Below are 1,153,433 nucleotides of genomic sequence, written 5' to 3'. Positions count from 1 at the left end.
CAGAAAGGTCCTCTCGTCTAATGGGAACTAGCCCATTCACACTGAAGCAGCTATTTCCCATTAGAGAAACGGCCCTCCGACCTGCAGAGGCAAAAAGGTCCTCTCGTCTAATGGGAACTAGCCCATTCACACTGAAGCAGCTATTTCCCATTAGAGAAGCGGCCCTCCGACCTGCAGAGGCAGAAAGGTCCTCTCGTCTAATGGGAACTAGCCCACTCACACTGAAGCAGCTATTTCCCATTAGAGAAACGGCCCTCTGACCTGGAAAGGCAGAAAGGTCCTCTCGTCTAATGGGAACTAGCCCATTCACACTGAAGCAGCTATTTCCCATTAGAGAAGCGGCCCTCCGACCTGCAGAGGCAGAAAGGTCCTCTCGTCTAATGGGAACTAGCCCACTCAGGCTGAAGCAGCTATTTTCCATTAGAGAAACGGCCCTCTGACCTCGAAAGGCAGAAAGGTCCTCTCGTCTAATGGGAACTAGCCCATTCACACTGAAGCAGCTATTTCCCATTAGAGAAACGGCCCTCTGACCTGCAGAGGCAAAAAGGTCCTCTCGTCTAATGGGAACTAGCCCACTCAGACTGAAGCAGATATTTCCCATTAGAGAAGCGGCCCTCCGACCTGCAGAGGCAGAAAGGTCCTCTTGTCTAATCGGAACTAGCCCACTCCCACTGAAGCAGCTATTTCCCATTAGAGAAGCGGCCCTCTGACCTGGAAAGGCAGAAAGGTCCTCTCGTCTAATGGGAACTAGCCCATTCACACTGAAGCAGCTATTTCCCATTAGAGAAACGGCCCTCCGACCTGCAGAGGCAAAAAGGTCCTCTCGTCTAATGGGAACTAGCCCACTCAGCCTGAAGCAGCTATTTCCCATTAGAGAAGCGGCCCTCCGACCTGCAGAGGCAGAAAGGTCCTCTCGTCTAATGGGAACTAGCCCATTCACACTGAAGCAGCTATTTTCCATTAGAGAAGCGGCCCTCCGACCTGGAAAGGCAGAAAGGTCCTCTCGTCTAATGGGAACTAGCCCATTCACACTGAAGCAGCTATTTCCCATTAGAGAAGCGGCCCTCCGACCTGCAGAGGCAGAAAGGTCCTCTCGGCTAATGGGAACTAGCCCACTCACACTGAAGCAGCTATTTCCCATTAGAGAAACGGCCCTCCGACCTGGAAAGGCAGAAAGGTCCTCTCGTCTAATGGGAACTAGCCAATTCACACTGAAGCAGCTATTTCCCATTAGAGAAACGGCCCTCTGACCTGGAAAGGCAAAAAGGTCCTCTCGTCTAATGGGAACTAGCCCATTCACACTGAAGCAGCTATTTCCCATTAGAGAAGCGGCCCTCCGACCTGCAGAGGCAAAAAGGTGCTCTCGTCTAATGGGAACTAGCCCACTCAGACTGAAGCAGCTATTTCCCATTAGAGAAGCGGCCCTCCGACCTGCAGAGGCAGAAAGGTCCTCTCGTCTAATGGGAACTAGCCCACTCACACTGAAGCAGCTATTTCCCATTAGAGAAACGGCCCTCTGACCTGGAAAGGCAGAAAGGTCCTCTCGTCTAATGGGAACTAGCCCATTCACACTGAAGCAGCTATTTCCCATTAGAGAAGCGGCCCTCCAACCTGCAGAGGCAGAAAGGTCCTCTCGTCTAATGGGAACTAGCCCACTCAGGCTGAAGCAGCTATTTCCCATTAAAGAAACGGCCCTCTGACCTGCAGAGGCAAAAAGGTCCTCTCGTCTAATGGGAACTAGCCCACTCAGACTGAAGCAGCTATTTCCCATTAGAGAAGCGGCCCTCTGACCTGCAGAGGCAGAAAGGTCCTCTCGTCTAATGGGAACTAGCCCACTCAGGCTGAAGCACCTATTTTCCATTAGAGAAACGGCCCTCTGACCTCGAAAGGCAGAAAGGTCCTCTCGTCTAATGGGAACCAGCCCATTCACACTGAAGCAGCTATTTCCCATTAGAGAAACGGACCTCTGACCTGCAGAGGCAAACAGGTCCTCTCGTCTAATGGGAACTAGCCCACTCAAACTGAAGCAGCTATTTCCCATTAGAGAAGCGGCCCTCCGACCTGCAGAGGCAGAAAGGTCCTCTCGTCTAATGGGAACTAGCCCACTCCCACTGAAGCAGCTATTTCCCATTAGAGAAGCGGCCCTCTGACCTGGAAAGGCAGAAAGGTCATCTCGTCTAATGGGAACTAGCCCATTCACACTGAAGCAGCTATTCCCCATTAGAGAAACGGCCCTCCGACCTGCAGAGGCAAAAAGGTCCTCTCGTCTAATGGGAACTAGCCCATTCACACTGAAGCAGCTATTTCCCATTAGAGAAGCGGCCCTCCGACCTGCAGAGGCAGAAAGGTCCTCTCGTCTAATGGGAACTAGCCCACTCACACTGAAGCAGCTATTTCCCATTAGAGAAACGGCCCTCTGACCTGGAACGGCAGAAAGGTCCTCTCGTCTAATGGGAACTAGCCCATTCACACTGAAGCAGCTATTTCCCATTAGAGAAGCGGCCCTCCGACCTGCAGAGGCAGCAAGGTCCTCTCGTCTAATGGGAACTAGCCCACTCAGGCTGAAGCAGCTATTTTCCATTAGAGAAACGGCCCTCTGACCTCGAAAGGCAGAAAGGTCCTCTCGTCTAATGGGAACTAGCCCATTCACACTGAAGCAGCTATTTCCCATTAGAGAAACGGCCCTCCGACCTGCAGAGGCAAAAAGGTCCTCTCGTCTAATGGGAACTAGCCCACTCAGACTGAAGCAGCTATTTCCCATTAGAGAAGCGGCCCTCCGACCTGCAGAGGCAGAAAGCTCCTCTCGTCTAATGGGAACTAGCCCATTCACACTGAAGCAGCTATTTTCCATTAGAGAAGCGGCCCTCCGACCTGGAAAGGCAGAAAGGTCCTCTCGTCTAATGGAAACTAGCCCATTCACACTGAAGCAGCTATTTCCCATTAGAGAAGCGGCCCTCCGACCTGCAGAGGCAGAAAGGTCCTCTCGGCTAATGGGAACTAGCCCACTCACACTGAAGCAGCTATTTCCCATTAGAGAAACGGCCCTCCGACCTGGAAAGGCAGAAAGGTCCTCTCGTCTAATGGGAACTAGCCCATTCACACTGAAGCAGCTATTTCCCATTAGAGAAACGGCCCTCTGACCTGGAAAGGCAAAAAGGTCCTCTCGTCTAATGGGAACTAGCCCATTCACACTGAAGCAGCTATTTCCCATTAGAGAAGCGGCCCTCCGACCTGCAGAGGCAAAAAGGTCCTCTCGTCTAATGGGAACTAGCCCACTCAGACTGAAGCAGCTATTTCCCATTAGAGAAGCGGCCCTCCGACCTGCAGAGGCAGAAAGGTCCTCTCGTCTAATGGGAACTAGCCCACTCACACTGAAGCAGCTATTTCCCATTAGAGAAACGGCCCTCTGACCTGGAAAGGCAGAAAGGTCCTCTCGTCTAATGGGAACTAGCCCATTCACACTGAAGCAGCTATTTCCCATTAGAGAAGCGGCCCTCCAACCTGCAGAGGCAGAAAGGTCCTCTCGTCTAATGGGAACTAGCCCACTCAGGCTGAAGCAGCTATTTTCCATTAGAGAAACGGCCCTCTGACCTCGAAAGGCAGAAAGGTCCTCTCGTCTAATGGGAACTAGCCCATTCACACTGAAGCAGCTATTTCCCATTAGAGAAACGGCCCTCTGACCTGCAGAGGCAAAAAGGTCCTCTTGTCTAATGGGAACTAGCCCACTCAGACTGAAGCAGCTATTTCCCATTAGAGAAGCGGCCCTCCGACCTGCAGAGGCAGAAAGGTCCTCTCGTCTAATGGGAACTAGCCCACTCTCACTGAAGCAGCTATTTCCCATTAGAGAAGCGGCCCTCTGACCTGGAAAGGCAGAAAGGTCCTCTCGTCTAATGGGAACTAGCCCATTCACACTGAAGCAGCTATTTCCCATTAGAGAAACGGCCCTCCGACCTGCAGAGGCAAAAAGGTCCTCTCGTCTAATGGGAACTAGCCCATTCACTCTGAAGCAGCTATTTCCCATTAGAGAAGCGGCCCTCCGACCTGCAGAGGCAGAAAGGTCCTCTCGTCTAATGGGAACTAGCCCACTCACACTGAAGCAGCTATTTCCCATTAGAGAAACGGCCCTCTGACCTGGAAAGGCAGAAAGGTCCTCTCGTCTAATGGGAACTAGCCCACTCAGGCTGAAGCAGCTATTTTCCATTAGAGAAACGGCCCTCTGACCTCGAAAGGCAGAAAGGTCCTCTCGTCTAATGGGAACTAGCCCATTCAGACTGAAGCAGCTATTTCCCATTAGAGAAACGGCCCTCCGACCTGCAGAGGCAAAAAGGTCCTCTCGTCTAATGGGAACTAGCCCACTCAGGCTGAAGCAGCTATTTTCCATTAGAGAAACGGCCCTCTGACCTCGAAAGGCAGAAAGGTCCTCTCGTCTAATGGGAACTAGCCCATTCAGACTGAAGCAGCTATTTCCCATTAGAGAAACGGCCCTCCGACCTGCAGAGGCAAAAAGGTCCTCTCGTCTAATGGGAACTAGCCCACTCAGACTGAAGCAACTATTTCCCATTAGAGAAGCGGCCCTCCGACCTGCAGAGGCAGAAAGGTCCTCTCGTCTAATGGGAACTAGCCCATTCACACTGAAGCAGCTATTTTCCATTAGAGAAGCGTCCCTCCGACCTGGAGAGGCAGAAAGGTCCTCTCGTCTAATGGGAACTAGCCCACTCAGACTGAAGCAGCTATTTTCCATTAGAGAAACGGCCCTCTGACCTCGAAAGGCAGAAAGGTCCTCTCGTCTAATGGGAACTAGCCCATTCACACTGAAGCAGCTATTTCCCATTAGAGAAGCGGCCATCTGACCTGGAAAGGCAGAAAGGTCCTCTTATCTAATGGGAACTAGCCCATTCACACTGAAGCAGCTATTTCCCATTAGAGAAGCGGCCCTCCGACCTGGAAAGGCAGAAAGGTCCTCTCGTCTAATGGGAACTAGCCCATTCACACTGAAGCAGCTATTTCCTATTAGAGAAACGGCCCTCTGACCTGGAAAGGCAAAAAGGTCCTCTCGTCTAATGGGAACTAGCCCATTCACACTGAAGCAGCTATTTCCCATTAGAGAAGCGGCCCTCCGACCTGCAGAGGCAAAAAGGTCCTCTCGTCTAATGGGAACTAGCCCACTCAGACTGAAGCAGCTATTTCCCATTAGAGAAGCGGCCCTCCGACCTGCAGAGGCAAAAAGGTCCTCTCGTCTAATGGGAACTAGCCCATTCACACTGAAGCAGCTATTTCCCATTAGAGAAGCGGCCCTCCGACCTGCAGAGGCAGAAAGGTCCTCTCGTCTAATGGGAACTAGCCCACTCAGGCTGAAGCAGCTATTTTCCATTAGAGAAACGGCCCTCTGACCTCGAAAGGCAGAAAGGTCCTCTCGTCTAATGGGAACTAGCCCATTCACACTGAAGCAGCTATTTCCCATTAGAGAAACGGCCCTCTGACCTGCAGAGGCAAAAAGGTCCTCTCGTCTAATGGGAACTAGCCCACTCAGACTGAAGCAGCTATTTCTCATTAGAGAAGCGGCCCTCCGACCTGCAGAGGCAGAAAGGTCCTCTCGTCTAATGGGAACTAGCCCACTCCCACTGAAGCAGCTATTTCCCATTAGAGAAGCGGCCCTCTGACCTGGAAAGGCAGAAAGGTCCTCTCGTCTAATGGGAACTAGCCCATTCACACTGAAGCAGCTATTTCCCATTAGAGAAACGGCCCTCTGACCTGCAGAGGCAAAAAGGTCCTCTCGTCTAATGGGAACTAGCCCACTCAGACTGAAGCAGCTATTTCCCATTAGAGAAGCGGCCCTCCGACCTGCAGAGGCAGAAAGGTCCTCTCGTCTAATGGGAACTAGCCCATTCACACTGAAGCAGCTATTTTCCATTAGAGAAGCGGCCCTCCGACCTGGAAAGGCAGAAAGGTCCTCTCGTCTAATGGGAACTAGCCCATTCACACTGAAGCAGCTATTTCCCATGAGAGAAGCGGCCCTCCGACCTGCAGAGGCATAAAGGTCCTCTTGGCTAATGGGAACTAGCCCACTCACACTGAAGCAGCTATTTCCCATTAGAGAAACGGCCCTCCGACCTGGAAAGGCAGAAAGGTCCTCTCGTCTAATGGGAACTAGCCCATTCACACTGAAGCAGCTATTTCCCATTAGAGAAACGGCCCTCTGACCTGGAAAGGCAAAAAGGTCCTCTCGTCTAATGGGAACTAGCCCATTCACACTGAAGCAGCTATTTCCCATTAGAGAAGCGGCCCTCCGACCTGCAGAGGCAAAAAGGTCCTCTCGTCTGATGGGAACTAGCCCACTCAGGCTGAAGCAGCTATTTTCCATTAGAGAAACGGCCCTCTGACCTCGAAAGGCAGAAAGGTCCTCTCGTCTAATGGGAACTAGCCCATTCACACTGAAGCAGCTATTTCCCATTAGAGAAACGGCCCTCTGACCGGCAGAGGCAAAAAGGTCCTCTCGTCTAATGGGAACTAGCCCACTCAGACTGAAGCAGCTATTTCCCATTAGAGAAGCGGCCCTCCGACCTGCAGAGGCAGAAAGGTCCTCTCGTCTAATGGGAACTAGCCCACTCCCACTGAAGCAGCTATTTCCCATTAGAGAAGCGGCCCTCTGACCTGGAAAGGCAGAAAGGTCCTCTCGTCTAATGGGAACTAGCCCATTCACACTGAAGCAGCTATTTCCCATTAGAGAGGCCCTCCGACCTGCAAAGGCAAAAAGGTCCTCTCGTCTAATGGGAACTAGCCCATTCACACTGAAGCAGCTATTTCCCATTAGAGAAGCGGCCCTCCGACCTGCAGAGGCGGAAAGGTCCTCTCGTCTAATGGGAACTAGCCCACTCACACTGAAGCAGCTATTTCCCATTAGAGAAACGGCCCTCTGACCTGGAAAGGCAGAAAGGTCCTCTCGTCTAATGGGAACTAGCCCATTCACACTGAAGCAGCTATTTCCCATTAGAGAAGCGGCCCTCCGACCTGCAGAGGCAGAAAGGTCCTCTCGTCTAATGGGAACTAGCCCACTCAGGCTGAAGCAGCTATTTTCCATTAGAGAAACGGCCCTCTGACCTCGAAAGGCAGAAAGGTCCTCTCGTCTAATGGGAACTAGCCCATTCACACTGAAGCAGCTATTTCCCATTAGAGAAACGGCCCTCTGACCTGCAGAGGCAAAAAGGTCCTCTCGTCTAATGGGAACTAGCCCACTCAGACTGAAGCAGGTATTTCCCATTAGAGAAGCGGCCCTCCGACCTGCAGAGGCAGAAAGGTCCTCTTGTCTAATGGGAACTAGCCCACTCCCACTGAAGCAGCTATTTCCCATTAGAGAAGCGGCCCTCTGACCTGGAAAGGCAGAAAGGTCCTCTCGTCTAATGGGAACTAGCCCATTCACACTGAAGCAGCTATTTCCCATTAGAGAAACGGCCCTCCGACCTGCAGAGGCAAAAAGGTCCTCTCGTCTAATGGGAACTAGCCCACTCAGCCTGAAGCAGCTATTTTCCATTAGAGAAGCGGCCCTCCGACCTGGAAAGGCAGAAAGGTCCTCTCGTCTAATGGGAACTAGCCCATTCACACTGAAGCAGCTATTTCCCATTAGAGAAGCGGCCCTCCGACCTGCAGAGGCAGAAAGGTCCTCTCGGCTAATGGGAACTAGCCCACTCACACTGAAGCAGCTATTTCCCATTAGAGAAACGGCCCTCTGACCTGGAACGGCAGAAAGGTCCTCTCGTCTAATGGGAACTAGCCCATTCACACTGAAGCAGCTATTTCCCATTAGAGAAGCGGCCCTCCGACCTGCAGAGGCAGAAAGGTCCTCTCGTCTAATGGGAACTAGCCCACTCAGGCTGAAGCAGCTATTTTCCATTAGAGAAACGGCCCTCTGACCTCGAAAGGCAGAAAGGTCCTCTCGTCTAATGGGAACTAGCCCATTCACACTGAAGCAGCTATTTCCCATTAGAGAAACGGCCCTCTGACCTGCAGAGGCAAAAAGGTCCTCTCGTCTAATGGGAACTAGCCCACTCAGACTGAAGCAGGTATTTCCCATTAGAGAAGCGGCCCTCCGACCTGCAGAGGCAGAAAGGTCCTCTTGTCTAATGGGAACTAGCCCACTCCCACTGAAGCAGCTATTTCCCATTAGAGAAGCGGCCCTCTGACCTGGAAAGGCAGAAAGGTCCTCTCGTCTAATGGGAACTAGCCCATTCACACTGAAGCAGCTATTTCCCATTAGAGAAACGGCCCTCCGACCTGCAGAGGCAAAAAGGTCCTCTCGTCTAATGGGAACTAGCCCACTCAGACTGAAGCAGCTATTTCCCATTAGAGAAGCGGCCCTCCGACCTGCAGAGGCAGAAAGGTCCTCTCGTCTAATGGGAACTAGCCCATTCACACTGAAGCAGCTATTTTCCATTAGAGAAGCGGCCCTCCGACCTGGAAAGGCAGAAAGGTCCTCTCGTCTAATGGGAACTAGCCCATTCACACTGAAGCAGCTATTTCCCATTAGAGAAGCGGCCCTCCGACCTGCAGAGGCAGAAAGGTCCTCTCGGCTAATGGGAACTAGCCCACTCACACTGAAGCAGCTATTTCCCATTAGAGAAACGGCCCTCCGACCTGGAAAGGCAGAAAGGTCCTCTCGTCTAATGGGAACTAGCCCATTCACACTGAAGCAGATATTTCCCATTAGAGAAACGACCCTCTGACCTGGAAAGGCAAAAAGGTCCTCTCGTCTAATGGGAACTAGCCCATTCACACTGAAGCAGCTATTTCCCATTAGAGAAGCGGCCCTCCGACCTGCAGAGGCAAAAAGGTCCTCTCGTCTAATGGGAACTAGCCCACTCAGACTGAAGCAGCTATTTCCCATTAGAGAAGCGGCCCTCCGACCTGCAGAGGCAGAAAGGTCCTCTCGTCTAATGGGAACTAGCCCACTCACACTGAAGCAGCTATTTCCCATTAGAGAAACGGCCCTCCGACCTGGAAAGGCAGAAAGGTCCTCTCGTCTAATGGGAACTAGCCCATTCACACTGAAGCAGCTATTTCCCATTAGAGAAGCGGCCCTCCAACCTGCAGAGGCAGAAAGGTCCTCTCGTCTAATGGGAACTAGCCCACTCACACTGAAGCAGCTATTTCCCATTAGAGAAACGGCCCTCCGACCTGCAGAGGCAGAAAGGTCCTCTTGTCTACTGGGAACTAGCCCACTCCCACTGAAGCAGCTATTTCCCATTAGAGAAGCGGCCCTCTGACCTGGAAAGGCAGAAAGGTCCTCTCGTCTAATGGGAACTAGCCCATTCACACTGAAGCAGCTATTTCCCATTAGAGAAACGGCCCTCCGACCTGCAGAGGCAAAAAGGTCCTCTCGTCTAATGGGAACTAGCCCACTCAGCCTGAAGCAGCTATTTCCCATTAGAGAAGCGGCCCTCTGACCTGGAAAGGCAGAAAGGTCCTCTCGTCTAATGGGAACTAGCCCATTCACACTGAAGCAGCTATTTCCCATTAGAGAAACGGCCCTCCGACCTGCAGAGGCAAAAAGGTCCTCTCGTCTAATGGGAACTAGCCCATTCACTCTGAAGCAGCTATTTCCCATTAGAGAAGCGGCCCTCCGACCTGCAGAGGCAGAAAGGTCCTCTCGTCTAATGGGAACTAGCCCACTCACACTGAAGCAGCTATTTCCCATTAGAGAAACGGCCCTCTGACCTGGAAAGGCAGAAAGGTCCTCTCGTCTAATGGGAACTAGCCCACTCAGGCTGAAGCAGCTATTTTCCATTAGAGAAACGGCCCTCTGACCTCGAAAGGCAGAAAGGTCCTCTCGTCTAATGGGAACTAGCCCATTCAGACTGAAGCAGCTATTTCCCCATTAGAGAAACGGCCCTCCGACCTGCAGAGGCAAAAAGGTCCTCTCGTCTAATGGGAACTAGCCCACTCAGGCTGAAGCAGCTATTTTCCATTAGAGAAACGGCCCTCTGACCTCGAAAGGCAGAAAGGTCCTCTCGTCTAATGGGAACTAGCCCATTCAGACTGAAGCAGCTATTTCCCATTAGAGAAACGGCCCTCCGACCTGCAGAGGCAAAAAGGTCCTCTCGTCTAATGGGAACTAGCCCACTCAGACTGAAGCAACTATTTCCCATTAGAGAAGCGGCCCTCCGACCTGCAGAGGCAGAAAGGTCCTCTCGTCTAATGGGAACTAGCCCATTCACACTGAAGCAGCTATTTTCCATTAGAGAAGCGTCCCTCCGACCTGGAGAGGCAGAAAGGTCCTCTCGTCTAATGGGAACTAGCCCACTCAGACTGAAGCAGCTATTTTCCATTAGAGAAACGGCCCTCTGACCTCGAAAGGCAGAAAGGTCCTCTCGTCTAATGGGAACTAGCCCATTCACACTGAAGCAGCTATTTCCCATTAGAGAAGCGGCCATCTGACCTGGAAAGGCAGAAAGGTCCTCTCATCTAATGGGAACTAGCCCATTCACACTGAAGCAGCTATTTCCCATTAGAGAAGCGGCCCTCCGACCTGGAAAGGCAGAAAGGTCCTCTCGTCTAATGGGAACTAGCCCATTCACACTGAAGCAGCTATTTCCTATTAGAGAAACGGCCCTCTGACCTGGAAAGGCAAAAAGGTCCTCTCGTCTAATGGGAACTAGCCCATTCACACTGAAGCAGCTATTTCCCATTAGAGAAGCGGCCCTCCGACCTGCAGAGGCAAAAAGGTCCTCTCGTTTAATGGGAACTAGCCCACTCAGACTGAAGCAGCTATTTCCCATTAGAGAAGCGGCCCTCCGACCTGCAGAGGCAAAAAGGTCCTCTCGTCTAATGGGAACTAGCCCACTCAGGCTGAAGCAGCTATTTTCCATTAGAGAAACGGCCCTCTGACCTCGAAAGGCAGAAAGGTCCTCTCGTCTAATGGGAACTAGCCCATTCACACTGAAGCAGCTATTTCCCATTAGAGAAACGGCCCTCTGACCTGCAGAGGCAAAAAGGTCCTCTCGTCTAATGGGAACTAGCCCACTCAGACTGAAGCAGATATTTCCCATTAGAGAAGCGGCCCTCCGACCTGCAGAGGCAGAAAGGTCCTCTTGTCTAATCGGAACTAGCCCACTCCCACTGAAGCAGCTATTTCCCATTAGAGAAGCGGCCCTCTGACCTGGAAAGGCAGAAAGGTCCTCTCGTCTAATGGGAACTAGCCCATTCACACTGAAGCAGCTATTTCCCATTAGAGAAACGGCCCTCCGACCTGCAGAGGCAAAAAGGTCCTCTCGTCTAATGGGAACTAGCCCACTCAGCCTGAAGCAGCTATTTCCCATTAGAGAAGCGGCCCTCCGACCTGCAGAGGCAGAAAGGTCCTCTCGTCTAATGGGAACTAGCCCATTCACACTGAAGCAGCTATTTTCCATTAGAGAAGCGGCCCTCCGACCTGGAAAGGCAGAAAGGTCCTCTCGTCTAATGGGAACTAGCCCATTCACACTGAAGCAGCTATTTCCCATTAGAGAAGCGGCCCTCCGACCTGCAGAGGCAGAAAGGTCCTCTCGGCTAATGGGAACTAGCCCACTCACACTGAAGCAGCTATTTCCCATTAGAGAAACGGCCCTCCGACCTGGAAAGGCAGAAAGGTCCTCTCGTCTAATGGGAACTAGCCAATTCACACTGAAGCAGCTATTTCCCATTAGAGAAACGGCCCTCTGACCTGGAAAGGCAAAAAGGTCCTCTCGTCTAATGGGAACTAGCCCATTCACACTGAAGCAGCTATTTCCCATTAGAGAAGCGGCCCTCCGACCTGCAGAGGCAAAAAGGTGCTCTCGTCTAATGGGAACTAGCCCACTCAGACTGAAGCAGCTATTTCCCATTAGAGAAGCGGCCCTCCGACCTGCAGAGGCAGAAAGGTCCTCTCGTCTAATGGGAACTAGCCCACTCACACTGAAGCAGCTATTTCCCATTAGAGAAACGGCCCTCTGACCTGGAAAGGCAGAAAGGTCCTCTCGTCTAATGGGAACTAGCCCATTCACACTGAAGCAGCTATTTCCCATTAGAGAAGCGGCCCTCCAACCTGCAGAGGCAGAAAGGTCCTCTCGTCTAATGGGAACTAGCCCACTCAGGCTGAAGCAGCTATTTCCCATTAGAGAAACGGCCCTCTGACCTGCAGAGGCAAAAAGGTCCTCTCGTCTAATGGGAACTAGCCCACTCAGACTGAAGCAGCTATTTCCCATTAGAGAAGCGGCCCTCTGACCTGCAGAGGCAGAAAGGTCCTCTCGTCTAATGGGAACTAGCCCACTCTCACTGAAGCAGCTATTTCCCATTAGAGAAGCGGCCCTCTGACCTGGAAAGGCAGAAAGGTCCTCTCGTCTAATGGGAACTAGCCCATTCACACTGAAGCAGCTATTTCCCATTAGAGAAACGGCCCTCTGACCTGCAGAGGCAAAAAGGTCCTCTCGTCTAATGGGAACTAGCCCATTCACACTGAAGCAGCTATTTCCCATTAGAGAAACAGCCCTCTGACCTGCAGAGGCAAAAAGGTCCTCTCGTCTAATGGGAACTAGCCCACTCAGACTGAAGCAGGTATTTCCCATTAGAGAAGCAGCCCTCCGACCTGCAGAGGCAGAAAGGTCCTCTTGTCTAATGGGAACTAGCCCACTCAGGCTGAAGCACCTATTTTCCATTAGAGAAACGGCCCTCTGACCTCGAAAGGCAGAAAGGTCCTCTCGTCTAATGGGAACCAGCCCATTCACACTGAAGCAGCTATTTCCCATTAGAGAAACGGCCCTCTGACCTGCAGAGGCAAACAGGTCCTCTCGTCTAATGGGAACTAGCCCACTCAAACTGAAGCAGCTATTTCCCATTAGAGAAGCGGCCCTCCGACCTGCAGAGGCAGAAAGGTCCTCTCGTCTAATGGGAACTAGCCCACTCCCACTGAAGCAGCTATTTCCCATTAGAGAAGCGGCCCTCTGACCTGGAAAGGCAGAAAGGTCATCTCGTCTAATGGGAACTAGCCCATTCACACTGAAGCAGCTATTCCCCATTAGAGAAACGGCCCTCCGACCTGCAGAGGCAAAAGGTCCTCTCGTCTAATGGGAACTAGCCCATTCACACTGAAGCAGCTATTTCCCATTAGAGAAGCGGCCCTCCGACCTGCAGAGGCAGAAAGGTCCTCTCGTCTAATGGGAACTAGCCCACTCACACTGAAGCAGCTATTTCCCATTAGAGAAACGGCCCTCTGACCTGGAACGGCAGAAAGGTCCTCTCGTCTAATGGGAACTAGCCCATTCACACTGAAGCAGCTATTTCCCATTAGAGAAGCGGCCCTCCGACCTGCAGAGGCAGCAAGGTCCTCTCGTCTAATGGGAACTAGCCCACTCAGGCTGAAGCAGCTATTTTCCATTAGAGAAACGGCCCTCTGACCTCGAAAGGCAGAAAGGTCCTCTCGTCTAATGGGAACTAGCCCATTCACACTGAAGCAGCTATTTCCCATTAGAGAAACGGCCCTCCGACCTGCAGAGGCAAAAAGGTCCTCTCGTCTAATGGGAACTAGCCCACTCAGACTGAAGCAGCTATTTCCCATTAGAGAAGCGGCCCTCCGACCTGCAGAGGCAGAAAGCTCCTCTCGTCTAATGGGAACTAGCCCATTCACACTGAAGCAGCTATTTTCCATTAGAGAAGCGGCCCTCCGACCTGGAAAGGCAGAAAGGTCCTCTCGTCTAATGGAAACTAGCCCATTCACACTGAAGCAGCTATTTCCCATTAGAGAAGCGGCCCTCCGACCTGCAGAGGCAGAAAGGTCCTCTCGGCTAATGGGAACTAGCCCACTCACACTGAAGCAGCTATTTCCCATTAGAGAAACGGCCCTCCGACCTGGAAAGGCAGAAAGGTCCTCTCGTCTAATGGGAACTAGCCCATTCACACTGAAGCAGCTATTTCCCATTAGAGAAACGGCCCTCTGACCTGGAAAGGCAAAAAGGTCCTCTCGTCTAATGGGAACTAGCCCATTCACACTGAAGCAGCTATTTCCCATTAGAGAAGCGGCCCTCCGACCTGCAGAGGCAAAAAGGTCCTCTCGTCTAATGGGAACTAGCCCACTCAGACTGAAGCAGCTATTTCCCATTAGAGAAGCGGCCCTCCGACCTGCAGAGGCAGAAAGGTCCTCTCGTCTAATGGGAACTAGCCCACTCACACTGAAGCAGCTATTTCCCATTAGAGAAACGGCCCTCTGACCTGGAAAGGCAGAAAGGTCCTCTCGTCTAATGGGAACTAGCCCATTCACACTGAAGCAGCTATTTCCCATTAGAGAAGCGGCCCTCCAACCTGCAGAGGCAGAAAGGTCCTCTCGTCTAATGGGAACTAGCCCACTCAGGCTGAAGCAGCTATTTTCCATTAGAGAAACGGCCCTCTGACCTCGAAAGGCAGAAAGGTCCTCTCGTCTAATGGGAACTAGCCCATTCACACTGAAGCAGCTATTTCCCATTAGAGAAACGGCCCTCTGACCTGCAGAGGCAAAAAGGTCCTCTTGTCTAATGGGAACTAGCCCACTCAGACTGAAGCAGCTATTTCCCATTAGAGAAGCGGCCCTCCGACCTGCAGAGGCAGAAAGGTCCTCTCGTCTAATGGGAACTAGCCCACTCTCACTGAAGCAGCTATTTCCCATTAGAGAAGCGGCCCTCTGACCTGGAAAGGCAGAAAGGTCCTCTCGTCTAATGGGAACTAGCCCATTCACACTGAAGCAGCTATTTCCCATTAGAGAAACGGCCCTCCGACCTGCAGAGGCAAAAAGGTCCTCTCGTCTAATGGGAACTAGCCCATTCACTCTGAAGCAGCTATTTCCCATTAGAGAAGCGGCCCTCCGACCTGCAGAGGCAGAAAGGTCCTCTCGTCTAATGGGAACTAGCCCACTCACACTGAAGCAGCTATTTCCCATTAGAGAAACGGCCCTCTGACCTGGAAAGGCAGAAAGGTCCTCTCGTCTAATGGGAACTAGCCCACTCAGGCTGAAGCAGCTATTTTCCATTAGAGAAACGGCCCTCTGACCTCGAAAGGCAGAAAGGTCCTCTCGTCTAATGGGAACTAGCCCATTCAGACTGAAGCAGCTATTTCCCATTAGAGAAACGGCCCTCCGACCTGCAGAGGCAAAAAGGTCCTCTCGTCTAATGGGAACTAGCCCACTCAGGCTGAAGCAGCTATTTTCCATTAGAGAAACGGCCCTCTGACCTCGAAAGGCAGAAAGGTCCTCTCGTCTAATGGGAACTAGCCCATTCAGACTGAAGCAGCTATTTCCCATTAGAGAAACGGCCCTCCGACCTGCAGAGGCAAAAAGGTCCTCTCGTCTAATGGGAACTAGCCCACTCAGACTGAAGCAACTATTTCCCATTAGAGAAGCGGCCCTCCGACCTGCAGAGGCAGAAAGGTCCTCTCGTCTAATGGGAACTAGCCCATTCACACTGAAGCAGCTATTTTCCATTAGAGAAGCGTCCCTCCGACCTGGAGAGGCAGAAAGGTCCTCTCGTCTAATGGGAACTAGCCCACTCAGACTGAAGCAGCTATTTTCCATTAGAGAAACGGCCCTCTGACCTCGAAAGGCAGAAAGGTCCTCTCGTCTAATGGGAACTAGCCCATTCACACTGAAGCAGCTATTTCCCATTAGAGAAGCGGCCATCTGACCTGGAAAGGCAGAAAGGTCCTCTTATCTAATGGGAACTAGCCCATTCACACTGAAGCAGCTATTTGCCATTAGAGAAGCGGCCCTCCGACCTGGAAAGGCAGAAAGGTCCTCTCGTCTAATGGGAACTAGCCCATTCACACTGAAGCAGCTATTTCCTATTAGAGAAACGGCCCTCTGACCTGGAAAGGCAAAAAGGTCCTCTCGTCTAATGGGAACTAGCCCATTCACACTGAAGCAGCTATTTCCCATTAGAGAAGCGGCCCTCCGACCTGCAGAGGCAAAAAGGTCCTCTCGTCTAATGGGAACTAGCCCACTCAGACTGAAGCAGCTATTTCCCATTAGAGAAGCGGCCCTCCGACCTGCAGAGGCAAAAAGGTCCTCTCGTCTAATGGGAACTAGCCCATTCACACTGAAGCAGCTATTTCCCATTAGAGAAGCGGCCCTCCGACCTGCAGAGGCAGAAAGGTCCTCTCGTCTAATGGGAACTAGCCCACTCAGGCTGAAGCAGCTATTTTCCATTAGAGAAACGGCCCTCTGACCTCGAAAGGCAGAAAGGTCCTCTCGTCTAATGGGAACTAGCCCATTCACACTGAAGCAGCTATTTCCCATTAGAGAAACGGCCCTCTGACCTGCAGAGGCAAAAAGGTCCTCTCGTCTAATGGGAACTAGCCCACTCAGACTGAAGCAGCTATTTCTCATTAGAGAAGCGGCCCTCCGACCTGCAGAGGCAGAAAGGTCCTCTCGTCTAATGGGAACTAGCCCACTCCCACTGAAGCAGCTATTTCCCATTAGAGAAGCGGCCCTCTGACCTGGAAAGGCAGAAAGGTCCTCTCGTCTAATGGGAACTAGCCCATTCACACTGAAGCAGCTATTTCCCATTAGAGAAACGGCCCTCTGACCTGCAGAGGCAAAAAGGTCCTCTCGTCTAATGGGAACTAGCCCACTCAGACTGAAGCAGCTATTTCCCATTAGAGAAGCGGCCCTCCGACCTGCAGAGGCAGAAAGGTCCTCTCGTCTAATGGGAACTAGCCCATTCACACTGAAGCAGCTATTTTCCATTAGAGAAGCGGCCCTCCGACCTGGAAAGGCAGAAAGGTCCTCTCGTCTAATGGGAACTAGCCCATTCACACTGAAGCAGCTATTTCCCATGAGAGAAGCGGCCCTCCGACCTGCAGAGACATAAAGGTCCTCTTGGCTAATGGGAACTAGCCCACTCACACTGAAGCAGCTATTTCCCATTAGAGAAACGGCCCTCCGACCTGGAAAGGCAGAAAGGTCCTCTCGTCTAATGGGAACTAGCCCATTCACACTGAAGCAGCTATTTCCCATTAGAGAAACGGCCCTCTGACCTGGAAAGGCAAAAAGGTCCTCTCGTCTAATGGGAACTAGCCCATTCACACTGAAGCAGCTATTTCCCATTAGAGAAGCGGCCCTCCGACCTGCAGAGGCAAAAAGGTCCTCTCGTCTGATGGGAACTAGCCCACTCAGACTGAAGCAGCTATTTCCCATTAGAGAAGCGGCCCTCCGACCTGCAGAGGCAGAAAGGTCCTCTCGTCTAATGGAACTAGCCCACTCACACTGAAGCAGCTATTTCCCATTAGAGAAACGGCCCTCTGACCTGGAAAGGCAGAAAGGTCCTCTCGTCTAATGGGAACTAGCCCATTCACACTGAAGCAGCTATTTCCCATTAGAGAAGCGGCCCTCCAACCTGTAGAGGCAGAAAGGTCCTCTCGTCTAATGGGAACTAGCCCACTCAGGCTGAAGCAGCTATTTTCCATTAGAGAAACGGCCCTCTGACCTCGAAAGGCAGAAAGGTCCTCTCGTCTAATGGGAACTAGCCCATTCACACTGAAGCAGCTATTTCCCATTAGAGAAACGGCCCTCTGACCGGCAGAGGCAAAAAGGTCCTCTCGTCTAATGGGAACTAGCCCACTCAGACTGAAGCAGCTATTTCCCATTAGAGAAGCGGCCCTCCGACCTGCAGAGGCAGAAAGGTCCTCTCGTCTAATGGGAACTAGCCCACTCCCACTGAAGCAGCTATTTCCCATTAGAGAAGCGGCCCTCTGACCTGGAAAGGCAGAAAGGTCCTCTCGTCTAATGGGAACTAGCCCATTCACACTGAAGCAGCTATTTCCCATTAGAGAGGCCCTCCGACCTGCAAAGGCAAAAAGGTCCTCTCATCTAATGGGAACTAGCCCATTCACACTGAAGCAGCTATTTCCCATTAGAGAAGCGGCCCTCCGACCTGCAGAGGCAGAAAGGTCCTCTCGTCTAATGGGAACTAGCCCACTCACACTGAAGCAGCTATTTCCCATTAGAGAAACGGCCCTCTGACCTGGAAAGGCAGAAAGGTCCTCTCGTCTAATGGGAACTAGCCCATTCACACTGAAGCAGCTATTTCCCATTAGAGAAGCGGCCCTCCGACCTGCAGAGGCAGAAAGGTCCTCTCGTCTAATGGGAACTAGCCCACTCAGGCTGAAGCAGCTATTTTCCATTAGAGAAACGGCCCTCTGACCTCGAAAGGCAGAAAGGTCCTCTCGTCTAATGGGAACTAGCCCATTCACACTGAAGCAGCTATTTCCCATTAGAGAAACGGCCCTCCGACCTGCAGAGGCAAAAAGGTCCTCTCGTCTAATGGGAACTAGCCCACTCAGACTGAAGCAGCTATTTCCCATTAGAGAAGCGGCCCTCCGACCTGCAGAGGCAGAAAGCTCCTCTCGTCTAATGGGAACTAGCCCATTCACACTGAAGCAGCTATTTTCCATTAGAGAAGCGGCCCTCCGACCTGGAAAGGCAGAAAGGTCCTCTCGTCTAATGGAAACTAGCCCATTCACACTGAAGCAGCTATTTCCCATTAGAGAAGCGGCCCTCCGACCTGCAGAGGCAGAAAGGTCCTCTCGGCTAATGGGAACTAGCCCACTCACACTGAAGCAGCTATTTCCCATTAGAGAAACGGCCCTCCGACCTGGAAAGGCAGAAAGGTCCTCTCGTCTAATGGGAACTAGCCCATTCACACTGAAGCAGCTATTTCCCATTAGAGAAACGGCCCTCTGACCTGGAAAGGCAAAAAGGTCCTCTCGTCTAATGGGAACTAGCCCATTCACACTGAAGCAGCTATTTCCCATTAGAGAAGCGGCCCTCCGACCTGCAGAGGCAAAAAGGTCCTCTCGTCTAATGGGAACTAGCCCACTCAGACTGAAGCAGCTATTTCCCATTAGAGAAGCGGCCCTCCGACCTGCAGAGGCAGAAAGGTCCTCTCGTCTAATGGGAACTAGCCCACTCACACTGAAGCAGCTATTTCCCATTAGAGAAACGGCCCTCTGACCTGGAAAGGCAGAAAGGTCCTCTCGTCTAATGGGAACTAGCCCATTCACACTGAAGCAGCTATTTCCCATTAGAGAAGCGGCCCTCCAACCTGCAGAGGCAGAAAGGTCCTCTCGTCTAATGGGAACTAGCCCACTCAGGCTGAAGCAGCTATTTTCCATTAGAGAAACGGCCCTCTGACCTCGAAAGGCAGAAAGGTCCTCTCGTCTAATGGGAACTAGCCCATTCACACTGAAGCAGCTATTTCCCATTAGAGAAACGGCCCTCTGACCTGCAGAGGCAAAAAGGTCCTCTTGTCTAATGGGAACTAGCCCACTCAGACTGAAGCAGCTATTTCCCATTAGAGAAGCGGCCCTCCGACCTGCAGAGGCAGAAAGGTCCTCTCGTCTAATGGGAACTAGCCCACTCTCACTGAAGCAGCTATTTCCCATTAGAGAAGCGGCCCTCTGACCTGGAAAGGCAGAAAGGTCCTCTCGTCTAATGGGAACTAGCCCATTCACACTGAAGCAGCTATTTCCCATTAGAGAAACGGCCCTCCGACCTGCAGAGGCAAAAAGGTCCTCTCGTCTAATGGGAACTAGCCCATTCACTCTGAAGCAGCTATTTCCCATTAGAGAAGCGGCCCTCCGACCTGCAGAGGCAGAAAGGTCCTCTCGTCTAATGGGAACTAGCCCACTCACACTGAAGCAGCTATTTCCCATTAGAGAAACGGCCCTCTGACCTGGAAAGGCAGAAAGGTCCTCTCGTCTAATGGGAACTAGCCCACTCAGGCTGAAGCAGCTATTTTCCATTAGAGAAACGGCCCTCTGACCTCGAAAGGCAGAAAGGTCCTCTCGTCTAATGGGAACTAGCCCATTCAGACTGAAGCAGCTATTTCCCATTAGAGAAACGGCCCTCCGACCTGCAGAGGCAAAAAGGTCCTCTCGTCTAATGGGAACTAGCCCACTCAGGCTGAAGCAGCTATTTTCCATTAGAGAAACGGCCCTCTGACCTCGAAAGGCAGAAAGGTCCTCTCGTCTAATGGGAACTAGCCCATTCAGACTGAAGCAGCTATTTCCCATTAGAGAAACGGCCCTCCGACCTGCAGAGGCAAAAAGGTCCTCTCGTCTAATGGGAACTAGCCCACTCAGACTGAAGCAACTATTTCCCATTAGAGAAGCGGCCCTCCGACCTGCAGAGGCAGAAAGGTCCTCTCGTCTAATGGGAACTAGCCCATTCACACTGAAGCAGCTATTTTCCATTAGAGAAGCGTCCCTCCGACCTGGAGAGGCAGAAAGGTCCTCTCGTCTAATGGGAACTAGCCCACTCAGACTGAAGCAGCTATTTTCCATTAGAGAAACGGCCCTCTGACCTCGAAAGGCAGAAAGGTCCTCTCGTCTAATGGGAACTAGCCCATTCACACTGAAGCAGCTATTTCCCATTAGAGAAGCGGCCATCTGACCTGGAAAGGCAGAAAGGTCCTCTTATCTAATGGGAACTAGCCCATTCACACTGAAGCAGCTATTTGCCATTAGAGAAGCGGCCCTCCGACCTGGAAAGGCAGAAAGGTCCTCTCGTCTAATGGGAACTAGCCCATTCACACTGAAGCAGCTATTTCCTATTAGAGAAACGGCCCTCTGACCTGGAAAGGCAAAAAGGTCCTCTCGTCTAATGGGAACTAGCCCATTCACACTGAAGCAGCTATTTCCCATTAGAGAAGCGGCCCTCCGACCTGCAGAGGCAAAAAGGTCCTCTCGTCTAATGGGAACTAGCCCACTCAGACTGAAGCAGCTATTTCCCATTAGAGAAGCGGCCCTCCGACCTGCAGAGGCAAAAAGGTCCTCTCGTCTAATGGGAACTAGCCCATTCACACTGAAGCAGCTATTTCCCATTAGAGAAGCGGCCCTCCGACCTGCAGAGGCAGAAAGGTCCTCTCGTCTAATGGGAACTAGCCCACTCAGGCTGAAGCAGCTATTTTCCATTAGAGAAACGGCCCTCTGACCTCGAAAGGCAGAAAGGTCCTCTCGTCTAATGGGAACTAGCCCATTCACACTGAAGCAGCTATTTCCCATTAGAGAAACGGCCCTCTGACCTGCAGAGGCAAAAAGGTCCTCTCGTCTAATGGGAACTAGCCCACTCAGACTGAAGCAGCTATTTCTCATTAGAGAAGCGGCCCTCCGACCTGCAGAGGCAGAAAGGTCCTCTCGTCTAATGGGAACTAGCCCACTCCCACTGAAGCAGCTATTTCCCATTAGAGAAGCGGCCCTCTGACCTGGAAAGGCAGAAAGGTCCTCTCGTCTAATGGGAACTAGCCCATTCACACTGAAGCAGCTATTTCCCATTAGAGAAACGGCCCTCTGACCTGCAGAGGCAAAAAGGTCCTCTCGTCTAATGGGAACTAGCCCACTCAGACTGAAGCAGCTATTTCCCATTAGAGAAGCGGCCCTCCGACCTGCAGAGGCAGAAAGGTCCTCTCGTCTAATGGGAACTAGCCCATTCACACTGAAGCAGCTATTTTCCATTAGAGAAGCGGCCCTCCGACCTGGAAAGGCAGAAAGGTCCTCTCGTCTAATGGGAACTAGCCCATTCACACTGAAGCAGCTATTTCCCATGAGAGAAGCGGCCCTCCGACCTGCAGAGACATAAAGGTCCTCTTGGCTAATGGGAACTAGCCCACTCACACTGAAGCAGCTATTTCCCATTAGAGAAACGGCCCTCCGACCTGGAAAGGCAGAAAGGTCCTCTCGTCTAATGGGAACTAGCCCATTCACACTGAAGCAGCTATTTCCCATTAGAGAAACGGCCCTCTGACCTGGAAAGGCAAAAAGGTCCTCTCGTCTAATGGGAACTAGCCCATTCACACTGAAGCAGCTATTTCCCATTAGAGAAGCGGCCCTCCGACCTGCAGAGGCAAAAAGGTCCTCTCGTCTGATGGGAACTAGCCCACTCAGACTGAAGCAGCTATTTCCCATTAGAGAAGCGGCCCTCCGACCTGCAGAGGCAGAAAGGTCCTCTCGTCTAATGGAACTAGCCCACTCACACTGAAGCAGCTATTTCCCATTAGAGAAACGGCCCTCTGACCTGGAAAGGCAGAAAGGTCCTCTCGTCTAATGGGAACTAGCCCATTCACACTGAAGCAGCTATTTCCCATTAGAGAAGCGGCCCTCCAACCTGTAGAGGCAGAAAGGTCCTCTCGTCTAATGGGAACTAGCCCACTCAGGCTGAAGCAGCTATTTTCCATTAGAGAAACGGCCCTCTGACCTCGAAAGGCAGAAAGGTCCTCTCGTCTAATGGGAACTAGCCCATTCACACTGAAGCAGCTATTTCCCATTAGAGAAACGGCCCTCTGACCGGCAGAGGCAAAAAGGTCCTCTCGTCTAATGGGAACTAGCCCACTCAGACTGAAGCAGCTATTTCCCATTAGAGAAGCGGCCCTCCGACCTGCAGAGGCAGAAAGGTCCTCTCGTCTAATGGGAACTAGCCCACTCCCACTGAAGCAGCTATTTCCCATTAGAGAAGCGGCCCTCTGACCTGGAAAGGCAGAAAGGTCCTCTCGTCTAATGGGAACTAGCCCATTCACACTGAAGCAGCTATTTCCCATTAGAGAGGCCCTCCGACCTGCAAAGGCAAAAAGGTCCTCTCGTCTAATGGGAACTAGCCCATTCACACTGAAGCAGCTATTTCCCATTAGAGAAGCGGCCCTCCGACCTGCAGAGGCAGAAAGGTCCTCTCGTCTAATGGGAACTAGCCCACTCACACTGAAGCAGCTATTTCCCATTAGAGAAACGGCCCTCTGACCTGGAAAGGCAGAAAGGTCCTCTCGTCTAATGGGAACTAGCCCATTCACACTGAAGCAGCTATTTCCCATTAGAGAAGCGGCCCTCCGACCTGCAGAGGCAGAAAGGTCCTCTCGTCTAATGGGAACTAGCCCACTCAGGCTGAAGCAGCTATTTTCCATTAGAGAAACGGCCCTCTGACCTCGAAAGGCAGAAAGGTCCTCTCGTCTAATGGGAACTAGCCCATTCACACTGAAGCAGCTATTTCCCATTAGAGAAACGGCCCTCTGACCTGCAGAGGCAAAAAGGTCCTCTCGTCTAATGGGAACTAGCCCACTCAGACTGAAGCAGGTATTTCCCATTAGAGAAGCGGCCCTCCGACCTGCAGAGGCAGAAAGGTCCTCTTGTCTAATGGGAACTAGCCCACTCCCACTGAAGCAGCTATTTCCCATTAGAGAAGCGGCCCTCTGACCTGGAAAGGCAGAAAGGTCCTCTCATCTAATGGGAACTAGCCCATTCACACTGAAGCAGCTATTTCCCATTAGAGAAACGGCCCTCCGACCTGCAGAGGCAAAAAGGTCCTCTCGTCTAATGGGAACTAGCCCACTCAGCCTGAAGCAGCTATTTTCCATTAGAGAAGCGGCCCTCCGACCTGGAAAGGCAGAAAGGTCCTCTCGTCTAATGGGAACTAGCCCATTCACACTGAAGCAGCTATTTCCCATTAGAGAAGCGGCCCTCCGACCTGCAGAGGCAGAAAGGTCCTCTCGGCTAATGGGAACTAGCCCACTCACACTGAAGCAGCTATTTCCCATTAGAGAAACGGCCCTCCGACCTGGAAAGGCAGAAAGGTCCTCTCGTCTAATGGGAACTAGCCCATTCACACTGAAGCAGCTATTTCCCATTAGAGAAACGGCCCTCTGACCTGGAAAGGCAAAAAGGTCCTCTCGTCTAATGGGAACTAGCCCATTCACACTGAAGCAGCTATTTCCCATTAGAGAAGCGGCCCTCCGACCTGCAGAGGCAAAAAGGTCCTCTCGTCTAATGGGAACTAGCCCACTCAGACTGAAGCAGCTATTTCCCATTAGAGAAGCGGCCCTCCGACCTGCAGAGGCAGAAAGGTCCTCTCGTCTAATGGGAACTAGCCCACTCACACTGAAGCAGCTATTTCCCATTAGAGAAACGGCCCTCTGACCTGGAAAGGCAGAAAGGTCCTCTCGTCTAATGGGAACTAGCGCATTCACACTGAAGCAGCTATTTCCCATTAGAGAAGCGGCCCTCCAACCTGCAGAGGCAGAAAGGTCCTCTCGTCTAATGGGAACTAGCCCACTCAGGCTGAAGCAGCTATTTTCCATTAGAGAAACGGCCCTCTGACCTCGAAAGGCAGAAAGGTCCTCTCGTCTAATGGGAACTAGCCCATTCACACTGAAGCAGCTATTTCCCATTAGAGAAACGGCCCTCTGACCTGCAGAGGCAAAAAGGTCCTCTCGTCTAATGGGAACTAGCCCACTCAGACTGAAGCAGCTATTTCCCATTAGAGAAGCGGCCCTCCGACCTGCAGAGGCAGAAAGGTCCTCTCGTCTAATGGGAACTAGCCCACTCACACTGAAGCAGCTATTTCCCATTAGAGAAACGGCCCTCTGACCTGGAAAGGCAGAAAGGTCCTCTCGTCTAATGGGAACTAGCCCATTCACACTGAAGCAGCTATTTCCCATTAGAGAAGCGGCCCTCCGACCTGCAGAGGCAGAAAGGTCCTCTCGTCTAATGGGAACTAGCCCACTCAGGCTGAAGCAGCTATTTTCCATTAGAGAAACGGCCCTCTGACCTCGAAAGGCAGAAAGGTCCTCTCGTCTAATGGGAACTAGCCCATTCACACTGAAGCAGCTATTTCCCATTAGAGAAACAGCCCTCTGACCTGCAGAGGCAAAAACGTCCTCTCGTCTAATGGGAACTAGCCCACTCAGACTGAAGCAGGTAATTCCCATTAGAGAAGCGGCCCTCCGACCTGCAGAGGCAGAAAGGTCCTCTTGTCTAATGGGAACTAGCCCACTCAGGCTGAAGCAGCTATTTTCCATTAGAGAAACGGCCCTCTGACCTCGAAAGGCAGAACGGTCCTCTCGTCTAATGGGAACTAGCCCATTCACACTGAAGCAGCTATTTCCCATTAGAGAAACGGCCCTCTGACCTGCAGAGGCAAACAGGTCCTCTCGTCTAATGGGAACTAGCCCACTCAGACTGAAGCAGCTATTTCCCATTAGAGAAGCGGCCCTCCGACCTGCAGAGGCAGAAAGGTCCTCTCGTCTAATGGGAACTAGCCCACTCCCACTGAAGCAGCTATTTCCCATTAGAGAAGCGGCCCTCTGACCTGGAAAGGCAGAAAGGTCCTCTCGTCTAATGGGAACTAGCCCATTCACACTGAAGCAGCTATTCCCCATTAGAGAAACGGCCCTCCGACCTGCAGAGGCAAAAAGGTCCTCTCGTCTAATGGGAACTAGCCCATTCACACTGAAGCAGCTATTTCCCATTAGAGAAGCGGCCCTCCGACCTGCAGAGGCAGAAAGGTCCTCTCGTCTAATGGGAACTAGCCCACTCACACTGAAGCAGCTATTTCCCATTAGAGAAACGGCCCTCTGACCTGGAACGGCAGAAAGGTCCTCTCGTCTAATGGGAACTAGCCCATTCACACTGAAGCAGCTATTTCCCATTAGAGAAGCGGCCCTCCGACCTGCAGAGGCAGAAAGGTCCTCTCGTCTAATGGGAACTAGCCCACTCAGGCTGAAGCAGCTATTTTCCATTAGAGAAACGGCCCTCTGACCTCGAAAGGCAGAAAGGTCCTCTCGTCTAATGGGAACTAGCCCATTCACACTGAAGCAGCTATTTCCCATTAGAGAAGCGGCCATCTGACCTGGAAAGGCAGAAAGGTCCTCTTATCTAATGGGAACTAGCCCATTCACACTGAAGCAGCTATTTGCCATTAGAGAAGCGGCCCTCCGACCTGGAAAGGCAGAAAGGTCCTCTCGTCTAATGGGAACTAGCCCATTCACACTGAAGCAGCTATTTCCTATTAGAGAAACGGCCCTCTGACCTGGAAAGGCAAAAAGGTCCTCTCGTCTAATGGGAACTAGCCCATTCACACTGAAGCAGCTATTTCCCATTAGAGAAGCGGCCCTCCGACCTGCAGAGGCAAAAAGGTCCTCTCGTCTAATGGGAACTAGCCCACTCAGACTGAAGCAGCTATTTCCCATTAGAGAAGCGGCCCTCCGACCTGCAGAGGCAAAAAGGTCCTCTCGTCTAATGGGAACTAGCCCATTCACACTGAAGCAGCTATTTCCCATTAGAGAAGCGGCCCTCCGACCTGCAGAGGCAGAAAGGTCCTCTCGTCTAATGGGAACTAGCCCACTCAGGCTGAAGCAGCTATTTTCCATTAGAGAAACGGCCCTCTGACCTCGAAAGGCAGAAAGGTCCTCTCGTCTAATGGGAACTAGCCCATTCACACTGAAGCAGCTATTTCCCATTAGAGAAACGGCCCTCTGACCTGCAGAGGCAAAAAGGTCCTCTCGTCTAATGGGAACTAGCCCACTCAGACTGAAGCAGCTATTTCTCATTAGAGAAGCGGCCCTCCGACCTGCAGAGGCAGAAAGGTCCTCTCGTCTAATGGGAACTAGCCCACTCCCACTGAAGCAGCTATTTCCCATTAGAGAAGCGGCCCTCTGACCTGGAAAGGCAGAAAGGTCCTCTCGTCTAATGGGAACTAGCCCATTCACACTGAAGCAGCTATTTCCCATTAGAGAAACGGCCCTCTGACCTGCAGAGGCAAAAAGGTCCTCTCGTCTAATGGGAACTAGCCCACTCAGACTGAAGCAGCTATTTCCCATTAGAGAAGCGGCCCTCCGACCTGCAGAGGCAGAAAGGTCCTCTCGTCTAATGGGAACTAGCCCATTCACACTGAAGCAGCTATTTTCCATTAGAGAAGCGGCCCTCCGACCTGGAAAGGCAGAAAGGTCCTCTCGTCTAATGGGAACTAGCCCATTCACACTGAAGCAGCTATTTCCCATGAGAGAAGCGGCCCTCCGACCTGCAGAGGCATAAAGGTCCTCTTGGCTAATGGGAACTAGCCCACTCACACTGAAGCAGCTATTTCCCATTAGAGAAACGGCCCTCCGACCTGGAAAGGCAGAAAGGTCCTCTCGTCTAATGGGAACTAGCCCATTCACACTGAAGCAGCTATTTCCCATTAGAGAAACGGCCCTCTGACCTGGAAAGGCAAAAAGGTCCTCTCGTCTAATGGGAACTAGCCCATTCACACTGAAGCAGCTATTTCCCATTAGAGAAGCGGCCCTCCGACCTGCAGAGGCAAAAAGGTCCTCTCGTCTGATGGGAACTAGCCCACTCAGACTGAAGCAGCTATTTCCCATTAGAGAAGCGGCCCTCCGACCTGCAGAGGCAGAAAGGTCCTCTCGTCTAATGGAACTAGCCCACTCACACTGAAGCAGCTATTTCCCATTAGAGAAACGGCCCTCTGACCTGGAAAGGCAGAAAGGTCCTCTCGTCTAATGGGAACTAGCCCATTCACACTGAAGCAGCTATTTCCCATTAGAGAAGCGGCCCTCCAACCTGTAGAGGCAGAAAGGTCCTCTCGTCTAATGGGAACTAGCCCACTCAGGCTGAAGCAGCTATTTTCCATTAGAGAAACGGCCCTCTGACCTCGAAAGGCAGAAAGGTCCTCTCGTCTAATGGGAACTAGCCCATTCACACTGAAGCAGCTATTTCCCATTAGAGAAACGGCCCTCTGACCGGCAGAGGCAAAAAGGTCCTCTCGTCTAATGGGAACTAGCCCACTCAGACTGAAGCAGCTATTTCCCATTAGAGAAGCGGCCCTCCGACCTGCAGAGGCAGAAAGGTCCTCTCGTCTAATGGGAACTAGCCCACTCCCACTGAAGCAGCTATTTCCCATTAGAGAAGCGGCCCTCTGACCTGGAAAGGCAGAAAGGTCCTCTCGTCTAATGGGAACTAGCCCATTCACACTGAAGCAGCTATTTCCCATTAGAGAGGCCCTCCGACCTGCAAAGGCAAAAAGGTCCTCTCGTCTAATGGGAACTAGCCCATTCACACTGAAGCAGCTATTTCCCATTAGAGAAGCGGCCCTCCGACCTGCAGAGGCAGAAAGGTCCTCTCGTCTAATGGGAACTAGCCCACTCACACTGAAGCAGCTATTTCCCATTAGAGAAACGGCCCTCTGACCTGGAAAGGCAGAAAGGTCCTCTCGTCTAATGGGAACTAGCCCATTCACACTGAAGCAGCTATTTCCCATTAGAGAAGCGGCCCTCCGACCTGCAGAGGCAGAAAGGTCCTCTCGTCTAATGGGAACTAGCCCACTCAGGCTGAAGCAGCTATTTTCCATTAGAGAAACGGCCCTCTGACCTCGAAAGGCAGAAAGGTCCTCTCGTCTAATGGGAACTAGCCCATTCACACTGAAGCAGCTATTTCCCATTAGAGAAACGGCCCTCTGACCTGCAGAGGCAAAAAGGTCCTCTCGTCTAATGGGAACTAGCCCACTCAGACTGAAGCAGGTATTTCCCATTAGAGAAGCGGCCCTCCGACCTGCAGAGGCAGAAAGGTCCTCTTGTCTAATGGGAACTAGCCCACTCCCACTGAAGCAGCTATTTCCCATTAGAGAAGCGGCCCTCTGACCTGGAAAGGCAGAAAGGTCCTCTCATCTAATGGGAACTAGCCCATTCACACTGAAGCAGCTATTTCCCATTAGAGAAACGGCCCTCCGACCTGCAGAGGCAAAAAGGTCCTCTCGTCTAATGGGAACTAGCCCACTCAGCCTGAAGCAGCTATTTTCCATTAGAGAAGCGGCCCTCCGACCTGGAAAGGCAGAAAGGTCCTCTCGTCTAATGGGAACTAGCCCATTCACACTGAAGCAGCTATTTCCCATTAGAGAAGCGGCCCTCCGACCTGCAGAGGCAGAAAGGTCCTCTCGGCTAATGGGAACTAGCCCACTCACACTGAAGCAGCTATTTCCCATTAGAGAAACGGCCCTCCGACCTGGAAAGGCAGAAAGGTCCTCTCGTCTAATGGGAACTAGCCCATTCACACTGAAGCAGCTATTTCCCATTAGAGAAACGGCCCTCTGACCTGGAAAGGCAAAAAGGTCCTCTCGTCTAATGGGAACTAGCCCATTCACACTGAAGCAGCTATTTCCCATTAGAGAAGCGGCCCTCCGACCTGCAGAGGCAAAAAGGTCCTCTCGTCTAATGGGAACTAGCCCACTCAGACTGAAGCAGCTATTTCCCATTAGAGAAGCGGCCCTCCGACCTGCAGAGGCAGAAAGGTCCTCTCGTCTAATGGGAACTAGCCCACTCACACTGAAGCAGCTATTTCCCATTAGAGAAACGGCCCTCTGACCTGGAAAGGCAGAAAGGTCCTCTCGTCTAATGGGAACTAGCGCATTCACACTGAAGCAGCTATTTCCCATTAGAGAAGCGGCCCTCCAACCTGCAGAGGCAGAAAGGTCCTCTCGTCTAATGGGAACTAGCCCACTCAGGCTGAAGCAGCTATTTTCCATTAGAGAAACGGCCCTCTGACCTCGAAAGGCAGAAAGGTCCTCTCGTCTAATGGGAACTAGCCCATTCACACTGAAGCAGCTATTTCCCATTAGAGAAACGGCCCTCTGACCTGCAGAGGCAAAAAGGTCCTCTCGTCTAATGGGAACTAGCCCACTCAGACTGAAGCAGCTATTTCCCATTAGAGAAGCGGCCCTCCGACCTGCAGAGGCAGAAAGGTCCTCTCGTCTAATGGGAACTAGCCCACTCACACTGAAGCAGCTATTTCCCATTAGAGAAACGGCCCTCTGACCTGGAAAGGCAGAAAGGTCCTCTCGTCTAATGGGAACTAGCCCATTCACACTGAAGCAGCTATTTCCCATTAGAGAAGCGGCCCTCCGACCTGCAGAGGCAGAAAGGTCCTCTCGTCTAATGGGAACTAGCCCACTCAGGCTGAAGCAGCTATTTTCCATTAGAGAAACGGCCCTCTGACCTCGAAAGGCAGAAAGGTCCTCTCGTCTAATGGGAACTAGCCCATTCACACTGAAGCAGCTATTTCCCATTAGAGAAACAGCCCTCTGACCTGCAGAGGCAAAAACGTCCTCTCGTCTAATGGGAACTAGCCCACTCAGACTGAAGCAGGTAATTCCCATTAGAGAAGCGGCCCTCCGACCTGCAGAGGCAGAAAGGTCCTCTTGTCTAATGGGAACTAGCCCACTCAGGCTGAAGCAGCTATTTTCCATTAGAGAAACGGCCCTCTGACCTCGAAAGGCAGAACGGTCCTCTCGTCTAATGGGAACTAGCCCATTCACACTGAAGCAGCTATTTCCCATTAGAGAAACGGCCCTCTGACCTGCAGAGGCAAACAGGTCCTCTCGTCTAATGGGAACTAGCCCACTCAGACTGAAGCAGCTATTTCCCATTAGAGAAGCGGCCCTCCGACCTGCAGAGGCAGAAAGGTCCTCTCGTCTAATGGGAACTAGCCCACTCCCACTGAAGCAGCTATTTCCCATTAGAGAAGCGGCCCTCTGACCTGGAAAGGCAGAAAGGTCCTCTCGTCTAATGGGAACTAGCCCATTCACACTGAAGCAGCTATTCCCCATTAGAGAAACGGCCCTCCGACCTGCAGAGGCAAAAAGGTCCTCTCGTCTAATGGGAACTAGCCCATTCACACTGAAGCAGCTATTTCCCATTAGAGAAGCGGCCCTCCGACCTGCAGAGGCAGAAAGGTCCTCTCGTCTAATGGGAACTAGCCCACTCACACTGAAGCAGCTATTTCCCATTAGAGAAACGGCCCTCTGACCTGGAACGGCAGAAAGGTCCTCTCGTCTAATGGGAACTAGCCCATTCACACTGAAGCAGCTATTTCCCATTAGAGAAGCGGCCCTCCGACCTGCAGAGGCAGAAAGGTCCTCTCGTCTAATGGGAACTAGCCCACTCAGGCTGAAGCAGCTATTTTCCATTAGAGAAACGGCCCTCTGACCTCGAAAGGCAGAAAGGTCCTCTCGTCTAATGGGAACTAGCCCATTCACACTGAAGCAGCTATTTCCCATTAGAGAAACGGCCCTCTGACCTGCAGAGGCAAAAAGGTCCTCTCGTCTAATGGGAACTAGCCCACTCAGACTGAAGCAGGTATTTCCCATTAGAGAAGCGGCCCTCCGACCTGCAGAGGCAGAAAGGTCCTCTTGTCTAATGGGAACTAGCCCACTCCCACTGAAGCAGCTATTTCCCATTAGAGAAGCGGCCCTCTGACCTGGAAAGGCAGAAAGGTCCTCTCGTCTAATGGGAACTAGCCCATTCACACTGAAGCAGCTATTTCCCATTAGAGAAACGGCCCTCCGACCTGCAGAGGCAAAAAGGTCCTCTCGTCTAATGGGAACTAGCCCACTCAGACTGAAGCAGCTATTTCCCATTAGAGAAGCGGCCCTCCGACCTGCAGAGGCAGAAAGGTCCTCTCGTCTAATGGGAACTAGCCCATTCACACTGAAGCAGCTATTTTCCATTAGAGAAGCGGCCCTCCGACCTGGAAAGGCAGAAAGGTCCTCTCGTCTAATGGGAACTAGCCCATTCACACTGAAGCAGCTATTTCCCATTAGAGAAGCGGCCCTCCGACCTGCAGAGGCAGAAAGGTCCTCTCGGCTAATGGGAACTAGCCCACTCACACTGAAGCAGCTATTTCCCATTAGAGAAACGGCCCTCCGACCTGGAAAGGCAGAAAGGTCCTCTCGTCTAATGGGAACTAGCCCATTCACACTGAAGCAGATATTTCCCATTAGAGAAACGACCCTCTGACCTGGAAAGGCAAAAAGGTCCTCTCGTCTAATGGGAACTAGCCCATTCACACTGAAGCAGCTATTTCCCATTAGAGAAGCGGCCCTCCGACCTGCAGAGGCAAAAAGGTCCTCTCGTCTAATGGGAACTAGCCCACTCAGACTGAAGCAGCTATTTCCCATTAGAGAAGCGGCCCTCCGACCTGCAGAGGCAGAAAGGTCCTCTCGTCTAATGGGAACTAGCCCACTCACACTGAAGCAGCTATTTCCCATTAGAGAAACGGCCCTCCGACCTGGAAAGGCAGAAAGGTCCTCTCGTCTAATGGGAACTAGCCCATTCACACTGAAGCAGCTATTTCCCATTAGAGAAGCGGCCCTCCAACCTGCAGAGGCAGAAAGGTCCTCTCGTCTAATGGGAACTAGCCCACTCACACTGAAGCAGCTATTTCCCATTAGAGAAACGGCCCTCCGACCTGCAGAGGCAGAAAGGTCCTCTTGTCTACTGGGAACTAGCCCACTCCCACTGAAGCAGCTATTTCCCATTAGAGAAGCGGCCCTCTGACCTGGAAAGGCAGAAAGGTCCTCTCGTCTAATGGGAACTAGCCCATTCACACTGAAGCAGCTATTTCCCATTAGAGAAACGGCCCTCCGACCTGCAGAGGCAAAAAGGTCCTCTCGTCTAATGGGAACTAGCCCACTCAGCCTGAAGCAGCTATTTCCCATTAGAGAAGCGGCCCTCTGACCTGGAAAGGCAGAAAGGTCCTCTCGTCTAATGGGAACTAGCCCATTCACACTGAAGCAGCTATTTCCCATTAGAGAAACGGCCCTCCGACCTGCAGAGGCAAAAAGGTCCTCTCGTCTAATGGGAACTAGCCCATTCACTCTGAAGCAGCTATTTCCCATTAGAGAAGCGGCCCTCCGACCTGCAGAGGCAGAAAGGTCCTCTCGTCTAATGGGAACTAGCCCACTCACACTGAAGCAGCTATTTCCCATTAGAGAAACGGCCCTCTGACCTGGAAAGGCAGAAAGGTCCTCTCGTCTAATGGGAACTAGCCCACTCAGGCTGAAGCAGCTATTTTCCATTAGAGAAACGGCCCTCTGACCTCGAAAGGCAGAAAGGTCCTCTCGTCTAATGGGAACTAGCCCACTCACACTGAAGCAGCTATTTCCCATTAGAGAAACGGCCCTCCGACCTGGAAAGGCAGAAAGGTCCTCTCGTCTAATGGGAACTAGCCCATTCACACTGAAGCAGCTATTTCCCATTAGAGAAGCGGCCCTCCGACCTGCAGAGGCAGAAAGGTCCTCTCGGCTAATGGGAACTAGCCCACTCACACTGAAGCAGCTATTTCCCATTAGAGAAACGGCCCTCCGACCTGGAAAGGCAGAAAGGTCCTCTCGTCTAATGGGAACTAGCCAATTCACACTGAAGCAGCTATTTCCCATTAGAGAAACGGCCCTCTGACCTGGAAAGGCAAAAAGGTCCTCTCGTCTAATGGGAACTAGCCCATTCACACTGAAGCAGCTATTTCCCATTAGAGAAGCGGCCCTCCGACCTGCAGAGGCAAAAAGGTGCTCTCGTCTAATGGGAACTAGCCCACTCAGACTGAAGCAGCTATTTCCCATTAGAGAAGCGGCCCTCCGACCTGCAGAGGCAGAAAGGTCCTCTCGTCTAATGGGAACTAGCCCACTCACACTGAAGCAGCTATTTCCCATTAGAGAAACGGCCCTCTGACCTGGAAAGGCAGAAAGGTCCTCTCGTCTAATGGGAACTAGCCCATTCACACTGAAGCAGCTATTTCCCATTAGAGAAGCGGCCCTCCAACCTGCAGAGGCAGAAAGGTCCTCTCGTCTAATGGGAACTAGCCCACTCAGGCTGAAGCAGCTATTTCCCATTAGAGAAACGGCCCTCTGACCTGCAGAGGCAAAAAGGTCCTCTCGTCTAATGGGAACTAGCCCACTCAGACTGAAGCAGCTATTTCCCATTAGAGAAGCGGCCCTCTGACCTGCAGAGGCAGAAAGGTCCTCTCGTCTAATGGGAACTAGCCCACTCTCACTGAAGCAGCTATTTCCCATTAGAGAAGCGGCCCTCTGACCTGGAAAGGCAGAAAGGTCCTCTCGTCTAATGGGAACTAGCCCATTCACACTGAAGCAGCTATTTCCCATTAGAGAAACGGCCCTCTGACCTGCAGAGGCAAAAAGGTCCTCTCGTCTAATGGGAACTAGCCCATTCACACTGAAGCAGCTATTTCCCATTAGAGAAACAGCCCTCTGACCTGCAGAGGCAAAAAGGTCCTCTCGTCTAATGGGAACTAGTCCACTCAGACTGAAGCAGGTATTTCCCATTAGAGAAGCAGCCCTCCGACCTGCAGAGGCAGAAAGGTCCTCTTGTCTAATGGGAACTAGCCCACTCAGGCTGAAGCACCTATTTTCCATTAGAGAAACGGCCCTCTGACCTCGAAAGGCAGAAAGGTCCTCTCGTCTAATGGGAACCAGCCCATTCACACTGAAGCAGCTATTTCCCATTAGAGAAACGGCCCTCTGACCTGCAGAGGCAAACAGGTCCTCTCGTCTAATGGGAACTAGCCCACTCAAACTGAAGCAGCTATTTCCCATTAGAGAAGCGGCCCTCCGACCTGCAGAGGCAGAAAGGTCCTCTCGTCTAATGGGAACTAGCCCACTCCCACTGAAGCAGCTATTTCCCATTAGAGAAGCGGCCCTCTGACCTGGAAAGGCAGAAAGGTCATCTCGTCTAATGGGAACTAGCCCATTCACACTGAAGCAGCTATTCCCCATTAGAGAAACGGCCCTCCGACCTGCAGAGGCAAAAGGTCCTCTCGTCTAATGGGAACTAGCCCATTCACACTGAAGCAGCTATTTCCCATTAGAGAAGCGGCCCTCCGACCTGCAGAGGCAGAAAGGTCCTCTCGTCTAATGGGAACTAGCCCACTCACACTGAGGCAGCTATTTCCCATTAGAGAAACGGCCCTCTGACCTGGAACGGCAGAAAGGTCCTCTCGTCTAATGGGAACTAGCCCATTCACACTGAAGCAGCTATTTCCCATTAGAGAAGCGGCCCTCCGACCTGCAGAGGCAGCAAGGTCCTCTCGTCTAATGGGAACTAGCCCACTCAGGCTGAAGCAGCTATTTTCCATTAGAGAAACGGCCCTCTGACCTCGAAAGGCAGAAAGGTCCTCTCGTCTAATGGGAACTAGCCCATTCACACTGAAGCAGCTATTTCCCATTAGAGAAACGGCCCTCCGACCTGCAGAGGCAAAAAGGTCCTCTCGTCTAATGGGAACTAGCCCACTCAGACTGAAGCAGCTATTTCCCATTAGAGAAGCGGCCCTCCGACCTGCAGAGGCAGAAAGCTCCTCTCGTCTAATGGGAACTAGCCCATTCACACTGAAGCAGCTATTTTCCATTAGAGAAGCGGCCCTCCGACCTGGAAAGGCAGAAAGGTCCTCTCGTCTAATGGAAACTAGCCCATTCACACTGAAGCAGCTATTTCCCATTAGAGAAGCGGCCCTCCGACCTGCAGAGGCAGAAAGGTCCTCTCGGCTAATGGGAACTAGCCCACTCACACTGAAGCAGCTATTTCCCATTAGAGAAACGGCCCTCCGACCTGGAAAGGCAGAAAGGTCCTCTCGTCTAATGGGAACTAGCCCATTCACACTGAAGCAGCTATTTCCCATTAGAGAAACGGCCCTCTGACCTGGAAAGGCAAAAAGGTCCTCTCGTCTAATGGGAACTAGCCCATTCACACTGAAGCAGCTATTTCCCATTAGAGAAGCGGCCCTCCGACCTGCAGAGGCAAAAAGGTCCTCTCGTCTAATGGGAACTAGCCCACTCAGACTGAAGCAGCTATTTCCCATTAGAGAAGCGGCCCTCCGACCTGCAGAGGCAGAAAGGTCCTCTCGTCTAATGGGAACTAGCCCACTCACACTGAAGCAGCTATTTCCCATTAGAGAAACGGCCCTCTGACCTGGAAAGGCAGAAAGGTCCTCTCGTCTAATGGGAACTAGCCCATTCACACTGAAGCAGCTATTTCCCATTAGAGAAGCGGCCCTCCAACCTGCAGAGGCAGAAAGGTCCTCTCGTCTAATGGGAACTAGCCCACTCAGGCTGAAGCAGCTATTTTCCATTAGAGAAACGGCCCTCTGACCTCGAAAGGCAGAAAGGTCCTCTCGTCTAATGGGAACTAGCCCATTCACACTGAAGCAGCTATTTCCCATTAGAGAAACGGCCCTCTGACCTGCAGAGGCAAAAAGGTCCTCTTGTCTAATGGGAACTAGCCCACTCAGACTGAAGCAGCTATTTCCCATTAGAGAAGCGGCCCTCCGACCTGCAGAGGCAGAAAGGTCCTCTCGTCTAATGGGAACTAGCCCACTCTCACTGAAGCAGCTATTTCCCATTAGAGAAGCGGCCCTCTGACCTGGAAAGGCAGAAAGGTCCTCTCGTCTAATGGGAACTAGCCCATTCACACTGAAGCAGCTATTTCCCATTAGAGAAACGGCCCTCCGACCTGCAGAGGCAAAAAGGTCCTCTCGTCTAATGGGAACTAGCCCATTCACTCTGAAGCAGCTATTTCCCATTAGAGAAGCGGCCCTCCGACCTGCAGAGGCAGAAAGGTCCTCTCGTCTAATGGGAACTAGCCCACTCACACTGAAGCAGCTATTTCCCATTAGAGAAACGGCCCTCTGACCTGGAAAGGCAGAAAGGTCCTCTCGTCTAATGGGAACTAGCCCACTCAGGCTGAAGCAGCTATTTTCCATTAGAGAAACGGCCCTCTGACCTCGAAAGGCAGAAAGGTCCTCTCGTCTAATGGGAACTAGCCCATTCAGACTGAAGCAGCTATTTCCCATTAGAGAAACGGCCCTCCGACCTGCAGAGGCAAAAAGGTCCTCTCGTCTAATGGGAACTAGCCCACTCAGGCTGAAGCAGCTATTTTCCATTAGAGAAACGGCCCTCTGACCTCGAAAGGCAGAAAGGTCCTCTCGTCTAATGGGAACTAGCCCATTCAGACTGAAGCAGCTATTTCCCATTAGAGAAACGGCCCTCCGACCTGCAGAGGCAAAAAGGTCCTCTCGTCTAATGGGAACTAGCCCACTCAGACTGAAGCAACTATTTCCCATTAGAGAAGCGGCCCTCCGACCTGCAGAGGCAGAAAGGTCCTCTCGTCTAATGGGAACTAGCCCATTCACACTGAAGCAGCTATTTTCCATTAGAGAAGCGTCCCTCCGACCTGGAGAGGCAGAAAGGTCCTCTCGTCTAATGGGAACTAGCCCACTCAGTCTGAAGCAGCTATTTTCCATTAGAGAAACGGCCCTCTGACCTCGAAAGGCAGAAAGGTCCTCTCGTCTAATGGGAACTAGCCCATTCACACTGAAGCAGCTATTTCCCATTAGAGAAGCGGCCATCTGACCTGGAAAGGCAGAAAGGTCCTCTTATCTAATGGGAACTAGCCCATTCACACTGAAGCAGCTATTTCCCATTAGAGAAGCGGCCCTCCGACCTGGAAAGGCAGAAAGGTCCTCTCGTCTAATGGGAACTAGCCCATTCACACTGAAGCAGCTATTTCCTATTAGAGAAACGGCCCTCTGACCTGGAAAGGCAAAAAGGTCCTCTCGTCTAATGGGAACTAGCCCATTCACACTGAAGCAGCTATTTCCCATTAGAGAAGCGGCCCTCCGACCTGCAGAGGCAAAAAGGTCCTCTCGTCTAATGGGAACTAGCCCACTCAGACTGAAGCAGCTATTTCCCATTAGAGAAGCGGCCCTCCGACCTGCAGAGGCAAAAAGGTCCTCTCGTCTAATGGGAACTAGCCCATTCACACTGAAGCAGCTATTTCCCATTAGAGAAGCGGCCCTCCGACCTGCAGAGGCAGAAAGGTCCTCTCGTCTAATGGGAACTAGCCCACTCAGGCTGAAGCAGCTATTTTCCATTAGAGAAACGGCCCTCTGACCTCGAAAGGCAGAAAGGTCCTCTCGTCTAATGGGAACTAGCCCATTCACACTGAAGCAGCTATTTCCCATTAGAGAAACGGCCCTCTGACCTGCAGAGGCAAAAAGGTCCTCTCGTCTAATGGGAACTAGCCCACTCAGACTGAAGCAGCTATTTCTCATTAGAGAAGCGGCCCTCCGACCTGCAGAGGCAGAAAGGTCCTCTCGTCTAATGGGAACTAGCCCACTCCCACTGAAGCAGCTATTTCCCATTAGAGAAGCGGCCCTCTGACCTGGAAAGGCAGAAAGGTCCTCTCGTCTAATGGGAACTAGCCCATTCACACTGAAGCAGCTATTTCCCATTAGAGAAACGGCCCTCTGACCTGCAGAGGCAAAAAGGTCCTCTCGTCTAATGGGAACTAGCCCACTCAGACTGAAGCAGCTATTTCCCATTAGAGAAGCGGCCCTCCGACCTGCAGAGGCAGAAAGGTCCTCTCGTCTAATGGGAACTAGCCCATTCACACTGAAGCAGCTATTTTCCATTAGAGAAGCGGCCCTCCGACCTGGAAAGGCAGAAAGGTCCTCTCGTCTAATGGGAACTAGCCCATTCACACTGAAGCAGCTATTTCCCATGAGAGAAGCGGCCCTCCGACCTGCAGAGGCATAAAGGTCCTCTTGGCTAATGGGAACTAGCCCACTCACACTGAAGCAGCTATTTCCCATTAGAGAAACGGCCCTCCGACCTGGAAAGGCAGAAAGGTCCTCTCGTCTAATGGGAACTAGCCCATTCACACTGAAGCAGCTATTTCCCATTAGAGAAACGGCCCTCTGACCTGGAAAGGCAAAAAGGTCCTCTCGTCTAATGGGAACTAGCCCATTCACACTGAAGCAGCTATTTCCCATTAGAGAAGCGGCCCTCCGACCTGCAGAGGCAAAAAGGTCCTCTCGTCTGATGGGAACTAGCCCACTCAGACTGAAGCAGCTATTTCCCATTAGAGAAGCGGCCCTCCGACCTGCAGAGGCAGAAAGGTCCTCTCGTCTAATGGAACTAGCCCACTCACACTGAAGCAGCTATTTCCCATTAGAGAAACGGCCCTCTGACCTGGAAAGGCAGAAAGGTCCTCTCGTCTAATGGGAACTAGCCCATTCACACTGAAGCAGCTATTTCCCATTAGAGAAGCGGCCCTCCAACCTGTAGAGGCAGAAAGGTCCTCTCGTCTAATGGGAACTAGCCCACTCAGGCTGAAGCAGCTATTTTCCATTAGAGAAACGGCCCTCTGACCTCGAAAGGCAGAAAGGTCCTCTCGTCTAATGGGAACTAGCCCATTCACACTGAAGCAGCTATTTCCCATTAGAGAAACGGCCCTCTGACCGGCAGAGGCAAAAAGGTCCTCTCGTCTAATGGGAACTAGCCCACTCAGACTGAAGCAGCTATTTCCCATTAGAGAAGCGGCCCTCCGACCTGCAGAGGCAGAAAGGTCCTAACGTCTAATGGGAACTAGCCCACTCCCACTGAAGCAGCTATTTCCGATTAGAGAAGCGGCCCTCTGACCTGGAAAGGCAGAAAGGTCCTCTCGTCTAATGGGAACTAGCCCATTCACACTGAAGCAGCTATTTCCCATTAGAGAGGCCCTCCGACCTGCAAAGGCAAAAAGGTCCTCTCGTCTAATGGGAACTAGCCCATTCACACTGAAGCAGCTATTTCCCATTAGAGAAGCGGCCCTCCGACCTGCAGAGGCAGAAAGGTCCTCTCGTCTAATGGGAACTAGCCCACTCACACTGAAGCAGCTATTTCCCATTAGAGAAACGGCCCTCTGACCTGGAAAGGCAGAAAGGTCCTCTCGTCTAATGGGAACTAGCCCATTCACACTGAAGCAGCTATTTCCCATTAGAGAAGCGGCCCTCCGACCTGCAGAGGCAGAAAGGTCCTCTCGTCTAATGGGAACTAGCCCACTCAGGCTGAAGCAGCTATTTTCCATTAGAGAAACGGCCCTCTGACCTCGAAAGGCAGAAAGGTCCTCTCGTCTAATGGGAACTAGCCCATTCACACTGAAGCAGCTATTTCCCATTAGAGAAACGGCCCTCTGACCTGCAGAGGCAAAAAGGTCCTCTCGTCTAATGGGAACTAGCCCACTCAGACTGAAGCAGGTATTTCCCATTAGAGAAGCGGCCCTCCGACCTGCAGAGGCAGAAAGGTCCTCTTGTCTAATGGGAACTAGCCCACTCCCACTGAAGCAGCTATTTCCCATTAGAGAAGCGGCCCTCTGACCTGGAAAGGCAGAAAGGTCCTCTCGTCTAATGGGAACTAGCCCATTCACACTGAAGCAGCTATTTCCCATTAGAGAAACGGCCCTCCGACCTGCAGAGGCAAAAAGGTCCTCTCGTCTAATGGGAACTAGCCCACTCAGCCTGAAGCAGCTATTTTCCATTAGAGAAGCGGCCCTCCGACCTGGAAAGGCAGAAAGGTCCTCTCGTCTAATGGGAACTAGCCCATTCACACTGAAGCAGCTATTTCCCATTAGAGAAGCGGCCCTCCGACCTGCAGAGGCAGAAAGGTCCTCTCGGCTAATGGGAACTAGCCCACTCACACTGAAGCAGCTATTTCCCATTAGAGAAACGGCCCTCCGACCTGGAAAGGCAGAAAGGTCCTCTCGTCTAATGGGAACTAGCCCATTCACACTGAAGCAGCTATTTCCCATTAGAGAAACGGCCCTCTGACCTGGAAAGGCAAAAAGGTCCTCTCGTCTAATGGGAACTAGCCCATTCACACTGAAGCAGCTATTTCCCATTAGAGAAGCGGCCCTCCGACCTGCAGAGGCAAAAAGGTCCTCTCGTCTAATGGGAACTAGCCCACTCAGACTGAAGCAGCTATTTCCCATTAGAGAAGCGGCCCTCCGACCTGCAGAGGCAGAAAGGTCCTCTCGTCTAATGGGAACTAGGCAACTCACACTGAAGCAGCTATTTCCCATTAGAGAAACGGCCCTCTGACCTGGAAAGGCAGAAAGGTCCTCTCGTCTAATGGGAACTAGCGCATTCACACTGAAGCAGCTATTTCCCATTAGAGAAGCGGCCCTCCAACCTGCAGAGGCAGAAAGGTCCTCTCGTCTAATGGGAACTAGCCCACTCAGGCTGAAGCAGCTATTTTCCATTAGAGAAACGGCCCTCTGACCTCGAAAGGCAGAAAGGTCCTCTCGTCTAATGGGAACTAGCCCATTCACACTGAAGCAGCTATTTCCCATTAGAGAAACGGCCCTCTGACCTGCAGAGGCAAAAAGGTCCTCTCGTCTAATGGGAACTAGCCCACTCAGACTGAAGCAGCTATTTCCCATTAGAGAAGCGGCCCTCCGACCTGCAGAGGCAGAAAGGTCCTCTCGTCTAATGGGAACTAGCCCACTCACACTGAAGCAGCTATTTCCCATTAGAGAAACGGCCCTCTGACCTGGAAAGGCAGAAAGGTCCTCTCGTCTAATGGGAACTAGCCCATTCACACTGAAGCAGCTATTTCCCATTAGAGAAGCGGCCCTCCGACCTGCAGAGGCAGAAAGGTCCTCTCGTCTAATGGGAACTAGCCCACTCAGGCTGAAGCAGCTATTTTCCATTAGAGAAACGGCCCTCTGACCTCGAAAGGCAGAAAGGTCCTCTCGTCTAATGGGAACTAGCCCATTCACACTGAAGCAGCTATTTCCCATTAGAGAAACAGCCCTCTGACCTGCAGAGGCAAAAACGTCCTCTCGTCTAATGGGAACTAGCCCACTCAGACTGAAGCAGGTAATTCCCATTAGAGAAGCGGCCCTCCGACCTGCAGAGGCAGAAAGGTCCTCTTGTCTAATGGGAACTAGCCCACTCAGGCTGAAGCAGCTATTTTCCATTAGAGAAACGGCCCTCTGACCTCGAAAGGCAGAACGGTCCTCTCGTCTAATGGGAACTAGCCCATTCACACTGAAGCAGCTATTTCCCATTAGAGAAACGGCCCTCTGACCTGCAGAGGCAAACAGGTCCTCTCGTCTAATGGGAACTAGCCCACTCAGACTGAAGCAGCTATTTCCCATTAGAGAAGCGGCCCTCCGACCTGCAGAGGCAGAAAGGTCCTCTCGTCTAATGGGAACTAGCCCACTCCCACTGAAGCAGCTATTTCCCATTAGAGAAGCGGCCCTCTGACCTGGAAAGGCAGAAAGGTCCTCTCGTCTAATGGGAACTAGCCCATTCACACTGAAGCAGCTATTCCCCATTAGAGAAACGGCCCTCCGACCTGCAGAGGCAAAAAGGTCCTCTCGTCTAATGGGAACTAGCCCATTCACACTGAAGCAGCTATTTCCCATTAGAGAAGCGGCCCTCCGACCTGCAGAGGCAGAAAGGTCCTCTCGTCTAATGGGAACTAGCCCACTCACACTGAAGCAGCTATTTCCCATTAGAGAAACGGCCCTCTGTCCTGGAACGGCAGAAAGGTCCTCTCGTCTAATGGGAACTAGCCCATTCACACTGAAGCAGCTATTTCCCATTAGAGAAGCGGCCCTCCGACCTGCAGAGGCAGAAAGGTCCTCTCGTCTAATGGGAACTAGCCCACTCAGGCTGAAGCAGCTATTTTCCATTAGAGAAACGGCCCTCTGACCTCGAAAGGCAGAAAGGTCCTCTCGTCTAATGGGAACTAGCCCATTCACACTGAAGCAGCTATTTCCCATTAGAGAAACGGCCCTCTGACCTGCAGAGGCAAAAAGGTCCTCTCGTCTAATGGGAACTAGCCCACTCAGACTGAAGCAGGTATTTCCCATTAGAGAAGCGGCCCTCCGACCTGCAGAGGCAGAAAGGTCCTCTTGTCTAATGGGAACTAGCCCACTCCCACTGAAGCAGCTATTTCCCATTAGAGAAACGACCCTCTGACCTGGAAAGGCAAAAAGGTCCTCTCGTCTAATGGGAACTAGCCCATTCACACTGAAGCAGCTATTTCCCATTAGAGAAGCGGCCCTCCGACCTGCAGAGGCAAAAAGGTCCTCTCGTCTAATGGGAACTAGCCCATTCACACTGAAGCAGCTATTTCCCATTAGAGAAGCGGCCCTCCGACCTGCAGAGGCAAAAAGGTCCTCTCGTCTAATGGGAACTAGCCCACTCAGACTGAAGCAGCTATTTCCCATTAGAGAAGCGGCCCTCCGACCTGCAGAGGCAGAAAGGTCCTCTCGTCTAATGGGAACTAGCCCACTCACACTGAAGCAGCTATTTCCCATTAGAGAAACGGCCCTCCGACCTGGAAAGGCAGAAAGGTCCTCTCGTCTAATGGGAACTAGCCCATTCACACTGAAGCAGCTATTTCCCATTAGAGAAGCGGCCCTCCAACCTGCAGAGGCAGAAAGGTCCTCTCGTCTAATGGGAACTAGCCCACTCACACTGAAGCAGCTATTTCCCATTAGAGAAACGGCCCTCCGACCTGCAGAGGCAGAAAGGTCCTCTTGTCTACTGGGAACTAGCCCACTCCCACTGAAGCAGCTATTTCCCATTAGAGAAGCGGCCCTCTGACCTGGAAAGGCAGAAAAGTCCTCTCGTCTAATGGGAACTAGCCCATTCACACTGAAGCAGCTATTTCCCATTAGAGAAACGGCCCTCCGACCTGCAGAGGCAAAAAGGTCCTCTCGTCTAATGGGAACTAGCCCACTCAGCCTGAAGCAGCTATTTCCCATTAGAGAAGCGGCCCTCTGACCTGGAAAGGCAGAAAGGTCCTCTCGTCTAATGGGAACTAGCCCATTCACACTGAAGCAGCTATTTCCCATTAGAGAAACGGCCCTCCGACCTGCAGAGGCAAAAAGGTCCTCTCGTCTAATGGGAACTAGCCCATTCACTCTGAAGCAGCTATTTCCCATTAGAGAAGCGGCCCTCCGACCTGCAGAGGCAGAAAGGTCCTCTCGTCTAATGGGAACTAGCCCACTCACACTGAAGCAGCTATTTCCCATTAGAGAAACGGCCCTCTGACCTGGAAAGGCAGAAAGGTCCTCTCGTCTAATGGGAACTAGCCCACTCAGGCTGAAGCAGCTATTTTCCATTAGAGAAACGGCCCTCTGACCTCGAAAGGCAGAAAGGTCCTCTCGTCTAATGGGAACTAGCCCATTCAGACTGAAGCAGCTATTTCCCCATTAGAGAAACGGCCCTCCGACCTGCAGAGGCAAAAAGGTCCTCTCGTCTAATGGGAACTAGCCCACTCAGGCTGAAGCAGCTATTTTCCATTAGAGAAACGGCCCTCTGACCTCGAAAGGCAGAAAGGTCCTCTCGTCTAATGGGAACTAGCCCATTCAGACTGAAGCAGCTATTTCCCATTAGAGAAACGGCCCTCCGACCTGCAGAGGCAAAAAGGTCCTCTCGTCTAATGGGAACTAGCCCACTCAGACTGAAGCAACTATTTCCCATTAGAGAAGCGGCCCTCCGACCTGCAGAGGCAGAAAGGTCCTCTCGTCTAATGGGAACTAGCCCATTCACACTGAAGCAGCTATTTTCCATTAGAGAAGCGTCCCTCCGACCTGGAGAGGCAGAAAGGTCCTCTCGTCTAATGGGAACTAGCCCACTCAGACTGAAGCAGCTATTTTCCATTAGAGAAACGGCCCTCTGACCTCGAAAGGCAGAAAGGTCCTCTCGTCTAATGGGAACTAGCCCATTCAATCTGAAGCAGCTATTTCCCATTAGAGAAGCGGCCATCTGACCTGGAAAGGCAGAAAGGTCCTCTCATCTAATGGGAACTAGCCCATTCACACTGAAGCAGCTATTTCCCATTAGAGAAGCGGCCCTCCGACCTGGAAAGGCAGAAAGGTCCTCTCGTCTAATGGGAACTAGCCCATTCACACTGAAGCAGCTATTTCCTATTAGAGAAACGGCCCTCTGACCTGGAAAGGCAAAAAGGTCCTCTCGTCTAATGGGAACTAGCCCATTCACACTGAAGCAGCTATTTCCCATTAGAGAAGCGGCCCTCCGACCTGCAGAGGCAAAAAGGTCCTCTCGTCTAATGGGAACTAGCCCACTCAGACTGAAGCAGCTATTTCCCATTAGAGAAGCGGCCCTCCGACCTGCAGAGGCAAAAAGGTCCTCTCGTCTAATGGGAACTAGCCCATTCACACTGAAGCAGCTATTTCCCATTAGAGAAGCGGCCCTCCGACCTGCAGAGGCAGAAAGGTCCTCTCGTCTAATGGGAACTAGCCCACTCAGGCTGAAGCAGCTATTTTCCATTAGAGAAACGGCCCTCTGACCTCGAAAGGCAGAAAGGTCCTCTCGTCTAATGGGAACTAGCCCATTCACACTGAAGCAGCTATTTCCCATTAGAGAAACGGCCCTCTGACCTGCAGAGGCAAAAAGGTCCTCTCGTCTAATGGGAACTAGCCCACTCAGACTGAAGCAGCTATTTCCCATTAGAGAAGCGGCCCTCCGACCTGCAGAGGCAGAAAGGTCCTCTCGTCTAATGGGAACTAGCCCACTCCCACTGAAGCAGCTATTTCCCATTAGAGAAGCGGCCCTCTGACCTGGAAAGGCAGAAAGGTCCTCTCGTCTAATGGGAACTAGCCCACTCAGACTGAAGCAGCTATTTCCCATTAGAGAAGCGGCCCTCCGACCTGCAGAGGCAGAAAGGTCCTCTCGTCTAATGGGAACTAGCCCATTCACACTGAAGCAGCTATTTTCCATTAGAGAAGCGGCCCTCCGACCTGGAAAGGCAGAAAGGTCCTCTCGTCTAATGGGAACTAGCCCATTCACACTGAAGCAGCTATTTCCCATTAGAGAAGCGGCCCTCCGACCTGCAGAGGCAGAAAGGTCCTCTTGGCTAATGGGAACTAGCCCACTCACACTGAAGCAGCTATTTCCCATTAGAGAAACGGCCCTCCGACCTGGAAAGGCAGAAAGGTCCTCTCGTCTAATGGGAACTAGCCCATTCACACTGAAGCAGCTATTTCCCATTAGAGAAACGGCCCTCTGACCTGGAAAGGCAAAAAGGTCCTCTCGTCTAATGGGAACTAGCCCATTCACACTGAAGCAGCTATTTCCCATTAGAGAAGCAGCCCTCCGACCTGCAGAGGCAAAAAGGTCCTCTCGTCTGATGGGAACTAGCCCACTCAGACTGAAGCAGCTATTTCCCATTAGAGAAGCGGCCCTCCGACCTGCAGAGGCAGAAAGGTCCTCTCGTCTAATGGAACTAGCCCACTCACACTGAAGCAGCTATTTCCCATTAGAGAAACGGCCCTCTGACCTGGAAAGGCAGAAAGGTCCTCTCGTCTAATGGGAACTAGCCCATTCACACTGAAGCAGCTATTTCTCATTAGAGAAGCGGCCCTCCAACCTGTAGAGGCAGAAAGGTCCTCTCGTCTAATGGGAACTAGCCCACTCAGGCTGAAGCAGCTATTTTCCATTAGAGAAACGGCCCTCTGACCTCGAAAGGCAGAAAGGTCCTCTCGTCTAATGGGAACTAGCCCATTCACACTGAAGCAGCTATTTCCCATTAGAGAAACGGCCCTCTGACCTGCAGAGGCAAAAAGGTCCTCTCGTCTAATGGGAACTAGCCCACTCAGACTGAAGCAGCTATTTCCCATTAGAGAAGCGGCCCTCCGACCTGCAGAGGCAGAAAGGTCCTCTCGTCTAATGGGAACTAGCCCACTCCCACTGAAGCAGCTATTTCCCATTAGAGAAGCGGCCCTCTGACCTGGAAAGGCAGAAAGGTCCTCTCGTCTAATGGGAACTAGCCCATTCACACTGAAGCAGCTATTTCCCATTAGAGAAACGGCCCTCCGACCTGCAGAGGCAAAAAGGTCCTCTCGTCTAATGGGAACTAGCCCATTCACACTGAAGCAGCTATTTCCCATTAGAGAAGCGGCCCTCCGACCTGCAGAGGCAGAAAGGTCCTCTCGTCTAATGGGAACTAGCCCACTCACACTGAAGCAGCTATTTCCCATTAGAGAAACGGCCCTCCGACCTGCAGAGGCAGAAAGGTCCTCTTGTCTAATGGGAACTAGCCCACTCCCACTGAAGCAGCTATTTCCCATTAGAGAAGCGGCCCTCTGACCTGGAAAGGCAGAAAGGTCGTCTCGTCTAATGGGAACTAGCCCATTCACACTGAAGCAGCTATTTCCCATTAGAGAAACGGCCCTCCGACCTGCAGAGGCAAAAAGGTCCTCTCGTCTAATGGGAACTAGCCCACTCAGCCTGAAGCAGCTATTTCCCATTAGAGAAGCGGCCCTCCGACCTGCAGAGGCAGAAAGGTCCTCTCGTCTAATGGGAACTAGCCCATTCACACTGAAGCAGCTATTTTCCATTAGAGAAGCGGCCCTCCGACCTGGAAAGGCAGAAAGGTCCTCTCGTCTAATGGGAACTAGCCCATTCACACTGAAGCAGCTATTTCCCATTAGAGAAGCGGCCCTCCGACCTGCAGAGGCAGAAAGGTCCTCTCGGCTAATGGGAACTAGCCCACTCACACTGAAGCAGCTATTTCCCATTAGAGAAACGGCCCTCCGACCTGGAAAGGCAGAAAGGTCCTCTCGTCTAATGGGAACTAGCCCATTCACACTGAAGCAGCTATTTCCCATTAGAGAAACGGCCCTCTGACCTGGAAAGGCAAAAAGGTCCTCTCGTCTAATGGGAACTAGCCCATTCACACTGAAGCAGCTATTTCCCATTAGAGAAGCGGCCCTCCGACCTGCAGAGGCAAAAAGGTCCTCTTGTCTAATGGGAACTAGCCCACTCAGACTGAAGCAGCTATTTCCCATTAGAGAAGCGGCCCTCCGACCTGCAGAGGCAGAAAGGTCCTCTCGTCTAATGGGAACTAGCCCACTCACACTGAAGCAGCTATTTCCCATTAGAGAAACGGCCCTCTGACCTGGAAAGGCAGAAAGGTCCTCTCGTCTAATGGGAACTAGCCCATTCACACTGAAGCAGCTATTTCCCATTAGAGAAGCGGCCCTCCAACCTGCAGAGGCAGAAAGGTCCTCTCGTCTAATGGGAACTAGCCCACTCAGGCTGAAGCAGCTATTTTCCATTAGAGAAACGGCCCTCTGACCTCGAAAGGCAGAAAGGTCCTCTCGTCTAATGGGAACTAGCCCATTCACACTGAAGCAGCTATTTCCCATTAGAGAAACGGCCCTCTGACCTGCAGAGGCAAAAAGGTCCTCTCGTCTAATGGGAACTAGCCCACTCAGACTGAAGCAGCTATTTCCCATTAGAGAAGCGGCCCTCCGACCTGCAGAGGCAGAAAGGTCCTCTCGTCTAATGGGAACTAGCCCACTCACACTGAAGCAGCTATTTCCCATTAGAGAAACGGCCCTCTGACCTGGAAAGGCAGAAAGGTCCTCTCGTCTAATGGGAACTAGCCCACTCAGGCTGAAGCAGCTATTTTCCATTAGAGAAACGGCCCTCTGACCTCGAAAGGCAGAAAGGTCCTCTCGTCTAATGGGAACTAGCCCATTCAGACTGAAGCAGCTATTTCCCCATTAGAGAAACGGCCCTCCGACCTGCAGAGGCAAAAAGGTCCTCTCGTCTAATGGGAACTAGCCCACTCAGGCTGGAGCAGCTATTTTCCATTAGAGAAACGGCCCTCTGACCTCGAAAGGCAGAAAGGTCCTCTCGTCTAATGGGAACTAGCCCATTCAGACTGAAGCAGCTATTTCCCATTAGAGAGACGGCCCTCCGACCTGCAGAGGCAAAAAGGTCCTCTCGTCTAATGGGAACTAGCCCACTCAGACTGAAGCAACTATTTCCCATTAGAGAAGCGGCCCTCCGACCTGCAGAGGCAGAAAGGTCCTCTCGTCTAATGGGAACTAGCCCATTCACACTGAAGCAGCTATTTTCCATTAGAGAAGCGTCCCTCCGACCTGGAGAGGCAGAAAGGTCCTCTCGTCTAATGGGAACTAGCCCACTCAGACTGAAGCAGCTATTTTCCATTAGAGAAACGGCCCTCTGACCTCGAAAGGCAGAAAGGTCCTCTCGTCTAATGGGAACTAGCCCATTCACACTGAAGCAGCTATTTCCCATTAGAGAAGCGGCCATCTGACCTGGAAAGGCAGAAAGGTCCTCTCATCTAATGGGAACTAGCCCATTCACACTGAAGCAGCTATTTCCCATTAGAGAAGCGGCCCTCCGACCTGGAAAGGCAGAAAGGTCCTCTCGTCTAATGGGAACTAGCCCATTCACACTGAAGCAGCTATTTCCTATTAGAGAAACGGCCCTCTGACCTGGAAAGGCAAAAAGGTCCTCTCGTCTAATGGGAACTAGCCCATTCACACTGAAGCAGCTATTTCCCATTAGAGAAGCGGCCCTCCGACCTGCAGAGGCAAAAAGGTCCTCTCGTCTAATGGGAACTAGCCCACTCAGACTGAAGCAGCTATTTCCCATTAGAGAAGCGGCCCTCCGACCTGCAGAGGCAAAAAGGTCCTCTCGTCTAATGGGAACTAGCCCATTCACACTGAAGCAGCTATTTCCCATTAGAGAAGCGGCCCTCCGACCTGCAGAGGCAGAAAGGTCCTCTCGTCTAATGGGAACTAGTCCACTCAGGCTGAAGCAGCTATTTTCCATTAGAGAAACGGCCCTCTGACCTCGAAAGGCAGAAAGGTCCTCTCGTCTAATGGGAACTAGCCCATTCACACTGAAGCAGCTATTTCCCATTAGAGAAACGGCCCTCTGACCTGCAGAGGCAAAAAGGTCCTCTCGTCTAATGGGAACTAGCCCACTCAGACTGAAGCAGCTATTTCCCATTAGAGAAGCGGCCCTCCGACCTGCAGAGGCAGAAAGGTCCTCTCGTCTAATGGGAACTAGCCCACTCCCACTGAAGCAGCTATTTCCCATTAGAGAAGCGGCCCTCTGACCTGGAAAGGCAGAAAGGTCCTCTCGTCTAATGGGAACTAGCCCACTCAGACTGAAGCAGCTATTTCCCATTAGAGAAGCGGCCCTCCGACCTGCAGAGGCAGAAATGTCCTCTCGTCTAATGGGAACTAGCCCATTCACACTGAAGCAGCTATTTTCCATTAGAGAAGCGGCCCTCCGACCTGGAAAGGCAGAAAGGTCCTCTCGTCTAATGGGAACTAGCCCATTCACACTGAAGCAGCTATTTCCCATTAGAGAAACGGCCCTCTGACCTGGAAAGGCAAAAAGGTCCTCTCGTCTAATGGGAACTAGCCCATTCACACTGAAGCAGCTATTTCCCATTAGAGAAGCGGCCCTCCGACCTGCAGAGGCAAAAAGGTCCTCTCGTCTGATGGGAACTAGCCCACTCAGACTGAAGCAGCTATTTCCCATTAGAGAAGCGGCCCTCCGACCTGCAGAGGCAGAAAGGTCCTCTCGTCTAATGGAACTAGCCCACTCACACTGAAGCAGCTATTTCCCGTTAGAGAAACGGCCCTCTGACCTGGAAAGGCAGAAAGGTCCTCTCGTCTAATGGGAACTAGCCCATTCACACTGAAGCAGCTATTTCTCATTAGAGAAGCGGCCCTCCAACCTGTAGAGGCAGAAAGGTCCTCTCGTCTAATGGGAACTAGCCCACTCAGGCTGAAGCAGCTATTTTCCATTAGAGAAACGGCCCTCTGACCTCGAAAGGCAGAAAGGTCCTCTCGTCTAATGGGAACTAGCCCATTCACACTGAAGCAGCTATTTCCCATTAGAGAAACGGCCCTCTGACCTGCAGAGGCAAAAAGGTCCTCTCGTCTAATGGGAACTAGCCCACTCAGACTGAAGCAGCTATTTCCCATTAGAGAAGCGGCCCTCCGACCTGCAGAGGCAGAAAGGTCCTCTCGTCTAATGGGAACTAGCCCACTCCCACTGAAGCAGCTATTTCCCATTAGAGAAGCGGCCCTCTGACCTGGAAAGGCAGAAAGGTCCTCTCGTCTAATGGGAACTAGCCCATTCACACTGAAGCAGCTATTTCCCATTAGAGAAACGGCCCTCCGACCTGCAGAGGCAAAAAGGTCCTCTCGTCTAATGGGAACTAGCCCATTCACACTGAAGCAGCTATTTCCCATTAGAGAAGCGGCCCTCCGACCTGCAGAGGCAGAAAGGTCCTCTCGTCTAATGGGAACTAGCCCACTCACACTGAAGCAGCTATTTCCCATTAGAGAAACGGCCCTCCGACCTGCAGAGGCAGAAAGGTCCTCTTGTCTAATGGGAACTAGCCCACTCCCACTGAAGCAGCTATTTCCCATTAGAGAAGCGGCCCTCTGACCTGGAAAGGCAGAAAGGTCCTCTCGTCTAATGGGAACTAGCCCATTCACACTGAAGCAGCTATTTCCCATTAGAGAAACGGCCCTCCGACCTGCAGAGGCAAAAAGGTCCTCTCGTCTAATGGGAACTAGCCCACTCAGCCTGAAGCAGCTATTTCCCATTAGAGAAGCGGCCCTCCGACCTGCAGAGGCAGAAAGGTCCTCTCGTCTAATGGGAACTAGCCCATTCACACTGAAGCAGCTATTTTCCATTAGAGAAGCGGCCCTCCGACCTGGAAAGGCAGAAAGGTCCTCTCGTCTAATGGGAACTAGCCCATTCACACTGAAGCAGCTATTTCCCATTAGAGAAGCGGCCCTCCGACCTGCAGAGGCAGAAAGGTCCTCTCGGCTAATGGGAACTAGCCCACTCACACTGAAGCAGCTATTTCCCATTAGAGAAACGGCCCTCCGACCTGGAAAGGCAGAAAGGTCCTCTCGTCTAATGGGAACTAGCCCATTCACACTGAAGCAGCTATTTCCCATTAGAGAAACGGCCCTCTGACCTGGAAAGGCAAAAAGGTCCTCTCGTCTAATGGGAACTAGCCCATTCACACTGAAGCAGCTATTTCCCATTAGAGAAGCGGCCCTCCGACCTGCAGAGGCAAAAAGGTCCTCTTGTCTAATGGGAACTAGCCCACTCAGACTGAAGCAGCTATTTCCCATTAGAGAAGCGGCCCTCCGACCTGCAGAGGCAGAAAGGTCCTCTCGTCTAATGGGAACTAGCCCACTCACACTGAAGCAGCTATTTCCCATTAGAGAAACGGCCCTCTGACCTGGAAAGGCAGAAAGGTCCTCTCGTCTAATGGGAACTAGCCCATTCACACTGAAGCAGCTATTTCCCATTAGAGAAGCGGCCCTCCAACCTGCAGAGGCAGAAAGGTCCTCTCGTCTAATGGGAACTAGCCCACTCAGGCTGAAGCAGCTATTTTCCATTAGAGAAACGGCCCTCTGACCTCGAAAGGCAGAAAGGTCCTCTCGTCTAATGGGAACTAGCCCATTCACACTGAAGCAGCTATTTCCCATTAGAGAAACGGCCCTCTGACCTGCAGAGGCAAAAAGGTCCTCTCGTCTAATGGGAACTAGCCCACTCAGACTGAAGCAGCTATTTCCCATTAGAGAAGCGGCCCTCCGACCTGCAGAGGCAGAAAGGTCCTCTCGTCTAATGGGAACTAGCCCACTCTCACTGAAGCAGCTATTTCCCATTAGAGAAGCGGCCCTCTGACCTGCAGAGGCAAAAAGGTCCTCTCGTCTAATGGGAACTAGCCCATTCACACTGAAGCAGCTATTTCCCATTAGAGAAGCGGCCCTCCGACCTGCAGAGGCAGAAAGGTCCTCTCGTCTAATGGGAACTAGCCCACTCACACTGAAGCAGCTATTTCCCATTAGAGAAACGGCCCTCTGACCTGGAAAGGCAGAAAGGTCCTCTCGTCTAATGGGAACTAGCCCATTCACACTGAAGCAGCTATTTCCCATTAGAGAAGCGGCCCTCCGACCTGCAGAGGCAGAAAGGTCCTCTCGTCTAATGGGAACTAGCCCACTCAGGCTGAAGCAGCTATTTTCCATTAGAGAAACGGCCCTCTGACCTCGAAAGGCAGAAAGGTCCTCTCGTCTAATGGGAACTAGCCCATTCACACTGAAGCAGCTATTTCCCATTAGAGAAACAGCCCTCTGACCTGCAGAGGCAAAAAGGTCCTCTCGTCTAATGGGAACTAGCCCACTCAGACTGAAGCAGGTATTTCCCATTAGAGAAGCGGCCCTCCGACCTGCAGAGGCAGAAAGGTCCTCTTGTCTAATGGGAACTAGCCCACTCCCACTGAAGCAGCTATTTCCCATTAGAGAAGCGGCCCTCTGACCTGGAAAGGCAGAAAGGTCCTCTCGTCTAATGGGAACTAGACCATTCACACTGAAGCAGCTATTTCCCATTAGAGAAACGGCCCTCCGACCTGCAGAGGCAAAAAGGTCCTCTCGTCTAATGGGAACTAGCCCACTCAGACTGAAGCAGCTATTTCCCATTAGAGAAGCGGCCCTCCGACCTGCAGAGGCAGAAAGGTCCTCACGTCTAATGGGAACTAGCCCATTCACACTGAAGCAGCTATTTTCCATTAGAGAAGCGGGCCTCCGACCTGGAAAGGCAGAAAGGTCCTCTCGTCTAATGGGAACTAGCCCATTCACACTGAAGCAGCTATTTCCCATTAGAGAAGCGGCCCTCCGACCTGCAGAGGCAGAAAGGTCCTCTCGGCTAATGGGAACTAGCCCACTCACACTGAAGCAGCTATTTCCCATTAGAGAAACGGCCCTCCGACCTGGAAAGGCAGAAAGGTCCTCTCGGCTAATGGGAACTAGCCCACTCAGACTGAAGCAGCTATTTCCCATTAGAGAAGCGGCCCTCCGACCTGCAGAGGCAGAAAGGTCCTCTCGTCTAATGGGAACTAGCCCGCTCACACTGAAGCAGCTATTTCCCATTAGAGAAGCGGCCCTCTGACCTGGAAAGGCAGAAAGGTCCTCTCGTCTAATGGGAACTAGCCCATTCACACTGAAGCAACTATTTCCCATTAGAGAAGCGGCCCTCCGACTTTTCTGCCTCTCCAGGTCAGAGGGCCGTTTCTCTAATGGGAAATAGCTACTTCAGTGTGAGTGGGCTAGTTCCCATTAGACGAGGGGACCAATTGATCTCCTGTTGATCATCAACCTGTCCCGAATGTCCTCTTTCTGATAATGTTCAACACTTTATAGCCAACCCTCACAGTGCTGTAACAAACTCCTCAATGGTCTCACAACATTTCTGTTGTCTGATGGAAAATTGATAACAAGGCAAAATGTTATTCCCCTTCACCTCGTAATGCTTGTCCATCTTGGCTATGCATACATCAAGCTGGTTGCCCATCTTGATGCATTCAGCTAGTTTTTTTTTTTTTTTTAAATATTTATTTTAAACAGGCAGGATAAAACAGTACAAAATATGATCATTCACGACAAATGGCATAAAGGAGATACAGTTGGTTGCTCTTCCCTTCCCTTCCCCGGGTCTTAACTTTCTTCTTCCTGTCCCCTCTGAGAGTCATCGTTCCGTAACGTTCTCCTGGCTAATTGGGGCTTGTATGTCAGGGCTGGATAATTCTGATCAAAGTCTAGGATTGGGCCCCAAATGTTCTCGAAGCGATGTAGGTGGCCTACCCCGGCAGCCGTCACCTTCTCTGCGATTAAGATGTCCCAGATTTTTGCCCACCAAAAAGGCATTAGCGGTCCTTCTGCGGTTTTCCAAGTGCGAGCTATTACGTTTCTGCCCGCCAGTAGGCATTGGGATAGTAGTTTGGCCGTAGGGCCAGATCTAGGGTAGATCCCGGGGACTGGGGCTCCCAGGAGGATGGGTTCGGGCTTCAGGGGAAGTCGCACCTGGGTGATGTCTGTGATTGTTGCTAGGCATTGTTTCCAGAAGGTCTGGGCCCTCGGGCAGGACCACCACATATGACAGAAAGTCCCTACTTGGCCGCATTGCCTCCAGCAGTTCGGGTTGAGTGTGGGGTTCATATGGTGTAGTCTCAGGGGAGAATAATACCATCGAAGGAGGATTTTGTAGGCGCCTTCTCTGTTCGTAATGCAAGATGAAGAAATGTGAGCCCGCGACCAAATGTCGACCCATAGCTGGTCTTCGATTGGGCGGCCTAGGTCCGCCTCCCATTGGGCCATGTACCGGGTTTTAGAGATTAGGAAGTCATTTTGAAGGCGTTTGTATAGGATGGAGATGCTCCCCCTGGCTGGGAGATCATTTAGGGTCAGTTCAATGGCCGTGGGGGGACGGGTGGCGGCTTGACGGGTCTGTGGATGGGAGCACCAGTGGCGCAGCTGAATGTACGTGAATCGGTCCTGTTCCTGAAGTTGGAAGAGTTCTTTACATCGCCTAAAGGTGCAGGGCTGTCCCCCTTCGAAAAGTTGCCCCAGGGTCTCCAGGCCTCCCGCTATCCAGGATCTGAAGTTCCGGGTGGACCAGCCAGGTGAAAAGGCCGGGTTCAGGAACACCGGTGAGGAGGGGCTGAGTCCCACTGGGGTTTTCTTTTGTTTCAGCGCTTTATCCCAGGTAGCAATAGAGTGTTTGGTGGACCTTAGGAGGTTCCGCCACTGGCGGCGCTCAGAGGGATTGATATGCGGGAGAAAACGTAGTGGGAGCGGCAGTTGTGCCTGTTCGAGGTCCACCCATCTCGGGCGGTTGGTAAGTATCTGCCAGGTTCGGATGCAGGCGAGTTGGGCCGCCATCTGATATTTTTGTAGGTCTGGAACTCCGAGGCCACCCAGTCTAGCATTGCCCAGCATCGTGGTCCTAGGGATTCTGGGCTTCCTCCCTTTCCAAATGAACCGTGACATTTTCTTTTGTAGATTTTGAAGGGCCGGTGCCGGGATTGGTACTGGAAGCGAAGAGCAAGCATATAGGTACCTTGGTAGCAAGTTCATTTTACAGGGCGTGATACGACCCATCAGTGAGATTTCTTGCGCCGCCCACCGTTTTAAGTCCGCCTCGAGGTCCGTGAACAGTGGGAGAAAGTTTGCCCGATAGACTTCCCCTGGGTCAGCTGGGATCTGGACACCCAGATAACTGATGCTCTTAGTTGTCCATTGTATCGGACATAGTGGGGCCAGCACCTCCCGGACTTCTCGGGGAAGGGCCACCCCCATGGCAGCTGACTTCCGGAAGTTGATGGCAAAGCCGGTAACCTTTCCATAGCTCTCTATCTCAGCTAGGGCCTGAGGGAAGGAGGTGCGGGGTTCTGTGATGGTTAGTAAGACGTCGTCTGCATATAGGGCCAGTTTATGGTGTGTTGTGTTCGTTTGGAAGCCCTTGATCTCCGGGTTTCGCCTGATCCGTTGGGCGAATGGTTCCATGATTAATGCAAAGAGCAGTGGAGATAGCGGGCAGCCCTGTCTGGTTCCACAGGTTAGGTCAACAGGGGGAGAGAGGATGCCATTGACTCTGAGAAAGGTCTTGGGCGCAGTATAGTTAGCCAGAGTCATGGCGCAGAACTCTGGACCAAAGCCAAAGGCCTCGAGAGTAAGCCTCATGAAGTTCCAGTCCACTTTGTCAAAGGCCTTAACTGCATCCAGGGCCAGAAGCACCAGCTCTCGGGAGTCTCGGGCGGCAAGTTCCACCAGATTCAAAGCTCTACGAATGTTATCAGCGGTAGAGCGGTGTGTGATGAAGCCACTCTGGTCGGCGTCGATTATCTCTGGCAGGATCCGGGACAGGCGGGTTGCTAAAATTTTGGAGTATATGTTGGCATCTATATTGAGCAGAGCAATCGGTCTGTAAGACGCAGGATTCTTCGGGTCGCCGCCAGGTTTGGGCAGCAAGACTGTGATTGATTCTTGCATTGACGGGGTTATAGTGCCTGTGGTTCTGAATGAGTTAAACAGCTGCACCAGGGGTGGGAGGAGTTGGGGTTTGAAAACTTTATAAAATTTCGCCGTGTAGCCATCCGGGCCAGGGGCTCGAGACTTAAGGGATTTTATCGCCTCATCGACTTCCTCGCCGGTGATTGGGGCTTCCAGTGAGTCCCGGGCTGCGTTCTCCAGTCGGGGGAGCACCAGGTATTCCCTCTGTTCTTTGACATTCCGATGCGGGGCGGCCATTACCTGGGCCAGGTGGGACGATGCAATTTGAAGCTTGTCGTGATCTGAGTATTGCGTCTTGCCCTGCTGATCCCGTAGGCCCACGATTGTGTTATTTCTTCTTGGCAAGTTTAGCCACCAGTAGTTTGTTTGCTTTATTATTTTTGGCATAATAGAACTGTTTGGCTTTCGTCATTTGATGGGCGGTATATTCAGCATAGTGGGCTTCAATTTTCTTTTTTGCTATTCGAAGAGCTTGCTGCGTTTTAGGGGTCCATCCCTTCTCCTTATGGATCCTTTCTGCCCTCTCCAGTTCTTCTTCGAGGCCCTGACGAATTTGTTGTTTATGTCTGTGATAGGCTGCCCCTTTGGCAATCAGTTCTCCCCGCACCACTGCCTTCATTGCATCCCAGGTGTTGGCTAGGGAAGTATCTCCGCTAGGGTTTTCCTTAAAGAAGTTGTTGATCGTGGTTGCGATTGCATCTCTGAGTGGCATCTCATTAAGGATGGGGTCGTATAGAATCCATCTGTGTCGCTGGGGATCAGGAGGTCCCTGGACTCGGATTTCCAAGGTTACCGGGGCGTGATCGGATAGGATTCTGGAGCCTATAGTCACCTCCTCAGTGAAGGCGAAGATTTGCGGGGATATTAGAAGAAGATCTATCCTGGAGAATGTCCGGTGAACATAAGAATAGAAGAAGTCTTTTTCAGATGGGTGGAGCACCCTCCATGAGTCCACCACCCCTAGAGTCCTGAATAATCGGAGGAGGGCCAAGGCCGTGGTGAAGTCTCAGGCGGAGGGTGGATGCGATTTGTCTTTTACGGGGTCCGGGACCCCATTAAAGTCCCCACCGATCACTATCTGGCCCTCTAGGAAGGGAGAAAGAGTTGTGGTTAGCGAATCATAGAAGGGCGCTTGGCCCAGGTTCGGCGCGTATACGGAGACCAGGGAGAACAGCTGTCCCGCTAGCAGGCATTTCACTGCTATGTAGCGTCCTTCCGGGCAGCTTATGGTGTCCAGAATCTGGGGATTCAGCCCCCTCGGAACAGGATTGCTGTGCCACCTCGCTTGGAGTTGCCGGATGCGAAGAGTTGCTTTGGAAAGTCGCGAGAGTGTAGACGGCTGAAGTCTGCCGGTAGCAGGTGAGTTTCCTGTAGCATGTCCACAGCGGCGGTATCATTCTGGAGTTTTTGTAGAATTGATTTGCGTTTAGCCGGCGAGTTCAGTCCCCTGACGTTTAGAGAGACAAACTTCCAGGTTTGCTGTTCCGGAGCAGGACCTGGGGTCGCTGAGGAGGCTTGTGGGAGGGGGGGAGCTACTGAGGAATCAGCCATTATGTTGTGGGAGATGTGACCATCTGTTATCCTGCTTCTGAGGTTTTTGCTCGGACCGCCAACGGGAAGTCCAAGATTTAACTGGGGAAGGGGGACCCGTTATGGGGTTGGACCCTCCCCTGGCCAACGGGGCCGTGGAACAGAGAATAGCCAACATGGCTGAAAATGTGAGTGATATGCTCCAAGGACTCATAGGTGGAATGTACCTTGAAGCTGGGCATGGGCCGTGGGGGGGGGGGGGCCCGCTGCATCGGGGATGGAATTCACCGTGTTTTCAAGAGTAGCGGTCGGCTCCGCAGCGCCAGGATTGCTAAACTGGTTCATAGGAGTCGGAAGAGTCCTTTGTGGGGTCGTTCCAGGTTATCTTCTCCTCCTAAATCTCGGAACCTTCGACCATGTGTTTTGTTTGGACCTAGGGGAGGCTATGAGGTCCGAGTCAGTCGCCGCTTCGGTGGCCTGTGGGGGCGAGGAGTTAGCGGGGACCGGATGCAATATACTTCCAGCGTCGTCTAGATGATTGATCCTGCGTATGGTACCCTTATAGGAGAATTGCAAGGCTGTAGGAAAGAGCCATTTGTAGCGAATTTTTTGGGCTTGAAGAAAGGTGGTTAGTGGGCGAAGGACTCGCCTTTTCTGGAGGGTCAGCGGAGATAGGTCTTGATAAATCTGAAGAGGAACCCCTTGGAAGGTGATTTCGTTCTCGGAGCGACTTATTGCTGATATGGCTTCCTTTGTTGTAAAGAAATGCACCCTAGTGATCACATCAGGAGGGTCGTCTGACTCCACTCCACGGCGGGGGTTTAATCTGTGAGTGCGATCCAGTAGCAGTAGTGAGTCCTCCATATCTGGGAGGAGAGATTGAAAGAAGAGGCCCACGTATCCGGCAAGCTCCTGGTCTGGGACTGACATAGGAACCCCCCGGATGCGGAGGTTGTTGCGCCGGGCTCTGTTCTCCAGGTTTTCCTGCTTATACTCCAGGATGTCGCATTTGTCCTGCAAAAGCCCCACGGAGCGCTGGATCTCAGTCAGGGAGGAGGCGTGGTCCTGGGCTTGATCCTCAATCTCTCCCACTCTCTGTTCCATCTCCGAGACCCTTTTATCAGTATTCTCCAGCTTGGCGGTAAGCTCGGACATACATGATCGAAATTCGGTTTTAATGTCAGCCATGAAATCACGGATGTCCTCCTTAGTTGCTAGCGGTCCCTTATTGTCCAGGGATTCTCGTGAGGCGGGGGGAAGAGTGTCCAGTTTCTTTGCTTTGTCGGACGACATTAGCATTGTTGCTATGTCTGAGGACTTGGTGGATTTCGGTTGCCTAGACATAATGTGGCCCAGCAGGAGTGGGTCAAGGGCCACAGGCGGTTCAGGCGCAATAGTGGCGATGACTTGAGGGTAGCCTGAGTCACTCAGGGGGCTGGGATGAGTGTTCCGAAATCCTAATTGCACGCGGGAGATTTCAGTGTGAAGGAGAGGAGAATTGCAGTGTTGTCTCTCTGGTACCAAGTTGGGCAGGGGGGATGGAGAACGTGGGCCGGGGCGCCCCAGGAAGCAAACATGGGGACGAGCGGGGGCAGATTAGGTGCCGGAGCACGCCAGTCCAGGGTGGGCTCTCGGAGTAGAGGGCGCGGATCCAGATCGCCACGGGTGCCAGCAAGATTCCTGGTGGTAGTGGTGGCAGTAGAGGGTTTATTCCTCAGTTAGGAGGGCAGTAGAACGTGGCGCCGCTGACCGGGACCACGAGCTAGGAGATCCGCTCCTGCAGGGGGTGCCGAGTCTGGAGGCGAGGAGGTGTCGCAGTCGCCCCACAGATGGAGGGAGAGTTGGTCCGTGTTGCGCCCTCAAGGACTCTCCGGCCCCAGCCCCCTCTTCTAGATTGGAGGCGGAGGGGCGTAACGGAGGGCGAGAGCAGGGGGACCACAGCTACGTGGTGTGGCGCGCCCCTGGTGCGTTTGGGGCGGCTGCAAGGTCTTCTCCTCCTGGGGGCGTCCGGGACAGGGGCGAAAGCAGAGGGGGCCCGGGGCCCGAAGCACCTACCTTGCTCCCCACCGCCCGGAATATCAGCTGGGTCGCCGGAGTGCGGTCTGGGTCCCTCCGGTCATGTGGGGCGGGAGGCTTCTGGGTCCAGAGCAGCTCAGGAGTCCATAGGAGGAGCTCCGATGGCAAGGCCGCGTCTCGGCTGTCGTCGCTGGGTCCCGTCCGCCATCTTGGATTACGTGGTGGAGGGGCCGTGAGATTCAGGCGGCCCGATTATCTTCGTTTCGGCGAATCTGGGTCCCAGCAGCACAGCGACGGGGCTCCGGACCTTCTTACATCCCCTCACCGAGTTGGGTCCGAAAACGCTGCCTGGGAGCCTTGGAAAGCTGAGATGCAGCGGGCTTCCCACAGAGGCCATCAAGGAGGCGACTGCATAGTCCGCGCTCCAGGCCACGCCCCGGCCATTCAGCTAGTTTTAAGAAATTGTTGTCCAGCCCGACCTCGACAAAGAAACAGTGCCTCTTTCTTTTTACTCAAATAATTAGGACCATATACTGCTAACATATGCTTCTGGAATCTTTCTTTCGATTTAATAACCTAGGAATAACCCAGTGACTGGTATATTTCCCATAATCTTTGAATTCATTTCTGTTGCTTCCCTATTTATGTGCTCTTGGTATTTGTCACCTTGTTCACAGGGACAAATGTCTGTAATCTCCCTTTTAAAGTGCAATGAAAAAACACCTCTCAGAGTAACAGCCAATTGTGCTACGGCATGCTCCCTTCTTTATGTGTGCAAGTGTTTCTTTCGGTCGCTACAGTGCACGTGGGACAGGCACAGCACGGAGCGCAGTGTCCGCAGTGAAGGCCTTCAGCTTGTTACATAGCTAAGCAACAGACATGTCAACTCCTTATCATGTCTAAAATTGCCAGGTAACAACTTGCAACACCGGACAATGCGTCCTTGGATCACGTGTTCTGTCGTCTGCATGCACGGCTATGCTGCTAGGGTGCTCCCTGTGTCCTCATAGGCTCACGCACAGCCCAGATAATCTCCAATACATGCCTGGAGAGTCCCACTGAGCTACCATTTTGACTGTGCAACTAACCCTGTACCTGTTCAGCCAGGGCAACCACACTCAATGGCAAGTGCAGGCTCTTTGTCATTGCCGCAACTCATCACCAGTTAAGGAAGTGAACCAGAACACAGCCAGTATGTGTGACTTAATTTCTTTTAAATTCATTTTTATGCTGTAACAACTCTCTCTGTCCTCCCCCTTACACCAACCACCATACAGCTTGCCTTGCATTCTCTTCTAGTGTTCTCTGTTCACATTCCACACCCATACGATTCCGTCTGCTGACATTCCTAACACTGTAAGGTGTCCCTCTTTCTTCTAGAGGACTTTAATCCCATGGCCACTTTCCGTATTCTAATATTACTCAATTAGAGTTGTATTGCCAAGTGGGAATGCTTCAGTTAGTCCCCCTCTAGTGCTCTATATGAGCATGGGTTGATCCTCCTCGGATTGACAACGCATTGGCCCTATTGGGCATGAAGATTTGTTTGCTCTCCTGGCCAGAAAGACCATTTGTTTGTCCCGGGCTTGAAGATGCGCTGGCACTCCTGGGCTTGAAGACAAAGATAGGCCCTTCCAGGGGCCAGAAACTGATGGTGTGATGCATCGGCAGGGCCAGAAACCGAAGACAGGCCCACTCAGCTTGGTGTTGAGAGTTAAACCACGGTCAAGTTGGTTTACCCAGGGTACTGCACTCCTCCTCATCTTTCCAATACCCCTCTCTACTTTTGATGGGCTAGGTATTAGGTTAAGATGTACAACCAGGCACCAGCTAGCATAATACTTAATGGACACAGGCTTTCGTCCACAGCATTTACCTTATTTTCAGGGTCCACCTTCTGCACTTCTTCCTTCCTCCACCTTCCTTTTCTTCCTCAGTACCTTTCCAAAAATGTTCCTCCATCGGTGGCCCTCTTCCTACACCGATTTTGTCTGTACCTTTTAAACTGTTCTCCAAGTAATTTCTTCCTTTCTCGTGTCTCACCTTCCATCTCTGCTTTTCCCCCATTGCTAGTTTTCCCCTTTTTACGCTGCTCTCCACTTTCCCTTCTTTTGTCCCATCTTCACCTTCCTCTCCCATCCACCTCAAGTCTTACTCTCCTTCAACTCCCTTCGCCTTCCTTCTTCCTCTTTTACTCCGCTCTTTACTGCAACGCTTGTTTCTAAACTCCCATACTAGGCCTTCTACCAAAGCCTCCCTGTATAGTCCTGCCCCTTTTTATACTGGAAAAGGAAAGGTGTTAATTAATGTGCCCAACTCCTTGTGTGTACGTGACAAAGTGATTGGCTCTTCTGAGTAACTTGCCATCTTCAGATCTAGTGATTCTTATCAGTTATAAATTGTCAGCTGCCAACTTGAAGTCAAGCAGCGCTGTCATGGTAGCTGCCTGACCCCACCATGGTGCCTCCTGCAGGCAGCTGCGCAATAACTCTGCCAACCTTGAACCTCCTCATATGCCAACTTCATTGCATACCCAAGCTCAAGTAGGTCTTTTCCACAGTACATCCTGCAGACTGTGTATTCAAATGTACTTTTAGTGGGATCAAAGACGATACCCACAAATCTTTTGACATTCTAATGCAGAGTTGTTCATTCTTCAAAACTCTACCAGGTCTTGAATTACAGACTGGTACCTGGCAAAGGATAAAGTGTATAGGGTATGCGCCTTGGGAATACCTTATATACTGGCTATTATCTTTCTGAAAGTACAGGCCCCTCCAGGGTCTCGTAGCTCCATTCCCATATGTCCACCTAGAAACATGGTCACAGTTCTCTCCTTTTTTATGCTGTCACTCAGTTCATTGTTGTACTTAATATGTAATTCTTTTCATTGACAGTTTCATATTTTAAGTCGTTTATATTCCATGAAAGTATTTATATTGTTAAAGTAGGCCTTATTTTCATTTATGTTATTACTCGAGTTATCAGTTCATGGTTCTTACATATTTATCATATTCAAGATTTATTATAACCATTTAATTGGACCAAAGTGTGAAATATCTTAGCCGTTGGCATAATTATGGATCTATGTGTTTAAATTGAACCTGAAGTAGTTGCATTTTTTCCAAATGATTTGTACCCATTTTTTTAAATATCAGATTTTGGGGTAGGTCGCTCTCACTGCACTTGAGGATGGTGGACTCACATGGGAGACAGATGCCGAAGGCCGGGGACATCACCTCCAGCCGTCCTTGAGTTTTGGCTGGGCTACATTACAGCTTTTCCCTTCGTGGAGGTTTTGGCACACTGCCGGGGCTCCCTGATGGGGGAAAGCTGTAACATAGGCCAGCCAGAGCTCCAAGATGGTTGCAGGTAAAGTGCCCGGCCTTGGGCGGCTGTCTCCCATGTGGGTTGACCATCCCGCAGCCCAGCAGCGGTTCCAGGAAGCACCAGAAGGGTGCCACTCCTTCAGGGTAGGTGACCCTGTCAGTGCTCCCTGGGACAGCCGCTGCACTTGGAGATGGTCACTCCATATGGGAGACAGCTGCCCAAGGCCAGGAACAAACTATCCTGGAGTTCTGGCTGGCCTGTGTTACAGCTTCTCCCTCTGGGAAAGGTCGGGGAACCTGCCGGGGTTCCCTGGGAGTCCTGCTGCACTTGGGGATGGTGGACCCACATGGTAGAGTCATCCAAGGCCGGTGACATCACCGCAGACCATCCTGGAGCTCTGGGTAGGCAGCATTACAGAATTTCCCCTCAGGGAACGGATGGAGACCCTGCTGGTGCTCCTTGGGAGTGCCGTTGGACTTGGGGATGGTTAACACTTTTTCACCCAGGTAGGTACACCCACACGAGGTACTGTTTTCATCCAGACACCTTTGGGAAGGTAGGCCATGTGTTGGCGGTATGTTTCAGTAGTTTCCAGGCTGGAAATGTCTGAAAATTGTGTGTATTTTCCCTAAATTTCAGACTTTACCGGGCTTTTGGGTAATAAATTCTAGGGCAATTGGCACAAGTCAGACCTCTGTGGGTTCCTACGGGAGTCTGCTCTCCTGAAACGCTTGGGTTACCAGTGGTTTAGCCCTTTCCATTTGCACCCAGGTAGTTGCACCGACACATGAGGTACAGTTTTCTTCAGGACATGTGGGTATGTAGGCTAGTAGGACATTTGTTGTTTTCTCTTGGTTTAACATTTTCATACATTTGCTATTGCACTTTGTTACACAACCCTTTAATTTCCCAAATGTGAACTACATGTAGTTGCCGATTTAAGCACTGTATGCTTTTGTAACCTGCTCAAGTCACCTACCCTTCAAAAGGGCTGCCTGTGCTCTTTCAAAAATGGTATGCTTGCCATTCGTCACATTTATTTTCCTTATTTACACATGCTAAGTATGTCTGTTTAGGCAGTCAGCATAAAATTCCTGTGTACTATGGCTCCGTTTTTGGCTTATGGTACATGCGATTTCCTAACTGGAAAAGTCAGGGGAATGTAGCGGGGCACTGCTTTTCTAAATATTCATAGAAGCCATTACCTTATAGGTCCAACCATGTCCAGCACATACCTTTTTTAACTGTAATTTTTCAAATCTTTCCCCAAACTATGGGCATTTTCCCTACATAGATGTTGCCTCACCTGCACAAATCACCCTTTCCTAAACTTGGAATTTTGTCTACTTTTCAGAAATGTATGCCTTGGTCTTCCCTTTCAGCTTTCCTACCCTCCTCTTCCATTCCGTCCCCGCATGGACTATTTGTGGGGGAGGGAGGGTAAACCTGCATAGCTCTCACAAAATTGATGGTAACCTTATTTATTTGGTTTTCACTCAACCTGTTCTTGAAAGCCTGGAAAATGGCAAATTCAGCACAGCAAATCATTTGTTCCTAGCTCTTACAAGGAAACACCCACAGGCTTCTTTGTACATAATTTTATTGGCATTGTCTGAAAAAACACGAAATGTGCTCCGTTTTCGGTTATTTTCTCTCACCACCATACAGCAAACTAAGATTCCTAGGTGGCGTTATGATCACCTACATGTGGGAAGAAAGGGGGCCAAATTTGAGGGAGATATCACATGTAAATAAAGCATTACAAGGGATTGAATGGCGACATACCGAAACCACCAAAAAAGGGCTTGGCGCGCGTGGGGGTGGGAGGCATTGGCAGTTAAGGGGTTAAAACAAATAACACATTAGCTTAAAGAAATAGACAATTGGGTAACTGAAGTGTTTTTATTATGACAAGTGCTTACACTGTAAAGCAACAAATAATACATATACATGTGTAAACCAAAGATCAAATTGGTGGAGCCATATGGAGGGAACCTGCTTTACCTGGGGGATTGGAAGGAAAAAGAAGCCGAATAGTGAAACATTTATGCAAAAACAGTTCTCGTAACTGCACGAGTCGCTGCAAGAATTGGATAAAAGAAAAAGTAAACTTTATTATTGCAAATGTTCACAATCTTTTGTCACAATATTTCCTGTAAGGGCTCAACAGATATTACGACTTCACACCTTCAGCAGGGGAACGATGATACACAGTGCCGGAGGTTTGTGACGCAATTATCGATCTATAAATTATTTGCTGTAGTGTGAATAAGTACAGTAAACTATAGACAACTAAAGGTCTCAGAATATTTGCAAGTAAAAAATGTCACTCGAAATATGGATTTATAGGACAGTGGGCCTCATTACAAGGTGGGCGGAATGGGTTTAACAGCGCCGGTAAACCCAATCCACCCTATTACGAGGTTCCCTTGCGGGACCCCCCTCGGAACGTCTGGTCAGACCAGACGTCCTTTGCGGGTCCCGCAAGGGGACCATTCCCATTGAGCCCTGTGGGGGCTCAAATGGAAATGGGGATGGGTTTTTTGAATGAGTAATTACCGGATCCTCCAAGGTTGGAATGGCCTGGTAATTCCTCATTCAAGGAACCCGGACCAGAGTTTGGAGGCAGCCATGGCGCTAATAGCAGCATGGCTACCTCTAAACTCGTAATGCGGCCCAGTGAGTTAAAATAACATGAAAAGCAACTCACACTGCCTAAAATTAAAAATGCGATTAGAGTGGAAGGAACTCAGAAACACTTGACACGTTTCTCAAGCGCACCTGGCACCTTTTGAATCCGTTATGCTCTTGGCACTTTAGTCAGGCATTTGCAATAGTTAGGATTTGCCTTGAAGTAATATGGCTCTGCTTTGACTTTATGACACATTTGCACACAGCACTTTTATATGGATGTATAATGGATTTATATGTACAAGGCAGTTTGTCAGTATTTAATATCAGGCATTCCAAGCGGAGTTGCCGAGCACGAATGTACAAACAGAATTTAGCCTGTAGACATTCTGCCCCAGTTCCATAAAAGGCATGATGTACTAGACATTAGCCCTTGACCTGAATGGGCTTGGCCATGGGTAGCCAATGAAGATGGTGCACACATGGAGTAATGTGAGCACAACTAGGTGTGTACGTGGCTACTCTGGCTGCAGAGTTCTGCAGGACCTGAAGGTGCCATAAGAAGTAGCCAGTTTGTGCCAGAAATGGGGCGTTGCAGTGTTCCATGGAGGACATAACAAGTAAGGACACCACAGGGGCACGTAACTGAGAAAGGAGTAAACAAAGAACCTTACTATGGGGTTTTCAGTTGAAGATGGCCCCTTTGACATACTAGACTTAGCTTTTCTGTCTGCGGAATCTCAGATGACATATTTACCCCTAAAGATTGCCAAAAAGAGGGGGTCCAAAAGGCAGTAGAGGAAGGAAGGCCCACCACCAACACCTCATTTTTTCCAAGCAGCTGTTACACATCCATGCACCCACAGCTTCGAGACAGGACCTAAATCTGGTCGCTGTCTCGACAAGAGAGAGATCTAAACAGACCAGGATCTGTGTGATCTGTTAAGAATAACAGTGGAAGCCGTGAGAGCAGATAAGCTTGGTAAGAGGTTACATGTACATGTTAAACAAAACCTGGAAGATGGAGGAAACCTGAGGGAATCCACATCTCAAGGAAGACGGTACAGAGTGAAAAGGGGGGGGATGGAAATTGACTGTTCGGTTAGAGGAAAGCAAAGAAAACCAGGAAAGTACGGCACCAGAAAGGCCGGCCCAGACGAGCAAGGCGGCATGGTCAACGGTATCAAAGGCGGCAGATAAGTCTAGTAATAAGCACCGACGCTGCCAGAGTTGTGCATCCAAGCCGCATCATCAGCGTTGGAGACCAGCACCCCCTCTGTGCCACATCCTGGACCAAAAATGGATTGAGAAGTGTGGAAGAAAGATTACTCAAGAAAGGGCAGACGAAGGTTCAAAAAGCTTCATAAGAAGATTCCAAAAGGGCCCCTGCGACCACCCCACCGTGAGGAGCACGCTCCTCCCCGGCCATCCGAAAAAGGAGCAATAAGCGGCGTTACAAGACCCCAGGGCAGCAAAAGCAAAGGGGACGACCCGTGAAGCGAGCGGTCCCCAAGAAAACTTCAACTGCAGCGTTTGGGGGCAGAGTTAGTGGACCTGAGACCGCCAGCAGCGATGCCTGTGTGGGGACTGTCAGTCAAGCCGGAGGAGATCAGAGAACCCGCGCGGGTGGTGCAGAAGACGCAGGGTGCCCATTCAGCCAAGGCAACATAGGCGAGACTGGGGAGTGTGAGCGGACCACCGCGGATCCACTGGCAATACAGCAGAGCCGGCGCAGCCCGGACACCCAGCTACAAATGAGAGGGAGCGGGTAGTATTCCCCTGAAATCCTGCTCCTGCCTCTGCCCCATACAGCAAGCCCGGCTCCACGCAGCGCAGGGCCTCCACGAACCACGCGGCACAGGGCCCCCATGAGCTGTGATGCACCCCAGCTGGCGCAGGGTAAGTAGGCATAATTAAGGGAGTTGGCAGCCATGAAGCAGGCGCACGCAAGACGCTCCTCTCCCAAACAACGGACATGGAGGTTTATGAAAGCATCTGCCCCAGCACACCATAACCTACACTTGGAAGGAGACCCCCCTATGGCAGGAGACCCGCAGCATACCCGGACCCCAGCAAAGGCCCATGTCCATACCATTCAGCAACATCAGAGGCAAACTGCAGTAATAGAAGGGTGACAGCACTAAGTCTCCTGCAGCATCCCCCCCGCTAACGGCCAGGGAAGGAACCCGGGGCGAGGGGTGGAGACGGCACGTGCCCCCAACCCTCAGCATTTGACTCTGGAGGAGAGCGCTGCTTCGCTCCACCACCCACCCTTATGAAAACTAACCCTGCCATGCAAGATTAACCGAGAAGGAACCTCCATGGGTTCAAGAGCATACAGAGGCTCAGGAGTGGTGGGAGCACGGGGGCCCCCCGGGAAGAAATTCAAGAAACTCCTGGGCTCCAGGCCAGTGTGACACTGCGACCATAACCACTTTCACCTTTGAGCGTATTAGCCCCACAGCCCCCAAGGGGCAACCAACCCAGGCTCTAAAGGGGAGCTAGACCCCCGCTGCGCACAGGAGGGAGAGAAAAGCATCCCCTTCCTACAGAACAACTGGCCAATACCCCGGGGTCAAGAGGAACCTCAGAGGCCTGGGAAGAAGCCCCCTACAGTAAGGTGCAGGCAGGCACTCCCCATCAGCAGGCAATGTTGCGCAACAAGGCCAAGGAGGCCAAAAAAGGCCCCTCAAGGACCAAGATCTCAAGAAAACAGAAGGGACCCTCCAAAAGCTATGTAGAAATGAGGGGGAAGCCCCGGAGGAAGAGGATCCATGGGTGACAGAGAGGCAGCAGTTGGAGGAGCCCCCGACGCTACCACAGGGGCAAGAGGTCACGAGCAAGGGGCTGCAACAGTGCTTTAAGGCATTCAGTGACCAAATGACTGCTACCCTTCAGACACAATTAAGCCTAATACGCACAGAACTTGCACAATCCCTGCAGGAAATCAAAGGCGACAGTTGAATTGATACAAATGAAACGCAATTCAAGAACTCACTTAAAACACCCGGAAGATAGATGTATTAGCAAAGCTGCAGGACTTGGAGAACCGCTCGGGAAGGTCCAACATCAGGGTGAAGGGGCTGCCAGAAAGTGTGAGCGATGCCGACCTCAGGGAAACAATGCAGCATGTGTTCAAAGATTTGCTGGGCATGGCTGGGGGAGAAATTCTCAGATAGAAGGTCCGCAGCGAGAAGAACCCGGGGCCAGGCCAAGAGAAGTGGCGATGGCTTTACAGCGATACGACCGAAACAAATGGATCCTCCAAGCGGCAAGGAAAGCAACCCTGATAAAAGTGAACAGCGCCGTCAGAACTTTTCCAGGACCTGGCCAAATCCATACATACATCAATGAGGAGGCAAATGGGCCCGGTGACCAAAGCCCTTACCAAAGCCCAGATAAGATCCAGGTGGACATTCCCCTTTGGAATGGTCTTCAAGTGGGAAGGGTGCCAACACCACATCACTACGTTGGATGAGGGACCCAAGATCCTGAATATTGAAGAAGGGGATGCAGGGGGAGGACCTAATAGGAGGCCAGAACATGAAAGCCACCAAGAGAAGCCATGGGAGTGGAGAAGAGTAGAGAGGTCAGAGCCGAGACACAAACAATTGCAGGGTCCGGGGGGGATAGCAACCGAAGCCCCAGGCTGAATAGGCTGTCCACTTAACAGCAGCAGGGGGGGGGGGGAAATCACGAGACAAGTGTTAAGACCCGGTGGGGTTACACAGGGAATGTCAGCCTAAGGGTCGGCTCCGGGAGACGGGGGGATTAGGGGGTGACGGATCTTGGAAACAGGGGAGAGCAGAGGAATGGCTCTCCCCGCACAGTTATTCTCTGGGATGTGAACAAGATCAAGCAACCTAGGACGACGTTACGGCTTGGGGAAGTTGAGCCGAGTCCAGCCGGAGGGGGATCGTTTCGACATAGTTACTCTCAGAACGTAACGGGGTATGGGTAGGGATCCAAATACTAAAACTCAATGTTAGAGGACTAAACACTAAAGAGACAGAAACTGGAGAACCTCCTCCAGGATACCAAGCCCGACATTGTGACGCTCCAGGGGACCAATATCCGTAAGCAAGACAGATACAGAATGAAGTTGAGGATAACCCCAGGTTCTGCAGGCCAACGACAAGAGCAAAGCTTGAGGGGTCCTCATAGCATTTAGACACCTACCTGACATCGAAATAATAGGCACAAAAGTCGACAAGGAAGGTAGATTCCTCTTCGTCCAGCTACAATGGGGGGTGGCCTCTCACAATCGCCACAGTGTACGCCCCCAACTCAGGGCAGGAAGAATACTTGCAGGGGGTTTTAGAGAAGCTAAACCAGTTAGCAACGAGCCAGCTAATACTGACGGGATTTTAACTTGGCGTGGTGCCCATCCACGGACAGCAGCGCAGACAGGACACCCACATCTGAAGGCCCATCTAGTAAACTACAGGCTAGCATAACAGAATAGCATTAGCAGATACATGGCATGAACTAAAAGGGGACTCCAAGGGGTATACTACTCACATGTGCACCGAACATTCTCAAGAATTGATTACATATTGATTTCGGAGACACTGCTCTGCCAAGTACGGATCATAGAAAGGGAAACCATAGCCCTGCCCGATCACACTCCCCTGCAGCTAGAAATCCAATGGGAGGGGGGGGCCTCTGGAAGTGGCGGTTCCCCTGACATCTGCTGATGCAGTAATTTGCGACGAGATACACAAGTCCATCCGCAACTTCTTTGGGGAAAATAAGACCCCGGAGGTGCAGGAACATGTAGTATGGGACCCCTTTAAGGAAACCATGCGGGGGGGTGCTCATAGCAAAGCAGGCATCTTGAACCAAACAGGAGAAGGCCCGCCAGGTGGACCTAGAACAGGGGTTAACGGAGACAGATAGGGGGGTAATGATCAGGAGGGAGTATAGGCATAACAAAGGGCAAATCAATATCCTTCTAGCTAAACAAGCAGTAAAATCGCTCCGATTCTTGAGGCAGAAGTATTACCTCCAGCAAACAAGACAGGCCGGCTCTTAGCCAGGTAGGTTAAGCAGAAGGAGGCGGCAGGTACAATACGCCACATTCAGATGGTGGAGGGACAGGAAACCACACGTACAGAAGAGATCCTTCTGGCGTTCACAGAGTTCTATACAAGCCTCTACTCTGCGGAGGCACCGGAGAGTGACCTCCAAAAGGCCTTCTTAAAATCTTGCTGGCTAAAAAGTTTAGAACAGAGCCAGCGTGACGCTTTAGAATGGACGATTACCTAAAACGAGGTGCGTGCAGCAATCCAATCGCTACAACCAAATAAAACCCTAGGCCCGGACGGGTACCCCGCCACATTCTATAAAGCATTCCATACCACATTAATGGCATCCCTGTTCAACTCCTTCTCCGATACGGGCCGCATCTCCCAGTCCATGGAGGAGGCCAAGGTAATCCTCTTCCCTAAGCCAAACAAGAAACAAACCCTCTGTAGCCTACCGCCCTACTGCCCTAATAAACCTTGATGCCAAAATCTTTACAAAAAATTCTAACATCTAGAATGGATAAAGTAATCACTGACCTGATCCACCCGGATCAAGCAGGCTTTGTCAAGGGGCGACAAACGTTTGTCAACATTAGGCGAATATCCCACCTGATAGAGAAGTCAAACAGGGCAGTTCTGAGGGCAGGGAGTGTTAGCACTAGATGCAGAGAAGGCATTTGGCCGAGTCAAATGGTCATTCTTGTTTGCTACGATGGTTATGGGGTTTGGCCCGGGACTTGTCCACCTGGTCAAAGTCAACTATGGAGCACCACTTATCAGGCTGGCTATCAATAGGCATGTCTCCCAGGCGATAAGGATCACTAGGGGTACTAAGCAGGGCTGCCCATGTCACCATTCCTGTACGCAAACTTTCTCGAACCCTTCCTAGCTAGAATTAGACAGGAGAGGGGAATAAAAGAGATTACATTCGGTGGGGAAGACCATAAGGCAATGGCCTTTGCCGACGACCTCCTAGTCGTGCTAACAGACATGGACACTTCCCTCGGGAAGTGAACAGCACTCCTAGGGGAATTTGGCAGAGTGGCAGACCTGAAGACCAACAACCAAAAACAACAGTAGATTAATGAAAACATTATTGGCTAATGCTTTCACTTTGGTTCGTCTTGCGCTGGTCCAAGAATGTTACCTCTAGCGGCACAATACGAATGCCCCCGGCCGTCCCTCTTAATCACGGCCCCAGTTCCGAAAAACAACAAAATAGAACCAGTGTCCTATTACATTATTCCTAGCTTAAGTATTCAGGTGACCAGCCTGCTTTGAACACTGTACTTTTTTCAAAGTAAACGCTTCAGACCCCCAGGACGCTCAGGCAGGGGCTGGGACAGGCAGTGGTAGCTCGCCTCACGGCGGACCGCCAGCTCAATCCCAAAATCCAACTACAAGCTTTTTAACTGCAGCAACTTTAATATATGCTATTGGAGCTCGAGTTACCGTGGCTGCTGGCACCAGACTTGCCCTCCAATGGGTACTCGTTAAAGGATTTAAACATTGTACTCATTCCAATTACAGTGCCTCGAAAGAGTCCTGTACTGTTATTTTTCGTCACTAACTCCCGGAGTCGGGATTAGGTAATTTCGGCGCCTGCTGCATTCCTTGATGTGGTAGCCGTTTCTCAGGCTCCCTCTCCAGAATCAAACCCCGATTTCCCCATTGCCCGTGGTCACCAAAGTACCATCGAAAGTTGATCTGAATGCATCGTCACGGTCACATGGATGTGCGATCGGCCTGAGGTTATTTAGAGTCACCAAAGCGGCCGGGCGAGCCCGGATTGGTCTTGGTCTGATAAATGCATGCATCCCGGGAGGTCCGCGCTTGTCGGCACGTATTAGCTCTAGAATTACCAGTTATCCAAGTAACAGATGGCACGATCAATGGAACCATAACTGATTTAATTAGCCATTTGCAGTTTCACTGTACCAGTCGTTTGTACTTACACGTGCATGGCTTAATCTTTCAGACACGCATATGCTACTGGCCGGATCAATGAGGTAGCCGCACCTGATGGAGGGTGGCAACGGGGGGAGCCGCGCGACTGCCTCAGAGCCAACCTGCGCACCCTCTTGGGCTGTCTGCAGGACCCGAGCGCCAAAGAGCATCCCTAGACGTGTGCGTGTCGGGTGGACAGGTTGGTCACGCAGGCGCCGGCGGCCGGGCCTGCTCAGCCATGCCACAGGGTGGGTGGGAGGGAGAGGCCAGGCACAACTTCAACCGGTAGTGGGGTTTGCCAGCACGCTGCCACTGGTATGGCAACGGAGGGGGTCAGCAGCCAACGTGTGTTCCCAACTGCTGGAGAAACGTGCTTGGTGGAGGAGGGGCCGCGTCGTGGCTTGCGAGGGGAACCCGTCTGATCTGACCACTGGGGAGCTGCCAGGCTGCTTAGCCTTCGCTCTAGAGCTGCCCAAACGAGGGGGCCCTCCCCGAGGGAAGCAAACCCTTGACACGGTCCCAAGGCGGGTGGAAGCAAATTGCTTGAAACAGCCGAGGATGCCCAAGCAGTCCAACCCTAGACAGACCAAGTGCACCAAATCGATCCCATGGAGTGCTCGGAAGAGCACCCCCAGCAGGCCAGTCTCTGCTGGGGCATTGCATGGGGCACGCCCCCCGGCTGGCCTGGGTTTTCACCATAGAGCCCGGGTTGGGAAACGAGAACCAAGAAGAGCGCAGACAGGTCCCTCTCACCCAGTCTATAGTAATCCGGAGGAAGGAGACTAAGTTTCGTCATCTGTGTACCCAGAGTGACAGAGCGGGACCTCTCGGCAAAAGCCTTGGGCTCCTTAGAGACCCAACTGCAGAAACATTTTAAACTGACGCCCATCAGAACTTCCAGAGCAGCCAAGCCGCCTGGTCCTTGCAGACATTCCTCTGGCCAATAACCAGATGGCCGGGCTCGGAGAGCGGCCATCTGGTAGGTCAAAGCATTCCAATGGGCCTGGATGGGAAGGGCCTTTGCCCCCCCACCTGACAAAGGAAAGGGCACCGGCAGGTGCCCAAAGGCATAGGCCAGCACCAATCGTCATCCTTGAGCTCTGGCAAGGCCACCTTAGAGTTTTTCTCCCCCCCCTCCACATAAGAGGTTTTTGATCCACCCTGGAGCTTATCCCTCTGGGGAGGGACAGTCGCCCCACATGTGAAACAGGTTCCCAAGGCTGGGTGCTTGGGGAGACCAGCACCCCCCCAGCCATCCTGGAGCTTTAGCAGGGCCCATTTAGAGCTTCCCCTTCCAGTGCTCCCCGCAACTACCGCAAGGCTTGGGGACTCCACCCACACGCACAAGGCTGGCACCCAAGGCCAGTGGGGGCAGCAGCCCCAGCCACCGTGGAGCTCTGGCCCGGGCCCCTTTAGAGCATTTCCCTGTGGGGAGCGATGCGACTACCACTGGGTCCGGGGGCTTTCACCCTGGAGCTCTGGCCTGAGCTGCTCCCACAACATTAGAGCCTTTCCCTCCAGGACTAACCCACAAACACTGTGGAACTCAGGGCCGGCCACTGCGAGAGCATTTACCCCCACGCGGAGGAAAGGGACCCGCTCAGGGCGCCCCTTGACACACGCACCTCGTCTTGGACCTGACCACAACTGGTTGATACTTGCCAGAGGACCGGGAGCAACCCACGAACGCCATTGAACTAAAGCCGGTAATTGCGCCACGGCCGCCCTGAAGGCCGCAAGGTGGCACTTCCATGCCAACCGTAGACAAATGCAGGAGTCAGCCGTGGCAACCACAACTCGGGCCATCTGGGCCTACTCCCCGGGCCAGATGGCCCAGCGGCCGTACCTGCCCCCACCGCCCAGGGGCACAGGCTTAAGGTACCACCCCGCGTGCTCTGGGGTGGGTGGTTAAGCTGCTGCCTCTCTTCCCCGCCCTGGGTTTAAGGCACCAACTCAGCGCTCTCGGGCCGGGGAGACACTTCCACGCCGACTATTAAGCTTACGGGACCCGACCGGAGACAAATGCAGGAGTCAGCCGCAACTCGGGCATCTGGTCCACCAGCCACAACTTGGGCAATCTGGGCCTACTACCAGGCCAGGTGGTCCAGTGGCCAGCTGGGCCTGCCCCAACCCCACTTTCCAGGGGCACAGGCTTTAGCTACAACCCCGTGCCCTGGGGTGGCTGCACCCTCTCTTCCCCTGCCCTGTTCGGGGGCATAAGGCACCACCTCGAAGGCCCGGGCCCAAGGCCATCTGGTCTGCCAGGCTGACCAGGAAAGGTGAGAAGAGTGCTCCCCGCCCAGCCTCCACACCCCCACAGGTGCGCCCCTATGGTGGTTGGTATTTTCCTGTGCACCCCGCATGCCCCAGGAGGAAGGATGGAGAACCTTGGCGGTGCTGCCGCCTTGCAACAAAAGCTTGGCTCAGAGGATGACTTCCAATAGATCGCAGCGACGTAGCTGCTCTGCTACTTACGAAACCCTGAACCAGAATCAGGTTGTCGATGAATGATTTAGCACCAGATTCCCACAAACATGCGGTGCACTATGGATGAGAGAGGTGGCCCCCATTCTGTCCACACTCAAGTCCTGAGGCAAGCGGCTCTACACACCGGCACCAAGGGCGGCTGTCCTAAGCTAACTGATGCTCGACAGCGCTGCAGTATCACGGTCTGGGGTGGAGGGGGGGATTTTGGCAAAGAGGTGTTCAGTCATAATCCCACAGATGGTAGCTTCACCCCATTGGCTCCTCAGCCAAGCATGCACACCAAATGTCTGAACCTGCGGTTCCTCTCGTACTGAACAGGATTACTATTGCAACAACACATCATCAGTAGGGTAAAACTAACCTGTCTCACAACGGTCTAAATCCACCTCACGTTCCCTATTAGTGGGTAAACAATCCGATGCTTGGTGAAATCTGTTTCACAATGATAGGAAGAGTCGACATCGAAGGATCAAAAAGCGACGTCGCTATGAAGGCTTGGCCGCCACAAGCCAGTTATCCCTGTGGTAACTTTTCTGATACCTCCTGCTTGAAACCCAAAAAGTTAGCAGGATCGTGAAGCCCTGCTTTCACGGTCTATATTCATACGGAAAAATCGAGATCAAGCTAGCTTTTGCCCGCCTGCTCCGCGGGAGGTTTCTGTCCTCCTTGAGTTCGCCTTAGGACACCTGCATTATCCTTTGACAGGGTGTGCCACCCCAGTCAAACTCCTCACCTGCCACTGTCCCCGGAGCGGGTCGTGCCCGGCAGGTGCCGGGTGCTTGGAGCCAGAAGCGAGAGCCCCATGGGGCTCGCCCCCGCCTCACCGGGTAAGTGGAAAAACAATAACAGTATTGGTATTTCACCAGCGGCCCGAGGGCCTCCCACTTATCCTACCTCATGTCTCTTCACAGAGCCAGACTAGAGTCACACTCAACCGGGTCTTCTTTCCCCGACGATTCTGCCAAGCTTGTTCCCTTGGCTGTGGTTTTGCTAGATAGTAGATAGGGACAGTGGGAATCTCATTCATCCATTCATGCACATCACTAATTAGATGACGAGACATGTGGCTACCTTAAAGGTCATAGTTACCCCATCTGTTTACCCACGCTTCATTGAATTTCTTCACTTTGACATTAGGAGCACTTGGCAGAAATCACATTGCGTCAACACCCTCCACAGGCCTTCGCAATGCTTTGTTTTAATTAAACAGTCAGATTCCCCTGGTCCGCACCAGTTCCAAGTCAGCTGCTAGGTGTCGGCCGAGGCAGAATGCCGGCCCTGAACCCCCAGAGGAAGAACAAGATTGGCGAACACTGCAGCTGGGGTGATCCCCAGGAAGGGACCGGCTCGCATCCAGAGGCTGACTTCCGTACCTACATTGTTCTGACATGCCAGAGGTTGTCCGTCTTGGAGACATGCTGCGGATTTACAAAATCTCACCCAGATTTTTAAGGACCAGCGGGAGCTCACCGGACGCCGCCGGAACAGCGACGCTTTGCAAAGCTCGGGCCCCTTTCTCGGGGCAAACCCATTCCAGGGAGCCCTGCCCCTCACAAAGAAAAGAAAAGAACTCTCTGTGCGGCTGGGGGCGTGGCTACAGAGCCATGTAGGAGGACGTCTTTCCAAGGCGGCTCCTGATGATCCTGAAATGATCCTATAAAATGTGACACATTGAAACCATCCTCCTCTGAATACATCGCTTGCCCGAGTTCATGAACTAACACTGCCCAACTGGAGCTGGAGATGGTGAGGATCAGCGCTGTGATGCGAGCGAAATCAGCCGGAAGAATTTTGTGGCGGTGCGCTTGTGAGGAATCTAAAATGGCGATCCGCCAACAACAAAGAGATGTGGAGGACAGCTGACTCGCGAGCAGCCCGTTGTAGGAGAGAGAGCTGCGCTCAGATCGGGTCTGCCAGAAGGGGCCGCGAGTAGAGCGGAGCTGTGAAGACCCCCTGTGGCCACAGCGCGGGACCCGGGGGAGAAGCCCGACGTCGGAGTAAAACGGCAAACGAACAGTGCCGTGATTGAAAAGCGCATGCCCGGTGGGCGACGAAACGGGACTGGAACCCCAAGCAGTCTGCGTGTATGCGTGATGGACTACAAGGCTGCTCACCCATGAATAAGTGACAGTACAATATACACTGCAATACTCGGCAGTGTATGCGCAACACATACGAGGCACTGGCGTGCCCACAAGCAGCTGTAGCGAAGTGACGGCGTGTGAGCCGTCCAAGCATTAAGGGCGGTTTCGCTTGCAGCCGCAGTGGAGACTTGGTCATTAGACAGGCCCATGACAGGGCAGCTTTTCGGGTCGCGCATGGTGTCCACGGCTGCAGGCTCCGTGTTGCGGCCATCCGGACCGAAGGTAACGCAATAACACAGATGTACAGGGCCAGCTTAGTATACGGAGTGCCACAAAGGAAGACCCTGAAACGGGTGCAATCAAGTTTCACTGATAATAAAGCCGAGCACAGCCTAAGGGTTGCCTGAGACCTGACGGAGGCACACAGGGGGACCCTGATTAGATGTGATAGCAGCTCCTAGCAAAACAGATGCCAGCTTAATCATATTACCCTTTGCAACGTGTATAAGTTCACGCATCCACCGGGGACAAGGGAGTTGATCTTGCAATTGCAGCACAGGGCAGGGTCATGCAGAGCGCTGACCCTGCAAACATGGAACTATTGCATGGTGGAATGTGGAACCAGTAACTAGAATGAACCGGTGGCGACCAGAGCACTACTGACTTATATTGAACTAACTATCACGTTGCCAAGCAATTCTTTGAATGGGCTGCGATGCGGAGCTTGGATAGCGCATTCAAAATGGCGCCAATGCGCGCGTGTATATAGACGCAGGGAGCTGCCCGGTACGCTGTGCACCAAGCGGATCGATCAGAGGGAGGCGACGCTGGGAGCGTCCGTCTCCTTTAACGAGGTGATGGGAGGAGAGAAAAGAGCACCGTTGCTGCTCACAGACAGCTGATAAGCTGAAATGCCCATGACACAATAAACCCAGCGCCGCACCATGAGACGAAGAGGCGCAGGCACACATCGGCAACCCAACCTGCAACAAACTCCACTAAACTATCCTGTGGAGGCTAGTAAACACAATAGCACAACGAAGAACAAGACATGCCTATGATTGATTTACGAATGCTGATCCAGCCACCCGAGCGGCACAGACAGGCTTAGACAGAAACACAGAGACTTGCAGCCGCCTGAAGTGGGAACAAAGAGACGCAGACAACGTGCCCGAGGTGGCCGCAAGAGGTAACTGCAGATGAAGGTGTACGGGGTTGCCCCATGAAAGTGGGGACCAGCAAGAGTGGCCACCGGAGCCCGCAGAGCCACACCAGCGACAGGCAGACAGCCCGGGGAGCTAGATCGACTGGGGCAGGGTCCTTAGTCCTGTGAAGGCTGAATGAACCCACATGGGTACATGGGAGGACACAGTCCATTCTAGAAATAGGTGAGGTCGCTGGAGGACAACCCTGAAACGATCAGGCCGGGCCTAGACATTTTAGGCAATTTAGCACGTTCTAAAAGAGGACAGCAAGTTTTGGGGCCGACTCACTTTACCCTGACGCAACAAGATGTCCAACAAACCCATCAGACAGAAAGGCAAGCAGCCCACACTGGACGATTTTGCCAAAACACCACCAGGTGCAGAAGGGGCCAGGAAGAAAGACAGGACCCCCGCTGGGGGCCCAGACATTATGGGCAACCAGGAGGTACTTGCGGCGATTGCGGACCTGAAAGTGGCCTTGGAGACCAAACTGGGCCTGGCAATCATGAATTGAAAGCTGTACTTGAGCTCAAAGTTGGAGCGGTGCAGGACGACGTAAATCTTCTCCGGCAAGACGTACGATTGTTGGCTGAGCGCATGGAGGACCTGGAAAAAGAGGTGGCCCCGAACACAGCAGCCTGTGCTGCCCATAAATCTGAACTTCACGCCTTGGTACAACGTATGGGCAATCTGGAGAGCAGGTCGGAAGAGGCGGAGGGACGCGCCCGAAGGAACAATATTCCCATTGTCGGAAGGAGCTGAGGGAACTAACCCTACGAATACATCAAGTCTATGCTATTACAGGAGATAACCGGGGAAGCTCTGTCCTAGGGGTTCGCTGTAGAGAGGGCACACAGGGCCCTGATGAGGAAGCCACCCTACCCCCCCCCCCCAGGCCGGTGATAGCGAAGATCCTAAACTACCGGGACCGGGAAAAAAATCCTTGAACACTTTCGGAAGGGCGGCACGATACAAAGAGGTGCTGCGAACATAACGGCATACCCGGATTATACCTTGCAAGTACAGCGCAGCCGCATGAACTTTGGGTCCGTGAAAAGAAGATTGCGGGATGCAGGCCATAGGTACATGCTGCTTTTTCCAGCTAAACTGAAGGTTTTCTACAAGAGAGGCATCAGCTTCACCTCACTGATGATCCCCAACAAGGGTGAAACACGTGTATGGGGTTGCTGGTGGTACTCTCGTTCAGATTGGAATTGCCATTGTATTTCGGTGCTGGACTGCCCCTGGGCAGGACAAAGACTGATATGCAAATGGATATTTCCCATCTGTGAAAGGCACAGTGAGTAAAAGCAGTGGCTGCGAACTCTCAAGTGGTTAATAACCACTGAACAGGTTATCATGTCTGTTCTTGCGAGAGAGGGGCGCCCGCTACCTTTGTAAAACTATTTTTTAAGGAACCTGGGATTGGTAACCCTAGGCCTCCTGGGGGCAACCAGACGTGGTCTCCCTCTCACTGTGCTTAGAGAGGCATCAGCTTCACCTCACTGATGATCCCCAACAAGGGTGAAACACGTGTATGGGGTTGCTGGTGGTACTCTCGTTCAGATTGGAATTGCCATTGTATTTCAGTGCTGGACTGCCCCTGGGCAGGACAAAGACTGATATGCAAATGGATATTTCCCATCTGTGAAAGGCACAGTGAGTAAAAGCAGTGGCTGCGAACTCTCAAGTGGTTAATAACCACTGAACAGGTTATCATGTCTGTTCTTGCGAGAGAGGGGCGCCCGCTACCTTTGTAAAACTATTTTTTAAGGAACCTGGGATTGGTAACCCTAGGTCTCCTGGGGGCAACCAGACGTGGTCTCCCTCTCACTGTGCTTAGAGAGGCATCAGCTTCACCTCACTGATGATCCCCAACAAGGGTGAAACACGTGTATGGGGTTGCTGGTGGTACTCTCGTTCAGATTGGAATTGCCATTGTATTTCGGTGCTGGACTGCCCCTGGGCAGGACAAAGACTGATATGCAAATGGATATTTCCCATCTGTGAAAGGCACAGTGAGTAAAAGCAGTGGCTGCGAACTCTCAAGTGGTTAATAACCACTGAACAGGTTATCATGTCTGTTCTTGCGAGAGAGGGGCGCCCGCTACCTTTGTAAAACTATTTTTTAAGGAACCTGGGATTGGTAACCCTAGGTCTCCTGGGGGCAACCAGACGTGGTCTCCCTCTCACTGTGCTTAGAGAGGCATCAGCTTCACCTCACTGATGATCCCCAACAAGGGTGAAACACGTGTATGGGGTTGCTGGTGGTACTCTCGTTCAGATTGGAATTGCCATTGTATTTCGGTGCTGGACTGCCCCTGGGCAGGACAAAGACTGATATGCAAATGGATATTTCCCATCTGTGAAAGGCACAGTGAGTAAAAGCAGTGGCTGCGAACTCTCAAGTGGTTAATAACCACTGAACAGGTTATCATGTCTGTTCTTGCGAGAGAGGGGCGCCCGCTACCTTTGTAAAACAATTTTTTAAGGAACCTGGGATTGGTAACCCTAGGTCTCCTGGGGGCAACCAGACGTGGTCTCCCTCTCACTGTGCTTAGAGAGGCATCAGCTTCACCTCACTGATGATCCCCAACAAGGGTGAAACACGTGTATGGGGTTGCTGGTGGTACTCTCGTTCAGATTGGAATTGCCATTGTATTTCGGTGCTGGACTGCCCCTGGGCAGGACAAAGACTGATATGCAAATGGATATTTCCCATCTGTGAAAGGCACAGTGAGTAAAAGCAGTGGCTGCGAACTCTCAAGTGGTTAATAACCACTGAACAGGTTATCATGTCTGTTCTTGCGAGAGAGGGGCGCCCGCTACCTTTGTAAAACTACAAGAGCAGAACCTTGTTTTTTGACACCCCAGAGGACGCCATGGGATGGTTAGATGCGCAGAGCTGTCCCCAGGAACCGGACATCCAGGGAGCAGAAGGTGGAGACTTGAATATAGCATTGCATATACCGGCAGAGGAGTATGTTCAGAGCTACAATTATAAATATGAGACAGTGGCACTGGAAACCTTGATATAGATATAGGAGCTATACGGAGCATGACCTCACACCCCCATAGCGAATAGTTTAGTTAGGTCACTGGTAGTTCGGTGACACCCTGCTGGGTTCTGGGCTGGGGACTTTTAGGGCAGAACCAAACGCAGGGGGGCCCGAGATCCAGGGATGGAGCTGGGCACTTGTTGGGGTTGGGGTAGACGAAGGGGGGGAGGTGGGAGGGTGAGAGGGGTGTGCAGTGGTTTGAAGTTGGGGGGTGGGGAGTTGGGAAGGGGGTTGGAGGGAAGTTTGATGGGAGGGAAAGGGTATTGAGCCAAAATGTGACCCTTAAGAGGTGGGATATCATGGTGATGGCGCCAGGGTGCCTTACAGTGGTTACCTGGAATGTCAGGGGCCTCAACAGCTATCTGAAACGTAACAAGGTGATGATGTATCTGAAAAGGATGAGGACCGACATAGCATTATTGCAAGAGACCCACCTCACTAGGGAGAAATTGGAGGTGGTTAAGAAGAAGTGGAGGGGGTGCCTGGTGGGATCCACATACTCGGCCTACGCTAGAGGAGTTATCATCTGGGTGGCGCCGCAGGTGCCATTTCAGCTGCTTCAGGTCACGGGTGACCCAGATGGCAGATTGACTGTTGTGAAGGGTATATTGGAAAACCGAGAAGTGTGTATTGTAAATTTATATGTCCCTAACAGGACACAGCGGCTTACTTTAGGACCCTGTACGGTAGAGTCGGCCCTCTGCTGGGTGGTGGGATTATTTGGGGAGGTGATTTTAACTGTGTACTTAACCCTAATGTTGACAGATCGGATAGTAAGATAGACAAACCAACCCCAGCAGCAAAGGTGCTGCAGGCCCTCCTGAGGGACTTCGACCTAGTGGATGTCTGGAGGCAGTTGCATCCAGTGGATAGACAATACTCGCACTATACGGCACCCCACGCCCTTCACACAACATTAGACTATGTGTTCGCCTCCACAGAGTTGGCAGGAGAGATGGAAGGTGCGGAATACAAAGCTAGGGTGCTTTTGGACCACTCCCCCCTGGTCCTGGAGTGGCGGCATCAACCTCCCAGGGCACGGATTCCCACTTGGAAACTCAGAGCCGAGGCTCTACAGGACCCGGGATTCAGGGAGGATTTAAGAGAGGCGATCACTGAGTACTTCGAGATAAATACTGGTAGTGTAAGCTCTATGGGAACTGTTTGGGAGGCGTTTAAGGTGGTTTTGCGGGGGTTGCCATTTCGAAGCCTAGGGGGCTCCAGGGGGGCATAGAGCAGAGTGGAAGGGAATTGAGGAGGAGTTGGAGGGCAGGATGCGTACGCAAGGCACCGCTGATGAGGACAGAGACAGGATAAGGCAATTACAACAGGCCAGTGGGGACTGCTGGGATAGGTTATGTAAACTAAGCTATAAGAAATACGTGGAGAGACAGCACGCAGGGGGAGATAAGCCGGGCAGGTTGCTGGCCTGGCTATACAAGAGTGAGACGCCGCGAACGGTGATCAGGGAAATTAAAGGCAAGGGAGGGTGGACTCAGAATACCCAGGAGGGGGTGAATGAGGAGTTCCTGAGATTCTATAAACATCTTTATGAGGACCCAGGTGGCCCTAGAGACCACGAAATTTGGGTAAGATTGGAGGACATGGGCCTACCCACCTTAGATGAGGCAGAACGCGCAGACGTAGATGCCCCTATTACGATGAAAGAACTGAAACTAGTGGTTCGCTACTTGCCCACCTGTAAGGCCCCCGGGTCCGATGGGCTTCCAAGTGAATTTTATAAAACCTATGAACAAGAGTTGCTTCCCCCGCTGCTGGCCATGCTTAACCAGTCGTATGAGCAAGGCAGGCTACCAGAGACCCTGCGAGAGGCGGTGATTATCCCGCTTCTGAAGCCGGGCAAGCCTATCACTGATTGTGGGTCGAACAGGCCCTTATCGATGCTCAATCAGGTTAGTAAAATCCTCACTGCTGTACTGGCAAATAGGCTTAAGGCTGTCATTGGTAAACTGATACACGCCGACCAAACGGGCTATGTCAGGAACATAACTGATAATCTCAGAAGACTGCATCATATCCTTGACCAGACAAAAAATGACCCAGGTGAATTGGCAATAGTTTCACTAGACGCGGTCAAGGCCTTCGAGCCAGTGAAAAGGCCCTAGTTGATCGCGACCTTTAAAGGCTATGGAATGGGACCGGGGTACCTCAGGTGGGTGACAATGTTATACAGCTCCCCGATCGCCAGGGTCAAAACGGGTGCTATCATTTCGGACAAATGGTAACTAAGCAGAGGCACTAGACAGGGCTGCCCGTGGTCGCCCATGTTATACATATGGGCACTGGAGCCATTGGCCACCTGCCTGAGACAGCAATACGAGGAGATAGGTATTCGCACTGCGGATGGCATGCACCTTGTTTCTTTATATGCGGACGACATACTGTTATATTTACGCTACCCAGAAGAGAACATGCAATATATTCTAGATATGATGGAGCAATTTGCCGTTCTCTCTGGCATAGCGGTTAACCCCAAAAAGTCTAGCGTGTTCCCTCTGGGGAGATGCAAGCTTGTCTTGCCCAGGAGTCTGCCAGTGTTGCCGATTACCCTGGCACACAAAGTCGTTCCGATATCTCGGAATTGACATATACCATATGGCAGAAGAACATGCACGCAACACGGTTAAAGCAGTAGAAGGAATTAAGAACAGCATGGGATTCTGGTCCAGGTTACCCCTGGCTATGGTGGGGAGGGCTGCTCTGCTAAAAATGGTAGTTTTGCCCAGACTGTTGCATTTCTTTGTTAACATCCCGCATGGGATCCCGAGGCGCTTTTTCGCTAGCCTCCATAGCCTGTGTAGGAGCTTCATCTGGGGCAACTCCAGGAACAGGGTGGCCCTCTGGAAACTACAGAACTCGTGTGATAGGGGAGGGATCAACCTGCCAAATTTTGAGCTATACTATCTGGCAGGGCAGCTGCAGTATGTAGCAAGATGGCTGTCTGGCGAGGAGACGGCAGAAACCAGGCTGCTGTGCAGGGAACTGCTCCCCTTCTTTCACAAAGAAGTGGTGTGGCTGTCCAAGTCGAGGGTCCGGGGGATGGCGGGGCTGCTGGTACTGGGATGGGAGATATGGCACAGAACGTGGCAGATTGCGGGACACCTGGTTCCGTACTCTATGCAGGTGCCGCTTCCAGCACTATGTGGAGAGGATCCCCAGCTGATACAAGGGGTCCGCAAGTACTGGGAACCAGTGGGCCTGGCCACCCTGGGAGACATATGGCTGGAAGGGGAGGCATTAGAGTTCCCGAACCTGATCGAAGATACTGGGGTGCATAAAGGACAGTACATAACTTACACCAGAATTAAGAGAGTCAAGAGAGTACGAGTGAAGTGGCCAACAGAGGTGCTCACTGGACAACCGGATGCCACCATGGAGGCTATATATGATATTTCAGAGGGTGGGCATGAGATTTCCCGCATATACGAGCTGTTGGGGTCCAAGGTGGGGAAGGACTTGACCCAACAGACAACTTTGGGAGGATGAGGTGGGAGAGCCCATGTCGGATGGGCTCTGGAAAAGAGCCCAAAGATATCATAAAAAAGTGTCCCGGAACGCAAGGCTCCAGCAGATCCAACTATATGTCACACATAGAGCATAGCTCACCCCCAGTAAGATCGCTAGGTTTGGTGGCCATACGACTCAGAAATGCCCTAGGTGTGGGGTGGAGGAGGCTGGGCTACTCCACATGTTTTGGGCCTGCCCTGAGGTGGGGCGGTTTTGGCAAGAAGTGAAGGCACGCTTAGCAGGAACCGGTATTACACTGGAGGTGAAGTCGGCCTGGGCATGCATGCTGGGGGGGATTCCCTAGGCCACGTAACTTAAAGCACATAAGCAAAATGAAAGATCTAGCATATGTCCTGGCCAAACGAAGGATAGCAATGTGCTGGAAGGCAGCCCAGAGGCCGAGGATAGAGTTGTGATGGGCTGACCTCTTAAAATGGGCAGAGGCAGAAACGGCTGTTTGGTGGGACACGGTTTGTAGGGGAGGGGAGGAGGAGGTAAGACCCCTAATTGAATGGAGGCAGCTGGTGGCTACCATGAGTGGCCCCCCCCAGTCTGATCAGAGCGATGATAAAACGGATAAAGAGACGACGATAAACCCGCCTGAAAAATCACAGGATGATGACATGGACATATTGGCTCAAGTTAGGGGGGAGGGAGTTTCATGAGACTGGACAATGCTGATTGTAAAACTCTGACGCTGAATCTGATGATGGAAGTCCCAAGAATTGTGTGTTATATAAAATAAAAATTATTTTTTCCCAAAAAAAAAAACAAACTCTGTGCGGCTATCGCCGGCTTCTCTGGGATCATTTGCATTGCCGCACTGGACGCCGCAAGGGCACCCGTCCCTGCCACTCTGGATTTGGGGATCTGAACCCGACTTCCTGTCGATCGGCTGAGGGCAATGGAGGCCATAGCCCATCCCTTAGGACTGACTGACCCATGTTCAACTTCTGTTCACATGGAACCCTTCTCCACTTTATTCTTCAAAGTTCTCGTTTTAATATTTGCTACTACAACCAAGATCTGCACCTGCGGCGGCTCCACTCGGGCCCTCGCCCCGGGCTTCTGTGCGTACTGCAGCAGCCCTCCTACTCGCCTGACTTAGCCCCCGCGGCTCTCAACGCAGGCCTGGTATGGGCCTGATGCTCCAGGGCCATCCATTTTCAGGGCTAGTTGATTCGACAGGTGAGTTGTTACACACTCCTTAGCGGATTCCGACTACCATGGCCACCATCCTGCTGTCTATATCAACCAACACCGTTTCTGGGGACTGATGAGCATCTGCATCATGCGCCTTAACCCCGGGTGCGGTTCATCCCGCAGCGCCTGTTCTGCTTACCAAAAGTTTCCCACTGAGCACTTTCATACAATACCCGGCTCCACGCCAGCAAGCCGGGCTTCATACCCATTTAAAGCTTGAGAGCAGGTTGAGATAATTTTGGCCCCAAGACCTCTAATCATTCGCTTTGCTAGATAAAACTGGGGTTTCCATGCGCCAGCTATCTTGAGTGAAACTTCGGAGAGAACCAGCTACTATATCATTTGATTAGTCTTTTGCCCCTATACCCAGGTCGGATGACCGATTTACACATCAGGACCGCTACGGACCTCCACCAGGCCGAGTTCACCATCTTTCGGGTCCTATCACACACGCTCATGCATCATCTCTGACAGAGTGGGGGAGACGGGTCGGTGGAGAGCCCACCGCGATAGGATGCCACTGCAATCGCCGGGCACCGGCCCTCAACATCATTACATCACAGGGTTTCATTCATCCCTCTGACTCGGGCAGGCATTATATTCTTAGTCAGTGTTTCCAGACAGGTCGGGTGGTTAACCGACCCCTGGCGCCCTTTGTGGGCCTCCCCGCCCGGCAGCACGACGTGGTTGGGGTGTATTGAGGGCAGTCCACCACAGTCACATCGGGAGCCCCGTCTCCCGTGGCCACTCTAGCAACCCCCAAGAGGGGCCAGGACAGTTGCCGGAGAAGGGCCCGTTGGTGGTCTATCTCCCTCAGCCCCGTGGATACAGCAAAACTGCTGTCAGGGGGCTGTAACACTCTCTGCTGGAGCAGAGAGCCACCTGCCCCCTGGGGCCTTCCCAAATGCACCCTGCTGGGGCTGGATGTGCCCGGGCCGCAGACCCGCAAGGGCCTCCACCGTTCCAGGTGACCAACCTGCCTGCCGTGTTGAATCCTGTGGGTGGACTGCACAGACCCCACCAGTTTACCGCTCAACCGTTTCACACCCTCTTGAACTCTCTTCAACTTTCCCTTACGGTACTTGTTGGTCACCAGTCTCGCGCCCGTATTTAGCCTTAGAAAGAGTTTACCACACGCTTTGGGCTGCATTCCCAAGTAACCTGACTCCAAGAAGACCTGATCCCGGTGTGCAAGAGGCCGCTATCGGCCTAACACCATCCGCGTGGGGAGACTCGATCAGAAGGACTTGAGCCCCCTGAGTGATGCCGGGGAGTCGGTCTTCTGTACGCCACATTTCCCACGCCTGCTGCTGAATGGGGATTCGGCGCTGGGCTCTTCCCTTTTCACTGGCCGTTACTGAGGGAATCTTGGTTAGTTCCTTTTCCTCTGCTTAGTAATATGCTTAAATTCAGCAGGTCACCATGTCTGATCTGAGGCCGTGGTCGGGGAGCACAAAGCTCAGGGCAGCTGGCTTCGGGCCCATATGGGGGGTTGCCCCAGCCCTTGGCACAGGCGAGTGTATTCTGTCCCAATCTGTGACCGAAGCCCACATGGTCACGAGGTCCGTGCTCCATGGTCATCCTGCGCCGGCAGGCGTGGGACACCAAAGACAGCCACACACAGCACGGCCAGGTGCCCTGGGGTAGGGTGAAGGTGCGCCAGGCTTTTTTAAAGCCTGCTGCCGCCGCCACCACATCCGGGGCGCGTCGGCCACCCGGCCCTCCCGAAACCAGCATGAGGTGGGGAAACTGGGGAAACCAGGACGCGTCGGCAATGAGCTTGCGTGCCAGATCCAAGGATCCAGCGACGGTGCTGATCGGGGTCTGACCTTAGGGGGATGAATGGAATGGGGTCCCTGCGACAGCCCCAGCCACGCCCCTGGGAGTGAACCCCGGGGCGATTGATGTACAAGCGACCCTCAGACAGGCGTAGTCCCGGGAAAAACCCAGGGCCACATGGTGCGTTCGAAGTGTTGATCAATGTGTCCTGCAATTCACACTAATTCTCGCAGCTAGCTGCGTTCTTCATCGATGCACGAGTCGAGTGATCCACCGCCAAGAGCCACAGGCAACTTTTTTTGTCCTAGACGTCGGCCTGACCCTGCCGGTGCAGGACAGGAGAGGTTGGGGGAGGCAGCGCTGGCTGTGGCAGGACAACCCAGCTCCCTGTCTAGCTCGGCCGAAACCATTGTGGTTTCAAAAAAATAAAAAATAATAATCCAGGTGCTCAGCCTGACCGCCAGCTGCAGCAGCACAGCGCTTCCCAGGGGGATGGAGGTAGGCCGCTACGCCACCTGCCCACACGGCCCGATCCACTCATCCTTCCCCGACCCCTTCCGCTTCCCTTTTGGGAGGGGGGGCTGGGAGATGGACAACGAGGCAGGCCAGAGACAGCACAGACAGGGGGTCGGGTGGGACCACTAGAGTCTTCAAACCCCAGCCCGGCCGCATAGGACCCAGCTCCAGGTACCTGGGCAAGAGGGAAGGTCACCCACTGTGCCAGCGGGCCTGGCCATTGCTCACACACAGATGTGGGCGGCTGGAACCTTGGCGCCCACCGTCAAGTGAGCCAGCTGCACCATGGCTCATGCCTGGCTTGCCCGGGTGCCTGTCTGCCTGGGGAGGCACCCCTCGAGAGCAGTCAGGTTTCCCTCAGCTCCCGGCTGCCCCCAGTCAGGGCTTCCCTGGTGACTGGGGTGTGCCCACCAATGCCCAGCCGCTGGCAGGTCAGAGAGAGGAGTGTGCCCCCCCGGCCAGCGCAGATGCGGGCTTAGTGAGGAGAGGGGGCTGGTTGACCACGCGCACCGGACCGCTCTGCGAGAGGTGCCCCGGGCTGTGGGTGTGCACGTCTGGGATGCAACAGAGGTCGGGCCCACGGCTCTCCCTCCCGCTGCTCCGCTGTTAATGATCCTTTATGCCCCCACCCACAAGCAGAAACCATTCACACTCAAATGCCCCATTTCTCCTTCCAAACACGTTCCAGATTCAAATGCCACCTCCCTCCTGACCTACATGCCACCATCCCTCCATCCGAACCCACACAAAGACACCAACATCAGTCCCTCCATACCTACACCAAGATGCTCCACCCCTCAGAGCCACACCCATATGCTTCATCTCTACCTCCACACTCAGATGGCGCCATTCGCCCTCTCTCTATACCCACACCCGATTACCCCATCCCTTCGACACACACATGCTCCCACCACTCCAATAAACCAACATCCTTCTCTCCAGACAAACATACCCCATCCCTCCATTCACACCCAGATGCCCCCTTCCTTCCCACCAGAGCGCTCCAGCCCTGACCCACATGCTCCACCATTCCCTGACATGCCCCCATCATATGCCCATTCCATATCAACAATGCACCCTCCGATCCAGACTCCACGATGCACAATCCCTTCCTCAAGACCCATACCATGATGGACCATGCTCCCTCCACACAGAAAGATGCCCCTATCCGTCCTCCGACCAATGAGCCCCAATCCTTCCCTCCAGACCCACACCAATGTGCCCCATCCCTCCCTCCAGATGCACATCAATGTGTCCTGTGCCTCCCTTCATACCCAAAGCAATGTCCCCATCCCTCCCTACAGACCCATACCCATGTGCACCATCCCTTCCTCTCAGAACCACACCAAGATGCCCCATCCCTCCCTCTAGACCAATACCATAATGCACCATCCTCCCTCCACATAGCAAGATGCCCCTTGCATCAGATGCCCATGTGCTGATCCTAAATCACATGCAGATAGCCCCTGCCAACCCCCTCTAAAACCACCCAGCCTAGTATGCCCCCATCCGCCCAGACCCACACCAATGTGCCCCGTCCCCTCCTTCCAGACCCACACCAATATGCGGTCATCCCTCCCCAGACCAATGTCCCCATCCCTCCCATCAAACCCACACCAATGTGCCCCCAACACCTCCCTACAGAGTCACACCAAGATGCCCAGTCCAACTTCCCAACCCACACCTAGATGACCCATGCCACCCTCCAGACCTACTGTGCCCCATCTCTCCCTCCAGAAAAACGCCCATGTGCCCCATCCACCTGCCTCCAGAGCCATACCAATGTGCCCCACCACCTCCCTCCAGAAACACACCAATGTGCCCCCACCACCTCCCTCCAGAGCCACACCAATGGGACCCGGCCACCTCCCTCTAGAGCCACACCAAGATGCCCGTCCCACTTCCCAACCCACACCTAGATGACCCATGCCACCATCCAGACCCACTGTGCCCCATCTCTCCCTCCAGAAACACACCCATGTGTACCATCCCTCCACCCAGATCCACACCAATGTGCCCCCACCACCTACCTCCAGATCCACACCAATGTGCCCCCACCACCTCCCTCCAGAGCCACACCAAGATGCCCCATCCCACTTCCCAACACACACCTAGATGACCCATGCCACCCTCCAGACCCACTGTGCCCCATCTCTCCCTCCAGAAACACGCATGTGCACCATCCCTCCGCCCAGATCCACGCCAATGTGCCCCCACCACCTCCCCCCAGAGCCACACCAAGATGCCCCATCCAACTTCGCAACCCACACCTAGATGACCCATGCCACCCTCCAGACCCGCTGTGCCCCATCTCTCCCTCCAGAAACACACCCATGTGCCCCCACCACCTCCCTCCAGAGCCACAACAAGATGCCCCGTCCAACTTCCTAACCCACACCTAGATGACCCATGCTACCCACCAGACCCACTGTTCCCCATCTCTCCCTCCAGAAACATACCCATGTGCACAATCCTTCCGCCAAGATCCACACCAATGTGCCCCACCACCTCCCTCCAGAGCCACACCAATGTGCCCCCACCACCTCCCTCCAGTGCCACACCAAAATGCCCCGTTCCACTTCCCAACCCACACCTAGATGACCCATGCCACCCTCCAGACACTGCTCCCCCATCTCTCCCTCCAGAAACACACCCATGTGCACCATCCCTCCACCCAGATCCACACCAATGTGCCCCATCACCTCCCTCCAGAGCCACACCGATGTGCCCCCACCACCTCCCTCCAGAGCCACACCAAAATGCCCCATTCCACTTCCCAACCCACACCTAGATGACCCATGCCACCCTCCAGATCCACTGTGCCCCATCTCTCCCTCCAGAAACACGCCCATGTGCCCCATACACCTCCCTCCAGAGCCACACCAATGTGCCCCACCACCTCCCTCCAGAGCCACACCAATGTGCCCTGTCCCACTTCCCAACCCACACCTAGATGACCCATGCCACCCTCCAGACACACTGTGCCCCATCTCACCCTCCAGAAACACACCCATGTGCACCATCCCTCCACCCAGATCCACACCAATGTGCCCCACCACTTCCCTCCAGAGCCACACCAATGTGCCCCACCACCTCCCTCCAGAGCCACACCAATGTGCCCCCACCACCTCCCTCCAGAGCCACACCAAAATGCCCCGTCCAACTTCCTAACCCACACCTAGATGACCCCTGCTACCCACCAGACCCACTGTGCCCCATCTCTCCCTCCAGAAACACACCCATGTGCACCATCCCTCCACCCAGATCCACACCAATGTGCCCCACCACTTCCCTCCAGAGCCACACCAAAGTGCCCCACCACCTCCCTCCAGAGCCACACCAGGATGCCCCGTCCCACTTCCCAACCCAGACCTAGATGACCCATGCCACCCACCAGACCCACTGTGCCCCATCTCTCCCTCCAGAAACACACCCATGTCCTCCATCCCTCCCCAGACCCACACCAATGTACCCCAACCCACACCACTGTCCCTATCCCTCACCCAGACCCACACCACTATGTCCTATCCATCCCTCCAGACCCACACCAATGTGCCCCCTTTCTCCAGAGCCACGCAAAAGTGGCTCATCCCACCAGACCTACACCAGCATGCCCCTATCCAACCATTCATGCCTGTGTGCCATCCCGAATCACACGCAGATAGCCCCAGCCAACCCCCTCTAAAACCACGCATCCTAATAATCACACCCTCATAAAACATTAAATCACTCTATTAACCCCTGTTGATCAGTTAAACACAAGCATACACTGTCTCCCTGTTCCTTTTCTTAGCCCTCCATACCTTTCATGTTGAATAGCTGAGCATGATTTTTAAAGTAAATGTAATTTCCTGCTCCCCCGTCTAAATCGGGTGTCTTGCAGGAACGTTCACGGTATCCGGAAGAAAATTCCAATTTACAGCCAGCCAGCCAAAAGCACACAGGTTGCTGCTGTTCCTGCAGCCTGGCAGCCAGAGCCTTGCCGCTCAGGACGCTCCAGGGCCTCCTAGAAATGTTCCCGGTGTTGAAATGCCAACCCCAAACGTTGCTAGCCAAAGGCTGGCAGGGTCCGGTTGCACTTGCACTGGCGGCAGCCAGAGCGTTCAAAATTCCCGCTCAGCCCCAGCCCGCTTACTGAACGTGCTCCGGAGCCGCTTCTCTGCTCCGGAAAGCACACGAATGACATCAGAGGTCACGTGACAACGAGGGGGCGGGCTGTTGCTATGGTCCTTTTCTCGGTTGGAACTAGTCGCTACCAGAGTGAAATGTCACAAGATGATCATGATTTAATTAAATGGATCCTCCCTTCTTCCCACAAAACACAGCGCAATGAACTCTGGTGAACGGCAGGCTCCCCGCTTTCTAAGGCAGCGCACGTGTCTAGGGCCGCCCTTGTGTATGCAGCACAACGTCATTCTTATTACAAGGAGAAGTGGGAGAGCGTTGCAGGGCCCAAGCACAGAAACGCACGAGGGCAGGCGCCACTGCTACTTTCCATATGCCGCGAACGATGCACAACCCACAGGGGAAGACCACGTGTTATTTTACTTGCAATAGCAGGCGCATCCTCTGACATTTTGGGGTATATTACATCAAGTTTGCACCAATACAAAAAATAACGTGTATAGCAGGAAATCAACATTGGTCCAGTTTGCTTCTTTTTTTGTAGGGATGTGGCACAGTCACTTTTCAGCCCACATTACGTAAGTATTTTGGCACTATAGCAAAAACAAGTTTTGCCCATGTTTGCCTGTTGCGCAACCGGGAAATGAGCAAATACGGTGGCTCCAGAGCCCAGCCTTAGCTAGGGCCACGTTAACGCACTTTTTCAAACAAGGAATGTCAATGCAGGAATCTGACTTTCATCGCATTTTGTTATTTACTTTACGAGTAACAGAGCAAGTGAATACTGCTTCACTTCTCTAAAACGGGGAGAAAGAATAGGGTGGATGCACATACTTATTTCACAAGACTTGAGGAGTAAACAAAGTGCCGACAGCTTTTTGCTCCATTTCAGCCCATGTGCAAAATTCCTTCTTCATTTACTAATTCACAAGGAGCACAACTCACCTGTGTTATAGAAAATATGCACCAGTGTGGTGCAGTTGTGCATCGTATTTGCAGCGTAATTGGCCTTGTGAAAAAATGCCTTGATTCAATGCATATTTGCAGAAGGATAATTTTTGCCTTACTGTGAAGGGCAGTGTAGTGAATGGTTATTGTGATATTATTCTAATGCAAAATTAATGTTTCTCCTCCCTTTTTGGCACTTTTTATAGTTCGGTACAGCCCCTAGAGACTCAGTCCCTAGTGTGCACATATGTCTGAATGAGTGGGGTCATTTAATATCAATGAAAAAACTTTGTTAAAGGGCTATTATGGTTAAATTGCGCTCTAAAAACCTGTGAAATTCAGTAAAAAACATTGTTAAAGGGACGTTTATGGTTACAAGTAAAAACAACCCTGAAATTCGCCAGTTATGGTAAGCTAAGCAACCATAACTCGCGCCACGACTGTGCACTGCGAAGACTAACACCCAGGACATCAAAGATGACCAATGACATCACATGACTAGCCCCTTCTTTTTTGTTCACTGCCATATCTAAGCCAGGGGGTTTTATTTACTGACAGTCAGAAACGTAACATTCAAAAGGTATTACATTTATAGATGTTGCTATTCTTGCATGTTCTTACACTACTTTCATTAGAATTTAATCCCATTTTATGATGTACTTATATAGGGGAAGAAGCAGGCCTGAAACACAGCAATCATTTTTGTGCGTGAGTATAATCATTTAGGTTATACACTGTTGCTAATGGTACTGCCTCTTGTTTGCTTACTTTACTCTCCATATATAAGCCCCGTATTTGTATGCATTGTAGTCTGTTTTGTGTGTATTAGTAGAAATATGTGGTAAGTGATGCATTATTAGCTACTTAGTACATGTTTCACAGTACGGAAAGGTCTGATACAGAAGCATTCACCATTTTATTATATAACTTTTGAAAATTACAAATATTGCCCCTCTAAGGTGTATGCTGCAGCCAATACCTATATTTCTGTATGAGTAGGTTCCTGTACTTGAAAGAACACTGCAATGGAATGCTCTTTAGCTACATTGCGTAATGAATTATGTAGTTCATTACACATCTCCCAATAATCCCCGATACTTTTTTGCCAACATTACATTCACAACCCCTTGTATGAAAAGTAAATGCACATGTGATGCCATCAATGATATTTGTGATGTCATCTCTGATGTCCTGGGTGTTAGTCTTAGCAGTGCACGGTGGTGGCGCGAGTTATGGTTGCTTAGCTTACCATAACTGGCGAATTTCAGGGTTTTTTGATTTTACTTGTGACCATAACATCCTTTTAACAACGTTTTTTCATTGAATTTCATAGTTTATTAGTGCAGCTAAACCATAACGTTCCTTTTTACAACGATTTTTCAGTGAATTTCATGTTTTTACCAGTGCATGCTATTTTCCTACAACTTACTAATATCATACTTACCAATATAACAACATTTGTGTCCAATTTACAAAGTGCCACCTTAAAACGCAGCCATTTCCCAACTTCTAGAATGATTTTTAACACTTCTATACATTTTTTGCATCTATTTCAACTAGTTTTGCATCCGTAGACGTCTACGAACATCTGACTTCCTTGCGGACCTTCCGGACAGTGGCACATGACCATACGCTGGCGCACGGCATGATGACGTGTCCGAGAACCCGTCCGCACTTCACGATAAGATCCGTGCTTCGTGGACAGTTCGGAACTGCATTTTCTACTGATCTAGGAACTTTCAACTTCAAAATTTCACTTGCACAGCTCCAACACCTATTCCTACTCATTATCCATTAACAATCTAGTACACAGTATATACTTTTAGCAAAACTGCTATTGTCATGATTCCTGCCCCTCCTGTCCCCAGCCCTCCAAGATGTCCAAAGACCCACTTGGAGTAAGACTTGGTGCTTGTTGCACCACTCACTCACTCCCATAGGATAACATTGGGGATTGGACTTGTAGTGCATTGATGGGGACAAGATGGATACCCCCACATATTTCGGTTCCCAGAACTGCATGTGTGGTCTAGTCTTTTGGGTGTGGTTCAGCCCAGAGGCACCTGGGATACCCATAGACTATTTAAGCCACACCCAGGCTGAGAAGCATGCTTTGCGTTTTCTGCACCTGCAGCGTGACACTCACCGTGTTCGGATCGGTCTCCAGTAGGCCTGCATCTTTCTTCTGCGCTCAGCTCCTGCAAGAACACCGTTAGGAACAGCCTTACCTTGCGGTGCTTCTGCCCATCAGTCATTGCTCCTTCTGTTCTGCGGGCATCTTCGGCGGTGTCATTCCCATCCCGGCACGCCGCATCCTAAGGAAAAGGGGAAAGAACAGAAAAAAGGCATTAGTAAGCATTCTGCACATCTTCACTTATTTTTAAATACTGTACGAGCTTCAAACGCTTACCTGAATCCCAGCCGCTCTGGGGGGACTCTGTCTCCGGAACTTCTCATCCATCTGCAAGAGGGAAAAGACACTCCAGGTTAGCGTGGAAACCTCTAGAGGCGCTGCATACCGCGCTTACCACAGCATTTGTTCTTCATAACCGGCATCCACGCTGAAAACGTTGCGGCACCTAAAAGACACAGAAAAAGAACTCAGTTCAATGCAAATGCGAAAGGGTTGCATCGCGCTCTCACTCACCTTCAGCGCTACTCATCTCAGCAGCACGCCGCCATCATTTAAGGAAGGAAAGGAACGAAGTTAGAGAACTGTTAAAAAGACTCATTATACTTACCTGTCGGACTCTTGCCAGTGAAGTAACTAGGCAGCAACGAGCCCGCATCAATCAACGCGTCCCTGCGCTGAAGGCAGGACGGAGAGCACACTATCCAAGAAAACAAGGTGAGCTGTGGATCAAAGGGAAGGGTTGGACCCCGGGGAAGAAGGGGTTCAAGCACACAGAGACAATAGTGAGTTATACTCTACCAATCCTGTGTTTCAGGCCCAGTCTCCAGTCGAACAGCCTCCAGCGAACGGTTCGAGGTCGTAAGAGGTCAGAACAGGCTGAGTGACGTCCCCGTGGATACCAGTTGAGCGTTACAGCTATTTATCTTAAAATGTTATCAGCTATTGCCATCCCGCCTCCCCAAGAGCCACCACCACTGCTGTAATCCAGGAGCATGAGAAACGCTGCCCCCGACCTTAAAAATAACAGGCGCAACATTTTCACCTGTCCACCTGCCCCTCCATATTAGTGTTTGGTGCCTCTTCCCTCATTTCCCTCCCTACGTTTCGTTTTTAGCTCTCTTGCCAAAAAAAAAAAATACACCCAGAAACAATAAAGGAAATGTTCTTTTAGGAACCACCGTTCACAGTTAAAAAATAGAACTAAAAAAACGTATAGACTCAATCTACTTTACATTTCTCAGTAAAGTACATAGACTATAAAATATTTTTCAACATATCCATTTGCATTTTGTGTTATGCTAATGGCAATATTGTGGCGTTCATCCCCAGTTCCAGGGGACTGGAACGGTGGATACCAGCTCAGCAGCCGAAGTTATCAGCCCAAGCGAAGCAAGGGTGAATAACGAGGTCTTCGGACCATTATCCCCCTATTCCAGCCTCTGTAATGAGGGATGAAGGCCATTAACACCCTAGGTTCCCAAAGCGGGAACCTGGGATGCCAAAAAAGGATTTTTCCCTCCCACACCGGGACGCCTAAGCATCCCGAAATCCTTTTCCAAGATGGCCACCATGGAAAGTGAAGGTGGGGTTCCATACAGGGCCCCTCTTCGCTTTCCATGGCAGCCTGCAGAAGGCGAAGAGAAAACCCTATGAGCATATTACCACAAGCACATGTTTCTTCCCTTTCAAACCTATCCCAATTTCGAACAACTTTACCACAAAGCCGGTCCCAGGTGGACATGGCCACTTTAACTCCATGTGTTGTCCCTCGTGGTCATGGCCAGTAGCCAGATTGTTCGGATCATGACCTTATGCCATGACCCGGACAATCTGGCCACTGCCCATGGCCACCGGCTATACCTCCGTCACCAAAAAGGTATATCACTATTTTTTGTACATACATTATGACACTTGTTCATAAAATAAAACACGGGCACATTTGCAAAACTATGCTTTCAGATCCTTGCCAATGCTCCTTCCATAAGTTTGCTGGAAATCCACACGTTTTTTTAAATAGTGTCAAATGTATGCACATACACTAATCATATAACCTAGCCCCCACTTGACAAAATCCATATAGACTTTATGAAAACATTTATATCTAGTTCTAAAATCGTTTTGCAAACTTGTGTAGATTCATCAAATTGCACCACATTTATAAGCCTTTACAATATTTTGGGACCCACCCTCTAATTTTGCCCCCTCTTGACAAAATCCCTCCAAACTTTGTAGAAACATTTAAATCTAGATCTATAATGTTTTTGCACACCTTTTGTGTAGATTCGTTAAATGGCACTTCATTTATAAGCCTTTAAAATAATGTGTGACCCCCCTATAATTTTGCCCCCTCTTTACAAAATCCCACCAAACTTCGCAAAAGCATTTATATCTAGATCTATTATCAGTTCCCCAACTTAAGTGTAGATATGTCAAATGGCAGCTCATTTATAAGCCTTTATATTATTTTGGGACCACCCCTCTAATTTCTCCCCCGCTTGACAGAATCCCACCAAACATTGCAGACTCATTCGAAATCAGGGCAAGAATATAAGTGAAAAATTTCATGTAGTTTAATTAAGTGGTGCCAAATTTCTATAAGCCATCCAACAAATCCTTTTCACCAGCCCTGTAATGCAGAGGTCTCCACAAACTTCACAGGACTGTTCGCGAACATCCAAACTGTTCGTGGACTTTCGTGGCAAAAAGCACCCTTTTTTTGCTTCTTGCAGCCATATCCCATCCTCATCACCCCTCACCTCCCCAGAGATTATTTGATATATTTGACAAGTGCAATGTTGTGTTTTTTAATGTTTTTACCGCGATGTCCGCGGACACCGGGCGATGTCCGCAAAGCCAAGATGGCGGGCGCATCGATAAAATGTGACGCATCTCACGCTTCACTCCAACCAATCAGCGAGCATGTCGTCTGTCCGCGGACATGACGTAAGCTAGTTGGCCAATCGGTGTCCTGTCCACGGAGCGAACAGGGAAGTGTGTCCGCAGAGCGGACATAGATATCACTCATTTTTTTGATTTACATTTTGGTCGTTTAAAAAAAAAAAACTACTGGACGGATTTACACCACATTAACAAAAGCACACTTTCGGGACCAAGCTGCCGCTTCTGCTGCAAATTAGGTGAAAATCTGTCCAGCGATTTGGGCTGTAGGCGTGAGGAAAGTTTTTCTCCATTCAGTCTATGGGAAAAAAAAGATATTTAGGGACTCCCCCCTAAGACTTTGCCCCCCCCTTTGACCAAACCTCACCAAACTTTGCAGAAAAGAGTGGGCCATATACTTTTTTTGCAAAGTCTGGTGAGGATTCGTCCAGGGGGACCAAAGTTATAACCCACCCAAAAAGTGCTCTTCTTATGGGTTTAGCAACTTAACCATAACTACATGGCCGCTACCGCAGGCCATGTAATATGCTAATGGTATACTGGCATGTGTACAGAGATGGTGGGAATGGCTGATTAGTTGTTGAGCTTATGCAGCCTATACCATAAGAACACAGTTCTGCTACAGAGCTAAGCAGAAGAGATATTAGGGTAATTTGCATTGGAGCACTGAAAATACTTTTAATCAGATAAACTAATCCCAAATTGGTATGTTAGTTGCTTAGCGAGATGACATGGAAGTTCAAGTTGCTGGGTCTCAGTTTAGCTACGTGACCTTGTCATGTGCTTTGATGGAAACTTTTGTGATACAATCCATTGCATATTTTCAGGGATAAAATACATTGGAATACAGTATAGCCACATGTGAATTATTTGTATATTCAGTGGTAATCTTGCAAACCTTGTGTGGTTGGGTTTCTCGAAGACGAGACTTGGAGTAGACTTTTGACAAAGACCTTCATAAAACTTAACTTCGAAATGTCAGACACTGTGGCATAAGGTAGTTGTTAATGTTTATAGGTCTGATTAATCTTATTTCCTAATTTCCTTGCCAAGAGAACTTTTGCCATGTAATTAATTCCTCCTCATCCATTTAATACCATTATACACGTTTGGTTGGTGGATCTGAACCTTATGTGCAGCCACACATTTATATTGGGTCTGTACAACACATTAACCACAAGTCGTGGTGAGGAGGGTCCATGGACCAGAAATCCAGGTTGTGTTGAACTTAATATCGTACAGGGTTGCGCATGCCCACACACCACTTATTCATATTTTTTCCTATGTATGGTGTTCGCTTATTTGGGTTTCAGAGATGGAAGTGTAATATAAATCATGACCCTGTACCACTAGTTTTTGTGTTTTATACACCATCACACTTACACATGTAAGAATAATGTACCACCATTAGTACCTAACACCTAGTGCTTTTTAGGTCATATTTGTTTGGGTTTGGACAGTGAATTGCTCATTTTGGAAGCCATTTTACCAAAATGTTCACAGGGTTAAAACCCTGCACCCCCTCTTGATGTTGGTTGGACTTGCTCGCTTGATTGCAAATTTGCCCTGACACATTTACGCCTCACCACCTTTCAAATTCACCAGCCGCCACTGCTAAGACCCATGTGTTCAAATGCCCAACCTGAAAAGAATAAGCAGGTATTTTTTTTAAAAAATTTTTAAAATTACTTGTATATAGTCAAAGAAGATTTTTACAAGATCACAAACAAATTACGTCGCAAAGAAGAAAGATTTGCAAAGACATCACACAGGGGACAACAGACAGCATTTCGACCAATATGTGGCAGACAGGGATCAGGCGGCAATATTCTGTTTTATTTTTTCCATTGCCAGGTTCAGAAGTTTGGCAGACGCCGTGTGCCACCGTGTCTTGTCCCCAGTGATAAGGCGATTCCACCAAGTTTCTTCGTTGCCAGCAAATGAATTTATCGTCAGAGGACTAAAAAAGGCTAGCCTGGCTTGGTGCATAGCTGGACAGAACATCAGCAGGTGTCTTGATAGATTCTGTCTCTTCAGGATTTTTGCAGTCTGCAGGTTTTTACCGTGGATCCTGTTCTTATTGCAAGGATTTCCTGCGCGGCAGGACATTAAGACGAGCTTTCAGAAAGATTCTCATCAGTGATTTATTTTGATATCTTTTACAGTAAGCCATAGGTTCTTTCAGTTTATTGATAGTCATAGGGAGATGGACTAGTAGTTTGTTAAGTGTGGCTTTTTCCGTGGTAGAAATCCAGTCCAAGCATTCCAATTTAGTTTTAATCGTAACAGGATTGTTCTTTAGGTCTTCTTTACTGCACGCAATTTCCTGCAGTTTTAAATTTTGGGCCAGGGCCCACTCATTCATAGAGTGATTATTGCCTTTATCGATCTCTTCTGCAATCATGCGGTAGATTTCCAGGCTCTCAGGATGGATGACTTTCCTATATAACTGTAAAGTACTGATTTCCACCACTGCTTTTAGGGAGACAAGGCCGAGTTCCCGTCTTATCGGAGCTACGGCAGTGGATTTAGGCAGGCCCAGCACAGATCTCCAGATGAAACCTTCAAGTTTGAGCCAAAGGACCGGAGCAATTGAAGGGGTAGCATCCATACCGTATGTCAGCGAGGGAAGGATCTTGGCCTTATAAAAGCTGATCGCCGGTTGTAGAGAAAATTTGCCGAGAAAATTTCGATCGAATGCTCTGTTGTGCAGCCAAATTCTTGGCCTTGGACCACAGTTCATCTTGCATGTTCCGTGCTTTCTTGATACTATCCAGTTGCACTGCAAGGTACTTGAATGTATCAACCACTTCTATTTTCGTCTCATTGAGGTGCCATTGAAAGATCTCTTTCTTTTTGGTTCCTGGTTTTTGCAGAATCATTATCTTAGTCTTTGACTTATTGATTTCCAAATTGTTTTCAGTGATGTAAGCTGTGAGGTTAACCAGTTGTCATTGCAGACTGACCTGAGTGAGATCAAGTAATATCAAATCGTCTGCATATAAAAGTCTCGGGACCCTTGTGTTGCCTATTTTTGGTGGAAATGATATGATTGTGGTTTGGGTCTCTTTGAAGTCTCCGAGAAAAGATATGAACAAAGCTGGAGCCAAAGGACACCCCTGCTTCACTCCACGAAAAGTCGGTATGGACTTCGAAATTAGACCTTGATTATTTAGGCAGACTTTTATGCTGGTGTTTAAATGTAGGTTGATTATTGGATCCAAGATGCTCTCTGGACAATGCCAGGTCCTAAATTTGGACCACAGTTTCTGTCTGTCCACTCTGTCGAAAGCTTGGGACAGATCGACAAACGCTAGAAACATCCGCGGGGCTACAGTCAGGACTCTGTCTTTGAGTAGATTCAGGCACATTATGTTGGCACTAGTGCTGGAGTTTTTTTGGAATCCTGTTTGTAAGGGATCTAAGCACGGTGAAGTGAAAGCCCATTTGCGGAAATGGTTCAGAAGAATTGTAGCAAAAATGTTTCCGATAACAGCAAGAAGGGCTATCGGCCTGTAATTCAGGGGATCGTCTCTGGCTCCTTTTTAAAAAAAATCGGAACGATCACTGCTTTTGTCCATGAGTCGGGATTGTTTTTCTTTTTCGGCAGACTTCAAAAATTGAGCTGATAAGGTTAGACCAGTCATCCGGATGTTGTTTGAGGTTGCAATTGGCAAGTCCGTCAGGCCCCGGTGCTCCTGACGACTTTAATTTCAGGATAGTAGATTTGATCTCGACGATCTCTGTCTGGTTCACCCAGGCTATATCCTTTGGTCGCCTGGTTTCGTTAACATTGCCTTTTATTGATTCAAACAGCTTCAAGAAATGAGCAATCTATTTTTCTTCCGACACTGGATTGATCATCTGCGAGTTTGGGAGCTTGTTCGATTTGTTGAATAGCGACCAAAAGTCTCGGCATTTTTTGGTAGACAGGGCCTTCAATCTCGAGTTTCTCAGCCATTGCTTGTAATTTCTTGTTTCAACCAAAAGAGTATAGGTTGGTTCAGTGTTGTTGCCTCTCTTTTTAGTTTTCTTAGAAATTTGCGTTTGGTGACCAGAGCTGAGTTATACTCATGAGTATGGCGATTGCTAAGGTTGTTGCAGTTCTTCCTAGGTTTTTTGAAGGGAAGAAGAAGGGGAATGTAGCTCGATCTTGCCATACCCTTTTGCGATATGGGATCAGACATTAAGATGGTGAATTGGTCTGTGAGTTTGTGAACATCAGAAGCGATCATACGTAGCCGAGTTTGTTGAGAGTTTGTCTCAATGGCTGTGTCGTAGAATTGCGATATGCTCCGTTTACTTCTGCATATAAGATTCAGTAGGTTGTGGTCACTGTACTTCGTTCTGATTACTTCAAAAGACACTATGTTACAAAACACTGGTTCGGAAGCAAAGATGTAGTTGAGCGTAGCTGAAGACCTATCACACTCCCAGGTTAGTATTAAGGTATCTGAATGTGTGGCGGTGGCAGAATTCAAAAGGTTTCCGGATTTCATGATGGAACTCCACGCCAGACCCCTAGTTGTTGCAGCAGAGTTATAGGGTTCTTTTACTTCAAGCGTGTTATGCGTAGTACAGTTCGCATTGAGGTCCCCGCAGATCAAAATATTACGAGATTTGTATTTAATTGCTATCTCATCAATTGTATTAGTCACTTTGTCAGAGGTTCACTGTAGAAATCTTTTGCGGATTCCAGTAAACATTTATAATAGCTACCAAGTCTGGTGTTGTAGACTTGGGTGATTGATTTTTGGAGAGTGTCATGATCACTGCTTCCAAGGGGTCAGGACTTGCCCCACGACCTTGGAAGCAGGCCCATAACTCTGATCCCAGGAACCAGCCAGTCCCTATTGGGACCTTTTGGACCTTGTCCTGGCGCCAGTGGCGCCAGGCTCATGAAGGTGACTGGTCCCGGCACAGGAAGCGCCGGGCTCATATTAGATAAGAGTGCTTGGTGGACCTACCTGTAGCAGACCATGCTGCTTACTTACCAGCTAGCTGGTCTCCTGATCCTTCTCTGCCTGGGACTACTTTTTCTGTCTGGGTGGAGCAGGAGCCACTCCCTGGAAGCAGAACACAGGAACTCTTCTAGAAATCTGGAACTATTTTTCTTACCTGGGTGAGGCCATGGAAGAAGACGCCTAAGCACTACAGAAGGCTATTTAAACCACACCCGATTGGTTTCACGTGCTTCGCGTTATTCTGCATCTGCAGCAGGACGCTCACCGTGTCAGCTCCAGGAAACCTCCAGCTCCAGATCCTGTGAACACAAAATCACCTGCTGGGATCCAACCTTCAGTCTTCTTCAGTCTTCAGCAGCTCCTGCAAAACAAAGGCACAGGTTAGGCTAAAGCAAAGGCAGCGCATCTACTTACCTAATCCAACGGCAGCATCCAAGGCGCCTTTTTCAGCCTTTCTCTTCCGGCATCCGACATCTGCAAAGAGAAAGAACATCGGTCAGAAATATTTAACTACAAAGTCTGCTTACCTGTGTTACGCCCGTTCCAACTCAGCTCGCGCTGCATTCCGGCACCTGCAAGACAAGATACATCGGTTAGTAACGCTTAGTTACAAGACTGCTTACCTGTGTTACGTTCGCTTCCAATCTGTTCGCGCTGCACCTCGGCACCTGCAAAGACAAAAGAGACATTACGGTGCATTCTACAGCGCTAGTGCAGTCTTTCTACTTACGTGCCATTAGAAGGATAATCTTCACCGCCACAGCATCTGAAAAGGAAAAGACATAGACTTTAAAGACTTAAGACTTTTGAAAGAGAAGAGAACAATCTAAAAGGAACTTAAATACTTACAAGGCACGCTTGTGCAATAACAGCGTCTTCGCTCTCAGCTAACCCTCTGCTATCAAGAGGCAGAGCTTGCATCCAGTGAAGCAACTGGACCCAGCGCCCCTGCACAAGACGCAGGATGGAGAGCCCGGCATTTACCTATCTAAGGTAAGCGCAATTATCAACCCAGTTCCACGGGGAAAGAAAGGGCGAGAGGGGCTAGGAACTTTCCCAACCTTCCAATCACTAATACCTTGGTTTACCCTTGCAGACACCTCACTCTTCAGCTTAAACTTTCGGTGAGAAGGGGGCCCTGTCCGGGAGCAAAACAAACCCTGCGCCTAACACTGAAGACGGTATCCCCACCAGATCAAGGCCTGCGCCTCCGAGGGAACCAGGTGAGCGTTACAGAGAGTTCCATGTGGTCAAGACGGTAAAAATTTCGTAGCTGCGGGTTATGACTTCTGTGATGGATACACCGGATCCTATTTTGGTCGCTATCAGTAAGCCCGAGGATGGGCGACCCAAAGGTCCTTTGAAGGCCGGAGAAAGTTCGATAGAGTAGCCGCCTATAGCCGGTTTTTCCCGTAGCCACATTTCCTGTAGGCATATAATTTCATGGGAGCCCAGGTCGTGAGTGTCCGGCCTGGTAAAATGAACATGACCTCTGGTGTTCCATGACGCTATACTTATAGTATCTTCGGAGACTGCTGGCTGAGATGGTTGTGAGATGAGTGGTGTCGGCTTAACACCCCCGGATCGTTGCTATCTTTTGTACCCTGGTGTTAGGACACTGCGGAACCAGTTCCATTTGTCTTTCTTTGTTGTTTTTTCGGTGCTGATCGGGGTCTGGTCTGTAATTTTCTCTGAGATCCTTTGATTAGGTGGAGATGCTTTCTCATCTTTGTTACGGCTACGGTAAGATTGCTTCCGTTCATGATCGTGTTTGTTTCTGTAGGCCTCACTACCGTCTGTTTTCTCTTCGCTCTTTGTGGTGTATCTTGGGCGTGCAGTTGAAAGAAGTCCATATGATGTTGATCTGTTGGTTCTTGAACTTTTGTTGGTTGCTGATCGTGGGCTTCTTCCCCTTCTCGCTGATTTGTAAAGGTATTCTGTTTGTGATTTGTATCTATAGTTTTTTCTGGGTGATTTTGTGTAATTATCTCTTGACGATTCTTTTAAGTTGGTAGATGGCATCTCATAGAGATTAAAACCCAAATGGGCTAACTCTGCGTATATTTCTTGTGGTATTTCGTCAAGTGGACGTTTTTTGATGTGTAGGAAGGCCTTTGCTTGGTTCTTTATGTTATACGGCTCGATGAGGGTGACGTCTTCTGATTTTAAGTTCTGTAAGAGTTTCATCTTTTTTAATGTTCTAAGAACCGTATTTCTATTTAGGATCATGTAATGGTCGTTGGTAGTTTTTTGCTCAATTTTAAAGAGACGAGTTGGTCGTAAGGACAGGCCACTTGATTTTTCTTGATCCTCCCTTCGGCGTCTCGATGGGCTAGTTCTTCGATTGATACGATTATTTGAAACTGGTGATGCTTTTTGTTGGTACTGTTGAGACGCATCAGATTTCAGTCTAGTGGCTTTATGCTCCATTTGTGTTGTTGCTGCAGGGAGAGTGCATACCCCAACTGTGGCATAAGTTGATCTTGTCGGAGTTTGAGGAAACGGGTCATTTGAGATTGTTGAGTGCGATGTTCTTTCCTCTATTACGTCCAAGTGTTGGGTTACATCCATCAGAGAATTTTGAGCTATGAACTCCTCAGTAGTCTTAGGCGAGGTAGAAATGCAGATAACTGAGTTATTGACTTTGTTTTTGGGAAGACGTCAGCGGTTTTTCTTTCGTTGAGTCTTTTTGTTTGGTTCTAGCAGACATCAGGGGTCGAGAGCCGACACACTTTGGGCACCGTTGGAAATCAGATCACTAACCGTAGTGATTTTCAGCAATGGCTTATTTTTAGAGCATGATGTTGTTTTTTGTTGTTGGTTTTCCACTCCTCTCTGGTGTAAGGCCGATCCCACTGTGGATTGAGAGGGCCTTTCCGTTTGTATTTTGAAGACAGGGGCCAAATCAGGGGGACTCAAGAGGCCTATTCTCTTCCCATTCTGGGTCTCTTTTTCCAGGGTTACTATCGATGGTTGTTTAAGGCACTGTAATAGATCTTCTAATCTGTTCAGCTTTGAGTCCCACATCTATCTCTGGTCTTTACTTCTTTGGCCTAGAGCTGTAATGTAGCCTTCAACAAAGATCAATTTGCTATGTATCATTGCAGTTAAAACAGCACTGTCTTTCAATTAATCATTAATCGCTTCATATAGCTTCCCAAACGGTGCTAGAGCTATTGTGATTGCTGACATGATTATAGGAAGACCTGTTTTTTTGGAAGGTGAATCCTTGTTTCCACAGCCAGTTATTTCACTCAGTCTTCGGTTTCTTGGAGGGGATCGGGGTCGTGGAGAGTGCTGAATCGATGAGTCAGGAGTTTCCGAAAGGAAATCAGTTTGGGTCTGGCCATCATCGAATTTAGACGCACGGGGAAAGGCCGCAGCTCAGATTGCGTCTGGATGCTTTAATTTCGGGGCCACGTATGGGCGTGGAAGAGGTTTGTTTTCCATGCGTTGCCCAAGTTCTTTCATGTTAGGTGACCTGCTTGATTTCGAGGTGCTTTCCTCTGTGACTGGGTTGTTTTGAGTGCCAGTTGAAGAGGGGTCGCCCAAATTGGGAATACCTCCCGGAGGTGCCAGTTCATTGTTGGATTACTTTACCACACTTTACCACGCACTTCGTTATTTAGGTTTACTACGCACCTTTTGGGTGCTGTCTCAATTCTGGGCACGTTGGCGACTCTTTTGATCCTAGTATTTGATTTTGGATGGCTGGTTAAATCTGGGCCTCGTTTGGGATCCCTGACGTTAGTTTCCTTGCTTTGCTTAGAGGTGGGAGGTTCCTGGATGTTTGCTTCCCTACTTTCTTTAGTCTTAGTTGCTTTTGTTTTGCATTTGTTGTAGATTTTATTTTTCTTTTGTTATTTTGCTTAAAAGCCGGGAATCGAGAGTTTAAGTGCTGGGCATTGTTCTAGATGAGGAATGGTAAGATCTATCGACTTTACCGACGGTGCACAAGTGCTGGAAATGGATGGTCGCAGAAGGGGATCCTTTAGGGTATCTCCGGGCGCTGCAACTGCTCTTTCATCATTTATTTGAACAGGGTCACTGTCCTGGACCCTGGATGGCAGGATTCGGAGGGGGTGGGGAGGGTCTGGGGGGGGGTATGGGGAGCTGACTGATTATCACCGTAGTTTTTAAGATCTAATGAGGCATGGACTTGGGCTGCCACGACAGCTGTCATTGCAACTGGTGTGGAAGTTGGGGCCTTTTGAGAGACCTCATTGTTATCTTCATGTAGGCTTCTCTTGATCCTTAATGTTCTCTTGTAGTTTGCTATAACTACATCCCTATATGCATCTGTATGGCTTTTTCTTGCTGGATGACTCTCAGGTATCCTGGTCCATGGTGCAGGTCTCTATCTGTGCCAATGGGGTAGGTGGAGGTTTTGCAGTTCTCTCCTTCTCTTCTTGCATCTTTTACTGCTATTTATAAGTGACCTTACCAACCACCAGCCTGATGCTGGTCCGGTATATGGCTGTATTGTAGGCCTGGTACTTGTCCGTTGTATTGGAATATGCGTGCTGGGTAATACAGCCTCTGTCGTTCTGTTCAGTTCTTTGTGTCGTTTTCTCACTGTGGTCAGGTGTGGAAATAGGTCTACTAACATTTGTGTCCTTGTGGAGTTTTTCTGCGGCCGCTTCCGTTTTCTTGAGGGCTTCTGACAAGACTACTTCTGTTGGCTTTCCTCTTAATTCTTCTCGTTTTTTCTTGCTGTCGCCTGTGAAAGTTTTTTCGGTAGGCAGTCTCATCTTCTCTGCTGCTTTCGTTTGAGGCTCTGGTTTGTGTGCATTCAGTGTGTGTGTGCGTGTAGTTATTAGTGCTCTTTCTTCATTCATCTCGTGCTGACCCTGTCCCCAGCTTTTCTCTTCATTCGTTATCTCGAGTGTGTGTGTATCACTGCTAATCACATTCATTTCGAGTTCATTTACTTTACCATCAGATTTGCTAGGGACTGGAATGACTATATAGGGTCTGGGTGTTTTTGTGGATTTCATGCGTACATCATCAAGTGGGTGCACCGAAATTGGAACGCTTCGTGCACCAATAAAAAATGCAGTTCTGATCGTTATTGACAGTAATATAATGATAAATACAATGCATAAGTACATCATAGTTGGATATGTAAGGCGACAGCATTTTCTTCCAGAGAAGCGGGGGTGCTGTCTGCTTATGGGAGGACCAGGTTACTGTTCTCGGCCCCCATCTCGATCATTCACCAAATGTCAATGGTCTTTTTCCCCCACCCAATATCGTTCTTTCAACAGTTTTGTGTCAGAAAGTGTCAGGTGCTTCACAAATGTCCCCCCTCTTGTGAGTGATGATTGTCTCTTAATACAGGATACAGTTCCTTTGCTAAACTATGGGAAAAATAGATTAAAATAATACTTCGGTGAGTCACTTTTACTGTGCATGTTCAAAGTATGTGAGTTCCCAGTCCACTCCTCTAATCTGCTTCAGTCCTGAGGACTTGTTGGACACTGGTCGGTGTGAGGAAATATGGGAAAAATGACAACAAATATAACAAATAAGGTTCTTGACTCTGCTCCCTCGATCTGTCCCTCGGCGGAAGGTTTCTTCAGGCTCTCTCCTCCGATAGTCTCTCTGATGACTGGAAAGTTCCACTTAGAGAATTATTCCATGCAGGAGCATTCCCATTTGCGCGATATTAGCTGGATCTCGGATGAATGTGAGGACATCAACTTCGATAGGTCTCCCCACTAATTCCGGAAAGTCAGTAACTAGGCAAAGGCACAGCGCTATCTTCTGGTGATAGGGACATTTGTCCCGTCTTGTTGAGATTCAAGACCATGTGTTTTTTCATTGATGTGAACAATGTCTGCACTGTCTAGTCACGTGGAGTGCGACCAAAATGCTGATTTTATTCAACAGATGACTCAAATGTTCAGTGTTTGCTGGATCTCGAAGGCATGTCAATGGACCTCATTACGAGTATGGAGGTAGCCATGGTGCTATTAGCGCCATGGCTACCCCCATACCGCATACCGGGTCCGGGTTCTCGGTATGGGGTTTTACCGGGTCATTCCAACCTTGGAGGACCCGGTAAGTCCCCATTCTGAAAACCATTCCCCATTCCCATTCGAGCCCCCATAGGGCACAATAGGAATGGGGAAGGAGCTAATAACTGGCACGCAAATAGCAGGCCCGTTATTAGCTCCCTGGTCCCTTAGCGGCTCCCGCTAAGGGCAGCTGGTAAAACCAGCCGGCCTTAGTGGGAACCGGTAAGGGACCTCGGAATGTGGCGGTAGGGGGTTAACGGCACCGGCACCCTTACTGGGGCCGTTAACACCTTACCGCCGGCCTCGTAATGAGGCCCAATGTATCAGTTGTTCTCCCGACAATAGATGGACAGTCTTCGATTATGTGAAAGAAAAGTGTATTGATGAGTTCATCTAGTATCGCCTGTGGTGGAAGCATTTGTGTCCTTCTCACTGTACTCCGGGAGTACGATGAATGCTTCAGCAATGACAATAAGCAGGTGTCTGATTATTTTTTCGTTGTCAGACTCTTGAAGAAAGTCTGACACTGGTGATCCTCCCTGCCAGTGACAGGTATGATCTTAACACTAAGTGGAAATAGGTGACCACGACCTTTGTGATGTCTCTACTGTGGGACACCATAAGTGCTGCCAAACAAAGTCTCGGTTCTGGATGAATCGGGATGCTGTGTCTGTTCCCAATGTAAATGTCTTTGATCAAAGTTTGTCATAGTCTTTCCCTCATCAAGGCTTATGTGTGACTTGGTCCAAAAGTTTGTGTCAACACAACGTGTTGTGGCTTATATGCGCAATTTTCTTCACCCTGCAACTAGGATGCACAGAGTGTCCTTTTCTTATGTCCTTATCCCCTTTTTTGCTATATAGGAAGTGTCCAAGTTAAGCCACAACTTGCAAAAGGGTTCTTTGTCTTTACTTTGCTGGTCATGCGTCCTTCTTCCTCGTCATGATCTCGTCTGCACGTGCTATGGTTCTTCCCCGTTGTCTGTAGTTTCTTCGCAGTGGGGTGCAGGCAGGGGATTCCTCCGACATATGGCTTGATATCACCCCGGAAGATCCACGCTCTTCTTCCTTGTAACCTGACTGCGGATGGAGTAACGTCTTCGACTGTGAATGGTCCGTTGAAACTTGGCTCATCCCACTTGTTTCTTGTGTGATTTCTCACCAAAACAGTATCTCCAGGGAAGACGAGTGGAACACGTAGACCCTGAACTGTGTCTGATGTAGTGTCTCTTTCTGTGTCCTGTGCTGCACTGCACCCTGTTCGTCGTCGCTGCAGCTGGTCTGAAATTACAGTAAGGCAAGATGTCATGGGGAGTGTGCATTCTTCTTCCTGTGGCTATCTCGTGTGGCGTAAGATGATGGTCGGAGCCGGGTTGGTTCCGAAGAGCATACAGTGCAAGAGGAAGGCAGTGCAACCATCCCCTCTTTAGAGTAAGCTTCAACTTGGCTATCCTTTCCTTTAACAAGCCGTTGAGCTTCTCACAGATCCCTTTACCTTCTGGATGATACGCCGACGAGAACCTGTGCTTTATACCAAGCAGCAAGCTAATCTAAGACTGCATTGACAAAGTGAGCCCCATTATCTGATCTCATTACTTCACACACCCCCCCACCTAGGGAACACTTCACTCACTAAGAATTTGGCTGCACAGGTAGAGTTTGGGTGTGTACATGGACCTGCTTCTATCCCTTTAGAGAATGGACACACCACGACAATTGAGTATCTGTACCCGTTGCATACTTGAATCATGTCGACGTAATCGACATGCAAGGGCTGAAAAAGCCGATTTGGCCTGGCGATGACTCTCATTACTTTTAATGTGTGCCCAGCGTTGAATTGCTCGCAGATTATAAAGAATGCAACATGCTCAGCTAAATTCGGTATAAACCAGTCTTCCGCGAGTATTGCTGCTAGATTCTCCTTTGTCATGTGCGTTGGGTAATGCAACTGTTTCAACGCTATTTTTAGTAGGGCTACAGGCGTCACTGGTTTACCAGTGCTGTCTTGACGCCACAAGCTGCCAGAGAGGTTTAAAGAACACCCTTGACGTTTCCACAAGTTTTTCTCTTCCTGGGGTGCCTCCCCTTGGAGCTCCATTAGTTACCCAAGATTGCTATAGGCTTCTGGTGTGGTTCATGCTACCATCATCCTTTCATGGTTGCACGCCACTTCCACTTCCATGACTGTCTCAATTTTGGATGCCATATGTTTGGCTTCTGTGTCTGCTGCTTGATTTCCGCGTGACACAAAATCTGTCCCTTTCGTGTGGGCGGCGCATTTCACGACTATGCCCACTGGGAGCTGTAGTGCTTTTATCAGCCTTTCCAATAGAGCTGCGTGCTGTACTGGCATGCCGTCCGCTCGGAGGTAGCCCCTCCTTTTCCAGCGCGCTAAGCCTGCGTGCACTGTCGACGTCACATAAGCGAAATTGCTATACACCGTTACTTCCTGGTCTGTGTGATTCTCAATGGCAAGTGTCAACGCCAATAATTTTTCAGCCTGTGCTGAGTAGTGAGATGGTATTTGCCACTAACAAGTGCTCGAAATTCTCCATTTGCTGTGTTTCATCACAGCAACGCCTGTGTATCTTTGCCCATCGCTTTGGTCGATCCTCGAAGAACCGTCAATAAAGACGGTCTCTCCCCTGGGAATGTCATCATAGAATTCTTCGTAATTCGTGCAGTCATGTACTGGCTCTCCTTCAGTGACTGGCTCTGCTATAAACATAGCTGGGTTCACTATCTTACATCGGACTATTTTAATTGATGGGTTTGATATGATCACTTCATAGGCAAAAGCTCTCTGCGATGACAATGTGCCCTTTGGTTTCTCTAAAATGGCAAATAATGAGTGCTCGACGTACAAAGTCATGGAACATCCCATTACAATGGTTGTCGCTTTCTCTATGGCGAATGCTGCAGCAGCTAAACTTTGTTCGCATGGGAAGTGGCCCTTCATTACTGGTTCCAGGTTCTGTTAGGCAGAATCCTGTGCAGTGCCCTTAGGGACCACTACACACAATTAAGACTACAGGTGGTGGTACGAGTTTTACCTTTGGTACACGCCTGTACTACTGTGTCATAGTGGTAGCAGTGGTGGAGCAGCCAGGCTTATCTCAAGAGTATATGAGCAGTAGCAGAGATTAAACAAAGGGACCACAATTACTGTGACTCAAGCAAACACTGACTCAAGGTTTCAGGTAGAAAAATATAAGTACATTTATTTTTAAACCATTCATTATAAACACAACACTTCTATTAAACTTCAATAAAAACCACACATTAAATATACTAAAACTAACCAATTCACTTTGTACAGTAAGTCTCAAGGTAAGTACCCTGTGTTGGAATGAACCGGTGTTAGGCACAAAACACGTTACCGCGAATACAATTGCGATCACTTTTGGACAGTTCGGTCTACTAAACAAACGTGTATCCGTGACATGAAATGCTACTGGGGAAAAACACACTTAGCACCTGAGATACCCAGAGGGAGTTGGAGGCAAAAATCACAGGAAATATTTTGGTTGGGCAGGCAGAATCAAGAAACACTCAGATACAGGAATTCAATAGTCAAAGGGCTGGAACCAGGGTCGAAAGACAACGGGGCCAGTTTCCGAAGATCACACGGTCTAACAGTTCACGATTCAACAGAGCCAAAAGTCAATGTTTGGAAGCAAAAGTTATAAGAAGGAGGGAAGACAAGGGCAAGCCTTGGAAATGAAGAAAAAGGGATTCACCCAGTTTCCTCAACAGAATACAATACCTTGTTCCAATGGTGCAGCTGGTGCCCAGGCAGTTGTTCTTGTTGGTTTCCAACAGACCCACGATTCCTGGAGCTTCGTCGAGAAGGAGGACGTCTGAAGAGGATCTGCACCACACAGGGATGAGGCCGGCAGCAGCGACACGGAATAAAAGGTGCGCTCCTTAAAAACAGGAGAGGCTCTTCAGGTGGCTATCCAGACCACTACAGCAGTGTGCAGCGATTTCAACCACGAAAGAGGATCCTCTGGCTGTAGAAGATGAGCTGGTTATCCCCACCAAGCTCAAGGGAAGAAGACTCTGGACTGGATATTCTCTGAGTCGTTGAAGGGCAGATAGCTCAGGACTGCAGCAGGGCTTCACCGGGACGGGGTAGTTGCAGCAGCCGTCATTCTCTCCGCTTCTCTTCGGTTCCTTGTAGTTCCAGTGGCGACTCTCTGACTTCTAGCCCAAGAGACCTGCCTTTTATGCAAAAAACCCCCATTCACGCAGACTGGCTGTCAATCACTCAGCAGGGGGGTTGTCCACCGCGGACAACTACCCTGGCCAATCATGACAAAGTGCAACTTGGGTTTCCTAGGATACCCTGTGCAGGGGGTGACTACACCCCTCCCTCACATTCAGCCCACCTAGACACCCAGGCGCCTTGAGGAGGGCTTCTGAGCAGAAGCCTGCCAAATGACAGTGAACAAAGAAGGCAAACCTAGTTTGCCGTGCAAAGTAAAACACAAGAAGGACTTTTAAGAAATGGCGAATAAACCCAACCGGAGCCAAGAGAAATATGATTTGGTCAATCAGGTTTATGTTCGAGGCTAATATAATGGCCAAGAACAGTACCCCGTTTATCTATTATAATCGCGGTAGAAAAGTTAGGGTAGATACCACTGCCACCAGCCAAGTCTAAATGTTAAAAGGGCGAAACAATGCTCTAGGAGGTACAGATAAAAAGGGATACGAGTTAACCCTTTCCAGTACTCCATGGAAGATGGGGTGTACTGGATCTGTGGTAGATTGACTAAGTAAAGTTAATGGTAACTTTACCCTTTTCTGGGGGACAGTAGTCGCCTCAGAAATGGAGTCGAGGGAAGTCTCAAAGACAACCCTGTGCCACGGCACTGAAGGTGCTCCTCCTCATGCATAGGTATTCTTGGTCTAAATAGAAACTCATCAGGGGTTCTCATGGTTCTATCTGCAAGGCCTGGCAATACACACATGCCATATGCAAAAACTTCTGGCTCCAATGGTATGGCCCTCATGGATATATGTCCTGAGTATGCTCTAATCATTTTGCATACATTTGAATAGTGCATTCCTGGAGTGGAGCATACTATGCCCTCCTCCGTGAACGAAATTGTCATGTTCAATTTTGTCATTAGGTCTCGACCCAAAATGTGTACTGGGGTCTGCCGTGAATACAATAAAGGTACATTCATTTTGCACTCTCCTATGGAGACTGGGATAGCGTCTGTAAAGGGAACTCGACTGTGAGCTCCTGTAAAACTCTGAGTATCTATGGCCTCGCCAGACAAGGAAAACTTGACTTCACGTATGCACGAGCGTGTTGCACCCGTGTCCACTAGGAAGGAATATTCTTTACCCCCTATAACAACATCCACCCTAGGTTCCCTATGAGGGTCTGGTGTCACTGATAGGATAGAACACATCAGGGTTTCCAATGAGCGGTCCTAGTTTATATATAGATTTAGCCCACTGTGCATTTGGGGATTTTACCCATTCCCAGTGTTTCTTCCCCTTCCAGGGTTCTGGGTCTGACAGTTGCGGTGGTACATGTTGGGATTGTCCTGGTGGGAAATTCCCCATGTTCTGTGGTTGCACCCCGTGTTGCGCTCCTTGCTGCACTCCTGGCGCTTGCTGTTGCACCGTGTGATTCTGTGCAACGCCCTGTTGCGAGACTGCAGGTGGATTCGCCGTGCCTGCTCCCATTCCTTGGCTATTCTGTATCATGCCTTGACTTCTGCACGTGCGCGCCAAATGCCCTGTCATTCCACACAGTCAACATACTGGCGGTGGTCGTATTATTTGCCCATTTGACATATCTGGAATAAACTTCCATCCCAGATGCGGCAGATACAGAAATACACCGTATTCAAACGCGCCGTAAAAACACACTTTTTCAACATGGAATAATTTCTTTGACTTATCTCCTTCTCTGCTCTGTTCTGGTTACTCTATATGTTTGTCTGTCCTGTTAAGTTTCTATGTGCGCCCTGAGGCCTACGGGCATGTTGGCGCGTTACAAGAATTAAAATAAATAAATAAATAAAATACCATTTTGCACATTTTGAAAGCCTCCTTGATTATTTTGGAAACCTCCCTGATTGCTCTGCCATCCTCTTCCTCTAAATCCTCTTCTCCTTGGGTAGAACCCTCCGTTACCCTGATTATTCTGTTGTGGGTTAACCACTTGTTGCATGTTTTGTTCAGCTGCTTTAGTAAGCATGGCTCCTTCAAAAGCTTACTTTGATCATTTCTTTTGCACCAGCTTTGCTGCCTCACTCTTTCGAGATGCCTCCTTTTTTCGATTCTTTTGTTGCAACAGTCTACAGTAATGTGCAATAGTCAACTGTATTTCAGCCCAAGGCTTAGCTTCAACTCCTACCAATTTCTTGAGCTGTTTCTGCACTGGTTCTGGCAACCCTTGGCACAATATATGGTAGAACACAGGTATTGATTTCGTCCAAGATTCATGCGTTTCGAGCACCCACACGTCTTGAAAATTCTGGCTATAAATTAAAGGATAGTTCCGGGACTTTTTTTTTATTGTTCCTATGGTTCGGCCATGTGTTTTTAAGCATAAATCGGTAGATCATAGAAAACTTTCCTATGGACCTTACCCGACTTTTCGTCCATTAACGCACTCGAAAACATCCGCCATTTTATGATAATCCTATCATTTCCCCCCATCGCCCTGGCTCACCTGCTTTTGCGGCACTAAATCAAATCCCCCGCCCCTGAGCCTGACATCAGCAGACGCGTACCGCCCATTTCCCGTTTCGTGTCAACAATCGCTGCGCCTCAGCTAATGAAGTGTCGCCATGGAAATGGCAGGACGCCTCTTTCCTCAATAAGTATAAACAGACCGTTTCACAACACACAGCAGCAGATTTTCGAATCCATTCCTCTCTCTGTGTTACTTTGAGTATTCTGTGACTCGTTTCTGTGCTCTGGTCAGCTACCTTCGTTGATTGTAGCCCGTGTGAACAGATACCAGTACCACCGCTATAAATTATTTTACTTTCTTTACCACATAATGGCTACAATAATGCCGTATATGTACGAGCCCGAGTACACCGAGGAAGAACTACTGGAAAGGCAAGCACGCGAAAACGATGGGGATTCGGACGGCAGTTGGGAGGACCAGTCAACGGATGAAGAGCCTGGACCATGTCGCATGGACGGCGTCTCCACCTGGTGCACGTGCAATCGGTGCAAGCTAATGCCAACTGAGGAGGAGAACTGCTGCTGCCGAGAAAACTGGGGATGCCTGGCCTACATTTCGGAAGGCGAGCCAAGTCCGCAATGCATCACCGAGCTGCCAGAGTTCAGGGAAGCCTGCCTCTCACGGACCGTGTTGAGGATGATGATGGTGCTTATGCACGAACTTCGCGGCACTGTTCGTCCGCGTAATCCGAGTAACGAGTAAGTATACTCTGTTTGTGATGCCAGTGATGCCACTACTATGTCATGGTCATCTCCCACATATAAAATTACATCTACATATCATTCGAATGCATGTAAATTGGTTCCATATTGTGCATTTTCTAGATAGAATTTTTTTCAAAGCAGAATGACATTTTTTACCTGAATCGACAGTGATAAGAAAGTTTTGTCATTTTAATACAGTTTGCATCTTTCATTTTCACAGGTGGTACAGGCTGGTGGCCTATCGTTGCTTCACTTGGTGGCTTCACGGGAGGCTCGGACACCGCGTTCGGAGAGTAATACCTGCCTGTGCGGTACTTGCCATTAGACAACATTTCCCCAGCGACAGTGGACAATACCGCGGATTTTCCCTGGATGTGCTGCAACCGCAAATTTACAATGTGTAATGTTTATTATTTATGTTCAATTGAAATTAAGATCCAAAATAAAACCCAATATATATTTTAACAATGGTTGTTTTGATTTGTTCAAGCGTTGGCAATAAAAGGAAGGCCGTTGTATTTTATTGATACAAAACATGGTTATAGGTAAATATGGTTGATCATAATAAATCATCCTTTTGGGCACCGGGTACAGAGATGACCACCTCTGGCCCGTGCCGCCTTGCCACCACAGGCCAGCCTGCTGCTGACTAACTGCCTAGGCATCCAGGGTCTCCAGGGTGAACTGCACCCATATATTCTCCTGGGAGGGTGAGGTATTTATAAACTCACCCCCCTGCCTTCCATGTACTAGATCCTGCAGCCAGCCTCTTACATGCAGTTAGATGGCCTCTCCTTGGTGAGGCCCTGCGGCAAACGAGTCTTGTCTGCACGACCACCGCCCCAATCCACCCCCCGCCCTATCAAAGGCAGTTCGCACCGGGGTACTTGTGCTGGCAACTGGAGCAGTCAGGGAGCGATAAAGGCCAAGAGGTGCCAAAGACCATGTACACTTCAAAGTGGTCTACAGAGCATGGGTTGTTGTTCCCATGTCTACCTCCAGACCCCGTGTCTCCTGCCAAGCATCCCCCCTCACGCTGGACGGCCCCCTGCAATCCACATAAGTGTGTCTCCATTCACGAGTCTTCCTGTGTCTTGTCTGCACGACCACCGCCCCAATCCACCCCCCGCCCTATCAAAGGCAGTTCGCACCGGGGTACTTGTGCTGGCAACTGGAGCAGTCAGGGAGCGATAAAGGCCAAGAGGTGCCAAAGACCATGTACACTTCAAAGTGGTCTACAGAGCATGGGTTGTTGTTCCCATGTCTACCTCCAGACCCCGTGTCTCCTGCCAAGCATCCCCCCTCACGCTGGACGGCCCCCTGCAATCCACATAAGTGTGTCTCCATTCACGAGTCTTCCTGTGTCTTGTCTGCACGACCACCGCCCCAATCCACCCCCCGCCCTATCAAAGGCAGTTCGCACCGGGGTACTTGTGCTGGCAACTGGAGCAGTCAGGGAGCGATAAAGGCCAAGAGGTGCCAAAGACCATGTACACTTCAAAGTGGTCTACAGAGCATGGGTTGTTGTTCCCATGTCTACCTCCAGACCCCGTGTCTCCTGCCAAGCATCCCCCCTCACGCTGGACGGCCCCCTGCAATCCACATAAGTGTGTCTCCATTCACGAGTCTTCCTGTGTCTTGTCTGCACGACCACCGCCCCAATCCACCCCCGCCCTATCAAAGGCAGTTCGCACCGGGGTACTTGTGCTGGCAACTGGAGCAGTCAGGGAGCGATAAAGGCCAAGAGGTGCCAAAGACCATGTACACTTCAAAGTGGTCTACAGAGCATGGGTTGTTGTTCCCATGTCTACCTCCAGACCCCGTGTCTCCTGCCAAGCATCCCCCCTCACGCTGGACGGCCCCCTGCAATCCACATAATGCCACGACATATACACGTCATTCATTCACAAACACACCCCTGTTTCGAATTCTTTATAACCCACTTCATATTTCTAATGAGCGCTTCTTTGCACTTTGCTAGTCAACCCGTGAAGGTGCTGGTTATCTGCTCTTCGTCTCTGTGAACTTCCGTGACCACTTCGAGGAAACTCGTCAGTTTGCAACCTGTGAACTGCTCCCTGTTCTACGACAAGAAACTACTCTGATCCCTGCATCTAACTGTTTGTTCGTCAAGGTAAGGCCATGTACGATAATCATTTTGCGTCCAATTTCTTTTCGTTCAAGACAGTACATGCAAGGAACTAGTCACATGTTCTGAGTTTACATTGGTATTCATAGAGAATTGTTGATCTTTACTTTTCAGAACTTTCCACAATGCCTGCCTGTTCCATTGGCGGTTGCCCTTCGAAGACCCATAATAAATCTGAAGGTACTATAATGCATGTTTTCCCTAAAACAATAGATCAGATAAGAGAATGGGTCCGATATTGCGGATATCCACCGTCTGAGCTTGAAAGTAGAGTCCTAGAGGTCTTTGCGGACAAGAGGGGTGATCGATACCGCATCTGCAGCAGGCACTTTACCTCTGACATGTACTCCACATCATTGCTAATAAAGAAGAACACACCGCGAGCGAGGCGAAAATTGCTCTCAACCGCTATTCCCACTCTATTCGTCCACATCCCTACACTGGTGAGTCAAGTTTACGTATTTATCTCTTGGCCTTGCGGTAGTGTGTAGCATTAGCTAACAATAATTTCCCATTTATGTATCCACTCAATATGAAGGCGGAAGATTCTCCATCCGTGTCGTTATTGCAGTCATCAGCCACTTCAAGCGCCTATCGGGTAATCTTACTTGGCTATTCTGCCACTGACTTGTTTTAGGCATGTAAATCAATAGTTTTAATTTATCGTGTAATTATGTTACCTAATGGTACACCCTTGTACTCGTCCTCTAGTCTTTGTTTTCAGTTATAATTATTGTTATCCAAAATAATGCAAGTACTGTCTTTCAGGGAGATGCTGAGGAGTCCAACGTATTGACGACTACCGTTGATGTCACTCAGATGCTCGAGGTACGTTTCAGGACAGTTCCGTCGCCCTCCTATGTGTCTTCTTTTTTCAATTTTGTGTTCATTACTAATGAAAGTCCTATGTTTCAGGGAGTCGATGGAGCATTAGTCCAAGAAGAAGGGGGAGCATGCAGTTACGGGTCGGCGCAACAGCTTGCAGAAGTGTGCACCGCAGTTACATCGTCCCTTGATGTTCTTATGCATTTCGAGGTATGGATACTGACAGTTCGATCAAGCGAAATCATATGACGTGATTACATCCGCTATACTTCCTTCTTTATTAACGCAAGTACTATGTTTCAGGGAGATGACGGAGCTTCTTCTACAAGAACATCACCCCTAGTAGTTGATGCAGATCTCTGGGTGGTGACACTTCCAACGATCAAGCAAATCGAATCATATTTACATATCCATTATTTATTTTAGACAACTGATCATTTGTGCAGGTCTATTTAGATGAGCCGTTCACGCCTGCACAAAGTTTCTGTTCTTTTTATCAAAATAGAAAACCATACTAATGCAATTACTGTATTTCAGGGAGTCACTGAAGCATCATCTTCAATAATATCATCAATGGAAGTCTATGAGGAGCCCGAGGTATGGATCTTGACAGTTCCATCTAACTAGATCAACAATGCGTGAATAATTGTCGTTTGAATGTTCTACACAAAGCGTTCATTCGTGTTTTGCTATTGAGATGTACGTGGGTATTGGTCCCCAAGTACATTTTGTGTTTTCAATATTATTATACATACTAATGAAAGTTCTATGTTTCAGGGAGTCGATGGAGCGTCAGTGCGTGATGGATGTGCTTATCATGAAAATGTAGTCGTTGCAGCGCAAGAGGAAGTGGAGACATGCACACACGAGTCGGAGCAACAGCGTCCTGATGTTGAAGTTCGAGGCAAGAAAGTTTCAAAGAAAAGAAAGCAAAAGAAGGTTAGTGTCCTGGTCACTATATTATGTTGTTTTTCACTGTTAATAGTTCAATACTGTAAGTTGTGTTTAAACTGAACATCCCTTTTCCAATCTGTCCTCTAGTTGCGAGTGGGTGTACGAACTAGATCTACACAGACAGTGAAGCGAACGAGAGATGTTGCTTGTCAAACCTTTTGGCAGGGACTTGAGACTGGAGATGCATCGTGCCAATGGGAAGAATATGAAGTGATTGACAATGGAGCTATACCACCACCAGCCATTGATAGTGAATGTCCTCCTGGTAGTTCGGATGCACTTGGAGATAAATTCACAGAATCCACACCCGCAAAAACTAAGACCGCGAGAAAGTTGAAGAAATTGTCCTATTCACCCATTGCCGGAGAAGGAACAGATGTTGCAATGGAAGAGAATGAAGTGGACTACAATGAAACACCTTCAATATCACTGAACATAGCGGAAGACGATATCAGAGATTCTACCTTTCATGTGAGTGACATGTCCTCAACGTTACAGGCCGAACCAGCTGGGATGCAGAGTGACAGTATAAGGAAAGAGGCCAAATTCATTGTATTCGATAGTTGTTTGATTGATATTATTATTCGGTTGAAATGTGGGCATTCGGTAGGTGGGGAAGTATATGGGGAGCCATTGATTAATGTGACTCGTGCAATTCGAGGCACTAACCTTAAAATACATGCCACCTGTACAAAATATCATCCTTTCTCATGGTCTGCACAACCCACGCTGGGACAACTGCCAGCAGGCAATCTACTTTGTGCAGCGGCTGCACTTTTTAGTGGTTCAAGTTTTAAAAAATTAGAGTCTTTCTTTCAGTTTGTGGGAATCCGTTTCATTGCGAAAACTCAGTTCTACAAATACCAAACCGATTATCTATTTCCAGCCATTAGCGAAGCTTGGAGAATGGAAAAAATGTCTATTGATAGTACATTCGCGGGCAAACGGTTCAGGCTAGCCGGTGATGGACAGTGCGACAGCCCAGGATTTTCAGCCAAGTACTGCACCTACCACTTTCAGGACATGGAAAGTAAGAAAATTGTGAGTTCGGTGGTTGTGCAGGTGTCACAAAGTACATCCTCAGTGGCCATGGAGAAAGTTGGCTTTGTAGCATCATTGCAAGAACTACAATCGCGGGGAATGGTGATCGACCTGATAGCCACGGACAGACACGTTTCAATTGCCAAGACAATGAGAGAAGAGTACAAAAATATAAATCACCAATTTGACGTTTGGCATCTTGCAAAAACAATCAATAAAAAATTGTCGGCTGCAGGTAAAAAAAAAGATATGCAAGGTATTTCACAGTGGTCCAAGTCAATCAGCAACCATCTTTGGTGGAGCTCAAAAACATGTGGAGGGTCGTTGGAAATTCTACTGGAAAAATGGCGGTCAGTAATGCTACACTGTACAAACGTGCACAGCTGGAACACGAACCAACATTTCCACAATTGTGAACATGGCCATTTGTCCACAGAGGAGGCACGGAAGAAGAAGTGGTTGATTCCTTCATCACCCACTCACAAAGCCATTGAAAAGATTGTATTTGATAAAACTATAACAAAAGCTTTGAGGGGACTCACGGAATTCTGCCACACAGGAGATTTGGAGGTGTTCCACAATATGTGCCTAAAGTACAGGCCAAAACGATTGCATTTTGGCATGGAGGGCATGAAAAATCGGACTCTTTTAGCGGTCTTGGCACATAACCATAATGTCGGCCGTCAACAAAGTAGGACGACCGGAACTTTAGGGACGCTTCGCTACAATAAGGCCTTCACTAAAAGAAGTAAACAATGGGTGATCAAACCAGTGTTTGAGGATATGCAATATGAGTTTATTGAGAGACTTATTGTTGACGTCCTAGATAGGCACATAAATGGAGTTGTGAACGAACCTGTGCAGGTGACAACTGCATTGCCACCCAACATTGCCTCTGTTCCATGTCCACCTAAAGAGGAGCTCATTGAGAAATACACATCACGGTTTAAATGATTGTAATTTGATTGTCTGTTCTCTCGAGTCTCCTCATGTCGCAGGCCCATTGAATATGTTTATATATCCAACCTTGTTCATTTGCGCATTAAATTAAACCAAACAGTAATATAAATTATTTTTCCAAAAATATAGAATGTCTCCGTATTTATGGTTCTGTGGGGCAGCAAAGCAAGCAGACAAAATGCAAAGATGGAGTGTAAATTTCAAGTCCTGTAAGACGGCCTTTCACTGAATGTAGCTAACTAGGAATGTGTGTTCGTTCAAAGTGAAGGTCAGCTGCTTTGATTTTTTCTCGGGTGCCAGAATGGCCCACGACTCAGTATAAGGTTCTATTGTTATTTGACCTTGACAGGCCGGGACCACGTAAGAAACGATAATGAATATAATTTCAGAAACGAAAGCCATTTCATGTTCGTTCATTAGAAGAAATAAAACGTCGGCATAGAAGGAGTGGTATTTCGGGGCTGCCCTACGCACAGACACAATGGAAAATGCAAATATAATGTAAGTAACTCTTCAGATGAGTTTATACCGCAATTTAATTACTATACAGTAGCTTTCAGTACAGTGTTCATTCTATGTGGCATATTGTTTTGTACCGCGCACTATCTTGGGGAGAACCGTCTCCTTTTACGGAAGCACCTCCAAACCTTCCTCTTTGCTTCTGCTTTCTCTCTCCCTCTCCCCTGCTACAACTTGTCCACTGTCTGCGACCTCGGTCCTGGGCCCTTCCACTCTCCACCTGCACTCCCTGTCAACCCCTGCACTGGGGGACTGTCTCAGTATCCTACAGCCCCCCTTGACGTATAAAACCCAGTTGCACTGTCCTAGCTATGAAATAATTTCCAGACCTAATATATAAAATGAATAATTTTAATAAAGATCTGATGGTGAGACTAATTTCCTTTTTTTATGTTTTTCAAATAGATACATCGTCCATTATTGTCTGTGTCACGAGTACCAGACACCGGCGGATGGCTTTTTTAACCGCCAGCTGCTTCTCCGCGTGAACAACGTTAGCACCCTGACCATTTTGTGGGACGATCGGCAAGTACAAGTATGCCCTTACGCGGTACTAACGGCTAGATGCAACATACAGACCGTTGTGGTGCCCTAGTGCCTCGTTGTTGGAATAGCCATGCGATTATCAGTGCGACCGAAGAGCTTATTTTATCGTAAACCAACACCCTGTCTACTGCACACGAACATCGCTTGCCTCAAGACGAAATATTTTGGATCGAGAGCAAATAAAAATGCAAATCGCTGAATATTCTCAAAACATTTGATGTCAAATAAATGTACTTTGCCAAATGTACAATCTTGCCGTTTGCTTTTAAACCACTGTTTCATATTCCGAATTGTGGCGCTGTATTGTGAGATGATCTAAGACCCTGTGTACAGCAAAGGAACATCGTGTGCCTCGAAACAAACTTTTTGGAACGTGAGCAAATAAAAATGCTAATCGCTGAATATTCTCAAAACATTTGATGTCAAATAAATGTACTTTACCAAATTTACAATCTTGCGGTTTAATTTAAAAGTACAGTTTCATATTCCCAATTGTGGCGCGCTGTGTTGTTTGAGCTCATCTGTGTTGATTTCCTGGTTCTGTGTGGAGTCGCGTAGAAGACCCCTGGGCGCGTTTGCCTACGCAGCTCAGTCACGTCACGGATAGAGGCGGGGAATATGAATGTTTTGATCAAGTCTGTTTCAGGGGCGGGGGATTTGATTTAGTGCCGCAAAAGCAGGTGAGCCAGGGCGATGCGGCAAGTGAGAGGATTATCATAAAATGGCGGATGTTTTCGAGTGCGTTAATGGACGAAAAGTCGGGTAAGGTCCATAGGAAAGTTTTCTACGATCTACCGATTTATGCTTAAAAACACATGGCCGAACCATAGGAACAATAAAAAAAAAGTCCCGGAACTATCCTTTAACAGATGTTCCGACTTTATTTTTTGAGTCATTAAAGCTCCCATATCGCAAGTGTCTGGGTAAAGCACTTATAGCGCTTTCCATACTGCTGCTCTGCAGTTGTTAAATGGCGCTCCGTCATACGCAGTGTTAATTGTGGTTACACCAGGGTACCCCGCCCGTGTCCACACATTGTCTGCTCTCTCACCAAGTATGATGATCAGGAGAACTTTAATGCCCCCTATAGCTAGCGTGTTTCCTCCTGTTATCTTTTCCGGTTCCCGATGTCCGCATTGGAAGCTTGTTTTTCAAGTTTTCTCGATCCATGTGTGGCCATGGAATATATTGTGGTCTCCCTACTCTAGTAGCGGAAATTGGAATGCGCAGCCCTCTTTCTCTTCTGTCATTATCCGGTGTATCGCAGGGGTGAAATTCCCGCATCGCTGTCTACCTGACAATGTCCTTAGTCTGTCTACATAGGGCGGTGACGACACCCCCCCTCTGACCATGGTGTATTCCTTCATGCTGGTCAAACTGTGCGGCTGACTCTGATGCCCTCGGTGCGGACTCGCTAGTGTCTGACGATTGTACTCCTTTTTCCCTTGGGAGTCGTCTTTCGTGCCGTCTCCCTTCTCTATTTGCCTCGCGCTTCTCCTCTTCGGAGTCGGACATTGTTTGTTTCCCAATTCACGCAACTTCTTGTGTCATCATCTTTTCTATCAAGGGACAGTTTCCTACTCCCGCTACTTCGGGTGACATCCTCAGTGTCCTACAACTGAGTGCTCTCCAAGCGCTCTTCCTCCCCCTCTCCTTGGGGTATGTGTTCTAGCCCCATTTCATCATATACTCTATTGATCGTTTCCCCGATTCTTCTGGTGTCGAAGTCCTCTTCAATATTCGCCCTAGACGTGCCTGGTACTGAATTGTACACTGGAAAGAATTCTTCAATGTCTTCCCAGTCTACAGCTGGATCAGGTTTTTTACCTCCCCTCTCCAAATATTCGAGATTGCGTGCCCTCTGTCTATGCTTACGTTCAATATCATCATCAAATTCTTTGCACTTCCTCGCCTCTTCTCTGACCCTATTTGTTCCCTTCTCTTTTCATTTCTACGTTCATTTGCCCTTCGAATTTCCTCATCTCTTCGTCTCCTTATCCTTTTTTCACGTACCCTTTGCCCTTCTTCTAACCTTTGCTGTTTCTGTCTGTCTTGATCATAGGCTCTCGGTTTGCGATCGAGCTGCTTTTCTTGCTCTTCGCCATATAGCTGTTCTTTCTGTCCCTTAGCCACTTCTCTATCTCCTTATTCTGTGCCTTATCTAACCTCTCTTTAGGTCTCACGTCATCACTTCCTTTCCCATCGAGTTTCAATAAGATTTGTCCTCCCATCCATTCGTCTTTTGCGAATGCAATCTCATCAGTTCTGTCTTCACTTCCTTCCCTCTCTCTCCTTGTCGGGAGATGCACTTGTCTGTGCCTGATCCTTTCTTTCATCGTCGTGTCTCCCTTGGTTCCTCGGGACTGTGGAGGTAAGATTCTTGTCCTTATCCTTCCCTTGATTTTCATCACTACTATATGTAGGTGACTCATATGCGGGGTTGCTGTACCCTGTGGCTGCTTTAAGCGCTCTTAATGGGTAGAGACCCTCAGTCTTACTTCCTTTGGTTTCTGTTTCAGGCGTGGCAGGTGGCACAGTAGGCGTGTCACATCCCTCTGTGCATACATTTAGTATCCAATCTGCTGACGGCTCTTCCTCCTTTGTCTGTTCAAACATCTTCCAGAGCTCTAGAAGAGCAAGGCGTTTCTCTAGCTTCTTGCCTTTATATATGGCATTAAAATATGTCGTCATGTGTTGTAGGACGGCTTTGGATAAAGACTCATTTTGTGGCCATGGCATAAACCTCTTGTGAGCAGTCCCTTTAACCCACTTGGTGCTATACTTCTTTAGCTTGGGTGCGTGTTTCGGCAAATGTTTACATAAGTGTGCTAATGGAGTTATGTCTTCCATGTTTAAATCTGTTCTCTTTCCTCTTATACAACACTTGTCAATACCTTTGTGTGATTAAAACACCTTGTAACAATATGAGCGAGCACCAAACACTGCAAGCTCCAATCCAAATTTTTCACCAAATATCTCTTATATCACCACTTTGCTCAAAAACATAAATTCAAGTGTGATTCTCTCTCGGCTATCGAATCGCTCAACATTTTCAACCAGTTTTCTTAATAAAAATTTCATGGATGATGTCACACAAAACATATAGGACAGACACTTAACAGAATAGACAGATACCAGCTGGACACAAATCTCTGCCTCTAATCATTACCCCTACATGGAGTCTAAACGAACCCCATTCACGACGTCTTTAAACGTGGTGATAGCCTAATTGTTCCCCATTATGTGGGACTCTAGGTTCAAGTTTCTTCTGTCCGCTATATATATATCTTCTCTACTTCTGACTCTACTTCTGACTATTTTGTTTTTTCCTCCCCCCTCCATTACCTTTTCCCTTTACTTGTTCTAAGGCGTACGTTGTTTGCCAAAGCACTCAATTTTTTGTTTCACTCACCGTTCGCATCGTTCGTCTCTAGACCCTCGGGATCACCGCCTCTGTTACCGCCTCCTTCAGATTTTCGTCCGATCAGCTGCCGGTAAGAATGGGAAGGGATATGTTTGTAAAACGGGTCCCTTCAGGCCTCGACTGCAGTCTTGGGTTAGTTATACTACCATTGTCTACGGGGAGCTTCACAGTCTACTCAGACGAATGGCTAAGGACTTGTGATATTGCTGAATACCTAGAGTTGCTTTATGTCGACGGTCAATAGGTGTCTTATTTTAATCAATAATCGATGGTCTCCAACCATCCTCTGCTACCAAGTGTACTCGAGTGCGAGTGACCCCTGACCGGCCCAGAGAGTCAGAGCTCGCTCTGTCGGACTTCTAAGACAAGATAGCCGCACCTTGAGGTGGAAGGGGTGCATGATTTCTTACACTCAACACCAATGAATAAGGACAACTGAATGGTTTGGCAAAGAGGAGTCCATTTAGTGACAAGTACAAAAAACTGGTAAACATGGAAATCAACAGTTATACCCAAAATTCGTCATCATTGACGTGTAACACTCATACATTTGGCATGCAATTCTATTGGTTGGAAAAGGTAACTTAAGTATAGGTGTTATATCAGTATATGGTAACGGAGTGAGAGGATTGGTTAACCCTTATCAGGTGGGCGTCTAAGCCCTTCTCTCTAACATTACTCATGTAGACGTCACTAAAAGTACGCTGTCCCATTGGTTCTACTATCTATAGGACCCTAGATTATTTGGCCCATTGTGATTGGGTTGGCTACAACCCCAAGCATGAATCTCCACTTTAATTAGCAGCACGCAGAATGGTCAACCAGGTGCCGGATGCCCCTAGATACACCCAGCCTCCCTTCCATCAATCAGTACTCAAATGGCTATGTGTCAATTAGTTGGCTGTGGTCGGCCTAGAAACTAGCTTCTTGTCAGGAAAAGTTATGGTATCTCCTGTTTTGGGTGACATGCGTTGGTGCCTCTTCGCGCTTGGCTGGTCACGTGTTGGCGCACTGTGAATCTGCTTCGTTTTCCTTCTATTTGTGCATTTAATTCTCATTTCGGCCTGCCACCTGCCTGGGCCTCCTTATCTCGACCTTCACGGGGCAGGCTGCTCTGCTCTTAAGTTTCGATTCTCTGAAGCTACTGTCTGTCTCCCTCACTTGGTTTGACTTCGATTTCCCAGGCATGAGCTGCTTCTTGCTGAGTTTCGATTCCGCTGTCTCTTTTCTTGTTTTAGCTGGAATAAGAATCCTGTCCTGTTTGACCCTTAGTAACCTGGTTTAATTCTGCTTTTGTATAAAGTGGACTCGCACTTATATAGTGTGCTTAGTTGAGGTAGATATATAGTTGGCGCTTGCCGCTCTATTCTTCTACTAAGCATAGCAAGCCGCAATGTTTTCTTAGCTTCTTGCGGTTACAAGCATATGTACAGGCACTAGCTGGTTGAATCTCTTCATCCTGCTTTACAGTTTAAGTTTCTTCATAATTCAATATTGTCTCTCCTTCCAAGTTCATGATGTTCTTATTCATGACGTTTCGTCTTTGTGTGTCCTCCTTTCGTTGTCGTTTCTTTCATCTGTGAGTCTGTCCGGGCCCTTGTGTCGTCACCATTCGTCTTCAATTAAGGCCTTTTGAGTTTCTTCTGGGACAGTGTTTAAGCATGCTTCGTTTCGTGTCATTTGTTGGCAGGGTTGTCTCAATGGATATCTTACTGTCCATGGTTGTCTGCTTATTGGCACTTCAAAAGGTATTTTTGAAGTGCCAAATAAACCAGCAGAGAGCCTAACGTGGCTCTCTGCTGGTTTATTTGCTCATCATTCGTCACCTATCTCAGTGTGAACTTTCCTGGTACTTCAAAATGGGTGGGTGGAGTGCAGGCTTTATTTGGGACCTCCTCTACATTGTCAAAACACCTTGTACTTCACTATTTGGTGCCAGGATGCCTTGCATCCTGATTGGGGGGATTGTTGGGGGCGCCTGATGACACAGCTCCTTGACCTGTTTTTCCCCTGCCACACTAACCCCCCCCCTCAACACTTGTGGCTTTTAGCTCCAGGCCTGAGTGGGAGTAATAGAGCAGGATGAAGGTAAGAGGGGTAGGAATGTGGACCAGTGGCGGAGCCAGGTTTTGTTGCCAGGGCGGAGGGCAGGGGACACCGCACTTGTAGGGACAGAGAGGGGGCAGGGACCCGGTGTCACGACTATTTCTTTAATTTTGCAGGTATAACTAGGAACTGTTGATGGGATGCACCTATTTTAATACGCATAATGTTACTGAATAGTCTTGCAGAGGACAATGAAGATTGCCAGAGCGCATAGCGCAGGAAGTCTTGATCCTATTAAAGACACAGAGGCGAGCATTATGCTTATTCTTCTTTATTATTGCCTTAACACAGCACTTCAAATTTATCTTCAACAACTTCTTTTTTTTATAACTGGTATAAAACAAACAAACAAACTTTCATCCAACATGGATCCCTTAATCCAGTCCAAGAAGTGAACCCACTACATTTCCCATGAGGCCTCTGGTGCCCTGTAGTCCCAGCCTGAGCCTCCAATAGGACTCCCTTTCCTAGTACAAGTCCCTCCTTGACCAGGTGCTTTCCTCTTGTTTTTTGTTGAACTGGCTGAACTCTCCTTAAAGTCTAATTCCTATTGGCTGGTGCCTCTCTTCCTGTCTTTGTAAGTGGCGAAGGGCTCTGCACTTCCTTGGATATAACACTGAGTCACTCTCTGGAATTCTTCGGCTCTTCCCCTTAAGCAAAACAAAATCGATATGTTAGGGTGGGGAATTCGCTGACTGCTCTCCACAAATGTATACATAAACTTTACAATGCAAATGTTTATAAAGCGACATTCCCTCAGGGAGGGATAATGCTTGCCTCCGTGTCTTTAATAGAACCAAGACTTCCTGCGCTATGCGCTTTGGCAATCTTCATTCTATGAAAAGACCGGAGGGGAGCATTATGCTTGTTCAAAGCTTTGAATCTCTGCTGCTGCAATATTTGCTACGGGCTTAAAATAGAAGGTTCTGAAAACGGAGTCACTAGACCAGTCTGCTGCCTTCAAGATCTCCTATAGCGGAACTCCGGCTGCAAAAGCTCCCGAAGCCATGGATCCTCTGGCTGAATGAGCTCCGAAGACAGAAGTGTCTATGCCCGCCTGTTCCATAATCTTTCACCCATCTCGCTATCGTAGCTGGGGCCACTGCTTTGAAGGGCTTCCTATGCGCATTGAGTAGCTGTGTAACATTATGCGGTCTGACTGCCGCTGTTGCTGCCTCATAACATTTAATGCATCGTGCTACGCAAAGCTTGCTATTGTCTGGAAAATAGGGGTAATTAATGACCTTATAATTTGTGTTGGTGCGCTGCGCCAGGTTAAAAGCTATACCTTCTGGATAAAATATTTTCCTGTCAATTTCCAGTGCCTTAACGTCTGATACACTCCTGCAGGTGACTAAACAGAGTAATGTAGTTAACTTCCCTGACAGTTGCCTGTTCGATAAGAGGTAATTCCTTGGCCATTGCTCAAACAATTGTAAAACTCTTAACGTCCCAAAGTGTTGAATATTTAGGTACTGACGGTCTAGTGAGTTTTATTCCCTTAATAAGTCTAGTTACTGCTGGGTGCTCTCCCACCGGCGATCTATCTTATCAGCTTGTGCCCTGCTGAGATGGCTGACCTATATACTCCTACTCTCCTGAAAGCTTTCCCGCTAGCAGTCAGTGATGCTAGGAATTTCAGAATATGCTCTATAGGTGCTAAAATGGGAGAAATACTCCTCCCCCCTGCACCATCCGACCCAGGCCTGCCAAGCAGAATCGTAGCTCTGAATAGTGGATGGAGCCCATGATACTTTGATAAGCACCGTAGCCTGCCCTGATCCCGGCAGGCACCATCTGCGCCTGAAATTCTGCATGCTATGAGGTTCAGCGTCTTGCTCTGAATCAGCGGATGTGGGTTGCCTCTCGGATCGAGTAGGAGATTGGCTCAGTGGGCAATCCTCTCTGCGGGAAATCATAGAAAGTTCCATCAGAACTGGAAACCATGCTTGCAACTTCCATTCTGGTGTCACTATCACTAGCTCTGCTCCCTCTCTGCAGGTCTTTGCTAGAGCCCTCACCAGCATCGCGAAAGGGGGAAAGGCATAGTGAATGGGACCCTACCAGTTGTGCATGAATGCATCCGTCCCTGATGCTTCCGGGTCCAGTCTCCAGCTGAAATATTTTGTCAGGTGGGCGTTCATTCTCGATGTAAAAAGATCTGTATCGAAAGGACCCCATTTTTGTTGCAATTTCTCAAGACTGACTCGTGTAACCTCCAGTCGCTCGAGTCTGTTAAGTACTGGGAGTTCCAGTCTGCCACTGTGTTCTTCACTCCCGGAAGATACTCTGCTTTCACCGCTATCTCCCTGTCCAAGCAAGCATGCCAAAAGTCCTTGGCTAACATCCTGGACTTCGTGCCCCCTAGTCTGATATATCTCACTGCTGAGATATTGTCCATCTGAAGAAGGATGCAGCATTTCGCTTGCTCCTTGGTAAATGCTTTCACTGTGAATGATCCTGCCAGTAGCTCCAGGCAGTTTATGCGCAGTTCTAACTCTTCTCGGGACCATTTTCCTCCTGTCTCTGAGACTGCATCTCGCTCCCCAGCCTGACCTGCTGGCGTCTGACTCTATAACTATTTCTGGTATGTCCCCGAATATGGCTCTGCCATTACATGCTTCCATGTTGCTGAGCCACCAGCAAATCTGTCTTGCTGTCCTCGTCTACAGGAATTAGATGATGATACCTCCATCCTTTTTGTAAGAACTTTATCTTGCGCCTCTGGAGGGCTCGATAATGTAATGGACCTGGGAATATTGCCTGGATCGAGGCCACTAAGAGACCTACTATCCTGGCTAGATTCTGAAGCGATATAACCGGTCTCATTCAGAGCTGCTCTCAGATCTTTCTTTATCGCTCTGATCTTGGAACTGGGAAGTTCCAAGGTGGCTTTCTTCGTGTCTATCATGAAACCCAGGAATTCTATTCTCTTGCTTGGCGCCAAATCTGACTTTTCCGCATTGATCCGAAAACCCAGCTCTGCAATCCGCGTACTTGCCCATTACACTTGTCTTAATAGCCTCTCCTTGTCCTCAGACATAAAAAGGATGTCGTCTAAATAGATGATCATCCGAAAACCCTCGTCTCTGAGAGCGGCTGCGAGGGGCCTCATTAGTTTCTTGAATGCCCACGGGGCTGATGCCAGCCCAAAAGGTAGGGTCTTTTTGATCCCTCCAAATAAACTGGAGAAATCGTCGATCCTGGTGAGCTACCGGAACCGTCAAATAGGCGTCTTTCAGATATAGCCGTGCTAACCAATCCCCTTTCCTGAGAAGGTCCGATAGCAGATGGATGCCCTCCATCTTGAAATGCCTGTACACTAGCCAGCTGTTCAGCTCTTTCAGATTTATGACTGGCCGAACCTTGCCTTTCCTGTGCACTAAAAACATGTTTCTCAAGAAACCTATCGAATGAGAATGCAAATGCACTCTATTACAGGTTTTAGAACTGCCCTGAGCAGTGATGACTCATAGTTTTTCATTGTGGTGAATGCAAAGTGTTAATTGGGGTTGGATGCTTGGAGTGACTGACTGCATATGCATAGGTACATTAGTTGTAACTAATTTTGAGGCATTACAGTACTACTTCTGCAATGTGCAGCAAGGACTGGTAGGAACAGTTGCTTGTGTTTCCATGAATTTCTTTTTACGAAATGTGATAATTACAACATCACTCGCTGTGTTTGTGTGGTGGAACAGTCACCTTCAATGGAAGTACATTTGCAGCTAGACAGGAGGGATAATTATGAGGATGTTGTAAGTGAATTTTCAGCATAACCTTTCTGTCTTGTAGTTATGGACAGATAGCTGAGTTTTGACCTGTCTGTTTTGCAGCACTTGCCTTGTTGCAAATGTTGGTGTCATTCTGCTTGTGAGTGGATGGTCCTGTTGCATGTGAAGTGATGTAAAGTTGGAAATTTGACGACACCTCAGTTTAAGGGTTGAAATATCTACCTGCGTGTAGATTGGAGATTTTCGGTTTTGGTGCTCGGATATCTACCAGAGCGTAGATTGGAGAGTTTTGGTTATGTGTTGTGGAAAACACGTGAGTGTAGTTTTGGATCTGACAACACCTTAGCTTTGGTGTTGAGATATCTACCCACGCGTAGATTGGAGATTTTGTGTAAGAGATCTACCTCTTTGGTAGATAGTGGGAATGGCAGTGCTCCATATTGAGTGTTAATAAATCTACCAGTGTGTAGATTTGTGATGTACCACACTATACTATTTAGTGTGGAGAAATCTAATCTAATGTAATGTAGATTGGACAGGTGACAGCATTTATAGTAGGGTGTATGATTTTACTCTTAATGCAGTGTTTAGAGAACATCACTTGTGGTATATTACTGGGTGTACTAGTGTGCACTGTGTTTTGGTGGTGCTCTTTTGGAAGAGCTCTGTAGCAGTGTTGTTTGGTTGTTGGTTTTAAGAGTCCTGTCAAAAGCAAAATGTATCTATTGTCTATATTTGCAATCTGTTCTCCACCCAGCGACTTTGTGGTTGTTTGAAGGTCTCGGTATTGTGGGAACCTCAGATGGCTGGCTCATGTTCAGCTGAGGTTGAGTAGGTCCTTCCTCTGTGGAGAGGATACATTGAAAGATTATTGCTGAGGTAAGATCTGTGGAATTCGGTTGTGGTGGCGAAATGTATGCACGGTGTACCCAGGGATTGCAAGACTGTTGGTTTGTTTCTGCCTTGCTCATTCGAGTTCGACTCTGTGGATCATGAGCTGCTTGACCAGTACCTTACGATGGGCTATGAGGTTTGTCTTTACTGTGGTTGGGGCACCGCTAGGGTGTTTCATCTCGCCTGTATGGCAGTGCGTGTCTGTTATTCTTTTCTCCCTTATGGTAACACCTTTGCTAATTGGGTAGGAGGAGGTGTGTGTGGTTTGGTGCATGGAGAATGGCCGTCTTTTGAATGTATCCCGGTCCAGTGTGTGGAAGGTGGCCAAGCCACGTTTATTTGATTTACTGCATTTGTGTTCACCTCAGCTCATGGCAGGGTCTTTAAAGTGTTGCAGTATGGCCCGTAGATATGGTCCGCCGACTCTGACATTCTAGGTATGTGCTCGATTGTGGCAGGCTCTAGACCTGGGGTGGCAGATCCAGGTAAACTTTGTTGAGGGCTGAGAGTCTGGTGTTTGTTTGCCCACGGTTGGGTTGGTAGTGCTTAGGTGTGGCAGGCCTAAGATTCAACATTGGCAGGCTTGAATAAGAAGTGTCTTGTTCTAATTTGCTGTTTGAGGATGTGGTCATGCGATTTCAGGTGTGCTGCTGGTTCGTGAGATGATGCGAAGACCATGTCTGTGCAGCTTTTTTGATCGTGTGGGTGCCGTTTCTCTCCTTTTTGAATGTTTTATGCTTTTGGCATAGATTATCGTTGCTTTAGTCTGATCTGGTTTTTGTTGGCTACTTTTTGCTTTTGTTTTTATGTATTTTGTTACATGTTTTGTTACGTATTGTGTACTCTTGTATGTTTTGTTTGCGTAACGCTGTGATGCCTACGGGCTAGTTCAGCGCTATATAAATAATACATAAAAATAAATAATTTTGAAGGAAGGGAGGTGTTTGTATAGTGATTTCCTGAATACGTGAGTGAGTGATGTCACTGGGAGAATGTTAAGTGAGTGTCTAGAATATTTGTGGTTAAAGAGGTTCCACACCCAGGCAGTTGGAGATGTAAGTCTGGGTGGTGGGAGCAGGTGGGCCCCTGTCCTGTCCTTTTATATCCTTTCAAGTACCTGTCGTGTACCTAGCCTCCTGTGCCTTGTAATATAATAAAAGGAACTCAACAAGAACTCACCTGCTGCCTCCAGGAGTCTTATCTCTAACACCTTGCTTGCTGTTTTCACTTGGCTAGCCTGGCTCCTCCTTAAGGCTAGTGGGTTGGCACCCCCTCGTCCATTATGGATGATCAACCTCCAGCAGTGTCCGTGCCCAGGTCACATCTGCTTTGTACATAAGCAAAGTTTCCATTACCCCTGCCCAGACTGTACCTTATGTGAGGTAAGGTTGGCCTTGTATTTGCTGTACCAAGTCTGGGAGCAGAAAGATCACTGTTACCTACCCATAATGTACTTGTTTTCTTTGTGAGCGAGGCTGTTACAGCTCCTGATCTTATTGTTAGGGAAGCTTAAAGTGTTGCTGGGCATTGGAACTGAGTGATCAGACAGGAGAGATGTAGATGTTTTGAAAAGAGGAAGATCTGGTAGGAGGGATTGAAGTACATGACAACAATGCCATCTTCTCACACTGTCCACCAGTGTGCATCACACCAGCTCAGCTGGATGCTCAGTACTTTAGCTCTATGCAGAAAATGCCAACGTATGTTGGTGCTGTGTCATTAGAGCAGATCTGTTCAAAAATGCAGGTACTGTCCCAAAACATAGAAGCCTGGCTTAGACATGTGGGCATGTGGCAATTAGCCCTGCTGTGAATAATTGGCCATGATATGCATATAGCAGCTCTGCTGATATATTAGGCAACTTTGTCTGATTATAGAGCAGTCCTGTTGAGAGGTACTGGTACAATCTGTGCCACTGAAGATATATTTACAGCACTGCCATGACCTGTATCCATTAAAGACGCTTGCGGTTGGTGGGTGGGCAAGATGGGAGTTAAAGTAAAATTCAGACTACATTCCCAGCTATTCCATGCTCAGGCAACAAACAATATACAGTGCCCTTTCATGCTTGCACAGGCATGTGACCACATGCAATCTAAAGATTAAAAAACCACATCTTCATACAAAACACCAAAAGCTTTTCTTTTCACAAAGGCCAAACAACTTTTTCTGGGAGGCTCTCCTAAAACTTCAAGACATCAAGAACCCCAAGCCATTAAATGCAATTGATGTGCTTCTGTGATGAAAAGAAAAAGTATGAAATGCTGATGCTACTGCAACTGCACTTCCTCTATTAAAGCTGATTAAAACAGAGGAAGATGAAGCAGAAATGCCACCCTTGTTTGAGACCATTTTCATTTTACACAATAATAAATGTCTCGTAAAGCAAAGTATGTTCATTCAAAATGCTTTAATAACACTTACCTACTGTTACGCTCACCTGGTCTCTGCGGAGGCATTGGGGCACGGTTGCAGCCCTCCTTGAACTTGAATCAGCCCCTTCAGGCCTCTCCCTCAGTAGAACAGCTGTGAGCGGTGGTACGTGGTGATACTGCTCCTGTGAATTATGGAAGATAAGCTCTCCGTCCTGCTACTTCTGGCAGGGCGCGTCAAATGGGATCTAGTTCCTTCACTGATCCTTGATAAGGATTATTCCAGTCCAGCTGCGACTATGCTTCTCCTTACGATTTGTAAGTCTTTCTTGAGCTCTTGTGATGCTGTTAGTTCTGTTTGAGGTCTTTATATGGTGCTCCTATTTATGTCCGCAATAATGTCTCTCTTCTGTTTTCTTTGGCCTCAATGCAGCTGTGAGACATGAGACGCGGCCGGATGGAAGATGGATGCTACCACAATGTTTCGACAGCAGGTAAGTGATGGTTTAAGGAAAGCGCGAAGTATGGCGAAGCGCAACCTTAAACTGACTGTTTCTTCGATGTCTGTCTAAACTTAGTCTTCTGTTTTTCCTTGCAGGCGCTGCTGTCGACGATGGAGCGTGTCGTGCTGCAGTGCCAAGATGAGGATTTCGCGTTCCAGAAAGTGTAAAGACGAATATTTGGTTCGCTGAAGAAATGTACGGGTAAGAACAGCTTCCCCCAGTTGGTAAGTATGCTGGCAGGAAGCAGGATGTCCAGGAAGCAGGATTTTCAAAGGTAAGTCTGACCTCAGGCGACGGTGAGTGCTACGCTGCTTGCAAGTGCAGAATAATGCGAAGTGTCTGTCTTGAGGATAGGGGCAGCTTATATAGCTGAGATCGTGGGCACGCCCATTAGGGCCGGCTTAGCAGCTACACCATGCCACTCTTAGAGTGTGAGCATGTGCGAAGGCAATCCATTAGCAGCCACACCCAAGAATACACTTGGGGCTGCTTAATGGATGGCATGTTCAAGGTTAATGCATCCTGCTTAATGGATGGAATGTTCAAGGTTAATGCATCTGAAGTGCTATGTCCATAATAAAAGCTTTTTGGTGTTAATTGGATGTTCTTGTTTACTTTTGTTCATGAGCTGAGCTTGGTGCCAAAGGCTCTAGGACAGTGTCCACCCAGGTCTCCTGTGCATGCGGCCCCCCTGCATGCCTGTGCCCCTGACTTCATGACCATGACTCCTACAAAATTCAAGTAGTTCAAACAAGTGAACAACACACAAATTCCCATCACATTACTTCGAAGTTATTATCTTGATACAATTATTAACATAGAGTGTTGAAAATATTAACAGAACGGGACTCATCACAGTTGCATCTTTCAAGGAACTGTGTAGATTGCTAAAGTAAAGATTGGATTTGCAAGCTGCTGCTGCCCAGGCTGTCACAAATAGCTGTGTTAGTAGTACACAAGGAAGAATTAAAAGCATTGGCTTGCAAGATTTGTGTGTTTTAAAAAAAAAAGACCTGATATGCACCTTATCTGGAGGGCTGATTACAAGTTACCAGTGTCAATTTCTTGCTTGCACCATGGGAAGAGGCCTGGTGTCACTGAAAGGAGGGTCATACTGCTGGAGCAAAGCCCTGCAGGCCCTTTGCTGCTCCGATGTCAGATCTGGAGAGAGATGCCCTCCCTCCACTGAGCCATCCTGAGGGCTGCTATGCAGCAAGTCAGGAAGGGGCTCACACTCATCCTCCTCTTGTTTTGAAGCTAGCAGAAGGCATGAGACGTATTCTATGTTATGGTATGGCTTGAGTCTATTAACATGAAAGACCTGAGGGCCTACCCACGTCAACAAGATGGTTGACTTTGCACATCTTGGAGATTATCCTGAAGAGTCCAGCCCACTTGTCTGCCAAAGCTCAAGGCTTGCTGGGCTCCATCACAAGGATCTCCTGGTCCATTTCACTTGTGAGGCTTTAAGATCATCCCACTAATTGTTCAGTTCTTGGCTGGCCTTGAGATATGCTGATGCCTGGCCTAAATCTGTGTCATCCTCCTTCTGAGGCCTAACACATAGCCCCCACTTGCTTGGCAGGACCTGGAGGTGTTGCTTCCAGGCCTTTTCTAACCAAGGCAAGGGGCCCCCTCACTGTATGTCCAGAGAGGAGCTTGAAAGGGCTGAAACCAACAACCTCGTGAGGCACCTCTCTGTAGCAAACAGCCGGAATGGTAATAGAAGGTGCCATTTCCTTCTTGGGGGCTCTTCCAAAGCACCCAGCATGCCTTTGAGACTTTGAGAATTTTGTTAAATCGCTCAACCAGACCATTGGTCTGGGGATGGTAGGATGTACAGAACGTGTAAGTTACACCATACTCCTGCCACATTGCTTGCATGTAACTAGACATGAAGTTGGGTCCCTTGTCAGAGACAACCTCTTAGGGAAACCCACTCTGGTAAAAATGCCCATTAAAACCCCGACAACCACCTTGGCAGTTTTGATCCAAAGGGCCTCAGGGTACCTGGTGACATGATCAACCAGTACCAGGATGAACCTGTGTCTACCTGATGTAGGAGGGTCTAAGGGCCCAACAATGTCAATGCCAACCCTCTCAAATGCTCTGGCAAATGCTGCAGTGGGACAATGACACTGCCTCTGGTCTTGCCAGACAATTGACAAGTGGGGCACATCTTGCAGTGGGCTTCCACTTCTACTCCCATCCTGGGCCAGTAAAAGTGGGCTGAAAGCCTTTGCGTGGTCTTAGTGCCAAGATGACCAGCTAGGGCCAACTGCAGAAGGAAGGGCCTGAAGACCTTGGGTACAACCAACCTATTAACTGTACCAGGTACTGGCCCAGTCGGCTTCATATAAAGAGCTCACCCTCCCAATAAATCTTAAAAGACCTAGGCACTTCACCTTGTCCCTGGGACTATCTTCTCTGACCCTCCAGAGAGTGCCACTCTCTTTGACCCTTACAAACCCCCCCGTTCCCCAGAGAGCCCACCTTCAGCCAGCAGACATTAAAGGTTAAGGTGATCCTCTAGGTTGAGTACCTCTCTCTCTGATCTTATCCCTCGAGTTGAGTCTAGGGTCACCACTGGGCTCAGTCCCTCTGGGAGCTTGGTCCACAGTGGGCACTGCTGAAGCAGAAGGTAGAGAAGGGGCCCCCCTCAAAGAGGTGGCCTTTTTGCCCTTCCTTTTTGCCTTGGTTTTCCCTTTTGGCTTGGGTAACTGACTCAGACCCTATTTGACCTGTGAACTAGTGACTGCAGTAGCAGCCCATCAGAAAGCAACCTCAACTGAGCTAGGCCATTTCCCAACAGCATCTGGGCAGGCTTGTGTTCCTGAAAGATAGGCTCCCCACTTTGTTTCTAAATTGATCTTGACTCTCAAACTCACCCTATGGTCCTACCTCTGGCAATTAGCCATCTTTGAGTTACATGTACTCCTCGCTGCTTCTTTGCACACCCGGCAACCCAACTGCGATTGAATCTACTGAAGAGCTGTGCTGCCAGTGCTCATGGAGGTTTATAGTCATAATGTCAAACATAATACCGAAATACAAAAATGTCGAAAAAAAAATGTCGAAAACAAATATGTCGAAAATATATACATATAATAGGAAAAGTCAAATAGTCGAAACAAAAATGTCGAAAAAAAAGTCGAACAATAGTACTAACATACCGATGTGAAGTAATGGTAATCGTCCGTTTTTATGGGGGGGTTACCCCCCCAACCCCCCCTTACCTCTACGCCGAAACTCTCCCACCCCCCTCTCGACCACCAACACATAACCGTTTGCCAATCTGTAAATAAAGTACATTATGACTAACGAAAACCCCATAGAATCAAGAGAAGTAAGGGTTAAGCCAATATGTGACACCCACGAGTAAAGAACCTTGCCTAAACACAAAAGGAACAGATGACGGTTGTGGACAACTGTCATTACCTGACAGGACCAGAGTCAGAGCGAACTACAGTGGATTTGATTCGGCTACGTCAGGCAAACAATCAGGTAATATAAAAAAAAAATATGTAACTAGATATTTAAATCGAAAAATACATTGTTATTAGTGTATGGCAAACATAGTAAAACATTTTTTTCCGTTATTTTAGATTGAACATGACAGAAAGGGTTGAATACATAACCTCGCAAAAAGGCGGAAAACAGCTGGCTTTGAACGGATACATTTATAATAAGGAATTGGAAAAAAATGAGCGCTCGTACTGGAAATGCATTGAATATGGACGATCAAAATGTGCCGCACGAGTTATAGTTGAATGTTCCAATACAAAAATAAAGGGAGAACACAACCATCTACCGGACAAGACAAATATAGTAATAAAACAAACTCTCCAAGAGCTAAAAAGAAAGGCAATAGAAAACCCCGGACAGGCAAGCGGTTTGGTAATATCAACGGTATGTGACACGTTACCTTCACACATATCTGCGCAGATGCCTAGTGAAAAACATATGCAACGAACAGTAAACCGCAAGAAACTGCAAAGGAAAATCTGCCACCAGCACCTACAACATACAATGACATCACCATACCAGAAGTTTTTAGAGTGACAGCTAATGGAGAAAATTTCCACCATTCTACCGTTGAAGTACGAGACGAAAAAATGTTGATATTTTCAACTGTGACCAATTTCAAGCATCTAAGTGAAAGTGCCCAGTGGCAAGGTGACACAACTTTCAATGCATGCCCGAACCCCTTCCAACAATTTTATTTAATACATGGAACAATAAATAACAAACTAATTCCACTTTATGATTTAATGCCCAAAAAAAATGAAGAAACCTACAGAATCATGTTGAACAAAATCAAGGACACTGTACCAGATTCGAAACCCAAAAACATAATCATGGATTTTGAATTAGCACAGATTAAGGCATTTTCTTCAATATACCCTGATTCTAGCATACAAGGCTGCTTTTTTCATTTTACTCAGTCGATATGGAAAAAACTGCAAAAACTTGCACTAAGTAGTAAATACACAGACGACAGCACTTTTCAACATAACATAAAAAAACTATTCGGATTAGCATTTGTGAAAGAAGATCAGGTTATAAATTTCTATGAACATTTAATTGACACTGACTATTTTAAAAATCATGAGGAAGAAAATTCGGACATGTTAGATTACATGGAAAATACATGGATTGGACAATTAACTAGGAATGGCACCAGAAGAAGGCCAAAATACAATATAAACTTATGGAATTGCTACAAAGCAACCTTGGAAGGGCGACCTAGAACAAACAATTCACTTGAGGGATGGCACAGCCGTATTAATAAAACTTTCAACAAAAGTAATCCCAATTTGTGGCATTTTTTGAAAGAATTAAACAATGAACAATCACATCAGGAATTTCGAGTCTCCCAAGCAATTTCACTCGCAAACACAGAGGTAAAAAAGAAAAAATACAGAGACTATGAACAACGCCTTGAGCAAATAGTACGTAATTTTAATGAAAATGACAAAGACAACTACCTAGATTCAATAGCGTATAATTTAAAATGTTAAAAATACTCACGTTTTTGAGGAATCACCAATCCACCATGACAAATCCAAGCAGTAACCGTAAAAAGCACCAACCAGCAAAATCCAAGGAACCCAAAATCCAAAAAGCAATCCAGGGAAAAACACCATCCAAAAAAAAATCCACATGTGCGATCCATAACAGTGAAATCCGGAAAGGAAAAAAAGTTGAAAATCCAAGAAAGTCCATGAAAAAAAATCCACGATCCAACCCGAAAAAAAATCCATAGCTCGGAAAAAACAATACATCCATCGAATCCAGTAAAAAAAATCCATTGCATCCATGGAAAAGGGTGAAAAAACTTGAAAATCCCAAAAGAAATCCACACGAAAGCACGGAGACCCGTACGCGATGGAAACTCTGCAAGAATTAACTTTAAAAATGGCGCCTACGCATACGTAGAGTAACGCAACCTTACGTAGAATTCAATTACCTTTATATAAACAAAATGAACAATCACATTTCTTAAACAATAGTGCCATCTATTGGAGAAAAAGTAAACTAAATGTTCAACGTTAACAGTTTGCAATTTGTTATTTATTTATTTAAAATTGAAGTTTAAATATTGATGTTCAAAAATACTTAATAAAACATTGTAAATAATATCAATGTTCAAAAATGCATAATAAAACATATATAAACACTTAACTTGTATTAACATCAATTCGCAAAAAATTGAAAAAAATTCGACTTGTTTGTAATTTGACATTATTTTCGAATAAATATTTTCGACATTTTGACTTTCGAAAATATTGCATTCGTAAATATGACTGGACACCCTCCATGGACATTAGTCGATATTTGTATCCTCGACCTGTATTTTCATTCTGCTCTATACCACTGCAGCGTATTGAATAACTGTGCAGCACTTAACCCAGCTCACTACACACTTGTTCGGTGTCTCTAGCCCATTGCCTAGCTGTGATACATGTGCTCTCACCACCGCATATGTTCCATTATGCTCACAAGTCCAATACTCGATTGTTGATCTTTGATCCGTACTTCATAGCACTACTGCCAAGTGTGCCTGATACCTCCTTACACCAAGAGAGTCCCTGGCCTCCGTGTTTAATCGCAGCATTGCGTGCCTTTCCTTGCCTCATCACAACGAGCATGTGTTGCACGTCTGCAAGACTTTTTTTAACTTCTCAAACACTGCATTGCACATTTCCCAATGTCACTGCCTAACATGCCAGATATAGTTACGCACTGAACAATAGTCTATCCTTGAAATCTCGCCTCACCTTTTGCCATTTCCCATGCAAGGTTGTTATTCTGTTACCTACAGCAAGGCACTGCATGCCAGGTTTAATTTATGCACTGTATGCCTTGCTAATGCCTAGCACGTCTTTTGCCATTTCCCTTGCAAGGTTGCTACGCTGCTGCCTACAGCAAGACACTGCCCGCCATGTTCCATGTTTATAAACTGTATGTCTTTGTTAATGCCTAGTACTACGGTTGCTTGTGCCTAACCCATACTCTCACCTACCGTGACCTTACTTTCTGAGCCTAAATACTGTACTACTTGCTGCACCTGACATTGTCTACCCCACATGTGTTATTACTTACTCCTACGTCCCGTCCCCTTTCCTCCATACTTGTTGTCCATTCCTCCGTCCTGTGGGACGGGACCGGAGCACTTTGTAAAAAGCATCCAAAAATGTTGCAATTTTTTTAGTCCTTCCTCTCTTTCTGCGCTGGGCCCGACATGTGGCCGTAACCCCGCCCATCTCGGCTCTGCCCCGCGCATCGCCCATCAGTCCTTTTTTCCGCTCGTTCGGGAATGGACGCACTTGCATCCGCAGAAGATTTTCTTCCCTTTTTTCCTCTCTGGTTCTCGCTAGCGATCGTGTACTAGTCTGTCTATGTCGTTCAAACTAGACTTTCCAGATTGTTCATTGTGTCACTGACGCTTCGCGAGGGTGGACCCCTATCCTCTTTCTTTGTCTCGAGTGTTTGGGTCCGGACCACCGTTGGGACTCCTGTTTTAAATGTGATTCCCTTTCGGTCCGGGCACTTCAACGTCGGTTGGAGCACTGGGAGGAGGTGTTTCGACGTACTCCTCCTTTGCATTTTCAAGCTTTTATCGATGAAACGAAGAAACGCTTGGTAAGTTCTTTACTTTTTAGAGCACCCTGTTCCGGGAGATACCTTTCCGAGCTCTTCCCGATCCGGGAGGAGCGTTAGCCGCTCTGTCACCGGGGATTGCCCCGAGGTGTCTTCTGGGCCTAATAATTGTACCAGAGTTTTCACCGAGGTTCTCCGTAAGGGGCCTGTGGATACCGGAGTACACTCCGAGGCCCCTCCTGTGGGGGCTGCTTGTAGACCAGTTCTAATTAGTCGTGGGGTACCAGAGTTCGCTCTGAGGCCTCTGTAACGGCTTCCCTCAAAAGTACCGGAGTGCGCCTGAGGCCTTGTTTGGGCTTGGTGTTACCGAACGGATGTTCGAGGACCACGTTTTTAAGGCTGTTACCGGACCTGGGTCCGAGGTGCCTCGTACATAGGCCAATGTTACCGACATTTCTGAGAGGCCTGGTAAGGCCTTATCAGTGAAGGTTGTTTCTCACTGTTCCCACTCTTGTGGCGACGCCAGAACTGTTGAGAGGGCAAAGAAGGAAAGTTCTTCCTTTACCGGCAGTGCGAGGTCCTTCCTGAGAAGGCTTATTTGGCTATTGGTATGTCGCAGAAACATTCCAGGCCTCATAGTACCGGCTCGGCCAAGGTTCCTTACGTAAAGGCTAAAGTTAAGACCCCTGATCCATCGACGGGGACCCCTACCTCACTTCCTCACGGGCCGCAGTTCCCCTCAGGTAATGGCAAAATGGCGGCCGTTCCCGCCACGAGCACGGCAGCCATTTTGGGCGCTTCCCCTACAACTACGACTGGAACACTCGGATGCCCCTTCCGCACAATGTTTCGTTGCCTGTGGGGTCGGCACCTTTGATTTTTGTGGACACTTTGGGGGATGGGGGATGGGCCTGTGTGGCAACCCTCCCCTTTGCGTCCCTGGAGTTATCCTCATGAGAGGCCTCCTCTGGTAGCTCCAAAACCGTCTCCGGGGATGCTTTTTTTCAGCGAATTTCAGACGCTCGTGCGTACCGACCCCATGAGGGAATATTTCAAGGGTCTTTTTAGGGAGATACACCCACCTGCGCCTCTGGCTCCTCCGGTGGCTCCGCCGGCACCGTCCTTTCCTACGGTGCCTCCCCTGGCCCTTTGTCCCCATTGTCGACTGTGGACAAGGCTGTGTCTGACACAGTTCAGCAGGATCCTGACCTGTCGGATGATGCGCAGGGCGATCAGGACAACGAGGACCAGCCCCGCTCTATTAGAGCTTTTCATGACCGGGTCCTGTACATGATGTGCCTTTTGGATGTTCCGGTGCCGTAGGCACCCGCTCCGCAGGAGGGTGTGCTTTCTGGGTCGTTCACCCTGTCTCCTTTGGAGCGTACCGGTCTGTTCTTGCAGAAGGATGTTTTGGCTGAGGTCTGTAGGCTCTGGGAAAAGCCACACTCTGGACTTTTCGTCAATAAGAAAATTGATGCGCGAGACATGCTGCATTCTTCGGAAGAAGTGTCCCTGTCGTCTTGTCCGCCCCTCTCATCCACGGTGGTGGCTGCAGCCACTTTACAGTCCAGGTCTGCAGCATTCTCTTCTACGACAGCTACTCAGGTTCTGGGGAAGGAGGACAAGCTTCTAGACTCCCTTGGGAGGAAGATTTTTGCTAACTCGGCCTTGCAGCTCCGGCAGGCCAATGCAGAACTGGTGTTAGCGGGGGCGAATATGAGGATGTGAAAAGGTCTGTCGGAGTTCGAGGAGTTCATTCCGGTTGAGAAGCTGGAAGACTTTAAGGCGGGATTGTCCGATGCCAGGGTCTTGGCCCAAGATCTGCTGGAGGCCGTGGCTCATCAGGTGGACACTTCGGCTCGGGGCCTAATGCTGGAAGTTGATACCTCCAGACAGGCGTGGTTGCATGCCACCAAATTCTCAAAGAAGGTGCAGGACAAGGTGTCGGACCTTCCGTTTGACGGTAAGGAACTTTTCCATTCTACAACAGATGTGGAGCTGACCAAAACAGCACCCAGACAGCTAAGTCCTTGTCTGTCCGTTGTCGCAAAGCTGGCCCTCTTCTGGGTTTAGAGGTTTTCTAGACCGGAAATCTCATAGAGTGGATACCCCTTCGGGTAATAACCGCCGGAGGCAGCAACGGACTCGGTTTTTCTCCCTCTCCTCAGCCTCCTCCTCAGGTTCAGGTGGTAACACCACTGAAAAGCCTGCAAAATGAGGGTTCTCCGCTCTCGCACGAGACCCCGGTGGGAGGACGCATTGCATCTCATTGGGAGGCGTGGTAGACCATCACGAGGACAGGTGGGTCTTGTCAGTCGCTCGGGCGGGCTAGCGCTTACCCTTACCCCCTACCCCACCCTTCAACCCTCCTTTCCAGCAGTCAAGGTCGTCCTCCCTAAAAGCCGAGTTTCAGAAACTTTTGGATCTCGGAGCTTTGGAACCCGTTCCCCTTAGGGTACGAGGGGAGGGCTTCTACTCCCCACTGTTTACGGTGCCCAAACCCAACCAGGCTGGCCTGCGCACCATCCTAGACCTTTCCCAGTTCAATCTTTTCCTACCCCAAGAGAAATTCAAGATGATCACGCCCGGCCAGATACAGTCCTCCTTGCAGACGGGCGATTGGCTCAGCGTGGAGGACTATCAGGATGCGTACATGCATATTCTGATTTGGAATCCACACAGGAGATATCTCCGCTTCTCTGTGGGAGAGGAGCACTCCAGTTTCGAGTGCTTCCTTTTGGCCTCAGCTCGGCGCCGCATGTCTTCACGAAGATGTCGGTGATCGCGGCCTATCTTCGTCTGCAGGGTATCCATGTGTATCCGTATTTGGACGATTGGCTCTTACGCAGCCCGTGTCCTTTGAAAGCAGCCTGCAATCTTCAGTCTCTCCTCCAGCACCTGTTCCACCTTGGGCTGTCAGTGAACTGGCGGAAATCTTCCATGACGGTCTCTCAGGTCTTGATTTTCCTGGGTTTTTGCTGGAACACAGATCAACTGCAGAGTGTACCTGACCGGAGACATGATGGTGGATCTGTTGGCCACGTGTCAGATGTTTGCGCAGTCGGAGAGCATGTCAGCCTGGTAGTTCCAGAGGCTTCTGGGCCTCATGGCCTCGTGAGTGTTGGCTCTTCCCCTTGCCCATCTCAAAATGAGGCAGACTCAGATGGCTCTTCGGAGTTCTTGGATTCAGGCTGTGGATCCGGACTCCAAGTTGATAACGATTCCGGCTTTCATGAGAGCAGACCTGGACTGGTGGTCGTTTCTCAGCAACCTGTCGGTAGGGGCGGGGTTTCAGGACCCAGCTCTGATGGTAACGGTCATGACGGACTCCTCCCTTCTAAGGTGGGGTGCGATGTTGGATCTTCTTCAGGTCTCGGATCTTTGGTCGCCTCAGGACAGGCTCCTTCACATAAATCATCTGGAGCTTCTGGCGATTTTCCTAGCGCGCAAGGCGTTCAGACCGATCATTGCCAACAAAGTGGTCCGTATTCGCACGGACAATGTGGTGTCGATGCATTACACCAACAAGCAAGGGGGAACCAAGTCTCCAGATTTGGGAGTGGGCAGTTCTTCATGGTGTCTGGCTACTTGCAGTACACATCCCGGGCCAGCTGAATGTCACGGCAGAGGCCCTCAGCCACCGACGATGGTCAGCTATGAGTGGGAGTTGAAGGCGGAGGTCCTCTCATGGATTTACCTCAGTTGGGACACGCCGGAGGTGGACCTCTTCGCTACGATGGCAGACAAAAAGCTTCTTCTGTATGCCTCCAGAAGCGGGCTGGGAGCCTCCTCACTGGGGGATGCTCTCGAGATCCCATGGCACAACATGAGGGCTTATGCTTTCCCGCATTTGCCTCTAGTTCATTGGACGATTTGCAAATTGAAGAACTCGGTGAACTGTTCTATTCTACTCATAGCCCCGTGCTGGCCGGCCAGGTTTTGGTTCTCAGAACTTCAACACCTGTCATTGTATCCGCCGATCAGGTTACCGGTGACCCCCGATCTTCTTCACCAGGGGGAACAGCAGCTGTGTCACCCCTCCCCACAATCTCTCAGCTTGGCGGCATGGTGCCCGAGTTCAAGTCGTTAGAACATCTTAGCCTGTCTGCGGATAACATGCGTATTATCCAGGCAGCCAGAAAACCCTCGACTAGGTCCCAGTACAGAAGCAAATGGCTCAGGTTCTGTAAGTGGTGTTTAAGCAAACAGTTGGACCCAAGGAGGACTACAATTGACACAGTACTGTCCTTTGTATCCCACTTAGCAGAGTCGGGTATTCATGTTCTGTCATGCAGAACCTATCTGTCGGCGGTTTCCGTTTACCTATCTACGGACCAATGCTCTTACTCTCTGTCAAACCCAGTGGTTAAGAGGCATTTTGCAGGCTTGTCGCGCCTTTATCCTCCGGTTCGTAGTCCGCACATGGCGTGGGATGTAAATGTGGTCCTGACGGTGTTGTGCCATAAACCTTTCGAACCAATGGCCACGGTGGACGTCAAGCACCTGTCGTGGAAGTTGTCCTTTTTGGTCGCCGTTACTTCAGCAAGGCGATTGAGTTAGCTCCAGGCTCTGTCGGCGGAGCATCCTTTCTTGGTTTTTCACAAGGATAAGGTGGTTCTACGGACAAACCCTACTTTCCTGCCGAAGGTGGTCTCTGAGTTTCATCTGAACCAGTTTTTTCCGAACCCCTCCTCGGGCAGAAAGGGGTCTGCATTGCCTCGATGTTAGAAGGGCTCTTAAGTTCTATCTGGACAGAACATCCGAGCTTAGGAGTTCTTCTCAACTGTTTGTGACCTTTGGTAATCCACAAGGTAAGCAGGCCTCTAAGGCAACAATCTCTCGATGGATCGCTGCCTGCATTACGGAGTCTTACACCGTCCAAAGGCTGAAGCCTCCTAAAGGTATTCATGCACACCTGTTGCGGGGCAAGGCAGCCGCGGTTGCCTTTCAGAAATATGTCCCTTGGGAGACCATCGCAAAGGCTGCTACTTGGGCCTCCCCATCTGCTTTTTGTAAGCATTATTGTCTAGACATGAGCTCAAGATATGATGCTCAGTTTGGTCAGGCTGTGCTGAAGAACCTTTTTCAGTAAGGGGTTTTCCATCCACCCATAGTTCCTGTAAGGAGTGCTTGGGAATCTCCCACAAGTATGGAGGAAAGGGGACGGGACGTAGGAGTATAACCAGGTTACTCACCGTAGTGACCACCTTACTCCTAGTCCATAGTCCCCTTTCCTCCATACGCCCGCCCTCCGTCCCCTTTAATAAGGTTCCTCTGTTATTGCTAAGGGGTCTCTTACCTGGCTATAGAAAAGGACTGGTGGGCGATGCGCGGGGCGGAGACGAGATGGGCAGGGTTACGGCCGCGTGCCGGGTCCCGCGCTGAAAGAGGAAGGACTGTTAGGGAGAATTCTCTCTTTAGGCTGAATTTCCTAACCTAGTGAGTCCCCCAGCAGCTTTGCTGGATTTCTGGAGTTTGTTTTTTTTCTCCTGCCAAGAGTGAGACTCTTTTTTCCCACTCTTGAATATGATTTATGGTGTTCCTTTGACTGTTGATGTGTTTTATGGGCTATGGGGTCCTTTACTCCATAGGGTCTCATGTGTTTTTACGATGTGTGTTACACAGCACCCTCCGTGCAGTAACACAGGGGTGTCATAGTGACACCCCACCATAGACTCCATACCCTGGGACTGACTACTGTCTCCCAGGGCATGTAAAGTCGCCATTGGCTTTACTAGTCCCAAATTATTAACAGGAACCAGTACAAACCATCATATTGTGGACATACTGGTCGGGGCAATTTGATTGCCCCAGGGTCTGTTAGTCGAGGGGGCACGTCTCCGTCCCCCCTGATCGAGTTTTGGCTGGTGGCAGTGGAAACTACTTTTTATATTCGACCACGAATATTTCCCTATGGGATTTTCCCATTGTTCGAGGCTACCAACTTTAATTATTTAATTCTCATAGCCTCGAACATACCGCCGGTTTATTTATTTAATATTAATTCGCCGGTTGGTATTTTTTGCCAAGACTCGATTCTAAAATGGCGTTTGTGTTCTCTTCTGTGACTCCAACCCAAGTCGAGCCCTTTGTTCCACTTTTTGGCGGGCTTCTCCACAGAAGCCTCCAAAAGTGGTGCCACTCTGTCTGGGTACCACGGGGGGTGTGGGTGGGGGTTTAGGCACCCTGGACTGAATTACCTTGGTAACTCAAGTCGCACTCTTGTGTGATAGGCCCAAGTGGTGAGCCGGCCGGCTCACCACTTAGCATGTTTGATTGACAGCTAGGCTGAGTGAATGGGGGTATGCTGCATAAAAGCAGGGCTTTGGGGACTGGAACTTCAGAAGTCGCCACAGGACCTGAGAATCCGACGAGGGAGAAGCTGAGCGGACCTGCCACGACGACACCACCGGTGGAGCCCTGCGGAACTGACTCGCCACTTCCCGACAACAGAGAAGATCTCCCGGCTGGAGAGGCTTCTTCCCCTGACTGGTGGGCACAACCAGTTTACCTTCTTTCTTCGCACCCCAGATCGGTTTGTGGTCGAACTGCCCGTGCCAAGCACCCTGGCGGCTGAATAACCACTTACCACTGAACCGCGATTCAACGGACCACTCCTTGTACCTGAGAAACTCTGTGGCTGGTTTCTTCCCTGGCAGTGCAACGGACTCCTGTCTTCCTCCCCGACGAGATCCTCTTTTCCCCCGGACGAAGCACCGACTTGCATCCGCTGCCAGGAACAACTGCCCCCGCTGGAGTATTCTCACCACTTTAAGGTACCGTGTCCGCCAGGCCTCCCTGTCTAAAGATTGCTACAAGGTAATAATAACCCCTTAACCTTCTGGACTGGGCTGGCCGCCTTGACCCTCTAACTGGTCCCTTTCTTTGGTCCAACTCCTTTTTGAACCGTTACAAGACTTTTGTGCACTGCAACCGTGTGACCTTGGGCACATTTCGTTTTGATCCTCTTAAAGCGGATCCGGCCTACTGACTCTGAATTCACGGTGTTACTTTGCCTTCCCCTCTTGTTGTGTTAGTGAAAAAGTGTTGGGATCTGTTTCAATTTATTCTCTGCTTTTCTCTCCCTTTTTAAAACAAATTATTAGAGTGCCATCTACGTTAAGCGCTCACCGCTGTCTGAAAATAAGTGGGGCTTTACTTAAGACTTGTCTAATATTCTTTTAAGGGAGTGTATATCTTTTAGTGACCGTTTTTTTGAATTGCTTACTATTAGTGCCTGTGTGTTTTTCTAGATGTGGTTATAAATAAATAATTATATCTCCTTTACACCAAGCCCTGGTCAGTGTTTACTTGTTCTACTGTGTTCTCTTGACCTATTGTGAATACTCTGTATACTGCCTAACTCTTCTTGAGGGAAGTCTGACTGCTCAGCCACAGCCACCAAGTGAATCTGTGTGGTACAGACTGCTACCAAGTGGGTTTACTGCCAAACACCTGTAGTCCTAAATCTTTTGCAGTGGTCCCAGAGGGAACTGCACAGGTTTCTGCCTAACAAGGACTAAACATTTTTGCAAAATTTTTGGATGCTTTTTACAAAGTGCTCCGGTCCCGTCCCACAGGACGGAGGAATGTCCCACAAGTATGGAGGAAAGGGGACTATGGACTAGGAGTAAGGTGGTCACTACGGTGAGTAACCTGGTTAAATTACCACCTGCAAGCTGTTCAAATGCTCCACACGTACCAGGATATTGCTTCATTTTTATTTTCCCCCTCATTGTTCTAATAAAAGTCCATCACACTGCCGCACCCTTTTGCACCTTAACCAGTCATAAGAACCCATTACCTGCAACATGTGTGTCTTAACCAATCAGCTGCTAATAACTTTGTGCGCCTTGCTGGCTGCCAGCCTACAGGTCCCAGTTGCAAAGTCCACATACACAGCCCACCAGCACACCGCCATGGCCATATATACTCACTCAATACCTGGGATCAAACCCACCACCTTCTTGGCCTCGCTTTAGCATGACAGCCAGCCCATGAATATCAGATCCACCAATTTCCTTCCTAGGTTAAACCTGGTCGCTAAGTCGTCCATCTTCGATCTGGCCAATGGTGTATGCTCTGACCCATTGATGACCACCTAGCCTCTAAATCTGCACCTAATAAACCTTTTTCCACTAGAATCAGAAATAAGACTTGAATCCGGACTTCCCAAACCCTACCAGCCATTGTCTAGCACCCTAGACAAAGCTTATCCTTCCACCACTGGCAATAACCACAGTTCCAAAATCCATAGCACTAATAAAAATAGAGTATCGCGTAATAATCAGAGATCCAAAACTAGTGACATCTACAACAAGACAGTCAAAATAATAGGACGTACAATAAAATAAATACAAATACACCCTTAATCAAAGGTGCATTAACGCCAGATCATTAGTGACACATGCTACTGACATTACAGTGCTAGTATTTCTATGCTAGCCATTAGTTGCTGTTGTTTGTTGTGCGCCACCTACCTATGTCTAATACTCGCGCAGTAACTGTATTACCTGGCACATCATTTGTCCAGCTGTTAGGTAGTCAAACTGCTCACTAAATATTCTATTGTGCCTACCTTAACTATGACACAGCATTGGTACAAACCGATTCCTATGCATGTTAGAATATAGCTCTCATTGCCTAGTGTAAATTGCAATGATTTATTCTTAGCCACTACTGTTAACCATTGTGCTTGCTGAACTTGTCAGTATATGAGGTCTTAACCTGCTGCATGTGCTTGCATATGTATTGTTAACCATTGTGCTAGCCAAACTTGATGTCTTAACTTGCTGCCTTTCCACACATAACTATGTACTGGCTCTCCTACACTTAAGAGGCATCCCTCTTGTCCTTTACAACATTAGGATTCATCAACAGCTCGCTCTCTATAAACGTAAATGATGCCCACCTATACCCTCCTAATCAGGCACAATAACATAGACTACACTCGCCCCCACCCCCTTTGGATCGTCTCACTGGCATCACACATATTCCTTTAGCGTATAGCTCTGAACTAAATTTCATAGTGCAAAGTACTAATCCATACCTGAACTTGCCAGCACTGGGGCTTGAACATTTTGCTCGCAAAACCACACCTAACCAACCTTGTGCGATCAGCCTTAGAAACTATAGACCAGGCTCCAGATTCAAGATTCACTAAAAAAACTTGACATTCCCTTGTCGCTAAAATTAAAATCACATTACCCACCACTACCCTCACCGGTATCGATGACACTAACGTCCCTCTTAAAAATTCACCTTCCATACACTCCAACTGCACCCCAGCAGAAAACGATCCTGATCAAAGGGACCTTGGTCAACGCCAGATCTCTCCCAGCGCATGCTCTTGATATCGCCGACTTTATTCTAAGCGAGGCCTTGACTTCTTAGCCGTCACTAAAACTTGGCTACATGCAGCCTCTGGACACGCTCTGACCCTAGCAGTACCCGACAATTAGGCCATTATCAGAAGTGATAGAGAAACCAATCAATCAAAAGGTGGGGGGGTTGCCTTCATCTTCAAAAATGCCCTCGAGCTTCGACAAATCCCCAATAACCAGATCCCCTCCGCGGAGCTACTATCAGCTAATGCGATCACTTAACCAAACTGCCACAGTGCACCTTATCTATCACCCGCCAGGTCCCATCTCTTCCTTTGCAGAGGATATCTCTACCATTCTCACTGTTAATACTAAGCCTAACACAAAAATAATACTTATGGGGGACCTCAACCTTGGATTCCAAGACCCAATGACACTAAAGCCCTTGACCTGGCCAGCTCATTGACTGACCTAGGATTTATACATCACATTCATGAGCCTACACATACCAAAGGGAGAACCCTTGATTGGCTTGCTGATCTGAATTGCAGCATCAACCTGATATCAGTCATTCTTTGCATCTGGTCTGATCATCACAAGATAAACTCCTCTGTCAAAGCAACGACACTTAATCCTATACCTAGCATGGAACCCTTGATTCAAACCCACAACAAGAAGACATTACTAAGGTGAGATTACTACCGAATCATCCTCCCCATTCTCAATAAAGTGCCAGTCTCCTGTTCTGACCTTACAGCCCTTGTAGCTACCTATAACCAAACTATACTAAAAGCTCTAAATTACATAGCTCCACTAAAAGTACGTTAACTCAAACAGCGTGCACACCTCAGATCTTGGTTTACACCTCACCTGAAAGACTTGCGCAAAGCCAAAAGAAACGCAGAATAACACTGGAAAAGCCATCCAACAGACTCCAACAAAAACACATTGATTACTGCATCTGTTAACTACAAGGAAGCAATGTTCACAGCTAAAGGGACACCTACAACAAACGGATCCTTCAGGCAGAGTCCAATACCAAAGAGCTCTTCAAGATCTTCAAATAACTTGAATCTCCTATAACCCCAACAGACAAGTGCAACACTAACGCCGCCGTGTGTACTAGTATACAAAAAGCACTTTTGGACAAAATGACTACCTTGAAGACTTAAATTAATAATAAAAAATGTAGCCTGATGACAGACCCTCTCTGTGATCCCTATCTATAGCTCATCAGTACCTACGCACTCCTGCAAACCTTTCAGCTTCTTCCCATTATCTATCTGGGAAGTGGAAAATATCATCAAAAAACTAAAGCTTGAAACTGTCAAGGCGACTCATGTCCAGCACCCATCATCAAGGAAGCTGCCCATGACCTCGCCCACTTCATCAGCACCTTTTATTAATGCCTCTTTTAAAGCTGGCGCTGTCCCTGACAATCTTAAGGCTGCGTGGGTCATCCCCCTCATTAAAAAAACATACACTTGACCCTAACAACCCATCTAACTACAGACCAATCGCCACAGGGCCCTTCCTCTTGAAAATCTTAGACCAAGCAGCCTATTTACTAATTCAGGAATACCTTGAGTCCAATAGACTCCTCGGTCTCTGTCAATCAGGCTTCCGCCCTAAACATGGCACTGAGTGAGCCCTCTTAGACCTCAAAACACACATACAGGACATTAAAGACAGAGACAAGATACTGCTACTACTACTACTACTTGACCTTTCGGCAGCATTCGATCTGGTCAATCATCAAATTCTCTGCCACCATTTAAAAACCGCTGCCCATTTCTCATACGAGGCCACATCATGGATCAGGTCATTCCTCGTAAACAGAACCATGCATGTTTTTTCCCCATCCGCTTCAGCTGATCATTTACCTGTTGCCTACGGAGTCCCACGAGGGTCCTGTTTATCCCCCACACTATACAATGGGTTTATCAAACCTCTATTTGATGTTCTTGACTATCTGGGTGTCACCTATACGAACTATGCGGATGACACCCAGATACTCATCCCCATTACTGGGGACTACACAACTGACTCAAAGGCTCTCAACGAGGTCTATTCAATCATCCAAGGGTGGATGGCACATCATGGTCTGTTTAAACAATGATAAAACAGAGTTACTCATCCTAGGCTCCCACCCACGATTTAGCAAACTGGACCATGCTTTCCAAGCTTTTATCATCGATGGGAACACCATTAAGGTGTCAAACAACACCAAAACTCTCGGTTTCCATCTGGATTCGACCCTCTCCCTGTCAAAACAAATCAATTCAGTAGTCTCAGTATCAGCTTACACCTGCAAATTGGTGACAGCTTGCAGACCCTTCATCACCACCTCTAACTGCATCATATTGGCAAGAACCCTTGTTCTGGCCGAAATGTACTACTGAAATGCCCTTTATCTGGGAACTAGCCAAAAAGAACCTTAACAAGTTCCAAGTAACCCAGAATAATGCTATTATAGCGTCTCTCAACATCTCTAGAAAAATGCATATTTCTGACCCCAGACCTCCACTGGCTCCCTGTGGCACACAGAATTTCTCTCAAAGCCCTTTCACTTACACATAAGTGCCGAGCAAATCAAGCGACGGAATACTTGGCCAACTGCTTCACAGCACACATAGCTACTCGACCACTTAGATATGCACAAGCTCACTCACTCGCTATACCTAGATTTAAACTACAGAATGCAGGGGGGGGGTCCAGTTTCCCAGTTCTTGCCTCCAAACTTTGGAACACACTTGCCAATTCACTGAGATCTGAACCCTGATACACAACTTTCAAGAACTTAGCCAAATCTTGGCTCAGTGAGAAAGAACCTGCCTCCGCGAGCTCATAATTGGATACACATGCCACGCCATAGCTATGCCTGCTGTGCCAAGACCGTTTATGCAGACAGCCTTAGCTACTTGTTATAATTGCCTGTGCACGCTCATTGCATATCCTGTGTACTCATTGAACTATATGTGCCCTTGTGCCGAGATGACCTGTACCATGTAGCTCAAGCAATGTAACTCGGAGGTTGTTTACCTGTAACCTTTGTAAGATATGCGCCCAGATGCCCCTGGGCCAGGTGCACAATATAAATAAACCAAGTACAAATATATTGCTGACCTGATTACAGCTGAAAATCTTCATTTTCTGGCAGTAACTGTGTCATGGCTTCATGAAGCAGCAGGCCCCTCTCTCCTACTTGCAGTACCAGACAATTACACCAACGGACTAATTCTAGAGGTGGAGATATCGCCATCATAGCAAAATCCAATCTAGATCTGAGAATGGCTCCCTCGTCAAGTATCACCTCCTGCGAACTACTCTGATATATGATATGACATTTATAACGCGCCTATACACAAGTGTTTCAAGGCGTGACGAGGCAAGGGGGGGGAACAAGGGGAGGACAGACAACGATCCTACTAGGCCAAGTGTCATTCATATCGCGCAAGTGCATGGGAAGGGGGGAAAAGGAAAAGTGCGCGGGGGAAGGGAGAGGGGGAAAAGTGCAGTACATGGGGGGGGAGTGTAATAAATAAGACAATAAACGGCCAGCTGGTGGCAAGTGCAAGGGAGTGCAGACAAAAAGTGCTGGTAGGGGGACTGTAGGGATACAGAACGGTCCCCATGTGCAGGGGTTGCCAGGGAGGCAGTGCAGGTGGGCAAATTGACGGGGCCTGGGCCAGAGATCAGAAAGGGTGGCCAGGTAACCTGAGCAGTTTCAGTCAGAAAATCAGCAGGGGAGAAAAAGCAGAGGCAAAGAGGAAGGTTTTGAGGTGCTTCCGGAACCGGAGATGGTTCTCCTCGAGTTTCAGGGAGGCAGGAAGGCTGTTCCAGAGAGAGGTCCTAGCCGAAGAGAGTACTCTTCCACCATCTCATTGCTTGGAAAAGCGACTGACACTGAGGGAGTTGGAGGCAGATGAGGGAAGAGCTCGAGAAGGAAGATATTTAGGAAGAGAGAGTTCAAGGTATTTCGGCCCCAGACCCCAGAAGGCCTTGTGTACAATGCAGAGGGTTATGAACTTAATCCTCGCATCCACTGGGAGCCAGTGCAGAGATTTCAGTCGTGGAGAGATACGATCCCTGGGCTTGAGGCCAAAGACAAGTCTTGCAGCCCTGTTCTGGATAAGTTGCAGAGGGCGGAGGGTAGAGGCAGGTAGATTTAGCTAGAGGCTGTTACAATAGTCCATCTTAGAGAGAACCATGGCTCTGGAGACAGTGAGGGTCTGGGGGAAGGAGAGGAAAGGAAGAATAACTCTAAGGAGGTGCAGCTGGTAGTGTGACTTCTTAGAGACGTCAGAGATGTGAGGGGAGAAGGAGAGAGCAGAGTCGAAGATGACCCCAAGGTTTTTAGCCTTGCAGGTGGGAGTAGGAAGAGGGCCAAGAGGCCGGCCAGAGAGCTGCAGGGAAGGAGGGAGTGGGTGTGCCGATTAGTAGAATCTCAGTCTTACTGGCATTAAGGCAGAGGTCGTTGGCGGCACACCACTCCTGGATGGCAGACAGTCGGAGATTATGGAAGGAGAGGAGGAGGCCGATGGTAGCCTGAAAATGAGCTGGGTATCATCCGCATAGCACTGAAAGTTGGGACAGAGCGCGGCTAAACTACCTAGCTCTAACTCCTGAAATTTAACTATTCACCTAATCTATAGACCTTCACGACCCATAGGATCCTTTGAGGTAGATATCACTAAATTACTATCTGACAATACTAAATCCTCCTCACAAATACTACTGCTAGGGGACTTCAACCTAGGCTACGACTCCAAGGATCAACATGCCTTAGCTGTATTTAACACCCTCACCGAAATTGGCCTCTCTCAAAGAGTGACCTAGCCAACACATGACAAAGGCAGAACGTTAGACTGGGTAGCTGATTTCAACTGCGAAACTGTTATTACCTCCACAGTACTGCAAACCTGGAGAGACCACTACCTACTGCCTTTCACCCTCTCAGCCAATGTCTCTACCACTAAAAATATTCTAATATCGCCTAGACTCTTCACCAGGAACAAACGAAATATTACTATGGACAAGATCTTACCACATGTAATCCGCACGCTCAACTCGCTGACGGACACCGCAGACCCAGACACCCTAGTAGATATCTACAATGCCAGGATGACCAAAGCACTAGACATTGCCCCGCTTTAAATGCATAAAGGTAAACCCAGAGCTCGCCTGAACACGTGGTTTTAAACCCCAATTAAAAGCTTTGCAGCTTGAAAAAACTGGAAGGTATCTGGAAACACCTCCCAACTGCAAGAATAGAACCAACCTGCTGAACAGCTCAGCCAAATACAAAAAAGAGATTCTACTCACTAAACTCGAGTCCTACAATGAAAGGATTAATAAAGCAAGTTCCAGTACCAAGGAACTATTTGTTATACTTAGAGAACTGGAAGCTCCTATCCCTCAAACTGACACCTGCTTGAAGTACAAACTCTGGTGCACCAACATCCAGAATGCTCTTGCCAACAAAATTGTCCTACTTCAAAACAAAATCGCTGACAAGAAATCCAAACTGCGCAACATAGGTACTAACCATAGCACCCGAGCTAACTCTGCTAAACCTCATCAATGCTTCAAATTCTCGCAATTTGCCATACTTAAGGTAGAACATATTATTGCTTCCCTCAAACCCTTAAAGTGCCAAGGAGACCGCTGCCCTGCACAGATAATTAAAGAAGCTACCAGAGGCCTGGCGCCTTTTATCTCAAAACTAATCAACGCCTCCTTTGCATCCGGTTCTGTACCCAGCAACCTTAAGGAGTCATGGGTCTTACCCCTACTAAAAAAACAATCACTGGACCCCACTGTCCCTACAAACTTTAGACCAATTACAACTGTCTCCATTTGGTAAAACGTGGGCGAGCAATCAAGGACTACCTCTCAGTGATGTGGGCTGGTTCTTAAGTACAGTGTAGTCCCCAAGCACTCACAAAGGAATGTCCACACACTATGTTAGTGAAAACACAGTTCTTTATATAAATTAGGCTTTGATTGTGGACACATACAAAATCACAATTTGTGCTCAGACAATTCTAAAATGATAAATATATACAGTCTCAATGTGGTACCACAATTCTTAAATTCCATTAAAATGCATCAACTGTACTCAGTTCAAAGGTCATACAAATCAGTTAATAAAGTGAACCAACAATAGACATAGGAGGAAAGCAGGTTGGTTAAGACAATAGGCAGAATACTGGGCCCCTACCACTAGGCACAGTTCTGTATGAGGATCCCCCACCTGGGCAACCTCTAAATAAGGATATAATTCAAGCACAGTCCTTATATTGTTTCTCTGTGAGTCTTATTTCCTTCTAAGTTTTTACCACATGTACCTGGAATAGTAGATTTCTTCGCTGAGGCATCGATGGATCCTTCTCAAGTGGCCCCCGTTAAGGCAGGAGCAATGGATCGTCGATAGTCATCGAAGAAGGTGAACTTGACATCGAGAGTCCTCGATGAAAAGTTTGATGTTGTTGGGGCAGCGGCTTCAGTCCAGGCGTTGCTCGACGATCGGTCGTGGACGTCCTGCGAGGACGAGGCGTGCTGTGCACCTTGACAGCGATGGTTCGTTGCTGCAAAGAGTCACTGAAGAACTTTGCCCCAGTAAGGTCGTCGGAGTCTTTGTGGTCTTCAGGTGGCGGGAAACCCACCGGCGGATTCTGCTTGGCTCGTCGGCGGCCTAGACTTTCTCCGGCGGGACAAAGCGGTTGACGGTGCAGACCAGGGAGTCCTTGGATTCAAGTGTTCTTAGGCAAAGGTGGAGTGTTGCGGCTCTGGTCATCGGTGGCACGGCGTTAAGCAGTCCCCGCTGCTGCTCAACACAGCTTCGATGGGCCTCCAGCGGTTATAGCAAACCTGCCAACCCTGGTCGCCGACGGTGGACAGCTGTCCGGTGCTCCTCATTCTTCTCGGCAGTCCCCGTCTCCGGTCGACAGTCTTTCGAAGGCTGGCTTCCAGGGCGCTTCGGCAAAGGTTTACTGGTCTGCACGATGTTCCCTCGTTGCTCAGGGCGAGGTCTCCTAACCAGGTCCTCTCTAGGATCAGTCCTAGACCAACTTGACGGCTTTCGGATCGGGTTGAAGCAAATGCAGCAGCAGTTCTTCTTGCAGCTGGGCTTCAGGGTTAAGCAGTTTCCACTTCAGCTTCTGAACAAGTTCCAGCAGTGAGAGGTCCCAAGATATACTCTTTGTTCTCTCATTCACTCTGCTGGGTCACACTCGGGCAACCAATCACTCAGAAGGGCATTCAGGCAGGCTGGCAGCCAATCGGACTCTTTGTGCATTCAGGCTATTCTCCTCCCTCTCAGATACTCACAACAAGGAATGTATATTGGGACAAGTCCCAAGCCATTCAGCACTCCACACTGCATTCATACCAGTTTCGGGCAGGGCTGTCTCATTCATTGTGTTACATACCAGAAACCAGACATCCATAACATGAAGTGCATATTGGTCACACACTGTTCACTGAGGTCCCACCCCAAGGGTGTACCCACAACATACCGTCACTGGGAAGGCTCCACGCAGTTTGGCCTGGACTTCCCCCACAATACGATACGTGGAACTTCCACCCAACAGCCAGTCAGGGGAAGGGACAGAGCCAGGGCTTCCCAGGACTTTGGGAAAACAAGGTAACAGGCAATAGAAAGGAAGAGGCCACAGAGCCATCTTGTCTCCTATCAGGAATCAACTGATTCCAATGGCAGGGCCTGGGCATCCCAAAATGGAGGATACTCCGAGCACCTGTAAAATAACCCTCTCTGTGGGCCACCCACTGGTGCCCACAAACATAGACTAGCAGTGCAGGGTTGTGCTCCCACCCCTGGGTGCCATAAGGGTATCCCAAGGGTCTGTTAACCATGACTAAAAAGAGGAAGAGCTGCACTGCCAGGAGTCCCACATGGACTCCTGGGCAGAAAACCTACAGAACACACATGAAAAAGGACTACAGGACAAGGACAGGGAGGCCCTGTCCCTCCAATGCATTTCCAGCTTCACACCTACCTCCAGATTCAGGAATATCTGGAGTCTAACCACCTCTTAGGGATTCGACAATTGGGATTTAGGCCACAGCATGGCACTGAAACTGTGCTTATTGACCTAAAATCTTAGATTGACAAAGATAAAGGGAAAACGGCACTGCTGCTCTTATTAGATTTGTCGGCCGCTTTCGATTTGGTGGACCACAAAGTGCTATGCAACCATCTTGCCACAACAGCCCACTTCTCCCAGGATGCAATTGCATGGATCCAATATTTTCTGAACAATCGGACCATGAGTCTTCTCCCCTTCAGTGGCAGCTGACCCCATCCCAATAACATGCGTCTTACCAACAATGTATAATATCTTCACGAAACCATTGTTCGGTCTTCACCATCTGGGTGTCACCTACACTAACTACGCAGATGACACCCAGATCCTCTTCCCTTACAGGTAACTATGATACCGACACTGCCCTGGTGAATAAAATGTACCTAATCATCCAGGCATGGATGGTCACCCATGGCCTATGCCTGAATGATGATAAAATGAGCTTCTACTATTAGGAACTTAAGCGCATCATTCAACATTGATGGTAAAGACATTAAAGTGCTAAAAGAACTAAATGCTTGGTTTTTACCTAGATTCCACTTTGAACCTAAACAAACAAGTCATTGAAATGGTCTCTACTACAGCATATACTTGTAAACTGATACGAGCCTGCGAACCCTTTCTTTCTAATGAAAGTTGCATCATTTTAGCCAGAGCCTTTATCCTTTCAAAATGTGATTATTGCAATGCCCATATACCTAGCGCGATCAAGCACATTGTCAATAAACTCCAAATTCTCCAAAATAATGCACTGAGAACGGCTCTAGGCATATCTAGGAGAGATCACATCTTGGAGACGAGAAGAACGAACAAATGGCTAGCCATCAAAGACAAAACCCAGCTTATAACAGTCTCATTAAACTACAAATGCTTTAATCATGCGGCTCCACTTTACCTATCAGAGAAAATGGTCATAAAATCCTCATCACGGCCCACCACGTCGGCTTACTCACTGAGCCTGGTAGTTCCCAGATATAAACTAAAAAAGCAGGGAGAGCAGTTCCCCGGTCATGGCGGCACAGTTATGGAACACCCCCTTCGGCCCTGAACTGAGATCTGATCACTTCTTGCCCAACTTCAGGAGAAACACCATTAGTTGGCTTTCGGCGAAGGACCAATGACATATCTAGAATAGCCCTAACCTTCAAATGTACACTTCTGTATCATACTGTATTATTATACCTTGTCTACTTGTATATTTACGCCTGTAATGTCTGTAATTATGATTATGCAAACTTGTAAACGTATGATTATGTGAAATTGTAACTTTTGCAATGCGCCCAGTTACCTTCGGGTTTGGTGCGCCATATAAGTCAATAAAACAAACAAACATTGTCTTGTACAATTACGGGTAGTTTGGCTGTCCTGTCATCAATCTGGACAGTGACTAAGGCTACAAGGGCAAGTTTGGTAGGCCCACCAGCTAACCTGGGGGTTCTGAGAGGAGCACCTTCATAGTCCTCTAGCCTAAGCAGGGTCCTGTCCACTACTGCCATGCTAGCACTGGTGTCTCTCAAACAAGTGGAAGGCTGGTCATTAATGAGGACACGTCTAAAAAATATCACAGCATTCAGTGGGATAGTATTCCGCTCTTCTGAGTACTGATCACAGGCCCCAAGATAAACTAAGGAAATCTCTGCAGGAGCACCAAAGGTGATTCCTGGAGAGGAGGTAAGGACAGTGGCCTCCACCTCAGCCATATAGGGTAAGTGTAGGTCAGGCTGACCGCCTGCACTACAAGTGCCTTACCTGTACACTTGGGGTCACTCTTCATGTGATCCTTGGCCCCACATCTCCAACAAGTGCCAGGTATGTGAGGAACTGAATTAGGATCACTGGGAGTCTGCTTTACACCAGGCGGACCACTACTCTTACCCTCAACCCCATTAGACTTATGTTCTTGTCAGCAATGTACAACGCAGCTCTGGTGAACACATTTTAATTTTTTTTTCCAAAAACAAGATAATTCAACAAAAGTTCTCACCTTGTATCCATCAATCCACTCCATCATGTTCACATGGGCAGCACTCACCCAGGCAACCCAAGACACATTCTCTCTCTACTTATAGTCCCTGGACCTCTTAAGGTACTGTCTCATTGTCTTGCCAAACTTGACAATCAAAGCAGCTTTCATACAATTATACTGGCTTATTTCTTCTACACTCAGCTTTAGAATACAGTCATAACCAGTCTGATGTGCTCTACTCAATAAACACTTAGCCCAATCCTTATGGTCAACATCATGGGTATCACAAGCCATCTCAAATGTCTCTATCCATTGGAGAATATCAGAACCCTTCACATACACATCAAACAAACATTTCTAAAACTTGGTAGCAGAAGACCTGGCACTCAACTTGTTTAGCTGAAGTCTCCACCTTAGCTTTTTCCAGATGAATTCTTTGATATTCAGTGTCTCTGTCTTTAAGTGGGACTTGTGCCAATCCCTCCCTTTTCAATTCAGCTTCTGTTTCCAACTTTGAAAGGCTAACTTTTCTCCTTATAGCTCTAATTTCAAAAGTGTAAGTTTCAGGGCATCCACCTGAAGAGCAATGCTTGGTTTGGGAATAGAAGTGTCAGGCGAGGTGCCACTCCCAGCAGTAGAATTTGTAATAACCCCATGGCCACGGTCTCCATCAGAATCCTCCCCCTTCATCAAGAGTATCACAATCATATTAATCTGTCTGCACTAGACCTGTCCTCAATTCTCTCTTCTCAAGCTCTGTAGAGCATCTAAGCTCATTCTTGTCAATTTACCATTAGCACTACGCTCCATTGTTTGTAGTGATATATATACCACTAATTTTTAACCTTCAGAAAAATGTAGATATTTTGTAAGTAGCCAGGTTAAACACTCATTCCTAAACCCAGTGATCCCATCACTGCCACCAGTGTAAAGACTGGCGGGGGTATTTGTACTTCTGCCTGCTATATAGTTGGGGTAAAGGCACAGAGAACCCTGCCAATGGTCCCAATTGATAGAATAGATGAGCAGTCAAGGCTGAGATTCGAGGGAGGTGATCCAGGATGGTTCTTGGGTACAGTGAATCCCCAAGCTCCCAACAAAGGAATGTCCACACAATGTTAGGTGCTTCCCTAGTTCTTTTAATCATTAACATAAAGGGTAAAATGTCATGATGCCTACCCCCGGGGACCCAGACCAAGTCCAGCAACCCCGGAAGCAGGCATCAAGTTATTCCAAGCAAGCCCAACAACCCCTGCTAGGGGCTATTTGGGTGCAGTCCTGGCATCTATGGCGCCAGGCTCATATGGAGAGTCAGTCCTGGCGCCAGGCTCATAGATTAAAACTTAGCTGATGCAGACCATGCTGCAAACTTACCTGATGCAGACCATGCTGCAAGAGCTCCAAGCCAGAAGAGGCTTGGAAGGGACTACTTTTCCTAGGGACTATTTCTTTTTTTTTTTTTTACTCGGGTGGGGCTGGGGAGGAATACTTACCTGGGACTACTTTGGTGGCTATTTAAACCTCGCCCGAAGAGCAGCACACGCTTCGCATTATTCTGCATCCAGCAGCGTAACGCTCACTGTGCCTGCAAGCCTGTATCCAGTCTTCTGCCACGCCCGCCTCGAGCCTGGAGCTCCTAGAAAAAGGGAAAAAGAAGGAGAAAAGGTTAAAACAAGAGCAATACCTTTGATCCTTACCTGAATTCCCGATCCACCTCGCCTTCGAGCTGGAAGAAAGAAGTTATTTTATGCATGTCGCCTCACCTGCTGCAGCGCCGCGCTGAACTCACCGGCCTTAGCAGCATCTTCACTATCCATCGCATCCTTCTGCATGTTCCCGCCGCACTCCGGCACCTAAGGGGAACACAAGAACAGCAAGGTGAGCCAAGGGAATAAACGGAGGCTAAATGGTGGAGTTTCTCAGATTCACTCGATGGTGCCCCCTGCCCCGCCCCTTGGAAGAAAGAGCCACCGGGACATCGGGGTCAAGCAGGCGAAGTGAACCAATCAGTGATGGAAAGGCAGCAATGCAGGTCTGTCCCAGTGGTCTCCGATGTCGGGTTGTTTTACCGGCTGTGGATGTCCCACGAAGATGAAACTTGCTGGGACCTCGACCAGGCCTGGATGAAGAAGATGTCATTTGGTGGCCGTGATCACTTTTGCTGTTAACGGGTGCAGTGGTAGAAGTAGGTGTCAGGTGTCGGGATTTTGCGGTTCAAATCCTTTCCATTATTCAGTGCTGTAACCGCAGAACAGACCTCAGGATGGCTTCTGGCAACCTGGACACGACCACTGGACTGAACTGCAGAACCGCACCAAGTATGAACCCTCTGGATGTTTTATTTGTGGATTGGTGATGGGGAAACCCACTGGCAGACACTCCTGCAGACAGCGAACCGGGATCATCTCCGGTGTGGAAATGTGGATAGATGCATGGAAGCAGTGCCCCTTGAAAGTGTGGGTGCATATAGGTAATGTTAGAGGAGCCAGAAAGAGAAGAACAGGTGACCAGACCACAGACGAGGGCAAGGACACTAGCTGACCAGCAACGCAAGACGTGACGTCGTCCTATTGAACTATGTATTTCTCTACAACGAAGGAAAGGGTCCTTATTATTGCAACATGTGAAGAGAAGAAGATATCTGGAGAATGTAGATTTGTCATTATGATTGGCGCTTTATTCTTTTCCCTTTGTTATTTTTTTTTACCATAGCAATACGATTTTCTAGTGAAAGTGCTACCAATATAACAGTTAGCATCAGCAAAGAAATGGCATGAGTAAGAAGAGATGTTAGTAATGATGGTTATCTAATGAGCCAACATTTTGGAGGGTACATTTAAAAAACCTGGCAACCTTTGGTACCGTCACATGATTTAAGTGGGAAGGGAGAAATTGGTTGAAAACTGTTTCGTGTGCTCACTCCTTCTGTACGCCTTGAGTGTCTCCAGATTGTTTGTTGCCGAAGGCAATAACAGTAAACAAGGCGCATTGCTTAACTCACATTGCATTACGCAGACAAAGGGGACAATTTCAGGGCAGTTCGGCTGCTATAAAATGAGTAACACATTTTTATTAAGGCGAAGACAATGGTAAATAAAGTGATGAAATATCCACTGTGAGGGCCACAAAGAGGAGCAGTAATAGTAACTGCTCATCCGTTATTGAGATGCACTAACGAACAAGGACGAGTTAACGTTTTGTTGGGACAGTCCACAGTTACACATAGAAGGAGAGGTCTTTACATCCCGAGGATGGGTAGAGGGTTAATAGGATGTACAGCAGAGGTGCTTATAGGATTTTCCTGGCACCCTGTAGACCATGCTAATGAAAAGTGCCTAGAAGAATGGAAGCAAAGTGCCAAACATGGGTAGATGATCAAGAAGGGCCTGTGCACATAACAAGGATAGAAAACCCATCACTGTGTTTTCAAAACAATGGCACTGTGCAGCTAGGGAACAATGTAGAATAAACGCATCCTGGATTTGCCAGGCATGAGTAGGCACAGCACAGCAGTACTAATGGACCACTATTGGGCCTGTGGTCAGCAGGCCTATATGCAGCTCCCGCCAAATTGGAGTGGCATCTGTTAACTTGCAGTACTAGCACGCACCAGTACCACCCTATGGTGAAAAGTCCTCAGAAGGCAAAAGGATATGGAAGGTCACAACACACAAAAAGAGACAATTCTCTTTCAAAAGCATCTAAAGTTTCACTAGATGCTTTCCCATATGAGCACAGGCTGTTTCACAAGCCATTGATGTTCTTTACATCTCTCCACGCCCCTGGTGTGCAAATGGCAGCAAATGCCAAATGGTTGCAGATAACAAGATAAGGGTTACTGCAAGCAATACATGCCACTGAAAAGGGGTTTGATGCTATTGGGAAAGAGCTGAGAGCAATACGAGTGATGCCTCTCCAAAACAGATATGTCCTCAACCTCCTCACTTCCATGGAGGGAGGTGTGTGCACAAAAATTGCTGCACATTTTATAACTGCACATGATGAGCAGAATAGGAGCTTGACAGAAGCAATAATGTCCCTGCAAAATTTGCACAAAAAATGGTCCAGGAAACTAGTGCAACCTAAGATGAGGACTGGTTTATATCTGTGTTTTCATGGGTGCCTACCTGGCTGGGTAATACATTTAAAATAATAGCTGTCCTGTTATTAGCATTAACAGGTCTCTGCATCATGCAAATAAAAAAAGCACATTGTAGGAAGAAAAGTTGTAGAGCAACACATGATGACAGTGATATTGGTTAAAGATTGCGTGGTACACATCCACATATGAACCACATGAAATGCACATCATTGAAAGACCAATATGTCCCCCAGACACTGTTTGAACCCCCAATCTTCCCAGAAAACTATACTGGGTAATGGGTCGACTGTGAAGGAGATGTGGATTGCTGCTTTATGAGATGTGGGGCAGAAGAGTACATAGAGCAAGGAGGTAGAATGGGGGGTTGTAAAATATGAATAACAAAAGATGGGTAGGATATGGTGAAGGAAAATTTAGGTGTGGTCAATAAATAATGAAATTGACCAGAGTGGGGAATGTAATAATGGAGATGGGAGGTTGCACCAGGTATGGCCACGCTGCCACCTGTTCCGTATACATGAACATTAAAGCTGATAACTCTTTTATTAACAGTAAAACCCTAAGAGCCACTGAGTGTGAAATAGATTGTGCGACGCAAGTAGGGCAACAGGTAGATATTTTGCTGCATACACAGGCAAGGGAATAATCAAATGGTGACACATGTAGACACAAAGAACACTTGCATGTAGACATGAAGAACACTAATATGCAAGAGACAAAGAAAACAACATGGCGACGGATGAACAGAAGTGCCATTATTGCTTAGACAACACTCTGATAGGCCTCCATTCCGAAATAATGTAGCCTAACATAAAATCACTTAAAACAAGTTTCCAGGCCCCACAATGCTCAGACGAGCCCCAAAGACCAAGGTCAGTGTGCAGAGGAGTGCTCTACTTAGTAAGCTGAAATCACACCAGATAACGTTTTCCAGGGAATACAGCATTCTATTGGTAAATATAATTAGTTTCAGTTGGCAGCAGTGAGAAATACACCTATCCTTGAATGCCAGGTGCATGTGGCTACCTTGCCAATTTACCCCATAGCTATTGAATACACAACGCCACAAGTGGCTGCCGAAGGAAAAGGCACACATGTTGGAATAGCAGAAACTTTCAACAAATAGATGAATTTGAGCTCCGACCATTGGTCCTCAACCACGTGACCCCAACAATGACCATTCATTCTTAGCCCAATTAAATAATGCACCTGCCACCTCTTTAGCACATCCAGACACAGAGACGACAGCCAAGGCCACAAACAAAGCTGGTAGATAAGACATCATGCCTGGCAACCGAGAGGAGTAAGTTCTTTAAACTGGATCATAGCTGTTTGCCCATATCTCCTTGCCCATTGCTTAACTTGGCACCATGCAAGGTGTCCAAGTCGGCTGAGCAAACAACCAAACAATGAAATCCTGTTCCTTTTATCGATTTGTGTGGTAGAATGCCAAACAACAACATAATAGATTGAAATGTATTATCTGTAGAGGGTTTACCCTATGAGGGTTATGAGTTGTAGAAGGACCAATTAAAAAGGGGTACTTACAGATACATATATATCCTATACTTTACCGTCCAATCAGGTATGAGAATAGAAGTTTGTTGTGATTGCACTAACACGGACGTCAATTGTGGCGATTTTCTCTGTTAAAAGTTGTTTCTAACAAAATTTGAGAGAGTTCTTTGTATGCTCTCCCAGCGGCCATTTGTTTTGTAATAAAGCTGGGTTTACTCATGCACTTGGAATTACTGTTATTGAGTATTTTTTCTTTTATTGGTACCTTTGTTCCTATTTTAACATTATGCAAACTAACCCCATTCTACCCCACTATTCTCACACCCTTCCATCTTTCCCCATTCTACCCCATCCCACTCTACCTCCACCCACTGTACCCCACCCAGCTGCCTTAATGTTCTCTACTCTACCCCCACACACCCTTTCTCAACTCATTCTACTCTCATCCGTTCACTCAGGTCCATTTTACTCTCACCCCTTCCCTACCCCCACCCACCTGCCCCACCTAACCCCACTCTCCATCTGCGTTTACTTCTCACACTATTCTACCCTCACCCCACTATACCCCTTCCCTCTCACCCCGCTACTCCCTTACACCTCCGCTCACCCCAATTTCCACCAGCTTAGCCAAACCCTAAAAACGCACTTCTTACTTAAGTTCCAAACATGCCTGAAAGTTCATTTTTGGAAACGAATAACATTTGTAATAAGAAGGCTTCTATTCACCAGAGAGAAGAGAAGCCAGTATTGTAATGCGCGTACACACACTAACTTACAGATATGTTCAGAATTACTGGGAAATTAGAGCACGTATTTGCTGCATTCTTCTCTATAAACATAACATGAAATTAACACCTGCAAACACCAAAACTATTGGCTTTGCCAATGCTTGTTTAAGGAGGCTTACACTGCTGCTACTCATTTAGTTTGTGTGTACCTTTGTGGGTGTTTCTTTGTGTCTGCCTGCCTTTATATGTCTGTTTGTGTCTGTGTATGTTTTCCTGTGTGTCAGTGTTTGTGTGGGTCTGTGGAGGCGGCCTAAAGGTCATTGTTTTGATTCCTGCCTGACATGGTTATTGTTGGCAATCCTGCCTGGAGTGGGCACTTTTTCTAATCCTGAATGAGGTCGTTTTGCTTATCCTCTCTGAAACGCCATGCATTTTCATTCTGCCTCAGACAGTGTTTGTATCTGTGCGTGTGGATTGTGGATGAGAGTGAGAGTGAGCTAGAGATGGAACGTGAGAGAATGAGATAGAAAGAATGTGGCCCTCATTACGACCCTGGCGGAAATCGAAAAACGATGGCGGAAATGCAATACCGCCATCGAATAGCGCTCGGTGCGATTATGACCCGTCACCGTAAAGTACGATGCCATTAGCGACACCGTAGTGAACGCCAACGCTAACTGCACCAAGTACGCGCACGCGCGCCATGCCAAACCGTAATAACCACCATGGCGCAACGGTACGCGAATTCTGACCCTAGCGGACATATACCTAACGCCATCAAGCATGGCGGAAAGTACCATTCCGCCATGGTGAGAAGTACGGCATCGCGAACCAACCGTAAAAGGCCCTACTGAGTGCCTGTACACCACTCCCTGGCCACATTGCACAACTCCTCGTAGGTGCAATGAAGTCACAATGCAACCAGTGAAATGTACAAGTCACCCATGCATGCCAACGAACAAATGAATCTAGGGGCTCCAAGTGCCTTGTGAGTGGGCATCCATATTTGCCATGGCACCATTGCCGTACTGATGCAGCACAGGCATGTGAAGGTTCAAGTCCAGCAACATGAACTGAAATATGAGACAAACAAAAACAGGCCCCCCATCGCTTGACACCAGTGTAAGGCAACATTCAAAGCAGTATCCTGAGGGAGACTGCACCAGCCCTGTACTCCTGCCAGTAAACAAACCAACCATCAGCATAAGCATGTACCACACAAGTTGGCAGAGTGACTGAGCAGCCAGGCTCATCTCAAGAGGGGCCAATGGGAGCTGCAGGGCACAGATGGCACGAATACAGAAGCCATTCCAATGGACATGACCTCAGTCTCCCTCCAAGAAACGCACGCAAACACAGGCACCTGTGACCAGCCATATTCTGATAATCACATCATTCCACCAATCCACCTGGCTGACCGGCATCTGTTACACAAAAGCTAATCCCCCGCCCTTGAGCATGACATCATTAAAACAGTCATAATGGTAGCCCCTATCCCTGACCTCACTGGGCTTCGTAGGCAAACGCGCCCAGTACAGTACCACGCAACTATACTCAGAAGCCGGAACCCAATGCAGATCTTCTCACAATACATCGCTCCACAAATAGGAATATGCTACATTACTTGCAAAGAATAACGCTACACGGTCAATATCAGAATCAAAATTTAATGCACAACAAAATCACCAAGCCCATACAGCTATTAGGTCATGAACTCCAAAATATATTTCATTATTGTGGGCTGCATCCGCAATAAATGACCAGCTTCTTCTTGTGTGACGCCCTGTTCCTTCATGGTACACAGGGGCTACATTCACGTTCAAAAAGGCAACATGGAAGCGCCTAGAACCGCAGGGCCGTCCCATTAGGTAGGCACTAGTCCAGCTGAAAGGTCGATATGTTGCTCCTAGCCACTAGTACTGCGTAAGGGCATGTGGCCCATTGGCGATCGTCCCATAAGATCGTAATGGTGCTCCACTGATTAACACGAAGCAGCAGGTGTCGGGAGTAAAAGCCATCTGCAGGAGTGGCATACAGATGGCAGCGGCAAAAGGGGAGGAGATACCTGTCACCCAAATGAAATGAAAAAGAATAGTATGGGCATCAGAACTTCATGTGAATTACTCACTTCAATGATCACACTAAATCCACAGCCATATGCATGCTAGCCCACTCAAAAGGATTATTCCCACCCAAAAATCACTTGCGAATCATAACTATAAAAATCGAGGTGAAAACACTATTACAAACGAGTGTTTGTGTGCATGCGTCTGTTAAAACAGAATCCATTAGATGGGATTAGTAACGTGCATAGACACAAGTGTTTGAAGGCGCGTCGAGACAGGGAGGGTTCAACAAGGGCAGATAGACGATGGTCCCACTATGGCAGCTCTGCATCACATAGCGCAGGGGAGGTGGATAGATTCCAAGAAGCCCTGTACATGGCAAACTCTCCATTAAATCATCTGTCCATGCATCCATACATCATTCCCTCATCCCGGAATGAAAACGCCTGATTATTTACTCACATGACATGTGAAATTTCCATTGAGTCTGTGCGTAATGCAGTCTGCAAAATCCACTGTGCTCCAGGCCGGAATTCCAGTGTTGTGAAGTAACATGTATTTGGGAACGTCCTGCCTTATCGTCCACTACGCTATTTCGCATCCCATACTATTCATATCAATCATTGCATTCTCGCCATGACCCCTGTCCCAAGGACATTAAACAATAGAACGTTATATTTGCAGTCAGACCTGTGGGCGTCTCCTCGCCGCTAGCTGAAAACCGAAAGCGCTGTCCTTCGAATTCCTCATTTGCAACATCACGTCGAAAAGGCATCTGTGACCGCTTGAAATCACAAATTCATCCATGTAGTGCGGCAGTGTGTGAAAATGGCAACTGGCTTCACTCACAAATGGGACGCCCCGCCCGTCGGTGAACCTCGGTACAGTGCTGCATGAGGGTCCACCGTTAATCGAGTACTACATTCCACTGACCCTTCACAAGTTTGTTCGCGACTGCAAAGATAGTATGTGAAACAATGGGACCATAGCAGAATGAACATATGAACCAATATTTCACTGCCATCGGGATTAAATACATGATTGTAATAGCAAGATGCCATGCGTCGAATTGCAGCGTTGTGTGCGGGACGTGCTCGCCCAAAGAGGATTGCAGCTTGCACAGGTGGAATGAATCACCAGAGGTGGAGGCTATACAGCCTGAAAACACATACATTGCACACCCAACCCCCTCCCACAACCACACCCACTCCAAAATGCTACCGGCAGGACTAGCGATGTTGGCCCTGGGGGACCTGATAGCACTGCAAGTACTCCAACTTCAAGAAGACGACGAACACCAACTACTACAACAACCGGCCACACAGAGGAGACGCAGGAGGAGGAGGAGGGCAAGGCAGGGCCAGCAAGGCCCACCAGCACAGCCACTACCACCACACAGGCAGCCCGCAATCCCACGCCTCCGAGCTCATCCGTTCAACCTCACTGCTGAGCAGATCCACACCCTCTACCGTTTGGACCAGGACACCATAACCGCCATTGTGGACATGACACAGGCTGACCTTGTCAGCATGATAGATAGCCCAACCGCCATCCCACCCCTACTGAAGGTGGTGTCTGTACTCCACTTCCTGGCCACAGGCACCTACCAGCACACAGTCGGACAGTTGCATGGCATTTCACAGCCACTGTTCTCACGGACACTATTGCAAGTGCTCGATGCCCTCCTGAAGCACACAGACGACTACATCTCTCTACCACGCTCGGAGCAGGAAATTACAAACACAAAAGTGGGATTCCATGCACTTGGCGTCATACCGGGTTGCATTGGTGCCATCGACTGCACCCATGTGGAATTGGTCGTCCCACATGCCATGGAGGCCCAGTACCGCAACCGAAAACAATTTCATTCTCTTAATGTACAAATGGTGTGTGACTCCAACAGGATCATTACACATTGTTGTGCCCGATTTCCTGGATCAACCCATGATTCTATGGTCTTGAGGAACTCTACAATACCACGCTACATGGAGCGACACGCAGGGAACAGATCCTGGCTACTCGGTGAGTCTCATTTCATGCATGATAATGTGGGGTATGTGATGCGGCAATTACCTGGCAGGAAGGGGGGGGGTGCGTACGTAGCAATGTCATTCCACAAACATCCTTTATTGTCCACATACAGGTGATGCCGGGTATCCACTGAAGAGATGGCTCCTTACACCACTCCGGAACCCACAGAACCAGCATGAGGAGGACTACAACCATGCCCACTCACGTACCCGTGTAGTCATAGAACAGGCATTCGGCCTACTGAAGACTCGTTTCCGCTGCCTCAGCAGGTCTGGCGGGGCACTCCTGTACCGCCATGAGAAGGTTGCAAAGATGGTCATGGCATGTGTCATGCTACACAACATGTGCGTACGTAGAAATGTGCCCATGCCCCCTGACGCAGAACTGCAAGCACCTGAAGATGGTCATGATGAGGGTGGGGATGTGGCAGCACCTCAAGGAGTCCGCGAGGCACAGGAGGGCCGTGACATTCGTCAGATTCTCATAGATTCATGCTTCTAGCACTCACGCCTGGTGGCTGATACATGGACACGGGACTTGTGGCACTGTGTGTGTCTGGAACATGCACAATATGGACTGTACGCCTATAAAGGCATCGTACACAAAGATCAATGTCCACACATCTCATTGGATGATTGTGCAATGTTTATAGCATATGTGAAATTATGTTACACACCCCATCGACCCGCCACCCAAGTGAGCCCAACACACCCCCTCCACCCTCCTACCTCCCCCCTGAACACCAGTGTCCAAAGATGCTCATTGTCAGTGGGCAGACGCTATTGCAAGCCCCCTCTCCGGGTATCAGGGGCACCCCTGCCTGTGGAGCGCAGGTTCCTCCCAGATCTACGTTGGGGGCTGCCCTGGACGGAACTTGCAACGGATGATGTCTCTGCCTGCTCACGTCCATGCATGTCCCTAAGGGTTTGTGAGAGCTCAGAGAGCACACGGCGCACAGCGGCAAGTTCAGCACATACGTCTTTGGACGTCGCATGCAGTTCCCCCCTCAGGCTCTCGGTGCTTCTCTCCATTTGTACTCTCAGGCTCTCGGTGCTTCTCTCCATTTGTGCCCTTAGTGTCTCTGTACTTCTCTCCATTTCTGCCCTAAGTGTCTCAGTTGATGTTTCTATGGCTGCCTTAGTACCCCCACATTCATCAGCATGGTCCTTGAGGAGCGTGGCCAGTTGCTGCTGTTGCACGATCACCTGGTCGAGGGACTGTTGCCTTTGCTGTGCCATGGCCATTTGCGGTGGTGTCACAGAGGGGCTGATCACCTCATGTTGCCTTGCCACAGGGCTTGTGGGGGATGGCCAGTCGTCGTCTTGTGGGTGCCCCTGCATGGTATCCTCATGGTGTACGGGATGAAACAAACAGGGGGATTGAGACAGGTCATGGATGGATCCTACATCGACATCACCGTTTTCTGTGTCGGAGCATGCTGCCATTAATGCAGTGTCACCTATGGTGCTGCTGCCACCAGAAGCAGTGCCTTCTGTGGCATCCATTGGGGGGACCTGTGGTGGTGCTGTTGTGGGCATGCTGGCTGCTGGGGTGCCTGTTGAAGTTCCCTCCTGTGTGCTGCCACTTTATTTGTGCTGCTGCCGTGTCTTGATCCGTGCAGCTGAGGTGGAGGGTCTTTGGCCGTTGGTCTTGGCCCTCTTTGCAGGTGTGCTGGTAGGGGTGTCCTGGAGCTCGTCGTTTGAATCGGACCCTGTGGTGGAGTAAAGGAGGGCGAGCGTTATTAATGGGTCTGTGGAAATTGGAATGGCAATGTATCACATGCATTGGGGTGGTACCTGAGGGTGATTTGGGTCAGGGCCTTGGAGGTGGTTTCATTTTTGTGTGGAATGAGGATGCAGTTGTTTTGCAGCCTGCAGTTAGGGTGTGCCTGCTGCACGTGTAGAGGGTGTTTTTAGGATTTTTAATTATTTATGTATTTAATGTGACTTTTAAAGTGTGCTATCAGGCCAATGTATGTGGACGTTCTCCTGGCCATGTGTTTCTGTTGCACTATGTGGACACATGGTACTTCACATGATTGGACATTGTGGATTTAGCATTGTTTTATTTGGGCCACCTACCTGATTCTTCGGATGTCTGCACTCCTTTCTCCATCCCTCCGACTCCCTCTATACCCTCCATTCCAATGGTGGAGGCACAGATTTCTTCCCAGGGGGTCAACTTGATGGGTGATTCCGATCCTCCCCCGGTAGCTGTGGCAATGTTACGGTTGGCGGATAGTATGCTCCGTACGCGTATCCGCAAGTCGTCCCATCGCTTTCTGCATTGCTGTGGGTTGCGGGGTGCGGTCCCCACCGCACTTACCCGCTGTGCCACCAGAGCCCATATGGCCTTCTTGTTCGCAAGTGCCGTCCTGGTCATTTGCGTCGAGAAGACGACGGCAGCATTCTCCTGGAGGGTCTCTGTGAGCACGGTGAGTTCCTCACGGGAGAAGTGGACCTGCCGCTTGCGGTCGCACGCTTTTTTCGCTACTTTTCCCATTTTTATTGCTTTCACTAGGGGGATGACGGGTTGGGATGTGTCTCAGGGTAGTATTTTTAATGGTTGTGTGGGAATTCTGATTTTATAGGTGTACGGCGTGCTGTTTCCCGTTCCGGGACCATGTTTTTACTTCCGTTTCCGTATATTTACGGTCACCGTACTTTCCGATTGCCGCTCATTACGGTGACCGCTATGATGGGTGGCGGAATTGCACCTAGGGCGCCGTACGACGGCGGTGAGGGGCATTTTGGGGACATTTCCGCCATCGCGGACTTTGCACTTCCGCCATGGCGTAGTGCTTGTGCCAGATGGGTCGGAATTTGCCGCACTTTACTCCGTCGTGCAATGGCGGAAACGCTATTTACGCTATGGCAGTCAGGTCAGTTGCTTTCCGCCAGGGTCGTAATGAGGGCCTGTGTGTGTCTGAGAGAGAAAGAGTATCGTTTAGCTTGGGAGGGAAGAAGGTAAATAAAGGGGTACATAAAGGACGTGGCATGCAAGCATGTGTATAGGAATGGCACATTTAGGCAGCGACATGACATGCTTGACATTCTCGCCACAAATCATCTTCCCCACTCAGTACCAACATCAGCTACATCCCATAATGGTGTCCAGTTTCCTTTGCCATCCATTAGCCTGCATAAAAGCAACTCAACTTTTGTATGTGTAATATGCCACTCTTGTACACAAATCTCCCATCCGGCTCTGCCGGAGTGCTCTTACCATAAATGTAATTTCTCTCCTTAGTAGTCAGACGCCCAAATCCCCTGATGGCAACGATAGCAATATCACAATTTATCAGCAGAAAGATCCCTAGCTGCCTTGAATCAGAAACGTCCTCTAGCGCGGATGCTACAGCAACTTCCTCTGCCCCAGTCAACATCTTCACCCTCCAACATCGGCAAAATATAGGGCCATGTTAGTTCAAAAATATTCACCCACAGAAATAGGACATCCATAACTCTAATATATACTATAAAAATACTTTTATTTAGTTCCTAAATATTTTAATGTTCTCAATTACAGGAAACTATTGACTTAGTTTAACCTTTTTGTATTTTTCTTTATGTGGATAACGAAGTTGAGGAGGAATCTGATGTGAATCACAGTCCCACTTTGGCACACATGCATCATGTCCCCTGCTTCCTCCTTTGACCTTGCATTACAGACTCTTCCCTATGCAGGTTGTGGGTGAAATCCGAATGAGCTTCATTATGAGAATGGCGGTAATTCTGCAGTAAATCCACGGAAAACGAATTACCTTTACCGCCACTTGGTCAGGTGGAATTTCCGCCTGATTACAAGTGGTGGTAGTGGTGTAAATCCCCATTTACTTTGGGTCTATTGGAGCCAATGGGGCTTTTTTTGCTGAATTACCACGATGGAATTACCGCTGTTGTAATTCCGCCAATTCTGCCTTTTTTTTTTTTGGCGTTGAGTATCAAGATTTACTTCCAGGGTTTTGCTGGAGTTAAATCTTCCATTCAAAGACAAAACTCATAATGTGGCGTAGTGGTAAAATTGGAGGTAACTCGGTTGACCAGCATGGGGTCTGGCATGGATTCACATTCCCCGTCGTCAGGCTGGGAATCCTCGGTAAAGAAAAAACCAGTATCAGTTTCGTTTCTGATCTGTCTTTCGTAGTAGTAACCAATCACTGATCTCTGCGTCATACTGACCACAGCCAATGACTGCCCTCTACCTAAGCCCCGCCTCTGGCAGCCATCTTCAGATTTTTACCGCACGTTCAAGTGTTGGGATCCTCGTGCTATTGCTCTCGAGCGTTAGTGCTATTTTTTCACGTTTTTTTCTCAGAAACTTCGATTTTTTTCGGTCAAAGGAGCCTCAAGCTCCACCGTTTCTTCATCCGATCAACGGGGACCCGTGTCGGATTCGTCTACGCCCCTCAAGGGTGAAGATTTTGTCGAGCCACGCTTTTGGAGGACTCCAGAAGTTTCTCAGGCCCATCTCGGACATGGCCCAGGAGAAGGGAAGCTCGACGCCCGGAAAGCTGTTCAGGGTCTGCCCTGGATCCCAGCTTCAGAATGTCTTTAAGGAGGACGAACACTCCTTTTGTCTTTACTGCCTACATGAGGACAAGACGCACGTGGAGAAGGACTGTGCGTTTTGCGGCAATATGTCAGTGCGGACCATGAAGGACCGCCATCAACGTCTCGCCAACTGGCTGGAAGGGAAGAGCCCGTCAGGCGAGAAGAAGAAGAAGAAGAAATCCAAGCGATCTTCTAAGACCTTTGAGGACGCCCCGGCGACGGGGGTCCAACACAAGGCCAAGCACCGCGAGTCCGCTGGCACCGGGAGCGCCGAACGGTCGGGCTCTACGGGCGCCAGGCAGGGCGCATCCTCCCTGGCACCATCAACCACGAGCCAACGCTCTGGTTCGGGTAAGAGGAAGGCCGAGCACCCGGCGAAGCTCCTGGAGAGGCCCCGGTCGAGCTCGAAGGCCCCATGGGAGGGAGATCGAGGCAGTGACCCTCCCCCCAAGGAGAAGGCGGTGAGCGCACCTAAGGTGGTGAAAGCCTTAATCCATCCGGCCAAGGCCTCTATCGAGACAGTCGCGGCGGCCCTGGCTCAGCCTGTGGAGGCTACACCAGTGGTGGTGACCTCGGGGCTCAGAGTCTCCCTGCCACCGCGGAGGGAGTCCTCTTTTATGCCCATCGACAGGACCCCCGTGAAACCTCCGACGGAGAAGAAAAAGGGGGGGCAGGAGGTCATCGTGGATTCGGCCTCAACCTCTGAGGAAGAGCTAATCGAAGTCTTAAGCCACGGCGTGGGCGTGGAAGAAGACCAGCCCGTCGGGAGGGACCCCGACGTAGGAGACGACGATAACGTCGAGGGTGCCGACGGGGCCCCTAACCGCCCGTCGCACTCCCCTCAACCAGTGCCGCAAGACAACTCAGCGGCCATTTTATTGGCTATACAGTCCTTATGCTCGGAGATAAGGACGAGACTGCCGTTACCACCAGCGGCGGAACCGCTCCCGACGGGGGACCCGGAGCCAGGCCCTTCTGGGAGCCCTCCCCCTAAGAGAAGAAGGATTCATCCTCCACCTCCTTTTCAGCCATCGCGCCCTGTTCAGCCCTCCTCCCCGTCCACGACTCGTGGGGATGATACGGGGACTGACACGGCCGCGACGGGTACGGACGACGAGGTTTACGACGAGGATCTGCCGTCGTCACCTCCCACCCGGGCTCCCCGCCCGACGAGATTGGATCGTTTCACTCCATGATCGCCAGGGCATCCGAGCTTTTCAAGCTCTGCCCGGAAGAGAAGAAGAAGGAAGGTTTCCTTTATCAACGGCGCGAGGCCAAGAGGAAGACGGTCCTCTCCGTACCTCTACTGGACGACATTTGTGATGAGGGCCTCGCCCTCCTCAAGAACCCATCCACGACGCCGGCTAGAAGGGATCGGTACGAGAAGAAGTACCGGGTCCCGGACGCGGCCCCCTTGTGCCTTCGGGCACAGCCGACCCCGGACTCGGTCGTCTCCGCGGCGGCCAGGAAGAAAGCCGGGGGGGCGCGGCCTCTACGTCGACCTCCCCGCCGGACGGCGAGGTAAAGAAATTGGATACGATGGGACGCAGGGTCATCTCGTCTGCAGCGACGACGATTAGGCGGCCAACGCCTTGGCTATCGTAGCCCGCTACGACAGGGAGTTGTGGTACAAACTGGCCCCCCTGCTGGACTTCCTACCGGACGACAAGAGGGCGGATGCCCTAGAGATCTTGCAGGAAGGAGAGGTGGCGTCGGACCACGCCATTACGATTGCGACGGACATCGCGGACACTGGATTTCGCCAGTTGGGCAACGGCGTGTGCCTTAAGCGGCGTGGATGGCTCAAGGCTACTGACTTCCGTCAGGACGTGCAGACCAGAGTCTTGGACATGCCGTTCGACAGAAACAACCTGTTTGGGAAAACAGTGGACGATTCCCTTCAAGCCATCAAGGCAGACACGGAGACGGCCCGGGCTCTTGGGGTTCTCCAGCAACGGCGGCCGCCCTTTCGGAGCGGCGGAGGCAAACAGGGTGCCTCCAAAGGTTCCGGCGGCGGGTTTTCCACCTACCGTCAAGCGGCCCGTTCGTCGTCGCAGGAAGCTTACAGGGGACGATGCAAGTCAGGCGGACCCCGCCGTCGTCGCCAAGGAGGTCAAGGCGGCAAAGCCTCATCGAAGCAGGACTGAACCGGCCGTGGGGTCGGGCCCCCACCAAAGCACCCCGGTGGGAGGCCGGCTGGCGAGCTTCGTCAGCGTGTGGGAGTCCATCTCCACCGACCGTTGGGTGCTGGACGACCTAGCCCAGGGTCACGCGCTCGAGTTTCTAAAGAGGTGCCCGCGCGTCCCCCCTGTGGCCAGGAAAGAACATCACGTCCCTCAACTTCTCTTGGAGGTAAAAGCGATGCTCAAGAAGGGCGCCATTGAGCTTGTCCCAAAGAGGCTTCGGGGTTCCGGAGTTTACTCAAGATACTTCCTCGTGAAGAAGAAGACGGGAGGATGGCGTCCCATCCTGGACCTACGACGACTGAACAAATTCATCAAGGCACAGAAGTTCCGGATGGTCACCCTCCAACACGTCCTGGGTCAGCTGGAGGAGGGCGATTTCCTGTCGTCGTTGGATTTGGAGGATGCCTACTTCCATATTCCCATCCTAAAGGGACACCGAAAGTTTCTCAGGTTCGTGGTCCAAGGGCGTCACTATCAGTTCAGAGCCCTTCCCTTCGGACTGAGGTCGGCACCCAGGGTGTTCACCAAGTGCCTCGCACCGGTGGCGGCGCAGCTGCGCCGAGAGGGGATCCACGTCTACCCCTACCTGGACGACTGGCTCATCCGAGCGAAGACGAAGGAGCTCGCCGTGGAACACACAGCAAGGACCGTCCAACTTCTCACGGACCTGGGATTCTCCATAAACTACGCCAAGTCCCACCTGGTGCCCGCGCAAGACGCACTGTTTCTGGGAGCGAAGCTCGACACAGTGTCGCTTCTGGCCTCTCCGTCGGAGGAAAGGACGAGGGCCATTTTGGGCAAGGTGCAGCGGATGCTGGTTGCGGACACGGCCAGAGTGAGGTCCATCAAGTCCCTCCTCGGAATGATGTCTTCTTGCATTTACCTCATCCCCCTGTGCAGGCTCCGGATGCGCCCGTTGCAGGAGTTCCTGGACGCGTGCTGGATCCAGACGACGGGCAGCTTCGAGGAGAGGATCACACTCGACGAGAGTTTCCGACGAGCGATCCGGTGGTGGGGTACCGGCGCGCCTCTGACGGCGGGCATGGACTTCCAGACCCCCGGCCACCAGGAGACAGTGACCACGGATGCCTCCCTGGAAGGGTGGGGAGCGCACACTGAAAATCTGCATGCGAGAGGCCTTTGGCTCCCGATGGAGAAGTCCCTCCATATCAAAGTCCTGGAGCTCCGTGCTGTGTTTTGGGCCCTCAGGTCCTTCCTTCCGTCCCTCAAGGGCAAGGTGGTGAGGATCTTCACCGACAACACCACCACCATGTTCTACATCAGGAAACAGGGCGGAACCAGGTCCCCAGCCTTGTCCAGGGAGGCGCAGGATCTGTGGCATTGGGCCGTCGCCCAAGGGATGTTTCTGGTGCCGTTTCATCTGGCAGGGATAAAAAACACCATCGCCGACTCACTCAGCAGGGAGCTGCGCTCGTGCCACGAGTGGGAACTACAACAGGATCTAGTGGACCGCCCCTTCCGACGGTGGGGCACACCCCAGATCTATCTGTTCGCGACGGCGACGAACTCCAAGTGCCGGAGGTTCGCCAGCAGGTTTCCCCAGCCGAGGAGCATGGGCGATGCTTTCTCGTTCCCCTGGGAGGGCCTGTTTCTATACGCGTTCCCTCCATTGCCATTGCTGATCCGGCTCATCAACCAGCTCAAGAGGTCACGGTGCAGGATGATCCTCGTCGCACCTGCGTGGCCGAGGCAGATATGGTTCCCGGACCTTCTGGACTTGTCTGCGTCCCCGTCAATCAAGCTGCCAGTGGACGCGGATCTTCTCTCCAGGGAAGGAGGCTCCATCCTCCATCACGACCCGAAGTCACTGAACTTGCAGGCCTGGCTCCTGCAGCGTTAGAGTTTGGAGGATACGACATACCGGCCGACTGCAGAGAGGTTCTTGCAAAGGCCAGGTCGTCCTCAACTCTTAAATGCTACGGACACAAATTGAAGAGGTTCTCTGTCTGGTGCCACGCACAGAAGATTAACCCTCTACAGATTACGGCTCCCCAAGTACTGCCGTACCTACTGACGCTGGCCAAAGCTGGACTGGCGCACGCGTCCATCAAGATTCATCTTGCTGCGATCTCCCGATACACCAGAACCATGGGACGGACGTCTTTGTGGTCTCATCGTCTGGTGAAAGAGTTCATGAAGGGACAGTTCAGATCGTTCCCGCCGGTGAAGGCTCCGGCCCCGGCGTGGGAGCTCAACGTGGTGCTGACCAAGCTCATGGGACCTCCGTTCGAGCCTCTGCATTTGGCTCCGTTGAAGTACTTGTCGTGGAAAACAGCGTTTCTTGTGGCCATCACCTCCGCACGACGGGTGGGAGAGATCCAGGCCCTTTCCTGCAAGCCCCCGTACTTGACTTTTCACGACACGGGGGTAGTGCTCAGGACGCACCCCTCCTTCATGCCCAAGGTGCCGTCGGACTTCCACCTCAACAAACCCTTGGTGTTGCCTGTTTTCTTCCCGTCGCCTTCGTCGCCGGCTGAAAGGACTTTGCACTCGCTGGATGTGGCTAGAGCGCTGAAGTTCTACGTGGACCGCACAAAGTGTTTTCGGAAGACGTCACAACTCTTTGTGAACTTTGGACCTGTCAATCAGGGGAAGGCTCTCTCGAAGGCTTCTTTTTCCAGATGGCTCTCCGGCTGTATCATGTAATGTCATCGGTTGGCAAACCGACCGCTACCTGGCCGTCCGAGAGCCCATTCCACCAGACCGATCGCAGCTACCACGGCGTTCGTATCTGGTGTGCCCTTGCTGGACATCTGCAGGGCTGCTACGTGGAGGTCGACGCACACCTTCACGAAATTCTACTGCGTCGATCGGGATTCCAGGGAGGAGTCCAGGGTCGGCCAAGCAGTGCTGCGCAACCTGTTCGCCTAAGGTGAGCCTGGTGAGGAGGTAAGATTTGCTTAATGTTGAGTTTGATGTAATGCTTAATGTTGAGCGTTTGCCACCTCCCGTGGTTTGTGCATGTGTGTACTGCTATGTATTCTTTATTCATGAGCATGTGAATCCATGCCAGACCCCATGCTGGAGAAGGAACAAGTTACTTACCTGTAACTGTTGTTCTCCAGCATGGGTCTGGCATGAATTCACATGCGAACCCTCCCGCCTACCCCTCTGCGGCTCTTCACTTGGTCATACTGCCACTTCACGTGCTACCAAATCTGAAGATGGCTGCCAGAGGCGGGGCTTAGGTAGAGGGCAGTCATTGGCTGTGGTCAGTATGACGCAGAGATCAGTGATTGGTTACTACTACGAAAGACAGATCAGAAACGAAACTGATACTGGTTTTTTCTTTACCGAGGATTCCCAGCCTGACAACGGGGAATATTCATGAGCATGTGAATCCATGCCAGACCCATGCTGGAGAACAACAGTTACAGGTAAGTAACTTGTTCCTTATCTCCAATTTTACCACTTACCAACATACTTGTAATGCCGGCTGATCCCAACCTATGAGAGACAAGGGGCCTCATAACGAGTCTGGCGGTAGCTGTGCCGGAAAGAGCGGCAGGCTGCCGCCAGACTCGTAATTCCATTCCGCCTCCGTGATTGCCGGAATCACTGGGGCATTACAACCCCAGAGACACGGTAATTCTGGAGGCTGAATTCTGTTAAGCCCCATTCCCATGGAGAACTCCATGGGGATGGGGACCATGGAAACACTGGTTCCATCTATGACAGAGCCGGTGTTTCCATGTCTGCCTGTAGGCGGGTGGTGTTACTTCCGCCAGGTCAGACCTGGCGGGAGTGACACCTCCCGCCTGCAGGACTCGGAATCAGCTGGTCCGGAAACAACGTTAGCGGCGGATTTGCCACCACTGTTGTTTCCGCACCGGCTTACTTGTAATGAGGCCCATGACTTGAGGTGGGGGTCAAGGCTCTTCTCTTTATTAGCGGTGGAGCAATTCTTTGTGCAGCTGAACATTGCTTTGTGCCTGGTTTGGGGAGCCTGTGCCCCTTCACCTGTCTGCTCACTGAACTGAGCATGTGTGGCAAGGACGGCTCCTAAGAATGCTCCCCATTACAAATATGCTGGGCAGCCATCATTCGCATGACTGAGGCATACTGTGTCACACATGGACATGATTGGACACGATTGGAAGTGGTCAAGCTGGTCCATTGCTGGTGGAACAACGTTGCTGTCACTTCAACAGACCAGTTGCGACTGGCTGTACTTCTCCCACAGTGAGACCCCACACCCAAAACTCCCCAAGATGGCACTGGGGGCACCTTGTATTCTGATCTCAGAGAAAGATGAAAGGAAAGTAGAAAATCCCTTTATTAATCAATAAATCATTTTGTGAACAACGGCTAACTTACTCAGCAGTAGGTTACTACTTTTTCCAAAAGTAAGTTGATTTACTTCTGGAAAAATGGGTTATATGGCCTAGGGTGGTGAAGTCAGCACAACATGATTCAGTCGGAGGTACACAACTGCAGCTACAGATCTAATGAATGTGAAAACAAGTTAACAGTGACTATTTGTTAAAGTAATGATCCCAGGTACCCAGGATCACACTGTTTCTGTATTTGGAACATGGGAAGGTAGTTGTGTTCTCGCTTCATTCCTAAGATGCAGGAAGCTAGAACAGATCTCATCGGGTGTAAGATACACAAATTCACCGGACATCCAACCATCATCTCACAGGATCACCTGACATTCATGTAACACACAAACCTACTCTGACTTGCCCAGGGTTCTATGCATCATTCCATTTGTGACATCCACTCTGTCACTCATGTCTGCACTCATTCAAGATATTACACTATGCCCAGCTGACCTTGACAGAGCAAGCTCTTTGTGCATAGGATGACTGATAGTTTTGGTAATTTATTTGAGCAAGTTTTTCAACTCGCGCGGATGTATTCTTGGAATATCAGTAGATCACACTGTCTAGTCAGAGAAAAAATGTAAAACAAAAATGGAAACATACATTGATAGCATTTGCATATTGGGCTGACGAATGGTGCATTCTGGCAGCAGTGGGATTCTACCCCCTCCCCCCATACCCCCGCCACCTGCGCTGTGAAGGGGCAGATCAAACTCGGGGGAAAGAAGAGCAGAACTGCTACAGATCAAACCGCGTCCTGTTGTGAGTCGAGATGTGGTTTGATTTGCAGAAAACTCAACGCTGCCCGCATCCTGTGAATCAGACAACGGATGAAAAGCAGATGCTTTCTACACTTGCAAGGACCGCCCATGAACAAGTGGAGGGAACGCTTTCTTGAATTTGGAGTATTGTATGTTCCTCTCCTTGCATTTGACATTGTTTTTGCAGTAGACAGGATTTGTTTATTGTGTGAACTTCCAAACTCTCCTTCAGTCAAATTAGTTTCAATGCCTGACGGATGCGCAGCTGTGTGAGGATTGCCGTTACAACTGAAAGATTCAGAGCCACACATCACATTTTCTTCAGTTGAGGGCAACTTCCTGCCACCACTTAGCATTCCGTTTCAGTTCTCTTTAGGACTGCCACGGGAAGAAAGCACGTTTCTGGTCGCAGCACTTCCTGCGATTGTGCTCAGTCCTTTTCAGTGGAACCTGAAGGGTATGTAGTCATCTTGTGTACTTTTATTTACTGTACATACTATAAATATATTGTTGTTAACAATGTCCCTAAGGAATGGAATTTCGGAAATAGAGCTGTGCTTGTCCCCTACTCAGATGTTGCCGCCCACCTTGTTGTGGATATTGAACACGTTTTCATCCTGCCCTGCAAATGTCAGCAGGGGCTGATGCCCCTCTAATGGAGACTGGTGGGAAGGGAACTTTGGCTTGAGGGCAATGAACATTTTCGCCATCTCTGTGTTCTGGCGTACATATAGTGACGACTGCGTCACAGGCCTCCTCGGTAGTCACAGTGGGAGGGGCAAGCTTACTTTTCAATGTGAAAATCATACGTAGCTCCAGATGATTGCTTAATATGGGAGTGCTTGTCAATAAAAAACACAACTTGGACTTGATCACAAGCAAACCCATTTTCTTGAACTTCCTGAAGCTACTTAGCTCGTTTCAATGAGTTATGTTTTTTTAATGCACATTTTATTTACATGAATTATGCAATACTTTACATATTATTCCCTCAGAATGACTATGCCCTGTTGACTGGTCATGTACATACGCACATAGATCATTTTACCTAGACCCAGTTCCTCCTCTCCTAAAATTCTTCAAGGCTCTCCTTGTATGGGAGAGAAAATATTCTTTCCAGAAATGAGAAGCAGCATGCCTCTAGGACCCCAACAAAATAACATAGCCGCACTGGAGCATGGTACGCCAGCCGCTTCCGACATTCCCATCCTCGCTTTAACATTATGTTTTTAACTGATTTTAAATGTTGTATATATATATGTTTTTACAATGTGTTTATGCTGTATGTTAATGGAGAAATCATCCAATCAATAAAGTTCAGTTACTTGCTAAAAAAAAAGTTTAATGTTTACAAACACTTTAATGTTAGGGAGGTATTTAGAAAAATGAAATGAGCTGTAGGACCAGGACTAGTTACGTATTTGGTGAATCAAGCATGCACAACCTTTCTAACACACATTTGTCAAGTATAAAGATGCATAGCCATTCTTATGTTCCCAAAATTATCTTTGATTTTATGCAAGGCATCCAGAAACCCTTATTGGAGCTGTTTGTCCACCTTCCCCTTTCTCAGTGTTATTTCAGAAGAGTACAATAGGATCCTACTAGTCTGTCCATCTTTGAATTCTAACATTCTATCAGAAAATGAGTAACATGGCTATTATAGGTTTTTATTATCTGCTTTGCTCAGCAAGACGTGTAATATTTTATGATGACTACATTATATACTAGAAGTGAACTTTAGAAACGAATATGGTAACGTTTTTTTAAAACAAAACCTACTTATAATGTTAGTACACCATGATAATGTCCTTTTTTTAGTAGCTTCCCTTGCAAGGAAAACACACTATTTTGTCTCTCAAAATGTCCATCCTTCATGGAGAGGGTAACACTCAGATTAAAAGCAATGATCACTTTCTACAAAGTAGCAAAGCAATTTTTAATTTCATGTGATGTCCATTGGTCAGTGGTGCTTCTAAATCTGCATTTTTTTTGCAGCCTACAGACGACTTGATAGCGAACCACGCTGTTGTGCAATATTAAGCCCTTCCTCCATCTCCCGACCTGCGTACCATGATACCGGTTACTAACTGTGTGTCCTAGTCGGGTGGTTCTATTCTAATTCTTTAATTGTTCGGTCAAACTGTGGTGTTTGTTTCTTCTCTCCCTGTGTGGTTGAAATATTTTTGGATTGCTGGTTAAGGTGGATTGTAGGTAGATGGGTAGTGCAAGACAGCACCATTTCGGTTGTGTGCTCACGAAAGGGCTCTCCTCCATGAAGAGGCTTAGTGCAGGGGTTGTTTTGTTTGGTTCCATCAGGTAGTCAGTGTGATGTTTTTTCTCCACTGGTACTTGCTCCTTTATGAGAAATTATTGTATGGCAATATTTCTGCGATTGGGACATTTTCTGGAGGTATGTGCTGTTTGAATTCTGTGTTTGGCAGCTGGCTAAGACTTGGTGTGGGTTTTGTGTATACTTATTTAGCTTTAATAATCCTGTTATTTTGCAAGCTTGTTATCTGAATGGGAGAAGACCCAATGGCATGTGACTCAGTTGGCAAGTTTGCCTTTCCTTCGATGGTTGTCCTGATCTTGGCGTATGCCAGTGGCCAGTACTATTAGAATGGCAGTTTGCTGGGATAGTTATATCTCGCTGTTCTTATTTTGTTAATGGGAGGATACTATATTGGTAGCCAACTATCCCAGTGGCCTAATGTCCTGGTGGCCAAGAGTCGCAGTGAGGTAGGGTTGGGGGTGTTGCAGTCAATGGTTTCTAAATTGAAAAGTTGTCAGATGTGTCACATCAGCAAATTATTGAGTGATTATCCGGGAGGCATCCTGTCGTGGTGGGATAGTATCAATGCGACAAAATATCGCAGGGGCATATAATCAGTAGGGGCGCAGTATCACAGGGGTCACCTGTAAAGGCATATGGAGAGAGGGAGTTCCTTCCCTTCCCAATCGAGGTGTCACTCAACAAAATGTTTAATGGATTATTTTCTTTAGCCCTACTTCAGACTCATATCGAGCCACTTAGAACCCTCCACCTGTGCCAACAACGAGCCAAGAACCAGGCCGGTGTACAGAAAAATATATATATTTATTTATATCATCAGTTTAATGAAAATCGCACTAAAATTACAGACGCCACTTTCTCTGTGGCAGCGAACACGGCTTCAATTACAAAACACACTTTCCTGTAGGATGTTACTTTAAACCACACTTTTTCTGCATTTTACATTTGTCTCAGAAAACATGGAACACAGGCTAAATAAAGTGGGCAAATCTCTTTTCCCATGAACACCGTTGTAGGTTGAATTTCAATAAGAATAATATGGCAAAATACTAGAACATAATCTTCAACATTTCTTGTTGAGTTTAGTGTTAAAACACAGGCACAATTTTCGTTTTATGAAAACTAGTTCACCTTCAAGCCTGGATACATGGAGTCCCTGGGCATTCAAAATCGTATTACCGATTTGTCAAAATACATGAATCCTGTTTCCTTTTCACCCAAATGCACTACCAAAATTGTTCTGCTACGAGGGTCACTTACCCACTCCTAGGTGAGAGTGTATATTGTTCAATGGAGAATTACACTTTGTTGCATTTCACTTGGCCAAACACTAATCCACCCAGCACCCAAAACCCAGGCTACAAATACATGCAGCACCCCTCTATTTAAAGGCCAGATTTAGGGAGTGAGGATAGTTTAGGAATAAGGAAACCCTGCAACTGAAATGGCAGTGTTAAAAATTGGAGACAGATATTCATTTTGTTTTTCAGACCCCCTTCACTTAAAGGAACGTGTTGGGAAAGGTGGGCAGTTGTGAATGTTTTTCAGACCCCTTCACTTATGGGGCCATTTTGGGAAAGTTGGACAGTAATATGGGGATGGTTATTCATTTCGTTTTTCAGACCCCGCCCCCTTCACTTAAAGGCCTGTGTTGGGGGATGTGGACCGTTATGAATTTCTTTTTGGGGGGGATACAGGGTTTAAAGAGTGGTGACAATTGGGATATTAGTTTTTATGCAAAGGATAAGTCCACCTTTTTGTTTAGTTTGCAGTCAAATATGTTAAGGGGCTACACAGTTTTCACTCCACCCACTAATGGAAGGGAATCCACTAATGAAAGGGAATGGTTTAATTAAATAGATCCCCACTTGGAAATTTTGTTGGACAATTTGCTTACCTTTGGAAATCTCTGGGCTTGGCAATCATGGAGAATGAGCAGAGCATCGCTTTTGGGGGAAAAACAGGATTCTGGGCAGCACTTCAGTCAATGGGATCTCACAGCAATCTGGAACTACGTGCGGAAGATGCAGAGGGCAGGTCACGAATAAACAATGTGCGGGTACTTGGTATACCGGAAGGAACTGAAGGACCAGACCCTACCTCTTATGTAGAAAACCTGCTGCTTCAAGAGATTGGGCCAGGCAAGTTCTCGCATGGATTTGCTGTTTAAAGGGCCCACCAATCCCTCCAAAAAGAGCTCCCCCCCCCACCTCCCGGGTCACATCTTCGACCAATGATAGCCAGGATTCTCAACTTTCGTGACAGGGGAAGTCCTCCTACAATACTCTAGAGACGGGGGCGAAATAAGGCGGGGAACACAAGGTTCGCTATCTATCTGGACTATACGCCAACAGCCTAAAGGGACAGAAATTCATTTATACCTATAAAAGCGAGACTTAGACAATTGGGACTTAAGTAACATGCTCCTATATCCTGCAAGACTCAAAATCCTCTATAAAGGTAGGGCACATTTCCTGTGCAAGCCCAGAGGATGCAGCCATGTGGAAGGACAATAATGACTTGTCCAACAAGAACAATGCAGACACATGATGCGCAGGTTACACAACAAGTCTCCATAACAAAGATGGGCCTAATTGGTGTGCCAAGGTGCTCACACAAACCACAAGTTGGGAAACTAAACTCATAAGCAATACCCTACCCACCTTGAACGAGATACACCATTACAACCCGGCACTCTGTGTCCCTAGTCACGTGTGAAACACAAGCGATTGCTGCTGCTAAAGTCCTCACACCATTGGTGGGAGCGGAACCCGGCCACCCACTTTTGGCCTTCACCCCCTGCCCAAAGTTGTTAAAGGGCTGGAACCCGTTGCTGAACCGTATACCTAGTACACAATGGCCAGACCAGGCCTTGAGGATACAGGTTTGCCTGAACAACCCATCAAGTTCCAGTTCACTTATTGTTGTTCAGTTCCTCGTTCTCTTTTTATAAAATCCATACAACACAACTCTTAAGGGGAGATGAGTCGGGCGTTGGGGGGTCTTGATTTGAGGCATTTGCAATATCCAGGCTAACACTGAAACCCGGGCGAACTTCTTACAAGACTGGCAAAAGGCTAACAGACATGTAGCACCTGAACTGTACCACGAGACGGGACACATGGGCCACGAGAGGACCAGCCGACACTTAAAGCAATGTTCACCACCTTGAAAATAATGTCCTGGAATGTACGGGACATGGGCTCCTACCTACGGCGAAACATGGTGAAATACTATATGCAATGCAGAAAGATATCAATAGTAGTACTCCAAGAGATACACCTACTCCCCGAGGGACAAGAGGCGCTGCTGGCCCGCTGGGGTGGAACGGCATACGGGGCCACCTATTCTAAATTTGCCAGAGGAGTGCTCACCTGGTTGGACAGCTCACTGACCTTCCAACTTGTAGCAGCCAGAAGCGAGGGCTTCATCTTATGGGGTAGGGATTTTAACTGTGTTAGAAACCCTATGATGGACAGATCGACTCCACCAAACGCTGGTCCCTCCACCTTAAGAGATGCTAACAGAGCTTGACCTGGTAGATGTATGGAGGGAAATACACCCAGACAATAGAGGTTACTCCTATTATTCATTTGCCCCACAAATGGATTGATTACTTCTTTACGGGATCAGTGCACCTTGCTGAACTCACCAGTGCAGAATATCTAGGTCGCACAATATCGGGCCACTCCCCACTAGTAATTGAGTGGTGCATGGCATATCCTAGACCACCTATACCGACATGGCGCCTCCCTACTGGGGCCCTAACTGACGTAGCCTTCAGGAAGACACTATCAGACTCCCTACTTAATTACTGTTGAAGAGCTAAGTGAAGCCGTAACCTCCTTACTTACCTGTAAAACCCCAGGTACAGAAGGACTCCCCTCAGAATTTTACAAGGCATACACTACCACTCTGACCCAGTGCTCCAGAAAGTGTTTGCAGAGGTATACAACACTGGCACACTACCAGCGGGCATGAGGGAAACTCTAGTCATACCCATCCCCAAACCCGGCAAACCATTGGACAGATGCGACTCATACAGACCTCTGGCCATGCTAAACTGCAACATAAAGATACTCGCAACAGTACTAGCAAAACGCCTCAGTAGAGTTATCATAACATTAGTGCACGCAGATTAGACGGGGTTCATACCCGGGCGATGCACAGCCTTGAACCTCCGAAGACTCCAGCATATTTTAGATCAATTACACGCCTGCAAGGAACAGTATGTGGTGGCGTCTTTAGACGCCACCAAGGCCTTTGACTCGGTCTACTGGGAGTGGCTGCTTACATTGGTACAGAACTTTGGGCTAGGCTGTGAATTCATCCACTGGGTTAAACTCCTTTGCACTTCCCCGGTGGCACGAGTGAAATCAGGTAAACAAAGATCTGGAATATGGAACATACAGAGGGGCACTTGTCAGTGCTGCCCGCTCTCACCCATGCTGTATGTACTGGCCATGGAACCCATTGCGGTGCTCCTACGACAGGAATACCTGGCTGCGGGCATCCTTGTAGGTGACTCCAAACACTTAATATCACTGTACGCGGACGACGCCCTACTCTTACCTTTGTGAGCCCCGACATAATCTCCCCATAATTCTGGAGGCACTAGACCGGTTCGCAGAACTATCAGGGATTTCGTTCAATAGACAGAAATCCTTCCTCTTCCCCCTGGCTGGTCTCTGAGAGGTGGACGAGAACACTTTGCCTGACTTGGGTCTCCCCATGGAAACAAAATCGGTCAGGTACCTGGGCATCCAGATTGCACACACACCTATAGAAACACACAACTGCAACACACTCCGAGTGATGGTGGGGCCTTGAGGAATCCATTTCCTTCTGGTCCAGACTTTGCAAAACAAAGGATTGCATAGTCCCGGAAATCACTGAAAGGCGCACACTATACACACTGGCTCCACGACTTTGAGACCTGATGCGAAGCAGAGTCAAGGACTTGGGCAAAATCCGTACCCACACAAGATAACAATCTTGTCATCACTTTTGAAGCCTGAAAACCTTTTGTTGATGCTATGTTCCACCCGCCAGAAGACAAACCGCCATGAAGGCCGAGAATATTTGGAATACAGCAGCACACAGCAAAGACACCCTTGTCTTGCAGCCCCGGAATACATAACCAAGTGGTACGCCGCCGCATACCAATGTCACCTATCAGACGAAGCCCCCGGACTAATTGGTCACCCCACACCGAACTGGTAGATGAGTTTGAATTTGTATGGAACATTGGTTTAGTTTAACAAGTTATATTGGCTCTATTGACCTGCTTCACAATCAGTTAAGACGCGAGTTTATTATTTCACTGGTCACTGTGACTTATTGCTACTGTTGTACTATATATTTGAAAATGGCAATAAAAACATTTTAAAATAAAATGGAGACCTGTGTAATCAGTGAAACTTAGATACTGTTCTTATACCGTGCATACCTCTCATTCCATCTGATACAAATATGCCTTTCAAATTCAAAAGAAGACGGTTACCTATACGTTTAGCCTTTTCAATGATCTTTAAGTCACAGGGACCTACGGCCCCCTTCCTGGAAGCGATTAGTGGTAATTCTAATATTTAAGAAGGGGGACAGAAGTGACCCAATGAATTACCGACAGATATTTAGCTTTAAGATCTGCTAGAATGGCGTATGTTACGCCGGGAACAGCTACTATGTTAATCAGCCATTTTTTATTTACATGCGGTAAAACTCCAATTCCACCACTAGCCCCCCTTGCTGAATATTAAACTAATTTTTCACCTCAATTCCCCTGCAAGATTGATTGAGAATCATTAAACCACCAGCTGGCCGACTCCTGTTGCCTTTTAAGGCTGACTGGAATGCAATAGAATATTCATCCAATGCGAGTAGGTTAGTCAACCATGTTTCCTGGAGTAGTAATATCTCATGTCTTTTTGAAAGGGTCTCTACCTCAGCGTTCGTAAAGAGACGTGAATTTCCACCATATTCCATCACACCAGCCTCAAATGTTGCAAGGTTGAAGTCTTCTCTTTACAATTGTTACATAAAGCTCCTGCTAGCCAAGACCATTCATTCTAATCTACCTTCAGGGAAGACACTCCGTGCACCTATAACCACTGCCCACTTCTTCAACTGATATCACAATATCATTCATCCCATTCAGTATCGGGGGTATTTTATTGCTCACATCCTCTCCATTGGATACCATTCTAAAAGGCATGACATCGTTTTAAGGGCAAGGATTCTCTGAGGATGGTGTTGTATACTATTTTTTAACCAATATCCAAAATGGTCATATCTGTTCTATAAGAATCAATACAATTAACCCTATCAATATGCTCTCAAATATGCCACTTATGTGATACGTGTCAAAATGCAAGACCTATTCAAGATGAAACGTCTTTTTTCCCTGAGAGGTCTCTCTACCAATAGTCTTTTCTGCCGAGAATGCTTGGGTACCTTATTGCAGAAACTTACTTTACCACTATGGGAATTACTAGGTGGATCCATTATTTGCTTCACCTCCCTTTCGTGAAGCCAACTCCCTGTGCTACGCGTGCCCTTCAGGAAACTGTACACTTTTCTTTTTTTTTACCAGCACAGAGCACACTATCATTGCACCCTACACCTTCACATATCCCTTGCTTGTGGAGTTCAGAGGGGAGAAAATCAATTCCTAAGGACCAATTCTTCAAGGTCAGGTCACGCCTACCCTGGGTTACTCCTGCAGATGATTCCACAAATCTCGTAGCAGCATTTACCTCACTGCCACCATTATCCAACTGCCTATCTTACATTATCATTCTTTCGGGAACCCATTTGCATAAAAGTTGTCATGAACGATTTCCCTGTCTGCAGTAAAAGCAAGACTCGGGGCCTCATTACAAGTGTGCTAGTCCGGAAATAACGGTGCTGGTAGTTCTGTACTGGCACTCTTTTCTGGACCGGCATATGAGTAGCGATGCCGGTAACTCTGGCGCCGCAAGTGACACACCGCATCCGGCAACACTGTTGCCGGTACCTGCGGAGTGCCGCTGCGGCCGTCCCTGCCATACTGCCATGGCGTTACTAAGTGCACATTACAAGCATCACCGACACGCAATTACTGGCATGGACATGCCGCTATCAACGTGAAATCGATGCCGGAAACACCAGCATCTTGGACTAGGCGTTAAGAAGATTCATCTATGTAGAAACATGCCACAGGTGCAAAAAATCAGCACAGGTGCTACAAATCAGCAGTGCTACAGCACAAAAGGACCACTCCCACGCCACACACCCTGTCAAAAACCACAAAGCTAGCAGTAGCAGTACTGGAGCTTTAGGCCATGCCTGCAGGACTATTACTTGAAGAGGCAGCGAGGCAGAGGATGCAGCAGAGGCACTTAAGGAGAAGGAGGGCCATCATGGCCTAAGAAAACCCCATTGTTCAGCCGGTTGTACCACGCAGACAGCCACCAGTCCCTCGGTTAAGGGCTACACCATTAAACCGGAGTAAAAGGCAGATCCACACACCCTGTACCGGCCAGACGGGGACACAAACATTTATATTGTGGACCTCATCCATGACAACCTGGTCAGCCTCATAAATATATGCACAGCCATCCCCCTCACCCCACCCCCTTGCGCAAGGTGGTGTCTGCTACACTTCCTTGCAACAGACACATACCAGCACACGGTGGGAGAGCTGCAGGGGATACCGCAATCCTGTTTTTCACGTGTCCTGTTCCAGGTCATTGATGCACCACATCAGTATACTCAGAACAGCAGACCAGGTGAATGCCATGAAAATAGCCTTCCATGCCCTTGCAGGTATGCCGAATGCCATAGGTGCCTTGGACTGCACACATGTGGAGCTGGTGGCCAGGCATGCTGTGTACCGCAACCAAAAACTTCATCATTCACTAAATGTGCAGATGGTGTGTGATGCCCGCCTCATCACCCATTGTTGTGCCAGATTTCCCGGTTCTACCCATGACTCCATGGTGGTGCGCAACTCCACGCTGCCTCAGTACATGGCACGTCACGGTGGACAGCGTACCTGGATGCTGGGTGAGTCCAACTACAAGTCCATGAGCACATTTGAATTGGGGCCATGTGAACACATCACCAGTGGTTGTGCACATTGAATGCTTCACTGCATCTCACATCCCACTTACCTGTGCTCCTTAATTAACGAAAACACCATGAAATTGAACATGTGCAGGATAGGGAGTGTAAAGGGGAATGGTTGCCATGAATGATCTCTGCCTTAATGCCAGTAAGACTGAGATTCTCCTCATCAGCACACCCGCCCCCTCCTTTCCTGTCCACTCTCTGGCCGGCCTCTCTGGGCCCTCTTTCTGCTCCCACCTGCGAGGCTAAAAACCTTCGGGTTATCTTTGACTCCACACTCTCCTTCTCTCCTCACATCTCTGATGTCTCTAAGAAGTCACACTACCAGCTGCACCTTCTCAGAGCTATTCTTCCTTTCCTCTTTCCCCCAGAAGCTTACGGTCTCCAGAGATCTGGTTCTCCCTAGGCTGGACAACTGCAACAGCCTCTTTCTAAATCTGCCTGCTTCTACTCTCCACCCTCTGCAACTCATCCAGAACAGGACTGCAAGACTGGTCCTTGGCCTCAAGCCCAGGGATTGTATCTCTCCAGGACTGAAATCTCTGCACTGGTTCCCTGTGGCTGCGAGGATTAAGTTCAAAACCCTGCATTGTCCACAAGGCCTTCTGGGGCCTGGGGCCTCGATACATTCAACTCTTTTCCTAAATATCTTCCTTCTGAAGCTCTTTGCTCATCCACCTCCATCTTCTTCAGGGAAAGACTCTTCTCCAAGCAACGAGTTGGTGGTAGATCTTTCTTAGGCTGGGGCCTCCCTCTGGAACAGCCTCCCTGAAACTTGAGGAGAACCACCTCTGTTTCTCGAAGCACTTCAAAACCTTCCTCTTTGCTTCTGTCTTGTCTCCTCCTCTCCCCGGCTGAACTACTGACTGAAACTGCACTGGTTCCTAGCACCCTCTGATCTCTGTCCCAGGGCCCCGACCCCGCCAGTTGCATACCTGCACTGCCTCCCTGGCAACCCCCGACTTTATTTTCTGTATCCCTACAGTCCCTACAAGCACTTGACACCTGATGTCTGCACTTACCCTTGCACTTACCACCAGTTTGGCTGCACTTTTATTTATTGCTGTTATTTATTTTTTTATTGTCGATCCCATGTACTGCACTGTCCCCTCACCCTTCCCCCCCACACTTTTCACCTTCCCCTGCACTTGCGCGATCTCAATGACACCTGGCCTAGTAGGATCGTTGTCTCTGTTTTCCCTCTGTTCCCCCTCCCTTTGCCTCATCGCGCCCTGAAACACTTGTGTATAGGTGCGTTATAAATGCCATATCTTATCAATAAGACTAATTGTCAGGATTCAAGCCATGCGTACTACACTTACAGTCACTAAATGAAAGGGGAGAAGTATCTACTTTGTGTTGTGCGTGCAAGGCCTTGACAGGTGTGCCACAATTTTAGAAATCGATCCAGTGCATGCATGAGAGCATCTATTCTATACAACTATAAACAAGAAAATAAAATGTACCACAATGCACCACAACAGATTCAAAATATGAAGCAATAACACAGTGAAGGAAACACACAACACCTGATGACAGACAGAGAACAATACTGCACCCACCCACATAACCGTGTTTGTCAACATACCAATTTTCCATGTACCCTGCCCGTTAGAACCACATTCACACATGCTTCTCATTTCTAATGTAAAAGTACACTAGTACATAAACTTCTTGTTAACTTGTACTTCATAACACAAGAATGATAAATGCAGATTTTCAGTTTCTGTCTTTGGTACTCAAACGGTCGGAAGTCATGTTGCCTGTGAATGGCCCAAGTCAATGCCACTGCAGACCACACCCCCCTCACACATTTTGCCATAGTGCATTTCAGCTACCTGATACAGGACGGTTTATAGTGATATAATCGAATGTCATTTTTCCGAAAGTCATAATATCGAGAAAAAAGTCGAAAACAAAGATTTTGAATTTTTTTTAAAATTGCTTTTTATTCGAAAATTTATTTTTATTTTTATTCCCAGACCCCAAAATAAATATATAATTTAAAAAAAGGGCATTCGATTTTTTTTTTTTTTTTTTCCGACCATTTTGTTTTCGATATTATGACATTCGACAAAATGTTTTCGATGTTTTGACTGCACACCATACAGGACATATGTTAGCTGGAATAAATATTGCATGTCTGTCCACTCAAATGAACACTATCTAGCCTGTTCCAACATGACATGGACAGAGGAATGACATTATACACTTTCTGTTGCTCCCGTGCAAGTGATGCTGGTTACCCCCTGTCGCTATTGTTGCTGACCCCCGTGAGGCAACTACACAACATCCACAAGCAGGCATACAATCGTGCCTATGTACATACTCTGGGCACAATTGAGCATACATTTGGCCTGTTGAAGGCAAGGTTCTACTGCCTGAGTAGTTCAGCAGGAGCAATGATATACAGTCCTGAAAATGTGGGAAAGATGGTGCTTGCCTGTGCCATGTTGCACAACATGTGCATCAGACGCAACGTCCCCTGGGCATGCACCCACCTGAGGATGACAGTGATGAAGATCAGGCAGTTGGCCAGCGCCGTGACGGAATGGATGGACTTGTCGCACGGGATGAACTTATACAGCACTACTTCTAATCATCTGTCACACAACGTGGCACAGGCCACATTGCGCACTGGGACCTGGGCACTGCACGTAAATGAATACTATCACACGGAATAATGAATGTCAAGTCATTATTTCAGTTTGCCAGACCAACTATATTTTCTGATTAGAAACTATGTACAAATGTGAAGTTGCTATACTACTAATACTAGGCAACCCAACTATCCCCCCACACCCTCTCACCAACTATCCCTCCCCACACCCCCTCACCAAACTGTCTATGGCCTTAGAGAATTGTCAGACAGAGCACCCATGGATCCATGGCCTATTTGCAGCCCCTCTGATGCTACGGGTTGCAGCTTTGTGCAGGCTGAGTCAGCAGCGCAGAGCGTCGCCTTGGGCGGCCCTGTACTTAACTCCCCGGTGTGGTGCTAGTGGAGGGAGCTGGTGGTGTTGACCGGGGCCTTCGGTCCAGGAAGGCCTGGAGCAACATGGCCATAGTTTCTGCTAGTGAGGAGATGACACTGTTGGCCTCACTCACCCTGTGTGACATTTGTACGATGACACATGTGCATTGCCCCAGTGCCCGTGCATTCTGCCTAGAACTGGCCTGCACACTCTCCCGCATCATTTGTGCCTCGTTAAGGTGTTGTTGCACAAGTGATGTCAAGAGCATCCTGACGTTGCTCCATCCTTGTCATGCGCCCTTCTATGTCTCTCACACTGCGCAAGGGTGGAGGTTGGGGGCTCATTGGGCCCATAGGACTGAAGGGCATGGGCTCTTCGTAGCTGTGGTTATTGTCAACAGTATTGTCCCCAGCCTAGTCCCCAGTGTTTTCCTCAGGACACCCTTGTGCACATCCTTGCGGTTGGGCTGCAGGTGGCACTGGGATTGGAGGCGGCTGGGCTGCAGGTGCCCCACTGGGATTGGAGGCGGCTGGGCTGCAGGTGCCCCACTGGGATTGGAGGCGGCTTGAGGGAAGTGGATGGGGGTGCACTTTCACATCGGTCTGTGGAGGCTGTGGAGTCCTGTGTCAAGGTGGTGGTGATCCTTCTGCAGTGAGGCCTGGTGGCCCTCGATGTACTGACTTGCTAGCCTCACTGCCAGATGTGCCTGAGGTAGTCAGAAAGGCAGGGCATCAGTGATGGGTGTGGATTGACGAGACCAACATGAATGCTAGTACTTTTTGATGACAGTGCTGTGTCACGGACATGGTGGGGGGCATGGCATGGTGCACACATGCTTGTGTCATGGATACTGTGCAAGTGGATGTGTGATGTGACAACATGTGTGCCGTGGTGCTTCCGTGGTGTACTTGTGTTTTCTGGGTAGGGTGCTATGGGTGTGACACACAAGCTGTATGATGTTGTGTTGTACCATGGATGCGTTACACATGTGCCTGCTGCTTGTGGCACTTACTGCGTCAGTGATGATTTGGTGACATGGGTCGTGGTGGATGGGACGAGGGGGTCACATGTTTCCTTGGTGTGTGCGGCTGGTCATTTGTTGGTGGTGTAGGTGCTTGGCACTAAGGTGACTTTGGGCCTGTGCTAGCATGGCGGTAAGGACCGAGGTTTGGCTGTGGCAGGAGGGAGTGCCTGCAGGGGCATCTTGTGAAGGCGATACAGGGGGCCTGTCTTATGTTCACTCTGTGAGAGGGGTATGAATAAGGTTTGGGGGCAAGGTGTATGCGTTTGTGTGCAACCAGGTTGATGGGGGCGGGGGGGTGTCCGGCAGGGCTGTATTGGCGTTGTGCACAACATACTTGACATATTTGGCAACTCTAGTGTATGCGGGGTTAACAAGGAGGTTGATGTGACATTGGGGTTATGGGTACTCACCAGCCTTCTCGGAAGTCATGCCTCCGTCCTCCGCTGCACCAACTCCCTCAATTGATTCGAGGTGCAGTACACTACTGCAGGTCTCCTCCCAGGGCTGCAGGTGGATGGGGGATGCTGTGCCGCCTCCTCTGGCCATGCCCTGGGTGTGCTGGGCCGACAGGAGGTTTTGCACCCTCAGACGCAGGTCGTCCCACCTTTTATGGCAGTCGCGCACAGTGCAGGGAGTTGATCCAACTGCGGTGACCTTCTGTGCCACCTCCTCCCAGATTGCCTTTTTTCGTAGCTGGGCCTCCCTTCTGAGGTCGGTGCTGAAGAGTTGGTCAGCATGCTCCACTATTGTCAGCAAGCATGTTCAGTTCAGCCTCGCTGAAGCGGGGTTTGTGCCTCCGGGTTGCAGGTACACTTGATGTCATGTCTCTTGCTCTGCTTCTGTGCTCTGGATGTGGGTATCACTCCTGTTCTCTTAGGATTGTAATGGATTGTGTTTTATTAATGGCCGCCGGTCGTTTTCCTGTTCCGGCGAACACTGTATTTCCGTTCACTGTAATAACGGCACCGTTGTTACCGGTGGCGGTGGGACCGAGATCGTGGTGGCGGAATCTGAGTCCCAGGCACAGAGGGTGGCGGTGTTGGGATTTTGGGGGCGCGGGGGTTGGTGGAATTAGCCGTGTGCCAGTGGCACTGTTGTGCGCACACGCCAACATGGAATCAACCATTGATTTTGGGAGCTGGGCTTCATGGACATGGTAGCACCCACATGCCGGGAATTAGGATTTTTTTTGTTTCCGCCTGACCCGTAATGAGGCCCTTTATCTCTCAATCCAGAGTCACATGATGTCTGAGAGTTGACTAATGGCAACTCTTCCCCGAGGCCCCATTAGAAGTATCCAATCATTCATGCACTTTAATGTTCCTCAGGAACTTTCTCGGGGATCTATTATTCAATGTTTTCGATTTATTATTTTTAGCCTTCATATCCTGTGCTGAAGGCCCCCTTTTGGACCTTCGGTTCTGCTTCTTAGTAGTTTTCCTTATTCACAGTTGTGCCATTGGTCTGGTCCTCGATAGTCCACGATAAGAGAAGAGGCAGTTTCCTCACCCTGCAAGATTTTTTGCAGATCAGAGTATTGTGTGGCGTGGGTGACGCACATAATCGGGGCATTCTCTTGTTATGCAATTTTCCATCGGTCAGGTCTATGGCCTGCTTTAAGTCTGCTGTCTGGCGAGCTGTAGACAGTTGAAAAAGCTCCTTCAATTCCGTTTCTTTTAGAGTTATCCAATTTAGTGTAAATGGATTCCAGAATAACCGAGTGAACTTTAACCTCGGATTTTGATACTCATACAATGATACAAAGGATAATTTAAACGCCAGAAGGTGTGATGTCGTCACATTCCTCTTTGTCACGTGTGCGGGAACACGGGGCAGCGGGAAGGGGAGGGACGGGATATGACGGGGTAGGACACTTCGGAAGATCGTGTGAAGCAATAAAGACGTGTTATACGAAGACTCCGCGTCTGCGTATTATTTCTTTGTGTAACACTTTACACAACTTGACACTGGCGACGAGGATCTCACGCGGCGATCACACGAGAGCATACGGCGGGTGTGAGAAGATACGCTCCCCGTCAGCTGAAACTTCCTGGAAGTCCGAGCGAGGTCTCGTGAGCACCTTTGAAAGGCGACAGTTTGGTCAGCGGGTGGAGCGGGTCGGCTCCCCGCGAATCGTCGCACGCAGTGCGCGAGTGGAGCACGCCGGCTCCTCGCGACGACCCTTTTCAAGAAAAAGGATTTAGCGTGCGAGTGGAGCGTAGTTTGGCTCCTCGCACTAAGCGTGTGAGTGGAGCGCGTTTGGCTCCTCACAGCGCTTCCCGCCACAAGGAAGGCGGCAACGTCAGTGGGTGAAGCAAGTCGGCTTCCCGTGACGGCCCTTCAAGAGAGAGGTTGGTTCTGCGAGTGGAGCGCGACTGGGCTCCTCGCAGTGAAGTGTGTGAGTGGAGCACGTCGGCTCCTCACAGCGCTTCCCGCCAAAAGGAAAAGGCGGCATCAGTCAGTGGGTGGAGCGTGTCGGCTCCCCGCGATTACACGGGTGAAGTGTGTGAGTGGAGCGCGTCGGCTCCTCACAGCATTTTGCGCCAAAAGAAAGTGGCACCAGTGGGTGGAGCGTGTCGGCTCCCCGCAACATATAAGGTACATTAACTACATATCTGTCGTATAACAGAGACCTTATATCACATTCAAATCAAGACACGTGTCTAGTGTCATCCCAGCTTCCACACCAAACCAGTGCACAGCTGTACATCACCTGTCATGCTTGATGATTCATCTGAGGAATCACTAACTGTACAAATAACCCCTGCCAGATCAACTCGCACAAGCATGACGGACGGCCTAATATCTCAGCTACCCCCCAACTTTGATCTGAGCGACTCCAGCACACTGGGACCAAGGTGGAAGAAGTGGGTGAGGGATTTTGAAGTCTGTCTCAAAGCAGTAGGGCCTTTGGAGGATGAAAGGAAACACAGTTTGCTCACCCATGCCATAGGATCAAATGTTAGGGATATTTTGGATGAAATTCCTGAAGATGACATAGACACCTACACCAAACTGAAAACAACCCTAACCAACTATTTCACGCCACACACAAATGTGGACTACGAGCGTCACATTTTTCACACCACTAAACAACTAAAAGGTGAAACAATGGATGCATTTGTAATGAGATTAAGAATAAAGATGAAGCATTGCGATTTTAACAACTATTCGAATGAAGAAGCCCTTCGCTCACAGATTATTGTGGGCTGTGAAAGCAGTGATTTCAGGAAAAGACTTCTACAAAAGGCTCGAAATCTGGAAGAGATTCTACGCCTAGCTCGTTCCGAGGCGGCACTAACAGCGCAGGTAGAGGGTCTTGATGACATCACCATCATCCACGGGAAACATGAAAATTTACACAAACTTCAGACTAACACCAAAGGAAACACAGACCCATTCTGTTATCGGTGTGGACATGAATATCCTCATGAAGGCATCTGCCCTGCCATGGGTCAAATCTGTTCTGCCTGTGGAGGGGAAAATCACTACAAAGCTGTATGCTTCATCTATCGCAGCAAGACCAGAGGGAGTGGACGGAACAGACGCTCCTCACCAGAAAAGGAATTTAGGCGTATGAGTCCCAGTCGTGAGTCACGCTACCAGAATGACACATCACGCCGCCGACAACGAGAAGAACTGTCAGAGAGAAGACAATCCAGACCCACACATGAGTGGCGCGACAACAAACCTTCATCCTCCGGGCGGAGAAGACACCCTCGACGATATGTCAGGTGTCTGGTGGAACAATCACATTCTGACAGCATCTCCAGCACCTCCTCAGAGGACAAACCCAAGCAGGAATCAAATCCACGCAAAGGAGAACCAAAGATAAAAGGTTACCTATATGCACTGGGAAACCCTACAGCAAAAGAGAATAGCCCTACACTCATCATCAATGTCAACCAAGTGGCGGCTGAGTTTCTGGTCGACACGGGAGCCACTGTAAATGTAGTGAGTGAGGAAGTGTACAACAACATGCCAAATGCACCCCGACTACAACCAGCGAGAGCACTCATCTTTCCATATGGCTCCAAGACGCCACTACCCTGTAAAGGCTTCTTCACGGCATCATGTCGATACAAAGATCACGTAAAGGAAATACCCATGCATGTCCTTGAAGCAGCCACAGATAGTGGATGCATTCTAAGCTACAAGTCCGCAGTCGACATGGGCCTAATTCATGTTTTGTACAGACTCATGATGCATAAGCACCTAGATCCCACTGCCAACATTGACAAGATTTTCCCCGCGCTATTCAGAGGACTTGGGAAATTGAAGGACAGACAAATTGAACTACACATAGACAGCAACATCCCTCCGGTAGCCCAACATTACCGTGGTATTCCCATCAATATACAGAAGCAAGTAGAAAACGAATTATTAAAACTTTTGGAAGCGGACATAATCGAACCGGCTGAAGGCCCCACTCCATGGGTATCCCCCATTGTACCAGTCCCGAAAAAAGACTCTGCTGACATTCGCATTTGCGTGGACATGAGAAGGCCCAATGAAGCAATATTGAGAGAACGTCATCAGTCTCCCAGAATAACCGACATGGTGCATTTACTCAACGGAGCCACAATATTTTCAAAATTGGACCTCAATAAAGGGTACCATCAGTTGGAACTGCACAAAAGATCCAGGTACATCACCACTTTTGCTACTCACTTAGGCCTCTACAGGTACAAGCGGCTCAGTTTTGGAGTTTCTTCAGCAGCCGAAATATTTCAGTCGGAAATTCACAATATAATAAAGCACGTACCAAATTGTCTGAACTACAGTGATGACATCCTAGTGTTTGGACAGACCCAAGAACAGCACGACGACACCCTCATGCGCGTATGCATGGCACTGGAAGAAGCACACCTCACCCTGAATAAGGACAAATGTGAATTTCGAAAACCAACCCTACGGTTTTTTGGTCACATCTTCTCCAAAAATGGGATGACTCCCGATCCCGAGAAAGTCAACGCACTCACACACACAACACCACCGACCTCCGTCACTGACCTGCGATCATTTCTTGGACTGGCAAGCTATTGCACGCGATACATTAAGGATTTTGCATCCGTCAGTGCACCTTTGAGAGCCCTCACCAAACTGAACGTCGAGTTCCAATGGACGGACGAATGCCAACAAGCGTTCCAAATCATCAAGGATCGCATCGCTGATGCCAAGAACATGGCATATTTTGACCCACAGAAACACACGGAATTGATAGTGGATGCCAGTCCAGTAGGCCTGGGAGCCATTCTAACTCAACTAGATCACAAGGATGACCGAACCATACACATAGTGTCATATGCCAGTCGCAGCCTTTCAAAGACTGAACAAGCATATTCTCAAGCGGAGAAGGAAGGTTTGGCGGTCGTGTGGGCATGCGAACACTTTCATCTATTCCTATATGGTAAACCGTTCACCATAGTCACCGACCACCAGGCACTACTATTCATCTATGGCAATGCTCAAGCCAAGATGCCTCCCAGAATAGCTCGATGGGCTTTAAGGCTACAGGACTATCAATTTGACATTATCCATCGACCCGGAAAAGAACAGAATCCTGCAGACTTTCTCTCCCGTCATCCGAATCAAGACTGCCACCCCGATCCATCCATTGCAGATCAATACATTATGTATGTGGTCCAAGAATGCACACCACAAGGACTGGACATGGAACAAATAGCCAGAGAGACCAATCTGGACCCTGCCATACAGGTCATTATGAGATGTCTTGAAACAGGACATTGGAAACAAGCAAAACGACTCAAAGAAAGTGCCGAAGAAGAAACCAAGCAAGACATCACCTGTTTACTCACGGTAAAGGAAGAACTTGCAGAAACTGAAGGACTCTTACTAAAAGGGACAAAACTGGTCATTCCTCGCTCATTAAGGAAAAGAGTCCTTGATCTTGCACATGAAGGACATCGAGGAATAATGTCCACAAAAAGAATGTTAAGACAAAGGGTATGGTTTCCTCAGATGGATACTCAAGTGGAGGAACTACTGAAAACATGTCCCACGTGTGTAGTCCTTAATCCCCAAACCAGACCAGAACCCCTCAAAATGACTGATTTGCCCAACGGAACCTGGGAAGAAATTGCCGTAGATCATTATGGTCCTCTGGAAGGGGGTGAATATGTCCTGGTGGTCATAGACGAATACTCGAGATTCCCAGATGCACAAATTGTGTCATCAACAGCAGCGCATCACACTATCCCCGCATTGGACAGGATGTTCGCCACATATGGCATTCCGAAGGTAGTAAAATCGGACAATGGACCACCATTCACCGGACAAGATTTTAAAACTTTTGCCGAATACATGGGTTTCCACCACAGGAAAGTAACACCGCTATGGCCTCAAGCGAACGGCACCGTTGAACGGTTCATGGGAAGCATTAAAAGAACCACGCAAATAGCTCGTCTGACTGGAGAGCCGCTGGAAAAATTATTGTGCAAATTTATGAGAGACTATCGAAACACCCCACACAGTACCACTGGCAAGTCACCATCAGAAGTCATGTTCGGCAGGAACGTGCGAACCAGACTACCGCACATAGAACTAGAGGAAGAACGGTACCAAGGAGACACTGAAATGAGACTACATGATGCGGCCCAGAAGATGAACATGAAAACTAGGGCAGACAAGAGAAGGAGGGCTGAGGATAATAATTTAGAGCCAGGAGACATCGTCGTAGTGCGACAGCCCCAACACCGCAAAAACATGGCGTCGTTCAATGCAGAGCCTCTCACCATCACACAGAGGAAAGGCTCTCTCATCACAGCTGAAGGAGCTGAGCACACAATAACGAGAAACAGCTCTCATTTCAAGAAGATGCCCGGGATCATACCACTGATAGAACCGTGCATACAAATGGACACTCTAACGCGAGACGCACCCTATGAAGGAGACCAAGAAAATTCCGACACTGATGAACTCCGCTGGACGCCTCAGGAGTCGCGTGAACGAAGTAACTGGAGGCCTCAGAGATCTCGACGTCGACCACCGCGTCTCATTGAAGAGATGCCCTGATAGTGAACTCAATGTTTAGTATCGGGGGGGTGTGATGTCGTCACATTCCTCTTTGTCACGTGTGCGGGAACACGGGGCAGCGGGAAGGGGAGGGACGGGATATGACGGGGTAGGACACTTCGGAAGATCGTGTGAAGCAATAAAGACGTGTTATACGAAGACTCCGCGTCTGCGTATTATTTCTTTGTGTAACACTTTACACAACTTGACAGAAGGGCAGACAGACTGTTGTCAGTGCTTGCACTGTCAACATACCTTAACAAAGAGAAGCCACTGGGTTGAGCCAGGCTGTTAATAAATGCATAAGTAGTATCCGCACTTTCTCTGCCGTTACTACCTACATCAGTAGAAATGGGGCGGGGGTGTATCTAGGTATGAATCATTCCCGCCCCTCTTCCCATCCTCCTGGTCCTCTAATATACCCAACATTTCAATGTTCATAACTGGGGGATGATGTCCTTCCTCCCACTTACTTGTCCTTAGACAACCAAAATGCTGGTGTTATCTATCAAAATCATATTGAAAAATGTTGTCATTTTTACAGCTTTTTTCACTTTAACTGCTTGTTCCACCTCACAACCGCGTTCGAAACTCCCTTTCCACTTCTCAGATACACCGGAGAGGGAGGTTATGGCAAGTCATGAGCACTCTCCATAGCTGCCGCATCGTGGAGCATTTTGTTAAAGTTAGTTAAACTTCTCAATTCGTAAATGTATGGCTGCAATGAATGAGAAAACAGGACTCACCCTTCATTTCGGCAAATGCAGGCTGCTCACCATGGCAACAGCAGTTCTAACAGTACTCTACGCACTCTGTGTGCGCTCCTTGCATCCCAAGAGTTTTTATACTTTCAGGGTGTCCCAGCAATAATATTCTGTACTGCAAGAATCTTTCCTCGGCTCCAGCAATAGATAACATTGTACCAGAACTGGCATAACTGGCCCCTGCATGTCCTGCGGTGCGGCGGCCCCCTCCATGTCCTGGGAGGGTCCCCTCAGACTAAAAAAAATTCTTTACAAAATAAATTGAAAAAACAGAAACAAATAGTTTCTTTTTGAAGTCACGCTGCCTTCATAAAGCATTATTTTACAGAAATTCTTTATGAAGGCAGTGACTAAAAAAAGATTCTATTTCTTTATGAAGTCCGAGGGCTCGCCCACCTCATGACGTGGAAGCCTAAAGGCTAGTGGCCTCCAAGGCATGGGGCAGGGAGCTTTAGGGCCTCATTACGAGGTTGGCGGTAACCAACCGGTGCAACGGGCAGGTTGTCCCGCCGACCTCGTAACACCATTTCTGATGTTTGTTAATTGGCTTAGAATCACATGCTGTGCATATAGTCCGACATCCAGTGGTCACTGCGAGTATTGCATCTTGTTTTTCGAAAGTCGAAAAGGGGACGTCGACATAGGCGTGTCTGTAACACTATCCCTATAGTGACGTTTAGTGTACCCAAAATCCCTCACGTGTCGAGGTCCCTCAGATTGTTTTTTTCCGCCCAGAATACTGGTCGCCTTAAGCGGAGCTCGTAAGAGACATTTCCATTGCTCGACCCTTGGTCGATTTTGTTTAATTATTAACTCTCATCACCTCCAGCCCTCTTTCGACAGCCATTCCACATCTCCGCCGAGACCAGATCTTCGACGGGTGGTGGTTTTCGATGGACGGTGATCCTAACGGCGCTGCCGACCACGTGGCCCGGCCTCGCCGGCCTACACAGTAGGGAGAGTGGGGTCGGGGTGGACATTTCTGTCTCATACTAGAATGCCTTTCCCTTTCTTCCCCCTTTCCTTGCGGGTCGTTATCACTGGTTACGTCCTCAGCTATGAAGAGGACTCCTTTTAGATTTTGCCCAAATTGTAAAGGCAAATTTCCATGGAAGGACAAGCGCAAGCGGTGTAACCGCTGCTTGCCCCTCGAGCACGACGAAGCTAGTTGCGCGGCCTGCAAGCTCCTTCGCCCGAAAACTCTGAAGCAACGCAAAGTTAAAAGGTGAGCAGTCTACGGGATGTCGAAGGCTGATTCCTCGCCCGCTGCCGCTGAGTGCGACGAGGGTGATAGTGATGATTCGACCTCTGTAACGGAGGTTGTTGACCCCCAAACGGAGCGCTCTTGCTCCGTGGCGTCTGTCCCCGGCCCTGACAGGCACGGCTGTGGCCCTGCTTTGGGGAATGTACACCCCGGCAACGCTGACGGACAATTACACGTCACAACACACACAACCCCTGGCCATTCTTCGAGTAAGTCGAAGAAGGCCTCTGCGCCAACAGGGAGGCCGACACAGCTGGCCGTCTCCACTGACCGTAAGGGTCGGCAGCCCTCCCTGCAGCCGCATTCACGCCTAGCGACCGAGCCATCGGAATATAAAGGGCGCTACCCCTAAACTATCATTTGTTGAGACGCATCGCAAGAAAGCGTCCGTTGACGGAAAGGTTCCGGCTCCGCCGAAAACTCCTCAGGATCAGCTCCTGAATGGGAGGATGGTCGCTGAAACGGCTAGTGAAGGATTCACTGAAGCCTGCTGAGAAGGTCAAGAAGACGCTGAGACCTAGCAAAAGTGCGACAGGAGTGCCGGAACCCTTCCCTAGGTCGAAGGAAAGACCCAAAGGCACTACTCCACCGTCTGGCCCACGGGACAGCTTCTCGGAGGGCGAAGGGGGGATTTCCTCCACTTTGTGGGAGAGATCTCGACGCCTGGAGGCAGAGGAGCAAGCCTTTCCGTCCCTAGACCGTTCTGGGTCTTCCCACTGTACCAGGGAGAGAGTTGAGACATGTATGAACAGGTTGGATAGGTTTGTGTCCATTTCTGAGCACACCACACCTAAAAGACCAAGGGGTATAATCCCTTAAGACCCTCTAGCCAAGGTTCCTAGACTTTTTGACCCCCAGGAAGAGTACACATATGACCTCACTGAAGAAGAACCTTGTGTTGACACCCAGGACGATAATGAATTCATGGATACTGAGGACCTACAAGATCCTGTAGGGGGCTTTGAGGAAGACCCCGACATGTGTGACCGACAGCCATGGCAGTCCCCTGGGGCGTCAACTGACCCTGATGCTTTAGATCTGGCCTCTCCACAGACTACTCCTGTCAGAGAGCCTTCGCCTGTGGACGATCAGCCCATGTTTAATGCCATGCTACGCAAGGCGGCTTCACATTTTCAGATTGGTGCAGCGGATACTGCCCCCGAGGTTGATTTTGTTGAAATAATCATCAAAGAAAAGCCACCGACTAGCCAAGCCATTCCTCTCCTCGCCTCCATCAAGTGGCGCCTCATTCCCTCTTTGTCTACACCAACCTTAGTCAGGGGTGTTAACCCATAGATTTGGAAGCTTCAATGTGCTAATTTCAACGCTCGCTCCCTGCCAGCACATGCCGCTGAGATTCATGATCTCATTACGGATTTAGACTTGGACATACTAGCCATCACTGAGACCTGGCTACATGAAGCTTCCGGTCCAACCATCTGCCAAACTTTACCACCAGGGTACATCATCCTTCGCCAAGATAGAACCTCTAGCAAAGAAAGAGGTGTTGCCCTAATTATCAAGGAAACCCTCAACGCTAGGCAACTAAAGACCACTGAGGCGGACAACTTTGACACACTATCAGCTAAAATATCTCCTTCACCTAATGACACCATAACAATACACATTGTCTACCGGCCACCAGGCCCAACTCTCGACTTCCAATCTAACATCACTCACATTTTAGGGGGACAACCTTAAAACAAATTCAAGAGACATCCTACTAGGAGACCCCAACTTGGGGTTTCAAAGATCCTAAAAGAAAAAGAAAAGGAAAACTTAGGATTCACCCAACTAGTGAACGACCGGACCCACACAAAAGGTTGTATATTAGACTGGATCGCGGACCACAACTGCGGTCGACATCGGCTCTAACACCCCCCGCCCATGGACTGACCACCATCTATTACACTTCTTCATACCCTTAAAATCAGGAGGAAACCCAAACCCGCCAGCGCCAGCAACGATGGCAAGATCCAAAAAACTGCTTACTGCAGACAGGATACTCCCCCCTCCTCCACTCTTAAAAATGTACTGGACGCTGTAGCACCACTAGAAAAGAAAAAAGCTAAACTTTCACTCCATGCTAACTCTTGGTTCACTCAAGAACTCCAAGATGCCCGAACCACAAAACGAGCAGCTCTCACCTCCTGGCAAACTAATCCCTCCACCACCACAAGAGACACATATCTTACAGTCGCCAAATAATATAAAAAAGCCATTGCAAAAGCCAAAGCTGCCACTTACAACTCTAGAATTGAGAAAGCCAACTCACAATCCAAAGAGCTATTCACCATCTACAATGAACTGACAATCCCTCCCACCTCAACACAACCTACTGAGAAAAACAAAGCATGGTGTAACAATATCCAACATGCTATGTTAGACAAAATGAAAACACTCCAGAACAAAATTAAAACTGAATTTGACAAACTGCCTAAAACCAACTCTCCACCATCCAAACCCTCAGTCAACCAGCCAGCTGGAGACACTGCTCACACCCAAACCATTTGCTTTTAGGGATGTAACAATCCCTGGAGTCCTCCTTATCATGAAGCAAACCAAACCTTCATTATGTAAAGGAGACATCTTCCCAGCCAATTTAGTCAAAGACTGTGCTACAGCCCTAGCCCCATTTGTCACTACCTTCATTAACGCCTCCTTCGCCACTAGCACCGTCTCGCTCGCCCTTAAGGAAGCCCGGGTTTAGCCTCTTCTGTCGACTCCCCTAACAACTACCGCCCAATCACCACCGTGCCATTCCTTCTGAAAATTCTAGGCAAGGCTGCATATCTTCAGATCCAGGCCTACCTAGAAGCGCACAACATCTTGGGGGGAAAAAGATTATCTGGCTTCCGCCCTCGGCATGCAGAGAGTCTGCCCTACTTGACCTCAAGAACCAACTACTCGAGGCCATGGACAAAGGCAAGTCCTCACTCCTCCTACTGTTAGATCTCTCAGCTGCCTTTGACTTGGTTGACCACAAGATCCTATGTAAACATCTTACTGATACAGCCCACTTCTCCCAAGAAGCTACTGCCGGAATCGCATCATTCCTGGATGGTCGAGTCATGGGTTTTTTCTGATTAGGCATCTGCCTCTCCATCACCCATCGGTTGTGGAGTACTAGAGGGCTTGTGCACCTCCCCTCTATAATCTATTCAATCTCCCCTTATTCAGCGACCTAGAAGATTTCGGCATAGCGTTTACCAACTATGCCGACGACACACAAATTCTTCTCCCGCTAACGGGGAACTATGAGCAGGACCTTAACAACCTCCAAGACACATATGCACACATCCACGCCTGGATGGAAGCCAATGGCCTATGTCTAAATGGGGAAAAAACAGAAATCCTACTCGTAGGACCCAAAGAATCCCTAAAAAAATCTGGACGACAAATACAGCTCCTTCAACCTAAAGAACACTGTCATTACTACCTCTGCTGCAGTGAAAACCCTTGGGGTCTTCCTGGACTCCACCCTATCAATGGATGGGCAAGTCAACGTCATGTCATCGTCAGCAGCTCTCACTTCTAAAATCATAAATGCTGTGAAACCCTACTCATCACCAGAAAACTGCCTCAACATCGCAAGAGCCACTATCGCCGCAAAACTGGATTACTGCAACATCTTAATTCTGGGCACATCCGCAAGTAAAATTAACAAACTGCTAACTGCACAAAACAGTGCCCTTAGAGCTGCCCTCAGCATCCCCAGGAGAGAGCACATCTCCCAGCCAAAGGAAAGATGCCCACTGGCTCCCGGTCAAAGAGCGCATAACATTCAAAGCCCTCACAATCACGCACAGATGCCTTGCCCAGACCGCCCCAGCCTATCTAGTGGAAAGAATACACCAGGCTCCTGCCCATAGGCCAATACATGACCAATATTCACACCGATTCGCAGTCCCAACATTCAACAGAGTTAAAGCTGGCGGAACCAGCTTTGAAGTACTAGCCCCTAAAGCTTGGAACTCGCTTCGGCTCATTTTAAGAAGTGAAGAATCCCTCACAATTTTTAGAAAAGCACTAAACTATGCTGTTCAATTAAACCATGACTACACGGCAATGACGCCATCATTGTTCCTTTGTAACCTCGGAACAATTGTCAACACTGTCATTGAATGTCTCCTTTGTAACAAATGTCTAACATGCATCAAGTGAATATTCTGTAACAGCGCTTCGATGCGTCCGCCCGCTTTAAAAAATTTAAATAAATAAATATTTCAATGTTGCCAACGCACAGGAAATACCTCGGGTTCATGATAGAAGGCAAACACTATCGGTTCAAAGTGCAATCCTTCGGCATAGCCTCAGCGCCAAGGGTATTCACGAAGGTACTGGCAGTGGCAGCGGCACATCTGCGCGGGTTGTCCATTCCGGTTTATCCTTACCTCGACGACTGGCTCATAACAGGGGATTCTTAAGAAACATGGTTCTCAAATACCCAAAAGACTATAGACCTCTTGTTCCACCTGGGCTTCTCCATCAACGAGAAGAAGTCCAGTCTAGACCCCAGCCAATTCGAGCAATTCCTAGGGGCTCTAATTCGAACAAGGGACGGCCTTGTCTTCCCCTCCATCGAGAGGGTCCAAAACATGCTGTTTCAGATCCCTCAATATGTACCCGGTCGAGAGGCGACAGTACGCAAAGCCATGCGATTGCTAGGAATGATGGCGTCATGTATTTACTTGGTTCCTCACGCGCGCCTGCGCCAAATGCAAGAGTGGCTCAACAGCAAGTGGTTCAGGCGAGCGGACAATGGGACGATCTAGTGGTTGTCTCGCAAGCCCTGGTTCTCTCGCTGCGGTGGTGGTCGAGGGAGAAACTCGTGAAGGGGAAATCCTTCACCATCCCCGCAGTGGAAGCCACTCTAACCACAGACGCATCCCTCACAGGATGGGGGGCTCACCTGTCCCATCAGACTGCGCACAGAGTTTGGACTATAAGTGTGGCGTCCAACCACATAAACCTGCTGGAATTGTTGGCGGTCTTCAAAGCACTGAAGACCATCCAGACACACCTACAAGGAAAGACAGTGCTGATCCTCACAGACAGCACCACGGCCATGTACTACCTGAACAAGAAGGGGGGCACTCACTCTCCAGGACTGTCCAAGCTGTCCCAGAACATTTGGAAGTGGGCTCTCAAACACATGTTCCTGTTATCACAACATGTACCAGGGGAACTCAATCTTCTGGCAGACGGACTCAGCAGAGACTTCCCTCTACCCGCAGAGAACGAATGGCGATTACACAAAGACATTGTCTCCAACGTTTTCGCAGAATGGGGCTTCCCAGAGATCGATCTGTTCGCAACTCTGGAGAACACCCAATGCCAAGATTACTCCTCCAGGTAACCCCAGAACCGCTGCAAGGGGAATGGCCTCTGGATAACATGGTCAGGGAAATTTGTCTACGCTTTTCCCATGACTCCCCTTCTCAACAAGATAGTGCACAAGATGCACGAGGAACAGGCTACCATGATACTGGTGGCCCCCATCTCGGCCCGCCAACCCTGGTTCGCTCATCTGATGGAGATGTCACTATCTCCTCCAGTGAAATTACCCTGCCCATACAACATGTCACAGGATAGGGGCTGAACGCTGCATCCATGCCCGCAGACACTGAACTTGACAGCCTTGCTCCTGAGGTCATAGACCTTGGACATTTGCAGCTTCCTCAAGATGCAAGGACATTCTCAGGGAGGCTAGGAAACCGAACACTCGTTACTGCTACTCTAGCAAGTGGAAAGGGTTCGTCATCTGGTGTAACTCAAGGAGCATCAACCCCGTTGACTGCTCTCCCACACATACTGTTTTGTACCTGACTCACTTGCTGGACTCAGGTTTAGTCTTTAATTCCATTAAAGTTCACCTAGCTGCACTCTCCGCCTACACTACGTCACAACATAAGGTGTCATGGTGGAAAGTTCCAGTTAATAAAGCATTCATGGAGGGAGTGAAAAGAATTCACCCTCCTATATCTAACCCAGCTCCCGGATGGGACCTGAACGTCGTGTTAACCAGGCTAATGGGCTCCCCCTTCGAACCCATGCATAAAGCGAGCCTTAAGGATCTCACTCTCCAGACTGCTTTCTAGATAGCGATCACCTCCATTAGGAGAGTGAGTGAACTACAAGCGCTCTCTATCTTAGATCCCTTCGTAACCGTTCACAAAGAGTTTGCACCGAAATTCATTTCGAAGTTTCATGTTAACCAGTCTATAGAACTACCTACGTTCTTTCAAAACCCTTCAAACCTGGGGGAGAAGAGCCTGCACACACTCGTGCGCAGGGTGGTCATGTTTTATATGGGAAGAACTCGTCCACTAAGAAAGACTAATCAGTTCTTTGTCTCAGTGGAGGCAGGATGAGAAGGAGATGCAGTTTACAAATCCACTATCTCTACATGGATTGTCCAGTGCATCACTCTCTGTTACACTCTTGGTAAGAGAGAACTGCCCTTCAAGCCTAGAGCACAATCTACTCGAGGCACTGGAGCATCCATAGCGTTCATTGCAAATGTTCCCCTCGAGTCCATTTGCAAAGCAACAACCTGGAGTTCTGTACACACCTTTACAAAACACTATTGTCTAGATGCTCACTCTAGATCTGATTCCCAGGTGGGACAAGCAGTACTAAGACTCATTTTCTCTACTGTTCCTTCTCACAACCCACCTCCAACTCCGGGTGCTGCTCGCTAGTCTATGCACAGCATGTTATTCTAAGCAGATTAACAAACATCAGAAGAGGTGCATTACTTATCGTAAAATCATTTCTGATGGTTGTATCTGCTTAGATTCACATGCGCCCTCCCTTCCTCCCCGCTCATTTGGAAGGAACATAGACGTCTTATTACTTTGTCTCTTTTCTGTACTCACTCATGTTAGTCATAAGGCTCCATCATGGCAGAAAAAATACAATCAGGGGGACCTCGACGCGTGAGGGATTTTGGGTACACTACACGTCACTATAGGGATAGTGTTACAAACATGCCTATGTCGATGTCCCCTTTTCGACTTTCGAAAAACAAGATGCAATACTCCGCGGTGACCACTGGATGTCGGACTATATGCACAGCATGTGAATCTAAGCAGATACAACCATCAGAAATACTTTTACGGTAAGTAATGCATGTCTTCCGGCACCTAGCGTCCCGTCGGACCGGGAAGCCAGGTGCCGGAAAATGTTAGTCCCTGTGGGTTCACGGAACCACTGTTAGTAACTAACAGTGCCGGTGATTCTGGAATAAGTCTGCCTACTGGGGCGCAGCAGCACCAGCAAGCAGACTGAGTGTAGCGGTCCGGAAACGAGGCTTCCAGTAAGCTTACCAGCAGCCTTGTTTCCGGACCGCCACTCATGATGAGGCCCATAGTTTCTGTTTGAAGTCACTCTGCCTTCATAAAAAAATGATTTTGAATGGATTGTGTCCTCCAACGTATTCCTCATCTTTGACATGTAATGTCCAGTTTCGGCTGCTTTGGAAAAACAATTCGGCAGCGGGTGCCCTGCGTCGATGGCATCGATTCGATGTCCCTCAAAGGCCTCCGTCGAGGGTGACGTCATTTGATGTTATAAGTAGCATGCACAGCACCTGTTGGCCTCAGTTCTGTTTATCCGCAAACATGTTTGCTTCGTGAGAAACTCGGCGCGCCTCATACTTGTGAAAGTATTTGCTGTTGTTTTTTTGAATATGTCTTGGACACCTCGGTCCGGGTTCAAGAAATGTAAGACTGCGGTTCCAAGATGTCTATTACGGACCTTCACGGAAGATCAAGTATGTCCATCGAGTCTGTCTGTGGTGCCTCAGCGAGGGCCACGATACTGATACGTGCTCCAAGTGTCAATTCATGACTGGAAAGGCCTTCAGGGAACGAAAGGGGAAGCTTCAGGTAGGCAAAGTTTCCAAACCCCATAAGTCCCAACCTGCTAGGCCTTCGACCGATGAGTCGCGAGACGACTCTCCATGGAGGAAGAAGGCCAAGCGCTTTAGGTCTAGGAGTGGTTCCTGCCACTCTTCGTCTTCGCCGAAGAGATCGAGGAGAAGGCACCGCCGGTCGCCTTCCTTAGCGTCTTCATCAGGCGACACACCCCCCGAGAGGGTGGCATACCTGTCCCAAGAAGTCGACACCGGCAGAATGGGAAGCTTTCCGTGTGGAAAGGCTTAAAATGTTTGATAAAGAGGGCCACCCTCCGACTGCTTTCTGTGGAAGCCGGCAAGGAGCAGTCTCGGACGGAAACTCGCACGCTCTCGAGCGGCGTGATCCACATCGAGAGCCATGGAGGCTTCGTTCGGCCAAGGTATCAAAGGATCACTCGAAGTGGAGAGAGGTCAAGGTCGTCGACACCTTCAAAGTCTTCAACGCCCTCGAAGCCACGGCTGTCGATGGTGCCCATCAGGTCCTCGACCCTTCGGTGCCTTTGACGCCACTGTCGACGTCGAAACCGTCTACGCCAGCTGTGCCAATTTTGTCGGCTCAGCCCCCAATGACTGTTGACCCTCCGAAAAAGGCAGTGCCTAAGTCAAAGTCGACACCTTCGACAATTTCCACACTAGAGAAACTCTATGCCGTTCTACCAAAAAAGGAATTTTTTAAGTCCCTCACTTCCATTTTTGAGGAGGAAGAGCGTTCGGATGAGGATGATGCCCCTTTTGGTCTCTAGTATGGTACCCCTAATGTGCCTGAATGCCTCATTTCAGAGGAGAGTAGGATGCAGGATCTCTGTGATACTTTGCATAATGCTAATGGTATTGACACCTCTCCTGAGCTGGTGTTCGGCAAGCCAGAACCAGGGGAGCATGCTGACTCTTCGTACAGACAACTTATGTCTAGAGTTGTTGAATATTTGGACTGGTCTAGACCTCCTGCGCATTATGATCAGGATGATCTAACAGACAGTTTGGACAGTGGTCCACCTATGGATCCAGTGTTACCTTTCCATGCGGCTCTTCAAAAAAGGGTGGCCAGGAATTGGGAAACCCCGGAAACTAATCCAGAATTTGACAAGTCACTTGCAAGAAAACACTGCCCGTCCAGTAGCGACCCCGAGAGTCTGGTGGTTCAGGCAACTACGGCTACCTCGAAACAGGCAGCATACTCCTGATAGGGACGATAAGCGCGTAGATGGATGGGCGTGAAAGGTATTTTTGGCAGGGAGTATGGCGTTGAAATCCGCCAACTCCACTTGTGCCCTTGCAAATTTTCCGTACTCTGTGGGAGTGCATCTCTATGGCAGCAGAGCATATTTCCGAAGGGGATGAAAGGGACGGCTTCCTGGGTATTAAGGACGGAAAGGATGCTATTTGTGACCCTTCAGTCTGGTTTGGATTCTGCAGATAGCATCAGCAGGTCCATGACTACGAGCAACGTGATACGCAAGTTTGCGTGGTTTTGAAAGTCGGGTTTTGCACCCGATGTGCAGGCTAGATTTCTTAACATGTCATTTGCCGGGTCTCCTCTTTTTGGCAGCAAGGCTGACGAGAGCCTTGAGAAGTTGCAGATCTCTAAAATGGCAGCCAAGTCTTTAGGCACTGCTGTTAGGCAACCTCAGCCTTTTTGTCCTAGCGGACAACCTTCGAGGGGTAGATCTTTTCGCTACTACTCCTTATTTGGAAGGGCGAGAGGAATGGCCAGTCAAAAAGACGCCAACGAAAATGTCCTCATGGTGGACGAGGTAGAGGTGCCATTGGCCTCTGCTACAGCCGCTTCAAAACCGCTCTGAGGGCTTGAGTCACAGCTCACCAGTGGGGGGCAGACTGTATCAGCATCTAGAAGAATAGCGAGACATTACTTCAGATGCTTGGGTTCTGGAAACAATAGCCCACGGTTAGTGCCTTCCTTTTATGAAGAAACCAGGGAATCACTCATTGAGGATTCCGGATCTGCTACTTGTGCAGGAAATCTTGGCCCTCCTAGAGAAAAGCGCTATAGAACCAGTGCCTGTAGCGGAGAGGAACAAGGGTTTGTATTTCCCATATTTTCTGATTCCCAAAAAGGGCAGGTGACTGAGACTCATCTTGGACTTGAGATACTTGAACAGGTTCTGCAGGAAAGTCAAATTCAAGGTGGTCACTCTTTCTCAGATCCTTCAGGCCCTCCAACTTCAGGAATGGTTGGTGTCTTTGGACCTTCAGGATGCTTATTTTCATGTGCCAATCCATCTAAAGCATAGGAAATAACTGAGGTTTGCCGTTGGCGGCTTGCACTTTCGAGTCCTGCCATTCGGGTTGACCTACGCCCCGAAGTATTCACCAAACTGATGGTGGTGGTGGCAGCGCATCTCAGGAGAGGGGTCTTCACGTCTACCCCTACCTGGACGATTGGCTGATCAGGGCACGTTCTCCCGAACAAGCCTTGGATCATCTAAACATTACCTGCCACTCTCTTCACAGACTGGGCTTCTCCCTCAATTTATAGAATTCCCATATGACACCTTCCCAACAGCTCAAGTACATCGGGGCTTTATTAGACACATCCTTGGGAATGTGCTCGCCACACAAGGTGAGGGCACAAGACATTCTCCAGATGGTAACAAAATTCCAGAGTGCCCAGAGTCTTCCGGCCTTTGAATTCTTGAGGTTGCTCAGCCTCATGGCACCTGCATTTTTCTGGTGCCAGAAGCCCGCCTGAGAATGAGATTCCTTCAGTGGGCTCTCCGATCACAATGGTCCCAGTTCTCAGGAATGATGTCGGACCACATTCAGATTCCGATCAGATTCTCACAGGATCTTCTGTGGTGGGCCTGCGAGGAAAATATTATGAAGGGAGAACACTTTTGGCAACCTTGGCCGGAGATAACTGTAGTGACTGATGCCTCACCCACAGGCTGGGGAGCTCACGCCGACGATTTGACAATCGGCGGTCGGTGGTCTCCATCGGAGTCCAAACCGTACACCAATCTTTTGGAGCTGAGAGCAATCAGACTAGCGCTGAAGGATTTTATGCCGTCTGAACGGGGAAAGAATGTCGCTATAATGACGGACAGTACGGCGGCTATGCACTACCGCAACAAGAGGAGACATAGGATGACTACCACTGTGCAGAGAGGCAATGCAGCTCTGGTACTGGGCAATACAAGAAGGAATCTCCCTATCAGCAGTTCACCTAGCTGGGGTACAGAACATGGCAGCGGAGGCTCTGAGCAGGCAGGACACAGTCTCCCACGAGTGGGAACTAGCTCAGGAAGTCCTTCAAGAGATCTTCGCCCTTTGGGGAACCTCTCAAGTGGATCTATTCACGACCGGTGCCAACTGGAAGTGCGAGCTGTACTGCTCAAGGGAATTTCCTGCGGGAGGAGCTCTAGGAGACACGTTCATGGTGGATTGGGTATTCCCACCAGTCCCCGTCATTTGGCAAGTAATCAGGAGATTGAGACGGTTTGGGAGCTACATGATCCTCATTGCCCCGGATTGAGCCAGGAGAACGTGGTACCCAGACCTTCTGGTCATGTCCATCTGTCCTCCGATACGTCTTCCACAAAGAGGATCTTCTCTCGCGAGAGGAGGGTCGGGTTCTCCATCCAGAGGTCAAGTCTCTGAACCTTCACGCTTGTTTTCTGAAAGGTTGAGGTACAAGGATTGGGACCTCCCGGATGACGTGATGGAGGTGTTGCTTTGGGCCAGAAGGCCAGCAAAAAAAGTCTCTGTACCTTTGCCGTTGGAATACGTTTTGGGACTGGTGCAGAGAAAAGAATGTTTATCTCTCCGGATGTTCTATCCTTTTTGCTTTCATTAGCACACAAAGGTCTTCAGGTTGGAAACATTCAGGGTTACCTGGCAGTGCTTTCAATCTTTAAGCGCTCATCAGAGGAATGCTCCTATTTTACGATCCCACTGGTCACTCGGTTTCTAAATGGGCGCACAAATGTGTTCCCACCATCTACTTTTCAGGTTCCGGTTTGGGACCTCAACCTGGTTTTGAAATTCCTTATGTGCACCATTTGAACCCTCGCACACATGTCCATTGAGGTTATTAAAGGGATGGTCTAGTAAAAATTTGTATTTAAAAAATAGATAGGCAACATAAAAAAAAAATACTAGCATTCTCCGTTTTAAAACTTCCTATGTAAAATTTTGAGCTATTCAAGCTCAAAATTCGCAAAAGCAAGCACATGGGCGCATCCATTTTGTGAAATGGAGGCCCTCCTGTGCTGGCTTTTGCTTTTGCGGCACTAATGAAGGAAAAGCCAGCCAGCTGTAGTAAACAAAGGCTACCGCTGGGTGGCTTTCCCTTCATTAGTGCTGTAGGCGGAGGACGGGGACCGGAGACCAGAGCAGGAAAGCTGCAGCTGAATCTCGGTAAGTGCTATTTATTTTTTTAAAAAAAATAAGCACTAGCTGCGTTTTTTTTCTAAGGTTTCCGGGCTGGAGGAGCCCGGAAAACTTAGAAATAAAACCGCAGCTTTAAAAACGTTGTATTTATGTTTGCGGTCGCTTTTGAAGCGACCGCAAACATAAATACGTTATTGTGTTGGAAAACGCTGCGTTTTTTTTTTCCAAGTTTCTCAGGCTCCTTCGGCTCGGAGGAGCCTGAGAAACTTGGAAAGAAAAACCGCAGCGTTTTCCAACACAACCGCGTTGTTTCTGCCTGAATCTGCTTTACCATTTGGGGCTCTCGGGCTCCCCACGGGAAACTTGGAAAGAAAAACCGCATCGTTTTCCAACACAATAACGTATTTATGTTTGCGGTCGCTTCAAAAGCGACCGCAAACATAAATACAACGTTTTTAAAGCTGCGGTTTTATTTCTAAGTTTTCCGGGCTCCTCCAGCCCGGAAAACTTAGAAAAAAAAACGCAGCTAGTGCTTATTTAAAAACAATAAATAAATAGCACTTACCGAGATTCAGCTGCAGCTTTCCTGCTCTGGTCTCCGGTCCCCGTCCTCCGCCTACAGCACTAATGAAGGGAAAGCCACCCAGCGGTAGCCTTTGTTTACTACAGCAGCTGGCTTTTCCTACATTAGTGCCGCAAAAGCAAAAGCCAGCACAGGAGGGCCTCCATTTCACAAAATGGATGCGCCCATGTGCTTGCTTTTGCGAATTTTGAGCTTGAATAGCTCAAAATTTTACATAGGAAGTTTTAAAACGGAGAATGCTAGTATTTTTTTTTATGTTGCCTATCTATTTTTTAAATAAAAATTTTTACTAGACCATCCCTTTAACTTTAAGACAATACTATTGGTTGCTATTACATCTGCATGTAGAGTGAGCGAGTTGCCGGCACTTTCTTCCAAGCCACCCTTTACTATATTCCACAAGGACAGGGTTGTGTTGAGGGTGAAACCCTCCTTCCTGCCTAAGGTAGTTTCAGACTTTCACTTAAATCAGAAAATTGTGCTGCCGGCCTTCTATCCTCCTCCACATCCTAGTAAGGAAGAGGAAAGGCTCCATAGGTTGGACCCTAGAAGAGCATTAAGCTTCTATTTTCAGAATTTCCAAATTGAGAGTGGACGACCAGCTCTTTGTGGGGCATACCGGACACAAACTAAGCCAGGCTGTTTCTAAACAGACCTTGGCTAGGTGGATCATCCTCACTATTTCTGAATGCTACAAACTGGCAGGCAAGGACCCCCTGAGGGCTCGCCTGCTCATTCCACCAGGGGCATGGCCACATCGACAGCCCTGCAAAGGGGTGTCCCTATTAAAACATTTGTGATGCTGCAACCTGGTCATCGATACACATGTTTACTAAGCATTATTCACTGGATACTACCCATGCTCAGGATCTGGCTTTTGGTAAAGCAGTTCTTTACTCTACCTTTTAAAAATTCTGCATGTCTAAATTGTTCACCCTCCTCCTATAATGGATACTGCTTTGGGAGTCCGTCAAAAATGAGTAATACGTTGGACACAATCCATTTGTGGGAACGTTTTTTTGACTGGATGTTGCTCCAATGTATTGCTCATCGCCCTCCCAACCTACCCCACTGTAAGATTTCCCATGCTATTACAGCTTTCATTCACCTACTGTCTGGACCGTATTTATGTGCATATCTGCTACACAAGGAGGGGGGGAAACCGAACTGGGGCCAACGGGCGCCGTGCGTGCTACTCATAACATTCGATGACGTTACCCTCGACGGAGCCCTTTGAGGGACATCGACTCAATGCCATCGATGCAGGTCGCCCTCTGCCGAAATAGTTTTCCGAAGCTGGACATTACATGTCAAAGATGAGGAATACGTTGGAGGAACATCCAGTCGAAAGAACGTTACCAGGGGTAAGTAACTTGTTCTTCTGTTCCGGTTTGGTCCTTTAACCAAAATCATTTCTTTATGAAGTTAGAGTGACTTCAAAAAGAAACAATTTCTTTTTGAAGTAATTGGACTCTCTCCACCCCATGACACGGGAGCCTCCCGATCCTCTGCAGATGACGGGAACAAGCATTCCTGGCTACTGCAGGGAGCTGAAGGTCTTGTTCCCCGGCCCAACGGATTAAAGGTAAGAAAATGTATTTTCTTAAAATGTGTGTGCGTGCAAGTGTGTATGTATGTATATAATGTAATGTGCATTAATGAGTGCGTGCATGATGCAGCCTGGGTATGCCTGTGAGAGTGTATGGTGAAAGTGTGCACACTTAAATGTATGAGTGGCTGGGTGTGCGTGTATGTGTATGGTGAATGGGGTGTGTGCTTGTGTTCAGGGGCTCAACAAAACCTACATTTCGGGAGACTGCTAACCCTTCAAATGTTGGGTGTGGCGCTAATTTCACGAGTGGTGGGGGAGGGGCAAATGTATTTGTGTGGGTGCATCGAACTTCTTTACGCATTCTAATGAGACTATTCTAGTGCAGCTTCAATGTTACAAGCAGTTAACTCTCTCCTTTAAGTCTGAAAGCACCCACTTATGGACTGCTGTGAGAATGAGCAGTCTCCTGTATGTTAGTATTTGCTGGGCCTTAACGACGAAACATAGGTGACGTTTAACATCTGTGTCCTGTTCTGTCTGCCAACGGCTTTGTAGGATGCCAGGTCGAGTTAACATAGCCCAACATTTCAGGGGGTTGGGGAGAGGACTGAAGCCCAATCAATTCAATGGTGTTGTGCTACTGCTTGTGTTTAATGACATGATTAGTTATTGGTAACCTCATACACAAGTACTGGGATGAGGTAGCGGGACATGGAGGTAATGCCTGGCTTAGTTAACTGTAATCTTCATTACTTATAGCCCCACTCTTCCTCATCCTTGTACTTACCTATGAGGCAAGGTGTCTCATGCGTCGGCACTGGTACAAGGAAGAGGGATGTAGAGGTAATTCTGGGATGATGTGCTGATTTTGGGGGTTGGAGGGAGAGGGGGGATGTGCGGGGGGCAGGGATTGTGGGATACATCATGATGGCAATACATCTCCAGGCTAAGCAGACATGATACGTGGTATTAGTGGCTAGAGCCAGTCTAATCATTTCTTAGTTTGGTTTGACTTTCTTTAACTGGGCATCTGTGATAACAGTTCAGCTAAATGTAATTACTTGGCTTGACTGGCATTTGGTTGCTACCAGTCTAGCCGTTTCTTACTGTGGCAATGTATATTTGTCTGGGCATCTGTGATAAAAACAACCATGATAAGTGTTATTGCTTCGACTGCCATTTTGGTGCAGGTGCAACCAGTCTAGGTATGTCTAAATGTGGCCTGGCATGCTTTATTCTAACATGTTATTACGTGTCTAGACTGGTCTACATTGTACAGCCAGTTGGACATGTTTTCATTGTGGCATGGCATTTTTTATTGCAAAGCATTCAATTAATGAACGCAATAATGTTCCTGTGCACTGTTGGTGACTTGCATGTATTCGATTTATGGACCGGTATTACCCTACAAAACAATTGTAAGCGCTTTGGCTTTTTAGCCAGTTTTTCTCAGTGTGCTGTATAATGCATTATAACACACATATATGTGTATGCTGCTCCTAGTGCAGTGTGCAGCATACCCTTGAAGCAGCACGCTCGTGCGTATTGCACAAGCGTGGTAATCTAGGCCGACCCAAAGTGTGGCGCCAAACATGGATTTGTTGCCGGACAGGGGGGAGGGGGAAGAAGGGGCCCTCAGCATGGCTCACAAGGGGGGCCCCAAATGTTGTGTTACGCCACTGTGTACCAGCAGTGCTAACAGCACTCTACGAACGCCGTAGAATCTACAATTGATATTGCACTATTGTAGAATCTATAATTGAATTCAACTAAGATGGCTCACAAGACCAAGCACTTGTTGCTCACTTAGTTACAGACAACACATCTTAAAACTATTTTTAGGCAGCAGAGTTTAATAAAGGGCTATAAAACAGTGTGCCATTTCCTTGAAGTAGTACAGCATACGTGTTGCTATTGTACACCATGTATTATCATTCTTTGACAAGTACTTGCTTCTTGCAAAGAAGCAGATGCACAACATCTTAATACTGGTTTGAGGCAAGAGAGGATTCAAAGGTATTAGGTGAGTGTGCGTCTTTTTGCCGAGACAATGCATGTCACAGCATAGAAACGTGTTTTCATTCTTTGGAGGTAGGCATAGATTATATTAAGTCGGTGTGAGTGCTGAATCTGAGCACTAAATATAATCTCAGTGACCTCTTTGCATGACAAAAGATTGAGAGAAACATTACTGAATTACTTGGAGGCAGCGGCATGTCAAATATTACATTTAGTGGCTGTAACTCAGTGTGTCAACCTTTGGTGTTCAAGCAAAATTCTTTTTGCTTGCATCGAATTTGAATTCTATTTAGGCAAGAGAGTGAATTCAGTGATCGTAAATGAGTATGTCATCCTTTTTGTGGCCGGAGAAAATATTTGTTGCATTGGAGGTACTAGGAGATTGCATTCAATGTCTGTAACTAAGTATGACATATTTTTGCTGCTAGACAACATACCTAATGCTTGCACAGTTGTGTAAAAATCATAGAATACATTTTAGGCAATTACGTGCGTTTAGAGGTTTAACTGAGCACCTTGTCTTTTTGTGGCCAAAGTAAATGGTTGTTGCTTGCATAGGAAAGGCCTTGTTTTTTTGTGGGCAGAAAATATACTTGTTACTTGTGAAGTTACAAATTAAAAATATTAGGATTCTGTCTTGGCAAGGGAGGAAATTCAATATCTGTAAATCTGTAACTAAATGTCATATTTTTGTTGCTAAAGAAAGCAATTCTTGGTCGTACAGAAACTTTATTGTGATTATGCTGTAAGTCAGTGTTAGGGAGAATTGTCAGTTTAGTGCTAAATCCCTTCCACTTTACAGACCCCCAGCGCTTTTGCTGAACGTTAGGACTTTGTACTTTTAATTCTATTTGTTTTCTGTGTTTCTTCTGGTTATGGAGTCTGACAAACTCCATAGGCATCATCTTTTTACATTGTGACACATAGCACCTTCAGTGCATTGACACAGGGAAGTATTTCAGATTTCCCAAATGCTTAAATACCTTGTCTTGGTTAAAGTACTGTTTCCAAGAGCAGTGAAGTGAAATTGACTTTACTTGCATTGTAACTTTCTAGATCCAGCACACACCATCTTACAAAAGGGTGCTGGAGTGGTTACTTAGTATCCCCTTTGTCTAGTTTTTCATGTAACATATTTGTTACCCTTTCTACCATTAATGGCTGGTGGCAGTGGTTTACCTTTAACTACCATTGTGTGTTTTTACCGCGGGCTGCAATTGCAGCTTTGGTAAAGCACCCATGGGTGCCCATTTTGTCAAAATGGGCCGGTTTTCTTTTTCACCATTTCTTGTTGGAAAGGTCCTTCTTGAGATTTACTCTGCGCGCAAACCAGGTTTGGTCCCTTTGTTCGTTTTGTTTTTGGCAGGATTCACGAGTGAAGGGTGCTTCAGACTCCATTAGGTCTGGCAGGGGCAGGAAGTGAGGGAAGTGCCCGAAACTACCTGTGCTTAATCCCCTTGGTTACAGGAATGCACCCAAAGGTGATTGGCCGGCTGCCTGTTTGGCAAGGACAACCACCCTGCTGTGTGACTGACAGCTAGGCTGGAATGAATGGAAGAAACATGCATAAAAGGCGAGGCTTTTTGGCTTGGAAGGCAGTCGACCACTGGACGAAGGAATCCGAAGAACAACTTGGAAGAGACGCCTGCTGAAACTCCTGGACCGTTGGTGTGCTCATTGAAGCACTGCTGCTGTGCTGAAGCTCCACATTCGCCTCGACTAGAAAAGCCCTGCAAGGACGACTTCTCCCCTTGAGTTGCTGGGACCAATGAACTCTAAAGTGAACTCGTCTGGACATCCTCTTGGAGCTGACTGTACTTCCTTGCTGATGCAGGAACCGAAGTGCCAGGGAGAGAAACACCAGATTGGAGTGCATCACTTTTAAATTGGACCCGAGCTGCTGGAAGATCCTCTGGACTCCTAGTAAGCAGGACTGACCAAACCTGAGCCACATCAACAGAGTGCTGGACTCCATATGCAAGGAAAGTCCAAAGTGGTATCCGAGAGTCTGCAGTGTTGCAATTTGCTGAGACGCGAGAAGCTGAAACCGCGAAGTGCCGCTGAATAGAAGTTTGTCCCTTTCTGTCGCCAACCGTCCCCTTGTGTTGCAGGACTCCCCAGAAGTCCTCCCTCATGTCCCTACGCCTGAGGCACAGGAACAGGATCTTCAGAGCCACATAGGAACAGAAACCAGCTGGAACCATTTATTCCAACCAAAGGTACTCTACAGTCTAAGAGAACTTACCTCTTTTGTAGCCTTACTTGATCTCAGTTGAGACTTGTCTTGATTGTTTCTGTAGAGTTGCAATAATATGTTTAAATAGGTATAAAGAATCCCTATTAACATGAAGACATCCTACTCCACCAACGGGGATATAGATATATGTAATACAATAAAGAGCAAGATGATACGTGTTGTTTACTTGCCTCCAACCCCCTCACACAGGAACTCTATAAGGTTTTCCAGCATAACTAGTCCTGAAAAAATGGACCGTCTGCTATAACTAATTTACACAAATGTCTGACAAGTTTATTATTCAAATAATTCAAACTGAATTTAAACAAAAAACACTACCCTCACCTAACACAGTGTACTAAACATTAAAAAACAAATATAAAACAAATATAAAACATCAGATAACTTATTTATACGACACAGAAGATATCACATAACACACAAAAAGATCTCAAAGTGTCACTAAAACAACAAGCATCCCTTAAAAGCATCCACTAATCTCTTCCACACCGTGTTGAAAGGGTAGATTCAGGCACCCAAGAGGGTAAAAGGAAAACAACCTCCAAGCCTTTAAATGGTGAAACTTCAAAGCACGTCACAGGATGACAAATTTGCTGGTTTCCCTCCAAATGAGAAATCAATACTTCAACAAAGCGTCACAGTCCGCTAGAGTATCGCCACACCTCCACAAATGTAGGGATCAAGACTGCAGTTCACGATTCAGTAATGAACAAGTTGAAATGGAAACATCCATACCATCAAGCAATAAGACGCTTTGAGATTGTGCAGCAGCCATGACTCCTCTGAATCGAGTGCTGGCCGAGTATGTGTGAATGCTGCAAGTGGAGTGAATAAACCCCTCCGTGTGTATAGATTGACTCTGTACTTTATTGCTTGATGGTATGGATGTTTCCATTTATTGCTTGATGGTATGGTTGTGTTGGAAAACGCTGCGTTTTTTTTTTCCAAGTTTCTCAGGCTCCTTCGGCTCGGAGGAGCCTGAGAAACTTGGAAAGAAAAACCGCAGCGTTTTCCAACACAACCGCGTTGTTTCTGCCTGAATCTGCTTTACCATTTGGGGCTCTCGGGCTCCCCACGGGAAGCCCGAGAGCCCCAAATGGTAAAGCAGATTCAGGCAGAAACAACGTGGCATTGCGGAAAACAACCGCGTTGTTTCTGCCTGAATCTGCTTTCCCATTTGGGGCTCTCGGGCTCCCCACAGGAAGCCCGAGAGCCCCAAAATGGGAAATCAGCTGCAGGTAGAAACACTACGCGGCATGTAAAGATGACCGCGTGTGTTTCTGCCTGCTGTGGCTTTCACTTTGGGTCTCCGGTGCTCCCATGGGAGCACCGGAGACCCAAAGTGATAGCCACAGCAGGCAGAAACACACGCGGTTGTGTTGGAAAACGCTGCGGTTTTTCTTTCCAAGTTTCTCAGGCTCCTCCAAGCCGGAGGAGCCTGAGAAACTTGGAAAGAAAAACCGCAGCGTTTTCCAACACAATAACGTATTTATGTTTGCGGTCGCTTCAAAAGCGACCGCAAACATAAATACGTTTTTAAAGCTGCGGTTTTATTTCTAAGTTTTCCGGGCTCCTCCAGCCCGGAAAACTTAGAAAAAAAAACGCAGCTGGTGCTTATTTAAAAAAAAAAAATAAATAGCACTTACAGAGATTCAGCTGCAGCTTTCCTGCTCTGGTCTCCGGTCCCCGTCCTCCGCCTACAGCACCAATGAAGGGAAAGCCACCCAGCGGTAGCCTTTGTTTACTACAGCAGCTGGCTTTTCCTACATTAGTGCCGCAAAAGCCAGCACAGGAGGGCCTCCATTTCACAAAATGGATGCGCCCATGTGCTTGCTTTTGCGAATTTTGAGCTTGAATAGCTCAAAAATTTACATAGGAAGTTTTAAAACGGAGAATGCTAGTATTTTTTTTTCTGTTGCCTATCTATTTTTTAAATAAACATTTTTACTAGACCATCCCTTTAACTTTAAGACAATACTATTGGTTGCTATTACATCTGCATGTAGAGTGAGCGAGTTGCCGGCACTTTCTTCCAAGCCACCCTTTACTATATTCCACAAGGACAGGGTTGTGTTGAGGGTGAAACCCTCCTTCCTGCCTAAGGTAGTTTCAGACTTTCACTTAAATCAGAAAATTGTGCTGCCGGCCTTCTATCCTCCTCCACATCCTAGTAAGGAAGAGGAAAGGCTCCATAGGTTGGACCCTAGAAGAGCATTAAGCTTCTATTTCCAGAATTTCCAAATTGAGAGTGGACGACCAGCTCTTTGTGGGGCATACCGGACACAAACTAAGCCAGGCTGTTTCTAAACAGACCTTGGCTAGGTGGATCATCCTCACTATTTCTGAATGCTACAAACTGGCAGGCAAGGACCCCCTGAGGGCTCGCCTGCTCATTCCACCAGGGGCATGGCCACATCGACAGCCCTGCAAAGGGGTGTCCCTATTAAAACATTTGTGATGCTGCAACCTGGTCATCGATACACATGTTTACTAAGCATTATTCACTGGATACTACCCATGCTCAGGATCTGGCTTTTGGTAAAGCAGTTCTTTACTCTACCTTTTAAAAATTCTGCATGTCTAAATTGTTCACCCTCCTCCTATAATGGATACTGCTTTGGGAGTCCGTCAAAAATGAGTAATACGTTGGACACAATCCATTCGTGGTAACGTTTTTTTGACTGGATGTTGCTCCAATGTATTGCTCATCGCCCTCCCAACCTACCCCACTGTAAAATTTCCCATGCTATTACAGCTTTCATTCACCTACTGTCTGGACCGTATTTATGTGCATATCTGCTACACAAGGAGGGGGGGAAACCGAACTGGGGCCAACGGGCGCCGTGCGTGCTACTCATAACATTCAATGACGTTACCCTCGACGGAGCCCTTTGAGGGACATCGACTCAACGCCATCGATGCAGGTCGCCCTCTGCCGAAATAGTTTTTCGAAGCTGGACATTACATGTCAAAGATGAGGAATACGTTGGAGGAACATCCAGTCGAAAGAACGTTACCAGGGGTAAGTAACTTGTTCTTCTGTTCCGGTTTGGTCCTTTAACCAAAATCATTTCTTTATGAAGTTAGAGTGACTTCAAAAAGAAACAATTTCTTTTTGAAGTAATTGGACTCTCTCCACCCCATGACACGGGAGCCTCCCGATCCTCTGCAGATGACGGGAACAAGCATTCCTGGCTACTGCAGGGAGCTGAAGGTCTTGTTCCCCGGCCCAACGGATTAAAGGTAAGAAAATGTATTTTCTTAAAATGTGTGTGCGTGCAAGTGTGTATGTATGTATATAATGTAATGTGCATTAATGAGTGCGTGCATGATGCAGCCTGGGTATGCCTGTGAGAGTGTATGGTGAAAGGGTACACACTTAAATGTATGAGTGGCTGGGTGTGCGTGTATGTGTATGGTGAATGGGGTGTGTGCTTGTGTTCAGGGGCTCAACAAAACCTACATTTCGGGAGACTGCTAACCCTTCAAATGTTGGGTGTGGCGCTAACTTCACGAGTGGTGGGGGAGGGGCAAATGTATTTGTGTGGGTGCATCGAACTTCTTTACGCATTCTAATGAGACTATTCTAGTGCAGCTTCAATGTTACAAGCAGTTAACTCTCTCCTTTAAGTCTGAAAGCACCCACTTATGGACTGCTGTGAGAATGAGCAGTCTCCTGTATGTTAGTATTTGCTGGGCCTTAACGACGAAACATAGGTGACGTTTAACATCTGTGTCCTGTTCTGTCCGCCAACGGCTTTGTAGGATGCCAGGTCGAGTTAACATAGCCCAACATTTCAGGGGGTGGGGGAGAGGACTGAAGCCCAATCAATTCAATGGTGTTGTGCTACTGCTTGTGTTTAATGACATGATTAGTTATTGGTAACCTCATACACAAGTACTGGGATGAGGTAGCGGGACATGGAGGTAATGCCTGGCTTAGTTAACTGTAATCTTCATTACTTATAGCCCCACTCTTCCTCATCCTTGTACTTACCTATGAGGCAAGGTGTCTCATGCGTCGGCACTGGTTCAAGGAAGAGGGATGTAGAGGTAATTCTGGGATGATGTGCTGATTTTGGGGGTTGGAGGGAGAGGGGGGATGTGCGGGGGGCAGGGATTGTGGGATACATCATGATGGCAATACATCTCCAGGCTAAGCAGACATGATATGTGGTATTAGTGGCTAGAGCCAGTCTAATCATTTCTTAGTTTGGTTTGACTTTCTTTAACTGGGCATCTGTGATAACAGTTCAGCTAAATGTAATTACTTGGCTTGACTGGCATTTGGTTGCTACCAGTCTAGCCGTTTCTTACTGTGGCAATGTATATTTGTCTGGGCATCTGTGATAAAAACAACCATGATAAGTGTTATTGCTTCGACTGCCATTTTGGTGCAGGTGCAACCAGTCTAGGTATGTCTAAATGTGGCCTGGCATGCTTTATTCTAACATGTTATTACGTGTCTAGACTGGTCTACATTGTACAGCCAGTTGGACATGTTTTCATTGTGGCATGGCATTTTTTATTGCAAAGCATTCAATTAATGAACGCAATAATGTTCCTGTGCACTGTTGGTGACTTGCATGTATTCGATTTATGGACCGGTATTACCCTACAAAACAATTGTAAGCGCTTTGGCTTTTTAGCCAGTTTTTCTCAGTGTGCTGTATAATGCATTATAACACACATATATGTGTATGCTGCTCCTAGTGCAGTGTGCAGCGTACCCTTGAAGCAGCACGCTCGTGCGTATTGCACAAGCGTGGTAATCTAGGCCGAACCAAAGTGTGGCGCCAAACATGGATTTGTTGCCGGACAGGGGGGAGGGGGAAGAAGGGGCCCTCAGCATGGCTCACAAGGGGGGCCCCAAATGTTGTGTTACGCCACTGTGTACCAGCACTGCTAACAGCACTCTACGAACGCCGTAGAATCTACAATTGATATTGCACTATTGTAGAATCTATAATTGAATTCAACTAAGATGGCTCACAAGACCAAGCACTTGTTGCTCACTTAGTTACAGACAACACATCTTAAAACTATTTTTAGGCAGCAGAGTTTAATAAAGGGCTATAAAACAGTGTGCCATATCCTTGAAGTAGTACAGCATACGTGTTGCTATTGTACACCATGTATTATCATTCTTTGACAAGTACTTGCTTCTTGCAAAGAAGCAGATGCACAACATCTTAATACTGGTTTGAGGCAAGAGAGGATTCAAAGGTATTAGGTGAGTGTGCGTCTTTTTGCCGAGACAATGCATGTCACAGCATAGAAACGTGTTTTCATTCTTTGGAGGTAGGCATAGATTATATTCAGTCGGTGTGAGTGCTGAATCTGAGCACTAAATATAATCTCAGTGACCTCTTTGCATGACAAAAGATTGAGAGAAACATTACTGAATTACTTGGAGGCAGCGGCATGTCAAATATTACATTTAGTGGCTGTAACTCAGTGTGTCAACTTTTGGTGTTCAAGCAAAATTCTTTTTGCTTGCATCGAATTTGAATTCTATTTAGGCAAGAGAGTGAATTCAGTGATCGTAAATGAGTATGTCATCCTTTTTGTGGCCGGAGAACATATTTGTTGCATTGGAGGTACTAGGAGATTGCATTCAATGTCTGTAACTAAGTATGACATATTTTTGCTGGGGGTTGGAGGGAGAGGGGGGATGTGCGGGGGGCAGGGATTGTGGGATACATCATGATGGCAATACATCTCCAGGCTAAGCAGACATGATATGTGGTATTAGTGGCTAGAGCCAGTCTAATCATTTCTTAGTTTGGTTTGACTTTCTTTAACTGGGCATCTGTGATAACAGTTCAGCTAAATGTAATTACTTGGCTTGACTGGCATTTGGTTGCTACCAGTCTAGCCGTTTCTTACTGTGGCAATGTATATTTGTCTGGGCATCTGTGATAAAAACAACCATGATAAGTGTTATTGCTTCGACTGCCATTTTGGTGCAGGTGCAACCAGTCTAGGTATGTCTAAATGTGGCCTGGCATGCTTTATTCTAACATGTTATTACGTGTCTAGACTGGTCTACATTGTACAGCCAGTTGGACATGTTTTCATTGTGGCATGGCATTTTTTATTGCAAAGCATTCAATTAATGAACGCAATAATGTTCCTGTGCACTGTTGGTGACTTGCATGTATTCGATTTATGGACCGGTATTACCCTACAAAACAATTGTAAGCGCTTTGGCTTTTTAGCCAGTTTTTCTCAGTGTGCTGTATAATGCATTATAACACACATATATGTGTATGCTGCTCCTAGTGCAGTGTGCAGCGTACCCTTGAAGCAGCACGCTCGTGCGTATTGCACAAGCGTGGTAATCTAGGCCGAACCAAAGTGTGGCGCCAAACATGGATTTGTTGCCGGACAGGGGGGAGGGGGAAGAAGGGGCCCTCAGCATGGCTCACAAGGGGGGCCCCAAATGTTGTGTTACGCCACTGTGTACCAGCAGTGCTAACAGCACTCTACGAACGCCGTAGAATCTACAATTGATATTGCACTATTGTAGAATCTATAATTGAATTCAACTAAAATGGCTCACAAGACCAAGCACTTGTTGCTCACTTAGTTACAGACAACACATCTTAAAACTATTTTTAGGCAGCAGAGTTTAATAAAGGGCTATAAAACAGTGTGCCATATCCTTGAAGTAGTACAGCATACGTGTTGCTATTGTACACCATGTATTATCATTCTTTGACAAGTACTTGCTTCTTGCAAAGAAGCAGATGCACAACATCTTAATACTGGTTTGAGGCAAGAGAGGATTCAAAGGTATTAGGTGAGTGTGCGTCTTTTTGCCGAGACAATGCATGTCACAGCATAGAAACGTGTTTTCATTCTTTGGAGGTAGGCATAGATTATATTCAGTCGGTGTGAGTGCTGAATCTGAGCACTAAATATAATCTCAGTGACCTCTTTGCATGACAAAAGATTGAGAGAAACATTACTGAATTACTTGGAGGCAGCGGCATGTCAAATATTACATTTAGTGGCTGTAACTCAGTGTGTCAACTTTTGGTGTTCAAGCAAAATTCTTTTTGCTTGCATCGAATTTGAATTCTATTTAGGCAAGAGAGTGAATTCAGTGATCGTAAATGAGTATGTCATCCTTTTTGTGGCCGGAGAACATATTTGTTGCATTGGAGGTACTAGGAGATTGCATTCAATGTCTGTAACTAAGTATGACATATTTTTGCTGCTAGACAACATACCTAATGCTTGCACAGTTGTGTAAAAATCATAGAATACATTTTAGGCAATTACGTGCGTTTAGAGGTTTAACTGAGCACCTTGTCTTTTTGTGGCCAAAGTAAATGGTTGTTGCTTGCATAGGAAAGGCCTTGTTTTTTTGTGGGCAGAAAATATACTTGTTACTTGTGAAGTTACAAATTAAAAATATTAGGATTCTGTCTTGGCAAGGGAGGAAATTCAATATCTGTAAATCTGTAACTAAATGTCATATTTTTGTTGCTAAAGAAAGCAATTCTTGGTCGTACAGAAACTTTATTGTGATGATGCTGTAAGTCAGTGTTAGGGAGAATTGTCAGTTTAGTGCTAAATCCCTCCCACTTTACAGACCCCCAGCGCTTTTGCTGAACGTTAGGACTTTGTACTTTTAATTCTATTTGTTTTCTGTGTTTCTTCTGGTTATGGAGTCTGACAAACTCCATAGGCATCATCTTTTTACATTGTGACACATAGCACCTTCAGTGCATTGACACAGGGAAGTATTTCAGATTTCCCAAATGTTTAAATACCTTCTCTTGGTTAAAGTACTGTTTCCAAGAGCAGTGAAGTGAAATTGACTTTACTTGCATTGTAACTTTCTAGATCCAGCACACCCCATCTTACAAAAGGGTGCTGGAGTGGTTACTTAGTATCCCCTTTGTCTAGTTTTTCATGTAACATTTTTGTTACCCTTTCTACCATTAATGGCTGGTGGCAGTGGTTTACCTTTAACTACCATTGTGTGTTTTTACCGCGGGCTGCAATTGCAGCTTTGGTAAAGCACCCAAGGGTGCCCATTTTGTCAAAATGGGCCGGTTTTCTTTTTCACCATTTCTTGTTGGAAAGGTCCTTCTTGAGATTTACTCTGCACGCAAACCAGGTTTGGTCCCTTTGTTCGTTTTGTTTTTGGCAGGATTCACGAGTGAAGGGTGCTTCAGACTCCATTAGGTCTGGCAGGGGCAGGAAGTGAGGGAAGTGCCCGAAACTCCCTGTGCTTAATCCCCTTGGTTACAGGAATGCACCCAAAGGTGATTGGCCGGCTGCCTGTTTGGCAAGGACAACCACCCTGCTGTGTGACTGACATCTAGGCTGGAATGAATGGAAGAAACATGCATAAAAGGCGAGGCTTTTTGGCTTGGAAGGCAGTCGACCACTGGACGAAGGAATCTGAAGAACAACTTGGAAGAGACGCCTGCTGAAACTCCTGGACCGTTGGTGTGCTCATTGAAGCACTGCTGCTGTGCTGAAGCTCCACATTCGCCTCGACTAGAAAAGCCCTGCAAGGACGACTTCTTCCCATGAGTTGCTGGGACCAATGAACTCTAAAGTGAACTCGTCTGGACATCCTCTTGGAGCTGACTGTACTTCCTTGCTGATGCAGGAACCGAAGTGCCAGGGAGAGAAACACCAGATTGGAGTGCATCACTTTTAAGTTGGACCCGAGCTGCTGGAAGATCCTCTGGACTCCAAGTAAGCAGGACTGACCAAACCTGAGCCACATCAACAGAGTGCTGGACTCCATATGCGAGGAAAGTCCAAAGTGGTATCCGAGAGTCTGCAGTGTTGCAATTTGCTGAGACGCGAGAAGCTGAAACCGCGAAGTGCCGCTGAATAGAAGTTTGTCCCTTTCTGTCGCCAACCGTCCCCTTGTGTTGCAGGACTCCCCAGAAGTCCTCCCTCATGTCCCTACGCCTGAGGCACAGGAACAGGATCTTCAGAGCCACATAGGAACAGAAACCAGCTGGAACCATTTATTCCAACCAAAGGTACTCTACAGTCTAAGAGAACTTACCTCTTTTGTAGCCTTACTTGATCTCAGTTGAGACTTGTCTTGATTGTTTCTGTAGAGTTGCAATAATATGTTTAAATAGGTATAAAGAATCCCTATTAACATGAAGACATCCTACTCCACCAACGGGGATATAGATATATGTAATACAATAAAGAGCAAGATGATACGTGTTGTTTACTTGCCTCCAACCCCCTCACACAGGAACTCTATAAGGTTTTCCAGCATAACTAGTCCTGAAAAAATGGACCGTCTGCTATAACTAATTTACACAAATGTCTGACAAGTTTATTATTCAAATAATTCAAACTGAATTTAAACAAAAAACACTACCCTCACCTAACACAGTGTACTAAACATTAAAAAACAAATATAAAACAAATATAAAACATCAGATAACTTATTTATACGACACAGAAGATATCACATAACACACAAAAAATCTCAATGTGTCACTAAAACAACAAGCATCCCTTAAAAGCATCCACTAATCTCTTCCACACCGTGTTGAAAGGGTAGATTCAGGCACCCAAGAGGGTAAAAGGAAAACAACCTCCAAGCCTTTAAATGGTGAAACTTCAAAGCACGTCACAGGATGACAAATTTGCTGGTTTCCCTCCAAATGAGAAATCAATACTTCAACAAAGCGTCACAGTCCGCTAGAGTATCGCCACACCTCCACAAATGTAGGGATCAAGACTGCAGTTCACGATTCAGTAATGAACAAGTTGAAATGGAAACATCCATACCATCAAGCAATAAGACGCTTTGAGATTGTGCAGCAGCCATGACTCCTCTGAATCGAGTGCTGGCCGAGTATGTGTGAATGCTGCAAGTGGAGTGAATAAACCCCTCCGTGTGTATAGATTGACTCTGTACTTTATTGCTTGATGGTATGGATGTTTCCATTTCAACTTGTTCATTACTGAATCGTGAACTGCAGTCTTGATCCCTACATTTGTGGAGGTGTGGCGATACTCTAGCGGACTGTGACGCTTTGTTGAAGTATTGATTTCTCATTTGGAGGGAAACCAGCAAATTTGTCATCCTGTGACGTGCTTTGAAGTTTCACCATTTAAAGGCTTGGAGGTTGTTTTCCTTTTACCCTCTTGGGTGCCTGAATCTACCCTTTCAACACGGTGTGGAAGAGATTAGTGGATGCTTTTAAGGGATGCTTGTTGTTTTAGTGACACATTGAGATTTTTTGTGTGTTATGTGATATCTTCTGTGTCGTATAAATAAGTTATCTGATGTTTTATATTTGTTTTATATTTGTTTTTTAATGTTTAGTACACTGTGTTAGGTGAGGGTAGTGTTTTTTGTTTAAATTCAGTTTGAATTATTTGAATAATAAACTTGTCAGACATTTGTGTAAATTAGTTATAGCAGACGGTCCATTTTTTCAGGACTAGTGATGCTGGAAAACCTTATAGAGTTCCTGTGTGAGGGGGTTGGAGGCAAGTAAACAACACGTATCATCTTGCTCTTTATTGTATTCTGTAGAGTTGCTACAGCTTATTTACATCACAAGCCTGGTCAGCTTTTGGCCCTACATTGATTCTACTTTTACTACAAAGACTTCTAAAACATTGTGCAAGACTTTTACTTAACTGAAAGAAGTGCTTCAGTCCACCTAGATTTTTGCCCAATTGACTTTGGCCTAGCCTGGCTCCCTGAATAACTCTTTTCTCCTCTGATTGTGTGTTTCTACCCTCCCTCCAGGAAAGGGTTACCTTGCTCTGCATTGGGGGTTCAAAAGTACTTACCTGCTTCAGAATATTTGTGTAATCTCTTGTTTTCTTCTAATAACCCTTTTCTTTGACATGCTCCTAAGTATTGCTCTAAATGCAACAATCCTATATTAATGTCCATATTGTCCCAGCTATTTAAGTCACCTGAGGGTTCAGGAAGTGTCTGTGTGCCATCTCAAATGGGTATTTGCTGATTTAGAGAAACTGAGAGTGTGTATTTTGGAGTGTATGTGTGTGTTGCTAATCTATTGCCCCTTCTGAAGAAGGCTTATAATAAATTAATTGTTTAATCAAGAAACCTTGTGTGTAAGTGTTAGTTTATTTGGATACTTGTCACTGTGAATCACTATAACTCCCCTACTGCTCACATTGACCCCTCCTGAGATAAGCCTGGCTGCTCAATGACACTACCAACCTGTGTAGTACAGACTTATGCCAAAGGTTGGGTTCCTATTGCCAGGAGGTCAGGGTTGTTGTAGTGCACCCAAAGGGTACCGCGTACAATCTTGCCTAACGGTCAATGTGATTGGAAAGATGACCGTCTGGATTGCCAACCCGTCTGGAGCCCTTAAATTAGTAAGGGGGAGGCAAATGGGCAGAGGGAGTTTTATATTTTCTATCGCAGAGGCTTTGTGTCACGGGGAGATCAGAATTGTGCATGATGAATTGCAGGCATCAACATCACTGTTGCATTGAGCAGCAGGTGATGTGCAAGAGGTTTTAGAGCATGCACAGGTATTGCCACTGGGATGAGGAGGTTCAGTCCTCAATTCCTGGTGAGAAAGGGGAGAGGTTAAAGCCTCATCAACTGGCAAGCCATGACAAATACACAGACTGAGAGAGGAGAAACAGAACATATAGAGGAGTGTGATGAGCCATGAGAAACAGCAATCAGCAGAGGAGCTTGACAAGCCAGGAAACACGGCACATAATTTCGAGGAGCATGATGAATCAGCTGAAAAAATATAGAGATTAGAAGAGCTGGATATGGGCTGTTTATGATCTCGCCCCCCATGTAGATCCAATGAGTATGAGAATAATGATTATGTTGAGCTAAGGATTATAACTCACCTGAGTCAAAGAATAGTGTCCTCATGCCGAGGAGGAGGCCAATAATGCAGAAATGAGGCAGAAACTGTTTAATACATGTTGCAATTTTCTCTCTGTACGCACTAGAGAAGAAATATGGAATTACTTGCTCACTAACTCTAAAACCTCAATTCAAATTGCTCTAGTTCAATTCGTTAAAACTGTAATTCCATCACAATGAAACAAGATGCAACTTGACACTATGATTTGAGCATCAAACTTGCTGCCTTTGTAAACAGTGTCTACACAAATTGCTTTCCTGTATTTTGTTTTAAGGATTCAAATCTTTATATTATGTAAAAGGAATTTTAAATGTTTATATTTTTTACTGATCAATTGCTGTCTATTAACATCTTTGTAAAATGTTCTGTTTTGAAAGGTTGATTTATTCAACCAACCAAAATAAAAAAAATAATAACATTTTTTAAAAAAATAATGCAGAGTTGGACAGATGGGGGAAGACAAAGCTACTCCTCCATATGTGTACAATGGGCCTCATTACGAGTCACCCGGTATGGAAATAACGGTGGCGGTAAACCCGCCGCCACCGTTGTTTCCATACCGGGTGATCTAGAGTCCTGACCTGGCGGGTTTAACACCACCCGCCTGCAGGCGGACGTGGAAACACTGGCACCATCACGAGATGGTGCTGATGTTTCCACTTCCCCATTCCCATTGAGTCCTATGGGACTCAATGGGAATGGGGATTTACCGAATTCCGCCTCCGGAATTCCCGGGTCACCAGGGTCGTAATGCCCCAGTAATTCTGGGAATCACGGAGGCGGAATGGTAATAAGAGTCCGGCGGTAACCTGCCGGAATTTCAGGCACGATTACCGTCGGACTCGTGATGAGGCCCAATGTCTTTTATTGTGTTTCATTCCACTGTACTTTCACACCCCTCCCTCTACCTCCTCTCTTTCCACTCATGGTGCTTTGTTTCTCCCATCTAATCAAACTGCTTCTCTATGAACTATGCTTCCCTTCTCACTGAGTCTGGAAAGAAGTTGTTTAAGAAGGATATCTTGGCCTCCAACCTAGGTCTCCCTATCGCTGATAACTATTACAGCGCCTCTTCCAGACACACCCTCACTGACATACTCTTTGTCGCCCCCTCACCGGATCTATGGACCCCGCATATGATCTCTGTGCTGGGTCCTGTCGCCTCCTCTCCCATTAATGGTGGCACTCGCTGGGAAGTCCTCATGGATTCCTTTGACTCCTCCAGAGTCATCCTTAATGTCTACCTAAATGGCACTGTCATGGTCCAAGGTCCTCAGGCCAATCTCCTCCTCTTCGATAGGCGGTTCCCTCACCTCATCAACTTCCTTTAATGTCCGGCTGTCCCCTCCTCCCACTCCTTGGCTACCTTGCCCACTCATCCCTCCTCCTCTGCCCCACTTCGGGCTCCCTCCACACCTCCACAGGGCTTACCTCTGATTTGTACCCCTCCCCGGAAGGTATTTAAGGCTGGCAACCTTCTTTATCTTGCCACTCTCAACTCTCGCTCTGCTGTCAAACACTCATGACATCTGCCACCTCCTTGAAGAACTGGACCTTGATGTCCTCGGTCTTACTGAGACATGGTTCACGGCCAGCTCTGTCATGAGCTTTGACACTCTCCTCCCAGATGGCTACAAGATCCTCTCTGCACGCAGATCCACCCCGTCCGTTGGGGGTGTAGCCCTGATCTTTCCTGAGTGGATTCCTGCCACTATCATTCCCACTCAGATTTACTCCTCTTTTGAATGCCTTGTATGCAGGCTCTCAATCTCTCCTAGCCACTCTCTCACTATTGCTACTCTCTACTGGCACTCTGGTCAAATCGCCTCTTTTCTCTCTGAGTGGGCTGGCCTCTCTTCTCTCCTGGCCTCAACAACTCAGCTTCTCTTCCTTGGTGACCTCAACATCCACCTTGATTCTCCCTGTCCCTCAGCTTTGTTCTTTCTCGACCTCTACGATTCCCTCTCTATCTTCCCCTCTGGCCCAACGCACTCTGCAGAACACACGCTTGATGTCTTGATCTCCTCTGGCCTCCCCTTCTCTATCCCTTTGTCCACTCCCCTCTCTTGGAGTGACCACTGCCTCCTCTCCTCTCATTCCCCCCTCCCCAAGCCAAGCCTACCTCAACACTGCCACCTACCTTCTTGGACATCCAGCCCATGAAGCGTGTGTCAGTCGAGGCTTTCGCTGCCCCCCCTCATCCTCTGGCTGACTCGCACCCGACAGCCCTGTCTCTTCTCTACTTTTCTATTTCTGATACTCTTGATGCTCTTGCCCCTGTCATGAGCATCCGCCTGAAGTCCAAAGCCAAGTACAATTCCTAGTATTACTCTGACCTAGCTACACTTCAACGTAAGTGTAGGGCGGCTGAGAGAAAATTGAGGGACTCCTGTTCATCCTCTGACAAACTGTCCTGTCGCCTACTCCAAAGGCAATACAGACTCTGTCCATACCAAGAAGAGTACACATCAAGCCTGTGTCTCTGCGGCATCTAACAACTTGGCCAAACTCTTTAAAATCTGCAAGGAGCTGACCAACCCTGCTGCAGTCTCTACCCCTCTTGGCTCTCATGCTCTTTGTAATGCCCTTGCCTCTCACTTTATCTCAAAAACCCAGGGCATCTTGTCCACCCTCTCCTTCACTCCCTCTCGTCTCCCCTCTCTGTCTTTACTCACAGACCCTCCTCCAGCCACCCCCCCATCCTCCATCTCGTCCTTTCCTGTTTTCTCCCCTGATGCGGTCGCTAGACAAGTCTGATCTATGAAAGCCTCATCAAAACAGGTACATCCCTGTTCCTTTAAACTATCAAGGACCACATTGACACCATTGCTCCGCCCCTTGCTGCTTTTTGGAACCACTCCTTTGTCTCAGGATCCTTCCCCTCCCCTCTTAAGCACTTGTGCATCCTCTTCTCAAGAAACCCATAGCTGATCCTTCTTGTCCGGCCAACTATCTCCCAATTTTCCATTACTCCCTTTTTGGGCAAACTCCTTGAAAAGCTGGCCATCTCTCAGCGAAACCTTTATTCCGATTCTGTTGGCTGTCTCTATGACCATCAGTCTGGCTTCAGAGCTGACAAAAGCACGGAAACTGCTCTCCTGAAAATCTGTGAGGATCTGCTTTCCAATCCTGACTCTAGCATTCCCTCTGTCCTCAACCTACTCCATCGCTCCTCTGCCTTCGACATGGTCAACCATACCATACTGCTCAACTGTCTCCATGATAACCTGGGTATCACCGATCCGGCTGTGGCCTGACTGACCTCTTTCCTCTCTGATCGACCCTCCCAGGTCCAACTTGGGTCCTTCCTATCATCTATCTTCTCCAGCATGGGGTCTGGCATGGATTCACGTGCTCATGAATATTCCCCGTCGTCAGGCTGGGAATCCTCGGTAAAGAAAAATCAGAATCAGTTTCGTTTCTGATCTGTCTTTCGTAGTAGTAACCAATCACTGATCTCTGCGTCATACTGACCACAGCCAATGACTGCCATCTCCCTAAGCCCCGCCTCTGGCAGCCATCTTCAGATTTTTACCGCACGTTCAAGTGTTGGGATCCTGGTGCTATTGCTCTCGAGCTTTAGTGCTTTTTTCGCGCTTTTTCTTAGGAAAATGTTCTCTTTTTCGGTCAAAAGAGCCTCAAGCTCCACCATTTCTTTATCCGATCAACGGGAACCCGTATCGTATTCTTCTACGCCCCTCAAGGGTGAAGATTTCGTCGAGCCACGCTTTTGGAGGACTCCAGAAGTTTCACAGGCCCATCTCGATCATGGCCCAGGAGAAGGGAAGCTCGACGCCCGGAAAGCTGTTCAGGGTCTGCCCTGGATGCCAGCTTCAGAATGTCTTTAAGGAGGACGAACACTCCCTCTGCCTCTACTGCCTGCATGAGGACAAGACGCACGTGGACATGAAGGACCGCCATCTGCGTCTCGCCAACTGGCTGGAAGGGAAGAGCCCGTCAGGCGAGAAGAAGAAGAAGTCCAAGCGGTCTTCTAAGACCTTTGAGGGCGCCCCAGCGACGGGGGTCCAACAGAAGGCCAAGCACCGCGCGTCCGTTGACACCGGGAGCGCCGAACGGTCGGGCTCTACGGGCGCCAGGCAGGGCGCATCCTCCCCGGCGTCATCAACCACGAGCCAACGCTCTGGCTCGGGTAAGAGGAAGGCCGAGCACCCGGCGAATCTCCTGGAGAGACCCCGGTTGAGCTCGAAGGCCCCATCGGAGGGGGAGCGAGGCGGTGACCCTCCCCCCAAGGAGAAGGCGGTGAGCGCACCTAAGGTGGCGAAAGCCTTAATCCATCCGGCCAAGGCCTCTATCGAGACAGTCGCGGCGGCCCTGGCTCAGCCTGTGGAGGCTACACCAGTGGTGGCGACCTCGGGGCCCAGAGTCTCCCTGCCACTGCGGAGGGAGTCCTCTTTCATGCCCATCGACAGGACCCCCGTGAAAAAAAAGGGGGGGGCAGGAGGTCGTCGTGGATTCGGCCTCAACCTCTGAGGAGGAGCTGATCAAAGTCTTAGGCCACGGCATTGGCGTGGAACAAGACCAGCCCGTCGGGAGGGACCCCGACGTAGGAGACGACGAGAACGTCGAGGGTGCCGACGGGGCTCCTCACCGCCCGTCGGACTCACCTCAACCAGTGCCGCAAGACAACTCGGCGGCCATTTTGTTGGCTATACAGTCCTTATGCTCGGAGATAAGGACGAGATTGCCGTTACCACCAACAGAGGAACCTCTCCCGACGGGGGACCCGGAGCCAGGCCCTTCTGGGAGCCCTCCTCCTAAGAGAAGGATTCATCCGCCACCTCCTTTTCAACCATCGCGCCCTGCTCAGCCCTCCTCCCCGTCCACGACCCGTGGGGATGATACGGGGACGGCCGCGACGGGCACAGACGACGACGTTTACCACGAGGATCTCCCTTCGTCACCTCCTCCCCGGGCTTCCCCGCCCGACGAGATTGGATCATTTCATGCCATGATCGCCAGGGCATCCAAGCTTTTCCAGCTCTGCCCGGAAGAGAAGAAGAAGGAAGGTTTCCTTTATCAACGGCGCGAGACCAAGAGGAAGACGGTCCTCGCTGTACCTCTACAGGATGATATCTGGGATGAGGGTCTCGCCCTCCTCAAGAACCCATCCACAATGCCTGCGAGAAGGGACCAGTACGAGAAGAAGTACTGAGTCCCGGACGCGGCCCCCTTGTGCCTTCGGGGACAGCCGGCCCCGGACTCGGTCGTCTCTGCGGCGGCCAGGAAGAAAGCGGGGGGGGCCTCGGCCTCTACGTCAACCTCCCCGCCGGACGGCGACGGAAAGAAATTGGACACGATGGGACGCAGAGTCATCTCATCGGCAGCGACGACGATTAAGGCTGCCAACGCCTTGACTATCGTAGCCCGTTACGACAGGGAGTTGTGGTACAAAATCGCCACCCTGCTGGACTTCTTACCAGACGACAAGAGGGCGGAGGCCCTAGAGATCTTGCAGGAAGGAGAAGTGGCGTTGGACCACGCCATTACGATAGCGACGGACATCGCTGACACTGGATTTCGCCAGTTGGGCAACGGCGTGTGCCTTAGACGGCGTGGATGGCTCAAGGCAACTGACTTCCGTCAGGACGTGCAGACCAGAGTCTTGGATATGCCGTTCGACGGGAACAACCTGTTTGGGAAAACAGTGGCCGATTCCCTACAAGCCATCAAGACGGAGATGGCCCGGGCTCTTGGTGTTCTCCAGCAACGACGGCCGCCCTTTTTCGGAGCGGCGGAGGCAAGCAGGGTGCCTCCAAAGGTTCCGGCGGCAGATTTTCCACCTATCGTCGAAGCGGCCCGTTCGTCATCGCAAGAAGCCTACAGGGGACGAGGCAAGTCGGGCGGACCCCACCGTCGTCGCCAAGGAGGGCAAGGCGGTAAAGCCTCGTCGAAGCAGGACTGAACCGGCCGTGGTGTCGGGCCCCCACCGAAGCACCCCGGTGGGAGGCCGGCTGGCGAACTTCGTCAGCGTGTGGGAGTTCATCACCGACCGTTGGGTGCTGGACGCCCTGGCCCAGGGTCACGTGCTCGAGTTTCTAAAGAAGTGCCCGCGCGTCCCCCCCCTGGCCAGCAAGGAACATCACGTCCCTCAACTTCTCTTGGAGGTAAAGGCGATGCTCAAGAAAGGCGCCATCGAGCTCGTCCCAAAGAGGTTTCGTGGCTCCGGAGTTTACTCAAGATACTTCCTCGTGAAGAAGAAGACGTGAGGAATGGCGTCCCATCCTGGACCTACGACGACTGAACAAATTCATCAAGGCACAGAAGTTCCGGATGGTCACCCTCAAGCACGTCCTGGGTCAACTGGATGAGGGCGATTTCCTGTCGTCGTTGGATTTGGAGGATGCCTACTTCCATATCCCCATCCTAAAGGGACACCGAAAGTTTCTCAGATTCGTGGTCCAAGGGCGTCACTACCAGTTCAGAGCCCTTCCCTTCGGATTGAGGTCGGCACCCAGGGTGTTCACCAAGTGCCTCACACCGGTGGCGGCGCGGCTGCGCCTGGAGGGGATCCACGTCTACCCCTACCTGGACGACTGGCTCATCCGAGCAAAGACAAAGGAGCTCGCCGCGGAGCACACGGCGAGGACCGTCCAACTACTCACGGACCTGGGATTCTCCATAAACTACGCCAAGTCCCACCTGGTGCCTGCGCAAGACGCACTGTTTCTGGGAGCGAAACTCGACACAGTGGCGCTTCTGGCCTCTCCGTCGGAGGAAAGGACGAGGGCCATCTTGGGCAATGTACAGCGGTTGCTGGTTGCAGACGCGGCCAGAGTGAGGTGCATCAAATCCCTCCTCGGAATGATGTCTTCTTGCATTTATCTCATCCGCCTGTGCAGGCTTCGGATGCGCCCGTTGCAGGAGTTCCTGGACGCTCGCTGGATCCAGCCGACGGGCAGCTTCGAGGACAGGATCACACTCGACGAGAGCTTCCGACGAGCGATCCGGTGGTGGGTCACCCGCGCGCATCTGACGGCGGGCATGAACTTCCAGACCTCGGGCCACCAGAAGACAGTGACCACAGATGCCTCCCTGGAAGGGTGGGGAGCGCACACCGAAAATCTGCACGCGAGAGGCCTTTGGCTGCCGACGGAGAACTCCCTCCATATCAACGTCCTGGAACTCCGGGCAGTGTTTTGGACCCTCAGGTCCTTTCTTCTGTCCCTCAAGGGCAAGGTGGTGAGGATCTTCACCGACAACACCACCACCATGTTCTACATCAGGAAGCAGGGCGGTACCAGATCCCCAGCCCTGTCCAAGGAGGCTCAGGATCTGTGGCATTGGGCCGTCGCCCAAGGGATGTTTCTGGTGCCGTTTCATCTGGCAGGGATAAAAAACACCATCGCCGACTCGCTCAGCAGAGAGCTGCGCTCGTGCCACGAGTGGGAACTACGACAGGATCTAGTGGACCGTCTCTTCAGACGGTGGGGCACACCCCAGATCGATCTGTTTGCGACGGCGACAGACTCTAAGTGCCGGAGGTTCGCCAGCAGGTTTCCCCAGCCGAGGAGCATGGGCGATGCTTTCTCGTTCCCCTGGGAGGGCCTGTTCCTATATGCGTTCCCTCCATTGCCGCTGCTGATCCGGCTCATCAACCAGCTCAAGAGGTCACGGTGCAGGATGATCCTCGTCGCACCTGCGTGGCCGAGGCAGATCTGGTTCCCGGACCTTCTGGACTTGTCAGCGTCCCCGTCAATCAAGCTACCAGTGGATGCGGATCTTCTCTCCAGGGAAGGAGGCGCCATCCTCCATCACGACCCAAAGTCGCTGAACTTGCAGGCCTGGCTCCTGCAGCGTTAGAGTTTGGAGGTTACGACATACCGGCCGACCTCAGAGAGGTTCTTGCAAAGGCCAGGGCGTCCTCAACTCTTAAATGCTACGGACACAAATGGAAGAGGTTCTCTGTCTGGTGCCACACACAGAAGATTAACCCTCTACGGATTACGGCTCCTCAAGTACTGCCGTACCTGCTGACGCTGGCCAAGGCTGGACTGGCGCACGCTTCCATCAAGATTCATCTTGCTGCGATCTCCCGATACACCAGAACCACGGGACGGACGTCTTTGTGGTCTCATCGTCTGGTGAAAGAATTCATGAAGGGACTGTTCAGATCGTTCCCGCCGGTGAAGGCCCCGGCCCCGGCCTGGGAGCTCAACGTGGTGCTGACCAAGCTCATGGGACCTCCGTTCGAGCCTCTGCACTCAGCTCCGTTGAAGTTCTTATCGTGGAAAACTGCGTTTCTTGTGGCCATCACCTCCGCACGACGGGTGGGAGAGATCAGGCCCTCTCCTGCAAGCCCCCGTACTTGACTTTTCACGACACAAGGGTAGTGCTCAGGACGCACCCCTCCTTCATGCCCAAGGTGCCGTCGGACTTCCACTTCAACGAACCCTTGGTGTTGCCCGTTTTCTTCCCGTCGCCTTTGTCGCCGGCTGAAAGGACTTTGCACTCGCTGGATGTGGCTAGAGCGCTGAAGTTCTACGTGGACCGCACGAAGAGTTTTCGGAAGACGTCACAACTTTTTGTGAACTTTGGACCTGTCAATCAGGGGAAGGCTCTCTCGAAAGCTTCCATTTCCAGATGGCTCTCCGGCTGTATCATGTACTGTCATCGGTTGGCAAACCGACCGCTGCCTGGCCGTCCGAGAGCCCATTCCACCAGAGTGATCGCAGCTACCACGGCGTTCCTATCTAGTGTGCCCTTGCTGGACATCTGCAGGGCTGCTACGTGGAGGTCGACGCACACCTTCACGAAATTCTACTGCGTCGATCGGGATTCCAGGGAGGAGTCCAGGGTCGGCCAAGCAGTGCTGCGCAACCTGTTCGCCTAAGGTGAGCCTGGTGAGGAGGTAAGAATTGCTTAATGTTGAGTTTTGGATGTAATGCTTAATGTTGAGCCTTTGCCACCTCCCGTGGTTGTGCTATGTATTCTTTTATTCATGAGCATGTGAATCCATGCCAGACCCCATGCTGGAGAAGGAACAAGTTACTTACCTGTAACTGTTGTTCTCCAGCATGGGTCTGGCATGGATTCACATGCAAACCCTCCCGCCTACCCCTCTGCGGCTCTTCACTTGGTCATACTGCCACTTCACGTGCTACCAAATCTGAAGATGGCTGCCAGAGGCGGGGCTTAGGAAGATGGCAGTTATTGGCTGTGGTCAGTATGACACAGAGATCAGTGATTGGTTGCTACTACGAAAGACAGATCAGAAACTAAACTGATACTGATTTTTCTTTACCGAGGATTCCCAGCCTGTCGACGGGGAATATTCATGAGCATGTGAATCCATGCCAGACCCATGCTGGAGAACAACAGTTACAGGTAAGTAACTTGTTCCTTCTTCTCCACCTGTGGTGTTCCCCAGGGGTCTAACCTCTCGCCCTAGCTTTTCAACCAATACCTGGCAACTCTTTCCAGCTGAATTGCCATTTTCTGCTCAAACTTCCAGTGTTAAGCGGATGACACTCATTTTCAGGCTTCCCTCGGCCACCTCCTCTACCTCTCTCATCTCCGATTGCCTAACTGCCATTCAAGAGTGGTGTGCTGCCAACTATCTTTGTCTGAATGCCAGCAAGACTGAGATCCTCTTCATCGGCACATCATCACCATCCTTTCCCCTCAATCTCTGACCGGCCTCCCTTGACCCTCCTCCTATCCCCACCTGCGAGGCCAAGAACCTCTGTGTCACCTTTGATTCCACACTTTCCTTCTCCGCCCACATCACTGATGTCTCAAAAAAGTCAAACTTCTTACTGCACCTCCTCAGAGGTACTCTGCCTTTCCTCTCCTTCCCCTAGAAGCTCACTGTCTCCCAAGCTCTGGTTCTCTCTAGATTGGACTGTTGCAACAGCTTCTTTCTTAATCTACCTGCCTCTACTCTCCACCCTTTGCAACTTATCCAGAACAGGACTGCAAGACTTGTCCTTGGCCTCAAGCCCTGGGAATTGTATCTCTCCAGCTCTGAAATCTATCCATTGGCTCCCAGTGGATGCAAGGATTAAATCCAAAACCCTCTGCATTGTCCACAACGCTTTCTTGGGCCCGGGTCCAACATGCTTTCAGCTATCCCTCTGCAAATACCTCCCACCTCGAGCTCTCCTCTCAGCTCCTCTACCTCTAAGTCCCTCAGGGTCAGTCATTTTTCAAAGAAACGAGCTGGGGTAGATCTGTCTTCGGCTGGGGCCTCCCTCTGGAACAGCCTCCCTGCCACTCTAAAACTTGAGAAGAACCATCTCAGGTTCTGGAAGCACCTCAAGAACTTCCTCTTTGCTTCTGCCTTGTCTCACACCGCCCCTGTTGATTCTGTTCTCCCTCTGCACCGTGCGCCTGTCCACCCTCTGTCCTCGGGGCCCAGGTACTGCTCATCCTGCCACCCTCACGCACTGCCTCCAGGCCACCCCTTGCACTGGGGTCTGTATCTGTACCCATACAGTCTCTCCCCCCCTTTTCTTCCTGCACTTATCAGACCTACCCAGCCTACTGCCTTAAACCCATCACTTCACAATAAAAAAGATGGGTGTCTTCTACAACACTGACAGGGGGGAGAAAGGGCAACATTTATCGAACAGTGAACCTGTCAAGCGGAACTAACCTTAAATTAGCACATTACTGCTCGACTGTCATCCATGACAGGTATGGAGAAAAAGCTCAATTATACCCAAATCTTAAGAAGCATTTGAAAAAATACACAATTTTATTTCATGGGTAAATAGATAAAAGGCATAATAAATCTGTTATGACCCAAAATGCATATTGGGTCTTGCTCAATATAAATACTATACATACAAATCAACGTGCTACATTTGTGATAGCCCATAATACACGCTCAATCTATCCAATATGTAATAGAAAGCATATAGGCTCAAGATGGAACTACATTTGTGATAGCCCATGAATACACACTCAGTCTATCCAATATGCAATAGAAACGTATAGGCTCAAGGTGCTACTAAAGCCTTAAGGTAGACCTGGCAAGGGGGTCTACAATCCACACAAACAGTTGGGAAGACAGATCACCGAACTCGAGTGAAGGGGATCACGAGAATTGGGAGGACCGGTGTTCACAAGTGTGTTTGTGGAAGGTTAATTCAAACTATGCATATACACCATTCACTCAGATGTTATATTAGTGAAAATTGGACAGAAAAACACAATTCAGTAATGTAGCACTCTGCCCAATCATGAGATAGAGACAGCTCTGACAGGTTAGAACACTGAAGAGGTTATACAACTAAATCTTCCAGCATTGTTAAAAGCAATTTAATTGTCAATAACATTCATACAAAAAACATACATGATTATCTAAAACACACTAGGTGCTAATCACTAGTTCTGTCATTTAGTTTCTACAAGGGTGGCCTCGGCAACAATACATACAAAAAATGTATGTTAGTTTCATAGAATGGTTGTCTTGTGATTCGTAATAAAGAAGGACAAGAAGGCATACAAGAGCTTAGTGCTCATAATCGTTTTTGGACCCTGTAAATTAGTTCACAAGTTCTCATCTCAACATGTTTCAGTTCTTGAAAACGTGTCGAACATTCTTCAGGAGTAGATCACCCAACAGTTAAAAAGAGCGTAAACGTAAATACGCTACAGTGTTTGCAAGTGTTCACCCGTAGTTTTTCAAGCACATATTCTTAACCTGTCAGATAAAACATAGATAGTGTAAGCTGATGTTGCTAAGTATCTAAATGAGCCCCTAGTGTGAGCTGGAAGCCTTTGTAGGTGAAAGATTACCTGCATCGGTTTCGTGAGGGCGAACGCACTGAAGTTGGTGGTTTTCAGGACTCTTCTGTGGGTCCTATTTGGTGCCTAATTCGGAGAAAAGCATAAGAACATGCTTTTACTGTTGATAAAGCTAGCCAACTAGGGTTAACATCCAATACTACTTCATAAAACTGTTGTACGACTGTTATAAGAAACGTAACGGCAACCACCTCTTGTGATTCTCATGCAATGCCTTCCGCTGATGGATGGCAGAGCTAGGCTTTGATGGCGCCTGTTGAAGTGGTCTGGGAGGTAGGTAAGTTTATCTGGTGATATCCCTTATGGGTGGTTGTTTGGATGGGAACTTCTTCCTAAACAGAGGTTACGGTAGAAGAATGGTTTAACTGGTACCTTGTATTGCCTTTTTACTGTGTGATCAGCGTGATTGACACAGAATTGCTTCCCACCTCAGTTATTATCCTCATCCAAATATAACTTATGATGGCGATGCAGAGGCGTCCAGTAATTGCTTTTGATCTGGAACTTGGTCGGCTTCAGCGTGTACGTATGGGCGCTGGAATGACAGATATAGTCAGTGTGTGACGAGGCGGAGCCTTATGGGCCGATGAGACAAATGAATACATTGTGTGTATTCTAATGTTCGTAATGGATGTTTAATACCTTCATATGCTTGTGTTAGTACTGCTCAGAGTCCAACTTTAGAAGCATTCCTTTGTAGAAGGAATGATTGATTTAGCGTAATTAGGGACTTTTAGCATAGGTTCACTACATAAAATGGCTATTAGGGTGCTAAAGCAGGCCTGATCTTCTTTTTGCCATTTTAGTTTCTGGGGTTCAGAATTCTTTAGTTTATCCATTAAAGGGGCAGTGATGGTGGCATAGTTGGGGGTAAACATTCTGTAGTATCCCACCAACCATAAAAAGGCCCTTAAATCCCATTTTGTTTTTGGTATTAAGGTTTCCTGGTGAGCCCAAACTTTTTTTGTTTGCAGTTGGAAAAAGCCATTTCCTATGAAGAACCCCAGATAACATGCTGCAGACTGTCCGAGATGGCACTTTTTGTGGTTCCCTGTGAGACCTGCTTGTCTCAACACCTGAATTACCTTATGTAGGTGGACTATACCAATATTGTTCAAATAGGTGCCACAAAACTCTGAGAAGGGAAGAAGGACTCTGGAAAGTTGCCGGGACTCCATGAACTCCAAAAGGGAGGACTTTGAAATGAAATAGATCTCTACGGGAGGAAAAAACTGTCTTCTCTCGTCTGTTGGATTTAACAGCACCTGCCAATAGCACTTGGTAAGATCAGTCGTGGAGAGAGATACTGCATTTCCCGGTCGATCTATCAACTCGTCTATCCTTGACATGGGATAGTTGTCGAATTGATATATTGCGTTGAGTTTTCTAAATTCAATGCTGAATCTCCACGACTGATCTGGTTTAGCCACCGGGACTATTTGCTATGACCAGGGAATTTGAAAAGGTTCGATGATAACATATTTTTCACCTCCTGAATGACTATTTCTTTCTGGATTTCAGGAATCCTGTATGGTGTTTCTTTTCTATTTTTTACTTTATTTTAACTGATGCATTTCTGCCTGATCGCAGCACGCATGCAGTGATATTGTAATGTCTTGACTGGGTTATCCTCTAATTTTGCCCTAAATTCTTCCAATGTCACAAATTCTCTCGGGGTAAAGATCCCCTAGTGTCATGACCACCCCACACCCCTGGGTCCCATGTCCTCTGAATGTCATCGTCGAACGTAGGAGGGAGCCTGGGGCAGTTCCACAGAGGGACTTTGCTGCAGTAGGGTGCATCTATCCCTAGCCTGCTGGATATTCTGTTCCACGCTCACAGTTGTGAGTACTGGATCGAATGAGCATGGGTCGACATAGTGCTCACTTCAAAGGACCGTCTTAAGGTCAGCTGGGGTGGCTCCGTATCGCTTCAATGCGAGATGTGGCATATTCTGATCGCGTCTGTACCAAAGTCCTGCGTGGTGAGCCTGTGCCACCATATAATACAGTTGAAAGTCTGGGGCCGCTAGGCCTTCCCTATCATAATGTTCAGTCAAAGATTGTCATTTTATGCCTGCCGCCCCTCCACCATAGACGAACCGTACAGCCAGTGTATGGACTTTAGTAAAAAATTTGCAGCCAGGCCATATTGCAATGGTGTTAAAAGTAATATAGCAGCTTGGGTACCGCTACCATCTTCAGGATTCAAATTCTACCATACAGCGACTTGCAATATTTAGCTCAGAGGTTCAGTTTCACTTCTAGTGTCTGAAGATATATATTTTGGGATTGTTTTCATATAACAGTTTCTTGGTACGGGATACTATGACCCCTAGGTATTGAGTTTGGTCTGTGCCCAGCGGAACCCGTGGAGGGTCTCTGGCTCTGTCGTGTTTTCAGTGAGCGGGAATAGTTCAGACTTGGAAGCGTTAATCTTGTATCCTGAGTATTTTGTGAATTTTTGCGCCAGACCCGGGGGTATCAGGGATTGTGATAGTGTCCCGTTTGTGCACACCCTGGCTGTTGGACGAATGTTTAATAGCCGCACATATCTTATAAATTGTTCCCCAATCGTTTCAGTGAACCAAACAGGAAGTTCCATGAAACTGAGTCAAATGCCTTTTCAGCATCTAATGAAGCAGCAACGGTCGAAGCCCCAGGGTCTATCTGCGAGAATTCCAAAGAGGCGTCGCAGATTTGGGGCAGTTCACCTGCCCGGTATGAAGCCAGACTGATCAGGATGCACAAGCCCAGGCATGTATGGAAGGGGCCTATTAGCCAAGACTTTCGCCTCTGCGTTTATCAATGAAAGCGGGCGATGCGAGGATACTTCCCGTGGCAGGGGTCTGCGCATTTTCAATAGTACTGTTATTACCGCCTCTGATGTCGATGGTGGGAGGAGACCGCTGGTGCAGGACTCCTCCCACATTTTAAGTATCCGAGGCGCTAGGAGATCCTTGTATGTCTTGTAAAGCTCTATTCCAAGTCCATCGGGACCCAGCGCTTTGCCAGAGGCCAGTGAATTTATAGCTTTGGCTACTTCCTCCAATGTGATCGGTCTACCGAGTAACTCCCTGACTTCGTCATCCAGAGTGGGGAGGGCTATCTCACTTAAGTGCTGGTCTATTTCCTCTGCTGTGTGCATATCTGCGCTGGAATGCAGTTTTTGGTAATATTTCAGAAATACTGCATTTAGCCCCTCTGTCCCCATTATGTGCTGCGTTCCCCTTCCGCCCCTAGCTATTCTGCCAACAGGTGGCCTGGTCCTGGTCTGTCCTCTCCATATCTACTAGCCTGTACTTGATTCCTCATTGGTTGTACCTCCTGGTCAGCCAGTTCTCCGAATTTCAGCAGGTTCCCCTTAATAGTGCCCTGTCCCCGGTCAACCCGTATTCATTTTCAAGTTTCTGCAATCCCTGTTCTGTACTGTGTAGGTCTCGTTGTCGTGGAGGATATCCTGGTGTTCCTTAGCCATACCTTAAATGTTTTGCACACTATTGCACATTGTGACACTGAGTTTTTCATTCATAATGAAAAACCTTTCTGTTTCTACGCGGAGGGCTGCTGCCAATGCCTCATCTGTTAGCAGGCGCCATCCTCCATAATGGTAGGGGTCTAGCGTTAGCAGCAAACCTTAAAGAAATCAGGACTGGGGAATGATCTGATAGGGTGCGTGGTAGAATTTGGCTCTCGTGTAGTCTGTACGTCAATGTCGCTGACATCAACCAGAAGTTGATTCGGGACAACTCATCATGTACTGTAGAGTAGTATGTGTATTTGAGAGTGTTAGGGTGACATTTAATCAGTTTGTGTTGTGACATTATTTGTTGAATTGTTTGGGCCGCAGCTGTAGGCCTACAGTGTCTGCTGCTGGATCTGTTTAAGGTTATATCGAGGATCGTGTTGAAGTCCCCTCCCCATAAAATGTCAGTGTCCGCCCTCTTCCCTATTAGCCTGGATGTGTGGGGGAAAAAATTGGGGTCATCTATGTTTGGACCATAGGTGTTCACTAGTGTAATGTCAACCCCCATGACCGTCCCTGTCACAAATAAATCTCCCTTTGGGGTCGATCTGAGCCTCCACAGCCTGAAACATTAACGATTTATATATTAGGGTGATTACCCCTCTCTCTTGCGATGAATATGAGGTATCAAACATTGTTTCCCCCATTTTGAGGCCAACTTCTCATGCATCAGAGCCAGAATGTGTGTCTCCTGCAACATTACAATTTTAGGGGAGTGCCTCTCAAGATATGAGAGGATCTTACAGGCTTCCACAGGGTTATTAAGGCCTCGCACATTCCATGACAGCAGTGTTCTTGAATCACCCATATGGGTCTAGCACGTGTACTTCATCTGTATAGATCTTCCTGTGTAACCAAGTTTGCTGGTGAATGTTGCATCCACCTGCCCGTCTGCAAGCTTTTCACTCCAGCATCCTTTACCGCCTCCCAGTTCCCAACTCCCCTTAGTTTCCCAACTCTATAAGTGCCCCTTCTCTGACCCCCCCACCCACTCCCTCACCATCTACCCCAACATGATGATGTACCCTTTGTGTAACTGTGGAACTTGGGCACGTTGTCAGCAGCTGCCATCATTGGCCCGCCCACTGAGTGTCCCCGTCAGGCTTCTACCAAATTGTGTGCCTTTACTTTGTCGACATCAAAAGCTGTCATCGTAAGGATATACTAATGAATCCTGTTCACTCACCCCTTTCCGCAGGCCCCTCGACCAGTCCCGGTGCCTGAGTTTTGATCTCTGTCGTGGTCCGGCCGCGGCAGGCGGATGGTTGCCTCCACATAGTTCATAGGATCTTTTGGATTTTCGAAAAAATGTGCTCTTCCTCCATATTAGATCCATAGTTTTTCCGGGAACACTAAGGCATATGGGAATCCTGTAAGGTTTTAAATTAATGATCTTTCCGGGAGGAGTACAGATGTAATGGAAGAGCTTTTGCACTCTTTTCCTGGTTCTTCACTAAAGAAATCAGGGAATCAGTTTATAAGATGTTGTACGTCTTTTTGTTGAAACGAGGGGAGGGCTGATGTTATCAGTCCATGATTCTCGGGTTCTTCTGATAGTAGACTGGCCATTACAACCGAGGTGATTTTACAGGGGTTTCTCTCCATTATTGCAACAATTGCAACTGGTATATCTGGGTCTTATTTCTATGTTCAGGTTGGGCAATATGGCAGTGACATGGTCCTGTTTGTTCTACCACTGCGCATGGCTCGTGGCACAGGATAGGATTTTATCTAAAGTGGGAAGCAACACAAAAATCTTCTGTTCGATAGAAAAAGAACAGGCTATCGATTTGTTTTGTCATAGTGAGTTTTTCGTTGTCCCAGTGCTTTGGACAAATGGGAATGAACAGTATCCCTCACTAAGGTCATATGTTCGCTGCTCATTTGAGCTGTTTGCCACAATGGCACAATAGCCGCTTCCCTTTCCTCCTTTGTTTCTCTCAACTTATCAAGTACGTCTTGCGGGTCTGTTTTCTGTAGCAGTTCAAATGGGGAGAGTCTTAGGGAGGACTGTGGGGCTTTTCAGATTGCAAAAAGGGCCCATGGGATCATGTCCCAATTTTTACCATCCACATCCGCGGGTTTTCTTAGGACGCTTTAAGGGCCTTATTAACTAGTTCTACTAAGCCATCTATCTGAGCATGGTGTATGGATGTCTGTAGTTTTTGCATTTGGAGAATTTTGTTTTACCTCGCTTGTGATCTTGTTCATAAATGTAGATCCTTGATCTGTCAGAACTTCCTTGGGGAAGCCTACCCGGGATGGGATGGAATAAGGTGTTTTAATATCTGTTGGGATGTGTTATTGCAAATAGGAAAAGCCTCCGGGTTCCGGGTGGCATAATAAAGGATGACAAGGATGTATTTCTTCCCCAGTCTAGCTGGTACAAGTGTTCCTATAACATCCATACCGATTCTAGAGAAAGGTATGTCTATGATAGGTAAGGGTAAGGGTTGCAATGGATCTGAGGAAGGACGATTTGGGGTGGTTTTCTGACAGATGGAACAGGAAGCAATAACATTTTTCACATCAGCATACACCCCTGACCAGTAAAACCTATTCCCCACTTGGCTTTGTGTCTTGGCAGTTTCCAGATGTCCGGAGGTAAGATGAGTGGGCAGCCTCTCATACCACTCTGCAGCGACTTCCTGGAATGGCTATTTGGGACTGAGGAACTCCCTCAGAGCTATTATCTCCTATATACAGTATGCCTTGTCTGATTGAAAAGAATGGGCCTTCTCTCCCTCTACCCTCTTCCTCAGGGATCACTTTCAGGAATGCTTTGGATAAGATTGGATCGTTCCTCTGTGCGAATGCTAGATCAGGGATGATCTCAGTATATTCTGAGCTAGATGTCTTGGGAGGTTCAGGGTCTTGATCGGCCTCTCCAAATCCCTTTACACACTTTCGGTGTGGTATTCCACCTTGATGTCGAGGGGTTTGGGAAAGGATGCTCTTTCCAGGACCCCTTGGGCAATTTTTGGGTATTTGCCATTATTATGAATTGATACCTTTACATCCCCTCTATAATCGGGTTTTACCACTTCTGTAAATCACTGGTCATGCTCTGGCGTGACTGACTTCTTTCCTCTCCGACCGACCTTCCCAGGTCCAACTTGGGTCCTTCCTCTCAGATATCTTTTTCTCTACCTGTGGTGTCCCCGAGGGACCTACCCTCTCTCCCTGGCTGTTCAACCAATACCTGGCACGCCTTACCCACCGCATCGCCGCTCTCTGCCCCAATTTTCAGTGCTATGCGGATGATACCCAGCTCATTTTCAGGCTACCCTCGGCCTCCTCCTCCTCTTCTTCCCTCATCTCTGACTGTCTGCTATCCAGGAGTGGTGTGCCGCCAATGACCTCTGCCTTAATGCCAGTAAGACTGAGATTCTACTCATCGGCACACCCACTCCCTCCTGCTCCCACTTGCAAGGCTAAAAACCTCGGGGTCATCTTCGACTCATCACTCTCCTTCTCTCCTGACGTCTCTAAGAAGTCACACTACCAGCTGCACCTCTTCAGAGGTATTCTTCCTTTCCTCTCCTTCCCCCAGAAGGTCACTGGCTCCAGAGCCCTGGTTCTCTCTAGGCTGGACTATTGTAACAGCCTCTACTCTCCGCCCTCTGCAACTTATCCAGAACAGGACTGCAAGACTTGTCCTTGGCCTCAAGCCCAGGGATCGTATCTCTCCAGGACTGAAATCTCTGCACTGGCTCCCAGTGGCTGCGAGGATTAACATCAAAACCCTCTGCCTTGGCCACAAGGCCTTCTGGGGGGTGGGGCCGCAATACCTTCAACTCTCTCTTCCTAAATATCTTCCTTCTCAAGCTCTTCGCTAGTCCGCCTCCAACTCCCTCAGGGTCAGTCGCTTCTCCAAGCAACGAGTTGGTGGTAGATCTCTCTCTTCGACAGGGGCCTTCCTCTGGAACAGCCTTCCTGCCTCCCTGAAACTTGAGGAGAACCATATCTGTTTCCAGAAGCACCGCAAAACCTTCCTCTTTGCTTCTGCTTTCTCTGCCCCTCTCCCGGGCTGATTTCCTGGCGGAAACTGCACTGGTTACCTGGCCACCCTTTCTGATCTCGGGCCCAGGCCCCGCCAGTTGCACACCTGCACTGCCTCCCTGGCAACCCCTGCACCTGGGGACTGTTTTCTGTATCCCTACAGTCCTCCTACCAGCACTTTTGTCTGCACTTGCCACCAGCTGCCCGTTTTTATTCATCTTATTTATTCTACTATCCCATGTACTGCACTTTTCCCCTCTCCCTTCCCCCATGCACTTTTCCCTTTCCCCCTTCCCATGCACTTGCGCAATCTGAATGACTCCTGGCCTAGTAAGATCGTTGTCTGTCTTCCCTTTGTTCCCCCTCCCTTGCCTCGTTGCGCCTTGAAACACTTGTATATAGGCGCGTTATAAATGCCATATCATTTCATATCAAAGACCGATCACTTGTCCTTGTCTCTGTTTGGTCGTGAATGCCGAAAATTCTCCTGTGTATGGATGCCTTCCTGGTGTGGCGTTTGCGCCTGGGAGACCGGCGTATGTCTGTCTGAGGGAGCCGCGGGTATGCTAATTCACCGGTTCCTGTGCTGCAAATTGCTATGGGAAAAGGAATTACATGAAATGTGCCAACAGCTTTTGATTTTATTTGCATTATGTACTACAATTGTGTGTTTTTTCACTTACATTGTATATTGCTTCAATACAGAATAATAGAACAACAAATTAAAATAATGTTTCATTTAATGGTTATGATGTGTGTGTTGTTTCATTGAAAATATCATATACCAAATGAGGTGATAGGGACCAGACTCCGTTCAGGCCCGATAAGAGGCACTTCCTCAGGTGGGAAGTATCACTCTTTTTCTCTGAGCAGCGCTCATTTTCTTTGTGTTAATACAGTTTAAAGTGCCCAGCTGCTAGTCCCACTAGGGCACCCCAACTCCCAATAGTGTTAAGGTACTACTAAACTCCTTGCACCTATATCTACAGCACTCTCAATAGGCTCCACAAGCTATAACCACCTCTCTAAGCTACCCCATGTCACACCTGACCCAAGCACCTCCGCGATACTGCCTGGCACCGCTCAAGACGACCCATTCAGAGCCCATCATGCCCCAAAATGCCTTGCACTACATACCCTAAAATCAGATGACGCAAACTCAATGCAGCCCCACTCACACGTCCCCACAAAGGCCCAACACCACTCGACATCACCAACTCAGCAAAACACTGCAGTGCCAACCCTCCATTGCACCCACCAAGGAAACATTCCCAGTACCCAGCTGCAGCAACACCTCCTACCAACGGGACACTCCCAGCATTTGGGACGCATTCCCATCTGTTACCCCACACTACAACCTTAATACAAGGAGCTCCTGGCAAACTTACAAAATGCCATGCCCTCAACTCCCAATCACGCGCAATGGGAGAACACTCCCAGCACTTAGCAACCTGGACCTCAACCCCTCATTTGATTCATACCCCTTAACGACAGAGCTGTGCAATGCCAACCTCAGAAGTTGCACTACTTTCAGCCCTCCACTTCCACCAGTAGTGTCACTGCAACACCCCCCAACACCTTACAGGCTAAAAAGCCTTACCAGCCCATGTTGCACATGCACCACCACTCCGGTGTACATTGTTGAACACCAGATCCTTAGTGGTCATGCGCATGACATGCTTGACCTCATTCTACTGAACAGCATTTTGACATCCTCGCCCTAACAGAAACCTGGCTGACACCCGCAGCTGACTTTCTCTCTCCATCGCTCTCCCCACAGGCTATGCTCTACACCGCTGTGACAGGAAACCCAGAAAAGGTGGCTATACAAGGACTTCCTCCCACTACACTGCATCAACTCTACTGGGCTCCGTAAATGCAAATCGATTTCAGACAAACTAAATTGCTCATCTAATGCACCCCCAGGAACAATCGCAACTCGCGAAGAGGACCTTGTCGCGCTCATCTCCTCTAACCTTAAGCCTATCACCCAACTCTTAATCATGGGCGACATCAACCTCGGTTTTAACAACCCATCTGACTCAGAGGTCACTGCCCTGTCCAAATCCACTGCAGCTTTGGGCTGTATTCAACGGATCACAAATCCAATGCACTCCCAAGGCTGCATCTTACACTTGCTACTAGACAATAAGAATAACATTACCGTTCTCTCCAATCTTTCCTTCCCCTGGTCAGATCACCACACCTTCGCCTTTACCATCCACATCCCAAGCAAATGCAGGCAATCATGTGGCAACCTAGGCACCACCCCAGCCACTGTATCCTCTTTACTCTGCCATTCCCCCCCCTTTCCAGGACACCTCTGCCCTGGTAGACCATTACAAGGCAAATCAGTTGACTCCCTGGCCCCCCTTAAATCTCGGAAAGCCAGAATCTCCTTACACCACAAATCCTGGTTCAAAAAAGAGCAGCTGAAGCTGCTTGGCACAAAAACCCTACCTCAGAAAACAAAGGCGGCCTCACCTCCTCTCGTACATCTCCTTACCTTGCAAGCACACTATTCGTGCCTTCCAAAGCTGCCTCCTACAGTGAATGAATCACCAACACGTCATCTAGCTCTCTTGAACTGTTCACCAACCTTCGAGAATCATGCCCCCCCTCCCATCCCCCTCCTCAGTCACGAAAGGATAACTCCTGGTGCAGTAACGTTCAGGACACCTTCACAGGAAAATCGGACAACAGCAAGCCAAAATAGTGACTAAACAATCGCACATACCAGCCACCTCACTTCCAATTTTCCAGCGCCCTCCTCCAAAGGCCATCCCCCTCTTCTACATCCAACCCATTTGTGCATCAGACCTTTACACCATCATCAGAGGCCTCAAACCATCCTGGTATAAAGGTGACATCTGCCCAGTCTCCCTTTTCAAGATATGTGCAGACTCCCTGCTCCCTCTCATATCCGCAATCAGTAATTGCTCCGTAAGCACTGGCTCTGTCCCTTTTATCCTTAGAGTCCTTGATCTCCCCATTGCCTAAAAAACACACCCGTGATCCAGCAATCCGGTCAAACTACTGGCCTATAACCAACATCCCCTTCCTCTTGAACATTATTGATCGAGTCGCCTACCTTAAAATTCAAGAATTTCTTATCCCACCACATTTTAAGCACACAGTAATCAGGTTTCCGCCCAAGACATGGGACGGAAACAGCCCTTTTGGACCTGAAAAACCAACTGAATGATGCAAATGACCAAGGTAACCTCTCCCTCCTCCTACTCCTTGACCTTTCAGCAGACTTTGGCCTTGTTGACCACCAGACACTTTGCTACCACCTCACGTCTTCAGCATATTTCTCCTCAGATGCCACCAAATAGTTTGCGTCCTTCTTGGTTAACAGAACCTCTCAAGTCTTTTCCGGGGACGCTGTTGCTAGCCCCACGCCAATCTCCTGAGTTGTGCGCCAAGGCTCTTGTGTCTCGCCTACGTTATACACCATTTATACTAAACTGTTTGGCCACCTTGACTCGCTAAGCATCTCGTACACTAACGACACTCAAATTCTCATCTCTCTCATCAGTGACCACACACCGGACACGCTCAAAGTGAACTCCATCCATGAATCTATCCAATCGTGGATTATTATGATGGTATTTTCTTAGCGCTGACCGAGCTTCGAGAAGCAACGGAGCGCTTTACAGACGTATACACCAATACAGATACACAACGGAGTGTTTTAGAGAGGTGTACAATAATACAGATGCATAACAGAGCGCTTTCAGTGGTAACAACAGAACAGATCTACAGCGCAAGTATTGAGACAGAGGGGCACAGAGGCAGGCTACAGCATACCAGGTGGCGGGGAGGAGAGTGGCAGGCAGCGTCTATGGAGTCAGGCGGCACGAGATGCGACATGATGGCCTAAGTGGTAAGGAGGAGAGATTCCTTGGAAGCGTCGGGTCTTGAGTTCTTTTCTGAATTGTAGGAGCCTGGAGGAGCGTCTGCTGCGGATGGGAAGGAGGTTCCATAGTCTTGGAGCGTAGGCAGTGAAGGCTTTTTTTCTGGCCATTTCCATTTTGCAGCAGCAGATGTCAAGGCTGCATCTGTCCTACCTTCTGGTGGTGTGCTGTCTGCCGGAGATGCTGAGTTTCTCCGAGATAGCTGTGTGACTTGAGGGCGACTGCCTTATAGATGATGCAGCAAGACTTAAAGCTGTATGTAGGAAACTTTTCAGGGGCACAAGGGAGGATGACGGGAGGCATTTGAGGGCATTGCCCCATCCAGGTGGGATAGGACCAGTGGTTGAACAGAGGATCTAAAGCTGCTCCGGAGGGAGGAAGGGCTTGATGACTTTCCACAGAAGGGAGAGCTGGTACCAAGCTGTCTGATTTTTCTTAGCTATGTGTGTCTTGTAGGAGAGGTGTTTGTCGATGTGGAACCTGAGGAACTTGGTGCAGGAGGTGAGCTCGGATGTGAAGCCCTCAGAGTTCATGATTGGCAGCCAGTTCTGTATGTCTGGGTATTTGGGGTTGTTGGTGAGGAGTAGGAATTCGGTCTTATGTACTGGACATCCAAAACTTGATCACCGAGAGGCAGGTTTTGTACCTGTGGATGTCCTTGATGGTGTCGATCTTGAGGTATAGCTATGTGTCGTCGGTGTATTGGTGGATGGAGATGTTGTGTGTGGCTCGGAGGGCTCCCAGTGGTTCCATGTACAGATTGAAGATCACTGGGGAGAGGATTGAACTCTGCAGGACTCCACAGGTGGCGTGTAGCATTGGTGATCTTTAGGAGTCCATCTGAACAAACTGCTTGCGGTTGGAGATGTAGGACTTGAACCAGCATATGACAAGATTGCTGACCCCCATGTGCCAATAAGTGTCTGGTGGGCTACTGTGTCAAAAGCAGCTGAAAGGTCAACTAAACTTGTGTAGGAGTGCAATATAAATACAATTTCATATCAATATCTTATATGTATCCTTCCCAAACTGACCAATGTAAATGTGTGATGGGTTTCTGGGATGGGACCTGGATTTGTGATGTTACATCGGGATTAAACCGGGTGGCACATGCTTAGAAGGCGAGAGCTCGGGCAGATACTTGTTTTTCTGTTGTGATCCCTGTCATTTTGTTTGCTAAATAAGACAGTGGGCCTCATTACGACCCTGGCGGGAAAACCATGGTGCTATTAGCACCATGGTCCATGCCGGTAACTTACCGACTCCGCCATGGAGAAAGGGGGAATTACCACCCCATTACAAGGTTGGCGGGGCGGTAATTCCCCCCTTCCTCCATGGCCCTTCCCCATTCCCATTTTTGCCCCATAGGGCTCAATGGGAATCGGGAAGGCGGTAAGTACGGTGCCGCAAATTGTGGCACCGTACTTAGCACCAAGGTCCCTTTGCCGGTCCCTACTTGAACGGCTGGTAAAACCGGGCATTAAGGTCAGGTCCCGCAAAGGGACCTCGTAATTAGGCGCTAATGGGTTAACGGCGCTGCAGCCTTTTACGGCGCCGTTACCCATTAGCGCCAGGGTCGTAATGAGGCCTCGTAACTTTGCCCCATGGCCGAGTCTTCCGTTCTTGTGGCGTGGAATCTTCGAGGGGCTAAAGTGTTCTCTGCTGATAATTGGGGTGACTGCTAGAGAGCCCCGGCCACACCTATGCATCATCGCTGCTACAGCTCTCCTATCCTGCCTTTCTGGCCTGGCCACCTAGCCGTGCCTTTCAACATCCCGCACACCACCCCAGTCAAGCAATCTCAACGGAAATCCAGCAGACGGACCTTCAGATCCTTCGAGAACTTCCCAGTGGAAGCCCTCACTGAAGACTTCGCCCACCTACACCTTACATTGACCGAGCACCCCCAACCGAACTGCGACTATCTACTGAAAGCACTAAACACCACCCTCTCTGCCTCCACGCACCTGCAAGCTTAAACCGCCAGCACCCTGGTACACGCAAGAACTCAACCTCAGCAAAAGAGTCATTAGGAAACAAGAGAAAACATGTCGCCGCGCCAGGACTGTATCCTATCTTGCACTCCTCAAGGAACTCCGAGCAACCCGCTGATAACTAATCATCACAGTCCAGGCATCCTATCAGAATACCATAGCAGAAGCCGACAACAAAAGCAGAGCCCTCTTCAAGGTGGTCAAGCAGTGCGTCAACCCGCTTCCCAACCCTGCCATACAACACTCCATGGAAAAATCCACTGCCATCAAGACATTCTTCATTGACAAACTCAGAAAGATTTGCCAGCACATGAACACCAGCTTTGCATCCACATACCCACCTCACGTCATGTCATTCCCTATGGCTTCTCCATGTTAGTAGCAGTCAAGCATGTGCAAGCTAAATACATGAATATTTTGCATCTTGCGGTTTCTGCTTGAATATAAAGAGGTATGTATTTGTGTCTGGAAAAACACAGGTTTGGCAAAAAAAGTCCCAAAACCACAGCGCTTGTATGAATAAATATTAAGAGTGCACATAAGCTGCAGGTTCCTGAGAGGTGTGGGAGTACTGCCAAGTACAACCCACTGTTGTGGAAACAATTGGAGCACGGGCAATTCTCAGTCACACTGCGCCCAAGAGTGCAATATAGGCATGTGTTGCAAGTAATTGAAGAGAGACGTGGTTATAAGTCCGATCGATTTATTTGCAAAGTAGCCTGATGCGTGTTTTGAGTCTAAACCGACTCTTCATCCGAGGCTGTAAATGGGAGATGGGACCTAAGATAAATTGAATGAAGGACAGTGCCAGAACACTCTCATGGCTTCGCAATTGCAGTAATTTCAGCACAGCAGCTGCTTCCTTTCACATCACTTTGGCTTTTCCTGCTGTGCTGAAATTACCGCAAATTGCGAAGCCGTGAGAGAGTTTTCTGGCACTGTCCTTCATTCAATTTATTTTAGGATATCTTGCGTCTGCAGTTGATGAGCAATAAGGGAAGCAGTAGACATCAACGAAGCCACATATTCATACATTTCATTTCCAAACACATCAGAGGTTGCATTTGCATCAGTCAATCCTCTAGTGGGAGGAGCCAGGGGTAGTCACATGCGCTGTCCTGTTACCACCTCATGGGGCGGTAAGTGGTGGCCAGATCCGGCTGATTGCGCAGTGCGAACAGAGCTAAGGGCAAACAATGAAGCCATCCCTTTTTTAAGGTGTGTTTATTTATGAAATGTTTTCTTTGAGCAGGCCCTTAAGGCGCGCACACATCCCGTTCGCTTGCAGGTGATAGGCACAGGATAATTTGTGCTGTATCCCAAGTAGGGTTGTGATGTGCTCAAAAGTATAATTCTCGAAATGAGGCCCATTGTCTGACGGCAGGACCTCACCCCTCCCCCCTCCATTGTGAGAATACCTCTGTAACGTGGAATTTTGCTGTCCTGAGGGCATCTGGGTGTGAACAGGGACCAGCTTCCATCCATCGGGAGAACAGGCACACAACCACTATCGTGAAGTGGTAGCCCTAGCACACCTGGATCATTGTGACATAGTCGATGTGGAGATGTTGGAAAGGTCTGTTGGGCGAGGTATGGCTCCCCTGTCTACATGAGTATGTCCTGCAGTGAAATTCTTACAAGTGATACCGCTTTCCATAAATGCTGCTACATGCTCCGACATATTAGGACAGAACCATTCTCCCCCAATGTGAGCAGCAAGTACCTCTTTAACCATATGAGTGGGATAATGCAGTTGCGTGAGTACAATCTGCAATAATGCTATTGGAGTACTAGATTGCCTGTGATTTCCTGTCGCCATAAAGCATTTGTATGAGATTTGAACATCCTCTTCGAGGGGATTGGGTCCTCCGACGTATTCCATATCTATGACATGTAATCACCACAGCTGTGCTGCTTCGGAAACTTTTTTCGGCGTCTGCGTCCTGCGTCGATGACGTCGATGCACCGTCGTCGAGGACCTCGTCCGACGTCATCCGATGTGATAAGTAGGACGCACGACGCCTGTCGCCTGAGTTTCGTTTTTTCCGCGAACGCGTTGCTTCGTGAATCTCGGTTAACGCCTCGACTCTTTGGAGTTCTGTTCTTCTCTTCGAACCTGTTCGTTTTTGTGAAAATCCTTCGTGTGAAGATGTCTTCTACTTTGTCTTCGACCCCGCGTCCGGGCTTCAAGAAGTGCGGGGAGTGTGGGTCCAAGATGTCGGTGACAGACTCGCACGACGCCTGCCTCTGGTGCCTCGGGGAGGCCCACGACACAGATGACTGTATCGACTGCCAGTCGCTCACGTCCAAAGCCTTACGCGAACGTAAGAAGAAGTTGTCGGTAGGTCGGGTGTCCAAGCCCCAGAAGTCGAAGTCTGCGGGGCTTTCGACGGATGATTCGAGGGCTGACTCTCCGCGTCATCGTCGGAAGTCTCGTGGGTCTCCTTCTAGGAGTCGGTCTCGCCACACCTCAGCCTCTTCGAGGCATTCTCAGAAGTGCCGACACCGGTCGTCTTCCAGGTCCTCTTCGGAGGACTCTGCCCGGCATGCTGGCAATTCTTGAGTCGCAGGGTACTAAGCCGTCTGCGCCCCCGAGTGGGGTCGGTCGTGAGAGGTTGAGAGACACCGCTCGCAACAGTGGTCGGCACGAGTCACGGGAGAGGTCCCGTTCGGACAAGGAGACTCGTTCTCGACGTACCCGTTCCAGGTCCGCGTTCGAGATCGTGTGCACCTGTGAGGTCTTCGAGGAAGACATCGACGTCTGAGGCGTCGACAGGCTTTCTCGAGGCTCTGGCTCCGAGGAAGTCGTCGAAGCCGTCGACGCTCAGGTCGTCGAAGGACACGCTCGGGGCTCCGGCTTCGAGGGCTGTGTCGACGCCGCCGATGCTGGCGGCGCTGCATCTGACGTCGACGCCGATTTCCTCGACGTCGACGCCGATCCTCTCAGCGCTGATGCCTGTTCTCTCGACGCCGGCGCTGATTCGCTCGACGCCATCAACGCCTTTCGTGTCGGAGGTACCCCGTGGCACGGGAGAACCCCCTAGGAAGGCTCTGGTTAAGAGCAAGCACTCTCGGGTGCCTTCTTTTCGCCACCTGGAATATATTTCAGAGGCGGATGAGGATTCTGATGGCCTGGTTCCTAGTCAGGTTCCAGATGAAATTGTCTCGGGCCATAGTGAGTTTGACGATTTGAGGCAGTCACTGCATGATGCCAGTGGACTGGACACCTCTCCGGAGGTGGAGTTTTGTAGGCCTGAGCCTGGCTCTCATGCCGATTCCTCGTACCGGCGCCTTATGGCTAGGGTTTCTGAGTACTTGGGATGGTCTGCTCCCCCAGGGGAGTTTGTGCAGGATGATCTAACGGACATCCTTGATGTTGGTCCCCCAACTGACCCGGTACTGCCGTTCCATATGGCTTTACAGAGAAGGGTGGCGGCGGCTTGGACTGCTCCGGAGAGTCTCCCGGCGGTGGGCAGATCCTTGTCGCTTAAATACCGTCCAGCCAGTAGCGACCCCTGCTACTTGACCAGGCACCCCACTCCGGAGAGTTTGGTGGTGCAGGCGGCCACGGCCCCGGCGAAGCAGGCATCGTACCCTACCATCCCTCCTGATAGGGACGACAAACGTTTTGATGGCTGGGCGAAGAAAGTGTTTTCTTCTGGTGGTATGGCGCTTCTGGCGACCAACTCCATTTGTGCCTTGTCTCGTTTCACACACACTCTGTGGAACTGTGTTGCGTTAGCGGCTGAACATTTTCCCAAAGGGGAAGAACGGGATGGTTTCCTTGCTATGGTCCAGGATGGTAAGGATGCCATGTGTGAGTCCGTTCAGTCGGGTTTGGACTTGGCTGAATGCGTCAGTAGGTCCATGGCGGCAAGCACCGTGATACGCAGGTTTGCGTGGTTGCGGAAGTCGGGGTTTGCTCCTGATGTGCAGTCCCGGCTCCTTTGATGCTGAACACCTTTTTGGCAGCAAGGCTGACGAGAGCCTTGAGAGGTTGCAGACCTCAAAAGCTGCAGCGAAGTCGTTGGGCGCTGCAGTTCGCCAACCTCCGCCTTTTCGTCCTAGGGGACAGCAGTGGAGGGGTGGTTCCTTTCGCTATTACTCGTCCTTCGGTAAAGCGAGAGGAGCTGGCAGTCAAAGAGGCCAACGCAGGGGTACCAGAGGTGGACGACAGGGTACCCGTGGTGCCAAGGCCGCTCGGGCAGTTGCCTCTTTGCCCTCAGGTAACGCCGCAGCCGCTCCCACTCAGTCATGAGGCCATGTCCCATGGTTCGCCGGTTGGGGGAAGGCTGGCGCAGCATCTTGTAGAGTGGCAAGCCATTACTTCAGATGTGTGGGTTCTGGAGATCATAACCCACAGCTACTGTCTTCCCTTTCGGCAGAGGCCTCGCGACAATCCACAGGGAACCTCTCTTTTCAGAGTCCGGGTCCGCTCCTTGCGCAGGAAATTCAAGCCCTGCTGGAGAAAGGCGCCATAGAACTGGTGCCTGTAGCGGAGAGGAACAAGGGGTGGTATTCCCCTTATTTTTTGATTTCGAAGAAAGACGGGGGATTGAGACCCATCATGGACTTGCGCGGTTTGAACAAACTCCTCAGGAAGGACAAGTTCAAGATGGTTACTCTCTCTCAAGTCCTCCAGGCCCTTCAGCTTCAGGACTGGTTGGTGTCTCTCGACCTCAAGGATGCTTACTTCCATGTGCCGATCCATCCCAAGCACAAGAAGTACCTGAGGTTCGCGGTTGGCGACTCGCACTTTCAGTTTCGGGTCCTGCCGTTCGGATTGACCTCCGCCCCGAGGGTTTTCACCAAGCTCATGGTGGTGGTGGCAGCGCATCTCAGGCAAGGGGGGATTCACGTCTACCCCTACCTGGACGATTGGTTGATCAGGGGGAGCTCTCCCGAGCAAGTCCTGGATCATCTGTCCGTCACCTGCCACTCCCTTCACAGGCTGGGCTTCTCCCTCAATTTAAAGAAGTCCCATTTGACGCCAACACAGCGGCTCCAGTACATCGGAGCAGTGCTCGACACTTCCCTGGGGCAGTGTTTTCCTCCCCAGGAGAGGGCTCTTCACATTCGGCAGATGGTGCACAAGTTTCAGCATGCCCAGACGCTCCCAACGTTCGAGTTCTTGAGGTTGTTCGGCCTCATGGCATCCTGCATTCTTCTGGTGCCAGAGGCTCGCCTGCGGAAGAGATCTTTGCAGTGGGCACTCAAGACGCAATGGTCGCAGTCCTCAGGCAGGATGTCAGACCCGGTTCAGGTGCCGCCCTCGGTCGCCCGGGACCTTCTGTGGTGGGCCGTCGAAGGCTACTTGATGAAGGGGGCTCCATTTTGGCTTCCCTGGCCGGAGGTGACTATCGTGACGGATGCATCCCTCACGGGATTGGGATTGGGATCTCATGCCAACGGGCTGACAGTCAGCGGTCGTTGGTCTCCGTCTCCAGACTCCATATCAATCTGTTGGAGCTGAGGGCCGTCAGGCTAGCCCTGAAGGCTTTTCTGCCGACTGTGCGAGGAAAGAGTGTCCTGATCCTGACGGACAACACAGTGGCCCTGCACTACCTCAACAAAAAGGGGGGGGCAGGGTCACTTCCTCAGTGCAGCGAGGCGATGCAGCTCGAGTTCTGGGCCATCCAGCAGGAATTTTCGATCTCGGCAGTTCATCTGGCCGGAGACGAAAACGTGACGGCGGACGCTCTGAGCAGGCAGAGCGCGATCTCTCACGAGTGGGAGTTGGCTCAGGAGATTCTCCTGGAGATCTTCGCCCTTTGGGGGACCCCTCAAGTGGATCTCTTCGCCTCCAGTGTCAACCGGAAGTGTGAAAGGTTTTGCTCGCGGGAATTTCCTCCAAAAGGAGCCTTAGGAGACGCGTTCGTAGTGGAGTGGTCATTCCCGCTGCTGTATGCATTTCCTCCAGTCCCCGTCATCCCGCAAGTGCTGCGGAGGTTACGGAAGTTCGGTTCCCGGATGATCCTCATTGCTCTGGCGTGGGCTCGGAGGACGTGGTACCCGGACCTTCTCGACTTGTCCATCTGCCCTCCACGTCGTCTTCCCTACCGAGACGATCTGCTCTCACGGGAGGGGGGGTCAGGTTCGCCATCCAGAGGTCAGATCCCTCAACCTTCACGCTTGGCTTCTGAAAGGTTGAGGTATAAGGATTGGGACCTCCCTGAAGACGTGATAGAGGTGTTGCTTTCGGCCCGAAGGCCAGCAACAAGGTCTCTGTACCGTTGGCGTAAGTTCTGCGACTGGTGCAGAGTTCAGAATGTGGATCCTTTTGCATGTGACATCCCCATGGTTCTGTCCTTTTTACTTTCTTTGGCCCACAGGGGCTTGCAAGTGGGTACCATTAAAGGTTACCTCGCAACGCTGTCCATCTTTAAGCGCTCGTCTGAAGAGTGTTCTTACTTTAAAATCCCTTTAATTTCACAGTTTCTGAAAGGGCTCACTAATGTGTACCCTCCGTCACCTTTCCTGGTGCCCGGTTGGGATTTAAACCTTGTTCTTAAGTTTCTCATGGGTGCTCCGTTTGAGCCTTTACATTCTTGCCCTTTGAGGCTGTTAACTCTGAAAACTGTGTTTTTAGTTGCGGTTACTTCCGCTCGCAGAGTGAGTGAGTTACAGGCACTTTCAGTTAAGCCACCATTCACTGTATTTCACAAGGACAGGGTTGTCCTTAGAGTTCGTCCTTCTTTTCTTTCGAAGGTAGTGACGGAATTTAATTTGGCCCAGAAGGTTGTTCTTCCGGCATTCTATCCTCCTCCGCATCCTGGTAAGGAAGAGGAGAGGCTCCATAGGCTTGATCCTAGGAGAGCTTTAAGCTTTTATGTTTCACGCATGTCCCGGGTCAGAGTGGACGATCAACTCTTTATTGGTTACGCTGGAAAGCGTTTGGGGCAAGCTGTGATGAAACAGACTTTGTCTCGCTGGATTATTTTGGCCATCTCGGAGTGCTACCGCTTGGCGGGTAAGGACCCACCGGCTGGCTTGCGGGCCCATTCTACCAGGGGTATGGCTGCATCTACTGCCCTGCACATGGGTGTTCCTATTCGCAACAGCTGTGATGCAGCCACCTGGGCTTCAGTACATACATTTGTACGTCACTATTCCCTCGATTCCATCCGAGCACAGGATCTGGCCTTTGGCAAGGCGGTCCTTTGCTCTGCTATTTGATTGGCTATTCTAAATTTTGATTCTAAATTCTTTCCCTCCTCCTTGCTCTGGTACTGCTTTGGGAGTCTGTCATAGATATGGAATATGTCGGAGGACCCAAACCCCTCGAAGAACAAGTTACTTTCTTACCTGGTAACGTTCTTTCGATGGGATGGTCCGACAACGTATTCCATATCGCTCCCGCCCTGCCTTCCCCGCTGCAGAATTTCTTTTGCGATTGCAGCTTACGTTCTGCAAGGCTTTGTGTCTGACTGGCAGTTGACTAATGTCACAAGTTCCGGGGGAAAAAACTACAACTGAGGCTACGGGCGTCGTGCGTCCTACTTATCACATCGGATGACGTCGGACGTCAGAGGAGGTCCTCGACGACGGCGCATCGACGTCATCGACGCAGGACGCAGACGCCGAAAAAAGTTTCCGAAGCAGCACAGCTGTGGTGATTACATGCCATAGATATGGAATACGTCGTCAGACCATCCCATCGAAAGAACGTTACCAGGTAAGAATGTAACTTGTTCTTCTCACCCATAAGGCTTTCTCCTCTGTTGGAGCCCTTCCCTGAAATTGCATTATCTGTGTGGCTGGTAACGTAGCCTTCATATTGTGCACACATATATGTGTGTGAGGTGGGGTATCGAAGTCAGTTATTCCTGAAAATAGTTGCTGCATGCTTTGCTTCCTCGTCTGCTGCTTCGTTGTCCCAGGAGACTGCGCCCCCCCCCGCGTGTGGGCGGGCACTTTATAACCGCTGCTGGTTCAAGCGTGTCTGAGACTACCCAATAGGGGCACATGCTGCACCGGTGTGCCGTCAGTTCGTCTAAAGCCCATTCTCTGCCATCGTGACAGCCCACAATGTACTGTAGGTGTCACGTAGGTCGAATCTGAATACACTGTGATTTCCTGGTCTCTGCATGCTTCTAATGCCATTATGCGAGCCACTAATACTGCTGCTTGCGCTGAAAAATGTGAAGGCAGTCCCACGCTTGCTGTTACTTCTGCTGTACCGTCTGCTTTTAGTTTCACCACTGCCACTTCCCATATGCCTTTCTCCTGTTGTCTGGGCTATTGTCGATGACCCATCAATGTAAAGCACCTTTGCCCCCTCTAGTGGCTTTTCCCTCACCTTGGGGTGGTTGTCATATTGTTCCATGTATGTAGTATAGGCGTGTACATAGTCTCCTTCTACTGGCTCAGCTAAAAATGTCAGCGGGATTACAGTCCTACACCTCACTACATTGATCGCTGGATTTGAGATAATTACCTCATAGCCAGAAGCTCGTTGTGTGGTCAATGTACTATTGGGTCTTTTGAGAATTGCAAAGGGGTCATGCATGCTCCAGGTAAAGTGTGGTGCTGCACCCCATGGTGATACCCCCTGACTTCTCTACCGCACATGGGGCAGGAGCCAGAGCTTGCTCACAATGGTAATGTCCACTCATTCTCCAGCATGGGGTCTGGCATGGATTCACATGCTCATGAATATTCCCCGTCGTCAGGCTGGGAATCCTCGGTAAAGAAAAAACCAGTATCAGTTTCGTTTCTGATCTGTCTTTCGTAGTAGTAACCAATCACTGGTCTCTGCGTCATACTGACCACAGCCAATGACTGCCCCCTACCTAAGCACTGCCTCTGGCAGCCATCTTCAGATTTTTACCGCACGTTCATGTGTTGGGATCCTCGTGCTATTGCTCTCGAGCGTTAGTGCTATTTTTTCACGTTTTTTCTCAAAAACTTTGTTTTTTCGGTCAAAAGAGCCTCAAGCTCCACCGACTCTCCATCCGATCAACGGGGACCCGTGTCGGATTCGTCTGCGCCCCTCAAGGGTGAAGATTTCGTCGAGCTACGCTTTTGGAGGACTCCAGAAGCTTCTCAGGCCCGGACATGGCCCAGGAGAAGGGAAGCTCGACGCCCGGAAAGCTGTTCAGGATCTGCCCTGGATGCCAGCTGCAGAACGTCTTTAAGGAGGACGAACACTCCTTTTGTCTCTACTGCTTACATCAGGACAAGACGCACGTGGAGAAGGACTGCGCGTTTTGCGGCAATATGTCGGAGCGGACCATGAAGGACCACTATCAACGTCTCGCCAACTGGCTGGAAGGGAAGAGCCCGTCAGGCGAGAAGAAGAGGAAGAAATCCGAGCTGTCTTCTAAGACCTTTGAGGACGCCCCGGCGACGGGGGTCCAACACAAGGCCAAGCACCGCGAGTCCGCTGGCTCCGGGAGCGCCGAACGGTCGGGATCTACGGGCGCCAGGCAGGGCGCACCCTCCCCGGCACCTTCAGCCACGAGCCAACGCTCTGGGTCGGGTAAGAGAAAGGGCGAGCACCCGGCGAAGCTCCTGGAGAGGCCCCGGTCGAGCTCGAAGGCCCCATTGGAGGGAGAGCAGTGTCCCCCCCCTCAAGGATAAGGCGGTGAGCGCACCTAAGGTGGTGAAGGCCTTAATCCATCCGGCCAAGCCCTCTATCGATACTGTCGCGGCGGCCCTGGCTCAGCCTGTGGAGGCTACACCAGTGGTGGCGACCTCGGGGCTCAGAGTCTCCCTGCCACCTCGGAGGGAGTCCTCTTTTGTGCCCATCGATAGGACCCCCGTGAAATCCCCGGCGGGGAAGAAAAAGGGGGGACAGGGCGTCGTCGTAGATTCGGCCTCAGCCTCGGAGGAAGAGCTGATTGAGGTCTTAAGCCACGGCCTTGGCGTGGAAGAAGACCGGCCCGTCGGGATGGATTCCGACGCGGGTGACGACCGTCGGATTCCCCTCTGCCAGCGCCGCAAGACAACTCGGCGGCCATTTTGTTGGCTATACAGTCCTTATGTTCAGAGATAAGGACGAGACTACCGTTGCCGACGGAGGAACCTCTCCCGTCGGGGGATCCTGAACCGGGACCTTCTGGTGTTCCCCCGCCCAAGAAAAGAAGGATTCACCCTCCACCTCCTTTTCAGCCGTCGCGCCCCGTCCAGCCCTCCTCCCCGTCCACCCGAGGGGATGGTACGGGGACTGACACGGCAGCGACGGGTACGCGACGGGTACGGACGACGGTAGATCTACCGTCGTCTCCTCCCACCAGGGCTTCTCCGCCCGACGAGATTGGATCGTTCCACTCCATGATCGCCAGGGCATCCGAGCTTTTCCAACTCTGCCCTGAGGAGAAGAAAAAGGAAGGATTCCTTTATCAACGGCGCAAGGCCAAGAGGAAGACGGTCCTCGCGGTGCCTCTACTGGACGACATTTGGGATGAGGGCCTCGCCCTCCTCAGGAACCCTTCCTCGAAGCCAGCTAGAAGAGACTGGTACGAGAAGAAGTACCGGGTGCCGGACGCGGCCCCCCTGTGCCTCCGGGCGCAGCCTACCCCGGACTCCATCGTCTCCGCGGCGGCCAGGAAGAAAGCGGGGGGGGGTGCGGCCTCCACATCGACTTCCCCACCGGACGGCGAGGGAAAGAAATTGGACGCTATGGGACGCAGGGTCATCTCGTCTGCAGCGACGACGATTAAAGCGGCCATCGCCTTGGCTATCGTGGCCCGCTACGACAGGGAGCTATGGTACAAACTGGCTCCCCTGCTGGACTTCCTACCGGACGACAAGAGGGCGGATGCCCTGGAGATCCTACAGGAAGGTGAGGTGGCGTCGGACCACGCCATCACTATTGCGACGGACATCGCCGACACTGGGTTTCGCCAGTTGGGCAACGGCGTGTGCCTTAGGCGGCGTGGATGGCTCAAGGCTACGGACTTCCGTCAAGACGTACAGACCAGAGTCCTGGACGTGCCGTTCGATGGGAACAACCTGTTTGGGACAACAGTGGACGATTCCCTTCAGGCCATTAAAGCGGACACTGAGACGGCCCGGGCCCTTGGGTTCTACAGCAACGACGGACGCCCTTTCGGAGCAGCGGAGGCAAGGGCGCCTCCAAAGGTTCCGGCGGCGGTTTCTCCACCTACCGTCAAGCGGCCCGCTCGTCGTTCCAGGAGGCCTACAGAGGACGAGGCAAGTCTGGCGGACCCCGCCGTCGTCGCCAAGGAGGTCAAGGCGGCAAAGCCTCGTCGAAACAGGATTGAACCGGCCGTGGGGTCGGGCCCCCGCCGAAGCACCCCGGTGGGAGGCCGGCTGGCGAGCTTCGTCAGCGTGTGGGAGTCCATCTCCACCGACCGTTGGGTGCTGGACGCCTTAGCCCGGGGCCACGCGCTCGAGTTTCAAAGAAGGTGCCCGCGCGTCCCCCCCGTGGCCAGGAAAGAGCTTCACGTCCCTCAGCTTCTCCTGGAGGTAAAGGCGATGCTCAGGAAGGGTGCCATCGAACTCGTCCCAAAGAGGCTTCGGGGCTCCGGAGTTTACTCGAGATACTTCCTCGTGAAGAAGAAGACGGGAGGATGGCGCCCCATCCTAGACCTGCGACGTCTGAACAAGTTCATCAAGGCGCAGAAGTTCCGGATGGTCACCCTCCAGCACGTCCTGGGTCAGCTGGAGGAAGGAGACTTCCTGTCATCGTTGGATTTGGAGGATGCCTACTTCCATATTCCCATCCTAAAGGGGCACCGAAAATTCCTCAGGTTTGTGGTCCAAGGGCGTCACTACCAGTTCAAAGCCCTCCCCTTCGGACTACGGTCGGCACCCAGGGTATTCACCAAGTGCCTTGCACCGGTGGCGGCGCAGCTGCGCCGCAAGGGGATCCACGTCTACCCCTACCTGGACGACTGGCTCATCCGAGCCAAGACGAGGGAGCTCGCCGTGGAGCACACGGCAAGGACCGTCCAACTTCTCACGGACCTGGGATTCTCCGTGAACTACGCCAAGTCCCACCTGGTACCCGCTCAAAACGCACTGTTTCTGGGAGCGAAGCTCGACACAGTGTCCCTTCTGGCCTCCCCGTCGGAGGAAAGGACCGGGTCCATCCTGGGCAAGGTACAGCGGATGTTGGTTTCCGACGCGGCCAAGGTGAGGTCCATCAAGTCCATCCTCGGAATGATGTCTTCTTGCATCTACCTCATTCCCATGTGCAGGCTGCGGATGCGCCCGTTGCAGGAGTTCCTGGACGCGCGCTGGATCCAAACGACGGGTGGCTTCGAGGAGAGGATCACACTCGACGAGAGTTTCCGCCGAGCGGTCCGGTGGTGGGGCAACCGCGCGCATCTGACGGCGGGCATGGACTTCCAGACCCCAGACCACCAGGAGACAGTCGCCACGGATGCCTCCCTGGAAGGGTGGGGAGCGCACACCGAAAATCTGCACGCGAGAGGCCTTTGGCTCCCGACAGAGAAGTCCCTCCATATCAACGTCCTGGAGCTCCGTGCAGTGTTCTGGGCCCTCAGGTCCTTCCTTCCGTCCCTCAAGGGCAAGGTGGTGAGGATCTTCACCGACAACACCACCACCATGTTTTACATCAGGAAACAGGGCGGAACCAGGTCCCCAGCACTGTCCAAGGAGGCGCAGGACCTGTGGCATTGGGCCGTCGCCCAAAGGATGTTTCTGGTGCCGTTTCATCTGGCAGGGATAAAAAAACACCATCGCCGACTCACTCAGCAGGGAGCTGCGCTCGTGCCACGAGTGGGAACAACGGCAGGATCTAGTGGATCGCCTCTTCCGATGGTGGGGCACACCCCAGATCGACCTGTTCGCGACGGCGACGAACTCCAAGTGCCGGAGGTTCGCCAGCAGGTTTCCCCAGGCGAGGAGCATGGGCGATGCTTTCTCGTTCCCCTGGGAGGGCCTGTTCCTCTACGCGTTCCCACCTTTGCCACTGCTAATCCGGCTCGTCAACCAGCTCAAGAGGTCACGGTGCAGGATGATCCTCGTCGCACCTGCGTGGCCGAGGCAGATATGGTTCCCGGACCTTCTGGACTTGTCAGCGTCCCCGCCAATCAAGCTGCCGGTGGACGCGGGTCTACTCTCCAGGGAAGGAGGCGCCATCCTCCACCACGACCCGAAATCGCTGAACTTGCAGGCCTGGCTCCTGCAGCGCTAGAGTTTGGAGGATACGACATACCGGCCGACTGCAGAGAGGTTCTTGCAAAGGCCAGGGCGTCCTCGACTCTTAAATGCTACGGACACAAATGGAAGAGGTTCTCTGTCTGGTGCCACGCACAGAAGATGAACCCTCTACGGATTACGGCTCCCCAGGTACTGCCGTACCTGCTGACGCTGGCCAAAGCTGGACTGGCACACGCGTCCATCAAGATTCATCTTGCTGCGATCTCCCGATACACCAGAACCACGGGCCGGACGTCCTTGTGGTCTCATCGTCTGGTGAAATAGTTCATGAAGGGACTGTTCAGATCGTTCCCGCCGGTGAAGGCTCCGGCCCCGGCGTGGGAGCTCAACGTGGTGCTGACCAAGCTCATGGGACCTCCGTTCGAGCCTCTGCACTCGGCCCCGTTGAAGTTTCTGTCGTGGAAAACAGCGTTTCTTGTGGCCATCACCTCTGCACGACGGGTGGGAGAGATCCAGGCCCTTTCCTGCAAGGCCCCGTACTTGACTTTTCACGACACGAGGGTGGTGCTCAGGACGTACCCCTCCTTCATGCCCAAGGTACCGTCGGACTTCCATCTCAACGAACCCTTGGTGTTGCCTGTGTTCTTCCCGTCGCCTTCGTCGCCGGCTGAGAGGACTTTGCACTCGCTGGATGTGGCTAGAGCGCTGAAGTTCTACGTGGACCGCACGAAGTGTTTTCGGAAGACGTCACAACTCTTTGTGAACTTTGGACCTGTCAATCAGGGGAAGGCTCTCTCGAAGGCTTCCATTTCCAGATGGCTCTCCGGCTGTATCATGTACTGTCATCGGTTGGCAAACCGACCGCTGCCTGGCCGTCCGAGAGCCCATTCCACCAGAGCGATCGCAGCTGCCACAGCGTTCCTTTCTGGTGTGCCCCTGCTGGACATATGCAGGGCTGCTACGTGGAGGTCGACGCACACCTTCACGAAATTCTACTGCGTCGATCGGGATTCCAGGGAGGAGTCCAGGGTCGGCCAAGCAGTGCTGCGCAACCTGTTCGCCTGAGGTGAGCCTGGTGAGGAGGTAAGATGCTTAATGTTGAGTTTGATGTACTGCTTAATGTTGAGCCTTTGCCACCTCCCGTGGTTGTGCATGTGTGTACTGCTATGTAGTCTTTATTCATGAGCATATGAATCCATGCCAGACCCCATGCTGGAGAAGGAACAAGTTACTTACCTGTAACTGTTGTTCTCCAGCATGGGTCTGGCATGGATTCACATGCGAACCCTCCCGCCTACCCCTCTGCGGCTCTTCACTTGGTCATACTGCCACTTCACGTGCTTCCAAATCTGAAGATGTCTGCCAGAGGCGGTGCTTAGGTAGAGGGCAGTCATTGGCTGTGGTCAGTATGACGCAGAGACCAGTGATTGGTTACTACTACGAAAGACAGGTCCTATCGATGGGCACAAAAGAGGACTCCCTCCGAGGTGGCAGGGAGACTCTGAGCCCCGAGGTCGCCACCACTGGTGTAGCCTCCACAGGCTGAGCCAGGGCCGCCGCGACAGTATCGATAGAGGGCTTGGCCGGATGGATTAAGGCCTTCACCACCTTAGGTGCGCTCACCGCCTTATCCTTGAGGGGGGGGACACTGCTCTCCCTCCAATGGGGCCTTCGAGCTCGACCGGGGCCTCTCCAGGAGCTTCGCCGGGTGCTCGCCCTTTCTCTTACCCGACCCAGAGCGTTGGCTCGTGGCTGAAGGTGCCGGGGAGGGTGCGCCCTGCCTGGCGCCCGTAGATCCCGACCGTTCGGCGCTCCCGGAGCCAGCGGACTCGCAGTGCTTGGCCTTGTGTTGGACCCCCGTCGCCGGGGCGTCCTCAAAGGTCTTAGAAGACCGCTCGGATTTCTTCCTCTTCTTCTCGCCTGACGGGCTCTTCCCTTCCAGCCAGTTGGCGAGACGTTGATGGCGGTCCTTCATGGTCCGCTCCGACATATTGCCGCAAAACGCGCAGTCCTTCTCCACGTGCGTCTTGTCCTCATGTAAGCAGTAGAGACAAAAGGAGTGTTCGTCCTCCTTAAAGACGTTCTGCAGCTGGCATCCAGGGCAGATCCTGAACAGCTTTCCGGGCGTCGAGCTTCCCTTCTCCTGGGCCATGTCCGGGCCTGAGAAGCTTCTGGAGTCCTCCAAAAGCGTAGCTCGACGAAATCTTCACCCTTGAGGGGCGCAGACGAATCCGACACGGGTCCCCGTTGATCGGATGGAGAGTCGGTGGAGCTTGAGGCTCTTTTGACCGAAAAAACGAAGTTTTTGAGAAAAAACGTGAAAAAAATAGCACTAACGCTCGAGAGCAATAGCACGAGGATCCCAACACATGAACGTGCGGTAAAAATCTGAAGATGGCTGCCAGAGGCAGTGCTTAGGTAGGGGGCAGTCATTGGCTGTGGTCAGTATGACGCAGAGACCAGTGATTGGTTACTACTACGAAAGACAGATCAGAAACGAAACTGATACTGGTTTTTTCTTTACCGAGGATTCCCAGCCTGACGACGGGGAATATTCATGAGCATGTGAATCCATGCCAGACCCATGCTGGAGAACAACAGTTACAGGTAAGTAACTTGTTCCTTACTGGGTCTAAACATCCACTGTAATAAGCTAATGGATTGTGCCCTAGGGTAGCCTTCTGCATGAGCACCGCATTCATCACTACTCCATTGGCGTCTGAGAACAAATGCAATTTGTCGTGATAGTCTGGGATCCCTAGCACTGGAGCTGTGCATATTGCTTTCTTCGGCTCTTCGAAGACTTCAGTCATTTCATGTGTCCATACCAATTTACCATTTCCTCTCTGTGCCTCCCTAAACCCGCTCAACACGGGTCTTGTGTATGTGCTACAGTCAAACATCCAGGCTCTGCAATCATTGCAAAGACCCAGAAACTGCTGCATTTCTCTCACTGTCTTTGGCATCTGCATTCTACTGATTGCCTCAGCCCTTTCTGGAGTCACCTTTTGCTCTTCTTGTGATAGAGTGCAAGCAGAGTGCCAGCAGTTGTCTGGTGGCATTACGGGAGCTACGAGTCTGCTGTCTCTGTTCACTGCTGTCCTGCTGGGAGGAGTCCACATACACTCTGTGCACCCACAGAGCGAAGTGGAGTGCAAGCAGAGTGAAAGCAGTTGTCTCCAGTAGCTGTGACTAGTTTGACCAAGACTATAGAAGAACGTCCGCTTCATCTGGCTGGGGCTCACAAACACACTGGGAGCATGCAGCTGACCTCATCGGAAGAAACGAGCAGTGTATGTCTTCGGAAACCCGAGCTGATAGTTCTCTAAACAATTCTGGTGGGGCAGACCAATCTCATTTGAGTATTTCTACTACTGCTCATTAACATTCAGCTTTGTTGGAGGTTGACATTCTGGTGACTGCATCCACTGCATCAAACATAAAAAAATATGGCACCTTAAACCTCCCCCTGTCCTCTACAACCCCCCACCCCGAATCCCTGCCTCGGTCTGGGAGGTTAGGAGAGGCACAAGACCAAGATGCATCTGGGTATTCAGTTAGAGGTGGACGGAGGAATCTCGATGACCCATCGTAGGAGTTCTACCAAAGGCAGCAGCTCAACCCTGTGAAGGAACCTTTGCTGTAAATGTTGAGTTGCATAACTCTGCTGATAGCCCTTGTCTCTCCTTTATGGGGAAGTAATAAATGTGGCCTGCGCTACTGGCACGACCAACTCGCCAGAGGTCAGAGTTGTTCCGGGCAGCACAGCCAATCTGTCTAACCCAGTTAAGGAACGCCCAGTTTAAAGAATGACTTGAAGAGGGAGAGTTTGTTCCACTGGATTCTATTACAAAGACATTACATGGCCGGGTGGGCAGGGAGACATTATAAAAGGTATCCCCCCCCCCAAAGGAACAACATATTGGAAACCTGTTGGTCTGGGAATCAAAAGGGGAAAGGGAATTCAAAGATTCCACTACAGAAACCCATTACCAATTAGAGTGGCCGTTTAATAACATCATCTGGGAAGGAAACCGGAGCAGGGGAACTAGAGGATGCTACTCTTTTGGAAAGTTGGAATTTGTTGGAAAGCAGTAATCAATCAAATGCTTATTTCCCCAGAAAGACTTCTACCTGGAAGGTAGACGCAGGTGCACCCCATTGAAAGAAGTAGGAAGAACTGACAATGCGGGAGTAAACTATCAGCTTCCCACCTTGACAATGGTTTATCCAGGTCAACTTAAGCAGATGATGAACCCTCTCTGTCCCCCCTTTAGAGAGCCCTAGGGTACCTTGACGCTAAACGAAGTGACAATCCCACCAAGATGTGTATTAAAGGAGGTTGATACTAGCAGACCACCACAGTTGATCCAGGGATGTATAAAGGGGAGAAAGCAGTGAAGAATTGTTAGCCAGTGGAGCTCATCACTCCTCCCCTGAGTGTTTTTCAACCTCGTATCTCCCAAAGTCCAGGATGGTCTGAAAAAACAGGCGAGACATGATACAACAAAGGATTGTTGGTCTAGGATTAATGCTAGCACTATAGCAGCAATGTCTAGAACCATGGCCCCCTTCATAAAATGACATGAGGCAATATACAACCAATTAAAGGATCAATCCACCTTGTCCGCTATGCTGCACTCAAGAATGTTTTTTATTGAAGGGGTTGTCACCGCTATTCAAGATAAACTGGACAAAAATAGTGAAGAAATTATGAGTATACTACACAGAATACTAGATCCAATTATCAAGGAAAACAAATTGAGAAGGAAATCGAGAGCAAGATGTGACTCCAGTGTCGAGGGACCAGAAGGATTGCCTCTTCAAAGGGGAAACCTGGTAAATGCAAAATCTAGTATTGTAACTCTCAGCAACTAATTAATCTGTTCTCAGAATTGGATATGAGGAAGACGGTGCACCAACTATCTCATAATTTTCCCCAAACGGGGATGATGCTACCATGTTAAAGACGATTGAAATTGGCCCCAAGTTGGCTCAGGGGAATCTGATAGAGTTGGAAGTGCAAGAAGAACAGGAAGAGGTCCTGGAAGCCATGACGGAGCAAACTGAAGGAGACTGTATTCTATTGGATCCTATAGTGGGGAAAAACAACAAAGAATACCCAATTTTTTCAAGATCAAACATGAAGAGGAAAAAACATGGGCGATTCAACCCCAAGAAAGGGTCTTAAAAAATATAATCAAAATAACTCAAAAGCAAGGTCTAATGACTCCTGAAAATTCTTTTACGAACTTAAGTACTCCACAAAAAGAAACTAGAGGTACACAACTGGGAAAACCAAAGGATGCTCAGAAAAGTGAGAACTAAGAAAGTAAGCAAACTACTTTCAAGAAATCACCTGAGGATGTTACGTTGGAGGCGGGCACGCTTGATCAATTTATGGGGCTGTCGACTCACTCATGTGAGGAAGAAACTAACAACGCCCAGGAAGCTCATAGTCAATCAGAGTATGAGGATCAGGCAGACGTTTTGAGATTTTTGATGGAAAACGGAAAACTTTGGAAACTTGTAAGAATTAATTCGCAGAGTTTAAAACTTTGCAACAAAAAACGCTTGGCATCAAGAACTGAGAAAAATCTGTCTAGTCCTCCTCCAGTAGACCTGAGCCCTTCAGCTTTGTTGTTTACCTATGCTAAGGCTTCAAGTAGGACTAACAATTCTCTGAAGAACCCACGTACCCCAAAAAGAAATGTTAGGGAAAATGGTACTAAGCCTCTGGAAAAAGACCCTATGATTTTCTTAGAAAGGGTCCTGTATATAGACAATGGACTGATTCCGAACAGAGGTAATGTTCCAAGATGGCTGAATATATAGGATGCAAAAAATCATGACCAGGGACATGCAAGGAATGAATTATTAGCGAAGAACGCCTTGATAAAGTTGCTGTACATTTGGAATCCAATCGGATCAAGCAAGTCATCTTAGAAGAAACCTTGTACTTTCCTCCATTGGGGTTTGCCCTGATGGAAGTTCTAAATAATGAGAAGAATGGCAGAGGGAGGCACTGGAAGAAGACGCCTCCCTGTAAACATCTTGGGGCCTCTTTGGATCGAGATAGGCATCAAGAAAATTCCCCGAACCGTAGAAGAGTTAGTCAGCGGTCAGTGTTAAATCTATGCTCCGAATTACAGTGGAGAAATCAAAAGTGGTCAACGGGGAAGTTTCTTTACTTAAGGGTAATCATCAAAAAAAAAAAAAAAAAGATCAGAAAGAATCTTGGTCCTGGATGGCCCAAGCTCTTGCTTCCAAAAAGAAAATATAACTAGCTCCTCAGCCAGTACAAGTCAAATGGCCATAGGTAGTTGGAACACAAGCAGATTTGGTCCAATGAGGTGATAACTGGGGATGATTATGATATTGGTTGCCTGCAGGCGACTTGGTTAAGAACCATTCCTGTCTTGGAGGGTTTTACCTCTTTCCTGAACCCAGCGGTGAAAGGAATCGGAGATAGACCTGCATCGGGGCTCCTTCCATAAATAAGAAATGGAATCTCCTTCGAAATCAAGACATGGAACCCAAATCCTTATATTCAAGTGATACAAATCCGGACCAATGGAATAAGGCCAAGTACCACAGAATGGCTGATTTTGTGTAACATTTACTGGAATTCAGCAGGAATTGCCGATTCCACGTTTATGAAGGAGATTATGGACTTGATCGATAAGATTCTGGATAGCTTGGAAGATCCAATAATTATCATTTGTGGCGATTTTAACTGGACTGCCTCGAAGAAAAGTTTGAATTCATGTCTTGAGGAAAACAAACACTTGTCGGAATCTGAAAAAAAAAGTTCTAATATGGGAAGAAGAAGCCAACCTTTGAGGTTTGTACTTGCTAAATGGTCAAACCATGGGGCACATCCCAGCACGCCCCACATGGAATCGTGAGGGGACAAATAAGTTCCTGGATTATTTTTATGTCTCAGGAAACCTACAGATGTGTCTGCCCACGCTTGAGGTGTTCTTACATTACTCAATATATTAAAGCTCACCTGCACCTCAATTAGCAAACTTCTTAATGAAACCTATTCTTTTTCCATCCAAATCTCTTAAAGCCCAAATTGTCTAATTATGAATACTACACAAATATCACATTTGACAGTTTCAAAAATCTTATAACAGAAGAGGGAAACGATTGCAAAGCAGTGGTTAACCAGGAACTTCTGATGGCCTTTGTTGAAAACAGTACAGCAGGAGCATAACCACATTTTGCACATAAGCTTTGGTATGATGCTGATTTGGTGGTTGAAAGGAAACCGCTAAGAGCAGATCTAAAACAGTTGGAGGACCATCTAACACATGCTGGCTTCATTAAAACTTGTAAACCGCATTATAAAAACTGGGTCAAGGCACATAAATCTAAAATGATGCAGAAGGATGTAGAGAAAATGTTGCAGAAGATCCTAAGCAAACAAATGGGAGACACCTGGAAACTTATAAATTCAATAAACACCCCAAGTGAGGCCCTACAATGTAATGCAGTGGTAGAAAGCACATGGATAGACCACTGTACCAAATTGTTCAATACAGTAAACGAGGGCTGGAGCAAGGAAGAGAAGGATTTGGGGATCAAATGGACTTTCTCGCAAAAGGAGGAGGATATTCTGCTCCTCATAAATAGAGCAAGCAGCTCCAGGGCACCTGGTCCTGACGGCTTTACTAATGCCACCTTAAAAAAGGAGCCAGAATTATGGTCAAGCTTCCTGGGGTTATTGTTTACTCAAATTAAGAAGGTTAGCCGAGTACCGATGTCATGGAAGATATCCCTTGTGGTGCTGATAAGGGCGATAGGTCAGACTCTTACTGGCCTGTGACCTTGCTTGATGTAGTTTGTAAGATATTCGTCCAGTTGGTCCTGAGTGTCCCGGAGGTTTAGACGGCAGAAGCAGGACACTTCGACTAATGCCAGTCAGGGTTTGTAAAGGAGATTGGAACCTCACTGAACGTTTTCTTGATTAATATCTTCAAACTTCGGTCCACTAGGAATAACGGCAAGATTTACTTGGCTTTTATCGATGTGGCTCAGGCTTTCGACCCTATAGAAAGACATTTGCCCAGGACCTAGTTGAAGAAATGGGGGTGCCCAATTGATTTCTTGGAAGCCATCAAAGATCTTTACTCAGAAACATTGTTGCAAATAAAGTTCGACAAAGGAGGGCTACTGTTAAATTCATTTTTCAATTCAAGAGGATTAAAGCATGGCTACCCGCTTGCTCCTGCCTTGTTTCATTTGTTTATTTCAGACTTGCTGGAAACCCTGATAGACACCAGGAGCTTTCCTCCTAAAATTGAGGGAGTGCCATTTGATCATCTATTGTACGCAGTCAATTTGGTCTTGATTGAATGGGCCTACAAAGCCAATTGATTGCATTACACTTATACATACAGGATAATGGGCTAAAAATCAACGTGGAGAAATAAAAAATCCTGATCCTCCAGTCAGCTAAAGGAAGGAAATCAGATAAAATATTGTGGTTCCTGGACAAGGAAATATTATCTAGACTGAACTCATTCAAAAATCTGGTCAGCTGTATAAACATCGCCTTGAGAGATGCCCCGAGGGAAACTATGCTGAGAAATAAAATAAAAGCAGTTTCATCACAAGGAAGATTGCTCCAAATGAAATATGGGAATTTCTCCATCGCCCTTGTGGTTACCTTTTTTATAACATGAAGGTAGTGCCCATAGTAACATATGGTGCAGAAGCTTTCTTTTCCCTTCCGATTAAAAGAAGCCCCATCCTTGTTTTGGAAGAATGTCCTGTTTCTACCGAGCTGTGTGCCAATACAAGTGTTAAGACGAATTTGGGTTGATCTCCCTCTTTGCTCTGATCAAGTGGAAGAACTTGGCACTGTATAGAACGTGTAGATCGGTGTCCCTCACAAGAGGCTTTTGTTTAGTAAAAAGAGCGCTTTCTAGTGGATCTGATCCATGGTTGCTCAAATGGAAAAAAGCTTGTATTAATGTTTTGGAAAACCTGGATACGACTGAGGAACAATTCAAATTATATTCTCAAGCCATTCCAGTTGGTAGGTCTTATAACATTCTGCCTAAATATTTTTAACGTGCCTGATTCGCTTTTATAGATCTCAATATATGAGATTTTGATTAAATCTATACCCAATGTTAGAGGTTCGATCAGTAAGGAGCAGAGCTGATGAAAGACAATAGTTGCAGGTTCTGCAAGATGAAATCAGAGAAAGAAACTCTGTGACAGCACTTAGATCCCAGTTACTGGGGGTCTTCTTTGAAGAGATAAGACGCTTACCCCAGATGAATGATGGATTATTTGTATGCAGGGGGAAAGGATATTGTTAATCATCGCATTGGTTAATTATTTGGTCAAGTTGTTTGATTTAATCAAGACGGACTAAGTAATGGCAGCAAAGAGCTGGAGAATGAAGTAAGGGATTTTATCATTGTTTGTTATGATATGGTTTATGTATTTAGTGTAATAGATATGAGGCTTGTGGAATCTGCTTAGATCACATGCTGTGCATAGGCCGACCTCTAGTGGAAGCTGCAGAGTATTACAGTTGTTGTTTTCGAAACTCAAAGGGACGTCAACAGGGCGTGCCAGTAATACTATCCCTAGTGTGACGTCCACTGTACCCATGATCCCTCATGCGTCGAGGTCCCTCAGATTGTTTTTTTCGGCCATGATAGACGGACGCGTATAGCAGAGTTCCTTTCGGCGATAAGCCATTGACTTTGTACAATTCTTTCTATCCTTTCATCGACTGCCGTAACACCACGCCAAGGAAAGGACAAGAAAACTGCCAGTCGGAGACCATCACGACGGACCATACGGCCTTGGAAGGCTGCTCTTGGCCTCGGCCCAGACAGTAGGGAGAGAGGGGGGAGGCCATATTAGGAGGCCATTTTAGAATGCATATTCTCCCCTTCCTACACTTTGTTCGCCCAGCTGCCATTTCCATAAACCATAATTATGGAAAATACACCATTTAAATGTTGCCCTAAGTGTAATTGCAAATTCCCCTGGGTTGACAAACACTTAGTTTGCAATTTGTGTCTCCCGAGAGACCACGTCGAAACGTCTTGTCGAGCGTGCAGGCACTTCAAGCCTAAGACGTTGAAGGACCGCTCCACCAAATGCTGGGCCCACTACGCCAGGCAACTCGAGGCCATGGAAGTAGAGGGAGCCTTTAGCGATGGCAGCAATGCCACACTTTCAGACAGCAGGGGCATCGGAGCAGCTTCGGCTACTCAAGCGCACACCCCTGACCCCGCAGGACAGGCCGGCGGCCATGTTGCGGGGACTACACCCGGCGGCGGCAGCGCTACAAAAGCACACACCACCAAGCACATAAGCCCCAGTCGACATTCGGCAGATGAGTTGAATACTCGACAAAGTTCGACACCCTGTGAAGGGTCCACCGAGTCGCGGTCCTCTGGGCAAACTCGTTCAAGATCGCCACACGTCAGGGTTCAACCGTCGAAAGACGGCAAGGGTGTCACACGAAAAACTCCTTCCGAAGGCTGATCGTCCGCGGACGAAGCCTCGGCTCTCACACCCGAAGTTTGACGTTCATCGTCTGATAAAACAGGCCCCAAGAAGTCTGTTAAACACTCATCTGGGCCCCAGGGTGGGGAAAATCACAAAAAGTCATATAAGACCCCTCATAGGGACAGGAGTCCTACTAGGGACAAATCCTCACAAAAGGGTACTGTCCAGGCCCATAGAGAAACCTAAAGACTCTAGGCCAAGGGTTGTACCTCCCACTAATGAGGATATGGGTATTTCCACTCAACCCATTGTAATCCCAAGTTCGAAGGAATGGTCTTTGCAATATATCGATAGGCTTATGCAAAGAATTACTTTTTTGGTGAATTTTTATGAAAAGAACCCAGATTACTTTGAAAGTTTTCCCTCCACTCCTTCCACTTCAGTACATTCTGGCTCTCAAGCCTCAGCCTTACCCTCTCAACCTCTGCTAAGAGGTCTCGCTCTAATGTCCCCATACAAAGCAAGGTTATAGATCTATATGATCCTGAAATAGATCCAGAAGACCAAGATGACCTTTCATTTGTAGAAACATCTGACCCTCAACTTATTGAAGACCAAGCAGATGAACTTCATTATGGGGATGAGGAAGACCCAGACGAAGACCAGGAGGCAAACATGTACTCCATAGATTCTGCTATTAATCAAGACCCCCCCCCCCAGTGGTAGATTCCCCTGTCGACAATCAACCCCTCCTCAATGAAGTATTAGCCAAAGCGGCGGAACACTTCCGTATTGACACACAGGCGGTACAGGAAGATAGAGACTTCGCTGAACAAATATTGGGGGACAAAAAGACAGTAGGTCAGTTTATCCCACTGCTAAAATTGGTACAACGCAGAATACAAGCTTCCTAAGATGCTCCCAATCTCACACGAGCCGTTAACCAGCGTGTGGAAAAACTGTTTAGACCTGCACCTTCAAACCCCTTATACATACATGAGAGGCCAATTGAAACCAGACTCATTGGTTGTCACCACCACAAGAAAAAGAGCAGGCACACCCCTTGCTTCCTCCCGAGGCACCACCGGATACAGAAAGCAAGAAGATATATGCAATGGGTGGAAAGGTTGCCTCTTCTGCGGCCTACCAGACGAGAATAGCCAACAACGCTACCCTTTTGGCAAGTTATGACTGCCATAAGTGGGAGGCAGTTTCTGCGTTACTTTCGTGCCCCGGAGCCACTTAAATCACAACTAGCTCAAGTGGCAGCAGACGGAAGGGCCGTGTCTACTTGTCTCCTCAAGTCAAATATCGATGCAGCTGACCATGCTGGGAGAGTCATTGCAGAGGGGACTATTATAAAGAGGCATGCATGGCTTCGCCAGTCAGGCTTTAGGCCAGAACCACAAGCCACTCTGATAAATATGCAGTGGAACCTAATGTGCTCTCCAGCAAGGATGTAGAAGACGCACTCAAGACAGCAAAGGATGAGTATGACACTCTAAAATATTTAGGTCAGCTCACAAACAAGCCTACTGGTCAAAAGGGTAACGGATATTTTCGCCGTTTTCGGGGCAAAAACTCAGAGAGGATCTGGCTACAGTCAAGGCCAAGGTTCCTATGGCAATAATCAAGGACAAGCCTTCCAAGGCTATCCACGAGGACAACACAGAGGTCGTGGTGGTCGGGGCAGAGGCCCAGCTCGAGGTGGCACCCTACCTCAGAGCAAGTGACATTCCGCTCCAGGTACCTTCCCATGCATCTCCAGTAGGGGGACGCATTTCCAACTTCACCCACCCATGGGAGGGTATCACCTCGGATAGATGGGTGCTATCCACGGTAGCAGGGGGCTACTGCATAGAACTACTTCAACGTCCTCACGACCACCCCCAACGACAGAAGGTCCACTCGGAGGAACATCAGCGGATCCTTCTAGAAGAAATAACAGCGCTTCTATTATAGGACTCCATAGACATGGTCCCAATCAACCAGGTAAACGGGTATTTATTCAACTTACTTCTTTGTGCCAAAAAAGATCTAACAATACGCCCTGTATTAGATTTGCAGCCCTGTATGTCAAGCCACAAAAGTTCTACATGACTACGCTACAAGAGGTAATCCCCCTACTAAAAAAGGGGATTACATGGCAACACTGGGTATGAAAGATGGCTATTTTCATATTTCAATGTTCCCAGCGGACAGAAGATTCTTGCGCTTCAAGATAGCAAACAAGCACTACCAATTCAAAGTGCTACCCTTTGGAATAGCCTCGGCTCCAAGGGTATTCACAAAGGTACTGGCGGTAGTGGCAGCGCACCTGCGCAGGCGAACAATGCCAGTGTACCCTTACTTGGACGACTGGCTCACAACAGGGGAATCACCTCTGATTTGCAGACTAAACATCCAAACAATCAACCTCCTCTATCAATAGGGTTTCTCAATCAACGAGAAAAAATCAAGCCGAGTGCCAAGCACTTCCAAACAGTTCCTAGGAGCTATCCTAAACACAGAGGAAGGATTGGTCTTTGCCTCAGAGGAAAGATTAAAAAATGTGTTATTGCAAATACCACATTATCAGGCCGGCTGTCAGATAAGGGTGTGCAAAGCAATGCGTTTAATTGGCTTGATGGCATCTTGCATATACCTGGCTCCTCACATGCGCCTGCGCATGCGTCCCATACAGGAGTGGTTGCCCTATGGATGAACTGGTCAGGGAAGTTTGCTTACGCTTTTCCCCCCCGACTCCTCTCATGAGGAAGGTGGTGAACAAGTTGCACAAGGAACCGATGACGCTAATCCTAGTTGCTCCTATGTGGGCAAGACAACCATGGTATCCACATCTGCGCAAACAGGCGATGTGCGATCCCATCAAACTCCCGTGCCAGTACAACCTACTCACCCAGCACGGGGGACTAACACTGCACCCACAGCCACACTCAATGAACTTGTCAGCATGGTTCCTGAAGAGTTTGGAACACTCAATCTACCACAGAGATGCATGGATATCTTGAAAGAATCAAGAAAGCCAAACACTTGGCACTGTTACTATGATAAATGAAAACGATTCGTAATTTGGTGCCAGACTAAGCGAATCAACCCCATTGATTGTACTCAATCTAACATTCTAACCTATATGCTCCACTTATTAGATGCAGGGTTAGTGTTCAACTCCCTAAAAGTTCACCTGGCGTCTTGGTCAGCCTACACCACTTCCCATAATAAGGTCTCATGGTGGAAGGTACCGGTTATCAAAGCATTTATGGAAGGAGTAAAGAGACTACACCCTCCAATCTCTAACCCACCGCCAGGTTGGGACCTTAATGTGGTACTCGCTATGCTCATTGGACCCCCATTCGAGCCTATTCACAAGTCTAGTCTCAAACACCTGACTTATAAAACTGTCTTCTTAGTAGCCATCACTTCCATACGAAGGGTCAGCGAAATCCAAGCTCTGTCAGTGCAGGATCCTTTCTTTACTATACATAAGGATAAACTGGTTTTACGCACTCACCCTAGGTTGTCACCTAAATTCGTCTCCAAATTCCATGTAAACCAGTCTATTGAGCTACCGTCTTTCTTCCAGGAACCCAAAAGCTCTGCTGAGGTAAAACTCCACACACTAGATGTGAGGAGAGCCGTCCTCTACTACGTAGACAAGACCAGACCGCTAAGAAGGACAGATCAACTGTTTGTCTCATAGCGCCAGGCAGAGAAGGAGATCGCATTTCTAAGAATGCCATCTCTAGGTGGATAGTCGGATGTATCCAACTGTGCTATTCTCTATCAAATAAGACACTGCCTTTTACGCCAAAGGCCCACTCCACAGGAAGTACTGGAGCCACTCTGGCTTTCATTGCAAATGTCCCCTTAGACAGTATTTGCAAAGCAGCTGCATGGAGCTCAATGCATACTTTCACTCAGCACTACTGCATTGGCACTCATTCCAAGACAGATACACAAGTGGGACAAGCTGTTCTAAGACATTTTATTCGCTCATGAACCTTCTCACATCCCACCTCCTTCTTCCTCCACTGCTCGCTAATCTATGCACAGCATGTGATCTTAGCAGATTCCACAAGCCTCAGAAGGGATACATTACTCAATCGTATTTCTGATGCTTGTATCTGCTTAGATTCACATGCGACCCACCCTTCCTCCCCTCGGAGAGAAGGCGCATGGATGCTTATGAGCTTGTCTGATACATATCTGCTTGGATACAACTGTACTCGCGCTACACCTCATCCTACCTCATGTCAGAAAAATAACAATCTGAGGGACCTGGGCACGTGAGGGATCATGGGTACAGCAGACGTCACACTAGGGATAGTATTACTGGCACACCCTGTTGACGTCCCTTTTCGAGTTTCGAAAACAACAACTGTAATACTACACAGCTTCCTCTAGATGTCGGCCTATGCACAGCATGTGAATCTAAGCAGATACAAGCATCAGAAATACGATTTCGGTGAGTAATGTATCATATATATATATATATATATATATATATATATATATATATATATATATATATATATATATATGAATATATATTTTCAAAAAAGGAAAAAATGCCCTAAGACAGGGCAAAATTCAAAAGGTGCAGCAAAAAGGGAAAGCCTGGATACAAAACGACACGTTTCGCGGTACACTGACCGCTTGTTCACGTAGGTAGGGTGTTTCATGGAAGAAGGACTTCTCTTATATATGCTTTAAAAACCTCTATGATACAAGTACATAGAATGTCCCCATTCACGAGGTGGTACAAAATGATGAACACATGGCAGCCATCTTAGAACATTTAAGGCACTGCAACATGCAGTGTATTAAGTAAAATAAAATAAAATAAAAACACATCGTTGGTGTCAATACATCAACTAAATATTATATGATGAAGAATATAGCAACAATTGCACAGATGTGCTGGCTGCGAGGACTGTGGACGAAAATGGCAAAAAGAAAATGGCAAAAAGAAAACCTCAGGTACATAACGAGTGTCAAAGGAAAAATATATATAAAAAAGGATATATGAATATATATAAATACACATCGTTCAAAATAAAGGTTTGTTTTCCAATGGTATGTCTGTCAACAAAGGCTGGTACCCAAGATAAAATAAAGTAAAAAAATAATGCCATTCTAGGGCAACCGCCAAATATGACGAGCCCTGCCTTGTAGGTCTGTCCACGTTATAACGTCTGAAACAGCCATTACCTCAACGCTGTACAAGCAGCCCCACAACATGATGTGTTTACTAGACAAAATGTAGCCATTCTAAGTGTCCAACGTTAGTCTCGAATAAACAAAGATATATAGTCAGAGATATATATATATATATCTCTGAGGCTTGTGGAAGCTGCAGAGTAAAAGTTGTTTTCGAAATTTGAAAAGGGACGTCGACAGGGCGTGCCAATAATACTATCCCTAGTGTGACGTCCACTATACCCTTCGTCCTTCACGCGTCGAGGTCAGTACGGTGAGTAATGTATCGTATACATAACATGCAATCAAGACACCTGTCACAAAAAAAAAAAACAGAGCAAAAATCGATGGGAACGTTTTAATTGGCTAAAACAAAAACCAGCATATACAGACCGCACAGGGGAAAAAAGAGGTAATGCATTGCACGCTCACAGGTGTATATTTTTGTTTCCTGGTTCTCACCTACGGATGTGATACACTTTCTATTCTGTTGGTGAAAGACTTATTTAAAGTCAAAGCACCTAAATAAATTTAAAAAAAAGATATTAACTGCCCTATGTATAGCACTTCCCTTAATTTTGCCTTGTCCATCCTATAACCCCCCCCTTTTTTTTCTTTATTAGCATTTGGTTAAATACAAACCTTTAGACAGTTATTAATCATATTTATAAACTTGATAAACTGAATAAGAAAACTAAAATCAGTCACATCAATATTACAAATAATAACACAACATACTTATACAATTGAAGTTTAGATTTGCTGCAAGGCCACCTTCCAAACATAATAAGCAGCACTCGTCATAACAGACTCAGCACTAAATACTGCACTCCAAAATGGATTCCCTGCTATTGACGTAATGTCATGCAAAAATTCCTTATCCAGTCCAATTTTCGGGCCTCAGCATCTTACACTGAGTTGAAAGGTGCGTGCAGTTTCAATATGCGCGTTACATAAACAGCACAATCTGTGAGATCGAGCCAATTTGGTCCATCTCCCTGTGTGTTCTTGCGTTGGGAGAATGTTAAATCGCAGATACACCATAAATCTGCGCATATTAGCAGAGAGCATTTTTATCAAATAAGTACAAAGTCGTCCTCGTACTTGTCTGAATCCCTGCCTGGCATACATCTAATGCATGGTTTTCCTGCTTAAATACTCAGTATTAGCCACTTCGTCAGCCTTAATGTTTTTTCTTTTTAAAACAAGAGAAAAATTAGGCAGTTCCAGTATTTCGGAGAGATTAATATCAAGATTACCCAAATGCGCAAGGGCATCCCTTTCCAGCTATAACCCTTTTCTGCCAGTACTGTGAGCAAATATACTGATTCATTTCGACACTGTTCCTCTGATTTGCTACAAATTAAAATGTCATCCACTTATTGTAGGACTGTTCTCGCTATCTGTATGTTGCCTAGATCCATCTGAAGGACCCTATTAAAGATGGAAGGTGACTCACTGTACCCTTGTGGGAGTCTCTTGTGTTTCCACTTACGGTTTCTATATAGGAAGGAAGTTAAGTCCTGGGACTCTTCTTGAAGTGGTATAGAAAAGAAGGCTTTCTTCAAGTCAATTACCGTGATATGATATGACATTTATAGCGCGCCTATACACAAGTGTTTCAATACCCAAGAACCATGAAGGGCGTAGCTTCCGTTGGGATGCTGCACAAAATTGTCGCTGGGTTCGGAACTAACAGGAATTCTGCTTCAATAATTTGATTCAATGGGCGCAAATCCTGAATAAAAATGCTGTGATCCCCCTGTCGCCAGTGTTGCAGTGTGATTCTGAGGGTACCAGAATGCCTTGCTTCACTAATGCGGCAATCGTCTTGTAAATACCCTCGTCTGCCTCCCTTAATAGAGAATACTGTCTTGTCCTTTGTAAAATGGCCCCTGGTTTTGACCGTTCCTACGTCAAAGGGACTATTGATGCATAAGACACTGGGTAACCGCCCTAAGTCTTCCTCGAGAAATTGTGGTAGTGGTTTTCGCAACACAGCCCTTCTCTGCGGCACTTCCCTGTAATGTATTTACACCCAATATGTAATGCTTATGTCAAACACCACCTCGCTATCCGATCGATCGTCTTGGAATAGCTCTTCATCTGGCATGTCAGTCAACCTGTATCCTTTCCCCACTGCGATCTCCATGATCGTCCTGTATCATCAATCGCATGTAGTACTATCCTCTCGTATCTCACTATAAATGCCTTGAGTTCTATTGGGATCACTTTTCCTTTTTACTCGTCTATAGGAACCTCTGGTCTGAATAGGAATTGATTGGGTATGTTTAACAGTCTACCCTGTATCCCTGGGAGCCACCCCATATGAAAACAGTTCAATGTCCCCCTCTGTACCATCAGGCCACAATAAGCTTGCATGAAGTCCCTCACATTCATCTAATGAATCCCTGGCATTGAGCACACTATCCCTTGGTCTGTGAATGAAATGCTCATGTTAAGTCGGCTCATCATGTCGCTACCCATTATATTCACTGGTGTCTGTCGGGAATATAACAGTGGCATGGCCAGGTCATGTTCTCCCACAGAAAGTGGTAATTCATTAGTAAAAGGAACAACATCCATGGCCCCAGAGAATCCCTGTGCATTCATGGCAATGCCTGACATTGGGTATCTCCCTTCCCTTCTACAGGACCTAGTGGCCCCCATATTCATGAGGAAGGAAAGTCTTGTTACCTATAGTCACCCCTTTGCATGGTTATTCAGCTTGGTCTGTCTGTGGGCTGTCTTATTCCGATATAATGACATTCCCGTCCCTGTAAATGGATTACCCCCTGCAACAGTCACCCCTCCCAGCTATCGCACAGGAGCCGACATCATGGAGCCCGCATTTGTTGTGGTTATGATGCTGTGTTGAACTGGTGCCTGCTGTGCTGGTTATGATTGCTACAGATGATGCTGTGTTTGTGTGTGTTGGGTATGCGCCTGCTGTGGTGTGTACATCTACGCTTGCTTGTGATCTTGGGCATAATAGTAAGTCTGCTTTGTCTGGTATGTGCGCTGTTGCTGCATTCTCCCATTCTGAGGAATCCTGCTTCTGTATCTACATACTCGCGATATGTGGCCAATTTGTCCGCACGCCCAGCATTGTGTGGGAACCCCATCAGTCTTTGCTGTCCCCCATGAAACCCTACTGTTTCTGTTGCATTGTGTGTTCAAATCCTCTTCCCCGAGGTATCCCTCCTCGTCCTGTCGGCCACTGATTCATAGCCCCTCATCCTGCGAAACCTCCCCCTGCCATCTGTGGTCGGTTCTGCGCATGCTGAGCAACTACTCCTTCTTTGCTCGTCAACATTGCCCCTTCCATTGTATACTTAGATAATTTCTTCTGGACTAATGTTGCTCCTTCTTGTTTTCTCTCCTCATGCTTCTTTCTCGCATTCTCTTGCATTGGCCTGCAATAATGCACTATAGTTAGCTGGTTTTCTGACCATGGTTTTGCCTCCATCCTCACTAGCTTCTTAAGCTGCTTTTGTACTTGTTCGGCTAACCCTTGCCATAATATGTGGTAAAATAACCCTGCTGTTTTGTCCCATGACTCATCTTGAAATGCCATTTCTCTTGAATTTCTTGAATATTTTGAAGTGCGTCTTTGTCCTCGCGTATTTTGCATTCCATAATCATGCTTATGTGCTGACTTGTCTGGGTATTGCACCCTTAGAGTTTGCCATACGACCACTCAGCAGTTATTGAACCTCACACCATTGTGTGCCGTGTTCTGTGCAGTCACTCCAGGATATCCTGCTCTTCTCCATACGTTGTCAGCTACCCCCCACCCAAGAATGTCTCGAGAGTAAGCTCTTCATGTCCTTTACCACAAGGTCTTCCCTGCTGTCAGTCTTTCGATCTCATAAATCCACTTGCCAGCCACGGCAGTTAACCAAGGCAGCTTAAATCTTAAATTGTCTTTGTCCATCTGCTGCCATGGTATATACTGAGGTCGCCCCCACCATTTTCCAGTATTGGGAACTATTTCAGTGTCGTCCCTCCGTCCTGTCTTCCCATGTCTTTAGTGGTGGTGAAGGTCCTTGCCATTTCCATCCTTGTCCGTCCTGGCCAGGCCATGACCCTCTGCGCATACAGGGTGATATTGTCCGTGCTGCGTGACCCACTCTCCTCTACCTATATCTCTTTGCCTCCCAATATTGTGTCTCTGTCTGGGCTTGCTTCCCTGGAGCATTGACAGTGTCTTCTATCCTCCTCGTCCTTGCTCCCGTGTGAATCTGCGTCTGACCCCATGGTCCCAATACTGTCATCACTGTCCCCTTCTGTCTTCATCAAAGCTAAATCTCCTTAATGTTGTGTCTTCCTGCTGTTTTCCCCTTGTTCGATCTGGCACTTCGTGCTCCCCCCTCACAGAGGGTATAGCACTCTTCTCTGCCCATGGGGCAACTATGCTGCTCCTCCTGCTCTTATAGAGGTCCCCTATCCTTCTTCGTATACCTTCCCCATTATCATCATCTAAATGTGGAAAATGCATCTTGATCTCTACCACCTTCGAAGAGCCTCTCTCTGCTCTCGTCTCTGTCTCCATCTCTTCTGCGCTCCTCTTTTCCTGCATCGGCATTCTTTAACGAGATGCTCGAGTTATAACCTCCTTTTCTCCTTTATTTGCAGTTGCCTTTGCTGCTCTTCTTCTGCTTTTCTCCTTGCTATGTCTTCTAGCTCTCTGTGTTTTCTTCTCTCCTTTTTCTCTCTTTCGTGCTTCTGTTCACTCTGTTCTTTTCGCAATCGTTTGTTTTCCTCCTTTTCTTCCCTTTCCCTCCTATGCATGTCCTCCATTATTTCAGCCCATTCTTTAGCTTCTTCCTCTGTGTCTTTGCTACTCAGCAATTTCTTCCCTGTGTTCCCTGTCTCACTTGCTGTTTTCCCATCCAGTTTGAGCAATATATGTCCGCCTTTCCATTCATTTGGTGTCACCGATTTTTGTTTTTTTTGTTTTTTTTTGCCTTCACTAAGCCTTGTTTTCCCCAAGTCATTCTCGTTTAGCTTAGTTTACATCTCGCTGCGCTCCTTACCTTTGCTACTACTGTCTCACGCCCAGTTATTTGCTTGCTTTGCGCCATTAGGTGCGCTTTCGCCACTGCTTTTAATTCCTTCATGGGGTAAAGTCCCTTGCTTTCTGTTGCTGTGTCTACGTCCACCGTTTGAAGAGGGAAAGGAGGAGGTGAGGAGGGGGGAGGGGAGCCGAGGGCTGTTTGTTCCCCGTGTCCCTTTGGCGCAGCTTTCAATGCCACGGAACGGAGTCCCATTCTTCGTCCTGAAACACTTTCCATAACTCCAATATGGCTAATCGCTTGCTCAGATATTCCCCTTGCAAAGAAGTGACCATTTGTTGCTGCACACATTTGGAAAAACCTTGTCTTTTGGCCATGGATTAGCCAACTTGCCCTCTGTTTCGCAAGGCCATTCTGAGCTATACTTTTTTTTTTTTTTTAAATATATTTTTATTTTATTTTAAGGTCAAACAAACACACTACAACCGTTTCAAAACATAGAAAGCATCATATTTCAACACATTTTGAAACTCCCCAACTCCCCCCCCCCTTTAAACTAGAGCCAGTTCTCACATATTATTTACGGGAACATCACTGGGTGGCACACTACCTAGACCGCCATCAACCGGGTCCTCTGTCTCGTCGTCACCCTGGTGAGGGTTTGCCAACGAGGCCACCAATTGTCACCAGGCCAACAAGGGCCCTACTTCTTCTTCGCCCCCCCTGGTGACCGCTTCAAACCAGACTACGGATTCAGCTTCCGCCCATCTCAAGAGGTCTTTCCACCACAACTCCACCCTGGGTCTATGGGCCGCCATCGGTGATGTTTCTGCCCGGAACATATCCCGTCTGATCTGGTTGTATCAGTTTCTTAATCACCCTTTTCAGTCTATTAGCCAGCACCGCCGTGAGTATTTTGCTGTCCTGGTTGAGCACTGTAAGACCCGCACTCCACGGCCGGCTTGCCTGGTTTCAAGAGTGGGATGATTACGGCCTCACGGAGAGACAACGGGAGTTCCTCATAGGCCTCATTGAAAGTGGCAAGCAGTGGCTGGAGCAACTCTTGCTGGTATGTTTTGTAGAACTCGCTGGGCAGCCCATCCGAACCCGGCGCTTTGCAAGTGGGCAAGTTCCGAATCACTACCTCCAGCTCATCCGAGGTGACGGGTGCGTCCAACTCAGAGCGTTCTAGATCATCTAAGGTTGGCAGCTCAATGTCCACCAATGTGTCTAGTATGTCTGCCCCATATCCTCCCCCGTGTCCTCATACAAGTGCCTGTAGAACTTAAGAAATTCCTCATTTACCTCTTTCTGAGTGTTGCATATGCTACCATCTTCGCCCCGAATCTCGCTAATCACCGAGCGGGGGGTCTCACTCTTGTACAACCAAGCCAGCAATCTGCCCGGCTTATCGCCCCCTGCGTGTATCCGCTCCGTATATTTCCTGTAGCTGAGTCTGCACAGTCTATCCCAGAGTGCACCACAGGACAACTGTAGCTCCTCTACTTTAGTTCTGTTATCATGAGCGGAGCTCGCGCAACGCGTGAGCTCCTCTAGCTTTCTTTCCGCCTCCCGGAGCTCCCTTTCAACCCCCCTCTGTAGCCCTTTGACTTGGGAAATAGCTACCCCACGCACCACCACCTTAAACGCTTCCCACAGTGTGCCCACGGAGCTTACGCTTCCCGTGTTTTTGTCAAAATATTCAATAGCGTCTCTCAGGCCCTCCCGAAACCCCTCATCCTGAAGAGCCTCGGTCCTAAGTCTCCACGTAGGGATCTGTGGGCGTGGGGGCTGGTGTCTCCAGTCTACCACCAAGGGCGAGTGGTCCGACAGCACTCGGGCCTTGTATTCTGCTCCTTCTATTTCTCTCACTATTCTGGCTGTTACAAACATGTAGTCTAACCTTGTGTACAAATCATGTGGTGCTGTGTAGTGTGAGTACTGTCTATCCGTGGGATGCAGCGTCCTCCACGCATCCTCCAGGCCTAGGTCTTTCAGTAGGGTATTCAGCGCTTTAGCCGTCGGTGCCATTTTCCCTGCCCTATCCTTGGACCTATCCATACTGGGGTCTGAGGTACAGTTAAAGTCCCCCCCACACTACCGTACCCCCCGCCAGGGGGCCAAGTTTACCGTAGAGGGTCCTAAAGTAAGCTGCTGTATCGTTATTGGGGGCGTACAAATTTATGATGTGTATTTCTCTGTTTTCCAAGAGACCCGTTACCACCACCATTCTACCCTCCGAGTCCACCGAAGAGGCAAGCACTCGAAACGGCACGTGGGGCGCCACCCAAGTGACGACCCCTCTGGCATACGCTGAGTACGCTGCCCCCACAACGGTGCCCTTCCATTTCCTCCCGACCACCTCCAGCCTTTCCCTAGTGAGGTGGGTCTCTTGCAACAGGGCTATGTCTATGCGCATCCTCTTTAAATACATCATCACTTTGTTGCGTTTAAGGTAGCTGTTGTGGCCCCGTACATTCCAGGTCACAATTCTAAGATTACCCAACGCCATCTAGTCGGTCAATCTCCGCCCCATCCCACCCCATTATGGTCCCCATATAGGGTCGTTTCCTGGCTCCTTCCCTTCTATTAACAAACCGTGCCCCCCTCCCCCCTTCTCCAACCTCACACCACTGCACACAACTCCCCCCTCCCCTCCCCACCAACCCCCAACAATAGCCCAGCTCCATCCCTGGATCTCAGGCCTACCCACGTCTGGACCCGTCTCGTAACCAAGAACAAGGATCCCGCGGGGTGTCACCAATCTAACAGTGACCTAACTAAGTATACTACTATCGGGTACAGAGGTTGCTCCCCAGGAGCTCCCAGTCATCTGTTTAGGAGAAGTGAATTCAACGGGACCCGTCGGCAGATGCCATGACTTCCCCCTCACAGGCACAATATCAAACTATATTCTAGTCCCAATGTCATAGCCATGGCCTCACAGGTGCCTCTGCAGCGTACTACTTATCTCCATCCGCTTCTGTCTGGGCATCCGATTCCTGTGGTCGACCTTGCATATCGAGCCATTCCATCGCGTCGCTCAGCGTCTCAAAGAAGAGGGATCTGTTCTTATGGATCACCTTTAACCTGGTGGGGTAAAGCAACATGTAGCGGTGGCCTGCCTCTCTGAGCCTCCTCTTCACCGTTCCAAAGTTCATTCGACTCCGTTGTACAAGCAGCGTGTAATCCGGATACACTGTTATATTCGCTGACCCCCTTTCTATCGTGCCCCCTTTCCGGAAAAATTTGAGAATTTTCTCACGGTCACGATAGTTCAAGATCTTAGCAATCAACGGCCGCAGGGGGGCTCCTAGGGCCGGTCTCCTGGTCAGGGCCCTGTGCGCCCTTTCGACCGCAAACCCCTGGGTCAGCTCTCCGCCTGTGATCTCCTGCAAGAGCATGGTTTCAACGAAATCCGTGGGGTTCGATCCTTCCATTCCCTCCGGTACCCCCACTATGCGAATGTTGTTGCGCCTGGCGCGCCCCTCCGCCTGCTCTGCTCTGTCCTCCAAATTGCCCACTCGCTGCGCGAGGGCATGACGTTCCTTGGCGTGTGAATTGCACGCCTCCACAGTCGGGGCCAGCTCCTGCTCCAGTTCCCCAGTACGCTCCGCGATCGTTCGCACATCCTGGCGCAACAGATTCACTTCTTCTTGGACCGCTCCTATCTTAAGGTTTAGGCCCTCTTGCAACTCTTTCATGGCCAGGCCCAGCTTCGTCTCCCAGGCCACCTTCAGGTCAGCAATTGCTGCTAGCACCTCCTGGATGGTACCCGGTGGGTCCGTCGCCGCCGCTGGGGTTTCTTTGTTCTTGCCCCCTTCCGCGCCCGACGGCGACCTAGCATAGGTCTCCATCGTAGGCTGCTTGATCCGGAGTCGCACCACCTTGGAAGACATCTTGTTGCGTCGATTGGGCCCACACGCCCAGCTGTATCCAGCGGGTTCAATCTGCTAGTCCGCCACAACCCATGATCGCTGCAGTAGGGGCTCGTCCTTATGTGCTTGCTTTCGGCCCGAGGCGCAAGCGACCCGTCTATCTAATTGGGCTCGCCCACGTTCCGACCAACCTTGTCTTCCTCAGCGCGTCGGACCTTTTATGGCCCTTTGTCCACAGGCGGCCATTTTGGGTGCTCCCCTTCCTTTGCGCGACCACCAACTTCTTCGGGGTCTAGTTCCGTGAATATGCAGTCCCGCCGTTGGGAAGGGCACGCACCGTGTACCCCCCACTTTCATACGCCTTTAGATGCATCGTGGGCTCGAAAGTCCGCCAAAAACCATCACTTTTTTCCAGGATCAGGATCGGATCATGGGGAGCTCCTCCAGGGAACGTCCTCTCACGCAGCCATCAAGCCACGCCCCCCATTCCGAGCTATACTTGTGCATTTTGTCTTGATACCACGGGATGGACTTGTACAAATGCTGAAGATGTGTATCCCTTATTTTCATCACCGTATGTAACACTTTATCAATACTTACTTGACCTCAAATTGGGATTTCCATAGAACTAATTTGAATCAATACAACATAACACATATTTTCTCTAGCCTCTCCAGCTCACCATCAAAAACGCAGGTGTGCTCCGCGCACAGCCCCTGATGTGGTTTTCCCACCTGAAGGCTCAAATCACAATTTCACTCGTAATCTTCTCAAGCTCTGCCCAAATGGCACATCACTGATTTTCAATTACAATCGGCAAACTACCCAACAAGTTCTACTGCGTTCTTTACACTTCAAGCCCTATTAAACAACTTCACTGGGGATGTCACCACTATCCTAGAGGGAACGTTTTGATACTCGATCTTTCAATCAATGTGCACATTGACCTGCCACAAACACAAAATAACCGCCTTCCTGTCTGCTAACAGGGAAATCCAACAAATCTCATGGTCCCTTTTCTATAATGTTGCCTTATAGAAATGCACCTGCGCGAGGTAAAAAAGGAAACCACCTTCTACGATATAAGGTAGCTTCTTAGGCCAACCAATATACCCAGGTAAACCATTAAATAATCATCCATGAACCAAGCTGAACTGCCAAACTCCCAAGGAAACCATTATATATTTGTTCTCTTTTTTTTCAAAGTTTTTTGTAATCTGCTAGCTAAGCTAAGATGACTGCTCAAACTGACCACCTAGCAAACCGTCATCCTTACATCAAACAAAGACTTAAACAACAACATCAAATGGACCTTCGTTTGACATAGCTGAGTATATACTTACACTCTGTGATCCGCTGAGGTCTTTCGGACACCGATTCTCCCACAACCTCCCACTCTGCCGTCCGGTCTCATAGGCGTTCCATGGGAAGCAGGCTAGAATTTTCATCCAAAAGCGTCTCCTGTCGACCATCTCTTCATACACACATGATTTTATGGATCGATTTCCACGGGTTGCCACACAGCCCTTTGGCATGCAGCGGGATGAGACGGTTTGTTGCTGAAAAATCCTAGCAACTATCCTTTACTACCACTTTGTATAGGTGTGGCCGGGCTCTCTAGAAGTCACCTCAATTATCAGCAGAGGACACTTGGGCCCATCAAAGACTCCCTGCAACAAGAAACGAAGACTCAGCCATGGGGCAAAGTTACTGTCTTTTATTTATCAAATAAAATGACAGGGATTGCAACATAAAAGCAAGTATCCTCCAGAGCTCTCGTCTTCTAAGCATGTCCCACCTGGTTTTATCCCGATGTGATTTCACAAATCCAGGTTTCAGCCCAGAAACCCATCACACATTTACATTGGTCAGTTTGGGTAGGATACATCTAGAAGATATACGGGTTAGTTCTACCATTGTATAGCCATGTAGAGGGGCCCCTCCTAGGATCACCTCTAGTAGTATTGATCTACAATGTTGCACGGTTGTAGAGAGACCATTGGCACTTGCAACAAATTATTCCCCATGTGAAAGGTGAATCTGGATTGATCAGAATGTGTTCTACCATCCCTGGGACCCTGGACAGTTACCAGACTGAGTGTATCTTTTCAAGGCAATGGGAATGACCATGGAGGTGTGAAGTGATCCCTAATGTTGCCATCTCTGATCACCTAAGCCTGGGAGAGTGCATCCAGTTAGCAGCTTGTGGGTAACACTTGTAGCTCTTTTCCCTTCTGGTTTGATGTGAACAGTCCTCTTTGTCTACCTTGGTTGAATGGGCATTGTTCTGTTCGGCTGGGTCACGTGTGTGGCGACCACGAAATGAAGCTGCCCTGCTTGTACTAATGAAGATTTTAGCCTGATTATCTTCAGGTGGCTCATTGTCTTGGTAACTGGAACTTTCCCCATCTCCATTTGTCCTTGACTGGGTGCCTTGTTTCTGCTCGCCTCTGGCTGCAGCTATCATGTCGGCTATTCCATGTACTCGAAGCCTGTCTCTTCTTTGCCATCCATTTCAGAGACTAGCTTTTAAATCATTCCATATGGCTTCTCCATGTTAGTAGCAGTCAAGCATGTGCAAGCTAAATATATGAATTCTTTGCATCTTGGGGTTTCCGCTTTAGCGAATGTTATGAATATAAAGAGATATATGTGTGTCCGATATTGGAAGCAAGTCTGTTCCTCTCTAGGGGTTTCTCATGCCCTTAGCTCTGGATACCATCCCCAAACCAATGGGAAGACCGAGAGGATGAATCAAACCCTTGAGGGTTATCTTCGCGGGTATGTGTTAGCAGCTCAGGATAATTGGAAAGATCTCCTGCCGATAGTGGAATACGGTGGCGACCACGAAATGAAGCTGCCCTGCTTGTACTAATGAAGATTTTAGCCTGATTATCTTCAGGTGGCTCATTGTCTTGGTAACTGGAACTTTCCCCATCTCCATTTGTCCTTGACTGGGTGCCTTGTTTCTGCTCGCCTCTGGCTGCAGCTATCATGTCGGCTATTCCATGTACTCGAAGCCTGTCTCTTCTTTGCCATCCATTTCAGAGACTAGCTTTTAAATCATTCCATATGGCTTCTCCATGTTAGTAGCAGTCAAGCATGTGCAAGCTAAATATATGAATTCTTTGCATCTTGGGGTTTCCGCTTTAGCGAATGTTATGAATATAAAGAGATATATGTGTGTCCGATATTGGAAGCAAGTCTGTTCCTCTCTAGGGGTTTCTCATGCCCTTAGCTCTGGATACCATCCCCAAACCAATGGGAAGACCGAGAGGATGAATCAAACCCTTGAGGGTTATCTTCGCGGGTATGTGTTAGCAGCTCAGGATAATTGGAAAGATCTCCTGCCGATAGTGGAATACGCATACAACTCATATCATTCTTCCATCAAGAACAGCCCATTCCATTATGCATACGCATATGGGTTTCATCCCTCTTCATTCCCTACATTAGTCCCTCTAGCGTCCTCGTGCCCTGATGTAGATTAGTTAATTTAAAACATCCAACATGGCCACAAGGCTGCCCGGACTGCTCTTCTGGAGGCTCAAGAGTTTTCTGACCTACACTGAACTCCTGCACCTATGATTATGGCAGGGGATTTGGTATGGCTTTCTTCGCATTTTGTACCAGGTCACCTGGTTCCATCTAAACTGTCTCCAAGGTACTTTGGTCCTTTTCGTGTATTTCCCAAATCGGTGCAGCTGCCTTTAAGCTCCATCTTCCAGGATCCTGGGTCTGAATACACCCTGTATTTCACGTGTCCCTGTTGAAACCGGACCAAAGAAGTAGTTTCCATCCTACAATCATGTTAAAACCCCCTCCTATACTCGCCTCCTCTGGACCGGAGTTTGAGGTGGCTGGAATCTGTGTCTCCCGCTACTACAGGGGGGAAATAACAGTATTTAGTGGACTGGAAGAGGCTTATTGCAGGGACGCTTTGGTGTTCTCCCAACATGGCTGTGGGAAGAGTAGCGGACTAGCCAACAAAGCCTCTCAGCCGGACCTGGCCACGCCACCAAAGCAGGAAGCAGAGGAAACAGTATATCCGGACCCGCAACCTGCAGAACGTTGTGTTGCTACTCTCATAGGAGTAAACGGACGCTCCGTGAGTTCGTTTTCCTTTTTTCCAAGACTATCCTCTGAACAGCTAGGCAGCTACCTCAGCCTCCACATACCTTTCAAACTATCCTGCGATTTTATCTGTTTATAGTTTCCCTACGTGCCAGTCCTGCGATCCAAAGGATCTTACCCGTGACATTAGCCCAATTCACTCTTCCCTGTGAATAGAGTCCGATCAGGCCTCTTCAGGTAGGACCCAGTGTAGCAAGGTTTTCGGGGGGGGGGGATCAGTAGAGAGCTGTTTACTCCAATCTCGTTTGAATCTTTAGTCGGCAGCAGGATCCGCCGTGCTCGCCCTCTCAGAACTGAAGTCTGCAGATTGGTATGCACACATATCGAGTCAATCCTCCTATTCAGTACTTGCAGTGAAGGATCTACTGGCAGATCTTTATCTGGTTCCATACATCTTTCTTTTCTCTCCTATCTTCTTGGGGTTGATCCATTGTTATTCTATTCCTTCTTGGTAGGCTCTTGTCCTTAGGTCACATCATTGCCGCCATCCGTACTATTGCCAGGGTTGGAGGAGTCATGTTTCCATAGTGTGGGTAAGATACCGGGGTAAACTTTACTTGAAGGTTCTCAGATATTGGAGCACCATTAACCCTTGTTCATTGTCCATTACCAGGATCCTACCGGCTGGTAGGAATCACACTGGGTATTATTGGCAACATACAGCATTCTGAAGATAAGGGCTGGATTCAGCGTACCCGAGCAGCCTATGACCTCCTAATCTCCTTGAAGTAAAGACTGGAACCAGCGTCCTCAAGCTACCCATCACAACACTGGGTTTTCTCCCCAAGAGGGTTTCCCTGAGGGCCTCTCTCTGGGCTTGCCTTCGGCGGCCACACAGAGGGATCACCAGGTGGATTCTCACAGCTCCAGTCCAGCCTACGGATTCAGGTAGGCAACCTTTTGTATGTTGATAGTTGGATATGTGGTGCACCTATTGATTGCTTATTACCCCAGGCATAGCACCTATGTGGATCATAAGCATGTGCTTAGTGCCTACATGCAATAAACTAAAACATGTTTGTGTAGCTTCGTGAATGGATGAATATGTACTTCATGTATAATGAGGCTATGTTGTGATGTCAGTGACGACATCATTGGTGCCTGGCTTTGCAGTCAGTCGACCTGCTCGATCAATGTCATGTCCATGTCGTCCAAGTCATCAATTGGGTATGGTCTAAACGGCTGTCTAAGCGAATAACGCTCCTCACACCTGTGATACATTGATTGCAGTGATGGGCCTAAAAGTGAGGCACATCTATTATTTCTCTGCATTCATGTTGAGAGTCGTGTGGGGGGCATGAGGGTTAGATTTGGCCCCCCATCCACCATGATTAGATGGTACCTTTATCACATGTTGGGTCTTTTGTGTGCTGTATGAGTCTGAGGGTGTCAAAAAGGTTGAGGAGAGCTTCCTTCATCGGTTTGGTGGCCTTGTGTCCTGGGAGGTTGAAGTCTCCTAGGAAGATGTTTGTGTGCGTGAGGGACATGGTGGTGACCATGTCGGTGAAGTCTCTGGTGAAGGCGGTATTGGGTTTGGGTGGTCTGTAGATGAGATGGAAGCTGACTGTCCATCGGGGAGAGCAGGAAGTGGCAGTAGAGGACTTTGAAGGAGCCAGTGTTGTCGATATCAAGTCTGGTGCAGGGCCCCACGGTCTTGTGTTTTACTGCAAGGTCTCTGTGTGTCTGTTCGGCCAATCTCTTGTGTTGGATGCTGTAGCCGTCGGGGACAAGGACGTCTAGGATGTGGGTAGAGGTGGGTGTGTCAGCCAGGTCTCTGGGATGAAGATGGCAACAAGGTTGTATGTAGTGATAAGGTTGGTGATGTCTGCTGCATGGGTAGCTGAGCGGATACTGGCCTCACACAGCCTCAGTCTCAACGATGACAAAACTGAGCTACTCCTGTTTGGTCCCCCGGCCTGCCTGGCCAAACTGGACCACCCATACAAGGCCTTCATCATTGATGGTCATGAAATCCCTGTCGCCACGTTGGTAAAAACACTGGGCGTCTACCTTGATTCATCACACATGTCACGACAGATCAACCATATTGTCTCAGCCTCAGGATACGCTACAAAGCTGATCATTGCTAGTAAACCATTCCTGTCATCCGAGAATCTGCTTACAGTCGCACAAGCCCTCATTGGGTACAAATAAGACTATTGTAATGCGCACTTCAGAAAAAAAACTTGAACAAACTACAAACAATTCAGAACAATCCCCTCAGGGCTGCACTGAATTTAGGTAAGCATGATCATGTCTCAGAGGAAAGGAGGTCTGCCCACTTGTTCCCAGTTAAAGACAGAATCATCATCAAGGTCCTGTCCATCGCCCCTTGCTGCCTCTTGAAAGTGTCCCCCTTCATACCTTGCACAAAAACTCAAGAGACACACCCCACAGACACTGTCTCATCACACTTAGATTCAACTGCAAAAGAGCTGGTGGATCAGGCTTCCCAGCCTGCGCTGCAACCCTCTTGAACAACTCGCCCTACCCCCCATATGCGGAACGTACCTTCCTACAACCAGTTGAGGAAGAAACTCCAAACCCATTTCTCCAGCATGGGGTCTGGCATGGATTCACATGCTCATGAATATTCCCCGTCGTCAGGCTGGGAATCCTCGGTAAAGAAAAAATCAGTTTCAGTTTAGTTTCTGAACTGTCTTTCTACTAGTAACCAATCACTGGTCTCTGGGTCATACTGCCCCCAGCCAATGACTGCCCTCTACCTAAGCCCTTCCTCTGGCAGCCATTTTCAGATTTTTACCGCACGTTCAAGTGTTGGGAGTCCTCGTGCTATAGCTCTCGAGCCTTTTACTGCGTTTTGCGATTTTTTTTTTTTTTTATTTTTTTTTTAAGAGTTTAATCTCTTTTTCGGTCAGTCGAACCTCAAGCTCCACCGTTTCTACTTCCGATCAACGGGGACCGATTTCTGAATTTTCTACGCCCCTCAAGGGCGAAGTTTCGTCGAGTTACACTTCTTGGAGGATTCCAGAAGACCTTGAGGGCTACCCCGTGGACATGGCCCAGGACAAAGGAAGCTCGACGCCCGGATCCAAGCTGTTCAGGAACTGCCCTGGATGCGGATTGCAGAATGTGTTCAAGGAGGACGAGCATTCTAGATGCCTCTACTGCCTTCACGAAGACAAAACGCACGTGGAAAAGGACTGTGTGTTTTGCAAGAACATGTCAGAATGGACCATGAAGGATCGGTGGATCCGCCTCACCAACTGGCTGGAAGGGGAAGAGTCCAGCGGTAGGTGAGAAGAAGAGGTCAGAGCGGTCTTCTAAGTCCTTTGAGGGCGCTCCGGCGACAGGGGCCCAACAGAAGGCTAAGCACCGCGGGCACCGGGAGTGCCGAACGGTCAGGCTCCTCGGCTGCCAGGCAGGGCGCACTTTCATCGACGCCATCAACCACTAGCCAACGCTCTGGCTCGGGGAAGAGAAAGTCGGAGAACCCGGGTAAGCTTCTGGAGAAGCCCCGTCGATCCCGACGGAAGCAGCCGAGGGGGAGCGAGGCGGTGACCCCCCCCCCCAAGGTGAAGGCCTCAAGTGCGCCAAAAGTCGTGAAGGCCCCGGTTCACCCAGCTAAGGCCTCTATCGTGGGAGTCGTGGCGGCCCTGGCGAAGCCTGCCGAGGCTCCCCCATTGGAGGCGACCTCGGGGGCCCAGAGTTTCCCTGCCACTGCAGAGGGAATCCTCTTTTCAGCCCATCGATAAGACCCCCGAGAGAACCCCGGTGGAAAAACAGGGGGGAGGGGGGGCGATGGCCATCACGGACACGGATACAGTCTCTGAAGAGGAGCTGGCTGGAGTCGTGAAGATCTTCAACAAGTTCGAGGAGGTCCGGTCCCACGGGAGGGATCCCGACAAGGCGGACGAAGAGAGCGATGGCGGTGCCGACGAGATTCCTGTGGAGGCGCAGGATTCCACTGCCCAACCATCGCGCTCGTCGCAGCCGGTACCCGAGCCACTGGACAACTCGGTAGCCATCTTAATGGCGATCCAGGCCTTATGTACGGAGATAAGGACGAGGTTGCCCTTGCCCCCAACGGACGATCCAGCGGAGCCTGGCCCGTCGGGGAGCCCTCCAAGCAAGTGGAGGAGATTTCAGCCCCCCGCCCCTCCAGCCTTCATCGCCTTCCCCTGATCCTAGGGAGGACACGGGTACAGAGACGGCCACGACGGGGACGGATGACGACAGTAGTGACGATGGGATGGGCCTTCCATCACCACCCCCTCGGGCCTCCCCGTCCGACGAAATTGGCTCCTTTCACGCCATGATTGCCAGGGCATCCGAGCTATTCGAGCTCTGCCCCGAAGAACAGAAGAAGGAAGGTTTCCTCTATCAACGGCGTGAGGCCAAAAGGAAGACGGTCCTCTCGGCCCTGTTACTTGACATCTGGGACGAGGGGTTCTTAATCCTGAAGAACCCGTCCACGACCCCTGCCAAGAGAGACCAGTACGAGAAGAAGTACCGAGTCCCGGATTCCGCCCCTCTGTGCCTTAGGGCGCAGCCGACCCCGGATTCGGTAGTCTCGGCAGCGGCCAAGAAGAAGGCGGCGGGGGCTACGACTTTGACTTCAACCTCCCCCTTGGACGGCGAGGGGAAGAAACTCAACGCCATGGGGCGACAGGTCAACTCGGCGGCGACGACGATTAAAGCGGCCAACGCCCTAGCGATTGTGGCCCGCTACGACAGGGAGCTTTGGTTTAAGATAGCTCCTCTGCTGGACTTCCTCCCGGACGACAAGAGGACGGAGGGCCTGGAGATCCTGCAGGAAGTCAAGGTGGCATCGGACCACGCCATAACGGTGGCCACGGACATTGCTGACACCAGTTTCCGTCAGTTTGGCAACAGTGTTTGTCTTTGACGGCGTGGTTGGCTCAAGGCGACCGATTTCTGCCAGGACGTGCAAACCAGAGTTTTAGACATGCCCTTCGACGGGAATAACCTGTTTGGCAAGGCAGTGGACGTATTACTGCAGGCCATCAAGACTGACACGGAGACGGCCCAGGCCTTGGGGGATTTGCAGCAACGACGGCTGCCTTTTCGGAACTCCGGAGGCAAGCAAGGTGCCTCAAAGGATTTGGCGGCGGCTCCTCGACGCAGGAGGCCTACAGAGGACGCAGCAAGTCTGGAGGAGCTCGTCGTCGCCAAGGCGGCAAGGCCGCTGGCAAGCAGGCCTGAACTGGCTGTAGCGTCGGGCCCCCACCTGAGCACCCCGGTGGAAGGCCGGCTGGCGAAGTTCATCAGCGTGTGGGAGTCCATCTCCACCGACCGATGAGTGCTGGATGCCCTGGCCCACGGGCACACTCGAGTTTTTAAAGAAGTGCCTCCGCATTCCACCCGTGGCCATGAAGTAAAACCACGTCCCACATCTGCTGCTGGAAGTAAGGGCGATGCTGAAGAAAGGAGCTATCAAGCTCGTCCCAAAGAGGCTCCGGGGCTCCGGAGTATACTCTCGATACTTCCTCGTAAGAAAGAAGACCGGCGGTTGGCGACCCATCCTGGACCTTCGTCGTTTAAACAAGTCCATCAAGGCCCAGAAGTTCCGGATGGTCACCCTCCAGCACGTGCTGGGACAGCTGGAGGAAGGCGACTTCCTATCGTCGCTGGACTTGGAGGATGCCTACTTTCACATCCCCATTCTAAAAGGACACCAGAAGTTTCTCAGATTCGTAGTCCAAGGACGGCACTATCAATTCAAGGCCCTTCCCTTCGGACTGAAATCTGTCCCCAGGGTATTCATCAAGTGCCTAGCACCAGTGGCGGCGCGGCTGCGCCTGCAGGGGATGCACGTCTACCACTACCTGGACGATTGGCTCATCCGAGCAAAGACAAGAGATCTCGCAGTCGGGCACACAGCGAAGACCGTCCAGCTGCTCATGTATCTGGGATTCTCCATCAACTTCGCCAATTCCCACCTGGTTCCATCGCAGGTCGCACTGTTTCTGGGAGCCAAGTTCGACACAGTAGCGCGACTGGTCTCCCTGTCAGAGGAGAGGACGAAGGCCATCATGGGAAAGGTGCAGCGGCTGTTGACCTTGGACGTGGCCAGGGTGAGGTCCATCAAGTCCCTTCTCGGCATGATGTCCTTGTGCATCTTCCTAGTGCGCCTGTGCAGACTGCGGATGCAGCCACTGCAAAGAGTTCCTCGATGCCCGTTGGATGCAAGCGGCGGGCAGCTTCGAAGACAGGATCTCGCTCAACGAGACATTCCGCCAAGCGATCCGGTGGTGGGGCACCCTGCGCATCTGGCGGCGGGGATGGACTTCCAGACCCCGGCACATCAGGAGACGGTGACGACGGACGCCTCCTGGGAGGGATGGGGAGCGCACACCGGAGATCTCCACGCAAGAGGCCTTTGGATCCCAAAGGAGAGGTCGCTCCATATAAACATACTGGAGCTCTGGGCCTTGTTCTGGGCCCTCAGGTCGTACCTTCCGTCCCTCAAGGGCAAGGTGGCGAGGATCTTCACCGACAACACCACCACGATGTTCTACATCCGGAAGCAGGTAGGTACCAGATCCCCAGCCCTATCCAAGGAGGCGCAGGATCTGTGGCACTGGGCCGTCGCCCAAGGGATGTTTCTGGTACCCTTCCACCTGGCAGGAATAAAGAACACCATCGCCGACTCACTCAGCAGGGAGCTGCGCTCATGCCATGAGTGGGAACTACGACAGGATCAAGTGGATCTGCTATTCCAACGATGGGGCAACCCCCAGATCGATCTATTCGCGACAGCGACGAACACCAAGTGTCGGAGGTTCGCCAGCAGGTTTCCCCAGCCGCGGAGCATGGGCGATGCCTTCTCATTCCCCTGGGACGGCCTGTTCCTGTATGCGTTCCCACCGTTGCCAGTGCAGGATGATCCTTGTCGCACCGGCGTGGCCAAGACAGATCTGGTTCCCGGACCTTCTGGATATGTCAGCGACCCCCCCCCCCAGTTGAACTGCTGACGGACGCGGATATCCTCGCCAGAGAAGGAGCCGCCATCCTCCACCACGACCCGGGGTCACTGAACTTGCAGGCATGGCTCCTGCAGCACTAGAGTTTGGAGGGTACGATATCCCGGCGGACTGCAAGGAGGTGCTTGAAAAGGCCAGGGCGTCCTCGGCTCTCAAGTGCTATGGACATAAGTGGAAGAGGTTCTCTGTCTGGTGCCGTGCACAGAAGATTAACCCTCTGCGGATTACGGCCCCCCCAGGTGCTGCCGTACCTACTGTCGCTGGCCAAGGCGGGGCTAGCCCACGCCTCCATCAAGATACATCTAGCGGCGATCTCCTGCTACACCAGAACTCCAGGACGATCATCTCTGTGGTCCCATCGTCTGGTGAAGGAGTTTATGAAAGGATTGTTCCGATCATTCCCGCCGGTGAAGGCTCACGCCCCGGCGTGGGAGCTCAACGTGGTGCTGAGCAGGCTCATGGGGCCGCCATTCGAGCCTCTGCATTCAGCACCGTTGAAGTTCCTCTCGTGGAAGATTGCGTTTCTTTTGGCCATCACCTCTGCACGACGAGTGGGAGAGATCCAAGCCCTCTCCTGTAAACCTCCATACCTGACTTTCCACGAGACGAGGGTGGTGCTGAGGACGCACCCCTCCTTCATGCCCAAGGTGCCGTCTGACTTCCATCTCAACGAGCCCTTGGTGTTACCTGTTTTCTTCCTGTCGCCTTCGTCGCTGGCCGAGAGGACTTTGCACTCACTGGATGTAGGTAGAGCGCTGAAGTTCTACGTGGACCGCACGAAGAGTTTTCGGAAGACTTCACAGCTGTTTGTGAACTTTGGACCTGTGAACCATGGGAGGGCCCTCTCGAAGGCTTCCATTTCCAGATGGCTCTCCGGCTGCATCATGCACTGTCACCGGTTGGCAAACCGACCGCTGCCTGGCCGTCAGAGAGCCCACTCGACCAGAGCAATCGCTGCTACCACGGCGTTCTTGTCTGGCGTACCTCTGCTGGACATCTGCAGGGTTTCTACGTGGAGGTTGACGCACACCTTCACGAGATTCTACTGCGTCGACCAGTATTCCAGGGAGGGGTCAAGGGTCGGCTAGGCAGTGCTGCGCAACCTGTTCGCCTGAAAGTGGGCCTGGTGAGGAGGTAAGAGTTGCTTAATGTTGAGTTGATTAAATGCTTAATGTTGAGCCTTGCCACCTCCCGTGGTTGTGCATGTTTTAACTGCTATGTATTATATTCATGAGCATTTGAATCCATGCCAGACCCCATGCTGGAGAAGGAACAAGTTACTTACCTGTAACTGTTGTTCTCCAGCATGGGTCTGGCATGGATTCACATGCGAACGCTCCCTCCTACCCCTCTGCGGCTCTTCACTTGGTCCTACTGCCACTTTCCGTGCTACCAAAACTGAAGATGGCTGCCAGAGGAGGGGCTTAGGTAGAGGGCAGTCATTGACTCGGGGCAGTATGACCCAGAGACCAGTGATTGGTTACTAGTAGAAAGACAGTTCAGAAACGAAACTGAAACTGATTTTTTCTTTACCGAGGATTTCCAGCCTGACGGGGAATATTCATGAGCATGTGAATCCATGCCAGACCCATGCTGGAGAACAACAGTTACAGGTAAGTAACTTGTTCCTTCTTCATCTAATCCTCAAGGACTCTATACCATGCCCTACACTGCATCTGTTTTTTACCATTGTAACCAGCACCTAGATGCCCATGGGCTATGCACGCTTGTATAACTTATAAATGTTAAAATTAATATGAGAAGCCAAAAATGTATTTATTTTTTCTACCTCAAAATAGCAAAAATTATGAATATTTGGGTTCTCCACAAGCTACACCAAAGAGAAACAGACACAGCATGTTCCCAGGGTCTTTACGTTGATGGTGGGAGAAGGATAGGATATCAACTGGGGAAAGAATACAGAACAGAGGAACTAAAAGGAGCATTTAAAACCAGATGTCAGCAAGCATTGTTACAAAGTCAGTCGGGGATAGGGGACCATAGGGTGCAAGAATGTGCTGGGTAATTATCGGAACCCTTTTGACCTTATGAGATGGAATGGTAGGGCCAGCTTAAATGCAAATATTGTTTTGGTTTTGATGCTATGGAGTAGGAAGTTGAAGTGGTGAGGAAGGGTCAAGGTAGGTAAAGGAGCAGATGTAGATGAAACATAGTTGGCGAGGGTCGGAAAGACTGAGGCGATTGCCAGATTGCAGGATGCCAGGAGAGAAATTATGAGCGATTGAAGCAGCCAGGTGAGGTGGGGTTCTAGTTTATCGAAAGACATGGAACACTTAACAGTCTTTGCTCCCTTGCTCAACATAGTGGGGGAAAGTGGACAGGCAGGCACACAGGTGAGACTGCACTGTTCTCCAGCTGTCCCTGGATTACCACCATCCTACAATTACGGCACAATGTGCCTGCATGTTGAAACAGTTGATCACTCTGGATGCTCCCGTATCTGGGCACAGCCATTGTTTCTCTCACAGTGGGACGTGGAGCCACCTGACACAATAGAGTCAAATTGGCTACTGTGAGTGCCACCATCATTGAGCCTCTTTCCGATGCTGTTGTGTTCTATGTCGGGGTGGCATAACACGCATGAAATGCTGGTTCATGCAATGGGGAAAGTGTTTATACATTGCTGTTGTGCCAATCTCATAATGCTTATGCTGCTTGCTCGGTCTCACTTTCCTATGTCAGAGCTTGCATGAAACTGTACATGCCTCTGCCAGTACCTTTCTCTCAGGCAAGGGAAGAACTGCCAAACCCAGGATGACCTTGAAATAGAATTCGTTTTTGTCCATCTCTTCCTCGGGTTTGACTTGCTCCCTCTACATGATGGGTGCCACCAGCATCCGCTCCATCAGCCTCCTCCTTTATGCCTCCTTCTCCTACCACACATCTTAATCTTATCCTGCCCTACTTCCTTCTGCTATTCATCTGTCTTATCCAGCCCTCACCTTTCTCCCCCTGTTATTCCGCCTCCTCATGTACCATTGCTGTTCATCAACCAAAGCAACATGTTCATTCTCTTGCACTGCACCCGTCCATGTTCCCCATCCTGCTGCCCTGACATTTTCTGACTCTTCATGTTTCAGTTCCTGCTTCTCCTCCTTATCTCCCTCCTTGATTGTCTCCTCCTGCTTGTACTTTATCGGCACCTCCTCGTGTTCCATTTCTTTCCGATGCTCCATCTTTGCCTTTTCATGATCCACCTCCTACTCACCCGAAGATGACATGTTTCTGAGACCAACATGTCTCATACCAGTTGTGGGGGACACTAATTAAAAGGTTTTCACAAGGGTTTTTCTAGATAGGGATTTACAGCAGGTTCTTTTTTCCACAAAGGGTTTCATTTTTTCTTTTTGGTGAGAAAGGAGGAAAGTTAAGGAGAAGGGGTACAAAAAAACTAAAAATTGAACACCGGCTTTGAAGAGGGTTTTGCAAAGGATTTCATTTTCCATTTGTTTTATTTTTGTGGTGGAAGCAAAAAGGGAAAGGCATGGGAGTAAAAAAAATAAATCACAGGGTTCACACAGGTTCTCACAAATGGTCACAAACGGAATTAAATGGCGAAAAAGACACAAATCAATGTTCTCCCTGGCTACGTGTAGCCCTTGTTTCCAGACCATGGTCAAAGCAGTGGCGCGGCCCTCCCTACCCTGAACCTCAAAATAATATTGCTGATAACAGGAGATGGGCTACACCCGGAGTTCTTAGATCACCAAGGGAGACAGACACCAGAGTGCATTTTATAAGTATCCCAACGGGGACCCCAATTTATTTATTAAACACACTTATCCTCTAAACCTTTTTTTTGTTGTACTGTCCCTAGGATTCTCCTGGCGTGAGTACCAACTGAATGGGGACCTGCTACGTCAGCTCACCCTTCGTTGGAGGGGGACCCTTGGGGTGAGTCTGGCGCTACCTAGACCCAGGTACCTCCCACATGGAGTGTGAGGCCAGATGATGGCCTCTGTGGGGGTGGTGCTATCTCGCTAGGCAGGCAGTACAACACAATGTCATGATTCCTCACACCAGGATATCTCCCCTCTACCCCCTTTCTCTACTCAACGTTCCTATACATAATTAATAACTTTCCCCCACTTGACTTCTAAACCTATTTAGCATTCCCATTAAAAACCCCTAATGAACATTTAACCTACTTAACATCTAATTGATGAATAAGCATACAAGTACAGATGCAGAAATACATTGACCTACAACAGATATACTACATAAAACACTATGTCACAATGGGGTGACCACTGCAGTCAGTCGCCCTCTTTCAGCACCTTAAGGTCTGTCTCTTGTGGTGATTCTGATTGACGAGCTGGCTGTTGCAGCGCTGCATTGCAGAGCTGGTTTCAAGCTTCAGATGAGGGGCTGCATTGTAGGGCTGGTTTTATGCTTACCGGTTTTGGCTGAACCTGGTGGCCATGATGGCTGGGTCCTGGCCCCACTGTTATTCTTCTAGGTGGCCCCATAGACCACACAGCGCCACCCATGATCACTGTGCTTCCAGCGCTCCTTCATTGTCCTTGGCAGCCCCCTGTGTGAGTGAGGGTCAACCTGTTGTCACTGCTACACCCCACGGCCTTGTCCAATCTTCAGAGTGGGCCCTGTTGGCTGGGGGGCCTACCCACGTTCACCGCCGCACCCGCATCCTTTTATGATCTTCTGGTTGAGCCCTGTTGGCTTGAGGGGCCCATCCGTGCTCACTTCCGCCTCCGGGGCATACTTTAATGTCTTTGCACGGCCGCGTTAGAGTGGGGGCCGCGTGCGGCCTGTTGCCCCCATCTTGATTTTGGGCAGCTGCCCCGTTGTCATGGGGATGCTGCCACACTCGCCACCATGCTTCAGTGGCCATTGTGGGTTCAGGTGGAGTTCCCATGACAAACTGGACAACACTGCTTTCACTGCTACGTGTCTGCGGCCGTGTTGGGCTTCTGGCCAGCCCCCTCAGCAATGTGTCGTCAGACAGAGGGGGTGGGCCACTGGCCTTCAAACGGGCTACTTTGCTGGGCAACTCAGGGCCTTCCTTCTCCAGCCAGCACGATGGAGCAGCCCAGGACTTTCTCCTTCCACCTCTTTACCCGGGAATGTTGGCGAGGCCAACCCGGGACTTTATCTTCACCGCTCCACCCTCCTGGATGGAGTGGGCTTCCCCTTCTTCGCTCTTCACCTTCCGGGCTGCTACTGGCATACGCAGCTAGGGAGGATGTTTTTTGAAGGTACCGCCTCGCTGGCCATGAGGTGGGTCGTCATTGGCATGTCTGGAAAGCCTGGTCTGGGCTGCCCCCCCACACGCGGCCCGGGCTGGGCTGTTCCTCCTTGGCCCAGGCAGCACCTGGAATGCTGCCTGCGCCCTGGATACTGCAGGGTCCATCCAGTCTGTCCCCTGGTTAGGCCAATAGCTGCCAGAACCCAGGGCGGTCAAGCTGTCCCTTGCATCAGCAGCTCAGCCCCTTGGATCACTCTCTGGGGTGCTTCCCCACGCACCACCTGGTGCCGTTTATGGCATTAAGCCCTGGCGGGGGCTGCTTGAGGCAGCAACCCCCCAGTCTCTCCCCTTCTCTCCTTTCTTTTTCTCTCCCCTGTCTTGCGGGAGCACCAAATATAAAAGGCCATACTCAGTTTATTCTGCAAGATAGGATGGGTTCTGGTTAGCCTGCCCTTACAAATTAGCTGCCTTACAGTAACATCTGGGGGTATCTTGCCTATCCATTGTATGCTCTTTTAACACGTGGCACAGAGCCGTACATATTTTTGAGGGATGTAGAGCTTCTTTTTTAATCCATCATTTATTGCTCTGGATCTTCACATTTATTTAGACAAGAAATGAGTGGAGTAACAAACTCAAATATCTTTCAAATTGTGCTGTCTAACATTGTTTTATAGTTAAATGTCAGAGTTCATGATCGGGTGCTGTACATGGTCTGCAGATATTCACTTTAGACCATCTTCTTACCAATTATTCGACTGATTGATTGGCTGGCTTGGTAGGCAGGAGCTCTTTGTGTGGTTCATGAGTGGGACAAAAGTTCCGGCAACTCGACGTTCATGTCAGCTGGTCCATTTATTTTATATGGTGCTTGTGCCTTAAGGCTCCTCAGTGAGTCTGTTTCCAACCTATAATGTCTGCATCATATACATTCCTCCTCCTACCGTTTACTCCATTCCAGATAATTTCCCTATTTTCTGCAGCCAGAAACTTTTGTGCATGTCATTATGTTCAGCCCACGCACTAAATTTGTTTTTCTGATTCTATTATTGCAGACCCATTGGAATGCCTTCTGCTCGTTCTTGCAGCCTTGGTCGTTGCTCAGCTGTTTCTGACTCTTACTCCTGCCTAAATATTCTGCGTTTCAAACTCTGCTTGATTTGGTACTATCCATGCCAATCTGGTTTTTAATGAGCTGCCCCTCTCATCCGCCATGTATTTGTTGCCAGTCGCTGACCCGCGTCTTCCTGCTTGAAGCTCCTATTTCCAACTGCTCCACATTGCCTTCCCGTTTGCATGGCTGCCTCTTACAGTGTATTCCCTACTGCTGTCTGTACGCCTGCTTTTTCTCTATGGATGCTCCAAACAGCAGCACCTCTGTCTGGATTGCAATAAACTCTGATAACTGATTCTTCTAGTTTCCCTGTGGGAATTGCTCCAGATTTACATTCTACCTGTCCAGATATCCACCTCATATCTCTGTGGACTATTTGTACATATAGTGGATCTGTGTGCCTTGTGTTAATGCAACCAAGTTTGGCCCCTCTTCTGATACGGTCGCATGAATGCGCAGATTAGGTCCCAATATTCTTTCCCCCGCGTTTCAGTGGAAATAGAAATAGGTGCCTTTTTCTCTCCCCTTGTTTGAAGATATATCTTTTTTATTTGTGCCAGTTGCCCTTTCCATTTTTAGTTCACTTCCTGCTAACCAGTTGTTTTCTAGTTGATTTTGTAGCACAGGATTCGAGCAACCTTCCTTGTGTTCCTCTCCACTCTTTTGCTGTCCCTCTCCTGTGTGGTGCCAGATTAGTCTACCACTCAGGAAATGGTTTCTGGGATTAGAGCCTTTCACAAATCATCCAGATCCTGACACATCTGATACCTTTATTAGGATAAGTCATATTTATGTCTGCTATATAATGACAGAGGGTTCAACATGAGCGTAGAGCCCTTTGAGTATCGTGCATGCAATGGATGGGGATGCAGATTAACTCAGACACCAAATAATCGGACCAACTCAGGAAGATGGCAAAGGTTGCTGATTTAATATAAATTATCTAAAACTGAGTTACAACGGACGTTCGCTCGAGTTCTCAATACATTTTATATAAAAACGCATTTATATAATACAAATTTGTCATTAGTGACGTCATACTACGTGGCAAATAAGAAAAACCTACGAGTGGTTGTGATAGGCTCAAGGGGAACATTCAAGTATACTTTCTATAAGGGGTGGGATTGTGATTGGATATCTACTACCAGTTGGACAAATTATACCTACCTCTAAAACATGTAATCTTCAACAATATTAAGTACACAGCATATCATTGGCTCTCAAACTATAAGGCCCTTCGTTACATGGCCCTCTACAATTGGTTGGCCCACTCGTGCCATGTCTGGAACACTCGGTTCACTTAGCAGCACGTAAACTCAGACCGAGGTGACAGGAGGTGGACTTGACTTTACCTCCCCACCCAATTAGCCCAACATCTCTCATCACCCATGCCTTCTGCCATTGTTAGGGAGAATTCTCATTCTATGGCTAATTTCCCTTACCTATAGAGTCCCCCAGCAGCTTTGCTGGATTTGAAGGGTTTGTTTCTTTTTCCTGCAAAGAGTGAGACTCTTTTTCCCACTCTTAGGCATTTTTTGCTATGTGTGTTCTAGGCTATTTTTGTGTTTAATGTCTATGGGATTTTCTCACCCCCATAGGAACCATCTTTATTCACATGTGTTACACAGCACCCTCCGTGCAGTGACACAGGGGCGTTGTAGCGACCCCCCAACATAGACTCCATACCCTGGGACTGACTACTGTCTCCCAGGGCATGTAAAGTCCTAATTGACTTTACCAGTCATTTTTTATGAACCAAACCAGTACAACCCATCTTACCATGGAAGTACTGGAAAAGGTTAATGGCTTTTCCCTTATGTTCATTTTCGAGAGGGTACCGTACAATCCCCCTCTCAAAAGTTTCTGGCTGGTGGCAGTGGTTACTACCATAAATATTCGACCGCAAATATTTCCCTATGGGATTTTCCCATTGTTCGAGGCTTTTCTGACAGCCTCTAACATACCGCCGGAGCATTTTAATATTAACTTGACTCCAGTAGGTTTTATTTGCCAGAACTTTAATATAACTTCTTTCTCGTGTCTTTCTCAACTCCTAACCCAGGTCGGGGATCCTTTATTCGTCCTTTTGGCGGGCTTCTGCCAAGAAGCCCTCCTTTCAGCGCCACGGGGTCTGAGGTGGGTTCATTGTGTGGGAGGGGAGTAGGACCCCTGGACAGGGTTGCCTCAGCAACCCATGTCGCACTCTATCCTGATAGACTGGAAGGTCTCCTGCCAAGATGACCACTCCACTGTGTGAGTGACAGCTGGGCTGTATGAATGGGGATCTTTTTGCATAAAAGCAGGGTCCTGAGGACTGGAAGAACAAGACGTCGTCACTGGAACTAAGAAGCCGAAGAGGAGAGAAGCCAAAGACCTCTGCAACGACTGAACCACCGGTGAAGCCCTGTTGCAGCGTCTCACCACTTTTCTCCACACGACGAGAGAAGATCTTCATCTGCAAGAGCCTTCTTCCCTTGAGCTGGTGGGGCCAACCAGTTTGCCAATCGCCTTCCCGGACCTGCCTTGGTCGAATCTCCCGTACCCTGTACTCGGAGGCCGGATAGCCAGGCACCAGTCCACCCGGACCGCGATTTAAAGGAGCGTACCTTTTATTCGTCGGGCAGCACCGCGGCTGGTTTCATCCCTGGGTAGTGCAGTAACTTGAATCTTCCTCCACGACGAGGGCCTCTCTTCATCTGCTGGATCCCCCGAACTGCAGGAACTACCAGGAACAACCGCCACCGCAGGAGCCACTTCTTCATTTTAAAGGTACATTGTTCCGCCAGGCCGCCCTCTCTTCGTGGTAGCTCTAAAGGTGTTTTTAATCCTTTATCTACCTGTTGGTTTGGCTGCCCCTCTCTCTTAACATTGTCTTTCACCTTCTGCATCCACCTTTTCGAAATCGTTAACCAAAGAGTTGACTGCAGCTACAAGAACATTTTGCTCCTGGGCCCTTGCCCTGTACCCCTGACTCTGGCACAGGCCTACTGACTTTGGCTACATTTGTTAGAACTGCCTTCTTTAGATTGATTCTCCACTAGAACTGTGTTGGTGTACCTACTTCTTATAACTACCCTTTCCTGCCCCTTTCTAAACCTTGTGAAATGCCATTTTGCTCAGTTTTCATTTAAGTATTGCCTATACTGATGCACTGTCTTGCTTAAACTGGTTCTCTTATGGGAAGTGTTGCTAGGGTGTGTAAGAAACTATTCCTATATAACTTGTGCTTTCCCTCCCTTGTGAGGAATTGGTAGACTATCCCTTGTGTGAGGTTTTCACTGTGCCGTTTTGCCCAGTTTTCACTTGGTCTACAATTTAACTTGGGAGTATGTATATTTTTCCTTTTACTTAATTTAACTTGCTTGATGACTGTGATAAATGTGTTTTACTAGAAGTGTATAAAATAAATATATAACTACTTTTTAATACAAAGCTTTGGTCAGTGTTTCCTTGTGCCATAGTGCTGTAGGCCTATTGTGTAAACCCTGAATACTGATCATCTCCCTCTTGAGATAGGTCTGACTGCTCAGCCACGGCTACCAACTAAATCTTTGTGGTACAGACTGATACCAAAGGGGATTTATTGCTCTCACCTGTAGTCTTAATCTTCTGTAGTGCTCCCTAAGGGAACTGCACAGGATTCTGCCTAACAGCCATGAAGATTGTCTTTGAACTTTGCCTTGCAGAGTATTCTTGTCTCTGGAAATATAAGGTAGTGCGAGCATGCACTAGTTTTTCTAGAACTCCAAGCTCAACTCGATTTCCATCCTTGGCTAACGGGAATGGAGACCACGATTTGGACAATTGGTCAGCATTTAAATGCCTTAAATGAATAAAACTTGGCATGCATGGTGTTCTTTCTTTGCACCTTAACAAGGGATGATTCAGCTTCTCACGTTCACTGTCTGATAACCGGACGTGGCTGCCTCATCTTTGACACCAGGCCAGATAGCCTCGACATTCGTATCCATGATCTCCGCTAATTCTTGCTGCAACACAGTTCTGGGCATTTCCTCTCTATGGGTCCGGGCTTACTAAATTCATGACATTGTTGTCCAGCTTCTATACAATGGCGGCTCCGCCTGCAGTCTATTCACTACATATAGCCAGCTTCTAAGATTACTTAATCTACTTGCGTTGCTGCATCTGTACAGTTATTGAACGGCTTGCATTTTCTGCAGTGCGTCACACACATGCAATCTTCTCGCACATTAAAGTTTACTCGATTCTTAACTCCGTCATCCTTTTCAATAAGGTCCATGCATTCTGTTCAGCCATTATTCTTAGTGAGTCACGCTCTTCTCTTGTAATGTCACCAGCTCCTTTCACTCGTTTTCATATTCCTTCAGGGAGTTCCTCCCTCAGATTATCGTCTGTTCGGAATAGATAGGCTAGGGTTTTCTCAGTGGGTATCTTTCCAATTTTCGCTGTGGTATGGTCACAACTGCTGGTGTCAAGCATGGCACAATCTCAGGCTTCCAACCTACAGGAAGTAGGGGGGCGGGATTTGCTGCAGAGGCATTCTGCTGCTCCTCTACATTCCCCCCTCTGGTCGAGTCATTGACCACCTCTTCATTGGTCTCCACATCTTGAAATTTTCTCTTGAAGTGCTTCTTTGGAGTGCAGATCGTCAGCCCCCTCAGGGTGCCGGCTGATTTAACTTAAACATGTTCATCCACACTCCAGGTCATATAGCTGCACTGTCAATTCGGATTACAATAGACCCATCGTCCCACATGCTAATGATTCTTTGCATACAGGAACTTTGTCCCTTCAGGTGCTACGATGCTGGCCTTTATGTATTTTCTGACATCTTCATCAGTCGATTCCTTGGGTCCAAACCCAGATTCAACATCGATCATGATCTTCATTCCTAAAGCCTTCTTTGCTGTTTTTCTTTGCACTGGGCGATTATTACCTTGATCACACAGAATCCAAACATCACCATGATCGATAGTGCTCCAGGAAACTTGAAGATGTTTGCCATCCACTGCAGAATCCATGATAATATGGAAGGAAACCAACTGTCATCTATAATGTCCTTTGTCTCGTCTTCCATCTGATTATGCAGGTTTGTCAACAGCGTGATGGCCTCTGTCAAGGTCCCATTTTCTCCATCGCTGTGATCAAGGACCTATCTGTTCTGGAGGGTCATCGGTCGCATGCCCCACAGCTCTTCCTTTATAGCATTCAATCCCTTTATAGTAGTTTTGATTGTCTGCAGAAGTTCCCATCTGGGAATTTGCAACCATTTGGCATTGGCCATCGTCTGGATCCCAGGGATGAATATAGTAGTAATTATTGACGTAGGCTTGCTGAACAACCTGTGCTCTTAAGACATTGAATCATATGCTTCTATTGACTTGGCTGCAAAGTAATTCTCTCTTCTGGTTCGATTGAGAAATTCAAGCGATCTTCTGCTTCCCAAGTGGGAATCCACCTTTGGAAATTCTCCAATGTTTAGGTCACGCTAAGGAATCACTAACGCTGGAACATGGATAAGCACCAAGGAACACATTCCTCCCCAATCTTTCGGCAGCTTCATGTAGGCCCTAGGCCTGCAGGCCCAATATCGATCCAACAGAACAGCTGTCCCTGCTCCCATTCTGAAAACGACAACTGTAGTTTTGCAGCCTTTGTTGTTTCCCACATGATTCTTTCCATGTCTTCAGAAGCACAATGTCGCATTCGCCAGTGGAATCATAACCATTGGACCTGATTTATCTTCTACCCATGTCAGCAGTTTGGCATGCTTAGACCATGACTTCAAACACCCATCGTTCACTCTCTGCACCTCTTCTACATACTCCGGCTTCAGTAGATGAGCTGCACGGGACATCAGTCCTCATCATCTTTTCTTGGATTTCACTCAACCAAAGACTAAGGGCCTCATCACAAGTCTGGCGGTAACCCTTAAATGCGGCGGTAGCGCTATTACCGCTGCATTTAAGGGTCCGCCAGATCATGGCTTTGGCGGATTTCCCCCCAGCTCTGAGCTGGGGAGAAATCCGGGGCAAAATAGCCGATTTTTCGGTGCGATTACCGCCGGCGGTAATAGCGCAAATTTTCCCCATTGGACCCAATGGGGAATGAGGAATTCCCGAATGGGCCCAATGGGGAATGGGCAATAATCCTTCCACCAAACCCGTGATCCGGCGCTAATAGCGCCGGGGGGTTTGGCGGTAGGGCTATTAGCGCCGGCGCTAATAGCGCCGACGTTACCGCCCAACTCGTGATGAGGCCCTAAGACTTGAGTTTGTTCCCAACATCCAGGCCATCCAGCTACTTCTGTTCTATCAGGGCAGTTCATTCTCTTAATCTATTCAATTATCACTTCTTCCTGTCCTGCAGGATCAACAAGCATCTTGCTCTTCCATTCAGGTTCCTTTTCCATCTGTGTTGTCTTGATATAATCATCCTGGTATGGAAACAACCATTTGGATCTCCATCGCAAAGTGGCCCAACTTCCCTGATATTGTTCTCTGGTCATACACGCTGCAAGATGAACGAGACACCTGGCATTGTGTTCTGGAACTTCTCTGGAAATGAAAGTTTGCACTGTAGTCAGGTCCAATGGTTGTGATTCCATTTGCAAATGCAACACTGTGCTTCCGAAGAGAAGAGAAGGAAAGAAGCGTGTGGGAAATAACATAGGCTGCAAATCTACAGTTGATGTTTCCAGAATGGGAGCAGTGACATCAGTTCTGATGGATCGATATTGGGCTTTTGGGCCTAGGGCCTACCTCAAGCTGCTCAAGGATTGGGGAGGAACGTGCTCCTTGGTGCTTTTCCATGTTCCAGCATTAGTGATTCCTCAGTGACCTGAACATTGGAGAGTTTCCAAAAGTAGATGCCCATTTGAGAAGGATGAGGTCGCTTGAATTTCTCAATCGAACCAGAAGAGAGAATACATTTTCAGCCAAGTCAATAGAAGCATATGAGGCCATCCCTTACGAGCACAGGTTGTTCAGCAAGACTGCTTCAGTATTTACGACTATCTTCATGCCTGGAATCCAGACAATGGCCAATGCCAAATGGTTACAAATTACCAGATGGGAGCTTCTGCAGGCAATCAATTCCACCATAAAGGGATTCAATGAGATCAAGGAAGAGCTGAGGGTCATACGACTGATGACCCTCCAGAACAGATATGTCCTTGACATGATCACAGCGACGGAAGGAGGAGTTTGCACCAAAATTGGGCCATCATGTTGCACGTTCATACCTTCTCAATATGAGAATGGGACCTTGACAGCGGCTATAACGTTGCTGACGAACCTGCACACCAAAATGGAAGAAGAGACAGCAGACATTATAGATAACAGTTGGTTTGCGTCCATATGCTCATGGATTCCTCAGTGGATGGCAAACATCTTCAAGTTTCTTGGAGCACTATTGCTTATGGTGATGTTTGTATATTTTATAATCAAGAGAATAATCGCCCAGTGCAAGAAAACAGCGAAGAGGGCAGTTGGAATGAAGATCATGATTGATGTCGGATCAGGGTTTAGACCCAAGGAGTTGAGTGATGAAGATGTCAGAAAATACATAGAGGCCAGTATCATAGCACCTGAAGGATCAAAGTTCCCGTATACGAAGAATCATAGGTACGTGGGACGATGGGTCTATTCTAATCCAAATGGACAGTGCAGCTACATTACCTGGAGTGTGGATGAACATGTCAAATCAGCCGGCACCCTGAATGGAGTGATGAAGATCTGGACTCTGAAGAAACACTTCTTCAAGAGAAAGTACCAATATGTGGAAACCAGTGAATCGGTGGTCGATGAATCGTCCATAGGGGGGAGTGTAGAGGAGCAGCTTAATGACTCTGCAGGAAGTCCCACCCCCTACTTCCGGTATGTTGGAAGTCTGAGATCATGCCATGCCTGATACCAGCAGTTGTGACCATACCACAGAATATTCGAAAGAAGATACCCTCTGAGAAAGCCCTATCAAATGTATTCCCGAAGAGACGACAATCTGAGGGAGGAACTCCCGAAGGAATATGAGAGAGCGAAAGAGAAGCTAGTGACGTCACAGGAAATAAGAGTGACGCACTAAGAAGGCTGGCTTAAGAAAATGCATGGACCCTAAAGAAACTGATGATGAAGTTAAGAATCAAGTAAGCTTTCATATGCGAAAAGAGTGCACGTGTGTGACGCACTGCAGAAAATGCAAGCCTTTCAATAACTGTACAGATGCAGCAACACAAGTAGATTATAAGTAATTTTAGAAGCTGGCTTTACGTAGTGAATATACTGCAGGCAGAGCTACAATTGTATAGAAGCTGGACATCAGTGTCATGAATTGGTAAACTGAGACCCAGGGAGAAGAAAGGCCTGAGAACTGTGTCGCAGCAAAGAATTAGCTGAAATCGTGGATGCAAGTGGCAAGGCTGTCTGGCCTGGTACCATGGCTGAAACAAGCCACGGTTGGTTATCGAAAACTTGTGAAGCTGAATCATCCCTTGTTAAGGTGCAAAGAAAGAACACCAAGCGTCCCAAGTTTTATTCATTTAAGACATTTAAATGCTGCAGAATGATCTGAATCGTGGTCTCCTGTCACTTGAGTCAAGGATGAAAATAGTTGGGCATGGAGTTCCAGAACTATTAAAGTGTGTGCTCGCACTTCCTTATATTCCCAGAGACAAGAATACATTGCAAGGCCAAGTTCAAAGACAATCTTCATTCAAGAAGGCATGGGTGATGAGAGACGTTGGGCTGATTCGGTGGGGAGGTAACGTCACGTCCACCTCCTGGCACCTGGGTATGAGCTTACGTGCTGCTAAGTGAACTGAATGTTCCAGAAATGACACGTGCGTGCCAACCAATTGTTTAACAAAGGGCCTTATAGTTTGAGAGCCAATGATATACTGTGTACTTAACAAATGTTGAAGATGACTTGTAGTAGAGGTAGGCATACGTTGTCCACCTGACAGTAGACACCCAATCGCAACATAACACCTTATAGAAAGTATACTTAGATATTCCCTTTGAGCATATCACAACCCCTCGTAGGTTTTTCTTATTTTCCACCTAGTATGATGTCACTTATGACACATTTTTAGCATAAAGATATGATTTTTGTGAAATGTACTGAGAGACTCAAGCGAACGTCTGTTCCGTTGTAACTCCCTGTTTTAGACAATTATTAAAACCGAAAACTTTGGCATCTTCCTGAGTTGGTTCGATTATTTGGTGTCTGAGTTATTCTGCATCCCATCCACTGCTATCCATGGGCAATAAGCTCAAAAACAAACGAAAAATGTCTGCCCCCTGTGCCTTGCAGACACTCAATCACATTGATTGTGTGTGTGTTTGTGAGGCGCTGGGGGCCCCCATGGACAGGCATGGTATTTTCTTACTGGACATCTTTCCAGTAAAAAAATACCACGCCTGCCCCCTGGGCTCCCAGCGCCACACATCTCATTGATTGTGTGTGAGGAGCTGAGGATCCATGCCGCAGGCATGCTATTTGTATTACTGGGCATAGTAAAAATACCATGCCTGACCCCTGTGCCTCCCAGCACCTCACATACACACAATCATGTTTTGTGCATGTGAGGCGCTGAGGCCCAGGGGCAGGCACGGCATTTCGACTGGGCATGCCCAGTAAAGAATGACAAGCCTGTCCCCTGGGATTCCTAGCGCCTCAAATGCAATGTCATGCCTGACTCCTAAGCCCCTCAGCGCCTTGCATAATTCAATATCGGTGCATGTGAGGCGCTGGGGAAGGCATGCCATTTATTAATGGGCATCTATGGTAGATGCCCTGTAAAAAAAAAATGCCATGTCTGGCACCCCCAGCACCTTGCATGTACACAATTGATTGTGTCCCTGCAAGGCGCGGGGGGCCCTGGGGGCAGGCATGGCAGTTTCTACTGGGCATATATACCCTGTAAAAAATGCCATGGCTTTCCCTGGGAAATCAGTGGCTCATACTCGCACATATTCACATTCATAATGAATGTTATTACGCCTGAGTGTGAGGTGCTGGCGAGCAGACATGGTATTTATTCTGGGCATATATGATAAAGAAAGCATGATAAGTGTTATCAAGTAACTAGACTGGCATTTTTATGCAACTAGTCTAGCCATTTATTAAGGTGCCATAACATTTTATATTGGGTGTCTTTGATAAAGCAAGCATGATTAGTGCTATTGCATGGCGGGACTGACATTTTGGTGGTGCCGGTTTGGACATGTTTTCATACTGTGGCATGTATTTTTAATGGGAAAGCCAAATGGAGTATGTTCTTAGTGCAACACTGTCATATATTAGCAGAGCAAGCAGGGACATGTTTTCGTATAGTCATTATTTTTATTTATTGTATGTTTAGTACAAAACTGAGCTTTTCACACATCAATTATCAGACACAAAATCATCAAACAATTACTTGCAATTAAAATCTTTGCATATTTAAAACTTTAGACTTTAGAGTTTAAATATTAAAACTATAAAATCATAACGAATCATTAACAGTTGCCATCCTAAGGGATCTTATCATTAAAACAGTATAAAAATATAAAAGTAATAAAACATCAGCAAGTGAACGTACTTATAACACAGAGCACTGAATGCCCAAACAACTTGACAGCAGGGTTTGACGGCTTCCAACAATTTAATATCTGCGCAACACTAAAGGTGAGTATGCAAAAGGAGAATAATGACCCTTTCTCCTATACCAAAACGATTTTCAAAATGTTTTGTACCCTGATAATTTGTATTGAGGATTCTGATCCATAATCCTCCTCGTTTGCATGGATGCAACGCAGTGTTTTCCGCCCACAACATACGCAGAGCTGGACAAGATGCACACAAATGTTGAGTTTCGTCATTAATAGCACAGTACCTGCAGAGCCTTTCTCCCTGTGGAACCTTTCTCCTTTTGCCCAAAATGTCCATAGTGGGGAACAGATTTAACTTTAGGCTGAACATGTGGGTCCTAAATTCCTCAGATGGATGCTTTCTTAGAAATGGGCTGGGATGTTATAATTCCTTTGTCCAGGTAAAATGAAAATTAAACGATTCCAACAAAACAGCCCTAAGCTCTATCCACACAAATCTAAACAGTTTATGCTTTACTTTGTTTAGATTCATTGATAACTTGTCCGTTGATGAATCTATTTTAAACAGTCCCCGTCACCATACGCCCCAATACTCCTACATCCCATCCCCATTCCTCCATACTTGTGGGACATTCCGTCCATCGGGTCGGGACCGGAGCACTTTAAAAGCATCCAAAAATTTACTTTTTTGTACTTTTATTTTTACGCCGGACCACCGCACGTGACCATACCCCGTTCACCTGAGCTCCACCCCACGCATCGCCCTTCAGTCCTTTTCTCGAAGTGGTCGGAGTCGGACGCACTTGTATCACAGGGAATATTTTTCTTTTTGTTCCCTTCTCCTTCATTCCTGCTCTGGTTCCACAGTAATCTTTTCCTCCGTCTATGCTGGAGCGTTTGGGATTCGTGTCCTGTTCATCGTGCGAATATCGTTTCGTGAGGGCATATCCCCACTCTCTTTGACTGGAGTGCTTAGGCCCGGACAACCATTCAAACACGTGCTTCTACTGCGACTCCCTCTACATCGGGGCACTCCAGTGTCAGGCTTGTCAGGTAGGAGGAGGTGTTTCAACGCGTTACTCCACCACATTTACAGCAGAAAAAGGTAACAGCCAGTAAGTTTGTTCCTTTTCAGGGTACCCCAGCCAGAGGACTCCTTCCCGGAGTCTTTCCGCTGCAGGAGGGGCTTAAGTGGCTCTATTACCAGGGATCTCCCTGAGGTGTCCTGAAAGTGATCTAACCAGTGCTCCGGACCGGAGTCTCCTCCGAGGATCCCTGCAAATGGGCTGCCAAAGCAGTATCTTCTTCTGAGATTCTCCTTTTAGGGGCTAAAGCTAGGCCCAGTACTTCGAGGGGACTGGGTCCTCTGACGTATTCCATATCTATGACAGGTAATGTCGACAGCTCTGCTGCTTCGGAAAATTTTCGGCTCCTGCGTCGATGACGTCGATGCGCCGTCCCCGAGGACCTCCTCCGACGGCCGACGTCACCCGATGTGATAAGTAGGACGCATGACGCCCGTAGCCTCAGTTCCGTTTTTTCCACGAACGTTTTCGCTTCTTGAATCTCGGTACGCCTCGACTCTTTGGAGTTGTTGTATTCGTCTCGGTTCCTTTGGACCTGTTCGGTTTTTGTGAAAACCTGTTTGTGAAACAATGTCTACCTCGTCTTCCATCCCGCGTCCGGGCTTCAAGAAATGCGGGGACTGTGGGCCCAAGATGTCGGTCACGGACTCGCACGATGCCTGCCTCTGGTGCCTCGGGGAGGCCCACGATATGGACGACTGTGTTGACTGCCAGTCACTTACGGCCATGGCCTTGCGGGAGCACAAGAAGAAGTTGTTGGTAGGTCGGGTGTCTAAGCCCCGGAAGTCGAGGTCTACGGGGCTTTCGACGGATGACTCGAGAGGCGACTCTCTGCGTCATCGTCGGGAGTCCAGTGGGTCTCCTTCCAGGAGTCCGTCTCACCACTCCTCTGCCTCTTCGAGGCATTCCCGGAAACGCCGGCATCGGTCGCCTTCCCCGTCCTCTTCCGAGGACTCCGCCCGTCGGAGGGTCGCTTATCCCACCATGCAAGCGACACCGGAGGAATGGGCTTCCTTCGGGAAGAAAATGTTGGCGATTCTCGAATCGCAGGGCACCGGTCCGTCCGCGCCTCCTAGTGGGGTCGGTCGGCACCGGTCGAGAGACACCGCCCGTATGCCTTTGTGCTCGGGTGATCGGCACGGCTTGCGGCAGAGGTCCCGCTCGGACAAGGGTAGCCGTTCTTGCCATGCCCGTTCCAGGTCCCGGGTCCTCGACGCGCTCGAGGCCGCATGATCCTGTGCCGTGTTCGAGGAAGACGATGACGCCTGTGGCGCCGAGGTCATCGACCATCTCTCTCATGGCTCAGCCTTCGAAGGGGTCGTCGACGCTGTCGGCGCCTAGTTCGTCGAGAGACGCTCGGAGCTCCGGCTTCGAGGCCTGTGTCGACGCCGTTGATGCTGGCGGCGCTGCAGCTGACGTCGACGCCGATTCACTCGACACCGATTCTCTCGACGCCGACTCGTTCAGCGCCCTCGACGCCTTTCGAGGCGGTGGTGTCGGAGGGGCCCCGTGGTACGGGGTTAGCCCCTAGAAAGGCTCTGGCTAAGGTCAGGCATAGCTTTGGTCCCCGGGTGTCTTCCTCTCACCGCTTGGAGTACATTTCAGACGGTGATGAAGGCTCTGATGAAGGCTTGGTTTCGGTTACGGTGCCAGATGAGCTTCTCTCGGGCCATAGCCAGTTTGATGACCTGAGGCAGTCACTGCATGATGCCAGTGGACTGGACACCTCTCCGGAGGTGGAGTTTTGTAGGCAAGAGCCTGGCACTCATGCCGATTCTTCGTACCGGCACCTTATGTTTCGGGTCACCGAGTATTTGGGATGGTCGCCTCCCCCAGGGGAGTTTGTTCAGGATGATCTCACGGACATCCTTGATCTTGGTCCCCCCACTGACCCGGTACTGCCGTTTCATATGGCTCTGCAGAGAAGGGTGGCGGCGGCTTGGACTGCTCCGGAGAGTCTCCCGGCGGTGGGCAAGTCTTTGTTGCGAAAATACCGTCCAGCCTGTAGCGACCCCTGCTACTTGTCCAGGCACCTCCCTCCGGAGAGTTTGGTGGTGGAAGCGGCTACGGCCCCGAAAAAGCAGGCGTCGTACCCTACCATCCCTCCAGATGGGGGCGACATACGTTTTGATGGCTGGGCAAAGAAAGTGTTTTCTTCTGGGGGTATGGCGCTTCAGGCAGCCAACTCCGTATGTTCCTTGTCTCGTTTCACAAACACTCTGTGGAACTGTGTTGCATTAGCGGCTGAACATATTCCCGAAGGGGACGAACGGGATGGTTTCCTTGCTATGTTTCAGGATGGCAAGGATGCCATGTGTGAGGCCGTTCAGTCGGGTTTGGACATGGCAGATTGTGTCAGCCGGTCCATGGTGGCGAGCACCGTAATACACAGGTTTGCGTGGTTGCGGAAGTCTGGGTTTGCTCCTGATGTGCAGTCCCGGCTCCTCAACATGCCCTTTGACGGTGCACATCTCTTTGGCAGCAAGGCTGGCGAGAGCCTTGAGAGGTTGCAGACCTCCAAAGCTGCAGCAAAGTCGTTGGGCACTGCAGTGCGACAACCTCTGCCTTTTCGTCCTAGGGGACAACAATGGAGGGGAGGTTCCTTTCGCTATTACTCGTCCTTCAGTAAAGCGAGAGGAGCTGTCATTCAAAGAGGCCGCCGTAAGAGTGCCAGAGGTAGAAAACAGGGTACTCGAGGTGCCAAGGCCGCTCGGCCAGTTGCCTCTTTGCCCTCAGGCAACGCGGCAGCCGCTACCACTCAGTTATGAGGCCAGGTCCCATGGTTCGCCGGTTGGGGGAAGGCTGGCGCAGCATCTTGTAGAGTGGCGTACCATTACTTCAGATGTGTGGGTTCTTGAGATCATAACCCATGGCTACTGTCTTCCTTTTCGGCAGAGGCCTCACGGCAATCCACCAGGGAACCTCTCTTTGAAGAGTCCGGATCCGCTCCTTGCGCAGGAAATTCAAGCCCTGCTGGAGAAAGGCGCCATAGAACTGGTGCCTGTAGCGGAGAGGAACAAGGGATGGTATTCTCCTTTTTTGATTTCGAAGAAAGACGGGGGATTGAGACCCATCATGGACTTGCGCGGTTTGAACAAGCTCCCCAGGTAGCACAAGTTCAAGATGGTTACTCTCTCTCAAGTCCTCCAGGCCCTTCAACTTCAGGACTGGTTGGTGTCTCTCGACCTCAAGGACGCTTACTTCCATGTGCCGATCCATCCCAAGCACAAGAAGTACCTGAGGTTCGCAGTTGGCGACTCGCACTTTCAGTTTCGGGTCCTTCCGTTCGGATTGGCCTCCGCCCCAAGGGTTTTCACCAAGCTCATGGTGGTGGCTGCAGCCCATCTCAGGAAAGGGGGGATTCACGTCTACCCCTACCTGGACGATTGGTTGATCAGGGGGAGCTCTCCCGAGCAAGTCCTGGATCATCTGTCCGTCAACTGCCACTCCCTTCACAGGCTGGGCTTCTCCCTCAATTTAAAGAAGTCCCATTTGACGCCAACACAGCGGCTCCAGTACATCGGAGCAGTGCTCGACACATCCCTGTGGCTGTGTTTTCCTCCCCAGGTGAGGGCTCTTCACATTCAGCAGATGGTGCACAAATTTCAACTTGCCCAGACTCTCCCTGCGTCCGAGTTCTTGAGACTGCTCGGCCTCATGGCATCCTGCATTCTTCTGGTGCCAGAGGCCAGGTTGCGGATGAGATCTTTGCAATGGGCACTCAAGCTCCAGTGGTCTCAGTCCTCCGGCAGGATGTCAGACCCTGTTCAGGTGCCGCCCTCGGTCGCCCAGGACTTTCTGTGGTGGGCCGTCGAAGGCAATCTGATGAAGGGGGCCCCATTTTGGCTGCCCTGGCCGGAGGTGACGATCGTGACGGACGCACCCCTCACAGGATGGGGAGCTCATGCCAACGAGTTGACAGTCAGCGGTCGTTGGTCTCCGTCGGAGTCCAGACTCCATATCAATCTGTTGGAGCTGAGGGCCGTCGGGCTAGCCCTGAAGGCTTTTCTGCCGACTGTGCAAGGAAAGAGTGTCCTGATTCTAACAGACAACACAGTGGCCATGCACTACCTCAACAAAAAGGGGGGGCAGGGTCAATTCCTCTGTGCAGGGAGGCGATGCAGCTCGAGTTCTGGGCCATCCAGCAGGAAGTTTCGATCTCGGCTGTTCATCTGGCCGGAGACGACAACGAGACGGCGGACGCTCTGAGCCGGCAGAGCACGATTTCTCTCGAGTGGGAGCTGGCTCAGGAGATTCTCCTGGAGATCTTTGCCATTTGGGGGACCCACTCAAGTGGATCTCTTCGCCTCCAGTGTCAACCGGAAGTGCGAAAGGTTCTGCTCGCGGGAATTTCCTCCAAAAGGAGCCTTAGGAGATGCGTTTGTGGTTGAGTGGTCATTCCCACTGCTGTACGCGTTTCCTCCAGTCCCCGTCATCCCGCAAGTACTGCAGAGGTTACGGAGGTTTGGTTCCCGGATGATCCTCATTGCTCCGGCGTGGACCCGGAGGACGTGGTACCCGGACCTTCTCGACTTGTCCATCTGCCCTCCACGTCGTCTTCCCTACTGAGACGATCTGTTCTCACGGGAGGGGGGTCAGGTTCTCCATCCAGAGGTCGGATCCCTCAACCTTCACGCTTGGCTTCTGAAAGGTTGAGGTATAAGGATTGGGACCTCCCTGAAGACGTGATGGAGGTGTTGCTCTCGGCTAGGCGGCCGGCAACTAAGTCTCTGTACCGTTGCCATTGGCGGAAGTTCTGCGACTAGTGCAGAGTTAAGAATGTGGATCCTTTTGAGTGTAACATTCCCATGGTTCTATCTTTTTTGCTTTCCTTGGCACACAGGGGCTTGCAAGTGGGGACCATTAAAGGTTACCTGGCGGCGCTGTCCATATTTAAGCGCTCGTCTGAGGAATGTTCCTATTTTAAGATTCCTTTAATTTCTCAGTTTTTGAAAGGGCTCACTAATGTGTTCCCTCCATCACCTTTTCTGGTGCCCGGTTGGAATTTGAACCTTGTTTTTCTGAAGTTTCTCATGGGTGCCCCGTTTGAGCCTTTGCATTCTTGCCCTTTGAGACTGTTAACTCAAACTGTGTTTTTGGTTGCGGTTACTTCCGCTCGCAGATTGAGTGAGTTACAGGCACTTTCAGTTAAGCCACCCTTCACTGTGTTTCATAAGGACAGGGTTGTCCTTAGAGTTCGTCCTTCCTTTATTCCGAAGGTGGTTTCAGGGTTTCATTTGAGCCAGAAGGTTGTTCTTCCGGTGTTCTATCCTCCTCCACATCCTGGTAAGGAAGAGGAGAGGCTCCATAGGCTTGATCCTAGGAGAGCATTGAGCTTTTATATTTCGCGCATGTCCCTGGTCAGAGTGGACGATCAACTTTTCATTGGTTATGCTGGAAAGCGTTTGGGACAAGCTGTGACGAAACAGACTTTGTCTCGTTGGATTATTTCAGCTATCTCCGAGTGTTACCGCTTGGCGGGTAAGGACCCTCCGGCTGGCTTGTGGGCCCATTCTACCAGACGAGTGGCTGTGTCTACTACCCTGCAGAGGGGTGTTCCTATTCGTCACATCTGTGATGCAGCCACCTGGGCTTCGGTACATACTTTTGTACGTCACTACTCCCTCGAGTCCATCCGAGGGCAGGATCTGGCCTTTGGCAAGGCAGTCCTTTATTCCGCAATTTGATTGGGCATGCTAAATTTGTGTTCTAAATTCTTTTCCCACCTCCTTGCTTGGTACTTCTTTGGGAGTCTGTCATAGATATGGAATATGTCGGAGGACCCAATCCCCTCGAAGAACAAGTTACTCTCTTACCTGGTAACGTTCTTTCGATGGGATGGTCCGACGACGTATTCCATATCGCTCCCTCCCTACCTTCCCCGCTGCAGAATTTCTTATGCGATTGCAGCTTGTGGTCCGCAAGGCCTTGTGTGTCTGACTGGTAGAAAACTGGTGTCACACGTTCTGGCGGAAAAAACTCCAACTGAGGCTACGGGCGCCGTGTGCCCTACTTATCACATCGGGTGACGTCGGCCGTCGGAGGAGGTCCTCTGGGACGGCGCATCGATGTCATCGAAGCAGGACACAGACGGCGAAAATGTTCCGAAGCAGCTCAGCTGTGGACATTACCTGTCATAGATATGGAATACATCGTCGGACCATCCCATCGAAAGAACGTTACCAGGTAAGAGAGTAACTTGTTCTTCTGGGGCTGTTTCCACACCTGGAACTAAGTTTACAGAGTCTCGGCTCGATTTCCCTTTTGAGGTGACTAAACGTGCCGTGGTTACCCCTGAGGTTCTTCTTCTTGGTGCTATATCTAAGACCAGCAGGATTGAGGGGCCCACTTTCAGGGCTCTGGCTTCAGGGGTTGACTCCAAGCCTTCCCACACTCAGACCTGTGGGGAAACCAATCCTGCTGAGGGGGCAAAGAAGCCGGTTAAGCACCATAAGTCTTCTAGTACCATCCGCGCTGAGGTTCCCTCACTTGGGGCTAATTCATCAGCAGTCAATAAGCTGTCTCAGAAACACTCTAGATCTGCTAGCATCGGCTCTGCCGGGGTTCCTTGTCACAAGGCTAAAATGGCACATAAGACCCCTGAGTCCCCTGTGGTGACCACAGCCTCACTTACACCTGTGACGCAGTTCACCTCAGGCATTGACAAAATGACGGTCCAACCCCTGGTCGACCGCGGCGGCTTTTTTTTTACTACCACTCTTACACCAACGTTCACCACGGCTGGTGCTGAGGGGCCTGTTTTCGGGGCGGAGCAGCCTTTTCCACATTCTGTGGATAATAAGAACCTGTTCTGCCCTCCAATGGACTGGTGTGTTCAGACTCTGCTGCTGCATACAGTCTCCCTCCCTCCTGCGTTCGTGCCTTTGATGTACGTAGATCCAGTTGGTGGGGGACCATCATGACAACCTCCTCTTTGTGATCATGGGGGTATGCCCCTCCGAATGGCCTCTGCCCACTCCAGCACCTAGACCTTTGTCTGAGGATGCGTTTTTTGGCATGTTTCAGATGCTTATGCATTCTGATCCCATGAAGGCATACTTAAAGGATTTATTTAAGGAAATGTATCCTAGGCCGGCTGAACTGGCCCCTGCCCCGGCAATTCCTATGCAGGTTTTGGTAGTGCCACCGCCTCCACCTCTCCCTGTGGGGCCTCCTTCCCCACTGCCTCCACTTGCCCCTGTGATAAAGACTGGTCATTCTATCAACCACGCCTTCAGGGCGTGAGGCGCCACGTGCAGCGGATCAGACTTCTGCTCCTGCCTCACTGGAGGACCAGGCAGACCAGGATGGCAATGACCCGCCCTTCTCCATTTGAGCTTTTCACGACCGGGTGCTTAATATGATGGCACTGCTAGACATCCCAATACCCGAGCCCCCAGCTCCACAAGAGGGGGTACTTTCTGGAGCCTTCACTCTGTCGACACAGGAGCACACCTGCCTGTTCTTTCAGAATGATGGCCTGGCCGAGGCCCTCAAGGTCTGGGGAAAAAACTCTGTCCATGCAACACCTAAACAAGAAAATTGACGCTTGCTACAAGCTTCATGCGTCTGAGGACATATCCTTGTCGGCAGGCCCGCTTTCCTCTTCAATGATGGTGGCAGCAGCTATGCTCCAGTTGAAGCCAGCCTCTACATCCTCCACTGCAGCGTCTCTGATCCTTTCCAAAGAGGACAAACTTCTTGATGCCATTGGGGAAAAAATGTTTTTTCCAATTCGGCTCTTCAGCTGCGTCAGGCTAATACCAAGCTTATCCTGGCGGCTACTAATGTCAAGCTGTAGATGGAGCTCGCCAAGTACCAGGAATGTATTCCTCCTGTTAAACTCGAAGACTTAGGGCGGCTTATCTGATGCCAGAGTTCTGGTGCAGGATCTACCGGAGGCTGCGGCCCATCATGTAGACACTTCTGCTCGAAGCCTTATGGTCGGAGTAGACCTTTCCCACCAGGCGTAACTAGGGGCTATATTTAAAACGGGCAAGATCGAGGGGCCTCCTCTGAGGGCTCTGGCTGCGGAGGGTGACCCTAAGCCTTGCCACAAATAGTCTTGTGGTCGCACCGATCCTGCTGAATGGGCAAAGAAGGAGGGCTAATTCATCTGCAGAATCCAAAGGATTGCAAAATTGCTCTAGATCTTCCAGTACCGGCTCTGCCGAGGTTCACTCGCCAAGGGCTAATTTTTCTGCAGAATCCAAAGGAGCCCAAAAAAGCACTCTAGTTCTGCCAGTACCGACTCTGCCGAGGTTCCCTGTCACAAGGATAAAATGGATAAAAAAGCCCCTAAAACAAGTTCCTTCCTTTTTAGGGTAACCTGGCCAGGGGACTTCTTCCCAGGTACTTCTGGTTCCGTGAGGGGCCCAAGTGGCTCTGGTACCAGGGTTCTCCGAGGTGTTCCGAAAGGGATCTAACCTGTATTCCGGAGTTCGCTCCAAGACCCCTGTCAAGGGTCTGTCAAGACGAGATTTTCATCAGAGGTTCCCCATCTGGGGGCTAAGGTTAAGCCCAACCTTTCTGGGGCTGTTTTGTCTGGGGTGATTCCTGAGGTTTCCAAGTCTGGAACTAAACGTACAGAGCCTAGTCTCGAGGTTTCCTGTACAGTGACTAAAGGCACCGGGGTTATCCCCGAGGATCCCCAACTAGGGGCTATATTTAAAACTGGCAAGATCGAGGGGCCTCCTCCAAGTGCTCTGGCTATGGGGGGTGACCCTAAGCCTTCCCACACAGTCTTGTGGTAGAACCGATCCTGCTGAAGCTAAGAAGGGCAAATTCCCTATGTCTTCTAGTAACACCCCTGCAGAGGTTCCCTCACCAATGGCTAATTCTTCTGCAGAAACCAAAGGAGCTCAAAAGCACTCTAGATCTGCCAGTACTGGCTCTGCTGACGTTCCCTGTCACAAGGCTAAAATAGAGTAAAAAAAAAGCCCCTGAATCCCCTGTGGTGACAATGGCCTCACTGATGCCTGTGACGCAGTTCACCTCGGGCAGTGACATAATGGCGGTTCAACCCACACGGTCTGAGGTGGCCATTTTGATGAGCTCTTTCTCACCAGCGTTCTCAAATTGCTGGTGCAGAGGGACCTATATTTGGGGCCAAGCAGCATTTTCCACAGATTGTGGACATTAGGAATCCTTTCCACCCTTTAATGGATTGCCGTGCTCGGTTTCGCTGCCACACGGTCTCACTCCCTCCTGCGTGTCATCCTTGCAGCGTCAAATCTCAAGCTGTGGAAGGACCTTGCACATTTCCAGGAATGTATCCCTCAGGTCAGGCTGGAAGATTTTAAAGAGGGCCTATTCGATGCCAGAGTTCTGGTTCAGGACCTGCTGGAGGTTGCGGCCATTCATGTAGACACTTCTGCTCGGGGCCTTATGGTTGGAGTAGACCTCTCCCGCCATGCATTTTTGCATGCTACAAAGTTCTCGAAGGAGGTTTGGGATAACGTATTTGATCTTCCCTTGGAAGGTAAAGAGCTGTTCCACTCCTCCACCAATGAGGAACTCAATAAAACAAAGGCAAGCATGCAAACGGCTAAAACTATGTCGGTCCTTGCCAAACCCCCAGCTAAAGCGGCCTATACACAGAGGCCGGGGACCCAAACAAGGTCCTTCTCTTGTTTAAGAGGGTCCCAGGAGCATCCGGCATGCCAGGCAGGATGCTCATCTGGTGCACCTTTGCGCAAGCAGCAAAGGAGAATTGGCCGTTTTTCTCTCAGTCATCAGCCTCCTCTTAGACAACAAGTGGTCCCGCCCCTGATAAGTCATGTAAATTGTTTTCCATCGGTCACACAAGACTGCAGTGGGAGGATGTATATCAGACCATCACAGAAGATCAAATGGGACCACTAACACCGGATTTTCCTCCGATGTTCCCCGTCTGTGGGCTAAGACTAAGCCCAACGCTTCTGGAGCTGCATCACCGGGGTGGTTCCCGAGGTTTCTCACTCTGGGAATAAACGTACCGAGCCTAGTCTTGAGGTTTCCGGTCAAGTGACTAAAAGTACTGGGGTAAAACACTGACATCCCCTGTCATGTGCTCTTTCAATGGCCAGCGGGATCGAGGATCTCCATTTACGGGCTCTGGCTACCGGGCGTGCCCTTAAGCTTTACCACACAAAATATTGTGGTTGTACCAGTCCTGCTGAGGGGGCAAAGAAAGGGGGCAAAGGCCCTAGGTCTTCAAGCACCGTCCCTGCCGAAGTTCCCTCACTGAGGGCTAATTCTTCTGCAGAAACCAAAAGGGCTGAAAGGTGCTCAAGGTCCGCTAGTATTGGCTCTGCCGAGGTTCCCTGTCAAAGGGCTTAAACCGATCCAAAAGCTCCTTCAATCCCTGCAGAGACAATGAACTAACCAAAACCTGTGACTCGGATCACTTCAGGCAGTGACAAAATGGCATTTCAACCCATACGGTCTGAAACAGCCATTTTGACAAGCTCTTCTACACCACACCAATGATGCCGAGAGGGTTTTACACAATCTAGACGTCAGACCTGCTCTGAAGTTCTATCTCGACAGAACAATCAAATTTAGAAGTTCTCCACAACTCTTTGTTGCGTTTGGTGACCCAAAAGGGAAACCAGACTCGAAAGCGTCAATCTCTCATTGGATAGCTTCATGTATTTCCGAGGCCTACAAACCGTCCAACTGCTCACGGATCTGGGATACTCGATGAACTTCGCGAAATCCCACTTGGTACCGTTGCAAGTCTCCCTGTTCCTGGGAGCCAGACTCGACACAGTGGCGCGATTGGCTTCTCCGTCAAAGGAAAGGACGAAGGCCATCCTGGGCAAGGTGCAACGGCTGTTGACCATGGACTTGGCCAGGGTGAGGTCCATCAAGTCCCTACTCGGCATGATGTCATCGTGCATCTACCTCGTGCGCCTTTGCAGGCTGCGGATGCGACCACTGCAGGAGTTCCTCGACGCCCGTTAAATGCAAGCGGCGGGCAGTTTCGAGGACAGGATCTCACTCAACAAGACTTTCCGCCAAGCGATCCGGTGGTGGGGCACCCGCACGCATCTAGCAGCGGGCATGGACTTCCAGACCCCGGCACATCAGGAAACGGTGACGACGGACGCCTCCCTGGAGGGATGGGGGAGCGCACACTGGAGATCTCTACGCAAGAGGCCTTTGGCTCCCAGAGGAGAGGTCTCTGCACATCAATGTCCTGGAGCTCCGAGCCGTGTTCTGGGTCCTCAGGTCGTTCCTTCCGTCCCTCAAGGGCAAGGTGATAAGGATCTTCACCGACAACACCACCACGATGTTCTACATCCGGAAGCAAGGGGGGGCACCAGATCCCCAGCACTATCCAAGGAAGCGCAGGATCTGTGGCACTGGGCCATCACCCAAGGAATGTTTCTGGTACCCTTCCATCTGGCAGGAATAGAGAACACCATCGCCGACTCACTCTGCAAGGAGCTGCGCTCGTGCCACGAGTGGGAGCTGCGGCAGGATTAAGTGGATCTCCTATTCCGACGATGGGGCAATCCCCAGATCGACCTATTTGCGACGGCGACGAACGCCAAGTGTCGGAGGTTCGCTAGCAGGTTTCCCCAGCCAGGGAGCATGGGCGATGTCTTCTCATTCCCCTGGGACAGCCTGTTCCTGTATGCATTCCCACTGTTGCCGTTGCTGCTGCGACTCATCAGTCAACTCAGACGGTCCCGGTGCAGGATGATCCTCGTTGCACCAGCGTGGCCGAGGCAGATTTGGTTCCCGGACCTTCTGGACATGTCAGCACCCCCTTCCCCCAGTCAAATTGCCGACGGACGCAGATTTTCTCACCAGAGAAGGAGGCGCCATCCTCCACCACGACCCGGGGTTGCTGAACCTGCAGGCCTGGCTCCTGCAGCACTAGAGTTCGGAGGGCTCAATATCCCGGCAGAATGCAAGAAGGTGCTTGCAAAGGCCAGGGCGTCCTCTACTCTCAAGTGCTATGGACACAAATTGAAGAGGTTCTCTGTCTGGTGCCGTGCACAGAAGATTAACCCTCTGCGGATTACAGCCCCTCAAGTGCTGCCGTACTTGCTATTGCTAGCCAAGGCGGGGTTGGCTCATGCCTCCATTGAGATCCATCTGGCGGCTATCTCCCGCTACACCAAAACTCTGGGGCGCACGTCGCTGTGGTCCCATCGCCTGGTGAAGGAGTTCATGAAAGGACTGTTCCGATCGTTCCCGCCGGTGAAGGCCCCGGTCCCGGTGTGGAAGCTCAACGTGGTGCTGATCAGGCTCATGGGGCCGCCATTCGAGCCACTGCATTCGGCACCGTTGAAGTTCCTGTCGTGGAAGACAGCATTTCTTGTGGCCATCACCTCCGCACAACGAGTGGTAGAGATCCAGGCCCTCTCCTGTAAACCTCCATACCTGACATTCCACAAGACCAGGGTGGTGCTGAGGACTCACCCCTCCTTCATGCCCAAGGTGCCGTCGGACTTCCACCTCAACGAGCCCTTGGTGTTACCTGTTTTCTTCCCGTCGCCTTTGTCGCCCGCCGAGAGGACTTTGCACTCGCTGGATGTAGGTAGAGCGCTGAAGTTCTACGTGGACCGCACGAAGAGCCTTCGGAAGACATCACAACTGTTTGTGAACTTTGGACATGTGAACCAAGGGAAGGCCCTCTCGAAGGCTTCCATTTCCAGGTGGCTCTCTGGCTGCATCATGCACTGTCACCGGTTGGCAAACCGACCGTTGCCCGGCCGTCTGAGAGTCCATTCGACCAGAGCGATCCCTGCTACCATGGCGTTCCTGTCTGGTGTGCCCCTGCTGGACATCTGCAGTGCTTCTATGTGGAGGTCGACACACACCTTCACGGGATTCTACTGCGTCGACCGGGATTCCAGGAAGGAGTCCAAGGTCGGCCAGGCAGTGCTGCGCAACCTGTTCGCCTGAAGGTGGGCCTGGTGAGGAGGTAAGAGTTGCTTAATGTTGAGTTGATGAAAAGCTTAATATTGAGCCTTGCCACCTCCCGTGGTTGTGCATGTGTGTACTGCTATATATTCTTGTATTCATGAGCATGTGAATCCATGCCAGACCCCATGCTGGAGAAGGAACAAGTTAGTTACCTGTAACTGTTGTTCTCCAGCATGGGTCAGGCATGGATTCACATGCGAACCTTCCCTCCTACCCCTCTGCGGCTCTTCTCTTGGTCCTACTGCCACTTTACGTGCTACCAAATCTGAAGATGGCTGCCAGAGGAGGGGCTTAGGTATTGGGCAGTCATTGGCTGGGGGCAGTATGACCCAGAGACCAGTGATTGGTTACTAGTAGAAAGACAGTTCTGAAACTGATTTTTTTCTTTACTGAGGATTCCCAGCCTGACGACGGGGAATATTCATGAGCATGTGAATCCATGCCAGACCCATGCTGGAGAACAAAAGTTAGTTAAGTAAATTGTTCCTTTTGAGTGGTGGCTCCTCACATTTCCACCCAAATCATTCAGATTTCTAAAATGAGGGTAATCCACAATTGTTCCCCTTTCGATAATACAGCCCTCAGTGCAGTATTTTAATGCCGGTGTCCAAATCATCTAAGCTAGCTGCGCCGTTACTTGGCTACTGACGAAGGTTGAGGCACCAGAGTTATATCTGAACATCTAGCCATCCACCAGAAGGTCTTAAGTCAGGAGAAGAGCCAAGTGCAATAAAAACCCACTTGTCCTTTGTCTACAACTATCCAGTATCATAAAGCCTTAAATGAATAGAGCACGAATTCGGAACCACTGCCATTAACCCTCAGGATGTATTGCTTCCATTATCCGCTGAATATATTGCCACTATGAGTCTCCACTCCCCGGGAGTCCCAGCATCTCGTTGTTCACACGATTGTACTCTGATGCCCTTAGATCCCTTTCAGGTTTACTGTTAATATTAGCACGAAATGATTACTTTCCCTTATATCTCCTGCCATCCAGCGGTCTTCTAAATGGAAGCACATTGTTTTGAAGTAATGGAAAGCAGGCATTTGTTGAGGCAGAGAGCAGCAACTGGAAGCGTGGCTCAGACTCGTGCGTTTTAGAGATTACTGGGATATGGGGAGATGAATATTTAGCTTGGTGTCTATGCAACGAGTGCACGCTCAGCATTATGTGTAGTTGTTATAATGTTAACGCATCACTCCATTCCACTCGGAATGGAGAATGCTTCTCTCCCCCAAGTTCCACCACGGAACGCCTCAGCTGATTCCCCAACCGACAGCCCTCGTCTCCGGGGGCCGTGAATAAATCTCTCTCTTCACCTACCTCCGCCTCAGTATTTATTTTTATTTGGCGACGAGGCTCCCACTTTCCCCCAGTGAGTGACACCGGCCCCCGGAGCTTCCCTGCCCGCGTTCCTGTCATCCTCCAGCAGCAGGGGTGGCCCCGGCGGCTCTTCCCCATTGCTGCTCCCGCCTGCCTCCCCTGCTCCACTGCCCTGAGAGAGAGGGGAGAAGGGGCCGCCCGACAACCACAGAATGGCGGAACGGCACACCAGGTACCGATTTTCTCTATATTTGGGCTGTAACGGGTGTAGCGCTCAATGCGCGTCTTACGAACAAACACCCAACGGCCGTTTGAGGAAGGCACCTCACAACGTGCCCTACGTGCCGCCATCTTACCCACACCCCCTTCCTTCACTGCGACCACGCCGCGGATCTCCGGCAGCTGATCGCAGTGGCCCCAAAGACAAAGCCGCGCACCATAGCGCCCCCACAGGCTGCAGGGGGCAGTGGAAGGGACAGAAACACATTGTGAAGAGTGAAACACATAAGAAATTTCAGTTCACCCCAGAAACACTGTGGCTCAGAAAATTGTGATTCGGACCACATAGTGCACTGAACAGTTCCAAACACCAGACAACAGCAACCAAGCACACCGGACAATTGCAAAAAGAGCACGCCGAACAGTCGCACACGTTATTATATCCTATCAAGTCGCCCACAGTGCCAGGGCACTGGCTGGAAGGGAGTGACCAGTCTTTAGAGATCTAGTAACACACGCTACACGCGCTGCTCTCAACCCAATCATGCAAAACGTGCCGCACCCCACCAAGTTTCTTCCCTGCCCTGGAACCCCAACCTGCCCTTGGGAGCAATGGCTAGACAGCTTCCAGATATATCTCAGGGCCATTGGCGGAAGCAAATTTAATGATGACCTCAAGGAAGCAACCCTCCTGAACTGCATAGGAACCGAGGGCCTGAGGTTATTTAGGGCGCTTCCGGAGCCAGATGGTGCAGATGGAGACAGCAATTGAAAGTTTGACACTGCCTTGATCAAGCTCACCAAACACTTCGGCAGCAAGACAAACGTTGTACTAGAAATATACAAGTTCTTTTCTCGGAAGCAGGCTAAGGGCGAGTCAGTCGATCCATACCTAGCTTCCCTCAGAGTGCTGATGTCTACGTGTGAATTCACAGGCGTTACTGACGAGTACTTAAGAGACCAGCTTGTGCTCAATGTTGCTGATCCCCGCATAAAGCAAAAACTATGGCAGACAAAGAATCCCTCGCTAGACCAAGCCACTGAAATAGTGAGGAGTATGGAATTTGGGGACCGTTGCATGAAGGAGTGACTGATCCTGAAAGAGGGTGTTCAGGTGAAGTCTGTGGAAGGCAGTTCTGACTATAATCAGGACGGCACGTCAGTAGCAGCTGTGAGAAGTGCACCTCAATATACCAGAGGAAACTCTAGAAGAGGGAGAGTATCAGCCTATGACAACCAAAACCTTCGCGCTGTCAGAAGTGTGGGTGGTATAAACGCCACGACGCTGGGAAGATGTGCCCGGCTAATAATGTTGAATGCTACAAATGTGGCCAGTTGGGCCATTTTACCAAATTCTGCCGAAACAACCGAGGAAGACCTGGCAGATCAGACAACAGCAGCAGACGACCTGCCAACAGATATGGGTCCGTGAAGACTGTGGACTATGATCAAATGTCACACAGCATGTTATCCGTCAATCAGACACACCCGCAAGTGCAAATCCTCACGGTCACTTCTTTCCAAGAATCAAGCAGCCCATGGGTTAACATGTATGTCAACGACATTCCCTTGAAAGTAATGGTGGACACAGGGTCCCCCTATACCATGGTGGACCTTGAAACCTTTGTGAAAGTACTTTCTGGCAAGGTCCATGATCTACGGAGCTCTTTGGTGAGAGCCACAGGGTATGGAAAGACACCTATTGACATCATTGGGTACGCATGGATCAAGCTTAGGTTTCATGACACACAAACATACTGCAAGTTGTTTGTGGCCAAGAACGGATCCTCCTTAGTAGGATGGGAAGAGCAAGCAGCCCTCAAGGTGAGAATCCACCCCGGAGAAGATGTCCCTGTACTGAGTGTGTTCAAAAACAAAACCGACATCAAATCTAATTTGGCTGAGCTATTCCCCAAAGTGTTCTGCAATAAGATCGGATTGCTTAAAGGTTTCCAACACAGAATCGTATTGAAAAGAGGTGCTGTCCCCGTGGTTCATGGAGTACGTGGAGTCCCCTTTGGGACCAAAGCAGCACTCAAAGACGAACTCACACGTCTATGCAATGAGAACATTATACAACCCATAGAGAGTTCCCAATGGCTTGCCCCCATCGTCCTGGTAAAGAAACCCGACAATTCCATACGGATGTGTGTCGACCTAAGGGACCTAAACAAAAACATATGGGTCGACAGACACCCACTTCCCAACATATCTGAACTTCTCTCGACCATGGAACCGGCATGTTTTTTCAGCACCTTGGACCTCTCCTCAGCATACCATCAGATTGCCTTGGACGACAGCTCTAAAGCCCTCACCTCCTTCGTCACACCTTTGGGAGAGTACATGTTCAACAGAATGCCATTCGGGCTCGCTTCCGCCGCAGCAGTCTTCCAGAGACCCATGTCGCATCTTTTCGGAGGCCTCAATGGAGTATAGTGTTTCCAGGACGATATTCTTATATCAGCCAAAACTGAAGAAGAGCACGATGCCAAGCTAATGGGCGTATTACGGTAATCCAAAGTAGTGGACTCACCCTCAAGTTGGAGAAATGCAATATAAAGTGCAGTGAAGTCTCTTATCTTGGTCATTCCATCGACGCCAGGGGCATCCGTCCCAAGAAAAAACTCCTGGACACAATATTGAGTTTGGCTGAACCCACCAACAAAGACCAGCTGAAATGTTTTTTAGGGATGATGGAGTATTACTCCAAATTTGTGAGTATCTATGCCAACAGGACGGAAAACATGAGGAAACTCATGAAGAAATCCAACAGATTTGAATGTTCCACAGAATGCAAAAACGAATTTGAGAACCTCAAGTCCGACATCAACCGAGCTCCAGCCCTGAGCATGTTTGATTATAAAGCTAAAACGATAGTGTCAGTAGATGCCAGCAAGATCGGCCTTGGGGGAGTACTAGAGCAGCAACAGAATGGCAACATTGTGACCATCGCATTTGCGTCCAGAGTACTAAGAGGTGCTGAATTGAACTATTCCACCATCGAGAGAGAGGCTTTCGCCGTCAAGTTGGCCCTACAACATTTCAGAAGTCTAATTTGGGGCCTACCCATCCTCCTAAAGACTGATCACAAACCTCTAGTCAACATCCTGCAATCCAAAATACCACACCTTATCTCACCGAGAATAAGACGCTGGTTTTTAGACATCATGCAATACAATCTTCAAGTTGACTACAATCCTGGCCCACAGAATCAAGTAGCAGACTGTCTTTCGAGACTACCCAAAATTCAAGATAAACAAGACATTGAAGACGAAGATCAAGACGAAGACATCATAGCCACCATAAATCTTGCCATCCCCTCCGATGAATGGACACGCATCACCAAAGCCGACACAGAACAACAGGAAATCAGAAGAGCCGTGATGAACGACTGGGTTGGTATTGGACAAGAGTTGGCGAACTTCACACCATTCAAAGATGAGATATCCATGAATGAAAATCCCATATTTAGGGGGAAGTAGAGTAATTCCAGCCGTGGCACTCAGAAAGAAGCTACTTTACCTAGCCCATGAAGGACATCTGGGAAGGAGTTTGACAAAGAACAGAATCAGGAACAACTACTGGTGGCCCAACATGTGGAAAGAGGCGGAAGAGACAGTAAAAAACGGCAGTGCCTGCGCTTCCAGTGACAAATCGAAAATCGTAAGGAAAACCCCACTTCAGCCGGTGGAAATACCCAAACATGTATGGTCAAAGCTGGCAATAGACATTATGGGCCCCTTCGAAAATCTGGAGGCAGTAAAAATATTCATCATTGTAATCGTTGATTACACCTCCAAATGGACCGAATGGGGCGTAGTGGAAACCAGTGCAACTACGAAGAAGGTCATTGACTTCCTAACCAAAATATTTAACAGGGAAGGTGACCCCAGAGACATAGTCTCAGACAACGGCTCCCAGTTCACCTCGTCAGAATTCCAAGAATTCCTTGATAAAAAATCCATAAACCACATCACTACATCACTTTATCACCCAATGTCTAACGGGTTGGTGGAAAGAATGAACAGACTGATTAAAAGTGTCATCCAACTAGCCACAGCCAATGCTATGTCATGGAGAGAAACCCTCAAGGAGGCCTTGCATGCATATAGAACAACGCCACACTCCACCACTAACTCAGAGCCCTTCACCTTGATGCGGGGCAGAACCGCAGCTAACCAACTGAGACCAGCATGGATATTCTTAGACACTGGTGAGGCAAGAATGAACATGGAACCAAAAGTGGATATGGAACAAATCCACAAAACCATAAAGGAGAAGCAAAAGAAGTACAAAACATACTACGACCAGAAGAACGGAGTAAAACAGATGCTCCTTCAGGAAGGAGACTGGGTCTGTGTCAGAGAACCCAAGAAAACACTCAAGGGTGAATCCAAATTCAGACCTCCACAAAAAGTCATACATTGTCACGACAAATCTGTCACATTAGACGATGGAAAGAGATGGTCCCACGATGATCTCGTGAAGATAACCAATGACATCTGCAGGGCGAGCACTTCCAATAACAATTACAATGACACTTGGTCAAGAGAGAATGTGAAGAGAACAACCAACGACACATGCAGACCCAGTACACCTACAGACTCGCATGATGATGTAAGGTCAAGAAATGAACCCTTCCCTGAAAAGATATACCACCTCAAACATACAAGAAACAACGAACACCACCACCAAGATGAAGAAAGATCCACCAAGAGTCTGTCGAAAAAGAATCGCAAGATCATCCGAAACTTCAGCAACGATTTCATCTACTATTGACTACCAATATCTACTCCTGCAATTTCTTTTAGCCAACCATCCCACCCCTCTCTTCTGACTTCACTCCCCCCCCCCTCCCATGCCCCTCTTTCCCTTAGGTAAGGAGATGTTATAATGTTAGCGCATCACTCCATTCCACTCGGAATGGAAAATGCTTCTCTCCCCCAAGTTCCACCACGGAACGCCCCAGCTGATTCCCCAACCGACAGCCCTCGTCTCCGGGGGTTGTAGAATAAATCTCTCTCTCTTCACCTACCTCCGCCTCAGTATTTATTTCAGTAGTGCAGCACAATGAGCCTTTACATCAGGAATACACTGACCCATAATAAAAGCGCCTTCCCAGTTCTCAATCTGCAGAGTGCAGATTTCTAGAAATCCAAGTTAACTGCATAAAGAAGTCGAAAGAGGCAGAATCCAGTTGTGAGATTGAAGCGCTTCATCAGAGTGACTGCGGGGCATAACCCCAATACCCCTATATGTCAGTGACGGCTTCCAGTACCTCCTCTCACAAATCATTGTGTGGTCCTGGCCTTGCAAACGTGTGCGGGGCACTCCGGTGACGTAGATATCCGGGTTTCGCGTTTTGGCATGAGGGCAGGAACGATAGAGTTGCACATTGCGATCAGAGTTTACAAACCGCCTACCAACATCCATGGTTAATATAAATGCCGGCCGTGGAACTGCTGGGGGCAGGGCAGGGTGTGCCAGACAAGATCATGCAGAGTGATGGCATGGCACTCCATAGTCTGTTTAGTGCCCAGCTGACATTTCAAGCATTTATTTCAACTCCAAACAACACCCCCCCCCAAGACTTCAGTGAGGCCGGGTTGAATTAACATAACTTGCCAATCACTCAGAGCAGTACCGCAGGTTTTCTCCGCCTCAGCATCGTCCGCACACCAAGTGTTCATCAGCTCGCAGATTCCACCTTCTGTTCCACTCATATCAATCCGAAATCCGCTGACTTCCACAGGCGCATATTCTGTGAACCACGCAACATGTCCAGTGCCACGTGACTCACGCTGATTGCACTGATCCAAAGAGGGCCTTTCCTCATATTTCTCTCCATAGTATCTTTTAAGTAAACACAAAGTTCCATACAGCCGTTTGTCAACGGTCTTTTCCCTACCTTATAATTTTTTTTTTAAACATATTTTTATTGTTTTCTGATGCAAAAATAAACATTAACACAATTATTTCTCCCAACTTCCCTCCCCCCCTCCCTGTAAGAGTGGGTCCTCATCAGTTTTTAGTTCTGGAACATTTACGTACTGAACATGTCTGATATTTTAATGTTATGTGGACACCATTGGTCCATGTAGTCTGATTCCAAATATTCTAGGACTTGTCCCCATTCCTTCATGAACGTGTTGTTTTGGTCCTGGAGATGGTGCGTAATCTTTTCCATGGTCATTTGGGACCACACCTTTTGCAGCCAGGTGAATACCAGCGGCGGGTCTCGTTTCTTCCAACTTTGGGCTATCGTTGCCCAGGCTGCAATGACTAAACCCATGAAGCGCCTCCATTGTGCTTTGTGGAGTCTCTTGGCCTGTGGGTCTTTGAATCCGCACAACCACACTCTTTTCCCCATTTGGTCTGCCTATGGGAACATTTTCTGGATTTCCATTCGCACTTCCTTCTAGAAGCCCTGTACCCCCTGGCAGTCCCACCAGATATGCCTCCAAGTTCCTGCGTCTGGGCACCCCCTCCAGCAGCGATCCGACGTTGCCGGATACATTGATTTGAGCCTCTCTGGGGTGTAGTGCCATTGTGTGGTTATTTTCAACCACATTTCTCTGGTTTGGACTGCCCTGGTGAATTTTGGGATGCCCGCCCAGAGTTCTTCCCATTGCTGCCTGGTTATTTCTTCCCCCAGCGTGGCTTCCCATCTCCTCATGTATGCCCATTTTATTTCCTCTTCTTGTGTGTTAATGTGGGTATATAGGGTTGACACCAGTTTTTTGTCTCCTGGGTTGGAAATTATGTACTGTTCAAATGGTGTAAGGTCCCTTGAGGCCGCCTGGAAGATCTCTGGTGTACTTAGCCAGTGTTTTAATTGCTCGTATCTATAGCGGTCGGTCTCTGTTAGTTTCCACATGTTTTTGCATTCCTCGAACGATCGTATTTCATTATCCTGGATCATTTCGCCTATTTTCCTGCATCCAGCTGTTTCCCATTTCTCAAAGGTGCCGAATTCCTGTCCCGGGGGGAACTGAGGGTTTCGGCAAATTGGCGTGAAGGGGGCCAGTGGGGTGGTCATGATTCCCTTCCTGGTTTGGTCGTCCCATGCGTTGAGGGTGGCTTTCATGACCTGACTAACTCTGAGGTTCTGGTGTCTGCGTTGTTTTTGTTTCCATAGTAGGTCCTCTAGGGGGGTCCTGGCCACTGCCCTGTCTTGTGTTGCCCAGATCGTCTGTTGGTCCCCCCCCCAACCATTCTTTGAGGATCCAGAGTTGGGCTGCCTGATAATATTTTTTGAAGTGGGGGAGGGACATACCGCCTGCCTTGGTAGGTGCCGTGAGAATGGCTCTGGAGATCCTCGGTGGTTTCCTATTCCACACGTATTGGAAGAGTGCTTTGAAGAAGGAATTAGGGACTGTCACTGGGAGGGAATGGAAGTGGTATAGCACCCTGGGGAGTATATTCATTTTTATTGCTTGGATTCTGCCCCACCACGAAATCCTAAGCGGGGACCATCTTTCTAGATCCTGTCTGACTTTAGCCAGGAGATGTGTGTAGTTGTTCTTATAAATCATGTCGACTCTGTGTGTTAGCGTCACCCCCAGGTATTTGATACCCTCTTCCACTATTTTTAGACTTAGCATGCCTGCAACTGTTTCTGTTGTCTCCTTGTCTCCGGCAAGGAGCATAATCTCTAATTTATTCTTGTTAATCTTCAGGCCTGAGATCACCCCAAATTCCTCCAATATTTCTATGGATCTTGTCAGGGAGTTCACAGGGTCTTCCAGGGCCAATAGCATGTCGTCTGCATATGCAATAACTTTATGTTGCCTGCCCGCCATCTCGATCCCTCTTACCCCCACCGTTTCCCTTATCTTGATTAGGAGAGGCTCCAAAAATATGGCATATAGCAGAGGTGATAGGGGGCATCCCTGTTTCGTACCCCTCATGATCTCCACCCTCCCAGTGACCTCTCCGTTTATTGCTATTCTTATCGATGGGGAGTTGTAGTTGGCCTTAACCATATTTATAAACTGCTCTCCGAACCCCATATGCGTCAACGTTTTAAGGAGGAAGGACCATTCAACCCGGTCAAAGGCCTTCTCGGCGTCTAGTGAAAGTAGGATTGCTGGTGTGTGGGTGATGCCTATTTTTTCTATAAGGTGGATCACTCTTCTTAGATTGTCGTGTGTTTGCCTACCTGGGATGAAGCCTGATTGATCTGTGTTTATTAGGGTCGGGAGGAGTGATGATAGTCTGGCAGCCAGTACTCTAGTGTAGATTTTGGCGTCTAGGTTTATTAAGGCTATCGGGCGGTATGAGGCCGGGAGAGTGGGATCTTTACCTTTTTTGTGGAACACAAGGACTTTTGCCTCATTCATGGAGAAAGTGACGTTCCCACTGTCCTTGAATGTGTTTAGCAGCCTGGTCAGGAATGGAACAAAGTGTCTGCATATTTTTTGTAAAATTGGGCCGTGAAGCCATCCGGGCCTGGTGCCTTTGACATGGGGAGGCCCGCTATTGCCCTGTGGACCTCTTCCTCTGTAATCCTTGAATCTAAAGCCTGTTTGTCTTCTTCTGGTATTGTCTGAATGGGAATAGATTGCAGGATCTTGTCTTGTTTCTTTTCGTCCGGGTGTTCCGTTGCATATAGATCTTGGTAGAACGCCTTAAAGGCCCCCCCTATGTCCTTTGAGTTTGTATGAGGTATGCCTTGCGCATCCTTGATGTTCAAGATCGTCATTGCTTTCTGTTTTTCTCTAAGTTGTCTTGCTAGATATTTGTCCGCTTTGTTGGCCTTGATGTAGTGTCGCTGTTTTAAATATAGTAGAGAACTCTCTGCTTTTTTTTTGCGGAGCATCTCTAGTTGACCATGCACGTGTTTCATTGCTTTCTTGAGAGTTCTAGTCGGATGGAGTGTTAGCTCCTCCTGTATGTCTGTTAGTTTCTTTTCGAGCGTTCTTTCCCATTCTTGATGTTGTTTGTCTTTGGCTGCCTTTTGTGCTATGACATGTCCCCGGGTTACTGCCTTGAAGGCTTCCCATACTGTTCCCAGTGGAACTTCTCCATTGTTGTTTAGGTCAAAGTATTCCCTGATTTTGTCCCTTAGATCCTCTCCCTGCACCTGGTCCATTAGAATGTCGGACGGCATTCTCCATCTCCAGAGACCTCTTCCCCTTCCGGGGGCCTGTACATCGAGCCATAGCAGGGCGTGATCTGACAACGCTATCGCTCCCTTTTCGATATCCTGGATCCTACCCATCAGTCCCACCGACACCCAGAAATAGTCAATCCTCGACATCGTGTTGTGCACGTGCGAGTAGTAGGTGAATCCTGCATCTTGTCCCCTTATTTCCCTCCATGCGTCTCGTAGTGCCATCTGTTGCATCCTTTGCTTTAATCGTTTGGAAGGGGTCCCATGTGGCTGCGTTCCCCCCTCGCTCCTATCTATGTGAGGTTGCCAGGCCAAGTTCAAGTCTCCACCCAGGATTATCTCTCCCTTCGCAAATTCTTCCAGTTTCCCCAGAGTATCCCGGAGAAATCCATCCTGCCCAGTGTTCGGCGAGTATATTGCCGCTAGGGTGAGTCTATAGCCTTCTAAGGAGATATTAACAAATGCAAACCTCCCTTCCCTGTCTACTCGAGTGTCTATGAGGTTTGCTGTCAGACCCCCTTTCGCAGCAATCAGGTACTCCTGCTCTTTTTTCCCCAGCATTCGCCTGCGCCCAGATTATATATCCTCTGAGGTGTACTTTCTTTTTGTCCTGTGCCTTAATGTGTGTCTCCTGGAGGAGCAAAATGTCTGCCTTTTCCCTTCTCAGCAGGGCCTCCATTTTTTTCCTTTTCACCGGTGAGTTCAGCCCCCTTATATTTTGTGAAAAAATTCTGAGCTTCCCCATCTTTTCTACTCTGCTTGTACAATTATCGTTCCCGTATACTGTGATCCCTTCCCTCTTCCGGATTGTCCCCCACCCTGCTTCCCCCCCCAACTTCCCAACTCCCCCCCAACTATTAACATGAATTCAACTTCGATCCCGAGGAGGGCCCAGGCACCTAAGGTTGCTAGGGCGTTGCGCCTATCGCTCCCTGCCCTCTCATAGCTCGGGATTAACTGTGCGGGGGGTCCTAAACCCCTCTTCATCCTCTACCTAGGGTGCTTCCCTCCCATTCCCCCGCCGGTCCTCTTCTACTTGGTAATCCGAGGTTTCTAGTTAATCTTCTTCCGCCCTCTGCCTTCAAGGGGGGACGAGCCGGTGGCCCTGTTGATCATCTCTAGTGGTCTCCTGCTGGTTTCCCTCTTTTCCCCTAGCCATTTGGTTTCTTCTTTTGTCTCACTACCTCCCATCCTCTCAACCTTTTGTGGGTCTCCCTTTTCGTCCTGCTATCCCCTGTGTCCGTCTCTTCCATCTGCTTATCCATTATATTGAGCCCCTCCTCGCAAGTAGTCACCCTTCTCTGCTTTCCCTCCCACTCGAATACTAGGCCGAATGGGAACGTCCATTTGTATCTGATTTCATTCGCCACCAATTCCTTCACCAATGGGGCCATTTCCCTTCTTTTTAGGAGTGTTGCTGAGGCGACATCTTGGTACAACTGTATTTCCACTCCATTCATCCTTATGTGGTCAAGGTGCCTCGCTTTCCTTAGAATCAGTTCCTTTTGTGGGTAAGAAGCGAGTGCTGCTAATACGTCCCTGGGTCTCTCCCCTGGGGCGCCAGTTCTTCTCGGACCCACCCTGTGGACTCTGTCTATCCCAAGGTTCTCTGATTCTTGTTCTTCGATTATATCTCTGAACACCTCTTGTATCGCTGTTTTAAGGTCTTTGTCCGTCACTGATTCGGGCACATTCTTTATACAGATGTTGGATCTGCGGGAACGGTTCTCCAGATCTTCACACTGGATTTCCAGGTTATGGGTTAGCCAGATCAAGTGCTCTTGTGTTTCGCTGTTCTGTTTCGTTTCCTCTTCTATATTTTGTACGATTCTCTCTACTGTGTCTGTCCTTTCCTCCAGCTTGGCCACATCTATTTTCAAGTCCTGTACCGCCTGCTTCATCTCGTTTTTCATGGAGGCGAATTGGTCCTGGACTGTGGACATAAACTTGTCCTGGAGCTCCGCAAACCAGGCCTTCATATCATCCTTTGTCGGGGGGAGAGCGCTCTGGTTTGGGAGATACGTGTCGAAAGGGAGTTCTTCTCCTGACCTGTCTCTTGGGACTGCCTGTGCTTCTGAGGACCACATTTGTAGCAGACTTGTGTCCTGTTTGTGAGATTGCGATGTGGGTTGAGAGGGGGCCCCTTTCCCCTTTGCTCGTGACATCCGCCTTGATTGTAAGGGGGGGTGACTGTTGGTGGTGTGGTCCCCCACAGGGCTGCCGGAGTTTTCTTATCGGGGGGGTTGTTGCCGCCTCCCCTACGGCCTCCTTGAGTGCGGGGGTGCCCTGAGGCCGGCGTCCTGTGTATGTGCCCCCGCCTGATCGTGGCCTTATGTGCCGGGGATAGTGTAAGGAGGGGGGGGTGCTTGTGCGGGCACGCTCACCTCTCGATCTCCTCTTATGCCAGCAATGCCCGCCGTGCCGTGTCCGTGGGTGCCCGGATGGTACCTCCTCCTCCTCTCGTTCTTCGCCGCCGGAGTGTCGATCCCTGTGTGCCTCGCTGCTGCCGATCCGGCTGCTCGTGCTCTTCTCCCCCCGTCTGCGCCGTGCCGCCCACTGCACCCCGCGGTGATGCAGGGATTCTTCTTGGTGCTGGGCCGGGTCCCGTTCCTCTTTTCTCTGTGTCGGGATAGTAGGCGGCCCTCTCCCCGGGACTCTGTTCTTTCACGGGTCCGCCGCTGGGCAGCCTCCTCCGCTAGGCCGCCGAGGACGCCCTCGGTGGGGGAGGGGCAGTTGCTTCTTTCAGCGGCGGGATCGCCGGGGGCTGTGTTGCCGGGGCTGTCTCCGATCGCCACCGTGTCCACTGTCTCTTGGGTGTTGCGGTTCTGATTCCAGTGCGGGAACCGTCGGAAAAGCTCGTTTGAAGTGCTTTTTTGTTTAGGCCCTGCGGGAGCGCGATCTAGACGCGACCTCCACTGCCGGCGGCCATCTTCTCCCTACCTTATAATTAACATTAAAAATTGAAAACTAAGAAAATATCAACTGTAAACCATGATTAAAAAAGACCACTCCAAGCTGCTTAGACCATCATCTCTTCTTGTTTGGGGGCATACCCTTTTGTGATGCAGACGCAGTCTCCATAGGTAGTAATTCCAAATCTGCTTAAAAGGCTACAGCACTTTTCTCAGTAAAGGAATAAATCTGTCCCTCAATCACCACCTGAAGAATAGCCGGATACACCTTATAATACTGCAGTTTCTTATTCCTTGCTTTTTCTGTCACCCAACTCGCCTGATTTTTTAAGAATTAGTTATTTTGTGGGAGATCTCAAGAACTTCACTATGAAATGCCTTGGTCTCTGACCCAACGAAGGCTTCTATCCTAGAGACCTATGTGCTCTCTCCATCTCCAAGGGGGTATAGAGACCAGTTTCCACATTGATAACAAAGCCTTTTCCATAAATGTCAAAGGATTTCCTCGCTCCACATTTTCAGTAAAGCCAGCCACCTGATGTTTCTTCTAGAGACGTTTTCTTGCTCTGACAATTCTTATTTTATCGTAAAATTTCAGTCTTCTCTGCAGTAGACAGGTGATCCATAGCTCTCAACCGTTTGTGTTGCAAAGGCGGGTGAAATCACCCGATTTTGTTTTTGGCAGTTGAGACGCCCATTGGAATGAATGGGCGCGCAGGAGGCTTGGCGGGTGAGTCAGCCCTTTACAAGGCGGGTGACACCCGCCAAAAGCATGTGAGCTGAGAGCTATGGGTCATCTTCAATTGCAGCAACTTTCAAAGTGAGATCTGTATATCTCTCTTCAGCATTAATCAACTTGGTTTGTATCTCTGCTATGTCCAGAGTCGCGTTTGTGAGAAGTTCCAGATGCTTGTCATCCCTCTTCTCAGTATCTTCTCCTCCATTCTGTCGTTTGGTCGGTTGAGAGGTTTCTTTCAAGCCAGGTTCAGCCATGTTGTTAGAGGATATTAGTTATTAGTCAGGGCACAGGAGCACAGACTCTATGCTGCCATCTCTGAGGTTGGAAGTTCCGGAATCAAAAAGCTTGTTTCTAATCATTAGTCACCAAATTCACTGAACATTTTCAAAACTCTCTTACACCCTCTCATTTTGATGTTTAATTCATTAAACAGCATAATCCAATGTAGGGAGCAAGGTAGCTAGCAGAGCACTGAAGTATGTGAATGTGATAATGCTTTTTTGGAAGAGACTGTTTCTAATATGGCACTGAATAAACCATAGCCTTTTAGTATGAAATGGGCATACACAAGTCTTTTTGTATGTAGATGATAATGACGATCGCTCTTGAGAAAAATTTCAGACACTTTCTTTTCCTTGACAGACGCTTGGACACAATGGCATCACCAATAGGCAATGGAATGTTTGTAATTACGCAATACATTCCAGCTGGAAATGCGTACCCTGCAGAACAGAATGCACAAATGGGCCAGATGCCTGGATTTCTTCAGAGATTCCTAAAGGGGGAACCGAAGGCCCTTGGGGTAAGTTCTGTTCTCAGAAAATGAATTACTACCTCAAAAACATGAATAAGGGAGTATTGTAGATGGTGTAACGTGTGATGTTCTACATTTTACATGTGGATTTAAGATTTGCAGACATGTTAACCACCATATGTAGAATGGTATTGAAAAAAACAGAATTATTTAAATTCCATAATGCAGGTAATGTACACAGTCCAATACTTTCCCTCCATTGCCAATGTGTGTGTTCCAGGTTTATATTGGAACACATGACTATTAATTTGTATATCAGTTTGTTCCCTTCAAGAAGGACAGTTCAGCACTAAAATGCCAGGTTTTTCTCCTCAGAACAAGAGTTCCAGCAGAAACCAGACACGTGTTTCTACACTATTGGGCATACTCGGCACACAAGATATAGCATCTCTCTGAACACAGAAAGCAACTGGTCCACATGTGGATTACACATACTAATTGAAAGTGAAGCCCAACATGTTCAAACTTGCAGAGGAGAAATATCCATTTGCATATCAGTCTGCTCTCACCCACAAGGACAGTCCAGCCTTTAATGATCAGATTCCTTTTCAGCGATTCTGAAAGGGGGAACGAAAGCCCAACTGGGTATATACTACATTCTGATCTCAGAAAATGGGTTACTCCCTCGGAAATATGAGCACAGAATAATATAGATGGTGGGACTTTCTTCTTTCCTATGCTTTATTTATTCAAACACTAATATGTACCACAGCCTGTAGGCAATTAATACTGTAGAATACACTTTTTGCCACAAAATGTTCATCCCCACCTCCACACACATCACCAGAAGTTACAGCATCCAGCACAACGACCTCTATGGGAAAACTGCTGGGGGGCTCACTATTTTCCCCAAAACTTTGTGGGCATGCATCATCCATGTGTGCACCGCACATGAATATATGGAACTCCTCACTTTCCACTTCACACTCACCTACACCCAAACAGCTATCTTCCACCTGATTACCCAAAACCTGCATAGCCTTTATTTTGCGGAAATGACAGACCTCACCACAATAGCATCCATCAACAATGCAACAAAAATTTTCCACAAAGATCTTATCCTGCATGGGGCTGTTGGGATGAAAGTCCAAAGTCCCAAATGCGAGAGAAAATACAGAAGGCCAGACACCTAGCCAATATGCAAAACACACAGGCCTTAGGCGAAGCAGACAAAGGGATAGATACATTTCTGAGTACCTCCCATGATGAAATGTAGACAGCAACCTACAGCACACACGCTACACTTTGAACATAGCTTACGTAGAATGATGGCAAAGACGACATGCAAAGAGCATTAGGCGTGAACACACATGAGTAAGCAGTATAAAGACACAGTATGTACTCCAAACAGCGTTAAGAGCTTTTATTAGAAATACTGAAGGTAGTAATCACAAAAACATAATATAAGCACACCTGACATTCATTAGTTGCATAACATATAGAGTAGGCCTCAGGGCAAAAGCAGCTTCATAGGCTATTCAGAATTAATAGGCCCCAGAAATACATGGATTATTCCACACAGCAAAACGCATCCATCTTGGTCCATCTTAGAGAGACACACAAATAGAAGGTCAGTGCACTCAGACAGGGTGTAGTGTAGCGCCTCGCTTCAATTTGTCAGACGGAGGCACAGCTCATGACCAAGCTTCAAACGGGAAAGCAGTGATTCAATCAAATATTGGAATATTGAGCAGACCTCATGAGGGAAGATGTAAGAGCTCCACATGGATTGGCTAGGAGTTGGAGGTGCAGCACGTTCTGAGGCGTGAAACATATAACAATGTGCCTACCCAATGTTTTAGAGACTAAGAAGATGAAGGCCACACCCCGGTGAGAACGAGGTAATGAGCAGAAGTGTACACAAGACAAAGTTAATCAGGGGAAAAGCACCCACACTGCCCCTGTAGGAAAACATCCACCAAGGAGAGGGATCACGAATACGAGCAACATGAGCACCCCAACCAAGAAAGAGATAGGCATTCATGATTACAGAAGAGTGTAGTTCATGAAGTATTATATGGAATATAATAAGGAATACATAAGACACCCTGACACCCATTAAATTATATGTGCCCGTAAGTATTTGAACCACCCATGCACACTCACACATAAATACACAATTTAAATGTGCACATGGTCCCAAAGCAAAAGATCAGATGCACATCCCATGAGGTCATGCAGGGGAGGAGGGTTGAGAAGGGCCACAGGTTTCCAATGAGAAGTTGCAATATTAACTGTCAGTTAGTCACAATGGTGGGAACGGTAAGTTGGTGTCAACCTTTGGGTCCCATGAGAAAGGATGTGAAGTATTCTTTGTTACCACACTGTTCACACCTCACAAAGATATTGGTCAATTGTGGTGGAAGCAACCCATCCAGGAACACTCGAGACGGAACAACCAATGATGAACTGAGTTATGTTGTCATGCCAACCTGTCTACTGTCCAATTAAAACTGTGATAAACTAGACAACCCCATTATTAGACCATTAAATCATCATAGGAACAAAACAGAGGCAACCCACCTGAGCTGCTTGTTACCAACTCTCTTTGCTGTCATTATAGTCTTCTCTAGCAACTTTTTGGCTGGAATGACCACACAGCCATAATCCCTGCTGTACCACTCAAATCTTCCCCATCAGGGCCAAGCCGAACCAACCAAGACAACCACTTCTATTTCAAGAATGTCCCCATGGATGCACTGGAAGTAAGCCTCATCACCTTGGGTCTCCACGTCCTTGGACAACGTTGATGCCAGCTAAGCACAATCACACACTTAGTTAAGGTGTGCACCACTGAAACTTTGTCTCAACAAAAATAAACCATCCACACTTTAGTACATACAGGAACTCATCGTCCGCAAGTGGACCATCCAAAGAAAAGAGAGGTTCTGGACAAAATACAATCAATGTGAAGATCTCATCGTCCTGAGAACCTTCTGATCCGCATGCATGATGCTCATCACAACAGCAAAAGCAAACTACTACTCAGCAACCATCATTAAAACATCCAACAAGAGCAGTGATATTTTTCAAAATTAAATCTTAATTGATTTTTGAAAGTGAAAAAGTCAGACAAATCTCAAAACTAACCATTAGACATTGGCAGCAATAATATCATCACTTCCCTCTTGTCCTTGGCCACCATCACCCCCACTCCATTCCCCTGCTATTCCCACTCCCCCTTCTAGGTACAGTGTCTTACATCAACATTGGTATACTGCATGGACTCAATTGTTAGGGAATGTACAGTGACATCTAACCAAACGCCTTCCCATATTTGCTAGAAAAGGGGAGCCACCATTCCTCTATGCTGCATCTGGATTAATCCAGCAAGTAGGTGAGATATTCCATAGTATAGAAGTCTCTTGACCTCTGAAGCCATTCCCTTTTTGTGGGGGCTGAAGCCCTTTTCCATTGGTGTGCAACGCAAATCTTGGCAGCTAAAACCAGTGTATTGGACATGTGGTTTCGGTGTGGCTCATCCTCCCCCAAACCCAGCAATATCAGCAAGGCGGAGAAAGTTCTACAAACCCCATCCAGCTCCCACACCCAGCACATAACATTAGTCCCTGCATCTTCTCACACTCCCATCACATGTACCAGATGCCCGCTCTTTTGTGATTACACTTCCAGCAAGTCGGTTTTACTCCCGGATACATCCTAGCCAATTTGTAACGAGGAAAATGCCACCTATGTAGACGTTTAGTTGCTTTCCATCGATACTGCAAGGATATGACACCTTGGGAAACCTTCTGGCACATAACAGCCCATAGTGAGTCCCAGATTTCTCTACCCAAGTCTCACCCCATCCAGCCATGGCTCTAGCCTCATGCGATGGAGCAGCTTCCTGTAAATACCAGATACCTGACCTTTAGTATCAACTCTGCAGAGAAGAAGCCTTCTCAAAGGCTGTCAGCTCCCTATAAAGATTATCCCCCACCTTTTGGATCCACGAGCACCCCCTTCAATTGTATATACCGAAATACCTCCAATCTGTAGGCATTCCCCACGGCATGTGACCATAAAACTGCAACTGTTCCCACATCTGTCCTGCCTTCTCCAGCCCTGCCTCAAACCATGTTTGGAACCACAGTGGCTCATTAATCAAATCCCGTAGTATGGGGCCCTTATACATCTCAGCAGGGAGGGCCAAGATGTAAGCCAACTTGTATGCCTACCCTCCTTACATATATCCCAAATTACCAAAGCACAGGATGACCCAGAACCCTCCTCAAGATTCTATTCTGCAGGACCCACAATCATTTTCCCAAAGAAACTGGGACCAGAACCGCATTATCGAGACCCACCCATTGCTTAGACGTCAATGGATCAAGAGTTGCGCCGCACTGTAGTACTGCACCAAGTCAGGGAGGCCCACCCCAACCCCTCTCTCCCTCGGCAGGATAAGTGTATTATAGGTGGTCCTAAGGTGAGCCCCCTTCCAGAGGAAACGCAGAAAGCTTGTTTGACCATCAGGAGAAAGGAGGCCGGAACCGCACTGGGAATCATCTGAAATAGGAATAAAAACAAAGGGAGGAGAGTCATCTTAATGCAGTTGAGTCTAGCTATCCAGGCCAGTTGCATCTTTCCCCATCTTTCCAGCTCGTGTATTATTCTGGTCCAAGGAGGCATATAATTTGTCATATAAATCAGTAATACCTGGGTATCTGCACTCTTAAATATCTAAACCCTCCTCGCAAACTACGAATGGCAGGGTTGAAGATAGTTTAGTTCAGTGCTTCCCATCGATCCCACCGGGAAGACCACTGACTTGGAGCGATTTAATTTTAAATCCTGAGAATCTGCAATATTTCTGGAGACCCTGCAGGAGGTGTCGAATAGAACCGCTTCGGTCGGTTGACATACAGCGCTCCTGGAGACTTCCCTATTACATCATGGGGATCTTACATCAACTGCAGAAGTCATTTGTGTAGAGGATGAAGTAATTGTAGAGGTTGTGGACCCTGTCCAATGAACAGGGGCTCTATCTTTGTCTAAACATCCAATTTGTCGCAAAAAGTGCAGTGTGCAGCTTAAGAAGTCTAAAAATAACTCCTACAAATCTATCTATCTTATCTCTGTATTTGCCAATCGTGCCACTAACCCGTAGGCCTCAGGGCTCTCACAAGAGAAACATATGCAGAGACAATGATATAAAACTAAGAAAGAGAAGGGGAGAGAAGAGCAACCCAGAAAAACAAGCCAATAACTAACAGAAAGAAATTAATTGAGTCAGGCATGTTTAACTGGGTAGATGCCGGAAAAGTGAGATAAATCGGGCATGTCCAGCATCAAACAGTAAAGTTCTAAGTGCTTCTTGAAAAGGGCTGTTGAATCACTGTCTACGAGGTGTTTCGGAAGTGCATTCCATAAGGTGGGAGCCCAGAGGTTGAAACTGGTGCCCCCAATTTTCTTCAAGGAAGAACGTGGTTGTATTAGACGGATGGTGTCATTGGAACGCAAAGCATGTCCGATGGATTTCTTCTTGAGCCTGGAAATAAGGTAAGGTGTGGCTTCATCATGAAGGCACTTAAAACACAGTAGCTAGGCTCTTGTGCTGTAGTCTTTGTTGAATGCGCGGCCAGCGTACACTCCTATTGGCTACTGTGACGTGTGCATTGCGTTTAAGTCCACACGCGGCACGTACTACACCATTCTAAATTACTTGCAATTTTTTTATATTGGTCTGTGCAGTTATCTAATTTGCAATTTATAATAGCAGCTGCTGGCATAGCAAGATTTGCAACAGACAGGAAAGGACGTATCTGCCAAAGTAACTTTATATAGTAACAACAGGATGATTTTAGGTAACTGACCTGACGATTGAACGACAATTGGGGATAAAAAAAAAATACCCAAGGTCTTGACGGTCTTGGAAACGGGAATTACATCTTGGGCAGTAATGACTTTGTCATAGCTGAGGTAGAGCCTTTTTAGTTTTTGTTGAGTGCCCAAAATAAGCAGCTCTGTCTTGGTGTTAAGGGTGAGTGAATTCAGGCCCATCCAATTTTGAATTTGAGTAAAAATATGATTAATGAGCTCCAAGTCATCAATGTACACACCAGATAGCCTAATGACGATCTGTGTATTGTTGGCATAATTTGCAAAATAGATTCCCATAGTGGAAAGGCGGTCACACAGGAGTCTTGAGTAGACATTGAAGGGTAGTGGCGAGAGACAAGACCCCTGGGTTACACCACGAATGAAAATTGAGCTGTTGGAATAGGCATTATCCTTAGTGACATTCATACTTCTCGGGCCCAAGAATCGTTGAAACCCAGCTGTTGCCGCTGAGGAACATCTACCTACCGTGGATAGTCTATCCGCCAGAAGTTGATGATCAACAAGATTAAAAGCGGCGGATAGATCTAAGAGCACCAGTAGTGCTGTGTGACCCTCATCAATAAGACCAGCAATGTGTGATTTCAATTCAAGCAACGCCGACTCAGTCCCATGATTTGGGCGAAAACAGGATTGCTGGACAGTTAGTTCTCCACAAATGCCTGTTACTGCATATAGGCTATCTTGTCCAAAATGTTTAAAATAAAAGGAACATTAGTTATGGGTCGATAGTTTCCATCTTCTGCTGGGTCCAAATTGTCCTTTTTCAGCAGGGGCGTGACCCACGCCTCTTTAATGTTTTCCGGTACAAATGACTATTGAAATGAACGATTTATAAATTTAGCTACCCAAGGAGCCAAAGTAGAAATAAACTCCTTGAACAGGGATGCATGGAAGATGTCACCCTTACAGGAAGTGGGTTTGAGTTTAAGAACCACTTCCGTAATCTCATCTATAGAAACTGTATTTAGAGTGAAGAAGGGAAGATCGAGAGAAGACAATTCCACCTCTTTAGTGGTAGTGTCCACATGGGTAGATAGTAGATTTATTTGGGTGTTTATATTCTCCTGATGTCTGAGTGTTTTGTTTATGAAACTGTCATGGATGCGTTGGCACCAAACATTTTCAGCAGGTGCGGAAGAGATGGTAGTGCATTCCTTGAGTTCCTGCAGAATTGAGAAGAGCTCCTTATGGTGAGATTTGGCTTCTAGGATCCGGAGATTTAAGTGAGTTTCTTTGGCCTTAAAAATAAGAGATTTGAACATTTTGGCTGAATGTTTGTAAGCAATATGATTTCATTCTGTCGGATGTTTAAGCCATGCACATTCTAATTTGCGCTTGTGTGTACGAGCCCTAATAACCTGAGGCGTAAATTGAGTATTGAGGGGGGGGTAGGTTTTTTTGTATGTGCAGATTTTCGAGGAGCCAATGTCTCAAACGCGTAATCCACAGCTGATCTAATGCCAGAAATAAAATCTTCAAGGGGCATATTTTCTTCAAAGGAGGGTAACCGGGGGAGGACCAAAGCATGAAAAGCTTTGTGAGTGACCACCTGCAAATTTAGAGGTAGGGTTGAATTTGTGCAGTCTGATGATCAATTTAAAGAGGCAAGATGATGATCTGACCAAATACAGTACTCAACCTTGATGATCATGATCGTGAGATTTTTGGATGATACCCAATCCAGGGTATTACCACCTGTGTGGGTGTGGGCCTTAATATGTTGACAACAATCTACAGTGTGCAGAGACTCCATAAGAGATATAGCCTTAAAGTCCATAGGGTCATTTGCCCAGAGATTCCCAGGATGATAGTGGGAGAGTGTAACTTGAAGGAGTATCCAAGGGACGCTAATGATTGTTCCTCAAACAGGGGAGTCTTTATAGGTGGTCTATATAGAAGTACAATATTTAGGGTTGATTCAAAATCATGGCTGAGTTTTAAATGGAGGGCCTCACAGTGATCCAAAATAGAACAGCTAGACGTGTCATTTAATAGTGGATTTAATAGTCACGGCTACTCCACCACCCCTCTTATCCAGCCTATTCAAGTGTAGATGTGAGTAGCCAGAGTTGCTAGTTGGAGGGAGTGGTGGGCGGCATCGTGGACCCAGGTCTCAGTCAGAGTAGAAATATCTGGTTGGGACTGAAGAATAAGATCTGCTACTTCTTGACAATGTTTTACAAGTGATCTTGTATTCAGTAACATTCAGTTCATTTAGTGCTTATTGGGGGAAATAGTAGGTGTATCAGTGCTTTTTATATGTGACGATACAGTGATAGGCTGTAGGTTCAAATTTACAAGCGTGTTCTGGTATGGTAAAACAAGGGTTGATGTTTCATGAGTAGCCGATAGCGGAATGTGATTAATACACGATTCACTATTTTCAGTGCATAAATCCTGCGACAAAGTCTGCAGTCTTGTTCTGTGGTTTCTAAGAATGGCAGAGACAAGGTCACAATGAGATGCCATAGATTATAACTAAGAGGAAACCATAAGATACGGACGTGGAGAGGCGAGATAGTGTTACGCACCTGCCATGAACCGCCACAAACCGCCCCAGACGCGCAGGTGCTGACGCGCCATGTGTGTCACTAAATGCCTGCGAGAACTACAAACTCCAAGGGAGTTGAAGTTTTCCAAAGGCTAGCCTGCTCTGCTCAATGTAAGGAAGCAGGCGATTTTAAATAACAGTTAAACAAGCAGGTTTCCCGTCAATTCCTACGCTCTATGTTTGTACAGCCAGCAGTGAAGGCTGTATTGGCAAATTCTGAGTGTCGCTCCTCCTTTATTTACCTTGGGCTAAGTGCCGGCAATAAGCCAACTGACTCCTTGGTGGAGTTGACAGTGTCATGCCATAGAACACCAGCCTCATCGGTGAAGGTACAGCAAAATGCCTTGGAAGTGGCAACGGCGAACTATACTGTGTGCCTCCCTGGTATTGGAGGCTCCTTAAACATTTTTGCCACCATGTGAGACTAGATTTGGTGGGGATGTTTCTACAATGCAGGCTGCACCACCTTGTCAGGGCCCTGGACTGAATTTGGTGCCTACTTATAACGACTCAATGAGGGGCACAGACCAGATCTTACATCCAACGGCCCTCATGAGTCGTCTCTTGGCTAATAACACGAGATCTTCTAACATCATTTATTTATTTATATTTCTCCAGCATGGGGTCTGGCATGGATTCACATGCTCATGAATATTCCCCGTTGTCAGGCCGGGAATCCTCGTTATAGAAAAAATCAGTATCAGTTTTGTTTCTGATCTGTCTTTCTCAGTAGTAACCAATCACTGGTCTCTGGGTCATACTGCCCCCAGCCAATGACTGCCCTCTCCCTAAGCCCCTCCCCTGGCAGCTATCTCCAGATTTTTACCGCACGTTCAAGTGTTGGGAGTCCTCGTGCTTAGCTCTCGAGCTTTTGCTGCTTTGCGTGCTTTTTTCAGGAGATTTTTCTCATTTTATTCGGTTAAAAGAGCCTCAAGCTCCACCGTTTCTACTTCCGATCAACGGGGATCCGTTTCAGAGTTTTCTACGCCCCTCAAGGGTGAAGATTTCGTCGAGTTACGCTTTTGGAGGATTCCAGAAGTTCCGAGGAGTACCCCGGACATGGCCCAGGAGAAAGGGAGCTCGACGTCCGGGAAGTTATTCAGGACCTGCCCTGGATGCCAGCTTCAGAACATTTTCAAGGAGGACGAGCATTTGTTATGCCTCTACTGTCTCCATGAAGACAAGACGCACAAGGAAAAGGACTGCGCGTTTTGTGGAAACATGTCGGAGCGGACCATGAAGGATCGTCACCTCCGTCTCGCCAACTGGCTGGAAGGTAAGAGCCCGCCAGGCAAGAAGAAGAAGAAGATGTCCGAGCGGTCTTCTAAGTCCTGTGAGGGTGCTCTGGCGACGGGGGCCAAACAAAAGGCTAAGCACCGCGAGTCCGCGGACACCGGGAGCGCTGAACGGTCGGGCTCCTTGGCTGCCAGGCAGGGCGCACCCTCCCCGGCGCCATCAACCACGAGCCAACGCTCTGGCTCGGGTAAGAGGAAGTCCGAGAACCCGGCGAAGCTTTTAGAGAGGCCCCGGTCGATCTCGAAGACTCCGGCAGAGGGGGAGCGAGGCTCGGACCCTCCCCCGAAGGTGAAGGCCCCGGGCGTACAGAAGGTGACGTTGGCCGTGATTCACCCTGCTAGGACCTCGATTGAGGATGTCGCCGCGGCCCTGGCTCAGCCTGTGGAGGCTACACCAGTGGAGGCGCCCTCAGGTACCAGAGTCTCCCTGCCACTGCGGAGGGAGTCGTCTTTCAGACCCATCGAGAAGACCCCCACAAAGTCCTCATTGGAAAAAAGGGGGGAGGGGGTGGTGGCCGTCGTGGATACGGACACGACCTCTGAAGAGGAGCTCAGCCAAGTCGTGGAGGAGACACAGCCCATTGGGAGGGATCCCGACTAGGGCGACGATGAGGGCAACGGTGACGCAGACGAGGCTCCTCAAGAGCCCTCGCGCCCGTCGTCAGCCATCCAGTCCTTATGCTCAGAGGTAAGGACTAGGTTGCCCCTTCCCCCGACGGAGGAGCCTGAGCCAGACCCGATGGAATATCCGGAACCAGGACCTTCGGGGAGCCCACAGCCTAAGAGGAGGAGGACGCATCCTAGGCCTCCTCACCTGCCTCTGTGGCCTTCTCTGCCTTCGCCCCGGTCCACTACCCACGGGGATGATACAGGCATGGACACGACTACGACGGGTACGGATGACGACGGAGGCGACGACGGAACGTGTCCCCGTCACCCCCTGCCCGGGCGTCCCCGCCCGACGAGATTGGATCCTTCCATGCAATGATCTCCAGTGCATCCAAGCTCTTCCAGCTCTGCCCCGAGGAAACGGAGGGGTTCCTTTATCAGCGGCGCAAGGCTAAAAGGAAGACTGTCCTCGCTGTACCGCTTCTTGATGACATCTGGGATGAGGGGCTCGCCCTCCTCAAGAACCCTGCCACGGCTCCTGCGAAGAGGGACCGGTACGAGAAGAAGTACCTGGTCCCCGACGCGGCCCCCTTGTGCCTTAGAACGCAACCTACCCCGGACTCGGTCGTCTCGGCGGTGGCCAAGAAGAAAGCGGGGGGGCATCGGCATCGACTTCAACCTCCCCTCCGGACGGCGAGGGTAGGAAGCTGGACGCGATGGGACGATGGGTCATCTCATCTGCAGCGACGACCATCAAGGCGGCCAACGCCCTGGCCATCGTAGTCCGCTACGACAGGGAGTTGTGGTTTAAGATCGCCCCTCTGTTGGACTTCCTTCCGGATGCCAAGAGGGCTGAGGCCCTAGAAATCTTGCAGGAAGGTGAGATTGCCTCGGACCATGCCATTACGGTGGCTACGGACATCGCCGACACCGGTTTCCGTCAGTTGGGCAATGGCGTTTGCCTGAGATGACGAGGATGGCTCAGGGTGACGGATTTCCGCCAGGACGTTCAGACCAAGGTTTTGGACATGCCCGTCGATGGGAACAACCTTTTCGGCAAGGCGGTTGATGAATCCCTTCAGGCGATCAAGACGGACACGGAAAAGGCCCGTGCGCTGGGGGTGCTCCAACAGCGACGGGCGTCCTTTCGGAGCTCCGGAGGCAGACAGGGTGCCTCCAAGGGAGCCGGCAGCAGCTCCTGTACTTACCGTCAAGCGGCAAGGTCTTCATCGCAGGAGGCCTACAGGGGACGCGGCAAGTCAGGTGGATCCCGCCGTCGTCACCAAGGTGGTCAAGGAGGCAAAGCGGCCTCCAAGCAGGATTGAACCGCCCGTCGGGTCGGGCCCCCGCCGAAGCACCCCGGTGGGAGGCCGGCTGACGAAGTTCGTCGGCGTGTGGGAGTCCATCCCCACCGACCGTTGGGTGCTGGATGCCCTGGCCCTGGGGCACACCCTCGAGTTCCAGAAGAGGTGCCCCCGCATTCCTCCCGTGGCCAGGAAGGAAAATCACGTTCCTCAACTGCTGTTGGAAGTACGGGCGATGCTCAGGAAAGGTGCCATCGAGCTCGTCCCGAAGAGGCTTCGGGGCTCCGGAGTTTACTCAAGATACTTCCTCGTGAGGAAGAAGACAGGAGGATGGCGTCCCATCCTGGACCTGCAACGACTAAACAAATACATCAAGGCACAGAAGTTCCAGATGGTCACCCTCCAGCACGTGCTGGGACAGCTGGAGGAGGGCGATTTCCTGTCGTCGTTGGATTTGGAGAATGCTTACTTCCACATCCCTATTCTAAAGAGGCACCGAAAGTTCCTCAAGTTCGTGGTCAAAGGGCGGCACTACCAGTTCAAGGCCCTCCCGTCCGGATTAAAATCGGCGCCCAGGGTGTTCACCAAGTGCCTGGCACCGGTGGCGGCGTGGCTGCACCTGCAGGGGATCCACGTCTACCCCTACCTGGACGACTGGCTCATACCGGCAAGGACAAGGGAGCTCGCCGTGGAACACACTGCGAAGTCCGTCCAGCTGCTCACGGACCTGGGGTTCTCCATCAACTTTCCAAAATCCCACCTGGTCCCGTCGCAAGTCGCCCTGTTTCTGGGAGCACAGCTCGACACAGTGGCGCGGCGGGCCTCACCGTCGGAGGAAAGGATAAGGACCATCCTAGGAAAGGTGCAACATCTACTGGCCACGGACGTGGCCAAAGTGAGGTCTATCAAGTCCCTCCTCGGAATGATGTCCTCCTGCATTTATCTGGTGCCCCATTGCAGACTTCGGATGCGGCCCTTGCAAGAATTCCTCGACGCCCACTGGATCCAGACGACGGGCAGCTTCGAGGACAGGATCTCGCTCGACGAAACGTTCCGTCAGGCGATACGATGGTGGGGTGTCCGCGCTCATCTGACAGCGGGAACAGGCTTCCTAGCCCCGGCCCACCAGGTGACGGTGACGACGGATGCCTCCCTGGAAGGTTGGGGAGCGCACACCGGGGGCCTCCACGCGAGAGGCCTTTGGTGCTCGGAGGAGAAGACTTTCCACATCAACATCTTGGAGCTCCGCGCAGTGTTCTGGGCCCTCAGGTCCTTCCTTCCGTCTCTCAAGGGCAAGGTGGTGAGGACAACACCACCACAATGTTTTACATTCGGAAACAGGGCAGAACCAGATCCCCTGCCCTGTCCAAGGAAGCCCAGGATCTGTGGCATTGGGCCATCGCACAAGGGATGTTTCTGGTACCCTTTCATCTGGCAGGGATAAAAAACACCATCGCCGACTCACTCAGCAGGGAGCTGAGCTCGTGCCACGAGTGGGAACTGCTCCAGGATCAATTGGACCGGCTCTTCCGACGATGGGGCGAACCCCAGATTGAACTCTTCACGACGGCGGCGAACTCCAAGTGCCGGAGGTTCACCAGCATGTTTCCCCAACCGAGGAGCATATGCGATGCTTTCTCGTTCCCCTGGGACGGCCTGTTCCTTTATGCATTCCCGCCATTGCCGTTGCTACTCCGGCTCGTCAACCAGCTCAAGAGGTCCCGGTGCAGGATGATTTTATTTATTTATTTATTTATTCGCCTTTGTTAAGCGCACAGGCAGCCCAGAGGGCATCGTCGCACCGGCGTGGCCGAGGCAGATCTGGATCCCGGACCTTCTGGACTTGTCAGCGTCCACACCAGTCAAGCTACCGACGGACGCGGATCTTCTCTCCAGAGATGGAGGCGCCATTCTTCATCACAAACCAGAGTCGCTGAACTTGCAGGCCTGGCTCCTGCAGCACTAGAGTTTGGAGGATACGACATCCCGGCCGACTGCAGAGAGGTTCTTGCAAAGGCCAGGGCATCCTCAATTCTCAAGTGCTACGGACACAAATGGAAGAGGTTCTCTGTCTGGTGCCGAGCACAGAAGATTAACCCTCTGCGGATTACGGCCCCTCAAGTATTGCCGTACCTAATGTCTTTGGCCAAGGCTGGCCTATCTCACGCCTCCATCAAGGTACATCTGGCTGCCGTCTCACGTTACACCAGAACTACAGGACGGGCGTCCTTGTGGTCTCATCGTCTGGTGAAGGAATTTATGAAAGGACTGTTCCGATCATTCCCGCCGGTGAAAGCCCCTGCCCCGGCGTGGGAGCTCAACGTGGTACTAACTAGGCTCATGGGGGCCCCATTCGAGCCTATGTATTCAGTGCCGTTGAAGTTTCTGTCGTGGAAGACAGCATTCCTCGTGGCCATCACCTCTGCACGACGAGTGGGAGAGATCCAAGCCCTGTCTTGCAAGCCTCCATACTTGACTTTTCACGACACGAGGGTGGTGCTGAGGACGCACCCCTCCTTCATGCCCAAGGTGCCGTCGGACTTCCACCTCAATGAGCCCTTGGTGTTGCCAGTTGTCTTCCCGTCGCCTTTGTCGCCGGATGAGAGGACTCTGCAGTCGCTAGATGTGGCTAGAGCGCTGAAGTTCTACGTGGACCGCACGAAGAGTTTCCAGAAGACATCACAGCTGTTTGTGAACTTTGGACCTTTGAATCAAGGGAAGGCTCTCTCGAAGACTTCCATTTCCAGATGGCTCTCGGGCTGCATCATGCACTGTCACCGGTTGGCAAACCGACCTCTGCCCGGCCGTCCGAGAGCCCATTCGACCAGAGCGATCGCTGCTACTACGGCGTTCCTGTCTGGTGTGCCCCTGCTCGACATCTGCAGGGCTGCTACGTGGAGGTCGACGCACACCTTCACGAGATTCTACTGCGTCGACCGGGATTCCAGGGAGGAGTCCAGAGTGGGCCAGGCAGTGCTGCGCAACCTGTTTGCCTAAGGTGAGCCTGGTGAGGAGGTAAGAGTTGCTTAATGTTGAGTTGTTGTATTGCTTGATATTGAGCCTTGTGCCACCTCCCGTGGTTGCGCATGTGTATACTCCTATGTATTCTTATATTCATGAGCATGTGAATCCATGCCACACCCCATGCTAGAGAAGGAACAAGTTACTTACCTGTAACTGTTGTTCTCCAGCATGGGTCTGGCATGGATTCACATGCGAACCCTCCCGCCTACCCCTCTGCGGCTCTTCACTTGGTCATACTGCCACTTTACGTGCTACCAAATCTGAAGATGGCTGCCAGGGGAGGGGCTTAGGGAGAGGGCAGTCATTGGCTGGGGGCAGTATGACCCAGAGACCAGTGATTGGTTACTACTGAGAAAGACAGATCAGAAACGAAACTGATACTGATTTTTTCTATACCGAGGATTCCGGGCCTGACGACGGGGAATATTCATGAGCATGTGAATCCATGCCAGACCCATGCTGGAGAACAACAGTTACAGGTAAGTGACTTGTTCCTTATATAGTGCGCAGACAGTCCAGGGGCATTGTGGCGCTGTTACTTGCAGGAACTTAGTTACAGGGGGTACAGGATTGGTAGCAGTTGTTGGCACATTATGATTGCTACAAACAATGTTGTGCACCTCTTATTATGAACTTTGGCCGTAGTGTCCCCGATCCTTTAAACACTTTTTGTACCCTTGAGGGTTCTGCTTCTCCTCCCTTTTTTACAATTCTAATTGAAAGTGTTATTCCTGACACTCGACCAGTGGTGCTAACACATAGAAACAATATGTGCTAAAGCAGGAATCTTTCAATAACATGAATATGTTCCTAAGGACTTGGAAAGGATTGCTTTCTTAGACCATTGTAGAACTGACCATGCTGTAATGTATGTGAAGTCTAAGATTGTGTATGACATCATCCTTAAAGAATGTGATAACCTTAGAATGTTAGGTTTTGATTTGCTGCCCTGTAGTGTTAATATATCTTTTGGGGGATTGCATTACAAATGACAAGAGACAACCAATGGCAGCGCATTTAGCTAAAATACTGGGTGGTGATGCAGTACTAGATGAACCAGTTATCTCTTTGAAAAGAAAGATTTTGGCTGAGGAAAGTAGAGATTGGTCCTGGCTTTTGGAGCATCAAATTGAGATTGCCCCAAAGTCTCCTCTTTCTGTCGATCTGGTTTCCTCTCACTCGTCTCTTTGAATGCTCAAGGTCATATTCAACTTTTCCATAATTCTGGTCTATGTGAACAGCTTAAGAAACATACAACTGTATCTCTTCAAGAAACCTGGCTTAGGTCGTCCCCTTCCTTGGATGGGTATGCTGTCTATTTTCAAGAAGCCCGGCAAGGGGACTTGGGTCGCCCATATGGAGGCTTATCGACCTTGGTGAAATCATGTACTGAGTCCAGGGCCGTGATGTGTTTTGAAGTGGGCTCTGGCATAATGGCAATACATCATGCGATCTGGAGACTTGATCTCATAATGTCATTAGTTAACAACTGGTCTAATACATTTCCTGGGGGACACGTCTCACTGGTGGGCGATCTGAATTCCGATTGTATTCATTGTAACATTCTGTCAGACATGGCGGATGCGACTAGTCAGCAGCATTCAAAATTTGCAAATGGGAGAAGATGGCTTGAGAGGCTAAGAGGTTTGAGTTTGTTCCCTTTAAATGGGACCGTATCAGGAGATATTCCTCCCAGGCCTTCTTGGTCCAGTGGGGTTGTCCATTCCATCATGAATTATATCTTTGCTGATGGTTGGTTATTTGAGAAATGCTCTGGGCTTGTAACAAAACACACAGACTAGTGACCATTCACTGCTATCAGTACATTTTGATAGACTTGTATTAGGAAGGCCTGGGATTGATATCGAGGATGGCCCGACAGAAATCTCTGTAAACTCTGGGGATAACAGGATGTCATGGTCTTTTTCTTTGGCCTCCAGAGTTAATGTTAATCTTAATCAGTGCCTTGCCTTGCCATCACATAAGTAGAAAGCTCAAACCTTTACCGTCGATAATTTTGACTGTTTTGTGCAGGATATAATTGAGGACAGTTTACTGGGGAAAAAGAATCCAGGTTCGAGAATTAAAAGGCATTCTCATGCTCATAATATTGACCTGGTTGCCAGGAGGAAAGAGATGAGATGGCTTGTGAGGCAGACTCTCAATACCACATTATATTCTCTTCTAGAGAAAAATGGCCAGATGAAGAAAATTCAGCAATCCTATAAATTGGTAACATGCAACCCGCCGTGTGAGATTTGGGGATGATTCGGAGGTTATGTTGACAGCACTAAGTAACAAAAATTCCAAGGACTTTTGGAAACGTATTAATGATGTAGATTCTCGGCAGGTAGGTCATTTTGTGAATTTAGTTTCTGAGGAAGACTGGGTAAATCACTTTCAGTCTCTCTATGCCTTTCCTGCAAGGCCAATTCCCAATTTTCCCGTCATTTCTAATATTGGTGACACAACATATAATATTGTCATCAATGATGAGGTTGTCCTCGATATGATTAATGGGATTAGTACTTCCGGAGCTCCAGGACCCAATAAACTTTACAATTTCCTAGTTAAATCCGATCCGACTACTTTGGCATGAATTCTGACATACTGGTTTTCTAACATTATAAGGTTGGAGTACTTTATGCCCGCTTGCTCCCAGGCGCATGTTGTGCCAATTTATAAAAAGGGCGCAAGATCGCATTCAACCAACTATAGGACAATAGCCATTCTGGATGCTCAAAGCAAGGCTTTTGCTGGTATCATGCTTCAGCATCTAGAATTTTGGTGTACTGGCTCGGGAAGAATTGAGAAGTGGCAAATTTGGCTTTAGAGAAAATATAGGTACCTCATTTAATGGTCTTGTGATTAAGTGCTTACAACATCTGGCTTCGGGGAAGGGAAGTAATTCAATTTCTGTTGCTTGTTAATCTGCTTAGAATCACATGCTGTACATATCGTCCGACATCCAGTGGTAACCGCAGAGTATTGCATCTTGTCTTTCGGGGACCGAAAGGGGACGTCGGCATAGGTGTCTGCAACACTATCCCTATCGTGACGTGTACCCAAAATCCCTCGTGCGCCGAGGTCCCTCAGATCGTTTTTTGCACCCAGATACTGGTCGCCCTATAGCAGAGCTCTTCATAAGAGACATTGGGCCTCATTATGACCCGTGCGGAATGGGTTAACGGGTTCCGCTAATGGATGCGGACCCGTTAACACCATTCTGCACGATTACGAGGTCGCCTCGCGGGACCCGGTAAGGACGCCTGGCAAAACCAGGCATCGTTACCGGGTCCCACGAGGGGACCAGGGAGCAGACAACGGGCCGGTTGTAATCAGCCCGTGTTAGCTCCCTCTCCCATTCCTATTGAGCCCTATGGGGGCTCAAATGGGAATGGGGAAGGTCCGGGCCCGGGTTCCCTGAGGGAGCAATAACCGGGCCCTGCGAACTCGGAATGGCCCGGTAATTCCCCATTCAGGGAACCAGGTAAAGGAGCCCGGTTTGGCGGCAGCCATGGAGCTAATAGCTCCATGGCTGCCGCCAAACTCGTAATGAGCCCCATTGTTTATCTTTATTCCGACTTTGTCGGTTATTTTCCCTTAAGTCACTTCGACGGCGATTCAAGCAAAATCGACGGAGACTACGGGAAGTTTCGACAGCAGTGGATTTCGGCGCCTAAGATCCGGCGGTTGAGCCATCCACGTGAGGATGTGTGGGGCCGAGGTGGCCATATCTTTCGTTATGTCTTTCCTCTTTCCCCCTCTTTGCCCTCTAGGTCTGGTCATCTTTGTTTATACCTTTCGCTATGGAAAGGACACCATTTAACTTCTGCCCTAAGTGTAGGATCAGGTACCCGTGGAAAGACTAGCACAGAACGTGTAATTCTTGTCTCCCCTTAGATCACGACGAGAAGCGATGTGCGGCTTGTAAGCTCCTTCTGCCTAAGACCCTTAAGGAGCGCCGTGTAAAGCAGTGGGCCGCGTATGGTATGTCCCGGGCTGAACCCTCTTCCCCCAACGCCACACCCGCCGAAAGTGACGGGGGCACTGACGATGACCAAACATCCGTGTCGGATGTCATAGACCTTGAGGCGGACACTTCTAGGTCCGCCATGCCCGTCCCCGACAACTCATGGCCTGACGCAAGTCTCGCTTCAGGGACAACACCCAGTGACGGGCGTACAGAAACACAAAACACTAAGCACACAACCCCACCATTGATTCCGACGGTTTTGCTGAAAAAGGTGAAAGCGCCAACAGGGCCGTCGAAAATTTCGGCGGATTCCTTTGATCGGATAGATCTGCAGCCTTCCCCGCATCCGCAGCAGCGTCTTGCGACTGGGCACTCCAAAAACAGGGGCGCTACCTATAAAGCCAAAAGCGCAGTCATTTGGCGCTCTGGCCCGATAGGCCAGAAACCTACTACTAAGCCTCCTAGCCTTTCCACAGGTGAAAAATATACCATTAGGCTCTTTGACGCCGCGGTAAATCTACTGATAGGCCTTCTGACCAGTTAACTCAAGCCGATTCGGCGGAGATTGAGGAAAGTATTGCGAGGATTACTTTGGCGGTTGGGCTGGTACCTAAGACACAGTTGAAGCGCATGGAGCATGCCGCCGACAAGTCTAAAGACATGCCATGTAATCGTGAAACCTACGAGGACAGTCAGGAGCCTCTGTCGAAAACCCTAGGAGACAAATATCGATGCCAAAGAGCGGAGGACGACGTTTTTCCACCTTTGGGCCCTTCAAGTTCCTCTAAGTGGACAAGGGTGAAGTTGGAAGGGTGCATGGACCGTCTTGAAAGGATTGTCTTGCTTTCTGAGCATCCTTCCCCTTAGAGATATCGTGAAGACCCTCTTTTGAGATCAGCTTCACGTTTCCAGGAAAATCTTGACTCTCAGCCCTCTGCTTCTGAAGATGTGGTCCAGATGGACACTTACCAGGACATCTACAGCGCAGAAGACCCTTCCTTCCTGCAGGACTACCCTGAGCACCAGGCGCATGCCATGGACAACTGGGAGGAAACACAGCAGGTGGAAAATGAGCCATGGACGCTCCCCACACAAGATCAGGACACTGATGTTCTATGCCTGGATTCTCCTCCAACTACCCCGGCTCGCCAAGCCTCGCCTGTAGACGATCAAATGGCCTTCAATGCCATCTTAAGGAAGGCAGCAGAGCACTTTCAGATCACTACTCGGGAGGCGTTACCCGAACAAGACTTTGTGGAGGACATTCTCAAGGAGAACCCCCCTCAAGCCAAGTCATTCCCCTCCTAAACTCAGTTAAAAGAAGATTGGCCCCCCTCCCTGGTCACGCCAGCTCAGACCTGGGCAGTCAACCCAAGAGTGGAAAAACTATTTCGGCCAGCTCCTTCGGACCCTCAATATATTAAAGGCGACGTCAACTCGACTCCTTGGTAGTTACTACCACCTGGAAACGGGCAGAGGTACACCTTGATACGGGGGCGGCACCTCTGGAAAAGGAATCCAAAAGGTTGTACGCCCTAGGTAAGCGTGTTACCTCGGCAGCTGCATACACCACACGCATAGCAAATAACACCACGCTGCTTGCCAGTTATGCAGACGCACAATGGAACCTTGTACAATAAGGTCTCCAGGAGATTCCTGAACCCGCTAGGTCCAGGCTTCTCACCATCATGGTCGAGGGCAGGCACGTAAATCAGAATATAATCAAAAACACGCTGGACACAGCTGAAACATCAGGCAGGTTGCTTGCCCAGGGCACTCTACTGAAGCGACACGCTTGGCTTCGCAACTCCGGTTTCAAGCCTGAAACACAGGCCGCTCTTATCAACAAACCCATAGAAGAGACCAATCTCTTTGGGAAAGTGATCGACGATGTCCTGGAGACGGCCAAGAAAGAGCATGACTCTTAAGTCCTTGCAACAAATAACTCAGAAACCTTCCCCCTAAAAAGGAGGCGGTTCTCGTCTGTCCTTTTGAGAGCAATCCTGTGCAAGTCAAAACAACTGCAATACGGGAAACTGGAACTCTGGACAAACATCCGGAAGCCCCGCCAACTACCCACCTAGGGGGTCAACGACGTGGCAGAGGCCCCAACCTCAGAGGAGCCGCAGCCTCTGGTCAGAAATGACCAACGGATCCAGGTCCCCTTCCATGTCACCCCGGTCGGGCAGCGTTTAACATCTTTCCTCACGGCATGGGAGGGGATAACTTCAGACCAGTGGGTTATAAAGACGGTCGCCCACGGGTACTGCGTGGAATTCGTCTGACCACCACAGTTCAGACCGCCACGCTCACGATGACTCTCGCCGGACCATCTGCAGATCCTGAATCAAGAGGTGGAAGCACTTCTGGGAAAGGACGCCATAGAAGCCGTCCCTATTCTTCAGCTAAACGAGGGTATTTATTCAGTGTACTTCATTGTACCCAAAAAGGACCTCACCATGCGCCCTGTTCTAGACCTGCGCCCAGTGAACATATTTATAAAACCTTAAAAGATTTGTATGGTAACGCTACAGGAAGTGATCCCACTGTTGAAACAGGGGGACCATATGACAACATTGGACATGAGATGTAAACTTTCATATTTCAATGTTGCCAGCGCACAGGAAATATCTAAGGTTCGTGATACATTAACAATTCAAGGTGCTCCCCTTCGGCATTGCCTCGACGCCAAGGGTGTTTACAAAGGTCCTGGCAGTAATGGCAGCACACCTGCGCAGACTATCCGTCACGGTTTACCCTTACCTCGACGACTGGCTCATAACAGGGGACTCTTACGACACATGCTTTTTGAACACCCAGAGGACCGTAGACCTTCTGTAGTCTGGGATTCTCTATCAACGAGAAAGTCCAGTCTAGTTCCCCAGTCAAGTAGAACCATTTCTGGGGGCTCTAATCCGGACGGCCTAGTCTTCCCCTCCAACGAGAGGGTTCAGGACATGCTTTTTCAGATCCCTCAATATGTAGCCAGTCGGGAGGTGACGATAAGCAAGGCCATGCACTTGCTAGGTATGATGGCGTCATGCATATACTTGGTTCCCCACGCGCGGCTGCGCATGCGTACCATGCAAGAGTGGCTCAACAGCCAGTGGTGTCAGGCCAGCGGACAATGGGAAGATCTGGTAGTTGTCTCGCCAGCCCTCGTTCTCTCTCTGCAGTGGTGGTCGGGGGGGAAAACCTCTTGAAGGGGAAGTCTTTCACCACCCCCGCAGTGGATGCCACAGACGCATCTCTCATGGGCTGGGGGCACACCTGCTTCAGCAGACAGCGCATCGAGGGTGGTCCCCACAAGTGGCATCCAATCTTATAAATCTGCTAGAGCGGTTAGCGGTGTTCAAGGCACTGAAAGCCTTTCAGACGCAACTACAAGGGAAGACAGTTCTGGTTCTGATAGATAGCACCACAGTCATGTATTACCTGAACAAACAAGGGGGCACATACTCTCCAGGGCTACCCAATCTGCCCCAAAACATTTGGATGTGGGCTCTCAAACACAAGATGTTTTTGTTGTCCCAACACGTTCCAGGGGAACTCAATCATCTGGCAGATGTGCTCAGCAGAGACTTCCCACTGCCCATAGAATACGAATGGCGTCTGCACGAAGACATCATCTCCAACGTCTTCGCAGAATGGGGCTTCCCAAAGATCTAATTGTTCGCAACTCAGGAGAACACCCAATGCCAAGACTACGCCTCCAGGTACCCCCAGAACCGCTTCAAGGGGAACGGACTCTGGATAACATGGTCAGGGAAATTTGTTTATGCTTTTCGCCCGACTCCCCTACTCAACAAGTGCACAAGATACACCAGGAACGAGTTGCCATGATATTGGTAGCCCCCATGTGGGCCCACCGTTTGATCCTCTAATGGAAATGTCCCTCTCCCCACCAGTAAAACTATCCTGCACGTACAACATGTTGTCTCCGGACAGGGGGGAGACCCTACACCCTTGCCCACAAACTCTGAACTTGCTTCCCTGAGAAGCCAGGCTGCTAACACCCGCTATTGCTGTTCCAGTAAATGGAAACGCTTTGTCATCTGGTGTAATACCAAAGGCGTCAATCCCATCGATTGCTCACGCACACACGTTGTGCTGTACCTACCCCATTTGTTAGACTAAGGACAGGTCTTCAATTCCCTTAAGGTTCACCTTGCTGCTCTCTCAGCCTACACCACGTCACAACAGAAAGTGTCATGGTGGAAAATACCGGTGATTAACGCCTTTATGGAAGGGGTTGAAAGAATCTATCCCCCATTTCTCACCCTGCACCTGGTTGGGATCTTAATGTGGTTTTAACCAGACCCATGGGATCTCACTTTGAGCCAATGCATAAAGCAAGTCTGAAAGACCTTACTTACAAGACAGCCTTCTTAATGGGTATCACTTCTATTAGAAGGGTTAGCAAACTACAGACCTTTTCTGTTCTAGACCCTTTTGTTACAGTCCACAGGGATAAGGTAGTTCTGCGCACTCATCCCAGATTTGTGCCTACATTCATCTCAATGTTCCATGTGAACCAATCGATCGAAATACCCGCTTTCTTCCAGAATCCCACTAACACGGCCGAAAGAAGCCTACACACACACACAAGATGTGCGCAGGGCAGTCATGTTCTACCTGGAAAGAACGAAACCACTGAGGAAAACAAACCTATTTTTTGTTTCAGTGGCAGCTGGTAGAGAAGGGGATCCTGTCTCTAAATCGGTCATCTCAAGGTGGATTGTCAAATGCATCACGCTGTTACATTCTTGCTAAGAGAGAACTGCCCTTCAAGCCTAGAGCTCACTCTACTCGGGGCACTGGGGCTTCAATAGCATTCATTGCAAATGTTCCCATAGAGTCCATTTGCAAAGCAGCAACCTGGAGTTCTGTACACACCTTTACAAAACACTATTGCCTAGACACCCATTCTAGATCTGACTCTCAGGTGGGACAAGCAGTATTAAGACCTCTTTTCTCTACTGTTCCTTCTTACAACCCACCTCCAACTCCGGGTACTGCTCGCTTGTCTATGCACAGCATGTGATTCTAAACAGATTAACAAGCATCAGAAGACATGCATTAGTCACCGTAATAGCATTTCGAGGGGATTGGGTCCTCCGACGCATTCCATATCTATGACGGTAATCACCACAGCTGTGTTGCTTCGGAAAATCTTTCGGCCTCGTCGTCTGCGTCCTGCGTTGATGACGTCGATACACCGCCCTCGAGGACCTCCTCCGACAGCTGATGTCACTGGATGTTATAATTAGGACGCACGACGCCCGTAGCCTCAGTTCTGTTTTTTCCACGAACGTGTTCGCTTCGGAGATCACGGCGCGCCTCGACTCTTTGGAGTTTCAGTTCTTTATCGGTTATTCGAACCTGTTCGTTTGTGAAGTTATCCTTCGTGATGTCTACCTCGTCTTCCACCCCGCGTCCGGGCTTTAAGAAGTGCGGGCACTGTGGGTCCAAGGTGGGTCCAAGATGTCGGTGACGGACTCGCACGATGCCTGCCTCTGGTGCCTTGGGGAGGCCCATGACACGGATGATTGTGTCGACTGCCAGTCGCTTACGTCCAAAGCCTTGCGGGAGCGCAAGAAGAAACTGTTGGTAAGTAAGGTCTCCAAGCCACAGAAGTCGAGGTCTGCAGAGCTTTCGACGGACGATTCGAGGGGCGACTCTCTGCATCATCGTCGGAAGTCCAGTGGGTCTCGGTCCCGGAGTAGGTCCCGCCACTCCTCTGCCTCTTCGAGGCACTCCCGGAAGCGCCGTCATCGGTCGCCTTCCCATTCTCATCCGAGGACTCCGCCCATCGGCGGGTCGCTTATCCCACCAAGCATGCGACGCCGGAGGAATGGGCTTCCTTCGGTAAGAAAATGCTAGCGATTCTTGAATCGCCGGGCACTGGTCCGTCCGCGCCTCCGAGTGGGGTCGGTCGTGATCGGTCGAGAGACACCTCTCGTACACCTTCGGGCTCGGGTGGTCGGCATGATTCGCGAGAAAGGTCCCGCTCGGACAAGGGGAATTGTTCTCGTCATGCCCGTTCCAGGTCCCGGTCCTTGACGCGCTCGAGACCGTGTGCACCTGTGATGTCTTTGAGGAAGACGTCGATGCTTGTGGCGCTGAGGTCGTCGACGGACTCTTTCGAGGCTCCGCCTCCGAAGAAGTCGACGCCATCGGCGCCCAGGCTGTCGAGGGACACGCTCGGGGCTCCGACCTCGAAGCCTGTGTCGACGCTGTCGGTGCCGCGTTCGGCGTTGACGCCGATTCACTCGACGACTTTCGAGGCGGTTTCGATGGGGGTACCCCGGGGCACGGTGGACCCCCCTAGAAAGGCTCTGGCCAAGGTCAAGCATGGCTTTGTTCCCCATTCTGTGCCCTCTTACCGCCATCTTGAGTACATTTCAGCGGTGGATGAGGGCTCTGATGATGGCATGGTTCCTGATACGGTGTCAGATGAGATTCTTCCGGGCCATAGCCAAATTGAGGACCTGCGTCAGTCCCTGCACGACGCGAGTGGTCTGGACACCTCTCCAGAGGTGGAGTTTTGTAGACCTGAGCCTGGCACTCATGCCGACTCCTCGTACCGGCGCCTTATGTCTAGGGTTACCGAGTACTTGGGGTAGTCTGCTCCCCCAGGGGATTTTCTTCAGGATGACCTTACGGATATCCTCGACCAAGGTCCACCAATTGACCCGGTACTGCCGTTCCATATGGCTCTACAGAGGAGGGTGGCGGCGGCTTGGACTGCTCCGGAGAGTCTCCCGGCAGTGGGCAAGTCTTTGCCGCGAAAATACTGCCCAACCAGTAGCGACCCCTGCTACTTGACCAAGCACCCCACTCCGGAGAGTTTGGTGGTGCAGGCGGCTACAGCCCCAGCAAAGCAGGCGTCGTATCCTACCTTCCCTCCTGATAGGGACGACAAGCATTTTGATGGTTGGGCGAAGAAAGTGTTTTCTTCAGGGGGTATGGCGCTTCAGGCGGCCAACTCCGAATGTGCCTTGTCTCGTTTCACGCACACTCTGTGGAACTGTTTCCTTAGCGGCTGAACATATTCCCGAAGGGGACGAACGGGATGGTTTCCTTGCTATGGTCCAGGATGGCAAGGATGCCATGTGTGAGGCCGTTCAGTCAGGTTTAGACATGGCAGATTGCGTCAGCCGGTCCATGGCGGCGAGCACCGTAATACGCAGGTTTGTGTGGTTGCGGAAGTCGGGGTTTGCTCCTGATGTGCAGGCCCGGCTCCTCAACATGCCCTTTGACGGTGAACATCTTTTTGGCAGCAAGGCTGACGAGAGCCTTGAGAGGTTGCAGACCTCCAAAGTTGCAGTGCGACAACCTCTGCCTTTTCGTCCTAGGGGACAGCAATGGAGGGGAGGTTCCTTTCGTTATTACTCGTCCTTTGGTAAAGCGAGAGGAGCTGCCAGTCAAAGGGGCCACCGTAGGAGTGCCAGAGGTGGAAAACAAAGTACTCGAGGTGCCAAGGCCGCTCGGGCAGTTGACTCTTTGCCCTCAGGCAACGCCGCGGCCGCTTCAGCTCAGTCATGAGGCCATGTCCAATGGTTCGCCGGTTGGGGGAAGGCTGGCGCAGCATCTTGTAGAGTGGCGTGCCATTACTTCAGATGTGTGGGTTCTGGAGATCATAGCCCACGGCTACTGTCTGCAGAGGCCTCACGACAATCCACCGGGGAATCTCTCTTTGAAGAGGCCGGATCCGCTCCTTGCGTAGGAAATTCAATCCCTGCTGGAGAAAAGCGCCATAGAACTGGTGCCTGTAGCGGAGAGGAACAAGGAATGGTATTCCCCTTATTTTTTGATTTCCAAGAAAGACTGGGGATTGAGACCCATCATGGACTTGTGCGGTTTGAACAAACTCCTCAGGAAGGACAAGTTGAAGATGGTTACTCTCTCTCAAGTCCTCCAGGCCCTTCAACTTCAGGACTGGTTGGTGTCTCTCGACCTCAAGGACGCTTATTTTCACGTGTCGATCCATCCAAAGCACAAGAAGTAACTGAGGTTTGCGGTGGGTGACTCGCAATTTCAGTTTCGGGTCCTGCCGTTCGGATTGACCTCCGACTGAGGGTCTTTACCAAGCTCATGGTAGTGGTGGCAGCACATCTCAGGAAAGGGGGATTCACGTCTACCCCTACCTGGACGATTGGTTGATCAGGGCGCACTCTCCCGAGCAAGACCTGGATCATCTGTTCCAGGTCACCTGCCACTCCCTCTACAAGATGGGCTTCTCCCTCAACTTAAAGAAGTCCCATTTCACGCCAACTCAGAGGCTTCAGTACATCGGAGCAGTGCTCGACACGTCCCTGGGGCTGTGTTTTCCTCCCCAGGTGAGGGCTCATCACATTCAGCAGATGGTGCACAAGTTTCAGCTTGCCCAGAGTCTCCCTGCGTTCGAGTTCTTGAGATTGCTCGGCCTCATGGCATCCTGCATTCTTCCGGTGCCAGAGGCCAAGTTGCGGATGAGATCTTTGCAATGGGCACTCAAGCTCCAGTGGTCTCAGTCCTCCGGCAAGATGCCTGACCCCGTTCAGGTGCCGTCCTCGGTCACCCAGGACCTTCTGTGGTGGGCCCTCGAAGGCAAGCTGATGAAGGGGGCTCCTTTTTGGCTACCCTGGCCGGAGGTGACGATCGTGACGGACGCATCCCTCACGGGATTGGGAGCTCATGCCAACGAGTTGACAGCGGTCGTTGGTCTCCGTCGGAGTCCAGACTCCTTATCAATCTGTTGGAGCTGAGGGCCGTCAGGCTTGCCCTGAAGGCTTTTCTGCCAACTGTGCGAGGAAAGAATGTCCTGATCCTGACGGACAACGCAGTGGCCATTCACTACCTCAACAAAAAGGGGGGGCAGGGTCACTTCCTCTGTGCAGGGAGGCGATGCAGCTCTGGTTCCGTTCAATCCAGCAGGAAGTTTCGATCTCGGCAGTTCATATGGCTGGAGACGAAAACGAGACGGCGGACGCTCTGAGCAGGCGAGCGCGAACTCTCACGAGTGGGAGTTGGCTCAGGAGATTCTCCTGGAGATCTTCGCCCTTTGGGGGACCCCACAAGTGGATCCCTTCGCCTCCAGTGTCAACCGGAAGTGCGAAAGGTTCTGCTTGCCGGATTTTCCTCCAAAAGGAGCCTTAGGGGACGCGTTTGTGGTGGAGTGGTCATTCCCACTACTGTACGCGTTTCCTCTAGTCCCCGTCATCCCGCAAGTGCTGCGGAGGTTACGGATGTTCAGTTCCCTGATGATTCTCATTGCTCCGGCGTGGGCTCGGAGAACGTGGTACCCGGACCTTCTGGATTTGTCCCTCTGCCCTCCACGTCGTCTTCCCTACCGAGACGATCTGCTCTCACGGGAGGGGGGTCAGGTTCTCCATCCAGAGGTCAGATCCCTCAACCTTCACGCTTGGTTTCTGAAAGTTTGAGGTATAAGGATTGGGACCTCACTGAAGAAGTGATGGAGGTGTTGCTTTCGGCCAGAAGGCTCGCAACTAAGTCCCTGTACCGTTGCTGTTGGCGAAAGTTCTGCGACTGGTGCAGAGTTAAGAATGTGGATCCTTTCGCATGCGACATTCCTGTGGTTCTGTCTTTTTTGCTTTCTTTAGCCCACAGGGGCTTGCAAGTTGGTACGGTTAAAGGTTACCTGGCGGCGCTGTCCATATTTAAGCGCTCGTCTGAAGAGTGTTCTTATTTTAAAATTCCTTTAATTTCTCCGTTTGTAAAAGGGCTCACTAATGTGTTTCCTCCATCACCTTTCCAGGTGCCCGTTTGGGATTTGAACCTTGTCCTCAAGTTTCTGATGGGTGCTCCATTTGAGCCTTTGCATTCATGCCCTTTGAGACTGTTAACTCTTAAAACTATATTTTTGGTTGCGGTCACTTCCGCTCGCTGAGTGAGTTACAGGCACTTTCAGTTAAGCCACCCTTCACTGTATTTCAGAAGGACAGTGTTGTCCTTAGAGTTCGTCCTTCCTTTCTTCCAAAGGTGGTATCGGAATTTCATTTAGGCCAGAAGGTTGTTCTTCCGGCATTTCATCCTCCTCCACATCCTGGTAAGGAAGAGGAGAGGCTCCATAGGCTCGATCCTAGGAGAGCTTTAAGCTTTTATATTTCACGCATGTCCCGGGTCAGAGTGGACGATCAACTCTTCATTGGTTACGCTGGAAAGCCTTTGGGACAAGCTGTGACTAAGCAGACTTTGTCTCGCTGGATTATTCTGGCTATTTCTGAGTGTTACCGCTTGGCGGGTAAGGACCCACTGGTCGGCTTGCGGACCCATTATACCAGGGGTATGGCTGCCTCTACTGCCCTACAGAGGGGTGTTCCTATTCGTAACATCTGTGATGCAGCCACCTGGGCTTCGGGCCATACTTTTGTACGTCACTACTCCCTCGATTCCATCCGTGGGCAGGATCTGGCCTTTGGCAAGGCGATCCTTTGCTCCGCAATTTGATTGGGCGTTCTAAATTTATTTTTCTAAATTCTTTTCCCAACTCCTTGCATTGGTACTGCTTCGGGAGTCTGTCATAGATATGGAATACGTCGGAGGACCCAATCCCCTATTCTTTTACCTGGTAACGTTCTTTCGATGGGATGGTCCCTGCCTTCCCCGCTATAGAATTTCTTATGCGATTGCAGCTTACGTTTCCACAAGGCTTTGTGTGGTCAGACTGGCAGAAGACTGGTGCCACATGTTCGGGGGAAAAAACTACAACTGAGGCTACGGCCGTCGTGGGGAGGTCCTCGAGGGCGGCGTATCGACGTCATCGACGCAGGACGCAGACGCGGAAAGATTTTCCGAAGCAGCACAGCTGTGGTGATTACTGTCATAGATATGGAATACATCGTCGGACCATCCCATCGATAGAACGTTACCAGGTAAGAGAGTAACTTGTTCTTCTGATGATTGTATCTGCTTAGATTGACATGCGCCCTCCCTGCCTCCCCGCTCGGGGTGTAAGGAACATAGACGTCTTTCTACTTTCTCTCTTCATGGACTCACTGACAATAGCCTTGGGCACCTTCATGGCCGAAAAAATAAAATTGGTGGGACATCGGTGCGTGAGGGTTTTTGGGTACACTACACGTCACGATAGGGATAGTGTTACAGACAAGCTTATGCCGACGTCCCCTTTCGGTCCCCGAAAGACGAGATGCAATACTCTGCGGTTACCACTGGATGTCGGACCATATGCACAGCATGTGAATCTAAGCAGATACAATCATCAGAAATGCTATTACGGTGAGTAATGCATGTCTTACTATGCCTCTGTTGACCTGACATCTGCCTTTGAAGCGGTAGACCGTAACTTGCTTTGGTCTAAAATGTATAAATGGGGTATTCCCCATGGTATGAGGTTAATTATTGGCCTGTACGATCGTTCTTCTATGTAAGTTCGACTAAACCATCAAGGCATGTTATGTCGCCTAATTTCTACCTTAAGGGGGGTCAGGCTGAGCTGTGTTTTGGCCCCATGTTTATTTAACTTGTATATGGCTGACATTGGGGAGTATCTACAACCAAAAGCACTAGTAACACCTAACCTTTACCAACATGGAACACTATGGCCTATGCAGACGATTTTTTGATATTTGATTTAACCTCTATAGGTATGCAACATCTGCTTGAGGGTTTCTTGATAAGTTCCTTTTTAAAAAAACGATCTTTCAGTGGTGGATACAATTGAAGCCAGTGGCCACTGTTGACTCCCTCATTTATTTGGGCTTACTTATCAATGCTAAAAATAATAGAAATAATAAAACTCTGATTTTGTCCTGGTTAAGATCACACGCATTGGTACTATCTAATCAGCTGCGTAGAGCGAATTCCTCTTATGTTAGATTTTTTCGGCTACCCTGTATTCGCTGTTACAAAGGGAAAATAGTGCCAAGGATCCTTTATGATATTGAAGTATATGATTTGACGATAGTGGATCATCTGTGACTTGGAAGCCCATATTTGGAGGAAGGACTTGGGTGATCCTGGCTCAATACCGCTCCTTACAATTCAATATGAGCTTGGCTTACATTTGCTAAAAGCCAAGGCTCACTGGAGGTACCTTACACTGTATAGAAAAATCTTGGTGTCCACTGAAGGCTCCCTATTTTCTGATATTGGAGACATTTGTAAGGAAAAGGGCTCTGTGGTATTGCTGGAGCTGGAGGTTTTTTGTTCCGCCTTACTAGCTGAATGTGGCAGTACTGTTTATGAATTGATGAGGAATCCCTCCAAAGTAAAATACACTTTTGGGCCCGCATAGTGGATGGCTTTCATCAGTATACTTGCTGGGTCACCTGCAAGGGGACCATAAGATGCGGGGCATTTTAGCTCCCTTTTTGACAATATACCCAGATAGGTGCACACGTCGCCAGTTTCTTAGATTTCGTTGGAACCTTGTACATACTAAAGGGATTCTGGTACGGTATGGAGTCGAAAATGTGGAGAAGGCGTTTTGTTGGTTCTGCCAAGACAAGGGTCATCGGGGAAACAATGAAACACTTGCTACTTTTTTGTACAGCAAGACAAGGACTTGGAGGCAATGCTTTAAAAAAAGTTTCAGCATCTGTTTTTTAGTAATGTAAGCTGTAATAAATCCACATGGAACGATTGTTTGTCTGGCTCTATTACTTCTATTGTGGTGGCTGTTCCTACTTTCATTAGAGCCTGGAATATTGAAATTGCCTCCTATACATAACATGTTAATACACAGTTTTTGTGTATTTTTTTAATGTTATTATTTCTTTTGTTTCTTTTTATTTTGTTATTTTCTTTTGTTTATATATTATGACATTGTGTATTTTTGTCTTGATTGTATTGATGTTAAAGGTTACTTGTTAAGTTCATAAACAGTAATACATTGTAAGCATCTGAAAAAACTACAGAATAGTCATCAACAAGGAACATTACATGTTGTTCAGCTTCCTCAAAGTCCTATTGGACGTTTAGTGAGGCTTACAGGCCTCTCCAAACACTTAAAGCACTAATACACCGCCTTGTCCTATTGCCATCAAGTGCAGGTCAATGGTCCACTCTCCTTTAATGGAAGTAGATTTCTCTGAATTTGTTATTTCATTACGCATAAACCTTTTTACAGAGGTCTCACCGTTGTACAATAAACTAAACAAATAGAAACAGAATGCAACGAAAGATAATAAAATAAGGATACATAATGACAGAATGCAAAAGCAAATCAATTATGGAAAGATGACATCTCTAGCGTCACAGAGGTACTGTGACGCTAGCATTCATAGACGTGCTCCTGTCTGTCCCAAACTATGAAGGAAAAAACACAACAGCCACGAATGCAGTAAAGCAAATGGTAGATGGCAAATTGCCAGAATATGCTGTCCAGCCCCAGGCTGTATAGAAAAAAACACTGAGTACAATACTACCACTAGAGTCTCCCCCTCCAACCTGTTTTCCCCCCAAAGTACCCTTGCAGGATCAAGAAGAAATCATCAACAATGGAGAGAAAAAAGAGGAATAGACTAGGCTTCCTGCCAGCATGAACAGGTGAAGGAACGGGGTTAGGGACCCAGACCATACAACAGAGTTTGCAGGTCAGCACATGGACACCAATGTCAAGCCAAGGTAGCGTTATTTCATTGAGAACTTTGTAAAGGGCTGGTGTGTGCAGGTGCCAACTACCAGGGATCCATGACGGGGACACACGGAAGATGAGTTAAAAAGTATGCCAAAAGGGTAACAGATTTGAATAGAGTAAGTACCACACAAAAAACAAGGGGACAGGCAAAGGAGCATGCAAACGGGAAGGAAGACAGAGGCATTCAAGCCACAAATGAGCAGAGGATTGTGCAAGACAGTCTATAATGTGCGGAATGCCAACAGGGTGTGAGCCAAATATGAACAGAAGTGCAGACAAGGAGCAGTTGGTTAGGGGGGCTAGATTGGATTGAATAAGGGCTGCATCACGGAGTCCACCTGGGTAGAGCACTTTTCTGTGCTTTATAAGCAGAATAGATCTGCTACCCAGGTAAATGCCAGGGAAGATGACAATGGAATGAGGGTGGCGGGATGAGACTATCCACTGCTCACCCGCAAGTGTGAGGAAGTTGGCAGAGAGCCCTTCACAGTTAAAACTTGGGGAAGGCTCCAGGCCCATATAGGCTTGCCTTAGATCTGTATGCCACAGAGGCAGGCATTTGGATCCCCTATTTTACTAAGTTATTTAATGCATTCTTAAAACACAATGATGTTCCCACCTCATGGACCCAGGCCCAGATAGTTCCCATCCATAAAAAAGGAGCTAGAGAATCTCTGGTAAATTACCACTCAATTTCATTTTTGGACAAAGGGTAGGTAAAATTTACGGCGGAACGATCCTCTCATCTCGAATCCTGGATCTCCGACAATCAGATAAACAATCATCGGGAAGCTGGGTTCTGTGGGGGTTTCAGCACAGTCGACCAAAGCCTACAACTGAGATTAATATGTGATAAGTATGCTGTCCTTAGAACAATGAGTGTTTGTGCAATATTCGTTGATCTGCGGACAGCATTTGACATGGTCCCCAGGAGCCCTTTGTGGGAAGTTCTTTGTGGACTAAATGTTCCCCTGCATTTGTTAGATACTATCCAGAACTTATATTCGGGGAATGTACCTGGCGTGTGATGGGGCACAGATAGAAGCACCTTAAGCTCATTCAAGATTGAAAAGGGAGTCAGACGGGTGCGTTCTGGCCCCTAAACTATTCTATATTTTTATAAATGGAGTACTTGATGAGCTGTTGGTCTCCCAGTTTGATGCCCCCTCGCTAGCAGGAGAAAAGATCCCGCCTCTATTGTTTGCAGATGACGCTGCTTTAATGTCACTAACGCCCATCGGCGTGTGCAAGCAATTATGGACATTTGTGAACTTCTGTAAGAACAATGGCCTGGCTCTTAAGGTCTCAAAGATGAAATCGATGACTTTTAAGACAAGACTGAGGAGAAAGCCCAGAGCCCTAATGTTAGAGCTGGATGAGGGCACCATAGAACAGCTTGATTTGTATGACTATCTGGGGATAAGTGTTACGTCGTCTTGCAGTTGGACGATGGACTTGGATAAAGCAAGGGTCACACTGGAATGGAACAGTGGTGCATTATCAAGAATTACTGCTGAGCAATGCCACTGCTCAGTTTGCGTCTCTCTAGGCCTATAAAGCCAAAGCTAGGCAGGCTGCTCTTTATGGGGCAGAGTCATGGGGGCAGTCAAATATTCTTTCTGTATCTATTGTGGAAAATAAGTACCTTAAGAACATCTTCGGACTACCCCATACCATACCTAATCTACCTGTGTTTTTAGAGACAGGGATGCAATGTATTAACTTTATTTGCCAATTGCGGCCTTTCTACTGTTGGGCCCATTATGGTCGAATGACTCTCTGCTGAAGTATAAACAAGCCCTGATTGATGTGTTTTCCCACGCAGGGGGACCTTCTTTACCTTGGTTTGCCCATGTAAGGACTTGTTACACATCTTGGACCTCTGAGAGTATTGGACTAATCCAAACACAATAACTACCTCTGCTAAGGCAGCGATCAAGGCAACATCTGTACTAAAGTCTGACTCTGACAATCACATCAGGATCTTCGGTCCTGAGACGTTACTGGAGCATAAAGGTGAATGAGGGCTATGAGGACTATTTAGCACTGTTCATAAACGTTTGCATAGGGACTTTACCGATTTCGAGCTTATGACATGAATGGAACAATAATGTATCCTCAACCTGTCCGTTTTGTGGCTGCATGAGCGAAACCATGGTCCATTTAATAATGTTATGTTCTCCCACACTGCTAGTAAGAAAATGCTTCTTACGGTCATTATTGAGGGCCCAAGGTTGCCATATGATTGGTAGGCCATGGCTGCTTGTATTAATTCTAGAGACGTGTTCGCAGTCTATACTACTTGTAAATACCTTGTGTGGGTCTGGAGGGTAAGGCAGAAGAAGGTACATATGAATTGATGTTATTTTATGTGTTAGCTAGGTTGTACTTTGTATCACTTTTTATCCACCCTTATCCTTGCAAGCTATTTTTTATATTTTATGGATGAAATATTTTAATTGTTATATGATGAAATGTTTGCTTTTATGACATTGCTGTCAAAATGCAGCACTATGAAATTAAATGTGAGAAGTTGAGTTGTAATTTGTTGGACTGGCCGGGTTTGTAATTATGAAAATGTACCTGAACTGAGGAGCAGCAAATGCAGTCCCGGACAACACACTAGGGGTGAAGCTAAGAGAGCACAACCAAGCAGTTACAGAAACAACCCATAACACAGACTGGTTGTGGAGCATTGCTGGAAGGAACACAAGGGACGCTATGAGGGGTTGTTGTCATGTCACACCTTGCCACGTGGGAGTTGTAATCCACAGGTAAGTCGTGAGAATGTTAGTAACAGTGGGCCACGGGAGAGATTCCACTCTTATAAGTGGCAAAGTGAGGGCAAACCTGTTGCACCAGAAGGTGAGACACCAGATTCCTGTAGAAGCCTGTAGAACATCTAATGATTTAGCAGAGCCAGCAACACAGAGGCAAAAGCATTGGAGACAGAGTGGACTGGAAGTCAGGACTTTTCCAATTTCCATGCTTTTTTTAAAACAAATAAAATAAACTCTATCTTAGGTCAGTTCAGTTTTAGACTAGCCTTGGCCATCCATGACTCAATAACAGATAAGTAACTCCCCAGGAAGAGCACATCTTTTGCCTATGATACAGCAAGCTGCACTTGAGTGTTTTCAGAGTTCTGATTTTAGAAATATTATAGTCAGCAATCGAGTCTCCAAGAGGTCATATATAGGGACTGCACAGCTAAAGGGAAACAATGGATCCCTGAGGCATTCTATCAGCAGTGGGAGAACTTGAAAGGATCAAACCAAATAAGATTTTATCTGTCTGATAGACAAAACCCTTGCAGGTTCTGTCAAGACAAGGTTCATCAGTAAACAATCAAACACTTGCTACTTTTTTGTACAGCAAGACAAGGACTTGGAGGCACTGCTTTTAAAGTGTCAGCATCTGTTTCTTAGTAATGTAGGATGTAATGAATCCACATGGAACTATTGTTTGTCTGGCTCTATTACTTCTATTGTGGTGGTTGCTGCTACTTTCATTAGAGCTTTGAATATTGAAATTGACTTCTATACATAACGTTAATACACAGTTTGTATCGATATTTTTTTTACTGCTTTACACTTTATTTATTTTTTGTTTCTTCTTTAAAAAAAAATCTTATTTTTGCTTATTTTCTTTTGTTTATATATTGATTTGTTGTATTGTGTATTTATTTTTGGCTTGAATTTATTGACGTTAAAGGTTCCTTTTTTAACCAATAAAAAAAGTACATAAACACAGTAATGCATTGTAAGCATCTGAAAGAACTACAAAATAGCCACCGCACAGGATCATTAAATGTAGTTCATCTTCCTCAAATTCCTATTGGACATTTAGTGAGGCTTATAGACCTCTTCAAACGTTTAAAGCCCTAATACACAGTATTCTCCTATTGCCCTCAAGTGCAGGTCAATGGTCCACACTTCTTCAATGGAAGTCGTTTTCTCTGAATTTATTTCATTATGCATAAACCTTTTTACAGTGGTCTCTCATAACATTGTACAATAATCGAAACAAATAGAAACAGAATGCAATGAAAGATAATAACAAAATAAGGATACATAATGACAGAATGCAAAAGCAAATCAATTACTGAAAGTGTAACATCTTTAATTGGTGAATGCTTCCCAGTAATAGGAAGATGACTACCTCTATACTGGTATGGACTGAAAGAAAGGAGAGAAGGGCCCCATGTCGAAGTCTAATAGCACCAACATACAAGCACCACCACCATCTGTCATCCGGAGTACAATGTCAGTGACCTGCAGGGTAGCTGCCTCGGTACCGTGCCTGGAGTGGAAGTTAGATTAATACAGTTTTAGGTGGTTGCTGTTTTCGTTATGAGCCTGTAAATAGTTGGTGATTTTTTTTTTTAAATGCGTTTAGTACGCAAAGTACTTTTACATTCTCATATTCAGATCATCAAAATCGTATCATAGAAAATAATTTTAAAGAAGAAAAAATATTTCATGGCATGAAACTAGTTGGTTGTTTTTTTTTTTTAGGTCAATTTTCAAAAGAAAGGGAGGCAAGTTATTGGCCTAAAATTACCTAGTGCAGTGTGTTCATTTTTTTAAAAAGGCCCCCATCCCCTGAGAGCAAGAAATCTAAGATTAACTCTAGTTCGGGAAAATATTTAGGAAAACAGCATAATACAATTAGCTGGAAGAATATAATCTGCATAGGATGTGGCTTTTAAAGTCCTGAGCACATTTTCAAAGGATAGTGGGTCAACACTCTGAAAAGAGTCACACAGTTTGAGGTTTTTGAGATCTGAAAAGAGGGGCAGGATTATTAATTGGTTTATATCACTAATCTCAACACAGAGAGAGCCACCTAATTCAACAGAAGGGCAAGTGGGCGAGAACCATAACAAGTTGCACACAGTGTCTCCGGCCATGAATTCAAAATCACAATTTCATAAACGTCCACATTGATTAGAAATAAAAATAAAGGTTTTTGCCAAAATTACTTTAATTCTCCAAACTTCATAGGCATTGCAAAAAAACAAACTGTTTGTTGCAAGTGGCAATGCAAATTCATTGAGATCTGCGACAATCTCATATTGTTCACTACATGGAGGACAATCAACATATGTTATATACCAAACACGTACCTAGAGAACAAGTTTAAAGACAGCCACATACATTCAATGGACCCCAGTGTCTGTAGCCCAAGAATGTGAAATGTTGATTTAGGACATTTGTATACAATACTATTTTGCACCACTTCTTTGTATCAGTTTCTCAAAATGCTTGAAGTCATAGTTATATACTGACTCACCCTCACTAGAATATATACATATACATACATACATTACAGGGCCTACAGTAGCGGCCCTGTAGTTTTGGTTAAGTTGCTCACCCATAGGAAGAGTAGTTTTGGGGCGTCGTATAACTTTGGCACCAGTTGACGAATCCTCACCAAACTTTGCAAAAAAAGTATATGGCCACCCCCGAATGCAAGAGTCCCAAAACTTTTGAAAACCTTATAGATATAATGGAAGAAACATTTTGCTCACGGCTAAAGCTGAAACCGCTGGACAGAATTGCACCAAACATACGTGAGGAGCGTCGGCTTGGTGCCAAAAGCGTGCATTTTCAAATTTGGCGTGAATCTGTCCAGTAGTTTTATTTTAAATGGCCAAAAAGTAGGTCAAAAAGAATTAGTGATATCTGCGTCCACTCCGCAGACATATCTCCCGATTCAGTGTCTTCAGACAGCTTTGGACCAATCAGGCGGTGGCTCGGTGTTCAGACATCAAAAACGCACATTGATGGGTTATTAAAAATCGTGAGCTGCGGCAAACTTTTTGAAACTGCGCAGTGAGAAAAAACTCTTCGAAATACATTTGGGGTTCTTTTGAGGCTTGAAGAGTGTCTGGGAAGGGTGGGGCAGTGGAAAGTGTTATGATGGAACCGTTGTTTAAGGTGAAAAAGGCTGTGTAGGTGCCACAGAGTCTGCAGCCAATTTTACTGTCGGCTATCATATTCTGAGCTGCGGACATGGACATGTGTCCGTTGACACCCTTGGGACTGGGAGGGTTTCTGTGTTTTTGTAGATTTACACATTTTATTAAACTAGTGAGTGTGAGTAATGTGTGTGATTGGAATAAAAATATAGTTGTTGTTGCTGAAGTTGTTATACAATAGCTGTAGTGTAAAGCTGTGTATGTGGCGATGTTATAAATGTTTGAAGAGTATAGTTGTAACAGTGGTTAATGTGTATTTTTGGGGACATGGTTGTATAGTTGTGGCGGACATTACTAAAAGCAAATGGGATGAGTCATGTTGTTTGAAGGTGTAATGTGTGTATTTATGATATAGTTAAATTCTATTGTTGTGGCCGTGACCAGATTCATGGGGGCATGGTTGCAAGCCACGCCCCCAAGAATCTGGCCACAATCATTTGTGTATAGTAATTATATGTCAAGACCGGAGGCTTAGATTATGCTTCTTTCCATTTTACTACTTCAGCAGCAAAGTAACAACCAACTATATAAACCATAACAAAGCTCAAAACTACAAAAACAATTGAAATAGTCTCTTTGGTAGTCCTGATATTTTTGGTCTTCAAACTGACCACGTGACAAACTTAACCAATCAGTACAGTTCTTGTTCATGACCACACTGTCTCTTCTCCTCCACTTCCTCTTTCTTTGCTGCTCGGCAGCGAGTTTAGTGTTTTTTCCTTATTCTTTTGAATTTTGTGTTGATGTACTAATTTAAGTGTGGACATAGGGCCAGACTTGCACGTGTGTACATCGTAGAGGGTTTGGCAGAGCATATCTGCATTTTCGTGTGATTGAGGTTGCCTTCGCAACGGGGCTGGTGCCCTGGCGACCGTAATCATAAAGGGAGACCCACAGATGGCAGTACGGCCACGAAAGAGTGAGCTCGACGGGACCATGTAGTTCCTGCACTCCCTACATTCCACTGACAGTTACTAAAGTATAAACACTGTCAATTGATCGCTCCATGAACATTCCCATATATATATATATATATTTCTGAGGCTTGTGGAATCTGCTTAGATCACATGCTGTGCATAGGCCGACATCTAGTGGAAGCTGCGGAGTATTACAGTTTGTTTTTCGAAACTCGAAAATGGGCGTCGACACAGGCGTGCCAGTAATACTATCCCTAGTGTGACGTCCACTGTACCCAAGATCCCTCACGCGTCTAGGATCCTCAGATTGTTTTTTTCCGCCATACTGGTCGGAAGCATCTTGCGGAGTCCCCTGGCCTTAGCCATACTTTTACTAATAATTGAAATTTAATATTCTTTATTGACATCCTTCCCCACCCCAACGTCGACCCTCGACACTCGATGACGGCTGGAGAAGATATCGACCGTCGGCTGCTGCACGACGGATCTGGGCCTCGGAAGGCCGCTGGCCTCGGCCCGGGCCTAGTAGGCCGCTGGCCTCGGCCCTGCAAGTAGGGAGAGTAGGGGGTGGTACATACTCTTCACTCTTGGTATATAGATACACTTATATAATTCCTACACTTATCAGCCCGCTGCCTCAAGGTGCGTATGGAGGGTACCCCTTTCCAATTCTGCCCCAAGTGCAATCGCAAATACCCTTGGGTCGACAGGCACGCTACGTGCATTCTCTGCTTGCCGAGGGACCACCCCGAAGCGAACTGCAGAGCGTGTAGTAGATTTAAACCTAAGACACTCAAGGACCGTTCGACAAAGCGTTGGGCCCACCACGCCAGGCAGGCGGCCATGGCAGCGGAGGGCGCCTTCAGCAATGGCAGCGACGCCGTACTTTCGGACGGCGAGGGCATTACGGCGTCGAAGGACAGCCGAGCGCAGGTCCCCGACCTCGGAAGGTCGTCCGGCAGGGCGGCTATGGGGAAGACCCCCGGCGACGCAAGCGCTACACACCCTACACACACTAAGCACACTAAGTCCAACCGAACCTCGACGACGTCGACTTCTCGGAAAGAGGCACAAAAAGAACGGTCCGACTCGGTGTCCTCTGGGCGCTCTCGATCGAGATCGCCTCATGACGCAAGGCAATCATCCACTCTTGCCAAGAGTGCCTCGCTCCCTAGACTAATGGAAGTTCGATCGTCGGAGGACGAAGAAGACTTCCACCCCCAGGCAGCGCTCCAAGAGACGGAGCCCGAAGTTAACACCAGCGAGGCCCCACGCTCGAAAGACACAGATACCTCTCCCGATCCTCGACGCCAGGCGTCGAAAGTCTCCGGGGCCTCCAAGGGACAGGGAAAACATTTTTCCACGCACGGGGAGGGGGGGAAACAGCGGAAAGCACAGTCTTCCACTCCTGTAAAAACATCCTTCCCCCCTAAGCAGACAAACAAATACAAGTCTACTGAGGAATCAACATCCAGCAAGGGTACCCTTCATAAGTCCCCTAAACTGCCTACTAAAGTCATCCCCTGTTCCAAAGAATGGTCCAGCGAAGACATAGACAGGGTTATGTCAAGGATGTCTTCCTTGGCTGATTTTTACGACAAAAATCCAGAGCATTTCCTCTCGTATGACCCTCAGGGAGCCACACCCTCAGGTTCCACTGATCCCATCCCCCTAAGTAAAAGGGCCCGGTTCGAAAGACCTGAACCCTTCGAGGTACAGCCTTACTCTACTCCATACTCTACTCCACACCCTAGGTACCAAGGAGAGCCTTTCCCTGAGGGGGACCAGGAGGTTGAAATTATGGAGGAACAAACCGGGACAGAATACTATGCGGATGATGAGGTCCAGGAGGAGGGAGAAGATGAGCAGGAAATTTACAGAGTAGATTCCCCGGTAGAGAATGAAGCCCCAGTTACCGACTCGCCAGTCGATAACCAGCCCCTCCTTAATGAGGTTCTCGCTCGCGTGGCAGAACATTTTCACATCGACACCCACGGTGTACAGGAGGAAAGGGACTTCGCAGAAGAGCTGGTAGGAGAGAGGAGGCCGGTCGCTCAGACCATCCCTATCCTTAAATCCATCCAACGAAGAATAGATCCGTCCCTGGTGAACCCAAACCTCACCAGAGCAGTTAACCCCAGGGTCGAAAAACTTTTCCGGGCAGCCCAATCTGACCCTCTCTATATAAGAGGACATCTTAAACCAGACTCCCTAGTGATTACCAACACTCGAAAGAGGGCTGGAACACCCCTATCTTCATCAGAAGCTCCTCCCGACAAGGAGAGCAAGAAACTTTACGGCTTTGGCAGAAAGGTAGCCTCAACGTCCGCCTACCAAGCAAGGATTGCTAACTCCACCACCCTGTTGGCCAGCTACAACTGCCATCAATGGGAAGAGGTCGCTGCACTCATAGCCTCTGCTCCGGAACCCTTAAAGGGCCAATTGGCTCGGATCTCGGCAGAGGGGAGAGCCGTGTCTGGTTGCATTTTGAAAGCAACTTTCGACGCCGCGGACAACGCAGGGAGATTGATAGCAGAGGGTACTGTTATCAAGAGACATGCGTGGTTACGGCAGTCGGGGTTCAAAACAGAAACTCAGGCTTCTTTAATAGATAAGCCGGTGGAACCCGATCTATTGTTTGGGAAAGCGGTCGAAGACGCACTGAAAAACGCCAAGGACGAATACGAAACACTTAAATCCCTTGGCCAACTAACCAACAAACCTCCTAACCAGAGGGGGAACAGTAATTTTCGTCGCCCACGCGGCCAAAATTCACAAAGAGGCAACTATGCCCAGGGGCAGGGTACACAGTGGAACAACAGCCAACAGTCTACCCAAGGTTACGGCAGGGGTAACAAAAGAGGTCGTGGCAAAGGCAGAGGCAGCCCCAACAAGGGAGGTGGGACGCCTCCACCAAAGCAGTGACGCTCAGTTCAGGGTCCCTTCTCATGCAACCCCAGTAGGGAGACGCATTTACAACTTCACCCAGGCTTGGGAAGGGATCACCTCAGACAGATGGGTGCTGTCAACAGTGTCCACAGGATATTGTATAGAATTACTGCAGCGTCCCCGGAACCATCCTCCACGACAAAAAGTACACTCCCTAGAACATCAGAAGAATCTTCTCGAGGAGATCGCCATTCTGCTAGAAAAGGACGCGATAGAACTCGTCCCAGGACACCAGGTAAACAAGGGTATCTATTCAACCTACTTCCTTGTTCCAAAGAAAGATTTGACAATGCGCCCAGTATTGGACCTACGGCCTGCCAACAAGTATGTCAAGCCCCAAAAATTCCGTATGATCACGCTACAAGAGGTAATCCCCCTCCTAAAAAAGGGGGATTACATGGCAACCTTGGATATGAAAGATGCTTATTTTCATTTTTCCATGCTCCCGGCGCACAGAAAGTACTTGCGCTTCAAGGTGGACAGTCGCCACTACCAATTCAAGGTACTGCCCTTCAGGATAGCTTCAGCACCAAGGGTATTTACCAAGGTACTGGCGGTGGCAGCGGCACACCTACGCAGGGAGGCAATCCCAGTGTACCCTTATCTGGACGACTGGCTCATAACGGGGGAAACCCCAGGAATTTGCAGGACAAACATTCAAAGGACTATCGACCTTCTCCACGAATTAGGCTTCTCAATCAACGAGAAGAAGTCAAGCCTGATGCCAAGCACCTCAAAACAGTTCCTAGGAGCAATCCTAGATACTCAGGAAGGGTTGACCTTCCCTTCGGAAGAGAGAATACGGAATATACTACTGCAAATTCCACGTTATCAGTCAGGTCAACAAATAATGGTACGCAAAGCAATGCGGTTACTGGGCATGATGGCGTCATGCATTTACCTGGTCCCCCACGCGCGTCTGCGCATGCGTCCCATGCAGGAATGGTTGGCGAAACAGTGGTCTCAGGCAAGTGGTCAGTGGGACGATCTAGTGGTCGTTTCGCCAACACTTGTACAGAGCCTACACTGGTGGACAAGAGAGAATCTCGCAAGGGGAAAACCCCTTTACGATCCCGAGGTACATGCAGTGGTGACTACAGATGCATGCCTGACTGGGTGGGGAGCTCACCATCTCCACCACGTAGCTCAGGGTCTCTGGTCTCACTCAGTAGCCAAGAACCACATCAACCTCCTAGAGCTTCTGGCAGTATTCCGAGCGCTTCGGGCGTTCGAGCCCCATCTACTAAACTTGTTGGTGCACATCCGGACGGACAGCACGACAGCCATGTTCTATTTGAACAAGCAAGGAGGGACTCGTTCGCCAAATCTGTCCAAGCTTGCCCAGAAAATCTGGATATGGGCACTCAGACGGAACATCTTCCTGTCATCGCAACATGTTCCAGGGGAGCTCAATTCCCTAGCGGATGCTCTAAGCAGAAACTCCCTCCCAGAAGAACACGAATGGGTCCTTCACAGAGAGATCGTAGAAGATCTCTTCTCTCAGTGGGGTTTCCCCACTATAGACTTATTCGCCACAAGCGAAAACAAACAATGCCCAGGATTTGCATCCAGGTTCCCCCAGCCAGACTCCCAAGGGAACGCCCTGTGGATGAACTGGTCAGGGATGTTTGCGTACGCTTTTCCACCAACTCCTCTCATCAGGAAGGTGGTGTACAAGATGAACAAGGAATCGATGACGCTCATCCTAGTTGCTCCCATGTGGGCGAGACAACCATGGTTTCCACACCTACGCAGAATGGCGGTGTGCGAGCCCATCAAACTTCCAGCCTGGTACAACCTTCTGTCCCAGCAACAAGGTCAAACAGTGCACCAACAAACTAACTCAATGAACCTGGCAGCATGGCTCCTGAAGTCATAGAGTTTGGACATCTCAATCTACCACAGAGGTGTATGGACATCGTAAAAGAATCCAGGAAACCAAACACAAGGCACTGTTACTTTGACAAGTGGAAAAGATTTGTTATTTGGTGCCAGAATAAACAAATCACCCCTGTTGATTGCACTCCTTCCAACGTCGTAACATACATGCTCCACCTGCTGGATGCAGGATTGGTTTTTAACTCTCTGAAAGTACACCTGGCAGCCCTCTCGGCTTACACCACATCCCATAACAAGGTGTCGTGGTGGAAGGTACCAGTAGTTAAAGCCTTCATGGAAGGAGTAAAGAGACTTCACCCTCCTATTTCAAACCCACCGCCAGGGTGGGACCTTAATGGGGTGCTAGCTAAGCTCATGGGCCCCCCCTTCGAACCCATGCATAAAAGTAGTCTCAAACACCTGACTTATAAAACGGCCTTCTTAGTAGCCATTACCTCTATAAGAAGGGTCAGTGAAATTCAGGCTCTGTCAGTGCAGGATCCTTTCTTTACTATTCACAAGGACAAACTGGTTTTGCGCACACACCCAAGGTTCTCACCTAAATTTATATCAAAGTTCCATGTAAACCAGTCCATCGAGCTTCCGGCTTTCTTCCAGGACCCGCAAAGCTCGGCTGAGGTGAAACTACACACCCTAGATGTGCGTAGGGCGGTCCTCTACTATGTAAATAAAACCAGACCGCTAAGGAAAATAGATCAACTGTTTGTCTCCGTAGCTACAGGCAGAGAGGGAGATCGCGTCTCTAAAGGCGCTATCTCGAAGTGGATTATCAACTGTATACAGCTGTGTTACTCTCTTTCTGAAAAGACTCTGCCTTTTACGCCAAGGGCCCACTCTACTAGAGGCATTGGGGCCACTCTGGCTTTCATTGCAAATGTTCCCCTCGACACCATTTGCAAAGCAGCTACTTGGAGATCTATTCACACTTTTACTCAGCATTACTGCATTGACACTCATTCCAAGACAGATACACAAGTGGGACAAGCGGTTCTAAGACACCTGTTTGCTCATGACCCTTCTCACATCCCACCTCCTTCTTCGGGTACTGCTCGCTAATCTATGCACAGCATGTGATCTAAGCAGATTCCACAAGCCTCAGAAGGGATACATTACTCACCGTAATCGTATTTCTGATGCTTGTATCTGCTTAGATTCACATGCGACCCACCCTTCCTCCCCTCCGAGAGAAGGTGCATGATTGCTTGTAGTCTTACCTTTCTGTCTATCTGCTTGGATTATCTGTACTCACGCTACTCCTCATGCTTCCTCATGTCAGAAAAAATACAATCTGAGGATCCTAGACGCGTGAGGGATCTTGGGTACAGTGGACGTCACACTAGGGATAGTATTACTGGCACGTCTGTGTCGACGCCCATTTTCGAGTTTCGAAAAACAAACTGTAATACTCCGCAGCTTCCACTAGATGTCGGCCTATGCACAGCATGTGAATCTAAGCAGATACAAGCATCAGAAATACGATTACGGTGAGTAATGTATCCCATATATATATATATATATATATTTCTGAGGCTTGTGGAATCTGCTTAGATCACATGCTGTGCATAGGCCGACATCTAGTGGAAGCTGCGGAGTATTACAGTTTGTTTTTCGAAACTCGAAAATGGGCGTCGACACAGGCGTGCCAGTAATACTATCCCTAGTGTGACGTCCACTGTACCCAAGATCCCTCACGCGTCTAGGATCCTCAGATTGTTTTTTTCCGCCATACTGGTCGGAAGCATCTTGCGGAGTCCCCTGGCCTTAGCCATACTTTTGCTAATTATTGAAGTTTAACATTAGTTATTGACATCCTTCCCCACCCCAACGTCGACCCTCGACACTCGACGACGGCTGGAGAAGACATCGACCGTCGGCTGCTGCACGACGGATCTGGGCCTCGGAAGGCCGCTGGCCTCGGCCCGGGCCTAGTAGGCCGCTGGCCTCGGCCCTGCAAGTAGGGAGAGTGGGGGGTGGTACATACTCTTCACTCTTGGTATATAGGTACACCTTATATATTTCCTACACTTACCAGGCCGCTGCCTCAAGGTGCGTATGGAGGGTACCCCTTTCCAATTCTGCCCCAAGTGCAACCGCAAGTACCCTTGGGTCGACAGGCACGCCACGTGCAATCTCTGCTTGCCGAGGGACTATCCCGAAGCGAACTGCAGAGCGTGTAGTAGGTTTAAGCCTAAGACACTTAAGGACCGTTCGACAAAGCGTTGGGCCCACCACGCCAGGCAGGCGGCCATGGCAGCGGAGGGCACCTTCAGCGATGGCAGCGACGCCGTACTTTCGGACGGCGAGGGCATTACGGCGTCGAAAGACTGCCGAGCGCAGGTCACCGACCTCGGAAGGTTGTCCGGCAGGGCGGCTATGGGGAAGACCCCCGGCGATGCAAGCGCTACACACCCTACACACACTAAGCACACTAAGTCCAACCGAACCTCGACGACGTCGACTTCTCGGAAAGAGGCACAGATAGAACGGTCCGACTCGGTGTCCTCTGGGCGCTCTCGATCGAGATCGCCTCATGACGCAAGGCAATCATCCACTCTTGCCAAGAGTGCCTCGCTCCCTAGATTAACGGAAGTTCGATCGTCGGGAGATGAAGACGACTTCCACCCCCAGGCCGCGCTCCAGGAGACTGAGGCCGCAGTTAACACCAGCGAGGCCCCACGCTCGAAACACACAGATACCCCTCCCGACCCTCGACGCCAGGCGTCGAAAGTCTCTGGGGCCTCCAAGGGGCAGGGAAAACATTTTTCCACGCACGGGGAGGGGGGGAAACAGCGGAAAGCACAGCCTTCCACGCCTGTAAGACCATCCTTCCACCCTAAGCAGACAGACAAACACAAATCTACTGGGACATCCACATCCAGCAAGTCCTCTAAGTTGCCTACTAAAGTCATACCCTGTTCCAAAGAATGGTCCAGTGAAGACATAGACAGGGTCATGTCAAGGATGTCTTCCTTAGCTGATTTTTATGACAAAAACCCAGAACATTTCCTTTCGTACGACCCTCAAGGGGCCACACCCTCAGGCTCCTCTGATCCTATCCCCCTAAGTAAAAAGGCCCGGTTCGAAAGACCTGAACCCTTAGAGGTGCAGCCTTACTCTACTCCATACTCTACTCCACACCCCAGATACCAAGGACAGCCTTTCCCTGAAGGGGACCAGGAGTTTCAAATTATGGAGGAACAAACCGGGACTGAATACTATGCGGATGATGAGGACCTGGAGGAGGTAGAAGATGAGCAGGAAATTTACAGAGTAGATTCCCCCGTAGAGAGCGAAGCCCCAGTTACCGACTCGCCAGTTGATAACCAGCCCCTCCTTAATGAAGTTCTCGCTCGCGCAGCAGAACATTTTCACATCGACACCCACAGTGTACAGGAGGAAAGGGACTTCGCAGAAGAGTTGGTGGGAGAGAGGAGGCCGGTCGCTCAGACCATCCCTATCCTTAAATCCATCCAACGTAGAATAGATCCATCCCTGGTGAATCCTAACCTCACCAGAGCCGTCAACCCCAGAGTTGAAAAACTTTTTCGGGCAGCCCAGTCTGACCCTCTTTATATAAGAGGACATCTTAAACCAGACTCCCTAGTGGTTACCAACACTCGGAAGAGGGCTGGGACACCCTTATCGTCGTCAGAAGCTCCTCCCGACAAGGAGAGCAAGAAACTGTACGGGTTTGGCAGGAAGGTAGCCTCAACGTCCGCCTACCAAGCAAGGATTGCAAACTCCACCACCCTGTTGGCAAGTTACAACTGCCATCAATGGGAAGAGGTTGCGGCGCTCATAGCCTCTGCTCCTGAACCGTTAAAGGGCCAGTTGGCTCGGATCTCGGCAGAAGGGAGAGCCGTGTCTGGTTGCATATTAAAAGCAACTTTCGACGCCGCGGACAACGCAGGAAGATTGATAGCAGAAGGTACTGTTATCAAGAGACATGCGTGGTTACGGCAGTCGGGGTTCAAAACAGAAACCCAGGCTTCATTAATAGACAAGCCGGTGGAACCCGATCTATTGTTTGGGAAAGCGGTCGAAGACGCACTTAAGAATGCCAAGGACGAATACGAGACTCTCAAATCCCTTGGCCAGCTTACCAACAAACCCCCAAACCAGAGGGGGAACAGTAATTTTCGTCGCCCACGCGGCCAAAATTCACAAAGAGGCAACTATGCCCAAGGACAGGGTACACAATGGAACAACAACCAGCAGTCTACCCAAGGTTACGGCAGGGGTAACAAGAGAGGTCGTGGAAGAGGCAGAGGCAGCCCCAACAAGGGAGGTGGCACGTCTCCACCGAAGCAGTGACGCTCAGTTCAGGGTCCCTTCTCACGCAACCCCAGTAGGGGGACGCATTTCCAACTTCACCCAGGCTTGGGAAGGGATCACCTCAGACAGATGGGTGCTGTCAACAGTGTCCACAGGATATTGTATAGAATTACTGCAGCGTCCCCGGAACCACCCTCCACGACAAAGAATACACTCCTTAGAACATCAGAAGATCCTTCTCGAGGAGATCGCCATTCTGCTAGAAAAGGACGCAATAGAACTCGTCCCAGGACACCAGGTAAACAAGGGTATCTATTCAACTTACTTCCTTGTGCCAAAGAAAGATTTGACAATGCGCCCAGTATTGGACTTACGGCCTGCCAACAAGTATGTCAAGCCCCAAAAATTCTGTATGACCACGCTACAAGAGGTAATCCCCCTCTTAAAAAAGGGGGATTACATGGCAACGTTGGATATGAAAGATGCTTATTTTCATATTTCCATGCTCCCAGCGCAAGAAAATACTTGCGCTTCAAGGTGGACAGTCGCCACTACCAATTCAAGGTACTGCCCTTCGGGATAGCTTCAGCACCAAGGGTATTCACCAAGGTACTGGCGGTGGCAGCTGCACACCTACGCAGGGAGGCAATCCCAGTGTACCCTTATCTGGACGACTGGCTCATAACGGTGGGAACCCCAGGAATTTGCAGGTCAAACATTCAGAGGACTATCGACCTCCTCCACGAATTAGGCTTCTCTATCAACGAGAAGAAGTCAAGTCTGGTGCCAAGCACCTCAAAACAGTTCCTAGGAGCAATCCTAGATACTCAGAAAGGGTTGACCTTCCCCTCGGAAGAGAGAATTCGGAATATACTACTGCAAATTCCACATTATCAGTCAGGTCAACAAATAACGGTACGCAAAGCAATGCGGTTACTGGGCATGATGGCGTCATGCATTTACCTGGTCCCCCACGCGCGTCTGCGCATGCGTCCCATGCAGGAATGGTTGGCGAAACAGTGGTCTCAGGCAAGTGGTCAGTGGGACGATCTAGTGGTCGTTTCGCCAACACTCGTACAGAGCTTACACTGGTGGACAAGAGAGAATCTCGCAAGGGGAAAACCCTTTTACGATCCCGAAGTACAGGCAGTGGTGACTACAGATGCATGCCTGACTGGGTGGGGAGCTCACCATCTCCACCACACAGCTCAGGGTCTCTGGTCTCACTCAGTAGCCAAGAACCACATCAACCTGCTAGAGCTTCTGGCAGTGTTCCGAGCGCTTCGGGCGTTCGAGCCCCATCTGCTAAACTTGTCGGTGCAGATCCGGACGGACAGCACGACAGCCATGTTCTATCTGAACAAACAAGGAGGGACTCGTTCGCCAAATCTGTCCAAGCTTGCCCAGAAAATCTGGATATGGGCACTCAGACGGAACATCTTCCTGTCATCACAACATGTTCCAGGGGAGCTCAATTCCCTAGCGGATGCCCTAAGCAGAGACTCCCTCCCAGAAGAACACGAATGGGTCCTTCACAGAGATATCGTAGAAGATCTCTTCTCTCAGTGGGGTTTCCCCACTATAGACCTATTCGCCACAAGCGAAAACAAACAATGCCCAGGATTTGCATCCAGGTTCCCCCAGCTAGACTCCCAAGGGAACGCCCTGTGGATGAACTGGTCAGGGATGTTTGCGTACGCTTTTCCACCAACTCCTCTCATCAGGAAGGTGGTGTACAAGATGAACAAGGAATCGATGACGCTCATCCTAGTTGCTCCCATGTGGGCGAGACAACCATGGTTTCCACACCTACGCAGGATGGCGGTGTGCGAACCCATCAAACTCCCAGCCTGGTACAACCTACTGTCCCAGCAACAAGGTCAAACAGTGCACCAGGAACCCAACTCAATGAACCTGGCAGCATGGCTCCTGAAGTCCTAGAGTTTGGGCATCTCAATTTACCACAGAGGTGTATGGACATCCTAAAAGAATCCAGGAAACCAAACACAAGGCACTGTTACTTTGACAAGTGGAAGAGATTCGTTATTTGGTGCCAGAATAAACAAATCAACCCAGTTGATTGCACTCCTTCCAACGTTGTAACATACATGCTCCACCTGCTGGACGCAGGTTTGATTTTTAACTCTCTGAAGGTACACCTGGCAGCCCTCTCGGCTTACACCACATCCCATAACAAAGTATCGTGGTGGAAAGTACCAGTAGTTAAAGCCTTCATGGAAGGAGTAAAGAGACTTCACCCTCCTATTTCGAACCCACCGCCAGGATGGGACCTCAATGTGGTGCTAGCTAAGCTCATGGGCCCCCCTTTCGAACCCATGCATAAAAGTAGTCTCAAACACCTGACTTATAAAACGGCCTTCTTAGTAGCCATTACCTCTATAAGAAGGGTCAGTGAAATTCAGGCTCTGTCAGTGCAGGATCCTTTCTTTACTATCCACAAAGACAAACTGGTTTTACGCACACACCCTAGGTTCTCACCTAAATTTATATCTAAGTTCCATGTAAACCAGTCCATCGAGCTTTCAGCTTTCTTCCAGAACCCGCAAAGCTCAGCTGAGGTGAAACTACACACCCTTGATGTGCGTAGGGCGGTCCTCTACTATGTAAATAAAACCAGACCGCTAAGGAAAACAGATCAACTGTTTGTCTCCGAAGCTACAGGCAGAGAGGGGGATCGCGTCTCTAAAGGCGCGATCTCGAAGTGGATTATCAACTGTATACAGCTGTGTTACTCTCTTTCTGAAAAAACTCTGCCTTTTACGCCAAGGGCCCATTCTACTAGAGGCATTGGGGCCACTCTGGCTTTCATTGCAAATGTTCCCCTCGACACCATTTGCAAAGCAGCTACTTGGAGCTCTATTCACACTTTTACTCAGCATTACTGCATTGACCCTCATTCCAAGACAGATACACAAGTGGGACAAGCGGTTCTAAGACACCTGTTTGCTCATGACCCTTCTCACATCCCACCTCCTTCTTCTGGTACTGCTCGCTAATCTATGCACAGCATGTGATCTAAGCAGATTCCACAAGCCTCAGAAGGGATACATTACTCACCGTAATCGTATTTCTGATGCTTGTATCTGCTTAGATTCACATGCGACCCACCCTTCCTCCCCTCCGAGAGAAGGCGCATGATTGCTTGTAGTCTTACCTTTCTGTCTATCTGCTTGGATTATCTGTACTCACGCTACTCCTCATGCTTCCTCATGTCAGAAAAAATACAATCTGAGGATCCTAGACGCGTGAGGGATCTTGGGTACAGTGGACGTCACACTAGGGATAGTATTACTGGCACGCCTGTGTCGACGCCCATTTTCGAGTTTCGAAAAACAAACTGTAATACTCCGCAGCTTCCACTAGATGTCGGCCTATGCACAGCATGTGATCTAAGCAGATTCCACAAGCCTCAGAAATATATATATATATATATGGGAATGTTCATGGAGCGATCAATTGACAGTGTTTATACTTTAGTAACTGTCAGTGGAATGTAGGGAGTGCAGGAACTACATGGTCCCGTCGAGCTCACTCTTTCGTGGCCGTACTGCCATCTGTGGGTCTCCCTTTATGATTACGGTCGCCAGGGCACCAGCCCCGTTGCGAAGGCAACCTCAATCACACGAAAATGCAGATATGCTCTGCCAAACCCTCTACGATGTACACACGTGCAAGTCTGGCCCTATGTCCACACTTAAATTAGTACATCAACACAAAATTCAAAAGAATAAGGAAAAAACACTAAACTCGCTGCCGAGCAGCAAAGAAAGAGGAAGTGGAGGAGAAGAGACAGTGTGGTCATGAACAAGAACTGTACTGATTGGTTAAGTTTGTCACGTGGTCAGTTTGAAGACCAAAAATATCAGGACTACCAAAGACTCTATTTCAATTGTTTTTGTAGTTTTGAGCTTTGTTATGGTTTATATAGTTGGTTGTTACTTTGCTGCTGAAGTAGTAAAATGGAAAGAAGCATAATCTAAGCCTCCGGTCTTGACATATAATTACTATACACAAATGATTGTGGCCAGATTCTTGGGGGCGTGGCTTGCAACCATGCCCCCATGAATCTGGTCACGGCCACAACAATAGAATTTAACTATATCATAAATACACACATTACACCTTCAAACAACATGACTCATCCCATTTGCTTTTAGTAATGTCCGCCACAACTATACAACCATGTCCCCAAAAATACACATTAACCACTGTTACAACTATACTCTTCAAACATTTATAACATCGCCACATACACAGCTTTACACTACAGCTATTGTATAACAACTTCAGCAACAACAACTATATTTTTATTCCAATCACACACATTACTCACACTCACTAGTTTAATAAAATGTGTAAATCTACAAAAACACAGAAACCCTCCCAGTCCCAAGGGTGTCAACGGACACATGTCCATGTCCGCAGCTCAGAATATGATAGCCGACAGTAAAATTGGCTGCAGACTCTGTGGCACCTACACAGCCTTTTTCACCTTAAACAACGGTTCCATCATAACACTTTCCACTGCCCCACCCTTCCCAGACACTCTTCAAGCCTCAAAAGAACCCCAAATGTATTTCGAAGAGTTTTTTCTCACTGCGCAGTTTCAAAAAGTTTGCCGCAGCTCACGATTTTTAATAACCCATCAATGTGCGTTTTTGATGTCTGAACACCGAGCCACCGCCTGATTGGTCCAAAGCTGTCTGAAGACACTGAATCGGGAGATATGTCTGCGGAGTGGACGCAGATATCACTAATTCTTTTTGACCTACTTTTTGGCCATTTAAAATAAAACTACTGGACAGATTCACGCCAAATTTGAAAATGCACGCTTTTGGCACCAAGCCGACGCTCCTCACGTATGTTTGGTGCAATTCTGTCCAGCGGTTTCAGCTTTAGCCGTGAGCAAAATGTTTCTTCCATTATATCTATAAGGTTTTCAAAAGTTTTGGGACTCTTGCATTCGGGGGTGGCCATATACTTTTTTTGCAAAGTTTGGTGAGGATTCGTCAACTGGTGCCAAAGTTATACGACGCCCCAAAACTACTCTTCCTATGGGTGAGCAACTTAACCAAAACTACAGGGCCGCTACTGTAGGCCCTGTAATGTATGTATGTATATGTATATATTCTAGTGAGGGTGAGTCAGTATATAACTATGACTTCAAGCATTTTGAGAAACTGATACAAAGAAGTGGTGCAAAATAGTATTGTATACAAATGTCCTAAATCAACATTTCACATTCTTGGGCTACAGACACTGGGGTCCATTGAATGTATGTGGCTGTCTTTAAACTTGTTCTCTAGGTACGTGTTTGGTATATAACATATGTTGATTGTCCTCCATGTAGTGAACAATATGAGATTGTCGCAGATCTCAATGAATTTGCATTGCCACTTGCAACAAACAGTTTGTTTTTTTGCAATGCCTATGAAGTTTGGAGAATTAAAGTAATTTTGGCAAAAACCTTTATTTTTATTTCTAATCAATGTGGACGTTTATGAAATTGTGATTTTGAATTCAAGGCCGGAGACACTGTGTGCAACTTGTTATGGTTCTCGCCCACTTGCCCTTCTGTTGAATTAGGTGGCTCTCTCTGTGTTGAGATTAGTGATATAAACCAATTAATAATCCTGCCCCTCTTTTCAGATCTCAAAAACCTCAAACTGTGTGACTCTTTTCAGAGTGTTGACCCACTATCCTTTGAAAATGTGCTCAGGACTTTAAAAGCCACATCCTATGCAGATTATATTCTTCCAGCTAATTGTATTATGCTGTTTTCCTAAATATTTTCCCGAACTAGAGTTAATCTTAGATTTCTTGCTCTCAGGGGATGGGGGCCTTTTTAAAAAAATGAACACACTGCACTAGGTAATTTTAGGCCAATAACTTGCCTCCCTTTCTTTTGAAAATTGACCTAAAAAAAAAAAACAACCAACTAGTTTCATGCCATGAAATATTTTTTCTTCTTTAAAATTATTTTCTATGATACGATTTTGATGATCTGAATATGAGAATGTAAAAGTACTTTGCGTACTAAACGCATTTAAAAAAAAAAATCACCAACTATTTACAGGCTCATAACGAAAACAGCAACCACCTAAAACTGTATTAATCTAACTTCCACTCCAGGCACGGTACCGAGGCAGCTACCCTGCAGGTCACTGACATTGTACTCCGGATGACAGATGGTGGTGGTGCTTGTATGTTGGTGCTATTAGACTTCGACATGGGGCCCTTCTCTCCTTTCTTTCAGTCCATACCAGTATAGAGGTAGTCATCTTCCTATTACTGGGAAGCATTCACCAATTAAAGATGTTACACTTTCAGTAATTGATTTGCTTTTGCATTCTGTCATTATGTATCCTTATTTTGTTATTATCTTTCATTGCATTCTGTTTCTATTTGTTTCGATTATTGTACAATGTTATGAGAGACCACTGTAAAAAGGTTTATGCATAATGAAATAAATTCAGAGAAAACGACTTCCATTGAAGAAGTGTGGACCATTGACCTGCACTTGAGGGCAATAGGAGAATACTGTGTATTAGGGCTTTAAACGTTTGAAGAGGTCTATAAGCCTCACTAAATGTCCAATAGGAATTTGAGGAAGATGAACTACATTTAATGATCCTGTGCGGTGGCTATTTTGTAGTTCTTTCAGATGCTTACAATGCATTACTGTGTTTATGTACTTTTTTTATTGGTTAAAAAAGGAACCTTTAACGTCAATAAATTCAAGCCAAAAATAAATACACAATACAACAAATCAATATATAAACAAAAGAAAATAAGCAAAAATAAGATTTTTTTTTAAAGAAGAAACAAAAAATAAATAAAGTGTAAAGCAGTAAAAAAAATATCGATACAAACTGTGTATTAACGTTATGTATAGAAGTCAATTTCAATATTCAAAGCTCTAATGAAAGTAGCAGCAACCACCACAATAGAAGTAATAGAGCCAGACAAACAATAGTTCCATGTGGATTCATTACATCCTACATTACTAAGAAACAGATGCTGACACTTTAAAAGCAGTGCCTCCAAGTCCTTGTCTTGCTGTACAAAAAAGTAGCAAGTGTTTGATTGTTTACTGATGAACCTTGTCTTGACAGAACCTGCAAGGGTTTTGTCTATCAGACAGATAAAATCTTATTTGGTTTGATCCTTTCAAGTTCTCCCACTGCTGATAGAATACCTCAGGGATCCATTGTTTCCCTTTAGCTGTGCAGTCCCTATATATGACCTCTTGGAGACTCGATTGCTGACTATAATATTTCTAAAATCAGAACTCTGAAAACACTCAAGTGCAGCTTGCTGTATCATAGGCAAAAGATGTGCTCTTCCTGGGGAGTTACTTATCTGTTATTGAGTCATGGATGGCCAAGGCTAGTCTAAAACTGAACTGACCTAAGATAGAGTTTATTTTATTTGTTTTAAAAAAAGCATGGAAATTGGAAAAGTCCTGACTTCCAGTCCACTCTGTCTCCAATGCTTTTGCCTCTGTGTTGCTGGCTCTGCTAAATCATTAGATGTTCTACAGGCTTCTACAGGAATCTGGTGTCTCACCTTCTGGTGCAACAGGTTTGCCCTCACTTTGCCACTTATAAGAGTGGAATCTCTCCCGTGGCCCACTGTTACTAACATTCTCACGACTTACCTGTGGATTACAACTCCCACGTGGCAAGGTGTGACATGACAACAACCCCTCATAGCGTCCCTTGTGTTCCTTCCAGCAATGCTCCACAACCAGTCTGTGTTATGGGTTGTTTCTGTAACTGCTTGGTTGTGCTCTCTTAGCTTCACCCCTAGTGTGTTGTCCGGGACTGCATTTGCTGCTCCTCAGTTCAGGTACATTTTCATAATTACAAACCCGGCCAGTCCAACAAATTACAACTCAACTTCTCACATTTAATTTCATAGTGCTGCATTTTGACAGCAATGTCATAAAAGCAAACATTTCATCATATAACAATTAAAATATTTCATCCATAAAATATAAAAAATAGCTTGCAAGGATAAGGGTGGATAAAAAGTGATACAAAGTACAACCTAGCTAACACATAAAATAACATCAATTCATATGTACCTTCTTCTGCCTTACCCTCCAGACCCACACAAGGTATTTACAAGTAGTATAGACTGCGAACACGTCTCTAGAATTAATACAAGCAGCCATGGCCTACCAATCATATGGCAACCTTGGGCCCTCAATAATGACCGTAAGAAGCATTTTCTTACTAGCAGTGTGGGAGAACATAACATTATTAAATGGACCATGGTTTCGCTCATGCAGCCACAAAACGGACAGGTTGAGGATACATTATTGTTCCATTCATGTCATAAGCTCGAAATCGGTAAAGTCCCTATGCAAACGTTTATGAACAGTGCTAAATAGTCCTCATAGCCCTCATTCACCTTTATGCTCCAGTAACGTCTCAGGACCGAAGATCCTGATGTGATTGTCAGAGTCAGACTTTAGTACAGATGTTGCCTTGATCGCTGCCTTAGCAGAGGTAGTTATTGTGTTTGGATTAGTCCAATACTCTCAGAGGTCCAAGATGTGTAACAAGTCCTTACATGGGCAAACCAAGGTAAAGAAGGTCCCCCTGCGTGGGAAAACACATCAATCAGGGCTTGTTTATACTTCAGCAGAGAGTCATTCGACCATAATGGGCCCAACAGTAGAAAGGCCGCAATTGGCAAATAAAGTTAATACATTGCATCCCTGTCTCTAAAAACACAGGTAGATTAGGTATGGTATGGGGTAGTCCGAAGATGTTCTTAAGGTACTTATTTTCCACAATAGATACAGAAAGAATATTTGACTGCCCCCATGACTCTGCCCCATAAAGAGCAGCCTGCCTAGCTTTGGCTTTATAGGCCTAGAGAGACGCAAACTGAGCAGTGGCATTGCTCAGCAGTAATTCTTGATAATGCACCACTGTTCCATTCCAGTGTGACCCTTGCTTTATCCAAGTCCATCGTCCAACTGCAAGACGACGTAACACTTATCCCCAGATAGTCATACAAATCAAGCTGTTCTATGGTGCCCTCATCCAGCTCTAACATTAGGGCTCTGGGCTTTCTCCTCAGTCTTGTCTTAAAAGTCATCGATTTCATCTTTGAGACCTTAAGAGCCAGGCCATTGTTCTTACAGAAGTTCACAAATGTCCATAATTGCTTGCACACGCCGATGGGCGTTAGTGACATTAAAGCAGCGTCATCTGCAAACAATAGAGGCGGGATCTTTTCTCCTGCTAGCGAGGGGGCATCAAACTGGGAGACCAACAGCTCATCAAGTACTCCATTTATAAAAATATAGAATAGTTTAGGGGCCAGAACGCACCCGTCTGACTCCCTTTTCAATCTTGAATGAGCTTAAGGTGCTTCTATCTGTGCCCCATCACACGCCAGGTACATTCCCCGAATATAAGTTCTGGATAGTATCTAACAAATGCAGGGGAACATTTAGTCCACAAAGAACTTCCCACAAAGGGCTCCTGGGGACCATGTCAAATGCTGTCCGCAGATCAACGAATATTGCACAAACACTCATTGTTCTAAGGACAGCATACTTATCACATATTAATCTCAGTTGTAGGCTTTGGTCGACTGTGCTGAAACCCCCACAGAACCCAGCTTCCCGATGATTGTTTATCTGATTGTCGGAGATCCAGGATTCGAGATGAGAGGATCGTTCCGCCGTAAATTTTACCTACCCTTTGTCCAAAAATGAAATTGAGTGGTAATTTACCAGAGATTCTCTAGCTCCTTTTTTATGGATGGGAACTATCTGGGCCTGGGTCCATGAGGTGGGAACATCATTGTGTTTTAAGAATGCATTAAATAACTTAGTAAAATAGGGGATCCAAATGCCTGCCTCTGTGGCATACAGATCTAAGGCAAGCCTATATGGGCCTGGAGCCTTCCCCAAGTTTTAACTGTGAAGGGCTCTCTGCCAACTTCCTCACACTTGCGGGTGAGCAGTGGATAGTCTCATCCCGCCACCCTCATTCCATTGTCATCTTCCCTGGCATTTACCTGGGTAGCAGATCTATTCTGCTTATAAAGCACAGAAAAGTGCTCTACCCAGGTGTTTGTTAATCTGCTTAGAATCACATGCTGTGCATAGGTCCGACATCCAGTGGTCACTGCGGAGTATTGCATTTTGTTTTTCGTAGTCGAAAAGGGGACGTCGACAAGGCGTGTCTGTAACACTATCCCTATAGTGACGTGCGTTGTACCCACAATCCCTCACGCGTCGAGGTCCCTCAGATTGTTTTTTTCCGCCCAGCTACTGGTCGCCTTTATGCGGAGCTCCTCGAGAGACATTGCCAAATAGTTTCTTCGACCTTTGGTCGTTTGTTATTAATATCAATAACGATAGATCCCTCCCTCGACGCAGAGCCGTTTCTCCGCCGAGTAAGATCTTCGACGGAAGGATGAGCGGAGGAGATCCTTCGGCGCTGCCGAACACGTGGCCTGGCCTCGCCGGCCATACACAGTAGGGAGAGTGGGACTTTGTGGTCTTTCTTTCTTTTCTTTAAGAATGCATTTCTCTTTCCCCTCCCTCTCTTTCGAGGTCGTAGTCACACCTATTAACCTCAGCTATGGAGAGGACGCCATTTAGGTTTTGCCCGCTTTGCAAGGGTAAATATACCTGGAAGGATAAGCACAAACGGTGTAACCGTTGCTTACCCCTCGATCACCAGGAGGACGGCTGTGCGGCCTGTAAATTACTAAAGCCCAAAACTCTAAAGGACCGCAGGGTCAAAAGGTGGGCGGCCTACGCCATGTCTAGGCCTGACTCCTCGCCCGCTGCCGCCGCCGAGTGTGACGAGGACAGTGACTACACGGCCCCCGTAACGGAGGCTGTAGACCTCTCAAATGAGCGCTCTCGCTCCTCGTCGTCCGTCCCTGGCCCCGACAAGCCCGGCTCACGCCCATCTTATGGGGATGAACACCCCGGCGACAAGGACGCACACAGAAAAACACCAAAGCACATACCCCCAGGCACACATTCGTCAAAGACGAAGACAGCCTTAGCGCCAACGGGGACGCCGGGCCCACCAACGTCTTCCACCAACCATAAGGGTCGGCAGCCCTCCCCGCCACCGCTTCCGCAACAGGCGACTGGGCACTCTAAAAAATAAGGGCGCTAACACCAAAATTTCCGGCGACACGGATCGCAAGAGCGCTCACGTTGCCAACAAGGACTCGACTACCAATGACTCGACGACCAAGGACTCGACGAGCAAAGGCTCGACGCTCCATAGCGCGACGGCGGCCGATCCCTCGGAAGAGAGAATGATCGCCGAAAGCCTCGCGCGCATAGCATCTAAGGACGGCCAAAGACGTACGGCGAGTGAAACGCCGAAAACCGCGCACAAGGCTAAAGATACGCCGAAGGCGCCGGAAAACAGATCAGGCCAGTTCCCGAAGCCGTCGGAAGGCCCTAGCCAGCAAGAAGGCTACTCAGAAGGCGAAGGCTCTCTTTCTTCAACGTTATGGGACAGAACCAGACAATTACAGGAGGAAGAAACCCCCTTTTCTTTCCCAGACCGTCCTGGCCGACCTCAGTGGACCTTTGAAAGGTTCCAGACCTGTATGGACAAACTAGATAGGTTCATGTCCATCCCAGAAGACAGGGCGCCCAAGAGACCAAGGGAGGCACCCCTTGAGAGTCCAAGGGCTAAATACCAGAAGTTTTATAGCCCCATACAGGAGGACATAAACTCTTACAATCCCACTGAGGAAGACACCTTCTTCCAAGAGGAAGATGAGTTCACCTATGTTGAGAACCAACAAGAAGAGGAAGGTTTTCACGAGGAAACTAACCTATGTGAGGAAGGATTCCAGGAAGACACAGGGGAGGGCGACCAAAATCCCTGGCAGTCACCGGCTAGGTCGACTGACACAGGCAGTAGCAGTATAGTCATCAGGTCTACTGAAACTACACCAGTCAGGAACCCTTCGCCTGTCGATGATCAACCCACCTTCAATGCACTGCTGAAGAAGGCAGCAGCACATTTCGAAATCGAAACTGGAGACGTCACCCCAGACACCGATTTTGTGGAGAGGATTATCAAAGAAAAACCCCCCACTAGCCAGGTTATACCTATCCTCGCCTCAGTTAAGAGACGTATTACACCTTCTCTTTCCACTCCTGCATTGGTGAGAGGGGTCAATCCGAGGATTGAGAAACTGTTCTCTCCCTCTCAATCAGACCCATTATACATTAAGGGTCACTCAATCCCGGACTCCCTGGTCGTGACCAACACCAGAAAAAGGGCAGGAGTCCCACTATCTACTAGCGAGGCGCCCCCAGATAAAGAGGGGAAGAAGCTGTATGCCCTAGCCAAGAGAATCACCACCTCTGCAGCATTCTCTACCAGAATCGCCAATAATAATACCCTATTGGCAAGCTACGCCGATGCTCAATGGGCTAAGCTCAGACAGGACATCGAAGAAGCTCCCGAACCCCTAAGGACTCGTTTACTGGCTACAGTTAACGAGGGCTCTCTGGTCAATCAAAGCATCGTCAAGAATACCCTCGATGCAGCAGAGACAGCTGGCCGCACTTTGGTACAAGGAATTTTACTGAAGCATCACGTCTGGCTTCGCAATTCCGGATTTAAGGCGGAAACACAAGCATCCCTTATTAATAAACCCATAGAGGAATCCAACCTCTTTGGGAGAGCAGTGGATGACGCGCTGGAGAACGCGAAGAAAGAATTTGATACTATAAAGACCTTAGACCAAATTTCTAAGCCCCCTAATAGGCGGGGATTTGGTAATAAGCGCTTTTTTCGTGGACAACACCAGCAACAAAACCAACAACAACAGTACTCTGCCAGCAACTACCAGAGTAATAGCGGCCAGTACAATCAGAGGGGTCAGCGTCGTGGCAAGGGAAGAGGCCGGGGTTCCACCCCCAGAGGCTCCCAAGCCAACAACACCACCAAGTGACGCAAAGATTCGCGTCCCCTCCCATGCAACGCCGGTCGGGGGTCGGTTAACATCCTTTCTTTCTTCCAGCATGGGAGGGAATAACATCAGACCGCTGGGTACTTTCCACCGTAGCCCGCGACTACTGTATAGAGTTCAACAGTTCCCCAACATACAGACCCCCAAGGGGACGCCGCATGACACCAGAACACCTCGCCATCCTTCTCCAAGAAGTGGACCAACTGCTGGAAAAAGGAGCCATAGAGGTCGTGCCTCTATCTCAGGTAATGGAAGGTATTTATTCAGTGTACTTCCTTGTACCCAAAAAGGATCTAACCATGCGCCCTGTATTAGATCTGCGCCCAGCGAACAAGTTTGTCAAACCTCAGAAGTTTCGTATGGTGACCTTACAGGAAGTGATCCCACTGCTATCACAGGGAGATTACATGACAACACTGGACATGAAAGATGCATACTTTCATATTTTAATGTTGCCAGCGCACAGAAAATACCTCAGGTTCATGATAGAGGGCAAACACTACCAGTTCAGAGTGCTACCCTTCGGCATAGCATCTGCACCAAGGGTATTCACGAAGGTACTGGCAGTGGCAGCGGCACACCTGCGCAGGTTATCCATCCCAGTATACCCTTACCTCGACTACTGGCTCATAACAGGGGATTCTTACGAGACATGCTTCTCAAACACCCAAAAGACTGTAGACCTTTTGTTCCAACTGGGCTTCTCCATCAACGAGAAGAAGTCCAGCTTAGACCCCAGCCAAGTCAAACAATTCCTAGGGGCTCTAATTCGAACAAGGGACAGCCTCGTCTTCCCCTCCAACGAGAGGGTCCAAAACATGCTGTTTCAGATCCTCCAATATGTGGCAGGTCGAGAGGTGACGGTGCGCAAAGCGATGCGTTTGCTAGGTATGATGGCGTTGTGTATTTATTTGGTACCTCACGCGCGCCTGCGCATGCGCCCAATGCAAGAATGGCTCAACAGCCAGTGGTGTCAGGCCAGCGGACAATGGGACGATCTAGTGGTGGTCTCGCAGGCCTTGGTTCTCTCGCTACGGTGGTGGACAAAGGAAAACCTGATAATAGGGAAACCCTTTGCCACACCTGCGGTGGAAGCCACTCTAACCACGGACGCATCCCTCACAGGATGGGGGGTTCACCTATCCCATCAAACTGCTCACGGAGTCTGGACTCCGAACATAGCATCCAAGCACATAAACCTACTGTAGCTACTGGCGGTGTTTAAAGCACTAAAAGCCTTCCAGGAACACCTACAAAGAAAGACAGTGATGGTCCTTACAGACAGCACCACAGCCATGTACTACATTAACAAGCAGGGGGGAACCCACCCTCCAGGACTGTCCAAGCTGTCCCAGAATATATGGAAGCGGGCTCTCAAACACAACATGTTCCTACTGTCACAAAACGTACCAGGGGAACTCAATCTGCTAGCAGACAAACTCAGCAGAGACTTCCCCCTGCCCGAAGAGTACGAATGGCAATTGCACAAAGACATCGTCTTAGACGTCTTCACGCAATGGGGATTCCCAGAAATAGACCTGTTCGCAACACTGGAGAACTCACAATGCCAAAGTTACGCCTCCAGGTACCCCCAAAACCAGTCCAAGGGGAACGGTCTGTCGATTCAATGGTCAGGGAAATTTGTTTACGCCTTTCCCCCGACTCCCCTTCTCAACAAGGTGGTGCACAAGATGCACCAGGAGCACGTTACCATGATACTAGTGGCCCCAATGTGGGCCCGACAGCCATGGTTCGCTCACTTGATGGAGATGTCCCTATCTCCCCCAGTGAGACTTCCCTGCCCGTACAACATGCTGTCACAGGACAAGTGCAGGACACTGCATCCATGCCCTCAGACCATGAACTTAGCAGCCTGGCTCCTGAGATCATAGAATTTGGACATCTAAAACTCCCGCAGAGATGTATGAACATCCTCAGGGAAGCCAGAATACCTAATACTCGCCACTGCTATTCTAGCAAGTGGAAAAGATTTGTCATCTGGTGTAGAGGTAAGAGCATCAACCCGGTTGACTGCTCTCCCACAAACATTGTTCTGTACTTGACTTGACCCATTTACTGGATTCAGGTCTAGTGTTCAATTCCATTAAAGTCCACCTAGCGGCACTTTCTGCATACACCACTTCCCAACTTAAAGTGTCGTGGTGGAAGATACCAGTTATCAAAGCCTTCATGGAGGGGGTAAAGAGAATACACCCTCCGATAGCTAACCCAGCTCCCGGATGGGACTTAAATGTGGTACTTTCTAGACTCATGGGCCCGCCCTTTGAGCCCATGCACAAGGCAACTCTTAAAGACCTCACTCTTAAGACTGCTTTCCTAATAGCTATCACCTCCATTAGGAGAGTAAGTGAACTACAGGCTCTTTCTGTTCTAGACCCCTTCGTAACAGTTCACAAGGATAAGGTGGTTCTACGCACACACCCAAGGTTTGCACCAAAATTCATCTCGAAATTTCATGTAAACCAGTCAATAGAACTACCAATGTTCTTTCAAAACCCTTCCAGCTTGGGAGAAAAAAGTCTGCATACACTAGATGTACGCAGAGCTGTCATGTTCTACATGGAAAGAACCAGACCACTGAGAAAGACTAATCAGTTCTTTGTCTCGGTGGCAGCAAGAAGAGAAGGAGATGCAGTCTTAAAGTCCACTATATCTAGATGGATTGTTCAATGCATCACTCTCTGTTACACTCTTGCTAAGAGAGAACTACCCTTCAAGCCAAGAGCACATTCCACTCGAGGCACTGAGGCTTCCATAGCATTCATTGCAAATGTTCCCCTTGAGTCCATCTGCAAAGCGGCTACCTGGAGTTCTGTGCACACCTTTACAAAACACTACTATCTAGATGCACACTCTAGATCTGACTCCCAGGTGGGACAGGCAGTATTAAGACATCTTTTCTCTACTGTTCCTTCTCATAACCCACCGCCAACTCCGGGTACTGCTCGCTAGTCTATGCACAGCATGTGATTCTAAGCAGATTAACAAACATCAGAAGACAATGCATTACTTACCGTAAAAGCATTTCTGATGGTTGTATCTGCTTAGATTCACATGCGCCCACCCTTCCTCCCCGCTCGGATGGAAGGAACATAGACATCTTTCTACATCTCTCTCTTTTCTGTACTCCCTCACGTATAGAAGGCTCCCTCAGGGCAGAAAAAATACAAACAGAGGGACCTCGACGCTTGAGGGATTGTGGGTACAACGCACGTCACTATAGGGATAGTGTTACAGACACGCCTTGTCGACGTCCCCTTTTCGACTACGAAAAACAAAATGCAATACTCCGCAGTGACCACTGGATGTCGGCCCTATGCACAGCATGTGAATCTAAGCAGATACAACCATCAGAAATGCTTTTACGGTAAGTAATGCATTGTCATATATATGTATATATGTGTGTGTGTATATATATATATATATATATATATATTTCTGAGGCTTGTATAATCTGCTTAGATCACATGCTGGGCATAGGCCGACGCGTGAGGGATCTTGGGTACAGTGGACGTCACACTAGGGATAGTATTACTGGCACGCCTGTGTCGACGCCCATTTTCGAGTTTCGAAAAACAAACTGTAATACTCCGCAGCTTCCACTAGATGTCGGCCTATGCACAGCATGTGAATCTAAGCAGATACAAGCATCAGAAATACGATTACGGTGAGTAATGTATCCCATATATATATATATATATATATTTCTGAGGCTTGTGGAATCTGCTTAGATCACATGCTGTGCATAGGCCGACATCTAGTGGAAGCTGCAGAGTATTACAGTTGTTTTTGAAACTCAAAAAGGGACGCCCGACAGGGCGTGCCAGTTATACTATCCCTAGTGTGACGTCCACTGTACCCATGATCCCACACGTGTCGAGGTCAAATAGATTTTTTTTTTCCGCCATTCTAGATGGACGCGTGTAGCAGAGTTCCTTTTTCGGCTTATAGCCATTTACTTATTTCAATTACTGGTAGTTCACTCTTTCTATCATTTTATCAGCGACCGTCGAAACATCACGCCGGTGAAGACAAAGAGACTACCCGTCGAAAGACTACCGCAATGGACCGTTCGGCCTTTGAAGGCTGACCCGGGCTTTGGCCCAGACAGGGAGAGAGGGGGGAGGTTCATTTAAGGATATACCCCTTTTCTTACATTACTTTCACCCAGGTGCCATATTTTGTAGTTATGGACAAGACCCCCTATACAATTCTGCCCCAAGTGCAATAGAACATTTCTGTGGGTCGATAAACATTTAGTCTGTAAATTGTGTCTCCCAAGAGACCACGTTGAGGGTTCTTGTCGAGCGTGTAGGCTCTTCAAGCCCAAGACTTTGAAAGACCGATCGACAAAACACTGGGCCAACTGTGCCAGGCAACTCGAGGCCATGGAAGTAGAAGGTGCTTTTAGTGACGGCAGCAACGCTGCCGTTTCGGACGGCTAGGGTGACTGGGTAGCTTCTGCTACCCAAGTGCAGGCCCCCGACCCCGTAGGATGGGCCGGCTGACCTGTTGTGGTGACCACACCCGGCAGTGGAAGCGCTACAATTCCATCCACCACTAAACACATAACCCCAAGTCGAGACTCGACACGCGTGTCGAGCAGACGGCAGTGCACAACGCCAAGGGAAAGGTCAGTTGAGTCCCTGTCCTCTGGGCACTCTCGTTCGAGATCGCTGCATGGGAGGCCCCGACCGTCGCGTGTAAAAGCCCCACCGAGCACCCATCGTCCGCAGATGAGGCCACGGCCCTACCCACACCTGAGATTCGACGCTCTGCGTCAGTTCAGGTATTAGGCCCCAAACTGTCTGAAAAACACATCTCTGGGTGCCAGGGGTGGGAGAAGGAGTCCAAAAAGAGGTCCTCAAAGACCACCCATAGGGATAAGTCCCCTCATAGGGATAAAACCCCTCATAAGGAAAAGAATCAGGAGGCTATGGCCACCCCTCATAGGGATAAACCTCAAGAGGCTAGGTCCAGAGAGCCTGGTTTACTTCCACCTACAAATCAGGTTTTAGGGCTACCTTCCCAACCATTGGTCATCCCTAGTTCGGCACAATGATCAGCAGAAGACATAGACGGGGTCATGAGGAGAATGTCCTTCATGGCCAACTTCTATGAAAAAGACCCTGCCTATTTTGAGAGTTTCCACTCCACTCTCTCCAACACCCTCTGGGTCACAAACCACTGCTGCTCAGCCCCCTGCTAAAAGGTCTCTCCTTGACTTTCCAGTGCAAGGCACAGTCAGGGACCTCCATGACCCTGACCATGAAGACCTCTCCATTGTAGAGGCTGCAGACCTTCATTATGAAGATGATACAGCAGACCCCTACTACGGGGATGATGAAGATGCTGAGGTTGACCCAGATGCCAATATATATCCTATGGATTCACCTTTTGATCAGGACCCCCTATCACTGATTCTCCAATTGACAACCAACCCCATCTGAATGAGGTGCTAGCCAAGGCGGCAGTGCGCACTTTCAATTAGAGACCCAGGAGGTACAAGAGGATAAGGATTTTGTAGAACAAATTCTTGGAGCAAGAAGACAGTGGCGCAGTTTATTCCTCTCCTCAAGTCAATACAGCGCAAGATACAACCGTCATTGGAGACCCCTAACCTCACACGGGCTGTAAACCCCTGTATAGAGAAGCTATTTAAAACCTGCACCTTCAGACTCACTGTACATTAGAGGTCAGCTGAAACCCGACTTGTTAGTTGTAACTACAACTAGGAAGAGAGCGGGCACCCCCCTTTGCTTCCTCTGATGCCCTGCCTGACAAAGAAAGCAAGAAGCTTTACACAATGGGCAGAAAGGTTGCATCCTGCGCGGCTTATCAAACCAGAATTGCAAACAATGCAACCCTTTTGGCCAATTCCACAAATGGGAGGAAATGTCGGCCTTACTGTCGTCTGCCCCGGAACCATTGAGGTCCCAACTAGCACAGGTGGCCGCAGAAGGCAGAGCAGTGTCAAGCTGCTTACTTAAGACCAACATTGACGCGGCGGACAACGCCGGAAGGATTACTGCACAGGGTACTGTTATTAAATGTCACGCGTGGCTGCGACAATCAGGTTTTAAACCAGAAACGATCAAGGACAGTCCTCCCAGAACTATCCTAGAGGAGCGCCTAGATCCCGGTCTCATGGCAGGGGCAACTCATCTTGAGGGGGGTACCCCTCCACAAAAAGTGACTATCCGATTCAGGTGCCCTCCCATGCCTCTCCAGTAGGAGGGCGCATTTCCAGCTTCACCCACGCATGGGAGGGAATCACCTCAGACAGATGGGTGCTGTCCACAGTAGCAGGCGTATACTGTATAGAGCTCCTCCAACTACCCCAAAACCACCCCCAACGACAGAAGATCCATTCAAGGAAACATCAGCGTATCCTCCTCGAGGAAGTTGCCACACTTCTACTAAAGGATGCTATCGAAATCGTCCCGGCCAATCAGGTAAACAAGGGTATTTATTCAACTTACTTCCTTGTGCCAAAGAAAGATCTGACCATGCGCCTAGAATTAAATTTTCACCCTGCAAACAAATATGTAAAGCCACAAAAGTTCTGCATGACTACGCTACAAGAGGTAATCCCTCTATTAAAAAAGGCGGATTACATGGCAACACTGGATATGAAAGATGCCTATTTTCATATTTCAATGTTCCCAGCGCTCAGAATATTCTTGCTTTTCAAGATAGTGAACCAGCACTACCAATTCAAAGTTCTACACTTTGGAATAGCATCTGCTCCAAGGGTATTCACAAAGGTTCTGGCAGTGGTGGCAGCACACCTGCGCAGTGAAGCAATCCCAGTGTACTCTTACCTGGACAACTGGCTCATTTCAGGGGAGTCCCCCCTTATTTGTGAGCAAAACATTCAAAAGACTATCAACCTTCTCTTTCAATTGGGCTTTTCAATCAACGAGAAAGTCAAGCCTAGTGCCAAGCACAACCAAACCGTTCCTAGGAGCTGTCTAAAACACACAAGAGGGGTTTGTCTTTCCGTCAGAGAAAAGAGTCCAAAATACTGTTACTGCAAATACCACATTATCAGGCCGGCTGCCAGATAAGGATGAGCACAGCGATGCGCCATGGCATCCTGCATTTACCTGGTTCCACATGCGCACCTGCGACCCATGCAGGAGTGGTTGGCGAGACAATGGTTTCAGGCAAGCGGTCAGTGGGACGATCTAGTGGTCGCTTAGCCAACACTGGTACAAAATCTTTGCTGGTGGACAAGAGAAAATCTACTAAGGGGGGGGGCTTCTATGAACCAGAGGTACAGGTGATTGTCAAGACGGACGCCTCTCTTACTGGGTGAGGGGCCCACTACCTTCACCACACAGCTGAGGGTCTGTGGTCTCACGCGGCAGCTCAGAACCACATCAATCTGCTATAACTTCTGGCAGTATTCAAGGCCCTTTAGGCGTTCAAATCCCACTTAATAAACCAATCTGTGCAGGTCCTGACCGACAGCACTACAGCAATGTTTTACATAAGCAAAGAGGGGCACACGTTCTCCAAATCTGTCCAGACTTGCACGACAAATTTGGAAATGGGCACTCAGAAACAGAAGATACTCCTATCGTCACAGCACGTTCCAGGGGAACTCAACTCTCTCGCAGACTCATTGAGCAGAGATCCCCTACCAGAGGAACATGAGTGGCAACTACACGCAGAAGTCGTAGAACACCTCTTCTTCTATGGGGTTTCCCCACAATAGACTTGTTTGCTACAAGCGAAAACGAGCAATGCCCAGATTTCGCATCCAGGTTCCCCCAGCCAAGGCCCAAGGGGAACACCCTATGGATGAACTAGTCAGGGTAATTTGTTTAAGCTTTTTCCCCCAACACATCTCATGAGGAAGGTGGTGAACAAGATCCACAAGGAACAGATAATGCTCATCCTAGTTGCTCCTACGTGGGCAAGACAACCCTGGTATACACATCTGCGCAAACTGGTGATGTGCGATCCCATCAAACTCCCATGCCCGTACAACCTGCTCTCCCAACAGGGGGGCCTAACAGTGCACCCTCTACCTCACTCAATGAACTTGGCAGCATGGCTCCTGAAGTCGTAGAGTTTGGACATTTAATCTGCCTCAAAGATGTATGGACATTTTGAAAGAATCAAGAAAGCCTAACACTAGACACTGTTATTTTGATAAGTGGAGGAGATTCATAATTTGGTGCCAGTCTAATCAAATTAACCCCATTGAATGTACACCTTCCCACATTCTTACATATATGCTAAACTTGCTGGATGCAGAGTTAGTATTCAACTCCTTAAACGTCCACTTGGAGGCTTTGTCAGCTTACACCGCTTCCCACAATAAGACCTCGTGGTGGAAGGTACCTGTCATTAAAGCATTGATGGAGGGAGTAAAAGGACTCCAGTCTCCAATCTCAAACCCGCCGCCAGGATGGGATCTGAATGTTGTACTAGCTAAGCTCATGAAACCCCCTTTTCGAGCCGGTGCACAAGTCTAGTCTTAAACATCTGACTTACAAGACTGCCTTCTTAGTGGCTATCGCTTCCATAAGAAGAGTTGGTGAAATACAAGCATTGTCAGGGCAGGACCCGTTCTTTGTTGTACACAAAGACAAGTCTGTTTTACGTACTCGCCCTAGGTTCTCCACTGAATTCATCTCCAAATTTCATGTAAACCTGTGGATTGAGCTACCGGCTTTCTTCCAGAAACCCACCAGCTCAGCTGAGGTAAAGCTCCACACACTAGATGTGAGGAGGGTGGTCCTCTACTATGTAGACAAGAACAGACTGCTAAGAAAAACAGATCTGTCTCCATGGCGCCAGGCAGAGAAGGTGACCGCATTTCAAAGAATGCCATCTCTTGGTGGATAGTCGGATGTATATAAATATGCTATTCCCTATCAAATAAGACGCTGCCTTTTACGCCCACGGTTCACTCCACAAGAAGCACAGGAGCCACCCTGGCTTTCATTGCAAATGTCCCTTTAGACAGCATTTGCAAAGCCGCTACATGGAGCTCAATATTCTTTCACTCAGCACTACTGCATTGACATCCATTCCAAGACAGATACACAAGTGGGACAAGCAGTTCTTAGACATCTGTTTGCTCATGAACCTTCTCACATCCCACCTCCTTCTAGCAGTGCTTGCTAATCTATGCACAGCATGTGATCTAAGCAGATTAGACAAGCCTCAATCGTATTTCTGATGCTTGTATCTGCATAGATTCACATGCGCCCACCCTTCCTCTCCTCGGAGAGAAGGCGCATGGATGCTATGAGCTTGTCTATTACGTATCTGCTTGGATACAACTGTACTCCCACTACACCATGTGAGAAAAACAACAATCTGAGGGACCTCGACGCGTGAGGGATCATGGTTATAGTGGACGTCCCACTAGGGATAGTATTACTGGCACACCCTGTCGGCGTCCTCTTTTCGAGTTTCGAAAACAACAACTGTAATACTCTGCAGCTTCCACTATATGTCAGCCTGTGCACAGCATGTGAATCTAAGCAGATACAAGCATCAGAAATACGATAACGGTGAGTAATGTATCCCATATCCTTGGAACTTCAAAGGATATAATGCACTTGATTCTTCAGAGCGCAACGTTCTATGAGATAGCGTCCCACGATCAGCGAACACAGTGCCTCTGCAGGCCACATAGAGGTACCGCAGCTCTGATATTGACGGGCATAGTCCCAGGTAAAACCTGTGAAGATATATATATATATATATACATATATATATATATATATATATATATATATATATATATATATATATATATATATATATATATATATATATTATTTACATGGCCACAGTAGTGTCCATGTAGTTATGGTTAAGTTGCTGTTTCCATAGGAAGAGCACTTTTTGGGCAGCTTATAACTTCGCTCCCCCTGGACAAATCCACACCCAGTATATGGCCCACTCTGACATTTTTTGCAAAGTTTGGTGAGGTTTGGTCCGGGGGGGGCAAAGTTATTGGGGGGTTCCCAATTTTTTTTTCCCCATAGACTGAATAGGAAAAAAACTTTGCTCACGCCTACAGCTCAAACCGCTTTTTGGATTTTCACCAAATTTGGACCAGGAGCAGCGGCTTGGTCCCGAAAGCGTGCTTTTGCATTTGGTGAAAATCCGTCCAGTAGTTTTTTTAAAAATGACCAAAAAGTAGGTCAGAAAAAATGTGTGATCTGTGTCTGCTTTGCGGACACACTTCTCTGTTCGCTCCGCGGACAGGACAGGGATTGGGCAAGCGGCTTGCGTGGTGTCCGCAGACATGTTACGTGCTTTCCCATTGGCTGCGGTGCAGCGTGCAGTGCGTCGTATTTTGAAAGACGCCCGCCGTCTTTGTTTATCACGAGGAGCGGGATCTGCCGCCTGCTAGTAAGGTCATGCCCTTGACTTCCTCCCATTCCCCCCACCCCACGCTCATGCCCCGTGTCTCCCCTGTTCCTCCAGCCCCCGGTCACGCCATCGGCACACGGTGGCCTGCGGAGGGCAGAGGAGTGGGATCTGCCGCCTGCACACTAAGCTTATGTCCATGTTTTCCTCCCGTTCTCCCCCACCCCGCGCTCATACTCGTGTCTCCCCTGTTCCCCCCACCCCCCGCTCATGCCCCGTATAACCATCACGATCCCCCCACCCCCCGCTCATACCCGTGTCTCCTTCACGATCCCCCCATCCCCGCTCATCCCCCGTATCTCCACTGTTCCCCCCACCCCCCACTCATGCCCCGTGTCTGCCCTGTTCCCCCCACCCCCCGCTCATGCCCTGTGTCTCCCTCGTGTTGCCCCCACCCCCCGCTCATGCCCCGTGTCTCCCTCCGGGTTACCCCTCATGCCCCGTGTCTGCCCTGTTCCCCCCACCACCCGCTCATGTCCCGTGTCTCCCTCCTGTACCCCCCATCCCCGCTCATGCCCCGTGTCTGCCCTGTTCCCCCCACCCCCCGCTCATGCCCCGTGTTACCCCCACCCCCCGCTCATGCCCCGTGTCTCCCTCCTGTTCCCCCCACCCCCCGCTCACGCCCCGTGTCTCCCTCCTGGTCCCCCCACGCCCGCTCATGCCCAGTGTCTCCCTGCATGTTACCCCCCACCCCCCGCTCATGCCCCGTGTCTCCCCTGTCCCCCCCCCACACCCCGCTCATGCCCCGTGTCTCCCCTGTTCCTCCCTACCCCCCGCTCATGCCCCGTGTCTACCCTGTTCCTCCCTACCCCCCGCTCATGCCCCGTGTCTCCCTCGTGTTACACCCACCCCCCGCTCATGCCCTGGATCTCCCTCCTGATCCCCCACCCCCCGCTCATGCCCAGTGTCTCCCCTGTCCACCCCTGGGCATGCCCCGTGTCTCCCTCCTGTTGCCCCCCACCCCCTGCTCATGCCCCGTGTCTCCCTCGCGTACCCTCATGCCCCGTATCTCTCCTTTTCCCCCCACCCCCGCTCATGCTCCGTGTCTCCCCTGTTCCCCCCACCCCCCGCTCATGCCCGTGTCTCCCTCGTGTTGCCCCCACCCCCGCTCATGCCCCGTGTCTCCCTCGCGTACCCTCATGCCCCGTATCTCTCCTTTTACCCCCACCCCCGCTCATGCTCCGTGTCTCCCCTGTTCCCCCCACCCACGCTCATGCCCCGTGTCTCCCCTGTTCCACCCCAACTCCTGGCCATGCCCTGTCTCTCCCTGCTTTTCACCCCCACCCCCGCTCATGCCCATTGTCTCCCCTGTTGCCCCCACCCCTCCGCTCAGGCCCCGTGTTACCCACCCCCCGCACATGCCCCGTGTCTCCCTCATGTTCCCCCCCACCCCCCGCTCATGCCCCGTGTCTTCCTCGTGTACCTCCCACCCCCCCACTCATGCCCCGTGTCTCCCTCGTGTTCCCCCCACTCCCCGCTCATGCCCTGTGTCTCCCTCGTGTTCCCCCCACCCCCGCTCATGCCCCGTGTCTCCCTCGTGTTCCCCCCACCTCGCTCATGCTCCGTGTCTTCCTCGTGTACCCTCCCACCCCCCGCTCATGCCCCATGAATCCCTTGTGTTCCCCCACCCCCTGCTCATGCCCCGTGTCTCTCTCCTTTCCCCCCACCCCCGCTCATGCTCCGTGTCTCTCTTGTTCCCCCCACCCCCGCTCATGCCCCGTGTCTCCCTCCTTTTCACCCCACCCCCTGCTCATGCCCCTAGTCTCCTCTGTTCCCCCACCCCGCGCTCATGCCCTGTGTCTCCCCTGTTCCCCCCACCCCCGCTCATGCCCCGTGTCTCCCTCCTGTTCCCCCCACCCCCGCTCATGCCCCGTGTCTGCCCTGTTTCCCCACCCCCGTGTCTCCCTTGTGTTGCCCCCACCCCCGCTCATGTCCCGTGTCTCCCTCGTGTTGCCCCCACCCCCGCTCATGTCCCGTGTCTCCCTCGTGTCCCCCACCCCCGCTCATGCCCCGTGTACCCTCATGCCCCATGTCTCTCTCCTTTTCCACCCACCCCCGCTCATGCTCCGTGTCTCCCCTGTTCCCCCCACCCCCTGCTCATGCCCCGTCTCTCCTCCTTTTCCCCCCACCCCTGCTCATGCCCCGTGTCTCCCCTGTTGCCCCCACCCCCCTGCTCAGGCCCCGTGTCTCCCATGTTGCCCCCACCCCCCCACTCAGGCCCCGTGTCTCCCCTGTTCCCCCCACACCCCGCTCATGCCCCGTGTCTCCCCTGTTCCTCCCTACCCCCCGCTCATGCCCCGTGTCTGCCCTGTTCCCCCCCAGCCCTCGGTCATGCACCGTGTCCCCCTCCTGTTGCCCCCACCCTCCGCTCATGCCCCGTGTCTCCCCTGTCCCCCCCACCCCCCGCTCATGCCCCGTGTCTCCCCTGTTCCTCCCTACCCCCCGCTCATGCCCCGTGTCTCCCTCGTGTTACACCCACCCCCCGCTCATGCCCTGGGTCTCCCTCCTGATCCCCCACCCCCCCGCTCATGCCCCGTGTCTCCCCTGTCCCCCCCTGGTCATGCCCCGTGTCTCCCTCCTGTTGCCCCCCACCCCCGCTCATGCCCTGTGTCTGCCCTGTTCCCGCCCCACCCCCCGTTCATGCCCTGTGTCTTCCTCGTGTACTCTCATGCCCTGTATCTCTCCTTTTCCCCTCACCCCCGCTCATGCCCCGTGTCTCCCCTGTTGCCCCCACCCCTCCGCTCAGGCCCGTGTCTCCCTCGTGTTACCCACCCCCCCGCTCATGCCCCGTGTCTCCCTCGTGTTCCCCCCACCCCCCGCTCATCCACCGTGTCTCCCTCGTCTTCTCCCCACCCCCGCTCAAGCCCCGTGTCTTCCTCGTGTACCCCCCACCCCCCACTCATGCCCCGTGTCTCCCTCGTGTTCCCCCCACTCCCCGCTCATGCCCTGTGTCTCCCTCGTGTTCCCCCCACCCCCGCTCATGCCCTGTGTCTCCCTCGTGTTCCCCCCACCCCCAGCTCATGCCCCATGTCTCCCTCGTGTTCCCCCCCACCGCCTGCTCATGCCCCGTGTCTCCCTCGTGTTCCCCCACCCCCCGCTCATGCCCCGTGTCTCTCCTTCCCCCCCAACCCCCGCTCATGCTCCGTGTCTCCCCTGTCCCCCCACCCCCGCTCATGCTCCGTGTCGCTTTTGTTCCCCCCACCCCCTGCTCATGCCCAGTGCCTCCCCTGTTCCCCTCCACCCCCCGCTCATGCCCCGTGTCTCTCTCCTGTTGCCCCACCCCCTGCTCATGCCCCATGTCTCTTTCCTGTTCCCCCACCCCCCGCTCATGCCCCGTGTCTCCCCTGTTTCCCCCCACCCCTGCTCATGCCCCGTGTCTCTCCCCTGTTCCCCCAACCCCCGCTCATGCCCCATGTCTCTCTTGTTCCCCCCACCCCCCGCTCATGCCCCGTGTCTCCCCTGTTCCCCCCTCACCCCCGCTCATGCCCCTTGTCTCTCTCTTGTTCCCCCACCCCCCGCTTATGCCCCGTGTCTCCCTCCTGTTCCCCCCACCCCCCGCTCATGCCTCGTGTCTCCCTCCTGTGCACCCCACCCCCTGCTCATGCCCTGTCTCTCTCCTGTTGCTCCCCACCCCCCACTCATGCCCTGTGTCTCCCTCCTGTTTACCCCCCACCCAACCCCCGCTCATGCCCCGTGTCTCCCTCCTGTTCCCCCCACCCCCCGCTCATGCCGTGTCTCCCTCCTGTTCCCCCACCCCCCGCTCATGCCCCGTGTCTGCCCTGTTCCCCCACCCCCCGTGTCTCCCTTGTGTTCCCCCCACCCCCTGCTCATGCCCCGTGTCTCCCTCGTGTTGCCCCACCCCCCGCTCATGCCCCGTGTCTCCCTCGTGTTGCCCCACCCCCCGCTCATGCCCTGTGTCTCCCTCGTGTTGCCCCCTCCCCCCGCTCATGCCCCGTGTTTCCCTCGTGTTACTCCCCACCCCCCCACTCATGGCCCGTGTCTCCCTCCTGTTCCCCCCACCCCCCGCTCATGCCCCGTGTCTTCCTCGTGTACCCTCATGCCCCATGTCTCTCTCCTTTTCCACCCACCCCCCGCTCATGCTCCCTGTCTCCCCTGTTCCCCCCACCCCCCGCTCATGCCCCGTGTCTGCCCTGTTCCACCCCACCCCCTGCTCATGCCCCGTCTCTCCCTCCTTTTCCCACACCCCCGCTCATGCCCCGTGTCTCCCCTGTTGCCCCCACCCCCTCGCTCAGGCCCCGTGTCTCCCATGTTGCCCCCCCGCTCAGGCCCCATGTCTCCCTTGTGTTACCCCCCACCCCCCGCTCATGCCCTGTGTCTCCCTCGTGTTCCCCCCACCCCCCGCTCATGCCCCGTGTCTCCTCTGTTTCCCCCACCCCGCTCATGCCCCGTGTCTCTCCCCTGTTCCCTCCCACCCCCCGCTCATGCCCTGTGTCTGCCCTGTTCCCCCACCCCCCGCTCATGCCCCGTGTCTCCCCTTTTCCCCCCCACCCTCCGCTCATGCCCGTGTCTCCCTCGTGTTACCCCCTCCACCCCCCGCTCATGCCCTGTCTCCCTCCTGTTCCCCCGCTCATGCCCCGTGTCTGCCCTGTTCCCACGCTCATGCCCCGTGTCTCCACTGTTCCCCCCCCACCCTCCGCTCATGCCCCGTGTCTCCCTCCTGTTCCCCCCACCCCCCGCTCATGCCCCGTGTTTCCCTTGTGTTGCCCCCCACTCCCCCGCTCATGCCCCGTGTCTCCCTCGTGTTGCCCCCACCCCCCGCTCATGTCCCGTGTCTTCCTTGTGTACCCTCATGCCCCATGTCTCTCCCCTGTTCCCCTCATCCCCGTGTCTCCCCTGTTCCACCCCACCCCCTGCTCATGCCCCGTCTCTCACTCCTTTTCCCCCCACCCCTGCTCATGCCCCTTGTCTCCCCTGTTGCCCCCCCGCTCAGGCCCCGTGTCTCCCCTGTTGCCCCCACCCCCCGCTCATACCCAGTGTCTCTCCCCTGTTCCCTCCCACCCCCCGCTCATGCCACGTGTCTCTCCTGTTCCCCCCACCCCCGTTCGTGCCCCGTGTCTCCCCTGCTCCCCCCTGACCCCCTGCTCATGCCCTGTGTCTCCCTCCTGTTCCCCCCACCCCCGCTCATGCCCCGTGTCTCCCCCCTGTTCCCCCCACCCCCGCTCATGCCCCGTGTCTCCTCTGTTTCCCCACCCCGCTCATGCCCCGTGTCTCTCCCCTGTTCCCTCCCACCCCCCGCTCATGCCCTGTGTCTGCCCTGTTCCCCCACCCCCCGCTCATGCCCCGTGTCTCCCCTTTTCCCCCCCACCCTCCGCTCATGCCCGTGTCTCCCTCGTGTTACACCCTCCACCCCCCGCTCATGCCCCGTGTCTGCCCTGTTCCCACGTTCATGCCCCGTGTCTCCCCTGTTCCCCCCCACCCTCCGCTCATGCCCCGTGTCTCCCTCCTGTTCCCCCCACCCCCCGCTCATGCCCCGTGTTTCCCTTGTGTTGCCCCCCACTCCCCCGCTCATGCCCCGTGTCTCCCTCGTGTTGCCCCCACCCCCCGCTCATGTCCCGTGTCTTCCTTGTGTACCCTCATGCCCCATGTCTCTCCCCTGTTCCCCTCATCCCCGTGTCTCCCCTGTTCCACCCCACCCCCTGCTCATGCCCCGTCTCTCACTCCTTTTCCCCCCACCCCTGCTCATGCCCCTTGTCTCCCCTGTTGCCCCCCCGCTCAGGCCCCGTGTCTCCCCTGTTGCCCCCACCCCCCGCTCATACCCAGTGTCTCCCTCGTGTTCCCCCCACCCGGCTCATGCCCCGTGTCTCCCCTGTTTTCCCCCACCCCCGCTCATGCCCAGTGTCTCTCCCCTGTTCCCTCCCACCCCCCGCTCATGCCACGTGTCTCTGCTGTTCCCCCCACCCCCCGTTCGTGCCCCGTGTCTCCCCTGCTCCCCCCTGACCCCCTGCTCATGCCCCGTGTCTCCCTCCTGTTCCCCCCACCCCCGCTCATGCCCCGTGTCTCCCCCCTGTTCCCCCCACCCCCGCTCATGCCCCGTGTCTCTCTCCTGTTGCTCCCCCCCGCTCATGCCCCGTGTCTCCCTCCTGTTTACCCCCCACCCCCGCTCATGCCCCGTGTCTCCCTCCTGTTCCCTGCTCATGCCCCGTGTCTGCCCTGTTCCCCCACCCCCCGCTCATGCCCCATGTATCCCCTGTTCCCCCCACCCTCCGCTCAAGCCCCGTGTCTCCCTCGTGTTACCCCCAACCCCCCGCTCATGCCTATGTCTCCCTGTTCCCCCCACCCCCCGCTCATGCCCCGTGTTTCCCTCATGTTCCCCTCACCCCCGCTCATGACCTGTGTCTCCCTCGTCTTGCCCCCACCCCCTGCTCATGCCCTTGTCTCCCTCGTGTTGCCCCCACCCCCCGCTCATGTCCCGTGTCTCCCTCGTGTTCCCCCCACCCCCCGCTCATGCCCTGTGTTTCCCTCGTGTTACCCCCCACCCCTCCGCTCATGCCCCGTGTCTCCCTCCTGTTCCCCCCACCCCTGCTCATGCCCCGTGTCTCCCTCGTGTTCTCCCCACCCCCGCTCATGCCCCGTGTCTTCCTCGTGTACCCTCATGCCCCATGTCTCTCTCCTTTTCCCCCCACCCCCGCTCATGCTCCGTGTCTGCCCTGTTCCCCCCACCCCCGCTCATGCTCCGTGTCTGCCCTGTTCCCCCCACCCCCGCTCATGCTCCGTGTCTGCCCTGTTCCCCCCACCCCCGCTCATGCCCCGTGTCTCCCCTGTTCCACCCCACCCCCTGCTCATGCCCCGCGTCTCCCCTGTTGCCACCACCCCCCCGCTCAGGCCTGTGTCTCCCCTGTTGCCCCCACCCCCCGCTCAGGCCCTGTGTCTCCCTCGTGTTACCCCCCACACTCCCATTCATGCCCCGTGTCTCCCCTGTTCCACCCCAACTCCTGCTCATGCCCTGTCTCCCTCGTGTTTCCCCACCCCCGCTCATGCCCCGTGTCTCTCTCCTTTTCCCCCCCACCCCCCGCTCAAGCCCCGTGTCTCCCCTGTTCCCCCCCACCCACCGCTCATGCCCCGTGTCTCCCCTGTTCCCCCCCACCCCCGCTCATGCCCTGTTGTGTTCTCTTTATACACCCCGCCTTCCCTTTCCATGGTGGCCATCTTGGTAAAAGATTTTCCTTCCTACACCGGGACGCCGTAGGTGTCCCGGTTTGGGAAGAAAAATCTTTTTTTTACCACCTGGGGTTCCCACTTTGAGGACCTAAGATTCTAGTGGTCTTCATCTATTGAAAAGGATGTTATGGTGACGTTGCACTAATAAAAACCTATGAAATGCAGTAAAATAAAAATGTGTTACAGGGACGTTATGGTTAAGTTGCACTAATAAAAACCTATGAAATTCAATGAAAAAACTTTGTTAAAAGGACGTTATGGTTCCAAGTAAAACCGAAAAACCCTTGAAATTCGCTAGTTATGGTAAGCTAAGCAACCTTAACTCGCGCCACCACCGTGCACTGCTAAGACTAACACCCACAACATCAAAGATGACATCACCAATGTCATTGATGACATCACTGACGACATCACATGTCTGGCTCACTCGTTTTTCTTTTGCTGACATATCTAGGCCACATGGTTTTCTTCAGTAACAGTCAGAAACTAAAAATTATATCAAGTAGGTTCTTATAGTAATTCCCTTAGATTCCAGTCACATCATATGAAACATATACATAGGGGAAGACACAAGCTTGAAAGACCGCAATCCTTTTTGTGCATAAAGATAATCAATAGACTTATCAGCACTTTCTGATAGTTCTGTTGTTTTTTTATGGCTGTACTTTCCCTGTATATGGTCATATTTGTATACATTGTACTCACACTACTTTCCTTAGGGTCCAATCACATCAAGTGATACATATACATAGGGTAAATAGCAGCTTTGAAACAGAGCAATCATTTATTTGCATGAAAATCATCAGTTAGGTTATGAATTGTTTCTGCTACTACTTGTGCTTTTTTGCTAACTTCACTTTCCCTGTATATATCCATATTGGTATGTGTTCTTGTCTCTTTGTGTTTTGTCTATAGTAATGCAATTATGTAATACATGGGTTTTATTAGGTACTTATTACATATTTCACAGTACACACAAATCTATTAAGAAAACAATTATCATTTCATTATTCAACATATTAACATTATGAATATTATACCTTCATCTTGTATGCTGCACACAATGCTATGTTTTTGCATGAGTAGCTTAGTATACTAGATAGAACCCCATAATAGAATGCTATTTATATCAATGCTTCGTTCAATGCACTAATTAGGGTATGATATTTATTGCAATGATCCTTGACACATTTTTCGCACCATTATAATAAGAATCCCTTGTACACATATTTCATGAAAAGTACATACACATGTGATGTCATCAATGACATTTGTGATGTCATTGTTGATGTCGTGGGTGTTAGTCTTAGCAGTGCACGGTGGTGGCGCGAGTTATGGTTGCTTAGTTTACCATAACTGGCGATTTTTAAGGGTTTTTCGGTTTTACTTGGAACCATAATGTCCGTTTGACAAAGTTTTTTTCACTGAAAAAAAAAAATATATAATTTTTACATGGCCTGCGGTAGCGGCCATGTAGTTATGGTTAAGTTGCTAAACCCATAGGAAAAGCACTTTTTGGGCGGCTTATAACTTTGCTCCCCGTGGACGAATCCTCACCAAACTTTGCACAAAAAGTATATGGCCCGCTGTTTGGTGAGATTTCATCCAGAGTGGGCAAAGTTATAGGGGGATCCCAAATTTTCTTTTTTTTTTCCATAGACATAATGGGAAAAAATTTGCTCACGGCTACAGGCCAAACCGCTGGACAGATTTTCACCAAATTTGCAGCAGGAGCGGCTGCTTGGTCCCGAAAGCGTGCTTCTGTTAATTTGGTGTAAATCCGTCGAGTAGGTTTTTTTTAAAACGACCAAAATGTAAGTTCAAAAAATTTGTGATATCTATGTCCGCTCCTCGGACACACTTTGTTCGCTCCGCGGACAGGACACCGATTGGTTAATCGGCTTATGTCATGTCTGCAGACGCGCGGCGTGTTTGCTGATTGGCTGGGATGAAGCTTGAGGTGCGTCAGATTTTTGAAAACGCCCGCCATCTTGGATTCAGACAGCGGCCAGTGTTTGCAAACATTGCCGTAAAAACATTAAAAAACACAACATTGCACTTGTCAAACTTATCAAATAATCTCTGGGGAGGTAAGGGGTGATGAGGATGAGACGGGATATGGCTGCAAGAAGCAAAAAAACAGGTGTTTTTCTCCGTGAACAGTTTGGATGTGCACGAACAGTCCTGAGAAGTTCGGGGACACTTCAGATGTTTGGGGGCAGTTTTTGGATGGCTTAAACTTTGGCGCTACTTAATGAAAATGCATGAAATTTCGCAATTATATTCCTGACCTGATCCCCCGAATGAGTTCGCAAAGTTTGGTGGGATTCTGTCAAGCGTGGCCAAAACTAAAGGGGGGGCCCAAAATTATGTAAAGGCTTATAAATGTGGTGCCATTTGACAAATCTACACAAAGGTTTGCAAAAAGATTATAGATCTAGATATAAATGTGAAGTCTGAATGGATTTTGTCAAGTGGGGCCTAGGTTATATGACGATTGTATGTGCATACATTTGACACTTTTGAAAAAAATAAAACATGGGTGGATTTCCAGCAAACTTTAGTAAGGAGCATTGGCAAGGACCTGAGAGCATGGTTTTGCAAATGTGCCCATGTTTTATTTTTTGACAAGTGTCATAATGTAGGAACGGAGGATGAACGCCACTATATTTTCATTAGCATAACACAAAATGCAAATGGAAATGTTGGAAAATCTTGAGAAATATAAAGTAGATGGAGTTTTTATTTTTTGTTCTATTTTTTAACTGTGAAAGGTGGTTCCTAAAGGAACATTTATTTAGTTTTTGGATGTATTTTTTTTTTTTTGACAGGAGAGCTAAGAACGAAATGTGGGGAGGGAATGAGGGAAGAGGCACCAAGCACTAATATGGAGGGTTAGGTGGACAGGGGAAAATGTTGCGCGCGTTATTTCTAGGGTAGGGGGCAGTGTAACTCATGCTCATTGATTACAGCAGTGGTGGTGGCTCTTGGGGAGGAGGGATGGCATTAGCTGATGCCATTTTAAGATAAATAGCAGTTTTGCTAAAAGTATGTACTGTGTACTAGATTGTTAATGGATAATGAGTAGGAATAGGTGTTGGAGCTGTGCAAGGGAAATTTTGAAGTTGAAAGTTCCTAGATCAGTAGAAAATGCAGTTCTGAACTGTCCGCGAAGCACATATCTTATCATGAAGTGCGGACGGGTTCTCGGACACGTCATGCTGCGCCACCGTATGGTCATCTGGCACTGTCCGGAAGGTACGCAATGAAGTCAGATGTTCGTAGACGTCCATGGATACAAAACTAGTTGAAATAGTTGCAAAAAGTGCATAGAAGTGTTAAAATTGATTCTAGAAGGTGGGAAATGGCAGAGTTTTAAGGTGACATTTTGTAAATTGGACACAAATATTGCTATATTGGGCAAGTATGATATTAGTAAGTTGAAGGAAAATAGCACAAACTGGTAAAAACCCATGAAATTCAATGAAAAAAATGGTTCCAAGTAAAACCGAAAACCCCCTGAAATTCGCCAGTTATGGTAAGCTAAGCAACCATAATTCGCGCCACCACCGTGCACTGCTAAGACTAACACCCAGAAACAGCCAAGAAGGAGCATGAGACTCTAAAGTCTCTGCAACAGATCACGCAGAAACCCTCCTCCCACAGGGGTAATAACTCTCGGCGGTCCTTTCGAGTGCAAGCCCGTGCTGGTCAAAACCACTATGGCACGGGGAATTTCAACACAGGACAAACTTCTGGAAGCCCCGCATACTACCCTTCAAGGGGTCAGAAACACAGCAGAGGTAGAGGCCCCAATTGCAGAGGAGCCACATCCTCTGGTCAGAAATGACCACCAAATCCAGGACCCCTCCCATGTCACCTCAGTCAGGGGTCGATTAACATCTTTCCTCATGTCATGGGAGGGGATAACTTCAGACCAGTGGGTCATAAAGACGGTCGCCCACGGTTACTGCATGGAATTCGCCCGACCTCCACAATTCAGACCGCTGCGCTCACGGTGCCTTTCGCCGGACCATCTGGAGATCCTGAATCAAGAGGTGGAAGCACTGCTGGGATGGGATGCCATAGAAGCTGTCCCTATTCTTCAGGTAAACGAGGGTATTTATTCAGTGTACTTCCTTGTACCCAAAAAGGATCTCGCCATGCGCCCTGTTCTAGACCTGCGCCCAGCGAACAAGTTTATAAAACCCCATAAGTTTTGCATGGTAACACTGCAAGAGGTGATCCCATTGCTGTAACCAGGGGACTACATGGCAACATTGGACATGAAAGATGCATACTTTCTTATTTCAATGTTGCCAGCGCACAGGAAATATCTAAGGTTCATGATCCAGGACAGGCACTACCAATTCAAGGTACTCCCCTTCGGCATCGCCTCGGCGCTAAGGGTGTTTACCAAAGTCCTGGCTGTGGCAGCAGCACACCTGCGCAGACTTATCAGTTCCAGTTTACCCTTACCTCGACGACTGGCTCATCATGGGGGACTCGTTCGACGCATGTTTTTCGAACACCCAAAAAACAGTAGATCTCCTCTTCAGTCTGGGTTTCTCAATCAAGGAAAAGAAATCCAGTTTAGTCCCCAGTCAAATAAAACAATTTCTGGGAGCTCTAATTTTGACGAATGACGGTCTCGTCTTCCCCTCCAACGAGAGGGTTCAGAACATGCTTTTTCAGATCCCTCAGTATGTAGCCAGTTGTGAGGTGACAGTGCGCAAGGCCATGCGCTTGCTAGGAATGATGGCGTCATGCATATACTTGGTTCCCCACGCGCGGCTGCGAATGCGTCCCATGCAGGAGTGGCTCAACAGCCAGTGGTGTCAGGCCAGCGGACAATACTAAGGTCTAATAGTTGTCTCGACAGCTCTCGTTCTCTCTCTGCAGTGGTGAGAAAACCTCTTGAAGGGGATGACCTTCACCACCCCTGCAGTGGAAGCCACTCTCACTACAGACGCATCTCTCACAGGGTGGGGAGCTCATCTGCTTCAGCAGACAGCACACAGAGTTTTGTCCCCTCAAGTAGCGTCCAACCATATAAACCTGCTGGAGCTATTAGCGGTGTTCAAGGCTTTGAAAGCCTTTCAGGTGGAACTGCAAGGGAAGACAGTGCTGATTCTTACGGACAGCTATGTATCACCTGAACAAACGGGGGCACTCACTCTCCAGGGCTATCCAAGCTGTCCCAAAACATTTGGATATGGGCTCTCAAACACAAGATGTTTCAGCTGTCCCAACATGTTCCAGGGGAACTCAATCTTCTGGCAGACGTACTCAGCAGAGATTTTCCTCTGCCGGAAGAATACGAATGGCGGCTGCACGAAGACATTGTGTCCAACGTCTTCGCAGAATGGGGCTTCCCAGAGATCGACCTGTTCGCAACTCAGGAGAACACCCAACGCCAAGACTACGCCTCCAGGTACCCCCAGAACCTATCCAAGGGGAACGGTCTCTGGATAACGTGGTCAGGGAAATTTGTCTTCGCCCCCCCCCCCATTCCACTTCTCAACAAAATAGCGTACAAGATGCGCCAGGAACCAGTTACCATGATACTGGTGGCCCCCATGTGGGCCTGCCAACCCTGGTTCGCTCACCTGATGGAAATGTCCCTCTCCCCACCAGTGAAACTACCCTGCCCATACAACATGTCTCAGGACAGGGGGGAGACCCTACATTCGTGCCCACAAACTCTGAACTTAGCAGCATGGCTCCTGAGGTCATAGAGTTTGGACACCTACAACTCCCTCAGAGGTGCATGGACATACTCGGGGAAGCTAGAAAAACAAATACACATTATTGCTATGCCAGCAAATGGAAAAATGTCGTTATCTGGTGCAATTCCAAGGGCGTCAATCCCATCGATTGCTCTCCCACACACATTGTGCTGTACCTAGCCCATCCGTTGGACATTGGGTTAGTCTTCAATTCCCTAAAGGTTCATCTGGCTGCTCTGTCAGCCTACACCACATCACAACAAAAAGTGTTGTGGTGGAAAATACTGGTGATCAAAGCCTTTATGGAAGGGGTTAAGAGGATTTGTCCTCCCTATTTCTCACCCAGCCCCTAGATGGGATAAATGTGGTTTTAACCAGGCTTATGGGAGCTCCCTTTGAGCCTATGCATGAAGCAAGTCTAAAAGACCTGACCTATAAGGCAGCCTTCCTAGTGGCTATCACTTCTATCAGAAGGGTTAGCGAACTACAGGCACTCTCTGTGCTAGACCCCTTTGTTACAGTCCACAAAGCTAAGGTAGTTCTGCGCACACATCCTAGGTTTGCGCCCAAGTTCATCTCAAAGTTCCATGTGAACCAATCAATCGAACTACCCACTTTCTTCCAGAACCCTACTAGCATGGCCGAAAGAAGCCTGCACACACTAGATGTGCGCAGGGCAGTCATGTTCTACCTGGAAAGAACTAAACCACTGAGGAAAACTAAACCATTCTTTGTTTCAGTGGCAGCTGGTAGAGAAGAGATCCTGTCTCTAAATCGGCTATCTCAAGGTGGTTTGTCAAATGCATCACACTATGTTACACTCTTGTTAAGAGAGAAATGCCCTTCAAGCCTAGAGCACATTCTACTCGGGGCACTGGGGCATCCATAGCATTAATTGCCAATGTTCGCCTGGAGTCCATTTGCAAAGCGGCAACTTGGAGTTCTGTACACCTTTACAAAACACTATTGCTTAGGCACTCATTCTAGGTCTGATTTTCAGGTGGGACAAGCAGTACTAAGACATCTTTTCTCTACTGTTCCTTCTCCCAACCCACCTCCAACTCCGGGTACTGCTCGCTAATCTATGCACACCATGTGATTCTAAGCAGATTAACAAGCATCAGAAGACATGCATTACTTACCGTAATAGCGTTTCTGATGATTGTATCTACTCAGAGTCACATGCGCTCTCCCTACCTCCCCGCTTGGGGTGGAGTGAACATAGATGTCTTACTACTTTCTCACTTTAAGTACTCACTCACTATAGCCTTGGGCTTCCTCATTGCAGAAAAAATACAATCGGGGGACCTCGGCGTGTGAGGGATTTTGGGTACACTACATGTCACGATAGAGATAGTGTTACGGACACGCCTATGCCGACGTCCCCTTTGGGTCCCTGAAAGACCAGATGCAATACTCGCTGGATTTCAGACCAAAAGCACAGCATGTGAATCTAAGCATTTATAATCAGAAATGCTATTAAGGTGAGTAATGCATGTCATATAATTTCTGAGGCTTGTGGAATCTGCTTATATCACATGCTGTGCATAGGCCGACATCTAGTGGATGCTGCGATTACAGTTGCTGTTTTCGAAACTCGAAAAGGGACATCGACAGGGCGTGCCATTAATACTATCCCTAGTGTTATGTCCACTGTACCCATGATCCCTCACGTGTCGAGGTCCCTCAGATTGTTTTTTTCCACCATACTAGTCGGATGCATGTTGTGGAGTTACTTGTGCGCTAAGCCATTTTGTACTTTAATTAACGTTAATACTTCTTGCCGCCCCCCTCCACCGACGCCGAAGACCAATGCCGGTGAATTTCAGAGAAATCAACTGTCGAGGACTGCGACGACGGACTCCAGGCCTTGGAAGGCCTATGGCCTCGGCCCTATACAATAGGGAGAGTGGGGGGGTGGTCATATAGGTTCTCTATTCCCCCCCCCTTTTTCATATACATTTTCGCACCGCTGCCATATTGTACCATTCAAGTTCTGCCCTAAATGTAACAGGAAGTTTCCCTGGGTGGATAAGAACCTTACGTGCAATTAGTGTCTCCCACGAGACCATCCCGAGGCTTCCTGTCTTGCAAGCTCTTCAAGCCGAAGACCCTTAAGGACCGCTCAACTAAGTGCTGGGCCCACTACGGCAGGCAACTAGAGGCCATGGATGTGGAGGGGACATTCAGCGATGGCAGCAACGCCGCCGGGGGTGACTTCGTACACCCGCGCGCAGGCCCCCGACCCCAAAGGACTGGCCGGCGGCCACGTTGTGGGGACAACAACCGGCGGTAAAAGCGCTACACATTCTACCACCACTAAGCACATCAGACCCGGCCACGACTTGACACGTGTGTCGAGCGATCGGCACCGGACAACACCAAGACAGCGGTCCAATGAATCTTTGTCCTCTGGTCGTTCCCGTTCGCCTCATGGCAAGGCCCAACCGTCTTTGGTTGAGAAAGGTATCTCCCGATCAACAGTCCCCGAGGCCCGATCGTCGGATGATGACACCGCCCGGCACCCTCAAGAGGCTAGACGCGGTGCGTCTAACTGTACACCTGAGATTTGACGTCCTTCTTCGAATCCCACCTCTGAAGCTCGACTCAAGGCGTTGGACCCCTCGGAGGCCCCTAAAAACTCTGGGAAACACTCCTCTAGCCATGGGGGAGGGGATAAACAACAGAAAGACATCTTCAGGTCCCCATGTTCAATGGGAGAAGCATAAGGCCCCAAAGGTAACAGGGCAGTCCAAAGTTTCGGAACCTACCCCAAAAACAAAACTCATTCCTCCCACTGCTGAGGATATGGGCACTGATGAGGAACCAGAACCAGTTATTATTCCTAGCTCTAAAGAGTGGAGCTCAGCAGACATTGACAGGGTCATGAAAAGGTTAACATTCATGGCTAACTTTTATGAAAAGGACCCTAACTACTTTCGTAGTTACTCTAGCACCCCTCCTACCTCTGCCCCTTCTGGGTCCTCTCAATCCCCTACTAAAAGACTCCGCTCAGACGCCCCTTTCCAGGGCTTGGTCACAGACCCCTTCATGGTGGAGCCGTACCACCCTGATTCATTTTGCGACGAAACAGAGCCTCAATATGTTGATGACCAGGCGGGTGACCCTTATTATGGGGATGACGAAGACCAGGAGTAGGATGATGAAGATGAAGCTTACAACATTGACTCCCCGGTTGCTAAAGACCCCCCGGTGCATGACTTGCCTGTAGAGATCCAACCCCTCCTTAATGAGGTACTGGCTAAGGGGGCTGCCCACTTTAGTATTGACACACAGGGTGTTCAGGAAGACAAGGATTTCGCTGATGAAATCCTAGGGGATAGGAAAGCCATTACTTAGGCTATCCCATTGCTAAAATTCATAAAACGCAGAATTGATCCCTCGCTGCAAACTCCAAATCTCACCCGAGCGGTTAATCCGCGGGTCGAGAAATTGTTCCGTGCTGCACCTTCCGATCCCCTGTACATTAGGGGTCAATTAAAACCTGATTACCTGGTTGTAACAACAACCAGGAAGTGGGCAGGCACCCCGCTTTCTTCCTCGGAAGCACCTCCTGATAAGGAGAGCAAACGTCTGTATGGCCTGGGAAGAAAAGTTGCCTCCACTGCGGCCTATCGGGCAAGAATTTCCAACAGTGCCACCCTTTTGGCAAGCTACAATTGCCATCAGTGGGAGGAAGTGTCTGCCTTGGTTTCCTCTGCACCCGACCCCTTAAAGAGCCAGTTGGCTCGGGTGGCAGCAGAAGGCAGATCTGTGTCAGGCTGCATGTTAAAAACTAACTTTGATGCAGCAGATAATGCTGGGAGGTTAATCGCCGAGGGCACTGTTATGAAGCCTCATGCGTGGCTTAGACAGTCAGGGTTTAAACCTGAAACCCAGGCAACCCTAATAGATATGCCTGTGGAGCAGAATGTACTATTCTGCAAGGCAGTTGAGGAAGCCTTAAAAACAGCAAAGGATGAGTGCGAGACCCTGAAATCTCTTTGTCAACTCACCAACAAACCCTCTGGACAGAGGGGTAACAACAATTTTCGCCGCTTTCGGGGCCAAAATTCTCAAAGGGGTTCTAATTATTACAAAACCAGGGAACTTCATGTGGTAACAACCAATCCCAATCTTCACAGGGCTACCCCAGAGGGCAGCGTAGGGGTCGCACTCTGGGTAGAGGCAGCCCCGCCAGAGGTGGTACGCCACCCAACAAGCAGTGACATTCCGCTTTGGGTCCCCTCCCATGCATCCCTAGTAGGGGGGTGCATTTCCACCTTCACGCATGCATGGGAGCGGATCATTTCGGACAGATGGGTGCTGTCCACAGTTTCCGGAGGATACTGCATAGAGTTGCTAGGGCACCCCCACGACCATCCTCCGCGACAATGAGTACACTCGCTGGAACATCAGAAGATCCTCCTCGAGGAGATCGCCATTCTGCTAGCAAAGGACGCCATAGAAGTCATCCCTGTCAATCAGGTAAACGGTTATTTATTCAACCTACTTCCTTGTGCCAAAAAAAGATCTGACAATGCACCCAGTATTAGATTTGCGCCCTGCAAACAAGTATGTCAAGCCACAAAAATTCTGCATGACTACACTACAAGAGGTAATTCCTCTATTAAATAAGTGGGATTACATGGCAACATTGGATATGACAGATGCCTATTTTCATATTTCAATGTTCCCGGCGCACAGAAGATTCTTGCGTTTCAAGATAGACAACCAGCACTACCAATTCAGGGTGCTGCACTTCAGAATAGCCTCGGCCCTAAGGATATTCTGGCGGTGGTGGTGGCGCACCTACGCAGTGAGGCAATCCCATTGTACCCTTACCTGGACGACTGGCTCATTAAAGGGCCCCCCCACCCCCTTATTTGCAGACTTAACATCCAAAGAACAATCGACCTCTTCCAATTGGGCTTCTCAATCAACGAGAAAGTCAAGCCTGGTGCCAAGCACATCAAAACAGTTCCTAGGAGCTGTTCTAAATGCCCAAGAGGGGTTGGCCTTTCCATCAGAGAAAAGAATTCAAAATTTGTTGCTGCAAATTCCTCAATATCAGGCCGGTCGCCAAATAAGGGTGCGCAAAGCTATGCGTTTGCTAGGCATGATGGCATCTTGCATTCACCTGGTTCCCCACGCACGCCTGTGCATGCGCCCCATGCAGGAGTGGTTGGCGAAACAGTGGTCTCAGGCAAGTGGTCAGTGGACAATCTAGTGGTCGTTTTGCCAACACTAGTACAAAGTCTTCGCTGGTGGACAAGAGAGAATCTTACGATTAAGGGGAAACCCTTCTACGATCCAGAGATACAAGCAGTTGTCACAACCGACGCCTCCCTGGCAGGGTGGGGAGCTCACTACCTTCACCACACAGCTCAAGGTCTCTGGTCTCACACAGTGGCTCTGAGCCACATCAATTTGCTAGAACTTCTGGCAGTCTTAAGAGCGCTTCAGGCATTCAAACCCCTCCTATCCAACCAGTCAGTGCAGACCCTAACAGGCAGCACAACTGCAATGTTTTACTTAAACAAACAGGGGGCACTCGTTCTCAAAATCTGTGCAAGCTTGCCCAGAAAATTTGGAAATGGGCACTCAAACAGAAGATTTACCTGTCATCCTAACATGTTCCGGGGGAACTCAAATCGCTAGCAGCCACTCTGAGCAGAGATCCCCTCCCAGAGGAACACGAGTGGCGACTACACAAAGAGGTTGTAGACATCTTCTCTCAGTGGGGTTCCCCCACTATAGACCTATTCGCCACAAGCGAAAACAGGCAATGCCCAAACTTTGCATCCAGGTTCCCCCAGCCATACTCGAAGGGGAACGCCCTATGAATGAATTGGTCAGGGATATTTGCCTACGCTTTTCCACCAACCCATCTGATGAGGAAAGTTATGAACAAGATCCACAGGGAACCGATGACGCTCATCGTAGTTGCTCCTATGTGGGCGAGACAACCATGGTATCCACACCTGCGCAAACTGGCAGTGTGCGACCCCATCAAACTACTGTGCCGGTACAACCTACTCTCCCAGCACGAGGGGCTAGCAGTGCATCCTCAGCCCAACTCGATGAACTTGGCAGCATGGCTCCTGAAGTCATAGAGTTCGGACATCTCAATTTATCGCAGAGATGTATGGATATCTTGAAAGAGTCAAGAAAACCGAACACGAGGCACTGTTACCATGATAAATGGAAACGATTCGTAATTTGGTGCCAGAATAAGCAAAGTAGCCCCGTTGATTGTACTCATTCTAATGTTCTAACCTATATGCTCCACTTACTAGATGCAGGGTTAGTGTTAGACTCGCTAAAGGTACACCTGGCAGCTTTGTCAACCTACACCACTTCCCATAACAAGGTGTCATGGTGGAAGGTACCAGTTGTCAAAGCATTTATGGAAGGAGTAAAGAGTCTCCACCCTCCAATTTCTAACCAACCGCCAGGTTGGGACCTTAATGTGGTACTCGCTAAGCTCATGGGACCACCCTTTGAGCCCATGCACAATTCTAGTCTGTAAAGACCGGTAGGGGGTGTCTGTACCTCTGCTCCCTATATGGTAGAAGAGAGGCACAGAAGACCCCAGCCAAGATTCTCTATTATGGTAGCAATGGACGAGCAATCAAGGCCTAGCTTCTCAGGAGGTGATGCAGGCTGGTTCTTAAGTACAGTGTATTCCCCAAGCCCCCACAAAGGAATGTCCACACACTGTATTACTGAAAACACAGCCTTTATATAATTGATTCAAAGGTTATGTACACTTATCCCAATAACGCACCTTGTGCTCAGGAAAATCAATAATGGTAAATATCTACAATTCTAAAGTGGTACCACTAATATTAGACCTCATTAAAGTGCATCCACAAAAATGTCACACAGATCAATAAGTGAAACCAGCAATAGAGAGAAGAGAGAAAATAAGGTGGTTGAACAATAGGCAAAATACTGGCCCCTAACACTAGACACAGTTCTGTGTGGAGATCCCCCCACCTGGGCAACCTGTAAAAGAAAGAGATCTAACACAAGCCCAGTCCCTATGTTGTTCGATAGTCTTTTTCTCTCCTACAATGTTTTTACCCCCCCAATGTACCTGGTGGAGTCGAGTCCTTCGAAGAGGCGTCGACGGATCCTTCTTGAGCGACCCCCTTTCAAGCGGGAGTCACGGATCGTCGAGAGGCGTCGAGAAACGTCGAAGACCTCGGGGTTCGGCGACGGGGAATCGACGGCCCTTCTTGAATGCCTTCCCTTTCAAGCGGGAGGCACGGGGCGTCGAACGTCCGTCGACAAACGAGGTAGAACGATGTCAAAGAGGCGGCAGCTTCGTCCGAGCGGTGCTCGTCGGCGTCGGGGCGTCGGCGTCCTGCAAGGCGGAGGTGTGCGGGGCACCTCGATGACAATAGTTCTGGACCGCAAAGATTGTAGAGACGGAAGCCCAGCAAGGGCGTCGGGTCGTCCGAGTCTTTGAGGTCGTTGGGTGGCGGGAAACCCACCGGCAGGTTTCTCCTCGGCGCGTTGGTCGTCCTCGACTTTCTCCGGCAGGATAAGCGGTCGACGATGCGGTCGAGGGAGTCCTTCGATTGAAATGTTCTTAGGCAAGGAGCGGACGGCTCCGGTCGTCGGCGGCACGGCGTCAAGTGGTTCCCACGGCTGGGCAACACAACTTCGACGGGCCTCCAGCGGTTACACAGACCTGCGAACCCTGGTCGACGGCAATGGACTTCGACAGCGTCGATGTCCGGGTGCTTCACTTCGATCTCCTCGGCGGTCCCGTCTCGGGTCGGCAGCCTTTCGAGGGTCTGACTTCCAGGGCGCTTCGGCGAAGATTCAGCGGTGCTCGATGGTCCCTCGGAGCACGGGAAGAGGGCGCCTAGCCAGGTCCTCTCTCGGGTCAGTCCTCGACGATTTCGACAACCTTCAGTTTCTGTCGAAGCAAATGCCACAGCAAGTCTTCTTCTTCCAGCTGGACGTCGAGGATCAGCAAATCCAGTTACTCTTGAGTGGAGACTCAGCTTCTGAATGCTTCTGAACGTTCCTGAACGTTCCTGAACAATTTCCAGTGGTGAGAGGTCCCCAGATATACTATTCTGTCTCTCATCCACACTGCTGGCACACACACAGCAGCCAATCACACAGAAGGGCATTCATGCAGTCAGTCAGCCAATCAGGCACACAGTGCATTCAGGCCACACTCCTCCCTTTCAGACACTCACAACAAGGAATGTGGATTGGGACAAGTACCCAGCCATTCAACACTACACACTGCATTCAGGCCAGTTTCGGGCAGGGCTGTCTCAGTCTTTGTCTCACATGCCAGAAACCAGACAACCACAACAAGAAGTGTATATTGGTCACACACTCCATTCACCCAGGTCCCACCCACAGGAGGTACCCACAACATACAGTCAAAGGGAAGGCTCCAGTCAGTCTAGCTGGGCCTTCACAACAACACCATATATGGAACTTCCACCCAACAGCCAGTCAGGGGGAAGGTACAGAGTCAGGGCTTCCCAGGACTTTGGGAAAAACAAGACAACAGGCCATAGAAAGCAAGAGGCCACAGGGGCCATCTTGTTTTCTATCAGGAATCAACTGATCCCAATGGCAGGGCCTGGGTATCCCAAAATGGAGGACACCCAGAGCACCTGTCCAATTCAGCATGGAGCTGCCACCAGCCCATACCCTGCTCTGTGGGCCACCCAGTGAGGCCCAAAAAGGCTCTCACCTGGGTTTGAGTAGTGGGAGTCTCCCAGTTCTGTACATCCTGTACTTTACTGGAGAGAGGTTGGATTTGACCCCCTCCTACCTCATGACCAAGATAGGTAACTTTCCCCTGAGCTATCTGGCACTTGGTGGCCTTGATAGTGAGGTTAGCCCTTTTCAAGGCCTGCAACACCTTATCCAGATGTGTCAAATGCTCTTCCCAGGTGGAACTGTAGACGGCAATGTCGTCTAAGTAAGCCACACAAAAGGCTTCCAGCCCACTGAGCGCATGGTTGACCAATCTCTGGAAGGTGGCAGGGGCATTCTTCAACCCAAAGGGCATGACCCTAAACTGGTAGAGTCCCTCAGGTGTGGAGAACGCCGTCTTTTCCTTGGCATGGTCCGTCAGAGCTATTTGCCAATAGCCTGAGGTAAGGTCAAAGGTGCTCACAAATTTGGCAGCACCTATGGTGTCCACGAGCTCATCAGCCCTGGGCAATGGGTGCGCGTCAGTTTTGGTGACGGCATTGACTCCTCGGTAGTCCACACAGAACCTCCAATCTTTGGTACCCGCCTGGGAACTTGCCTTGGGGACAAGGACCACTGGACTGGACCAGGGACTGGTTGAGGGTTCAATAACACCCAGATCCAACATCTTGGCGACCTCAGCCTGGATGTGGTTCTTGACGGTATCTGACATACGGTAGCACCTGCTTTTGACAGGCACACTGTCACCAGTGTCAATTTCGTGCTTACACCACGGTGTAAGGCCCGGTGTCAGTGAAAACAGAGAGGCATACTGCTGGAGCAAAGCCCTGCAGGCCCTCTGCTGCTCTGTTGTCAAATCTGGAGAGAGTTGTACTCCCTCCACTGAGCCATCCTGAGGGTTGCTATGCAGCAAATCAGGAAGGGGCTCACTCTCATCCTCCTCTTGCCCTGAAGCTAGCAAGAGACATGAGACCTCTGCTCGCCTGTGGAAAGGCTTGAGCCTGTTGACATGGAATACCTGGGGGGCTACCCCAGAGGCTCCCATGTCAACCAGATAATTGACTTCGCCCATCTTGGAGATGATCCTGAAGGGTCCAGTCCACTTGTCTGCCAAAGCTCTAGGCTTGGTAGGCTCCATCACAAGGATTTCCTGTCCCGGAGTCCAATCCACTTGCGAAGCTTTCAGGTCATGCCAGTACTTATTCAATTCCTGGCTGGCCTTGAGATTTGCTGTTGCCTGACCCATCATTTGTGTCATCCTCCGCCTGAGGCCTAACACATAGTCCCCCACTTGCTTGGCGGGACCTGGAGGGGTGGCTTCCAAGCCTTCTCGGATCAAGGCGAGGGGCCCCCTCACGGGATGTCCAAAGAGTAACTCAAAGGGGCTGAAACCAACACCCTCTTGAGGTACCTCTCTGTAAGCAAACAGCAGGCATGGCAGGAGGAGATCCCATTTCCTCCTTAGGGGTTCTTCCAAAGCCCCTAGCATGCCCTTGAGAGTTTTATTAAATCTCTCAACCAGACCATTGGTCTGGGGGTGGTAAGAGGTGGAGAACTTGTAGGTTACCCCGCACTCTTTCCACATGGTTTTCATGTAACTAGACATGAAGTTGGATCCTCTGTCAGAGACAACCTCCTTGGGGAATCCAACACGGGTGAAAATGCCCAGGAGAGCCCTGGCAACCACCTTGGCAGTAACAGTCCGAAGGGGTATTGCCTCAGGGTACCTGGTGGCATGATCTACCAAGACCAGGATGAACCGATGTCCACCTGAAGTGGGAGGGTCAAGGGGACCGACGATGTCGATGCCCACCCTCTCAAATGGTGTGCCAACCACTGGTAATGGCTGCAGTGGGGCAATGACCCTGCCTCCAGTCTTGCCAGACAACTGACAAGTGGGGCAGGTCCTGCAGTGGGACTCCACCTCTACTCCCATCCGTGGCCAGTAGAAATGGGCAGAGAGCCTCTGCTTAGTCTTCTTAGTCCCAAGATGACCAGCCAAGGGCACCTCATGCGCCAACTGCAGTAGGAAGGGCCTGTAAACCTGGGGTACCACCAACCTCTTGCGGGCACCAGGTTCAGGCTTAGTGGGCTCACTAACAAGGAGCTCACCCTCCCAATAAATCCGGAATGTCTTAGGCACTTCTCCTTGTGCCTGGGACAGGGCCTGTTTCCTCAGTCCCTCGAGAGAGTGGCACTCTCTCTGTCCCTTACAGAAGTCTGCCCGGGAGGGTCCCCCTTCAGCTAACAAGCATTGAAGGTCGGGATGATCCTCCGGGTTGAGAACCTCTCCCACAGGAGAGTCTTCTGTATCTTCTCCCACAGGAGTTGAGTTTGGGTTTTCCACTGGACCCAGCCCGTCCGGAGCATGGATCCCAATGGGTGCTGTCGGAACAGCAGGAAGAGATGGTGTTCCCTCCACAGAGGTGGCCTTCTTGGTCTTCCTTCTTCTTGCCTTAGGCCTCGCCTTTGGCTCGGGTACCGGACTCACAGCCAGACCCGGTGTCACCTGTGACCTAGTGACTGCAGCAGCAGTCATGGGAAGACCATCCGAGATCAACCCCAACTCTACTAGATCATTTCCTAACAGAATGTTAGCAGGGACATTGTCCTGAACCAGGACAGGAAGCTTTGCTGTCTTGTCTCCAATCATGAGTGTGACTAGGGCTACAGGCGATAATTTGGGAGGCCCACCAGCTAACCTGGTGGTTCTCAGAGGAGCACCTACATAGTCCTCTGGCTTGAGCAGGGTCCTGTCCACCACTGTCATGCTTGCCCCAGTGTCTCTCAAACCAGTAGAAGGCTGGCCATTCAAGAGGACACTTCTCAAAAACCTACGGGTGTTCTGCGGGATAGTTGCCAGTACTTCTGCGTACTGGTCCCAGGCCCCAAGGGACACTAAGGAAATCTCTACCGGAGCACCAAATGTGATTCCTGTAGAGGAGGGGAGGACAGTGGCCTCCACCTCAGACACGGGGTAAGGGTAGGTCAGGCTGACAGCCTGTACTCCAAGTGCCTTACCTTTACACTTGGGGTCACCCCTTTTGTGATCCAGAGCCCCACAATCCCAACAAGTGCCAGGAGTGAGGGGTACGGTACTGGAACTACTGGGAACCTGCTTGGCAGCAGGTGGACCACTACTCTTATTCCCACCCACAGAGGACTTATCCCCACTAGATTTTTGGGTCTTAGGAGAGGAAGGTTTTGGTTTACCCGACTGTGACTGCTTTTGGGACTCCTCAGCTTTCTGAGAGGCCCCCTTTTCTTTGTCCTTGTCCTTCCCACTGGAGTCCTTAGGGGACACCCGGTGGGAGACCCACTTGTCAGCCAACCTAGCCAGCTTAAAGGGGTCCAAACTGTTCTGGTCAGCCACATACTGACGCAGCTCTGGTGAACAGGCTTCAGAAAAATGCTCAAAAAACAAGAGGTGGGACAACTCAACAAAAGTTTTCACCTTGTATCCATCAATCCACCCCATCATGTTCATGTGCGCAGTACTCACCCAGTCAACCCAAGACACATTCTCTCTTTTCTTAAATTCCCTGAACCTTTTAAGGTATTGGGTAGGTGTCTTGCCAAACTTGGCAATCAAAGCAGACTTCATACACTCATACTGACCCCTTTCTTCCACACCCAGCTTCAGAATACAGTCATATCCAGTTTGAGGCACTCTGCTTAACAAACACTTAGCCCAATCTCTTTTATCTACATCATGAATTGCACAAGCCATTTCAAACGCTTCAATCCATTGGAGGATATCTGAACCCTCCACAAACACACCAACCAAATCTTTCATAAACTTGGTGGCTGGGGACCTGACACTCTCACTGGATCTAGCTGAAGTCTCCACTCTAGCTTTCTCTAGCTGGATTCTCTGACATTCAGTGTCCTGGCTTTTGAGTTCAAGGTCCTTATTTCTGAGTTCAAGATCCCTATTCTTGAGTTCCACTTGCTGTGCCAGCTCCTCTTTCTTAAGCTCAGCTTCTATTTCCAACTTGCGATATTCAAAGGCTAACTTCATCCTCAATAACTCAAGTTCCATGGAATTGCTGGGGTTTGGAACAGAGGCAGCAGGAATGGTGGCATTCCCAGAAACAGATTCAGCGACAACCCCAGGGGCAGAGTCCTCACTGGTTGCATCCCCCCCTTCCTCAAGAGTTTCACCATCAGTCTGGTAATCCACCAGGGCAGCTATCAGCTCAGCCCTAGACTTATCCACAAAGTCTAACTCCCTGGCTTCACAAGCACTCTGGAGAGCCTCTAAGCTCATCCGAGTCAATTTACCATTTGCAATGGGCTCCATTGCCTGTAATGCAGTTATTTGGTACACACCCAAACCTTAATCTAATAAAGTGCGGATATTTTGTAAGTGGCACTGTTATACACTGAGTCTTAAAACCATAAGCATCCCACCGCTGGCCACCAGCTTGTAAAGACCGGTAGGGGGTGTCTGTACCTCTGCTCCCTATATGGTAGAAGATAGGCACAGAAGACCCCAGCCAAGATTCTCTATTATGGTAGCAATGGACGAGCAATCAAGGCCTAGCTTCTCAGGAGGTGATGCAGGCTGGTTCTTAAGTACAGTGTATTCCCCAAGCCCCCACAAAGGAATGTCCACACACTGTATTACTGAAAACACAGTCTTTATATAATTAATTCAAAGGTTATGTACACTTATCCCAATAACGCACCTTGTGCTCAGGAAAATCAATAATGGTAAATATCTACAATTCTAAAGTGGTACCACTAATATTAGACCTCATTAAAGTGCATCCACAAAAATGTCACACAGATCAATAAGTGAAACCAGCAATAGAGAGAAGAGAGAAAATAAGGTGGTTGAACAATAGGCAAAATACTGGCCCCTAACACTAGACACAGTTCTGTGTGGAGATCCCCCCACCTGGGCAACCTGTAAAAGAAAGAGATCTAACACAAGCCCAGTCCCTATGTTGTTCGATAGTCTTTTTCTCTCCTACAATGTTTTTACCCCCCCAATGTACCTGGTGGAGTCGAGTCCTTCGAAGAGGCGTCGACGGATCCTTCTTGAGCGACCCCCTTTCAAGCGGGAGTCACGGATCGTCGAGAGGCGTCGAGAAACGTCGAAGACCTCGGGGTTCGGCGACGGGGAATCGACGGCCCTTCTTGAATGCCTTCCCTTTCAAGCGGGAGGCACGGGGCGTCGAATGTCCGTCGACAAACGAGGTAGAACGATGTCAAAGAGGCGGCAGCTTCGTCCGAGCGGTGCTCGTCGGCGTCGGGGCGTCGGCGTCCTGCAAGGCGGAGGTGTGCGGGGCACCTCGATGACAATAGTTCTGGACCGCAAAGATTGTAGAGACGGAAGCCCAGCAAGGGCGTCGGGTCGTCCGAGTCTTTGAGGTCGTTGGGTGGCGGGAAACCCACCGGCAGGTTTCTCCTCGGCGCGTTGGTCGTCCTCGACTTTCTCCGGCAGGATAAGCGGTCGACGATGCGGTCGAGGGAGTCCTTCGATTGAAATGTTCTTAGGAAAGGAGCGGACGGCTCCGGTCGTCGGCGGCACGGCGTCAAGTGGTTCCCACGGCTGGGCAACACAACTTCGACGGGCCTCCAGCGGTTACACAGACCTGCGAACCCTGGTCGATGGCAATGGACTTCGACAGCGTCGATGTCCGGGTGCTTCACTTCGATCTCCTCGGCGGTCCCGTCTCGGGTCGGCAGCCTTTCGAGGGTCTGACTTCCAGGGCGCTTCGGCGAAGATTCAGCGGTGCTCGATGGTCCCTCGGAGCACGGGAAGAGGGCGCCTAGCCAGGTCCTCTCTCGGGTCAGTCCTCGACGATTTCGACAACCTTCAGTTTCTGTCGAAGCAAATGCCACAGCAAGTCTTCTTCTTCCAGCTGGACGTCGAGGATCAGCAAATCCAGTTACTCTTGAGTGGAGACTCAGCTTCTGAATGCTTCTGAACGTTCCTGAACGTTCCTGAACAATTTCCAGTGGTGAGAGGTCCCCAGATATACTATTCTGTCTCTCATCCACACTGCTGGCACACACACAGCAGCCAATCACACAGAAGGGCATTCATGCAGTCAGTCAGCCAATCAGGCACACAGTGCATTCAGGCCACACTCCTCCCTTTCAGACACTCACAACAAGGAATGTGGATTGGGACAAGTACCCAGCCATTCAACACTACACACTGCATTCAGGCCAGTTTCGGGCAGGGCTGTCTCAGTCTTTGTCTCACATGCCAGAAACCAGACAACCACAACAAGAAGTGTATATTGGTCACACACTCCATTCACCCAGGTCCCACCCACAGGAGGTACCCACAACATACAGTCAAAGGGAAGGCTCCAGTCAGTCTAGCTGGGCCTTCACAACAACACCATATATGGAACTTCCACCCAACAGCCAGTCAGGGGGAAGGTACAGAGTCAGGGCTTCCCAGGACTTTGGGAAAAACAAGACAACAGGCCATAGAAAGCAAGAGGCCACAGGGGCCATCTTGTTTTCTATCAGGAATCAACTGATCCCAATGGCAGGGCCTGGGTATCCCAAAATGGAGGACACCCAGAGCACCTGTCCAATTCAGCATGGAGCTGCCACCAGCCCATACCCTGCTCTGTGGGCCACCCACAGGTGCCCAAAAACATACACTAGGGGCACAGGGTTGTACCCCTACCCAGGGGTGCCATAAGGGTATCCCATGGGTCTGTTCACCAAACCAAAAGAGAGAGCTGCACTGCCAGGAGTCGCAAATGGACTCCTGGGCAGAAAACATAACAGAACACACGATAAAAGGCAGAAAAGGACAAGGATTCAGAGGCCCTGTCCCTCTGATGCATTTCCAGCATCACATAGTCTTAAACACCTGACTTATAAAACTGCCTTATTAGTAGCCATCACCTCCATAAGAAGGGTCAGTGAAATCCAAGCTCTGTCAGTGCAGGATTCTTTCTTTACTATACATAAGGACAAACTGGTTTTACACACTCACCCTAGGTTCTCACCCAAGTTCATTTCCAAATTCCATGTTGATCAGTCTATTGAGCTACCGGCTTTCTTCCCGGAACCCAAAAGCTCTGCTTAGGTAAAACTCCACACACTAGATGTGAGGAGGGTGGTCCTCTACTACGTAGACCAGACCAGACCGCTAAGAAAGACGGATCAACTGTTCACCTCCATAGCGCCAGGCAGAGAAGGAGAATGCATATCTAAAAATGCCATCTCTAGGTGGATAGTCGGATGTATCCAACTGTGCTATTCCCTTTCAGATAAAACACTGCCTTTTACGCCAAGGGCCTACTCCACAAGAGGTACTGGAGCCACTCTGGCTTTCATTGCAAATGTCCCCTTAGACAGTATTTGCAAAGCAGCTACATGGAGCTCTGTTTACTAAGGAGACCAGTTGCGACCCCTGGTAACCCCCAAATGAAGTCCCTAATTGCTACATTTGCATAGACATGTACACCAGTTGTGTTGCTGAATTGAAAAAAGACCAGAGAGTTTTGCCTCTGTAGCTTTTGATGGGCCTGCAATTGTTTTTGGATGAGAGGCATTTGTCTGTGTCTTTTGATGGGAATGCGGTTGTTTTCGGAACAAAGAGTTTTCTGGTTGTATAATTTGAAGTACCTGTAGTTCTTGTTTTTTTTGTTTGGTGGGATTGTAGGGAGATCTGGTATTGCTTCTATTTTTATTAGTTCTTTTTAGGAAGGTTTTGTCTTTTGAGGTACAGGGTACATATCTAGGTGGGGCTGTACAGTGCACATAGCCTGTTGTGTTCTATGACGCAAGGAATGGCAACGTTGACTTTGTTTGCATAAAAGCTAACTAGGAATAGACCATCAAGTGTATGGAGACGTGAAAGTGCTTCGTAACTCGTCCCTTCTTTGACGACTGTGCTGCCAATGTTGATTAGTTTGTGGTCTAAAGTTAGACCATGCAACTTGTGAATAGTGACAGCATAAGCAAAACATAGAGAGAATTGTTCTCTGTGTACATACATATCTTTGAAAAGAAGTAACGTGCTATTGTGCGGCCTATTCTTTTAACTTGTGCAAGTTTGTCAAAGTGGATGTTGACAAACTGAATGTTGTTGTCGTTTGGATATGTTTGGAAGCCAACAACTGGACCAGTTGCTCCATTGACTAAACCTTGTTCTACGTCAAGGTTACATTTTAGAATTACTGTGCAGTTTAGAGACAGAGGTAATAGTTTCTCTAATCCAACTGTGTTGTATATACATTTTTCTAAGCTATTTAGTTGTGCTGTTGCTTGTTGACACATAGGGAGTGTCATGCCATGCACTTCGAGTTTGTGGAGCTGGCATGCAGTATGGGTTTGAATTTCCTTTTTGAACATTGTATGGATGAATTGGCTACAGCTTGCAAGCGTTGGCATTAAGCACATTCATTTTAGATTTTGCTGAGTTCATTGTTCCATGATATCGGGGACGGATGTGTTTTGTCCATACAGCTCTTGGATTACTCTAGTTTTTAAGGTGGATTTTGCATCTTTAGTAAGCAGACCAGTTCTAATGCTTTTTAAAATGTTAGCATAGGTTAGCTCTAAGTGCCACCAGAGATTTACATTACCAATGCTGTAGAGTGTATAACAGCATGCTTTGTGTCCTAATGTTGTGACTATGGGTTGGCCTTTTACTGGTGTTAACTGTAGGAGGTCTCAAAAACAATACCATGTTTTTCTTCAAACTGTTCCTCAGAGTCGGTTTTAGGACTTCTTGCATTCTAAGATGAATTAAAGCGAGCAGGGGGTTGCAAATCATACATACTTCATCAAACAGGAGCACTTTCCTTTGTTGCAGAAATATATATTTGGATGAAGAACTTCATACTTTTTTAGGAACTTAATTATGAATTTCATAGACGTTCCTTTTTTCACATGATACCATTTTGTTGATGCATTCTCCTTACGCAACTGTAAGAATTACTCGATTAGCAAATTAATTTTCTCTTGTCCCTCCTATATTGATTGATTTCTTGATTTTTTGCAGTATATTTTTCAGGATGTTTATCTTTGTAGTATTATGAATGCATAAGTTGATAATCAGCTGGATACGTCAATTTTGGCTTTAGTGTTTGTTGAAGAGATTTGGAAACCATGAAGTTGGGTCACCTTCGCAGTTTGTACATTCAATTTACTTTTCTCACTTCCTCCCTTTCTCTCTTTTTGTTTCCTTCGGGTTGAGCTATGTGTCCCTTAGTCCTGGACCTCTGAGGTTCCTTGTAACTGGAGGGTACATAAGTGATCGCACTGTTTATGTAATTGAGCAACCTCTTTTGATTCACATTTTAGGTTGTTCTACTATGTCATTTGTTCATGACATACTTTTTGTCATCCCGTTTACATAACAGAGGTAAATACAAAGCTAAGGTTTTTTATCATATGGGCATACGCAAGCATGTCCCATATTGAACATTTATTTAATTTTTCTGTTCTTTGGACTAGTGTATAAAGGCTCATAATTTTTAGGCAAATACCCCCCCCCCCCCTATTTTTCTTTTGGGGCTTTTTTCTCTCCCCTGTCTTTCCAAAACTACTTAACAATCTTTCTTTTTAGATTTCACTATATTTATAGGCCTTTCTTGCATATATCCATGTTTAATTTTGTGGGACCATGTAACATTGCTGTCTATGCTGCCTCATGTCTATGTTGCTCTAAGTAGAATTTGGGTATAATGGAAATAATAGGCATCATATATCTTCTTGCAATTTTGCACAGGCCGATTGTTAGATGCTAATTAGATGTTTACATGCACTATGCACTTTATCATGTACATGCACTATGCACTTTATTACAACTAATTTTAGCATTATATCCATGACAATGTTGATTTGCATATTTGCACAGTTATGCTGGTAGATACCATCATCCAGCTATGCACTTGGCACTTTATTTACTGATGACAGTGATAGATGCCTTTCCATTGGTTACCCTCTTGTCTACTACTATTTGGCAATGGTAAGCGACATCCTAGTTAGCATACACTTTGGGGCCACTACGGCCGCTATGGTTCCCATATTCTACTTGTTGTCATGTTTTGCTTAGCTTCATGTGTTGTTCGTTGCAAGTGGTATTTTATCACATTGCTTAAGAGCAGCATTTTTGAGCATTAGCTCCTAGAGTTCCACTGCCCGTACAATTTTGGGCATTTCTTTTGAAAAACACGTCAGCATGATAACACATAAGATATGTAGAGATTTTTAATGCTTGATATATGTTCTGTAATTTATGAATGTGGCATAAATGTTCTGTATTTTGCATTCACACTTTCACAACGTAGTTGGTTACATTGGTTTTGCAATCAGTCTAATGAAACAGAAACTGTAATGAAAACATGCATAGTGTTAAGAATGAGTCTGATAGTATTTATTATGGGAATCACGTAGCATTTTGCTAGTGTTAAGATGTCTGCCGTTTTGGAATCGAGTGAGCAGTCAATTATTCTGGAGACATTCCACACTGAGAACTGGGGATAGAGATGTATCAGTCTATACAAAGCCACCTTGTCTATGTTTACACTTTTCTACGTGATCAAGCGGTCTGTGTGCCGTGAAACGCGTTGTTCTGTGCTTTTTTCGTATCCATGCTGACTTCACAATAAAGGCATGTCAGTCTGGACTAACTTGGGGTTTTTTGCCTCAGTATAGAGAGTCATTGGGGCTTTCTCTATTTGTTTTTGGGAGTGCATTCCGTCAATTTCATCCCGCCTCCATCACGGACCGGGTAATGAGTTCTTTTTAAGTATTTTCACGCCGCGGGAAAAACGGCGTTGGATTTTGCACCCGCCTTACATTGGAAGCGCGGCACGGTGTACATTTCTTTTTCACTATTGTGTCACCGTGCAGGGCGCTCCGGTTTTTTCCAGACCACACGGTGTCGAGCAGCAACAGATGGGTGCAGGGTGAGACATTGCATAGCGCGAGTGTCCATTCCTGTCACCATCACTTTTTCTACTTTGAAGCTACACGACATTTGGAAAATCCGTTCTAGGCATCTGCATGCGCCTGTGAGACTTACGGACTGCAGCAGCAAGAACAGAAACTTTTTTCTAGGTGAGGCATACACCACAGCCAGACTACCCTTACAAGTTACTGAAAATGACGTCACAGATGGATAAGGAAACTGCCAGGAAGGAACAGGCAGCTTTCCTGTTTTGCGAGAAACAAGTGACTGCCAGTGCGGGGAAACTGAAGGGACCGCAGGCGGAGGTACCGCCCAACACCGAGGTGAAACTACTGAGAGAATTGGAGAAACTACAGCGACGGGAAATCTCAAAGTGGTGGGAGGAGTTCTCATTGCAAAATTATGTAGACGTAGGGCGAGTCCCCAGAGGTCTACGCATCCTCACCACACCCACCTTTGAAGAGCAAGATCCCGAAATGCTGCAAGAGTGGGGAGAGGCAAGTGGCTTATGCTCCGTGACTTTCCTGAAGATTCTTATCAAATATACAGGAACGGACAGAAAGAAGATCCTGTCAAGAATAGAGGAAGTGGAGGATCAGCTGAAATCTATTGATCCTAGTGCAGAGGGTAAAGCCATAAGAACCAACATGGAAAAGGGTTACAAAGCATTTGAGGATGACATCAAGTTGCGTAAACAACGCAAATTCATACGAGACAAAGATGACTATGAAAAAGGAAGAGTATTCACTTTCGCCAAACGCTTCGACACCCTGAGACTGAAATTACCCACTGGCCCACAACCCACAGTGACGGAGCCATTGGCCGCCTGCTCATCATCCGAAGTGGACACCACAGAAAGTGAAAGTGAACAACCTATACGTAAACTGAATTTTTTAGAAGAGATGCAGCTGTTGGGGATGGATGTGCGCAACAGCAACAAAAAACCAAGAGGCAAAGGCCGGGCAAAATCAATGGCACAAAGAGGAGGAAGAAAACGAGGAGGGGCAACAGGTCTAGAATCCGGAGACAAGGATCAGTTAGCACGGAAGACCCGCTCTGGAACCAAGAACTTATAAAAACCAATATGGAGCAACAAGATATGTCCATAATTAACCTCTCCTCGCATACACTCTCCACAGACCATCAAAAAATACTACGATTAGGCCTTAACTTTTGCCCCACAAGTTATTATAACTATGCCGAGACGCGCATAGATTTTGACAAATACATGCGCAAAGTGCGGCTGAAAAAGTTTTTTGCCATGAATCCGTCCAAACAATCAGCTCAAGAAACACCAGGAGGGTACACTCCAGTTACCATTGAGGATATGGCAACATTTGGCAATCTTATAAGCCTGGGATCTGATTGCACATTATCTGAGGATAATAGTGACATTGACTGGGATTCCATGAATATACATACAGATTGGCCAGGGACCAGTCTATTAAGGTGCAAATCTAGATTTAATCCAATGTTTAATCCAGGAGGACACATTGAGGCATTCCAGGATTTAGTAATAAATGATCTGAAAAGGATCAGGAAGACCAAATGGAACCACAAAGGAAACCTTACCTATCATGAACAAAATGTTTTGAAAGATCGGAGTACCCTATCTGATTGTATTATTAAACCTTCAGATAAGGGTACAAACATTGTAGTGATGAATCGTGCTGATTATATCAAGGAGGCTTCAAGACAATTGAATGACCGTTCCTGCTATGCAAAATTGGATAAAGATCCCACTGCAGGTATGACCACGAAACTTTTTGATTTGTTAAACACATATAGGGAGAAGGGGCTACTGGAGGACGATATGTGTAAATTTCTACATCCAAGATTCCCAGTCATGCCTACAATCTATTTCCTGCCCAAAGTACACAAGAGCATGAGTAAACCCCCAGGACGTCCTATTGTGACACTCTGTGGGGCATTGTACGAGAACACCTCCAAATTTGTGGACGAGACTCTGGTGTCTTTTGTTACTACACTGCCATCGTACTTGAGAGACACTAAAGACTTTCTGAATAAAATAGATGCCATTACCTGGGAACCCACATATCTTCTCACTACTCTAGATGTAGTATCCCTATACACCTCCATCAAACATGCAGATGGTCTACGAGTGTGTGAATACTTTCTCCATACCAGGTCAATGAATTTTTTGTCACACAGTCGCATGATATTAGATATGATTCATCTCTGCTTGACAAACAACTGTTTCTTATTCAACAGTGAATTTTATGTGCAACTTCAGGGAACAGCCATGGAGACTACATTTGCTCCCCCCTATGCCAATTTGTTTATGGGATGGTGGGAAAAGTTTGTTGTTTGGGGCACAGAGAACAATGTGCACACAGCCAAAATAATACTCTGGTTGCGATACATAGATGATCTATTCATCATTTGGGATGGTACTAGCTCAGAGTGGTTAGAATTTGTCCAAAGGTTGAATATTAATGAACTAAATCTCCAGTTTACGGAAAGCCACCACAAGACTGCTATCGTATATCTCGATATTCTTGTTAAGGTGGCTCAGGAAGAACTTACTACAGAACTTTATCGTAAACCAACAAGTTCAAATATACCGCTACATGCGAAAAGCAATCACCCTACCTCTCTCAAATGGTCTATACCATATGGCGAATTTATTCGCATTAGAAGGAATTGTTCAAAACTGGAGACGTTTGATGTAGAATGTGCACATATGGCTCTTAAATTCAAACAACGGGGATATCCCAAACGCATACTTGAAAGAGCCTTTCATAAAGCTAGGGACCAAGACCGTTCCTCACTGTTAACAACTATAGTGCAGTCACCTTCAAATGATCAAACAAGTGATACTTGACTCATACTCACTTATGGCACTAATTCCCAATATATACGACGGATTATGCGGAAACACTGGCATATCCTACAATTGGATGAACATTTAGGAACGATCTTGGGTGACAAGATGAACATTACATTTCGACGCTCTGTCTCCCTTAAGGATAACCTTGTCTCCAGCTTTATGAGCCCATCTATTCCATCTACAGGCTCTACTTGGCTTCATACACCAACTGCAGGCTTCTACAAGTGCAGGAAATGCAAGGCCTGCAAGTATGCAACAGATGTCCGTAACTATGAACATCCCATCTTGGCCAAGAATATTTCCATCAAGACACGTATCACCTGTGACACTGAGTACGTGGTCTATGTGCTCATGTGTCCCTGTGACAAGTGGTACGTTGGCAGTACTATAGGTAAACTTAAGTTACGCATGTTACAGCATATTAGGGCTATCAAGAATGTGGACGTTACTTACCCCATGGCAGTGCATTTTAAAGAAGTACATAATAGCAAATTGGATGGTTTTACATTCTTTGGCATTCATACTATAGCCAAACATCCTAGAGGCGGCAATAGAGAACTGGCACTGAGACAATTGGAAACTAAATGCATTTTTGACCTAGAAACCAAAAAACCAAGAGGTCACAATTTGGATGAAGAACTTCATACTTTTTTAGGAACTTAATTATGAATTTCATAGACGTTCCTTTTTTCACATGATACCATTTTGTTGATGCATTCTCCTTACGCAACTGTAAGAATTACTCGATTAGCAAATTAATTTTCTCTTGTCCCTCCTATATTGATTGATTTCTTGATTTTTTGCAGTATATTTTTCAGGATGTTTATCTTTGTAGTATTATGAATGCATAAGTTGATAATCAGCTGGATACGTCAATTTTGGCTTTAGTGTTTGTTGAAGAGATTTGGAAACCATGAAGTTGGGTCACCTTCGCAGTTTGTACATTCAATTTACTTTTCTCACTTCCTCCCTTTCTCTCTTTTTGTTTCCTTCGGGTTGAGCTATGTGTCCCTTAGTCCTGGACCTCTGAGTTTCCTTGTAACTGGAGGGTACATAAGTGATCGCACTGTTTATGTAATTGAGCAACCTCTTTTGATTCACATTTTAGGTTGTTCTACTATGTCATTTGTTCATGACATACTTTTTGTCATCCCGTTTACATAACAGAGGTAAATACAAAGCTAAGGTTTTTTATCATATGGGCATACGCAAGCATGTCCCATCTTGAACATTTATTTAATTTTTCTGTTCTTTGGACTAGTGTATAAAGGCTCATAATTTTTAGGCAAATACCCTCCCCCCCCCCCTATTTTTCTTTTGGGGCTTTTTTCTCTCCCCTGTCTTTCCAAAACTACTTAACAATCTTTCTTTTTAGATTTCACTATATTTATAGGCCTTTCTTGCATATATCCATGTTTAATTTTGTGGGACCATATAACATTGCTGTCTATGCTGCCTCATGTCTATGTTGCTCTAAGTAGAATTTGGGTATAATGGAAATAATAGGCATCATATATCTTCTTGCAATTTTGCACAGGCCGATTGTTAGATGCTAATTAGATGTTTACATGCACTATGCACTTTATCATGTACATGCACTATGCACTTTATTACAACTAATTTTAGCATTATATCCATGACAATGTTGATTTGCATATTTGCACAGTTATGCTGGTAGATACCATCATCCAGCTATGCACTTGGCACTTTATTTACTGATGACAGTGATAGATGCCTTTCCATTGGTTACCCTCTTGTCTACTACTATTTGGCAATGGTAAGCGACATCCTAGTTAGCATACACTTTGGGGCCACTACGGCCGCTATGGTTCCCATATTCTACTTGTTGTCATGTTTTGCTTAGCTTCATGTGTTGTTCGTTGCAAGTTGTATTTTATCACATTGCTTAAGAGCAGCATTTTTGAGCATTAGCTCCTAGAGTTCCACTGCCCGTACAATTTTGGGCATTTCTTTTGAAAAACACGTCAGCATGATAACACATAAGATATGTACAGATTATTAATGCTTGATATATGTTCTGTAATTTATGAATGTGGCATAAATGTTCTGTATTTTGCATTCACACTTTCACAACGTAGTTTACAGGTTACATTGGTTTTGCAATCAGTCTAATGAAACAGAAACTGTAATGAAAACATGCATAGTGTTAAGAATGAGTCTGATAGTATTTATTATGGGAATCACGTAGCATTTTGCTAGTGTTAAGATGTCTGCCGTTTTGGAATCGAGTGAGCAGTCAATTATTCTGGAGACATTCCACACTGAGAACTGGGGATAGAGATGTATCAGTCTATACAAAGCCACCTTGTCTATGTTTACACTTTTCTACGTCATCAAGCGGTCTGTGTGCCGTGAAACGCGTTGTTCTGTGCTTTTTTCGTATCCATGCTGACTTCACAATAAAGGCATGTCAGTCTGGACTAACTTGGGTTTTTTTGCCTCAGTATAGAGAGTCATTGGGGCTTTCTCTATTTGTTTTTGGGAGTGCATTCCGTCAATTTCATCCCGCCTCCATCACGGACCGGGTAATGAGTTCTTTTTAAATATATATATATATATATATATCAGCTTCAAAGGTGTCATGGTCACATAACTATTCTTCCTCTTTTCTCCAAGTTTTGAAATGTTGCATTAGGGCCATGTAATAAAGTTCTCTATGCTGTGGAGATTTAATGGATAACTTCACATGATTAGTTAGGCTGGGCTTGGTAAGTTTTACTAGATTCGCTTCACAAGTTGAGACTGAGTATTTGCCAGTTTTCTCATCTGGCCTAACAGTGATTTTGTAGCTGTATTTTTTGGCTATGTCGTATAGGCACATCTTTTCCAAAGCTGTACTTCTTTTTGGAAAGGATGTGTCAATTACATTATTTTATAACATATTGTGGCTGTTGGGGTCATTTGTGGCTATTGCTTCTATCTCTTCTAGGATTTTACTACCCTTTTATGTGATGAAGCTGGACCAAGGTGTAGCCAGAGAATGTTTTCAGATTTCTCATATAAGGTTGTACCTGTTAAACGATCTGCTCCTTCGCAGGACCTGCATGCTCTATGCGACAGCATTTTGATACCAAAGCTGTATAATATTTGTGACAGGGCTTTGTTGGATGAAATGTCATCCCAAAGGTCTTTTAGCTCAGTCTTCTCAGCTTTGGTGAGATAGGCTGTGACATGTCTTGCAACTGCAGTGGAATTTTCTGCAATTTATTGAATGTCTATATTTGATTATACAAGAGGGCAATTATTGTATTGTAATTGTTGACGTACTTGGAAGCCTCATCTTTTAATGTATGTTTTAGGAGATTTCCCTTTTACACTGTGCCTAACAGAAAACATCAAGCTATTTACTTGTCCTTTGGTAGAGACTGGTCTAGGGAATCCGAAGCAACATCGGGTGTAGTATTTACCTTTGTTTTCATATCGACGTCCGCAGCATTTGCCATACTTATGTCAATTTGGACTCTATATTTTGTCTGAATCTTGGGTCTTCAGAATGCATTCGTAAAGAACGATATTCTGATGCACTACTTTGTGTGGCTCTTTCATTGTATCTTCCTCCTTTTCCTGTAATAAAGAGTAGAGGAAAAGAACGTGCTTCTGCACTTTTATCCCATATGCTCATTTGAGATCCTTCGGCTTGACGCATTTGATATGTTTCTAATGCATCTTCTATGGTGTCTTTGGAATGTAGTGGGTGAATTACATAGTGGTCTAAATTGTTGGCTGCAGTAACAGGATCCCCACGTTCAAATTGGCCAGTTTATTGTGAATCTTTAATTGTTTTGTGGTTTCTTTTAAGTTTTCTTATATGTTTATATCTTTGTTTAAGATATTCTAGGTCTTGTCTAACTTTATGTCAACTAGTTGTTGGCAAATTGGCAGTAATTTGGCAGTTTTAGCTTGAAGGCGTATTATAGCTTTAAATGGGTGTACTGTTTGAATTATGATGCTCTCATACAAATTAAGTGGTTTGAAACCTTTTGGAAGTAGGAAGATTTCTAAAGTTGTTAGTGATAGCCTGTGATGGCATTTGGTTATTGTCACGCTTTGTGTTGCACTATGTGCAAACTATTGAGGGGTCAGTTATTTTGTATTTATTTTCTGCTGTTAGATATAAAGCTAATTATAACCATTGGGATTCGTCATTGTCCTGTATTTTGTAGGCCATATGTACTATTTGTGTACTGCAACAACAGACAGATATTCTGTCTGGTATTTCAGTAGATGTGTTTTGAAACTTTGCTTTTTTATTTTGTATGTATTTGTAAGGAGGTTGGTGTTTGTGAGGTGTTTAGAAAAAATAAGTAACTGAATTTTTGTAAGTCAAATTCAGTTCCAAAATATTTAGTTTGTATGTGTTCTATTTCTCGAAGAAGTTCTTTGGCTGTTCCAAGAATGTTACTTACGTTTTGGAGTACTTGAGCAGGACCTTTGCATATTACAATCTATGGACAAGGTTTTGCATAGCATAATGGTGGGTTGCTAACATTTTGATGTGATGGAAGGTGCTTTTGCAAACAATTACAGAAATGTAGGCCAATGAATGTCCTTGCAGTCCACTGTGGATGCGTACTGGGCAGGAGTGCATAGTTTGTAAAGATTTAATTTGACCTTTGCCTTTTAGTTTCACATACTGATTGAGGAATTGCTGTAAACATTTGAACGACTGTTGGCGTACGTTAAATTTTGAGCTGCAGGTCCATTTGTACACTGGACGACTTGTTTGGACAAAAGGAACATTTGGTTGAAAGTTTGTTGGGCAAGATTTTTGTTAAAGGGTTTCTTTTTGCCATAATGGTGTGTGCTACCACTTCTTGTCCTCGCCCAGGATTGTTTATGGCAATTGGATTTGTTTTTTTTTGTTTATAAGCCTCTTAATTAAAATATGGTTCTGTGCTGCTATTGTGAAACGATTCACCTTCACAGAAGTTTGGAAAGGTATCTACATTGACATTGCACACGTTTACAAGTACTCTTTGTAGTTTAATTTAGTTAGTGGTTTCATTCTGTCCAAAATCATTATAAAGAACTTTATTTTTAGTTTAAATGCGCTGTCAATCAGAACTTGAAGGATTACTTTTCTGTTGTGGTTTTTAAGCCTAGAGCGTGACTTCTCTGATTTCTTTTGTTTTTTTTTAACATTTTTTTTTTTAAATTTAGTAAGAACTCTACGCTGTAACTTTTTTTGTAAAATTGACTTTTTAGAAGGTTTTACTGTGACTATATTGTTAGGCAGAAACCTGTGCAGTTCCCTTAGGGACCACTGCAAAAGATTTAAGACTACAGGTGTTGGCAGTAAACCCACTTGGTAGCAGTCTGTACCACCCAGATTTACCTGGTAGCTGTGGCTGAGCAGTCAGACTTCCCTCAAGAAGAGTTAGGCAGTATGCAAAGTATACTCAATAGGCCCTCAGATACAATAATACAAGCAAACACTGACCAGAGCTTTGGTATCAAAGTATATAATTATTTATTTAAAAACACACAGTTGAAACACTCCAGCACTCTTAATGTAAAATATTCTAAACACATTTACTATTATGATATATACACCCCTTTTTCCCTATTGGAAAATCACAGTAAAACACCACTTATTTTCATACAGAGGTGAGCGCTTAACTAGATTGCACTCTAATAAGTTTGTGAAAAAGGGAGGGAAAAAGACAGAATATGAAGAGGTACACCACTCTACGATTCCAGAACACTGTTAGCAAGGCAGAGAGCAAAAAGTCACTGGTGAGCCAAAGTCCAAAGGCTGGGCCCATTCTTAGAGAGAGCAGAGCACAAATGCGCCCAAGATCTTACAGTTACACTAGGCTTAGAAAGTCTTGCAGAGGGTTCAGAAAAGCATTGTGAGAGGCTTAGAAAAGTTTAGCCAAGGTGTCCCAGGCTAACCCAGGCTCGAAAGCCGGGGGCTAAATCTACCCCGTACAGTCGGTAGCAAGGGAAGCCAGGCGGGACACGGTACCTTAAGTGGGAAGGATCCTCCAGCGGTGGCAGTTGTTCCTGGTAGTGGGTGCAAGTTGCGTCGTCGTCCAGGGGAAGAGAAGATCTCGACTTGGAGGAAAGATGAAGGTCGTTGCACTACCAGGGAAGAAACCAGCCGTGGAGTTTTCCGGTTAAAGGTGGTACCTTTGTTTTGCAGTCGTGGTAAAACGTGGTATCCCGGTTGCCGGGGTGCTTGGCACGCAGCAAAACAGAAAGGTGATGGCTGGAAGGTTTTGAATTAATCATAACCACGGGCAAAGCTCTGGGCAACCCTCCAGACCATCGTTTTTCAGCCTGCCAAGCCATTACAGAAGGGGAAAAACCATATGCAAATCAGGCTTGGTCCTACCCCAAAAGGGGCAGTCCAGCCCGAACTGCTAGGTCACATCCCTTCTGCACGAGACCACAAGCATCCCCAGACATGTTTCAGCCTTGTTGGGCGTCATCAGTGAGGAGTAGCTTGGGTGCTTGGCACGGGCAAGGCGGCCACGAGATACGTCAGGAAAGCGAAAAGACAGTGAAACTGGTTATCCCCACCAGTTAAAGGAAGAAGACTCTCCGGCGGGAGATCTCCTCTGTCGTTGGGAAAAAGTGGTGAGACGGTCCAGCAGGGCTCCACCGGTAGTGGTGTCGTGGCAGGTCGGCTCAGCTTCTCCCTCGTCGGATTCTTAGGTCCTGTGGCGACTTCTGAAGTTCCAGTCCCCAAAGCCCTGCTTTTATGCAGCAAACCCCCATTCACTCAGCCTAGCTGTCACTCAAACATGCTAAGTGGTGAGCCGGCCGGCTCACCACTTGGGCCAATCAGGACAGAGTGCGACTTGAGTTGCCTAGGCAACTCAGTCCAGGGTGCCTAAATTCCCCTCCACCCCTCCTAAGTAGCCCAGACACAGTAGCACCACTTTGGAGGGCTTCTGTGGAGAAGCCCGCCAAAAAGTGGAACAAAGGGCTCGACTTGGGTTGGAGTCACAGAAGAGAACACAAACGCCATTTTAGAATCAAGTTTTGGCAAAAAATACCAACCGGAGAATTAATATTAATTAAATAAACCGGCGGTATGTTCGAGGCTACCGTAAATAATTAAATAAAGGTAGTAGCCTAAAACAATGGGAAATCCCATAGGAAAATATTCGCGGTTGAATATAAAAAGTAGTATCCACTGCCACCAGCCAAAACTCGATCGGGGGGACGGAGACGTGCCCCCTCGACTAACAGACCCCGGAGCAATTGAATTGCCCCAGCCAGTACGTCCACAATATGATGGTTTGTACTGGTTCTGTTCAGAATTTAAGACTAGTAAAGTCAATGGTGACTTTACATGCCCTGGGAGACAGTAGTCAGTCCCAGGGTATAGAGTCTATACTGGGGGGTCACTATGACACCCCTGTGTCACTGCACTGAGGGTGCTGTGTAACACACATCACAAAAACACATGAAGCCCTATGGGGTAAAAGACCCCATAGCCCATTAAACACATCTAGATTCAAAGAAACGCACTCAAATCATGCCCAAGAGTGAGGGTAAAAGAGTCTCACTCTTGGCAGGAGAAAAAATAAACCCCAAAAATCCAGCAAAGCTGCTGGGGGACTCACTAGGTTAGGAAATTCAGCCTAAACAGAGAATTCTCCCTAACATATATTAACATTGCTAGATATAGTGTGAGGTTCATCTTGAAGTCGACTTTCCTTACTATATATTCGGTCTCATTCCAAGTATGGCGGTTTGGAAATAAGGGTGCCGGTAGCAACGTACCCCACCCTTTCCGGACTGCATACTACAGCGATGCCGGTTGGGGCCACGGATCCCCCGACAGGCCTGACCTGCCTGGTTTTCAGGCCCCCTACCGACATGGTTGTCACAGAAGCACTTAGCAACATTGCCGGTGCTTCTGTGTCCCCATTTCCTTGAAGTCCTTTCGGACTCCATGGATATGGGGAGTAACCGTTACCACCGCCACTTGTGATATCCCGGTGGCACCAGGATACAAGGCGGATATCAGGCCTAAGTACGGCTGTTTTGCGGTTGTCGTAAACCCACTGTCTATTGGCAGGTTTTCCGGCAACCCCATAATGAGACCCCTTGATTTACTTTCACTTTTTGAAGTTGGGGACTTACTTTTTTTGTGCTAACCGGCTTAGTTTGCTTTTACTAGCTGTTCTTTTTGAATGTTTTCTACACATTGTTTTAGTGGCAGGTGTGTATGGCTTTTTTTCTGCTCTATCATTTCTTTGTTTTCTGTGGAGTTGCTTTTTAGTAGGCATTCTGTTGTGTCTGTTGTAAAAAAAAAGAAAGTGCGTTTTAAATTTGTGGAACGTTTGTGATTGTTGTAAAGATGATGGGTGTGTGGTTGTAATTTTAGAGGCTTGAAAAAGACTGCTGTGTGCTTCTGTAGTGGGATGATGGGTGTGTTTGGGAAGGTTGTAAGAGTGAGGGGTTGTATAGGTGTGGTGGGTTTTGGTAAATATGATAATGAAATGTGGAGGTGTGTGTGTGGAATACGTATGTTTATGCGATGGGGAATGGGTGATGAAGTGTTTGTAGTAATGTGTTATACAATAGTGTTATTAGTGACTATGGGAGTAGTGGTGCTATTGAATAAGGAAGAATATTGTGCTGTGCAAGAAAAAAAGGTGGTTTGCTGTAATGGTGCGATTAATCCGATATACTCACTGATTCAAACATGGATGCTGCAAATTCACTAGACCTTAATGGTGGAAAAACAGAGCCTATGTTAGTAGGCTCTAGTCAACGCTTAAAGAGATTGGGTCCTGAGTACACACCGTTCAGGATCAGTGATTGCAATATTCAGGTTAGCTCTTGTGTTAAAACTCTGGGAGTCTATTTGGACTCACAGATGACTATGAAACAACATACTCTTAATGTCAAATCTTCCTGTGCATTTACTGTTAAACTTATTAGGCAGTTTAAACCCTACTGTTCCACTCCCAATATCTCCATGCTTGCCACGGCTCTGGTTAACTCCAGAATCGACTACTGTAATAGTCTTCTGATGGACACAGCCAAGGGAAATATCAAAACCTTACAAACTGCCCAAAATAGAGCCATTAGAACTGTATGTGGGCTGACAAGGACAGAACACACGACACAGGCAGGGAGATCATTGCACTGGCTTCCAGTCTATCACCTGATATCCATAAGATTTTATCTCTTACATACAAATGTCTTTCAAATCAGGCCCCCACTTATTTGACAGAATGAATCCGGAAGGCCACTGTGTTACGTTCCTAGCGTTCCAATGGAAAAAGGAATCTGGTTGTGCCTCATGAAGTTTGGTGGCACATGTTTTGATACTCGGGTACCTGTCATATGAATTCACTTTCCTGCGACATAAGGGATACTCCAGCTCTATCAGGGTTCAAAAGAGCTATAAAACTCCTTTGTTTAATTCTAAGGATAAGGGTGAAAGTCTGTATCTTGCCTTTTCTATACCTGATACCTTGGTTCTTCCACTATGACTACACTTCTTTTTTGTTATTTCTTGTCAGTCTGTGTGAAAGCACTGAGGCGTATGGGCATGATGCGCTATAAAAGCATGTAATTTTAGTAATTTACTGTACAGGTATGACGGTTGTGTGGGTTTAACTCTGAAGGAGTGAGGAGGATTGTGTATGTGTGTTAATTTGTGTTAATTGTTTGTAATGCCATCAGTGTGAATGTTTTTTTGTTTGATTTGAGGGGTTCATGAAGTTAGGGTTATAGAAGAATAAAGAAATGAAACTGCTATAAAAGGTGTATGCAAGAAAGTTGTGTTATTAGGCAATAACGGACTGGTGGTGTATTGAATATGGAGGAATGTTGAGATGGGATATGAAATAGAGTGACTGGTGGAATGGAATGAGCAAACGTATAAAAGAATGCAGTTGACTGGAAAAGAATGTTTTAGGCCAGTGGTATTCAAACCTTTTTCTGCTGAGCCTCCCTTCAGTTAAATTATTGTTGTTGAGGTCACCCTTGAGTAACAATCCTGTTGCTGTGCCCCCCTAGATGGCAGATTTGCTTATATATTCTATTAAAATCAGTCTCTATACTCCTTTTTTGAACTGTCTCATGCCCCTGGCCATCCTTTCGGTACCCGAGGGGCAGCTAGCCACACAGTTTAAAGACCACTGTTTTAAGCTAATAGATAGTGAAGTTATGTTATTTGAATTACAGTGACTTAAATGCTATATTGATATGCTTACCTTGTAGCATGTGAAGAGGTTTCTTTGTTCGGTAGCTGCTTTTGTCAGTCTTATTTGTTTTCTGTAAATGGAAAAGAAAGTGAATTGATGTATGTGGTAAGGTTGAAGTGGGTTTAGTAGCATAGTTTCATATTTATTGTGATAGGAGAAGTTATTGGAAAAGGGAGTGATTAAAAGTTTGTGTGTCTGATAGCAGTGGCTGGAAAGCACTAGAACTTTAGCGTTTAGGATTGTCGTTTTTTTGTAAGAATTTATTGAAAGGGAAAAAATGCAGACATACCTGGCACTTCGACTGTGTGCTATTGAAGTAAGACCATCCATCTGCAAAATATTGTAGCCACTGTTTAATGATGTGGAATATTGTGCCAGTATATGGACTGTGGTAGTACTGGGTATAAAACAGTGTACATGTATATCTAATGAAAGCTGATACAGTTTAGTAATGCTTACTTTTTACTTGTATTTTAATAAGAAACATAGAGTGTATAGGTACAGTAGTAGGACGACAATGTTAACATTTTTGTAAAGAGAAAGAAATGCAGTTGCTAAACACTAATATGGTACAATTAAGTAGTAGTTGATGTGAGGAGGTGGAGATTGGTGGCACTATCGGGGATGTGATGGGAAAGGTTGGAAAAGTTACATTTAAGAAAAATGTTCTTCCTTTGAACATGTTTCTTTTTAGGAGGATTTTATTGAAAATGAGAAAATGGAAAAGGGCATTTTGGAGCCCCACTATTTGTAACTTTTTTTTAGAAGTAAGGAAACTACTTTTAAAGATTTGTAGAACACTGTTAAGTGGCACTTGGTGTTACCAGGTGTAATATGTTGGCAGTATATATAATTAGCTGGCACTTAATGTCAGCAGGTGGACAACGGTGGTAATACATGGCATTTGATTGCAGTGGTTAACATAGAGCATATGTTTATTGAGATCCTTATTACCGGGTAAGTTGTAGTGAGCCTTTATATTTATAAGTGTGGGGGTAAAATTACTTTTAAGAATAGTAGCATGCCTGTACTATGTGCCTCTTTAAAAGTATGCCGGTCTGGAAATTGCGTTGACGTGATTTCCATACCAGCACCCTTTACCGGACCGGTGAAGTCCAAGTTGTGATGCCGGTGTTACTGGCATAGCCAGGGACCTGCTGTGCCGGCAACACCATCGGCGGTATTAGCGTTGACACGCGTGGCAGCCGTGCCAGTGATAAGTCCACATTAAGAGGTGCACGGACACGCAACCACCGGCATGTACATGCCGGTAAGAACGGGTACAATGATCCTGGAAACACCGGCATTGCGGACCAGGCGTTAAGATTATTCTGGTGTGTAGAAACCTGCCACTGGTGCTCAAAATCAGCACAGGTGGAGCCAATGGTCTGTGGCACAGCACAAAAGGACCACTCCAACGCCCCACACCCCTCCCAAATCCACAATGCTACCATTAGCACTAGCAGTACTGGAGCTAGAGGACATGCCTGCAGAGCTACTCATTGAGGCGAAGGATGCAGCTGAGGTGCATGAGGAGGGCCATCATGGCCCAGCAGATAGCCAATGTGCAGCGGGTTGTACCCCGCAAGCAGCCACCAGTCGCTCGCCTAAGGGCCACCCCACTCAATCTCACTCCCGCTCAGTTCCACACTCTGTACCAGCTGGACATGGACACCATCAACACTATAGTGGACCTGATACATGATGACCTGGTGAGCCTAATAAATATCTGGACAGCCACCCCCCCCCACCCCAACACTATAGTGGACCTGATACATGATGACCTGGTGAGCCTAATAAATATCTGGACAGCCACCCCCCCCCACCCCCCCCCCCTGCCTGCCTTGCTGAAGGTAGTGTCTGTTCTACACTTCCTTGCCACAGGCACTTATCAGCACCCAGTGAGGCAGCTGCATGAAATCTCCCAACCCTGTTTCTCCTGTGTGCTCTCCCAGGTGCTAGATGCACTCCTGTCTCACGTACACAACGACATTAGCTTACCGCGGACTGCGGAGGAGGGTGAATGCAACAAAAATAGCATTCCATGCACTTGTAGGCATGCCTAATGTAATAGGTGCGGTTGACTGCACACATGTGGAGCTGGTTGTCTGGCATGCTGTGGTGGTAGTGTACCGCAACAGGAACCTGTACCATTCCTTCAACGTACAGATGGTGTGAGATACCCGCAAAATAATCACACATTCTGCGCATGATTCCCTGGCTCCACACATGACTCCATGATGCTGCGCAACTCCACGCTGCCCCGCCACATGGCACGACACGCTGACATTGTACCTGGCTGCTGGGAGAGTCTAACCACAAGGCCATGACGAGTGTTGAATTGGGGGGGGGGGAGTTAACAGCATAGGCAACCTTGCTGCTGGGTGAGTCTAACCACAAGGCCTTGAGAAGTGTTGAATTGGGTGGGGTGGTGGCGGCAGTTAACAGCATAGATTTATTTGTGCCTGCAGAAAACTCAAACCACATGTACCAGAATGCACCACACATTAGTGACAATGAATGACATTCAAAAACACAGTAAAGTAAATACACACGTCATGATGGTCAGCCAGAGATAAAACTATCTGCTGCACTGAAAAGAGACTGCACACACATTTCACAGGTACACCGCTGGTCAGTGCGCTTGTCATGTCTCCTTAAGGGACGCCCTTAAGTAGATTGCGTTTAGTCAAAATTTGCTAAATGCAACAATCCTTGACTACCACCAATACATGATTGAGACGTGGCGCCCTCACCCAATTAAGCTTCAATCATCCATGAAAACACCCACCCAGCCGTAACGTTATTACGTAGCCCTTTACCTCTCACACATACTTCCAATCGATATGTGACCTCGTCATTTATGTTACGATGTAGATGGATGTGCACATGAAGTCCTGTAGATGTAGACTGCATAGCACGAATACCACTGAATAACAAATTTAAATCATGTGAATGTCTAAAGTGCCACTGCATAGGCACGGTGCACTTTCATTGGTGACACATTAATGATATTTACATCCATTGTTGTCCGTTGTACGGGATTAGTCAGAGGGCAGGTTGACAGTGAATGTTCCATGCGACTGCACAAAACACCCCCCCCCCCCCCTCCCAAATGCATTTGGCCTAGGTTCCCTTAGGGGTTCATAGGAAATAACCTATGCCATGTAAAGTAATAATTCTCTGTGCACAGTAGTCTTCTCAAATGAACACTGTACAGCCTGTGGCAACATGGAATGACCACAAAAATAACATGTAGCATTTCCCTTGCTCCTGTGCAGGTGATGTCAGGTATCCCGTGATGGCATGGCTCATGACTCCCATCAGGCATCCCCACAACAGGCACGAAGAGGCGTACAACCGTGCACATGTACGCATTCGCTGCACCATGCAGCAGACGTTTGGCCTGTTAAAGTCTAGGTTCCGCTGCCTCAGCAGATCTGGGGGAGCCCTCATTTACAGACCAGAGAAGGTGGGCAAAATTGTGCTGGTATGTGCCATGTTGTACAACATGTGCATCCGGCGCAACATCCCTCTGCCCCCTGACATGGACATGCTGCCACCAGAGGCTGAGGACGAGGATGATGAAGATGGGGAGAATGCGCAGCGCCTTGATGGCAATGATGGACGTGCCACACGGCAAGAATTAATTCAACACTACTTTTGATGAACTATTAGACGGCACTGGACATGGATCACACTGGGCACTGTACATGAATAAATGCACTCACACTGAATAAGCAATGTTCAGTCATGTTTTTTGAAACACCAGGTGCATTGTGAAATGAATAACTATGCACAAATGTGATTGTCATTGCCTGCCACTACAATCCCATACTACTATCCCCTCCCCAAATATCCCCACACCCCCTCCCCAAATATCCCCACACCCCCTCCCTAAATATCCCCACACCCCCTCCCCAACTACTCACTCCCCACACGCACAAGAACCTTGACCTATTTTCGCCCTCTTTTAGTAGGAGGGGGTGTCCCTCTGCCGGGCACTTGAGCCGCTGGGACGACGCATAGGGCTGCTTTGCTTTGAACTCAAGGGTGTTGTGCTTGAGGATGGGGCCAGTGGCGTGGTGATGTGGCGTTGTTCGGCAATTGCCCGAACCAACCCGTTGATGGACTCCACCAGGGATGAGATGGTATCATTGCCCTCCCTCGCATGCCTCGCCAGGTGGTACACCCCCTCCGTGGTTCTGTCCAGCATCCGTGCGATGTTCCATGCGGTGTCCTGCATTGTCTGGTGTGTGAGTTGTGCCTCAGCAAAGTATAGATGTACCATTGCGTGCATTGCCTGCCGCCGTTCCTCCATCCTGGTGAGGCGCCCCTCAATGTCACGTACATTACCTAGTCCAGGTTGTGGGACTGAATTCAGCACCATCCCCATTGCTAGGGTCGCTGTGTATGCTGTGCACACTGCCCTCCACAATGCTATCGGCTCCAAACCCTTGTGGAAGTGGTACAGGTTCTTCTCCAGCATGGGGTCTGGCATGGATTCACATGCTCATGAATATTCCCGTCGTCAGGCTGGGAATCCTCGGTAAAGAAAAAATCAGTTTCAGTTTCACTTCTGAACTGTCTTTCTCCTAACAACCAATGATTGGTCTCTGGGTCATACTGCCCCCATCCAATGACTGCCCTCTACCTAGGCCCCTCCTCTGGCAGCCATCTTCAGATTTTTACCGTACTTTAGAGTGGTGGGAGTCTTTGTGATTAGCTCTCGGACTTTTTACTGTGTTTTGCACTTTTTCTTTGAGTTTTATCTATTTTTCGGTCAATCGAGCCTCAAGCTCCACCGACCTATCATCCGACTAACAGGGACCTGTTTTTCGGAACTTTCTATGCCCCTCAAGGGGCGATTTATTGTCGAGTTCCCTTCTTGGAGGATTCCGGAATATTCTTTGTGGCCTACTCCGCATGGACATGGCTGAAGATAAAGGAGACTCGACGCCTCTGTTCAGGATCTGCCCTGGATGTGGACTATGGAACCTTTTCCTGGACAATGGGCACTCCCTGTGCCTTTACTGCCTTCATTCTGACCAAACGCACCTGGAGGAGACTTGTGTGTTCTGCAAGGATATGATGCCTCGCACCATGAAGGACCGCCGCAAGCGGCTCTCCGAGTGGTGCCAGACGAAGATTCCTGGGCAGCAAGCCTCACCCAGCAAGAGGAAATCTGAGGGGTCTTCAAAGACCTTTGAGGGCGCTCCAGCAACCCAACATAAGGCAAAGCACTGCGAGCCTGCGGGCACCAGGAGTGCCGCTGGGACGGGCTCCTCAGCAGCCAGGTCGGGAACGGCTTCTGCAGCACCCTCAACCACGAGCTCCGGGTCAGCGAAGAAGAGAAAGTCTGACCATCCGGGTAAACTTCTGGAGAAGTCCCAGTATACTGCGACGGAGAAAGCCAAGGGGGAGCGGGGCGCTGACCTTCCCCCCACGGTGAAGGCCTCAAGCGTGCCCAAGGTTGTGAAAGCCCAGGTTCACCAGCCAAAATCTTCCCTGGAAGGAGTGGTGGTGTCCCTAGCGAAGGCTGCGAATGCGGCCTCGCAGGAGGCTGCCCCTAAGGCGAGAGTTTCCCTGCCTGCTCGGAGGGAATCATCTTTTCTACCCATTGAGAAGACACTGATGAAGATGATGCCGATCATATTCTCCTATGCGGTCCCCGCTGGTCGAGTAGAAGGGGGGGGCGGTAGTCCTGCAGGGTACGAACATCTCTGAGGAGGAGCTTTCTGATCTGAAGGCCGTACTGCATAAGTTAATCGATGCCAGGTCCTATAGGAAGGACCTTGGCAAAGCGGAGGTGGAGAGCGGCGAGGAAACTGATGAGGAGCAACAGGGCGGTGAGGAGCCAGGGGATATCGTGCCACTGCCACCGCTCCCATTGCAGCCACCACAGCATCCTCTGCCACCGCCAGTGGACGTGTCGGCGGACATCCTACAGGCACTGCACACCTTGTGCTCAGAGATCTGGACAAGGATGCTCCTGTCGCCGGCGGGAGATCCCGTGGCACAGGCCATCGGGGGAACCCCCTGTCAAGAGAAGGAGAGTCCACCCTCCACCTTCTTGCCATCCTTCACCGTCATCCCCTCCTCCGAGGGATGATACGGAACCGGATACGACGGGCACTGGTACAGACGACGGAGGGGACCTCCCGTCGCCAGTGCCCAGGGCCTCACTGTCCAACGTGGATATTTCCATGCCATGATCGCTAGGGCCTCGGAAATGTTTCAACTGGCCCCCGAGGAGAAGGAAGGCTTACTGTACCAGTGCTGGGAGGCCAAGAGGAAGACTGTGCTTTCTATCCCTCTCTTGGATGACATTTGGGACAAACGGGCTGTCCCTTATGAAGAACCTGTACTCGGCCCCGGCGAAGAGGGATCGGTACGAGAAGAAATACAGAGTGCCGGACTCTGCTCCCAAGTTTCTCAGATCCCAACCGTCCCCGGACTCGCTGGTCCCGGCGGCGGTGAAAAAGAAGTCATACGGATCTTCGGCGTTGCTCTCCTCCTTCCCCTCACCCCCCCCCCCCGGCAAGAGAGCGGAAGCGCTGGAGATCCTACAAGAAGGCGAGGTGGCATCGGAGCCTGCCATTACGGTGGCCACGGACATCACCGACACTGGATTCCGCCAGATGGGCAACAGTGTTTGCCTTTGGCGGCAAGGTTGGTTGAGGGCCACTAGCTTCCGCCAGGACATACAGTCGAGGGTGTTGGACATGCCCTTCGACGGGGACAACTTATTCAGCAAGACTGTGGACGAGTCTCTTCAGGCCATCAAGGCGGATTCCGAGACGGCCCGGGCGTTGGGCACTCTCCAGCAGCGAAAGCCGTCCTTTCAGACCTCCGGGGGAAAGTCTCAGGGGTACGCGAAAGGTTTCGGTGGCGGCTCAGCATCCTATTGTCAACCGTTCCGTTCTTTGGCTCAGGAAGCCAACAGGGGCCGCAGCAAGTCCGGAGGAGGTCGCCGCCACGGCGAAGCAGGACTGAACCGGCCGTGACTTCGGGCCCCCATCCGCGCACCCTGGTGGGAGACCGGCTGGCGAACATCATCAGCGTTTGGAAGTCCACCTCCACCGACAGTTGGGTGCTGTACGCCCTGGCCCGCCCTGGAATTTCAACAGAAGTGCCCGTGCATTCCACTGGCAGCCAGGAAGGAAAACCACGTCGCTCAACTTCTTCTGGAGGTACGGGCCATGCTGAAGAAGGGCGCAATAGAACTCGTCCCAAAAAGGCTCCGGGGCTCTGTAGTGTACTCCCGGTACTTCCTAGTCAGAAAGAAGACACAGTTGGAGACCCATTCTAGACCTCCGCCACCTCAACAAGTACATCAGGTCCCAGAAGTTTTGGATGGTCTCCCTTCAGCACGTGCTGGGACAGCTGGAAGAAGGGGACTTCGTATCATCGCTGGACCTGGAGGATGCCTATTTACACACCCCCATCCACAAGGGACACCGCAAGTTTCTGCGCTTTGTGGTCCAAGGGCAGCATTACCAATTCAAGGCCCCTCCCTTTGGATGAAGTCGGCACCGAGGGTTTTCACCAAGTGTCTGGCGCCAGTGGCGGCGCGGCTGCACCTGCAGGGAATTCACGTCTACCCCTACCTGGACGATTGGCTCATCTGAGCGAAGTCGAGAGAGACCGCCGTGTGCTCTGCGGGGGCCATCCGGCTATTCACGGAACTGGGGTTCTCAATAAACTATGCGAAGTCCTGCTTGGAGCCACCGCAGGACTCGCTGTTTCTGGCGTCCCGGCTCAACCCAGCGTTGTGCCTGGCAGCCCCATTGGAGGAGAGAATAGCGGCCATCCTGGGCAAGGTACAACGGCTGTTGGCCCTGAAGGTCGCAAGGGTGAGGTCCATCAAGTCCCTTCTCGGCATGATGTCGTCATGCATATACCTCGTGTGCCTGTGCAGACTACGATGCGACCGATGCAGGAGTTCCTCGACCCCAGTTAGATCCAGGTATCGGGAAGTTACGAGGACAAGTTCACCCTCAAGAGTTTCCGTCGAGCGATCCGGTGGTGGCGGGTCCGCATCTGTCGGTGGACGTGGATTTCCAGACCCCCCCCTCATCAGGAGATGGTCACGATGGATGCATCCCTGGAAGGTTGGGGAGCACACACAGGCAGTCTCCACGCTAGAGGCCTGAGGCTACAGGAGGAGAAGTCGTTGCCCATCAATGTTCTGGAGCTACAGGCAGTGTTTTGGGCCCTCAGGTCTTTCCTTCCGTCCCTCAAGGGCAAGGCGGTGTGGATCTTCACGGACAACACCACCATGATGTTTTACATCCGGAAGGAGGGGGGCACCAGATCCCTGGCGCTCTCCAGAGAGGCGCAGGACCTTTGGCGATGGGCCGTCACCCAGGGGATGTTCCTTGTCCCATTTCATCTGCAGGAGTGAAGAACACTGTTGCCGACTCTCTCAGCAGGGAGCTACGCTCGGGCCACGAGTGGGAGTGCCGCAGGACCAAGTGGATCTTCTAATCCGGCGTTGGCGCAATCCCCAGATCGATCTGTTTGTGACGGCGACGAACACCAAGTGCTGGGGGTTCGCCAGCAGGTTTCCCCAGCCGGGGAGCATGGGGGATGGATTCTCCTTCCCCTGGGACGGCCTGTTCCTGTAAGCGTTCTCCCCGTTGCCGTTGCTGCTGCGACTCATCAATCAACTCAGACAGTCCCGGTGCAGGATGATCCTCGTCAAACTGGTGTGGCCAAGGCAGATAAGGTACCCGAATCTTCTGGGCATGTCAGGGTCCCCTCCAGTCAAACTTCCAGCGCACGCAGATCTTCTCGCCAGGGAAGGAGGTGCGATTCTGCACCACGACACAGGGTCGCTGAACTTGCAGGCCTGGCTCAGGCAGCGCTAGAGTTTGGAGGTTATGATATCCCGGCAGACTGCAAGGAAGTGCCTGCCAAGGCCAGGGCTTCGTCTACACTGAAATGCTACAGGCATAAGTGGAAGAGGTTTGCAGTCTGGTGCCGTGCACAGAAACTCGACCCTCTACATATTATGGCCCTGCAGGTGCTGCCGTACTGTCACTGTCCAAGGCAGGTTTGGCTCATGCTTCATCAAGGTTCATCTGGTAGCTATCTCCTGCTACACCAGAACTGGCGGCTATCTCCCGCTATACCTGCACTCCGGGGCAGTAGTCGTTATGGTCACAAGGCCTGGTCAAGGAATTCCTAAAAGTACTTTTCCGTTCGTTCCTGCTGGTGAAGGCTCCGGCGTGGGAGCTCAACGTGTTGCTGATGAGGCTCATGGGTCCCCCGTTCGAGCCTATGAATTCGGCACCGGTGAAATTTTTATCATGGAAGACTGCATTTCTTGTGGCCATCACCTCCGCACGATGAGTGGGAGAGTTCCAGGCCCTCTCTTGTAGAACTCCTTACTTGACATTCCATGAGACGAGGGCGGAGCTGCGGACGCACCCCTCCTTCATGCCCAAGGTGCCGTCGGACTTCCATCTCAATGAGCCCTTGGTGTTACCTGTTTTCTTCCCGTCGCCTTCGTCGCCGGCTGAGAGGACTTCGCAACAGCTGAATGTGGCTAGAGTGAAGTTCTACGTGGACCGCACAAAGAGTTTTTGGAACACATCACAGTTGTTCGTGAACTTTGGCCCTTTGAACCAAGAGAAGGCCCTCTCCAAGGCTTCCATTTCCAGGTGGCTCTCCGGCTGCATCACCCATTGTCACCAATTGGCAAACCGACCGTTGCCTGGCCGTCCGAGAGCCCATTCGATCACAGCTCTCGCTGCAACTACAGCGTTCCTGTCTGGTGTGTCCTTGCTGGACATCACAGGGCTACTACGTGGAGGTTGAAGCACACCTTCACGAAATTCTACTGCATCGACCGGGTTTCCAGGGAGGAGTCCAGAGTCGGCCAGGCAGTGCTGCGCAACCTGTTCACCTGAAGGTGTGCCTGGTGAGGATGTAAGCGATGCTTAAAGTTGAGTTGTGTAAAATGCTTAATGTTGAGCTTTTCCACCTCCCGTGGTTGTGCATGTGTGTACTGCTATGTATTCTTGTATTCATGAGCATGTGAATCCATGCCAGACCCCATGCTGGATAAGGAACAAGTTACTTACCTGCAACTGTTGTCCTCCAGCATGGGTCTGGTGAAACAGGTTCATCCTGCTGGAGGGGGGCCGGGAAAACAGGTTCATCCTGCTGGCTGTGCTGCTTGGCTGCAGGTGCCTGCTGCTGGCCAGGCTGCTTGGCTGCAGGTGCCTCCTGCTGGCGGGTGGGGGGGGGGCTGGCCCAAAGGTGTTGTAGCACGCTCCGATCTGGTGGTGGATGTGCTGGCTTCTTGGCTCTAGGTGGTTGTTTCCCTGCGGCAGTGCCGTGCCCTTGTGCCCCGGGATGTGGTTGCCTCTTCCCTGCCATTGTCAGATGTTGTGCCTATGGGGGACATTGAGGCAGGGCACCAGTGATGGGTGTGGATACATCAGACAGACATCAATGCTAGTACTTTCAGAATTATGTGAATACAAGGACATGGCCAAGGGCATGTCATGGTGCATGCTTGAATGTGCGAGGGATGCAGTGTGGGTGCATGTTTGATGTGCGCCCATGGTGTGCGCAGTGTCTGTTGACTGGGGTAGTGGTGTGTACAGTTTTAGGTTTTATGACCATGCCACACGTGTGACATGTTGTATTTGATTGTGAAACAGATGTGTTTCACTTGTGACTGCTGCCTATGGCTGTTGCGTTGATGGTGATTCAGCATAATGGGACATGGTGGGTGTGACAAGTGTGCCACATGTGTCATTGATGTGTGCATCTTGTCATGACGTGGCTTTGGGCATGTGTGACGACAGCAGTTGGGAATTGTCTGGGTGATGTGTGTCTGTGTGCTTGCAGATGCTACTTGTGTGGCCGATACAGGGGACATGTGGGATGTGCCAGTAGTGTTTGTTTTTTGGGTTGCAGGAAAGTACATTGTGCATGTGAATGGCAGCAGGGATAAGGTTCCACAAACTACTACTTGACCTATCCATTTGCCTATCCATTTGCATTGAGACTACAAGGTGTGTGATGTGACGGTTGTCGCTATTTTGACGGGTTTCTGCCAAGAAGCCCTCCTTTCGGCGCCTCTGAGTCTGGGGTGGGTCTGTTGTTTGAGAGGAGGAGTAGAACCCCTGGACAGAGTTGCCGCAGCAACTCAGGTCACACTCTAACCTGATAGGCTGGAGGGTCTCCCGCCAAGAAGACCACTCCACTGTGTGAGTGACAGCTAGGCTGTATGAATGGGTCTCTTTCTGCATAACAGCAGGGTCCTGAGGACTGGAAGAGCAAGACGTCGCCACAGGAACTACGGAACCGAAGGGGAGAGAAGCCACAGACATCTTCAGCATCTACACCACCGGTGAAGCCCTGCCGGAGCGTCTCACCACTTTTCTTCCACACGACGAGAGGAGATCTTCATCGAAAGAGCCTTCTTTCCTTGAGCTGGTGGGCACAACCAGTTCACCCATCACATCCTCGGACCTCCCTTGGTCGAATCGACAGTGCTCAGCACTTGGAGACCGGATAGCCAGGCAGCGGTCGGCCCGGACCGCGATTAAAAGGAGCGTACCTTTTAAACTTCGTTTGGCAGCACCGCGGCTGGTTTCATCCCTGGGTAGTGCAGTGACTTGAACCTTCCTCCACGACGAGAGCCTCTCTTCCTCTGCTGGAGCCTCGAACTGCAGGAACTACCAGGAACAACCGCCACCGCAGGAGCCACTTCTTCACGTTTAAGGTACATTGTTCCGCCAGGCCTCCCTTTCCACGTGGTAGCCATAAAGGTATTTTAAATCCTTTAACTACTCGTTCAGTTGGCCGCCCTTTCTCCTAACATTGTCTTTTGCCTCGCATCTACCTTTTCAACATTCGCTTACCAAAGACTTGACTGCAGCTACAAGAACATTTTTGCTCCTAAGCTCTTGGTCCTGTACCACTGACTCTGGCTTCGGCCTATTGACTCTGGCTGATTTGTTAGATCTGCTCTCACTAGATTGTTTTTCAATGAGAAATGTGTTGATGCAACTAAATCTTCTTAACCCCTCTTCCTTCCTACTGTTTTAACTTGTCGAGTGCCATTTTGCTCAGTTTTCATTTACTTATCTCTTTGCTAAAGTATAACTGTGCATTACTTGTCCACAAAACTTCAGGGAAGTGTTGCTAGTGGGTGTACGAAGATATTTCTGTGTAACTTGTGCTTTCCCTCCCTTTCGTTAAATTGTTAGAGTGCCATTTGTAGTGGGTTTTCACTGTGCTGTTTTGCTCAGTTTTCACTTAACCACAAACTTGTCTACAATTGAATAGGGAGTTGTGTATATCTTTTTGTGACCTAATTTAACTTACTTGATAATTGTGATACATGTGTTTGATTAGAGGTATATAATATAAATATATATTAACTTTTTAAGTACAAAGCTGTGGTCAGTGCTTCCTTGTTCCATAGCCTAGTGTGCCTAATGTGTAAACCCTGAATACTGCTCATCTCCCTCTTGAGATAAGTCTGACTGCTTAGCCACAGCTACCAGCTAAATATGAGTGGGAAGTGTGAAAGCCATAAACAATGGCAAAACACTTTATACGCATGTTAAACTTTGTTAACATTTTGTATGACAGAGAAAAGGGGTCGGGACAGAAATGTATTACTGTCATCTTTTCTTTGCTATGCAAATTGTCTACAATTCCCATTAGCATAAATGACGATGAAAATGTTAGCTATTCTTGTAGAGTCTTACTACTTTAAATATAAATATGAAGTAGTCTATAAGAGTATTTTTTTCTCATAAGGAACTTGTTTTGTGTGTGTTTGTGTTTTGTGCTTTTTTGGTGTTTATTTCGGGCAGAGGGAAGAGGGAGCAAGGCAGGGAGGGAGGGTGGAAAGGGATGCCAACCACCATAAGGGAGGGACAGGGGGACAAAGAAAGATGTAGGGCATGCTGAAACACTAAGGTAGGAGACAATCCTTTTCATGCACCTTCATAGTCGCCTCAAAGGCACTTCAGATTCCCTACCTCCAGCAGATGATTGTGTCACAGTAAATACGAAGTGCTGTTGACCACGAAAGGTATGGGTCAACAGCCTCCTTTATGGCCTTTGAGACGGCAGGAGGAATCCTCTACCCCACTACGGTGTCCTGAGTGGATAAAAACCTATGGAATTCAGTGAAAAAACATTGTTAAAGGGGCATTATGGTTACAAGTAAAATAAAAAAACAAGAAATGTGTCCGTTATGCTATGCAACCATAGCCGCGCCACCACCATGCACTGCTAAGACTAACACCCAGGACATCAAAGGTGACATCAAAAATGGCATTCCATAGGGCAGACTCATGCAAACTATTATCAACTCAGGGTAGCTACTGTATGATAATTTTTTTTAGCATCACAGTTTGAACAGCAATGAAGCAGGAAGAATGATTCAGGGCTGCGCTAACAATAAAAAAGGGACGCAGCAAAAAGTATATGAAAGCCTGGTACTAGTGTTAATATTATCTCCTTTCATTGTAAACGTAGAAGATACCTAGCACTAGCACTAATATTGGTATACAGAATGCCACAAACTGAATGAGCTTGATTTAGAGCATATGTACAAGTTAGTTGGACATCACAGGATCAGTATCTTGTGATTGCACCAATATTTGATATTATTGACGTTATTTTAGTAGATGTATTTTCTCAACAGAATCCAGCACCTGGTCCGATAAGGATGGAACAAAACTGAATACATAACCCTATTGCTAGGCTGTCTCAGCGGAGCCACAGAGCCATCAGTTCCACCCTGACCCTGGAAGAGTACCATAGTAAATAGGAAATTGTTTCTAAGGAAATACTATAAATGTATCAGTTCACTACTAAGTGCATGTATAAATCACTGCATAGTATATATACTTACCCCAGTTTCTGTTTTTTTGCATTGCAGTATGAAGGAAGTCATGTCCCCAGGAAGACAAAGTCCTTGTCGAAACCAGCGCATGTTCAGATTTAGAGACTAGTTTCTACTGAACCTAGCCAGCATTATTGTAATTGATTCAGCTAGTAGGCACCTTATACTTTACAGAGGCACCCACCACTTTATTATAACAAGGACGATTTGAGAACACGTCTAATAATTAGCTGCAATATCAAAAGATTTAATTGCAGTACCTTTGATAAGCAGAAATACATTTCATGATGCTTGTTAATCTGCTTAGAATCACATGCTGTGCATATAGTCCGACATCCAGTGGTAACCGCAGAGTATTGCATCTGGTCTTTGGAGAATCGAAAAAAAGGGACGTTGACATGGGCGTGCCTGTAACACTATCCCTAACGTGACGTGTAGTGTGCCCAAAATCCCGCACGCATCAAGGTACCTCCGATTGTTTTTCTTCCGCCCAGCTATCTGGTCGCCCTAATTTGGAGCTTTTCATAAGACATTGCGTTATTGTTATATTTCTCGACCTTTGGTCGTTTATTCTCATTGTCATTCCCTTCGACGGCTGATTCCTGTGCCACTGCTGACGACAGAATTTCGACAGCTGTTGATCTGGTCGGCGCTGCCAACCACGTGGCCGGGCCTCCTGGCCGGCCTTTACAGTAGGCAGAGTGGGGTCGGGGTGGTCATATTCTTTTCAAGAATGCCTTTCCTTTCCCCCTCTCTTTGTTCCCTTGGGTTTGTCGTCGCTAGTACAATCATGCGCTATGATCCATTTAGATCTTGTCTTTCTTGTGGGGTGAAATAACTGTGGAAGGACAAGCACCGTCGGTGCAACAATTGGCTTCCCCTCAACCACATCTTGTCGGCCTTTATAGCCTGTAAACTCCTATGGCCTAAGACTCTTATTGAGCGCCGTTTGAAGCAGTGGGCGGCCTTGTTAGGCAGAAACCTGTGCAGTTCCCTTTGGGAACACTGCAAAAGATTTAGGACTACAGGTGTTAGCAGTAAACCCACTTGGTAGCAGTCTGTACCACCCAGATTTACCTGGTAGCTGTGGCTGAGCAGTCAGACTTCCCTCAAGAAGAGTTAGGCAGTATGCAAAGTATACACAATAGGCACTCAGACACAATAATACAAGCAAACACTGACCAGAGCTTTGGTATCAAAGTATATAATTATTTATTTAAAAACACACCGTTTGAAACACTCCAGCACTCTTATTGTAAAACACTCTAAACACAGTTACTATTATAATATATAGAACCCTTATTCCTTATTCGGTAAGTCTTAATTAACACCACTTAATTTCATACAGAGGTGAGCGCTTAACTATAGATGGCACTCCAATAAGTTCATGAAGAAGGGAGGGAAAAAGACAGAATATGTGAAGATACACCACTCTAAGATTTAGGAACACTTTTAGCAAGGCAGAAGAGCAAAAATCACTTGTGAGCCAAAGTCCATAGGCTGGGCCCACTCTTAGAGAGAGTAGAGCACAAATGCGCCCAAGATCACACAGTTACACTAGGCTTAGAAAGTCTTGCAGAGAGTTCGAAAAGAGTTTAGAGAGGCTCAGAAAAGTTTAGCCAGGGTGTCCCAGGCTAACCCAGGTTCGAAAGCCGGGGGCTAAATCTACCCCGTACAGTCGGTGGCAAGGGAAGCAGGGCGGGACACGGTACCTTGAGTGGGAAGGATCCTCCAGTGGTGGCAGTTGTTCCTGGCAGCGGGTGCAAGTCTCGTCGTCGTCCAGGGGAAGAGAAGATCTCGACTTGGAGGAAAGATGAAGGTTGTTGCGCTGCCAGGGAAGAAACCAGCCGCGGAGTTTTCCGGTTAAAGGTATTACCCTTTAATTCGCGGTCGTGGTAAAACGTGGTATCTCGGTTGCCGGGGTGCTTGGCACAGGCAAGGCGGCCACGAGATACGTCGGGAAGGTGAAAAGGCGGTGAAACTGGTTATCCCCACCAGTCAAAGGAAGAAGACTCTCTGGCGGAGATCTCCTCTGTCGTTGTAAAAAGTGGTGAGACGGTCCAGCAGGGCTCCACCGGTGGTGTCGTCGTGGTAGGTCGGCTCAGCTTCTCCCTCGTCGGATTCTTAGGTCCTGTGGCGACTTCTGAAGTTCCAGTCCCCAAAACCCTGCTTTTATGCAGAAAATCCCTATTCACTCAGCCTAGCTGTCACTCAAACATGCTAAGTGGTGAGCCGGCCGGCTCACCACTTGGGCCAATCAGGACAGAGTGCGACTTGAGTTGCCTACGCAACTCAGTCCAGGGTGCCTAAATCCCCCTCCACCCCTCCTAAGTACCCCAGACAGAGTGGCACCACTTTGGAGGGCTTCTGTGGAGAAGCCCGCCAAAAAGTGGAACAAAGGGCTCGACTTGGGTTGGAGTCACAGAAGTGAACACAAACGCCATTTTAGAACCGAGTTTTGGCAAAAAATACCAACCGGAGAATTAATATTAATTAAATAAACCAGCGGTATGTTCGAGGCTATCGTAATTAAATAAATAAAGATAGTAGCCTCGAACAATGGGAAAATCCCATAGAGAAATATTTGCGGTTGAATATAAAAAGTAGTATCCACTGCCACCAGCTAAAACTCGATCAGGGGGACGGAGATGTGCCCCTCGACTAACAGACCCCGAGGCAATTGAATTGCCCCAGCCAGTACGTCCACAATATGATGGTTTGTACTGGTTCTGTTCAGAATTTAAGACTAGTAAAGGCAATGGTGACTTTACAGGCCCTGGGAGACAGTAGTCAGTCCCAGGGTATGGAGTCTATACTGGGGAGTCACTGTGACACCCCTGTGTTACTGCACTGAGGGTGCTGTGTAACACACATCACAAAAACACATGAAGCCCTATGGAGTAAAAGAAGACCCCATAGCCCATTAAACACATCTAGAGTCAAAGAAACACAATCAAATCATGCCCAAGAGTGAGGGTAAAAGAGTCTCACTCTTGGCAGGAGAAAAAAATAAACCCCAAAAATCCAGCAAAGCTGCTGGGGGACTTACTAGGTTAGGAAATTCAGCCTAAACAGAGAATTCTCCCTAACAGGCCTACGTTATGTCGTGGGCCGAAAGTAATTTCCCCGCCGCCACAGCCGCTGAGTGTGACGAAGGGATTAACGATGACCAAGGCTCCACTTTGGAGGCCATTGACCTTACAGCAGAAAGTTCTCGTTCCTCAGCGTCCGTCCCCGGCCTCGATCGGCACGATGTGAGTCCTGCTATGGGGACGATACATCCCGGCGACAGGGACGCACCCGATTCCCACACTAAGCACACAACCCACGGTTCGGCTTCGGCGGTCCAGTCGAAGCGCTCCAAAGCACCAACGGGCACATTGGATACTTCGGCGGTGCCCACTGATCCTCATGATCGGCAGCCCTCCCCACAACCATGGCATGCGTCTAGGCAATCCAAAAGTAAGGGTGCTCGCACCAAATCACACGCGGCCGTCGAGGCGCTTCAGAAGAAGGCTCTGACACCGCTTAAGGCCCCAATGGCACCAAATACCACTGTGCAGCCTCCGGCTCAACCGCCACACCTCTCTGAAGCTCCGAGCATCAGCGATAGTATCGCTTCGGCGGTTAAACAGAAGGAACTGTCGAAACAGACATCGAAACAGAAAGAATGGCCTAAAGACTCATCTAAAGACACGTCACAATGCCCAGAGCCTTGAAAAGATAACTCTGAGGGCCCTTTGTCTTTATCCAAGACTTTAGAAGAGAAATCTCGACATTCTGAATAGAAAATTCGTCAAGATGATCCCTTTCCTCCCCTGGACTCATCTGGTTCATCATCATTGATCAGGGAGAAGTTTGAGGGGTGCATCAATAGACTTGAGAGGTTTGTTGAATTTACAGAGAGGTTTGCTTCCAAGAGTCCTCGTGAGGAACTTCCTTTTACGCCTATGGCTAAGTTTCAGAGGACCTTTTGAGGATCCTCATGAACAGAATGTTTTTGACTTTACAGATGACGAGGTGCCTATCAATAATTGGGAAGACCACCATCCAGTTGATAATAAACCCTTGGGCATCCCCTACTCCTACCCCAGACCCTGAAGCACTGTGTAAGGATTCCCGTCCTACCACTCCAGTCCGTTAGGCCTCACCTGTGGATGATCAAATGGCATTCAATGCCATCTTAAAGAAGGCGGCTAAACATTTTCAAATCGCCACACAGGAGGCTGTACAGGATTTGGATTTTGTAGAGGACATACTGAAGCAAAAGCCTCCTGCCAGTCAGGCCATTCCCTTCCTGAACTCTATTGCGAGACGTCTGGCGCCTTCATTAACTCCAGCCCAGACCAGGGCAGTTAATCCCAGGGTAGAGAAGTTGTTTCGCCCTTCTGCTATCGACCCCCCTTTATATTAAAGGGCATGACACTGCAGATTCCCTGCTAGTTACGACTACGAGAAAGAGGGCAGGTGTCCCCCTGTCTACAGGGGAGGCACCACCTGATAAAGAAGCGCAGAAAGTTGTATGGACTGGGAAAAAGGGTCCCGACTGCTGCTGCATTCTCCACCCGAATAGCCAACAACACTACTCTGTTGGCTAGCTACTCAGATGTACAGTGGAATTTGTTGCAAGAGGGCCTTCAAGAGGTCCCCAAACCAATGTGGGCTAAACTGGTCACGATTGTATCGAAAGGCAAGCAAATCAACCACAATATTCTGAAGAACAGTTTGGACGCTGCTGAAACAGCGGGAAGGACCTTGGCCCAGGGTACACTACTAAAATGGCACACCTCTGGTTTTAAACCTGAAACCCAGCCAGCCTTAATAAACAAGCCAGTTGAGGAGACCAACTTGTTTGGCAAGGCCGTGGACGATGCGCTTGAGATAGCTAAGAAGGTGCATGAGTCTCTCAAAACCTTAAACCAGATTACCCAAAGGCCTTCACAACAGAGAGGGGTGGGTCTCGTTCCTTTCTCGGGCAATCTCGCTCTCCTCAAAACCAGTATGGTTCAGGGAACAACTGGTCTTCAAGACAAGGATCCAACACCACCACCACGTATCCACCTAGAGGACAAAGCTGTGGAAAAGGTAGAAGCCGGAATTCCACTCCCAGAAGCTCCCCGGCCTCAGGTCAGAAAAGACCCTCAGATCCAGGTCCCCTCCATGCCTCCCCGGTCGGGGGATGTCTAACATCATTCCTTCATGCATGGGAGGGGATAACAGACCAGTGGGTACTCAAGACCGTCGCCCACGGGTACTGCATAGAATTTTGTCGACCATCTCAATTCAGACCGCCAAAATAAAGGCGCCTGACGCTGGAACACCTACGCATCCTGCTGCAAGAGGTCAAGATCCTGCAGGAAAAGGGCGCCATAGAAGCCGTCCCTCTTCTACAGGTAAACAAGGTTATTTATTCAGTGTACTTCCTTGTACCCAAAGGATCTCACCATGTGCCCTGTGCTAGACTTGCTCCCAGCGAACAAATTTGTGAAGAGCAAGACTGCAGATTTCATGGCTGGTTTGAAAACTGTGTGGCTGATCGGAGACAGTTGGCTGTTTTGGTTACTGGCTTTTTCTGAGAAACTAAATATTAACATGGACCTTGGTTTAAGAAATATTACAATTAAATAATTTGGATTGCGGCAAATGCGTTGGCTTCAGGGTTTTCCAAAAGTGTGCAGTCTGAAAAGTACAGGGCACTCAAACATCCTACTAATTCATTGTTGAGGCAATGATTTGTGGAATGTACGAGTTGTGTCCCTTACTTTAATGACGATACAAGACTTGGAAAATAAAATGGATCTTTTCCCTCGCACTCTTTATCTTTTCCAATCTGACTCAGAGGCAGAAATGGAGATGGATCATCAAATATAATGGTAAAATCGAAAAATCACGGTGAAATGTTAATAAAGTAGTTTCAACATTCATGCGAGACCACAACCAATTATGAATTTCAAACAACATACAGTTGGAATGGATTGTGTCCTCCATCCTACTCCTCATCTTTGACATGTAATATCCACAGCTGTGCTGCTTTGGAATTTTTTTTGGCAGATGGCGTCCTGCGTCGATTGCGTTGGGTCGATGTCCCTAGAAGGCCTCTGTCGAGGGTGACGTCACTGGATGTTAGAAATAGGACGCATGGCGCCCGTAGCCCCAACGTGTAACATGCTCGTACACAATGATTTCTTGACTGCATCTAGCCTTGCGAGAACTCAAGTTGCAATAGCATAGGAAATTCTTCAGAGGGGTAGGCTGTGAGGGAGATGTGGAATACGTTGGAGGAACATCCAGTCGAAAGAACGTTACCAGTTGGTAAGTAACTTGTTCTTCGAATGGATTGTGTCCTCCAATGTATTCCACATCTTTCACAGGCTCCCAAAGCAGTATCAATGAATGGAGGAGGGAAAATAATTTAGAATACCCAATCAGCAGAATAAAGCACCGCTTTACCAAAGGCCATCTCCTGACCATGGAGCGTATCCAGGGAGTAATGCTTGACAAAGGTGTGGATGGAAGACCACGTTGCTACGTCACAAATATTCTTAATAGAAACCCCCCGCTGCAGGGCTGTGGATGTAGCCATGCACCTAGTGGAGTGGGCTCTCAACCCCCCCGGAGGGTCCTTACCCGCAAATCTGTAACATTGAGTAAAGGTGGGGATAATCCACCTGGACAAGGTCTGTTTAGTAACAGCCTAGCCTAATCGGTGCCCAGTGTATCCCGCAAAAAGATGGTCGTCCACTCTGACCCTGGACATCCTAGAGATATAAAAGCTCAAAGCTCTCCTAGGGCCCAACATATGAAGTCTCTCCTCTTCCTTACCAGGATGAGTGGGAGGATAGAAAGCAGGAAGTACCACTTTCTGGCTCAGATGAAACTCACACTACCTTGGGTAGGAAGGACGGACGTACCCTCGGTAAAACCCTATCCTTGTGGAACACAGTAAAGGGTAGCTTAGATGAAAGTTCCTGCAATTCACTCACTCTGCGAGCAGATGTAACTGCAACCAAGAAAATCGTCTTGAAAGACAACAATCTCAAAGGACAAGAGTGCAGAGGTTCAAACGGAGCACCCATCAGGAATTTCAAGACCGAATTCAGATCCCAAACCGGCACCTGAAACGGGGACGAGGGAACACATTCGTGAGCCCTTTTAGAAATTGGGAAATCAAAGGATTCTTAAAATAAGAACATTCTTCAGACAAAAATTGACCTTGTTTGTCTATGGGAAAATGAATGGAAACTAGGCCACACTTGAGAAAAAAAATGTTTGTCTTCTTAATAACTTTATTATTTTTTGATAAATCTTAACGAAACTTTGCAGTCTGTTGGGGGCTGCGAGTCCTTAATCACTTTTGAAACGTCATTAAGAATAGAATTCTGAGGGGTTCCTATGGGAGTGAGACTCGCCTTAACTATAGGGCGGCTATTGCTGCCCCATAATTCAAGGAAAAAACTTAAGTTAAAGTGCAGTTAGCGAAGTAAACATAAATCGGCAAAACCCTAGAAAGTGAGCACATTGGGAAACTTAGGACCGGGTTAACTCAGCGCATTCCCCTTTATTTCTCCGATAATGCCATTTTTATGGCATCGTGAATGCGTTCTCTATATATGTGCTCTTGGGCTTTGCAATGGGAATGTGCCAAGTTAATATGGTCCTGATTTTCCCAATGTGCTGAATTTCAAGGGTGTTGTTGCATTATGTTTAGTCAACTTAACTGCAGTTTAACCAAAGATTTTTTCCTTGAAATTGAAGTGTTTTGTTATACCATTGTTTTTTTCGGCAACATTGCCCATGGACTTTGGCCGTGCCCAATGTTTTTATTTCTCCAGCATGGGGTCTGGCATGGATTCACATGCTCATGAATATTCCCCGTCGTCAGGCTGGGAATCCTCGGTAAAGAAAAAATCAGTATCAGTTTCGTTTCTGATCTGTCTTTCGTAGTAGTAACCAATCACTGATCTCTGCATCATACTGACCACAGCCAATGAATGCCATCTCCCTATGCCCCGCCTCTGGCAGCCATCTTCAGATTTTTACTGCACGTTCAAGTGTTGGGAGTCCTCGTGCTTAGCTCTCGAGCTTTTACTGCGTGTTTCGCGCTTTTTCAGGTGAATTTTCACTTTTTTTCAGTTAATCGAGCCTCAAGCTCCACAGTTTCTACTCCCGTTAACGGGTACCCTTTGCAGGATTTTCCTACGCCCCTCAAGGGTGAAGATTTCGTCGAATCAACCTCTTGGAGGATTCCAGAAGATTCGCGGCCTACTTCGAGATGGCCCAGGACGCGAGTTCGTCACCCGGACCCAAGCTGTTTCGCAGCTGCCCTGGATGCGGGCTGCAGAATGTGTTTAAGGAGGACGAACATTCGCGATGCCTCTACTGTCTTCATGGAGACAAGACTCATGTAGAGAAGGACTGCCAGTTCTGCAAGAACTTGTCGGAGCGGACCATGAGGGACCGTCCATCCCGTCTCGCCAGCTGGTTGGAGAAGGGCTCAACGGGTGTGAAGAAGAAAGGGTCCGAGCGGGCTTCTAAGTCCTGTGCGGGTGCCCTGGCGACGGGGGCCCAACACCAGGCCAAGCGCCGCGAGTCCGCTGGCTCCGGGAGCGCCGAAAGGTTGGGCTATTCGGTCGCCAGGCAGGGTGCACCTTCCCCGGCACCGTCAACCACGAGCCAACGCTCCGGTTCGGGGAAGAGGAAGTCCGAGACCCCGGGTAAGCTTCGGGAGAAGCCCCGTCCGATCTCGGGAGAGGGGGAGTGAGGCGTCGCCCCTCCCCCTAAGGAGAAGGCCTAGGACGCACCTAAGGTGTTGAAGGCCCCTACCCAGCAGGCAAAGGCCTCTATCGAGGCGATCGCGGCGACTCTGGCCAAGCCGGCAGAGGCCCCGCCAGCGGAGACTGCCTCCGGGACTAGAGTTTCCCTGCCGCCAAGGAGGGAATCCTCTTTTCAGCCCATCGTCATGGCCACCATGATGGAACAAGGGGGGGGAAGCAGGGTAGCCTCCTCGAGCTCGGAGTCAGCCTCGGAGGAGGAACTGACCAAGGTCACGAGGAATCTCGAAGTACAATTCGAGAAGGTTCGGTCCCGCAAGGAAGATCCTCGGGAGATAACCGAGGAAGACGACAATGGCGAGGAAGAGCAGCCTTCCCTTCCGGCGCAGCCGGAACCTAGGCCTCAGGATAGCTCGGCGGCCATTTTGTCTGCGATCCCGTCCTTATGCTCTGAGATAAGGACGAGATTACCACGGCCCAGGCCGGAGGACCCGCAACCTGGCCCGTCGGGAAGTCCTCAGAACAAACGACGGAGGACCCAACCCTCTCCTCCGCTCGCCCCCGTAAGGCCTGCAGTTCCCTCCTCATCCTCCCACGAGTCGGGAGATGACGGTGCGGTGGGCTCGACGACGGGTTCTGAGGGCGACGACGACGGAACGGGTCTCCCGTCTCCCGTCGCACGAGCATCTCCGCCCGACGAGATTGGCTCATTCCACGCCATGATCGCCAGGGCGTCCAAATTGTTCCAGCTCTGCCCGGAGGAGCAGAAAAAGGAAGGTTTCCTCTATCAGCGCCGGGAGGCCATGAGGAAGACTGTCATCGCGGTGCCTCTAATCGATGACATCTGGGAGGAGGGCCTGTCGGTACTCAAGAACCCTTCCACGGCACCAGCCAAACGGGACCGGTACGAGAAGAAGTACCGGGTCCCCGAGACCGCTCCCCTGTGCCTCAGGTCCCAGCCAACGCCAGACTCGGTCGTCTCGGCGGCGGCGAACAAGAAAGCGGCGGGGTCAGGAGCCTCAACGTCGAATTCCCCTCCGGACGGCGAGGGAAAGAAGTTGGACGCCATGGGGCGACGGGTCATTTCGTCGGCGGCGACGACGATCAAAGCGGCAAATGCCCTGGGGATCGTGGCCCGTTACGACAGGGAGCTCTGGTTTAAGCTGGCTCCCATATTGGACTTCCTACCGGACGACAAGAGGTCCGAGGCCCTGGAAATACTTCAAGACGGCGAGGTGGCGTCGGACCACGCCATAACGGTGGCAACCGATATTGCCGATAACGGGTTCCGCCAGCTGGGCAACGGAGTTTGCCTACGACGACGGGGTTGGCTCCGGGCGCCCGACTTCCGTCAGGACGTCCAGACCAGGGTGTTGGACATGCGTTCGACGGCAGCAACTTGTTCGGGAAGGCGGTGAACGAATCCCTCCAAGCCATTAAGACGGACACGGTGACGGCCCGCGCCCTAGGAGCCCTTCAGCAACAACGGCCCTTTCGGAGCTCCGGAGGCAGACAGGGGGCCTCCAAGGGATCCAGCGGTGGCTCGTCGTCCTACCGCCAGGCGGCACGCTCCTCGTCTCAGGATGCCTACAGGGGTCGCGGCAAGCAGGGAGCGCCTCGCCGCCATCGGCAAGGTGGCCAGGGCGGCAAGGCCACCATCTCCAAGCAGTACTGAACCGGCCGTGGCCTCGGGCCCCCACCGAAGCACCCCGGTGGGAGGCCGGCTGATGAAGTTCATCGACGTGTGGAAGTCCATCTCCACCGATCGTTGGGTGCTGGATACCCTGGCAAGAGGACACTCTATCGAATTCCTGAACAAGTGCCCTCACATTCCACCTGTGGCCAGGAAGGAAAATCACATCCCGCAACTGCTGTTGGAAGCACGGGCGATGCTCAGGAAAGGCGCCATCGAGCCCGTCCCGAAGAGGCTCCGGGGCTCCGGGGTGTACTCAAGGTACTTCCTCGTCAGGAAGAAGACGGGCGGCTGGCGCCCCATCCTGGACCATCATCGTTTGAACAAATACTTCAGGTCACAAAAGTTCAGGATGGTCACCCTCCAGCACGTGCTGGGACAGCTGGAGGAAGGCGACTGCCTATCGTCGCTGGACCTGGAGGATGCATACTTCCATGTTCCCATCCTCAGAAGTCACCGAAAGTTCCTCAGGTTCGTCGTCCAGGGACGCCACTACCAATTCAGAGCACTGCCGTTCGGATTGAAGTCGGCCCCCAGGGTCTTTACCAAGTGCCTGGCACCTGTGGCGGCGCGGCTGCGCCTGCAGGGGATTCACGTCTACCCCTACCTGGACGACTGGCTCATCCGCTCAAGGACGAGGGAACTTGCCGTCGAACACACTGCGAGGACCGTCCAGCTACTCACAGACCTGGGATTCGCCATAAATTACGCAAAGTTCCACCTGGTGCCGTCGCAGGTGGCCCTGTTTCTGGGAGCGAAGCTCGATACAGTGAGGCGCCTGGCGGCACCGTCGGAAGAACGGACGAAGACCATTCTGGGCAAAGTGCAGCGCCTGCTAGCCACGGACGTGGCCAGGGTGAGGTCCATCAAGTCCCTCCTGGGGATGATGTCCTCTTGCATCTACCTGGTGCGCCTTTGCAGACTACGGATGCGCCCTCTTCAAGAATTTCTCGATGCCCGTTGGATGCAGGCGACGGGCACCTTCGAAGACGGGGTCTCCCTCAATGAGGTGTTCCGGCGGGCGATTCAGTGGTGGGGCATTCGAGCGCACCTCACAGCAGGCAAGGTCTTTCAGACGCCGGCGTACCAGGAGACGGTGACAACGGACGCTTCCCTGGAAGGTTGGGGCGCCCACACCGGAGATCTCCACGCAAGAGGCCTCTGGCTCCCGGAGGAGAAGCTCCTGCACATCAACATCCTGGAACTCCGAGCCGTGTTCTGGGCTCTCAAATCGTTCCTCCCGTCGCTCAAGGGCAAGGTGGTGCGGATCTTCACGGACAACACCATGACAATGTTTTACATACGGAAGCAGGGAGGCACCAGATCCCCAGCCCTATTCAAGGAGGCACAGGATCTGTGGCACTGGGCGGTCGCCCAGGGGATGTTCCTGGTTCCCTTCCACCTGGCAGGAGAAAGAAACACCATCGCCGACTCGCTCAGCAGGGAGCTGCGCGTGTGTCACGAGTGGGAGCTGCGCCAGGATCAGGTGGATCAACTCTTCCGACGATGGGGAAAACCCCAAATTGACCTGTTTGCAACAGCGACGAACTCGAAGTGCCAGAGGTTCGCCAGCAGGTTTCCCCAGCCGAGAAGCATGGGCGATGCGTTCTCGTTCCCCTGGGGCGGCCTATACCTGTATGCGTTCCCTCCGTTGCCGTTGCTGCTTCGACTCATCAACCAGCTCAAGAGGTCCCGGTGCAGGATGATCCTCGTCGCACCGGCGTGGCCGAGGCAGATCTGGTTCCCGGACCTTCTGGACTTGTCAACGTCCCCATCCATCAAGCTGCCGGCGGACGCGGATCTCCTCTCCAGAGAAGGAGGCGCTATCTTCCACCACGACCCGCGTTGCTGAACCTGCAGGCTTGGCTCCTGCAGCGCTAGAGTTTGGAGGGTACGATATACCGGCCGACTACAGAGAGGTTCTTGCAAAGGCCACGGCGTCTTCGACTCTCAAATGCTACGGTCACAAGTGGAAGAGGTTCTCTATCTGGTGGCGAGCACAGAAGATCAACCCCCTACGGATTAAGGCCCCTCAGGTGCTGCCGTACCTGCTATCGCTGGCAAAGGCTGGGCTAGCCCATGCCTCCATTAAGATTCAGCTGGCGGCGATCTCCAGATATACCATAACCACAGGACGGACATCCCTGTGGTCCCATCGACTGCTGAAAGAGTTTATGAAAGGACTGTTCCGGTCGTTACCGCCGGTGAAGGCCCCGGCCCCGGCGTGGGAACTTAACGTGGTGCTGACTAGGCTCATGGGGCCCCCATTCGAGCCGATGCACTCCGCACCAATGAAGTTTGTCTCGTGGAAGACTGCATTCCTGGTGGCCATTACCTCCGCACGACGAGTGGGAGAGATCCAGGCCCTATCCTGCAAAGCACCGTACTTGACTTTCCATGCCTCGAGGGTGGTGCTTAGGACGCACCCCTCCTTTATGCCCAAGGTGCCGTCGGACTTCCATCTTAACGAGCCCCTGGTGTTACCTGTTTTCTTCCCGTCTCCTTCGTCGCCGGCCGAGAGGACTTTGCACTCGCTGGATGTGGCTAGAGCGCTGAAGTTCTATGTGGACGGCACAAAGAGTTTTCGGAGGACATCACAGCTGTTTGTGAACTTTGGACCTGTGAATCAAGGGAAGGCTCTCTCGAAGTCTTCTATTTCCAGATGGCTCTCCGGCTGCATCATGCACTGCCACCGGTTGGCTAACCGACCGCTGCCAGGCCGTCCGAGAGCCCATTCGACCAGAACGATCGCTGCTACTACGGCATTCCTATCTGGTGTGCCCCTGCTGGACATCTGCAGGGCTGCTACGTGGAGGTCGACGTACACCTTCACGAGATTCTACTGCGTCGATCGGGATTCCAGGGAGGAGTCCAGGGTCGGCCAAGCAGTGCTGCGCAACCTGTTCGCTTAAGGTGAGCCTGGTGAGGAGGTAAGAGACGCTTAATGTTGAGTTGTTGTATTGCTTAATGTTGAGCCTGTTGCCACCTCCCGTGGTTGTGCATGTGTGTACTGCTATGTATTCTTATATTTATGAGCATGTGAATCCATGCCAGACCCCATGCTGGAGAAGGAACAAGTTACTTACCTGTAACTGTTGTTCTCCAGCATGGGTCTGGCATGGATTCACATTCGAACCCTCCCGCCTACCCCTCTGCGGCTCTTCACTTGGTCATACTGCCACTTCACGTGCTACCAAATCTGAAGATGGCTGCCAGAGGCGGGGCTTAGGGAGATGGCAGTCATTGGCTGTGGTCAGTATGACGCAGAGATCAGTGATTCGTTACTACTACGAAAGACAGATCAGAAACGAAACTGATACTGATTTTTTCTTTACCGAGGATTCCCAGCCTGACGACGGGGAATATTCATGAGCATGTGAATCCATGCCAGACCCATGCTGGAGAACAACAGTTACAGGTAAGTAACTTGTTCCTTCAGCTCCACTGGCCATGACTTTTGGCTATGGCCACTGTTTATTTGAAAACACTAACAAGCCAAAAGCCATGGCCTTCAGCCATGACCACTGTATATTTTACAACACTACCAGGCCTTCGGCCAATTTAAACGCTACCAAGTCACATGGACAGTGATTTTTCACCCCCTACCTCACTGTAGCTGTATAAATATCCTTTTTTTCATTGACTTTTTCCCCATAACCGCAGCTATAGTAGCAATGTACTATGTAAAGCTGTGATTATCGGTAGTTTTGAATAACCGCGATTATCAGGAAAAACAGCAAAAACAAAAGATGTCCCCTGGATCCCCCACTTACTCACCAAGTGCCCCTCTCCTCAAGACAAGGTCCCATTTGTCTCCCTGGCCCTCTCATATGCCCCCTCAAACATTAGTTCTGTGTGATGCACTTTCATTGCCCTATCTGCTTTTCTCTGGAAGCTGCAATTATCGGACTGAATAACCGTGACTATGGGAAAACGTTTGTGCTGCAAACTCAGTCCCTCGTCCACCCCAAAATACCAAATTCCACATGGTGCTCTCCCTCCCCACCTCTATCCTGATGCTGTTTCACTGTTTTTAAGTCTACAAATGACATTATTCAGCTTTTCGTTTTTGGACATTCGCGGATAGCTGCAGTCATCTCTCAGATGGGAAAAAAATATAGCCTTTCTACTGCAATGCACCATGGGAGATATCTCTATTTTTCCAGGAATATCAAAAAAGCTACTGGTCAGAATAACTCCAAACCACAAAAGGATTGCGAGTCAACACTTTGTGCCCAGGTTGGTACGGGCCTGGTCCCAATCCATCCTGGAAATGTACCGTTTCTGACTGTGGGAAATGAATGGGTACTAGGCCAAAAGTGGTTTTTTTGTTTTCTTAATAACCTTTTATGTTGGGGGGCTCTTGACAAACTTTTCGTATACAAAATGTGAGCCAAATTCCTCATCAGAGTCAAAAATTATTAGCAATTAATTTTTTTGATTTCCTATGGTACTCAGTAGTGAACTGCCACTTCCTCGCCTTTACACCATGAGGGTGTGAGACGCTGTGCACTAAGGCAAGCCTATGAGCCTTGTTCCGGATCATTACAAGAAGAGATGAATCTGATGTGATCGAAGATGGCGAGAACAAGTGACTTCACTGCCAACTGACACACGCGAGTACAATAGACATGAAGCAGATATGCATTCACCATGAAAAAACATGTTCACTAGGTCAAATGTGAATTTAGACAAGAATATTGCTTGCACCGTATAGAGATGAAGAACATAACATAGCCAGTGTATATGCTAAAACGCAACACAAATTATATACACATATAGCTTGCTAAACGTAGAAACGCAACAGTAATGAGTGGCCATCATGTATAAAATGGCAGGCAGAGTCACATTGGAGTGAATGAGAAGCCTCGAGGCTGCAAGGAGATTCGACTTCCTGGATTAGCTGAAATACAGATCCATGCAGGCCAGACAGTGGCTGTGCTGCCCCCTTCCAAGGTTACTGTGAAATAAGGGAGGTCTGGATGGCTCCAAAGAGAATAGAAGATAATTCCAAAGCGTATTTCTTTTAGATTAGAACAAACAGCCTTTAAAGGCCATTAATTAGAATCTTGAAGAACGACGGCTGGACTAAGTTTTATGATTAATCCAGTGAGATTATCACTAGAAAACCGGTATGGACCTCCTCTGTTGTGGTGAGGGAAAGGCAGCCTCTACCTGATCCTGACCGTGGGGGTGGTTTCATGTGGGCAGATCACAGAGGGGACTCATGCCGAGGGACAGTGGTGAACTCCTTGTCTCACAATTCCCCTATAATTCCAGAACTGACAATGGCTTGTTTTCTAATGGAACAACTTTGTTACACGTTCTTCTATGGACTTCAGTTACCATAATGCTAAAAGTACGGGGACGAGCAAGAGGAGTTCAGAGCCAATGAGGACCCACCCAGAATTGTGAATATTCAAAGATGCAGTCTAGTTACCAGCACCGGATATTTAAAAGCCAGGATGAAGCTCAGCTGTGGAATGAAGCAGAGGAATAAGCACTTAATGGTCATGCGGTAGGCGTAGCTGAGGAAGCTAAAACTATCCGAGGTGCAGAAGCAGCCACGGAGAGAAGCCTGCCAGCAGAAGTCACCATGAAGTGTAAAAACCAGAAGAATTGGAGAGTACGCACAGCGAAGGGACTGTGTTAAGAAGTCCAGCCGAGGAGACGTGTTTCAACAGCAGTGTGTGGCAGAGCGGTGAAGTTGTGGAAGATCAACAGAGCTGGCATCGGCCCCAGAGACAGTCGCGCAACTAACCGGAGGCTCGCAAAGGCAGGAGAGAAAGCCGACTGGACACAGAAGCACCATCGCGAAGCCTGACAGCCAGAGGAAGCCGCCCAGAGAATCAGTGAGTTGATAGTGAGTGAATGCGGACCCTGGGGTGCTCCGAACGGGAAGGCAGTCACAAAACAGTAATTTTGAATGCTGAACAATTGACACATTAAGCAGAACTTATTTAATAAATATTCAATAGTTAAGGAAACCAGACATAAGTTGCAAATAAGAAAGTTACTCATAAGGGCATACAAGAGGGGAACGTTTATAACCAGTGCTACCCACAGTAAAGACTGTCAAAAGACCTTGGGTGAATTACCAGTGGGGAAAGCCTCTAACCACTACTACCTACAGCCAAGAGGCTACAGACAAACCAGATCATGACAACCACTGGCAAAAGCTCATAACCAGCACGACCATCGGCCAAGAAGTTGTGAGAAACCCTCGATAAAGAATAAAAGTATAAACCCCCTTTTGAGAGAGATACTTTTGGGAAAGCTTATATTGCACTTTGCCAACAGGCAAGAGATTGTGAAACCACACCGAAAGACTGGTGTGGAGACTACTGGAATCAATACTACCATCACGTTTGAAGTTAGTTGTAGGTTTTTTCCTGGCAGGCGAGTAGACTAAGAAAGGGTTTATAGTGGTTTTTCCTGACAGGCGAGTGGACCAGGAAAGAAGATGATGTTTTGATATGTTGGTGGCAGAAGGCAAGTGGAAAGAACTTTTGTTCAATGAAAAGAACTCATGTACTTTATTATTTGTGTGACAAACAGTAGTATCACTGAGGCAAGCTGCTTTTTGCTATCCTGACAAAAGTCAGTATTTCAAGAAGATGCATTGAGAAAGATTGAAGCGTTTTCTCGACACAAAGTAGTTCCTTTGAAGAAAGTGCTATATAATAACGGAACAATTGGTTTTGGAACCTGTGTTTTGGGGAGAAAATCAATCACCCTTGCAAGAGAGATATTGTGGAAGACATTTATTGGTTGTGAATAGGCCACCAGCTATGGTGTAAAGGACCTTTGTTGTTTCCCCAATGTATTGGCGGAATGCCGGAGCCTGCTAAAAGCAGCGGGCCTCTAAAAATGCGATCAAAAATTTTAGACGAAGGAACAACCTATGTGAATAGGTTCTGAAATTTACCAGGACAAACGAAAGCTGATGTCTCAGGCACCATACCCAAGAAACGGGGACTGACTGCGACTGGATGAACCAGAGTTCACACAATTCCCATTGTTACACAAGGTCGGAGGGCGACTGCAATATATACAATAGGCACAAATGGATAATGATAATTTAAGGTGTAAGTTACCAACTTTGACATCGGGACCGGGCAAGTGGATTTAACCATGAGCCATGTTGGAGAACAGTGCATGTAGTTATGGCATATAGATTTCAAATCTGTCTCTGTAGTTACTAATTAATTCATCTTTGTTGGGCAGAATCCTGTGCAGTGCCCTTAGGGACCACTACACACGATTAAGACTACAGGTGGCAATACAAGTTTTACCTTTGGTACAAGCCTTTACTACTAGGTTATAGTGGTAGCAGTAGCGGAGCAGCCAGGCTTATCTCATGAGTATATGAGCAGTAGCAGAGATTAAACAAAGGGACACAATTACTGTGGCTCAAGCAAACACTGACTCAAGGTTTCAGGTAAAAAAATATAAGTACATTTATTTTTAAACCATTTGTTATTAACACAACACTTCTATTAAAATTTAAAACCACACGTTAAATACATTACAACTGACCAATTTGCTTTCTACAATATAAATCAAGGTAAGTACCCTGTGTTTGAGAGAACCGGTGTTACGAAACAATACACGTTACCGTGAATACGATTGCAATCATTTTTTGACAGTTCGGTCTACTAAATAAACGCGTATCCGCGGCAAGAAATGCTACCGGGGAAAAAACACACTTATCTCTGAGATACCCAGAGGGAGTTGGGGGCAAAAAATCATAGGCAATACGTTAGATAGGGAAACAAAATTGAAGAACACTCATAGACAGAAATACAAGAGTCAAGAGGCCGGAGCCAGTGTCAATTGGAACCGGGTTCCTGTGTCGAGGATCACACGTCGGATAGTACGGGATTCAAAGTTGCCAAGAGTACTTAAGATATTGTCAAATCTTCGGAAGCAAAAGTTACAAGAAGGAGGGAAAAATAAGGGCAAGCCTTATAAGCGAGAAATAAGGATTTCACCCAAAATTCCTCAAGCAGGACACAGTACCTTTCCAAAGGCAAAGCTGTTGCCACAGCAGTTGTTCCTGGTAGTTTCCCGTGGACCCATGATTCCTGGCTTCGGCACGAAGAAGGACGATGAAGGGGGTCTACACCACACAGGGATGAGGCCGGCAGAAGCGACAATGAATAAAAGGTGCGCTCTTTAAAAACAGGAGGCTATCCGGACCACTACAGCAATGTGCAGCGATTTCGACCACGAAGGCGACCTCTGGCTGAAGAAGACGGGCTGGTTATCCCCACCAGGCTCAAGGGAAGAAGACTCCGGACCGGATCTCCTCTTAGTCGTTGAAGGGTAGATAGCTCAGGACTGCAGCAGGGCTTCACCGCTACGGGATAGTTGCAGCAGTCGACCTCTCCTCTGCTTCTCTTCGGTTCCTTGTAGTTCCAGTGGCGACTCTGACTTCCAGCACAAGAGACCTGCCTTTTATGCGAAAATCCCCCATTCACACAGCCTGGCCACAGCCTGGCTATCAATCACACAGCAGGGAGGTTGTCCAACCCGGACAACCACCTCAGCCAATCATGAGAAAGTGTGACTTGGGTTTCCTAGGATACCCTGTGCAGGGGGTGACTACACCCCTCCCTCACATTCAGCCCACCTAGACACCCAGGCGCCTTGAGGAGGGCTTCTTGGCAGAAGCCCGCCAAAAGACAGTGAACAAAGAAGGCAAACCTGGTTTGCCGTGCAAAGTAAAACACAAGACGGATTTTAACAAAAAGAAATGGCGAATAAACCGCACCCGAGCCAAAAGAAAAAGTATTTGGTCGAGCAGTTTTAAATCCAAGGCTAACACAATAGCCTACAATATAACCACGGTTATATAAGATAACTGCAGTAGAAAATTAGGGTAGATACCACTGCCACCAGCCATGCCTAAATGTTAAAAGAGCGAAACAATGCTCTACGAGGTACAGATAAAAAGGACTAAGATTTAACCCTTCCAGTACTCCATGTAAGATGGGGTGTACCGGATCTGTGGTTAATTTGACTAAGTAAAGTTAATGGTAACTTTACCCTTTTGTGGGGGACAGTAGTCAGCCTCAGAAATGGAGTCAGGGGGTAGGGGGGAAGTCTGAACGACAACCCTGTGTCACTGCACAGAAGGTGCTGTGTGACACACAAAAGAAGGGGGCTACTGAAGCGGTGTACTCCAGAGTCCACAATCATAAAAACAGGTAAAAACACATAGCAAAACACAAGTAAGAGTGATGAAAAGCTCACACTCTTACCAAGTGGAAAGAAATAACTCCAGAGATCCAGCAAATCTGCTGAGGGACTCACTATGTAAGGGAAATTAGCCATGAAATGAGAATTCTCCCTAACAATCTTTTATAATGCCCTTCAAACTGGAGACCAGACCCTAAGCGCCAGACTGTGATCTGAACCTGCATTGCTCTGCATTGTCTTGCTTCCAAGCAAAACACGATGGGGGTCATTCCGAGGTTGGAGGTAAGGGATTACCGGCGCCTGTAAGGGCACCGATGGCGGTAATCCCTTACCTCCGTATTCCGAGTTCCCTTTGCGGGTCTCTCTTTACCTCCTGCTTTTAGCAGGAGTAAATTACGGGACCCGCAAAGTGACCTTGGAGTAAATTACAGCACCGTAATTTACGGTGCCGTAATTACCTCCTTCCCCATTCCCATTGAGCCCTATGGGGGCAGAAATGGGGATGGGGAAGGGCTGTGGTGAATGGGGAATTACCGGTCCATCCAACCTTGGAATGGACCGGTAATTACTCCATTCACCATGCCGATATTCCATGGAGTAAATAGCTCCATGGTTGCCAACCATGGAGCTATTTACTCCATGGTGTAGTCCTAACTCGGAATGAGGGCCGATGTCCCTCAGCTATCCTGGCCCTTTATGATTTGTGTGCACGTGTATATTTTGAGTGCTTGTGATAATGCATACCTGTATTTTATTAACTTGTCACTAGTTAGATATTCTTATTATCTTTACATTTCATGAGTTCAGTGTTTGCTTGGGCATGGAAGTAATCACTCCATGTCTAAACACTAACACTATCCAGACATACCACTCCCTTGCTGTTATGTTCTTGTTGAATGTGTTCAGTGTGTTCATCTGTCCAGTCTGTAGCTCTTCTGTCGTTTTCATCTCATTTCTCCAGCATGGGGTCTGCCATGGATTCACATGCTCATGAATATTCCCCGTCGTCAGGCTGGGAATCCTCGGTAAAGACAAAATCGGTATCAGTTTCGTTTCTGATCTGTCTTTCTTAGTAGTAACCAATCACTGGTCTCTGGGTCATACTGCCCCCAGCCATTGACTGCCCTCTCCCTAAGCCCCGCCTCTGGCAGCCATCTTCAGATTTTTACCGCACGTTCAAGTGTTGGGAGTCCACGTGCTTTAGCTCTCGAGCTTTGCTGCGTTTTCGCGCTTTTTTCAAAGAGATTTTCTCATTTCGCGGTTAAACAGAGCCTCAAGCTCCACCGTTTCTCCATCCGATCAACGGGGACCCGTTTCGGATTTTCTACGCCCCTCAAGGGTGAAGTTTTTGTTGAGTTACGCTTCTTGGGGGAGTCCAGAAGTTTGTGTCCTACCCGGACATGGCCCAGGAGAAAGGAAGCTCGACGCCCGGAAAGCTGTTCAGGGTTTGTCCTGGATGCCAGCTACAGAATGTGTTCAAGGAGGACGAGCATTCGAAATGCCTCTACTGCCTTCATGAGGACAAAACGCACGTGGAGAAGGACTGTGCGTTTTGCGGGAACATGTCGGAGCGGACCATGAAGGATCGACATCTTCGTCTCTCCAACTGGCTAGAAGGAAAGAGCCCGTCAGGTGAGAAGAAGAAGTCCGAGCGGTCTTCTAACTCCTGTGAGGGTGCCCGGTGACGGGGGCCCAACAGAATGCAAAGCACCGCATCCCGCGGGCACCGGGAGCGCCGAACGGGCGCATCCTCTTTGGCACCATCAACCACGAGCCAACGCTCTGGCTCGGGGAAGAGGAAAGCCGAGAACCCGGCGAAGCTTCTGGAGAGGCCCTGGTCGGACTCGAAGGATCCAGCCGGGGAGGAGCCAGGCGGTGACCCCCTCCCCCAAGGTGAAGGCCACAGGCCCTCGGAAGGTGGTGAAGGCCTTGATTCACCCGGCTAAGGCTTCTATCGAGGAAGTCGCGGCAGCCCTGACGCAGCCTGTGGAGGCTACATCAGTGGAGGCGACCTCGGGGCCCAGAGTTTCCCTTCCACCGTGGAGGGAAGCCTCTTTCAGGCCCATCGAGAAGACCCCCGTGAAGACCCCGGTGGAAAGAGAAGGGTGGGGCTGGTGGCCATCGTGGATACGGACACAGCCTCTGAGGAGGAGCAGGTTGAAGTCTTGGAGGGCCTCGACGAGGGCGTTGAAGAGGCTCGGTCCCACGGGAAGGATCCCGACGAAGGGGACGACGAGAGCGACGGCGGCGCCGGCGAGGTTCCAAGTCAACCGTCGGGCCCGTCGCGTCCGGAGCCGCAGGACAACTCGGCGGCCATTTTGTTGGCAATACAATCCTTATGTACGGAGATAAGGACGAGATTGCTCCTACCACCGACGGAGGAGCCAGAACCAGGCCCGTCGGGAAGTCCCCCAAGCAAGAGGAGACGGACCCATCCAGCCCCGCCTTTTCAGCCCTCTCGGCCTGCTCAACCTTTGCCTCCGTCCCCCGTCCCTAGGGATGACACGGGAATGGACACGGCCACCACAGGCACGGATGACGACGGCGGTGACGACGGGACGGATCTCCCATCGCCTCCGACTTGGGCCTCCCCGCCCGACGAGATTGGGTCCTTCCACGCTATGATTGCCAGGGCATCCGAGCCTTTCCAGCTCTGCCCCGAAGAGAAGAAGGAGGGGTTCCTTTACCAACGGCGTGAGGCCAAGAGTAAGACGGTCCTCGCCGTGCCTCTGCTGGATGACATCTGGGACGAGGCGCTCGCCCTTCTCAAGAATCGGTCTACGATGCCTGCTAAAAGGGATCGGTACGAGAAGAAGTACCGGGTCCCTGACGCGGCCCTCCTATGCCTTAGGGCTCAACCGACCCCTGACTCGGTCTTCTCAGCGGCGGGCAAGAAGAAAACAGGGGGTGGGGGGGGCATCAGCCTCAACGTCAACTTCCCCCCCGGACGGCGAAGGAAAGAAGCTGGATGCGATGGGACGAGTTATCTCGTTGGTGGCAACAACGATTAAGGCGGCCAATGCCCTTGCGATTGTGGCCCATTACAACAGGGAATTGTGGTACAAGATCACCCCCCTGTTGGACTTCCTACCGGACGACAAGAGGGGGGAGGCCCTGGAGATCTTGCAGGAAGGTGAGGTGGTGTTGGACCACGTCATAACGGTGGCAACGGACATTGCAGACACCAGTTTCCGCCAGCTAGGCAACGGCGTTTGCCTTAGACGGCGAGGGTGGCTCAAGGCGACGGATTTCCACCAGGACGTACAAACCAAGATGTTGGACATGCCCTTCGACGGGAACAACCTGTTTGGGAAAACAGTGGATGAGTCCCTTCAAGCCATCAAGACGGACACAGAGACGGCTCTGGCTCTAGGAGTTCTCCAGCAACGACGGCCGTCCTTTCGGAACTCGAGGCAAGCAAGGGGCCTCCAAGGGATTCGGCTGTGGCTCCTCTACGTACCACCAGGCGGCCCGCTCCTCGTCACAAGAAGCCTATAGGGGACGAGCCAAGTCGGGTGGATCCCGCCGTCGTGACCAGCGATGCCAAGGCGGCAAGGCGTCCTCCAAGCAAGACTGAACCGACAGTGGCTTCGGGCCCCCACCGAAGCACCCCGGTGGGTGGCCGGCTGGCGAAGTTAGTCAGCGTGTGGGAGTCCATCTCCACTGACCGTTGGGTGCTGGACACCCTGGCCTAGGGGCACGCCCTCGAGTTTCTGAAAAAGTGCCCCGCATTCCTCCTGTGGCCAGGAAGGAAAACCACATCCCTCTACTACTACTGGAGGTAAGGGCGATGCTCAAGAAAGGTGCCATCGAGCTCGTCCCGAAGAGGCTCCGGGGCTCCGGAGTATACTCAAGGTACTTCCTTGTGAAAAAGAAGACAGGAGGATGGCGGCCCATCCTGGACCTGCGACGACTGAACAAGTACATCAAGGAAGTTCTGGATGGTCAGCCTCCAGCACGTGCTGAGACAGCTGGAGGAGGGCGATTTCCTGTCGTCGTTGGATTTGGAGGATGCATACTTCCACATCCCCATTCTAAAAGGACACTGCAAGTTCCTCAGGTTCGTGGTCCAAGGACGGCACTACCAGTTCAAGGCACTCCCATCGGATTGAAGTTGGCACCCAGGGTTTTCACCAAGTGCCTTGAACTTTGACGGCGCGGCTGCACCTGCAGGTGATCCACGTCTACCCCTACCTGGACGATTGGCTCATCCGTGCAGGGACAAGGGAGCTCGCCGTAGAACACACAGCGAAGACCGTCCAGCTGTTCACAGACCTGGGGTTCTCCATCAACTTCCTGAAATCCCACCTGGTCCCCTCGCAAGTCGCACTGTTTCTGGGAGCCAAGCTCGACACAGTGGCGCGTCTGGCCTCGCCGTCGGAGGAAAGGACAAAGGCCATCCTGGGCAAGGTGCAGCGTCTGCTGGCCACGGACGTGGCCAGGGTGATGTCCATCAAGTCCCTCCTCGGGATGATGTCCTCTTGCATATATCTTGTGCGCCTGTGCAGGCTTCAGATGTGCCCTCTACAGGACAGGATCCCTCTCAACGAGACCTTCCGACGAGCGATCCGGTGGTGGGTCACCCACGCTCATCTGGCGGCAGGGACAGACTTTCAGACCCCGGCCCACCAGGTAACTGTGACGACAGATGCCTCCCTGGAGGGGTGGGGAGCGCACACCGGAGAGCTTCACGCTAGAGGCCTCTGGCTCTCGGAGGAGAATCCGCTCCACATCAACATCCTGGAGCTCTGTGCAGTGTTGTGGGCCCTCAGGTCCTTTCTCCCGTCACTCAAGGGCAAGGTGGTGAGGATATTCACCGACAACACCGCCACGATGTTCTACATTCGAAAGCAGGGCGGAACCAGATCCCCTGCCCTATTCAAGGAAGCCCAGGATCTGTGGCATTGGGCAGTTGCCCAAGGGATGTTTCTGGTGCCGTTTCATCTGGCAGGGATAAAAAACACCATCGCCGACTCACTCAGCAGAGAGCTGCGCTCGTGCCACGAGTGGGAGCTACGCCAGGATCAAGTGGATCGACTCTTTCAGCGATGGGGCAAACCCCAGATCGACCTGTTCGCGGCGGCGACGAACTCCAAATGCCAGAGGTTCGCCAGCAGGTTTCCCCAGCCGAGGAGCATGGGCGATGCCTTCTCGCTCCACTGGGATGGCCTGTTCCTATATGTCTTCCATCCGTTGCCGTTGCTGCTCCGACTCATTAACCAGCTCAAGAGGTCGCGGTGCAAGATGATCCTCGTCGCACCGGCGTGGCCGAGGCAGATCTGGTTCCCGGACCTTCTGGACTTGTCAGCGTCCCCACTGGTCAAGCTGCCGACGGACGCATATCTTCTTTCCAGAGAAGGAAGTGCCATCCTTCATCACGACCCGGAGTCGCTGAACTTGCAGGCCTGGCTCCTGCAGCACTAGAGTTTGGAGGGTATGATATCCCGGCTGACTGCAGAGAGGTTCTTGCAAAGGCCAGGGCGTCCTCAACTCTTAAGTGCTACGAACATAAGTGGAAGAGGTTCTCTGTCTGGTGCCGTGCACAGAAGATCAACCCTCTATGGATTACGGCACCTCAAGTGCTACCATACCTACTGTCGCTGGCCAAGGCTGGACTAGTTCACGCCTCCATCAAGATACATCTGGCAGCGATCTCCCGATACAACAGAACTACAGGACGGCCGTCCTTGTGGTCTCATCGGCTGGTGAAGGAATTTATGAAAGGACTGTTCCGTTCGTTCCCTCCGGTGAAGCCTCCAACCCCGGCGTGGGAGCTCAACATGGTGCTGACCAGGCTCATGGGGCCGCCATTCGAGCCTTTGCATTCAGCTCCTTTGAAGTTCCTGTCGTGGAAGACAGCATTCCTGGTGGCCATCACCTTTGCACGACGCGTGGGAGAGATTCAGACCCTATCCTGCAAGCCCCCGTACTTGACTTTTCACGATACGAGGGTGGTGCTGAGGACGCACCCCTCCTTCATGCCCAAGGTGCTGTCGGACTTCCATCTTAATGAGCTCTTGGGGTTACCAGTTTTCTTCCCGTCGCCTTTGTCGCCGGCCGAGAGGACTTTGCACTCGCTGGATGTAGCTAGAGTGCTTAAGAGTTTTCGGAAGACATCACAGCTGTGTGTGAACTTTGGACCTGTGAACCAGGGGAAGGCTCTCTCGAAGGCTTCCATTTCCAGATGGCTCTCCGGCTGCATCATGCACTGTCACCGGTTGGCAAACCGACCGTTGCCCGGCCGTCCGAGAGCCCATTCGACCAGAGCGATCGCTGCTACTATGGCGTTCTTGTCTGGTGTGCCCCTGCTGGACATCTGCAGGGCTGCTACGTGGAGGTCGACGCACACCTTTATGAGATTCTACTGTGCGACCGGGATTCCAGGGAGGAGTCCAGAGTCGGCCAAGCAGTGCTGCGCGACCTGTTCGCCTGAAGGTGGGCCTAGTGGGAGGTAAGAGTTGCTTAATGTTGAGCCTTTTGCCACCTCCTGTGGTTGTGCATGTGTGTACTGCTCTGTATTCCTATATTCATGAGCATGTGAATCCATGCCAGACCCCATGCTGGAGAAGGAACAAGTTACTTACCTGTAACTTGTTCTCCAGCATGGGTCTGGCATGGATTCACATGCGAACCCTCCCTCCTACCCCTCTGCGGCTCTTCACTTGGTCATACTGCCACTTTACGTGCTACCAAATCTGAAGATGGCTGCCAGAGGCGGGGTTTAGGGAGAGGGCAGTAATTGGCTGGGGGCAGTATGACCCAGAGACCAGTGATTGGTTACTACTAAGAAAGACAGAACAGAAACGAAACTGATACTGATTTTTTCTTTACCGAGGATTCCTAGCCTGACGACGGGGAATATTCATGAGCATGTGAATCCATGCCAGACTCATGCTGGAGAACAACAGTTAAAGGTAAGTAACTTGTTCCTTCTTTGTTTTCATCATTCCTGTTTTTGGATTACAGTATCTGGGTACGTGGTCCGTTTGCTATGTTTGGCGTCTTAAGCCTGTCCCATTGGTTCAGAAAGAGTGTTGATCTGTTCAGAAGGTTGCAATTGTTCTTTGGTGGCCCATGTGAGCCCACATCCTTTGTGCCAATGCTGCACACCTTACTTGATGGTTCCCACATTTTGCATGTAGGGTGATTTGTTTGCTTGTGGGTTGTGTCTTGGCGAGAGTGCTACGCTTTGGTTACTTGCCTTTTTGGAAGGAATGTGTGGTATCCTGGGCACCTAATTTGCTGTGTTTTGAGTGCCTGGATATGCAAGGTGCTTTTTGAATGCTTGATGTAATGTGGAAGCTGTGGGTTCTAGGACGGGATCAATTACATGGTGGTTGTCTTTATCTTGGTCTCCTACCTAGGACGTAGGTGATTTCATCGAATCCATGTTTTCGAAAGAGTGAAGTGGGCGAATTTTATTTTTATTTTTTACTGCAGGGGGAGAGCCCACTACCTTCATTAATATCCCTTAATCCACCCCCACATATATTTTATTTGCAAAGTTTTTTTTCTGTAAATAAGAAATTTGGTAAATTCTTCCTCAAACATTGGATTCGGTCACTTCTACGGTATCGTCCTACCTACCTCAGGAGGGGTCCTTATCGCTTAAGACAATAAATCACAATAATGACTCCTCCCTCAGGGTATAAGGCTGTATTATATATGATAATGGGGAAAATTCCAAATTCTAACTGACCCTTTAAATATATTATACTCATGTGTCTAAGTACATTGAATAGCCAGGGAAACCCCAAAACTGCTGAAGACCTAGGTTTATTCCTTAAAGATCCACTTTTAGAGGAGTTATTGGTTCTAACATTTTAACTGCGGCAGGCAGCCATAATGAATGAATCGGGGGAATCTGGAATGCCATTGAAGGGATAGCGACAGGAAAAGCTGCTAGGTAAGGTTGAATTGCTTGGAAGGTTTATAAATCTATTTCGCCTGTCCTGGGGAAGCACCCAGCTTGGGTCATTCAAAATATTTCAAATGAGGGACACCTCTGCCAAGTGGCAACTATTGTGCACAGGAATATGACCTGAGTAGGACAAAGGTCCTGTATGTCGTCATGCATTCTGTAGACTTTTCACATTGCTTAATGTTGAGAGTGAAACCCTTGCTTCGAGGGGATTGGGTCCTCCGATGTATTCCATGTCTATGACAGTAATCACCACAGCTGTGCTGCTTCGGAAAATCTGTCTGCGTCCTGCGTCGATGACGTCAATACGCCGCCCTCGAGGACCTCCTCCAGTGACGTCGGCCATCGGATGTTATAAGTAGGAAGCACGACGCCCGTAGCCTCAGTTCCATTTTTTCTGCGAACGTGTTCGCTTCGGAAGTCTCGGCGTGCCTCGACTCTTTAAAGTTTCTGTTCTTTCGGTTCTTCGAACCTGTTCGTTTGTGAAGTTTAAGTCTTCAAGATGTCTACTTCTTCTTCCAACCCGTGTCCAGGCTTCAAGAAGTGCGGGGACTGCGGGTCCAAGATGTCGGTGACAGACTCACACGACGCCTGCCTCTGGTGCCTCGGGGAGGCCCATGACACGGATGATTGTGTCGACTGCCAGTCGCTTACGTCCAAAGCCTTGCAGGAGCGCAAGAAGAAACTGTCGGTTGGTAAGGTGTCCAAGCCCCGGAAGGCGAGGTCCACTGGGCTTTCAACGGATGATTCGAGGGGCGACTCTCTGCATCGTACACGTAAGTCTAGGGGGTCTCGGTCCCGGAGTGGGTCCCGCCACTCCTCTGCCTCTTCGAGGCACTCCCGGAAGCGGCGTCATCGGTCGCCTTCCCCGTCCTCATCCGAGGACTCGGCCCGTCGGCGGGTTTCTTATCCCACCAAGCGTTCCTCTCCGGAGGAATGGGCTCCCTTCGGGAAGAAAATGTTGGTGATTCTTGAATCGCAGGGCTCCGGTCCGTCCGCGCCTCCGAGAGGGGTCTGCCGTGACCGTACTAGAGACACCGCTCATACGCCTTCGGGCTCGGGTGGTCGGCACTATTCGCGGGAGAGGTCTCGCTCCGACAAGGGGAATCGTTCTAGTCATGCCCGTTCCAGGTCCCCGTCCTCGACGCGCTCGAGCCCGTGTGCACCTGTGAAGTCTTCGTAGAAGACGTCGACGCCGGTGGCGCCGAGGTTGTCGATGGACTCACTCGAGGCTCCACCTCCGAGGAAGTTGTCATCAGCGCCCAGGCTGTCGAAGGACACGCTCGGGGCTCCGCCCTCGAGGCTGTTGATGCTTTCGGCACCGCGCTAGAAGTTAGCGCAGATTCACTCGACGTCGATGCCGTTTCATTCGACGCCCTGGACGCCTTTCGAGGCTGTGGTGTCGGAGGTACCCCGTAGCACGGGGGAACCCCCTAGAAAGGCTCTGGCCAAGGCAAAACATGTCTTTCTCCCTTATTCAGTGCCCACTTTCCAGCCTATGGATTATATTTCCGAGGTGGAAGAGGGTTCTGAAGATGGGTTGTTCCTGACACGGTACCAGATGAGATTCTTTCTGGTCATAGCCAGAATGAGGACCTGCATCAGTCACTGCATGACGCCAGTGGTCTGGACACCTCTCCGGAGGTGGAGCTCTGTAGGCCTGAGCCTGGCACCCATACCGAGTCATCGTACCAGCGCCTTATGTCGAGGGTCACCGACTACTTGGGGTGGTCAGCGCCCCCAGTTGATTTTGTGCAGGATGGCCTGATGGATATTATCGACCAAGGTCCACCCACTGACCCGGTACTGCCATTCCATATGGCTCTGCAAAGAAGGGTGGCAGCGGCTTGGACTGCTCCGGAGAGTCTCCCGGCAGTTGGCAAGTCTTTGCCGCGTAAATACCACCCAGCCAGTAGTGACCCCTGCTACTTGACCACGCACCCCACTCCGAAGAATTTGGTGGTGCAGGCGGCTACGGCCCCAGCTAAGCAGGCGTCGTATCCTACCATCCCTCCTGATAGGGACGACAAGCGTTTTGATGCCTAGGCGAAGAAAGTGTTTTCTTCAGGGGTTATGGCTCCTCAGGCGGCCAACTCCGTATGTGCCTTGTCGCGTTTCACGCACACTCTGTGGAACTGTATTTCCTTAGCGGCTGAACATATTCCCGAAGGGGACGAACAGGATGGTTGTCTTGCTATTATTCAGGATGGCAAGGATGCCATGTGTGAGTCCGTTCAGTCGGGGTTGGACATGGCAGACTGTGTCAGCCGGTCGATGGCGGCGAGCACCGTAATACGCAGGTTTGCGTGGTTGAGGAAGTCGGGGTTTGCTCCTGATATGCAAGCCAGGCTCCTTAATATGCCCTTTGATGGTGGCAGCAAGGCTGACGAGAGCCTTGAGAGGTTGCAGACCACCAAAGCTGCAGCGAAGTCGTTGGGCGCTGCAGTCCGCCAACCTCCGCCTTTACATCCTAGGGGACAGCAATGGAGGGGAGGTTCTTTTCGTTATTACTCATCCTTTAGTAAAGCGAGAGGAGCTGCAAGTCAAAGGGGCAACTGTAGGAGTGTCCGAGGTGGAAAACAAGGTACTCGAGGTGCCAAGGCCGCGCGAGCAGTTGCCTCTTTGCCCTCAGGCAATGCCGCAGCTGCTTCAGCTCAGTCATGAGGCCATGTCCCATGGTTCGCCTGTTGGGGGTAGGCTGGCGCAGCATCTTGTAGAGTGGTGTGCCATTACTTCAGATGTGTGGGTTCTGGAGATCATAGCCCACGGCTACTGTCTTCCTTTCCGGCAGAGGCCTCACGACAATCCACATGGGAATCTCTCTTTGAAGAGTCCTGATCCGTTCCTTGCGCAGGAAATTCAATCCCTGCTGGAGAATGGCGCCATAGAACTGGAGCCTGTAGCGGAGAACAAGGGATGGTATTCCCCTTATTTTTTGATTTCGAAGAAAGACGGGGGATTGAGACCCATCATGGACTTGCGCGGTTTGAACAAACTCCTCAGGAAGGACAAGTGTAACGCTCACCTGACTCCCACGGGGGCGCTGGCCTGGTTCGCGCTGCTGTGACCTCGTCTAAGGTGATCAGGTAAGTCTTTAATGAGTGTTTTGGTAATGTCTTTTCATTCACTCATTAACGCTGATGTCTTTTTCCCCTTAGGGGCCGGGGTCCGAAAATGCCTGGATGCGGCGCGGACCCGAAATGAAAAGGGAATGACCCAAAAGGTAAGTCTTGACATGGAGTTTTAGCTTCCCTTTTCTCTTCTTTCTCTCACCTTCGTTCTTGTCTTTTTCTCCCTAGGCGCGGGGGCGCGACTGCGAATCCGGATGGTCGCTGCTGAACATGGAGGCGCCCTGTAAAGGTGAGTAGAATGCGGCGCTGCAGCGATCGATGCGATGTGCTTTTAAAAATAAATGTCTTCCTTTTCAGGATTGTCGGCGAAATGTCTCTGGGATGCAGATTTAGCAGGTGAGGCCTTTTCCTTCTTCTGTTCTCTTGTTCCCTTCCTTTGCAGGTGATTCAGGATGCTGGCAGGTGTGGCAGAAGTCAAGATGCAGGAGCAGACACGGTGAGCGTCCAGCTGCTAGATGCAGAACAACGCGAAGCACGTGTGGCTGATCGGGTGTGGTTTAAATAGCCTTGGAAGAAGTTCCCAGAATGTGTCCTTCCTCCAATCAGGTATGTATCCTTCCCCGACCACGCCCGGGTGGTAAATGAGTCCCACAGGTAAAGTAGTTCCTTTCAGGCCTCAAGGAGGCCTGGGTTCTGCAGCATGGTCTGCATCAGGTAAGTGCACCCAAACAGTTTCATAATGAGCCTGGCGCCTATGGCGCCAGGACTGACGTTTTCTATGAGCCTGGCGCCATAGGCGCCAGGACGCTGTCCAAAGGGCCCCTATAAGGGGTTGCTGGGACCTTTCCCGGGGACTTGATGTCCGCTTTCGGGGACGCAGGGCCTGAGCCGGCTCCCCGGGAGCGGGCATCGTGACAACAAGTTCAAGATGGTTACTCTCTCAAGTCCTCCAGGCCCTTCAACTTCAGGACTGGTTGGTGTCTCTCAACCTCAAGGACGCTTATTTTTATGTGCCGCTCCATCCCAAGCACAAGAAGGTTTGCGGTTGGCGACTCGCACTTTCAGTTTCGGGTCCTGCCGTTCGGATTGACCTCCGCCCCGAGGGTTTTCACAAAGCTCATGGTGGTGGTGGCAGTGTATTTCAGGAAAGGGGGGATTCACGTCTACCCCTACCTGGACGATTGGTTGATCAGGGCGCGCTCTCCCGAGCAAGTCCTGGGTCATCTGTCCGTCACCTGCCACTCACTCCACAGGCTGGGCTTCTCCCTCAACTTAAAGAAGTCCCACTTGACGCCAACTCAGAGGCTCCAGTACATCGGAGCAGTGCTCGACACGTCCCTGGGGCAGTGTTTTCCTCCCCAGGTGAGGGCTCATCACATTCAGCAGATGGTGCACAAGTTCCAACCTGCCCAGAGTCTCCCTGCGTTCGAGTTCTTGAGATTGCTCGGCCTCATGGCATCCTGCATTCTTCTGGTGCCAGAGGCCAGGTTGCGGATGAGATCTTTGCAATGGGCACTCAAGCTCCAGTGGTCTCAGTCCTGCGGCAGGATGTCGGACCCTGTTCAGGTGCTGCCCTCGGTCGCCCAGGACCTTCTGTGGTGGGCCGTCGAAGGCAATCTGATGAAGGGGGCTCCATTTTGGCTACCGTGGCCAGAGGTGACGATCATGATGGACGCATCCCTCACGGGATGGGGAGCTCATGCCAATGAGTTGACAGTCAGCGGTCGTTGGTCTCCGACTGTGCGAGGAAAGAATGTCCTGATTCTGACAGACAATACAATGGCCATGCACTACCTCAACAAAAAGGGGGGGGCAGGGTCACTTTCTCTGTGCCGGGAGGCGGTGCAGCTCTGGTTCTGGCCAATCCAGCAGGAAGTTTCGATCTTGGCAGTTCATCTGGCCGGAGACGAAAACGAAACAGCGGATGCTCTGAGCAGGCAGAGTGCACTCTCTCACGAGTGGGTGTTGGCTCAGGAGATTCTCCTGGAGATCTTCGCCCTTTGGGAGACCCCTCAAGTGGATCTCTTTGCCCCCAGTGTCAACCGGAAGTGCGAAAGGTTCTGCTCGCAGGAATTTCCTCCAAGAGGAGCCTTAGGGGACGCGTTCGTGGTGGAGTGGTCATTCCCACTGCTGTACGCGTTTCCTCCAGTCCCCGTCATTCTGCAAGTGCTGCGGAGGTTACGGAGTTTCGGTTCCTGGATGATCCTCATTGCTCTGGCATGGGCCCCGAGGACGTGGTACCCCGACCTTCAGGACTTGTCCATCTGCCTTCCACGTCGTCTTCCCTACCGAGACGATCTGCTCTCACAGGAGGGGGTCAGGTTCTCCACCCAGAGGTCAGATCCCTCAACCTTCACGCTTGGTTTCTGAAAGGTTGAGGTATAAGGATTGGGACCTCCCTGAAGACGTGATGGAGGTGTTGCTTTCAGCCAGGATTCCCGCAACTAAGTCCCTGTACCGTTGCTGTTGGCTAAAGTTCTGCGACTGGTGCAGGGTTAAGAATGTGGATCCTTTTGCATGTGACATTCCTGTAGTTCTCTTTTTTGCTTTCTTTAGCTTGCAAGTGGGTACGGTTAAAGGTTACCTGGCAGCGCTGTCCATATTTAAGCGCTCGTCTGAAGAGTGTTCTTATTTTGAAATTCCTTTAATTTCTCAGTTTCTAAAAGGGCTCACTAATGTGTTCCCTCCGTCACCTTTCCAGGTTGGGAATTGAACCATGTTCTCAAGTTTCTGATGGGTGCTCCGTTTGCGCCTTTGCATTCATGCCCTTTGAGACTGTTAACTCTTAAAACTGTATTTTTGGTTGCGGTCACTTCTGCTCGCAGAGTGAGTTACAGGCACTTTCAGTTAAGCCACCCTTCACTGCATTTCAGAAGGACAGGGTTGTCCTTGGAGTTCGTCCTTCCTTTCTTCCGAAGGTGGTGTCGGAATTTCATTTAGGCCAGAAGGTTATTCTTCCGGCATTTTATCCTCCTCCGCATCCTGGTAAGGAAGAGGAGAGGCTCCATAGGCTCGATCCTAGGAGAGATTTAAGCTTTTATATTTCACGCATGTCCCGGGTCAGAGTGGACGATCAACTCTTCATTGGTTACGCTGGCTTACGGGCCCATTCTACCAGGGGTATTACTGCCTCTACTGCCCTACAGAGTGGTGTTCCTATTCGTAACATCTGTGATGCAGCCACCTGGGCTTCGGTCCATACTTTTGTTCGTCACTACTCCCTCGATTCTATCCGCGGGCAGGATCTGGACTTTGGCAAGGCGGTCCTTTACTCTGCAATTTGATTGGGCTTTCTAAATTTCTGCATTGTAAATTCTTTTCCCACCTCCTTGCGTTTGTACTTCTTTGGGAGTCTGTCATAGATATGGAATATGTCGGAGGATCCAATCCCCTCGAAGAACAAGTTACTTTCTTACCTGGTAACGTTCTTTCGATGGGATGGTCCGACGACGTATTCCGTATCGCTCCCTCCCTGCCTTCCCCGCTACAGAATTTGTTATGCGATTGCAGCTTACGTTTCCGCAAGGCTTTGTGTGGTCAGACTGGCAGAAGCCTGGTGCCAGACGTTCTGGGAAAAAACTACAACTGAGGCTACGTGCGTCCTACTTATAACAGCCAGTGACGTCGGCCGTCGGAGAAGGTCCTCGAGGGCGGCGTATCGACGTCATCGACACAGGACGCAGACGCCGAAAGATTTTCCGAAGCAGCACAGCTGTGGTGATTACTGTCATAGATATGGAATACGTCGTCGGATCATCCCATCGAAAGAACGTTACCAGGTAAGAGAGTAACTTGTTCTTCTAATGTAGCCCGAATTGTTACAGATTTGGTGGTTGCTGAAGAAAATGGGTTCTCCAGCATGGGGTCTGGCATGGATTCACATGCTCATGAATATTCCCTGTCGTCAGGCTGGGAATCCTCAGTAAAGAAAAAATCTGTTTCAATTTCACTTCTGAACTGTATTTCTCCTAACAACCAATCACTGGTCTCTGGGTCATACTGCCAATGACTGCCCTCTACCTAAGCCCCTCCTCTGGCAGCCATCTTCAGATGTTTACTGCACGTTCACGTTTTGGGAGTCCTCGTGCTATAGCTCTCGAGCTTTTACTGTGGTTTGTGATTTTTCAAAGCCAGACGCATGTGGAGGACGATTGCGTGGCTTGTCGGGAGATGGTGCCGCGCACGCTCCCGACCGACGTGAGTGCCTCAACGAGTAGCTGAAGGCCACTGCTCTGGGTGAGTCCCGGCAGCATGCCTCCCCTGCCCAGAAGAAGACAGCAGAGCGATCTTCTAAGACCTTTGAAAGGCGCCCCTCCCGCGGGGGCCCAACCTAAGGCTAAGCCCCGCGAGTACACTGTCTCCGGGAGCGCCATTGCAACGGGCTCCTCGGGCGATTTCAGTGTCTCCAGCACTTTCGACCACGAGCCAATGCTCAAGTTCTTCAAAGAAGAGGAAGTTGGACCATCCGGATAAGCTTTTGGAGAAGACCCAGCCCAGCCCGACGAAGAAGGCCAAAGGGGAGCAGGGACTCGACCCTCCCCCAAAGGTGAAGGCCGCAGACCTGGCCAGGTCCGCGAAGCCCCAGGTGCATCAGACGAAGGCCCACACTTCCATCGAAGTAGTAGCGGCGTCCCTCGCAAAGGCCGCTGGGGTGGATTCACAGGTCACGCCCCCAAAGGCGAGAGTATCCCTACCTGCCAGGAGGGGGGAGTCCTTCCAGCCCATCGAAAGGACTCTGGAGACGTTGATGCCCATCATTTAACCGAAACCGTCTCCCTTGGTCGCAGAGAAGGGGGGGTGCAGGGTAGTCCTCCAGGGCACAGACATTTCCTCAGAGGAAGAGCTCACCAGCCTCCCAGTCCTCCAGGAAGGGAGATGCGTCGAGAGTAGGCCCTACGTCCGGGCGCCCGGGTGTCGACGAATGTGACAACAACGACAAGGAGACCGACGAGCAGCAACAGGGCGGTGACGACGGTACAGACCAGCATGAACTGCAAACGCCCCGGTCCCCTTCGCCTCCACCCCAGCAGCCTCCTGAGGATATCTCAGTGGACATTCTAACAGCTCTGCATACCCTCTCCTCGGAAATCCCGACAAGGATGCCCCTTGCGGCGGCGGCCCCACCCGTGGCACCAATGCCATCGGAGCAACCAACACCCAAGAGAAGGAGAGTTCACCTCCTCTGCCTTTTCACCCCTCGCCTCACGCCCCGAGGAATGACACAGAACCAGACACAGTGACGTTGGGGACTGACACGGACGAACAATGGCAGCCTGGGGGATCTCCCTTCTCCGTCGGTCAGATCGTCACCGCCCAACGAGATTGGCTCATTCCACGCCATGATCTCCAGGGCCTCAGCTGTTCCAGCTCATTCCGGAGGAGAAGAAGAAAGGGGGTTTCCTTTACCAGCGCCGGGAGGCAAAGAAGACCGTTATTGGATGACATTTGGGACGAGGGGTTGTCCCTCATGAAGAACCCTTTTGTCGGCTCTGGCGAAGAGGGATCGCTATGAGAAGAAATAGAGTGCAGGACTCTGCGCCCAAGTGCTTACGCTCCTCGGGCTCATCCTCGTCGGCGCCCCCCCCCTCCCCCGGACGGTGAGGGTAAGAAGTTGGATGCCATGGGGCAAAGAGTGAACACGTAGGCGGCGACGACCGTCAAGGGCGCTAACGCCCTCGCCATCGTGGCACGTTACGACAGGGAACTTTGGTTAATGATGGGCCCCCTCCTGGATTTCCTTCCCGATGACAAGAGGGCTGAAGCATTGGAGATTCTACAGGAAGGTGAGCTGGCTTCAGACCACGCCATTACAGTGGCCACGGACATTGCCGATACGGGATTCTGCCAAATGGGCAATGGCGTCTGCCTTCGTCGGCGAGGCTGGCTGAGGGACACTAATATCTGCCAGGATGTACAGTTGAGGGTGTTGAACATGCCCTTCAGGGATAATTTGTTTGGAAAGACTGTGGACGAGTCTCTCCAGGCCATCAAAGCGGACACTCAGATGGCTCGTGCTTTAGGCACGCTTCAACGACAACGGCCGTCCTTTCGGACTTCTGGAGGGAAATCCTAAAGTTTCTCTAAAGGATTTGGAGGAGGTGCCTCGTCCTACCGTCAGCCCTCCCGCTCATCGGACCAGGAGATGGGTGTCGTTGTCACCAAGGCCCCCAAGGTGGCGCTTTGACATCGAACAAGATTCAACCGGCCGTGGAGTCGGGCCCCTACCCGTGCACCCCGGTAGGAGTCCGGCTGGTGAACTGTGTCAGCGTGTGGAAGACCATCTCCACCGACCGTTGGGTGCTGGTTGCTCTCGCCCACGGACACACCCTAGAGCTCCAACGGAAGTGTCCACGGATATCACCAGTGGCCCGTCAGAAAAACCACGTCCCTCAGCTGCTGCTGGAGGTACGGGCCATGTTAAGAAAGGGGGTGATTGAGCTCGTCCCAAAGAGGCGCCGCAGTGTACTCTCGTTATTTCCTTGTCAGAGACCAGCGGTTGGAGACCCATTCTGGACCTCTGCCGTCTGAACAAATACATCAAGTCCCAAATGTTTTGGATGGTGACTCTTCAGCTTGTGCTAGGACAGCTGGAAGAGGGGGATTTTCTATCGTCGCTGGACTTGGAAGATACCTATTTTCACATCCCCATACACAAGCAAGTACTTACGCTTTGTGGTTCAAGGACAACATTACCAGTTCAAGGCCCTTCCCTTCGGGTTGAAGTGGCGCCACAAGTGTTTACCAATTGCCTGGCCCTTGTGGCGGCGCAACTGCGTCTACGTGGGAGCCACGTGCACCCATACCTGGACCCCTAGCTCATCTGGGCGAACTCAAAGGACATTGCCGTCGTCCACATGTTGAAGACAGTCCATCTCCTGACGGACCTGGGGTTCTCGCTAAACTTTGCAAAGTCCTGCTTGACTCCATCGCAGGACGCACTGTTTCTGGGAGCCCGACTGAACACAGTGTTGTGCCTGGCGTCTCCATCGGAGGAGAGGATCATGCCCATCTTGGGCAAGGTACAACGGCTGTTGGCCCTGAAGGTGGCAAGGGTGAGGTCAATTAAGTCCCTACTCGGCATGATGTCTTCATGCATATACCTCATTCGGCTGTGCAGGCTACGGATGCGCCCGCTGCAGGAGTGCCTAGACGCCCGTTGGATACAAGTGGCGGGGAGCTTCGAGGACAAGATCACACTCAACGAGAGTTTCCGTCGAGCGATTGGTGGCGGGGAGGGCGCGCACATCTGTCCGCAGATGCGGATTTCCAGACCCCACCTCATCAGGAAACGGTCACGACGGACACCGCCCTGGAAGGATCGGGACTGCACTCCGGAAGTCTTCATGCAAGAGGCCTGTGGCTACCGGAGGAGAAGTCGTTGCACATCAACGTGTTGGAGCTGCAGGCAGTGTTTTGGGCCCTGTTAGGCAGAATCCTGTGCAGTTCCCTTAGGGAGCACTACAGAAGATTAGGACTACAGGTATATGCGATAAATCCCCTTTGGTATCAATCTGTACCAGAAAGATTTATTTGGTAGCTGTGGCTGAGCAGTCAAACTTATCTCAAGAGGGAGATGAGCAGTATTCAGTGTTTACACAATAGGGCTACTGTACAATGGAACAAGGAAACACTGACCAAAGCTTTGTATCAAAAAGAATATATATATTTATTTTACACACTCTTAAATCTGCACACAAGTCCCTACTATTAAAGCAAGTTAAAACAGTCAAGAAAGTGTACACAACTCCCTATTTAAATTGTAGACAAGTTTGAGCAAGAGTGAAAACTGAGCAAAACGGCACAGTGTAGACCAAGCAGAAATGGCATTCTAACAATTTCTTCAGAGGGAGGGAAAGGACAAGTTATACGGGGTTAGGCCCTTCAACACACTAGCAACACTTACCAAATAGCTTGTGAACAAGTTAAGCAAGGCAGTACTTTAGGATAAGCAGTACTTAGGTGAAAACCGAGCAAAATGGCACTTCAGCAATATTTGAAAGGGAAGGAAGGGTGGTTATAAGAGTTTAGATGCACCAACACATTTCTTTGTGAGAAGCAATCTAGAGAAGGCAGTTGTAACAGATTTAGCCAAAGTCAATAGGCCTGTGCCAGAGTTAGTGGTGCAAGACAAAAGTGTCCAGGATCAAACTATCTAGTAGCTGCAGTCAAGTCTTTGCTTAACGTTGAAAAAGGAGAGTGCAGAAGGTAAAAGATAATGTTAGATGACAGGGACGGCCAACCCAAGAGGTAAGTAAAGGATTTAAAACACCTTTAGCAGTACCCCGCGAAACGGGAGGCCTGGCGGAACAATGTACCTTTAAAGGTAGAAGAGGCTCCTGTGGTGGCGGTAGTTCCTGGCAGTTCCTGCAGTTCGGGATATCCAGCAGATGAAGAGAGGCTCTCGTCGTGAAGGAAGGTTCGAGTCACTGCACTGCCCAGGGAAGAAGCCAGCAGCAGTGTTGCCAGAAACAAATAAAAGGTACTCTCCTTTAAATTGCGCTCGTGGTGGACGGGTGCCTGGCTATCTGGTCTCCGAGTGTCTGGCACTGGCGATTCGACCAAGGCAGGTCCTGAAAGGCGATTGGCAAACTGGTTGGTCCCACCAGCTCAAGGGAAGAAGGCTCTTGCAGGTGAAGATCTTCTCTCGTCATGTGGAGAAAAGTGGTGAGGTGATGCAGCAAGGCTTCACCGGTGGTTCAGTTGTTGCAGATTTCTTTGGCTTCTCTCCTCTTCGGCTTCTTAGTTCCAGTGGCAATGTCTTTCTCTTCCAGTCCTCAGGACCCTGCTTTTATACAAAAAGACCCCCATTCATACAGCCTAGCTGTCACTCACACAGTGGAGTGGTCATCCTGGCGGGAGACCCTCCAGCCTATCAGGGCAGACTGCGACTTGGGTTGCTTAGGCAACCCTGTCCAGGGTGCCTATTCCCCCCTCCCACACATCCTGTCTACCCCAGACTCAGTGGCGCTGAAAGGAGGGCTTCTGTGCAGAACCCCGCCAAAAGGACGAACAAAGGATCCCCGACCTGGGTTAGGATCTCCGAGAAAGACACGAGAAAGAGTTATTATTAAAGTTCTAGCAAATAAAACCTACCGGAGTAAAGTTAATATAAAAATAAACCGGCGGTATGTTAGAGGCTGTCAATAAAATTGGTAGCCTCAAACAATGGGAAAATCCCATAGGGAAATATTCGCGGTCGAATATTTACGGTAGTAACCACTGCCACCAGCCAGAAACTTTTGAGAGGGACTGTACGGTACCCTATAGAAAATGAACACCAGGGAAAAATAATTAACCCTTCCCAGTACTTCCATAGTAAGATGGGTTGTACTGGTTTAGTTCATGAATATTGACTAGTAAAGTCAATGGGGACTTTACATGCCCTGAGAGACAGTAGTCAGTCCCAGGGTATGGAGTCTATGTTTGGGGATCACTGTGACACCCCTATGGTACTGCACTGAGGGAGCTGTGTACCATACCTGTTAAAAAGATGATACCTATGAGGGTGAGAAAAACCCCATAGACAATAAGCACCAAAATAGCCTAAAACTCACATAGCAATATGCCTAAGAGTGGAAAAAGAGTCTCACTCTTAGCAGGAGTAATAAAATAAACCCCTCAAATCCAGCAAAGCTGTTGGGGGACTCTATAGGTAAGGGAAATTAGCCTTAGAAGAGAATTCTCCCTAACAGGCCCTCAAGTCCTTCCATCCATCCCTCAAGGGCAAGGTGGTGCCGGTCTTCATGGAATACACCACCACGATGTTCTACATCCGGAAGCAGGGGGGCACCAGATCCCCAGCGCTCTGCAAAGAAGCACAGGACCTATGGCACTGGGCCATGGGCCAGGGATATTCCTCATCACGTTTCATCTGGCGGGAGTGAAGAACATCATCGCCGACTCCCTCAGCAGGTAGCTGCGCTCGTGCCACGAGTGGGAGCTTCGGCAGGTTCAATTGGATCTTCTGTGCCGACGATGGGCAATCACCATATCGATCTATCTGCGATGGCGACAAACACCAAGTGCCGGAGGTTCACCAGCAGGTTTCCCCAGCCGGGGCGCATGGGGGATGCATTTTCTTTCCCCTGGGACGGCCTGTTTCGCTATGCGTTCTGCTGTTGTTTCTGCGACTCATCAACTCAGTTGGTCCCGGTGCAGGATGATCCTCGTCGCACCGGCGTGGCTGAGACAGATGTGGTACCCGGACCTTCTGGACATGTCAGCGTCCCATCCAGTCAAGCTACCGGCTGTCGCAGATCTTCTCGCCAGGCAAGGAGGCGCGATTCCGCACCACAAACCAGGATTTCTGAACCTGAAGGCCTGGCTCCTGCAGCACTAGAGTTTGGAGCCTACGATCTCCCCGCAGATTCTAAGGAGGTGCTCGCCAAGGCCAGAGCTCATCTACTCTCAAATGCTACGGGCAGAAGTGGAGGAGGTTTGCCGTTTGGTGCCATACCTAGAAGATCGACTAGTCACTGCTCTGTAGGTGCTTCCGTATATGTTGTCATTGGCCAAGGCAAGACTGGCCCATGCTTCCATCAAGGTTCATCTGGAGGTTATTTCTCGCTACACCAGATCTCCTGGACGATCATCCTTATGGTCGCATTGTTTGGTCAAGGAGTTCGTCAAAGGACTATTTCGCTCGTTCCTGCCGGTGAATGCTCCGGCCCCGGCGTTGGAGCTTAATGTGGTGCTTACTAGGCTCATGGGTCCCCCCGTTCGAGCCTATGCATTCGGCACCACTGAAGTTTTTGTTGTGGAAAACAGCTTTTCTTCAGGCCATCACCTCTGCACGACGAGTGGGAGAGATCCAGGCCCCCTCTTGTAAACCACCTTTTTTGACATTCCACAAGACGAGGGTGGTGCTGCGGATGCACCCCTCCTTCATGCCCAAGGTGCCGTCGGACTTTCATCTAAACGAGCCCTTGGTGTTACCTGTATTCTTCCTACTGCCTTTGTCTTCGGCTTAGAGGACTTTGCACTCGTTGTATGTGTCTAGAGTGCTTAAGTTCTACGTGGACCGCACAGAGTTTCCGGAAGACATTGTAACTTTTTGTGAACTTTGGCCCTGTGAACCATGGGAATGCCCTCTCCAAGGCTTCCATTTCCAGGTGGCTCTCCGGTTGCATCACCCGTTGTCACCGGTTGGCAAACCGACCGTTGCCTGGCCGTCCGAGAACCCACTTGACCAGAGCGATCGCTGCAACTACGGCGTTCCTGTCTGGTGTACCCCTGCTTGACATCTGCAGGGCTGCTACGTGGAGGTCGACGTACACCTTCACGAAGTTCTACTGCGTCGACAGGGATTCCAGGGAGGTTTCCAGAGTCAGCTAAGCAGTGCTGCGCAACCTGTTCGCTTGAAGGTGAGCCTGGTGAGGAGGTAAGAGATGCTTAATGGTGTGATTCTTAATTTTGAGCCTTGCCACCTCCCCGGGGTTGTGCATGTGTGTACTGTTATGTATTTTTAATTCATGAGCATGTGAATCCATGCCAGACCCCATGCTGGAGAAGGAACAAGTTACTTACCTGTATCTGTCGTTCTCCAGCACAGGTCTCGTATGGATTCACATGCGAACCCTCCCGCCTACCCCTCTGCGGCTCTTCTCGTGGTCCTACTGCCACTTTACATGCTACCAAAAACGAAGATGGCTGCCAGAGGAAGGCTTAGGTAGAGGGCAGTCATTGGCTGAGGGCAGTATGACCCAGAGACCAGTGATTGGTTGTTAGGAGAAAGACAGTTCAGAAGTGAAACTGAAACTGACGACAGAGTATTCATGAGCATTTGAATCCATGCCAGACCCATGCTGGAGAACAACAGTTACAGGTAAGCATCTTGTTCCTTCATTCCAAGGCTCAGTATTACCAAACACACGAAATAAGCCTAAGATCTGATCGTTATAGCTGCTTCAAGAGATATCCCAGGTGACCTTTAACTTCTTGGCTGCAGAGGAAGGGTTTCATAGAATGTTTTGGACATTTATGCAAGCAGTGGTAAGAATGACATTTCCAGCAGAGTTTTATCTGGCTTTTTAGTGCTTTGTCTGAGGCCCCTGGAGCTAAAGTTGGTATAGATTGTGATTTGTGCAAGACATGATTATTATTACGAAGACGTCTCCTTTCAACACTCTTATTGTCCTATATGTGGAACGACTTGCAGCTCTAATCAGAAACAGTCCACATATTACGCCTTGTATCCCAGTACATTTCAGAGATTTTAAACTGATATTGAATGCAGATGATAAATTGGTTACATCAGAGCTGCCTCAATCCTTCTCTGCAATATATTAGATTGTCAACAATATTCGGCTACACGTGTATAAATAATAATCAACTAATGCCCTGGAATCTGGATGATGATGATATAGCACTTTAAACCGAGATTACTTATCTACAGGTAGACATATAGGACTGTTCATCAGATAACTAGACAAGTGAAGGCATATTAAATGTTCTCTATTTGTATGCTGTGACAAAAAACGGTTTTAAAAAATAAGTATGATGTACATTGGGTGTCCGCTGACCCAACACATCCTGCTTCACTGAACAGAAAAAAAGCTGTTACTAGTGCACAGAGCAAAGGACGAAGCTATTTGATTTTGAATGTTTCTCTTGTTGTTTTTCTGATCTTCTCTTCCGCTCTCTTCTGTTCACAGGTGGTGCAGATTATGATTGGGATCATTAATATTTTCTTAGGTGGTGTTCTGTGTGCCGTGGTATATCCACCCGTTGCTTTTATGAGTGGTGTCGTATTTTGGGGTGGCATAGTTGTAAGTATGTCTCTTTAAATCATTTAAGTAAATCATTAAAGAAGGAATTACTTTTTATGAACAATTGTCCTTTTTCCTTTGTCTCTATCTCTATTTGCACAGCGTATTTCTTTTGCATTAGTTAGGTAAAAAATAATGAAAAAGCTGAATCAAAGGATAACTGATTGTTCTTCCAACTAAAAGATTAAAAATGCTATCCTGTCCTCATATCGCTCAACAAAACAGGTGATGGTTGGAAGGTTCAGAATTAATCTTTATCTCTCGCTTCACTCTGGCCACCCCTTCAGACCATCGTTCTTCAGCATGCCAAACCATTACAGAAAGGGGAAAGATCAGTTTCAAATCAGGTTTGGTTCCACCCCAAAGGGGCAGTCCAGCCTGAACTTTCTGATCACATATCTTCTACACCCGACCACAAGCAACTCTAGACCTGTTTATAGACCTGTTTCGGCCTCATTGGCATCATCAGTGAGGTGTAGCTTGTGTCTCCATGTCTGGGTATACCCGTCCCACTCTGACAATAGCACAAAAAATAGGTTATGGCTGAACGTTTTAGAATTCATCTTTTCTTCTGGCATCCCTCTGGGCCACCCTCGAGACCATCATTCTTCAACCTGCCAAGCCATTACAGAAAAGAGAAAAACCATATGCAAATGAGGCGTGGTCCCACCCGAAAAGAGGCAGTCCAGCCCAAACTGCTTGGCCACAGACCGCAAACAACCCCAGATATGTTTTTGCCTCATTAGTATTAGTCATCATCAGTGAGGTATAGCCTGGGTCTCTAGGCCCAACAGGCTTGGAATCCACATCTTGGCCGAGCTGTCCCACTTAGGTTGACTATCCTGTCCTCATATGATCACGAAAATGTGAAACTCTGCATACCGAATAGAAACATTAGTCTGCATTGAGCATCAATTGACATAAACATGCATATAAAAGGTTGTGTTAAAAAATTACATATTCCAATTGGTTTTCCAGACTAACTAGTTGTGAAATCCTACCCAGACAGATTGTTGGGAAGGGGGCAACCCCGTCCCACCCCCCTAGGAGCTTTAGAGTGAGGCGAGATGCATTAGAAGCACTGTGATGGGCCGGTGGGGAGGCGGTGAAATCAATATTTCTCCAGCATTGGATCTTTCATGGATTCACATGCTTAGAATATTCCCCGTTGTCAGACTGGGAACCCTCGGTACACATATATAGTCGTTTCCTATAGGAAAAAACTTCCGACACTTGTGTGTCCTATCCACATCTACGTCCTCTCCGGGGCCGTCCACGCAAGCCCCGTTGGACGTAATGGTATAAAAGGCCCCGCCCCCGTGGGTCCCATCAGATTTCAACCGTCTCCAAAGATAGTGGGATCTCCTCGCATAGTCTCTACTGCTAGATTTTGTCGAATTGTCGAACTCCTGTGAGTTTGTTAATTTATCGGAATGTCGGGAAAACCTCTTTTTCGCCCGTGTGCCACGTGCGGATTGAAGAAGGTTTACGAGGGGGACGGCCATTTAGACTGTATTTATTGCCTCCACCCTCACCACTCGGCAGACCAGTGTGAAATATGTAAAGGTTTTTCCCAGAAAACCCTTAAGGATCGAAATCGACGGCTGGTATCCTGGTTAAATGACGGTGCGGGAGCGTACCCTCAGTCAGAGGTGGGCTCTGTGCGCAGCGTGGCCTCTGCGAAAACATCAGGAGCCCCTCGGCGCTCAACTTTGTCGGAACCTCCGGCGAAGAAGTCACGACCTGCGGAAAAGGACGTTCCACGAAGTCACTCTTCTAAGGACTCTGCTAAAGACCCTGCAAGAAAGACATCTTCGTCAACTTCGTCGAAGAAAGGAAAGGAGAGGCCTAAATCCTCCTCGGGCGATCAACACAGATCAGCCACGAGTAGAGATTCGGATAAACGCAGGGAGAGCGCTGTGAAGGCGGGACCGCCAAAACCACCTGCAGGCCCAACGTCGACGACGACGAACCAGTCGGTGTCCTCACTGCCTCTGACGCAGTTGATTTCACCCGTCATCAACCCAGCGACGACCTCGGCGACGATGTCCTCGTCGACGGAAGTTTTGGCCTGGAGACCAGAAGTATTTGATATTGGGTTGCCTGACACATTGCTACAGGAACAGGCAGCGTCAACTGCCTCGAAAGAAGACGACGGCTTCAGAATTGTGAGCCCGGAGGACCTCGGTCTACGAGCCAGGTTTCCATCAGGAGCAACCTGCTCTCAGGTGTTTACCCAACCTCCAAGCTCTCAGGCGACCCTGTCCATGGAGGTACTGTCCTCCTTACACTCGCTGCTGAAATCGCTGGACGAAAGGCTTCCACCTGTACCGTCGACACCCCTCGTCGACGAGCCCGGCCCTTCACACCGCCCGACCAGATCGGTCGGGGTTCCAACTACTCCAGCAGTCCAGGAGGAAGGTGAGCTTTCGGACTCCCTATCTGACCACGGGTCAGTGTCAGATATATCCCTCTCACCATCTAGGGATCCATCCTGGGTGTCGGATGTGGAAATGGAAACACCAAAGAGTCCCACTCACCCGTCACCACCGGACGATATAGGTGCCTTTCATTCTATGATGGAAAAAGCGTGCAAGGAGTTTGGCCTAGTCCAGCAGGAGGATAAAAAGGACTGTTTTCTTTTTGACCATATGGGCAAGAGTAGACGCTCAATATTCTCAATACCCATTTTAGACCATGTCTGGAAAGAAGGTGTTCAAACCATGCGTCACCCATTTTCTGAGCCGGCTGTCAAAGGCCGCATTGAAAAGAAATTTAAAGTACCAGACTCCACACCGAAATGTCTTTCGGCTCAACCTACACCGGACTCGGTGGTGTCGTCGGCGGCGACGAGAAAAGCAAAGGCCCAACATAAATGCTCTACCCCTCCAGATAATGAGGCGAGGCGCCAAGACGTGTTTGGTAAGAAGGTTCTTTCTGTGGAGGCCTCGACGGTGAAAGCAGCTAACTCCCTGGCGATTGTGGCCAGATATGACAGGGAGATGTGGCACAGACTGCACCTATCCTGGACCACCTCCCGGAAGAACATAGAAGAACGGCGATGTCCCTGGTTCGAGAAGGCGAAGAAGCATCGAATCATGCTATTAACATAGCGGTGGACCTGGCAGATTCGGGTTTTAAACAAATAAATAACGGAGTTGTTCTAAGACGCCGGGCTTGGCTTAAGTGCACCAACTTCAGACCCGAAGTACAGTATAAAGTTTTGGACATGCCCTTCGAAGGTGATCTTCTTTTCGGAGAAAAGGTGGACGAGGCCTTGAAGGGCATGAAGGAGGACTCAGATACAGCACGCTTGTTGGGTTCTCTCCAGAGTGGTAAGCCTTTTCGTTCTTTTCGTCCCTTTAGAGGAGCAGCTGGAAACTCGAGATTCTCAGCAACCAGGGATAGATCTTTTGGTAGATCAGCGTATCCTTCCCAAGGATATAGACGCGCCTCTCAGACCTCAAACCGGCGCAGAAACTTCCAGTCTTCCAAGAGACGACCAACTTATTCGTCGTCGACGAGCAAACAGAAAGACCAGCAATGACGGGAAGCGTACCGTTCTGGGAGGAAGAGTGTCAAGCTGCGTCGAGGAATGGGAGGCCATCACAACAGATCAATGGGTTTTGGACACGGTGAGGTACGGACATTCCCTACTATTCAAATGCAAACCTCCAAAATGTCCACCAATACACCTATCCCTGCCACATCTAAACATCTTGCGGCAGGAAGTAACGCTCATGTTACAGAAAGGCGCCATCAAATTAGTCCCTGCATCCCAGAAAGGCCTAGGGGTATACTCACGGTGTTTTGTGGTAAAGAAGCCAAATGGAAAATGGCGCCCCATTCTCGACCTGCGAGACCTCAACAAGACCCTACAGAGTCAAAAATTCAAAATGCTTACACTGCAGGAGGTGATCAAATCCGTCCAAAGGGACGATTTTTTGGCATCACTAGATCTACAAGACGCGTACTTCCACATTCCGGTGTGTCAAAAACACAGGAGGTTTCTGAGGTTCATGGTAGGTCAGACACACTACCAATTTGCAGTGCTCCCATTTGGTCTAAAGTCCTCCCCAAGAACGTTTACAAAATGTTTGGCACCTGTGGCAGCCTGGCTGCGAAAAGGAGGGCATCATGTTTACCCGTACCTCGACGACTGGCTTGTGAGGGGATCCTCCCCAGCGTCGACCAACGACAGCATACAAGCCACCTTACAACTTCTGCAACGACTGGGGTTCGCAGTGAACTTCGAAAAGTCTTCTCTAAAGCCCTCAAGGAGCTTGAAGTTCTTGGGAGCTCAATTCGAAACCCACTCGGGAATAGTGAAACCGTCCATAGACAGAATATTGAAGATCGAACAACTAACGAGTCAACTTCGCCTACAGAGCACATTTCCGTGAGAAAATATGTGGCAATCCTGGGTTCCATGGCTTCGTGCATCCACCTAGTAGCAAACTGCCGACTGTTCATGAGGCCTCTACAGGAGTTCCTGTCGGACAGATGGAAGCAGTCCACGGGCCTGTGGTCAGACAGGGTAACCGTCGACGACGAGGGTGTCATCAGATCCCTCCAATGGTGGAAAATCTTTCACAACCTGGACAGAGGGGTTCCTCTACAAAAGCCGGAATTTCAGAACACCATCATCACGGACGCCTCCCTGACGGGCTGGGGAGCACACATGAACGATCATCAAACCCAGGGCAGATGGTCGTCGACCGAATCGCACCTACACATCAACGTGCTGGAACTGAGGGCAGTGAGATGGGCCTTGAAATCATTCCTTCCACATATCAAAGGATCAAGAGTAAGAGTGCTGACAGACAACATGACAGCCATGTTCTACTTGATAAAGCAAGGCGGCACCAGATCCAGGACCCTTTCGGCGGAAGCTCAAAAGATCTGGCACTGGGCGTTGAAACACAACATATCCTTAGTGGCTTACCATCTCCCGGGTGTGAAGAATGTGCAAGCGGATTCCCTGAGCAGGACAATGGCTCAAATACACGAGTGGGAGCTGGACACCGGTCAGCTTCAAATAATCTTCGAAAGGTGGGGGACCCCCTCAATCGACCTCTTCGCAACGAAAGAAAACAGGAAATGCGAACAGTTCGCGAGCAGGTGGCCTCAAAAAGGATCCCTGGGGGAAGCGTTCTCGTTTCCTTGGACGGACAAATTCCTGTACGCTTTCCCTCAGTTCCCCCTTATACGGAGGACAATCCAGGGGATTCGCAGGTACAAATGCCGGGTCATTCTAGTGGCACCGTATTGGCAGAGACAACCATGGTTTTCCGACCTCCTACATCTGTCGTTGGAACAGCCTATAACTCTCCAGAAAGTGCCGAACCTACTGTCCAGGGACAAGGGAACGGTGTGGCATCACAATCCGGACAGCCTCAACTTAACAGCATGGCTCCTGACTTTTCAGAGTTTGGCAACTTGAAAGTCTCGTCGGATTGCTGGAGAATTCTGCAGGCGGCTAGGGCCCCTTCGACTAACAAATCATACATATGCAAATGGCGAAGGTTTTGTACGTGGTGTCAAACACAGCAAAAAGTAACCCCTGAACAAATTCTTCCGTATCTTCTTCACCTAGCTGAGAGTGGGCTGTCATCATCGTCCATCAAAGTGCACTTGGCGGCCATTTCAAGGTTTACGAGAAGGAGACAGTCTCCACCATTATTCAGTGACAGACTGGTGAAACATTTCATGAGGGGTCTCTTTAGAACTTTCCCCCCTACGAAACGGTTCCCACCGTCGTGGAGTTTAAATGTGGTGTTGGCTGCCTTAATGAAGCCTCCATTTGAGCCAATGTCCTCTTCATCCATGCAGTTCCTATCTTGGAAACTGGCTTTCTTAATTGCCATTACATCGGCTAGAAGAATGTCGGAATTACAGGCATTGGTCATAGATCCTCCATATATGAGATTCTTTAAGGACAAAGTAATTTTATCAACTAACCCTACTTTCATCCCGAAAGTACCGACAGTTTATCACAAGCACTCGACCCTGGTCCTTCCTACTTTCTTTGCGTCCCCGTCGTCGACGGCGGAAAAAGCCCTTCATACTCTGGATGTCAAAAGGGCGTTAAAATTTTACCTACAAAGGACGCAAGATATCAGAACTACCAGACAGCTGTTCATTGCCTTTGGCCCGTCGACGAGAGGAAGGGCAATCTCCAAGCAAGGGCTGGCTCGATGGGTCTCTTCGGCGATTGCTTTTAGTCACTCCAAGGCCGGTAGACCCCTACAAGGGTACCCTAGAGCCCATTCCACGAGATCGACAGCCTCCTCCGCGGCTCTATGGGCAGGAATTCCTCTGACAGACATCTGCCAGGCGGTAGCATGGTCAGTTCCACACACGTTTACACGCCATTACTGCCTGGAAAGGCAGCACGCGGATGAGGTACAGATGGGGAGGGCAGTGCTGCTCCATCTGTTTCAATGAGGTAAGCCAAATACGGGGAAGCTGTTGTCTCTTACCTTGCCTATGTTTGTTCCCTTGATCTTATTTATGTATTATGAATATGTTTATATCTGAAAATATGTTGCTGCTTACACACATATATATATATACATATTTGGACTGAGAGTGTTTCTTGTAAAAGTAAGTTACATTGCATTCTCACCTCCGTCTTTAAGGATACTGCTATACAATCTATTCTAAGCATGTGAATCCATGAAAGATACAATGCTGGAGAAGGGAGTAGTTTCTTACCTGTAACTCCATTTCTCCAGCATTGGTATCTTTCATGGATTCACATGCGCCCTCCAGCCTCCCCGGATTGGAATGTGCAAGATATGTGCATAAGCAGGTTCCCCTTTTCTACTTTGGAGGGGCCGAAATCTGACGGGACCCACGGGGGCGGGGCCTTTTATACCATTACGTCCAACGGGGCTTGCGTGGACGGCCCCGGAGAGGACGTAGATGTGGATAGGACACACAAGTGTCGGAAGTTCTTTCCTATAGGAAACGACTATATATGTGTACCGAGGGTTCCCAGTCTGACGACGGGGAATATTCTAAGCATGTGAATCCATGAAAGATACCAATGCTGGAGAAATGGAGTTACAGGTAAGAAACTACTCCCATACAACCCACATGGTGTAGCGCAGGATGCGAGCAACATTACTATTTTGCGTAGATCGTAGTAATCATAGGTTGCAGGTAAGGCCGGCGTGGCAAATATGGCATTGCGTGCGTTAGGCCCAAATTGCGAGACAAGGGAAATCTCCAACTATGCCCGAGCTCCCATGAAGACAGCACACACCCCCAACCGCCCCAACACCGATTCATTGTTCTAGCAGTGCTGTAAATATGTGTTCTTTACTCAAGAGGAATGTGCCCTACAAGGCCGTGATCAGACCGGCGCCTGGCGTGCATGTTATCTCAAAATGGCCAAAGCATGACCTGTCCCATCCCCAGGCGACCACGAGTTATAGCCAATGTAACTGACTAAACCGCAAGACCCCCTGAATTCCATGGCACCAGGTGCCCTTTGACCACCAACCCCAAAGTAACAAGTCCTGAAATGTTCAAACAGGACGGGCAGGGCACATCGTTGAAGCGAGGTGCTGGGAGGGATACATTATAGTTCAAAATGAGGGTGGAGACCTGGAGCCAGATGGCGCAGAATGAAGTGAGTGAAATGTGTGTGAAGGTTAGTGTCCCAGAAAGCTCCTTTGTGCTTGTCTTGAGGCCTGCCAGGTGCACAGTATAGTGATAAAACTGCATTATGTCAGAAGTGTAGTTAATTTGTTCTTTGCCCTTCGAACATGAGAAGATGATCACTGCACTACCCACGTGAGGTTTGTGTTATTTTGTGTTAGTGTTTGTACTGTGAAGAGATTATTTCGGTAAGGCATTATAAGATAAGGCAATTGTAAGGTGGGGAGTCCCTCCTCGGAAGGGGAGGGAAGGTAGTACCACAAGACAGTATATTATTTAAAGGAGAAATATAGAAATAAAACTAATAGGCCTGGAATAAGCCATGGTTGTTATTTTAGCTTGTTATTCTATTGTATTGTATTCATGTTTTGTTGGGTAAGGAACAAGCCATAGAAGGGGCGGTAATTGTGTGCGTCGCGGTGTGGTGTCGAATTGGATGGTTTCACAGAGTGGTGTATGTGTGCAAGGAAGGGGGACATAAGGGTGGGGATTGATTCTCATTATTTTTGGTTACAAGCAAACGCCAGCATGCGCTGCACTTTAGCAGTACTTGGTCAGTAAGAGATAGAGATTATTAGAATGGGGTTGGAACACCAAATAGAGCACATGTATAAGGGAGGGGGGATGCCCTGCCCATGGCCAGGCCAGGGCTCACACAATAAGAGTGTCTTGGAACACACGTCCACATTTCTAGTAGCCAAATATAAGGGAAAGCAGCTACAGAAGAGAAATGAAATCTTAGATCTGTGATGTCTGTTCGAAGACCCAGGGAATGGAGTAGATGTGCAGAGACAGAGAGATGGAAGGTGCAGGAAAGGAGAAGGAGAGGGCGGGGAACCAGCAGAGCAGGGGGGATTATATCCCTTGACAGTGTGTCCCGCACAAGAGTACACAAATCCAATCTATGTACCCATTGCCATAGGGACCCCTTCTGCTGTGGTGTGGACGGACCCCTTCAGCACCAGTAACACCACAGGCTACTGCTCCCCCATCCCCATACGCACACCCGCTTGAAATATCAGCATTCGCGTGTGTCAGGTCAAGAGAGTTTGAGAACAGGTTGGCGGAGTTGTTATCAGAATTGAACAGGATCCATGAATCCTCAAGAGAGGTGAGAGATATACGGGCACTGGCAGATGGATTAGCAGAATGGATATCGGGAGAATTATAGCTTAGCAAGGCATAAATTAGTTTTAAAAAATTCATTAGCAGAATCTGTTAATTATCATTTTCTTGATTAGCAAACACACTTATTTGATACCAAACATTATTTGTACCCGAGACATAAAATTAGCAACAATACAGCATTTTTGAAGTAAGACATTAGTGAGAGGAATGTATGTAAAAGGTTAGATGCATGAATGAACACAGATATGATAAAAAGGCTTTGAAAAAGGTTTTCGGTGCAAGGCTCTGCAGCTGGGTGCAGTCAGTATTGCACTGAGCAGTGTTTATATTGTATGCTTGATCAAAATTTGCTGTGTAAGAAGTTTCATAAAATCAAAATGTTCAAGGGAAGTCATAACCTGAGACTAGGTATGTTGTATGGTTTTTCGGCACACAGACTGATTGTCAACTCCAAGTGGACAAGATGGCTCTTTCCTGTCATTGATATTAACTGTTTTCAATATAGCATTAATTACCACTTTCGGGGGGGAAGTAAGAGGAAGGCAGGGGCGCTACTGGTCCCCAAACCAGAGTCGGGTAAGCGAAAGCATCCAGCCCTGCATATCTATGAAAGTGATATTTATTGCCATTAGCTCTTAGAGCTCCCATCTGGGGGTTCTAATATATTTTTGCTTTTGTTTTTAAAGGAACTAGGCTTTGCGCAATTCATGCTTCCCTTTTAAAAGAAATTACCTATATATCCTCAATTGGAAATAATTATTTTCCAGGACCCGAATTGTGAGCTAGGTGGTGTGCAGGTTAGTAGGCAGGGGGTCGAACACTGAGTGGAGACTTGGCCTAAGGCACTGTCTCCCAGGACAGGGTGAATACTGGGCACAGGCATAGCAATGTGGGCAGCTTCTTGCAGATTCTGCTTGCATTCAGTATGACTAGCTCTCTCCCTGCCAACAAGCGCTCTCCCTGTGAACCAGCTCCCTTCCTGCCAATATATAATTCAATCTTAAAGCAAAGCAAGCTCTGGAGGCGAACTACATTGTATGGTATTGCAGTAGAACTGTAGATGTAAAGATTGGATAGAATTATTTATCACTACTTTGCGTAAACCTCTAGTTAAATTTGTGTATTCATTATGTAAGAGGAAAGAAAGTAAGCAACTAAGAAGGGTGGATGGTGTAACAGGCAGAGAAGTTGGCAAACAAGGTGAATATTGTAGTTTTGCCCCCATCTCACTTTCAGGACAGCTGGTATAAAGCAACCGGATGATGAGATAGACTGTCAAGGAGTTTTGGATCAGCTCATGGCATGAGCACCAGTTGTACAGCAGGCCACTTAATTAGGTTTGCAATTAAAAGCATATGGCTCTGTTATGTACATTTTCAAGTGTTCAATCGTCAATATGATGCACTTTCCCTGACAAAATGAAATTTAGTTTACTTTGACATTTAGATACACTAATTTAAACCTTAATGAAAAATATGGAGGCAATCCAGTGTTTTACAGTAGCAATACTGTAATTGTGTAACAATTTACATTATTAGGAAGGGAATTGCGGCACTGTCTTTTAAAAATAAATCACATATACTCGTCTTTGCCAGACAAAATAGTGTTAGCTTAAAAGTATCATCCTGATTACTTGAAAAAGAGAACATTTCTTGCCTAGCACTCCCACACCGGCTTTTGCCAATTTTAATATAGGAGGAGACGATTACTGCTGCCGTATCTTCCATTAGCCTCTTTGAAATTGTAGTGAACAGATAAGAGGGTGGAGGGAGCCCCGAGGGCAAGAAGAATGCTGGGCGATCTGTGCTGTCATTGAGCAAGGTAATTTAAATAGCAAGCTTTGCTACACAAGTGTCAATTTAATTAGCAAACCTACAGAATTGCATAGAAAATTGCTATGCAACACTGCTTATTTTATGCCTTGCTTAGAATGAATCAGGGACGAATGCAAAATGTATGTGTCGAAAAGGAAGGAGGTGGGGGTAAGTGGATGTATTTCGTATCAGATACGGTGGTGGGCGATATCGAGATGGGAGGACGATAGTGACTCGTTCACTGAGCACCAGGGTGAAGAAGAAGGGGCAAAGTGGCAGCTGAGAGTACCCCGGAGCAGTAGGCATGTGGGGGGAGGGGCATTTTGAGGAATAGGACCATCCGGATGGCGACAGTAAGAAAAAGGGGGAAGTGTGAAGAAGGGCATGGGAAGTAGGATAAAGATGCAGATGCCCCTAATACATAAGGGGGGTAGGAAGAACACAGTAATGTGCCCTGGCCCCAGATGGATAAGAATCATTTAATTAAGGCCCTCCCACAGCTCAGGGCAGGAGCGAGCAAGTGGGTATACAAATTTGAAAAGCAAACAAACAGCAGGGGTGCCCCTGGCAATAGGGGATCTTAAGAGCTTGATGGTTGCTATAATCGGCGACCAGGCTGGGGATGTATGGGTTAAAGCTGGTTATCCCGGAATAACCCTGGCGGACGATGAACATGATGGAGCACTGTTTAACGGATGTCTTTCCCGGATACCCCTGATTTGCGAGCGCCACTATTGCCGCACTCTTGGCTGAAGAAGGACAAGGACAGTGTGGAGGGAGACAACAGTATCCTGGCCCACAGTGGCAACAAGGAGGACTGCAGCGAGGAATAGGGGGATTTCGATGATCAAGAGGAGTATGTTTTGGACCCAGAAGGGGTGGGTTTGGACCATCCCAATGTTGGAATTGTTTAAGGTGGGGGCATTTCGCAAGGGAATATAGGAGCAGGTCTGCAGTGGGGTATAATTATGGGTTACAGGTTACAGCAACAGGGCCAAAGAGCCCCATGGACTAGGGTATCCGCAACATGGTCAAAGATATCAGAACCAAGGGTATCTACAGGGGCAACACCAAACACATAACCAGGAGCCTCAAGCAGCTGACATGCAAGTGCAGCATCCGCCACAGCAACAGCAGGGCGGTGCTGCCCCGATGAGCAGAGTACCAAGGGCGGCTACTGCTCCCTTTGGAGGAGCAGCAGTGATGGGGGTGGGGGGCAACCCCTTCTTTTTCCGCGGAACAAACACATATCCTGATTAGGACAGCCCACAGAGAGCACTTGCGTGTCTGATCTTGTCCACGACCATCCACCCTGAAGAGGAACCTTTGGAGGGGCAGAGATAGGAAATAAGCAATTCATATTTATGGTGGACTCGGGTGCAACTAAATCATGTATCATGGAGGGAAATGCTCCCTGATCAGGAAAATATCTTGACGCGCAGGGATTCTCTGGGTCTATTTGTTGTAATGTATCTTTGTAAATATAAGTGCTAGGAATTCTGTGTGTAAGTAAGATTCTGTATGGAATGTTATCCATACAGGTAGAATCCAATGAGGTAGTTGTGTGATGCAGGTAGGAGCTTGTTAAGAATGTTACTCTTTGAAACAAGCTCTGTTTGCAATTGTTCAGTTGCTGCTGGCCTTTGCATTGGGAAGAGCAGTGCTGGGTTTCTGCACCAGATTAACTTTCAATAAATATAACAGTTAAGCCTTGTCAAGAGTGGACAGTGTTTCTTACATTTGGCGTCAACGATATCTGACCCAGATAGCAGAACCCAGCGATTTCACAACGGATTAGCAATCCTGCGGCTGCCAAAGCCAATTGGCCTAGTGAGGCGTTGTAGTGGCCAACGTGGGATCCTATAACAAATAAAAGCGCTTCGTCGGGTTGTAGCGGCCTACATAGGAAACAGAGCAAAGAAAAGTGAAGTGAGGAAATGTGCCCAATTTAGTATAACCAACCTGCGTGCCCAGGTCAAGGCTGCAGGACCACCGGCAGCTCGGTAAGTGCAGCTCGGTAAGTGCCAAGTAAAGCAAAGTTTATATTTTCATATCGGCCTCCCGCGCACGTGCGCAAAAGAATTGCCTGATCTACCGTGAAGACAAGACTGCACTGTGCATGCCCACTGTACACACGCATGCGCAACAGATTTGCCTGGCCTTCATAGAAGACACGATTGTAATGCGCATGTGCGAAAAAGACTGCTTATGGGCCACATTTAAAGGAATTCAAACAGACAAGTGTTAAAGGCTGCATTCAGCTAGTTTAAAAAAAATATATGAATGTTTGCCAAACCCAACAGTGAGTGCAGAAGCAAAGTACAGCAGCAGCACCAAGCACAACTGACACTTGATTTCTCAGGCCTACTAGGTCCTCCAGTATTTATGGCGTTTCCCGGACCACCCAAAGTAAAATGGGCACAGTGGAAAAAGGGCATTGTGCATTATATCATAGCAATATGTGCAATTCATACTCAATGGATTGGAAAGTGTCCAACTAGTGCACTTTTTAGGGTATGAAAGACAACAAATATACAATACGTTACCTCCCCTACCTCATGAGGGTGACGGTGACAATGTAAATGAACTGGACAATGCTTTGAGGAAATTGGATATTCCTTTTGATCCTAAGATGAGTACGATATTGGAGAGATACCGTTTCGTGATTCACAGTCAAGACCAAGGGGAGAGTGTTGTAGAATATGTAACGGCTCTAAGGCATCTCCTTCATGCAAATATAAAGAGTCCTTCGATGAACACATCAGAGACCAGTTCATGATACACTGCAGCAGCAACACAATAAGGGGAGAGCTGTGGTTGAGGGACAAGCCTACACTAGAAGAAGTTCTTGAGATTGCAGAGAGTTGAGCATTCTCTGGCATGTGTGGCAATGATAGCAGAAAAGGAACACAGTGAAGGGAAAGTGGAAATCCTGAACATTGCTGAGAAAAACAAAGGAGAAGAGGGAAAGAGAAACTATGCGAAAGAAAAAAATGACGGCAAAACCAATAAGTGGAAGGGAGAGAAAAAAGATGAACGCGTACGCCTATGTTTCAGATGTGCGAGTAATGCACATTTTGCTGCATCACGGTCTTGCCCAGGAAGAAAGGCTGTTTGTGCAAAGTGCAACAGGTGTGGCCATTTCGCAAATTGTTGAAAAAACTATCAATTTAATCAAAGAAAGGTTCTAGTGGTAAATGATGATGATCAAGCAGCATCTGAGGATGAAGATAGTTGTGATATAGAAAATATCAGTTAATGTTGTTCTCCAGATTGGGTCTGGCATGGGTTCACATGCAAACCCTCCCTCCTACGCCTCTGTGGCTCTTCACTTGGTCCTACTGCCACTTTACGTGCTACCAAATCTTGAGCATGGCTGCCAGAGGAGGGGCTTAGGTAGAGGGCAGTCATTGGCTAGGGGCAGTATGACCCAGAGACCAGTGATTGGTTACTAGTAGAAAGACAGTTCAGAAACTAAACTGAAACTGATTTTTTCTTTACCGAGGATTGCCAACCTGACGACAGGGAATATTCATGAGCATGTGAATCCATGCCAGACCCATGCTGGAGAACAGTTACAGTTAAGTAACTTGTTCCTTCTAAGACCTTTGAGGGCGCTCCGGCGATGGGGGCCCAACAAAAGGCAAAGCACTGCGAGTCCGCGGGCACCGGGAGTGCCGTTGGTTCGGGCTCCTCGGCTGCCAGGCAGGGCGCTATATCACCGACGCCATCGTCCACGGAAAAAGAATTCTGAGAAGCCGGGTAAGCTTCGGAGAAGCCCCGGTCGATCCCGACAGAGAAAGCCAAGGGGGGGGCGAGGCGGTGACCCTCCCCCTAAGGTGAAGGCCTCAGACACTCCCAAGGTCGTGAAGGCCCTGATTCACCCGGCGAAAGCCTCAATAGAAGGAGTTGTGTCAGCCCTGGCAAAGCCTGTGGAGGCGACTTCCGGGCCTAGAGTTTCCCTGCCACCCCGGAGGGAATCATCTTTCCAGCCGATCGAGAAGACCCCTGTGAAACTCTGGGACGAGAAAGAAGGGGGGTCACGGTAGCCATAATGGACATGGATACCACCTCCGAGGATGAGCTGGCTGGCGTCAAAGCTATCCTGGATAAGAAGTTGGAGGCCTACGGGAGGGATCCCGACGAGGCGGACGTGGAGAGCAACGGTGGAGCCGACCAGGAGCCGCGGGCCGCGTAGGAAATGGAGGACCCCGCACCCTAACCATCGCTCCCGTCGCAACCGATGCATACGCCTCAGGACAATTCAGGAGCAATCTTGATGGCTTTGCAGACCCTGTGTATGGAGATGAGGACAAGGTTGCCCTTACCCCCAGCGGACGATCCAGCGGTGCCTGGACCGTCTGGGAGCCCACCGAAGAAGCTGAGGCGAATACAGCCTCCTCCTCCTTTCCAGCTTTCACCTCCATCCCCTCCACGGAGGGATGAGATGGGAACGGAGACGGGGACGGACGATGACGGTGGTGACGACGGGATGGATCTCCAATCACCCCCTGCACGGGCCTCCCCGCCCCGACGAAATTGTCTCTTTTCACGCCATGATCGCCAGGGCATCGGAACTTTTCCAGCTGTGCCCCGAAGAGCAGATGGACGGTTTTCTCTACCAACGTCAGGAGGCCAAGAGGAAGACCGTCTTCTCAGTCCCGTTACCGGACGATATCTGGGACGAAGGACTGTCCCCGCTGAAGAACCCGTCCACGGCCCCTGCGAAGAGGGACCGCTACGAGAAGAAGTACCGGGTCCCAGACTCTGCTCCTATGTGCCTCAAGCACAGCCGTCCCAGGATTCGGTGTTCTCCGCGGCGGCCAAGAATAAATCGTCAGGGACGATGGCATCAACTTCCACCTCCCCACCGGAGGGCAAGGGGAAGAAGCTGGATGCCATGGGACGACGGGTCATCTTGTCTCAGCGACGACCATCAAGGCGGCCAACGCCCTTGCGATCATGGCACGCTACGACAGGGAGCTGTGGGTCAAGATCGCTCCCCTCCAGGACTTCCTTCCAGATGACAAGAGGGCAGAGGCCTTTGAAATCCTGCAGGAAGGTGAGGTTGCTTCAGACCACGCCATAACGGTGGCCACGGACATCGCTGACACCGGCTTTCACCAGATTGGCAACAGCGTTTGCCGGTGCGGTTGGCTCATTTCCGTCAGGACGTGCAGGCCAGGGTACTGGACATGCCCTTCGACGGTAACGACCTGTTCGGGAAAGCGGTGGACGAGTCGCTACAGGACATCAAAGCGGAAAACGACACGGCCCGTGCCCTAGGCACTCTTCATCGACGGCCGTCCTTTCAGACCTCCGGAGGCAAATCTCAAGGTGCTTCCAAAGGATTCGTCGGCAGTTCATCGTCATACCGCCAAACTGCCCGTTCCTCGTCGCAAGAATCTTAGAGGCTGCAGCAAGACCGGTGGATACCATTGTCAACGCCAAGGAGCCCAGGATGGGAAGCCCTTGGCGAAACAGGATTGAACCGGCCGTGACGTCGGGCCCCCACCTAAGCACCCTGGTTGGAGGCCGGCTGGCAAACTTCGGTGTGTGGGAGTCCATCTCCACCGACCGTTGGGTGCTGGATGCCCTGGCCCACGAGAAAATGCCCTCATTTCCTTCCCGTGGCCAGGAAAGAAAACCACGTTCCACAGCTGCTTCTGGAGGTACGAGCGATGCTGAGAAAGGGCGCGATAGAACTCGTCCCAAAGAGGCTCTGGAGTATACTTGCGGTATTTCCTCGTCCAAAAGAAGACCGACGGCTGGCGACCCATCCTGGACCATCGGCGCCTCAACAAATAAATCAAAGCCCAGAAGTTACGGATGGTTACCCTTCAGCACGTGCTGGGACAGCTGGAGGAAGGCGACTTCCTATTGTCGCTGGACTTGGAGGATGCATACTTCCATATCCCCATTCACATGGGCATCGAAAGTTTCTACGTTTCGTGGTCCAAGGGCGGCACTACCAGTTCAAGGCCATGCCCTTCGGGTTGAAGTCGGCTCCAAGGGTCTTTACCAAGTGCCTGGCACCGGTGGCAGCGTGGTTACGCCTGCAGGGGATCCACGTTTACCTCTACCTGGACGATTGGCTCATCCGAGCAAAGTCAAGAGAACTCACCGTCGATCACACAGCGAAGACCGTCCGCCTGCTCACGGATCTAGGATTCTCGATCAACTTTGCGAAGTCCCACTTCGTACCATCGCAGGACGCCCTGTTTCTGGGAGCCAGACTCGTCACAGTGGCGCGGTTAGCATCACCGTCGGAGGAGAGGACGAAGGCCATACTAGGCAAGGTACAACGGCAGTTGACCATGGAAGTGGCCAGGGTGAGGTCCATCAAGTCCCTGCTTGGCATGATGTCATCTTGCATCTACCTCGTGCGCCTGTGCAGGCTGCGGATGCGACCACTGCAGGAGTTCCTTGACGCCCGTTGGATGCAAGTGGCGGGGAGCTTCGAAGACAAGATTTCCCTCAACGTGACTTTCCGTCCAGCGATCCGGTGGTGGGGCACCCCCTCGCATCTCGCGGCGGGCATGGACTTCCAGACCCCAAACCCACCAGGAAACGGTGACGGTGGACGCCTCCCTGGAGGGATGGGGGGCTCACACCGGAGATCTCCACGCAAGAGGCCTTCGGCTCCCGAAGGAGAGGTCTCTGCACATCAACGTCCTGGAGCTCTGAGCCGTGTTCTGGGCCCTCAGGTCTTTCCTTCTGTCACTCAAGGGCAAAGTGGTACGGATCTTCACCGACAACACCACCCCGATGTTCTACATCTGGAAGCAGGGGGGCACCAGATTCCCAGGCCTATCCAAGGAAGCGCAAGATCTGTGGCACTGGGCCGTCGCCCAGGGGATGTTCCTGGTACCTTTTCATCTGGCACGAGTGAAAAACAGTCGCCGACTCACTCAGCAGGGAACTGCGCTCTTGCCACGAGTGGGAGCTTCGGCAGGATCAAGTGGATCTCCTATTCCGACAATGGGGCAGTCCCCAGATCGACCTGTACGCGATGGCGGCGAACACCAAGTGCCGGAGGTTCGCCAACAGGTTTGCCCACCCGGGGAGCATGGGCGATGCATTCTCCTTCCCCTGGGACAGCCTGTTCCTGTACGCGTTCCCACCGTTGCCGTTGCTTCTGCGACTCATCAGTCAACTCAGACGGTCCCGGTGCATGATGATCCTCGTCGCACCGGCGTGGCCGAAGCAGATACTGGCGCATGCCTCCATCAAGATCCACCTGGTGGCTATCTCCCGCTACACCAGAACTCTGGGGCGGTCGCCTCTGTGGTCTCACCACCTGGTAAAGGACTTCATGAAAGGACTGTTTCGCTCGTTTCCGCCGGTAAAGGCTCCAGCCCCGGCGTGAGAGCTTAACGTGGTGCTGACCAGGCTCATGGGTCCCCCATTCGAGCCCTTGCATTCAGCACCGCTGAAGTTCCTATCGTTGAAGACGGCGTTTCTTGTGCCCATCACCTCCGCACAATGAGTGGGAGAGATCCAGGCCCTTTTGTAAACCTCCATACCTGACATTCCATGAGACGAGGGTAGTGCTGAGGATGCACCCCTCCTTCATGCCCAAGGTGCTGTCGGACTTCCATCTCAACGAGTCCTTGGTGTTAAATGTTTTCTTCCCGTCGCCGGCTGAGAGGACTTTGCACTCGCTGGATGTGGCTAGAGCTCTCAAGTTGTACGTGGACCGCACAAAGAGTTTTCGGAAGACATCACAGCTGTTTGTGAACTATGGACCTGTGAACCAAGGGAAGGCCCTCTTGAAGGCTTCCATTTCCAGAAGGCTTTCCGGCTGCATAATGCACTGTCACCGGTTGGCAAACTGACCGTTGCCCGGCCATCTGAGAGCCCATTCAACCAGAGCGATCGCTGCTACTACTGCGATCCTGTCTGGTGTGCCCCTTTTGGACATCTGCAGGGCTGCTACGTGGAGGTCGACACACCCCTTCACGATATTCTACTGCGTTGAGTCCAGAGTCGGCCAGACAGTGCTGCGCAACCTGTTCGCTTGAAGGTGAGCCTGGTGAGTGTTAGGCAGAATCCTGTGCAGTTCCCTTAGGGAGCACTACAGAAGATTAAGACTACAGGTATGAGTAATAAATCCCATTTGGTATCAGTCTGTACCACAAAGATTTAGTTGGTATCTGTGGCTAAGCAGTCAGACTTATCTCAAGAGGGAGATGAACAGTATTCAGGGTTTACACAATAGGACTACAGTGCTATGGCACAAGGAAACACTGACCAATGCTTTGTGTTAAAAAGAATATATATATTTATTTTACACACTTCTAGTTCAACACATTAATCACAGTTAATAAAACAAGTTAAAATCAGTCAAGAAAAGTATACACAACACCCTAGTTAAATTGTAGACAAGTTTGAGCAAGAGTGAAAACTGAGCAAAACGGCACAGTGAAAACCAAACACAAATGGCACTCTAGCAATTTCTCACAAGGGAGGGAAAGGACAAGTTCTCCAGCATGGGGTCTGGCATGGATTCACATGCTCATGAATATTCCCCGTCGTCAGGCTGGGAATCCTCGGTAAAGAAAAAACCAGTATCAGTTTCGTTTCTGATCTGTCTTTCGTAGTAATAACCAATCACTGGTTTCTGCGTCATACTGACCACAGCCAATGACTGCCCTCTACCTAAGCACCGCCTCTGGCAGCCATCTTCAGATTGTTACCGCCCGTTCATGTGTTGGGATCCTCGTGCTATTGCTCTCGAGCGTTAGTGCTATTTTTCGCGCTTTTTCACAAAAAACTTCGATTCTTTCGGTCAAAAGAGCCTCAAGCTCCACCGATCCTACATCCGATCAACGGGGACCCGTGTCGGATTCATCTGTGCCCCTCAAGGGTGAAGATTTCGTCGAGCTACACTTCGGAGGACTCCAGAAGCTTCTCAGGCCCGGTCTCGGAGATGGCCCAGGAGAAGGGAAGCTCGACGCCCGGAAAGCTGTTCAGGGTCTGCCCTGGATGCCAGCTGCAGAACGTCTTTAAGGAGGACGAACACTCTTTCTGCCTTTACTGCCTTCATGAGGACAAGACGCACGTGGAGAAGGACTGTGCGTTTTGCGGCAACATGTCGGAACGGACCATGAAGGACCGCCATCAACGTCTCGCCAACTGGCTGGAGGGTAAGAGCCCGTCTGGCGAGAAGAAGAAGAAATCCGAGCGGTCTTCTAAGACCTTTGAGGGCGCCCCGGCGACGGGGGCCCAACATAAGGCCAAGCACCGCGAGTCCGCTGGCACCGGGAGCGCCGAACGGTCGGGCTCTACGGGCGCCAGGCAGGGCGCACCCTCCCCGGCACCATCGACCACGAGCCAACGCTCTGGGTCGGGTAAGAGGAAGGCCGAGCACCCGGCGAAGCTCCTGGAGAGGCCCCGGTCGAGCTCTAAGGCAGAGGAGGAGCGTGGCGGTGCCCCCTCCCTCAAGGATAAGGCGGTGAGCGCACCTAAGGTGGTGAAGGCCTTGATCCATCCGACATAGCCCTCTATCGAAACGGTCGCGGCGGCCCTGGCTCAGCCTGTGGTGGCTGCACCAGTGGTGGCGACCTCAGGGCCCAGAATCTCCCTGCCTCCTCGGAGGGAGTCTTCTTTTGTGCCCATCGATAGGACCCCCGTGAAACCCTCCGTGGGGAAGAAGAAGGGGGGGCAGGGCGTCGTCGTAGATTCGGCCTCAACCTCAGAAGAGGAGCTGATCGAGGTCTTAAGCCACGGCCTAGGCGTGGAAGAAGGCCAGCCCGTCGGAATGGACCCCGACGCAGGTGACGACGACGACATCGTCGAGGATACCGACGGGGCCCCTGCTCGCCCGTCGGATTCCCCTCTGCCAGCGCCGCAAGACAACTCGGCGGCCATTTTGTTGGCCATACAGTCCTTATGCTCCGAGATAAGGACGAGGCTACCGTTACCGACGGAGGAACCTCTCCCGTCGGGGGATCCAGAACCGGACCTTCTGGTGTTCCCCCTACCAAGAAAAGAAGGATCCATCCACCACCTCCTTTTCAACCGTCGCGCCCCGTCCAGCCCTCCTCCCCGTCCACCCGAGGGGATGATACGGGGACTGACACGGCAGCGACGGGTACGGACGACGAGGCATACGACGAGGATTTTCCGTCGTCGCCTCCCACCAGGGCTTCTCCGCCCGACGAGATCGGATCTTTCCAACTCTGCCCTGAGGAGAAGAAAAAGGAAGGCTTCCTTTATCAGCGGCGCGAGGCCAAGAGGAAGACGGTCCTCGCAGTGCCTCTGTTGGACGACATTTGGGATGAGGGCCTTTCCCTCCTCAAGAACCCTTCCACGACGCCAGCTAGAAGAGACCGGTACGAGAAAAAGTACCGGGTCCCGGACACGGCCCCCCTATGCCTCCGGGCGCAGCCTACCCCGGATTCCGTCGTCTCCGCGGCAGCCAGGAAGAAAGCGGGGGGGGTGCGGCCTCCACATCGACTTCCCCGCCGGACGGAGAGGGAAAGAAATTGGATGCTATGGGACGTAGAGTCATCTCGTCGGCAGCGACGACGATTAAAGCGGCCAACGCCTTGGCTATCGTGGCCCGCTACGACAGGGAGCTCTGGTACAAGATAGCTCCCCTGCTGGATTTTCTGCCGGACGACAAGAGGGCGGAGGCCCTGGAGATCCTGCAGGAAGGTGAGGTGGCCTCGGACCACGCCATCACCGTGGCGACGGACATCGCCGACACTGGGTTCCGCCAGCTGGGCAACGGCGTTTGCCCTCGACGTCGTGGATGGCTCAAAGCTACGGACTTCCGGCAGGACGTCCAGACCAGAGTCCTGGACATGCCCTTTGACGGGAACAACCTGTTTGGGAAGACAGTGGACGATTCCCTTCAGGCCATCAAGGCGGATACTGAGACGGCCCGGGCCCTTGGAGTCCTGCAGCAACGACGGACGCCCTTTCGGAGCGGCGGAGGCAAGGGCGCCTCCAAAGGTTCCGGCGGCGGTTTCGCTTCCTACCGTCAAGCGGCCCGCTCGTCGTCGCAAGAGGCCTACAGAGGACGAGGCAAGTCTAGCGGACCCCGCCGTCGTCACCAAGGAGGTCAAGGCGGCAAGGCCACGTACAAGCAGGATTGAACCGGCCGTGGGGTCGGGCCCCCACCGAAGCACCCCGGTGGGAGGCCGGCTGGCGGGCTTCGTCAGCGTGTGGGAGTCCATCTCCACCGACCGTTGGGTGCTGGACGCCCTGGCCCGGGGCCACGCGCTCGAGTTTCAAAGAAGGTGCCCGCGCGTCCCCCCTGTGGCCAGGAAAGAACTTCACGTCCCTCAACTTCTCCTGGAGGTAAAGGCGATGCTCAGAAAGGGCGCCATCGAACTCGTCCCAAAGAGGCTTCGGGGCTCCGGAGTCTACTCGAGATACTTCCTCGTGAAGAAGAAGACGGGAGGATGGCGCCCCATCCTAGACCTGCGACGTCTGAACAAGTTCATCAAGGCGCAGAAGTTCCGGATGGTCACCCTCCAGCACGTCCTGGGTCAGCTGGAGGAAGGAGACTTCCTATCGTCGTTGGATTTGGAGGATGCCTACTTCCACATTCCCATCCTAAAGGGGCACCGAAAATTCCTCAGATTCGTGGTCCAAGGGCGTCATTACCAGTTCAAAGCCCTTCCCTTCGGACTACGGTCGGCACCCAGGGTATTCACCAAGTGCCTCGCACCGGTGGCGGCGCAGCTGCGCCGCGAGGGGATTCACGTCTACCCCTACCTGGACGACTGGCTCATCCGCGCCAAGACGAGGGAGCTCGCCGTGGTCCACACGGCAAGGACCGTCCAACTCCTCACGGACCTGGGATTCTCCGTGAACTACGCCAAATCCCACCTGGTGCCCGCGCAAGTCGCACTGTTTCTGGGAGCGAGGCTCGACACAGTGTCCCTTCTGGCCTCCCCGTCGGAGGAGAGGACCAGGACCATCTTGGGCAAGGTGCAACGGATGTTGGTGGCCGACGCGGCCAAAGTGAGGTCCATCAAGTCCCTCCTCGGGATGATGTCTTCCTGCATCTACCTCATTCCCATGTGCAGGCTCCGGATGCGCCCGTTGCAAGAATTCCTGGATGCGCGCTGGATCCAGACGACGGGCAGCTTCGAGGAAAGGATCAAGCTCGACGAGAGTTTCCGACAAGCGATACGGTGGTGGGGCACCCGCGCGCATCTGACGGCGGGCATGGACTTCCAGACCCCAGCCCACCAGGAGACTGTGACCACGGATGCCTCCCTGGAAGGGTGGGGAGCGTACACCGAAAATCTGCACGCAAGGGGACTCTGGCTCCCGACGGAGAAGTCCCTGCATATCAACGTCCTGGAGCTCCGTGCAGTGTTTTGGGCCCTCAGGTCCTTCCTTCCGTCCCTCAAGGGCAAGGTGGTGAGGATCTTCACCGACAACACCACCACCATGTTTTACATCAGGAAACAGGGCGGAACCAGGTCCCCAGCGCTGTCCAAGGAGGCGCAGGACCTGTGGCATTGGGCCGTCGCCCAAGGGATTTTTCTGGTGCCGTTTCATCTGGCAGGGATAAAAAACACCATCGCCGACTCACTCAGCAGGGAGCTGCGCTCGTGCCACGAGTGGGAACTACGGCAGGATCTGGTGGATCGCCTCTTCCGACGGTGGGGCACACCACAGATCGACCTGTTCGCGACGGCGACGAACACCAAGTGCCGGAGGTTCGCCAGCAGGTTTCCCCAGATGAGGAGCATGGGCGATGCTTTCTCGTTCCCCTGGGAGGGCCTGTTCCTCTACGCGTTCCCTCCCTTGCCTCTGCTAATCCGGCTCGTCAACCAGCTCAAGAGGTCACGGTGCAGGATGATCCTCGTCGCACCTGCGTGGCCGAGGCAGATATGGTTCCCGGACCTTCTGGACTTGTCAGCGTCCCCGCCGATCAAGCTGCCGGCGGACGCGGATCTACTCTCCAGGGAAGGAGGCGCCATCCTCCACCACGACCCGAAGTCGCTGAACTTGCAGGCCTGGCTCCTGCAGCGCTAGAGTTTGGAGGATACGACATACCGGCCGATTGCAGAGAGGTTCTTGCAAAGGCCAGGGCGTCCTCGACTCTTAAATGCTACGGACACAAATGGAAGAGGTTCTCTGTCTGGTGCCACGCACAGAAGTTTAACCCTCTACGGATTACGGCTCCCCAAGTACTGCCGTACCTGCTGACGCTGGCCAAAGCTGGTCTGGCACACGCGTCCATCAAGATTCATCTTGCTGCGATCTCCCGGTACACCAGAACCACGGGGCGGGCGTCCTTGTGGTCTCATCGTCTGGTGAAAGAGTTCATGAAGGGACTGTTCAGATCGTTCCCGCCGGTGAAGGCTCCGGCCCCGGCGTGGGAGCTCAACGTGGTGCTGACCAAGCTCATGGGACCTCCGTTCGAGCCTCTGCACTCGGCCCCGTTGAAGTTTCTATCGTGGAAAACAGCTTTTCTTGTGGCCATCACCTCCGCACGACGAGTGGGAGAGATCCAGGCCCTTTCCTGCAAGGCCCCGTACTTGATTTTCCACGACACGAGGGTAGTGCTCAGGACGCACCCCTCCTTCATGCCCAAGGTACCGTCGGACTTCCATCTCAACGAACCCTTGGTGTTACCTGTGTTCTTCCCGTCGCCTTCGTCGCCGGCTGAGAGGACTTTGCACTCGCTGGATGTAGCTAGAGCGCTGAAGTTCTACGTGGACCGCACGAAGGGTTTTCGGAAGACGTCACAACTCTTTGTGAACTTTGGACCTGTCAATCAGGGGAAGGCTCTCTCGAAGGCTTCCATCTCCAGATGGCTCTCCGGCTGTATCATGTGCTGTCACCGGTTGGCAAACCGACCGCTGCCTGGCCGTCCGAGAGCCCATTCCACCAGAGCGATCGCAGCTACCACGGCGTTCCTATCTGGTGTGCCCCTGCTGGACATATGCAGGGCTGCTACGTGGAGGTCGACGCACACCTTCACGAAATTCTACTGCGTCGACCGGGATTCCAGGGAGGAGTCCAGGGTCGGCCAAGCAGTGCTGCGCAACCTGTTCGCCTGAGGTGAGCCTGGTGAGGAGGTAAGATGCTTAATGTTGAGTTGATGTGATGCTTAATGTTGAGCCTTTGCCACCTCCCGTGGTTGTGCATGTGTGTACTGCTATGTATTCTTTATTCATGAGCATGTGAATCCATGCCAGACCCCATGCTGGAGAAGGAACAAGTTACTTACCTGTAACTGTTGTTCTCCAGCATGGGTCTGGCATGGATTCACATGCGAACCCTCCCGCCTACCCCTCTGCGGCTCTTCACTTGGTCATACTGCCACTTCACGTGCTTCCAAATCTGAAGATGGCTGCCAGAGGCGGTGCTTAGGTAGAGGGCAGTCATTGGCTGTGGTCAGTATGACGCAGAGACCAGTGATTGGTTATTACTACGAAAGACAGATCAGAAACGAAACTGATACTGGTTTTTTCTTTACCGAGGATTCCCAGCCTGACGACGGGGAATATTCATGAGCATGTGAATCCATGCCAGACCCATGCTGGAGAACAACAGTTACAGGTAAGTAACTTGTTCCTTATACAGGAATATCTTCTTAGGCACCTTAGCAACACTTCCCAATAAGTTTGTGAACAAGTTAGGCAAGGCAGTACTTTAGCATAGAGTATACTTAAATGAAAACCAAGCAAAATGGCACTTCACAAGTTTTAAAAGTGGGAAGAAAAAGGTGGTTGTAAGAAATAGTTGCAACAACACAGTTCTAGTTGAGAAGCAATCTAGAGAAGGCAGTTCTAACAAATTTAGCCAGTGTCAATAAGCCTGTGCTAGAGTCAATGGAATAGGGCAAGGGCCCAGGAGCAAAATGTTCTTGTAGCTGCAGTCAAGTCTTTGGTTAACGATTCGAAAAGGTGGGTGCAGAAGGCAAAAGACAATGTTAGACGATAGGGGCGGCCAACCCAACAGTTAGGTAAAGGATTTAAAACACCTTTAGAGCTACCGCACGAAAAGGGAGGCCTGGCGGAACAAAGTACCTTAAAATGAGGAAGAGGCTCCTGCGGTGGCAGTTGTTCCTGTTAGTTCCTGCAGTTCGAGTGATCCAGCAGAGGAAGAGGGACTCTCGTCGTGGAGGAAGGTTCGGGCGACTGCACTACCCAGGAATGAACCCAGCCGCGGTGCTGCCCAACAAATAAAAGGTACGCTCCTTTAAATCATGGTCCGGGTGGATGGCTGCCTGGCTATCTGGCCTCCAAGTGCTGGGCACTGGCGATTCGGCCAAGGCAGGTCCACGAAGGCGATTGGCAAACTGGTTGGCCCCACCAGCTCAAGGGAAGAATGCTCTTTCAGATGAAGTTCTCCTCTTGTTGTGTGGAGAAAGGTGGTGAGACGCTGCAGCAGGGCTTCACCGGTGGTTGTCGTTGCAGATGTCTTTGGCTTCTCTCCTCGTCGGTTCCGTAGTTCCAGTGGCAACGTCTTGCTCTTCCAGTCCTCAGGACCCTGCTTTTATGCAAAAAGATCCCCATTCATACAGCCTAGCTGTCACTCACACAGTGGAGTGTTCATATATTGGCGGTAGACCCTCCAGCCTATTATGTGAGAGTGCGACATGGGTTGCTGCGGAAACTCTGTCCAGGGATCCTACTCCCCCCTCCCACACAACGGACCCACCCCAGACTCAGTGGCGCCGAAAGGAGGGCTTCTTGGCTCTTGGCAGAAGCCCGCCAAAAGGATGAACAAATGATCCCCGACCTGGGTTAGTTTAGAGAAAGACACGAGAAAGAATTTATATTAAAATTCTGGCAAATAAAACCTACCAGAGTAAAGTTCATAATAAAATAAACCGGCGGTATGTAAGAGGCTGTCAGAAAAGGTGGTAGCCTCGAACAATGGGAAAATCCCGTAGGGAAATATTTGTGGTCGAATATTTTTGGTAGTAACCACTGCCACCAGCCAAAAACTTTTGAGAGGGGCTGTACGGTACCCTCTCGAAAATGAACACCAGGGAAAAACTATTAACCCTTCCCAGTACCTCCATAGTAAGATGGGTTGTACTGGTTTAGTTCATAAAAATTGACTAGTAAAGTCAATTGGGACTTTACATGCCCTGGGAGACAGTAGTCAGTCCCAGGGTATGGAGTCTGTTTGGGGGTCACTACGACACCCCTGTGTTACTGCACTGACGGTGCTGTGTAACACATGTGTAAAAAGATGGTTCCTATGAGGGTGAGATAAACCCCATAGATATTAAACACAAAAAATAGCCTAGAACACACATAGCAAATATGCCCAAGAGTGGGAAGGAGTCTCGCTCTTAGCAGGAAAAAGAAACAAAACTCTTCAAATCCAGCAAAGCTGCTGGGGGACACTATAGGTAAGGGAAATTTCCATTGAATGAGAATTCTCCCTAACATTGAGGAGGTAAGAGATGTTTAATGTTGAAATGCTTAATGTTGAGCCTTGCCACCTCCCGTGGTTGTGCATGTGTGTACTGCTATGTATTCTTGTATTCGACAAGGGTCTGGCATGGATTCACATGCGAACCCTCCCTACAACCCTCTGCAGCTCTTCTCTTGGTCCTAATGCCACTTTACCTGCTACCAAATCAGAAGATAGCTGCCAGAGGAGGGGCTTAGGTAGAGGGCAGTCATTGGCTGGGGGCAGTATGACCCAGAGACCAGTGATTGGTTACTAGTAGAAAGACACTTCAGAAACGAAACTGAAACTGATTTTTTCTTTACTGAGGATTCCCGGCCTGACGGGGAATATTCATGAGCATGTGAATCCATGCCAGACCTATGCTTGAGAACAATAGTTGCAGGTAAGTAACTTGTTCCTTTTCTGCAATACAACCAGAAATCGGTGTAATCCAACCTACACAAATCCCACCAGCTGTAACACCAGTGTTAGGGGAGTTGTCCTAAAGTCCTACTGGCAGTAAGACTTTAGTAAGCTATCCCAATGGTTTGTAGATCCCCAATCTTAGTATCAGTCTGTACTCGCTCGGGACCTTGGTAGAGTTGCAGAGCAGTCAGGCTCATCTTAAGAGGAAGATGTGAGCTGTAGGTAAGTAAACTGAATCTTAGTTAGACGGGCACAGCAAAGAAGCACTTACGCTTATAGTAATGTAGTAAGTATATATAGATTATATTTACAACAGAATCACTTTAAATACTTCAGACATTTGTACTAGAATACTTAGGAATACTTGATAATACACTTCAGAGGGCACTTTGACTTTTGAGTTCGCGATTAGATTTGTAGCAACGTTAGGAAGGGAAAAGACAATGGGCCTCATTACAACTCAGGCGGTAAGGGGTTTACGGCGCCGTAAACAGCGCCGACCCTTACCGCCTGAGTACGAGGTCCCTTAGCGCCATGGCGGATTTAACACCTACTTTTAGCAGGTGTTAAAATCCATGGCGCTAAGGGACCATGGAGTTAATTACGCCACCGTAACTTACGGTGGCGTAATTAACGCCTTCCCCACTCCCATTATGCCCTATGGGGCAAAAATGGGAATGGGGAAGGGTAAATGGGGATTGGGGACTTACCGCCCCGCCAAGGTCAGAATGGGGCGGTAAGTCCGCCAACCACCATGGCGTAAACGTAGTTTACGCCATGGTGGTAAAGTCACGGCCCAGGCGGTAACTTACCGCCTGGGTCGTGATGAGGCCCCATGTTATCGTATTATTGGTTATTGCGCACTCATGCGGCTTTCAACGGTTTATACAGTAATGCATTTACTATGCAAACACATATAGTAAAGTCACTTAAAAGGAGGACAATTGATAGTGTAACCTAAGCTTAGTTCAAGGTTCTAGAGATGGTTTATTTCCCTAGTCAGTTCTTGAAGTCCAAGAACACAACCCTAGCTAAAGGCAGTTTGGAATGGGCTTAAAGTCTTGACACGCAGATTATTACCAAGAGTTCCTGTGGATTTCTTACAGTTTCTAGTGTAATTGAAGCAGCAAGTAAACAACTAACAAGGGAGACCTTAAAACGGACTTGAGACCGGGACACAAGCAGCGACTTGGGTCTGAGGTAAGAGGGGGTTGCCCTGGACACCTCCACTTGCACTCCGACGCTCTGGAGCGATTTCTTGGAATCAGGTAAGCAATACCTTTTTCTCTACAGTAACTTAGGTTAGATGAAAATGTTTGTGCTGGATGCACCGCAATGTTGCAGCTCTGCACCCGACCTCCGGATTCCTTGGTCTGATGACTGAAGGCAGGACAATGGACAGGATCTCTTTGCAGCAGTCTCAAGGGAGGACCTGTAGCACGACTTTCAGCAAGTTCTGGGGTCACTCTGTGGTTTTGCCACCTTTTCCGCTGCACCAACAAAGGATACAGATCGCCAACAAAGGACACGGATCACCGGTCAATACTCTTTGCTTCCTGCAATCTCACGCTCTGTTGCGGGGGTCCGTGTGAGTTGGATCGGATCCCTGGAGTGTCCTTATGGGTTCAGCAAAGATTTGGATGGAATCAGCCTTTTCACAACGATGCACTTGAAATAGCAGCAGGTCTTCTGGTATTGGTGTTCCGCAGCTCTGGAAACTCCTCGGACCTCGGGAGATGGCTTGTTTCAAAGTTTGTCTTGGGACGGGTTGTTCCCACAAGCCAAAGGGAAGGAGTCATCCTTGTCGGTGCTCCTCTGTCCCACAGAAAACAGGGTCAGGACAGCCGTGGTTGCTTCAGTGTTGCAAAGTGTCTGCAGGCGTCTCCAGTCGTCGTCGGCTTCTTCAGTTACTTCAGCTTCCAGTGATAAACTTGATTTTCACTCCAGAAGCCTCACCTTTTATACAGTACCAGCACACACTCCTCTGCAATCTCTCTCAGCATTTTACAGAAAGGGGTGTTTGGCTGTCCAATCAGGACAGCCAGACCCCCTTTGGTAGCTGGACCTATTCAGGCACTCTAGCAGACAAAGGACAGGGGGTGGAAAACTCTTCCCCCACTTCCTGCCGGCCCAGACACTATAACCTAGGCGGGGAACCCCAAGGGTTCCCGGCAAAGGCAAAACACACACGCAAACCTCCCCCTCCAAGAATGATAGAAGAAGGGCTAACGAAGAACAACGCTAGTAATGGCCAAAAAGAAGGGCTGCCCCAAGTTGGTACTTGGGTGCCCCTATTGTGCACTCCTGAGGCTATAGACATCGCCTGCGGTATAAAAAATAGACAATAGTTGGTAGAACATGTCCACTGCCACCCGCCATAACTAGGTGATTATCAATGTGACTAAAAAAAGTCACTTGAGTAGAGAGAAGGTGGATACTTGGTATCCTATCCCTCTGGCACTCCACTGAAGATGGTGTGTGCCAATCTCTCAGACTATAGAGTTTTGGTAGAGATACTAAGGGCCTGATTCATGGAGCATTTTCCTATGGGATTGCGCCATTATAAAATACTTCCATGAATCAGGCCCTAAGTATCTCTCTAACCTTAACAACTGTAGTTACTTGAGGATATAGAAAAGGAACATTAAAGGAGGACCCTAAAGATCCTCGGCAACACTGCCCATAAGACACTGTGTGCTGCAGTTGTAAATAAACAGATGCCTTTAAGAGCTATGGAGCAGAGAGACTCCATAGTATAGGTAGAGTACAAAGAATAGAGTTCCAAAAGACAGAGCCCACAAGAATGAATGAGAGGAAAAGGGCTCCACTCATTCAGGATTGAAAGAAAAAGGTCCAGAAGTCCAACAAAAAAGTGCTAGAGGGTTTCACTAGGAGAGGGGATGAAGCATAAATATGATACATCTCCCTAACATATGTGGGTCCATGAGCAGCTTGCTCCTAATAGGTGTGTTATTCGATTACATTCATAGTATTACCTGAAAACATGATCTCAAGGTGACGGGACTTCGCATAGACTCAGGGATAGAGAAACTGCTTCTGGGTACAAAGGTACAACTATACAAATTAACCACCCTGTTTTAAAATGGTATATGGTTACTGAACTATCCTGCCTGGGAGGTAAGTAATGAGATAACGCTGGAATCAGGTGACACTCTGTAGTTACATAAGAGGAATCTTTAGTTGAAGCATCAGTTAGAGGAATGTAGAAGCAGGAGACTTGCATACAGCAAACATACCGGATCATGCATATCTTCATATCTACACCAGCTGACTCTCTCAGAATGATCTCACCACGCACTGCTGATGTCATACCACCAACATTCTACAGTCACTCAGCAGGCAGATACAGATGGGACACTACAGTTGCTTTTAACTAATATTTGCGCAAAAAAGAGATCAGTGGTGGATATTTTTATCCTTTAAATGTGCATGTCGGGATGAAGGCCCTTTGATACACACCCTCGATGTAAGGGGTTGCTCTGCTATCTTGTTGTGGAAACTCCGCTAAATGAGTTTTCAAAATGCTGTCTGCTCAACCTTTATATGTTGGGAGAAATTCAAAGCCATCATCACCGCCTAGGTATGTGTTACAAATGCAGTATATAAAGTGGATCGTTTAAGTGAAAACCTTGAGCATATTTATGAAACAAATGTTTTACAAATCATTTCTTCTTCCTCCATTAGTTCATAATCTCTGGATATCTGTCCATCTCAGCAGAGAAGAAATTAACTGACTGTCTGGTGAGTTTTGCTTGGTAAAACTGGCAGAATTGGCCACTCTGATGTGTATCAGTTTTATTTGAGAACAACGGCTCGGTCCCTTTTTATTTCTGCACATGTGGCAGAAGGTGGGCTACCTGAGGCCTTCTCTGTATGGGTACATGCAATAAAACAAAACTGAAACGTGTAGTGATGACAACGCTATTTTCCTCAGATAATTTTTTTGTAAAGATTAATTTGTGTCTGTGTACTATGTTCCAAATGAGATGTGAATATTAGTTGCAAATAAGTTCTTATCAAGATTCAGCTAAATGAAGACCAGCTGCAAATTAAGCTACTGTTGCCTGCAAGATAGCCCATCAAGCTAAGTATGTGCCTCAGGCATCTGCGGTAAGGAGAAAGGTTCAAATATGTTCAGGCTGATTCAGCCCTTCATCCTTCTGAGGTCGATATATTGATCACTATAAGAAAATGGATAATATATTTCTCCAGCATGGGGTCTGGCATGGATTCACATGCTCATGAATATTCCCCGTCGTCAGGCTGGGAATCCTCGGTAAAGAAAAAATCAGTATCAGTTTCGTTTCTGATCTGTCTTTCTTAGTAGTAATCAATCACTGATCTCTGGGTCATACTGCCCCCAGCCAATGACTGCCCTCTCATTAAGCCCCGCCTCCGGCAGCCATCTTCAGATTTTTACCGCACGCTCAAGTGTTGGGAGTCCTCGTGTTTAGCTCTCGAATTTTTTACTGCGTTTTCATGTTTTTTTTCAGGAGAATTTCTCATTTTTTCGGTTTAATCGAGCCTCAAGCTCCACCGTTTCTACTTAGGACTGTGCATTCTGCAAGAACCTTTCGGATCGGACCAAACAAGATCATCGTTCCCGCCTCGTCACCTGGCTGGAGAAGGGCACAGCAAGTGAGAAGGCGAAGAAGTCTGAGCGGGCTTCTAAGTCCTTTGAGGGTGCCCCGGCGACAGGGGCCCAACAGAAGGCCAAGCACCGCGAGTCCGCGGGCTCCGGGAGCGCCGAAAGGTCGGGCTCTTCGGTTGCCAAGCAGGGCGCTACTTCCCCGGCACGTTCGACCACGAGCCAGCGCTCTGGGTCGGGGAAGAGTAAGTCCGAGAACCCGGGTAGGCTGCTGGAGCGGACCCGGTCGATCTCGAAGGGGGAGCGAGGCGTTGACCCTCCCCCCAAGGCGAAGGCCCAGGACGCCAAAAACTAGAGTAACAGGGGATACCAGGAATATCGAATTACTGTGACCTGGCCTGGAAAGAACAAGCGTAAAATTAACAAAAAAGGTCACAGTAGTAAAGTGTTCTGGTAGCCTCTGTTGGTATAGCAACAAAACCTAAAGACTCATACTAAATTCTGAGTACATACAACAACCATGAGGTGCATACGCCTATCATTTAACAATTCTTATGAGGTGAAACAATTAAATTCAACCCAGTAGACGCTCAATCAATTAAATATTTGTTATTTATTGACATTTATTGAATACATCACTAGAAAAAGTCATATTTTAATAAAAACATACACCAACATTAGTATCAACAATATTTCATGTGGACCAGTCCCTACAATTCATTAATGGACTGATCTGATACACCGTTCTCATACATAAATCACATCCAACTACACTACAACCATACACATACATACACTAATCATACAAAAACTCAATCATAATCCATATGATAATAAAACAATTTGTCCTCAATAAAATCTCAAATATAAAACATCATTATACCGCATCTATTCACTTATTAGTTCGAACCATTAATATGACACCTCAGAGCCTATTCCATGTTATTATGGACTTTCTTGGCTCGGGTGGATTAGATTTCTAATTTTGCTAATAAATAACAGTACATCCCCAACCCGACATGTTTCTTTCTGTATATCATCCAGTAGACAGAAATTCTTCAGGGGCAATATGGTCCAGCGGAGTCAGATGAATTGTACATAGAAAAGAAGGAATTTTGTAGAATACACCAACAGAGTACACCTAAATGCAAACAAAAGAACACTTAGTCAATCAGGCTAAATTGCTCAAATTACATGATTGACCATTACTGCCATCGTATTTTCAATAAACGTGGCGTAGATTAGGTTATTAATACCTCTCAACTCTCTTCAACAATGAAAACAGAAAGCGGACCGGAATCCACAAATCAATAGGAGACACCATCATAAATTGGGGCCTCTATAATCTATCCACCATCACCAACACCTCGTGGTACCTCTCAGATACTCAAAATCCAACAAGCAATACCTCACCGAAGGGTGACACCTCGAGTTACCAAAAAAGTCCATAGAGTCAAAGTACCAAAGGATGAGGGAAATCCCACAGTAAAAAGCCAACATTATAAAGACACTTACATTCCGTATTCTGTAATTTTGTAATGGGAGTGCCCAAACAAGGGTGATTCACAATATCATACCGATGGGAGCATTGCGTCACCTCAGAGTCAACCGGCGTCCATTCATTAGTTTATTAGAAGGAGCAGTCTCAACCTGTGTTCAGTACAAGAGTAATGGCAACTTGATACCTGTCTGTGAACGCAAAAGCGAAAAAACACAAACCAAAACAAAGTAAGAAGCCACACACTATGTGGATCCGTGGAAAACTACAAGAACAATCCCATGTATTAGCATAAAGTCTAGAGGGTGGCTTAAGTTAAAATGAAACCCATCAGGGATGCCAGTCCCCACAATATACTTCCTTAATGCATAAGCGTCCCGGCGGGAAACAAACTCACCTCAGTAAAGTGGTCAACCTCTTTTCAATCAATGCAAAAGTCTCGATCGTATTATGAAAAAAACTCTTCTAATACAATGGTATCAACCGCAGTAGCCAGGTTAGTCGGGACCATGAAGGTCTGGGATTCTGGGACAACAAAGACAAAGAAGAGAATCACAGAGGGAAGTGGACCAGAGAATCATAATTAAACTGTCAAATATTTCTTAAAGTTACGGGCACCAGGATTACATGTCTGCTTGAAACATCTAATACATAAAATGTATCATGTGTATATACACACATGGTTTCGACCTCCGTCCCATATATGCGTTCACCACTAAAGGGTCTAAAGCAAGGGACAAAACCCACGAGTGTAAGCCGCAAGAGTGTACCGTGCGTCCAGTGTTTACAAGTATGTACGGATTGCGAAGTCGAAAAAAATATAACATAGTAACTGCTCTTGAGCAAAAAATGCCTGGTACATGGAGAGGAATGACAAGGGGAACTGTCCCTAAAACTCCTCTGGCCTCAGTGACTATTAGATGACGAAAAAATATAATAATCACATAATCTCCGCGCTCACGCGAGAGTCTCTTACGCATGCAGCGGAGTTTCAATGGGAATTATCCCAGTAGCCGCTCGTACCTTAATGATTGATTTCTGACAGACATCCAGGGTGGCCGCATACATCCAATCGGCCGGTGTATCCATCAGTCCGGCTCGAAGGATCCGGTTTAAAAGGACCGCCCCGTGTTGTCATGTGACACACGCGGGATTTGCACGTAACGTGAGCCGGGCCAACGAGAAACGCCTCCAGTAGGCTAAAAGGAGGGACGGCTAGTTGCTCAGCCAGTGAGATGCCGCTGGTAAACATGACCATGCGTCTCGAATGTGTGAATGAAAGACCCACGATTATCAAAAGGGGAGACAAGCAAAAACCGAGATAAAATAGCACACGGATGACAAGGGAAACAAGCACCAACATGTGTTGGATACAATTGCATACATCAGGCAACTACTACACTAAATTGTAGGATGTAAACGTAATCAATCCTGTCATTCCCGAAAGGCTGTAACTTATATCAAAGGTGATAACTATCAATGGGGACAACCGAGCCATCATTATAAAAACCGGGTTGCAACCCGATCAGGTAATGGATTAAAAATTCCAATCTATTGCCTCATTTAAGCCCACCACATGGCTTTTACTCAAAAAAATAAGTTTGGTCTCTTCCTTTGATAAAGTCTGTTTATCCACAGCAACGTTGTTAGTAATCATAATCTTTTTTAATATAGTCCATCTCAGGTCCTCACCTAAGGTGGTGAGGGCCTTGATCCACCCGGCTAAGGCCTCTACCGAAGTGGTCTCTACGACCCCGGCGGAGCCCACTGAGACTACGCCAATGGAAACGGCCTCTGGGCCCAGAGTATCCCTGCCGCCGCAGAGGGAATCCTCTTTCCAGTCCATCGCTAAGACCCCCGTGAAGCCCCTGGCTGAAAAAGAGGGGGGGGGGCGGTGGCCGTTACAGACTCGGAATCAGCCTCTGAGGAGGAACTGATGAAGACCGAGAGGGGCCTCAACGAAAGGTCCATAGGCCTCAACGAGAGGTTCATAAACCTCAACGAGAGGTTCGAGAAGGTTCGATCCCAGGGGACGGTCCCTACTGACGTGATCGATAATAGCAACGAGGACGACGAACAGGGCCCATGGGAGCGGCCATCTCTCCGTCGCAGCCATTGCCCGAGCCCCAGGATAGCTTGGCGGCCATTTTGTTGGCAATCCAATCCTTATGTACGGAGATAAGGACGAGATTACCACGCACCCTGACGGAGGAGCCAGAACCAGGCACGTCAGGAAGCCCTCCGAACAAGCGGAGGAGAGTGCACCCTGCTCCGCCCTTCGTGCCTGCGAGACCGGCGAACCCCTCATCCCCCTCGCCGGGAGAGGATATGGCGACGGATACGGACGACGACGGCGGCGGCGATGACATGGCAGACACCCTTCGTCGCCTCCCCCGCGGGCGTCCCCAGCCGACGAGCTTGTCTCTTTCCACACCATGATAACCAGGGCATCCGAGCTCTTCCAGCTCTGCCCTGAAGAACAGAAAAAGGAGGGGTTTCTGAACCAGCGACGAGAGTCTAAGAGGAAGACGGTCCTTGCGGTGCCTTTACTCGACGACATCTGGGACGAGGGGCTTGCTGTCCTCAAGAACCCTGCCACGACACCCGCCAAGAGGGACAGGTACGAGAAGAAGTACCGAGTCCCCGATGCCGCCCCCTTGTGCCTCAGGTGCCAGCCCATGCCAGACTCGGTCGTCTCGGCAGCGGCTAAGAAGGCGGCAGCGGGCGCAGCTGCTTCAACTTCCACCTCCCCGCTGGACAGTGAGGGTAAGAAGTTGGAGTCTACGACGACGAGGATGGCTCAAAGCGACAGACTTTCGCCAGGACGTTCAGACCAGAGTGTTGGACATGCCGTTCGACGGCAACAACCTCTTTGGTAAGGCGGTGGATGAGTCTCTACAGGCCATCAAGACCGACCGACTCGGAGACGGCCCGGGCCCTTGAAGTGCTTCAGCAGCGACGGCCCTTTCGGAGCTCTGGAGGCAGACAGGGTGCCTCCAAAGGATCCAGCGGTGGCTCCTCCTCCACCTACCGCCAGGTCGGCCCGCTCCTCTTCCCAGGAGGCCTACAGAGGTTGCGGCAAGCAAGGGGGTTCCTGCCGTCGGCGGCAAGGCCGTGTCCAAGCAAGACTGACCCGGCCGGGTGGTCGGGCCCCCATCGAAGCACCCCAGTGGGAGGCCGACTGACGGAAGTTCGTCAGGGTGTGGGAGTACATCTCCACCGATCGTTGGGTGTTGGACACCCTGGCCAACGGGCATTCACTGGAATTCCTAAAGAAGTGCCCTCGCATTCCTCCTGTGGCCAGGAAGGAGACTCGTGTCCCTCAACTACTGTTGGAGGTAAAGGCGATGCTCAAGAGTGCCATCGAGCTCGTCCCCAGGAGGCTCCGGGGCTCGGGAGTGTACTCAAGGTACTTCCTCGTCAGGAAGAAGACAGGCGGTTGGCGCCCCATCCTAGACCTGCGTCGGTTAAACAAAATACATCAAGGCGCAGAAATTCAGGATGGTCACCCTCCAGCACGTACTGGTACAGCTGGAGGAAGGCGAATTCCTATCGTTGCTGGACCTGGAGGATGCCTACTTCCACATCCCCATTCTAGAAAGGCACAGGAAGTTCCTCAGGTTCATGGTTCAAGGACGCCACTACCAATTCAGAGCCCTACCGTTCGGATTAAAGTCGGCACCCAGGGTTTTCACCAAGTGCCTGGCACCAGTGGCGGCGCAGTTGCGCCTGCAGGGGATCCACGTCTACCCCTACCTGGACGACTGGCTAATCCGGGCAAGGTCAAGGGAACTCGCCGTCGATCATACGGTGAGGACCGTCCGGATGCTCAGGAAGTTGGGGTTCTCCATCAACTACCCCAAATCCCACCTGGTTCCGTCACAAGTAGCACTGTTTTTGGGGGCTCGATACAGTGGAGCAATTGGCCTCCCCTTCAGAGGAGAGGACCAAAACCATCCTGGGCAGGGTACAGGGACTGTTAGCCATGGACGTGGCCAGGGTGAGGTCCATCAAGTCCCTTCTCGGGATGATGTCCTCATGCATCTACCTTGTACCCCTTTGCAGACTTCGGATGCGTCCGCTACAGGAGTTCCTCGACGCCCGCTGGGTTCAGGCCGGGGGCTGCTTCGAGGAAAGGATCCCCCTCGACGAGGAGTTCCGTCGGGCGATCCTATGGTGGGACACCCGGGCTCACCTCACGACGGGCACGGACTTTCAAACCCCGGCGTTTCAGGAGACGGTGACTACGGACGCCTCTCTGGAGGGTTGGGGGGCCCACACCAGAGATCTCCATGCAAGAGGCCTTTGGCTCCCGGAGGAGAGGTCTCTTCACATCAACATCTTGGAGCTCCATGCAGTGTTCTGGGCGCTCAAGTCGTTCCTCCCGTCCCTCAAGGACAAGGTGGTGAGGATCTTCACCGACAACACCACCACGATGTTCTACATACGGAAGCAGGGAGGCACCAGATCCCCAGCCCTATCCAAGGAGGCCCAGGATCTGTGGCACTGGGCCGTCGCCCAGGGGATGTTTCTGGTTCCCTTCCACCTGGCAGGAATAAAAAACACCATCGCCGACTCACTCAGCAGGGAGCTGCGCTCGTGCCACGAGTGGGAACTGCGCCAGGATCAAGTGGATCGACTCTTCCAAGGCAAACCCCAGATCGACCTGTTCGCGACGGCGACAAACTCCAAGTGCCAGAGGTTCGCCAGCATGTTCCCACAGCCGAGGAGAATGGGTGATGCTTTCTCATTCCCTTGGGACGGCCTGTTTCTATACGCGTTCCCGCCGTTGCTGCTCAGCCTCATCAGCTAGCTCAAGATGTCCAGGTGCAGGATGATCCTCGTCGCACCGGCGTGGCCGAGGCAGATCTGGTTCCCGGACCTTCTGGACTTGTCAACATCCCCGCCAGTCAGGCTGCCGGCGGACGCGGATCTTCTCTCCAGAGAAGGAGGCGCCATTCTACACCACGACCCATAGTCGCTGAACTTGCAGGCCTGGCTCCTGCAGCGCTAGAGTTTGGAGGGTACGATATCCCGGGTGATTGCAGAGAGGTTCTTACAAAGGCCAGGGCGTCCTCAACTCTCAAGCATTACGGTCATAAATGGAAGAGGTTCTCTGTCTGGTGCCGTGCACAGAAGATTAACCCTCTGCGGATTACTGCCCCTCAAGTGCTGCCGTACTTACTGTCGCTGGCCAAAGCTGGACTGGCTCACGCCTCCATAAAAATACATCTGGCTGCCATCTCCCGATATACCAGGACTACTGGACGGGCGTCCTTGTGGTCACATCGCCTGGTAAAGGAATTTATGAAGGGACTTTTCCGTTCATTCCCGCCGGTGAAGGCTCCTGCCCCGGCGTGGGAACTTAATGTGGTACTGAGCAGGCTCATGGAAGCCCCATTCGAGCCTATGCACTCGGCACCCTTGAAGTTCCTGTCATGGAAGACAGCGTTCCTCGTGGCCATCACCTCTGCACGACGAGTGGGAGAGATCCAGGCCCTATCTTGCAAGCCTCCATACTTGACTTTTCATGACACAAGGGTAGTGCTTAGGACGCACCCCTCCTTCATGCCCAAGGTGCCGTCGGACTTCCACCTTAACAAGCCCTTGGTGTTACCAGTTTTCTTCCCGTCGCCTTCGACGCCGGCCGAGAGGACTTTGCACTCGCTGGATGTAGCTAGTGCTCTAGGTGGACCGCACAAAGAGTTTTCGGAAGACGTCACAGCTATTCGTGAACTTTGGGTCTGTGAATCAAGGGAAGGCTCTCTCGAAGACTTCCATTTCCGATGGCTCTCCGGCTGCATCATGCATTGTCACCGTTTGGCAAACCGACTGCTTCCCGGCCGTCCGAGAGCCCATTCGACCAGAGCGATCGCTGCTACCACGGCGTTCCTATCTGGTGTACCCCTGCTGGACATCTGCAGGGCTGCTACGTGGAGGTCGACGCACACCTTCACAAGATTCTACTGCGTCGATCGGGACTCCAGGGAGGAGTCCAGGGTCGGCCAAGCAGTGCTGCGCAACCTGTTCGCTTAAGGTGAGCCTGGTGAGGAGGTAAGAGATGCTTAATGTTGAGTTGTTGTATTGCTTAATGTTGAGCCTGTTGCCGTGGTTGTGCATGTGTATACTGCTATGTATTCTTTTATTCATGAGCATGTGAATCCATGTCAGACCCCATGCTGGAGAAGGAACAAGTTACTTACCTGTAACTGTTGTTCTCCAGCATGGGTCTGGCATGGATTCACATGCAAACCCTCCCACCTACCCCTCTGTGGCTCTTCACTTTGTCATACTGCCACTTGGCATGCTACCAAATCTGAGGATGGCTGCCGGAGGCGGGGCTTAGGGAGAGGGCAGTCATTAGCTGGGAGCAGTATGACCCAGAGATCAGTGATTGGTTACTACTAAGAAAGACAGATCAGAAACGAAACTGATACTGATTTTTTCTTTACAGAGGATTCCCAGCCTGACGACGGGGAATATTCATGAGCATGTGAATCCATGCCAGGCCCATGCCGGAGAACAACAGTTACAGGTAAGTAACTTGTTCCTTACTAATCATTACAGAGCGTGGTCGGAATCCTGCATGATCACTATATTAAATGATACTATTACCAATAGTAATACTATACTATACTATTTATTACTATTTTTAGTACTAGTATGTACCCAAGTCCTGGGACTGTGGAAATGAGTGGTGACCTGCTTTTTTAATCTCAGATTTCCATTACGTGCTTGAGCTCAATGCAATCAATGCATCATGTATGTAGTGTAACCTTCACTGTAGCCTAGTTTGTTTTCCTCTCAATATCCGTACAACTGTCCCACAATAGACTGTATCATTTTTTTTTGCACCTCCCACTATATCCCTTTGTACAGCGGCCCATTGCTTCTCAGATAGGCCGCATTATATAAAACCCGGCACACAGACACATGCATACACATTCTGGGGAAGTGGTGATGTGTGGAAAGTAAGGGAACAGGCCCAACACTCTTCACCAGTGTGAACTGCCAAGATGGCGAAGGGGCAGAATGCAACCTCAAACCATATTCTTTCATCATGATGACGTCACAGTGCTGGTTCACCTACATATAATAAACAACCATAGGTATGTACAACCATCACTGCCACCTACATTCTTGGTTATCCTACCCATGAAGCGTGTGTCAGCTGAGGCTTTCGCTGCCACTTTCTCAATCCCCCCCTTGGCTGACTGACACCCTGACACAGCCCTTTCTATGCTCCACTCTGCTATATCTGATACTCTTGATGTTGTTGCCCCTGTCATGAGGATCCGCTTGAAGCCCAAAGCCAAGTGCAACTCCTGGTATGACTCATCGCCCTTAAAGGCAAGTGCAGGGTGGCTGAGAGGAAATGACGTGCTTCCTGTACATCCTTTGACAAACTGGCCTGCCGCCTGCTCCAAAGGCAATACGGTCTCGCTTTCCACACCAAGAAGAGAGCCCTCATCTAAGCCTTGCGTCTGCGGCATCCAACAACTCTGACAAACTCTTTAATATCTGCAAGGAGCTGGCCAATCCTGCTGCAGTCTATACCTCTCCTGTCCCCTCCTAGGCCCTCTGCATGGCCCTGGCTTCTCATTACATCTCTAAAACTCAGGACGTCCTGTCCGCTCGCTCTTCCTCTCCTCCCCCTCCTACTACTCGCCCTTCTGTGGCCACCCCTCCCCCCTCATTCTCTGCCTTTCCCCTGTTCTCCTCAGATGAGGTTTCTAGACAAGTCTGATCTATGAAAGTTTTGTCAAAACAGGTTCTCCCCTGTTCCTCTAAAACCATCAAGGACCACATTGACACCCTGTTGCCTGCTTTGACCGACTTCTGCAACCACTCCTTCGCCACTGGAGTCTTCCCTTCCCCCCCTGAAGAACTCCCTTGTGCACTGTCTTCTTAAGAAACCCTCAACTGACCTCTCCTGCCCTTCTTACTACCGCCCTATCTCCATCACTCCTTTCCTGGGCAAACTCCTGGAAAAGCTGGCCATCTCCCAGCTTAATCTTCACAATTAATTTGTTGGCTGTCTTCATGACCATCAGTCTGGCTTCAGAGCTACCAGTAGCACGCTAAATGCTCTCCTACATAGCTGTGAAGACCTGCTCTCAAACCTTGACTCCAATACCCCCTTTGTCCTCATCTTACTTCATCTCTCTTCTGCCTTTGACATGGTCAACCATGTCATCCTGCTCAACCATCTTCGTGATAATCTGGGTATCACCGATCAGGCCCTGTCTTGGCTGACCTCTTTCCTCTCTGATCAACCCTACCAGGTTCAACTTGGGTCTTTCCTCTCTTCTATGTCTACCTGTGGTGTTCCCCAAGGGACTACCCTCTCCCCCTGTTAAACCAATACCCGGCACTTCTTCCCCACTGCATTGCCGCGCTCTGCCCCAACCTTCAGTCTTATGCAGACGACACTCAGCTAATTTTCAGGTTCCCTTCCGCCACCTCTTTTCCTTCTCTCATCTGTCTGTCCGCTATCCAGGAGTGGTGTGCCGCCAATGATCTGTGCCTTAATGCCAGTAAGTCAGATTCTCCTCATTGCCACACCTGCTCCCCCCTTTCCTATTGCTCTCTGGCCGGCCTCCCTTGGCCCTCTTCCTTCTCCCACCTGTGAGGCTAAAAACCTCGGAGTCATCTTAGACTCCACACACTCCTTCTGTCCTCACATCTGACGTCTCTAAGAAGTCACACTACCAGCTGCACCTCCTCAGAGGTATTCTTCCTTTCCTCTCCTTCCCCCAGAAGCTCACTGTCTCCAGAGCTCTGGTTCTCTCTCGGCTGGGCTACTGCAACAGCTAAATCTGCCTGCTTCTACTCTCCGCCCTCTGCAACTCATCCAGAACAGGACTGCAAGACTTGTCCTTGGCCTCAAGCCCAGGGATTGTATCTCTCCAGGACTGAAATCTCTGCACTGGCTCCCATGGCTGAAAGCACAAAGTTCAAAACCATCTTTATTGTCCGCAAGGCCTTCTGGGGCATGGGGCCTCACTACCTTCAACTCTCTCTTCCTAAATATTTTCCCTCTCGAGCTGTTTGCTCATCCGCCTCCAACTCCCTCAGGGTCAGTCGCTTCTCCAAGCAACGAGTTGGTGGTAGATCTTTTTTCGGCAGGGGCCTCCCTCTGGAACAGCCTCCCTGAAACTTGAGGAGAACCATCTCGGGTTCCGGCAGCACCTCAAGACCATACTCTTTGCTTCTGCTTTCTCTCCTCCTCTCCCCTGCTGAACTCCTGACTGAAACTGCACTGGTCACCTAGCTACCCTCTGATCTCTGGCCCAGGCCCCTCCCCCGCTAGCTGCACTCCTGCACTGCCTCCTGGGCAACCCCTGCACTTGGGGGTTGTTTCTGTATCCTTACAGCCTCCCCCAGCTCTTGACACTTGATGTCTGCACTTACCCCTGCACTTGCCACACGCTGGCCGCACTTTTACCTATTGTTTATTTATTCTATTTATTACCTTTGATCCTATGTACTGCACTGCCCCCTCTCCCTTCCCCCCTGCACTTTCTCTTCCCCCCCTCCCCTGCACCTGCCTGATTTATTTTCAAATTTATTTATTGGCATTTAACATAACATAATAGAGCCAGACTTCTCAATGTCACCTGGCCTAGTAAGATCGTTTCCTCTGTCTTGCCTCTGTTCCCCCCTCCCTTGCCTCGTCGCGCCTTGAAGCACTTGTGTATAGGCAATATCATATATCATACAATTAAACCCTGCCTGACTTTTTCGCATGTTAGGCAGGGTTAAATTGTAACAAAGTGTTGCTTGCCATGGAAGCATGGCAAGTGGCACTTCCAATAAAAGGTAAACACTGCCCATGCCAGGAAGCATTTACTCACTCTTTGCACAGCTGAATGCAAAAGGGCAACACAGAAGGCGGTGTACACATGACGAAGATTTGGCAACAGGGAGCTGTTTACGTTGCAGTGCAAACATAACGGCTCCCCATTGCCAAATGACACTACTCTGACATCCCGTCCCCTTTCCTCCATACTGTATGGGCGTCCCTTCCAAGGGACGGGACACTGAACCTTTTCCACCAGAAAAACCTTCCTCCTTTTAAATTTATAGGTGTGCTGGGGTGCGGCCCAGGGAGCATGCGCTGCCCTGACTCCACCCTCTGGCGCCCCACCCCAGTCCCCTTTTCCACGACGGGAACGGGCCGAATTCACCAGCGCTCCTGGGTTTGGTTTCGGCCATGTAATTACACGTGCAGATACTTCTTCTCTTTGTCTTTTTTGTCTTTTTTGTTATTCAGGTACTCGGCCCTCAGGCGTCACGCTCCTTCCCGGCGCATGTTGACTTCTACAGGATTCAGCAGGTGTCCATCCTGCAATGGGCTCTTCCCAACTTCGGACCCCCACGCCCTCTGCCTACGTTGCCTTGACTCAGACCACGGTTGGCAATCCCGTTCGGCGTGTGACTCGCTGTCCTCGAAGGCGCTGAAGAACAGACTAGCCAGGTGGAGGGAGCTCTTCCAGAAGTCGCCTCCAGAGGATCTCAAGAACTTCGTCCCAGGTCCAAGGTAGGGCCGATATTTTCCAGCGCACCCCGCAAGGGAGACTCCTTCCCAGGGACTCTCCCGCAAGGGAGGGACCGGCAAGGTCCTTCCACCGGCACGTGCACCAAGGCTGCTTCAGCTACCGGCCTTCGGGTCGAGGGGTCCTCTGATCCTCCCGGACACAGTGTCGAGGGACCGGAAGGTTCTTGTACCAGCTCTACACCCGAGGGGCTATGCCCTTTTACTGGCGCAATGGCCGAGGGGCTACGCCCTGACACCGGCAAGAAGTCCGAGGGGCTATGCCGTAATAACGGCAATGCGTCTGAGGGGGCGCCTATACGCAGCTCGACCGACCCCCGGGTCGAGCGTGTCACACCTACTGGGCCGAGACCCGAGGAGCAGGTTAGGTTTGGTGATCCACAAGCGAGAGTCTTGGATGAGGCCGGACCCAGCGGGCTGTGCAACACGTGGCAGGCACGTGGCAGGCAGCTCGACAAAATTTCCACCGCGCCAGACAGGAGCGCCCGTCCGACACCATTCCACGAATTTCGCAAAGAACGAGTGTAAAGGTGGGACTGGTCGCAACCAAGTACGTGGCCTACAGTCTACCCTTCATATGTGCAGGGCAACTTTCCCATGCATCCATACGGACTGGGTACGCAGTGGCTCCAGCAGTCCCCCGCTACCCTTTCGGTGCCCCCTGCCACCTCTTCGGCCAGTGAGGAGAGGCTCTTCGATAAATTCCTCGGCCTCATGAGGTCTTCTCAGATGGGGGTGATCATCAAGGACGCAATGCTAGCGGCACCAGACGCCTCCATCGGGCTCCCTGACCCCGGTGCAGCCGCCTCCTCCGGCTTTGCAGCAAACTCTGCAACCTCTGCCGCCTCCTCAGCCTCCGGCTGCGGTCTCTGTACCCCAGCCTCTGGCGCAATCTACCCCTCCTCCACAAGATCCTCTGGATCCGCAGGACAGTCGAGGAGGAGGATCCGGACACGCCATCCTCAGCCAGGGCCTTCCACGAATGTCTTGTTGGCCTGGTGGAGTACCTGGGCCTCCCTCAGCCCGAGGTAGAATAGCCGGCAGAGGGGGTTCTGGCTGAAGTCCTCACAAGACGCCCCTCTGCCAACACAGGGATTCCACTGCAAACTGATGTAGGCTCCCTGGCCAAGAAGGGTTGGCTCAAGCCCCACTTGGTCCAGCCGGTCAACCGACGCCTGGACGCCAAGTACAGGCAGATGGAGGGGGGCACACTCTTGCACTCGACCCATTCTCAGGCACACTCCTCGGTGATAGCTGCGGCATCACTTTACTCCAAGCCTCAGTTGTCCTCAGCAGCCTCCTCTGCGGCGCTGCTAGGCAAGGAGCAGAAGATCTTGGAGGCTTACGGCAAGAAGATCTACTCCAACGCCTCACTGCACCTGCGTCAGGCCAATGCAGATGCAATGCTGTCCGCCAACCAACGGTTATGGCGGGAAATCGCAGACTTCCTCCCGGAACTCCCCTCCCAATGCCAATCATGCTTCAAGGCGGGGCTAGCGGAGGCCAAGCTCATGGCGCATGACCTCATGGAATCCATAGTTGCGCATATCGATACCTCAGGCCGGGCCATCTACATTGCCACGGACATGAAGCGCACAGCCTGGCTCCGGGCTACGAAGTTCAACCTCGACGTCCAGGAGCGCATTCTAGATCTACCGTTCGGGGGGGTGCCTCTTCCACTCCTCTAGGGATGAAGAGCTGGACAAAAAGAACAGCTCACAAACGGCGAAGTCTTTGTCCATTCTTACAAAGTCAACGCCAAAATCTTACACCCAATCTCAGCAGCGCTCAGAGAAGGGTCATACATATGGAGGGTTCCTCGGCTTCCAGGAACGCATGTCCAGACATGCTCTCCATGCACATTTCTGGCTCCAGAATTTCGCAGACCTCTGGATCCTATCCGTAGTATCCACAGGGTACCGCCTACCCATCCCAGCCTCTCTCCCTCTCCTTCACAGGTTGGGACAGCAATTCGTAGAGAGCCAGGCAGTGGAGGAAGTTCCAGCGAGGCTTTGGCTTCTACTCCAGGATTTTCCCCATTCAGAAGAAGAACCAGGCGGGCCTGGAAGTTGTGCTGGACCTTTCCACCCTCAACCTCTCCTTACCCCTGCAAAAATTCAAGATGGTTACGCCAGCTTTTATAGTGGAGACTTTGGACAAGGGAGACTGGATGTGCTCCCTAGACCTGAAGGACGCGCACCTACATGTCCCAATTTGGCCGTCCCATCATTCTTTTCTACGGTTCAGGATCATGGGCTACCATTTCCAATACAAGGTCCTACCATTTGGCCTCAACTCAGCCCCCAGGGTCTTTACCAGTTTCATGAATGCGGTGGCGGCCCTCCTCAGAGAGCAGGGCCTCCACATCTATCCATACCTCGACGACTGGCTCGTCAGGGCTACATCTCCAGAGATGGTTCACCACTCCTCCCATGCCCTTATGAACACACTGCATGACCTGGGCTTCTCGCTTAACCTCAAGAAGTCACAGCTGCTCCAACGCAGACTCTGACGTTCCTGGGACTCATTTGAGACATGTGCCTCGAGAAGGTCTTCCCGTCGGAAGACAAGATCTTGGCCATCAAGAGGGCCACCGACCACTTCCTCAGCAGAGAGGTGACCTCGACATGGTGCTATCAACTTCTCCTGGGTCTACTACCAGCGGTTCTGCTAACCCTCCCGCACACAAGACTAAGGATGAGAAGGATTCAGCTGCACTTCGCGGCCTCATGGAGTCAGGAACGGGGCTCTCAATCCGAAATGATCAACGTTCCTCCATCTCTCCACCCGGACTTAACTTGGTGGTCCAGGGACTGCAACCTACGGACGGGCAAGCCCTTCCGGCTGTCTTCTCCGCAGGCCACCATCACCACAGACTCCTCGCTCGAGGGCTGGGGAGCCACCCTGGACAATCTCTCGGTCCACGGCACCTGGACTCGACAGGAGCAGGAATTCCACATCAACTGGTTAAAGCTGAACGCCATCTGGCTAGCTCTCAGAGCATTCCTACCACTCCTCAAGGGCAAGGTTGTCTTCATTCAGACAGACAACTCGACCGGCATGTACTAAGTCAACAAGCAGGGAGGCACCAGATCCCCTCCTCTGTGCAGACTGGCGATCAGCATGTGGGAATGGGCCTTGGAAAACAAAATCTACCCCTCAGCAGTCCACCTCCCGGGGGAATCCAACCTGGAAACGAATTCAAACAAAAGGGGTCAGTATGGGGGCTATCCTTGCCCCAGACATCGCTAATTTATTTATGGCCCAGTATGAAAACGACCACATTTTCTCTAGTGAGAACCCGTTTCACATACATCGGGACCTGGAAGTGTTACATAGATGACGTCATCCTTATTTGGAATGGCTCATCTAGGGAACTACTACTGTTTCACCAGTGGATAAACCAACGAAGCCCACACATTAAGTTTACCATACAGTGGGACTACCAAAATATCAACTTTCTGGATCTTGACATTTATAGAACATGGAATCAACTTAAGAATTGTACCGAAAGCCGACTGATGAAAACAGCTTGCTCCACTACAGCAGTTATCTTCCTAGTTGCCTGAAGTACAATCTCCCCTATGGCCAATTTCTATACATCAGGAGGAATTGCACAGAGCCAGACAAATTCAAAAAACATGCACAAGAACTTCAGAATAGATTGGCTCAAATGAATGCCCGCGAAAAGCAATCAGACACAAAAAAAGAGCTGCGCACACCCCTATAGACGTCTACCTTGAAACCAGATCCAAAAGCAGTTCAGATCGCTTGGTGTGTGTCGCAACTTTCAGTCCTTTAAGTGATCTGATACAATAAACGATTAAAAAGAACTGGCACATGGTAAAAAACACGGGGTCTCTTCAAAGAATACCCTGCTTTGCGTTAAAAAAGAACAAGAATTTGAGAGAATCATTGGTCCACACCTTCATGGAACCCACGGTCACTACCAATACACTGTGGAACCTCCCACTGTTGCAAGGCCACTACAAGTGTGGCCATTGTGTAGCCTGCACCCTTACCATTATAAAACAAGTCTTTGCGTATAAGAACGTCAAATGGACTCTTAGAGACCACACAAATTGCAACACTAAATGTGTCATCTATATCATCGAATGCCCGTGTGGTCTCCTATATGTGGGTAAGACAATCAGGCCGATCAAAATGAGGATTTCTGAGCACCGTTCCTGTATAAGGACTAAGATTGCAGATAAACCTTTGGTTTAGTACTTCGTCCTGAAACACCATAAGGACACAGACCTGAAGTGGTTCATATTACAGAAACTGAAACCCAACTTTAAGAGGGTGTGACGTGAATAAAACATTGACCCCGTTAGGGCAAACATGGGTACACAAGCTAAATACTGTTAGACAAGGTTTGAATATCTCTGGAAATCTTTTTTATGATCTTTGTGTATGACACCCAGAAAATAGATAGGCTCTACATGAGTGATATTCCCACAAATACCACCGGTACCTACACCCTGGCCCCAAATGCTAAGTTTCACTCCACTCCAGTAACATGAGTTGACCATTTATTGTTGTATAAACTGTTAGCATTGGTTGCCTTTCTCACAGAAAATTATGTAAAAGCACCGTGTCTTGTAATGCACTGGGTTGCTCTATATCAACCAAGCACTCACAGCATTCTCGCTGTATATGGCATCACCTGTGCGCATGGACATGGAGTACTGCATCATGAGATTCTGTTTCACAATAAGATCACCCCTCCATCCACACAGGTGGGTGGACAGACACGTGGGATTCGTTTCACACACTTAGCTGGCCCGTGAACTAAGTCCGGCACAATTGGCCACGCCCAGCTGACTAGGTCCTGGCCATTGTGCATCCAAGGGCCGTACCTTCAAGATAGGCCCTCCACTTTTCATTACACGGGTGTAAGACCTCCCAAAATTAATTGTTTTCTCATAGAGACGCAAATTAGAGGAACTAGAACCACCTAGACGACTCTCTGCCACGTTGGCAGTTCCAAAATGGCCACCGCGACTTAAACAGCGGTGGCCATAGCAACAGCGCCCATCTCCAGGAGAGGCTGTTCTCTTTGTTTCAGTGAAGAAATTGAGGTAAGAGAGCGGAGTCCACTGAGATCGTGTGGCTGCAGATCCTTGTAAGCACTAGCTCCACATTAATCATGCACCCGTCTCTCCCATGATCACAGGAATCACCAATCCTGGATTCGCTGCAAGCTGTGCCCACGTCTGCGCTTCAACAAGTCGCATCGGACACGGCATTCCCAGCCGGGGTGTAATATACTTGTGAGATCTTCCAGATACCATGAAGAGCGTAGGTAATCATGTGCCGTAATGTCGCTTGGTTAGCATTATATAACTATTAGTATTTATGCCGGTTAGATTGGGACTTAAATTATGCCCACTTTTGCAGGTTTGCATCAAGCCAGACCGCATTAAAACAAAATTCAAGCCACCTAGAGTCAGGTAAGCGGCTGCCATTTCTTTTAACATTACACAATACCCGCTGACTGTGAATATTCACACAGAGCCTATTTTCCCCAGATTGAACTGTTTCTCGACAAGCATCTCTTACCAGTGACACCTGACTCTTGCAGAGTGCCACCACTTCAGCCTCCCGGGGTCCAGCACCTGGTAAGCCTTTCCCGTCTACATTTAAGACAGTCAATACAATTATCAGATTAAGTGTGCCATATCGAGTTATGTCTAACTTTAAAAACCCGACCCTAAAAGAACCACCCTCTCACTAAGCTCCATTTATTCTTGGCAGCACCCGCAGAACACTGAGACGCTCCAGTCTTCTGTCCTGATGAAGGCCCATATAAGAACAGGGCTACATTCCAGCCCCAGAAGGGCCGAAACACTGTGGTGTAGACTTTGACTTTTTAGTCAGTGTTGCAAATATACTCACTGTTTTTTATGTAAACTTGTTAACTTACTGTACTGTCTGTACTTGTGCATCTGTTATGAGCCCTGTCTTGCATTACCTCGACAGTAGGATATTTATCATGTAGATTGTATGTACTCCACTTCAAGTAGTGCATCTTGTTGATATATGGGTTGCAATTTATATTGCCTTCTGAATTCAAAATTGTTGTTCTGTAGGTTTTCTCACATTTAGATGTGGTTGTTTTTGAACTACAATGAAATCTCTTTGAAACAACTGTGGTGTGAGACTAGATTTTACTTGTGTGACTTGTTTCCGCATGTGCTAAAGGGGTCTGTGTTTTTGTTTCTTTGACCCTTTCAATTGTGTCTGAGACAATTTAGCCCTCCTGGGCAGAATAGGGTCACAACCAGGAGCCCTTTTTCTTGATCTTAATTGATGGGGGTAATCTTGAAATTTTGATCTGTGGTGATTTTAATTGCCACTGCAGCTTGAGAAGCTTGATGGGTAAGCTCGGAGATGGGCGGAGGAGGTTAACATGTGCTTGTTAAATGGGCAACCTGTGGGTGATTGTCCAAGTGTACCCACTTGGAGCAATGGTATACAGGCAGCCTGTATAGATTACTGCTTTGTGTCATCAACCCTGGGGGAAAAGGTTTCTGGGTTTGAGGTTGTACATCTTCCACAGAGTGATCATGACCTGTTATCTATCACCATTAAGATACCTGCAGGCCGATACGCACACAGAATTATGCCTCCTGTTGAGTTAAATGGAGGGTTAAATCGAGTGAAAATCCCAGCAAGGAAAATCCCCCTCCTTGCCTCCTGCTTAGACAAAGGCATTGCTAGGGACAATAAGCTGGTAGAATATACGTGGCTTTGAGAGGCTTTACACAAAGGTTGGAAGAGGTGGCCCACTCCATCATGCTCCCAAACATACCTATAATCTTGGACTAGTTAAAGTCTGCCGAACATTCAGGGCAGAGGTGAGGAAATTAAGACTGCTGAATACAGCATCATCAGAAGCGTTAGTAAAGAAACGCAGGCATGCCTATAAAAACTGGGTGAAAGCACATGGGGCCATACTCATCCAAAAGGATGCTGAGAGGATGCTGCTCTGTCTGTCGAAAAAACTCCTGCTATATGTGGGAGCTCATTAATAATGGGGGCAGCGGTAGAAAAGACCAGTTGATGGACGGGTTACGGAAGAAGGGTGGGTTAGCCACTATTCTAAAACCTTTGAGGGATTGATTACAATATCCCCGTCCCATGGGGCTCAATATTCAGGGTGCTGGTGTTTTTATTTCGATGTAGTGGAGGCTAGGTCAATAATCATGAGGCTGAGTTCATCCAGAGCGGCTGTACCTGACGGTGTCTCCAATTCTATGATGAAGAGTAATCCTGAGGCCTGGGTGAAATTTGCGTTATACCTATTCACGCAGGTGATGTTAAATAGATGAATGCCAGGATCATGGCGGGATGTTTGGGTTTTACCAGTGTTCAAGAAGGGCGATAGGGCTGATCATAGGAACTATCGCTCTCTTGGACTCATTGGGCAAGCATTTTGCCTCAGTGATCCTTCGAGATCTCAGTTTATGGGCAACTGGAAAGGGGATACTTGACCCCAGGCAAACAGGATTCATAAAGGGGGTTGGGACATCTTTAAACATATTTGTCCTGAACTTATTAAAACAGAGGGTGATTGATAAGAACTCTACAATATACATGGCATTCCGGACTTACATCAGCCTTTGATGGAGTAGACAGGAACTGTCTGTGGGCTAACTTGAAAACTTTGACGTGTCCTGTTGACCTTCTAGAGGCCATCCAGGCCTTATATACAGACACATCCATGCAGATCAGATTGGTGGCAGGGGTTTTGATGTCTATGAAGATCTTGCTCCCATCTTATTTATCCTGTATTTGTCTGACCTGGGGATTTCACAGGAGGCCATTCGCGCATTTCCACCAAAGCTGAATGGATGTGAACTCCCATGACTGCTTTATGCAGATGACATTGTCTTTCTCGATGAAACGGCCATAGGCCTTCAACGCAGAATCTCAGCATTCAATGTCTACCTAAATAAAAATGGCATGAGAATGACTGTCAAAACATCTCAAGTCCTCCTTATGTCAAATGCTAGGAGGAAACTAAGGACGTCCTTCTCTTGGAGGGTTGAGGAAGTTTGTCTGGAAGTAGTGAAAACCATCATTTACTTGGGAGTCAAAATAAATTAGAACATAAATGAAAATGCTCAATTGGTCTGGCTGAGATCAAAACTAAAACTTGACAAATCAAAGAATCGTCATTCATAGGCGTTATGGGGCCTTTTCCATGATACCAATTCTCACCTTTTATAGGGAAAAGGTGTTACAGGTCCTTACATATGGAGCGGAAACACTGCCCAATTTAAGTAAAAAAGTATGGCTTCTGATGGAGGGCCATTTTTGGCGCAGTATATTAAGACTCCCAAAGTCTTTATCAATAGCTAAAATCCGGCATGAATTAAGATTACCCTCAATGGCCTCCATAGTCCTATGGAAGGAGATTTCTTTATATCGGAAATGTATTGTGTTGGAGGCCATCCAACCCCCATTTCCCATCCTGAGAACTGTAAGTAGACTAAATGAAAGATCTTTGAACCAGTGGTTTGATAGAATGAATGAAACATTGCATAATTGTGGGGCGGAAATTGATCTGTTAAGAGCAAACCCTCTTAAGGTAAAGACGATTTTGGAAAGGCAGATTGGATAAACACCTGTGAAGCCAGACCTATCGCCACATTTAGATGGTGGTTGGAAAAAAAGGGTCTCAACGATCCGCCCCTTTATGTCTGCAAATTCCACTCAGCATTTTACAGGGATCTCCTTATGTGTTGCCGCCTGAATATTATGCCCACTCGTGAAATACAGTTTAGGCAGCACAAGAGAGGCGTTGATAATAATTTGTGCCGTTTCTGTTGAGGCACTATCTATAAAAAGATGACAATATATGGGAAGTTATTTGGAGGGAACAGGATGTTTATCTCTGGAAGAATGTTGGGATTGGCTGCTTATGGGACAAAAAATAGGTCGAGCATTGGCAGTGCTTAAATTCGACTCAATAATCGGCTTCAAATCTGAATGGGCGTAAAGATCAGGTAGCTAAAGGAAATTTTTGGTGTTAAGTTTTGATCTCTAAGAGGAGGGTGCTGGGTAGACCATCTGATTGGGGTTGGACTTTTTGAGATGGAAATCTGACCCCATGCCCTTTGTTATTTTTTATTTTGACTGTAACAGGACAAAATAAACAATTGCATTTGGAATTGATGGTTCTGTCTTCTTGTTTTTTAAAGTGTTGAAGCTTTCTTTTGCTATTACAATGTTCTTAGTTTGAAAGCAATAACAATTTTAATAAAAATAATAAGAGTGGTGCAGCTTTTCTCCATGTGGATGGGCAAGCCCTTTAAAACAGGTGGTGTGACCTCTTCAGCATGGCTTCCTGCTCCCTCCCTCTTGGGATGAAATAACGAGCTCCTCTCCACTATATCAAAATCTCCTTCATGGAGCCATATCTCTAATATGGGCCTGGGAAAGTACTTGTTGAGTGAGTGAGGCAGTGTACAACCTCAAAGGTGTGAATTAGGAGGGGCTAGGAGCACTTATCATTTGCAAATGCCCTTGACTCCCAGGAGTTGGTTACAACAGGTTTCTGCTGGTACCTCCATCTCCATTTCTCTGGACTGACCCGCCCCTTTCTCTGTGAGTCTTGTTTTTCGATTACTGAAAACATAGCCACTTTGCCAAGTGGCTGTGTCAACATTTTGCATAGGCTCGGTGCTAATAATCACAAAAAAAGGCATACGTTCAGCCCAGGATTCCAGTATACCCTTAACGGACTACGATATAGTAATATCAGTAGGATGTAGGACCAGGCCTTCAGATAATGCTCCAGCCCCTATCGGCATAAATTATACAAGGACAACAACACAAAGATGATTTAGACAAACATTCAGCTGTTCGAATCCTTGACCCAATTCCTTCCCCGCAGTACTTGAATATGGCTAGTTAATCTTCAACTCCTACTTTTATTTTAGGATCTCACCATAAAAAAAAAATACTGAACATTCTGTGCATCCTAAATTTCCCTGTATGTGCGCAATCCTCTGTTAAATGATTTTGAAGCAGCTAGCCTGACAGGGAACATTTGCAAATTGGTACATTTAAAGACAAAACAATGCAGCTTGGTCCAGTAGTAGGCATCTTGCTTTTGAAGTGCTTAGCAATGCATTTATATTAAGTGCAAGGAATGTATAGTGTTTGCTGAAGAGCACGAGGCTGCACAGAAATGTAATGCCACCGCCCAGTGTTAGGTTATGGGTGGGAAGGGAGGGAAAGAGTCATTATGGGGATCTGGATTTCAATAAAGATGGTTGTGACAGTAAGCACTCCTTACATGCTCATCAGTCCCAGGCAGAATCCATGATCACTCCAGGCCTTCAGACCTCACACATATTATCTGGTGGTTCTGCTCTTGCCACAAGGGTTGATGGACATTGGGCACCAAACCTGTCCTTTGTCATGAGGCACAGAAGGCACTGCAGCCTAAAAGATGTTCTTCCTGACACAGAAGAAGCTCTTCCTGGCATTTATTCTTTGGTGTTTTCTTTATCAACGTGCAGCCTTCGAGCTACTCGTGAGCACAGTCAAACACCACAGCATGGGCATATTACTTTTGGATTTTCTGGTAATGAGAGGGTACTCCTTACCCTCAGCCTGAAAGGTATATGTGCAAAGAGAGAGGAGTGGCAGTAATTCTTAGGCTGAAAGTGCATGGTGTACTTTTTATTTTCATTTTGTGCTCCTCTGTAGCTCTTTGGGTATAAGAGAAGAATGTCTGTTCTGTGTATGCTTCTCCCCCCGCTCCTTCCACAGCAACCTGTACTACTGCCCTGCCCCCACCCCCTCAGAAGAGAGATTTAACAGATGGCCACTCTGTCCCCAGCCACACACAAGGTCCCCATAGGAGCCTCTGTCCCGAGCCCCTCTCAGGTTATGGCTCATCTTCATCCTCGCTGCTGCCACCACAGAAAGTTCTGTATTTCTCGATCCCTACTACCACCAATACACAGACCGTTCTGCTCATCGATGGACCCAAATGTACCCTGTCCTGGACCCCACCATCCATGTGTAATGGATGGTGGGACTGCAGGCTTCTCTGTGCCCTGCCCAGTGGACATGTATCTCCCTGCCCCTGGTGTGAGGCTAATGACAGCTGTTCTCTATGCAACACATTTTTGACATAAGTGAGGGGTAGCCGATGAAATCCACCCTGGATTTTAAAATGCAGAATAATGACCACTACTGGAGAGAATGTAATATTTCTATGTATCCTTTGTATTTACTTTTGCAAAGTAAGTCCACCCTGTCATTACATTGAAGTACCTTCAAACGTATTGTAGCTGGGGAGAAGAGTGGGTGGACAATCCCCTCTCTAGAGCAACTGCTGGCATCCCACTGTTTCGATGGATATACAAGGAAGGTGATACAAGTACACGGAACATGGAGCAGAAGGTTAAGAAACATGAGGGAGAGAAAGATGCAACCAGAGGTAGAGAGAGAAAGACCGATACAGAGAGCGAAATCGGGAAGGGACCAAGAAACAAAAGTGAAGAGGGCCATTCAAACTGCCATGCCATCACACAAGGGTAAATACTATATGCAAATAAGGCTTGGTCTCATCCCAAAAAGGGCTGTCCAGTCCATACTGCTAGGTCACATCCCCTCTTCAAGAGACTCTAAGCAACATCAGACATATGTTTGCCTCGCTGAGCATCATCAGTAAAGTGTAGCTTGTGTCTCTAGGTATGAAATGCTGAGGATCACGTCTGGGCATAACCATACCTCTCGGCGTGACAAAGGCAAAATTGAAGAGTGATGTCTGGAAGGTTTGAATTCATAACCTTTTTATTTGCACTTTGCATCACTCCAGACGATTGCTTTCCAGTCAGCCATGCCATCACAGAAGGGGAAAGACTATATATATTTGTTTTCTGTTGTTTCAATTCTATTAATGTGTTTTGGTTATCATGAAACCATACACAATATTGTTAAAACAAATATTACAGAATACATCATAAGATTAAAAATAAATCAAACATAAACCAATTCAACACAATCATCACCATGTTTACAATTCTAATAATATAAGAGATTCTAATCATACAATTCTCATCATATCATATTTTGTCTCCTAAAAAACAGACATTAAAATAGTTAAAAAAAAAATCCTCAGTGCAACTTAATGCTGCTAATGATAAAGAAACCTGTGAACCACTTAGAATCTGAGCCCAGAAATACTTTTGATAGTAACACCTTTGTTCAGTAATAATCTATTAAAGTGCTTGTGCCTAATGAGATGAGATGAAGGGCCTTCCATAACTAGGTGCTCCAACATCTCCAATCGATTCGCATCCTTACATAATGTACAGCATCTCAATCTTTTCTCTAGCCCTGTTCTACCTTCCTCCATTTCTATAGGTGGAAGGAGATTAAACCAAAATCTTTGGAATGTTGCCCTCCACTTAGGCGATGGGAACCTCCTAACGTAAGGCTCAGGTTTTAGTGCCCCGATCACGCAGATCTTGCAGGCCGGGGTACTAATAGCAATATTCCCCTCGCGGCGGGGGCATTACCGAGTCAGGTGGGCCCCCCGGGGCATTACCTGACTCGGTAATGCCCCCGCCGCTCGGGGCATATTGCTTAATTAGTACCCGGCAAGAGTCAAGCAGATTGCAACACGCATTCTGATTGGCTCTCGCCGGGTCGTTACCCGGCCAAGAATCCCTCGATTCTCGGCTGCGGTTCCAGCTGCCTTGTCCATGGCGGGGGGCGTGGCAGCCCTCAGCCAATGAGGAGGCTCGAAGCGGGGCCATCCCCGCTCCGAGCCTCCCCACGGCTGAGAAGCTGCCTTTGCCCCCTGCCGAGGACTCAGGTAAGGGATTTTTTGTTTTGTTCCCCTTTCCTCCCACCTCCCTGCCCTCCCCACCCCACTTACCTTCTGCCTCCTTTGTCCACGGTGGGCGGCGTGGCAGCCTCCAGTGGTGTGGAGGCTCGAAGCGGGGCCATCCTCGTTCTGCGCCTCCACACGGCTGGAGGCTACCATCGTCCCCACCGGGGATTCTGGTGTGCTTTTTATTTATTTTATTTATTTTTTTCCCCTCCAACCTACCCCCAACCCCACTTACCTTCTTCTATGTTGTATTTCGGGAGCGGACGTGCTGGGAACATTTCTGTTCCCAGCGTGTGCGCTCCCAGTGGCTGCCATAGAAAGGGAAGTTTTCCCTTTCCTGGTAGGCATTTTCTTGGTCTTTTATTTTTTTTTCTGTCCTTTTCTTTTTTCTGTCCCAAAACGCTGCAGCGTTTCGTGACAGAAAAAACGTGCTTTTAGTGTCGGTCACGCAGATCTTGCGGGCCGGGGTACTAATAGCAATATGCCCCTCACAGCGGGGGCATTACTGAGTCAGGTAATGCCCCGGAGCCTTCGTTAAGGCCCGTGCGAATGGGCCCCGGGCCATTCCCTGAATCAGAAATTGTAAAGACTGGAGGGGGGTGTCTGTACTCCTTCTCTCTATATGGCAGAGGAGAGGCACAGAGGACCCCAGACAAGATTCTCTATTCAGTAGCTATGGGCGAGCAATCAAGGCCTAGCTTCTCAGAAGTGATGCAGGCTGGTTCTTAAGTACAGTGTAGTCCACAAGCACCCACAAAGGAATGTCCGCACACTGGCCCTCATTACGACCCTGGCGGAAATCGAAAAACGATGGCGGAAATGCAATACCGCCATCGAATAGCGCTCGGTGCGACTATGACCCGTCACCGTAAAGTACGATGCCATTAGCGACACCGTAGTGAACGCCAACGCTAACTGCACCAAGTACGCGCACGCGCGCCATGCGAAACCGCAATTACCACCATGGCGCAACGGTACGCGAATTCTGACCCTAGCGGACATTTACCTAACGCCATCAAGCATGGCGGAAAGTACCATTCCGCCATGGTGAGAAGTACGGCATCGCGAACCAACCGTAAAAGGCCCTACTGAGTGCCCGTACACCACTCCCTGGCCACATTGCACAACTCCTCGTAGGTGCAATGAAGTCACACAATGCAAGCAGTGAAATGTACAAGTCACCCATGCATGCCAACGAACAAATGAATGTAGGGGCTCCAAGTGCCTTGTGAGTGGCCATCCATATTTGCCATGGCACCATTGCCGCACTGATGCAGCACAGGCATGTGAAGGTTCAAGTACAGCAACATGAACTGAAATATGAGACAAACAAAAACAGGCCCCCCCATCGCTTGACACCAGTGTAAGGCAACATTCAAAGCAGTATCCTGAGTGAGACTGCCCCAGCCCTGTACTCCTGCCAGTAAACAAACCAACCATCAGCATAAGCATGTACCACACAAGTTGGCAGAGTGACTGAGCAGCCAGGCTCATCTCAAGAGGGGCCAGTGGGAGCTGCAGGGCACAGATGGCACGAATACAGAAGCTATTCCAATGGACATGACCTCAGTCTCCCTCCAAGAAACGCACGCAAACACAGGCACCTGTGACCAGCCATATTCTGATAATCATATCATTCCACCAATCCACCTGGCTGACCGGCATCTGTTACACAAAAGCTAATCCCCCGCCCCTGAGCATGACATCATTAAAACAGTCATAATGGCAGCCCCTATCCCTGACCTCACTGGGCTTCGTAGGCAAACGCGCCCAGTACAGTACCACGCAACTATACTCAGAAGCCGGAACCCAATGCAGATCTTCTCACAATACATCGCTCCACAAATAGGAATATGCTACATTACTTGCAAAGAATAACGCTACACGGTCAATATCATAATCAAAATTTAATGCACAACAAAATCACCAAGCCCATACAGCTATTAGGTCATGAACTCTAAAATATATTTCATCATTGTGGGCTGCATCCGCAATAAATGACCAGCCTCTTCTTGTGTGACGCCCTGTTCCTTCATGGTACACAGGGGCTACATTCACATTCAAAAAGGCAACATGGAAGCGCCTAGAACCGCAGGGCCGTCCCATTAGGTAGGCACTAGTCCAGCTGAAAGGTCGATATGTTGCTCCTAGCCATTAGTACTGCGTAAGGGCATGTGGCCCATTGGCGATCGTCCCATAAGATCGTAATGGTGCTCCACTGATTAACACGAAGCAGCAGGTGTCGGGAGTAAAAGCCATCTGCAGGAGTGGCATACAGAAGGCAGCGGCAAAAGGGGAGGAGATACCTGTCACCCAAATGAAATGAAAAAGAATAGTATGGGCATCAGAACTTCATTTGAATTACTCACTTCAATTATCACACTAAATCCACAGCCATATGCATGCTAGCCCACTCCAAAGGATTATTCCCACCCAAAAACCACTTGCGAATCATAACTATATAAATCGAGGTGAAAACACTATTACAAACGAGTGTTTGTGTGTATGCGTCTGTTAAAACAGAATCCATTAGATGGGATTAGTGACGTGCATAGACACAAGTGTTTGAAGGCGCGTCGAGACAGGGAGGGTTCAACAAGGGCAGATAGACGATGGTCCCACTATGGCAGCCCTGCATCACATAGCGCAGGGGAAGTGGATAGATTCCAAAAAGCCATGTACATGGCAAACTCTCTATTAAATCATCTGTCCATGCATCCATACATCATTCCCTCATCCCGGTATGAAAACGCCTGATTATTTACTCACATAACATGTGAAATTTCCATTGAGTCTGTGCGTAATGCAGTCTGCAAAATCCACTGTGCTCCAGCCCGGAATTCCAGTGTTGTGAAGTAACATGTATTTGGGAACGTCCTGCCTTATCGTCCACTACGCTATTGCGCATCCCATACTATTCATATCAATCATTGCATTCTCGCCATGGCCCCTGTCCGAAGGACATTAAACAATAGAACCTTATATCTGCAGTCAGACCTGTGGGCGTCTCCTCGCCGCTAGCTGAAAATCGAAAGCTCTGTCCTTCGAATTCCTCATTTGCAACATCACGCCGAAAAGGCATCTGTGACCGCTTGAAATCACAAATCCATCCATGTAGTGCGGCAGTGTGTGAAAATGGCAACTGGCTTCACTCACAAATGGGACGGCCCGCCCGTCGGTGAACCGCGGTACAGTGCTGCATGAGGGTCCACCGTTATTCGAGTACTACATTCCACTGACCCTTCACAAGTTTGTTCGCGACTGCAAAGATAGTATGTGAAACAATGGGACCATAGCAGAATGAACATATGAACCAATATTTCACTGCCATCGGGATTAAATACGTGATTGCAATAGCAAGATGCCATGCGTCGAATTGCAGCGTTGTGTGCGTGACGTGCTCGCCCAAAGGGGATTGCAGCTTGCACAGGTGGAATGAATCACCACAGGTGGAGGCTATACAGCCTGAAAACACATAAATTGCACACCCAACCCCCTCCCACAACCACACCCACTCCAAAATGCTACCGGCAGGACTAGCGATGTTGGCCCTGGGGGACCTGATAGCACTGCAAGTACTCCAACTTCAAGAAAAAGACGAACACCAACTACTACAACAACCGGCCGCACAGAGGAGACGCAGGAGGAGGAGGAGGGCAAGGCAGGGCCAGCAAGGCCCACCAGCACAGCCACTACCACCACGCAGGCAGCCCGCAATCCCACGCCTCCGAGCGCATCCGTTCAACCTCACTGATGAGCAGATCCACACCCTCTACCGTTTCGACCGGGACACCATAACCGCCATTGTGGACATGACACACGCTGACCTTGTCAGCATGATAGATAGCCCAACCGCCATCCCACCCCTACTGAAGGTGGTGTCTGTACTCCACTTCCTGGCCACAGGCACCTACCAGCACACAGTCAGACAGTTGCATGGCATTTCACAGCCACTGTTGTCACGGACACTATTGCAAGTGCTCGATGCCCTCCTGAAGCACGCAGACGACTACATCTCTCTACCACGCTCGGAGCAGGAAATTACGAACACAAAAGTGGGATTCCATGCACTTGCCGGCATACCGGGTTGCATTGGTGCCATCGACTGCACCCATGTGGAATTGGTTGTCCCACATGCCATGGAGGCCCAGTACCGCAACCGAAAACAATATCATTCTCTTAATGTACAAATGGTGTGTGACTCCAACAGGATCATTACACATTGTTGTGCCCGATTTCCTGGATCAACCCATGATTCTATGGTCTTGAGGAACTCTACAATACCACGCTACATGGAGCGACACGCAGGGAACAGATCCTGGCTACTCGGTGAGTCTCATTTCATGCATGATAATGTGGGGTATGTGATGCGGCAATGACCTGGCAGGAAGGGTGGGGGAGATGCGTACGTAGCAATGTCATTCCACAAACATCCTTTATTGTCCACATACAGGTGATGCCGGGTATCCACTGAAGAGATGGCTCCTTACACCACTCCGGAACCCACAGAACCAGCATGAGGAGGACTACAACCATGCCCACTCACGTACCCGTGTAGTCATAGAACAGGCATTCGGCCTACTGAAGGGTCGTTTCCGCTGCCTCAGCAGGTCTGGCGGGGCACTCCTGTACCGCCATGAGAAGGTTGCAAAGATGGTCATGGCATGTGTCATGCTACACAACATGTGCGTACGTAGAAATGTGCCCATGCCCCCTGACGCAGAACTGCAAGCACCTGAAGATGGTCATGATGAGGGTGGGGATGTGGCAGCACCTCAAGGAGTCCGCGAGGCACAGGAGGGCCGTGAAATTCGTCAGATCATCATAGATTCATGCTTCTAGCACTCACGCCTGGTGGCGATACATGGACACGGGACTTGTGGCACTGTGTGTGTCTGGAACATGCACAATATGGACTGTACGCCTATAAAGGCCTCGTACACAAAGATCAATGTCCACACATCTCATTGGATGATTGTGAAATGTTTATAGCATATGTGAAATTATGTTACACACCCCATCGACCCGCCACCCAAGTAAGCCCAACACCCCCCTCCACCCTCCTACCTCCCCCCAGAACACCAGTGTCCAAAGATGCTCATTGTCAGTGGGCAGACGCTATTGCAAGCCCCCTCTCCGGGTATCAGGGGCACCCCTGCCTGTGGAGCGCAGGTTCCTCCCAGATCTACGTTGGGGGCTGCCCTGGACGGAACTTGCAACGGATGATGTCTCTGCCTGCTCACGTCCATGCATGTCCCTAAGGGTTTGTGAGAGCTCAGTGAGCACACGGCGCACAGCGGCAAGTTCAGCACATACGTCTTTGGACGTCGCATGCAGTTCCCCCCTCAGGCTCTCGGTGCTTCTCTCCATTTGTACTCTCAGGCTCTCGGTGCTTCTCTCCATTTGTACCCTCAGGCTCTCGGTGCTTCTCTCCATTTGTGCCCTAAGTGTCTCAGTAGATGTTTCTATGGCTGCCTTAGTACCCCCACATTCATCAGCATGGTCCTTGAGGAGCGTGGCCAGTTGCTGCTGTTGCACGATCACCTGGTCGAGGGACTGTTGCCTCTGCTGGGCCATGCCCATTTGCGGTGGTGTCACAGAGGGGCTGATCACCTCATGTTGCCTTGCCACAGGGCTTGTGGGGGATGGCCAGTCGTCGTCTTGTGGGTGCCCCTGCGTGGTATCCTCATGGTGTACGGGATGAAACAAACAGGGGGATTGAGACAGGTCATGGATGGATCCTACAACGACATCACCGTTTTCTGTGTCGGAGCATGCTGCCATTAATGCAGTGTCACCTATGGTGCTGCTGCCACCAGAAGCAGTGCCTTCTGTGGCATCCATTGGGGAGACCTGTGGTGGTGCTGTTGTGGGCATGCTGGCTGCTGGGGTGCCTGTTGAAGTCCCCTCCTGTGTGCTGCCACTTGATTTGTGCTGCTGCCGTGTCTTGATCCGTGCAGCTGAGGTGGAGGGTCTTTGGCCGTTGGTCTTGGCCCTCTTTGCAGGTGTGCTGGTAGGGGTGTCCTGGAGCTCGTCGTTTGAATCGGACCCTGTGGTGGAGTAAAGGAGGGCGAGCGTTATTAATGGGTCTGTGGAAATTGGAATGGCAATGTATCACATGCATTGGGGTGGTACCTTAGGGTGATTTGGGTCAGGGCCTTGGAGGTGGTTTCATTTTTGTGTGGATTGAGGATGCAGTTGTTTTGCAGCCTGCAGTTAGGGTGTGCCTGCTGCACGTGTAGAGGGTGTTTTTAGGATTTTTAATTATTTATGTATTTAATGTGACTTTTAAAGTGCGCTATCAGGCCAATGTATGTGGACGTTCTCCTGGACATGTGTTTCTGTTGCACTATGTGGACACATGGTACTTCACATGATTGGACATTGTGGATTTAGCATTGTTTTATTTGGCCCACCTACCTGATTCTTCGGATGTCTGCACTCCTTTCTCCATCCCTCCGACTCCCTCTATACTCTCCATTCCAATGGTGGAGGCACAGATTTCTTCCCAGGGGGTCAACTTGATGGGTGATTCCGATCCTCCCCCGGTAGCTGTGGCAATGTTACGGTTGGCGGATAGTATGCTCCGTGCGCGTATCCGCAAGTCGTCCCATCGCTTTCTGCATTGCTGTGGGTTGCGGGGTGCGGTCCCCACCGCACTTACCCGCTGTGCCACCAGGGCCCATATGGCCTTCTTGTTCGCAAGTGCCGTCCTGGTCATTTGCGTCGAGAAGACGACGGCAGCATTCTCCTGGAGGGTCTCTGTGAGCACGGTGAGTTCCTCAGGGGAGAAGTGGACCTGCCGCTTGCGGTCGCACGCTTTTTTCGCTACTTTTCCCATTTTTATTGTTTTCACTAGGGTGGATGACGGGTTGGGATGTGTCTCAGGGTAGTATTTTTAATGGTTGTGTGGGAATTCTGATTTTATAGGTGTACGGCGTGCTGTTTCCCGTTCCGGGACCATGTTTTTACTTCCGTTTCCGTATATTTGCGGTCACCGTATTTTCCGATTGCCGCTCATTACGGTGACCGCTATGATGGGTGGCGGAATTGCACCTAGGGTGCCGTACGACGGCGGTGAGGGGCGTTTTGGGGACATTTCCGCCATCGCGGACTTTGCACTTCCGCCATGGCGTAGTGCTCGTGCCCGATGGGTCAGAATTAGCCGCACTTTACTCCGTCGTGCAATGGCGGAAACGCTATTTACGCTATGGCGGTCAGGTCAGTTACTTTCCGCCAGGGTCGTAATGAGGGCCACTGTATTAGTTAAAACACAGTCTTTATATAATTAAGTTTCAAGGTTATATACAATATCTCAATAACTCACTTTGTGCTCAGTTAATCTACAATGGCAAATATATACAGTTCGAAGGGATTGTGTCCTCCGACGTATTCCTTATCTATGATATTTGTATCTCCAGCTTGCTGGCCTCGGAAATTTTTTTTCCCAGTAGAGGGCGCTGTGCGTCGACGTCCGTCGAGTAGGTGTTCCTCGACAGCCACTGTATAGACGCCGACGTCATCATGCCTATAAATGGCCACGCGCAGCGTCCGTTGCTCAGTTCCGTTTTTCCGCGCTTCGTGTGCCTCGGAATAGCGTTGCTCAGTTCGTCAGTCGAAATATATTCATATTTCCTCGAGAAAACCGACTCGTACTCGATGGCTTCCTCCTCCGACTCGACGACTCCTCGGTCCGGTTTCAAAAAATGACGAGAATGTGGGAAGAAAATGTCGTTGACGGATCCTCACAGGATCTGTTTGTGGTGTCTGGGAATCGAACACCAGTGTTCGGAGTGGGAGGAATGCCTATCTATGACGGCGAAAGCCTTGAAGGAGCGTAAGGGGAAGCTCGAGAGAGGTAAATCAGTTTTAACTTCCTCGAAAGTTTCCGCGGTAGAGTGGAGACATTCGTCTCCTCACCGTCGAAAGCATTCTCGGTCTAGGTCTCGAAGTGGCTCCCACCACTCGTCGAGGTCTAGACACTCGAAAAAGAGACGTAGAAGATCTCCTTCGTCGTCGTCCTCTAGTTCCCCTGAAAGAGTACATTGCCCCACAAAACACAGCTCTCAGGCTGAGTGGGAGGAATTTAGAAAAAAGATGCTAAGCATCTTCGAGAAAGCGGCCTCGACCCCCTCGAAGTCAGCTGAGGGTGATACCCCGGGTGAAAAGCCCAAAAAATCTAAACGCCGCGAGTCGAAGCACCCGGCGAAAGAGTCGACCCGAAAGCGCCATGAGCCATCGGGAAATAAAGCATCTTCGACGCCATCGTCGAAAGCCCCTTCGAAGCATAGATCGGCGCCATCAACGCCGTTATCGAAGGGTTCTTCGACGCATCCGTCGATTAAGTCGACACCGGCGTCGACGCTGACGTCGACGTCGATAAAATAAAAAAACACGGCTTCTCCAGCATGGGGTCTGGCATGGATTCACATGCTCATGAATATTCCCCGTCGTCAGGCTGGGAATCCTCGGTAAAGAAAAAACTCAGTATCAGTTTAGTTTCTGATCTGACTTTCGTAGTAGTAACCAATCACTGAAATCTGCGTCATACTGACCACAGCCAATGACTGCCCTCTCCCTAAGCCCCGCCTCTGGCAGCCATCCTCAGATTTTTACCGCACGTTCAAGTGTTGGGATCCTCGTGCTATTGCTCTCGAGCTTTAGTGCGTTTTCATGCTTTTTTCATAGGAAAATGTTCTCTTTTTTCGGTCAAAGAGCCTCAAGCTCCACCGTTTCTATATCCGATCAACGGGGATCCGTGTCGGATTCTTCTAAGCCCCTCAAGGGTGAAGATTTCGTCGAGCCACGCTTTGGAGGACTCCAGAACTTTCTCAGGCTCATCTCGGACATGGCCCAGGAGAAGGGAAGCTCGACGCCCGGGAAGCTGTTCAGGGTCTGCCCTGCATGCCAGCTTCAGAATGTCTTCAAGGAGGACGAACACTCCCTTTGCCTCTACTGCCTGCATGAGGACAAGACGCACGTGGAGAAGGACTGTGCGTTTTGCGGGAACATGTCGGAGCGGACCATAAAGGACCGCCATCTGCGTCTCGCCAACTGGCTGGAAGGGAAGAGCCCATCGGGCGAGAAAAAGAAGAAGTCTGAACGGTCTTCTAAGACCTTTGAGGGCGCCCTGGCGATGGGGGCCCAACAGAAGGCCAAGCACCGCGAGTCCGCGGGCACCGGGAGCACCGAACGGTCGGGCTCCTTGGCTGCCAGGCAGGGCGCATCCTCCCCGGCGCCATCAACCACGAGCCAACGCTCTGGCTCGGGTAAGAGGAAGTCCGATCACCCGGCGAAGCTTCTGGAGAGGCCCCGGTCGAGCTCGAAGGCCAATACGGAGGGGGAGCGAGGCGGTGACCCCCCCTAAGGAGAAGGCGGTGAGCGCACCTAAGGTGACGAAAGTCTAGATCCACCCGGCCAAGGCCCCTATCGAGACAGTCGCGGCGGCCCTGGCTCAGCCTGAGGAGGCTACACCAGTGGAGGCGACCTCGGGGCCCAGAGTCTCCCTGCCACCGCGGAGGGAGTCCTCTTTCAAGCCCATCGACAGGACCCCCGTGAAACCTCCGACGGAGAAGAAGGGGGGGCAGGAGGCCATCGTGGATTCGGCCTCAACCTCTGAAGAGGAGCTGATCGAAGTCTTAAGTCACGGCATTGGCGTGGAGGAAGACCAGCCCGTCGGGAGGGACCCCGACAAGGGGGACGACGAGAACGTCAAGGGTACCGACGAGGTTCCTGTCCGCCCGTCGGAACCCCCTCAACAAGTGCCGCAAGACAACTCGGTGGCCATTTTCTTGGCTATACAGTCCTTATGCTCGGAGATGAGGACGAGATTGCCGTTACCACCGACGGAGGAACCGCTCCCGACGGGGGACCCAGAGCCGGGCCCTTCTGGGAGCCCTCCTCCTAGGATTCATCCTCCACCTCCTTTTCAACCATCGCGCCCGTCTCGGCCCTCCCCCCCGTCCACGACCTGGGGGGAAGACACAGCCGCGACGGGTACAGACGACGAGGTTTACGGCGAGGATCCTCCGTCGTCACCTCCTCCCCGGGCTTCCCCGCCCGACGAGATTGGATCGTTTCAAGCCATGATCGCCAGGGCATCCGAGCTTTTCCAGCTCTGCCCGGAACAGAAGAAGGAAGGCTTCCATTATCAACGGCGCGAGACCAAGAGGAAGACGGTCCTCGCTGTACCCCTACTGGACGATATCTGGGATGAGGGTCTCTCCCTCCTCAAGAACCCATCCACAACGCCTGCGAGAAGGGATCGGTACGAGAAGAAGTACCGGGTCCCGGACGCGGCCCCCTTGTGCCTTCGGGCACAGCCGACCCCGGACTCGGTCGTCTCCGCGGCGGCCAGGAAGAAAGCGGGGGGGCATCGGCCTCCACGTCAACTTCCCCCCCGGACTGCGAGGGAAAGAAATTGGACACGATGGGACGCAGAGTCATCTCATCGGCTGCGACGACGATTAAGGCTGCCAACGCCTTGGCTATCGTAGCACGCTACGACAGGTAGTTGTGGTACAAGATCGTCCCCCTGCTGGACTTCCTACCGGACGACAAGAGGGCTGAGGTTCTGGAGATCTTGCAGGAAGGGGAAATGGCGTCGGACCACGCCATTACGGTAGCGACGGACATCGCTGATACTGGTTTCCGCCAGTTGGGCAACGGCGTGTGCCTTAGACGGCGTGTGCCTTAGACGGCGTGGATGGCTCAAGGCAACGGACTTCCGGCAGGACGTGCAGACCAGAGTTTTGGACATGCCGTTCGACAGGAACAACCTGTTTGGGAAAACAGTGGACGATTCCCTGCAAGCAATCAAGGCGGACACGGAGACGGCCCGGGCTCTTGGTGTTCTCCAGCAACGACGGCTGCCCCTTCGGAGCAATGCAGGCAAGCAGGGTGCCTCCAAAGGTTCCGGCGGCGGATATTCCACCTACCGTCAAGCGGCCCGTTCGTCGTCACAAGAAGCCTACAGGGAACGAGGAAAGTCGGGCGGACACCGACGTCGTCGCCAGGGAGGACAAGGCAGCAAAGCCTCATCGAAGCAGGACTGAACCGGCCGTGAAGTCGGGCCCCCACCGAAGCACCCCGGTGGGAGGCCGGCTGGCGAACTTCGTCGGCGTGTGGGAGTCCATCTCCACCGACCGTTGGGTGCTGGACGCCCTGGCCCAGGGTAACGCGCTCGAGTTTCTAAAGAAGTGCCCGCGCGTCCCCCCCGTGGCCAGGAAGGAACATCACATCCCTCAACTTCTCTTGGAGGTAAAGGCGATGCTCAAGAAAGGCGCCATCGAGCTCGTCCCAAAGAGGCTTCGGGGCTCCGGAGTTTACTCAAGATACTTCCTCGTGAAGAAGAAGACAGGAGGTTGGCGTCCCATCCTGGACCTGCGACGACTGAACAAATTCATCAAGGCTCACAAATTCGGGATGGTCACCCTCCAGCAGGTCCTGGGTCAGCTGGAGGAGGGCGATTTCCTGTCGTCGTTGGACTTGGAGGATGCCTACTTCCATATCCCCATCCTAAAGGGACACCGAAAGTTTCTCAGATTCGTGGTCCAAGGGCGGCACTACCAGTTCAGAGCCCTTCCCTTCGGATTGAGGTCGGCACCCAGGGTGTTCACCAAGTGCCTCGCACCGGTGGCGGCGCGGCTGCACCCGGAGGGGATCCACGTCTACCCCTACCTGGACGACTGGCTCATCCGAGCAAAGACAAGGGAGCTCGCCGCGGAACACACGGCGAGGACCGTCCAACTACTCACGGACCTGGGATTCTCCATAAACTACGCCAAGTCCCACCTGGTGCCCGCGCAAGTCGCACTGTTGCTGGGAGCGAAACTCGACACAGTGGCGCTTCTGGCCTCGCCGTCGGAGGAAAGAACGAGTGCCATCTTGGGCAAGGTGCAGCGGATGCTGGTTGCGGACGCGGCCAAGGTGAGGTCCATCAAATCCCTCCTCGGAATGATGTATTCTTGCATTTATCTCATCCGCCTGTGCAGGCTTCGGATGCGCCCGTTGCAGGAGTTCCTGGACGCTCGCTGGGTCCAGACGACGGGCAGCTTCGAGGACAGGATCACACTCGACAAGAGTTTCCGACAAGCGATCCGGTGGTGGGGCACCCGCGCGCATCTGACGGCAGGCATGGACTTCCAGACCCCGGGCCACCAGAAGACCGTGACCACGGATTCCTCCCTGGAAGGGTGGGGAGCGCACACTGAAAATCTGCACGCGAGAGACCTTTGGCTTCCGACAGAGAAATCCCTCCATATCAACGTCCTGGAACTCCGTGCAGTGTTTTGGGCCCTCAGGTCCTTCCTTCCGTCCCTCAAGGGCAAGGTAGTGAGGATCTTCACCGACAACACCACCACCATGTTCTACATCAGGAAGCAGGGCGGTACCAGATCCCCAGCCCTGTCCAAGCAGGCGCAGGATCTGTGGCATTGGGCCATCGCCCAAGGGATGTTCCTAGTGCCGTTTCATCTGGCAGGAATAAAAAACACCATTGCCGACTCGCTCAGCAGAGAGCTGTGCTCGTGCCACGAGTGGGAACTACGACAGGACCTAGTGGACTGCCTCTTCCGACGCTGGGGCACACCCCAGATCGATCTGTTCGCGACGGCGACGAACTCCAAGTGCCGGAGGTTCGCCAGCAGGTTTCCACAGCCGAGGAGCATGGGCGATGCTTTCTCGTTCCGCTGGGAGGGCCTATTCCTGTACGCGTTCCCTCCTTTACCGTTGCTGATCCGGCTCATCAACCAGCTCAAGAGGTCATGGTGCAGGATGATACTCGTCGCACCCGCGTGGCCGAGGCAGATATGGTTCCCGGACCTTCTGGACTTGTCAGCGTCCCCATCAATCAAGCTGCCAGTGGACGCGGATCTTCTCTCCAGGGAAGGAGGCGCCATCCTCCATCACGACCCGAAGTCACTGAACTTGCAGGCCTGGCTCCTGCAGCGCTAGAGTTTGGAGGTTACGACATACCGGCCGACTGCAGAGAGGTTCTTGCAAAGGCCAGGGCGTCCTCAACTATTAAATGCTACGGACACAAATGGAAGAGGTTCTCTGTCTGGTGCCACGCACAGAAGATTAACCCTCTACGGATTACGGCTCCGCAGGTACTGCCGTACCTACTGACGCTGGCCAAGGCTGGACTAGCGCACGCTTCCATCAAGATTCATCTTGCTGCGATCTCCTGATACACCAGAACCACGGGACGGACGTCCTTGTGGTCTCATCGTCTGGTGAAGGAGTTCATGAATGGACTGTTCAGATCGTTCCCACCGGTGAAGGCGCCGGCCCCGGCGTGGGAGCTCAACGTGGTGCTGACCAAGCTCATGGGACCTCCGTTCGAGCCTCTGCATTCAGCTTCTTTGAAGTTCTTGTCGTGGAAAATAGCGTTCCTTGTGGCCATCACCTCCGCACGACTAGTGGGAGAGATCCAGGCCCTTTCTTGCAAGCCCCCGTACTTGACTTTTCACGACACGAGGGTAGTGCTCAGGACGCACCCCTCCTTCATGCCCAAGGTGCCGTTGGACTTCCACCTCAACGAACCCTTGGTGTTGCATGTTTTCTTCCCGTCACCTTCGTCGCCGGCTGAAAGGACTTTGCACTCGCTGGATGTGGCTAGAGCGCTGAAGTTCTACGTGGACCGCACGAAGAGCTTTCGGAAGACGTCACAACTTTTTGTGAGCTTTGGACCTCTCAATCAGGGGAAGGCTCTCTCAAAAGCTTCCATTTCCAGATGGCTCTCCGGCTGTATCATGTACTGTCATCGGTTGGCAAACTGACCGCTGCCCGGCCGTCCGAGAGCCCATTCCACCAGAGCGATCGCAGCTACCACGGCGTTCCTATCTGGTGTGCCCCTGCTGGACATCTGCAGGGCGGCTACGTGGAGGTCGACGCACACCTTCACGAAATTCTACTGCGTCGACCGGGATTCCAGGGAGGAGTCCAGGGTCGGCCAAGCAGTGCTGCGCTACCTGTTCGCCTAAGGTGAGCCTGGTGAGGAGGTAAGAGACGCTTAATGTTGAGTTGTTGTATTGCTTAATGTTGAGCCTGTTGCCACCTCCCGTGGTTGTGCATGTGTGTACTGCTAAGTATTCTCTTATTCATGAGCATGTGAATCCATGCCAGACCCCATGCTGGAGAAGGAACAAGTTACTTACCTGTAACTGTTGTTCTCCAGCATGGGTCTGGCATGGATTCACATGCGAACCCTCCTTCCTACCCCTCTGCGGCTCTTCACTTGGTCATTCTGCCACTTCACGTGCTACCAAATCTGAGGATGGCTGCCAGAGGCGGGGCTTAGGGAGAGGGCAGTCATTGGCTGTGGTCAGTACGACGCAGAAATCAGTGATTGGTTACTACTACGAAAGTCAGATCAGAAAAGAAACTGAAACTGATTTTTTCTTTACCGAGGATTCCCAGCCTGACGACGGGGAATATTCATGAGCATGTGAATCCATGCCAGACCCATGCTGGAGAACAACAGTTACAGGTAAGTAACTTGTTCCTACTCCACAGCCAATGGTTAGGCCGAGAGCCTCCGACACGATGCCGAGAGCGTCGTCGACAGCCTCGAGCAGGGTTCCAATCCTTTCGAGTTCTACGGGGACTCTTCCCGTTTTCTCGACGCCTTTGACGGCGCCTTCGAGGATTTTTACATCGGTGTCGACGACATCGACCTTTTCAAGGCCAGTGATTATGGCTCCTTCTGCTTTAGAAATGAGTTTTGTCCCTTTTCACTCAGAACACCCCCCTTTAACCTCAATTTATGAGAAAAGGAAGACTCAGATCAAGAAAGGCCTTTTGACCTGCAGAGGACCACATCACCTGAACCAGAGACTTTTGACCCTGAGGAAAGAAGGTTGAAAGACCTTCAGGATGTATTAAAGGAAGCAAGTGGTTTAGACACTTCCCCTGAAGTGGAATTTGTCAAATTAGACCCAGGGGAACATGCTGAAACCCCTTATAGAACCCTATTGTCAAGAATCATAGAATTCATGGGTTGGTCTGCACCTTCACCTGTTTTTCAGCAGGATGACCTCACTGACGTTTTGGATAAAGGTCCACAGGAGGATGCTGTGGTTCCATTTCACTCTGCCTTACAGAGAAAGATTTTAACTAACTGGGAAACTCCTGAAGTTATCCCTGCGGTTAACAAGAAGTTGTCAGCGAAATATAGGGTATCTGCTTCTGACCCTGAATACCTATCTAAACACCCTACTCCAGAGAGTCTGGTGGTCCAGGCTGCAACTTCATCAGGCAGTGCATCTGCATACCCCACTGCTCCACAGGATAGGGATGATAAAAAATATGATGCCATGGCTAAGAAAGTCTTCTCGGCCTGTAGCATGGCTTTAAAATCTATTAATGCGACTTGTTCGCCTAAGGTGAGCCTGGTGAGGAGGTAAGAGACGCTTAATGTTGAGTTGTTGTATTGCTTAATGTTGAGCCTGTTGCCACCTCCCGTGGTTGTGCATGTGTGTACTGCTAAGTATTCTCTTATTCATGAGCATGTGAATCCATGCCAGACCCCATGCTGGAGAAGGAACAAGTTACTTACCTGTAACTGTTGTTCTCCAGCATGGGTCTGGCATGGATTCACATGCGAACCCTCCTTCCTACCCCTCTGCGGCTCTTCACTTGGTCATTCTGCCACTTCACGTGCTACCAAATCTGAGGATGGCTGCCAGAGGCGGGGCTTAGGGAGAGGGCAGTCATTGGCTGTGGTCAGTATGACGCAGAAATCAGTGATTGGTTACTACTACGAAAGTCAGATCAGAAAAGAAACTGAAACTGATTTTTTCTTTACCGAGGATTCCCAGCCTGACGACGGGGAATATTCATGAGCATGTGAATCCATGCCAGACCCATGCTGGAGAACAACAGTTACAGGTAAGTAACTTGTTCCTACTCCACAGCCAATGGTTAGGCCGAGAGCCTCCGACACGATGCCGAGAGCGTCGTCGACAGCCTCGAGCAGGGTTCCAATCCTTTCGAGTTCTACGGGGACTCTTCCCGTTTTCTCGACGCCTTTGACGGCGCCTTCGAGGATTTTTACATCAGTGTCGACGACATCGACCTTTTCAAGGCCAGTGATGATGGCTCCTTCTGCTTTAGAAATGAGTTTTGTCCCTTTTCACTCAGAACACCCCCCTTTAACCTCAATTTATGAGGAAAGGGAAGACTCAGATCAAGAAAGGCCTTTTGACCTGCAGAGGACCACATCACCTGAACCAGAGACTTTTGACCCTGAGGAAAGAAGGTTGAAAGACCTTCAGGATGTATTAAAGGAAGCAAGTGGTTTAGACACTTCCCCTGACGTGGAATTTGTCAAATTAGACCCAGGGGAACATGCTGAAACCCCTTATAGAACCCTATTGTCAAGAATCATAGAATTCATGGGTTGGTCTGCACCTTCACCTGTTTTTCAGCAGGATGACCTCACTGACGTTTTGGATAAAGGTCCACAGGAGGATGCTGTGGTTCCATTTCACTCTGCCTTACAGAGAAAGATTTTAACTAACTGGGAAACTCCTGAAGTTATCCCTGCGGTTAACAAGAAGTTCTCAGCGAAATATAGGGTATCTGCTTCTGACCCTGAATACCTATCTAAACACCCTACTCCAGAGAGTCTGGTGGTCCAGGCTGCAACTTCATCAGGCAGTGCATCTGCATACCCCACTGCTCCACAGGATAGGGATGATAAAAAATATGATGCCATGGCTAAGAAAGTCTTCTCGGCCTGTAGCATGGCTTTAAAATCTATTAATGCGACTTGTACGCTCGCTAGGTTCAGCCACACTCTTTGGGAGTGTGCTTCATCAGCAGCTGACTGCCTCCAGGAAGGAGAAGAAAAGGACGCATTTTTAAATATCAGAGATGGTAAAGATGCAATGTGTGAGTCCCTTCAAACTGGCATTGATTCTGCTGACAGTATCAGCAGGGCCATGGCGGCAAGTACCACAATCCGCAGGCATGCGTGGTTGAGAAAGTCCGGCTTTGCTTCTGACGTACAGGCCAGACTTTTAAATATGCCCTTTGACGGCTCTTCCCTGTTTGGTAAAAAGGCGGATGACAGTTTGGAAAAACTGCAAACATCTAAAGCAGCAGCCAAGTCACTAGGAGCTGCAATCCGCCAAACTAATTTTCGTCCCTCAGGATCCTCTTGGAGAGGAAGGTCCTTTCGCTATTATTCCTCATATGGAAGAGGCAGAGGACGGCCGGCTCAAAGAGGCCAAGGAAAAGGTACCCGTGGTGGACGGGGTAGAGGAAAGAAAGCCGCATCAGCAGGAGCAGGAGCCGCTTTACCTTCGGCAACTGCATCAGCCGCTCCCAAACCACTGGTCTCCCATCACAAGACACCTGTAGGGGGCACGTTAACTCACCATCTGACGGAATGGCAGGCTATTACGTCAGATGCTTGGGCATTGGAGACAGTTGCCCAAGGTTACTGCCTGCCTTTTCTACGCATCCCTCAGAGCCATCCACCGGGGAACAGCTCTCTGAAAGTGCCGGATCCGCTCCTCTTGCAGGAAATTGTAGACCTGCTAGAGAAAGGTGCCATAGAACCGGTACCTGTAGCGGACAGGAACAAGGGCTGGTACTCCCCCTACTTTCTCATACCAAAGAAAGACGGAGGACTGAGACCCATCCTGGACTTATGAGAATTGAACAAGTTCCTCAGGAAGGACAAGTTCAAGATGGAAACTCTCTCTCAGATCCTTCAGGCCCTCCAGCTTCAGGACTGGTTGGTATCTCTGGACCTTCAGGATACTTATTTCCATGTGCCAATCCATCCCAAGCACAGGAAGTACCTGAGGTTCGCAATTGGCAACTCTCATTATCAATTTCGAGTTCTGCCATTTGGGCGAGGGTCTTCACCAAGCTAATGTCGGTTGTGGCTGCAAGTCTAAGGAGAGAAGGGATTCACGTCTACCCCTACCTGGACGATTGGTTGATCAGAGCAGTTTCTTCGGAACAAGCTCGGATCCAACTAGATTATGTTTGCCACTTCCTTCACAAGCTGGTCTTCTCCCTCAATTTAAAGAAGTCACAGATGATACCATCACAGAGACTCCAGTTCATTGGAGCAGTCCTGGACACGTCCCTGAGAAAAGCCTTGCCACCAGAGGTGAGGGCTCAAGATATTCTGCAGATGGTCACCAGGTTTCAAAATGCCCAACGTCTCCCAGCCTACGACTTTTTGAGGTTGCTAGGCCTCATGGCATCCTGCATATCCCTCGTGCCAGAGGCTCGCCTGAGGATGAGATCCCTTCAGTGGGCACTGAGGACTCAGTGGTCACAATTCTCAGGGAGGATGACAGATCTCCTCCGGATTCCGGACAAGGTAGCCCACGACCTTCAATGGTGGGCCTATCCAGAGAACATCTTGAAAGGAGAACTGTTTTGGCAACCATGGCCGGAGATAACAGTAGTCGGACGCCTCACTCACGGGGTGGGGAGCCCATGCCAACGACTTGACCATCAGCGGTCGTTGGTCTCCATCGGAGTCCAGACTACACATCAACCTGTTGGAGCTGAGAGCCATCAGACTGGCACTGAAGGCTTTTCTGCCGTCTGTATGGGGGAGAAACATCCTGATAATGACGGACAATACAGTGGCCATGCACTACCTCAACAAAAGAGTAGGCGTAGGGTCACTGCCACTGTGCACAGAGGCGATGCAGCTCTGGTTTTGGGCAATTCAGGAAGGAATCTCTCTATCGGCAATTCATCTAGCCGGAGAGAAGAACTTGACAGCGGACGCTCTGAGCAGGCAGAACACAGTCTCCCACGAGTGGGAGATAGCTCAGGAAGTCCTTTAAGAGATCTTCGCCCTTTGGGGAACCCCTCAAGTGGATCTGTTTGCCACCAGTATCAACAGGAAGTGCGACAGATTTTGCTCAAGGGAATTCCCCCCGAGAGGAGCTCTAGGAGACGCGTTCGTAGTGGACTGGGAGTTTCCACTTCTGTACGCGTTTCCTCCGTTCCCTGTCATTCCTCAAATGATCAGGAGGTTGAGAAGGTTTCGGAAGACCATGATCCTAATTGCCCCGGATTGGGCCAGGAGAATGTGGTACCCGGACCTTCTGGACATGTCCATCCACCCTCCAATTCGTCTACCGTACAGAGAGGATCTTCTCTCGCAGAAGGGAGGTCAGGTTCTCCATCCAGCCATCAAGACCCTCAACCTTCACGCTTGGTATCTGAAAGGTTGAGGTACAAGGATTGGGACCTTCCAGATGACGTCATGGAGGTGTTGCTTTCGGCCAGAAGGCCAGCAACTAAAACTCTATACCGCTGCCGTTGGAATACATTTTGCAGCTGGTGCAGAGAAAAGAATATCAAACCCTTTTCATGTGGTACACCTGCGGTGTTATCCTTCTTACTTTATTTGGAAAATTCAGGCCTTCAAGTTGGCACTATTAAGGGCTATCTCGCAGCGCTATCGATCTTTAAGCGCACTGCAGAGGAGCCTTCATATTTCAAAATTCCATTGGTAATGCAATACCTGAAAGGTCTAACTAATGTTTACCCTCCAAGACCATTCCAAGTTCCCTTATGGGACTTAAATCTAGTTTTAAACTTCCTAAAGGGTGCTCCATTTGAACCACTCCACTCTTGTTCATTGAAGTTTCTCACCCTCAAAACTGTTTTATTGGTAGCATTAACATCTGCTAGAAGGATTAGCGAGATACAAGTCCTATCTTGTAAACCTCATACAATTTTTCACAAGGGCAAAGTCGTTCTACAGGTGAAGCATAACTTCCTCCCAAAGGTAGTTTCTGAATTTCACATCACTCAGAAGATTACTTTACCTTCATTCTATCCTCCTCCCCATCCGGGGAAAGAGGAAGAGAGACTACACAGGCTGGACCCTAAGCGAGCCTTGAGTTTTTATATCAGTAGACTTACTAAAATTAGACAAGCAGACCAACCAACTCTTTGTAGGTTACGCAGGACATAAGTTGGGATTACCAATAACCAAACAAACCATCTCCAGATGGATTATTTTAGCCATTCTGGAATGCTACAAACTGGCAGGGAAAGAGCTCCCTCAAAATCTAAGGGCTCATTCGACCAGGGGTATCGCAGCCTCCTCAGCTCTTCAAAGAGGGGTACCAATTCGAGTCATATGTGCGGCTGCCACATGGTCGTCCGCACATACCTTTACCAAATTTTATAGCCTGGATTCCTCCTCTAGTCAAGAGACTAGATTTGGCAAAGCTGTGTTACACTCTGTTCATTCTTAAAGAGTTATATGGCATCTCTTACTCCCGCCTCCAATCACATACCACTGCTATGGGAGTCTATCATAGATAAGGAATACGTCGGAGGACACAATCCCTTCGAAGAACAAGTTGCTCCTTACCTGGTAACGTTCTTTCGATGGGATGTTCCTCCGACGTATTCCTTATCGCCCCTCCCATCCATCCCCGCAGTACCATTTCCCTTGTGGTTGCAGCTTACACTCCTTCAAGGGTAGTAACCATTCATGCAATAACTACCTTACTCTACAAAACGGAACTGAGCAACGGACGCTGCGCGTGGCCATTTATAGGCATGATGACGTTGGCGTCGATACGGTGGCTGTCGAGGAACACCTACTCGATGGATGTAGACGCACAGCGCCCTCTACTGGGAATTTTATTTTCCGAGGCCAGCAAGCTGGAGATACAAATATCATAGATAAGGAATACGTCGGAGGAACATCCCATCGAAAGAACGTTACCAGGTAAGGAGTAACTTGTTCTTCTAAGTGGTACCACAATTATCAGATTTCATTAAAGTGCGTCAACTGTACTCTGGTCAAATGTCACACAAATCAATTAACAAAGGTAACCACAATAGACATAGGAGGAAAGCAGTTGGTTAGAACAATTGGCAGAATGCTGGCCCTGTTTACCTAGACACAGCTCTGTGTGGAGATCGCCCCCCTTTTCCCCCCCCACCTGGTCAACCTGTAAAATAAAGATATACTACAAGCCCCATCCATATATTGTTCAATGAGTCTTGTTTCCTTCTAAAGTGTTCTACCACCCCAATGTACCTGGAATAGCAGAGTTCCTCAAGGAGGCGTCGATGGATCCTTCTTGAGTGACTCCCTTTAAAGCAGGAGCCACGGATCGTCGATGGGCCTCGAAGAAGGTGTACTTGGCGTCGAGGCAGCAGCTTCGGTCCTGACGGTGCTCATCGACGACGAGTCGAAGACGTCCTGCAAGGATGAAGCGTTCGGGGCACCTCGCTGTCGATAGTTCAGGACCACAAAGAGTTTGCGAAGAACTGTGGCCCAGCAAGAGCGTCAAGTCGTCCGGTGTCTCTACGGTCTTTGAGTGGTGGGAAACCCACCGGCGGATGCTCGTCAGCGGATCGACGGCCTGGCCTTCTCTGGCGGGATAAGGCGGTCGGCGGTGCGGACGAGCGCGTCCAGGAATCAAATGTCTTAGGCAAAGGAGCGTTGCGGCTCCAGTAGTCAACGGCACAGCGTCAAGTTGTCCCCGCTTTTGGGCAACTAACTTCAACGGGCCTCCATCGGTTATAGCAAACCTGCAAACCCTGGTCGACCACGGTGGACGGCTGTCCAGTGCTTCTCTTTGTTTCTCGTCGGCGGTCCCTGTCTCTGGCTGACAGTCTTTCGTAGGCTGACTTCCAGGGCGCTTCAGGGAAGGTTAGCAGTGCACAATGGTCCCTCGTAGCTTGGGAAGAGGGCGCCTAACCAGGTCCTCTCTGGATCAGTTCTTGAAGACACAGCAGCTTTCAGATCGACGAAGTAGAGCAACCACAATACTCCCCTTCAGCAGGGCTTCATGGTTAAGCTTCAGTTTCAATGTCAGTTTCAACTCCAGCTTCTAAACGATTTCTAGCAGTGAGAGGCCCCAAGATATACTGTTGATCTCCCATTCATTCTGCTGGGTCACACTCAGGCGGGCATTCAGGCTGTCAGTCAGCCAATCAGGCGAACGGTGCATTCAGGCCATTCTTCTCCATCCAGACACTCACAACACAGAATGTGGATTCAGACAAGTACCACGCCATTCAACACTACACACTGCATTCATACCGGTTTCGGGCAGGGCTGTCTGTCATTGTGTCAAAACACCAGATACTAGATATCCACAACACAGAATGCGTATTCGTCACACACTCCCTTCACCCAAGTCCGACCCACAGACGTATCCACAACATACGGTCGTTGGGAAGGCTCCAGCCAGTCTGGTTGGCACTTCCCCACTCTACCATATATGGAACTTCCACCCAACAGCCAGTCAGGGGGAAGGGACAGAGTCAGGGCTTCCTGGGACTTCGGGAAAACCAAGGTAATAGGCGATGGAAGGCAAGAGGCCACAGGGGCCATCTTGTTTCCATCAGGAATCAACTGATTCCAATGACAGGGCCTGGGCATCCCAAAATGGGGGACGCTCAGGGCACCTGTCAAAGTCAGCATGGAGCTGCCACCAGCCCATACCCTGCTCTGTGGGCCACACACAGGTGCCCAAAAACATACACTAGGGGCAGAGGGTTGTACACCCACCCATGGGTGCCATAAGGGTATCCCATGGGTCTGTACACCAAACCAAAAAAGAGAGCTGCACCGCCAGGAGTCCCACATGAACTCCTACGCGGAAAACACAACAGAACACACAATAAAAAGCAGTAAAGGACAAGGATATGTAGGACCTGTCCCTCCGATGCATTTCCAGCATCACAGTAATGCCCCCACCGCTTGGGTCATATTGCTTAATTAAGAAATTAAATCTACAAAACAACTATCTCTCCGGTGGCTCATGTATTTTCTTGAGGAAGGTCAATAATTTCCATTTAATTCGTGCCAACATGGAGTGAAGCCCAAGTTCAAATCTAATAAGTGGAACTGGAACACAGTTGGGCAGCCCCAGGATCTTTCTCTATAGGCCACGTTCAAGCATCTGCCAGTCTTTTTTTTTTTTTAACACTCTTTATTGGTATTTTATTATAACAGTTCCACAACTTCCCCCTTACCCCCAAGTATCAGTCCCCCCACACACATTAGCGAAATTTAACCAACAATACAACCAATCCCCACTCCCCGCCCCCCCCCCCACTCTCCCTCCCCTCCCTCCCAATGTCCCATCTGATTCCTCCTTTCTCCTTTGGTCACAGCACTCCAGCTTTAGTGTCCACTGTTCGGTGAGATTAAGGCCGATCCACCTTCCAACCACACCTAGTTCATGTCTTATCCGCTGCACATGTTACTTCACGGTGGACGCAAGTCATTGTCCTTTGCCAGATCATTCAGCAGTTGGGACCAATGGACCGTCACCTCCCCCCTGTCCTCCCCACCTCCATATTCTGCAGCACCGTTAACTCTGCTAATCCCCACCTTCGCACATCCTTCCTCCATAACTTGATTGTCAGACCCAGGGGCGATTTCCACGCTATCGCCATTCAGCGTTTTGCCAATATGAGTAGAAACCGGCCCATTCTGTTCCGTAGCTTGTTACGCCCCCCCCGTCTCCCCTGGTAGGTTCCCCCACAGACAGATCTCCGGAATCCGTTCCAGGTTGGTTTCCAGTAGCTCATTCACTCCCTTAAGCACCTCGTCCCAATATTTTATTATTACTCCGCATTCCCACACCATGTGCCAGAACCCTGCCTCCTCAGACCCACACCTGGGACATTCGCCTGACTGCTCCCCGTTCATCGCCTTGAGTGCCAATGGGGTAACATATACCCTATGCAAAATGTTAAATTGGACCAACTGGAAGCGGGCATTCCTCAATGACTTTCGGACCAAGTCCCAGACCTGCTCCCATTCCTCACTCGATATCAAGCGCTCCATATCCACTTCCCACTTCTCGTTGACCTTCAACTCCCTCTCTGCCGTCCCCTCCCCAAGGGCCCTATATATCCCAGTCCGTATCTTGATATTCCAATAGTAGATCTATATCATAAAGTAATGCTGGTATCACCTTGGCTCTATAATAATCTGTGGAGACAAGACTATAGGTACATTTGCTTTGGTCCCACCACAAAAGGGGCAGTCCAGTCTGAACTGCTAGGTGAAATCACCTTTGCATGATATGGTGAGTCATTTAAAACACGCCTGTACACAAGTGTTTCTGGAGACCACAATCAACTCCTGACATATTTGAGCAACAAGGAGAGGAAGGGTCATGAAATAAATTGGGAGAGACAGGACAGGTGGGCGGGGGGCAATGCATTACATTAGATATTCCATTTTAGAACCGTATTTGGCAGCTCTTAAATTGCATTGAAATGTACCTACAGAAGAATACATTAATTTACAGAGCTATCCCTCTAAATTGCATATAATGCACCCTCCATTGTCAGGCTTTAGACAGCAGATCTATCACCTAAATTGAATATACACCTCCCAGATGGTATGGCATTAGACCGGGACTTGCTCCCTAAACCATTAATACTGCATCATTTCTTTTTCTTTTTTTTGTGATTTGGTTTACAGAAAAACCTTGCACAAAGTACAAAAATGACCAAGAAAACTAAAACCATTCAAGCAATATATTACGTTAAAATCTTTTATTTGATGAATACATGAATTTAGATTGTTTCCCCACATAAAACGAGACCACAATAGTTCTTTAGAGAATTCCGAGGCAAACCTATGCAGTTCGTTATTGAAGCACTTTATTCTTAACACACTCAAAGAGTAGCAATCTAGAATCCAGTGTCTCAAATGTTCCACTGTAGATTTCCCTTTACAGAAGCGACAAACATCCCCTATGCATGACCCTTCTAGGTCAGATACAAGCCACTTTCTAGTGCATTCATAAGTATGGAATTGATTCAACCTAAATCTAAGGTACACCTTCCGGGACTCGGGGCAGGGAAAGCATTTAAGATAGGCCAGGAGCTGGCTCCACATGTGAGGAAACCTAGCATACTCTCGATAGGTAGAATAGTAGTTCAAGGATTCTATCGTAATTCTCCAGTCCCTTAACAGCATCGGGATTGCATCTTAGTTCCAACACATTCAAGCCAATTTGTGCCAATAAGTTGTCATACTGTCCTGAAACCTTTTAACAGACGGAACTGAACATTATAGCAAAATCTGATTCAGATCCATATACTAAAAGTTGGTTGGGGGGCTTAGAAACTTAGTGTGACAATAACTGTCTCCATTGAAATCTAGCCTGCAATGAGATCAAGTTGACTTCATGCCTGACAATCCCATTAGGCGCTAACATTGCAAGCCCCAATACCTTTTTCCACAAGGTCCCTTGCATGGCATTCAGACAGGTGCCAAGCTCTACAGACGCCATGTCTAACCCATACAACAGTACCGGTTCTATATTGCCCAAATAGTATTTGAGATCGGGTAAAATAGAAATCCTGCATAGTTTCCAATTGATACGCCTCATGTGAGAGAGTAGCGGCATTAATTTCGCCTTTAGTGCACAATGCCACATTTCAATTGACCCAATGTTTTATAAATTGTACCCCAAATAAGGCATAGATGATAGATACCCTTTCAATGATATCCTCCATCACATCACCCTTGGGTTCTTAAGTTTCATGAAGATCACCACATTAGATTTCGCTCTGTTAATGGCCAGATTATTCATCACGGTGCATACTGCAAAGATGTTAAATTTGCTTTGGAGGCCCTGCAGAGTCCGATCAAAAATGATGTCATCCGCGAAGGCCAGCCAGTGAATTCTCAGATGCCCCAGTCTTACCGCAATTAAGTCATGTCTCTCCCACAGATGTTCTATGTCGCACAAATACAGATTAAAAAGAGTTGGTGCCAGTATACACCCCTTTCTTAGCACAAGTAAAACCGAATGGGTTTAGTGACAGCCCCCTCCTGATTTAGGCAAATCCTAGCAGTGTAATTGGAATGCAATGTAACCACTAGACGGACCAACTTACGGGGCACGTTCAAACCAAGGAGTTTGTCCCATAGCCGCTGGCGCTCAACACAGTAAATGCCGATGAAAAGTCTAGGGAGGCCATATAGATATTGCCCCCCTGAGGAGCCTTGGCACTAAGCAACAGATATTTGACTGTTGTACCATTGAGGGGAGTTCCAACTTGCTGCCTGAATCCTACCTGAAAGCGAGATAGGATGTTTGCTTCCACTAAGTAGGTATTCAGGTGTGGAGAAAATCTTACAAGTCGAGTCGATCAAATCAATGGGCTGATAATTAGCCGGATCCTGAGGATCTCCCTTCTTGAAAATGGGGATAAGAATGGACTGTGTCCAAGAAGTCGGCACCTTGTGCATGGCATAAATAGCATCAAAGTAAGGGTTGAGCCAGGCTGCCCACGCAGTCGGGTCCTTTTTAATCTAAAAGGGAGGGAACCCAGCAGACCCGGAGCCCTCAAGGTCTTAAGTTTGTTGATAGCCAATATTATATCCTCTGTCGTCCAAGGACATGGGTTATACTCCCAATGTCATGGTCGAACAGGGAAGTATTGGCACCCAACGAAAGATTGAATTTACCCTCAACAAAAGAGACCTATGTATTTTCTGGTATTGCATCGGCTTCAAATAAGGACATAGCATACCCTTTGGGATTGATTGTCTTCCAAAATTGTCTGTCAGCCTTCAAGAGCATCCTCAACATGTGTTTATCTTTTAGATGGAGTTCGTATCTTTAGGCTTTCACAAGATTCTTATGTCGTTGACATTTACGCCTTTTAAGACTAACAAACTTATCTGCAGATGCAGCTGACTTTAAAAATGTTTTAATGGCATGCCTTTTCATTCTCTTTGAATCCCTGATTCTACTCTCCAACAAATGGGGATAAGGTCCCTTAATTCGCCACTCTGTTTTAGAAATAACACTGCGTATACATTCCCCATGCACGGGTCCAGTGGCCTATGAGCCACAGACACCCTCGGATCCCCATATTGATCTTCTCTGCTAGAGTGGGCGCTAAGCAGTAAGTAGTTCCTGAGTGTGTTGTACATTTTACAATACTGCATCATAAATGGTTAGCCTATGTACAGTAGAACTATTCCCTAAATCGTGCATGCGGCACCATACATGGCTAGGCTTAAGGTAGCAAAACGATCCCCCTTATTCACACGTACTTGGGTCCATAAAGGGGCTTCATGCCCCAAGAAGGTAGAAAATGATCAGTGAACCAAAATGAGCAAAACTTGACAAAACCATATATCTTTTTATAGATTTTGGAACTAGCGTTAAAACTACGCAAAAAACATTTTTGACACTTATCCCCGATATCATGCAAATTGCATAAAGTGTAGATATTATACTACAAATAAGTCAACCCCACTTTTCCCCATAAAGCCATCTCCTCTCCCCTTGTTCGGCCTTTTGTAGCACAAATACCATTTCATGGTGAGGTGTTTCCTTCCTGGCTCTAGGAGACCCCTGTGGGGACAATTCACTCCTTGTGTATATGATAATCCTTGACAATCCCACCATCTTTGTAAGGGCAGTTCCTCAAACGAGATCAATAGTGCATATTTCCTTTTGCCCTGGTTTCATTATATAGCTATTGCACAACACTGTCCAGGAATCTTGGGCAGAGATCGGTACATCGTAAAAGGCAACAGGTAATTCAAATCTCATGGTGCAGTGTAATGGACAGTCCATCCTATCCTTCAACCTATGAAGTTACTTTCACTGACAGCATTCTTCTCACATTAACGCAGCTGTGGCACCCCATTTAGGCCAAGGGATGTTGCACTCAGCTGCTTGGGGCACTTTGTGAAAACCACAATATCCGTGCATCGTTCCTGCTTCTCATTTCATTTTGAAGAAGCCAGATGAGTGGTGGCTAGTGGGTTCTAGGGGAATATAATTTTTACCTGTGACTGTGTGAGAGGCATTTGAGGTTTGAGTGTGACACTGAGGTAGAAAACTGGGGGAAATCCCCTGGGATTTGGTTCCCTACCCAAATTGTCTAACCAATGCCTGACAAGTCCCCCTGTTTGCTGCTCCAACTTCTGTTGCCATGATGGGCAAAAGTCCCAGATGATCACTGAGCACAACATCTGAGCAAGATAAAGAGGTTAGAAGCAGCTTTCAACCTGCCAAACATTATACTAAGAAAGATGATACCTTCAGCTGCCCTTTGTCTGAACCAAGATGTTTTGTCTTCCGCTCATATCTCTATAAGGAACAAGTTACTTACCTGTAACTGTTGTTCTCCAGCATGGGTCTGGCATGGATTCACATGCTCATGAATATTCCCCGTCGTCAGGCTGGTAATCCTCGGTAAAGAAAAAATCAGTATCAGTTTCGTTTCTGATCTGTCTTTCGTAGTAGTAACCAATCACTGATCTCTGCGTCATACTGACCACAGCCAATGACTGCCCTCTACCTAAGCCCCGCCTCTGGCAGCCATCTTCAGATTTGGTAGTACGTGAAGTGGCAGTATGACCAAGTGAAGAGCCGCAGTGGGGCAGGCGGGAGGGTTCGCATGTGAATCCATGCCAGACCCATGCTGGAGAACAACAGTTACAGGTAAGTAACTTGTTCCTTCTCCAGCATGGGGTCTAGCATGGATTCACATGCTTATGAATAAAGAATACATAGCAGTACACACATGCACAACCACGGGAGGTGGCAAAGGCTCAACATTAAGCATTACATCAAACTCAACATTAAGCAATTCTTACCTCCTCACCAGGCTCACCTTAGGCGAACAGATTGCGCAGCACTGCTTGGCCGACCCTGGACTTCTCCCCGGAATCCCGATCGACACAGTAGAATTTCGTGAAGGTGTGCGTCGACCTCCACGTAGCAGCCCTGCAGATGTCCAGCAAGGGCACACCAGATAGGAACGCCGTGGTAGCTGCGATCGCTCTGGTGGAATGGGCTCTCGGACGGCCAGGCAGCGGTCGGTTTGCCAACCGATGACAGTACATGATACAGCCGGAGAGCCATCTGGAAATGGAGGCCTTTGAGAGAGCCTTCCCCTGATTGACAGGTCCAAAGTTCACAAAAAGTTGTGACGTCTTCCGAAAACACTTCGTGCGGTCCACGTAAAACTTCAGCGCTCTAGCCACATCCAGCGAGTGCAAAGTCCTTTCGGCCGGCGACGGGAAGAAAACAGGCAACACCAAGAGTTTGTTGAGGTGGAAGTCCGACGGCACCTTGGGCATGACGGAGGGGTGCGTCCTGAGCACTACCCTCGTGTCGTGAAAAGTCAAGTACGGGGGCTTGCAGGAAAGGGCCTGGATCTCTCCCACTATTCGTGCGGAGGTGATGGCCACAAGAAACGCTGTTTTCCACGACAAGAACTACAACGGAGCCGAGTGCAGGGGCTCGAACGGAGGTCCCATGAGCTTGGTCAGCACCACGTTGAGCTCCCACGCCGGGGCCGGAGCCTTCACCGGCGGGAACGATATGAACAGTCCCTTCATGAATTCTTTCACCAGACGATGAGACCACAAAGACGTCCGCCCCGTGGTTCTGGTGTATCGGGAGATTGCAGCAAGATGAATCTTGATGGACGCGTGCGCCAGTCCAGCCTTGGCCAGCGTCAGAAGGTACGGCAGTACCTGGGGAGCCGTAATCCGTAGAGGGTTAATCTTCTGTGCGTGGCACCAGACAGAGAACCTCTTCCATTTGTGTCCATAGCATTTAAGAGTTGAGGACGCCCTGGCCTTTGCAAGAACCTCTCTGCAGTCGGCCGGTATGTCGTATCCTCCAAACTCTAACGCTGAAGGAGCCAGGCCTGTAAGTTCAGCGACTTCGGGTCGTGATGGAGGATGGCGCCTCCTTCCCTGGAGAGTAGATCCGCGTCCACTGGCAGCTTGATTGACGGGGACGCTGACAAGTCCAGAAGGTCCGGGAACCATATCTGCCTCGGCCACGCAGGTGCGACGAGGATCATCCTGCACCGTGACCTCTTGAGCTGGTTGATGAGCCGGATCAGCAATGGCAATGGGGGAACGCGTATAGAAACAGGCACTCCCAGGGGAACGAGAAAGCATCGCCCATGCTCCTCGGCTGGGGAAACCTGCTGGCGAACCTCCGGCACTTGGAGTTCGTCGCCGTCGCGAACAGATCAATCTGGGGTGTGCCCCAGCGTCGGAAGAGGCGGTCCACTAGATCCTGTCGTAGTTCCCACTCGTGGCACGAGCGCAGCTCTCTGCTGAGCGAGTCGGCGATGGTGTTTTTTATCCCTGCCAGATGAAACGGCACCAGAAACATCCCTTGGGCGACGGCCCAATGCCACAGATCCTGCGCCTCCTTGGACAGGGCTGGGGATCTGGTACCGCCCTGCTTCCTGATGTAGAACATGGTGGTGGTGTTGTCGGTGAAGATCCTCACCACCTTGCCCTTGAGGGACGGAAGAAAGGACCTGAGGGCCCAAAACACTGCATGGAGCTCCAGGACGTTGATATGGAGGGACTTCTCCGTCGGAAGCCAAAGGCCTCTTGCGTGCAGATTTTCGGTGTGCGCTCCCCACCCTTCCAGGGAGGCATCCGTGGTCACTGTCTCCTGGTGGCCGGGGGTCTGGAAGTCCATGCCCGCCGTCAGATGCGCGCGGGTGCCCCACCACCGGATCGCTCGTCGGAAACTCGTCGAGTGTGATACTCTCCTCGAAGCTGCCCGTCGTCTGGATCCAGCGCGCGTCCAGGAACTCCTGCAACGGGCGCATCCGGAGCCTGCACAGGCGGATGAGATAAATGCAAGAAGACATCATTCCGAGGAGGGACTTGATGGACCTCACCCTGGCCACGTCCGCAACCAGCATCCGCTGCACCTTGCCCAAGATGGCCCTCGTCCTTTCCTCCGACGGAGAGGCCAGAAGCGACACTGTGTCGAGCTTCGCTCCCAGAAACAGTGCGTCTTGCGCGGGCACCAGGTGGGACTTGGCGTAGTTTATGGAGAATCCCAGGTCCGTGAGTAGTTGGACGGTCCTTGCCGTGTGCTCCACGGCGAGCTTCTTCGTCTTTGCTCGGATGAGCCAGTCATCCAGGTAGGGGTAGACGTGGATCCCCTCTCTGCGCCGCCACCGATGCGAGGCACTTGGTGAACACCCTGGGTGCCGACCTCAATCCGAAGGGAAGGGCTCTGAACTGGTAGTGACGCCCTTGGACCACGAACCTGAGAAACTTTCGGTGTCCCTTTAGGATGGGAATATGGAAGTAGGCATCCTCCAAATCCAACGACGACAGGAAATCGCCCTCCTCCAGTTGACCCAGGACGTGTTGGAGGGTGACCATCCGGAACTTCTGTGCCTTGATGAATTTGTTCAGTCGTCGTAGGTCCAGGATGGGACGCCATCCTCCCGTCTTCTTCTTCACGAGGAAGTATCTTGAGTAAACTCCGGAGTTCCGGAGCCCCGAAGCCTCTTTGGGACGAGCTCGATGGTGCCCTTCTTGAGCATCGCCTTTACCTCCAAGAGAATTTGAGGGACGTGATGTTCTTTCCTTGCCACAGGGGGACGCGCGGGCACCTCTTTAGAAACTCGAGCGCGTGACCCTGAGCTAGGGCGTCCAGCACCCAACGGTCGATGGAGATGGACTCCCACACGCTGACGAAGCTCGCCAGCCGGCCTCCCACCGGGGTGCTTCGGTGGGGGCCCGACCCCACGGCCGGTTCAGTCCTGCTTCGACGAGGCTTTGCCGCCTTGTCCTCCTTGGCGACGACGGTGGGGTTCGCCTGACTTGCCTCGTCCCCTGTAAGCTTCCTGTGACGACGAACGGGCCGCTTGACGGTAGGTGGAAAATCCGCCGCTGGAACCTTTGGAGGCACCCTGTTTGCCTCCGCCGCTCTGAAAGGGCGGCCGCCGTTGCTGGAGAACCCCAAGAGCCCGGGCCGTCTCTGTGTCCGCCTTGATGGCTTGAAAGGAAACGTCCACTGTTTTCCCAAACAGGTTGTTTCCATCGAACGGCATGTCCAAGACTCTGGTCTGCACGTCCTGAAGGAAGTCAGTAGCCTTGAGCCATCCACGCCGCCAAAGGCACACGCCGTTGCCCAACTGGTGAAATCCAGTGTCAGCGATGTCCGTCGCAATTGTAATGGCGTGGTCCGACGCCACCTCTCCTTCCTGCAAGATCTCTAGGGCTTCCGCCCTCTTGTCGTCTGGTAGGAAGTCCAGCAGGGGGGCCAGTTTGTACCACAACTCCCTGTTGTAGCGGGCTACGATAGCCAAGGCGTTGGCCGCCTTAATCGTCGTTGCTGCCGGCGAGATGACTCTGCGTCCCATCGTGTCTAATTTCTTTCCCTCGCCGTCCGGCGGGGAGGTTGACGTAGAGGCCGCGCCCCCCCCCCGCTTTCTTCCTGGCCGCCGCGGAGACGACCTAGTCCGGGATCGGCTGCGCCCGAAGGCACAAGGGGGCCGCGTCCGGGACCCGGTACTTCTTCTCGTACTGATCCCTTCTAGCCGGCGTCGTGGATGGGTTCTTGAGGAGGGCGAGGCCCTCATCCCAAATATCGTCTAGTAGAGGTACAGCGAGGACCGTCTTCCTCTTGGTCTCGCGCCGAGGAAACCTTCCTTCTTCTTCTCTTCCGGGCAGAGCTGGAAAAGCTCGGATGCCCTGGCGATCATGGAGTGAAACGATCCAATCTTGTCGGGCGGGGAAGCCCGGGTGGGAGGTGTCGACGGGAGATCCTCGTCGTAAACCTCGTCGTCTGTACCCGTCGCGGCCGTGTCAGTCCCCGTATCATCCCCACGTGTTGTGGACGGGGAGGAGGGCTGAACAGGGCGCGATGGCTGAAAAGGAGGTGGAGGATGAATCCTTCTTCTCTTAGGGGGAGGGCTCCCAGAAGGGCCTGGCTCCGGGTCCCCCGTCGGGAGCGGTTCCTCCGTTGGTGGTAACGGCAGTCTCGTCCTTATCTCCGAGCATAAGGACTGTATAGCCAACAAAATGGCCGCCGAGTTGTCTTGCGGCACTGGTTGAGGGAGATCCGACGGGCGATCAGGAGCCCCGTCGGCATCCTCGACGCCCTCGTCGTCTTCCACGTCGGGGTCCCTCCCGACAGGATGGCCTTCTTCCACGCCAGAGCCGTGGCCTAAGACTTCGATCAGCTCCTCCTCAGAGGTTGAGGCCGAGTCCACGACGACCTCCTGCCCCCCCTTTTTCTTCTCCGTCGGAGGTTTCACGGGGGTCCTGTCGATGGGCATGAAAGAGGACTCCCTCCGCGGTGGAAGGGAGATTCTGGGCCCCGGGGTCGCCACCACTGGTGTAGCCTCCACAGGCTGAGCCAGGGCTGCCGCGACTGTCTCGCTAGAGGCCTTGGCCGGATGGATCAAGGCTTTCACCACCTTAGGTGCGCTCACCGCCTTCTCCTTGGGGGGAGGGTCACCACCTCGCTCCCCCTCCGATGGGGCCTTAGGGTACGACCGGGGTCTCTCCAGGAGTTTCGCCGGGTGCTCGGCCTTCCTCTTACCCGAGCCAGAGCGTTGGCTCGTGGTTGATGGCGCCGGGGAGGATGCGCCCTGCCTGGCGCCCGTAGAGCCCGACCGTTCGGCGCTCCCGGTGCCAGCGGACTCGCGGTGCTTGGCCTTCTGTTGGACCCCCGTCGCCGGGGCGCCCTCAAAGGTCTTAGAAGACCGCTCGGACTTCTTCTTCTTCTCGCCTGACGGGCTTTTTCCTTCCAGCCAGTTGGCGATACGTTGATGGCGGTCCTTCATGGTCCGCTCCGACATATTGCCGCAAAACGCACAGTCCTTCTCCACGTGCGTCTTGTCCTCATGTAGGCAGTAAAGGCAAAGGGAGTGTTCGTCCTCCTTAAAGACATTCTGAAGCTGGCATCCAGGGCAGACCCTGAACAGCTTTCCGGGCGTCGAGCTTCCCTTCTCCTGGGCCATGTCCGAGATGGGCCTGAGAAACTTCTGGAGTCCTCCAAAAGCGTGGCTCGACGAAATCTTCACCCTTGAGGGGCGTAGACGAATCCGACACGGGTCCCCGTTGATCGGATGAAGAAACGGTGGAGCTTGAGGCTCTTTTGACCGAAAAAAGAGAAATTTTCTGAGAAAAAACGTGAAAAAAAGCACTAACGCTCGAGAGCAATAGCACGAGGATCCCAACACTTGAACGTGCGGTAAAAATCTGAAGATGGCTGCCAGAGGCGGGGCTTAGGTAGAGGGCAGTCATTGGCTGTGGTCAGTATGACGCAGAGATCAGTGATTGGTTACTACTACGAAAGACAGATCAGAAACGAAACTGATACTGATTTTTTCTTTACCGAGGATTCCCAGCCTGACGACGGGGAATATTCATGAGCATGTGAATCCATGCCAGACCCCATGCTGGAGAAATCTTTGCATGTGATTTATGGTAATGTATACAGTTTGCAGACTGCTCCATCTCTCCTCTCATCTGTAGATCCATCTTGCACATGGGGTACATATCCCCAAGTGTTGCCAACAAACCCATAGTGCTGAGTACTTCAGACCGGTTACCAGTCATTTGGTCGAAAACATTTGGTCGTCGAGACAACTGGTCGACACCATTTGGTCGAATGCCAAATGGTCGAATTTTTTTTTTTTTTTTTTTTTTACCCCTTTTTTTGTTTTTTTTGGGGGGTCCCCCCCGCCCCCCCAACCCCCTTTTTTTTCTTTTTTTTTTCCTCCCCACACGAAAACCCACAAAACACATAAATAAAAAAACAAAAATTCGACCATTTGGAATTCGACCAAATGGTGTCGACCAGTTGTCTCGTCGACCAAATGTTTTCGACCAATTGACGGGACACCCTTCAGACCTGCACTTATCAGCATCACAGGTTTTGCATAGGCCCCTCCCATTATCCCAGTAACAACCACCTGCAGTGTACCCACCATCAATGGTAGCAGGGTACACTATAAGACTACTTCCTATTAGTTTTCATTACATATAGGAATAGCTTCCATCTGTCTTCTGCCTGACATCCGTGTGGTGGTTACGAGGAGGGCGGAAGGACTGCAGCGAACAACACGCTCTCCAGTTTTCCATGGGCAGTGGCACAATTTGGCATGTTTTGGTTTTGGTAATACATCTAAAATGCACATATATTACAGTTACCGTCTAAAAATGTACTTATGAAAAAACCCACAAACATCTGTGAAGGTTTTTTAAATACTGTCATGAAGTGTTTAAAATATAAATGTATAGTTGTGTGCACAATTACTTCAGAAAATGCTGTTAGCTGGCATTACGCCACTGTGGGAACCAAGAACATTCTGTTGTCCTCATTTAACAGAAGACTGTAGCCAGCGTACAGAATGGTGGAATGGATAATGCAGAAAAGCCTCAGCCCAAGAAGATTCAGAATTCCACTGCATGTTTGCCCCCCTTAAACCCTCTCATAGCCCCCCCAGGCAGCTCAGTCCTGTGCATTGGTGTCATAAGCACCACAGATAAATGACACTAATTTAGGAGTGCCCATATTTCCACCCACCCTCCCTGTCTAAATTACCTGTCAGTCTGGAGTTGAGGCAGCAAATAGGAAGGTATATTATCCAACTCTCTCCTGGGCATTGCCAGAACCATGTACATTCCGTTTTCTCCCGACTAAGCTGGATTGGAGTGGCGGCCCATTGAAACGCCTTGTAAGGTTTTGGTTGAGGTCCCACAATACCCCTTTCTGCACCGATTGGTGACCTGTCTCTAAGTGCTCCACTCTGACAGAAGAAAAACAATATTTTGCTCTCTGCTGACACTTTGATGAAAACATTTTTTTGCCTCACCAGCTTCTGATCACCGCCCCAAAAACCCATCCGTAGCGCAATAAATGGAGTTTCTGCAACCTTATGGATGATTTATTTCGGTCTTTCATTAGACGCATTATATGCTATGCCCTTCTTTTTTAACATCTAGACAAATCATCTGTGAAACAAATACATCATATTTGTTCATTATATATCTTAACTAGCTTTTGCCCGCGGCTTCACTCGAGTGGATTCAGGGATTTGGTACAATTGATTTTAAAAGACACATGTTCAAACTGTACGAAATATAATTTACAGGTTGATGTGTTAAAGTAATAAGAAATGTTTATTGCAGACGTTAGTCGGGGCATATTGGCTACGTCCAGGAATTATTTTGTGTTGTAATTACAAACAGACAAAAAAATGAAAATTACTTATTTGGCATCTGCAACCTACAAAAAAAACAATGTGAGTATGTCTTTGTAAACTACTTTAGTGGTTTTCCCTTCAGGTTCTAGGATTACCAGAGAGTTAGGTGAGCTCACTCTGGAACACGCCACATAAAACTACCCATGCGAGAAGCCGTCTTCCTTCGGTCAATCCCTGCTACCTTTAAAGTCTGCCCATGAGATTTGTTGATGGCCATGGCGAGACAAACCTTTAAGGGGAACTGAAGTCTTTTGATTTCGATTGGATATTCTGAAGGTATAAGTTATTTGTGGCATAAACATGGACTCCCCCTGGCCAGAACCGGTTAGCACCGTGGCCTTAATCACATTTCTGTGGAGAGCTTTCACTTGCAATCTGGTGCCAGTACAGAGTTTAGCTGGGTGGAGGTTCCGCAATAATATTACAGGTGCTCCCACTTGGAGAATAAGTTTGTGATCGGGAAGACCATGAGGATTTAAAGTGTTCAAGAACTCAACAGAGTAGTAGACTGCGTTATCCCTTTGAACCACTGAGTTTACAGATTTGTACTACATTTGGACTCCTGAAAGAATTAAAAAGTATCTTATTGATTACAGCAGCCATGCTGTTCTTTGGCAATAAAATGGCACACATAACCATTTTGTAGATTTATCCATTACATTTTTTATGTCCGGGTAAACTTTGGATGTGAGGTGTGTTAGGGAAATGGCGACTGTGCATAGGTCTGATAAGATGACAATTTTGCTCTCAAATATGGGATTCTCTCCATTACCAATTTTAAGAAGCAGCTCAGAGAACTGACCTGCAGTTAAATCATTTCACAAATGAACCCTCATGTTGTTCTTGAGGGAAATTGGTTGTATAACTGGCCATAAATAGGATGATTTGAGGCATGCCTTTACTTAATCAGCTCACGTTTCTCGAGGCACCGTAGGCAAAGTCTGCTGAAAGTCCCCAGCTAGTAGCACAGTGATGCCTCCTATCACCCCATTTCCCCTCATGTCTTTAAGGGTTCTGCTTAATGCCTCAAAAATTCCCTTATGCTCTATAGTGCTCTCGTCCCAAACAATGAGTTTGTGATCCCGGAGCACTTGGACCATGTTGCTTTGTTTTGAAATATTGCAGAGAAGTTTGTGTGTATTCGGTTAAGAGCCAGCTTAATGGCAGCGTGAGCAGTCTTATCACCCTTCAAAAAAGTTGCGGCAAAGGCAGATGATGCGACAGCTAAGGCTATCCCACAGTTACTCCTTACTTTTGCTAATTGCAGGTTAATGAGAAATGTTTTCCCAGTGCCACTGGGACCATCTAAGAAAAAGACTTGACCAGATCCTGTATCAATGCTCTTAAGGATCTGCGCATTGACAGTAAACTGCTCATCTCACAAGGAACCTTCGTTAGTCAAGACTTCTTGTGTCTAAAGAGTACATAATATAGCTGGTCTCCCTTAAATAGTCTGTCACCCAAATCTCCTCCAGACCTTGATGAATGCAACATACTATACTGTGATAACCCTTGCCCTCCAAAAGCTGGGAGTCCTCGTGCTTAGCTCTCGAGCTTATGCTGCGTTTTCGCGCTTTTTTCAGGAGATTTTCTCATTTTTTCGGTTAAAAGAGCCTCAAGCTCCACCGTTTCTACTTCCGATCAACGGGGATCCGTTTCGGGGTTTTCTACGACCCTCAAGGGTGAAGATTTCGTCGAGTTACGCTTTTGGAGGATTCCAGAAGTTCCGAGGCCTACCCCGGACATGGCCCAGGAGAAAGGGAGCTCGACGCCCGGGAAGCTATTCAGGACCTGCCCTGGATGCCAGCTTCAGAACGTTTTCAAGGAGGACGAGCATTCGTTATGCCTCTACTGTCTAGATGAGGACAAGACGCTCAAGGAAAAGGACTGAGCGTTTTGTGGAAACATGTCGGAGCGGACCATGAAGGATCGCCACCTCCGTCTCGCCAACTGGCTGGAAGGTAAGAGCCCGCCAGGCGAGAAGAAGAAGTCAGAGCGGTCTTCTAATTCCTGTGAGGGTGCTCCGGCGACGGGGGCCCAACAAAAGGCTAAGCACCGCGTGTCCGCGGGCACCGGGAGCCCCGAACGGTCGGGCTCCTTGGCTGCCAGGCAGGGCGCACCCTCCCCGGCGCCATCAACCATGAGCCAACGCTCTGGCTCGGGTAAGAGGAAGTCCGAGAACCCGGCGAAGCTTCTGGAGAGGCCCTGGTCGATCTCGAAGACTCCGGCAGAGGGGGAGCGAGGCTCGGACCCTCCCCCGAAGGTGAAGGCCCCAGGCGTACAGAAGGTGACGTTGCCCGTGATTCACCCTGCTAGGACCTCGATTGAGGATGTCGCCGCGGCCCTGGCTCAGCCTGTGGAGGCTACACCAGTGGAGGCGCCCTCAGGCACCAGAGTCTCCCTGCCACCGCGGAGGGAGTCGTCTTTCAGGCCCATCGAGAAGACCCCCACAAAGTCCTCGTTGGAAAGGGGGAGAGAGGGGGTGGTGGCCGTCATGGATACGGACACGACCTCTGAAGAGGAGCTCATCCAAGTCGTGGAGGAGACCCAGCCCATCAGGAGGGCGACGGTGACGCAGACGAGGCTCCTCAAGAGCCCTCACGCCCGTCGTTTCCGGCGCCGCAGGACACCTCGGCGGCAATTTTGTCAGCCATCCAGTCCTTATGCTCGGAGATAAGGACTAGGTTGCCCATTCCCCCGACGGAGGAGCCTGAGCCAGACCCGACTGAGGATCCGGAGCCAGGACCTTCGGGGAGCCCACCGCCTAAGAGGAGGATGCATCCTAGGCCTCCTCTCCCGCCTCTGCGGCCTTCTCTGCCTTCCCCCCGGTCCACTACCCACGGGGATGATACAGGCATGGACACGACTACGGAGGCGACGACGGGACGTGCCCCCCGTCACCCCCTGCCCGGGCGTCCCCGCCCAACGAGATTGGATCCTTCCATGCAATGATCTCCAGGGCATCCGAGCTCTTCCAGCTCTGCCCCGAGGAAAAGAAGAAGGAGGGGTTCCTTTACCAGCGGCGCGCGGCTAAAAGGAAGACGGTCCTCGCCGTACCGCTTCTTGATGACATCTGGGATGAGGGGCTCGCCCTCCTCAAGAACCCTGCCACGGCGCCTGCGAAGAGGGACCGGTACGAGAAGAAGTACTGGGTCCCCGACCATGCCCCCTTGTGCCTTAGGGCGCAGCCTACCCCGGACTCGGTCGTTTCGGCGGCGGCCAAGAAGAAAGTGGGGGGGGCATCGGCCTCGACTTCAACCTCCCCTCCGGACAGTGAGGGTAGGAAACTGGATGCGATGGGACGACGGGTCATCTCATCTGCAGTGACGACCATCAAGGCGGCCAACGCCCTGGCCATCGTAGCCCGCTACGACAGGGAGTTGTGGTTCAAGATCGCCCCTCTGTTGGACTTCCTTCCGGATGCCAAGAGGGCTGAGGCCCTGGAAATCTTGCAGGAAGGTGAGATTGCCTCAGACCACGCCATTACGGTGGCTACGGACATTGCCGACACAGGTTTCCGTCAGTTGGGCAACATCGTTTGCCTGAGACGACGAGGATGGCTCAGGGCGATGGATTTCCGCCAGGAAGTTCAGACCAAGGTTTTGGACATGCCCTTCGATGGGAACAACCTTTTTGGCAAGGCGGTTGATGAATCCCTCCAGGCGATCAAGACGGACACGGAGACGGCCCGTGCACTGGGTGTGCTCCAACAACGACGGCCGTCCTTTCGGAGTTCCGGAGGCAGACAGGGTGCCTCCAAGGGAGCTGGCAGCAGCTCCTCTACTTACCGTCAAGCGGCAAGGTCTTTGTCGCAGGAGGCCTACAGGGGACGCGGCAAGTCAGGTGGATCCCGCCGTCATCGCCAAGGTGGTCAAGGAGGCAAAGCGGCCTCCAAGCAAGATTGAACCGTCTGTCGGGTCGGGCCCCTGTTGAAGCACCCCGGTGGGAGGCCGGCTCACGAAGTTCGTCGGCGTGTGGGAGTCCATCTCCACCGACCGTTGGGTGCTGGACGCCCTGGCCCTGAAGCACGCCCTCGAGTTCCAGAAGAGGTGCCCCCGCATTCCTCCTGAGGCCAGGAAGGAAAATCACGTCCCTCAACTGCTGTTGGAAGTACGGGCGATGCTCAGGAAAGGTGCCATCGAGCTCGTCCCGAAGAGGCTTCGGGGCTCCGGAGTTTACTCAAGATACTTCCTCGTGAGGAAGAAGACAGGAGGATGGCGTCCGATCCTGGACCTGCGACGACTAAACAAATACATCAAGGCACAGAAGTTCCGGATGGTCACCCTCCAGCACGTGCTTAAAATCGGCGCCCAGGGTGTCCACCAGTGACTAGCACCGGTGGTGGCGCGGCTGCGCCTGAAGGGGATCCACGTCTACCCCTACCTGGACGACTGGCTCATACAGGCAAGGACAAGGGAGCTTGCCGTGGAACACACTGCGAAGTCCGTCCAGCTGCTCACGGACCTGGGGTTCTCCATCAACTTTCCAAAATCCCACCTGGTCCTGTCGCAAGTCGCTCTGTTTCTGGGAGCACAGCTCGACACAGTGGCGCGGCGGGCCTCACCGTCGGAGGAAAGGATAAGGACCATCCTAGGAAAGGTGCAATGTCTACTGGCCACGGACGTGGCCAGAGTGAGGTCTATCAAGTCCCTCCTCGGAATGATGTCCTCCTGCATTTATCTGGTGCCCCATTGCAGACTTCGGATGCGGCCCTTGCAAGAATTCCTCGACGCCCACTGGATCCAGACGACGGACAGGATCTCGCTCGACGAAACGTTCCGTCAGGCGATACGATGGTGGGGTGTCTGCGCTCATCTGACAGCGGGAACAGGCTTCCTAGCCCCGGCCCACCAGGTGACGATGACGACGGATGCCTCCCTGGAAGGTTGGGGAGCGCACACCGGGGGCTTCCACGCGAGAGGCCTTTGGTGCTCGGAGGAGAAGACTCTCCACATCAACATCTTGGAGCTCCGCGCAGTGTTCTGGGCCCTCAGGTCCTTCCTTCCGTCCCTCAAGGGCAAGGTGATGAGGATCTTCACCGACAACACCACCACGATGTTTTACATTCGGAAGCAGGGCGGAACCAGATCCCCTGCCCTGTCCAAGGAAGCCCAGGATCTATGGCATTGGGCCATCGCACAAGGGATGTTTCTGGTACCCTTTCATCTGGCAGGGATAAAAAACACCATCGCCGACTCACTCAGCAGGGAGCTGCGCTCGTGCCACGAGTGGGAACAACGCCAGGATCAAGTGGACCGACTCTTCCGACGATGGGGCGAACCCCAGATCGATCTCTTCGCGACAGCGGCGAACTCCAAGTGCCGGAGGTTCGCCAGCAGGTTTCCCCAACCGAGGAGCATGGGCGATGCTTTCTCGTTCCCCTGGGACGGCCTGTTCCTTTATGCATTCCCGCCGTTGCCGTTGCTACTCCGGCTCGTCAACCAGCTCAAGAGGTCCCAGTGCAGGATGATCCTCGTTGCACCGGTGTGGCCGAGGCAGATCTGGTTCCCGGACCTTCTGGACTTGTCAGCGTCCATACCAGTCAAGCTACCGACGGACGCGGATCTTCTCTCCAGGGAAGGAGGCGCCATTCTTCATCACGAACCAGAGTCACTGAACTTGCAGGCCTGGCTCCTGCAGCACTAGAGTTTGGAGGATACGTCATTCCGGCCGACTGCAGAGAGGTTCTTGCAAAGGCCAGGGCATCCTCAACTCTCAAGTGCTACGGACACAAATGGAAGAGGTTCTCTGTCTGGTGCCGGCACAGAAGATTAACCCTCTGCGGATTACGGCCCCTCAAGTATTGCCGTACCTACTGTCTTTGGCCAAGGCTGGCCTATCTCACGCTTCCATCAAGGTACATCTGGCTGCCGTCTCACGTTACACCAGAACTACAGGACGGACGTCCTTGTGGTCTCATCGTCTGGTGAAGGAATTTATGAAAGGACTGTTCCGATCATTCCCGCCGGTGAAGGCCCCTGCCCCAGCGTGGGAGCTCAACGTGGTACTAACTAGGCTCATGGGGGCCCCATTTGAGCCTATGCATTCAGTGCCGTTGAAGTTTCTGTCGTGGAAGACGGCATTCCTCGTGGCCATCACCTCTGCACGACGAGTGGGAGAGATCCAGGCCCTGTCTTGCAAGCCTCAATACTTGACTTTTCACGACACGAGGGTGGTGCTGAGGACGCATCCCTCCTTCATGCCCAAGGTGCCGTCGGACTTCCACCTCAACGAGCCCTTGGTGTTGCCAGTTTTCTTCCTGTTGCCGGCTGAGAGGACTCTGCACTCGCTAGATGTAGCTAGAGCGCTGAAGTTCTACGTGGACCGCACAAAGAGTTTCCGGAAGACATCACAGCTGTTTGTGAACTTTGGACCTGTGAATCAAGGTAAGGCTCTCTCAAAGACTTCCATTTCCAGATGGCTCTCTGACTGCATCATGCACTGTCACCGGTTGGCAAACCGACCGCTGCCCGGCCGTCCGAGAGCCCATTCGACCAGAGTGATCGCTGCTACTACAGCGTTCCTGTCTGGTGTGCCCCTGCTCGACCTATGCAGGGCTGCTATGTGGAGGTAGACGCACACCTTCACGAGATGCTACTGCGTCGACCGGGATTCCAGGGAGGAGTCCAGAGTCGGCCAGGCAGTGCTGCGCAACCTGTTCGCATAAGGTGAGCCTGGTGAGGAGTTAAGAGTTGCATAATGTTGAGTTGTTGTATTGCTTGATATTGAGCCTTGTGCCACCTCCCTTGGTTGTGCATGTGTATACTGCTATGTATTCTTATATTCATGAGCATGTGAATCCATGCCAGACCCCATGCTGGAGAAGGAACAAGTTACTTACCTGTAACTGTTGTTCTCCAGCATGGGTCTGGCATGGATTCACATGCGAACCCTCCCGCCTACCCCTCTGCGGCTCTTCACTTGGTCATACTGCCACTTTACGTGCTACCAAATCTGAGGATGGCTGCCAGAGGCGGGGCTTACGGAGAGGGCAGTCATTGGCTGGGGGCAGTATGACCCAGAGACCAGTGATTGGTTACTACTAAGAAAGACAGATCAGAAACGAAACTGATACTGATGTGAATCCATGCCAGACCCATGCTGGAGAACAACAGTTACAGGTAAGTAACTTGTTCCTTTTCGCCCCTCCGCACATTACACCTGCGCTTGTAGCTCAATCCCATCTGAGCGTGTTGCAGCAGGAAGTAGCACTTATGCTACAAAAAGGTGCTATAGAATTGGTTCCAGCATCTCAGAAAGGTCAAGGGGTTTATTCACGATACTTCGTGGTGAAAAAACCAAACGGAAAATGGCGTCCCATTTTAGACCTGCGCGATCCAGGGCAGGTCCTGAACAGCTTCCCGGGCGTCGAGCTTCAGATTTTTACTGCACGTTCAAGTGTTGGGAGTCCTCGTGCTGTAGCTCTCGAGCTTTTTCTGCGTTTTCGCGCTTTTTCAGGAGATTTTTCTCATTTTTCGGTTAAATAGAGCCTCAAGCTGCACCGTTTCTACATCCGATCAACGGGGATCCGTTTCAGAGTTTTCTACGCCCCTCAAGGGTGAAGTTTTTGTCGAGTTACGCTTTTTGAGGATTCCAGAAGTTCCGAGGCCTACCCCGGACATGGCCCAGGAGAAAGGAAGCTCGACGCCCGGGAAGCTGTTCAGGACCTGCCCTGGATGCCAGCTTCAGAATGTTTTCAAGGAGGACGAGCATTCGTTATGCCTCTACTGTCTCCATGAGGACAAGACGCACACGGAGAAGGACTGTGCATTTTGTGGGAACATGTCGGAGCGGACCATGAAGCATCGCCACCTCCGTCTCGCCAACTGGCTGGAAGGGAAGAGCCTGTCAGGTGAGAAGAAGAAAAAGAAGTCCGAGCGGTCTTCTAAGTCCTGTGAGGGCGCCCCGGCGACAGGGGCCCAACAAAAGGCTAAGCACCGCGAGTCCACGGGCACTAGGAGCGCCGAACGGTCGAGCTCCTTGGCTGCCATGCAGGGCGCATCCTCCCCGGCGCCATCAACCACGAGCCAACGCTCTGGCTCGGGTAAGAGGAAGTCCGAGAACCCGGCGAAGCTTCTGGAGAGGCCCCGGTCAATCTCGAAGATTCCGGCAGAGGGGGAGCGAGGCTCGGACCCTCCCCCCAAGGTGAAGGCCCCGGGCGCCCAGAAGGTGACTATGGCCTTAATTCACCCTGCTAAGACCTCAATTGAGGATGTCGCCGCGCCCCTTGCTCAGCTTGTGGAGCCTACACCACTGGAGGCGCCCTCAGGACCCAGAGTCTCCCTGCCACCGCGGAGGGAGTCGTCTTTCAGGCCCATTGAGAAGACCTTCACGAAGCCCTCGTTGGAAAAGGTGGGGGAGGGGCTGGTGGCCATCGTGGATGTGGACACGACCTCAGCGAAGTCGTGGAAGAGGCCCAGCCCATCGGGAGGGATCCCGACGACGGCGACGACAGGACACTTCGGCGGCCATTTTGTCAGCGATTCAGTCCTTATGCTCGGAGATAAGGACAAGGTTGCCCCTTCCCCCGACGGAGGTACCTGAGCCAGACCCGATGGGGGAACCGGAGCCAGGACCTTCGGAAAGTCCACCGCATAAGAGGAGGAGGACGCATCCTACGCCACCTCTCCCACCTCTGCGGCCTGCTCTGCCTTCCCCCCCGGTCTACTACTCACGGGGATGATACAGGCACAGACACGGCTACGACAGGTACAGATGACGATGGAGGCGACGACGGGACGTGTCCCCCGTCGCCCCCTGCTCGGGCGTCCCCGCCCGACGAGATTGGATCCTTTCATGCCATGATTTCCCGGGCATTCGAGCTTTTCCAGCTCTGCCCAGAAGAGAAGAAGGAAGGGTTCCTTTACCAACGGCGCGAGGCTAAAAGGAAGACGGTCCTCGCCGTACCGCTTCTTGATGACATCTGGGATGAGGGGCTCGCCCTCCTCAAGAACCCTGCCACGGCGCCGGCAAAGAGGGACCGGTACGAGAAGAAGTACCGGGTCCCCGACGCCGCCCCCTTGTGCCTTCGTGCACAACCTACCCAGGATTCGGTCGTCTCGGCGGCGGCAAAGAAGAAAGCTGGGGGAGCATCGGCCTCGACATCAACTTCCCCGCCGGACGGCGACGGCAGGAAGTTGGACACGATGGGACGACGGATCATCTCATCCGCAGCAACGACTATCAAGGCGGCCAACGCCCTGGCTATCGTAGCCCGCTACGACAGGGAGTTGTGGTTCAAAATCGCCCCTCTGTTAGACTTCCTTCCGGACGCCAAAAGGGCTGAGGCCCTTGAAATCCTACATGAGGGTGAGATTGCTTCGGACCACGCCATCACGGTGGCAACGGACATCGCCAACACCGGTTTCCGTCAGTTGGACAACAGCGTTTGCTTGAGACGACGAGGATGGCTCAAGGCCATGGATTTCCGCCAGGACGTACAAACCAAGGTTTTGGACATGCCCTTCGATGGGAACAACCTGTTTGGGAAGGCGGTTGATGAGTCCCTTCATGCCATCAAGACAGACACAGAGACTGCCCGGGCACTGGGAGTGCTCCAACAACGACGGCCGTCTTTTCGGAGCTCCGGGGGCAGACAAGGTGCCTCCAAGGGATCCGGCAGTGGCTCCTCCACGTACCGCCAAGCGGCAAGATCTTCGTCCCAGGAAGCCTACAGGGGACGCGGCAAGTCAGGTGGTGCCCGTCGTCGTCGACAGGGAGGTCAAGGAGGCAAGGCGGCCTCCAAACAAGATTGAACCGACCGTGGGGTCGGGCCTCCGCCGAAGCACCCCGGTGGGAGGTGGCTGGCGAGGTTCGTCAGCGTGTGGGAGTCCATCTCCACCGACCATTGGGTGCTGGACGCCCTGGCCCAAGGGCACGCCCTCGAGTTTCAGAAGAAGTGCCCTTGCGTTCCACCCGTGGCCAGGAAGGAAAATCACTTCCCTCAACTACTGTTGGAAGTAAGGGCGATGCTCAAGAAGGGTGCCATCGAGCTCGTCCCAAAGAGGCTTCTGGGATCCGGTGTTTACTCAAGGTACTTCCTCGTAAAAAAGAAGACAGGAGGATGGCGCCCCATCCTGGATCTACGACGAACAAGTACATCAAGGCGCAGAAGTTCCGTATGGTCACCCTCCAGCACGTGATGGGACAGCTGGAGGATGGCGATTTCCTGTCGTCGTTGGACTTGGAGGATGCGTACTTCCACATCCCCATTCTAAAAAGACACCGAAAGTTCCTCAGGTTTGTGGTCCAAGGGCGGCACTACCAGTTCAAGGCTCTCCCGTTCGGATTGAAGTCGGCACCCAGGGTGTTCACCAAGTGCCTTGCACCGTTGGCGGCGTGGCTGCGCCTACAGGGGATCCACGTCTACCCCTACCTGGACGACTGGCTCATCCGGGCAAGGACGAGGGAGCTCGCCGTGGAGCCCACTGCGAAGACCGTCCAGCTGCTCACGGACCTGGGATTCTCCATCAACTTTCCAAAATCCCACCTGGTTCCGTTGCAAGTCGCCCTGTTTCTGGGAGCCAAGCTCGACACAGTGGCGCGGCTGGCCTCGCCGTCGGAGGAAAGGACCAGGACCATTCTGGGCAAAGTGCAGTGTCTGCTGGCCACGGACATGGCCAGGGTAAGATCTATCAAGTCCCTCCTCGGGATGATGTCCTCCTGCATTTATCTGGTGCGCCTTTGCAGGCTTCGGATGCGCCCCTTACAAGAGTTCCTCGACGCCCGCTGGGTCCAGTCGACGGGCAGCTTCGAGGACAGGATCCCTCTCAACGAGACGTTCCGTCAGGCGATCCGTTGGTGAGATACCCGCCCATCTGTCGGCGGGCACGGACTTTCAGATCTCAGCTCACCAGGTGTTGGTGACGTCGGACGCCTCCCTGGAAGGTTGGGGAGCGCACTCCGGAGATCTTCACGCGAGAGGCCTTTGGCTCCCGGAGGAGAAGTCACTACACATCAACATTTTGGAGCTCCGCGCAGTGTTCTGGGCCCTCAGGTCCTTTCTTCCGTCCCTCAAGGGCAAGGTGGTGAGGATCTTCACCGACAACACCACCACGATGTTCTACATCCGGAAGCCGGGCAGAAGCAGGTCCCCGGCCCTATCCAAGGAAGCCCAGGATCTGTGGCAGTGGGCCGTCGCCCAACGGATGTTTCTGGTGCCTCTTCATCTGGCAGGAATAAAAAACACCATCGCCGACTCACTCAGCAGGGAGCTGCGCTTGTGCCACGAGTGGGAACTGTAAAGACTGGTAGGGGGTGTCTGTACTTCTGCTCTCTATATGGTAGAAGAGAGGCACAGAAGACCCCAGCCAAGATTCTCTATTACGGTAGCAATGGACGAGCAATCAAGGCCTAGCTTCTCAGGAGGTGATGCAGGCTGGTTCTTAAGTACAGTGTAGTCCCCAAGCCCCCACAAAGGAATGTCCACACACTGTATTGGTTAGAACACAGTCTTTATATAATCAATATTCAAGGTTATGTACATTTATCATAATAACTCACTTTGTACTTAGGAAAATCAACAATGGCAAATATATACAGTTCTAAAGTGGTACCACCCTTTGTATTAGATCTCATGAAAAGTGCATCAACAATACTGTAATCATGTCACACAGATCAATAGAGTGAAACCAGCAATAGAGGGAAGAGAGGAAATAAGGTGGTTGAACCATAGGCAGAATACTGGCCCCTACCACTAGACACAGTTCTGTGTGGAGATCCCCCCACCTGGGCAACCTGTAAAATAAAGATATTGCACAAGCCCAGTCCATATATTGTTCTGCAAGTCTTATTCCCTCCTATAATGTTTTTACCCCCCCAATGTACCTGGTGGAGTCGAGTCCTTCGAAGAGGCGTCGACAGATCCTTCTTGAGCGACCCCCTTTCAAGCGGGAGTCACGGATCGTCGAGAGGCGTCGAGAAACGTCGAAGAACTCGGGGTTCGGCGACGGGGAATCGACGGCCCTTCTTGAATGCCTTCCCTTTCAAGCGGGAGACACGGGGCGTCGAACGTCCGTCGACGAACAGGGTCGAACGCGTTGATGAGGCGGCAGCTTCGTCCGAGCGGTGCTCGTCGGCGTCGGAGCGTCGGCGTCCTGCAAGGCAGAGGCGTGCGGGGCACCTCGGTGACAATAGTTCTGGACCGCAAAGATTGTGGAGACGGAGGCCCAGCAAGGGCGTCGAGTCGTTCGAGTCTTTGTGGTCTTCGGGTGGCGGGAAACCCACCGGCAGGTTTCTCCTCGGCGCGTTGGTCGTCCTCGACTTTCTCCGGCAGGATAAAGCGGTCGACGGTGCGGACGAGGGAGTCCTTCGATTCAAATGTTCTTAGGCAAGGAGCGGACGGCTCCGGTCGTCGGCGGCACGGCGTCAAGTGGTTCCCACGGCTGGGCAACACAACTTCGACGGGCCTCCAGCGGTTACACAAACCTGCGAACCCTGGTCGACGGCAGTGGACTTCGACGGCGTCGATGTCCGGGTGCTTCACTTCGATCTCCTCGGCGGTCCCGTCTCGGGTCGGCAGCCTTTCGAGGGTCTGTCTTCCAGGGCGCTTCGGCGAAGATGGAGCGGTGCTCGATGGTCCCTCGGAGCACGGGAAGAGGGCGCCTTACCAGGTCATCTCTCGGGTCAGTCCTCGACGAATTCGGCAACCTTCAGATCAGTCGAAGCAAATGCAACAGCAAGTCTTCTTCTTCCAGCTGGACGTCGAGGATCAGCAATTCCAGTTACTCTTGAGTGGAGACTCAGCTTCTGAACGCTTCTGAACGTTCCTGAACCTCCTGAACAGTGGTGAGAGGTCCCCAGATAAACTATTCTGTCTCTCATCCACACTGCTGGCCTACACTCAGCAGCCAATCATACAGAGGGGCATTCATGCAGTCAGTCAGCCAATCAGGCACACAGTGCATTCAGGCCACACTCCTCCCTTTCAGACACTCACAACAAGGAATGTGGATTGGGACAAGTATCCAGCCATTCAACACTACACACTGCATTCAGGCCAGTTTCGGGCAGGGCTGTCTCAGTCTTTGTCTCTCATGCCAGAAACCAGACAACCACAACAAGGAGTGTATATTGGTCACACACTCCATTCACCCAGGTCCCACCCACAGGAGGTACCCACAACATACAGTCACTGGGAAGGCTCCAGTCAGTCTAGCTGGGCCTTCACAACAACACCATATATGGAACTTCCACCCAACAGCCAGTCAGGGGGAAGGGACAGAGTCAGGGCTTCCCAGGACTTTGGGAAAACAAGGTAACAGGCAATAGAAAGCAAGAGGCCACAGGGGCCATCTTGTTTCCTATCAGGAATCAACTGATTCCAATGGCAGGGCCTGGGTATCCCAAAATGGAGGACACCCAGAGCACCTGTCAAATTCAGCATGGAGCTGCCACCAGCCCATACCCTGCTCTGTGGGCCACCCACAGGTGCCCAAAAACATACACTAGGGGCACAGGGTTGTACCCCTACCCATGGGTGCCATAAGGGTATCCCATGGGTCTGTTCACCAAACCAAAAGAGAGAGCTGCACTGCCAGGAGTCCCACATGGACTCCTGGGCAGAAAACATGACAGAACACACGATAAAAAGCAGTAAGGGACAAGGATTCAGAGGCCCGGTCCCTCTGATGCATTTCCAGCATCACAGTCGCCCCCCCCAGACTGAGGTGGAGGGTGTCTAATCTCCCACGGGATAGACACCCTCATCCAGACGGTCAACATACCTTCTGGAAAGGCCATCTGCATTATCGTGACTCTTCCCTGGTCTGTGCTCTATGGTGAAGTCTAGCCCTTGCAGGCTAATGGACCACCTGAGCAATTTCGGATTCTCCCCCTTCATCTGCATAAGCCACTTCAGGGGCTTATGATCTGTTTGGACCTTGAAGGTAGACCCCGTAAGGTAGGGCCTAAAACGCCTAAGGCTCCAAACTATACTAAAACACTCCTTTTCAACAGTAGCCCACCGGAGTTCTCTACCCTTGAGTTGTCTACTGATGAATATGATAGGATGTTCTCTCCCTTTGTCATCTAACTGGGACAAGACAGCTCCAATTCCGGTGTCACAGGCATCCGTCTGGACGATAAAGGGTCGGCTGTAGTCAGGCACACACAACACAGGTGCCCTACACAGACTTTCTTTCAAGCCATCAAAGGCCCTCTGACAGTCTTCGGTCCAATTAACCTTCCTAGGCTGTTTGGGTGAAGTTAGAGCTGTCAGGGGTGCAGCTATGGTTCCATAGTCTGCCATGAAATTGCGATGGTACCCAGTGAGGCCCAAAAAGGCTCTCACCTGGGTTTGAGTAGTGGGAGTCTCCCAGTTCTGTACATCCTGTACTTTACTGGAGAGAGGTTGGATTTGACCCCCTCCTGCCCCATGACCAAGATAGGTAACTTTCCCCTGAGCTATCTGGCACTTGGTGGCCTTGATAGTGAGGTTAGCCCTTTTCAAGGCCTGCAACACCTTATCCAGATGTGTCAAATGCTCTTCCCAGGTGGAACTGTAGACGGCAATGTCGTCTAAGTAAGCCACACAAAAGGCTTCCAGCCCACTGAGCGCATGGTTGACCAATCTCTGGAAGGTGGCAAGGGCATTCTTCAACCCAAAAGGCATGACCCTAAACTGGTAGAGTCCCTCAGGTGTTGAGAAGGCCGTCTTTTCCTTGGCATGGTCCGTCAGAGCTATTTGCCAATAGCCTGAGGTAAGGTCAAAGGTGCTCACAAATTTGGCAGCACCTATGGTGTCCACGAGCTCATCAGCCCTGGGCAATGGGTGCGCGTCAGTTTTGGTGACGGCATTGACTCCTCGGTAGTCCACACAGAACCTCCAATCCTTGGTACCCGCCTGGGAACTTGCCTTGGGGACAAGGACCACTGGACTGGACCAGGGACTGGTTGAGGGTTCAATAACACCCAGATCCAACATCTTGGCGACCTCAGCCTGGATGTGGTTCTTGAAGGTATCTGACATACGGTAGCACCTGCTTTTGACAGGCACACTGTCACCAGTGTCAATTTCATGCCTACACCACGGTGTAAGGCCTGGCGTCAGTGAAAACAGAGAGGCATACTGTTGGAGCAAAGCCCTGCAGGCCCTCTGTTGCTCTGTTGTCAAATCCGGAGAGAGATGTACTCCCTCCACTGAGCCATCCTGAGGGTCGCTGTGCAGCAAATCAGGAAGGGGCTCACTCTCATCCTCTTCTTGCCCTGAAGCTAGCAAGAGACATGAGACTTCTGCTCGCCGGTGGAAAGGCTTGAGCCTGTTGACATGGAATACCTGAGGGGCTACCCCAGAGGCTCCCATGTCAACCAGATAATTGACTTCGCCCATCTTGGAGATGATCCTGAAGGATCCAGTCCACTTGTCTGCCAAAGCTCTAGGCTTGGTAGGCTCCATCACAAGGATTTCCTGTCCCGGAGTCCAATCCACTTGCGAGGCTTTAAGGTCATGCCAGTACTTATTCAATTCCTGGCTGGCCTTGAGATTTGCTGTCGCCTGACCCATCATCTGTGTCATCCTCCGTCTGAGGCCTAACACATAGTCCCCCACTTGCTTGGCGGGACCTGGAGGGGTAGCTTCCAAGCCTTCTCTGATCAAGGCGAGGGGCCCCCTCACGGGATGTCCAAAGAGTAACTCAAAGGGGCTTAAACCAACACCCTCTTGAGGTACCTCTCTGTAAGCAAACAGCAGGCATGGCAGGAGGAGATCCCATTTCCTCCTTAGGGGTTCTTCCAAAGCCCCTAGCATGCCCTTGAGAGTTTTATTAAATCTCTCAACCAGACCATTGGTCTGGGGGTGGTAAGAGGTGGAGAACTTGTAGGTTACCCCGCACTCTTTCCACATGGTTTTCATGTAACTAGACATGAAGTTGGATCCTCTGTCAGAGACAACCTCCTTGGGGAATCCAACACGGGTGAAAATGCCCAGGAGAGCCCTGGCAACCACCTTGGCAGTAACAGTCCGAAGGGGTATTGCCTCAGGGTACTTGGTGGCATGATCTACCAAGACCAGGATGAACCGATGTCCACCTGAAGTGGGAGGGTCAAGGGGACCGACGATGTCGATGCCCACCCTCTCAAATGGTGTGCCAACCACTGGCAATGGCTGCAGTGGGGCAATGACCTTGCCTCCAGTCTTGCCAGACAAATGACAAGTTGGGAAGGTCCTGCAGTGGGACTCCACCTCTACTCCCATCCGTGGCCAGTAGAAATGGGCAGAGGGCCTCTGCTTAGTCTTCTTGGTCCCAAGATGACCAGCCAAGGGCACCTCATGTGCCAACTGCAGTAGGAAGGGCCTGTAAACCTGGGGTACCACCAACCTCTTGGGGGCACCAGGTTCAGGCTTAGTGGGCTCACTAACAAGGAGCTCACCCTCCCAATAAATCCGGAATGTCCTAGGCACTTCTCCTTGTGCCTGAGACAGGGCCTGTTTCCTCAGTCCCTCGAGAGAGTGGCACTCTCTCTGTCCCTTACAGAAGTCTGCCCGGGAGGGTCCCCCTTCAGCTAACAAGCATTGAAGGTCGGGATGATCCTCCGGGTTGAGAACCTCTCCCACAGGAGAGTCTTCTGTCTCTTCTCCCACAGGAGTTGCGGTTGGGTTTTCCACTGGACCCAGCCCGTCCGGAGCATGGATCCCGATGGGTGCTGTCGGAACAGCAGGAAGAGAAGGTGTTCCCTCCACAGAGGTGGCCTTCTTGTTCTTCCTTCTTCTTGCCTTAGGCCTTGCCTTTGGCTCGGGTACCTGACCCACAGCCAGACCCGGTGTCACCTGTGACCTAGTGACTGCAGCAGCAGTCATGGGAAGACCATCCGAGATCAACCCTAACTCTACTAGATCATTTCCTAACAGAATGTTAGCAGGGACATTGTCCTGAACCAGGACAGGAAGCTTTGCTGTCTTGTCTCCAATCATGAGTGTGACTAAGGCTACAGGCGATAATTTGGGAGGCCCACCAGCTAACCTGGTGGTTCTCAGAGGAGCACCTACATAGTCCTCTGGCTTGAGCAGGGTCCTGTCCACCACTGTCATGCTTGCCCCAGTGTCTCCCAAACCAGTAGAAGGCTGGCCATTCAAGAGGACACTTCTCAAAAACCTACGGGTGTTCTGTGGGATAGTCGCCAGTACCTCTGCATACTGGTCCCAGGCCCCAAGGGACACTAAGGAAATCTCTACCGGAGCACCAAATGTGATCCCGGTAGAGGAGGGGAGGACAGTGGCCTCCACCTCAGACACGGGGTAAGGGTAGGTCAGGCTGACAGCCTGTACTCCAAGTGCCTTACCTTTACACTTGGAGTCACCCCTTTTGTGATCCAGAGCCCCACAGTCCCAACAAGCACCAGGAGTGCGGGGTACGGTACTGGAACCACTGGGAGCCTGCTTTGCAGCAGGTGGACCACTACTCTTATTCCCACCCACAGATGACTTATCCCCACTAGATTTATGGGTCTTAGGAGAGGAAGGTTTTGGTTTACCCGACTGTGAATGCTTCTGGGACTCCTCAGTCTTCTGAGAGGCCCCCTTTTCTTTGTCCTTGTCCTTCCCACTGGAGTCCTTAGGGGACACCCGGTGGGAGACCCACTTGTCAGCCAGCCTAGCCAGCTTAAAGGGGTCCAAAATGTTCTGGTCAGCCACATACTGACGCAGCTCTGGTGAACAGGCTTCAGAAAAATGCTCAAAAAAACAAGAGGTGGGACAATTCAACAAAAGTCTTAACCTTGTATCCATCGATCCACCCCATCATGTTCATGTGCGCAGCACTCACCCAGTCAACCCAAGACACATTCTCTCTTTTCTTAAAATCCCTGAACCTTCTAAGGTATTGGGTAGGTGTCTTGCCAAACTTGGCAATCAAAGCAGACTTCATACACTCATACTGACCCATTTCTTCCACACTCAGCTTCAGAATACAGTCATATCCAGTTTGAGGCACTCTGCTTAACAAACACTTAGCCCAATCTCTTTTATCAACATCATGAATCGCACAAGCCATTTCAAACGCTTCAATCCATTGGAGGATATCTGAACCCTCCACAAATACACCAACCAAATCTTTCATAAACTTGGTGGCTGGGGACCTGACACTCTCACTGGTTTTAGCTGAAGTCTCCACTCTAGCTTTTTCTAGCTGGATTCTCTGACATTCAGTGTCCTGGCTCTTGAGTTCAAGATCCCTATTCTTGAGCTCCACTTGTTGAGCCAACTCCTCTTTCTTAAGCTCAGCATCTATTTCCAACTTGTGGTATTCAAAGGCCAATTTCATCCTTAATAACTCAAGCTCCAAGGAATTGCTGGGGTTTGGAACAGAGGCAGCAGGAATGGCGGCATTCCCAGAAACAGATTCAGTAAAAACCCCAGGGGCAGAGTCCTCATTGGTTGCATTCCCCCCCTCATCAAGAGTTTCACTATCAGTCTGGTAGTCCACCAGGGCAGCTATCAGCTCAGCCCTAGACTTATCCACAAAGTCTAACTCCCTGGCTTCACAAGCACTCTGGAGAGCCTCCAAGCTCATCCGAGTCAATTTGCCATTTGCAATAGACTCCATTGTTTGTAATGCAGTTATCTTGTACACAACTAAACCTTAATTTGATAAAGTGCAGATATCCTTTGTAAGTGGCACGGTTATACACTGATTCTTAAAACCATAAGCATCCCACCGCTGCCACCAGCTGTAAAGACTGGTAGGGGGTGTCTGTACTTCTGCTCTCTATATGGTAGAAGAGAGGCACAGAAGACCCCAGCCAAGATTCTCTATTACGGTAGCAATGGACGAGCAATCAAGGCCTAGCTTCTCAGGAGGTGATGCAGGCTGGTTCTTAAGTACAGTGTAGTCCCCAAGCCCCCACAAAGGAATGTCCACACACTGTATTGGTTAGAACACAGTCTTTATATAATCAATATTCAAGGTTATGTACATTTATCATAATAACTCACTTTGTACTTAGGAAAATCAACAATGGCAAATATATACAGTTCTAAAGTGGTACCACCCTTTGTATTAGATCTCATGAAAAGTGCATCAACAATACTGTAATCATGTCACACAGATCAATAGAGTGAAACCAGCAATAGAGGGAAGAGAGGAAATAAGGTGGTTGAACCATAGGCAGAATACTGGCCCCTACCACTAGACACAGTTCTGTGTGGAGATCCCCCCACCTGGGCAACCTGTAAAATAAAGATATTGCACAAGCCCAGTCCATATATTGTTCTGCAAGTCTTATTCCCTCCTATAATGTTTTTACCCCCCCAATGTACCTGGTGGAGTCGAGTCCTTCGAAGAGGCGTCGACAGATCCTTCTTGAGCGACCCCCTTTCAAGCGGGAGTCACGGATCGTCGAGAGGCGTCGAGAAACGTCGAAGAACTCGGGGTTCGGCGACGGGGAATCGACGGCCCTTCTTGAATGCCTTCCCTTTCAAGCGGGAGACACGGGGCGTCAAACGTCCGTCGACGAACAGGGTAGAACGCGTCGATGAGGCGGCAGCTTCGTCCGAGCGGTGCTCGTCGGCGTCGGAGCGTCGGCGTCCTGCAAGGCAGAGGCGTGCGGGGCACCTCGGTGACAATAGTTCTGGACCGCAAAGATTGTGGAGACGGAGGCCCAGCAAGGGCGTCGAGTCGTTCGAGTCTTTGTGGTCTTCGGGTGGCGGGAAACCCACCGGCAGGTTTCTCCTCGGCGCGTTGGTCGTCCTCGACTTTCTCCGGCAGGATAAAGCGGTCGACGGTGCGGACGAGGGAGTCCTTCGATTCAAATGTTCTTAGGCAAGGAGCGGACGGCTCCGGTCGTCGGCGGCACGGTGTCAAGTGGTTCCCACGGCTGGGCAACACAACTTCGACGGGCCTCCAGCGGTTACACAAACCTGCGAACCCTGGTCGACTGCAATGGACTTCGACGGCGTCGATGTCCGGGTGCTTCACTTCGATCTCCTCGGCGGTCCCGTCTTGGGTCGGCAGCCTTTCGAGGGTCTGTCTTCCAGGGCGCTTGGACGAAGATGGAGCGATGCTCGATGGTCCCTCGGAGCACGGGAAGAGGGCGCCTTACCAGGTCCTCTCTCGGGTCACTCCTCGACGAATTCGGCAACCTTCAGATCAGTCGAAGCAAATGCAACAGCAAGTCTTCTTCTTCCAGCTGGACGTCGAGGATCAGCAATTCCAGTTACTCTTGAGTGGAGACTCAGCTTCTGAACGCTTCTGAACGTTCCTGAACGTTCCTGAACCTCCTGAACAGTGGTGAGAGGTCCCCAGATATACTATTCTGTCTCTCATCCACACTGCTGGCCTACACTCAGCAGCCAATCATACAGAGGGGCATTCATGCAGTCAGTCAGCCAATCAGGCACACAGTGCATTCAGGCCACACTCCTCCCTTTCAGACACTCACAACAAGGAATGTGGATTGGGACAAGTATCCAGCCATTCAACACTACACACTGCATTCAGGCCAGTTTCGGGCAGGGCTGTCTCAGTCTTTGTCTCTCATGCCAGAAACCAGACAACCACAACAAGGAGTGTATATTGGTCACACACTCCATTCACCCAGGTCCCACCCACAGGAGGTACCCACAACATACAGTCACTGGGAAGGCTCCAGTCAGTCTAGCTGGGCCTTCACAACAACACCATATATGGAACTTCCACCCAACAGCCAGTCAGGGGGAAGGGACAGAGTCAGGGCTTCCCAGGACTTTGGGAAAACAAGGTAACAGGCAATAGAAAGCAAGAGGCCACAGGGGCCATCTTGTTTCCTATCAGGAATCAACTGATTCCAATGGCAGGGCCTGGGTATCCCAAAATGGAGGACACCCAGAGCACCTGTCAAATTCAGCATGGAGCTGCCACCAGCCCATACCCTGCTCTGTGGGCCACCCACAGGTGCCCAAAAACATACACTAGGGGCACAGGGTTGTACCCCTACCCATGGGTGCCATAAGGGTATCCCATGGGTCTGTTCACCAAACCAAAAGAGAGAGCTGCACTGCCAGGAGTCCCACATGGACTCCTGGGCAGAAAACATGACAGAACACACGATAAAAAGCAGTAAGGGACAAGGATTCAGAGGCCCGGTCCCTCTGATGCATTTCCAGCATCACAGGAACTACGCCAGGATCAAGTGGATCGACTCTTCCGACGATGGGGCGAACCCCAAATCGATCTCTTTGCGACATCGACGAATTCCAAGTGCCGGAGGTTCGCCAGCAGGTTCCCCCAGCCGAGGAGCATGGGCGATGCTTTCTCGTTCCCCTGGGACGGCCTATTTCTTTATGCATTCCCTCCGCTGCCGTTGCTGCTCCGGCTCTTCAACCAGCTCAAGAGGTCCCGGTGCAGGATGATCCTCGTTGCACCGGCGACAGATCTGGTTCCCGGACCTTCTGGACTTGTCAACGTCCACACCAGTCAAGCTGCCGACGGACGCAGACCTTCTCTCCAGAGAAGGAGGCGCCATTCTTCACCACAACCCAGAGTCGCTGAACTTGCAGGCCTGGCTCCTGCAGGACTAGAGTTTGGAGGGTACGACATCCCGGCCGGCTGCAGAGAGGTTCTTGCAAAGGCCAGGGCGTCCTCAACTCTCAAGTGGGACATAAATGGAAGAGGTTCTCTGTCTGGTGCCGTGCACAGAAGATTAACCCTCTGCGGATTACGGCCCCTCAGGTACTGACGTACCTACTGTCGCTCCCAAAGCTGGACTGGCTCACGCCTCCATCAAAATACATCTGGCTGCAATCTCCCGATATACCAGGACTACGGGATGGGCGTCCTTGTGGTCTCATCGCCTGGTGAAAGAATTCATGAAGGGACTATTCCGATCATTCCTGCCGGTGAAGGCTCCTGCCCCGGCGTGGGAGCTTAATGTGGTGCTGACCAGGCTCATGGGGGCCCCATTCGAGCCTATGCATTCGGCATCTCTGAAGTTCCTGTCATGGAAGACAGCTTTCCTCGTGGCCATCACCTCCGCACCACGAGTGGGAGAGATCCAGGCCCTATCTTGCAAGCCTCCATACTTGACTTTTCATGACACGAGGGTGGTGCTGAGGACGCACCCCTCCTTTATGCCCAAGGTGCCGTCGGACTTCCACCTCAACGAACCCTTGGTGATGCCAGTTTTCTTCCCATCGCCGGCCGAGAGGACTTTGCACTCGCTGTATGTAGCTAGAGCGCTGAAGTTCTATGTGGACCGCACGAAGAGTTTTCGGAAGACATCACAGCTGTTTGTGAACTTTGGGACTGTGAATCAAGGGAAGGCTCTCTCGAAGACTTCCATTTCCAGATGGCTCTCCGGCTGCATCATGCACTGTCACCGGTTGGCAAACCGACGGCTGCCCAGCCGTCCGAGAGCCCATTCGACCAGAGCGATCGCTGCTTCCACAGCATTCCTGTCTGGTGTGCCCCTGCTAGACATCTGCAGGGCTGCTACGTGGGGGTCAACGCACACCTTCACGAGATTCTACTGCGTCGATCGGGACTCCAGGGAGGAGTCCAGGGTCGGCCAAGCAGTGCTGCGCAACCTGTTCGCCTAAGGTGAGCCTGGTGAGGAGGTAAGAGATGCTTAATGTTGAGTTGTTGTATTGCTTAATGTTGAGCCTGTTGCCACCTCCCGTGGTTGTGCATGTGTGTCTGCTATGTATTCTCTTATTCATGAGCATGTGAATCCATGCCAGACCCCATGCTGGAGAAGGAACAAGTTACTTACCTGTAACTCTTGTTCTCCAGCATGGGTCTGGCATGGATTCACATGCGAACCCTCCCGCCTACCCCTCTGCGGCTCTTCACTTGGTCATACTGCCACTTTACGTGCTACCAAATCTGAGGATGGCTTACTAAGAAAGACAGATCAGAAACGAAACTGATACTGATTTTTTTCTATACCGAGGATTCCCGGCCTGACGATGGGGAATATTCATGAGCATGTGAATCCATGCCAGACCCATGCTGGAGAACAACAGTTACAGGTAAGTAACTTGTTCCTTCAGCTAGCGAAAGTCTTCAAGAAATGGGGCCACCCCCCACTGGATCTCTTTGCAACGGAGGGGAACAGGAAATGCGAGCGGTTCGCAAGCTGATGGCCACAGGAAGGTTCCCTGGGGGAGGCGTTCTCCTTCCCGTGGACGGACAAGTTCCTTTACGCCTTTCCCCCGTTCCCCCTCATACGGAGGACAGTGCAGTTGATACGCAGGTACAGATGTCGGGTCATTCTAGTGGCACCGTATTGGCCGAGGCAACCGTGGTTTTGCAACCTGCTTCACCTATCGCTGGAAGAACCAATAACATTTCTGAAGCTCCCGAATCTCCTGTCCCGGGACGAAGGGACGGTGTGGCATCACGATCCGGACAGTCTCAACCTCACAGCCTGGCTCCTGACTTTTCGGAATTTGGTACCTTAGGAGTTTCGTTGGATTGCCAAAAAATTCTGCAAGCGGCTCGGGCCCCTTCCACCAATAAATCTTACACCTATAAGTGGCGAAGGTTCTGTGCGTGGTGTCAAGGGCAACAGGGACTGCACCCGTTAAGGGTGACTCCAGAGCAAGTTCTGCCTTATCTACTTCACTTGGCAGAGAATGGATTATCTTTCTCATCCATAAATGTACACCTGACGGCCATCTCTAGGTTCACGAGGAAGAGACAGTTGTCTCCCTTATTTAGCGACAGGCTAGTAAAACACTTCATGATGGGTCTATTTCAAACTTTTCCCCCAATAAATCGTTTTCCACCAACGTGGAGTCTCAATGTGGTGCTGGCAGGCTTAATGAAAACACCCTTCGAGCCTATGGCCACCTTGTCGATGAAATTCTTATCGTGGAAGTTGGCGTTTCTAATAGCTATCACGTCAGCTAGGAGAATCTCGGAACTACAAGCGTTGGTCGTGGACCCTCCATACCTAAGATTCTTTAAAGACAAGGTGGTCCTGTCAACTAATCCTAGTTTCATCCCGAAAGTTCCTACAGTGTATCACAAACACTCGTCCATTGTCCTCCCTACTTTTTTCTCGACCCCATCGTCGGTGGCGGAAAAAGCTCTTCATACCCTGGACATCAAGAGGGCTCTGAAATTTTATCTACATCGAACCCAAGAACTCAGATCTACTCGACAACTGTTCATCGCATATGGTCCGTCGACGAGAGGAAATGCAATTTCTAAGCAAGGACTGGCTCGATGGGTCTCGTCGACGATTGCTTTTTGTCACTCCAAGGCCGGAAGGCCGCTGCAAGGGCGTCCTAGAGCCAATTCTACGAGATCAATGTCCTCTTCAACGGAGTTGTGGGCAGGAATTCCGCTAGCAGACATCCGCCAGGCGATGGCATGGTCGGTGCCCCCACACGTTTACCCGCCATTACTGCCTTGAAAGGCAGCATGCGGATGAGGTGCAGATGGGAAGAGCAGTTTTACGCCAGCTGTTTCAATAAGGTAAGCCCTGAATGGTGAAGGATATTTACTTGATTTTGGGTGTATGCTTTGTGCGTGTGTATGTGTATGTATATTTCTGAGGCTTGTGGAATCTGCTTAGATCACATGCTGTGCATAGGCCGACATCTAGTGGAAGCTGCGGAGTATTACAGTTTGTTTTTCGAAACTCGAAAATGGGCGTCGACACAGGGCGTGCCAGTAATACTATCCCTAGTGTGACGTCCACTGTACCCAAGATCCCTCACGCGTCTAGGATCCTCAGATTGTTTATTTCCGCCATACTGGTTGGAAGCATTTTGCGGAGTCCCCTGGCCTTAGCCATACTTTTGCTAAAATTTAAAAATAATAATCTATTGACATCCTTCCCCACCCCAACGTCGAACTTCGACACTCGACGCCGGCTGGAGAAAAAATCGACCGTCGGCTGCTACACGACGGACTTGGGCCTCGGAAGGCCGCTGGCCTCGGCCCGGGCCTGGTAGGCCGCTGGCCTCGGCCCTGCAAGTAGGGAGAGTGGGGGGTGGTACATACTCTACACTCTTGGTATATAGGTACACCTTATACATTTCCTACACTTAACAGCCCGCTGCCTCAATGTGCGTATGGAGGGTACCCCTTTTCAATTCTGCCCCAAGTGCAATCGCAAATACCCTTGGGTCGACAGGCACGCCACGTGCAATCTCTGCTTGCCGAGGGACCAGCCCGAAGCGAACTGCAGAGCGTGTAGTAGGTTTAAACCTAAGACACTTAAGGACCGTTCGACGAAGCGTTGGGCCCACCACGCCAGGCAGGCAGCCATGGCAGCGGAGGGCGCCTTCAGCGACGGCTTCGACGCGGTACTTTCGGACGGCGAGGGCATTACGGCGTCCAAAGACAGCCGAGCGCAGGTCCCCGACCTCGGAAGGTCGTCCGGCAGGGCGGCTATGGGGAAGACCCCCGGCGACACAAGCGCTTCACATACTACACACACTAAGTCCAACCGAGACTCGACAACGTCGAGTTCTCGGAAAGAGGCACAGACAGAACGGTCCGATTCGATGTCCTCTGGGCGCTCTCGATCTAGATCGCCGCATGACTCCAGGCAATCATCCACTCTTGCCAAGAGTGCCTCGCTCCCTAGGCTAACAGAAGTTCGATCGTCGGAAGACGAAGACGACTTCCACCCCCAGGCCGCGCTCCAGGAGTCGGAGCCCACAATTAAAGCCAGCGAGGCCCCACGCTCGAAGGACAGGGACACCTCTCCCGATCCTCGACGCCAGGCGTCGAAAAACTCCAGAGCCACTAAGGGACAGGGAAAACACTTTTCTACGCACGGGGAGGGGGGAAAACAGCAGAAGAAACTACCTGTACTTTCTTCCACACCTGTGAAACACTCCACCCCCCCTAAACAGACAGACAAGCCCAGGTCTGCTGATAGGTCCACAACCAGCAAAGCTACTCAAGATAAATCCCATAGACTTGCTGAGAGAGTTATTCCCAGTTCCAAAAAATGGTCCAGTGAAGACATAGATAGGGTCATGTCAAGAATGTCTTCTTTGGCTGATTTTTATGATAAAAATCCAGAACATTTCCTCTCGTATGATCCACAAGGGGCCACACCCTCCGGCTCTACTGATCCTATCCCCCCGAGTAAGAAGGGCCGGTTTGAAACACTGATGAGGTCTGAACCCTTCGAGGTACAACCTTACGCAACTCCATACTCACGGTATCAAGGAGAGGCTTCCTTTTGTGAAGACCAGGAATTTGGTATAATAGGAGAGCAAACCGGGATGGACTACTATGGGGATGATGAGGACCAGGAAGAAGAAGAGGAAGACCCGGAAACATACAGAGTAGATTCCCCGGTAGAGAACGAAGCCCCGGTTACCGACTCCCCGGTCGATAACCAACCCCTCCTAAATGAGGTTCTCGCTCGCGCAGCAGAACATTTCCACATTGACACCCACGGTGTACAGGAGGAAAGGGACTCCACAGAAGAGTTAGTGGGAGAAAGGAGGCCTGTTGCCCAGACCATCCCTATCCTTAAATCCATTCAGCGGAGAATAGATCCGTCCCTGGTGAACCCAAACCTCACCAGAGCAGTCAATCCCAGGGTTGAAAAACATTTCAGGGCAGCACAGTCTGACCCTCTCTATATAAGAGGACATCTGAAGCCAGACTCCCTAGTTGTCACCAACACTCGTAAGAGGGCTGGGACACCCTTGTCTTCGTCAGAAGCTCCTCCCGACAAGGAGAGCAAAAAACTATACGGTTTCGGCAGGAAGGTAGCCTCAACGTCCGCCTATCAAGCAAGGATTGCTAACTCCACCACCCTGTTGGCCAGCTACAACTGCCATCAGTGGGAAGAAGTCACGGCTCTCATAGCCTCTGCTCCTGAACCGTTAAAAAGCCAATTAGCTCGGATTTCCGCAGAGGGTAGAGCCGTGTCTGGTTGCATTTTGAAAGCAACCTTCGACGCCGCGGACAACGCAGGCAGATTGATAGGAGAAGGTACTGTTATCAAGAGACATGCGTGGTTACGGCAGTCTGGTTTTAAGGCAGAAACTCAGGCATCATTGTTAGACAAACCGGTGGAAGCTGATCTGTTGTTTGGTAAGGCGGTCGAAGACGTATAAAAAATGCCAAGGACGAATACGAGACACTCAAATCCCTTGGCCAGTTAACCAATAAACCCCCTAACCAGAGAGGGAATAGTAATTTTCGTCGCCCACGCCGCCAAAATTCCCAGAGAGGATCTAACTATTCCCAAGGGCAGGGTACACAGTGGAACAACAACCAACAGGCTACCCAGGGTTACGGCAGAGGTAATAGGAGAGGTCGTGGTAAAGGCAGAGGCAGCCCCAGCAAGGGAGGCGGCACGCCTCCACCAAAGCAGTGACGCTCAGTTCAGGGTCCCTTCTCACGCAACCCCAGTAGGGGGACGCAGTTCAAACTTCACCCAGGCTTAGGAAGGGATCAAATCAGACAGACGGGTGCTGTCAACAGTATCCACGGGATATTGTATAGAGCTACTGCAGCGTCCCCGGAACCATCCTCCACGACAAAGACTACACTCTAAGAACAACAGAAGATTCTCCTCGAGGAGATCGCCATTCTTCTACAAAAGGACGCGATAGAACTCGTCCGGGGACACCAGGTAAACAAGGGTATTTATTTAACTTACTTCCTTGTGCCAAAGAAAGACTTGACAATGCGCCCAATATTGGACTTACGGCCTGCCAACAAGTATGTCAAGCCCCAAAAAATTTCGTATGACCACGCTACAAGAGGTTATCCCCCTCCTAAAAAAGGGGGATTACATGGTAACCTTGGATATGAAAGATGCTTATTTTCATATTTCCATGTTCCCAGCGCACAGAAAGTACTTGCGCTTCAAGGTGGACAGTCGCCACTACCAATTCAAGGTACTGCCCTTCGGGATAGCTTCAGCACCAAGGGTATTCACCAAGGTACTGGCGGTGGCGGCTGCACACCTACGCAGGGAGGCAATCCCAGTGTACCCTTATCTGGACGACTGGCTCATAACGGGGGAAACCCCAGGAATTTGCAGGACAAACATTCAAAGGACTATCGACCTCCTCCACGAGTTAGGCTTCTCAATCAACGAGAAGAAGTCAAGCCTGGTGCCAAGCACCTCAAAACAATTCCTAGGAGCAATCCTGGATACCCAGGAGGGGTTGACCTTTCCTTCAGAAGAAAGAATTCGGAATATACTACTGCAAATTCCGCATTATCAGTCCGGTCAACAAATAACGGTACGCAAAGCAATGCGTTTACTGGGCATGATGGCGTCATGCATTTACCTGGTCCCCCACGCGCGCCTGCGCATGCGTCCCATTCAGGAATGGTTGGCGAAACAGTGGTCTCAGGCAAGTGGTCAGTGGGACGATCTAGTGGTCGTTTCGCCAACACTGGTACAAAGCCTTCACTGGTGGACAAGAGAAAATCTCGCACAGGGGAAACCCTTTTACGATCCCGAAGTACAGGCAGTAGTCACTACAGATGCATGTCTGACGGGGTGGGGAGCTCACCATCTCCACCACACAGCTCACGGTCTCTGGTCTCACTCAGTGGCCAAGAGCCACATCAACCTGCTAGAGCTTCTGGCAGTATTCAGAGCGCTTCAGGCGTTCGAGCCCCACCTACTAAACCTGTCAGTGCAAATCCGGACGGACAGCACTACAGCCATGTTCTACCTAAACAAGCCAGGAGGGACTCGCTCGCCAAATCTGTCCAAGCTTGCCCAGAAAATCTGGATATGGGCACTCAGACGGAACATCTTCCTGTCATCACAACATGTTCCAGGGGAGCTCAATTCCCTAGCGGATGCTCTGAGCAGAGACTCCCTCCCAGAGGAACACAAATGGGTTCTTCACAGAGAGGTCGTAGAAGATCTCTTCTCTCAGTGGGATTTTCCCACTATAGACTTATTCGCCACAAGCGAAAACAGACAATGCCCAGGATTTGCATCCAGGTTCCCCCAACCAGACTCCCAGGGGAACGCCCTGTGGATGAACTGGTCAGGGATGTTTGCGTACGTTTTTCCACCAACTCCTCTCATCAGGAAAGTGGTGAACAAGATGAACAGGGAGTCGATGACGCTCGTCCTAGTTGCTCCCATGTGGGCAAGACAACCGTGGTTCCCACACCTACGCAGGATGGCGGTGTGCGAGCCCATCAAACTTCCAGCCTGGTACAACCTACTGTCCCAGCACCAAGGTCAAACAGTGCACCAGCAACCCAACTCAATGAACCTGGCAGCATGGCTCCTGAGGTCATAGAGTTTGGACACCTCAATTTACCACAGAGGTGTATGGACATCCTAAAGGAATCTAGGAAACCAAACACAAGGCACTGTTACTTTGACAAGTGGAAGAGGTTCGTTATCTGGTGCCAGAGTAGACAAATCAACCCGGTTGATTGCACTCCTTCCACTATTGTTACATACATGCTCCACCTGCTAGATGCAGGACTGGTTTTTAACTCACTGAAAGTACACCTGGCAGCCCTCTCGGCTTACACCACTTCCCATAGCAAGGTTTCGTGTTGGAAAGTACCAGTAGTTAAAGCCTTCATGGAAGGAGTAAAGAGACTTCACCCTCCTATTTCAAACCCACCACCAGGGTGGGACCTTAATGTGGTGCTAGCCAAGCTCATTGGCCCCCCTTTCGAACCCATGCATAAAAGCAGTCTCAAACACCTGACTTATAAAACGGCCTTCTTAGTACCTATTACTTCTATAAGAAGGGTCAGTGAAATTCAGGCTCTGTCAATGCAGGATCCCTTCTTTACTATCCATGAAGACAAACTAGTTTTACTCACACACCCTAGGTTCTCGCCTAAATTTATATCCAAATTCCATGTAAACCAGTCCATCGAGCTTCCGGCTTTCTTCCAGAACCCGCAAAGCTCGGCTGAGGTGAAACTACACACCCTAGATGTGCGTAGGGCGGTCCTCTACTATGTAAATAAAACCAGACCGCTAAAGAAAACAGATCAACTGTTTGTCTCCGTAGCTACAGGCAGAGAGGGGGATCGCGTCTCTAAAGGTGCCATCTCGAAGTGGATTATTAACTGTATCCAGCTGTGTTACTCTCTGAAAAGTCTCTGCCTTTTACGCCAAGGGCCCACTCTACTAGAGGCATTGGGGCCACTCTGGCTTTCATTGCAAATGTACCCCTTGACACCATTTGCAAAGCAGCTACTTGGAGCTCTATTCACACTTTTACTCAGCATTACTGCATTGACACCCATTCCAAGACAGATACACAAGTGGGACAAGCGGTTCTAAGACACTTATTTGCTCATGACACTTCTCACATCCCACCTCCTTCTTCTGGTACTGCTCGCTAATCTATGCAAAGCATGTGATCTAAGCAGATTCCACAAGCCTCAGAAGGGATACATCACTCACCGTAATCGTATTTCTGATGCTTGTATCTGCTTAGATTCACATGCGACCCACCCTTCCTCCCCTCCGAGAGAAGGCGCATGTTTGCTTGTAGTCTTACCTTTCTGTTTATCTGCTTGGATTATCTGTACTCACGCTACTCCTCATGCTACCTCATGTCAGAAAAAATACAATCTGAGGATCCTAGACGCGTGAGGGATCTTGGGTACAGTGGACGTCACACTAGGGATAGTATTACTGGCACGCCCTGTGTCGACGCCCATTTTCGAGTTTCGAAAAACAAACTGTAATACTCTGCAGCTTTCACTAGATGTCTGCCTATGCACAGCATGTGAATCGAAGCAGATACAAGCATCAGAAATACGATTACGGTGAGTAATGTATCCCATATATTTCTGATGTTTGTTAATCTGCTTAGAATCACATGCTGTGCATAGGTCCGACATCCAGTGGTCACTGCGGAGTATTGCATTTTGTTTTTCGTAGTCGAAAAGGGGACGTCGACAAGGCGTGTCTGTAACACTATCCCTATAGTGACGTGCGTTGTACCCACAATCCCTCACGCGTCGAGGTCCCTCAGATTGTTTTTTTCCGCCCAGCTACTGGTCGCCTTTATGCGGAGCTCCTCGAGAGACATTGCCAAATAGTTTCTTCGACCTTTGGTCACTTGTTATTAATATCAATAACGATAGATCCCTCCCTCAAGGCAGAGCCGTTTCTCCGCCGAGCAAGATCTTTGACGGAAGGACGAGCGGAGGAGATCCTTCGGCCCTGCCGAACACGTGGCCTGGCCTCGCCGGCCATACACAGTAGGGAGAGTGGGGCTTTGTGGTCTTTCTTTCTTTTCTTTAAGAATGCCTTTCTCTTTCCCCTCCCTCTCTTTCGAGGTCGTAGTCACACCTATTACCCTCAGCTATGGAGAGGACGCCATTTAGGTTTTGCCCGCTTTGCGAGGGTAAATATACCTGGAAAGATAAGCATAAACGGTGCAACCGTTGCTTAACTCTCGATCACCAGGAGGACGGCTGTGCGGCCTGTAAATTACTAAAGCCCAAAACTCTAAAGGACCGCAGGGTCAAAGGGTGGGCGGCCTACGCCATGTCTAGGCCTGACTCCTCGCCCGCTGCTGCCGCCGCCGAGTGTGACGAGGACAGTGACTACACGGCCCCCGTAACGGAGGCTGTAGACCTCTCAAAGGAGCGCTCTCGCTCCTCGTCGTCCGTCCCCGGCCCCGACAAGCCCGGCTCACGCCCAGTTTATGGGGATGAACACCCCGGCGACAAGGACTCACACAGAAAAACACCAAAGCACATACCCCCAGGCACACATTTGTCGAAGACGAAGACAGCCTTAGCGCCAACGGGGACGCCGGGCCCACCGACGTCTTCCACCGACCGTAAGGGTCAGCAGCCCTCCCCGCCACCGCTTCCGTGACAGGCGACCGGGCACTCTAAAAATAAGGGCGCTAACACCAAAATTTCCGGCGACACGCATCGCAAGAGCGCTCACGTTGCCAACAAGGACTCGACGACCAAAGACTCGACGAGCAAAGGCTCGACGCTCCATAGCGCGACGGCGACCGATCCCTCGGAAGAGAGAATGATCGCCGAAAGCCTCGCGCGCATAGCATCTAAGGACGGCCAAAGACGTACGGCGAGTGAAACGCCGAAAACCGCGCACAAGGCTAAAGATACGCCGAAGGCGCCGGAAAACAGATCAGGTCAGTTCCCGATGCCGTCGGAAGGCCCTAGCCAGAGAGAAGGCTACTCAGAAGGCGAAGGCTCTCTGTCTTCGACGTTATGGGACAGAACCAGACAATTACAGGAGGAAGAAACCCCCTTTTCTTTCCCAGACTGTCCTGGCCGACCTCAGTGGACCTTTGAAAGGTTCCAGACCTGTATGGAGAAACTATGTCCATCCCAGAAGACAGGGCACCCAAGAGACCAAGGGAGGCACCCCTTGAGAGTCCAAGGGCTAAATACCAGAAGTTTTATAGCCCCATACAGGAAGACATAAACTCTTACAATCCCACTGAGGAAGACACCTTCTTCCAAGAGGAAGATGAGTTCACCTATGTTGAGGACCAACAAGAAGAGGAAGATGAAGACACAGTCGAGGGCGACCAAATCCCTGGCAGTCACCGGCTAGGTCGACTGACACTGGCAGTAGCAGTATAGTCATCAGGTCTACTGAAACTACACCAGTCAGGAATCCTTCGCCTGTCGATGATCAACCCACCTTCAATGCACTGCTGAAGAAGGCAGCAGCACATTTCGAAATCGAAACTGGAGACGTCACCCCAGACACCGATTTTGTGGAGAGGATTATCAAAGAAAAAACCCCCACTAGCCAGGTTATACCTATCCTCGCCTCAGTTAAGAGACGCATTACACCTTCTCTTTCCACTCCTGCATTGGTGAGAGGGGTCAATCCGAGGATTGAGAAACTGTTCTCTCCCTCTCAATCAGACCCATTATACATTAAGGGTCACTCAATCCCGGACTCCCTGGTCGTGACCAACACCAGAAAAAGGGCAGGAGTCCCACTATCTACTAGCGAGGCGCCCCCAGATAAAGAAGGGAAGAAGCTCTATGCCCTAGCCAAGAGAATCACCACCTCTGCAGCATTCTCTACCAGAATCACCAATAATAATACCCTATTGGCAAGCTACGCCGATGCTCAATGGGCTAAGCTCAGACAGGACATCGAAGAAGTCCCCGAACCCCTAAGGACTCGTTTACTGGCTACAGTTAACGAGGGCTCTCTGGTCAATCAAAGCATCGTCAAAAATACCCTCGACGCAGCAGAGACGGCTGGCCGCACTTTGGTACAAGGAATTTTACTGAAGCGTCACGTCTGGCTTCGCAATTCCGGTTTTAAGGCGGAAACACAAGCATCCCTTATTAATAAACCCATAGAGGAATCCAACCTCTTTGGGAGAGCAGTGGATGACGCGCTGGAGAACGCGAAGAAAGAATTCGATACTATAAAGACCTTAGACCAAATTTCTAAGCCCCCTAATAGGCGGGGATTTGGTAATAAGCGCTTTTTTCGTGGACAACGCCAGCAACAAAACCAACAACAACAGTACTCTGCCAGCAACTACCAGAGTAATAGCGGCCAGTACAATCAGAGGGGTCAACCTCGTGGCAAGGGAAGAGGCCGGGGTTCCACCCCCAGAGAGTCCCAAGCCAACAACACCACCAAGTGACGCGAAGATTCGCGTCCCCTCCCATGCAACGCCGGTCGGGGGCCGGTTAACATCCTTTCTTCCAGCATGGGAGGGAATAACATCAGACCGCTGGGTACTTTCCACCGTAGCCCGCGGCTACTGTATAGAGTTCAACAGTTCCCCAACATACAGACCCCCGAGGGGACGCCGCATGACACCAGAACACCTCGCCATCCTTCTCCAAGAAGTGGATCAACTGCTGGAAAAAGGAGCCTTAGAGGTCGTGCCTCTATCTCAGGTAATGGAAGGTATTTATTCAGTGTACTTCCTTGTACCCAAAAAGGATCTAACCATGTGCCCTGTATTAGATCTGCACTCTGCGAACAAGTTTGTCAAACCCCAGAAGTTTCGTATGGTGACCTTACAGGAAGTAATCCCACTGCTATCACAGGGAGATTACATGACAACACTAGACATGAAAGATGCATACTTTCATATTTTAATGTTGCCATCGCACAGAGAATACCTCAGGTTCATGATAGAGGACAAACACTACCAGTTCAGAGTGCTACCCTTCGGCATAGCATCTGCACCAAGGGTAGTCACAAAAGTACTGGCAGTGGCAGCGGCCCACCTGGGCAGGTTATCCATCCCAGTATACCCTTACCTCGACGACTAGCTCATAACAGGGGATTCTTACGAGACATGCTTCTCAAACACCCAAAAGACTGTAGACCTTTTGTTCCAACTGGGCTTCTCCATCAACGAGAAGAAGTCCAGCTTAGACCCCAGCCAAGTCAAACAATTCCTAGGGGCTCTAATTCGAACAAAGGACGGCCTCGTCTTCCCCTCCAACGAGAGGGTCCAAAACATGCTGTTTCAGATCCCCAAATATGTGGCAGGTCGAGAGGTGACGGTGCGCAAAGCGATGCGTTTGCTAGGTATGATGGCGTTGTGTATTTATTTGGTACCTCACGCGCGCCTGCGCATGCGCCCAATGCAAGATTGGCTCAACAGCCAGTGGTGTCAGGCCAGCGGACAATGGGACGATCTAGTGGTGGTACCGCAGGCCTTGGTTCTCTCGCTACGGTGGTGGACAAAGGAAAACCTGATAATAGGGAAACCCTTTGCCACACCTGCGGTGGAAGCCACTCTAACCACGGACGCATCCCTCACAGGATGGGGGGCTTACCTATCCCATCAGACTGCTCACGGAGTCTGGACTCCGAACGTAGCATCCAAGCATATAAACCTTCTGGAGCTACTAGCGGTGTTCAAAGCACTAAAAGCCTTCCAGGAACACCTTCAAGGGAAGACAGTGATGGTCCTTACAGACAGCACCACAGCCATGTACTACATCAACAAGCAGGGGGGAACCCACTCTCCAGGACTGTCCAAGCTGTCCCAGAATATATGGAAGTGGGCTCTCAAACACAACATGTTCCTACTGTCACAACACGTACCAGGGGAACTCAATCTGCTAGCAGACGAACTCAGCAGAGACTTCCCCCTGCCCGAAGAGTACGAATGGCAATTGCACGAAGACATCGTCTTAGACGTCTTCACGAAATGGGGATTCCCGGAAATAGACCTGTTCGCAACACTGGAGAACTCACAATGCCAAAGTTACGCCTCCAGGTACCCCCAAAACCAGTCCAAGGGGAACGGTCTGTCGATTCAATGGTCAGGGAAATTTGTTTACGCCTTTCCCCCGACTCCCCTCCTCAACAAGGTGGTGCACAAGATGCACCAGGAACAGGTTACCATGATACTAGTGGCCCCAATGTGGGCCCGGCAGCCATGGTTCGCTCACTTGATGGAGATGTCCCTATCTCCCCCAGTGAGACTTCCCTGCCCGTACAACATGCTGTCACAGGACAAGGGCAGGACACTGCATCCATGCCCTCAGACCATGAACTTAGCAGCCTGGCTCCTGAGATCATAGAATTTGGACATCTACAACTCCCGCAGAGATGTATGGACATCCTCAGGGAAGCCAGAAAACCTAATACTCGCCACTGCTATTCTAGCAAGTGGAAAATATTTGTTATCTGGTGTAGAGGTAAGAGCATCAACCCGGTTGACTGCTCTCCCACGAACATTGTTCTGTACCTGACCCATTTACTGGATTCAGGTCTAGTGTTCAATTCCATTAAAGTCCACCTAGCGGCACTTTCTGCATACACCACTTCCCAACTTAAAGTGTCGTGGTGGAAGATACCAGTTATCAAAGCATTCATGGAGGGGGTAAAGAGAATACACCCTCCGATAGCTAACCCAGCTCCCGGATGGGACTTAAATGTGGTACTTTCTAGACTCATGGGCCCTCCCTTTGAACCCATGCACAAAGCAACTCTTAAGGACCTCACTCTTAAGACTGCTTTCCTAATAGCTATCACCTCTATTAGGAGAGTAAGTGAACTACAGGCTCTTTGTGTTCTAGACCCCTTCGTAACAGTTTACAAGGATAAGGTGGTTCTACGCACACACCCGAGGTTTGCACCAAAATTCATCTCGAAATTTCATGTAAACCAGTCAATAGAACTACCAACGTTCTTTCAAAACCCTTCCAGCTTGGGAGAAAAAAGTCTGCATACACTAGATGTACGCAGAGCTGTCATGTTCTACATGGAAAGAACCAGACCACTGAGAAAGACTAATCAGTTCTTTGTCTCGGTGGCAGCAGGAAGAGAAGGAGATGCAGTCTCAAAGTCCACTATATCTAGATGGATTGTTCAATGCATCACTCTCTGTTACACTCTTGCTAAGAGAGAACTACCCTTCAAGCCAAGAGCACATTCCACTCGAGGCACTGAGGCTTCCATAGCATTCATTGCAAATGTTCCCCTTGAGTCCATCTGCAAAGCGGCTACCTGGAGTTCTGTGTACACCTTTACAAAACACTACTGTCTAGATGCACACTCTAGATCTGACTCCCAGGTGGGACAGGCAGTATTAAGACATCTTTTCTCTACTGTTCCTTCTCATAACCCACCGCCAACTCCGGGTACTGCTCGCTAGTCTATGCACAGCATGTGATTCTAAGCAGATTAACAAACATCAGAAGACAATGCATTACTTACCGTAAAAGCATTTCTGATGGTTGTATCTGCTTAGATTCACATGAGCCCACCCTTCCTCCCCGCTCGGATGGAAGGAACATAGACATCTTCTACATCTCTCTTTTCTGTACTCACTCACGTATAGAAGGCTCCCTCAGGGCAGAAAAAATACAAACAGAGGGTCCTCGATGCGTGAGGGATTGTGGGTACAACGCACGTCACTATAGGGATAGTGTTACAGACACGCCTTGTCGACGTCCCCTTTTCGACTACGAAAAACAAAATGCAATACTCTGCAGTGACCACTGGATGTCGGACCTATGCACAGCATGTGAATCTAAGCAGATACAACCATCAGAAATGCTTTTACGGTAAGTAATGCATTGTCATATATATGTGTGTATTTGTTCATATGTGCCTATGCATTTTACATAATTTGTGGTGTATGTGACATTGCATTCTCACCGCCTTCTTCCACGCTACTGCTATACAATCTATTCTAAGCATGTGAATCCATGAAAGAAGGAAATAGTTTCTTACCTGTAACTCCATTTCTCCAGCATTGGTATCTTTCATGGATTCACATGCGCCCGCCAGCCTCCCCAGAATGCAATGTATATGGGTAATTAGGTTTAGCCCTTCCTACTTTGGAGGGGCCGAAATCTGATGGGAGCCGCGGAGGCGGGGCTTTTATACCGCTACGTCCTACGGGCATGCGTAACGGCCCCAAAAGGACGTAGATAGGACACAGAAGTGTCGGAAGTTTTTTCCTATAGGAAACGGCTTTATATGTGTACCGAGGGGTCCCAGTCTGACGACGGGGAATATGATAAGCATGTGAATCCATGAAAGATACCAATGCTGGAGAAATGGAGTTACAGGTAAGAAACTATTCCTTTCTCCCAAAACTCAAGGGATTGGAGAGTTGACAAAACACCAACATTACTGAAAAGTGCTCCTACAATTTATGAGGAGAATCATAGAGCAGAATCTTCTAAGGTAGTATCCCAGTGTTTGTCATCCTCCAGCAAGTCGAGAGCCTGACATGCTGACTGGTAATTGGGATTGCAACACAGTTGACATTTTTCAGATCAGAGTCGGACGCTGGAACGCGCACTTCATGTAGAAGCAGGTGTAGATGATAACATTCTGTGTTAATAGGGTGTATAGTTTATACCCTTCCCAGCGCATGATCCTTCTTTACGCCGGGCTAACTTTGGAAATCCTTTCCATGCTTCTTTCTTTCGAACTTGTTATTCTCCAGAATGGGGTCTGGCATGGATTCACATGCTCATGAATATTCCCTGTTGTTAGGCTGGGAATCCTCGGTAAAAGAAAAAACATTTTCACTTTCGTTTATAAACTCTCTTCTAAAAACCAATCACTGAGCTCTGAGTCATACTGCCCCCAGCCAATGACTGCCCTCTACCTAAGCTCCTCCTCTGGCAGCCATCTTCAGATTTTTACCGCACGTTCAAGTGTTTAGAGTCCTCACGTTTTGCTCTTTGAGCTTTCTGCTTTTTTCCGCGCATTTTCAGTAGCAAACTCTGTTTTATGTTCAAACGAGTCTGTATGCTCCATTGATTTCAATCAGATCAACTTGGACCTGTTTTTCGGCTTTATTCTTCGCCCCTCAAGGGCTTAAATCGTCAAGTGTTCGTCTGCTTGGAAGTTTCCAGAAGACCATCAGGCCTATACCTCACTGGATCATGTCGGAGGAGAAGGACGCTTCCCTCTTTAAGTTCTGCGCCCTCTGCGGTATGCAGAAAGTTTTCACGGAGGACAAGCATTCCCAGTGGCTGTACTGTCTGCACCCGACGCACAAGGAGGAGGATTCTGAGATTTGCAGTGGCTTCAGCAAGCGCACAATGAAGGACCGGCACGCCCGTCTGGTGACGTGGCTCAAGGCCAAGGTATCTATTCCGTTTGGACCACAGGGATCTGGATCCAGCTAACCTGAGCGGGCTTCCAAGTCCTTTGAGGGTGCTCCTCCTGTGGTGGCCCAAAACAAGGCAATGCACCCAGAGTCCGCTTCCATAGGGGTCGCCACGCAAGTGGGTCCCGCGACGGCCAGGGAACACTCATCTTCTCCATCCGCTCCAGTTCTTCGTCGAGAAGGAAGTCAGCTACCCCAGGGAAGCTGCGGGAGAAGCCGGAGAGGGCCAAGCAGGACAAGGGATCCTCCCTGCTGGCAAAAGCCCAGGTGGTCCAGACCAAGATGTCCTCGTCGATGGAGATGCTGGTGGCCACCCTCTCGCAAAGGCCCAGTGGTGGCCAGAGTGGCCCTTCATCCCAGGAGGGAGACTTTGACCAGGCCAGCAGAGAAAACTCCAGAAAAGAGGATGCCGGACCTTAGCCCACGGCCGACCCCTCAGGACCTGAAGAAAGGGGGGGATTAGAAGAGCACCTGCAGGCCCTATGTGTACATCCTAAACAATCTGTGTTTACTTCTGCTAATGTATGTACCAACTTCTCTGTAACATGTAATTTCAAGAATACTTGCTGGGCTGCTTCTTGTAACCCTTATATATGCCTTCTTACGATCTGTTTTAAGCGCCTCAATGCCCGTGGGCTGCAGAGAGCTCTACAAATGTAAAAAAAAAAAGAAAACTACAGGGCACAGCCATTTCATTGTCCGATGAGGAAGACGATGCTTCCGTCTACACCATCCCGGAGAAGATAGGGGACGACAACGATGAGGAGAACATCAGAGTCACCCGCTGGAGGCAACGACGATGAAGCTGGGGGTGATGACACAGGCGCTGGGCCTAGCGCTCCTGTTCCCCAGGTACTGGCCAGAGATCTGGCGCAGGACATTTTGGCGACTCTCCACACTTTTGTGTCAGAAATTCAGAAGAGGCTGCCAACGGCACCACCAGAAGTTCCACCAGCGGAGTCCCCGTTGTCACCGGGGCCACCTCCGAAGAAGAGGAGACACCATATGCCTCCGATACACTGACAATAGTGGACTCTCCTCCGCCAAGGACGTCTCCACCAGACGAAGTGGGATCTTTTCATTCCGTGATTGCCCGTGAGTCAGCTTTTTCAGCTCACACCGGAGGAGCAGAAAAAGGAGCAGAAAAAGGAGGGTTTCCTATACCAACGCCTGGAGACGAAGACCATCCTGTCGATCCCACTCCTGGGCGACGTCTAGGATGAGGGGCTGGTGCTCCTGAAGACCCCCTACTCGGCCTCGGCTAAGAGGGACCGATTGGAGAAGAAGTATAAGGTGCCAGAGTCTGCACCCAAGTGTTTGAGGTCGCAACCTTCGCCGGACACTGTGGTCACGACTGCGGCGAGGAAGAAATCGTCCAACACGTTGTTGAAGTCGGCTCCCCCGGACAACGAGGGGAAGAAGTTGGATGTTGTAGGACGGAAAGTCATCTACTCCGCAGCGACGACTGTCAAGGCGGCCAACGCCCTTGCAATCGTGGCTAGGTACGACCAGGAGCATTGGTACAAGATGGCTCCGATCTTGGACTTCCTCCCTTAGGACAAGCGGGTAGAGGCAATGGAAATCCTCCAGGAGGGTGAGGTGGCGTCGGACCACGCCTTGACCGTGACCCTCGACATTGCAGATGCAACTGTTCCCCATCCGCCAGATGGGGAACAGTGTTTGCCTCCATCATTGTCGCTGGCTGAAGGCCACAAACTTCAGGCAAGAGGTAGGTCCAGACGAGGTTCCTAGACATGCCGTTCGACGGAGACAACCTGTTTGGCAAGGCAATTGACGAGTCGCTTCAAGCCATTAAGACAGACACAGAGAAGGCCCTTTTATGCTGCAGCAGCACCGTCTGTCCTTTTGTCCCTTAGGAGGAAAGTTGGGGAGGTCATTGAGGAGTTTTGGAAGTGGATTGTCCTCTTACCGCCAACCATCCCATTCCACGACCCAGGAAGCCTACAGGGGTTGCTCCTAGGCCTTCCGCTGCCGCCGCAAAAGGCTCCCAGGATGGCACCCCAGCCACCAAGCAGGACTGAACCAGCCGGGACGTCTGGCCTGCACCCCGGTGGGAGGCCGATTGGCGAACTTTGTCAGCATGTGGGGAAAACATCTCTACCGATCGATGGGTGCTGGATGCTCTCGCCCACGGACACTCGGGAGTTTCAACAAAAGTGTCCGCAAATACCACCGGCACCCCGGCAGGAACAACACATCCCTCAGCTGGTGCTGGAGGTCCAGGCCATGTTAAGAAAAGGGGCAATAGAGCTGGTTCGTCAGCGACTCAGTGGCTCTGCAGTTTACTCAAGATACTTTCTGGGAAGAAAGAAGACCAGAGGCTGGAGGCCCGTTGTCAACCTACGACAACTCAACAAGTACATCAAGTCCCAGAAGTTCAGGATGGTCACGTTGCAACATGTGCTGGGCCAACTGGAGGAGGGAGACTTTCTGTCACCGTTGAATCCAGAGGACGCGTACTTCCACGTCCCATCCACGTGAAGCATCGCAAGTTCCTGCGATTAGTCATTCAAGGAAAGCACTGACAATTCAAGGCTCTTCCCTTTGGACTGAAGTCGGCACCCAGAGTCTTCACGAAGTGCCTGGCGCCAGTGGCGGCCCATCTATGGCTTCAAGGGATTCATGTGTACCCTTACCTCGACGACTGTCTCAGGTCGAAGGACATCACCGTCAATCACACGGAGAAGACCGCCCGGCTGCTGACTGGGCTGGGGTTCTCCGTGAATTATGCTAAGTTCTTCTTGACTCAATCGCAGAACGTGCTGTTCCTGGGGTCCAGCCTCAACACAGTGTCCTGTCTAGCGGCTCCGTCGGAGGAGTGCATAGCGGCCATTTTGGGCAAGGTGCAACTGCTGTTAGCACTAAAGATCGCCACGGTCGGGACCATCAAGTCGCTGCTCGGCATGATGTTGTCATGCATCAACCTGGTCCGGCTCTGCAGGTTGCGGATGCAACCACTCCAGGAGTTCCTGGATGCCCGTTGGATACAAGTGTCCAGAGATTTTAAAGACAGGATCATGCTCGACGAAGAGTTCCGTCGAGCGGTAAGGTGGTGGGGATTACGCTCCAACATCGCTGAGGGTGCAGATTTCCAAAACCCTCGATACCAGGAGACGGTAACGACGGACACCTCCCTGGAGGGATGGGGAGCACATACCAGACGTCTCCACGCCAGAGGACTGGTTGCCGGAGGAGAAGGCGCTTCACATCAATGTCCTGGAACTACGAGCGGTGTTTTGGGCCCTCAAGTTGTTCCTTCCGTCACTCAAATGCAAGGTGGTGAGGGTCTTCACGGACAATACCACCACAATGTTTTACATCTGGAAGCAGGGGTGCATCAGGTCCCTGGCGCTCTCCAGAGAAGTGCAGGAGTTGTGGCACTGGGCCGTCATCCAGGGGATGTTCCTCATTCTATTTCACCTGACAGGAGTAAAAAACACTGTCGCTGACTCCCTCAGCAGGAAGCTGCGCTCTTGCCACGAGTGGGAGCTTCGACAGGATCAAGTGGACTTTCTCTTCAGCAGTTGGGGCAATCCCCAGATCGACCTGTTCGCGACAGCGACGAACACCAAGTGCCAGAGGTTCGCCAGCAGGTTTGCCCAGCCGGGGAGCATGGGGGACGCATTCTCATTCCCCTGGGAAGGCCTGTTTACAAAGCAATGCGCCTGCTAGGTATGATGGCATCATGCATTTACCTAGACCCCACGTGTGCCTGCGCATGCGACCAATGCAGGAATGGTTGGCGAAACAATGGTCTCAGGCAAGTGGTCAGTGGGACGATCTAGTGGTTGTTTCACCAACACTGGTTCAGAACTTACGCTGGTGGTCAAAAGAAAATCTACTCAAGGGAAACCCTTCCACGAACCGGAAGCACAAGCGGTCGTCACAACGGACGCGTCCCTTTCCGGGTCGGTGGCCCACTACCTTCACCACACAGCACACGGCCTGTGGTCACAAGTGACTGCACAGAAACACATCAACGTTCTGGAGTTATTGGCAGTCCTCAAGGCCCTACAAGCCTTCAAAGAACATCTGACAAACCTGTCGGTACAAGTCAACAAGCAGGGAGGTACACACTCTCCAAATCTGTCCAAGCTGCCACAGTAAATATGGAAGTAGGCACTCAGATGAGGGATGTCCCTGTCCTCCCAACATGTTCCATGGATACTGAACACACTAGCGGACTCTCAGCAGAGACCCTTTACCAGAAGAGCACGAGTGGAAACTACACACTGACATCGTAGACCACATCTTTGGGGATACCCCTCTCTAGACTTGTTCGCTACAGGAAAAAACAAGCAATGCCCAGACTTCGCGTCCAGGTTCCCCCAGCCACACTTCAAGGGGAACGCCCTATGGATGAACTGGTCAGGGATATTTGCTTACGCTTTTCCCCTCCGACTCTGTTAATCAGCAGGATAGTGAACAAAATACACAGGAAACAGATGACACTCCTCCTAGTTGCTCCTATGTGGGTGAGACAACCGTGGTATCCACATCTGCACAAGCTGGCGATGAGCGATCCTGTCAAGCTCCCGTACCAAGTCAACCTGTTGACTCAACACGGGGGATCAATGTTACACCCACAACCTCACTCTTTGAACTTGGCAGCATGGCTCCTGAAGTAAGAGTTCGGACACCTTAATCTTCCACAACGGTGTATAGACATCCTAAAAGAAGCATGGAAACCAAACACCAGACACTGCTATTTCCACAAGTGGAAGAGATTCGTCATTTGGTGCCAATCTAAAATGATCAACCCCATAGGGTGTATGCCTTCACACATTCTTACTTACATGCTCCACCTGTTGGATTCAGGGTTGGTCTTTAATTCTCTTAAAGTCCACCTAGCAGCTTTATCACCATAAACCACCTCTCAAAGTAAGATCTCATGGTGGAAAGTGCCAGTCATCAAAGCTTTCATGGAGGGAGTGAACAGAATACATCCTCCAGTCTCTAACCCCCCGCCTGGTTGGGATCTAAACATAGTAATAGCAAAACTCATTGGACCCCCATTCGAGCCTTTGCAATAGGCTACCCTTAGAGACATTACCTATAAAACTGCCTTCTTAGTGGCTATCACTTCCATAAGAAGAGTCAGCGAGATCCAAGCCTTGTCGGTGCAGGACCCCTTCTTTGTCATCCATAAAGACAAATTGGTTTTACGAACTCACCCTAGGTTTTTACCTAAATTTATTTCCAAGTTCCACGTAAACCGGGTTATTGAGCTCCGGGCCTTCTTTCAAAAGCCAACTAGCACAGCTGAGGTCAAACTCCACACACTAGATGTGAGGAGATCGGTTCTCTACTACGTAGATAAGACCAAACCGCTTAGGAAAACTGATCAACTGTTCGTCTCCATGGCTACAGGCAGACGAGGAGAGCATGTTTCAAAGAGAGCACTCTCCAAATGGATAGTCAAATATATACAGTTATGCTATTCATTATCAGACAAGACACTGCCTTCTACACGTAGAGCCCACTGCACAAGGGGCACTGGGGCTACGTTAGCCTTTCTTGTAAACGTACCATTAGACAACATTTGCAGAGCAGCTATATGGAGCTCAGTTCACACCTTCACTCAGCACTACTGTATTGACACACATTCCAAAACAGATACACAGGTGGGACAAGCGGTTCTAAAACATCTATTTGCCGCCACTCCTTCTCACAACCCACCACCTTCTCATAACACTGCACTCTAATCTATGCATCGCATGTGATCTAAGCAGATTACACAAGCAACGGAAGGAATACATTACTCATCGTAATCATATTTCTGGTGCTTGTATCTGCTTATATTCACAAGCGCCCACCCTTCCTCTCCTGAGAGAAGGTGCATAGATGTTTACTTGAGCTTTCCATATATGTGTGTATCTGTTTGGGAAGTCTGTACTCACACTACTCCTCCTGCTACCTCATGTCAGAAAAAATTCATTCTGATGGTCCTACACGCGTGAGGGATCATGGGTGCAGGGGACGTCACAATAGGTATAGTATTACTGGCACGCCCTATTTCGACGCCCATTTTTGAGTTTCAAAAAACAACTGTAATACTCTGCAGCTTCCACTAGATGTCGGCCTATGCATAGCATGTGAATCTAAGCAGATACAAGCACCAGAAATACGATTACGGTGAGTAATGTATTCCATTATGGCTCAGCTGTCAGATGTGAAAAAAAGAGTTTTCATTTTTTAATGAGATCCATATTTTGAGAACTACTGATGTTAGGAGCATTAAATGTATAATGAAGATTTAAAATGTCAACATCTTCGTTTGTGAGATATGGGTGTCCTTCAAACTAAATTCACCCCCTTTTTCCACCTCTCTTAACTGGATTTGGTAAAACACATGTTTCTCTATTTTTGAAGGAGAACCGAAATTACAATTTTCACGTCTAACATCTTTCTTTTTTGAGATATAAATTCAACCCCCTTTCACCTTCTTAGGGGCGGAATTTCCAAAAATCTTTACTTAGTGGGTGCCTACATCATGAATACAATGTACCATCCAACTTTCACGTTCCTAGGTTAAAAGGTTGAGCTTGGCATTGATGAGTCAGTCAGTCAGTCAGGACTTCTTCTTTTATATAGATATAGATATAGATGGAAACAGTAATCAGATGATAAAAAGTAAAAAGGTAATACAAATAAATAATTAAACCTAATACACAATAAACCATTCAGAAAAATACAGTTGAGCTCCATTGTCAGTCACCCAAGGGATAGCAGAGTAGTTAAAAAATCAAACCTATTCCATCCCGGGGCTACACCAATTTAAACAAAACCAAAGTAATGTAAAGACAAATCACTAATGTAAATTAATTAAAAGCTAAATAAAAAAGTGTCCAAATCCTTTACAATCCTCCTCAGTGTGGCACCAAAGAGATATTGACACTTTTAGGTGGGCTAGCACCCGTACACCAGCCCTCATGTTGTGCATGTTTGTCTTTTTATTTCATAGGTGAATACATTTTGTACCTAGGGAGGGGGAATTCTTCGACTTTGTCAACACACCCTTTTTCTTGTGTTTATGGCACTACTGACTTAATGTGATTTTGTTACGTATTGAGTTCTGGGATTGAAATATTTGTATTTCATTATTTGTATGGTCCCAACACACCTGAAATACTACACAATTTACAAATGTACACAATTACAAATGCGATAACTACAGAGAAGGTTTCAGTGTTCTAAGTACATTTACAACACAGCATCCAATTAACGAGTTCACTATATATTTCAGATACAGCAAATATAGTCATCATGTAGTCTTTATAAAACTGAACTTTAACATCGCAAACATAAAAAACACAATGCTCAAAGAACCATTGAGTTATTCTGAAAAATGTATAATTATTTTGCTGATGTATAATTGCTGCCAGTCTTAAACCTTCAGATACAACTTAATTCATAGTTTATTCATTCAAATTCCGACCATATTGCATCGTATTGCAGCAGTCCACTAATTAGCGTATGTCCCTATGAGTCTCTAGGGCCCCATGTAAGGCCTGTGTTTAAGCTCTCTTAGAAAGGCTGGGGGAGGGATTGAATTCGCTATGTCATGACCTTTGTATCTTTCACAAGTTCAACAGCATCAAGAATAGCCTTCTTGATGGTTTCTTGATGATTTGATGATTCAATCTCCGTTCAAAGGCAGCGAGCTGGCTCAATGATGGTGGATCACGGCAGCCTGTATAAAACAAACAGGGATAGCTTGATGGTCCAGCAACATTTATATAAGATGTGAAAGATCTGGTTCAGATCTCTCAATGCACATAGTCAGCTTGATGGGGTTTGATTGGTGGGGATTGCTTGTTACACAACAGCTCATGTGGGGCTAGGTGCACAGAAGGCAATGAGGTGTTTGAAGTGTTGGCATCTAGATTGTTGGTTCATTAGTGGCCAAAGGGTCTAACCTGTCTACAAGGCTCCAGCTCAAATGAAAATCAGGAGTTGAAGAGGTAAATCCCCTGAGCTTAATAGGGTACTGGAGGTCTTTAAGGGGAGCCTTATGGAGCTGTAGCTTTCTTATGGACCAACTTCATAGGGTGAATGTATGCTTCCTACAGGTCACTGTCTTCCAGCTTTGTAATGAGTACTCGGGTGTCCTAGTCAAACGGTAAAAGCATCCTCAGTGCAGGCATGTTCCAAATTGTTGATCATTCTCTTATGATTCGACACTGGCACCATACCACTGGGTATTTCCTGTTTAGCCTTAGATTGGTGTTGGTCCTATCTCTGGGATTGCTCCTCTTCAGTTTTCTAGCCTGGTTCTTTATCCTCATCTATGCATTGTTCTCTTGCTGTCCCTCTGGGCTCCGTATTAGGTCCCTTGCTTTTTACTTTATGCTCAACCCCCTGGCGGCCGTAATCGGCCAGTTTGGGTTTCACAACCATTTATATGCTGATGATACTCATCTTCTTTTCCTTTCCTTCCTTTTCTGCTGATTCATTACATAATAAGCTTTAGTCCTATCTTTCTTCTGTTAAATCTTGGAAGTCGGCACATTTTCTTAAACTCAGCCCGTTTCTCTTCCTCTTTTTGATAACGCACGTAATCTTGGCTTTATTTCTGATTCTGTTCTCTCCTTTCATGACCAAATCCTTTCAGTAGTTTTCAGTTTGTTTAGTATTCAAAACATTTGTAATCTTTTGACATTCTCCTCTGCCAAATTTCTGATTCAAACTCTAAATCTTTCTCGACTGAACTACTGGTGTTCATTATTTTGGACTAAAGAATTATGCAAATATTACCCATCATTCCAGTTGATATTATTCTGGTCGCATCTTATTTAACTTGGGTTATTCAGTAAATATTTCTCCTTATGTATCCAACTTCAATGGCTTTCTATTTCTGCTAGTTTTCAGTTCCACTTTCTTTGCCTTGTTTTCAAGTGTCTTCATTTTCATGCTGTCTGTCGGATCTTATTTCATTATATCATCCTTCTCTTTCCATGGATTCTTCTGCTCATTTTCTTCTTAATGTTCCTTGCCCTCTTTGCGCCCCTTCTTGTTCTCGTTCTTTTGAGCATCTTGCACCCAATTATGGAATGCTCTCCCATTGGATGTATGGCTTTTCCCTACATTGCTTTTGAACTTACAGCACCCAAAGGATGCAATGCTCTCCCTTTGGATGTATGTCGTTCCCCCCACATTGTTTATCTTCAAACATCACTTAAAGCTAAATTTACTGTCTCTAGCTTTTGCATCTTAAATTGACCTATTTTGCCGGTAGTCTATATTTGTGCCTGTTTCACATTTACAGTTATTTTGTGCCAACCTTTTTTAATTCTTGTAAAGCACTTTGGGCAAAAGGGCTATATGAAAATCAAAGGACTTAATAAATACAAGTCTTTCAGTGAAATCCCTTATGTAGCTCATGTATGGCAAGCAGGGACTCTGACTCTTTCCTTTGATTCTATGTAAGGAGATTTTGAGCTGTGTGCAACAAAAATCACAAGACTAGTGGGTACACACTTCATTCATAGTAAAATGCAAAGATGGAATGTTTTGCTACTAAGCCTCCTGGCGGTAGATGACTTGCCAGAGGTGTCAAACCTCCTATAATTCCCCGAGGCCTCAACCCCCAATGGAGTTACTGTGGGGCATAGCAAACCATGGAAGAAGTTCTCCACATACTGGAGGGAAACCTTCTAGGTCACATCTCGCAGACTGCATTGGCTTAGCCTGTGTTCTGTCTCCTGGAGAACAAAACGGTTTCTGCCTGTAATTACCTCTAATAGCTTGATCACCCTCTTCCAAAGGCTTGATTGAGATCTTTCTAGTTGAGCCAAACTTTTAAAAACAACCTCTCCAAAGGTGAATGAGGGGTAAAAGTCCCACGTGAGGCTCACAAAGGGTTTTCTGGCTGGCACTGAAACCAAATTATGTATTCTATACATGCGTAAAAAAGGAATACTGTCAGCAAATGTTTCTTTCATCTGATCAGCCAATGAGTGTGAGGTTTGTAACTTAAAATCAATACAATTCACTGTAACATTATTTCTTTTCACACCACAATATTATTCTTCATCAGAGTAATAATTTATTTTTATATTTGCTGGCATCCAATTTGCAGGATTCAAGGTCATGGCCACCAAATGTAAGACAGGACTGGAAATGGCAATGGAATTTAACGTGTGGTTTTATGAATTGAAATAAAACCATATTACTGCCAGGCAAATTCAGGATTTAGCAGAATTTCTTAATTATAGTACACTTTCCCAAAAATCATTTTCAGGGGGGAAAGAATTAGAGGAGCACAAATGCATCTCTATGATTTCCATTATGTCATGAAGAGAAGAATGATAACATGAGTAACGGCTACAGTCTCTTCATGTGCACATGTGACAAACATGTAACTTTGTGCATGAAATGTGGCCAACTTCTCCAGCATGGGGTCTGGCATGGATTCACATGCTCATGAATATTCCCCGTCGTCAGGCTGGGAATCCTCGTTAAAGAAAAATCAGTATCAGTTTCGTTTCTGATCTGTCTTTTGTAGTAGTAACCAATCACTGATCTCTGCGTCATACTGACCACAGCCAATGGCTGCCATCTCCCTAAGCCCCGCCTCTGGCAGCCATCTTCAGATTTTTACCGCACGTTCATGTGTTGGGATCCTCGTGCTATTGCTCTCGAGCTGTAGTGCGTTTTCGCGCTTTTTCATAGGAAAATTCTCTCTTTTTTCGGTCAAAAGAGCCTCAAGCTCCACCGTTTCTTTATCCGATAAACGGGGACCCGTGTCGGATTCCTCTACGCCCCTCAAGGGTGAAGATTTCGGAGGACTCCAGAAGTTTCTCAGGCCCATCTCGGACATGGCCCAGGAGAAGGGAAGCTCGACGCCCGGAAAGCTTTTCAGGGTCTGCCCTGGATGCCAGCTTCAGAATGTCTTTAAGGAGGACGAACACTCCCTTTGCCTCTACTGCCTGCATGAGGACAAGACGCACGTGGAGAAGGACTGTGCGTTTTGCGGCAATATGTCGGAGCGGACCATGAAGGACCGCCATCTGCGTCTCGCCACCTGGCTGGAAGGGAAGAGCCCGACAGGCGAGAAGAAAAAGAAGAAGTCCGAGCGGTCTTCTAAGACCTTTGAGGGCGCCCCGGCGACGGGGGCCCAACAGAAGGCCAAGCACTGCGAGTCTGCTGGCACCGGGAGTGCCGAACGGTCAGGCTCTACGGTTGCCAGGCAGGACGCATCCTCCCCGGCGCCATCAACCACGAGCCAACACTCTGGCTCGGGTAAGAGGAAGGCCGAGCACCCGGCGAAGCTCCTGGAGAGACCCCGGTCGAGCTGGAAGGCCCCATCGGAGGGGGAGCGAGGCGGTGACCCTCCCCCCAAGGAGAAGGCGGTGAGCGCACGTAAGGTGGTGAAAGCCTTGATCCACCCTGCCAAGGCCTCTATCGAGACAGTTGCGGCGGCCCTGGCTCAGCCTGTGGAGGCTACACCAGTGGAGGCGACTTCGGGGCTCAGAGTCTCCCTGCCACCGCGGAGGGGGTCCTCTTTCAAGCCCATCGACAGGACCCCCGTGAAACCTCCGACGGAGAAGAAAAAGGGGGGGCAGGAGGTCGTCGTGGATTCGGCCTCAACCTCTGAAGAGGAGCTGATCGAAGTCTTAAGCCACGGCATTGGCGTGGAAGAAGACCAGCCCGTCGGGAGGGATCCCGACTTAGGAGACGACAAGAACGTCGAGGGTGCCGACGAGGCTCCTGACCGCCCGTCGGAATCCCCTCAACCAGTGCCGCAAGACAACTCGGCGGCCATTTTGTTGGCTATACAGTCCTTATGCTCGGAGATAAGGACGAGATTGCCGTTACCACCAACGGAGGAACCGCTCCCGACGGGGGACCCGGAGCCAGGCCCTTCTGGGATCCCTCCTCCTAAGAGAAGGAGGATTCATCCTCACTCCTTTTCAACCATCGCGCCCTGCTCAGCCCTCCTCCCTGTCCACGACCTGTGGGGATGATACGGGGACGGACAAGGCCGCGACGGGTACAGACGACGAGGTTTACGACGAGGATCTTCCGTCGTCAACTCCTCCCCGGGCTTCCCCGCCCGACGAGATTGGATCGTTTCATGCCATGATCGCCAGGGCATCCGAGCTTTTCCAGCTCTGCCCGGAAGAGAAGAAGGAAGGTTTCCTTTATCAACGGCGCGAGACCAAGAGGAAGACGGTCCTCGCTGTACCTCTACTGGACGATATCTGGGATGAGGGTCTCGCCCTCCTCAAGAACCCATCCACAACGCCTGCGAGAAGGGATCGGTACGAGAAGAAGTACCGGGTCCCGGACGCAGCCCCCTTGTGCCTTCGGGCACAGCCGACCCCGGACTCGGTCGTCTCCGCGGCGGCCAGAAAGAAAGCGGGGGGGGCTTCGGACTCTACGTCAACCTCCCCACCGGACGGCGAGGGAAAGAAATTGGACACGATGGGACGCAGAGTCATCTCATCGGCAGCGACGACGATTAAGGCTGCCAACGCCTTAGCCATCGTAGCCCGCTACGACAGGGAGTTGTGGTACAAGATCGCCCCCATGCTGGACTTCCTACCGGATGACAAGAGGGCAGAGGCCCTAGAGATCTTGCAGGAAGGAGAAGTGGCGTCGGACCATGCCATTACGATAGCGACGGACATCGCTGACACTGGTTTTCGCCAGTTGGGCAACGACGTGTGCCTTAGACGGTGTGGATGGCTCAAGGCAACGGACTTCCGGCAGGACGTGCAGACCAGAGTTTTGGACATGCCATTCGACGGGAGCAACCTGTTTGGGAAAACAGTGGACGATTCCCTACAAGCCATCAAGACGGACACGGAGACGGCCCGGGCTCTTGGTGTTCTCCAGCAACGACGGCCGCCCTTTCGGAGCGCCGGAGGCAAGCAGGGTGCCTCCAAAGGTTCCGGCGTCGGATATTCCACCTACCGTCAAGCGGCCCGTTCGTCGTCACAGGAAGCCTACCGGGGACGAGGCAAGTTGGGCGGACCCCGCCGTCGTCACCAGGGAGGACAAGGCGGCAAAGCCTCGTCGGAGCAGGACTGAACCCGGCCGGTGGGAGGCCGGCTGGCGAACTTCGTCAGCGTGTGGGAGTCCATCTCCACCGACCGTTGGGTGCTGGACGCCCTGGCCCAGGGTCACGCGCTCGAGTTTCTAAAGAAGTGCCCGCGCGTCCACCCCGTGGCCAGGAAGGAACATTACGTCCCTCAACTTCTCTTGGAGGTAAAGGCGATGCTCAAGAAAGGCGCCATCGAGCTCGTCCCAAAGAGGCTTCGGGGCTCCGGAGTTTACTCAAGATACTTCCTCGTGAAGAAGAAGACAGGAGGATGCGTCCCATCCTGGACCTACGACGACTGAACAAATTCATCAAGGCACAGAAGTTCCGGATGGTCACCCTCCAGCACGTCCTGGGTCAGCTGGAGGAGGGCGATTTCCTGTCGTCGTTGGATTTGGAGGATGCCTACTTCCATATCCCCATCCTAAAGGGACACCGAAAGTTTCTCAGATTCGTGGTCCAAGGGCGTCACTATCAGTTCAGAGCCCTTCCCTTCGGATTGAGGTCGGCACCCAGGGTGTTCACCAAGTGCCTCGCACCGGTGGCGGCGCGGCTGCGCCTGGAGGGGATCCACGTCTACCCCTACCTGGACGACTGGCTCATCCGAGCAAAGACAAAGGAGCTCGCCGCAGAGCACACGGCGAGGACCGTCCAACTACTCACGGACCTGGGATTCTCCATAAACTACGCCAAGGCCCACCTGGTGCCCGCGCAAGACACACTGTTTCTGGGAGCGAAACACGGCACAGTGGCGCTTCTGGCCTCTCCGTCGGAGGAAAGGACGAGGGCCATCTTGGGCAAGGTGCAGCGGATGCTGGTTGCGGACGCGGCCAGGGTGAGGTCCATCAAATACCTCCTCGGAATGATGTCTTCTTGCATTTATCTCATCCGCCTGTGCAGGCTTCAGATGCGCCCGTTACAGGAGTTCCTGGATGCTCGCTGGATCCAGACGACGGGCAGCTTCAAGGACAGGATCACACTCGACGAGAGCTTCCGACGAGCGATCCGGTGGTGGGGCACCCGCGCGCATCTGACGGCGGACATGGACTTCCAGACCCCGGGCCACCAGAAGACAGTGACCACGGATGCCTCCCTGGAAGGTTGGGCAGTGCACACCGAAAATCTGCACGCGAGGGGCCTTTGGCTGCCGACGGAGAAGTCCCTCCATATCAACGTTCTGGAACTCTGTGCAGTGTTTTGGGCCCTCAGGTCCTTTCTTCCGTCCCTCAAGGGCAAGGTGGTGAGGATCTTCACCGACAACACCACCGCCATGTTCTACATCAGGAAGCAGGGCGGTACCAGATCCCCAGCCCTGTCCAAGGAGGCGCAGGATCTGTGGCATTGGGCCGTCGCCCAAGGGATATTTCTGGTGCCGTTTCATCTGGCAGGAATAAAAAACACCATCGCCGACTCGCTCAGCAGAGAGCTGCGCTCGTGCCACGAGTGGGAACTACGACAGGATCTAGTGGACCGCCTCTTCCGATGGTGGGGCACACCCCAGATCGATCTGTTCGCGACGGCGACAAACTCCAAGTACCGGAGGTTCACCAGCAGGTTTCCGCAGCCGAGGAGCATGGGCAATGCTTTCTTGCTCCCCTGGGAGGGCCTGTTGCTATATGCGTTCCCTCCATTGCTGCTGCTGATCCGGCTCATCAACCAGCTCAAGAGGTCACGGTGCAGGATGATCCTCGTCGCACCTGTGTGGCCGAGGCAGATATGGTTCCCGGACCTTCTGGACTTGTCAGCGTCCCCGTCAATCAAGCTGCCAGTGGACATGGATCTTCTCTCCAGGGAAGGAGGCGCCATCCTCCGTCACGACCCGAAGTCGCTGAATTTGCAGGCCTGGCTCCTGCAGCGTTAGAGTTTGGAGGTTACGACATACCGGCCGACTGCAGAGAGGTTCTTGCAAAGGCCGGGGCGTCCTCTACTCTTAAATGCTACGGACACAAATGGAAGAGGTTCTCTGTCTGGTGTCACGCACAGAAGATTAACCCTCTATGGATTACGGCTCCTCAAGTACTGCCGTACCTGCTGACGCTGGCCAAGGCTGGACTGGCGCACGCTTCCATGAAGATTCATCTTGCTGCGATCTCCCGATACACCAGAACCACGGGACGGACGTCTTTGTGGTCTCATCGTCTGGTGAAAGAATTCATGAAGGGACTGTTCAGACCGTTCCCGCCGGTGAAGGCTCCGGCCCCGGCGTGGGAGCTCAACGTGGTGCTGACCAAGCTCATGGGACCTCCGTTCGAGCCTCTGCACTCAGCTCCTTTGAAGTTCTTGTCGTGGAAAACAGCGTTTCTTGTGGCCATCACCTCTGCATGACGGGTGGGAGGGATCCAGTCCCTTTCCTGCAAGCCCCCGTACTTGACTTTTCACGACGCGAGGGTAGTGCTCAGGACGCACCCCTCCTTCATGCCCAAGGTGCCGTCGGACTTCCACCTCAACAAACCCTTGGTGTTGCCTGTTTTCTTCCCGTCGCCTTTGTCGCCGGCTGAAAGGACTTTGCACTCGCTGGATGTGGCTAGAGCGCTGAAGTTCTACGTGGACCGCACGAAGAGTTTTCGGAAAATGTCACAACTTTTTGTGAACTTTGGACCTGTCAATCAGGGGAAGGCTCTCTCGAAGGCTTCCATTTCCAGATGGCTCTCCGGCTGTATCATGTACTGTCATCGGTTGCCAAACCGACCGCTGCCTGGCCGTCCGAGAGCCCATTCCACCAGAGCGATCGCAGCTACCACGGCGTTCCTATCTGGTGTGCCCTTGCTGGACATCTGCAGGGCTGCTACGTGGAGGTCGACGCACACCTTCACGAAATTCTACTGCGTCGACCGGGATTCCAGGGAGCAGTCCAGGGTCGGCCAAGCAGTGCTGCGCAACCTGTTCGCCTAAGGTGAGCCTGGTGAGAAGGTAAGAATTGCTTAATGTTGAGTTTTGGATGTAATGCTTAATGTTGAGCCTTTGCCACCTCCCGTGGTTGTGCATGTGTGTACTGCTATGTATTCTTTTATTCATGAGCATGTGAATCCATGCCAGACCCCATGCTGGAGAAGGAACAAGTTACTTACCTGTAACTGTTGTTCTCCAGCATGGGTCTGGCATGGATTCACATGCGAACCCTCCCGCCTACCCCTCTGCGGCTCTTCACTTGGTCATACTGCCACTTCACGTGCTACCAAATCTGAAGATGGCTGCAGAGGCGGGGCTTAGGGAGATGGCAGTCATTGGCTGTGGTCAGTATGACGCAGAGATCAGTGATTGGTTACTACTACGAAAGACAGAGACGAAACTGATACTGATTTTTCTTTACCGAGGATTCCCAGCCTGACGGGGAATATTCATGAGCATGTGAATCCATGCCAGACCCATGCTGGAGAACAACAGTTACAGGTAAGTAACTTGTTCCTTATATTTGAACTGCTGTTGTACCTTTGGCCTGTGCACAGCAGAGGTGCACATATATCTTATATATGGATGCCAGTGATTCTCTTAGGTGCTCACTGGGCTCGTGTGTATTGGAGTTACAGGTAAGAAACTATTCCCTTCTTTCACAATGACTCAGTAAGAGCCTTGAGCAAAACTGCCTACACTTGATAGTGGATGATGTCACACCCAGCATAACACACAACATGCCAGATCAGCTAAGCTGAAAAATATTAAAGAAATACTCTATTAAGCAACAGGCTAGCTGCAAAAAGTCATAGGCAATACTATGGGCATATTCCAAGACTTCATCAGCCAACTCAGTGGGAGGTCACAGAAGTCGTAAAGTGATCATGTGCAAGGGTGGATGCCCATAGGGACTGCTAGGGTAGTGTTGCCTTAATTTTCTGGACCCTCAATGCCCCTAAAGGTAAACCAGCAGCACAAAAAAAGTTAGTTGCATTTTGGGGCTTGCGATTTTAACTTGCTCCATAAAAATGTAAATGTAGGGTTTGAATTTGCAAAGGATCTAAAAGCACTTACATTATTTTCAAATGCAAAGATTTGAGGTATATGCCTTGCACAGCATGTTACATTTATGAAGGCCGGTGAATAGCTCAGTGGCAATGCACTTGTCTTGGAAGCAAGACGATGCAAAACACAGGTTTGAATCCCAGGCCTGCGCTTACAAACCTCTTTGGTATTAAGCGTTTTATAATTTATAATTAGCTGGAACATCAGTGATGTCACTGCCTTCAGGGAGACTGGAAAATCTGTTGGATGAAAGATACTGAAGGCCTCTTCGCCCCTCTCTCTGTGGTCCTGGCTCAGGACAGAGTCAGAACGCTGACTCTGCCTGATCCAAGAACATGAAGGATAAAAGGTAAAGGACCTCTCTTAAACCCTGACTCTCTTCCTCAAACCTTGTGATACCTGGAGGAAGCCCACTCCTCAGAGAGGATCACTGCTGTGGCCTAGATATGTTAATATTAAAAGAAATGTTGCATGCACATGATTTGTGGGTACATGTGTTCCTGTGAGAATGTGTACGAGAGAGAATTATTGGAAAAGGGTGCATGCGTGTGAATGGCAGTGTATCTGCTTGAGTAAGCATGCATGTTTGTGTGTTGTATGAGTGTGCTTGTGAATTAGAAAGCAGTGTGAATGTTCTTGGTTCACATGTAATTGAGAATGCAGGGAATAGTCTGAGTGCATGTGTGTATAATTGATTGATAGATGCTGTATTGAGCATGACTGCTTGTGTGGAAGGTGGACGTTAAGAATATATGTGTGCATGGAAGGCTGAGGGGCATTGGTACATGCAGTCAGGAAGTATCAAGGACATTTTTTCCTACTATTGAATGGCATTTGCATTCTATAAAGGCTTTAAGGGCAAAGCTAGCATGTTAAATGTTATTACAAGGGTGTATTGCAGCAGACACAAACATGTTCTCTTACTGTGTCATGGCATTTTATGCTGGTGTTAAGGACAAAGCCAACATGAGTGTCCTTACATTATTGGGGGTTGGCATTTGCACAGCCAGCAATGACCTATTTCCTATGGCATTTTAAATTGGTGTTAAGGGCAAAGCCAACATGGTAAGTGTTCTAATAGTGGCGGGTGTATATTCGTGCAACCAGCAATTACATGTTTTCTTAATGTTGGCATGTATAATTTGTGCATCTAGCAAAGACCTGTTTTCTTACTGTGGAAAGGCAATTCATACTGATGTTAAGGGGAATGCCAGCTTGATGAGGTTTTTAACAAGGGGGTAGGAAGCATTTGAGCAGCTAGCAAAGGCATGTTTTCTTATTGTGGCTTGTTATTTTGTCCTTGCATTAAGGGCAAAGCCAACAGGATAAGTATTCTTACATGGCCATACTGATCTACATTTGTGCAACCAGTCTGGACAGGTTTTCATACTGTGTAATAGCCAGTTTAATTATCATTAAAGGATGAGTGTCCATTCATATAGGGGTGTATTTGTGCAGCCAACAAGGGCATGTCTTCTCACTGTTGCATGACATTTTTACTTGCATTAAGCGCAAAAATATCAGGACTATGTATGTGGATAATGGCATATATTGGCATAGCCAGCAAGAACTTGTCTTATAGTATCATTACTGGCATTCTAGCCAAAGCAGACACAAATATATTTGAATACTGTCATATATTATTGAAGCCAGTGACAAGCATGGGAGAGTCAGAATTAAAACATATTTTTGGGCATGCATTGGCAGATTCAGAATTAAAATGTTTACATTTACAGAGTGGTGACTTCTATGTCATACTTCAATGCAAAAACCATAGGAGGAAAAACACTTTCAGATGCCTTCAAAGGGCCACATTTTATTGATACCAATCAATGTTAGAAATTAAATATGTAATACATCAGATACATGTTATATTCAATATAACATACATCACAAAATTAATCCCCGTAAGGATTTCCCAAGACATATTTACAAATATCAAAATAAATAAGGAATCCAACTGAATCTCTATTTAAGACCATCAGACTGAAATACATTTAAACCAAAAAACTACCCTATTACTGCAGACCTAAAACACGCCAAAAGTGAATAGCTGGAGAGAGACAAAACTATCTCTACGAAATATAGACCACATTTAAAAATACACAACTCTTCATCTTTTTGGCATTTGTTTCCATTTTCGAACATCATTGTACATTCTTTCATTTTTCAAGTGTACCGCTTCTCTAGCGTGGGAAGCAGCCTCTGCTCCCCACATGCACATGCTTCAGTCCTCTGGAACCATCAAGTGCTCGTCCTTCTTCGGGAAGGTTTATACTGATTGTTTCATCATTAAAGATTTAAATTCCTTTAATTTCTGGGGATCCATGTGGTATCTACAAAATGTAATGCAGAGAAATAATATCTTAGCAAGTGAATACATTCTATGCAATGTTGTTTCAATTTATTTCAAAGTGAAAAACATCCTTTTTTACTATCATATCAGCAAAGCTCATACCTTATACCACAAGTTGCTTAGATAAACTTTCTAGGAATAACTGTATTTTCTTGAATTTAAAGCACCTTAGAAGTATCGAAAAGGAGTAATAAGAGCAGACTACCTCAACAGTTCAGTTCAGTTGCCGGAGATGTTATTCAAGCAATTACATTGAGCACAAATGGTGTTTGTGAAAGCAAAACATAAATACATGTATGCCCAAAGGAGATACCTATGTGGAGACAGTTAGGGGGATTCTCATAAATGTGCTTATTCCCTTCACCTTAGAGACTCCCAGCAACTTTGCTGGATTTTGAGGACTTGATTTTTTTTACCTGGAGAGAGTGTGAGCCTTTTTCCCCCCTTGTGTATTTTGAATGCGTTTTGCCCTTGTGTTCTTTGATTATGGAGTTTTAGACAACTGCATAGGCATCATCTTTTCATGTGTGTCACACAGCACCCTCAGTGCAGTGACATAGGGGAAGCCTTTTAGGCTGTCCCACGGTTTAAATACCTTCTCTGGGATAGACTACTGTTTCCCAGAGAAAGTAAAGTGAAATTGACTTTACTAGTCTTTTCAAATTCCTGGACCCAGCACACCCTATATTACATTAGAGTGCTGGAGGGGTTGCCTAGTATCCCCTATGTCTAGAAACTCATGTAGCAGTCAAATACTACCCTTTGCTCTTGAGATGGCTGTTGGCAGTGGTTTTACAACAAACTGCCATGATTTTTCCCGACGGCGAACACCGGTAGCGTTAAATCGAGGGAGCCATGTTTTTCAAGATGACGTCTGAGCCCCCTTTGTTTAAACAGGTCCCGGTATTTTGTTTTTCGCCATTTATTTTTGTAAAGGTCCTTCTAGAGTTTGTCTCTGTGTGCCAAACTAGGTTTGGTTGCTTTTGTTCCTATGCCTTTGGCGGGCTTCAGGACTTAATACTGCCTCTGGCGCCCGAGTGTCTGGGGTGGTCAGGAAGTGAGGGAGGTGCCTGGAACTCCCTTTGCTTAGTCTCCTAGGAGACCCAAATGCACTCTGGCGTGATTGGCTGGCTGACTGTCCGGCAAGGACAGCCACCCTGCTGGGTGAGTGGCAGCTAGGCTGGAATGAATAGAAGGAAATTGGATAAAAGGCGAGTCTCTTGGCTTGGACGGCAGTGTCCACCACTGGAACGAAAGAACCGAAGACGAGCTGGAAGAGGACGGCTGCTGCAACTCCTGGACCGTTGGTTTGCCCGGTGAAGCCCTGCTGCAGGTCCGATCGCCAAGTTCATCTTGACAGAGAAGGCCTTGAAGGACAACTTCTCCCTTTTGAGTTGGTGGGACCAATCAACTCGAACCGTAAGCCACCTGGATACCATTCTCGGAGCTGGTTGTATTTTCCTCGGAGTGCTGCAGGAAACCGTATAGCCAGGGAGAGGGACACCAGTTTGTGTGCTTGTCTACAGCTACTGGAATTGAAGATTTGCCTTTGCCAGCTTTTTGACCAGTCCCAGTGCAGTGCAGGAGCCCCCAACGTCCTCCCTCTTGTCACCACGACTGAGGCTCAGGAACAGCGAGATCTGCAGGAACTGCCAGGAACAGACTCCTTCAGCTGCATCTTTTTCTTCATTGTAAGGTACTGTGAAAACCCGACCGAGAGAACTTACCTCTCACTGCGAAAGTGCTTCAAACTTTGGCAACTTGCAGACCCCTAGTCAGCTTGTGACCCAACATATGATTCTTTCTTTTATGAACTACTTCTAAGAACCGTGGCAAAGACTTTCCCGTTTAACTACGAGAACTGCCTATCCTATACAAAACTTTAGCCCATTGACTTTGGCCTAACCTATTGCATTGAATTGACTCCTTTGGCGAACTCAAACTGTTTGCACTGTCTAAGAGTAACTGTATTATTCTTTTTATTAACCTATGCCTTTTTGCTCTGAATGCCATTTTGCTCCTCCTTCAAAGTAGTTTAAATGTCTCAGAAACTGATAGTGTGAAGTACTGAAGTATATGTTTGTGTGATCTAAATTGCCTCCTTTAATGAATGTTTTAGAACTGACTATGAAATAAATTAATAAGTATTTTACCAAGAAAACTTGAGCATAAGCGTCTATTTGAATACTTGTGATTGTAGACCTCTGTTTAGCATCCTTACAACTCACATTCCTCTCTTGAGATAAGCCTGGCTGCTCAGCAACGCTACCACAAAACTGTGTAGTACAGACATCTAGGTTTTGCTACACCTGTAGTCCTAGTTGTGTGTAGTGGTCCCAAAAGGTACTGCATACAAACTTTGCCTAACACTGGTGGCAGGTGGTGAGGATAAATTGTGGAGTTTTTACATTGAGAGTTCTGCTTTACTTTTGTTCAAATAGTAACCTTCACATGGCTAACCACCACTAGAAAAGCAATTTTATCATGCCTAATATGGATAACTTCAGACAGGAAGCCCTGATCATTCTAACAGTAGATCAACTGAAAGATATGTGTAAGGTCAGTAATCTCCCTGTTAAAGGAAAGAAAAATGAATTGATTGAAAGCTTGTTGAATTTTCAAAGTCTGAGAAGTGGGTCTGTTACACCTACTCCTTCAGCAAATGTGGAACATGTTGAAGAGGATGATAGTGATTCAGAGTCTAACTCTGTTATTGAGGAGCAAGAAGAGTTAGAGGAGTCTCGGGATGTGAGCCCCTATGCACCTCAACAAGCTCTTAGGCCTCACCCTTCAGCCACAGGGACCCTACCAGGTCCAGTACTGAGTCCAGGATTTGTCTCTCTTGAAAAAATGAGACTTGAGTTTGAGTTCAAAAGGCTCCAAGTGCGGGGGAGGGGGCGATGTTGCACAACAAGATGGCCGCTTAGGTGAGGAGCTCCTCTCCGGCATGAATCCTTTTTGAAATTTGTTCCAGGGTGCATCAAGCCTCAGAAAATAACTGGGCTGCCTCCCGTGATAATCTGGTACTTGCAGGCGAAATTCAGACCGAAATCTGACACCCCAAGCCTGTGGACGAGGGCGGGCCCTGAGCCTATGGAGCCGGGCCGCCATACGGCTCTGCAGAAACCTACGAGAGAGCCGCTGTTCCCTGACACGCCCGGGTCTTGCGGTGGGCGGAGCGGGGCTGGAGGACTGCGGACGTGGAGCACCTTGGAGTGTATGCCCCGCAACATCCTGCTTTGGACCTGCATCGGGCGCGCAACGCTCTCCTGTTCGCTCTCCCCCACTGTTTTCCAGAATCGGAGGCTCGCGGCGGAGGCTGCCGGCACCGACATGGAACCCGGGAGGATCGGGAAACACCGCACCGTTCTCCCACGCAAGTGAGCCGGAGACTGGCATAGACATCCCTATACCCAGTCGCGACACCGTGCCTGCGCACCCCCTGAGGACCGCAGCTCATCCTTTCTAACGGCTCGGCGACCCGGGCAGGACGTCCCCGTAGCCGCCCAAAGGGGGACAAGGAGAAGTATACGCCTCGGAGTGCGGCGGACCATTGAGACACATGGTGAGGCTCAGGCGCTGCTTACGCTACATCTGAACGCTGGGGACCGGAGAGAGTGATCCCCCTTACCCCCCTCGACAACAGGTACACACAGTGACAGCGGGTGAGGGCCCTCGGGCGCGGGGGGCCACCACAGGACCCCGGCAATCCCCTCAGTGAGGAGTTTGATTACTCCGCCTCGCCTGGGGCGTTGGGGAAGTTGCCCCGGGCTCAGGACTATCCTCCACTGGGAAACTAATGCACCATTCTTGGGCAGCACGCACAGAGGGCACACTCCTTTATGGAATAATGCATAGCTTCTGCCTGTATTGACGTGGGAGGGCACAATCCAGTCGTCCCAATACCAGGCGTATCTTGATACGGGCCGTGGTGACTACAGTTAGTGCCCACTAAGCCACTCTAAGCTCTCACTCGACAAGCTCTGAACCTGTTGCTGCCCAACTGCACTGTGCACGCCTGTACACCCCAGCTCTGAGGAATATTAATCCGTGTGGCCCACGTAATACATCACTGTGGCACAGACGGTGTGGCAGACATGCTGGGGCCCTTACGGATTTCACACGCTACTCGAGTCGTCTGCTGCGGCACCTTAAGGCACGACTTTACCATACTAACGGGCATAGGCTACTTCACCACCTCAATAATGCCTAGCAAGAACGTGGGCAAGAACAGAAAAACAGGCCCCATGGACTCATTTCCGAGCTCACAATCGCCTCCCGAAAGCCCGGCCATACAACCTCCCGCCTCTTCCTTGCCATCGGAAGACTCGAAATTTAACCACCTACTCACCACGGTACAGAGTGGTTTCCTGGCTATCAATGTTAAACTCTATGACATTGTCTCCACAATTGGTTCACTAAAAACCCGACTGGACAAAGAAAGTGCCAGAATCACAGAGGCTGAAGACAGAATTGGCGGGAATGAGGATTCGACCCGGCAAAACACCCAAGACATATCTCTCCTGAGAGGGGAAATGGATAAACTCTATGGCAAATGTGACGATTTGGAATCTCGCTCCAGACGGAACAACATCCGAATAGTCGGCCTTTCGGAAACTTTCTGCAAAGGTCCAATGGAGCTCCGAATTGAAGATCTTCTGAAATCCCTCCTTGGGGAAGAGGCATTTTCACCCCAGTTCCTAGTTGAGCGGGCTCATCGTTCCCTCGCTCCGCCGCCCAGGCCCGGGGCTCCTCCCTGCATGGTTATAGCCAAACTGCTGAACTACAGAGACAGAGACGCCGTCCTCAGGCTGGCAAGAGAGAAAGGACCCCTGAGAATCGGCAATGACCACATCCACATCTACCCGGATTTCTCAGCAGGGGTCCAAACTCAAAGGCGATCCTATGAAACCATCAAACGCCAGCTGCGACTGCGACAAGTCCCCTATGCCCTTCTTTATCCGGCCAAACTTCGGATACAGCACGACAGGAGAGCGCATTTCTTTGAATCCCCTGCAGCAGCTTTAACTTACATGGAAGCCTCGATGTCCCTTCCACCTGGGAGACAGGAACTCGATCAAATGACCTACAGCAGCCAGTGTTGCCTGGATTATCACTTTTAGGGATTTAGCCATAGCCGTAGGTGGTCTCACTGGGCCACCGGAAATGTTTGAAGCAAGGAAAGGCAGAGATGCACCTCTGCTCCCTATCCTTGAATGACGCCGGATGAGTTGCTGCACTCGACCCCTTCTTTGGGATCATCCACAAGTTAGTAAAATGGGGATCATCATCAAGTTGGGCACGATGGTGTGGGAGGGGGTGGGTTCGGGTAACACGGGACGCTTCTTTTTTTTGGAGAACAATGTTAAGGCCTCAGAATGCCCCGGTTGGGCGTAAGGCACAAGGTTTTTCTTTTTGTTGTTGGTTGTCCACTGTTAAAATTGTACTCACTGGTTCACTCGCTGGTCTCCTTTGCAAGAATACCCACTCTCTTAAACGTCATCATGATGCACAGAAATGGCGCAAAATACTAGAGCATCCATGGGGCTACAATTGAAATTACTTACTTGGAACATTCGGGGGTTAAATAGGGCGAAACCCATTAAAGTGGGGGCATACATCAATAGGCACCACCCACACACCGCGATGCTCCAAGAAACCCATGCATTAAAATCCACTCACGAGAGTATCCTTCGGCAATGGGGTAACAACAGACATTACACAGAATATTCTTCCCAGAACAGGGGGGTCATCACACTGATAAACCCTTCACTGGGGTTCTCCACTGAAAAATGCAAGATAGACCCGCAAGGTAGATATGTTGTGGTTTGGGGCACGTTGGCTGGCGAAAAACTCATATTGGTCAATACATATGGCCCAAACCTAGATGACCCGGAGTTCTATATACAGCTTCTCGTAGTAATAGGCCCGACGACAAATGGCTGGGTCCTGTGGGGAGGTGACCTCAACACTATTCTTGATACCACACTGGATAGGTCTTCCAGCAAGCCTAGACATCTCACTAAAGCGGCAAACATTATACGGCACTCCCAAGAGGAACTTACTCTTTCTGATGCCTGGAGGGGGACCCACCCTACCGATAGAAAATACACGTTTTACTCCTCAGTCCATGACACCGAATCCAGAATAGATTACTGGCTCATCTCGTCCCCCCTGATCAACTGCATCGAGCATTGCGAAATCCTCCCTTGCACACTCTCGGACCATTCCCCGGTCACCCTAGATATATTGCTCCCCGACATTAGCCGCCCGGCACAGCGATGGAAGATGCCCCCCACCATATTAAAAGACCCGAATGTTGTAGAAGCTCTTCATACCGAGATGGAAGAATTCTTCCAGCTGAACAAAGTCTCCGTAGACAGTTGGGCGACCATATGGGAGACGTTTAAGGTATGGGTACGGGGTAATTTGATTTCCAAAACGACGGGCCTTCTTAAAGCCGTTAGAACCGAGTTGGGTAACACAGAATCACACCTGCAAACACACGAAACTGAGTACAGTATGACCCATGACAAGCGCATTCTGGCTGATATTAGTGTACATCTCCAAACTTTCAAAGATCTGGCAACCAAAGAACAACAATACATGGCCATCCCTGTCAGAGCACGCAGATATGGGGAGGGCAATAGAGCAGGCCACCATCTTGCCCGCATGCTCCGAAACGAACACGACCATACCCCCATTATGAGCATCCTAACAGAAGGAGGAACAGAAAACAAAATAAACCTCGAATTTTCACATTATTATACTGATCTATATGCCAATCATGATAGATGTACACAAAATGATATACGGACATACCTGAGTAAGATTGCCCTCCCCAAGTCGACCTTGGGGTACAACTGGACCCTCGAGCAACCCATAACAAGCGATGAAATTGCTGAGTCGATTAAATCGCTGTCAGCAGGTAAAACCCCAGGACCGGACGGTCTGAATGCTGAACTATACAAGTCATGCTCCTCGATTCTCGCCCTGATACTAACCCTTGTATGGGAGGAGGCCATTAATGCAGGTTCACTCCCAGAATCAATGTCAGACACGGTTATTACGGTGCTACTGAAACCCAGACGTCCGTCCCATGAACGCTCCTCATACCGCCCCCTGTCCTTGATTAATACTGATGCCAAAATTTATGCAAAAGTACTCGCCACCAGATTGCTCCCTAAAATGACCACCCTAATACACCCTGACCAGTGCAGATTTATACCCACGAGATCCACGGCCCTAAACTTGCCCAGACTATTCAGCATACTGGCCCAGATCAAACCAGGGGCGCAAGCCGTAGCCATATCACTAGACGCAGAAAAAGCGTTTGACTCGATTTCATGGCTATATATGTTTGCGGTCCTCCACAAATTCGAATTCGGCCCTTACCTGACAGGATGCATTAGGCTTCTGTACTCGTTACCCAAAGCCAAGGTACTAACCAATCGAACTCTATCTGACCAATTCACTTTACACAGAGGAACCAGGCAGGGGTGCCCCTTTTCCCCCATACTTTTCGCTCTTCCAATAGAACCGGTGGTGGCCGCAGTCAGGGCCGAGCAAAAGCTGAGAGGCATATATATGGCCGGGGCGTATCAAGCCGTCTCATTATATGCTGACGACGCACTGTTATATGTTCGGGAACCAGAAAAGAACCTGTCCCCCATACTGGGCGTGATAAGCAAATTCACCTCACATTCAGGCTACAAGATCAACACTGCCAAGTCTGAAATCTTCCCATTAACTAGCGCTACCACTTGCCCCACAAACATGTATGGCCTCGCATGGGCTCCCGATTACATCAGATACTTAGGAATCCTAGTCTCTCGTGATAGCACCTCCCTTTATATAAACAATTATGAATCCACTCTACAAACCATATACTCGAAACTTCAAATTTGGGCCAAACTCCCCATATCTCTTGCTGGCCGTATAGCGGTACTCAAGATGACAGTACTCCCTAAGCTCCTTTATATCTTCTGTAACGTCCCCATATGGCCAGGCAGACCCTTTTTTTCGACAACCTTCGATCCATGGCTACCACTTTCGTGTGGAACGGGGGGGCAAGCAGAATGAGGTGGGACAAGTTGGTTGAACCCTATGAAAAGGGAGGGTTTGCGGCCCCTGACTTCGAGCCATACTATTATGTAGCACAGGCACACTACGCAAAGTTTTGGCAGGACCCTTCGAATAATGCACCACACATACCTATTGAGCAACACTCAGTCCGCCCAACAGACTTGCGATCCATTATATTCACGAAAGTGTATGGAGATGATTGCAAGTTTGACCCCACTTCCTGTACAATCGCAGCATGGGCCGCAATTAGCAAACAACTCCATATAGATACCCCCTATGACTCCCAAGCCCCTCTCTGGAACTTCCCAGGCATCACACCTACGTACGACATCGGCATCCAGAAAAGTTGGCTCCCAGAATATGAGCTCACAATGAAAACCATGTTTCCAAATGGTAAATTTGTGACCCCTGAAGACTTTGCAGATTCGGTCGGTAGAAACCAACTGATCACTCTTCAATTTCACCGCATGAAAGCGGCGTTCAAGAAACGCTGGCCTACATTTCCAGATGAACCCCCCCGAACATGCATGTTACCAGTCATTGTATTCTCAGACGGGCACGGGGGTGTCCAAACTATACAATATAGTCCAGACACACACGGAAACGCTAAACACCATTAAGACATCGTGGGTAAAAGACATGGGCACTACTATTGAGACAAGGAAATGGACCAGATACTGTCTCCTATCTAAAAAGATCTCATTGAATGCAGGCCTAAGACTGATACAGTTCAAGATCCTGAATAAGCTACACTTCACCCCCGTAAAAATGGCAAAATTCTATGACACTTTACCAGATAACTGTCCAAAATGCAAAGCCCCAGGTGCGGACTCTTTTCACATGTACTGGGCATGCCCCCATATAGCGGAATTCTGGCGCATAGTGGCTTATATCCTGGAGGAGATTACACAAATCCCTGCAAACCTCAACCCTCCGAAATATCTGTTCGGGGACTTTGGAAAGGTCCTGGAAAAAATCAGGAGACTGTTCAATGTCGCATGCGCAGTCGCAAAGAAATGTATCCTCCAGAAATGGAAGAGCACTCAGGCTCCGACCGTAGAACAGTTCCTTTCGGCATTGGTATTTGTGAATGAATGTAAAGAAAGCTATGTGGGAATGGTACCCTCTCCATGCAAACCAAAGGACATTTGGGCTCCATTTAGGATATATCTGAATGAAACCTCTTCAGACACAGAAGACTCTGACAGCGATAGTGGTAATGATTTGTAATGCTATACTGCTATCCAAATGCAATATTGCCTCCTTTTCTTTGCACTATATTTTTGTTTTATATAAATACACGCGCCTGATGTATAGAATTAGACCGAAAAGGAATGTGGGATAACAAAGTGCACAATATATTTGTACCATGTATATGAAAATTACAGGTAGTGTACTGTGACATGCAACCAAAAATAAAGTTTTAAAAAAAAAAGGCTCGAAGTGCAAACTGAAAGTAAACATCAAGAAATCAAACTCCGAGAAATGGAAATGCATCATGCTCTTGAAATGAAGAAATTGTCTCTTGAAAATGATTCTCTCCCAGAGTCTTCTAGGTCTTCCAGTCCTAAGAGACCTCGCATGCCTAAGGAAGCTGTGAATATCTATGAGGTGAAGCTTGATATTTTGGATTGGTTGGCTGCTTTTGAGTATAACTATGGGATTCAGGGATTTACAGGGAATCAGTTGATTACTTGGCTTTTGTCTATGCTCCCCCAGGTTGCAACTGATACTGTAATGGAGGTGGGGGAACTTGAAAGATTGGAGTATGCAAATGTGAAGCTAGATTTGGGAAAACCCCTTCCCAGTACCTTAAGAGGTTTCGGACCGTCAAAAAGCATGATGGTACCCCTTGGGCTACCTGGCTGTGTGAATGTTTGAAGAACTTAGATGGTTAGGTAAAGGGTTACAGTGTTAACACTTTTGAAGGAATGAGAAATCTATTTTTGTTAGAATCAATTTTTGATGCCTGCTCTCCTGAGCTGAGACAGCATTTGGCTGACTCTAAAAGAGCTTGATCGCAAGAAATTAGCAAAGTCTGCTGACTTGTGGGTTGACAGCAGGGCTACTCACAAGGATTCTGGGGTAACTCAGAAAAAGGATGAAGGGAAGCAGCAAAAGAAAGATGGCAAAGAGAATTCTACTACCTCCAATCCAAAAGAGGGCTCCAAACAGAGAAAACGGTAAACCACAAGGGAAACCGAATCAGGCTAGTGAAACCTCTGTTGCCAAACCCGAGGGAGGTCAGCAAAAGCCCCCATATGTCAAAACATTTGGAAAATGTTATGCTTGTGGTTCATCTGACCATGTGAAAGGGGATCCCTGATGCAAGGGTGAACCTTCAGGAGTCTACACTGCCTCCTTAGCCTTTTCCCCAGAGGGAGAAGTATATATGGCAAGTGGAAACTTTCAACTACTAGCTGAAGACCCCATTGGAGTCTCTGCCAGTGTTTCTTTAGTGTCCCTGGGTCTGTGGGAACAGCAGAATTTAGATGTCTATAATTCCATTCCAGATAACACAAAATAATATTACAAGGACAGTGTACTTGTAAATGGTCAGGAGACCCCTGCCATTAGAGACAATGGGGCCAGCATTACAGTGATTGATGAAACATTTTTTCAAACCTGAGGATGTGCTAAGGCACCCAAAGGCCTCACTAACCTTGCTGGAGGCCCTGTCCAAATGCTTCCAAGACTACCAGCTCTCATCCAGTGCAACAACATAACTGTCAGAATACCTGTTAGTGTACAAAGTGAGGTGACTGGGAGAGTCCTGCTGGGGAATGACTTAAAAACTCTTGGAGTTGTATCAAGCACAACCAGGCCTCCTAGTAAAAATAATCGGGAACAGACAAAGAAGGCCAGAGAGAGTACCTTTAACAGGCTCTCAAGAGGATGTTACGGAAGAAACTAGAACACCCAGTCAACAGAAATGACTAACTTTTATTTCCAAGAAGGAGACAAAGGGGGAAACCCAAGGTCTCAAGGAAAAAGCCAGAGAGCACTCCTGTGCAACCCACAAGGACATCCCAGAGAGGACTGTCCAAAGTCACACCTGTGACTGCTCCACCAACTGAGGCTGAGTGTTAGGAACAACCAGGAAAGGTTGAATCGGCTGCTGAAGATTCAGAGCTGGAAGAAGACCTTCCCCCTGTTGGAGATCTGGATCCTAAACACCATCCTGAGCTGCAGTATTTACTGGCAGAAGGTGGCCCCTGTAGGGCAGACTTCAGCAGAGGTCAAAGAGAGTGTCCTACCCTTGAAGGACTTCGCCAACAGGCAGCTTCCCAGCTGAATGGGCAAGAGCCAGGGAAGCACAGGTTATACTGGGAGGATGGCCTCTTTTACAGTGAACCTACTGAGTCTATCCCAGGGGACTGCAGAAGACTTGTAGTGCCTCTAGAGATAAGACAACAGTTCCTACAGTTAGCCCATGAGATTCCTTTAGCTGGTCACTTAAGCTTTAAAAAGACCAAGGAACGGCTTTCTCTGTATTTCTACTGGCCTAAGTTGGATTCTGATGAATATCAGTTCTGTAGGAGCTGTCACACTTGTCAGATATCTAGCAAGAGTGGAGCCAAGAATGTGGCACCTTTGGTGCCTCTCCCAGCGGTGGGAGTACCTTTTGAGAGGGTAGAAATCGACATTGTTGGTCCATCAGAACCCTCAAACCTCTTCAGGCAATACATTTATATTGGTTGTGGTAGACCATGCTACCAGGTATCCTGAAGATATACCTATGAGGACTGTTATTGCTCAGTCAGTTGCTAAGGCCCTACTTGGTATTTTTACCAGGGTAGGTTTTCCTAAGGAAGTCATCTCTGATAGGGGATCAAACTTTATGTCCCACTACATGCAGGCCATGTGGAAAAACTGTGGAGTGACCTACACGTTCTCAACTGCCTACCATCCCCAGACGAATGGGTTGGTAGAGAGATGTAATAGAACTATGAAGTGCATGATAGGTGCTTTAGAAGAACCCCTTAGAAGAAAGTGGGACCGTTTACTGACATGCATTCTCGTCGCTTGTAGAGAAGTCCCTCAGGAGGGAGTTGGATTTAGTCCCTTTGAGCTTATCTATGGTCATCCAGTTAGAGGTCAGTTGGCCCTAATTAAGGAGGGGTTGAAGAGTGCTTCTTCCCCCAAGCCAGTGTGAGTCACTGCTAGGCCATTCGGAGGAGAATGACACACATGATAACAGAAGCATCTGATAACTTGAAAGCAAGTCAGGCTCTGGTGAAGCATTGGCATGACCAGAAGGCCAACATGGTTGAGTTTACTCAAGACCAGCAAGTTCTAGTTATGGTACCTACAAGGCAGAGGGCCTTACAGTACAAATGGATTAGACCCTTCAAGGCTGTGGGAAAACTTGGAGAGGTCAATTATTTGGTGTACTTAGGCAACCCTAAGGAGGCCCCCAGGGTCTTTCACACCAACCGTCTAAAAGCCTATGTCTCAAGACCTGAAGTGGGAGCTTTGCTTGTAGCTTCTGCTCAGGAGGAGGAGGAGAGTGAACCTCTACCTGATCTCCTCAGGGGACAACCTTTACATGGGAAGATAGGAGTTAATCTCTCTTCTAATCTGACACTGGAACAACAGGAGGAGTTCAAATCTCAGTTAAATCAGTTTGCCCTTCTGTTTTCTCTATCAGCAGGCTTGATCCCTTGGGGCCAGCATGATATTCTCACTGGTGACTCATTACCTGTTAAAAGCAGAGGTTACAGGATGTCAGACCATGTAAGAGCCCACATAAAGGAAGAGGTCAACAAGATGCGTGATCTTGTGGTAATGGAGCCATCTACCAGTACATGGCCTAGTCCAGTTGGACTAGCGCCATAGGCAGGATCCAAGGAGTTGAGATTCTGTGTGGACCATAGAGCTCTGAATGCAGCCACAAAGACTGATGCCCATCCTTTATCTAGGGCAGATGAGCTGGTGGACAAACTTGGTTCAGTCAAGTACCTCCGTACATTTGACCTAATTTCAGGTTATTGGCAAATAGCCCTGACAGACCATGCCATAGAGAACTGCATTTTCGACCCCAGCAGGCCTCTACCAGTTTAAGGTTATGCCTTTTGGATTAAAGAATGCACCTGCTACATTCCAAAGGATGGTTAATCAAGTTCTGAATGGGATGGAGGACTTCTGCATGGGATACTTAGATGACAGTGCAGTGTTCAGCCCTACTTGGAAAGAACATGTGGACCACTTAGGATATGTATTGCAGGCTCTTGAGCAGGCCCATCTGACCGTAATGGCAAGTCAATGTTATATTGGTTAGAGCAAAGTGGTCTACCTTGGACATGAGGTAGGAGGAGGTGAAATAAGGCCATTGCCTAGCAAAGTACGAGCTGTACAAGCATGGGCCACCTCTACTACGCAAACCCAAGTGAGAGCCTTTCTAGGTCTCACTGGTTATTTTAGGAACTTCATAGGGAACTATGGGTCCATAGCGTCTCCCTTGAATGTGGTCTCATCACCCAAATTCCCCAAGAAGGTCCGGTGGAATGAGGAATGCAATAAGGCATTTGAAGGACTTAAGAAAGCCCTTTGTCAAGCTCCAGTCTTAAGAGCTCCTGACTAAAGCCAAACCTTCATTGTGCAAACAGATGCTTCCAATACAGGTATAGGTGAAGTTCTGAGTCAGCTGGATGAGAAAGATAGGGAACACCCCATCTGCTTCATCAGTAGGAAACTGAGATAAGGTGGGCAACCAAAGAATGTGAGTGTTTTGCCATTCTGTGGTCTCTGAAAAAGTTTAGAGCATACCTGTATGGAACTACTTTTGTGATTCAAACAGACCACCAATCCTTGAGATGGTTAATGCAGATGAAGGGGGAAAATCCTAAATTGTTAAGATGGTCAATCAGCCTACAGGGGTTTGATTTTACCATTGAACACAGGTGAGGGTTTAATCACCAAAATGCTGATGGTCACTCCAGAATGTATGACCAACTGGAGTAAGGCGATTCATCCAGGGGTGGATTAAATCCTCCTGACCCTTAGTCTGGGGGGGACGAGTGTTAGGGAGAATTCTCTTTAATGTGCTAATTCCCTTCACCTTAGAGACCCCCAGCAACTTTGCTGGATTTTGAGGACTTACATTTTGTTTACCTGGAGAGTGTGCAGGCCTTTTTTCCCACTCTAATGTATTTTGAATGTGTTTTGCTCTTGTGTTCTTTGATTATGGAGTCTTAGACAACTCCATAAGCATCATCTTTTCATGTGTGTCACACAGCACCCTCAGTGCAGTGACATAGGGGAAGCCTTTTAGGCTGTCCCAAGGTTTAAATACCTTCTCTGGGATAGGCTACTGTTTCCCAGAGAAAGTAAAGTGAAATTGACTTTCTCCAGCATGGGGTCTGGCATGGATTCACATGCTCATGAATATTCCCCGTCGTCAGGCTGGGAATCCTCGGTAAAGAAAAAATCAGTATCAGTTTAGTTTCTGATCTGTCTTGCGTAGTAGTAACCAATCACTGATCTCTGCGTCATACTGACCACAGCCAATGACTGCCCTCTACCTAAGCCCCGCCTCTGGCAGCCATCTTCAGATTTTTACCGCACGTTCAAGTGTTGGGATCCTCGTGCTATTGCTCTCGAGCGTTGTGCTATTTTTTCACGTTTTTTCTCAAAAAAATTTCTCTTTTTCGGTTAAAGAGCCTCAAGCTCCACCGTTTCTTCATCCGATCAACGGGGACCCGTGTCGGATTCGTCTACGCCCCTCAAGGGTGAAGATTTCGTTGAGCCACGCTTTTGGAGGACTCCAGAAGTTTCTCAGGCCCATCTCGGACATGGCCCAGGAGAAGGGAAGCTCGACGCCCGGAAAGCTGTTCAGGGTCTGCCCTGGATGCCAGCTTCAGAATGTCTTTAAGGAGGACGAACACTCCCTTTGTCTTTACTGCCTACATGAGGACAAGACGCACGTGGAGAAGGACTGTGCGTTTTGCGGCAATATGTCGGAGCGGACCATGAAGGACCGCCATCAACGTCTCGCCAACTGGCTGGAAGGGAAGAGCCCGTCAGGCGAGAAGAAGAAGAAGAAGTCCGAGCGGTCTTCTAAGACCTTTGAGGACGCCCTGGCGACGGGGGTCCAACAGAAGGCCAAGCACCGCGAGTCCGCTGGCACCGGGAGCGCCGAACGGTCGGGCTCTACGGGCGCCAGGCAGGGCGCATCCTCCCCGGCGCCATCAACCACGAGCCAACGCTCTGGCTCGGGTAAGAGGAAGGCCGAGCACCCGGCGAAGCTCCTGGAGAGGCCCCGGTCGAGCTCGAAGGCCCCATCGGAGGGGGAGCGAGGCGGTGACCCTCCCCCCAAGGAGAAGGCGGTGAGCGCACCTAAGGTGGTGAAAGCCTTAATCCATCCGGCCAAGGCCTCTATCGAGACAGTCGCGGCGGCCCTGGCTCAGCCTGTGGAGGCTACACCAGTGGTGGCGACCTCGGGGCTCAGAGTCTCCCTGCCACCGCGGAGGGAGTCCTCTTTCATGCCCATCGACAGGACCCCTGTGAAACCTCCGACAGAGAAGAAAAAGGGGGGGCAGGAGGTCGTCGTGTATTCGGCCTCAACCTCTGAGGAAGAGCTGATCGAAGTCTTAAGCCACGGCGTTGGCGTGGAAGAAGACCAGCCCGTCGGGAGGGACCCCGACGTAGGTGACGACGAGAACGTCGAGGGTGCCGACGGGGCTCCTGACCGCCCGTCGGACTCCCCTCAACCAGTGCCGCAAGACAACTCGGCGGCCATTTTGTTGGCTATACAGTCCTTATGCTCGGAGATAAGGACGAGACTGCCATTACCACCAGCGGAGGAACCGCTCCCGACGGGGGACCCGGAGCCAGGCCCTTCTGGGAGCCCTCCCCCTAAGAGAAGAAGGATTCATCCTCCACCTCCTTTTCAGCCATCGCGCCCTGTTCAGCCCTCCTCCCCGTCCACGACTCGTGGGGATGATACGGGGACTGACAGGGCCGCGACGGGTACAGACGACGAGGTTTACGACGAGGATCTCCCGTCGTCACCTCCCACCCGGGCTTCCCCGCCCGACGAGATTGGATCGTTTCACTCCATGATCGCCAGGGCATCCGAGCTTTTCCAGCTCTGCCCGGAAGAGAAGAAGAAGGAAGGTTTCCTTTATCAACGGCGCGAGGCCAAGAGGAAGACGGTCCTCTCTGTACCTCTACTGGACGATATTTGGGATGAGGGCCTCGCCCTCCTCAAGAACCCATCCACGACGCCGGCTAGAAGGGATCGGTACGAGAAGAAGTACCGGGTCCCGGACGCGGCCCCCTTGTGCCTTCGGGCACAGCCGACCCCGGACTCGGTCGTCTCCGCGGCGGCCAGGAAGAAAGCGGGGGGGGGCGCGGCCTCTACATCGACCTCCCCGCCAGACGGCGAGGGAAAGAAATTAGACACGATGGGACGCAGAGTCATCTCGTCTGCAGCGACGACGATTAAGGCGGCCAACGCCTTGGCTATCGTAGCCCGCTACGACAGGGAGTTGTGGTTCAAACTGGCCCCCCTGCTGGACTTCCTACCAGACGACAAGAGGGCGGAAGCCCTAGAGATCTTGCAGGAAGGAGAGGTGACGTCGGACCACGCCATTACGATTGCGACGGACATCGCCGACACTGGATTTCGCCAGTTGGGCAACGGCGTGTGCCTTAGGCGGCGTGGATGGCTCAACACTACTGACTTCCGTCAGGACGTGCAGACCAGAGTCTTGGACATGCCGTTCGACGGAAACAACCTGTTTGGGAAAACAGTGGACGATTCCCTACAAGCCATCAAGACGGACACGGAGACGGCCCGTGCTCTTGGTGTTCTCCAGCAACGACGGCCGCCCTTTCGGAGCGGCGGAGGCAAACAGGGTGCCTCCAAAGGTTCCAGCGGCGGATTTTCTACCTACCGTCAAGCGGCCCGTTCGTCGTCACAGGAAGCTTACAGGGGACGAGGCAAGTCAGGCGGACCCCGCCGTCGTCGCCAAGGAGGACAAGGCAGCAAAGCCTCGTCGAAGCAGGACTGAACCGGCCGTGGGGTCGGGCCCCCACGAAGCACCCCGGTGGGAGGCCGGCTGGCGAGCTTCGTCAGCGTGTGGGAGTCCATCTCCACCGACCGTTGGGTGCTGGACGCCCTAGCTCAGGGTCACGCGCTCGAGTTTCTAAAGAGGTGCCCGCGCGTCCCCCCTGTGGCCAGGAAAGAACATCACGTCCCTCAACTTCTCTTGGAGGTAAAGGCGATGCTCAAGAAGGGCACCATCGAGCTCGTCCCAAAGAGGCTTCGGGGCTCCGGAGTTTACTCAAGATACTTCCTCGTGAAGAAGAAGACGGGAGGATGGCGTCCCATCCTGGACCTACGACGACTGAACAAATTCATCAAGGCACAGAAGTTCCGGATGGTCACCCTCCAACACGTCCTGGGTCAGCTGGAGGAGGGCGATTTCCTGTCGTCGTTGGATTTGGAGGATGCCTACTTCCATATTCCCATCCTAAAGGGACACCGAAAGTTTCTCAGGTTCGTGGTCCAAAGGCGTCACTACCAGTTCAGAGCCCTTCCCTTCTTATTGAGGTCGGCACCCAGGGTGTTCACCAAGTGCCTCGCACCGGTGGCGGCGCAGCTGCGCCGAGAGGGGATCCACGTCTACCCCTACCTGGACGACTGGTTCATCCGAGCGAAGGAGCTCGCCGTGGAGCACACGGCAAGGACCGTCCAACTACTCACGGACCTGGGATTCTCCATAAACTACGCCAAGTCCCACCTGGCGCCCGCGCAAGACGCACTGTTTCTGGGAGCGAAGCTCGACACAGTGTCGCTTCTGGCCTCTCCGTCGGAGGAAAGGACGAGGGCCATCTTGGGCAAGGTGCAGCGGATGCTGGTCGCGGACGCGGCCAGGGTGAGGTCCATCAAGTCCCTCCTCGGAATGATGTCTTCTTGCATTTACCTCATCCGCCTGTGCAGGCTCCGGATGCGCCCGTTGCAGGAGTTCCTGGACGCGCGCTGGATCCAGACGACGGGCAGCTTCGAGGAGAGGATCACACTCGACGAGAGTTTCCGACTAGCGATCCGGTGGTGGGGCACCCGTGCGCATCTGACGGCGGGCATGGACTTCCAGACCCCTGGCCACCAGGAGACAGTGACCACGGATGCCTCCCTGGAAGGGTGGGGCGCGCACACCGAAAATCTGCACGCGAGAGGCCTTTGGCTTCCGACTGAGAAGTCCCTCCATATCAACGTCCTGGAGCTCCGTGCAGTGTTTTGGGCCCTCAGGTCCTTTCTTCTTTCCCTCAAGGGCAAGGTGGTGAGGATCTTCACCGACAACACCACCACCATGTTCTACATCAGGAAGCAGGGCGGAACCAGGTCCCCAGCCCTGTCCAAGGAGGCGCAGGGTCTGTGGCATTGGGCCGTTGCCCAAGGGATGTTTCTGGTGCCGTTTCATCTGGCAGGGATAAAAAACACCATCGCCGACTCGCTCAGCAGAGAGCTGCGCTCGTGCCACGAGTGGGAACTACGACAGGATCTAGTGGACCGCCTTTTCCAACGGTGGGGCACACCCCAGATCGATCTGTTCGCGACGGCGACAAACTCCAAGTACCGGAGGTTCGCCAGCAGGTTTCCCCAGCCGAGGAGCATGGGCGATGCTTTCTCGTTCCCCTGGGAGGGCCTGTTTCTATACGCGTTCCCTCCATTGCCACTGCTGATCAGGCTCATCAACCAGCTCAAGAGGTCACGGTGCAGGATGATCCTCGTCGCACCTGCGTGGCCGAGGCAGATATGGTTCCCGGACCTTCTGGACTTGTCAGCGTCCCCGTCAATCAAGCTGCCAGTAGACGCGGATCTTCTCTCCAGGGAAGGAGGCGCCATCCTCCATCACGACCCGAAGTCGCTGAACTTGCAGGCCTGGCTCCTGCAGCGTTAGAGTTTGGAGGATACGACATACCGGCCGACTGCAGAGAGGTTCTTGCAAAGGCCAGGGCGTCCTCAACTCTTAAATGCTACGGACACAAATGGAAGAGGTTCTCTGTCTGGTGCCACGCACAGAAGATTAACCCTCTACGGATTACGGCTCCTCAAGTACTGCCGTACCTGCTGACGCTGGCCAAGGCTGGACTGGCGCACGCTTCCATCAAGATTCATCTTGCTGCGATCTCCCGATACACCAGAACCACGGGGCGGACGTCTTTGTGGTCTCATCGTCTGGTGAAAGAGTTCATGAAGGGACTGTTCAGATCGTTCCCGCCGGTGAAGGCTCCGGCCCCGGCGTGGGAGCTCAACGTGGTGCTGACCAAGCTCATGGGACCTCCGTTCGAGCCTCTGCACTCGGCTCCGTTGAAGTTCTTGTCGTGGAAAACAGCGTTTCTTGTGGCCATCACCTCCGCACGATGGGTGGGAGAGAACCAGGCCCTTTCCTGCAAGGCCCCGTACTTGACTTTTCACGACACGAGGGTAGTGCTCAGGACGCACCCCTCCTTCATGCCCAAGGTGCCGTCGGAATTCCACCTCAACGAACCCTTGGTGTTGCCTGTTTTCTTCCCGTCGCCTTCGTCGCCGGCCGAAAGGACTTTGCACTCGCTGGATGTGGCTAGAGCGCTGAAGTTTTACGTGGACCGCACGAAGGGTTTTCGGAAGACGTCACAACTTTTTGTGAACTTTGGACCTGTCAATCAGGGGAAGGCTCTCTCAAAGGCTTCCATTTCCAGATGGCTCTCCGGCTGTATCATGTACTGTCATCGGTTGGCAAACCGACCGCTGCCTGGCGGTCCAAGAGCCCATTCCACCAGAGCGATCGCAGCTACCACGGCGTTCCTATCTGGTGTACCCTTGCTGGACATCTGCAGGGCTGCTACGTGGAGGTCGACGCACACCTTCACGAAATTCTACTGCGTCGACCGGGATTCCAGGGAGGAGTCCAGGGTCAGCCAAGCAGTGCTGCGCAATCTGTTCGCCTAAGGTGAGCCTGGTGAGGAGGTAAGAATTGCTTAATGTTGAGTTTGATGTAATGCTTAATGTTGAGCCTTTGCCCCCTCCCGTGGTTGTGCATGTGTGTACTGCTATGTATTCTTATATTCATGAGCATGTGAATCCATGCCAGACCCCATGCTGGAGAAGGAACAAGTTACTTACCTGTAACTGTTGTTCTCCAGCATGGGTCTGGCATGGATTCACATGCGAACCCTCCCGCCTACCCCTCTGCGGCTCTTCACTTTGTCATACTGCCACTTCACGTGCTACCAAATCTGAAGATGGCTGCCAGAGGCGGGCCTTAGGTAGAGGGCAGTCATTGGCTGTGGTCAGTATGACGCAGAGATCAGTGATTGGTTACTACTACGAAAGACAGATCAGAAACGAAACTGATACTGATTTTTTCTTTACCGAGGATTCCCAGCCTGACGACGGGGAATATTCATGAGCATGTGAATCCATGCCAGACCCATGCTGGAGAACAACAGTTACAGGTAAGTAACTTGTTCCTTACTAGTCTTTTCAAATTCCTGGACCCAGCACACCCTATCTTATAATAGTGCTGGAGGGGTTACCTAGTATCCCCTATGTCTAGAAACTCATGTAGCAGTGAAATGCTACCCTTTCCTCTCGAAATGGCTGGTGGCAGTTTTTTTTTTACATGAACTACCATGATTTTTCCGGACCGCAAACACCAGTAGCGCTAAATCGCCGGAGCCATGTTTTTCAAGATGGCCTCTGAGCCCCCTTTGTTTAAATAGGTCTGGTCTTCTTTTTTCGCCATTTCTTTTTGCAAAGGTCCTTCTAGAGTTTGTCTCTGCGCGCCAAACCCGGTTTGGTCCCTTTGTTCCTACGCCTTTGGCGGGCTTCAGGACTGAAGACCGCCTCTGGCGCCCGAGTGTCTGGGGTGGGCAGGAAGTGAGGGAGTTGCCCGAAACTCCCTGTGCTTTGTCTCTTAGGTGACCCAAACGCACTCTGGCGTGATTGGCTGGCTGGCTGTCCGGCAAGGACAGCCACCCTTCTGGGTGAGTGGCAGGTAGGCTGGAATGAATGGGAGGAAACTGGATAAAAGACGAGTCCCTTGGCTTGGAAGGCAGAGTCGACCACTGCAACGAAAGAACCGAAGACGAGCTGGAAGAGGACGGCTGCTGCAACTCCTGGACCATTGGTTTGCCAGGTGAAGCCCTGCTGCAGGTCCGAATCGCCAAGTTCTTCTCGACAGAGAAGCCCCTCAAGGACGACTTCTCCCTTTGAGTTGGTGGGACCAATCAACTCGACCCGTAAGCCACCTGGATACCATTCTCGGAGCTGGTTGTATTTTCCTCAGAGTGCTTCAGTAAACCAAATAGCCAGGGAGAGGAACATCAGTTTGTGTGCTTGTCTACAGCTACCGCAATTGAAGATTTGACTTTGCCAGCTTTTTGACCAGTCCTAGTGGAGTGCAGGAGTCCCCCGACGTCTTCCCTCATGTCCTCACGACTGAGGCTCAGGAACAGCGAGATCTGCAGGAACTGCCAGGAGCAGACGCCTTGAGCTGCATCTTTTTCTTCATTGTAAGGTACTGTGAAAACCTGACCGAGAGAACTTAACCTCTCACTGCGAAAGTGCTTGCAACTTTGGCAACTTGCAGGCCTAGTCAGCTTGTGACCCAACATATGAATCTTTCTTTTACGAACTACTTCCTAGAACCGTGGCAAAGACTTTTCTGTTTAACTGCCTGAACTGCCTATCCTATACAAAACTTTAGCCCATTGACTTTGGACTAACCTATTGCATTGAATTGACTCCTCTGGCAAACTCAAACTATTTGCACTGTCTAAGAGTAACTGTATTATTCTTTTTATTAACTTATGCCTTTTTTCTCCTACTTCAAATAATCTGAATGCCATTTTGCTCCTCCTTCAAAGTAGTTTAAATGCCTCAGAAACTGATAGTGTGAAGTACTGAAGTATATTTTTGTGTGATATAGATTGCCTCCTTTTAATGAATGTTTTATAACTGACTGTGAAATAAATTACTAAGTGTTTACCAAGAAACCTTGAGTATAAGAGTCTATTTGAATACTTGTGATTGTAGACCTCTGTGTAACAGCCTTACAGCTCACATTCCCCTCTTGAGATAAGCCTGGCTGCTCAGCAACGTTACCAAAAAACTGTGTAGTACAGACTTATACCAAAGGCTGGTTTTGCTTACACCTGTAGTCCTAGTTGTGTGTAGTGGTCCCAAAGGGCACTGCATACAAACTTTGCCTAACAGAGACATATCAGTGGTTGCACAAACAGCTTTGAAAGGATGTCCTGTTGGCAACTTCTATTTTCATATCTACAAAAAGATTCAGTGTGAAGAAAACCCCTGTTTTAACCCGAATGTTGTGAAAACTGTAAAGTTTAACATGTCTGCCTGATGGGAATTAGGTCAGCATGTACTATGGATACATTACGTTAGCAGGAGAAAACGTCTTTCAGTGCATGCTTGCTGTTTCTATGGAAACTGATAGAAAAGCATAACTATTTACTCTGATCCAAAAGGCATGTAATGAACGCAAGACGTCTCAGCAGGAATAAAATCCGTCCGCATGCGCATGCGTATAACGAACAACGCACTTTATGGCCCGATAAAAGGGGAATTGACAACATTAGGATGGTCCTGAAAAAGCGAATCAACTTGCTCACACAACTGTCACGAAAAAAAAGGATCACAAGTCAAACAGGGGACTGCAGACCAGATGAAGAAATCTCCCAAAGTGGATATAGCTGAGATCTCATCCCCGGGTTTGCCAGGAGATAAAACTCAATGCATTGTTGAACGTCTGTTATTCATTGATATGTTGAATTTGCAAAACCCCTTTTTTCATTTTAAGAAATCCTGAACCATTCAATATTTTCATTTAGACCTATCATATGACTTTCAAACAAATGTATCTTTGTGCCTGTTCAGCTAATTTTTAATTATGAAATGAGATCATCCTATTATCTTCAGTAGAATCACCCCTTCAAAATCATCATACTTTTGGCATGTCCCAGAAATGTTGAACAAGAAGAGCCTTTGCCACCATGTTTTTATGCCACTTTTATGTTCACTTGTTCTAGTTTTGCATTTCCTTGTGTTTTTATCTATATACTTTTTACAGGGGCAGGTTATCACATAAACCACCAAGGGGCTTTCATAATGTGTATATTTCTCCAGTACCCTCATTTTATTAAGGCCAAGGTCGACTTCCAGGGTATTTTTAATTTGCTCACACATCGCACATTTGATGCAAGGGTGGTATCCCATCACAGGTTGAAGTCCCAATGTGTCAAGTACCGCCTGATCTTTCTTTGCTTGTGGCCGAATGTCATACCTCATTACAAGATTTCTGATGGTGCACTGTTCTTGGGTTTAAAAGAAATTCTCGAGTTATTTATAATCTTCATTTTATTTGATAGATTGGTGAATGTATTGACAAAGACTAACTTGCTGTCTTTATCTCGGTTGGTTTGGGGTCTAAGTGAGCTTCCCTGCTCTCTTCGCTACATGTTTTACCTGCTGGAAAGGGTGCCCTCGTCTAGTCAACTTGTCATGAGGCAATTGGCCCCTTCAATTAATGCATTCTTTATGCTACTATTCTTGCAAAGTCTAAAGATTGTCCAAAAGGAACATTTTCGTTAACATGCCTAGCATGATGGCTCTCATAATGTAGCAATGCATTCCTGCATGTCAGTTTGTGAAAAGGTTGGTTTTGCAGACACCCGTTATGCATATAAATCATGAGATCCAAAAAATGAATTTTCACATTTCTGACTGCTTGTGTGAATTTAAAATGGCGATTTCTAGAATGAATATACTCTAGTAACACCATTTTACTAGATCTTTTTCCTTTGCATGTGATAATGATGTCATCAATATACCTTTTCCATGGAATGATGTTCTTTCTGAAGGGGTTGGAATCCGAAAAGATCTCAATGCTCTCAAACATGTCAACATATACATTTGCTAAATTGGTGGCCATAGTGGCACCCATTGTTGTGCCCTAACATTGCTGGTATAACTTCCCCATGAATTGGAAATCATTTTATTGTAATGCCATCACCACACACCACAATATGAAAGAATTGGGAACAGGGTGGTCATCTTTCCTTAGCCACAGTTTCTCTTCAATTAGTTTTAGTGTGGTGGCTTGTGGGATCTTGGTGTAGAGGGAGTCTGTGTCCAAAATTATGAACCAGCTTTCACTGGAATCGAACTTGTGACCTTCTAGGAATATTGTGGCACTACTTGTATCCACCAAAGATCGAAGGTAGACATCGGCACATTTTGACAGCAGTTCAAGTATAGAAGATATCCCCAAAGCTATAAGCTATCAGCCTCCTTGGTGGATTTTCCTGTATTTTATGTGGAGAAAGCAAAAGAAAGGAAATGGATTAATCCTGAAGAGACTGATTTTCTGGTCAGAAAGGATTATATAATCCCTTTATTCTAAGTACACCCGAAAATAGATACAAATCTGATTCATCCACCAGGGAGACGATTGCTTTGAGGATATGTTCTACACTTGAGAACCTCTGTCAACATTTGTGAAAAAGATGAACTCTTGTGTGTATGTTAAAATGTGGTTTATAAATAGTGGTTGGGTTTGATTCCATATGTCTTGAGAAATTCTTACGTGGGATTGTTTTTGTGATTTATTATATATTAAATGTAAGATGTATCCGATATATTAAATATTGAATTTCCAACATTGATTGGTATACATTAAAATGTGGTCCTTGAGGGCATCTAAATGTGTATTTTCCTCCTATGTTTTTTGCATAAAAGTACATTTGTTTATCAGGAGTAATAGGGATGGTCTGAAACTGACACTGTCCAATTATTTGACTTTGATGTCCTTACAACAGTACTGAGACATGCAGAGGGTGATGCCCAAGAGATGAAAGGGGTGATGGGGGAGTTACGTTAGGCACAGACTTCCTCATGAGCTACCTGTATTCCTTGGCCAAACCCCTCAAACTGGTGGTTGGGTGGATCAGCTGAGTGGCAGGGCCTGGTCATGTCACCAGCAGCTTACTCAATGCTGTTTGCCTGGAGCTGGCCTAGAGTCCTTAATTAGATGCCTGGAATGTGGAAAACTGCTAGTGGGCGTTTCGTTTTCAGATCAACCTTTGGTTCACCTGAATATCAAATCAGGTTATCAGTTAGAAGCACCACAATCTGTCAACAGGATAAAATGTATATTGTCGACATATTTAAAGGAGGCCATCTTTAGGGCGACACAATGAAATGGAGAGAGTGCCTGACGAAGCAATTTTCGATTAAGTAGTAATTGCATGCAGGGGTCCACCTACGTGCACTTGGGGTCCCTCCATGCAATTGTACACATTTGGATGGTGCATTGTAAAACAAAGTGTTCAAATATATGAAATCGCTTCAACACCTTTATTTTACACTTTGTTTAGTAAAAATGTAAAGGGTACCTGCCATTTATGCATGGCAGAAAGCACTTACAATGCATTCCTATGGAAGCCACCTGTTTTAGCAGGTGCTAAAACAGGCAGATTTCAGAGGACTCCATTAAAGGGATGGTCTAGTAAAATTTTTTATTTAAAAAATAGATAGGCAACATAAAAAAAAAATACTAGCATTCTCCGTTGTAAAACTTCCTATGTAAAAAAAGCTATTCAAGCTCAAAATTTGCAAAAGCAAGCACATGGGCGCATCCATTTTGTGAAATGGATGCCCCGCCTGTGCTGGCTTTTGCTTTTGCGGCACTAATGAAGGAAAAGCCAGCCAGCTGTAGTAAACAAAAGCTACCGCTGGGTGGCTTTCCCTTCATTAGTGCTGTAGGCAGAGGACGGGGACCAGAGACCAGAGCAGGAAAGTTGCAGCTGAATCTCGGTAAGTGCTATTTATTTTTTTTTTAAAAATAAGCACTAGCTGCGTTTTTTTTTCTAAGTTTTCCGGGCTGGAGGAGCCCGGAAAACTTAGAAATAAAACCGCAGCTTTAAAAACGTTGTATTTATGTTTGCGGTCGCTTTTGAAGCGACCGCAAACATAAATACAACGTTATTGTGTTGGAAAACGCTGCAGTTTTTCTTTCCAAGTTTCTCAGGCTCCTCCGGCTCGGAGGAGTATGAGAAACTCGGAAAGAAAAACCGCAGCGTTTTCAAACACAACCGCGTGTGTTTTTGCCTGCTGTGGCTTTCACTTTGGGTCTCCGGTGCTCCCAGGGGAGCACCGGAGACCCAAAGTGAAAGCCATAGCAGGCAGAAACACAATGCGGTTATGTTTACATGCCGCGTAGTGTTTCTACCTGCAGCTGATTTCCCATTTGGGGCTCTCGGGCTCCCCGTGGGTAGCCCGAGAGACCCAAATGGGAAAGGCTAAATGCTGCGTTGTGTCTGCCTAAATCTGCTTTCCCATTTGGGGCTCTCGGGCTCCCCGTGGGGAGCCCGAGAACCCCAAATGGGAAAGCAGATTCAGGCAGAAACAACGCGGTTGTTTTCCGCAATGCTGCGTTGTTTCTGCCTGAATCTGCTTTCCCGTTTGGGGCTCTCGGGCTCCCCGTGGGGAGCCCGAGAGCCCCAAATGGGAAAGCAGATTCAGGCAGAAACAACGCGGTTGTTTTCCGCAATGCCGCGTTGTTTCTGCCCCAATCGGGAAAGCAGATTCAGGCAGAAACAACGCAGTTGTTTTCCGCAATGCCGCGTTGTTTCTGCCCCAAATGGGAAAGCAGATTCAGGCAGAAACAACGCAGTTGTGTTGGAAAACGCTGCGTTTTTTCTTTCCGAGTTTCTCAGGCTCCTCAGAGCCGGAGGAGCCTGAGAAACTTGGAAAGAAAAACCGCAGCGTTTTCCAACACAATAACGTTGTATTTATGTTTGCGGTCGCTTCAAAAGCGACCGCAAACATAAATACAATGTTTTTAAAGCTGCGGTTTTATTTCTAAGTTTTCCGGACTCCTCCAGCCCGGAAAACTTAGAAAAAAAAACGCAGCTAGTGCTTATTTTAAAAAAATAAATAAATAGCACTTACCGAGATTCAGCTGCAGCTTTCCTGCTCTGGTCTCCGGTCCCCGTCCTCCGCCTACAGCACTAATGAAGGGGAAAGCCACCCAGCGGTAGCTTTTGTTTACTACAGCTGGCTGGCTTTTCCTTCATTAGTGCCGCAAAAGCCAGCACAGGCGGGGCATCCATTTCACAAAATGGATGCGCCCATGTGCTTGCTTTTGCGAATTTTGAGCTTGAATAGCTCAAAATTTTACATAGGAAGTTTTAAAACGGAGAATGCTAGTATTTTTTTTTTTTATGTTGCCTATCTATTTTTTAAATAAAATTTTTTACTAGACCATCCCTTTAATTTCATGCAGGCATGAAAATATTATGTTAGCATAAAACCAAACCTTTGTGCAGGAAATGTTTATCCTGCTCCATATCCTGGCGACTCGAAATGGAGCCACGTGCAATTTAAAGAGTCAATCATGCCTATTACCACCAGAGAGCTGCACATCAGTACTTCAGTACAGGGAGTGTACTTACAGTGCCAGCTCAAGCAGAATGAACACTGAAATATCTGAATATCAGAGAAAAAGAGAATATATGGAAACAAACACAATACAACAGGAGCATGTGCTTTTGTGATTGCACTTGCATGGACTTTGCGTCCATGCAAGTGCAATTCGCACTGGGACAAAAACTGCCCTTCTTCAAAAGTCATATTTTTTTCAATGTATTCTTGCATCAGGGCAAGGGACAGGGACTAGGGTAAATTGCCCTGGTGCAAAAATGCATTGAAATAATATGGTTTTATGTTGAAGTAGGACAACTATTGCCATAGTGTAAATTGCACGTGCACCGGTGCACATTTTCTGTAATACCTGGGCAATATTGCAGAAATATTTGTACCGGTGCAATTAGCAATAAGGCCTAAATTACCAACTGCTAAAACATATTCTTTCAATCTTTCGATACTTTTTTGCACCAGGGCAATGTTTGCTAGTGTCCTAGCATCAGTGCATAACTGGCTTATAATAACATGCTTTTGAACTAGGGGAATTTTTGCTCTTGTGCTGATTGCACGGATGCAAACTTTGTCATAAGGCCCTTGCAGTTTTAGAGTAATTGAGAAAATGTACAAACTAGGTGGAACACTGAGTCGCGGGAGGATAGCTCAGGGGCAACGCGCATGCCTTGGAAACAAGACGACGCGGTGCGAAACAAGTTCCATTCCCGGCTCCGCGCTTGGAAACCTCTCGGTATAAAGTGCGTTATAAATAACCAATTACAATGTGTTACCTGTCATCCCATTCGGTAGGTTTCTGTGCATGTCATTTTGCTTTCCTGCTTTCTTTTACCTCCAAGCTCATAGTCTCCACATGGCTGTCCATTCCAATTGAAAGGAAACGTGTTTCCCAGTCTTTACCCACGTACCTGACTGGCGTTGTTGCCACATTTAAGTCCAAAGTTACCGTGCACCCTCACCCTACCGCAGTTTTTCCATACCCAGGTAAGCCCGTGGGGCTTGCGTGCTTCCTAGCTTCAAACAGCTGATTTATGTAATTAGCGCGGTGGAACGCGATTTTCATGTTCGACCGCACCTATAATTATCAGGCTAGCATTTGACTGCCATACAGCCACGAATCCAGGCTGCTGTGTTAATTTTCGGAGGATATCAGCCAGTTCACTCCATCGCACACCACGACGACCCATACCTGCCTACATTTGAAAATCAAAATTCCTGAGATTTATGCCCCCCCCCCACACAGCCACACGACTCCCCCCACACGCCCCGCCCACCTGTCAAAAAGGTAAACTCGGCTGTTGTAGCCTTCAGTTTGCTTACTATAGCATTGAAAATGATTAATTCAATGCTATAGTAAGCAAAATGAAGGCTTTAATCAATGTCATTGGATTGAAAGCAGCATTATTTCGGCTGCGGCGCCACCTTCATTTTGCTTACTATAGCATTGAATTAATGATTTTCAGTGCTATGGTAAGCAAAATGAACGTGGCACCGCCACCGTAATAATACTGCTTTCCATCCAATGACATGGATTGAAAGCACTATTATTATAGTGGTGCAGGCAGTGGGCACGAACATTTTGGCCACTCCTAGAAGTCTCAGCATTAGCAACACCCATCTCAAGTAACCCCAAAGAACTGGTTGATCTTTACAACACTACTATCAAAGAGGTGATCAACACAATTGCCCCATTAGAGAACAGAAAAGCTAAAAAACTCTTTCACGCCAACTCATGGTTCAACCAAGACTTACGCGACCTAAAAGTACTCAAAAGACACGCTCTTAACAAATGGCAATCCTGCCCCTCTGCTCCACACGTGACTCCTACCTAGCTGTTGCTAAACAATACACGGGTCACATCCTATTCTCCGCTAAACAATACAAAATTGCCAAATCCAAAGCTGCTGCTTACAACACTAGAATCGACAATGCCCAATCACACTCAAAAGAACTATTTGCCATCTTCAATGAGCTAGCCATACATCCCACGTCCAAACATCAAACGGTCAAGGACGAGAAATGGTGTAATGACCTCCAGAAGGCTATGCTAGACAAAATTGACCTACTCAAAAAAAAAATCAAAGCTAATCTTGACAACCTACACAAGTTCTCCCACACAACACGGACTACTCCAAATCCGAAGCCACCTATCCAGCATGATATCAACCCACCACCGCCATTTACCTTTAGAAAGGTAACTACTCCTGAGGTTCTACTTATTCTCCAGCATTGGATCTTTCATGGATTCACATGCTTAGAATATTCCCCTTCGTCAGACTGGGACCCTCGGTACACATACATAGCCTTTTCCTATAGGAAAACTTCCGACACTTTTGTGTCCTATCTACGTCCTTTTAGGACCCGCCTACGCATGCTCCGTAGGCCATCCCAGTATAAGAGGCCCGCCCCCGCGGCTCCCCTTCAGATTTCAACCGTCTCCAAAGTAGTGGGATCTCCTCTCGTCGTCTTACTATTTTGTACAAGGTTGTGTACTGGAGTTGGAGTTCGAGGAAAATTTTCCTCCATGTCAGGAAAAGCGCTGTTCCGACCATGTGCGACGTGCAGCTTGAAAAAAGTTTACGAGGGGGACGGACATATGGATTGTATATACTGCCTCCACCCTCATCATTCGGCTGATAACTGCGACATATGCAAAGGGTTTTCTCAAAAGACCCTCAAAGACCGAAATCGAAGGCTGGTGGCATGGCTGAATGATGGAGCGGGGGCATACCCCTCTTCGGAGGTAGGCTCCACACAATCGGCGAAAACATCAGACCGCGCTGTCTCGTCGGAACCACCGGCGAAGAAATCTCGACCGGCGGAAAAAGTAATCTCGGAGTCATTCAGCTAGAGAATCCTCATCGAAAAAATCGTCATCTTCATCAAAAAAGTATGACAAGGAAAGGCCGAAATCCTCCTCAGGCGATCACCATAGATCGACCTCGAGTCGAGAGTCGAGTAAAGGCAAGCCAAGTGTGGAAAAGGCGGGACCGCCTAAACCACCTGCTAAGTCACCGTCGTCGACGGCGGTCCAGTCATCGGCCTCCACCCTGCCACTGACGCATGTGGTATCCACCGTCCCACCGACAACGACTGCGATGGTGGCCTCGTCAATGGGGGTTCTACAGGAAGCCTGGAGGCCTGAAGTTTTTGATCCGATCCCCCCGGATACTTTATTGCAAGAACAGGCTGTTTCGCTGTCCTCGGGGGAGGACGAGAGCGGAAGAATAGCTGGCCCGGCAGACCTCGGGCTACGAGTGGTTGATAAGTCGTCGACGAGGGGATCCGGTATACCGGTATCTGCCCCTCTTCTCAATCCTCAATCTGTTTTGTCGTTGGAAATTCTGTCCACGCTTCAGTCTTTGGTACAGTCGTTGGACCAGAGACTACCTCGGGTAAACCTGCCACAGTCACCCTTCGACGAGCCGGGCCCGTCCTGTCCACCGACGCACTTACACACGCCAATCTCAGCACTGGCACCCCAAGAGGAAGGTGAGCTGCCAGATTCGGAGTCTGACAGGGGAGCCATGTCGGATATCTCATCATCCCCCTCCAGGGATCAAACCTGGGAGTCAGAGGTGGAGTTAGAAACCCCAAGAAGCCCAGCTCACCCGTCCCCTCCGGACGACATTGCATCATTCCATTCTATGATGGAGAAGGCGTGTAAGGAATTTGGTTTGTCCCAGGAAGAACAGAAAAAGGACTTTTTTTTGTTCGACCACATGGGTAAGAGAAGGAGGTCTGTGTTCTCAATACCAATACTAGACCACGTGTGGAAGGAGGGGTTGCAGACAATGCGTCACCCCTTTTCGGAGCCGGCAGTGAAAGGACGCCTCGAGAAAAAGTTTAAGGCTCCAGAGTCTACCCCCAAGTGTTTATCCTCCCAACCAACGCCAGAATCGGTGGTGTCTGCGGCAGCGGCGAGGAAGGCGAAGGCCCAGCACAAGTGCACGACTCCGCCTGAAAACGAAGCAAGACGACAGGATGCCTTTGGCAAAAAAGTGCTATCCGTGGGAGCAACCACAGTAAAGGCCGCAAATTCTCTGGCTATTGTAGCCAGATACGACAGAGAGATGTGGCACAGGCTAGCGCCGTTGCTGGATCATCTTCCGGAAGAGCATAGGAAAGCAGCGATGTTACTTGTCCGAGAGGGTGAGGAAGCCTCCAATCACGCAATAAACATTGCGGTGGACCTCGCTGAGTCAGGCTTCAAGCAAGTCAATAATGGGGTCGTATTACGACGACAGTCATGGCTCATGTGTACCTACTTCAGACCAGAGGTACAATACAAAGTATTAGATATGCCTTTTGAGGGAGACCTTCTATTCGGAGAGAAGGTAGACGAGGCCCTAAAGGGAATGAAAGAGGACTCGGACACGGCACGTTCATTGGGTGCCCTCCAGAGTGGCCGAAGCTACAAGTCTTTTCGTCCCTTTAGAGGGGCTTCAGGTAATTCCAGATTCTCTGCGTCTGGAGACAGATCCTTTGGCAGGTCGGCTTACCCCTCCCAGGGATATAGGCGTGCTTCCCAAACGTCAAACCGACGCCGAAACTTCCAGACGTCCAGGAAGAGACCATCCTATCTGTCGTCGTCGAGAGACAAACAAAATAAAGAGCAGCAGTGACAGTCAACACACCTTTCTGGGGGGAAGAGTGTCCGCATATGTCGACGAATGGGAACGAATAACGACGGATCAATGGGTGCTGGACACTGTAAGGAACGGGCACTCTCTACAATTCAAGCACAGCCCTCCGCACATTCCACCTGCGTTCACCGCTCATTCCCATCTGAGGATACTGCAACAAGAGGTAACACTCATGTTAGCAAAGGGCGTGATAGAATTAGTTCCAACATCACAGAGAGGTCAAGGAGTCTACTCAAGATACTTCGTCGTAAAAAAGCCGAACGGCAAATGGCGTTCCATTTTAGACTTACGCGATCTCAACAAGTCTTTAAAGAGCCTAAAATTCAAAATGCTCACGCTGCAGGAAGTGATCCGCGCCGTTCAAGAAGGGGATTTTCTAGCGTCCCTGGATTTACAGGACGCGTCCTTCTATATTCCAATGTGTCGGAAACACAGGAAATTCCTGAGATTTGTAATAGGGCGGACTGACTACCAGTTCACGGTTCTTCCCTTTGGGCGTAAGACCTCCCCCAGAACGTTCACGAAATGCCTGGCCCCAGTAGCGGCCTGGCTAAGGAAGGAAGGCCACCACGTATACCCATACCTCGACGACTGGCTGGTAAGGGGATCCTCCCCAGTGTCGACCAACACAAGTTTGCAAGCCACCATGCAGCTTCTGCAACAGCTGGGATTTGCCATAAACTTCGAGAAATCCTCTCTGCGGCCATCGAGAACGTTGGTGTTCCTGGGGGCACAGTTCGAGACCCAGTTAGGGCTAGTGAAGCCTTCTCTCGACAGAACCGCAAAACTCAATCAGCTGGCGAGCCGACTACGACAAACCACCAGGCTCTCAGTGAGGAAATACGTTTCGGTCCTAGGGGCCATGGCATCTTGCATCCATCTGGTGGCAAACTGTCGCCTATTCACGAGGCCAGTCCAGGAATTCCTCGCGGACCGATGGATGCAGGCCCAAGGATCGTGGTCAGACAAGATAACCATCGACGATGACAAGCTGCTTCGGACCCTTCAGTGGTGGCAGAGTCTCCACAATCTGAACAACGGTGTACCCCTACAGGAACCGGAGTTTCAGCGAACCATAGTCACGGATGCATCCCTAACCGGATGGGGAGCTCACATGGGTACCCTTCATACGCAAGGTCGCTGGTCTTCAATGGAGTCACGCCTACACATAAACATGTTAGAGCTCAGAGCAGTACGATGGGCCTTGAAGGCATTCCTACCACACATCAAGGGATCGCGAGTACGAGTACTGACCGACAATACGACGGCCATGTTTTATTTGAGAAAACAAGGAGGGACGCGATCAAGAACTCTTTCCATAGAGGCCCAGAAAACATGGCATTGGGCATTGAAGCATGGGATTTCCATCGTGGCTCACCATCTCCCGGGAGTGAGGAATTCGCAAGCAGATTCCCTCAGCAGAAGCATGGGCCAGATACACGAATGGGAAATGGACACAGTTCAGCTGATGAAAGTGTTCGAGAAATAGGGTCACCCCCCTCTGGACGCTTTCGCAACCAAGGACAACAAGAAATGCGAGCAATTCGCAAGCAGATGGCCTCAGGAGGGTTCCATGGGGGAGGCATTCTCCTTCCCATGGACGGACATGTTCCTTTATGCTTTTCCTCCGTTCCCCCTCATACGGAGGACAGTACAGTGGATACGCAGATACAGTTGCCGGGTAATTCTAGTGGCACCGTATTGGCCGCGGCAACCGTGGTTCTCCGACCTGCTTAACCTGTCGCTGGAACATCCAATAGCATTTCCGAGAGTCCCGAACCTACTATCCCGGGACAAAGGCACGGTGTGGCATCACGACCCGGACAGTCTCAACCTTGCAGCCTGGCTCCTGACTTTTCGGAGTTCGGTGCTTTAGACGTTTCGGAGAATTGTCAAAAAATTCTACAGGCGGCTCGAGCCCCTTCTACCAACAAATCTTACACCTATATGTGGCGGAGGTTCTGTGAATGGTGTCGAGGACAGCAAGGCCTACAACCGTTGACGGTGACGCCGGAACAAGTTCTACCTTACCTGCTTCTCTTGGCGGAGAGTGGTTTATCCTTCACATCGATAAAGGTACACCTGGCGGCCATCTCGAGGTTCACGAGGAAGAGACAGTCGTCTCCTCTATTCAGCGACAGACTGGTGAAACACTTCATGAGGGGTTTATTTCGAACCTTTCCCCCGGTGAAACGTTTCCCTCCAACTTGGAGTCTCAACACAGTGTTGGCAGGCTTAATGAAACCGCCCTTTGAGCCTATGGCCACGTCGGACATGAAATTCATATCGTGGAAGTTGGCATTCTTAATTGCTATCACATCAGCTAGGAGAATCTCGGAACTGCAAGCGCTGGTCGTAGACCCGCCATACTTGAGATTCTTTAAGGACAAAGTGGTCCTGGCAACTAATCCTACGTTCGTCCCAAAAGTTCCGACAGTGTATCACAAACACTCGTCCATTGTTCTCCCTACTTTCTTCGCGACCCCATCATCGGCAGCAGAAAAAGCTCTTCATACCTTGGACGTTAAGAGGGCTCTGAAATTTTACTTACATCGTACACAGGAACTCAGGTCTACTCGACAAATGTTCATCGCATATGGTCCGTCGACGAGGGGAAAAGCAATCTCTAAACAAGGATTGGCTCGATGGGTCTCATCGACGATTGCGTTTTGCCACTCCAAGGCCGGAAGGCCGCTGCAAGGGCATCCTAGAGCCTATTCTACAAGATCAACGTCCTCCTCAGCAGCATTATGGGCAGGAATTCCGCTGACAGACATATGCCAGGCTGCGGCATGGTCAGTGCCCCACACGTTTACACGCCACTACTGCCTTGCCAGGCAGCATGCGGACGAGGTGCAGATGGGAAGAGCTGTCCTGCGCCATCTGTTTCAGTAAGGTAAGCTCCACGGTGTGGAGAGTCGGTTTTCTACTTTTTGATGACAGTATACTTTATGTGGGTAAGGTTATATGAGTTAACTTATTCCTGCTGTACATATGCATTGTGTATTATGGTGAGGGTATATTACATTACATTCTCACCGCCGTTTCAGGTGTTACTGCTATACAATCTATTCTAAGCATGTGAATCCATGAAAGATCCAATGCTGGAGAAGGGAATAGTTTCTTACCTGTAACTCCATTTCTCCAGCATTGGTATCTTTCATGGATTCACATGCGCCCGCCAGCCTCCCCGGAATGCAATGTATTTGCTTGATAAGTTTAACCCTTCCTACTTTGGAGGGGCCGAAATCTGAAGGGGAGCCGCGGGGCGGGCCTCTTATACTGGGACGGCCTACGGAGCATGCGTATGCGGGTCCTAAAAGGACGTAGATAGGACACAAAAGTGTCGGAAGTTTTCCTATAGGAAAAGGCTATATATATGTACCGAGGGTCCCAGTCTGACGACAGGGAATATTCTAAGCATGTGAATCCATGAAAGATACCAATGCTGGAGAAATGGAGTTACAGGTAAGAAACTATTCCCTTATGAAACAAATAAAACCCTCACTATGCAAAGGGGACATCTGTCCAGCAAACAATCAAAGACTGCGCTGAGTCTCTAGCTCCGTTAGTCATAACCTTTATTAACGCCTCATTTACCACTGGCTCAGTACCCTCCTCTCTTAAGGAAGCATGGGTTCAGCCACTGCTAAAAAAGCCCACCCTAGACCCAGACTCTCCTAACTACAGGCCAATTATAACTGTGCCATTCTTGCTGAAAATCTTGGATAAGGCTGCCTATCTACAGATACAAGCCTACCTAGAATTACACAGCATCCTAGGAAACAGACAGTTGGGTTTTCGTCCACGGCATAGCACAGAGTCTGCGCTTCTCGACTTAAAAAACCAACTACTAAGAAATATGGACATGGGCGTATGTGCCATCCTCCTACTTCTCGACCTGTCTGCTGCGTTCGACCTAGTCGACCATAAAATTCTAAAGACGCACCTCACCAACACGGCACACTTCTCCATTGAGGCCACTATATGGATTTCATCCTTCTTGGAGGGTAGAGCTATGAGGGTCTTCTCAGAGCAAGCATCAGCCACCCCCTCCCCTATTAACTGCGGAGTACCACAAGGTTCCTGCACCTCCCCCACACTATACAACCTATTCACACTTCCTCTCTTCAACGACCTAGAAGAATTCGGTATAACTTTCATCAATTATGCTGATGATGCACAAATTCTTCTCCCATTAGCTGGTGATTACGGGCAAGACCTAAACACCTTACAAGACACATGCTATCATCCAGGCCTGGATGGCAGCCAATGGCCTCTGTCTCAATGGAGACAAGACAGAGCTCCTCCTGGTGGGCCCAAAAGAAACCCTCAGTAAACTAGACAGCAAATACAGCAATTTCAAAATTGAGAGCTCTGTAATATCAGTCTCTTCTGCGGTAAAAACTCTGGGAGTCTACCTAGATTCAACCTTGTCCATGGATAGACATGTTAGCTATATCTCCTCCTCAACAGCACTGACAACTGAAATAATCAATGTGGTAAAACCTTACCTGTCCACTGAAAACTGCCTCAACATCGCCAGGGCCAGCATAGGTGCAAAACTGGATTATTGTAACGTCCTCCTTCTGGGCGCCTCCGCCAAAAACATGAGCAGACTACAAATTACACAGAACGTACTGAGAGCAGCCTGCAGTATTCCCAGGAGGGAGCACATCTCCCTAGCAAGACAAAATGGCTCCCTGTCAAAGAGTACATCCAGTTCAAGACCCTCACTGTTACCCATAGATGCATATCCCAATCTGCCCCCAGCTATCTAACTGAACGAATACAACAAGTGCAGACACTCGGACCCAAAAGGGATCTGTACACAAACCAACTCTCAGTCCCTAACTTCAACAGAGCTAAAGCCGGCGGCTCGAGTTTCAAAGTTCTAGCACCAAAATCCTGGAACTCACTACCACCTAAACTGAGATCTGAAGCATCCCTCATGGCCCTCAGAAAGGCACTGAAAACCATCTTATTCAAGTAAATCTGTACCTAAAATGCTACCGTAAACGTGAATGTCTGTAACCAATCATTTACCTGTGCCAACAAATTGTACATATACTCACTGTTCTCATGTAACCTTGGAACATGAGCAATGTCTGTAACCAAGCTCCCACTGCTTTCCTGATATTAACCTATGCCAGGTAAGTTTTCTTGTAACAGCGCCACGATGCCCGAGGGCAGTTGTGCGCTTTAAAAATGCAAATAAATGTAACATTTCCCATTTCTGTGTTTTTCCAGGTGAAAGGAAGTTTGGCAATGAATGTCGTCAGTGCCGTTGCCTCAGGAATTGAATTCATCATCTGCATTACAGATTTAATAATATCAAAATATGTATATCGAATAATTTACTGCCCTTCTTCAAATTACCGCAAGGACTGCGGGCAACCGGATTTTCTGGTAAATATGCTTTTTGTTTTGCGTATTCTGAGGTTTGTTTTGTACCATCTAACGCTTTCGGCCATATTATCGTATCTTTTGTTTCAAATCCTTCTCCTCGCTCAGTGTCCAGGTGACATTCTATCCTGGCCTCTCCTTGCAACCAATACTATGGGCCTGATTTATAAGGCATTTTTCATTGGTGGTTTCCCATTGAAATTCGCTTTTAAAAATCAGGCCCATTGCCTGCCTCTTGCATCACCTTTTGTGCACTTGATGGAAAAGGGTCTTCAGCAGCCTGGCTTTGGCTCTGACTGCTGAAGAATTGTATTCTGAGGTGGTAGGAGCGCTGGTTGCTCTTTTCACTATGTCTTCAGCCAAATATCTTTGAAAAGCAACAGCAATTAAGTGCACATAGAGAAATGGGGCCTATGCGAGTAGGCTGTCTTGATTTACTCTGTACGGGGCTACAATGATATTCTGTAATGTATAATGAGGCTATTGTTAGGCAAGAATTGGCGTAGTAACCATGTAGGAGATTACACAACCCTTGTTCTCTTGGTATTAGGTAACCCACCTATGGGTATAGGCCTGTACTACACAAGTTGATTGTGTGACTGAGCAGCCAGACCTACCTCAAGAGGTGTAAATGTGAGCTCTAGAGCTGTAGCAATGAAATCCACCAATACAAGTAGCCAAGTAACACTTCTACTCAAGGTTTATGTTACAAATAATTATTTAAATAAGCATTCTTCAATATGTGTAGCAATCAAATACACTTTAAAATACTTGTTCAGAATCAACACAAAGCTAGTAGATACTCTTTAGAGATGCTTCTTACACACTTCCTACACCCTGAGGTGACGTCACTAACTAGGACAGTAATTGCATTTATATATGACTAGTACACTTTGTAAGGTGAGGTTTGTAGAAAGGAAAGGTTAAGGGAAGGAAAAAGGTTAAACCGGTTCTCAGTGCATGTAGGCACTTTAAATCTTCCAATGTAGTCTAGATAAAAACCTTTCCCAGCAATATTAGTTTAAAACAAAAGTATCACCTATGAGGGACAATAAGTACCAAAGTCTTTTTTTTTTATAACAATTTTTATTTTATTTTTAAACGTCAACAACTTACAAACATTGCATCATCATGCACATCTTATCACAGTACAAATCTCATCTGTTTGTGCCCCGTACCCCCCCAAGACCTCCCCACCCCTAACCCAGCTTATTTGACACCACATAATACACCTCTTCCCGTTTGCTCTCAACCAACCCCTCTGACGTCTGCACCCTCCTGTATAGAACCGGGTTCTGATTCTCGGACATTCAGTGTAGAATTGGCTAGTTCTGTAATCAACTGTCTCTAAGCTTCCACCCCTCCCTCTTACTGGTCTGAGTTTCTACTTATTGCTTCTTGCCACACCACAGCTTCTACATTTGCACATTTTAGCAAGTCCCTCCACCATACCTGCACCCGCGGTCTTGCCTGCGCTTTCCATCCCATCGCTATTCTGCGTTTCGCCAATATGTATGCTAGATCCCTCAATCTGCTTAAAGGTTTAGTCCTCTTAGGCCTTGCGAAACCCCCCAGCAGATGGGCCCGAAGGGGAGCCCACGTCCAAGGTGATATGCACATTTGCTAATGCCCGAGCCACCTCCTCCCAGAATTTACTCTCTGCAGGCCAACAACATATGGACCAGATCTGCTTCCACCTCCCCACACTTCGGGCATGACTGTATTGCTGCTTGGCTAAACGTTGCTTTTCTATTTGAGGATTAAATATGCCCAATGGGTTATATATAGTTGAATCTGTTGGAGCCTTGCATTTCTGGACACCTTTTTGTGGTACACCATAGCTCTGTTCCATACCGCATCTGACATTGACTCCTCCAAGTCTTCCTCCCATTACTGTCTCATCTGCCCTAACTCTTTCCCCACTTTAGACATTAATAGTGCGTATATCCACGAGACTTCGTGCCCACCCTCCGACACATCATAAAATGTCTCTATCATATCATCTGTCTGCAACGGAGCTGCCGTCTCCGGCCATCTGCGCCTCGTATTTCTTAGGATGCTGGCGTGTGTAAGGTGTTGCCCTGGATGCACTCCTGTTTCCTCCACAAATTCCACAAACCCTGTAGGCACCCCCTCTTTTATCAGGTCTCTTACCGTCGCTACCCCTTTAGGTTCCCAGTATTTTCTCACATTCAACCGCATTTGGTCACTCACCCCTTCTAGCGCCACGAGCGGGATCTGCGGGGAATACGTGCGATGTTGACCATCAACTGGCAGGCTCTACGCCACATTACACACCCCAATCTCAAAAACCTGGGTGAGCAGGTGGTGCGAGAGTCCGTTATCCATATAACTTTGTTTAGAAAGTACTGTGTCTTCCTTGTTTGCAACAGCCACGACTCGTGCGTTTGTTCGTCCGATAACTATTTAGCTACAAATTGCAACTGGCTAGAGATGAAATACATTTCAAAGTTGGGTAGTTTTATACCACCTAGTTCATACACATTCTGAAGCTTGCAAAGCGCCATGCTACACCTTGAGTTATGCCACAGGAAGTTCCTGCATATACTATGCAGTTTATTAAAGAACAACCTCTGTATCGCAAACGGGACATTTGTAAAAAAGTGAAGGAGTCTCGGGAGTACCACCATCTTCAGCAGCGCTGCTCGTCCCATCATGGATAGTGGCATTCTAGCCCAGAAAGATATGGAATTTCCGATACTGTTCATTGCTCTCACTGTGTTCCGTGTATGTTCTGTCTGAAGATCATGAAATAGGTCTACCCCCAAGTAATGGAACGTGTCCAATTCCCATCTAATAGGCAGCACTGACAGCGTACGCACAGCCTTTCCCATATATCCTAATGGAAACAGGCTCGATTTTTGTGGATTCATTGTTATGCCGGATAAGGCAGCATATCGTTCCATCACGTCTAATATATATTGCAAATTTGTCTCGGGGTATTGCAAGTAAAGAAGCATATCGTCTGCGTACAATGAGATCAAATGCCTTCCTCCTGGCGTATCTATCCCTGCCTCACCATATTCATCCCATAAATAAACCGCCAGCGGTTCCAATGCCAAAATAAAGAGCATCAGAGACCACGGACACGCCTGTCTTGTACCCTTACTTAGCTTCCGCTGTTCCAAGATGATTGTGCCCATTTTGACCCTAGCTACTGGCTCATTATATAAGTCACACCCATTTAATATATGTCGCTCCCATACCAAACCTTTCTAACACTGACAGCAACCATGGCCATCTAACCGAATCGAATGCCTTGATTTCATCCAACGATGCTACCACATATTAGGCCTGATTCACAGAAGCATTCTATAATGGCGCAATCCCATTGGAAAACGCTCTGTGAATCAGGCCCATTGTTGTGTATCTCCCTGAGTACAATCTATCACGTGTTGTAATCTGTGCAAGTTAATGGTAATATTCCTATGCAGGACATATCCTGTCTGGTCTGAATGTATAGGCTTAGCTATGATTGGTTTGAGCCCGAGTGCCATCACCACAGTGAGTATCTTCCCATCTTGGTTCAGTAGCGAAAGGGGTCTATACGAGCCACAGTCTGTCTCCGGCTTATTCGGTTTCAAGAGGGGTACTATCAACGACTCTCTTAAGGATCCGGGCAATCTGCCCATTTCCAATGATTCGTTAAGCATTTCCAGCAATGTGGTCAGGATATCTGTCTTGTATTCTTTATAAAATTCACTGGGGAGCCAGTCTGCCCTTGGGACTTTGCCCGTCGGCAGTTCTTTAATCCCATACTCAAATTCCTCTATTGTAATGGGGTACTCGAATCTCGCACGTTCTTCCGTGCTTAGCTTGGGAAAACTAATCTCGGACAGTGCTTCCTGCAGCTCTGCCTCGTGACACTCTGAGGTTTCTTCATACATTCGCTTGTAGTATTCATAAAAACATGTATTTACCCCTTCCTGTGTCTCATGTAACACTCCATCCATTCCTGCAATTGCTCCGACTTGTTCCTGTTTGGTCTCGCTTTAATAGAGCCAGGCAAACAACTGCCTCGGCATGTCCCCTTCTGTGTGCGGTCTCTCTATGTATTTCCTGTAGCTTAAATTGCTTAACCTATCCCAGTGTTGTCTACATTCTTGTTGTAGGCGGGTCACCTCCTGTGCTTCGTCTAGGGACCTTTCTGCTGTTTGCGCTATAGCTTCTAACCTGCACTCTGCCACCTGTAAATCTCGTACAATAACATCTTGTATTCCTTTTGACTTCGATATGGCCGCCCCTCTCAACACTATTTTAAAAGCCTCCGACAGTGTACCTGAAAATTTCACACTGCCCTTGTGCTGAAAATATTCCTTCACCTCTGCCATTAAGTGATCCCGGAACCCCGTATCTCTGACCGCTTCACCCTTAGTCTCCATGTCTGAATCCTGGTTCGAAGGGGGGGGGGCAGGGGGAGCGCCTGCCACGTGACCACCAGAGGAGCATGGTCCAAGAGGACCCTTGCTTTGCAGGAGGAGAACTACTAGGAGAGTTCATACGGGCTGACTACAAACACGCAATCCAACCTAGTGTAGAGATTCGTGGGACCACTACAGTGAGAATATACCCGTTCCTGCTGATACATTGTTCTCCACACATCCGCCTGCTTGAATGTGTGCAGCAACGTGTTTAACGCTTTCGCTGCAGGGGCTGGGTGAACACATTTACCATCTGACCTGTTGTGATGCTGGAAATGCATCGGAGGGACAGGGCCTCCGTATTATTGTCCTTTACTGCTTTTTATCGTGTGTTCTGTCGTGTTTTCCACGCAGGAGTTCATGTGGGACTCCTGGCGGTGCAGCTCTTTCTTTTGGTTTGTTGAACGGACCTGTGGGATACCCTTATGGCACCCATGGGTGGGGGTACACCCCTGTGCCCCTAGTGTATGTTTTTGGGCACCTGTGGTTGGCCCACAGAGCAGGGTATGGGCTAGTGGCAGCTCCATGCTGAAATTGACAGGTGCGCGGAGTATCCTCCATTTTGGGATACCCCGGCCCTGCCATTGAGATCAGTTGATTCCTGATGGAAAACAAGATGGCCCCGGTGGCCGCTTGCTTTCCATTACCCATTACCTTGTTTTCCCAAAGTCCTTGGAAGCCCTGACTCTGTCCCTTCCCCCTGACTGGCTGTTGGGTGGAAGTGCCATATATGGTGTTGTTGTGAAGGCCCAGTCAGACTAGCTGGAGCCTTCCCGGTGATGTATGTTGTGGGTACCTCCTGTGGGTGGGACATGGGTGAATAGAGTGTGTGACGAATATGCATTCTGTGTTGTGGGTGTCTAGTATCTGGTGGTTGACACAATGACTGAGACAACCCTGCCCGAAACCGGTATGAATGCAGCTTGGAGTGTTGAATGGCTCGGTACTTGTCCCAATACACATAACTTGTTGTGAGTGTCTGGAGAGAAGTGAATGGCCTGAATACCTCGTGTGCCTGATTGGCTGCCTGCCTGCATGAATGCCCGTAGTCGTGATTGGATGCTTGAGTGTGACCCAGCGGAATGAATGGGAGATCAACAGTATATCTGGACGCTCTCACTGCTAGGAATCGTGTTCAGAAGCTGAAGTCCACTACGACGAGTAACTGGAGTAACTGAAGCTTGACCTTGAAGCCCTTCTGGACGAGAAGAATTGCTGTTGCTCTCCTTCACAATCTGAAAGCTGTTGTGCCTCCAAGGACTGACCCAGAGAGGACCTGGTACGGCGCCCTCTTCCCGAGCTATGAGGGACCATCGTGCACAGCTGATCTTTGCCAACGATCCCTGGTAGACAGACCTTTGACAGGCTGCCGACCCGATACGGTGACTGCTGCGGAACTCCCAAGGAGAAGCACCCGGACTGTTGTCCGCCACTGTCGACGACCGCTGTCGCCGACCGGAGCCGCCGTGCTCCCGTTTGCCTAAGAACTTTCATTGATCATCGGACGCTCTCGTCTGCATCGTCATCCGCTTGTCTCCCGCTGGAGAAGGCCCAACTGTCGACGCGCCGAGGAGCATCCACCGGTGGGTTTCCCGCCACCTACAGACCGCAGAGACGCCGACGACTCGACGCCCTTGCTGGGCCACAGTTCTTCATCATGTCTTTGCGGTCCAGAACTATCGTCACCGAGGTGCCCCGCACGCCTCTTCCTTGCAGGACGCCAACGCTTTGTCGTCGACGAGCACACTAGGAACGAAGCTGTCACTTCCTTGCCGTAGTTCACCCGGTTCACCGTCGGACTTTCGACGACCCGTGACTCCCGCCGTAAAAGGGAGGGCACTCAAGAAGGGCCATCGATTCCCCGACACCGAACGCCAAGTTCCCCGACACCTCTCGACGATCCGTGGCTCCCGCCTGAAAGGGAGGCACTCAAGAAGGATCGGTCGACGCATCGTCAGAGAACTCTACTCCACCAGGTACATTTGGGGGGGTAAAACCTTAATAGGAAGAAGTAAGACTATCGGACAATATATGGACTGGGCTTGTGCTATATATCTTTATTTACAGGTTGCCCAAGTGGGGGGATCTCCGCACAGAACTGTGCCTCGTGGTAGGGGTCAGCATTCTGCCCATTGTTTCAACCATCTTACGTTCCTGCCTATCTCTATTGCTGGTTTACTCGTTATTGATCTGTGTGACATTTTAACCGTACAGTTGATGCACTTTAATGAGATTTGATAACATCAGTGGTACCACTCTAGACATGTATATATTCATCATTATTGACTTCCAAGTACAAAGTGCGTTATTGTGATCGTGTACATACCTTTGAATATTAATTATATAAAGACTGTGTTTTCAGTAATACAGTGTGTGGACATTCCTTTGTGGGGGTTCGGGGACTACACTGTACTTAAGAACCAGCCTGCATCACCTCCTGAGAAGCTAGGCCTTGATTGCTCGACCACGTACCAATAATAGAGAATCTTGGCTGGGGTCCGCTGTGCCTCTCCTCTACCATATAGAGAGCGGAAGTACAGACACCCCCTACCAGTCTTTACACCTGTCCATTAACGGGTCTAGCGTACAATTAAAATCTCCTCCCATATTAGCACACCATCTCTTCTCTATATGGGCCTAATTTAGTATACAAAGATCGTAAATATGCTGCTGTATCGTGATTTGGGGCGTATGTATTGATAGCGTATATTTCTCTGTTTTCTACTCTTCCTCGCAGTATGATCATCCTACCCTCTGTATCTAGGTAGGACTTCAAACAGAACTGTCGATACCACCCATATTAGCACCCCCCTGGCATATGCCGAGTATTTTGAACCCAAGGCCACCCCTCCCCATTTCTCAAATATGCCATTACCCTGTTCCGTTTGTAGCTGTTCAAACCCCTGACATTCGAGGTTGCTATTTAATTTCACCCATCTTCATTGAGCATTTCCCCTTTCACCCGCTGGGTATCTCCTCCACCGTCCTCCTGCTGTGTGTCTGTAGGCCAACCTCCCTCTAACTATCCCAACTACTGCCCCCCTTCCTCTCCCCAACTGTTCCCAACATTTGCCCAGCTTCGCAACCGGAGCTCAGGTATCCCCGCATCTCACCCCAATCCCGGCTTACTGCCGGTATTTGGAGTGCAGCGGGAGGATACTAGACTACTAGTATCCTACCTAGTCTAAATTTAACCTAATTGGGGTGATAGTGTGATCCTGATGCCGTCATGAACCCGGCGACACCAGTGTTCCTGCAGTTAGCTAATTGTAAATTAATATTCAATTTTCTATCTCAAATAACAATGTTTAATCATTACGCAATGGCCACTGAACAGTTCAAATGTACAGTATTCAAGCAAGGCAGGTTATTTATCGCTTCCGCTTCTCGTCTGGCCATCTGTCTCTGACGGAAAGTTCAACGCGTCCATCCATTTATTCACATCATTACGAGTAGTTCTTTATGTAGGTCCTTCATCTTTGCCGGGTGCAGCAACATGCGTTTAAGATTAGGTGCACATAGCCTCCTCTTGACCGACAAATAGTTTATCCTCTGCTTCTGCACCAAGAAAGTGTAATCTGGGTACGCTGTGATGGTCGCCGATGCTCTGCTTAATGTTCCACCCTTCCAAAAGTGTTCAAGGATTCTTTCCCTGTCTTTATAGTTGAGAATCTTGGCTATGATCGGGTAGTTTTCTTGCCAAGGCCCTATGCGCTCTTTCAAATGTGAACCCCTGGATGAGTGACTCGGCACCTATCTCTTGCAGCAACATGTTTTTTATAACATTTGTCGGGTTTGAGCCTTCCTCTCCTTCCGGTAGCCTGACAATGCGTACGTTATTTCTGCGTGCCCAACCTTCCGCCTCTTCCGCTCTGTTCTCCAGATTCCGCACCTGCTGTTGCAGCATGGAAACCTCCTTCGAGTTTGTGCTGCAACTGCTCATATTGGCCTTCACCTCTTTCACTAGCACTCTTGTACGTTCCGTCAATGCTCTGACATCTTGCCTCAAGAGGGTCACATCAATACTGATGGCGTCAATTTTGAGTTCCAGTGATAACTTCAACTCTGCTATGGCCTCCAGAATTCGCTGAACGCTTCACCCGGGGGCTTCCTCTTTCCGCGCATCTTGCCCTGTCGTTTTTGCGTTATCTGTCGTTTGTGCTGGTTTGGCAAATGCGTCTATTGATGACTGGTTCCCTTTGATCTTGTTTGGCTTAGATGCTATTGTCACATCCACGTGCTCCCCAAACTTTCCTTCCGATAGGAACAAAGCGGTGCACTGCTTGCTCTTCTGTAGTACAGTACTGAGTAGTGCCTACATCTGCGTCCTTGTTCAGCTCTCGGTGTGCGCCACACCCCTTGGGGTTTGCCTTAGTTCCGAAGTGTCTCTCGCTTGGTGTCACCTTCAAGGGCTACTTGTGGTAGAAATTGTCTGATCCTGCTATCTCCTCAGCGTTCCCTACCACATCACCATCACTGCTGGCCTCTCGACAACCCTCCGCATAGGTCGGCACCACACTAGTATGGGTTCCTGGCCAGCTCTGTGATCACCACCACCTCTTGCCTGGCACTACCTTGCATGGGCCCTCTTTGCGTAGCTACCTGGATCTGTATATGTAGCCGTGTACAGTTGGCCCACTGTGTCGTGGCACTGCCTGGTATATGCTCTTACCAGGTCTGGGCTGGCTTTCTCCACGGGGGCCCATGATTTGTGGTGTGCACAGAGCACCTTCACCTTCTTCCGTAGGCTTCCTGCTCGGTCTTGCGTCTTATGTCCCAATAACCTCAAGAAGTCCTCAAACCCTCCAATCGAAAGTACCCTCTGTTCCTTCACAGCTCGCCTCCTTATCGTGTTAGCCTGATCCACTGTACTTGCTCAATCCCTTTCTCTGTTGACCCTCACCTTCTGGCTGCACAGGCACCCGTCCTCTCCCATAAAACAGTGTCACTCCAGCCCCATGGAGGATTGCGGCCCCTGTAAGCGCGATCCTATTAGGTTCTGGGTCTTTGCATAGTTTCAGTTAACATGTGTCTCCGGAAGGTTGCAGCCGAATATTAGCACGTTACTGTACTTTATTAAAATCTTGTTTGTGATGATACTTGTTTCCCAAGGAGGGTGTCCTTCTTGGTATGCAAACAGAGTTGTGCTTCTCAGCTACTGTTACATTTGCCTTGCAGATGGTGCTTTAATCTTGCATGGCTTCCGAATGGTGCAGCACTCCTTCGTAGTATTATGTCATTCTCCAGCATGGGGTCTGGCATGGATTCACATGCTCATGAATATTCCCCGTCGTCAGGCCGGGAATCCTTGGTATAGAAAAAATCAGTATCAGTTTCGTTTCTGATCTGTCTTTCTCAGTAGTAACCAATCACTGGTCTCTGGGTCATACTGCCCCCAGCCAATGACTGCCCTCTCCCTAAGCCCCACCCCTGACAGCCATCCTCAGATTTTTACCGCACGTTCAAGTGTTGGGAGTCCTCGTGCTTAGCTCTCGAGCTTTTGCTGCGTTTTTACGGTTTTTTTCAGGAGATTTTCTAATTTTTTCAGTTAAAAGAGCCTCAAGCTCCACCGTTTCTACTTCCGATCAACGGGGATCCGTTTCGGAGTTTTCTACGCCCCTCAAGGGTGAAGATTTCGTTGAGTTACGCTTTTGGAGGATTCCAGAAGTTCCGAGGCCTACCCCGGACATGGCCCAGGAGAAAGGGAGCTCGACGCCCGGGAAGCTATTCAGGACCTGCCCTGGATGCCAGCTTCAGAACGTTTTCAAGGAGGACGAGCATTCGTTATGCCTCTACTGTCTCCATGAGGACAAGACGCACAAGGAAAAGGACTGCACGTTTTGTGGACCATGAAGGTCAACTGGCTGGAAGGTAAGAGCCTGCCAGGCGAGAAGAAGAAGAAGTCTGAGCGGTCTTCTAAGTCCTGTGAGGGTGCACCGGCGACGGGGGACCAACAAAAGGCTAAGCACCGCGAGTCCGCGGGCACCGGGAGCCCCGAACGGTCGGGCTCCTTGGCTGCCAGGCAGGGCGCACCCTACCCGGCGCCATCAACCACGAGCCAACGCTCTGACTCGGGTAAGAGGAAGTCCGAGAACCCGGCGAAGCTTCTAGAGAGGCCCCGGTCGATCTCGAAGACTCCGGCAGAGGGGGAGCGAGGCTCGGACCCTCCCCCGAAGGTGAAGGCTCCGGGCGTACAGAAGGTGACATTGGCCGTGATTCACCCTGCTAGGACCTCGATTGAGGATGTCGCCGCGGCCCTGGCTCAGCCTGTGGAGGCTACACCAGTGGAGGCGCCCCCAGGTAAGAGTCTCCCTGCCACCGCGGAGGGAGTCGTCTTTCAGGCCCATCGAGAAGACCCCCACGAAGTTCCTCGTTGGAAAAGTGGGGGCAGGGGGTGGTGGCCGTCGTGGATACGGACACGACCTCTGAAGAGGAGCTCATCCAAGTCGTGGAGGAGACCCAGCCCATCGGGAGGGATCCCGACGAGGGTGACGGTGACGCAGACTAGGCTCCTCAAGAGCCCTCGCGCCCGTCGTTTCCGGCGCTGCAGGACACCTCGGCGGCCATTTTGTCAGCCATCCAGTCCTTATGCTCAGAGATAAGGACTAGGTTGCTCCTTCCCCCGACGGAGGAGCCTGAGCCAGACCCGACGGAGGATCCGGAGCCAGGACCTTTGGGGAGCCCACCGCCTTAGAGGAGGAGGACGCATCCTAGGCCTCCTCTCCTGCCTATGCGGCCTTCTCTGCCTTCCCCCCCGGTCCACTACCCACGGGGATGATACAGGCATGGACACGACTACAACGGGTACGGATGCCGACGGAGGCGACGACGGGACGTGTCCCCCGTCGCCCCCTGCCCGGGCGTCCCCGCCTGACGAGATTGGATCCTTCCATGCAATGATCTCCAGGGCATCCGAGCTCTTCCAGCTCTGCCCCGAGGAAAAGAAGAAGGAGGGGTTCCTTTACCAGCGGCGCAAGGCTTAAAGGAAGACGATCCTCGCCGTACCGCTTCTTGATGACATCTGGGATGAGGGGCTCGCCCTCCTCAAGAACCCTGCCACAGCTCCTGTGAAGAGGGACCGGTACGAGAAGAAGTACCGGGTCCCCGACGCTGCCCCCTTGTGCCTTAGAGCGCAACCTACCCCGGACTCGGTCGTTTCGGCGGCGGCCAAGAAGAAAGCGGGGGGGGCATCGGCCTCGACTTCAACCTCCCCTCCGGACGGCGAGGGTAGGAAACTGGATGGGATGGGACGACGGGTCATCTCATCTGCAGCGACGACCATCAAGGCGGCCAACGCCCTGGCCATCGTAGCCCGCTACGACATGGAGTTGTGGTTTTAGATCGCCCCTCTGTTGGACTTCCTTCCGGATGCCAAGAGGGCTGAGGCCCTGGAAATCTTGCAGGAAGGTGTGATTGCCTCGGACCACGCCATTACGGTGGCTACGGACATCGCCGACACCGGTTTCCGTCAGTTGGGCAACGGCGTTTGCCTGAGATGACGAGGATGGCTCAGGGTGACGGATTTCCGCCAGGACGTTCAGGCCAAGGTTTTGGACATGCCCTTCAATGGGAACAACCTTTTTGACAAGGCGGTTGATGAATCCCTTCAGGTGATCAAGACGGACACGGAGACGGCCCGTGCACTGGGGGTGCTCCAACAGCGACGGCCGTCCTTTCGGAGCTTCAGAGGCAGACAGGGTGCCCCCAACGGAGCCGGCGGCAGCTCCTCTACTTACCGTCAAGCGGCAAGGTCTTCGTCTCAGGAGGCCTACAGGGGACGCGGCAAGTCAGGTGGATCCCGCCGTCGTCGCCAAGGTGGTCAAGGAGGCAAAGCGGCCTCCAAGCAAGATTGAACCGTCCGTCGGGTCGGGCCCCTGCCGAAGCACCCCGGTGGGAGGCCGGCTGACGAAGTTCGTCGTTGTGTGGGAGTCCATCTCCACCGACCGTTGGGTACTGGACGCCCTGGCCCTGGGGCACGCCCTCGAGTTCCAGAAGAGGTGCCCCCGCATTCCTCCCGTGGCCAGGAAGAAAAATCACGTCCCTCAACTGCTGTTGGAAGTACGGGCGATGCTCGGGAAAGGTGCCATTGAGCTCGTCCCGAAGAGGCTTCGGGGCTCCGGAGTTTACTCAAGTTCTCCAGCATGGGGTCTGGCATGGATTCACATGCTCATGAATATTCCCCGTCGTCAGGCTGGCAATCCTCGGTAAAGCAAAATCAGTATCAGTTTCGTTTCTGATCTGTCTTTCGTAGTAGTAACCAATCACTGATCTCTGCGTCATACTGACCACAGCCAATGACTGCCATCTCCCTAAGCCCCGCCTCTGGCAGCCATTTTCAGATTTTTACCGCACGTTCATGTGTTGGGATCCTCGTGCTATTGCTCTCGAGCTGTAGTGCGTTTTCGCGCTTTTTCATAGGAAAATTCTCTTTTTTCGGTCAAAAGTGCCTCAAGCTCCACCGTTTCTTTATCCGATCAACGGGGACCCATGTCGGATTCCTCTACGCCCCTCAAGGGTGAAGATTTCGTCGAGCCACGCTTTTGGAGGACTCAGATGTTTCTCAGGCCCATCTCGGACATGGCCCAGGAGAAGGGAAGCTCGATGCCCGAAAAGCTGTTCAGGGTCTGCCCAGGATGCCAGCTTCAGAATGTCTTTAAGGAGGAAGAACACTCCCTTTGCCTCTACTGCCTGCATGAGGACAAGACGCACGTGAAGAAGGACTGTGCGTTTTGCGGCAATATGTCGGAGCGGACCATGAAAGACCGCCATCTGCGTCTCGCCAACTGGCTGGAAGGGAAGAGCCCGTCAGGCGAGAAGAAGAAGAAGTCCGAGCGGTCTTCTAAGACCTTTGAGGGCGCCCCGCCGACGGGGGCCCAACAGAAGGCCAAGCACCGCGAGTCCGCTGGCACCGGGAGCGCCGAACGGTCGGGCTCTACGGTTGCCAGGCAGGGCGCATCCTCCCCGGCGCCATCAACCACGAGCCAACACTCTGGCTCGGGTAAGAGGAAGGCCGAGCACCCGGCGAAGCTCCTGGAGAGACCCCGGTCGAGCTCGAAGGCCCCATCGGAGGGGGAGCGAGGCGGTGTCCCTCCCCCCAAGGAGAAGGCGGTGAGCGCACCTAAGGTGGTAAAAGCCTTGATCCACCCTGCCAAGGCCTCTATCGAGACAGTCGCGGCGGCCCTGGCTCAGCCTGTGGAGGCTAAACCAGTGGAGGCGACTTCAGGGCTCAGAGTCTCCCTGCCACCGCGGAGGGAGTCCTCTTTCAAGCCCATCGACAGGACCCCCGTGAAACCTCCGACGGAGAAGAAAAAGGGGGGGCAGGAGGTCGTCGTGGATTCGGCCTCAACCTCTGAAAAGGAGCTGATCGAAGTCTTAAGCCACGGCATTGGCGTGGAAGAAGACCAGCCCGTCGGGAGGGATCCCGACGTAGGAGATGACGAGAACGTCAAGGGTGCCGACGAGGCTCCTGACCGCCCGTCGGAATCCCCTCAACCAGTGCCGCAAGACAACTCGGCGGCCATTTTGTTGGCTATACAGTCCTTATGCTGGGAGATGAGGACGAGATTGCCGTTACCACCAACGGAGGAACCGCTCCCGACGGGGGAGCCGGAGCCAGGCCCTTCTGGGAGCCCTCCTCCTAAGAGAAGAAGGATTCATCCTCCACCTCCTTTTCAACCATTGCGCCCTGCTCGGCCCTCCTCCCCGTCCACGATACATGGGGATGATACGGGGACGGACACGGCCGCGACGGGTACAGACAACGAGGTTTACGACGAGGATCTTCCGTCGTCAACTCCTCCCCGGGCTTCCCCGCCCGACGAGATTGGATCGTTTCATGCCATGATCGCCAGGGTATCCGAGCTTTTCCAGCTCTGCCCGGAAGAGAAGAAGGAAGGTTTCCTTTATCAACGGCGCGAGACCAAGAGGAAGACGGTCCTCGCTGTACCTCTACTGGACGATATCTGGGATGAGGGTCTCGCCCTCCTCAAGAACCCATCCACAACGCCTGCGAGAAGGGATCGGTACGAGAAGAAGTACCGGGTCCCGGACGCGGCCCCCTTGTGCCTTCGGGGACAGCAGACCCCGGACTCGGTCGTCTCCGCGGCGGCCAGGAAGAAAGTGGGGGGGGCTTCGGCCTCTACGTCAACCTCCCCACCGGACAGCGAGGGAAAGAAATTGGACACGATGGGACGCAGAGTCATCTCATCGGCAGCGACGACGATTAAGGCTGCCAACGCCTTAGCCATCGTAGCCCGCTATGACAGGGAGTTGTGGTACAAGATCGCCCCCCTGCTGGACTTCCTACCGGATGACAAGAGGGCAGAGGCCCTAGAGATCTTGCAGGAAGGAGAAGTGGCGTCGGACCACGCCATTACGATAGCGACGGACATCGCTGACACTAGTTTTCGCCAGTTGGGCAACGGCGTGTGCCTTAGACGGCATGGATGGCTCAAGGCAATGGACTTCCGGCAGGACGTGCAGACCAGAGTTTTGGACATGCCATTCGACGGGAGCAATCTGTTTGGGAAAACAGTGGACGATTCCCTTCAAGCCATCAAGACGGACACGGAGACGGCCCAGGCTCTTGGTGTTCTCCAGCAACGACGGCCGCCCTTTCGGAGCGCCGGAGGCAAGCAGGGTGCCTCCAAAGGTTCCGGCGGCGGATATTCCACCTACCGTCAAGCGGCCCGTTCGTCGACACAGGAAGCCTACAGGGGACGAGGCAAGTCGGGCGGACCCCGCCGTCGTCGCCAGGGAGGACAAGGCGGCAAAGCCTCGTCGAAGCAGGACTGAACCCGGCCGTGGGGTCGGGCCCCCACCGAAGCATCCCGGTGGGAGGCCGGCTGGTGAACTTCGTCAGCGTGTGGGAGTCCATCGCCACCGACCGTTGGGTGCTGGACGCCCTGGCCCAGGGTCACGCGCTCGAGTTTCTAAAGAAGTGCCCGCGCGTCCCCCCCGTGGCCAGGAAGGAACATCACGTCCCTCAACTTCTCTTGGAGGTAAAGGCGATGCTCAAAAAAGGCGCCATCGAGCTCGTCCCAAAGAGGCTTCGGGGCTCTGGAGTTTACTCAAGATACTCCCTCGTGAAGAAGACAGGAGGATGGCGTCCCATCCTGGACCTACGACGACTGAACAAATTCATCAAGGCACAGAAGTTCCGGATGGTCACCCTCCAGCACGTCCTGGGTCAGCTGGAGGAGGACGATTTGCTGTCGTCGTTGGATTTGGAGGATGCCTACTTCCATATCCCCATCCTAAAGGGACACCGAAAGTTTCTCAGAATCGTGGTCCAAGGGCGTCACTACCAGTTCAGAGCCCTTCCCTTCGGATTGAGGTCGGCACCCAGGGTGTTCACCAAGTGCCTCGCACCGGTGGCTGCGCAGCTGCGCCTGGAGGGGATCTACGTCTACCCCTACCTGGACGACTGGCTCATCCGAGCAAAGACAAAGGAGCTCGCCGCGGAGCACACGGCGAGGACCGTCCAACTACTCACGGACCTGGGATTCTCCATAAACTACGCCAAGTCCCACCTGGTGCCCGCGCAAGACGCACTGTTTCTGGGAGCGAAACTCGACACAGTGGCGCTTCTGGCCTCTCCGTCGGAGGAAAGGACGAGGGCCATCTTGGGCAAGGTGCAGCGGATGCTGGTTGTGGACGCGGCCAGGGTGAGGTCCATCAAATCCCTCCTCGGAATGATGTCTTCTTGCATTTATCTCATCCGCCTGTGCAGGCTTCGGATGCGCCCGTTACAGGAGTTCTTGGACGCTCGCTGGATCCAGACGACGGGCAGCTTCGAGGACAGGATCACACTCGACGAGAGCTTCCGACAAGCGATCCGGTGGTGGGGCACCCGCGCGCATCTGACGGCGGGCATGGACTTCCAGACCCCGGCCACCAGAAGACGAGGACCACGAATGCCTTCCTGGAAGGGTGGGGAGCGCACACCGAAAATCTGCACGCGAGGGGCCTTTGGCTGCCGATGGAGAAGTCCCTCCATGTCAACGTCCTGGAACTCCGTGCAGTGTTTTGGGCCCTCAGGTCCTTTCTTCCGTCCCTCAAGGGCAAGGTGGTGAGGATCTTCACCGACAACACCACCACCATGTTCTACATCAGGAAGCAGAGCGGTTAAGATCCCCAGCCCTGTCCAAGGAGGCGCAGGATCTGTGGCATTGGGCCGTCGCCCAAGGGTTGTTTCTGGTGCCGTTTCATCTGGCAGGGATAAAAAACACCATCACCGACTCGCTCAGCAGAGAGCTGCGCTCGTGCCACGAGTGGAAACTGCGACAGGATCTAGTGGACCGCCTCTTCCGACGGTGGGGCACACCCCAGATCGATCTGTTCGCGACGGCGACGAACTCCAAGTGCCGGAGGTTCGCCAGCAGGTTTCCCCAGCCGAGGAGCATGGGCGATGCTTTCTCGTTCCCCTGGGAGGGCCTGTTTCTATACGCGTTCCCTCCATTGCCACTGCTGATCAGGCTCATCAACCAGCTCAAGAGGTCACGGTGCAGGATGATCCTCGTCGCACCTGCGTGGCCGAGGCAGATATGGTTCCCGGACCTTCTGGACTTGTCAGCGTCCCCGTCAATCAAGCTGCCAGTAGACGCGGATCTTCTCTCCAGGGAAGGAGGCGCCATCCTCCATCACGACCCGAAGTCGCTGAACTTGCAGGCCTGGCTCCTGCAGCGTTAGAGTTTGGAGGATACGACATACCGGCCGACTGCAGAGAGGTTCTTGCAAAGGCCAGGGCATCCTCAACTCTTAAATGCTACGGACACAAATGGAAGAGGTTCTCTGTCTGGTGCCACGCACAGAAGATTAACCCTCTACGGATTACGGCTCCTCAAGTACTGCCGTACCTGCTGACGCTGGCCAAGGCTGGACTGGCGCACGCTTCCATCAAGATTCATCTTGCTGCGATCTCCCGATACACCAGAACCACGGGGCGGACGTCTTTGTGGTCTCATCGTCTGGTGAAAGAGTTCATGAAGGGACTGTTCAGATCGTTCCCGCCGGTGAAGGCTCCGGCCCCGGCGTGGGAGCTCAACGTGGTGCTGACCAAGCTCATGGGACCTCCGTTCGAGCCTCTGCACTCGGCTCCGTTGAAGTTCTTGTCGTGGAAAACAGCGTTTCTTGTGGCCATCACCTCCGCACGACGGGTGGGAGAGATCCAGGCCCTTTCCTGCAAGGCCCCGTACTTGACTTTTCACGACACGAGGGTAGTGCTCAGGACGCACCCCTCCTTCATGCCCAAGGTGCCGTCGGACTTCCACCTCAACGAACCCTTGGTGTTGCCTGTTTTCTTCCCGTCGCCTTCGTCGCCGGCTGAAAGGACTTTGCACTCGCTGGATGTGGCTAGAGCGCTGAAGTTCTACGTGGACCGCACAAAGTGTTTTCGGCAGACGTCACAACTCTTTGTGAACTTTGGACCTGTCAATCAGGGGAAGGCTCTCTCGAAGGCTTCCATTTCCAGATGGCTCTCCGGCTGTATCATGTACTGTCATCGGTTGGCAAACCGACCGCTGCCTGGCCGTCCGAGAGCCCATTCCACCAGAGCGATCGCAGCTACCACGGCGTTCCTATCTGGTGTGCCCTTGCTGGACATCTGCAGGGCTGCTACGTGGAGGTCGACGCACACCTTCACGAAATTCTACTGCGTCGATCGGGATTCCAGGGAGGAGTCCAGGGTCGGCCAAGCAGTGCTGCGCAACCTGTTCGCCTAAGGTGAGCCTGGGGAGGAGGTAAGAATTGCTTAATGTTGAGTTTGATGTAATGCTTAATGTTGAGCCTTTGCCACCTCCCGTGGTTGTGCATGTGTGTACTGCTATGTATTCTTTATTCATGAGCATGTGAATCCATGCCAGACCCATGCTGGAGAAGGAACAAGTTACTTACCTGTAACTGTTGTTCTCCAGCATGGGTCTGGCATGGATTCACATGCGAACCCTCTCGCCTACCCCTCTGCGGCTCTTCACTTGGTCATACTGCCACTTCACGTGCTACCAAATCTGAAGATGGCTGCCAGAGGCGGGGCTTAGGTAGAGGGCAGTCATTGGCTGTGGTCAGTATGACGCAGAGATCAGTGATTGGTTACTACTACGAAAGATAGATCAGAAACAAAACTGATACTGATTTTTTCTTTACCGAGGATTCCCAGCCTGACGATGGGGAATATTCATGAGCATGTGAATCCATGCCAGACCCATGCTGGAGAACAACAGTTACAGGTAAGTAACTTGTTCCTTACCTGTAACTGTTGTTCTCCAGCATGGGTCTGGCATGGATTCACATGCGAACCCTCCCGCCTACCCCTCTGCGGCTCTTCACTTGGTCATACTGCCACTTCACGTGCTACCAAATCTGAAGATGGCTGCCAGAGGCGGGGCTTAGGGAGATGGCAGTCATTGGCTGTGGTCAGTATGACGCAGAGATCAGTGATTAGTTACTACTACGAAAGACAGATCAGAAACGAAACTGATACTGATTTTTCTTTACCGAGGATTCCCAGCCTGACGATGGGGAATATTCATGAGCATGTGAATCCATGCCAGACCCATGCTGGAGAACAACCGTTACAGGTAAGTAACTTGTTCCTTCTAAAACATAGCATATTACATTAATTGCAAATAAGAATAATATCAATACAGTACACACTTACACTTTAAATTCAGAAAAACCCTATAAAACATCAAAATAAATGCCCTATAGAATTTCAATAAGGCATTCTAAAATCTTCAACCACATATGGTATATTGTAAAATTCAGAATTGTGCAATTTCCAGAATACAGTAAACTCCCAAGTCTGATCACGCCGATAATTATCCAACATATCTCATATTAAGATAACCCTTCTGGTGTATCGCGGTTAGATTTGAACATTTCGTTAAAAGATGCCTGAGTCTCGATGTCACATTCACATAGTCTATACAGCACAGCCGTTGGGAATATATTATATTTTTCCATGCGTCAATTCTAGAAAGTGTCGGAAGTAGTTCCAATCGTAATGCCATTATAAATCTTCTAGCTCCAGTGTGGCTCATGTTTATCAGGTAGGTGCATGGATGCTCAATTGGGAAACTCTGCCTAATATACTCTCTATATTTCTTGTATCTACCCAGGTGACTAAAATTTGAATTTCGATGCCATATTTTAGCTAGCTTTTTAATTTTTATTTCCATTATGGTTGTATGACTGTCCTTATCTGGATCGAAACCTATGTCTTCGACAAACTGTAGGACATCGTCCCATTGTTTCAATATGACATCCTTATTTTCGCTCTGTAATATATTTTTGAAATTTGAATATATACAGCTCTTGTCACTTCTATTTATCATTCTGATATAGGCAATACCCATCAATATCCTCTGTGTAGTTTATGATAGCAAACCCAGTTCACAATCCAATCCTTCTACAGGCGTGTTCCTGGACAAGCCTAGGGCTTTCTTCCAGATTTTCCCTTCTATTTTCTTCAGGAAGCAAGTTTCTCTGACAGTAAATACATCCAAGCCATAGCATAGACATGGGACAAGACAGGTTGTATACACAATTTTGTTAGACCTTCAATCGAGTAGCCGCTGTTGGTCCTTCAAAATTGAGAACTGCCATACGTTTTTCTACTTTTTGTCATACATAGCCCTCTAACAATTTTCTATTTACCATACCAGATATAAACATTCCCAGATATATGTAAGAATGTAGTCTCTATCTTATGTGAATCAATCGACCTGTGAATTTACCATACTTTTTCCTTTTAGTCCCAATCACCATGATCTTGGTTTAATTGAAATTCACTATGAGGTTATTCTTTTTGGAGTATTCAAACAGTCCATCCATACTATGCTGTAGTACAATCGTTTTTTTTTCTCCAGAAATAATGTATCATCAGCCTAGAGAAGCCAAGCAAGATGCCCACCCCAAATATTTGGAGGGAAGTTCCTGCCGCTATCTATTTTCTTGCCCATATCTGACGCGTACAAATTATAAAGCATTGGAGCTAAAGAGCAACCTTGTTTCAGTCCTACATTGGTCGCACATGATGTGCTCAGAAGTCGGTCCTGATTCAGCCGAATTTGAGCCACAGTATTTCTATAAAATTCTTGCATAAAATAAAGAACCATCCGATTCAAATTCCATTCCTGTAGTTTACCCCATAGGAGTTCTCTATCCACCGTATCGAAGGCTCCTTTGAAGTTGAAGCAAATAAAGTGAACAATCTTTCCCCTGGTTTCCCCTTATTAAGTAATTATTCTTATAATTGCTAGTCATACTAAGCTCTCTGATTCCCAGTCTCATTGAACTCTTTCCTGGCTTCAAAACGGTGGATCACCCCTCTCACTTAACCACCCTCTCTAACATTGGCATCTAGGACTCTTCCCCTAAATGTATTCCCTCTTACCTATCAGAACGATACTCCTCTTGCTCTTGGAACACTGTCAAGTTCACTCCAACACCTTTACCTGCAGGGGTTCCCCAGTGGTCTGTTTTTGAAAGACCTCTTCACACTCCTACCTGATTTCTTGGTGAAATAATGACTTTTTTGACATATCCTACCACCTTTTCCCTTATGACACCACGTCTTCTTCCCATTCCTGTGCTTCACCCTGAAATTATCTTCGTGTGTATCTACTTGTCTCTCTGTCATGCATCACTTGGTGGCACTTAGGTGCCTAATATTGAATTCCTATGACACCAAAAGTATCTATTTTACACTTCTCAATATATCACTGCGTGTTCCATCCAAGTTCTCTTTTCCCTGACTTCTTCACCATATCCCAAAGGCTTGCAACATTGGACTCCTTTGACAATAATCTAAAATGTTATTCCCTCTACTGCCGTGGCTGCCAGCATTAACCAACTGAAGATACATGAGAGCTGTCCCCTCTTCACATACTACTCTTTTTTTTATTTGCATTTATTTGCAGCGCACAAAACCCATGTTTCTGATGCTTGTTAATCTGCTTAGAATCACATGCTGTGCATATAGTCCGAGATCCAGTGGTCACTACAGAGTATTGCATCTTGTCTTTTGATAATCGAAAGGGGACGTTGATATGGGCGTGCCTGTAACACTATCCCTAACGTGACGTGTAGTGTACCCAAAATGCCTCACGCATCGAGGTCCCTCAGATTGTTTTTTTCCACCCAGCATACTGGTTGCCTTATGCGGAGCTCGTCCAGAGAAATTGCTATTGTTGTCTTCGACCTTTGGTCATATATATATTAGATATAAATATTACCCTACCGTCCCTTCCATCGATGGCTGTTTCCAGGTCTCTGCCGAAGACGGTTCCACGGATCTTCGGCAGACAGTGTTCCGGTCAGCGTTGCCGACCATGTGGTCTTCTGGCCGTCCTACACAGTAGGGAGAATGCGGTTGGGGTGGACATTTCCCTTTCTGAGAAAGCCTTTCCCTTTCCTCTTTGTTCCCTGGGTCTCTTCGTCATTTTCTATTTCCTCAGCTATGGAGAGGACTCCATTTAGGTTTTGTCCTTCTTGTAAGGCCAAATTCCCTTGGAAGGATAAATATCGTAAATGTCATCAGTGTTTGCCCCTTAATCACAACCAGACGTTTTGTTTGGCTTGCAAGCTCCTGCGCCCGAAAACTTTGAAGGAGCGCTGTGTTAAGCAGTACGGAATGTTGCAGGCCGAGTCTAGCTCTCCCGCTGCCACAACCGGCAATTGTGACGAGGGGCTGAGTGACAAACAAGGCGAATGACCTCTCGGTGGAGCACTCTGGCTCTGCTTTGTCTGTCCCCGGCCCCGCTAGGCAAGACTCAGGTCCTGCTATGGGGAATGTACACACCGGCGACGAAGACGCACACGTGTTACACACTAAACACACAACCCCAGGGACGTCTTCGGTGAAACAGTCAATGATCCATAGTGCCAACGGGCACACCGATAACTTGGGCCTGCCCGCCGACCGTAAAGATCGCCAGCCCTACCCACAACCGCAGAAGCGCCTTGCGACTGGACCCTCTAAACCGAAGGGCACTGCCTCCAATATTTGGAGACGTTTGCAGACAGAAGATCCACTAGAAGAGCCCTTTCTACCCCTGGACTGCTCTGGTTCATCTGTTTGGACCAGAGAAAAACTTAAGGATGCATGGACAGGCTAGAAAGGTTTGTGGCACTATTTGAGAAGTCCACACTCAAGAGATCTAGGGAGGAAATCCCCCTCTCCCTCTGGCTAAGCTGCAGAGGGTCTTTGACCCTACTCAAGATGAAGAGGAATATATTTATGACCTCACTGAGGAGGAGGCTCAAGATGAAGATCCTTTTGCCGACTCTGAGGAGGTTCATTTGGACCCCACTGAGGGTTGGGGAGTAGACCCCGACCCCATTGATCCTCACCCTTGGCAGTCACCTACTCCAACACCGGAACCTGATGCCTTGGCTTGGACTCCCCTCTAACCACCCCCACTCGACAGGCCTCCCCGGTTGATGATCAAATGGCTTTCAACACCATATTGAGGAAAGCAGCGGAACACTTCAACATTGCTACTCGGGAAGCTGTTCCAGAGGCTGATTTTTGTGGACATTTTAAAAGAAAAAACACCTGCCAGCCAATCTATTCCCCTCCTAAATTCAATCAAGAAATCATTGACCCCTTCTTTATTAACACCCGCACTTACTAGAGCAGTGAATCCGAGGGTAGAAAAACTTTTTTGACCCTCCCCCTCTGACCTCCTCTACATCAGCGGTCATTAGACTCCAGATTCACTAGTTGTGCAGGGGTTCCCCTATCTACTGGGGAGGCGCCCCCTGACTAGGAGTGTAAGAGACTTTACGCTGTGGGGAAAAGGATCACTGCGGCAGCGGCTTACTCCACTCGCATTGCAAACAATACAACTTTGTTGGCCAGCTATGCTGATGCACAATGCGCCAAGCTAGAGGAGGGCCTTCGAGAAGTCTGTGAACCGCTGCAAGCCCGTCTGCTCTTAACAGTGGCAGAGGGCAGGCAAGTTAACCAAAGTATGCTAAAAAATACTTTGGATGCAGCAGAGACGGCCAGAAGGTCTTTTGCTCAGGGTTCCTGTTAGGCAGAATTAATTACAAATGACAGTACAATTTCACCTTTGGTACAAGCCTGTACTACACAGTTATAGTGGTAGCAGTAGCTGAGCAGCCAGACTTATCTCAAGAGTAAGTGAGCAGTACAAATAGTTACACAAAGGACAGCAATTACTATGATTCAGGCAAACACTGACTCAAGGTTTCTAAGTAAAATAATTTCTCCAGCATGGGGTCTGGCATGGATTCACATGCTCATGAATATTCCCCGTCATCAGGCTGGGAATCCTCGGTAAAGAAAAAAATCAGTTTAGTTTCTGATCTGTCTTTCTTAGTAGTAACTAATCACTGGTCTCTGGGTCATACTGCCCCCAGCCAATGACTGCCCTCTCCCTAAGCCCCGCCCCTGGCAGCCATCCTCAGATTTTTACCGCACGCGAGTCCTCGTGCTATAGCTCTCGAGCTTTTACTGCGTTTTGCGTTTTTTCAAAGAGTTTTATCTAATTTTTTCGGTCAATCGAGCCTCAAGCTCCACCGTTTCTACTTCCGATAAACAGGGACCCATTTCGGAATTTTCTACGCCCCTCAGGGGTGAAGTTTTCGTTGCGCTTCTTGGAGGATTCCAGAGGTTTCTGAGGCCTACCTCGTGGACATGGCCGAGGAAAAGGGAAGCTCGACATCCGGATCCAAGCTGTTTAGGAACTGCCCTGGATGCAGGTTACAGAATGTGTTCAAGGAGGACGAGCATTCTAGTCCTCTACTGCCTTCACGAAGACAGAACGCACGTGGAAAAGGACTGTGCGTTTTGCATGAGCATGACGGACCGGATTATGAGGGATCGTCGGACCCGTCTCGCCAACTGGCTGGAAGGAAAGAGCCCAGCAGGTGAGAAGAAGTCTGAGCGGTCTTCTAAGTCCTGTGAGGGCGCTCCGGCGATGGGGGCCCAACAAAAGGCAAAGCACTGCGAGTCCGCCGGGAGCGCCGAATGGTCGGGTTCCTCGGCTGCCAGGCAGGGCGCACCTTCACCGGCGACATCAACCACGAGCCAACGCTCTGGCTCGGGGAAGAGAAAGTCTGAGAACCTGGCTAAGCTTCTGGAGAAGCCCCGGTCAATCTCGAAGGAACCAGCTGAGGGGGAGCGAGGCGGTGACCCGCCCCCCAAGGTGAAGGCCTCAAGCGCCCTCAAGGTAGTGAAGGCCTTGACTCACCCGGCTAAGGCCTCTATCGAGGTAGTCGTGACGGCCCTGGCGAAGCCTGTGGAGGCTACCCCAGTGGAGGTGACCTCGGGGCCCAGAATTTCCCTGCCGCCGCAGAGGGAATCCTCTTTTCAGCCCATCGAGAAGACCCCCGTGAAGACCCTGGTGGAAAAAGAGGGGGAGGGGTGACCGGTGGCCCTTACGAACACGGATACAGGCTCAGAGGAGGAACTGGTCGAATTTGTGGAGGGCCTCAACGAGAAGTTAGAGGAGGTCCGGTCCGACGGGAGGAATCCCATTGAGGAAGACGAAGAGAGCGACGGTGGCGCTGACGGGGCTCCTGTGAAGGAGTAACAGTCGCGCCCGTCTCAACCCGAGCCACAGGACAACTCGGTGGCCATTTTGATGGCAATCCAAACCTTATGCACAGAGATAAGGACGAGATTGCCCCTAGCCCCAACGGATGACCGAGCCGAACCGGACCCGTCGGGAAGCCCTCCAAACAAGAGGAGGAGAGTTCATCCACCCCGACCCACCCTTCCGGCCCTCTCAGCCGTTATGTCCTTCGCCTGTCCCGGAGGATGACACGGGAGCAGATACAGCCACGACGGGGACGGATGACGACGGGGGCGATGACGGGATGGGCCTCCCATCATCACCTCCTCAGGCCTCCCCGCCCGACTAAATTGGCTCCTCCCACGCCATGATTGCCAGGGCATCCGAGCTTTTTCAGCTCTGCCCCGAAGAACAAAAGAAGGAAGGCTTCCTCTACCAACGGCGCGAGACCAAGAGGAAGACGTTCCTCGCGGTGCCGTTGCTGGATGACATCTGGGACGAGGGACTTGCTCTTCTGAAGAACCCGTCCACGGCGCCTGCCAAGAGGGAGCGGTACGACAAGTACCGGGTCCCAGATACCGCCCCTTTGTGCCTTAGGGCACAGCCGAACCCGGATTCGGTCGTCTCGACGGCGGCCAAGAAGAAAGCGGCGGGGGCATCGGCTTCAACTTCCCCACCGGATGGCGAGGGAAAGAAACTGGACACCTTGGGGACGACGAGTCATCTCGTCTGCAGCGACGACAATTAAGGCGGCCAACGTCCTGGCGATCGTGGCCCGCTACGACAGGGAGTTGTGGTACAAGATCGCCCCCTGTTGGATTTCCTTCCAAGCGACAAGAGGGCAGAGGCCCTGGAGATCCTACAGGAAGGTAAGGTTGCGTCGGACCACGCCATAACGCTAGCCACGGACATTGCCGACACCGGTTTCTGCCAGTTAGGCAACAGCGTTTGCCTTCTGCGGCGGGGATGGCTCAAGGCAACAGATTTCCACCAGGACGTGCAAACCAGAGTTTTGGACATGCCCTTCGACGGGAACAACCTGTTTGGAAAAACAGTGGATGAGTCACTTCAGGCCATCAAGACCGACACAGACGGCTCGGGCTTTGGGAGTTCTGCAGCAACGATGGCTGCCCTTTTGGAACTCCGGAGGCAAGCAAGGTGCCTCCAAAGGATTCGGCGGTGGCTCCTCGACATACCGTCAGTCGGCCCGCTCCTCGTTGCAAGAAGCCTACAGGGGACGAGGCAAGTCAGGTGGATCTCACCGTCGTCTCCAGGGAGGCCAAAACGGCACGACCGCCGCCAAGCAGGACTGAACCGGCCGTTGCTTTGGGGCCCCCACCGGAGCACCCCGGTGGGAGGCCGGCTGACTAAGTTCGTCAGCGTGTGGGAGTCCATCTCCACTGACCGTTGGGTGCTGGATGCCCTGGCCCACGGGCACACTCTTGAATTTCTAAAGAAGTGCCCCCACATTCCTCACGTGGCCAGGAAGGAAAACCACGTCCCTCAACTGCTGTTAGAGGTAAGGGCGATGCTCAAGAAAGGAGCCATCAAGCTCGTCCCAAGAGGCTCCCGGGCTCCGGAGTATACTCGAGATCCTTCCTCGTCAGAAAGAAGACAGGAGGATGACGTCCTATCCTGGACCTGCGTTGACTAAACAAATACATCAAGGCACAGAAGTTCCAGATGGTCACCCTCCAGCACGTACTGGGCCAGCTGGAGGAAGGCGACTTCCTATCGTCGTTGGATTTGGAGGATGCGTACTTTCACATCCCCATTCTAAAAGGACACCAAGTTTCTCCGGTTCGTAGTCCAAGGACGGCACTACCAGTTCAAGACCCTCCCATTCGGATTGAAGTCGGCGCCCAGGGTATTCACCGTGCCTGGCACCAGTGGCGGCGCGGCTGCGCCTGCAGGGGGTCCACGTCTACCCCTACCTGGACGATTGGCTCATCTGGGCAAGAAGAAGGGAACTCGCCGTCGAACACACAGCGAAGACCGTCCGGCTGCTCACGGACCTGGGATTCTCCATCAGCTTCCCCAAATCCCACCTGGTTCCATCGCAGGTCGCACTGTTTCTGGGAGCCAAGCTCGATACAGTAGCGCGATTGGCCTCGCCGTTGGAGGAAACGACGAAGACCACCCTGGGCAAGGTGCAGCATCTGCTGGCCACGGACGTGGCCAGGGTGAGGTCCATCAAGTCCCTTCTCGGGATGATGTCCTCATGCATCCATCTGGTGCGCCTGTGCAGGCTTCGGATGCGCCCTCTACAGGAGTTCCTCGACGCCCGTTGGATGCAAGCGACGGGCAGTTTCAAGGACAAGATCTCGCTCAACAAGGTCTTCCGCCAAGCAAGTGTGTGGTGGGGCGCCCGCGCGCATCTCGCGGCGGGCACACACTTTCAGACCCCAGCACACCAGGTGACGGTGATGACGGATGCCTACTTGGAGGGGTGGGGAGCGCACACCGGAGATCTTCACGTGAGAGACCTTTGGCTCCTAGGGGAGAGGCCGCTCCACATCAACATACTGGAGCTCCGAGCAGTGTTCTGGGCCCTCAGGTCATTCCTCCCGTCCCTCAAGGGCAAGGTGGTGAGGATCTTCACCGACAACACCACCACGATGTTCTACATCCAGAGGCAGGGAGGAACCAGATCCCCGGCCCTATCCAAGGAAGCCCAGGATCTGTGGCACTGGGCTGTTGCCCATGGGATGTTTCTGGTACCCTTTGATCTAGCAGGGGTAAAAAACACCATCGCCGACTCACTCAGCAGGGAGCTGCGCTCGTGCCACGAGTGGGAACTACGCCAGGATCAAGTGGATCGACTCTTCCACCGATGGGGCAAACCCCAGATCGACCTGTTCGCAACGGTTACAAACTCCAAGTGCCAGAGGTTCGCCAGCAGGTTTCCCCAGTCGAGGGTCATGGGTGATGCTTTCTCGTTCCCCTGGGATGGCCTGTTCCTGTATGCGTTCCCTCCATTGCCGTTGCTGCTCCGACTCATCAACCAACTCAAGAGGTCCCGGTGCAGGATGATCCTCGTCGCACCGGCCTGGCTGAGACAGATCTGGTTCCCGGACCTTCTGGACTTGTCAGCGTCCCCACCAGTCAAACGGTCGACGGACGCAGATCTTCTCTCCAGAGAAGGAGGAGCCATCCTTCATCACGACCCGGAGTCTCTGAACTTGCAGGCCTGGCTCCTGCAGCACTAGAGTTTGGAGGGTACGATATCCCGGCGGACTGCAAGGAGGTTCTTGCAAAGGCCAGGGCGTCCCCAACTCTCAAGTGCTACGGACACAAGTGGAAGAGGTTCTCTGTCTGGTGCCATGCACAGAAGATTAACCCTCTATGGATTACGGCCCCTCAAGTGCCACCGTACCTACGGTCGCTGGCCAAGGTGGGACTAGCGCATGCTTTCATCAAGATACACCTGGCAGCAATTTCCCGATACATCAGCACTACAGGGCGGCCATCCCTGTGGTCTCATCGCCTGGTGAAGGACTTTATGAAAGGACTGTTCTGATCGTTCCCTCCGGTGAAGGCTCTGGCCCCAGCGTGGGAGCTCAACGTGGTGCTGACCAGGCTCATGGGGGCGCCATTCGAGCCTCTGCATTTGGCTCCGTTGAAGTTCCTGTCGTGGAAGACAGCATTTCTTATGGCCATCACCTCCGCATGACGAGTGGGAGAGATCCAGACCCTATCCTGCAAGCCTCCATACTTGACTTTTCATGAGACGAGGGTGGTGCTGAGGATGCACCCCTCCTTTATACCCAAGGTGCCGTCGGACTTCCATCTCAACGAGCCCTTGGTGTTGCCAGTTTTCTTCCCGTCACCTTTGTCCCAGGCCGAGAGGACTTTGCACTCGCTGGATGTAGCTAGAGCGCTGAAGTTCTACGTGGACCGCACAGAGTTTTCGGAAGACTTCACAGCTTTTTGTGAACTTTGGACCTGTGAACCAAGGGAAGGCCTTCTCGAAGGCTTCCATTTCCAGATGGCTCTCCGGCTGCTTCATGCACTGTCACCGGTTGGCAAACCGACCGTTGCCCGGCTGTCCAAGAGCCCATTCGACCAGAGCGATCGCTGCTACCACAGCGTTCTTGTCTGGTGTGCCCCTGCTGTATATCTGCATGGCTGCTACGTGGAGGTCAACGCACACCTTCACAAGATTCTACTGTGTCGACCGGGATTCCAGGGAGGAGTCCAGGGTCGGCCAAGCAGTGCTGCGCAACCTGTTCGCCTGAAGGTGGGCCTGGTGAGGAGGTAAGAATGTTGAGCCTTTTGCCAACTCCTGTGATTGTGCATGTGTGTACTGCTATGTATTCTTATATTCATGAGCATGTGAATCCATGCCAGACCCCATGCTGGAGAAGGAACAAGTTACTTACATGTAACGGTTGTTCTCCAGCATGGGTCTGGCGTGGATTCACATGCGAACCCTCCCTCCAAACCCCTCTGCGGCTCTTCTCTGGGTCCTACTGCCACTTTACGTGGTACCAAATCTGAAGTTGGCTACCAGAGGAGGTGCTTAGGTAGAGGGCCGTCATTGGCTGTGCGCAGTATGACCCAGAGACCAGTGATTGGTTATTAGTAGAAAGACAGTTCATAAACTAAACTGATTTTTTTCTTTACTGAGGATTCCCAGCCTGACGACGGGGAATGTTCATGAGCATGTGAATCCATGCCAGACCCATGCTGGAGAACAGTTACAGGTAAGTAACTTGTTCCTTAGCTGCTCTTTCAGTCTATGCTACATCACAACAAAGGGTGTCGTGGTAGAAGGTACCAGTTATTAAGGCTTTCATGGAGGGAGTAAAGAGAATTCACCCTCCCATTTCTAACCCAGCTGCCGGATCGGACCTAAATGTGGTGTTGACTTGACTTATGGGGTCCCCTTTCAAGCCCATGCATAAAGCAAGTCCCAAAGATCTCACCTACAAAACTCCCTTTTAATTGCCATTACTTCCATTAGGAATCAGTGAACTACAAGCACTGTCAGTTCTAGACCCCTTTGTTACAGTTGACAGGGATAAGGTGGTTCTGCGCACTCACCCCAGGTTTGCGCCTAAATTCATTTCAAAGTTCCATGTGAACCAATCCATAGAACTACCAACGTTCTTTCACAACCCCTCAAACATGGAAGAAAGAAGCCTGCACACACTGGATGTACGCAGAGCAGTCATGTTTTACATGGTAAGAACTCGACCACTAAGAAAGACAATTCCGTTTTTCGTTTCAGTGGCAGCAGGTAGAGAAGGAGACCCTCTCTCCAAATCTACGATCTCCAGGTGGATTGTCAAATGCATCACACTCTGTTACAATCTTGCTAAGAGAGAACTGCCCTACAAGCCTAGAGAACATTTTCTTCGAGGCACTGGGGCTTCCACAGCATTCATTGCAAATGTTCCCCCAGAGTCCATTTGCAAAGCGGCAACCTGGAGTTCTGTACACACCTTTATAAAACACTATTGCATAGACACTAATTCTAGATCTGATTCTCAGGTGGGACAAGCAGAACTAAGGAATCTTTTCACTACTGTTCCTTCTCACAACCCACCTCCAACTCCGGGTACTGCTCGCTAGTCTATGCACAGCATGTGATTGTGAGCAGATTTCCAAGCATCAGAAGACATGCATTACTTACCGTAAAAGCATTTCTGATGATTGAATCTGCTTATATTCACATGCGCCCACCCTTCCTCCCCGCTCGGATGGAAGGAACATAGATGTCTTACTACTCTCTCTTTCTTTTCTGTTCTCACTCATGATAGTCATAGGCTCCTTCACGGCAGAAAAATACAATCGGGGGGACCTCGACGCGTGAGGGATTTTGGGTACACTACACGTCATGTTAGGGATAGTGTTAGAGGCACGCCCATGTCGACGTCCCCTTTCGATTCTCGAAAGACAAGATGCAATACTCCACGAACATTTCAATTCATATAACACTTAATTTGCTCTCCCACCTCTGTCTGACATCAGGTTAGATGGCTCTCCTTGTGACCTAGAGACCTCTTTAATTTATTCCTCCTTGTAATCAAATATATTAATGTTTTGAAGGACTCCCATCTGGAAAGGGTGTGGAATCCCTGATTATTTAAATTTGTGTTCATGATAAAATGATGTGTTAATAGTTACACCTGTGACCTGCTGCATCAGTGTCCCTGATCTGCAGCTCTTCAGTGGCACAGAGAAGGTTCAAAGGTCACATGTGCCCTGTTTTTCAGCTTCAGTCACCGTAAAGTCCCTGCAGATAGAGGCTACATTGAAATTGGCACCTCTTATCCAAAACCATAATAATAATGAGAAACTATTGCCTGGTGGTAGGATAACCTCTAATAATGATCCATACCAGGGTTTTGGTATGGTATTGTAGCCAGATCAGATTTGTTTCCCATACATGTCAACAGTGTGAGCCCAAGCCAGCCATGGACAGGCCATCTGCATTCTAGTCAGATTGCCTGCCTATGCTCAGACAGCTGAAAAATGGGCAGAACAGCTTTGTCTCGTTTGATCCCCTGGTAGATTGGGTATCAGCCCAGGAATTTCCCAGCAGAGGCCTTGTGTGAACCAAGCTTCAAAGTGGCACACCCACAACTAAAGGGCCCTCCTAACACCAGGGTGTTGCATATCGAAGGGCCTTTGAGGCTGCCGTTTTTGGAATGTGGTGGGGTTAGGACAATCACACAGAGCAGAAGGGGTGGAGAAAGGGTCCCTCCACCGTCATTTTCTGTGGCCTTCTTTTTTCTTCCTGTATCTTACACTTCTTGCAGGGCAAAGCACTTTAGCTATGATGCAAGAAGGCAAAGGTTGCGTGTTACCTTAACAGGAATTGGGCACCTTAAAGCAGGCTTGCTTTTACCTAATCCTAGGTTGCCTTTACCATTCATAAGGATGTGGTCTCCCACTCCTTTCTGGATTCCTTTTGAACCTACAAGACAAGAAGAATTAATGTGGACCCTGTGGGAGAGCAATTTTCTTTTCCAAAACCCTCTGCCAGAGATGGAGACAGATGCAAACTCTGTTCCCTAACCATCCCCAGGGAACACTGGGGGTGACCTGCTGTTGGACTAAGAACTGCACTCTGTCAGCTGCACCAGTACCCAGGCTCCCCACTGGAGGTGAAGGACTCCTGCAGGTGCCAACTAGCCTCCCCGGGTGGGAGTGAAGAGAAAATGGACCAATTGTGTCCTTGAGCCCCTGGATTGAGACTCAGAGCACCAGGATAAGTAAAGCAGCTGGATTCCTCCCTTCTACAACATCAAACTATCCTTAAACTAGAGTTGAGTGAGTTAAAACACCTTTCAAGTAGTAGGATCTGCAGTGCTGCTTTTGGTACTACTTCAAACCTTCTTTGAACCACAGTTCAAACTCGACGTCAGCTTGCCCCTTGCATCTGCATGACTCACTACATCTAAACCTGGCTGGATCCACAAAGACCAAGTAAATGACTGAAATATAAAATCCCAGTGATGGCAGCCTCCACGTAACAAATGTTGAATCAAGTAAAACAAATATGAAAACAAACTCAATGAATGCCAAAAATCATTCAATTTTATCTGATAAAATCAACTTCAAAAGACATAGGCAGACGGATATGGCCAATTTATTTCAGACCCACCATGGTCCTTCATCGGGGCAACGTCTGACCTAAAGAAGTGCCAGCGTATCAAATGAACAACAAACACATGTCTTTTTATGACCAGGCCCAATAGACTCAGTCTAGCATATTAGAAAAACATCCTGGCCTAACATTTAAAAAACAAGTCATGCATCAAATAGTCCATAAAGTGGCACAGAAGGCAACTTGCATTGTTTCAACTGACTGGAAAGCTATCTAGAATGTATTAATGATCCCATCAATCCATGTAGCTAAAAGTACTCAGCGAATACATTTCTCTATTCACTGTTATTTGCTTGTGTACAACTGTGTTGCCAGTATACATGAGAATCCTGCTTAAGTTATTGCCCATACCTTCTAAATAGAATATAGAATCTTCATTTTCTAATCATGATATCAGAATCTATAAATTTGAACCCATGTTAACCTTGCTTCTCCCTCAAACAATAATTTCCTGCTAGTTTGAGTCCTATATTTGTCTTTTTTATTGTGATATTGTTTTAAAATGTAAACCTTTCACGAGCAATCAATTATCAGTTAAAATAAATACATCATTTAAAACATCCTCAAAAGAAAGATTAGAACAAAATCCATACTTCATTACATATTAGACACTAATCACAATAAAATACTTCAACCATTCAAATACTCAACTTTACTGCATCGACCCAAAGTGCTTCAGCCATATAAAGTGACATGTGCAACCCTAATCCTTGTAAATAGTCTCTGGATCTACAAATACCAATCCAAATAATAAGGAAATATAACCAGAGGAGGGGGCATTACCAGTCGGTTAATGCCCCTGGGGCCATAGTAAGTTTAACAGAGCCCGGGCATTACCCGACCGGTAATGCCCTCCTCCGAGGGTTATATTGCCATTAGTACACTGGCACGTTGTACCAGGGTACTAATTGCAATTTTTCTTGAGTCGAGAAACGGCGCTGCGACCGTTTCTCGACTAGAGAAAAAAAAGTAAGAAAATGGCTGCCCACGATCGGGAGAAGGAACTACATGTAGTCCCTTCTCCCTTTCCATGGCGGCCATTAAAATCAATGTAAAAATAAACAAACAAAATGGCTACTATGGAAGGGGCGACGGGACTACATGTAGTGCCTTCTCCCTTTTCATGGCGGCCACTCGCAGAAAGAACTCCAGAGCAGCAGTGCTCAGAGCCTTCTGGGTGAGGTAAGGCCCGGGTGAGGGCCAATGAGCTTGCTTTTTACAAGCTCCTTGACCCTCGCCGGGTACTAATGTAAAATAAGCCTAACATTCATAATCACAGGAATACCAAAGATTTACATTCAAGCTATCTAAAACAATACCCACCAAAGCAGACTTTGTATGATCTGTAGGAGGAACATCAAGAGACAATATCATACCATCATAAACCAGTTGAGGTCTCAACTTTGTCCCGCACTTTGGCACTTGAGAACTATAAATCACCAAAGTTCGTCTCAATGCAAACTATAGGCAGCTACCTTAATCTACTCCCATATCGCCATTTTTCCCTCTAATAAAATACAAAATCTTTCTTAGAAAGGTAACCAACAGTATGGTCAGAGATAATTTCCTACCACACAATAATCTCGTCCAGTGCCTCAGATATTACGACAGCACCAAAATAGATACATCTCTCAAAGTATTTCCTTCTACTTTCTGTCAGAGCAGTACAATCTATTGCCAAGTGCCACAAAGTTTCTTCATATTCTTTCTGCATAGCCTACAATTACGCGAATCCTGGGGGATGTTTCTATGCAAACCTATTACTTCTAATGCATGAAGAAGGTTTCATCGACATCTTAATGAACAATTCCGCAGGGATGGAGATATGAGTTTGTTTTATATAGGCCATGTGTGACCTCAGTGTGGGAGAATATTTAGCATACTCTATGTATAATTTCGACTGAGCTAAGATATCCCAATTCCCTATAGAATCCAGCTCTTTAATTTTCTCTTTGTCTAATCTTGGGTCTTCATGGGCTAATCTTAGCTCTAGATTGGCTAGTTCAAGGTATCCTTCACATCATGGCATAGACTCCTGCAGTAGCACTTCCTTTCCTTGCTTGGCTATCTTTTCCCCTTCATATAACATAACTTAAAATAGAGGTTTAACTTCCATTTTATCAATAAAGTAAAAGGACAGAGGCCCCACTCTCTAATTACTGCAAACAAGAGTGATACTGGAAATCCCAAAACGGATCGCCAAATCTTGTTAACCATTTCCAATTACCAGATTCAATTAACTCCAGCCCATATAGGATACTAGTAGTTACTTCTGATTTGTAAATGTCAATTAAAGGTTGAAGGGAACAGCAACAATATTTTTCCAGCAGAATTTTAATTTGTGCTATAAAATAACTCACTTTTTGTGTGAGTTTATCTTTAAGGAAACTAATATTTTTCCTATTTGCGATTAATAAAATCTAGATATGTAAAATAATGTACTCACTCAATGTTTATTTAATTAACATACCATTAAAAGTTCTTAGATTGCTTTTGTCTCTTAAAATTAATAATCTGTTTTTGAGGAATTTATTTCCAAATTACTTTCTTTTGCAAAACTCCCAAAATAATTCAGGCTATGTTGATCGCCTTTTGGCATGGTATGTAATAAAATGACATTGTCTATGTAGGCTAGCCAGCCAATTGACAAGGTTCCTATTTTTGGAGGGAGTAGATTGGACTCCTCTTTTATATGACACATATACAGATTGAGGAGACAGGGTGTCAGGACGCACCCGTCTCAAACCCGATCAGCAGCGTACCTCTTTTCATAATGAACCTTCTGAGTCCAGTCTAATTTGTAAGGTACTATCCGTGTGAAACTTAATTGAAATATGAAACAAGTCCAACAGACTGTTCCACAATACTAATTTCATGCAGCGTCTATTCCGGACAACCTTGTCAAAGGCTCCCGATATATATCGAGGCATGTGGAATATAAAGCACTTCTTAGTTATTAGTGCTTTACACTGGCATAATGTGTACACTAGGCCATTCAAAGATTTCCCCATGTTCTTACGAAAGCCTGTTGATAAATACTGAGTCTTCCTGTTCCAACAGGCCAATTAGTCAGATCTTTCAAAGCAAATGCTGTAATGCCTCTGTAGTTTTATAAGTTTATTAAATAGGTCTGTAATTGAGTGGGGAGGCTCTCATTGTTGTCAATGCAACCAATTATGGGTTTATGCTTGTATCAAGGAACATTCCAGTTAGAGCCATTTGAGTGTATACAATATCAGAATTCTACCCCACAGCATAGTATCAGCCCTTAAAGTAACATTCGGTACACCAACTGAGCCACAGACCCTTGAATTTTTCAAACACGCCCACCCTCAACTCTCCATGTATATCATCAATATCAAAGTTCAAAACCCAAGTCTGCAAACGAACAGGCAATAGAAAGGGTATCTCGTCGGAAGTTTGGGAATAGAGTTGCAAGAAATGATCAACCCAAATGGACTATGGAATACAATTTCCTTCAATAAAAGGCTGTTTTCCAATATCATTGCCTAGCGAGTCCCAAATGCGTCTAGGTTCCTTTTGGAAGAGTAGGTTAATCATGTGTTTGCCTGCTTTCATACGGTCATTTATTTTGTACATTTTCCGCTGGTTCTTATATCTGTTTTATTTAATTGTGTAGCTCATGTATCTACGCCCCTCTTAATGCTGCTTTCATTTCCCTTTTGTGATTCCTAATTATTATATCGATGTGTTGCCTGTGCGCCCCCAGAAAGGGTTTTTGATTCCAACACCTAGGTTAAGGAAACCAATTTAACCAATCTCTAAGTGTATAGTTAAAATGTGTGAGCAAACATTTCCATAACTTTTCTTCCAAATTATCCCATTTTTCATAAATATAATTATATATGTGGGTTATAGTTGTAGAATATAATTTCAACCTGGTTCCTTCATTATTCACGACCACATTGCTGAACGTACCATCAACAATTATTTCCCTTTTTAAAACAGGTCTTACATTTTAGGATTAGGTTGGCATGATCACTCCAAAGTCATAGAAAACCTTATGAAAAACATCTTCCCTCCAATCTCACCTCATCCTCCAGGTTTCTCTCTTGCCCAGATATATAACAAATCCCTGCCCCTCTTTCGTGTCTCCTTTGCCTTCATGAGGGGTTTCCCCTTTTTCTGCAGCTGCTCCCCATGACTTGCAGATGTCCCTGAGAAAATCAAGTAAAGTGTTGCATATTTCTCATTCAATGATACTGGTAACACGTGATGGGCAACACTGGCTCTCTAATATGCCTGCGATATTACAATCCACTCAGACATGAGTCGTCTCATCCTTTCTTTTTAGGGAATGCTGACAGGTGTTTCAGTTGTGCTTATCATTCTCTCTCTACTGGAAATGGGTATCTCAATTGCCACCTCCGCGTTTGGATGCAAAGCGGTCTGTCATGCAGGTTCACAAGCATCACAGGTAAATATTCATATGCTGATGGCAGTTCTTATATTCCAGTCTTTGCTTCCTACCCATATTAATTTAAGATCAAGTCAGCTAGTGTGGGTCCATGACTCACTGTTTGTTCCAGGGTTTACTGGAGATTGCAAAATAAAGTACAACCCAAGAAAAGCAGGCTTTGCCAGATGGAAAACAGATAATGAAGATATTTTTTGATTTCAGAAGCGGTGATGGCTGCTGTTAAATAGACAAACGAGCATTCATTGTGGTGCTCATGACAGCGAGATTAAGCTGCTTGAAGACATGTTGTTGTTGCTTAGTAAAAGCAATAGACAGGGACATTGAACTCAATATAGTATTATTCACTAAAGAGGAGAAGTATTTAAACTTTAGTTGTCTGGCACGATGATCTGCTATGGCGGGGATGTTTACGTATTTGTATAATTTGTGAAAATATCTGCCATGTGATCAGCATGTAAAATATAAAAGCAACACTGTACAAAGTGTGTGTGTGAGCTACCTCAGAATCATAAGTTATGTAATGTTATTTCATATGTGCATGCCGCCTACACAGCGCTTGGAAGGCCCTTCAGAAGACTTGTCTGTGCAAATTTGAAAATAAAGAGCATTATATTGCATGTGAGCAATAATTAGAATGTAGTGACTATTTTCAATTACTAGCAGACGTTACTAGTTTAAATACGAGCAGTGTGTTCAGACACAGGACAGCTATGCCAGTTATGTGACAGCTGGACCCGATTTTCTCTGGGACTCAACTGTATTCTATGAGTTGAAGTGCAAAAGGCGGATGTGTGCTGTTGCATCTGTTCCTTGCACCTAAGTCTTGCTAAAAACAAGTACTAACAAAGGCAAGCATTTTTGGCTTCTGTATGGGTATTATGAAATGTAACGTAAGTGGTCTTGTATTGATATTGATATATTTCTATCGCGCTCGTACACAAGTGTTTCAGTTCACGACAAGGCAAGGGAGGGGAACAGGGGAGAAGCAAAACAACTATCTTACTAGGCCCAGTGCAAGTGTATGGGAGAGGGAAAGGGGAAAAGTGCATGGAAGTGTGGGAGAGGGGAGAAGTGCAGAGCAAAGGAGAAACAGATAAATATTAATAAATAATAAAGGTAATATATATAGTGCCGATCTGCCACTATTGGTGCCCTTGCTGCACATGGTTCTATAAGGAAAGAAAGGGGGGTTGGGAGATCATTATTGCGTTTGAAAGGCAGATGTGTAATGTTGATGGGTGCAGGTCGGAATTATCCAGTTAATGAGTGCCAATCTGCTTTCTACGGGTTTGGCAGAGTATGTTATCCATAGGGAAGAGCCCAAGATCTGATCGACAACAGTGCCTTAGGCCTTATTAGCCACTGATATGAGAGAGTGCGACAGGGGGGCGCTTAGTTATAGCTTGGTTAGTGTTGCTGTGCTAATGGCTAGGCCTCTGGTGGACTTCTTTGAGGATTTCGCGTGTGTAGTGTAAAGTGTTAGGAGACCTTAGAGGGGGGTTGGTTAGTTGGAGGAAGGTTGGAGTAGACCTTACAAGGCAGAAAAACCTGCATCCCTGGACTTCTACCCATGGCCCTTTCCAGGCAGGTCCCATTTATCTCGCTCCCAATGCCACCTCCCTCTCTGTCTCTCTCTCTGTCTGTCTCTCTCCCTCCCTCTCTTTGTCTCACTCATCCTCTCATCTCTCTCTCCCCCTCTCTCTTTCTCTCTCTCTATCTCTGTCTCAAATAGATACAAAACAATAATCCATGAATTGGAAGATGAGGGAAAGGAGTGGGGTGGAAACTTAAACATTATCCTAACCCGCTAAAGCTTATGAGAGACTAGAACGTAAGGTTCAGTGGAAGGGCAGCTTAAAATGTGAGGCCCGCAGCCACACATTTCACCTTCCTTAGTACGTTGATTAGCAGGATGAGAGATATGTCAAAGCTTACTCTATTGTGCTCAGGTGCTTAGCTAACTGGCCTGCTGGGACTTTGTCCCTTCCAAGGAAAGGCCTTTGTCAGGAGTTTGTCAGCGAATTGGTCAAGGCAGGTGCCATAATCCCTGCTCATTTTGCCCAGAGGTCTAACCTGCTGTCTCACACAAGCCTCAAAATCTTCTGACACAATCCAACATCAAAGCCCTCTCCCACTACCAACATCCACAACTCAGCAGGTTTAACACCAGGCCCCCAGTATCAAAGTGATGAAACGGGGAGCACAATAGATGGATGGTGGAGTGTGGATTCCTCAAAAAAATGAAGCGCAGTACCTTAGCCTAAAACAAGGGCATACAGAGGTGAGATGGCTGCAGGATGGTGCAGTGTCTTTGCATTGACAGAGAGGGGTTTTATGGGTGGGGATAGGATGGACTTTCCAATAAGGCTTCAATATATATTCTACAGCAATAGATCTTTCATGGATTCACATGCTGTAAATATTTCCCGTCGTCAGGCTGGAAAACCTCAACAACTTTAATATAGCGGTTTTCCTATGGAAAACGTCGACACTTTGAGTGTCCTATCAACGTCTTTATGGGTGCTTTAGGCTGCACCAATAGGAAGTCCAGTATAAATTGCCCCGCCCTCGCGGCTTCCCTTTAGATTTCAACCGTCGCCAAACTGTTGGGATCACCTTGTGTTCTCTCTTGAGAATTTGCTCTTCATTTTTCTACGCAACGTTTGCTGATCCTGTGTGTTTCCAGGCCCCATCATGTTGTCTGTGGGCCCGAAGATGTCGTTATTTTGGCCGCGTGAGACCTGCGGCCTCAAGAACGTTTATGAAGGGGATGGCCATGCAGACTTGTTTGTACTGCCTGTACACCAATCACTGTGGAGAACTGTGGCATTTGCCGGGGGTTCTCCCAGAAGATGCTCAAAGACCGTAATCAGCAGTTGATTTCCTGGTTGAACGAAGGAGCCTCTCCAACATTGGAAGTGGGTTCTGCCCACGGGGGCAAGTCCTCTACTCCTTCGACAAGGGAGGGCAGAGCCGACACCTAAAAAGCAGCGCACGGGGGCTGGCCTGATTCGGATTTGGGAAAAGGCGGCGAGTCTGTAGCTCGGCCGGTGCAAAAGGGCACGGCGTCGGGGAGCCCCTCTCAAGGCACACCTGCACTGAGAAGCTGAAGGATTCAAGTGCCCGGCCGGAGAAATCGGCGGAACAATCACGCAAGCCTTCGGGATCGGACAAGGAGAAGTCGAGGTCACATTCTTCCTGCTCGTCGACGAAGAAGTTGCCTTCGAAGGACCGGTGTACTCCGGAGACCCCCGGCCGGCCCATAGAGCCGAGGTTTGCTCCGAAGTACTTTAAGACGAAATAGCTGCATCCTTGAGATGGATGGGGGTGCAGATGTATTACTCCAACACCAATCAATAAGGACAACTCAATGGTTTGGCAAAGGCAGTCCGTTTAATGACAAGTACAAAAAACGGGGAGCAATCGAAATCAGCAGTGATGCGATCGTCCTTCTCGCTTCAACTCCAACGAACTTCATACAAATCATAACTATACTAAAAACGCGTCATAATTGACGTGTAACACTCAAGCGTTTAATATGCAATTCTATTGGTTAGGAAAAGGTAACTTTAATGTAGGTACTATATCTGTATATGGTAACGGAGTGAGGGGATTGGGTAAACACGGTCAGGTGGGCGTCTAAGCCCTTCCTTCAAATATAACTACTGTAGACGTCACTAAAAGTACAACGTCCCATTTGTTCTACTAACTATAGGACCCTAGATTATTTGGTCCATTGTGATTGGGTTGGCACCAACCCCATGCATACATTTCCACTTTGCTTAGCAGCACGCAGAACGGTCAGCCAGGTGCAGGGTGCCCCTCAGCTACCCGGTTTTCCTCCAATTAAGGCTACAATCAATCATCGCTTCAGCAACTATGTGTCAATTATTTTACTGTGGTTGGCCTCGAAACTGCATCTTCTGTCTGGAAAAGTTCTGATATCTCTGCCTGGGTGGATGCCAAGCGTAGGTGTGAACCCGTGCTTCTTCTCGCTCGGCTGGTCACGTGCTACCCACACCGTGAATTTGTCCAGTTTCTCTCAATTTGTGCATTTAATTCTTATTCAGCTTGCCACCTGCCTACACCTCCTTATCTCGACCTTTCAAGGACAGGATATTCTGTTCTTAAGCTTCAATTATATGTAGCTATTGCTCGTTTCTTCTATTGGTATGACCTTGACCCTCCTGGCACGAGTTGCATCTGCTGAGTTTCGATTCAGCCGTCTCTTCTCGTTTTGCTAGAATATGAATCTTGTCTGGTTTGGCCTCTAGTAACCTGAATTGATTCTGCTTTTTGTGCAAAGTGGAATCGCACTTATAATACTGTGCTTCGTTTTGAGGTAGATTATGTACAATGGCGCTTGCCGTGCTATTCTTCTACTTAGCATAGCAAGCCACACTGTTTTCTTAGCTTTCTTGCGGTTCCAAGCATATGTACAGGTGTTAGCTGGTTGAATATCTCCACCCTACTTGCAGCTTAAGCTTCTTTTGTATTTCAACATCATTCTCCTCCTTTGGGTTCACACTATCTTTATTCATGGCGTTTCGTCTCTGTGTCATTTTATGGTTGGCGTTTCTTCTATCTGTGAGTCTGTCCGGCCTTCGTGACGTCACCATTCGTCTTCCATTAAGGCCTTTTTGGTTTCTTCCGGGACGGTACTTAGGCAATCTTCATTTCGTCTCATATGCTGGTAGGGTTTTCTTAATGGATACCTTACTGTCCATGGTTTTCTTGGTATCAGTACTTCAATAGGTGTTGCTCTTCTGATAGGTACTGGCAGAACCCTACTGCGGCTCTCTGCTGATTTATCTGCTCATCATACGTCACATATTTTGGTGTGAACGTTCCTGGTACTTCAAAATGGGCGGCTGGAGTGCAGGCTTTATTTGGGACCTCCTCAACACTCCCCCCTCTGGGCGATTCATCGACCACTTTCAACTCCTTCTTTGTATGCAATTCACTCGATTCTTCTATATTTCTCCAGCATGGGGTCTGGCATGGATTCACATGCTCATGAATATTCCCCGTCGTCAGGCTGGGAATCCTCGGTAAAGAAAAAACCAGTATCAGTTTCGTTTCTGATCTGTCTTTCGTAGTAATAACCAATCACTGGTCTCTGCGTCATACTGACCACAGCCAATGACTGCCCTCTACCTAAGCACCGCCTCTGGCAGCCATCTTCAGATTTTTACCGCACGTTCATGTGTTGGGATCCTCGTGCTATTGCTCTCGAGCGTTAGTGCTATTTTTCGCGCTTTTTCACAAAAAACTTAAACGATTCTTTCGGTCAAAAGAGCCTCAAGCTCCACCGATCCTACATCCGATCAACGGGGACCCGTGTCGGATTCATCTGTGCCCCTCAAGGGTGAAGATTTCGTCGAGCTACACTTCGGAGGACTCCAGAAGCTTCTCAGGCCCGGTCTCGGAGATGGCCCAGGAGAAGGGAAGCTCGACGCCCGGAAAGCTGTTCAGGGTCTGCCCTGGATGCCAGCTGCAGAACGTCTTTAAGGAGGACGAACACTCTTTCTGCCTTTACTGCCTTCATGAGGACAAGACGCACGTGGAGAAGGACTGTGCGTTTTGCGACATGTCGGAACGGACCATGAAGGACCGCCATCAACGTCTCGCCAACTGGCTGGAGGGTAAGAGCCCGTCTGGCGAGAAGAAGAAGAAATCCGAGCGGTCTTCTAAGACCTTTGAGGGCGCCCCGGCGACGGGGGCCCAACATAAGGCCAAGCACCGCGAGTCCGCTGGCACCGGGAGCGCCGAACGGTCGGGCTCTACGGGCGCCAGGCAGGGCGCACCCTCCCCGGCACCATCGACCACGAGCCAACGCTCTGGGTCGGGTAAGAGGAAGGCCGAGCACCCGGCGAAGCTCCTGGAGAGGCCCCGGTCGAGCTCTAAGGCAGAGGAGGAGCGTGGCAGTGCCCCCTCCCTCAAGGATAAGGCGGTGAGCGCACCTAAGGTGGTGAAGGCCTTGATCCATCCGACCAAGCCCTCTATCGAAACGGTCGCGGCGGCCCTGGCTCAGCCTGTGGTGGCTGCACCAGTGGTGGCGACCTCAGGGCCCAGAATCTCCCTGCCTCCTCGGAGGGAGTCTTCTTTTGTGCCCATCGATAGGACCCCCGTGAAACCCTCCGTGGGGAAGAAGAAGGGGGGGCAGGGCGTCGTCGTAGATTCGGCCTCAACCTCAGAAGAGGAGCTGATCGAGGTCTTAAGCCACGGCCTAGGCGTGGAAGAAGGCCAGCCCGTCGGAATGGACCCCGACGCAGGTGACGACGACGACATCGTCGAGGATACCGACGGGGCCCCTGCTCGCCCGTCGGATTCCCCTCTGCCAGCGCCGCAAGACAACTCGGCGGCCATTTTGTTGGCCATACAGTCCTTATGCTCCGAGATAAGGACGAGGCTACCGTTACCGACGGAGGAACCTCTCCCGTCGGGGGATCCAGAACCGGGACCTTCTGGTGTTCCCCCTACCAAGAAAAGAAGGATCCATCCACCACCTCCTTTTCAACCGTCGCGCCCCGTCCAGCCCTCCTCCCCGTCCACCCGAGGGGATGATACGGGGACTGACACGGCAGCGACGGGTACGGACGACGAGGCATACAACGAGGATTTTCCGTCGTCGCCTCCCACCAGGGCTTCTCCGCCCGACGAGATCGGATCTTTCCACGCCATGATCTCCAGGGCTTCCGAGCTTTTCCAACTCTGCCCTGAGGAGAAGAAAAAGGAAGGCTTCCTTTATCAGCGGCGCGAGGCCAAGAGGAAGACGGTCCTCGCAGTGCCTCTGTTGGACGACATTTGGGATGAGGGCCTTTCCCTCCTCAAGAACCCTTCCACGACGCCAGCTAGAAGAGACCGATACGAGAAAAAGTACCGGGTCCCGGACACGGCCCCCCTATGCCTCCGGGCGCAGCCTACCCCGGATTCCGTCGTCTCCGCGGCAGCCAGGAAGAAAGCGGGGGGGGGTGCGGCCTCCACATCGACTTCCCCGCCGGACGGCGAGGGAAAGAAATTGGATGCTATGGGACGTAGAGTCATCTCGTCGGCAGCGACGACGATTAAAGCGGCCAACGCCTTGGCTATCGTGGCCCGCTACGACAGGGAGCTCTGGTACAAGATAGCTCCCCTGCTGGATTTTCTGCCGGACGACAAGAGGGCGGAGGCCCTGGAGATCCTGCAGGAAGGTGAGGTGGCCTCGGACCACGCCATCACCGTGGCGACGGACATCGCCGACACTGGGTTCCGCCAGCTGGGCAACGGCGTTTGCCTTCGACGTCGTAGATGGCTCAAAGCTACGGACTTCCGGCAGGACGTCCAGACCAGAGTCCTGGACATGCCCTTTGACGGGAACAACCTGTTTGGGAAGACAGTGGACGATTCCCTTCAGGCCATCAAGGCGGATACTGAGACGGCCCGGGCCCTTGGAGTCCTGCAGCAACGACGGACGCCCTTTCGGAGCGGCGGAGGCAAGGGCGCCTCCAAAGGTTCCGGCGGCGGTTTCGCTTCCTACCGTCAAGCGGCCCGCTCGTCGTCGCAAGAGGCCTACAGAGGACGAGGCAAGTCTAGCGGACCCCGCCGTCGTCGCCAAGGAGGTCAAGGCGGCAAGGCCACGTCCAAGCAGGATTGAACCGGCCGTGGGGTCGGGCCCCCACCGAAGCACCCCGGTGGGAGGCCGGCTGGCGGGCTTCGTCAGCGTGTGGGAGTCCATCTCCACCGACCGTTGGGTGCTGGACGCCCTGGCCCGGGGCCACGCGCTCGAGTTTCAAAGAAGGTGCCCGCGCGTCCCCCCCGTGGCCAGGAAAGAACTTCACGTCCCTCAACTTCTCCTGGAGGTAAAGGCGATGCTCAGAAAGGGCACCATCGAACTCGTCCCAAAGAGGCTTCGGGGCTCCGGAGTCTACTCGAGATACTTCCTCGTGAAGAAGAAGACGGGAGGATGGCGCCCCATCCTAGACCTGCGACGTCTGAACAAGTTCATCAAGGCGCAGAAGTTCCGGATGGTCACCCTCCAGCACGTCCTGGGTCAGCTGGAGGAAGGAGATTTCCTATCGTCGTTGGATTTGGAGGATGCCTACTTCCACATTCCCATCCTAAAGGGGCACCGAAAATTCCTCAGATTCGTGGTCCAAGGGCGTCATTACCAGTTCAAAGCCCTTCCCTTCGGACTACGGTCGGCACCCAGGGTATTCACCAAGTGCCTCGCACCGGTGGCGGCGCAGCTGCGCCGCGAGGGGATTCACGTCTACCCCTACCTGGACGACTGGCTCATCCGCGCCAAGACGAGGGAGCTCGCCGTGGTCCACACGGCAAGGACCGTCCAACTCCTCACGGATCTGGGATTCTCCGTGAACTACGCCAAATCCCACCTGGTGCCCGCGCAAGTCGCACTGTTTCTGGGAGCGAGGCTCGACACAGTGTCCCTTCTGGCCTCCCCGTCGGAGGAGAGGACCAGGACCATCTTGGGCAAGGTGCATCGGATGTTGGTGGCCGACGCGGCCAAAGTGAGGTCCATCAAGTCCCTCCTTGGGATGATGTCTTCCTGCATCTACCTCATTCCCATGTGCAGGCTCCGGATGCGCCCGTTGCAAGAATTCCTGGATGCGCGCTGGATCCAGACGACGGGCAGCTTCGAGGAAAGGATCAAGCTCGACGAGAGTTTCCGACGAGCGATACGGTGGTGGGGCACCCGCGCGCATCTGACGGCGGGCATGGACTTCCAGACCCCAGCCCACCAGGAGACTGTGACCACGGATGCCTCCCTGGAAGGGTGGGGAGCGCACACCGAAAATCTGCACGCAAGGGGACTCTGGCTCCCGACGGAGAAGTCCCTGCATATCAACGTCCTGGAGCTCCGTGCAGTGTTTTGGGCCCTCAGGTCCTTCCTTCCGTCCCTCAAGGGCAAGGTGGTGAGGATCTTCACCGACAACACCACCACCATGTTTTAAGGGATTTTTCTGGTGCCGTTTCATCTGGCAGGGATAAAAAACACCATCGCCGACTCACTCAGCAGGGAGCTGCGCTCGTGCCACGAGTGGGAACTACGGCAGGATCTGGTGGATCGCCTCTTCCGACGGTGGGGCACACCACAGATCGACCTGTTCGCGACGGCGACGAACACCAAGTGCCGGAGGTTCGCCAGCAGGTTTCCCCAGACGAGGAGCATGGGCGATGCTTTCTCGTTCCCCTGGGAGGGCCTGTTCCTCTACGCGTTCCCTCCCTTGCCTCTGCTAATCCGGCTCGTCAACCAGCTCAAGAGGTCACGGTGCAGGATGATCCTCGTCGCACCTGCGTGGCCGAGGCAGATATGGTTCCCGGACCTTCTGGACTTGTCAGCGTCCCCGCCGATCAAGCTGCCGGCGGACGCGGATCTACTCTCCAGGGAAGGAGGCGCCATCCTCCACCACGACCCGAAGTCGCTGAACTTGCAGGCCTGGCTCCTGCAGCGCTAGAGTTTGGAGGATACGACATACCGGCCGATTGCAGAGAGGTTCTTGCAAAGGCCAGGGCGTCCTCGACTCTTAAATGCTACGGACACAAATGGAAGAGGTTCTCTGTCTGGTGCCACGCACAGAAGATTAACCCTCTACGGATTACGGCTCCCCAAGTACTGCCGTACCTGCTGACGCTGGCCAAAGCTGGTCTGGCACACGCGTCCATCAAGATTCATCTTGCTGCGATCTCCCGATACACCAGAACCACGGGGCGGGCGTCCTTGTGGTCTCATCGTCTGGTGAAAGAGTTCATGAAGGGACTGTTCAGATCGTTCCCGCCGGTGAAGGCTCCGGCCCCGGCGTGGGAGCTCAACGTGGTGCTGACCAAGCTCATGGGACCTCCGTTCGAGCCTCTGCACTCGGCCCCGTTGAAGTTTCTATCGTGGAAAACAGCTTTTCTTGTGGCCATCACCTCCGCACGACGAGTGGGAGAGATCCAGGCCCTTTCCTGCAAGGCCCCGTACTTGATTTTCCACGACACGAGGGTAGTGCTCAGGACGCACCCCTCCTTCATGCCCAAGGTACCGTCGGACTTCCATCTCAACGAACCCTTGGTGTTACCTGTGTTCTTCCCGTCGCCTTCGTCGCCGGCTGAGAGGACTTTGCACTCGCTGGATGTAGCTAGAGCGCTGAAGTTCTACGTGGACCGCACGAAGGGTTTTCGGAAGACGTCACAACTCTTTGTGAACTTTGGACCTGTCAATCAGGGGAAGGCTCTCTCGAAGGCTTCCATCTCCAGATGGCTCTCCGGCTGTATCATGTGCTGTCACCGGTTGGCAAACCGACCGCTGCCTGGCCGTCCGAGAGCCCATTCCACCAGAGCGATCGCAGCTACCACGGCGTTCCTATCTGGTGTGCCCCTGCTGGACATATGCAGGGCTGCTACGTGGAGGTCGATGCACACCTTCACGAAATTCTACTGCGTCGACCGGGATTTCAGGGAGGAGTCCAGGGTCGGCCAAGCAGTGCTGCGCAACCTGTTTGCCTGAGGTGAGCCTGGTGAGGAGGTAAGATGCTTAATGTTGAGTTGATGTGATGCTTAATGTTGAGCCTTTGCCACCTCCCGTGGTTGTGCATGTGTGTACTGCTATGTATTCTTTATTCATGAGCATGTGAATCCATGCCAGACCCCATGCTGGAGAAGGAACAAGTTACTTACCTGTAACTGTTGTTCTCCAGCATGGGTCTGGCATGGATTCACATGCGAACCCTCCCGCCTACCCCTCTGCGGCTCTTCACTTGGTCATACTGCCACTTCACGTGCTTCCAAATCTGAAGATGGCTGCCAGAGGCGGTGCTTAGGTAGAGGGCAGTCATTGGCTGTGGTCAGTATGACGCAGAGACCAGTGATTGGTTATTACTACGAAAGACAGATCAGAAACGAAACTGATACTGGTTTTTTCTTTACCGAGGATTCCCAGCCTGACGACGGGGAATATTCATGAGCATGTGAATCCATGCCAGACCCATGCTGGAGAACAACAGTTACAGGTAAGTAACTTGTTCCTTATCTTCATTCCATCGCATGGGTTCATTCCTTCTTCATCTTCTGGGTCTATACATGATGGTTTGAAGAAGTGTCTCTTTGGAGTCCATATCTTTATTACTCCTTTCAGGCTTCCTGCCGTCCTTACATGTTGTCATTAGTTAACATTGTCCATTTGGGCTACAGTAAGCCCATCTTCCCACATAATTTCTGTGCTTCCTGGGATAGAGAAACTTTATTCCTTCTGGTGCGTGAATGCTGGCCTTCACAAAGTCTCTTATTTCTTCATCAGTCAGGTCTTTGGGCTTCCATCCTGGCTTGACATCAATCATGATCTTCATCCCTATGGCTTTCTTCGCAGTTTACTGGCATTGCGAGATTATTATCTTGATAACACAAAATCCTAGTGATATCATCACTAGCAGGGCTCCCAGAAACTTGAATATGTCTGCCATCCTATGTGAGACCCAAGAGAATAGTGATCCAAACCAGCTGTCATCAACTTCGTCAGTTTCGTCGATCATTTGGTTCTGTAGCTTCGTCAGCATACCTATGGCTTCTGTTAAAGTTCCATTTTCCTCATCGTGAGAAGGTATACATGTGCAACATGATTCTCCTATTTTTGCACAAACTCCTCCATCCATGGCTGTGATCATGTCAAGGACATATCTGTTCTGGGGAGTCATCAGTCGGATGGCTCTTAACTCTTCCTTGATGGCATTGAATCCTTTTATGGTTGTGTTAATGGTCTGCAGTAACTCCCATCTGGTTATCTGTAACCATTTAGTATTTACTCCAACTTAGATTCTTGGCATAAAAATTGTTGTGAACACTGATGAGGTGAGGCTGAACAGCCTGTGTTCATATGGGATTGCATGAAATGCTTCTTCTGATTCAGCAGAGAAATAGTTCTCTTCATTCGCGTCAGCAGTTCCACAGATCTCTTCTTCCTCAGGTGAGCATCTGCTTTCGGGGAAACTGTCCATGTTCAGGTCACTTTTTGGGATCACCAATGCTGGAACGTGGATGTTCACTATTGTGCATATGCCTCCCCAGTTTTTCAGCAGTCTGATGTATGCTTTGGATCCGCATGCCCAATAATGATTCATAATCACTGCAGTTCCATGTACCATTCCTGGAGCGTCAAAAACTCGTCCACAGTTCTGATTCCCTCCCATCTTCCTTGTGCCGTTATTTCTGAAACAGAACTTTGGGCTTTCCAGTGGGACTATTTACAAGGGTCCTCCTCTGTCTTCGACCCATGTTAGTAGTTTCGCAAGTTTTGGCCATAATGGCTTGCAGCCATTCTGCACAATATGAACAGTTTCTTTGTAGAGTCCAGTGATCACCCATGCTCTGCAAATCACAACTCATTTTTCCCATCAGTCTGGTGAAAGCACTGTTCCCCAAATCTGCATTTGAGCTCTGTTCTTCCATTTTCGAGCCTCTTCTGGAGTTTTTCCTTGGACATTTAGTCTTGGGTTCACTTCCCATCTTATTCCTGTTCCTTTAACTCCAGGCTTCCCGTACCTGATCACATGATTCCTAGTATGAGGTCTGTTTCTGGTCTTAATGTCTTGAACATAATCATCTTCGTCGGGATAGGCTGTTTCAGTTGCCCATATTAATGAGGCATCACTTCCCATTAACTGGCCTCTGGTCTTGCACATTGCTACGTGTGAGAGACAGTGTGCTGTCTGGACATCTATTTCTACAGCTACAAAGATCTTGGATTTTCCCATGCTGTACGGTAGGAGTGCACAAACACAGCCTTCCCCCTCTGAATTTCATCTTCCAACTTCTTTCATGTGCTGGTACCAAATGTTGTTTCGCAGATGTGCTGTGCTGTCCAGGTAGTCGTTGAGTTCGTTGTCATCTCCATGCATGCTTCTCTTGATTCTTAGTGTTTTCCTGTAGTTGGCTATGACTACATCCCTGAATGCATCTGTATGGCTCTTTCTTGCTGGAGGATTCTCAGGTATCCCAGTACATGGTGCAGGCCTCCTCATCTGTGTCATTTGAGTGGACAAGAATCTGGCAGCTCTTTAACTCTCCTCATACATCTTTCTCCTGCTGGTTACAAATGCCCATACCAACCACCCTGACACTGGTCCGGTGTATGGTTGTATTGTAGAACTGGTACTTGTCCCTTGCGTTGGAACATATGTGCTTGGTAATACAGTCTCTGTGGTTTTGTTCTTCAGTTCCTCTTGCAGTTTCCTTGCTCTGGCTATGTGCGGAAATAATGAGTCTACTATCAGTTGTGTCCGTGCAGAGAGTTTCTCCGAGTTGGCTCTTGTTTTCTTAAGAGTTTCTGATCTGACTGCTTCTGTTGGTTTTCCTTTTAACTCTTCTTGTTTTCTCACAACATCTGCTGTGGAGTTTCTTATGGCAGGCAGTCTCTTCTTCTCTACTGCTTTGGTTTGTGGTTCTGCAGTCATTGACACTAGGCCTGTTTCGTGTGCATTCAGTGTTTGCATGCGTGTGGTTGTCAGAAACCTTTCTTCATTCATTCCGTGCCGACCCTGTCTCCGGCTTTTCTGTTTGTTTGTGACCACAAAGGTGTGTGTGTCATTGCTAATCACATTCATTTCAAGTTCATTAATTCCTCCATCAGATCGTGTAGGGACTGGAATGACTATATATGGTCTGGGTGCTTTTGTGGGTTTCATACGTGCACCATTAGGTGGGTGCACTGGAATTGGAACGCTTTGTGCACCAATAAAAAATGCAGTTCTCATCGTTAATGATAGTAAAACAATGATGAATATGATACACAAATATATCATGGTTCTGTATGTGAGGCGGCAGCATTTGCTTCCAGAGAAGCGGGGGTGCCTCTCCTCTTGTGGGAGGACTAAATTGCTGCTCTGGACCCCCATCTCGATCATTCACCAAATATCAATGTTTATTATTTCTGTGTTTAAGAGCGTCTGGTGCTCCACAAGTGTCCTCCCCTCTTGCGAGTTCTTATTTCAGGATACAGTTCCTTTGCTAGACCATGGGAAAAATCGAATTAAATAACACTTCAGTAATTGCTTTTCTGATGCTTGTTAATCTGCTTAGAATCACATGCTGTGCAAATGGTCCGACATCCAGTGGTAACCGCGGAGTATTGCATCTTGTCTTTCGGGGACCGAAAGGGGACGTCGGCATAGGCGTGTCTGTAACACTATCCCTATCGTGACGTGTGTAGTACCCAAAATCCCTCACGCGCCGAGGTCCCTCAGATTGTTTTTTTTCCACCCAGATAACTGGTCGCCCTATAGCGGAGCTCTTACTAGAGACATTGTTTATCTTTTCCGAATTGTCGGTTTGTTCCCCGTTAAGTCACTTCGCCCAACAAGAACATCTTCGACGAAGACTACGGGGGAATAGTGTACGGCTGTGGATTTCGGCACCTATAATCCGGCGGACGGATTTTCCACATGGTCGGGCCCTCTGGCCGACCTATACAGTAGGGATAGTGGGGTCGGGGTGGCCATACTGTTTAATATGTCCTCCCTCCTTTCCCCTCTTTTCCCTGTTGGTCTGGTCATCCTTCCCTTTTGCTATGGAAAGGACTCCTTTTAGATTCTGCCCTAAGTGTAAGGTCAGGTATCTTTTGAAGGACGAACACAGGACGTGTAACGCCTGTCTCCCCCTAGAGCACGACGAGAAGCGATGTGCGGCATGCAAACTCCTTCGGCCTAAGACCCTTAAGGAGCGCCTTGTAAAGCGGTGGGCCAAGTACGGCATGTCACGCATGGAGCCCCCACCGCCACGCCAGCTGAAAGTGACCGGGGTACTTCGGATGATCAAACGTCCAATGCAGATGTTATAGACCTCAAAGCGGACGCTTATAGGTCTGCCACGCCCGTCCCCGACTCTTCCAGGCTCGACTCTGGTCTTGCTACAGGGACTACAAGCGCATCACACCAAACACAACCCCTACGCCAATTTCGTCGAAAAAATCCAAAGCGCCAACGGGGCCGCCGAAGACTTCGCCGGTTCCCTCGGATCGTTCAGATCCAAAGCCTTCCCTGCATCCACAGCAGCGTTTTGCTATTGGGCAATCTAAACAAACTAAGGGCGCTTCTCCAAAACCTGCACGCGTCGAAGTGCGGGAGCCCGACGCTTTGCCGGTTTCCAAGGCCTTAGTAGGCCCGAAAACTACGTCTAGGCCTCTACCCGGAAAACCGACAGCTAGGCCTTCTAGTGCCGCGGACGGTATTACAACTGCTGACAAATCATCTGAGCCTTTGTCTCACGACGATTCGGCGACTATTGAAAGTAGCATCGGAAGAATCACAGCGGCGGTGGGAATTACTCCGGTTCCGCCTAAAGTTATGGGCCAGGCCGCGGAAACATTTTCGGCGGATTGGGTTCCCGAGTTCGATGAGGCTTACGAAGATAGTCGAGGGCCCCTTTCCGACACCCTGAGAGGTTCCCTTCGACGCTGCGGTGCGGAGAATGTCGTTTATCCTTGTGTAGGCCCGTTTGGGTCCTCTAAATTGACTACTGGAAACTTCGAGGGGTGTATGGATCGGCTGGAGTAGATTATCATTTCTTCTGATCATCCTCCGCCGAAAAGGGCTCAGGTAGACCCTAAGCTGCAAATTCAAGTAGATCAGTCTCAGGTTTTCTAAGAGGAAGACGTTGTCCAGATGGACACATATAGAGAAATATATAATGAAGACGAAGAAGCTTCTTTTCTCAAACTATGAGGAAGATCAACCGGATACTACGGACAGCTGGGAGGAAACCCAGCTAGGAAGGTCAAGACCCATGGACACAGCAAGATCAGGACACTGATGTTTTGTGCCTAGACTCTCCTCCGTCCACCCCGGCTTGCCAGGCCTCTCCTGTGGATGACCAAATGGCATTCAACTCCATGTTGAAGAAGGCAGCTGAATGCTTCAAAATTGCCACTCAAGAGGCAGTACCTGAGCAGGATTTCGTGGAGGATATTATTAAAGAAAAGCCTCCAGCGAGTCTATCCATCCCCCTACTTAACTCTGTTAAGAGACGGATAGCTCCCTCATTGGTCTCACCTGCTCAGACACTTCTCCCTCCGACCCTCTATATATCAAAGGGCACGTCATCCCAGATTCACTGGTGGTGACTACCACTCATAAGAGGGCAGGGCTACCCCTTGCCACGGGAGAATCACCCCCGGACAAGGAGTCCAAGAGGCTGGATGCCTTGGTCAAACGTGTCACGTCAGCAGCGGCATACACCATACGGGTTGCTAATAATACTACTCTATTAGCAAGCTATGCTGATGCACAATGGAATTTGCTCCAGGAAGGTCTCCAAGAGGTTCCCAAACCCGCCAAGTCAAAGCTTCTCTCCATTGTAACGGAGGGAAGACTAGTTAACCAGAATGTGGTGAAAAACACACTGGACACTGCGGAAACTGCAGGCAGATCTCTTGCACAAGGGAACCTACTGAAAAGGCACGCTTGGCTGCGCACATCAGGATTTAGTCCTGAGACTCAGGCCTCTCTCAATAATAAACCCATAGAGGAGACTAACCTATTCGGAAAAGCGGTAGATGAGGCTTTGGAGACAGCCAAGAAGGAGCATGAGACTATTAGATCTCTGCATCAAATTACACAAAAACCCTCCTCCCAGAGAGGTAATAACTCTCCTTTCTTGTCCTTTCGAGGGCAAGCCCGTGCTGGCCAAAACAACTACGGCACGGGTAATTTCAACTCAAACCAAACTTCTGGAAGCCCCACTTACTACCCCTCAAGGGGCCAGAAACACGGCAAAGGTAGAGGCAGAGGCCCCAATCCCAGGGAGCCACGGCCTCTGGTCAGAAATGACCACCAAGTCCAGGTCCCCTCCCATGTCACCCCGGTCGAGGGGCGATTAACATCTTTCCTCAGGGCATGGTAGGGGATAACTTCAGCCCATTGGGTCTTAAAGACGGTCGCCCCCGGTTACTGCGTGGAATTCGCCCGACCTCCACAGTTCAGACCGCCGCGCTCACGGCGCCTTTCACCGGACCATCCGGAGATCCTGATCCAAGAGGTGGAAGCTCTGCTGGGAAAGGACGCCATAGAAGCCGTCCCTATTCTTCATGTAAACATGGGTATTTATTCAGTGTACTTACTTGTACCCAAAAAGGATCTCGCCATGCGTCCTGTTCTAGACCTGAGCCCAGAGAACAAGTTTATAAAACCCCAGAAGTTCTGCATGGTAACACTGCAGGAGGTGATACCATTACTGAAACAGGGGGACTTCATGGCAACATTTGACATGAAAGATGCATACTTTCATATTTCAATGTTGCCAGCGCACAGAAAATATCTAAGGTTTATGATACAGGACAAACATTACCAATTCAAGGTACTCCCCTTCGGCATTGCCTCGGCTCAAAGGGTGTTTACCAAAGTCCTGGCAGTGGCATCAGCACACCTGAGCAGACCATCAGTCCCAGTTTACCCTTACCTCGACGACTGGCTCATCACGGGGGACTCGTTCGACGCTTGTTTTTCGAACACCCAAAAAACAGTAGATCTCCTCTTCAGCCTGGATTTCTCGAGCAACGAAAAGAAATCCAGTTTAGTCCCCAGCCAAGTAAAACAATTTCTGGGAGCTCTAATTCGGACGTAAAACGGTTTCGTCTTCCCCCTCCAGCGAGAGGGTTCAGAACATACTTTCACAGATCCCTCAATATGTAGCCAGTCGGGAGGTGATGGTACGCAAAGCAATGTGCTTGCTAGGAATGATGGCGTCATGCATATACTTGGTTACCCACGCGCGGCTGCGCATGTGTCCCATGCAAGAGTGGCTCAGCAGCCAGTGGTGTCAGGCCAGCGGACAATGGGAAGATCTGGTAGTTGTCTCGCCAGCCCTCATTCTCTCTCTGCAGTGGTGGTCAAGAGAAAACCTCTTGAAGGGGAAGACCTTCACCACCCCTGCAGTGGAAGCCACTCTCACGACAGACACATCTCTCACAGGGTGAGGAGCTCATCTGCTTCAACAGGCAGCGCACAGAGTTTGGTCTCCTCAAGTAGCGTCCAATCATATAAACTTACTGGAGCTGTTAGCGGTGTTCAAAGCTTTGAAAGCCTTTCAGGTGCAACTGCAAGAGAAGACAGTGCTGTTTCTGACAGACAGCACTACAGCTATGTATTACCTGAACAAACAGGGGGGCATTCACTCTCCAGGGCTACCCAAGCTGTCCCAGAACATTTGGATATGGGCTCTCAAACACAAGATGTTTCTGTTGTCCCAACATGTTCCAGGGGAACTCAATCTTCTAGCAGACGTACTCAGCAGAGATTTCCCTCTGCCCGAAGAATACGAATGGCGACTGCACGAAGACTTTGGGCCTCATTACACGGAAGGCGGTGATCCAGGGTGCTATTAGCACCCTTGACCATGCCGGTAAATTCCCGGCACCGCCTTGGCGGAAAGGGGATTTACCGCCCCATTCCAAGGTTGGTGGGGCGGTAAATCCCCCTTCCGCCATTGCCCTTCCCCATTCCCATTTCTGCCCCATAGGGCTCTATGGGAATGGGTAAGGCGCTAATTAGAGCACCGCAATTTTGCGGTGCCGTAATTAGCTCCGAGGTCCCTTAGCGGGTTGGTTTTTAAAGCCTGCAAAAAGCAGGCGTTAAAGCACCAACCCGCTAAGGGACCTCGTAGTAAGGCGGTAATGGATAACGGTCACCGTTACCATTAACGGTGGCCGTTAACCATTACCGCCTTCCGTGTAATGAGGCCCATTGTGTCCAACGTCTTCGCAGAATGGGGGTTCCCAGAGATCGACCTGTTTGCTACTCAGGACAACGCCCAATGCCAAGACTACGCCTCCAGGTACCCCCAGAACCGATCCAAGGGGAATGGTCTCTGGATAACATGGTCGGGGAGATTTGTCTACACTCCCGTGCCCCCCTACCCCCCCGGACTCCCCTTCTCAACAAAATAGTGCACAAGATGCACCAGGAACCAGTTACCATGATACTGGTGGCCCCCATGTGGGCCCGCCAACCCTGGTTCGCGCACCTGATGGAAATGTCCCTCTCCCCGCCAGTCACCCTACACCCATGCCCACAAACTGAATTTAGCAGCCTGGCTCCTGAGGTCATAGAGTTTGGACACCTACAGCTCCCTCAGAGGTGCATGGACATACTCAAGGAAGCAAGAAACCTAATACACGTTATTGCTATGCCAGCAAATGGAAAAGTTTTGTCATCTGGTGCAATTCCAAGGGCATCAATCTCATCGATTGCTCACCCTCACACATCGTGCTGTATCTAACCCACCTGTTGGACACTGGGTTAGTATTCAATTCCCTGAAGGTTCATCTGGCTGCTCTGTCAGCCTACACCACATCACAACAAAAGGTTTCGTGGTGGAAAATACCGGTGATTAAAGCCTTTATGGAAGGGGTTAAAAGGATTTATCCTCCCATTTCTCACCCAGCCCCTGGTTGGGATCTGAATGCTGTTTTGACCAGGCTCATGGGAGCTCCCTTTGAGCCTATGCATAAAGCAAGTCTGAAGACCTGAATTATAAGACAGCCTTCTTAGTAGCTATCACTTCTATGAGAAGGGTTAGCGAACTGCAGGCTCTTTCTGTTATAGACCCCTTTGTTACAGTCCACAAACATAAGGTAGTTCTGTGCATACATCCCAGGTTTGCGCCTAAATTTATCTCGAAGTTCCATGTGAACCAGTCTATCGAACTTCCCACTTTCTTCCAGAACCCTAATCGCATGGCCGAAAGAAGCCTTCACACACTAGACGTGCGCAGGGCAGTCATGTTTTACCTGGACAGAACCAAACCACTAAGGAAGACTAAACAATTCTTTGTTTCAGTGGTAGCTGGTAGAGAAGGGGATCCTGTCTCTAAATCAGCTATCTCAAGGTGGATTGTCAAATGCATCACACTATGTTACACTCTTGCTAAGAGAGAACTGCCCTTCAAGCCTAGAGCACACTCTACTCGAGGCACTGGGGCATCCATAGCATTCATTGCAAATGTTCCTCTTGAGTCCATTTGCAAAGCGGCAACACACCTTTACAAAACACTATTGCCTAGACATTCATTCTAGGTCTGATTCTCAGGTGGGACAAGCAGTACTAAGACATCTTTTCACTACTGTTCCTTCTCACAACCCACCTCCAAATCCGGGTACTGCTCGCTAGTCTATGCACAGTATGTGATTCTAAGCAGATTAACGAGCATCAGAAGACGTGCATTACTTACCGTAATTGCATTTCTGAGGATTGTATCATCTTAGATTCACACGCGCCCTCCCTACCTCGCCGCTCGGGTTGGAAGGAACATAGACGTCTTACTACTTTCTCTCTTTATGTACTCACTCACTATAGCCTTGGGCTCCCTCATGGCAGAAAAAACCTCGGCGCATAAGGGATTTTGTGTACTACACACGTCACGATAGGGATAGTGTTACAGACACGCCTATGCCGACGTCCCCTTTCGGTCCCCGAAAGACAAGATGCAATACTCTGCGGTTACCACTGGATGTCTGACCATGTGCACAGCATGTGAATCTAAGCAGATACAATCATCAGAAATGCTATTACGGTAAGTAATGCATGTCTTACTGTGCATGCTCGAAATGCGTAAGTTCCCAGTCCACTCCTCGGATTTGTTTCAGTCCTGAGGACATATTGTACACTGATCAGTATGAAGAAATAGGGACAAATAACAACAAATATAACAAGTGAAGTTCTTTACACTGCTTCCTCAATCTGTCCCTTGGCGGAAGGCTTTTTAGAATCTCCTCAGATAGCTCCGCTGATGGTTAGAGAGTTCCACTTGGAGCACAATTCCGTGCAAGAGCATACCCATCTGTGCAATATTAGCTGGATCTCTGATGAATGTGAGGACATCAACATCGATTGGTCTCCCCACTAGCTCTGGAAAGTCAGTGACTAGGCGAAAGAGGACATTGTGTGCCAACCTGCTGTCTTCTGGTGACAGGGACATCCGTCCTGTCTTTGCTGAGGTTCAGGATTATGTGTTCTTTTCCTTAATGTAAACAATGTCTGCACTGTCCGGTCGCGTGGAGTGCGACTAGGATCACTATTTTATTTAAAAGCTGGCTAAGATATTCTATATGTGCTGGGTCTCGAAGAAACGTAAGTGTGTCTGTTGTTCTTCCCACAAGAGTTGGACAGTCTTCGATTATACGGAAGAACAATGTGTTGATAAGCTCATTGATGTCTGCCTGTGTTTGGGACATTTGGCTTCTCCTCACTGTACTCATTAAGCAGGAGAATTTGTTCAGCAATGACAGTGAGCAGTTGTCTTATTGTCTTTTCGTTTTCAGGATCTTGAAGAAAGTCAGTGACATTGGTGAGCCTTCCTACCAGTGACGGGTATGATCTTAGCACTAGATCAAAATAGGTGACCACATCCTTGGCGATGTCGCTACTGCGGGACACCATAAGTGAATCCAAATAGAGTCTCGGTATGGAATGAGTCGGGATACTGTATTTGCTTCCAATGTAAGTGTCCTCGGTCAATATTTGGCATATTCTTTTCTCATCAAGGCTTAAAGGAATAGTTCGGTCAGAAATGTTCATTGTCCCTACGGGTCGGCCATGTGTTTTTAAGCCTAAATCGGTCGATATTAGAAACATTTTCTATGGACCTTACCCGAGTTTTCGTCCATTAAACAAGCGAAAACAGGCAGTAGGGCGCCACCATTTTGTGATAATCTTATCACTTGCCGCATCGCCCTGTGTGACCTGCTTTTGCGGCACTAAATCATAACCCCCGCCCCTGAGCCTGTCATTATCAAAACATTCATATTCCCCGCCTCTCTCCGTGATGTTACTGTGCTGCGTAGGCAAACACTCCCAGTCGTCTTCTACGTGACTTCACACAGAACCCGGAAACCAACACAGATCAAATCACAACACAGCGCGCCACAATTCGGAATATGAAACTGTACTTTAAAATCAAACGGCAAGATTGTACATTTGGTAAAGTACATTTATTTCACATTAAATGTTTAGGGAATATTTAGCAATTGGCATATTAAATCGGAATGGAATTTATTTTCTTTGCTCTCGATCTGCAAATCCGCTAAAGTTTATTGTGAGTCACGCGCTGTTCCTTTATGGTACACAGGGTGTTGGTTTTCGTTAAAAGAAGCACTTTGGTCGCACAGTGAATCGCAAGGCTGTTCCATCAACTAGGCACTAGGCCACCATAAAGGTTAATATGTTGCTTCTAGCCGCTAGTACTGCATAAGGGCATATGGGCCCTTGGCGATCGTCACATAAGATAGTCACGGTAGTGCAGTTGTTTACAAGAAGCTGCAACTGGCGATTGAAGAATCCGTCGGCCGGGGTCGGGAATAGGTGGCAGTCGCAGTACGGTAGGATGTACCTGTTTTGAAAACATAGAAATTGAAATTAGTCTCGCCAGCCAATCTTTATTACTATTATTCATTTTATTTATTAGGGCCGAGGTGAAACTATTTGCTAGCGAGGATAGTGCAATGGAGTATGTTCGGCTCTAAAAGCAATGTGAAAACTGACGAAAGAAATCGAGGTTAACACATAATGCAATGATTTATTAACGTTGATCCACCGAGAAACGACTATTTGTCTACATGCGTGTCGAATGGGCAAATGCATGCCCATGTGCCTGGTAGAAAGACGATCCCACAAATGTTTTACTTGCTCTTCATTGTAATATGCCACACAGAACGAACAAGTACAACTTAACCTGTCTTTAACTGAACGTTATTGTTATTATATTCCGGTATAAAATCGTCTCAAGAGTTACTTACATTATATTTGCCATTTCCATTGTCTCTGAGTAATGCAGTCCGTAAATTGCACTGTTTGTGGCAACGATTTTTCATATACTGAACTAACATGAAACTCGGTGTAGTTTCAGAATTTTCAGGCTTATCGACGTTATTGCACCCCTACTTCAAATGAAGTCCTTTCGACATGGTCCCTGTCTCTCAAGGTCAAAAAACAATAGAACCTTATACTGCCAGTGCGAGTCGTGGGCCTCTCCAGCCCGCCAGCAAAAAATCAAAGCTGCTGACCTTCACTCTGCATGAGCATACATTCTTACTTTGCAATATCCCGTGTAAAGCCATCTGTGAGAACTTGAATTTTCGACTCCATCTTTGTACTAGGCCTCACTGTGCTAATGCGAACTGGCTTCTCTCCCATCTGCAACGCCTCGCTTGGTGCGTTCAAAGGCCCCCAAGTTTGTCCTCGTTGTCCGCAAGCTTTGCAGCCCTAGAGGACCATAACTATGGAGACATTGACTTTTTGGCGGAAGGTGAGGAAAAGTATAAAGTACCCGAGGAATTGGGTTGAAAGTGAGATTTATTGTTTGTTGGTTTTATTAATTGTAATGCGCAAGCCTCCCCTCAGGTAACAGTGCGCAGCATTTACATGAGATTGCAAAGCTTAGTTACAACAACAAAAATATATACATACACATATTGACAAGGTCAGTGATATGAGGTGAATAGAGAGAGAAGTCAAAGATGACACCCAGGTTGTTCACCACCCAGGATGGTGAAGGGAGGGGTTAGGGTTAGCATACTTTGTTTGTACACTGTACAATAACATTTTTTTCAAAAAGACAATCCAATCATAATGATTTAAACCGGGATTTGTACTTCTCAACAAGCACTGGCACAGTGGCAATGTTTGGTGGCAATGTATCTGTGCTCTGCACAGAATCGCTCAAAATTCCATGTGTGTGCTTCTCTAGTACATTAACAATAAGGCCTTTAACAAAGTCGAACTCCATTTCTTCATATACTGGTTTGACCACCCATTTCTTACTTCTTTTTGCAAAGGCCGTAGTGTAGCGAAGCATCCCTACATTTCCCTTAGTCCTAGATTGTTCACGGCACACATTCTTGTTATGGGCCAAGACCGCTAGTAGAGTCCTGTGTTTCATGCCCTGTATGCCGAAATGCAATCGCTTTGGCCTGTACTTTAGGCACATATTGTGGAACACCTCCAAACCTCCTGTGTTGTCAGTCCCCTCAAATCTCTTGATAGAGTTTTATCAAAAACAATCTTCTCAATGGCTTTGTGTGTAGGTTAAGATGGAATCAACCACCGCCATTTTTCAAGTAGGATTTCCACTGACCCTTCACAAGTTTTGGAGCTCCACCACAGATGGTTGCTGATAGACTGGGACCACTGTGAAATACTTTCCAAACCTTTTTTTTTTCCCTGCAGCCGAGATTTTCTTATTGATTGATTTTAGCAAGATGCCATACGTCAAATTGATGTTTAATATGTGCGAACTGCTCTCTCATTGTCTTGGCTATTGAAACGTGTCTGTCCGTGGCTATGAGGTTGATGTGCATTCCCCTCGATTGTAGATATTCCAATGATTTTATAAATCCTAGTTTCTCCATGGCCACTGAGGATTTACATTGGGACACCTGCACGACCACGGAACCAATTTTCTTACTATCCATGTCCTGAAAGTGGTAGGTGCAGTACTTGGCAGAAAATGCAGGGCTGGATCACTGTCCATCGCCGGCTAGCCTGAATCGTTTGCCTTTGAATGTACTTTCTAGAGACAATTGTTCAATTTTCCAAGCATCACTAATGGCCGGAAATAGATAATCATGTTGAAATTTGTAGTACTGCGTTTTAGAAATGAAATGGAGTCCCACAAACTGAAAGAAAGACTCTACCTTTTTAAAACTGGACCCACTAAAAAGTGAGGCAGCTGCACACAGTAGATTGCCTGCTGGCAGTTTCCCCAGCATCGGTTGTGCAAACCATGAGAACGTATGATGTAATGTCCAGGCGGCATGTATTTTGACGTTACTGCCTTGTGTTGACGAGTCACATGAATCAATGTCTTCCCACATACTTCCCCTCTAACTGAATGCCCACATTTCAGCATACTTATAATATCCATCAAACAACTGTCGAATACTATGTATTTGCCCTCTTGCATTTGACTGTCATCCTGCATCACAGTTGTTTCGGACTGTATCGTTGTGTACATATCACCAGAATTGAAACTAATATTGCTGATATCATGTTCTGATGCCTCGGTGAATAGTACTGCTGGTTCATTCTGTCATTTCAACATCTGTTACTTGAACATTGATGGGAGAACGCAACAATGTCGACATATTTTTGGGTGGCATTTTTTTTGCTGGTGTAGATTGTGTGAATTGATCTGCGACTACTTCAGAGCTATCGTGAATACATCCAGTATCATCTTCTTGCGGTGGTGCAGTCGCACTGTAGCGGTGGTGCAGTCGCACTGTAGCAATGGTCCAATAAAACTTTGCTGGATTCTCCGGACACATTCAATTCATGTTCTGGCCATTGGACAATCGCATCTCGAGTCTGGACACGCTGCGCCTGAATTAATAGTTCCTCCATAGTGTAAATGGTCTGGCAAGCAACACCTCTCATTTGCTTCACACTCTGTCTTATGTATAGTTCGTGCACCCACGGGTAACTAGAGGACAGATTGGAAAAGGGATGTTCAGTTTAAACACAAGATAAAGGATAGTACAATTGACAGAAAAAAAACATAATATAGTCCCCAGCACCAAACAATTTATAAAAATATGAACTGTTTGTAGGTAACCTTATTTTGTTTTCTTTTCTTTGCAACTTTCTTGACTCGAACTTATCTGCACGCTGTTGCTCCAATTCGTTTCCGCATGTCTTCCCTTCCTCTTGCGCCGCAAGGTCTATATTTTCTGGATCCGCATAGACAGCACATGTGAGGACGACCACACAGGTACATCTCAATAGCTAAACACAAATTAAACATTGTGTAGAACAATCAACCGACAAGTATTCAAGCTCTGATCTATTTTGATGGAACTGTCAGTATCCATACCTCTGGCTTCGCAAAGACTGCCATGAATGATTTTATTGGAGAGGACGCCTCAGCAACTCCCTGAAACACAGTACTTGCATTAGTATGGTTTTCAATATTGTAAACATAACACACACTTGGGGTCGACGGCACAGGTACATTTAAAGAGATAACAACAAATGATGCATTGTCTAAAAGAATCAATGGATATCTAAATATGATCCGATTTAATCGACGTATTTCTCCGATTTATTTACATCTGCATCATCTAAATGGGATGTTGTGATTGTAGAGGAAGCTCCGTCTCCCTGAAACACAGTACTTGCGTTAATAAGGAAGAAAGTATAGCAAATGGAATCACGTTATATGATCACGCTCGATGGAACTGTCAGTATCCATACCTCGTGCTGCTGAAGAATATCTATGAATGTTGTAAATGTAGTGCACACTTCCGAAAGCTGTTGCACCGATTCGTATACGCATGGTCCCGCTTCCATTTCCCCTGGAATGTCGGGCTCTGCATCAAGTGCAGGGGTTGACACTCCATCTACCGCCTGAAACATAGTAATTGCATTAGTAAGGATTACAATATTGAAAACATAACACACACTTGGGGTCGACCGCACAGGTACATATCAATGGCTAACCACAAATGAAACATTGTGTAGAACAATCAAACGACAAGTATTCCAGCTCTGATGATCTAGTTCGATGGAGCTGTCAGTATCAATACCTCAGCTGCTGAAGAATATCTATGGATGTTGTCAATGTGGTGGACGCTTCAGCATCTCCCTAAAAGACAGTACTTGCATTAGTATGGATAACACTAATTATAACTGAAAACAAACACTAGGGGACGACAACTAAGGTGTATATCAATTGGAAAGCACTAACCAAACATTTGGTAAAATAATTACACGATACATAAAAACGATTACTTGACATGCATAAAACAAGTCTGTAGCGTAATAGCTAAGTAAGATTACCTGATACGCGCTAGAAGTGGTTGATAACTGCGGGCACGCCACGGATGTAGAATGTTCTTGCTTCAGATTCAGTGGATAGTCAAGCAGTTGTAAAGGTAAATTATTGTTTGATATTGAAATGCCAATATAAAAAATTGCCATGTAAGGCGACAGAATACTTGAGAATAATGCTATTGAAAGTCTGCAATATAGCACAGTTCCCTGTGCCCATAAATATATTTCCTTTGAGGGTTATAAAATCGAAAAATAATTTATTGATAAATGTCATTATTCAAAAAGCTATACACTCATATCAATATCGAAAGTATTACAAGGGACACAACACCTAAAATATCAATTAATCCATTTGGCTACCTACACACTACCGCAAGGCCTAAAGCTAAATCGGACACTAGACTCACCAGTGGCGGAATGTGGACAAATAGAGTGGGAATAGCGTTTGCGAGCAATTTTCGTGTCGTTCGCCGTTTATTCTTCTTTGTTACCCAAGATGTGGCGTACATGTTCGAGGAAAAGTGCCGGCTGCAGATGCGGTATCGATCACCCCACTTGTCCTCAAAGATTTGTTGGACTCTACTTTCAATCTCTTCGAGTGGATATCCGCAATGTCTGACCCATTTTCTTATTCGATCAACAGTTTTAGGGAATACAGGCATTGTAGTGCCTTCAGATTTAGCATGGGTCTTCGAAGGGCAACCGTTAATCGAACAGGTAGGCATTGTTGAAAATTCTGAAAAGTAAATATCAAGATTATTATAAAACCTTGATGAATAAAAATGCCATAAAAAAGTAAATGAACCATACAATGTTCAATGCAAGTTTTGTTTTGGTCGCCGGAACTATACCAGTTCATCAAGTGCAGATTAGTATTTGCATTACTTTCACAAATTAAAAAATGATGGAACGAAACTCTGAACATGTGACTCGTCCCTTGGATGTACTGCCTGCGCGAGAAGGAAAGATGCTTACGTTATAGATAGGACCCGCAAAGGATGCAATTCGATGACAATTGACACAGATGAAAATAATTAGATCTATAGATAGAAATTTAAAAATGACCGAAATATGACTGCGATAACTGGCCTTACCTTGACCAACAAACAGTTAGATTCTGCGAGCCCAGTAGTTTGTGGCAGGAGAACAGGTAGATGGCCACAGCTAGCACACTGACGAGTTTGCTCAAAGCGGTCACAGAAGTTCACAGATAGCACGACGCCAAGCAGATTAGCATCGATCTCAGTGGTTCTCAGGTAGCACGTTCAGGAGTTGACTTGCAAAGCACAAATATGTTTTCATGAGGCATATCAAGTGGTTTATAAAGTATTAGAAACAGGGGTGTGTTTGTGAATGAATGACGTGTATATGTCCTGGTATTATGTGGTTTGCAGGGGGCCGGGGTGGATGGGCCGGTGGGCGTGCAGACAAGGCACAGGAACACTCTTGAATGGAGACACACTTATGTGGATTGCAGGGGGGCGGCCTGCTTCAGGGGAGGCCTGCCTGGAGACACGGGGTCTGAGGAGGCCATGTGAGCAATGGCCCCTGGGCGTGGGATACGTTTTGAAGTGTACATGGTGTTTGGCACCTTGGCCGTTATCGCCCCTGACAGCACACCATGGCAGCGCTCATCCCCGGGTGCGAACTGCCTTTGATAGGGGGGGGTGGATAGGCCGGTGGGCGTGCAGACAAGGCACAGGAAGACTCTTGAATGGAGACGCACTTGATTCATTTAAAAAATCAAAACAACCGCTGTTAAAATATGTTTTTATTTTGTTTCTTATTTTGATGGCACAAAAATACAAAACTTTACACATTGTACAGGTCAGGTTGCACCACAGCGAGGGAAAATCCCCTGTACTGACCGCTGCCACTGGGGAAAGTTTGTCTTATGGCACCAGCGGCACAGGCGGGTATTAGTCTTCGAACACGGTGTCCAAGCCTCCCGTGAAGCCACCATGTAAAGGAACGATAGGCCACCAGCCTGTACCACCTGTGAAAAAGAATGATACAAACTAAATGACCAAGATAAAATTATTAAATCTTTGTTGTCCATGACAATTCTTGTAACTAATGGCATTCTGCTTGGACAAATGCTATCTAGACACTGCACAGTATTGAACGACTTTCATGCGTTACAATGATATGTAGATGTAATTTTGAATATAGGAAACGACTATGAAATAGTAGTGGCATCACAACCAGAGTATACTTACTCGTTACTCAGATTACGAGGACGAACATTTGCGCGAAGTTCATGCATAAGCACCATCATTATCCTCAACACAGACCGTGTGAGGCAGGCTGCCCTGAAGTCTGGCAGCTTGGTGATGCATTGCGGCCGTGGCTCGACTTCCGAAATGTATGCCACGCATCCAGAGTTTTCACAGCAGCAGCAGTTCTCGTCCTCGGTTGGCATTAGCTAGCACCGATTGCATGTGCACCAGGTGGAAACACCGTCCATGCGATTATGTCCAGTGTCTTCATCCGTTGATTAGTCCTGCCAACTGCCGTCCGAAGCCCCATCGTTTTCGCATGTTTCCCTTTCCAGTAGTTCCTCCTCGGTATACTCGGGCTTGTACATGTAGGGCATTATTGTAGCCATTGTGTGGTAAACAAACAAAAATAATTTATAGCGATGGTACAGGTGTTCACACGGTCTACAAGCGGCGAAGGTAGCTCACCAGAGCACATAAACGAGTCACAGAATACTCAAAGTAACACAGAGATAGGAATGGAATCGAAAATCAGCTGCTGTGTGTTGTCAAACGGTCTGTTTATACTTATTGAGTAAAAGAGGCGTCGTGCCATTTCCATGGTGACACATCATTAGTTGAAGCGCAGCAAATGGTGACATGAGACGTGCTTTGATGTTGTGAAATGGGCGGTACGCGTCTGCTGATGACACGCTCAGGGGCAGGGGATATGATTTAGTGCCGCAAAAGCAGGTCACACAGGGCGATGCGGCAAGTGATAAGATTATCACAAAATGGCGGCACCCTACTGCCTGTTTTCGCGTGTGTTTAATGGACGAAAACTCAGGTAAGGTCCATAGGAAATTTTTCTAATATCAACTGACTTAGGCTTAAAAACACATGGCCGACCCGTAGGGACAGTAAAAATTTCTGACCGAACCATTCCTTTAAGTGTACCTCAGTTCAAAGTTCAGCAGTCAATAGACTGTGTTGTGGCTTATATGTGCAATTTTCTTCTTCACCCTGCAACTAGGATGCACAGAGTGTCCGTTTTGTGTTTTCTTTTTTTTTCCCTTATCCCTTTTTTTCCTTAGAGGAAGTGTCCAATTCAAGCCACAACTTGCAAAAAGTTCCTTGTCTTTGTCCGGCTGGTCATGCGTCCTTCCTTGTTTTGGATTTCGTCTGCACGTGATGTGGTTCTTCCCAGTCGCTCGTAGATTCCTCTCGTTGGGGTGCAGGCAGGGGGCCTTCTCCGATGTAGGGTTTAATATCGCTGAGAAAAATCCAAGCTCTCCTGCCTTGTAGTTTCACTGCAGGTGGACTGTAGTCCTCCACTGTAAAAGGACTGTTGAATCTTGGCTCGTCCCACTTTTTCCTTGTATGATTCTTCACAAGGACAGCGTCTCCAGGGAAGACGGATGGAACACGTAAACCTTGAACTTTGCCTGTTGTAGTATCTCCTTCTGTGTTCTGTGCTGCTCTGCACCCTTTTCGTCGCTGCAGCTGGTCTGAAATTACATTGAGGCAAGATGTCATGCAGTTCAGATAGTTTTGCATTCCAGACCCTAAAATTTCCCCTGTTGACTGGGCATCACATCTAGCTCTATCTCGGGGTGTCAGAGGAGTTCTCATTCTTCTTCCTGTGGCTATCTTGTGTGGCTTAAGGTGATGGTCGGACTCGGGTTGGTTCTGAAGTGCATACAGTGCCAAAGGAAGGCAGTGCAACCATCCCTTCTTTAGAGTAAGCTTCAACTTGGCTATCCTTTCCTTTAACAAGCCGTTGAGCTTCTCACAGGCCCCGTTACCTTGTGGATGATACGCCGACGAGAACTTGTGCTTTATACCAAGCAGCAAGCTAATCTGTTCAAATATTGTATTAACAAAGTGAGGGCCATTATCTGGTCTCATGACTTTGCACACCCCCATCTGGCGAACACTTCCCTCACAAAAAATTTGTCTGGGTGTGTACATGGACCTGCCTCAATCCATTTAGAGAATGGACACACCACAACAAGTAAGTATCTGTACCCGTTACATACTTGAATCATGACGACGTAGTCGACATGCAAGTGCTGAAAAGGCCCATTTGGCCTTGGGATGACTCCTCTGATTCTCCAGCATGCAGTCTGCCATGGATTCACATGCTCATGAATATTCCCCGTCGTCAGGCTGGGAATCCTCGGTAAAGAAAAAAATCAGTATCAGTTTCGTTTCTGATCTGTCTTTCTTAGTAGTAACCAATCACTGATCTCTGGGTCATACTGCCCACAGCCAATGACTGTCCTCTCCCTAAGCCCCTCCCCTGGCAGCCATCCTCAGATTTTTACCGCACGTTCAAGTGTTGGGAGTCCTTGTGCTTTAGCTCTCGAGCTTTTCTGCGTTTTCGCGCTTTTTTCAAAGAGATTTTCTCATTTTTCGGTTAAACAGAGCCTCAAGCTTCACCATTTCTCCAACCGATCAACGGGGACCCGTTTCAGATTTTCTACGCCCCTCAAAGGTGAAGTTTTCGTCGAGTTACGCTTCTTGGAGGAGTCCAGAAGTTTCTGAGTCCTACCCGGACATGGCCCAGTAGAAAGGAAGCTTGACGCCCGGAAAGCTGTTCAGGGTTTGTCCTGGATGCCAGCTACAGAATGTGTTCAAGGAGGACGAGCATTCGAAATGCCTCTACTGCCTTCATGAGGACAAAACGCACGTGGAGAAGGACTGTGCGTTTTGCAGGAACATGTCGGAGCGGACCATGAAGGATCGACATCTTCATCTCTCCAACTGGCTGGAAGGAAAGAGCCCGTCAGGTGAGAAGAAGTCCGAGCGGTCTTCTAAGTCCTGTGAGGGTGCCCCGGCGACGGGGGCCCAACAGAAGGCAAAGCACCGTGAGTCCTCAGGCACCAGGACCACCGAACGGTCAGGATCCTCGGCTGCCAGGAAGGGCGCACCCTCTCCGGGGCCATCAACCACGAGCCAACGCTCTGGCTCGGGGAAGAGGAAAGCCGAGAACCCGGCGAAGTTTCTGGAGAGGCCCCTGTCGGGCTCGAAGGATCCAGCCGAGGGGGAGCGAGGCGGTGACCCTCCGCCCAAGGGGAAGGCCACAGGCCCACAGAAGGTGGTGAAGGCCTTGATTCACCCAGCTAAAGCCTCTTATCGAGGAAGTCGCGGCGGCCCTGACGCAGCCTGTGGAGGCTACATCAGTGGAGGCGACCTCGGGGGCCCAGAGTTTCCCTGCCATCGTGGAGAGAAGCCTCTTTCAGGCCCATCGAGCAGACCCCCGTGAAGACCCTGGCGGAAAAAGGGGGGGACCTGTGGCCATCGTGGATACGGACACAGCCTCCGAGGAGGAGCTGGTTGAAGTCTTGGAGGGCCTCGACGAGGGCGTTGAAGAGGCTCGGTCCCACAGGAAGGATCCCGACGAAGAGGATGACGAGAGCGACGGCGGCACCGGCGAGGTTCCAAGTCAACCGTCGCTTCCGGAGCCGCAGGACAACTCGGCGGCCATTTTGTTGGCAATACAATCCTTATGTACGGAGATAAGGACGAGATTGCCTCTACCACCGACGGAGGAGCCGGAGCCAGGCCCGACGGAGGAGCCAGAACCAGGCCCGTCGGGAAGTCCCCCAAACAAGAGGAGACGGACCCATCCAGCCCCGCCTTTTCAGCCCTCTCGGCCTGCTCAACCTTTGCCTCCATCCCCCGTCCCTGGGGATGACACGGGAACGGACACGGCCACGACGGGCACGGATGACGACAGCGGTGACGACGGGACGGATCTCCCATCGCCTCTGACTCGGGCCTCCCCGCCCGACGAGATTGGGTCCTTCCACGCTATGATTGCCAGGGCATCCGAGCTCTTTCAGCTCTACCCCGAAGAGAAGAAGGAGGGGTTTCTTTACCAATGGCACGAGGCCAAGGGGAAGACAGTCCTCGCCGTGCCTCTGCTGGATGACATCTGGGACGAAGGACTCACCCTTTTCAAGAACCCGTCTACATCCCTGCTAAGAGGGATCGGTACGAGAAGAAGTACCGGGTCCCTGATGCGGCCCCCCTGTGCCATAGGGCGCAGCCGACCCCTGACTCGGTCGTCTCCGCGGCGACCAAGAAGAAAGCGGGGGGGGCATCGGCCTCAACGTCAACTTCCCCGCCGGACGGCGAAGGAAAGAAGCTGGATGCGATGGAACACGAGTTAGCTCGTCGGCGGCAACAGAGATTAAGGCGGCCAACGCCCTTGCGATTGTGGCCCGCTACGACAGGGAATTGTGGTACAAGATCCTGTAAAGACCGGTAGGGGGTGTCTGTACTTCTGCTCCTTATATGGTAGAGGAGAGGCACAGAAGACCCCAGCCAAGATTCTCTATAAGGTAGCAATGGACGAGCAATCAAGGCCTAGCTTCTCAGGAGGTGATGCGGGCTGGTTCTTAAGTACAGTGTAGTCCCCGAACCCCCACAAAGGAATGTCCACACACTGTATTACTGAAAACAGTCTTTATATAATTAATATTCAAAGGTATGTACACGATCACAATAACGCACTTTGTACTTGGAAGTCATTAATGATAAATATATACACGTCTAGAGTGGTACCACTAATGTTATCAAATCTCATTAAAGTGCATCAACTGTACGGTTAAAATGTGTCACAGATCAATAACGAGTAAACCAGCAATAGAGATAGGCATGAACGTAAGATGGTTGAAACAATAGGCAGAATGCTGACCCCTACCGCTAGGCGCAGTTCTGAGTGGAGATCCCCCCACCTGGGCAACCTGTAAATAAAGATATATAGCACAAGCCCAGTCCATATAATGTTCGATAGTCTTACTTCTTGCTGTTAAGGTTTTACCTCCCCAATGTACCTGGTGGACTAGAGTTCTCCGACGATGCACCAACCGATCCTTCTTGAGTGCCTCCCTTTCAGGTGGGAGCCACGGATCGTCGAGGGGTGTCGGAACTTGGCGTTTGGTGTCGGGGAATCGACGCCCCTTCTTGAGTGTCCTCCCTTTAAGGCGGGAGTCACGGGTCATCGAACGTCCGACAGTGAACAGGGTGAACTATGGCAGGGAAGTGGCCGCTTCGTTCCTAGCGGTGCTCGTCGACGACGGAGCGTTGGCGTCCTGCAAGGAAGAGGCGTGCAGGAATCCCCGATGACAATAGTTCTGGACCGCAAAGAGATGATGAAGAACTGTGGCCCAGTAGGGGGGTCGAGTCGTCGGCGTCTCTGTGGTCTTTAGGTGGCGGGAAACCCACCGGTGGATACTCCAGCGGGAGACAAGCGGGTGACGATGCAGACGAGAGCGTCCGATGATCAATGGAAGTTCTTAGGCAAACGGGAGCACAGCGGCTCCGGTCGGCGACGGCGGTTGTCGACAGTGGCGGACAACAGTCCGAGTGCTTCTCCTTGGAGTTCCGCAGCAGTCCCCGTATCAGGTCGGCAGCCTGTCGGAGGTCTGTCTACCAGGGAGCGTTGGCAAAGATCAGCTGTGCATGATGGTCCCTCGTAGCTCGGGAAGAGGGCGGCTTACCAGGTCCTCTCTGGGACAGTCCTTGGAGGCACAGCAGCTTTCAGATTGTGAAGGAGAGCAACAGCAATTCTTCTCGTCCAGCAGGGCTTCAAGGTCAAGCGTCAGTTAATCCAGTTACTCGTCGTAGTGGACTTCAGCTACTGAACATGATTCCTAGCAGTGAGAGGTCCCCAGATATACTGTTGATCTCCCATTCATTCCGCGGGGTCACACTCAAGCATCCAATCACGACTACGGGCATTCATGCAGGCAGGCAGCCAATCAGGCACACGAGGTATTCAGGCCATTCACTTCTCTCCAGACACCCACAACAAGTTATGTGTATTGGGACAAGTACCGAGCCATTCAACACTCCAAGCTGCATTCATACCGGTTTCGGGCAGGGTTGTCTCGGTCATTGTGTCAACCACCAGATACTAGACACCCACAACACAGAATGCATATTCGTCACACGCTCTATTCACCCAGGTCCCACCCACAGGAGGTACCCACAACATACATCACCGGGAAGGCTCCAGCTAGTCTGACTGGGCCTTCACAACAACACCATATATGGCACTTCCATCCACCAGCCCGTCAGGGGGAAGGGACAGAGTCAGGGCTTCCCAGGAATTTGGGAAAACAAGGTAATGGGTAATAGAAAGCAAGAGGCCACCAGGGCCATCTTGTTTTCCATCAGGAATCAACTGATCCCAATGGCAGGGCCGGGGTATCCCAAAATGGAGGATACGCCGCGCACCTGTCACACTCAGCATGGAGCTGCCACCAGCCCATACCCTGCTCTGTGGGCCACCCACAGGTGCCCAAAAACATACACTAGGGGCACAGGGTTGTACCCCCACCCATGGGTGCCATAAGGGTATCCCACGTGTCCGTTCACCAAACCAAAAGAAAGAGAGCTGCACCGCCAGGAGTCCCACATGAACTCCTGTGCGGAAAACACGACAGAACACACGATAAAAAGCAGTAACGGACAAGGATACGGAGGCCCTGTCCATCCGATGCATTTCCAGCATCACAGATCCCCCCCCCCTGTTGGACTTCCTACCGGACGACAAGAGGGCCGAGGCCCTGGAGATCTTGCAGGAAGGTGAGGTGGCGTCGGACCACGCCATAACGGTGGCAACGGACATTGCCGACACTGCTTTCCGCCAGCTAGGCAACAGCATTTGCCTTAGTCGGCGAGGGTGGCTCAAGGCGACAGATTTCCTCCAGGACGTACAAACCAAGGTGTTGGACATGCCCTTCGATGGGAACAACCTGTTTGGGGAAAACAGTGGATGAGTCCCTCCAAGACATCAAGGCGGACACAGAGACGGCTCGGGCCGTAGGAGTTCTCCAGCAACGACGGCCGTCCTTTCGGAACTCCGGAGGCAAGAAAGGTGCCTCTAAGGGATTCGGCGGTGGCTCCTCTATGTACCGCCAGGCAGCCCGCTCCTCTTCGCAAGAAGCCTATAGGGGACGAGGCAAGTTGGGTGGATCCTGCCGTCATCGCCAGGGAGGCCAAGGCGGCAAGGCGTCCTCCAAGCAAGACTGAACCGACCGTGGCGTCGGGCCACCACCAAAGCACCCCAGTGCGAGGCCGGCTGGCGAAGTTTGTCAGCGTGTGGGAGTCCATCTCCACCGACCGTTGGGTGCTGGACGCCCTGGCCCAGGGGCATGCCCTTGAGTTTCTAAAAAAGTGCCCCTGTATTCCTCCCGTGGCAAGGAAGGAAAACCACATCCCTCAACTACTACTGGAGGTAAGGGCGATGCTCAAGAAAGGTGACATCGAGCTTGTCCAGAAGAGGCTCCGGGGCTCCGGAGTATACTCAAGGTACTTCCTTGTGAAAAAGAAGACAGGAGGATGGCGGCCCATCCTGGACCTGCGAAGACTGAACAAGTACATCAAGGCACAGAAGTTCCGGATGGTCACCCTCCAGCACGTGCTGGGACAGCTGGAGGAGGGCGATTTCCTGTCATTGTTGGATTTGGAGGATGCATACTTCCACATCCCCATTCTAAAAGGACACCGAAAGTTCCTCAGGTTTGTGGTCCAAGGACGGCACTACCAGTTCAAGGCCCTCCCGTTCGGATTGAAGTCGGCACCCAGGGTTCTAACCAAGTGTCTCGCACCAGTGGCGGCGCGGCTGCGCCTGCAGGGGATCCACATCTACCCCTACCTGGACGATTGGGTCATCCGTGTAGGGACAAGGGAGCTCGCCGTAGAACACACAGCGAAGTCCGTCCAGCTGCTCATGGACCTGGGGTTCTCCATCAACTTCCCGAAATCCCACCTGGACCTCTCGCAAGTCGCACTGTTTCTGGGAGCCAAGCTTGACACAGTGGCTCGTCTGGCCTCGCCATCGGAGGAAAGGACAAAGGCCATCCTGGGCAAGGTGCAGCGTCAGCTGGCCAAAGACATGGCCAGGGTGAGGTCCATCAAGTGCCTCCTTGGGATGATGTCCTCTTGCATATATCTTGTGCGCCTTTGCAGGCTTCGGATGCGCCCTCTATAGGAGTTCCTCGACGCCCGCTGGATCCATGCGACGGGCAGCTTCGAGGACAGGATCCCTCTCAACAAGACCTTCCAACGAGCAATCTGGTGGTGGGGCACCCACGCTCATCTGGCGGCAGGGACAGACTTTCAGACCCCGGCCCACCAGGTAACGGTGACGACGGATGCCTCCCTGGAGGGGTGGGGAGCGGACCTTCACGCGAGAGGCCTCTGGCTCCCGGAGGAGAAGCCGCTCCACATCAACATCCTGGAGCTCCGTGCAGTGTTCTGGGCCCTCAGGTCCTTTCTCCCGTCCCTCAAGGGCAAGGTGGTGAGAATCTTCACCGACTCCACCACGACGTTCTACATTCGGAAGAAGGGTGGAACCAGATCCCCTGCCCTATCCAAGGAAGCCCAGGATCTGTGGCATTGGGCCGTTGCCCAAGGGATGTTTCTGATGCTGTTTCATCTGGCGGGGATAAAAAACACCATCGCCGACTCACTCAGCAGAGAGCTGCGCTCGTGCCTCGAGTGGGAACTACGCCAGGATCAAGTGGATCGACTCTTTCAGCGATGGGGCAATCCCCAGATCCACCTGTTCGCGACGGGGACGAACTCCAAATGCCAGAGGTTCGCCAGCAGGTTTCCCCAGCCTAGGAGCATGGGCGATGCCTTCTCGTTCCCCTGGGATGGCCTGTTCCTACATGCGTTCCCTCCATTGCCGTTGCTGCTCCGACTCATCAACCAGCTCAAGAGGTCCCAGTGCAAGATGATCCTCGTCGCACCGGCGTGGCCGAGGCAGATCTGGTTCGGGGACCTTCTGGACTTGTCAGCGTCCCCACCGGTCAAGCTGCCGACGGACGCAGATCTTCTCTCTAGAGAAGGAGTCACCATCCTTCATCACGACCCGGAGTCGCTGAACTTGCAGGCCTGGCTCCTGCAGCACTAGAGTTTGGAGGGTACGATATCCCGGCTGACTGCAGAGAGGTTCTTGCAAAGGTCAGGGCATCCTCAACTCTTAGGTGCTACGGACATAAGTGGAAGAGGTTCTCTGTCTGGTGCCGTGCACAGAAGATCATCCCTCTACGGATTACGGCACCTCAAGTGCTACCATACCTACTGTCGCTGGCCAAGGCTGGACTAGCTCACGCTTCCATCAAGATACATCTGGCAGCGATCTCCAGATACACCAGAACTATAGGACGGCCGTCCTTGTGGTCTCATCGACTGGTGAAGGAATTTATGAAAGGACTGTTCCGATCGTTCCCGCCGGTGAAGGTTCCAGCCCCCGCGTGGGAGCTCAACGTGGTGCTGGCCAGGCTCATGGGGCCGCCATTTGAGCCGTTGCATTCGGCTTTTTTGAAGTTCCTGTCGTGGAAGACAGCGTTCCTGGTGGCCATCACCTCTGCATGACACGTGGGAGAGATTCAGGCCCTTTCCTGCAAGCCCCCATACTTGACTTTTCACGATACAAGGGTGGTGCTGAGGACGCACCCCTCCTTCATGCCCAAGGTGCCGTCGGACTTCCATCTTAAGGAGCCCTTGGTGTTACCAGTTTTCTTCCCGTCGCCTTCGTCGCCGGCCGAGAGGACTTTGCACTCGCTGGATGTAGCTAGAGCGCTTAAGTTCTACGTGGACCGAACAAACAGTTTTCGGAAGACATCACAGCTGTTTGTGAACTTTGGACTTGTGAACCAAGGGAAGACTCTCTCGAAGGCTTCCATTTCCAGATGGCTCTCCGGCTGCATCATGCACTGTCACCGGTTGGCAAACCGGCCGTTGCCTGGCCGTCCGAGAGTCCATTCGACCAGAGCAATCGCTGCTACTATGGCGTTCTTGTCTGGTGTGCCCCTGCTGGACATCTGCAGGGCTGCTAAGTGGAGGTCGACACACACCTTCACGAGATTCTACTGTGTCGACGGGGATTCCAGGGAGGAGTCCAGAGTCGGCCAAGCAGTGCTGTGCAACCTGTTCGCCTGAAGGTGGGCCTGGTGGGGAAGTAAGAGTTGCTTGATGTTGAGTTTATGTAATACTTAATGTTGAGCCTTTTGACACCTCCCGTGGTTGTGCATGTGTGTACTGCTATGTATTCTTATATTCATGAGCATGCTGGAGAAGGAACAAGTTACTTACCTGTAACTGTTGTTCTCCAGCATGGGTCTGGCATGGATTCACATGCAAACCCTCCCTCCTTCCCCGCTGCGGCTCTTCACTTGGTCATACTGCCACTTTACGTGCTACCAAATCTGAGGATGGCTGCCAGGGGAGGGGCTTACTGAGAGGACAGTCATTGGCTGTGGGCAGTATGACCCAGAGATCAGTGATTGGTTACTACTCAGAATGACAGATCAGAAACTAAACTGATACTGATTTTTTTTCTTTACCGAGGATTCCCAGCCTGACGGGGAATATTCATGAGCATGTGAATCCATGCCAGTCCCATGCTGGAGAACAGTTACAGGTAAGTAACTTGTTCCTTAATAGGGCTACAGGCATCACTGGTTTACCAGTGCTGTCTTGTTGCCACAAGCTGTCCGAGGGGTTTAAAAAACACCCTCATCATTTCCACAGGTTCTTTTCTTCCTGTGGTGCCTCCCCTTGGAGTTCCATTAACTGTGTTTGCCCCAAATTACTGTAACTCTCAGGTGCAGTTCGTGTAACCATCATTCGCTCGTTGGCATGGGTAGCTTCCACATCCATGATCGTCTCACTTTTGGATGCCATTCGCTTGGTTTCCGTGTCTATTGCTTGATTTCCGCGTGAGATAAAACCTGTCCCTTTCGTGTGGGCGGCGCATTTCACGACCGCTATGCCCACTGGGAGTTGTAGTGCCTTTAGCATCCTATCCAATAAGGCTGCGTGCTGCACTGGCGTGCTGTCCGCTCAGAGGTAGCCCCTCCTTTTCTAGTGCGCTAGTCCTGCTTGCACTGTTGACGTCACCTGGTATGCGTGATTGTCAATGGTGAGTATCAACGCCAATTATTATGTAGCCTGTGCTGAATAATGAGATGGTATTCGTGCACTAAGAAGCACTCGAAATATTCTCCATTTGCTGTGTGCTTCATTACAGCAACGCCTGCATATCTTTGCATGTCGTTTTGATCTATTCTCGAAGACGATCTCTCCTTCTACCAAGGCATTTTCTTTCACCCTGGAAATTTCATCATAGAATTCTTCATAAATTGCACAGTCATGTATCGGCTCTCCTTCAGTGACTGGCTCTGCTATTAACATAGCTGGGTTCACTATCTTACATCGGACTAACTTAACCTTAATTGATGGATTTGATATGATCACTTCATAAGCAGAAGCTCTCTGAGATGTCAATGTGCCCTTTGGTTTCTGTAGAATGGCAAATAGTGAGTGCTCGACGTACAACGTCATTGAGCAACCCATCACAATGGTTGTAGCCTTCTCTATGGTGAACGCTGCGGCAACTAAACTTTGTTCGCAATGAAAATGACCTCTCATTACTAAGTCCAAATTCCCACTGCAGTATGCCAGGGGCTTGTACCCTAACGTGGTTCTCTGTGTGAGTACTGCTGTCATAACGCTGCCATTCGTGTGTGAAAACAGGTAAAATTTCTCAACATAGTTGGGAATCCCGAGAACTGGAGCTGTGCAAATAGCTCTTTTGAGTTCAGCAAACCCTTTCTCCATGGTCTCAGACCATTCAATCTTTTCTTTCGTCACTTAGGCCTTCTTTAGGGCCTGAAGTAAATGCTTAGTGTAAGAGCTGTAGTCAAAGACCCATGCCCTGACATAGTTGCATAGGCCTAAAAAGGTCTGCATCTGCTTTATCATGTGTGGCTTAGCCGTGTTAAGTATGGCTTCAGCTCTTTCTGGGGTCACTCTCTTTCCCTGATGTGAGATTAGCTGGCCTATGTACAGCACTTCTTGTTGACAATATTGTAACCTTTCCTTGTCAACTTTATATCCTTTCTCAGCCAGTATAGTCAGTAGCTGAACGGAATCGTGCCTGCATTGCTCTTCTGTGGTGCTGCAAATTAAGATGTCATCCACGTATTGCAGGACGACACTTTCTAATGCAGTATTGCTCAAGTCCATCTGCAGGACTCGGTTGAAAATAGGAGACTCACAGTACCCCTGTGGCAGCCTTGTGCTTTTCAGACGCATTTGTCTGAACGTGAAGGTCAGATCTTGTGAGTCACGATGCAACAGGATTGAGAAAAATGCATTTTTCAAGTCAATCACTGTGAAATATTTTTCCTCAACGGGTATATTACATAGAATTGTAGACGAGTTGGGGACTAGAGGAAACTCGGCCTCAATATCATTTATTGGGCGTAAATCCTGGATTAAACGCCAAGACCCTCCCGTTGATTTTTTTATCGGATAAACCCCAGTATTGCATGACGACTCTGACGTCACTAAGATGCCCTGTTCCATCACTGCAGAAATTGTCTTAAAAATCCCCTCATCTGCCTCTCTAGACATGGGATATTGTCTGGCATTAAGTAGAATCGCTCCTGGTTTCAATCTGATCTTCACTTCTCCCAACCCCCTTCAAGAGGCCTATGTTATAGGGGCCTGTAGTCCATACTGAGACAGGCACCTTGGCCATATCGTCATCAAAATATTCAGGACGATTTCGTGCCAACATCATTCTCTGAGGTACTTCTCTTTGAATCATTTTTACCCAAAAGGTGAGACTCACTTCCACCATTGTCTCTCCCATATCTGTTTGCTCCTCAAACAGATCGTCATCAGTGACGTCAGTTAATCGATATCCTTCTTCAATGGTAATTACTGCGCACCATTGTCGGCCCTCGTCATCATAACCATCAATCAAGACCACTCTCCCTCGCACTGCAGCTGTGTGTATCATCAAGGGAAATACTTGTCCCTTTTCCTCATGCATCGGTATTCTGGGTCTGAATAAGAACTCATCAGGTGTTCTCATAATTTTGTCTGACAGGCCTGGCAATCCTGACATAAGCACATGCATACCATATGCAAACATTTCTTGCTCTAATGGTATGGCCCTCATGGCTATGTGTCCTGAGTATGCCCTAATCATTTTGTATACATTTGAGTAGTGCATTCCTGGAGTGGAACATACTATGCCCTCCTCCGTGAACGAGATTGTCATGTTTAACTTTGTCATTAAATCACGACCAAAAATGTTTACTGGGGTCTGTCGAGAATATAATAAAGGTACATTCATTTCAAATTCTGCTATGGAGACTGGCAGTGCATTTGTGAAGGGAACACGACTGGTAGCTCCTGTAAAACGGGAGTATTTTTGGCCTCGCCGGACAAGGAAAACTTGCCTTCACGTATGCACGAGCGTGTTGCACCCGTGTCAACTAAGTAGGAATATTCTTTATCCCCTATAACGACATCCACCCTAGGTTCCCTGTGAGGGTCTGGTGTCACTGATAGGATAGAACACATCAGGGTTCCCAGTGAGCTGTCCTAGTCCATATACAAATTTGGCCCACTGTGTGCTTGTGGATTGATTTTCCCCATGTCCATTGTTACTTCCCATTCCAGGGTTCGGAATCTGCCCTGTGCTCATTGTCTGTGATAATTGCAACGGCGCCTGTTGGGATTGTACTTGTGGAAAATTCCCCATGCTCTGAGGTTGCACGCCTTGTTGCGCTCCTGGCGCTTGTTGTTGCACTGTGTGATTCTGTGCAATACCCTGCTGTAAAACTGCAGGTGGATTCGTCATGCCTGCTTCTGTCCCTTGGCCGTTCTGCATCAAGCTTTGGTTTCTGCATGTGCGTGCCGAGTGTCCTGTCATTCTACACAGCCAACATACTGGCAGTGGTCGGATCATTTGTCCGTTTGACATATCTTGGTTACCACTTTGCATATTTTGAAAACCTCATGATTAAACCTCCCTGATTGCTCTGGCATCCTCTTCCCCTAAATCCTCTTCCCCTGGGGTAAAACCCCATATCGCCCTGATTATTCTGCTGTGGATTAGTCACCTGCTGCATGCTTGATTCAGCTGCGCTAGTTATCATGGCTCCCTCGAGCATATTTTAACAATTTCTTTAGCACCAATTTCGCTTCCTCACCCTTTCGTGCAGCTTCTTTTTTGCGATTATTTTCTTGCAGCAGTCTGCAATAATGTGCGATGGTCCACTGTATTTCAGCCCAAGGCTTGGCCTCAATTCCCACCAATTTCTTGAGTTGTTTCTGCACTGGCTCTGGCAGCCCTTGGCACAATATATGGTAAAACACAGGTATATATTTTGTCCAAGATTCATGAGTCTCGAGCACCCAAGCGTCTTGAAAATTCTGTATGTAAATTAACGGATCCTCAGACTCCTTCATTTTTCGTGTCATTATAGCTCCTATATCGGAAGTATCTGGGTACAGCACTCGTAACGCTTTCCATACTGTGGCTCTACAATTGTTCAATGGAGCTCTGTCATGCGCGGTATTAATTGTGGTTACACCAGGGTAGCCTACTCGTGCCCACACATCGTCTGCTCTCACCAAGTATGGCGATTATGAGACCTTTGATGTCCCCTATATCTAACGTGTTTCCCCCTGTCATTTTTTCTAACTCATGTATCCACTTTCCGGCTCCCGGTATCAGCATTGGAAGCTTGTTTTTCAAATGTTCTCGATCCATGTGTGGCCATGGAATATATTGCGGTCTTACTCCCCCTTTCTCGAGCAACGGTAATTGGGATGCATAGCCCTCTCTCTTCTCTCATTGTTCTTCTGTCTATTGCAGGGGTAATATTCCTGCATTGCTGTCTTCCTGGCAATGTCCTGACCCTGTCTACATAGGGTGGTGAAGACACCCCCTTCTGACAATAAGATACTTCTTCATGTCGGTCAGACTGCGTGGCTGACTCTGATGCCCTCAGTGCAGACTCGCTAGTGTCTGACCATGTTATTCCTTTTTCCCTGGGGAGTCGTCTTTCGCTCCGTCTCTCTTCCTCTTTTTCCTCGCGCTCCTCCCTTTCCGAGTCGGACATTGTCTGTCCCCAACTAGTGCCACTTCTTGTGTCCTCCTTACTCCTACTTATTTCTAATCTATCCAGGGATAGTTCTCCATTCCTACTACTTCGGGAGACATCCTCAGTGTCGTACAACTGAGTGCTCTCCAGGCGCTCGTCTTCCCCCTCCCCTTGGGGTGTTAATTCGAACCCCATTTCATCATATATTCTATCGATCGTTTCTCCGATGCTTCTGGTGTCGAAGTCATCTTCCATATTTGCCCTAGACGTGCCTGGTACTAAATCGTACGCAGGAAAGAATTCTTCTATATCTTCCCATTCTACGACCGGATCAGGTTTTTTAACCTCTCTCCCCAGTTTTTCAAGATCGCTTGCTCACCGTCTCCGCTTACTTTCTATCGCGTCATCAAATTCTCTGCGCTTCCTCGCCTCTTCTCTTACTCTTTCTTGTTCCTTTTTCTTTTCATTTCTACGTTTATCTGCCCCTCGAATTTCCTCATCTCTTCGTCTCGTTATTCTTTTCTCACGTATCCTTTGCTCTTCCTCTAACCTTTGCTGTTCCTGTCTGTCTTGATTATTGGCTGCTCTTGGTTTGTGATCGAGCTGTCTCTCTTGCTCTTCGCGATATAGCTGTTCTAACCTTTGTCTGTCCTTCTTTCTTATTCTTTCGTCTCTCAATTCCTTCTCTTTCCCCTTTCTCTGTGCCTCATCTAACCTCTCCTTTTGCTTCGTGTCATCAATGCCCTTGCTATCAAGTTTCAGTTAAATGTGCCCTCCCACCCATTTGTTTTTTGCGAATGCTATTTCGTCAGTTTTGTCTTCGTTTCCCTTCCATCTCTTCCCCTCTGTCTCCTTGTCGAAAGATGCACTTGTCTGTGCCTGATCTCTTTCGTCATCGCGTCTCCCCTTGTCCTGTGGGACTGTGGAAGTAATATACTTATCCTTATCTTTCCCTTGATTTTCATCACTACTTTGCGTAGGTGACTCATATGCCGGGTTGCTGTACCCCGTGGTTGCTTTAAATTCTCTCAGCGGGTATAATCCCTCGTCCTTACTTTCTTCAACTTTCGTTTCGGATGGGGCAGGTGGCGCGGTAGGCGTCTCACCCCCCTCTGTGCATACATTAAGTATCCAATCTATTGGCGGCTCCTCTTCCTTTCCCCGTTCATACATTTTCCAAAGCTCCAGAACAGCGAGGTGTTTTTCTAGCTTTTAGCCCATGTAGGTGGCATGCAAATATGTCGTCATATGTTGCAAGACGGCTTTAGATAAGGACCCACCTTGTGGCCATGGCATAAACATTTTGTGGGCAGTCCCTTTAACCCACTCTGTACTGTATTTCTTCAGTTTGGGTGCATGTTTCGGCAACTGTTTGCATAATGGAGTTATGTCCTCCATGCTCAAATCCGTTCCTTTTCCTCTTGTATATGACTTGTCAACACTTTTGTGTGGCTTAAACAGTTCCAACAATATGAGCGAGCACCAAACACTGCAAGCTCCAATCCAAATTATTCACAAAATTTTATATCTTCTAATTTACTCAAAAAACATCAATTCGTATACGATTTTATCTCAGCTGTTAAATCGCGTAAAATTTAAATCAGTTTTCTGAAAGAAATTTTTCGATATGACGTCACAACAAAAAAACATGTCAGACTAGACGAACACCAGCTTGTCACAGTTATCTCTGCCTCTAATCATTACCCCTTCATGGAGTCTAAATGTACCCCTTTCACGACGCCTTTTACTGTCGTCGTAGTCTAATCGCTCCCCCTTTAGCTGGGACTCTGGGTTCACGTTACTTCTAGCCGCTTGTATTAAAAGGGTAGGAATAAGGCGAAACCTCTCACTTCTCGGGTGTCCGCCCCGGTAACCTTTATTTATTCTCGAGTCATTCTCCCCTTATAAATATATTTCTGAGGCTTGTGGAATCTGCTTAGATCACATGCTGTGCATAGGCCGACATCTAGTGGAAGCTGCAGAGTATTAGTTTGTTTTTCCAAACTCGAAAATGGGCGTCGACACAGGGCGTGCCAGTAATACTATCCCTAGTGTGATGTCCACTGTACCCATGATCCCTCACGCGTCTAGGACCCTTAGATTGTTTTTTTCCACCATACTGGTTGGAAGCATCCCGCGGAGTCCCCTGGCCTTAGCTAATTTTCCAAAATATCTTAATATTTCCCCATTTTCTCCACCCCAACTTCGAGTCACCGAACTTCGACACTCAACGCCGGCCCGTAGAAGAAAACAACCGTTGAGAGGTGCATGACGGACTTGGGCCCTGCAAGTAGGGAGAGTGGGGGGTGGTACATACTCTACACTATATATATATATATTTCTGAGGCTTGTGGAATCTGCTTAGATCACATGCTGTGCATAGGCCGACATCTAGTGAAAGCTGCAGAGTATTACAGTTTGTTTTTCGAAACTCGAAAATGGGCGTGGACACAGGGCGTGCCAGTAATACTATCCCTAGTGTGACGTCCCCTGTACCCATGATCCCTCACGCATCTAGGACCCTCAGATTGTTTTTTTCCGCCATACTGGTCGGAAGCATTTCGCGGAGTTCCCTGGCCTAAGCCATAATTTTGCAAAATATTGATAATTTTACCCCTTTCTCCACCCCAACATCGAGATACCGAATTTCTACACTCGGCGCCGGATCGGAGAGGATTTCGACCGTCGACTGCACGACGGATTTGGGCCTCGAGGCTTCCGTCTCGGCCCGGGCCTGGGCCGCTGGCATCGGCCCTGCAAGTAGGGCGAGTGGCGGGTGCTCATACTCTACACTCTTGTAATATATAGATACACTTATATATTCCTACATTTACCAGCCCGCTGCCACAAGGTGCGTATGGAGGGTACCCCTTTCCAATTCTGCCCCAAGTGCAATCGCAAATACCCTTGGGTCGACAGGCACGCCACGTGCAACCTCTGCTTGCCGAGGGACCACCCCGAGGCAAATTGCAGAGCCTGTAGTAGGTTTGAGCCTAAAACACTTAAGGACCGTTCAATCAAGCGTTGGGCCCACCACGCCAGGTGTCAAGAGGCCATGGCAGCGGAGGGCGCCTTCAGCGATGGCAGCAACGCCGTACTCTCGGACGGCGAGGGCTTTATGGCGTCGAAAGACAGCCGAGCGCAAGTCCCCGACCTCGGAAGGTCGACCGGCAGGCCGGCTATGGGGAACACCCCCGGCGACACGAGCGTTTCCCATGACACTTCCACAAAGCACATAAAGTCCAACCGAGACTATACGCGCACGTCGAGTTCTCAGAAAGAGGCACGTAGAGAACGGTCCGAATCGGTGTCCTCTGGGCGCTCTCGATCTAGATCGCCGCACAACGCCAGGCAAACATCCACTATTGCCAATAGTGCCTCGTTCCCTAAGGTCACGGAAGCTCGATCGTAGGAAGACGAAGCCGACTTCCACCCTCAGGCCGCACTCCAAGAGTCGATGCCCGCAGACCGAATTACTACAGATCCCGAACCCCTACCTCCACGCTCAAAGGATAGGGTCAAGACCCCCGAACCTCGACGCCAGGCGGCGAAAAGCTCAGAGGTCCCTAAAACACACGGGAAACACTCCTCCAGTCACGGGGAGGGAGGGAAACAACAAAGGAAGCAGTCTCTACCCACTTCCAAGCCCGCAGCACACTCCACTCCTCAAAAACAGAAAGACAAGTCCAGGTCTTCTGATAACACCAAAAACCTTGCACAGGCTATCAAGTCTAGTCAGGATAAATTTGAAAAACTCCCAGAAAGGGTCATTCCCAGTTCCAGAGAATGGACAAGTGTTGACATAGATAGGGTAATGTCAAGAATGTTGTCTTTGGCAGATTTTTATGCACAAAACCCAGAGCACTTTCTTGCTTATACTCCCGACGGGTCAGCACCCTCTAAGGATCCTATACCTCCAAGTACAAGGTCCCACTTTGAGACACCAACAGGGTCTTCAGACCCCTTCTACGTCCAGCCCTACTCTCATTACCAGGGAGAGACATCCTTTGTTGAGGATCCAGATTTGGGCATGGTGGAGGAACAAACTGGGACAGGCTACTATGGGGATGATGAGGATCAAGATGAGGAGGAGGAAGACCCCTACAGGGTAGACTCCCCAGTAGAAAGAGAGGCCCTGGTTACCGACTCCCCTGTCGACAACCAGCCGCTCCTGAATGAAGTGCTGTCTCGGGCAGCCGAACATTTCCACATTGACACCCAGGGTGCCCAGGAGGAAAGAGACTTTTTAGAAGAGTTAGTGGGGGAGAGGAGGCCTGTTGCTCAGGCCATCCCTATCCTAAAATCTATTCAGAGAAGAATAGACCTGTCACTCCTCAATCCTAACCTCACCAGAGCAGTGAACCCTAGGATTGAAAAACTTTTCAAGGCGGCCCAATCAGACCCACTGTATATAAGGGGGCATCTGAAGCCGGACTCCCTGGTTGTTACTAACACCCGTAAGAGGGCTGGAACACCCTTATCGTCCTAGGCTCCTCCCAACAAGGAGAGCAAAAAACTGTACGGGTTAGGCAGGAAAGTGGCCTCCACTTCCGCCTACCAGGCAAGGATTGCCAACTCCACCACCCTGTTGGCCAGCTACAACTGCCATCAGTGGGAAGAGGTTGCGGCACTCATAGACTCCGCACCAGAACCCTTAAAGAGCCAATTGGCACGAGTTTCAGTGGAGGGAAGAGCCGTGTCCGGTTGCATTTTAAAGGCAACCTTTGATGCCGCGGATAACGGCGGCAGATTAATAGCAGAAGGAACTGTTATTAAGAAACACGCTTGGCTACGCCAGTCTGGTTTCAAGGCTGAAACACAAGCGTCATTATTGGACAAACCGGTGGAGCCGGATCTGTTGTTTGGTAAGGCAGTTGAGGACGCACTAAAGAATGCTAAGGACGAGTATGAAACACTCAAATCCCTAGGCCAGCTAACCACTAAACCCCCGAATCAGAGAGGGAATGGCAATTTTCGTCGCCCCCGCGGCCAAATTCCCAGAGAGGTTCTAACTATTCCCAGGGGCAGGGTACACAGTGGAACAATAATAACCAGCAGTCTACCTAGGTTTACGGCAGGGGTAATAAGAGAGGGCGCGGTAGAGGTAGAGGCTGCCCCAATAAAGGAGGCGGCACGCCTCCACTGAAACAGTGACGCTCCGTTCAGGGTCCCTTCTCACGCAACCCCAGTAGGGGGACGAATTTCCAACTTCACCCAAGCTTGGGAAGGGATCACATCAGATAGATGGGTGCTGTCAACAGTATCCGCGGGGTACTGTATAGAACTACTAGAGCGTCCCCGAGACCATCCTCCACGACAAAAAATACATTCTTTGGAACACCAGAAGATCCTCCTAGAAGAGATCGTCAATCTGCTAGCAAAGGACGCAATAGAACTCGTCCCGGGACACCAGGTAAACAAGGGTATTTATTCAACTTACTTCCTTGTGCCAAAAAAAGATTTGACAATGCGCCCAGTATTGGACTTACGGCCTGCCAACAAGTATGTCAAGTCCCAAAAGTTTCGCATGACAACTCTCCAAGAGGTAATCCCCCTCCTAAAAAAGGGGGATTACATGGCAACATTGGACATGAAAGATGCCTATTTTCATATTTCCATGTTCCCAGCGCACAGAAAATACTTGCGCTTCTAGGTGGACAGTCGGCACTACCAGTTCAAGGTACTGCCCTTCGGGATAGCTTCGGCCCCAAGGGTATTCACCAAGGTACTGGCGGTGGCGGCAGCACACCTACGCAGGGAGGCAATCCCGGTGTACTCTTACCTGGACGACTGGCTCATCATGGGGGAAACCCCAGTAATTTGCAGAACAAACATTCAAAGGACTATCGACCTCCTCTTCGAATTGGGATTCTCAATAAACGAGAAAAAGTCAAGTCTAGTGCCAAGCACATCCAAACAATTCTTAGGAGCTATCCTAGACCCTCAAGAGGGGTTGACCATTCCTTCAGAGGAAAGAATTCGGAATATACTGCTGCAAATTCCGCAATACCAGTCCGGTCGCCAGATAACGGTACGCAAAGCAATGCGTTTGCTGGGTATGATGGCGTCATGTATTTACCTTGTCCCCCACGCGCGCCTGCGCATGCGTCCCATGCAGGAATGGTTGGCGAAACAGTGGTCTCAGGCAAGTGGTCAGTGGGACGATCTAGTGGTCGTTTCGCCAACACTGGTACAAAGCCTTCTCTGGTGGACAAGAGAGAATCTGTCCAAGGGGAAACCCTTTTACGATCCCGAGATACAGGCGGTAGTCACAACCGATGCATGCCTGACGGGGTGGGGAGCTCACCATCTCCACCACACAGCTCAGGGTCTCTGGTCTCACGCAGTGGCCAAGAATCACATCAACCTGCTAGAGCTTCTGGCAGTATTCAGAGCGCTCTAGGCTTTCGAACCCTACCTTTTAAACCTGTCAGTGCAAATCTGGACGGACAGCACTAGAGCCATGTTCTACATGAACAAACAAGGAGGGACTCGCTCGCCAAATCTGTCCAAGCTTGCCCAGAAAATCTGGATATGGGCACTCAGACGGAACATCTTCCTGTCATCGCAACATGTTCCAGGGGATCTCAATTCCCTAGCGGATGCTCTGAGCAGAGACCCCCTCCCAGAGGAACACGAGTGGTGTCTACACAGAAAAGTCGTAGAAGATATCTTCTCTCAGTGGGGTTTCCCCACTATAGACCTATTCGCCACAAGCGAAAACAGACAATGGCCAGGATTCGCATCCAGGTTCTCCCAACCAGACTCCCAGGGGAACACCCTATGGATGAACTGGTCAGGGATGTTTGCGCACGCTTTTCCACCAACTCCTCTAATCAGGAAGGTGGTCAACAAGATGAACAGAGAATCGATGACGCTCGTTTTAGTTGTTCCCATGTGGGTGAGACAACCGTGGTTCCCACACTTACGCAGACTGGCGGTGTGCGAACCCATCAGACTTCCGCGCTGGTACAACCTATTGTCCCAGCACCAAGGTCCAACAGTGCACCCTCAACCCAACTCAATGAACCTGGCAGCATGGCTCCTGAGGTCATAGAGTTTGGACATCTCAAATTACCACAGAGGTGTATGGACATCCTAAAAGAGGCTAGGAAGCCCAACAGGAGGCACTGCTACTTTGACAAATGGAAGAGATTCGTAATCTGGTGCCAGAGTAAGCAAGTCAAACCAGTTGATTGCACTCCTTCCACTATTGTTACTTACATGCTCCACCTGCTGGATGCGGGGCTGGTTTTTAACTCACTGAAGGTACACCTGGCAGCCCTGTCAGCATACACCACTTCCCATAACAAGGTGTCGTGGTGGAAAGTACCAGTAGTTAAGGCCTTCATGGAAGGAGTAAAGAGACCCACCACCAGGATGGGACCTGAACGTGGTGCTATCTAAACTCATGGGCCCCCCATTCGAGCCCATGCATAAAACGAGTCGCAAACACCTGACCTATAAGACTGCCTTCTTAGTAGCCATTACATCCATAAGAAGGGTCAGTGAAATTCAGGCTCTGTCAGTGCAGGATCCTTTCTTTACTATTCATAAGGATACGCTGGTTTTATGGACACACCCTAGGTTCTCACCTAAGTTTATTTCCAAATTCCATGTAAACCAGTCCATCGAGCTTCCGGCTTTCTTTCAAAACCCACAAAGCTCGGCTGAGGTTAAACTACACACCCTAGATGTGCATATGGTGGTCCTTTACTACGTAAACAAAACCAGACCGCTTAGGAAAACAGATCAACTGTTTGTCTCCGTAGCCACAGGCAAGGAGGGAGATCACGTCTCTAAAGGTGCCATCTCCAAGTGGATTGTCAACTGTATCCAGTTGTGTTACTCTCTTTCTGACAAAACTTTGCCTTTTACGCCCAGAGCCCACTCGACAAGAGGCATTGGGGCCACTCTGCCTTTCATTGCAAATGTTCCCCTTGACACCATTTGCAAAGCAGCTACTTGGAGCTCTATTCACACTTTTACTCAGCAGTACTGCATTGACACCCATTCCAAGACAGATACTCAAGTGGGACAAACGGTTCTAAGAAATTTATTTGCTCATGACCCTTCTCAAATCCCACCTCCTTCTAACACTGCTCGCTAATCTATGCACAGCATGTGATCTAAGCAGATTCCACAAGCTTCAGAAGGGATACATTATTCACCGTAATCGTATTTCTGATGCTTGTATCCGCTTAGATTCACATGCGACCCACCCTTCCTCCCCTCCGAGAGAAGGCGCATGGATGCTTGTAGTCTTATCTTATCTATCTTCTATCTGCTTGGATCATCTGTACTCGCGCTACTCCTCATGCTACCTCATGTCAGAAAAAATACAATCTGAGGGTCCTAGACGCGTGAGGGATCATGGGTACAGGGGACGTCACACTAGGAATAGTATTACTGGCACGCCCTGTGTCGACACCCATTTTCGAGTTTCGAAAAACAAACTGTAATACTCAGCAGCTTCCACTAGATGTCGGCCTATGCACAGCATGTGAATCTAAGCAGATACAAGCATCAGAAATACGATTACGGTGAGTAATACATCATATATATTTATATATATATATATATATATATATATATATATATATATATATATATATATATATATATATATATATATATATTTGACAAAGAGGGGCGCACTCTGGCTCCCAGCTTAGATGTACCTTTCCACAGTCCAGTTGATGTTCTCCTCCTAGCGCGCTTTCTTGCCTCTTGCAATCATCAGGGAGGCAGTCTGTTCAGGTGTTTATTCAGGTGTTGATGGTTACTACCAGTGATGGCCTCAGGGGATTCCGGTTGCTGTAGTCATTCAAGTAGCCAGGAAACAACTCAACCTCCAATTACAAAGTGTAAAACCCCAGTTGGGGGGAGGGGGGAAAACCAACAGTGTGGCTCTCCTGAGTAGGGGCATGTATCACCCCGGTGCCGCCGCCTCTGGAGCCCGGGACTCCTAAAAGATTTGACAAAGAGGGGTGCGAGGGGCGCACTCTGGGTCCCAGCTAGATGTACCTTTCCACAGTCCAGTTTATGTTCTCCTCCTAGCACGCTTTCTTGCCTCTTGCAATCATCAGGTAGGCAGTCTGTTCAGGTGTTTATTCAGGTGTTGATGGTTACTACCAGCGATGGCCTCCGGGGATTCTGGTATATATATTCTGGTATATATTCTGGTAATATATATATATTCAGTGAAAAAACTTTGTCAAAGGGACGTTATGGTTCCAAGTAAAACCGAAAAACCCTTGACATTCGCCAGTTATGGTAAGCTAAGCAACCATAACTCGCGCCACCACCGTGCACTGCTAAGACTAACACCCAGGACATCAAAGATGACATCACAAATGTCATTGATGACATCACTGATGACATCACATGTCTGGCTCGCTCTTTTTTCTTTTGCTGACATGTCTAGGGCACATGGTGTTCTTCAGTAACAGTCAGAAACTAAAAATGTTATTTTATTTGTAGACGTATCCTTCAAGTAGGTTCTTACAGTAATTCCCTTAGAGTCCAGTCACATCATATGAAACATATACATACAGGAAGACACAAGCTTGAAAGACAGCAATCCTTTTTGTGCATAAAGATAATCAATAGACTAATGAGCACCTTCTGATAGTTCTGTTGTTTTTTTATGGCTTTATTTTCCCTGTATATGATCATATTTGTATACATTGTACTCACACTACTTTCCTTAGGGTCAAATCACATCAAGTGATACATATACATAGGGTAAATAGCAGCTTTGAAACAGAGCAATAATTTATTTGCATGAAAATAATCAGTAAAGTTATGAATTGTTTCTGCTACTACTTGTGCTTTTTTGCTAACTTCACTTTCCCTGTATATTCCCATATTGGTATGTGTTCTTGTGTCTTTGTGTTTTGTCTATAGTAATGCAACTATGCAATACATGTGTTTTATTAGCTACTTATTACATATTTCACAGTACACAAAAATCTATTAAGAAAACAATTATCATTTCATTATTCAACATATTAACATTACGAATATTATACCTTCATCTTGTACGCTGCACACAATGTTATGTTTCTGTATGAGTAGCTTAGTATACTAGATAGAACCCCATAATAGAATGCTATTTATATCAATGCATCGTTCAATGCACTAATTAGGGTATGATATTTATTGCAATGATCCTTGACACTTGTTTTGCAACATTATAATAAGAATCCCTTGTACACATATATCATGAAAAGTACATACACATGTGATGTCATCAGTGATGTCATCAATGACATTTGTGATGTCATCTTTGATGTCCTGCGTGTTAGTCTTAGCAGTGCACGGTGGTGGAGCGAGTTATGGTTGCTTAGCTTACCATAACTGGCGAATTTCAAGGGTTTTTCGGTTTTACTTGGAAGCATAACGTCCCTTTGACAACGTTTTTTCAATGGATTTCATAGGTTTTTAGTAGCGCAACTTAACCATAATGTACCTTTAACAACGTTTTTTCATTGAATTTCGTAGGTTTTTAGTAGTGCAACTTAACAATAATGACTTTCACTTTATATACATATCATATGGAACTGACTGAATCTCTTCTACTGTACTTGATGTCCGCGAACTCATTTAATGTTCGCGGACATGTTCGAAGAACAGTACCACTACCTAAAAACTCTGGGGGGGTATGTTTGATTGTTATATCATAACATAGGAACATTTAACAAATTCAAAAAAAAGCACACAAACACATTATATGTACTAATACATAATAAATGTAACCCATATATACAACACACTAACCATTCATTTAAATGCACTATGTTCTAAAATGGAACATACCACAAGAAAATAAATTGGCTTCCAACATAATTATCTCACAAACACAACAGAACTGAGAACAAGAGCAGACCCACTGAGTACTGAGGACATATCTTACCTGAAATAGTAAGTGCACTTAATTTTATTCATATATTTATAAACTTTCTGTATTAGATAAAAAAATATATTATTATTTATTTTTCTCTCACAGAAATGTCTAGTACTCTGGAATGGCTAGAGGAACATTTCCCACATGAAGAAATGTCACAAGATAGTGAAACTAATGGTAAACACTTTATAATATAAACCATTTAATTATTATTATTTTGTATACATTTAACATGTATATATTTTTTTTGTACAGAGCATAACAAAATAGAAACTACCTCTGAAGAAGCTGTTATGGAAAACACGCTTGACAACATAAAAGAAAAAATTGATTTATTGTTGACCAATTTTAATAATTTGAAAACTTTTGTTGAAGATCATTTTAAAACAAAAACGTCATACCATTGCCCCACATGTACTTGTCCCCCCTCACCATATCCCAGTCAATTATCCCAAAACCCTCTCCATAACCCAAAACGTTTTGATGAGACTTCCATCCCTTCTTCACCTAATAACAATCATTATGAAACCCCTAATTCTCCTGTTTTTGTTTCTATTTCTGCTAAATTATTAATATATGTTAAATAAAGTTTAATTTTTATATTGTGTTGTAAATAGTTTTGTTTAAAAAAAAAAAACAATGTAGGTGTCCGCGGACAGTGCAGGTGTTCTAAAATGTTCGTAAATAAACGAAAATGGAGGTGTCCTGAAGAACACTATACCTGTTCGTACTGTTCGCTAGCAAGATGAAACTATTCTAAGAACACACACGGTGTCCTGAAATGTTCGTAAAAAAAAATAATTAAAGTGTCCTAAAGAACACTATATCTGTCCGTAGTGTTCGCTAGGAAGTTCAAACTGTTCTAAGAACACGCGCGGTGTCCTGAATTGTTCGTAATTAAATGAAAATGGAGGCGTCTTAAAGAACACTATACCTGTCCGTACTGTTCGCTAGCAACTTGAAAATGTTCTAAGAACACAATTGGTGTCCTGAAATGTTCGTACATAAACGAAATTGAACGTGTCCTGAAGAACAGTATATCTGTCCTTACTGTTCGCTAGCAAATTTAAACTGTTCTAAGAACACACGCAGTGTCCTGAAATGTTCGTTTCACGTGTGACGCAATTTTAATTAGTTCAGTACCCGAACAGTGTCCGTAGAACATCAACACGCATGCACTAGCCAATCTCCGTGCATTAGGTGTCCTGCGGATATGCGCTTCCTTCGCTGACTTGTTCGCGAACGGATCATATGACCGCGCCCAAGCTGATCGCGTGTTCTGAATGAGGACACTGTTCGGGTCCCCGAACAAATTAAAAGTACATTTTCAATTAATCCATAATATTTTACATTAAAATCTCACCATGGCACAAGTCCCACATAGTAATCCTGAGTTTCTACATACCTTTTGAAACTTTTCAAACTTCTTTTTGTGTTCGATCTGTCCACGGACAGCGCGCATGTCCGCGAACCGCGCACAAGCACCCCTATAAAAGACCAGGCCCTAGAGCTTATTCTCATTGTGTTTCTGGCTATTCTTCAGAGCACAGCTATTTCTCCAGCAACTTGCTGATTAAACCATCGAGATGGCATCCCTGGCTGCAGAACTGCCACCTGGTGCTGCACCTGCTTCAGCACCACCCCCACCCCCTCCACCACCACCACCTCCCCAAGGGCCTGAAGATGGGAACAGGAGTGAGGATGCAGAGGAGGAAGAAGAGGATGATGAGAATGAGGTAGAGGAAAACCCTACTACCCGCACTAGGTGTGAGTCTTGGGTGTGGCGGTTATTTACCATTCATGGTAATGTTCCTAAGGCTCGTGCGAACCATGTTACCTGCAATGACTCAGTCGTGGGAAGCACGGTAAGTACAGCTTTGGGACCACTACTATGAAGCGACACCTGAGGTCATTTCACTCTGGGGCTATTCGCAGGGTTGTACCTTGCGAAGAATGTAGCAGGTTGATTTCCTCTACTTCATCCTCTGTTTCTGATCCTGTCACCACAAGGACCACCTGTGTGGGACAGCGTCTTCCTCAAGCTGCCTCACAGGCCATACAGAATGCTGATGACCCTTACCTTTCGAGGGTCACAGTTGTATGTATGTACTGTGACAGAGTACTCTGCAGGGGGGAGCGACTTCGTAGTGCTTTTGAGACTATCGTCTCAGAGCACGAGAAGATCTGCTCACTACCCAAATAAAACCCACTCTACATCTTCCTCTCTCAGCTCGCCCTTTCTTATCCCTGTGGTTGGTGTCCCCCCCCTTTACCTTCCTTTCCCCTCCTCTCCTAGTGTGTCGTGTATAAAAAACCAAAAAAAATACAAAATATCAAAAATCCCCAAAAAAATAAGGCTCTTTTCAGAGCCGCCTTTCACAGTTAAAAAATAGAAGTGAAAATAAATGAAGCAGGGCCCTTTGTGTTTTTTAGAAGTCTGCGGACAGTTCTCGAACATTTAAAAAATTGGGTTTTTACCCCATCACAAACATTGCAATTTTCTCTGGGAAGAAGTGGTGGCTCTGAAAAGAGCCTTTGGGGGGTGTTTGTAAGTCAAAAATTATAAATGCTTAACACCTACTTCAAAATGGTTGTTGTAATTCCAAAAAAGGTCGCAATGCATTTTGTACATTTCTCAGAAAAATCTGATTGCCAGCATAAGTAAGATGGACTCCATCTCTGCGAAAAATGTATGTACTACGAAACATAATATTTTCATTGTGAAAAGAGGACATGCCAAAATCTCTAAGAAAGGCACAAACAGCCTTATTAACATTGCGCCTTGCTTTTTCCATTTGTGGACCAAATGAAGAAGAACGAAGCCACATTTGTCTCTGCGCAATCCGTGAAAATATCACTTGAGAATTAGGAAACATGTCCATAACCTTCCCAAGTCCTTCTTTCATAGCAAATTGCAAAGAAATTCCAGTCACATGTCCTAAACTGTTCCCTCCACAATGAATTACAATTATGTCTGGATGTTGCTCTGTCTCCAAAGTTGCACAGAGAGATAGCAAGTCCAACCACTTCATTCCACGTACTCCATGCCAGTGTACTTCCACATGTGGGAATCCAAGATCTACAGCTACTCCACAGCTTTCTGCATGCAGCTTCAACCAATGTATCCACGAATCTCCCAAAATCCAAACAATCTGTTTTCTGAAACACACAGCCATAGCTATCTTTTGTTCTCTCAGCAAAAAGACTATCTGAGAAACTTTCTCCTGGCACAACACACCCACTAAACCTTCCTGACCAATCCCTTTCAGTGCTTATTCTCATTTGCATGACTTCTGAACCCAAAAATCCCCGGATGTAACTCCCGATGTCCGCGAACTACCGCCATGTCCGCGGACATATCGTAACATGAACAGCCCTTCTACCATTTCCACTTCACTCTCTCTGCCATTCCCTCATTGGATGTAGCTAAAAAATCACATGACCATGCACCAATCACATTCAAGACCTCTAGATCTAACTGCAGCATCGTAGATCAGCACTGCACATGTACTGTGAATCTCTCTTGAGTACAAGTGTCATATCATTGGCAAACACCATCTACCAGAAATACTGTACAAGTCTCCCAAGATTTCTACTTGCAGCTCCATGCATATCCATATGCATGCACACAAACTTCAGGTATGCATATTTTCTGTACAATAGATGAACACATTTTCAAACAGACTTTTAGGTTGTGTAATCTGTAAAATGAATTTACTGTATTTTTTTCAATATCCTAAAATCAACTATCACTTATAAACCTTTATACTATTTACTTTCTTTATACACACACACTCAAATCATGTTAAACTAACATTTTTTAAATGAAATATATAGACTACATATATTCAAACAAAATTGCATGCAAGCACAATCTATGTTTAAATCTTTAAAAAAATACTTATACAATTTCATATTTTTTTGTTTTTATTTATTTACTTAATTACTTTAATTAAGACATGACATTGAGGCGCTATTACCTAGAACAGCTTACTTACAGAAATAGTAGTATTCACTGGTATATTATAAATTTCACAAGCCATAGTAAAGATATTTTTTTTTTGCTACAGTTAGTCATTCAATACAATTTGTTCATTAAGAACATATCATATGTACTGAACTGATGCAATGTATCTTATGTAAATAAATTAGTTTAATGGTTTTAAAGAAGGCACTGAGGATTTCAATTAAAAAAATCAATATCTAAATTAAAAACGGCGCTATATACAAACAAAGTTACTCATTTGAAGCTTTTACAATTGCAGTGAAGACAAGTCTACTGAAAAGAAGCAGCCGAATTCGAAGAACAAAGAAGAACTAAGAAGTTACCTGTTAATTTAAGAAAAAAAGTAAGTAGAATATAACCATAATATTTGTATTATTAATCAAACATACTATAACATTAATACAAGCTATTTTGGTGCCTAAAAATAGAGATTGTGTACCCTTTTGTCCAAAAATCTCCATGTATTAAACAGCGATTTACAGCCAGAATGGCCCACAAATTCCTATTTTTGGACACACAAATTACCCAACTGAACCGCTACAATTTTCATATTATAGAACAAACAACTGTTTTAATTGTATACATTAGATTTACTATTTGTACTTTTCCACATCACTAGCTTACTTTTTTTTTGTCATCTGAACCCCAGTTTAGTAACACATAAATTCAAGAATACCTATCCCTACTAGTTGAAGTTCCCAATGCACAATCACACACCATTACATACATCTTTATCATCTTACTCAAACACTCATGCACACAGCACACATACATTCCAGAACACCCCAACCCATATCTTCTTTATTTTTTTCAACAGACCCTAAAGAATGCCTACCAAAAGTCAGGTCCGTAGAATGCAACGCAAAAGTAGAGCAAATGAAAATAAAAGTGTCCAACATAAGCATCCATCTCTAGCAGAATTTGTCAAAAAAAAGTTGAAACAAAACAGCTAATACAGTCATTTAGTGAAACACAAGAAGTTTCAAGTACAAAAACGTTGCCTCCTCTATCAAAATGTAAAACAAACCCAAAAACAATTAACAGAAAATCAGCTATCACTACAGATAAAACTACTTCTTCAAATTTTAATATAGTGCAAAGTAAGCATACCAAGAAAGGTATTTTAGCCAAAATGTACCGTCACAAAGTCCTTCAAAATCTTATAAAAACAGGAGAGAAATCAGGTTCAATGCTTAAAACCTATCGTAGGAAATTAATCTTAGAAGCGTTGATGGACAGTGCAATTCTTCTGAAAAGAAAGTTATTTATTTTACTGTTAAACAAAATGAAACCACTAACAAAACTAATAACTAAATTACAAAAAAGACTTCCAAAAAAGACTTCTCAATAAGCGAAATGTCAACAGAATGAACTTCTTAAGTATCTGCGGAGGTGAATGGAATCACACTACGAGCACAGAACCATATTTTAATGAAGAAGCGTACAAACAAAAGCAAACAAATACAATTGCCATACATAGCAGTGGTCGAGGTTATGAAAAAGTGAATAATACCATAATGGAACAAGAAGTACTCCTTACAAAAATATGCCCTGAAAACTTAGAGTTACCCCTCCATTCAACTGAATCAGAACGTCTAGTGTACAAATGGCCATGCACGTCAATGTGTAACATTCCCAAACAATGTTTCAAATCTTTACGCCAATTCCTCAATAAATATTTAAAAAGCAAAGACAAAATCAAAATTAAATTACTGCAAAATTTGGATACCTGTCCAGTGCGCAAGTACACAGGACTACAAGGACATTCATTGGCCTGCATTACAGGACCTACTTGTAAAACCACTTTCCATGATATCAAAAGGATATCAACACGTCATTCAAGTATAAGAAATCTAGTCTATAAACTGTACTATGCTAAAAGTCCTGTTTTAGCACTAGCAACGTTAAATAACATCCTTCTACATGGTACAGCAAAAGACCTACTTGAAGAAATTCACTACATCCATAAAAAATATTTTGGAAGTGAAAGCCATTTACAGAATGAAATAGCTTTAAACCAATTAAGCAACAATTCTACACATGGCAACTTTTTGCTAAACACATACAAAAAAGAAATATTAAAATTTAAAAGTACATCAGCTGAAGTACCAAACCATGTATGTGTATGTTGCCGTAGAACATTTTATAAAAGTAACACAAAAACTGTAGACCTATCATACAAAATAGAAGACAATGAAGATTCTAAATGGTTTGAATTAGCTCTCTACCTTGTAGCAGAAAACAAATACGAAATAACTGAGCCCTTAATACTTTGCAGTTACTGCACTACAAAACTTGACAACAACCAAACTCCATCAAGTGCTATCACAAATAATTTGGAATTATACCCAGTACCAAAACCCCTACAACAACTTAATTTATATGAGAGCATCATAATTCAAACAGTACACCCATTTCAGCAATAATACGCCTTCAACCAAAAACAGCAAAATTACCTCCTTCTGAATTGGTAAAAGGCATTCGTGGAAAAGTAGTTTATTTACCATTAGATCTAAAAGAAAATGTGCATACTCTAGGAGTGCAACGTCCAATGCAGCAATCTTTAATTATCTTAGTAAATGGAGTACCTACAAAAGACAAAAAAATATGGCAACAGCTGGTAGATTTATATAAAGTTAGACAAGCCTTCCAATATCTTAAAGAGAATAATGAATATTACAAAAATTAATATTGAAGAAAACTTGAAAGATACAACTGAAATAATGCAAGAAACACAAGAAGCTGGTCAATTTGAGCTACTAGATCCTGCTACAATATCAAATACTTTAGACCATTATACAATTCATCCTTTGCACTGTAATGACACCGTAGAAGATGCACTGGAAACTTACCAAATGCGTCAAACAAAAGGATCGCCAATCAGCATATGGGAAAAAAGTATAGAAGCACGTGCATTTCCTCTACTCTTTCCTACTGGCAAAGGAGGAAGGTATGATGATAGACCTATTTAAATATCAGCTTCAGAATACCGCTCATTCTCCAGCATGGGGTCTGGCATGGATTCACATGCTCATGAATATTCCCCGTCGTCAGGCTGGGAATCCTCGGTAAAGAAAAAACCAGTATCAGTTTCGTTTCTGATCTGTCTTTCGTAGTAATAACCAATCACTGGTCTCTGCGTCATACTGACCACAGCCAATGACTGCCCTCTACCTAAGCACCGCCTCTGGCAGCCATCTTCAGATTTTTACCGCACGTTCATGTGTTGGGATCCTCGTGCTATTGCTCTCGAGCGTTAGTGCTATTTTTCGCGCTTTTTCACAAAAAAACTTCGATTCTTTCGGTCAAAAGAGCCTCAAGCTCCACCGATCCTACATCCGATCAACGGGGACCCGTGTCGGATTCATCTGTGCCCCTCAAGGGTGAAGATTTCGTCGAGCTACACTTCGGAGGACTCCAGAAGCTTCTCAGGCCCGGTCTCGGAGATGGCCCAGGAGAAGGGAAGCTCGACGCCCGGAAAGCTGTTCAGGGTCTGCCCTGGATGCCAGCTGCAGAACGTCTTCAAGGAGGACGAACACTCTTTCTGCCTTTACTGCCTTCATGAGGACAAGACGCACGTGGAGAAGGACTGTGCGTTTTGCGGCAACATGTCGGAACGGACCATGAAGGACCGCCATCAACGTCTCGCCAACTGGCTGGAGGGTAAGAGCCCGTCTGGCGAGAAGAAGAAGAAATCCGAGCGGTCTTCTAAGACCTTTGAGGGCGCCCCGGCGACGGGGGCCCAACATAAGGCCAAGCACCGCGAGTCCGCTGGCACCGGGAGCGCCGAACGGTCGGGCTCTACGGGCGCCAGGCAGGGCGCACCCTCCCCGGCACCATCAACCACGAGCCAACGCTCTGGGTCGGGTAAGAGGAAGGCCGAGCACCCGGCGAAGCTCCTGGAGAGGCCCCGGTCGAGCTCTAAGGCAGAGGAGGAGCGTGGCAGTGCCCCCTCCCTCAAGGATAAGGCGGTGAGCGCACCTAAGGTGGTGAAGGCCTTGATCCATCCGACCAAGCCCTCTATCGAAACGGTCGCGGCGGCCCTGGCTCAGCCTGTGGTGGCTGCACCAGTGGTGGCGACCTCAGGGCCCAGAATCTCCCTGCCTCCTCGGAGGGAGTCTTCCTTTGTGCCCATCGATAGGACCCCCGTGAAACCCTCCGTGGGGAAGAAGAAGGGGGGGCAGGGCGTCGTCGTAGATTCGGCCTCAACCTCAGAAGAGGAGCTGATCGAGGTCTTAAGCCACGGCCTAGGCGTGGAAGAAGGCCAGCCCGTCGGAATGGGCCCCTGCTCGCCCGTCGGATTCCCCTCTGCCAGCGCCGCAAGACAACTCGGCGGCCATTTTGTTGGCCATACAGTCCTTATGCTCCGAGATAAGGACGAGGCTACCGTTACCGACGGAGGAACCTCTCCCGTCGGGGGATCCAGAACCGGGACCTTCTGGTGTTCCCCCTACCAAGAAAAGAAGGATCCATCCACCACCTCCTTTTCAACCGTCGCGCCCCGTCCAGCCCTCCTCCCCGTCCACCCGAGGGGATGATACGGGGAATGACACGGCAGCGACGGGTACGGACGACGAGGCATACGACGAGGATTTTCCGTCGTCGCCTCCCACCAGGGCTTCTCCGCCCGACGAGATCGGATCTTTCCACTCCATGATCTCCAGGGCTTCCGAGCTTTTCCAACTCTGCCCTGAGGAGAAGAAAAAGGAAGGCTTCCTTTATCAGCGGCGCGAGGCCAAGAGGAAGACGGTCCTCGCAGTGCCTCTGTTGGACGACATTTGGGATGAGGGCCTTTCCCTCCTCAAGAACCCTTCCACGACGCCAGCTAGAAGAGACCGGTACGAGAAAAAGTACCGGGTCCCGGACACGGCCCCCCTATGCCTCCGGGCGCAGCCTACCCCGGACTCCGTCGTCTCCGCGGCAGCCAGGAAGAAAGCGGGGGGGGGTGCGGCCTCCACATCGACTTCCCCGCCGGACGGCGAGGGAAAGAAATTGGATGCTATGGGACGTAGAGTCATCTCGTCGGCAGCGACGACGATTAAAGCGGCCAACGCCTTGGCTATCGTGGCCCGCTACGACAGGGAGCTCTGGTACAAGATAGCTCCCCTGCTGGATTTTCTGCCGGACGACAAGAGGGCGGAGGCCCTTGAGATCCTGCAGGAAGGTGAGGTGGCCTCGGACCACGCCATCACCGTGGCGACGGACATCGCCGACACTGGGTTCCGCCAGCTGGGCAACGGCGTTTGCCTTCGACGTCGTGGATGGCTCAAAGCTACGGACTTCCGGCAGGACGTCCAGACCAGAGTCCTGGACATGCCCTTCGACGGGAACAACCTGTTTGGGAAGACAGTGGACGATTCCCTTCAGGCCATCAAGGCGGATACTGAGACGGCCCGGGCCCTTGGAGTCCTGCAGCAACGACGGACGCCCTTTCGGAGCGGCGGAGGCAAGGGCGCCTCCAAAGGTTCCGGCGGCGGTTTCGCTTCCTACTGTCAAGCGGCCCGCTCGTCGTCGCAAGAGGCCTACAGAGGACGAGGCAAGTCTAGCGGACCCCGCCGTCGTCGCCAAGGAGGTCAAGGCGGCAAGGCCGCGTCCAAGCAGGATTGAACCGGCCGTGGGGTCGGGCCCCCACCGAAGCACCCCGGTGGGAGGCCGGCTGGCGGGCTTCGTCAGCGTGTGGGAGTCCATCTCCACCGACCGTTGGGTGCTGGACGCCCTGGCCCGGGGCCACGCGCTCGAGTTTCAAAGAAGGTGCCCGCGCGTCCCCCCCGTGGCCAGGAAAGAACTTCACGTCCCTCAACTTCTCCTGGAGGTAAAGGCGATGCTCAGAAAGGGCACCATCGAACTCGTCCCAAAGAGGCTTCGGGGCTCCGGAGTCTACTCGAGATACTTCCTCGTGAAGAAGAAGACGGGAGGATGGCGCCCCATCCTAGACCTGCGACGTCTGAACAAGTTCATCAAGGCGCAGAAGTTCCGGATGGTCACCCTCCAGCACGTCCTGGGTCAGCTGGAGGAAGGAGACTTCCTATCGTCGTTGGATTTGGAGGATGCCTACTTCCACATTCCCATCCTAAAGGGGCACCGAAAATTCCTCAGATTCGTGGTCCAAGGGCGTCATTACCAGTTCAAAGCCCTTCCCTTCGGACTACGGTCGGCACCCAGGGTATTCACCAAGTGCCTCGCACCGGTGGCGGCGCAGCTGCGCCGCGAGGGGATTCACGTCTACCCCTACCTGGACGACTGGCTCATCCGCGCCAAGACGAGGGAGCTCGCCGTGGTCCACACGGCAAGGACCGTCCAACTCCTCACGGACCTGGGATTCTCCGTGAACTACGCCAAATCCCACCTGGTGCCCGCGCAAGTCGCACTGTTTCTGGGAGCGAGGCTCGACACAGTGTCCCTTCTGGCCTCCCCGTCGGAGGAGAGGACCAGGACCATCTTGGGCAAGGTGCAACGGATGTTGGTGGCCGAGGCGGCCAAAGTGAGGTCCATCAAGTCCCTCCTCGGGATGATGTCTTCCTGCATCTACCTCATTCCCATGTGCAGGCTCCGGATGCGCCCGTTGCAAGAATTCCTGGATGCGCGCTGGATCCAGACGACGGGCAGCTTCGAGGAAAGGATCAAGCTCGACGAGAGTTTCCGACGAGCGATACGGTGGTGGGGCACCCGCGCGCATCTGACGGCGGGCATGGACTTCCAGACCCCAGCCCACCAGGAGACTGTGACCACGGATGCCTCCCTGGAAGGGTGGGGACCGCACACCGAAAATCTGCACGCAAGGGGACTCTGGCTCCCGACGGAGAAGTCCCTGCATATCAACGTCCTGGAGCTCCGTGCAGTGTTTTGGGCCCTCAGGTCCTTCCTTCCGTCCCTCAAGGGCAAGGTGGTGAGGATCTTCACCGACAACACCACCACCATGTTTTACATCAGGAAACAGGGCGGAACCAGGTCCCCAGCGCTGTCCAAGGAGGCGCAGGACCTGTGGCATTGGGCCGTCGCCCAAGGGATTTTTCTGGTGCCGTTTCATCTGGCAGGGATAAAAAACACCATCGCCGACTCACTCAGCAGGGAGCTGCGCTCGTGCCACGAGTGGGAACTACGGCAGGATCTGGTGGATCGCCTCTTCCGACGGTGGGGCACACCCCAGATCGACCTGTTCGCGACGGCGACGAACACCAAGTGCCGGAGGTTCGCCAGCAGGTTTCCCCAGACGAGGAGCATGGGCGATGCTTTCTCGTTCCCCTGGGAGGGCCTGTTCCTCTACGCGTTCTCTCCCTTGCCTCTGCTAATCCGGCTCGTCAACCAGCTCAAGAGGTCACGGTGCAGGATGATCCTCGTCGCACCTGCGTGGCCGAGGCAGATATGGTTCCCGGACCTTCTGGACTTGTCAGCGTCCCCGCCGATCAAGCTGCCGGCGGACGCGGATCTACTCTCCAGGGAAGGAGGCGCCATCCTCCACCACGACCCGAAGTCGCTGAACTTGCAGGCCTGGCTCCTGCAGCGCTAGAGTTTGGAGGATACGACTACCGGCCGATTGCAGAGAGGTTCTTGCAAAGGCCAGGGCGTCCTCGACTCTTAAATGCTACGGACACAAATGGAAGAGGTTCTCTGTCTGGTGCCACGCACAGAAGATTAACCCTCTACGGATTACGGCTCCCCAAGTACTGCCGTACCTGCTGACGCTGGCCAAAGCTGGTCTGGCACACGCGTCCATCAAGATTCATCTTGCTGCGATCTCCCGATACACCAGAACCACGGGGCGGACGTCCTTGTGGTCTCATCGTCTGGTGAAAGAGTTCATGAAGGGACTGTTCAGATCGTTCCCGCCGGTGAAGGCTCCGGCCCCGGCGTGGGAGCTCAACGTGGTACTGACCAAGCTCATGGGACCTCCGTTCGAGCCTCTGCACTCGGCCCCGTTGAAGTTTCTATCGTGGAAAACAGCTTTTCTTGTGGCCATCACCTCCGCACGACGAGTGGGAGAGATCCAGGCCCTTTCCTGCAAGGCCCCGTACTTGACTTTCCACGACACGAGGGTAGTGCTCAGAACGCACCCCTCCTTCATGCCCAAGGTACCGTCGGACTTCCATCTCAACGAACCCTTGGTGTTAACTGTGTTCTTCCCGTCGCCTTCGTCGCCGGCTGAGAGGACTTTGCACTCGCTGGATGTAGCTAGAGCGCTGAAGTTCTACGTGGACCGCACGAAGGGTTTTCGGAAGACGTCACAACTCTTTGTGAACTTTGGACCTGTCAATCAGGGGAAGGCTCTCTCGAAGGCTTCAATCTCCAGATGGCTCTCCGGCTGTATCATGTGCTGTCACCGGTTGGCAAACCGACCGCTGCCTGGCCGTCCGAGAGCCCATTCCACCAGAGCGATCGCAGCTACCACGGCGTTCCTATCTGGTGTGCCCCTGCTGGACATATGCAGGGCTGCTACGTGGAGGTCGACGCACACCTTCACGAAATTCTACTGCGTCGACCGGGATTCCAGGGAGGAGTCCAGGGTCGGCCAAGCAGTGCTGCGCAACCTGTTCGCCTGAGGTGAGCCTGGTGAGGAGGTAAGATGCTTAATGTTGAGTTGATGTGATGCTTAATGTTGAGCCTTTGCCACCTCCCGTGGTTGTGCATGTGTGTACTGCTATGTATTCTTTATTCATGAGCATGTGAATCCATGCCAGACCCCATGCTGGAGAAGGAACAAGTTACTTACCTGTAACTGTTGTTCTCCAGCATGGGTCTGGCATGGATTCACATGCGAACCCTCCCGCCTAACCCTCTGCGGCTCTTCACTTGGTCATACTGCCACTTCACGTGCTTCCAAATCTGAAGATGGCTGCCAGAGGCGGTGCTTAGGTAGAGGGCAGTCATTGGCTGTGGTCAGTATGACGCAGAGACCAGTGATTGGTTATTACTACGAAAGACAGATCAGAAACGAAACTGATACTGGTTTTTTCTTTACCGAGGATTCCCAGCCTGACGACGGGGAATATTCATGAGCATGTGAATCCATGCCAGACCCATGCTGGAGAACAACAGTTACAGGTAAGTAACTTGTTCCTTACGGATGTATTCTGAAGATCCCAGATTTAGACAAAATGTGGAATACATATTCCACCTACTCTTTGAAAGTGAACTAGCAACTTTATGTTACGGAGTTGCACACATATTAAAATCAGGATCACACTTTCAAAATATGACAGCTACACAATTATTAGAAAAAGCGCAACAAAAGGATGAGGTTTTACAATCAAATATTACAAATCTATTAGCAAATATGTGTGGTACTAAAGAGTACTGGTTTCGACGTCATGGAGATGTACGTTGTATGATCAGAAACCTTGGCGCACCCACTTGGTTTGTTACATTAAGTTGTGCAGAATATGCATGGGAAGATTTACATGATTTCCTACGCATATCAAATAAAAACAAAACAAACATAGATATACTAAGACCTGGAGAACTTTGTTCTTTGGATCCTGTTAATGTTTCAAGATATTTTCACCATCGCTTCATTGCTATGCTACATTTTATTTGTAATAAAACTGTTCCTCCCCTTGGAGAAGTGCAACACTTCTTTTGGAGAAATGAATACCAAGCCAGAGGAGCACCACATGTCCACATGCTTTTGTGGATTAAAAATGCTCCTAAATTTGGTCAAGACAGTGATGCCACTGTTTTACAGTTTATTGAAAAATATGTCACTTGTGAAATTCCATCAGAAGCCACAAATAGTGATCTTCATGCACAAATTTTACAATTTCAAAGACACAAATGTGGAAAATATTGTCGTCGCAAATACAAAAACAAAGGGAAATACTACACCAAATGCCGATTTGGTTTCCCTAGACCAGTTACAAATACAGGTCAAGTGAACAACCTCATGTCTTCAGTTAGACATAGGGCCTCATTACACGGAAGGCGGTGATCCAGGGTGCTATTAGCACCCTGGACCATGCCGGTAAATTACCGGCACCGCCTTGGCGGAAAGGGGATTTACCGCCCCATTCCAAGGTTGGTGGGGCGGTAAATCCCCCTTCCGCCATTGCCCTTCCCCATTCCCATTTCTGCCCCATAGGGCTCTATGGGAATGGGGAAGGCGCTAATTACGGCACCGCAATTTTGCGGTGCCGTAATTAGCTCTGAGGTCCCTTAGCGGGTTGGTTTTTAACGCCTTCAAAAAGCAGGCGTAAAAGCACCAACCCGCTAAGGGACCTCGTAGTAAGGCGGTAATGGTTAACGGTCACCGTTACCATTAACGGTGGCCGTTAACCATTACCGCCTTCCGTGTAATGAGGCCCATAGTGTTAAAGGTAAGTCACATAAAAATACATATTACATAAAAAGAAAAGAAGAAGAAAAATATATCAATGATTATAATGCAATCATTGCCCACTTAGGGAATGCAAACATAGATGTGCAGTACATTGCAGACAATTCTACTGCAGTTGCACGATATGTCACAGCATACTTAACTAAAGCAGAAAAGACAGAGCTCCAAGACCTCTGGAATGACCTGTCATCAGATAAAACAGTATCTCGGAAATGATACAGCTTGGGCATAAAAATGCTCACCCATAGAGAATGTGGATCATATGAAGCAGCTGATCGTTTAACTGGTACTGCATTGTATGGTAAATCTGAAAATATAGTATGGCTAAGTCTTGGTCCAGCTAAATCTAGAAAAAGAGTTCTAAAATCATCTGAAGATATAGAAACAATAGCCAAACATGATCCCAACAGCCAAGACATTTTAGAAAACAATTTATTGGACACATACTACCCAAACAGAAGTAATACTTTGGAAAACATTTGTCTATACCACATAGCCCAAAACTACACATACAAAAATAATATGAAACCTGATGAAAAAAAAGGTAAATATAGAGTAACAAACTGTGAAGGCAGCTTAGTTAAACTCACTAAACCCAATTTAATTAATCATATCAAATTGTCATTAAAGACTCCTCAACATAAAGAAGTATATTACATGTCCCTGCTACAACTCTTCAAACCATGGAGAAAAGAAGAACAATTACTAGATAACTATGACTCATATGAGGATGCTTTCAAAGCAAATGAAAGCACTATAACTGATGTACACTTTACACAGTACAAAACAATGTTGCACAATGAACAGCAACACAAAGAAGAACTCCAAGCCCAACTAGATAAGGACACTCCTGACAGTAGTCATCCTTCTGTAACAGGAAGCCAAGAACCACTGGGAGAACCACTAATAATAAATGAGGCAGAATTAGGTATGATAGAAGTAGAAAACACCATGTGTCAGTATGAAGATAAGGAAGACTTCTCCAGCCTGGGGTCTGGCATGGATTCACATGCTCATGAATATTCCCCGTCGTCAGGCCGGGAATCCTCGGTATAGAAAAAATCAGTATCAGTTTCGTTTCTGATCTGTCTTTCTCAGTAGTAACCAATCACTGGTCTCTGGGTCATAATACCCCCAGCCAATGACTGCCCTCTCCCTAAGCCCCACCCCTGGCAGCCATCCTCAGATTTTTACCGCACGTTCAAGTGTTGGGAGTCCTCGTGCTTAGCTCTCGAGCTTTTGCTGCGTTTTCGCGCTTTTTTCAGGAGATTTTCTCATTTTTTCGGTTAAAAGAGCCTCAAGCTCCACCGTTTCTACATCCGATCAACGGGGATCCGTTTCAGAGTTTTCTACGCCCCTCAAGGGTGAAGATTTCGTCGAGTTACGCTTTTGGAGGATTCCAGAAGTTCCGAGGCCTACCCCGGACATGGCCCAGGAGAAAGGGAGCTTGACGCCCGGGAAGCTATTCAGGACCTGCCCTGGATGCCAGCTTCAGAACGTTTTCAAGGAGGACGAGCATTCGTTATGCCTCTACTGTCTCCATGATGACAAGACGCACAAGGAAAAGGACTGCGCGTTTTGTAGAAACATGTCGGAGCGGACCATGAAGGATCGCCACCTCCGTCTCGCCAACTGGCTGGAAGGTAAGAGCCCGCCAGGCGAGAAGAAGAAGTCCGAGCGGTCTTCTAAGTCCTGTGAGGGTGCTCTGGCGACGGGGGCCCAACAAAAGGCTAAGCACCGCGAGTCCGCGGGCACCGGGAGCGCCGAACGGTCGGGCTCCTTGGCTGCCAGGCAGGGCGCACCCTCCCTGGCGCCATCGACCACGAGCTAACACCCCTGCTCGGGTAAGAGGAAGTCCGAGAACCCGGCGAAGCTTCTGGAGAGGCCCCGGTCGATCTCGAAGACTCCGGCAGAGGGGGAGCGAGGCAAAGGTGAAGGCCCCAGGCGTACAGAAGGTGACGTTGGCCGTGATTCACCCTGCTAGGACCTCGATTGAGGATGTCGCCGCAGCCCTGGCTCAGCCTGTGGAGGCTACACCAGTGGAGGCGCCCTCAAGTACCAGAGTCTCCCTGCCACCGCGGAGAGAGTCGTCTTTCAGGCCCATCGAGAAGACCCCCACAAAGTCCTCATTGGAAAAGGGGGGGAGGGGGTGGTGGCCGTCGTGGATACGGACACGACCTCTGAAGAGGAGCTCATCCAAGTCGTGGAGGAGACCCAGCCCATCGGGAGGGATCCCGACGAGGGCGACGATGAGGGCGACGGTGACGCAGACGAGGCTCCTCAAGAGCCTTCACGCCCATCGTTTCCGGCGCCGGAGATAAGGACTAGGTTGCCCCTTCCCCCGACGGAGGAGCCTGAGCCAGACTCGACGGAGGATCCGGAGCCAGGACCTTCGGGGAGCCTACTGCCTAAGAGGAGGAGGACGCATCCTAGGCCTCCTCTCCCACCTCTGCGGCCTTCTCTGCCTTCCCCCCGGTCCACTACCCACGGGGATGATACAGGCATGGACACGACTACGACGGGTACGGATGACGACTGAGGCGACGACGGGACGTGCCCCCCGTGACCCCCTGCCCAAGCGTCCCCGCCCGACGAGATTGGATTCTTCCATGCAATGATCTCCAGGGCATCCGAGCTCTTCCAGCTCTGCCCCGAGGAAAAGAAGAAGGAGGGGTTCCTTTACCTTCGGCGCGAGGCTAAAAGGAAGACGGTCCTCGCCGTACCGCTTCTTGATGACATCTGTGAGACGGGGCTCGCCCTCAAGAACCCTGCCACGGCTCCTGCGAAGAGGGACCGGTACGAGAAGAAGTACCGGGTCCCTGACGCTGCCCCCTTGTGCCTTAGGGCGCAACCTACCCCGGACTCGGTCGTTTCCGCGGCGGCCAAGAAGAAAGCGGGGGGGGCATCGGCCTCGACTTCAACCTCCCCTCTGGACGACGATGGGACGACGGGTCATCTCATCTGCAGCGACGACCATCAAGGCGGCCAACGCCCTGGCCATCGTAGCCCGCTACGACAGGGAGTTGTGGTTCAAGATCGCCCCTCTGTTGGACTTCCTTCCGGATGCCAAGAGGGCTGAGGCCCTGGAAATCTTGCAGGAAGGTGAGATTGCCTCAGACCACGCCATTACGGTGGCTACGGACATCGCCGATACCGGTTTCCGTCAGTTGGGCAACGGCGTTTTCCTGAGACGACGAGGATGGCTCAGGGTGACGGATTTCCGCCAGGACGTTCAGACCAAGGTTTTGGACATGCCCTTCGATGGGAACAACCTTTTTGGCAAGGCGGTTGATGAATCCCTTCAGGCCATCAAGACGGAGACGGCCCGTGCACTGGGTGTGCTCCAACAACGACGGCCGTCCTTTCGGAGTTCCGGAGGCATGCAGGGTGCCTCCAAGGGAGCCAGCAGCAGCTCCTCTACTTACCGTCAAGCGGCAAGGTCTTCGTCGCAGGAGGCCTACAGGGGACGCGGCAAGTCAGGTGGATCCCACCGTCGTCGCCAAGGTGGTCAAGGAGGCAAAGCGGCCTCCAAGCAAGATTGAACCGTCCGTCGGGTCGGGCCCCCGCCGAAGCACCCCGGTGGGAGGCCGGCTGACGAAGTTCGTCGGCGTGTGGGAGTCCATCTCCACCGACCGTTGGGTGCTGGATGCCCTGGCCCTGGGGCACGCCCTCGAGTCCCAGAAGAGGTGCCCCCGCATTCCTCCCGAGGCCAGGAAGGAAAATCACGTCCCCCAACTGCTGTTGGAAGTACGGGTGATGCTCAGGAAAGGTGCCATCGAGCTCGTCCCGAAGAGGCTTTGGGGCTCCGGAGTTTACTCAAGATACTTCCTCGTGAGGAAGAAGACAGGAGGATGGCGTCCCATCCTGGACCTGCGACGACTAAACAAATACATCAAGGCACAGAAGTTCCGGATGGTCACCCTCCAGCACGTGCTGGGACAGCTGGAGGAGGGCGATTTCCTGTCGTCGTTGGGCTTGGAGGATGCTTACTTCCACATCCCTATTCTAAAGAGGCACCGAAAGTTCCTCAGGTTCGTGGTCAAAGGGTGGCACTACCAGTTCAAGGCCCTCCCGTTCAGATTAAAATCGGCGCCCAGGGTGTTCACCAAGTGCCTAGCACCGGTGGCGGCGCGGCTGCGCCTGCAGGGGATCCACATCTACCCCTACCTGGACGACTGGCTCATACGAGCAAGGACAAGGGAGCTCGCCATGGAACACACTGCGAAGTCCGTCCAGCTGCTCACGGACCTGGGGTTCTCCATCAACTTTCCAAAATCCCACCTGGTCCCTTGGCAAGTCGTCCTGTTTCTGGGAGCACAGCTCGACACAGTGGCGCGGCGGGCCTCACCATCGGAGGAAAGGATAAGGACCATCCTAGGAAAGGTGCAACATCTACTGGCCACTAACGTGGCCAGAGTGAGGTCTATCAAGTCCCTCCTCGGAATGATGTCCTCCTGCATTTATCTGGTGCCCCATTGCAGACTTCGGATGCAGCCCTCGCAAGAATTCCTCGACGCCCACTGGATCCAGACGACGGGCAGCTTCGAGGACAGGATTTCACTCGACGAAACGTTCCGTCAGGCGATACGATGGTGGGGTGTCCGCGCTCATCTGACAGCGGGAACAGGCTTCCTAGCCCCGGCCCACCAGGTGATGGTGACGACGGATGCCTCCCTGGAAGGTTGGGGAGCGCACACCGGGGGCCTCCACGCGAGAGGCCTTTGGTGCTTGGAGGAGAAGACTCTCCACATCAACATCTTGGAGCTCCGCGCAGTGTTCTGGGCCCTTAGGTCCTTCCTTCCGTCCCTCATGGGCAAGGTGGTGAGGATCTTCACCGACAACACCACCACGATGTTTTACATTCGGAAGCAGGGCGGAACCAGATCCCCTGCCCTCTCCAAGGAAGCCCAGGCTCTGTGGCATTGGGCCATCGCACAAGGGATGTTTCTGGTACCCTTTCATGTGGCAGGGATAAAAAACACCATCGCCGACTCACTCAGCAGGGTCGTGCCACGAGTGGGAACTGCGCCAGGATCAAGTGGACCGACTCTTCCGACGATGGGGCGAACCCCAGATCGATCTCTTCGCGACAGCGGCGAACTCCAAGTGCAGGAGGTTCGCCAGCAGGTTTCCCCAACCGAGGAGCATGGGCGATGCTTTCTCGTTCCCCTGGGACGGCCTGTTCCTTTATGCATTCCCACCGTTGCTACTCCGGCTCGTCAACCAGCTCAAGAGGTCCCGGTGCGGGATGATCCTCGTCGCACCGGCGTGGCCGAGGCAGATCTGGTTCCCGGACCTTCTGGACTTGTCAGCTTCCACACCAGTCAAGCTACCGACGGACGCGGATCTTCTCTCCAGAGAAGGAGGCGCCATTCTTCATCACGAACCAGAGTCGCTGAACTTGCAGTCCTGGCTCCTGCAGCACTAGAGTTTGTTACTACCGCGTTCCTGTCTGGTGTGCCCCTGCTCGACATCTGCAGGGCTGCTACGTGGAGGTCGACGCACACCTTCACGAGATTCTACTGCGTCGACCGGGATTCCAGGGAGGAGTCCAGAGTCGGCCAGGCAGTGCTGCACAACCTGTTCGCCTAGGTGAGCCTGGTGAGGAGGTAAGAGTTGCTTAATGTTGAGTTGTTGTATTGCTTGATATTGAGCCTTGTGCCACCTCCCGTTGTTGTGCATGTGTATACTGCTATGTATTCTTATATTCATGAGCATGTGAATCCATGCCAGACCCCGTGATGGAGAAGGAACAAGTTACTTAGCTGTAACTGTTGTTCTCCAGCATGGGTCTGGCATGGATTCACATGCGAACCCTCCCGCCTACCCCTCTGCGGCTCTTCACTTGGTCATACTGCCACTTCACGTGCTACCAAATCTGAGGATGGCTGCCAGGGGTGGGGCTTAGGGAGGGAGCAGTCATTGGCTGGGGGCAGTATGACCCAGAGACCAGTGATTGGTTACTACTGAGAAAGACAGATCAGAAACAAAACTGATACTGATTTTTTCTATACCGAGGATTCCCGGCCTGACGACGGGGAATATTCATGAGCATGTGAATCCATGCCAGACCCATGCTGGAGAACAACAGTTACAGGTAAGTAACTTGTTCCTTAACTATACTACAATCAAAACTAAACAATGAGCAAAGTAGCATTTTTCAAGAAGTAACAAAACAAATTGCACATGGTGTAAAACATGAAAATAAAGAATGATCCTGCTATAATTATAAACCTATACTACTGTACGTCAGTGGTGAAGCTGGTTCTGGCAAAACATTCCTAATCAAAATCATTAGTAAGTTCCTTCAACAATTGACAAACAACAAACTGTCAGCTGTTGTCACTGCCCCCACAGGTTTAGCTGCCTACAACATAGGTGGTGTTACATTACACCGATTACTATTACCAGTAGAACACCAGAACAAATTAGACTATTACAAACTTTCTGCAGAAGCTGCAATGGAATTACGCAGAGTATTGAAACAAATGAAAATGCCACCAATAGATGAAGTGAGCATGGTCTCCAACCTGATGTTAGCTTTGATTCACCTCAGATTACAAGAAGTACTCAAAACAGACTGAAGAGCTCTTTGCAGGAAAACACATTATTGTTTTTGGAGATCTGATTCAATTAACACCAGTAAAAGGTGAGCCTATTTTTAAAACATTAGGACACAAACTCTGCCGTAAAACTGTTGGCAGCATTGGAAATGTCAACCTTTGGCAACATTTCCAATACAGAGAATTAACAGAAAACATGCGGCAATCTGCAGATCTCACTTATGCCAACATTTTAAAAAGTATCAGAGTTGGTATACTTTCTAAAGAAGCAGAAAGAATATTGAAAACCCAGCACATTAATGCACTTTATGGTGATAATGCATGTGCTACAGATGTTATGGAACAATTAGCCCACAAAAATGTCAATTGTATGGCCTTAATGCCAACTCTTGCAAGCTGTTTCAAATTCAATGAAATCATGCTGAGTAAAGAAATGCAACCAATCATGGAAATTAGCGCCACAGACAAACTAGATGTACATGGTATGACACTACCCATGTGTGACCAAGCCACAACAAGACTAAATAGTTTAGAAAAATCAATCTCAAACACAGCAGGCTTAGAAAAGATATTAAAATTATCCTTAAATTGCAGAGTAATGCTTAAACGTAACCTTGATGTGGACCAAGGACTAGTTAATGGAGCACTGGGTACAGTTGTTGGCTTTCAAACATACCCACGCGACAACAAAATTCAGTTTGTCAATATACTCTTTGACAAACTTTCAGAAGTAAAAAGGATAGGACGCTCAACAGCTAGATTCCTTCTCTTCAAAGATATGTATGTACGCAGAGAACATTTTTCTCTAACTCTTGCATACGCAGTCACGATTCATAAATCACAAGGTCTTACCCTAGACAAAGCAATGATAGATATTGGTAACACAGTCTTTAAAGAAGGCATAAACTATGTAGCACTATCACGCTTACGTACACTTGACAGTCTATTTCTAATCAACTTTGATGCAAGTAAAATAAAAGCTGATATTCCTTGCATTTTAGAATACAATAGACTTCGCTCACTATACACCCCACACCTAAACACATATTCTGTTCCACAAAAAGTAAAACGTTATAAAAGAAAAATAAATCAAACAGAAATGCAACAGGATGTCACTGCAAATCCTCCAAAGAGAGTAAAAGAAACTAATACTTCATCAAGTACCACAAGCAAAAAAGAATCAATTAGGGAAAGTAAACCAAGTACTTCTTTAAAGAAGGAGGACACACTCCAAAAAAAGCAGTTAGAAAGAGATCTACCTGGACCATTTAAATTCTCAAATATAGTTGGTGTAAGTTGCTACGCAAATGTAGCAATGAATTTTCTATTTCAATTACCACCAATTGTTGACAACATTTACTTACACAGTACAGACCCATTGTGTTTGCAAATGTTAGTACTTCACAGAAATGCAGCAAACAATCCTGACAACACGTATAGTGTTTATGGAATAAGACAACAATTGGACTACTGTGCCGGAATGGTGAAATTCACTATAAATTCACAGGAAGATCCACAAGAATTTCTAATGTACTTACTACAAGTACTGGAAAACAAAAACATACCTATAAATGAAATCTTTCAGATGTCATACATGTGGAAACATACATGCACTCTCTGCAACAATGTGACACAAGAAGAAATCCCCAATGAACGCTTCATATATATATCAATACCAAATTCTGAATCCATTCCATTTCAGCGACTTGTACAAAATGCACACCATGGTAGATTATGCTCTACCTGCAATTCAGATAATCGCTCCACGTTAGTAATACAAACACATAGTAAATACATAACACTAATGCTTCTACGTTACAATGCAGATGGTACCAAAAAAAACTGCAAGCTGACTGGATTCACACATGATCAAATATCACTTGGTAAGAAAACCTTCACAACAATAGGTATAATCTACCATGCAGGAGCCACAACCAATTCAAGGCACTACACTGCATATATAAAAAAGAAATGTGGATGGTTTGAATGTAATGATAGTACCATTACTCTAAAGCAGACATTACCAGGAAATCTTACAAACGCTTATTTGATGTTCTTAAAACCAAAATTTGATAACTAAACTGTATTTAAACCCTAAGTAAACTTGTGTTAAGAAAATATAAACTGTTAGAATACTCCAAAAGCTACCTAACTGCTCAAAGATTCTACAACAACTAATCAGATAAATGAATACCACTAAATTAGACCAAAAAAAATAGTTAGAATACGCCAATTGGTATCTAACTGTCCCAAAATTTAACAATATCCAAATAGATAAATCAATACCACTAAAATTTATTAAAAAAAATAGACAGTTAGAATACGCCAATTGTTATCTAACTGCTCCAAAATTTTATAATATCAAAACAAATAAATAATATGTTAATGCTCCAAAAAAATACAACAAGCCAAAGTATTAAGCATTAGCCAGAAACAACAAGTGAACACTGAAAACAAACAAACAAATAAACTGTAGCATAACAGAAAAAGTTTTTTTTTTAATCCAACATGGATTTTTTTTTCCCACAGACCCAATGATTTTAGCAACAAATACAGAAACTGAGCAAATTGCACAGTACTCTGATTTGTAATCTACTAAACATGAGGGTCCAAAAAAAAAAGTATATTGATTATACAATGTAATAAGTCATTACAAAATACTAATACTAACATGCTATTTTCTTTTATCACAGAAATTAACAAGAAAAACATGGACTCCCGTTACTAGACCAAACAGTAAGTATACAATAATGAGAACCATAGCAGCATATCACATCCATAGTATCTAAAACCTTTGTTCCTTATACATTTGTTTTTCACCCAAAGTTATAAGCAAATATGAATGTGATATGCTGCGGTGGTTGTTGCCAGGGCATACAGTCTTGGGTGCATGGCCAAATGGCCCTGCACCCAAGACTCTATGCCCTGGCAACAACCATCGCAGCATATCACATCCGTAGAGTCAAACATTTCAACTATGGTCTATGGAAACTTTTAATGTGCGCGGACATTATGAGTGTTCTTAGAACACTTTCAACTTGCCAGCGAACAATATGGACAGTGTCCTCAGGACACCCCCATTTTGTTTATTTGCGAACATTTCAGGACACTGCGAGTGTTCTTAGAACACATTCAACTTGCCAGCGAACAATACGGACTACGCCTTCAGGACACCCCCTACGAACATTCCAGGACACCGCGAGTGTTCTTAGAAATGTCTTCAGAACACCACCATCTTGTTTATTTGCGAACATTTCAGGACACCGGGAGTGTTCTTAGAACACATTCAACTTGACAGAGAACAATACGGACAGCGTCCTCAGGACACCCCCTACGAACATTCCCCGGACACCGCGAGTGTTCTTAGAAGCGTCTTCAGAACACCACCATCTTGTTTATTTGCGAACATTTCAGGACACCGCGAGTGTTCTTAGAACACATTCAACTTGTCAGCCACAACCCCATTCATATTTGCGAACATTTCAGGACACAGCGAGTGTTCGACAACGTCTTCAGAACATCCCCATTTTGTGTATTTGCGAACAATTCAGGACACCGTGAGTGTTCTCAGAACATATTCAACTTGACAATGAACAATACGGACAGCGTCCTCAGGACACCCCCATTTTGTTTATTCGCGAACATTTCAGGACACTGCGAGTGTTCTTAGAACAGTTTCAGTTTGCTTGCGAACAAAACGGACACATATTGAGTCCTCAGAACACCCCCCATTCAGTTTATTTAGAACATTTCAGAACACCCGTGATGTCCGCAGACAAATCGAACACAAAAAGAATGTCTAACACATGAAAAACACAACTTTCATCCTATCTCATACACTCCCACCCTCCCCAAACACTCCTACACACCAACACACTCTACTAAATACAAATTTTGAACAAAGTTTCACCACGCTGTCCGCGGAGGACGGCGAATCCAAGATGGCGGGCGCTACCGAAAATCTGACGCTTTTCACGCTCCACGCCGTCCAATCAGCGAACACGTTGCATGTCCGCGAACATCACGCAAGCCGATTGGCCAATCAGGACACTGTCTGCGGAGCGAACAGGGAAGTCCATCCGCGGACCGAACACAGATATCACTAATTGTTTTTGACCTACTTTTTGGTCATTTTAAAAAAAACTACTGGATGGATTTTCACCAAATTTGCAAAAGCACGCTTTCGGGACCAAGCCGCTGCTCCTGGTCAAAATTTGGTGAAAATCCGTCCAGCGGTTTGGGCTGTAGACGCAAGCAAATTTTTTTTCCCATTCAGTCTATGGGAAAAAAAAGTTTTGGGACACCCCCCCCCCCCTATAACTTTGCCCCCCTGGACGAATCCTCACCAAACTTTGCAAAAAAGATTCAGAGTGACCCAAATACTTTTTTTGCAAAGTTTGGTGAGGATCCGTTCAGGGAGAGCGAAGTTATAAGCCGCCCAAAAAGTGCTCTTCCTATGGAAACACCAACTTAACCATAACTACATGGCCACTACCATTTCTCACATTTTCTTATATATTCCTACACACACTAGCCCGCTGCCACAGGGTGCGTATGGAGGGTACCCCTTTCCAATTTTGCCCCAAGTGCAACCGCAAGTACCCTTGGGTTGACAGACACGCCACGTGTAACCTCTGCTTGCCGAGAGACCACCCCGAGGCGAACTGCAGAGCGTGTAGTTGCTTTAAACCGAAGACCCTAAAGGACCGTTCGATCAAACTTTGGGCCCACCACGCCAGGCGACAAGAGGCCATGGCAGCGGAGGGCGCCTTCAGTGATGGCAGCGACGCCATGCTTTCGGATGGCGACGGCAACGTGGCGTCGAGAGACAGCCAAGCGCAAGTCCCCGACCTCAGAAGGTTGTCCGGCAGGGCAGCTATGGGGAAAACCACCGGCGACACGAGCGCTACCCACAGCACTTCCACTAAACACGCGAAGTCCAACTGAGACTCGGAAAGAGAACACAGAGAGCGGTCCACCGAATCGGTGTCCTCTGGGCGTTCTCGATCAAGATCGCCGCATGACACCAGGCAACCATCCACTGTTGCCAAAAGTGCCTCGCCCCCTAAGGTAACGGAGGTTCGATCGTCGGAAGACGAAGCCGACCTCTATCCCCAGGCCGCACTCCAGGAGTCGGCGTCAGCAGACCGCTTGACGGCTGCTCCCGAGTCCCAATCTCCACACTCTAGAGATAGGGACACTACCCCCGAATCTCGACGCCAGACGTCGAAAGGCTTCAAAGGAGCGAAAACACCGGGGAAGCACTCTCAACCTTCTACACCACAGAAACAGACAGACAGGTCAGTCTTCTGTTAATTTACCCAAAACTCCTGCACAAGGCCATAGGTCCAGTCAGGATAGAACAGGGAAACTCTCCCAGGAAAGAGTAATCCCCAGCTCTAAGGAATGGTCTAGTGAGAACATAGACAGAGTTATGTCTAGGATGTCATCGCTCGCAGACTTCTATGCCAAGAATCCTGAGCACTTCCTCTCCTATACCCCTGATGGGGCTACACCCTCAGGGTCTATGGACCCAGTACCCCCAAGTAAGAAATCCCGGGTTGAAGCACCAACACATGGTCGGCCTTCGGACCCCTTCTGTATACAGCCTTACTCTCAATATAATGAGGATCCACTTTTGATTGAGGATCCAGATTTGGCCACGTTGGGAGACCAAACTGGAATGGACTACTCTGGGGATGACGAGTACCAAGAGGAAGACAAGGATGACCCAGAAACCTACTGGGTAGACTCCCCAGTAGACAAAGAACCTCTGGTTAACGACTCCCCGGTCGACAACCAACCTCTGCTGAATGAGGTGTTGTCCAGAGCGGCAGAACACTTCCGCATAGATACCCAGGGAGCACAGGAAGAGAGGGATTTTGCCGAGGAGCTAGTGGGAGAGAGGAGACCTGTTGCCCAGGCCATCCCTATTCTCAAATCTATACAGAGGAGAATAGACCCTTCCCTTCTAAATCCCAACCTCACCAGGGCGGTAAACCCCAGGATCGAAAAACTATTCAGGGCAGCCCAGTCGGACCCGCTGTACATAAGGGGGCAACTGAAACCGTACTCCCCGGTAGTGACAAACACCAGTAAGAGGGCGGGAACGCCCCTATCATCATCTGAAGCTCCCCCCGACAAGGAGAGCAAAAAGATATCTGGTTTGGGTAGAAGGGTAGCCTCCACTTCTGCCTACCAGGCAAGGATTGCCAACTCCACCACCCTACTGGCGAGTTAAAACTGCCACCATTGGGAACAGGTCGCGGCACTCATTGACTCCGCCCCGGAACCTTTAAAAGGCCAGTTGGCACAGGATGCGTCGGAGGGAAGAGCCGTGTCCGGTTGCATCCTTAAAGCAACCTTTGATGCCGCGGATAACGCCGGCAGACTGATAGCAGAGAGCACTGTTATCAAAAGACATGCTTGGTTAAGACAATCTGGGTTCAAACCCGAGACACAAGCATCTTTAATAGACAAGCTGGTGGAGCCTGATCTACTGTTTGGTAAGGCGGTAGAGGACGTGCTAAAAAATGCCAAGGATGAGTACGAGACTCTCAAATCCCTGGGCCAGTTAACTAACAAACCCCCGAATCAAAGAGGGAATGGCAATTTTCGTCACCCACGCGGCCAAAATTCCCAAAGAGGCTCCAACTATTCCCAGGGGCGGGGTACACCATGGAACAACAACAACCAGCAGTCTACCCAGGGTAATGGCAGGGGTAACAAAAGAGGACGTGGTAAGGGTAGAGTCAGCCCCAATAGAGGCGGCGGCACACCTCCCCCAAAACACTGACGTTCCATTCAGGGTCCCTTTTCACCCATCCCCAGTAGGGGGACGCATTTCCAACTTCACCCAAGCTTGGGAAGGGATCACATCAAACAGATGGGTGCTGTCCACAGTGTCCGCAGGATACTGCATAGAACTGTTAGAGCGTCCCCGAAACCACCCTCCACGACAAAAAGTACATTCATTAGATCACCAGAAGATCCTCCTCGAAGAGATCGCCAATCTTCTAGCAAAGGACGCGATAGAACTTGTCCCTGGACTCCAGGTAAACAAGGGTATTTATTCAACTTACTTCCTTGTGCCAAAAAAAGATTTGACAATGCGCCCAGTATTGGACCTAAAAAAGGGGATTACATGGCAACATTGGACATGAAAGATGCCTATTTTCATATTTCCATGTTCCGAGCGCACAGAAGATACTTGCGCTTCAAGGTGGACAGTCAGCACTACCAGTTCAAGGTACTGCCCTTCGGCTCCAAGGGTATTCACCAAAATACTGGCGGTGGTGGGGGCACACCTACGCAGGGAGTCAACCCCAGTGTAACTTTACCTGGACGACTGGCTCATCACGGGGGAGACCCCAGTAATTTGCAGAACAAACATTCAAAGAACGATCAACCTCCTCTTCGAATTAGGTCTGATGCCAAGCACCTCCAAACAGTTCCTAGGAGCTGTCCTAAACACTCAAGAGGGGTTGGCCTTTCCATCAGAGGAAAGAATTCGGAATATACTGCTGCAAATTCTGCAATATCAGGCCGGTCGCCAGATAGCGGTACGCAAAGCTATGTGTTTGCTGGGCATGATGGCGTCATGTATTTACCTGGTCCCCCACGCGCGCCTGCGCATCTGTCCCATGCAAGAATGGTTGGTGAAACAGTGGTCTCAGGCAAGTGGTCAGTGGGACGATCTAGTGGTCGTTTCGCCAACACTTGTACAAAGCCTTCACTGGTGGACAAGAGAAAATCTGTCCAAGGGGAAACCCTTTTACGATCCTGAGATACAGGCGGTAGTCACAACGGACGCATGCCTGTCAGGGTGGGGAGCACACCATCTCCACCACACAGCTCAAGGTCTCTGATCTCACTCGGTGGCCAAGAATCATATCAACCTGCTAGAGCTTTTGGCAGTATTCAGAGCGCTTCAGGCGTTCGAGCCTTACCTTTTGAACCTGTCAGTGCAGATCCTGACGGACACCACTACAGTCATGTTTTATCTGAACAAGTATCCGTACTTCAATAGGTGTTGCTCTTCTGAGAGGTACTGGGCAGAGCCCTACTGCGGCTCTGCTGATTTATCTGCTCATCATACGTCACATATTTTGGTGTGAACGTTCCTAGTACTTCAAAATGGGCGGCTGGAGTGCAGGCTTTATTTGGGACCTCCTTTACACCGGCATCATTCATCTTCGGGCTATGAGTCTTCCAAACACTGCTCCAGATCTGCATCCAAACGGTCCTCTTCGCCGGCGAAAGCCATGCCACGGCTGGGGTGTTATGCTCGATTCCGACAACAGCCCCGACTGCGGGCTTGCTGGCGACCGCGGCATCCACGACGGCCTCGTCCACGGCCGCTTCAGCAGAAGTGGAACTAAAGAAGTCCTCGGCACCGCTGGTGCCCGATGTGGGTCCATTGCTTTTGGGTGAGCTGCCGTGGCAATCTGGAACCGGTTTATGGGCCTTTGTTCCCGATGGAGATTCTCCAGCAAGACCCGTCGACCTATGACTTTGAATCGAGTCTGGAGGAGGAAGGTCATCAGTTTCTCGATCCTTCGGTGTAGGGCCTGCAGCCGGCGGCTCCATCAACTTCGGGAGGCCCAGGTGCGGTCACGCCTCAGTATCCGTTGGTCAATCCACACTTGTTGCTCTCAATGCAGGTGCTTACTACCCTGCAGTCGCTCCCAGGACTGTTGGAGACCCAGCTCAGGTGCCTCAATCCCGGCGGGACCCTTGGGGCAGGACTTGCCAGCCGTTCCCCGGCAGACAGAAGTTTTGGGAGCCCCTCACCAGGGTCACGCGCAAAGTCTACCCCGGTTCGGGCCCCTGTGCCGTCGCCTAGGGGGTTCACCCCTCCTCGTAGGGATCTGGAAGAAGGTGAGCTGGTGGAATCTGAGCCTGATAGCGTTCCACAGGACACTCTTTCGATGGTCTTGTCGTCGCCAAGGCGGGCGGATACCTAGGATACTTACCCAAAGGTGGATCCTCCGAGTAGCCCGGCGGAGCCTTCTCCGCCAGACGTTGTGGAAGCTTTTCATGCCATGATGGCTAAGGCTTGCCATGAGTTTGGCTTTAGAGGCCAAGGAGAGGAAAGACTGTTTTTTGTTTGATCATATGGGGAAGAGGTGGAAGGCGGTCTTCTTCATCCCCATCTTGGATCATGTGTGGCAGGAAGGACTTTGCACGATGCGCCATCCGTTCACGGAGCCTCCGGTCAAGGGCCGCTTAGAGGAAAAGTTGAATGCGCCGGAGTCCATGCCAAAGTGCCTCACATCTTAGCCCACTCCAGAGTCGGTGGTGTTGGCGGCAGCCAGTAGGAAGGCGCGTAGCCAGCACAAGTGTGTGACTTTCCCACACAATGAGGACCGTAAACTGGATGCTTTTGGCAAGAAGGTGCATACGGTGGGGGCTATGACGGTCAATGCGGCAAACTCGTTTGCGATCATGGTGCGATAGGACTGTGAGATGCGGCACAGATTAGCTCCACTGACGGACCATCAGCCTGAGCAACAACAGAGGGAGGCAATGCTTCTGATTTGTGAGGGGGAGGAAGCCTCCAGTCATAGTATTAATATTGCTGTGGACCTGGCAGAGTCCGGGTTCAAACAGATTAATAATGGTGTCGTCCTCCGGCAGCAGGCCTGGTTACGCTGTACTGATTTTCGACCTGAGGTTCAGCACAAGGTAGTGGACATGCCTTGCGAGGGAGAGCAGCTGTTTGGGGAGAGGATTGATGAGGCACTGAAGAATATGAAGGAGGACTTGGATACAGTGACTCTGCAGGGCAGGTGCTCTTTTTGCCCCTTTCGGGGAGCTTCGGGGAACGCCAGGTTTGCAGGATATCGCAACAAAGGCTACAGTCGCTCTAGCTATTCCTCCCAAGGTTTCCGTGATCTTTCCAGTCTGTACAGCGGAACAACGACTATGAAAGGCAGCGAAAGAGGGGATCCTCCTCCTCTGCTACTAGAGGCCGGCAATCCAAGCCTCAACAATGACTGCCATATGGGCAGTGAACTTGGGGGGAGAGTGGCGCACCATGTCGACGAGCGGCATTTGACTACGACGAACTGATTAGTGGTGGATGCAGTCCAAATAGGCCACTCGTCGGAGTTCCGGCGTCCACAACTCCTTATTCCACTGGTGAAGATCTCGCAGCTGCATCTACAGGTCTTACGGCAGGTGCTTCTGATGCTGCAGAAGGGGGCTATAGAGAAGGTCCCGGCGTTGGAAAGAGGAAAAGGAACCTACTCCCGTTTTTTTGTCATCAAAAACACAAAGTGGGGATGCCAGCAGGGGAGCGCACTGATGATCAGTCAGAAAGGTGTAATGGACCCCGCTTCCCTTCCCACAGCCCAGGCCTGACTGAGTGAGCCCATGGGCCCGGGGGAACAGCCAGTGGAAGTGTGAGGAGACCCGGAAGGGTTCGCTTAGGCTGGCGGAGGAGCACGAGAGAGGAGCTGGAGGGCTGCCTGTGATCCCGGTGGCATAGCCGGTCTACACAGTGGCCGTGGGGATCCGGAGGCAGGGAATACCACTGGTGCGGTCCCTGGAGGCTGTACCTGTGGTCCCCACGGGGACCACAGGAAGGCCTCGCCGAGGCGCTGGAGTGCGAGGAGGAGATGCGCCCCTCCATCTGTTCACCAGAGGCGGGCTGCTCAGTGCTCATACATGGAGGCGGAGACCGCTTGTGGGAGTCCCTGGAAGCTGGGTTTCTCACTGTTGGCAGCAGTATAAGGACAAAGAGGTATGTCGTGCCCCGGAACTGAAGTCCCCCATTTATCGCCTATCGCCTCTCGCCAGACCCACTGGAAAGCCTTGGGACCTCTGAAGGGGTGCTACTGTGGTGGCTGCAAGGAGTGAAAGAGGTGGGGGCCGTTCCGCCAGTTGCTCCACTTGGTGCTAAAATCTGTCCGAGGGAACAAAGGAGCCCCTCTATGGCTTGGGGACTGCATGTGGCTCTGAAGGAGATCCCAGTGGGGACAGAGGTTCACGCCCAGGCATGGGGTCCCCCACACGGGGCCCGGAAGCATTGGCCCCCCCCTGAGATCTGTTGGTGCCCTGTGGCCTGAGATTTGGAGCAGGCTCCCTGGGCCCTGGTGGAGAACACTTGGAAGAGCATTGTGGACAACCCGGGAGGCCCTGATTGTCAGAGGGGCTGTGGTGGAGTAGGGCAGTGTGGGCCCCCTTGACTGGGGCATGCCCCCGCCTCCCCTATCGCTTGTGTCCTCAGTGGACCCACTCGAGGCCTGGTCATGGTCTACAGGGCTGGCCTGCAGAGTGCCCCTGAGCAGTGGTGCCTCCCCATCGGTGCCCAACGCTATCTTTAAAGAGAGGTCCGGCACTACCCAAGCACGGATGTGAGCCTCCCCCAAACGCAACACTACTGGCGAGACGCTACTCTGGTCAGATCCCTGGATGCCAGAGGAGGATTTCTTGCTTTCCAGTTGCGAGGGGCTACCTTTGGTGGTAGAAAAGTAGACTTTCGAGGGGATTGGGTTCTCTGACGTATTCCATATCTATGACAGGTAATGTCCACAGCTGTGCTGCTTCAGAAAATCTTCGGCGTCTGCGTCCTGCGTAGATGACGTCGATGCGCCGTCCCCGAGGACCTCCTCCGACGGCCGACGTCACCCGATGTGATAAGTAGGACGCACGACGCCCATAGCCTCAGTTCCGTTTTTTCCGCGAACGTGTTCGCTTTGTGAATCTTGGTACGTCTCGACTCTTTGGAGTTTGCTGTATTCTTCTCGGTTTGTTGAACCTGTTCGGTTTTTGTGAAGACCTGTTCGTGGCGATGTCTACTTCGTCTTCAACCCCGCGTCCGGGCTTCAAGAAATGCGGGGACTGTAGGTCCAAGATGCCGGTCACGGACTCGAACAACGCCTGCCTCTGGTGCCTCGGGGAGGCCCACAATACGGACGACTGTGTCGACAGCCAGTCGCTCACGGCCAAGGCCTTGCGGGAACGCAAGAAGAAGCTCTCGGTAGGTCGGGTGTCTAAGCCCCGGAAGTCGAGGTCTACGGGGCTTTCGACGGATGACTCGAGAGGCGACTCTCTGCGTCATCGTCGGAAGTCCAGTGGGTCTCCTTCCAGGAGTCGGTCTCACCACTCCTCCGCCTCTTCGAGGCATTCCAGGAAGCGCCGGCATCAGTCGCCTTCCCCATCCTCTTCCGAGGACTCCGCCCGTCGGCGGGTCGCTTATCCCACCATGCAACCGACACTGGAGGAATGGGCTTCCTTTGGAAAGCAGATGTTAGCGATTCTTGAATCGCAGGGCACCGGTCCGTCCGCGCCTCCGAGTGGGGTCGGTCGGCACCGGTCGAGAGACACTGCTCGTACGCCTTTGGGCTCGGGTGGTCGGCACGGCTCGCGGGAAAGGTCCCGCTCGGACAAGGGTAGCCGTTCTCCCCATGCCCATTCCAGGTCCCGGTCCTCGACGTGCTCGAGACCGCGTGATCCTGTGCCGTCTTCAAAGAAGACGTCGACGCCTGTGGCGCAGAGGTCGTCGACGATTTCTCTCGAGGCTCCGCCTCTGAGGGGGTCGTTGACGCTGGCGGCACCTAGGTCGTCGAGAGACGCTCGGAGCTCCGGCTTCGAGGCCTATGTCGACGCCGTCGATGCTGGCGGCGCTACAGCTGACGTCGACGCCGATTCGCTCGACGTCGACGCCGTTTCTGTCGACGCCGGCACCGACTCGTTCGGCACCCTCAACGCCTTTCGAGGCGGTGGTGTCGGAGGGGCCCCGTGGCACGGGGTTAGCCCCTAGAAAGGCTCTGGCTAAGGTCAGGCATAGCTTTGGTCCCCAGGTGTCTTCCTCTCACCGCCTGGAGTACATTTCAGAGGGTGATGAAGGCTCTGATGAAGACTTGGTTCCGGTACCAGATGAGCTTCTCTCGGGCCATAGCCAGTTTGATGACCTGAGGCAGTCACTGCATGATGCCAGTGGACTGGACACCTCTCCGGAGGTGGAGTTTTGTAGGCCGGAGCTTGGCACTCATGCTGATTCTTCATACCGGCGCCTTATGTCTCGGGTCACCGAGTACTTGGGATGGTCTGCTCCCCCAGGGGAGTTCGTTCAGGATGATCTCACGGACATCCTTGATCTTGGTCCCCCCACTGACCCGGTACTGTTGTTTCATATGGCTCTGCAGAGAAGGTTGGCAGCGGCTTGGACTGCTCCGGAGAGTCTCCCGGCAGTGGGCAAGTCTTTGTCGCGTAAATACCGTTCAGCCAGTAGCGACCCCTGCTACTTGTCCAGACACCCCACTCTGGAGAGTTTGGTGGTGCAGGCGGCTACGGCCCCGGCAAAGCAGGCGTCGTATTCTACCATCCCTCCGGATAGGGAAAAACGTTTTGATGGCTGGGCGAAGAAAGTGTTTTATTCAGGGTGTATGGGGCTTCAGGCGGCCAACTTCATATGTGCCTTGTCTTGTTTCACACACACACTGTGGAACTGTGTTGCATTAGCGGCTGAACATATTCCCGAAGGGGACAAACGGGATGGTTTCCTTGCTATGGTTCAGGATGGCAAGGATGCCATGTGTGAGGCCGTTCAGTCGGGTTTGGACATGGCAGATTGTGTCAGCCGGTCCATGGCGGCGAGCACCATAATACGCAAGTTTGCGTGGTTGCGGAAGTCTGGGTTTGCTCCTGATGTGCAGTCCCGGCTCCTCAACATGCCCTTTGACAGTGAACATCTTTTTGGCAGCAAGGCTGACAAGAGCCTTGAGAGGTTGCAGACCTCCAAAGCTGCAGCAAAGTCGTTGGGTGCTGCAGTTCGACAACCTCCGCCTTTTCGTCCTAGGGGACAACAATGGAGGGGAGGTTCCTTTCGCTATTACTCATCCTTCAGTAAAGCGAGAGGAGCTAGCAGTCAAAGAGGCCACCGTAAGAGTGCCAGAGGTGGAAAACAGGGTACTCGAGGTGCCAAGGCCGCTCGGGCAGTTGCCTCTTTGCCCTCAGGCAACGCCGCAGCCGCTACCACTCAGTCATGAAACCAGGTCTCATGGTTCGCCGGTTGGGGGAAGGCTGGTGCAGCATCTTGTAGAGTGGCGTGCCATTAGTTCAGATGTGTGGGTTCTGGAGATCATAACCTACGGCTACTGTCTTCCCTTTCGGCAGAGGCCTCACGACAATCCACCTGGGAAACTCTCTTTGAAGAGTCTGGATCCGCTCCTTGCGCAGGAAATTCAAGCCCTGCTGGAGAAAGGCGCCATCGAACTGGTGCCTATAGCGGAGAGGAACAAGGGATGGTATTCCCCTTATTTTTTTATTTCGAAGAAATACGGGGGATTGAGACCCATCATGGACTTGCGCGGTTTGAGCAAACTCCTCAGGAAGGACAAGTTCAAGATGGTTACTCTCTCTCAAGTCCTCCAGGCCCTTCAACTTCAGGATTGGTTGGTGTCTCTCGACCTCAAGGACGCTTACTACCATGTGCCGATCCATCCCAAGCACAAGAAGTACCTGAGGTTCGCGGTTGGCGACTCGCACTTTCAGTTTCGGGTCCTGCCGTTCGGATTGACCTCCACCCCGAGGGTTTTCACCAAGCTCATGGTGGTGGTGGCAGCGCATCTCAGGAAAGGGGGGATTCACGTCTACCCCTACCTGGACGATTGGTTGATCGGGGGAGCTGTCCCGAGCAAGTCCTGGATGATCTGTCCGTCACCTGCCACTCCCTTCACAAGCTGGGCTTCTCCCTCAATTTAAAGAAGTCCCATTTGACACCAACACAGCGGCTCCAGTACATCGGAGCAGTGCTCGACACATCCCTGGGGCAGTGTTTTCCTCCCCAGGTGAGGGCTCTTCACATTCAGCAGATGGTGCACAAGTTTCAACTTGCCCAGAATCTCCCAGCGTCCGAGTTCTTGAGACTGCTCGGCCTCATGGCATCCTGCATTCTTCTGGTGCCAGAGGCTCGTCTGCGGATGAGATCTTTGCAGTGGGCACTCAAGCTCCAGTGGTCTCAGTCCTCTGGCAGGCTGCCGGACCCTGTTCAGGTGCCGCCCTCGGTCGCCCAGGACCTTCTGTGGTGGGCCGTCGAAGGCAATCTGATGAAGGGGTCCCCATTTTGGCTGCCCTGGTGACGATCGTGACGGACGCATCCCTCACGGGATGAGGACCTAATGCCAACGAGTTGACAGTCAGCGGTCGTTGGTCTTCGTCATAGTCCAGACTCCATATCAATCTGTTGGAGCTGAGGGCCGTCAGGCTCGCCCTGAAGGCTTTTCTGCCGACTGTGCGAGGAAAGAGTGTCCTGATTCTAACGGACTACACGGAGGCCATGCACTACCTCAACAAAAAGGGGGGGCAGGATCACTTCCTCTGTGCAGGGAGGCGATGCAGCTCGAGTTCTGGGCCATCCAGCAGGAAGTTTCGATCTCGGCTGTTCATCTGGCCGGAGACGACAACGAGACGGCGGACGCTCTGAGCAGGCAGAGCACGATCTCTCACAAGTGGGAGCTGGCTCAGGAGATTCTCCTGGAGATCTTCGCCCTTTGGGGGACCCCTCAAGTGGATCTCTTCGCCTCCAATGTACACCGGAAGTGCGAAAGGTTCTGCTCGCGGGAATTTCCTCCAAAAGGAGCCTTAGGAGACGCGTTCGTGGTGGAGTGGTCATTCCCACTGCTGTATGCGTTTCCTCCAGTCCCCGTCATCCCGCAAGTATTACGAAGGTTCGATTCCCGAATGATGCTCATTGCTCCGGCGTGGGCCCGGAGGACGTGGTACCCGGACCTTCTCGACTTGTCCATCTGCCCTCCACGTCGTCTTCCCTACCGAGACGATCTGCTCTCACGGGAGGGGGGGTCAGGTTCTCCATCCAGAGGTCAGATCCCTCAACCTTCACGCTTGGCTTCTGAAAGGTTGAGGTATAAGGATTGGGACCTCCCTGAAGACGTGATGGAGGTGTTGCTCTCGGCCAGGCAGCCGGCAACAAAGTCTCTGTACCGATGCCGTTGGAGAAAGTTCTGAGACTGGTGCAGAGTTAAGAATGTGGATCCTTTTGAGTGTGACATTCCCATGGTTTTGTCTTTTTTGCTTTCCTTGGCCCACAGGGGCTTGCAAGTGGGGACCATTAAAGGTTACCTGGCGGCACTGTCCATCTTTAAGCGCTCGTCTGAAGAATGTTCCTATTTTAAGATTCCTTTAATTTCTCAGTTTTTGAAAGGGCTCACTAATGTGTTTCCTCCGTCACCTTTTCTGGTGCCCGGTTGGGATTTGAACCTTGTTCTTAAGTTTCTTATGGGTGCTCCGTTTGAGCCTTTGCATTCTTGCCCTTTGAGACTGTTAACTCTGAAACTGTGTTTTTGGTTGCGGTTACTTCCGCTCGCAGAGTGAGTGAGTTACAGGCACTTTCAGTTAAGCCACCCTTCACTGTATTTCATAAGGACAGGTTTGTCCTTAGAGTTCGTCCTTCCTTTCTTCCGAAGGTGGTTTCGGAATTTCATTTGAGCCAGAAGGTTGTTCTTCCGGCATTATATCCTCCTCCACATCCTGGTAAGGAAGAGGAGAGGCTCCATAGGCTTGATCCTAGGAGAGCGTTGAGCTTTAAATTTTGCGCATGTCCCGGGTCAGAGTGGACGATCAACTTTTCATTGGTTATGCTGGAAAGCGTTTGGGACAAGCTGTGACGAAACAGACTTTGTCTCGTTGGATTATTTTAGCTATCTCCGAGTGTTACCGCTTGGCAGGTAAGGACCCTCCGGCTGGCTTGCGGGCCCATTCTACCAGGGGAGTGGCTGCGTCTACTGCCCTGCAGAGGGGTGTTCCTATTCGTCACATCTGTGATGCACCCACCTGGGCTTCAGTACATACATTTGTACGTCACTACTCCCTCGATTCCATCAGAGGGCAGGATCTGGCCTTTGGCAAGGCAGTCCTTTATTCCGCAATTTGATTGGGCATGCTAAATTTGTGTTCTAAATTCTTTTCCCACCTCCTTGCTTGGCACTGCTTTGGGAGTCTGTCATAGATATGGAATACGTCAGAGGACCCAATCCCCTCGAAGAACAAGTTACTTTCTTACCTGGTAACGTTCTTTCGATGGGATGGTCCGACGACGTATTCCATATCGCTCCCTCCCTACCTTCCCCGCTGCAGAATTTCTTTTGCGATTGCAGCTTGCGTTCCGCAAGGCCTTGTGTGTCTGACTGCCAGAAAACTGGTGGCACACGTTCTGGGGGAAAAAACTACAACTGAGGCTACGGGCGTCATGCGTCCTACTTATCACATCGGGTGACGTCGGCCGTCGGAGGAGGTCCTCGGGGACGGCGCATCGACGTCATCGACGCAGGATGCAGACGCCAAAGATTTTCCGAAGCAGCACAGCTGTGGACATTACCTGTCATAGATATGGAATACGTCGTCGGACCATCCCATCGAAAGAACGTTACCAGGTAAGAAAGTAATTTGTTCGTCCCTGATGTACGAGTGAGGCTCGGAGAAGGTACATTGACTCAAGGGCAAAACTTCTGACCTTCAGATATACACCAAGGGAGGGCCCAGAAGGAGCAGGGGAGGCGGACGCCATGGCACAGAATAATGAGGAGTGTGCTGCGACAAAAAAGAGGTGGCGGCCCTCAAGGAAGAGATTAGGAACATGAGAGCAGACATTGGGGGATGCGTGGACAAAATCACAAAGAGGCGTGACAAGATGGAGGAACGCCTTGATGAAGTGGAACACAATCAATCCTCCCTCGACACTCTGGAGACCCAAATGGATGTTCACCTTACGGAGGTAGAGACAAGGGAGGAGGAGATGTTACTCAAAATAGATGCCCTAGAAAACTGAGAAACGCAACAACCTCCGCTTCTTCTGGATTCCTATGAGATCACAAAGCTTCTATTCGATAATGATAGAAAGAATCCACAGAGCAGGTGGAGCGGCGGGGGGTCCAAGGTCTGTCCTTGTCCGCCTACATAATTACAGTGATAGGCTCAAGATCCTCGAAAGGGCTAAACCGAATGGTGCAGTGACTTGCGGCTCAGCACGGGTCACAGTCTTCCAAGATCTCTTCTCAATCACCCCGTCGAAGAGGCGCCTTTGCTCCCCTTCACCAAGTGGCTTAATGAGAAGGGGGTGAGGTACAGGTGGGGGTTCCCATTTGCCCTTTCCTTTGAGATAGACGGATGCAAATACTGGATCTCCTCCGCGGAAGAGATACATAGGATCACCAGGGAGCTTACGGGCACGGAAGAGGAGCCACATACTTTGAGAGCAAACAATGAGGACGGTCGCTGGGAAGTGAAGGGTCCATGGAGACAACATATCCCAGGCTCCTGAAAATACAGGAAAGTGGGCACCCCGCCTGAGCAAGATTTTTAACTTTACTACGATACTAGCATAGGTTTTTTTTGGGGTGGATGGGTTGCCCACATTTGAATAGATTCTGGACAGGGACTGGGACTCATCAGGGGGCTAATGTTAATGGTGTTTGAAGTTTTCCAATGAACAAGTTGAAGGGGACTTCTAGCTGCAGTTGCTCGATGTTGCTCTGATTGGGGGTGTGATGGCGGGAGGAGGAGGATGAGAGGGGGCAGTGGTTTGAGAGGATAGGGCCCGGGACACCTGGTGCCCTGGTGGTTCAGTTCTGACCCGGTGTTCTTCTCTGGGAGGGATCAGATGCCCAAGGATGGGGTGGGGGAAAAGGTGGGAGTGAATCACTTGTACAGACCCAATCCTATAATATGGCACCTTATAGTGCAGCGGTTTTAGTGGCCTGCACCCCCTGCACAAGTCAAGAATTTACACCCCTAACATGATGGCTCAGACACAAGGTGCCCCCCGGGGCAATAGGTTGAAAGTGGGTACCCTCAATGTAAAGGGACTTAACTCCCCCACAAAAAGGTTGTAAGGGAGTTCCGGAGATCAGGGCTGGACATATTGTTCCTTCAGGAGACTAGGTTCTCCAAGGGGGAGGAGAGGAGGATTCCAAGTGCTCAGATAGGTGGCCAATACTGGGGCTCAGGCACACTGAGGCAGGCCGGGGTGGGGATCCTGGTGAATAGGTTGTTAAGGATGGAAATTACAAAGAAATGGGCCCTCATTACGACCCTGGCGGAGAACCATGGTGCAAAGCTGCCAACTCCGCCATGGTGGTTGGCGGACTTACCGCCCCATTCCGACCTTGGCGGGGCGGTAAGTCCCCAATCCCCATTTACCCTTCCCCATTCCCATTTTTGCCCCATAGGGTATAATGGGAGTGGGGAAGGCGTTAATTACGCCACCGTAAATTACGGTGGCGTAATTAACAACAAGTCCCGTAGCGCCATGGATTTTTCCGCCTGCAAAAAGCAGGCGTAAAAATCACCATGGCGCTACGGGAACTCGTAGTCTGGCGGAAAGGTACGCCATGCATTACGCCGGCGTAAACCCCTTTCCGCCAGGGTCGTAATGAGGGCCATGGTCTTACGTGATATGATATGGCATTTATAACGCACCTATACACAAGTGTCTCAAGGCGCGCTGAGGCAGGGAGGGGAACAAAGGGAGGACAGTCAACGATCCTACTAGGCCAGGTGTCATTTAGATCGCGCAAGTGCGTGGGAAGGGGGGCAGGGACAGTGCAGTACATGGCAAAAGAAAACTAAGTAACGACCAGCATGTGGCAAGTGCATGGTAAGTGCAGTTCTCCAGCATGGGGTCTGGCATGGATTCACATGCTCATGAATATTCCCCGTCGTCAGGCTGGGAATCCTCGGTAAAGAAAAATCAGTATCAGTTTCGTTTCTGATCTGTCTTTCGTAGTAGTAACCAATCACTGATCTCTGCGTCATACTGACCACAGCCAATGACTGCCATCTCCCTAAGTCCCGCCTCTGGCAGCCATCTTCAGATTTTTACCACACGTTCAAATGTTGGGATCCTCGGCTACTGCTCTCGAGCTTTAGTGCTTTTTTTGCGCTTTTCTCATAGGAAAATGTTCTCTTTTTACGGTCAAAAGAGCCTCAAGTTCCACCGTTTCTTTATCCGATCAACGGGAACCTGTGTCGGATTCTTCTACGCCCCTCAAGGGTGAAGATTTCATCGAGCCACGCTTTTGGAGGACTCCAGAAGTTTCTCAGGCCCATCGCGGACATGGCCCAGGAGAAGGGAAGCTCGACGCCCGGAAAGCTGTTCAGGGTCTGCCCTGGATGCCAGCTTCAGAATGTCTTTAAGGAGGATGAACACTCCCTTTGCCTCTACTGCCTGCATGAGGACAAGACGCACGTGGAGAAGGACTGTGCGTTTTGCGGCAATATGTCGGAGCGGACCATGAAGGACCGCCATCTGCGTCTCGCCAACTGGCTGGAAGGGAAGAGCCTGTCAGGCGAGAAAAAGAAGAACCAACGCTCTGGCTCGGGTAAGAGTAAGGCCGAGCACCCGGCGAAGCTCATGGAGAGACCCCGGTCGAGCTCGAAGGCCCCATCGGAGGGGGAGCGAGGCGGTGACAGCGGTGAAGGAGAAGGCGGTGAGCGCACCTAAGGTGGTGAAAGCCTTGATCCACCCGGCCAAGGCCTCTATCGAGACAGTCGCGGCGGCCCTGGCTCAGCCTGTGGAGGATACACCAGTGGTGGCGACCTCGGGGCCCAGAGTCTCCCTGCCACCGCAGAGGGAGTCCTCTTTCATGCCCATCGACAGGACCCCCGTGAAACCTCCGACGGAGAAGAAAAAGGGGGGGCAGGAGGTCATCGTGGATTCGGCCTCAACCTCTGAAGAGGAGCTGATCGAAGTCTTAAGCCACGGCGTTGGCGTGGAAGAAGACCAGCCCCTCGGGAGGGACCCCGACGTCGGAGACGACGATAACGTTGAGGGTGCCGACGGGGCTCCTGACCGCCCGTCGGAATCCCCTCAACCAGTGCCGCAAGACAACTCGGCGGCCATTTTGTTGGCTATACAGTCCTTATGCTCGGAGATGAGGATGAGATTGCCGTTACCACCAATGGAGGAACCGCTTCCGACGGGAGACCCGGAGCCAGGCCCTTCTGGGAGCCCTCCTCCTAAGAGAAGAAGGATTCATCCTCCACCTCCTCTTCAACCATCGCGCCCTGCTCAGCCCTCCTCCCCGTCCACGACCCGTGGGGATGATACGGGGAGGGACACGGCCGCGACGGGTACAGATGACGAGGTTTACGACGAGGATCTCCCGTCGTCACCTCCTCCCCGGGCTACCCCGCCCGACGAGATTGGATCGTTTCATGCCATGATCTCCAGGGCATCCGAGCTTTTCCAGCTCTGCCCGGAAGAGAAGAAGGAAGGTTTCCTTTATCAACGACGCGAGACCAAGAGGAAGACTGTACCTCTACTGGACGATATCTGGGATGAGGGTCTCGCCCTCCTCAAGAACCCATCCACAGCACCTACGAGAAGGGATCGGTACGAGAAGAAGTACCGGGTCCTGGATGCGGCCCCCTTGTGCCTTCGGGCACAGCCTACCCCGGACTCGGTCGTCTCCGCGGTGGCCAGGAAGAAAGCGGGGGGGCCCTCGGCCTCTACGTCAACCTCCCCGCCAGACGGCGAGGGAAAGAAATTGGACACGATGGGACGCAGAGTCATCTCATCGGCAGCGACGACGATTAAGGCTGCCAACGCCTTGGCTATCGTAGCCCGCTACGACAGGAAGTTGTGGTACAAAATCGCCCCCCTGCTGGACTTCCTACCAGACGACAAGAGGGCAGAGGCCCTAGAGATCTTGCAGGAAGGAGAAGTGGCGTCGGACCACGCCATTACGATAGCGACGGACATCGCTGACACTGGATTTCGCCAGTTGGGCAACGGCGTGTGCCTTAGACGGCGTAGATGGCTCAAGGCAACGGACTTCCGGCAGGACGTGCAGACCAGAGACTTGGACATGCCGTTCGACGGGAGCAACCTGTTTGGGAAAACAGTGGACGATTCCCTACAAGCCACCAAGACCGACACGGAGACGGCCCGGGCTCTTGGTGTTCTCCAGCAACGACGGCCGCCCTTTTGGAGCGGCGGAGGCAAGCAGGGTGCCTCCAAAGGCTCCGGCGGCAGATTTTCCACCTATCATCAAGCGGCCCGTTCGTCGTCACAGGAAGCCTACAGGGGAGGAGGCAAGTCGGGCGGACCCCACCGTCGTCGCTAGGGAGGACAAGGCGGCAAAGCCTCGTCGAAGCAGGACTGAACCGACCGTGTGGTCGGGCCCCCACCGAAGCACCCCGGTGGGAGGCCGGCTGGCGAGCTTCGTCAGCGTGTGGGAGTCCATCTCCACCGACCGATGGGTGCTGGACGCCCGGGCCCAGGGTCACGCGCTCGAGTTTCTAAAAAAGTGCCCGCACGTCCCCCCCGTGGCCAGGAAGGAACATCACGTCCCTCAACTTCTCTTGGAGGCAAAGGCGATGCTCAAGAAAAGCGCCATCGAGCTCGTCCCAAAGAGGCTTCGGGGCTCCGAGTTTACTCAAGATACTTCCTCGTGAAGAAGACGGGAGGATGGCGTCCCATCCTGGACCTACGACGACTGAACAAATTCATTAAGGCACAGAAGTTCCGGATGGTCACCCTCCAGCACGTCCTGGGTCAGCTGGAGGAGGGCGATTTCCTGTCGTCGTTGGATTTGGAGGATGCTTACTTCCATATCCCCATCCTAAAGGGACACCGAAAGTTTCTCAGATTCGTGGTCCAAGGGCGTCACTACCAGTTCAGAGCCCTTCCCTTCGGATTGAGGTCGGCACCCAGGGTGTTCACCAAGTGCCTCGCACCGGTGGCGGCGCGACTGCGCCGAGAGGGGATCCACGTCTACCCCTACCTGGACGACTGGCTCATCCGAGCAAAGACAAGGGAACTCGCCGCGGATCACATGGCGAGAACCGTCCAACTACTCACGGACCTGGTATTCTCCATAAACTATGCCAAGTCCCACCTGGTGCACGCGCAAGACGCGCTGTTTCTGGGAGCGAAACTCGACACAGTGGCGCTTCTGGCCACTCTGTCGGAGGAAAGGACGAGGGCCATCTTGGGCAAGGTGCAGCGGATGCTGGTTGCGGACACGGCCAGGGTGAGGTCCATCAAATCCCTCCTCGGAATGATGTCTTCTTGCATTTATCTCATCCGCCTGTGCAGGCTTCGGATGCGCCCATTACAGGAGTTCCTGGACGCTCGCTGGATTCAGACGACGGGCAGCTTCGAGGACAGGATCACAATCGACGAGAGCTTCCGACGAGCGATCCGGTGGTTGGGCACCCGCGCGCATCTGACGGCGGGCATGGACTTCCAGACCCCGGGCCACCAGAAGACAGTGACCACGGATGCCTCCCTGGAAGGGTGGGGAGCGCACACCGAAAATCTGCATGCGAGAGGCCTTTGGCTCCCGATGGAGAAGTCCCTCCATATCAACGTCCTGGAGCTCCGGGCAGTGTTTTGGGCCCTCAGGTCCTTTCTTCCATCCCTCAAGGGCAAGGTGGTGAGGATCTTCACCGACAACACCACCACCATGTTCTACATCAGGAAGCAGGGCGGTACCAGATCCCCAGCCCTGTCCAAGGAGGCGCAGGATCTGTAGCATTGGGCCGTCGCCCAAGGGATGTTTCTGGTGCCGTTTCATCTGGCAGGAATAAAAAACACCATCGCCGACTCGCTCAGCAGAGAGCTGCGCTTGTGCCACGAGTGGGAGCTACGACAGGATCTAGTGGACCGCCTCTTCCGACGGTGGGGCACTCCCCAGATCGATCTGTTCGCAACGGCGACGAACTCCAAGTGCCGGAGGTTCGCCAGCAGGTTTCCCCAGCCGAGGAGCATGGGCGATGCTTTCGCGTTCCCCTGGGAGGGCCTGTTTCTTTACGCGTTCCCTCCATTGCGATTGCTGATCCGGCTCATCAACCAGCTCAAGAGGTCACGCTGCAGGATGATCCTCGTTGCACCTGCGTGGCCGAGGCAGATATGGTTCCCGGACCTTCTGGACTTGTCAGCGTCCCCGTCAATCAAGCTGCCAGTGGACGCGGATCTTCTCTCCAGGGAAGGAGGCGCCATCACGACCCGAAGTCGCTGAACTTGCAGGCCTGGCTCCTGCAGCATTAGAGTTTGGAGGTTACGACATACCGGCCGACTGCAGAGAGGTTCTTGCAAAGGCCAGGGCGTCCTCAACTCTTAAATGCTACGGACACAAATGGAAGAGGTTCTCTGTCTGGTGCCACGCACAGAAGATTAACCCTCTACGGATTACGGCTCCTCAAGTACTGCCGTACCTGCTGACGCTGGCCAAGGCTGGACTGGCGCACGCTTCCATCAAGATCCATCTTGCTGCGATCTCCCGATACACCAGAACCACGGGACGGACGTCTTTGTGGTCTCATCGTCTGGTGAAAGAATTCATGAAGGGACTGTTCAGATCGTTCCCGCCGGTGAAGGCTCTGGCCCCGGCGTGGGAGCTCAACGTGGTGCTCACCAAGCTCATGGGACCTCCGTTCGAGCCTCTGCACTCAGCTCCGTTGAAGTTCTTGTCGTGGAAAACAGCGTTTCTTGTGGCCATCACCTCTGCACGACGGGTTGGAGAGATCCAGGCCCTTTCCTGCAAGCCCCCGTACTTGACTTTTCACGACACGAGGGTAGTGCTCAGGACGCACCCCTCCTTCATGCCCAAGGTGCCGTCGGACTTCCACCTCAACGAACCCTTGGTGTTGCCTGTTTTCTTCCCGTCGCCTTCGTCGCCGGCTGAAAGGACTTTGCACTCGCTGGATGTGGCTAGAGCGCTGAAGTTCTACGTGGACCGCACAAAGAGTTTTCGGAAGACGTCACAACTTTTTGTGAACTTTGGACCTGTCAATCAGGGGAAGGCTCTCTCAAAGGCTTCCATTTCCAGATGGCTCTCCGGCTGTATCATGTACTGTCATCGGTTGGCAAACCGACAGCTGCCCGGCCGTCCGAGAGCCCATTCCACCAGAGCGATCGCAGCTACCACGGCGTTCCTATCTGGTGTGCCCCTGCTGGACATCTGCAGGGCTGCTACGTGGAGGTCGACGCACACCTTCACGGAATTCTACTGCGTCGACCGGGATTCCAGGGAGGAGTCCGGGGTTGGCCAAGCAGTGCTGCGCAACCTATTCGCCTAAGGTGAGCCTGGTGAGACAGTAAGAGATGCTTAATGTTGAGTTGTTGTATTGCTTAATGTTGAGCCTGTTGCCACCTCCCGTGGTTGTGCATGTGTGTACTGCTATGTATTCTTTTATTCATGAGCATGTGAATCCATGCCAGACCCCATGCTGGAGAAGGAACAAGTTACTTACCTATAACTGTTTTTCTCCAGCATGGGTCTGGCATGGATTCACATGCAAACCCTCCCGCCTACCCCTCTGTGGCTCTTTACTTGGTCATACTGCCACTTCACGTGCTACCAAATCTGAAGATGGCTGCCAGAGGCGGGGCTTAGGGAGATGGCAGTCATTGGCTGTGGTCAGTATGACGCAGAGATCAGTGATTGGTTACTACTACGAAAGACAGATCAGAAACGAAACTGATACTGATTTTTCTTTACCGAGGATTCCCAGCCTGACGACGGGGAATATTTATGAGCATGTGAATCCATGCCAGACCCATGCTGGAGAAGTTAAGGTAAGTAACTTGTTCCACATCGGGTGTCAAGGGCTGGTAGGGGGATTGGAGGGATACAGAAACAGTCCCCAAGTGCGGGGGTTGCTGAGTGGGCAGTGCAGGTGTGTGACGCTGGCGGGGGAGGGACCTGGTCACGAGATCAGAGGGTGTCCAGGTACCCAGTGCAGTTCCAGTTACAGCCAGGAGGTCAGCAGAGAAGAGGAGGAGAAAAAGCAGAAGCAAAGAGAAAGGTTTTGAGGTGCTTCCGGAACCTGAGATGGTTCTCCTCAAGTTTAAGGGAGGCTGTTCCAGAGGGAGGCACCAGCCGAGCAAAGAGATCTACCACCCACGTGTTGCTTGGAGAAGCGACTGACCCTGAGGGAGTTGGAGGCGGATGAGCAAAGAGCTCGAGAAGGAAGATATTTAGGAAGAGAGAGTTGAAGGTATTTAGGCCCCAGAAGGCATTGTGGACGATGCAGAGGGTTTTGAACCTAAGCCTCGCAGCCACTGGGAGCCAGTGCAGAGATTTAAGTCCTGGAGAGATATGATCCCTGGACTTGAGGCCAAGGACAGGTCTTTCAGTCCTGTTCTGGATGAGTTGCAGAGGGCGGAGAGTAGAAGCAGGCAGATTTAGAAAGAGGCTGTTGCAATAGTCCAGCCTAGAGAGAACCAGAGCTCTGGAGACAGTGAGCTTCTGGGGGAAGGAGAGGAAAGGAAGAATACCTCTGAGGAGGTGCAGCTGGTAGTGTGACTTCGTAGAGACGTCGGAGATTTGAGGAGAGAAGGAGAGTGTGGAGTCGAAGATGACCCCGAGGTTTTTAGCCTTGCAGGTGGAGGGGAGGACCTTAGTTATCACGGGTATCATAAGAGGGGTCTGCTTTTCGCTTGCAACGGTCTATGCCCCGAATCAGAGCCAGCTGAGGTTTCTGGGGAACGCAATGGCAAAGATTCTGGTTGAGAGCACGGGTCACCTCATCACTGGGGGGGACTTTAACATTTGTGCCGATAAGGAACTAGATAGAGATTACAGGATACGGTCCTGGAACTGGCGGGAATGGGGCACTGTGAATTCCAAGAGGCATTGGTGGCATACAGGTTTAGAGACATATGGAGACACTTTCACCCTCAGGAGGGGGGATACACTTTTTTCTCCCCGCCCGGGAGAGGACAGCTATACAGCAGGATTTTATAAAACTTTCCTCCCCGTCCTATCACCTTTCATGACAGAACTGTTTAATGACATATTAAGTACGGGGAAGGCTCCCGCCTCCTTTGGAAGGCCACTTGTTACAGTAACTCATAAGGAAGGGATGGATCCCCCGGGATGCGCTTCCTACCGCCCGATCTCCCTTTTGAATATAGATGCGAAAATATATATGCAGATCTTGGCGGCTAGACTGGAGGGGTTCATGCCTGCATTGGTCCAACTAGATCAGGTGGGATTCATCAAAGGGAGACAGGGGCCGACTCGATGCAGAAGACTCTGCCTTTGATTCATGCATCCAGAGATATGGCGGGAGACCTGACCCTTTTATCACTTGATGCCGAAAAAGCTTTTGACCGGGTGGAGTGGAGTTTTCTCAGGGCTGTCCTCATCAAGTTTGGTATCGGAGGGAGCTTCCTCTGGGGAATGTTGGCGCTTCCCCCACAGTGTGTGTAATGGTGAATGACGGGTACTCCCGATGGTTTACGCTGGGGAGAGGAACGAGACAGGGCTGCCCTCTATCCCCAATTTTGTTGGCGCTTTCTCTGGAATCCCAGAGGATTAGGGACGACTCGGGGGTGGCTGGAATCCAGGTCCGGAGGTGGAATATAAAATTACACTATATGCTGATGACATGCTGCTGTATGTCACAGATCCATTGCAGTCCATACCTACAGTGTTTTCCTTGATTGAACAGTACGGTCAGAGGGCGGGATTGTAATTAACAGACCCAAATCAGTGCTTTTCCCCTTAGATACCAGGAGGGATGGGGAAATAGATAGCTTTAAACCACTGGGGATGCAGCTATGTCGGTCCAAGATGAAGTACATGTGTATAAATGTGACAAGAACCTGTGATATATGATATGATATGATGATATGATATGGCATTTATAACGCGCCTATACACAAGTGTTTCAAGGCGCGACGAGGCAGGGAGGGGGGACAAAGGGAAGACCGACAACGATCTTACTAGGCCAGGTGTCATTCAGATTGCACAAGTGCATGGGTAGAGGGGAAGGGAAAGTGTGAGGGGCAAGGGAGAGGGGAAAGTGCAGTACATGGGGTAGTAGTATAATATAAATAAATAAGGGCCAGCTGGTGGCAAGTGCAAGGTAAGTGCAGACAAGTGCTGGGAGGGGGGCTGTAGGGATACAGAGACAGTCCAGCGGTGCAGGGGTTGCCAGGGAGGCAGTACCGGGGGCAAATGGCTGGGCCAGGGACCCAGATCAGTGAGAGTGGTCCAGTGCAGATTCAGTGCAGTTTCAATCAGGAATTTAGCAGGGGAGAGAAAGCAGAAGCAAAGAGGAAGGTTTTGAGGTGCTTCCGGAACCGGAAATGGTTCTCCTCAAGTTTCAGGGAGGCAGGAAGGCTGTTCCAGTGGGAGGCCCCTGCCGCAGAGAGAGATCTACCCCCAACTCATTGCTTGGAGAAGCGGCTAACCCTGAGGGAGTTGGAGGCGGATGAGTGAAGAGCTCGAGAAGGAAGATATTTCTCCAGCATGGGGTCTGGCACGGATTCACATCTCATGATTATTCCCCGTCGTCAGGCTGGGAATCCTCGGTAAAGAAAAAATCAGTATCAGTTTCATTTCTGATCTGTCTCTCTTAGTAGTAACCAATCACTGGTCTCTGGGTCATACTGCCCCCAGCCAATGACTGCCCTCTCCCTAAGCCCCTCCTCTGGCAGCCATCCTCAGATTTTTACCGCACGCTCAAGTGAGTCCTCGTGTTTAGCGCTCGAGTTTTTTACTGCGTTTTCACGCTTTTTCAGGAGATTTTCTCATTTTTTCGGTTTAATCGAGCCTCAAGCTCCACCGTTTCTACTTCCGATAACGGGGACCCATTTCGGAATTCTTCTATGCCCCTCAAGGGTGTGGTGAAGTTTTCGTCGAGTTTATACTTCTTGGAGGATTCCAGAAGAACTGCGGCCTACCTCAACGGACATGGCCCGTCCCCTGGCAGCCATCCTCAGATGTTTACCAATCTTGCTTGGAGGCGGCCTTGTCGCCCTGGCCTCCTTGGCGACGACGCCGAGATCCTCCTTGCTTGCCGCGACCTCTGTAAGCCTCCTGGGACGAGGAGCGGGCTGCCTGGCGGTACGTAGAGGAACCACCGCCTGATCCCTTGGAGGCCCCCTGTCTGCCTCCGGCGCTCCGAAAAGGGCCGTCGTTGCTTAAGGACTCCCAGGGCTCGGTACGTCTCTGTATCGGCCTTGATGGCCTGCAGTGACTCATCCACGGTTTTCCCAAACATGTTGTTGCCATCGAACGGCATGTCCAAAACCCTGGTCTGCACGTCCTGACGGAAGTCTGTCGCACTGAGCCAGCCTCGTCGTCGAAGGCAAACACCATTGCCTAACTGGTGAAACCCAGTGTCGGCAATGTCCGTTGCCACCGTTACGGCGTGGTCCGATGCCACCTCACCTTCCTGCAGAATCTCCAGGGCCTCCGCCCTTTTGTCCTCTGGTAGGAAGTCCAGTAGGGGAGCTATCTTGTACCATAGCTCCCTGTTGTAACAGGCCACAATCGCTAAGGCGTTGGCCGCCTTAATTGTCGTTGCCGCCGACGAGATGACTCGTCGCCCCATGGCATCCAATTTCTTACCCTCGCCGTCAGGTGGGGAAGTAGAGGTTGAGGCTGTCGCCCCCGCCTTCTTCTTGGCCGCCGCTGAGACGACCGAATCTGGCATAGGTTGAGCCCTGAGGCACAAAGGGGTGGAGTCGGGGACCCGGTACTTCTTCTCGTACCTGTCCCTCTTGGCAGGCGTCGTGGACGGGATCGCAAGTCCCTCATCCCAGATATCATCGAGTAACGGTACCCCGAGGACCGTCTTTCTCTTGGCCTCTCGCCGTTGATAGAGGAAACCCTCCTTCTGTTCCTCAGGACAGAGCTGGAAGAGCTCGGATGCCCTGGCGATCATGGCGTGAAAGGAGCCAATTTCGTCGGGCGGGGAAGCCCGAGGGAGTGCTGATGGAAGGTCTGTCCCATCGTCACCACCGTCGTTATCCGTCCCCGTCGTCGTATCCGTCACTGTGTCATCCAAGGGGTCCGGTGAGGGGGATGAGGGCTCCATGGGTCGTGGGGGCACGAAGGGCGGGGAGGGATGAACTCTCCTCTGCTTGCTCGGAGGGCTTCCCGACGGGACCGGTTCTGGATCGTCCGCCGGGGTTCGTGGTAATCTCGTCCTTATCTCCGTGCATAAGGTTTGGATTGCCATCAAAATGGCTGCTGAGTTGGCCTGAGGCTCGGGCAATGGCTGCAACGGGAGGGATGGCTGCTCCTCCACTGGGGCCTCGTCGGCGCCACCGTCGCTTTCTTCGACCACCTCTTCGGGATCCCTCCCGTGGGATCGTACCTTCTCGAACCTCTCGTTGAGGTTCTTCACGGTTTCCAACAGCTCCTCCTCAGAGGCTGAATCCGTGTCCGTAATGGCCACCGGCCCCCCCCTCTTTTTCCACCGGGGTCTTCACGGGGGTCTTGTCGATGGGCTGGAAAGAGGATTCTCTCCTCGGTGGCAGGGAAACTCTGGGCCCCGAGATCGCCTCCACTGGTGTAGCTTCCCCAGGCTTCGCCAGGGCCGCCGCGACTCCCTCGATAGAGGCCTTAGCCGGGGGAATCAAGGCCTTTGCCACCTTTGGCGCTCTTGAGACCTTCACCTTGGGGGGGAGGGTCACCGCCTCGCTCCCCCTCGGCCGAATTCTTCAAGATTGACCGGGGCCTCTCCAGAAGCTTACCCGGGTTCTCGGATTTCGTCTTTCCCGAACCAGAGCGTTGGCTCGTGGTTGATGGTGCCGGGGAAGGTGCGCCCTGACTGGCAGCCGAAGAGCCCGGCCGTTCGGCCATCCCGGTGCCCACGGACTTGCGGTGCTTAGCCTTCTGTTGGGCCCCCGCCGCCGGGGCGCCCTCACAGGACTTAGAAAACTGCTCAGACCTTTTCTTCTTCTCACCTGCTGGGCCCTTCTCCAGCCAGCTGGTGAGGCGGGAACGACGATCCCTCATGGTCCATTCCGATAGGTTCTTGCAGAACGCACAGTCGTCCTCTACGTGCGTCTTGTCCTCATGAAGGCAGTAGAGACATCTCGAATGCTCGTCCTCCTTGAAAACATTCCATAACCCGCATCCAGGGCAGTTCCTGAACAGCTTGGATCCGGGCGTCGAGCTTCCCTTGTCCTGGGCCATGTCCATGGTAGGCCTCAGATCTTCTGGAATCTTCCAAGAAGCGTAACTCGACGAAAACTTCACCCTTAAGGGGCGTAGTAGAACGGTGGAGCTTGAGGCTCGATTTAACCGAAAAATTAGAAAATCTCTTTGAAAAAAAGAGCGAAAACGCAGTAAAAGCTCGAGAGCTATAGCAGGAGGACTCCCAACACTTGAACGTGTGGTAAATCGGGCTCGTCCCCAAGAGGATCCGGGGCTCCGGAGTATACTCAAGATACTTCCTCGTCAGAAAGAAGACAGGCGGTTGGCGCCCCATCCTGAACCTACGTCGGTTGAACAAGTACATCAAGGCACAGAAGTTAAGGATGGTCACTCTCCAGCACGTGCTGGGACAGCTGGAGGAGGGCGACTTCCTAGCGTCGTTGGACTTGGAGGATGCTTACTTCCACATCCCCATCCTAAAAGGACACCGAAAATTCCTCAAATTCGTAGACCAAGGACGCCACTACCAATTCAGAGCTCTGCCATTCGGATTGAAGTCGGCACCCAGGGTGTTCAGCAAGTGCCTCGCACCAGTGGCGGCGTGGCTGCGCCTGCAGGGGATCCACGTCTACCCCTACCTAGACGACTGGCTCATCCGTGCAAGGACAAGAGAACTCGCTGTCGAGCACACGGCAAAGACTGTCCGCTTACTCACAGAGCTGGGTTTCTCCAACTACCCGAAATCCCATTTGGTTCCGTCGCAGGTGGCACTGTTTCTGGGAGCGAAGCTCGATACAGTGGAACGATTGGCGTCTCCGTCAGAGGAAAGGACGAAGGCCATCTTAGGCAAGGTGCAGCGCCTGCTAGCCACTGACGTGGCCAGTATGAGATCCATCAAGTCCCTCCTTGGAATGATGTCCTCATGCATCTATCTAGTGTGCCTGTGCAGGCTACGGATGCGTCCTCTACAGGAGTTCCTCGACGCCCGCTTGATGCAAGCGACGGGCAGCTTCGAAGACAAGATCCCGCTCAACGAGATTTTCCGTCGGGCGATTCAGTGGTGGGGCACCCGTGCACACCTCACAGCGGGCACGGACCTCCAGACCTCTGGCACATCAGGAGACGGTGACGACGGACGCCTCCCTGGAGGGATGGGGTGCACACACCGGAGATCTCCACGCAAGAGGCCTTTGGCTCCCGGACGAGAGGTCTCTCCACATCAACATCTTGGAGCTCCGCGCCGTGTTCTGGGCGGTCAAGTCGTTCCTCCCGTCCCTCAAGGGCAAGGTTGTGAGGATCTTCACCGACAACACCACCACGATGTTCTACATCCGGAAGCAGGGAGGCACCAGATCCCCAGCCCTATCCAAGGAGGCCCAGGATCTGTGGCACTGGGCCGTCGCCCAGGGGATGTTTCTGGTTCCCTTCCATCTGGCAGTAATAAAAAACACCATCGCTGACTCACTCAGCAGGGAGCTGCGCTTGTGCCACGAGTGGGAACTACGCCAGGATCAAGTGGATCGGCTCTTCCAACGATGGGGCAAACCCCAGATCGACCTGTTCGCGACGGCGCAAGTGCCAGAGGTTCACCAACAGGTTTCCCCAGCCGAGGAGCATGGGCGATGCTTTCTCGTTCCCCTGGGACGGCCTGTTCCTGTATGCGTTTCCTCCGTTGCCGCTGCTGCTTCGACTCATCAGCCAGCTCAAGAGGTCCCAGTGCCGGATGATCCTCGTTGCACCGGTGTGGCTGAGACAGATCTGGTTCCCGGACCTTCTGGACCTCTCAGCGTCCCCACCAGTCAAGCTGTTGATGGATGCAATCTTCTCTCCAGAGAGGGAGGCGCCATTCTTCATCACGACCCGGAATCGCTGAACTTGCAGGCCTGGCTCCTGCAGCACTAGAGTTTGGAGGGTACGAAATCCCTGCTGACTGCAGAGAGGTTCTTGCAAAGGCCAGGGCGTCCTCAACTCTCAAGTGCTACGGATATAAGTGGAAGAGGTTCTCTGTCTGGTGCCGTGCACAGAAGATCAACCCTCTACGGATTACGGCACCTCAAGTGCTACCATACCTACTGTTGCTGGCCAAAGCTGGACTAGCTCACGCTTCCATCAAGATACATCTGGCAGCGATCTCCCGATACACCAGAACTGCAGGAAGCCGTCCTTGTGGTCTCATCGAATGGTGAAGGAATTTATGAAGGGACTGTTCCGATCGTTCCCGCCGGTGAATGCTCCAGCCCCGGCGTCGGAGCTTAACATGGTGCTGACCAGGCTCATGGGGCCATCATTCGAGCCTTTGCATTCGGCTCCGTTGAAGTTCCTGTCGTGGAAGACAGCGTTCCTTGTGGCCATCACCTCCGCACAATGCGTGGGAGAGATTCAGACCCTATCCTGCAAGCCTCCATACTTGACTTTTCACGATACGATGGTGGTGCTGAGGATGCACCCCTCTTTCATACCCAAGGTGCCGTCGGACTTCCATCTTAACGAGCCCTTGGTGTTGCCGGTTTTCTTTCCGTCGCCGGCCGAGAGGACTTTGCACTTGCTGGATGTAGCTAGAGCGCTTAAGTTCTACGTGGACCGAACAAAGAGTTTTCGGAAGACATCACAGCTGTTTATGAACTTTGGACCTGTGAACCAAGGAAGGCTCTCTCAACGGCTTCCATTTCCAGATGGCTCTCCGGCTGCATCATGCACTGGCATCGGTTGGCCAACCGACCATTGCCCGGCCATCCGAGAGCCCATTCGACCAGAGCGATCGCTGCTACTACGGCGTTTTTGTCTGGTGTGCCCCTGCTGGACATCTGCAGGGCTGCTACGTGGAGGTCGGCGCACACCTTCACGAGATTCTACTGCGTCGACCAGGATTACAGGGAGGAGTCCAGAGTCGGCCAAGCAGTGCTGCGCAACCTGTTCGCCTGAAGGTGGGCCTGGTGAGGAGGTAAGAGTTGCTTAATGTTGAGTTTATGTAATGCTTAATGTTAAGCCTTTTGCCACCTCCCGTGGTTGTGCATGTGTGTACTGCTATGTATTCTTATATTCATGAGCATGTGAATCCATGCCAGACCCCATGCTGGAGAAGGAACAAGTTACTTACCTGTAACTGTTGTTCTCCCGCATGGGTCTGGCATGGATTCACATGCGAACCCTCCCTCCTTCCCCTCTGCGGCTCTTCGCATGGCCATACTGCCACTTTACGTGCTACCAAATCTGAGGATGGCTGCTAGGGGAGGGGCTTAGGGAGATGGCAGTCATTGGCTGGGTGCAGTATGACCCAGAGACCAGTGATTGGTTACTACTAAGAAAGACAGATCAGAAACTAAACTGATAATGGTTTTTTCTTTACCGAGGATTCCCAGCCTGACGACGGGGAATATTCATGAGCATGTGAATCCATGCCAGACCCATGCTGGAGAACAACAGTTACAGGTAAGTAACTTGTTCCTTAGGAAGAGAGAGTTGAAGGTATTTCGGCCCAAGAAGGCCTTGTGGACAATGCAGAGGGTTTTGACTTAATCCTCGCAGCCACTGGGAGCCAGTGAAGAGATTTCAGTCCTGGAGAGATACGGTCCCTGGGCTTGAGGCCAAGGACACGTCTCGCAGTCCTGTTCTTGATGAGTTGCAGAGGGCGGAGAGTAGAGGCAGGCAGATTTAGATAGAGGCTGTTACAGTAGTCCAGTTAGAGAGAACCAGGGCTCTGGAGACAGTGAGCTTCTGGGGGAAGGAGAGGAAAGTAAGAATACCTTTGAGGAGGTGCAGCTGGTATTGTGACTTCGTTGAGACGTCAGAAATGTGAGGAGAGAAGGAGTGTGGAGTCGACGATGACCCCGGGGTTTTTTGCCTTGCAGGTAGGAGCAGGAAGAGGGCCAAGAGAGGCCGGCTAGAGAGCTGCAGGGAAGGAGGGAGTGGGTGTGCCGATGAGTAGAATCTCAGTCTTACTGGCATTAAGGCAGAGGTCATTGGCGGCACACCACTCCTGGATAGCAGGCAGACAGTCGGAGACGAGGGAAGGAGAGAAGGAGGCCGAGGGTAGCCTGAAAATGAGCTGGGTATCATCCGCATAGCACTGAAAGTTGGGGCAGAAAGTGGCGATGCGGTGGGCAAGGAGTGCCAGATATTGGTTGAACAGCCAGGGAGAGAGGTTAGATCCCTGGGGGACACCACAGGTAGAGAAAAAGATGTCAGAGGAAGGACCCAAGTTGGACCTGGGAGGGTCTATTCGAGAGGAAAGAAGTCAGCCACGCCAGAGCCTGACCAGTGATACCCAGGTTATTACGGAGACGGTTGAGCAGGATGGCATGGTAGACAGTATCAAAGGCAGAAGAGAGATCAATCTAGATGAGAACACACGGAGTGTTAGAGTCAAGGTTGGAGAGCAGGTCTTCACAGATGTTCAGGAGAGCAGCAGTTTCCGTGCTTCTGGCAGCTCTGAAGCCAGACTGATAGTCATGAAGACAACCCACAGATTCAGCGTGGAGATTAAGCTGGGTAATGGCCAGTTTCTGCAGGAGCTTGCCCAGGAAGGGAGTGATGGAGATTGGGCGATAGTTAGCCAGGCAGAAGGGGTCGGAAGAGGGTTTCTTAAGAAGAGGGTGCACAAGGGAGTGCTTAATGGGGGGATGGGAAGACTCAAGTGGCGAAGGAGTCATTGCAGAAGTCAGCTAGGGCAGGAGCCAGGGAGTCGATGTGGTCCTTGATAGTTTTGGAGGAACAGGGGTGAACCTGTTTCGATGAGACTTTCATAGATCAGACTTGTCTGGAAACCTCGTCAGCAGAGAAAAGGGGAAAGGCAGAGAAGGAGGGAGGAGGGGTGGCTGGAGAAGGGTCAGAGGAAGAGCAGGGAAGGAGAGAGGGAGGTGATAGGAGGAGAGTGAGGACAGGATGTCCTGTGTTTTTGAAATGAAGTGAGAAGCCAGTGCCGTGCAGAGGGCCTGGGAGGGGACAGGAGAGGTAGAGACTGCAGCAGGATTGGCCAGTTCCTTGCAGATATTAAAGAGTTCAGCCGAGTTGTTAGATGCCGCAGAGATGCGAACTTGGATATGGGCTCTCTTCTTGGTGAGAACGGAGAGCCGGTATTGCCTTTGCGGCAGGCCAATTTATCAGAGGATGACCATGAAGCACGCCATTTCCTTTGGGCCACGCTGCACTTGCGTTTTAGGGTGACGAGATCTGAGTCATACCAGGAGTTACACTTGGCTTTGGGCTTCAGGCGGATTCTCATGACGGGGACAAGGATATCAAGAGTATCAGATATAGCAGAGTGGAGCGTGGAGAGGTCTGTGTCAGGGTGAGAGTCAGCCAAAGGGGGAGGAGGGGATGAGAAGGTGGCGGCGAAAGCCTCAACTGACAAGCGCTTCATGGGTCGGATGACCGAGAAGGAGGGTGGCAGTGATGAAGGTGGCTTGGCCTTAGGGGTAGGGAGGGTGAGGTGGGAGGATAGGAGAAAGTGATCACTCTGGGAGAGAGTAGTGGAGAGAGGGACAGAGAGGGGAAGGTCAGAGGAGATCGTAGCATCGAGAGTGTGCCCTGCAGAATGTGAGGGCCTATTCGATGGGAATTTCCCCCAAATAATGGAGAAAATAGATGAGGATTTTACGAAGTGGGGCAAGCTAACGGTCTTGTGGCTGGGGCGGCTTAATGCACTTAAAATGGTGGTCGTTTCCAGAGTTCTATCTGTTTCAGATGCTGCCCATTCGTGTCCCAGAGGGGTTCCTTGAGGAGATTCGAGGCGCCATTCTGAGGTTCATTTGTCAGGGGGGAAAAAGGCGTGGTTTCCCAGGGAGACGTTGGTTTTACCTAAAGAAAAAGGGGGGTCGGCCTCCCAGATATGAAGATATACTATGAAGTGGCCCAGCTTGGAATCCTAATACCCCATCTTCGATCCCAGGGGGACCTTCAGTGGGTTGTGTTGGACAATTTGCTGCTGCATCCAGCAACTTTTGGAGAATGGGTGTGGGTCCCTAAAACTAGAATCCCGAGGAGGATCCGTGATCACCCAATCGTGGGCACACTGTGGGATATCTGGAAACAAGGGGGGGGCATATAAGGCTTCACTACATGGCCCTCTCCGCTGGGACATCTTTGGGTTCCGGGGGTCCGGGACATGATACCGAACCCTGAGAGATTCCAGAAATGGTACCAGGCTGGACTAGAGCGGATAGGTCAGCTTTGGAAGGGGGGCACCTTTGTCTCCATAAAGGATTTGGAGGACTCTTTGGGAATAGGTCAGTCTTCACCTTCTTACAGTTGAAAGGGAATCCTCACGAGTGCGGCCAGTACAGGAGTTTCTCGCTTTGAGATGGTCACAGGTCCTCGGTTCCTGGTGCGACAAAATTCTCATCTCCCGGGCGCTGGCAGACGCCCTGCAGTGGTGGACTCGCTCCGACAACATAGTGAGGGGTATGCCCCTGGTGGAACCGGATTTTCAGTACACGATCGTGACGGATGCTTCCCAGGTGGGTTGGGGGGCTCACCTCAACCAGTTTCAGGTGCAAGGCTTAAGGTCCCTCAAGGATGCTTTATTGCATATCAACATTCTGGAGTTGAGGGCGGTGCACTGGGCACTGAAGTCTTTCCTGCCCCTCATTCAGGACTTAGTGGTGCAGATTCTGATGTACAACACCACCACTATGTTTTATCTGCGCAATCAGGGGGGCACACATTCACAGACCCTGTCCCGGGAGCGCACAAGGTTCACCTCGTGGCTTACTATTTGCCAGGGGTCCAAAATGTTCAGGCGGATGCTCTCAGAGAATCCGTTCAGATGCATGAATGACGGGTGAAGGACAACCAGGTGGCGAGGATATTCAAGAAATGAGGGACTTCCCCTCTGGACTTATTCGCCAGCCCAGAAAATAAGCAGTGCACTCTCTTCGCCAGCAAAGTGGCTCATCCAGACTCGAGGGGGGCTGCGTTCTCATTCCCGTGTATGGGCCTGTTTGCTTACGCATTCCCTTGGCTTCCTCTGACCCGGAAAATGATCCAGATGGTGCGCAAGGTGATCCTGGTCGCCCCGTTCTTACCCCGACAGACCTGGTTCTCGGACCTTCTTCACCTAGCAGTGGACGACCTTCTTCATCTGGGGTCAGAGCCGGATCTGCTGTCACAGGATGAAGGAAAGGTGTGGCATCACAACCCGGATCCCTCAGCCTTGCAGCCTTGCAGCGTGGCTCCTGACAAATACGAATTTGGACATTTAAGGATTCAACTGGACTGTGGCTGCATCGTGGCAGCAGCAAGGGTGCCATCTTCCAACGTGTCTTAGTCAAAAGTGGAAAAGGTTCTGTGTCTGGTGCTCGCAGCAGCCGAACTTGCAGCCATTGCAAGTTATTGCCACCACAACTCCTGCCTTATATTCTGCTGTTGGCGAAGGGGGGGCCTGGCGTCGTCATCGATCAAGGTCCACTTGGCTGCCATCTCTAGGTTCACGAGGCTGCGCAACGCTACACCTCTGTTCAGTGACAGATCGATTAAAAATGTCCTCAAAGGCCTTTTCAGGACGTTCCCCCAGAGGAACTGTTCTCTGGTCTGGAGTCTCAATTTGGTGGTACTCGGCCCTCATGAAACCACTATTTGAGCCTATGTCCACGACGGCAGTGAAGTTTCTCACGTGGAAGGTCGTTTTTCTAGTGGACATTATGTCTTCCAGGCGTGTTTCCGAACTTCAGGCTCTGGTCATCGACCCGCCGTATCTGCATTTCTTTGGGGACAAGGATCTCCTATCTACATATCCTCACTTTATTCCTAAAATACCGTCAGAGTCTCGCAAGAACACTAAGATAGCCTTGCCCACCTTTTTTCCAAAGGCTACCACTCCACGGAGAAAGCACTGCATTCCTTAGATGTCAAAAGGGCTTTGAAGTTTTATCTCGACAGGACTCCGTCCTTCAGGACATCGAGACAACTTTTTGTGGCTTCCGGCCCCTCCAACAAGAGGAAGCCGATTTCGAAGCAAGGACTTTCCCGTTGGGTTTCCTCTACAATTTCCTTCTGCCACGAAAAGGTGGGCAAGCCTTTGCGGTCGACTCCCAGGGCCCATTCTACGAGGTCTGCGGCATCGTCGGCAGCACTGTGGGCGGGCATACCGCTCAGTGAGATTTGCCAAGCCGCAACATGTGTGGTGCCACACACCTTCACCAGACACTACTGTCTGGGTCAACAACATGCAGAGGATGTGCAGGTGGGGCGTGCGGTCATCCAACGCCTGTTCCAATAAGGTAAGTGTTACAACGCCTAGATACTCTGCGCACACGGATAAGATTCCCTTCCCCTCCCAATCTGACCAATCCCAACCCCTCAACTTGCGTTGCAATAATGAGCCAGGAGACCAGGTTGGGTTAAGAGACTTTAGTGGGTTCGTGGTACATAAGTCACAGGTAATAAGTTACAGGCAGGATAAGTACATAAGGGAGGGAAGCATCCACCAGTCCCCCCTCTGTTCAGCTCATTTTCCAACTGAACAGGGAGAACCTTGGCACTCACACCAAAACATTCTAGATGGAACACTTTAATACAAGCATTCCAGGCACAGGCTCACATATACTTAGGAAACAGCTAATGAACCAGGATAGGTAAGACATAACACATCTCCCCCCTTACATGACAATACAATGAAGGAAGGAAACAGAAGGAAAAGTATAAATGGACAATATATCTAAAAAAAACTATCCTTCCATATCCCATCCAGCAAACCACTAATAGTCATATGCTATTCCCTTCCAATTCCATGATATAGCTAAAAATAGCTAATCCACTAAAAGACACTCACCAGAACCATAATGGCCATTTATGGAACTCAGCTGCAGGGAACCAGCCCACAATCTAATAAACAAACCTGACCACCTACATCATATCATTAACCCTGTTACAACATTCTCCAACATCAAAAGCTTCTTGAAAGAAACTACAGGGTTAATACCATCTATCTGCCTAATGCATATCATTTAGAGACACAAATTGCCTCCACATAACATCCTGCTGAGCACCAACCACATTAACGGTGACAAATAGCACCAATGTTGATACCCAACCAAATGATCAATCATTAACTAACTAACACATTGACACAAAAATGTGCCAACATAAAACCAGGTCTGTAACCTAGCTACTAACCTTGAAACACCAATGCTCACCACTGAGCACATTAACATCTGAACCTATGTAAGTTCACTACCTGAACAAGAGAATGCTCGCCACAGCTAAGCATGTTAAACATAGGCATGCTTAAAGGTCAAGGAACTAACCTATTACTAGACAATGACCAAACCATGCTCTCATACTGGCAAACAGACGTTCACACAACCACAATCACACAGCTGACTTATTAATAACCTACACAGTTTGTTAAATAAACTAATGAACGAATTCAGCTTGAAAAATTTGGGAATATAAAACGTTTTAAGTTACACCACCATAGCGAGTCCCAAAAATCATGCTTGCAAAGTTCAGTTTTGACATATACCTGTGGAAAAATTATTAGGTTAATAAAAACATTGTCAAAGTGAACATATCAAAGAAATGCAGTAGTTCTATGGCACTCACAATATCCACACAAAAACAACAAGACGAATTCAGCATAACAAATTTTGATAATCCGAAAATTAGGTGCGCCGCAATAAAAATTCAAAATGTTATGCCTGCAGAGTCTTTGTTGATATGTAGCTGTGGGTTAGTTACTGCAAACTACACTATACATTTTATTACCTGCCATTTCTTTTGGTTGCATTAATTCCATTCCATTACCACTTAAAACCTGCTAAAAACATTGGTGCCATAGCCATTTCCAATTAAAACTTGCCAATAACAAACATTGGCACCATAACTTTAGGTCCAATGCAATTACTAAAACACTTGCCAAACAAAACACATTGGCACCATAATAAAACACTGCTTATTGGCACATAGCCACCATATGGCTCCAAACAATAATTCAATTGCCCACCCTTGGGTAACACTCATGCTTACAGTTTGGCACACACCAATAACTATATTGACACCAATAAAGAGACCCACAGCACATGGCCACTGTAAATCAACACTCCTGCCAACGCTATTGGCACAAAAAACAGGAAACTCCTTTCCCAGAAGCATGTTATAGAATGCCATATAACAAACCATAAAAACTACACCACAATGCCTGCAAAATGTGACCCGTGTTTTCATATTTCACATTCCCAAAGTGATGCATTGCCTTCATTTTCATTTTCCAAACAACATTTTAGCATGTGATGGCCTTTGCATTTACAATATAAGGAAACGTTGCATGGGTACATTGCATGTTGCTTTCAACTCTTAAATATCAGCTCAATAAAATGGCAATGTCACAAAACAAATTGCAATGTACATAAGGCAAAACATTTTGAGTTCGCACATTACACTTTCAAGAAAATCGAAAGGCAGAAACACTTTCCTGAAGATCCGATCAGACAAAATGGAAATGCTAATAGAAAATAAATGCCTGCCGCCTTCATTTTGATAGCCTTGAAATGCATCCTCCAGTCATTGCAGTGCATGTAACGTTCCAGTAATGCCAAAGGTAATGAACAGTCAATCCAGCTGCGCCTTTAACTCCTACTCAGTGTTAATATGACTTGCAGCCGCTCCTTTTCACAGCCTGTTCAAACGCAGTTTGTAAAAGTCTTATGAAGGTGGGCGTGCTGTCAAATGCCCGGCTGCTTCTATGCGCTCTCTCGCTGGAGCCATTTGCCCTGCTGATAGGCAGAGTCTCTCTTTTGTTCCCCCGACCCCTTGCTCTGCCAATAACACGCCACTGACTTCTTGTGAAGCGCCAAACTAAAAATGCGCCTATGCCATATATATTAAGAAGCCCTTGCTGTGGCAGATGCAGAACAAATGAAAGTGAGCAGCGCTGCCCCCCAAAATCACTATAAATGTCACTCACTAATCAGTCATGCAGGACATGGGGCGCGCTCACCTTGAGGGGCCGCGGTGTGGGGGGGGAACCGGTGGATGCTTCAAGGTCCCTGCTTCTGCCTGCTGGCCACTCAATGCCGCTGTTGTCATCTGTGGTCCTTTTGTCCTGCATGTCCTGGGTCTTACTTGTTTTCTTTCCTGCCTTGCTCATAATCCTCATCGCCAGTGTTACAACGCAAGTTGAGGGGTTGCAATGATGAGCCAGGAGACCAGGTTGGGTTAAGAGACTTTAGTGGGTTCGTGGTACATAAGTCACAGGTAATAAGTTACAGGCAGGATAAGTACATAAGGGAGGGAAGCATCCACCGGTCCCCCCTCTGTTCAGCTCATTTTCCAACTGAACAGGGAGAACCTTGGCACTCACACCAAAACATTCTAGATGGAACACTTTAATACAAGCATTCCAGGCACAGGCTCACATATACTTAGGAAACAGCTAATGAACAAGGATAGGTAAGACATAACAGTAAGCCCTGCAGCTTCTGTGGTTTTGTTTTTCTAATGTTTTCAGTCACAATTACTGAAAATGAATGGTTTTCTATTGTTGGTTCATGTTACCTCGGGCAGGGAGTTTGTTTGCCTGTTAAGCACCTCCAGGTTCTCTTACTGCTATGTAGTCTATTCACAGCATGGGAATCCATGAAAGATCCAATGCTGTAGAAGGGAGTAGTTTCTTACCTGTAACTCCATTTCTCCAGCGTTGGCATCCTTCATCGATTCACATGCGCCCTCTGGCCGCCCCTTCAGGCAAACATAATTTTTGGATTTCCTCCATTTTGGTGAGGTTAAAATCTGAAGGAAAGGGGCGGGGCTATTTAAACTGGACGTCATATTGGTACAGCCTGAAGCACCCATAAAGACGTCGATGGGACACTCAAAGTGTCAATGTTTTCCATAGGAAAGCCGCTATATTAGTTACTGAGGTTTCCCAGTCTGACGACGGGAAATATTCACAGAATGTGACTCCATGAAAGATACCAACACTGGAGAAATGGAGTTACAGGTAAGACACTACTCCCTTATGGAGCGGTTGAAAAAGAGTCTGTCCATAACCACGGGTGAGGCAGCAGTTTAGTATTGTTCAGTTACGATTGTCATGTTTTTTTGAATGTATTCTTTTCTGCTGGATTTGTGTGCGTGTTGAAGTGAGAACCTTTGAAGTTAAGATTGGCATTAGATAACAAACTGAGAATGCTATGAGTGTGGTATACAAGCTCAGATATAAATGTTTCAGAGTCATGGTGAAAACCTTGCATATCCTAAAACAGGTACTGACTCCTTCATTATCAAATATAACATTGGTATAATTAATGCACATAAAACCAGAATGCTTTGTGTATTCGATTGTTATAAGAAAGGCACTTCATAAAAGGTGTTACCCTTTCTCCAGCATGGGGTCTGGCATCTATTCACATGCTCATGAATAATCCCTGTCAGGCTGGGAATCCTCGGTAAAGAAAAAATCAGTATCAGTTTCATTTCTGATCTGTCTTTCTTAGTAGTAACCAATCACTGATCTCTGGGTCATACTGCCCCCAGCCAATGACTGCCCTCTCCCTAAGCCCCTCCCCTGGCAGCCATCCTCAGATTTTTACCGCACGTTCAAGTGTTGGGAGTCCTCGTGCTTTAGCTCTCGAGCTTTTACTGCGTTTTCACGCTTTTTCAGGAGATTTTCTCATTTTTTCGGTTTAATCGAGCCTCAAGCTCCACCGTTTCCACTTCCGATAACGGGGGCCCGTTTCGGAATTCTTCTACACTCCTCAAGGGTGAAGTTTTCATCGAGTTACGCTTCTTGGAGGTTTCCAGAAGATCTGAGGCCTGCCTCAACGGACATGGCCCAGGACAAGGGAAGCTCGACTCCCGGATCCAAGCTGTTCAGGAGCTTCCCGGGTTCAGGATTGCAAAATGTTTTCAAGGAGGACGAGCATTCGAGATGTCTCTACTGCCTTCATGAGGACAAGACGCACGTGGAGAAGGACTGTGCGTTCTGCAAGAACCTGTCGGAATGGACCAAGCAAGATCGTCGTTCTCGCCCCCTGGCTGGAGAAGGGCACAGCAGGTGAGAAGGCGAAGAAAAACTCTGAGCGGTCTTCTAAGTTCTGTGAGGGCGCTCCGGCGACAGGGGCCCAACAGAAGGCCAAGCACAGCGAGTCCGCGGGCACCGGGAGCTCTGAAAGGTTGGGCTCTTTGGCTGACAAGCAGGGCGCGACTTCCCCGGCACGATCAACCACGAACCAGCGCTCTGGTTCGGGGAAGAGGAAGTCCGAGAACCCAGGTAAGCTTCTGGAGAGGCCCCGGTCGATCTAGAAGGGAGCCGAGGGGGATCAAGGCGATGACCCTCCCCCCAAAGCGAAGGCCCAGGAGGCACCTAAGGTGGTGAGGGCCTTGATCCACCCGGCAAAGGCCTCTATCGAGGTTGTCGCAGCGGCCCTGGCGAAGCCGGCAGAGACTACGACAGTGGAGGCGGCCTCGGGGCCCAGTGTTTCCCTGCCACCGCGGAGGGAATCCTCTTTCCAGCCCATCGTTAAGAACCCCGTCAAGACCCCGGTGGAAAAAGAGGGGGGGGGGTGGTGGCCATTACAGACATTGGGCCTCATTACGACCCTGGCGGTAAGGGGTTAACGCCAGCGTTAGCTGCGCCGACCCCTTACCGCCAATTCCGAGTTCCCCTAGCGCCATGGAGGTTTTAACACCCGATTTTAGCGGGTGTTAAAATCCATGGCGCTAAGGGACCATGGAGTTAATTACGCCACCGTAATTTACGGTGGCATAATTAACGCCTTCCCCACTCCCATTATGCCCTATGGGGCAAAAATGGGAATGGGGAAGGGTAAATGGGGATTGGGGACTTACCGCCCCGCCAAGGTCGGAATGGGGCGGTAAGTCCGCCAACCACCATGGTGTAAACGTAGTTTACACCATGGTGGTAAAGTCACGGCCCAGGCGGTAACTTACCGCCTGGGTCGTAATGAGGCCCATTGGATTCAGCCTCCGAGGAGGATCTGGTGGAAACCTTGAAAGGCATCAACGAGAGGTTTGAGAAGGTTCGATCCCAGGGGAAGGTTCCTGCTGATGTGATCGAAGATAGCGACGACGAGGGCCCAGTGGAGCAGCCATCCTGCCCGTCGCAGCCATTGCCCGAGCCCCAGGATAGCTCGGCGGCCATTTTGTTGGCGATCCAATCCTTATGTACTGAGAAAAGGACGAGGTTACCACGGACCCCGACGGAGGATCCAGGACCGTCGGGAAGCCCTCCGAACAAGCGGAGGAGAGACCACCCCGCACCGCCCTCCGTGCTCACAAGGCCTGTGGACCCCTCATCCCCCTCGCCGGACCCTCTGGATGATACGGCGACGGATACAGTGACGGGGTCGGACGACGACGGAGGCGATGATACATCGGACATTCCTTCATCACCCCCCCCCTCGGGCCTCTCCGCCCGACGAAATGGGCTCTTTCCACGCCATGATAGCCAGGGGATCCGAGCTCTTCCAGCTCTGCCCTGAGGAACAGAAAAAATAAGGCTTTCTTTACCAACAACAGGAGGCCAAGAGAAAGACGGTCCTCGCGGTACTGTTGCTCGACGACATCTGGGACGAGGGGCTGGCTATCCTGAAGAACCCTTCCATGACACCCGTCAAAAGGGACAGGTACGAGAAGAAGTACCGGGTCCCCTTGTGCCTCAGGGCCCAGCCTACGCCAGACTTGGTCGTCTCGGCGGCGGCCAAGAAGAAAGCGGCGGCTTCAACTTCCACTTCCCCGCCGGACAGCGAGGGCAAGAAGTTGGACTCCATGGGACGACGAGCCATCTCGTCGGCGGCGACGACGATTAAGGCAGCCAATGCCTTAGCAATTGTGGCCCGTTACGACAGGGAGCTTTGGTTCAAGATAGCTCCCCTGCTAGACTTCCTACCGGATGACAAGAGGACGGAGGCCCAACAGAATCTGCAGGAAGGTGAGTTGGCGTCGGATCACGCCATAACGGTTATGGCGATACTGGATTTCGCCAGCTGGGCAACGGGGTTTGCCTTCGAAGACGAGGATGGCTCAAGGCGACGGACTTTCGCCAGGACGTCCAGACCAGAGTGTTGGACAGCCGTTCGATGGCAACAACCTGTTTGGGAAGACGGTGGATGAGTCCCTCCAGGCCATCAAAACCGACAGAGACAGCCCGAGCCCTAGGAGTCCTTCAGCAACGGCGGCCCTTTCGGAGCTCCGAAGGCAGATAGGGAGCCGCCAAGGGGTCCGTCGGTGGCTCTTCTACATACCGCCAGGCGGCCGGCTCCTCGTCCCAGGAGGCCTACAGAAGTTGCGGCTGTTAGGCAGAAACCTGTGCAGTTCGCTTAGGGAACACTGCAAAAGATTTAAGACTACAGGTGTTGGCAGTAAACCCACTTGGTAGCAGTCCGCACCACCCAGATTTACCTAGTAGCTGTGGCTGAGCAGTCAGACCTCTCTCAAGAAGAGTTAGACAGTATGCAAAGTATACACAATAGGCACCCAGATACAACAATACAAGCAAACACTGACCAGAGCTTTGGTATCAAAGTATATAATTATTTATTTAGAAACACGGTTTGAAACACTCCAGCACTCTTGTTGTAAAATATTCTAAACAGTTACTATTGTAATATATACACCCCTTTTTCCTTATCAGATAAGTCACAGTAAAACACCACTTATTTTCATACAGAGGTGAGCGCTTAACTAGATGGCACTCCAATAAGTCTGTGAGAAAGGGAGGGAAAAAGACAGAATATGGAAAGGTACACCACTCTAAGATTCAGAAAAACTGTTAGCAAGGCAGAAGAGCAAAAGTCACTGGTGAGCCAAAGTCCAAAGGCTGGGCCCACTCTTAGAGAGAGCAGAGCACAAATGCGCCCAAGATCACACAGTTACACTAGGCTTAGAAAGTCTTGCAGAGGGTTCAAAAAGAGTTTAGAGAGGCTTAAGAAAGTTTAGCCAGGGTGTCCCAGGCTAACCCAGGTTCGAAAGCCGGGGGCTAAATCTACCCCGTACAGTCGGTAGCAAGGGAAGCCAGGTGGGACACGGTACCTTAAGTGGGAAGGATCCTCCAGCGGTGGCAGTTGTTCCTGGTAGTGGGTGCAAGTTGCGTCGTCGTCCAGGGGAAGAGAAGATCTCGACTTTGAGGAAAGATGAAGGTCGTTGCACTACCAGGGAAGAAACCAGCCGTGGATTTTTCCGTTTAAAGGTGGTACCTTAGTTTCACGGTCGTGGTAAAACGTGGTATCCCGGTTGCCGGGGTGCTTGGCACAGGCAAGGCGGCCACGAGGTACGTCGGGAAGGCGAAAAGACGGTGAAACTGGTTATCCCCACCAGTCAAAGGAAGAAGACTCTCCGGCGGGAGATCTCCTCTGTCGTTGGAAAAAGTGGTGAGACGGTCCAGCAGGGCTCCACCGGTGGTGGTGTCGTGGCAGGTCGGCTCAGCTTCTCCCTCGTCGGATTCTTAGGTCCTGTGGCGACTTCTGAAGTTCCAGTCCCCAAAGCCCTGCTTTTATGCAGAAAACCCCCATTCACTCAGCCTAGCTGTCACTCAAACATGCTAAGTGGTGAGCCGGCCGGCTCACCACTTGGGCCAATCAGGATGGAGTGCGACGTGAGTTGCCTAGGCAACTCAGTCCAGGGTGCCTAAATTCCCCTCCACCCCTCCTAAGTACCTGTCATGATGCCCGCTCCCGGGGAGCCGGTTCAAGCCCTGCGTCCCCGAAAGCGAACATCAAGTCCCCAAGGAAGGACCCAGCAACCCCATATAGGGGCCCTTTGGACAGTGTCCTGGCGCCTATGGCGCCAGGCTCATAAAAGACATCAGTCCTGGCGCCATAGGCGCCAGGCTCATTATGGAAGTGCTTGGGTGCACTTACCTGATGCAGACCATGCTCAGGATCCCGGCCTCCTTGAGGCCTGAAAGGAACTACTTTACCTGTGGGACTAATTTACCATCCGGGCGTGGTCGGGCAAGGATACATACCTGATTGGAGGAAGGATACATACCTGGAACTTCTTCCAAGGCTATTTAAACCCCACCCGAACAGCCACACGTGCTTCGCGTTGTTCTGCATCTAGCAGCTGGACGCTCACCGTGTCTGCTCCTGCATCCTGACTTCTGCCACACCTGTCAGCATCCTGGATCACCTGCAAAGGAAGAGAAGAAGAGAACAGAAGAAGGAAAAGTCCTTACCTGCTAAATCCGCATCCCGGAGACATCTCGCCGACAATCCTGAAAAGGAAGACTTTTATTTAAAAGCTCATCGCGTCGATCGCTGCAGCGCCGCATTCCACTCACCTTTACAGGGCGCCTCCATGTTCAGCAGCGATCATCCGGATTCGCAGTCACGCCCCAGCGCCTAGGGAGAAAAAGACCAGAACAAAAGGTGAGAGAGAGAAGGGAATAAGGAAAGCTAATCTCCATGTTAAGACTTACCTGTTGATTCATTCCCTCTTCATTTCGGGTCCGCGCCGCATCCTGGCATTTCCGGACCCCGACCCCTAAGGGGAAAAAGAGACATCAGCGTTAATGAGCGAATGAAAAGGCATTACCAAAAAACGCTCATTAAAGACTAACCTGATTTCTACAAGGATTTCACCTCTCATCTCGGGTCGGTGCCTGCTCCCCGGCATTCCGTACCCCGGCCCCTATGGGGAAAAAGACACTAGCATTAGAACATTAATGCATGGACACAAAGGGAACCTCTTATCAAAAAAATTACCTGGAAGCCAAGCAAGTTTGGTTCTCACCAATCCGAAAATCCAGTGAAGTAACTGGATACCAACGCGCCCCTGCATCAGAAGCAGGATGGAGAGCTCGTCCTTCCAGACCCTAAGAAGGATACTTTTGCGAGCCAGACAAGCCAGATTTGGGGGCCCGGTCCAGTCCGTCTTCCGAACCCTGCGCATCACCTTAGAAGAGGTCACAGCAGCGCAAACCAGGCCAGCGCCTCCGTGGGAGTCAGGTGAGCGTTACAGAACGCGAAGACTTCCTACAAATTCCCACCCAGGCGCTATGGAAAGTTCTGAGACTGATCAGTTGGCCCAATTACTGGGGGAATTACGGGCCGAAGTACATGCCGCTCGTCAAGAGACTAATGCCCTCAGGAGGGAATTAATAATATCAAAGGAAAGGTCTGATGACCTGGCCAGACAGCTTTTGCAAGGTCAAGCTGGGCAAACTCCTCTACCTGGTTCCGGAGGGAACCCCGCTCCTGTGGTTTCCAGTAACCCTGTGCAGATTAATCTACCTGGAAACATGCCGCTGGCCCCACCCGAACGCTTTGCTGGGGACCCCAAACGATTCGCCGTATTCATGAATCAGTGTCATTTGCACTTCCTATGCAGACCTGGGGCCTTCCCTAATGATCAGACCAAGGTAGCCTTTGTATTGTCATATCTCAGCGGCTGCGTTGCCGATTGGTCAGTTCCACTGGTTACTCAAGATGACCCGATTCTCCGTGATTTTCAAAGGATTCAAGCAAGCATGGAAAGGTTATTTGCTCGACACTCTCAGGGGCAGGCTCTGGATGACGAACTTCTATCCCTGCGACAGGGCAATCAGGACCTCCTATCCTATATTGCAACCTTTAATAGACTAATTGTGGAAACGGGATGGCCAGAGGATAAAAGAGTCGCATTGTTTTATCGAGGCCTATGCGGAGACTTAAAGATGTCTTGGCCCAAGTTGTAAATCCGCCCCAAGAATGCACAGAGTATATAGACTTAGTGGTCCAATTGGATCACAGACTTCAAAACAGAAAAGCAGATCGGTCCAGGTTTGAGACCCGGGTGTTGGTCAAGACCCATGCTAATCCCAAGGGAGTTGATGTCTCTGAGCCTATGCAAATTGGAGGGGTTAAAGGACCCTTAACTCAAAAGGAACGTGAAAGGAGGCGGCAGTTAAAATTATGTCTTTATTGTGGGAATTCTGGACACTTTCTACGAGATTGCCCGGCAAAACCGCCCCGAAAGGCGGTTGGAGCCGCTGATAAAAACCATGAAGACTCTGTTTCGGGAAACGACTCCGCCCGACAAGTGTAGGGGTCCGCTTGCCGAGCTTGAAAACTAACTCTCAGACCTCGCATTTCATTGTGCCAATGGTTCTCGTAGATCCAGAACAGCCTAAGCGGTTGCATGCAATAAAGGCATACATCGATAGTGGGGCTATTGGAAACTATGTGGATCGTGAATTGGTCTCTAGGATTAACCTCCCTCTCCGTCCTAAAACCAGCAAAGATGTCATCACCACAGTCGATGGAACTGAAATTGCCTCTGGACCGGTAACACATTCCACTACTGAGGTGACTCTTATTGGTCCCGACGGCCATCGGGAGGGTGTTGTGTTTAATGTAATCAAGGCTCCACAGTTTCAGGTTATTCTTGGAATCCCTTGGTTCGAGACACATAATCCTCAAATTGATTGGCGAGCTAAGAGAATAACCTTCCCGGATTGTACACAAACCTGCTACCCAGAAAACCTGAAGATTAATCTAGCATCTGTAACCTCTGCCTCCATGCAACTACCTCCGGAATACCAAGACTTTCAGGACGTCTTCCAAAAGGAACAGGCCAACACATTACCTCCTCACAGATCGTACGATTGCCAAATCGATCTGGTGCAGGATTTAAGCCCTTACCGAACCTGAGAATCTGCATTTGAGACAATATTTGGATCAATACCTAGCTAATGGTTTTATTCGCCCGTCAAAGTCCCCGGCATCCTCGGCTTTGTTCTTCGTGCCCAAAAAAGAAGGCGACCTTAGAACTTGTATTGATTACCGCGCATTGAACCAGATAACGGTTAAAAACCGTTATCCTCTGCCTCTGATCCCTGAACTCCTTGACCAGGTGAAGGACGCTTGCATATACACCAAGTTAGATCTCCGGGGGCTTATCATCTGGTACGAGTTAAAGAAGGCGACGAATGGAAAACTGCCTTCCGTACTAAATACGGATTATTCGAGTACCAGGTGATGCCTTTCGGATTGTGTAACGCGCCGGCTGCCTTCCAATACTTCATGAATGATGTCCTTCGGGAACCCATCGATGTTTGTGTTGTCGTATATATCGATGACATTCTGGTGTACTCCTCTTCGGAATCTGATCACAGAAAACACGTCAGGGCAGTACTTGAAAAACTGCGCCAACACAAACTATTTGCTAAATTGGAGAAATGTGTTTTCCATACCACAGAAGTCGAGTTTCTAGGTTTCATCCTGACACCCAAAGGAGTCCGAATGGACTCAAGAAAAGTGGATGCCATCCTCAAATGGCCATCACCTAGCTCTGTAAAAGGGGTTCAAAGCGTGCTCGGCTTTGCCAATTTCTATCGCAGGTTTATCCCAGAATTTTCACGCATGGTAAAACCCATTACTGCACTCTTCAGGAAAAATAAACGTTTTGAATGGTCTAAAGAAGCCGAGCAGGCCTTTCAGGATTTAAAAGCTAAGTTTACCTCTGCACCTATATTAAAACACCCGCGTCCAGATCTCCCTTATGTCGTCGAGACTGACGCATCCAGCCTAGCCATGGGAGCTGTCCTGTCCCAAAGAGATCCCGAAACCAACCAACTGCATCCCGTAGCATTTTGGTCCAGAAAATTCTCGGCACCCGAGGTTAATTATGCAATCACGGACAAAGAACTGTTAGCCATTAAGTCCGCTTTTAAAGCCTGGCGGCATTATCTGCTTGGCGCTCGACATACCATCACAGTGATCACTGATCACCGGAATTTACAGTATTTGAAAACCGCCAAGGCTCAGTCATCACGGCAGCTCTGATGGGCTTTGTTTTTCGCTGAATTTGATTTCGTGATTACCTATCGACCTGGCTGCAAGAATGGCAAAGCAGACGCCTTATCCCGAATTGGAATGGGAGAATCTGATACAAACTCAGAACCAGTACCAATAATTCCTGAACAGAGGATTCTAGGCATGACTTTGTTACAGACGCTTGAAGACATTCAAGCCAGAGTGAAACAACTCCTGGACCCTACAACCTTGGATTAGATACAAAAGGGATCAGACTTTACCATAGATAATGGTTTACCTTATTTCCAAGGACGCTTATTCCTGCCACATAAGGAAATAACACGAACTAGTTATTTCCGGTTATCATGATGCATTAATAGAGGGACACCCCGGTATTGCCAAGACAGAGGAAAAGGTGAAACGACAATTTTGGTGGCCCTCTTGGCGAAAAGATGTTAAATCTTTTGTGATGTCCTGTGGTGTTTGAGCCCAAAATAAAAGTCAAAAGAAAAGACCAGCCGGTCTCCTTCAACCTCTAGACATACCGCCAGCACCCTGGCACACCCGATCAATGGATTTTATTACGGACCTGCCTCCTTGTTCGGGGTACAATACTATTCTGGTAATTGTGGATTTGTTTTCCAAAATGGCCCACTTCATTCCTTTGAAAGGTTTACCTTCAGCTTCTGTCCTAGCCAAAGAATTCCTCGAAAATATTGCTCGGCTACATGGATTTCCATCTATACTAATCTCTGACCGGGTAAGCCAATTCATTTCCCACTTCTGGCGCAAATGTTGTCAAATGGCGCAGATCGACGTAAGATTATCGACCAGTCACCACCCTCAGACCGATGGTCAGACCGAGAGGACAAATCAGACCCTTGAGCAATACTTACGTTGTATGTTACAGCAATCTGAAAGCAACTGGAAAGACATTCTTTGGATAGCCGAATACGCATATAATAATTCGGTACACTCTGGAACTGGCCACAGTCCTTTTTATACTTTGTTTGGGCATCACCCTCGAACCTCAAACCTTGACTCACCTCAGAACCTCGGAATGCCTGCAGTAGAACATCTGCATTCTACAATTACCCAAGCCTTCAAAGAGGCAACTACGCATTTACAACAGCCAAGAGAAAATACAAGGAGAATGCTGATCTACATCGGAGTGAAGCACCTCCGTATCAGATTGGGGATCAAGTGTGGTTAGCTACCAGACATTTACCACTCAAAGGGCCTCGAACTTTTAACCCAAAATATCTGGGACCTTATTCTATTACGGCAATAATTAACCCAGTGGCTGTTAAACTTGATTTACCAGCTAGTATGCGAATTCACCCTGTTTTTCATGTGTCACTTCTGAAACCAGTGGCAACCGGAACCCGACTACTCAAACCTCCAGAACCTATTCTAATAGATGGGGAGCCCAAATTCGAAGTGAAGAACATTTTAGACTCAAAAATGTTTAGGTCAAAACTGTTCTACCTAATTGATTGGAAGGGGTACGGACCTCAGGAGAGGTCGTGGGAACCCAGCGACCATGTGCATGCACCTCGATTAGTCAGGAAATTCCACCGACTCTTCCCAGACAAACCAAAACCCCCGGAGGGAACAACCTTGGGAGGGACCTTGGGGGGGGAGTGCTGTCATGATGCCCGCTCCCGGGGAGCCGGTTCAAGCCTTGCGTCCCCGAAAGCGGACATCCAGTCCCCAAGGAAGGACCCAGCAACCCCATATAGGGGCCCTTTGGACAGTGTCCTGGCGCCTATGGCGCCAGGCTCATAAAAGACATCAGTCCTGGCGCCATAAGCGCCAGGCTCATTATGGAAGTGCTTGGGTGCACTTACCTGATGCAGACCATGCTGCAATATCCCGGCCTCCTTGAGGCCTGAAAGGAACTACTTTACCTGTGGGACTAATTTACCATCCGGGCGTGGTCGGGGAAGGATACATACCTGATTGGAGGAAGGATACATACCTGGAACTTCTTCCAAGGCTATTTAAACCCCACCCGAACAGCCACACGTGCTTCGCGTTGTTCTGCATCTAGCAGCTGGACGCTCACCGTGTCTGCTCCTGCATCCTGACTTCTGCCACGCCTGCCAGCATCCTGGATCACCTGCAAAGGAAGAGAAGAAGAGAACAGAAGAAGGAAAAGTCCTTTCCTGCTAAATCCGCATCCCGGAGTCATCTCGCCGACAATCCTGAAAAGGAAGACTTTTATTTAAAAGCTCATAGCGTCGATCGCTGCAGCGCCGCATTCCACTCACCTTTACAGGGCGCCTCCATGTTCAGCAGCGATGATCCAGATTCGCAGTCACGCCCCAGCGCCTAGGGAGAAAAAGACCAGTTCTCCAGCATGGGGTCTGGCATGGATTCACATGCTCATGAATATTCCCCGTCGTCAGGCTGGGAATCCTCGGTAAAGAAAAAATCAGTATCAGTTTTGTTTCTGATCTGTCTTTCGTAGTAGTAACCAATTACTGATCTCTGCGTCATACTGACCACAGCCAATGACTGCCCTCTACCTAAGCCCCGCCTCTGGCAGCCATATTCAGATTTTTACCGCACGTTCAAGTGTTGGGATCCTCGTGCTATTGCTCTCGAGCGTTGGTGCTATTTTTTCACGTTTTTTCTCAGAAAAATTTCTCTTTTTCGGTCAAAAGATCCTCAAGCTCCACCGTTTCTTCATCCGATCAACGGGGACCCGTGTCGGATTCGTCTACGCCCCTCAAGGGTGAAGATTTCGTCGAGCCACGCTTTTGGAGGACTCCAGAAGTTTCTCAGGCCCATCTCGGACATGGCCCAGGAGAAGGGAAGCTCGACGCCCGGAAAGCTGTTCAGGGTCTGCCCTGGATGCCAGCTTCAGAATGTCTTTAAGGAGGACAAACACTCCCTTTGCCTTTACTGCCTACATGAGGACAAGACGCACGTGGAGAAGGACTGTGCGTTTTGCGGCAATATGTCGGAGCGGACCATGAAGGACCGCCATCAGCGTCTCGCCAACTGGCTGGAAGGAAAGAGCCCGTCAGGCGAGAAGAAGAAGAAAAAGTCTGAGCGGTCTTCTAAGACCTTTGAGGGCGCCCCGGCGACGGGGGTCCAACAGAAGGCCAAGCACCGCGAGTCCGCTGGCACCGGGAGTGCCGAACGGTCGGGCTCTACGGGCGCCAGGCAGGACGCATCCTCCCCGGCGCCATCAACCACGAGCCAACGCTCTGGCTCGGGTAAGAGGAAGGCCGAGCACCCGGCGAAGCTCCTGGAGAGACCCCGGTCGTGCCCTAAGGCCCCATCGGAGGGGGAGCGAGGTGGTGACCCTCCCCCCAAGGAGAAGGCAGTGAGCGCACCTAAGGTGGTGAAAGCCTTGATCCATCCGGCCAAGGCCTCTATCGAGACTGTCGCGGCGGCCCTGGCTCAGCCTGTGGAGGCTACACCAGTGGTGGCGACCCCGGGGCCCAGAATCTCCCTGCCACCGCGGAGGGAGTCCTCTTTCATGCCCATCGACAGGACCCCCGTGAAACCTCCGACGGAGAAGAAAATGGGGGGGCAGGAGGTCGTCGTGGACTCGGCCTCAACCTCTGAGGAGGAGCTGATCGAAGTCCTAGGCCACGGCTCTGGCGTGGAAGAAGACCATCCTGTCGGGGGGGACCCCGACGTGGAAGACGACGAGGGCATCGAGGATGCTGACGGGGCTCCTGATCGCCCGTCAGATCTCCCTCAACCAGTGCCGCAAGACAACTCGGCGGCCATTTTGTTGGCTATACAGTCCTTATGCTCGGAGATAAGGACGAGACTGCCGTTACCACCAACGGAGGAACCGCTCCCGACGAGGGACCCGGAGCCAGGCCCTTCTGGGAGCCCTCCCCCTAAGAGAAGAAGGATTCATCCTCCACCTCCTTTTCAGCCATCGCACCCTGTTCAGCCCTCCTCCCCGTCCACAACACGTGGGGATGATACGGGGACTGACACGGCCGCGACGGGTACAGACGACGAGGTTTACGACAAGGCTCTCCCGTCTTCACCTCCCACCCGGGCTTCCCCACCCGACGAGATTGGATCGTTTCACTCCATGATCGCCAGGGCATCTGAGTTTTTCCAGCTCTGCCCGGAAGAGAAGAAGAAGGAAGGTTTCAACGGCGCGAGACCAAGAGGAAGACGGTCCTCGCTGTACCTCTACTAGACGATATTTGGGAATAGGGCCTCGCCCTCCTCAAGAACCCATCCACGACGCCGGCTAGAAGGGATCGGTACGAGAAGAAGTACCGGGTCGCGGACGCGGCCCCCCTGTGCCTTCGGGCAGAGCCGACCCCGGACTCGGTCGTCTCCGCGGCGGCCAGGAAGAAAGCAGGGGGGGGCGCGGCCTCTACGTCAACCTCCCCGCCGGACGGCGAGGGAAAGAAATTAGACACGATGGGACGCAGAGTCATCTCGTCGGCAGCGACGACGATTAAGGCGGCCAACGCCTTGGCTATCGTAGCCCGCTACGACAGGGAGTTGTGGTACAAACTGGCCCCCCTGCTGGACTTCCTACCAGACGACAAGAGGGTGGAAGCCCTAGAGATCTTGCAGGAAGGAGAGGTGGCGTCGGACCACGCCATTACGATTGCGACGGACATCGCTGACACTGGATTTCGCCAGTTGGGCAACGGCATGTGCCTTAGGCTGCGTGGATGGCTCAAGGCTACTGACTTCTGTCAGGACGTGCAGACCAGAGTCTTGGACATGCCGTTCGACGGAAACAACCTGTTTGGGAAAACAGTGGACGATTCCCTTCAAGCCATCAAGGCGGACACGGAGACGGCCCGGGCTCTTGGGGTTCTCCAGCAACGGCGGCCGCCCTTTCGGAGCGGCGGCGGCAAACAGGGTGCCTCCAAAGGTTCCAGCGGCGGATTTTCCACCTACCGTCAAGCGGCCCATTTGTCGTAACAGGAAGCTTACAGGGGACGAGGCAAGTCAGGCGGACCCTGCCGTCGTCGCCAAGGAGGGCAAGGCGGCAAAGCCTCGTCGAAGCAGGACTAAACCGGCTGTGGGGTCGGGCCCCCACCGAAGCACCCCGGTGGGAGGCCGGCTGGCGAGCTTCTTCAGCGTGTGGGAGTCGATCTCCACCGACCATTGGGTGCTGGACGCCCTAGCTCAGGGTCACGCGCTCGAGTTTCTAAAGAGGTGCCTGCGCGTCCCACCTGTGGCCAGGAAAGAACATCACGTCCCTCAACTTCTCTTGGAGGTAAAGGCGATGCTCAAGAAGGGCGCCATCGAGCTCGTCCCAAAGAGGCTTCGGGGCTCCGGAGTTTACTCAAGATACTTCCTCGTGAAGAAGAAGACGGGAGGATGGCGTCCCATCCTGGACCTACGACGACTGAACAAATTCATCAAGGCACAGAAGTTCCGGATGGTCACCCTCCAACACGTCCTGGGTCAACTGGAGGAGGGCGATTTCCTGTCGTCGTTGGATTTGGAGGATGCCTACTTCCATATTCCCATCCTAAAGGGACACCGAAAGTTTCTCAGGTTCGTGGTCCAAGGGTGTCATCAATACCAGTTCAGAGCCCTCCCCTTCGGATTGAGGTCGGCACCCAGGGTGTTCACCAAGTGCCTCGCACCGGTGGCGGCGCAGCTGCGCCGAGAGGGGATCCACGTCTACCCCTACCTGGACGACTGGCTCATCCGAGCAAAGACGAAGGAGCTCGCCGTGGAGCACACGGCAAGGACCGTCCAACTGCTCACGGACCTGGGATTCTCCATAAACTACGCCAAGTCCCACCTGGTGCCCGCTCAAGACGCACTGTTTCTGGGAGCGAAGCTCGACACAGTGTCGCTTCTTGGGCAAGGTGCAGCGGTTGCTGGTCGCGGACGCGGCCAGGGTGAGGTCCATCAAGTCCCTCCTCGGAATGATGTCTTCTTGCATTTATCTCATCCGCCTGTGCAGGCTCCGGATGCGCCCGTTGCAGGAGTTCCTGGACGCGCGCTGGATCCAGACGACGGGCAGCTTCGAGGAGAGGATCACACTCGACGAGAGTTTCCGACGAGCGATCCAGTGGTGGGGCACCCGCGCACATCTGACGGCGGGCATGGACTTCCAGACCCCCAGCCACCAAGAGACAGTGACCACGGATGCCTCCCTGTAAGGGTGGGGTGCGCACACCGAAAATCTGCACGCGAGAGGCCTTTGGCTTCCGACGGAGAAGTCCCTCCATATCAACGTCCTGGAGCTCCGTGCAGTGTTTTGGGCCCTCAGGTCCTTTCTTCCGTCCCTCAAGGGCAAGGTGGTGAGGATCTTCACCGACAACACCACCACCATGTTCTACATCAGGAAGCAGGGCGGTACCAGATCCCCAGCCCTGTCCAAGGAGGCGCAGGATCTGTGGCATTGGGCCGTCGCCCAAGGGATGTTTCTGGTGCCGTTTCATCTGGCAGGGATAAAAAACACCATTGCCGACTCGCTCAGCAGAGAGCTGCGCTCGTGCCACGAGTGGGAGCTAAGCGAGTACCAGGTGGATCGGCTCTTTCAACGATGGGGCAAACCCCAGATCGACCTGTTCGCGACGGCGACGAACTCCAAGTGCCAGAGGTTCGCCAGCAGGTTCACACAGCCGAGGAGCATGGGGCGATGCTCCCTTGGGATGGCCTGTTCCTGTACGCGTTCCCTCCGTTGCCGTTGCTGCTCCGTCTCATCAACCAGCTCAAAAGGTCCAGATGCAGGATGATCCTCGTCGCACCGGCGTGGCCGAGACAGATCTGGTTCCCGGACATTCTGGACTTGTCAGCGCCCCCACCTCCAGAGAAGGAGGCGCCATTCTTCATCACGACCCGGAGTCGCTGAACTTGCAGGCTTGGCTCCTGCAGCACTAGAGTTTTGGAGGATACGATATCCCGGCTGACTACAGAGAGGTTCTTGCAAAAGCCAGGGCGTCCTCAACTCTTAAGTGCTATGGACATAAGTGGAAGAGGTTCTCTGTCTGGTGCCGTGCACAGAAGATTAACCCTCTGCGGGTTACGGCCCCTCAAGTATTGCCGTACCTACTGTCGCTGGCAAAAGCTGGACTGGCTCACGCCTCCATCATGATGCATTTGGCTGCCATCTCCCGATAAACCAGAACTACAGGACGGGCGTCCTTGTGGTCTCATCGAATGGTGAAGGAATTTATGAAGGGACTATTCCGATCGTTCCCGCCGGTGAAGGCCCCTGTCCCGGCGTGGGAGCTCAACGTGGTGCTGACCTGGCTCATGGGGGCCCCATTCGAGCCTATGCATTCAGCGCTGTTGAAGTTCCTGTCGTGGAAGACAGCATTTCTCGTGGCCATCACCTCTGCACGACGAGTGGGAGAGATCTAGGCCCTATCTTACAAGCCTCCATACTTGACTTTTCACGACACGAGGGTGGTGCTGAGGACGCACCCCTCCTTTATGCCCAAGGTGCCGTCGGACTTCCACCTCAACGAGCCCTTGGTGTTGCCAGTTTTCTTCCCGTCGCCTTCGTCGCAGGCAGAGAGGACTCTGCACTCGCTGGGCGTAGCTAGAGCGCTGAAGTTCTACATGGACCGCACGAAGAGTTTTCGGAAGACATCACAGCTGTTTGTGAACTTTGGACCTGTGAATCAAGGAAAGGCTCTGTCGGAGGCTTCCATTTCCAGATGGCTCTCCGGCCGTCCGAGAGCCCATTCGACCAGAGCGATCGCTGCTACCACGGCGTTCCTGTCTGGTGTGCCCCTGCTGGACATCTGCAGGGCTGCTACGTGGAGGTCGACGCACACCTTCACAAGATTCTACTGCGTCGATCGGGACTCCAGGAGGAGTCCAGGGTCGGCCAAGCAGTGCTGCGCAACCTGTTCGCTTAAGGTGAGCCTGATGAGGAGGTAAGAGATGCTTAATGTTGAGTTGTTGTATTGCTTAATGTTGAGCCTATTGCCACCTCCCGTGGTTGTGCATGTGTATAATGCTATGTATTCTTATATTCATGAGCATGTGAATCCATGCCAGACCCCATACTGGAGAAGGAACAAGTTCTCCAGCATGGGGTCTGGCATGGATTCACATGCTCATGAATATTCCCCGTCGTCAGGCCGGGAATCCTTGATATAGAAAAAAATCAGTATCAGTTTTGTTTCTGATCTGTCTTTCTTAGTAGTAACCAATCACTGGTCTCTGGGTCATACTGCCCCCAGCCACTGACTGCCCTCTCCCTAAGCCCTGCCTCTGGCAGCCATCCTCAGATTTTTACCGCACGTTCAAGTGTTGGGAGTCCTCGTGCTGTAGCTCTCGAGCTTTTGCTGTGTTTTCGCGCTTTTTCAGGAGTTTTTTTCTCATTTTTCGGTTAAATAGAGCCTCAAGCTCCACCGTTTCTACATCCGATCAACGGTGATACGTTTTGGAGTTTTCTACACCCCTCAACGGTGAAGTTTTCGTCGAGTTACGCTTTTGGAGGATTCCAGAAGTTCCGAGGCCTACCCTGGACATGGCCCAGGAGAAAGGAAGCTCGACGCCCGGGAAGCTGTTCAGGACCTGCCCTGGATGCCAGCTTCAGAATGTTTTCAAGGAGGACGAGCATTCGTTATGCCTCTACTGTCGCCATGAGGACAAGACGCACACGGAGAAGGACTGTGCGTTTTGTGGGAACATGTCGGAGCGGACCATGAAGGATCGCCACCTCCGTCTCGCCAACTGGCTGGAAGAGAAGAGCCCGTCAGGCGAGAAGAAGAAAAAAGTCCTAGCGGTCTTCTAAGTCCTGTGAGGGCGTCCCGGCAACAGGGGCCTAACAAAAGGCTAAGCACTGCGAGTCCGCGGGCACCGGGAGCGCCGAACGGTCGGGCTCCTTGGCTGCCAGGCAGGGTGCATCCTCCCCGGCGATATCAACCACGAGCCAACGCTCTGGCTCGGGTAAGAGAAGTCCAAGAACCCGGCGAAGCTTCTGGAGAGGCCCCGGTCGATCTCGAAGATTCCGGCAGATGGGGAGCGAGGCTAAAAGGAAGACGGTTCTCGCCGTACCGCTTCTTGATGACATCTGGGATGAGGTGCTCGCCCTCCTCAAGAACCCTGCCACGGCGCCGGCAAAGAGGGACCGGTACGAGAAGAAGTACCGGGTCCCCGACGCTGCCCCCTTGTGCCTTCAGGCACAACCTGCCCCGGATTCGGTTGTCTCGGCGGCGGCAAAGAAGAAAGCTGGGGGGGCATCGGCCTCGACATCAACTTCCCCGCTGGACGGCGAGGGCAGGAAGTTGGACACGATGGGATGACTGATCATCTCATCCGCAGCGACGACTATCAAGGCGGCCAACGCCCTGGCTATCGTAGCCCGCTACGACAGGGAGTTGTGGTTCAAAATCGCCCCTCTGTTAGACTTTCTTCCGGACACCGAAAGGGCTGAGGCCCTTGAAATCCTACAGGAGGGTGAGATTGCTTCGGACCACGCCATCACGGTGGCAACGGACATCGCCGACACCGGTTTCCGCCAGTTGGGCAACAGCGTTTGCTTGAGACGACGAGGATGGCTCAAGGCCACGTATTTCCGCCAGGACGTACAAGCCAAGGTTTCGGACATGCCCTTCGACGGGAACAACCTGTTTGGGAAGGCGGTTGATGAGTCCCTTCAGGCCATCAAGGCAGACACAGAGACTGCCCGAGCACCCCGGTGGGAGGCCGGCTGGCGAGGTTCGTCAGCGTGTGGGAGCCCATCTCCACCGACCGTTGGGTGCTGGACACCCTGGCCCAAGGGCATGCCCTCGAGTTTCAGAAGAAGTGCCCTCGCGTTCCACCCGTGGCCAGGAAGGAACATCACGTCCCTCAACTACTGTTGGAAGTAAGGGCGATGCTCAAGAAGGGTGCCATCGAGCTCGTCCCAAAGAGGCTTTGGGGCTCCGGAGTTTTCTCAAGGTACTTCCTCGTAAAAAAGAAGACAGGAGGATGGCGCCCCATCCTGGACCTACGACGACTGAACAAGTACATCAAGGCGCAGAAGTTCCGTATCGTCACCCTCCAGCACGTTCTGGGACAGCTGGAGGAGGGCGATTTCCTGTCGTCGTTGGACTTGGAGGATGCGTACTTCCACATCCCCATTCTAAAAAGACACCGAAAGTTCGTCAGGTTCGTGGTCCAAGGGCGGCACTACCAGTTCAAGGCTCTCCGTTCGGATTGAAGTCGGCACCCAGGGTGTTCACCAAGTGCCTCGCACCGGTGGCGGCGCGGCTGCGCCTACAGGGGATCCACGTCTACCCCTACCTGGATGACTGTCTCATCCGGGCAAGGACGAGGGAGCTTGCCGTGGAGCACACTGCGAAGAACGTCCAGCTGCTCACGGACCTGGGATTCTCCATCAACTTTCCAAAATCCCACCTGGTTCCGTCGCAAGTCGCCCTGTTTCTGGGAGCCAAGCTCGACACAGTGGCGCGGCTGGCCTCGCCGTTGGAGGAAAGGACCAGGACCATTCTGGGCAAGGTGCAGCGTCTGCTGGCCACGGACATGGCCAGGGTAAGATCTATCAAGTCCCTCCTCGGGATGATGTCCTCCTGCATTTATCTGGTGCGCCTTTGTAGGCGTCGGATGCGCCCCTTACAAGAGTTCCTCGACGCCCGCTGAATCCAGTCGATGGGCAGCTTCGAGGACAGGATCCCTCTCAACGAGACGTTCCGTCGGGGCGATCCGGTGGTGGGGTTCCCGCTCCCATCTGTCGGAGGGCACGGACTTTCAGATCCCAGCTCACCAGGTGACGGTGACGACGGACACCTCCCTGGAAGTTTGAGGAGCGCACTCCCGAGATCTTCACGCGAGAGGCCTTTGGCTCCCGGAGGAGAAGTCACTCAACATCAACATTTTGGAGCTCCGCGCAGTGTTCTGGGCCCTCAGGTCCTTTCTCCCATCCCTCAAGGGCAAGGTGGTGAGTATCTTCACCGACAACACCACCACGATGTTCTACATCCGGAAGCAGGGCGGAAGCAGGTCCCCGGCCCTATCCAAGGAAGCCCAGGATCTGTGGCATTGGGCCGTCGCCCAACGGATGTTTCTGGTGCCTCTTCATCTGGCAGGAATAAAAAACACGATCGCTGACTCACTCAGCAGGGAGCTGCGCTCGTGCCACGAGTGGGAACTACGGCAGGATCAAGTGGATCGACTCTTCCGACGATGGGGCGAACCCCAAATCGATCTCTTCGCGACGGCGACGAATTCCAAGTGCCGGAGGTTCACCAGCAGGTTCCCCCAGCCGAGGAGCATGGGCGATGCTTTCTCGTTCTCCTGGGACGGCCTATTTCTTTATGCATTCCCTCCGCTGCCGTTGCTGCTCCGGCTCATCAACCAGCTCAAGGGGTCCCGGTGCAGGATGATCCTCGTTGCACTCGCGTGGCCGAGACAGATCTGGTTCCCGGACCTTCTGGACTTGTGAACGTCCACACCCGTCAAGCTGACGACGGACGCAGACCTTCTCTCCAGAGAAGGAGGCGCCATTCTTCACCACAACCCGGAGTCGCTGAACTTGCAGGCCTGGCTCCTGCAGCACTAGAGTTTGGAGGGTATGACATCCCGGCCGACTGCAGAGAGGTTCTCGCAAAGGCCAGGGCGTCCTCAACTCTCAGGTGCTACGAACATAAATGGAAGAGGTTTGTCTGGTGCCGTGCACAGAGGATTAACCCTCTGCGGATTACGGCCCCTCAAGTACTGCCGTACCTACTGTCGCTGGCCAAAGCTGGACTGGCTCACGCCTCCCTCAAAATACATCTGGCTGCAATCTCCCGATATACCAGGACTGTGGGACGGGCGTCCTTGTGGCCTCATCGCCTGGTGAACGAATTCATGAAGGGACTATTCCGATCATTTCTGCCGGTGAAGGCTCCTTCCCCGGCGTGGGAGCTTAATGTGGTGCTGACCAGGCTCATGGGGGCCCCATTCGAGCCTATGCGTTCGGCGCCTCTGAAGTTCCTGTCATGGAAGACAACTTTCCTCATGGCCATCACCTCCGCACGACGAGTGGGAGAGATCCAGGCCCTATCTTGCAAGCCTCCATACTTGACTTTTCATGACACGAGGGTGGTGCTGAGGACGCACCCCTCTTTCATGCCCAAGGTGCCATCAGACTTCCATCTTAACGAGCCATTGGTGTTGCCAGTTTTCTTTCCGTCGCCTTTGTCGCCGGCCGAGAGGACTTTGCACTCGCTGGATGTAGCTAGAGCGCTGAAGTTCTACGTGGACCGCACGAAGAGTTTTCGGAAGACGTCACAGCTGTTTGTGAACTTTGGGACTGTGAATCAAGGGAAGGCTCTCTCGAAGACTTCCATTTCCAGATGGCTCTCCGGCTGCATCATGCACTGTCACAGGTTGGCGAACCGACCGCTGCCCGGCCGTCCGAGAGCCCATTCGACCAGAGCGATCGCTGCTACCACGGCGTGCCTGTCTGGTGTGCCCCTGCTAGACATCTGCAGGGCTGCGACGTGGAGGTCGACGCACACCTTCACAAGATTCTACTGCGTCGATCGGGACTCCAGGGAGGAGTCCCGGGTCGGCCAAGCAGTGCTGCGCAACCTGTTCGCCTAAGGTGAGCCTGGTGAGGAGGTAAGAGATGCTTAATGTTGAGTTGTTGTATTGCTTAATGTTGAGCCTGTTGCCACCTCCCGTGGTTGTGCATGTGTGTACTGCTATGTATTCTCTTATTCATGAGCATGTGAATCCATGCCAGACCCCATGCTGGAGAAGGAACAAGTTACTTACCTGTAACTGTTGTTCTCCAGCATGGGTCTGGCATGGATTCACATGCGAACCCTCCCGCCTACCCCTCTGCGGCTCTTCACTTGGTCATACTGCCACTTGACGTGCTACCAAATCTGAGGATGGCTGCCAGAGGCGGGGCTTAGGGAGAGGGCAGTCATTGGCTGGGGGCAGTATGACCCAGAGACCAGTGATTGGTTACTACTAAGAAAGACAGATCAGAAACGAAACTGATACTGATTTTTTTCTATACCGAGGATTCCCGGCCTGACGACCGGGAATATTCATGAGCATGTGAATCCATGCCAGACCCATGCTGGAGAACAACAGTTACAGGTAAGTAACTTGTTCCTTACCTACCTGTAACTGTTGTTCTCCAGCATGGGTCTGGCATGAATTCACATTCGAACCTCCCTCCTTCCCCTCTGCGGCTCTTCACTTGGTCATACTGCCACTTCACGTGCTACCAAATCTGAGGATGGCTTCCAGGGGAGGGGCTTAGGGAGAGGGCAGTCATTGGCTGGTGGCAGTATGACCCAGAGATCAGTGATTGGTTACTACTAAGAAAGATCAGAAACGAAACTGATACTGATTTTTTCTTTACCGAGGATTCCCAGCCTGACGACGGGGAATATTCATGCCAGACCCATGCTGGAGAACAACAGTTACACATAGGTAACTTGTTCCTTCTTTGAATTCATTAGCCAACCACCATTATTATCATTCTCCATCTGATCTAGGTCTCTCTCACCTCCAAGCTTACTTTTTTTACTATTGTTGTTTCACGATCTGAGAACCAGATATTATTAGGTCTTGCATGACCAGCATTAGGTTTGATGTTTTATTTGTTTAGTTACAAGCCATGCCATTTCCAATAAACCTATTAACAGATACTGTCCGTTCCTCATTACCCAGTAAAAGAATACATGCCTAGTGCAAGGTATTACCACTTTTCACATTCATGGTGTCAGATAGTTCTAGTTTTCATGTACCGAGAAGCAGATATACCTAGTTCTCAATTGCCCGATAACAGATGGTGCCAGTTTCCACAAGACCATTGAAGTGTGTGTCTAGTTGCTATATGCCAGTACCAGGATTTATGAATGTGTACATGTCAGATTTAGCTTTTAATCTTGTGGTGATGGAGATGCCTCTAATAACACCCCATCAGCGGATGCAGTATTCCTGTTTGCTTTCTGGATGTTATATTCACTCACACAACCCAAGGCCCTCGATATGTTAGCATAATAACTGAACCTCAAACATTCAGTAGCGGACCATTCCAAGATGGTTGCTTGGGAAAAGCCCTCTAAGATTAGCTTGGGTAGCGCATTCTCCTTTCCATTGTTTATTCACTTCTAGGAGGAAGGAAGAAGACACAAATTCAACAGAGGGAATAGAGAATGTAAGCCATGAGGATGGCACTGGGGATAAGTGCAGAGGCCCATCCAGAAATCAGAAACTTTAGCGAACACTGGGGAATGTTCCGACATGCATATAAACCTGTTTTGCCAGTTCGTGCATGCCTAGTAACGGACACTGCCTTTTCCCATGTGACAAGTAAGAAGTAAGTAGTACTTTTCGATTCTGCCAGGTGTGATGGGGCGTATTTACTATTATATCTAGTGATCATGGACCCAACTTCGAGAAGCAAGAGAGCACTTTTGAAATCATACGGAAAAGGACACAGTGAGGTAAGCAGAGATACAACGGAGCGTGGAACTAACAAGAAGGTTTGGGGGCAATTTAGCAGGAAGGGTTCTACAAGCAGCCAGTGGATGAAACGGGGGCGGGGGGTAGATCATCCAGTCTCAGTTTAGGTGAGGAGTGGGACGTAAGTGGACCTTTGTGTTATGGAGGATTCATTCCTTGAAGTGGAGGATCTTGAGCACATTCCGGAAATGTAGGAGTGAGTGGGGATAATTGGGTGTTGCCAGTTTCTAAGGCTTTGGATGGATAGGGCCTGTCTTCTGGTTCTTTCTTATCTGCACAAAGTCTGCATGTGTCCTTACATTTAGTGGATCATAAGCCTCCAGAGATGCTGTGCTTCTCAGCGAGGTAGCATGAGGTCTTCAGGGTGACAGCCTTGTAGATGATGCAGCAGGATTTGAAGTTGATACTTGCTTGCACAAGGAGCCACTGCAGTTCAATGAGAATCGTGGAGATGTGGTCAATTTGCAGTCCTTTGATGAATCATGCTGCAGCGTGTAGGACACATCTCAGGGGTGCCGCTGTAGTGGCTGGAATTCTTCCATAAGGTAATTGTTGCCATCCAGGTGGGAGTGAACCAAAGCTTAGACAGCAGATATGAATTTGTTTTCTGAGCTGAAGAGCTTGATTTTTCACAGGAGAGAAACTTGGTACCAAGCTGTCTGTATCTTACTTGCTACGTGCTGTTTGAAGGAGAGGTGTCTGTCGATAGTGAACACAAGAAACTTGCCGCAGGTGGCCAGCTGGTGTGTGAAGCCATCAAGGTTCATAGTGGAGAGCAAGGTCTGAATGGCATTATCTGCAGTGTTGTTGATCAGTAGTAGGAATTCGTTCTTGGAGGAGTTTAGCTTCAGTTAAGTACTGGACAGTAAGGACTGGATCATCGTGAGGCAGGCCTCGAGTATGTGGATGTCGTTGATGGAGGATATCTTCAGGTAGAGCTGCGTGTCATCTGCGTATTGGTGGATGTGCATGTTGTGTGGAGAAAGGAGGGTCCCAAGTGGTTTCATGTAAAGATTGAAGGAATCCATTTAGATGAACTGATGGTGGTTATAAAGGTTGGAATTGGACCAGCTGAGGACAATATTGCTGATCCCTGTGCAGCAATGTAGAACATCGGTGACTGTCTGCGTGTCTACTGTGTCGAATGCTGCTCAGAGGTCAAGGAGAAGCAGGAGGCAAATAGGCCGCCATTGAGAATTTTAAGGGCATTGTTGCTCTCCTCGATGGTAGTCGTTTCTGTGATGCATCTGAAGCCAGATTGGTAGACCTGATGAAGGTTGTTGGCTTCAATATGTTGGAGGAGATGTGTGGCTACTGCTTTCTGAAGGATATTACTTAGGAAGGGAAGATGGTGATGGGGCAGTAGTTGCTCAGGCTGTCAGGGTCCAGTGTTGATTTCGTGAGAAGCGGAGGATTTTTCGTGTCTTGAGGGTCGAGGGAAAGGTGCCTTGACAATGGGAGCTTTTGACATTTTCTCAGGTATGCGGGAGTGCTTCAGTCGGAAAGGTCTCGAGTATGAAGGCAGGGAGTATGTCATCCATGTACATGATTCTTCTACCTTGCTCCCCAACCCCTTCCAGCCTACTTCTGCAGGATATATTCTGCTTTCACCATCACCATCTTGTGGCCAATGCTGGATTTGACTTTTATGGGCTTCATTGATTCACGGTGCATCACCCTTTCTCAACTCTCATGCTGGACTTCCTTTGCATCTTGTACTCATGGTGGCCCTGAATCATGCTGTTCCCATCTTCATCTTGTATCCTGACTTGCAACATTATGAGTTACTACTGACTTCTGCATTTGTATTAGTTATCCCCTCTTGTTTCTCCACTCTTTTTGACTGCTTACTCTCTGTTCTCTCCTCCTCTCCCTTTTCCTATCTCCTCCCCTCCTCCCCTTACTTTCTTCTATGCACTTACTGTATCAGAATTGTCCCTGGACCTAGTATGATAGGAACCTTGTCTGTCTCCTCCCCCTTCCCCTTGCTTGTTTCCCCTCTCCCACCCCCAAGGACTATCTGAAATGTCGTCAGGCCTAGTACGATAGTCGTTTGTTTTGTTCCTCCCCTCCCTTTCTGCACCCCTCACCCTCACCTTTTGTTTTTCTCCAGCTCTTCCAGAAATGTCATCAGGCCTAGTACGGTAGTTGCCTGTTTCCATTCCTTCCCACTCTCCCCCTCCCTTCCTTATCTATGTCTTAGCTCTTGCACTATCTGAAATGTTGTCAGGCCGAGTACGATAGTTAATTTCACATCCTTACTGTTCATGGCCTGTAAGAATGTCATTGTATTTTCCCTTGTTTCCTTCTTTGCTTTGAAGCGCTTTGAAACACATTGTGTATAGGCACTATATAAATAAACTATCGTATCATACCATACAATTTGGCCTTGTGGGATGCTAGTGTGGCAGAGGGGTCTTCCATAGTGAGTGTCTTAAGTGTCCACTTGTAGTTTTGTGAGGTGGGATGTGCAGTGTGCTGTCAGTTGTGGCATTGGTGTCGTATGTGTTGGAGGGTAATGCTAATCTTGTTGATTAAGAAAGAGTTGATGGCAGTGGATTTTTTGATGGATTGGCATACAGGTGGGTCGGGCAGAAGGTTGATACAGTGCTTGATGGTTGGGAAGAGGACTCTGCTTTCATTGTTTTCCTTTGCAATGGTGTTTTGGTAGCAGTTGGACATGGCAGCGTTGATCAGTCGTCTGTCTGTAGCATGGGTCTTTTCTTGTTGTCTGATGGTTCTTTAGTTGAAGTTGCGTTCTTGCGTGTACCAGGGTGTTGAACGTTTTGGCATGAGAGTGCATTGTTTCACTGGGGCATGGAGGTTGTTGTTGGATGTGGGCGTGGTGTTGAGTTCTTGGAGAAGCGATTCGCAGTCCTGGTTCGTTTGAAGAAGATTGGCACATGTAAAGTGGCGGTTGGTGAGGTCTTCCATGAAAGCCTCCACTGGGAAGTTCTAGAATGATCTGAAGGTTTGTTTGCTGGGTTTCCTATCTGTGTACAAGACTGAGGTGGTCCATATTTCCTACAGAAAACCCTGAAGGGCCTAATGAGAATTTCTGGGTACATTAAACAGCACTGCTTAGGCTATTCTTTAGGTCTCGCTACTTCGCCTTGCAAAAATGCAAGTTGCTTGGATAGCAGCTCAGTAGCTAGTTATCTAATAAAGGCTCTGGGCTTTTTTTCTCTTCCTGTCGCTGGTGTTCATGACAGGAGCCAGCCAACACTGCTCCAACGCACAACCAGTAGTCATAATATAGGATAGGATTAGACAACGGCCTTCTGAGGAGGAGATGGAGCTGCACATCAGCTACTTGCCTGCTAAAGTAGATCACTGGATGGAGCTGCAGGTCTAGCTGTGAAAGCAGTGAAACTGTGATGGTGTGCAGCAGCACCCATTGCCCAGGCTGCTATAGCCTGTTACGAACTGCTACATGGAAGACGATAAGCGCATGCTCACTTCAGAGACCTGTCATGAGGAGGGGGGGAACAGAACACTCATGCTTAAAAAAAACTCAGAGTAAACAGCTTTTATTCAGATTTAAACATTAGGGATGTGTTTGGTAGGAAAGAATTTGTAAAACAAACAGATCAAACGTCACAGCAGACTAGAGGATCTGAACCATCAAGAAGGGTTCTCCCTCAACCAGCAGTGGGTTTGGCCGACAGAACACTAGGTCCAAGGGTTTTATATGGACAACTTCAGAATAGGTGAAAGTTTTACTTGAGTTGAATCTGTCTTTGCTGCTCATAACATTTGTTTCCACATGTTCCTAATTGACTGCTATTATCAAACATGTTATAGCCTACAAGATGCTTTCAGGAACTTACACCCAATGAAATTGTTCTCAGAAGGCCAGCTCTACCTTATCTGCAAGTAGGAATGACATCTTCAGAATGATTCCAATTAATGCAATTCGATCCATTAAAGCTTTGGTTTGCCTCCTATTTATTAATAGGGTCACTCTTGTAGCATCAATAGTTCCATCAAGTGATCGCTCTCATCCCTGGTCAATATTGCATAGTCAAAAAATGGAAATTATTCGGTTGTGTTCATAAATGTATAGTCAATAATAGCTGACCTTCTGAACCCACACTCTGGGTTCTCGACTGTTATATCAGAGGGTGTGTGACCAGTAACCGAAAGACCTACATTGCCACTATATCTTGTTTTGCATCCTGCTGTCACTCTCGTCACATTCATCTTTTACGATGCTTTACATTCTTTTGCATACCTCCTTTCAATCTTGTTTTCACAATCTGACTTTACCCCACTCACACCATCCATCCTTAGGGTGACCAGCCGTCGCGGTTTTGCTGGGACTGTCCCAGGATTTGATGCTCTCCACCCCATCCCGACGATTTTTTGAAATGTAAAAACCATAGCCAGGTTTTGCAGAAATAGTCGGGTCTGCGTGGAAATGAAAAAATAGAAAATTCTGGAACATGTTCTATCCTAGACGATGATTGCTCAACCCTGCCTCCTTGTGACCATTAAGGAAAATTCTTCCAAACAGCTTTACTGAGTCATTGGAGAGCTATGGATGGGGGTCTCTTGCTGCGCACGACCTGCATTTTTCCTTTCAGTAGATGATCTGAAAGGAAATAAGGAGACGCTCTAAAGGAATATCTAAATCGACTGTCACAATGCCCTGCACGCTGGCTGCATATCAGCAAAAGCATTTTTTAACACAACAAATTAATTCGATTGCTAAGATGTTTTTTTAAGTTAAGTCTGAGAAACAAAAAGGTGTTGCTTTTAGCAAATGCGTATCAATGCAATCTCTATTTTTTTTAAAACATTTTTATTGGCATTTATGTACAGGTAATCATACTTATATCAAATGTTACTTTTACTTTTTAATCATTACATTTTGCTCATTCGTATGATAATTGCGTGCCTTTAGCAATAAATTAACAAAACAACAAACCCAAACGTTCTTCACTTAGTGGGCCAAATGATCTACTCCACATTCTTTTGTTCAGGATAGATATTCAGGGGTCTATTGTGGAACACAGTTTCTTTTAATGGGCGTTGCTCATGGAACTGTGTCATTGGCTTACAGTTTCTGGAGCAATATCAGGTTTTCGCTAACCTACAGGTGGTAAGCTGATGTTCACGGGGGTCTGTCGTCTGAGGGGTGGAACATGTCCCATACCAGCATTTTCCAGGATTCATAGGTGGGACTAGCATTTGCCTCCAAACTAGCAGCCGCACCACACCACACTCTGGTTTCTATCTCTGCCCAATGCTCAAATTCCTTACATCAGCGTGCCTATTGCGGGCCCCCTTATTCCATTTCCACGCCATCGCAATGCATCTTTTAGCCAGTATGCACACCATGTCCATGAATTTTATGACATGTCTGAACTTCCTATTTCTAGAGTATGGACCCAGCAAACATTCCTTTGGATTCCAGGCATACCGTGCGATCCCCGCCCCTATTCGCGCCTAGAATCCCTTTATATGCACGCATCCCCAGAACATGTGTATTAAATCCACTTTTGCAGCGCCACACCAGGGGCACGTGGGTTGCGCGTTACTGTTGAATTTGGCTACCATATGTGGTGTCATGTAGGTGCGGTATAGTACATTCAGCTGAATTATTCTGAAGCGGGAGTTCCTGGACACTTCCCGGGGGTGTAGCAGTATACATTCCCATTCCTTTTCTCCTATGTCTTCCCCCAAGTCCGCCTCCCAGCATTCCTTCAGCACCACACTCTTAGGGTTGGGCCCATCTGCTAGGACACCATATAATCTCCAGCCATCACCCAGATTCTGCATCCGGGTTAATAATGGGTTTACTGCTGGTTCCTCCAGCCAATCCACCCTCTTCCCTTTTGCCACTCTCCTTACTCTCAGGTACCACAAAAACTGCCCTTTGGGTAGCCCCTCCTGTTCAAGTAAAGACCCGAACTCACTGAACACACCATCCGCGTGCATGTCACCCTAGGTATAGATTCCCCAGCCTTCCCAGTGTCTTATCACCACCAAATCCTCTTTTTCCCTGCAGATGTCCACTATTATTGGAGTCTGAGGTGAGTAGGGGCTCCAAGTTTCAACAGTGTCAGGGTTCTATGCCACACCTGCCGTCACAATCACGGTTGTGGTACCCAGGCAGCTCAGTGGCAACCACAGAATTTCCTGAAGGTGTGCCGGGGTTACCAATCGCAGTAACAGCACTGATTCTGAGATAGCCTCATATCTGGCTAGATAGCTAAATTGCGCTGCCAAATAATATCTCTCCAAATCTGATAACTGCACCCCTCTACCCCCTCCCTTCCTAGGGCAGGCAAAGTGTTGCGAGTGTGAATTTATGGCAGGCCACTCCCCATAGGAATTCCCGTAACAATACCTCTAACAGGCGAAAGAAGGAGGTCTTGATGTAGTAGTGAACATTATTGAAAAAATCTCAGCAAGATCATCATTTTGGTTATAGCAATCCTGCCCATTAGTGATAATGGTAATTTGGACCAAAATGTCAGGGACTTTCTTAAACCTTTTACAATGTTTGCCGTATTACATTCGTGCATTCCCTCAGGTGTGTGCCTAATATTCACCCCCAAGTACCAGAAGGATTCCAAGTGCCATGGGAGCCCCAGTCTCAGGCCGGCCAGCGGAAATATACAGGACTTCTCTTTGCTAAAGCAAATACCAGACACCTTTGCATAGTTGTCCAGCACCTCCAGTATCAATGGCGTGTTGTGATGTGGATCTCTCGGGTATAGTAGTACAACGTCCGCATAACACGAGATCAGATGTCCAACTCCTCCTACCCATATACCCGCCTCCAGGAACTCCTTACGTAGATGGATCGCTATTGGCTCTAGCGCCAGCGCATACAGCATGAGTGACATGTGCCCCTTTGTATATCCCAAGCCGACGACACTTGCCTCTCAGACTTGACCCTCGCCACTGGTGCAGTATATAGTATCCGTACCCATTTAATAAACGGCTCCCCAAACTGCAAGTAGCCACTCTCAATATAATGAATCAAAAGCTTTTATCGCGTCTATTGAGATTTTTGCATATTGCTCTTGGGAATCAGTGGTCTGTGCAATGACGTGTTGTAGTCAGCGCAAGTTCATGGCTGTGCTACAACCCGGGATGAAACCATTTTGGTCCCTGTATATCAGACCTCCGATCACTTTGTGTAGCCGCCCAGCTAATATTGTTGTTAAGATATTTGTCGCAATTTAGCATGGCCAGTGGCCGATAAGAGTAGCATTTGTCTGCGGCTTTCCCAGGTTTAGGGATCGGGATCACTGGAGTTTCTCTCATACTTGCCGGGAGCACCCCCTTGGTATAAGCCTCCGTGAACATCTTGTGTAACACTGGGGTCGCGACCGACGCATACGTTTTGTGGAACTCTGGTGGGAGTCCGTCACTGCCTGGAGTCTTACTAGTAGCCAGTGATTTAATTGCCTCACTTATTTCCTCGGCCGATATATCTTGTTCTAGTGCATCGCATTGTGTTGTTCCCAGTCTAGTCATCCCTATTTCTTCCAGGGTACCCAGTATTTCATCTTGGGGAACCAGATTTTCGTGCTTATATAGATGGGAATAGAATTTAGCAAACGTATCATTCATTTCTTGCTGTGTCCTGTTTATGTTGCCCTCCTCGTCTTTAAGTTCAGTGGTTAAGTGTCTTGGATGTTCCCTCTTTCTTGCATAGCCATGATAACAGTCTGCTCGGTTTGTCCCCCTTAGCGTGTGCCCTGGTGCTTTTAACCTTTTAATCGAATTTTCATAGTCCGCCCAGGCGTCTTGACAGCATCTTCTGGCTTCAGCCAGTTCCACCTCCTCAGCCTGTTGTCCCAACGTTTGGGTCTCCATTTGTCGGATGTCCTCCTCTAGTTTCCCCAGTTCCACCTTGAGTGTTTTCCGGAGACCATCCGCACTTGGAATGACCTCCCCCCTCACCACCACATTCATCAGCTCCCACACTGTGCCCCAGTCCTTCACACTGCCTACATTTCACTCCAGGTATTCCTCCAGCGTTGTTTTGAGCTCATCTCTGAACATTTGATCCATCATGGCGTCAGTGGGCATGCGCCACAACGGTATGTGGGGCCTTGGACCCATCTTCCACTCCAGCAGTAGCGGTGAGTGGTCTGAGATCGTTCTGCCTAGGGGGGCCTTGGACCCATCTTCCACTCCAGCAGTAGCAGTGAGTGGTCTGAGATCGTTCTGCCTAGGTAGTCTGCCATTTCTATTTATGCCAGTTGAGTCCTACCCACAAAGAGGTAATCTATCCTGGTGTACAAACAATGGTGCGAAGAGTAATAAGAATAGCAACTATCCCTAGAGTGTAATTTCCTCCATACATCCACAAGGTCCAGGTTGTGTAGCACTGCATTGAGTACTGAGAGTGCCGGTCCGATGTTGTTCACATGCGGGAGTGACTTGCCCATGTTTAGATCCCTAACACAATTAAAGTCACCACCCCAAATGAGGAAACATTCCCGCTATGGTGCTATCTTAGCACATAGCATATTGACATGTGCTGGGATTCCGTGATTGGGGAAATGGGAATGAATTTTCTGATGCTTGTTAATCTTGTTAGAATCACATGCTATGCAAATGGTCCGACATCCAGTGGTAACCGCAGAGTGTTGCATTTTGTCTTTTGGGGACCGAAAGGGGACGTCGGCATAGGCGTGTCTGTAACACTATCCCTATCGTCAGGTGTAGTGTACCCAAAATCCCTCACGCGCCGAGGTCCCTCAGATTGTTTTTTCCGCCCAGATAACTGGTCGCCCTATTGCAGAGCTCTTTCATAAGAGACATCGTTATACCTGGTTGATCAACTTTGTCGATTATCCCCTGATAGTAACTTCGACGGTGCTTCCTGTGCTTCGCCGAAGACAACGGGGGACTTTCAACACCTAAGACTGCAGTGGACTTCAACGCCTAAGATCCGGCGGCGGAGCCGTCCGCGTGGCCGGGCCCTCTGGCCGCCCTACACACTAGGGAGAGTGCGGTCGGGGTGGTCATATCTTTTCAGCTATGTCTCTCCTCTTTCCCCCTCTTTACCCTTTTTTGGTCTGGGCATCGCCTTTATTACCCCTTTCGCTATCAAAAGGTCACCATTTAGGTTTTGCCCCTCTTTCAGGGCCAGATACCCTTGGAAGAACGAGCACGAAAAGTGCAATAATTGTCTACCCCTTGACCACGACGAAGCGCGGTGTGTGGCCTGTAGACTCCTTCGACCTTAAACGCTTAAGGAGCGCATTGTTAAGCGGTGAGCCGCCCCCCACCGCTGCACCCGCTGAAAGTGACAGGGGCACTAGTGATGACCAGGCATCCATGTCGGATGCCATCGACCTTACAACGGACACATCTAGGTCTGCCACGTCCGTCCCCGACCCTGCTAGGCCTGACGCGAGTCACGCTATGGGGAAAACGTCCAGCAACAAGGGCGTACAAGATAAAAAAAAACACTAAACACACAACCCCAGCCCCCGTTTCGACGGTACCATCGAAACAGGAGAAAGCGACGACAGGACCGCCGAAAGTTTTGACGGAATCCTCTCATCTTCAAGATCAACAGCCTTCCCCACATCTGCTGCAGCGTCTTTCGACTGGGCCTTCGGAAAATAAGAGCGTTCCGTCCAAATCACATTCGGCTGTCGGAATGCGCTCGTCTGACGCTCCGACGCCCTCTAAGTCCCCGGTAGGGGAAAAATCTACCACTAGGCCTCCTAGTCGCCAGTAGTAGAAAAATCTACTGCTAGGCCTCCTAGTCATAACCGAACATTGCCGAAAGCATGGCTAGGATTGCTTCGGCAGTAGGGCTAAAGCATAAAGACGTAACGAAGCACAAGGAGAGGGTCGCAGACACGTCGAAAGACGCGCCGCAACTCCCAGAGGCTCAAGAAGATTAGGAGGGTCAGGAGCCTTTGGCTAGCTCTATGGGAAACAAATTTCGGCACCATAGGGAGTAAAATGAACATTTTCCACCCTTCTGGTTCATCTAAATGGACCAAAGAAAAATTTGAAGGGTGCATGGACCGTTTGGAAACGTTTGTCTCACTTTCAGAGCAGCCTACCCCCAAGAGACCTCCAGGATGACCCTCCCTTTGTACCGGTTTCTAAATTTCCTAGACATTTTGGACCTTCTCAAGAACAGTTCACTTATATCCACCCAGAAGATGAGATCCAGATGGACACTTACCAAGACATTTATGATGAGGAAGAGGAGACTACCTTCCTACAAGACTACACTGTGGATGACCAGGCGGATCCCACAGATGGCTGGGAGGACTCTCACCAGGTTGAGACGGAACCATGGGCACTCCCTACTCATGGTTAGGACATGGAGGGCCTATGTTTGGATTCCCCTCCCTCCACTCTGGCCCGCCAAGCTTCCCCAGTGGACGATCAGATGGCATTAAATGCCATTTTAAGAAAGGAAAGGCAGCAGATTATTTTAAAATCGCCACCCAGGAGGCCCTACCTGAACATTTTGTGCAGGATATTCTTAAAGAGCCCCCCCCCCTCCAGCCAAGCCATACCTCTCCTGAACTCCATTAAAAGGAGATTGGCTCCTTCCCTCGTCACACCAGCCCAGACTAGGGCGGTAAATCCAAGAGTGGAGAAATTATTTCAGCCATCGCCTACTGACCCTACATATATTAAAGGCCACGCCACCCCCGACTCCCTAGTGGTTACCACCACCCGGAAATGGGCGGGAGTACCCCTTGCTACGGGAGAGGCACCGCCCGATAAGGAGTCAAAAAGATTGTATGCCTTGGGTAAGCGAAACTCGGGTTTCAAGCTGGAGACCCAAGCAGCCCTTATTAATAAACCTATCGAGGAGTCAAATCTCTTTGGTAAAGCAGTCGACAATGCTTTACAGACTGCCAAAAAAGAGCACGGGACTCTGAAGTCACTTCAGCAAATCACACAAAAACCCTCCCCCCAGAGGGGAAGTGGTTCCCATCGGTCCTTTCAAGGCCAATCCCGTTCCGCACAAAACATGTACAATACGGGAAACAACTGGAACTCAGGACAAGTATCCAGCACCCCCGGCAACTATCCACCTAGGGGAGGGGAGGGGAGCCGCAGCCTCTGGTCATAAATGACCTATGGATCCAGGTCCCCTTCCATGCCACCCCGGTCGGGGGGTGCTTAACAGCTTTCCTTTCGGCATGGGAGGGGATTACATCAGACCAGTGGGTTCTAAAAACGGTTTCCCACGGGTACTGTGTGGAATTTGCCCGACCCCCACAATTCAGACCACCCAGAGCATGACGCCAGACCATCTGCGAATCCTAATACAAGAAGTAGAGGCACTTCTCCAGCATGGGGTCTGGCATGGATTCACATGCTCATGAATATTCCCAGTCGTCGGGCTGGGAATCCTCAGTAAAGAAAAAATCAGTATCAGTTTCGTTTCTGATCTGTCTTTCGTAGTAGTAACCAATCACTGATTTCTGAGTCATACTGACCACAGCCAATGACTGCCCTCTACCCAAGCCCCGCCTCTGGCAGCCATCTTCAGATTTTTACCGCACGTTCAAGTGTTGGGAGTCCTCGTGCTTAGCTCTCGAGCTTTACTGCGTGTTTCGCGCTTTTTTCAGGTGAATTTTCACATTTTTTTCAGTTAATCGAGCCTCAAGCGCCACCGTTCCTACTCCCGTTAACGGCAATCCGTTGCGGGATTTTCCTACGCCCCTCAAGGGTGAAGATTTCGTTGAATCAACTTCTTGGAGGATTCCAGAAGATTCGCGGCCTACTTCGAGATGGCCCAGGATGCGAGTTCGTCACCCGGTCCCAAGCTCTTTCGCAGCTGCCCTGGATGCGGGCTGCAGAATGTGTTTAAGGAAGACGAACATTCGCGATGCCTCTACTGTCTTCATGGGGACAAGACTCATGTAGAGAAGGACTGCCAGTTCTGCAAGAACTTGTCGGAGCGGACCATGAGGGACCGTCGATCCCGTCTCGCAAGCTGGTTGGAGAAGGGCTCGACGGGTGAGAAGAAGAAGAAAGGGTCTGAGCGGGCTTCTAAGTCCTGTGCGGGCGCCCCGGCGACGGGGGCCCAACACCAGGCCAAGCGCCGCGAGTCCGCTGGCTCCGGGAGCGCCGAAAGGTCGGGCTCTTCGGTCGCCAGGCAGGGCGCACCTTCCCCGGCACCGTCAACCATGAGCCAACGCTCCGGTTCGGGGAAGAGGAAGTCCGAGACCCCGGGTAAGCTTCGGGAGAAGCCCCGTCCGATCTCGGAAGAGGGAGAGCGAGGCGTCGCCCCTCCCCCGAAGGAGAGGGCCCAGGACCCACCTAAGGTAGTCAAGGCCCCTACCCAGCAGGCGACTCTGGCCAAGCCGGCAGAGACACCGCCAGCGGAGACCGCCTCCGGGACTAGAGTTTCCCTGCAGCCAAGGAGGGAATCCTCTTTTCAACCCATCGTCGTGGCCGCCATGGTGGAAGAAGCGAGGGGGGGCATTGTGCCCTCCTCGAGCTCGGAGTCAGCCTCAGAGGAGGAACTGACCGAGGCCGTGAGGAACCTCGAACAATTCGAGAAGGTTCGATCCCGTCAGGAAGTTCCTCGGGATATAACCGAGGAAGACGACAATGGTGAGGAAGAGCAACCTTCCCTTCCGGCTCAGCCGGATCCTAGGCCTCAGGATGGCTCGGCGGCCATTTTGTCGGCCATCCAGTCCTTATGCTCTGAGATAAGGACGAGATTCCCACGGCCCAGGCCGGAGGACCCGCTACCGGGCCCGTCGGGAAGTCCTCAGAACAAACGACGAAGGACCCAACCCTCTCCTCCGCTCGCCCCCGTAAGGCCTGCAGTTCCCTCCTCATCCTCCCACGAGTCGGGAGATGACGGTGCGTTGGGCTCGACAACGGGTTCTGAGGGCGACGACGACGGAACGGGACTCCCGTCTCCCGTCGCACGGGCCTCGCCGCCCGACGAGATTGGCTCATTCCACGCCATGATCGCCAGGGCATCCGAATTGTTCCAGCTCTGCCCGGAGGAGCAGAGAAAGGAAGGTTTCCTCTATCAGCGCCGGGAGGCCAAGAGGAAGACGGTCATCGCGGTGCCCCTAATCGATGACATCTGGGAGGAGGGCCTGTCGGTTCTCAAGAACCCCTCCACGGCACCAGCCAAACGGGACCGGTACGAGAAGAAGTACCGGGTCCCCGAAACCGCTCCCCTGTGCCTCAGGGCCCAGCCAATGCCAGACTCGGTCGTCTCGGCGGCGGCGAAGAATAAAGCGGCGGGGCCAGGAGCCTCGACGTCGAATTCCCCGCCGGACGGCGAGGGAAAGAAGTTGGACGCCATGGGGCGGCGGGTCATTTCGGCGGCGGCGACGACGATCAAAGTGGCCAACGCCCTGGCGATCGTGGCCCGCTCTGGTTTAAGCTGGGCCCCATTTTGGACTTTCTGCCGGACGACAAGAGGTCCGAGGCCCTGGAAATACTGCAAGAGGGCGAGGTGGCGTCGGACCACGCCATAACGGTGGCAACTGATATTGCCGATACCGGGTTCCGCCAGCTGGGCAACGGTGTTTGCCTACGACGACGGGGTTGGCTCCGGGCGACCGACTTCCGTCAGGGCGTCCAGACCAGGGTGCTGGACATGCCGTTCGACGGCAGCAACTTGTTCGGGAAGGCGGTGGACGAATCCCTCCAAGCCATAAAAACGGAGACGGCCCGCGCCCTAGGAGCCCTTCAGCAACGACGGCCCTTTCGGAGCTCCGGAGGCAGACAGGGTGCCTCCAAGGAATCCAGCGGTGGCTCGTCGTCCTACCGCCAGGCGGCACGCTCCTCGTCTCAGGAGGCCTACAGGGGTCGCGGCAAGCACGGAGCGCCTCGCCGCCGTCGGCCCGGTGGCCAGGGCGGCAAGACCACCACCTCCAAGCAGGACTGAACCGGCCGTGGTCTCGGGCCCCCACCGAAACACCCCGGTGGGAGGCCGGCTGACGAACTTCGTCAGCGCGTGGAAGTCCATCTCCAGCGACCGTTGGGTGCTGGATACCCTGGCAAGAGGACACTCTATCGAATTCCTGAAGAAGTGCCCTCACGTTCCACCTGTGGCCAGGAAGGAGAATCACGTCCCGCAACTGCTGTTGGAAGTACGGGCGATGCTCAGGAAAGGCGCCATAGAGCTTGTCCCTATGAGGCTCCGGGGTATACTCAAGGTACTTCCTCGTCAGGAAAAAGACGGGCGGCTGGCGCCCCATCCTGGACCTTCGTCGTCTGAACAGATACATCAGATCACAGAAGTTCAGGATGGTCACCCTCCAGCACGTACTGGGACAGCTGGAGGAAGGCGACTTTCTATCGTCGTTGGACCTGGAGGATGCATACTTCCACGTTCCCATCCTCAAAAGTCACCGAAAGTTCCTCAGGTTCGTCGTCCAGGGACGGCACTACCAATTCAGAGCACTGCCGTTCGGACTGAAGTCGGCCCCCAGGGTCTTTACCAAGTGCCTAGCACCAGTGGCGGCGCGGCTGCGCCTGCAGGGGATTCACGTCTACCCCTACCTGGACGACTGGCTCATCCGCTCAAGAACGAAGGAACTCGCCGTCGAACACACTGCGAGGACCGTCCAGCTACTCACAGACCTGGGATTTGCCATAAACTACCCAAAGTCCCACCTGGTGCCGTCGCAGGTTGCCCTGTTTCTGGGAGCGAAGCTCGATACAGTGAGGCGCCTGGCGGCCCCGTGGGAAGAGCGGACGAACACCATTCTAGGCAAAGTCCAGCGCCTGCTTGCCACGGACGTGGCCAGGGTGAGGTCCATCAAGTCCCTGCTGGGGATGATGTCCTCTTGCATCTACCTGGTGCGCCTCTGCAGACTACGGATGCGCCCTCTTCAAGAATTTCTCGACGCCCATTGGATGCAGGCGACGGGCACCTTCGAAGACAGGGTCCCCCTCAACGAGGTGTTCCGGCGGGCGATTCAGTGGTGGGGCGTTTGAGCGCACCTCACGGCGGGCAAGGACTTTCAGACACCAGCGTACCAGGAGACGGTGACGACGGACGCCTCCCTGGAAGGTTGGGGCGCCCACACGGGAGATCTCCACGCAAGAGGCCTCTGGCTCCCGGAGGAGAGGCTCCTGCACATCAACGTCCTGGAACTCCGAGCCGTGTTCTGGGCTCTCAAATCGTTCCTCCCGTCGCTCAAGGGCAAGGTGGTGCGGATCTTCACGGACAACACCATGACAATGTTCTACATACGGAAGCAGGGAGGCACCAGATCCCCAGCCCTATCCAAGGAGGCACAGGATCTGTGGCACTGGGCGGTCGCCCAGGGGATGTTCCTGGTTCCCTTCCACCTGGCAGGAGAAAGCAACACCATCGCCGACTCGCTCAGCAGGGAGCTGCGCGCGTGTCACGAGTGGGAACTGCGACAGGATCAGGTGGACCAACTCTTCCGACGATGGGGCAAACCCCAAATCGACCTGTTCGCAACAGCGACGAACTCAAAGTGCAAGAGGTTCGCCTCCGTTGCCGTTGCTGCTTCAACTCATCAGCCAGCTCAAGAGGTCCCGGTGCAGGATGATCCTCGTCGCACCGGCATGGCCGAGGCAGATCTGGTTCCCGGACCTTCTGGACTTGTCAACGTCACCTCCCATCAAGCTGTTGGCGGACGCGGACCTTCTCTCCAGAGAAGGAGGCGCCATCTTCCACCACGACCCGGCGTCGCTGAACCTGCAGGCTTGGCTCCTGCAGCACTAGAGTTTGGAGGCTACGATATACCGGCCGATTGCAGAGAGGCTCTGGCAAAGGCCAGGGCGTCCTCGACTCTCAAATGCTACGGTCATAAGTGGAAGAGGTTCTCTGTCTGGTGCCGAGCACAGAAGATCAACCCCCTACGGATTACGGCCCCTCAAGTGCTGCCGTACCTGCTATCGCTGGCAAAGGCTGGGCTAGCTCATGCCTCCATTAAGATTCATCTGGTGGCGATCTCCAGATATACCAGAACCACAGGACGGACGTCCCTGTGGTCCCATCGACTGGTAAGAGTTTATGAAGGGACTGTTCCGGTCATTCCCGCCGGTGAAGGCCCCGGCCCCGGCGTGGGAACTTAACGTGGTGCTGACCAGGCTCATGGGGCCCCCATTCGAGCCGATGCACTCCGCACCGATGAAGTTTGTGTCGTGGAAGACTGCGTTCCTGGTGGCCATTACCTCCGCACGACGAGTGGGAGAGATCCAGGCCCTATCCTGCAAACCACCGTACTTGACTTTCAATGACTCGAGGGTGGTGCTTAGGACGCACCCCTCCTTTATGCCCAAGGTGCTGTCGGACTTCCATCTTAACGAGCCCTTGGTGTTACCTGTTTTCTTCCCGTCTCCTTCATCGCCGGCCGAGAGGACTTTGCACTCGCTGGTTGTGGCTAGAGCGCTGAAGTTCTACGTGGACCGCACGAAGAGTTTCCGGAGGACATCACAGCTGTTCGTGAACTTTGGACCTGTGAATCAAGGGAAGGCTCTCTCGAAGTCTTCTATTTCCAGATGGCTCTCCGGCTGCATCATGCACTGTCACCGGTTGGCTAACCGACCGCTGCCAGGCCGTCCGAGAGCCCATTAGACCAGAGCGATCGCTGCTACTACGGCGTTCTTATCTGGTGTGCCCCTGCTGGACATCTGCAGGGCTGCTACGTGGAGGTCGACGCACACCTTCACGAAATTCTACTGCGTCGATCGGGATTCCAGGGAGGAGTCCAGGGTCGGACAAGCAGTGCTGCGCAATCTGTTCGCCTAAGGTGCGCCTGGTGAGGAGGTAAGAATTGCTTGATGTTGAGTTGATGTAATGCTTAATGTTGAGCCTTTGCCACCTCCCGTGGTTGTGCATGTGTGTACTGCTATGTATTCTTTATTCATGAGCATGTGAATCCATGCCAGACCCCATGCTGGAGAAGGAACAAGTTACTTACCTGTAACTGTTGTTCTCCAGCAAGGGTCTTGCATGGATTCACATGCAAACCCTCCCGCCTACCCCTCTGCGGCTCTTCACTTGGTCATACTGCCACTTCACGTGCTACCAAATCTGAAGATGGCTGCCAGAGGCGGGGCTTGGGTAGACGGCAGTCATTGGCTGTGGTTAGTATGACTCAGAGATCAGTGATTGGTTACTACTACGAAAGACAGATCAGAAACGAAACTGATACTGATGTTTTCTTTACCGAGGATTCCCAGCCTGACGACGGGGAATATTCATGAGCATGTGAATCCATGCCAGACCCATGCTGGAGAACAACAGTTACAGGTAAGTAACTTATTCCTTCTGGGAAAGGACGCCATAGAAGCCGTCCCTATTCTTCAGGTAAACAAGGGTATTTATTCAGTGCGACCAGCGAACACATTTGTCAAACCTTAAAAGTTTCGTATGGTAACCCTTCAGGAAGTAATCCCACTGTTGAAACAGGGATTACATGGCAACATTAGACATGAAAGATGCATACTTTCATATTTCAATATTGCCAGCGCACAGAAAATATCTAAGGTTCATGATAGAGGACAGGCACTATCAATTCGGCATTGCCTCGGCGCCAAGGGTGTTTACAAAGGTCCTGGGAGAAGCAGCAGCACACCTGTTCAGACTATCTGTCCCTGTGTTAGGAAGAATCGTGTGCAGTTCCCTTAGGGAGCTACAATAAATCCCCTTTGGTATCAGTCTGTACCACAAAGGTTTAGTTGGTAGCTGTGGCTAAGCAGTCAGACTTGAGAGATGAGCAGTATTCAGGGTTTACACAATAGGACTACAGCACTATGGAACAAGGAAACACTGATGAAAGCTTTGTATCAAAAAATCTATATATCATATCTATATACATATATAGTTCAACACACAAATCACTATTACTAAAGCAAGTTAAAAGTCAAGAAAAGTATACACAACTCCCTAATGAGCAAAACGGCACAGTGTAAAACAAGCAGAAATGGCACTCTAACAATTTCTTCAGAGGGAGGGAAAGGACAAGTTATACAGGGTTAGACTCCTAAACACACCAGCAACACTTCCCAAGTGGATTGTGAACAAGTTAGGCAAGGCAGTACTTTAGCATCAGCAATACTTAGCTGAAAACTGAGCAAAATGGCACTTCACAATATATAAAGGGGAAGTAAAGGTGGTTATAAGAGTTTTAGGTGCACCAACACATTTCTTGATGAAAAGCAATCTAGAGAAGGTAGTTGCAACAGATTTAGCCAAAGTCAATAGGCCTGTGCCTGAGTCAGTGGTACAAAGCAAAGTGCCCAGGTTCAAGCTGTTCTAGTAGCTGCAGTCAAGTCTTTGTTTAACAATTTTAAAAGGCGGTTGCAGATGTAAAAAGATAATGTTAGACGATAGGGGCGGCCAACCCAGAAGGTAAGTAAAGGATTTAAAACACCAATAGCAGCACCCAACGAAACGGGAGGTCTGGCGGAACAATGTAACTTGAAAGTGAAAGAGGCTCCTGCGGTGGCGGTAGTTTCTGGCAGTTCCTGCAGTTTAGGAGATCCAGCAGAGGAAGAGAGACTCTCATCGTGGAGGAAGGTGCGAGTTACTGCACTGCCCAGGGATGAAACCAGCCGCTGTGCTGCCAAAATGGAATAAAAGGTACGCTCCTTTAAATCGCGGTCGTGGTGGACGAGTGCCTGGCTATCCGGTCTCCTAGTGGTTGGCACTGGCGATTCAACCAAGGCAGGTCCTAGAAGGTGATTGGCGAACTGGTTGGCCCCACCTGCTCAAGGGAAGAAGACTCTTGCAGGTGAAGATCTTCTCGAGTCGTTGGAGAAAAGTGGTGAGGATCTGCAGCAGGGTTTCTCTGGTGGTTCAGTCTTTGCAGATGTCTTCAGCTTCTCTCCTCTTCGGGTTTCTTAGTTCCAGTGGCGACGTCTTGTCCTCCAGTCCTCAGGACCCTGCTTTTATGCAGCAAGACCCCCATTCATACAGCCTAGCTGTCACTCACACAGTGGGGTGGCTCTCCTGGCGGGTGAAACCCCCAGCCTATCAGGGCAGAGTGAGAATTGGGTTGCCTAGGTAACCCTGTCCAGGGTGCCTATTCCCCCTCCCACACATCCTGTCTACCCCAGACTCAGTGGTGCCGAGAGGAGGGCTTCTGCGCAGAAGCCCGCCAAAAGGATGAACAAAGGATCTCCGACCTGGGTTAGGATATCACAGAAAGAAATATTATCAAAGATCTGGCAATAAAAACCTACCAGAGTAAAGTTAATAATAAAATAAACAGATGGTATGTTAGAGGCTGACAGTAAAAGTGGTAGCCTCGAACAATGGGAAAATCCCATAGGAAAATATTAGCTGTCAAATATTTACGGTAGTAACCACTGCCACCAGCCAGAAACTTTGGAGAAAGGGACTGGACGGTACCCTCTCGAAAATGAACACTAGGGAAAAACTATTAATCCTTTCCAGTACTTCCATAGTATGGTTTGTACTGGTTTTGTTCATAACTATTGACTAGTAAAGTCAATGGGACTTTACATGCCCTGTGAGACAGTAGTCAGTCCCAGGATATGGAGGCTATGTTTGGGGGTCACTGTGACCCCCCTGTGTTACTGCACTGAGGGTGCTGTGTAACACACATGTAAAAAGATGATACCTATGAGGGTGAGAAAAAACCCATAGACCATAAGCACAGAAATAGCCTCAAACACACATCATCAATATGTCTAAGAGTAGGAAAAAGAGTCTCACTCTTAGCAGGAGAAAAAAATAAACCCTTCAAATCCAGCAAAGCTGCTCGGGGACTCTATAGGTAAGGGAAATTAGCCTTAGAAGAGAATTCACCCTAACACCCTGTTTAACCTTACCTCGACAACTGGCTCATAACAGGGGACTCTTACGAAACATGCCTAGTGAATACTCGGAAGACAATAGACCTCCTGTTCAGTCTGGGATTCTCCATCAACGAGAAGATATCCAGCTAAGACCCCAGTCAAGTCAAGCAATTTGTAGGGGCTCTTATTCGGACAAAGGACGGCCTCGTCTTCCCCTCCAACGAGAGGGTTCAGAACATGCTTTATCAGATCCCTCAATATGTAGCCAGTCGGGAAGTACGTAAGGCCATGCGCTTGCTAGGTATGAATGTGTCATGCATTTACTTAGTCCCCCATGCGCGGCTGTGCATGCGTCCAATGCAAGAGTGGCTCAACAGACAGTGGTGTCAGGCCAGTGGACAATGGGAAGATCTGGTAGTTGTCTCGCCAGCCCTCGTTCTCTCTCTGCAGTGGTGGTCGAGGGAAAACCTCTTGAAGGGAAAGACGTTCACCACTCCTACAGTAGAAGCCACTCTCACGACAGACTCATCTCTCAAATGGTGGGGGCTCACCTGCTTCAGTGTGGTCCCCAAAAGTAGCGTCCAACCATATAAATCTGTTAGAGCTGCTAGCGGTATTCAAAGCACTGAAGGCCTTTCAGACACAGCTACAGCAGAAGACAGTCCTGGTCCTGACAGACAGCACCACAGCCATGCATTACCTAAACAAACAGGGGGGCACACACTCTCCAGGGATATCCAAGCTGTCCCAGAACATTTGGATGTGGGCTCTCAGACACAAGATGTTCCTACTATCACAACACGTCCCAGGAGAACTCAATCTTCTAGCGGACGTGCTCAGCAGAGATTTCCCACTGCCCGTAGAATACGAATGGCGTCTGCACGAAGACATCGTCTCCAACGTCATCGCAGAATGGGGCTTCCCAGAGATCGACCTGTTCGCAACTCAGGAGAACGCCCAATGCCAAGACTATGCCTCTAGGTACCCCCAGAACCGCTCCAAGGGGAGTGGACTCTGGATAACATGGTCAGGGAAATTTGTCTATGCTCCCCCCGCTTCCCCCCCGACTCCCCTACTCAACATGATAGTGCACAAGATGCACCAGGAACCAGTTACCATGATTTTGGTGGCCCCCATGTGGGCCCGCCAACCCTGGTTCGCTCATCTAATGGAAATTCCCCCCCCCCCTGTGAAACTACCCTGCCCGTACAACATGTTGTCTCAGGACAGAGGGGAGACACTACACCCATGCCCGCAGACTCTGAACTTAGCGGCATGGCTCCTGGGGTCATAGAGTTTGGACACCTCCAACTCCCTCAGAGATGCATGGACATTCTTAGGGAGGCTAGAAAACCTAACCCTCGTTATTGCTATTCCAGTAAGTGGAAAAGCTTTGTCATCGGGTGTAAAACCAAGGGCGTCCATCCCATTGACTGCTCGCCTAACCACATTGTGTTGTACCTAACTCATTTGTTAGACTCAGGTTTGGTTTTTAATTCCCTAAAGGTTCATCTAGCTGCTCTATCGGCCTACACTATGTCACAACAGAAAGTGTTGTGGTGGAAAATACCTGTTATTAAGGCCCGGATGGGATCTAAATGTGGTTTTGACCAGACTCATGGGGTCTCCTTTTGAACCAATGCATACAGCAAGTCTAAAAGACCTTACTTATAAAACGGCCTTACTAGTGGCTATCTCTTCTCTTAGAAGGGTTAGTGAACTACAGGCCCTTTCAGTTCTAGACCCTTTCGTTATAGTCCACAGGGATAAGGTGGATCTGCGCACTCATCCCAGATTTGCGCCTAAGTTCATCTCGAAGTTCCATGTGAACCAATCAATCGAACTACCCACTTTTCTTCCAGAATCCCACTAGCATGGCCGAAAGACACCTACACACACTAGATGTGCGCAGGGCAGTCCTGTTTTACCTGGAAAGAACGAAACCACTGAGGAAGACAAACCAGTTTTTCGTTTCGGTGGCAGATGGTAGAAAAGGGGATCCTGTCTCTAAATCGGCTATCTCAAGGTGGATTGTCAAATGCATCACACTATGTTATACTCTTGCTAAGAGAGAACTGAACTTCAAGCCTAGAGCACACTCTACTCGGGGTACTGGGGCTTCCATAGCATTCATTGCAAATGTTCCCCTTGAGTCCATTTGCAAAGCGGCAAACTGGAGTTCTGTACACACCTTTACAAAACACTATTGCCTAGACACTCATTCTAGATCTGATTCTCAGGTGGGACAAGCAGTATTAAGACATCTTTTCACTACTGTTCCTTCTCATAACCCACCTCCAACTCCGGGTACTGCTCGCTAGTCTATGCACAGCATGTGATTCTAAGCAGATTAACAAGCATCAGAAGACATGCATTACTCACCGTAATAGCATTTCTAATGATTGCCTCTGCTTAGATTCACATGCGCCCACCCTCCCTCCCCGCTCGGGTGGAAGGAACATAGACGTCTTACTACTTTCTCTCTTTATGTACTCACTCACAATAGCCTGCCTTTCATGGCAGAAAAAATACAATTGGAGGGACCTCGGCACGTGTGGGATTTTGGGTACACTACACGTCACGGTAGGGATAGTGTTACAGACACGCCTATGCCTACGTCCCCTTTCGGTCCCCGAAAGACAAGATGCAATACTCTGCGGTTACCATTGGATGTCGGACCATATGCACAGCATGTGAATCTAAGCAGATAAAATCATCAGAAATGCTATTACGGCGAGTAATGCATGTCCCACATACCTCCACATGTTCTATGTGACCCTTTAGAATTAGGTACCTCCGGTCTATACCAGCCTCCACCCCCAGCAACCAAAACAGCACAGCAGCATTTATACACGTGAATACCCCTCTAGCATATTTGTAGTATGCCACCAGATATCGCTGCCCCGCCCCCAGTGTTCCTTAACCTTTGCCATTTTGTCCTCCGTCAGGGGAGTTTCTTATCGTAGCGCAATGACCACTTTTTTCCTATTTATGTACCATCCCCCTTACATTCCACGCCAATACCTTAATGTTAGATGCCATAGTCGTATATAGCTACTCCCTTCAGCTCTCCTGTATCCGCCGCCCAACCACACACTGCAATCTCATCCACCCCTTGCCCCCATCTTAGCTTTCGTGCCCACCCCCTTCCACCTCCCCTCTCAACTAGACAATCCCCTTCAGTTACCCTTTTGCGTGAAGAATATGAAACCGTCCAAACAATAAACGGAACAGAGCATTTGCACCCAGCAGCTGCACCCTTCCCACAGCGCTCAGACGCCCCCACACCTTTGTAGCCCATCCAGGCCATTGTGTGCGAGAGATTGGGTGTTAGCAACAGGCCAACACGAACCTTTGCATGGAATGGACCTTCGAGCCCAAGGCAGGTGGTAATACATTGCCCCGGTCTGAGCTGTAATCAGCTGAAGTGGTATCATCCATTACCTCTTTAGTCTCCGCAGCCAGTGGCAGCAATGTTAGCAAACTTTCCTACACCCTACACCTGTAGAGTTTCCCTACACCCGCCGCCCACATGAACCCTCCCCCCCTCCCTCCCCCACATCCCCACTAGGCAGTCTTCTGTTCACGTGACAGGCTCCTCTTCTTTGTCCAGGTTGTTATGTTCTAACCACATATTGGCCGCAGCCAGGGTTTCAAGGAAGATTGCCCTGCCTTTGTAGATCACCTTGAGTCTTAACGGATACATAAGCATGTATGTGATGTGCAGTTGTCGAAGCTTGGCTTTAATCGGCACAAAGGAGTTTCTGTCTGGACAGCCGGCGTATAATCTGGGTAGATGGATATTGTGGAGTTATCTCGTTGTATCGCTCCTCCTTCCCGTGAATATTTTAGTATTACTTGCCTGTGCTGAAGGTTTAGAATTTTTGCAATCATTGGGCGAGGGTGCGAGCCCGATGGAGGTCGTTTCTGTAGAGACCGATGGGCCCTTTCAACCACAAATCCGTTTGGCAGGTTGCCTGTGCCAACTTCCTGTGGTAACAAGTTCTCCACATACCTTGTGGGGTTCAGGCCCTCCAGGGTTCAGGAATTCCTTGCAACCGAACATTGTTCCATCGAGCCCGCCCTTCCGCATCTTCGGACCGCAGTTTCAACACAGTCTTCCTCCTTTCCAGCTCCTTAGGTCTTATTTCCAGGTCTTTTGTGGTCTCACTGGTTTCCTTCAGGTTGTTCTCAGTGGTCGTTACTCTCTCCACCAGATTGCATACGTCCTGTCTCATCAACTGCATGTCAACTTTTACCTCATCAATTTTCGTCTCGAGAGAGGACCTCAGTGCCGCTAGCACAAGATTGTCTTTGTTGCCGAGTTCTGGCATATACCCTTCCTTCTGTGCCGCAGCATTGCCCTGCATCAATTCACGAGATCTGGCTGCATTGCTGAAGGAGTCCATGATCGTAGCCTTGGTTTTCCCTTTAGTTGGGGACATGTCTTTGCCCGCTGGAGTAGGGACAAGCCTTTATCAGTGGCTTAGCACTTGTCTTTTGTGCTGCTTTTCTTTTTCTTGTCCACTTTGTTCACAGCACTAGTAAGCCCTACCAGTGCTCGTGACTGCTACTTGTCAGGATGCCAAACTCTGCTGCTTATAGTTCACTGGTGTAATACGCCCTTCCAGTTTTAGACGTCTCACAATAACTCAGCGCCTGAACCAGTGCCAGAGTCTAGCGCCGGCTTAACCCGATATGTCATCCAGATCAAGCCAGGGGTCCCGCTGTCGCGGTGCACAAAATATCCAGTCCTATATAAATGCACTACCCAACGGTCACACTAGTCAATGTAGTCGTGGCCGCCCTTGGAGTTGTACCACCTCAGCGCGACAATGCTTTCAGCAGTTGAGTCTGAGTGCCGCTCAGTTCAAACTCATCCCCTTGCGCTCCACAGCCTGCCGCTCCCCTAGTTGGTCTTAGTCTATCCACCACTGCGTCCTCAGCGATGGACCTCAGGGTCTATCCTCGCAGTGACATCCAGATTCTGTGCTAGAGTATTTGCGTAGGGGCTCAGCAGCCCTTGCTTATTCCTTACCTGCACTCCCATCCGTAGCCCTTCGTCTCCACTCCTGAGTCCACTAGTGCTCATCCCCACCCAGCGGTCACAGCAGTCTTACTTGGCCACACATCTGTGTATTGTTGTGGTTACTTCAGGGCAGTATTTATCACCAACGTGCTAGCCCCCTTGCATATACCCTGTCATTGACACAGGCTTGCGGGCTTCCTATGCTGTACGGCACTCTTAATAGTCAATGTTGCATCCCCCCCTAGTCTGCACCAGTCCATCAGTACAGCTCTCTTAGGATCTGTTTCACCCCACCTGGGTGGTCTTGTGCCCAAGATCAGCACTTACCGCTTGCCCCCGCCTGCTGGGTAGTGCAGCTGTGCCTCACACGTTGTACACTGGTTCAAGCCCTTTCTGTCTCCTCCCACTGGCTTTTTCGCTGAGGTCTCAGCCGTACATCCGCTGCAGTCTACTGCGTGAGCAGCCCTGCAATCATGTTGTGCCAGAATCTCATCACTGCAGGCCGTGGACTTCCGGGTAACAGTGGAATCTCTGGAGCACCTTGTCAGGGAGGTTCTCGTTGTCCCGCACACTGCAACTCCTGGTCTCTTTCCGCCACAGTACAGTGGGGATCACTGTTGATTTACAGCCGCTTCGTGCAATTGCCCGGGTAGTCTACACTGACACCCGATGTCCGTGCAGCTCTCCGGTCAGCCAGTGCTCCTCACAGCTTACTGTAACAAGCTACGTAGCACATAATATATTCGTATGTGCAAGTTCGGTGCCTCATCGCCCTCCTTCTCTGATCAGCGGGTCTGGGCAACGTCGCTCTGGGCCAGGCTCTCCGTTTTGCTGGCCGGATCAGTGGTTGCCTTCCTACCTCAGCAACGTGCCTCTTGCCGGTCTGCCGTCACTCCAATGCACCGCCACGGTCTGGACACAGGCAGTCGTGTTGCTGGCTTTCGTTCCTCTCCTCTGCTCACTCTACCTCAAGGTGCCGTCCGCCATCTTTACTCGCCAGGGGTCCCTCGCTTCCGAGCCTCCTCCAACCGCAGGGAAGCTTCGTTTTTGGGGCGAAATGAGTTGAGGGGTGTAGGAAACCTTTTCACACGCCTGTAGGTCGCTTCTCAACCTTCCAGGCTCCACCACTCCGTCAGCATGTAGGATCGTTGCAGGATCGAGACGGGAGCTTTGTTGCTTCACCTCCTCACTCCATGCGCTCAGGCCCAAGGCAATCTATATTTGGCTATTTCTGACGTGTCCTACTGGTCTTAATGTTCAAGTGCATTTGTGCAGAAAGAAAGCAATTGCTGCAGTGTGGTGTATATCAAGAGATATTTAGATTGACTACTGGTTTATTGTAGACAGCAATAGCTAATTGTAAATGCCATAGGATAAACGTGTCCATGTTATTTGGAGTTCTAAGATGCGTAGTGAGAAATGGAAATTATTGTGTAATCAACACTTTCAGTGGTATCACATGGTGCTCTCTCTATCCGTTCTGCAAAAATATGAGGTTTTTATATAGTGCTATGTGTAGGATTCTTTCAGTTGCCAGGCACAGTAGTAAAAGTTACTATTAATAACGTAATAGCACCTAGAGTCCTTCTAATTGAGATGCTTACATTTTAGTATCTCTTTGGTGATGATGGTGCACCAGAAAAAACCTTCTTCCCCTTTACATTTAGAGGTGTGTGGGGGTGCGGCCCAGGGAGCATGTGCTGCGCTGACTCTGCCCTCCGGTGCCACACCCCAGTCGCCTTTTCCACGGGAACGGGGCGAATTCCCCAGCGGTCCTGGGTTGGGCTTCGGTCATGTAATTCACACGCGGATACTTCTTCTCTTTGTCTTTTTTGTCTTATCTATCATTCAGGTACTCCGTCCTCAGGCGTCACGGTCAGCCCCGGTGCATGTCAACTTCTACAGGGTTCAGCAGGTGTCCATCCTGCAACGGGCTCTTCCCAACTTTAGACCCCCATGCCCTCTGCCTACGTTGCCTTGGCCCAGACCACGGTTGGCAATCATGTTCGGCGTGTGACTCGCTGTCCTCGAAGGCGCTGAAGAACAGACTAGCCAGGTGGAGGGAGCTCTTCCAGAGGTCGTCTCCAGAGGATCTCAAGAACTTCCCGAAGCATCGAACCAGGCCCAAGGTACGGCCGATATTTTCCAGCACACCCCGCAAGGGAGACTCCTTGCCAGGGACTCTCCCGCGCGGGAGGGTCCGGCCAGGTCCTTCTACCAGCACGTGCATCGAGGCTGCTTCAGCTACCGGCCTTTGGCTCGAGGGATCTTCAGATCCTCCCGGGCGCAGTGTTGATGGACCGGAAGGTTCTTTTACCGGGTCTACACCCGAAGGGCTCTGCCATTTTACCGGCACCATGGCCGAGGGGCTACGCCCTAATACCAGCAATACATCCGAGGGGCTAAGCGCTAATACCGGCAATACGTCTGAGGGGGCGCCTAAATGCAGCTCTACCGACCCCTGGGTCGAGGGTGTCACACCTACCGGGCCGAGGTGCAGGGTAGGCCTCGTGATCCACACGCAAGAGTCTTGGACGAGGCCGGGCCCAGCGGCCCGAGCACCGCATCGCAGGCATGTGGCAGGCAGCTCGACAAAATATATGCCGCGCCAGAAAGAGGCACCCATCCGACGCCATTCCATGAATTCGGCGAAGAACGAGTGACAAGGTGGGAATGGCCTCAACCAGGGACGTGGCCTACAGTCTAGCCCTCATTTGCGCAGGGCAGCTTTCCTTTGCGTCCATATGGACAGGGTATGCAGCGGCTCCAGCAGTTCCCCGCTACCCCGTCGGCACCCCCTGCCACCTCTTTGGCCAGTGAGTAGGTGCTCTTCGAGATGTTCCTCTGCCTCATGAAGTCACCTCAAATGGGGGTTATCATCAAAGATGCCATCAGCGAAGTCCTCCCCACAATGCTAGAGGCACCACAGATACCTCTGCCGACGACCCAGGCCCCGGCGCAGCCACCTCCTCCGGCTCCCTAGCCAACTCCACAGGGGGCTCCGCCGCAGCCTCCGTCACCTCCTCAGCCTCCGGCCGCGGACTCTGTACCCCAGCCTCTGCGCCAACTACTCCTCCTCCACAGGATCCTCCAGGATCCAGACACGCCATCCTCAGCCAGGGCCTTCCACGAACATCTTGCTGGTCTGGTGGAATACCTGGGCCTCCCCCAACCCGAGGTCGAGCAGCCGGCAGAGGGGGTTCTGGCTGAAGTCCTCACTCGACGCCCCTCTGCCAAATCGGGGATTCCTATGCAGACTGATGTAGTCTCCCTGGCCAAGAAGGGCTGGCTCAAACCCCACTCAGCCCAGCTGGTCAATCGTTGCCTGGACTCCTCAGCTACACTTCTCGGTGATCGCGTACCTACACGTCCCGATTTTGGCAGCCCCATCGTTCTTTCCTACGGTTCAGGATCATGGGCTACCATTTTCAATACAAGGTCCTTCCTTTTGGCCTCAACTCGGCCCCTAGGGTCTTTACCAGACTCATGAATGCCGTGGCGGCCTTCCTCAGAGCGCAGGGTCTCCACATCTACCCATACCTCGACGACTGGCTCGTCAGGGCTACATCTATGGAAGCGGTTCACCACTCTTCCCATGCCCCTATGAACACACTACACGATCTGGGCTTCTCGCTCAATCTCAAGAAGTCACAGCTGCAGCCCACGCAGACTCTTCCTGTCGGAGGACAAAATCTCAGCCATCAAGAGGGCCACCACCCACTTCCTCAGCAGAGAAGTGACCTCGGCATGGTGGTACCAACGGTTTATAGTGATTTTTTTCGAACTGCATATTCTCCAGCTTGGGGTCTGGCATGGATTCACATGCTCATGAATATTCCCCGTCGTCAGGCTGGGAATCCTCGGTAAAGAAAAAATCAGTATCAGTTTCGTTTCTGATCTGTCTTTCTTAGTAGTAACCAATCACTGGTCTCTGGGTCATACTGCCCCCAGCCAATGACTGCCCTCTCCCTAAGCCCCTCCCCTGGCAGCCATCCTCAGATTTTTACCGCACGTTCAAGTGTTGGTAGTCCTCGTGCTATAGCTCTCGAGCTTTTACTGCGTTTTCGCGCTTTTATTCAAAGAGATTTTCTCACATTTCGGTTAAATCGAGCCTCAAGCTCCACCGTTCTACTTCCGATTAACGGGGACCCGTTTCGGAATTTTCTATGCCCCTCAAGGGTGAAGTTTTAGTTGAGTTATGCTTCTTGGAGGATTCCAGAAGATCTGAGGCCTACCATGGACATGGCCCAGGACAAGGGAAGCTCGACGCCCGGATCCAAGCTGTTCAGGAACTGCCCTAGATGCGGTTTACAGAATGTTTTCAAGGAGGATGAGCATTCGAGATGTCTCTACTGCCTTCATGAGGACAAGACGCACGTGGAGAAGGACTGTGCGTTCTGCAAGAACCTATCGGAACGGACCATGAGGGATCGTCGTACCTGCCTCGCCAGCTGGCTGGAGAAGGGCCCAGCAAGTGAGAAGAAGAAAAGGTCCGAGCGGTCTTCTAAGTCCTGTGAGGGCGCCCCGGCGAGGGGGGCCCAACAGAATGCTAAGCACCGCGAGTCCGCGGGTGCCGGGAGCGCCGAACGGTCAGGCTCTTCGGCTGCCAGGTAGTGCGCGCCTTCCCCGGCACCATCAACCACGAGCCAACACTCTGGTTCGGGGAAGAGGAAATCCGAGAACCCGGGTAAGCTTCTGGAGAGGCCTCGGTCGATCTCGAAGGAGTCAGCCGAGGGGGAGCGAGGCAGTGACCCTCCCCCCAAGGTGAAGGCCTCAAGCGCGCCCAAGGTGGTGAAGGCCTCGATTCACCCAGCTAAGGCCTCTATCGAGGGAGTCGCGGCGACCCTGGCGAAGCCTGTGGAGGCTACACCACTGGAGGCGACCTCGGGGCCCAGAGTTTCCCTGCCACTGGGAGGGAATCCTCTTTCCAGCCCATCGACAAGACCCCCGTGAAGACCCTGGTGGAAAAGGGGGGGGGGCGGTGGCCATCACGGACACGGATTCAGCCTCTGAGGAGGAGCTGGTGGAAACCGTGAAGAGAGGTTCGAGAAGGTACGATCCCACGGGAGAGATCCCAAAGAGGTGGTCGAAGAAAGCGACGGTGGCGCCGACGAGGCCCCAGTGGAGGAGCAGCCTTCCCTCCCATCGCAGCCATTGCCCGAGCCTCAGGACAACTCGGTGGCCATTTTGATGGCAATCCAAACCTTATGCACGGAGATGAGGACAAGATTACCACGAACCCCGGCGGACGATCCAGAACTGGGCCCGTCAGGAAGCCCTCCGAACAAGCAGAGGAGAGTTCATCCCCACCCCCCTTCATGCCCCCACGAGCCGTGGAGCCCTCATCCCCCTCACCGGACCCCAGGGATGACACGACGATGGTGGTGACGACTGGACAGACCTTCCATCACCACTCCCTCGGGCTTCCCCGCCTGACGAAATTGGCTCCTTTCACGCCATGATCGCCAGGGCATCCAAGCTCTTCCAGCTCTGCCCCAAGGAACAGAAGGAGGGTTTCCTCAATCAACGGCGAGAGGCCAAGAGAAAGACGGTCCTTGCGGTACCGTTACTCGACGATATCTGGGACGAGGGACTTGCGATCCTGAAGAACCCGTCCCTGACGCCTGGCAAGAGGGACAGGTACGAGAAGTACTGGGTCTCCGACGCCGCCCCTTTGTGCCTCAGGACTCAATCTATGCCAGATTCGGTCGTCTCAGCGGTGGCCAACAAGAAGGCGGTGGGGGCGACAGCCTCAACCTCTACTACCCCACCTGACGGTGAGGGTAAGAAATTGGACGCCATGGGGCGACGGGTCATCTCATCGGCGGCAACGACAAGGCGGCCAACGCCTTAGCGATTGTGGCCCGTTATGACAGGGAGCTATGGTAGAAGATAGCTCCCCTACTGGACTTCCTACAAGAGGGCAGAGGCCCTGGAGATTCTGCTGGAAGGTGAGGTGGCATCGGAACACGCCATAACGGTGGCAACGGACATTGCCCACACCGGGTTCGCCAGTTAGGCAACAGTGTTTCCCTTAGACGATGTGGCTGGCTCAAGGCGACAGACTTCCGTCAGGTCGTGCAGACCAGGGTTTTGGACATGCCGTTCGACTGCAACAACCTGTTTGGGAAAACGGTGGCTGAGACGCTGCAGGCCATCAAGGCCGACACAGAGACGGCCCAAGCCCTGGGAGTCCTTCAGCAACGATGGCCCTTTCGGAGCGCTGGAGGCAGACAGTGGGCCTCCAAGGGATCAGGCGGTGGCTCCTCTACATATCGCCAGGCGGCCCGCTCCTCGTCCCAGCAGGCTTACAGAGGTCGCGGCAAGCAAGGAGGTTCTTGGCATCGTCACCAAGGAGGCCAAGGCGGCAAGGCCACCTCCAAGCAAGATTGAACCGGCCGTAGCGTCGGGCCCCCACCGAAGCACCCCGGTGGGAGGCTGGCTTGCGAAGTTAGTCAGCGTGTGGGAATCCATCTCCACCGACCATTGGGTGCTGGATGCCCTGGCCCACAGGCACAGTCTCGAATTCCAAAAGAAGTGTCCCCGCCTTCCTCCCATAGCCAGGAAAGAAAATCACGTCCCTCAACTGCTGTTGGAGGTAAAGGCGATGCTCAAGAAGGGTGCCATCGAGCTCGTCCCCAAGAGGCTCCGGGGCTCTGGAGTATACTCAAGATACTTCCTCGTCAGAAAGAAGACAGGCGATTGGCGCCCCGTCCTGGACCTAAATCGGTTGAACCAATACATCAAGGCACAGAAGTTCAGGATGGTCACTCTCCAGCATGTGCTGGGACAGCTGGAGGAGGGCGACTTCCTATCGTTGTTGGACTTGGAGGATGCTTACTTCCACATCCCCATCCTAAAAGGACACCGAAAGTTCCTCAGATTCGTAGTCCAAGGACGCCACTACCAATTCAGAGCTCTGCCATTCGGATTGAAGTCGGCACCCAGGGTGTTCACCAAGTGCCTAGCACCAGTGGCGGCGCGGCTGCGCCTGCAGGGGATCCACGTCTACCCCTACCTGGACGACTGGCTCATCCGTGCAAGGACTAGAGAACTTGCCGTCAAGCACACGGCGGAGACCGTCCGCTTACTCACGGAGCTGGGTTTCTCCATCAACTACCCGAAATCCCATTTGGTTCCGTCGCAGGTGGCACTGTTTCTGGGAGCGAAGCTCGATACAGTGCAACGATTGGCATCTCCGTCGGAGGAAAGGATGAAGGCCATCTTAGGCAAGGTGCAGCGCCTGCTAGCCACGGACGTGGCCACGGTGAGATCCATCAAGTCCCTCCTCGGTATGATGTCCTCATGCATCTATCTAGTGCGCCTGTGCAGGCTACAGATGCGTCCTCTACAGGAGTTCCTCGACGCCTGCTGGATGCAAGCGGCGGGCAGCTTCGAAGACAAGATCCTGCTCAACGAGATTTTCCGGCGGGCGATTCTATGGTGGGGCACCCGTGCACACCTCACGGCGGGCACGGACTTCCAGACCCCGGCACATCAGGAGACGGTGACGACGAACGGCTCCCTGGAGGGATGGGGTGCACACACCAGAGATCTCCACGCAAGAGGCCTTTGGCTCCCGGAGGAGAGGTCTCTCCACATCAACATCTTGGAGCTCCGCGCCGTGTTCTGGGCGCTGAAGTCGTTCCTCCCGTCCCTCAAGGGCAAGGTGGTGAGGATCTTCACCGACAACACCACCACGATGTTCTACATCCAGAAGCAGGGAGGCACCAGATCCCCAGCCCTATCCAAGGAGGCCCAGGATCTGTGTCACTGGGCCGTCGCCCAGGGGATGTTTCTGGTTCCCTTCCATCTGGCAGGAATAAAAAACACCATCGCCGACTCACTCAGCAGGGAGCTGCGCTCGTGCCACGAGTGGGTACTACGCCAGGATCAAGTGGATCGGCTCTTCTAACGATGGGGCAAATCCCAGATCGACCTGTTCGCGACGGCGACAAACTCCAAGTGCCAGAGGTTCGCCAGCAGGTTCCCCCAGCCGAGGAGCATGGGCGATGCTTTCTCGTTCCCCTGGGACAGCCTGTTCCTGTATGCATTTCCTCTGTTGGCGCTGCTGCTTCGACTCATCAGCCAGCTCAAGAGGTCCCACTGCAGGATGATCCTCGTCGCACCGGCGTGGTAGAGACAGATCTGGTTCCCGGACCTTCTGGACCTCTCAGCGTCCCCACCAGTCAAGCTTGATCCTTGTCGCACTGGCGTGGCCGAGACAGATCTGGTTCCCGGACCTTCTGGACCTCTCAGCGTCCCCACCAGTCAAGCTATCGACGGACGCAGATCTTCTCTCCAGAGAGGGAATCGCCATTCTTAATCACAACCCAGAGTCGCTGAACTTGCAGGCCTGGCTCCTGCAGCACTAGATTTTGGAGGGTACGATATCCCGGCTGACTGCAGAGAGGTTCTTGCAAAGGCCAGGGCGTCCTCAACTCTCAAGTGCTACGGACATAAGTGGAAGAGGTGCTCTGTCTGGTGCCGTGCACAGAAGATCAAACCTCTACAGATTACGGCACCTCAAGTGCTACCATACCTACTGTCGCTGGCCAAAGCTGGACTAGCTCACGCTTCCATTAAGATACGTCTGGCAGCGATCTCCCTATACACCAGAACTGCAGGACAGCCGTCCTTGTGGTCTCATCGACTGGTGAAAGAATTTATGAAGGGACTGTTCCGATCGTTCCCGTCGGTGAAAGCTCCAGCTCCGGCGTGGGAGCTCAACGTGGTGCTGACCAGGCTCATGGGGCCACCATTCGAGCCTTTGCATTCGGCTCCGCTGAAGTTCCTGTCGTGGAAGACAGCGTTCCTAGTGGCCATCACCTCCGCACAACGCGTGGGAGAGATTCAGGCCCTATCCTGCAAGCCTCCATACTTGACTTTTCATGTTACGAGGGTGGTGCTGAGGACGCACCCCTCTTTCATGCCCAAGGTGCCGTCAGACTTCCATCTTAACGAGCCATTGGTGTTGCCAGTTTTCTTTCCGTCGCCTTTGTCGCCGGCCGAGAGGATTTTGCACTCGCTGGATGTAGCTGGAGCGCTTAAGTTCTATGTGGACCGAACAAAGAGTTTTCGGAAGACATCACAGCTATTTGTGAACTTTGGACCTGTGAACCAAGGGAAGGCGTTCTCGAAGGCTTCCATTTCCAGATGGCTCTCCGGCTGCATCATGCACTGTCATCGGTTGGCCAACCGACCGTTGCCCGGCTGTCCGAGAGCCCTTTTGACCAGACCGATCGCTGTGACTACGGCGTTCTTGTCTGGTGTGCCCCTGCTGGACATCTGCAGGGCTGCTACGTGGAGGTCGATGCACACCTTCACGAGATTCTACTGCGTCGACCGGGATTCCAGGGAGGAGTCCAGAGTCGGCCAGGCAGTGCTGCGCAACCTGTTCGCCTGAAGGTGGGCCTGGTGGGGAGGTTTGTTTGTTTGTTTATTTTATTTTATTTTATTTCTAATGCGCTCCAGACCTGTGGGTAGAAGGGCGCAGCAGGTAGGATAAGCTTACAAAGTTGCAAATTATACAAGATACAGTAATATTATACAAATTATACAAGGTACAATAATAATATACAAATTATACAAGACCGGAGTTGTAAAAGTCAATGAATTGCATAAAGGATGGTACAGGTAACATATCATAATTCAACAGGAGAAAAGGGACCAATGTCGGGTGTCGTGCCTGGGAATAGAGTGGGCCGGTGACTAGTGGTCGTTAGAGATAAAATGTTGGATGGCGTTCCTTCTAAATAGTGGGTAAGGTTGATCTCCTCTTAAGTTGTTAGGTAGTAGATTCCAGGTTTTAGCAGCCTTCACAGGGAAGCTATTGCCACCAATCGTGGTTAGTTTATATCTAGGTACTACTAGGCAGTTGGTGTTGGTAACTCTAGTTGGTCTGATAGAGGTTTTTTTCTGTATTTTGTTCATAAGGTAGCTTGGGGCGGCATTGTTGAGAGCTTTGTGTGTCAAAGAGATCATTTTTAATTGTATTTTGTGGTTTGTGGATAGCCATTTGTATGGATGTCTGGTGGCGGAGATGTGTGCTCTTTTATTTATGCCAAGCGCTGCTCGCAAGGCATTGTTTTGGAGCGTTTGTAGTTTCTGGATTGTTGATTTATTAGCACCACTATAGAGGGCATTGCAGTAGTCAATCCTGGAGAGAATGAGTGCTCTGGCCAGGATCATGCAACTGTTAGAAAGGAAAGGCTTACCTGCTCTTATAAGTTTGCAGGAATAGGCGGTGGTGGAAGCCAAGGATTTAAGCTTTTCATCAAATGAAAGTGTGGAGTCCAAGTAGAAACCAAGGGTTTTTACTTCCTTGGAGACCCTAATAGAATTTCCGTCAATATTGAAGGAGGAAAATTCCTGCCCTAGTTTTTTGGTGTTTATGTGTGTTCCCAAGATTATCAACTCCGTCTTGTCGTCGTTCAAGCACAAGCCATGGGTGGCCATCCATGCTTGGACGACGAGATATACCCTGTTCACCAACTCCGAGTCCTTCCTATGATCCCCAGAAAGTGGGAGGAGAATCTGTGTATCATCTGCATAGTTAGTGTAGGGGATACCCAGAAGGTCCAAATCGTCGAACAAAGGTTTGGTGAAGATATTGTATAGGGTTGGCGAGACACAGGAACCCTGGGGAACGCCACACAATATAGGGGTAGGGTCCGCTGCAGCCGATGGGGAGAATACTCTCATTGTTCTTTCGCTAAGGAAAGATTCTAACCACTTGATGGCCTCAGGAGAGAAGTGGGCAGCAGAGTCCAGGTGCCTGCAAAGGACCTTGTGATCGACCAAGTCGAATGCGGCTGAGAGATAGAGTAAGAGCAGGAGTGCTGTTCCCCCTCCATCTCTCAGCTCATCGACTTGCATCTTTAAGTCGATTAGGGCGGTTTCCGTTCCATGTAGTGGGCGGAAGCCAGATTGTCTAGCTCCTAGGAGCTTGTGCAGGTCAAGGTGTTTTTGTATCTGGATATAGGCGGCTTTATCCAATATTTTCAGGAGGAATGCTGTAGTGATGGGGCGATAGTTGATCGGGATGGGTGGATCTAAGGTCTGTTTTTTGAGAAGTGGGAGCACCCAGGAGTGTTTTAAATTGGCTGGGATTGTACCTGATGTGAAGGAGGCATTAATTAATTTTGAAATGAATGGTGAGAGGTCTCTGGCAGCATCTTTTATTAACTGTGCTGGGCAGATGTCGCCCTTGCAAGTAGGCGGTTTGAGTGAGAGAATGATTTTTTCTACTTCTAGTGGAAAAGTTTTCGCAAAGTGAAGGTTGTTGTTTGTCTCAAGTGAGTCACTGTGTGGTGAGGTATTAGGGGAATACTGTAGATTGAGCATATCTTTTTTTTGTTGTATTTTGGTTTGGAGTGTATTAATTTTGTTTGCTAGCGCATTTTGGATGTCTGCGCACCAAGTCTTATCCTTGGTAACTAGATCTTGTATGGCTATTGGTGGCTCTAATTCTTTCAGTATGGAGAAGAGTTCTCTCATGCTGGAGTTTGAGTTAGTGATCCGTTCATCATAGGAATTACTTTTGGCAAGGTGCACTTCTTTTTTGAACTGTGAGGAAATGGAGGTTAGTTTCGCTTTATTTTCGATTGAAGGGCATAGTCTCCATGAGTTTTCACTTTTTCTTTTTAGAAGTCATAAGTCTCTTGATTGGGGCGTGAACCATTTGTTAAGGTGCGCTTTAGGTTTGCTTTTTCTAGGTTTGAGCGGGGCAATTTTGTCCAGTGTGTTGAGTATAATCTTATTATATTCTTGGACTAGAGTACTAGGGTCTAGATTGTCAGGTAGAGCGTTTAGCGTGGGTAGGATAGCAGGGTTGACTTTTTCCACTGTAATACTTTTTTTATTTCTAGTTAGACATGGTGGTGCTAGCAACGAGACTGTAGGAGAGGGTCTGGCTGTGGATAAGTTAAAGGCCACGAGTGAGTGATCTGTCCATGATTGAGGAGAGATGGAGGTGATGGAGACTGTGCAGTTGTAGTCTGCTATCCAGTCCAGTGTTCTCCCTTTAGAATGAGTGGGTGTGTTGACGTTCGGAGTCAGGCCTGAGGCGTTGATGATGTTGGCTATATCTAATGCTTGTTTGTCCATAGGCTCATTAAAGCCAAGGTTAAAATCTCCTAATAATAGGAGCTGGGAGGTAGGTTTAAGGTTGTTGGTGATTAGACTATACAAGTCCTCCACAAAGGTGCCGAGAGGACCGGGGGGGTCTGTATATTAGGTGGATTGTCAAAGTTTGTATATTGTTTATCTGGAATTTAACCGAGATATTTTCACAGGATTGTAGGATTTGAGGAGGGGATGTTCTGAGAGAGAGGCTCAATTTAGAGATAATGGCAATTCCACCACCTTGTGAGCCATCCCTATCTTGTCTTATTATGGTACAACCTTCTGGAATGGCTAACATTAGCGATGGGCCAGCTGTATTGTGTAGCCAGGTCTCGGTTACTGCCAGGAAATCCAGATTATTTTCTGTAATAAGGTCGGCTATGTCGAGGGCATGTGCGACAAGGGATCTCACATTGAGGAGTGCTCCTCTGAGTACTAATGTCTCTTTAGACATGTTGATTTGGCTGTGGGTGGTTAAGTTGGTGTCTATGGACTTATACTTTTGTCTTTTAGTTTTAGTGGCATTTGTTGTTACAGTCTGGTGAGGCTTTTGTAGATAGTTTGTTTTTAGGTTAGTTGGTGGTATGGTTCTTCTCGTTGGTTCATATAGTTGTGAGTCTAGCGCGAAGTTTAAGATTTCTGTCTAGTAAAGTGCGTGGGAGGGAGGTGATGGTTTCACCTCTGGCGCTAATGTTATTCGGTAGAGATGTGGTAGGGTTATTAGTCACAATGGTAGACAGAGTGTGTGGGATAGGGTCTGACGCCGAGGAGGAAGACGCAATGTGGTATTCCTGGGTCATGGTGATAAAGAGTAGAGTAGCAGCTATAATGCTGTAGTGCAATGATGGATACAGCATGTTCCAGCGAGTCAAGATATGTGCACGTGGGTGCCTGAGACTAATGGTGATAGGATAGGACTAGCTAGTCTTGTAGTGTTGGTAGGTACAGTAGTAAGTCATAGGAAGCTAGTTTGTTGGCACAACTAGGTTCAATGGCAATAGGGAATCAATGGCAAGGCACATATGGGCTAAATGGGGCATTCAATGGCAAGGCACATATGGACTAAATGGGGCATTCAATGGCAAGGCACATATGGGCTAAGTGGGGCATTCAATGGCAAGGCACATATGGGCTAAATGGGGCATTCAATGGCAAGGCACATATGGGCTAAATGGGGCATTCAATGGCAAGGGACATATAAACCAAATGGGGCATTCAATGGCAAGGCACATATGGGCTAAATGAGGCATTCAGTGGCAAGGCGCATATGGGCTAAATGGGGCATTCAATTGCAAGGCGCATATGGGCTAAATGGGGCATTCAATGGCAAGGCACATATGGGCTTAATGAGGCACTCAATGGCAAGGCGCATATAGGCTAAGTTATATAGCATATAGCAAGGTTTGACTAAAAAGCAGGAAGGTAGCTCAAAGACACAATGTGGCTAAGATGCAATGAGGGTAGCACCTAAGTTTAAAGACACAATTTGGCTAAAATGCAATGGGGGTTGCATCTAAGTTCAAAAGACACAATTTGGCTAAAATGCAATGGGGGTAGCATCTAAATTCAAAAGACACAATTTGGCTAAAATGCAATGGGGGTAGCATCTAAATTCAAAAGACACAATATGGCCAAAATGCAATGGGGGTAGCATCTAAATTCAAAAGACACAATTTGGCTAAAACGCAATGGGGGTAGCATCTAAATTCAAAAGACACAATTTGGCTAGAATACAGGGAGGGTAGCACCTACATTTGGGACACAGAATGGCTACAGTGCAATCAAGTCATGCCTAAGTTCAAAGCATAATTTGGCTAGAATGATTAGGAGTATGATGCAATGAGTACAGTGAAGGAGCACATTAATGTGTGATGGCGCATTTAGGCTGGGAGGATGGTAGTGCAGCGCCTATGGGTGCAATAGGGCACATAAGTGGTCAGATCACCAAAGCAAAGCAATTGAGGCAGCTGAAGTGCATGAACCAATATGACATTTAAGAGCGAACACTGCAGAGGTATGCAGAGACGCTGCGGACGTAAACAGTACCTAGGTTCAGGGATTCTTTGGCGCCTGGGAAGCCAGGTGGAAGCGTTAGTTGAAAGAAGTATGTACGTCAAGCAGAGGTTCTGGCCGACGGCCTGACGGCAAGTGACAGGCTCGGGACAGGCAAAGTGAAAGCCTTTGTTGGTGCGGGCCTTCGTTGTGGTGGGCCGGCTCAAACTCGGCTAGGTAAGAGTTGCTTAATGTTGAGTTTATGTAATGCCTAATGTTGAGCCTTTTGCCACCTCCCGTGGTTGTGCATGTGCGTACTGCTGTGTATTCTTATATTCATGAGCATGTGAATCCATGGCAGACCCCATGCTGGAGAAGGAACAAGTTACTTCCCTGTAACTGTTGTTCTCCAGCATGGGTCTGGCATGGATTCACATGCGAACCCTCCCTCCTTCCCCTCTGCGGTTCTTCACTTGGTCATACTGCCACTTTACGTGCTACCAAATCAGAGGATGGCTGCCAGGGGAGGGGCTTAGGGAGAGGACAGTCATTGCCTGCGGGCAGTATGACCCAGAGACCAGTGATTGGTTACTACTATGAAAGACAGTTCAGAAACAAAACTGATACTGATTTTTTTTCTTTACCTAGGATTCCCAGCCTGACGACGGGGAATATTCATGAGCATGTGAATCCATGCCAGATCCATCTTGGAGAACAACAGTTACAGATAAGTATTTTGGTCCTTTTCGAATGCCATTTTCTTGACACCATTTTTTTAAACTATTTTTTACTTATGAAACCAAAAAAAATATAAAATAAAAAAAGAATACATTCGAAAAAAAGAATGTAGGCAAAATGTTTTCGACAAAATGGTGTTTCGAAAATAAGTTTTCAAAAAAATGACTGGATACCGGTACCAACATCTCCTGGGTCTACCGGCAGCTGCACTTGGCGGTCTCATGGAACCAGGAGAGGGGCTCTCAATCCGAGATCAACGTCCCTCCATCTCTCCACCCGGACCTAACATGGTGGTCCAGGGACTGCAACCTACGGATGGGCAAGCCCTTTCGGCCATCCTCCCCGATGGCCACCATCACCACAGACTGCTCGCTCGAGGGCTGGGGAGCCACCCTGGATGGCCTCTCAGTCCACGGCACCTGGATTCGACAGGAGCAGCAATACCACATTAATTGGTTGGAGCTGAATGCTATACGGCTAGCGCTCAGAGCATTCCTACCACTTCTCAGAGGCAAGGTTGTCCTCATCCAGATAGATAACTCAAACAGCATGTACTGTCAACAAGCAGGGAGGCACCAGATCCTCTTCTCTGTGCAGGGTGGTGATCAGCATCTGGGAATGGGCCCTAGAAAACATTTACCTCACAGCAGTCCACCTCCCGGGGGAATCCAACCTGGAAGCGGACAGGCTCAGCAGACTGGGAGCAGACAATTACGAGTGGCAGCTAAACGACCTTGTTCTTCAGGAGATCTTCAACAGGTGGGGTCACCCCCACGTGGATCACTTTGCCACCTGGCACAACAAGTGTCCCCAGTTCACATCCTGGCAAGGTCAGGGCCCCGGCTCTCTGGGCGACGCATTTCACCTCCAGTGGAACGGCATGAAAGCCTGCGCCTTTCCGCCCACTCCCTTAATCCACAGGGTAATTTGCAAAATCAAGGAGTCTCGCCGACTCCTCATTATTCTCATAGCTCCATGATGGCCGGCCAGGCCATGGTTTTCGGAGCTTCTCAGCCTCTCGGAGGTGCCCCCTGATTCACCTTCCGATGGGCCCAGCATATTTTCTGGCGCAGCAGCGGGGCAGAGTCAGCCACCCTGCCCCAGGGAAACTAGCCCTCACAGCGTGGTACCTGAGCAGGTAACGCTTCGGCACCTTAGCCTCTCACAGGCCAATCTGGAGATCATACACGGCGCCAGGAGCAAAGCCACCAGGGCCCAGTACAAAAGTAAATGGACCAGATTCTGCCACTGAGCAGACTCCAAGGGTAACGACCCCTTGGCGTGCACTCCATTTTTTTCGGGGCGCACCTCGCTCATTCAGGCGTGCAGGTGGACACCTGCTGCACATACCTTGCAGCTATTGGGGCTTACAGGAACTCGGAGGAGGGCATTTTCTCCTCCTCCAACCCTATAGTCAAGAAACATCTGACGCCTGTCAAGAGACCGCACCCTGTGTGGGACCTTAATATAGTCTTGGGCGCCCTGGCGCACAAACCATTAGAGCCAATGGCATCCGTGGACTTCAGGCTGGTCACCATCAAGACGGCCTTACTAGTCGGTCTTACTGCTGGTTGCCTCTGAACCATATACCACCTTTCACAAGGAGAAGGTAGTTGTGCGGACGCACCCGGCATTTCTGCCCAAGCTTCCGTCTGCGTTCCACTTGAACGAGGAAATAGTGCTTCCTACGTTTTTCCCTATCCCAAGGACGAAGCACAGAGGGTGCCTGCACTGCCTGGATGTCAGGTGTTCCCTAAAATTCTACTTGGACAGGACCAAGGGCTTCCGCAAGTCAGACGTCCTGTTTGTCACTTTCGGAGGCTCAAGACCAGGCTATCAGGCCTCTAAGGCTTCCACATCCCGCTAGATGGTCTCTGCCATCAAAGAAGCGTACGAGTGCCAGCACAAGCCACTTCTGGCCAACATGCATGCCCACGCAGTCAGGGCCAAGGCAACGGCCATCACATTCCAGCGCCATGTCCCTTGACAAGTCATAAGCAGGGCGGCCACTTGGGCCTCTCCCTCGGCTTTCTGTAAGCATTACTTTTTGGATGCCGGCTCTAGATCTGATGCAGCCTTCGGACAGGCGGTTCTCAATAACCTTTTTGCTTAAGGAGTGTCTCCTCTCCACCCTGGGGCTACATTCAGTTGTAATCGCCCATACAGTATGGAGGAAAGGGGACGGGATGTAAGAGTAATTATAAGTTACTCACCGTAGTGACTAACACACTCTTAGTCCATAGTCCCCTTCCCTCCTACGTCCCACCAACCTCCCACCTAATAATACTGGTGTCATTAGGCAATGTTAAATCTATTGTCGAAGTGTCAAAAGGAACTGAGGTGTGGCGCCAGAGGGCGGAGCCAGGGGAGCGCATACTCCCTGGGGAGCACCCCAGCGCGCCTCTAAATTTAAAGGGGGAAAAAGGGGTTTTCTGGTGAAAAAGGTTCCGTCTCCCGTCCCTTGGAAGGTATGCCCATACAGTATGGAGGCAAGGGGACTATGGACTAAGAGTACGTTAGTCACTACGGTGAGTAACTTATAATTTTTCTGTGCTCATGACAATGAGCACATAAGCTTTTACCCTTTCTCCACTGTTGGCAAATTCGCAAAATAAACTCCTTCATAAAATTTGTATTTCCTCATTAAAAAAAAGATCAGACCAAAGGCCAATAATGACCACTATTCAATAAAGACCTAATACCAAACCATTCTAGGGTGATACACTTTCAGTAAAATTGCACATGAGCATGAGTGCCCTTTACAAACACCAACATGTAGTCTATGCTTTTATTCTGCAGGGTAACCAACTGGGGCCTGTTTAAGAAGTCTTCTTTAGAAGCGTCTAAGAATCATACGAGCACACTACAGAAGGTTTAACTCTCATCTCGTTGAATCCTCATGAGACCGAGTTGCTGTTTTCCTGACATTTGTTTATTTAGTGTCTCACTATGGTCATTTGTGTAACCTAAGATATCAAAGCAGGTCTCCAAAATGTCCCAAAAGCTACAAAGGGTCTTGTACAATAAAGATAGGCAAAGGCCAAACCATACCAATACATACTTAAATGCAAAGGTTATGTCAGTTCCCTTAAAATATCTCTCCGCACTTAAAATATGTTCCCCATCACAGGTATGGGCTACGGCCCTAGAGAGCATCTGGATTCCCCAATTTAGCTTATGGCGACTGTTTCTGCACTACGCGACTGCACCTTGTATCTTCCAGTGACGTATGTGGCCATTGTCCTTCATGCTGGATACCTTGTTGAACACAGACAGTGATAGAGAAGTAGACCATGGAAAAGGCCCCATTATGACCCCTTTACAGCAAGAGACACCAAGCACGGGGCTTTCACATTTGTTGTTAGAGTGGGTGTGGTCATGCTGGGAGACTAGGTACCATCTGTGGAAATATTTCCTTCGGAATGTGGACACAGCAGTCTTACAAATGTAGCTAGCTACTAGGCGCAGCAAAGTTGGCACCTGATTCAGTCCTGTGCCACCAACATTCCCTTTCCAGTCGTTGGCACCATCCGCGCAGCAGGGTTATAGGATTGTCCGGTTGAAATGGTGGTGAAGCTGTTAACTGGATGGGGCACCATTTCAATTCTTACCCAGTACTGTATGGCCCCTCTTCATTGTACTCCTTAAGTGAGCACTGCTTTGTTTGTGAAGAGAGCCTTGTTGTGTCACCAACATTTCGTAAAGACTTTTGATGCCAGTGTCCCAGCTCACATGTTGTAAAGCTATAAGTGTCTTTGCCCAAGCCTCCAATGCACATAATGAGGTTTCGTGGGATTAATTATTAATTCATTTATCTTTGCATATTGTTCCATGGCATTGAGCAGGTGTTGTAGACCCACAGGAGTATGATCTATCAAGGCAATATCGTCAGCATATGCTAGAAAATGCACAGAGGTGTTACCAATTCTGGGGCATAGAAGCTAAATGGAGATTGAAAAGATATGCAGCTAATATGCACCCTTGTGTTACCCCATTTGTAGAGGATATTTCAGGAGAAAGATCACCTCTAAGATTCTTTTTTTCTTTTTTTGTTCTTTATTTGATTTAGTTAAAATACAACTTTACAAATATGCAGTTATCATTCAATTCAATAAAATCACTTACAAAAATATATCTTTCCTTCATGTCAATAAAACCACTATACATTTTTTTTAAACATGTTAATAAATTACACATAAAACATGACAGTCATATTTTTTCATTACTAGATAATCATTGGCCATACAAGTCTGGCAGGTCTACCTGACAAATTAACTCTGGAGAAAATAGGAATTCTAGAAACTTCAAAGATGTACGAAATAGTCAATCATTGCTATATTCATGGATATCCGTCGTGCCTCACACATTGTTGCCCATATAAAATCTTGATTGGTTACAATATAATCCTTAAAAAACCTTGCAAAAAAATTCAAACCTAATGATACGTTTTTTGCATTCCAGCATGACATGCCTTAGTGTTTCGGGTTCATTATTTTCACCAAACCTGCAGATGTTACTAACTTCCATGTTCCATTTTGCCTGGACTCCTCTAGTAGGAACCATATTAAATCTAAACCTCATCTCTGTCCGAAATTGGATGTTCTGATGTTTTTCCATATGTTTTGGTAGTTGGTTAAGAATTTTAAGAGGGAAGTGTCCATTTACGAAACACTAGTACCTCTCTCACTTGTTTCTTGTTTTAATCCAATTAGACATCCAAAACTTCTTTTCTTTTGGCCCGCTTCAGCCATTTGTTCTCTACATCTATTTTCACATATGCTGATCTTATTAGCACCTTCTGTGGGCCTCATTACACGGAAGGCGGTAAGGGTTAACAGTCACCGGTAATGGTACCGGTGACCGTTAACCCTTACCGCCTTACTACGAGGTCCCTTTGCGGATTGGTACTGTAACGCCTGCTTTTTAGCAGGCGTTAAAAACCAACCCGCAAAGGGACCAGGGTGCTAATTACGGTACGCAATTTGCGGTACCGTAATTAGCACCTTCCCCATTCCCATTATGCCCTATGGGGCAAAAATGGGAATGGGGAAGGGCAATGGGGGAAGGGGGAATTACCGCCCCGCCAACCTTGGAATAGGGCGGTAATTCCCCTTTCCTCCAAGACGGTGCCGGTATTTTACCGGCATGGAATAAGGTGCTAATAGCACCTTGGTCCACCGCCTACCGTGTAATGAGGCCCTGTCTCTAGGGACTTAGATATAATGGCAATCACCATATTTTTAAACAGTTCAACCGATTTGCATTTTTCATATAGCATTAAGGAACTCCAGTTAACAAATGTCTCGAGAGGTGAGACCTAATTCATAACGTATTATAGCCATCGGGAAGCTTTTTGGTAAATTCAAGATAGGCTTCCAGTAGAAACCCTCCAGGTACAACCAATTTGGTTGATTACTGGTAACATTGCAGGATGGTCCATATGTTATTATCGGAATTATTTGTTGTCTATAATACGTAATGATAGCTTTGCTTGAACATTTTCCATATTTGTGTTGGATTCATTTAGCTTGAGATCTGAGCATAAACAACTTGGTTTTTTGTTCTTCTTTATGCGGTGTCTCAGCCTGGCTGTCATTTATGTTCATTCCTCGGAATTATTTGTTGTCTATAATACGTAATGATAGCTTTGCTTGAACATTTTCCATATTTGTGTTGGATTCATTTAGCTTGAGATCTGAGCATAAACAACTTGGTTTTTTGTTCTTCTTTATACGGTGTCTCAGCCTGGCTGTCATTTATGTTCATTCCTAAATATTTATATTATTTAACAGTTTTGACAGAATCACCTCCAATATTACATTGTTCCCCCAATTTGTTTTTAGATACTCAGTTATTCTCGATTATAAGAATGTTGGTTTTGTTCAAATTATTTTGGAGGTTATTCGCCTCTGCATGCATTTCTAAGGCATGGATCAATAGCTTTAGCCTTATCAGAGTTTGATCTATAACCAAAAGATCATCAGCATATAGCAAGTATTTAACAGCCGTCATATTGAGTCGAGGTGGAAAGGATCTAATTTTATTTAGATATTCAGGGATGTCTCGAATTTAGAAATTAAAAAGAGTGGATGCTAACAAACATCTTTGCTTCAATCCAATGTTGGTTTTTATGGATTTTGTTAGCAATCCTTTTCTATTAAGTTTAACTTTGACAGATGTTCCCATGTACAATTGTTGGATTGCATTAAGTAGGTAGGCCGGACACCCAGCCAATTTTAATTTGTTCCAAAGCAATGGTCTGTCCGCCGTGTCAAAGGCATGTTTGTAGTCCACAAAGGCCATATACAACGGGGTCTTCTTGGCCATTGCTTGATGTTTCAGTGCTTGAATTATGTGCAGCTTGGGGGATGTTCCTACACCTGATATAAATCAGGCTTGTTTATCATCTAGCAAATTATTTATCGTCAACCATTTATTTAATTCTGTCAATATAATCCTGGCCTAAATCTTCCCAGCTAAATCCATCAAAGCTAAAGGTCTATAATTTTCTAGTTTCAGACAATCGCCTTTTTTAAAAACCAGAAAAATAATCGACTGTTTCAGGAAATCAGTATTTTCCCTGTTTTATGGATTTCACAGAATATGTGTTGCAATATTAATGACCATTTCTTTAGTTGAAGTTTGAGGGTTGCATTGGCTATGCCATCCGGCCCTGGTGCCCTAGAACCACTTAATTATTTGATATCTTCTATATATGTTACCCTCAATTACTAGATTTAGACCTCCTTTCATATTTTCAACTGGGTTTTCTTGTTTTATAGATGTATTATAAAACAAGTTAGTGAAATGCTTCACCCAATCTTGTTAATTAATGGCATGTATGACGTATGGAGTAGTATCCACCAATTTTTTAGCAAAGCCCAAATTCGGGAACTTGATTTGCTAGCCAGAGATCCATTTGGATTCTATGTTGTTTAATAACATTTCTATGTTAGTATTAATCATAGCCACTTGTTTATTATAGTCACTGGTGCTAATTGACATGATGTTTCTTATAGCTTTCTTTTGTTCTCTTTTTCTTTCCTTAATCCTCAAGTCGTAAAGTATTACCGTTCTTTCTCTACAACAATGTTTGCCTGATTCTACCGGCTTAAAACAGTGCAATACATCAACATACTGTTTATGAGGAAGGAGCTTGATGGCATTTAATAGTCTGTCCAGTTTTTCTCTAGACCATTTAACACGATTAAGACCCTGATTTACATTAAATTTAATGTCTATAATATTTCCGAGATGGAGATTTCTGCATACTACATGTTATAACTAGAATATTATGGTTGCTTAAGTCTGTTGTGATGACAGTAAAGTCCTTTAACATATCTACAAATTGTGTTGACATGAATGCATAATCAATGATAGCTTGCGTGTTTTCTCTCTTCCATGTTGATTGTGGAGGGACATCTCCTTGAATGCAACCATTAAGCATTATCATATTACGTTGTTTCATAAATTCCAACCATTTTTCAGCTCTAGTTGTCAGGACTATTTTCCCAGTGCTTATGCAATGCGTATTTCGATCTCCTGCTATTAGTGTTTGAGTAATAGTTGTTGTTTCATAAATTCCAACCATTTTTCAGCTCTAGTTGTCAGGACTATTTTCCCAGTGCTTATGCAATGCGTATTTCGATCTCCTGCTATTAGTGTTTGAGTAATAGTCGGATCTAAATCTATTTCATCAAACAAATTGCTGATTAGTTTCATGAATGAAATCTGTAATGTTAGCAGGATTCTCCAGCATGGGGTCTGGCATGAATTCACATGCTCATGAATATTCCCCGTCGTCAGGCTGGTAATCCTCGGTAAAGAAAAAATCAGTTTCAGTTTTGTTTCTGAACTGTCTTTCTCCTAATAACTGTCATGAGGCCTACCCCGAGGCTTCTGGACCAAGCCCATCCGCCCCGGAAGCAGGCATCCAGACATTTAGTAAAACCTCAGAAGCCCCAGCTAGGAGCTATCTGGGTTCAGTCAGGCTCATAGTAGGAATCAGTCCTGGCGCCTGAGGCGCCTAAGGCGCCAGGCTCATAGTCCTCACTTACCTCAGGCAGACCATGCTGCACATGCATCCAGGCCATCGTGAGACCTGGAAGGGACTATTTTTCTGCAAGGACTATTTTTTTACTCGGGTGTGGTTCTAGGGACTTCTTACCTGGGACTACTTTTGAGGCTATTTAAACCACGGACGATCTACAACACACGCTTCGCGTTGTTCTGCATTCTGCAGCGTACCGCTCACCGTGCCTGCGAACCTGCATCCAGTCTTCTGCCACGCCCGCCTCGCATCCGGAGCTCCTAGAAGAAAGGGGAAAATAGGAGAAGAGGTTAGGTTACGGACATTAATCTGATTCCTTACCTGATTCAGGATCTTGCACCATTCCGAGCCTGAAGGGACATACTTCGACACGCTTCGCTTCGCAGCTGCAGCGCCGCTCCATTCTCACCAGTGCACAGCATCTTCGACTCGGCGCTGCCTCCATCATTTTCTTCAGCGATCCTCAACACCTGGGGGAAAAAGACAAAGGAATAGCGAGGTGAGCCTAGAGAGACTACAAAGACAATCATTTTACCACAAGGCTTACCTGATTTACCACCGGAGGCATTATCCTTCAATACGCTGCATCTTCTTACGCCGCATCTGTGAAAGAAGGACAAAACAACAAGTTAAACTCACGCAACTTTACCGGATAGTGTTGGGTAATACAGACTCTTACCTGAACGCCACCAGCAACCTCGAGACAGTATTTGTTGCCGCAAAATCACCAAGGGGTACAAGAGTGAGCATTGGACATATTCAACTCTTTAAACTTGGTAAACTCCGGAGTCAATAATCTTCCAGAACTCCAATACCCCAAACCAGTGAAGTAACTGGTATCTACGCGCCCCTGCAAGCCACGCAGGATGGAGAGTTCATCCATTAAAAATATAAGGTGAGGACACTAAGAGGGAATATCGGAGGTGGCCAGCGGGGAGAGCGGGAACAGCGGGAAGGGGTCTGCACTCAAATCCACGGGACTAAATCCCTTTCTCCATCTACAGGAGAATATTCCTACGAGTCAAGCACATGAGACTAGGCGGGTCCGTCCAGACAACCATCTTTGCCCTACGCTTCACGTTGGTGGAGGCTGCTGCTGTCCGGGTTCGATCAATGCCCCTGTGGGAACCAGGTGAGCGTAACAATAACCAATCACTGCTCTCTGGGTCATACTGCCCCCAGCCAATGACTGCCCTCTACCTAAGCCCCTCCTCTGGCAGCCATCTTCAGATTTTTAACGCACGTTCAAGTGTTGGGAGTCCTCGTGCTATAGCTCTCAAGCTTTTACTGCGTTTTGCGATTTTTCAAAGAGTTTAATCTCATTTTTTCGGTCAATCGAACCACAAGCTCCACCGTTTCTACTTCCGATCAACGGGGACCCGTTTCGGAAGTTACTACGCCCCTCAAGGGCGAAGTTCTCGTTGAGTTTCACTTCTTGGAGGATTCCGGAAGATCTTTGAATCCTACCCCGCGTAGACATGGCCCAGGACAAAGGAAACACGACGCCGGGATTGAAGCTGTCCAGGAGCTGCCCTGGATGCGGATTGCAGAATGTGTTCAAGGAGGATGAGCATTCCAGATGCCTCTACTGCTTTCACAAAGACAAAACGCAAGTGGAGAAGGACACTGCGTTTTGCAAGAACATGTCGGAACGGACTATGAAGGATCGGCGTATCAGCCTCACCAACTGGCTGGAAGGGAAGAGCCCAGCAGTAGATGAGAAGAAGTCCGAGCGGTCTTCTAAGACATTTGAGGGTGCTCCGGCGACAGGGTCCCAACAAAAGGCAAAGCACCTCGAGTCCGCTGGCACCGGGCGCGCCGATCTGTCGGGCTCCTCGGCTGCCGGGCAGGGCGCACTTTCACTGACGCCATCAACCACGAGCCAACGCTCTGGCTCGGGGAAGAGAAAATCAGGGAACCCGGGTAAGCTTCGGGAGAAGCCCTGGTCGATCCCGACGGAGACAGCCGAGGGGGAGCGAGGCGGTGACCCTCCCCCCAAGGTGAAGGCCTCAGGCGCGCCCAAAGTCATGAGGGCCCTGATTCACCCGGCTAAGGCTTCTTTCGAGGGAGTCGTGGCGGCCCTGGCAAAGCCTGCGGAGGCTACCCCAGTGGAGGTGACCTCGGGGCCTAGAGTTTCCCTGCCACCGCGGAGGGAATCCTCTTTTCAGACAATCGATAAGACCCCTGTGAAACCCCAGGTGGAAAAAGAGGGGGGGGGGGGGCGGTGGCCATCACGGACACAGATACAGCCTCTGAAGAGGAGCTGGCTGGAGTCGCCAAGATCCTGAACAAGAAGTTCGAGGAGGTCCGGTCCCACGGGAGGGATCCCGACGAGGTGGACGAAAAAAGCGACAGTGGTGCTGACGAGGAGCCCGTGGAGGCGGGGGATTCCACTCCCCAACCGTCGCGCCCATCGCAGCCGGTGCCTGGGTCACAAGACAACTCGGGAGCAATCTTGATGGCGATTCAGGCCTTGTGTACGGAGAGAAGGACAAGGTTGCCCTTACCCCCCAACGGATGATCCAGCGGAGCCTGGACCGTCGGGAAGCCCTCCAAGCAAGCGGAGTAGAATTCACCCCCCTGCCTTCCAGCCTTCCCGGCCTTTGCAGCCATCATCTCCTTCTCCTGATCCGAGGGATGACACGGGAACCGAGACGGCCATGACGACGGTGGTGACGACGGGATGGGCCTTCCATCACCACCTCCTTGGGCCTCCCCGCCCGACAAAATTGGCTCCTTTCCACGCCATGATCGCCAGGGCATCCAAGCTCTTCCAGCTCTGCCACGAGGAACAGAAGGAAGGTTTCCTCTATCAACGGCGTGAGGCCAAGAGGAAGACGGTCCTCTCGGTTCCTTTACTTGACGACATCTGGGACGAGGGGCTGTCGCTCCTGAAGAACCCTTCCACAACTCCTGCCAAGAGAGACCAGTACGAGAAGAAGTACCGGGTCCTGGATTCTGACCCCCATGTGCCTTAGGGCGCAGCCGACCCCGGATTCGTTCGTCTCCGCGGTGGCGAAGAAGAAAGTGGCGGGGGCGACGGCTTCAACTTCGACCTCCCTGTCTGACGGCGAGGGAAAGAAACTGGACGCCATGGGACGGCGGGTCATGTCAGCGACGACGACGATCAAAGCGGCCAACGCCCTCGCGATTGTGGCCCGCTACGACAGGGAACTGTGGTTTAAGATCGCTCCCCTGCTGGACTTCCTCTTGGATGACAAGAGGGCGGAGGCCCTGGACATCCTACAGGAATGCGAGGTGGATCGGACCACGCCATAACGGTGGCCACAGACATTGCTGACACCGGTTTTCGCCAGATGGGCAACAGTGTTTGCCTTAGCCGGCGTGGTTGGCTCAAGGCAACCGATTTCCGCCAAGACTTGCAAACCAGAGTCCTGGACATGCCTTTCGACGGGAACAACCTGTTTGGCAAGACAGTGGACGAGTCACTGCAGGCCATCAAGGCCGACAGGGAGACGGCTCAGGCCTTGGGTGTTCTACAACAACGGCGGCCGCTCTTTTGGAACTCCGAAGGCAAGCAATGTGCCTCTAAAGGATTCTGTGGCGGCTCCTCGACTTACCGCCAGGCGGCCCGCTCCTTGACGCAGGAGGCTCACAGAGGATGCGGCAAGTCAGGAGGATCTCGGCGTCAAGGCCACTGCCAAGCAGGACTGAACCGGCCGTAGCGTTGGGCCCCCTACCTGAGCACCCCGGTGGGAGGCCGGCTGCCGAAGTTCGTCAGCGTGTGGGAGTCCATCTCCAACGACCGATGGGTGCTGGATGCCCTGGCTCACGGGCACACTCTTGAGTTTCTAAAGAAGTGCCCCTGCATTCCACCCGTGGCCAGGAAGAAAAACCACGTCCCTCAACTGCTTCTGGAAGTAAGGGCGATGCTGAAGAAAGGAGCCATCGAGCTCGCCCCAAAGAGGCTCTGGGGTGTACTCACGATACTTCCTAGTAAGAAAGAAGCCCGGCGGCTGGCGACCCATCCTGGACCTTCGTCGTCTAAACAAGTACATCAAGTCCCAGAGGTTCCGGATGGTCACCCTCCAGCACGTGCTGGGACAGCAGGAGGGAGGCGACTTCCTGTCGTCGCTGGACTTGGAGGATGCCTACTTTCACATCCCCATTCTAAAAGGACACCGAAAGTTCCTGAAATTCGTAGTCCAAAGGCGACACTATCAGTTCAATTCCCTTCCCTTCGGATGGAAGTCAGCACCCAGGGTATTCACCAAGTGCCTAGCACCAGTGGCGGCGCGACTGCGCCTGCAGGTGATCCACATCTACCCCTACCTGGACGATTGACTCATCCGAGCAAAGACAAGAGAACTTGCCGTCGGGCACACTGCGAAGACCATCCAACTGCTCACGGATCTGGGATTCTCGATCAACTTCGTGAAATCCCACTTGGTGCTGTCGCAAGTCGCCCTGTTCCTGGGAGCCAGGCTTGACACAGTGGCGCAATTGGCTTCTCCGTCGGAGGAAAGGACGAAGGCCATCCTAGGCAAGGTGCAACGGCTGCCGACCATGGACGTGGCCAGGGTGAGGTCCATCAAGTCCCTGCTCGGCATGATGTCCTCGTGCATCTACCTCGTGCGCCTGTGCAGGCTGCGTATGCGTCCACTGCAAGAGTTCCTCGACGCCCGTTGGATGCAGGCGGCGGGCAGCTTCGAAGACAGGATCTCGTTCAACGAGACCTTCCGCCAAGCGATCTGTGGGGCACCCGCGCACATCTGGCAGCGGGTATGGAGTTCCAGACCCCAACACATCAAGAGACAGTGACGACGGACGCCTCCCTGGAGGGATGGGGAGCGCACACCAGAGATCTCCACGCAAGAGGCCTTTGGCTCCCGGAGGAGAGGTCACATCAATGTCCTAGAGCTCCGAGCCATGTTCTGGGCCCTCAGGTCGTTCCTCCCGTCCCTCAAGGGCAAGGTGGTAAGGATCTTCACTGACAACACCACCACGATGTTCTACATCCGGAAGCAGGGAGGCACCAGATCCCCAGCCCTATCCAAGGAAGCCCAGGATCTGTGGCACTGGGCCGTCGTCCAAGCGGTATTTCTGCTACCCTTCCATCTGGCAGGAATAAAGAACACCATTGCCGACTCGCTCAGCAGGGAGCTGCGCTCGTGCCACGAGTGGGAACTGCATCAGGATCAAGTGGATCTACTTTTCCAACAATGGGGCAATCCCCAGATCAACCTATTTGCGACGGCAACAAACACCAAGTGCCGGAGGTTCGGAACCAGGTTTCCCCAGCTGGGGAGCATGGGTGATGCCTTCTCATTCCCCTGGGACGGCCTGTTCCTGTATGCGTTCCCACCGTTGCCGTTGCTGCTGCGACTCATCAACCAACTCAGACTGTCCCGGTGCAGGATGATCCTCGTCGCACCAGCGTGGCCAAGACAGGTCTGGTTCCCGGACCTGCTGGACATGTCAGCGTCCCCCCCCAAACTGCCGACAGACACGGACCTCCTCGCCAGAGGAGGCGCCATCCTCCACCACGACCTGGGGTCGCTGAACTTGCAGGCCTGGCTCCTGCAGCACTAGAGTTTGTAGGGTACGATATCCCGGCGGACTGCAAGGAGGTGCTTGCAAAGGCAAGGGCGTCCTCAACTCTCAAGTGCTATGGACACAAATGGAAGAGGTTCTCGGTCTGGTGCCGTGCACAGAAGATTAACCCTTTGCGGATTACGGCCCCTCAATTGTTGCCGTACCTGCTGTCGCTGGCCAAGGCGGGGCTAACTCATGCCTCCATTAAGATACATCTAAAGACGATTTCCTGCTACACCAGAACTCCGGGGCGATCATCTCTGCGGTCTCATCGCCTGGTGAAGGAGTTTATGAAAGGACCTTTCCGATCATTCCCGCCGGTGAAGGCTCCGGCCCCGGCGTGGGAGCTCAACGTGGTGCTGAGCAGGCTCATGGGGCCGCCATTCAAGCCTCTGCATTCGGCACCGTTGAAGTTCCTATTGTGGAAGACAGCGTTTCTTGTGGCCATCACCTCCGCACGACGAGTGGGAGAGATCCAGGCCCTCTCCTGCAAAGGACACACCCCTCCTTCATGACCAAGGTGCCGTCGGACTTCCATCTCAACGAGCCCTTGGTGTTACGAGTTTTTTTCCCGTCGCCTTTATCGCCGGCCGAGAGGACTTTGCACTCACTGGATGTGGCTAGAGCACTGAAGTTCTACGTGGACCGCACAAAGAGTTTTCGGAAGACATCACAGCTGTTTGTGAACTTTGGACCTGTGAACCAAGGGAAGGCCCTCTCAAAGGCTTCCATTTCCAGATGGCTTTCCGACTGCATCATGCACTGTCACTGGTTGGCAAACCGACCGTTGCCTGGCCGTGCGAGAGCCCATTCAACCAGAGCGATCGCTGCTACCACGGCGTTCCTGTCTGGGGGGCTCTTGCTGGACATCTACAGGGCTGCCACGTGGAGGTCGACACACACCTTCATGAGATTCTACTGTGTCGACCGGGATTACAGGGCGGAGTCCAGAGTCGGCCAGGCAGTGCTGCGCAACCTGTTCACCTCAAGGTGGGCCTGGTGAAGGGGTAAGAGATGCTTAATGTTGAGTTGATGTAAATGCTTAATGTTGAGCCTTGCCACCTCCCGTGGTTGTGCATGTGTGTACTGCTATGTATGTATTCTTATATTCATGAGCATGTGAATCCATGCCAGACCCATGCTGGAGAACAACAGTTACAGGTAAGTAACTTGTTCCTTCCAATATTTATCAATAATTGCTATCACATTAGACGTGTTCTGGATCTCATATCTGAGCAATTGTAACCCAGGATGTGGGTTTTTCCACTCAGTCAAATTGCCCACAGAGTTCATTTTTAATGCCCCTATCAGTATCAGATCATATTTATCCAATATATGTAAGTTATCCGGCAACATCAAGTGCAAATTACCCCTGGTTTTCCAAATGGCAATTGTGATATTTGCGCAGTGGCTGGTATCTTGATGCTAAGCCTGTGATTTATGTTTTATTTCCTCTCTAGCTCTGGACAACCATGACCATGTGGCAGGCTGGTTCATTGTCGGGCTAGTTTTCTCATTTTCATAGTAAAGCTCTCTATACAACTTGCCCATATTCCCTTGGCAATGTATTAATAGTTTATCATCAATGCTCACTACATGTCTAAGATGTTCTAACTTATTAGTTTTATCCAAGTTGGAAGAGTCTATTCTCTTATTTTCCTTATATATTTTTTTAATTGACATTTCGTGTCCCTTGGCATTTAAGGTCTTCCTTTGAGCCCATAATAGTTGTCTGACTATTAATGATGAGACATGTATAATCGCAGTGTCAAGATATTTATGTCTGACAATTGTCACCCTGTCTATATCACGAGATCTTATCGCTTGCAAGGATCTATTTTTGTGAAATATCGCTAACAAACCAGATCTATTCGGATAGGGGTCCCTCTTCCTTCAGCCAACCATTCTTATAGTTAAGCATTCACTAATTAAAAGATCAGTCACCCTGATCTTCGGGCTCTTCATCCCTTTTTTTCTTTCTCACATATCTCGACTGTATTTCTATCATTTTTATTTATCTTGCTTAAACTATCTCTCGCTGGCTCAGACTCTTTCAGTTGATCTGTAACTAGATCTCTTGTGTGCCAAAAATCGAAATTGGTCAGCTGTAGATCCAACATTTGGGTTGACTAGTTCAAAGCTCTGAATAGGTGCTAGTTCGGGGATGTGTTCTAAATCAGCATCAATTGATATCGAATGGGTGGTTAAATTCATCAAGATGCTCATGTTTTGGTCCTTCTCTTGGCTCGGAGTCATGCTTAAGTTTAGTATTGACTCCGCTTCGATCTCTCTATCTAATTTGCGGTCTAATTCCATCCTCTATTGAGGTTGCGTTCTTTCTGCCTCTTGTTTTTCTGGGGTGTGGTCAGGGCCTTTATAAATTTGCGTTTCCCTGCTGTCTGATTAAAATGTTTCTGAACCCTCTGATTTTTCGTTTTCTTCATTAATTTGAAGCTACCCTTTTTAGCCCCTTTCTTGCGTTGGTTAAACATATCATATATTTGGTCCTTATCCATTGGACCGCTGTAATCAATTTCAATCACACTGGTATCATCTACAAGTTGTGGTGTGGGGCCTTCTACCATCTCCACAACGTCCTCTTGTACATGTAGTGATTGAACTATTATATCAGCAGCCATAGCTGTATCTGTTTGAATTTGAATATTCGTCTAAGTACCCATCGAGCACGCATGGCCATATGTCGGACCAACCACCTTTGCTACCTTAGATGTTTGCAGATAATGTTTGCATTCACAATGATTTTTTAAAGTTAGAATTTCTCTGCCTATTTCTTTTTTGATGTTAAGCATTGTCATTTTAATATGGTTATTCTCCGCAAATATTTGATCAAAATTATTATGAAATGAACTCATACCATCAGTGTTTTGGTCAAGTTTATTTCCCATATGTCCATACTTTTTTGTGAAACTAAAAATTGCTGTGTTCATAGCTGCTGAGCTCAATGGCAGGGATATTATTAAGTTTAAACCCAAATGATGGTCTGGTCATCGGTCTGACATTTGACTCCTGATGAGGCAGTTGAGTGGGAGCGCCCGATCTAGGCATGAAGATCAGAGACGTTAATGTTGATCTGCATAATAGAGACAATACTAATTTGTCAATCACCTTTTCATTACTTTTTTGAGTTTCCGGTATCAAGATGTCATTAACTAGTGCTTCCCCATTTGCCATGACAATGGGGAAAGTATCCTCATCATGAGGATGGTCCTTATTTCCCATTATCTTACCACTGCAGGGGCTACCTCCCACAAAATCTCCTCTCTATTGGAGTTTCACATTCGATCTGTGTTCCATTAGAGGTTTGATCTAAGATTTGCATATCCTGCGACACAATGAAATTTCCTTGTGCCACAACATTCACATTATTCTCTTTCTCTGAAAACACTTCCCCATTTCTCGGCAGTACAATAAGTTTGTCTTGATCAGGGACATTAATCACATTCCGGTCTTTACCACTTGGATCTTTTTGACAAATGGGCAAATCATTACCATCAGCATTTGCTTCAAAAGCCTCTGTCTGTAAATCCAAGATTTCTTGTGTGGGTAAGACACTACAATTTAGCCGGATAGAACCAATCGCTGCCTGTGAGTAGAGTTTTGGGACATTCAGACTTCCTTTTGCATGAATAAGAGGTTGAATTATGATATGATTTGCTAGCTTTGCACGCTGATTATTACACGTCGCTAGGCAAGCGGATGAAAGGCTTTGAAAACATGTAACCGCTTGACTTGTTTGCGTGTTGCAAGCTAAAATGTCTTCATCAGTTGCATACATAAATTGCTTAGAGTTCACACCTCTATAAATCTCATATACAGTCTTCTTTACGCCGGTTGAAAACAGTTTAGATACGCCGAGTCGCACAGAGGAAAAGGTTCTGGTGGGAGACCGCAGTCGCCTTATATCAGTTCCAACCGATTTGGAGGGAGTTACTCCCTTGGACTTGTACATTGTTTTTGGCATCTGCAGACGTGAGGAAACTTGCTTCAGCTGTCTGCAAGTTTGAAGAGGCAAGTACACGGAATTCTCTGTGTTTACAATTTCCGCCGGCATATCATTTCACAATGTGTACATGGCAAAGCTACAACCACAGGCACAGACACAGGCGGTGCTTCGCCTTCACTTTATCAAGATCTTTTGTTATATCGGGGGGAAGCACAAAGCTGCTGATAGAAACTCTAGCAGCTGCGTAGATAACTGTGAGGGGATGCCCGGCTGTACAGCTGAACAGCCGAACAGTCACCACTCACAGGAACCACTCTCTCAGGACATGCCCGCGCAGGACGTGTGCTGCTTCTTGATTATATGGAATTGTGGGTTGAGTGGGTGCGGCTTAGCCCTGCAAGTATAGAAACAGCGTAATTGGAGTCTATATGTAAAATAGAGATTCACAACTTCATATGCATAGTCCATTTCAAGCGTTTCTTGTAAAGTTTGTACCAAGTTTGCTCCAAATGATGAGATTAAAGAACGTTCACAGAATAGCAGGGGGATCCTCCAGCTGAACACCACTCGCAGGAAGCGTGCAGCTTCTTGATTATATGGAATTCTGGGTTCAGTGAGTGGGGCTTAGCCCAAGTTGGCTCCAAATGATATTAAAGAAAATTCACAGAATAGCAGGGGGGATCCTACAGCCGAACAGTCACCACTTGCAGCAACCACTCTCACAGGAAGCGCACCTCAATCTAACACGAAAAGTTGTATGTTGATGGAGGGCAACTATGATTGCAAGCAGACCCTTAGGAATACTCCTGCATCTTAATTTGGACCACAATTTGTCTCTGTTCACCAGGTCGAAGGCTTTAGTAAGGTCAATGAATGCAATATATGTAGGATTTGATTTAGATCGGGAGCTTTGATCTTTTAATGTAGAGAGGATTAGGCCATTAAGTATGGTAGATGGGCCTTGCCGGAAGCCGGTCTGTTGTTTAGCAAGAATGTTTTTGCTATCAACCCACTTCACAAGGTCTTAAAGCACTAACCCTGAGAAGATTTTGCTGTCGCAATCCAAGAGGCTATTGGGCGGTAGTTACATGGATCCTTTCTATCTCCCTTTTTATAAATCGGTATAACAATTGCTTGTTTCCATGAGGCAGCTTTGGATCTTGAAGATTTTATAATTATAGACTGTCATTTTTATATATATTAAGTGATCAAGTGGTAATGTCCCTACTAGTGGGGTAGTGTGAGTATTGATGTTTGGGAGGTTTCTCGGAAATACTTTAAACACAAGTGACCAGCGATAGGCCATGGTTGTTGCATTCCTTGTTTGGTCGTTAATTATTAGCCAGAAGTTTCTAACTTGTGTAGGAAGAAGAGCTTTTAGCATTGTTTGGCCATCGTGAACATTTTGCGTTAGTCTCTGCATGCGTGACAGTAACTATTGCTAAGTTATTTTTGTTTTCGTTCCAAGACTCTTCGTGCTCGAACGTTTCTTTTGAGCAGTTTTTTTTAATGTAAGTAGCCTCATCGAAATTATGTGGTTGGACTTGAATTTAGATTTATTTTTGGCTTGGGAGAAGCCAAAACCCTAGAGGAATTCAACATAGCTACTGGGAGCACTTAGGTGATTTATTGCTGCTTCATGGCCAGATTCTAATATGTTGCTTAATTTTGAATTGAGTTCTTTCACACAACTCACTGCCTGATGCCCTTGACCAAATATTTGAAGATGATTCGAGTACAAAGTGTCAGGAGAGAAGCTATCGATCGTAAACTGTGCCTGCAGTGATCTGTGATCCCTATGTTTCATGTATACCACATCGAATTGGAAGCAGTAATGATGAATTATATTGACACAATTATGTAATCAATAGTCGACATAGCCGTTCCATTTGACCATGTGGCTACTGGGACCACTTCATTACTCACATTCTCATTCAGAATCATCCCATTCCAGTCAGAGAACCAAGAGTCCCACAATTCTCCATTGATCTTATTAGTCTTTAGTTTTTCTCTGTCTTACAGCAGGGGAACAATATGCATTAAAGTCACCTCACATTATGATGAGATCATCATTATGAGAGATATATATTTCAGTCATGATTAACGACAGATCTTCAAGAACTGGCAGGATGTTCTTAATTGATGCATTCAAGTGTGTGTTTATTAGAATAAAACCTCTTTCAGTTTCCCCCCATTTGATTACGCACCCAATGACCAAAATTCCTGGAATATCTTGACTTATGCAGTTAATATCTTGTGCTGTATTATTGCAGCTATTAACAGATCCCCATACGGTCTGCCTCTATTAGGACAGGTGGCGAGTTGATTTATTGTTGTAACGCCGTCCAGTTATACATTGTGCATGAGCCACGTTTCTTGAAGAAAGATGCAATCTTTTTCTTTGAAGATCATCTTGCTCGTGTCGATATCTTTTAAGGAAGAGGGACCTCTTGTGTTCCAATTTAGGATTGAGAGGTCGGCTTTTTTTAGTCTTCCCTACAGCAGGTCTTCATTTGCATTGAGCCTTTGTAGCACTTCATACAGAATGTCTGGAAGGAGAACCCAGAATTTTGATTTCTTGTTGGACGATATGGTTTTAGTGTCATTTTTTCGATTCCAGGTCTTTTGGAATTATGATCTTATCCTGTGGCTGATTTTTGTTGCTTCGAATTTTGCCTCTTCTGTCACGAACGTTCATCAGAGATGTTGGAAATGTGGAAGGTAGTCTCGTATAGTTCTATGTTCACATTTCTCAGCTCATCAGCACACACTAATAAGGCATTCCTTCCATTGCTTGACTGCAGGATAAGTTCCACTATGTAAGAACAATTTTCATGTGAAAAGGAAATCCGGTCAATGGGCCTCATTACGACCCTTGCGCTCCCGGCTGGTACGGGACCGGCCCCCTTCATTCCGGGAGCACGTATTATGAGGTTCCCTTCGCGGGACCCGGATCAGGTGTCTGGTAAAACCAGACGTCTTTTCCGGGTCCCGCAATGGGAAGAGGGAGGTAATAACGGGCCAGATGTAATCTGCCCGTTAATACCTCCATTCCCATTGAGCCCTATGGGGGCTCAAATGGGGATGGGTTCCTTCAAGGAGGAATTACCGGGTCCTCCTATGTTGGAATGACCCGGTTATTCCTCATTGCAGGAACCCGGGAAAGGAGCCTGGTTTGGAGGCAGCCATGGAGCTAATAGCTCCTTGGCTACCGCCAAACTCGTAATGAGGCCCAAAGTCTTTGCTCGCAAACGGATATAAATCTGGCAGTTTTTTTGTATGAGCCAATCTGTTCGATTTAGGGCTTTGTGTCCTGTTAATTGAGGAGATTGTCTTAACCATATCATTTATTTAGAGCAAGCTGTTGAGACGAAATCGAATTTGGAACACTTATCGGCTCACATCGATCCTGGTTGACTGAAGTTTAGACCTCAGAGGCTTCTGAGGTTGTAGAAGATTGAGACTTACTGTTTTCAATGTGCCCAGTTTCTTCATTGCTTATACCGTTTTTTTGGGGTTTCTTGTAGAAAAATTGGCACCATGCATAGTGCCTTTTGCGGAATTGTCAGCCATTCTCCTGTTTGGCAGCCAGTACTGATCTTCAGCATCGATTCAGCTTGTTGAGGTGTAGTTGATTTCACTTCTATACACTCAGAGGAGTCGTCGCTACAACTATTTTTCTTTTTCTTCGCCTGAGCTGCTGAGCTGTCAGATGTATGTGCAGCACTACTTTTGGCTGGACGGCAATCGGATAGAGATTTTGTTCCGAACTTTGAAAAATGTGTTTTTACTTGATTTCCTTTGCTTATTCTGCTTTAATTTTCACAAGGTTTGGTTGGGTTATCCTTATCTTCGTCTGATATCTTCAGATTTTTCTTATGTCCTTTTTATCTTTTTTTTTTCCCTCAGTTGATGATTTTTTATAGTGGGCTGTACTTCAGATTTATCTTGGTTCAGTGGTGCTAGGACCAAAGCCTCTGTCAATTTCTCCACATCATAATTTGCGAATGTAGGAGGATGGGAAGACCTGTTGTTCTGAGATCTATCAGTTTCGGTTTGGTCCAGTTCTTGATCATCCACCATTTGTGCCAGTTGCTGAGAGTGATGTGCTGTCCCCATAAATGGATTAATTCATATCCACCACAGTAGTTTACTGTATGTTATTGTTCGATTTCTGGAAGTTCAAAGGTGTTTTTTTTATGTCCTTACATGTGTTTTCATTCTGGCCTTTTTGTGTGTTGAGTTCCTTTTTTAGCTCATTAAGTCCGTTTGTATGATCTTAACTGAATGCATACAATAAGTCTATCAGATTTTTTATTTGAACATTGAGCACTGTTGTTAGAGCTACCAAGGAGGATTCACAGCTCCCTACTTCCTTAGAGAGTTGCATAAGAATGCTAGAGTAGATGTGTACCTCATTTTTCAAAGAATCAAACACGTTAACTAGGGAGTTCAAGACTAAGCTTCGCGCTTTCAAGGTGGTTTCCTGTGGGAAATCAGTAAACTTCCTTTCTGGGTCCGCTGTGAGACGGGAGATTTCTCTCTAATATTTGTGCTTTCACTGGATGGATCAAAATGAATGTTGCTAGGGTCATCGGATTGTGGTGGGTTTGCCCACCTTCAGTTTGTTCATAATGCCCCAGAGGTCCCGAGGCTTTTCGCGAGGTGCATTCTCATTCGCGGGAGGTTCCAAATCCTCTCCTGCATCAGGTTGGCTTTCTAATGTTAATCCTGTTTTATCCCGAAGATTGTTCAATGCATCAAGACTCCGCGATAGATGTTTGCCTCCTGCCAGTTCACATATTGTTCGTCTCGTTGTAGTAGTTGAAAATGTGTACTCAGGTTCTGATTACAAGAATCTTCAACCAGATGCCTGGGCATAGTGGAAACTTCCAGCAAAGTTGAACTGTTTGCGACCATAACGCTTTCTTCATCCAAATTAATAGTTTGTTGAGTGCAGAGCTACTAAAGTAACTGACGTTGCTCGCTGGTTGTCGGAGCGATTTAAAAAACATTTCCACTTACCCAGTGATTGGGCTTTCCAAAACTGCTCCAGAGCAGGTGAAGTGCAGAAGGGCTCAGATGTAACTTGCGTGTTGCTTTGGAGCCGCGGTTACCAGTAGAGGTAGAACTGAAAGATTTTGATTTGCCTCTTTAGCGGAGGGCCGTCCGGCTCGCCAGCAAACGCACTCGCAGCACTCCACTGCGCTTCGCTTAAGGTAGCGAGTATATGCAGGATGATGCGCCTTTAGAAAGGCAATAGTAGAAATACTCTGCACAGGTCCGGAATCCAGGAAGCAAAAGATGAGGTTGCAGCCGCAGCAAACAGTCGCAGCATCCTTCAGAGCCCCCATTTTGTATTCTTCCCTGACCAATCTGCAATAAACTGTTTTACCTGTCATGCACTGTGTCCCTTTCAGCACTAGGATTGCCTCTATGTCATGGAAGCCCACTACTGGTAACCTAACGCCAAACAGGAACTTTGAAGCTGATGGAACCCAGCCCACACACCTCCTGTATATAAAAATACTTGTACGTAGCCAGCCAGCCTTTATGGGGTTTCACAGTCACACGTTCCGACGTGCTGTTAGTTTTCTTTCCCTATGCTATGGTGTTCCCAGTAAATAACACTGGCCTATTGTCTGCAAAGGGCATTCGTGAACATCATGGGGCATTTTACTGAACCTATACACTGTGAAAGTACATTTTTGCATGGTATATGCACTAGGGCAAAAATTGTGCTTGTTATAAAGGTATTCTTTTAATGCGTGTGTTGTTCCAAGGCAATTCCTGCCTTATTGCTAATATAAAACAGTATTAGCACTAGACCAATCCCTGTTTGAAAGTTACACTAAAATGTGTTTTACTTGTTTATGATGTTACATGAGGTTTTAGTATTCATAATTGTTCTTGATGTTATCTTCTTTTTTTGTATACTATGTTATAAAATTGCGAGTTTATTTTTAATAAACAATATCACAAAAAATATATATTTGTTTGCAGTAGCACAATTGTTGTCCTTGTTCTGATACCGTCCACAGTTGCACTTGTACTGATTTTTGCAATATGAACCCTGGTCTTATTATAGGTTACCTTGGGGCCTAATACTTGCTATGTCTTTCAGAATTGTCATGGTTAAAATCAGGAAAACTGTTCTATATTTTGTAAGTTAATGCAATATTTTAGCATATCTGTTCAAATGCATCTTCTTTGCAGGTACGACAATTAAAACGTTTTGAAAGGTTACATACAGCTGTATTTCGCTTTAACACTGGGTCAATAAACTCAATTATTCTTGACGTGCTTCTGACTCTGCTTTGGTAATGTTTATGTTAATTGACTTTGAAAAGTAAGTTTAAGTTACTAAAGCCACGTCAGCCCAAGAGCATTGCATTGGCTTGGCTGGTGATTATTAGGAGCCTCAGTTTATCTCCCTGTGGACCCGTTCTTTAACTCTTCAAAAAAAATCCTCCAACTATGTCCCCAAATCCAAATGTGTGAGAGTGGGAAGCCAAGCGTTCATCCTTTGCAGCTACCCTCTGGAAAAGTCGCCGGCTGGAAATTAGGATTCTGCTAAATCATCTGCAGGTTTGAAGGACATTAACGATGTGTGGATCGTGCCTGCTCCCTTTGCAGGTTGCAGGAATCTCAGAATATATGTGTTTGTCTTCAGCACAGCCCCTGACCTTCTGTTGCCCCTGTTTAATTTCATGAACCCGTCTGCAGTCTTCTTCCACATCTTAGTTGGTTTAAGGTAAAATATGCTTTATTCACCTAGCCCCCTCCCCACACTGTTACATTGGAATACACCTGTAATAGATGTGACTCGAGATGCATGATAAGAAACACATCCCGTTCCTCTCCTCTAAATGACATGTGCTTGAGGTATGGAATGATGAATGGGCAGACATTAACTGCATACGCTTTGCATTGTGTTGCTTTCATCAACATAGTTCAATTTGCCAGTCTCTTATCTTTCAGTTTCTGTTATCAGTTTTCAGGCCAATCTAGTACACCTGTTAATGACTATCAAAACAAACTAACAATACTCCCAATTTTTGTAGCCCATGATTGCAGTGCAGTATGCCAACTCCCAGGACCCAAGGTTCCATCCAACCCAGAATGCAGGGATACTACTTGGCCAAGGTATGAATGCAGCACAAGGAGTGCCAGCGCGACTCGACGTGCCACCATCTTACAACTTGCCAATGGCACAAGGGTTTCCAAATGCACCACAGGCGGCAACGGCACCAACACCAATGGCAGAAACACCACCATCATACTACAAGAATGTGAACGATGTTGCTCATTTTCCCTGAACTGAGGGGAATTAACCATGCCTAGACATGGAAATGTGATGCTAACTGCTAACAAAAGGAATGCTTTATATAAATGATGATTGATTTGCAAAGCACATATGTATGACACTTCAATAATTACCCAAGATTCTTCTTGAATGATGCGGGAGACTATCCCTTGCTCTTCCATTAAATGATTTGCTTTAAGTACATTGCCTTTTGTCTGAAAAACAATTAAGGGTACCAAAACAAAGTTTATAATTTTTCATTATTTAACACATTAACAAAATCCTTGATGCAGGGATTTAAATAAGAGAAATACTATCCCAAAGGGAAAGTTGGGATTTATGGGTGAGGTAACTAGAATTTAATTAAAATACCTGCATCATCTTGGCTGAGCTAAGCTATGGTTGTTCTCTTGTCTCACGTTTAAATAAAAGTATATTCTTTGGAGATGTTTGATAATGTTTGTTAATCACCATGTTATGCTATTGAAATATACTTGAAATTGATTGTATGGTACTGTGAAGATACCGGGTTTAAAACATTAAAAAAAGAAATAAAAGTATAGAAGTGCAGGTCTTAATTCACACAGGTATTCATTGTACATAACAGAAACTGACCAACAGAGTTACAAAAAAGACAATGCTCCTGTACACATAATTCTGTCAGGATGTTTGTGCATTGGGGACCAATCATCTGCACAGGCTTCGTCACCAGCTTACCAGATACCCAGCAAACGTGTGTGCAGGGCGAGAACGCAATCTTGGCAGGGCTACTGGATCCCAATAAAGTGACTGACGTGTATAATCACCCCATCCTCAGACTCTCAAAATCCTTATATATGGTTAAATGTTGCAAACATTACAATGTTAGTGTTGGGAAGAATGACGTGAGCACCAAGCCCAGTGTGCATTTTGTGTTTCAAATAATGGAACCCTGGTACCGCAGGCATATTTGCCAAATATAAAGATCCAATTTAATTTGTATGTTCCCAAAATGCTCTTTGATTTTATGCAATGTAGGTTGGAACCTTCAGTGGTGGTACTTGTCAGCTTGCCTTTTTGAACAGACATATTTCAAAGAAATGACAGATTATCCATCATGGAATGGTAACCTTCTATCACAAAATATCACATATAGTTATTATAAGTTTTGATGTTTTACTCTGTTTACTAAGTCGCCATTGTTATTACGATTAAAATATATGCTTGAAGTGATCATTAGAAATGAACATTTCAACTTTTTTAAAAAGGCCCAGACAGCAATGTCAATACAATGATATCATTTCCCTTTTTTGCATAGTCCATTTAGCACAAAGCACCACACCCCTGACCCCACTAAAGATATCTGGTTTCCTCGTGCATCTGTCAGCAACAGCTGGGTTGGGTCTTGCAGTGGCACACCTGACATCGAAACTCTTTCCCACAGTAAAAGAAAACAGAAGATAGAATGGGACAAAGAGAGGGAGAGAGAAAAGGAGCACAGAGAGTGAGAGTGAATACAAGAGAGAAGGGTAGCATTAGATTGGTGTCTGATGCATTGGATACAGCTAGTTTGTTTATAAATCAGAAACTTTCAATTAGTGACATAGAGTGCATATTATATAGTTACATACTAAGGGGGTCATTCCGAGGTTGGAGGTAAGTAACTGTCCTTACCGGCATGGCGCAAATAGCGTGTCTGTGTAGTCAAGAGCCCACTAATAGAGGGCTATTACGACTCCGCGGGCACGAGCTTTGCGCCATGCCGGTAAGGGCATTACCGCCATGCCGTTAAAGGCAAGAAAAATGCCCTTAGCGGCATCATGCATAGCGCAGATTGCACTACCGGCATGAACTAATGCGGCATTAGGGGCCACCTCTAACAAGGGTCAGAGTAAATAAGCGGAAGCGGGAGTAGCATCATCGCACAGGAACGGGAAGGAGCACGGCGGCCATCTTTAAAAACACAATCCATTGCCATCCTCAGCACACAGGACCTGTGGGACACTGCTGTTCGTGGAAACCCATCCTCCAACACACCACAATGCCAAAGGCTATTAAGGAGGGCGCCTTCCGCCACCGCAAGGAGCGCTTCAATGAGGACGAGTTGGACATGCTAGCTGGGACCCTGCAGGAACATGCTGACATTGTGTTCGCCCAGAGCATGAAGAGGGAGGCCATCATTTGCAAAAATGAGATCTGGGCACTTGTGTCGCAGAAAGTGAGTGCGGTCGGGAACACCCCACGCACCATAAAAGACTGCAGGAAGCGGTGGGACGACTTGCGGCTGCGAGTACGGAACATGCTCTCAGCCAACAGGAGCCAGGCAATGGCAACAGGCGGAGGAGCCAGCTCCCCCATCGAGCTGTCCCGATGGGAGGACATCTGTGCCAGCCTGATTGGCATTGAGGGCATAGAAGATGTTGGAGACATGGAGTGTGGCGCCACAACATCGGGGGATGGAGGTGAGTGTCCTAAGAAAACACTGTAATGCAGAGTCTGATGAAAGTCAACTAATAGGTCTGTCCAAAGAGGCAAGCCATGGCCCAACACACACACACACACACACACACACCCAGCAAAGTTGTCGGACGTATCACAGACACATGCAGATGCCTGCATCAAAGCAATGCCGTACCTGACACATACCATACAAAATGTAAATGCCATAAATCACACTGCATGCAGGCCCAAACAAATATGCATGTCACATACCATAGGTCTTGCCCAACATGAGTGACCCCGACGTATGCCTGCATCACCCACCCATGTATCAAACAACGTGATCATCCAAACTCAAATGCCTATTACCCTCGATTGTGTGGATGATCAATTGTACAAATGTATGTATGATGCCTTTCAAAACATCACTCATGCCGTCCCTCTCTTTGACCCCCACAGGCTCAGACCATGACAGCGATGCCCAGGCCTCAACCCCACACCAAACCACACCCGGAAGAGGGCCTGGGATGAGGCCAACCGCCCTTCAACCTCGATGGGCCAACCCAAGGCCCGCCGTGCACCACCATCGAAAACACCTCAGGTTGCCAGGGCACCGGTGCTGCCAAGGGCCGTTGAGGCTGAAGTGCCAACACCTGTTGCACAGCCACAGGAAACAGTCGAGGCACCACACGGCAGAGTCCAGTTTGGCTGGGGAGGTGGTGGCCACAGCACCCCAGGCTGAGGAGGAGGCACAGGAAGAGGTATGGGTGCCCGTGGAGGACGATTCCTCAGAACTTCCCCGCACACCCAGTCCACTGCCACCGCCCCAAATCACATCTCTTCAGTCAGACCATGGCACCACCCCGGAGCAGTCGGGAGGGGGGGGGTTAATTCAAGGGGCCATAAGTCCCATAGTGGATAACAGTGAAGCCGAGCATGACACCCAGGCACCGTCCACCTCCACAGGTGCACCTGCAGGACCGCAGCGTTCTGAGCAGCTGACTGCCCTTGTGCGCAGTTCGTGGAGGGCAAGGCCCAGGCAAGGCAGGAGTGGCAGGAGAACATCGCCTCTCTAGGCAAGACAATCACAGACCACACCGCCTCCATGAGCAAGATATTTGCGGAGAATACTAGCCGCCTCTGCGAAGAGGTATCCGCCCTGCGGCAGGTACTCAGCCGCATAGCCGATGCCATGGAGTCTGAACATTCGGCAACCCAATTTGAGCAGGCGGCCACACCATCCTCATCTAGCTCTACATAGACCAGCTCACTCCGCAGGTCGTCGCGCACCCTGCGATGGCCAGACATGCCGCCACCAGGTCCAGGGAGTGCAAAAAAATAGTCTGGCCAGTCTGATGAAGGCATTAGAGACTTGTTGGGACATGTGTGGGGGATTTGTGGGGCGAGGTGGAGGGGGGTGAGGGTGTGTGAGGGAGTTGTGGGGGAGGTTGTGTGGGGGGGAGGGAGGGTGGTGGAGGGTTTGCCCATCGTTTTCATTGTTAATTTCAATACACCCGTTGTCAAAAGCAAGACCTGAGTGGACATTCATCATTGCGCATGTGTCATTTATTCATATACAGTGCATAGTGTGCATGTACCCCCCACACCCAGTGCCCTCTGCAGCCATGTGTGTCAGTAATATTGTGCAATCACTGACTGACCCACAGCACGTCCCTCCTGTGCATCAGCACCGCAATGATGTGCAGCCAATTCTTCTTCATCATCACCAGGTGGTTGCAGTTCAATGTCGGGGCGGGGTACGTTGCGTCGGATACACATGCCGCAGATTATCGTTGGCCACATGCACATGTCCCTGGTTGTATGCACGCCATTTGTATGTCCTCAATGTGTCCTGTGCCATGGACTATACATTATACATGGAATAATGGTGTGGGTTGCATCTTCAAGATGATACACGCTGTGCTCTGCCGTCTTGTTGCTCATGCATTGTGTACGCATACAGCTGTGTCCGTATCTATTTATGTGTAGCGTTCTGTAGGATTTTCTGATGGGGAGCGTTGGCAGTAGGCTCTGCAATGTTAGGCATTCTGAGCTGATTTTTCCCATGGTGACCTGCAACATTCCTGTGGTTGATCCGGGATATCAGGCACAACAATGTGTGATGATCTTGCTGGCGTCGCATACCATCTGCACCTTGTTGGAGTGGTATTGCTTGCGATTGCGGTAAACCACCTCCATGGCATGTGGGGCCACCAACTCCACGTGGGTCCAGTCAAGGGCACCTATACAATTTGGCATGCCTGCCAGTGCATGGAGGCCACCTTTTGTTGCAAGAATCTCCTGGGGAGTCCGTGGTAGGGTTATGTATTCCGTTGTGTGCTTGAGGAGGGCATCCAGCACTTGCTTCAGGATGCGAGTGAATAAGGGTGGTGATGCCATGCATGTGCCCCACTGTGTGGTGGTAGGTGGCTGTGGCAAGGAAGTGGAGCACCGACACTACCTTCAGTAGAGGGGGGACTGCGGTGTGTATGTCCACGATGGTGTTGATGGTGTCCCGGTACATGGTGTGATTCTGCTCCGGGGTTTGGCTGAAAGGACTGGCTCTGATGTTTGGGATTGGGGCCTGCATGTGAGGATACGCTGGCTGCACTGGTGGGGCATGCTGGGCCTGTCTCACCCTCCTTCTCCTGCTGCGTCTCCTCTGTGGTGCCTGCTGTTGCTGATGGTGCTGTTGCTGGTGTTACAATGCAAGCATGTCCTCCAGCTGAAGTATTGATGCTACTATTGGATTAATCTTTTTGTGGAAAGGAGTGTGTGGGTGTGCTCCTTTTGTACAGGCCCAGACTCCATTGCCTCCACCTTTGCTGATGGTGTGCACCTGTGGCAGCTGGGAACACTGCACATGGCATTTTACGGTTGGTCTGCGATGCTGATTTTTATGGCATGCCGGTATCCACTTTTAGCGCCTTCAGGATGCCAGTATTTGCATGTATGCTTGACTTGTGATGTCCTCCACTTTACGGCATGCCGGTATGATGGGCCGCGTGCCCGCGCCCATGCTGCTATTAGAGGCACCGTTATTTACGGTGCTGCTAATAGCGGGTTGGCTGGTCGGAATAGCCCAGAGCGGTAAGCGATGCCGGTAATCCTTTACCGCCATCGTTTTTCCCTTACCTCCAACCTCGGAATGACCCACTAAGACATGAGTTTTACACCATAAAGCGATACCTAGGTTGGATTGGTAAATTAGCACCATGCCCAAAGTATTATGATTCAATCTGTAGAATTTGGTACAAAAATCCTTTTACACAGCAAAGCGCCTCGAGTAGATAGCGTAAATTCTGATTGTTTGATGTCTCTAGTTTATAGAATAATCAGCTGCATATTCTCCATCAAATGGATCATTTGCTGTTTTCTCTAATCTGATTACGCACAAGTGCACGCATGAGGTAGAACCAAACATGATGGCAATTCCGCCCGAGCTTTCGGCTCCCAATGTTTGGGGGGGTCAGGAATCCCAGTCACAACGAGAATGTGGCAGGGGCCCATACAGGTCTATTCAAAGAATCCACTTCCTGTGGTTTGTGGAATATGTACCCATCGTCCTAGGCGCATTTGAGCCGTCAAAGTTGCATGCCCCTCCTTGCATTTCAGGAAGTCTTCCTGGGCATTCATACTTGCGTGCAGGAAAAGGGCCAATAAGGCTAAATTGACTCAAATGGGCCTCTTGGGGCCTGGGAGGGTCAAGGCAACACATGTCTGCCAGTGCATTGCTAGAAGTAAGGAAAACGTAATCTGATCAGAATGCACCCCCATGCAGCCCATCTTCTGCTTCTAATGGCTGGGAACATGTTTTTAATGTGTTGTGCCCAGCCCTGGAAACAATACATTGAAAAAGTAGATTTTCAATGTAATGTTAATTACAGGGAGCGACTGCAGACGCTACACTTAAAGGTCTGTGGCCTTCTCTGTGTGACTTTGATTGTTTTGTGGTAGGGATTTAAATAAGGTAGGGGAATCCAAGTAGCCCCAAGTTTGTGCTTTTTTACATCCCTACCACAAAGCAAGCAGTAATGCTGGCTGCCATGTGCTCACACGGAAGCAGGCAATTCAATGAATCCCTGTTGGAGGATTCTGCTGCCTTTTTTACAGGGGACAAATGCAGGCACATCTATTGGGGTTCAATCCTCTCCAGCGGCACCAAAATTAGATGTGGTGCAGATGCTGATGGATTTCATGCATGGAGCAGGTCGATGGAACAGGGATAACAGGCAAACCACTATGCTCCATGCCCCAGCTGTGTGCGTGAAATCCCACTCAGCCTAACAGAATGTGTGGTCCCATCTGTTAATTCTGCTCAGGTTCATAAAACATCTACTCAAAATTAGTATTTGGTGGTGTGCTCTACCCTGAAAGATTAATCATGATTTATGTTCATCTGCGGAAAGTGGCTTTTTGACAGGTCCTGAAAGATTCTTGCACAAGCTCTGTCCAAGAGCCCAAACAGAGTTTATTAATAACAAATCTGGGATATGGGCAGTCCTGCAGGGTTCTATGCCTTTTTACAACCCTCCCACAAAACAATCTTTAATGCACAGCTAGTTATTGGTTATATATTTTTAGAGAATGTGTTGCAGACATTTCCATTTACACAGATATTGTTGTGAAACGGTTAATTACCCTAAGACACTGTTTTCATGGCCCAAGACCAAATCGGCATTCAGGAAGGATTTACATGGGAAGCTATAATGCCTAATCCAAAACCAGTAATATCATGATTAATATTTACAATAACAAAGTAATCATGTTCCTAGCCAAATATGACAGCATGATAACATTAGCAACAATTATGCATGATCTACCGAAAGTCACATATGGTCAACTCTCTCCTAGCACACGCAAGCTGACATTACTAGCACTCACTCAACCAGGAAGCCATACGCATTGGCAATGCCAACAGTTTGGGCTTTTGTGTAGGCATACGAAAGGCACTGGCCATGGATGGTGACAGGTGCTAAATGGTACCTGGGCATCTGCTAGTAGTGCCTGGCAAATCCCTAACACACATACGCCAAAGGTTTTGGCTTTCACAATGCTTGTTTTTAACAGAACTTCAGTGACTGACACGCAGAGTGCTTATAAATCGAGTGGCTGAAGGCAACCTGGTTAAGACATTTTTATTACACCAGTAGCGGGTTTAAAGTCATTAACTCTCAGAAGACTGCTTTGAAAAAACACTGCCTGGCACCTTGAGTGCAAAGTTTGATGGTATGGCTTGAGTCATTTTTTATGTTATTAATATAGCAACAATTTACAGACAATAAAACAATTCCATCATAATCCAATTCATCATTAAAATTTATACAATAATTATCTTAAAAGCAAACATTTAATTTAAAATTAGGCAAAAAAATAAAACCACAACCACATAATTTCAGTTTTTTAAAATTCACAGATAATGACAATTACAAAATTAAATAAGATGACACATTTTCTAAAACCTAAGACCACTAAGAGGTAGTGCACATAATGTCCCCTCATTTTTCAGGTATAAAATATGAAATCCGTAAATATAAGAGTACAGGACACAACAATAAAACATTATGTAAATTCTCCCTAGTATACACATCATTTCAATATCTTCAATGTGCCAATTCCAATGTAATACCCCCTTAGTTTTGATGAAAGGGAGTTGAGGTATTTTGGGCCAGGAGGGCCAGGAACTGGGTGGTAATGGCCATAGGGATAAGCATGGCCATGGGCTGTCAATGTGTGGGCAAATAACCAAACGCCTACAAGCTGTGTGTCCCTCCTCATATGCCATTCCTCCTTATCTGTACTCCAATGAAATTGTTTCGGATTATAGTTGTGAGTGGACATTGGATCATGTGATCCAACAAAAACAGTATTTGGAGCAATAAATAAGTCATTGTTTGAACATCAACGAATTTGTGTTTTCCAACTTTGCCTGATTGTTCCTTGCTGAAAATTAGGGGAGAAACATATCTGAATTTCAACATGTGCTCTAATGAACACAGACGATGAAATGATCCGTTTAAAATATAAAGGCCAGCATTGACGCTATATAGCTTGACGTGCAGCTGGCCCTGGCTCCAGTGACACCCAGATGCATTTAAAGCCATCATTCTCAGCAGTAGAAACACCAATCCTTAAGGCAACATTTATGAAAAATGGCCGTATTAGCCTACTGGTGATAGAGAGAGACAGAAAGAAAGATGTATATATTTCCGTAGATCGCATACTTAAGACAGTTTTGCCTGATTTGTAATAGCATTCTGATGTAACGTGCTCCACTCCTATTCAACTGTTCACACTCGGCCATGTACGCAGGACTTTCTTCTGCAAGGTGCCGTTAAACAGCTTGTCTTAGAGGACACTCTCTGAATTTTTAGAAGTCTCCAATTTAAGTACAATTAGATTTGATTAGACCTTTCCCTGGAGTTTTGCTTAAAAATGCATTGCATGTCCACATTTCAAATCCTACACTGCTTGTTAGAGACTGGAAATGGCCCCCAACATATCCAGTTTACCTAATAAACTATTATCGTGCACAATTTAAGAGGGCAGGGTTGACAGCAGGACTATTTGCCTGAGAGGAATTACAGAAGGGCACAGTCTCACAATAAGCCCCACCTTGTTTATGGCATTCCCACCCAGGCACTCCACTGCAATGTCCATAAGGGACGAGGAAAATGGAAATAAGATAATTAGCTTCTCAACACATTGGGCCTCATTACAAGTTTGCCAGTCTGGTAACAACGGTACCGGTAAGCTTGCCGGTACTGTTGTTACTGGACCGGCAAACGACGAGCCCGCGGAACATGCCGGTAGCACTGGCAGTATTGTGAATGGTGCAGGTGCTACCGCCCTCCCCATTCCCATTGAGCCATATTGGGAATGGGGAGTAATTAATACCACCAATGGGCAATTACCGGGGCCGGAATACACCGGTCATTGTTGGGTGCCGGTATTTTCATGAGTGGCACGGCTACCACCAAACTCGTAATGAGGCCCGTTGTTTTGGTCAGGGAAAGTTAAGTAATAATAAAGCCAATTTGTCCAGCAGCCTCGACTACTGCCTGGAAGTATTGCAGCATATGATGTAACTGGCTACCATTTATTTCACTGCATATTGCGTTTTTAAGTAAAATATGAAACATGAACAGCATGTATCCACGTACATCATTTCAACAAAATAGCACGTGCATTGGAAGTGACATCACATGACCCTTGACTTCTGATGACACCACAGGAAGTGATGTCATTTGACCCTACTGTTGGGCAGAATTATATGCAGTACCCTTTGGGAACACCACGCACAATTAAGACTACAAGTGACAGTACAATTTCACCTTTGGTACAAGCCTGTGCTACACAGTTAGAGTGGTAGCAGTAGCGGAGCAGCCAGACTTATCTCAAGAGTAAGTGAGCAGTATCAAATAGTTACACAAAGGACAGCAATTACTATGATTCAGGCAAACACTGACGCAAGGTTTTCAAGAAAAAGAATATACATTTCTCCAGCATGGGGTCTGGCATGGATTCACAGGCTCATGAATATTCCCCGTTGTCAGGCTGGGAATCCTCGGTAAAGAAAAAATCAGTATCAGTTTCGTTTCTGATCTGTCGTTCTTAGTAGTAACCAATCACTGATCTCTGGGTCATACTGCCCCCAGCCAATGACTGCCCTCTCCCTAAGCCCCTCCTCTGGCAGCCATCCTCAGATTTTTACCGCACGCTCAAGTGAGTCCTCGTGTTTAGCGCTCGAGTTTTTTACTGCGTTTTCACGCTTTTTCAGGAGATTTTCTCATTTTTTCGGTTTAATCGAGCCTCAAGCTCCACCGTTTCTACTTCCGATAACGGGGACCCATTTCGGAATTCTTCTATGCCCCTCAAGGGTGTGGTGAAGTTTTCGTCGAGTTTATACTTCTTGGAGGATTCCAGAAGAACTGCGGCCTACCTCAACGGACATGGCCCAGGACAAGGGAAGCTCGACGCCCGGATCCAAGCTGTTCAGGTGCTGCCCTGGATGCGGATTATGGAACGTTTTCAAGGAGGATGAGCATTTGCGATGTCTCTACTGCCTCCATGAGGACAAGACGCACGTGGAGAAAGACTGCGTTCTGCAAGAACCTTTCGGAACAGACCAAACAAGATCGTCGTTCCCGCCTCGCCGCCTGGCTGGAGGAGGGCACAGCAGGTGATGAGGCAAAGAAGAAGTCTGAGCGGGCTTCTAAGTCCTGTGAGGGCGCCCCGGCGACGGGGGCCCAACAGAAGGCCAAGCACCGCGAGTCTGCAGGCACCGGGAGCGCCGAAAGGTCGGGCTCTTCGGTTGCCAAGCAGGGCGCTACTTCCCCAGCACGTTTGACCACGAGCCAGCGCTCTGGTTCGGGGAAGAGGAAGTCCGAGAACCGGGGCAGGCCGCTGGAGCGGCCCCGGTCGATCTCGAAGGAGGAGCAAGACGCTGACCCTCCCCCCAAGGCAAAGGCCTAGGACGCACCTAAGGTGGTGAGGGCTTTGATCCACCCAGCAAAGGCCTCTACCGAAGTGGTCGCTGCAACCCTGGCGAAGCCGGCTGAGACTATGCCTGTGGAAACGCCCGCCGGGCCCAGAGTATCCCTGCCACCGCAGAGGGATTCCTCTTTCCAGCCCATCGCTAAGACCCCCGTGAAGCCCCCGGCTGAAAAAAAGGGGGGGGCGGTGGACATTACAGACTCGGAATCAGCCTCTGAGGAGGAACTGGTGGAAACCGAGAAGGGCCTCAACGAAAGGTCCATAGGCCCCAATGAGAGGTTCGAGAAGTTTCGATCCCAGGTGGCGGTCCTTGCTGACGTGATCGAAGATAGCGACGACGATGACGAACAGGGCCCAGTGGAACGGCCATCCCATCCGTTGCAGCCTTTGCCCGAGTCCTAGGATAGCTCGGCGGCCATTTTGTTGGCAATCCAATCCTTATGCACCGAGATAAGGACAAGATTACCACGGACCCAAACGGAGCATCCAGAACCAGGCCCGTCGGGAAGCCCTCCAATCAAGCGGAGGAGAGTCCACCCCGTTGCGCGCTTCGTGCCTGCGAGACCGGTGGACCCCTCATCCCCCTTGCCGGACCCTAGAGAGTATACGGCGACTGATACGGGGACGGACGATGACGGCGGCGATGACACAGCAGACATCCCGTCGTCACTGCCCCCCTCCCGTACCCCCCGCGGGCGTCTCCAGCCGATGAAATTGGATCTTTCCATGCCATGATAACCAGGGCATCCGAGCTCTTCCAGCTCTGCCCTGAAGAACAGAAAAAGGAGGGGTTTCTGTACCAACGACGAGAGGCCAAGAGGAAGACGGTCCTCGTGGTGCCTTTACTCGACGACATCTGGGAGGAGGGGCTTGCTGTCCTCAAGAACCCTTCCACGACACCAGCCAAGAGGGACAGGTACAAGAAGTACGGAGTACCCGATGCCGCCCTCTTGTGCCTCAGGGCCCAGCCCACGCTGGACTCTGTCGTCTCGGCAGCGGCTAAGAAGAAGGCAGCGGGTGCGGCGGCTTCAACTTCCACCTCCCCGCCGGACAGCGAGCGCAAGAAGTTGAACTCTATGGGACGACGAGTCATCTCGGCGGCGGCGGCGACGATTAAGGCGGCCAATGCCTTAGCGATCGAGGCCAGCTATGACAGGGAGCTCTGATTCAAGAAAGCTCCCCTGCTAGACTTCCTGCCTGACAAAAGGGCGGAGGCCCTAGAAATTCTGCATGAAGGCGAGGTGGCGTCGGATCACGCCATAACGGTGGCAACGGACATTGCCGATACCGGATTTCGCCAACTGGGCAACAGAGTTTGCCTCCGATGACGAGGATGGCTCAAGGCGACAGACTTTCGCCAAAACGTCCAGACCAGGGTGTTGGACATGCCGTTCGACGGCAACATCCTTTTTGGTAAGGCGGTGGATGAGTCCCTACAGGCCATCAAGACCGACTCGGAGATGGGCCCTGGGGGTGCTTAAACAGCAGCAGCCCGTTCGGAGCTCTGGGGGCAGACAGGGTGCCTCCAAAGGATCCAGCGGTGGCTCCTCCACTTACCGCCAGGCGGCCCGCTCCTCTTCTCAGGAGGACTACAGAGGTCGCAGCAAGCAAGGGGGTTCCCGCCGCCGGCGGCAAGGCAGCCTCCAAGCAAGACTGATCCGGCCGGGTTGTCGGGCCCCCATCAAAGCACCCCGGTGGGAGGCCGGCTGACTATGTTCGTCAGCGTGTGGGAGTCCATCTCCACCGACCGTTGAGTGTTGGACACCCTGGCCAACGGGCACTCGCTGGAATTCCAAAAGAAGTGCCCTCGCATTCCTCCCGTGCCCAGGAAGGAGAATCACGTCCCTCAACTACTGTCGGAGGTAAAGGCGATGCTCAAGAAAGGTGCCATCGAGCTCGTCCCCAGAGGGCTCCGGGCTCCGGAGTGTACTCAAGGTACTTCCTCGTCAAGAAGAAGACAGGCGGTTGGCGCCCCATCCTGGACCTGCGTCGCTTAAACAAGTACATCAAAGCGCAGAAATTCAGGATGGTCACCCTCCAGCACGTGCTGGGACAACTGGAGGAAGGCGACTTCCTATCGTCTTTGGACCTGGAGGATGCTTACTTCCACATCCCTATTCTAAAAAGGCACAGGAAGTTCCTCAGGTTCGTGGTTCAGGGACACCACTACCAATTCAGGGCCCTGCCGTTCGGATTAAAGTCGGCACCCAGGGTTTTCACCAAGTACCTGACACCAGTGGTGGCGCGGCTGCGTCTGCAGGGGATCCACGTTTACCCCTACCTGGACGATTGGCTAATCCGGGCAAGGACAAGGGAACTCGCCGTCGAACACACGGCGAGGACCGTGCGGTTGCTCACGGAGCTGGGGTTCGCCATCAACTACCCCAAATCCCACCTGATTCCATCGCAGATAGCACTGTTTCTGGGAGCGACACTCGATACAGTGGGGCAATTGGCCTGCCCTTCAGAGGAGAGGACCAAGACCATCCTGGGCAAGGTGCAGCGCCTGCTAGCCACGGACGTGGCCAGGGTGAGGTCCATCAAGTCCCTCCTCGGGATGATGTCCTCATGCATCCACCTTGTACCCCTTTGCAGACTTCGGATGCGTCCGCTACAGGAGTTTCTCGACGCCCGCTGGCTCCAAGCGAGGGGCTGTTTCGTGGACAGGATCCCTCTCGACGAGGAGTTCCGTCGGGCGATCTTATGGTGGGGCATCCATGCTCACCTCACGACAGGCACGTAATTTCAAATCCCGGCGTTTCGGGAGACGGTGACAACAGACGCCTCTCTGGAGGGTTGGGGGGCCCACATCAACATTCTGGAGCTCCGAGAAGTGTTGTGGGCTCTCAAGTCGTTCCTTCCGTCCCTCAAGGGCAAAGTGGTGAGGATCTTCACCGACAACACCACCACGATGTTCTATATACGGAAGCAAGGAGGCACCAGATCCCCAGCCCTATCCAAGGAGGCCCAGGATCTGTGGCACTGGGCCGTCGCCCAGGGGATGTTTCTGGTTCCCTTCCACCTGGCAGGAATAAAAAACACCTTCGCGGACTCACTCAGCAGGGAGCTGCGCTCGTGCCACGAGTGGGAACTGCTCCAGGACCAAGTGGATCGACTCTTTCAACGATGGGGCAAACCCCAGATCGACCTGTTCGCGACGGCGACTAACTCCAAGTGCCAGAGGTTCGCCAGCAGGTTCCCACAGCCGAGGAGCATGTGCGATGCTTTCTCGTTCCCTTGGGACAGCCTGTTTCTATACGCGTTGCCGTTGCTGCTCCGCCTCGTCAACCAGCTCAAGAAGTCCAGGTGCAGGATGATCCTCATCGCACCAGTGTGGTCGAGGCAGATCTGGTTCAGGGACCATCTGGACTTGTCAACGTCCCCACCAGTCAAGCTGCCGGCGGACGCGGATCTTCTCTTCAGAGAAGGAGGCGCCATTCTCCATCACGACCCACAGTCCCTGAACTTGCAGGCCTGGCTCCTGCAGCATTAGAGTTTGGAGGGTACGATATCCCGGCTGATTGCAGAGAGGTTCTTGCAAAGGCCAGGGCGTCCTAGACTCTCAAGTGTTACGTTCATAAGTGGAAGAGGTTCTCTGTCTGGTGCCGTGCACAGAAGATTAACCCTCTGCGGATTACAGCCCCTCAAGTGGTGCCGTACCGACTGTCGCTGGCCAAAGCTGGACTGGCTCACGCCTCCATAAAAATACATCTGGCTGCCATCTCCCGATACACCAGGACTACGGGACCGGCGTCCTTGTGGTCTCATCGCCTGGTAAAGGAATTCATGAAGGGACTATTCCGATCATTCCCGCCGGTGAAGGCCCCTGCCCCGGCGTGAGAGCTTAATGTGGTGCTGACCAGGCTCATGGAAGCCCCATTCGAGCCTATGCATTCGGCGCCTTTGTAGTTCCTGTCATGGAAGACAGCGTTCCTTGTGGCCATCACCTCTGCACGACCCGTGGGAGAGATTCAGGCCCTATCTTGCAAGCCTCCATACTTGACTTTTCATGACACGAGGGTAGTGCTGAGGACGCACCCCTCCTTCATGCCCAAGGTGTCGTCGGACTTCCACCTCAACGAGCCCTTGGTGTTACCAGTTTTCTTCCCGTCGCCTTCGACGCCGGCCGAGAGGACTTTGCACTCGCTGGATGTAGCTAGAGCGCTGAAGTTCTACGTGGACCGCCCGAAGAGTGTTCGGAAGACGTCACAACTATTTGTGAACTTTGGGTCTGTGAATCAAGGGAAGGCTCTCTCGAAGACTTCCATTTCCAGATGGCTCTCCGGCTGCATCATGCATTGTCACCGGTTGGCAAACTGACCGCTGCCCGGCCATCTGAGAGCCCATTCGACCAGAGCGATCGCTGCTACCACGGCGTTCCTGTCTGGTGTGCCCCTGCTGGACATCTGCAGGGCTGCAATGTGGAGGTCGACGCACACCCTCACAAGATTCTACTGCGTCGATCGGGACTCCAGGGAGGAGTCCAGGGTCGGCCAAGCAGTGCTGCGCAACCTGTTCGCTTAAGGTGAGGAGGTAAGAGAAGCTTAATGTTGAGTTGTTGTATTGCTTAATGTTGAGCCTGTTGCCACCTCCCGTGGTTGTGCATGTGTATGCTGCTATGTATTCTTTTATTCATGAGCATGTGAATCCATGCCAGACCCCATGCTGGAGAAGGAACAAGTTACTTACCTGTAGCTGTTGTTCTCCAGCATGGGTCTGGCATGGATTCAGATGCGAACCCTCCCACCTACCCCTCTGCGGCTCTTCACTTGGTCATACTGCCACTTGGCATGCTACCAAATCTGAGGATGGCTGCCAGAGGCGGGGCTTAGGGAGAGGGCAGTCATTGGCTGGGGGCAGTATGACGCAGAGATCAGTGATTGGTTACTACTAAGAAAGACAGATCAGAAACGAAACTGATACTGATTTTTTCTTTACCGAGGATTCCCAGCCTGACGACGGGGAATATTCATGAGCATGTGAATCCATGCCAGACCCATGCTGGAGAACAACAGTTACAGGTAAGTAACTTGTTCCTTATTTCACTCTTCAGCTGTATAACATTACACTGTTATAAGCAGTCTAAAAATCACTCTTAATACACCACACCACTTCCCTTAAATTCCAGTCAAGTTAAGCTCACAAAAGGAAGTGGGAGCAAAATGGCATTCCAGCAATTTAAAAGGGAGGGAAAGACAAAAGTTAACAGAAATTGATCCACACCAACAGGTAAGTACTCAGAGCAAGCTAACAAGAGAGCCTACAATGATACAATCAGATCGAAAAGGCTCAGGGCCAAAGTCAGTGGTTCAAAAGTCTTTTGCTGAAGATAATACAGTTCAGGGTAGTTTGCGGTAAAGTTTGTGGCATGGTTTTCGGACGAGGTTGATTGGTAGAAAAGTTAGTTCAAAGAGAAGAGAAGGACAAGCCCTTGGATTGGAGAAAGATTTCAAACACTTTCACTGCGGCTGAACGAAAAGCACAACCGGATTTGCACAGTACCTTAAAACGGAGAGGGGGCTGTAGCTGAGGCAGAAGTTCCTGGTAGTTCCTGCAGGCTCACAGTTCCTGAAGCGACTGTCGGACTGATCAGAAGTAGGAAGACTGGAGGGTCTTGCACTACCCAGGCAAGAAACCATGAGCAGCGCCAAGCAATGAATAAAAGGTGCGCTCCTTAAAACCCAAGAAGGGTCTGACCTTTCCTGGCTATCCGGCCCACTGTAGCTCTGTACATCGAATTCGACCAGAGGAGGGGTCCTGGCTTGCAGTTTGGGTGAACTGGTTGGTCCCACCAGCTCAAGGGAAGAAGTTTCCTGGAGGATCTTCTCTGTCGTTGGATTCTGGCGATTCGGATCTGCAGCAGGGCTTCACCGGGCGGTTCAGTTGTAGTAGGGGTCCTCTTCATCCAGTTTCCCGTTGGTTCTTTCGTTCCAGTGGCGACTCTGCTCTTCCAGTCCCAGAGACCCGCTTTTTATGCAGTTTTCCTCCATTCATACAGCCTGGCTGTCAATCACACAGCAGGGTGGCTGGCCTGGCAAGGCCAGTCCCCTTAGCCAATCATGGGCCGGTACATGCGCACTCGCTAAGTAGTCAAAACAACACTACTCCTGATGCGCACTCAGCACAGCCGTGCACAACTCGGCTGCTTTTAGTTCCCCAGCCTGAACGCAGCGATCCAGTCGCAATACGCATACGCGGTCCCACACGCCAACCTGCAGTGAGCCCGGGACTTGAATTCAAGGACAACTACAGTCACTAACGGAAACTATCACCCAGTCACCATTACGTGTTGGTCCACATCCTTGTGAACAGTTGCCAAACCAACCGGCACCCCGCGCCTTTCCTGAGACTTTTCGCGCAGCTGCAACCTAGCTAGCCATCCACAGCCGGCTGCCAGAAGACCAAACCACTTAGCATCTCATGCCATTCCTGTGCCACAGTAACTTCAGATCCTGACAGTTCTGCACCCCCCAAGGGAGACCTACCCCAGGCCCAAGATGAAGGCTCTTAGCCGAAACGTCTTACCGACCAGTACCTCCATACTTCTCCTGGTCCCAACATCTTCTCTGATCTATATCTAGACGTCGACCACTTGTTAGGTCACCCTCCAGCCTGGCTGCACATAACCAAAAGTTTTTTCACTCATTGCTTTTGTTTTGGTTGTTATGTATGTACTACATGCTAATCACTTGTCACTATAGGTGGTGGTTACACAGTGTTTCCTTTAAACGCTATCTTGTTTTGCAAATTATTTTGCCATAAACAGTTGCTTGAGGAAAAGTTAAGACTAAGAATTAATGCCCTTGCAAACTCTGTATTTGTGATTGAACCTCTTGCATTTTCTAATTGGTCTTTTCAACAAATACTTTTTTTTCCGACAAAATTACTGATGCATGATTACTAAATGCATCCAGCAGCAAAATAAATTTAAAAAGCTGACAGATTGATATTTATTTGTGTCTGAAACTCCTTCTTGTGCATTTTCACATTTAAAGTGTTTCTGTACCTCTCTTGACATAATAGAAAAAACCTAGGCCTACTTAAGTCCAATAGTAGTCCCCAGAAAACGTTATACGTCAGAACAGACCCCCATTGTTGACCAACCCTTAGCCAATCAGACAGGAGTGCGACTTAAGTTACCAAGGGAACCCATGGAAGGGTCCTAAAACCCCTCCCTCACATCCTGCCTACCCAGACTCTCAGACGCCTAAAGGAGGGCTTCTGTGTGGAAGCCCGTGAAAAAGCGATGAACAAAGGGATCTAACCTGGTTTGGCGGTAGAGTAAAACACGAGAAAGACTAACAAAAAGAAATGGCGAATAAACCCAGCCAGAGCCAAAATGTAAAGCAGGTTTATGTTTGAGGCTAATATAATAGCCTAAAACATTACCACGTTTATATAAGTTAATCGCGGTAGAAAAGTTAGGGTAGATCCCACTGCCACCAGCCAAGTCTTAATGTAAAGGGAGCGAAACAATGCACCAAGAGGCACAGACAAAAAGGGATAAGAAATACCCCTTTCCAGTACTCCATGGAAGATGGGGTGTACTGGGTCTGTGGTTTAAAGTGACTAAGGTAAAGTTAATGGAAACTTTACCCTTTTCTGGGGGACTGTAGTCAGCATGGAAAGTCAAACTAGCATGGAAAGACTATTTGCCCGGCACTCCCAAGTACAGGCCCTGGATAACAAACTTTTGTCCCTACGACAGGGTAACCAGGACCTTCTATCCTACATTGCGACCTTTAATAGGTTGATAGTGGAAACTGGAAGGCCTGAGATAAAATGAATCACGTTATTTCATTGAGGGTTTCGGGGAGAACTCAAGGATGTCTTGGCTCAAGTTGTGAACCCACCTCAAGACTGCGCTGAATATATAGACTTAGTGGTCCAGTTAGATCACAGACTTCAGAACAGAAAGGCTGATCGAGCCAAGTTTGAGAATCGGGTGTTGGTCAAAATCCACGCTAACCCCAAAGGAGCAGATGCTTCAGAATCCATGCAAATCGGAGGGCTTAAAGGACCCTTAACCCAGAAGGAAATGGCGAATGCAATTGTGTCTATATTGTGGAACTTCTGGGCATTTTCTAAGGGATTGCACTGTAAAACCACCCAAGAAGGTGGTAGGAGCTGCTGATAAAAGCCATATGGAGTCAGACTTGGGAAACGACCACGCCCGACAAGCGTAGAGGTACGCTTGCCGAGCTTGAAGAAGGATACTCAGACCTCGCATTTCATCATACCAATGGTCCTCGTAGATTCAGCGCAGCCATCGCGTATGCACGCAGAAAGGGCATACATTGATAGCGGGGCCATAGGAAACTATGTGGACTATGAATTGGCTTCCAGGATGAATCTACCTCTCTGCCGAAAAACCACCTCAGATGTCATCATCACAGTCGATGGAACTGAAATTGCCTCTGGGCCTGTAACTCATTCCACCGCAGAGATGACACTATTGGGTCAGGATGGGCATTGAGAGACTATTGTGTTTGATCTAATCAAAGCCCCACAGTTCCAAATAATACTGGGGATACCTTGGTTGGAAACACATAATCCTTGTATTGATTGGCGAGAGAAGAGAATAACCTTCCCGGATTGTACACAAACATGTTACCCAAAGAAAAATCAGAACGCAGGCCTGGCCACAGTAACCACAGCAGTCATCCAACTACCTGCAGAATACCAAGAATTCCAGGATGTCTTCCAAAAGGAACAGGCAAACACCTTACCTCCTCACAGATCTTACGATTGTCAAATCGATCTCATACCCGGTGCACAACCCCCTTGTAGCAGGATCTATACCCTTACGGAACCTGAGAACCTTCACCTCCAACAATACTTAGACCAGTACCTTGCCAATGGCTTTATTCGCCCATCCAAGTCCCCTGCATCTTCAGCTTTGTTCTTCGTGCCCAAAAAGGAAGGTGACCTCAGAAGGTGCATAGACTACTGCGCATTGAACCAGATAACTGTTAAGAACCGATACCCATTGCCTCTGATCCCTGAACTACTAGACAAAGTGAAGGACGCTTGTATATACACTAAATTAGATCACCGGGGGGATACCATTTGGTAGTTGTAAAAGAGGGCGACGAATGGAAGACTGCTTTCCGCACTAAGTATGGGTTATTCGAATACCAGGTGATGCCTTTTGGGTTGTGCAATGCACCAGCAGCCTTCCAATACTTCATGAACGATGTCCTTCGTGAACTCATTGACGTTTATGTTGTCGTGTATATCGATGATATTCTAGTATACTCCTCTTCAGAATCTGACCATGTGAAGCACGACCGAGCAGTCCTTGAGAAATTGCGCCAGCACAAACTATATGCAAAACTAGAAAAATGTGTTTTTCATGCCACAGAAGTTGAATTCCTTGGGTTTATCCTGACCCCAAAGGGAGTCCGAATGGTGGACGCAATCTTTAAGTGGCCATCACCAAGTTCAGTTAAAGGAGTACAAAGCATGCTCGGCTTTGCCAATTTCTACCGCAGATTCATCCCAGATTTTTCACATGTCGTACATCCCATCACAACACTCTTGCGAAAAAATAAACGCTTTATGTGGACTGAAGAAGCTGAAAAAGCCTTCCAAGAGCTGAAAGCGAAATTCACGTCTGCACCTGTGTTAAAGCACCTGCGCCCTGAACTTCCATACATAGTGGAAACTGATGCATCCAGTCTAGCCATGGGAACTGACCTGTCTCAAAAGGACCCTGAAACTGGCCAGCTTCACCCAGTAGCATTTTGGTCCAGAAAGTTCTCGACACCCGAGTTAAACTATGCGGTTACTGACAAGGAGTTATTTGACATTAAATCCGCCTTCAAGGCTTGGCGGCACTATCTTCTCGGTGCCAGGCATACCATTACTGTGATCACCGGAACTTACAGTATTTAAAAACTGCCATGGCCCAATCGTCACGTCAACTCCAATGGGCATTGTTCTTTGCCGAGTTCGATATCGTGATATCTTATCGACCAGGTTGTAAGAATGGTAAAGCAGACGCCTTATCCCAAATAGGGATGGGAGAGGCAGAAGTGAACCCAGAACCATTACCTATAATTTCCGAACAAAGGATTCTTGCCATGACTACTCTACAGACACTAGAGGACATTCAGGTAAAGATCCAGCAACTCTATGATCCTACAGCCCTGCAGGACTGGGTAAAGAAAGGCCCGGACTACTGTCGCCAATGATCTGCCCAATGATCTGCCTTATTACCAAGGGCGACTATTTCTGCCACACAAGGAACTATAAGACCTTTTCATTTCCCGTTATCATGATACCCTAATGGAGGGGCACCCAGGTATTGCAAAAAACTGAAGCTAAAATTAAAAGACAATTCTGGTGGCCCACCTGGCGAAAGGATATTAAATCATTTGTGATGTCTTGTGGTATTTGCGCCCAAAACAAAAGTCAAAAGAAAACACCAGCTGGATTCTTACAACCTTTAGACATTCCGCCTACACCATGGCACACCTTATCGTTAGACTTTATTACTGATCTACCTCCTTGTAATGGGTTTAACACCATTCTAGTTATTGTGGATCTTTTTTCCAAGATGGCCCACTTTATTCCTTTAAAAGGACTACCTTCAGCCTCAATTCTGGCCAAAGAATTCCTCGAAAACATTGTTCGCATACATGGATTTCCGTCCTTGTTGGTCTCTGACCGGGGCAGTCAATTCATTTCACATTTTTGGAAGAAATGTTGTCAATTGGCGCAAATCGACGTGAGATTATCGACCAGTCACCACCCCCAGACCGATGGTCAAACGGAGAGGACCAACCAGACTCTTGAACAATACCTGCGTTGTATGTTACATCAAACTGAGAGTAATTGGAAGGACATTCTTTGGATCGCCGAATATGCATACAATAATTCAGTACATTCTGGAACTGGACAAAGTCCCTTTTATACCCTATATGGACACCACCCTCGAACCTCAGACCTTGACTCACCCCAACACTTAGAAATGCCCGCAGTGGACCATCTACACGCTACGATTACAGAAGCCTTAAGGAGGCAACTGCACATTTAAAACAGGCGAAGGAGAAATATAAGAAAGATGCTGATCGGCATAGATGTGATACTCCACAGTACCAGATAGGGGACCAAGTATGGTTGGCCACAACACATACCTCTCAAGGGAACACGGACCTTTAACCCTAGATATTTGGGACCTTACTCTATTAAGGCCATTATCAACCCGGTGGCCGTCAAGTTGGACTTACCTGCTAATATGCGAATTCATCCCATCTTTCATGTGTCACTTTTGAAGCCAGTGCAACCAGGGACAAGACTAACCAAGCCACCAGACGCCGTCCTTATAGACGGGGAACCCGAATTTGAATTTAAGAACATCCTGGACTCCAAGATGGTGAAGTCAAAACTTTATTTAATCGACTGGAAAGGTTACAGACTACAGGAAAGGTCTTGGGAACCTAGTGACCACGTGCATGCACCTCGATTGGTAAAAAGATTCCACCGAAATTTCCCAGACAAACCAAAACCACGGGAAGAACGACTTTAGGAGGGGCCTTGAGGGGGAGTGCTGTCATGATGCCTACCCCCGGGGAACCAGACCAGGTCCAGCAACCCCAGAAGCAGGCATCACGTTATTTTGAGCAAGCCCAAAAACCCCTGCTAGGGGCTGTTTGGGTGCGGTCCTGGCGGCATATGGCTCATATGGAGAGTCAGTCCTGGTGCCATAGGCGCCAGGCTCATAGAGTGGAACTTACCTGATGCAGACCATGCTGCAAGCTTACCTGATGCAGACCATGCTGCAGAGCTCCAAGCCAAATGAGGCTTGGAAGGGACTATTTTACCTAGGGACTATTTTTTACTCGGGTGGGGCTGGGGAGGAATACTTACCTGGGACTACTTTGGAGGCTATTTAAACCACACCCGAAGAGCAGCACACAGTTCGCGTTATTCTGCATCCAGCAGCGTAACGCTCACCGTGTCTGCAAGCCTGCATCCAGTCTTCTGGCACGCCCGCCTTGAGTCTGCAGCTCCTAGAAAATGGAAGGAACAGAAGGAGAAAAGGTTAGAATAAGAGCAAAACCTTCGATCCTTACCTGAATTCCGGATCCACCGCGCCTTCGAGCTGGAAGAAAGAAGCATTTTACGCGCCCCGCCTCGCCTGCTGCAGCGCCATGCTGAACTCACCGGCCTTCGCAGCATCCTCACAATCCACTGCATCCTTCGGCACGTTCCCGCCACACTCTGGCACCTAAGGGGAACACAAGAACAGCAAAGGTGAGCCAAGGGAATAAACCGGCAATAGTAACTACCCCCATAGACTTACCTGATTACCGCCGGGGGTACTATTCCTCTTCACGGGTCGGCGCAGTCTCCATTGCATCCTCGCCGTACCCTAGCCCGTAAAGGGAACAAAAGGACAACAAGGTGAGACAAAGGGACAAACGAGGGCAACTCTTCTCACTGCAATAGACTTACCTAATTCTACCGCCGGAAGCATTATTCCCCGAACTTCATATTTTCTCTCCACACCTGAATAAAGGAGCAAGCAACAGGTTACATTCTGGCCTTATTTTATTGAACTGTGTAGGATAAGCCAAATCCTTAGCTGAACTTCGTCAGCTACCACGAGGAACTCTTCGCTGGGGTCAAGCTGCAAACTGCAAGGAATCGGACAAGAGTGAAAGTCGGACATGTGAACTCTTACGAACTACATACTTTTCGGAGTCAATATTGTTCTGGAACTCACCAATTCCTTCGAGCCAGTGAAGCAACTGGTTATCAATGTGCCCCGGCGCTCAATGCAGGATGGAGAGCTCATCTTTTCAAACCATCAGGTGAGATTATAAGAGGGGACATCAAAGGTGATCTGTGGGGAGAACAGCAGGGGTGGGGGGATTTACGCTCAACTCCACGGGTGGTTAATTCCCTTTCTCCATTTACAGAAGAATATTCCTAAGGGCCAAGCAAATGAAGCTAGGTGGGCCAGTCCAGTCTGTCATCTCGGCCCTACGCGTCACACTGGTGGAGACTGCAGCTGTCCAGTCCAGATCGACGCCTCTGTGGGAGCCAGGTGAGCGTAACATGCGCTCCTTTTAAAACGGGAGAGGCTCTTCAGGTGGCTATCTGGACCACTACAGCTGTGTGCAGCGATTTCGACCAAGAAGAGGATCCTCTGACTGTGGAAGGCGAGCTGTTTGATCCCACCAGGCTCAAGGGAAGAAGACTCCGGACTGGATCTTCTCTTGTCGTTGAAGGGTAGATAGCTCAGGATCGCAGCAGGGCTTCACCGGGACTCGTTAGTTGCAGCAGCCGTCTTCTTCTCCGCTTCTCTTCAGTTCCTTGCAGTTCCAGTGGCCAGCCCAAGAGTCCTGCCTTGTATGCGAAAATCCCCCATTCACACAGCAGGGGGGTTGTGCAGCCCGGACAACCCCTCCAGCCAATGGACGCAAAGTGCGACTTGGGCTTCCAAGGAGACCCTGTGCAGGGGGTGAATACACCCCTCCCTCACATTCAACCCACCTAGACACTCAGGCGCCAAAAGGATGTTTTTTTTGGAGAAGTCTGCCAAAAGACGGTGAACAAAGAAGGCAAACCTGGTTTGTCGCGCAAAGTAAAACACAAGAAGAACTTTAACAAAAAGAAATGGTGAATAAACTCGACCGGAGCCAAAATAAAGTGTTTGGTCAAGCAAGTTTATGTTCGAGGCTAATACAATAGCCTAAAACAGTACCACGTTTATATTGTATAATCGCGGTAGAAAAGTTAGGGTAGGTACCACTGCCACCAGCCAAGTCTTAATGTTAAGAGTGCGAAACAAAGCTCCAAGAGGCACAGATGACAAAAAGTGGTAGGAATGAACCCTTTCCAATACTCCATGTAAGATGGGGTGTACTGGGTCTGTAGGTTTGAAGAGACTACATAAAGTTAATGGCAACTTTACAGGTTTCTGGGGGACAGTAGTCAGCCCCAGAAAAATGGAGTCCGTGGTAAGTCTCAAAAGACAACCCTGTGTCATTGCACTGAAAGTGCAGTGTAACACACAAAAATGTGGGGCTCACATAGTGGTGTGGCTCCAGAGCCCAAGATCACACAAAAAGTAGACATACACATGGCAAAACACATGTAAGAGTGGGAAAAAGGCTCACACTCTTACCAGGTGGAAAAAAAAACAGAAATCCAGCAAAGCTGCTGAGGGACTCAGTAGGTGAGGGGAATTAGCCATAAATGAGAATTCTCCCTAACAGGATCGCCATATTCGACTCAACAACTGGCTGGAGGTGAAGATCCCAGCATCAGGTGAGAAGAAGTCCGAGCGGTCTTCTAAGACCTTTGAGGGCACACCGGCGATGCGGGCCCAACAAAAGGCAAAGCACCGTAAATCCGGGAGCGCCGATCGGTCGGGCTCCTCGGCTGCCAGGCAGGGCACATTATCAACGACGCCATCAACCACGAGTCAACGCTCTGGCTCAGTGAAGAGGAAGTCGGAGAACCCGGGTAAGCTTCGGGAGTAGTTCCGGTCGATCCCGACGGAGACAGCCGAGGGAAGCGAGGCGGCGACCCTCCCCCCCAAGGTGAAGGCCTCAGGCAAGCCCAAGGTGGTGAAGGCCCTGATTCACCTGGCTAAGGCCTCGATTGAAGGAGTCGTGGCGGCCCTGACAAAACCTGCGGAGGCTTCCCCAGTGGAGACGGCTTCAAGGTCTAGAGTTTCCTTGCCACCCCGGAGGGAATCATCTTTTCTGCCTATCGAGAAGACCCCCGTGAAACCCCAGCAGGAGAAAGAGGGGGGGCACGGTAGCCATAACGGATACCACCTCTGAGGATGAGTTGGCTAGCGTCCAAAGGATCCTGGACAAGAAGTTCGAGGAATCCAGGGCCCACGGGAAGGATCCCGACGATGCCGACGAGGAGAGCAATGGGGGACTGACGAGGAAGATAGGCCGCGGAGGACCCCACACCTCAACCGTCGGTCCTGTTGCAGCCGGTGCCCGTACCACAGGACAATTCTGGAGCAATCTTGATGGCTATACAGACCCTGTGCATGGAGATAAGGACAAGGATGCCCATAACCCCCACCGACGACCCATCCGGGCCTGGTCCACCGAATGGACCTCCCATCACCACCCGCTCGGGCCTCCTCCTCCCGGCGAAATTGGCTCCTTCCAAGCCATGATCGCCAGGGCATCTGAGCTATTCCAGCTCTGCCCCGGAGAACAGAAGGAGGGTTTCCTCTACCAATGGCAGGAGGCCAAGAGGAAGACTGTCTTCTCAGTCCTGTTACTGGACGACGTCTGGGACGAGGGCTGGTGCTCCTGAAGAACCCGTCCACGGCTCCTCCTAAAAGAGACTGATACGAGAAGAAGTACCGGGTCCCGGACTCCGCCCCTATGTGCCTCAGGGCATGGCCGTCCCTGGATTCAGTGGGCTCTGCGTCGGCCAAGAAGAAATCGTTGGGGGCGACGGCTTCAACTTCAACGTCCCCGCCGGACAGTGAGGGGAAGAAGCTGGATGCCATGGGACGACGGGTCATCTCGTCGTCGGCGACAACTATTAAAGCAGCCAACGCCCTCGCGATCGTGGCACGCTACGACAGGGAGCTGTGGTTTAAGATCGCTCCCCTGCTGGACTTCCTCCCGGACGACAAGAGGGCTAAGGCCCTGGAAATCCTACAGGAAGGCGAGGTGGCGTCGGACCACACCATTACGGTGGCCACCGACATCGCCGACACCGGCTGTTATAATGTAGTTTTGTCTTATGTCAATAGCCTGGAGTGCTTGATGTTAGAATGTTGATGCATGAATGCAGCTCAGGAGAATGTTGGGTGTATCTGTGAGTGAATGTTCTGTGAGTGTCAGTTGGGGGCCTGAGCTGGAGCGTGAAGGATGGCCGGTGGGTTTCCTGCTATACAGTTATGTCTTGTCTCCTGTCCACTGTAAATACCCTCAAGAGAAACTGGATGATGCACATTTGTAACTATGTAAATAAAGCTGCCTGGATCAAACAACAATGACTCCACAGCAGGTCTGTGTCTTGAGTCCCAGCTTTACTACATCCAAATATACTTTATTACAATGGCGATGAGGATCAAGAACCCCAGAAAGGAACACAAGAAAAGGACAGAGAGACAGGAGGTGAAACTACTGCCACTATAAAGACAGTAAGGAGAAGCTGTGGGGGGGGGGGGCAGCCAAGCGGGATACCCACCGTTTCCCCATGGATAGACAATGAACCATCCTGCCCAGCAAAATGGGATAATGATTTGAAGGGAATTCCTGGGAGGGAGGCCCTCATCCAGAAAAAAATTATCCCAGGAATCTACGTGTAAGGGAACGGTAAAGGAAAAGAAATGACATTTAATACCCAGCATAGACTATGGAAAAATGAGGAATGAATCAGTTTATATAAGATAATCACGGTAGAAAAGTTAGGGTAGATACCACTGCCACCAGCCAAGTCTTAATGTAAAGGGAGCGAAACAATGCCCGAAGAGGCATAAACAAAAAGGGATAAGAATGAACCCTTTCCAATTCTCCATGGAAGATCGGGTGTACTGGGTCTGTTGTTTAAAGTGACTAAGATAAAGTTAATGGCAACTTTACCCTTTTCTGGGGGACTGTAGACAGCCCCAGCAAATGGAGTCGGTGGGAAGTCTAAAAGACAACCGTGTGTCACTGCACTTAAGGTGCTGTGCAACACACATGAGAAAAATATGGTGCTCTGGAGTAGGTGAGGCTCCAGTGCCCAAGATCACACCAAAAGTAGAAGCACACATAGCAAAACACATGTAAGAGTGGGAAAAAAGGCTCACACTCTTACCAAGTGAAAAAAAAAAATCCTAGAAATCCAGCAAAGCTGCTGAGGGACTTAGTAGCTATGGGAAATTTACCATTTATGAGAATTCTCCCTAACACCCATCCCAAGTGACATCACGGGAAGTGATGGCACACAACCTTCAGATGTGTCTAACACCTGTGTTTCCACCCACAACATTCAAACACACACTATCACATTCCTACTCATTCAGCCACTTACTCATACACCTTCTTATCCCTTCACGCTCACTGCATTCTCCACACAGGCACACACCCACACAAAACATGTTTTTTATTTTGTATTATTGTGATCTGGTTTACATAAAACCTTACACACATTAAAACACAAATAAATGAAAATCATTACATTTACATATGTTCATTTTTTAAGACGAGCTCAATGTCATTTAAAAGACGAACAAGTGAGGCCACCAGGGGGCGCACAGGCAATGGCTGCCTGATTCCCGTGCTCCGCCATGGCCAGGTCTTAACCGGGACTGAGCCCCCCCCCAAGAATCCCCCTGAGGCGAAAGAGAGGGCCGAAGAGCAGGGAGAACCCCTGGTGCCCCCGCGGAGCGAAACAGCGGGGTCGAAGGACCCAGGGAGAGCGGAGATCTGGGGCTGCAGATCCAGCAGCGGGAGCGCCGCAGAGGGCCCGGGCGGCGCGAAGCCGGAAGTCGGAGCCGCAGCCCATCGCACAGGAGATCGGGACGGGAGGGTCGTCCTCCTACGCCGCGGCGGACACCCGTCCCCCGCGACACCAACACAGAGCGGGAAGCGGCAGGACCCACCCTGGGGAGAGGTCTGCCGACACCTCCCAAGCGAAGTCGGCGGGGACCGCGCGGGGCACGCGCCCGACCCGGGGAGAGGAGCGCCGGCCCGAATAGGCCACTGAGAGGTGAGAGCTCCGGAGCGGACTCAGAGGCCCCCGGTGGGGGACGGCGGGCTGTCCGCGGGGCGGGCGACGGCTCCTCTGCCCCCTCCACCCCCATAGTGGGCCACGGACAGCGGAGGAGGTGCCCCCACGACTGGCGCGGGAGGGCCGCGTCCGCGGCCGGGCATCCCACCCGCGGCAAGGAAGAAACAAAGGGCAAGGAAGGCCCAGAGGACGCCGGGTGTGAGGCCCCCGCCGGGGAGCGGCGGGGCATGTGCCCGCCCAGAGGGGCCCCCCAGGCACAGCAGAGACCAGTGGAAGGAGAGAGAGGCGGCCTACCCCCTCGGGCCCCCAACCCCACCACCGGAGAGGGCTTCGGGCTCAAGGACCACGCTAACAGAGCACGCGACCCACCACCACGCAGTGATCAACGCGGCAAACAAGCACCCTCCCCCCCCCCCAAGGAAGACACAAAGGGCGCGGAAGGCCCTGAGGATACCGGGTGTGAGGCCCCCGCCCGAGGCCGGCGGGGCGTGTGCCCGCACTTCCACCAGTGTGGCACAGGTGGACCCGCGAAGTGACCCACCAGGAGCTCCCCCCAGCCCAAGTACACCCAACGGAGAGCCCAGGGGGGGACTGAATGGACTGGCAGAGGAACTTGCAGAAATACTGCTACCGAGACCCAGGCCCCTACGGAAAAGACCCGGTCCGAGTCAGGGAGATGGCCCACTCAGAGGCCGCTGCCCCCGCAACGGAGGCAATGGAAAGGGGCTTTGCGTCTATCTTGCAAGAAATTAGAGACATGCGCTCCGACATTGCCCAGAAGTTTGAGAAGATGGGCCAACGGGTTGACAAAGTTGAAGACAGACTCCTACAGGTTGAATCCAACCAATCCTCCTCAACAACCCTGGAGATAGAGACTAATATGAGGTTATCAGCCCTGGAGAAGAAGGAGGAAGAGAGGTCAAAACAAATGGACGATTTTGAGAATAGGGAACGGAGAAACAACCTCAGGTTTTTTGGGGTCCCGGAGGCAGAGGGGGAAACGGAGAGAGAGCTTACCCGAATGGTGCGGAACATAATCGCCCTCCTCTTCGAAGAGGAGATGACCGCTGAACTCACTTTTGACCGGGTACACAGGGCGGGAGGACGAGCAGGGTGCCCTCGTTCGATTCTGGTCCGGTTCCACTACTATCTGGAGAAGACACGGGTACTGGAAGCAGCCAGGAGAGCCCAAGAGATAACGTACAACAACTCACAGGTCTCCATCTTTCAAGACCTCTCCGCATACACACTATCCAAACGCAGGATGTGCCGCCCCCTCACACAGCTGCTGAAAGAGAAGGGAGTACGATATAGATGGGGCTTCCCCTTCTCCCTAACCTTCGAATACCAGGGCCAACGGACGACGTTGATCACGGAGGAAGACAACAAAGGAGCCATCCAGGACTATGTGGTGGACCCACCCCCCGGAAGGGAGCCATCAGGACCGGCTGGAACTGGACAAAGTCCCTTTTATACCCTATATGGACACCACCCTCGAACCTCAGACCTTGACTCACCCCAACACTTAGAAATGCCCGCAGTGGACCATCTACACGCTACGATTACAGAAGCCTTAAGGAGGCAACTGCACATTTAAAACAGGCGAAGGAGAAATATAAGAAAGATGCTGATCGGCATAGATGTGATACTCCACAGTACCAGATAGGGGACCAAGTATGGTTGGCCACAACACATACCTCTCAAGGGAACACGGACCTTTAACCCTAGATATTTGGGACCTTACTCTATTAAGGCCATTATCAACCCGGTGGCCGTCAAGTTGGACTTACCTGCTAATATGCGAATTCATCCCATCTTTCATGTGTCACTTTTGAAGCCAGTGCAACCAGGGACAAGACTAACCAAGCCACCAGACGCCGTCCTTATAGACGGGGAACCCGAATTTGAATTTAAGAACATCCTGGACTCCAAGATGGTGAAGTCAAAACTTTATTTAATCGACTGGAAAGGTTACAGACTACAGGAAAGGTCTTGGGAACCTAGTGACCACGTGCATGCACCTCGATTGGTAAAAAGATTCCACCGAAATTTCCCAGACAAACCAAAACCACGGGAAGAACGACTTTAGGAGGGGCCTTGAGGGGGAGTGCTGTCATGATGCCTACCCCCGGGGAACCAGACCAGGTCCAGCAACCCCAGAAGCAGGCATCACGTTATTTTGAGCAAGCCCAAACACCCCTGCTAGGGGCTGTTTGGGTGCGGTCCTGGCGGCATATGGCTCATATGGAGAGTCAGTCCTGGTGCCATAGGTGCCAGGCTCATAGAGTGGAACTTACCTGATGCAGACCATGCTGCAAGCTTACCTGATGCAGACCATGCTGCAGAGCTCCAAGCCAAATGAGGCTTGGAAGGGACTATTTTACCTAGGGACTATTTTTTACTCGGGTGGGGCTGGGGAGGAATACTTACCTGGGACTACTTTGGAGGCTATTTAAACCACACCCGAAGAGCAGCACACAGTTCGCGTTATTCTGCATCCAGCAGCATAACGCTCACCGTGTCTGCAAGCCTGCATCCAGTCTTCTGCCACGCCCGCCTTGAGTCTGCAGCTCCTAGAAAATGGAAGGAACAGAAGGAGAAAAGGTTAGAATAAGAGCAAAACCTTCGATCCTTACCTGAATTCCGGATCCACCGCGCCTTCGAGCTGGAAGAAAGAAGCATTTTACGCGCCCCGCCTCGCCTGCTGCAGCGCCATGCTGAACTCACCGGCCTTCGCAGCATCCTCACAATCCACTGCATCCTTCGGCACGTTCCCGCCACACTCTGGCACCTAAGGGGAACACAAGAACAGCAAAGGTGAGCCAAGGGAATAAACCGGCAATAGTAACTACCCCCATAGACTTACCTGATTACCGCCGGGGGTACTATTCCTCTTCACGGGTCGGCGCAGTCTCCATTGCATCCTCGCCGTACCCTAGCCCGTAAAGGGAACAAAAGGACAACAAGGTGAGACAAAGGGACAAACGAGGGCAACTCTTCTCACTGCAATAGACTTACCTAATTCTACCGCCGGAAGCATTATTCCCCGAACTTCATATTTTCTCTCCACACCTGAATAAAGGAGCAAGCAACAGGTTACATTCTGGCCTTATTTTATTGAACTGTGTAGGATAAGCCAAATCCTTAGCTGAACTTCGTCAGCTACCACAAGGAACTCTTCGCTGGGGTCAAGCTGCAAACTGCAAGGAATCGGACACGAGTGAAAGTCGGACATGTGAACTCTTACGAACTACATACTTTTCGGAGTCAATATTGTTCTGGAACTCACCAATTCCTTCGAGCCAGTGAAGCAACTGGTTATCAATGTGCCCCGGCGCTCAATGCAGGATGGAGAGCTCATCTTTTCAAACCATCAGGTGAGATTATAAGAGGGGACATCAAAGGTGATCTGTGGGGAGAACAGCAGGGGTGGGGGGATTTACGCTCAACTCCACGGGTGGTTAATTCCCTTTCTCCATTTACAGAAGAATATTCCTAAGGGCCAAGCAAATGAAGCTAGGTGGGCCAGTCCAGTCTGTCATCTCGGCCCTACGCGTCACACTGGTGGAGACTGCAGCTGTCCAGTCCAGATCGACGCCTCTGTGGGAGCCAGGTGAGCGTAACATGCGCTCCTTTTAAAACGGGAGAGGCTCTTCAGGTGGCTATCTGGACCACTACAGCTGTGTGCAGCGATTTCGACCAAGAAGAGGATCCTCTGACTGTGGAAGGCGAGCTGTTTGATCCCACCAGGCTCAAGGGAAGAAGACTCCGGACTGGATCTTCTCTTGTCGTTGAAGGGTAGATAGCTCAGGATCGCAGCAGGGCTTCACCGGGACTCGTTAGTTGCAGCAGCCGTCTTCTTCTCCGCTTCTCTTCAGTTCCTTGCAGTTCCAGTGGCCAGCCCAAGAGTCCTGCCTTGTATGCGAAAATCCCCCATTCACACAGCAGGGGGGTTGTGCAGCCCGGACAACCCCTCCAGCCAATGGACGCAAAGTGCGACTTGGGCTTCCAAGGAGACCCTGTGCAGGGGGTGACTACACCCCTCCCTCACATTCAACCCACCTAGACACTCAGGCGCCAAAAGGATGTTTTTTTTGGAGAAGTCTGCCAAAAGACAGTGAACAAAGAAGGCAAACCTGGTTTGTCGCGCAAAGTAAAACACAAGAAGAACTTTAACAAAAAGAAATGGTGAATAAACTCGACCGGAGCCAAAATAAAGTGTTTGGTCAAGCAAGTTTATGTTCGAGGCTAATACAATAGCCTAAAACAGTACCACGTTTATATTGTATAATCGCGGTAGAAAAGTTAGGGTAGGTACCACTGCCACCAGCCAAGTCTTAATGTTAAGAGTGCGAAACAAAGCTCCAAGAGGCACAGATGACAAAAAGTGGTAGGAATGAACCCTTTCCAATACTCCATGTAAGATGGGGTGTACTGGGTCTGTAGGTTTGAAGAGACTACATAAAGTTAATGGCAACTTTACAGGTTTCTGGGGGACAGTAGTCAGCCCCAGAAAAATGGAGTCCGTGGTAAGTCTCAAAAGACAACCCTGTGTCATTGCACTGAAAGTGCAGTGTAACACACAAAAATGTGGGGCTCACATAGTGGTGTGGCTCCAGAGCCCAAGATCACACAAAAAGTAGACATACACATGGCAAAACACATGTAAGAGTGGGAAAAAGGCTCACACTCTTACCAGGTGGAAAAAAAAACAGAAATCCAGCAAAGCTGCTGAGGGACTCAGTAGGTGAGGGGAATTAGCCATAAATGAGAATTCTCCCTAACAGGATCGCCATATTCGACTCACCAACTGGCTGGAGGTGAAGATCCCAGCATCAGGTGAGAAGAAGTCCGAGCGGTCTTCTAAGACCTTTGAGGGCACACCGGCGATGCGGGCCCAACAAAAGGCAAAGCACCGTAAATCCGGGAGCGCCGATCGGTCGGGCTCCTCGGCTGCCAGGCAGGGCACATTATCACCGACGCCATCAACCACGAGTCAACGCTCTGGCTCAGTGAAGAGGAAGTCGGAGAACCCGGGTAAGCTTCGGGAGTAGTTCCGGTCGATCCCGACGGAGACAGCCGAGGGGAGCGAGGCGGCGACCCTCCCCCCCAAGGTGAAGGCCTCAGGCAAGCCCAAGGTGGTGAAGGCCCTGATTCACCTGGCTAAGGCCTCGATTGAAGGAGTCGTGGCGGCCCTGACAAAACCTGCGGAGGCTTCCCCAGTGGAGACGGCTTCAAGGTCTAGAGTTTCCTTGCCACCCCGGAGGGAATCATCTTTTCTGCCTATCGAGAAGACCCCCGTGAAACCCCAGCAGGAGAAAGAGGGGGGGCACGGTAGCCATAACGGATACCACCTCTGAGGATGAGTTGGCTAGCGTCCAAAGGATCCTGGACAAGAAGTTCGAGGAATCCAGGGCCCACGGGAAGGATCCCGACGATGCCGACGAGGAGAGCAATGGGGGACTGACGAGGAAGATAGGCCGCGGAGGACCCCACACCTCAACCGTCGGTCCTGTTGCAGCCGGTGCCCGTACCACAGGACAATTCTGGAGCAATCTTGATGGCTATACAGACCCTGTGCATGGAGATAAGGACAAGGATGCCCATAACCCCCACCGACGACCCATCCGGGCCTGGTCCACCGAATGGACCTCCCATCACCACCCGCTCGGGCCTCCTCCTCCCGGCGAAATTGGCTCCTTCCAAGCCATGATCGCCAGGGCATCTGAGCTATTCCAGCTCTGCCCCGGAGAACAGAAGGAGGGTTTCCTCTACCAATGGCAGGAGGCCAAGAGGAAGACTGTCTTCTCAGTCCTGTTACTGGACGACGTCTGGGACGAGGGCTGGTGCTCCTGAAGAACCCGTCCACGGCTCCTCCTAAAAGAGACTGATACGAGAAGAAGTACCGGGTCCCGGACTCCGCCCCTATGTGCCTCAGGGCATGGCCGTCCCTGGATTCAGTGGGCTCTGCGTCGGCCAAGAAGAAATCGTTGGGGGCGACGGCTTCAACTTCAACGTCCCCACCGGACAGTGAGGGGAAGAAGCTGGATGCCATGGGACGACGGGTCATCTCGTCGTCGGCGACAACTATTAAAGCAGCCAACGCCCTCGCGATCGTGGCACGCTACGACAGGGAGCTGTGGTTTAAGATCGCTCCCCTGCTGGACTTCCTCCCGGACGACAAGAGGGCTAAGGCCCTGGAAATCCAACAGGAAGGCGAGGTGGCGTCGGACCACACCATTACGGTGGCCACCGACATCGCCGACACCGGCTGTTATAATGTAGTTTTGTCTTATGTCAATAGCCTGGAGTGCTTGATGTTAGAATGTTGATGCATGAATGCAGCTCAGGAGAATGTTGGGTGTATCTGTGAGTGAATGTTCTGTGAGTGTCAGTTGGGGGCCTGAGCTGGAGCGTGAAGGATGGCCGGTGGGTTTCCTGCTATACAGTTATGTCTTGTCTCCTGTCCACTGTAAATACCCTCAAGAGAAACTGGATGATGCACATTTGTAACTATGTAAATAAAGCTGCCTGGATCAAACAACAATGACTCCACAGCAGGTCTGTGTCTTGAGTCCCAGCTTTACTACATCCAAATATACTTTATTACAATGGCGATGAGGATCAAGAACCCCAGAAAGGAACACAAGAAAAGGACAGAGAGACAGGAGGTGAAACTACTGCCACTATAAAGACAGTAAGGAGAAGCTGTGGGGGGGGGCAGCCAAGCGGGATACCCACCGTTTCCCCATGGATAGACAATGAACCATCCTGCCCAGCAAAATGGGATAATGATTTGAAGGGAATTCCTGGGAGGGAGGCCCTCATCCAGAAAAAAATTATCCCAGGAATCTACGTGTAAGGGAACGGTAAAGGAAAAGAAATGACATTTAATACCCACCATAGACTATGGAAAAATGAGGAATGAATGAGTTTATATAAGATAATCACGGTAGAAAAGTTAGGGTAGATACCACTGCCACCAGCCAAGTCTTAATGTAAAGGGAGCGAAACAATGCCCGAAGAGGCATAAACAAAAAGGGATAAGAATGAACCCTTTCCAATTCTCCATGGAAGATCGGGTGTACTGGGTCTGTTGTTTAAAGTGACTAAGATAAAGTTAATGGCAACTTTACCCTTTTCTGGGGGACTGTAGACAGCCCCAGCAAATGGAGTCGGTGGGAAGTCTAAAAGACAACCGTGTGTCACTGCACTTAAGGTGCTGTGCAACACACATGAGAAAAATATGGTGCTCTGGAGTAGGTGAGGCTCCAGTGCCCAAGATCACACCAAAAGTAGAAGCACACATAGCAAAACACATGTAAGAGTGGGAAAAAAGGCTCACACTCTTACCAAGTGAAAAAAAAAATCCTAGAAATCCAGCAAAGCTGCTGAGGGACTTAGTAGCTATGGGAAATTTACCATTTATGAGAATTCTCCCTAACACCCATCCCAAGTGACATCACGGGAAGTGATGGCACACAACCTTCAGATGTGTCTAACACCTGTGTTTCCACCCACAACATTCAAACACACACTATCACATTCCTACTCATTCAGCCACTTACTCATACACCTTCTTATCCCTTCACGCTCACTGCATTCTCCACACAGGCACACACCCACACAAAACATGTTTTTTATTTTGTATTATTGTGATCTGGTTTACATAAAACCTTACACACATTAAAACACAAATAAATGAAAATCATTACATTTACATATGTTCATTTTTTAAGACGAGCTCAATGTCATTTAAAAGACGAACAAGTGAGGCCACCAGGGGGCGCACAGGCAATGGCTGCCTGATTCCCGTGCTCCGCCATGGCCAGGTCTTAACCGGGACTGAGCCCCCCCCCAAGAATCCCCCTGAGGCGAAAGAGAGGGCCGAAGAGCAGGGAGAACCCCTGGTGCCCCCGCGGAGCGAAACAGCGGGGTCGAAGGACCCAGGGAGAGCGGAGATCTGGGGCTGCAGATCCAGCAGCGGGAGCGCCGCAGAGGGCCCGGGCGGCGCGAAGCCGGAAGTCGGAGCCGCAGCCCATCGCACAGGAGATCGGGACGGGAGGGTCGTCCTCCTACGCCGCGGCGGACACCCGTCCCCCGCGACACCAACACAGAGCGGGAAGCGGCGGGACCCACCCTGGGGAGAGGTCTGCCGACACCTCCCAAGCGAAGTCGGCGGGGACCGCGCGGGGCACGCGCCCGACCCGGGGAGAGGAGCGCCGGCCCGAATAGGCCACTGAGAGGTGAGAGCTCCGGAGCGGACTCAGAGGCCCCTGGTGGGGGACGGTGGGCTGTCCGCGGGGCGGGCGACGGCTCCTCTGCCCCCTCCACCCCCATAGTGGGCCACAGACAGCGGAGGAGGTGCCCCCACGACTGGCGCGGGAGGGCCGCGTCCGCGGCCGGGCATCCCACCCGCGGCAAGGAAGAAACAAAGGGCAAGGAAGGCCCAGAGGACGCCGGGTGTGAGGACCCCGCCGGGGAGCGGCGGGGCATGTGCCCGCCCAGAGGGGCCCCCCAGGCACAGCAGAGACCAGTGGAAGGAGAGAGAGGCGGCCTACCCCCTCGGGCCCCCAACCCCACCACCGGAGAGGGCTTCGGGCTCAAGGACCACGCTAACAGAGCACGCGACCCACCACCACGCAGTGATCAACGCGGCAAACAAGCACCCTCCCCCCCCCCCAAGGAAGACACAAAGGGCGCGGAAGGCCCTGAGGATACCGGGTGTGAGGCCCCCGCCCGAGGCCGGCGGGGCGTGTGCCCGCACTTCCACCAGTGTGGCACAGGTGGACCCGCGAAGTGACCCACCAGGAGCTCCCCCCAGCCCAAGTACACCCAACGGAGAGCCCAGGGGGGGACTGAATGGACTGGCAGAGGAACTTGCAGAAATACTGCTACCGAGACCCAGGCCCCTACGGAAAAGACCCGGTCCGAGTCAGGGAGATGGCCCACTCAGAGGCCGCTGCCCCCGCAACGGAGGCAATGGAAAGGGGCTTTGCGTCTATCTTGCAAGAAATTAGAGACATGCGCTCCGACATTGCCCAGAAGTTTGAGAAGATGGGCCAACGGGTTGACAAAGTTGAAGACAGACTCCTACAGGTTGAATCCAACCAATCCTCCTCAACAACCCTGGAGATAGAGACTAATATGAGGTTATCAGCCCTGGAGAAGAAGGAGGAAGAGAGGTCAAAACAAATGGACGATTTTGAGAATAGGGAACGGAGAAACAACCTCAGGTTTTTTGGGGTCCCGGAGGCAGAGGGGGAAACGGAGAGAGAGCTTACCCGAATGGTGCGGAACATAATCGCCCTCCTCTTCGAAGAGGAGATGACCGCTGAACTCACTTTTGACCGGGTACACAGGGCGGGAGGACGAGCAGGGTGCCCTCGTTCGATTCTGGTTCGGTTCCACTACTATCTGGAGAAGACACGGGTACTGGAAGCAGCCAGGAGAGCCCAAGAGATAACGTACAACAACTCACAGGTCTCCATCTTTCAAGACCTCTCCGCATACACACTATCCAAACGCAGGATGTGCCGCCCCCTCACACAGCTGCTGAAAGAGAAGGGAGTACGATATAGATGGGGCTTCCCCTTCTCCCTAACCTTCGAATACCAGGGCCAACGGACGACGTTGATCACGGAGGAAGACAACAAAGGAGCCATCCAGGACTATGTGGTGGACCCACCCCCCGGAAGGGAGCCATCAGGACCGGCGACGGGCGGAGCAAGTGGCCCGGGCCCGGCGAGCGAAAGAAGGAAGAAATCTGGGGCACGGAAATTTAGGAAAATGAACACACCCTCACCAGCGAAAGAGGCAGAGCGGAATGACTCGGAGGGATGACTACCAAGGGGCCCAAGCCAGCACTGGCGCGAAAGAATGGTCTCCTGGGATGACCGGAGTTAGCTAACTACCTACAGGGCGGTAATCCGGGGATCACCGAAAGGCAAGAACGGTACCATAATCAGGCTGAACAGCAAGTACAATGGGGGCAATTACGGGAACGAAATCAGGGGGGGGACTCACAAGAAGGAGGTTTTGCAATGACCGCCTGGCCGAGAGGGGCAGGCTGGTGGTCCGGCCAAAATGCCAGCAATGGCGGAACTATCTGGCTGGACGCCGGGGCAGGGGGTTGGGGTTCACGATCAAGTTGGGGTTCGTTTGTTGGGGAAAGGGTTAGGGGGACATTTGGGGGTTCATTTCAATAGCGTCCAACCGGTGAATCAAGGGGGGTGAAAAGGGAGAACCGATGCGAAGTTGTTGACCAGTAGGGCAAGAAACAGTAACTATGGCTGACAGCCGTCCGGCCCTGGGAGTGGGTACCCTGAATGCGCGGGGGCTGAACACCCCCACAAAAAGATCTCTGATTTGCAGAGAGTTTAAGCGGGCGAAATTAGACCTACTGTTTGTGCAAGAGACACATTGGGCAAGGGGGAAGGAGCCCAGGCTGCGGGGGGGAGGAATTGAGGAGGTGTTCCATGCATCCCACAGGACTAAAAAAAGGGGGGTGGCCATATTGATAGGAAGAAACGTAGGGTTCGAGAAGGAGGCGATCTTGAAAGATCCCGAAGGCCGTTACCTGCTGATACGGGGCGCCCTACAGGGGTCCCCCATTACCCTGGCAGTGGTGTACAGCCCGAATGAGAACCAGGCCCAATTCTGGGAGGAAACCAGGGACAAGCTCAGACTATTCACGCAGGGCCCACTGGTGGTGGGGGGTGACTTCAACATGGTCCTGGATCCCTCCATAGATAGGAAGCGGATGGGCCCCCTCAACCCCAGGTCCACAGAAGAGGCCATGGCACAGAGCTTTCGGAGAGTGAATGAGGACCTGGGCCTGATAGACACCATCCCGACCCCTAGGACAGGGATCCCCTCCTTTACTTATTATTCAGCCATACATAATTCATTTTCCAGGATAGACTACATCCTAATGGACGAAATTCTTCGTCCGTAAGTAGCAGGCTACAGGATAGACCCAGTCCCCTGGTCGGACCACGACATGACCCGAGTCACCATCACAATGGGCTGGAATAGGGAAAGCAGAGGGCGCTGGAAATGCAATGACGCCCTGTTAAAGGATGAGGTCATTGCTCAGGAGGTCTCAGACTCCATAACAGAGTTCTTTGATCTTAATGATTACGGGGAGGTGACCACGCACACGCTCTGGGACGCCTTCAAGGCAACCCTACGAGGAGTCCTGATAAAAATAGGTGCTCTAAAGAAGAGGGAGAGAGCGGCCCAGAAGAAAGCCCTGCGAGAAAAAATAGCCTGTCTCCAGCCGGGTGGATCCCCGACCCAACCCCTAGACCGTGACCGGGGCGCAGCACTGGAGGACTATAGGCTCCAACTAAAAGACCTCCTCCTACACAAAACTGAGAGGAGTCTTGAAATGGTTAAGCAAAAATATGAGAAAGGGGACAAGGCGGACAGGATCCTGCCTGGAAGTTAAGAGAGGTACAGAAAAGCAGGAGGGTGAAGGAGGTGAGGGACGCCCGGGGACTCCTTGGCTGCGACTCTCCCCATATAGGAGAGGCTTTCCGACAATACTACAGAACCCTCTACTCTTCCGAATACGATGGGGACGACACCCAGATAGAAAACTTCCTGAACTCCATACAGATCCCATCCCTCTCCGGGGAAATGACAGAGGGGTTGGAGGGCTCGATAACCGAGGATGAGGTGGACAAGGTGATTAGTGGGATGAAGGAGGGCACTACCCCGGGGGAGGACGGCTTCTCCGTCCTCTTTTACAAGAAATTTCGCTCCTCCCTGGCCCCTTACCTAGCAAGGGTCTTCAACGCGGTGCTAGAGGGGGACATCCTCCCAGAATCCATGATGGGAGCCGTTATAGCGGTCTTGCCCAAAGAGGGAAGGGATCCAGCGGATTGTTCTTCCTATCGCCCCATAACACTAAAACACTAAACATTGACGTCAAGATCTTGGCCAAGGTGGTGGGGAGGAGGTTGGAAGGTATAATGCCGAAGTTAGTACACGGGGACCAGGTGGGCTTTATCAGAGGAAGGCAGGGGTCAGATAATATCCGCAAAACAATAGACCTTCTCCACTTCGCTCAGTCGTCGGAATTGGACGCATGCGTCCTTTCCTTGGACTCAGAGAAGGCCTTCGACAGGGTGGAGTGGCGCTACATGGAACTCCTCCTCCGCAGGATGGGCTTTGGAACTCACATCATGCTTTGGATAACCGCCCTCTATAGAGCCCCAACGGCAAGGGTACAGGTGAACGGGATATTATCCGAATCATTCCCCCTCTCCCGCGGGACGAGGCAGGGATGCCCACTTTCTCCCCTGATATACGTCCTCACGATGGAGGCGTTGGCAATAGCGGTCAGAGCCAACCCGGATATCAGGGGTATTAAAAGGGGTGAGGTAGAATTCAAGCTCTCCCTGTTTGCGGACGATGTCCTGGCCTACCTGGTGGACCCGGGCTCCTCGCTCCCCCCCTTCCTGGCCCTGGTTTCTGCTTTTGGACGCTTCTCTGGCCTAAAAATAAACACTGGGAAATCTGTCATGCTACCAATGAGAACAATAGACCCAGTTCTAGACCCTCTGGACAGGTTTCACGGGATTAAGGTGGGTAAGGTTTCCATAAGGTATCTGGGGGTACTCCTCACCAGGGATCTAGCGAATTTGGGAGCAGCCAATTACAACCCCATGATTGCGGTGATCACTTCAGACTTGAGGAGATGGGGGAAGATGATCCTCTCTTGGTACGGCCGAATGACTGCAATCAAAATGAACGTACTCCCACGGCTCCTGTACCTCTTTACTGCACTCCCGACTAGAGTCCCAGCACAGAGCTTCAGAGATTTACAGAACGGTGTAGGAGACTTTGTATGGCAGGGGAAAACCCAGAGAACCGGAAGGGCCACACTGACCCTGCCAAGGGAGGAGGGGGGATTTGGGCTACCGGATTTCCACCTATACTTCTGCGCGGCCCAACTGCGTGTCCTCCTGGAGCACATGAAAGAGGGGCTGAGAACGTACTGGTCTTACTTAGAGGACATGGACGCCCCACCCCCTAAAGGTCCGAGATCTCCTATGGGCACCACGCAGGACGAATCCGAAACACCTAAGATCCCATCCGGCCCTGGGAGTCCTCTGGGACATCTGGAAAGAGGGCCCCAGCACCGCTCACCTTACCACATGGCCGTCTCCGATGTCCTCTCTCTGGGGCCACCCTATCAACCTGGGAGGGCAGGGGTTCAGGCACTCTCAGATCTGGTCAGATAAGGGACTGGAGTGGGCTGGGCAGATATTCAGAGAAGGCGAATTCATGCCTTACGAGGACTTAAAAGATGCTCTCGGACAAGGATCACTTTCCATCTTCGAGTACCTCCGCCCGAAGGGCATCCTGTGCGCCCAATCATGGGGCCCAAACCTGAGGAGGCAGTTGACTCCTTTTGAGAAGCTTCTAGACTCAGCGACGTCCAGGAAGGGGGCGGTGTCCAGTGTGTATAAAATACTGAATACCTACAACCTTCAAGGAAGAAGGAGCTTCCGCCTGTTCTGGAACGACCTGGCAGGCGACGAGATCTCAGAGGACTCCTGGGCCAAAATATTCAAAATAGCATTCCATGGGAACCTATTCACCTCGGACATGGAGCATAACTTTAAGATAATACAGGGGTGGCACAGAGACCCTGTAAAACTGTCTAAATTGTTCTCAGAGGTGTCACCGAGGTGCCTGAGAGGTTGCGGTCAGATGGGATCTAGAAGCCATATGTGGTGGCACTGCCCGAAAGTACAGACCTACTGGGAGTCGGTGAGGGGCTGGATAAAGGAAGTAACAGAGGACAGTCTGCCGCTAAATCCTTTAACGATGCTGCTGGGCCTCCCCCCGGAGGACACAGAGCTCCACCGATACCCAAGGATGTGGGAAACCATGCTGAGAGCAGGCAGGGTAGCCCTGGCCCAGAAATCGAAGAGTCCTGAACCCCCATCCAAGGAAGACTGGCTGAAAAAAGTAAAAAACATGTTCCTGATGGACAAACTAACTGCCATGGTGAACAATGACACAAGCTCATTCCTCACAGACTGGTACGGGGTGCAGCAATCCTGGGGATGGGATGTCCATTGAACTTAAGGGAAGGTGCCTATCCATAAGGGAACGGGTTAAGCCCTGTAAGACAGGACACTATGGATTGGGTCCCCACGACCTGGGGAACGGAGGCATTAAGTCAGCTAAAGACACGGTCACGAATCGCATCGCCCTCGAGGCTCGAGAGACGGAGCCAACACAGGGAGTCTCCCATGAACAAATCACCGGAATGGACACGGGGAGGGGGGGGTGGGTGGGGTTTGGGGGGGCTACAAAGGGAGGGGGGGAGGGTTGTTCAGTTTTTCTTTTGTTGTTTGTCATATAAAAATGCAAATAAAAACTAAAGTTGAAAAAAAAAAAGACAAACAAGTGCAATAGTCAGATTCTCACCACACATGAGGTGCAACCAGAATAGTTCCTTGGAGTGTTCGGTAGTAAAACTGTCCAATTCCTTATGAAAACAAATCATTCTCCAGCATGGGGTCTGGCATGGATTCACATGCTCATGAATATTCCCCGTCATCAGGCTGGGAATCCTCGGTAAAGAAAAAAAATCAGTTTTGTTTCTGAACTGTCTTTCTACTAGTAACCAATCACTGGTCTCTGGGTCATACTGCCCCCCGCCAATGACTGCCCTCTACCTAAGCCCCTCCTCTGGCAGCCATCTTCAGATTTTTACCGCACATGCAAGTGTTTGGCGTCCTTGTGCTGCAGCACGAGCTTTTACTGCGTATTGCATTTTTTCGAAGCGTTTACTCTTATTTTTTTTGGTCAATTTAAGCCTCAAGCTCCACCGATTCTTCTTCTGTTCAACGGGGACCCATTTCTGAAATTTCTACCCTCCCCCCCCCGGCTGGATTTTCATTGAATTACACTTCTTGGAGAATTTTGGAACACCTTTGAGGCCTACCCCGATCGGACATGGCCCAGGACAAAGGAGATTCAACGCCTGCTGGATCCAAACTGTTTAGGAACTGCCCAGGATGTGGACTTCAGAACGTCTTTAAGGAGGACGAGCACTCCCGGTGCCTCTATTGCCTACAAGCCGACAAGTTGCATGTGGAGGAGGACTGTGCATTCTGCAAGAACATGTCTGTCCGGACCATGAAGGACCATCGTAAACGACTCGCTGACTGGCTGGAGGCAAAGAGCCCAGCAGTAGGTGAGAAAAAGTTTGAGCGGTCTTCTAAGGCCTTTGAGGGCACTCCGGCGACAGGAGCCCAACAAAAGGCAAAGCACTGCGAGTCCTCCGGCACCGGGAGCGCCGTTGGTTCGGGCTCCTCAGCTGCCAGGCAGGGCGCGATGTCACCAACGCCATCATCCATGAGCCAACGCTCTGGCTCGGTGAAAAGGAAGTCGTAGAACCCGGGTAAGCTTTGGGAGAAGCCCCGGTCGATCCTGATGGAGAAAGCCAAGGGGGGGGCAAGGCGGTGACCCTAAGGTGAAGGCCTCAGATGCGTCCAAGGTCGTGAAGGCCTTGATTCACCCGGCAAAGGCCTCGATTAAAGGAGTCGTCGTGGCTCTGGCAAAGCCTGCGGAGGCTACCCGAGCGGAGATGACTTCCTGACCTAGAGTTTCCCTGCCAACCCGGAGGGAAACATCTTTCCAGCCTATCGAGAAGACCCCGGGAGAGAAAGAGGGGAGGCACGGTAGCCCTGACGGACACAGATACCACCTCTGAGGATGAGCTCGCTGGCGTCAAAGCTATCCTGGACAAGAAGTTCCAGGAGGCTAGGACCTACGGGAGGGATCCCGACGAGGTGGACATAGAGAGCAGCGGTGGAGCCGACGATAGGCCACGGGCTGTGGAGGAAACTGGGGACCCCGCGCCCCAGCCGACCCTCCCGTCGCAACCGATGCCTACACCACAGGACAACTCAAGAGCAATCTTGATGGCTTTGCAGACCCTGTGTACGGAGATGAGGACAAGGTTGCCCTTACCCCAGCGGATGATCCAGCGGTGCTTGAACCGTCGGGGAGCCCACTAAGCAAGCGGAGGGGAGTCAATCCTCCCCCTCCCTTCCAGCCTTCACCCCATCCCCTCCTCCGAGGGACGATACGGGGACAGAGACGGTGATGACGGGGACTGACGACGGTGGCGACGACAGAATGGATCTCCTGTCGCCTCCCGCCTGGGCTCCCCCCAACGAAATTGTCTCCTTTCACACCATGATCGCCAGGGCTTCAGAGCTTTTCCAGTTGTGCCCCGAGGAACAAAAGCAAGAGGGATTTCTTTACCAACAACGGGAAGCCAAGAGGAAAACCGTACTCTCGGTCCCGCCTCTGGACGACATATGGGACGAGGGTCTGTCCCTTCTGAAGAACCCTTCCACGGCCCCTGCGAAGAGATACCGGTACGAGAAGAAGTACCGGGTCCCGGATTCCGCAGCGAGGGAAAAAACTAGACACCATGGGACGTCGTCATCTCGTCGGCAGCGACTACCATTAGGGTGGCCAATGCCCTCGCGATCATGGCCCGCTGTGGTTCAAGATCGCCCCTATCCTGGACTTCCTCCGGACAACAAGAGGGCGGAGGCCCTGGAAATCCCACAAGAATGGCGAGGTGGCATCGGATCACGCCATCACTGTAGATACGGACATTGCCGATTCTGATTTTCGTCAGATGGGCAACAGCGTTTGCATGCACTGGCGTGGTTGGCTCAGAGCCACCGACTTTTGTCAGGATGTGCAGACCAGAATACTGGACATGCCCTTCGACGGAAACAACCTGTTCAGGACAGTGTTGGACGAGTCACTACAGGTCATCAAAGTGGACACTGAGACGGCTCGTGCCCTAGGCACTCTTCATCAACGACGGCCCTCCTTTTAGACCTCTGGAGGCAAATCTCAGGGTGCCTCCAAAGGTTTCAGCGGCAGTTCGTCGTACCGCGAAGCTGCCCATTCCTCGTCACAGGAAGCTTACAGAGGCCGCAGCAAGACCGGTGGATACCATCGTCGCCAAGGAGCCCAGGGTGGCAAGGCCTTGGCGAAACAGGACTGAACCGGCCATGATGTTGGGCCCCCACATAAGCACCCCGGTGGGAGGCTGGCTGGCAAACTTAGTCAGCGTGTGAGTCCATCTCCACCGACCGTTGGGTGCTGGATGCCCAGGCCCACGGGCACACTCTGGAGTTCCAAAGAAGGTGCCGCCATTTCCCACCTGTGGCCAGGAAAGAAAACCACGTTCCACAGCTGCTTCTGGAGGTATGAGCGATGCTGAGAAAGGGCGCGATAGAACTCATCCCAAAGAGGCTCCGGGGCTCCGGAGTATACTTGCAGTACTTCCTTGTCCGAAAGAAGGCTGGTGGCCTATCCTGGACCTTCGGCACCTCAACAAATACATCAAAGCCCACAAGTTCTGGATAGTTACCCTTCAGCACGTGCTGGGACAGCTGGAGGAAGGTGACTGCCTATGGTCGCTGGACTTGGAGGATGCTTACTTTCACATCCCCATACACAAAGAACATCAAAAGTTCCTACGTTTCGTGGTCCAAGTGCGGCACTACCAGTTCAAGGCCCTGCCCTTCGGGTTGAAGTCGGCTCCAAGGGTCTTTACCAAGTGCCTGGCAGTGGTGGCGGCAACGGCTGCTTCCGCAGGGGATCCATGTATACCCCTACCTGGACGATTGGCTCATCCGAGCAAAGTCAGTCCGCCTGCTCATGGAACTGAGATTCTCGATCAACTTTGCGAAGTCCCACTTGGTACCATCTCAGGACACCCTGTTCCTGGGAGCCAGACTTGAGAGAGTGGCACGGTTGGCCTCACCGTCAGAGGAAAGGACGAGGGCCATCCTGGGCAAGGTACAACGGCTGTTGACCATGGAGGTGGCCAGGTTAAGGGCCATCAAGTCCCTGCTCGGCATGATTTCATCGTGCATCTACCTCGCATGTCTGTGCAGGTTGCAGATGCGGCCACTGGGCGCGGAGTCTGGCAGAGTCTGAGGAGTCCGAGGAAGTCTGTGGAATCCTGGACTCCTCGTTACTCCACCTCCCTGCCCTCCGCTCATCGCGGCTTTTCGCTGCTACTACCGCTGCTACTGTTTGCGAGATCCGCGTTGCTGACAAGGAAAAAAAATACCAGTTCAGCAATGAAGACTCGCGCTCAATGGAGGCAGGGGCCGAACTCGCCGTGTCCAGAATCTGAGCGCTCTTGGAGTTCAGTGGAGTCTTCTAAGTCTCCCCGGCGGACGGCCCCTGGGAACGCACCTGGCCCGGCCCTGGCTCCGACCTCGGTCTCGGATGACACAGCTTTGAAGGTGGACCGTTTAACCGAGCCGGCCGCAAGGTTGGCGCAACTGAACGTCACACAGGACGCTCAAGTAAGTGCCGATGTGTCTCTCATTCATGGATTGTCTGTATCGGAGGGGGTCCCGGAACACGAAATAGTAGAAGAGCCAGCACTAGACCAACATGTGTTCCGAACCGCCCACTCCGTATTATCCGTTTCATCTGTTCCTCCCGTTCAGTCATTTTTGTCCGATCAACGTGCCGAGAGTAGTGTCGTGTCTGCTTCCCTGAAAGACAATGCCAGCAATAACGAACCTCTCAAACACATTTTAAACACGGATGCGTCAGAAATTACAGGTCTTGGTTCCAGCTTGCTCCCTTCTGAAACATCAATAAGCAAACAAAGTAAATTTCGAACTTGTAACGGCCTGATGTCAGCACAAACTCACTCTGACTGTAATGCCCAAGTGCCTAACTTGGATGTAATTGATCTGGACAATATATGCATTATAAGAAATGACGAAATAAGCAGTGCTTTTTCCCGTCCAAGGTTTTGTAGTGCTCTTGAAAAACTGATGCCATCACCAGTGAAGTCAATTAATGTGTCTCATGATGAAACCAATCACAGCACATTCATTATGCACAAGGACGTGGGGGAGCATGTGACTGAGCCTAGTCCTGATTCTTGTTTGGAGGTGTTTAATCATCCCCTTTCTGCGAGAGCAGCCCTCGAAACGCCAACGAACCTGGAAAGCAAACATGACAACAACCGCAGAAATTCCTCAGACGTTGTCAACAAACTACTAACAGACCTCAAACAGATCAACGAAGGTAGACACAACAACTTAATAACAAAAGAAAAACAAAACAGGGTTCCAGATATAAGTGAGGACAGCCTTGATTTGCCTGTCACCTTAAACCTTAGCACCTCAATTAAAAATAATAAACTGCAGTTTTCTCAGCCAAGTGGCTTGGCGAAAAGAAGAAGAGCAAACTCAAGCACTTCACCCAGCATTCAATGCTCACAGAGGAAGATTCCTAAAATGGGTGTTGCTGCTCCTAAACAGCCTCAAATTCACTCATTGAATGAATCGTGTCAGGCCGGGGCAGGGTGTTCTGTTGATCACGATTGCTCTGAGTCCACGATTGACTCATCGTCCTCCGATTCATCTCTAATGGAGCGCCCATTTCCAACGATCAGACGATTTCCTCTGGGCAGAAAGTGTCAAACAGGCCTCGACACTGAGGTTAATGGTAACGTGTGTCAAAACTCAATGACGCTGTCCCTTGTGCCTTTTCTAAAAATGTACGAGCACTTAAACGAGAGCCTTAAAGACTTAACAACAGTAGTCTCTATCATGAACTCCAAGCTTGTGACTTTTGAAAATATGCACATGCAACACATGGATGCAGCCCTGAACACAAACAACAAGTCGGAGCTGGCTATGCGGTCCCTCATGGACAGTAATAAAAACGCCAATGAGGAAATTACTCGCAGAAGTGGCAAAACAAACGCTCAACTTGTTCCAACAAAAGTCCGAGCAGAGCCCCCGAAAGAGGGGCTTGGTCGAAAAAGGGCTTGACGATCCCCATTGCCATGACCGACCTTCGCTTGGCTCTTCAAAACGCCTATACAATGTCACACGAGATCTGCCCCTGGTCGTCAATGCTCCCAGTGACTCACTGAACTTAATGTTAAGACCCCAAGAATGTTCCAGCTCAATTCTCGATAAAAACATCGACGTCTTGTCAAACAAATCTGACAAACTCTTAACCAACTGTGCTCAAGATTCTTTAACACCGGTAATATCGAACCTCATGAACAAATCAGGGGCCCAAAATTCGGCCGAAAAACTAATTACAACCGGATCAGACAAGAGAACTTCAACGGACTTCAACGATATTCTCTTGGCGAGCTTAGCCCCAGGTAACTTGGCCCTCTTAGATCCCCAAATTGCTTCCACTTCTGTCTCAAGTCAACACACGGAGCCAACAGACGTCGTGACAGATCCTGACCACATTGACGTGAGCAGCGACGTCACAGGAGTCTTCGACATATTTAAGCCCTCAAAGAACGTTCTGACAACTGGAGTGAACGCAAAGAACTTGAGAGGCAAGGGAAGGAAAAAAAATCTAAAAATCTACCCTCATCAAAAATGAAACGAGGCAATGACTCAAGGAAGTTCCTGAGAAACATCAAAACTGTTAACGTAACTGTCAACAGAACAATCTTAAAAGAAAAAAGCAGAGAAACAAAAACTCAAACAATCGAAGCTACAACTGTGCCAGATCAACCTATCGGACCTAAAAACAACTCGTGTGATATATCCGAAGATCTGATGAACATGTCAGTATATGAGGACATTGTGATGGAGGAATCGGGTGGGGCTGATCAAGTCAACCTTTTGGCCGGAAGTTCCACCAAAGGAGCCAAGACCGCTGAAAACGCTCTCGTTCCCACTCCAACCAATCCTATAAAATTGCCACTGAGGACTGCGGAGCCACCACCTTCACAACAGGCGGTAACTGTCTCTCCTGTCATTTGGTCTCCATGTCGAGTCAATACGCTTGCAAGCTCTCTTTCTCAAAAATCCAACAGAACAGTAAGGCTGTGTGAAGTTTTTCTGCCACCGGCACTTGTATCAAATGGCCCGGTCTCTCAGAAGAAGAAGTTCATGACGTTGGACGAAAAACGCTGTAAGAGTTTGTCCATGGCAAGCAACTCAGTTGGTCAGTCTAAAGTCATCGGTATTCATACACCATTAGACAGCTGTAAGCAATTGTCACTGACTGGGTCCGCCGCCTCTGACTGTACTAATGAGCATAATAAGGGCCTCAATGTCAACACCACTTTGCAACCTAAAACCTGTGGGAGCACTTCAATAAGATCTATCACAGGGAAAAACGTATCAAACGGTCCAAAACAGGATATTCAAGCAACAAAAGATTCTATGTTCCATCAAGTTCTTTTAGAACGTATTGATTCTGCAGATTATCTAATTCTTAATCGCCATAATGTCCTGTGGCTATGCCACCTAGTACCCAGTCTTAGAGCTATTGAATCCGGAGACTTAAAAATTGTGGAATTTTTCAATGAAATCAGAAATGACGCGGTCATTCTGCACCTACAGTCCAAACTCATAGTTGACACACTTCTTGAGGCTAGCCCAGTGCTGATGTCTCTGGGGTTCGACATTTGTTTAGTACCGATACGTGATGCAGACAAGCCAATGAAAGATGTGCACAACATGTCAGTGGGCGATGAAAGTAATCAAACATACAAGACGGTGACGAGCGAACCTGCGAAACCGAATTCCTTTACATCGACAAAGCACCGACACTGCTGATCAAAAATTACTGCCTGAGAAAAGACCGTTTTACTGCATAAAGATAACAATTCAAGGAGCCGATAGTACGTCACCTAATGCGGACTACGCCAAAGACCACACACCAGAGGTCGCGAACAAAAACGACTGGTCTTGGATCGCTGGCACCCTAAACAACGATCAGTCGTGTTAACGCCAAGCCCCTGCTCCATGCAAAAATTACAATCTGGGATCTTGGAACACTAGGGGCTTCAGTCACTTGTTCAACACTGTTTGGTCTGCTGACTTGGACCTCATCTGTCTGCAGGAGACGTGGTTATGTGAAAATCCAATCCTGGAGGGTTTTGAAACTGCCCTCAACCCAGCCATTAGACAGTCGAAAGGAAGACCCATGGCTGGCCTCCTGGTGGCAGTCCGGAAAGACTCAGGCCTTAGGATTACAAACTGTGACAACATTTCTCCTTTCATCCAGGTTTTAACGGTCAGTTTTGCAGGCGTAGCAAATGCCCATGCCTTAAATCTCTGAATCATCAATCTTTACTGGAATCATGGGGCTACTGGAGCCAATCTTTTCATTGATGAAGTCACCATGGCAGTTGACGACCTTATGGAAACAGGAAATCCATATGACCTGATTATTTGTGGTGACCTTAACATCGATTGTATTAGCCACCTAAAGCTAATTGACAACAAGAAAAGGGTCAACAAATTGCAACAATAACTGACAACTAAGTGGTGTCAAGAAATGGATTTACGTGAGCTAACGATGCTGAACAGACAAACACCGGGAGACATTCCGGCGGCTCCTACTTGGAGAAGAGGTGACCAAAGCTCAACACTTGATTACATCCTGGTATCGGGAAAGATCCATATGAGAACCATCAGTCTCGTGATCAGAAAAATGATTTACAGCGACCACGACATGGTGATTCTAAAATTTTCTGCATATGCCAGCTGTACTCAAGACCTTTTTGCACATACAGTCAGAACAGGAACTGGTCGTATTCTTTTAAACCTCGATTCTAGCGAGGTAGCTAGCATCTTGACGGTTTTTCAGTCTTCTCGAACACTGGAATACGATCATCTTCCGACTCTTTATCATGAACAGAACAAATCTCTAAGAAGCACTGAATTCAAATGTAAACATAAATTTGACCTTGAGATTTCCCAACGGAAAAGACTTCTCCGCCAGCAACTGAGACAAGCACGCAAATCACCATTCTTAGAACCAAGCATTACTTCACGTAAGCTAAAACAGGGCTATAAGAATTGGCTAAAATCTCATAGGGCCACCATGCTACAAAATGACGCAGAGCTCATGTTGGCAAAAATGGCGAGTTCCAACTCAGCCGACTATTGGTGACTTATAAACGACACCTTTGCACCACAATATGCCCTTCAAGCTAACTTGGTCCTAGAAACAGAGTGGTTAGCGTTCTATTCTGTTCTCTTCCAAAAGGACAAAATCACTACAGAATGGGAACCCCCAAACTTAAGACACTGGGAGCTTGTTTTTGAGTATGAAGACATCCTGCGAGTCATTAAGAATGCGCATGAATCGAGAGCACCTGGCCCTGATGGGCTCACAAACTTCCTGATCAAAAGACATCCAGAACAATGGTCAGAATTTTGCGAGCATTTGTTCAACAGGATTCTCAAGTGCTCTAAGACCCCTAACTCATGGAAATCCGCTGTGATCATACCGATCTTTAAAAAAGGAGACCGCAGAAACCCCAAGAACTATAGACCAATCGCACTACTCGACGTGTTAGGGAAAGTGTATGCCACCCTTCTCCAACAACAACTTCTGGAGTGCTCCACCAAAAGCAATCTCGTGGATCTGAGACAGACAGGCTTTGTCAAGGGAGTGGGCTGCTGCGTTAATCTCCTACTGTTAAACCTACTGAAGATGGAAGCTCATCGCAAAAATTCTAAGATCTATCTAGCCTTAATCGATCTATCTCAGGCGTTTGACAATATAAACAGAAATCTATTATGGCGGAAAATGAGCAAATGGAATTTTCCACCTAGCTTGCTGGCTGCAATTCGTGAACTGCACACAACCACCTCCATTAGAGTTAGACTAGATCTTAAGGGCAACTTATCAGCCCCTATTGAAACATCTGGAGGAGTTAAACAAGGCTGCCCGCTAGCAGCGAGCATTTTCAACCTGTTTATATCAGACATTAAAGAGGTCTTTGTTGGGTTACATACGTTTCCACCGAAAATACATGGCACGCATATTGATTACTTAGCCTATGCGGACGACATCATCCTGTTGGATTCCACACCAATAGGTCTGCAACGTAAACTTACTGCTGTGGAAAAATACTTAACAGAGAACGGCCTGAACATCAACAGGGGGAAATGCGAAATTATTGTCTTTGAAAAACTCCAAGGCACCAAAAAAAATGGCCAGAAATTCAAATGGTATTTGGACAAAGAACCCATCTGCCTTGTAAAAAACACCACCTACTTAGGGATGCGTATACGTGCTAGCAGGAATGACGCACCCTGGGTAGAATCCACAAGGATGAAATGCCGTCAGCTGGCATGTCAGGCTTCCTTAATTAACAAAAAATTCGGGAAATTTTCCCTAAAACCTACGCTTAATTTCTTTCAGCAAAAAGTGGTTCCATCTCTGATCTATGCTGGAGAAAATGTGTTTGGTTGTGGGAATGAAGTATGGAACTCGTTTGAAAACATCTTTTGGACCAAAGTCTTACACCTCCCTAAGGGGACTTCCACAGCCTGCGTAAGATACGAACTTGCCTACATCTCCATTCAGGCAAGGGTTACCTGGAACCTTTTAAGCCTTTTCAGGAAAACTTTACTAACAAACCAGGTGCCTCAAATCGCAATTCTTCACAACCTAGAGTCTGAACAACCTGACACAATCCTGCATCAATGGAATGAGTTGTGTCACGAGGTTCTCAAAGCATATAACATCAAGACTCAAATGCTGATTGAAAACCCTGATGCTGCAAAACTGAAGTTATGGAGACTTGACTGGATCCATACTTGCAACTTAAGATCAACATCAAGAACAGCGCAAGACTTCCCGATTGAGGCAAGAGCTTATGGCCATCCTCCGGGATACCTGTCCTGTTTTCGGGACCAGTGGTCTAGATCTCTTTACCTGAAATTCAGGCTCAACGCCCTGCCAACTAAGGAGCGACTCTGTTTCTGGTCACAATCAACTGACTTAGATCTAATGTGTCGTTTTTGTAACACCACAAATGAAACCCTCAAACACCTGACAATGATATGCTCTGGGCTAGAACAAGAAAGAAACAGAATCTTTGGTGCAGTCACAAAAAGATTTCAGTTTACTTCCCGGGAGGACTGGTGGAAAGCCCTGTTCGACAGGTCGAACAGATCTGTGCTATATGCCCTGGTCTCCTTCCTCCAAGCCGTCAAAGACCGTTTATACACTAACTCAGCTATTTAACAGAGGAGAAAGTCTGTCCAGTGACCTAATGACGAATGTGGTGACTAACATGGAACAGGATGTAATAATATGTACTTGTTTTGTTTGATGTCTTGCCTTACGACGAAATTGTCATCATTGGTGTTCTCTTTTCTATTTTTAAAGGTTTGAAAAAAAACAATAAAAAATAAAAAAAAAGAAAAAAATGGGGAGCGCCCACCGGAGTTCTCCACGCAAGATGCCTTTGGCTCCTGGAGGAAAGGTCCCTGCACATCAACGTCCTGGAGCTCCGGCCGGTGTTCTGGGCCCTTGGGCCGTGCCTTCCGTCCCTCAAGGGCAAGGTGGCGCGGATCTTCACCGACAACACCACCACAATGTTCTAAATCCGAAAGCAGGGGGGCACCAGATCCCCAGCCCTATCCAAGGAAGGATCTGTGGCACTGGGCCGTTGCCCAGGGGATGTTCCTGGTACCCTTCCACCTGGCAGGAGTAAAGAACACTGTCGCCGACTCACTCAGCAGGGAGCTGCGCTCATGCCACGAGTGCGAACTCTGGCAAGATCAAGTGGATCTACTACTCCAACGATGGAGCAATCACCAGATCGATCTCTTCGCGACGGCGCCGAACACCAAGTGCCGGTGGTTCACCAGCAGGTTTCTCCAGCCGGGGAGCATGGGCGATGCATTCTCCTTCCCCTGGGACGGCCTGTTCCTGTATGCGCCTGCGACTCATCAGTCAACTCAGACGGTCCGGGTGCAGGATGATCCTCGTTGCACCGGCGTGGCCGAGGCAGATATGGTTCCCGGACCTTCTGGACTTGTCAGCACCCCCCCAAGTCAAACTGCCGACAGACGCTGATCGTCTCGCCAGGGAAAGAGGCGCCATCCTACATCACGACCGAGGATCGCTGAACCTGCAGGCCTGGCTCCTGCAGCACTAGAGTTCGGAGGCTACGATATACCGGCAGACTTCAAGGAGGTCCTTGCAAAGGCCAGGGCGTCCTCGACTCTTAAGTGCTATGGACATAAATGGAAGAGGTTCTCTGTCTGCTCCCGTGCACAGAAGATCAACCCTCTACGAATTATAGCTATCTCCTGCTACACTAGAACTCTGGGGCAGTCGTCACTGTGGTTTTACCGCCTGGTGAAGGAGTTCATGAAAGGGCTGTTCCGCTCGTTCCCGCCGGTGAAGGCTCCGGCCCCGGCGTGGGAGCTCAATGTGGTGCTGACCAGGCTCATGGGTCCGCCATTCGAGCCCTTGCATTCGGCACCGCTGAAGTTCCTATCGTGGAAGACAGCGTTTCTTGTGGCCATCACCTGCGCACGACGAGTAGGAGAGATCCAGGCCCACTCCTCTAAACCTCCATATCTGACATTCCACGAGACGAGGGTAGTGCTGAGGACGCACCCCTCCTTCATGCCCAAGGTGCCGTCTGACTTCCATCTCAACGAGCCATTGGTGTTACCTGTTTTCTTTCTGTCGCCGGCTGAGAGGACTTTGCACTCGCTGGATGTGGCTAGAGTGGTGAAGTTTACGTGGACCGCACGAAGAGTTTTCGAAAGACATCACAGCTGTTTGTGAACTTTGTCCCTGTGAACCAAGGGAAGGCCCTCTCGAAGGCTTCCATTTCCAGATGGCTCGCATCATGCACTGTCACTGGTTGGCAACGATGTCTGGCCGTCCGAGAGCTCATTCAACCAGAGCGATCGCTGCTACTACGGCGTTCCTGTCTGGTGTGCCCATGCTGGACATCTGCAGGACTGCTAAGCGGAATTCGACGCACACCTTCACGATATTCTACTGCATCGACCGGGATTCCAGGGAGGAGTCCAGAGTCGGCCATGCAGTGCTGTGTAACCTGCTCCCTTGAAGGTGAGCCTGGTAAGGAGGTAAGAGATGATTCATTTTGAGTTGTTGAAATGCTTAATGTTGAGCCTTGCTGTTAGGGAGAATTCTCATTCTATGGCTAATTTCCCTTACCTATAGAGTCCCCCAGCAGCTTTGCTGGATTTGAAGGATTTGTTTCTTTTTACCTGCTAGGAGTGAGACTCTTTTCCCACTTTTAGGCATTTTTGCTATTTGTGTTCCAGGCTATTTTTGTGTTTAATGCCTATGGGATCTTTCTCAACCCCATAGGAACCATCTTTATGCACATGTGTTACACCGCACCCTCAGTGCAGTGACACAGGGGTGTCGTAGCGACCCCCAAACATAGACTCCATACCCTGGGACTGACTACTGTCTCCCAGGGCATGTAAAGTCCCCATTGACTTTACTAGTCAAATCCTATCAACTAAACCAGTACAACCCATCTTACTATGGAGGTACTGGAAGGGGTTAATAGTTTTCCCCCCATGTTCATTTTCTAGGGGATACCCTAAAGTCCCTCTCTTAAAAGTTTCTGGCTGGTGGCAGTGGTTACTACCATAAATATTCGACCGCAAATATTTCTCTATGGGATTTTCCCATTGTTCAAGGCTACCACTTTTTCTGACAGCCTCTAACATACCGCCGGTGCATTTTAATATTAACTTTGCTCCGGTGGGTTTTTATTGCCAGAACTTTATTATAACTTCTTTCTCGTGTCTTTCTCTACAATCCTAACCCAGGTCGGGGATCCTTTGTTCGTCCGTTTGGCGGGCTTCTGGCCAGAAGCCCTCCTTCTGGCGCCACTGAGTCTGGGGTGGGTCCATTGTGTGGGAGGGGGAGTAGGACCCCTGGACAGGGTTGCCTTCGCAACCCCGGTCGCACTCTATCCTAATAGGCTGGAGGATCTCCCGCCAAGATGACCACTCCACTGTGAGTGACAGCTAGGCTGTATGAATGGGGATCTTTTTGCATAAAAGCAGGGTCCTGAGGACTGGAAGAGCAAGACGTCGCCACTGGAACAAAGAAGCCGAAGAGGAGGGAAGCCAAAGACATCTGCAACGACTGAACCACCGGTGAAGCCCAGCTGCAGCGTCTCACCACTTTTCTCCACACGACGAAGAAGATCTTCACCTGCAAGAGCCTTCTTCCCTTGAGCTGGTGGGGCCAACCAGTTTGCCAATCGCCTTCCCGGACCTGCCTTGGTCGAATCTCCCGTACCTTGTACTCTGAGGCCAGATAGCCAGGCACCAGGCCACCCGGGCCGCGATTTAAAGGAGCTTACCTTTTATTCGTCAGACAGCACCGCGGCTGGTTTCATCCCTGGGTAGTGCAGTAACTCGAACCTTCCTCCACGACGAGAGCCTCTCTTCCTCTGCTGGATCACTCGCACTGCAGGAACTACCAGGAACAACCGCCACCGCAGGAGCCACTTCTTCATCTAAGGAACATTCTTCCACCAGGCCACCCTTTCTTCGCGGTAGTGCTAAAGGTGTTTTAAATCATTTACCTATCTGTTCGGTTGGCCGCCCCCTCTCTCAACATTGTCTTTCGAACTTTTGCAACCACCCTTTCAAATATCGTTAACCAAAGGCTTGACTGCAGCTACGAGAACGTTTTGCTCTTGGGCCCTTGCCCTGTACCACTAACTACAATCTCTGCGGGAAGTTTGCATGCACCCCAGGCTGCATTAAGCCTCCAATGCACTACACCAACAGCGTTGGAGAATTGGGCAACTCGTGGTATCCAAACCCGGTGTGCCCATGCAATCTGTCACCACTATAGGGATGCTTGGGACAGGTGAATTCAATCAAGTTGCATCGACCCTCCCTGGTTTGGGGCCAAGGGATGAAAATCACAATCACCAATATCTCTACTAGAAAGCCCCCTCAGATATTCTTTCACAAAAGAACATTTTTCATTTATTGAATTCAAAGTGTTGGTGGCACAGGCCTACTGTCACATTTGTTAGATCTGCCTTCTCAAGTTGATTCTCCATTCGAATTGTGTGGTGCACCCCTTTCTTATAACTACTCTTTCTTCCCACTGCATAATCATTGTGAAATGCCATTTTGCTCAGTTTTCATTTTAAGTATTGCTTACATTGATGCACTGTTCTGCTGAACTGGTTCACAACTGATGGGAAGTTTTGATAGGGTATATAAGGGCCTATTTCTGAATAACTTGTGCTTTCCCTCCCTTGCGAGGAATTGTTGGAGGATCCCTTTTGTGTAGTTGTCACTGTGCCGTTTTGCTCAGTTTTCACTCTTGTTCACTTGGTCTACAATTCATATAGGGAGTGCATATATTTTTCTTTGACTTAATTTAACTTGCTTGATACTTGTGATACATGTGTTTGATTAGAAGTGTATAAAATATATATCTACTTTTTAACTACAAGCTTTGGTCCGTGTTTCCTTGTTCCATGGTCTACTAGGCCTAATGTGTAAACCCTGAATACTGCTCATCTCCCTCTTGAGATAAGCCTGACTGCTCAGCCACAGCCACCAACTAAATCTTTGTGGTACAGACTGATACGAAAGGGGATTTATTGCTCTCACCTGTAGTCCTAATCTGGTGTAGTGCTCCCTAAGGGAACTGCACTGGATTCTGCCTAACACTTGCCACCTCCCGTGGTTGTGCATGGGTGTACTGCTATGTATTCTTGTATTCATGAGCATGTGAATCCATGCCAGACCCCATGCTGGAGAAGGAACAAGTTACTTACTTGTAACTGTTGTCCTCCAGCATGGGTCTGGCATGGATTCACATGCAAACCTTCCCTCCAACCCCTCTGTGGCTCTTCTCTTGGTTCTACTGCCACTTTACGTGCTACCAAATCTGAAGATGGCTGCCAGAGGAGGGGCTTAGGTAGAGGGCAGTCATTGGCTGGGGGCAGTATGACCCAGAGACCAGTGATTGGTTACTAGTGGAAAGACAGTTCAGAAACGAAACTGAAACAGATTTACCGAGGATTCCCAGCCTGACGACGGGGAATATTCATGAGCATCTGAATCCATGCCAGACCCACGCTGGAGAACAACAGTTACAAGTAAGTAACTTGTTCCTTCTGACCGAACTTCAAGTGTGGCAGTCTAAAATCAGGTGTCTCAGATCTTCCATAGTGGAAGTTCCCTTGCAGAAACGACATGCCAATGCAAAAACAACTTTGTTCTTTCCGTCATATGGAATTGATTCAGCCTAAATCTTAGAAACACCTTAGAAACACGTAGCAGGACTTGACGCATGGGAAACATTTAGGAAAAACAGACAAGTGTCCCATTCTATGGGGAAATCTAGCATACTCCCAGTACAGTGAATAATTCGACAACGATTCAAGCGTCATTCTCCAATCATCCCTAAACAAATTAGATTTAACTGCTTCCAGATTGCCCGTTAGCTCCAATTCTGTAGAGCCAATGCTCTCCAACCGATGAAGCATTTTTGCCCCGTACAAGTTGACTGAGAGCACAGTGCAATTATCCAAAATCTGATGCAGGTCTGTATATAAAGAGTTGGGTGGCTGTTAGTGTGAATTCTTATTTATGGCTAATTTCCCTCACCTAGTGAGTCCCTTAGCAGCTTTGTTGGATTTCTGGGGTTTATTTTTTCCACCTGGTAAGAGTGTGAGCCTTTTTTCACACTCTTACATGTGTTTTGCCGTTTGTATTTATACTGTTTATGTGATCTTGTGCTCTGGAGCTACACCACTCCATGAGCCCCACTTTTTGTATGTGTTACACAGCACCTTCAGTGCAGTGACACAGGGTTGTCTCTGAGACTTCCCACTGACTCCATTTTTCTGGGGCTGACTACTGTCCCCCAGAAACATGTAAAGTTGCCATTAACTTTGTATAGTCACTTTAAACAACTACAGACCCAGTACACCCCATCTTACATGGAGTATTGGAAAGGGATAATTCCTAGCCCTTTTTGTCTGTGCCTCTCTGAGATTTATTTTGCTCTCTTAACACTAAGACTTGGCTGGTGTCAGTGGTATCTACCCTAACTTTTCTACCGCGATTATACTATACAAACGTGGTACTGTTTTAAGCTATTGTATTAGCCTCGAACTTAAATCCACTTGGCCAAATATTTTTTATTTTTATCGCCATTTCTTTTTGGTAAAGTCCTTCTTCTGTTTTACTTTGCACGGCAAACCAGGTTTGCCTTCTTTGTTCACCGACCTTCTGTCCAGAAGCCCTCCTTTGGCGTCTGCGTGTCTAGGTGGGCTGAATGTGAATGAGGGGTTTAGTCAACCCCTGCACAGGGTCTCTTTGGAGACCCAAGTCGCACTTTGTGTCGATTGGCTGAGGTGGTTTTCCGGCCCGGACAACCCCACTGCTGAGTGATTGACAGCCAGGCTGTGTGAATGGGGGATTTTGGCATAAAAGGCAGGACTCTTGGGCTGGAAGTCAGTCGCCACTGGAACTGCAAAGAACCAAAGAGAAGCGGAGAAGAAGACGGCTGCTGCACTCTCGAGTCTTGGTGAAGCCCTGCTGCAGTCCTGAGCTACCTTCACTTCAACGACAAGAGAAGATCCAGTCCGGAGTCTTCTTCCCTTGAGCCTGGTGGGATCAACCAGCTCATCTTCCACAGCCAGGGGATCCTCTTCCTGGTCGAAATCACTGCACACAGCTGTAGTGGTCCAGATAGCCATTTGAAGAGCCTCTACTGTTTTAAAGGAGTGCACCTTTTATTCATCGTTGCTTTGCTGCTGCTGGCCTCATCCCTGGGTAGTGCAGATCGATCCAGACATCCTCCTTGTCCCCACGACTGAAGCTCCAGGAACCGTGAGTCTGCAGGAACTACCAGGAACAACTGCCGTGGCACCAGCTTTCTTCCACGAATAAGGTACTATGTCTGAGTTCGAGGAACTGGGGTGAACCCTTTCTCCTCACCCAAGGCTTGCCCTTGTCTTCCTTCCCTCTTATAACTTTTGCTTCCCTTGTGACAATATCCAAGTACTCCTGGCAATCTCGAATCATGAACTGTTCTAACCTTGTGATCCTCGACAACAGGACCCTGTCCCATTTGACACTGGCGCAGGTCTATTGACTTTTATCTACGTTTTAGAAAGTGTCCTCTGATTCTATCTGCCTTGACAAAAGTATTGCCTATGATTTTTATCCCTTATTCTCTTGTGTTAATTCATGTGTTAAGTGTGTTTGACTACGGTAACATTTCTTCTCGCGGGTACGCCTTTCTTTCGTAAAACCGAACTGTCATTACTGTCAAAAAGTGATCGCGTAATAACCCACTGTAACGTCTTTGTTTCACAACACCGGTCTGTCAAATCCAAAGGTACTTACCTTGAATTGTTCTGCACAAGCAGAATTGGTTGTGTGTAGTATATTTAATTAATAGAAGTGACGTGTTTTGTGTACAGATGGTCTAAAAATAAATGTACTTTTACTTTTTAAAATCCTTGAGTCAGTGTTTGCTTGAATCACAGTAATTGTAGTCCTTTGTGTAATCTCTACTACTGCTCATTTGCTCTTGAGATAAGTCTGGCTACTCAGCCATTGCTACCACTCTTTCTGTGTAGTACAGGCTTGCACCAAAGGTGAAATTGTATTACCACGTGTAGTCTTAATTGTGTGTAGTGGTCCCTAAGGGCACTGCACAGGATTCTGCCTAACAGTGGCTGATTAAGAAACTTAAAGTAGGTCAATAGCTTTCTCCAATATAACCTATTCTGTAACGAGGTCAGATTCAGCTCATGTCGAATAATCACATTTGGGAGTGAGGGAGCGAGACCCAACACCTTTTCCCAAAGGGTACCCTGGATGGTAACCAGACAGGGGCCCCAATTCATGGTGGCCATGTCTAGTCCATACAGTAACACAGGCTCAATCTTGCCGAAGTAGTATTTAAAGCAGGAAGAACGGAAACTCGACACAGTTTCCTAAGAATGCGCTTCATGTGGGATAGTAACAGAGACATCTTACTATCTTCCCTTCAGTGTTGCTTTCCAATCTCAATTGTTCGATAAGTTGTAACCCAAATATCAAATAGAGGCCACCCTCTCAACCATTTCTGTCCCCAAGGACTATCGCAAAACCTTGGGCTTTTTCCTTTTAGAAAAGATGACCAACTTCGATTTCGCCCCATTCGTCACAAAGTTATTCAATAAGGTATAGGAATAGAAGTGTTAAGTTTCCCTTGGAGGCCTCGAGAGTCCTATCAAAAATTATTATATTGTGCCAAAGGCCAACAAATGGATTCTTAGGTGACCCAACTTGATCGGTATCAAATCGTTGCAGCCCCACAGGTCCTCAATATAGCTAATATACATATTAAATAACGTTGGAGCCAATGTACACCCCTTTCATAGACCCAAATGAACCTGTATATGCTTAGAAAAATCCCCTTCCTTATTCAGACAGATTCTCAGTGTTGAGTTGTGATGCAGAGCAGCAATAAGCTGAACAAGCTTGCGAGGAACACCCAGCCTCAGAAGCTTGTCCCACAGTCACTGTCACACAATACAATCAAATGCTGATGGCAAATCCAGGGAGGCCATATAGATATTTCCCTCCTGGGAGGCCTTAACACTGAGTAGCAAATGTTTAACTAAAGACGCATTCAGACATGTGCCCATCTGTTGGCGAAACCCCACCTAGAACAGGAAAGGATATTTGCTTTACTTAGGAAGATATTGAGATCTCTGAGCAGCAGAATGGAAAAGACCTTGCAAGAGGAATCAATTAGGGCAATTGGCCCGATCCTTGGGGTCACCCTTCTTAAAAATAGAGATAATAGTGGATTGTGCCCAAGAGGTTGGTGTTATACGTGTGGCATATATCGCGCTAAATTGAAGTTCGAAGAATAAGGTCAGGCAGTCGGGTCCTTTTTCATCAAAAATGGTGGAAATCCATGAGGACCCAGTGTCCTAGAGGGTTTAAATTTGTTGATAGCCCAGACTAAGTCCTCAACAGCCCAGGGGCAAGGACCATCATACACTGGATTATTCAACAAATCTGTGCGATGATTCAGTGAAGACGGGATGCTAAAATTTCACAGAAAAAAAGGACACCCAGGCATTCTCTTGGATGACATCACCCACAGGTCTGGGAGTTGCATCAGCTTTCATATTGATGCAAGACCAGACACGCCTGGTATCGCCATTCAAGAGAGTCCTCAACATGTATCAGTTATCCTTTAAAAAAAGAGAAAGCTCCATGAGTTGACAAAATTCCTGTGTCGTTGACACTTGCGCTTTTTACATTTGACAAACTCCTCCATCGACAAGGCCTTCCCCTGTAGTATTTTAATAGCATGCCTTTTTTCCATTTTGGAATCCCTGATTAATCAAACAAATGGGGGTAGAAAGCTTTGGTTCGTTGATCTGTTTCATTAATGGATTCATTGATGCATGCATCCAAAGTTTTATCACCTAGTCACAGAGGGGGCCTGCCCGATCTAAAGTCTATTTCTCCACACCCGATATCATCCTGGAAAATAGATTGTGTACTTTTTTTGTACATTCTTCCATCCCAATGGCAGTTTAACCCATCCCTGTTCGGTCTTCTGGGTACTAGCATGGGACAGACCTCATGCATAACTCATTTCGGTTCTTTGATTAGATTGTAAAATATATCATGCAGTGATCACTGACCTGAGGATCATGTAGAAAGAAGTTGGAACACCTAGATTTAAGAGGGGTGGAGACAAAAATGTAATCGATCCATAATGTTAAAGTACCCCTATGCCATGTAACCATGTAAAAAAATACCTGCTGTGCTTAACTTCTAATTGTTGCATGTCCCAAATAGACAGCTATCCCAAACAAGGGCCCTTGTAGGTTTTTTTGTGGTCAGTTTTGTGATAAAAGAGGGGAGATTCAGTTCCTGAACCTTGACACAATGGGCATTAACGTTCCACCCACCCCACAATAATTTGTTGATACCCTGCTGTCCGCCAGGAGTCAAATGTCTGAGTTAAAAGGGAGTGAAAAACAGAAATAGATTGTTTGGCTGGATTCCAATACATGTTAACTGGCAAAACATCACTGATTCCCTTCGGAAAACAGGCATGCACCGCTAGAATACCCTAACCAGCAAACCACAAGGAAGGTGTGATTTGCAACCCAGTGTCTTGGGCAATAGCAATGCCTCCACTGGGTCTCCCCTTTGCCCCACACATTGCCGGGCATGAAAAAGTGGAATACCCTCCAGAACAAATGATCCTATATATATTGTTTCTTGTATGAACAATATGTTAAAATTACGCAACTCAAGGGAGCGCTGCCACGTGTACCAGAAATTATTCATTCCACATGTGTTCCATGGGTTACATGTGATTTTATCGAATCCAAAATAACTAATACCATAACAATGAATTCCAAAATAACGAATTCCTTTTTAGTTGTTCCCACCCCCCAATGCCTCCTTTTCTTGTTCCTAATACTTTTACCCCCAAAACCACTATTCCCACTCCCAACCCCTTTTTTAGTTTTTTTCCAAGTTTATTTTGGAGTTAGGTATTTTCGATTTGTTGTTATTGGATTAGTTATTTTGTGATTCATTATAATAACTGCATACTCTTCCACGATAGAATCTTGATTTCCCCATTGCTAGGCTGATTAATTTCAGCCATAAGGGATACAAAGTTTTAAATGCCCGACTGGATCAAGGACCAAAATCTGTGCGTCTTTGTAATAAGTGGCAACTCTGCTTATATGGTGGCTAATACACGTGAGGTCATATCATCCAAAATAGCTGGCAATTTCGGTGCAGTAACAGGTGGTGATAAAAATATTTTAGCTGCCTCAGTGGACTTAAGTTCGAATAAGTCATAACCCAATGATTGAAAGATGTCCCTCAGTGACCAAACCAGATTGGAAACAATCACAGAGAAAAAATGTGAGGCCATACGGTTATTAGTGCCATAGAAAAGGAAATACATTCAATACCCGCAGAGTGTAAAGACCTCAGCGGGGGAATTTGAGTGAATAGGTCCAATACCCTTGTCCTTTTCAGCCGCATCAAGCAATGTCTCTGTTTATTCACCTCCCAGCCAATGATCTTAGAGGTACACGCCACATTGGGATCCATTGAAGGCAACTGAACCCTTGAGGGATCCGTCCGGCTCGTGTACGAGGGGCATGTTATGGGCCAATTTTGATCTATGCCTTCCTGTGGAGTATCACAATTCAAACCCACTGCTCCAGTTGCTGGAGTAGTAGATTGGTCCTGATTGTCAGTCGGGTTGGCATAAGCCAGAGATGGCTGAGGCCCATGTGGCAATGTTGTCCTGTGCAGATTATTGATCTTAGGATTTGTGCTATTGGGTATCAAAAAGTAGGTAATTTTAGACTGATGAGCTCTTTTCAATGCCTCAGTCAAATTCAAAGCAGAAAGAGCTGTTTGCCCCTCTGTAACCGCTGCCTGGTCATTAACTGTGTATTACCCACCATGGAATCCTGATTAATGGGATCAGTACCTGTCTCTTTAAGCATCACTATATGGCTAGTAGGCCGATCAACCATCGTTGGCACAAATTTGACCTTTGTGTTCTTAACCAATTTTTTCTGCTTCAGTGTTGCCCCCTCCCTGCTCGTGGTTGTTAGGCCATTGCCATGCACATTTAGGTGAATGATGTTGTCAATGCAATACAGCTGACTTGTTTTTTGGAGGCACTAGCAGGTCTGGGTTTAGGTGGAGGTTGATTTTTAGATGTTTTTCACTTTATTAGCTTTCCTCTATTTTTCCCTAGTCAGATGGTTGGAACAGGGAGGAAACAAATAGTCCTTTGCCGGGCCTTGGAACGAACCCCCAGCCACTTTGCTATACTCCCCCACTGCTACAATCTCTGCGGGAAGTTTGCATGCACCCCATGCTGCATTAAGCCTCCAATGCACTACACCAACAGCGTTGGAGAATTGGGCAACTCGTGGTATCCAAACCCGGTGTGCCCATGCAATCTGTCACCACTATAGGGATGCTTGGGACAGGTGAATTCAACCAAGTTGCATCGACCCTCCCTGGTTTGGGGCCAAGGGATGAAAATCACAATCACCAATATCTCTACTAGAAAGCCCCCTCAGATATTCTTTCACAAAAGAACATTTTTCATTTATTGAATTCAAAGTGTTGGTGTTGGACCTTACTGCACTGGAGACCAGTTCTTGTTGGTCATATCGTGCAGTTAACTCTTTGATAATATTTGAAGACAATTTCCCACAAATAGGCTGTTCTCTAGTCCTATACGTCTCAAGTAGAGGAGGTTTATTCCAAAAGTCTCCTGCCAGAGATGTGGAGAGCGGAGAATGCAGGACTTCTCGCACCACAGATCTATTGGCTGCTTGCACATCTGCTGTCTGTGAAGCCATGTTTTTTCTTATGTTACAGATATCATTAGCTGCCGCCTTAGTATCACTTTCCCCCTCTGAAGAGGTAACCCCCTAGATTGAAAGCCTTGGTGAACAAATACAGGAAATGTTCTCACAAACTTAGGATGGATCTCAAGCAATATATCATGGTTATTAATGTAACTCACAGTACCTTCCTGACAACCTATAGATTGCTGTGCCTCTAAGTCCTGGTGGATATCCACTTCTCAGAGATTATTAGTCTCCCCTTGCCCCCCCATGCCGCTTTTACAGATCATAGGAGTAGAAAAGCGGTTTGGTAAATTCGCACCCAGACAGCAATTCTAAATCTGTGACCTCTTTTACAGCACCCCTTCTTTCCGCTGTTAAAATTAAAAAGGAGTCATCATACAGGTTTACAGGAGAGTTACCATACACATTTGTGTCCATTACTTCATGTCCCAAATTAGTGTCCACATATTTCAACTCCACCACCTTGGCTAGTAGGTCTTTAAAACTAAACAAATTAACCTGGTGGGAGCCAAACGCAAAGGCATCTGCCATAGAAGTTTGCCGATGAAAACCAGGTGGAGCAGGATGTGGGCAAATCTGAAAGTCACCTTGTGATTTCCGGCTAGATGGTGGAAAAGCAGCATGAAATCGCACCTGTTTGCAAATAGGAGCTGCCAAGAGTTTGTGCAGATTTTCAGAGGAATGGGTCTTTGTAGAAATAAGCCTGAGGTTGTTTTGGTATCTCAACCCCACCTCTGCTACCTCCACCATCTTTGTCCTGTTATCAGCAGTCCCCAGTATTGAAATTGGGACTTTTTCCTCCCATCACATCAACACACCCACCGACGAAAAAGGCTGTATCTTAGATTGGATAGCCGACATTAACTGTGTTACAAATATCATATCTAATACCCCTTCACCATGGTCCGACCACAACACCTTAATCTTCTTCACCACCATAACTTCCAAACGCACCAAAATGCCCTCACCTACACCACCATCTAGAAGCTTAAAAAACATCAATCGTGTCAATATGTTACCCCTCCTAGCTCCATTAACTAACTCCACTTACCTGGAAGATGACCCATCACCAGTAGTTAAACTCTACAATAAAGCCATGCTAATATTAATGGATACAGTCCCACCTCTGAAATCTAAGAAAATGAAACCTAAAGCTCTCACCAACACATGGTTTAACCTAGAATTGCAAACTTTGCGAGCCACCAAAAGGTCCGCCGAGTGCAACTGGCGAAAATCACCAACATCAACAAAACCACCTTCCAAACGTCAGCTAATAACTACAAGAAAGCTATTACTGAAGCAAAAAGCAATCTCTACAACACGAGAATCCAGAATGCTCAATCACGGACCAGGGAACTATTCGCCATCCTCTGCAAGCTCGAATCACCAGCCCCGACCACTCCATGAAAGACCAACTTTGGTGCACCAATGTTCAAAAAGCTCTAGCAGACAAAATCGCCCTACTGCAAAATAAAATAGAAATCAAAAAATTCAAACTTAACCTTGACCCGAACTGTCAACCTATACCTGAGACTCAAGAACCACCCATGTCCAATAAATTCTCGTTTAGGCCTGTGTCTACTACAGTAACTATCAACATCATCAAAGGACTAAAAATGTCCAAATACAAAGGAGACATCTGCCCTGCCACTCTAATAAAAGAATGCACACATGAGCTAGTCCCCCTCATCACTGCCATCATCAACAGCTTATTCTGTGCCAGTGCTATACTCAATTACCTAAAGGAAGTTTGGGTACTACCCCTGCAAAAAAAACACCTTGGACCCCAACATGCCAACACACTTTTGACCTATCCCCACAGTACCATTTTTGATTAAAAAAAAAATCCTTCACCGTGCAGCGTACCTGCAAATCCAACAATTCTTGGAAGCTAACAAACTACTAGGATTAAGACAGTCCGGGTTTAGACCCGGCCATGGCACAGAGACAGCCTTACTGGATCTAAAAATACAGATGGACCAATTCATAGATGGAGGAGACCTCTGCATCCTTCTCCTATTAGACCTCTCTGCTGCCTTTGACCTAGTAAACCACAAAATCCTATGTCATCCCCTTGAAACAGCCGTCCATTTCTCATCTGAAGCCATCAAATAGATAAACTCGTACTCTTTCCTCCATAATGCATGGGCGTCCCTCGCGAGGGATGGGAGGGGGAACCTTTTTCACCAGAAAAATCTACTTCCCCTCTAAATCTAGAGGCCGTTGGAGGCACGGCCCTGGGAGCATGCACTGCCCTGATTCACACCTCAGTCTCCTTTTCCACGTTGACGGGAATGGGCCAAATTCACCAGCGCTCCTGGGTATGGCTTTGGCCATGTAATTCCACGCACGGATTCTTCCTCCATGTCTTCTTTTGTCTTTTTATTTCAATAGGTACTGGGTCCTTAGACACCACAGATCCTTCCCGTCGACTTCGACAGGGTTCAGCAGGTGCCCATTCTGCAACGGGTTCTTCCCAACTTCAGACCCCCACGCCTTGTGCCTACTTTGCCTTGGCCCAGACCACGGTTGGCTAGCCTGTTCAGCGTGCGGCTCACTGTCCTCGAAAGCGCTGAACAGACTAGCCAGGTGGAGGAAGCTCTTTCAGCGGTCTCCGTCTGAGGATCTCAAGAGCTTCGTGAAACTTCGATCCAGGCCTGAGGCAGGCCTACATTTTCATGTGCACCTCGCAAGGGAGACTCCTTCCCAGGGACTCTCCTGCGCGGGAGGGACCGATCAAATCCTTACACCAACTCACGCATCGAGGCTGCCACAGCTCCCGGCCTTTGGGCTGAGGGGCCCTTGGATCCTCCCGGTTCCAAGGTTGAGGGGCCATTAGGCTCTGTCACCGGGCTCACCCCCGAGGGGCTCCGCCCTTATACCGGCATTATGGCTGAGGGGCTAAGCCCTTCTACCGACAGTATGTCCGAGGGGGTGCCTGACCACAGCTCAGACGACCCTCGGATCAAGGTGGGTACACCTACCGGGCAAGTGCCCGAGGAGCAGGGCAAGTTGTGCACTTCACACATAAGAGACTCGGCAGAGGCCGGCCCCAGCGAGCCAAGCAACACGTCGCAGCCATGTGGTAGGCAGCTCAAAAAAATGGCTGACGTGCCGGATAACGACACCTGTTCGACGCCTATGCAGGACTTTGGCGAAGAACGAGTATCGAGGTGGGACTGGCATCAACCAGGTATGTGGCCTACGGCCTACCCTTCTTATGCACAAGGCTGTTTTCCCTTGCATCCGTATGTACAGGGTCGACAGCTGCCTCAGTTGCCTCTAGTAACCCCTTCAGTGCCCCCCTCCTCCTTCTCTTTGGCCAGCGAGGACCGGATCTTCGAGAGGTTCCTCTGCCTCATGAAGTCTCCAGATATGGGGGCTGTCTTGAAGCAGGCAGTCAGGGAAGCCCTTCCCGCTATGCTAGCGGCACCACAGACGCCTCCTCCGACGCCTTTGGCCCCGGCGCAGCCGCCTCCTCCAGCTCCTCAGCCTAATCTGCAGGCGGTTCCATACCAGCCTCCTCCTCTTCCTCAGCCTCCGGCAATGGTCCCAGTGCCCCAGCCTCCGGCTTCAGATACACCTCCTCCTCCTCCACAGGATCCCCCAGACCCCACGGATACTGATGAGGAGGGGGATCCTGACACACCATCATCAGCCAGGGCCTTCCAGGAACGTCTCTCGGGCCTGGCGCAATACCTGTACCTCCCCCAGTCCCAGGTTGAACAACTGGCAGAGGGCGTCCTCGCTGAAGTCCTCACGAGGCGCCCTTCTGCCAGAACCGTGATTGCACTGCAGACCGACGTGGTGTCCCTCGCCAAGAAGGGGTGGCTCAAACCCCACTCTGTCCAGCCAGTCAACCGCCGCCTGGACGCCAAGTACAGGCAGATGGATGGGGATACACTCCTCGGTGATCGCTGCAGCATCACTGTATTCCAAGCCTCAGTCGTCTGTCATCTACACCACTGTTAGGCAAGGAGGAGAAAACGTTGGAGACATACGGTAAGAAGCTGTACTCCAATGCTTCCTTACACCTGCGACAGGCCAACGCAGACGCCATGCTGGCAGCCGCTAACCAGAGATTATGGCGGAAAATTGCCGACTTGCTCCCAGAACTCCCCGCCCTCAGCCAATCACGTTTTAAGGCGGGGCTAACCAAAGCCAAGCTTGTGGCTCAGGATATTATGGAGTACACTCTGGCACATACAGATGGACGTGCCATCTGTATTGCCACGGACATGAGAAGGATGGTCTGGCTCCGGGCAACCAAGTTCAATCCGGATGTCCATGAATGTATTTTAGACCTGCCCTTTGAGGGCAGTGACCTCTTTCACTCTAGCACAGACGAGGAGCTGGACAAAAAGAATAGCTCTCAGACGGCCAAGTCTTTATCCATTCTGACAAAGACCACGCCCAAAGCATACTCCAAGTCTCAACAACGCTCGAATAAGGGTCGCTCATCTGGTGGCTTCCGCGGCTTCCAGGAATGGAGGTCTAGGCAGCCGGAACGCTCGCCGACCCGTAGTCGGCGCAAGCATCAAAAAGGGGTGGGCGGACTCGAGAGCTTTTTCCAATCCCCCTCCTCCGCCTCTGAGGGTAAGAAGTCTTGTCAGACCCCTACGGGTTCACAAGTCGCCAGTGGGGAGCAGGCTTGCTCTTTACACACACTTCTGGCGACAACACTTTGCGGACCCCTGGATCCTGTCAGTTGTCTCCTCAGGGTACCATTTACCTATCCCTGTCTCTCCTCCCTCCCCTCCTCCTCTCCCACAAGTTGGGACAGCAACTCTTTTGGCGGATATTCGGTCGCTTGTCCTGAGCCAGGCCTTGGAGGAAGTCCCAGCCTCTCAGCGAGGATTGGGCTTTTACTCCAGGATCTTGGCCATTCAGAAAAAGAACCAGGCTGGCCTAAGAGTTGTACTGGACCTTTCCACCATCAGCCCTCCTTGCCTCTTCAGAGATTCATGATGGTGGCGACAGCCCTTATTGCTGAGACATTATGCAGGGGAGACTGGCTGTGCTCCCTGGACCTGAAGGACGCCTACCTGCACGTCCCAATTTGACAACCCCATCGTTCTTTCCTCCTGTTCAGGATCATGGGCTGCCATTTTCAGTACAAGGTCCTCCCTTTTGGCCTCATCCCGGCTCCCAGGGTCTTTACCAGACTCATTAATGCGGTGGCAGCCCTCCTCTGGGCTCAGGGCCTCCATATATACCCCTACCTAGATGACTGGCTCGTTAGGGATACATCTCAAGAAGCGGTTCACCACTGCTCCCATGCACTGATGAGCTCGCTACACGACCTGTGCTTTTCGCTCACCATCAAGAAGTCACAGCTGCAGCCCACGCAGTCTTTGACCTTCCTGGGCCTAATCTGGGATACACGCTCCGAGAGGGTCTTCCCCCTCGGAGGACAAGATAGCGGCCATCAGGAGGGCCACGTCCCACTTTCTCAGCCGAAGCTCTACTTCGGCTTCGTGGTTCCAGCATCTACTGGGCCTTTTTGCAGCAGTACTGTCGGCCGTCCCCCACACAAGACTCATGATGAGGAGGACTCAGCTCCACTTTGCAGCGTTGTGGAACCAGGAGAGGGGCTCTCAGGCTGAAATTATCAAGGTCCCCATCTGTCTCCACTCGGACCTCACATGGTGGTCCAAGGACTGCAACCTGTGAACGGGCAAGACCTTCCGGCTCCCCCATACCACAGGTGCCTATCACCACGGACTCCTACCTAAAGGGCTGTGGAGCCACCCTCGAGGACCTCTTGGTCCACGGCACGTGGACCCGTCAAGAACAAGAATGGCACATCAATTGGCTGGAACTGAACCATCTGGTTAGCGCTCAGAGCCTTCCTCCCACGTCTCAAGGGAAGATTTGTCCTCATCCAGACAGACAACTCGACCAGTATGTACTACATCAACAAGCAAGGGGGGACCAGGTCACCTTCCCTGTGCGGACTGTTGATCAACATTTGGGAATGGGGTTTGGAGAACGACATCTACCTCACGTCAGTGCACCTTCCGGGGGAATCCAACATGGAAGCAGACAGGTTCAGCAGGTTGAGAGCAGACAACTACGAGTGGCAGCTGAATCACCTCGTCGCACAGGAGATCTTCCACTGTTGGGGCCTCCCCCAGGTGTATCTCTTGCCACCAGGCACAACAAGAAGTGCTTCCAGTTCGCCTCCTGGCAGGGGCAGGGCCTAGGCTCCCTGGGCGATGCCTTGTGGATCCAGTGGACCGGCATGTCAGCATACGCCTTCCCGCCCACTCCACTGATGATTCATAGAGTACTTTGCAAGTTCAAGGAGTCTCAAAAACTCAACCTCATTCTGATAGCTCAGTGGTGGCCAGCCAAGCCATGGTTCTCGGATCTGCTCAGCCTCTTGGTGGTCCCTCCAATCCACCTCCCGACGGGCCCAGCACATCTTCTGACACAACAGGAGGGCAAGGACGTACACCCCGCGCCCCGAAGGCTGGGCTGCACAGCATGGTTCCTGAGCAGGTGACGCTGAGCTACCTCAACCTATCTCAAGCCAACCTGGAAATCATACATGGGGCTAGGAGCAAGGCTACCAGAGGCCAGAATATGAGTAAATGGACCAGGTTATGCCACTGGGCGCACTCCAAGCATATTGACCCGCTGGCTTGTTCACTGAGGCCGACTACCAGGGTCATCTTGATGGTGACCAGCCTGATGTCTGCCGTGGCCATAGGCTCAAATGGCTTGTGCGCGAGGGCGCCCAAGACTAGGTGTAGATCCCACACAGGGTGTGGCTTCCTGATGGGCGGGTAGTCTAGCGAGCCCGGCCAAATGTCTATTGACTATCGGGTTGGAGGAGGAGAAGACCCCTTCCTCCGAATTCCTGTAGGCCCCAATGGCTGAGAGGTATGTGCGGCAGGTGTCCACCTGCACGCCAGAGTTGCGGACCCGAAGGACGAGCCTCAGAGTTCTGCACTGCTTGGATGTCAGGCGTGCCCTGAAATTCTACATGGACAGGATCAAGGGCTTCCGCAAGTCAGATGCCTTTTGGAGGCGCCAGGCCGGGCTATGAGGCCTCCAAAGCCTCCATCTCCCGCTGGATGGTCTCGACCATCAAGGACGCGTACGAGGGCCAGCATAGACCCCTTCCAGTGAACATGCAGGCCCATGCGGTCAGGCCCAAGGCAACGGCCATCGCCTTTCAGTGCTGTGTCCCCTGGCAGGTCATAAGCAGGGCGGTCACATGGGCCACTCTCTCGGCTTTCTGCAAGCACTACTGTTTGGATGCCGGCTCCAGATCAGATGCGGCTTCCGGACAGGCGGTTCTCCAGAGCCTGTTTGCTTAAGGAGGGTCTCCTCTCCACCCTGGGGCTACATTCAGTTGTAATCGCCCATTCCAATAACTGGCTGCCATGATACAGACACCCAAAACCTCCATGAAATATACCTTGCCATCCAGGCCTGGATGGCACAAAACGAATTATGCCTTAACGATGACAAAACAGGAGTTAATTCTAATAGAAAACAAATCTAAAGTAGATAATCTCCCAAAACAATATGATTCCTTCAATATCGATGGCAACACAATCAAGGTCGCTAAAGAAATAAATACATTAGGGGTCTTAATCGACTCATCCCTCTCCCTTACCAGACAGGTCAATGCTATTGGATCATCTGCAGCCTACACGTCCAAACTTATCTGATCCAGCAGACCGTTCCTATCTACTGACAACAGCATCACACTAGCAAGAGCTCTGATCCTCTTGAGGATAGACTACTGCAACTCACTGTTCGCAGGCACCAGTACTAGAAACATCAAAATACTTCAAGTAGTACATAACAATGCCATCAGGGCAGGATTGAACATACCTAAGAATGAGCACATCACATCCACCAGACGTCTTATACACTGGCTCCCTGTCCAAGACAGGATCAAATTCAAAATTCTCACGCTGACCCACAAATGCCTTACCAACAAGGCTCCAACCTATCTCAGCAACCAAATCACCAGAACCCAATCCAACAGACTCAATCGCTCTCTATATTCTAACCTTATCACCACCCCAAGATTTAAGAGAATGAAAGCTGGAGGGTCCAGCTTCCCGGTAGTGGCAGCTAATCTATGGAACTCCCAACCACCTCATCTCAGAAATGACCCATCCCTGTGGTCATTCCGCAAAAGTCTGAAAACCAGACTATTCAGCCTAGACTTGCAACAATGATACACCAGCTATAGATGATCCTGCCCCAGGAGGTATTCATCAAGCACACTGAACCACACCAGCACAGAAACTTCATTACTGTAACCTACTAATCACTGTTATTTCACTACTGTAACCTGCTAATTACTGTTACCTGCAACCCTGCTAATGACTGTTACCCGCAAACCAATTATAACTGTCTTGATGAATGTAACTGTATTCAGTAGCATGCACGATGCGCCACCCTGTAACATGTATGTTGTAATACCATGCAACCACCTCCTTAAGTATCGACAAAGTAACCATTATCTTAAGTACTGTTGCGCCTTGATGCCTCTGTGCTAAGCACGCCTTATGAATGCTAAATAAATAAGGGGGACTTGTCCATGGGATTTGTTCCATTGCCCACAGGATTAAGCCGCTGCGCACTAGTGTCACAGGATTGATGTTCATTGTGTAGTATAGGTTTGGGGACTGCAAAAAGCCATTAACTGGATAAGAAGGAAATTAAGGTGTGCTCGAGAATAGCACAGCCCCGGACCTCAGTGTGCGCTGTGACATAGTGGGGAGCACAAAAAAAGAAACTGACTCGAAAGTCTTCCGCCCGCAAATATCTGCCGTCTTTAAAGTTGCAATGTGGCCAAAATGTCACCGGCTAAGGCTGCGTAGGTTTCACTGTCAGCTGACCTAAAGGCAATATGCCCACAGTCATCAGCCCTCTCAAGATTGTATGCTGTCAAGGTATCCAAGTTGTATTTTACTGCTGTAAGATCCCCCAGGATAGACTGACTCCAAGGTGTTCGCCCACAGTCGTCAGCCCTCATATTACAGTACTTTCAATCCAGTGAAGATTTATTCGGAAGTAAGAGTACATTAATGCCTTGCCCACATAAAATGTGCAAATAGCAGGTATTAACAGTAGTGGCTGGCTTACCATAGGCAAGGTTCGCTTTTGGCTGCAGCGAACACACCTCTTAGTTCCAGTGTTTGGATGTCCCAGTCTGCTTGGTTCACGACTCAGGGTCACACAAGTTGCACAGTCTGCAAAGACTGCAGTGACTGCCTCTCTGCCACCTCTCCTCGCCATTCCACGGTAGGAAGAGGTTTTGTTGTTTTGGCACCTTCTCATCAGAAGCGCTGCAAACAGACTTTTGTAGTCTGTGCTTCTTACATTTTGCTGAACACATCGACACACCAATAAAGTATTCAGGTCTACAGTGAATTATGCCACTATTATAACTTCATCCCAATACATTGAAACACACACACTATCAAATGTCTTCTCATTCACCCACCACTCACTGACCCATAGCACATATATACATCTCCACTGACCCATAGCACATATATACATCTGACACACACTTCACACATGCAAAACACACATCACATTTAAAAAAAAGACTTGTTACCTGTTTTTCCAGCTTTGGTCCGTCACTCCAGGCCACCCTTGGTTCCTCTGTGCTGCTCACAAACAAGAGCACAAAACTTCCAGGTTCCTATGAGCCGTGAGGAAGCCGAGGAGAAGGGGTTGAAGCTGAACGTGGCATGTGACACATGCCACATGTCAGGGTCACATAACCCTTCTGAGTGCTTCCTTCTTGTGCTGCAATCCCCAGCCCAGCCTTCAGACCTGGTATGATGGAACCCCCGCTACTCCAGTGCCCAGGATCCTCCATTAAAAAACTTCTTTTTTTTTAATACAGGGTAGCAACGGAGACCAGAGTGGTCGCAACTGGACCTCTGGTGGCCCCCCAATGACATCCCTGAATGTTTCTGAGTTTGTAAATCAGTAGATGCAAACACTTTACACTAATGAGGTCTCTCGCATCAGCTCCACACTGCTGCTCAAGATCTGGAATGCCTTTCGCATTCGAGGTGTTAGGAGTGGGGTGACTGCTATTGACGATAGGTGGGCTGAGTGCTTTCATCGACAACACATGAAATGGATTTCTCCTAAACATGGATGTGCACCTCGCCCACACCTTGCACCTTTGTATTCTCACCTTTCTGTTATGCACATACCAGTGAAAAGGTGACTACTTCACCAAGGCTGGGCAGCGTCTTTCTTGTTTTCTGTCCTAGCCGCACTTTTATAAGGGCCCTGCAGCTGCTTGAGAAATACTATGGCACATCAGTCTGAGTGATTCTTTTGGCGACTGCTGAGTGACAGTGCACCTGTGGTCCACCCCCTAATCAGCAGACACATTTGCCTATTGTTCCTGTGTCGAGCACCTTTTTGTTTTCGATGGAGCTCTAACCAGCGGGATCCGCGAACATTAGCGCTGAGTTACAAGCACTTAACTGACAAAAGCAAGGATGCATGCAAAGTGGTTGCTCTGTCTCAGCTAGGCCGAAGAACACTGCACGCTGCATGCTAGGGCTGTGCCACAGCGCTCGGGCTGTCGTGGCCCACCCCACCCACATTCAGTCCAAACCATTTAATTGGCTGACAAACAGCCAATGAAACAAATGTTACTGTTAAGGATTTCCTGTTGCTATGCAGATCCTTGCCGACAGCCTGACACTGCACTGTTTACGCATAAATGAATGCTGGCGGGGCCAAACCTGTTGCACCACACCAGCCTCCTAATGGAATAGATCACCGTAACTGCGCGGAGCCTACGAGCTCCGTGCAGTATAGTAAGAGAAAACGTCATGGAATGGGGTGCGCCCCTCTGCCTCTATGACAATGCATGCAGGCCCCATCAGACCCGGCCAAGCTGCTGCTATAATTATTTATTTAATGGCAGCAGTGCTGTGCGTACTGTGCACTGTACTAGTGATTGAGACTTTTAAATGTGGGCACACTGTTTCTCTGCACTGTGGGGGGTGACGTCTGTGACAAGCAAAACCTAATGGCCCAAACTAATAACATTGGTAGACTCTAGAATCTCAAATCAATCAAACCTTTACCAAAACAAATTAAACCTCCAGGCCAAATAAAAAAAAAGCTGATTCATTTGCACAGAAGAAAGGAAAGTGAAGGGAATATTAAAAACAACAGGCAACCTAACCCGAAAAGACCCTGGTTACACCAGCATAGAGTACCCTCCCACCTAAATCTAAGCACCCTCATAACTTTATTATTAGTACTTTAAAGGCTAGATGTGCTATAATCAATTCTGCTTGTATCAACCATGCTATGGACAAACGCCAGATGCATATACTAGGAATCACTTTTACCTGGTTCTATGATACGATCCCCACACCCCCGAACATTCTGCTCCCCACAAAAAACACGATTCAGACCAGCAACAGAAAGAAGAGTATCGGAGAATCAGAGGTGGCAACACACTAATCCATTTTCAAAACAAGTGACAACCCTAAACACCATACCAACCACATCTTTCGAAGCATTATTTTGTCGGTGCGTTATTAACCACTGTATAACAATAATTTACATAGTCCCATACGGACAGCCTAGTTATGTACCTAACATTTTACAAACTTTGTCTGACTAATTAACGAACACATAAGGCACATTTAATACAATACCAATCTTGCAAAATGTCAATTTCTGCCTCTATTGTTCCCCAAATAAACCTGCGTGTCATTTGGCTCTGTCACTTCTCGAAGCTAGGTCCACGCTCAATAAATACCATAATAATAATAATACAAATTTACCATGGAAAATATAGATATTGAATCTTGAATAAACTCCCCACCCGTAAGGATGGTCACTCACTGGATAATTTCATGTCCACGAGTATCCTCCTGACAATGGCATTATACATCCACTCCCTTAGTCAGATGATCTGATAGCACTGCACAAGAAGCACCACCATTCCAAAAAAGGTTAAACAGATTAATGTTCCCCAGACTTTCAGCCCTAATGTTCTTCAACACATCCCGGAAGATGATCCCAACAAATCAGTGGACTTATTTTATCAGGAAATGTTACAAACACTTGATAGATAGCTTGTCCCCATTCATTCATAAAAAGTAAATCACCACTAAAAAGAGCCAATACATGATTTTATGATTCTAGTTCACAAAAGAGAATTATACGAAATTTATAAAAAGAATTGCTTCAAACTCAGCCAGACAATCAAACATTTAAAATACAGACAAGGTGGTATTTTTATTTTATTTTGTTGTTTAACACGCAAACCTGGCCCATAGGCAGCATAATGCTTTACAGAGTTCAGGAGAAGCCAGAGGTCGAGCTACGGAAGGTGTGGGAACCTCCTGAGATGGGGAGATTGGCTGCCAGGTAAGAAGGGGTTCCGTTGGAGACCGCTTTGTTTGTGATGCACGTGGTTTTAAAGAGAATCCTTGCCGGGAGGGGAAGGGGAGCCAGTGGAGATCACGTAGCATGGGCGTGATGTGGTCGTACCTACGGGCACCGATGATACGACGGGCTGCGCCATGGTAGGCAGCTTTGAGGGTAAATGGCTGGGAGCCTGGCGAGGAGGTTGTTAGCCCTGTCAATGTGTGAGATGCCCAGTGCCTGGACTACTGTACGGAAGTTAGCAGGGGGGTGAAGAGTTTGATTTTCCCAAGTGTAGAGATTGTGAGCCAGGCAGTTTGGGCTTTTTTGGCCACAAGTGTTTGGAGTGAGAGAGACCGCTGTTGACAATGAAGCCTAGGCATTCAGTCGGTCAGCTTGGGGGTTAATCTGATATGATATGATAGGTTATTTATAACGCGCTTAATACCTAGAGGTTTCTAAGCGCAGACCCGGGGATCGAACCTGTGTTTCTCCGTGTCATCTTGTTTCCAAGGTGAGCATGTTGCCCCTGAGCTATCTTCATGTTGTTGAGCAAGTTTTGGACTACCTGTTGTTTTGAGAAGGGCTGATAAGGACAAACTCAGTTTTAGTGGGTTTGAGTTTTAGGTAGGTGGATCACATCCAGGTGTGGATGGTGTCCAAGCAGCAGCAGAGACGAGAGATGTCTTGAGGGCCAGTCACCAACCGTGTGTCATCAGTGTACTGATGGATGGAGATGCTGAGGTCATTTAAGAGGTTTCCCAGGAGCTCAATATAAAGGTTGAAGACAATGGGTGAGAGAATGGAACACTGCGGCACGCCACAAGATACCAGTAGGTGTTTAGACCTGAACGCCACATTTGATCAGCTTGGACTATGTTGGTGAGGTATGAGGAGAACCAGTCATGGACTTTTCCTGTGAGGCCCATTCTGGTGGTGAGGAGTGAGATGAGCGTGGGGTGGTCGACCATGTCAAACACTGCTGAAAGGTCGAGGGGTCAGAGGTCATCTCTGTCCGGAAAATTTTCCTTGCCACATTTGGGGCATAACCCTTATTGGTAGTCGCTGAGTTGGTCAACTTTGGCTAACAATTGATTGGCTACAGCCTTTTCGATGAGTTTCCCTATGAAAGGGAGGCCTGTGATGGATCTGTAGTTTTCTAGGTCATCAGGATCGAGTGAGGACTTTTTCAAGAGGGAGCAAATCAGCCCTATTTTTAGAGAGTCAGTTAAGAAGCCTTCAGCAAGAGAGGCATTGATGATATTGAGTGTGCTGAGGGCGCGGCCTTGGAGCTGTTTGATGATGGATGCTGGGAGGAGATTGTCCAAGTAGTGTGTGGGTTTGAGGGATGCTAGGGTGTCAGAGAGGTCCTTAATGGTTAGCAGGGTGAAGTCTGAGCAATGGGGGAGTTGCCGGTGCAGGGTGGGATGTGGCTCCTTGGAGGCCTTGGCAGAGACACAAAGTCCATGATTTGGGAAATTTCATCAAGGAAGAAGCTGTTGATGCTATTGCATTTCACCTGCGAAGCCGGGACCTTGGGTTCCCGGGGTAAGCCTGACACAGTGTCTGACAATGTCAAAGAGGTTTCTGCTCCTGTCTGGGGCATCCTCAAGTGTGGGGGAGTAATAACCTGATTTGGCATCAGTAATCAGCTTTTTGCACAAGGTTGGCAGGGTTTTGAGTGAGGATAGATGCTCCGGATGGCGGTGCCTGATTGCCCGTTTGTTGGCCCTGAGGCCAGGAGTGTACCAAGGGGTGGATGGTCTAACCTTGATCCGAGTAGTAAGTGGGGCATAGGCGTTTAACAGGTCAGTGGTGGCATTAGAGAAGGCTTCAATTAGGTCTGAAGCATGTCCAGTGGAAGGGGCCGTGGCCAGTGCTGGCTCAAGGAGGACCACAGGGAAGTGTTTGAAGAAGTGGCGGGTGATCTCGGGGCATTAGTCTGTCCCTTATGGGGCTGTTTGTACTGTTGCAGGGTCAGAGGGATTGCCAAGTGGCCGGCACAAGAGAGGAGTGCCAGAGAGGTGAAGACGAGGTTGAACGTGTGCCCTCCTGCGTGGGTTGGAGAGAGGATGATTTGTTGGCAGTTGAATGAGTCGGCTAATGCGTAGAGTGGGTCACGTAGGTCTTTAGAGTGTGGGGTCTCCAGGATGTGGAAGTCCCAGAGGAGGATGTTTCTGGCGTGTTCGATTGGTGCTGGGGAGATGAGATTGGTGAGGTCGTCTATGAATGACCCTTTCCTTTGGGGTGGGCGGTATATGAAATGGAACAGGTGGAATTGACATGACAGGGATTTGAATGAGGGGGAGGGCGTGGATGGCAGGACCATGCAGGGCACATCTGACTTATGGATGACAGCGACCCTGCCACCTGTCTTTCCTTGCCAGTTAGTATGTTGAATACTGTATCCGGGTGGTAAGAGAACCTCGAGGATGTGCTGGGATGATGGGGTGAACCACGTTTCTGTGATGCTGATCATGTCAAGGGTACTCTCGTTATTACATCAGTGATGCCGGCAGTGTGGGCTACGGGCGACCAGGCATTTACCAGCATAATGGGCCATGTCCTTGTCCTCGCTCGTCCTTACATGAGGACATCCAGCCTATGTCAGTCCGAGGCTATATAAGGGAGCCCAGAGGGCAGATGCTGGAAGGCCTGCTCAAGTAGGAAAAAGATCAGGAAAATGAGCGGCAAAACCAGAAGCTTATGAGTGATTGACAGGTGGGAGGACACCTAATCCCTTTGCCCCAGCTGTAAAGGTGGAGGCTGGCAGGCCGGCTTAAGTAGTAAAAAGAGCAGGAAAAAGAGAGACAAAACCAGAAGATTACCAAGGATTGAAAGGTGGGAGGAGACCTAATCCCCTTGACCCATCTGCAAAGAAGGAGGCTGGAAGGCCTGCCCAAGTAGTAACAATAACTGGAAAAAGCAGCAAAACCAGAAGCTTACCAGTGATTGACAAGTGGGAGGAAACCTAATCCCCAGTTGCCCCCTCTGGCATCATGCTATGATTGACAGGACAGAAAATTCAAAGTGTTTAAAATGCACAGGCAACAGATCAACACTTACCTTACCAGCATTCCAAAACCTGCTTGACAAACTGGCAAAGGCCTGTGTAAACTAAAGTTTACAACATCCAGATCTTCATCAAAGGTCACCTGAGGTCCCAAGTTAGACACATTGAGGATCTAGAGGGTACTTCTTCTGTTGTCACCTTTTACCAGCCATCACTGAACCACATCTCAAACCCAGTGAAATCCCTGAAAGCATCTGGAGAACAAGGATTCCATTGAGCTGCTACACAACTCTAGCTGCCTGTCCCCTATTTAGCACAAACTACATAATGCTTCTATAAGAGAGGAATTATTGCCATTCATTTAAATAGGTTAACAAGCATACCTTCATTTTCATGACTACAACTAATGTATAACGTCACGCCAGCATTGTCAGAGTGAGCGACAACAACCATCGCTTACATGTGATACAGGAGACGGGTACCAAGGTACATGAGTTTTTAATGGGTTGACGAATTAGGGGATGGGGTCATGCAAGGTATGTTAAAGGTAAACCTAAGGTGTATTAAATTGAAGAAAAAAGACTTTAATAAATATAAATAACATAGCAGCACTACCTGCCAGTTGGAAAGGCACTAATAGCCTTCGTTAAAACCATGAAAAACATTTTTTAACATGAATGTGCTGGACTCTGGTTATTAGGGCTAAAATATAAATAAGACACACCAACTACAAACATGGATCCAAACCAAGATGCAAAATACCCCATATTTAATTCTCAAATAGGGTATTGCTTCTTTGCAAGAATGCTTGCTTAAGGAAAATACTCCCAGCAAGAAAGACTTTAATAAATAACCCATGTGCAGGCTACAGAAAGTTAACTTAACATTGTGGTGTAAATTGCTATTGAACCCTCAGCATTGTCCTATAAGGGTTGCATCAGAGTGTAAGGTTCAGCTTTGCCTCTTGGAATGTCTTTACCTCACACCCTCTAACTAAAATAGCTGAAGCAGGGGGGCAAGTGGAGAATGGGGGTGCTTTCTAGATTTCTTACACCAAGCACCACACTCCAAGGAGACCAACCAGAGAGGCAACACCTGAGGTGGCACTAGTAAAACATCCTGATGGGCATGTGTAACATACTGTGTTATAGATTGGACACCTGGGGACATCAAACAACACTGAAGGTTGATGGATGGAAGGTTTGAATCCACTATTGTCATGGGCAATGATCTGGGCAACACTGTAGGCCATTATTTTCTAGCATGCCAATATATTGCAGAAGGATCATATGAAAGTAGATTTTATCCCATCCCAAAAGTAGCAGTCCTGCACTTGTCCACAAGCAACTCCAGACATGTTGCAAGCTGATTAACAATCGACAGAGAAGTGTAGCTTGGGTGTTTAGACCCATCAGGTTCAGGATCCACAGTTGGACATACTCCTTTCACTCAGTTTTGCTTTAATCAAAAATTAACAGTGAACGGCTAAAACATTTTGAATCAATTATATTCACAAGCATTGTTTTTGGAAACCCTTGAGACCATCTATTTTCAGCCTTCAAAGCCATTACAGAAGGGGAAAGACCATATGCAAATCAGACTTTTCCTCACCAAAAAGGGGAAGTCCAGCCTGGACCGCTAGTTCACATTCCTTCTAGACAAGACTAAAAAAAACCTCAGACATTTTTCAGCTGTATTGGGCATTGCCAATGAGGAGTAACTTGGGTCTCAAGGCCAAGCAGGCTAGAGACTCTTGTTTAGGCATACCTGTCCCATTTGGGTGACTTTAAACAAAAATGAAATGTGATAGCTGGGAGGTTGTGATTCAAAACCATTGGCTTTGCTCTGGGCAAACATCCAGACCCTTGTTTTTCATCCTGCTAAGCCATAACACAAGGGAAAGACCATATGCAAATCAGTCTTTGTCCCACCACGTCTATTCAGCTCAAGGCCCCAAGCAAACACATACATGTTTCAGGCTCATTGGCAATCAGCAGTGTAAGGACATTCAAACAATTGTATAGCTGGTGCATGCGCTCATCACTTACCACATGAGTACCTGAGGACTCTCCAGACAACCTCACTGCATTCTAGCCACAAACTCAGCCACTTCACTTTTCTGGGCAATTGCGGGGGGATCCTAGGGCACAGAACAAGGTGTCTTGCTTTGAGGGATCAGAGCCTAATGGAAAGTAAAACAAACGGCAGATCTGGAGCTTGCTATTTTTATAGGGAATGTAACACCGAAACAGGAATATGTCACTCAGACCCAGAGATTTCTGAAGTAAATCATCCTTAGGCAAAGGAAGCTTGCTAAAGCCACGCACTAAGACAGCTCAAGTGAAATTTTCACCTCATTGGCCCGTAAGTATAAGGCAGTCAAACTCAATGATTATTAGTGTCTGTAGACTGACAGGCACTCCAGTCAGTTTAATACTAAAACATACAGCAATATTGAAATATCCGAAAGTGTATGGTTTGGGGCTCCCACTTCATATATAAGACAAGGGAGAACATGGAGTTTAGGAATTAAAGAAATCCTAGTCCACACACATGTGTGGTGCACCTTACCGAAACACCTGCTCCTCACTGAACCAAAAATCATGTAGAACCATACAATCTTTCACCGTTAAAGGCCATTACATCTGTCAATCTACCATCACCCTCTTAATATCACAGGATACCGGGAAGAGCGCAACACCAGAATCACCTATGCCTGAACAATGGGACTGAATACTATATGTAATGCTACTGTCAAGCCTGTCACACCGGAGAACGGGTTAAGCTAACCCCCTGAACACCCCAAGAAATAAACCTGAATTGAAGACAAACGATCATGAATTGAAGACAAACGCTCATGCCACCCCTAACCCCAATTTACACAGGGGGCTGGTGAAGCAAGAATCATCACCCTCATCAAAAAAGGCTTTAAATGCCACCAGTCCAGACAACTGCTGACAGATCCCTCTCCCTTTGGCTGTTGTACACTTACATCAAGCCCTTCATCCCCATACTTATTCAATTTCCACATACATTCCAACACTATGTAGATGATATCCAAATTGCCTTTAATATGGATTCCTCCCATGAAACTATTTACAAAAGCCTTCTAGCTTAGTCATCTCATTTGCAGCAAAACAGATGTTACCTTTGCAAGCTATTCTCATCTGACTACTGTTAGAATGGATTTCTAAACTCTGCTCAGAACAGAAATGTAGGTCACACTTGGTAGTGAAACAGGGGACACTTCTGGGAAGTTAGCAGGACAATTCAAGGTAGCTAGGAGAGCACCCAAGGCTAAGTCTCCGGAGTAGTGGGGGTGATCTGAGATCTGGGATAAGCATACACAGTAGGATGGCAAGAATTACCCTTAGACAGTAGTATATTAAAAATATATAATGTATTAGGTCCAGAACAAACACAAGGGAATAATGGCAAACACAGCAATATCACTACTTAAACACACACTATGTAAAATATATGCACAGTCACTTTTGGTCAAAATGCGGTGAAGTGTGGTATCCCTCCAAAACCTATAAGGAAGGAAAACAAGAGAACTTTATCACATTCGCAAACTTCAGAGATGGATAACCCTAATTTAAGCTTTCCAGACCTATGGAGTTTGGAGTCTTGTGCTCAATGTTAGATGTGCACGCAAAAGCACTTGGTCGTGCGTAAAGACACAAAGTACAATATTCAAGAGGGTGGCAAAGTTAGGAGAGATCTCTGAAGTGTGGAAAATAGGTGCTGACAGTCGGGGGAGGATCTTGTGCGGAGAAGAAAGCTATTCCCAACTTTTGGACGGCTTTAGGAAGCAGAGGCTACCCGAGCCAAGGCAAGGACCACAAGGGATCCTTTGTCTGTAAAATGCAATGGATGAACTAGGGGCCACCAGTAAGTGGATCGATTACTCACTGCCCTTAGCTCACTCCAGGTCCAATCTTAGCAGGTCTGGAGAGGGTCACCTGGAGTACGAAATACCACCCTTGGTTTAGCTTAATAATGCAGAGGCGCTGCGGGTGTAGATGCAGGTCCGGTTTACAACTGGAGCTGTATCTCTTATCATGATTGCAGGACAATGAAAGCACCGATGCAGCTGGTCTCAGAACACTTCAAGAAAGGCAGGAAAGTCGGCAGCAGGGACCGTCAATGTTGCACAGTGACGCAGGGGCACCCAATTCTCTCAGTCTGACGCATGCTTCTCTCTCATGGCCCAAAGCAGTTGGGTCAGTGAAATTTGGCAAGGAGGTGCTTCGTAGTGCCAGCTAAGATTTCCCCAAAGCTCAAGGTAAAACTCGATAAAACAATGTTCTTGCAGAGGTGCGGATCCGGTTTGCAACTCTAGCTGTATCGCTCGTCCCGATTGCAGGACAAAGAAAGCACTGATGCAGCTGGTCTCAGGACATTTGAAGGAAGGCGGGAAAGTTACCAGCAAAAACCATCACTGTTGCACAGTGACGCTGCGGCACCCAAGTCTCGCAGTCTGATGCACGCTTCTCTCTCATGGGCCAAAGCAGCTGGGTCGTCGAAATTTGCCAAGGAGGTGCTTTGCAGTGCCAGCTAGGATTTCCTCAAAGCTGGAGGTAAAACTTGAAAAAACAACGTCCCTGCACAGGTGCGAAGGTTCGAGCTGGTCAGTCCACTGGAGGGCCGGAGGACGCTACAGAGAAGGCTCTTTTGCAGGACAACAAGGAGACGTTGAGAGTGATTGGTCCAATCACTCCAACGGGTTGAATAACCTTTCCAGGTCTTTGGAGATTGAGCGCATAGCAGGACTCTACTGAGAAAGCAGCGGGCTCAGGGTGCCAAACTTCTTCTACGCGGTTCCAGATAGTCCTTAGATCTGCTCGGTCTTCTGGATAGTTGGCTCAGTATATAGGTCGATTTGGACCCATTGCTGATCTGTGGTTCTGCATCCAGGACCCCTGCTCATATCCACAAGTCCAGTGAGTGCTCGCACCAACTGGCCAATGAGGAGATCGTCCCCACTCATGCGCGCCAGCAGTGGTCCAATCAGGGACCACTGTGGCTCTCATGCCCTCGTACACACCATGCATCCTGGCACCAGTAGTGTGGATTGGTACCAGACAGTCCCAGCCCACTTCCAGGGTACCTACACACCATGCATCCTGCCACCAGTAGTGTGGATTGGTACCAGACAGTCCCAGCCCACTTCCTGGGTACCTACACACGTGACATATAGTAGCCTGTGAAAGCGGTGGCTTTTTGCGGGTGAATGCATGCCCAAATAAGGATTCTGCATGTTACAAAGACCAGGAGGAAGGCCAACGGACATAATGGTTAAAGGAGAAGACAAAACACCTTGTGGCACAGCCATGACGGACACTGGACACAGTCACAAGCCAAGCACGTTAAGCGCGATAGGACTCGGTAAACATTTATAAAAATACATGAAAATGCTTCTGCTGCCACCAGTCTACTCCTAGGCACATTGTCCAGTTACCAAAAAATCCTTAGTGGATGACTAGGGCCCGAAAACACAAGGGCCCTATTGCGCTGTACTGCAATGTACTTTGCACAATGAAATACAGTTGCCAAAAGTGGCAACATAGCTATAAGACTAAGAAAACAATGTTTCTCAATACTGAAAGCCTAAAGGATGTGTCATTTTCCCCATAACGATGAGCGAAAGCCCAGTGGAGTGCAGCTGAAGGTTGTGCTCCACTGGCAAAAGTCAGGACAGGAGGCTGCAACCAAAGCAAACAATTTGGGGGGGTTTATAAATAGAGAGGTGAAATAGCAGTGAGGGAAATGTTCCCTAACAATTATCCTGCCCTGCATGTGGCTAGAATACATGATGCTCACCAGACCATGCAAGAATCTAAAAAACCATTGCATCATTTGTGACTATAATGTGCTAATCCCCCAAATAGACGAGATTACCTAAAAGGGCCACTTTCAAGTCCACATGTTAGGGAAGTGCACCCCTCACCTTGAGATGGCAGATTATAATGACCAGAGCTGTAACAGTGAGTGTATAGTATTGAAAAAATACCAAATTTGCCAACTGAAATTCATTCAGAATGTAGAAGTCAGGATGATATTAGGACTTAAAGTACAGTATCACATTACCTCTACCCTCCATTGGCTCCCAATAGACCACAACATCCTCGTTGCAGTCTTTTGTTTGACTAATCAGAGCCTTTATCGTAAGAGTACCCAATTATGTAAAGGCCCCCCCTTTAGAACTACCAACAAAACAGGTGCCCTTGGAGAGAACTATCTGACTCTGATCAAATTTAAGGCACTATGACACAGTGGAAGAACCTTTGCAGCAATCATCCCTAAGAACTGGAATGAAAGGCCATGCCATTCAAAAAAGACTTTCTTGACCCTATGTTATGTGAAATGGGAGACAAAAAATTTGGAGTCTGCCTTACATCGGGTTTCACCACTGAAAAAAAACGCAACCACCAGTCTTGATGATCTCTTCAATGGCTTATTCACAGATGACAATGTGACTGCATAAGCTGTCGAACCCCTTTGTCTTCCCGTCCCTCAACACTCTCCTCACCTGAGTCTTCAGAGTGTCCTGAGTACCGTAGATTCCGCCGGCTCAGGTAGTCCCGTTCTTTTTTAGGTAGCACTTGCCTGTCTCGGTGAGAAGCCACAGTGACTGCTGAATATACAGCCGACCTGGGGCCCCTTTTCCGGGAACAGGCCGGACAAAAAGGGAAAAAACCCACACGTGGGAAAAACCCTTAGGATACTTCTGGCAATGAGGTAGGTGAAGATCCAAGTTTATAATCCGAAGGACTGGAAGCAGATGCGAGGTCCACCAGGTTGAACACAGGAAGGAAGGTGAACGAAGCCAAAGCAACTACCGGCCCCAGGGTATTTAGGGCACGGTAAGAAAGAGAGACAGTACAGGAGAGAAAAAACAACAGACGGAGAAAAAGAGAAAACTGGAGAGCCGCGAGTAAAAAAGCGGCAAAGAGGAGAGTAAAAAAAGAAACGCCTGCCGCCTGAGCGGCGAGACTAGAGGGGGAAAGCGTAGAAGAGCCGAGGGATCGGCAAGGAAGAGACTGGAACAAGAAAAACCGCTGCTGAGAACGAAAAAACGGCCAACCGGTAAGTAGAAGAAACTTATCCCAAGTGCAAGGGACGAGCAGGCTGAGAAGACCTGCCACACGCCAAGGCGAGCAGAGGGCAAAACGCTGGGAGAGCGCAAGAACCAGTGCCGCTGGAGCGAGAACCAGCTATAGGGTTGAAACGCAGCGACTGCCGGGTTTGAAGGGCAGATAAACTTCCGGCAGCGCTGTGATTGGCCATGACTCGATACCAGACACAATGGCCCTCATTACGACCCTGGCGGAAATCGAAAAACGATGGCGGAAATGCAATACCGCCATCGAATAGCGCTCGGTGCGACTATGACCCGTCACCGCAAAGTACGAAGCCATTAGCGACACCGTATTGAACGCCAACGCTAACTGCACCAAGCACGCGCGCGCGCGCCATGCGAAACCGCAAACACCACCATGGCGCAAGGGTACGCCAATTCCGACCCTAGCGGACATGTACCTAACGCCATCAGGCATGGCGTAATGTACCATTCCGCCATGGTGAGAAGTATGGCATCGCGAATCAACCGTAAACGGCCCCACTGAGTGCCTGTACACCGCTCCCTGCCCACAAAGTACAACTCCCCGTAGGTGCAATGAAGTCACAATGCAACCAGTGAAATGTACAAGTCACCCATGCATGCCAACGAACAAAAGAAACACAACAGGGGCCAATGGGAGCTGCAGGGCACAGATGGCACGAATACAGAAGCCATCCCAATGGACATGACCACAGTCCCCCACCAAGAAACGCACGCAAACACAGGCACCTGTGACCAGCAATATTCCGAGAATCACATCATTCCACCAGTCCACCTGGCTGACCGGCATCTGTTACACAAAACCCAATCCCCCGCCCCTGAGCATGACAACAATCAAACTGTCATATTGGCAGCCCCCATCCCTGACCTCACGGGCTTAGTAGGCAAACGCGCCCAGTACAGTACCACGCAACTAAACTCCGAAGCTGGAACCCAATGCAGATCTCCTCACAATACATCGCCCCCCAAATAGGCATATGCCACATCACTTGCAAAGAAGAACGCTACACGGGCCAAATCAGAATAGAAATTTAATGCACATCAAAGTCACCAAGCCCATACAGCCATCAGGCCATGAACTCCAAAACACTAAGCACCATTGTGGGCTGCATCCGCAAGAAATGACCAGCCACTACTTGTGTGTCGCCCTGTTCCCTCATGGTACACAGAGCCACAATCACGTACGAAAAGGCAACATGGAAGCGCACAGAACCGCAGGGCCGTCCCAATGGGGAGGCACTAGTCCAGCTGAAAGGCCGAAATGTTGCTCCGAGCCACCAGTACTGCGTAAGGGCATGTGGCCCATTGGCGATCGTCCCATAAGATCGTAATGCTGCTCCACTGATTAACACGAAGCAGCAGGTGTCGGGAGTAAAACCCATCTGCAGGAGTGGCATACAGATGGCAGTGGCAAAAGGGGAGGAGATACCTGTCAACCAAAAGAAAAGAAAAAGAACAGAATGGCCATCAGAACTACATTCGAACAACTCACTTCAATGATCACACTAAATCCACAGCCATATGCATGCTAGCCCACTCCAAAGGATCATCACCACCCCAAAAGCACTTGCGACTCATAACCATCTATAACGAGGTGCAAACACCATCACAAACGAGTGTACCTGTGCATGCGTCTGTCAAAACAGAATCCATCAGATGGGAATGTTAACGTGCATGGACACAAGTGTCTGAGGGCGCGTCGAGACAGGGAGGGCTCAACAAGGCCAGATAGACGATGGTCCCACTATGGCAGCCCTGCATCACATAGCGTAGGGGAGGCGGATAGATCCCAAGAAGCCCTGTACATGGCAAACTCTGTATCAAATCACCTGCCCATGCATCCATTCATCATTCCCTCATCCCGGGATTAAAACGCCTGAATATTTACTCACATAACATTAGAAATATCCATTGAGTCTGTGCGTTATGCAGCCTGCAAAATCCACAGTGCCCCAGCCCGTAATTCCAGTGTAGTGAAGTAACATGTATTTGGGAACGTCCTGCCTCATCGCCCACGTAGCAATTGCGCATCCCAAACTATTCATATCAATCATTGCTTCCACGCCATGGGCCCGGTCTCAAGGACATTGAACAATAGAACGTTATATTTGCAGTCAGACCTGTGGGCATCTCCTCGCCGCTAGCTGGAAAACGAAAGCGCCGCCCTTCGAATTCCTCATTTGCAACATCACGTCGAAAAGGCATCTGTGGCCGTTTGAAATCACTAATTATTCCATCGAGTGCGGCTGTGTGTGAAAATGGCAACTGCCTTCACCCACAAATGGGACGCCCCGCCCGTCGTTGCAACTCGGTACAGTGATGCATGAGGGCCCACCGTTACTCGAGTACTACGTTCCACTGACCCTTCACAAGTCTGTTCGCGACTGCACAGATAGTATGTGCAACAATGGGACCACAGCAGAATGAACATGTCAACCAATGTTACACGGCCATCGGGTACAAATACATGAATGCAATAGCAAGATGCCATTCCCCGATTTGCAGCGTTGTGCGCGGGACGTGCTCGGCCAAAGGGGAGAGCAGTTTGCACAGGTGGAATGAATCACCACAGGCGGAGGCCATACAGCCTGAAATCACATAAATTGCACAGCCAGTCTCCTCCCACAACCACACCGAAATGCTACCGGCAGGACTCGCGATGTTGGCCCTGGGGGACCTGATAGCACTGCAACTACTCCAACTCCAAGAAGAAGACGAACACCAACTACAACCGGCCGCACGGAGGAGACGCAGGAGGAGGAGGAGGCCAAGGCAGGGCCAGCAAGGGCCGCCAGAACAGCCACTACCACCACGCAGGCAGCCCGCAATCCCACGCCTCCGAGCACATCCGTTCAACCTCACTGCTGAGCAGATCCACACCCTCTACCGTTTGGACCGGGACACCATAGCCGCCATTGTGGACATGACACAGGCTGACCTTGTCAGCATGATAGATAGCCCAACCGCCATCCCACCCCTACTGAAGGTGGTGTCTGTACTCCACTTCCTGGCCACAGGCACCTACCAGCACACAGTCGGACAGTTGTATGGCATTTCTCAGCCACTGTTCTCACGGACACTATTTCAAGTGCTCGATGCCCTCCTGCAGCACGCAGACGACTACATCTCTCTACCACGCTCGGAGCAGGAAATTACCAACACAAAAGTGGGATTCCATGCACTTGCCGGCATACCGGGTTGCATTGGTGCCATCGACTGCACCCATGTGGAATTGGTCGTCCCACATGCCATGGAGGCCCAGTACCGCAACCGAAAACAATTTCATTCCCTGAATGTACAGATGGTGTGTGACTCCAACAGGATCATTACACATTGTTGTGCCCGATTCCCTGGATCAACCCATGATTCTATGGTCTTGAGGAACTCTACAATACCACGCTACATGGAGCGACACGCAGGGAACAGATCCTGGCTACTCGGTGAGTCTCATTACATGCATGATTATGTGGGGTATGTGATTTGGCAATGACCTGGCAGGAAGGGGCGGGGGTGTGCGTACGTAGCAATGGCATTCCACATCATACGTTTCTTGTCCACCTACAGGTGATGCTGGATATCCACTGAAGAGATGGCTCCTCACACCAGTCCGGAACCCACGGGACCAGCATGAGGAGGACTACAACCATGCCCACTCACGTACCCGTGTAGTCATTGAACAGGCATTCGGCCTACTGAAGACTCGTTTCCGCTGCCTCAGCAGGTCTGGCGGGGCACTCCTGTACCGCCATGAGAAGGTTGCAAAGATGGTGATGGCATGTGTCATGCTCCACAACATGTGCGTACGTAGAAATGTGCCCATGCCCCCTGACGCAGAACTGCAAGCACCTGATGATGGTCATGATGTTGGTGGGGATTTGTAGCACCTCATGGAGTCTGCGAGGCACCGGAGGCCCGTGACATTCGTCAGCATCTCATAGATGCATGCTTCTAGCACTCACGCCTGGTGGCTGATACATGGACACGGGACTCGTGGCACTGTGTGTGTCTGGGACATGCACAATATGGACTGTACGCCTATGATGGCCTAGTACACAAAGATCAATGTCCACACATCTCATTGGTTGATCGTGCTCTTTTTATGGCATATGTGATGTCATGTTGAACACCCTATCGCCCCGCCACCCAAGTGAGCCCAACACACCCCCTCCACCCTCCTACCTCCCCCCCGAACACCAGTGTCCAAAGATGCTCATTGTCAGTGGGCTGTCGCTATTGCAAGCCCCCTCTGCGGGTATCAGGGGCACCCCTGCCTGTGGAGCGCAGGTTCCTTCCAGATCTACGTTGGGGGCTGCCCTGGACGGAACTTGCAACGGATGATGTGTCTGCCTGCTCACGTCCATGCATGTCCCTAAGGGTTTGCGAGAGCTCAGTGAGCACACGGCGCACTGCGGCAAGTTCGGCACATACGTCTTTGGACGTCGCATGCAGTTCCCCCCTCAGGCTCTCGGTGCTTCTCTCCATTTGGACTCTCAGGCTCTCGGTGCTACTCTCCATTTGGACTCTCAGGCTCTCGGTGCTACTCTCCATTTGGACTCTCAGGCTCTCGGTGCTACTCTCCATTTGTGCCCTTAGCGTCTCTGTACCTCTCTCCATTTCTGCCCTAAGTGTCTCAGTTGATGTTTCTATGTCTGCCTTAGTGCCCCCACATTCATCGGCATGGTCCTTGAGGAGTGTGGCCAGTTGCTGCTGTTGTACGATTACCTGGTCGAGGGACTGTTGCCTCTGCTGGGCCATGGCCATTTGCGGGGGTGTCACAGAGGGGCTGTTGTCCTCATGTTGCCTTGCCACAGGGCTTGTGGGGGATGGCCAGTCGTCGTCTTGTGGGTGCCCCTGCGTGGTATCCTCATGTTGTACGGGATGGGACAGACAGGGGGATTGGGACAGGTCATGGATGGATCTGACTTCGACATCCCCGTTTTCTGTGTCCGAGCATGCTGCCATCAATGGGGTGTCACCTATGGTGCTGCTGCCACCAGAGGCAGTGCCTTCTGTGGCATCCATTGGGGGGACCTGTGGTGGTGGTGTTGTGGGCATGCTGGCTGCTGGGGTGCCTGTTGATGTTCCCTCCTCTGTGCTGCAACCTGATTTGTGCTGCTGCCGTGTCTTGATGCGTGCAGCTGAGGTGGAGGGTCTCTGGCCGTTGGTCTTGGCCCTCTTTGCAGGTGTGCTGGTAGGGGTGTCCTGTAGCTCGTCGTTTGGATCGGACCCTGTGGTGGAGTAAAGGAGGGCGAGGGTTATTGATGGGTCAGTGGGAATTGGAATGGCATTGTATCACATGCATTGGGGTGGTACCTGAGGGTGATTTGGGTCGGGTCCTTGGAGGTGCTTTGATTTGTGTGTGGAGTGAGGGTGCAGTTGTTTGGCAGCCTGCAGTTTGGGTGTGCCTGCTGCACGTGTAGTGCGTGTATTAGGGGTTTTTAATTATTTATGTATTTATTGTGGGTTTTAACGTGCGCTATCAGGCCGATGTGTGTGGACGTTCTCCTGGACATGTGTTTCTGTTGCACTATGTGGACGCATGGTACTTCACATGGATGGACTGTGTGGATTTGGCATTGTTTTATCTGGCCCACCTACCTGAATCTTCGGATGTCTGCACTCCTTTCTCCATCCCTCCGACTCCCTCTATGCTCTCCATTCCGATGGTGGAGGCACAGATTTCTTCCCAGGGGGTCAACTTGATGGGTGATTCAGGACCTCCCCCGGTGGTTGTGGCAATGTTGCGGTTGGCAGAGAGTATGCTGCGGACGCGTATCCGCAGGTCGTCCCATCGCTTGCGGCATTGCTGTGGGGTGCGGGGTGCGGTCCCCACCGCACTTACCCGCTGTGCCACAAGAGCCCATATGGTCTTCTTGTTTGCGAGTGCCGTTCTGGTCATTTGCGTGGAGAAGACGACGGCAGCATTCTCCTGGAGGGTCTCTGTTAGCACGGTGAGTTCCTCACGGGAGAAGTGGACCTGCCGCTTGCGGTCGCACGCTTTCTTCGCTACTTTTCCCATTTGTCTTGGTTTCGCTAGGGTGGGTGACGGGTTGGGGTGTGTTTCAGGGTAGTGATTTTAGTGGTTGTGTGGTTTTAGTGGTTTTATAGGTGTACGCCGGGATGTTTCCCGTTCCGGGCCCTTGTTTTAACTTCCGTTTCCGTATATTTCCGGTCACCGTACTTTCCGGTAGGCGCACACTGCGGTGACCGCTAAGAGGGGTGGCGGTATTGCACCTAGGGCGCCGTACGGCGGCGGTGTGGGCCGTTTTGGGGTCATTTCCGCCATCGCGGACTTTGCACTTCCGCCGTGGCGTGGTGCTCGTGCCCGATGGGTCGGAATGGGCCGCACTTTGCTCCTTCGTGCATTGGCGGAAACGCTATTTACGCTGTGGCGCTCCGGTCAGTCACTTTCCGCCAGGGTCGTAATGAGGGCCAATGAGAGGACTACACCGCTCTACCTGCCGGTTAGCCTCCAACGTGGAAGGAGCCGCCAACCGCGGTAGCGATCGCGGATGACAGTATGACCCTCTCCCCTCCTAACCGCCCCAGGCTTCCCTGGATAGCGGCGGTGAAAAGTAGCCAACAATCTTGGTGCATGAACCTGAGAAGCCGGTTCCCATGAGTCCTCCGACTCAGGGTATCCCTTCCAGGACAAGAGGTACTCAAGACGTCCGCGATAATACCTGGAATCACGGACATGAGACACCTCATACTCATCAGGCTCCGAGGACCGTGCCAGGATAGATCTGGGAATGGTTCTATGGTGAAGGTCGGGACAGTAAGGTTTGAGAAGAGAGGAATGAAAAACCGGGTGAATGCGGCGAAGAGAGGAGGGAAGCCGAAGGCGAAAAGTGACAGGATTGACTTTAGAGAGAATAGTGAAAGATCCCAGAAAACGAGGAGACAGTTTAGAAGGCCTTGTCCATCTGGGAAGAAACCGGGTGGACAACCACACCTGATCACCTGGCTTCCTTCCTGGACATTCCTTCCGAAGTTGATCGGCACAGGATTTTGTCCGTCTTCTGCTGACCTCTAAACTCCGCATAGCTGAAGTCTGGGCTTCCTTAATGTTCCCTAATACCTCTTCCACCGTCGGGGAGTTGGTGTAACTGGGAACCTCTGGAAACACGGCACGAGGGTGAACCCCATAAGTGCAGAAGAAAGGAGAGAGTCCCGTGGCGGAATGCCTGGTGTTGTTGTACGAGAACTCTGCCGTGGGAAGCAGCAAGACCCAGTTGTCTTGATGTTGAGATATATAACACCTTAGGTATTGTTCCAGGGTCGCATTCAGGCGTTCCGTCTGACCATTTGTCTCCGGGTGAAACCCTGAAGACAGAGCTCTTTCAATGCCCAAACGGTTGCAGAAGGCAGTCCAAAACTTCGAGATATATTGACTTCCCCGATCCGAGATTATCTTATCGGGGAGACTGTGTAGCTTGAAAATGTCTCGAGAGAACACCTCTGCCATCTTAGCCGCAGTGGGCAGCCCTGGAAGGGGAGAAAAATGCGCCAACTTAGAAAAAGCGTCTACCGTGACCATGATGCAGGTACAGGATTCCGAGACCGGCAGATCGACAATGAAATCGGTAGATATAAGACCCCAAGGGCGCGTTGGAAGTTCGACCTGAGTGAGCAGACCCAATGGTTTTCCCAGGCGATATTTGGATCTGGCACAAATTGGACAAGCCTTGACCTAATCGTATGTCTCCGCTCTAGCCTTTGGCCAAAGAAACGTTCTAGAGAGAAGCTCAAGGGTATTCTCAGCCCCTCTATGGCCTGCCGAGCGAGAGTCGCGACTCCACTTCAGGATCCTAGCACGAAGAGAACCTTTGGGAATGTACAATTTCTGTTTGTAGAAAAGCCAGTCCCCTCTTTGTTGAAAAGGAGAGGTAACACGTAGGGGTATTTGGCGCTTTTCCTGAACTAGAGCGGTTTTCACCTCTTTAAGAAAAGAACCAACAAAGGCCAGGATTTGGTTGCGTTTGAACATGGACTCCCCCTTGATCTCCAGGTGTTCCTTGGTGGAGTATTTGCGCGATAAGGCATCCGCCAGCCTATTCTGCGATCCCGGAATATACGAGACTTGGAATTCAAACTGAGCGAAATGATGGGCCCACCTGGCCTGCCTGGAATTCGAACACTCCAATTCTTGTAGTACCTTGAGGTTCTTATGGTCGGTCCTAATCAAAAATGGGTGTCTGGCTCCTAGTAGGAGATGGCGCCACTCTTCACAGGCAAGTTTCATGGCCAGAAGTTCTTTCTCCAGTACCGAATAATTGAGCTGGCTAGGAGAAAGAGTTTTTGACATGTAGGCCACGGGGTGTTCCACTCCTTTGACGGTCTGAAGCAATACCGCTCCTACAGCTACCGCAGAAGCGTCGGTCTCCAAAATAAATGGCTGTGATTGATCAGGATGCTGGAAAATGGGGGCAGTACAGAACAATCTCTTGAGAAAATCGAAACTCTGCTCTGCCTCGTCAGACCAAAAGAACGGAACCGCCTCCTTCTTGAGTAGGCGCGTAATCGGGTATACTACCTCCGAAATGTTTGAGACAAATCTGCGGTAGTAATTTTCTAATCCCAAGAATCTCTGGACTTCTCGGACTGAAGTAGGAGCTGGCCAATCAAGAATAGCATCAACCTTGGTTTGGTCCATGGCCACCCCTTCTTCGGAAAGAATGAATCCGAGATAGTGAACCGAGGATACCGCAAATTTGCACTTCTCGCCCTTGACCAGCAACTGGTTTACCTGAAGGCGAGACAGAACCTGGGTGACATGTTGAATATGTTCCTCCCTGTTATGGGAAAAAATCAGAATGGCGTTGAGGTATATTATAACCGAGACCGACAGCAGATCTGAAAATAGCCTATCCATGAATCTCTGGAATGCAGCCGGTGCGTTCACTAAGCCGAACGGCATCACTCTGTACTCAAAAAGACCATATGGAGTTCGAAAAGCCGTCTTCCATTCGTCCCCATCAGTGATGCGAAGCAGATGATATGCGTTCCTGAGATCCAATTTGGTGAAGATTTGAGCCCCTTGTACCGCCTCAATGATGTTGGTTATGAGTGGCATGGGATACCGATCACGGATTGTAACCTTAATGAGGCCCCGGTAATCGATACAGGGTCTGAGATCAGCCGTGTCTTTTTTCTTGATGAAGAACAGAGAGGCGCCAGCTGGTGACTTCGAAGGTCAATTAAGACCATTCTCCAAGTTGGTATCCAGATAGACTCTCAATACCTTCTTTTCGGCCTGAGAGAGAGAGAACATGCGCCCAAAAGGAACCAGTGCATTAGGTTCGAGATCGATTGAGCAGTCTTCTGGCCGATGCGGAGGTAGCTGAGCGTAGAGATTCTCTTGGAATACCCCTGAGAATTTTGCACAAAAATTAGGAAGCGCGTGAATACCCACATGATCCTTGGAGAGAACCCGAACCGACTGTTGATCCTCCCTGGTATCGGGAGGAAGACAGTTTACCGAACAGTACGTGGAACAAAAACTTAGTCGGTTTTCCGTCCAGTTGATATATGGGTTATGCCTGCGCAGCCAAGGAATGCCTAGGATTATGGGGAAATGTGCGGCTCTAATAATGTCGAACTGCAGGGTCTCTGTGTGTTGGTTGATGACCACAGAGAGTTGTTCAGTGGTATGAGTTATTAGTCCAGACGACAAAGGTGTACCATCCACCCCTTCCACTTTCTGACCCACCTTACGAACTATCCGAGTGAGTCCCATCTTATCAGCCCACAGAGTGTCCACAAAGTTCCCTGCCGCTCCACAATCCAATAAGGCTAATGTTTCCACCGGCCTTCCATTTAGATTCAAGGTAACAGATAGTACCATCAGTCTGGAAGCCTCTTGGGATTCTGAAGCCGACACCGAAAGAGTGACATAGGGACGCTGAAAAAGATCCGAGTACCCCCGGCTACCCGTCCCTATTGACGCCGAGGGTAATCGTTTCCCGCCTTCCTCTCCGGTACCTCAGAGCAGTCCTTCAGCACATGTTGATCGGAACCACAATAGGCGCATAACCCTTTTTCTCTTCTTCGCCGTCTCTCCGCTGATGACAGAGGTGCCCTGGTAGCTCCGATTTGCATCTGTTCTTCGCTCTGGGTGGAGGAGAAACGTCCAGAGGGGGAGAGTGAAGGAGGGTTCATGGGATTTCCTGATCCTCGTTGTTTCCGGCGTTCTGCCCTTCTCTCTTGGAGGTGGTACTCGATGTGGAGAGCGGCAGCAAGTAAGTCTGGAAATGTGGGGGAGCGTGGAGATCTGGCTAGCTCATCCTTAATCTCATCTCTCAACCTTCTCCGGAATACAGCATATTGTGCTTGTTCGGACCATCCCCCTCCTGCTGCCAATGTCTTAAAGGAGGAGATGTATGACAGCACGTCTAGAGCACCCTGTCGTGCATCTAGCAGGTCCTCACCTGCAGTAAAAGATAATTCAGGTCGCTCGAAAGTCTGTTTCAGTAGGTTCTGGAACCCCGAGGAATCCTGTAAGATGGCATTACTGTTGGTAACTAGCGGGGTAGCCCAGGCTAAAGCATTCCCCGTCATATTTGAAATCATAAACCCGACTCTGGCTTGATCCGTGGAGAAGGTGTGTGGTCTGAAGGTGAAGTACACATTGCAGGCCTCCAGGAATTCCTTTACCCTCTTAGGTGAGCCATCAAATCTACCTGAAGAAAGCGCCATAGGAGGCAATTCCGGGGGATGTGAGGGTTCCCGGACTGCTACCATCTGTTTTAGAATGGCATTCTCATTCTTGACCCCCTGTAATTCCAGTGACATGGCCTGGAAAGCCTTCCATAACTCCTGACATCTTGGTCTTTCTGGCGTTTCAATCTGTGACTGCATAAGCTGTCGAACCCCTTCGTCTTCCCGTCCCTCAACACTCTCCTCACCTGAGTCTTCAGAGTGTCCTGAGTACCGTAGATTCCGCCGGCTCAGGTAGTCCCGTTCTTTTTTAGGTATCACTTGCCTGTCTCGGTGAGAAGCCACAGTGACTGCTGAATATACAGCCGTCCTGGGGCCCTTTTTCCAGGAACAGGCCGGACAAAAAGGGAAAAAACCCACACGTGGGAAAAACCCTTAGGATACTTCTGGCAATGAGGTAGGTGAAGATCCAAGTTTATAATCCGAAGGACTGGAAGCAGATGCGAGGTCCACCAGGTTGAACACAGGAAGGAAGGTGAACGAAGCCAAAGCAACTACCGGCCCCAGGGTATTTAGGGCACGGTAAGAAAGAGAGACAGTACAGGAGAGAAAAAACAACAGACAGAGAAAAAGAGAAAACTGGAGAGCCGCGAGTAAAAAAGCGGCAAAGAGGAGAGTAAAAAAAGAAACGCCCGCCGCCAGAGCGGCGAGACTAGAGGGGGAAAGCGTAGAAGAGCCGAGGGATCAGCAAGGAAGAGACTGGAACAAGAAAAGCCGCTGCTGAGAACGAGAAAACGGCCAACCGGTAAGTAGAAGAAACTTATCCCAAGTGCAAGGGACGAGCAGGCTGAGAAGACCCGCCGCACGCCAAGGCGAGCAGAGGGCAAAACGCTGGGAGAGCGCAAGAACCAGTGCCGCTGGAGCGAGAACCAGCTATAGGGTTGAAACGCAGCGACTGCCGGGCTTGAAGGGCAGATAAACTTCCGGCAGCGCTGTGATTGGCCATGACTCGATACCAGACACAATGAAAGGACTACACCGCTCTACCTGCCGGTTAGCCTCCAACGTGGAAGGAGCTGCCAACCGCGGTAGCGATCGCGGATGACAGACAAGCTCTATGAAAACACTAAAATTATTCAACAGCACTCCTGATGTAGTTGTTTAATGCTAACCAGAAATATCTTGCACTCTACCATGCTGTGATTGTTTATTGAACGCACCTACATCTGCTATTTCCTGTTATTGTTATTGTTATTGTACTTGTATCGCGCCAAAGCCCATGGGCATCCAGGTGCTGAGAGACAGATACAGTGACGTAAAAACTACTGCAGGAGTTCACACTAATTAAAGAGGTATGTTTTAAGTTGTTTCTGGAACACAAAAAGGTCTTTTGTCTTACGCAGTGGTCCGGGCAATGCATTCCATGCCTTAGCTCCTTGGATGTGAAAAGCCCTTCCAAAGCCTCGGGATCGTTTCACCCGGTGTTGTACCAGTAGATAGCCTTCCGCTGAACTTAGGTTTCTTTTAGGCTGGTAAATGCTAACAACATCCTTTAGGTAAGCGGGAGCATTACCAAAGATGCATTTATGGCATATTGTTAGCAGCTTAAATTGAATTCTGGCTTCCACAGGAAGCCAGTGCAGATTTTTTCTAGCTGCGGTTGTAGATTCTGAGCGCTTCATTTGAAAAATGATGCGGATGGCTTTATTCTGTATTTTTTGTAATTCTTGGATTTCGGCTTTACCTGCACCACCTAGGAGTGCATTAGAGTAATCTACTCGTGGCAAGATGACGGCTCTCACGAGTTTAATACGGTTTTCGACCGAGACCAATGGTGCAACCTGCCTGAGCACTTTAAGATGATAATTAGTGCTAGTAGTGATGGCTGCAACATGGGCTTCACAGTCTAAACTGTTTTCCGTAAATGTGCCCAAGGTTTTAACTTTCTGCACGACGTTGATGTGGCTGCCATCTATCCTGAAGCCAGTATACTCCTGGCCCAGCTTAATTTGTGCCTGACGTGGGCCAGATATCATTAGCTCAGTCTTTGTGGCGTTCAGGCATAGCCAATTAGTGGACATCCACTGTTTTATCAGTTGGTAAACCACATCTACCGTGTGTTGATCCGTATCAAAATCGCCGGTGATATTGAGAACCAGCTGAGAATCATCAGCATAGTTACAGAAAAAGGTCTGAGAAAGATCTAATTTGTTGCAGAGGGGAAAAATGTAAATATTAAATAACAGTGGGGAAAGACAGTGGTTCTAGTGTATCACCCTGCTAAGTACCCTCCTTATCTCCTTGCCATTTTAAACAACCCTGCTCTAGTGCATTGCAAGACAACAATAAAGAAAACGAATGTCATGTGCCCACAGATATCAATGGTGTGGTGACCTGTATCTGGTGCACGATTGTCTGTGAAAGTTTTAATCTGTATCTGGTATCAATGTATCTGTGAGGGAGGAATTTTGTGTTGTAGTGTACTGGTCAGTAAGGACCTTGCATCTTTTACAGCTGTGGGGGAATAGTGCCACTAGTCCTTTTGATATTTGGAAAACTGTGATTACAGGGCAACAGGGGGAGCCCTTTTGTCAGGTGAGGGTCACTGTGTGGAACAGCATCAGAAGGTGCTATTGACCTGTGTGGGTTGTAGGTGTGAAGAGTGCCTGGGTGGCATTAGTCTGTGGAGCTAGTGTCCTGGGAGCTGGAGTGTGTGGGGAGCTGGTGACCTGGACTGTGATGAGTAGGCATGTGTGAGAATCTCAGCTGTTGGGCCAATTCATGTGGCGAATGGAATATGGTGGGTGACAGATGGGGTTTAGAGGATGACTCTTGGAACAGGTAGGACCATTTGAAGGCACCCATGGTTGTAGCGTGTGGAATAAATACTGACATTGTAACAGCAATGTAAGTGCCTTACAAGTTAATGCATTGTGGTTTTGTGATGTTTAGCCCCCTAGCCAATGAAGCAGGGATGGAGGGAAACAAGCAATTTCTTTTGGGCTATAATAATGTGTTTATTCAGTCTTAATGAGGTGGTCTTCTTGCTAATGCTATGCCGGGTGATAATATTTTCCGGTGGGGTGGTTGTGAGCAAAGGGATCTAAACACTGTTATAAATGGTTAGGATCCATTTCAGGAACATTTTATGGGTGGAACGTAATAGTTATGGGTGCAAATTGTTACTGTACTATTAATGTGTTGTGCTTATGTAACCCTTTGTATAGTAGAGTTGATGCAGCCTGCAGGTGGAATAGCAGTAGATGTGCTAAACCTATTCTGGGAGTACCCCAGTTTATTTCTAGGATTAGGGGCTGGGCCTAAAAGAACTGGTGCCCCTTGTTCAGACCTGTGCCTCGACCAATCGTGATAATGAGGGGCTTACTCAAAAATCCCCTTTCTATAATTGAAAGCGTAAACAACTATCCAATTAAATTCATCAATGCATACATTTGGAGCAAAAGAAAAACTCTAATAAAACAGTATAAGAGAAACTTCTTTAAATCCTTTTTAGAACCTTTATATAGATGAATAGATAACGCATTGTATATTCCCAACTGCAGTACAATAAAACATTCAATGAATAAAAGTCATGTTTGAAATAATATGCAGTTCTTAAATAACATCTAGCCATATACAAGCAACAAAAGCCAATTCTGAAATATAAATAAGAAAGCAGTGCTGGAATAATAAAACAGTAAATTCTAATTTATGTTACAAAATATGTCAAGGTGAATGCCAGAAAACAATGTGCACAAAATATGTGAATGCTAATATATCCAGCAACAATTAGCTTCTTATGTTATAGTTTTTTGTCTGTAGCTTAATTCCTTTACCTAATCCCTCTTTGAAATGCAGTTTTGCTTACAGTCACTTACACAATCCCAGCCCCTTTTTTGACTTGGCAATGCTTTGCTAGACCTCAGAATGAAGATTTTCCAGAATAACTTCTTAGGAAGCCTTAATTCTATTTAAGACACAGAGGCGAGCATTATGCTTCTCTTTCTTTATTAACTTCAAAGAGAAAAGCTCATCAGCAAGTTTTGATGCACCCAAACTGACGATATGTTCGATACATAACAAGAGTGCAGAAAAAATATTCATGAAATAACATTAACCTGAAGAAAAATAACTTGCAGTCCATAACAAACAGTCACTGAAGATAAGGAACTCAGTTTCCCAGAGGGCTTAGCCCAAGTTCATGACAGGTCACAGAACATGTGACAGTAATCCTCCAATAACAGACAAACCCCTCCAAATAGGGAACAATAGTGCATCACTCCCTCATTCGAGGCTGCGAACCATGGAAAAAACCAAGAAGAAGAATAGATGTGGCTGGGGTTTTCAGGCTGCAGATGCCCTGTGGAAATCCAGAACAGGTCATGATGGCTTGTCCGAAGTAACTATGAGAAGGAAAGAAAAAATCAAGGGTTGCCTGATGTATATAATAACCCTATCCAGCGTGCATGGGCGGAGGAGAAATTAGCACTTTATTATGCAATCTTACATGGCATGCGTTACAACAAATCCATCGCTTGAACAGGACATTTGACAATTGTACATAAGCGTGCTATGCGCCCTTTATTTCTATAGTAAGGTGGGATAATGCTTGCTGCTGTGTCTTTAATAGAATTAAGACTTCCTAAGAAGTTATTCTGGAAAATCTTTATTCTATGTCAAGACCAGAGGCTCACATTATGCTGGTTTAAAGCTTACTTACCACTACGGATGCAGGTTGCTCTACCGACTTCAGGTAGAATTGTTTAAAAATAGACGTGCCTGCCCAGTCGGCCATCCTCATGATGTCCACTAAATGGGCTCCAACCTGAAAGGCTTTGGAGGCTATGGCGCCTCTCATGAAGTGAGCGCCAAATAGATTATTATTGATTCCTGCTTGGGAGAGAGTCCAGCGTACCCAACGTGCCAATGTTGGTGTGGAAACCGCCCTATGTGGTTTGCAAAGTGCTATCAACAGTTGCCCGTTAGGAGTGATCCTAAGTGGCGCGTTCACCTCTTCGTAGACCTTCAAGCACTTGACTAGACATAGCTTTGGCTGTTCTCTAAAGGCAGGATATAACTCTCGAGTTGCATTTGGTTCTTCTGGATATGTGGAAGACTATGCTATCTAGGAAAAGGACCTGCCTGCTAAGTGAAGCGCTCTGCCATCTGAGATTCTTCTGCAGGAGACCAAGCATAACAGCGTAGTGATCGTACCGGAGAGGGCTGTGCGAGATAGCTCGTCGTTATGAGGCCAGGAAAGGAAAAGATTAAGCACCCTGTTAACGTCCCACAGTTTGTTGTATCGGGATGGGAGTGGTACTGTTAGGCGAATGCCCTTAAGTAGTCTGCATACTAGGTTATGTTCTCCTGCTGGGAGGCCCTCCATGAGATTGTGGCCGGCTGAAATTGTGGAGTGGTAAGCGTTAACCGTCCTGTAAGCAAGGCCTCGCTCTACTAATGAGGCTAGAAAGTTCAACATGTCCTCTATAGGTGCTGAAACTGGATGGAGCCCTTGGTCCAGACACCAGCGTGTCCAGGCGCTCCAAGAGTTAGAGTACCTCTTGTAGGTAGCGGGGGCCCAGCTCTCCTCGATGAGACTGACCGATTTGAGTGAGATGCCTGGGACCCTCAGTCTTGACCTGAAATCCTCCAGGTCGCTGAGGAGAACGTGGTGGTGTTGACCGACGGACCCCTTAGCAGATCTGGAGATTGGGGTAGAAGGATTGAAAATCTGAGGAAAGTGCCAGAAGAACCGGATACCAGGTCTGAGATGTCCAGACCGGTGCTATGAGGACAACCTCTGTTTGTTCCTAACGGGCCTTCGCCAGGGTCCTCGCTATCATGACGAAGGGGGGAAAGACGTAAAGAATTCCCCTGATCCACTGCTGCAGAAATGTATCCATCGCTGTGGCTGCTGGATCTGGTTTCTAGCTGTCAAACTCCGGGAGCTGGGTGTTGAGGCGGGAGGCAAACAGATCCCTGGTCATGGGGCCCCATACCCGTTGGAGGCGGAAGAAGATCTCTCTGTTGAGCATCCAATCATTGTAGTTGGTGGAATGGTGGGAGTGCCAGTCCGCGACTACGTTTCTGAGCCCTGGGAGATATTCCGCTGTGACAGAGATTTGGTTTTCCGGGCAGAAATGTCAAAAGTCCTTGGCTAGTTCCACTAGAGGTCTTGATCTGGTGCCACCCAGATGATTGATGTATCTCACCGCTGAAATGTTGTCCATTTTCAGTAAAATACAACAACTCACTCTACCTCTGGCAAATGATCGCACGGTAAAAGAGCCCGCTAGGAGATCCAGGCAATTTATGTGCATTTCCAGTTCCTGAGGAGACCAAGTTCCCCCGTGGCGACTGTGCCACGTCTTGCTCCCCAGCCTGAGCGGCTGGCATCAGACTCTATCGCTATTTCTGGGGTGGACCCGAAGATCGCTCTGCCGTTCCAGGCTTCCATATGCGTGAGCCACCAGACGAGCTCTGTCCTTGCCTGAGGCGATAGAGTTAGACATTGTGAGTAGGAAAGGCTGTGTCTCAGATGCTGTCCTTTTAGTCTCTGCAATTCCTGGTAGTGAAGGGGGCCGGGAAATATTACTTGTATGGAAGAGGACAATAGACCTATTACCCTCGTTAACTCCCGGAGGGAGATGACATTCCTCAGGAGAAGCCTGCGAATCTTCCGACGCGTGGCATGTATCTTGGGAGTAGGCAGGCGGAGGTGCAAGCTTTGCGTGTCTACAATGAATTCCAGGAATTCTAGGTTCCTGGAGGGGCAGAGAACCGATTTCTCCCAATTGATGAGAAAATTGAGGCTGTGTAACAGATCTATGATGAGTTGGGCTTGTTGTTCTACCAGGGCCTGGGATTGGGCCATGACAATGATGTCATCCAAGTATATAATGAGTCTGACACCTTTTCCTCTGAGATGAGCCACTACTGGCCTTAGGAGTTTGGTAAATGCCCAAGGGGCCGAAGAGAGCCCAAAGGGCAAGCTCATACACTCCCAAATCTGATCCTTCCAGGAGAACCTCAGGTAGCTTACGTGTGCCTGATGAATGGGTACTGACAGATAAGCGTCCTTGAGGTTCAGGCGAATGTGCCAGTCGCCTGGTCTTAGAATGTCTCTGAGCATGTGTATCCCCTCCATCTTGAAATGGCGGTAGATTATGAAGTTGTTCAAAGCTCTGAGATTTATTACTGGACATACCTTTTGTTTCCTGCGAACCAAAAATGTAGGGCTGGAAAATCTGCCCTGACTCGAGCACGGGCATATGGCCTGCTTTTGGTAAAGATAGTGTACCTCACTGTCTAGCGCTGCTGCGTCTGTCTCGGACATGACTATCTGTGCGGGCGATTTGCTTGGAAAGGTTGAGCAAAGAACTCTAGACTCAAGCTTTGAGCTGTGTCGCTGATCCAGGCATCCCCTGATAAGAGAGCTATCCTCCCCGCTATGGGTGTCTGCGGCGCAGGCGCTCCTATGGTTACACTGACCTGTTGGCTGTTGGGCTGGATATCTCTTCTTCAGCCGCGTCCTCTTCCTCGCCCTCTGATTGGGAAGAAGGTGTCTGAACAGTATTGCCAGGAATTATGCTGGTCCATTGAATGTTGAGGTCTTCTGTCAAAAGAGTATCGGCCGGAGGAGCGACCCCTACCTCATCCGGCCTGGTAAAATATCTTGGAGGAAAATACTCTTTTAATAGAGGCTTGAGCCTTGTGTAAGGCAGTGAACGGGCCAACAAACTTAGACATTTCTTTCACAAAGGGGTCTCCGAATAACAGACCTTGAGCTGCTGCTCCAGACTCGAGGTCTGCCAGTTCTCCCAATTTGGGGTCAATTTTTAAAGGAATGCCCTTCCTGCGTTCTGTAGAGATGGCACAGTTGGCGTTCCCTAGCAAGCAAATTGTTCTTTGGGACCAACCCGATAGGATAACAGGGTGAATTGGTTTGCCCGTGTCAATGGCCTCTTCAGCCAGGTCCATTATCTTTGCCAGGGGCCCTGTGATATCCAGGACCTTATCTTGACAGGATCTCCAAGCACGATCATTGCCTTTCTTGGGATCTTTAATGTTCTTCCCTAGGAAGGTGATCATCTTTGTATCGAGTTCTGGGGTCAGAGCTACCTTCCCCAGAATATCTGGGCGAGGACATTCCGATTTGAGCTTGGCCCTGACTTCCTTTTCCAGGAGCCGACGCAGTCTAGCTTTAATATAGTCTGTTGCTTTTAGTGACAGTTCCCAGTCCGTTGACCTGGGATGGATCTGATTTTCCGGTGTAAGCATTGCCCCGAGGGTTGAATGTTTACCAGATCTTTGCCTGGGAATGGGGGCTGCTGCATTTCCCGAGGTAGAGGGTCTCAACCCTACAGTTTGCTCGTCCTCTGAGGATAGGGGATCTGGTCGTCATTCTGGCACTCCCCATTATCATACTCGTCATCTGTGCCCTGCTGGTACTCCTCCGGGCTCGAGTGTCTGACACCCGCATTGTCTTCCTCAAGGTGAGAGGGTCTGTTGTCGGAAGGGTTCTCCTTCCTAGCCAGAAAGGCTTTCTTAAGCATGGAGAAGGCATCTGAAATGGCAGTTGTGGCTTGTTCTGGCCGGCTCGGGGGGGGGTCAAAGAGTCCTTACTCATGCGAGCCGGTTTACTTCCCCCATCAGAAAGGTGTTTTCATTTCTGTGTTCTCTTTTTTCCCAGCAGAGGTACTGTATGCAAGTGTTCCTCCATGTTATCCAAATGCTGTTGGATGGGCAAAAGCAGTTCAGTGACAGCCTTTTTAATGGTGGTTTCCACTGAGGATCCCAACACCCTTTTAAAACTGTCCACCATGGCCACCTCGTATGCTCCCTCCTCATTCTCTGACTATTCTTGATCAGCTTGAGGGGAGTATTGAGCTGCTATAGTAATGAATGAAATTTCCTCACACACCTGTTTTTTTTTCCGACTTACAGTGGGCAATCAGACTTCACCTTCTCTCCAACCCACTGATGCTTGATTGAAATGTATCTTTCTTATTATTTTTATTTTATTTTTTTAACATAAAAAACGGACAGAAATAGACTTAATCAAGTGAAGAGAGCTCTACTCCGGTGCTCGTGCTCGTAAAACTTCCAGAAATCAACGGAAATACAAAGTGTGAGCTCTGGTAGTAGAGGAACGAACCAGGGGATGTTGGGGCTCCCTCTAGCGGCTAAGGGCATTACCGCGCCTAAGAGTATGCTCCGTGTGGCCTCCCTGAACCTGACAGTACGTTGTATTGAGTCAGGGGAGGTGCGCGCGAGTGTTCTGAATAATGAAAAAGAAAAACAAACAGGAAATGGAGGCTATTTGCATAAGCAAGGTGTTATGATTAGATATGCCTGCAATAGAGTGGAATGTTGAAATGGAAGGCAGAGCGCAGAATGTTTATCCATGAGTGAGTGTTCCAGGGTGGTCAGTTGAAAGATGTAAGCCCTGAGAGAGGATGCCGGTGGGTGTCCTATTTTCCCCATGATTTATCTGACATAAGAACTGTAATTAATAAGCCCAAACTAAGTAAAGAACTTACAGTTAACAAGAAGTTGTCAGAGTCATTTGTAACCGGACCCAGATCATAAGAGTGGCGACGAGGATGATGCTGATTTTGCTGAGGGGACAGCAGGACCAAGGAAGGGCACCCACCGGCACCCCCAAGAGAAGAAATCCTCTCTGAGGTAAGGGTGCAAATTGGCAGAAAGGGAGCTGTGATGTGAGGTGTAGTGAGAGCAGCTTTGACCAATAGTGAAGGGCTACAAATGTATTGGAAGCTGCAGATGCCCATTAAAGTGCTCCAACAGCGTGTGAGACCAGAGAAAGCCAACGCTATAGAGAGAAGGCAAAGTGGCGCTGCAGGCCCATTGAGAACAAAGGTTTCAGAAGCATTTTGCTACTCAGAGCTGCCTGTTGTTTTAAGTGGCATTTATGTCAAGGAGCGCAAGAATTGGCAAAATGACAGTGAGGGAAGCACTTTCAGTTTCAACATATGGCCACACCTACCAGCATGATTATATGACTGGTGAGGTGAAACTGTAGCCGGCCTGTGGGGAGAGTGCTTTTCAGGCGAGTTTTAGGTGGCCCTGAAAGGACAAGTGGGCGGTCGTCAGCAGAGTTCGTTGGTTCAGAGAGCTCTGTTTCCCTCAGCTTCCCAGTCCGACTGATGACTTTGGGTGGAATTCTGGAGGAGTTTGTGATGGTGCTGGCATTCATTGGCTGCAAGTTTAGCTGCTGTTCTGGAGCGTAGGAAAGGAGAACACAGCAACGTGCAACACAGAGGTCCGATCACGTGCAACGTTGCGCAGCGTTATTTGTTTTTTTTCACTGCGAGGTGCGCAGAATTAAGTAAACAACATGAGAACGACTGCCGTACAATAGGAAAGGGAGCCAGACATTGAAGTGGCTTCTCTCTGTGCTGTTTGAGGAGAGAGCGGAGCCAATGGCAACTTGAAAGAAGCATGTTGCATTTCAGTTTGATGTTCGGCATTTTTATGGGACTTTTGAGCAATGAATCATTTGGCTGCGCAATGAGGAAAACATGTTGGGAGTGGCTGCAGTTCACTGACAGCAGTGATTTATGCAGGCAGAGAGGGCCGTGCGCCCCACACCAGGTACCTTTTGTCTAACGTTAGTGCCAGCATGGAGCAGGAGCAATGCCATTGAACTGACCATATCTATGGCATAGAGGTTTTCCATCATGACAGTTTTGAACACGTTTTAACAGTTGTTCACTAATTTGTGAAATGGAAAGTGAAAGTGATTTTATAGAGGAACTCATGAAATGAAATATGTTTTCATGTAATGGTGCATATTTTAGTGTTAATGTACTGTGGTTGCATTACAGGTGTCAGAACAACTTTTACAAAGCGTAGCTGTGATGTGAGGCCTGTCTGAGTTATCGTAATGGAATTAATATGTATGCTGTGTACTGGTGTGCGCTGAGTTGTTATGTGCAAGCGCTATGGCCTTTGTTGAGTTATGTGTGAGAGTTTTAAGTGGATGTCGTGGCCTCTGTTGATAAGGAAATGTAATGGAGTTTTTTTTTGAGAACATCCTAATTGCACCATTGTTGATAATGACAGCTTTTTTTCTCACAGGTAACATCACAAAGGACTTTGTAGCTAAATATATTGGACTCAATTGATGTTTTATACTCTTGTTTACCAAATTGTATATGTGCAAATTGCCTATGTGTGTGATGTGACTCTGTGAGAGAATGGAGGTGTGCAAATGGAAGGAGGGATGAGACTCCCGACACTTTTAGTGTAAAATCTTTGGGGGATTGTGATTCCCGACACTGTTGGTGTCAAATCTTTGGGGGATTGTGATTCCCGACACTGGTGGTGTCAAATTCTTGGGGGATGGAGATTCCCGACACTGTTTGTGTCAAATATTCTGGGGGATGGAGAATCCCGACATTGTGGTGTCAAATATTGTGGGGATGGAGAATCCCGACACTGGTGGTGTCACATTCTTGGGGGATGGAGAATCCCGACAATAGAGGTGTCAAATGATGGTAGGGATTTAGATTCCTGGCATTAGCGGTGCAAAAGTTTGAGTAATGCTATCATAGCTTTAGGCTGCGTGGGGGGTTAAGAACCCTGAATTGTGTTTTTTTTTGCACATTTTGTTGATGGTGGATGGAGGAAGATGGTTGTGAGTGCAGTATGTTTGTTTTGGATGATAGTTGAATTGTGAGCTGGTTCCCTGGTGTCGAGTTTCATGGTAGGCCAGCTATGGAACAGTTGTTTTCTCTTGGTGTGAGTGTAGCTATGTTTTAGCTAGTATATGGCTCAGTGAAGGGAGAGCTTTTGCTCGGAGCGCTAGCTTCGTAGTTGTGGTTTTGGAAGCTCAGCAAATTATTTTATTATATATATATTTGAGTTTTTCTTTTCTTATATTTCCCACTGGTTACACCCTGGTATTTATTGTGGTTGGTTGTCCCTATAGGGGGAAGATGTGTTATGATTAGATATGCCTGCAATAGAGTGGAATGTTGAAATGGAAGGCAGAGCGCAGAATGTTTATCCATGAGTGAGTGTTCCAGGGTGGTCAGTTGAAAGATGTAAGCCCTGAGAGAGGATGCCGGTGGGTGTCCTATTTTCCCCATGATTTAGCTGACATAAGAACTGTAATTAATAAGCCCAAACTAAGTAAAGAACTTACAGTTAACAAGAAGTTGTCAGAGTCATTTGTAACCGGACCCAGAACACAACACAAGGCTCCGATCGAAGGCAACGTTCACCGACGCCAGCGAGGAACAGCTGGCGCCGGGAAGAAACGATGAGAAACAACAAAGAAAGCGGCCGGCACTGCAAAGGTAAATAAATCAATAAAACGTAATGTAACGTTGCGGATGGGAGTCCGACATTACTTAATATTCTAAGAACAGTATTGTTAAAGTTTAGGCATGCTGATCTTATAAGAATTGGAAAAAAAACAGAATAGAATGAAAATTGCACTTATCTCTTGCTGTGAGCAGCAAAGAAAGATGGAGCGATGCACTATTGGTCCCTATTTGGAGGGGTTTGTCTACTGTTATTGGAGGATTACTGTCACATGTTCTGTGACCTGTCATGAACTTGGGCTAAACCCTCTAGGAAACTGAGTTCCTTATCTTCAGTGACTGTTATGAACTGGAAGTTATTTTTCTTCAGGTTTAATGTTATTTCATGAATATTTTTTCTGCACCCTCGTTATGTATAGAAAATATCGTCAGTTTGGGTGCATCAAAACTTGCTGCTGAGCTTTTATCTTTGAAGATAATAAAGAAAGAGAAGCATAATGTGAGACTCCGGTCTTGACATAGAATTCACCCTAGTTTTAAGAGTCACTACTAACTAACTAGCTGTAGACTTCCAAAAAGAAAACACTATAATAAAAAACAGTTATTACCCAAATCGGTCGTTTTCCAATTGACCGTATGGTAAATCTGGCCGAATTCGGCCAGTACCATTTGATCGTTTGGAAAAAACCTATTTGGGTAATCACTACCAAACATAGGGAGCAGGAGTTGCAGGGGTGTCCACCGCTCCCCATGTTTGGTAGTGATGGCCTTTGGGGGTAGCGGGTGTGTCCATCGCTTCCGGAGGTCTGGCGTCAGATCTGACCCGCGTAGGAGGGACGGATCCGACGCCGCAAGGTCATAAACAAAGCGGACAGCGAAAAGTTAAGTAGGGGGTGTGTGGAGGGGGTCTATGGGTTTGGGTGTGGGTTTGAGTTTCAGCTGACTTGACCCCGGCAAAGTTGGTTTTGCGGCTGAATTGACCACGGTCAATTTGGCTGCAAACAATTGTGCCACGGCCAAACCGTATACATCCAAAAAACATACCACAAAGTTGTAAAATCCAAAGGAAACTTAAAATGCCCCCCCCCAGTCTCCCCAACATTTCTTTAAAGGTATCCCTACTGCAATACCTGCTCCTGGTTGTACAGCAATATTGGGGTTGCTATAGCCGGCACAAAGAAGGCTGGTGGGGATGGCTCAGATGCTGGATTATTTTGTTGTCTCTGGCATAGACTACACTGTATGCTCACAGAGCTGTTCATGTATCTTCTGTTTGTTTGTTTGTTTATTTATAGGGTGCCAGAAAACCCTTGGGTAGCTGGGCGCACAGAATAACAAGCATACTTAGAACTTGGTTACAGGTTACAGTGTTATGACATGTTGGTATTATATGTTATATACAGTAATTACATTATATGCATTCTTTACTTTACATTTAGGTACATATTATAAGCAGGAGGTGCAGTGTGTCCATTTACATGATGGAGTGGGTGGGAGCGTGTGGTATCAATACACAATGCACAAAGTCTCAGGTTTTAAAGGTCATTGCGACGGAGCCAGGTGTGGGTATGGTACCTGAAGCTGTTGTAGGACTGATCCCGTCTTAGTTCAACTGGTAGGGCATTCCAGTACTGAGCTGCTTGCACGGGGAAGCTATTGCCTCCTGTTTTTTTTAGTCGGAATCTTGGGGTTTGGAGGCAGAAAGAGTTGGCTGCTCTGGTTGGTCGTGAAGAGGTTTCTCTTATTATTCTGTCCCTGAGGTATGGGGGGGCAGCATTGTTCAGGCATTTGAATGTTAGTGTGACAATTTTGAAGGTGATCCTATCGCTGATTTTTAGACAGTTGTAGTTTCTATGCGCATTTGAAATGTGCTCTCTGACTGGGAGGTTCAAGGCCGTTCTGAGCACGTTGTTTTGCAGGGTTTGGAGTTTATTGATGATGTGTTTGTTAGCGCCAGCATATAGTGCGTTGAAGTAATCCAGTTTTGAGAGGATCAGTGCATTGGCTAGGATAATGCAACTAGCTGGTGAGAGGAAGGGTCTGCATGCTTTAATGAGTTTGCCAGTGTAGTCCATGGATGAGGACAGGGAGTTCACTTGTTTCTTTAAGGATAAGGTTGAGTCCAAGTAGAAACCAAGGGTTTTCACCTCTTTGGCAACAGGGATTATATTGCCGTCGATATTGAAGGAGCTGTAGTTTGAATCGAGTTTTTTAAAGTTGTTAGGTGAGCCTAGAATGAGGATCTCTGTTTTTCGTCATTCAGGCAGAGGCCATGGGTTGCCATCCATGCCTGGATGAGGGTGTACATTTTATTTACTAAAGCTGTATCCGTAGCGAAATTGCTGGAAAGGGGGATGAGGATCTGGGTGTCGTCTGCATAATTTGTGTAGGTGACGCCCAGTCTGTCCAATTTGTCGAATAGAGGTTTAGTAAAGATATTGTACATCGTTGGCGAGACACAGGAGCCCTGGGGGACTCCGCATGTTGTCTGGATAGGGTCTGCAGAGTCTAAGGTGGAGAAGACTTGCATACTTCTATTGTCGAAAAAGGATTGAACCCAGGCTATAGCTTCACTTGAGAAGTGGGCGGATGACGCTAGGTGTTGGCAGAGTACTGTGTGGTCCACTAGGTCAAAGGCCGCCGACAGATCAAGGAGGAGTAGCATAGCTGTGTTTCCTTTGTCGTTGAGTTCGTCAATTTGGGCTTTGAGATCTATAAGTGCGGTCTCGGTGCCGTGCTGAGGTCTGAAGCCAGATTGACAAGTGCCAAGGAGTTGGTTAGTCTCCAGGTATTTTTGAATTTGAAGATAGGCCACTCTGTCAATTATTTTCAGGAGGAAGGGGACCGTGGTGATGGGCCTATAGTTGGTGGGGACGGGGGGTCCAGGGTTTGTTTTTTTTTAGCAGGGGGAGAACCCAGGACTCTTTTAAACTGCTTGGGACTGTGCTAGATGAGAAGGAGGCGTTGATAAGTCTGGTAACGAACGGGGCTAGGTCTCTGGCGGCATTCTTAATTATCTGGGCCGGGCAGTGATCACCTTTGCAGTTTGGCGGTTTAAGCGAGGCAATGATTTTTCAGTTTCGTGAGTAGAGATTTTATCGAATTTGAAAGGTGTTAAGCTAGGATTGGGAGTAGTCGTAGGTGTGGGCGTACTGGGGGTTTCGCTGATAGGGAGCGAGGCTTTTTTTAGGGCAATTTTGGATTGTAGCGTTTTCACTTTATTTGTGAGGGCGTTTTGGATATTGGTACACCATTGCTTGTCTTTGGGTACATTATCGGGTGGTGGTATGGGAGATTCAAGTTCTCGCAGGATTGCAAATAATTCCTTTGTATTAGAGCATGCGCTGGAGATTCTGTCGTTGTAGAGGTCTTTTTTAGCTTGAATGATAGTTTTGTTGTAGTTGGTAGCGCATCGTTTGAGTTTAAGTTTGTTTTCAGCTGTGGGGGTGTGACGCCATACAGTTTGAAGTTTCCTTTTAGCTGGGGGGTGAACCAAGTATTGAGGTGGGATTGTTGTTTACTTTTACAATTCTTCAATGGGGCAATGGTGTCCATGGCTATGGCCATGGTGTTGTTGTATATTTTGACCTAGGTATCTGGGTCAGAATCTGTTGGCAGGGCATTGATGGTTGGTAGGAGTAGGGGTAAGATATTGTCAGGTGTGATATTTTTTTGGCTCTAGTGAGCAACGATGGTGCCATTATTTTTTCAGTCCTGAGCATGTCCTAATAGGCTAGGTGCGACTATCATGTCATAGTGTAATAACAGTCTAGTGCAACTATCAAGATACAAAGTAGATTTAGGCAAGATGCAACTATCAGGGCACAGTATAGTGACAGGCTAAAGCAGCTTACAAACACAATATAGTGTCAGGCTAGATACGACTATCAAGGCAGGGTGTAGTGACAGGCTAAAAGCAGCTTACAAGATCTTCTTCCGCATATGAGATGTTCAGCTATTAATGAAGTTAATGGGGCCAAGGCTGTTTCCTTCTATAATTTTAATTGGTTATTTACAATACCAAAGAGGTTTCTAAGCACAAACCGGGATTCAAACCTGTGTTGCTCTGTGCTGTTTTGCTTCCAAGACACACGACCATGTTGCCACTGAGCTATACTACCCATTTGGCATGGCCCCTGTAAGGGGTGGAGAGTTGCAGCTGAGGCTTGCAGAGGCAACAGCACTTTAGCCTCTCCTTTTTTATTGCCTTTGTTTGTCTTAGAAGGCCTGACTAAGTTGGCACAGCATGGCATTCGAACACCGCAAAGTTCAGGGAGGTTGGAGTAAATTCCTAATGATTGTAAGTGTCCAGACTTCAATTTTTTTTCTTTCATTACAGTTTCTTGTGCTTTACAGGCTGGCTTTGGTTGATACCACGGATCTCAAGGGCCAGAGAGGCGTGTACAGGGAACTTCTTTTACGGAGTCATGTGCAGGGAATCCTTCCCTTTATTGCAGTTACTTCAGGTATAAAATGCTAGTGAGGGGGTGCTGTTGCTAGCATACAATACTTTATGCAGGCAGGGAACCCATGCTGTGTGTGGCTCTATTTATTTAAGGAAACGATAACCATCAGCAGGGAACAATACAAATGCAAACGCTGTTTTATTTTGTAATATAAATAGTGTAAGGCACATGAAAACATACTAATCCACTTCTCTCCAAGTTTTCTTTCAGCCAATATGAAGAGTACAATAATAGCCTAATACAGGCCTTTATAGGCGAGGAAACTGGACTGCTCTCAGCAGTCCACGCAGGCACACAATCCTCCCCAGGCATAGAACATGCCTTATTGCTCCTGACAGATTCTCCCAAGGTAGCAATTCTACCCACTCTTACATCCTCTCCGTACTCCCGCTGAAAAACACAGGCGTTTCCTCACAGGCAGCCAGTGGGCAGCACCAATCGATGCTGTTCCCAGAGGGGTAGGAACTGGAGTCACACGTGTACATCAGATTGTACCCGGAGTCACTGTGTTGGTACATACCAAGCCCAGTCACTATGTGGGTGGCCAATCAGGTAAGTAATGTGGAAATCTAAAATGGTGTCAGTTTAGATGTTTGTCCTCTAGGACACCAATGCTTTACCCAGGCCAGTAAGTAATAGCTGTGCACAATGAAAACATGTCATGTATTACAGTTAGAAGCAGCTTATGTCAGGGAACACTTACATTGGAAAACATTGCCAAAGCAGCTCTTTGCAATATAATGCATTGCATTAAATTTACGTTAAATTCAAAAAGTGCGTTCATAATTTAAACCGGTGCATGTGTCTTTTTTTTGTTGCAATAACTCATGCAAATATTACAAATATGTTACATAAAACACAAATAATGGCATCACTCTGCACAACTTATTGATCCCTGATTTTTCAAGGGGCTAAACTCAGGTATTTGGTTTCCTGCATATTTGGGTGTGCATTATAGGATATTGTTTGGCTTCACATTTGGGTGGAGAGTCCCTGCAGTTATGGGAATGTTGTAGATTAAGTAGGTAGGTTTATTGAGATTCTGTTTAGAAATGTTCTTTTGCTCTTTAGGGGAACAGAAATGTTCCAAGTTATTCACCCAGTTTCCTGGGTGCATGGTACGTGTGTGTGCATATGTGTATATGTGAGAGAGACACAGAGAGAAAGACATATAATACAGGGTCTGTGGTAGCAGCCCTGTAGTTATGGTTAAGTTTCTCAAACCATTGGAAGAGCACTTTTTGGGTGGCTTATAACTTTGCCCCCCCTGGACGAATCCTCATGAAACTTTGCAGAATAAGTATATGGCCGTCAGATTGATTCTGCAAAGTTTAGTGAGGTTTTGTTAAGGTGGGGCAAAGTTATAGGTGGGTCCCAAAATGTGTGGTTTTCCCATAGACGCAATGGAAAAAAAACTTTGCTCAAGCCTACGGCCCAAACCGCTGGATGGATTTTCGCCAAATTTGCGGCAGGAGCGGCGGCCTGGTCCTGAAAGCGTGCTTTTGGTGTAAATCCGGTGTAAATCTGTCCAGCAGCTTTAAAACGCCCAAAATGTAGGTAAAAATAATTAGTGATATATGGGTTGGGTCCGTGGACTCACTTCCCTATTCGATCCGCGGACTGCCCTCTGATTGGCCCAGGAAGGCGGCGTGATGTCCGAGAACATCAGACGCGCCAGCTGATTGGATGGTGAAAAGCAAGAGGTGCGTCAGATTTTTGGAAACGCCCGCCATGTTAGATTCGCGAACAGCCACCGTAGTCCGCCTACATCGCTGTAAAAACATATTAAAAAGCACAACATTGCACTTATCAAACTAATGAAACAATCTCTGGGGAGGTGAGGGGTGATGAGGATGGGATGGGATATGGCCTTAAAAAGCCAAAAAACGGGCTTGGTTCTTCTCCGATTCCCGCAAACAGTCTGGGGCCTTCCTGTGATGTTCGTGAACATCTGAGATGTTCAGGGGCATCTATGCTCATTTCTGCATTACAGGGTTGGTGAAAAGCAGTTTTTGTATGGCTTATAATTTTGGCGCCACTGAATGAAACTGCATGAAATTTGGGAATGTCATTCTATACCTGACTCTGAAGGTTTTGTACGATCGGACCGAAAAAAGGTCCGACCGTACAAAACGACTGAAAAATGCTACCACCAAAGGTTCGAACACCAAAAGTTTGAACCTTTGGTGGTAGCATTGCAGATAGGTAAAAAAAAAAAAAAAACTACGGGGGCTTTGGGGGTATCCCCCGCAACACCCTGCTCACTATACTGTGTTGCATAGTGAGCGGGGTGTTGCGGGGGACTCCCCCGCAGCACACCCGCAAAAATAAAAAAAGAATAAAAAAAAACGGGGGCTGCAGGGGTGTCCCCCGCAACACCCTGCTCACTATACTTACCAGTATAGTGAACTGGGTTTTCGAGGGAAACCCCTGCAGCCCCTGTAGTATGTAAGTGTGTTTGCATGAGAAAAGTGCAAACTTTTGGTAGTTCGCACCTTTCTCATACGAACATTCCGGCCGCAGCAAAATCAGCCGCGGCCGGATCACTTAGATTCAACTCTGAATGGTTCTGCAAAGTGTGGTGATGTTTTGTGAAGAGGGAACACAATTAGAGGGGTGGGGTCAACATATTTTAAAGGCTTATAAATGTGGTGATATTTGACGAATCTGCACACAGGTTTGCAAAATTATTGTAGACCTAGTTCTCCAGCATGGGGTCTGGCATGGATTCACATGCTCATGAATATTCCCCGTCGTCAGGCTGGGAATCCTCGGTAAAGAAAAATCAGTATCAGTTTCGTTTCTGATCTATCTTTCGTAGTAGTAACCAATCACTGATCTTTGCGTCATACTGACCACAGCCAATGACTGCCCTCTCCCTAAGCCCCGCCTCTGGCAGCCATCCTCAGATTTTTACCGCAAGTGTTGGGATCCTCGTGCTAATGCTCTCGAGCGTTAGTGCTTTTTTCGCGCTTTTTCTTAGGAAAATGTTCTCTTTTTCGGTCAAAAGAGCCTCAAGCTCCACCGTTTCTTTATCCGATCAACGGGGACACATGTCGGATTCTTCTACGCCCCTCAAGGGTGAAGATTTCGTCGAGCCACACTTTTGGAGGACTCCAGAAGTTTCTCAGGCCCTTCTCGAGCATGGCCCAGGAGAAGGGAAGCTCGACGCCCGGAAAGCTGTTCAGGGTCTGCCCTGGATGCCAGCTTCAGAATATCTTTAAGGAGGACGAACACTCCCTTTGCCTTTACTGCCTGCATGAAGACAGACGCACGTGGAGAAGGACTGTGCGTTTTGTGGCAATATGTCGGAGCGGACCATGAAGGACCGCCATCAGCGTCTCGCCAACTGGCTGGAAGGAAAGAGCCCGTCAGGCGAGAAGAAGAAGAAGAAGTCCGAGCGGTCGGGGGCGACGGGGGTTCAACAGAAGGCCAAGCACCGCGAGTCCGCTGGCACCGGGAGCACCGAACGGTCGGGCTCTACGGGTGCCAGGCAGGGCGCATCCTCCCCGGCGCCATCAACCACGAGCCAACGCTCTGGCTCGGGTAAGAGGAAGGCCGAGCACCCGGCGAAGTTCCTGGAGAGACCCCGGTCGTGCTCGAAGGCCCCATCGGAGGGGGAGCGAGGTGGTGACCCTCCCCCAAGGAGAAGGTGGTGAAAGCCTTGATCCATCCGGCCAAGGCCTCTATGGAGACAGTCGCGGCGGCCCTGGCTCAGCCTGTGGAGGCTACACCAGTGGTGGCGACCTCAGGGCCCAGAATCTCCCTGCCACCGCAGAGGGAGTCCCCTTTCATGCCCATCGACAGGACCCCCGTGAAACCTCCGACGGAGAAGAAAAAGGGGGGGCAGGAGGTCGTTGTGGATTCGGCCTCAACCTCTGAGGAGGAGCTGATCGAAGTCTTAGGCCACAGCGCTGGCGTGGAAGAAGACCATCCTGTCGGGAGGGACCCTGACTTGGGAGACGACGAGAACGTCGAGGGTGCCGACGGGGCTCCTGATCGCCCGTCGGAACCCCCTCAACCAGTGCCGCAAGACAACTCAGCGGCCATTTTGTTGGCTATACAGTCCTTATGCTCGGAGATAAGGACGAGACTGCCGTTACCACCAACGGAGGAACCGCTCCCGACGGGGGACCCAGAGCCAGGCCCTTCTGGGAGCCCTCCTCTTAAGAGAAGAAGGATTCATCCTCCACCTCCTTTCCAACCTTCGTGCCCTGCTCAGCCCTCCCCCCGTCCACGACACGTGGGGATGATACGGGGACTGACACGGCCGCGACGTGTACTGACGACGAGGTTTACGACGAGGTTTACGACGAGGATCTCCCCTCGTCACCTCCCACCCGGGCTTCCCCGCCCGACGAGATTGGATCGTTTCACGCCATGATCGCCAAGGCATCCGAGCTTTTCCAGCTCTGCCCGGAAGAGAAGAAGAAGGAAGGTTTCCTTTATCAACGGCGCGAGACCAAGAGGAAGACGGTCCTCGCTGTACCTCTACTGGACGATATCTGGGATGAGGGTCTCGCCCTCCTCAAGAACCCATCCACAACGCCGGCTAGAAGGGATCGGTACGAGAAGAAGTACCGGGTCCCGGACGCGGCCCCCTTGTGCCTTCGGGCACAGCCGACCCCGGACTCGGGCGTCTCCGCGGCGGCCAGGAAGAAAGCGGGGGGGGCGCGGCCTCTACGTCAACCTCCCTGCCGGATGGCGAGGGAAAGAAATTGGACACGATGGGACGCAGAGTCATCTCATCGGCAGCGACGACGATCAAGGCTGCCAACGCCTTGGCTATCGTAGCCCGCTACGACAGGGAGTTGTGGTACAAACTCGCCCCCCTGCTGGACTTCCTACCAGACGACAAGAGGGCTGAGGCCCTAGAGAACTTGCAGGAAGGAGAAGTGGCGTCGGACCACGCCATTACGATAGCGACGGACATCGCGGACACTGGATTTCGCCAGTTGGGCAACGGCGTGTGCCTTAGGCGGCGTGGATGGCTCAAGGCTACTGACTTCCGTCAGGACGTGCAGACCAGAGTCTTGGATATGCCGTTCGACGGGAGCAACCTGTTTGGGAAAACAGTGGACGATTCCCTACAAGCCATCAAGGCGGACACGGAGACGTCCCGGGCTCTTGGTGTTCTCCAGCAACGACGGCTGTCCTTTCGGAGCGGCGGAGGCAAACAGGGTGCCTCCAAAGGTTCCAGCGGCGTATTTTCCACCTATCGTCAAGCGGCCCGTTCGTCGTCACAGGAAGCCTACAGGGGACGAGGCAAGTCGGGCGGACCCCGCCGTCGTCGCCAAGGAGGACAAGGCGGCAAAGCCTCGTCGAAGCAGGACTGAACCGGCCGTGGGGTCGGGCCCCCACCGAAGCACCCCGGTGGGAGGCCGGCTGGCGAGCTTCGTCAGCATGTGGGAGTCCATCTCCACCGACCGTTGGGTGCTGGACGCCCTGGCTCAGGGTCACGCGCTCGAGTTACTAAAGAGGTGCCCGCGCGTCCCCCCTGTGGCCAGGAAGGAACATCACGTCCCTCAACTTCTTTTGGAGGTAAGGGCGATGATCAGGAAGGGCGCCATCAAGCTCGTCCCAAGGAGGCTTCGGTGCTCCGGAGTTTACTCAAGATACTTCCTCGTGAAGAAGAAGACGGGAGGATGGCGTCCCATCCTGGACCTGCGACGACTGAACAAATTCATCAAGGCACAGAAGTTCAGGATGGTCACCCTCCAACACGTCCTGGGTCAACTGGAGGAGGGCGATTTCCTGTCGTCGTTGGATTTGAAGGATGCCTACTTCCATATCCCCATCCTAAAGGGACACCGAAGGTTTCTCAGATTCGTGGTCCAAGGGCGTCACTACCAGTTCAGAGCCCTTCCCTTCGGATTGAGGTCGGCACCCAGGGTGTTCACCAAGTGCCTCGCACAGGTGGCGGCGCGGCTGCGCCTAGAGGGGATCCACGTCTACCCCTACCTGGACGACTGGCTCATCCGAGCGAAGACGAAGGAGCTCGCCGTGGAGCACACGGCAAGGACCGTCCAACTACTCACGGACCTGGGATTCTCCATAAACTACGCCAAGTCCCACCTGGTGCCCGCGCAAGATGCACTGTTTCTGGGAGCGAAGCTCGACACAGTGTCGCTTCTGGCCTCTCCGTCAGAGGAAAGGACGAGGGCCATCTTGGGCAAGGTGCAGCGGATGCTGGTTGCGGACGCGGCCAGGGTGAGGTCCATCAAGTCCCTCCTCGGAATGATGTCTTCTTGCATTTATCTCATCCGCCTGTGCAGGCTCCGGATGCGCCCGTTGCAGGGGTTCCTGGACGCGCGCTGGATCCAGATGACGGGCAGCTTTGAGGATAGGATCACACTCGACGAGAGTTTCCGACGAGCGATCCGGTGGTGGGGCACCCGCGCGCATCTGACGGCGGGCATGGACTTCCAGACCCCCGGCCACCAGAAGACAGTGACCACGGATGCCTCCCTGGAAGGGTGGGGAGCGCACACCGAAAATCTGCACGCAAGAGGCCTTTGGCTTCCGACGGAGAAGTCCCTCCATATCAACGTCCTGGAGCTCCGTGCAGTGTTTTGGGCCCTCAGGTCCTTTCTTCCGTCCCTCAAGGGAAAGGTGGTGAGGATCTTCACCGACAACACCACCACCATGTTCTACATCAGGAAGCAGGGCGGTACCAGATCCCCAGCCCTGTCAAAGGAGGCGCAGGATCTGTGGCATTGGGCCGTCGCCCAAGGGATGTTTCTGGTGCCGTTTCATCTGGCAGGAATAAAAAACACCATCGCCGACTCGCTCAGCAGAGAGCTGCACTCATGCCACGAGTGGGAACTACGACAGGATCTAGTGGACCGCCTCTTCCGACGGTGGGGCACACCCCAGATCGATCTGTTCGCGACGGCGACGAACTCCAAGTGCCGGAGGTTCGCCAGCAGGTTTCCCCAGCCGAGGAGCATGGGCGATGCTTTCTCGTTCCCCTGGGAGGGCCTGTTTCTATACGCGTTCCCTCCATTGCCGTTGCTGATCCGGCTCATCAACCAGCTCAAGAGGTCACGGTGCAGGATGATCCTCGTCGCACCTGCGTGGCCGAGGCAGATATGGTTCCCGGACCTTCTGGACTTGTCAGCGTCCCCGTCAATCAAGCTGCCAGTGGACGCGGATCTTCTCTCCAGGGAAGGAGGCGCCATCCTCCATCACGACCCAAAGTCGCTGAGCTTGCAGGCCTGGCTCCTGCAGCGTTAGAGTTTGGAGGCTACGACATACCGGCCGACTGCAGAGAGGTTCTTGCAAAGGCCAGGGCGTCCTCAACTCTTAAATGCTATGGACACAAATGGAAGAGGTTCTCTGTCTGGTGCCACGCACAGAAGATTAACCCTCTACGGATTACGGCTCCCCAAGTACTGCCGTACCTACTGACGCTGGCCAAGGCTGGACTGGCGCACGCGTCCATCAAGATTCATCTTGCTGCAATCTCCCGATACACCAGAACCACGGGACGGACGTCTTTGTGGTCTCATCGTCTGGTGAAAGAATTCATGAAGGGACTGTTCAGATCGTTCCCGCCGGTGAAGGCAACGGCCCCGGCGTGGGAGCTCAACGTGGTGCTGACCAAGCTCATGGGACCTCCGTTCGAGCCTCTGCACTTGGCTCCGTTGAAGTTCTTGTCGTGGAAAACAGCGTTTCTTGTGGCCATCACCTCCGCACGACGGGTGGGAGAGATCCAGGCCCTTTCCTGCAAGCCCCCGTACTTGACATTTCACGAAACGAGAGTAGTGCTCAGGGCGCACCTCTCCTTCATGCCCAAGGTGCCGTCGGACTTCCACCTCAACGAACCCTTGGTGTTGCCTGTTTTCTTCCCGTCGCCTTCGTCGCCGGCTGAAAGGACTTTGCACTCGCTGGATGTGGCTAGAGCGCTGAAGTTCTACGTGGACCGCACAAAGTGTTTTCGGAAGACGTCACAACTTTTTGTGAACTTTGGACCTGTCAATCAGGGTAAGGCTCTCTCGAAGGCCTCCATTTCCAGATGGCTCTCCGGCTGTATCATGTACTGTCATCGGTTGGCAAACCGACCGCTGCCTGGCCGTCCGAGAGCCCACTCCACCAGAGCGATCGCAGCTACCACGGCGTTCCTATCTGGTGTGCCCTTGCTGGACATCTGCAGGGCTGCTACGTGGAGGTCGACGCACACCTTCACGAAATTCTACTGCGTCGATCGGGATTCCAGGGAGGAGTCCAGGGTCGGCCAAGCAGTGCTGCGCAACCTGTTCGCCTAAGGTGAGCCTGGTGAGGAGGTAAGAATTGCTTAATGTTGAGTTTTGGATATAATGCTTAATGTTGAGCCTTTGCCACCTCCCGTGGTTGTACATGTGTGTACTGCTATGTATTCTTTTATTCATGAGCATGTGAATCCATGCCAGACCCCATGCTGGAGAAGGAACAAGTTACTTACCTGTAACTGTTGTTCTCCAGCATGGGTCTGGCATGGATTCACATGCGAACCCTCCCGCCTACCCCTCTGCGGCTCTTCACTTGGTCATACTGCCACTTCACGTGCTACCAAATCTGAAGATGGCTGCCAGAGGCGGGGCTTAGGGAGAGGGCAGTCATTGGCTGTGGTCAGTATGACGCAAAGATCAGTGATTGGTTACTACTACGAAAGACAGATCAGAAACGAAACTGATACTGATTTTTCTTTACCGAGGATTCCCAGCCTGACGACGGGGAATATTCATGAGCATGTGAATCCATGCCAGACCCATGCTGGAGAACAACAGTTACAGGTAAGTAACTTGTTCCATATGAATGGTTTTGCAAAGTTTGGTGAGATTTTGCCAAGAGGGGGAAAAAGTAGGTGGGGTTCTCAACATTTTTAGATGGCTTCTAACTATGCTGCCGTTTGACGAATGTGGACACAACTTTTCAGAATGGATTTTGTCAAGTGGGGGCTAAGTTATATGACTATTGTATGTATGTACTTTTTGACACTTTTGAAAAAAATAAAACATGGGCGGATTTGCAGCAAACCTGTTTAAGGAGCATTGGCAAGGACCTGAAAGTATGGTTTTGCAAATGTGTCCATGTTTTATTTTTTGAAAAGTGTCATAATGTAGGTACAAATAGTGATATACCTTTGGTGACTGAGGTATAGCCTGTGGCCATGGGTAGTGGCCAGATTGTCAGGGTCATGGCCTTTGGCCATGACCCGGACAATCTATCTACTGGCCATGACTTTGAGGGACCAGCAATGTGGTTAAAATGGGCATGGCCACCACGGCTATGTGGTAAAGTTTTTTCAAAATTGGGATAGGTTTGAATGGGAAAAAAGAATCTGCTTGTGGGTACATGTTGAAGTGCTGGATTGTATTGCAGCAAATACGCACGAGGAGGGTCAACAAGAACTTGAAAGCATGGTTTTCCAAATATGTCCTGTGTTTTACTTTTTTTTAACCCTTTAACTGCCATGGGTATTTCCCCCCCAGTGCCAGGGCCTTTTTTGGTGATTTCGGTATGTGGCCATTCAATGGCTTGTAACTTTTTTGTTACATGAGATATCTTGGCCAAATTTGGCTCCTTTCTTTCCCCACATGTAGGCGGTCGTAACGCCACCCAGGAATCCTAGGTTGCTGTAGGGGGGTGAGAGAGAAAATAAGCAAAAAGGGCGAACATTTTGGGTTTTTTCAAAAAATGCCAATAAAATGATATACAAAGAAGTCTGTGGTTTTTTCCTTGTAAGAGCTAGGAACAAATGGTTTGCTGTGCTGAGTTCCCCAACTTTCCTGGATTTCAAGAACAGGTTGAGTGGAAACGAAAAAAAAATATTTTGATGTGGTTATCAACCGTTTTGTGAGAGGTAGGCGATTTTGGCCATTTTTGCCAATTGGACATGCATGGACGGAATGGAAGAAAAGGGTAGGAAAGCTGAATTGGAGGACAGAAAGGCATATATTTCTGAAAAGTAGACACAATTCCAAGTTTATGAAGGGGTGATTTGCGTAGGCCAGGCAACAACTAGGTAGGGGAAACTGGCATAAATTGGGGGAAAAGCGGAAAATGATCGAAAAAAAAGGTATGTGTTGGACATGGTTGGCTTGGTACGGCAATGGCTTCTATGAATTTTGAGAAAAGCAATGCTCCGCTACATTCCCCCGACTCTTGCAGTTAGAAGAGCACTCATTTTTTGTAGTGTTTTACAAAACAAGCAATACCACAAGCCAAACACTGAGCCATGGTACACAGGAGTTTTACGCTCAGGGCCTGAACAGACGCACTTAGCATGTGTAAATCGGGAAAACCAATGTGGTGAGGAACGGCAAGCATACATTTTCTGAAAGAGCAAAGGCAGACCTTTTCAAGGGTAGGTGACTTGTGCAGGTTACAAAAGTGTATGGTGCCTAAAGCAGCAACTAAATGTAGGACACATTTGGGAAATGAAAGGGTTGTCAGACAAAGGCCACCAGCGAATGGGTCAAAACGTTATGAAAACCACACAAACACAACACATGACCTACCGTCCCACGTTCCCACAGGTGTCCCGATGAAAACGGTACCTCACATGTGTGCGTGCACCTACCTGGCCGCCAAGGGGAAAGCCTAAAACACAAGTAACCCCAAGTCTGTTTTCAGACCAGAATTGGAGATGCTCTGCCGACCGGCATAAAATTCAGATATGGGCCTCGGGTGTCCAAGCCACCAAGGAAAACAGGGAACCCCATGCATTTCCGAAAAGAGGACACCCGTGGGAATCTGCAGAGGTATGATATGCCCAAATCGCCCTAGAATTTATTACTCAGACACCCCCGCAAAGTCTGAAATGTGGGAAAAAAAATGCATTTTCTGCACATTTCGCTTGGCTCACCCATCGGAACACGCCCCCAACAACACATGGCCTACCGTCCCGCGTTCCCACAGGTGTCCCGATGAAAACGGTACCTCACATGTGTGGGTGCACCTACCTGGCCGCCAAGGGGAAAGCCTAAAACACAAGTAACCCCAAGTCTGTTTTCAGACCGGAATGTCAGACGCTCTGCCGACCGGCACAACATACAGATATGGGCCTCGGGTGTCCAAGCCACCAAGGAAAACAGGGAACTCCGTGCATTTCTGAAAAGGACACTGGTGGGAACCCGCAGAGGTATGATTTGCGCACATCGCCCCAGAATTTATTACCCAGATCCCCCGACAAAGTGAAAAATGTAGGTTTCCCACATTTCGGACATTGCGGGGGTGTCTGGGTAATACATTCTGGGGCGATTTGGGCATATCATACCTCTGCAGATTCCCATGGGTGTCCTATTTTGGGAAATGCATGGGGTTCCCTGTTTTCCTTGGTGGCTTGGACACCCGAGGCCCATATCTGTAGGTTGCCCACATGAACAAATTGTGCTGTGGCGAAAGGCTTGGGGTTACCAGTGGGTTACCCTTTACTTTTTGCGCCCCTGGTAGGTGCACCCACACATGCGAGGTACCTTTTTCGTCGGGACACCTGTCGGAACGCGAGAAGGTATGACATCTGTTGTTGGCGACGTGTTTCGGTGAGTGGACACAGGGAAATGTCCCTGAAATTGGCTGTAAATGAAGACAATTCTCAGACATTTCGCTCTGGCCACCCACCGAAACACACCGCCAGCAACACATGGCCTACCTTCCCGCGTCCCCACATGTGTCCCGATGAAAACGGTACCTCACATGTGTGGGTGCATCTACCGGGGGCGCAAAAAGAAAAGGGTAACCCATTGGTAACCCCAAGCCTTTCGCCACTGCCCATTTTGTTTATGTGGGCAACCTACAGATTTGGGCCTAGGGCGTCGAAGCCAGCAAGGAAAACAGGGAACCCCATGCATTTCCCAAAAGAGGACACCCGTGGGAATCCACAGAGGTCTGCCTTGCGCAAATTGTCCCAGTTTTTATTGGCCACAATCCCCGACAAACTGTGATATTTGGTGGGGATAAAACACAATGTTCACTTTGTCTGGGGTTCTGGGTAATAAATTCTGGGCTGCTTCGTGCAAGTCAGACCTCTGTGCATTTCCACAGGTGTCCACTTTTGGGAAATGCATGGGGTTCCCTGTTTTCCTTGCTGGCTTCCACACCCTAGGCCCAAATCTGTAGGTTGCCCACATGAACAAATTGTGCTGTGGCGAAAGGCTTGAGGTTACCAGTGGGTTACCCTTTTCGTTTTGCGCCCCCAGTAGGTGCACCCACACATGCGAGGTACCTTTTTCGTCGGGACACCTGTGGGAACGCGAGAAGGTATGGCATCTGTTGTTGGCGACGTGTTTCGGTGAGTGGACACAGGGAAATGTCTTTGAAATTGGCTGGAAATGAAGACAATTCTCAGACATTTCGCTCTGGCCACCCACCGAAACACACCGCCAACAACTCACGGCCTACCTTCCCGTGTCCCCACATGTGTCCCAATGAAAACGGTACCTCACATGTGTGGGTGCACATACCGGGGGCGCAAAAAGAAAAGGGTAACCCACTGGTAAGCCCAAGCCTTTCGCCACTGCCCTTTTTGTTCATGTGGACAACCTACAGATTTGGGACTAGGGCGTCGAAGCCAGCAAGGAAAACAAGTAACCCCATGCATTTCCCAAAAGAGGGCACCTGTGGGAATCCACAGTGGTCTGCCTTGCGCAAATTGCCCCAGTTTTTATTAGCCACAATCCCCGAACAAAATGTGATATTTGGTGGGGAAAAAACACAATGTTCACTTTGTCTGGGGTTCTGGGTAATAAATTCTGGGCTGCTTCGCGCAAGTCCGACCTCTGTGCATTCCCACGGGTGTCCTCTTTTGGGAAATGCATGAGGTTCTGTTTTCCTTGCTGGCTTCGACACCCTAGGCCCAAATCTGTAGGTTGCCCACATGAACAAATTGTGCTTTGGCGAAAGGCTTGGGGTTACCAGCGGGTTACCCTTTTCCTTTTGCGCCCCCAGTAGGTGCACCCACATGTGCGAGGTACCTTTTTTGTCGGGACACCTGTGGGAACGCGAGAAGGTATGACATCTGTTGTTGGCGACGTGTTTCGGTGAGTGGACACAGGGAAATGTCTCTAAAATTGGCTGGAAATGAAGACAATTCTCAGACATTTCGCTCTGGCCACCCACCGAAACACACCGCCAACACATGGCCTACGTTCCCGCGTCCCCACATGTGTCCCGATGAAAACGATACCTCACATGTGTTGGTGCACCTACCGGGGCGCAAAAAGAAAAGGGTAACCCATTCGTAACCCCAAGCCTTTCGCCACTGACCATTTTGTTCATGTGGGCAACCTACAGATTTGGGACTAGGGTGTCGAAGCCAGCAAGGAAAACAGGGAACCCCATGCATTTCCCAAAAGATGACACCCGTGGGAATCCACCCCCACCCCAATTGGAGGGGTGGCCCATCTCATGTAGCCCTCCCCAGGGGCAGATAAGGGGGGGGCTGTCCTGCACTCCTCCCTGGGCTCAAGCGACCGTTCCTATGAGCAGATATCTGGTCCCAGGGAGGGCTGCATGGCATGGCACCACTCCATTGCGGGTGGGGGGTAGGGGGTCAACGCCCCATCCCATTAGAAAATTCCCCAACCCTTTGGGGTGCCCCACGGCCCCCCCTAAAAAGCATTCCACCATTTTCACTTTTTCCTTTGGTAACCCAACTCCCCTTGGTGCAGAGAGCCACCCCGCCAAGGCAAGTTTTGTAAACAAAGAAAAAAATGGAAAATGGTACACTACACTTTAGGGCAGGCTGAGGGGCACCCTAAACCGCCAGGTAATGTTCTAATGTAATGGGGGGTGACCCTCTACCCCCCCACACCAAATGCAGAGGAGGGCACCTCATGCAGCCCTCCCTGGGGTCAGATGCCCCTTCCTAAACCCAGATATCTGCCCCCAGGGAGGGCTACAAGGGGTGCCCCCATTTCCCCTTGGGGTGAGGAGGAGAGGCCCACCCCTCTTTTCTGTAAAATATATCCCTGGTGGCTAGTGCCCCCCCCCCACTCCCACCCAAAATTCCCTTTTTGTTTTTGTGCTTTTTGTTTTTTATTTTGCCCCCTTCCATGGGGGCAGATGATCAGCCATCTGCCCCCAGGGTTGTACACATATGTGCCCCCATGTTTTGGGGGTCGGTGGGTGAGGGCTGCTTACTGTAAGGAGCCCCCACCTCCCCCCTTCAAAAACATCCCTGTGTCTAGTGTGCATTGCTGCATGCGCATCGTGCGCCCTGCGCCCGATCCGCGGGCAGCCATGCTGTCACACAGGGTGTCCTTCGAAAGGGGAGAATCACCCCTTTCCAAGGACACCATTTCCGAAAATATCCCTGGTGGCTAGTGCCCCCAAAACCCCTCCCCCTTCCATCACGTTTTCTTTCCTCATTTTTTATTATTATTTTTTTGCCCCCTTCCCTGGGGGCAGATGATCAGCCATCTGCCCCCAGGGTTGTACACATATGTGCCCCCATGCTTTGGGGGCCAGGGAGGGGCGAGGGCTGCTTACCCCACTTCCACCCCCATTCAAAGACATCCCTGTGTCTAGTGTGCATTACTGCCCGCGCATCGAGCGCCCAGCGCCCATCCGCGGGCAGCAATGTTGTCACACAGGGTGTCCTTGGAAAGGGGAGAATCTCCCCTTTCAATGGACACCATTTCCGAAAAAATCCCTGGTGGCTAGGGCCCCCAAACCCTCTCCCCCCTTCCCATCATGGTTTTTTTTCTCCATTTCTTATTTTTTTGCCCCCTTCCCTGGGGGCAGATAATCAGCCATCTGCCCCCAGGGTTGTACACATATGTGCCACCATGCTTTGGGGGCCAGGCGGGGCGAGGGCTGCTTACTGTAAGCAGCCCCCACCTCCCCCCATTCAAAGACATCCCTGTGTCTAGTGTGCATTGCTGCCCACGCATCGCGCGCCCTGCGCCTGATCCGCGGGCAGCAATGCTATCACACAGGATGTCCTTGGAAAGGGGAGATTCTCCCCTTTCCAAGGACACCATTTCCGGAAAAATCCCTGGTGGCTAGGTTCCCCAAACCCCCTCCCCCCTTCCCATCACGTTTTTTTTTTAATTATTTTTTTTGTCCCCTTCCCTGGGGGTAGATGATCAGCCATCTGCCCCCAGGGTTTATTAGATATGTGCCCCCATGCTTTGGGGGACAGGGGGGGCTGCTTACTGTAAGCCGCCCCACCTCCCCCTCCCACGTCACAAACAAATCCCTGGTGTCTAGTGGTCATTGCTGGTCACGGATCGAGCGCTCTGTGCCGATCCGTGACCAGCAATGCTTGTAAAATGGTATCTTTGGAAAGGGGAGAATCTCCCCTTTCCAAAGACACCATTTGTTGCAGAATCCCTGGTGGTTTAGTGGGCCCCAGGGCCCCAAACCCCTCCCACCTCCCTTCGAAAATATATATATATTTTTTTATTTTCATCCCTGGGGGCAGATGATCTCTGCCCCCAGGGGTCGCCACAGCCGTGGCGCCATGCTTTGGGGCCTTGGGGGAGAGGGGGGCCGCTTACCTAGTAAGCAGCCCCCCTCCCCCCGCTCCCAAAACAGATCCCTGGTGGTCTAGTGTGCATTGCTGCCCGCGGATCAAGCTCTGCGCCCGATCCGCGGGCAGCAATGCAGTCACACAAGGTAATGTTGGAAAGGGGAGGATCCCCCCTTTCCAACGATACCTGCCTCGATCTCCGGCTTGAAATACAGCCGGAGATCGAGGCAGCGGGAGAGGGGCTCTTACCTTCTCTCTTCACCGCGGCAGCCGAAAATGGCTGCCGTAGTGAATTTACTTTCAATTTCATGTCGGCGTTCGTCACGCACGCCGACGTGAAATTGAAGGAAATCCAACCCCCGGGCCATGAAGAGGAACCTCCCCCTCTCATAGCCCGGGGGTTGGATTACAACCCTGCACAGCAGGGATCGCACAAAAGAGTGCCTGAAAGGACGAGCTATCTCGTCCTTGGCAAAAGGGAGGTAATCCCAAGGACGAGATAGCTCGTCCTTGGCACTAAAGAGCTTAAAGTGTAAATTGTAAGTACACAACACAGTGATATAGCTTTGGTTTCTGGGCAATGGGCCTGGCCATGAGCAAGGAGAAATGTGTATTGTAATTTGCTTATTGGGGCATGCAGCATGGCCAAAGCGGTATGTTTGAATGTGAACAAATATTCTGTTTGCGGTTACAGCCTGAAGTGGAGGACTGGATTACAACAAACTTGCACGGCGAGCATTAGCAAGGACCTGGAAACATGTTTTTGGAAATATGTCTTGTGTTTTATTTTTGGAAAGTGTACCAATGTAAGTAGAAAAACTAGTGATATACATTTGGTGTCTGGGTAGTGGGTCTGGCCCTGAGCAAACGCAAATGTGTATTCTGATTTGCTTATTGGGGAATGCGGCATGGCCGAAGCCTATGCCCCATGGATTTGGAGACTGGCCATGGCTGCAAGCTATGAGCACTGGCCATTAATGACATTTTTAGGGTATAGTAGACACTGAGCTAGGATGCAGGGCGGTGCAGTGAATAATAGGGGTAGTTTGGTTTGGCTGGGGTCCTGGTGGAACCTTATGCCGCAGGGAATTGACCAATGATTTACATCCCCAGCAAGCGCTGCTGAAAAGTATGTGTTGCACAAAATATGTTTCTTAAAGGAGGTTTATAGTTCTTTCATGTATATGAAAAGAGTAATTATTAATAACTTATATTCTGTGATGTAACACCATGAAACATTTTCACTTATAAAAACATATTAAATGTACAGAAAACACTTTGTTAAAGGTATGTTACGGTTAAGATGCATCCCACCCTTGACACTCCTCTGCTCCAGTAGTTAGCCAGTGGAATATCAACTTGGTATCCCTTGGTATTTCCCTCCTGGGTTCTCATGAGCACTTGCCCATCCGTACTGCCCATTCTATTTATACACTTCTATCACTGTGAGTGGAAGCTTAATATGGTCATAGGGTTATATGTACAGTTTTTGGAAGGGATTGGTGGATGGATGTGTGACTGTTTGAAAGCAGACATTGAGGGAGTGTTACAAATATAAAATTAAAAAGGGTAGAAGGGCTGGCATGTGCGATGGTGTGCATGTGCCATCCGGGTCTTTTAATGATCTATGGCCTGGAAAGGGGACTCTGGAGGCCGTGAATAGTTATATAGGTCCATCGATTATGGTCCTTATTGTATGCTAGAGAAAAGTATTTGGGACAGAAAATTGTTTCTGTCCTTTTATATTTTTCTGTAGTAATCAATTGTCCATTAGCACCCTGGGCGGGGGAGCCAGCCAATCAGGTGGCTAGGAACACGGGCTTGAACCACAGGTACAAGCCGCCTGATGGCTGGCTCTCCCTGCTGCCATCTTCCCCCACCCTTCATCCCATTTTCTTTTTTTCACCCCCCCACATTCCCTGCTTACCTTATTTTGGCTGCGGCGGGTGCTCTGTAGGAAGGAAAATAATTTTTTTCAGCACCCCGAGTTACCGTTTTGGCAACGCAGGGTGCTAATGGCCTTCATCTTGCGTTGCACGGGCTGGAACAGGGATAATCTCCCGGAGCCCTTGTTATCCGCCCTTGTTTCCTTTGGGGCGTTATCTCCCGTCCCAGCCCTTGGAACAGGGGGTGAACACCACATTATTTCCATTAGCATAACACAAAATGCTAATGGAAATGTTTATTGAGAAATATAAAGTAGATGGAGTCTATAAGATTTTTTTTAGTTCTATTTTTAACTTTAGGAACCACCTTTTTTTTGTTGCAGCAGGGGTCATGAAGTAAGGTGGGGAGCGAAATGAGGGAACAGATACCAACCACTAATGTGGAGGGGCAGGTGGACAGGGGAAGATGTTGCGCATATGTTACATCTGAGGCAGGGGGTAGTGTTTCTCATGCTCCTTGATTACAGCTTCAAAAGCACTTTGAAATTGCTCCTCCCTGCAGAGTGGTGTGTTGCAGTATATATAGAGTACTGTTGTCTTCAAAAGATATGGATCAACAGCCTCTTTTATCGCTTGCAAGGTAGCTGGTGGAATTTTGTGTCCCACAGAAGTAGGCTCTGTGGTTACAGTATTGGTTGAGGATGCTGAGTTGGAGGTAGACAGCCTACTACATCCTAAGAAAGGAACAACCTTTATATGAGCATTGCAGTTGCTGGATTTTGTATGACAGCGCATGGAGGGGTTCCCGTAGGAGTACTGCCCAGGTAGTCCACGACTGAGTTGCACTCAGTGCATTTCACTTTGGTAGCTTTGGCCTTTGGTACATTTCCAACAGTGGTAAAGAACTGCCACACCAATGACTCTCTCTGGGTGCTAGAAGTAGGCAGTTCCTCATCTTCTTGGTCTTCTTCATTGTCTTTGGAAGTACTGTGTTTTTTTTGTTGTGTAGGTCCTCCAGCTGGTGGTGGTGGTGGCGGTGGCTCTTGGGGAGGAGGGATGGCAATAGCTGATGCCATTTCTAAGATAAATAGCAGTTTTGCTAATATTCTTCCAAGTATGAGCTCTGTGCTAGATTGTTAATGCATACTGAGTAAGAATAGGTGTAGGAGCTCTGCAAGGGTACATTTTGAGCTTGAAAGTACCTAGATCCGCAGAAAATGCAGTTCCGAACTGTCCACGAAACACGGACCTGATCGCACAAGTGTGGATTCATTTGCAAACATGTCATTATGCTGCACGTGCAGGTGGTCATGTGGCGCTGTCCGAAAAGTCTGTGATGACGTCAGACGTCAGTGGATAAAGTTGCAAAAAGTGTATAGAAGTGTTAAAAATGATGGTTGAAGGTGGGAAATTGCAGCGATTTAAGGTGAAACTGTGTAAAGTGGACAAAAATGTTGCTATAATGTGGTAAGTATGATATTAGTAAGTTGTAGGAAATTAGCATGCACTGGTAAAAACCCATGACATTCACTGACACACCTTTGTTAAAGGGATATTATTGTTTAGTTGCACTAATAAAAACCTACAAAATTTAGTGAAAAAACTTTGTTAAAGGGATGTTATGGTTACAAGTAAAACCGAAAAATCTCAGAAATTCTCCAGTTATGGTAAACTGACGAACCATAACTCACGCAACCATGGTGCACTGCTAAGACTAGCACCCTATGGGGTGAAATAGCCCTGGGATGTGAGACAAAAGGTCTGATATAAGGCCCTGCACTTTCAAAGCGAAAGAAAAGAAAAGGTGCTGAAATAGTCAAATATGGAAAGAGGCGAACTGCTGTTCACAAAGAAAGGGACATACACATGGCAAGGATATGTTGACTAATCCATGAAGAGCTGGACCCATATGTCCAGGAAACAGCAATCCACAGAACCCTCAATGGGATGTCAGCAGTGTGTGCAGCCGTTGCAGTGAGGCAGATCACTTTCTTTCATGAACATTGAGTAAAATGAGTAATTTCGTTTTCCCTTTAATTAAAAATATGCACAACACTTTCAAAATATGAACTTGGTTTCTGTCCATAATGAGCCCATCACAGGAAACAGTAAACAGAATCTATAATGGGATGCTGAACACACAGCACCTTGCCACAGTGTACTTCATGCGTGCCTGGCGTGCCAACACTGGCACCAAGACACAACAATGTTTTACCTCAGCTCCACCCCCACATGTCCACCCTTCCATACCATGGCAATGACACGTGTCCCGCACGTCCCTGCCAGACCTGACAAACACCTCAATACACATACTGGCCCTGCAACAGGGTCATCCATCAGGCCAGCCTTGCCCCATCCAAGCCCCCCATGCCCCTTCCACATCCAAACACCACACAGTCTGACACATCCCCATACCACCATCCCCAGAAAATGCCAAACACCATAACAGTAGTACCAGTACAGCAGTGTATCATGTACCAACATCCCACAACCTGCAGCTGAGTCCGCACAACAGAAGCATGTGTGCACCATGCCATGTTCAACGGCATGTCTCCTCTCCAGCTCACCTCACAACCTACACATTGCATGTATCTGTGCATCTTGAACCCACACTGGTCCCTAACATCATGCCTTTCTTCCACCCGCAGGCACCTCATCGGACAAGGACATAGTGCACCAGGTGCCTCAAGGGGCACCAGATGCTGACAGCGGACAACTGCACGGACCATCACCCAGGACACTGCAGCAACCACTGTGACGGTCACAACTTCCACTCCAACCCAGGCCGCTCCTGAAGTGGCTACACCTGTTGCCCCTTCTGCCCTGCCAGCATCTGCTGTGGCTACACCAGCTGCCTCCTCCGCCCTGCCAGCATCTGCTGTGGCTACACCTGCTGCCCCCTCCATCCTGCCAGCACCCTTGGCGGTGCAATTGCCTGGATGGACAACAGCAAGAGGATGGACACTACCCCTACCACAGCAGCCACATACACATGGCACATGACAACTCCAGTGCAGAGGAGGCTGCTGACAATGCAGGAGACACCACAGGGGACACCACCAACCATACCACCTGAGCGGCCTGAATTCAGCCCCTGTTATTTCAAATCATGCATTTCAATAAACTGGGTGTTGGATAGAAATCATGACTGGACATTCATTTTTCATATGATTGGGTGATTTATTTTGTGCACAATGTAGATTGTGGTTGCTGGCCTAGGCTATGTGCTTGTGTGATGTGCTCAAAAGTAGTGTCTGATCAGTTCATAGCGTGCAACACGCCCATCCATTGCATCCCTGCAATGTGGCAATGCAATTTCATCCTCGCTGTCAGTGTCGTCCTCCACTCGGTGCATGTCCATGTCTGGGGGAAGGGTAATGTTGCGCCTGATGCACATGCTATGTAACATGACACAGGCCAGCACTATCTTGCCCACCTTCACGGGGCTGTACATAAGTGCACCCCCAGACCTACTCAGGCAGCAGAACCTTGCCTTCAGCAGCCCAAAAGTTTGTTCTATGTTGCACCGTGTCTGGATTTGTGCATGGTTGTAGGCATGGTCATGCTGGGCTTGTGGTTGCCTAACGGGGGTCATCAGCCAATGGCAACAAGGGGTATCCTGCGTCATCTGCATTGGAGGGACACAAGGTGGACGAAGTGATTGTGGTGGTAGTGTCATGAAAGCCAAGTCTGTATGTTGTTCTGTGTCACATGGGATTGGCACAAGACGTAGGCAATGGCACAGATGACCCTAGTATCTGTTGCATTATGTTCTAAGGCTTCCAGTTTCATGGGCTCTGGTGCATTACCTGAAGTGGTAATGCCCCCCTATTGCTATTTGTACCCCGGCCCATAAGACCAGGGTACTAAAAGTATTTTTTTTCTGTTCCGAAATGCTCTGGCATTTCGGAACAGAAAAAACTATTTTAAAAAATGTTTAAAAAATGGCCGCCGGGGAAGGGAAAACAAAGTCCGTTTTCCCTTTCCATGGCGACCATTGAAAACATTTTTTAAAAAGTAAACAAAAAAAATGTCCGCCATGGAAAAGGGAGAAGGGACTACATGTAGTCCTTTCTCTCTTTCCATTGCGCCCATTAAAAAAAGAAAACAAAAAAATGGCTGCCATAGAAAGGAGAGAAGGGACTACGTGTAGTCCCTTCTTCCTTTCCATGACGGCCTGTCGCAGATCGGTAGCGGACGTGCTGGAGACAGAAGTGTTCCCAGCTTGTCCGCTCCTGAAATGGACAAGATAAGTAGGGATGGGGGGCGGGGAGGAAATTCTGTGGAGGGAAGGGAGAGGGGAGAGGGGAAGTGGGACAGTGGGACACCATTTACCTCATTTACTGCTGGTAATGCTCCCATTCCGAGCCTCCTCATTGGTTGAGAGGCTGACAACCAGTACTAATGACTTTTACACATTCATGCAGATAGAAATCAGCCTTCTTGCAGTCTGTAATTATTCATTGGCATGGTAAATAAGGCAAAACAGGTCTCTTTGTCTGGTTCTCTATAACGTCACTCAAACATCCCAGGGCAATCTCATTGCAGATTGGAGACAGGGGTAGTGCATTAGTTGTATGGAAATTGCAGTGAAGGTCGTAGATTTACTCATAGCATATATCTTAAGGCAGCAGGAGTCACACAAGCTATTGTTTGTTGCTATGGAATGAATGAAGCTAGGACTTTCCTTCTGATTTCGTTGTTTCAAGAATATTATCTAAAAAGTCTATACCTGCACACGTATGTCCCACATTTCCACCCTCTAAATAAAGACTCCACCATTCATCTTGAGACAATGACGTGGCATTTCTTATGTATTGTTCAAGATAGATTGTTCTTTTTATTGTCAATCCTTTTCAACTGATTAGCAGGTGTTTGGTAGATTCTAATGAGTTTGGATGTTTACAGAATCTGCATACATTGTCAGAATATCCAAAATGTTTCCTCCTGTACATAATTTCTTTAGTTTGATACAAGTTCAATTTTATCCAGAGGTATTGGTTCTGATGGTAAGTACTGGGACATATCTTTAAGTAGTTTTGTAATTTATTGATTGCCTGTGGGTTCCATGGATAAGACGCAAACGATTGTTGCTAGTACTTTCATTTTCGCTTTCAGCTTGTTGATCCAGACCGCTTTTCCTAATGATTTCGAAAAATGGATGCCCAGGTATCTTAGTGATGAACGCGTTTGTTACTTCTTCCATCTCTCTCTGAGAGATTTAAGATTTAAGATTTTTTTATTAATCATTAGTGTGTTGTCTTGCATGTATCATTATAATTCGTCTAGTTTACGTTGTAACCCAATTTGCGTCTGATCCATCAACACTAAATCATCTGCGTAAATAATCCATGATATATGTTGATTGTTCATTTTAGGAGGAAAATCCTTCACCTTACTTAAACACTGAGGAAGGTCCGCCAGATACAAATTAAACAGTGTGGCTGCCAATGGGCAACCCTGTTTAACTCCTCTTTCTGTCTTTATTTTGGTGGATAACATTCCTTGATTGTTTAGTCTGACTTGAATCATCGTGTTCGAGTATAGAGCTTTCATTGCTTCAATCTGGTTAGATGGGCACTTCCAATTAGCCAATTTTTCCCAAAGAATGTTCCTATCAATGGTATCAAAGGCTTGTTGGAGATCGATATAGACTAAATAAAGCTTTCCTTTGGTTTTTATTCTATGTAGCTTGAGGATATTCAAAATAAACAGGTTCAGTTCTGTCCCAACACCCTTGGTAAATCCAGTCTGCCTAGGTTCTTGAATATTGTCTTCTTTGTCCCATTTTACTAGGCGTCTTTGTAAATTTGAAGCAAATACTTTTCCTATCACGTCCAATAGGGCTATAGGCCTGTAATTCCTCGGATCATCTTTTAGCCTTTGTTTGAAAATCGGAATTATTATTGCTGTGGACCATGACTCAGGTATCTTTTTCACTTTTTTATTTGTTGAAATAGGATCAGTATGAATTCACTCCATCTCTCTGGATTTTTCTTGAGAATATTATTCGTTAGCCCATATGGGCCAGCAGCATTTGATGGTTTTAATTTTTTAATTGCTTCACATATTTCTCTCTTGTCAAATTCCATTGACCATGGTATGGAGATTTTGTCATCATCTAATCCTTCTTTTGTATTTCTGTTTTGGAAAACATTACTGAAGTAGTCTATCAATTTTTCCTCAGGAACTCCACTACTAAGACATGCCTATTGATTAAACATAGTTTTATTTAGGAGAGACCATATTTCAGCTGTGTTCTTTTGAACAATTGCTTTGGGCAGTTCCTCGCCTTGTACTTGTTCGCGTAGGAACCAGAAGTTTTTATGCCAATTTCTGTACCTCTGTTTCCTTTTCTTAATATCTGTAACCTTCGTTTGAATATTTGCCTTCTCTATACTTTTTAAGTCTTTCTTTAGTTGTTTTTTTCTTTAACCACAGTCTTGCTATAAGGGTATTTATGTTGTTGATTTGTATTATTAAATCCAGTTTGAGTTTCCTTACAGCAAGCTAATAATGGTAAATAGTTTACTTTTACTTTTACTTCCTTTTCTTTAGTCATTCCCGTGAAGGTTGCAGTTATGGTAGCAATGTTATTTTTATTAATTTTTAACCAATTTTTTCCTTGGTTTAGCATAGGTTTACCTAATTTATTAATTTTCTTAGGTCTGTTCCACATTTTCCAAGACATAAGCAGCATAGTATGGTCACTCTCTTTCGATGATATGATATCGCTCTATCAAATGCATGAAGTTACGGGAACTCCAGATGTAATCTATCAAAGATGACGAATCTCCATTGAACCATGTTGACTATCCAGGCATATCTCCAAGTGTCTGTACATTTAACATGTAGCAATTTTGTGCTATAAGATCGCTACACCATCTCTCTCTACGTTGTTCCTTAGGTGTTCTCCGAATGGTATCAAAATGTATTGGAGTTCCTTTTGAGTCTTAACAATGTAAATTCATGTTACCACAGATTAAAATATATTAAATGATCGATATGCGAAAAATGTCACTCTAATGCGACAACTCCTTGAATATTTAAATGAATGAAAAATTGCTGTTCGGTGAGACAATTCAAATTTGTTGGTGTAGTGTTGTTTTCACACTTATCATGAACTGTTATTCAAAGTCAAATTGTGTTTATTTTCTCATAGTGTTGATTTCACACTAGTTATAAACAATTTTTTAGAGTAAAACTGTGTTTATATTTTCCATAAACAATTTTTCAGAGTCAAATTGTGTTTATTTTCTCAAATTTACCCAATCTTCAAACGCTAATGTTTCTTCTTCATCAAATGGCGGAAAGATGCAAATACATAATCCTGTTGGGATTCGATTAACCTCTGAATACATCATGAGTGTTTTAATTTCCCACCATTTATTCTGCTCCTGTTTACTCAGCTTTTCAAGTCGTTCAAATAAGTGTCTCAAGGAGTAGTTATTTTTTGTTAAAATATGTGGATTTTTATGCTCCATGTAACATTTGTCTATAGCTTTATTTATTTCTGATATGAACTCATTGGTAGCAACCATTTTAGGATTCCAATAGATGTTCATTACTAGTGTTGTCTATGGAAATTCAGTGCACTTTTGATCATGTTGTAGGACTGTTAATTGAATAAACAGATTAATGTTTATATTTTCAACGATTTTCAATCCAGAACTTATCTTTATTATAGTTAGGAGACCAGAAAAGGGTCTTCCTTTGAACCTTTCTTGGCAGGATTTAACAGGGTCACATAACCATCCTTCACTGGTGCTTCACGGAGCCATGTCTCTTGCAAGCATATTACTAAGACATCACTTAGATCTATAGAATTGGGACTGCATAAATGTCTGTAGCCTTTGGTGTTCCATGAGAGGAGAGATCCCCTGAGTCCCGTCTCCGTTTCTTTTTGCAATTTTTTTCTTTCCACAATCAATGCACATGGCAGCCAACTCCACTTTTCGTCTTTTTTCTCACTCCCAGTTAAAATCACATTTTCTTCATTACCGCATTGTTTAGATGAATTTTCAAAGGTAAGTTAGTGGTCCTTCTACCTCTTTTTTCTGTTTGAACCTGACTTTGTCTTTTCTTTCTTTTTGGTCAATGTCTGGCATTTTATTAATTAGGCTATTGTAATCTCTTAGCTCAAAGCCAAGCAGTAAAAGAGCAGTTCTTGTATTCAGAAGCGATATTTTTGCTATTTTTGATTACAGATGTAAACATACCCAATACAACCGTGATTCTCACATGTATTCTATTATTGCTATATCTTCTGATGAGATTGCTCTCGGTTCTGGAACACAATGTAGTAGTTGCATGAAGTTCCTTCGATTAAGGTTTAATTAATGGATTTTTGATTTGCAATTAAAGTAGATGAATACTGCATGTGAATTATATTTTGATTTGACAACACAGAAATGTGGATGAATACAGAACGAAAGGCCTAAGAATAAATGTGGATGAATTCAGAATGAAGGCCCAGAAATAAATGTGGATGAATGCAGACGGTCGATATATGCCATGTACCAGAAGCCTTAATCATGATGTAAGGGGGTGGGGGGTCCATTTTCCCTCACCATTTAAAACACACCTTGCCCATTGACCCTATGGCAATACCAACTTCTACCCTGTTTATTACATGTGCTACTTCTGGTTCCGTTTGAGTGTCGTACAATGGTCATCTCATCCATTTGTTCATCTGTGTTCAAACATTGTTATGCTTTATTTCACATGCATATGGGTATGTGCACTTGTGACAGGCAGGTGATCTGGTTACATGCTGTGGGGTACAATACTTGGGGAGAGTTACATTAGTCTGACATGGTTGTGGCACAGGTGGTGGGGATGTGTATAGTGTATAGATGCTGGGGTGGGTGGCATGGGTAAAATGCATTCTGGTACTTGTAGTGCATGTGCTGTGCCTGTCTTATCCATGTAAAAATAGTGATGGGGTGTGCTTCATTTGCCCATGCACTACATGCCAGATATGCCCTCCCGCTCATGCATGCTATCTGTGTACATGAAATTGCATTACGCCCATGCATTGTTGATAACCCACCACCCCCCCTTTCCACAGTGCACATGCCATGGTACTTTCACTCGCCAAACAGCCAGGTCACTGCTGTGTCGTGCCATGTACCCTGGGAGCGTGGAGTTCCGCAGCACCATGGAATCGTGCGTGGAACAAGGGACCTTTATGCAGCATTGGGTGATAAAGAGGTTTGCATCGCACACAACCTGCACATTCAGGGAGTGGTACAGTTTGCAGTTGCGGTAGACTGCCTCATTTGCATGTCTGACCACCAGTTCAACATGTGTGCTAACCAGCGCACCGATGCCGTTGGGCATGCCTGTCAGGGTGTGGAACCCCACTTTGGTGGCATTCACCTGGGCTCGTGTTCTGGGGAGGGCTATGTCATCTGACACATGCCGCAGGAGTGCATCCAGGACCTGGAAGAGCACCGTGGAGAAACAGGGTTGGGATAACCCATGCAGCTCTCCCGCAGTGTGTTGAAAGGTGCCAGTGGCCAAGAAATGCAGCACCGATACCACCTTCAGCAAGGCGGGTACTGCAGTCCTGATGTTGATTAGGCTGCTGCTGTCACCATGGATCAAATCAACAATGTGTGTAATGGTATCCCTGTCCAGCCGACCCAGGGTGTGGATCTGTGCTGCACTCAGGTTCCAGGGTGTGTGGCCGTTAGGCAGGGTATTGGTGGCTGCCTGCGGGGTGCTACATGCTGGCCACTGTTAATGGTCATGGCCATCATTCTCCTCCTTCTCCTCCTGCGCCTCTGCCGCCTGCTCTGCCTCTCAACCTTTTCAGAATCCTCCTCATATTGGAGATCTGCATGCAGGGCCCCCACCCCAGCTCCATGACTGCTACTGCAGCTGTCAACATGGTTGTGTTGGGAGGTGTGTGGGGTGTAGGTGTGGCGCTTTTGAGCATTCTCAGTGCTAATGGTGTGCAGCTGGGCTGATTATGTACACCTGTGACCTGTTGCTGCACTACTGAGGCTGCTTTGTGCCTGATCGGCGATGCTGGTGTTTCCGGCAGGGTGATCACTGTGGCACCGACATTTTTATACCGGTGATTCCGTGATGGCGGTACTCAGAATGTGCCCATACGACCAACGTCCTGGTGTTGCAGGCACGGGGTCCAGGTACGATCGCTGGTCGCGGTCACGGTACTGCCAGCAATGGTGGCACCATTTGTCTTGTTTGCGGTAACAGTGTTTCCAGCACCGCATCTCATACTGAGGCAGTCTGGAAAAGGGTGCCTGTACGGTGCTATTTCCACAACGCCACACTTGTAATGAGGCCCAATGTGTCCATTGTTGATATGGGAGAGTCAAAATATGCTAATTGATGAAAGTTGCACAATTTCACAAAGAATTCTAAATTTTATTTGAATAGGCGTTTATCTCCTCCATACATTTGACATATATTAGGGTGGTTTATTTTGAGAATATTGCTTATGTCCTCAACTTCTATAGCTGGTCGATCCCTCCATGTGTATTCATGGATGAATCTTACCAGTCACTTACGGCACTAAAATATAACACTTCATTATTTGCAACAACACTGCCTCTCTATTAGCTGTAGGGAGTAATAGTTTTGATTGTACCGCAAACTACTTACAGTAATGCAGATTCACATAGCATTGAAGATTATTAGTTCATCCAAGCATATCTCGCGTTTCGCTACATAGATATTATGGACGCACCCATAAAGAACTTCTACCTCGATTAGGAACTGCACTAGGCGGAAGAATGGGCACCCACTTGTGGATGCCGCTTTGTTTATGTATTATGTCTGTGCACCCGCGAAGACACACAGGACATCATATATTTAGGCGGCCATCTTTGTAACAGGACGTGTTTGAATCCCCGTGCGAACGGACAGATTCCAAGACCCTCTGTCGGTAAGTGTATCCTGAATCTCTATTTAGAGATATTATGTAGCAACTCAAATTGGGAAATAAGGCCTCTAATGGCCACATTGTTTTTATCCCATAGATGTTCGATCTGGATTTTGCTCCATATATGTATTGAGACTGCGCTCTCCCATAATCATAAGGAGGTAAGAAGGCTCTCTTACTGTCAGTCTACTGGGTAGACACTAACTAGACTTGACATATGATACCGATATTTCATTTTGACAGATGAGGGACAACATCCTACCTCAATACCCAGCTATCAGTGGACTCAGCAACACTCTATAATTTACCATCTACACAGCAGACTAAAATTCTGAAGTGGCCATCAGAGGTAGGCACGTTTTATTCTTTTATCATTACTTTTTTACCAGTCTATCTTGATCTCTATGAACGTAGCAATCTTAAATTGCCTCATTTAATATACCCCATAGAATTCAGGGAACTGATCTAGAGGATCGTGAAGATTGCCAAAACACAGACATGTATTTCCAGACTATCAAGCAGGGTGATATTCACACACAGTGTTTATCATATCCGATCAGAATTACGTTATAGTTAGTGAAATTAAACTAACATGAGTATTCCATTTATATTGTAGATGATTTTGAAGAATGAAGACAATCAAACCTTTGAATTGTATGAATTTCCACTCCTGATGAAGGGATTGTAATTCCCAAAACGCATTGAGCTCTGTTTTTTTATTTATCCCTATGTATATTTAAATTATTTCTTTTGTCCAGAATAAATGCAAGCTACTATGCGAATAACTGTTGTGTGAATATAAGTGTATAACTACTATAGAAATTTTGTAATCTTCAAGATAGCTCATTTGAAATTATTAATCTATCTATAATTATTGACTGGCTGTATTGCCAGCTCACAAGGTGTGCAGGGGACGGGAGTGTCCACCAATTGAGGACACTATACTTTTTCGTGATTATTCTGCAAACCAGAAACAGAATATGCTTCTATATGGGTGTGGATGAACACATACAATATTTGGGTGAACTAAGGGGGGTGACAAAGATATGGACCCCCAAGACACCTCACAAGGGAGATGGACCTCCGAGAGATGTGGTCGAGGACTCGACCAGAGGGGATTGTCGCGAGGCATAAGAATATGTCATCCATGGTGTCGGCCCCTCCCCACCTTAATATTGTAGGGATGGAAGACATGCACCATTTATGGAACCTGTCCCTTCTCCGCCACTGTACCACAAGCACAGGAGACGGTATTCGCTGAGACAACCCTACCAACCTTAGCCCGGGAAGATTGGAGAAGAGATAAATCTGAAAGCTCAGCAGACATGGACATGTGGTAATCAAAAATGACAAAGGCAAATTGACACTATCGCTGAACCTGACGCATTAGACACGATGCAGATACACACACGCCATGAAGTCACACGGACACTAGGTCAAACTGTATTTAGACATGAAGAATACCTGCATTCAATAGACTCTGGGCCACACATACTCAATATGTACGCTGAAACAAAAGATGCATAAGAATGCACATGATGCTTGCTCAATGCAGAATAACAATAACAAGTGGCCATTTTGGGGAAAACGGATGGTGCAGCCACGCTGCAGTGAACAAAGAATTCAAGGTTGTCTCTGGCGTTGCAGAGAAAGTCAGTGTGCTGAATCAATTGAAACACAGATCTGCATGGATCGCACAAGAGCTACCCGGTGTAAAGACTGGTGGGGGGTATCTGTACTCCTGCCCTCTATATGGCAGAGTAGAAGGCCAGAGCACCCCAGCCAAGATTCTCTATATGGTAACGTTGGACGAGCAATCAAGGCTTAAGCTCTTAGGAGGTGATGCGGGCTGGTTCTTAAGTACAGTGTAGTCCCCAAGACCCACAAAGGAATTTCCACACACTATGTTAGTGATAACACAGTTCTTTATATAAATAAGGTTCTGAATATATACATACACAATAACACAATTTGTGCTCAGGCTATACTAAAATTATAAATATGTACAATATCTATGTGGTACCAGAATTCACTCTTGACTTTAAAATGCACCAATTGCTGACAGTTACAATGACATACAAGTCTAATTGCAATGTGAACCAACACCAGAAATAGGAGGGAAACAAGTGGTTAAACAATTGGCAGAATACTTGGTCCCAACCAAAGACACAGTTCTCTGTGAGGATCCCCCCACCTGGGCAACCTGTAAATAAAGTATATTGACAGTATATTAACAAGCCCAGTCCATATATTGTTTAGCAGAGTCTTATTTCCTTCTAAAAATGTTCTACTACCACAATGTACCTGGTTTAGCAGAATTTTTCGGTGGGTCGTCGACGGATCTCTCTTGAGTATTCTTCCTTTAAGGCAGGAGCCACGGGTCGTCGTCGAGATTCCTCAAAGAAAAGGTGAACAACGTTGTTGAGGCAGCAGCTTTCGCCTGGCGGTGCTCGTGGATGAACGATCATGGATGTCCTGGCAAGATGAGGCATGCGGTACACCTCGTTGACAAGAGTTTGTTGCCTCAAAGCAGAGTCAATGAAGAACATAGGCCCAGTAAGGGCGTTGGGGCATCGGCATCGACGACCAGGGCTTGACCACAGCTGGCTTTTGGATCTTCGTCAGCGTCTTTGAGGACTTTGGGTGGCGGGAAACCCACCGGCAGATTCTCCGGTGGGACAAAGCGGTCGACGGTGATGAGAAAGGGAGTCCTTGATTTCAAAGTGTCTTAGGCAAAGTAGTCGACGGTGATGGCCGTTGATGGCCTCGATGTCCTGGCGCTTCACTTCAGATTCCTCAGCGGTCCCTGTCTCTGGTTGGCAGACTTTTGAGGACTGCCTTCCAGGGAGCCTTAGTGAAGGTTAGCTGGTGCACGATGGTCCCTCGTAGCTCGGGAAGAGGTCTCCTAGCCAGGTCCTTTATTGGACCAGGCCTTGAAGGCACAGCAGCTTTCAGATTGCGTCGAAGGAAAGCAGCAGCAATTCTTCGTCTTCCGGCTCGGATTTGAGGATCAAGCATCAAGTTTCGACTTCAGCTTCTGAACAATTCCAGTAAGTGAATTGATGACTGTTCTGTCTCCCATTCACACTGCTGAGCCAGGCTCAGGCAGCCAATCATTCAGAAAGGCATTCAGCAGGCAGGCAGCCAATCAGACTCACAATGCATTCAACCCATTCTGCCCCATCCAGACACTCACAACAAGGAATGTGGATTGGGGCAAACATCCAGCTTTTCAGCACACCACAGTGCATTCATAGCTGTTTCGGGCAGGGCTGTCTTATTCATTGTGTCACACACCAGAAACCAGACACCCATAACATTAAATGTATATTGGTCACACACTTTATTCACCCAGGTCCCACCCCAAGGGTGTACCCACAACATACAGTCACTGGGAAGGCTCCAGCCAGTCTGGCCTGGACTTCCCCACAATACCATATATCAAACTTCCACCCAACAGCCAGTCAGGGGAAGGGACAGAGTCAGGGCTTCCCAAGTCTTTGGGAAAACAAGGTAACAGGTAATAGAAAGCAAGAGGCCACTGGGGTCATATTGTCTCCTATCAGGAATCAACTAATTCTAATGGCAGGGCCTGGGAATCCCAAAACAACGAGGATACTCAGAGCACCTGTCAAATTCAGCATGGAGCTGCCACCAGCCCATACCCTGCTTGGTGGCCCACACACAGGTGCCCAAAAACATACACTAGGGGTACAGGGTTGTACCCACACCCATGGGTGCCATAAGGGTATCCCAAGGGTCTGTTCACTACAACCAAAAAGCAGAAGAGCTGCGCTGTCAGGAGTCCAACTTGGACTCCTGTGCAGAAAACAACACAGAGCACACATGAAAAAGGAGTACAGGACAAAGACAGGGAGGCCCTGTCGCTCCAATGCATTTCCAGCATCACACGCAGCCCCCATCCAAGGTTAATACAGGGAAGGGAGACCTGGCTAGCTGTAAAGTAGAACAAAAGATAACAGTTCCCAAGTGCAAAACATATTTCTCTTAGATTAGGTAAAGAAACAAACAACCTTTGGGTGCCAGGTGCCAGTTAATTAAAAGCTTAAAAACCAATGAAGAGTAACTCGACCAAGTCTCCATAGACCAGAGAAAGCAATAGCCCCCATATTAATGAGAGCTAAATGCATGGTAAAGGCTGAGCAGGATATTTCGAGACGTGGGCTCCTCACATGTGACTCATAAATAACTTGTCTGTACATTAGCACTAGCTATGGAGACGCGCGTGCTCAAGTGCCTACAAATTCTCAGAGCAAAGGCACTGGTTACGGCTAATTTCAAAGTCAAAAGCCCTGCCATGTGGCCTAGGAAATCGGGGATGGTATCTTAGGCAATTAAAGAAGCTGCTCTCTGGTGCCTGTCTTACCACTACAATTTGCTCATGTGCTGATGATCAAATGTCCAAGGTTGGTGAAGCCGGTACCAGCCAATTATTGCTCTCTAATAAGTGCTGTTTTACAACTGTTGCAGGAGCCGATTAATTACTGCTATGATGTATTCTCTTACCTTATAACCTTTAGGGATAGTCCAAGGTTGTGCCACCAGAATTCTGTCTCCAATAGAAACACAGACCAGTATGCATTCTATATGTAGATAATTCCCTGCACCAATCCCACCTTTGCATATGTTTCAGCATTTGCAACGTCACCTATGATGTATTTTTCGATTATAAGCTAATGCGCATGTAATTCTTTGAGAGTGGTGAGACAAATTATGTTTGTTGCTGTCCCTGTTTTAAAGTGATTGTTAATTAAACAGGCCATTGTCATTCACCTCATCTCTTCTGTTTCTTGGGCCTGGGATTTCCCAGCCTATCTGTTCTGCTCATGGCTGGGACTTTCCACCCGACTATTTTATAATGTAACAGGAAGGAGAGGTGTTAGTAGGAGGAAATGGCTGAACAGTTAAAGCATGTGACAGGAATGAGAGGTGTTAGCAGGAGGAAAAGGGAACTTCACAGTTCAGAGTCAGAAAAATAATGATAAGGCGAACGGACGCTCTTTTGATCCTGTTGACAAGATAGCAGGGTGCATTGCCTGATAAGCATTTGAACACCAAAACTGCGCCTTGAATTGAATTCGCTGCTCAACAGGGAGCCAATGCAGCTTCCTCCTAGCAGACGAGATCTTAGAGCATCGACTCAGTCCATAAACTGCCTGGACAGCTCTATTTTGAATTACTTGCAACATTTTTATATTTGTTAGGTATGCCATTTAAGAGGCTATTGCAGTAATCCAATTTTGTATATATGATTGCACCTGCAATCGTAGCTCTGTTCGTCTCGGATAGGTTCAGACAAATTTGCCAGAGAGAATTTGTGTAAAAGGCGCAAGTTGATTTCAAGTGTGAAATATGTCTCTTGAAAGATAACTGGCAGTCAAAAAAGACTCCTAGAGTTTTTACATGTTCAGACACAGTTATATCATTACCATGAGCAGCTCAGTTTTTTCCTCATTTAGAGCTAAAGAGTTTACTGCCAACCAACTTCGTATGGCTTCAAACACGGCATTGACTCTGTGAACATCATCCCTATATACGTCAGACAGCTCAAAAACCATCTGGGTGTTGTAGGCGTAGTTCGTAAACCGGACACCCAGAGTTGTGAGCAGGTCGCATAGGGGTTTCGAGAAAACATTGAAAAGTAGTGGAGATAGGCATGAGCCCTGTGGCACTCCGCATGTCAGAGGTGATTTTTTCGAAGAGGCATTTCCTTTGACCACTGCGGCCATTCTAGGTCCTAAAAATATTTAAACCAATTGGCAGCATGAGGTGTACATTTCCCTACCTCAATTAATCTGTCCACCAGTAGAGCGTGGTCGATCAAATCAAAGGCTGAGGAAAGGTCCACTAATAAAAGTAACACTGCATTACCTTCCTCAATGATATTAACAATATTGGGCTATAAATTCAAAAGGGCTGTCTCAGTACCGTGATTTGCCTGGAAACCAGCCTGTTCAGAGGCCAGAATGTCATTGCTCTCTGCAAAGTTTTGGTATTGTATATAGGCAATCTTGTCAATCACTTTTGATATAAATGGCACATTAGTGATTGGCCTATAATTTCCGGGGACAGTACAGTCCATGTTTTTCTTTTTTAACAGGGGGGTTATCCAGGCCTCTTTTATATTTTCGGGAACATATGCCTCACTAAAGGAACGATTCACAAACTGAGTAACGTATGGGCAAGTGTTTCCGCAAACTTGTGGCTGGGAAGATATCCCCTTTATATGAGGTGGTACATGAGGTGGGTTTCATACTGTGAATAGAGTAATGGGTAGGTACACAGGAGTGTTAACATCATGAAGCGTGTTCACCTGATCTCTAATGGCCTGCTGGTGTTTCATTGTTTTTTTAATGAAGCCATCGTGAACGGCTTGACACCAGGCAATCATACCAACTGTTGCACTTGGAGGCAGGCTTCATGCGGATCCTCATGGCAGGGTCAAGGATGTCAAGGGTGTTGGAGATGGAGAGGTGAAGGTTAGCAAGGACTGTGTCAGAGTGAGAGTCAAGAGTAGGGGTTGGGTGGGCAATAAAAGAGGCAGCAAAGGTAGCTACTGATACTCGCTTCATCGGTGAGATGACGGAGAAGGAGGCAGGCAGTGGGGACGGAGGCTTAGCCGGGGAGCCCAGGAGCTCCAGGTGAGAGGAAGGAGAGAATGATCAGACCATGACAGAGGTGTACTGAGAGGGTTAGAGAGAGAGGTAAGCTGAGGTGAGTGCATCCAGAGTGTGCCGGCTGAGTGCGCAATGCCAGAGGGAAGAATGGTAAGGGAGAAAGAGTTGCAGAGGTTGCTGAAGGGTAGGGCCGCATCAAGATGAATATTGAAGGTTGCGTCCCTTTGGGTTTCTCCATGGCATTTGCCTGCATCTCAATAATGCCTGCATCTCAATTATGATGGCAATTCTGGACATTATCAGTATTTCATCTGGAGTATGCTGTTTCTGTAATAACTTCTTGTGAAGATTCTTTGCCTGCTAACACCTATGATTTTAATGCCTCCTCATTAGAATATTTGTGGAAGTCACAATGTTTAATCTATGTTGTCAGACACATCAAGTTGTCACCCGTGAAGACCTGCTCTCAAACCTCGACTCCATCTCTCCTTCTGTTCTAATACTCCTTGATCTGTCCTATGCCTTCAAAACTGTCAATCACGCCACCCTCCTAAATCGACTTTGTTGTACTCTCGGCATCACGGGCCAGGCACTGGTTTGACTTACCTCTTTCCTTTCGAACCGGCCCTCCCAGGCTCAACTGGGCCATTTTCTCTCCATGTACTTCACTCTACTTGCGGCGTTCCTCAGAGCTCTATCTTCTTGCGGTGGCTCTTCAACATTTATCTTGCCCTTCTTTCCCACCTGATCTCCACCTGCTCTCCTCCTTTCCAGTGTCATGCAGATGACACTCATCTCTCCTTTAAGCTTCCCACCTCTACCTCCTCTCCTTCCTCTCTCATTCCCAATTGTCTGACTGCTCTGACTGCTATTCAGGCATGGTGTGCTGCTAACAATCTCCGTCTTAATACCAGTTAGACTGTGTTCCTTTTAAATTGGAACTCCCCTCCTTCCTTCACCCTTTCTCTCTGGCTGCTCTCCTTGCCCCCCCCACCCTAGTGTGATGCAAAAAACCTGGGTGTCATGTTCGACTCCTCTTTCTCCTTCTCTACTCATATCGCTGACCTTGCCAAGATGGCTCATTTCAGCTTCACCCCCTCAGATGCATTGTCCCTTTCCTCAAATTCCCCCAGAAACCCAATGTCTCTATAGCTTTGGCTCTCTCCAGGTTCAACTATTGTAACAGCCTCTTCCTCAATCTGCCTCTGTCCTCTCTCCACCCTCTCCAGCGAATCCAGAATAGGACTGCAAGACTTATCCTTGGCCTCAAATCCAGGGACCGCATCTCTCCAGACCTAGAATCTCTCTATTGGCTCCTGGTGGCTGCAAGGATCACATTAAAGACACTCTGCATCATCCACAAGGCTTTCTGGGGCCTGGGACCGCACTACATTCAGCTTTCTCTCCCTGAATACCTCCCTGCTAGAGCCCTTCAGTCCTCTAGCTCCTACTCTCTACAAGTCAGACGTTTCTCTAAACAGAGAGTAGGGGGTAGATATCGCTCTTTGGCAAGAGCCTCCCTCAGGAATGGCCTGCCCGCCCCTCTCAGACTTGAGACGGATCTCCTTAAATTACGAAATCTTCTCCTTCTCCTTCCATGCTAATGTCTCGGTGCTGCTGCAACTGGCTTCCTGGTCCCTTCTGAGTCATACAGGGGACAGGCCCTCTGGCGACCAGTCTGCATCAGCACCCCCCTCCACTAGCACTTGCCTTTGGGTACCCATCCCTGACTAGACAACTGAGTCTGGTCAAACCCCCCCCTCTTTGCACAATTTACCCTCTCCCCTTCCACCTGCGCACTTGCTGGACTACTGAGTCTGGTCAATCCCCCTCCTCGCACTTCACCTTTATCCCTCCCCCAGCGCACTTGCCCTTCTGGCTACCCTTAGCACTTGCCCTCCCCTCAAGCCCCTTTCCTTATCTTCCCGTTTACCCCGACCCGATACTCCCGACCCCTGCACTTCTGTTGCTGCACTTGCACGATCCGAATGTCACAAGACCTAGTAGGACCGTTTATTGTTGTTTATCCTCCTCTGCTCTCCTCTTACCCCGACCTTGTGGCACCTGGAAACCCTTTCTGATGTATAGGCGCCATACAAATGTCCAATATAAAAATAAATAAGTAAATAAATAAACCCACACCAACATCAATCTGTTAAGGACGTGAATTACACAATCTCTCCAGACCCTTAGGACGACGTGTTTCTGGCGTGAATATGACTTCTACATCATGGTACCTGCCTGGTGATAGGCCAATCCTGCAGAGCATGCATGTGGTTAAGAAAGAGCATCAAAATCAAACCGCAGAGCATCAAAATAAAACCGTCTACCAGCTTTGGCACAGCTTCTATGACAGATGCTTCAAGATCACTTTAGCGGATGTGCTGCCACTTATGTGAATGTCACTCACACTCCCAAGAAAATACTCTGTTTGCCAGTCCACAGAATCGGCCAGAAATTGAGATGTAGAATTTGCAGCCATGTCTACATACCGCAGTGAGCCTGACTATTGATGAGAGAACAAAAAGATACAATTTGACTTTTGGAAATCCAATGGCGATTGAGCACAGTTCTGTCTTCCTGTTACAAATAGATAGATATCCTTTAGAATTCTCAGTAGACACAAGTGCCACGTTAACGTCATTAGTGAAAGGAAATACCACAGAGACTCTTCCTTTGCCCATTTCGCAAAGATGGTTCCTCCCAAGTTACATACTTCCACTGTGTAGCAATGGACCCCTAAGGGAAGAATGTGTCACCACAGAACAAGCAGCCGGCCAATGGAATGCAGTGATAGTACTTTTCAAATAAAAAGAAAAAGAAAATGACCCTCTTTTCTCCAGTAACAGCTTCCAAGGGAAAATATATGAACAGAGACTAATAAGATGCAACGGGGCTAACTCTAAATTGAGCAACGGAGTAGATAATGTGGAAAGCACGTCTTCACCAAATGACCCTGCAACGCATGAGTTAGGTAAGAATTGGTGCAGTCACACTGTGTGAGACTACACAACACTTATCTGCTTGATATTAGGTAACCCACCTTTTGGTATAGGTCTGTACTACAAAAGTTGGTAGTGTGACTGAGCAGTCAGGCCTATCTCAAGAGGGGTAAATGTGAGCTGTAGAGCTGTACAAATGAAATCCGTAAATACAAGTACCAAAGTAACACACTCAATGTTTCAGATATAAATAGTTATTTATTTAAATAACATCAATTTTTAAATAAGCGTTCTTTAAAAAAGCTATTTGTTGTAACAATGTAAACATAATTTAAATTACTTTCCAGAATCAAAGCAAGTTAGTGGATAATCTTTGGATATGCTGCTTACACAATTTCTACACCCTGAGGTGACTTCAATCACAAGGACAGTAATGGAATTTATATATCTCACTAGTATACTTTGCAGATTCTGAGGTTGCAGAAAGGAAAGGGCAGGGGAGGAAAAAGGTTAGACAGTTTCTCAGTATATGTGAGGACTACTAAATCTTCCAATGAAATCTAGGTAAGCCTTTCCCAGCAGTACCAGTACACAACAAGCTACCACCTATGAGGGCCAAACAATATCAATGTCAATGGACTAGAAGAGTCTTCGGGGAGCCAGGACAGCCAAAGTCATTTGGGACACAGTCTATGGATCTGATGCACTTCTTAGATCAAAGTCTTGCAGATTTAGAGAGTCTTTAGAAAAATCACTTGTAGGGTCACAAGCTGTTAAGCCTGTGAGAAGAGAGTTGAAATCAACTCTAAAAAGGTAAGCCAATGCAATTCCCAACTGAGAAGAGTGCTGCTAAAAGGCAATAAGATAAGTACCCCAAGCCTAAACAGTAACTCTGGTTTGAAGAAGAATGGTCCAGCTGCATTCTGTCTTGCTACAGCGGTGCAGACCCTTTTTCCTGAGCCTAAATCGTGGGGACAAGAGGAAGGACGTCTGGAGGGCTCCTGCAGCGGTACTCGGGAGGTCGTCAGCAGCTACAGGCTCTTCAGCGGCACATTGCAGTTTCAGCGCTTAGCAAACAGCACCGTTGCAGATCTTGGACACTGGTTGGACTCTCTTTGCTTCCTCGGTCCTGCACTCTGGATTGGAGGTCCTGCTTCTGGAGGGTCCTTAGGAGTCTCCTGGAGCTTCTAGACGGATTCGTTCTGCACAGACATTACACTCGACTACGGACACTTGACCCCTGGCATTGGGGTTCCCGAAGCAACAGAGAGGCACAGCAAGTCAGGGATGGTGGTCCAGTGGAGTTAGTCTCAGGGTTAGTGGGTCCCACTAACCCAAGGGGAGAAGTCGTTCTGTCCTGAGCTTCACTGTCGAGGTGAAAAAGGAGTTCAGCACAGCAGCAGGGCTTCACCGGACAATTCCAAAGTCCATGAGTTTGCAGCAAGATTTGTTCATGGTTTCTTCGTGGGATGTTTCTCCCAGTGGTCGACTCTGCCTGTACTCCCAAAACCCTTGCCTTTTAAGCAGGTTTCTTCCATTCATGCAGGGCCTAGGCTGCCAATCACACAGAAAGGACAGCCAGCCAATCAGGACTCGTTGCATTTAGGCATTCCTAGAGGCAAAGGACAGAGGAGTTTCGGGACCCTCCCTCACATTCTGTCCTTCCAGACACACTGGAGTCAGGGGCGGGCTTCAGGGCTGAAGGCCGCCAAAGGCAAGACAAACAAAGGGATCAAATCTGTTTCAATGCACAGAGTACAACCCAAGAAAGACCTCACAAGCAGAAAATGGCAAAAAAAGAAGACGGGCTATTTTGACAAAAATGGTCACCCATGGGTGTTGTACTGCAGCTGAGGGTTCAGCCTGCGGTAGAAAAGCACAATGGTAGGAAAAAGGAAACCACTGCCACTGGCCATTTAAAGTAGTGAGTAGTGAGAACATAAAAATGTTACATGAGTAGGATAAGGGTGAACTTGAGGCTTCCAGCCCTTTAAGATGAGTAGTAATACCCTGGAGATGGATGGGGATGCAGATTTTAATCAAACAACAATAATTCAGACGACACAAATAGCTTGGCAAAAGTTTGTCTGTTTTAATGCAAGTCATTAAAACAGGGAGTACAACGAACATCAGCAATAGCTCAATACTCAACTCTCTCTACATTTCATAAAAAGCTGGGTTCTTAAACCCAAAATTGGTCATAGCTGACGTGCTAACCTGCGTCATTACCAATGTCATACTACGTGGCAAACTTCTAAAACCTATCGGGAAGCAGGGTTGGTTCTAAGTGAATAACTGAGCATAGGTGTTATATCTGTATAGAGTAATGGAGAGAAATAATTGGATACTTAACATCAGGTAGGGCAACTAAGCCCTCCCTTGAAAATGGCCACTATGAACATAACTAAATGTACGACGTCCTATTGGCTACACAAACTATAGGACCCCCAATTACGTGGTCCCCTCAATTGGTTGGCTACTAACCCCCATCAGTAACTTTCCACCTATGTGAGCGGCACGCAGGCCGGACAACCAGGTGCGGGTAAGCTTGCCTTGATACCAGCTTCCCACCAATTAAAACTCTAATCCATCATCACCTCAATGGTTCAGTGTCAATTAGCTCTTTGAAGTTGGCTTTGAGTCTGTACTGTTCTCTGAGAATTATTAAGGAGTATGGGTACTGTCTGGCTTCCGTGCGTAGGTGTGATCTTCACATGCATCCAACTTCCGTCCATCACGTGACTGGACACCACGATTTGAGCCTTTTTGTGTATTTGATTTTATTCTCCAATAGTGCTCGGAAGTCTTTTGTTTTTGCTTTGACCATCTTGAACAGGAGCTTCTAGTCTTTCACGTTAATTGTATCCAATGTCAGCCAATTCTAGTTCTGATAAGACTTTGGCTTTCTTGGCTCAACCAACTTCTTAGCTGAAATATATTCTGTTTAATTCAATTGCTTTTGTAACTGCGACACTTAGTTGAGGCCTTCCTCGTTGCTCAAGACTGCTTTATGTGTAGTGGAACATTCATTCTTTATTTAATCCATATGTATCTATGAGGTATATGTATATGTTGGCGCTTGCCACGATCTATACACTATAAGGGTATTTTACAATTTTACCTAACTCCAAAAGTTCGACTCCCAAAAGTTTGTTCCCCAATTTCCCGCATATATATATGTGGGGGGGGTAAAGTATATAAAAAATGTATAGGGGTAAGATAGGTGGGGCTGTGGGGAGTCTCCCCCGACATATATATTTGCGGGAAATAAAAAAAATAAATTCAAACTTTTGGGAAGTTGAACCTTTGGGTTGTTATGCTTGAGCTAAAACATGGTGCTGGTGCGCAGTGTATTCTGGGAGCACTCAGAGCCATGATGGATATTTACTTCATGCCGCAGTGAAAAGCTGTACAAATTTTGCTGAGAGCTAGATTCACGCTACTGAAGAAAACATGCTTTCCAAACCTGGTATGCAGTCAAGGACATTTCTGCTGGGAAAGCTAGCTTTGTTATGTCTTGTTATGAGTTACGGGACTGTTTTCTGTGGTGCTTGTTTTTAGAGGAGGGAAGCACTTTGCTCCTTGAGGTTACTGTCGGTTGACCCAGCTGGCAACCAACGGCTGCTCATCAATGCGCAAGTGAGTTGCCAGAAGTTTCGAGACATTGCCACCCCTTTTTGAGGAGTGCTTATATGCGGTACCCCTTAGCGGTCAGGTGAGACCTCAGCTGGAGGGAGGACGCTTTCGTCCGGCATACCTGTGGGCTGTTGTGCTCTCGGCCTGGCTGTCATTGGGGTCTTCCAGCCGCTTCTGGCGAGATGAGGGATCCAGTTACTCCCACGGTGATGTATTTTCTTTTGAACTCTGTTTCTTCTGTGATTTATTTTTATTTCTATGTTATCACTTGTTGCTTCCAAGCTTTGAATAAATAGCCGTATCAGTGCTCATTATTTTCTAAGAGTGTGTGTGGTTGCAAGTTATTGCGTCTACCTGCGTTTTAAGTATTGGCTCAGTAATTGCACTGGTGATTAATGACTGTCCGTGCTCTCTGGGCGAGCAATACATTTTGGCGCTGTGAGCAGGGTATTTGTGATGAATTGTTCCAATTACTAAAGAATCTGTTTGAACATAGATAGGCTTTGTTTACCTTGCAAGCAAAAGTAATTTGGCAGTGAGTGTTGAACTGTGTTAAGCTGTTTTTTTTTCTTTGCTGGTGTGTGCGTGCTTGCGTGAGTGATTTCAGTGTGGAAAGAAAAAGAAATATAGATATAAAGAGGTTTTGTACCATTTTGCAGTAATGAATAGTTTGTTCAGGAAAAAGAGTGTTCCCGCTGGCGGTGAATGTTCTGATGTTATCATTCCAGGCTGGTCTAAGAGCCCATATGATAAATTGGCCCAGGTGGGGGCATGCGGCGCAGGGCTAAGTGAAACATGGGATCAGGGATTGGGAGATGCTGATCCGTCTGATGTAATTTTGTGCTTACAACAAGTTCCAGTGGAACGGGGCAGAGAATGCGCTGCACTAGGTAGGCGAGGTTGGGTTCTCTTGCATGCCTATAGGAAAATACATCAAAGGAATTTGGAAATGAAAAATGAGTTTTTGCGATTGGAAAGAGAGCTGGCTGCAGAAAGGCAGACTGCGTTAATGCAGCAGATTCAAATGAAACTTTTTAAAGATAAGGCTGACACATACCAGGCTGTGGCCGAGAGGGCAGCAGTCAGAGTAGCCCGGTATTAGTATAGGAAAAGACGGGGCGGGGTCAACCAAAGAAAGGTGGCAGCTGTAATCGCTACTGCCGGTGTGGACTGGGACCCGGATAATTGGGATGGTGATATTTTTGACTCAACCAGTCCAGAGAGTAGTTCCGTAACTGAGTCAGACCCCAAAATGGAAATTAAGCAGAAGACAGTGGCTGCTAAGCCAGTTAGAAGACGGAGAACCGGGCCCCACCCGCAGAATCCTGCAGGCAGAGTTGTGGATTTAACCACGCTGGAGGATTACACCCAGCAGGAGATTGGGGAAATTATTACCCGTTTGAGGCAAAAATCAGGGGAACCTTTATTGACATGGATGGTGAGGTTGCTAGATGGGGGCATTGCGGGGTTGTTGGTAGATTCCACGGACTCACCGCGTTTTCTACCCTTGTCAACTGACACCAATGTACAGGAGGTATTAAGGGCAGGGCCGCCCCCTGATGAGAATGGTCATGATTCACAGGTGTCTTTGTTGCACCAAGCAGCCCAAGCATGTAACCGTAAATACCCCATTACCACACACTGGCCTAGTGAGGAAACAAAGTGGTATACTTTGAAAGAGGCAATTCAAAAGGTCAGAGAGAATGCTATGAAAGAGGCAATTCACATAGATGCTCCAGGACACATGGGGGGCCATGCCGCTCTCAGTTTCAAGTAGAAACATGGTGATCAGAACTGCACCACCCGCATACAAAAGTCTCATTATGACTTTGCTCGTAGGTATGACGGGCAAACCCACTGATGAGGTAGTGGATGCCATTCGGCAACTGGCAGATTTAGGGGAGTGGGACAAGAGTGATGACAAGCCACAGGAGAGAGAGGGGCATAGTGAGAGAAGAACTGAAGGCAGGAGGCAAGATAGTAGAGACTCCCGAGTGTCCAGAAAGGACATGTTTCTGGCTTTGTTAAAAGATGGTGTGCCACGAGAAGAAATTGATGGCATTGAAACTAGGGTAATCTATGAATTATACAAAAAAAGAGGACTTGCAGCCAAAGAGCGCTATAAACAGGTTAAGAAACAGGTAGTGACCAAGCCACAGGGGGACACCTTACCTTCCGCTCCTCCTGAGGAAGAACAAGAAGAAGGGTCTATGGGGACACCTTCCCCGTACCAGCCAACATACGCTGATTTGAGGAAGGTGGTGAGTGCAATGCTAGAGGCAGAGTCAAGTCACACTCATTCGAAATTTGACTAGTGCTACGGCCAAGCTCCGGCAGCGCCTGCTCGCATAAAAGTTGATAGGCGGCCCCATGTTAATGTTAAGATTTTTTGGGGGCCAGGAAATACGCAAGGGGTGTGAGCATTGATAGACACTGGGGCGGAGGCCTCTCTGATTCATGGCAATCCAGCACGATTCAAAGGCAGACAATTTACTATTACAGGTCTCGGGGGGAAAGGAGACCCCCGCAGTACAAACGAAAGTGGAGATGAAAATAGGCAATTTGAATAGGCAGAAATATAATTGGCTTTGACATTCTGGAAGGGTTGACTTTGGGACTTGGAGGTAAAACTTACCAGTTTGGGGTGAGTGCATCGACCTGCACACCCATTACCGTAGGCAAATTGAAGATGCCCCCAGTGCAAGTGCCTGTGGCAACCAAGCGGGTAGCAATGAAGAGATACCGCATTCCTGGGGGGCACAAGGAAATTTCAGACACCATCAAAGAGTATGTGGAGGCGGGTGTGTTACGCCCTATCACCACCGCGTGGAACAATCCTCTCTGGCCTATTAAAAAGGGGGATGGGTCTTGGAGGATGACAGTGGATTACCGTGAGTTGAATAAACACACTCCTCCCTTAGTGCCCGCGGTCCCAGATGCCATTACCTTCATTGAGAATGTCCAAAAGTTTGAGGGGACTTGGTATGCAGTGGTAGATTTAGCCAATGCATTTTTCTCTGTGCCAATTGCTGAAGAGTGTCAAGAGCAGTTTTCATTTTCTTGGAACGGGCGTCAGTACACCTTTACAAGGTTACCTATGGGGTACATACATAGCCCGACTATCTGTCACCGGCTGGTGGCAGAGTACTTAGACAAGATACCTTGTAAACCTGACATACAAATCTCTCACTACATTGAAGATATTTTGATTCAGGGCAATGATGAGCACAGTGTGCAAAACCAGTTAGATGTCATTATGGAAGGATTAAAGAAGGAAGGGTGGGAGATTAACCCGAATAAAATTCAAGGCCCAGCTGAAACAGTGATATTCCTAGGGATTCAGTGGCATAATGGGCATCGAGAAATGGTGCCGAAGGCCCAACAGAAAATACTTGAGTTCACCACTCCAATGAACAAAAAGCAAGCTCAGCAGTTTATAGGGCTGTTTGGGTTCTGGAGACAGCACATTCCCCATTTAGGGCAGATATTGGCCCCCCTCTACAAAGTGACACGAAAGAAATATGAGTTTCAGTGGGTAGAAGAGCAGCAGAAAGCATTTGATTTGGTGAAAGACACCGTGCAGCAGGTGCTTGATTTATGGCCATTGAAGGAAGGCGAAGTGGAATTGAATGTATCTGTACAAGACAATTATGCTAACTGGAGTGTGGGGCAGAAACAGGACAGGAAATGTGTGCCATTGGGGTTCTGGAGTCGTAAGTTACCCGATGCTGGTACCTCATACACTGCGTTTGAGAAGCAGTTGCTAGCATGTTATTGGGCCCTTGTTGATACCGAGCAGATGACGGTGGGCCATGATGTATTGATGAGGCCAGAAATACCAATTATGCAATGGGTACTGAGCTCTCCTAAAACACATAGAATAGGACATGCTCAAGAAGCCAGCATAATTAAGTGGAAATGGTACATTCAAGACAGAGCCAAATCAGGGAAGGGTGGAGTTGCAAAATTACATGAGCAAGTAGCCAACATACCGCCCTCAGATTACATACCACCGGAAGTGCCTGAAAAACGTGAGTCTCCTGTGAAATGGGGAGTACCTTACGGCGATTTGACCGTGGAGCAGACAGAGCATGCCTGGTTCACGGATGGCTCAGCCCGATATGTGGGAACTGAGCGATACTGGAAAGCAGTGTCGTACAATCCCAAGACTAAAAAGATTTTGACAACGTCAGGGAAAGGGAAGAGCAGTCAGTTTGCAGAGATTTACGCAGTTTACCAGGCATTGAAACAAGAGACCCCTGGTCGAATGTCATGTGTACATGGATTCATGGTCAGTGGCGAATGGGTTGGCGGTGTGGTTGCCAACCTGGCAAAAGAATGGGTGGAAGATTCATTCAAAAGAGTTGTGGGGAAAGGAACTGTGGCAAGATATTGCAGAAATGTTATCACAAAGTGAAGTCACTGTGTATCATGTGGACGCGCATTGTGCCACAGACTCATTAGAACGTTGGTTTAATTCTGTTGCAGATGAACACACCAAGATTTCATCTGTGGATGCGGAGGCTTAGGAAGATGATTTGGAGGGTTTGGCCAAGTGGGCCCACCATAAATGTGGGCACCTTGGAGAAAAGGCTACTATCAGGTGGGCACAAGCTTGAGGAATCAATATTCCTTTAGACGTAGTGAAAACGATCATTTTGCAATGTCCAGTGTGCCAACACCAACAGCATAGGCCTATCCCTCAGATTGTTCGGGGTACATTGCGAAGAGGAAAACTACCAGGTCAAATTTGGCAGACTGATTATATAGGTCCCCGGCCAATCAGTAAAGGTTGTCAGTATGCATGCACTATTGTGGATACATACTCAGGATATATGATGGTTTTGCCGTGCAAGCGGGCCACACAACTGAACACCATTAGGTTGTTAGATCAGATCATATTGCATTACAGAGTGCCTTTGCAGATTCAAAGTGACAATGGGTCACACTTCAAAGGCAAATTAATACAGGAATATTGTCATGAAAAGAGCATTAAGTGGCTCTACCATAAGCCTTATTACCATTCCGCTTCAGGGCTGATTGAACAAATGAATGGGTTGTTGAAAGAAAAGCTGCGCAAATCTGGAGATGGCAATTTGGCAGGCTGGCGTGATCGTGTGTTTGATGCGGTGCAAGTGCTAAACAATAGGCCTGTGAATGAGCATGAAACTCCTTTGATGCGGCTAATGACTCCTGCTTTACAGATCCAACCCAATTCAGAGAAACCCTATTGTACTGGGAATTTACCCCGGGTTCTTTAGCTCCCTATCGGGCGACTCCAGAGTCAGCAGGGGTAGACTTACATTCCCATGAGGAAATCAGATTAGACCCAAGAGGGATTGTTGTAATTGAAACAGGGATTGGAGTACAAATTCCCCCAGAGCATATGGGATGGATTGCCCCTAGATCTGGCCTAGCATTGAAGGGAGTTCAAGTATTGGGAGGGGTAATTGATGCCGATTACCAAGGCGAGATCAAAGTCATCCTGATGAATAGTGGGGACCAATCGTTACCCATCCACAAGGGTGATCGGGTGGCCCAATTGATTATCATTCCCGTTAAGTTGTCCATGATTAAGAAGGGGGAGCCTCCTACAGTGTTAACTACCCGTGGGGATCGTGGTTTTGGCTCTTCAGACAGTATTGTACCGGGTGCCCACCAGTGCCCGCAGATGTCATTGCATCAGGCAAAGACCAAGTAGTTTTAGTAATGGGGCCCGGTAGAAAGAAATGGCAATATGTGCCCGCAGACAAATGTTACCTGAGAGAGTGATGTACAACACTGATATCTCTTTTCTGGGTTTGCCTTGTAGATCCTGTGTCTGGCTGGTCTAATTGTGGGACTAAATGGACTCCGTGTGGGAGAGTTAAACGGCATGCTGCTACCAACGAAAAATGTCACATCTGTTCCAGTGATCAAGGGGAAACTGATAATGATGAGTAATGATGTCCAAAAGCAGCCTTATACCGATGCCGAAAAGCCAGCCAGACCAAAGACATGGATTTGTGAAATGCAGCAAACACGTCAGGCGCAAGTGAAAACAACATTGATGCCAGTCATGCGAGAGGCATCTTCAGGACGACGAAAACATTCTCCCATAATCATCCAAACAGAGAATATGTGGATACACCTGGCACAAGAGGTGCTCAACATTGTGCACTTTTGCCTTACTGACGTGCCCAATGCTGAAGCCTTATTGACTACATGCTTAGTAGCAGTTCCGACGCCAGTTCCGGTTCTAAAGCATATTTTCGGCGTCACGCACAATGATTCTTTGGTTCAAGATTCCGATATCAGCCAATCTTTTTCCGTCTATGAGTACTGCAGGTTTTGCCAGGAAACAGATTGTGAATGGAGAAATTTGACACGTATTATAACCTATAATATAACCCAAGGAAATGTGTGTTACCTTATGACATGCAATGCAAAATAAATTGGCAAATGCCAACAGCTCAATTTAACCAAACAGCAAAATCACACTGGCCCTCATTACGACCCTGGCGGAAATCGACTGACCGGAGCGCCACAGCGTAAATAGCGTTTCCGCCATTGCACGAAGGAGCAAAGTGCGGCCCATTCCGACCCATCGGGCACGAGCACCACGCCACGGCGGAAGTGCAAAGTCCGCGATGGCGGAAATGACCCCAAAACGGCCCACACCGCCGCCGTACGGCGCCCTAGGTGCAATACCGCCACCCCTCTTAGCGGTCACCGCAGTGTGCGCCTACCGGAAAGTACGGTGACCGGAAATATACGGAAACGGAAGATAAAACATGGGCCCGGAAGGGGAAACATCCCGGCGTACACCTATAAAAACACTAAAACCACACAACCACTAAAATCACTACCCTGAAACACACCCCAACCCGTCAACCACCCTAGCGAAACCAAGAAAAATGGGAAAAGTAGCGAAGAAAGCGTGCGACCGCAAGCGGCAGGTCCACTTCTCCCGTGAGGAACTCACCGTGCTAACAGAGACCCTCCAGGAGAATGCTGCCGTCGTCTTCTGCACGCAAATGACCAGGACGGCACTTGCAAACAAGAAGGCCATATGGGCTCTGGTGGCACAGCGGGTAAGTGCGGTGGGGACCGCACCCCGCACCCCACAGCAATGCCGCAAGCGATGGGACGACCTGCGGATACGCGTCCGCAGCATACTCTCTGCCAACCACAACATTGCCACAGCCACCGGGGAAGGTCCTGAATCACCCATCAAGTTGACCCCCTGGGAACAAATCTGTGCCTCCACCATCGGAATGGAGAGCATAGAGGGAGTCGGAGGGATGGAGAAAGGAGTGCAGACATCCGAAGATCCAGGTAGGTGGGCCAGATAAAACAATGCCAAAACCACAATGTCCATCCATGTGAAGTACCATGCGTCCACATAGTGCAACAGAAACACATGTCCAGGAGAACGTCCACACACATTGGCCTGATAGCGCACGTTAAAACCCACAATAAATACATAAATAATTAAAAACCCCTAATACACGCACTACACGTGCAGCAGGCACACCCTAACTGCAGGCTGCCAAACAACTGCACCCTCACTCCACACACAAATCAAAGCACCTCCAAGGCCCCGACCCAAATCACCCTCAGGTACCACCCCAAAGCATGTGATACAATGCCATTCCAATTCCCACAGACCCATCAATAACCCTCGCCCTCCTTTACTCCACCACAGGGTCCGATCCAAACGACGAGCTACAGGACACCCCTACCAGCACACCTGCAAAGAGGGCCAAGACCAACGGCCAGAGACCCTCCACCTCAGCTGCACGCATCAAGACACGGCAGCAGCACAAATCAGGTGGCAGCACAGAGGAGGGAACATCAACAGGCACCCCAGCAGCCAGCATGCCCACAACACCACCACCACAGGTCCCCCCAATGGATGCCACAGAAGGCACTGCCTCTGGTGGCAGCAGCACCATAGGTGACACCCCATTGATGGCAGCATGCTCCGACACAGAAAACGGGGATGCCGAAGTCAGATCCATCCATGACCTGTCCCAATCCCCCTGTCTGTCCCATCCCGTACAACATGAGGATACCACGCAGGGGCACCCACAAGACGACGACTGGCCACCCCCCACAAGCCCTGTGGCAAGGCAACATGAGGACAACAGCCCCTCTGTGACACCCCCGCAAATGGCCATGGCCCAGCAGAGGCAACAGTCCCTCGACCAGTTGATCGAACAACAGCAGCAACTGGCCACACTCCTCAAGGACCATGCCGATGAATGTGGGGGCACTAAGGCAGACATAGAAACATCAACTGAGACACTTAGGGCAGAAATGGAGAGAGGTACAGAGACGCTAAGGGCACAAATTGAGAGAAGCACCGAGAGCCTGAGGGGGGAACTGCATGCGACGTCCAAAGACGTATGTGCCGAACTTGCCGCAGTGCGCCGTGTGCTCACTGAGCTCTCGCAAACCCTTAGGGACATGCATGGACGTGAGCAGGCAGACACATCATCCGTTGTAAGTTCCGTCCAGGGCAGCCCCCAACGTAGATCTGGAAGGAACCTGCGCTCCACAGGCAGGGGTGCCCCTGATACCCGCAGAGGGGGCATGCAATAGCGACAGCCCACTGACAATGAGCATCTTTGGACACTGGTGTTCGGGGGGGAGGTAGGAGGGTGGAGGGGGTGTGTTGGGCTCACTTGGGTGGCGGGTCGATAGGGTGTTCAACATGACATCACATATGCCATAAAAAGTGCACGATCAACCAATGAGATGTGTGGACATTGATCTTTGTGTACTAGGCCATCATAGGCGTACAGTCCATATTGTGCATGTCCCAGACACACGCAGTGCCACGAGTCCCGTGTCCATGTATCAGCCACCAGGCGTGAGTGCTAGAAGCATACATCAATGAGATGCTGACGAATGTCACGGGCCTCCGGTGCCTCGCAGACTCCATGAGGTGCTGCCACAGCCCCACCCTCATCATGACCATCATCAGGTGCTTGCAGTTCTGCGTCAGGGGGCATGGGCACATTTCTACGTACGCACATGTTGTGGAGCATGACACATGCCATGACCATCTTTGCAACCTTCTCATGGCGGTACAGGAGTGCCCCGCCAGACCTGCTGAGGCAGCGGAAACGGCCCTTCAGTAGGCCGAATGCCTGTTCTATGACTACACGGGTACGTGAGTGGGCATGGTTGTAGTCCTCCTCATGCTGGTCCCGTGGGTTCCGGACTGGTGTGAGGAGCCATCTCTTCAGTGGATATCCAGCATCACCTGTATGTGGACGAGAAACGTATGATGTGGAATGCCATTGATACGTACGCACCCCCCCCCTTCCTGCCAGGTCATTGCTGCATCACATACCCCACATCATCGTGCATGAAATGAGACTCACCGAGTAGCCAGGATCTGTTCCCTGCGTGTCGCTCCATGTAGCGTGGTATTGTACAGTTCCTCAAGACCATAGAATCATGGGTTGATCCAGGGAATCGGGCACAACAATGTGTAATGATCCTGTTGGAGTCACACACCATTTGTACATTCAGGGAATGAAATTGTTTTCGGTTGCGGTACTGGGCCTCCATGGCATGTGGGACGACCAATTCAACATGGGTGCAGTCGATGGCACCAATGCAACCCGGTATGCATGGAATCGCACTTTTGTGTTGGTAATTTCCTGCTCCGAGCGTGGTAGAGAGATGTAGTCGTCTGCGTGCTGCAGGAGGGCATCGAGCACTTGCAATAGTGTCCGTGAGAACAGTGGCTGAGAAATGCCATGCAACTGCCCGACTGTGTGCTGGTAGGTGCCTGTGGCCAGGAAGTGTAGTACAGACACCACCTTCAGTAGGGGTGGGATGGCAGTTGGGCTATCTATCATGCTGACAAGGTCAGCCTGTGTCATGTCCACAATGGCGGCTATGGTGTCCCGGTCCAGACGGTAGAGGGTGTGGATCTGCTCATCAGTGAGGTTGAACGGATGTGCTCGGAGGCGTGGTATTGCGGGCTGCCTGCGTGGTGGTAGTGGCTGTGCTGGTGGGCCTTGCTGGCCCTGCCTTGCCCTCCTCCTCCTCCTGCGTCTCCTCCGTGCGGCCGGTTGTAGTTGGTGTTCGTCTTCCTCTTTTTGTCGGAGCACTTGCAGTGCTGTCAGGTCCCCCAGGGCCAACATCGCGAGTCCTGCCGGTAGCATTTCGGTGTGGTTGTGGGAGGAGACTGGCTGTGCAATTTATGTGTTTCCAGGCTGTATGGCCTCCACCTGTGGTGATTAATTCCACCTGTGCAAACTGCTCTCCCCTTTGGCCGAGCACGTCCCGCGCACAACGCTGCAATTTGGGGAATGGTATCTTGCTATTGCAATCATGTATTTGTACCCGATGGGCGTGTAAGATTGGTTGATATGTTCATTCTGCTGTGGTCCCATTGTTTCCCATACTATCTGTGCAGTCGCGAACAGACTTGTGAAGGGTCAGTGGAACGTAGTACTCGAGTAACGGTGGGCCCTCATGCATCACTGTACCGAGTTGCAACGACGGGCGGGGCGTCCCATTTGTGGGTGAAGGCAGTTGCCATTTTCACACACAGCCGCACTCGATGGAATAATTAGTGATTTCAAACGGCCACAGATGCCTTTTCGACGTGATGTTGCAAATGAGGAATTCGAAGGGCGGCGCTTTCGGTTTCCAGCTAGCGGCGAGGAGATGCCCACAGGTCTGACTGCAAATGTAACGTTCTATTGTTCAATGTCCTTGAGACAGGGCCCATGGCGAGGGAGCAATGATTGATATGAATAGTTTGGGATGCGCAATAGCGACGTGGGCGATGAGGCCGTCCGTTCCCAAATACATGTTACTTCACAACACTGGAATTACGGGCTGGGGCACTGTGGATTTAGCAGGCTGCATAACGCACAGACTCAATGGATGTTTCTAATGTTATGTGAGTAATTATTCAGGCGTTTTGATCCCGGGATGAGGGAATGATGAATGGATGCATGGGCAGGTGATTTGATACAGAGTTTGCCATGTACAGGGCTTCTTGGGATCTATCCGCCTCCCCTACGCTATGTGATGCAGGGCTGCCATAGTGGGACCATCGTCTATCTGGCCTTGTTGAGCCCTCCCTGTCTCGAGGCGCCCTCAGACACTTTTGTCCATGCACGTTAACATTCCCATCTGATGGATTCTGTTTTGACAGACGCATGCACAGGTACACTCGTTTGTGATGGTGTGTTTGCACCTCGATATAGATGGTTATGAGTCGCAAGTGGTTTTGGGGTGGTGATGATGCTTTTGAGTGGGCTAGCATGCATATGGCTGTGGATTTCGTGTGATCATTGAAGTGAGTTGTTCGAATGTAGTTCTGATGGCCATTCTGTTCTTGTTCTTTTCTTTTGGTTGACAGGTATCTCCTCCCCTTTTTCCACTGCCATCTGTATGCCACTCCTGCAGATGGATTTTACTCCCGACACCTGCTGCTTCGTGTTAATCAGTGGAGCAGCATTACGATCTTATGGGACGATCCCCAATGGCCCACATGCCCTTACGCAGTACTGGTGGCTCGGAGCAACATTTCGGCCTTTCAGCTGGACTAGTGCCTCCCCATTGGGTCGGCCCTGCGGTTCTGTGCGCTTCCATGTTGCCTTTTCGTACGTGAATGTGGCTCTGTGTACCATGGGGGAACAGGGCGACACACAGGTAGTGGCTGGTCATTTCTTGCGGATGCAGCCCATAATGGTGATCAGTGTTTTGGAGTTCATGGCCTGATGGCTGTATGGGCTTGGTGACTTTGATGTGCATAAAATTTCTTTTCTGATTTGGCCCGTGTAGCGTTTTTCTTTGCAAGTGATGTGGCATATGCCTATTTGGGGGGCGATGTATTGTGAGGAGATCTGCATTGGGTTCCAGCTTCGGGGTTTAGTTGCGTGGTACTGTGCTGGGCGCGTTTGCCTACGAAGCCCAGTGAGGTCAGGGATGGGGGCTGCCAATATGACAGTTTGAATGTTGTCATGCTCAGGGGCGGGGGATTGGGTTTTGTGTAACAGATGCCGGTCAGCCAGGTGGACTGGTGGAATGATGTGATTTTCGGAATATTGCTGGTCACAGGTGCCTGTGTTTGCGTGCGTTTCTTGGTGGGGGACTGTGGTCATGTCCATTGGGATGGCTTCTGTATTCGTGCCATCTGTGCCCTGCAGCTCCCATTGGCCCCTCTTGTGTTTCTTTTGTTCGTTGCCATGCATGGGTGACTTGTACATTTCAATGGTTGCATTGTGACTTCATTGCACCTACGGGGAGTTGTACTTTGTGGGCAGGGAGCGGTGTACAGGCACTCAGTGGGGCCGTTTACGGTTGATTCGCGATGCCGTACTTCTCACCATGGCGGTAAGGTGCTTTCCGCCGTGCTTGATGGCGTTAGGTACATGTCCGCTAGGGTCGGAATTCGCGTACCCTTGCGCCATGGTGGTATTTACGGTTTGGCATGGCGCGCGCGCGCGTGCTTGGTGCAGTTAGCGTTGGCGTTCACTACGGTGTCGCTAATGGCATCGTACTTTACGGTGACGGGTCATGATCGCACCGAGCGCTATTCGATGGCGGTATTGCATTTCCGCCATCGTTTTTGGATTTCCGCCAGGGTCGTAATGAGGCCCACTGTGTTCGAGCAACAATTGTGTTTGCGAGTTCCACGCACATGTACCAGCGTGAATAACACGATGTCTTGTAATCATACAGTGATAACTGCCAGTCATCTGAATCATGTGAAACCTCCAACAGGATGGTTCATTTCATGTGGCAACAATACATACACTTATATTCCAGCTAACATTTCCGGAGGTCCATGTGCCTTAACTCGATTAGGACTAATGATGTTCCCTTTACACCCAGCGATATCTCGAGGCAAAAGGTCAACTTTTGAGTCTGTGGATCTATCCCCGAATTGTGATTCACATGTGCATTTGTTATCAGAAGCTGAGGTTCTAGCATTAACCCTTTCATTAGTGGGAGTTTGGGGTTTAGCTGCTGGGGGTTACAAATCTTTGATAAAATTAGCATGTTTAGTAGTCAAAGGACTTAATCATACTTCTCAGGCATTTGAAGAGTTACTCCTTGATAGCAAAGTTATTAGAAAAGCAACTTTGCAAAACAGAGCTGCTGTAGATTAGCTATTGCTAAAACATAATTTAGGTTGTAACGCAGTTGAAGGTATGTGTTGTTTCAATCTAAGTGACCATTCACGATCCATTGAAAGTCATATTCGAGGTTTGAGGGATCTCATTTCTCAAGTGACCCAAGATCATACTGGGAATTGGTGGGATTGGTTACTTTCATGGATTCCTGATGTTGGGGGTACACTGCGTTATGCTTTTGCTTGTATTTGCATTATATTAGCTATCATAATAGCTTGTTATTGTTGTATTCAATGCATTCCCAACTTAGTTTTAATATTTCGTTGGTTTCAGAGACCGGCTCCTCTGCCACTGGGCTATGGAAGATAAATATCCAAGGGTGGAATTGTTATGCTTGAGCTAAAACATGGTGCTGGTGCGCTTTGTATTTTGGGAGCACTCGGAGCCATGATGGATATTTACTTCATGCCGCAGTGAAAAGCTGTACTCATTTTGCTGAGAGCTAGATTCACGATGCTGAAGAAAACATGCTTTCCAAACCTGGTATGCAGTTAAGGACATTTCTGCTGGGAAAGCTAGCTTTGTGATGTATTGTCACGGAAAACAGTTACGGGACTGTTTTCCGTGGTGCTTGTTTATAGAGGAGGGAAGCACTTTGCTCCTTGAGGTTAATGTTGGTTGACCCAGCTGGCAACCAACGGCTGCTCATCAATGCGCAAGTGCGTTGCCAGAAGGTTTGAGAAATTGCCACCCCTTTTTGAGGAGTGCATACATGCAGAACCCCTTAGCGGTCAGGTGAGACCTCAGCCGGAGGGAGGACGCTTTCGTCCGGCATACCTGTGGGCTGTTGTGCTCTCGGCCTGGCTGTCATTGGGGTCTTCCAGCCGCTTCTGGCGAGATGAGGGATCCAGTTACGCCCACGGTGATGTATTTTCTTTTGAACTCTGTTTCTTCTGTGATTTATTTCTATGTTATCACTTGTTGCTTCCAAGCTTTGAATAAATAGCCATATAAGTGCTCATCATTTTCTAAGAGTGTGTGTGGTTGCAGGTTATTGCGTCTACCTGCGTTTAAAGTATTGGCTCTGTAATTGCACTTGTGATTAATGACTGTCCGTGCACTCTGGGCGAGCAATACAGGGTTCGGTAAAATCACTTAGAACCCACTATAAGCATGTGACTAGCTTCATGATTGCTTTGCTGCTTGCGTTTCATTGCATCTGTACAAGTTTAAACTAACTAAATATCTTCATCACGTTTGTGGCATAGGTTTCTTCATCTTGATCCCAAGATATCACTTATCCTTGGTGGTACTTTGTTCTTTATAAACCATCTGCCTTTCTGGTCTGGTTATCTTCCTATCTGGGTGTCGATTCACTTTATATGAAATCACCATTCATCCTGGTCATTTAGTTTTTTTGTTTCATCAGGAATCTCGTTCAAATGGCCATCATATTGTCTTGGATGTAGGTATGGTTTCCTCAATGGGTACTTCACTTCCCATATTCTCTTAGGTATAGGTATTCTTGTGGGTACTGCACAGAATTGTTGCTCTTCTTTCTGCTTTTTTATTGGTGCAGTATAAGTCACATACTTTGGCTCATACTTTTCAGGTAATGTAGGCGGGGCCAGTGGAGTGGGGGTACTTGGCTCCTCCTCTAAACCCTCCCCTCCGAGTGATTTATCGACACATCAACTTCTATTCCTAGACATCCTGGTCTGAAGAAGTGCCTCTTAGGGACCCATATTTTTATGAGTCCCTTCAGGCATCCGGCTGATTTCACATGCTCATCCTTGTTTCATGTCATGAGCATGCATTGTCCACTTGGACTGCAGTAGATCCATCTTCCCACATATTTCCTGTCGTCCTTTGGATACAGGAACTTCGTTCCCTCAGGTGCATGGATACTAGAGTTCACAAAGTCTCTGATTTCTTCATCAGTCAAGTCTTTAGGCTTCCATCCTGGTTCACATCGATCATGATCTTCATCCCTATGGCTTTCTTTGCTGTCTTCTTGCATTGTGAGATTATTATCTTTATCACACAGAATCCAAGCATCACTAATAATAGCAAAGCTCCAAGAAATTTGAACATATCTGTCATCCATTGTGGAACCCATGAGAAGAGTGATCCAATCCAGCTGTCATCTGCAATATCTTCTACTTCTTCTATCATCTGGCCATGGAGTTTCGTCAGCATGTCTATGGCCTCTGTCAAAGTTCCATTCTCGTCATCGTGAGAAGGTATAAATGTGCAACATGATTCTCCGATTTTGGAACAAACCCCTCCATCCATGGCTGTGATCATGTCCAGGATGTATCTGTTCTGGACAGCCATTAGTCTTACAGCTCAGTTCTTCTCTGATTGCATTGAATCATTTTATAGTTGTGTTAATTGTCTGCAGCAATTCCCATCTGGTGATTTGTAACCACTTGGTATTTGCTCTAACCTGGATTCTTGGCATAAAGATCATCAGAAAAACTGATGAGGTCTGGCTGAACAGCCTGTGTTTATACGCGATAGCATCAAAGGCTTCTATTGATTTAGCAGATAAGTAATTCTCTCTCTTTGCTCGATTTATCAGTTCTACAGATCTCTTTTTTTCTTAGATGAGCATCTGCTTTTGGAAAACTATCAATGTTCAGGTCACCTTTAGGAATCACCAATGCAGGAACATGGACATTCACCAATGTGCAAATTCCTCCCCAATCTTTAGGCAGTCTGATGTAGGCTTTTGATCCACAAGCCCAATAGTGATCCATGATTACTGCTGTTCCATGCATAATTCCTGGTGCATCGAATATCCGTCCACAGTTCTGATGTTCCCCCATTTTTCTTGTACCATTGTTCCTGAAGCATAACTTAGAACTTTCTAATGATACTATCTGCAAGGGTCCCCCTCTGTCTTCTACCCATGTCAGTAGTTTAGCAAATCTTGGCCACAATGGCTTGCATACTGTTGGGGAGAATTCTCATTCTATGGCTAATTTCCCTTACCTATAGAGTCCCCCAGCAGCTTTGCTGGATCTGAAGGGTTTGTTTCTTTTTACCTGCTAAGAGTGAGACTCTTTTTCCCACTCTTAGGCATTTTTGCTATGTGTTCTAGGCTATTTTTGTGTTACATGCCTGTGGGATTTTCTCTCCCCCATAGGAACCATCTTTATTCACATGTGTTACACATCACCCTCAGTGCAGTGACACAGGGGTGTTGTAGTGACCCCCAAACATAGACTCCATACCCTGGGACTGACTACTGTCTCCCAGGGCATGTAAAGTCTCCATTGACTTTACTAGTCAATTCCTATGAACTTAACCAGTACAACCCATCTTACTATGGAGGTACTGAGAAGGGTTAATAGTTTTTCCCTTAGGTTCATTTTCGAGGCGGTACCGTAAAGTCCCCCTCTCTAAAGTTTCTGGCTGGTGGCAGTGGTTATTACCGTAAATATTCGACCGCGTATATTTCCCTATGGGATTTTCCCATTGTTCGAGGCTACCACTTTTACTGACAGCCTCTAACCTACCACCGGGTTATTTTATTATTAACTTTACTCCGCTACATTTTATTTGCCAGAACTTTAATATAAATTCTTTCTCGTGTCTTACTCTAAACTCCTAACCCAGGTCGGGGATCCTTTGTTCAATATTTTGGCGGCCTTCTACCAAGAAGCCCTCCTTTTGGCTCCTCTGAGTCTGGGGTGGGTCTGTTGTTTGGGAGGGGGAGTAGAACCCCTGGACAGAGTTGCCGCAGCAACTCAGGTCGCACTCTAACCTGATAGGCTGGAGGGTCTCCCGCCAAGAAGACCACTCCACTGTATGAGTGACAGCTAAGCTGTGTGAATGGGTCTCTTTCTGCATAAATGCAGGGTCCTGAGGACTGGAAGAGCAAGACGTCGCCACTGGAACTACGGAACCGAAGGGGAGAGAAGCCACAGACATCTTCAGCATCTACACCACCGGTGAAGCCCTGCCGGATCGTCTCACCACTTTTCTTCTACACGCCGAGAGGAGATCTTCATCGAAAGAGCCTTCTTCCTTTGAGCTGGTGGGCACAACCAGTTCACCCATCGCATCCTCGGACCTGCCTTGGTCGAATCGACAGTGCTCAGCACTTGGAGACTGGATAGCCAGGCAGCTATCGACCCGGAACGCGATTAAAAGGAGCGTACCTTTTGAACTTCGTTTGGCAGCACCGCGGCTGGTTTCATCCCTGGGTAGTGCAGTGACTCGAACCTTCCTCCACGACGAGAGCCTCTCTTCCTCTGCTGGACCCCTCGAACTGCAGGAACTACCAGGAACAACCGCCACCGCAGTAGCCACTTCACGTTTAAGGTATATTGTTCCGCCAGGCCTCCCTTTCCATGTGGTAGCCATAAAGGTGTTTTAAATCCTTTAGTTACTCGTTGGGTTGGCTGCCCTTTCTCCTAACATTGTCTTTTGCCTCCCATCTACCTTTTCAACATTCGCTTACCAAAGACTTGACTGCAGCTACAAAAAATCTCCAAGAGGCGGAAGTAGGGACCTCATCCTCACAAGATGCAAACAAAAAGGATATATAACCTTGGAACGGTAAAATACAGCCTTAATATCGCCGTAGAATGGAGTGCATTTATTTAACAATGGCCTACTCTGAACAAAGATGCCTCTTAACACCATGGAGTGGACCAATATCGGCTTTAACTCAAAACTCCTTTGTGAGACTCCTCGCGCAAAGCATTATGCCCTATTGAAAGCTTTAGCACTAAGGTTTTAATAAGCTTGGTCTAACAAACACTAGGCATGAGAGTCATGCTGTAGTGTCAACATTTATATAAGCTCTTTTTTTAAAACATTTTTTTTTATAAGTGATCCTGGTGAAAACAGAAGATTTTTCCAACAATCAGCAGCAATACTTTGTCATGTAAATGTGCCAACCCTTACTATAAATTACACAGAATGGGCCTCATTACGACTCAGGCGGTAAGGGTTTTACGGCGGCGTTAACAGCGCCGACCCTTACCGCCTGAGTACGAGGTCCCTTAGCGCCATGGCGGACTTAACACCTGCTTTCAGCAGGTGTTAAAATCCATGGCGCTAAGGGACCATGGAGTTAATTACGCCACCGTAATTTACGGTGGCGTAATTAACGCCTTCCCCACTCCCATTATGCCCTATGGGGCAAAAATGGCAATGGGGAAGGGTAAATGGGGATTGGGGACTTACCGCCCCGCCAAGGTCGGAATGGGGCGGTAAGTCCGCCAACCACCATGGCGTAAACGTGGTTTACGCCATGGTGGTAAAGTCAGGGCTCAGGCGGTAACTTACCGCCTGGGTCGTAATGAGGCCCAATGACCATTAATAAATGCTGTGCGAGTTAGCCATCAAGGATATTATGGTAGTCTCATACTACCGTCGTGCACATTAACCATGTAGACGTGAGTGTTTTTCAACACATCCGATCGGTAATAGGTGACTGGAGCAAAGCGAACTACCAACTCCAGTCATGTGACAATATAATATATTTACGTCCAAAACTGACTAATGAAAATGTCCTCTAAATACAAAGAACATGCAGTGTTTGGTTGACTACAAGCACCAAAAACCTCTGCTTTCGAACTTTCGGTTCGCAGTATATCACGTGACATGTATAAGGTCACGTTATACGCTACAACATCTTGAAACACGGTCGGCGTTCCCAGAAAACATCCGCGAGATGCATCGTACGGAACGGTGTAAAACCCGGAACGGGCCGGAACGGTACCCTCATATATAAAATGGCAGCAAAACTCACCTGAAAATGATGCAAACACACATGAAGAACATTTTGGAAATGGGATAGGTTGAACAATGCGCTGTCATTAACCCATTACTGCCCAAAATCTATATTTTCACATGAAAAAAAACCCGTAACTGGCTGGAACGGTACCCTAACATATAAAATGGCAGCAAAAAGGACCTGAAAATGATGCAAACACACATGAAGAACATTTTGAAATGGCAAAGGATGAACAATATGCTGTCATTAACCCATTACTGCCCAAAATCTACATTTTAACACGAAAAAGTACCCGGAACGGGCCGGAACGCTACCCTAATATATAAAACGGCAGCAAAACTCACCTGAAAATGATGCAAACACACATGAAGTACCTTTTGAAATGAGAAAGGTGCCCCAATATGCTGTCATTAACCCATTGTTGCCCAAAATGTACATTTTATCACGAAAAAGTACCCGGAACGGGCCGGAACGGTACCCTAACATATAAAATGGCAGCAAAAATCACCTGAAAATTATGCAAACACACATGAAGTACATTTTGAAATGAGAAAGGTGCACTAATATGCTGTCATTAACCCATTACTGCCCAAAATCTACATTTGCACACGAAAAAGTACCCGGAACGGGCCGGAACGGTACCCTAACATATAAAAAGGCAGCAAAAATCACCTGAAAATTATGCAAACACACATGAAGAACATTTTTAAATGAGAAAGGTGCACCAATATGTTGTCATTAACCCATTACTGCCCAAAATCTACATTTTATCACGAAAAAGTACCCGGAACGGTACCCTAACATATAAAAAGGCAGCCAAAATCACCTCAAAATGATGCAAACACACATGAAGAGCATTTTGAAATGAGAAAGGTGCACCAATATGCTGTCATTAACCCATTACTGCCCAAAATCTACATTTTATCACGAAAAAGTACCCGGAACGGGCCGGAACGCTTCCCTAATATATAAAACGGCAGCGAAACTCACCTGAAAAGGATGCAAGCACACATGAAAAACATTTTGAAATGAGAAAGGTGCACCAATATGCTGTCATTAACCCATTACTGCCCAAAATCTACATTTTCACACGAAAAAGTACCCAGAACGGGCCGGAACGGTACCCTAACATATAAAAAGGCAGCAAAAATCACCTGAAAATAATGCAAACACACATGAAGAACATTTTGAAATGAGAAAGGTGCACCAATATTAACCCATTACTGCCCAAAATCTACATTTTCACATGAAAAAGTACCCGGAACGGGCCGGAACCGTACCCTAATATATAAAATGGCAGCAAAACTCACCTGAAAATGATGCAAACACACATGAAGAACATTTTGGAAATGGGATAGGTTGAACAATGTGCTGTCATTAACCCATTACTGCCCAAAATCCATATTTTCACACGAAAAAAAACCCGGAACGGGCCGGAACGGTACCCTAACATATAAAATGGCAGCAAAAAGCACCTGAAAATGATGCAAACACACATGAAGAACATTTTGAAATGGCAAAGGATGAACAATGTGCTGTCATTAACCAAATACTGCCCAAAATCTACATTTTAACACGTAAAAGTACCCGGAACGGGCCGGAACGCTACCCTAATATATAAAACGGCAGCAAAACTCACCTGAAAATGATGCAAACACACATGAAGAACATGTTGAAATGACAAAGGTGCACCAATATGCTGTCATTAACCCATTACTGCCCAAAACCTACATTTTATCACGAAAAAGTAGCCGGAACGGGTCGGAACGCTACCCTAATATATAAAACGGCAGCGAAACTCACCTGAAAAGGATGCAAGCACACATGAAGAACATTTTGAAATGAGAAATGTGGACGAATATGCTGTCATTAACCCATTAGTGCCCAAAATCTACATTTTATCACGAAAAAGTACCCGGAACGGGCCGGAACGCTACCCTAATATATAAAACGGCAGCGAAACTCACCTGAAAAGGATGCAAGCACACATGAAGAACATTTTGAAATGAGAAATGTGGACGAATATGCTGTCATTAACCCATTACTGCCCAAAATCTACATTTTATCACGAAAAAGTACCCGCAACTGGCCGGTACGCTGCCCTAAAATATAAAATGGCAGCGAAACTCACCTGAAAATGATGCAAACACACATGAAGAACATTCTGAAATGAGAAAGGTGCACCAATATGCTGTCATTAACCCATTACTGCCCAAAATCTACATTTTATCACGAAAAAAAACCCGGAACGGGCCGGAACGCTACCCTAAAATATAAAATGGCAGCGAAACTCACCTGAAAATGATGCAAACACACATGGAGAACATTTTGAAATGAGAAAGGTGCACCAATATGCTGTCATTAACCCATTACTGCCCAAAACCTACATTTTATCACGAAAAAGTACCCGGAACGGGTCGGAACGCTACCCTAATATATAAAACGGCAGCGAAACTCACCTGAAAAGGATGCAAGCACACATGGAGAACATTTTGAAATGAGAAAGGTGCACCAATATGCTGTCATTAACCCATTACTCACAAACATGGTCTATAGTGATTTGTCTGCCAGTACCTGGATATATGGAGTAGAACTTGTCAGTTAAAGGTATGAGGGTATGCTGTATGGTAGAAGAGCACAGTCTTATCACAGAAGCATTAGCCGATGGCTGTTCAGGCAAGGTTGCCCTGGAGTTCTTCAGGATGAGGGACACGTGATTCGCTCATGGCCCAATCCAGGAGTTGCAGGCGGACCAGGGTGTGCAGGGGTGAAGGTCAGGGAGGGACTGGGAAAGGACCAAACAAGCAAAAAAACACTAAGACGAAATGAAAGTGGAGGGATGGGGGACAGTAAGAGGAAACACAAGAGCTGGGGCACTCACCAGCAGTGTCTGGTAGGGCTGCGCAAGTGGAATCAAGTGGGTGAGGGGAGCACATGCAAAGGAGAAGACTCTCCGCTCTTCGCTACCTGTTGGGACAAGTGACTCGCTCAGTATAACTTGGCTTGTGCTGTGGATATGCTTATGTTTATATACATTCCACTGCACAAGTGGAAGGCACAGGCAGAGGAGTGCAACTTTGTGTGACAAGTTTGTAAGATCACCTGAAAATTATGCAAACACACATGAAGCACATTTTGAAATGAGAAAGGTGCACCAATATGCTGTCATTAACCCATTACTGCCCAAAATCTACATTTTCACACGAAAAAGTATCCGGAACGGGCCAGAACGGTACCCTAACATATAAAAAGGCAGCAAAAATCACCTGAAAATGATGCAAACACACATGAAGAACATTTTGAAATGGCAAAGGATGAACAATGTGCTGTCATTAACCCATTACTGCCCAAAATCTACATTTTATCACGAAAAAGTAGCCGGAAAGGGTCGGAACGCTACCCTAATATATAAAACGGCAGCGAAACTCACCTGAAAATGATGCAAACACACATGAAGAACATTCTGAAATGAGAAAGGTGCACCAATATGCTGTCATTAACCCATTACTGCCCAAAATCTACATTTTATCACGAAAAAGTACCCAGAACGGGCCGGAACGCTACCCTAAAATATAAAATGGCAGCGAAACTCACCTGAAAATGATGCAAACACACATGGAGAACATTTTGAAATGAGATAGGTGCACCAATATGCTGTCATTAACCCATTACTGCCCAAAACCTACATTTTATCACGAAAATTACCTGGAACGGGTCAGAATGCTACCCTAATATGTAAAACGGCAGCGAAACTCACCTGAAAAGGATGCAAGCACACATGGAAAACATTTTGAAATGAGAAAGGTGCACCAATATGCTGTCATTAACCCATTACTCACAAACATGGTCTATAGTGATTTGTCTGCCAGTACCTGGATATATGGAGTAGAACTTGTCAGTTAAAGGTATGAGGGTATGCTGTATGGTAGAAGAGCACAGTCTTATCACAGAAGCATTAGCCGATGGCTGTTCAGGCAAGGCTGCCCTGGAGTTCTTCAGGATGAGGGACACGTGATTCGCTCATGGCCCAATCCAGGAGTTGCAGGCGGACCAGGGTGTGCATGGGTGAAGGTCAGGGAGGGACTGGGAAAGGACCAAACAAGCAAAAAAACACTAAGACGAAATGAAAGTGGAGGGATGGGGGACAGTAAGAGGAAACACAAGAGCAGGGGCACTCACCAGCAGTGTCTGGTAGGGCTGCGCAAGTGGAATCAAGTGGGTGAGGGGAGCACATGCAAAGGAGAAGACTCTCCGCTCTTCGCTACCTGTTGGGACAAGTGACTCGCTCAGTATAACTTGGCTTGTGCTGTGGATATGCTTATGTTTATATACATTCCACTGCACAAGTGGAAGGCACAGGCAGAGGAGTGCAACTTTGTGTGACAAGTTTGTAAGATGGGGCATTGGGTATGACTGCAATCAATACCCAAATCCAGCAATGGTACTAAGTACAATTCACCAGTGTCACTTACCACCCTCAGTGTAATAAATCAGCAAAGGCGAGAGACATTAGTACTTGTATGTTAGCATAGATTTTATAACATTTAACCAAATGTAAATACATGAAATAACATTGTAAATGAGATACTATAACATGGCTTCAAGCTACCAATAAGACATGTATGGATGAGCTCTCTTTCACAATATATGCCATCCCTTTCTTCAAACTCTTGACCAAGCCACCTGAGAGCCTTGGGAGATCATCTCACTTGTAGGATGTCAGTAAAACCTGCCTTCTATTCCTGTTAATCTAGCACACGAGACAAGCAGATTGTGTTGCCTGAACCAGCTGCATCTGGCAAATGTTGTGCTAACAAGTCACATAAAACTTAACATAAAATGTCTTTCAAAGGTTGTCCATAAACTTTGATGCAGTGTGAGTGTCATATTTTATTGGTCTTTTGATAGACATCTGTGTGTATTTGAAGAGATTTATTCTGTTTTTTCAAATACATAGTGCTTCCCTAAATGCACTTCGGACATTTGTACAGACCACTAGGGAAATGAGCTAGGTCAAGGCAAGACAAATGATACCAGTCCTGGCATAGTACCTGGCAGAGTATCATTTTTGATTTTGTTGTTTTTTTACAGAGTTTACCCATGAAACAGAGGAACCAAGTTGCTGTGTAATAGTCATCTAATGCTGTAGATAAGAATTCAACAGTGGATGTTGCCTCTTTCGGAGGATTCCTTGAAAAAGGTGTATTAAAATCTTTCTTAATATTCTGCTTAATCTCTTTTTTTGCTCTGCAATATTTTTGTTTCTTCAACTGTGATTTTGGGAGAAAGGATTTTCCACTAATTAATTCCATAGCTATCCACTGCCGCACAGAAGTCATGTCTGCAGGGAATGGTACAAGTGACCCACTACACAATGTATGTGCAAATAAGCAGAGAAATAGTTCACAACTGGATGAATCATGCTGAGCTGGTACATCATGAGGAGCATGGATTGTCCACTTAGACCAGTCAATTGTGGATGCCACCTGCATGTCCATGAATGTTTGTAGTATGTTTATGTACTTTGTGTAGAGGGTTTTATTGGAGTCTAAATATAGAATAATCTTCCACTTCATGAACACCAGCATAAGCACCCAGTGAGTATTTTGCACATTTGTGGGGATGATCCAGATGTCCTTTGCCATAATATCTGATTTGATGCCAAACTCGTGAACACTTGAAGAGTATCCACGTAAGTCAATGGAATGAATTATGAATGGACTGAAAACACTCACACGTACATCACATTCAGTGACATGTTTTAGAGAAGCTCTTGTAAGCAAGAAGCCTTCAATGACTGTGTCAACCAGCCAGTTATCACCTAAGAGAGATTTCATGTCTTCAACATTGATGTAAATATTTTGAACTAGGACACTCTGCATGCGTGGATAATCTGGTATTAGGTCCAATGGAAGGGGCACTGTTTTATTTGTTTGTTTAGGTGAGCTTGACCGCTGCGGTACACCCAGATCATACTCGTCTACCAGAAAAGAGGAAAAATGTTCTTTCTTGGGAACATTCTCATATGGGTTCAATTGTTTAGTATGTTTATTTTTTGCTTTAATGTCTTCCTGAGTGTCATCAAATTTAGTTTCACTCATCAGAATAGAATCCATTGTGGCTACAGTCTGCAGCTCATCTTTCTGTCTAATGCTTTTCCTTCCAGATTTGCCTTTTCTGACATTCATCCTGAGCTTTTTCAGAGAATACACTATTCTTTTCTTACTTGAACTCTTACCAATTGACTTCTGTGCAGCCAGAATGTGGTAGCATGTTCGTGAACTGTTGCAAGAGCATGTTTCAACTGGGAATAACTTTACCACATACTTTTTGTCTCGTAATCCGGTAACTATGAAACATCCAGACTGTGCCTGAAGAAATACTCGGTTTTGCTTAACTATCAAGTCTGCTAGGCCTTCCATTGCATTTGATTTGCGCTCATCACCTTTTTTTATTGTTACAGGTTCTTCATCATAGTGACCCTTCTTTATAAAGTCCACTATCTTTTCCACAGGTATGTAATCAAATGGGAATTCAATATCACCAGAATTAAGTTTTTTGTCAGCATGCCTGTTTGACAGGTGATAATTCCCCATACCACACTGTCCTCTCAACACTTCCTTTAGATAAAATGTTTGCAAAAAGTAGATTGCCAATACCATTTCATCCATGTGAACCTCTTTGTGCTTAGTCAGTCTTTTCATCACTGCATTCATGCTTTCTGACACATTAGTCGTAACTCCACTGGTTTTCCTATAAATGTCAACTGTTTCCAAGACCCATCTGCCTGCCTTTGTCAAGATGTCTTTGCTCAGTTTTTCCTCAAAATATTTCACAAAAGAAGCACTCCATGTGGCCCTTAGTTTTTCCAACAATGTTAGAAAGTCTTCTTCGGTTTTTCAGTCTAAGAGCTGTAGAATATTATTGTTGTACACTTTTCTGTCTGCTTTTCCTCCTTCATGACCTGAAACCCAGAATTCCACGTCTTTCAGTATGTGGTTCCAACAAACCACATGCTTGCATCTTGGAATAATATTCTCTACAGATTTCACAATAGCAGCTTCTCTGTCTGTTACTATAGTAATGGAACTCTGGTTAATTTGAGGCATACGCTTTGCTACAAAAGAAAAAAATGTTTCATGGACAATCGTTGTGCGTTTATCATGAATCAGTACAAAGGCAGGGATTGCAGGATTTTCCTCAAACAATGAACATTTAAATATTAGTGGAGAGAGGTAAAAATCACCTAATTGAAATGTTGTGTCATATGAAATTAGGGTTCTTGAATTCAACTTCATCACTTCCTCAAAAATATTGATAATGTCTGGAAGAGCCAAAGTTACAATAAGTTCGGGAACCAGAGAGTAATGGCATACAAACCCTTCTAGTGCATAGTGAAGCTCGAAGATGTTATATAAATCATCATGACTGATACTACATTTCTGTTTCCCATACTTAAGTTTATTTTTTATTTGCTCTGTATTTTTCGGCACTGTAACTCTCATGTGGGTAGGGGAAGCATCGCATTCTGCAATTATTTTCTGGTAAATTGAAGTTGGACCTAAATCTTTATTTTCAGCAATTTCTATCAGCACAGATGGCATTGTGCGAACATGAGCTCTTAAGGGGTATTTTCTCATATTTCCATGAGGCATGCATGGCTCAGGTGTTTTGTCTTCACCTAGATAATGGACAATCACTTTTTCAACACTTCCATCAAGAACTTCATAGCCATATCTGTAAAATGTAACTTCCTCTCTACCAATTAATCTTTGGAAGTAGGTCTTCCACACCAGAGGACTGGCCCTCGGCAGAGCATGCCTTCCTTTCTGAATCCATTTATACTGATCACATCTCCAATCATCTTTTCTATGCTTTTGTCCTTCATAACTGTATAGGAACACCTGACCATTTTCTGGATTAGTTGCCGGAAGTGTGGAAATATTGCCTTTTAGGTGATGCCTTAAAATGTTGAATACTTCTTGTGGTGAAAGCGGCGTTTGTTTGTTCATATAAACTATGCTGCACATTCTGGAGGATAAAGTAAAAATATGAATTAAATTAAAAATGAACACTGTTTCCCTCACACCCTAAGATCATTACAAATACGCAGGCAGTGGGTTTGTTACTCAAGAAGGGACACAGTGATAAGGGATGATGTCGGGACATAGTGATAAAGGAAGCATGTCTGGACTTAGTGGCCTATTCTGATGGAGGTGTAATTATGCTAGAGGTGTAATTCATGGGTGAATTCCCCATTCGGAATGTACACCTGTTTTTTACACCTGTTTCCTATTTTTATAATGAGCCTATTCTGCTAGAGGTGTAATATCCCCATGGAGTTGTTCCACCTCTAGCAGAATAGGTCCCATTATAAAGATAGAAAACTGGTGTAAAAAGCAAATGTACATTCCGAATCAGGAATTCACTCATGAATTACAACCCAGGCAGAATATGGCCCTAAGGGCCATGGGTGTGTTACACCTCTAGCAGAATTGGGCCCTACATTCCACACTATATCATAAAATGGGTCTCTATGTGCTGATAACCAGTAACCTGTGTGTATCAATGGGGTAAACACCATGGGCCTCATTACGACCTAGGCGGAGGACCATGGTGCTATTAGCACCATGGTCCATGCCGGTGTCCGCCATGGCGGAATGGGGAATTACCACCCCATTCCGAGGTTGGTGGGGCGGTAATTCCCCATGCTGCCATGGCCCTTCCCCATTCCCATTTTTGACCCATAGGGCTCAATGGGAATGGGGAAGGCGCTAATTACAGTACCGCAAATTGCGGTACCGTAATTAGCAGCAAAGGTCCCTTTGCGGGTGCCTACTTTAACGGCTGGAAAAGCCAGCCGTTAAGGTTGGGTCCCGCAAAGGGACCTCGTAATTAGGCGCTAAGTGTTTAACGGCGCCGCAGCCCTTTACGGCGCCGTTAAACACTTAGCGCCAGGGTCGTAATGAGGCCCCATATCTTCATCAGCCTCACAAGAAGCCCTTCACACTGATTCCTCTAACTTTCCCTACTCTTACTGATTATCCTAAAAGGATGGCAGAATGGGTAGCAGGATGGCAGGATGGGAGGTCTTATGATCAGTAAAGACACGCCATCTACCTCTCTCCCCAATTACTTAATCTCATTTTCTTTTGAGTATGTTTGTATTCAGCTCCTTGCTCCACCTCCTCTTGCATAATTCTCATCTATTGACCTCTTTGAGTCTTCAATCTCTCTTTTCCAATGACTTAGACTTCTTAATCAAATCTCTGACACTGAACATCTGTCAATTCAACCTGCTGTAAACATGACTACAGCCACTGTCTTCACCTTGACTCCTCATACTCTGACCATTTTCTGGTCACCCTCCACAATCAGTCGGCCCAATTTTTCTGAAACTCACTGGACTAAATAACTCCTCATCTGAATAAAGTCAGGCCCTTCCTTTAGGTGCTCTTTCCATCTGTTACCAACTCCAGTGAGAAGGCCTTCCCAGATTTTAACCTAGCACTAGTGCTCTCGTTGAGTACCATTATCCCTCTTGCCTGTGCATTGAACCTTGAATTTCCCCAACTATCCAGCATCTCAGAACCTATTGTGAGGGGTAAGAAATGTGAGGCCGACAACTTTGTAAAGAGTTTTCAACTTTAGCATTTTATTAAATAAAAAGGTAGGATAAACGCCACTCTATCCCTACCCTGACAAGGATTTTCCTGCCTAGAATAAACTAAAGAAAATACTCTTACAAATGGATATCTGTCCCTCACACTTGTACACTCAATAAATCAATAAGGAAATGTATGGCAGTTTAATCCAACAATTATATATAACATAAAACCACATCACAATGTGGCCACTGCCTCTTCTCATAACCTGGGTTAATTCCCCTTCCCCAGGTTTGAGCAAGGATTTGCTCCACAGTTCAAAAGAAATCAGGAAATTCTGTTTTGCCATAAAGTTCCAACACAGTTCTTTCGGATTCAAAACTTGATAATAAAAAGTTCAGTTGTATCAACAATGTACGAAAAGAAGTGATAGGTTCCAACTTCTCCTGGAGTAAGAACAGGATTTAAATTCATCTCCTTCAAGTAAACAAACACTGTCTTTGTCAGGATGATATGCCATTGTGTCGGGAGGATAGCTCTGGGGCAATGTGCTCGCCTTGGTAGCAAGACGATGCGGAGCAACACAGGTTCGATGCCCGGGTCCGCGCTTAGAAATCTCTGGGTATTAAGCATGTTATAAATAAACAATTACAATTGCGGGTGACTTTAATCTTAAGGTCAATGAGGTGGAGAACTTTAAGATTCAAAGCTTTCTGTCCTCTATGAAAGAACTCTCCCTCCCCCAGCAGGTTCATGAACAGACCCATTCCTTAGGTAACACCTTGGACCTGATTTTCTCAGCAGATGCTGAGATCACTCTTTTTGTGGCCTTTCAAATCCTGTGGTCTGATCATTTCTTTGTTCCCTTCCCCTGGGGCATTAAGGGCCCGCCATCTGCTCCACCAGCCAAATTAGTCCAGCGGCGTGGATGGTGCTCAGTATCTAAATCTGATATGACCTCTTTGATACTTGCCTGACTTTCAGGGCTGTCCCCTGTGGACATGAATTCTTTAACTAGTACTCTGACCGCAGTTGCAGGCAGCCTTGCTCAGCTCAAGACATCTAGGCTATCTTCACGCCCCTCTCAGCAGTGGTTCATGGACAAGCTGCGTGCCCTTCGCCTGCAATGCAGGCAGATGGAGGCACTCTTATACCCCCAGGAAAAAGTTTGCCTTGTCTCTGGTCACCTCCCAGTATCACCTAGCCATTTCATGTGCCAAACGTGTCTATGTTGCATCTATTATTGAAACTTCTGTGAATCACCCCAGGGAGTTGTTCAAAGTGGTTCGTCATCTCTCTACTAGCTTACCGGTTCCTCTTCCCTCCTCTCAGGCCCTCTGTAATTCCTTGTCCACATGTTTTATGGATGAAATCATTTCTATTCAATCGAATATTGCTGTTACTCACCTTCCTTCTGAGGCTGATATTTACATGATATGATATTTTATTTGTATTGCGCCAATACACAATTGTTTCAGAGCGCAACGAGGCAAGGGAGGGGAAACAAGGGAGGACAGAACAACGATCTTACTAGGCCCAGTGACATTAAGAACGTGCGAGTGCAGGGGAGAGGGAAGGGGGAAGTGCGAGGGGCAGGGGAAGAGTGGAAAGTGCTGAACACGTGATAGAACAACAGGTAGTGTGCCCAGTAGGTGGTAAGTGCGAA

General features: G+C 49.5%; 1 protein-coding gene and 1 non-coding gene across 4 annotated transcripts; one reads left to right on the top strand and one right to left on the bottom strand.

Annotated features, from left to right (window-relative positions):
* Positions 1-88,020: 88,020 nt before the first annotated feature.
* LOC138499272 (5.8S ribosomal RNA) lies at positions 88,021-88,171 on the bottom strand. Its single transcript, XR_011279291.1, has one exon. It is a non-coding gene; the product is annotated as a 5.8S ribosomal RNA (ribosomal RNA).
* A 97,642-nt stretch (positions 88,172-185,813) lies between these two features.
* Positions 185,814-966,441, top strand: LOC138497707 (membrane-spanning 4-domains subfamily A member 4D-like). Of its 3 annotated transcripts, none has more exons than XM_069621330.1 (7): positions 185,825-185,889; positions 359,643-359,802; positions 534,242-534,355; positions 565,486-565,542; positions 722,615-722,773; positions 759,689-759,811; positions 965,755-966,441. In XM_069621330.1, exons 1-7 carry the CDS (start codon positions 185,849-185,851, stop codon positions 966,007-966,009), a joined length of 909 nt encoding a protein of 302 aa, XP_069477431.1. In that variant the 5' UTR covers positions 185,825-185,848; the 3' UTR covers positions 966,010-966,441. The 3 variants fall into 3 exon arrangements, with proteins under 3 accessions (XP_069477432.1, XP_069477431.1, XP_069477433.1); XM_069621332.1 differs by lacking the exon at positions 185,825-185,889 and adding an exon at positions 185,917-186,197; XM_069621331.1 differs by lacking the exon at positions 565,486-565,542 and having other exon boundaries at positions 185,814-185,889.
* The last annotated feature ends 186,992 nt before the right edge of the window (positions 966,442-1,153,433 follow it).

This window comes from Ambystoma mexicanum, chromosome 5q (genome assembly GCF_040938575.1).
Source record: "Ambystoma mexicanum isolate Mex_15411 chromosome 5q, UKY_AmexF1_1, whole genome shotgun sequence".
NCBI lineage: Eukaryota > Metazoa > Chordata > Amphibia > Caudata > Ambystomatidae > Ambystoma > Ambystoma mexicanum.
Note: the sequence above shows the minus strand (reverse complement) of the source record. Positions and strands in the feature narration are given on the sequence as shown.

Bases quoted from the DNA above. Each gene is read 5' to 3' on its own strand.
- LOC138497707 (XM_069621330.1), top strand. From the start codon at position 185,849: ATGAACAAGTGGAGGGAACGCTTTCTTGAATTTGGAGTATT. The intron at 185,890-359,642 runs GTATGTTCCTCT...TTTCCTTGACAG, and splicing joins TTTCTTGAATTTGGAGTATT to ACGCTTGGACACAATGGCAT. The intron at 722,774-759,688 runs GTAAATATGCTT...CTTTCTTTTTAG, and splicing joins GCGGGCAACCGGATTTTCTG to GGAATGCTGACAGGTGTTTC.